A 1,076,524-nucleotide genomic window follows, 5' to 3' on the forward strand; every position below is an offset into this window, starting at 1 on the left:
GCGATGGGGGCAACTAGGGGAAGCGAGAAACCAAGAAAATAAACATTAAACTGAGTCGCGGCGGGGTTAGTGAGTAGTGAGTGCACTCAGACAAATAAGTTATTATATTTTAGTTATTTTTAAAGACGACTTCTAAGAACCTTTCTTGAGAACCTAAAGAATACTTTACAGAATGTTTTCATCCCATTTCAAAGGATTTATATGAATTCTTTCAATGCCAATATGCACATATGATGTATTAGATCTCATATTAGATGATCTCAATAGATGAGAAGATCTCATACTAATTTTTCTTTCTGTGTAGCATTGAGTGAACAGTGAGCAATGAGCAATGAGAACTTAGCCAAAGTCGCTCCACGCACTCAGGTCATTGCCATGCTGTTGTTGCCTAACATTTGGCCAACAGCAAATGGCTAACAGAGAGCGCGAAGAGTTGGCTAACAGAGAACTGCTCCTTCTCTCTTCGAGTGCAGCTGCAATGGCAATCATAATTCATTAGAGCAACATCAATCGGTATCAAAATCGGGCTTTGCACGCAAAAAAAATGATATTAAATGATGATCGATTGGGTTCTTAATTAACTTCAGAAGAATCTTTATAGAGTGGTAAGGAATAAATTACGAATCCTTAAGAAAGAAATCCAAAAATTGAATTAAGTTCCGCTTTGATTGTTGAAAAGTATTTTCTCAGTGGTATTAAATTCTTCCAAAACTAATATTAGATAATGAAATTTCATTTGAAATTGATCAAATTTTTTTTATGTGCGGAATCGGGTGTGAGCAAAGCTTGACATAACAGCAAAATGAATTGCTTTTCACCGAGGTGTGGAGATGCAGTTGCAGTTTGCTGCGGTTGCAACAGTTGCAGTGGCAACCGTAATTAAGATTGGAACGAATTGCAGAGCAGAGCAAAGTCGTAAGAATTCAAGAACAGGAATAAGATGAAGAAGCAGCCACAGAAGCCGTCGCAAAAGCGTAAAGAAATCACTTAAATTGAGACAAGTACGAGCTTGGAACTTTTGTCAAAACGATATGGGGTATACGCTTTATAAGCAATAGATAGTAAATTTAATTCATACAGAAATAAGCATATTTTAATTATGTAGGCGATGAAGTTCTTATAACTTAAAATTTCTAAACTATCATTACAATATCAGGAACATTTGATTTATAGACCTCTTTTTTATTAGTATGACAAACTTGGTTAGAAATTTATGATGATCTCTTGGGATAAGAAGCATAGAAGAATTGCTCGATGCGCTTTTTGAGTTCCGCTTATTTTGCCACCGCCCCCCTTTCTTCCGACAAACATAAGCAAACATGTGTGCATATGGAAAAGCACCGTTGTGTCAACTGTCTCGCTCACTGGATTTTGGGCGCCATCCCCCAGAAATTCTTGAGCTTCAGCTGCCACATCTTCCAGATCTTCTGGTTCTGGCTGATGCATTTTCGATTATCGTAAATTGCCAGCTTTCTGGTTGTGAACCGCCTTTGACCATCACATTTTCCAGTTTTCGCGCCATTTATTGAAAAATTCTGGACATGATCTAAATATTTTCAGAGGCTTTTCAGCATATTTTTGCTATTTTTTCCGGTCTATCAGCTGATCTTAACAAGCGTACAGCGGAGGTCAATATAATAGGGGATCAGTACTTCTATTATTCGTTTTTAAAGATTGCTTGGTATAGGAAAATTTTTAATTTCAAATTAAGAAAATTTCGCCAATTAATCTTTGCCAACTGACCTATATTTTCCCATTATATCTCTTACTTTTACTCCCAGCTATATAATTTTGACCCGTATGGTCGGCGGATAACCTTTCACTGAATAATCTTTTGTTGATTTTAGACCGCTGCCTGATTTAACTTCATTCCTTGTTAATTACTTTTTATCATTGGCTCGTCTATTTGGTTCGAGATGCAGGCGCCGATATGGCCCACAGATGGCCATTAACCCGTTAGCTTTCTTCCAATGGGAAATTGATTGTTCCAACTAGATTCGTGCCTCCGACTTTTACGAGAGCTCAAAAAAAAAGAAACAACCAAAAACATCGAAACACCGGCCAAAAGTCGTCAATGGATCCCGCCCCGTTTGATCATTATAACCGGAAGCTGTTGATCGCCAACGGGAGAAGTGGAGAGGTCGAAAAAGTCCGAAGAGGAATGGTTTAACCAAATGACGTAGAATGAGGAGATATTATGATGGATTCCCTTTATTTTTCGGTTGGGTAGGGTTTCAGGGGCGGTGTATTAGATGTCTGAATTTTATGGGCTGGGAAGCGGAATGTGTTATTATCTATTGCCACGGGAATTCCTCAGGGAACATGTGATTACATAATTAGAGGATCATCTAAGAACTGTGAGCATTCATTCAGAAAAAAAATCAATCTGCTCAGAATTAGATCATTAAACTTGAGGAAGCCTGATTGCCTACTTTTACTGGTATGGCCTATAGCAATCATTTCTAGAATTTTAAACAATCATACTTTAGTGGTACTAAATGGTACTAAATTTAATACTTTTAAATAGTAAAATACCTCCTATGGTACCACCGGACAAATATTAAAACATTGGGCGTATGTAGCTTTGATTTATTACAACTTAAATCTGGCCTTAAGCCATAACTGGTAGAACTTAGAGCCTCTTCGGTTGGGTCTAAGGCTAAATAATCTCTCCTAACCAGAACTCACGGCATTAGCGCTAATAAAGCCGAGAAATCCCCATGATCATTGCTCATCTGCGTCTGCAATCCAATCTCTGTGCTGCGGACCGCTTCCAGGTGTCCATCATGACTTGGCCTAAACCCTCCTCCAGTTAGTTACCACTTTCCTTGGCACTCTTCACACCTTTGCTGAGTGCGGAGTGCAGAGTGCCGAATGCCGAGTGGCAGCAATTCCGTTTGTCCGAAAACAAAACGGCCAAAAAGGCCCAAAAAGCCATTACCAACACACAATCAGCCAACGTGGCTAATTAGCGCCTTCAAAGGCAGCAGTAAAAGCGGAGGAGCAGGAATGCACTGGGGAAAACTGTCGAAAGGAAAGGGTCTGAAATGATTCTGAAATGGTATTTAATACAGGAAGCAGCATACCTAGCCAACCTATATCATTAGTGTGATTTTATATAAATGGCTATTTGAAAGTATTTTCATAGCAAAAAAAATGACATTTTCAATATCAATCTAACATTTTTCATAAAAACATCAATTAAACTTGTGAATATCAACTGGATTTCAATATATTTTATCTGTGTGCAGACAAAGCGATTTCGCTAGCTAATCTTAACTAACAGTCCTATAAGAACGCTTTCCTATCCTTTTTTTCTCAGTGTAACCGCCCGAGAGAGCGAGATGGAGACGTCAGAATGGTGGTTTGGGGGGGCGCGAGGATCGGGATCTGGAATGGGGATAAGCCCGGTCATTTATTATGGCCAACGGCTGACGCTGAGCCACTGAGCCACCAATCCAGGTGATTAGCGTGGATTGTGGATTGGGAACTCACTCGGATTTAGCAGAGCAGCAGCAGCAGATCAGGAAGCATTTGGAGGACTGGCAGGCGTTACCCATTTAGGAACCTAATTAATTTTGTCCCATTCGCCGGCTGCCCTGACATTTATCTTAATATTTTTTGGCATCACCTGTTGACAAGATTGCGACGAGGTGGAGGTGGTGGCGGTGGTGCTGGTTGTTGAGATAGAGATGGAGGTGGGCAGACAGACGACAGTGATTGCCATTTTGCATTTTGCCAATTTAAATGAAGATGCCGGAGACATGCGAAGCGCACATCGATCATCATTTGCGGCACGATAAAAAAAAAAGAGAAGAAAAATAGAGGCGGTGGAGAATCTGCACAAGATGGGGAAAAAAGTGAAATGCCTTGGAATCCATGGAGGCGGGACTGAAAAAGAGATGGAGGAGGAGGAGGAGGAGGCGGAGGCCCGCTGGTCATACAATTGCTGGCCAAGATGATGATGATGATGATGATGCTCCGCCATGAGCTGCAGACACTGTCTCTCGCACCCTGGGCATTAGAATTAAGCTGTAACTTTGCATCAAAATTAAATTTATAGCTCCGCAAGACAGCCAAAGGAAAATCAGAAAAATTGCTGGCACAAAAACCACAAAGAAAATAGGAAAGATTTCCGTTTGGGTTTATCATCGAATACCTAAATGCCCTGGGATTTAAAGGCAAGGCTATAAAAACAGGAGCTAACCACAAAATCGGAATAAAAACAATGAAAATTCAAATTACAAAGACAACCACAGGAATTGCGAAGGGTTAAGAGGTCACCAGCTATCAAAGGAAATTTAGTTATCTAGGTGGTAGTATCTGAAGACAGAAATACTTTGATAGATTGCATTGTGCTCTTTAAACACAAATTTTATAAAAAACAATACTTAATATTATAAAATACTATCATATATCATTAAACCAATCTCTAAAATAATTTTAATAAACTAATTATACTCGTATACCCGATATGATCTAAATTTCCAAATATAACACACTTCTTAGCTATTCCATCACTTCCTTGACACCCTGTTAAGCACAAATCAGAGCTGAAGAGACTAAAAAATATATATAGGAGAAAAAATCACCACTATAATAACCGATGCGGCCAAGACATTAACTCGACATCGGGTTGGGGGGCGGAGAAAGATGATGATGGTGGGGTGGTGGAGAAAGGTGATGGAAAGGGGTCGAAGAAGAAGGAGGGGGCAGGCGATGACGGCCGTCGTCACATTCACATGTGAAAGTTGTACGAAAACAAGAAAATTTATTTAGAAAATCACAAAATGAGCCGCCAAGGCAGCAAAAACAAAACCGAAACCGCGACACAAAAACAGTTGGATACTATAAAAAGGGGAGGCTAAAAGGGGGTGGGGATGTAGACGGGATTGCATGCTGGTCGAAACGACCTCAGATCATGACATATGAGTCAGTTATGATGATCTCGCCGTTGGATGGTCCACAGTCGCCAGTGTTGGGAAGTACCTAGATATGTGCACCTAAAAAGGTACCTATAATTAGGTATAGCTTTGCATTTAACTTGAAAATGTGCCAAAACTAGGCAAGTTGGAATAATATCACAAAACGAAAAATATTGAAAACATTTTCTTAGTCAGCGGTGTGATTTGAACCCGTTCTTTTGCTTGCCGAAATAGGTACCTGTAGGTACACAATTTTGAAAAATTCCTTCGACATAGGTACAACACTAAGCTCCTTTCTCAACACTAACTATCACTCATCAGCGAATCCACATGACCCATTTGCGGTGTATGGGATGGCACATATATGCAGATGTCGGCGAAATTGGGTTTATGTTCAAGACCCCAAGTCGCCGCATGAGCCCCCAACTGCAAAAAAAGGAAGTCCAATCAGCGGGTTACTGATTGCAAAGACTCGCCGAGTGATCAACACCTCTTTCTAATCGTTAAGTTGATTTCGCCCGGGTGCATCACAGATCGTTAATCGCCACTACGGCCTTATAATTCGGGGGTTCTCGTTAAAAACCCACTGATCGTGCAAGTCCAAATTCAAATTAGCCCAGTAGACGGGTAATGAAATGTAGTAATGACTCAAGTGATCTTTATGTTGATTTCAGTGCTCATTGTGATTTTTTCATCGCGGTTCTGCAATGGAAAATTATTATTCTGCACGAGTTCTAAATACAAATGAGGAGCATGCAAGAGTTACAAAATAATTACAATGCTATAAAAAATCTAACAATGTTCTAATATCTTTACAACCAACTTAATGACTTTTTCGATACATTAACCACGGCTTAAAAAGCCTAATCATTGGCATTAAAGTTCCTTAAGGGATTATTAGTATTTAGGAACATAACAACCATTTTTAAAAGAATACAGTTTTTATAAGTTTATAAACAGTTTGCCTGCTTGCTTATAATATTTTTAAGATCACTACTTTAAAGTCAAATTCCATTTAGATGACCATTATTGATTTTCGATACCATCTCTATTCTATTTTTGTTTGGCAGCAACCCACTTCCTTTTGTTTTTTCCTCTGCCGATCTCAGTTAAGTTTCCATTTGCATTTGCATTCTTGTAAAGAATTTTCTATTTGCTCAGTCGAGTGGTTGGAAAACAAACAGCGTACAACAATGCGGGAATTAGTGCAAACTTGGCACATCATTCCAGGTCCGTTAGTCAGCTAAAATCTATATACAAACAGATGGAGATAGACGGCGATTTATGGATATAGAGCACGCTGAGCACGTATAGCGGAGGGGTCAAAATATTCGCAACGGAAGAGGCGAAAAAACAAAAGACTTAGGCAACGAACTCGCCGCCTCTTTGGATATAATTATCACCCTGTCCATATTGTTCTAACGTGAAAGTAAAAACCGTTAAGAATTAATATCTATTTGGTCAAAAAGCGCAAAACAACTAAAACTATAACGAACAACAGAGCCGGCAAAAAAAAAACGACAAAAATAAAAAATAAACTTTTTCTTTTACTGGGTCAGCTGTGATGTTTTCTTCAGTCTCAGTTATTTGCCTTTTCTTTTCTGTTTTACCTCTTTTATTTCGGTTTGTTTTCTTTCATTCCCCGCAAAAATAAGATCCCACAATTGGGGGGCAAACAAACGCTACCAAATAGAACCTCCATTTGGCCAAATAAATATTTGGCGATTTATGACGATTATCAATAGGAAAGTGATACACGACCCACACACAAACCGAATCCAGAATTGCTGACCCCAAAGAACCCAACCCAAATTTAAATTGGCTAACGGAAGAAAGTGAAGAAATCTGAGGAGGATATTAGGGATTACTAATACGACTGACACGGTTTCCATATACTCTTTCTGACAAACAATAGATTGTCATTCTCTAAAAGACCATCATCTACATAATAGGCAAGCTCTACAAGATATTCCACATGCCCCAAGCACACTTTACGATCCATAATGAAATGGCAAGACAATGCTAATCAATTTGCATACAGAGAAGGCGTCGGAGCAAATCTGGTGGGTTGGGTTCGGGATTAATGATGATGGTGACGCCGATGACGACGATAGTGAGTCATCGTTAGACGTTAGACGACTGGTAATGATTGCTCCCAATCCAGACCGGGAACGGGTTTCGATTCGTTCATTCGGCAATCATGTGCCGTTTTCTATTGCCATTCCTGTTGGACTCTATTCCAATCCATGACGATGCGATACCACAATCTGCTCCGTGGTGGTCGCTATATCGGTATCGCTTCATATAGTTTTGTATAATATCAATCATAATCAACGACAGATGTGTGGTCGTTAATTTGGTTGGGTTTTGTCAATTTGCCTGGAACGCGACACATTCTGTCAGCGATCGCGACAGCTAACTGCGAGATCATTATCGCTAGGTAATTATCTCGTGGCCCATTCATTATCATTATGCTGATTAACAGCGACAACAGTAGAACACGCCAAAGAACGGTTAGGATAAGTTTAAAGATCGTTTAGGAGGTGGATCGCTTGGGGAACTCTTTGGCTGTAAAAAAAAAACCCTTATGATTCATTTTTAGTTTTTGCTGGACACTTTAAGTCCAGATCTCTAAAGTTAGTAAAATTAAATAGCCTTGAGTAAACTTAAATTATTATCAACTTGTTTGACACATACAAATTATCATTAAGTTTCCTCACCCAAAAATGCAATCAACACATATAACCCCTCCCATAAATAAATAAATATGAGCAATGCATACTTAGAAAGTGGGGGCTGGCTATTTTCATAAAATAAACCCAATGGATTTGCCAATTTATTCCAATGGCCATTTGTGTGCCAAAGTGTTTCGCCTATAACTTCATTTGCCGAGGCGCAGTTCATTGCCGAGCTGCAACTGGAAGCCCCACCCCGAGAAAATGTTGAATGCACCGGCGATGTCAAGTCTCATTACCATTTGGCCATTGGACTTCACCTTGTCCCACTGCCCCGCCGGCTCATCTGGTTGTTAGCCGTCTTGCCAATCCATTTGGAATGCCATTTAGGCCAAAAAGACAATATGGCACAAGACCGCTTGGCTGACAGTTTGACCAGGCGGCAACAATTGACCGATTTCCATTTTGCGGTGGCCTCTCCACCCTCCTCCCAACCTCCCAACCACCCATTCTCCCATCCTCAATCTCCATCTCCATTTTCCAGCTGCAATCCTCAACATTCAAAACATCCCACTCCTGGGTTTCGCCTGTTCCGCCAGCCAACTGATAACTGAATGAGACGTTGGCCAACACCAACATGCAACATGCAACACACTGGGAGAAAAGCATGGCTTCAAGCTGGGAAACCTTAGAAACCTTTTTGAGACATTTTGTTGGCATGATCAGTATTCAGTCTTGGGACTTTAAATATTACTATCGGTTCCTCACCAAAAAGATGTTTATTTTAAAGCCAAATGAGTTTGAATCGCAAAAAGAACTACATTATTTGTTTAGAAAACCTTTGTTTTGATTTAAAAATATTTTTTCTCTGTGCAGCAACTCCGTTTGGCCTGCTCCTAGTAGTCAGTGACCTAGAATGCAGACTCGGGTTTAACTTGAGACGAAGACTCAGCCTCAGACTAAGATTCAGATTCAGCTTTAGCTTTGGCTTTTACTGTTGTCTTCTTGTCTCTGACGTTCCGTTGTTGCTGTTCTGCAAGCTGTTGCAAGTTGCTGCTGTTGTGGTTGCTGCTGTGCCATGTTGTTGTTGCCCCCGATTTTATACCCTCGAAAAGGGTGTTCAAATATGACTACCAAGTTGGCATGCATTTTTCTAATTACTAGGATTGTAATGTAACTCAATGTTGTCTTTTTAATTCTACATTGTTTATTATAGGGTAAGTTAATAAAGTAAGACGATTTTAAGTATTTGATTTTAAGCAATATTGTTTTATTTTGACAATACTTTTAACAGCGTATATAATAAAGCCCTAAAATACGTACTAAGAAGTCCGTTAGCCTGGTATTCCAGGGTATTACAGTCTTTGGTCAATTGTGTTCTATTCTAGGTTTTTGTGTCGCAGTCGTCGCTTGCAGCGTTTTAGTTTGGTTTGGGCCAACTCTTCGGTTACCAATACCGTTTCGGCCAACAAAAAACGCGGCAGCAGCTCTCCAACTTATTAGCATAATCTCAGGCATCGCCAGCCGTCGCTCTCCGCTGGGTTTCTCATTATGCCTGCAGTTTTGGAGTCTTTCGAGTCTTCGCAGTCTTGGCCAGTATCCAAGACGGGGTCTTGGCCAGGGTCTTAGCCGGAATCTTAGACTCAGTCTAAGCCTTACTCTGACTGACTGGCAGCTCATCATCGGCGGCATCAATTCGCCGTTTGCTGCCTCGCCGGTTGGCGTGTGAATGCGAACTGTCCGGCACTTGGAGAAATCCCCTCCAGAAGCTATAGATTGTACACAGATGGAGAATGTCACCCAACTTGTACATTTTTCCTATTCCTAGCGGCATAAAAATGGTATTTAACATAGCTATATCACAAACTATCATAAAATAAGAAAGATTTTCTTTTGTTATACCCATTAATAATATAAAACTTCATTCTTAAAAATCTTTAAAATTAACTAAACCATAATTGTTAACCGATTCATTTACATTATTTAACTCTTATTTAGTCAGCATAGAATATGATAATATTTCCCAGTCCCTTTCTCTCAGTGTACTTGCATGTTTGGCATTCTTGTGCCAGTGCAACGCAGTCCCAGGCCAACAAAATTAGAAGCGACTGGGCTGGGATTCTTCAACTGACTCTCTGTCTTTGTAAGATTTGGCATAATTTCTGACTTTATGGCAGACTGTCTTGATGCCAGCTAACGGCAGTTATAACCTTTTCATTAGCTTTTGATTTGAAACTCAAATTTGTCTGCGATTCTACTGCGATTCTCCCCCGATTTCCCGCAATTCTTTGATTGTTCCATTCTATCTTTCCGCCTTGGCTTTTGCCAACTCTTTGACCATGTTTAGTCGACTAATTTCGAATGAGGGCGGCATCTTTTTGCCATTTCTCGACTAATTTCGAGTGCAAACAAATCTGTATTGGGATCACACAGCGATGACGAAAGCCAACAATTGATGATGACTCTACAACTCAATTGAGTCCAAGAATCGAGAATGGAGAATTGAGAATCATGTGGGAAGCCCTGGAAGTGTGGCACTATGAGATTGCGAACTAATAGCAGATTTTATTTCTAGTCGATCTAGTTCGAAGCCCATTGGAATGGGAGCACTGGGCTGAATTCCCAACAAGAGGACAGCCTCATTTCTAATTTACTTATGGCATTTTAAGCTGTATCGATTTTATTTCAATTTTCAAACTTTTTTTAGTATTTATATAGACTTTCCAAATTCACACGTAATTTCTAATATTATTACTTGTCGAATTATTGAGCATCATATTTTGATAAAAAATAAAATCCCTCGACATTCCGTAATTCCGATTGAATAATGAAAACAAAGAAAATCCAATCAATCAACAGTCAATCAAAGAGTTTTCTTCGCTGGCTTTTCAAAAGGGAGAAGAGTTCGAGGCCCTCGCTCTTACCCGTTTGTCATTCACAAAATAAAGGCATAAAAAACGCCATGAAGATTTCACTGGCCAATGAAAACGAAAACGAAATTAATTTCACAATTGTGGCAATTAAACGCAAAATAAATGCGGCCTTAAGATGCAGTAAAGCCCCCTACCCACTACCTTTTTGCCCCTTGTTTCTTACACAGAAAACAAAAATATTGTTCTATAAAGATCTATGTTTTGACATTTTATATGATTTTTGAACTATAAACCAACATATCAATTTCATGTGTTTTAAGTGACAAGACAATATTTTGGAAATTAAAAATTCATAATATTATTAAATAAAGGATAAAATCAAGTACAAAGGCATATTACTAAGGGTTTGTTCAATCGTTAAACGGCTTGAACAATATTACCATATATTTTACCAGTTAATATTAAATTTAATTCATTTTTTTATCTGTATATTACCTCTCTTTCAAAGAAAGCCCAAAAAAATGCGAGAGGAGGAGGAAACTTGGTAATGATTTACGCACTTTTCATTGCCGACAGTGCGTGTATGTCCCTGCTTTTAAGTCTTCTTTATTTTTAACTTTTCATTATATACCCTAAGTTGATGAAGAGTTAATTTACTATGAAACATAAAACCTTATAGAACTAGGTGGAAAAAAGGGTAAAATTATGTTTTTATTGTTTTAAAATCATATGATACTAGCATTTTAGTTATGGCTTTATGAGACTTGCTGTGTATACATGTTAGCTTTGATTTAATATATAAATTCACCTTTCTTCTCTATGTTACCACTTTTTTTTTCAAGAGATCAAGAATTCCGTAGTCTTCTAAATCTTCAAAACATGTCTTCAGATCATACGAAATTCGGTGCTTTAAGAGTGCGTTAGACATTTTCAGTTGATGCAAGTAAAATTGCTCGCTTTTTTGTGGCTGGGGCCCCCTATTGTAGACTTAGTGGCATTGAAGGAAATTTCACTTTGAAGAAAGGGCACACGCCGCTCTTCCGACTCGGATTCGAACTCGGACTGCTCTTATATGTTAGTTATTTTTCTATTAAGCCTTTCTTTTCAGAGCTTCTTCGCTTTTGACAATTATTTCTTTCTTAATTTTTTGTTTGTGTTAACTTGATTTTATTTTAATGTCCGGCGTGTTTACCTGCTTTCTTGTTATGGTCATCGTCGCCACCATTCAGACTTGAATCTAATGGGTTTTACTTTCATTGCGACCAAATGCCGAAAATAACTTCTGGTTCCCCCAGCTGATTTCACTCGAGTTTTTGGCTATTCAGACTCTTGGACCAAGATGCGAAGGTCTTTCGTCTTTCTTCGGCTGAGATAATCTCTTTACCTATTTCGAATAGCCCCCCGAAATGCAGAAGCTTTTGGGAAAGGCCATTGATTTATGACTTGAAGCCCGGTTGGAATTCTCGAAAGAAAAGTCCAAAATCAATGGGTGAAAGTGGCAGACAAATGGAGATTCTATTCTGTAATGCAAATGAGCTATAGGTATGGGTAAGTATCTGGTATTCACCCCATAAGAAAAGCCAAATTAATAGAGCTTTTCGATCTTAGTCAGGTCCAGTTCGGTTTCTCCCCACCATCGGACAGCTTGACTTGACTTTTCTGCCCTGTAATGGCTTCTAAGTAATGCCACAAACTCCAGTTTCTGGTTCTGGACTCTGATTCTGATTCTGATTCTGAACACCGGAAATGCGAGAACGAACCACAAAAGACAAAAGACGGCAAAACGAAACGAAGCAATAAATCCAAAGAGCGCGGCAAAACGTCGGTGAAGAAAGTGAGAACAGTTATGTAGTGTAACCGATGCCGTTAGATAGCTCCGAACTCCCCAACTCTGATTCAGATCCAGAACCAAAATCACACCAAAAACAAAAAGAAAACAAAAAAAAAAACATAAAAGAAATGAAAAAAGAAAAAAAAAGAACAAATGAGGGAAAGACAAAGGAATGAAGGCAAAGACAAAAAGCCAAATCTTTGGGCGATCTGTATTTTTCGGCTGGCGAAAAACTTTCTTTCCCAAAAGGAAATGCAAGAAAAGCGATTCTCGTAACGGGTCCATGGGTCCACCAATTCTCCCCCAACCCCTATACCCCATACCCCAGCGGAGATTCTCTTCCACGAACAGCATTTGTCGCCACCGGCTCTCGGATTCGATCTTTCGGACCTGAGGAGACCATCCCCATCTCCCAGCTCCTCTAAACGATCTCGTCTTCGACTCTTTGCTGAGGCTGTGAAAAATAGTTTTCGATTTTCGTTATGGTTTCTGTTTCTCTGTGGCCATGGGGGCTTCACTGAAAGCCAGGATCGATCAGACTTGACAAAAACTTTGTAGAAAGCGTTGATATAAAGATGATCGTTGGGATTAAAAATATCTGTGCTATATATGGACTGCCTGAAGAATAGTCCAATCCAAATATATAGATGCATTATACTAAAAGATGGACTAACTGTACGTGGTACAGCTTAATTTGAGTGGCAACCTGTTTATGGCGTCGAAATTCCTAGTTATTAGCTAATAAAGATTTTTATTTAAAGAGGTATCCACCCAGTCCATCCCAAGTCTATAAAAGATGTCTACAAAATGCCCGTTCTTCTCTTGCAACTTCTGCCTCTGAAACTCGATTGATGGCTGACGGGCTCACGTCATCGACTCACGTTTTATGTTGTGCCTTGCGCTTTTTTTTTACCATTTTGCCTTTTGCATGATTTGAGTGCATTCCGTTAAATAGATTTTCCCAACATCACATTTCACCCACTTGGCGAACGAGGAATGGGCACAAGCTAAGCTGGCTGGCCGGAATTGGGAATAAAGCCGCGAGATGGATGTGTTTCTGGTCAGTACTCGGCGAAAGAAAGTGATTTCTGATAATTGGGGATGATAGATCGCGGTTCGCAGATCGCAGATCCCAGATTGTAGATCGGCGATCCCAGAGATCTCAGGATCTTGGTGAGTGAAAGCCACCGCAGGGCGGCACGACGATGTGTTCTAACCCTATGGACGCGACCTCAGTTGTCTCTGCTCCACTTGGGAAAGTGTAGTTGGGCCGCGAGCTCCACACGCATGAGCAGCTAAACCATAATTTGCTCGGGCTCTAAGCATTTCATTAATGGAAACGGCAACGGAGAATTGAATAGAATGGAGCATGGAGCCAAGGAGCTGCACAGGAAAAAAGATCAGATGGAATTATATTAAAGCCCTACGAACCCTATAGTATAGAAGGTCCAGGTTCAAGCGCCACTGTTGCTGCATAGATTTTAACTGACTGAATTTTAGAAATTTAGAGATACTGGCGATTTGGGTTTTAAGTTTTAGAAAGGGAAATTAACCTTATAAGAAAACAATATTTTTTAGTAAATTATAGATTCTTCATTTTTAATATTCAGGGCGAATACTTTTTTAAGTGTGCTTTATAACATTGTTAATTGTTATTCTGATTTAATATGAGAAATATAACCTTTATTTTCCGTGTGTAGGCGGATGAACCCCAGCGAAGCGAGCGAATTTTGTATTTGTGGTTAGTGACTCTCTCTCTTGACAATGACAGTTAGATGCATTCCATTTGAGGAGGAGACCGACCGACCCAAGATTCTTTGCGGTTTCAGCTTACATGCCACACAGAACAGACATTATCAGAACGAGAACCCAGAACTTGGAACCCACAGCCGAGAGATGAATCCATTTGGCTTCGCCTCGGAATCACTGGCATTACGTAAACATCGAAATTGTGTGCTGTGCAACTGTTGTGTCCATGTTTAAAAAAGGTCTCTCCCGACAATTTTCCTGGGTCTTGAGTCGAAACTCTTCGCGATCTGCGATAAATGACAGAAGACAGTAGACACTAGAGGTAAAACACTCTGGAGAACTCTGGAGCATGAAGATGGTGGCGGTGATGGAGACATCCCTTCCATTTCCTGTCCTCCAATCCGAGCACAAGTGTTTATGAACTGTTAGAGTTAACTAACTAAATCGGAGCAATAACACTTGAAGATCGGTGATGATGGGATGTTGGGTAGAACACGGTACGCAGCAAGAAATGGATCTTCCATTAATTTACCGACTCAACGAAGGTTGAAGAACCCAAACCCTTCCTCTTTTCGGCAGCACCTTCTACGGGTGCTCCAGTTTACATTACCCGTTCGTGTTATTTTGTTTTTGGGTACTCCGCACTCCGGAGTCATCAATCATGTCGGCCATGATCTATTAGGATCCAAACACGGTTTCAGTTCAATGCAATTTGTCCATATTTGCTGCAACCAAGCCTCGAGATTCCCCATATATTCCCACTCCAAGCTTCACAAACTCCCGACTCCACTCCCATTCCCCTCTAAGCTGGTAACTAAATATGGCAAAAACACCAATTGGTGTCGACAGCTCTTGGCCATTCTTCGCCTTTTGTATCTGGCTGGAATTGACACCGCCCAGAGGGGGGACGACTGGAATCCCTGTCCTCTAAAGGTATTGTTCGGATGCAGATGCTCCTACTGACACAGATTCACAATGGATACAGGCCCTTCAAATGGGTACAACACAAAAAAAAATATAAAAAATCAGGGAAAGGGGCAGCGGTATCGGAAAGAACTGGGAGATATGTTTCGGATAAGCATGTAAACCTCAACTGAACACAAAAAAAAAACAGTTATAATAAGGGACCCCAACTCTTTTGCCTTATTGATTTCTACTATGTAGATTTATAAGCTTGAGGAACTATTAAAAAAACAAAACTGCCTCTACTTTCACAAAAATGATCATATGATGATCACAGCTATAGGGTATTTATGAAAATTAGGTAAATGTATACCATTTAGGTAAGATTCAATCAAGACTCTGGCTAATGATGGGCATGGGCACAAACAAGGCAACAATTTTCCTAAACGAAACCCGAACGACAAGTGCAGTTGGCATAAATACATAATGGCCAAATGTGTTCTCATGTTTCTATTTATTTTCAGAGTTCCAGTGCTTGAGTTTGACCGACTTCCCGACTTTGTAGAGGGTTCAATCTTCTTTGAATCACCCCAGAGCCATCTTTGCATCTTTCCAGGGGTTATTACCGATGATTGGGCCACGACAAGAGGTGCATCTTGGTGGCATGTTGCATCTCCATCTGCTGCCAGTGCTGGTGGCAGATGCTAATGCATTCCACTTTGACTTCCATTTGCCTAACTGTTGCAAGCAAAACGCAACCAGAACTGGGTCATCGTCGTCATCATTGTTGATTAGATTAGAGTGGTGCGGAGTGGTGGTGGAGACTGGGGATGGGGTCTTGGGTCTGGTGTAGGTACCAAGAGTACGGCCCATGCGATTCTGATTCTGATTCCCCTTCGGGTGTCACATTTAGCCAGCGTCGGAATTGGAGCAAATATGCGCATCAGGGCATCCAGACTGCCACCTAACCCCCTGATCCCATAAGCTTTCCGCTTCTGCAAGGCACTGAGCAAAAAAAAAACAGGGGTTTATTTTCAAATAGGTTACTATAATAAAGATGAAAAATTAACTCTTAATACCCAGGCTAAAAAAAGTCCTACGAATGCGGTGAAACATTTATACAAAATATTTAAATATCAGTTCTTGTATCATCGATTCAAAGACGTTAAGGGTTGTTTTCTCTTCGACCTGTTAAACTACAAGTAGGTTTTAAGCTCTAAAAACATGTTAGTTTGATACGCAGACGAGTTCTTAGCTCTTTAATAATATTTTCAATTATCAACGTCTATTAGAACACAGATCCTTAAATGACATTTTACAGATTGTGTTTTCACAGAGTTACTTTTAATTACCTGACTAAAAATGATGTTTACAATATGTAAATTATAATTAATTTTATAATTATTAATTTATTAACGCTATTTTTTTCTCCGTGTAGCCTTAGCCATCTCTCGATCTTATTATGCGCGCTCGTATTATAACGGTCCGCAATTACCATTCACCGCTACCAACGCGAGCAGCTCGAGCAGCGCCCGCTGCTAATGTGGATCGTTCGTGGATGGTCCGTAGTCGTAGTCCCCCATTCCGGGTAACCCCCTTGAGCCCCTCGAGCAGCCCCTTCGAACCCCCAGCCCCTCTATCACTAGCCCACTCGGAACCTCGGGCTGTTTGCCAGCACGTAATTAGTCATTTTCCTGGAGCACCTCCCGCACCATTGTTGTCAAGTCTCTCTGCTAACTTGGCTTAGTGTCGTTGTTCTCGTTTTAATATTATGTGTATTATTATTATCTCGTTGCCTGGCTTTGTTTTAGTTGAAGCCCCCCCCGTTCTTCTTCACACGCCCCCAGAAATGTTCACTGAGAAAAATCTCTTGATTAGATGCTTAAGTGAGTGGAGTTGTCTGATTTAATAATTTAAGTTTCTACTTCAAAAACATTTTTTACAGACCATTTTACTGGTTTTGAATGGGTTTTTGTTTGAGTGTTCAGTTTCGGAGGAGCTGGCAGGGCAGCATCTTCGGAAACCGCAACTAAAACAGTTGTGGGTCTCAATTGGCTCAATTGCAGTCTTCAAGCGTGACAGAAATGGAGCAAAAAACTACACGGGACAAAATGAGACAAAGGTGGAAAAGGGGGTGGAGTTGGGAGTTGGTAGTTGGGAATTTTAGGTTGGAGATCCCAGCTAAAGTACGAAGAAGAAGTGCTGATGTTGCGGACTTGGAGGCGTGACGACGGGGCTCTGACATTCGCCGTTGCCCATTTTTGGCCCCTGATGAAATCATTCTAAATAGTTAGCCAGGCCAAGATCGAAAGAGACAGGCGAATTTAAACTGGCCAACGGAAAAGTGGGGAAACTCTGTCTTATAGACAATGAAGAGAGAATTTAATGGAGATGGAATGCATTTACATAATTGATTCGTTTGGGAGAGATACACTATGAAGCAGAATATCTAATCTCTCTCACTCTCTTTTAAAGATTTAATAGTCATAAGAATTAGTTCCGGTCAAAAGATTTGAACTAATCAAAATGCTGCCAACTAATAACATGGAAAATATTTTATTTTCTTAAGGAAACTGCCCAGACACTATCAATATTCATGATAAGATCATTAATCAAGATCGATTTGAAGGGACCGATTAATCTCGTGGCGCAGTCATCAAATGACTGAGTAATTAAGATTTTGTCAGGGTAATCGATAACTAATCGAATTACCCTTCCTTTTCACTGATTTTAACCAGTTATACGCTCACCATGGAACATCTGGAACCAGTGGATTGTCTCACCTCCATATCGCCATATCGCCATCTCGGTAACATCCTGCTCAAAGTCACAGAGTCACCTTCGAAACGATAACGAAACCGGAACCGGATTCCATCTGGATGATGATGATGATGATGGCCAAGAAGACCAGAGGCTGATGGGATACAACAAAAAAGAAACATTTAGCACAGTAGTCGCAGAAGCAGAAGCTATCTGGTTGCATTTGCCAAAGGTTTGATGAACTCTTCAGATAATTTGCATTGGCATTGGATTCTAGTCGGTTGTGGAATAAATTGAAATGCGAAAGGCGAGCGAGTGAGAGTCCAAGAGTCAGTCAAGGAAATCATTTTGCACACTCGACTGGGGACAGTGCTGCCAATGTTACTAAGATTGTACCTTGATTGTGTTAGAGGTACATTTTTAGTGGTACCTTACATCTTAAAAAAATTTGGTTGAAGATGGGAAAACACCAACTGTCCCTTTACCTTATTTATAAACATATTCCTGCAAATATCATCAACTTGCCTAAGTTAAAACGTTGTGAATAAGCTTATCTTGGTACTTGTTTCGGTACCTATAGATACTAATAGGTACAACAAATGAAAAACTTTTGCAACACTAGAAAACTTGAGGCTTCGATTGCGGTTAGCAAATGGAAAGCAGTTCTCAGATTCAGATTCAGTCTGAGATTCCGATTCAGATTCCGATTACTTGTGTCTGCTCATTTGTCGCTTGGCTGATGATGGCTGTGATTTTCAATCGCGTTTTCTCGTCTGGTCTGGTCTTCGCACTTCGGTCTTGAGATCTCAAATCTGGGGATCAATTTAATGTCTGCATTTTCAGCGCCGTCATTCCAGGTCCTGGCCCCGGGCTTTTTGAGTGGGTTTTCTGGATTTCCGACTTTCTGGTTGGCCAACCGCTGTTGCGGGTGCAAAGCGGCCAACCTGCATGTCTGTCCAACGCTGCGCCTTCTGCGGGTTGGGAAATCCATAAAACTCATCCTCATCCACTACATGGGTTCTCCAGCCACTTAAACTCTAGTGCACTCTCAAAAACTAGACAAATTACAAATAATTATACAACAAATATCTGATCTTAACCACATTTAGATTAAACTAATGGGTCTCCATAGTTTAACAATAACAAATAATCAAACAACACTTGTTTATTAAATGAGACTAAAGAATTCGCGTGTTAAAAATAGAAAATCCAGAAACAACTCATGCAAACCCTAATTTCGTGTTACAAAATCGTAAACAAAATATATATCACTCTAATAAAACATAAAAACATTTTTAAACTTAAAGTTTAAATAAATAATAGGAAATATTTTTTCAGTGCATGCACCAGCCCATTCATTCCTCGTCTAAGCTTTCAACACTTCGACGCTAGCTGACAGATTTCCATCAGCAAGTTCATCAATTTCAGAAATTGAAAAACCCAAAGGAGACGACGACGACTCAGATGGGAGATAGCCAGAAATGGCTAGAGAATGAATCTCAGGGCCCGGGCCACCATGAGATATAATTTCTGGCCTAATGAAGCATAAAAGTGGCCGCCCGGCGAATTCTTTCGATTGTGAAAGTCGGAAAACCGCAGATGGGCAAGTCTCCCTGATGGATTCCCATGATTCTAAGCATTTTGGACATGAAGAAAACCCGCGACCTGACCCCGATGAGTTGACCCCCCGCCTGGGTTGTGGCCCTTTAAAGACAGCCTTGAACCCCACACTCCGCAGCTAATTCGCTTATGACAGTTCAAGTTAAGCAACACATCAAAATCAAAAGGGTCTTCAAATTATATGTCTGTCTAGATGTTATTTGATTGATTCTGATTTCTGATTTTGTTTAAGCCCAGCTAGCCAGCTAGCCAGCTCTTCACATTTCCATTAGGAATGCATTCTGGTTAGCAGACAGGCAGAGAACTTTGCCACCATTAAAGCTAATCAATTTCAACCACTGGCCGTCCATCAAAATTTGTAACAAGCCCCGCGGGGCGTTTGCACAGCAGATGAAGATCAGGGATCACTTGGCTGGTTGGTTAGTTTGCTTGGTTTTGTTAGCTGTTTTGGTCGGCTAGTCGGTTGGTGTTGGCCAGAAAATAAACAGCAGGAAAAATGCAGGAGGAGAAGCTATGGCTATAGCTTTGCTCTGGCTGTGTGATCTCCATTTGACATGGCCTGATGCTCGAAATGATTAACATGTTGCACTCCTGGTAGCCGCCGAACACGAGAGGATGGAGGATAAATGGCATGGTTAGCTGGAAGCCAAGTGGGTTGGCCACTTGGCGTGACGAAAGCAGTCAATCAACAGAAGGATCAACAGGGTCCAGGCTCGGATCCTTGGGCTTGGCTTGGATAATTTCCATTGGCAAATGTGTTTGCACTCAAGTAGATGGCTTACAAAGTGTTTGGGGCAGGTGGATGGGTCATTAGACCCGACCCTTTAAGCTAATAGTGGTGGAACATCGGATGGAGTTACCATTAAAAGGTAAGAGCAGGTTGGATGTTTGTATTAAGATAGAAGAAAATGATACTCAAGAATTCGCGTGGCAAACCTTTATAAGGAGGAATTCCCATAAAGTGCTTTATTAAAGATTTTCTTAATTACGTCATTATTTAATTATGTTATTCAGAATATAAAACATACATTTTAGAGGTAGAAGAAAAATGATGCTCAAGAATTCGGGTTGTATACATGCAAGAAGTCATCCTCATTAGGTTCTCGATTCAATTAATTAAATTAATTTAATTAAATTTATATTGTTCATACTTCTAAAATAATACTAAACCCTTAAGTCATTTAAAATTGTAATCTGCATAGTTTCAGCTACAAATCCAATGATTTGTGGCCATAAAATCGGACTAATTCGCATAACCGCAGGCCATTCGTTCGGCCAGGCTTGTGGTTATGAGCTATTCGGCTTCAGTTTTGCCTGAGCCTAGGCTTAGTACCAGACCAATGGATTTGTCACACTTCATTTGGGTAATGGGTTTTGGGCCTGGGCTTGGGTTTTGCACCAGTCCCAACGAGGAGGGCCAAACACCAAAAGTCAACGGATATGTCAACGCTGATGGATCCCCAGGCTCATTAAGCCGTGCACTCCACTCCACAAGGAATGTCGGCGGGCTTTGGGGCACCTCCGAGGCACCTTTTCCTAGTGCGGTTTTGACCAGCACCAGCACGAATATTCAATTAAGGCAAATTACAAACTTTAGAGCAGGAAAGTGATTCGCCGGGGCAGCATCAGCATCAGCGGCAGAATGGCCGCCAGCGGCAATTTGCACACTCATCGAGGACCCGGGGCTACGAGGCCCCAAGATTGCGATTGCGACCGAGTTGAGTTGTCAAAAGGTTGAAATTAGCCTTGACCCCTTGGCTGATGGCTAATGGCTGATGGGCTGACGGCTAATGGAGATGCCCAGTAACAGTAATGGTACCAGAACTACACGCAAACAGGAAGATATAAATATAATATATATAGCTACAAGATTTTCTTCAAAATTAATAGCGGGAAATAATGTTTCATGGTAAAAATCATTTCTACAATAAGAATATATAGTAAGAATCTGGGTGCTGCAACTTTATTAGTTCGGGCCATGCATTTAGCCTTCTCCTTCTCTTCTATATAAATCTATTTAAAGGAACCTTTTTCGATAATCATGAATGCATTCCTTTTTCTTTCTGTGCATTACGGTTATCCAGTTCACATCCTTGACTCTAAAACACCAAGAAACATCGGAAAATCAGGCATGTCCAATCCAAGCCCAATTAGTGGGTTGAGACACGCGGCCCAACAAGATCGTCGGATTGTCTCGTCAATGACAAGAACAAAACAAAATAGAGCCGCGGGTAAGATAATAGGTAGAATAGGAGCCCAGGAATGGGATTATGATTAAGTGCGTCCACGTTCCATGTTCCGCGCTCCGAACTTCAGTTTTTCCAGCTCACAAATGAAAGTTACCTTGACGAATGACCCATTTAGCCACAATACCAAAAAGGGTCAAAGATAAATGCGGAGGCACGAGTGCAAAGACCCAGAGCATTGGGCCGCTCGTTTTATTTCAAATTAAATTATTATTTTCCTCTCTTGTTTACTTAAGTCTGTGTTCTGGGGCCAATTATGTCTTTATGGGCATAAGTAGAACCCCAGAGCAAGACAGGGTAAACCGAAATCTAAAAACCAAACCGAACCAGACCGAATCGCAGAGCTTGAGGGTATGCCCCGCATAATTGCATAAAGCCAAGATCAGGGAATCGAAAATCGCTAAAGCTTTGGGTTTTCCACTTTCGAGTGGAGAAGCCATTGAATCGATTCGAGTTTTGGGCCATGTAATTATATAAATTAAAGAGCATTTAGAAAATTTAGCAGTTCTAATGACCTACAAATTGTGAATGCCCATGAGAGACCAACAGATATTTATCTACGATAGGTGAGTAGGTAATGCGCCCCGAGTTCCATTTATGGCAATTGGTTCGAAATGATGGGAAATCGGCAATAAAGCAATCACTGCAAATTACAAGCTTCTGTTGAAAACGAAATCTGAAAATGCTTAAATCGATTTCGGATTGCTAGAACCTGTGCGCCGGAGGAGAAAGTCTGTGTAGAATTTTGAAAGTCTCAGTCTGGGCCCCCAATTTAAATGGTTAGCCAGACTTGGCTAGTGTGTCAACCATTAAAGAAACGAGGGATATAAATTATGGCAACTCTTGCACTGCACTCATGAGTTATCCACGGATCTGTGAACTCTGCGAATGGTTACACAATCCTATAGATAGAACTGCAGCCCTTTCCTAAGTCCGATTACAAATGGGTTTCTCATAAATCGCCACGACAGCTTTGAAAGTTATTGGTCCCTGGAACACCTGTGACCCCCAACGATGATCGCTGCCCAATTGTGCTGACCACTCGAATCCAGAGGAATCGCAGGGACAGCGCAAACATGCAGATGATACAAATGACCGGCACAGCTGGACGATCTCCTAACGAACTGGACAGCCGCAGTGGAGTAGTGGAAGAACCTCTTCCGAGCCCGTTACCTTTGCCAAACTTGGAGCCCAGAGTTCCGTCCAATTGACGAATTGACCCAACCATCAAACGGAATAGAAGAGGAGACCACACGGAAAGAAAATTGTATGCGATACAAGATATCACATAAAAACTTTATATAACTAGCTTTCCCCTTGGGTTCCCATTTTGAAATGCGGTAAAATCGAACATGAAAATCGGTTATAAAATTGGCCCTCGTTAAAAAGAAAGATTTTAATGTAGAATATTAAAGAATTAATCCACAAACTCATAGAGGCATCCCGCTTTAAAATCGGAGTCCAATAACTCAAGTTATGGAATCTTGAAGTGCAGTTTGGGGTCACCTTTCTGAGTACCATTGGCAATTGGGAAAAATCGAACATGAACATGGGTCAAAATTTGGACCCTCTTTGAAAAGGAATATTTTAATGTAGATTGTTGGGAAATTTAAATACAAACTCATAGAGGTATCCCACTTCAAAATCGGAGTCCAATAACTCAAGTTATGGAATCTTGAAGTGCAGTTTTGGGTCACCTTTCTGAGTACCATTGGAAATTGGGAAAAATCGAACATGAACATGGACCCTCTTTGAAAAGGAATATTTTAATGTAGATTGTTGGGAAATTTAAATACAAACTCATAGAGGTATCCCACTTCAAAATCGGAGTCCAATAACTCAAGTTATGGAATCTTGAAGTGCAGTTTTGGGTCACCTTTCTGAGTACCATTGGCAATTGGGAAAAATCAAGCATGAACATGGGTCAAAATTTGGACTCTCTTTGAAAAGGAATATTTTAATGTAGATTGTTGGGAAATTTAAATACAAACTCATAGACGTATCCCACTTCAAAATCGGAGTCCAATAACTCAAGTTATGGAATCTTGAAGTGCAGTTTTGGGTCACCTTTCAGAGTACCATTGGAAATTGGGAAAAATCGAACATAAACATGGGTCAAAATTTGGACCCTCTTTGAAAAGGAATATTTTAATGTAGATTGTTGGGAAATTTAAATACAAACTCATAGAGGTATCCCACTTTAAAATCGGAGTCCAATAACTCAAGTTATGGAATATTGAAGTGCAGTTTTGGGTCACCTTTCTGAGTACCATTGGCAATTGGGAAAAATCGAACATGAACATGGGTCAAAATTTGGACTCTCTTTGAAAAGGAATATTTTAATGTAGATTGTTGGGAAATTTAAATACAAACTCATAGAGGTATCCCATTTCAAAATCGGAGTCCAATAACTCAAGTTATGGAATCTTGAAGTGCAGTTTTGGGTCACCTTTCAGAGTATCATTGGAAATTGGGAAAAATCGAACATGAACATGGGTCAAAATTTGGACCCCCTTTGAAAAGGAATATTAAAATGTAGATTGTTGGGAAATTTAAATACAAACTCATAGAGGTACCCCACTTCAAAATCGGAGTCCTATAACTCAAGTTATGGAATCTTGAAGTGCAGTTTTGGGTCACCTTTCTGAGTACCATTGGAAATTGGGAAAAATCGAACATGAACATAGGTCAAAATTTGGACCTTCTTTGAAAAGGAATATTTTAATGTAGATTGTTGGGAAATTTAAATACAAACTCATAGAGGTATCCCACTTCAAAATCGGAGTCCAATAACTCAAGTTATGGAATATTGAAGAGCAGTTTTGGGTCACCTTTCTGAGTACCATTGGAAATTGGGAAAAATCGAACATGAACATGGGTCAAAATTTGGACCCTCCTTGAAAAGGAATATTTTAATGTAGATTGTTAGGAAATTTAAATACAAACTCATAAAGGTATACCACTTCAAAATCGGAGTCCTACAACTCAAGTTATAGAATCTGAAAGTGAAGTTTTGGGTTCCCATACTGAAAGACATTGGAACTTCGGACAAATTGAACATGAAAATGGGTTAAAATTTAGACCCTCGTTTAATTGATAGATTTTAATGTAGAATATTAGAGAATTCAACCGAATCAATGGTTTTGTCATTTTTATAATCTAGAAATATGAAATGTCTTCCATTTTTTGCCGTGTAGTCACTCGGCCAACTGGATTGGCTAACTGGATTCTGGGATTCTGGGACTCTCGATGGGCCATGGGAAAATGCAAATGACCGAGACACAAGGCACATTAGCATATAGCAAGCAACATACAGTCCCGATTATGGTTATGATCAGCGTCCGCACATGTTAACAATGTGGCTCGAGTTAACGGTTTCCCCAACCCCCCAACCTACCAAAAAAAAGTATCCCTTTTCCATCGAAAGGGAAATCCCTGGGTAAGCCTCTTGCCATCCGAAAAACGGTAGCTTGATCTTTGAGGCTCTACTGATGGATTCATTGACCTGGTAACCCCTTACCAAATGGTGATCAGCCCATTGTCTTAGTTCCTCCGCTTCTGGGTCATCAACTATCAAAATATTTTCGCCATTAAGATCGGTGATTATATATTGTACTCCATTCCATTCCGCTCGCGAATAGTGGAATTCCTGCTGTATTGCCATCGCCTGCTCCGCACTCAAATAGATGGGCAAAGCTTCATTTGGCCTGATGATGATTACTCCACTCGCCGCGCTCCCTGGCTCCTCCGCCTCCGGATTCCCAGATCTCCAGATGCCACACGATTTTCTGCTCCTCGTCGACATTGGCTAATGTCTTCTGGCGTACCGTTAGTGGTCGTTAGGCGCTAAAATCGTAATAAGTAAGCGAATTTCGCCGAAGCACCGAGAATTTGTCATCATTTACCTATCTATGGTAATCCCAAAATTCATTTGCCAATTGCCTTTATCTTTGGTCTTTAGAAATTTCTAATGACCTTGACGTACAATCTTAATTTTCTTATACCAAAGGCTTGAACTTTTGACCCCTGAGACTATTTAAATGGGTTTATTCTAAAAAGTAATGGCCACCTAGAGAAAAAGTTATCTAAAGAACTTATATATTTAATCATGTTCAAAGTAAATCTAGAGCGATACTCAAAAAGATTTCAAGATTGCTTTAAAGTTTTTGAGTTAACTCCAAACAATAGTTTGATAGTTGAGTTAGGATACGTCTTCAGGTCTAAAATCTCTATTAAATCTTAAAACAAGTTATTTTAATGTTATTCAGTTTGTAGCCCAAGGTTTTTTGAAATCATATCATATCAATATCACATAAAAACCCCATAAATATGCCTAACTTTACTTCCCAAGGCAGCCCAAAAGTGTGCAGCAGATAAACTCGAGATCATTTTAAGTAGACAACGTGTAAAGATTAAACATTGCTATTGGGTTAATAAGTATAGACCAACTAGAAAATTGGGGAATTTTCCTTGAAGTCTTTTTGGCAGAGCTTTCATTGAAAATCAGGTTTTATTTTCGTGAAAAACCAGGGGAATAATTCACTCGTTGCCCAAGAAATCGCCAAACTGCAATAACTTAAGGCATTTCCATTCTTTTGGATACCCTAAAAAGAGCAATAACATTAACCCTCTATAGCTTATAGCTTTTAGATTACATATGCCAGGGTTCTTTGAGAATTTTCTCGATTGATTTATAGGCAGTCATTCCCAAGCTTTTGAAAGACACTCAAATGGCAAAACGATGGAAAACCAATCGGTACAATTTGTTCCGGTATTGGCAAAGAAAATTTGTTAGCGTGTTTCGGCCATCGGTTTTCTATACTCGGCATTCGGTTTTTCGTTGGCTTCTCTTTTGAGCTTGCTGTTTTTATTGTTCCACCGCCTGGCCAGCGTAACCATGGAGTTTCTGGCAAATTGCATCACAAATACGGCTCCGGCGTTTACCAATCCACACTCGCTGGCACACTCACTTAATGACGACGACTATCACCATCACCCAGTCGGCCTAGCCAGGCTAGCTGGGCTGCCCAGTCATTGGAAACGTTGCCTTGTTGTCGGCTCGTGCTGATCCAGAGATCCAAAGATCCAGAGATCCAGGGGTGTGTGCCCACTGGAGGCACACAGAGAGAAAATTCGATACGATACGGCGGTCTAGTTGATGATTTTATACGCCATTTAGGAGCCATCACATGGTTCGATATTTGATTGAGATCATAATATCAATTTACCAAAATTTATTAACATGATATGATGTCACATAATATAGTTTTCCACGGAAGCACGCAGAAAGATCATAATATCGAAATAACATTTATCAACGCTCACGAAAATACCCAAGTGTATTATTAAAATAATATATTATACTTGTTATTCAGACATCTGTTGTTGATATCCACTTGGATTGTTTTCCGTGCAGGAGATCATTTTTATTTTTATGGAGCCTCGGCTTCCCTTTTCGCAAGTCCGAGGTCGTTTGTTTCATCTATTGGGCATTGCAACATGCTGATTGTCTATCTCGTAATGAGTCGCTTTCTTTACGGCTGACTTCTGGCTTGACCAAAAACTTTTCCAATTACCCAGCGAACGCAATTGGCTGGAATCACCTGATCTCAGGTGTTGGACCTCCGCTGGAATCAAGTATTTCATGTTCAAGTCCCGTCTCGGGTTTCAAGTCCCAAGTCCAATTACGCATTAAACGCAGACGCAATGCAAAGGAAGAAACGTGAAATAGTTTGTCAACCTTTCGGTGGATAGCTGGATAGTTGCTAAGTCTTTACGGGCATTCGGCTCTTGAGGTTGGCAGGTGTTTTTTTGAGTTTTCCATGAGATTGTTTACTTATCCTAATACCTTATTGATTTGTAGAATAGTTAGACCCAACATAATCGTGGTAAACCTTTATATTTACTTTATTATTACTCGTAGAATAGATCCACAAGGAGTTGTATTAGGGAATATCTTTCAGTTCCTTCAATTGATATATTGATTATATTCATTTTATCATATTTATTCACAACAATATTCACTTTATAATTTGGCCTTCAGATATTCTATTTCTGATAACCTTTGAGTACTAACATATCTTTCATTTCTTACTCTTTAAAGAGTTTTGCCCTTTCAGTAGGCAATAGCTTATAATAACTTGAATTGCTATATTGATTATATCAATTTAATCACACTTACTCACAATACTACGCACACATTTTACTTAAGTACTAACTGTTTTTTTTTTGTTCTGTTTCTGATAAGGTTAGGTCTTTAAGAATAACTTATTGGCAATGTGGGTTATACCATTTTCCAACCCATCTCGGCCCCCAGACAACTTTATGCAATCGAAAGTGTTCCAAGAGGCGGATCAACTTGTTCGCAGGCTTTCCACTGGACATTGGACATTGTTTTGTGTGTGCGAATGAATGGATTTTGGATTATTGCGACATTTCGATGCCAGGTGCCTGTCGTCGTGCCGCCACTACTAATACCAGTATTATTATTGTGGTAATTGTTTTGGGCCATGCATATGGGAGCGAGTTCTGCCAGTTGTCCGGATCAGGTCACTCCACTCTCGGCCAAACTCCACTCCACTCCAATCGAATCGAATCGAATCCAATCCAAGCCGAGATCACCTCTCTTGGGCGGCACACACACTCCACTCCCAGCTTTTTGCTGGCGAAAATTGATCATAAAAAGCATTCGTTTGGTTTCATTTAGGCAGTCGCCTGCAGTTGCCCGTTTGCATTCGCAGTTGTCAGGTTTTTGCGAGTGCATATACTATGTAATATGCCTTCTGCATGTTTGCTTTATAGCGCTTTTTACCACACACACACAATTCGGAGTCGGTAGTCGCAGTACCCCCCCATATAGCCACGAATCCGAGTCTCAGTCCGAATCCGAATCGGAGCTCCGAGTTCCCAGCTCCCAGAGCTCCCAGCTCTTAGATGCCAACGTTGGCGGCGCTTGATCAGTTGCGGTTTTTACTTTCATCGGTTCGGTTGTCGTCGTGGTCTAGCCCAAAACCAAAAACACAAAACAATCCCATACAGTACTCTAAAGACCTGTCCAGAAGAAAAACACACACATTTTGGTTCGCTTTTCTTTGCATTGGCTTGGTTTTGCTTGGATTGGCTTGGCTTGGCTTGGCTTCTCTTGCACATATGTTTGTCCATTCAATTGCCACTTGGATTTTGTTATTTGTTTTTTGTTTGTTTTTTTGGGTTTGTAGTTGGTGGGGAAACAATTGAATAGCACAGAGCCACCCACCAAAAAAAAAAAGTGTGTTTACATATGGTGAGCGGGGGCCAAAGCGACCCTTACCTTTCACTTTTTTCGCCAAATGGATATTCTAATGACCTCACTTCTCCCAACTCTTGGTCTCGAAGACTGAGTGGATTATATATGATCAGCCAAGAGCAAATTTCATAATGTGGTGCAAAAAGCCAGTGGGCAGTGGCGATGATCATCGGCACTCCATCTTGGCGAATTGATACGCGGAAGTTATATAACCAATGATACCAATAACCTCCCGACGCGTCGACGCTTTTCCAGCTTGGCCACGACCACGACTGCTGGTGGTCACAACACGTTTAACAAGTTTTTCTCTTTCGGTTTTTGAGTTTTCAGGAAATTTTGCAATTTTCCCCTAGCTGCTACTTTTTTTTTCCTCGCAGACACAGCCTGCATGGAAACAAATCAAAAATCGATTCATAAACAAGTGGAAATTACGCCAATCCAAGATTATCCAAGTAGCTCATTGTAATCTTCCAAATCCCATACCAAATCCTTGAAGCTCTTATCACGATGAACCAGCTTCCTTTTTAGCCAGCACACCCATGAGCCAAGTGGCCCAGAATCTGAGATTGCGACAATGACCGCGGAGGAGCACAAGGGATTAGTCAACTGTGCGCACAACTGCGTCCCGCGGGAAAACCAGCAGAATACCTAAGACAATGCTGGCCAGAGATTAGCCGAGCATTGCACCAGAGATTCCGAAAAGCAGGTCCACAATTAGAGACCAGAGACTCCGCGAGTCCCAGTGTAAAGTGGTCAAGTGGAGAGCAGTGGGGTGAAAGAAGAGCAGGATCCACTGGCAAATATGCCATACCCAAGGATTGCCTTAGTGGCTCTTCTATTGCTCATCTCCAGTTGCCCCGGCAGGTCCTCGAATGAGACACAAAAACAGGAGGCAGAGGCCCTCACAGGACATCGGTTTTCGAGCAACATCACCATCCTGCATGAAGTCGAGGACTCTGAAACCGAAACACCATTAGTTTTGAACACACACGAGATTCTGCCTCTCAAGCCGCTGAAGAAGAAGGCCTATCTGCCGCTGGAGAAGATCCTGCCGAGCATTGAGTATGTGAAGCCACCGCATCCGCTTAAGGACTATGAACTACATCCGGTGACCTTCGACTTCAACTTAGGCGATCTGGAGGATTTGGAGCACGAGGTGATCAAGAAGGGTGACCTCAGCAGCCAGGAGCAGCATGTCCTGGCCTCGGGCACCAGCTACAGTCCCTCCAATCCCGACGAGAACGACACCGTGGACGTGGAGCTATCCACCGAGCCCACAACGGCCACCTTGCCGGGAACAACCACAACCTCGACGACTGGATCTCCGGTGACAACCACCACCTCCAGCACCCACATCCTGAAGATCCTGCGCAGTAAGCCCCAAATGGCGCCCAAGCTGGGACGCGATCTGCTCAAGCAGAGTGGCGATGATGAACTGCAGGTGAAGACCCTGGGCAGTACCATCAACAGCATCAATCGCTATCTGGTGGCCAATGCCAATGGAACGGGCAACGGCAGCATGGCCGAGAGTCTCTATGGCCAGGCCAACTACTTCCAGCTGGTGGCCAATCTCTATGACCACTTCTATTGGCAGATATCCGAAATTCGGACAAGCGTTCGCACAGGTTGTGGCCTGGAGATGCAGGCCTATCTAACTGCCCTTCATTCCAGTTATGAGTGGGCGCAGAAGGGTGAGTCTTAGTCTCTTAAAGGGTTTTATCCTTGATGAAGGATCTTAAAACTTCCTTTCTTCCAGCTTATGACTCCTCTGGACGCTATCGTGGCCAGCTGCTCTTTGGCAACGACAAGTGGCTGGGTCAGCTATCCTTTTGCTACGAGGTCAATCGCCAGAGTTCCAGTGAGGAACGGAAACACTTCGACATGGAGTTCTATGTGGCGGATGTGGCACTTCACTTGCCCCGGCTGAATCGATCGGTGGGTTTTTGGTGCGCTGAATAGGCCACATGGGCGTTATGACACTCTCAAAAGTGTCATAGGGCCCACGGGCTCATCGCCCCATCGGGCGTTATAACACTGGGCGTTTTGACTTGCACCTGGAGAATCTTCAAAGTTCCTAGCTAATCCTGCTTTTCTTCCTCTTCAGATGCTCTTAAGCCTGGGCGAGTGCCTGCCCAAGTCCTGCTCTGCCCACGATGTCCAGTCCATCTTGTCTCTGGATCCATATGCTCGAATGCTCACCGTTCTGGGGGCACACAATACCTCGGTGCAGCAACCTCCGCTCCAGGTTCTGCACGTCCGCACTGTGCCCGGTCTCTACAGTCACTGGCGACAGCTGAAGTTCCAGGTCTTCATGTAGGTTGTCATCTTAGAAAAACCCTGTACTTAATCCAAGTTAATTCCCCCTGTAGAAGCTTTATGCTCACACTATTCCTGGTGATCCTGGTGGCCTCCTATTACCAACTGAAGATCGACGAACGTCGCTTGGTGGTGGCCCCGATTGCGGCTATTAGTGGCAAATGCGATGGAACCTCGGCGAAGAATGGTGGCTTTTATGCCAAGCCCTTCGAGCTCTTTCAAATGCGTCCCTTGGGCAGCACAAATCCCACAACTGATGGTCCCGACATGGATGTCAATGGGAATAGACAAAGATCGGGGGACTCAACCGATATGGCGGATGGTGTAAACGGGGTAGTTGGTGACCCCAACACCTCCACAGCGATGGGCTCGATGGCGGGCAAGTCGGAAATGACCGATTACCAGGTGGAAACCGGAAGCTGTGCCGGAGCCACGGGAACCTATGAGGCAGAGCAACCCATTGGTAAGTGTGGTTTACAACACATTTCTAGTCCTAACCCCTTAATCTCTTTTAGCCCTGCACCAGCAAATACTCTTATGCTTTGCCTTGCAAACCAATGCCAAGGCCATCTTAAATATTGACAAGACCAAGGAGGTAAGTTTAGAGGTAAAGTATCCACAAAGTTCAATTCATCTGCTACTGCTGGATTCCCTTAATAGACTCACACTTCCTGTCTGCATGGTCTGAGGGTCTTCTCTGTTCTGTGGACCATGATGGTACACACCTATCTGCAGATGTTCGCCATTGGCGAAAATAAAGTAAGTACTTGGCATTGTAAATAAAAGAAGACCATAATAACCAAGCAAAATTGGCAGTTTGAAAGGGTCATCACGGAGCGTTCCTTTTGGTATCAGGTGATTGGCAATGCCACCTTCTCGGTGGACTCGTTCTTCTTCATCAGCGGCCTGCTGGTCACCCTGCTCTACCTCAAGCAGGATCGCAAACATCCTGCCGAGACTTGTCTCTTCATCAAGCGCAGTTGTTCGGAAACCCTGATGATGCTGCTCTATCGCTATCTGCGACTCACTCCAGTATATCTCTTTGTGGTCATCTTCAATGACTTTGCCGTAAGGTGAGGTATATTTGGTATGGTCCATTGTAACATTCTTAGTTATAATGTGGATTGATTTCTTTGCAGACAAGGTTTGGAAACCTCGGTCTTTCAACCGGCCAAAATCGAGCACAACACTTGCCGCGTCTATTGGTGGCGCAATATTCTGTACATAAACAACTATTTTCCGCAGACGGAGATGTGCATGATGTGGAGTTGGTATATGGCCAATGAAATGCAGTTCTATGTGATGGCTGCATTGCTCTTGGCCTTGGCCAGAAAGTAAGTTAAAAGGTGGTCTGTGTAGTATGTCCTGTATTTTTGATACATTTCCTTTTTAGGTACTTTAAGGCCGTGGCTGTCACGTTAATCGTATTTCTACTTAGCTCTTGGAGCATCTCTGGTATTATCTCCCTGCAGCACCAGTACACCCATAAAGTGGCCCTGCCCTTCGAGTCCTTTGACTTCTTGTATGACAAACCCTGGCAGCGAGTGGGCTCTTATATTGTGGGTGAGTAAACTTTTTATAGAGTATCACGGACTTATAAATGCAAGAGCACTCAAATTATAACATTTTCAAAAGATATCAGAGATATTTAAAGGTATACCAATTGAAAAAAAGGATATTATAAATAAGTTGGTCTATTTGGTCATAAAATATTGTCTTGATATCCAAATAGTTTCCAAATGTTTACCAAATATTCATAATACAGTGTGGGTTTGTGCTATAAACTGTTTCCACCCCAAAAAAATGTATACAATATTTTTAAAATTAGTTTGACTAACAATAATTAGTAAAAATTTTTGAAGCACCAAGGACAGACTAATTTTTTCTAACATTTTAGAACGAAATATGATGTATTCTTTATAATCCTTACTAAAAGTGATGAAAGTTCTGAACTCACCTGACATAATTTAACGTTTATTTTTCAGGAATGTGTGCTGGCTACGTTTTGTACAAGGTAAAGACTCCGCCGCTAGTCTCCAGGCGATTAAACCTATCCCTTTGGGCGGGCAGCCTGTTTGTGCTCCTCATAGTGGTCTTTGGCGTTTGGGAGGGCCAACTGAGCACCGTCAGCAGCGCGTTCTACGTGGGCGTGGCCCACACCGCCTTCGGATGCGGACTGGTGTGGATCGTATTGTCCTGCTGTTGGGGCCTGGCGCCCACCGTAAATGCGATCCTGTCGTATCGCGTTATGTGGCCCCTGTCGCGACTCACGTACTGCGCCTATCTGATCCATCCCATCATCATGTTCATCTGCTCCTCGCACATGAGCGGCACCGTCCACCTGAGCAATCCCCTCATCCTGACCCTGTTCCTGGGCAACGCCGTCGTGTCCTTCGGCTCAGCCTTTGTCATATCCGCCTTCTTCGAGGCGCCCGTCATCCGAATACTCAAGATCTGCTTCAAAAAGTAATCGATCGGTACATCCGTTGGGGAACTTTTGTTGATTATCTAGTTGGGTAGCCGATTTCGTTAATTGTTGGTCGAGCTACCCATACAAACTTGGAGTCTGGTTGATTCTTCTCCATTATGATTTTTTTTTTGTCCCCGTGTCTGCAACGAAATAAGGCACATAACGATGTCAGCTAATGTTTATACATATCTCTAGGCCTAAGTATGTTATATATTTGTATATATTAAGAGGGTTTCGTCAGTGCGAGTGGAGTGTTTGAAATAAAATATACCTAAACCAAAGCTCGAAATGTGTTTTTAAATAATACCAGGAGCTTAGAATTTTCAAATGTTATTAGGAAAATATACTTTTTTATAGAAAATACAATTTACATATATTAAAAGCGGGTTCTTAGTGCAAGTAAAGTGTTTAAAACAAAATAAACTTAAACCAAAGTTGGTAATGTTTTTCTTTATACACGATTATTTAATGTTATTAGAAAAAATCCTTCTCAATACATATATTTAAAAATACAACTTATTACAAGGCCTTGCTTTGAAAAATGCTGTACAAATTTTGTAAGTCATATAGTCTCATACTTTAACGTCAGCTCTACTCAAACTGCCTTGCTTTGAAAAATGTACTAGAATTTTAGTCAGACATACAATCCCGTACATAAACGTCAGCACTCTCAAATTCAGGAGAATACATTAATAATAAAAAATGTTTCTTATACTATTCGGTACTTCGATACATTTCGTAACGCTCGTTGTGCTCGTATTATATAGAATATATTCCAAATTGATGGAATGGAGTCACATTACGAAATTGAAGCAATCGCACGACGATATACTGGAGATCTTGCAAGAGGAGCAGGAAATTATGGACTTGGTGACCTACTTGTTTCGATCATCAAAATATACCAAAAAAGAACGCTATCCTAGAAGGTTGGTTGTCGAATTGGAACATCTATGTGGGCTTTTTCATGACGCAAATTATAAACTGGAAAAGCTGGAGGACATGATAGTAGAAATCAAATTATAACCAGAAAAATGAAGCCCTTCCTAAAAAACAGTATAGTTAGAAAAAAACCGTTAGTTTATCCTTGCAGCATTTTAGATATTTGAATTTGTTCGTTTTATTCGATTTTCAAGAAAATCGATAAGTCAAGAATGGCAATAGCCTCTAAATTATTATTACCATCTCTAGTCAGTGCTGCCAGCTAGCAGAACAGCAGAAAAACAGCCAAAGTTGACGTGAAAATAGCTAAGTTCGCTACACTGAGGAGTAATACACGTGCGCGTGTTTTGATTTGTTCGTAAACAAAAATGCACTTGAATTGATTTTAAAGCCGCTGCCAATCGAATAAGTCACAAAATGTCGCGTATTATAGTGAAGCAGCTGCCCAAGCATGTAAGTAGATTGGATTTTATGGTCACACAGGAAGATATAGCCCCACAATCCCCCGATTTCAGATCACCGAGGACAAACTGCGTCAGATTTTCGGTGCCCAGGGAACAATTACGGATCTGCAGCTAAAGTATACGCCCGATGGGAAGTTCCGGCAGTTCTGCTTTGTGGGCTACAGCTCCGAGGAGGAGGCCCAGTCGGCCATCCGACACTTCAACAACACCTGCATCCAAACCAGCCGGGTGCGCGTCGAATCCTGTGCCGCCCTGGGCAGCGAGGATAAGCCCCAGTCATGGAGCAAGTACGCCAAGGACAGCAAGAAGAACCTGGACAAACTGAAGGCCAAGGAGGAGGAGGAGGCGGCGGCCGCCAAAACTAAGGAGGCCAAAAAGAAAAGCAAAGAGAAGACGGACAAGGTGGAGAAGATTCTGGGCAGGCACAAGGACGATCCGGAGTTCCAGGAGTTTCTGCAGGCGCACGACAAGTCGCGTACTCTGTGGGGCAACGATTTGGGCGTGAGCAACAACAAGGAAGAGCAGGAGGATGGTGAAGATGCAGAGGACCAGGAAGATCCACCAGGTGGCAGGGATGACAGTGGAGTGGATGCCGATGCAGGGGATGAGGATGGCCAAGAAGATGAGGCCGAGGACGATGACGAGGAAGAAGAGGCCAAACTGGCTGAGAAGCCCATCAGCGATCTGGAGTACATGAAATCCCTGATGGCACCCGCAACCGGAGATGCCGCCGCCAAGAAACCCAAAGCCAAGGTGGACAAATCCAACCTAGAGCTGTTCACCATCAAAATCCACAATGTGCCGTACAACACGAAGCGCCAGGAAGTGCTGAAGTTCTTTAAGCCCCTGAAGCCCTACTCCGTCCGACTGCCCAGCAAAGTGCACGGCTTCTGTTACGTGGGCTTTAAGACGGAAAAGGATATGGCCAAGGGAATGCTAAAGAACAAGAGCTTCATCAAGGGCAAACAGGTCTTCTTCTCCGACTTCACCGAGAAGAACAAGGTGACCAAAGCGAATAAGAGTGGACAATCATCGGTGGATCCGGCCGCCGCAGATGCGGGCAATGCGAAGTGGAAGCACCAGCAGGACAGCTTGTCCAAGGAAGATGACATCTCCGAATCGGGGAGGATATTCTTCCGGAATCTGGCCTACACCACCACTGAGGAGGAGCTGCGCAAGCTGTTCGAGCAATATGGTCCCGTGGTGGAGGTGAACCTGCCGGTGGACAAGCTTACGCGAAAGATCAAGGGCTTCGGAACAGTCACCTACATGATGCCGGAGCACGCTCTGAAGGCATTCAATAGCCTGGACGGCACGGATTTCCATGGACGTCTGTTGCACCTGCTCCCCGGCAAGGATATCGAAAAGAATCCACAAGACGATCTGGATGAGAACGATGCCAGTCTCTCGTTTAAAGAGAAGAAGGCCCTGAAGCTGAAGAAGAGCGCCCAGAAGCCGATTGGCTGGAACACACTGTTCCTGGGTGGCAATGCCGTTGCGGACATTCTGGCCAAGCAGTTTAAGACCTCGAAGGAGCGCATCTTGGACACCAGCGACGGTGGCAGTGGAGCCGCCGTCCGCCTCGCCCTGGGCGAAACCCAAATCGTCATCGAGATGAAGCGCTTCCTGGAGGAGGAAGGCGTCCGGCTGAATGCCTTCGATGAGCCCGCCAAGAAACGCTCCAACACTGTGATACTGGCCAAGAATCTGCCGGCCGCCACTGAAACTTCGGAGCTTACGCCCATATTCAGTCGCTTTGGCCCGATTGGCAGGATTGTGCTACCTCCCAGTGGGGTGACGGCGCTTATCGAGTACTGTGATCCCTTGGAGGCAAGGCAAGCCTTCAAGAAGCTGGCCTACAGCAAGTTCAAGAATGCCCCGCTCTACTTGGAGTGGGCACCCGAGCAGGTCTTCACTAAGACCCTCAGCGGCGAGCCAGTAATTCCCAAATCGGAGCCCGAGCCGAAACCCAAGGAAGAACCAAAGCAAAAGGAGAAGCCAGAGGTCAAGGCAGAGGAGGAGAAAAAAGAGGTGCCCAGAGCAGAGGATGCCGATGATGAGCCCGAACCAAATACCACACTCTTCTTGCGCAATCTGAACTTCAAGACCGTGCAGGAAACCGTGGAGAAACACTTCCGCCACCTGGGCAGCATTCACACCGTGGAGATCGCGAAACGAAGGGATCCCGAGAATCCCCGGAACTTCAATTCCCTGGGCTACGGATTCATTCAGTTCAAGAAGTCCTCGGTAGCCGAGCATGCCCTTAAAAACTTGCAGCTGACCCACATCGATGGCAATCCCGTGGAGCTCAAGCGCAGCGATCGGGTGCTCAAGTAAGTAGTGGAATCCAAATAGCAAGCCCCAGATGATTAAACCCTTCCAATCTTTTTCAGGACCCAAGACAATGATGGAGCACAACGTCGACTGGCCTCGCAGAAGAAACAAACTGGCACCAAGATTCTGGTGCGGAATATTCCCTTCCAGGCACAATACCGCGAAGTTCGAGATATATTCAAGTGGGTATTGGTCATACCTGTTGGGAGCTCTTGTTCTTGATATACTATTTCTAATCCTCGATTCCCAGGGCCTTTGGAGAGCTGCGTTCTCTGAGGATTCCCAAGAAGGCCACCACTGGCGAGGAGGCGCACCGTGGCTTTGGATTCGTTGACTACATGTCCAAGGCGGAGGCCAAGCGCGCCTTTGAGGCCTTGAGCGCCAGTACGCATCTCTACGGTCGTCGTTTGGTCCTCGAGTGGAGCGCCAATGATGACAGCCAGGACGTGGAGAAGCTTCGCAAGCGGACGGCGGCCAAGTTCGGTGATAGTCAGTCGGCAACGGCGGCGAAACGCAGCAGGAAATCCTTCTTCGATGTGGAGGGCAGTGTGCAGCCAAATCAAGACGAGGACGAAGAAGAAGAGGAGCAGTAATCCCCCGCAATTAGTTAGCTTAAACGTTGATTCAAATGTATAAAGTAAAGATTATAATACATATAAATTATAATTTTATAAAATCGAACAAAAAACCCTGCTCTTCGTTATTTTCTTAGTTTTAACAACTCCGCGAAATCATTTACCGAATCTCGATGGCAATTTCTAAATAGAATATACTTTATTTTACGCTTCTGTTTATATAAAAACCTAAATAATTAATATAAAACAAGACGAGAAAAAAAAAACAGAATTTTTTAAGCAAACACATACATCGTATATCAATCATTGATCAATCAGCCGGGAAAACTTGCTACCTCACTTTAGTAAATTATAGTACTAGTAGTAGTAATTAATTATATATAGGTTGGTATATATGTCTCTAGATATATACGTGTAATATTGAAAATATTTGCAATTTTATGCTTTCCCTATCTTTTTTTTTAACTTTTTTGCAATAGTTGCAGTAAGCTGTGGGGGTCGCATCTAAAAGGTAAAGCATACAGTCTACAGACCTACGGAAATATCTGTAATACATGGGAATAATATTTAGTAAGCGGAGGAGCAGCTATTCAGTGTTAGACACTTGATCATCCCAGGTGTGTGTTGTTGCTGATGTGTGTGTTGTGTTGTGCGTGTGTGAGCCCGCCATTGAGCAGATTTGTTCACATCCCCGGATCCATTATTGGATGTTGGGGGCATAATATTCCGTATTCCTCGCCAGATCCATCCCTATCTTCAGTTTTTAGTTGCAATTCCGGTTTCTGGTATATACAATTGGCAGCGCAGGTGTAGTAAAGTGTTTTCACGTGTGATTTTAGGCGAATTTCAAGCGTTTTCAATGTGTGTTTTCAGGCGTTTTCCAGAGTTTAGGCGTTTCTTGTGTATAATTTGTGCTGGGGGCGTGGCAGACAGGTGGGGGCGTGGTGCATGCGTAGGCTATCCATCCAATTTCGTTCGTATTACCGCTATTGCTATGTAAAAAAAATATATAATTTATGTTTATATATATGTATATATATATATATTCCATATGTATATCTGTGCAGACGGCTTTCTAAGTCCTAATCCTTCTTGATGCGTGCCTGCAGGAAGCAGTAAAGGATGCCGGCCTGGGCCATCACGTCGACGGTGCTGGCCGCCAGCGGATCCTTTTGCTTCACCTGCGTTTGGCCCGGCCTCAGCAAGGTGGGCCCAAAGACCATGGCCAGATTGTGCAGCGACATCTTGTTGTCCGCCTCCTTTTCGTGGACTCTATAAGGATGAAATCAATGCATAGATAAAAAAGGTTTTCGCTTGATATAGAAGTCTGCAACCAACCTAATTAGATGATCTAGAATCGAGTTGATGGAGGCCTTGTTGACCTGCGGCAGCTCCTCGAAAACTTTAAGCAGCTCGTTGATTCGCGTTGATTCGTTGTTGTTGCTAAAGGCGCTGAATGTGTCGAAGAATCGCGGATACAGCTGATCCGTGAACAGGGCCTCGGGCAGCTCTCTTAGGAAGGTCTTCAAAATGCCAGTCACCGAATGGATGTCTACCTCGCGCAGCAGCTGCTCCGCCTCATAGGCATCTGTTTAAGATATATTTAAAGGGTTCATTAGTAAGAAGTATAGGTTACCCATTTAAGCTAGTTACTCACCCGACTCAAAAGCCTTTTTGAGCTTGGCCAGATCAGAGGCGGATCCACTGACGCGATAGCAGCCAACCTCCAGCATGCCCCGCCGCTCCACCTCCCGAATGCAGGCACTGATGATGAACGGAATGTCGCGTTTCTCGCGTCTGAAAGGGCACGAAATACTTATAAGTATGAAAGAGCATCGATGGGAGTTTTATACCCACTTTAATACTTGACTCATTTTGGCACCGAAGAGGGCTCCTGGCTTGGTGGTGGCGCGGCACAGCTCGCCGGGCACAAACCGGAAGCTGCAGCCCAGCTCCAAGGTCTCACTAAGCTTAATGGTTCGCGGCTGTGTTGTCTCCGTCAGCCAACTGAGGCTCAACTGGGGGATCATAGGATAAGATTAATATGAAGTCTTATATCACATTTAAAAGTAGCTCACCTTGAGTATGTGCTTGGCCCTGAGGAGCGGTCGCTCCTTGGCCTCGTAGAGCAGAATGCGCACATTCTGGCTGCCCTCCAGCTCCAGCATAAAGCTCTCGTTCCACAGCGGCGTTTGGCTGCGGCACACCATCTTGGTGGTGGCCTTGCGGAAGTAGTGGCCGTACGAATCCACCTCGATGCAGATGTACAGGTCGGCCGCCTGCTCCAGTCCGCCCAATCCCTGGACCGCCATGTGCAGATCGCCAACCAGCAGGCTCTCGTCGTTGGTGTTGCGCATCAGATACGAACCCATTTCAGTCTTCATGCCCTTCTGCATGGCCACAATGAAGGCGGTGACCTCCAGGGAATTGATGGTATTGGCTCCAGGCAGGTTACACTTTTGCTACAAATACAAGACATATGTTTAACTCCAAATTCAATTGAAATAAGAAATAAGATGGAGAACTCACCTTGAGCGACGTGATCGAGTCGATCCACTGCGTCCGCTCGAAGTCCGAGCTGAGGAAGAAGGTCATGGTCTTGTTGTTGGCCTTGTTGCCCAGCCGCAGCACCAGATTGGGCGTGGCCAGCACCAGCTGTGACTCCAGATCAGCCAACTTGCGGCGATACTTGTCGCCGGAGCGCACTCCACCGCCTCCACTGTTGGCCACCTCCATGGCCAATTGATCTCGAACCGAGCGCAGGTTGCGCTTCACTTGCGAAATATTCGCTGGACTAGATTCCTTCAGCTCGGCCGCCGGATCCGCCTCCTCGTAAATGGATATCTCCTTCAGCGGGATGAACCATTTGAGCTCATAGTCGATGCGATCACGGCCCAGTGCCTTGTACTTGGCGCACGCAATCACATCGTTGAAAAGGAAGAGATGCCTCAGCTTGCGGTGACCATCGACCAGCTCCACAATGAACGAATTGCGCACCATGCGTCTCAAGTTCCGATTCGATTCGCTCGGCAGCCGCTGATTGACCACATTGAATTGGTTAAGGAACATCTGAATGATCTTCTGCGCCTGCCGCAACGGCTGGTGATCCGGATGGGCATTCGGGGTTTCACGCAACAGATCGTTGAAGACCAACGCGTTAATCTGCACCCGTGCAACCGGTTTGTGCAGCAGATCCTCCAGCGTTAGCGATTGCTCCGTCTGCAGATTGACCACAATGGTCGAGACTATCTTCTTGAATTGCGGATTATTCGCACTGCACTTCTTCACCGTCTCGATGGCATTCTTGTAGTTGTGCAAGAAAGCGCTATACAGGTCGAACATCTCGGCCAGTCGGCGGAATGGCTCACCGATCAGCACATCGCCGCCCTCGTGGGACACTATGGTCTTCAGGTCGGATAGGAAGGCGGTGTGCAGATCGTGGAGCTCGTCGATCTTGAAGAAGATCGTGTTCTCCTCCTCCTCCTTGATCACAGGCTGCGAAGTGTTCAGGGTTGCGTGGATGGCCTTCTTGTACTGCATTTTGTAATAATATCAATTAGCCACTTTATTAATTTAATCACTTTCATTGCTTCACGTCGCAACTTCTTTAGGTCATACGACATGATTTTTTTTTACTTTTTCAGAAACTACCGAATTTGACAAATATATAAATTCGAGGTGATATTGCTTGGAAATTTCTAAAAATTTCATTTGTTTTCTGCCCCTCTCCCACAGTATACACTATAACGTTTGGTCCTTCGAGCCGAATTACTCACCTGCATCATTTTATTGAGGCACTCCACGTAGATCGTCTCGCTCTGAATAATGGAGCTGAGTATGGATCGTATTTTGGCACCGCGCGCATTTCCAGAAACCTAGGGAACGGAAAAACGAACCACTTGGATGAGATGGGGGGTAGTGAGAGTGGCATATATGTACACACAAGGTATGGTGGATGCGGGCTATCAAGTGTCTACAACCCTTTCAAACCGTTTCCAAAGCTAAATACCATTCGCTACATTAAGTAACCTTGCAAATCGGATAGTTGGGCACTGCCTTTTTGCAAGGCCATGTAAACATTAAAACCAAACCAAATCTGGCATGAAATGGATGAGACAGAGATGGGAATACGCTATACGCACAAACGAATGGGAACAAACGGGACAAAATCATATGGGGATATCGATCTTGGGATCGTGTGCATATATACAATTTTGTACAAAACAATAAAATGGGTGTAATTGTGGGCGTAAACTGAAGCACAAACGAAGACAGAACTCAAACAGGAAGTACAAACACACATTATAAATGGAAAGCAAGCGCATTCAAAAGCAATACAGATTATGTACACAGATATATATATATATGAATGTATATACAGTACAGTGGATGCCAGCGATGGGAAGATCGTTAAAATCCCATCTTATAAAGCATACACTGTACGGAAGTTGAATGCTACACTATAGGAAACTATGGCAGCTATATAATCCTGATCCGGGTACTCACAAGTATCGCTGAAACTAAGTTCTGTTGGGAGAAGAGAACAGAAACAAAAAGTCTTGGTTAGTATGGTATTAGTAAATAAAGATTAACTTTAAAGGGGTAAATGGTTATGAATTTCGATAGGGTAGGGATTCATAAATACTAGTGAAAGTAAAAAAAAGGTAATACAAAAATATGCTTGTTAGATTATTCACTCTTAAAAACTCTTTAAATCTTCCTTTAGATTTCGAAATTATAATAAAGCTGGCCAACTGCTCGTGACTTCAGAGATATCAGGCATTACTTTTATGTCATCATTAAATAAGTTAAGTTAATTATGAATTTATGCATGACGATTTGTTATAAATAGAAGATGAATCGCAAATAATATATAAGTAATGCGAAGCATATTTAAATGTTTTAAGATAATTAAGCTTTCTGTTCTCAGAAATATTCGATTTCAGGGGTCTCGAGATTGCACTCCCTACAGTAGCACATGCATTTTGGAATCCATTAGCGATTACGAAAAACATGTTAAGTGCTGAAGCGTGCGCTTAGTCGTCTTAATAATCGGGGTACATGGGATTGCATCAACCCTAAACTGTAAGTAAGCTTTTAGCTTGACTTGGGTTGGATTCGGAAGCTACAGAGCTACATGGATGTGAACGATGATTGGAAAGTGGTTAAGCACAACGAAATGGCAACGTTGAGTTGGCTGGGAATGGGAAATGTTGGCGGGGCACTGGGTAATGGCCACTGTGGAATGGGACTGGAACTCGAACTGGGACTGGGGCGTTCATCCGTGACATGACAACGAACCTTGCGAAGTGCTCCCGGCGTTGTTTGTGACGTGGTCTGCTCGTCGTGCGAAATGGTGCGCAATATCGGCGGACCCTCGTACTCCCCATCGCTGTCCAACGAACTGGACCGCGTCTCATTGCTTTGCCTGCAAAGAGGATAAGTCAATTTTTCAATGATATTACTAAAGAATTTAGTTCGGACTGAAACTCACTGTAGGAAGTAGTCGATGTTCACGTAGTTGGAGGTCCTGCCTGGAGATTCGGGATCCGCCACACTGGTCGCCAGGGGCAAGGTACTGCTGCCGGGCGTCGACAAATCATCGCGACTGGAGGAGGAACCAGTGCGTCCGGGCTTGATGAACACGTACTCCCCATCGCCGTTGTCCAGCGGCACGCTATCATAGTACGGCTCGTTGTCCGCTGCAGTTCCGCCGGCTGCCGCCGACTGCTGGGATGCCGCCGCCGCCTTGGCGCTATCCGAACTCAGCGAGGATACACTCTCGTAGCTTTTGATCTGCAAGGTATCATAAGGTATTAGCCAATCGTTTATATAAGTCAGAATAAATTATCTCAACTTACCACCTCTGATATGCCTTGTGATGCCAGCGACTCCTTGGAGCCCACGCTCCGCTGGTTCGCCGCTCCCGATCCGCCCTCCGCATCGCTGGCCTGCAGGCAGTTACGCGACTTCTTCTCCAGACTGCTCGTGGAACTGCTGTCCGCCGCTGCCAGTTTGGCGGTTTTGTTTAGGCTACCAGTGGGCGAGGCACCCACGCCAGTTCGTCCCGGGGTCAATGATCGCCCGGGTGTCGAGGCAGTGCGTCCTAAACTACCCCCGCCAGAGGGCGAGGAGTCGTTCCTCTTCGCCTGCTCCAGACTGTCTGTCTTGCCCACCATCTTGCGGCCGAGCTCTTCCATCAGCTCTGGATTGTTTACATTCACAAATTTGCCCAGTTCCGGTGTGGTTTTGCGATTCGCCGCATACTTGGAGTCCAGGTTCTCGGATGACTTCTGGCGCAGAATGTCCGAGGGCTTGATGTTGCGCTCCAGCGAGTTGCCTGGGCTGTCTGAGGAGAGGCTGCCGCCGGAACTGCTGGGCAGGGGCATGGTGCTGCCCACGAATGGAGTCTCTCTTTTGGGCGAGGACGACAGCTGCTGCTGGTTGGGAATGGTGGGCGGCTCCACGCGCCGAATGTTCTTTGGCGGAGGTCTATGGATGAAAAAAAGAGGGGGAATATTAGTAGGGATATTGGTAGAATCAATAAAGACTGGTTCACCTGGGTGGCATCTTCTTCTTGGCCTCCACGTGGGCAGCGTACGAAGTAAGCGACGGCGACAGCGGAGGAGCTGTGGCTTCCGCATAGCGAGCGAATGTGGAGGGCGGCGTGGGCTGCTGCTGCTGCTGTGTGTCATTGACCCCTGACGAAGAAGAAGTGGCTCCATCGTCGCCCTCTTTGTCTTTGGCCTCCTTGACCTGGATGACGGTGACGTATTGCGATGTGGACTTGCGCAATGGCTGTTTGGCGGATGTGGCCTCCTTTTCAACATCGCCACCGGCTGATCCTCCTGCTGTTGATGTTAACCCGGCTGCTCCATTATCGGGCTGGGCTTTTATGGAGGCTGCCAATTCGGTGATGCACTGCTGCAAGGCACCGTTAGTGTCCTTCTCGTTGCCACTGTCCTTGTCCCGATCCTCCCGCTCGAAGTTCAGCTCCGCTGTCCGCTTGCCCGCCCCCGTGGGCGGGGCCGAGTGTAGCGGCCCGCTTACCACCGCTCCCGCCGCCCCCGTACCGCTGCCACTCCCACTGCCGCCTCCAGCGGCATTTGTGTGTGTTGTTGTGTACTTGTTGTCCGTGTTGAGCGACAGGCGATCCTTGTCCTTGCCGCCGGACGAAGTGGAGGACTCGCGTAGATTTAAACTGGATTTCTAAAAAATAAAATACAAGTTGGTGAGCAAGTGAGTAAATCAATTCGGTGATCTTTGAACCAATCAGAGGGAAATATTAATGTAACTCAATTAAGACTCAAGTGAGTCTCAGTGAATTTACATTTTGTGATTCTAAGAACTGAAACCATATGGTCTTTATAAGAATAATAATATATAAATATAGTTTATAGATTTTTTTTTTTATCAAATGAAGTAATGTCAACTTGTTTTTATGTAGTTGGAATAGAGCTGGAATACTTAAGATAGAAGTTCTATCATGGAACTATGACTGCGACTATACTATAGGAAATATCCATTGTAAAACAATAAGGTAATCTAATGTTGAGAATATGTTTTATAAGATTTTTGAAGGTAGTTATTAAGAAGATGTTTTACATAAGAAGAAACCAAATAAATAAAGATTTCGGAATGCAGATTATGAAAAAATCTATAAGAAAACCAAATTCTAACTTATATTCTATAATATCTCCTCCAGAGTTGAAAGTTGAATCGTTCTTTGCCCCAGAGAGAGTGTTTAATTATGCAAAAGCCACCGAATAAGTAAGTTAAATTAACATATGCTAAGATCGCAAACAAGTTGAGAGGAGAAATCGGTAACAATTCTTTGATTGCAGAACCAAATCGGGATTTGGCGTGGAGTAGAGCAGATATTCTGCCCAATTTCCCCGGCCGAGTGCTAATTAAGCTGGCTCTAATCCCAAAGTAAATATCATATCATCTACCCACAGAAGGGCGCCAACGCCTCTGCAAACTATTTTTATGTACCATTTTTTATTTTGCTCTTTTTTCTGTTGTCCAATCGAGATCCCAAGCACGTAGCGCATTTCATTTCGTTTAATTTCATTCCGATTCGAGCCGTTTCTCCACTTTAAATGGCTAAAAACCGACAAAACTTGGCTCAAACTCAAAACGCGTGCGTGCGTTGGATCTTTCTTTTTATGTATTTTTTTTCTTTTCATGTCTCATGTCTTTCCACACAATTTTTGGGCTTTGAAAAAAGTGAAAACTACATGGGTAAGCAGAAACAAACAAATAAATGAAATAGAAAAAATAAAGAGAGCAGCGAACAGACAACGCGCTTATTACCAAAAAAAAAAAAAAATAAAATAAATAATACAAGTGAAAAATTGCCAACCGAAAATTGTCTGGGTAGCGGGATACCGCATCCAAGTGGGTGGTGGCCAAAGTGGATGGATAGACTGTGGATGTGGATGTGGATGTGACCAAGCGGAGCGATGAAGAAAGCGTGCCCAAGTGCGACTTGAAGACCGAAAGGTCGATGGCTACTTGGCCAGAGCTTCTGCTTCTGAACAAGTAGAAGGTATGCATAGGGAAAATAAAGTTTGGGTAAACTAACCAGTCTTCAAGGCATATTATTTGCTCATATACAAGTCTTCTTTATACATATTATATTATTTATTGGCAATATTGCTTAGAAGTTTCCATAAATTACAATCCCCCCAAAGATTTAAAGACCTCCAAATCGACCCATCCTATTATAAATATATAAAAAACTCTTCTTTAAATTTAATAAATCAATGCAGAGCTTAGACCAGTAGATTTAAATCGTTCATATTTTTACCAAATATTTCTACTACAGTGTTGTTTTTTGCTAAGAACTGATTTCTTCCCAAGTAAACCCAATCAGCTCCAAATTTATATTTGTTAGCATTGTAAAAATAACATATCATTTACATTATACGAATATACAAATAAATAAACTCATACTTTAATTGTAGTATGAAATATAAGCTCTAACTGTTAGTTTAATATCATCATATGATCTAGTACCTGAGCGTTTTTCCCTGTGTGCTCTTGGTTTCCCCCCTTTCTCGAATTTCTCGTTCTTTCCTCTCTGCATTGATACAATTACTTAGCATATTGTTCAATTAACAGGCACTTGGGGTCATAGGCAGCTTATCAGAGCCGCATTTTCTCATGGATGTGCGGGTGAGTAATGACAGGTTAACCCCTCACAGACACTTGTCCTCCAAATGGGACAGACATGCCTCCACGGCAAAGGTTTAAAATAGAATTATCACAAGAGCCAGAACAAGTTTTTTATACGTCGAGAAAACCTTTAAGGATGATTAACAATTAGAGTCAATCTATAAAAAATAAATAGAACCTTTTAATCTAGCCAAGTCTTGTTTTAGATAACAAATAAAGTAAATAATTAATAACAATAATATAAAACAAATAAAGTATGTTTATTTAAAAACATTTTTATGGTAAGCAGAGAAAAAACCTGCATGCAAATGAGAGTTAATTGAGGCAGCACTCGTGTTTATGACACAATAGTTAGTTCCAAAAAATTATGATTCAATACTCGGAGTTTCGACGGCAATTCAAAGCAGGCAATTAAGATCCGTAGCTGTTTGGATTTTTCTCCAGAATTTTTCAGGCATTTATACTATATTGATCTTTGAATTACTTAAGTGATGATGAAGACTTTATTTTCCACTCGGCCATCAGCTGACTCGCCTTTGAAATTTTCATTTCCAAACTCACAACAGCTGTTACCCCCATTTATATTCACTTTGTGTTAGTCAACTGCAAAATTGGAGAATCGTACAGGCTGTTTTAATCGTAATCTCCTGGCCAAAAGTCGCCCGCATGTAACTACAAGTACCCCTTCTTTGAATTTCCACCGAGCTCCCTTGTCCGCGGGCCTTATTGATATGGATTGCAGCTTATCAGCGGACATATTGTGCGTCGCTCACGCCTTTTTTAACCCCCCGACGCTCTTTTATTTTGCCTTTTTACAGTACAGATCAAAACAGTAGCACTTGCATTGTATTTAAATGTTTTTATAACAATAAAGTATATAAGGATTTATTTAATTCTTATGATAAACGCAATCCCAAGGAAAAAACACACAAAAGAAAAAGAAAACTAAGAAAAACAAAGGGTTAGTTTATATTTTAAAATTGGTTAAGTTAAGATCATAATGATTCTAAGAATTTTATGGGCTAATATTGTGCCAACAATCATTATACTATTCCTAACTATTATTTCTTGAGAAACCCTAAAAACTCCTCTTGTATATATATCTTAGAACCTATCATTTGTAAACCTTTAGTTATAATCCTTATTTTTCCAACATATCGAAAGAAAAACCATTATAATGTTAACCTTTACTGTGTTGTATGTATGTTTGTATTTTTCCCAAGTGCTCTGCCTTAACGCTCTTTTTTTTAGCCGCTATTGCTTAATTTCTTGGCTACACGAATATATATACGTATATAAGTAGAGAGATATGGGGGCTCCAAGATATAGGCATGATGTCTACGTGTGTGCGCTCTGTTATATGGCATTTGCGATAAGTTTTTATTGATTTCGACTTGTGATAATACAGCAACAATTGTTGCAGCTTTCGGATGTACGTTTTTCTTGTTTTTTTTTTCGTTTTTATGCAGTATATATGGTCTTTTTAGGGAATTAAGTTCTGGTTATCAACCGATTACGCACCCCTCTGGACCATAATTTGAATTTCTCTTTAAAGGAAGCCATGCTCCCAAGTCAGCGCCACTTTGTTGCGTTATTTTCCCTTTGTTTTGATTTCGAAAACACAGAACACACAATCCCTATAAATGTAATCCCGGGGGTGGAAAAAAGAGGGGCGATCCGACGACTTAGTGACGATGACTATGCGACCACGAAACTTGAGTCAACCGAAAAACAGAAAAACACGTTAACAAACACACACACTCGCGCGAAAAGCGAAAAACGGAAGACGGAGCTCTACGAATGCAAAAAAAAAAAAAGAAAAATTATTAAAATTTTTACGTAATTTTTTGTTATTGTTTGCCCTACGTTTTTTTTTTTTTGCAGGTGTTTAATTGGGCTTTTGTTCTGACGATTTTTCGTTATTTCTCTCTCTCTCTCGGTTGTAAACAACAACTCACAAGCTGGGGAACACACGCAATTTTCACTGTTTTCCCATACGGAATATATATAGATATTTAATGTTTCGACGCGTATCCGTATCCGTCCGTTCGTCCCGTCACTGTTATTCACCCAAAACTATACTGGCGACAATATATGACAATATATGCAGCGACGCCAGCAGCAGCGCGAAAAACCTAAAGAAAATAATACTCACACACACCCGACAAACCCGCGTTCAGTTCAGTATAAAAAAAATATAAAAAACCGGTGGTGTGGGTAGATAAGGGGTCGCTATTCGAGATATCGGAACGAATGATTATAGAAGTGGTAGCGCCCATGGACATACGCACACACCTACAGCCCAACCTCCGTAACGCTAACTTCCAAGTCCCAAGCCAAACGGATCGGAAACAATCTCAAGATCATTTTTTAGGGGCCTAACTGATATTTCTATAAACGTATCATTTTACCATTGAATATAGTAAACCCAAACCGAACAGATTGGAAAAAATATCAAGTTCTTTTCGATTTTTTGAGGTTTACCTATTATTAATGTAAACCCAAACCGAACAGATCGGTATAAACATAAAGATTATTTTGATTTTTAGAGGTTTACCTATTATTTACATAAACTTATGATTTTTACCATAGAATGATGGATTTTTTTTTTAAATACCATAGATCTATTAAAGTTTATCTTACCATATGTAGTAATTTTGAGGAACCTTTATTTTAATAAGTAATTCGTTGGTAATTGGTGTTATGAAAGCTTGACTGTACTTATACAGGGTCACGGAAAAAGCAGCTGTTTCATAAAACTCACCGAACCCAAGCCTGAACGAACTTAAGAACTCGGAGATTTCATTAAACTGGAGGTAAAATCAAAGTCATGCACTAAACTTTCTAAATATCAAAACAATTTTGTATTCTTCAGTTTATGAACCAGTTCACTATCGATAATTTCGAATGCTCCGCTCTATGCATTTGAACATTAGCTTCGCTGGCCCCCGATTCTCCGCTTTCCACTCTCTACTGATAAGGAGGCAATGACATTTGCGAAAGAAATTGAAGCCGAAGAAAGAGCCCGCTCCACAAAGCTGATCGCCTGGTAGTAATACCCCAGCCCTTGCCGATCGGAAAAGAGGAGCTATATAGTAGCTCCAAAGTATTACTCACGGGGATGGGGAAGACTTTACAGTGAATTCACTTGGGAACACGACAATGTCGTTAAGAAAATAATGAATGGATTTGAAATATTTATGCATACGAATCTTATCGGTATTGTTCTTGAAATATTAATTTCTGATGAAAAATCATTATTAATTCCCCAAAGGCTTTTAAAATTGAAAGAATACAATCTTAGGGGAAGTATTAAGCTGGAAATAAATTAGTGAAACATTTTAATGATCTAATAACATACATATTGTACAGAGATTCTAAACGAATTTACTTGATGTTTTATAAGCTGACTGATAAATTAAATATGTGGGTAAGTAACTTTAGGTAATTATTATCTTGCCTAATCGATTAAGGTATAATTGTGCAACAAATTCGATTAGTAAATTCTATCTTCCACAGATATAACAAAAGTATTATTTTAAAGGTGGGTTATAATACTCTCATTTTAAATATATAGTTTTTTAAATTAACATTCTCATTTATAATCATATAAAGTACAACTGAGCAAAGAATCGTATGGGTAAATGCTAGTTTCGGTAGATATACCATAATAAACTTGCTCCTTTAGAGGTGATATAATACTCTTATTTTGAAGATATATCTTAATTAAGTAAATATATATAAAAATCCTATCAGTAAAACCTGATTTTAGCAGATACAATAAGCTCGTTCCCTTAAAAGTTTGATAAAATACTCTTAATTTTAAGATATAAGTACCCGTGCCATATGATCTTTTATACTCACAAACTCCTTGTCCACGTTGGCGGTGCTTCCTGCTGGCGGAGCTCCATTGGTGGTGCTGCTGCCGTTGTTGGTGCTACTTCCACTTCCACTTCCGCTGGCCGCCTCAAAGAGGGCGGTGGGATCCCCGCCAGAGGCGCGGTACTTCTCCACATCGGACAGCAGGCGCTCCAGATACTCCACATAGAGGGTCTCCTGCTCGAGCTCCTTGCTCAGCTCGAGGATGCGCAGCTTGTGCCGCTCGAGACTGGCCCGCACGTCCAGTTCCCAGGCGTCGGACAGTGAGCTCTGTGGAAAACGCTGCATCCACAGGCGCTGGAAGTCGTCGAAGACGCTCATGGTGTCCAGGAGCTCCTCCTTCGGCTGCTCCTCCTTCGATTCTTTCTGCTCTTCCCCTGCACTTATGCCCTCACTCTACAGAGATGCGGTTGCCGATGATGCTATATATTAATGATGATGATGATTCTTCGAGATGATGACGAAGAGAGGGCGAGGTTGCCTTTTATGTAACAACGAGCACCAGTTGTGCGTTGTCGCCTTCACCGCCTGCAAGAGTGTGTGTGAGTTTCAGTATCTGTGTGCATGTCTTTTTTTCTTTCTTATTTTTCTCTGTGCGTCACAGTTGAAGACTTGAAATCTGGAATATCCTTGCGTGTGGGCAGCCACACGGCCAAAAACAACAACAAGAGCACCTCGATGAGGAGTGCGCTTTGAGGGCCCTTTGTTTTACTAGGAAAAAAGAACTGGGGGCTGTTGGGATGCTGGAGCACCAACCAGTAACTGGGATTACTCGAGTATCTTGTGGGAAGCACAACCTTTTAAGTTAGATTATCAAGCAGAATGAGTGTTAAAAACTATGGTTCTATAGATACATTCTAAAAATTGGAAGTATTACCCAGAGATTTGAGGATATAGATAAGAAATAATCAAGTTATAAAGATCTAAAATTTAAAAACTGAAACTTGCACTTTAAATCTTACCTAGACAGTGGTTTTTCTATTTATAAAATCTATTTTATCAAGTATTTTGAAAGCTACATAATGCCCACTAAAATACTCATATTGCAGGCAAATGCATCTTTAAATATTTATTCTTATCAACAAGCCTAAGTTATAATATTTTTATATATTAAGATATTGTAAAAGCTTTAGCTTATCATTAAATTATGAATCGTCAAAGTAAAATATATAAAACTCAGTTTAAGTATTTACATAAGTTATCTTGTAAAGTTTATCTCTGTTGGTTAGCAATCGCTTGCTAAAAGTATTAACCCCAGAAAGGACATTACAGACCAGCATTTTATCATAAGTTATAAAATATAATTTAAGAATATTAAAAATCAACCAAAAAAGAATTTTTAAGCCAGGGATAAAAACAATGTCCAATTAGATTTCGTTTTAAAAGGAAGCGGTTAAATATTATTCCCAATAAGATTTCGAGTTCGAAACAAGCGGTTAAATAACCGGTTGCACTTGCACTTGTGTTTGTTTTGTGGTTGTTGTGGTTTTTTGTTGTTTTTGTTGTTGTTCCAGTTGCAGATGCTCTTGTTGTTGTTGTGCTTTTGCCCTTTCAAATTGCAGCTGTATGCGTGTGTGTGTGTGTGTGTTGCCTTGCCACTTTGATGTTGTTTTCTTTTCCTTTGCCTTTTTAGCCAAGGCCGAAATTGTTTTGCTGGTCTTTTGTTTTTGCAATGTTTTTTTCCCTTGGTTTTTGGTTTTGGAGGCGCAGACGCACTGAATTTTCTTCGAGATTTTCTCGTTTTTATCAAAACGACAACAAAAGCATAGCACACACCCACACAAAGAGCAGCGCACACAGACACCGAAAGAGAGCGATGTTCCTTTAACAATTGTTGTTGCTGTTAGTTAGTTTTGTTTTTTTTGTTTTTCTCTCTTCCTCCTTCCACTTTTTTTTCTACCGTTTCTCGTCTTCTCTTCTTTTTCGAGAGACTAAATCTGTGGGCGTTGCAGCCTCAAAAAAAAAAACAAAAAAGCAATGAAATAAAAGAAGCCACTGCACTCAAAAAAATGTTTGGTTTTTACGCCACACGCACACACTGGCACAGTTATCCTTGTGTTACTTTTACCGTTTGCCATTTCAATTAGATTTCGCTTAGAAAAAATCTACATATGTATATATGTAGGTATGTATTTCACTCTTGGGCAAACACACAAGCACATTTGCATATGTGCAGCACTCAGGCGCTGCATTGGTGTGCGTGCAAACTCGGCTTTGGTTTTTTGGTTGCGTTTTCAATTCGCATTTCCCAGTGGCTAAAACAGCCGCCACTCACGTTTCATTTTCCGCCACGATTTTCATTCATTATTTTCACGATTCACTTTCACATTGATTGGATATTCGACATATATACACTACACAAAAATACCCCAGCCGATTTTATTTTACAAAAAAAACGATTTCATTTCGTGTCGAGTGGGACCGCGGTAATACCTTTCAAATATACCGTCCGGCTCTAGGTGATATTTGGTTTTATACTAACTTGTTTGCAAATATACCACAAATACGGTCTCTTTAAAGTGTGAGGTGGATGACACGGCTAGCCTAGCGGTGTCACACACCTAGTTGTTTCCAATTGGATTTTATTTGGGCAAATTCAAATTTAAAAAATAACAATTTTATTTGCTTCTACTTCCTTAAAGTTTTTAACCGTATCTAAAATATACCCTCTAAATTATTTTAAAATATTAATAAAAAATCTTGGCGTTGCCAGACTTTGTTAACCGTTAACGGTTATTTATTTTAAAAGATCACTTTAAAAAATAAAACCAATCCAAACCTATACATATATATCAAGAGAAACCCCCAAGATATAATCCATTGTTTTTCGCCAAGTACAAGGTTAAAGTCCAGCAGACTTACTTCCTTATCGAGCCCTACTATTAGTCATTGATATTAATTAGTTTCTCCTGAATGACTCCCTATTTTTAGCACAGAAAAACATCCCAGATTGACCTTAAATCGGCATTATCGCACCTTGGCAGATAAAGCAGTATGATATGCAATTAAGACGCGACTTTGATTTGGTTTCTTTGGTTTTTGCCGGCCTCTTAATCAGCAGAAATTTGTTATTTCTGACGTAGCACGGATTTGGATAGGGATTCGAAGCAAGGCACGTGGATATAGTGGGCTCTTGTCTTATCATCAATTAAAAACCAGATAACCGGATGGATATATAAGGCGCTGGATGCCGTCCGATGGCCATTTAATTAACTCCAGCCTCGGCAATTTCGCCGTATATTTTTTTTACCAGTTCCAATTTAATTTAAGTTCGTAGTCGTAGTCGTAAGGATACACACAGAAAATGTTGTAAGTACTGGGCTATGAAAAAGGATTAAAAAAAACGTTTTTTAAAAATATTCCAAAGTCGGTTGAAGAATAAAATGCTCATAAAAAAGGTGCATCCCAAAAAAAAAGAGTGAGGATTAAAAGAAAAGAAAGTGTCTTAAAAGTGTATACATTTTAAATATTATATCCCTATCTAATAACAAATATTATGAAACAAAAGATAATGGTCAAAGAAAGTTTGTGGTTGTTGGAATATTGAAAAGTTTTCAAAGAAAACCGATTCTTATAGAGAAAAACGTATATTGGGCCTTTTGATCGCAGCACCTTTTGAAATCTCAGTCTGGAATTCGAAAGAGTCCCAATATACCATGTTTTATGGAGAGCTGTTCGACGCCTTTGGTGACCTATTAGTCGGGTAGGGTGGCCCATTGGATGGCAAGTTTCCCCCCGATAAGAGCGCACTTACCAACTGAAATAGCCTCCAATTCTGATGCGTAATCCCTTTTTAGGTGCTGCAAGAAGTATGCCGTCTGCTGGATTATCCTGGCGGTGACCGCCGTGGGCTTGACCTTGGGCCTGGTCTTCGGACTCAAGGACAAGACGGAGGAGCCGCGTCGCATGGGCGCCGTGGCCTCGAACGGCGAAGGATGTGCCGAGGTGGGTGGCACCATGCTGGACATCGGCGGATCGGCGGCGGATGCGGCAATAGCCACCATGCTGTGCGAGGGCGTCATGCTGCCCCACAGCCTGGGCGTGGGCGGTGGCTTTGTGGCCACCATCTACTCGAAGGAGATGGGCCACAAGGAGACCCTGATTGCCCGCGAAACTGCACCGGCGGCGGCCACACAGGACATGTTCGTCGGCAGGGAGATCACGGGCGCCTTGGCCTGTGCCATTCCCAGCGAGATCTATGGTTACTCCAAGCTGCATGCCAAATACGGACGGCTGCCCTGGAAGACCCTCTTCCAGCCCACCATCGATCTCTGCCGGCATGGAATCGTGGTGTCCAAATATCTGGCCAGGGTCCTGCTGCGCGATGAGGAGTACATCCGCGGCGAACCCTCCATGGCCGAGATTTTCATCAATCCAAAAACGGACGAGCTCTACAAGACGGGCGAGATCATGTACCGTCACACTCTGGCCGAAACCCTGGAGATCATCGCCAACGAGGGCGCCGATGTCATCTATGGTGGCGGCAGGGTGGGTAGGAAACTGGTCGAGGACATCCAGGCAATGGGCGGCATCATTACCGAGGAGGATCTGCAGAAATACGAGTGAGTATGGGGTGTTAATCAGTCGGGAAATCCATTTACAATGCTTGTGGTCCTTCGAGAACCCTAAATTACACTACAATACCCCACTTTTAAGTTCTGAAGAGGGCTGGTGACCCAGAACTTACACATAAGTACTAGAAATCTATTTATAAGATTATTTTTAGCTTCATTTTAAAGCCGTCAGCTTGGTTGGTGACCCAAAACTATCCTAACACTAGCAGTTTTAACTAGATATTAAAGTTAAGACAAATTGTTGGTGACCCAGACCTTTCCAAACAATATTATAAATCAATTGATGTGATTATTTCCAACATGACATTAACGGTGGATGTGTTCTATCAATTACTTTACTGTCTCTAGACATGTTGGAGACCCAAAACTATTCAAACTTTAGGTATATATAATTAATTCTTCAGTTAAAAAGAAGGCTGGTGACCCAAGCCTTGTCAATTCGTATTATTAGTCATATGATAGGGTTATTTTAATCGTTATATTCGTAGATATGCTCTATGAATCATTTAGCTAGATTGGTGACCCCAATTTCAGCAGCCTATACTAGATATCACTTTGTAAGATTCTTTCTCCATCGAAAAACCCGTTTAAGACCCAACTTTAAAACTCTTTCTTTGCAGTGTTCGCTGGGAAATTCCCCTGCACGCCCGCTTTGGTCCCTACGAGCTGGTCACCTCGCCACTGCCCACCAGTGGGGCCGTGTTGACCTTCATCCTGAACGTGATGGAGCCGCTGTACACGACCAACACGGACAAGTACTGGCAGCGATTGATCGAGACCTTCAAGCACGCGTACGGGCATCGCACCAATTTGGGCGACTACCACTTCGAGCCGGAAGTGCAGGAGATCTACGAGAACCTCATCGATCCGGCCTTTGCCGCGGACATCCGTAAGCTGATCCTGGACAACAGGACCTTCGACAATATGTCATACTATGGCGCCAACTTTGCCAACGAAGAGGATCATGGTACGGCGCACATTTCCGTTCTGGCGCCCAACGGCGATGCCATTTCGGTGACCAGTACCATTAATAACCATTTCGGAGCCAAGGTGAGATCCCGCCAAACGGGCTTCATCCTGAATGACCAGATGGACGACTTCAGTACACCCGGAACGGTTAACTCCTACGGAATACCCGCCAGTCCGGCGAACTTCATCAAGCCGGGCAAACGGCCCATGTCCTCAACGTGTCCCAGCATCTTTCTGGATAACAATGGGGATGTGAAGATGATTGTGGGCAGTGCCGGTGGCTCGAGGATAACCACCTCGGTGGCCCAGACCATCCTGCGATACTTTGTGCTCAACGAGCCGATCGAGAAGGCGGTGAATTCGGGCAGACTGCATCACCAGCTGGCGCCCAATCACATCGATGTGGAGACTGCCGTGCCGAGGCATACGGTGGCCTACTTGCGAGGCATTGGTCACGACATCAAATACCTCGATGAGGACAAGGCCTACACCGCCCAGACGGCCATCGGAGTGCGGGGCGGCGATCCACATCCCGTTTGCGATCGAAGAAGAGTGGGCAGCGCCGTGGTCGTGGAGCCAGATCGATTAGATTAGGTCCTCTGGAGCTCCTTAAAATGGGGGGCACATCTCATCTTAACCCTGGAAGCACCACCGTGGGAACTTTACTGTGGCGTCCATCTCTGCATTGCATAAATTGCGGAAGCGACCTCCGCATGATACATCCATTTTTAAGCCACTGAAATTTGTTTTGTACTGTAAGAATTCGTTTGTAATGAGATTTTTTTGTTGTTTACCATTAAAATTGTTTGTTCATAGGAATCTCTTCACGCCATTGGGTTTATGAACGGGAGATCTTATTTAAGGAATAACAGAGAAACATTTGAGAAAACATTTTAAACAAATAATATTTCTTTCCTTAGGAGAGATCTCTTTTATTATGGAAATATACAAAACGTCAGGCGTTAATATTTAAACTAACTGTATAAAAAAAAGAAAGCTAACTTCGTCTAGAGTATTCTGATTTCGATTATATCAAGAACGTGTTTAAAAAGTAGCTGCCAAGGTTTTAAAAATGTAGTTAAAAAGCTGCAATAAAATGTTAGAGCTAAATATATATCCGAATGTTTCACAAATCAACTTATTGATGACAAATTTCTAATTATTTTCCAAAAACTAATATCGTATTTATGAAAAGGCTGCAAAGGTTTTTAAAATTTAGTTTTAAAACCGTAACAAAAGTTAAAAACTTAACACAAGGGTATACAAATTGGTCAGTAAACCCACCAAACGATGTCATATTCATCAGAGTTTCGCAAATACGCATGAGTCAGTTTCCGGTATAGCAATTCCAAATAACAATTATCAGATGGTCTTCAATTCAATCTATAAATGTTTATTTGGGCCTAGCTAGAGTACATGTAAAATTGTATATAAAGTGGTGCGCAAACTGGTTTTTTTAATTTGAACATGACAATTTACTGGGACATATGTACCTTCTCAAGGCAACAAAGCGGTTTTTAGAGAAGTTCAAAGCCCCGGGGCCATTAAACCAATTGCTAAGTCGACGAATTTCATTTGCATTCTCATTTTACACGAAAACTTCAGGGAAATCAAAAGTGAAATGTATATATCCGTCATTCTTATTTTAAACGAAAATTTCCGGGAAATCAAAAGTGAAATATATATATACGTCTATCGGATGGTATTCTTATACCAAAAAGACAACGGCTAGACGAAGTTAGCTTCATTTTCTGTTAGTTTCCGTTTTTAGATAGCAAAAATAGATGATTATAGATGATCTATATATAGGCGCACATACCTTGTGTGTGTGTGTGTGTATAAGTATGTGGTAGGTGTGTGTGATTTGGGTGTGCTTATGCTAACTAGGGCACATAATTAACTAAACAATATCTTCAGATATATATAAACTCAACGGGCACAGCTCCTGAATTTCAGCATCGGGCGACCCTGAGTCATCCGCCAGATAAGATAACACATAAGGTCGCATTTCGGATATTTTTTGAGATTTGCACGACGATTCGACTGACTGAAAATGTCAACAGACTAGTCGTCGTCGTCGTCATCAATGCGTTTGATTCGCTTTTTGGCCATTTTTTGCTTTTTGTGCGCCGCCTCCATGCGCATGTCCTCCAGATCCTCTTGCATTCCTGCGAAAAGAAGTGATTAGTTTGCTATTCGAGTGCTTTTTGGGGCCAATAACTTACCCAACTTCTTGCTGATGAACTCCTCCCGCTGCATCTGCGCAAAACTGGACTCCATCCCGCGATCATCGTCGTCCATTCCGCGATAGCGACGCTTATCATAGCCAAAGATGTCGCGAATGTGCGAGGATATGTCCTCCTCGCAGTCGCCGTCATCAATGAAGTCGTCCAGCTCGGAATCGTACTCGTCCTCATCATCGTCGTCATAAATGCGTCCTTAAAAAGAGTGATATATAGTGATATACTTATTTCCAAGCTGTTTTCTTACTCTTGTTTCCTGGCTGTTCCTGGGGTTTGCGTCTTTTGACATCTGCGGGCGGGAATTGGCGGCCGCCTGAAGATTTCTGGACATCAGCGGGCGGAAATTGTCGTGTTTTGGCAACCGCCGGAGCAGCTGGACGAACTTTGGGTGGAACGGCAGGTCGATCCCTGGGTGGAAACTCCCGCACAGCTCCGTTTTTGATGGCCGCCGCATAGGGATTCTTGGAGGGGGCAGGGGTAGGAGCCTTGCTGGAAACGGAGCTGGATCTCCCCGCCGTCGCCGCCGCCGACGACGATGCAGTTGCTACTGGTTTGGCGGCGGCCACAGCTGACTTACTGGCAGGCTTTATACTTGGGGCAGAATTACGGCTAGTAGAGGAATGGGAAAGGGAATTGGAGCTAACTGAACTGGTGGAGCTTGATTTGGCCTTCGCTTGCGGAGGGACTAAGGGTTTCTTGAAAGTATCACTTGGCGGATTCGCCGGTTTGGCTTGATTCAGCTTGGGTATGCGCCCGTTGGGCTCCATGCGATTGGTGGCGGCAGCGGCGGCGGCTTTGGGCCCCTCCTTGGCCTCAGTTTCCCGCATTCTGTCGCGCAGGGCACGCTGCTCCTTCTGGCGCTGGCGCTCCTCCATTTCGCGCTTCTCACGGGCGGATAGCAAACGCTCTGTTTCTTTTTTCTTCTCGGGCTCAAAGACCACCGGTTCGTGTTGCTTCTTTTCGGCTAAGCGGAGGAGGGCTTGGAAATCCATGGGTGGTGGCTGGGCAGGACGCTTCATCTTGGCCCTGCGTTGCTCCTCCTCCTGCCGCTTCTTGCGCTCCTCCTCGCGCTTCTCCGCCTCCGGATCGTAAAGGTTTTTCGAGGTGCTATAGGAACGGGCCATGCTAGGCTCCTTTGACTTGGTGGCACTGGACGAGACAACGCTACTGGTCCTCTGACGCGTGTGACTTCTGGCCTCATCCCGCTCCCTGGTGATGGCCGCCTTTACACGCTCCTTGGTCCCGGAAAGATCTCGCAGGGATTGCGGCCTGCTGGGCGCAAATCTTTTGTCCTCCTGCACATCGCGCACCTTTTCGATGTACTTCTCGTAGAAGGCGTTGGCCTCGTTGGACACATAGCCATAGTCGTCGCCCTGACCCTCGCCCGCCTCGTGGGCACCATTGGCGCCCTCGTTGGCATCCTCCAGAACGGACTTGTTGGCCGACTTGGTGACCTTGAGCATTTTCCTGATCTTGTTCTTGGACTTCTCATCTCTCTTGGCCAGCAGATTGTTGAGCTTCTCGCGCTCCTCGCGCTTCTTTTCCGCCTCCTCGGCCTCCTTCTTGCGGAGAAACTTCTGGATATTGTTGGACAGCTGCTTGGACTCCTTGGACTCCTTCTTGGGCGGCGCATACTTGGTGCTGTAGTATTTGCCCTGTCCCGTGCGCTGAAAGTGGAAACATGATCTTGTCACTGGGTGCGATCATCTCATCTGGTTTTTGGGGTCATCGGCGGAGGTGGGGATCGCCGTGCTCGCCCGTCTCCGGGTCCCCCGGAGGACTAATCTACATGCGGGCAGATGGTTACTCACCTCGTCCTTGGTGGCCGCATCGTTCTTCTTTTTCGCTAAGTGCAGCAGCGCCCCGAAATCCATTTCGAATTATCCGTGTTGTCAATTCTACTTTTTTTTACTTTTACTGTGTTACCAGATGGTGAAACGGTTTATTTCCTACTAAATTCGAATGTCAATCGGAAGCCGTAGGTGCCGATTGCTCAGGGTTTCGATAGCGATCGGTATCGATAGGCGGAACAACTTAAATTTTCATTTTTAATATGTTTTAACTTATTATTTTACCATTTTAGCGTCCCTTATCTCGAGCTAAAAAAATATCGTCACAGTTTTTAATCTACAAAACCAATATACATCGCTTATCGATATCAAGTGGTTGCACTTACACTGGCCCAACGTCTATCGATATCGAGGTGAGGTGGTTGAAAAGTATCTCGCGGTGTTGACTTTAAAAAACGTTAAAAATCTGAATAAAGGGCTTGCCGATCGGCCAACGGTTTAGCCATGTCCACCGATCCCGACCCGATGGACAGCGAGGACGGCAAGGGCGCCCAGCCCGACGCCCAGAGTCCCGGCGACAAGGAATCCCCCGCCGAAGATGCCCTCCAAGTGGACGCAACTGGGGATTCTGATCCTACGGCTTCCAATCCACCCGCTTCCGCTGCAGCCCCCTCCTGCCCGTGCCCAGACACGCAGAAGGACTCCACGGACATGGACATAGACAACGATCTGACCACCAACGAGCGCATGCCCACGGTGCTCGAGCTGGAGCAGCCGAAAGAGGACAACCCACCGTCGCCAGAGGTGAAGGAGGAGGAGCAGGATCAGGGGCAGGACCAGGCGGTGGACGTGGACCAGAAGCCCCTAGAACAGCCACCCGTCCAGCCGCCCAGCTCTCCGCCAACGATTAAAATCGAGGACGATGACAAGCCATTGAAGCCATCGCAGTCGCAAGAGGAAATCCCACCCAGTTCGCCGGAGGCACCGCTCAATCCCAGCCCGCGGCCAGCGGGCAAGATCACCCGCAGCAGTCTGAATGGCACGGGCCACCAGGTGAACACGCGAACGCCAGCCATTATGAAGCGCCTGCGGAAGAGCACGCGGTTTAAGGCCAAGCAAACGGGCAAGGGCACGCACGGAGGGAGCAGCAGCAATAGCCAGTCGAATGGCCACAACCACGGGCCGAACGGCTCCACCGGTAGCTCCACACATCTCGCCGGCGCTGGTGCCCATCCCAGTAACACCAACAAGCACGGCAAGTCCGGTCCAGCTGGTGGGCCAGGCGGCGGAGCCCCGGGATCACGGAGTCGTCGCACGCTGTTCAAAAGACCCGCCCAGAAGACGCCAAAGGTGCAGGCCTGCACCAGGTTTGTGAAGAGCGTTTTCTACAAGGGTAGCTACATGCAGATCGGGGATATCGTCAGCATAGTGGATGGGGATCAGAATCTTTACTACGCCCAAATACGCGGATTGCTGGTGGACGCCTACTGCGAGAAGTCCGCCTTCCTCACCTGGCTGATACCCACGCAGGATAGCCCGGATCCCCAGGAGGGATTCGATCCGGCTACTTACCTAATTGGTATGTCTGTTCTGTAGACCAATCTATAACTTTCTAATCCCAATCGACACCCTGCAGGCCCCGATGAGGAGCTGTCCCGAAAGCTCTGCTATCTTGAGTTCGTGATGCACGCGCCAAGCAATTACTATTTCGATCGGAGCACACCCTTTCCCCTGCCGGATGTCGATGAGTACACCGCCCAGAGATCGGGCGGATACATCTGGACGCGACTGCCCGTGGTGAAGCGGGAAAAGGGGAGTGGACACAAGACGGGCAGCGCCTCCTAGCAGGAAAGGCGGGCCAAGGGCAAGATGAAGAAAAAGGCCAGAGCCAGAGTTCTGAATTTGAATAATCTTATTTATTAAGCGAAAAATATAGAAGTGTGTATGGAAAATAAATGTTTAATTTTTAAACTTGTACTGTATAAAGCCACACACTGCAAGATTTTTAACATTACTTCCCAATACTCAAAAGTCAGCCAGATTTGATGAATATTGTATAAGGAATTTTAGTAATATAATATTTAAATACATGGAAATATTTTACTTTAAACTACTTTACTCCAATTAAATAGGTCTATAAAATATATATTCTAATTGGTAAACACTAAAATAAGAAAAAATACATACATTGGCATTTTTAGATTCATCTCAATAAACATTTTTAAAATCGAAATATGCTTTTGATTTTTTAAAATGAAATTTATAATTCATTCCAATTCAAGAGTTTTTTTTGAAATGTTTAAATATGAGTGATTATACAATCAAAATCTTTTCTGTTTAATATGATTTACTTATAGTTTTATATATAATTTTAAATATTAATTACAATAGTAAAGACAATAAATTAATAAAATGATGTTGTTTAAATTTAAACTAAAAAGTTATCGAAATTAAATGTATCGAATAACCAAAGTAACGATAAATATTTAAATACCGAGAAAATCGTCTTAACTGCCAACCGTCACACTGGCACCCACACCATTTTCGATTCGATACGTTTTGCTATCGAAACGGAGTCATAAAAAAGAAGAATTAAGTGCAAATAAATTGCGAACTAAACTATTTATTTCTCAGGAACTAACAGCCTTAATAGCGGCAATGGAAGTGGACGAGGAAGAGTTCGAGGTGCCATCGAGCAGCAGCAAGGGCGAAAAGAAGCGCTTCGAAGTGAAAAAGGTAGGTGATCGGTGAAAAAAGCTGGGTCATTGCCATTGAAAATATCCATTGACAACCCTCTTCTCTTTCCCGAAAATGTCCATAAACCATAATTCAGTGGAACGCCGTCGCTTTGTGGGCCTGGGGTGAGTAATAAACCAAAATTTGCAAAACCTACAAGTGACAAGAATAACATTCAAATCCAATCCCCTCCAGACATCGTGGTGGACAATTGCGCCATTTGCCGCAACCACATCATGGACCTGTGCATCGAGTGCCAGGCGAACCAGGCGTCCGCCACCAGTGAGGAGTGCACCGTGGCCTGGGGCGTTTGCAACCACGCCTTCCACTTCCACTGCATCTCCCGGTGGCTGAAGACCCGCCAGGTCTGCCCGCTGGACAATCGCGAGTGGGACTTCCAGAAGTACGGCCACTAAGGACTCCGGGATTTCTTCCCCAAGAGCACCCAGGCGGAGCAGCACTGAGGATCCGCTTAACCGCACACCCCCACCCCTCATTTGTTCTGTAATTCCTGCTGCAAGGCAGTCACGATCATGTAATACCCTAGTAGATCTTAAGCGACTGGGGGAATTCGAGTGAATGATTACGTTTATAAGGGTTCGCCCTTAGACCCAGTCACCGATTCCCCCCCAACAAGCAAATCTTTTTGTAACGCAAGAAATAAACGCTGTAGAGGATGGAGAAGACACGCTAATGTATACCTTTCGTTCTTGGAATTGGCATGAAATGAGGGATATAGATGTATATTTCGATTTTAATTTGTTGGAGTCCCCTAATATCCCCTAGATTACTGAAGATAGAGAAAGAGACTAGTTAAATCAAGACATTCAAGATATAAAATGATACCTCTCGTTTTTGAAAACGGAATGAAGTCAGATATATCGATATATATTAGAGTACTGAAGATAAAGATGGCGAACTCGATCATTATTTTTAGGATATAACAAAAGAACATTCGATTTTTTTTCCTTGTTTAAGCGTTTTACACACTAATTGTGAAATAATTTTATCGCATCCTGCAAACACTAAAAAAAACTCAAACTTTTACTAAAGGCCTTAATTTAATCAATGAAAAATTTTAATTCAATTCGATCCTATCCAATGGGTGCCACACAAATCCCTACGGTTTTAAAATCACTTTTAAATGTCATTTCAGGTGCATCAATATACATATTCCAAACCGAGAAATACAACGAATTCTTTCAGAAAAACGACTGTTTTTTATAAACTGCATACTTATGGACACCTAAAGTTTGATTTCAAAATCCTGGAGAGTTTTATGGTATCCCCAATAAACTCGATTTTAAAGAGTATAGAAGAATTTCAAGTTTTTTTTAGATAGCTAAGCTTTTAAAACATCAAAAAACAAGCTTATTTAAGAGTTTTCTAAGAACTCCAACTGAAAAACGTAAAAGGACAATCACAGACATAGTATCCCTCGGGCAACTGCTCCCCAAATGTCATTTTCACGAAAAAATAATTAAAAATAAACAAAAAAGTAATGTGATTTCCACAAAAAAGCACTGTGACTCGCAATATGTCCTTTGTTCAACATATGAATGGCAAAAAAGAGGTGAATGGGTGTGACAAAATCAACTGTCGATAGGAATAGATAGAAAAACCATGCATTTGTAAAAACTAAATGTTCTTTTTTAGTTTATTATGAATGTTTTGCGGCCGTGGCTGCTGTAAATTGTTGTTGGTGGCTTACAAAATAATACACAGTAGTTACACATATGAATAAAGTATATAATATATATTGAATATGATTAATGTATAATTATATATGCTAGCAACTAAACTTATAGGTAAACAAAAAATAATCGTATCGTTAAAAAATCATATTTATATTTATTACTATGGGTAATAAAAATATAATCGAATCTGTGTGTGGGCCAAGTACATTTTGTGTGTGTGTGTAGTGATGGTAATGGTTTACTTTTTAGTTTCCTAACTGCGGGGTTTTGAAAACTAAACGTTAAAGAGAACAACAACATGAAACACTACGAAAATATGGATAAAATGGTATCAGGGCTAGGAATAAAATAATGGTTAAGCATGTGTGAGCTGGTTTGATTGGATAGGATCGAATTGAATTGATTAAAACAATTTAGGGGTGTATTGTAAACTAGATTACTTAAATCGCTGAAGCCGAACCACTTGAATCACCAATTTTATCGAGTTGTTTTTAGCAGATTTATTTGTATGTTCGGTTTAATCATTTTCGCTTTTGCTAGCTTTAATTTAATTCTCCGTTTGTTTTTTTTTTGGTTTATATACATGGTATTCTGTTATGTGAAATTGTTTATGATTTGCTAAGTTCCCCTTTTCTACTTTTACTTTTTCGATTTGTTATTAATATTAAATTTGTTGTGTATATATAATGTTTAATTACTTAATTGAGTGGTTTATATATTGCTGTTCTTGTTGTTGTTGCTGCTGCTGCACTATTGTTTTGTTGTTGGCTCTTGTTGGGATTTTCTAAAGTATGCTTTATATTTATTTATTGGTTTTCGTTCTGTAAATATAAGGTTGTTTTTTTTTTATATAGAGTTAACGTTAGATGTTGTAAGGCGTCTAAAACCGCTGCTAATTGCGTTGTTGTTGTTGTTGTGTCTGTGTGCATTGCATTTAGAATATGGTTTTTACTTCTGTTTTTTAATCCTTCCACACATTTTTTTGTTTATTGTTTTAATGGCTCCTGGGCTTTGCTCATCCTGCTATCCTGCTGGCTGGTTATTCCTCAACTGTACATGATTTGTATGCGATTTAACTCTATTCTTAGCTTTTTAACTATCAAATTGCTGCTGGTGTTGCTGCTGCTGCTGCTGAAGATGTTGCCGCCGCTGCTGCTGTTGCTGCCGATGCTGCTGCTACTGTTCCTGTTGCAGTTGCTCCTGTCGCTGCTGTATCTGCAACACGTTGTTGCGTTCTCCTCCGACCTTTTCCTACTTTTAAGCTTTACATTTCCACCTGCAAAAAGAAAAGCACACCAAACACACACACACACACACACACGCAACATGCAACGCCAACACAAAATAAAGGACACCAAAAATGATATATATAGAGAAATTGGGAGTAATCACAAAGAGAAAAAAGAGAGAAATAGAAAAGAAAGCAAAAAAAAAATCAAAGTTATAATCAGGTATATGTATATATATATCCGAATTCGATTTTCAAAAATTTGTCAGCCTGTTTTTTTGCTTTCTGAATATGAAAAATCAAGGTTGCAACAAGGATCTACATGGACTATAAGATCTTAATCTAGGGTCTGGTATCTATAGGGTGTCACAGGTTCATCAGCAGCAGCAGAGGCAACGACGCCAGCAGCGCAGCCATCCGTAGTCTCCACCCGTTGCGTTTCCTGCTATGCTTCACCTGGTGCTCCTCCTCCGAATCCATTTCCATATCCATATCCTTGTCCTGGTCCTGATTTTTCATCCTTCTCCTCATCGTTCCTCCTCCTCTTCTCTTGGCAATGGCAGCTGTGCTTAGTCAATTTGCTTGGAGATCAGTCGTTGGTTATTTCTGGCCATGATGGTTGTTATGATGATGATGCGAGGCGGCCGTTGCTGTTGATGTAGAGGTGGCCACCACTGCTACCCCTCCTCCTCCGCCACCACCGCTGGACTTTTGCTGGTTTATCTGCGGCTGATTCTGCAGACTGGCGAAACTGGTGGGCGCCAAAAGAGCGCAAGTGCCGAATGTGTGCTTGGGCATGCTCAGGAATCCAGCTCCACCTCCGCCACCTCCTCCCGAGGAACCACTGCTGCTGCTCACAATGGCCTGTCCCTGTCCTGGGCTCGAGGTTCCAGCAAACTTGCCCAGCTGGTAGTAGTGCATCGCATAGGAATCCTCGCCAGCTCCACGCTGCTTGCCATTGGGAAAGTAGCTATTGCTGTTGGTGGTCGATGTGCAGGCCGATTGAAAAGAGCTGCTGGTCGTGGATGAGGGCGATTGGGCAGCAATGGTTCCTCCTCCACCCACCGTGGATGAGGAGTCCACCGCCTCGCCAGAGGATGAGGTGGCACCTCCCCCGCCGCCGCCGCCACCGGATGAACTGGTACTGCTGGAGGAGGTGTTGACCGTCAAACTAGTGCTGCTGGCATATGAGACATTGAAGGACTCATCGCCACCGCCTCCGCTGCTGTTTAGGTCATCCATGCCGCTGCCCGCTCCCTCGGCTGCTGCTGGTGGAATGTCTATGGTATGGGATTCGTTGCCAAAGATCAGACGGAGTCGCTTCTTCTGCGGAGTGCCATATACACTGCTACTGCTCGGCGCTGGCGATCTGCGTTGGCTGCTCCTGCTTCGGCTGCGCTGTTTCTTCCTCTGCTTCTTGGTGGGCAGCTGCAGCTCCTCCTCCTTTGGCGGCGGCTCGTCCTCTTCTTCCGCAACTGGCGCTTCGTCTTCCTCCTCTTCCTCCTCCTCTTCGTCGTCGTCGTCATCGTTGCCATGCTCGGAAATGCCCTCCATGCGCAGGATCTCGTACTCAATGCCATTGGAACTGCTGCCGGTTAGATTTAGCGCAGCTCTACCAGATCCATCTCCACCTGTTCCTCCGCGATGGGAACCCGATGCATTTCGACCAGCGCCACCATTGCTCAGACTCGTTCCGAGCTCAATAACTTCGTCCAGAATTGGGGAACGCTTCATACGTAACGTTAATTTCAGCCGGCGCTCTGGGGTTTTGAGCAGCGGCTCGACATTGCTGATGCTCGAGGAGGAGGACGATGAGGTGGCAGCTTCTCCTGCTGCCTGGTTTGCTTTCTTGCGCTGCCCACCACTAGATCCCGATGAGAATCCACCCAAAGCCTCGCAGTGGATACTCTGCGCCGCTGCCAAGGCAGCTGCCCTGCGACTTCGTTTCTGTTTGACCGGGGGATTTGTAGCTCCCTCGTCCCTTTGCTTTTGCTTATCCAGCTGTTGTTGCTCCTTGATTGTTGCTTGGTTGGAAGGAATATCGGGATCGAAGCTGGCTAAAAGGTTCTTCTTGTAGGCGGGACTCGGGCTGCGACTGCGACGCGTTGCCTGCTGATGCTGCTGATGCTGATTTTCTGAGGATGTGGATGTGGATGAGGGTGTGGACGAGGCCTCACTTGGTGCTGGCTTCTTCGATTTAACACTAAGTCTACCGCTAAGATTAGAATTATGATTAATTCTACTGCTATTATTACTATTATGATTATTACAATTTGTAATCGTTGTTGCTTTGTTGCTGCTGCTGCTACTGCTGCTGCTGCTGTTGTTGTTGTTGTTTGTTGTGGTTGCAATGTTATTGTTATGGGCAGTGGCTAATCTGGCTACCAATCCTCCTCTTCCCGCACTATTTCGCGTCACACGCTTCTCCTGCTGCTGCTGCTGCTGCTGTTCCTGTTGCTTCTCCTCCGTCTTCTCTGGATGTGCTTCTTCCGCCAGGATGAACATTTTGGGCGGCACCGGGTGATCCTGTTGATTGTTGTGCTCCCTCTTCTGCTGCTCGCTGCTGGTGTCACTGCTCTCGCCGTCCGTGAGCTTCTCCTTCTGGCGTTCACTGCGTCTCAACTGGCGCTGCTGCCTCTGATGCAGTGCGGCAATGGCCATTTGGGCGGGCTTGCAGCGCGGCACTAGGACCACAGGTGCCTTGGTGGACAGCGGAATATTTGCAACGACCACTGGGGCCACCACCACCTCGTCCGTGGAGGCGGTCGAGATGCTGCTGCTGGTGCTGTTCACACGCATCGATTTGCGCAGATTGCTGGAGCGACCGCCATTAACCTCGGAGCCCGCTCCGCCGGCCACGCCACCCACTGTTGTTGCTCCAGCACCTGCACCTGCTCCAGTTCCAGTTCCGGTTCCTCCACCGCCTGGCTTCTGCATGGCGGCCAATTGCTGCACAGCCGCTGTGGCCTCGGCTCCAGTACTGGCATGCTGGCCATGATTGTGGTGATGGTGATGATGATGATGGTGGTGATGGAAATGATGCTGATGGTGGTGCTGCTGCTGGTAGGCTGCATTGGCCATTATCATCTCGGCATCGTACTTGGTCATGCCCTTCTGGCGCAGCTCCTTCATGGTCAGTGGTGAGACCACAACGTTGGGCAGTTTCTTTTCGAGCAGAGAGACAGGGGCAGTGGCCTCCTTGCCGCCGCCAGTTGGTGGCTGCGATGTCGCCGGCACTGCTGCTCCTCCAGTGGCTCCTGCAGTACCGGTCGCTCCACCAGCCGCCGCTGCTGCTCCGCCTCCTCCGCCGCCGCCAGAAACAACCAATCCGTTCGTGCTGCTACTCTCGCTGGTGCCAGTGGAATCATTTGTGTTGCTATTGCTGTTTGAGGTGCTGTTCGTAGAGTTGGCCCGGCTCTTGATGCGATTAATCCGGTTGTCCGTCTCCCGCAGGCGATAGCCACCATTATTGCCGGGTCCACTGGTGGCCAGGCCGAGTCCCATGCTGAGACCCAGCATTAGGCCATCATCCTTGCCGGCAAAGGCGCCGGCTCCACGGCGTTCGCACGTCTCGCACTCGCAATAGCGATTGGAGTCCCCAAAGAAGTCCTCTCCATAGAAACAGGTTATCTCCTCGCCCACCTCGATGTCGCGCAAGACCTTAACACACGCGGTATCCCTGCCGGTGGCCAGAAACTTGCAATTGGCGCGACAATCGTGATTAATGTAGGCAGCCGGTCCCAGCCACAGTTGGGCGCAATTCTTGCGGCAGCTGTACATCACCGAAAAGTCATTCTTGCCCGAGTGCAGCAGGGCGGCCTCCTCCGCCTCCGTCAGCTCGGCGATGCAGCCCACCAGGCATTCGATCTTGTCGTTCTTTGACCAGCGCTTGGTCGAACTTATCTTGGCGCCGCGTTGCTCTTCCAGTGAATATCTATAGCAGGCCTCGATGGCAAAGCCACTGTCCTTGTCGAAAACGCGCAGGTATCGGACAATCTGGAAGGTATTAAGGAAGATTCGGATCTCGATTAATAGGCAACATATGCAGCAGAGATGCTAAATGATCAAGGATCGCATTGTAAAAGCACTTTGCTAAATAAAAACACTCGAATTCTACATAAATACAACCAAAATTGTAAGCTAAATTATAGAGGTAAAATGGATGTATCCAACTTACATGATCGCGGAGCCGCTTGGTGGCAATCTTATTCTTGTTCTTGAGATGACGCGGTATCCACGGACCATCGTAGATGCGCTGAATGGCCACATCGTAGTTCTGGGTGTGGATAAAGTCATCCACGATGGCCTTCAGCTGCTGCGTGTCCACCTTCAGAGGGCGAAAGCGTATGTTCATCTTGTGAGTCTGGAAACCGAGATGTGGATCGAGGATCAGCGATGTGGCCAGGTCATCGTTCTCGGACAGTTCACGCGGCGACATCCCAGTGGATTGCGACAGGCGACTGACGGCGCTGCCGTTGCAGCCATTGAGTCCACTGACCACCGATCCCGATCCCGATCCAGCAGATCCACCACCTCCTCCGCCACCGCCATTCGAGGAGTGATGCGACTGCTGGTGGTGGCTGGTGTGCGGATTCGCCTGCTGATATTGGGGGGCATGTGGGTGGTGGTTGGCCGCCTGGTGATGGTGCTGCTGCTGTTGCTGGTTCGCCTGGTGGTGCGCTGATGGCGGTGGGCCATGACCCTTGTGGGACATGGACGACAGCAGAGCCGCAGCCGTCGCCGTCGTGGTCGACGTGGAATTGGAACTGCTGGCTAGTGAAGACGTTGCGCTGGTGGTGCTGCTGGCCGAGGCGGTGGAGCCACCGTTTGAGCCACTGGAGCTGCTGCTGTTTGTAAATCTGCTGCCAGTTTCACCGCGCCGCGTGTGATTCGAGCCGACGACCATTCTGCAGGACAGTCTGCAAGATAAAAAAATACCATTAATATTTTAAATATTAAAATTTAAATTTCTTAAAATTTATAACATTTATTTTGTATGTTTTACTATTTTGCAGGGCGGTCTGCGATGATAAAAGAACATTCCCATTACAAATAGTTTTAAAAAAAAATTGTTCATATGGATTTTATATTGATTTACTTTGACACATTTAAACGAGTTGTATATATATAAAATAAAATTTTAATTTTATTTTTTTTGTTTGTTATACTAGAACATTGAAATTTCAGACATAACAAAAAAAATATATTTTATTTTCATACGTATATTAAAACGATTTACGAATATTAAAGCACATGTGTTACTTTAAAACTTTAAATCAAATGGTTAATTTATTAAATTAAAACCCGGCAATTATCAGCTGTTTTGGAATTCAAATTGCTAAGAACCGCAAACTGTTTTTCCCCATCTGGCAACCCCGATATTCTTGGATTACATGGTTGAGAGCGAGATGGCATTATGATTTCCAGGACTAGGACAAGTGCAAAAGTATTCGCTCGCACACACACACACACTCCCTTTCTCTCTCTCGCCACAAAGGACAGTTTTGCAAAACTGTTTAATCAGCTTAAACAGCTGTTATAGCACAATTCCATTTGTGCAATACATTTCACTTATCTCGTTCTGCTGAAATTTATGGCCACAATTTTAATTTTACTCATATGGCTTCGCGAGAGGAAGAGAGAGGGAGTGTAACTGAGGTCGTCGACAGACATCCCTCTCGTTCGCACCTATTCCAGGCTCTCAAAGCACACGCACACACACGTGCGAAAAAAATCAATTAACTTGACAAGCACATGTAAAAAAAAAAAGTATCGATCCACAAAAAAAAACAAAGACAATATGGTAATCCTGGAAAACACTCGCACACATTTACTGAAACAAGTAAAACTTGTGTGTGTTGGTGAACCAAAAAGCAAACAACATAAAATTTATTATCGATTTGCATGCGCAGCAAACCGTACTTTTCAATTTAGCATTTTCCTGAAGCTGCGCGGCAATGAAAACGGCAAACTCTTTTCTTTCTGGGCCATAAAGTAAACTAACATAAACACAAGTGGGTGGTGCTGGGAAACATGGCTGGAAATGGAAAATGAATATTTGTTGCTGGCCGAATTGTTCTGAATGGAAATGACTTTTTTTTTTGCTTGCAAATTGCTCTCTCAGCTGTTTACAAACGCATACACACACGCACTGGCACACACGACGCAGGTGAGAGCGAGAGAGCAGCATATGCGCAGTGAGATTGGCAGAAAAAGGGTTGCCAAGTGCTCGAAAGGCTTGCAAATTAAATTACTTAGTTGGAAGAGACCGAAATTAGAAACCAGAAAATTATGTTTGACTTGAAGTTTCACTGGGGAGTAGGCTTTGTATATATCAAATTCGCAAACTCCATTGTTTATAAGAGCATTTCCAGTGATTTGCCAACCCTAGACGCTCGTTACATGGGAACGAAAAATGGCGGCGCCTGTTACACACACAAACTCACATTCAAACACTCTCACACAGACACACACTCATATTCTGATGTGCTGTTTTTTTTTGTTTTTGCACTAATTCTCGATATTCGATTTGTTGTAAACATTTACCTTAAATGAATTATTCACTAAGGCGCTATTGCCTCTCGCTCGCACTCGCAAAACGATGCTTTGTCTGCTGCTGCTGCTGCTGCCCCAGTGTGCGTGTGTGTGCGTGCGTCTTTTTCCACGGCTTTTCGTCGAGACACACACATACACACAGCGATTGGAGTTGGAGTTGGAATTGGTTATCGTTTTGGATGGCTTGGATTTGGCTTTGGCTGCGTATCCAAAATATATCGCCGCTGCTGTGCCAAATCATTTTAGCTCTTGACGCCTTTGTTCCCCAAAAACATCCAAACGCCGTCCATGGCCCTCGCTCTCTGCCTCACTTCACTGCCTCTCTTTCGCTCTCTCGCGAGACGCTCCAAAAGTCGCGACTGGCGAGTCGAAAGGGAATCTATCCCTCTCTCTTTCACGCCTAGAAGCTGCTGCTGCAGCGCACACCAACACACGCACACCCAGACGGATACATATATTCCTTCGTCGAGCGAGGCGAGACGAGACGTGTGTACGTGCGTTTGTATGTACGCCTTTTTCTTCACTTCTCTGCCTGTTTTCCGCACTTCTCTTTTATCGCCGTTGTGATTTTCTGTTCCTAGCAAAAGATCCGGATCGGTTGTAATTCGGACTTAATTTACAAAATGCGGCTGCCTTTTTTTTCCGCGATTTATCCCGATTCACCAGTGTGACCGCGGCAGGGCCGTTGACGAATACCGCCGGAGTGCGAGTGGCTATCGATAAGCTATCGAGCCGCGTCACCAACCGGGGGTGCCAGCCAATGCACCCACCTGACTTAGTGGAGACACGCTCTTGACAAATTAGATATTATCGATTGTCTTTGTATTATCGATTTGCCGATAGCGAGGCTTGCTACAATATTTTTTACTTCTGTGAGGGAAAACGAAAAGTTGTGCTTATTTTCCAACACCAAAAGGGATTCCTGTGCAAATAGTTGCAGTAATTTGAAGTAACTCTCTAAGGTAAGTGGCGGTGCAATGGAAAACCCGGGAAATGCATTGGAAAAAAGATTGCAGAACAACGAGGAAAACGAACACACACACACCAGCTGCATAAGTGTGCGTGCGTGTGTGTGTGAGAGTGCGCATTTCTGGAAAGTGTCGATGTTTTTTCTTTTTCATTTCGGTTATATTTAATGTTATGTGCACATCGCAATTCATATTTTGTGGTCTAGTGCTGTAACAAAATCCCTGCAAAAAGTTGTGTAGAAAAATCTTTATAACCTGGTAAAGTCAAATTTGTTTAACTACATCATTACCTATCACTATAGGGCATGAATCATGAAATGCGAAATAAAAAACGTTTGCTTTCCCAGAAGTTTCTTAATTTGTACCTATTTCCAGAAAAAAACTAAAAAAAGTACCCTTCGTACCTAGTTTTTCTCAGAATAAGGGAATTTTTTGTGTACCGTACGGTGATCTTTGTTTACCCATTTCTAGCTTCCCAGAAAAACCAAGCAAAATGCCCAGCATCAAGTTGCAATCTTCGGATGAGGAGATCTTCGACACGGACATCCAGATCGCCAAGTGCTCCGGCACCATCAAGACCATGCTGGAGGATTGCGGCATGGAGGACGACGAGAACGCCATTGTGCCCCTTCCCAATGTGAACTCGACGATCCTGCGCAAGGTGCTCACCTGGGCCCACTACCACAAGGACGATCCCCAGCCGACGGAGGACGATGAGAGCAAGGAGAAGCGCACCGACGACATCATCTCCTGGGACGCCGACTTCCTGAAGGTCGATCAGGGCACTCTGTTCGAGCTCATCCTGGCCGCCAACTATCTGGACATCAAGGGCCTGCTGGAGCTCACCTGCAAGACGGTGGCCAACATGATCAAGGGCAAGACACCCGAGGAGATCCGTAAGACCTTTAACATCAAGAAGGACTTCACGCCCGCCGAGGAGGAGCAGGTGCGCAAGGAGAACGAGTGGTGCGAGGAGAAGTAGAGAGTGCCCTTGTCGGGACCAAAAGTTAGAGGAGGAGAAAGCAGGCGGAGGAGGAGTCATGCCCCGCATCGGAGTTGCTTTATTTAGTTGCTACTCTCATTTCACATTTTTTTTGTATTCTAACTTAATGGACCCTCATTTTGAATTTGTATAACTGATCTGCTGCAAGCGTCCTTCGTGCTTGATGTGATTCGCGGGTTTATTCGATCGTCGTACATATATCTCATAATTTATGAGTCATAAATATATGCGAAAAGTAAAACTCTATGTAGCCTACATATATGAATAAGAACATTTTGATTTCACCTTAATAAATATTTACTACCCAAACGGAAGAAACTGGCCATTTTGGGGGAATCACCGTTTTCTGTTGACTGAAAAATGTTTAGCTGTATGTATCCATTTCATTGAATTCTCAGAATCTCGACTGTTCGACTGTATATGTATACATGGTCTTCTTAAGATTCAATAGCCTTAGCAGTGAAATTGTTAAGCTCTGATTCACTGCTGCCATTAAAAAAGGCCTTCTTAAATAATCCGAAAAAAATACAATGTATAAAAACCGGATTATACTTACTTTTACCCTTATCAGAATTAATAGTGATTACTCAGTGGTCTCCTTAAGTAAATATTAACATACTTTTATTAACACATAACTAGTTAGTTATAGATGCACAAGAATATTCATATGTACAGGTGCTTGTACATCTGCCTTCTCTTGGGGGCTTCGGGACGATATCCAACACGCTTCGAGTTCTTGATGTCCAAACTCGCGCAAAATTCGTGACGGCAATAGGTGACTACAGGAATTTTAGGTAGCAGGACGCAAATGCGACACTTGAAGACTGGTGGATCTCCGGGATGTGATTTGTTCTCCTTTCCACTCATTTTGGTTTAGTTATGTTTTTCCAAACAATAGTTCGATTGAATTCTAGGTATGACTCTGATTTGGGGGTCAAAGGTTTCTGAGTGTTGAAAACTTATACATTTCGTTCATTCGAAAGCCTGCTTCAAAATTACTTTAACATTTGATTACCTCAAAATTCAAAATTATTTATCTGAATAAGAAATATTTCGTTGTTTTATGCAAGGGTAAGCATATTTTTTTAAAAACCACAGTTGCTTTTCAATTTAAATGCGCGCTAACGATTTTATTTATCGATAACATATGTAATGTAAACTTATGTAAATGTAATGACTTACAGAGCTTAAAAAGCTTTCAAGCTTGTGGTTAAATGTACCTATTGAAATGTTTAAAGTTGTAAATGATTAGTTTTTACTTACATATTTTAAGCTAGGGCTTGAAAATGAATTTTGTTATTTCAAAATTTCCTCGGTATTTAAAGAGAATAGAGAGCTTTTATAGGTAAACATTTTATCTCAACCGTTTCGACATAAAACGTAAACGTAAATGTAAAACTATATATATATATATATCGCTACTTGTAGAGAAACCGGGTTTCTGTATCAAGTGAAAATTATGTACCAGGTAGAAGGAATCGTTTCCAAAGCTGCACTTCTATATTTCATAACTTGGGTAATTGGAACACTTTGTTTTAAACGAGGGTCACAATTTTAACCCATTTTCATTTTTGATTTTTCCGTAGGTTTTCAGGATAGGAACCCAAAACTGCACTTCTGTAATCCATAACTTGGGTAATTGGATCCCGATTTTGAAGGTTGATACCTCTATGAGTTTGTGGTGGAATTCTCTTATAACCTACATTATAATATATCTTTTTTAAGAGAGTCAAAAATTTAGTCCATTTTCATGTTAGATTTTCCCGTAATACCAATGGTTTTCAGAATGGGAACCCAAAACTGAACTTCTAGACTCCATAACTTGAGTTATTTTACTCCGATTTTGAAGGTTCATATCTTTATGAGTTTGTGGTGAAATTCTCTAATAATTTACATTCTAACTTATCTTTTTTAAGAGGGTCAAAATTTTTGCCCATTTTCATGTTCGATTTTTCCGTATTTCCAATGACTGCAGTATGGTGACTCAAAACTGCACTTCTTAAAATCCATAACTTGAGTTATGGTATTCCGATTTTAAAGGTTGATATCTCTATGAGTTTGTGGTGGAATTCTCTAATAATTTACATTATAGTTTATCTTTTTAAAGAGGGTCAACATTTTAGCCCACTTTCATGTTAGATTTTCCCGAAATACCAATGGTTTTCAGAATGAGAACCCAAAACTGAACTTCTAGACTCCATAACTTGAGTTATTTTATTCCGATTTTGAAGGTTGATATCTTTATGAGTTTGTGGTGAAATTCTCTAATAATTTACATTTTGACTTATCTTTTTTAAGAGGGTCAAAATTTTTGCCCATTTTCATGTTTGATTTTTCCGTATTTCCAATGACTGCAGTATGGTGACCCAAAACTGCACTTCTTAAAACCCATAACTTGAGTTATGGTATTCCGATTTTGAAGGTTGATATCTCTATGAGTTTGTGGTGGAATTCTCTAATAATTTACATTATAGTTTATCTTTTTAAAGAGGGTCAACATTTTAGCCCACTTTCATGTTAGATTTTCCCGAAATACCAATGGTTTTCAGAATGAGAACCCAAAACTGAACTTCTAGACTCCATAACTTGAGTTATTTTATTCCGATTTTGAAGGTTGATATCTTTATGAGTTTGTGGTGAAATTCTCTAATAATTTACATTTTGACTTATCTTTTTTAAGAGGGTCAAAATTTTTGCCCATTTTCATGTTTGATTTTTCCGTATTTCCAATGACTGCAGTATGGTGACTCAAAACTGCACTTCTTAAAATCCATAACTTGATTTATTGTATTCCGAATTTGAAGGTTGATATCTTTATGAGTTTGTGGTGAAATTCTCTAATAATTTACATTCTAATATTTCTTTTTTAAGAGGGTCAAAATTTTAGCCAATTTTCATGTTTGATTTTTCCGTATTTCCAATGATTGCAGTATGGTGAACTGCAGTTCTGTAATCCATAACTTGGGTAATTGGATTCCGATTTTGATGTGGGATACCTCTATCAGTTTGTGGTTGAATTATCTAATAATTTACATTTTAATTTATATTTTTTGAAAGGGTCAAAATTTTAGCCCATTTTCATGTTCGATTTTTCCGTACTTCCAATGATTGCAGTATGGTGACCCAAAACTGGAGTTCTAGACTTTATAACTTGAGTTATTGTATTCCAATTTTGAAGATTGATACCTTTATGAGTTTGTGGTAAAATTCTATAATATTCTACATTTAAATTTTCCTTTTAAAAGAGGGTCAACATTTTTGACCATTTTCATGTCCGATTTTTTCGAATTCGCAAGGGCTTTCAGAATGGTGACACATAACTGAACTACTAAATTGGATCCCGATTTTGAAGTAAATGTAAATATGTATTCAACCTAAGAACTCACAATGGATAAATAGAATATGAAAGTCACAATATCCAAGCATGGGGATTCATAGCGATATCCATTTAAAATAGCGTATTTATAATACCCTAGATAGGGTAATAAAAGGCTTGCTATTTTCACGTTTCGCTTCTGTTGCGTTGGCGTTTTCTTTGTAGTCGCGCTTATTTTGCTGGCTGTTTATGCGTATCGCCTGCCAATACTGGACAAAGTAGATAAAGGTCCAAGGACCTCCCATTTTGGCCTCCCCTCCCCTCCGCCCGCCGGTGAAAGGAGGAAAGGAGCTTTGAGAGCGGGAAATGTATTGAACAATCGCTTTGAGTGTGCACTTGGCTTAAATGTCCGTGCCAGACTCTGCAATTGATCGATGGCCAAAACCAGAAATGGCAAAAAAATAAAATAAAACAAAAAAGGATAAAGTTGGCAAGCGGAGATCTAAAGCGAAAGTTTTCCATTTTCACCGGGATTTTTTGTTAGCCCAGCTGACATTGAACTTAAGGCATAGAAAGTAAACAAGAAGGGAAAATCAGGAGTTTGGCTTAAAAAATGTAGAAAATATTATAAGCAATATTAACCCATTCTAAGGAGCATAATATCTGATTACCAGATATTATATAGTTTTTAAGGCCCATTTGCATTTAATATACAATGTTTTTTAATTACCTAAAACATATAAAAACTAATTAAGGATGGATTGGCATTCGTAAGTGCTAATTTCATCTGTTTATTGTCTATTTAGTATACAAGTGCCAATTGAAATTAAATCGAAATCGTATTTTCAATTGGCCCTTTGTATTATGATTGCGCAGCGTGGCAAGTTATTAATATTGTTGGTTTGTTGTTATTATTTTCATTTTTTATTCGCCATGGGGTACGGGGGTATTGTGTTTGACTTGGGAGCCCCCCTTTTCGCCGTCCCACACTCCAGGGGCGCTCGCCATTTCAATTATCATGCGGAGCAAGGGGGGGGGGCTCTTGAGTGAAAGGCTGAATGGAGAACGAAAGAAGGCAAGGCAAATAAAAGCAAGGCACAGTCAAGAAAAAAAATTGTGAAAATGGCCTGGGCAGGGTAGCGGAAAAGTAAAAAGGGTTTTCCACTCCCACTGCCAAGGAGTAATTAGTGTGCATTTCCTTCCACACCCACCACCCCACCGAAAGCCCCCTTTTCCGCGTGTGTTTGTGCAACATTTGCTTTTCCACTTCGTTTGCGACAATCAAATGTAACAAAGGAGCGGAAAAAAGGTTGCACAAAAAAAAGTGAAGGAAAATCCAGTTTGGTGGATCGGCGAGTGCGGGGAACAGGATGAAAACGGAAGATCAGGAGCAGAAGTACACTTGGAACGAATAGGGATACCATTAAAAATGAATCTGATAGCATATCTATGTCGAAATGATTCTTTCGGTTATAGGAATTTTATATTACAATATCCAATATAATATCAAAATAATCAAGGAAGTTCTAGGGTGTCCAAAGGTATGCAAACATATATTTCGAATCTAGAAGTCCACCGAATTTATGCCGAAGGGCGATGTTTCTTTTTTTACAGCATACTTTTAGACATCTTTAAAATATAAAAAAAAATCAAGATAATACTAGGATGACTAAAATATTGCTAAACTATTTTTTGAATCTATAAACCCACCGAATGCATTTCAAAAGACGATTTTCTTTTTCAACAGCATACTTTTAGACATCTTTTTAAAAGATCTCAAACCCCTTGTCTTGCTTTATTTTCTATATGCACAGTTTAATCACAACCATAATGTTAGAAACAAATAACTAGTTAGTTATAGATTCATAAGAATATTCATATGTACAGGTGCTTGAACATCTGTCTTCCCTTGGGGGCTTTGGGACGATTTCCAACACCCTTCTTGTTCTTGACCTGTAGATTCTTGCAGAATTCGTGACGGCAATAGGTGACCTTCGGGATATAGGGTAGAAGACCGTAGATGCGACACTCGTAGACCTCTGGATCTGCAGCATTTGGGTCGTTCTCCTTTCCGCTCATTTTCGGGGTAAGTTTTTTGCTGTTGTTCCAAACTAAAATTCGTTTTACCTTTAAGGTATAACACTGAAAGGGGGCTCAAGGGTAACTGGATTTATGATATATATTATAAGACTAGGTTGATTAAAAGTAGAGCAGCTAGATATGATTCGCAGTGCATTTGGTGGGGGCACCTGCCATTTACCATCGCCAGTCGGCACTCACCTGGCTGGGCCCTTTTATCGTCTAAGTCGTCGTCCTCCAGTGGAACGTGACATTGAATACGTCTGCATCCTGGTGGCTCCTTCTGGCTCCTCCAAAGCTCACACCCTTCTTCCGCATTTGCCCCGCATTTTCTTCCACTTTTCAGTTCCTGGCCAATGCTAATCTCTCTGTAATTAAGACTGTCACTCATTCAGGCATTTGCTTGCCATTCAGTTTGCCCATCTTGCCAAGTTGGGAAGTTGGCAACTCCTACTCCTTTTCGTCCTTGCATCAATGGCGTGGGCGGATGGATAGGCGTGGCCCCATTTGAATTGCCTTTAATTGCATGTTGTTGTTCCCACTCCCAGTTTTTCGGGTTGTTGTGCATCCTTTATGGGGAAATAGAGTCTTCTCGAGAGGATTTGCCAGTGGGTGGTGGGTGTTTGGCAATAAAAGGTTTGGATTTCAGGTTCAGGATCAGGAACTTGGGGATCACTGAGGGTGAAATTGGCTGGCCTAAATGTGATTTTTATTTACTTCCACTTGACTTAGGAGATGGCTAAAGAATATTGAGAGGATGCAACAATGACTGGGACTAACAATGGCAAAAGTCTAGTAATTAATCAAAGACTACGTTTTAGCAATGGCAGTGAAACAGGAATATAAGTAAAGCCAAGGGACTTTTTTAGTATGGAAAGAAAATGCATATCATGAAGGTTCTTAAATAATATGATGACAATCTCAATACATTAAAATTAAATTGCCATAGTCTTAGATTGTCTCATATCAATAGTCTCAATACACCATTAATTATAGATATGATGATATGATATCTTATATGATATGATGGTGTTAAGATCTTACAAGTGAAAATTCCTTAATCTTTATAATTCCTGTAAATTAAATCGATGAAATATAAATCTGAAAAATCTCTTGTTTTGATTTTTTAAATAATCAAATGTAACAAATTGGTTTACTAATTAAGAGCACTAAAGATGAACACCACCAATTTGAAGAGGTCACCTAGTCATTAAGTGTCACCCAGTAAATTTACGATAAACAGATTTTCGCTCCCTCGAGCTTTTTAAGTTTTATTCGATTCTGTTTTCGAAATGAATTGAGCAAGTGTTGTGTGTTAGTGCCATTAAGTTGCTTTATGATCCGCAGCCATAAATTAGCGCAAACATTGGATCAGTCGGAGTCTTCGACTTGGACTCCAGTCCATTCCATTCCACACACCACTCGACTCGACTCTATTAATATCCGAGTGGCGGGATTGCCCCACCCCCAGCCAGAAACTCGAGATTTATGGGCTCCAATGGGAATGCGTGGGATGTTATCGTAGGACTTGTTCTATCGTCCACACATCGGCAAATATCCACACATAATCCACACATGGTTAGGGTAGTGAGAGTATACATATATATGCGGTACAAGGCGATGTTCTGGTGTAAATTTCATCTGGCCTCTGAGAATTCCCCCTCATCTGCCCTCCCATCGCCAATGCAAATGTAAATAATGCAACTTTCGGTCGCTCCATCTATCAAAGTCTTGAGGGGCTGGGGTTTTCCAAGGGGTGTTACGAAATGGGAATGGGACTTTCGGGGGTTTCGGCGGGGAGGGGCTGCTAAAACGTTTTGTTTATTGTTGGCATCGACTTTAGTCGGCCAACTCTTCCGCTTTTTATGCTGCAGAAGATAAACTAGAAGGAAGTTATCTATAAAGATTGTACAAGATTCCCTTACAGATATTACCACAAAAGGTAGTTAAGAGCACATGCTGGAAAAATAGTTAGGGACAGTAATACATGATATGATATGATACAGATATTATCAGAAAAGTAGTTAAGAACAGTAATTTAGATACCTAAATCGAATCATAACGTTTCTATTAGATAAGTACACCTAAAAATATTGGACTGAGTAGATCTTAAAGAGATATTATATAAAGATATAAACCAAAATAAACTCATTCCGCAAAGAGCATTCATAAATTATTTTTCTATCGAAATTAGCCGTGGAAACATTAGTTCCTTCTGATTGATACTAAATCTTTTGTATCGTTAGAATAAAACTCACCCATCGCCATTCATCACCCCCTTCTCGAATCCCTCCCCTCTTTCACCTTGCAACTCTTTCATTTCAAATTCTATTTATATGCACTCACTTCAAAGTACATAAGAACTGAAATCTTTAGTACCTATGTGGGTACATATATGTATTTCTTTTGAGGCACATCTTTATTGTTATTGTTGCAGCCCCTGCAGTTTTGAAATCTTCATTGGCACTTGAACACGAAATGCCATGTTCATATCCGTATATTGCGATCATGATTTGTCTTCCCCTTTCTCCCTACGTTTTTCCATCATCTTTGCATTTCACTTTCAAAAATTGTAAACGGTCATTGACTTGGAGAAGAGTTTTCTAGTTTTATTTCAAGTCCCATCTGTTGCCAGTTCATATTGGTCAGATCGACAGTGCGTTTAATAAATACAAATCTAAAAAAACATTATTTGATATGATATATAATATGTTATGATATAATATGATGTGGTATGATATGATAAATTATGATATGATATGAAATGTGTTTTATCATTCAATAGTTTGAAAAACAAACTTACAATTTTGTACTACACCGTTGCATTTAACAGATGCTATATGCTTACTATATGCGCATATATGTTCCTGAACAGTCATAAACAGAGCGTGCTGAATGGTGCTTTAGTGGCGTCATAAACTCTCCTTTCTCATTGCAGACCTTTTCCTCGTAAATATTTCACAAAACAATAAAAGATAGGAGAAATTTACGGAAGAAAATGTGCTAAAAATTCTCAGTTTTATAGAATCACTTTGAAATCACTTTTGTTTCACACTTCTTTTTTCCAGATTTATTTTGAAAGTTTTGGGACGTGGATAATGTTTTATTTCTCCATATAGATGTGCACATGTTGCTCTGCATTTTTCTTTATGGGCATTGTGTTTATTTGAAGCAGATATATAATTTCCGTTCCACTGAATATTTTGCTGCAATTAACAGCAGAAGTTCAGCTGACAGCTGTTGCATGGAATTTCCAATCGAGTAATGGTAATATCGAATCGGGAATTCTCGACGGAGGGGTTCAAGGGGCCAGGGCTCCCCATATATTTATGCAGGCAATGTGTGTGGAATAAACTGAAACGGAACCGGCCAAGCGTCCATGCAAATTGTTGAAAATCATACGCTCACAAACACTTTTCCACAGGGGCAGGGGTGTGACTAAAAAGGGGGCCAGAGGGGTGAAATTCGAGGGGGGCGCAATGAACAGTTGTGCATGAAATTTACATAAAAAATACAGAATCAAGGAAAACTAAGAAAAATGTAGGTTAGTGTGAAGTGGAAATTACCTCAAAGTAAATGATCGATAGATGATAGAATAACGATATTTCCGATAACTATATTTTCGATAAATAAAGCCCATAAGGCTTGATAGTGACACAGTCAGGAAAACCTCTGGGCTTATATGTTTTTTAAGTTGACATCATTTATTGTTAATGCTATAATCAGTCATACTTTTAACCATTTTAAAAAAGCAATGATTTCGATTGTTACCGATAGATTTTGAACATATAGGAGGATTAGGTGTAATAGGTCTTAGCTCCTAAACTTTATTTATCATCACAAGTTCCATATACCAACCAACATGCCCCATAAAAAAAAGTATTATAACCCTGCCAAGATTGGCAGCAGCTGCTCGGATTTGCCTGGACAATCCCCATTGCCATCTTTTGCATTTGCAGCTCGTCCTGCACTCACACCCAAATCCCTGTCCATATCCAAATCCAAATCATTTAAGCAATTGCAGTTAAAGATTGGATTGACTGGGCAAGGGAATTTCGGTTGGCTGTGCCATATGTACATTGTACATATATGTATATTATATAAAGCGGAGCAGTGGGGAGTTGGGTGGTTGAGCAAATGTTTGCCTTAGATGCACACTATACCATCTGCTGACCAGGACAATGTCTTTGTGGATGAGCAGGAAAAAGGGGGGAAAGGGGGCAATGGGATGTCAAAAGACAGGAGCTTCGGAAAATGCGGGCGCAGCCAGAAGGACAACGCACAAAAGTGTGCAACAAAATACGGCAGCAATGCAATCGAGGGAAATGAATTAAAAACACGAAGGACAGGGCGGAAAATGTTCTAGGGGGGGGTAGGGTGTTGGGGGTGCGAGATGATAGATAGGCAGGAAAAGCGGAAACTTCGTGACCGTTCAAGTTCCTGCCTGATTTGCATGGACAAAAGTGAAAAGTGATAAGCGGCTTAGGACTTGGCTAATGAGTCGTTACCCCTCTAACCGCCCTTATTAAAGTTCGCTATCTATCTGCTTTCACTACCTACATATTGTATCTCCCGCTGTGCTGATATACCCTTACCAAGGGTAGGTCTTTTACTATATTCCACATATCATAGGCATATCTTTGAAATAAATGTATTATCAGTGTAGTAGTGTGAAAATATATACACAAAGAAAAATACTAATAAGATATGATGATCAATTTGGCCAATTACAGTACCAATTGTCTCTTGATACAGGGCGTACCACCTTAATATGTTTGCCATCTACCATTTTGATCTCTTTTTCTCTTTCGGAGAGTTTGGAATATTGCTGTCTCGCTCTTAGCCAGAGTATTTTTTTCAAATTGAGAGAGTTTTCAAAGAGAGGAAATTCAAGAAAGGTTATTAACCAGGTGAGTATCAAATGAAATCTTACGTTCTTTTTTTTCTCTGTAGAGAATTCATAAAAAAATATTTTCCCTAATGAAAAATACCATTAATACCAGGGCTTATCACTATTCACTGCACTTATGCAAATATAGCCAAAAATAGGATTATATTATCATAATGATCTTGAATGCCACTTATCCCTTTCTCAAAGAGCATATCCAAAGCCTCAATGACCGCATTAAGCGCCTCTTTTTCCCCGGTTTGAAGTCGACGCGTGTTTCCCGAACTTTTTGACAGCAGCCCTCACATGCCGCATCCCTCGGAACCCCCTTGGAACCCCCTTGGAACCCCCTTCGAAATACCCAACCGCAACTTTCACCACAAAGTATTCAAAATTAGCACGCAGCCCTGGCAAACCGCACACAAAGTTACTTGGCCAGGGCGCAAAAACCATAAAAGTGAAATTGATGTCAGAACAGGCGGCTGAAGGAGATTGGGGAGGGGGGCTGAGGGTTATAGGGAAAACAGGAAAAGCTGAAAACCTGAAAAGCAGGCGGAGATTGGATGGGGGTGACCAGATTATGACACGTTCCTGGTGCATACATATATTAATGGCAGACTCCTCGGCTTCCACTGGGCTGTCACCTCGTGGCAACCTCAAGTCATCTGGCGAATGTCGAGATTCTGTGCGGTTTTGGGTGGTTAATTTTGGTTGGGTTGCACAGGGTATTCAACCCAGGGTGGTCAACAATTCATTAACTGCCCAGGGTCATTAACTGCCATTAGTGCATTTCCAATTTCCAACCACTAGCCTTCGAAACCACATGGGCGGAAATTGAAGCGTAGCTCCTTGGGCTTTAGTTGTGCTCTATAAAATATATACCCCAAGATGTATAAGCATATATCATATTCAAGCAATAAAACATTTTATAAAATTCAGAATGAACTAATTTTTCAACTAAATGTGCATCGAAACTAATCGCAAACTGAGAAGTTTCGATTGCAAGTGGAGTGCAGGTGCATTGCACCTGTGATTGAATTTGTTTCGATAGCAATCTATAACACAATTCATCAGATATCAAGAGTCTTGAATCGAGTGCAATTTCTGCTAAATTGAAATAACTTTGAGACTGCCCCATCGATGCAATTACCCAAACTGAATGGAAATGGTCAACTGTAGGGGGAGTGTACACGTGTAAAAATAATAGTAAATATTATATATTTGCGGATATAATTATGGTAAATTAATGAATGCCAACAAATATGTTGTGTGAATTCCACTGCATTAAGGTATTTTTGTTACTTTTGGTCCGCCGCGCCGGATACCAGAGTTTTCTCTTTAACATAATTAATGTATTTGTGTACCGTAAATATGCGGTGAATTTAATAATCGCTTTATTTTGGAATTTATTTTTAATGATTTTATCAATTTGTTTCTCTCGATTATGCCGTTCTGGCATTTTCGCCTTTTTTTCTGAGTATTATTGGCAGTGGCCCAGTTGTGGAAACGCAGGGGGGGGCCACCTGAGTTATGCAATCCGAAGTCATTCGTTTACCTGGCACTAAAAAAAGAGCTCCTGGCTCCTTCTTCACCTTCGTTTTGCCCCTCATAAACTCACCGCCCGCCCACCTTTGGCTCACTCACCTGCCATTTGCTGTGTGTTCGCTTGTTTGTTAAATTGAACAATTTATTTTATTTTTTTTGCACTCGCCATTTCGATGTTTGCCGCCCGACACTCGGGTACTCCTGCAAGGATATCCTGCTGCTCCGTAAAGGACAACAGCAAGGAAAGCTCCTTTCACCTTGCCACTTCCCCTGTATTTTTTTAGTTTTCTTTTTTTTTTTTTCGCTCTCAAGTGGAAATGGCAGTGAAGTGCGATAGTTTAGCATTTGTTTGCCTTGCCTTTGTTGCAAATGAATGCGCTAGATTTCACTTGCATTTTATTTGCAAACAATTTTCAATGTTTTTTGCTCGTGCATCCCTCGGTTTTCCACTTGCCTCTCCAGATATGACACATCGCCCGTTTTCCATTTTCCATTTTCCGAAACGCAGCGAAAGTTGTCAACTCTGACCGAATCGGGCCATCAGACCGGAAATGTCCGGGACCCAATTAAAAAAAATATATCTGGAAATGTTATCAAAAGGGAAGTTCGAGTGCTATACTTTTTTACTTTTGAAGGGATGCTGAGGTAATAAATTCTTGGAAAATGCCCCCCAAAAAAAATAGCCACATTTTATGATATAAATAAAATAGCATACTTGCAAAGCTATCCCAATTAAAAATTATTTCAATGATCAATAAATATTTTCTCAATTTACGCCAACTTAATTTTATTCGATGGAACTTTAGCGGGAACAAACGTATATTTAATAAATATGTATTTGGCCTTAAAAATAATTGAAATGTTTCCTATTTAATGTGTTTTTCAGAGCTAGAAAGACGATTATGCAAATAAAATCCAATTAAATTTAAATGTCATCTATGCAAATAGTAAATTACATTTAGAAATTGTTTACTAACAGCCGCAGGATTCAATTTATTGATTAAATTTCAGTTGAATTAAAAAGTTAATAATAACGAAGAATTTAAGGTTTATAAGCGTCTTCATTAAAAATCAACATTTCATAGCCTCCATTTTATTGTTCAACCAACAAAATACGTTTTATTTAAAGACTTCTTTGCACTGGAATTTTAATAAATAAATAAATGGGAATCCTGGCATATCCTTTCAGTTTAATTGCCAATTAACGCCAAAAGCATTCAATTAAGAGCATTGCCTATGTTCCTTGGCCGGGCTTTTATTTATATCCCCTTTGCCATTTGAAGCCAAGGATTGCAACGACTTGGGGGCGTGGCACATCGGCCAATCGCTCCTGATTTGGCCCGCATACAATGCTAATTACGGACTTGATGGCGGTCATTAGGCTGCCCTAGAGTGCCTCCCGTTGGGCCGCCCATTTTTGGCGGTGGGCGTGGCAGTGGCCACAATTAGAGCAAGTGCATCGGTGTTGGTCAATTTTTCCCGAGACCATTTTCCCCATTTCCCCAAACAGCTGCTGCAGTTTGTGTTCCAAAGAGTTCGTCAACGAGTTTGCGTGTTGTCACGCCTGGTCGGCAATTTGATGACTGCCCATAAACAGAAACAAAAAGGAGGCCATAAAAAAGTTGGAGGATCAGTTCCGAAAGACCAAATACCCTAAAAACTAAAAAAAAATATTATAAATTTTAAACACAAAATTCGGTTAAAATAAGTTATAATATCAATGAACTTTCTAATCAATAGATTAAGAATCTATAAAGGTCACCCTATCCCAACTTTAGCTTATCATATTAAGAAATAAATTTGAAGAAAGGAGATTTATAGGAAAGGATTACATTCTATGTCATCGAAGTTTTATGTAATCGCGAATATATATTTCGATTAGCCGGGAATAGGAAAAGCTTTCCTTTAGTGTCCTCGAAAAACGCTGCCTACATTATCATACCCACTTGAGGGGTATAAAAAAGGATTGGAACAAGTGGAAGAGCCCATAAAATAAATCACTCATACGAACTGGGGGGCAGTTAGAAAGTAAAGGGTTTACCAGTGGGAAATGGTGTTCCAATTTTTATTCAGTCGTGGGGGGGGGGGGTTGTTAGGACGAAAGACTCTCCGCTCAGTATCCCATTTCAAATAGTTGTAATTGAAGGAGTCCTGTGCGCCATGTGGCAAATCCCAAAATATATTCTACGTCAATCTCTGGCTGCCTGATTCCGTTCACCCATTTTTCCAAGGGGGGGTGTGGGACTTAGCCTTGGCTCAGCTTTCCACTTAACCTTTTTTCGCTTGGCTAAGGCCATGGCTTGGGTTTGGCTTTGGTTTTTGGCTTGTCTCGGCCTTGTCCTCTTGTCATCCGCGCGCTGTCGTCGTTTCCTTCTACTTGTAGCCCCCCTTTTCACACCCCTCCATTTCGCAGATTTTCACCCAAACTTTAGGCGCCACTGAGAAAAAAAAATTGTTAAAGTCACATTCGGTTCAATTTTCGGGGAAAGTCTTAAGTTTAGTTTACATAACTTTTTCCGCCAAACACTTTATGACCATAACCTGTTGGGAATTATAGCACACTAGAGTATATTTAACGCTGTTGCCTTTGAAGCAAGATCTTTTCTCTGAATGGACGACTTTCTTTGAAGTGCATTTTCCTCCGCACTTTTTGGAGCTTCTGCATGTTCTCGGATTTTCACTTGGCAATTCAATTGCATGAAAAAGTAGACTGGCTGGGCTTCTATTTTCCGCTGCTCCATTCCCCACAATTTTCCCCCATTTTCTTAGCCCCCATCTTTAGCTCGTTCTACGCTTTGTTTTTTTTTTTTCGCGCTTTTCTTTTGGTGTGATATTAATTCTATGGGAAATCCATTTTCAGCATAAACGTGCCCATTGAATCGCTCTCTAGCAGCCGTCAAATGCTCGGCGCCAGACTTTTTGCAACAACTGTGGCTCCTCCTTCCACTTCTTTATCCTGCATTGCTCTATTGCCGCTTCCGCCTTCCTCCTTCCGTTTTCATTGTTTTTTTTTCGGTTGTTTGTGTGCCACTTGCTTCATTGGTTGCATTCGCATCGAATTCAATTGGACGCGCGACTTGTTGGGCGCCATTACGGAAGAAACAGTTGGGCATTTAACAACACTGGCTAAAATGGATGGTGGCTGGCATTGGCTACTTTGGGGGCAAGTATTGAATAGTGGCGAAAATGTTTGGGGCGGAAAACGGAAGTGGCTGGGATTCCAATTGAGGGGATCAAACGATTCAATTTGCCAAGGAAAGGGGATTTCGTATATACATAATCCTGTCAGAACTGAGTATAACATATTGCTTAAATATTTAAGGACAAAAAGAAGAGAAATTTTCTTTGTTCTTTTGTCCTATAAAATACCGGTGACAATTACTTTTACTACAGAGCACCTGACCATTCGATTAACACTATTGGCGAGCCATGAAAGTTATATTAAACTGCTATGGGGATTCCGTAAACATTCGACTGACATTTCGGTGCCACACTCAATTGAGTTTCCGTTTGGCATTCGATAAGCAGTCGATTGCCATTCGTCAAACATTCGATTGGAAATGAAACGGTGGAAAGGGGGGGGGGTTTGTGTGGAAAGGCGGAGAAAGAGGAGACTAGTCTGCACATATATCCATTTCCCGTATTCCAGATGCAGCAGCGAACAATCCATCTGTCTATCCATCTTCTCATCTTCCCATCTATCCGTCACACACCCACTTTAAACCGGCATCTGCATGCTACAGTTTTTCCACCCACAAACACCCTTTAACCCCTTATCCCTTAACCTCTCCCCCAACCCCTCTTCACACTATCCCTGTTAAACTGTTGAGTGACTTTCAACGATTTTTGGATGCATCGCAGTGACGGAAGCTGCCGTCTGCTCGCCCAAGATAAACCAGCAAGCCATCTGTGTCTGCCCCTCCTTTGGGTTTTTTTGGCCCCCTTGAAAGTTCCTTCTCGATACCCCTTGGCACGCCTCTGGCGGCGGCGTGTGTGGGAATCCCCTCACTGCAGGAGTTCAGCCCTCACCTGCGCCAGCTTGGAAATCTCGAAAAACTTTGCTTGATGAGACTGTTGCTGGTGCACTGCGAAAAAAAATGCAGATGTTTAAAGTAACCAAATGGTAAAAACGATTGGATTTTGAAGATCTACTTAAAGGTGTTTAAAAGTATGCTAGAAAAGTAGTCTAGTCGCAAAATAAAAAAAATGTGTTGCATACTTTTAGACACATTTGAAAGTGATTTCTAATCTTTAGTGGTTTTAGTGGCAGTTTTTTATTTTGATTTGTATAGTCTGCCTCTAAGACTAAAAGTACGATTTTAACATAGAAAACGTATGGACATTTATAATTTAAAACCAACTTTTAATTTATCATGCGGACAAGAACGGACAGAAAAAAAGGTTATTAAAAGCTTACACGCCAATTCAACAATACTAGGTATATTGTAGTATTTTTATATTTTAAGCACCATTTTGTAGGCCAGTGTTGTTCAGACTGCTTATGCGGGTTCAGGCTTGGGTTTTGGTATGTGGACTGGAATTGGGTAGTAAAGGGATTGGAGCCAAAAGACTGGGGTGCTGGGTGCTCCACTCTTTGGACAGGAGTCGTGCAAAAGTTAAGCAAATCGCATATTTTATTCATGTGTTCATTAGGCAGCTACAATGTGCGACCGAAAATGTTTAAAGGAAGCGACAGGGGGACAGGTAAATGGGTATGAGTATGGGTATGGGTATAGGTATTGGTATGGGGGAATGGGTATGGGGATGGGTATCCTACTCCTTTCGAGAAAACGGAGCTGAGCTGAATGTGTGGGCCAGGCCGCCTGGCAATTCATGAAGCTGCGAAATGGGTCGCCAAGCGAGAACTTCAAAAGGGAAACCAAAAAGGATGCAGGGACATATTCAGGCACCTTTTGCCAATAGAATTCAAAGGGGGTTGTCTGTTGGCAGTGAGTGCATCACTGTTCACTGTTATATAAGCCAAAAAACGGGGACACTCTGATAAAGTCACTATCCATATATACATATATACATATATGTGTGTGTATGGGGGTCCTTAAAGCCTGGATGGCGTGAGGACATAAATTTTTACTTAAATTATATGACGCGACATGACTCCAACCGACACACACAGAAATATTGCCAGAGAAAAAAAAATATGTGGAAAATGCCCGCCGCATAAATAAAACTCTTCATTTGGATGCAGGGCAACTGCAGCTAACTTTACGTATGTCACAGGGATGCCCCCTTGAACCCATCCCCTTCTTCGGTTATCCTTGTTAGCTCCTTTCACGTTTTCCGACGTGGTCAAATGCATTTCCATTTCCACGCTGCCCTGGCCAAAACTGCAAACAAATTTTTCGGTTGCCGCGCGGTTTTTGACCAAAGTCGGCAAACCGCTGGGTAAAATGAACCAAGGACAAGTGCTTCAGTTCGGAAACACGAAACTTGGTTAGTGACCACCAATGGAGATGGGAATGTCCAGGACAAATGGGTGGAAATCCTCTCAAGATGGCTTCCACCAGCTTATGAGCACTAAGGCAGCGAACTAGAAAAAGAAGGGAATCCAAAATATAGTTATTAACCATGTTAAGTCCTAAAAGAAGAAAAACCCTCATTTTCTACCAATTCAAAGTGTATCGATAGTGCAGATCGATTGCGCCACCCAATCGCTGGCTTTTCACGCCATCAATCGCTAATTACCTATCGCAGTCATCTAATGAGGGGCCTCCGATTCGTACATCATGGATGGAAATAGAAATGAAAATTCCCAGCACAATCAATGGCCACCACTCCATCATTTAGTCCCCAGTGCGAAATACCCAATTTGAAACATCGACGGTTCATTATCGAATGGCCATAATTAAACACCCTTCGCGGTGAACATTTTCGATTTTGCATTTTGAATTTTAAAATTTCATTTTCATTTCCATTTGTCAACAAGGGAAACATTTGCTATTAGTTCACATCTTATTAGTGGTTTTAGATTATGGTAGAATTTGGGTTTGAATTCGTTTTAAATAGTTATTGCTTTGTAAACATTTTATAAATCCTTTTGATATTTTAGCTTTGGTTTTTGGACGTTTGCTTCGATTCGGTTATAGGTTTAGCTATCGATGTTGCTTGTAATTATGATGGGTCTGGGTTCTCATAGGTTTTATACATATTAACAAAGCGACATCACATTAATATCACGCATACGACAGGTGGGCCGTAATTTCATTTTATGAACATTTTCTTGTCATTTTTCGGTCTCCTTTTTTTTGCCCGCTGTTTTTTTCTTCTTTTTTTTAATAAATTGACGCCAAATGTTGTTGCTGCTGTTGCTGTTTGCATAAATTAAATGTTGCATTTATGCACATCAGTGCGCATTTAAAATTGTACAAATTGATTAAGAACGATTCGCATTAAAAATTTTCAAATTGGATGAGTGCGCTGTGTTCGACGCATGTTGTTGCATTGTATTGCCGTTGTGTTTGTTGCTCTTGCCGGGTCGCATTGCTGATAAATGATGTGAAAATCAATTAAAATAAATTACCAGACTGTAGTGCGATGGGACTTTCGGTTCAGGAGAGAAATGTCAACTTGCCCATCGGAGTGCGAAGCAAACATGCGAGCCACAGTTTGTCCATGTTCCAATTGGGAGCGCGGAGTTATGAGATAGTTGACCGATATTTATCGGCTAAGCGGCAGTTTTTCTGAGTTATCAAAATTAAATATATTTTTTTTGGTGTAAAAATCATTTGTGAAGCTGTCTAAAAGTATGCAAAAATATAATTTGAATCCAAAAGTCCAAATGAATAATTCTGAAAGAAGTCAATTTTAAAAGGCATACTTTTAGACAGCTTTAAAAAAGATTTCAGGAGCAAAAACAAGAATATAATTTTTAAATTTTTGAAAATGTTAATTTACCAAATGTGTCATAGAGTGTAATAATTGTTTAAGGTTTATAGAAGTATGCAACAATATATTTAGAATTTTGAATCATTTATTCAATGCCTACTTTTAGACACCCTAGTAAAAGATTTAAAAACCCCAACGATTTTTATAAACCATTTTGTCTTATATGTAACAATTATATATTCCAAAATAATTTATAAGTAATCGTCTATTAAATCTGTATAATTCCAAGAAATCGCTTAACTCTTTTTTGTCTTCAATCTTTAATCCATTGATTTAGCTCACCACGAATCCGGCATATATTGAATTTATGCCTTGTGCATCACCGCTTGATAATACGCTGTTGATCGAAATGATTTTATACGATTTTAATATGTTGACTATTAAATTAATTTCGTATCATTATTGCGGCTGAGGCAACTGACAGATTATCTCGCACATTACTCATATTTATGGCAATAATTGCGGGTAATTCGGAAGGCTCTCAGATTCAGCACTTATTTCGAAATTCACGGTGGTTTCCAGAGCTTAGATCTAAACCATCCGCTTTACCATCCTTAATTCAACACACACAATTTCCATTTTAATTGTTTGCCATATTATGTTATAACACTATAGCGATGTTTTTCCCGCGATTTCCTTTGTCATTGTAAGCGCATTAACAAAAATGTGCAACAAAATGTTGATGGCTGACAAAGATGCTTTGCCGCTCGGCCGTGGCGATTATTTATGCATATTGTTCAGATTTGCATATGGCGAATGTTCAACAACGGATTGCCGGTGGGGGCGGTAGATGGGCGGTGGGCGGTATATGGGGGTCAGGTTGGGGGGCGTGTCACGTTGACATACAGTGTGCCACTTTTGTGCTGTGTTGCATGTTTTTAGGAGCTCGACGTTCGACGTGCATATTCATTAATAATAAACCAAATTACCTATATTCCGTGCTCTCTCTCTCTGTCTCTCTCTCTCTTTTGTGCCCCATATTGTGGCTATATCGCTTACGGCCCTCTATATCCTGTGATTTTTAAACCCCCCCCCCCACCCCAACCCATCCCCCAGTTTTTCCTCCCTTTTTCACCGCTTATCCGCTTGCCCAGTGCAATTTAATTATGCAGAACTCGACAAATAGGAGGGAAATGGGGGCTGGGCTTTTTGGAACGAAATCGGGGTTATAGAGCCTTTCTGTCTGGACAGGAACAGCGGATATATCCTACGGAACACACACACACACCCCCATGCGTTTGTGTGTATTGTGGCGAACATAATATGCATGCACACGCAGCACATTTGGGAGCAGTTCGAGTTGTTCCTGTTCGTACCGCTGTTTTTGTTGCCAATAGTTTTTTCTCACTATTTTTTTTTTTTGTGGCTTGGCGGACGGTGAAATTGCCTGACCCGGATGTAAGCCAAACGCAGTGGTCTAAAGGGATGGAAAATTAAGGTTAACCAATTTTTGGCAAGGGGTATATTATTGTGTACTAAGGTGTCTAAAAGTATGCAGCATTATATTTTAGGTGTCGAATGCGCAATGGCTTAAATTTTGAAAAAAAAAATTTTTTTTTGCTTACTTTTAGACAGATTTATAAAGGATTTTAAAAACTATAATGATATTTATACCCTTGCTGAAGGTATTATAATAATAACGCCTTGAAGAAAGCATTTCCGGCCCTATAAAGTAGTATATTCCTGATTAGCAGTACTAGTCGTCCGCTTGTCCGTTTGTCCGTCTGTCCGTTTGTCCGTTTGTCCGTCTGTCCGTTTGTCCATTTGTCCGTTTCTTGACAATCTAGTCTCTTAGCTCCTTGTCAAAATTTAAATATATTGCCTAAAACAATTTAACCATACCTTGGTCAGTGGTAATCTAAAACCAAAGATCTCTAATTCCCAATTGAGCCAAAAAAATCAGGACACTGTGCATTTTGTACTTTTGCCACCTGTTGTTGTTGCATCCGCTTGTAGTGTTGCCTCTGTTGGTTGTTTGCTGTTGTTGTTGCCTGCGTTATGCATATTTTGCTCATGTTCGACAAGTAAAGGGACATGTCGTGTCAGTTTTTTGCGCTTATATGGGCCAAGATGCCCAACACATTGGACGCCATTAGCGGCCATCGGGATTTGCATGTTTGAGCGTGTCTCGCTTTTACTTTCACATTAATTGACCGGGGGGGTGGGGGATGGTATGGAATGGTATGTTATGGGAAAAAGGTGAAAGAGGAAAACCAGAAAGCATTTAACGCGCGTTTCGCGTGAACGGAATGCCCTCCCCCACCGCCCACAAAAAGTGACCACATCGGGGGCTTTAATTCCAGGTAAACAGTTTCTGTTCCACTTCCACATTCCCCAGTGCATTGAACTGGTATTGTCGGTATGAAACGCAAAAAGAGCATAAACAGAACAACAAAGCAACGCAAAAATCCCAGTGGATCTGTGATGATGATTAACCCCTTAATGACCACTGGGCAAATACAAGGCATTTTTCGAGGCAAGAACTTTTCAAATATCACTAATTTGCTGAAAAACTGAAAGCCACTCAATCATTAGATAGAATCACCCTTTTTTTGGTAAATGAAATCAAAATATTTTCTGAACTTAAGTGCATAGGGCTTTAAGTTATTACCAATTGTACTAGTTCTTCAAATATTTTCGATTCCCTTATTATTATGCACTTTGTAAAATGCGAAAAAGTATCAATTTATAGGGATCAGACAAAGTTTGGCTAATAAATTCCGGAGCAGAGCGACTGTGTTTTTCTTCAGCCCTTTTGGTTTTACTTCTTTGGCTGCTGCCACCGCTTCCTCTTATTGTTTTCCCTTGATTTTAGCTGACTAAACGCATAAATCTGTGGCTGCGTGCGACTTTTGCCACCCACAAACCCGTTTGAGCACTTCACCGCCCCTTTTTTGCCCTTCCTCACGCTGCCGGAAGACTTGATAAAAATCTTTGTTTTCGTTTCGGGAAATGCTTAAATTATGTTGCTTAGGCGACGACGGCGACGTTTGTTGTACTTGACTGCATGGGAACCAAAAACTGCAAATGGCAAATCTTCAGTAGGAACTCGAGGGGGCAAAGTGCAGCAGTTGACAGGCAAATGAAGTGCAGCAATTTACATAGTTCAACATGCGGAAAGAAAGAGAAGTGTGGGAGTGAGATGGGAAAGGATGACAGAGAGGGAGAAAGAGAAGTGAGGCCCATCATGACCCATTCTATTTCTATTCTTAGCGAAAATAGCTATAAAGTACAGCCTACTATTTCCGAGGATCAGTGTATAGCTAAGACGTTTTGATATAGAAATCTATAATCAAAAACCGAAATTCGGAAATAATTCGCAGGGGATTCTCAATTCTACGTAACATTGAAATACGCACTTCTAAGGGCATACGAAGAAAACTGAACCAAGCCTAAGTATGAAACTCTTTCAGCCTTAAAATTACGCAAAATGCATAATTTCAGTAAGCCGCAAAAGTAGTGTGAAGAAGCAGCATCAGCTAAAGTTGTACTTGTCATTCTTGTCCTGTTGTTGCCATTACTGATATTCTGCTTCTTTTTGCTTGGCGAATGTTGCTAAAACGTGTGCACATAAATATTTAAATGCCAAAAAGTCACGTCTTGAATAATTGTTTAACTTGTGTGTGCAGAACGGGGTGGCACATGTGTATTAGGGTGGGGGTTTAGCTTGCTATAGCTATTTTAAGAACTTTTTCAACTAAGTGCAGCTGTTACTGCCTGTACTTTCCCTCTACAGCGGCCCCCTCCCCTCATATTGCCCTCATTTCCTTATTTCGACTGCGACTTGCGTCAACAGGCACAAGGATTCATTATTATGAACGCAAATTACTCAAACTCCCACACTCATGCACAATTAAGTAATGCGTGTGTGAGGATGGTGGTGCGTTTGCATGTGTGCTGCTGTTAATTTTCATATTAAATCCGTTAAAATGTGCAAATACCCAACAGGCACTCACCGAGCACGGACACGAAGCACGTCGTCTGTCTAGAGACGGTAGCGTGACACGCATTAGCAGTTACAAGTCATTTATAGGGTAAGCTGCACTCAAGATATGTGAAATAAGGCGTTTGGTAAGCAATGTACTGTTTAATTGGCGCCCAACGTGGGGCCATCATGAGGTAATTTGTGATTGGAAGTAATTTGCGTAGGTCGGATCAAATGACTTATAAAGGTAATCGAAGAAAGAGATTTGGTAAGTTTTAACTGTAATTGAGGCAATTTTTAAAAGATCTAATACGTTCTCTGTCGCTGAATGATACAACATTTCAACAATACTATAAGTCTGAGTCATATTCTGATCTGATTACTACCGATTCACGCAATCATCTCCGGATCGAACCGCACTAAACAAAATCCATTCCAGATGAGGCAAGGCAAAGTCAAGTCAAGAACGACGACGCCGTGTTCCACCCTCGGGTGGGGAATTTCAATAAACGAGCATCGTGTAAGTAAAGTTATTAAAGGTACTTATACAACCCCAAACCACCAGGAACAACAGCCCTACAGCCACCTATGTGTACATATAGTTACCTACTTACCTGTGTAACTACTTACATTATGCATATTACTTTCACCCACTTTCCACGGTATTTTTGGCTGCTCAAATGCGCAAAATGTTATATAGGTTTTGGTTGTGTGTGTGTGTGTTGACTGAGGTTGAAAACTGGATGGGCAAAGGTAGTTCACTACATCATATTGGGGAGCAGAAGACCTGCCCCGAAGGGTTTGCCCCAAATGAAGTGGGTGAAAATGAGCATCGAGGCAAATTCAGTTTATTTTAGATATTAAACTGATGAAAATAATTGGTATCATTTCAGTCCAATTACGGTCCAATAAATTGTAAATGAAGCTGAAACTTTAATTGGCGTCAATCAATGAGAAACTACATTGTAATTGTTACATTGCCGAACGTGATAATCTGGCATCTTTCAAAGTGGCAAATACTTTTAGGTTTCTAAGTTGCATCTTCCTTGCCCTTGTCTTCGCTTTGAGAATATAAATAGTGACTTACGTATGATTGTCAATTAGGTTGGCTTAGGAGAACCTAGTGCAGGGTTGCATTCCGGTCCGACAGGCATGTGCAGGTCAGCGCTTGACAGCAGAAGCTAAAAAATGCCGAGCGCAACTGTACCGCAACTGTTGTGTGTGGGGCAACATTGTGCCAGGCCAACCGAATTGTTAATAACTGGCAACTGGCACGTGCTTACCTGCAGCTAACACGACTTTCTCCACTCCCTGCTGCCGGCTCATCCTTTTTTATCCTCATCCCTTCGAAGGAGAAGGGCCATAAAAAGCCGGGGCCAAAGGAAACATTTCCACATGCCCACAAATTAGTGGCACATTTGGGAGAAGTTCGCCATGTGTTTCGATGGGGATGTGTCTTTTGTGGCTTCCGTGCAGCAAAGTTACAGCCACCGAACAACCCACAACAGGCCACAAAAACAGCATTAACTAGCTGACAATCCTTAAAGTGGCTGGAACTACGAGATTCAGGTGGCAAGTGTAAAATGAAATGGCAGAATGACCGAACCATAATGGGATGTCAAGATGTTTTTTCGGTTCTTATGTGTCCAGGGGACTGAAGTGTGAATGTCTCATCTTAATGGTTGGGGGTACAAAAATGATTATTTTCCACTAGTATTTACTGCGCAAGATTGATTTACAGAACATTAAAAATGTAAAAGAATGGAATTGATTCAGATTTAAAGTAATTCGGTGGCCAACATAAATTCATCAATTTCAACGATTTCGATAATTGGTGCCCCGGGTGGTCTTTACCGAGCTGCAATTGAAATGCCTTCAAAAAATATTGTTCTTTGTGCATATTTGCTGCGTAATTGAAAACCAACAAGATGGTAATGACAACGAAAAACTTCAACCGATACACATAACCTACCTAGGTAGATATATTTGTGCAATTCGTACAAACAAAAGAACACGTATCTGTTTTTATAAGCACGTGAAGCTGTCAAGGACATGAAATCGGTAAGCTGTTGTTGATTGCGTCCAAACCAAACGAGTGGAGTAGGCATCACATCCGATTCTTTCAATCAATAAAAAGCTCCCGGGCAATACCAATCGCCAAAGCTCATTACAAACAATAAACAAACAATGATGGCCAACCAAAATAATAATAATACAGAAAAAGCCACTGTTAAATGATGGAACAATAGAGTTAAATGACGACTTTTGTGTGCAAAATTTCCATTTCAACGAAATATTCGATTTGCGGTGTTAAAAATCACATGTTCCCATAGTCCAGTGGTTGCCAACAGAAGATGGACAGGCGACCCGCGGGATAGGTAATGCATCTGCCGCTACTCTGGTCCCGCTCTCGCCACACACACAGTGTACGGAGAACAACGGCTAGGCAAATCACTCACACGAACAACATTTCAACATTTCATTGTTTGCTTTGCTATAGGTTTGAAAATGATACTTTTCAAACGAATTCCTGCCTAATTACCTGATGGAATTTTAGTCTCTTTCCAATGACTTCCTACAGTTCCATCAGGCATTTATGCATTCGTTTGAAAAGTATATTTTTCGAACCTTTACACTTTTTTCCCTTTTTGTATATTTTATTTTGAACATCTAATCACAACCGGATTTGCCAACTGATATCCTTATTGGCATGTCCTGTCAAAGGCTATCCAACATACTATAAATAAACGGCTTTCGGTTGATATCAAATGGTCATCATTATCACACTCCCCCACTTTAAAGTGCCAAAGCGGTGAGGCAATCATACATTTTATGGGCTTTGATTGCTTTTGACATTTATTGATTTATTTGGCCAGAGAGACATGCAACTGTGCATGTGCATGTGCTGGGATGTAAATATTTATAAATTGCTGATATGCAATTAAAAATTACAGCAACAAAATGACAGCTGCCTCAGGTGCAGAACCACATGCTCGTGCAAATTAAGCTCCGATGCAGGTCTTTAAAATGCAAATGTGGGCGAAAAGGGTTCGAGATTTCCACAATCTGGGATTAAAACGTATTATTCTTAAAATTCATGCCTAGCAGCTTATAACCATAAAAATAAGCAAAATCTTCGGCAGCCTTGGCTGTCAAAAGCATATTAGGTAAGAAAATATTTATCGTACATGGAAAATACAAGAGTTAAGCCTTGGAATTAAGATATTTTCAACTACATATGCATTCTTTATTGGGAATAAATTTCTTTTGTCTCATGTATTAATTTGGCACTCCTTCAACCATAGTAAGTTGTGCGGAGGAGTGCAAAAAACTGATATGACATGCTGATTACCTTCATGAAGGTGTTGAAAGATATTGGTGGAAAGGTGGGCGGTCTTATAGAGGCTGGCTTGTGACTGCGGGCAATGATAAATTTCAGGATGCGCTTATACTTGGTGCTGCAGGGTAACCAGTTCTGATTGAAGGCAGAATGGCCAATTCGAGAGCTCTAGAATATTAGGAATAGTAAATATAAAAACAAATATACATTTTCTCAAGAAAACTCACTGATGAGATCATTTCATCGCCGTAATAACAGACCACAAAGACTTGAACTAGGGAGGCCGAAAAAAAGATAAAGTACAGCACAATATCCTCCACATTTGAAGCTGTTATCTGAAAGCCCGCAAAGCAAATGACCAACGAGGCGGCAATAAAGTTCCAAAGGATCAGGAAGCTAAATATGCTGTTGACCTCCTCGCTAAGGCTGAAAAATGGATAAGAACGTTAAAGAAATATTTTTTAATTCAAAAGGAATCCCTAGAGAATATGTTGAGACCGCAAGTCCAATGGAAAAATAATATAGCATACTTTTAAGAGCTTTTAAGAATAGATTTGAAATCTCTTGAGATTTTAAGGAAACCTGAAAACTTACTCCAAAGCTCTGGCATGATAGACAACCAAATCGTGGAGATATTTGATATTCTCCTCATCCGTATGCTCTCCGCCATCGTAGGCCTCCAAATCATTGGCTATAAAGTTAAAGTGCATGGTCAGCTGGGTTATGGTCGTAATTAGCAGAAGATCCACGCAGACGTAGGAAACTCCGGCCACATAGGCACAGTGAGCCAATCCCCAGTAGGAAAACCAATAGACCGTCAGATCCGTCTCAGCATCGTAGGGAAATAGGATGTGAAAACCGTAGTTCCTTTCGAATATCTCCGATCCCATTAGGTAGTACTTAACAGTGGACTTGATGGCTGGATAAAAGCTGAACGACGAGGTATAGGTCATGCAGAGGATGGTGAAGAGGGTCATGACACTGTTCATGTGTTTCCTGTAATATGGCACTTGATATTTCCGCTGTGACTCTATGTCCACGGGGTACATCTCCTTGAGGTCATCCAGTAGCTTGACCAAACGTTGCTTGTTCACCGTCAGTCCAAATTGCTTGAAGTCGGCCATAAAACTGAAGCCAATGCAAGGGGCAACCGCTGTGGCCTCCAAAAGAGTTGTAGTCGACATGATGTGCACGATGAAGTAGGCAATTTCGCCCACCACATAGGCATTGAAGTTGAGGAACCCCAATACCAGATAAAATCGCAACAGGTAACGCCTTATCACATTGGGATCCCGGTCCGAATACAGATCCTCGCCGATGGTCTTGTAGAAAGTCATCGGGAATCGGGTGAGTTCGTCAAAGGTGAGCACCTCATCATCGCCCTTGGGCTTACGTTTGCGGAACAGCATGACGATGTGGTTTAATCGCCGTATCCAGTGGGCCTTAGGCTTTTATAGTGGTCACCAGTGAGGCGACACCATTAAATTGTCATGAGCCAGCCCGTGCTGACCTCATAATTACTTAATTGAATTTGAGGTAATTGCAGACACCTGCCAACATTGTATTGCTAAAATATTAAGCCCTTAGAACTAAGCTGAAGGAATGTTCCCATAGATACACGGAGAAAAAACTACAGATATCTCAGGATATTACTAGGCTGTTGTCTAAAGGTGTTGAAAAGTATGCAATATAAAAAGAAAAGTCATCTTCGAGATTCAAAATATATCGTTGCATACTCTTAGATACCATAATAAGTTTTATATGAAATTATGCTACTTTTCTGCACGTGCACATATATAATCCCCGATGGCTGATGGAAATTAATTCAATTAAATTCCAGAAGGATTATCAGAGGCAGGCCTCAAAACTCAACATCAAAGACAAGTTCGCAAATCAAGTGGCCAATGTAAGTACATACCATTGTGCCTGGGGAGCCCTTCATCCCAGATGCTCGCCGAATGCCAAACATATAGAAGTATTTTCTGGCAGCCATTCGGATTTGACGGATGTGTGGTTTCCATAACGCCAGGCCCCCCCATTTTCGGGTTGGGTCTTCTTCACAATTTGGCATTTTGAGGCACAAAAGGTGCTCGGACCGCTGCCAGGTTTAATTATTCATTGGGAATGCTGGACTACTTATACCAATTGTATGCTCATACAAAATATCTTAATCTGCTAACAATGTGCTGGCATATTTTCCTCATAGTTCGTGGCTTTAAGTTGAGATTAAATCGAGATGGCCAATAAGAACAATGCATTGCATTGGATTTGCTGAAACAATACCCCAACATAACTCTGCTTTTCAAAGAAAACACAGCTCTGCCTATATATGAATAAACAGGATATGGATAATGGTTCTATTGTTAAGATTAATATTCTGGGATCTACAGTTGGAATTTATGCTGCTCGAGAATTATTAGGTCCTAAAATTACATGGAGAAATATTTTTGAAGTCGAAGCAGCTTATCCATTTCATTTTAACCATTAATTTCTTGTGAAACCAGCACCTTGAAAGTTATCCTTTCGTTAAGTGTAACTGCAAATCACGTTATCTGATGCCTCTAACTTAAAATCATCAAGCTTGTGGGAAATGGACAACGAAGTTTTAGAATTCCCCCATTCAAATACCTCAATTTAATCATCTATTCAATGTCTATAATAGATAACACCGTGCCATGCACTAATTGCCAACATGCAATATAAAACATTCCTGATCATGGACATGGAAATTATAAATTTGTTGATTTGTTTACCTTACGCTTAGTTTGCGGTTAAAGTTTTGCAATTAAATGCTGCATAAATTACATGGCTTTGCGAATGCGTCAAATAATTTACGGCAAATTGAAATTAATTTGAGTTATATGGCCGCAACCGAATGCACAAGCAAATCAAATGTAAACTTTAATAATAATAATTTGCAGCAAAAAAGCCAAAGGAAGCCAAACATGTTCAGACTTGCAGGCGCCGTACATTTTATGGTCCTGGTAATTAGTTTAAAAAATACTTATATGTATATACGCATGGTATTTATGGCCCTGGCCCGACAATGTGAAAACGAGTTGATTTTCGTATTTATTGGCCGGCAGCAGCAGTCAGTGTGTAAATAAGTATGTGTGCTCTGGATAAACAATTAAATCGGAGATATCAGTGCTCATTGGGCTAATAATTGAGTTAAATATTTGCACATGGAAATTCAAAACAACCCATGGCCTACTGCCTTCTGCATTCTGCCTGCTGCCATATGCCTCAAATTGAAATACATTTTAATTTGAAGCGTTGACTAAATTATTAATGCAAATTAATTGTATTGCCATTAGCACAAGTCCAAACGTGTTTGCAGTGTTGCAGTGTGTCCATGTCGGCGATTGTTATTTTTACAGCAAACGATGGGGCAACACTTAATGCAACAGTTGTCAACGGATCGAACCGCTCGCCACTATTATATTTTCCTTAAATTAAGTTTTTAATTAGATACGACGGACATTCATATGTTTCGCACATATTGTTTGTCCTTTGTGCAACGTGTCTGCAATATTGTATTACCTCAATTAAAATAATAAAAGCATGCGGAGTCGGACCTTTGCCTGCGCGGTGCGAATGATTTTTCGACAGATTATTTGGCGCTTTTATAGGGAGATGGATTTCAGAAACACATTGTTAAGCAAACATATCAATTTGGGCTGTGGACCGTGTTCAAAACCCACTAGCAAATGTATAATTATTCTTTTATGAGAGAAAATAATTTATAATGAAATACAAAGAATTATACAAATGATTTTTTGTTTCCTAGCCACATGCAATTTATTTCAAAAGTCAATCAAAAATAAAATTTTAACCCCTTTATTAAATTTTTTAAAACTAAAAGTTAGGTTGGAACTATCATATTTTAATTTGGCGACTAAATGTAACCATTGTCCAATATTTTTCGCTTAGTAAACTGCATGTTTAGTAGTCGTGTAAACACGTGTAATATCATATTTTAATTTGCATGACATTTATCGACAAAACAAACGGCGAGTGCCCATTAATTTTCAGGGGGTATGCAATAGAATTATTTGTTTTAATTCAGTGGAATTGTGATGCCTTTGTGCCATCGACAATGGCAATTTAAAATATTCTTACGCCCACATACAATTGGGCAATTGGTAGAAGAAAACTTCATACATATAGGCCGCAGGGTTTTCCGAAGGGAAAACTTCCATCACTTGTCGATATTTGCCAATGTGGGTGTGTGTGTGTGCAGCACAAAAATTTCTATTACAATTTTTGGCTCAATTTTTTCCCACTCAGGTTTGAACTATCAAAGGCCAACGGCGCATTGGGTTTCAAAAGAGATGTGTTTTTGCCCCCCATTTTGCCCTTTCTGCATTTTCCAGCTGAGAATTGAGCTGTCGGCTGTCCATACACACAATGCGTGCATCTGTGGGGGTAAATGCTGTGCCTGTGTGTGTGTGTTTGTGTGAAAGGGTATTTTCGACCATCAAAATGTCCTTAGACATTTCGGTAAATTGTTGCCCCAAATTCCTCTCCAAGTGGCCCGCATTCCTGGCTCTAAGCTACTTTGAAAAATCAACCTTCTTGATTGTTTAGCTTTCGGGGTACTATAGGGAATATTCGAAAATATCCTTGTCAAAAACAATAAACTAAAAATTACTTACTTACTTACTACTAGCTTACCATTACTTAACTTGATTTGTGTAAAATACTTATCTTAAACTTCCTTTTTTTATACAAGAACTGTTAATTTTGCTTTCAAAATAATAATATTATATTATAATATTATATTAATTATAAATATTATTATCAGAATAATTTCAGAAAATCTTTTAAAAGAGCATTCGACTATGGCTTAAATAGTTTCCATGCTTCCAGCTTTGATCCCCCTAACGTTTTTCGCTTTTTTTTTGTTCTTTGTTGGCATAATATTCAAATTGGTTGGCCGGGCAAAGAAATGCAAACTCAAAGAAGTCCTTTCCACCTTTACTGGATGCCCATTTTTTTTCCTACCTCCGGGATGGTTTTAGAGCACTGCTTCCGACACTTCCAACATTGTTTGCGAGTGGGGCGAAATATCACCAGTCTTTGGCAAAGGTAACAAAATCTGCCCGGAAAGTGTGAGGGAATCCATTAAATGCTTGATTTGACACAAAAATTTTAGAAAAGAGGGGATTGGGAAAAAATCAGATAACGCTTTAATTGCAAAAGGTTTTTTTTTTTTAATAAAAAACAATAGTATTGGAGAAAATGCAACAAAATAAGCTCAAATCGCCCATATCCCATATCCTTTGGCTGCATAACAGTAAATGCAACGGTAAACTTGGTACTTTTCTCTCTTCCTCTTGCTTTTATGGCCACTTAACGCGTAACGGTAAAAATGGCCGTCGACCAGCAAGAAGAAGAAGATGAAGAAATTCTTGCAATTTATTGACTACCAGAACCAACGGACAGCGTCCATTGATTGCCAATTGATTTGTCGAGTGTGTGGGCGTGTCCGGGGGGGGGGCGGTGGTCGTTGGGCGGGTAACCAGTGTGTCTTTTGTGGGCGTGGCAGTCGGTAAAGAGTGGCCAAGTAAAAGCACAAAAGTCAAAGTTGATCGTCGGTTTTGTACGAGTGTCCTGCCCCACAGGCCTTAAGTTTAACCCGTTAGCAGAGCGAACATGTTTGTTCTTGTGGTGTCAGAAAAATGACTTCGGAATTATAGGCTTTTAAGCGCCTGAAATCTTCCTACTGAATAAGTTATTAAGTTGTTGAGACATGCCCTCGCTCTTTGAAGAAAAAGTTAATTTTACTTTTGTATAAATAAATATTATTCTTGAAGACAATGGAGGATCCCTTAAAGGGTTAAACAATTTCACAGCGAACTTATGACCCGAAATGAACAAGAGGAGCTGCCCAGGACTTGCATATTCGTTAAATTTACCGCAGAAGGCGAAAAGGAGGAGGAGGAAGGTCCTGAGCCTGAGAGGAGACAACCACATAGCTTATGCAGACGAGACCGAGACCGGGAATGGAGTGCCGTAAACGGAGCTGCACGGATAGAAAAATCCTACGATATCATATTATAATGCATTATAATGATATTGAACAGTGAGTTATATTAAAAATATAGGCGTACTATCATTAAAATCAGAATATAATTATATTTCATCATATATTTCTTAAAGTTTCGAGTGATAATCCTGAAACTATTCTTATACCATATCATCATCATAATAAATAAATCAAAAATCTTCATAATAATGCATTTTTTCTTAAAGTTCCGACTTTAAAATATGTGAAATAGATAATCTCATAACTATTGTAGTACCATATCATCATCATATCATATCACTGTTTCTTTCTGTGTGCCAACGGAGCCCGGGCAGAAACTATAGCCGTATCCGTGCACCAGGACTCGCACACCGGAGCTGGAGCCGTAGTGATGGCCCGTGGCCCAGGAATCGCAGCGGAAGGGGATTCCGGAGCGGTTCAGAATGGCAGGACGAAGTACCAGGAGGCGGCAGTCGGTAGTCGGCAGTCGGCAGACAAAAGCACGCAAAAACTTTGTTGCAAAACACTTAGCACACACATATGAATGTGCGACAGGCGACAAAGGTTTCAAGAATAATAACAACAAAGTCTTGTAGGTTTGGTGCTGATCTATTAGGTCTATATAGGGTATACTGTTAAAATAGTATGTCTATAAAGCCATTCAAAATGTCTTATTTGAAATTATCTACCTTACCTACACCAGATTTTACAAAATCAAAAATAAGAACATTCTTTAAAGAAATTTTAAAGTAAAAAAAAATTTTTTTTCTTGTTCCTTACGAAACTTCGGTGTCGTCATTCTTGTCGCCTGAGTTTTACATGTTAAATGCGCGCCGCCACACATTTCTCATTGAGTGCGGCTATACGGAGTGCGAGTGCAAGGATGTGAATGTGAGTGTGTTGTGCATTGTCTGGTTAGTCCTTTCCGCATATATTTGAAAATAAAGTTACGACAAGTTGCACTCAATTTTCAGCATTTACTGTCAGCGCACAGGCACGCCACGGCAGCCAGTTGAGCAGCAGTACAGTGAAGTCAGGGTAGGAGGGAAAAGTGAGAAAGGAGGAGGATGGGGGTGCTGGTGCTGGTGCTGGGTCCAAGCCACTGTGGCAACAAAAACTATGTCAGGCCGGTGGACAGTGGATATGACACACAGTGAAAATTACAACTGCATAGTTGAGCCTGAAAAAATTCCAAATAAACACTTGGGAATTATAAGCGCTAGTGCAAGAGCAGGAAAATTCTAAAGTGAAACTAGTTCATTAATTCATTAAATTCTAAAATTAAAAATCAAAACAATAATGCAAGTATAAATATTACAAAACACTTAAGAGCTGATAATTTTTTTAGGCATAGAAAATACTACCCCCCATTTCTTTGTGTGTAAAAAGAAAAGCCAAGCAACGCATAAAACGCTTGAAATGAATACGTGTTACAATTGTTCGTCCCGCAATTCCCCTTGGGCCAACTCAACCCCTTGGCATACTGCTATGCCAGGCTACGCCCATGGGCCTACCGACCCCGACCCCTTAAGCCCTTCACTGCTACTGTTCGTATGCGATTTGCAAACATTTTCATTATGCCCATGGACATGGGAGCGTGCTACTAAATTGATCAGGAATATAGTTTTACATATGCATGAGGGAAATAGAATGAAAGCTGTATCGTTGCAGGTGCTTAAGACCTAATAAAAGGGTGGGGGAATAAATTAGTCAGGTTGTAAAAATACAGTTTTTAATTGAAACATGATCCTATCATAAAATCCCTTAATTGGTATTCGGAATTCTTATGGCACAAGGCCTAGGGTTTTCAAGGAACAGCAGGAGAAATTCAACTAGTACGTGATTTTGAAATGAGACACTCATGTGTGAAGTATAATCTAAACTACTCAGTATTACCCTTTATATGAGCGATGACTGGTAAAAATAAATTTCTGGAAGTGCCGACTTAGTGATAAGCGACTTTTCCGAGGACAATGAACGGAGGACTCCAGCGGTACGTGAGTCATGGCTGATGGTCGCCGTGAGTTGTCACTTCTCGCCACCATTTCCAAATGAGTCCTATGTGGTGGCATTGTTGGTTCAGACAGCATACACTCAAAAAAAAAACTATTGAAGTTTTAAAATAATAAACTTATTTTTTAAGTTTTTAAATTAAGAAAAGTAAATTTTATGCATGGCGTAAGCTTTGATTATTCTCAACTGTTTTTTCTGAAATATGATAGCATAGCCTTAAGATTGTAAGGTTAAGTATTCGCCTTTTAAAAATTGTTCGTTAATTAATTACTTTAAGAAAATTAACTTTATTTGAAAACCATTTTTTTAAGGAATAGGTAATTTTTTAGCCTATAGAAATTTACAAGTATCAGATCGAATTGTTTTTGAGTGTACTGTTAACAATATTTATTTATAACTTCAATGTTTTAGACCTATTTTAGCTATGTTTATTGATAAAATATTAGCCCTTACGCATTAAGTAAGATTAACTATGTGTATTGAGATGAACTGGAGGACTTAAAATTGATTTATCACTTTGACCAGAAGGTTTTTTGATGTGCAGCTGGTCGACTCGAACAGGAGATAAGCTCTGCAGGTGGTTGCCCGATTCCCGGCATTTGCATATAGAATTGTGTGGTGCGTGCGAAGTAACGTCATCAAAAAGGGGGCACAGACCAAAGTGGAGCCACCCACGTCCACGTCCACGTCCACCACCCACACTCGCATCCACATCCACATCTCACTCTGAAAAGTGCCACAAGCTGGCTGTCACAGCCTCTGGCAGCTGCAAGTGTATTTAAATTTCAACAAATTAGCTTAGTAAATTAGCTGCTCATAAATCTGTGGCCATAAAAACACGGACACAAGATACTCGCCGGGTGAAGCGGATGGTTCCGGCGAATGAAAATGGAGAGACAGTTGGGACAGCCAGAGCGACAGCATCTGTCATTGGCTTAGTTTCCATTTTAGCCAAGATCCACACGGCGTTTCCATAACCATAATTAAGGGTATCCAGTCACGTACATCAGGCACCTACTTTTGTAATGGTTTTCGGTATTAAGTTCGGTTTACGCTCCATAATGACCTGCACCCCCTAGAGGTTATCCTCATTCGGATATACATATATATATATGAAGTGAAAGAAAATGTTTACCATACCATAGATTTAAAGCGTGTGTTTAATTGTATTTGCCATAGAATTAAATCGAATTTAATTAAGTTATTGCTTTTCAACGGAAAGTTAACAGCATGTACAGTCTTATTATGTGTTTATGGGCCCAGTGATATAGCAGGCTTCAATGTTAAAAATAGTTATTGGGGCCCTCCTTAAGCCCTGGAACCCATGGATGTGGTGGGTTTGCCAGGATCGGTGTCACCATGTCCACCCTCCTCCATTTCGGCAGCAGGTCCATACGGATTTCCCAGGCGATTGTGATAGATTCCAGCGGATCGGAGGCGCTCGTCCAGTTGGTAGCGATTTTTCAACATCTCGCGGTGGCCACTCAAATCCACCATGCGATTGGCCACACGGCGACCGATGGTCATTAGCTCAGCCGTGCGGTAGATATGTGTGGATCCGGCTCGAGGGCCAAACGATTCGAAGTCGGAAACGGACCTAATGCCCGACAATTCCGGGCATTTCAGCATTACGTCCCGGGAACAACACGGTATATTCAGGTTGTGTTCTTCTTCCTTGGCATAGCGTTTGGAATTTTGCTTGACCAATTTTTCCACAATCTCGCTGATCTTCACCTGATCCTCGGTCTTTATGAAATTGGCCATTCTATGTGCGTTGTGTATATTTGTATAACTCGCGAGCGATTGGTTAATTAGAAGTACGAACTTACCTGGTTTTTTTTTTTTTTGCTTTAAGGAAAAATGAAAAGATTTTATGAAATGTGCTAGGCGCAAGGCACTGAATCTGAATGAATACAAATGGTTGAACGGATTGTTGAAACAATCAACACAATTAGCAAAGGTAGAGTTGATGGCCCAAAAAGTTTTAAGCATATTTTTTTTTGGCAAGTGTTGTAAGTCAGTATTTCGGGTGCCAAATCGCAAATAAAAGTCAGAATAAGGAATGTCATACCTCGTTGAACTCGTAGTTTAATTTCCAATCCATTGGCATTAAAATCTGAAAATGTTGTATTTTTCCAATTTTCTTCAAAAAAACCTGATGCAACCCCTTATGAAAATTGGGAAAATTGGTCAAAAAATAAATTTTCCTCAAAGTGATGGGGATCGTTAGCATTGGAAGTCAGCTGCTCAGAACAGTCGGTCTTTTAGCTGTACGCCTTGATTTGGCGAAACTGCAATTGAAAAACCGCAAAAAAAAGGAGTATTTTCTGACAAAATTCTGAGTCTTATTTTTCCTCCCTAAAAAGTCAGTGTTTTGGCTTCCAAATTGCCAATAGAGGTCAGAATAAGGAATGACATACCTCGTTGAACTCGTAATTTAATTTCCAATCCATTGGCATTAAAATATGAAAATGTTGTATTTTTCCAATTTTTTTTCAAAAAAACCTGATGAAAAATGATAAAATTTGTCAAAAAATAAATTTTCCTCAAAGCGATGGGGATCGTTAGCATTGGAAGTCAGCTGCTCAGAACAGTCGGTCTTTTAGCTGTACGCCTTGATTTGGCGAAACTACAATTGAAAAACCGCAAAAAAAGAGTATTTTTTTGACAAAACTCGGAGTCTCATTTTTCCTCCCTAAAAAGTCTGTATTTCGGCTTCCAAATTGCAAATAAAGGTCTGATAAAGAAATGCCATTCCTCGTTGAACTCGTAGTTGAATTTTCAATGCGATGGCATTCAAATCTAAACATTTTTTACTAACTTAAGTTAATTAACACTCATAAATTGTTTGTGAAAATTCTAATCATATTAGGAAAAGTTTTTACCCATTTGCTTGGCGCACTTTCACTCCTCGCAATGCTCCTGGCCCTTATCAAAATCAAGTTTATTTCCTCATTTTTCGCTTGGCCAGCACAGCAGGACTACCACTTTTTCCATCGTCCTTGGACACCATACATTAGCTGCACAAAAACACATGTGTGTGGGCATCTAAAATACACAGAAAACATTATTTGATAAATATATAATTTTTATATTTTTAAAAATTATAATTCAAATTACCCGTTCAACTATAAGTGAAATGAATTCCAGTGATAACTAATTGGTAACAAATTTTTTTTAACATAATACATTTTTAATTTTATTTCATTTATGGTTTTAGGGAAAGCATTTAAAAAAATTCATGGATCGCAGGCAAAGGTAATTTTACATATCAATACATTTTAGTTTTTTTACAATTTATACAAATATTGTAGCTGGAATATTGGGAGTAACCCCTAAAGAATAAGTAGTGGGATTTGAACCTGGTCCCCTATCAGCCTTCCTAGTTTTTTCGATTTGGTCAAGTTTTGGATTGAAAACTGCAAAATTCTTTAAATATCTAATCAAAATGAATATCGAGCTGTGTAGAGGCTACATTTTGCGAAGGACTTTGGGGGTCTTGGCACGTGTGCCCCAAAAACAAGTTGTAAAGTGGAGAGTGCAGGGCGGTGAATGGTGAATGCAGATGGGTGACGGCAATTTCCAAGCAGTTAAAATAATTGCAACAAATTTTCAAGTTTTCCTTATTATCCCTTTTTGCATGCTCCTGCATATAATCCGAACGCAAACAACAGACTGCAGCATGGGCGGACCCCCCCCCCCCTTTCAAAAAGGGGGTCTTTGTGGTATGGGTTGGGAGGGGGGGGGGGGTGCTTGGGGCTGTCTGTGAGAGCTTGGGGCGGCAGCCACATAAATGTTTTAAGCTGTTGTGAATTATGGTAATGAATGTCAGCGCAAACTTCCGGATGCCTGGGCTCAGACCGAAGACCAGACCCGGCTAAAGCCTGCCATATTCACCTGACCCCCACCCCCAAAGTACCCCTTTTCAGGGGGGGGGGGGGGGGTTGTATCCAACCCATCCCTGGGCCTTTTGTTTTGACCGTCTTTTGTTCTCTCAGCCACGTCGCCACTCAACATTGGCCAGTAGCAACGGCGGCGTCGGAAATGCAACGTTTTCAACTGCATGCGAAACATAATTGACAATCGGTTACAATGACAACCACCAGAGAAGGGCAAAACCCTGGCTACAAGTCGCTGGAGAATCGCAATGTTCGTAGAAGTTCACTATTCATGAACTGATTGGCCAGCTTTGATCATGATATGAGCTGTTGCGCTGCACAGAAAAATTATTTATAAAATACTACATCGAAAATTGTAGGCAGAAATACAGAGCCCAGCTTTTTAAATTAATATTTTTAAAATTTTTTTTAAGGAAAGACCATTTTAAACCACGGTTTAATGAATTTTTGGGTAAAAACGGAAAGAGAATATTAAATATCCCCTTTGCGCAAAAGTACAGTGGTGATCATAGTAAAGGTAATAACAAACAAATTGACAAAAAAAACTGAAAGGTTAAAGAAAAATTGTATAGGATAGTTTAAATTTTGAAGTTTGGCTTTAACTATCATTCTAAAAAAAAATATAATATAAGTTACTCTTTAGATTAAATTGATTTTTATTTGATTTTAACCATTTCTTAAAATGAAAACACTTGGTATACATCCGTTTAAACATCATTGATCTCTCTCATCATATTCCTGTGAATTTGGCACCACTGTGCGCGTTGCATGCCACAAGACAATGCCAAAATCCGCAACAATGCTGCTGCCTTTGCTGCTGTTATTCGCAATTTGCTGGTGGCCAAGCAGTCTGCCAAGTGAGTCTGCCCCTGACCAGTACGTTTCCCTTGGGAATCCCCGCCAGGATATGGGGAAGTGGGAGGAGGAACCGGAGGAGCAGGAGGAGAAGGAGGCCACCGACCGACCGACCACCGGCACTCCTGATTTACGGCGTCGCGCATTGCCATTTTTACCTGTCCATAACAAATTGGACACCAGTTGATAGAAGCTCCAACTTGTCGCAATGCAGCAGGCGCCTCGGCAAAACCGCAAAAACAGCTCCTCCACCCACTCGCCATTCAAGGGAACTTACTTATCGAGGGGCTGAGCAGGGGCAGAGTTAATCGAAAAGAATCACAAGTTCTCGAAAAGTATCGGAACAAAGGAACCGCAATTTAATATGGGCTTTCGAATAAAAGGAGTACACTTAATTACAAAAAATCTTTCTCTAGATAATAAATTGTAAACTATTTTATATCAAATACTTTTTTAGGCATTTTCAACTTATAGCTAAACCCTGATCATCCCTGATTATGAATAAAAAAGAATCCCAAGTTATCGATAAGTATCGAAACAAGGAAACTGAAATTTAATGTTGTTTGTCCCTAAAAATAAAATAGTTTAAACAAAAAACTATTTCCTACAATATATCTAATAAATAATTTGTATTCTTACATTTTTTATATTATTTATTAATTAAAATTAACTGATTATCGAAAATACCTTAAACCTAATCTATTTGCATAGTAGCCTTTCCATTCCTGCTCTTAAATTTGGCTTTCACCTTCATTTATCTCCTGCCATTGAATTTTAATGCGAGGCAAATTAATTAAATTGTGCAAGCTGGCAGGCATTTAAAAATAATTGTAAATAAATGAAATTACGGTAAATAATGAAATTGCACACATTGCAAAAGAAGCTGATTTTTCGACAAAGCTTGCAATAATCCGCAACTAATTGAGAGATTATTGACAAATTCCTCATTTGGAGCAGATTTTGATAACTTAAGCGGTGAGTTTAGTTACCTTGTAATGAGACTGCCACGCCCCCTTGTCCGCCCAGCCCTTTAAATCGCCCCGGGCACGCTGAGTTGTAATTTCGTTAATCGATAAAGTGTCAGATTAACAATGCTAGACATCCAGTAATGACGGCCCACGGCCTTTACAATAGCTATATGTATGCAATATGCTATTGACACCTCAGTTTTCGGCAATTACGCCCACCTGGGCCACGCCCATTACGTGCGGTGCACAAACCAGAGTCTATCAACTCCTGAATCTCCATCTCCAGGATAACCAATAACCCCAACCCACATCCCCCATCCCATTTCGCTGATTCGCTCACTCAATGTCGCATTAGTCACACAAAGAGGATGTTTGATTAAATAAGCTGCCATATACAAACATTCTCACACGTGTGAGTGCCACGCCCACTTTTCACTGAAAGAAAATTTGGAAAAAAATGAGGATTATGATTTGTAGGTTTGGCTTGCTAGGTAGTGGATTATTTTGCTCATTGAAAATGTAACAGGGTTATCAAAAACTATAAGTAAAGTATTACCAGCAATCTCTAGAGTTATAAAATCGCTGATTAAATCATTTTAGGTGTCTAAAAGTATGCAACAATATATCTTAAACTCAGAAGTACAATGAATTCATTCAGAAACACGTCTATGATTTATTAAATGCGTACATGTAGGCACCTAAAATTACATTTAAAAGTTGTTTTAAAGCGTTTATATAGGTTTGTTTGTGATGGAATCTTAGAACCTTTCAATATAAGGAAAGCTAATTAAAATTACCAAGGCAGTAATTAAAAATATAATGAAATTACTGGAGATTAGCTGCAAAGGAAAGAATTCATGTAGGTACTAGAATCTAGGTAGTAGAATCTTAGGACCCTTAAAACATTTTCTTTCAGTGTCAAGTGCACACGTGAGATGCGCTTCATTTGACGGAAATTTAAATTCGATTAGCCAGAAGTGTTCGTGTCCCGTATCGACAGTCCATGTCCGCAAATCCGCATCCGCAGTCGTGTGTCCATTCAACATCTCCATCTTCATTTCCATCTGCATCTGCATCCTGAAGTCTCCGTCCGCATTCACGGCGAATGCCAATAACGCAAAGTCCTGGCTTATATCCCTGTCAAAATTGCATGGCCATGGGCAACGGGCCAGAGGGGGGGTAGGTGTTGATTGGCAACACAAACTGCTCATGGGCGGGCGGACGGTGGTAGAGGGGGTTGTCGAAAGAGAGGTCAAAAGTTGCAAATGCCGAAGAACAAACAGCAACAACAATAAAAGGAATTGGATTGGAATGACTACTGCAGAAACTTGTTGCGCTTGCATTCATCCAACCCCCTGATTTTCCATGGGCGCCCGCGGCCGATTTCAGTGGCGAGGGGGGTGATACGTGGTTGCAGTTGCGGTCCGTGGTCCAAGCAGATGGATTTTCGTGTGCAAATAAATTTGACAGCTGCTAGTCCGGATTAGGATAATGCCCTTCCTTTCTCCCTTGTTTATTTTGGATATTCTACATTTTTAAAGGGGGTTCCTAGACTTAGGATGCGACTTTAGGCAACTTTTCTAAAGTAGATCCCTTATTATGAAGAAACAAGTCACGTCTTACATAAATCAATAAGGAGTTTAAGTCACAGGTTCTTATTATTTTTCATATAAAAAGTCTGAAGAATTTGCGGCATGCATTACTAACGTTTTTTGATTACTTTGACCTGCTTGAAAATGTCTTTTTAACATTTTTTGACTTTTATATTCATACTTAGTTTCATTGAAGCATTTTTCGATAAAAATTACTTGGGGTGATTCCCATTTTCCAAACACAAGAGGGCATACAAAAATGGTTAGCATTTTCAAATCCTAATTTCCCTGTTGTTTTTCACCATTTTTTGTTGTCCCGGAGAGGTATTCGTGTGTTTTTGTTGCATACTTTGTGTGATTTGCCAACGAGCTTGTCAACACCAAATCCCCATGGGGTTCGGGTTCTAAAAAAAGAGGGTTTTGAAATAATGTGGGTGGGAAAAACGGTGTTTCGGCTGGGGTCAAATGGGTGGGGCTTGGTTGGCCGATTGGGATTTGTTTTTTTTTCAAATGCATTTGAAAATGCTTGCACGTAGACCACACGGAAACAAAAGATTACCCATTTTATTTATATAAAAGATATATTATATATCTTATTTAAACCCAAAATTGTGTTATACTTAGTAAAACTTAAATAATTTGACATTAATGATAAAATTGCCTACAATTTTCTGTTGCTTTCAAACTCTTTATTCTTTTCAGTGCACCCATTTCTATTTCCCATTTTCAAATTCACCCATACAAACGCACCTTTCTGTGTTTTGTTTTGTTTTTGCCGCGTCCGTGTGTAGCATAATTTTTTAAGCACATTTCAAATCAATTTGAGTGTTAAGCCATGTCCGACTGACCAATCGACTGGCCATGTGGAAATTGAATGGATCACAGGTCACATGGAAATATGGGGGAGTGAAATGCCCCGTTAATCATTTAACTCAATTAGGCATAATTAAGTTTTATATTTTTTCGTCGCTGGGTTAGGGGAATTTGTAACGAGGAGTCAAATTGCAATGACACAAAATGGAGAAATAAATAAAACAAAGATGGGTATCTGGAGCATGTGAATGGTCATTTCAATTACAATTGATAGCTGAAAAAAGTTACGTTTTTCACTTTCAGATTCAATCGCGTGGAAATTTAGATTAGGTTGGTCATTTTGTGTGTGATTTTATTTTATTTTTTGGCCCTATGCCGTTTATTACACCAGTTGAGCAATGTCAATGATTGTTTGTTTTATCTCCAGTTGTTTTTTATACTTCATTAATCTTGCATTTTGATTTCAGACTGCTTAATTTAGTGTAATTTAATTCAGCCGTTCCTTGATGCTCAATTTATTTCATTTAACTTGGCTTAACATTTTATATCATAATTTACCTAATGGAAAGGTATGAATTTAATTGTAAAAATAATCGTTCAATATAAAAACATTTTCTTATTGCCGTCGGCAAAATATCTCTGCCTTAAAATACTTTTCATTTCAATGCAATGCACTTTTTCCTTACATTTCTTTTTCTACAAATTGAACGAAAAATGGAAAACACTATCATCATTTGGCATTATAATGGGATTTCCCGGTTTATTTAATCAACTTTTTGTTTTTCTAATTTCCTTGGCAGCTATTCAAAATGTTGGCCATTTCCCGCTCACTCAACATTTATACTTTTCATGGGGTTTCGTCGCTTTTCCTGATTTTCCGGGCGTCTGATATTTCAGCTCCCAAAGGTAGGCAACACTTTTTTTCCTGCCATTTGATAGGCAAAGAAAAGTTTTGCCTGGATTTCCGATTTGCGTGTGTCCTGCTTGTCCTATATGTGTGTGTGTGTGTGTGTGTGTGTGTTGCAGGCAAACAGAGGAGTGAAAGTGGTGAAAGCGAAACTCAAACACTATTACACGGCTACACCCACACAATCGCCGAGATTCTCGTCGTCGGTTGGATTTTGCCAACTTGTTGCGCAAACGACAAAATTTCCAACTCAAAACAATACGACACATGCGTGGGCAAAGGGGGGCGTGGCTGAAATTGAGTGAAATCCCCGAGTAACTTTTCCATATTTGTGTTTTGTTTCCCCGAGTGCTTAAAATAATGATGGCATATCCGCTCGTGGAGTTTCAAATATTAGCATAATAACGAACGCTTTGATAATTTTTCTCATTATTGAGAATCATATCAAGAACATAATGATCTTATAATCAATTTATTTATTCCGCCAACGATAAATTCACCTTAACTGGCTACTCGCATAAAATAAGTACGTTTTTATATTAGAGTAAAAATATTATAACAATGCTTTAATAATTTTGTTTCATTTTTCAAACCATATATATAAAGAAAATATGAACAAAAAATTTTCAAGAACATAGTGATCTTAAAATCTTGTTATTTATTTCGACAGCTATAGCTTTAACTTACTCATAAATTATAAAAACGTTTTTTAGTATTAAAAAAATTATATATTTGTTGAAATATAAAAATTATATCAATCTGAACTTTTTTAAGCTCTGCACTCAAAGGCCGCAATACTCTTAATCGACTGCAAGTGCACTTTTCGCCCGCCGATTCCATTATATATATTTTGTTGATTAAAAAGTTCTTCTTTTTGGCGAGTCCTAGTCCCTGCCACCCCCCTTCTCGCCGCCCCTTGGCCGAGTAATTGTTGTGTTGTTAATTAACTGAAATCGCATTAATAAAGTTACTTGAAAATGCGCTTGGCATCGTATGTGTGTGGTTATTGGCGATGTGTGCGTGACACGCACGTCATATGGTAATTTTAAAGAAGTTTAAATTTATTTAATGAAATTGGTTTAATAATTGATGGTTCTTAGAAGAATTTTTTAAAATATAATTTTCAATAATATAAAATATTTGTGAAATGGTCAAAATGGTAACCAAATAAATAATATTAAATTTTTTATACGGTTTATTTATAACAAACTAAGTTGGCCATCTCTAGTATTCATTTTTTTTAATAAGTACTGTTTATTAATCGGGCTCTAGAATTCGCGTTTTTATATATGCACAAAATTATGGGTTAAATTTAATTATAATTAACTATAAAAAGGTTAAAAACTATTAAAAATAGCTTTAAAGAGTAAAACTACCATGAAACAATATGTAATGTAGATTTTGTGGTTGTAAGAGTAACTATTTCATTGGTAAAACTGACCATTTAACTCTTTTAACTATTATAATTAATATTTTAAATTATTAATAATAATCTTAACCTCCTGTATTTTGTATTATGTCAAGTACCAAACATTTCGCTGTTCACCTGAGCGTTAAACTCCCATTTTTTAAAGAGCTCTCCTTTGACATATCATTAACATTTTTCGATGGCGAAAAAATGGTATCCCACATTGGGGAACTGTCATCTCTGGAAAGGCTGTTTATGCTGCTCGTTTTGTGTGTGTGGAGCCGCCGCAGCGCATAAAAAGTTTTAATTGGCAGGCGACGAAGTTGACCTGTGACCTCTGGCGGGACACACACGCACACACACTCGCGGCGAGCACACACACACACAGTCGCAGAGGAGCGACAACAATTTTTAAGTGCATTTTGAAATGCACATTTTATTTCACATCTTTCTCTGCGTGTTGCGCTGCTTCTTCTTCAACTGGTGTGTGTGAGTGTGTGTGTGTGTGTGTGTGTGTGTGTGTGTGGAAAATGGGGAAAACACGCACACAACTTACAATTGCATTACATTTTGCATACATTTTGTGTGTGTTTAATTTTAATGCGGAGAAAACGCCAAGTTTAATAGCCAAAATGTGTTGTTAACACACTTAAAAAATGTATGCGCCAAAATGAAAGGCGGTGAAAAGTAGAAAAAAGGGGTAGCTTAATCAGAATTTATTTATTTTGCATTTTCGTACATGCATTTTCCATTAAACTCTTCTGGAATTTGCAATGCCAGAGGGCCAAAAGTCAGCAGGAGCTGCAATAAGACTCCGCTTAATTATTAAGGATATATTATATTAAAAATATTAATTTTTTTATAACCGTAGCCGAAAAAAGAGTTTGTAATTTAACTGCCTTCCAATGATTTGTACTCAATTTTATATGAAAAATTCTTTTTTGTGCACAATAGTTTTTGGGTTTATTTACTTTATTTTTATGTAACTGATTCAACATAATTAATGAGTCTCGTTTTTAAACTTCGCCAATCAAACGACAATTGAATTCCGCTCAAAGAAAGGCCAGTGCTCAATGTTGAGTGAAGTTGGCAATTTTGAGTGACTGTGTGCTGGTTTTGAGTGGAAAATTCACAGTGGGTCGGCGATTATTTACTGACTTGAATAAAATATGATTTTTTTAAGGGGTTCAAAACAGCAATAATAAAATGGGTTACCAGAAATGCATTTTCTTTAAATATTTTTTAATTTTTTCTTAGAAAAATGATAACAATTTTTTTTATGATTATATAGGATATAATATTATATTTATACAACGATTTTTAACGGCTAACCTTTTTTGTCGGTTGGCTAAGTGGACCTGCCTAATAAAATATGTACGTACATATACGGTCATAATCGGAGGTATATTGAAATGGAATATCATATCATATTTAAGAATTTCGTATAAAATTTTAATCAAATCGGACGACTTTATCATATAGAATCATAGGAACGATCGGATAATTAATGTGAAAATAATACATAAGCCATTATATTTCGTTTTCTGTCAACATACACCATAGTATATTAAAATGGAACATTATCTTAAAATTTGTATAATTAGTTTTTAGTTTTCTAAAAATAGGCAATGTTGCCAAGGGAACGACCTTTCTAGTTACATCTAAAATAGGTGTTTACTGTTTGTATTTAAATGTAAAATGAGGTAATATAATTGCAAATAAATATCAAATCAACTTAGTCTTAAAATACTTTTAATTATACCTGTTCATTTCAGCTGCGACCCACTTCACTGCGGTTGCGCCACTCGCTTCGTTCGTTTTGGCCCACGCGTCCCACTGTGCGCGTCGTCGGCAGAGGCCGAAGCAGCAGAGGAAGAAGAAGCAGCAGCAACAGAAACGGCAGAAAGGCAGCAGCGGCAGCGACAGAGGCAGCGCAGTTTGTTTTGTGCGCGCGTGGTGAACGGTTGTTTCTCGTGTTGTCGTCGGAGAAATTGCAGTTTCTGCGATTTGCGAATTGCGATTGGCGACTTGTGCGACTTCTACGCTACCGGATTCTCGAGTTTTAGTTCATCGTTTTGTTGATTGTTGTGGTTTTAACCACGTTGGACTTGGGGGACTAGAGCGTTTTTGTTGTCTCCTCACCTTCAAAAACAAATTTATCCAGCAAGAAGAAGCATAAGAAGAAGAAGAAGAAGAAAAAGCAGTAAGCGCGCCGTCTCTTTCGCACCGATCGCGTTTTTTGTTGGTTTTTTGTTATGTTTTATTGCTGTTGTTTTGTGTGTGTGTGAAGAAATGCCGCCAAAAAGCCAAAGGCATAATGGAATAAACATTTGTTTATTTAACAAAAGTTACTTGAAATGTTTCTTAGCCACGAATATTTGCCAGTGTGTGAATGTGTGTGTGTGTGTGTGTGTCAGAATTGCATGTGAAAAACGAGTTTAAAAACCAGTCTTAAAAACCCAAAAGAAAAAGGGTTCGAAAACAGTGAGAGCGAAAGAGAGAGAGAAGTTTTTTTTTGGTTTTTGCTTTTGCATTCTCATTCTCTCAATTCGGTTTTGATCGCGCCCTCTCTCTCTCTCTCTCCCTCTCTCTTGCTCTTCTGGCTTCTACCTGTGGCAGGTGTGCTTGTGTTTGTGTTTGATTGTGTGAGCGCGAATGGCTGGCACAAAGCAAAAACTCCAAAAGTGACGTTTAAAATTTCATGTTTCGCTTTATGTTTTATGTTTTAGCCAAAAAAGATGTGAGAGATGAATAATTAAAACTAGAAATTAGACTAAAAGTAGAAAAGACGGAGAAGAAGACGAAGACGGCTAAAAACATTAAAGGAAATCCAAGAAGTACCGAAAGCCAACAACAAATGCTCAAATCTGCGGCGTCGTCGCTGCGTCGACGTCGTCCAAAAGCAACAACAACAACAGGAACAACAGCCATTGAGATGCCGTCGCTGCCGCAGTCGACGTCGCTGCTTGCAGCGCTGCTCTTGCTCTGCTACTGCGACAGCTGCTTATTTTTTTGTTACGCGGGTAAGTTTACCTTCTTTTGCATTCCCCTCTCCTTTTGGTTCTTCTTTCTTTCTGCTTTTTTTTTTGGACGAAAACAAGTACAAAACAAACAGCCGTGGGAATTTCGAAATAAGAAGGAGCCGCACAAAAGGCAACTCGAAAAGAACCCTCGCGTTCGAATTTGAATTCGAATTCGATGATCGAATGCAGTTCTTCGGTTTTCTGTTTTGCTGCTCTTATTTTTCGGCTTATCAAAATATGGCAAGCAAACATAATAAATTTCAAGTGGAGTAAACCCACAAAAACCAAGATGTGTATATTTTATGTATTTTAAACTTGGTCTTTTAATTTGGTTTATTAAGAAAATCAAGTCGAGATAGTATTTAAAATGATCTTGAACAAAAGAATTCATAGGTTTCTTAACACAAAGAAAAACAAATAATATTAAATGTAACTTCTAGACATTTTCAATCATTGGAGTTTCCACTGTAAATTGAAATATTACAAAAAAGGTCGGAGTAAAAATAAACCTGCTTATCTAGCCTCTCTTTCTGGAGTGTGAAAATATTTCACGCTTTTCCACGATCTGTTGGAATTCTTATGATTTTTTTTTGCCGTATTTTTTCTGTGAGAAAATTATGAAAATGGAACCAGATTCATTAAGCATAACTGTGAAATGAGCTTTTACTCGGGATTCAAGAACTTGAGTTGCGTGAGTTTTTACTGGAGTTTTATTGCAAAAAAAAAAGTGATAAGTTTTGTCGCATATCATAATTCATGGAAAATATGCTGAATAGAAACGTTGGCAAGGAACTTGCCAAAGGGAAATATCCAGTTGCAGACAGTCTTATCTTAAAGTTGACAAAAAGTATTAAATAACCTTCCAAAGAAGATCTCTTTTTTGTATTTTACGTTATTTATTTGATCTGTTTGCACTGTTAAAAGCTTATATTTTCTTACTGTGCAATGCATTTTTTCCATTCACTTGCATCTTTTCAAGATATTTCAGAGAAAAGAAGAATGAGTTGAAATCTGCAAAGGCACGTAAGAATGCGATATATGTAGCATTATCTACCTCTCTAAGTAACCAAACATATGTAAAGATCACAATATACTATTACAAATTTATTTATACCAACTATAAAATCTGTACTTAAGTCGATGACTTATCGATTAAAATATCTCTAAACTTATAGCCTAATGAAACGCACTGTATACTATGCATTCTTGCATTTTGTTCATTTATGCGCCGATTTGTTTGGACAATAAATTCTTGCCCCCGAGGTTGGCGAACCAAACATTATATTGTGCATTGTATTATGTGCCCGCCAAACCAAATATTAAATACAGAATCAACAAATTTCCGATTTGAATTTCGCGAGGGGCTTACACACATAACCTCACATTTGCGCTGGGGTTTTCAACATGGGCCGACTGAATAGTTTATGGCGGGGGTTTTCAGGGCAATTTCAGAGGGGTTTTCGCCGTTTTCGGGGTATACGGGGCATCAAAAGGGGGGACGGAGTCACCACAATGAGTCCCTTAGGCTCTGTTTGTGTTGCTGTTGGTATTTGGAGGCCTTTGGTTTTGCGGGGGAGTTCCATGGAGCCTGAAATTGTTGTGCAAATTGAACTCTACAGATAGGAAGTTGTAAGCCCGCATTAAAAGTGCAATATCCGAGATTTTCAATAGCAGTATCAATACATTGATTTTAAGCGAGTTAATGTAATTAGTTAGGGTGTTATAAATGACTGAATAATATACATATATGTGTGATATGCGACGGAATAAAGTCGAAGTCAATCAGAAGTCTCGGGTCTATCAGGCTTGGGAAAAGGGAAACTACCCCCCGATCTAGTGTATAAATACTTTTGCGATATTTAGGTTTACGTTCTTTGCAATCTGACCTTGTTGGGCGGAAAAGTGGGGGGAAGTTGGGTGGGTATCAACTGCAGCTGAGCGTGGAAAGTGCTGAATTAGCTAAATAGTTTGTGAGCTTTGTATCGTCTTCCGTCTGTCTGGCTCTTCCTTTTTTTTGTACTTATTTTTTGTTTTTAGCCATCTGTTTCTGCCACTGCAGGTGCTACCCCCCACCCCCTTTCGCCCACCCTTCAGTGACTGTCAAACTGTTTGCCTGACTGGGAAAAGGAGAAATATAAAGAAGAAGACGATGAAATCTGACAAAAAATGCAAATTGTTTGTCCAGCTGCTTTACTTCTGCCTTGTCTTTCCGCACTTGTTGTCCCCCGCACCACAACCCACCCTTTGCGAAAATTCTTACACAGAAAATAATATATATAGCTTGGTCTAAAAAAAAGATATATTTGAATCAGAAATCTTGGGAAAAAACGTGTTGTTCTGTTGTGAACTTTTTGCAATTTTCTATGTTAAATAAGAGTAAGGTGTGTTTTTGAACTGAATTTTAAAACTAATATCAGATATTTCTTTATGTTGTAAGGATAAGATATTATTTTTTCGGTTAAATGTTTTAATAATGATATGTTAGTTATTTAAAACCCCAATATTTTTCCCTGTGCACTCATTTTTTGACCAGTTTTTATACTTCTTTCTTGCATTCTTTATTTTTGCCCATTTGTGTTTCCCATAGATATTTTTTAGCCATCCTCTCGGGTTACACGGCAAACACACGGAGCCAAAATCTAAAGATGAAGACGACAGTTTTATAATTGGCTTCAACTTGCTTTGGTTGTTGTTGCACCTGAGGACCCATACCATCCCATCTCATCCCATCCCATCCCCAATATGTTTTCCTTTCTCCCACTCTCCATTCATTAACTTGTGACATCAATTTAACAGTGCAACGAAATCGCTTTTCAAGCCAAAAAGACGACAAAATAAACTGCGACAAACACCAAAAGTTATGAATACGACCCAAAAAACGAACATGAAATCACTTTTTAAGCTCTTTTTTGCGCTCATTGTTGTTGTTTAAGTTGCGAATGGAGAAGGTTAAGGTGCGAAAAAAATAGTAAAAATATAAACCAAAAAAAAAACGGAAACGAAAGGAAATAATTTATGAAGATTGTCCAAGGGAATTGACTGTGAAAGAGATATATGTAATTTAAACAATATAGAGCGAATGATGATGATAACTGTTCGGCTCTATAGCGTAAACAAAGAGGCACAGTGCGTTTCATAACAGCAAGTCAATTAAACTCGAGTGCGGTAATCAGAGCGAAGCTGAAAAAAAAAAACAAACTGAGAAATAACTATCAAAAGCGAAAGTCTGATATTCGATAAGAAAACAATGATCGAAAAGTGATCAATGGTTGAATGGTCGTATCTTTTTGTGTACTTCAGGTTTCAGTTTGGATAAAAGCATTATTAAATAAACCTATGACTGTGTTTATTATCAAAGATAATCAAATATTCTTATTTGGAATCTGGCTTGATTCATTTTCATTTCATATAGTATCATTTGTTTTTGCTACTCGATTATGGATCAACGGAAATATCCTTGCGTCATATTTCCAGTAACCATTTTATCGATAGTCTGTTATTCGATACGATAACAATGATCGAAATGCGAGCATGCGTATTATTTTGTGTATTTGTGGTTTTAGGTGTGCTAATATCATTATTAAATGAACTTATAAAAAGCGTTTATTATCAAAGTTAATGAAGTACTACTAGACTATGTGTCAACGGAATTATTCTTGCTTTCGATTTCCAGTAACCCTTTTATCGTAGTCTAGTTATGTGTCCACCTACGAAAATTCGATTAGTTATCTTCTGCATTTCACTTTCCGGTTCCTGCGTTCTGTATTTGCGGTTTTTTCCAGCAAATATTTTTCGTAGAGCAGTGGAGATGTGGATGGGGATGGGGATGGTTGGGTTATATTCGTCAACATTGTGACATGATATTTTACTGTTATTCCTGTGTCTATGGCTGGAAAAAGAGTTTCCATTTCGCTCGTTGGGACTCCTTCCTCTGGGGGACACATTCTCGATGTCCTGTTCTCCTGTCAAACTGCTCCTGCCACACAATCTCGGCAACGAACTGAAAATCTCCTTTCGTTTTGCCACTGCACATTTTCCGTTAACAAGCTTGCTTTCTGGATTGCCATTTTATAAGCCAGTAAGCGCCTTTGGCTAACAAATCTCTCTCAAATATTCCGGAGGAAAAAAAAAATGAAGATGCCAATTCGATGAGGAAAAATGAAAACAACACTGCGCAGCTAAAAAGGATCGAATGTTTTTTTTTCCTTGTCTAATGATGGCCAAAAGTTAAATGTTCAGCATAATGGTTATCATTATTTGACTGGTATAATACGCATATCGCATTCCGTACAAAACACTCGCCTAATTTAATAAAGAATTTCCGATCGAAGCGACGAAACGACCGCATTAGATAAATCAAATTTTTCCGGCCAATTGTTTGAATGCGTCAAAAATTGATTGACCCACAAATGGCCATGGGCGGAGGCAGGAGGGGTTTTTTTTTTTGTTATTCCTGTTGTGGCTTACGAGCATTATCGTAATGCCTTTCTATTGACAATGTAAATCGGGCGACTCGCTTGGATTTTTGCATTAAACGGACATTTGCACACACGGGATGCCGGAAAACACAAAAGCACACAGGGGCGTAGGCAAAAAGGGGGTAACAGATTTTAAATGAAATTTTATTGACATGAAATGAAGGCTCCAGATACAAACGCTAAAATATAATTAGCAAAAAATTATATGATATGATAAGATATGATATGGTATGATATGATATTATGTGTTATAAGATACGATGTGGTATCATATGATTTTTACAAAAAATACTAGTTCCATCAAGAATTAAAAACCAGGAAAACATCAAATCAACATTTCATACAAGTTTTTACTGTTTAAATCAGAAATAAAATCATTACAGTCTGTATAACCCTGGAAAATCACAGGGGGAGCCTTTAATCCGTGACAGCATGAAAGATGGAGCATAAATAACAACAATAACAATTATCCGCGATCTATCGGAAAATGCAAAGTGTTGATGTATGGGAAAAGCGATAGAGGAAAAAGCCAGAAAAAGAGGCAGCAAAACGAAAAGCCGGTCAACAGCATTTACAATGCCAAATTACAACCAGCGGGAAAATGTTTGACCAGCATATATAGAACATTCACCCCCCCCCCCCCCCCCCCAAAAAAAATAACGACACCCATTCCCGCATTGCAGTTTTTCCCACTTTCCCGCTGTTTTTCCCTCCTTTTCGCGCCGGGATAGGTTTTCCCTGTGGAGCGATAGATTGACCAAAAGTCAAATGTGTCTCGCACAGTTTGATATTTTCGCTGGGAAACTGTGACAAATGAGTCAACAGTTTGATGATCCCAAAATAAGGCGAATTAAACGGTGGAAGATTGTTCGCTTTGAGTGTCCTTAAAACTTTGATACGGTTATTAAACAGATTAGCAAGTTTGCCGCTTCTTGTGAAACTTTCTAAAGTGTTTAAAAATCAAAAAGTACAAAATGAGCAAGAGGAACTCAGAAGGAGCAGACTGTTAAATGAGAGTTAATTACAAACTGCACTTTTGGGGAAAAGTATTTGTTTTTAAGCTTACGCGAAATATGACCAATAAAATGGAAGAGTTGGCTTTACTTAGGAATACTTAAAGATACACTCCCCATTCGAGGTAATTAAGATTCTCTTTGTTTGCCTTTAATCCGTATCGTTTAGTCCAAACGAAATCCAAGTGATTTTCAAATTGCTGCCAAACTGTGTGTGCTCAATTGTGCTTAAATTGTTTGAATTCATAGAAATACCAAAAAAAGATACAAGATTCAGCAAATACTCGTTAGTGTAGAGATATATGTACAGATTGTAACTGCTTGTGTAAATATTTCTTGATTTTTTCTTGCTTTGTGTTGGCTTTTCTGACTGATTTTCCATTCTGCTTGCCACGCATTTCAATTAGCATTGATCCACTTGCAACAAAAGAAACTTGGAAGAAGCAAGCAGTAAAACGAAAAACCATTAAAAAATGCAATCAAAAATGTATGTTTTCCCCTTTTGTCTTCTGTTTTTTTTTTTGTTCCAAACGCCGCTCAATAATGATTTATTTATAAACTTATGAAGAATATTTTTATGGCTTCTAATGAAGCACGTCTGAGGATACAGTTAATGTTCACTAATTAATAAAGCCACCCCCTTTGATCACATACACCCCCCTCCAGAATGTTGATTACCAATTTTTCATTGTTTCTGCCTTTGTGGTTACCTTGATTCATGAAGAGTTTTATTGCATTTTCCTTACAACGATTTTTTTCCTTCAATTAATATGCGAAAGAGGTAAAACCATCGCGGCCTGTCAGAGGTGTGGCAAAAGGGGGGCTTAGCTGGTGGAAGGGGGGTGACGCATGTCAAACTAAGCGAGCGAATGATTGAGTGAAGAAGAATTTCTTGCAAGCAAAAAAAAAAGAAGAAAACGCCACGATCAAGGCCAGGTTAAGAAGTTGTTGGGAAAACAGTGGGCACAGGGGCGTAGAGGGGGGTTCTGGGTGCAGGGTAGGTCATTGCATGTGTGTGCTTACCTTCGCTGGGCACATTTGCATAAGCTGCAGAGCAAAAACAACTACAACAGTCGAGACATTTTATTGTGACTTGCATACTGAAAAAGAGGTTGAGATGGGGAAACTCAGTTGCAGATCGATGGTTTTAGTACCCTATATCATGGTTAAGGTACTGGCAAAATGGGTGATATATATGGTCTTATAATGGAATAAAAGTATTTTATAGTAGATATATTATAACTTGAATAAATCGTTAAAAAAAACTCTGTAAATGGAACAAGCTCTTATAAAAAAACTCTGTAAACGGTACAAGATCTTATACAAAAATGCTGTAAATGGGTATATTAGCCCGAACTGAAGCTTAAGTATCATAATTTTATCAAAGAATGTATTTATTTTTAAAGGACTCTATAGTTAAAAGAGAATATTATTATTACCAATAGTAAAGTTATCCAAAGATCTATAAGGAATTTAAATTATCAGACGTAAAAAGCATTTTTAAAAGTATCTAATATAAAAGTGAATATTATTATCATCCATAGTTGAGATAACCAAAGTTCTATAGAGAATTTTTAGGCATACAACTTCTTTTTTATGGAACCCCAAGACTAGTTGTATCCAGAATGGTAAATCCCATACTCTATAGGGTATTGAAATGAAGAAGCGCCACGAGGAGCAGCGGACCAAAGCCAGGTGCAAATTGAAGGCACAAACACCATAAGAAGAGGACGTCGCCGAAGAAGACGCAGAATAAGTGGTAGGGGGAGGACCTATTCTAGAAGAAGACGACTGCTATCATTAGACATTTCCGGTCTTTGACTGCACTCACACAGATACTCCACACACACACACACGAGTATTCTTTGGGTTACCTTTTTGGGTTCCACGGCGACCGGCGTTTCTTTCGCCCAAAAATCACAGATACAAAACACACGCACACTCTCACATACATATGTTGCACACGTTTCGGATTGCGTGGAAAGAGACGGGGAGATGTGGTAGAAAGAGAGAGAGCTGCAACAGCGGCAGGTAAGAAAAGTACCAGAAGTACCAAAGTACCAGACCAAAAGTATGCCTCATGGGGAAAATTCCGCCTAAGAGTGCGAAAGAGAGTAAGGCGCTAACAATCTGTGCGCTGAAGTTTCAAGAGGTTTTCCACAGTGTGGAAAACTCATTGTTGGCTTTGGTTTTTCTTTCGCCATTAATTGTAGCAAAAGTTTTAACTACGAATATCTCACTGGCAGAAGACTTATTGATTGAATCGTCGCCGTCACTAATCACATGTTTTTCTTGACTAAAGTTTTCCGCTTTATCAGTCAAGTTTATGGGAATTTTGTTTATTTTCCCAGGGGTTCTTGCATAAGAAGATCATGCATTATGGAATAAAAATCTCTACAATAGATGGATAGGTTGATTACCTTGCGGTTTCTAGCATTTTGAGAACGTGTCAGGTGTTTTATATGTGGGACATGGAAAATATTCTTGTTATTACACCTTTATCCATAATTTGTAGTCCACTTATCGCACATTTCAGAGAGCTTAACCCGCTAAAACTTGTTTTTCCCTTAACTATGCGGTTACACGTTCTTATATCCTACGTAGCCTACTTAGCATAGTACCCCACAAAAAGGGGCGTTGGGATTGAAGAGGGGCGTGGCTATTGCTAATTTTATTATGCACACACACACATAGCCAGACAAGCAGACACCGAGGAACAGACATTTTTACATTCCACCTTCGATGCGCTGCTTTATCACTTTCTACATGGACTCGAATCTGGTCATAAGGTATTCAGCATTCACCTTTGACCCCCCCTGTGCCCCGCCCCTCGATTGTTGACGCCTTTAAATATTAAATAAGAAGCGGAGAAGAGAACAACAGAGGAAAAACAAGCAGAAGCCAAAAGGAACAGAGGGAAAAGGTGAGCTATATATTTTTCCGTGCTTGGGCACGTTGTCAATAGCCCAGCCCCTTTGTAAAGTAAGAAAACAGCCCACTTACCAACTTACCACTAGGTTTTCGAAACTCCCCCGCCTTACAGGAGTCACCCTGTGACACCCTGTGTCGGTGTTTTGAAGTTTGCTCAGTCTTTTTCTTTTTTTCTTTTTGTGTTTGCATTTTGATCAGCTTCAACTTTGGAGATTTGCTAAGTGGGTTGGGGTTTCCTCCCAGCGCTACCTTTTGTTTTCCTCACCCACTCTCCAGTTTTTTTCCCTCTGACACTGTTGACAAGTTCCCTTTCCCCCCCTAAAATTTCTCCTGTCTCTTTTCTGGCTTCTTGAGTCGCATCGCCGGCTACTTCATCTTGTTCTCCTCGTCGTCTCCTTCATTCCACTTAATTGTGGCCACATTTTGAGGGGGGTTAAGTGTAGATACAGTCGAAAAAATGTTAGCCTCATAATGGCTAAGTCTAGATGTTAAAAAATGTATTATCAATAAGTGCTCATATTTTTTTAAAAATATTAAATTATTCACTGCCCTGTTATCAAAATAAAATAATATATGTAACGTATACCCGGATGAAAACGATGATGTATGTAAATCCCATATAAAATTTCCATGTCACATCCGGATGTATTCATACCGATACTAAAAATAGAATATATTAGTAATATAAACCAAATGATTACATTTTGTAAAACATATATATTCCTTGTTTTATGGAATAAAGTATTATGATAGTATTTTAAAAGAAGATTATAAATATTATATGATTTAATTTGGTAAAACATATATACCCTTTGTTTTATGAGCTAAAGTATTGTAGATAGTGTTTTAAAAGTATATTATAATTATTATATGACTTGATTTCTATAAGTGCATAGTGATGGGAGGGGGGGGCGGTATTATATCTCGTGCCTCAACTCCTTGTACATTTTATTGCTTTTGTGTTTTATGACGCCTCAGCGTGTGCTGCAATTTATATTCATTTTCATACCTTAATCGCTTATCCCCCAAGCAGCTGGATGGAATCTCCTTGTTTTTCCCTTTTCCTATCCGTTATTCATTCCGCCCTCATCCATTGTTAATAGCAATTAAGTTTGCTTTTAATATCTCATAATTTGCCAATTTGAGCTGATAAATGATCCGGTATTTATTGTAGGGGGAGATTCGTGTGAAAATAGATGGCTTAAATGAGAGTCTTTTGAGCTTTTGTTTTGGCCAATATTTCATGACCTTAAGTCGCTAATCTAGATATTGCCCATAATATATATGTCCATATATTTAGGTTAAACTCTCGGATTTTTATCTAATCGTTGATGTGGCTTTTTATCTACATATGGCAAATATAAATGGTAGATCGTTAAGTGGCGCATGTGTATCAATTGGAGTTGTGATAAACATTTGTTCTTAAGTGGTGACTAAACAAAAATGTAGGTATTATTAATTCTTTTTATATCTACAATTTACCCTGACCTTATTTATTAGTTTTCCTTTATCCGCATTATCCGCACTCCATTCTTTATTTTATTAGATACAATCTCAGGGTTTTTGGCTGCAGGTGGCACATTATTTCTCCTGTCTCAACAATTGCAATAGATAATCATAACAAACCATAATGACGAGTACACACGAGCTTGATAATGGAGCCCAAAAACCTGAAGCCCATGCATAATTTGTGATAATGGGGCGTACACACAATCCGAAAATCCACAAAAACAATCGGACAGACACAAAAAGAAAGAAAGCACCCGAAAAAAATCTTATCACACTCAATTGTTGACAAACGAAGGTGGAACGTAAAAAAGCACGAACACCGAATAGAATTTCTGAAAGAGTGGGTTTCTTTTTGGGTTTTATTTTTACCCGGCTTTTGTTTGAACTGCTATTGCAACCATGTCGCCTCCCACAGCCACGCCCACTCTAATGAGCCTCATGTGTTGGCTTAAATGTTTCAACATTTGTTTTATTTTCATTGTTGGCCACACAGTCATTCTATGTCCATGAATGTATGAATGTTTATCTCTAGGTTAGCGTTACCCTTTATTTTTGTCACTTTGGGAAAAGGTTCTTCGGTTTGGATAAGAGAAGTCATGATGATGCAAGATATGTTTTCGATTAGTAATATTCTACTTTTAGAGGGTTACAATCACAAAATTCTTTTCTTCTGTGGTTATGATCATTACTTTTTTATATAAACTAAGTATGAAAGTATTATTCATTGTTTAAATTTGTGTATTACTTTTATATATAGTATGTATGTTATAATCACATTTAGTTTCATAAGAAACAGATTGATACATATTTTTACATAGTTTTCTCAAAGAATTTAATGAAATCATATTCATTTTATGTAGATATACCCCACTTATAGAGCATTAAAAATGTTCTTTTGTTTTTCCCCCAGTTCCTTTCATGTCTCTTTTTTTTCGATCATTGGTTATCAATTTGAGTTGCGCTGGTGGCCTGCCATGTTCAATTTGGTATCGATGATGGATGTTGGCTCGGCGATTAGCTAATAACCTGGCCGGCAAAAACAGTAAGGTGTTTTTCTCTGGGAAAATGAGGAATAAGATCTAAATGGGAAATGAGACAGAAAATGCGGCCAGAGTTGAGTTTTTTGGCTTTGTCAAGCAAAGAATTGTGCTTAACTCATAAAGCCGATGGAACCAGACCGTATGTACATACGTACGTATGTACACATACCTAAACATACCTGTACACAAAAAACCCCAACCCCAACCCCAACCCCAAAACTCATTGGTAACCAGATGCATGCCAATGGCATGAATCATGAATATTGATCTCCCTCTTTTGAATGGCTCTTGGTGTTGTGTGACTCAGTTCGGTTTTAGCCTTTGGTAGTGCTGCCTCCTCCTCCTCTTTTGTTGCCTGTTGCCAACCGCTTTTTGGCCAAGAGAGCAGGCAGAGTTGGGGGGCATAAACAAGAAGCGGAAATGGTCAACAGAAGTAGTAGTACACGGATAAAAAATAAAGAACACCGCTAAAAAATAATTTGATTATGTACATTTAATTGATGTATTTTTGGTAAGTGAACAGTGTAAAAAAGACAATCCTAACTGTCTATTCTTTCTCATATAGCAACATAATATTTGGTAATTTGGTATACTATCATATCATTTTTTTCTGCTGTGTAGTAGCAGCAGCAAAATGTATCCGAAACTCTTCAAAATGAATTGTCATCATCATTTTGTTGTCGCTTGCATCTCTTTTTGGGGCCAACTGGGGCGACACCTGGCGGAGACCACTGGACCAACTAGTCGCAGGGGGGGGGGGGGTATACTTCTGGGGAATCGGTCTTTAATGTTTCGACTTTATGGATTTTAGTAATCTTTTGCTGATCTTCTGTGAAAAACATGATTTCTTTTGAATTTCGAATCGCTAATTGACTCTCAACAAAGCCATCTGTTGTTATGTAAATATCTTATGACTAATGTAGAGATTTGCTACAATAGCTATGATATTTCGCCAGACCAACACCTTTTTTAAGTTTTAAATAGTTTTGGATTTTTGTGTACATAAAACAGGTGCCGAAAGTGCATTAGAGCTTAATATAAAAACGTGTTCTATTATAACCAATTGATGTCTCGCATTTGCGACCCTAAATCCCCTGGCGAATGCAATGTCATTACGAATGCATCAATCACACTGGATCAATACTTTTCCAATTGTTAATTGAAATTAAATTCGTGTGAAATTGCAATCATAATCTTTGCTGAAAATTACGGTCGGTGGGGCTTCACCTTCCGTTTTAATCCATCCCCCCCTCCCCCAATTAATTACATAAGTAGGGAATATGAATGTGTAAATTCTTGGACTCGGACAAAAGGCTGATGATGAAAGGCATTTACTTTGGATTCGGTAGGGCAACAAAGATTACAGATAGACTCGCTTTTCCCTTAATTGGGTAAGTGGCATATATTCCTATTTTCATTCCCATCCCCACCACCCACCGCCCCCATAAATAAACCCCCCGATTTTGTCTGTTCTTTGTCCAACTATTTGAGTTATTTGTAGTTTGCGTGCGGGCAGCGCATTTCGCATTTCTCCCCCGTGGAATGTTCCGCCGGAACCGCCCTAAAATCACTGTAATTGTTGAGATTTTTCCTGCCCGCGGGAGGGTTAAAAGTCTTAGGGTTCCGCGGATCCGAAAGCGATTGACAGACCCTAAAACAAAACAAGCACAGAAAAACATTGCAAAAAAATATGAGAAAAATGTCTGTTTTTCCACGAGGAGAGCAAAACTTTCGTTTTGATGTTTTCTTTTGTTGACTCAATATATTTATGGTTTGTGAGGGGGGGGTTGTACTTATATAATTATGTGGTAATTATGTTGTTCAACTCTTTGTCCCAGTTGTTTGTTTGTGTATCTCTCTTTATGCCGCTACAAGCACAAGTACGATGACAATTGACAAAAGCCAGTCGGCGGTAGCCAAACAAAAGAAGGTTCGGGGGGAAATCAAGCCAAGCTCTTTTAAATCGAAGTTTAAGTGGTCTCCCGCCAAACGGAAAGCGGAGTAAAGAGGGCTCTCTGGGAGGCCCCATACCACGATTGTGTGTTGTTATAAGTTATGAGAGCTTTAGCGGGTACTCCAACTTTGTAAAGTACTTGGATATCTTAAAAAATGTCTTCTTATTATAACTTCTTGCTTGGATATTTTACCTAGTTCCTTCATGGAGTATTATATCATCTTGCCTCTAAGAACTATTAAAATAATTGTAGAAAAGATGAGTTCCCAAAAAAAATTAATATAATATCATTTTCTAAGTTAGGAATGGTATATGTCTTATACATGAAGATATATGAAGTTTTGTAATATATATATTTGTAATATATCATATTTGAAACATTCCATTTAAAGCAGTCTTTGATTTAAAACACATTTTATAATTATAATTTCATAATTTATTTAATTAGATTACTAGATATTACATCAAATCCATCGTCTAGTAATACCTACTTATATCAAATACAACTTTCTAAGATTATTATTATTATTATTATTAACAGCTAAACGAAAATTATAAATCCGCGATTAGCTTAATGATTAAAGCTATAGCAACTAAGATATTTGGGGCGTTAGAAGTTAGATCTCATAAAAAGGGTATTCCAAGTTTTAGTTTACCCCAAAAGATTATCCACGATTCTTGTGCTTGTTTCTGTTGTTGATTGCGCATCTTAATTAATTTGACATAAATTGCAGGCGAAATAAAACGCAAAGAAGGGACAGAAACATGTGTATGCTGTGTGTGTGGCGCCCCTTTTGGAATGCCCGCCCCGTCGGCAGCTTCTTCCTCTTCTTCTTCTTCTTGCTTGCCAACCAGTTGCACACAGTCTGTTGCAAAAGTTGGCGCTCGGCAAATTTGTTTGCTTAAGCCCTTTTGTCTGCCTGTATGCTTGTATGTCTGCCTGTATGTTTGTGTGTTTGTTTGTTTGTTCCCTCGCACGCCTGTATTTGTATCTGTGTGTGTGTGTATGTGTGTGTTTGTATTTGTGCGAGTCTGAAAAGGACGATTGGGCAAAGTAAACTTTTAATTGCATTCACTTTGCATCAAACATCTACATACACACCCACATATATATCTTGTATTGCACACTATACTTAATTGGGCATCATATTGATCGGAGCCTGGCTTCATTAGCAGCCTTAAAATATAGTATGGCCAAAGTTTCACTCCATTCAGTCGAGCGAATGGAGAAGTTTTACAGAAGCGATTTAGTGCTAAATCCATTAGTCTAGTAAATAATTAGTTTTGGTTGTGCTTTTACTGGAATTCGGAAAGAGGAGTCGATTGCCTTATAGAAGGATTTCAGATTTGAATGGGGAATTATACGTACGCACCATAAATCGAAAATAATAGGAAAACCATATAAAATATACCATGTGTTTATCATATAAATAACATTCTTAAATAATAAAAATAATTTATAATTATTCTTTAAACATGATTACGATTATTGATTATGAATATGTAAAATTATGGATACCTTTTAAATGGAATAGAATTTATTAAAGAAATCCTAAGTATTATTATACCATTTCCGAGTATGACTATCATAAGGTACCTTTTATTTTAAAACCATTACAAGGTTCAGTTTAAAATTATGGATACCTTTAAAATGGAATAGAATTTATTAAAGAAATCCTAAGTATTATTAAACCATTTCAGAGTCTGCCTATCTTAAGGTACCTTATATTTTTAAACCAACCCAAGGTTCAGTGGATGATTCAGTGGGCGGGGCTTTAAGGGGGCGTGGCTGGTTGGGTCATCTTGATTGTGAAAGCTTAGCACCTTCGCTATCTGTCGTTTTCCCTGCCTTTCTGCACATTTGTTAATTTTAATGTCGTAATTTTTGTTTATTTCTCTCCTTTACTCATTAAACGCAATCGGAGGCCAGAAACCAAATCAAACTTGGCTGAGTTTTTCCCATTTTTTTCGCTTTCCTTTTTTTTTTTAGCCCATTTCAATTGTTAATTTCAGCGTCAGCAGAGCGTAACAAAAAAAAAGAAAAGAAAAGGGGGAAGGTTTGTCTTCTCCGATAAGAAGAAGCAACAAAAAAAAGTAAATATTTTGCCTATTAAAAGCTGAAATTGAAAATTGCTTTATGTGGACCTGCCCCAATGCGATTTTTCAAGAGCTGCTGGGCTAAGAATATTCACTTAATGAATTGGAAAGCCAAGAAGGGCCCAAGAGTGAAATGATATTAATGGGGAGGATGGCATTAACCCTTGGTTAATCACTTAAGTTCATCTGATTGTATCTGGGGCATTTGTCTTTTTGCAGCAGAAAGGTGTGTGCTTAAATTTATAACTTGGGCGTAAGATCTCACTGAAAGTGTTATAATAAATTTTTAAATTTAATACCAGCTGTTCTTAACCTGAAAAAATTTCAATTCTTGTTTTTTCACTTGACTGCCACGCCTTGTTTATTGTTTATTGGCCCGCGGTCGCTTATTATAATTGTTTTGTTTGTTTGCTTTTGCTTTTCCACTGCTTTCGTTTGTTGTTCCTCGCTTTCTGCCTCACAATTAAATTTCTATTCAGTTTGGATTCGCGCTACCCATTTTCCGCACATACTTGCTTAATGACTTTCGGTTTATTTATTTAAAATTTGATTACGTTTCATTATAATTTTTAATAATTCTTCTTCGCCCCTTTGGGACTTGTACTTTCTCACACTCGACGGCAAGTTTCTCGATGTGCAAATATGTAACATACCAACATATGTGTGTTTTTCTTTCACTCTTGGCTTTTTCGCAGCTTTTTGCGGCATAACGAAAATATTTACTCCTTTTACACTCCGTTAGTATTTATTTTTTTTGGTTGCCCGTATATGAATTTTTTAATAAATAATAAAAGTAATTAATTTTGATTTTTCTGCTTTTTGTGAAATATCTCGTTGTGAGCCCTTTTTTTATGTGGTGTTTATGAGGGTCTATAGGAAACTTTAAAGACTTCAAGCTATGGAATGTTTTGAAAATATTTAAGTGTTAAAAATCAAGAAGTTAATTAATTTGTAAACACAATTTGTTGGTCAATATTTTTCTAAAAATTCTTAAAAAATAAATATTAGTTCAAGAGGCGTTTAGTAAGTTTTCATCTCTGTTGGAGCTTAGCAAAAACAATTTGAGAAAATTCTTTTAGCAATTGCAAGGGCATCTCAGATTTGGAATGGAATTTCCTTCGTCCCTCATTTTTCCCTTTGACGAAATTATATCATTTTTCAAAGAACTTGTGCAACGTGGAAATTCCGTGTGAAAAGCGCTTTTGATGGTGGCAACTCTTAACTGTTTGCCAGGCCGTCTGACCGCATGCCACGCCCACAACTTGCCACCGCCTCCCACTAACGGCCCACTCATATGCAGGCATTAAAAAAGAGTCGGCCACATTTCTGTGTTGCCTTTGTTAATTTTCTTTGTTTTTTTTTTCAGTTTCTCTGCGGTTTACGCTTCATTTAATTTGGGTTTCTGGAAATCAAATAATAACTGCGACGAAACATGGGTTTTGTGGGCGAGAAGAAGAAGAAGAAGCGGAAGCGGGCCGTCAAAGCTCGGTTTCTTCTCTTCTTCTTTTACTGAATTTATTTTCCCTAATACTTTAAATTGCCATCATGGCTTCCATTGTTTTTGCACAAGGAGACTTATTTATTTTTTTTTATTTATTCAAATTATTTTTATTAATGCCTTATAATTTGTTTATGTGTATGTTTGTATCTAAATTTCTTTTATATTTTGTTTACTTTTATTTTATTATTTTATTATTTTTATTTTTTTTTTTTTTTTTTTTTTTATTTATTTTTTTTTTTTCTTTTTTTTTTATTTTTTTTTCCTGTTTTATATAACACATTTTCTATCTTTTTTGTTCAAATTTTGTTTCTAATTTATTTTTGTTTGCTTACTTTTATTTTGTTTTTTTATTATTTGATTTTTTTTATTTTCTTTTTTCTTTTCTTTTTTTTCTTCTTATATTTATATAACACATTTTCTATCTTTTTTTGTTCAAATTTTGTTTCTAATTTATTTTTGTTTGCTTACTTTTATTTTATTTTTTTATTATTTTATTATTTTATTATTTGTTTTTTTTTATTTTCCTTTTTATTTTCTTTTTTTTCTTCTTATATTTATATAACACATTTTCTATCTTTTTTGTTTAAAATTTTTTTCTAACTTATTTCTTCTATTATTTTTTTCTTAATTTTCTTGTTGCCTTTTCATCTTTGGTTTCTGGTGACACTGTTGACTCTGCCCCGTCTCTTTCTTTGCCCCTATTTGCCGTCTCTTTCCCCGACTTCGCTCCACTGACCCTGCCGTCTCTTTCTGGCGCTGCTGCTTAATTGAGCATCAATTAAAAATGTCTCGCCTCATTAAATATACGTTTAAAGAAATAAAACCAATGAAAGAGGATAAAAAAGAAGCGAAACAAAGTAAGACCGAAAGAAAAACAGATAAAGCAGAGAATCAGCAATGAAAATGCATTCGCAATGTACTTCTTCATTTTTTTTGTATGATGCAAGCATTTATCAGTTCGTTGGCGATCTTCAGTTCAACATCATCATATGCCAATGTCTCAAAAAAAGATAATAATAATAATGAAAGAAAAGAAACCCCAAAACCCCCTTTTGACCCCACCCATTTGGGGCGGTTCTATGGCTTTTTATTTAAATATCAACTTACGACCCGCGATTCCCATGTAAATGCATTCTTTAATGAGTGCTCCTTAAGTGCGAGTTGTGCATTTCGACATGACTCACTCATTTGCATATTTAAGTCGTGTGTGTGGGATTCTCCGCTTGTGAATGCAGATGTTTATTTACCGACGAACGGGGGCTTAAACTTGAAATATATATATGAAAAGAGCTGAAAACTGCGAACGAAGCAGTCGTATATGTTTGTTTACTTTGGAAGGTCAGTTTCCGAATGGAAATGGAGTTTTCAATACTGGTTTATACATTTAACCTAATTGGTTTCCCCCGTAGATTCCCTCGAAATAATAATAATAATAATCATGTCATGTCGGCAAACAAAATCCAAACTTTGCAATCGATATAACTACATTTTAACCATTTCCCCCCAATAGCTGCAATCAATTTTTTGACCCATTTAAAGTTAAACCAACATTTGTTGTCGAGCGTTTATCATCAATTTACCACTTGGCTGGAATTCTCAGACCAATTTGAGATTATCGATTGACGACGAAAAACACTAGCTACAGATCGTATCAGTTTATTTTTTCTGGGGGTTTTTTGGGCTGACCTGTGACCTTTGGTCCACTTGTGCTCTGTAATTAGATTAAAGAGTTTTCCCCTTCCAACTCTCTCTCTCTCTGGCTCTCTTCTTCCCATGACCAAATTAAAATAATTCCAGCGAACATAAATGCCAAGTCCTCGCATATAAATCAAATCTTTTCCACTCCACCCCCTTTTTCTCGGGCTGTGCTCGTAATTAAAAGATGCACAGCATCCAGAAAGCAGCGGGAAATCGGGGGGTTAAGGGTGAATGGGGTGAAAGGAGGTGTCACCCAGGGGGGGGGGGGTATATTTTTCGGGGGTCTCTGGTCTCTGGGTGCCACACATGTTTGACACAGATGTGAAAAGCTCGTAGAATGCGATAAAAAGGGAAAGCGCAGCCAGGAAGGGCTGCAAGAATTTTCCGGCTGGAGAGCACGCTGTGTAGTGCAGTGTAATTTAAAGCTCGAAATTATGTAGTGCAGTGTGGGCAAGATTTATCTGGTGTAGTTAGGTGTAAAATAGTGCGGTAATTACTTGCGAACTCAAAAAGGGGAAAACTAATTTTTAAAAGCTGAAACTAAATGGTTCATATAATATATTATTTTAAAGGTTTTTAATTCACTATTTACGTATATTTTAATGTGCTTCTGTGTGAACTTTGACAATCTCTCTGTTATTGAAACAAATAAATAAATATGTACCTACAAACATATGAAAAATAAATGGCAGCAAAAATAATGAAGTCAAGCTTTTGAGGGCAAAGTTAAAAAGGTGTGTGGCCTTTTGCAAAATGCACATAGGTCAACCGAGTCTCCTCGCTCACAGATATGATGTTTGTACGTAGCTATCTTCTTCCATCTCTTTTCGGCATTGTATCTCTGGGATCCAAAGCGCATCCTAACCTCAAAAAGCGAGGGAATCGTATGCCCGCGAGCGTTCTCGTCCTCCTCCTTAAAAAAAAATACCTATGTGTGTGCAATGTGGCGCACTTCCTGGTTGGGCGCAGGTTGCTTTCCTGTCCACCCCCCAACCCATTTATCCACCTAAAAATCCCCCTCCTAGTGTTGTGTTGCTGTTGTGCCTGCTTCTGTTTGTTAATGAAAAGAATGAAGGAAACAAACCAAGGAGGAAAATTATAAAAAGGAAACACCAACAGCTAAATACCTTATAGATAATATAATAGAATTCGAAATAACATAAGCTAAGCTTTAAAAAACATTTAAAATAAACAAAAATATAGCTATTTCTGAGTTGTTATACAGTATTTAGTTTTATAAAGGAAAAAAACATCAACTCCCAAATACCATATAGATTGTACTATAAAATCCATAATAATATAAGGCTAGCTGTAAAGAAATTCGATGTGAACAAAAGTAGAGCTAGCTCTAAGTTATTTAGGATCATATCTAAGGCAATAAAAAAGGGTCATCTAAGCTAAATTAAATTTACTATAGATATTCTGTATTTTAATTTGCATTTTTTACGACCATGAGATCATTGTATTCCCAATTCGATACAAGAACCAACTATAAAAGTTAAGCCCAAACAGCTGAGAGCGGATTCAGAGCCAAGTTGAACGCGGAAGCGTCAACATGTTCCCATCTCATCTCGTACTCTATATACCATCCTATCCTATCCTATCCTATGCTATCCCATCTCATCTCATGGCTTCCCATCTCATCGCCTCAGAATGTTTGTTTGCTCAGGTTGGGGCAGACATTTTTCCAGCCATTTTCTCCCACCCCAAGAGTCCCCGACCATTTTCCATCATCTTTGGCCGTGTTGCTGGCTTTCTGCAACTATTTTGCAACAATTTTTTCCGCACTTTGCTTGTCAAATTATTTGTTGTTTCTGCTTGGGCTTTTCCACTCTATATTTTATTTTTTCCCCTTTTTTTTTTTTTTTTTTTTTTGTATACTTGCTGTGCCATTTTGCGGAATGTGAACTGGGCTTCTTGTTGCATCGTTTCTAAACCGTTTGCAAGTGTTTCGCGCCCATTTCGGAACGTGTTTTCTTGCCATTTGCGGCTAAAGGCAAACCGAACCGAATAGAACAGAACAGAACAGTTTGTTTTCCCAACTCATGGCCCGCATCTCTCCGGATTCTCCATTCCGGAGTTAGTCTCTGTTTTTTATGCTGTTTGCTGTAGTAATTAAAATGCCAAATGTCCATAAATAGAACAACTAGAAATGGGAATGAGACTGAGAATATGAGGCAAAAACCCAAACGGACAGAAAAAAAAAAATACAAAACACACACACAGAAATGGAAAGGGGAAGTTAAGCAAGCGGAGAAACAGAAGCTGGGACTCAGATCTTTAATTGAGATCATAATTCATTGGAACTCTGGAACTCTTCGGACTCGTCGAAGATCCCTCAAAAACCGAAGCCGAAATGAGAACGCACATAAACATTTTGTCTGTTCCAGCAGGAAGTTCGTATTTAAAACAAAAAACTAGACACAGTCACGCACACCACACGAAATTAAAAAAAAAAAAAAATGTTTGTCGGGACACACAGACCAGAATATTCAGTCAATTAGCATAAAGACCTCTGACTTCTACGTAGTGTCGGGGCCTACACCCATTTTCCTGCTTTTCCTGCCTTTCATTTCATTTCGTTTGCATTGGCGATATCAATCTGAAATTCGGTGATTTAAAGTCTTACTTGTTAACGAAGCAATAACGAATGTTTTTCTGATAGTTTGCTTAGGCATTTAACAAATGGTAGGTCAACAAACTTTGGGTTTGGAGATTGTCAATGGGAGATATCAGTTTGAAAATCGGAAAAATCGATGATGTAAGTCATGAATATTCTAGAAAAAACCAAGAATATATTAAGATTATAAATAGATAGATCACCATGATTACTTGGACCTTGTGGACATTTTTTTTACTCATTACTTTACCATTATTAGATTACGTATTCCCCTTTTCTTTGTTTTTTATTACTCTTTATGTTTGTTCTTGTTTTGTTGTTTGTCGTCTTGCATTGAGTTTGTGCTGGTGTTGTCGTTTTAACGCATTTAAAAGTCATTAGTCGCAGGCCTCCATCAGCATTTCTCTGCCATAACTGAAAAGGGGTTTTCCCCCCTACATTTTCTTCCCTTTTCCTGCGAGTCTCGTTGCCCCTGTTTTCCCTTGGTGATTCTCTTCGCTTCTGTTTTGGTTTGATCAGTTGGCCAAGTTCTCTTGCTCGGGGCTCTTTATCTATCATGCACTGTCATTAATTGTCGTTTAGTTTAGTCCTTGGTTTATGGCTTCCCAACAGCCCCGACATCCCTACATCCCCAACCATCCCATCACCCACTCCCTGTCGGCGTAATTATGTCCATTAGCGTGCCGTGCCGCAGTTGCAGGCCAAAAGAAGCCAGAAGGCAGTTTCAGATTCTGAGCCCGTTTCGTTGTCCGGAGTGCGGAGTCCGAAGGCCGCAGTCCGGTGTCCGGGAGTCCAGGCCATTTGGCTCAATTGTCTTGGCACGTTTCTGGTTTTCTCCCTTCGGACGCCTCGGAACTTCAAACAAATTTGTGCAACTCACGCAGCCACAAACATATACATACGTCTAACACATCGATGTGGAAGGTTAAACACAGAGAAACAAATACCGAATCACTTCAAAAACCATTGTCTTTTGTTGGTTAATAAGGAATCGATATTGTGGATAAAAGCAAATTGATATTTTGGATAATAAGAAATTGATATATTGGATAGTATTCAATTGATATTTTGAATAATGTTTTATTGATACTTTGGATAGTAGAGAATTTATATTATAGATAAAAGCTAGTTCATAACAATTTGAAGTTGATATTTTGGATAATAACAAATGGATATTTTGGTTAATATTTAATTGATATATTGGATAGTATTCAATTGATATTTTGAATAAGATTAAATTGATGTTTTGGATAAAAGCAAATTGATATTTTGGATAATAAGAAATTGATATATTGGATAGTATTCAAATGATATTTTGAATAATATTTTATTGATACTTTGGATAGTAAAGAATTTATATTATAGATAAAAGCTTGTTCATAACAATTTGGAGTTGATATTTTGCATAATAACAAATGGATATTTTGGTTAATATTTAATTGATATATTGGATAGTATTCAAATGATATTTTGAATAACATTTAATTGATGTTTTGGATAAAAGCTAATTGATATTTTGGATTAAAAAAATGGTATGGATAGTAGAGAATTGATATAATGACTACTATCAAATTGGTATTTGGCGCAAATCCATCAGTAATTTTAAGATATATCATATTTTAAATGAATATATTTTGAATACAATGAAGGGATAGACCCTTTCTTTCAGTGCTGCCATATATGAATATATTCATTCCTGTAACGAGTTGTGCAAGATTTATGTTGCTCTTTCCCTGTCTCCTCGTCCTGGGCACATAAGTTTAAAAATAATTTCCCTTGTTTTTTGCATAACTTCGAACGACGGCCTATTTATACAAGGCATTCGAGCATAAGGGCTGGAAAAATGAGTGGAAAATTTAGGGAAGAAAAACCAAAGGAAATCCAAGTCTTAGGAGCTCGTTTTGCTGGTAGCAATTTCTACCTTGAATTGATTTTTCTGTAATCTCTAAAAAGTATACAAATTCTTGACATGCTTTGTACAGTATCTTTATTTTTAGTTTTGTGAAATTTATCTGCTTATTTTACGGAGTTTAGCGAATGTTGTCATTTTACTCTATCCTTCACAACAATCTCATTTTAATACTTCCCTTAACTTACAATTCAATATTCAATTTATGCTAAGGGAAAATATTTTCCAGAAATTTAACAATTCCTTTGACTTATTTAAGGTGTTCTGTTTCTCCACGGTTCCTGCCTTTCTCGTTCGGCATGTCTTTTAACATTCCTCCGATGGAAAAAGGGAAAAAGGGAAAGCTGGTGGGGAAAATCCCCGTAGCGAAAATGTTGCCAAAATGCATTTCTTGCAGACGTTTGAGAGCGAGACGCTTTTTGTTGCTTTGGTTCGGTTCCCTCGAATTTTATTTGATTTTATATATTTATTTACTCTTGCCACCGAATGTTGTTCATGACTTTCCGCCCCTCCTAACAAAATTTCAGTATTTTGTTTTTGTTTGGTTTCGGTCGCGTTTATTTGTTTATTTTTTTTTGTTCTTTTTGTTTGTTTGTTTGTTTGTCGTCTCTGGCTTTTTGGCACACTCGAGTTGAGCGGTAGAACATCCAAGGAACAACAAGTGTGAGGCCCAGCTGTTTGGGGATACAGTGAAGACTGGGGGGTGAAGGATTTAAGTGATAGTATTTAGTTTGCTACTCCTTATGTCCAATTAATTGTCCCAAAGTTGTTAGTTAAATTAAAACTTGTACGATTTTCTCCCCCCAGAGAATCCAGATAGTTGCCCCATTATTTCGATGCCACCGTGGGGCGCCACATTTTCATGTCATGTCTAAGCGGTAATACCCTCGTCAGCATTGAAATGGAGTCTCGCCCCTTGTTCCCCGACATTTCCAGCATTTCTCGAATGAATCTTGTCTTGAATATCGTATGCAGATGGTCAATGTGTTTTTGGGAGCTACAAATGTTTGGACAGCTTCCCCCAAAGAATTGTATCCCCTTTATTATGGATTTATTTTTTTTTCTTCCGTGTTTGGTTTGCCTCTTGTAGACGGCGTTTAATTGGGCAGATAACGTGCGACGAGTTCATCGTCAGGAGAACATTGTTATTGTTTATGTCACACATAACTGGAGCACCCTAAATGCTTATAAGAAATGGCCCTCAGCATTTGCCCAAATCATCTGTCTTATGGCAGCTGTGCCTTTTGCCCTTTTGGTCGCCCTTAAGTAAATACCCCCTCTCCAGGTTCCAGGATCCCAATCCACATCCAAACCTCCATTACCGCATCACACCTAATCCCAATGCTAAAACAATTCCATTTTCTCGAATTTTAATTGATTTCCTTTTGTTTTCTTTCGTTTCAGGTGAGTCTATCTCGTCATCTTCTAGAAGATAATTAATCTTCTTAGCGTAATCGTATGGTTGGTAAGCTACTCAAAACAATACCGAAATTCAATGAAAATAATAGGTAGTTGTACTGTGCCTGGTCCTAACAATAGATTGCAGATTTATGCTAATTGCTTTTCTGTTTCACTTAAATTGAGTTTTAAACTCGAAATCCAATAAAACCTAAATCACATTAAATGTTGATTGAAAAACGGAAAATAATGGATGGTGTTTTAACTACTCTTAACCCGTTTTGTTAGTAAAAATTTATAAATTCTATTTTCATGTGAGCATACATAGCTATATTAAATCATGTTCAATACGCATTTCACTTTTTTTCTGCCCATTTTACAAACTTTTCCATTGCCTTAATCCGTTTATGAATGGGTAAACATTTTACATTTTTTATTAAGCCAAGTTTTTTTTTTTTTGGTTGTTTTTTTTTGTGTCTGGTGATATTAAGCGAAATCCCCATATTATTAACCTTCCCTTTATTGGTGTTTGCGCTTCTGTATGCCCTTTCATACCTCAAACTTTCAAGGGATGTATTCAGTTTTATGCTCGCATCCAGATGAGCAGCCACAAAGTCAAATTCCTTCATTACGCTACTGCTTCCCGGTTGTTTATTGCTCTTTTGCTTTGTTCTTGTGCATGGCGCTTGGCCTTACGATTCCCTTATAGAGGGTTTCAAGATGGTTAGTATATGGGAAATATGAACTAAAAAATTATCCGAACTTCTACATCAAATGTTTTTAGATGCTCTAAAAAGTAATAATAAATAATATTCCAAAACATAAATTCAACTTGCAATGTTCATTTTTCAATATTTTAACCACAAGACGGGCGTTATATCACTCGGTGTTTTATACCTTTGTATATTTAAAAAATCAAAGTAATTTTATTATTTATGTTATGTTAGGGTATTTTTATAACCGACTTCCCATTTAAGCTTGAATTTTACGTAAAAAAAAACATATTTTTTGCCTCTTTTGCGACCACAGTTGAGAGTTCATTTGTTGTTGAAGGCTTCGGGCTTGAAGAGGAGCATTTGGAGTTGCCTCTGGTTTACCCCTTCACTGATTATATTTTACTGCACTTGCACTCGTGTTTGGATTTTTACTCCATTCAGATGATTTCTGGATGCTGCACATGCACATGCAGTTGCATTTGCACTTGCAATGGCACATATGCGAATGCGAAGGTTCTTTATGGAGTTAAAAATGCATATAAATCGCATTTAAATTTTATGGTTGACACTTTGTGCCCTGGTTTTTGTCTCATTTTGCTCTTTTTCACTCTTTCTCGCCGCCAGTCATAATTCACTCGAAAATATTTCGTTTCGTTTCGTTACGTTTCTCTTGCCCAGGCAATTATTCCATTTTATTAAACCATAATTTATTTATTTTTTGGCTATTTTTAATTAAGTAATTGATAGATTCCAAAAAGGCCGACCATCGTTGGAAGGTTCTTGTTGTTTTTGGTTGTTGTGTTAAGGTGGCACGGCGACCAAAATCGATGGAATTTAATTAAATATTTTCCGTTTTCTTGTCCATAAACTTTTATGCAGTCGGAAAAAGGGTTGAGAGGTCACGAAAGGAGTTGCCTTGCTTTGCTTACTTGTCCTCCTTTCCCCATACTTCTGTTGGTATCGTAGTCCCTAGAATTTGGAACGTAAAGTTGTCAGCCGCGAGCACAGTATTATATGTTATGTAGTCCTCCATCTCAGTCTAACCTGTCGTTTTTAATCCCACCCACTCGCACCTGTCGCCCCCTTTTGTTTGCCGCTTAATAATCAAACACAATTTACTACACGCACACCGGGAGAAATAGGAGGTGGAATAGCTAGTTTGTCAGTTGTCCTTTTGTCAGTTCGTTTTGCCATAGAAAGGATTTGGGCGGGAAACGAGGAGAGAGAGAGAAAGTCACAGGACAAATCACAAAGTGCCGAGCAGTCACGTTCGTATTTTGTGTAATCTACATCGGCTTACATGGAATAATTATTTACCGATTATTTAGCCTGTTGTAATTTGCCCTTTGTTTCCTTCGAGAGTGTGTAATTACCATAAAAACGATTGTGGTTGATTATCTCGGTTGATAATTAAAATCTAGTCACAGTTTAATGAGTTCTCTTGTTATCAATCTATTTTGGAGCATTGGTAGAACATTATTACATGGGTTTCATTTAATATTTCTGGATTTGTACATTTATAACGTGACCTTGCTGACATAAGATGTTTTGAGGGAGGTATTTTTTTACGCATCTCATTATTTGAATTAATAGCATTTCAAATTTCGTGAGTGTGATTTTTATAGCGTGACCTTGCTAAATTTGACATTTTTAGTGTGGCCAAATGTCATAAAAATGCACAACGTAACCATTATGTTACGCATTTTTCCACACAATTTGCCGTTAGATTGTTGTCACCCTGTAATTTTAATTTTCCACATAAATAGAAACAAATGTGTGCCCAAATTACAGCCAAGTACAAGTGTGCAAGTCACTTTTTGGTAACACCCCCCTCCCCCCAATCCACCACGCAGTCACAGTTTATTTGCCAGCACTAATTATCCGCCACTAATTAGGTTTTGCTTCGTCGAAGGCGTGTTGTTCTTGGCGTAAACTAATTTTCAAAGTCAATGTCGCGACGTGGCCCCATGCACCACTTCCAACTTTTCCGCTTTTCCCTCAGTTTTCCGCGCCTCTGGTTAACCCCTTTTCCACGTGAAACATCAGACCGGCTTTTCCTCTATTGGCCCATTTACCCTGGAGTCCTGGTGAAAACTTCTGGCTCCATTGTGTTGGCGTGTGGGTGTGTGTGAGAAGTTTTCATTATATATTCATGCAAGGTACCACCTCCCCCTTACAATCCCCCCTCCCCTCCCCCCACACACACACACACACACACACACACATTCACACACAATTTGCTATTAGACGCTCGTTGAAAAGTTTTCGACTTTTGGGTTCGCACAATTCAATCAACAACAACTGCAATGGCAAATTCTTCTCAGCAAAGGAGAAAGAAAGGGGAAAGTAGGCGGAAAATGTGGGGGTTGGGATTAAAACTACAGAGAAGAAAAGTATGTAGTAAATTTTGCATTACAAAGGAACTTTATTTTTCATAAAATGCAGATTAAGATAGTGTATCTTTGCATATATGCTATGCAAATTCCAATAATTGGAACTTATTTTTCAATATTTTCAAATAATATTATTAAGATGGACTACCTTACTTTTCCTCAGTGTATCAAATACCACTCATGCAGACTGAGATTTGTTCAAAACACACACACACAGTGGCACGTAAGGAGAATGGAGCCATAACAAAAACGTGTTGATTTGCTGAAATCATTTTCATTTTGATTTTGATTTTCATTTTCATTGCATGAGGAAAAGTTCCTAAATGCAGAAAGTCAATTGTTTCAGCTTTTTTTTTCTTTCGTTTTGTTGTTTTTGTGAGCTGTATTTTTTGTATAGTATTTTCTTGTTTTTTTTTTTCATCTTTTGGATTTGGATGGGGCACATCCTACAAACCTGTCAATGTGCCAATGTTTGCTATTGTTTCATTTCGATGGCAACTTGTTGGAGATTTTTTCTTGTGTCCCCAAGCTTAAGCTCTTAACTAATTACGAATCTGCCTTAATTTGGTTTTTTTTTTTTAACAAAGCAATTTGCCAGTAAAGTAGTGTAGGTTGTAGTTTTTTAATAATTTCCTTCTTCTGTTGGCCCTGTTTAATGAATAATCAGGCAGGGAGTAAAAATTTAAATAATTGTCCCATCATTTCCGGTATGAAGTGCTCCCTCAAGTGGCGGAAAAGTGGGGAAATGTAGAGTGGACCTCTCGCAATAGCGGAGTCAAGTTCAAATCCCCCTAGAGTGGCCCCATAAATCGTTGCCTACTTCAAGGGAATTTGTCGCAAAAACTATGCGCTTGCTTTTCCAAGAGAGAAACAGTACTTGTGCAACGTACAACACACTCATTCTCATTGACTCTAGTCGTAGGTAAAAATCAAAAATGCAAAATATACAACTGTATTGTGGATGCCCTTTTGGAATTTTGCATCGCATCGGAAATAATTGGGAGCAGTTTGCTTCTGCTTCTGCTGCTGCTGGACGAGCAAAACGACAAAGGAGAGATTTGATTAGCTTTGTCAAATTGCCCGGCAACAGGAATTCATGTAAACCTCTCCACACGCCCCCTTTTTGGGCCACGCCTCCTTACCAAGTTGCCAGCTTATGGGCGAGTTGGCCATTTGGCAATGGTTTCGGGCCAAATATGCGAAAGCCCTTCAATCAAAGCCATTCAAAGGGCTTTCTTCGTCCACCGACGACTTTGATGGAAGCAAAGTTCACAGAAATATCTAAACACAACACAAATATATTTATGCATTTTTGTGCTGGCAGTCAAGAAAACAATTTAAAGGTCTTAATATAGTTTTTATTTCATACTTCTTTCGTGAATCATTTACCCCCACCATGTTTACAGTTTCCCAAGCTGTTTTTACGCTAATCAATGGGAAATACAATGCTGCCGGAAAGAAATTCTATAGAACGGGATGATTCATAAATAAGCGAATAAGTGAGTGAGTGAGTGAGTAACTGAATGAATGGAAAGCATAGAAATAAGCACTGCAACCGTATATCTTGTTTTGCAATCTTTAGTTTATTTTATATATTTTTCTCTCGCCATTTTTATGGTCCTCCTCTGCGACCTTTGTCTCTCTGGGCCTTAATCATTCAATTAGCAGCTGTTTGTAACCATTCTTTTTTATCATCTTGCACATTATTCATAGTAAACCATCTGCTTTCGTTAACGATAATTGAATGAAACTAAGACGTTAGAAAGTGAACAAGAATCAGAAAGCAGTCAATTTGATCATCCGTTTTGGATTGCTTTTATACTTTGTATACAATATAAATTTCCCTTGTCAAGCCTTTTATATATATTTAGTAATTTAGCTGATCTCATCTGCAGACGAGTCTGCATCCAAGCGAAAGGGATAATTTCCGTACTAGCGGTTCTTTTTCCCCAGTTTAATTAGATAACATGTCTCGCAACATGTACTTTCCCTTCTTAAAACCAAATTCTCATCCCCCTTTCGCCATTTTTAGCCTTCTCAATCTCTGTGACCCCAGACGTTTCATTTTGTGCGTTAATTAAAATTAAGAAAGAAATAATAAAAAATAGAATAAACTGGAAAATGCAGCTGGGAGCGCCTTATCGTTGGGGCTACAAAAAGGGAAATGGTAAAAGACCCCTCAACTATATATGTATATATGGGTGTATATAATCTGGAGAGGGGCCAAAAGAGGGATAAATGGAAATAAAACTTCTTATTCTTGGCTGCTGTCTGACAGGCGATAACAACACAAGTTGACTGCACTTTTTTTCCTTTCTTTATTTTTTTTTTTTTCGGAGTGTCTGTGTTTTGGATGGGGCGGAAAGAAATGGGAGTTTTTGACTGCACTTATTTAGAAATTATGCGCAACTTAGCCTTGTGTGTTTGTGCGTCCTTCTTGCATTCGGTCTCCACTTGAAGTGGAGCATTTCCATCCTTGTTCCTTCGGCTGCTCTGTTTCTTGTTGTCAACAACTTGATCCCCGGCGAAAGTTTTGGAGCCACCACGTTCCAGACCAAACAATAACTTATAGCACGGAAAATATTTTTGATACCTTACACAATTGTATGCATACAATTTCCCTTTTATATATAAATATATATATATATATATTTTGATATAGGTTTTTATGAGTTCATTTTAATTCATATGAATGAACATTATTGGTTTGAGTAAACTATACTTATTTCAATGAACTCTATTCATCTTATTCAGTTTTTTGTTCATTTTTATTAATAGTAGTAGTTTGGTTTTTTTATAATTTATTTTTGTTTACCAATTTTTTTTTTTGTTTTTCGTTTTATTTTGTTTATTTTTTTATATTTTCATTTATTTTTTTTCGGTGTTTTGCTCCATTTGAAGCATTGGTTCTCCACTGTTCTACAAGAAGTAGCATCATCAGACGAAGACAAGTAAATCCTTCTACAAGAAGTCGCAAAGACTTCAGTTTTGGTTTCTGCTGCGGGGCCAACATGAAACTCTACCAGCTAAGTGGATGCAAGAGGGGTTTTATAGGGGTGAATATGGGGGAGTACTACTGGAATACTACCCAATAGAGGGGGCTAATACAGAAAGTGAGCCTTGACTGCCTTGCTGGGACTGATTGAATTGCCTGATTGCTCTGATTGCCGCCGCCAGACGTCATCAACATCATCAATTCAGCAGACAGAGAAAGTTGTAAAGGGGTGATGGAGAAAAGGAGAAAAGGGGGGTGGAGAAAGGGAAAGAGCAGCGCAAGTTGGAACTCAACTAAGTGGTTAAGTAGCTTAAACAATTTCGAAAAGAGTGATGATAACGTGAGGGCAGTAAAAGTATTAATTAATATAAACCATAAAATGATATCATGAAAAATATACGACTGAAGTTACGAAATAAATCCTTTTTCACAAAGCGGGAAAATTCATGAATAAAATTGTATTGCATCATCGTTATTGGAATTTAAGAAGCTTAAAATTGATAAAAATAAAGATGATTGTAAATATAAATGTGCAGCTTACAGATAATTATCTTATCGGCACTTTGCATAGTCTTATCTGCATACACCACAAACAGTATCCATTTACAGCCCCATGAATCATATGGGTACCACTACCAGCTCTATCGAAGGGGGCCTGAAATCTCCGCCTTCTTTACAAGTTAATCTCCGAACAGTTCCCTATAAAGACTTGTGTCCCACTTTTAATGTTGGTTTACTTTCGGTTTACTTTTGTTATCTGCAGAGCGCCGCGATAAATGTGAAATGTAAACAATACTCACTCCCCGATTACGTTTGATTTTTAAGTGCGTGGCTCGGAGATTTCGATGGCAAGCCAACTTTAATGAAATAAAAACGATAACGTTGCGACCAGACATTTCAATGATATTTCAATTGGTTTCATTTCAATTTCTGTCGACGGAGTCATCGATGAATTAGTTATTGGGAATTAATTATGTGTTCTTTGGAATTGTCTGAGTGATGTATTAATGTGTAATCTTATTTTCGGAAAAGGATTGGGCAAGGCTTGGCAACAAAATGGGGCTATTGTTGACAAAACGGGTACCTTTTCCTTCCGCGACATTGTCCGCTTTATGAAACTGAAAATATGAAAAGGAGCTAAAATTTTGAGTCTCTTTGAAAAGAAAGATTTTAATGTAAATATTTATAAAATTAAACTGCAAACCCAATGAGGTATCCCACTTCAAAATCGGGATTAAATTACTCAAGTTATGGAATATAGAAGTGCAGTTTTGGGTCACGATTCTAAAACCCATTTTTTTTACGAAAAAAACTGACATGAAAATGGGCTAAAATTGGGACTCTCTTTTTAAAGAAAGACTAAAATGTCGGATATTAAATAATCTCATCACAAACTCATAGAGATATCAACCTTCAAAATCGGAATACAATAACTAAAGTTATGGAGTCTAGAAGTTCAGTTTTGGGTTCCCGTTCTGAAAATCATTGGTATTACGGAAAAATCTAACATGAAAATTTTCTAAAATTTTGACCCTTTTAAAAAAGATATATTATAATGCAAAGTATTAGAGAATCCCACCACAAACTCATAAAGATATCAACCTTCAAAATCAGAATACAATAACTGAAGTTATGGAGTCTAGAAGTGCAGTTTTGGGTCCACATTTTGAAAACCATTAGAAATAAGGAAAAATCTAACATGAAAATGGGTTAAAATTTTGACCCTCCTGTAATAGATAAAATTAAATGTAGAGCATTAGAGAATTCAACTACGAATTCATAGAGGTATCCCACGTCTAAATCGGGTTCCAATAACTCAAGTTATGGAATTTAGAAGTGCAGTTTTGGGTCACCTTTCTGAACACCATTGGAAATTGGGAAAAATTGAACATGAACATGGGTCAAAATTTTGACCCTCTATAAAAAGGAATATTTTAATGTAGATTGTTTGGAAATTTAAATACAAACTCATAGAGGTATCTCACTTCAAAATCGGAGTTCAAAAACTCAAGTTATGGAATCTTGAAGTGCAGTTTTGGGTCACCTTTCTGAGTACCATTGGAAATTAAGAAAAATCGAACATGAACATGGGTCAAAATTTGGACCCTCTTTGAAAAGGAATATTTTAATGTAGATTATTGGGAAATTTAAATACAAACTCATCGAGATATCAACCTTTAAAATCGGAATACAATAACTCAAGTTATGGAATCTTGAAGTGCAGTTTTGGGTCACCTTTCTGAATACCATTGGAAATTGGGAAAAATCGAACATAAACATGGGTCAAAATTTGAACCCTCTTTGAAAAGGAATATTTTAATGTAGATTGTTTGGAAATTTAAATACAAACTCATAGAGGTATCCCACTTCAAAATCGTAGTCCAATAACTCAAGTTATGGAATCTTGAAGTGCAGTTTTGGGTCACCTTTCTGAATACCATTGGAAATTGGGAAAAATCGAACATAAACATGGGTCAAAATTTGAACCCTCTTTGAAAAGGAATATTTTAATGTAGATTGTTGGGAAATTTAAATACAAACTCATAGAGGTATCCCACTTCAAAATCGCAGTCCAATAACTCAAGTTATGGAATCTTGAAGTGCAGTTTTGGGTCACCTTTCTGAATACCATTGGAAATTGGGAAAAATCGAGCATGAACATGGGTCAAAATTTGAACCCTCTTTGAAAAGGAATATTTTAATGTAGATTGTTTGGAAATTTAAATACAAACTCATAGAGGTATCCCACTTCAAAATCGCAGTCCAATAACTCAAGTTATGGAATCTTGAAGTGCAGTTTTGGGTCACCTTTCTGAGTACCATTGGAAATTGGGAAAAATCGAACATGAACATGGGTCAAAATTTGGACCCTCTTTGAAAAGGAATATTTTAATGTAGATTGTTGGGAAATTTAAATACAAACTCATAGAGATATCAACCTTTAAAATCGGAATACAATAACTCAAGTTATGGAGTATAGAAGTTCAGTTTTGGGTTCCCATTCTGAAAACCATTGGTATTACGGAAAAACCGAACATGAAAATGGGCTAAAATTTTGACCCCCTTAAAAAAGATAAATTGAAGTGCAAATTATTAGACTCTTCGACCACAAACTCATAGAGGTATCCCACTTCAAAATCGGGATCCAATTACTCTAGTTATGGAATTTGGAAGTGCAGTTTTGGGTCACCATTCTGAAAGCCAATGCGAATTCGAAAAAATCTGACATGAAATCGGGCAAAAATGTTGACCCTCTTTTAAAAGAAAGATTTAAAAGAAGAGATATCCCACTTCAAAATCGGGATCCAACTACCTAAGTTATGGAATCTATCAGTGTAGTTTTGGAGGCGACTGGGGGAACATATTGGATCTTAGTGCGCACCTAAACCCTCTTTAAAGAGTTGAGTAACATTTTGGCGCTCTATCTATTACGCCTCGGCCTTTGCGTTAAGACCCTAAGTTTTTCTTGTTTTCTTTATATGTCTTGAGATTTTGTTTATATACTACATGACATTTGATATATTTTTCTAAAAATAATTGTTTTTTGCAGTCACTTTTTGAAAATCAACCGATAGGTCACCAAGCTCTTAGAACATCTGTCGTTTAACTTCTGTTTTAAACACTCCCTTTAAATGCCACTGAAGTGGAACCAACCAACCCCTTAGCCACCCCAACATTTGGCTTCCTGTTTTTTTTTTAACTAGTACCAGGTACCCTCAACCCCCACCAATTAATTTCCATCTTCTTCTTTTTTCTTCCTCTTGCAAAAGCCGCTCAACTGAAATATGAAAATTTAAATTAACAAATAAACGAAATTGAGTTAACTTCCGTTGCAGCTTTTCGCTTTCTTTAGGGTGTGGTTGTTATTTTGTTGTTTGTGTTGTGTTGTTTTGTTTTTGACGCTGCATGTTGTTGAAGTTGTTGTAGCTGTTGTAGCTGTTGCAATTCTAGAGCTACACCACCAACAACAAGAGCTGCAATTTGGGTTAAAATGATTGGCGAGCGGGTTAACAAAGCAAAAGCAAAAGCTAAAGCCAAAGCATAGCAAAAGCAAAAGCAAAAGAGGCCTGAAAGGAAAGAGTCAATGGCGCAGCAACAAAAGAAGCGAAATAAAAGAGCAAAACAAAAAGGCCAAATTGAACAAAATGCAGTTCACTGCCTTCACTGCACTCCCTTCACCTCTTCACCTTTTCGACCACATGTGTAAATGTATTTGTGGAGAGTGTGCTTGTGTGTGTGTGTGTGTTGCAGCCACATTTCATTTTTTTTTCTTGTGTTCATGCTATCGACACTTGGCGATTTGTTGCAGCGTCCACTCTTGGCTTTCTGATTGCCTTTGTGTGGACCAGTGTGTTCTACTTTTCCGCCCAGAGAGCCAGCGATACCCTATAAAGTCAGAGTTAGTGGTATGATAGACCCTGTTTTTGGAATGGAAAATGTGCCTTTTAAGCCAAATAACGCACAAGCTACTTCTGTCTTTGAAGACAATTAGAATGGTACCTTTTCCTGATCAAAAATTGAATTCATAAAAAAAACAATGATAAGAAATTAAAAAAAAAAACCAGAATCAGAAGAAATATACTAGGTTATGATCTGTTTTATCACTAAACATAACACACTTTAGGATAGAAGTCAATTTAGTAATACTTACATATTTAAAACATTTTAAGTTTCTATATTTTGATACCTTACATTTATTAAAACCAGAAAAATTATAAAGAAATTCACTATTAAATCATATATTATATCATATAGTAAAAGACCTATTGGTACTTTAAATATTATTCCATTCTATACACATATCTAGTTAGTTTCATAAGTTGCCTGAATTAAAAGTGATAAAGCTAAATCTTTAAGTCTTAATTTTTCGTTGCATTCTAGAAGAGATAATCTCCTTTCAGGAAAGATCCTGAGTGATTTGTGGCCCTTCATCTATGCAGACACCTAAAGTGGCCTTTAAAACTAACAAAGTTTGGGCAATACCCCAGGAAGTTTCGTTGATTGATTGATTGATGTATTGCATAAGTTTCCAGGTCCTCTTGCAGTCCATCTTGTTTTTGTTATTTTTGTTATTATCATTTTTTTTTGTTTTTTTTGGTGCAAGCCACTTGGCTGTTTTCTTTTTCTTAGCCATTTCTGTCTCTGTTGTTAACTGCAGCACATGTCGAAACTGACCCAAAGACAAGGGGGTTTTTTTCGGAAAGAAGGCAAATCGGGGAGGGAACTTCTCAGGCAGCCAAAAGCAGCATGCAAAAAGGCGGAAATAAGCCACTCGAAGTGACCTCAAAAGCAGAGCCGGCTGCGAGGGGGGTCTGCAAAAAAAAAAGAAAAAAAAAGAAAAAGAAGGGGAGTCGAACATGTGAGTAATCGTGCGCGCCACTTGCCACTGCCGCCACACTGGGTACCAAAAGACTCCAGCCGCTTTGGCTTTAATCCAGTGTTGGGTAAGGTGATAATTTGTTGTACCCAAATAAAAATTATAAGTACCTTTGCAAGGTAAAAGGTTCACATGTTGAAGTATTTAGGTACAGGTATTTGGGTAACAAAAAGACTCCAGCCGCTTTGGCTTTAATCCAGTGTTGGGCAATGTGATAATTTGTTGTACCCAAATAAAAATAAAAAGTACCTTTGCAAGATGAAAGGTACACAACTTTTGAAGTATTTAGGTACAGGAACTAGTTATCTGTACATTTTTTATATAATCTTGATATCTTACTAAGGATGAATAAAAACTAATTCAAACTACCTAGGCAAGGCAAAAGTACACAGATTGCTTAGCACCTAGGTACAGGTACTTGTTTTCTGTGCATTTTCTATAAAAGTTTGATATATTAATAATAATAAATCAAAATTAGTTTTAAATTTCAAAGGTACGTTATTTTGTTAAACGAAATGTACCCTAGGTACTTGAATAGGAATCCTGAACATTTACTTTAACTCGACGTTCGTCTGAAGGGGGTTTTTCCCTGGCTCTGCCCCCTTGCATTTTTCACCACTCACCTGTATTCCAGCCCCCTGTTGGCACACCTGAGCTAAGCTGCTGCAGTTTCGGTTCCTGCAGCTGAAAGACTCCAGCTGGTCTCTTTCCTTTTGAGTTTCCTCCGATTCATTCTGCTTTATGGAAAATATATATATATACTCGTATATATAAATATACACTCGTGAAATGCCTGAAATATTTCACCAGCAGCACAGCAATGGCTGTGTGGCTCCAACAAAAGGTTAATACTTTGACGGCTGAAAAACCTGATTTACTTGTTCTCCATGTTTGGCTCTTGCCGCCACTCGCTTCTCCTTTGGCTTCTCATTCTTTTGAGGCGTTTTTCTACTGCCGTTGACTGACCTGCAGCCTGAATTTTCCAGCGGTTATTTAAGGTTGCGCATTAACCAGCTCTAACTCTAACTCCAACTCCATTTTCTTTTTTCCCCCCTTTTTGGCCATTTTAAACCAGCGAACGTGTTGCACACATGGCTTCGAAATCAAATGACGCCCAATTGCATTTTATTTGTATCTATCGATGCACACACATAAAAATGGGATAAATATTTAAATTTATTAAGATTTTTACAGAAAAACATAGATCACTTAATAATTATAATAATAATAGAACATGTTGATCTTCTAGTTTATTTGATTACCAAATTGAACCCCTAACCATATGCATTTCTAATGGCTATCAATCAAACCAAATGCATATTTTCTTTCTGTGTGCTTTTCCTGGGTTGGGTATATTTGTGTTTGTGGAGTCTGGTGCTGCAATTGTGGCCCCATCTCCCCCGATTACTCCCCATCCAATTGTATAACCCCGTTCCGTACCAAAATAGTGGAATAAACAAAAACATTTTTAGACGATTTCATCATCATCATCAGAAGCAGGCTGCAAGTATGGAGAAGAAGAGGCAAAAGTTGAAGGAGATGAAGGGAAATAAAAGAAGATGCCGCCACAGCTTGAACAGAACTAACGGATGCAACACCTCCCCGTAAGCCTCGTAAGCCCCATCGACCCCAACACTCCCTCCCTGAAAACCCCATAGAGCTCTAACACCCCCGACAACTTGGCTTGTCTTGCGTTTTCAATAATGAAAATAGCAAAATTGTTTATAAATCCAGAGCAATTGCAATTTGGTTTGATGGCGATTGAAGGGGAAAAAGGGTATAAGGAGCGGGGGGCTCTTGCAAACGATGCGTTTTGTAAATTGGGTTAATGCGCGAGCATAACGATTTCAAATCCATTGGGTGTGCTTGCGAAAACTTTGGAAAATTTTTGCACAGCTAAGTGATTGAAAAAAAAGCATTTAAATGGGAACGATAATGGTGAATCGGTTGGAACGGCGGTTGTGAAACGGTAATGGTTAAGTGTCACCAGAAAAATGTCGAGAATTTGATATTTTTAACCAACCGGTTATGAAACGGTTAAATGGTATGTTTTGAAATGTGCCAAATTTTAAATCAAACCCAATTTAACTGGGGAGGGTTAGGGTGAATCTGTTGAAAAATAGTTGTGAAACGGTAATAGTTAAGTGTCACCTGAAAAACTGCAAGGACTTGGTATTTTCAACCAATCGGCTATGAAACGGTTAAAAATGCTTGCCAAAATCTAAATCAAACCTAATTGCCCCAGGCAAATTGCTTAAATCAATATTTGCCAAACAATTTGGCAAACTAGACTTGCCTTCGTCCTTATTTTTGATGAGCAAAAAAGATTGGAGGATGATGTTAATGGGGGCAGGGTGCAGGAGAATGCTTTGGGGTTTTTCTTCATTTTTTTTTTGTATAAAAATAAATTGCTTTGCTCAATTAGCGGTTTTCCCCCGTCCATCTATCCGCCCTCTTGACCATTATTGCATTTCTCAATTGCCTCGAGGAGAGACTCTTCAAGCTAAATTCTTTTCAATTTGGGGCCAACCATTTTCTGAGGGGGGGACGAATGGCAACCCTGCTTCAGATTGATGGAGATGGGCTATATAGATGTATGTACATCGTTCCCTCTCGCTCACTTCAATCTGTTTGATTAGCCAGGTGACCCCGACCACGGCACCAAACCCCCCCTCCCTATCAGCCCCCCTTAATTTTGGCTTCCGTCTTGGCTGTGAAATCTGAGTCGAACGAGAGCGTCTCAAATTGTATGAGAGTTAATCGAGCTCTAAATTGTCAGTCAGCCAGCAGCTGTCGGCTTCGCCCCACCCCCTGGCCATCTTCCATATATCCCACCCATATATTACTTGGATGCCCTGCCCCAGTGAGTGTTACGCTTGAGCGGTGGCAACAAAACCTAATTATAATAATCAGGCAACGGGAGAAGAACTTACATATGGAAGGGCACGATGGAATAATAAGGAGGATGGGTTTATATTTCATGCGAGTATGCATTACCGCACTCACGCTATAAGATTTTTTTTAGCGATGGAATAATAGTGTTGTTTACTAGGTAAATTTTTATTTTAGAGATTTTAAGGTTCCTAATGAAGTAAATAAGAAAGCCATATGTTTAATCATAAAATAATCCACCTAAATATATAAAACTCTATAACTTTGAGAATCAATGCAGAATCCGAACTAAATCTACACTGACCAAATTTTTATGTAAAATTCTAACTATAGTTACAAGTTTTGGCTTATAACTAATTTGGATACAAGTGTACCCATAAATTACTTTCAAATACTTAAAAATCTTTTTTAAACCCCCCCTACCTATGAGATACTCCCAACTATCGTACCTGGGTATTATCTCACGCTACCATCGCCAATCTTTTGGTGCTCTGGATGCTCTGGCATTGTTTCAATGTCGGGCTATCTCCCTTCTCCGCGGAAGTTTCTCCACTTTGGGCGAGTGCGTGTTTGAAGTGCCAGACACTCTCAAGTGCCGAAAGGGTATGTACCAGTGGCAGAGGCAGGGGCGTAGAGGGGGGACCTGCACGCTTCTCAGTCACGGATGAGGAGCTCCTCCTGCTCCACTTCTCCTGTTGCAGCTGTCTCTGACACTGCAAGGAAATGCGCTAATTATGTTGTTCTTGCCACTGTTTTGTTGCTCGGGCGGGGTCTTTTAGCCGCCACTCTAAGCCCCCCTTTTTGCCCCCTTTTTGCCCCCTTTTTGCCCCCTTTTTGCGACCTTGATTGCAACAGCGGAAGAAGCGTAGAAGAAGCAGAAGGTGTACGGCAGAACAATGAGCAAAGTTTTGAGGTTATGAAAATGTCAACAGGAAGCGAAGAAGTGCAACAAAATGAGAAACGAAAATTCCCCTGATTATTATTACCACAGAGCCACAAAGTTTAAAATGAGATTGTATATGCAAGGAATTAAACAAAATGTATTTTCATAATTTTCAATCTCCTTGTTTTTGTTTTTCTCCTAAAAAACAGAAAAATCAAGGTCTTACCTTTGATGTACATATGCGAGCAATTTACGATAAATCAATTTGATTAATAGCCAATAAACCTCCCAGCGCCCAAAAAATCTAAACAAAAAATCAAGCCATTCCCAGCCCAGCAACTGGTAAATCTCCTGAAAATTTGTTCATTTCTTTTATTGAGCTTTCATTAGTTTTCAATTTGTCTCTCGCCAAAAGTCGCAACTAATTTGACTTTTCTTGTCTGCTGGCTACGCCAAAAAATCCCTGACAGTAAAAGGTCCAGAAAACCAAAGAAATAATAAAATAAAAACACAGTAGCAGACAACAAGCGGCAATAAAGTAAAAAATTATTTATATGTAACATATAATTCCGAGAAGCTACCAACCCAAACTGAACTACTTAAAGTACAAATACGGCAAGACAAGACGCAGAGGGTCTTCCCCCCCCTTTCCACCACCATGTTGCCAAGTTCTCGTGTCCAAGTCCAAGTAACTCCCAATCCCAATCCCAATCCCAATCCCAATAAGATGGCGAAGGTTGCTCCATGTGTTGCCAGCCAAGAAACACTGACAGCTTTTTGAGAGGTTGTCTGGGCGAAGAAAGGAAGGGGAACTTACATAAATAAAGGGACAAGTGCGGAGAACAAGGAAGGAAAACACTGGCGAACAACAGTGAACAGACAATGACAATTGCTGGAAAAATCATATTAAAATAAAAGCGCAATAAACAACACACGACGTACGACGAACAACAAAACAACACAACACCATGTCGAGGGAAAAACTGGAGAAGCTTCCTTCCTTCCAAAACCCACCCATCCACCCACTCCTTCACCTTTCCGTGCCAAATCCTGAACGAACCCACCGTTGGGTTTATTAAGTCGCATCAAAACACTCATAAATTACTTGAGATTCCCCTGGATGAGTCTGAATAACTGCAGGCATTAATATGACCGCAGTGAATGGGAATTCATTCGGGCATATCATGTTAATAAGGTTATTAAAAAGAAGCTTTGAAAATGGTTAAGTTTAAATGTATTAATCGGAATTATGATATATATAATGTATTAAATATTATTTTGTAGAGCTAGAGCTGTGGTAAATAGATCTGTAAAAGCTTTTCGCTCGTTATAAACATTATAAAGCCTCATTATAATGGATTTTATTCAGTTAGTAAAGACCCGCCTCTTCAGTGCTACCTCAAATTAGTGAAATCTACCGAAAAAAATGAACTGAATGAGCTTCCTAGCGCAATTTGAAGATACGATCCATATACAGAGTGTGTCCTTCATGCTCAAATGATTTCCGTTGTTGCCACCGTTGCTGTTGCTGCTTGGCACAAATTTCGCAGCTTTTCTTTAGCGGATTTTCAGAGCTGTTCCACATATTTTCCTTTATATTCCTCGCCGGCAGTCAGGTGCATTGTTGCCACCGGTGGGTGCCACCGTGGTGGCTCATAATGAGCCCGAGAGTGAGAGTCTTGGCCGGCAAAAGTGTGGATAGGAACGGAAAGGAAGGAAAGCTATAGGGGCTACAGAAGCAACAGAAGCTGCGGCAGCCGCTGATAAAGCAGCTTGACAGCCGAGGCAGCTAAGCTGGAGGAGAATGGCCTGGTCGTGTGCTAAAGTCTACTAAAAGAAAATTGCATGCCATCCAATTTTTCGTGGTGCACATACGCTGCACTTGAACAAAACAGTTCGATTTCAATTCGATCCATCTTTTTGCTAAGTGAATTAAAGAAAGGAGGCACAGAAATCGCTAGGATTCTTAAAACTCCCTTTAAAGGTGGCCAAAAGTATGCAACAATATATTTTAAATAACAAGGGAAAAATTACGATTTGATTTCAATTCGATCCATCTTTTTGCTGAGTAAATTAAAGAAAGGAGGCACAAAAATCACTAGGGTTCTTCAAACTCCCTTTAAAGGTGCCCAAAAGTATGCAACAATATATTTTAAATACAAAATTCCGATAGATGCATCCAACAGAGGACTTGCTTTTTTCACTGCAAACTTTTAGACACCTTTTTTTTTTTATTAATATCCACTTTTTAATTATTCTTTAAATATTGTTTTGAAATTTTTTTAACACATCAATTAAATTGGTTGGTATCTGATAATATATAAGAATTGGCCAAATCTTACTATGTGCATTTTTCTTGCTCTGTACACACTGGAAAAGCGCCGGGTGAAAACTGGTTTTCCTGTGTGAATTCCCATCCAGCGATGAGAAATTGCCACGGTGGAGGCGAAGGAACTGGTTCGGTGCACATAATATAATGTGGCTAAATGTACCGGCAGCTTGGGAAAGTTCACTTTTGTTTTAATTGCATCTAACAAGTGATTATCGGTAGTATGCAAATCTTTTGGAGGAAGGGGCGGCACCGTCGTTGGATCACTCAAAGTGGAGTATATAATGTAGTGACAAAAAGAAGTATATAACTAGATCGGCTCCAAAACAGCACACGGCAAAATAATAATTACCTGGTCGAGTGCAATTAAGAAAGGAAATACAATTTGTTTCCAATTTTGGAAGGCCATTCTCTAAATATGTGGAAAATTATTTTCAGCTGGTAAGCACTTGAATGCAATTATCAGAGTAAATTAATTTTATGAACCGAACTGGTATTAATGAATATTTATGCAGATTAGAAATCTAAAAGCTCTCAATTAGTTTTACTTGATATCGCTAATGATATACAATAGGCGTATTGTGAAAAAAATCAATTAAAATTTGTGCAATGTGTTTAACAATGTGTAAATACTTTGTTGTCTATAGCTTTCCCTTCAAGTCTCTCGATTAAGCAGCAAAATCCCTAAACAAAAATAGATAAATAAGCTGGGATTACTGATTTTAAAGGGGTTTTTCATCTAATTTAAAAACCGAATAATGCCAAAATCAAAACATGTTATTATTATTAAAAAAATTTGACAATGAAATCCCAGCTACACGGGCCTGTCTAAATCCATTACGAATCGAGACAGCAAACAAACATCTTTCGTAGGTTATTTTTATCGCAGGTTTCAGTAACAGCTACAGTGTTTTTTCCCCTCTTGGTAAAAAAAAAGACGACGACAAAAACGATGGCCAATGGCCATTTGCCTCTTGGTCAGCAACAATGTCAGCGCAAAAAATATTTTTACAACTGCGCCTGAGACCCCCGGGATCCCCTTTCTTCCCAGTCCAACTTCCCAGCCCAATGGCAAACTAAATGCTTTCCAGCATCATCCGAGTCTAGGGCAAAAAATTCCAAAAAAAAGGGGGCAGAGAAAAAGTTCAAAAAAAAGAAGTAGGAAAACAACGTGAAAATCAATAAACTCTGAACTTAAGTTTTTTGAACTTTCTTGTTCGAGTTGTCGGGCAATTCATTGTCATAGTCATACATATATGTATGCCCAGCAATGGAGATATATGGGCATGCCATTTTGGCTTGGGGCATAGCCGATAGATCAGACGATTTGTGTGGTTCTATATCAGGGCTTTAAATTTAATTCACTTTTTGTTTGAAGTTTAAAATTGAGGGATTTTGGATTATAAACTAATTAAGTCAGTTTAATTTCATTGTTTTGTCTTGAACTTACATTTTATAATCAATGGAACATAAGAAAAGATTAATGTATTCTTAAATTTTCTTTGTTATGAAAATTCAAAAACCATCTATATAAATTAATTTTACTTGAGAATTAGAAGATAAATATATTTATACCTAGACATCTCTTAGATTTTTTTTATAAAGTGCAATTACTCTTCGCTTTTTATTTAATTGTATTATTTTAGCTTTCCTTTGTGTAAATTCCGTTCAGTTAATTCTGTTTCGAGTCAAGTGGAACAGTTTTTGGCAGACTTCCCGGCCTATATGTGCAGAAAGAGCTACCCATTTGTCTCCCCCAATTTTCCTGTAGAGTGCCAAGAATTTTCCCGAAATGTCATTTTAATAGTTTTGCTACCACACTCCCTTTGCGCCTCCTTGTTGTTGTTTAGTCTCTCTCAGTTTGGCCATTTGTCGAATTCGAAACTTTTGCTGGGATTCAATAAGCATCCTGCTGGCCCCCCCACAAAAATTTCACCCACCCACGCCCATGGGGATTTTCAAGTTGATCGTCTTTTGGCTGCAGGCTTCATTGATTCCGGAATGGTTTTTTCTTGTATTCGGCCGACAATAGTTCAAAGTCAGTTGAGCCGAGGAATTAGTGTTTGAATAATGTCTTAATTCCTTTGGGCACACCTCCCTCTTAACCCTAACCCAGCCCCCCTGTTTAACCCCTGTTTCGCTGGCCGCAGTTTCAAAAACCCCCCAGTACTACAGTAATACGTGCGTAAACGGAGCCGCAAAGGATTTAAGTGAAAATCACGGAATAAATTTAAGGCTGGAATGAGAGGGCAAAAAAAAAAAAAATAGAAAATAGAACAGGACAAGTGATAAGTGCAATTTCTCACGTGACACGACAGACAGACAAGGACGGCAAGACAACACTCTGTGCGAGAGCGAGAGGGAGAACGCGGATTAGGCGACGGACCAGCGACAGCAATGAAATTTATGAGACGTGTCAACGACGGCTGCTGGCCAGGAAAACTAAGGGGATGTTGGGAAAATATTGAGGAAAACGGTGCTAGAGGGGGGCAACCCGGGAAAGATAAAACTATCGCGTGAAATAGGGAACTATTTGTGGGGTGTTTGGGGTAACTCCTTTTGATAAACGACAAAAATGTCAGCTGGACAAAACAAAAAGACGGGGAAAAAAGCGGGGGAAATGAAATGAAAAGGCGATGACAGTTGTTTCTTGTTGTTTAAATACCCTTGAATTTCTAAAAAATAACAAAACCACCTTCCATTGAAGGTTATGTATAAAGCATATCAAAACACTACATTTTTCCAAGTCCTCTAGAGATTTATCTTGCAAAAGATATTAGATCTCAATAACACAAAAAAAAACCACACGCACACATCTGTAAGAATATAGATGGAAAATCATAGTCTCCCTTGAGAATACAAAACCAGAACTTTGTTTATTTTTGGGATTTTTTTTTTTATTTCTGTATAATTAATTTTTTCTTCTTCGTTTTGCAAGCGTAACTTGAAGTCTCGGTCCCAAAAGCCAGCAGTAATTCCATGTTTTCATAGTTTCAACTCTGGGAATATATGAAGAACAAAGCAATTGCCACTCTCTGTCTTGCTGTCTCTTTCACCTCTCATCTAGCCTTCTCTCTCTTGCCCACAAACAGCACGCTTTAAAGTAATTTAAGGCGTCACATGTGGTTTTAGCCGGGTGAAAAGAGAGTTTTGGGTGAGGGAGTTGGGAGTTTTCCCTACCGGCCACTTTTTTGTATAAATTATTTGGTTTTTTGACTCGGGGAAATCAGCCACAACCCCCGGGGAAAACAACACCCCGCACTTCAGTTGTGAAGTCTATAATTACTGAAAATTTTCCTCTCCCTTGAAACTATTTTTGGGGTGAACGTTTTTATTATTATTGAAAATTTGCTGCCCATTTATCTTTTGGTTCCCTTAATCCCCGGTCCCATTGTTCTTTTCTATATTTGAAGGCAACTTGAATGGCATCATTAACATGTACACGTTGTGCCGCCCATTTATAGGGGCGTTACGAGAAAGCTACCCCGAAAATATTGTAGAATTCGGAAAAGTGGAAAATAACAATAATTAAAGTAATTAAGGTTTTTCGGTTGTTTGAAAGTACTTAGAAATAATCCTTTTTCTAAGAATCCCGAGTAAAACTTAAATTCAATCATACAATATCACACACATTTCTAAGTAAAGCAAATATTTTCCGGCACAAAGTTGAGAATCTGGAAAAGCCACCAAAAGTTTCAAGAGAATGTTGGCCAAAAGTTACCACCTAGCATAATTTATTTACACTTGTAAGTTTACCATTCTGGAAACTATTTTTCCTAGCCGGGAAAATGTAGGCGATATAAGTATGTGGGTTAAAAAGTGTCAGAAAAGCGAGTGAGGAAGTCGGGGGAACAGCTAACCCAAAGAAATCAAGTCGAATTGTTTGTGCGGGTTAAAGTTTGATTGATGTGCCGTGTCCCGCGTGCAGACAACATGAAAATTAGTTGAGAGACTCTCTCGAAAGTTGAATGCAGGATGGAATGGAATGGGGTTTGGATAAATTCCCCGGGTCGTATGGTATAGTTGAAATGGAATGATTGACGGTTAGGCAAACGAGCTGGGCATTCTCGAAACGCTTTAAAAAACAGCCCAACGAAAAATGAGCAACAGCAAAAGCAACAGAAACCGAAACAAACTGCCATGTAACTTGATCTATGGGCTGTGTGAGTCATCAATGTTTCAGATTTGGATGGGATAATTTCAACGAAAGGGAAAACCTAGAAAAGAAAAATATATTCAAGTGGAAATTTGAGTAGTAACAGCTTGGATTTTCCATTAAAGAAAGGTTTTCCTTTTTTGGGAACTAGAATTATGAGTGGTTTAACAGGAAGAACATATTTTTACTTAGCAAATATTAATGTAAAATAATGTTGTCTTTCTAGTATTCAAATTCTTATTCAAGAAACTATTCTTTTTCAATATTATCCAGGGATATCAGCAGGATCTTGAGGCATTTCAAATAACTTCCCCTACAAACATTTTGGTATCTCATAGCTTCCTACTACCCATCTTCAGTTTATTCCTCATGCGAAAAGGATATCAGATTCAAGTGTGATGTGTGAGTGTGAGTGTGTTTTAGGGTCTTTTCCGTCACCAAGGAGGTGACCTGACCCCGGTGACCACCCAGAGACACGCCCACTTGAACCCGATTGCCACAGCCAACATTAGCAGCATGTGTCTGTTTTATCATTAACTTGAGTTGCCGCATGAGGAAGTTCCTTGGGTGTCCTGTGTGAGGGATTGTGTGTGTGTGTGTGTTTCTGTGCGATATGTGATGTGTGTGTTTTGCATCATTGGGCAAACAAATGCAGCAACAAAAGCCGAGGCTGCTGCTGCGGGTTTGCTTTAGTGGCTGCAATTGCTGCATGCAGCATGTGTTGCATGTTGGATGTGCTGGGAGTTGGGGCACTGACACAGTTTCCTGTCGGCCTGCAGCACTTGAGTGCGTGTTGCAAATTGAGCGCATCACTAAAAACAGGCAGCTGTCTGAGTCCGACAAAAAACCGGAGATTTGATATGTCGAGGCTACCTTTGCTTATAAATAAATATATCCCAAAAGGTTTTAGGTAATATTTTAAGTGGGCTTGTGTGGGGTGTAAAAGGAAAAACAACTTGTTTAAGCTCACAATTTATTGATTACAGTTTGATTATGCCTTTTTTCCCTGTGCACATTTAGTTTTGGCCTCTGGGGAGAGGGGGGGCACATGTGCATAAGAAGCAGAAGAAGGTTGTCCGACTGCCACAGCAGCATATCAAATGTCCAATATATGGAGAAGCCATGCAAAATGGAATTCGCGGTGGGCTGCGCATGCGCAGAAAACCACAAAAGCCAACGGGAGGAGGAGGAGGAGGAGGGCAAATCCATATAGCCAAGCTCTGACCAAAGCAAAGCAAACTCAACTCGTAGCCCGGGCTGCAAAGAGCGTGCCAGAGACAGCCACGTGGAGATTCCATGGCTGGCAATGCACCTCGTCTCGATCCCCCACTCTGTGCCCGTGGAACTCGTCAACCGACCCTCTCCCCCCCCTAAAACCCTTTTGCCATTCCCATGTCCACCCCTTACCAATGATGGCAATTTAACGCCTGCTTTGCTTGATGGCAGCAGGACAACTCGGTGTGTTCCACCTGCCAGCTAAGCACAGGGAGAAAGTTGGGGAGAACAGTGCACAGATACTAATTAATCATATATTTGATTGAAATAGATATTTAGCCAGTGGGGGTACTATCAAAAGGATATGAGTTCTTAACTGTTCTCTCCTTATGCAACATAGAAACTTTCTTAAATGAAAAAGAATTGTCGTATCTAACTCGAATCACTTTAAAAAGTGCCTAAAAGTAGGCAACAATTTATTTTACTCTTCTGAAAACTTAAAGTTCACTTTTTCACAGCATACTTTTAGGTACCTTCAATAGAGATTTAAAAACCCCACAGATTTTTATTCCCCGTTGGTTATCTCTCTTTTTTGCGAGCATTTTAAAATCGAGGTGGTTCCATTTGGCTCAGTGCCCTAGAGGAGGTTGGTCATCGTGTCAACGCCTCTGGGCGTCGGTGGCGGTGGCCTGTGGCAAAAGCGTCATTGACTCGGGCTGAAACCAAACAAGGGCTCAACAACTGGAACAACTAGGCAATGGCCAACAGTCAACAGCCAGCCAAGTGGCAGCACACACAGCAGCACCCACTTGCTAACACTGGGACAAGAGGAAACATCATCACCTAGCCAACATCATCATCATCATCATCGTCATAGTCATCACATCATCACGATAATCATCAGCATCATCACCATAGAAATCGGCATTATTCGCTCGATGGACAAACGACAAAGATCAACAAGCATGTGTGCAAGGGGTGCAAAAAGCTGCAGTTAACCAATTGATTGGCATCCTTAGCGGTTTCAAGATTGTTTTCCATGAGCTGTCAACACGACACTTTCAGTGGCATTAGAAGTACAGTTGTGCTCGAGAACAAAAGTTAAGGGTTTCGGAATGTTTTACGTGTGCAATTCAACCTTTCGACTTCCTGTTTCAGTTTATTTTTTATCCTTAAGCTGAGCAAACTGACCAATGCACAAATTGGAAAGCAAGTCAAGAACAAACATGAATCTTATAACATAATTTCAATTAATATATGTGTGTAACTATATCGAAAAACATTAACTTTCAACTAATTAGTATAGTATTGGAGCAATTTGTGGGGACTATCGCTGTGCTTGAAGTACCAAATTGTTTACGGCCCATAAAATCGGACTTCCCTTTTGATGTTTTGCCACTGGAATGTGAATGTATGCCAATTAAATTGTGTTTATTGGTAGCTGAAAACGTATGCAGTCCAGTATCTCATGCATATGTTATTCTATATCCCGAATAATTTACTCACCACCAATCGGAGGTTCAGTACCACCATGAACTCACACACTCACAAGTTGGCGAATGCCTCGATGAATGCAAATTTTGCCTCCTTTGATAATTGCTCTTGATATCATTGTTACACCATGTAGCACAGTATCTATGCATACAAATGGCCAATATTTATGAAAAATAATTTACTCAACTCTATATATGCTTCATATTCACCCGCTCCCTCTTTCTGTGTTTCCGTGTACTTCGTTATCCCAAAAAAAAAAAAAAAAAAAAAAATAGAGGAGTGTAAAATATGGCAGGTTCTGTTTGCATTGAAAACGAATTTATAATCCCACAAACCAGTGAGAACAACAAAATATTTATAATACGAGGAGAATGGAAAGTTGTAAGGTTGAAAAAACACTGCTGTCATTATTTTGGGTATCAATAATTCTCTGTGAAAGGGAAACTTATCGAATATGTCGAAGCTTTGTTATTTAATATGTTTTCCCATTCCCCTTAAAAAATAATCGAAAATGTGTTTTTTTTTTTTTTTAAATAAACAGATTCTCATTTCTGACCGAAGGGCATTGGACATTCGTTTTGTGAAGCCTTCTATTTTCCGATTCCGATTCCTTTTGTTTCATTTCCCTGGGCTTCTCGATTTCAGTTTTGGGTTCGATTTGCGTGGCCAAATTAAATAAAAATGCAAATAAAAATAGAAGTACAGGAATGGGAATGTGTTTTAATATTTTTTACGCAAAATGAAATAATATGCGAATGTTTTTATTTATTAAAGCTGCAATTTATTGTTGTCCCCAGCGCCATATTGTTGTAGTTCCACCAGCAACCTTACTTTTGTCGAATGCAAAACCAAAACAAAAAAAAAAAAAACTCCCAGAAATGGTGAAATAAAATGCAAGTGCAATCGATCTCGCCTGTTTGGGTTGTGGGGATTGGGATAGGGATATGGTTATGGATATGGATTGGTTATATATATGAGTGCGGGTTCAGGTTGGTGTACGGATTTTCCGCTCCGCTTTTTTGCCGCGCTCTCTGAACTGCCATAAATCAAATATTTTCATCTTTAAGCCTTTCGGTTTTTACCAGCTAAAGCTGTACAAATCGGCCCTCTGAAACGTTTTGGGGTGCGAAGCTTTCAAGTAAATCCGGTTAATGTTCGATTCAGGTCGATTGCGGATTTTAATATTGCCCGTGTATAAAATTATGGAAAATGCCGAGGTCTTGGTTGTTGCTATGTTCTTAAAACGTTTTTTAAATGGTAAACTAATTTTTTATCTGCAGCCTGACAATTATTCTAGCTTACTCTTAAACAAATTCAACACTTAATTCAATAAACCCCATAATTAAATTCCTCGAGTGCCTTGAACATAAACTAAAAGTGTCCCCATCTTGGGCTTTTGTTCCCTTATTGCAGATGCCAATCCCCAGCCGCAGCAGCAGAATCAGAATCAGCTCGTCCAGCAGCAGCAGCTCCAGGCCCCTCGATTCACCACGCATCCATCGTCATCGGGGTCGATTGTCAGCGAGGGCAGCACCAAGATACTACAGTGTCATGCGCTGGGTAAGTTACAAACATGATATCATAATGTGACTAAGAGGAGAGAAAGTTGAGTTCCAGAAACGACGCTCGTAACACCCCAGATAAATCTCATCCGACGAAATTGCAATCGGAAGACCAATCTCGGTGCTCCATAAACCTCTTTAGAACCACTAAAAAATATATATATAAAAAACAAATTTACAAGTTCTAAACTACCTACGGATGGGGTATTTTGAATTTTGTTTATTATCCCACACTCAAAAAAAAAGTTTGCCCTGAATCTAACAAATTTTAAGTTTATTTTCTTCTAGAAAAATGTAAAATTAAGAAAAATTCAGGGCGAATGCTATTATGGTGTAATAAAATCCTAAAAAAAAGGTTTCCCCTAATTAAAGAAACTTTGAGTGATTGGCGATTTGTATCTATAAGTTAGAAAACGTAACTACTCCCTACGATATTTATCTTCCAAGTAAAGTTAATTTGCTAAATGAAAGAAATCAGTTACCAGTTTGTTGACAAAACTGAATTTAATAGGGATAATAATCCTCTATAAACACATTTTTATTATGACCGGGGACTGCGAGGTGCCACCTGCTAGGCGTGTCAAACCTAATGCCCGCCGTGAGGGGAATTATAATATGCCCTCGGTGGTGGGGAATGGGGTTTGTTGGTTGTGGGTTCGTAACCCCCTTTCGCAGTTCGCAGTCCGTTCGGCTTCCAAAAACACACACAACACTTGTCCCTCAAAACGCCTGACAGCTAAGCTGAAAGCAAAAGAGGGGGCTTAGTGTAAAACGAAACCATAAACGAAAACACTTTTTTTTTTTTTTTGCTCCTGCTCGTGCGCGCTTTTGAAAGATAATGAAGTAGAAAAACAATAACTTTTATGAGGTTTCCCCCACACCCAGCTGAGGGTCTTTTCCTTTTGCGCGAATCCCAGAGTCCCACAATCCCGATTCCACACCCACTTTCATTCCCAGGCGGCCGTCGCGTAATCCTTTGAGCGCTTTAGGGCGTGCCCAAAGTCCAGAGTCCCGGGATCCCAGTTCCCTGGTTCCTTGACACCCCGGTTCCCCAGTTCCCAGTGCCCAGGTACACGTAATGCTTCCTCCCGTGCCACAACGCCCTGCATTTGACAGTTTCGAGTATCGGTTTCATATTGTTCTGCCCCCGAAAAATGAGCCGAAAAAAAAGAAATGTTATGAACTTACTTTTGGCTGGACGTCTGTGTCCTTCGGCCTTGTTGGTTATACCCTTACAAATGTGAGTCCGAAGTATGCAAAGTGGGGCTTGGTTTAGTATATTTAATACATATCCAGGTACATCTTTCAAGATAGTGTTCTTTTTCTTAAAATTGAAAATTTTCCAAGTAATATATACCATATTAAAAGATTTTTATTAGGAAAAATATATTGACTAAATATATCATATGTTAGATAAGTATTACATTTTTACGTAATACAAGCAAGGGTATGTAAGCTGGGGCTATATAAAGTTTTCTATCTTTTTTTTTTTGGGGGCATTTCCACCACGTCCCACGTGCGCTCGTCTCCGACCGTTTTCCTCGAAATCCAAGCTTGTGTTTTATGGCAGCCGGATTCGTAAAATTAGTCGTGAAATGTCCAGACTCTGGGGCAGGGATATATGCATTGTTTGTTGTGTCTTAATTGGCAAATTAAGGCTAACGGGGAGCTGTTTAAAAGACAGGACCCCATGGACGCTAACTTTTTGCACAGCTGGTGACCCTGATTATAAACTGATCCAAACCTTTGATTGGTGTACATTTGCAATCGGTAGAAGAGGGTAGAAAACACCCATAGGAAATCATTAAACTAGAATTAAAACAAAGGAAAAACATAGGGAGACCTCAACTACCCGCAAGGACCCTTCTAAAAATAACTGTTTGTGGGGGATTTCAGGCATAATCGCCGTTGGTTTTTTGGCCTTTTCCAGAGGGGAGGGGGGGGGGTCCCCAATGCCTAGGGTTGTCGTCAGCATTTTGATGCACATTTGAGCAGCAAACACACAACAGCACACACGGTATGGCATCTGTGTTTTTGTGCGCATTTATGGGGATCTATGCAACGACACCCAAGAGCCGTGCACTTTGCATAAGCTGCAAGTGGGCATCAAAAAAAAAAAAAAAAAAAAAAAAAAATAGAAAGAAAAACAAAAAAACAGCAGCGGGTAGAGGAGAAAAATAAAAACAAATGCAAATCTCTTTAGCTGCTCTTTGGCGTTGTCACACATGCCGCAACGTTCGCGCTTTCAGTCACTTTGGCGGTTTTAGCTGTCATCACATCTCCCCCTCCCCCTCGCACACTCTTCTCTCTCGCTTCCTCACGCTCTGCAAGATAGTTTATGGCAAAAAAAAAAGAAAGAATGGAAATAGGGAACTATTCTCCCTACTAGGAAGTTCGCATCCTACCTTTTTAGTGTTTCGGTTGTGACCATGGAGGGACTCTCGAGTAAAACAAGTTCTACCATTACCATCACTCTCTCCACCTCATTTCTCCTCATCGTCCTGTCTCTGTTCTTTAGCCTATAGCTGTCTCATCTTGGCTCAGCTTTGTGTTCTTCGCGATTTGTGACGCAAAAAACGTGAAAACAACACAAGAACATTCCAGGAAGTTGGAACTATGAGTTAAAACTATATAAATGCTCTGTAAAAACAATTAAAACTAATAAAATAGAGTCTGAAAAGGGAAATTTTGGGAGAAGAATTGATATTATTATAGTACCATTGATTGTATTATAGTACCATATATTGATAGATATAAAGTTATGATATTGTTATAAAGCCCTTTAATAATTACTATAATCTCAGAAAATTTCAGAGAGGTATATTTGCTAATAAATCACTAATTTAAGACCCCAATTACTGGTACAACTAATATACCCCATTACGGAAACTTCAGGGGCATAATAGCAGTATAAAAGCTAAGCAAAATGTGTGTGGAATTGTTTCTGGCCAACAAAATGAAATGCGATGAGGCCGCATATTGGTTAGAGCGAGAGAGGTGTTGTGGAGTAGTACATATAGAGTGAGAATGGGAGAAGTGGGGCTTCTACTTCTTCTTCGGCTCCTTCTTCTTTGGCTGCCTCGCAAATGTAGCGCATTCACTTGCAACAAAGACTTTTTTTTTATGACAACAACAAAAGCCGCCAAAGCTGTTTTCAGTGGCAATGCTGCAAGCCCAACATGTGTCGAACAAGGAGGGGGCAGCAAAAAAGAAAGAAAGAGACAAAAAAAAAGAAACGCATTTGTTGAAGAAAGCAATGGAAAGGGTTTGGAGAACAGTTCCGAGACACACACTTGGCCAAACGTGCGTAGTTAAAAACCCTTTCTTCTACTTCCTATACAGATACAGAAATCCTATATCAGTATCCTATCTTCAAGAAAGTCATTAAGGACCAAGTTCGATACCCGATTCTTCCGAGAGAACAAACAAATTCTTTAATTTGTGTCATTAATCCCCTATACAATTTCCCTCCGTGCACTTTTCTCCTACTTCTTCGCATTTTCTTTTGCTGCGGAAAAAATAGTGTGAGAGGAAAACACTATAAGAAGCAGAAGAAGGTAAGCTGAAAAATTGCAAACTATGGTTTTTGTTGTTGCCAGCTTTTTGTCGCAATGTTTTTTGTTTTTATTTTTTTTAAACTCTGTTTTTCCTCCTTGTCTTTCTCCCACCGCCGTAAATCCTCTTGTTTACTCGCAGAAAGAGACGGAAGAGGTGCTGGAGAAAGAGACGGTGGGGGCCTAGAGAAAGAATAGGCTATATGCCTACATACAGATATAGTATATGTATGCAACTCGTGTCGTCATTTAGGCTGAAGTGGATGGCTTTGCTTAATGTGTTGTGAAAAAAGAATGCGATATGTAGAGGCATGTTTATATATGTGTATGCATGTTCAGGCATCAGCACCCAAAAGTATTCCTGAAATGGAGACTGATGCGAAATGACAGAAAGCAACAAGGATATTGTGTTTACTTAAAGATGAACTCCTTCCTCCGGCAGCAGTCAAAAAAATGCATACAGTTAATGAAGAAATTGCGAACGTACCTGGATAAGAAGAAAACAGAACAAACCTATGATTTAACCACTTCAATTATAACAATATTTTTTACAAAAATTTTGAATATATTTTTATCTAACCTACAAGGTCTTCGAATTCCTGTTTTTCCAAGTGCACCTGCTCATGGTGGCAAGTAAATTTCTTTAAGCAACCAATTTGTCCCTATGTTATTGTTGTTATTTTGCGGTGTGAGTTGCACACTAAAATGCATGGAAAAAAGGCTAGAGAGAGACTAACAAAATGTGTAAACAAAGGCAACAAATGCATAAAAGTGAAATGTGCAGTTAAAAAGTGCAGCAACAAGAGGCAAGACAAAGGTAAAAAAGCCTTTTAGGCACTTTTAAAGTTTACTTCGCTTCAAGTGCCACAACAAAACACCAGAAACTACTCCACATGCATATAAACTCACCTGGTAAACACAGAGGAAAAGTACACAGAACAAAAAAAATGTTCAATAATACTAGAAACATAAATACGAACTTAGAAATTCTATATATTTTTTTGTAATTCAGATTTTGGTCAAAAGTGCTCATTTTTTAGTAGTTTTTCAGACCTAGTTTAGCCAAATCAAGGCGTACAGCTGAAAGACCGACTGTTCTGAGCAGCTTGCTTCCTAAGCTAACGATCCCAATCACTTTAAGGAATATTTATTTTTTGACCAATTTTCGGATTTTTTTTAATGGGGTGCATCGTCATTTTTTGCAAAAAAATGCGAAAAATAAAAAATTTCCAGCTTTGAATGCCAATGGACAGGAAATTAAGCAACGAGCTTAACGAGGTATGACATTCCTCAATCTGATGATTATTTTCTCTGTAGCAGCCAAAAAACTGCAAAAAAATGCGATTCCGATTTTAGTCCAAAATACGAGATTCAGATTTTGGTCAAAAAAACGATTTTTCCTTCCAGTTTTATTTTTTTAGTCGTTTTTCAGACTTAAATCAAAAAATAATAATTAACCAGAGTAGGTTGATGTAAAAAGGGCCAGGTTCAAATACCACTGAAGCCAACATTTTTTTTCCTTAAATTTTTTCATTTTCACAATTTTTCTCTTTGTGTATCAGTTTGTTGTCCAGGTCCAAAGGCGTCAGCGCATTGCACTGTGCATAATTTAGCAAACATGTGCCAGAGTTGCCACAGAATAACAAAAATAGAGAATACGTAGAGCGAGACAGACAGCTAGACCGAAGCGGATGCGGGAAAGAGAGGCAGATAGACGGAGAAGCGACCACCGAAAACTAAAGGCAAATTAAAATTGTGTAAGACAAGCTGTGGAAACACATGTAAAATAATGAAGAGGAAAACGTACGTTTGGTATGCACATATAAAATATATAAAAAATGGGCGAAAGGTTGCACAGACAAATTGCAGCAAATCATGCAGTATGCATAACAATTTATATGCATTTAAGTAAACTTTCCAATTTCGATAAAATTTCAGCAAACGTTGCAGTTATTCCGTTTATTCAAAATAGAACACAACGAAATTCATTGAATTAATCTTTATTAATATAACTCATTTATCCCGAAGCTTTAAAATAAATCACATGAATACCAGGCATTTAAAGTATATATGTAGAATGTTTGTTCGACAGTGCAGTCCAGTTAATTAATTACAGAAAGTGTTAGAAAGTCATTTCGGAATGTTTTTCTTTTATTTTGCCTTACCAAATTTTGGAAGCCCTTTTAAAGACCTAGTTAAGTGTCCACAGTGCTGGCTCTTCGAATGGTATCCATTGAAAAACAGACAAAAGGATGCACACGGTTCTGATTTGGGTTGGGGCTTAGGCCAGAATGAGTCGATCCCATATCTCTGGGGCCGAGAGTCCAAGCTGACGAATTGGCAAATGGACTTCTGGGCGTCCTGTAAAGAGTGCGCTGCACAAACACCGATGGTCCGGAGTTGGAGTTATGAATGCCTAGTGCCACCAGACGGTTACGTGCCTCTTCCGTTTACCCAAACATCCAACATCCAACATCCAACATCCTACATCCTACGTTCTACGTTCTACATCCCACATTTCTCATCCCATATCCTTGCAACTCCCAGTGCCCCTGTTCTTAAATGCAATTGATTTCGTGGAGCTTCCAATGGGTTTGCTCTGGCCACAAATCAAACAATTTCCGCCATGCGGAACCGGGGATTCCCCCATTTCGCATCCACACACACATATACACACAAATGCAATTTGTTGCATTGCGTCGCCTGTTTATTGAATTTATTTATATGCAGTTGGGCTTGCTTAGACACGCTGACTGATTGATTGATTGATTGACTAACTGATTGACTGACTGCCTGGCTGATTGAGTGAGTGGCATTTGGCTGCTGTGTGGCAAGCCGCAAAGAAAAAGCCACATAAATATGGTGATGACTTGTTGCCGATTTTACCAAGAAGAAAAAAAAAGTGAAAAAAAAACAGTAGCACACTTTTATGGGCGGCAAAGGAAAATCGCTATTTTACGGAATTGGCGCTGGTAAAGCGATAAAGACAGCTTGGCAAAGAGGTTTAAGTGATTGAAAGTTGGCATTTAATTTAAGTTTTTATATATACTTTTTCATCTTTTTTTTTTAATAACTTTCGATTTGCCTCCTTTGATAAACTTGGTTAAAGGTCTTGTGCACTGTCTGCAGCTCGAAATGAAAATTTGTTTCCTTTTTAATGAATTTTGCGCTCTGTCAATTCCATTTGGCCTTCGGTTTACCAGGGTCTTCTTCCCGTTTTTACTATCTGATTGACTCTGGCCGCCTCCCAAGAGAATGTAAATTTCAGCTTCTTTTGGCCCCCGTTTTTCTTTTTCTTGGGTTGTTTTCACTGGTCTTCAGCCTTCCCAATTCTTTCTGTTTTTTTTTCTATGGTGCCTTGAGTTTTCCTCTGCTTTGTGCCCGGTTTTTTATTTTTTTTTTTGAAGTGACAGTGACTTTGTATGGCTTTGGCTTAAAGGATTTTTGTCAGTTTAGTTATTAAAAACTCATTACACACATATGTGAACTCACACTCAATGACACAGGGACATGTGAGGACACTGATAAAAATAGGGGAGTTCTACAGGTATTATAAATAAATTTAAAAAAATCCAAAAATTTTAAGAACATTACAATTTTTTTATAATATAGTGAACTCGTGGTCATGATTGGCTATGTTTATTTCTATAACACAACTCACTATGCAATCACTGGGTATTGAACCCCGGACTTCTTTTAAAAACCCAAGTTGGTTCTTAATTCTAACGTGAATGTTGATCTTTTATACCTTAGACAAAAGAAATATAGCACTAACATTGATTTAAACCTAAAGAAATAATTTAAAATTACCTTTTTATAGATTTTTTTGATCTAGATGGTATAGGGTGTATTTTCTACAAGTGTATTATCTGGTAAGGGTCCGTCGGGGATCTGCTCTCTCCCTGTCTCTCTCTATTCCCACTTCCTGTCTCTTTCTCCCCTCGATTCTCCGCTTATTGGGCCTTCGCTTCGATTTAGCGCTGACACATTTCGCTGGAGAATGTTGGTTTCTTCTACTTTCTTTTTTTTTGTGCTCCCTTTGCTGTTGACTAAAGGCACTCTAATGTGTGAGTGTGTGCGCCCATGTGTGTGTTCGTCCTTGCGACCATGTGTGTGTGTGTGTGTGCGCATGTGTCCGTGTGTATTTGCCTTACAATTCCCCAAATTGTAATTTTATAGCAGCGTCATTGCCCAAAATGCTCAAATAGACTTTTGCCTTTTGGTCCGTTCATGTAACCTTTTTTCTCTCTTTCTCTGTTTTTTTTTTTTTTTGCTTTCGTATCCTTGGGTATTTCCTCTTCTTTTTTTGGCCAACACTTGAGAAACTTTTGGCTGCTGCTGGGCTTCTTCTGTCTTCTCCTTTCTTCGCTAGCCTTCTTCTACCCACTTTCTCCGCTCTGATATCTCCACCCCTATATCTTGCTATTCTCAAGTTGATTCCTATTCTCGACTGGTAGTTTCCAGTTTCGCTTCTAACTCGGCTCAATTCGATTTTGTCTGCAAACTGAATGAAGTGAATTGCATTGCCATTGGCCACGTTTGGCTACCCTGGTGTTACCCTGTAAGTGCCACAAAAGGGACTGGGTATGCTGGTTTGGTGAACTAAGGTAGAGTTTTGAGAACTTAAGCGGTATTCGTAGGGGGATCAAAATTTAAGGGTTCACTGAGGACATGTATATTTTGTTAGTAGACTAGATCTGTAAAAAGGTTACTGAAAAATGTTAAAATACATTATATGGGGCATCATTTTGAAGGGTATCTATAGTGCTTGCAGTTGAATATGGGTTATAATATTTAATGCAAGCTTAATAATTTAAAAATCAGTTGGAAAGGTAGCAAACATATGATAAATGTGGAATATATTAATACCATTGTTAGGGGACAATGGTATTAACTAAAAAATCGAATTGGGGTATAGAGTAATTTATAAAAAAAGACTTAATGTTAAAATATAAAATACATTTTTAATTAGTATCAAAAAAAATTGTAAAGATGTTTAATTTTTTAGGAACCAATTTTATCAGCAATAGAGGATCTATACGCTCTGAGCACAGGGTATTCGGGATTACAGCCTGCTAACACCTAGCCATCAACCCCAATTCTTTGATGAGCCCGAGTCCCCGACTTAAGCTCTTTGCAAAAGCGTTGATGGTCCCGCCAGGACTTTGGGTTTGGGTTTGGGTTTTCGGGGTGGCATTCCGCCGGCTTGATGACCGGATTTGGGCCTCCGGCAATCCAATCCGTCTGCTCCCGTTCGGTGGCCTCCATCCTGTGATGTGATGTGCACTCAATCCTGTTGCATCCTGGCCAGTTAGGCGAATCGCATATTTTATTCAGACTTTCATTTAGTTCAGCCGGCCTCCTTCCTCCTTTCGGCCTTTTGGGCCCCTCCCCAACCCCTTTGGTCACATGTAATTTTTGTTTAGCCATTCCAATTGCAATTCCATTTCGCAAAGGGAGTTTGGAGAGGTCAGGTGGGTGGATGGGTTGGGAAGAAGGGTTGGAATGGCTGGCTGGGATGGTGGCCATATAAATCAACTTTAATTTAAATGCTCGGCTGCAGCAATGAAATCAGAATGAGCACTCTATATACGCCCCTATATAAGCATGGTCCCATCTCTGGAGCTTTCGAGTCTTTGGCTTCTTTTCTGGGCGGCAGCTCAAACAAATGAAGCCATATGTGGCCACAAGGGTGTCCTTTGTGCTCCGGGGCACCCACCATCTATGGCTCGCTCTTTATGGCAGAAAAACTTGGCCAGCATGCGATTTAATTGGTTAAATCGATTTACTAAGTTAATAGTTGTCGGACGAAAAAAGACATAATCAATGTAGTGCATACGGAATGGCAACTGTGTTTAATTAAATTAAATAAACGCATAATTAAATTAGATTCAAACACTTTTTCTAATATATTTGTGGTGTTAGAAAAAATAAAATTCCCTTGTTGGATTCTGTGAGAATATGTTTAGGAATATGAACATATAATTGAGTGGTGTATAATTATGTAAAAAATGTAATTCTACCTAATGTAATTGTCATGTTTATTGACATTTATTGATTTAAATAATTAGATTTAAACATTTTTTCTAATATATTAGTGCAATAAGATAGTTATTTTATCATGAAGAGTAAAGTCTAGGGTTAAATATTTATTCGTTTCACTAAAATTTAATTAAGTTTGTGATAGGGAGGTATTCTAAAGACAAAGGACCTTTAATCCCTTTACCACTTCCCAGCCAATTGTCTGATGTCCTTTGTCAGTGCAAATCAAATAAATGCCAGAGCTTAATGATATGTACAAGATACCCTTTATAACACCCCCCAACCACCCAGCATACCAACCACCGCTCCGCATGATATTTATTAAAGCATTTCCCTCTGCTCTTTCTCTTTTCATATTCCTCATTTCGCATCTACAGGATACCCACAGCCCACATATCGATGGCTAAAGGACGGCGTCCCCGTGGGCGACTTCTCATCCAGCCAGTTCTACCGGTTCCACAGCACTCGGCGCGAGGATGCGGGCAGCTATCAGTGCATTGCCAGAAATGATGCCGGATCCATATTCAGCGAGAAGAGTGACATTGTCGTTGCCTGTAAGTTTATATTCCGAATATTTCACATACGACGATGGGGGGGGTGACAGAGTCCGGAGGGGGGGGGCCACATCCTTACATCCTCTATGCGTCGAAATTTGAGATACTACCGGAATAATTCCATTCATTTTTATTTTGGGTTAAGCATTTCGACAGATTAAGTTACCAATTAGTTGAAAAAATAATAGAAATTGAGTTATGCCTCATTGGTTAACGAAGGTGCTCTTCAACTCTTATGATAAAGTTTAGTATAATATTATAATCAGAATGTCAAAGTTACATATTTAAATACCCTGGAAATTAAAGGGAAGTGGTAGAGTCAAAGTTCAGTATTGGGCACTTAGATAAGTGGGTTAATTTTTTGCCAGGAGAAACTAGAAAGACTTTCAAATTGTTTTTTAGAGGACAGCATGGGCGGGCGTGAAGGGGGGTTTCTAGGTGGAGTACTAATCAAACGGCTGTCACAGCAGGCAAGCCTTTTACCCCCTGGCCCTGATAAATGTCTAGCTGCTAATTTTTCTTTAATGCGAACTTAATTACAACAAGAACGGAACGTGGAGGAGAAGCAGGGAGGGTCAGGGGTTACGGGTACGGGTACTGGTACTGGTACTGGTACGGGTTAAGGGTCACCGGGTAGGTGTGGATGTAACGAACAATTAGACAAGTAAGTGTGAGTGACACTTGAGCTCAGCGCTTTCAATGTGTGCGTGCATGTGTGCGAGTGCTTATTACCCCACTACTTGAACCTAATAAATCGAGCTCTCGACATGAGAACGACCTCCATGAAGAGAACCCCTTATGCCATCGCTTATGTTCAGTGCTGGAATGGGTAAACGATATTTGTACCAAGTTAGGGAAGATTATAATAGCAAAATGATTGACCTATATATTAGACAGTGCTATATAACGTTACAACGGTATAAGCTATGTAACAGGTTCGAGTCCCACCGATGTATGTTTTCTTTCATATTTTAATGTGGTAATAACCTTATCGTATACTATTATATCATTTTTCATAATTAATACAACTCAAAAAGTATACATAATATTCCAAAAAGTCCCCAAATACTCAGGCTACTTAGGTACAAGTATCTACATAGGTACTTCCCAACACTGGGCACATAACCCCCCTTTATGGTGACCTTCTTTTCTAAGGGGGGAAAACGGCTGATGGGCGTGGCTCACTGACAGACTGACTCAATGACTCGACGACTGGTTGACTTGGAGCAGCAGCAGCGTCTTGAGCACTTAATTAATTGTAGGACCGAAGCGGCGAGAGGGAGGGCGTGCTTAAACTGAACTAATAACCTTTAAAGCTCAGCCGGGTGGCTCTTAGCGGGGGGTTTAATGGAAGGCGTAGAGCGGCTGCTTGAGAGCGGGGTCAGAGGTTAAATTGACTTGCCCGCAGGCCGCGCGCTGCCTTCAATTCAATTAGCGAGTGACACCACAGGAAGGCACGGAGCACTTCTCCTGGGTTTCCACGGCATTGGGGTTTCCTTCGATTTGCCTGTTAGTAAATCCAGAATTTTGAAAGGGAATATGCCAGGGATATCAGTTACAGTGAAGTACGTGGCACTACATAGATATCTTTTAATATGAGCTAATATTAGAAAACTGTCTGCTTCCACTAATAATTGTTTTATATATATAAATAAATAGATGATAGAATAAAGGGGTTTTTCTGAAGGAGCTAAATAAGTAATATTGTTGGTGCTTAAGAAGAAACATTTGTAGCCATTGTAGTTAGTATTTAACATTTATAAAATTATAATAATTCAATATTTGTTCTCCCCATTCATCCACAGACATGGGCATCTTTGAGAACACCACCGAGGGTCGACTGACAGTGATTAGTGGTCATCCTGCCATTTTCGATATGCCAGCCATTGAATCCGTGCCCGTGCCATCGGTTATGTGGCAATCGGAGGACGGACCTCTGATCTATGACATCAAGTACGCCTTCACCCAGGCCAATCAGCTGGTTATCCTAAGTGCCGATGAAAACGATCGCAAGGGATATCGGGCGAAGGCAATCAACACGCAGTTGGGCAAAGAGGAGAGCAGCGCCTTTCTCTATCTAAATGTCAGTGGAGATCCGAATATTGAGGTGGCTCCGGAGATCATAGTTCGTCCGCAGGATGTTAAGGTTAAAATGGGAACCGTAGTGGTTGAACTGCAGTGTATTGCGAATGCCAGACCTTTGCACGAGCTGGAAACCCTTTGGCGGAAAGATGGCATTGCTGTGGAAACGGCCGGAGTGAGGCATAACCTAAATGATCCCTGGAATCGAACTCTGGCCTTGCTGCAGGCGAATAGCTCACATTCCGGTGAATATACCTGCCAGGTGCGATTGCGCAGTGGCGGTTATCCGCCGGTTAGTGCTTCGGCTCGCCTCCAAATCCTCGAACCACCCGTCTTTTTCACACCCATGCGAGCGGAAACCTTTGGGGAATTCGGTGGACAGGTGCAACTGGCCTGCGATGTGGTTGGTGAACCCACGCCCCAGGTCAAGTGGTTCCGGAATGCCGAATCTGTGGATCCACACATTGAAAGCGGAAGGTGGGCTTAGTTGCTTTAGAGATTTTATCGATTTTGTGGTAACCTCTTTTCTGTTTCTTTATGAAATTCCATCGCAGATACTCGCTGAACACGGATAATACGCTGGTAATTAAGAAGCTAATCCTGGATGATGCCGCAATGTTTCAGTGTCTGGCCATCAACGAAGCGGGGGAGAACTCGGCAAGCACCTGGCTGCGCGTAAAAAGTAAGTCAAGAGCTGATTTTCAACTATGACTGTGTGACAATGGAACCGAAGGTGGAAGCTAAAAAGTCCTGCGAGTTTATAGAGATTTCAGCAAAAAAAAAATCGTCAAATCGTTAAAATTTGTTGAAATAAACAATGTTTTTCTCATTATAATCCATGATAATATGGTAAACTTGAAACAGTCCACTTTAACCAGTGTCACACAGTGTAAGATAGTGCCTGTCACAATGGTATACTAAATAAGTGCTCTTTCCATATACCTCCATGCCATTTATACATCTCTATATACCCCTAACCATTTTTGCATTTTGACCTTTTAACCCATTATTAACAAACGAATTCATAGCAAAAACGGCCAAGATCCGCGTGAAGCGTTTGGCCCAGCCGCGAATCCTGAGGGTAAGAGCTTCGCATGCTGGCGTGGGATCGGAAAAGGGATCGGGATCGGGATCAGGTTCCTCCGGTAGACGCAAGGAGTTTCGCTTTGGTATGGGCATGCAGCTAAATGCCACACAAAAACAAAAAAAAAAACACACACACTCACTTAAGCACTCACACTTACTTGCACCCACTATAGCTTTCACTCACCCCCTCTTTAAAAGAAAAAACCCCTAAAAGTACCTAAAAAAAAAAACCTTACACTCCCTCAAAATATCTTATAGCCCCTAGAAAGTAGCTCTTTTGATTGTTTTGCGATTGAATTTGTTGTTTTATTGGCTTGGCTTGCTGTTATTTTGACTGCCTTTGGGGTTCCTAAGTCTAAGCTTAAATATTATCTACAAGTATTCTTTTGGCTCCCTCGTTTCCGTTTCATCTTCTTTTTTGTGCCATGAACCATGGACCATTCTTAATTTGTTTTTCACCCTACGGCTCTTGCGAAGCTTCGTTTTGCAGTCTTGGCCAAAGCGCCTTTGGCCAACGAGAGCAGTAGGAATTTCGCCTGCCCTACCCTCTCTATTCTGTTGCTTTATCAAATTTGTCAAAAGCAGAAAAATGTTTCATTCAAGTTGATTAGTCCCCGGCAACCTTCACCACTTTCTGTTGGATAAACACAAACACTCCAGCCATGGTTAATCTAATAAATCTTTATATCCAAAAAAAATAAGCTGAATTTTTCCCCCATTTAGCTTGATTTAGCTTTAACATAAGTCTACACAGAAAAAGAACAGCACTTTAAAGGCCAAAAAGATGTGCATCTTGAATACCCAGTCTAAAAACAAACAAAATTTTAAACCCTTAGCTTTGGCAATTACCTCCGGTTTATGCATTATTAATCTTGTTTAACTATTATTTAACTTTTAGTTGATATTGACACCTAGTTTAATCTTCACCTTTATATCTTACTCACTTAAATATATTTAAGTACATCCCTTTAATATTACTTTGAAATACTGTCCCATCCATTAAAATGGGTTATTACGAATTTGTCATTGAGTGACGGCTTATATAAGTATATGAGTTAGGACTTCACCTTCAAAGGCTCCCAAGTACCGTTAAGTGCTGGGTCAAATTGCGCCTTAGGGTTGCCACCCACACAAAAAAAAACGCACACACCCACTTGAATATGACTTGCTGTGGGACAATTTTGCATTTTAATGAATTTCATAATGCGAAAATTAAGACTGACACACAAGTCACACTTCTGGGGACGAAAATTTTCCTGAGTCCTGCTGTCATGCTGACATGACATCGTAGGGCTTCCTCTTATTTTTTTTTTGGGTATTTTTCCTTGGCTCCCTTCGTTTGAGTTGCGAATTCGAAGTTCCTGGCTAGCTGACTGTCGGCTGGCCGGAGAATAATTCCTCATTCATGAGCCTAACCCAAAAAACGAGTGACTCCGTTGACGTTTTAAATATTTGACAGAGAGAGCGAGTTGAGAGTTGAGTCGAGGCCTGTGACAGGGGGCGAAGGACATATTGTTTTGCGGGTCTAGAATAAGTTTCGTCTCTGTGTCTTTCTTGATGGGACTTTAAGCAAAGTTTGTGCTGCCCCCCTCATCGCTTAAATTTTTATGGCCAGAGCTGGGATTTTCATGTAAATTTGAAATTTCCATGCATATTTTGCTGAGTTATTCTTATGTTGCAGCATGGTCCTCCTTCATTTCCATCTATTTTTATCCCCTCTCTTTCGATTTTATTTTTTTTTTTTGCAGCCCTGCTGCATTGTATTCGAGTTAAACTAGTTAAGAGATTTTGTCGTCAGCGGTTTATTGAAAAACTTTCCAGCTTTTATAGTTAGCCTGGGCAAGTTTCTGATATTTTTTGCTCCCTCTCGAGCGCCCCGGATCTCGCTCGGCATGACTGAATGGTAACCAATCGTTGCGGCTCATTTAATTTTATTTGCCTAGGCTAATTCGAGTCAATTTGTTTGTCTGCGCCAGCGCATTTTACGATCCTAGGCGGCGGGGCCATCATTTAGCCTCTCCAAGGCTGTAATTCTCTGCCCAGTCTCCCTATCTAAAGGAGGATAAGTTTTATTGCCAGCAAAAGCAGAAGTTTCGCTCCTCTGTATTACTGTTGTCTGACTGCATTGGGCAATCCGGGCCATCCTGGCCAACAGGATGAAGGAGCCGCTGCTGTCCTAATCGGCTTTGTTTCTGGGCGAGAGTGTGTGCACCCTGTCCTCTTTTTGCCCATGTAGTAGTCCTACCTATCGTAGTCCCTTTTTTCCATCGAAGTGAGCTGCCCTCGTAATTGGTCTATGCCGAGATAATCCAGATCAGGATCAGAATCGGATTATGAACACCTTTGGCCGCTTGCTGTTTGACTCTCCGGTCTCTGTGATTCGATTACCCACCGGGTCCGGTCCAACACTCCCTGAGCTATTTTCCCGGGGACTTACACTGGGAAAAATGACCGATGGGCAGCTCTGAGCTGGCCAAGTAAAGGGCGCCATTGAAAACCTTTTAAGTTTAAACAACAAACTATTGTATTGAGGCGCTTGACTTGGATATTTAAATCAGCTTATTGGTGATGTTCATTTTTCCAGTGCTCAAGTTTAATCCTGTTCGCAACCGGGCGCCCTTCTCTGCGCTTCTCAAGTCGCGCACTTGGGACTCGCTTGATTTCATTTTGCAATTTCTTTCGTTTATTGTTTGTGCGCTCGTTTATCTGCTGGTGGAGCTGCGTCTCCCCATCCTCCCAATTCTGTAGCTCCTCGCTATGGCAACAAGTGTTTGGCATTTGTATTGCTGATTCCCTCGTCAGTCTATCCAGAGCCAGGAACCCACTAGCCCCTCCACCTCCCTCTGTTTTTCCGCTTGGAAGGCCACTTGAGGGATAATCCTTGTGCCGGAGCACTTTTCACTTAGATAGGCGAAGAAGTTGAGTTGGGAAATTATTTTCCAGCCTTTCGCGTTCAAGGGGATTGCTCGGGTGCTCTTGGGTCCTAAGACCTGGCTGCATTTTAATTGCACCTCCTGCCGACACAGCCGGGCCCAGTGTTTGTCAAAGTTTTGCATCTTTCTGTGTTGGCCTTTTCTCTCTGAAACGGAACAGAACAGAACAGAACCGAGCGGAGCGCCTTCTTCACTTCATTTTTGTTAAGTTGGCGTAAATCTGCGCTCGTGCTGCTACCACTGCTACCACCGCCACTACCGCTCGCCGTGCACCTGCCACAGTCAGAGTTTTCCACATCGCATTTTCCGGCTGCCTGAGCTTTTCCCGGCTGCCTCAACTCTCGAGTAACATAATTTCGTAATTTCCCGAAACGCAAAAGTGATTTTAATCGCCGCTTCCTGCCATTTCCAAGGTGCCTGCACTTAACACCCACCGCCCACCACCCATCACCCATCACCCACACCACCACCCCCCCTTTTATTTGTTTGTGTATGTGTGCGAGTAATTAGGTGACTTTGGGGGCGGAGTGGGCGTGGCTGTTTCACTTCCTTTCGTTTGCCTGATGGCTCAATGCGATTTCCACTGTGCGAATTTGTAGAGATTTCTTTTATTTGCCAAGAGTTTTCAAATTCATTTTCGTTAACATTTTTCATGGGACCGCCAACAGGTGGCGTTGTACGTCAGAGGTCAGAGGTCGAAATGGCTTAACCCCATACCGCCCCGTTGATTGATTGCAGCGGACGTTAGAGTTTCGAGTTGATTGGTCTGCGACATGCCAAGCTCATAAAAAGGAGTTTCGAATTCCTTGACTAAATTACTACTGTTTGTATAGTAATTTTGGTTATTTAAATGGGCCTTAAACATAGTATAAAAGTTGGTTCAAGAACCGCAAATAAGTAAAGTGCCATTATGTAACATTCTCTTGTCATTTAGTTGAAAGTGCACGAAAGCAATGAAACCTGAAAACTTGTATATTATACCAAATATTATGTCTTATTATAAGGCCCCGAAAAGTTGTTTCCTCCTTAAACAACCCTATAAACAAAAATTATTTTACAGTTAATCACTAATTAATACCCAAACCAATCAAAGGCCAAAAGTCGGTTCAATAGCTTTCATAATTAAGCATTTCCAAAGAGTGCCTTTCGATTAGTCGAAAAGTCTGTATCAAAAATTATGCAGCTCAATTGAAGGGGACCCTTGAAAAGCGGTTCTTTATGCTTATTAAAATAAGAAAAGGGCGGCTGCGCTCAAAGGGAAAATTGTTGGAGAGAACGAAAAAGCGTTTAAGCGGTGTGCCAAATGGGGTGGGGTGAAAATTTTAGAGCCCGGCACAAAGGCGGCACGAGGGCTAAAAACAATTCGCATGCTAATGTTGGACTCTGGAACGGGTGGCCACTTCAATGGCCAAGTAATGGCCAGTTTTCCACCCAGTTTTCCACACCATCACCCAGTTTTCCCACTTGTCCGGCTGAGTGAGCGTTTTATTATGACTTTAAGTTGATGGCGCGGCCTCTTTAGTGGGTCAACTCGAAATTAATTACAGCCAACCCCGTTGATGAAGGCGAATGCGAAATGGCCCAAGTGCCGCCTGTTTATACATTCAAGAAAATATCTTAAAATTGGAATATCTAAAAGTTTTCAATTTCATTTAAGTACCGTTGAAAGTAATACATCTGCATTTCATTTCAATTATCGAGACAATCAAGATGTTGTTTTTCTTTGTGTACCACTTACGTATACTTAATATACATTACGTATACGCTCCGTTTGATTGTTGGGCATAAATCATTTGCGAACTTGACTTCGATTTAGTTTGAATTTATGCTAAGCACTCTGCCTAGATGCAAGTGTTTGGTTTATTATTATACTTTTTAGGTTTTTCTTTAGGTCTCCCTGGCGAATCCTGCCACAAATTGTTTCTCCTTTCAGGCGGTCCTTTCCGTGTCTTTAATATGCGGCTTGCGTGAGCCATAAAAAGCGGGCCAAAAGACCCGGAAAAGTAAGAGAGGGCTGGTTACTGACCACCGGGGCGGCTTAAGCACAGTTAACACGTTGCCGTGGACGAAGGAGTTATCCGGGTCGGATATATACATACATATATTGCCCTTTAAATTTTCCATACCAAAATTAAACCCGATGTGCAGCTTAATTGTCCTTTAAGTGTATCATCATACAAAAGTTACTTGTGGCCCCTGTGAACAGGCTTAATCATATTTAATCCAACTTTAAGTTGGCCTGCCTGTAACCCCTGAATTTTTCTTTATTTCTTTTAGTATTCCCGTTACTCGTAGAGTAAAAGGGTATACTAGACTTGTCGCAAAGTATGTAACAGATAGAAGGAAAAGTTTTCGATCCTATAAAGTATATATAGTATATATTCTTGATCAGGATCACTAGCCGAGTACAACTAGCCATGTCCGTCTGTCCGTATAAACGATGAGATCTTGGATTCGGCATGCAGATTCTTGAGGTTCTTGCGCAGCGCAAGTTAGGCTAAGTTAAGTTAATATTCAGTAGAAGTGTAAATGGGATTTTGTTCTAATTATCAATATTAAATCGAAACATACGTTAAAAAGTTATAAGCAAATAAAGTGTGCCATCTCGAAAACAGCCAATTTGCTGCAGGCATATCTCTATCTCCCTCGCACTCCCTATAAGCTGCGTAATGGGTATCTAACAGTCGAGGCCATCGACTATAGCGTTTTTTCTTGTTTATTTTCTTTTTTTTGCTTCAGTTGTATCAAGCAGAGTTGATGTCTTTATGATTTCCCCAGCAACAATTGCAACTGCAGCAACGAGCACTTAATATCTTAATGTTGCAAGGAGCAACCCACCCTGGGTGCTTTTATTGTAATTTTATGCACTTATTTACATAAGCGTAGTTAACGGGAATGCTTCATCATGCGAAATTATTACGAATATTATTACATTTGCGCTCGACTCGACCCGACTCGCTGCTGCCAGGAGCAAAACCAGTTAAAAGCAGCCTCAGTTTCGACCTTCGAGCGCGTGGCATTTGGCCATAACAATGGAAAACAGGCAAAAAACATGAGAAACAGGAGCAACAGAAACAGGCAGCCATCGTGCCACTCAAAATCCAATAAATAATTTACATTAACCAGCAGCAGCAGCAGCAAGTGAAAGGGCGCCAAATGGAGCCAAACGTTCTGAGGAATGAGGGAAATGGAGGGTATATATATGAATACATATATATATATATATAGGTACCTGATCCATCCACCTGATGCCAACAAGGAGGCAGCATGATTAATTGGCCAGCCTTTAATTTGGTGTAATCATAATTGCAAAAGTCAGCACACAATGAAGGGCGGAAAGTGAAAGGCGGTGGATTGAGTCAATGAAGTAGTTAATCAAAGAAAAAGTATCAATTGAAAACTAATTGAGGAGAAACCCCAATCGGGGATTAAAATAGTTACTTGATAATAAGTGGGAAATATAAAAGTGTCACAAGAGAAGTTTGTGTAATAAATAAACCAGTATATTGCCCTTAAATAAATAAGCTTTTAAATGATTTTTTTGAATTTGTTGCCAAGGGCAAATAAAATTAATTTTGTTACAAAAAAAAAAAAAACACCTGCAAACCTGCCCATGGTAAACACGGAATAATTTAACGACAAATAAATAATTAATTGTAAGACAAAGTAAACATTTGAAAACGGTAGTTAAATCAGCGAAAAAATGCTTTACCCTTAACACCCCTAAAAAACAGAAACAAAACAATTTGATTTTTGAAAAAAAAAATGTGCAAAAAATCCAGAGATATACATATTTTATATTAACATTCAAATATTTTTTGTCACGTATTTTGTCATGTTTTTGTGCACTTGAATTATTCAATAGTATCTTTCATAGGCTTACATATGTAAATATCCCTTATTGTTTATTCATCAATAAGTATGCTGTAGATTTAATTTAATCAATTTTTGTTTCAGCTTCACAGATTTTCCTTAGAAGCTGATTAATTAAAACAAACAAAAAAAGAACCACACCACTTACACAACCCTTACTACTTAACCACTAATTGCGTTGAATCTAGCCCATAACCCCACCGTGATTTTACCTTTAAAGTTAATTGTGGCTTAATTGTAATCGATTGTATTTAAATTTCCGCAGCATCGGCTCCAATTATGGAGTCGCCGCCCCAGAATGTGACTGCTCTGGATGGCAAGGATGCTACTATATCCTGCCGGGCAGTTGGATCTCCCAATCCGAATATAACCTGGATATACAATGGTAAGTTTGGCAACGATAATAACCCAGAGCATGGCTAGAGCCCCCCCACTAATTATGATGATGCTAATATGTATCTTTTGTTTTTTATTTTTTTATCTGTTTGCCCGCGCTAACCAACCAAAACCAACCAAACAACCAACTTGTAATGCTAACAAAACTGCTCGCATCGTGCCAACCCATAACCCACCCGAAATCCAACCGAAATCCAGAGACCCAACTGGTGGATATATCCAGCCGGGTGCAGATACTCGAATCGGGCGACCTGCTCATCTCGAACATCCGATCCGTGGACGCGGGTCTATATATCTGCGTGCGGGCCAACGAGGCGGGCAGCGTCAAGGGCGAGGCCTATTTGAGTGTTTTGGGTGAGTTCCCCCTTTACCAGGATATCCAGTATCCAGTATCCAGCATCCAGTAATCAGAATTCAAAATACAGTATATCTATCCCCCCCCCCACAAATTTAATTGCCTGCCGCTCCGCCCGTCTGTTAGTTTGAAGTGCGTCTGTCTAGTCGGTCGCCTTTGAGTGTTAACGTTTTAGTTAGCGGGGCTTTCGAGGGTTTTATGTTTTATGTTTCATGTTTTATGTAGCACCCGACCAGCCCTTTTCGCAAAAATTTTGAACAGGGGAAACCAACTTCAGCGTTAGGGCTTTTAACCCCTGTTAATATACGCATTTTACGTATTTAAGCCAGTCTGAAAGCATGCACAGTTTAGACTTTGCTTTTCCATTAGTCTAGTCCTTTAAAAATAACCAAACTAAGCTTTTAGCATTTCGGTTTCTCTCTTTGCATATTTGTGTTTCAGATTTTTAAATAACCCAACTAAGCCTTGAGTTTGCTAAGTTAATATTTGCTTTTTGATATAAATAGATTGTTACCTGTTGTTAGTATCTTATTGTAATAATAATTTTATAGATAAGAAAGGTTTTAATGGACTTAAGAAATGTTTAGGGATATAAAAGATGTATATTTTATCCTTTTAATAGAATTAAATTCCGGCCACTGTTTTTTTTGAGCTCCAATCTTACTTGTCTACCATCTCGATTTAACCCGCAACTTTCCCATCAATTGTTCAATCGCAGAGCTTTGATGTTGGCACATCCTGCGACTGTTACTGAAATGCTGTCATCCGCCCAGCGAAACTCTTGTGTAACCACAAAAGAGATTCAAATTGAGTTTACTTACCAAAAATGTTCTCCATTAAACAGACGGTTGTTTGTGCACCTGTTTTGGCCCCTCCTCACCCTTTAAATATGTATATCTGGCTCTCTATCGCCAAATGATTGCCAATGACATTTCGGTTCACACACAGAAAAATATCAATTTCAAAAAGGGTTGGCCACTGTAAAAAATTGTATGTTTGATAAAAGAAAAGATAAGTTATAAGAACAAATGGGATTTCATGATCCATGAGTAAAGAGACCTAATAAAATGGTATTGTAAAAATGGTATATGGTATAGGCAAGGAATTCCTTTTGTAGAGTACTTACTTTTATATTGAGTAACCAGCTAGCCCTGCATTTTTTCCGTGTATCTGCTGCCACATATGTAGGTTGTTATCTGTGCGTTAGTGTGGCCCTAACATCGCATCAAATCAACTAAAATGCATGGTCCAATAATAATAATGTATGTCATCAAAGCCGCAGCAGCCACAACAACAGCAACAACCAGAACAACAACAACAACAACTAGGCAAAATAATAATAATGCCAACAACCAAAAGCAGTGACAACGACAACAACGATGGGTTCCATTTGAAGTGCTCCCTCCTGAGCAGCGTCAATTGCTTTTGGGATAATACGAAAAATACATAGCCCTTGTACAATTTCCACACATGTCTCTATGTTAAATGGGCATATGGCTTTGACTTTTTGCAAGACCAAAAGCGTCAGCGAGACCAGAAAATCCAAAAGCTTCAAATGATTTTTTAAGGGTTTTGTGTGTTGCCTGCCGCCGCCGCCACTCGTTCGTTCTGTCCATTGTGTTGTTTGTGTAATTAAAGTTGATTTGCACATGCAATATTTTTGGCCCTGAGCACACACGAGTGTGTTGTGCGTATTTTGTGTGTGTGTGCGCGCGACACGTGTGTGCTGTGGTGTGTGGTCCTAAAAGGCAGCATCAATGTGCGGCTAATTGGCAAAACGCCGGAATGCGGCCCGTGGACTCCGTGGACTGTGGCCACTGTGCTGATGGCAGTTTTCCATCACCCCTTTTAACCCAGCAGCGGCCTCCTGGCTTTATTCGTGTGTGTTGCATAAAACACCATGCACAAGTCCGACAAAGAAATAAAAAGCAGAGGAACGATGAATCTCTTTTTCGGGCTGATATCGAAGTTCTGAATACACTTTAGAATGATTTTGTATTATTTGGCGCCCCCTGGGGGGCGGAAATCAACCTTTTGGTTAGCTTATACTTTCTACCTCCAAATTGCCTCAAAACATCTAAGATACTTTTTTTAATTTGTCCATAAAACTGTTTAAAATTTAGTTCTTGTGAAAATGATAGCTTAAAGCCAAATGAACCAACAAGACCCATAATACCTGGTATCCAGGGTGTCACTATAGAAGGCTTTAAGGGAAAACCAGGTTCATTTGTGGACTTTTCGCTCTTGCCGTTCAGTGCAATGCAGTGCAGTTCATCTCGTCCCATATGGGTAACAACTTGGCTTATGGCAAACAGGCCGACAACGACAACAAGAACAACTATAACACCAGCGGAACGGAACCCAACACCATCGGCAGAACCACCATATAGCACCAGTACCATCAGTACTGCCACTGCCACCAACAATGTCTGGGCCACGGGGCGCGTTGAACTTTTGATGCATGCGGGCCACCAAGTGACTGAAAAGAGCTAAAAAAGAAATGCCGGGCGAGAGTAAAGAAAAAAGGAAGAAAAAGCATAAAATAAATAAAATCAAAAGAGAAAGCCATACATAAAGGGGACGAACGAAGGGGGCACATGTGCCTGCAAGTGTGCAGTGTGGGCTCAAAGACTACAGAATACCCTGTAATAGGGATCATTTGAGGGATATAAGCTCTCAAGATTTTAAATAAATGCGGGTACTATAACAAAGTTACAAAAGTAGAGTTAAGAAAAACATACCAAAATTAACCAGTACTTATTATTTTAAGAGTTATATATTTGATAGTTAGGATACTATAAATACCACATTTTACGAACTTCCTAGTTATCACATCCAAAAGTTTCCCAAATCCAGGGTTTTTTTGCCAAAGCGGCTTTGTGTGTCAGTTTTGGGGCCTTAAAACTTCAGTTTTCCCCACCTTTCGGAGTCCTGGGAACTGGGATTCTCTACGGGTTAAGGGATAAGCCAAGAGGGGGGTCAGTTGAAAGACGAGGCGGAAGAGAAGAGGTGTCTGCCGATGGGCGGGCAATAAAAGTGGGCGGGGCTGTCGCGACTTGTCATTTGCCACACAACTTGCGGTCGTTTAATCTGCATTGCCGTGTTGTTAATGTGTTCCATCCACCTCCCATCAACCCCACGTGTCCAGAAAGTGCTCTTATTTTTTGCCTTTCCACCTCTTTTTTTTCCATCTCTTTTTCCCGCAGTGCGGACACAAATCATCCAGCCGCCGGTGGACACAACGGTGCTACTTGGCCTGACGGCCACTCTGCAGTGCAAGGTGTCCAGTGATCCAAGTGTTCCGTACAACATCGACTGGTATCGCGAGGGTCAGTCGTCGACGCCCATCAGTAATTCGCAGCGCATTGGGGTCCAGGCGGACGGGCAGCTGGAGATCCAGGCGGTTCGGGCCAGCGATGTGGGAAGTTATGCCTGTGTGGTCACCTCTCCCGGGGGAAATGAGACGCGGGCCGCCCGCCTCAGTGTCATCGAGCTCCCGTTCCCGCCCAGCAACGTGAAGGTGGAACGACTGCCGGAGCCGCAACAGCGCAGCATCAACGTATCCTGGACACCGGGATTCGATGGCAACAGTCCAATATCCAAATTTATTATCCAGCGACGTGAGGTCTCCGAATTGGGTAAGTTTCGTTGGATACTTTTATCTTTATGTGTATTTTCCGGTAGCGTAGAGTTTGCGGGTTGCGGTGGTTTTGGTTAGCATTGGATTTATGATTTATGGGGAGGGATGAAAGTGTACACGGTTGCCATTTATAAGTAAAAATGTCGCACAGAAACGAATAGCCCGCGAATCACATATAATTACTTTCATTTATACAAAATACATGTAGTTCTTAAGAGTTTAATACATTTCGATAACATGTTTAGAAAACCCATATATACTAAGCATATTCAAAATATTTTAGATACAATAAAAAGTGGCAACCGTTGGTTAAATTTAAGCTCATGAAGAACCACGAACCACCGACTTAACTTAGGTTCTTATTACAAACCACACAAAGGAAACCAAGATTTTGATCCGTTTCTTTTTGTTCTCTCTTTTCTTCCATTAAATTTATTTTGAACAACACCAACAACTGGAACGAACCGAAATTTTACGAACTGTAAATTCATATTAATTGTATTATGTATTGAATTTATTGATGATAACTTGTTTGTACATATTCGTTATTTAATTTTCGATTGTAATTTGTTGTTTTGCACTTTGTTTTCATCGCGTTCACATCAACATCGACAACAACAACAACGTCATCACATGGAACACGCTGTAATCTACACACTTTTCACAAAATATATATATATATCTGTATACCACTTGAACACCCTTTCACCAATCCACCATAACACCAATCGCACCTGAATCTCTATCTCCCACTTACACACTCACCATTTCACCATGATCCCCGCCTGCTGTTTTTTCCAAACACATTAACATCACAGAAAAATTCGTAGGTCCAGTCCCAGATCCTCTGCTCAACTGGATCACCGAGCTGAGCAATGTCTCGGCGGATCAACGATGGATCCTGCTCGAGAACCTCAAGGCCGCCACCGTCTACCAGTTTAGGGTTAGTGCCGTAAATCGCGTGGGCGAGGGTTCTCCATCGGAACCCAGTAATGTCGTCGAACTGCCCCAAGAAGGTGAGTAGTATTACCCAGATCCCGCAAACGATCCCTGCTTTTGGGATTCCAATCCTCATTTTGTGCATTGAGTACTAGTATCGTAACGTATATTGTGTGTGTGTTGTATTGCTTTCCCTGAGTTGGTTTTTATTTAATTTGTGAATATTTTATTAAGAAAAATCCAAAGCTTTCCCAAGTGATTAAGTGCTCTTGTATTAAACGCATTTAAAATTTTAAAAAATATTTTTTTACGTAAATGTATGTCTTGAACTTTCTTTATTCCATTTATTTTTTGTATATTCTGATTAGTTTGTAAACTAATCTTACATTTGATCTGATTTAATTTCTAGTGATTATATAGAATCACGAATAACTAAATCGGAAAACTTGTGTACCTATTTTAAACTCGAATTGATGTCTGTACCTTTTTTTATTCCGTGTTCAAAAACATTTATTTTATTTCGATAAAAGATCCTATAAGTTTGTAAAATTACAGATTTTAAATTTGTCTGATTTTTCTCTTAGAAATTATTATAAATCATTTAAGAAAACATATATATATAAAGATATATATCCCGTATATAGCCTTGTATAGTGTAAAGAACTAATGCTGAATACCCTGTATATGTATTGTACTTTTAACTGCTATCGTTGTCATCACGAAAATGAATTTTGAAAATCGCCGTTGGTCGCCCGCCTGCGCGTAGAGTTTCCGCTTCACCGAGGTATATACTTATAGACCAGATCACGCCCCTTTTAAGCCCCCTCACACAAATCACACACACACACAGAGATGAACAAAGAAAACCCCAGAGAGAAGTACAGACTCTCCATTAAATGGACTACAGATATCTATAAGCCCACTCTAATAATATACATATCAATCCCCCAATTTAGCTCCTTCCGGTCCACCGGTGGGATTTGTTGGATCCGCTCGCTCCATGTCGGAGATCATCTCTCAGTGGCAACCGCCCTTGGAGGAGCATCGCAATGGCCAGATCCTTGGCTATATCCTGCGGTATCGCCTATTTGGGTACAACAATGTTCCCTGGTCCTATCAGAATATTACCAACGAAGCGCAGCGCAACTTTCTGATTCAAGAACTGATCACTTGGAAGGATTATATTGTTCAGATCGCAGCCTACAACAACATGGGCGTGGGTGTTTACACCGAGGGTTCCAAGATCAAGACCAAGGAAGGAGTACCAGAAGCACCGCCCACGAATGTGAAAGTGGAGGCCATCAACTCGACGGCGGCCCGATGCCGATGGACACCACCGAATCCGCAACAGATTAATGGCATCAATCAGGGCTACAAGATTCAGGCTTGGCAACGTCGACTGATCGATGGCGAGTGGAAGGACATTGAGAGACGCATGATGACGGTGCCACCGAGTTTGATTGATCCACTGGCGGAACAGACGGCCATTCTGGGAGGTCTTGAGAAGTACACCGAATACAATATCAGTGTGCTGTGCTTCACGGATCCTGGCGATGGTGTGGCCAGTATTCAAGTGCCGGTCATGACCCTGGATGATGTGCCCGACGAGGTCACTGCCCTGCATTTCGACGATGTCTCCGATCGATCGGTGAAAGTTCTCTGGGCACCGCCACGCTTTACGAACGGTATCCTCACGGGCTATACGGTTCGCTACCAAGTCAAAGATCGCCCGGATACCCTGAAATCCTTCAATCTGACAGCGGACGATACTGAGTTGACGGTGAATCAATTGCAGGCCACCACCCATTATTGGTTCGAGATCTTCGCCTGGACGCGCGTGGGCAGTGGTACTCCGAAAACAGCCACCATTCAGAGTGGTGTAGAACCAGTTCTACCACATGCACCCACTAGTCTGGCACTCTCCAATATCGAAGCCTTCTCCGTTGTGCTACAGTTCACTCCCGGTTTTGATGGCAACTCCAGCATTACCAAGTGGAAAGTCGAAGGTCAGACGGCCAGGAATATGACATGGTTCACCATTTGCGAGATCAATGATCCCGATGCGGAGACTTTGACCGTCACTGGTTTAGTGCCGTTCACCCAATACAGGCTAAGATTGAGTGCCAGCAATGTGGTTGGCAGTTCGAAACCCTCCGAGGCAACTAAAGATTTCCAGACCATCCAGGCCAGGCCCAAGCATCCACCATTCAATGTGACCGTGAGGGCGATGAGTGCTCAACAACTGCGAGTTCGTTGGATTCCGCTGCAACAAACTGAGTGGTATGGTAACCCCCGTGGCTATAATATATCCTACAAGCAATTGGTAAAAGCTCCCGGAACCATAAAATACCTACCACGATCGGTGGTAATCGAAGATCATACGGCCAACTCGCATGTGTTGGATGGTCTGGAAGAGTGGACACTGTATGAGGTGAAAATGAATGCCTGCAATGACGTGGGTTGCTCTAAGGAGAGTGAGACGGCCGTGGAGAGAACTCGCGAGGCGGTTCCAAGTTATGGACCACTGGATGTCCAGGCCAATGCCACAACATCCACCACAGTCGTCGTGCAATGGGGTGAAGTTCCGCCACAGCATAGGAACGGTCAGATCGATGGCTACAAGGTGTTCTATGCCGCAACGGATCGGGGACAACAGGTGCTGCATAAGACGATACCGAATAATGCCACATTCACCACAACCTTGACGGAACTCAAGAAGTTCGTGGTCTATCATGTTCAGGTCTTGGCCTACACGAGATTGGGCAATGGTGCTCTGAGCACTCCACCCATTCGGGTTCAGACCTTTGAGGATACCCCGGGTGTGCCATCGAATGTGAGTTTCCCCGACGTCACCCTGACCATGGCTCGCATCATTTGGGATGTGCCCATGGATCCCAATGGAGAGATCTTGGCCTATCAGGTCACCTACACCCTGAATGGCAGTGCCATGCTGAACTATAGTCGAGAGTTCCCGCCCTCCGATCGGACATTCCGAGCCACGGGTTTGCTGCCCGAGAAGTATTACAGCTTTAGTTGCACGGCTCAAACGCGCCTGGGTTGGGGAAAAATAGCCACTGCTCTGGTGTACACCACCAATAACCGGGAAAGACCTCAGGCCCCATCGGTTCCACAAATATCACGCAGTCAAATACAGGCTCATCAGATCACCTTCAGTTGGACACCGGGAAGAGATGGCTTCGCACCACTTCGTTACTACACGGTGGAGATGCGCGAGAATGAGGGCAGATGGCAACCACTCCCGGAGAGAGTGGATCCTTTACTGAGTTCCTACACAGCTCTTGGGCTGAGACCCTATATGACGTACCAGTTTCGTATTCAGGCCACCAATGATCTAGGACCCTCGGCCTTCAGTCGCGAAAGTGTGGTTGTGAGAACTTTGCCCGCTGCTCCGGCAGTCGGAGTTGGAGGCCTGAAGGTCGTCCCCATCACCACCACTTCGGTGAGGGTACAGTGGAGTGCTCTGGAAACGGGCATGTGGAATGGTGATGCCGGAACCGGTGGCTATAGAATTCTTTACCAACAACTCTCCGATTTCCCAACCGCCCTGCAGTCAACACCCAAAACCGATGTGCATGGCATCAATGAGAACAGTGTGGTGCTGTCGGATCTTCAACAGGATCGCAACTATGAGATTGTGGTGCTGCCCTTTAATTCCCAAGGTCCTGGACCTGGCACGCCCCCAGCAGCGGTTTATGTGGGCGAAGCGGTGCCCACCGGAGAACCGAGAGCCGTAGATGCAGCGCCCATTTCCAGCACCGAAGTGCGTCTGCTGTGGAAGCCACCGAAGCAGAGCATGCAGAATGGAGATATCCTGGGTTACAAGATCTACTACTTGGTCACCTACTCACCACAAGCCTTGGAGCCCGGCCGCAAGTGGGAGGAGGAAATCGAGGTGGTATCGGCCACGGCCACTTCGCACAGCCTGGTGTTCCTTGACAAGTTTACCGAATATCGCATCCAATTGCTGGCCTTCAATCCGGCCGGAGATGGACCTAGATCTGCACCAATTACTGTGAAAACACTGCCAGGAGTACCAAGTGCTCCACTCCACCTTAGATTTTCGGATATCACAATGCAGAGCTTGGAGGTAACCTGGGATCCACCAAAGTTCCTCAACGGCGAGATCCTGGGATACTTGGTCACCTACGAAACCACCGAGGAGAATGAGAGTAAGTTGCCATTATTAGATTATACTAAACTAGATTCTAACTTCCCTTATTTCCGACAATCCCCACAGAGTTTAGCAAGCAGGTGAAACAAAAGGTATCTAATACTACCCTTCGAGTGCAGAATCTGGAGGAGGAGGTCACCTATACGTTTACCGTCCGTGCTCAAACGTCCGTGGATTACGGTCCGGGTGTGAGTGAGAATGTGACGACAGGACCCCAAGATGGTTCCCCAGTAGCGCCTCGTGATCTCATCCTGACAAAGACGCTGTCCAGCGTCGAGATGCACTGGATCAATGGGCCATCGGGTCGGGGACCCATTCTGGGCTACCTAATCGAGGCCAAAAAGCGGGGTAAGTTGCTGTTTTCCTACTCGAAATTGTAGAACTGGTTTTGGACCTGCATTTACTATATGATCTCTCCGTATCTTTTTGAATCTCTTCTACTTTGCATTCGATATCTCTTTGGTGACTTGGTTCTAAAATGACAAATTATTTCCAAAAACTATAATAACACATTTTTTGAAATGCTTGCGTAGAAAAAGGAGAGCCGTCATTTGTTTGTAAGTATTGCTGTCTCGTAGAAATTAGAATGTAAGCAATGATTATTTATTTTTACTAATAACAATAATATTATCGATAAATTTTGATATATTGCCTAAGTACATTTATTTTTTTAACCATAGCTCATTTTGGTTTCTTTTGCATTTTTACATTTCTTAAAAATTATTTTATTTCAATCGAAATATTTATTTTGATTATTTTGATATTGTGTAGTTAGAGTTAATTATTAAATATTTTCCAAGCAGAACCCTAACTTTTATCTTCCGCAAACCATAGACGATTCCCGCTGGACGAAAATCGAGCAGACTAGGAAGGGCATGATGCAGGACTTTACGGTCAGCTATCACATCCTGATGCCCTCCACTGCGTACACATTCCGGGTGATTGCCTACAATCGCTATGGCATCTCGTTCCCTGTGTACTCCAAGGACTCCATCCTGACGCCCTCGAAACTTCACCTGGAATATGGCTATCTGCAGCACAAACCCTTCTATCGGCAAACTTGGTTCATGGTCTCACTGGCGGCCACATCGATAGTGATCATAGTGATGGTCATTGCAGTGCTGTGTGTCAAGAGCAAGAGCTACAAATATAAACGTAAGTTCTAGAGGTTTTGAATTGAATAAATTAGTTAATTTAAATATGATTTCTTGCAATTACAGAGGAGGCCCAGAAGACTCTGGAGGAATCCATGGCCATGTCCATTGACGAGCGACAGGAGCTGGCTCTGGAGTTGTACCGCTCTCGTCACGGCGTTGGAACCGGCACCCTTAACAGTGTGGGCACTCTGCGCAGCGGCACCTTGGGCACCCTGGGCAGGAAGTCCACCAATCGTCCGCCGCCGGGCGTCCATCTCGGCAAGAGTCCGCCACGCCCCTCGCCCGCCTCCGTGGCCTATCACAGCGACGAGGAGAGCCTGAAGTGCTACGACGAGAATCCGGACGACAGCAGTGTGACCGAGAAGCCCTCGGAGGTGAGCAGTTCGGAGGCATCGCAGGTGAGTTGAGGGAAAAACAGAGACCAAGTAAAATATGCTAGCAAAACCCCAAATAGAAAAGGTCTTTGAAGACCGTAAGCGAAACTAAAATCGAAACCCAAGAAAGCACTTTAGGATCATAAGAGATCATTTGTTGAAACTAAATTGCCCAATTGGTTTGATTAATTCGCATAATATTCCCTTAGAAAACTAACAATTCATTTAGTAACCCAACTAATCCTTTACTAACCCAACTAAAATTTCAAATTCATTGTGTTATTTGAAAGCAACCAACAATATCATAAACAAAACATATTTTACTAAGGACCGTTTGCCTGCTTGATGAATACTATGCTCAAGACATGTGGACTAGATCGTGTTTCCCTCATGATTTTATGTTTGTATAAAGTCTTGAGTTTCTTTAAAGAAAACCTAGTAATATTTAATGGAAACGAAGTTTAACATTGGTTCTATTCATTTTTATTTCAGCACTCGGAAAGCGAAAACGAGAGCGTGCGAAGCGATCCGCACTCGTTTGTGAATCACTATGCCAACGTGAATGACTCGCTGCGGCAGTCGTGGAAGAAAACCAAACCGGTGCGGAACTACTCCAGCTACACCGATTCGGAGCCGGAGGGCAGTGCAGTGATGAGCCTCAATGGTGGCCAGATTATCGTCAATAATATGGCCAGATCGAGGGCACCACTGCCCGGCTTCTCGTCGTTCGTCTGACAATCAACCGAGTTCTAAGATCTAAGCACCAGTAGCAACGGCACCGTCATCCGCGAGACCTTTGTCTAGGGATTCAAGCCTCCTTGAAGCTTAAAATCTTGAAGGCCTGAAGGATGGAGGAGAGGACAAGGGGACAAGGGGATCCGGAGAAGGAAGACGGAGCTGGGGGCTCGGCTGGGGGCGAATCGAAACATTGGAGATGGACGACAAGACACCCACATCCACATATCAGACTGATCCAGCAACTCCAGGCCTCAGCCCCTCCAGCTCTCCGACGATGCGCTGCTACAGGGATATACATATTATACTATATATATACCAGACATTCGGTTAGGTTACCCTGTATGCATTTAGTTTTAGTTTCTAGTTACGAGAGATCTGAGATTTGCGAGCATTTTGTGTGCCTTTTACCTTGGGTTGTGTATTGTATCGTTTGAACTAGATACCTTTGTCTTTTATGCGTATATCTTTTAATCCTCTTGAATCTGTATTGATTTTTGTTTACAATGAAACACATTTTAATTTTTAAAGCGAACAACGCAATCCAGTGTGAAAGGCACATTAGTTTTAGCCTGTGTTTCCCAGCATGACTCTGCTCCTATTTTTTAGTATTTATTTTTGTGCAGTGTACAGTGTGAGTGCGATGCCGTCTGCCACGCCTCCAAACAATGGCATTTATCGGATGGGGCGCGATAAATCGAATCCGAATCCTGTGATAAACCGATTCGTCGCGCCGCCTTTAAGTTTTTCAAATGATTTCCAAGTGTGTTCAGCGCGTGGCAGGCAGCTTGAACTTTGAGTGACTGTGAGTGTGAGTGATTTACGCGTTTAGTCTGGCGCAATCTCATTATATTTAAAACGACAAACGAAAAAGTTATGTTTTATGTTTATTTTTTTTTGCGTGTGCGATTGAAGCTAGAAAATCTGGAAGTTTGAAGGCGAGGATGAGAGACTCCGATGCAATCGGTGGATCAACTAGAAGAAACCATGAGAAAAAGTTCACGAGAAACACAAAAAGAAAAAGAACCCATAAGGAAATATGCAAGCAAAAAAACAAAATTCTATCTTATAAGCAAAGATAAATGTATTTTTTTTTTGGGAAAGGCAAAAAGAAGAAGGCTATAGCTATGGGAATGAGCAGAATATGTCAAGATGACGGCTTAGGATACGTATATTCATCAGATATATTGATAGGCCATATTAATGCAATTTCTTTACCACATAAGCCCACAAACGAAAGCAACTGTAACACACAAAGCAAACAAACAAACAAACGAGCAAACATGCATTTCTGCAGACCTGCAACAAACACAAACAAACAAACAAACGAAGGAAAGATTCTTTTCGAGCGCATGCGCAGCAGACTTAGCACTAAGTACGATAAGTACGATCTTCTTAGGTAGTAAGACTAATTTTTTTTTGTTAGTTGGGGCCTAGTCCCTCCGGGGGGACTACGCCCTGGTACTCTAGCTCGTAACTCTTTGATTGTTCAACCCCCGACGCTTAGGTGTAATCGTACTCGTAATTGTAATTGTATTTGAATGCAGTTTATATTTATGACTATATTTATATATCGATGTATACATGTATATCTAAAAAACTTAAACGACTGATTATATATTTTCCCCCGATTAGTTGTATACTTAACTCCTTTTTTGTACTTGTACTACCTATGCATTAACTACGTTTAGACCACTTTGGCGCCCGCTGAAATGAAATCGCAAGCTAATTTCAACTTCAAAGACTCGAAGCACAAGTTCATCTAGTTAAGTAAATGTAATTGTAATTGTTGAATTGATGAAGGATCGTCCTCCACTATTTGAGGGGCAAGTCGTTTGATGTGGAGAAGCGACTCCAGAAATGGAGGAATGATGGATGGATATGGAGATGGCGGAGCTCAAGGATCTTGGCTCGGGGCTAGTTGAAACCGTGCAGCAAGCGCAAAGTATTAGAATATTGATAAATACAATTTAAATGTGTAAATGTAATTGATGGAGCATACGAATATGAATCAATAAAAGAACATGAAATCAATGTGAAAAACACTTGTTTGACATTCATAGCTTTTTTACATTGCCCTACCATTAAATCAAACGAATTTTTTGTATATTCCGGGCTCTCACTATTAAATAAATATGGGAAAAAAAGGGGAATTCTGTGGGCAGGCATTTAATAATTGTATTTACAGGGATTTTTCAGATATCTCATCCGTTTAGATGCGGTGGTATGTGGTTGAAAGAGATTTCTGATGGCACCCCCATTAAAGTGACGAATCAGTCGAGAATTGGCTTAATACTACTGGTGGAACCCTCCTCCTGAACCTGTTCCACCACCTCCTCGTCCTCCTCCTCCTCCTCTTCCTCTCCCTCGCCGACTGTCTCGCCATCAGCATCCGCTTCCAATTCCTGCCGTTCGATGTGACGAGCCGCCGGCTGTGATGCGAAAGAAGTGGGTGAAGTGCCCGGATGGGTAGACGTTGTGGCCGCCGTCGAGGATGGGAGCAAACTGGGCATGCTCACGGGGCACATGCAGGGCACAAATTGGATGCGACTGCCACTGGAGGAGACCCCCTGCTCCGACATCACATTCTGCGACTGCTGCTGCGGCGGCTGGTAGTTGAAGTAGTCCGGATACGGATACTGCGGCCTGGCATTGTAGAGGTTGCTCACCCGGCGATTATACGTGGGATATTCGCCGAAGCGCAGTAAACTGGATGTGGATCCCTCGGAAAAACTGCTGCTGGTGGACTGGGCCACTGGCGGAGGAGGAGGTGGTGGCGTTGTGGTGCTAGTGGTGGTACTGGTCGTGGTGGTTGGAGCCGGCGTGGTTGTCGTCGTCGTAGTCGTAGTGGTCGTTGGAGCCGGAGTGGTGCTGGTCGTGCTGGTAGTTGTACTACTGGGCGCACTCACTTCCTGCCTGGGAACGGTGTCATGTCGTCGGCCAGCCCCGTAACTGTTCACCGCATAAGGATCATACTGGTGGGGTGGTCCTGGTAGCATTGGTGTCTGTGGAGCTCCAAATCCAAAGAATCCGGGAGCCAACGGCTGATAGGTGTACGTGCGGAAGTAGGTGAGCGGGATTTGCTGCAGCATTGGACCACCACTGGGCTCCCTGGTTTCCCTATGGACACAGGTATGGTTACCATGGGATCTTGTAGTTTTTTGGAGACTTTGTTACTTACGTTGTTGTTTTTGGCCACCAGAAGGCGTTGGACAGCGAGGATCCGGCCAGGATTAGAGTGATCTAGCGGTGGATGGAAACAAGATACAACAATGAGTACACAAGGCGACACACATTAAGGGTAAGTCCTACAATTCCTTATTTAATACTATTTTCGACTTTTACCTTTTTGGCGAAAAATATTCTTTAAATTATTTCCAAAAAATTGTTTTCCAACACTTAAGAAAGTATTTGCCCTATTTTTTAAAATTTAACACAACTTTCCACTTTTCCTTTCCGGCCGAAAAAAATATTCCTAAGGCAATTCTTATTCAAGGGTTTTTTTTTAATTTCCGAAAATATTTTTTTCAGTATGTAAATTTTACTTTGTTTCAAAAATATTTTTTTTAAAGTCGATTGATCTTTATATATTTATAACAAATCACAATTGACTTCGTATTTTTAAAATTCAGATAATACTTTGGTGATTTAAAATTTTGAAAAATTCCTTGATGGTTTTAAAATAGTCCTCTTAACTAATATGTGCCGCAAAAAGGAAGATTTGAATTTATACATTATTTCCTTTTTGTCCATACGATTAGTTTGATATAAAATATCTTAATATCCTTTTATTTTTATATATGAACAGACTATTTTAATGGGATTTTCATAGCAATAATCACGATTATTATCAATCACTTGGTTCATAAAAAGATGTCTTGGACTTTTTTTTATCCAAATTGCAAGGATATCTTAAGCTTTAAAGCCAGTTTAATCCTTGAATATTTTTTTTCACATACCACAACATTTAGCCACATTTCAATTTGCATAGCACACTTCACTGGGGGAAAAATATCCCTTATCCTTGTTGAACAATTAAAAAATATGAAAAAAAAGGATGCGATCTTATGTAAACCACTCGCGTTCGCGGTTGCCTTTGTTCTAAGCCCAAAAAGAGTCGCGGTGCGAGCTTTTATAGCCGAAAACTAAAATAGTGAGGAAATGGGAATGGGGAATCGGTTGGGATCGGTTGGGATCGATTGTGTGGCCCATGGCAATGCTGGCCAGAACAGAAAAGCCGACAATAAGCAGGTTTTTCCCCAGTTTCCCCAGCAGATGGAAAAATTCGGAACGGGAGTGGGTAGTACGGACTGTGGACCCCTTGTAGAACAACGAGAAAATTAATTGCAGGCTGCAGAGCGAAAACTAAGCTGGGAAATCAATAATAATAATGAACGGACGAGCAACCTGGAGAGGTGCATCATTGACAAAGTGATTGAATGAATGATGGATCCACTGACCAAGGGGGTGGGGGATCTACACGACTCTTGAAAGAGCCGCATCCATTCGATTGGCCATAAAAACTTCTTGATGACTTTTCTTCTTGGCCCTCCCTTTTTGCTTTTTAACACATTGAAATTTTGTTTTTCTTTCTGATTTTCTATGTTTTGGGTTCTGGAATTTGGGTCAGCCGACGCCTTTGGCTTACCCGTTCGATTTGCACGATAGATTATGCAACTATGGGTCGCTCCGAAAATCTCAATAGATAGATGGTTCCTATTCTTCACTCTCCAGTTTACGATTGCCCTTTCATGGCATGGGTATCTTTTTTGTTCCCCAGGGGTTTATGACCGCCCTTTATGGCCTGTAAGACTGTTCCACTAGCCGACCCATTACAATCTAAACTGTCTCATTGGGGTATCTCTATAGGGAGGCGTTAATGATCATCGCCGCATCACTGTCATAATCACAATCTTTAACTAGGTAATTTCCTAGTTATAGGTGCTGCTTGATACCCAACCACTTTCATTTACAAAGCCATACTTGTTCATTGTTTTTAATCTTAAGTTCTTCTTCTTTCTTAGATATATCACTTAATATTTTTACTATCTACGGGGTCTAAAGCCATTCTCTATGTACTTGGAGGTGTAGTATTTGGTCTGATTATCCATTCCCAGTGATCGGTGGTGGGGACCCTTGTAACTGGAATTTAAGTGGGGTTTTATAAAGGTGTTCTAGAAGAATAGTATACCCCAACTTACCGTGAATTCAGGATAAACCAAGTGCTGGGCTCCCTCTCCGAAGAACTTCTGGCCGAGCGATCGCTCTTCTCCAGCAGTTTCTTGGGGGGATTGGAGGGCTGGAGCAGCTTACCCAGCGTATAAACTGGAAAGGCGTAGTATTCCCTTTTTAGGGCATATCGAGAGCTCTGTCGCAAAGGTGGTGGTGGTGTGGTGGTGGTCAGGGATTCCACAACGGGTCGCTCCAGACTTTCATCGAAGTAGACGATGTGGAAGGGTTCACTGCTGCTGACGGTGGAGGTTTCTGTTGGCAATTCCACCTCCGTTTCGGCTTCCTGTTCCGTCAGCCAATCCTCTTGTTCCTCGATCTCCTCCTCGTGATCCTCCTCCTCCTCCAGACCATTGTTCACATCCCCCAACTCGCGATGATCCTCTGGTTCCATTTCCTCACTGGCATAGTGACGATGATTATCGTTATGACCAGTGGATCTTCGCAGGACCGACTGCCATTGCATCACTTCTTGGGGAGAATGGAAGGCCTCATATTGCTTGGCTTTCTTCCGTTTCCGCTTGCCCAGCTTGGTCATTTCCTCGATCCTAGGCAGCTGTGTCTCATAGGGCGGAGGAGTTGGTGGTGGCGGTGTTGGTGGTGAGGGAGTAGTGGTTTCCTGCAGAATAGTGCTAGTGGTAGTTAGAGCCGGATCTCTGATGGCCTCATGTGCATAGAAGGGTATCAAGGTCAGGTTCATCATCTCCCTTTGTCCTGGCAAACGGAATCGCTCCACAATCGGTTTGGGGCGGAACATGGGCGTCGATGGGGGATAGAGAACTTGTCCTGGAACAGGTTCCTGCATAGGATATCGTCTCCTGCTCAGCATGGTGTTTAATATCAGTTCGCCCCTGGTTCCATTGTAAACGAAAATGGGGTAGTTATCCCTGCCTAATTGCAGGGAATTCTCCCCGGGACCATTATCGAAAACTGGGAGATGGCGACGTCCCTCTCGCCGGTGACTTCTGGTCTTCTGGATGGGTTGCACATACTGATGGGGCAGCTGGAGACGGTGGGGCATCATGAAGCGTCGCCGGGGTAAATTGGGTAGTCTTGGAGGCGGTGGCGGTGGCGGTGGTGCAGGTGGCTCCTCCCGATCTTCATGTCTAACCAGGAAGGTAATGGGTCCAGGTTCAGCCCCCTGACCTACTCCGCCTCCTCCTCCACCTCCTCCTCTTCCCTGCCGCCGGATCATCAGCGGTGATATCCTGGTGGTCGTTTCATAATCCGCTTCTGGACGATCCTGTCTCTGCCTTTTGGTCAACCCATCCTCCAGTATCCAAAGTGGACGATGCTCGCCCGTCAAGTAACTTTGCCCCACGGTTCCCCCAATCCAAAGTAATAGAATAATCCAAGGCACCTCCATTTAGTGTGACGAATGTCTGTGAAATGGTCAACTAGCCACTCCGAATCCATCACTTTATAGGGTGCAAGTTGGGCACTTGGATTCGGGTCGCTTTTGGTTTTTGGCTGATGGCGTAACTAACTTTCGTTTTGGGCGAAAATCGCACAACTCGTTCTGAGTGGGTCGCCAAAGGTCGTCGAGCAAGTTGTGGTCGCCAATGGGTCACTCTGTGTAATGTAGGTCCAAACCCAGAACGAAGAAAGATGTAGTTCCTAAAAAGCTTTTTCTTTTGCCTGTGATTAATTGTCATCTATAACTCAAATGTAAGATCTTTATAGTTATAAATTATTGTATAATTTTCCGAGATTCTTGAATATCTTAAAATTATGTAATTGGATTAAGTTTGCATTTATTGACACTTGCTTGGTTTTTACTAATCGACTAGATTTATTTAAAAAAGGGCATGGATCCCCTAAAAAAGAGGTTATACAGCTTAATGGCATTTAGTAAACTTATATATTAAATAAGGTTTAGGTTGCTATGACTAGAAATATTTCTAAGTCCAGGCAGTTATTCAAATATTAGTGTCATAAGACGTCAACCAATCAAGTAAAACTGAAAATCGGAGAATACGACTTTAAGTAATAAATGAACATAATATACTTGAATTGATTAGGGGACTTATGTATATTTATTACATGCTAACTTCTTTTAAGTTTTTAATCGGACTTATGTCTGAATATTAGAACTTGCATACCCGCATATGATATTAAAAACTATCTTTAATACCTAACAAACCCCACTCCGTCCCCAGTTGGATCTTGGATCACTTGTCTGGTGGTTGGACAGCTGCCATCTCCGCCTCAGCATCAATGGAGCCAGCTATTTTCCATTTCAAACTCCATCTTCGTGGCCCATCAGCTGTCAAAACTGGCATTAATCAAAACACTCTTAACCGATTCCCTTTGTTGCTCTGGCCTGGAAGTGAATTTTTCGGGGATTCTTTGATGGGCGATGGGCGATGGACGATGGGCAGGCATACGCCACACGGATAAAAAATGATATGGTATCTTGGTGAGTGATTATGAAAATTGAAAATAGTAACAAACCGCAAAGGACGGCATGTAATATTATCAAAAATATCCCATTATATATTCCACCCATCCAAAAATGATATAAAATCACACCATATCAATGTTTTTCTTTTTCCTCTGTGCATGGCTCAGTTTTCTGTTATGACCGCTGTCTGTTCTGGGCCAACTTGTTCTTGTTTCTCAAGGGCCACAAGTGTGCAACAAGTGGAACATTCTGACCAAAGAACGGGGTTAATAGCCTTTGTATCTGCCTTTTTCTTTGCCGGACGGACAGCTGCAGGCGGTCGTGAGTTCTCACTTTGGAGGGAAAATGGGGGAAAAAAAAAGGGGAAATGGAAATGAAAATGGAAAAATGATTGATTAGCCCTGTATATCCCGGCTTTGATCGATCAATCGGCGCTTGCATGTGGCCAGTTGTAAAACTCGTACTAATTACGGACGAGGAGAATGCGTTTCTGGAGGCGGAACAGGGACTCCATGTGGGATCTTTGTGTGATCTCCAGCCGGGTGGAAAGACGAGAAATTGCCCGGGCGAAATGAATCGTAAATCGTAAGTCGTAAATCGTTTTTCCATCCATCCATCCATCGATCCATTCATGGATGACGATCTGTTCGGATCGGAACTTTGATTCCTATTGCGATTGCGTGACGTGACAGCATTATTAGGTCAGGATTCCTGGCCTGGCCTGAATTAATTCGCTTTTAATGGGCTCTAATGCGTTTTAAATTCCCCCCTCTGCTGGCCCTCGAATGTCATAAATTCCACACATCCATCCCGGGTATGAAAGCAAACCCAACTCGTGCCCATAATTAACAGCCAGAAATATTTGGACAATCATAAAAAAAAGAAGAAAAACACAGACACGCAGACAGACAAAGCCACAGACCCAAAAGAAAGGCATCTAAATCATAGTGATCCGGGGACTCGGGTATAGAAGATGCATTTTTGACACCGACAATTTGTTCTATCAATTTCGGCATAGAACGCATTATGTAAATGAAAGTTGTCCTCAATCTAGAGGTTGTATCTGGTATCTCTGATTGATGTCCGGTGTGCCGTGAGCTATGAACAATAAACCAATCAAGAGGCAGAAAATGTCAAACGATTTGTTTGTCCATTGTGTGGCTTTGGCTCTTACTCCTTCTCTCCGGAGCGTGTTTACATGGGCGAGGAACATCATTAATGGGATGCACAGATAACGATCTAATGGTTGCGATAGAGTCTATCAGGCGGTCTTGTTTAAGCTGTAAAATGTTCTAACCCAGGTGGGTCCTTAAGTATTTGTGGAAGTATATTACATTTCTGGAGTATGGAACCCATTAACAAAATATTAGAACTATGTGTGTTATATATGTTGTATATCAAGGTATATCATTTAAAAGTTCGAAACATTTATTTTCCTAATTCGATTTTACACTAGTAAATGTAAGCTTTGATAAATAATTCTGAAGTATAGACATTTATGATTGTTTAATTAGCTCTACTTAGATTGGGTACTTAAATAGTACTATCTGTCTGTCAATCAAACAAAACTATATATTATATAGAATCCTATTGAATTTGTCATCGCTCTCAGCTATCTTATCTGAGCAATTTGTCCAACTATCTACAAGCGCTCCATATTCAATCTATAGCCGTGACCGTTTTCAATTGCTATGTCAAATGCGGGTGTTATCTCAGAGATACTTCTGTGTCCATCTTGAATGTTCGGTAGTGAGGGTTTTTATTTTATAGAACTATGCCTGCCAGAACAGAAAGCAAGGATACAAAGTGTGAATGGGTAGTTTCTAAATATAAGGGGTGAGGGGTTCTTTTGCCCTGTATACACTGAACTGTTGAATTTTTCCATAGGCCGAAAAGAGCTTTCTTTTGTCCGATATCTTGAGCTTTCTGCTGGCTGAGATCGCCGTTCTGTGATGACGAAGACCCGACCCCAAGTGGCAAAGCTCTTTGGCGATCCCACGATCTGCGTGAGCAAATTCAATTAGCGTATGGTTCCAGCACATGTGGCTCTCTGGGCCTGGTATTCGTACTCCCATTCCCATTTCGATTCCGATTCCGTTTATTCCCAATCCGATTCAGAATCAGAATCCAGCGAAAGCTTAGCCCCGACCCTGTTCCAGTACTATAGACTATGTTCTCTACTGCTGCCCCTCCCTCTCTGCACAGAGAGAAATGTGGTTCTCATTTAATTTCCAGAAATATATAAAAGTATCTATAATAACTAAGCCAAAATGGACAAGTACATAGATACATTTTCGAGCTAATACATCGTAATGATATAACGCTATATCATTTTTCTCCGTGTGCCTTTTTGTCTTGGGCAGCGGCAGCTGCCGCATTCTCGAGCTCAGTGCGAATTGCGTTCTCGAGGCGTGCGGTGGCGTGTTGGTTCAACCGTAGTTTGTAGTACTCTCGAGTCTCTGCCCCCCCGATTTTATTTACACTTTCCGTTTGTCGAACCACTCGCAGTTGGCTCTGGAATCGATTCGAACCAAAGTGACAGCACTCGATTGTCTTGGCCAGTTGTCAGTCAGTTTCCCAGTGGAGCACTCAGTGACCCTAGGATTGGAGGAGATTCGTCAGGATGGCAGGTCAGCAGCAGGAAATATCCCATGCCAAGCGCGCCGCCTTTCAGGTCTTGGCCGGCGGTTCGGCCGGATTCCTGGAGGTCTGCATCATGCAGCCCCTCGATGTGGTCAAGACCCGCATCCAGATCCAGGCCACTCCCACCGCAAATGTCTCTGCTCTGGGTGAGGTGAGTACTTGTGTTATCAGATATCAGCTACATAGGCTCTATTAACTATGGAGACAAGTGGTTTAATGGAAAAATACCCGTCAGATTATAAGATTATGGAGTGTGGATATGTATGCACGCAAAGATCCCAACATCATAATTAGGATAATAACTTGGGCATATGGTAGCTTTTTCTTTTAACATATGTAATCATATATATTTCCAAAATATTTTTTATTAGACTAACAAAATTTAAAACAGCTATCCTTAAGATACTTAGTTTCCAAAAGAGCTTTGTAGTTCCCCAAGAATCTCTTACAACGAGACTATCTTAAAACCACTCAAGATCTGAAGAGGTTACTTCAATGATATATGTATGTACCTTCCATCAGCTGTGGATTGTTTTGGTTTTGTTCTTTGGGGCTGGGGCTTTGTATTTTTTTTTTGGATAAGGGCAAAGCAAGGTCACGGACAAGCGTTCTCTATTTTCCCCAATGCGAACTGCTGACTCTCTCCTTCTCTCGTTGGAGATGTGTTTACATTTCTCTTGCAAGGGGGCAGACAATCCGTATTTATCAGCAGTCGAAGCGTAACGCCGCACTCCCCCGGAATAAGCTTATCAGTATAATATAAATACATATATATTATGTGTAGACCCCTGGCAGACGTGTGAAACATTCCCCCATCCCCATTCGAAATTGGAATTATGCGCTGATAGCAGTTCGGCACTTTCAATTTTCCTCCAACTCTGGACACGCGTGTGGGCCATTAGTTTTGTGTAAGCTTTATGGGAATGTCTCAGGTGTAATGAACCTATTCGTAACTCAGTTCCTTGGAATTTTAACTGGATCAAGCATAGAAACTCAGACGTCCACCCTATCTAATCTGAGTGTTTTCTACATTTTTTACTTGCCAAAATCTTTATGCTTACAGGGCCTTTAGATAAGGTTATGAAGCCATATACAAAGAAAGATTTTTGGGTAAATTCCTATATTATGTCTTTAGAAAAAAAATACCAAAACAAGAAAGGAGAAAAACAAATATTTATTCTTTCTTCTGCTTAGCGTTTATGGAAAGCCATAATTTGTGTGTGTAGACCCCAGCATAAAAATGTCTTTATACTGCGACACAATTTCTTCTGCATCTCTCTGTCGTCGAGGCGCGATGATTAAACAAATTTACGACTGCAAATGAAAGCAGTCAAAGAAAGCGAAAGGAGGAGGCGACCAGGGGGAAATTAGCACAAATACAGCAAATAAATATATGTGGAACAATGCACCCAGTTGCCCGTTGAAAAAGTTCCAGTTTTGCGTGTCGCCAGAATAAAAAGTGCCTAGAACAAAAGCAGATAGTTTGCAACGCAAGAAAAAATTTGTCACTCTCATTAATTATGATAATGTAGTATTGGTACGGCAAAGAATCAGTATTCATGCTTTCCGGACGAAACAAAAAATCCTTATAAAAAGTTTGGCACTTCAAAGGCTTAGTATTCATACTTCCCAATACAAACATTACAAAAAGTTTTTTGGTTTAAAATGTTTACACTAACAAGAAATATAATATCAAAAAAAAAAATAAAAAATTAAATACACATACATGCAAAGAGAATGATACATTTTGAAAATATGTGAATCAATGTAGAACTCATTGGCTATGAGGTTTGTCATATTTAATGTTGGCATTTAATGAAAACGAATACATGAAATGCATGATTTCATTTTAAAATATGTGAATCAATGTATAAAATATTAAATACAATGTTAGTCATATATATTTACTTTAGGTATTTTGAATTTAATAAAAAAAAAGATTTTCATGTTGAAATCAAAATCCCTAAATTAACTCTAATTGTATAAATTTAATGTTGTCATATTCCAACAGAAACAGCCATAGATGAGAATCAAAAAGAAAATATTCAACCTTAATCTAAAATTGTACGATCTGAACATAATTATTCCAAACCGATTTACAAACCCTCCCCCCTTTTCGAAAGCAATTAACTGATGATATATCACCACTTTCCAGCTGCACTACAATGGCGTGTTCGACTGCTTCGCCAAGATGTACCGCCATGAGGGAATTACCTCGTACTGGAAGGGCATCATGCCGCCCATTCTGGCCGAGACCCCCAAGCGGGCCATCAAGTTCCTGGTGTTCGAGCAGACGAAGCCGCTCTTCCAGTTCGGATCGCCCACACCCACGCCGCTGACCTTTTCGCTGGCGGGCCTCACGGCGGGCACCCTGGAGGCCATCGCCGTGAATCCCTTCGAGGTGGTCAAGGTGGCCCAGCAGGCGGATCGGCAGAAGAAGATGCTCAGCACGTTTGCGGTGGCCAAGGGCATCATTAAGCAAGACGGTCTCGGTTTTCGTGGCCTGAACAAGGGCATCACCGCCACGATGGGGCGCAATGGTGTCTTCAACATGGTGTACTTTGGATTCTACCACAGTGTTAAGAACGTGGTGCCCGAGTACAAGGAGAACCATCTGGAGTTCCTGCGCAAGGTGACCATCGGTTTTCTGGCCGGCACACTGGCCTGCTTCGTCAACATCCCCTTCGATGTGGCCAAGTCGAGGATTCAGGGCCCACAACCTGTTCTCGGGCAGATCAAGTACCGCGGAACGCTCAGCTCCATGGGCATCGTCTATCGCGAGGAAGGATTCCGGGCGCTGTACAAGGGCCTCGTGCCAAAGATCATGCGTCTGGGTCCTGGAGGCGCCATCCTGCTGTTGGTCTTCGAGTACAGCTACGACTACCTGCTGCACAACTACTCCTAGTTGCCATGTCCCCGAAATGCCCAATTAGATATTAGGGGCGCCCGCCTATTCTGTTTTTTTTTTAATAATATAATAATAGGTAGTCGAGTTGTAGAGAGAGGGAGGTAGCATTTTAACGCTAGACTTCTTATTGTGATTCGTAAATAAATGTTAAAACTTGAATTCATTGTATTCCTTGATGTGGAAATAAACTGTTCAAAGCCGTTTTTGGAAGTAGTTGACTACAAAAATCCAAAAATCTGAGAAAAATCTGAATCCCAAAAAAATATGATGCAACCCCTTACAAAAAATGAAAAAATGGGTCAAAAAATAAATTTCCTTTAAAATGATTGGGATCGTTAGCTTAGGATGTTAGCTGCTCAAAACTGTCGGTCTCTTAGCTGTACGACTTGATTTGGCTAAACTACGATCGAAAAACCGTTAAAAAATTCGTGTTTTTGACCAAATTCTGAATCCCAAAATAAGATGATGCAAACCCTAACAAAAAATGAAAAAATGGGTCAACAAATAAATTTCCTTTAAAATGATTGTGATTGTTAGCTTAGGATGTTAGCTGCTCAAAACTGTCAGTCTTTTGGCTGTACGTCTTGATTTGGCTAAACTACGATCTAAAAACCGTTAAAAAATGGGTATTCTTGACTAAAATCTGAATTAAAAAAAACTGAAACAACCCCTTATAAAAAATGGACAAGTTGGAAAAAAAATAAATTTCCCCTAAAATGATTGGGATTGTTAGCTTAGAATAATTAAATCCTTACAAACTGATCATTGGCCACCTACTAACTCTCCTGTTTACCTGGTGTTTGAAATTAAAAAATCGCCCATTTACTTCAACATATTGAAAGGCATCGTCAAATTGTTTCAATCAAAATACTGGGTTTGTGGCTCTCAGACACCAGGCAAACAGAAAACTTAGCAAGTGGCAGCTGGTACTTTTAGCAAGTGAACTTAAACAGCTGTTAATTTTCAAGATGGCGGCCAATTGCATATTTCCCCACCCCCTTTTGACCAATAGGAATCGATCTCCATGGGAAAGAACCGTTAGTTGTAAGCCAAAAGCAGACCAGAGATGAGTAGCCATGGCTGTTTCACGAGCTTGTCACGATATTGTCACGATATGCACGAAGTAACAGTTAAGTCCTATGTATTTGCTTAGGCCGTGCCAAAAGGAAGAAATCACTAGAGCATCTCTAAGTAAGCTTGGAAAAAGCTAATCAGCTGATCGTTTTACACCTACTAAACGATTATGTTCGCCTGGTGTCTGAATTTAAGAAATCAAGAAATCTGACCATTTTTCGGCTAGCAAAGAAGCTATTTTGGTTTAATGATTTCTATGAATTGACATTTCAATGAGGTCTGAAATTAAATTTCTTGATCTTTGACACCAGGCCAACATAATCCGTAGCAAGTGGCTGATGGGCGTTAACAATTTTTTTAATGGAAGGACACCGTTAGTTTAGTTTAAGCAGACTAGAGATGCGCAATCGCTTGCTCGGCAACAAAAGGCCTTACATATTTTGAAATGGCACACCTCTAGTAAAGCCTTAAAAACTAATCGTTGGCCACCTACGAATTTTCCTGTTCACCTGGTGATTTAAAATGAAAAATTGCTAGTTTTCTTCAACAAATTGAAAGGATTCGTATCATTTTTTCAGTCAAAATGCTAGATTTATGGTTCTCAGACACCAGGCAAACAGAAAACTTAGCAAGTGACAGCTGGTAGCCAAAAGTGAACTTAAACAGCTGTTCATTTTCAAGATGGCGGCCCTTTGCATATTTCCCCTCCTCCCACTGTCCAATAGGATCTGATCTCCATGGGAAAGAATCGTAAGTTGTGAGCCAAACGCAGACTAGAGATGAGCAACCATGGCTGTTTCACGAGCTTGTCACGATATTGTCACGAGCTTGTCACGATATGCAAGAAGTAACAGTTAAGTCCTATGTATTTGCTTATGCCGTGCCAAAGGGAAGAAATCACGAGAGCATCTCTAAGTAAGCTTGGAATAAGCTAATCAGCTGATCGTTTTACACCTACTAAACGTTTATGTTCGCCTGGTGTCTGAAATTAAGAAATCAGGAAATTTGACTATATGCTCAATGAGCAAATAAATGCAAAAAATGTTCAACAAATTATTTTCTGGAAAATTATGGAAAAATCAGTGCGTTGATGAAAGATACAAAAAAGGGTTAAAATATGTCATTGTCGTTTCTTTATTATCATAAATAAATTTAAATTAAATAAATGCAATGCAATTAAGCACAACCCCTTATAAAAAATGAAAAAATGGGTCAAAAAATAAATTTCACTTAAAATGATTGGGATTGTTAGCTTAGGATGTCAGCTGATCAAAACTGTCGGTCTTTTGGCTGTACGTCTTAATTTTGCCTAAAATACGATTGAAAAACCGTTAAAAAATGGGTATTTTTGACCAAAATCTGAATCCCAAAAAAAAATGATGATTACAAAAAATGAAAAAATGGGTCAAAAAATAAATTTTGTGTTAAATGATTGGGATTGTTAGCTTATGATGTTAGCTGCTCAAAACTGTCGGTCTTTTTGCTGTACGCCTTGATTTGGCTAAACTACGATCGAAAAACCGTTAAAAAATGGGTATTTTTGACCAAAATCTGAATCCCAAAAAAAGATGATGCAACCCCTTACAAAAAATGAAAAAATGGGTCAAAAAATAAATTTCCTTTAAAATGATTGGATTTGTTGGCTTAGGATGTTAGCTGCTCAAAACTGTCGGTCTTTTTGCTGTACGCCTTGATTTGGCTAAACTACGATCGAAAAACCGTTAAAAAATGGGTATTTTTGACCAAAATCTGAATCCCAAAAAAAGATGATGCAACCCCTTACAAAAAATGAAAAAATGGGTCAAAAAATAAATTTCCTTTAAAATGATTGGATTTGTTGGCTTAGGATGTCAGCTGCTCAAAACTGTCGGTCTTTTGGCTGTACGCCTTGATTTGGCTAAACTAGGATCGAAAAACCGTTAAAAAATGGGTATTTTTGACCAAAATCTGAATCCCAAAAAAAGATGATGCAACCCCTTACAAAAAATGAAAAAATGGGTCAAAAAATAAATTTCCCTTAAAATGATTGGGATTGTTAGCTTAGGATGTTAGCTGCTCAAAAATGTCGGTCTTTTGGCTGTACGCCTTGATTTGGCTAAACTAGGATCGAAAAACCGTTAAAAAATGGGTATTTTTGACCAAAATCTGAATCCCAAAAAAAGACGATGCAACCCCTTACAAAAAATGAAAAAATGGGTCAAAAAAAAAATTTCCTTTAAATTGATTGGGATTGTTAGCTTAGGATGTTAGCTGCTCAAAACTGTCGATCTTTTGACTGTACGCCTTGATTGGGCTAAACTACGATCGAAAAACCGTTAAAAAATGGGTAATTTTGACCAAAATCTGATTGCCAAAAAAAGACGGTGCAACCCCTTACAAAAAATGAAAAAATGGGTCAAAAAATAAATTTCCTTTAAATTGATTGGGATTGTTAGCTTAGGATGTTAGCTGCTCAAAACTGTTGGCCTTTTGGCTGTACGCCTTGATTTGGCTAAACTACGATCGAAAAACCGTTAAAAAATGAGTAATTTTGACCAAAATCTGAATCCCAAAAATAGACGATGCAACCCCTTACAAAAAATGAAAAAATGGGTCAAAAAATAAATTTCCTTTAAAATGATTGGATTTGTTAGCTTAGGATGTTAGCTGCTCAAAACTGTTGGCCTTTTGGCTGTACGCCTTGATTTGGCTAAACTACGATCGAAAAACCGTTAAAAAATGGGTAATTTTGACCAAAATCTGAATCCCAAAAATAGACGATGCAACCCCTTACAAAAAATGAAAAAATGGGTCAAAAAATAAGTTTCCTTTAAATTGATTGGGATTGTTAGCTTAGGATGTTAGCTGCTCAAAACTGTCGATCTTTTGACTGTACGCCTTGATTTGGCTAAACTACGATCGAAAAACCGTTAAAAAATGGGTATTTTTGACCAAAATCTGAATTTTAAAAAAAGGTGATGCAAAGATGATGATACAAAAAATGAAAAACTGGGTCAAAAAATAAGTTTCCTTTAAATTGATTGGGATTGTTAGCTTAGGATGTTAGCTGCTCAAAACTGTTGGCCTTTTGGCTGTACGCCTTGATTTGGCTAAACTACGATCGAAAAACCGTTAAAAAATGGGTAATTTTGACCAAAATCTGAATCCCAAAAATAGACGATGCAACCCCTTACAAAAAATGAAAAAATGGGTCAAAAAATAAGTTTCCTTTAAATTGATTGGGATTGTTAGCTTAGGATGTTAGCTGCTCAAAACTGTCGATCTTTTGACTGTACGCCTTGATTTGGCTAAACTACGATCGAAAAACCGTTAAAAAATGGGTATTTTTGACCAAAATCTGAATTTTAAAAAAAGGTGATGCAAAGATGATGATACAAAAAATGAAAAACTGGGTCAAAAAATAAGTTTCCTTTAAATTGATTGGGATTGTTAGCTTAGGATGTTAGCTGCTCAAAACTGTTGGCCTTTTGGCTGTACGCCTTGATTTGGCTAAACTACGATCGAAAAACCGTTAAAAAATGGGTAATTTTGACCAAAATCTGAATCTCAAAAATAGATGATGCAACCCCTTACAAAAAATGAAAAAATGGGTCAAAAAATAACAATGTTTCTAAATCCGAAATGGCGGCTCTCCAAAAGTATGCAACACTTTCCAATAGTAGCATGCTCAAAAACTACTTGAACTAAAAGTCCACCAAGTCCCTAACCATAAATGTCCAGCAGAGTCCCCAACCATATGAACTAAATGGCTATCAAAGTCCATAACCACTTACCAGGGTCACACTATAGGAACTAAATATCTAGCAAAGCACCCAACCATTTACCATATTAGCCAGATTTCTAGCAAAGGCACCAACCTTTTACCAGGGCTACTCTCGCGGTTGCTGTTATTTCGCGAAAGACTCCAGCCTGGCCACATTGCAAAAAGTGAAATTTTTAACGATTATTATTTTTATAACCGACAAGTCAACTTGTTTCGCGCGGAAAAAACGAAGCCAGCTGCAATAACGACCACAAGCATCGGCGTCATCCAAAAACGGGTTTCTGTAATTAGCATGCACACCAGTGGCCGCTGATTTACGCTCAACGCTTGTCGTTTTTTATTGCGATCTTTATAGTCTCGTCTTCTTCGTACTGCGGGTGAAGCACTAATCCCCGGATTCCGGATCACATGATGACCTCCAGTGGCGGTGCATGCTCCCATGTCGCCTTCGTGGCCTGGGCGGTGTTTGCCCTGCTGCTGACGCACGGCGGCGGTGTTGTGGATGCCCGGCGTAACCAGGGCAATAACCAGCGCAAGCCCTCCTCCTCCTCGTCCTCGTCGAGCTCCTCCAACTACGGTCACGTCACGCAGCCTAGCTACAACACGAATGGCCATGCCGCCGGCAACTCGCACGCGGATGTGGCCAAACTGAGCTACCCCAACTACAACTCGCAACCGAATCGCCCCATGGCCGCTGGCTCTCCAGCTGGATCCCCAGCAGGAGCGGCCCCTCAGCCTGGCTGGAATGTGCCGCAGGGTCCGCCGCCCGCCTACTCCGCCTCCAATCCCGCCGGAGGTGCCCGACCCAATATGCACGAACCGCCGCCGGCCTACCATGCCCCCAACTATGGAGCAGCTCCTCCCAGCTATGGCGCAGCCACCGGATCGAATGTCCATCAGCCGCAGTACTCGGGAGTGCCGGCGGGTGCCACCTACTACCCGGCTGGAGGACACAGTGGCTATCCCTCGAATCTACCCGCTGGAGCAACGTACTACCCGTCCGCCGGACAGATGCCCATGGGCGGTGGCTATCACCCGGCCGCTGCACCGCCTCCGGGAGCCACCTACTATCAGGCGGGATCTGCTCTGCCGCCCGGAGCCACCTACTACTCTGCGCCGCCTCAGCAATCCTCCTCTGGCCTTGGATTCGGTGAGTTCTGACTGGGATTTCCCTTTGAAACGGAGCCTAACATGGGTTACATTGAATTGATTTGATATATTTCCCGCCTCGATTGGCTGACTCATGTTTACCTTAAATATTAACCCAATTCGTGACCATGTTTGGTGTTATTTTAAGCCCACACATCTGTTACTCCGCCTTAATGATTAATTTCTTCACAGGCACTGGTCTGCTCGCTGGCGGCTTGGGCGGTGCTCTGCTGGGCCACGCCCTCACGCCCTCGGGAGGCAGCTCTTCTTCGCAGCCGGTGGCCGCGGCTCCTGCTGCTGGCCAGGATCGCATCATCATCATCAACAATGGCGTGCCGGTGAATGCCACCGATGGAACCACCGTGATCAATGCTGGTGGAGTGGCCGCTGCTCCTGCTCCTGGAGCAGTGCCAGCAGCAGCAGCACCGATGCCGCCTTCCAACGTTACCCAGGATGCCCAGGAGCAGCCAGCTGTGCCCATGGCACCAATGGCTCCCTTCAATCCAGACGCCTCCAACATGACAGCACCAGCAGCTGATGCAGCTGCTCCTCCACCGGCTGGCGGCATCATTTGTGTGCCCACCAAGGTGAACGAAACGGATCCGGCTGACAGCACCAAGATGGTAGAGGTGGAGAAGATCGCCTGCTACCCGGCACCTCCACCACCAGCTGCTCCGGCCGGCGAGGGACCAGCTCCGCTGGCTCCCATGGCGCCCGCTCAGCCGGGATCGCAGCAAGTGCAGCAGGCACAGGATGTGGCGGCTCCCGTTCAGGCGTCCGTCAAGGCCAACACCAGTGGAGCCCAGTCCCTGGCCGGATTGACCAGCCAAAGCCTGCTCCTCATGCTCGTGTGCGGAGTTATGGCCAAGCGCTTCGCTGGCTTCTAAAGAGCACGCCTCTGGAATGTTCCGAGCTGCATTGTGTGCACACTTTCCCCCACACAATTACCCAGATACCCAAATACCCGACTACCTACTGTACCTTCCTACCCAGCTTTTGTGGCCTTGGCGCGCACGGTTTATTTGCGCCCGCCAAGATCGATAATTCCAGGCGCTAATTGGACGAAAATTGTTAATTTAAGCCGTACCATCTCCGATTACAGTATTCGTGGATAAACAAGCTGGCTTCCCAGTTTAGAATTCCCCTTTCTAAAGTCCCCCTTTTCCAACTCGGCCTTCAATTGTGATGATTGGCGATGGGAATGGACACCCGTAACCGGACCCAGACCCAGTTCCAGTCCCAAACCATCCCGGTGTGTGCTCGAAAACAAAGCAAACATTCGAATATCTCAGTATATATTATATATAACCCTATGCTACATGCAAGCCCTACTCAAAAGCCCCTGAAAAAGACAAAGTGAATGTCAGTTCTCACTAAATTTGTATATTTTTCTAGAATTGTTAGCGTAATCGTTGCTTGTTTTTTTGTATCGTTGTAAGCAAACGTATTTGTTGCACTCAATTGTTGAATTAAATAAAAATAAAAGCTTTCGCCTACACCCATAGCACTCGACACGATGGGGTTTCATTTCGCCTGCATTACTCATGCAAAACCCAAACCAAATAGGGAATTGGAATTAGTTAATGGTCCGGGTCCGCTGGCCCACTGATGAGCAGCAGCGGTTGTCCGGACTATTTTGGTCCGCCTGTTTTCGCAACGCCAACAGAAAGGCGTACTTTGTTTTGACCGACGGGTGGGCAAACAAAACGGGTGAGTACGGAACTAGCAAATATTTGAAGGGACATGATACTGAAAACGCAACTGATACCAGGCAGTGCCATCCGGAACATTCCCGGTTGATGGAGCTGTTGGAACAAAAGCTTGGGTCTCCATCATCATGATATATAATATACAGTTCCACTTGAATAACTCAAACTGGTATCTACCCAAAACAAAAGTCGATTAAAAATTAATTATACCTGCACTTATGCTTTCGGTTTTCTATAAAACCAGATCGACTTTGACTATTGATTAAGCAATTACGGGGGTTATTTCTAATCAAATGGTTAACCAAAGATATACTGAGTCCTTGAACTAATAATTGAACAATTAAATAATTATTTGAAGTACTTTTTTATGGACTATTAAAAAAGATAATTAACCTTAGATAGTAAAATAAAATATAAAAAAAACAACATCAAACCTACTGCCTTAATTTACGATACCCTCTTAAAGGGCAGTAAATACTTTCACCACATTAGGCAACAAAAAAAGCAAACCATCACGAAATGAAGCGAGACAGAGATAGTGGATCATTAAGCTTTTTTAGCTAGTATAGAAAGCACAATGGCGACTAGCGTATATCTTAAAAACCCCGCCTTTTTAACAATAATTTTAAAGTCCAAAAGCTTTTCCAATAACTTCAAATATCTTAAATGTTAAGAACCGATCTATAAGTCCAGCCAAACAGCTGGTCCCAAACGATCTCCATGATACCTTTAAGAAGTGCATGTACTAACAGTCTAATCATTATGTAATTTCAATAGAACCAATTAAAAACACAACGATATCGAGGTTCACACACAAATGTTTTATTGCGGCAAACCCGAAGGGATTTTTTCCATGGGTTCACACCTTGTTGTTAGCTTATAAAAACACGCCCACCTCGAGGACGTGAGATATATAATAAAAACGAATGTAAACCTAGTGTTTCTGCTGTGTGGACCTGCTACTGGCGTTTCTTTACTCGGCATCGTCGTCCTCGTCGTCGTTGGAGCTGATTCTGAAGTAGCGCAGCTCGTACGAGTCCTTCTCGTTGGCCACCACACGGATCCAGTCACGCAGGCTGTTCTTCTTCAGGTACTTCTTGGTCAAGTACTTGAGGTAGGCCTTGGAGAAGTGCACATCGGAGCTGACATGGAGCTTCAGCTTGGAGCGCTCGAAGGTGACGTTGTTGCCCAGGTTGTTCACCTTGCCGTTGACCTTAAGGCGGGCCTTCACGTACTTCTCCTGTGGGCGGAAAGGAACAGGGATTCTCGGGTTAGTTCTGCTTGGATCTGGACCGCACCTTCAAGGCAGCAGCCGGTTAGGCTTAGCTGGAGTTAATGTCTCTGTCTTTGTTAAGGCCAAGAGTCGAGTGTGTAGAACAGAAGGCCCAAATAAAGAAGAGTGACCAATTTTTTGATGTGCCACTGAGTACACTGCCATCAGAGCGACGCAAGAAGCTCACTCTCTGACGGCAAATCGGCGTGGCCTGTAATTTGTACGTTTATCCAGGTGATAAATGAGCAAGGATGGGGATTGGAGCCACCAGGTGGGAGGTACTAAACGCAAGCCAAGTGACTTGTTAGATTCTTCCAAAGTTGAAGGAATAGTTATGTACCCAACCTGGTGGTTCCATTCCCCATTTGTGAATGCAGCTTAAGATGGTAGTTACCTGATCCTGTGGCGGGGGCGACGCTTCAAGGGATTCTGCGCCCTGCTATCAAGCGCGTTTAGCGCATTCGGTTTGCCCACTAGCGGGTACTCTATTGGTTGCTTTCTCAAGACAAGATTGATTTACACAGAAGAAGCACCTAATGCTAACTGCTACTAGTTGGGAAAACCTGCAGTGCCACGAAAGAGCGGACACCGTGAGCAGGGCGCACTATGAATTTTGGCCTGAGGCGCCACGGCTGTGGACGCACTCAACCCAGGGCCCACCACGTGGCGGTACACATAGCACGGCTTGACGCTGTTCACAGACGGTTGCACCACTGGCCAGTGCCAGGTCACTGGCGGTCAGTGGCTACCCCGTTGTGCAGTGCCCAGAGCCCCTTGACAACTAGCGCGATTGGGAGGCGCTGCGGAGGAACACGTGTGCCCCTTTGAGGGGGGCAGCGAAAGATTCGATTCAATACGGTTTCGGAACGGACATGATGGTAAGGCTACATAGTCTACAGTTAGTACTGTTCCAGGAGTTGTTAACCGCCGGCGGCACGGGTAAAGTCCGCTGGCAGTTTATCGCCAAATGGAGACTTCACTGTAACCACAACTTTTTATCCAGAGCCCCTGGTTAACTTGGAGGGCAATGAAAAGCTTGGTGCGGTAAAACTGATACTGATTTGCAGGTTATGTTCAGGTCATTGCTTTCAGGCATTTGGAGGGAACTTTTGCCCTTTTAGGTTATCAAGACGTGTCTCTAGTGATCTTAAATGTGGAACAAAGCTGTGCAAAAGTATGCAAGGTTCTAGTAAGGTACCAAAACATATATCTTTATGTTTCCATAGAAGATACAGAATGACAACTAAATTATAGATATAGAGACTCTCAAAACCCATGGAATGCCTTGAAAGCAGAGACCAATCATAGCCAGATTTTGATACTGAGCGGGGTGAGTTCTAGGTTCCTCTGGGGACTCCAGCTACTTACGAAATCGGCCACATCCATGATGCTGTCCTCAGCAATGTTGGTGCAGTCGATGGTGAAGCGCAGCGACACCTTCTTCTTCTTCTGTCCCTTGCCACGGAGCACGTTCTTCTTGACCACCTTGCTGGGAGCAGGGGCGGCAGTCTTGGCCTTGGGCTTAGGAGCGGGCTTGGCCACGGCGGGAGCAGCAGCAGCTGCGGCCGGAGCGGCAGCAGCAGCCGGAGCAGCGGCGGCAGCCTTAGCGGGAGCAGCCTTCTTGGCCGGAGGAGCGGCAGCCGGGGTGGAGGCGGCCTTCTTGGCTGGGGCAGCCTTGCCGGCGGCCGGAGCAGCAGCGGCAGCCTTGGCGTCCTTCTTGGGAGCGGCGGCGGCGGGAGCCTTCTTGCCGGCATCCTTGGCAGCGGGCTTGGCGGCTGCGGGCTTGGCTGCCGCGGGCTTGGCAGCAGCGGCGGCTGCCTTCACATCCTTGGCGGCCTCGGGCGCCTTCTTCACGTTCTTGGCAGCGGCGGCGGCGGGCTTGGCGGCCTCAGCCTTGGGCTTCTCCACCTTGCCCTTGGCGGCGGCAGCGGGAGCAGCCTTCTTCTCGGCCGGCTTGGCAGCGGCGGCCTTGGTATCACCCTTGTTGGTCTTGGCCTGAAGGAGCACCGAAAAAAAAGAGAAAAAAATAGTTCACACACACATTCGTTGGGTTGGATGGGCTAGGTTATTTCACTGCTGGCCACCGCCTTTCGGAGATCACCATGTTGCACAACTTGCAGCACCCTTTGGAGCACCAGGCTATGGCCAGTCGCGAATATCTTCCCGAATCTCGGAGCACTTACGGTTGGAGCCATCTTGTCAGTCGAAAACCACGAGGAAAAAGAACAGAAAGCGGAAGCGTTGGCAAGAAGAAGAGAAGGCCGGAGTTGCCAGACCGCTGCACTGCGAAAATGCCAAAAATTTACTCAGCACAAACGCAGGGCCGGTGCTTAAACTCTGATGTAGCCGCGACTCAAACCATTCGTGTAATTTTTGTGCACATTTTTAATTAAAACTCATTTATCTATTTATATTTAGCCAGCAATCATTAAAATTAAGCTCCAACAAGAGGAATATACCAATTCCTGAAAAAACAATAGCCCAACAATTAATTTTTTTATTACAAGTAATTGTAATTCGGCAGCCAAAACTCTGATTTTGTAGGTTGGAAAAATGAGATTCAGAATTTCGTAAAAAATATTTTTTTTTGCTGTTTTTTCAATTGTAGTTTATCCAAATCCAGACGTACAGTCAAAAGAGTGACAGTTTTGAGCAGCTAACACCCATAGCTAACAATCCCAATCATTTTAAAGGAAATTTATTTTTTGACCCATTTTTTCATTTTTTTTAAGGGGTTGCATCATTTTTTTTTGGGATTCAGATTTTGGTCAAAAATACCCATTTTTTAACGTTTTTCGACCGTAGTTTAGCCAAGTCAAGACGTACAGTCAAAAGACCGACATTTTTGAGCAGCAAACATCCTAAGCTAACAATCCAAATCATTTTTAAGGAAATTTATTTTTTGACCCATTTTTTCATTTTTTGTAAGGGGTTGCATCATCTTTTTTTGGGATTCAGATTTTGGTGAAAAATACCCATTTTTTAACGGTTTTTCGATCGTAGTTTAGCCAAATTAAGGCGTACAGCCAAAAGACCTACAGTTTTGAGCAGCTAACATCCATAGCTAACAATCCCAATCATTTTAAAGGAAATTTATTTTTTTACCCATTTCTTCATTTTTTTTAAGGGGTCGCATCATCTTTTTTTGGGATTCAGATTTTGGTCAAAAATACCCATTTTTTAACGGTTTTTCGATCGTAGTTTAGCCAAATCAAGACGTACAGCCAAAAGAGCGACAGTTTTGAGCAGCTAACATCCTAAGGTAACAAATCCAATAATTTTAAAGGAAATTTATTTTTTGACCCATTTTTTCATTTTTTGTAAGGGGTTGCATCATCTTTTTTTGGGATTCAGATTTTGGTCAAAAATACCCATTTTTTAACGGTTTTTCTATCGTAGTTTATCCAAATCAAGACGTACAACAAAAAGGCCGACAGTTTTGAGCAGCTAGCATCCTAAGCTAACAATCCCAATCATTTTTAAGGAAATTTATTTTTTGACACATTTTTTCATTTTTTTTATCATCTTTTTTTGGGATTTAGATATTGGTCAAAAATACCCATTTTTTAACGGTTTTTTGATTGTAGTTTAGCCAAGTCAAGACGTACAGTCAAAAGACCGACATTTTTGAGCAGCTAACATCCTAAGCTAACAATCCCAATCATTTTTAAGGAAATTTATTTTTTGACCCATTTTTTCATTTTTTGTAAGGGGTTGCATCATCTTTTTTTGGGATTCAGATATTGGTCAAAAATACCAATTTTTTAACGGTTTTTTGACCGTAGTTTATCCAAATCAAGGCGTACAGCCAAAAGACCGATATTTTTGAGCAGCTAACATCCTAAGCTAACAATCCCAATCACTTTAAAGGAAATTTATTTTTTGACCCATTTTTTCATTATTTGTAAGGGGTTGCATCATCTTTTTTTGGGATTCAGATTTTGGTCAAAAATACCAATTTTTTAACGGTTTTTTGACCGTAGTTTATCCAAATCAAGGCGTACAGCCAAAAGACCGATATTTTTGAGCAGCTAACATCCTAAGCTAACAATCCCAATCACTTTAAAGGAAATTTATTTTTTGACCCATTTTCTCATTTTTTGTTGCATTATCTTTTTTTGGGATTCAGATTTTTAACGGTTTTTCGATCGTAGTTTAGCCAAATCAAGGCGTACAGCCAAAAGACCGACAGTTTTGAGCAGCTTACAGCTTGGATAAATACATTTTTTACTCATTACAGAAGAAAGATTAAGCATTTAATAAAGCTGTATTAAATTTTCCGCTGAGCAACAGTCTGAAAGAATAAATTTTGTAATGTCCGTCAAATTAGCGTCGGTGACTTAGCGGCGCTGGCGGAACGGTGGAATCTGGAACATGGGGCCAATTTTTATTTTTTGTTTTTCTCGGCTTTTTGGGGCCGAATCGAAAAATATTAAATGCAGAATTGTTTAGAATAAAAATATCTATCGATCTAGATACTTTGCAAACATATCCGACTTCTAGAAATTTATTAAAAATCTATTTAAAAAATCGGGTCCCCACAATTTCGTCTATTGCTCCCCTCACAGAGGTTGTACCAATATGCACGGTAAACCTGGTTATTGGGCGTTAATTCAAGTCTCTTGTCAGAAAGTATCATTGAGCTAAAGCCGTCAGTTTTTGAGAAAAAAGCTTAACAGTGAAGGCACCTCGGATTTTCCCCATACAAAAAAGGGGGGCAAATAGTAAATTGCACAGGGCTCCACTCTCAGACGTTGTACCAACATGCACGGTATATTGGCAGATTGGGGATCGCCTAAAGCAAGTTCAGTGCAAAAATCATAACGATAAAGCCGTCAGTTTTTGAGAAAATCGCTTTACAGTGGGGGAAGATAAATAATTAAAAGAAGTGGTGCCAGATTAAAATTTGAACCAGTAAGTTCCAAGACATGAACCACTATGTAAAAAATGTATTCAGGACACTAACCATATGGCAAAAAATTATGTTTCGACGCTATCTCTATTTTTAATTAATTTGACTTTCACAGACGTTGTACCAACATGCACGGTACCTCGTTGGAAAGGAAATTCATTTTACTAATTAAAAAATGTGGTTCGGCGAACGAAAAGCCGTCAGTTTTTGAGAAAAACGCATAGTGCGTTGTGGGCATCTCATTTGTAACAAAACTGTTCACCCTGTTCTAAGCTCCCAAGACACTAACCATATGGGAAAAAAATAATGTTTCGACGCTATCTCTATTTTCAATTAATTTGACTTTCACAGACGTTGTACCAACATGCACGGTACCACGTTGGAAAGGAAATTCATTTTACTAATTAACAAATGTGGTTCGGCAAACGAAAAGCCGTCAGTTTTTGAGAAAAAAGCATAGTGCGTGGTTTGCATCTCATTTGTAACAAAATTGTTCACCCTGTTCTAAGCTCCCAAGACACTAACCATATGGGAAAAAAATAATGTTTCGACGCTATCTCTATTTTCAATTAATTTGACTTTCACAGACGTTGTACCAACATGCACGGTACCTCGTTGGAAAGGAAATTCATTTTGCTAACTAACAAATGTGGTTCGGCGAACGAAAAGCCGTCAGTTTTTGAGAAAAAAGCATAATGCGTGGCTTGCATCTATTGTTCACCCTGTTCTAACCTCCCAAGACACTAACCATATGGGAAAAAAATAATGTTTCGACGCTATCTCTATTTTTAATTAATTTGATTTTCACAGACGTTGTACCAACATGCACGGTACCTCGTTGGAAAGGAAATTCATTTTGCTAACTAACAAATGCGGTTCGGCGAACGAAAAGCCGTCAGTTTTTGAGAAAAAAGCATAATGCGTGGTTTGCATCTCATTTGTAACAAAATTGTTCACCCTGTTCTAAGCTTCCAAGACACTAACCATATGGGAAAAAAATAATGTTTCGACGCTATCTCTATTTTTAATTAATTTGACTTTCACAGACGTTGTACCAACATGCACGGTACCTCGTTGGAAAGGAAATTCATTTTACTAATTAACAAATGCGGTTCGGCGAACGAAAAGCCGTCAGTTTTTGAGAAAAAGGCATAGTGCGTTGTGGGCATCTCATTTGTTCCAAAATTGTAACTAAGAACACATGAACCTTATATCGATACCCTATATCGATACTTCGATAAAGGCAAGCTGAAAGTGTGGCATCACTCCCGATTCGCGGGAACTTTTATTTACCAAGAAAATGTCGAGGGTGCTGCTGGTGAAGTGCGTAAGTAATTTATATGTAATAATTTAAACGAACTGTTAATAATTTTTTCTTCCCATTTACAGAACGTAGACAAGTTCATCGTTGGAGATGGCGAGGGAGGGGCTCCCCCCCCCCCAAACGCAAACAACGAAAGCGCCGCAAGACTGCAAATCAGGAGGCGGCAAATCAGGAGGCGGCTAGCCGGGAGGCGGCTAGCGAGGAGGCGGCTAGCCTGGAGGCGGCTATCCAGGAGGCGGCTAGCCAGGAGGCGGCCGTCGATAAGGCTGATCTACAAATTTCCGAATAAATAAATATGTACATATGAAGAAATAAAAACATCTAAAGTAAATGCGTCGAATTTTTATTTTTATACCCGTTACTCGTAGAGTAAAAGGGTATACTAGATTCGTCGAAAAGTATGTAACAGGCAGAAGGAAGCGTTTTCGGCCCCATAAAGTATATATAATCTTGATCAGGATCACTCGCCAAGTCGATCTAGCCATGTCCGTCCGGATGAACGCTGAAATCTTGGAAACTATAAGATCTAGGCTATTGGGATTTGGCATGCAGATTCCTGAGCTTCTTACACAGCGCAAGTTTGTTTCAGCAGCGTTTATTAAAAGTAAGGAAAATATCGAGTTTTTTTAATTTTATTTTTTGTAGGGTATGACAAATTCGTGTATTTTGTACAAATTCTGAGTTCCTTAAACGGGGTCAGCTACACAATGCTGTTTCCCACCGATTTTCATTACAATTGTTTTTTTATAAAATACACTAAGGAAAATATCGAGTTTTTTTAATTTTATTTTTTGTAGGGTATGACAAATTCGTGTATTTTGTACAAATTCTGAGTTCCTTAAACGGGGTCAGCTACACAATGCTGTTTCCCACCGATTTTCATTACAATTGTTTTTTTATAAAATACACTAAGGAAAATATCGAGTTTTTTTAATTTTATTTTTTGTAGGGTATGACAAATTCGTGTATTTTGTACAAATTCTGAGTTCCTTAAACGGGGTCAGCTACACAATGCTGTTTCCCACCGATTTTCATTACAATTGTTTTTTTATAAAATACTTTAATAAAATAAAAAAAAGTCCAATAAAAACGGACTTGTGTTAAAGAATATTTTTAATGAATTAAAGACATGCCTGATCAATTTGATATAGTTCTAGTTTACTAGAAATTCACATTTTAAAAGTTTCAGTAAAATATATTAATTATTTCTTCTCCAGCCCTCGTGCATTTGAAGGAGCTGCCCTTGCGCTCTGGCAACGCCTTGGCGCCATAATATATAAAAACGAAATTATGTTTAATAATATTTTCAACGAAATAAAGACATGCCTTCGATTATACTCGCTCACCTGATCAATTTGATGTATTATTTATTAAAATCAGGTCAGTAGTTTATTAGAAATTCCCATTTTAAGAGTTTTAGTAAAATATATTAATTATTTCTTCTCCAGCCCTCGTGCATTTGAAGGAGCTGCCCTTGCGCTCTGGCAACGTCTTGGCGCCATAATACATAAAAACGAAATTATGTTTAATAATATTTTCAACGAAATAAAGACATACCTTCGATTATACTCGCACACCTGATCAATTTGATGTATTATTTATTAAAATCGGGTCAGTAGTTTTTTAGAAATTCCCATTTTAAGAGTTTTAGTAAAATATATTAATTATTTCTTCTCCAGGCCTCGTGCATTCGTTTTTATCGAAGTATCGATATAGGGTATCGATATAAGGTTAATGTGTTCCTAGCTAAAATTTTGGTAAGAATGAGATGCCCACAACGCACTATGCGTTTTTCTCAAAAACTGACGGCTTTTCGTTTGCCGAACCACATTTGTTAATTAGTAAAATGAATTTCCTTTTCAACGAGGTACCGTGCATGTTGGTACAACGTCTGTGAAAGTCAAATTAATTGAAAATAGAGATAGCGTCGAAACATTATTTTTTTCCCATATGGTTAGTGTCTTGGGAGCTTAGAACAGGGTGAACAATTTTGTTACAAATGAGATGCAAACCACGCATTATGCTTTTTTCTCAAAAACTGACGGCTTTTCGTTCGCCGAACCACATTTTTTAATTAGTAAAATGAATTTCCTTTCCAACGAGGTACCGTGCATGTTGGTACAACGTCTGTGAAAATCAAATTAATTAAAAATAGAGATAGCGTCGAAACATTATTTTTTTCCCATATGGTTAGTGTCTTGGGAGGTTAGAACAGGGTGAACAATAGATGCAAGCCACGCATTATGTTTTTTTCTCAAAAACTGACGGCTTTTCGTTCGCCGAACCGCATTTGTTAGTTAGCAAAATGAATTTCCTTTCCAACGAGGTACCGTGCATGTTGGTACAACGTCTGTGAAAGTCAAAATTATTACAAATAGAGATAGCGTCGAAACAAAATTTTTTGCCATATGGTTAGTGTCCTGAATACATTTCTTACATAGTGGTTCATGTCTTGGAACTTACTGGTTCAAATTTTAGCCTGGCGCCACTTCTTTTAATTATTTATCTTCCCCCACTGTAAAGCGATTTTCTCAAAAACTGACGGCTTTATCGTTATGATTTTTGCACTGAACTTGCTTTGGGCGATCCCCAATCTGCCAATATACCGTGCATATTGGTACAACGTCTGAGAGTGGAGCCCTGTGCAATTTACTATTTGCCCCACTTTTTTGTATGGGGAAAATCCGAGGTGCCTTCACTGTTAAGCTTTTTTCTCAAAAACTGACGGCTTTAGCTCAATGATACTTTCTGACAAGAGACTTGAATTAACGCCCAATAACCAGGTTTACCGTGCATATTGGTACAACCTCTGTGAGGGGAGCAATAGACGAAATTGTGGGGACCCGATTTTTTAAATAGATTTTTAATAAATTTCTAGAAGTCGGATATGTTTGCAAAGTATCTAGATCGATAGATATTTTTATTCTAAACAATTCTGCATTTAATATTTTTCGATTCGGCCCCAAAAAGCCGAGAAAAACAAAAAATAAAAATTGGCCCCATGTTCCAGATTCCACCGTTCCGCCAGCGCCGCTAAGTCACCGACGCTAATTTGACGGACATAATTTTGTACTGTTTTCGCTAAAGACGAACGTTCACCCAAAGTTTTTCAGCTCGGGGTGGCAACGCCAAATACATTTTTAGTATTTTTTCGTCAGTCCTTGTACCGACGATTGGCAGAACAGCGCGAAAAAAGCTACAAATAGCTAGATGTTAACATATGGTAGCTTATCGATTATTAATAATGGACAAATAACTTTTTATTTATATTCATGTTATTACTTTAATAAACTAAATATAATTTATTCTCTAACCAAATTACTTTTTCTTCAAGTGCCTATATAATACGCTATAAAAGAAGAGAACATAAATGTTGAAATCTATGTGTAAAACTGTGGTAACATCAATAGTTTTATATATTTTAATACTTAATAAGACTAATAGAATAAATTTAATAAAACACAACTTTTTTTAGATTTCAAAAAGCGCGCCTTAAATGATTTTTAGTGCGACCAGTGGCGCTCCCGTTGCGCTGCACTTCAAACGAACCGGTCACTCTGGCAAATAAAAAAAAACAAGACGTCGTCATTTGCGTTGGAATTCCAACAAAATAGTTAAGTTTCCTTTTGTTTAACACCTCTCGAACAGCCAACGAGTTAGCCAGTGACGATTGCCTGGATTTCGGAGCGAGTCAGCCAGCATAAACGTGAGTAATACCCGCTGTCCCCGCCCCCGAAATTCGCGACTGGTGTTTTTGTCAATGCCGCTGTGTGTGGAGCATTAGTCATGCCCACAAATTCGATTTTGCTCGCGAACTGCGTCACCGAAGGACCCTGAAACCGGAATCGGAGTTACCACCGCCCCTAGGATTAAGATTGAGTAACCGTCATCTTCGATTTTCCACAACAGCCGGTGGGTAGAGGAAGCAGAAGCCAGGCTTTCGGACGCCCTAAATCCCCATGGGGAGGGGCCAATAAAGTCCGAAACATAGCCGATAACCAATATGATCCATATCTACAAAGTCTGGGAAGTTGGGTTCCCACCTAAGCTGTAAAATCTGATACATTGTTTATATACCTATGATGTACATACATAGACAAAGTTGGGATCCCATCCAGTAATGTTGTGCACAAATCAATAGGGGTACCATAACTTATAGAACCCATTTTATAATTGTCACATATTTTAAGAACAGATATAATAAAACTGTACTATGAATTTAAGCGGCTAGATTGTATAAGCTCTGCATCATATCTTTCCTATCCTTAATCCTTTATTCAGTGCAGTTTTTATAACTTAATGTAAACAGTATTCTTTTATAAGAACGATTATATTGTAATCCACTTCTAGTTAGACTAGATATTGCTTGCAGTAAGAAATAATATATTAAAATATAATAGATATGATGTTGATGTATTTTAAACATTAGGCTTTTCAAAATAGGTATTATATGTTTAAAAAATTTAACAACTTATAGATAACCACAATCTCCTTTTATAATGCATCCCAAAAACTAGTAAAACAATAAAAAAATGCAACCAAGAAGAAACTTCTTAAAATACTCCGTTTGCCAACCCTTTTTCTGTCAGTTAATAGTGATATCATCGGTGACGAAAAAATTAATTTGGTAACTCATTCATTTTGCAGCACTATGGCAGCCGGAACCACACTACAGAAGGCCATCGATCTGGTGACCAAGGCCACCGAGGAGGATCGAAACAAAAACTACGCGGAGGCATTGCGTCTCTATGAACACGGAGTGGAGTACTTCCTGCACACCATCAAATGTAAGAGAACCTTTAATGCATTTAATGAAATAACTAATAGCACTACTAAAACATCTTCCATCTTACTTTGTTATCAACTAATTTCTAACTAAATTGTTCCTTCAAAAAATCCATAATATCTATTTTCTTCCCAAAAAGATGAGGCGCAGGGCGAGAAGGCCAAGGACTCGATACGAGCCAAGTGCTTGCAGTATTTGGACCGGGCCGAGAAGCTGAAGGAGTACCTGAAGAAGGGCAAGAAGAAACCGATCAAGGAGGGCGGCGAGTCCAGCGCCAAGGATGACAAGGATAAGAAGAGCGACAGCGACGACGAGGACGGCGACGATCCCGAGAAGAAGAAGCTGCAGAGCAAGCTGGAGGACGCCATTGTCATAGAGAAGCCACAGGTTCAGTGGTCCGATGTCGCCGGCCTAGATGCCGCCAAGGAGGCACTGAAGGAAGCCGTTATCCTGCCGATTAAATTCCCGCAGCTGTTCACCGGCAAGCGTATTCCGTGGAAGGGCATCCTCCTCTTCGGACCGCCCGGTACCGGTAAATCCTATCTGGCCAAGGCCGTCGCCACGGAAGCCAATCGGTCCACATTCTTCTCGGTATCCAGTTCCGATCTGATGTCCAAGTGGCTGGGCGAGTCCGAGAAGCTGGTCAAGAATCTCTTTGAGCTGGCCCGCCAGCACAAGCCTTCGATCATCTTCATCGACGAGATCGATTCGATGTGCTCGGCGAGATCGGACAACGAGAACGACAGCGTCCGGCGCATCAAGACCGAGTTCCTGGTGCAGATGCAGGGCGTTGGCAATGACACCGATGGCATCCTCGTTCTTGGGGCCACCAACATACCCTGGGTCCTCGACTCGGCCATCCGGCGACGATTCGAGAAGCGCATCTACATTCCGCTGCCGGAGGCGCACGCTCGCCTCGTTATGTTTAAGATCCATTTGGGCAACACCACGCACGTGCTCACGGAGCAGGATCTCAAGGAGTTGGCCGGCAAAACCGAGGGGTATATAACGCGCCAAAATCATTGGTTGGGTTTGATCTGTGTGGCCATTATACAAAATACTTGATAAGATTTAGGTTTAGCTATCTATCTGTTGCTATCCATTGTGGCCACACAAATCAACCCCCTTTGTATACTGTTCATAATTAGAATTGTAAACTAATTGATTGATTTTCCCTTTTGCAGCTACTCTGGCGCGGATATATCGATCGTGGTGCGCGATGCCCTGATGGAACCTGTGCGCAAGGTGCAGACTGCCACGCATTTCAAGAAGGTGTCCGGCCCAAGTCCCAACAACCCCGAAGAGATTGTCAACGATTTGCTGGTTCCGTGCTCGCCGGGCGACCAGGGCGCCGTCGAGATGAACTGGATGGATGTGCCCAGCGACAAGCTCTTCGAACCACCCGTTACAATGGTACGGATTCTAAGTTTACTAACCTTTTTACCCCGTACTGATGTTATTTCTTTATTTAATTCACCCAGCGCGACATGCTGAAGTCCTTGTCACGCACGAAACCGACTGTCAACGAAGACGATCTGAAGAAGCTGCGTAAATTCACAGAGGACTTTGGCCAGGAGGGCTAGACACGATCCCCGCCAGACACCGTCAGCACCACCAGCTAATTCTAATTGTTGCCTATTGCATAAATTCAAACACGTTTTACTTCTGGCTCTCCTTAAACCTTTTTTTTATTTTATATATATAGTAATGTGTATTCATACGAAATATGGTTAAATTGTAATTCAAATTCGTCGTGCGATTGCTACAGAGACAAGGGAGATGCAGTGAGCGAGGAGAGAGAAGAGGGTGGGATTGTTGTAATCACAAAGTCAATGTATTTTTGTACTCTTAATGTTAAGCGATAGAAGAAACCCAAAATCCAATCTGAAAACAAAACCGAATGCCGCGCTTGCGCAATATTTGCCACCTGACCAGATCGCATCAGGATGAGGAGGAGAGGAAGGAGCAAGTCGGAGGAGCAGGAGAAGTTTTAGCGCAGCCGAGCAAACCTATTTAAAATGTAACGTACCAGAAATAAACACGAAAATTGTATACCTACCAAACTGACATCCCGAGAATGCCAATTGCCAGTGAGGCGATGCGGGGAATCCCCTCCGCCGCAAATGACCCCATTTGAATGTAAGCCACCAGGTGGGTGGTGGGAAGCAGACAATCGGCTCTGTGGTGAAACCGAAAGAGTAGGAGCATTTTGGCCTAAACTGGCGCAAAAGAATGCGCGACGTTTGCCGCCTGCCCTACATGCTGGGCGATAAGATCTTTGTGCGCTGCGAACGGCCCACCAGCATAAGTTCGTTTCTGGCCGATCGGCCAGATATTATGTTGTGATCGCCGTCTGTGCACCGTGGAATTGCCAGGAGTTCTTACCATTAATATTTTTTCTTAAATGTAAACTCATCTTATATTTTATAAAATTTTTATTTTTCATTGTATCTGTATTTTTCTTAAAATAATATATTATGTATTGTAAAGATCCATTTTTATTTTAGGTTAAAATAGCTTTAATTATTTTGGCTCCATTTAAGTCAATAAAATAAATGCTGTAAAATATCCATCATGGAGTGGTATATTTCTTCTTGAGAGTGGGTTCTTGATTTATTTTAAATCTTTTGAAGGTGTTACAATTTTGTTATTAAATTTACTGTATTATAATGGAAATTCGGTTCCACAGTGCGACTCTTGGGGCTGCCGAGCAGTGATTGTGGGGGCTTGTGCTCGGGTTTAGTGGGTTCGGGTTTTCGGGCTCGACTTCGGATCGTAAGCTTGGTTTGGGCCGGGCTTTGAGCTAGAGTTTTCAGTTGATCTTCAGCCGCAAAGGCTAGAGGTTCGAAATTGCGAAGACCGGTCCGCGTTCATTTTTGGCTACTTTTCGCCCGCACACTGGCAGTTCCGTTACGTGAGTGCAGCCCCGTCGTCTGCGTTGCACAAAGCTAAAGATACAAAGATACAGAGTCGAAAGATACAGATACACGGCAACAACATTTCTCGGTTTGTTTTGCGCAACTTTATTTTGTGGTGACCAGCGTGAAAAGCCCGATACAAGATCCGAAAAAGTGCGTATTTGTTGTGATTTGTTTTTGTTTGGTGTGCAAGTGACTGATGTTTTTCAAAGGTGCAATAACTACCTGGCTTATGGGCTAGGCCCTTACTTTACACACATATTATTTGATCTCTTTTTTTGAGTGCGGTCAATGGTGCACGCAGGAAAAATATTTACTATTTACCCAAACTCACAGTTATAGTAGTGAAAATAAATAAATATGTCAGCTTTCATATTGTGTTCACATAAATATTTAAAAAATAAGCACAGGCTTTGATTTATTGTCTCTCTTTGGAAAGTTTACTGGTTAAAAATATATTAAACTTATTTCATGTGTTCATTTTGGTTTTAAAATTAAATAAAATAAATTTGGAATTTAGTTGTGGACTTGCATTTTGTAATTAAATTATAGATAATTTTTCAACATTCTATATGGTAGACTTAATATATTTTCAGTGCTAATTCATCGATGATATATATTTAATATTTTTAATTTTACCTCTGGAACTACAGATTAAAATGCAAAATTGACTATTTAGAAAATTAACAATACTCGAACATAATATAATCAGGAATAATATGTATATACGATTTAAGCAGCTCCTGATGTTTTGGTGTGTCGTAGATCCTTTATTACTTAGTGCCGGTCTTAAAAGAGCTTCTTCGAATAGGGCAAGGAAAGTAAATGGTAATTTCTTGCAGTGTGCTGCTGCCGTGGTGAAGCGCAACTTTCACGCGCTTCAGGTGAAAACCGTGAGCCGGGTCCGAAATAAGCGAAATGAAGAAGAAGTTGGGGTTGAAGCCGCACAGCAGCCGAACTCACATAATTTGTTGTTATTTTTTTGCCGTTGTGTTGTTATTATTATTATTTTTGTTATCGTTGTTGCTGGCGACTCTGTTTTTTCCCCCCAAACATTCGCATTGTTTTACTCATTTTTTTACGTGCTTTACTTTGTGTTTTTGGCTACTGTTTTTCTGTGTCAGTCGCAGTTTTGCGAAACTATTTCAGAAATGCATATTTTTCTTGCGGCTCAAATGTGTCCGACTGACTGAGTTATGTGCATAAAATTAAGAGCACAGGAGTGGGGCTTTTCATCATCACTCATTTTTTTTTTGAGTGTGGACCTGCTTGCACTTCTTGCCGCACTGCTTGCATCCAGTTTGCTTGGTTTTTCTTCTTGGAACCAGGTGTATATTATGCATGTTTCGATTAAACTTGTTTGCAGAGGCATTAACATCAGCACCTCAGACCCGCCCCCCTCCCCCTGCAGTTCAGAAAAACTAAAAATCATGCTGACATTGACACGAATTGTCGACGGCAGCAACAACTAAAGAAAAAACAAACAAACAAGACACCACAAACAAAAGTCAAATCATACAGTTTAAAGTTGAGATCCAAACAAAACTGCCAACTTCAAATTTATGAGTAAGATTTGTTGTGTGCGCCCCACAATTAAAGTGCATAAAATTCCACCAATGCCAGGCTCCAACAGCAACGAAATATATTAATTTGGCTTACAAATTTGTTTTTGGTTAATTCAGTGGCACGTTGCACAGAAAAAAAATGTATAAAAAGGGTTTTTTTCCAGTATATATATATATATTTTTTTTGTTACTTGCATTTTTTGATAAAGATTATAAGAACCATTATTAAAACCCTTTTTTGGACAAATATAGATTTAAACTTTAGTTCAAAAGGAAGAGTTAGAACTATATGATATGATATGATATGATATGATATGATATGATATGATATGATATGATATGATATGATATGATATGATATGATATGATGATGTGATATCATATGAGTATGTCATATATCCCATGGTTATTTTTTCTTTCGGTGTGTCTACTTGGAATTGCATTTGGAGTCAAACACACCGATCGAAGCCCCAGCGAACAATCAACTCTTGATGACCGTTGACTGTTGATTGGTTACCACCTGCCTGGGTCGAATTGCCCGAGGAACAAGGTCGTTTACCACGCATATTATCAAATGCAAATGGGCATTATGTCTGCTAAATGCTGGAAAATTTCGTCAAATTATTTAAGCGTAATTTCTCGGATAATGGCTGCATTCAGTGTGTTTACCCTTGCCTCCATCTAGGCCGTATCTTTCGATACGCTCGTTATTTCACTTCATATATATTTTATTTGTCTATTACTTTAAATTCCCAGTAAAGAAAATATAATTGCTTGGAAAGGGGACCATAAAAACCAGCGCAAGCAAATTAAATTTCTTTTGTTCTTGACAAAGCGAGGCAAGGCCTGTAATTAAAAAGAATAATTATTTTTAATCTGGTGTGTTAATTGTGGCTGTCATTACGTTGGCCAAGAGAGTGGAAAGCCGAAGATAAATAGGAGTTCTAGATTTTCTGGCTTAGATTCTGTGAAAACTCTCTATAAACCCGGCATTTGTAGTCGTCTAAACCTTACCTTTATTTAATATTTCAATCCTAATAATAAACTCTAATTTAAAAATATAGTCCAATGCTTAAGATATATAGATCATACTATTATTTCTATAGTAAGCATTTTTATATACATTTTTCTTTGTGCAGTTCTTCTGCGGTAATAATATTCTTGTGGTTCCCCCTGTCTTCTTTATTTAATCATCTCATTGTCGTTGAGTAACTGGGCCAGAAGGTTTCATAAGACAAGAAATGATATACTAGTGCCTGATTAGGTCAACTCCATGAACCGTAACTGGCAACTTGATGCTGTCGCCGGGAAATGACAAAAGAGTGCTGGCATTTGAATTTGGAGTGTGGTGTTCCCGAAAACTGTGTCACTTGTATGTACAAACATATTTACCTCGTAGACCATTGCATGCATGTAATTGTGCTAGTTTTATATTCGCTATTGTGGAACTTAACCGTTGCATCCAGTTGATTTATGGAATATTGTTTATTTTTTACCTGTAGCTGCTGTTCTGCATGGCCAATGAGGATGGCGTGGCCCCAAAGTTCTGTGTTTCGGGAGGCATGAAAAGCACCTCGTAAACGACCATAAATAGCAACCACTAATTGCAGGCGGTAGCTGTAAGAAATACACCGAACGAAATAATATAAGCTCCGCATTTAATTTTCATTAAACACTAGAGAACCAACCATAGGATTATATCATATTTTTGTATTGTGATACGGTTTTAGGAAGAGATTTTATAATTGTCTATGTGGACAAACATTATTTTCGTTGCGCTAATTTGTTTTCTGTGTAACGATTAACATTCGTTTGAAAATCCCCAAAGACGCCAGCGGAAATTTTATGCTTTGCTGGTTTTCGTTATATTTTCTTGCCCCAACTTTGGCTCTCGGCTTGAATCGGATCGGCTTCCTCCCTTTTTTTTAGTTGCTGGGTCCGTCGTAACAAACAGGAAACTATTTTATGCCGCTATGCGAAAATTGGCTAAGGAAATTTATATATGTATGCATTTTCGGTTTTTGGGTTTTCCGTACTTCTTTTTAATGTAACTAGCGTTTTTGTTTTTTGAGCTTACAATCGGACATCAGCCGGCGGTGGCACGTTCGTTGCCTAAGTCTTTCGTTTGGCAAGTGGCATTTTGCCCAAAAGATTAGAAAGAAAATGCGAGGACGGGGGGATACCCATTAGTTGTCAGAGAGTTTGAATGGTAAACGTTTTTATTACAAAGTAAGGGATGAAGAAATTATTTTGAGTAACATCATAAGATACGTTTTATTTAATATTATCAAAAGCAGAATAATCAGAAAATAGATTGTGGAAACAAACATTGCACACAAATATCGGTTGCCTTAAAGTTTTTACGACTACATAATTTCCGAAATCAGACTGGAAACCTATAAATCATATGGATTTCCTAATTTTTTGTCCGATTTCTTAGTGGAATTTTCTCGTTTGGGTTTTAGATAGTACTAATAATAAATGTTTTTACTATTGCATAGAGGTTTTTCTGTTTTTTTGACATGGGCACATACTCGTACCGTCTGTCTGTATGTTTTTGGCTTGACAAATCAATCAAATCGCTTCATGCGAATTTCGATTGCACAAAGACCCAATGCGAAGACAATGCATTGGTATTATATTTTTTTGTTTTGTTTTTAGTTTTTGTGTTTTGTCTGGCGTTTGGCAATGCCGAGTGGCCATTTCCATTGTCCGCCATTCGTTTGGCTCACGTCCAGAGTTTAATGAGACATTCCGCCGGACAGCCGACGGACAGAAGGTAGAAAAACAGAAAACGCTGTACTCCACGAGCTACCAGGCTACGGACTGCACTTTTCTTTGGCACGGTTCGCTTTTCTCAATCGATTTGCAGACTTTCCCAGCCAGTTCTCAGTTCGTCTCACTTTTTCCCATTTAAATAGCTTGTACACTCAGAAAAATGCAGAAATTTTTAAAGTATACTGTAAGCAACGCCACAAAAAGAGTCCGAAATATACGTATTTGGAATATATGAAATTATATTGTACAGAAAATGTAGGACTTCAATCTGAGCTTTCAAAATAAATCTAAATTTTGTAGCAACTGTTATGATAGCCGCTTTTAAACACTAGCACTTTATAAATTGCAAAGAAAAATCCCAAAGAAAACTCCTTGATCTTATTTTTCTCTGTGCATTCTGAGTTTCTATTTTGAAGTACTTGCATGTGCTTTTTCCTTTTGCAGAGATCACAGGCACTAATTCTTTGTAATGAGCTGAATTAGCCGCCAAACGCGAAAATGAGCAACGGCAAGCGTCAGAGACGCCAAATTGGGTTAATCTATTTGAAAGTGGAAGCGTTGGCCGCGGCACCACCAGCAAGTTGACTCTATATATACACATAAAAATCAACTTCTTATGGAGCCCATGCGAAAGTCACCTTAGAAGTATTATTTTACGCGTTACTTTCCATTTTGATGGCTATATTCGAGTTGGTCTTGATGAGGTGATGCTGACGCTTGTCTCCGCTTTCTCAGAAACTTCACCTGTCGACTGTCTTCATTCTTTAACGGTACTCGTCTTTTAATTTCGCTTTTCGTCGGACCCATCAACTTTGGATGTTCACACGATGCTAGGCGAACAAAGGGCCCACAGCCCCCGTCTCCCCACGCGATGATAATTATGTGCTGACATCCGTTGGGATCGGTTGGGTATAGCTAATGAAGGGGCGATCAGTTCAGTCACGGCAAGTTGAGGAAATCATTATCAGCAGGATGCAGACAACTCGAGGAAAAACTGTCGTTTAATGCCTCTTTATTTGACAAATTATAGTCATTTATTTAAATTATTTGTACAGTTTCGGTAAATGGTTCATGAAAGTAAAGTGCTTTACTTTGTGGTTAGGGTTTCTAAAAGTGCTTAAAAAAATTAAAGGGAATGTTAATAATTACAAAATTTAAAGGTTGACATAGTGAGTTTTCACTCTTAAAAACGAAATTGGTTTCTACGGAAAATCATTTATGCGTTATTCATTAGCAAAGCCATAAGCGTTTTATTTCCCATTCAAATACATTCGGTTCTTAGAAATATACTTAACTTATAGTTAATTATAGTCATTAAATAACATTTTTTTTAATGAAAAATAAATTTCTGAGGAATAGAGTTTATGGCTTAAAGTATTTGTGTTTTTAACAATATAAATTTCCATATTACATTTTCATAGTATAAATTATTTCTTGAACATTTCAGTATTTATCAGTATGCGTCATTCAATAACATATTTAAACAACATATTTAGTTTTGCATTTCCATAGCTTAAATTACTTAAGCTTGAATGGTATTTACTGCTTTAAAATTGTATGATTTTTAATGTTGCTTATCAATAAATTGTAGTTGATTTCAAGGGCATAAATTTCAATGCATAAGGTATGAAAGTAATAGTTCTGATTTTCTATTATCAATTTGCAATAAATGTAATTTAGGTTATTAACAGTTTGTCAACCTATCTATTATTTAAGTTTTTGCCAAATAGTTCTTTTGAAATTTAGCGATGCAATGTTACAAATGCATTCGTTGTCCGCTGAACCGATGACCAAATATTTCGTGGGCGGGCAATGACGAGCGGTCCGAGTATCTGACAAATGTATCTTTTTGTGACTACTGTTGCACAATCGCCGGTCTTTGGATGCTAATTGATAGATCACGCCGCCCGCCCAACGAAAGTGAAATGTTGTTGATTGAAGACCGCATTTGCTAATCGATGGGGGAAACAGTTTGAGTACGGCTTCGGTTTCAGATACAGATACAGATTCAGTTTCCAGTTTGTCGCTTTTTTTATGGCCAAAGGTTTTCACTTTCGTTTGTCACACTACTGGCTCTTCGCCTGAGTCACACCCCACACCACTCCTCCTGCAATTTGAGGCCGAGCAAATTAGCCAAAAGTCAACAAAAGCCGACGGCTATTGGCTTTTGTCTGCCAGTGCCTGTTGACCCAAATGTGTGAGGCGGCCAAAAGCGGTCGGGCGGGATTTGGCGGCCAGAATGCTCGGCAGTCAAGTGTAAGGTCAATGGACTAATCGCCGCAAGATGCAAGATGCAAGACACATGAGACGTGAGACATAAGACCATAGAGCAGTCGCACATGCGCAACATCCTGTTCGGACGCCACTGCAACCGGCCTATTATACAATGGCCAATGGCTACACAGAGCGAAAAAATCACCTAATGTCTTAGCCACCAAAAATTATAAAAAAAATATAGTATCTTTAGAATAAGATTTAGAATAGGACTTCTGAAAAAAAATCTTTTTCATAACATATTCACTTGTTAAGTAACACCATAATATGACGTACTACAATATTTTTTAGGATATTCATTTAGTCAGCTTTTTATAAAACAAACACGACCCAATTAGCCAAAATCGTATCCACTTAATAACCGAAAATTATGGAATATATTAAATCTTTTTAATTGGAATTTCTGAGAAATGGATGTAGCCAACACCATAACATATAGCACCTAACTCTAGAATATTTTCTAGGCAGATCATTTGGTCGGCACTTAAAGTACAGTACTTGTATACTTTATACTATCTAACTTTTTAACATTTATTAGTGTTTAAAATTTTAAAGTGCTACTAAACTTGTGTCTATAAAGAAGATAATTATATTTTATGGCATTATGGCATGATATATACACATTTTTTCTCGTGTGTAGCGAAACCGTTTAACGTGCATGAGTTTGACTCTTCTGATTGCAGACGACTGATCGCCAGCCATCAATCAGGCCATCAATCAGTCAATGCCGCTTGTCGCAAATTGGAACTGGAGTCGGAGCCGCTCTCCCTTCTCGGAGAAAGCCAACGTCTGCCATACGGTTCCACCACCGAAGACACAGATACATTTACAGATTCCGAGCGCAACCTGAAACCTGGACATTGGATCAATATCAGTGGACTCGACCAGGTCCAATACGCCAATAGATATACTCGGTATTTGATATTCGAGATTTGGCGACACTGTCGATGGTGGTGTCTGTCTGCCTTTTGGCTAAGTCAGTCAGTGAGTCAGACACTCGAACTTGTAGTCATAGTTATAGTCACGACTTCACATCCACATCCACATTCACATCCACGTCGTCTTCGGATTGGCTTTGGTTTTTTGCTGTTGTCGCCCGGCAGGTTCACAAATAAGTGAAAGTGAATTTGTTTATTGTATATTTTGCTATTACCAAAGCGAAAGAGACGCATAACAGCATTGAGACAACATCTACAATCCATTCAGTGAGAAAATCCGAGAGAGCGCGAGAAATATATATCCCAGAAGACATCGGATTGAGGACTTCAATCAATGAAGATCGCAGTAGTGCATCCAGAACTACAAACGAAACCAGCATGTTGAGTGCCAGATACATTTTTCTGGCGGTGCTGATTTGCTACACGGGAAATGGTGAGTATACGCCTCGTGGACTCCATTAACTAATTGCCAGTCGGCGACGCTAGGCATTAACTAATTTACTTAGTGCTCGACTTGTATTTGCTTTTAACGAGTCTCTGCCTATATATATAAATATATGTTGTAGTGAGTGGGTGTGTAGGTGGTGCGGTGATTGCGACAATTGAGAAGACGATCAACGAACCACTTCACTGCGATGATTGCACAATGGTCCAGAGAGTAGGTTTTTTAGAGGGGGGATATATGTTTACACAAGGAAAAAAAATGGCCAATATGGGTCATTTTCATAAAGCTCCTATTAATATTAAACTAACAAATTTTGAATTCGTTTAAGGATTTTCTTTGCCAATTTGTTTCTTATAGTTAAAATTCAAGATTTAAGTCTTTATCAGCATCGACCTTATTTATTTTGCATTTACATATTTCATATATTAATGTAAAGATTTCATATTTTTATTTATTTTTTTATCATTAAATTTAAACCAACTTTCATCGTATTTTTTCTGTGTACCTTCGCATGTCTACAAGTGTCTGATTGTCTGCGTTGTGAAGGTAAAACCAATAAAGCAAAGAGCGTCCAAGATTAGTTTACCCTTGGGCTGAGCCATGGTTTGAAGAGCTGAGGATCTTCAAGTTGCCTTTACATATTTATGATTATGTTTATATGGGATTATTTTCCTTGGACATCAAGGACACAGAGAGTTTTGCAGTGAACACATTTGTAGCACAAATTCTAAGTGTAATCATCCTCAATGATAGTTGCCCATTATGTCACGCGATTTAAGCATCATTAAAAAATAAAGTTATTATAATATGTGACCACATTAAAGTAAAATACAATATAGCATTTAAAAAAAAGACCTTTCTGCAATCCTGAAATGATCTTAGACAACTCAAAATAGTATTCATTTATTTCGGCATAGCTATCTATATATCGCTATCACTATTTCCCCACTTCCTTTTCTAGAAACTAGAAGCTCGTTAGGCAGACGACGCGTGCTGACAATTTTTGGGCTTGGTGGACTTGGTTACTGCCTTTTAGTTTTGGCTTCAGTTTCAGTTTCGGCTTTTAGGTATTAGGTTATTGGGTGTTTTAAAAACGCAATCACGCTTCGGCGATTTATCATACAAACTCGCACACGAGTAGCGCAGTTATGTCATCCGCATGGCGTGCGTTTCGAATCGTTTGAGTGCCGAAGTGCACAAGGAAAACGTAAGGCGGAAAATTAAAATTAAAATAATTTACGCGTTGTCATTGGAAAGAAATTTTAAATAGTTGTCGCCACCTTAATAACTGTCGATCTGATTGGGCAATAGGTGTTATATCAAGCAAAATGATGCCATTTGGGGTTAGCTCATTTTTCAACGGGAAGGGCATAAAAACTTTTGCTTTCCGAAGTAAGCTGTTCTAAAATACTTATGTGACCTTAAGGAGTATATAAAAATAATTAATTTAACTAATTAGCACCGACATAAAGTATAAAAAATCTAAAAATATTTGTGTTTCGCGTTCTGCGCATATTTGCCTACTTCCCTGGTATTTAAATGGGTGGGAGGAGCTATGGCCAACTTGGAAACCCCAAAATCGAATGAAATCCAATCTATCTGACTGCGAACGTGCTTGCCATGCACATAACCGTATTTTGCGAACTTATTTGATTTTTTATAACCGACTGATTCACATTTGCCTGCCATTTCTGGACATTTATAGCCCTCGCCCAGGAAGTGACTAGAACTGTGCGCCTAGCGCCTTCGAGGGAACATTTTGCGGAACTATCGCAAGCGGTTCAGGATTCGCTGGTGGAGTACGAGGAGAGGCAGCGGGAGCGTTTGCGTCGGGGTCACCGCACACGAAGAGCTGTAAAACGGGTCTGCTATGGCGAACTGGGTTGCTTCGAGGACTCCGGCCCGTTTGCCTATCTGGAGATGCTGCCCTCGCCGCCGGAGGAGATCAACACCAAGTTCTACTTCTACTCCACACGCCAGCGTTCCGATCGTCCGCTGATGGAGCTGTCCTTTCTGAACATGACAAATGCCTTTCGTGGCAAACGGGAGACGGAGGTCAGCACTAGTTCACCGGAGGGCAGTGGCCGGTCCTCCTCCTCCTCCGCCTTGAGTTCCGTGAACTCCTCCCCAAACTCCACTTTTAGCACTGAGCGTCCTGGTGGTGGCGGCCAAAAGAAAGCCACTCCTTCAATTGATGACCTTGAGGGATTCGATGAGCTCTCCGTGCGGGTCATTGTCCATGGCTTTGGCTCAGCCTGTCCACATGTGTGGATCTACGAGATGAAAACGGCCCTTATGGCAGTGGTAAGTGGGACGGGGATACGCGTTTTTATACTACCTTATTTATTACATATACAACACTTTTCAGGAGGACTGCATTGTGATCTGCGTGGACTGGGAGAATGGTGCCACTTTTCCGAATTACGTGAGAGCTGCGGCCAATACGCGTTTGGTGGGCAAACAGCTGGCCATGTTGCTCAGAAATCTCCAGCAGCACAAGGGTCTTGATCTAATGCGCACCCATGTAATTGGATTTAGTTTGGGGGCTCATGTATCCGGATTTGCCGGCGCTGAGTTGCCCGGACTATCGCGGATTACTGGCCTGGATCCGGCTGGTCCACTCTTTGAGGCCCAGCATCCGAAGGTGCGACTGGACAGCAGCGATGCGGAGTTCGTGGACGTGATCCACTCGAATGGAGAGAATTTAATCCTGGGTGGCCTCGGCTCCTGGCAACCCATGGGCCATGTGGATTACTATCCAAATGGTGGACGCGTGCAAACGGGCTGCTCGAATCTATTCGTGGGCGCTGTCACCGATTTTATATGGTGTAAGTTAGATATTAAATTGAATGGTCCTCAATGTATTTATTTGTCCTATTTTCACTTTCACAGCTGCCCAGGCTGCAGAGGACGAGGAAGGTCGTTCGTTGTGCAATCATAGACGAGCCTACAAGTTCTTCATCGACTCGGTGGCACCACGTTGCTTGTTTCCCGCCTTTCCATGCGGCAACTACGATGATTTCCTCAAGGGCAGATGCTTCCCCTGTGCCCAGGATGATGAGGATCTTGCCGAAGGCGTTCCACGGTGCGGAAACATGGGCTATTATGCCGATCGATCCACGGGTAGGGGTCAGCTGTACCTGCTTACCCGCGAGGAGGAGCCGTTCTGCGCCCACCAGTTCCAGCTGCAGATATTTAACTCCTTCAACGACCTACCTCTGCGCACCATAGGTCGTCTGGAGGCGATCCTCGAGGGAGATGGTGGACTTAATGAGACCTTTGAGATATCCGAGTGCGTATTATTTAAAAAAACCCATTTATTTATATACCACTTTTTACCCAATGCCTAACACTCTACTTTGTTTTCCTGCAGGAAAGACGATGCTGAGTTCTTTGCCGGCGACATAGTGTCCAAGATTATTGTGCCTCATCCAGCGCTTGGATTCCCCACCACATTGAGCCTGCACTACAAGTCGTACAGTGGGTGGTTGAGCAAGGGCCTGCCCCACTGGGATATTGACAAGGTGGTGCTGACAGACAGTTTTGGCCGGAGCCACTCCTTGTGTCGTCCCTCGACGAAACTCAGCAGTGGGAGTCCGGTACGCCTGCGCCTTCAGGCGGGTAACTGTGAGCTGGATAACCAGGAGGACTACGGGGCGTACACCATCCAACCGGGAAATCCCACAGTGTCACCCACCGAGGTGCCCGATTCCAGTGTCCAAGAGTCGGGCATGGCGGCTTCGGTAGATGGCGTGGAGACGGCCAAACAGCGCAAGGACATCTTCAATTTGGGCACCAGCTTCAAGTTGGCGCGCAATCAGACCTATCCCCTGGATCAGGGAGACGAACTGCCGTGGCAGCCGATTTTGGTGGGCAACTCGCTGGATAACGAGACTGCCGAGGCGGCGGAGTCGAGTAGAAGTCTCTCGGATTCGGTGGCCGGGGAGATCTTTGAGCCCGTGCTAAAGGATCGCAGGCTGGCCGTGAATAGGGGTCGAAATCTGCAGGACTATGGCACCACCGACAGTCCGGAGATTGTGGAACCAGTCCTCAAGGCCACCACGCCGCGTGTTAAGCAGGGCAAGGACCTGGATTTGTCAGAAAGTGAGCTGGCTTCTGCCGCCGATGGCATGGTTTCAACATTGGGCGCCATAAGTTCTGCTGTTGCGGGCTCCTCTCGCCCACTGCTGCCCGCCAAAACTATGACGCAGGTGGGCACAGGACGATCCCCAGATCCAGATGAGCCGCAAACCGTGCAGCTGCTGCCATTCCGGTTGGGGGAACTTCTCCAGCGGGCGGAGCGGTATGCCCGTGAAACCCTTTTGCCACTCATATCCGTGCAGGCACCGCGCTTCTTCGGCTTCAATGTAACGCCCCACGATCGCGACGCAGTGCGTCCGGGGGAATCACGAAAGCCGCGCTACATTCCACGCTATGAGGAATCGGCCTTTTTGAATACCAGTACTTCTAATGCCAGACGGCGATCGCAGAAGGCCTCGCGAAGATCGGCAGTGCAGGAAAGGAATCTCTTCAGGCTGATGCGATCGCGATCCCACAAGGAGAATGATTCGGGGGAGCAGGTGCAGGAGCAGCAGGGACAGACGGAGCAGCAGAACGAGGTGAACTATTACACCAATGTCTTGCAGTCGGAGTCACGATCCATGCGTCCCGAGACACCGGAATATAGACCCGTCTTCATCGATCTGCCCACCTACAAGCCGCAAACATCTGCAGTTTCCACCTCGGCTGCTGTCTCCACTCCCTTGGCATCCGCTGCCATTTCCGGTTCCGTTTCGAGGGCAAGAAGGCGTGGCAGATCCCCAAAGCTAATTCCCTGATATTTAGATATTCGAATATCTAAGCTGTCCCGCCATTAGGGGATGAACACTTTGTGATATGCACACCAGATCGATCGTGGCTATGGAACAGCTCCGAAACCAATTCTCCCCCCTTCCAATCCCATTTACCACTCACATTACACTCATCCTCACACTGTAAATATCCGAACGAGAAAGCAAAGATACACAGAGAATGAAATGGAATTTCAAATCGTGGGCCGTTGCGTCGTAGAATAAGATATTGAATATAAGATTTTAAATGTGAGAAATTTAGATGTTAAGATAAAACATACCGTCGAGAGTCTCGGCCTTATGATACCAGAAAATAATGAGTGCTTTTTACTTTTTCGGGAGATGAATCCAATAGAAAATGTCAGGATAGGTCAATACTCTATATTATTTTGTTGTCAAAACTACAAATTATCTGGATAAGAAATAAAACTTAAATATACATGATGTAAAATAGTTTAATATCAACTTACCTATTCTGTTAAAAATACTGCTTGCAAAAGAGTAAGTACATAAAGTTAACAGCGACCAACTGCTTGCAGGCCTAGCTGTTAACGGTTATCAGTTCACAATAGTTACGAACTGCTTACTTACTCGAATTCAAAACTTGATTAAAAGGCGGGCTTTTGAATTTTCCTTTTAGCATAATTTATTTTATATACTTTCCATTTAATTTGTTTTATGTTCATAAAGTAACGTGTGTCTGCCTCTGTCTGTGTAAGTGTGTGTATGTTTGTATGTGTGTTGAGCATGTGTGTGTGTGTATGTGTGGTTTTTGTTTTATATACTTTATTATTCACTTTAATTTGTTCGTTTTGTAAGCTGCTTTGATTTGAGATCCAATCTGGTTTGTTTAAATTTACAATGATTGTAAAAATTGATTTTGGGTTTTCGCCACCTTGGTTTGTGGTTTGGATTTTAATCCCTTGCTTTAAATTTATCGAAAGTCAAACGGTAGATTTTGTGCTTGCTCGCCTTGTTTGTTTGTTTGTTTGTTTGTTGCTTATTGTAGTTTTGGTGTTGTTTCTCCTTGTGTGTTCTTGTTCTGTTTTTTGTTTGCCTTTGTTTTGCTTCCTAGCTGTGTGTTTTTTATCATTATCTGTTTTTGGTTTCGCTTTCTCTCGTATTTAATGTATAATAATCATTTTTCTCTTTGGTTTTTGGTTTAACTATTTATAAAACATTTCATTTTAGAATCTTAACAACATATATATACATGTATATATATACTATATACATATATATATATATATTTTATAATTGCTGCGGCGTTTTATCTGTTATAATTTTTATTTACTTAAGTGTTATTTATGTATACGTTTAATATGTAAATTTGTTTAGCATTAATTCATAAGTAGTTTTTCCATATGCCCATCTCTGTTGTTGTTGCTATTTGTTTTGTTATTATTGTTGTACGCATAATTTACATGGAGTGACTACCGCATTCGTAATGCTAACTCTTTCCCAGCTCAACCTGATCTATCTTCCTGTCCTCCTACCTTCCCTTCCCGTTCTACATATATCTCCTGCATATATCCTGCCTCCTACTTGATCTGGGCCTAATACGTTGCTCTCTGTGTGTGGGTGTGTGGTATTATCTAGGCATAGTTATCATAATTTACTTGCATTTATCATTTATTGTTGTATTTCGCATGCTTGAGCTAAATATATTTGTTTTGGTAGTTGCACTTTATTGAATCGAAATGAAGACTCGGAATGGAATCGAAATCGAAATCCAGAATGAAGACTGATTTGATTTGATTTGAATTGAATTGAATTTATTTGAACTGAGTGATGGTCTGGAACTAGCACGCATATATGTGTTTATGTCAAGTCCAACTGATTGATCTGAGTGAATCAACACCGGGCTTCATGTACACATGTGACATATAGGTGTGATAGTCCCGCGGCTTGTGTGTATATATATTCTTTTGTAATCTTTATTTGTTTTATTCCAGTCTTTGATTTTATTCATTTTATTCGCTTCTCCTCCGGCTTCTCTGTCCACCTCATCGATCCTGAAACGAGCAACGAAAGAATCTGTGATTCCTGGACTTGGGCGGGGTCTATGGGGCGGGGCTCTACTGGGGAGGGGGGCTCTACTGGAAGGGGCAAGCTAGACTTGGCTAGAAAGTAGCTAGACTCTGCAGACTGCACTTGATCCTAGGCCTTACCACTGCTACAGTTTAACATAGTTCTCTCTTCACTTCACTTCCTGCTCACTTCTCCTTCCGCTTTCTAATACCCTTAATTATTTTGGCAAGTTATCTTTACTTTGTTAATAGGTTTATGTTTTCTTTTTTTTGGTTTTTTTGTGACTCTTGTTTTTGGTTTATATCACTTTTAGTTGTAGTCTGGCCAAGTTGGTTCCTATCCTCCTATTGCCCTCTCTGTTTTAACTCTTTCTATCCTTCCTACGCTGCGGTCTCTCTGCTTTCTTTTCTTTTTTTGTTGGTTTTTAATAGTAAGCTTCATTTTCTTAGCGATTTCTCTGTTTAATATTAGTTTGTAAATTACGCTTATAAAAAAAAAATATTTTGAATTTTGTTTTTCCGTTTGCATGACTTGAAGACGATATGTTTTTAATTGTATTATTATTTTTATGTCTATATAGAGATTATTGTGTAATTATCGTAGTTAATATTAAGAATATTTTATATGCAATCTTGTGGTATTTTTTGTTATTGCTCATTGGTTTTATCTAATCGATTGGCCGACCGAGAACTTCTCAACGAATCGAACGAACTAAAACCAAACTGGATTCGGACGTGGGTCCGTGGATCCGATAATTCAAAAATCCATAAATCCGCTAATACATAATGCTAATGGATGTGGCCGGGACTTGGACATGAGTGCGTGGCACGTACAAAAAACGTTTGCTACTATATATACATATACATAAATATACATATATATATAGGGCCGATCGGAGTATATATGTGGCTAAGTGAATGTGTGTGCAAGCAGGCGTGTGTCTTTAAGGCCAAATCAAGTATACGTAAGAATGTCTTTCGGTTCTAGTTGATTCTCCTTCTCTGTCCCTTTCTTTCTCCGCCTCTTTCTTTCTCCTCCCACTCTGCTTATCATCGCCCTCTCCTGCTCTATCTCATTCGCTATCGCTTTCTTTTTCGCTTTCGTTTGCTGTGTGCGTGTGGACGGTTTTCAAAGCTGTAAATTGATTCGATTTATTTAACGTTATTTTTTTTCTCCGCTCTTTTTTTTTGCTTGGTTTTCCTTTTTTTCGGTTTTTTGGTTTTTTGTTTTTTTTTACATATTTACAGATTGCTTCGGTATAAATATTGGTTTAAATTCTTCTTAATTACAACAAGCAGCAAATCAATAAAAACTTTTTATTCAGTCGCATATCTAACAAAAAAAAAAACATATTTATATATATATCCGAATATATATAAATATCATATATGTGTGTATGTATATATGCCTGCGTTAGCTTAGTTCTCGGCTTGGTATTCTGGTATTCCTAATCCCCATCTCTAACTTAATCGTCTTCGTCTCTATCGTATCCCTCACTTCATAAATTTTTGTTCTGTGAGATGTTTCTTCTGTGGTCCAAAGTAATTTGTGGCTCCTCTTCTGATTCTTCTCCCTCTATTTCGACGTTCGTATTTCGTTTTCGTTTTGGTTAGCAAGAGCAGTAGAAGCGAAGCTTTGTAGGTAGGATTCTAGGTATAGAGAAATTTAGATATGACTTCGATCGATCGATTTGCACGCTAACATTCGGCACTATGCACTGCACAGTGAAGCAGTGGAAGCAGTTCATACGTATTTGTATCTTATGTTGTATAGAATTGATATATCGAATGCGCATGCAAATTGAAATTGATAATTTTGGTTTTACTCTTCTAACGATTTTCCTATCTGTATGTTTTTTTTTATTTTTTTTTTTATTTTAGCTTTTTTTGTTTGTCGTTTTCTAGGAAATTGACAAAAGTTGAAGTCGCTAGATTGAACGTTTTTCAAATGAGAAGATTTCGATCGTTTTCAAATCACAAAAATCAGGAAGACAGCGAATCAAGTTACAACTCATGAACATGTTGGTGTGAGCTATTAGATCATAAAGCTTCTGTATCTGTATCGGAATCTGTGTTTTTTGTGCGGGCGAGTGGAGACAAAAGAAAGACACTTACATATGCAACAGTACCGAGGAATATATAGGATATATACATCTCTCAAGTCTAGGCCTGAATATCGAAGCTGTTATAATTGTCTCTCTATTGAAGGAAGACAAACTAAACTAAACTAAACTAAAACTATAATAGATAGCTCTAAATTAAACGAAAGCAGGTCCATGCACGTGTGCATCACAAGGGTCTCTATAAGAGATCATAGCTAGTACTGGATGAGCCAGGGTTCTCCTACAGGTCTCATATAAAATTTGCAATTTGTTTTATATTTTTGGTTTCATGGTTCCTAAATGGAAAGATCAGCGCGGTACCTTTGGGGTTTCTCTAGTTTTTGTTCATGTGGCATTTTCTCTTTTGTTTTTTTTTCGTGGCTGTTTTCGGTCGTCTGTATTTGCTAAGTTTAATTATTGTTTTTGTATCGTTAGCAGCTTTCCTTATTTTTGGTTTTAGGTTCGTTTTTGTATTCCCTTTAGTTAGCTATGATTTTGGGTTTTTGGTTGGTTTTTTCTTGGTTTTTTTTGTCGTTTAATATTTATTTTATGTCTATGTCTATTTGTTCAGCTTCAGCTCTGACTTACTTATTTACAAAATAGCAGTTTTAGTTTAGTTTATGTATATTTAATTATATATGTAAATGTATGTATATATTTAATATATATTTATTTATATATAATCTTTGTATTATTCATTCTTTAAACTTAACGGCAGTTTTGATGTTTTAGCATTATCATGTGTGTCTCATGTGTCTATGTGTATGGCTGTGTCTGTTGTGTAAACGAAATATAAAAACAGCGCTCGGGTTAGATGGATATACTTGTAAGTAAATAGTGATCAACAATCGGACTGGGTTTTATAATGATAAATTTTTTAACTGCTTTAGCTTTCTTACGTTTCATTAAACATAGATAAAAAGAAAAATTTGAGGTTAACAATCACAGGAATACTTTCGAAAATTAAACCGTCTAAGTCTTATCAGAATGTATGCTTTCCGGAGCACTGCTTTATCGACGACGGGCCGTCGATTAATTTTCATCATCTTGTTTGTCTTGCTTATAGTTTGCTTTTAGCTTCTTCCGTTTCCGTTTCGGCTTCTTGTTGCTGTTGTCGTTTTGGTTTTGTTTTTTTGGTTTAGTTTGTTTTACTAATATTCTGACTAATATTTAATTAATAGAGCATAATTTAAAGATGAAAATAAAATTAGCAGATATTGTATGTTGTTTGTTTTTGTCTGGTTGTTGTTGTTCTTTGTTTTTGTATTGCTAGCTTCTAAAGAAAGGAAGAAACTCCAATTAGATTAGTCTACTAAGATAATTAGATTTTGGTTTCGTTTGTTTTTTTGTTGTTTTCGTTTTTGGTTTTATATGTTTTGTTTTGTTGTTATTAACGATTGTTAGTTGTTAATTGCTAAATTTGAACATAGGTATCAAGTAGAGTTTTTTTTCTTCGAGTGTGTGGGGAAGTGTGTGTGAAGGGTGTGTGTGTCTTCGGTGTGGAGATTACCAGAAGGAAAATGAAAGGAGAAACAAGGAAAACCCCTATAGAAAGCCAGTCCATATTTGACTCTTTTTTGGTGTCTACAAATACTCTAATTCAAGCTGAGTGAACTGGCACTGTGTTTGTGTGTGTGTTGTGTCTGTGTACATTTGCTGTTTAATTTACAACTACGTTGCTTACTAATTATTATAATTATAATTTAATTGTATTTATTAATAAAATTCTAAATTAGACTGCTTTTGATGACGTTTCTGGCATCCAACGTAGCATTTCACTGCGCAAATTTCGTCCATTTTCCATTTGTTTGACTGTAAAATAGAGTCAAAGGAGAACGATAAAGAGAGTGACCAAAAGATATAAATGTTGCCTTGGAATATAGTTGTTATCTATTTAATAGTAGTTGAACTATGAAAAGCAAGCGTGTGCTAAATGCTTTATGGTATTACTTATTATTAGGTGCTATGACTTGGAAAGATCTTACAAAAATATAAAAAGGGTCTAAGAAACCACAGCCAAGTAATTTAAAATAATTAAGTTGTATGACTAATTTTATTGACTTTTCCATATATACGACTACATTTCGATTTCTAATTGATTTTTTTTTAATATGCATTTGTATATGTTATATTTGTTAAAGCAAGATTAATACTAGGTAAGTATTATAAAAATTTACAGATCTCAAAAACATATTTGGCGCCCAACGTGGGACCTATGTGGGATTGATGTATAAAAATAAGTTTTTGGCGCCCAACGTGGGACCTTGTTTATACTCACGGAAACCAATACTCACCTAGTAGTCAGACGTCGGTCTCAATACTGACGGCCATCGCATTATTATGCCTTAACTGTAAACTATTTGTGCTTCGTAGGCCGTTCTGGCCCAGCTGCTGCTGCTGTGCCTGCTGCGTTATCTGCTGGCCGTGGGGCGACTGCGATTGCTGCTGCTGCAGCTGCAGCTGAAGCTGGAGCTGCTGCTTCTCGAATGACTGCTGCGTCCTGAGAAACGGCACCATATGGCGACCCGTGTGATCAGTCAGACCTGGCGTAGTTGCATCAATGCCATCATCCAAATCCATGATGTCCGACGACGATTCGGAGAGTGAGGATTTCTTCAAATGTTGACCTACAATCCGGGGTCGTGGATCAGATACAACGATTAGAAAACGGGGCAGTCATTGGGTTGCTTAGATTGGGCGGGATTCAGGGATTTGGGGATATATTTTTTTCATTTTCATTTTTTTGGGATTTTCTTAACCGCTAGTAGTAGTAGTATGTACCTAGTGCACCAGGTAAATATGAACAACTTGTAACGTGGTTGAAATTTTGGCTCTGCATCTCCTCCTGATCCGTTTCGCGGTGATAGAAGTAATTGAAATTACTGACGATAACCGGTACCGGCAGTGCGATTGTCAGCACACCAGCGATCACGCACAAAGAGCCGACAATTTTGCCCCAGAAGCCGACGGGCCTGGATGCATTTTTGTTGAATGCATTCGTTTGTTTAATGGCAATATTTGTGGATTCGATTCATGTTTGTCAATGGGTCGTTGTCGTTGGGTGTTTTCGAGTTCGAATTGGTTTGTATATTTAAATCGATTCGAGTCGATACGATCCGATCCGATCCGTTTTTAAATATGCAAATTCGTTTCAAAGTCAATTGAATTTGGTGTGTTTTGTTGGTTGTTTTTTGGTTTGGTTTGGTATTGGTATGAAGAAGAACGTAGAAGAAGAACGCAGTATGTAAATCAGGTGGTAAAAAAACAAACAAATAGAAATAAGTTATAAGTTTTGATATATTCAATATACTATTCTAGGATAGCGGCTTAGATTCGGGGACCCAAGCTACTAGCTCCGGGTCCAACTAAAGTGTTAATAACTTGTTAAGAACGCAAAAGAGAATAACGTGTCACAACAGATACATATGGTTTACAAAAACGAAGCGATACGAGTTATTTTAATGGATGGCTGGAGGCGTTCGAGTAAGTATCCGTGGGTGGGGAGGCGGTGGGGATAAGCGATTACTGAACTCAAGGGGAAGCAAAAGTCAAAACTAAAAGCTCAACTAGGTATTGGTATAAGTATAGGTAGTGGTATTGTTATTGTTATTGGTATTCGTATAAGTATATGTATGCAAACATCGAAAGCAATTCGTTGGAGGCAACCAATATCGGTTACAAAAATCAACTGAGGGTGGAGAACTATAAACTCAAGTCAAAATCAAAATCAAAACCGAAGTTCAAAAAACAAGAAGACGAAATTATCGTGGTATACTCATACATATAGATGATGGGTGGATAGCAGGGCTGGTTTGGCTAACGAAAAACCGAAGCGTACTCATTGCCAAATGGAATAAACAAAATGTGCCGGCGTTTGGCGTCGTCGCTGTTAAACTTGACATAAAATGAATATACATAGATAGAGATGTGTGGAAAAACCAAAGCAAATCGAACCGATCCTCGTCGATCCGGTTAGGGATCGACGATCGGTTAACGGTAACGGTGTAGGATAGCAAAGAGAGCCATCCGCCGACTGCTTGGGCACACACACACACTGACACAGCGGTGGGGCGCGGAGGTTGGAGGGAGACACATAGCAGAAGCGACTGATCCTCGGCTGTCTTTGTCTTCTTGTTCTGCCGCTTCTTCTTTGTCATCGGGGGTCTCAGTTACTCGTTCTTCTCTTCTTCTTCTTCATCGTCGTCATTCGGAGCTTGTTCTTCTCCTCAGTTTGGGATCGTCTGTGTAGACTGTCTGACTGTGTGTTTTGATCTGACTGTACTTTGGGTTTTGATCTGACTGTACTTTGGGTGTATGATTCGGTTCATTTTTCTTCCAATTTTGTGAGTGTTTGTCATGACTGTGTGTGTGTGCATTGAAATTCTTCGTTTTTTTGCTTTTAGGATGAAAATGGCGAATGGCAGATGACGAATTCAGGGGTTTGAGTGGACAAGGCTACTCGGCAACTTTCTCGCATTTACAAGAAAGTGGCCGTGCAGCGGTGTGTTTTTCTTTTTCGGGCGTGTTCTTATAAATGTGTTCGTAATATAGAGATTAGGTATAGGTAAGCGATCGTAATTAGGCAAAGAGTAGTTGCTGATATAATGCTCATTCGAGTACTCGAGTCAAGAAACGAAATCAAAATTAAAGCGAGAGAAAAAACGTGTTCAAAGTGAATAGAAAAGCCAAAAAAGTTTCGATTCAACTCTTTAGTTGGTGTGATTGCATTCCTGTGTGATTGTGTGTGCGTGTTCTGTGTGTGTGTGTGTTTTTGGGTGTGTTGGCTGTGGAGATATAGGTAGCAAGTAAGTTGTATTTATGCAAATGTGCTAAGCGTGCGCCCTTGTGTGTTCTTTTTTGGGTTTTGGGTACTGCGTTTTGTTTTTCTTTGCTTTTGATTTGGGATTGCTTTGCTTTTTGTTTTTTGTTTGCTTTGATTTGCTTTGCTTGGATTTGAATTTGCTGGCAGATTGCGCTTGACGCGATCTGATTCTGGTACTGTCGCGATCTCAACATCGATTCTCGATTTATTCGATTTCGATTGGATACAGCAACTGATTGCACATGCACCGGAATCGGGAAGCACAGGGAAACGGGACTTAGGAGCAGAAGCAGGAGCCGCCAGCCTCAGCATTTTGCGGGCTGTTAGATCTTCCTAGTTGTTCGTTGTTGTTTCAGACGCTGATGTTGTTGCTGCGGCAGATGCTGCAGTTGCTGCAGTTGCTGCAGTTGCTGCAGTCACTGCTGCTGCTACTGCTACTGCTGTTGCTACTGCTGCTGCTGCTGCTGGCATTGCTGGTTGCGATAGCGGTAATGATATAGCGATAACGGTAACGGTAACGGTAACGATATAGCAGGATAGCGCAGGAGCGTCGGCTGAGCAGGTGCAGGCGGCTGAGCGCTGAAGCGATTCTTACAGTTTTACATTCGGCGCAGGGGGAGAACGTAAGCAAAAGTTTACAAAATATTCCAAGTTCGATTATCATTATTATGGTCAATCAATGCTTATACGTAAATCGAGAGGTGTACATATATATTATATATATATATATTATATATAGCGTAGATCCGAGGGCATAGGCAAAATCAAAATGGAGGCGGAGGCATACATAAAAATAAAAAAAGAGAACGAATACGAATATAGTTAAATTCAAAACCAAAAATATATAGATAGACAGGGGAAAAAACCGACTGAGACTTTGGCGATTTCTTAGGGAGCGAGAGAAATTTATATATATATTATAGGGTACTGTTAAAGAGACGGTATTACCGGGGGTTTTGGAGAGGGGTCTCGGGGGTTTTCAAACTCACCATTCGTTGGTTTAGCATCGCTTTGACTGCCGGGCCGGGTTTAACCTGTTTGGACTTCAACTTTCCAAGATTTTCAGTAAGTTGCATGGATATTCTTTTTAAATATTTCTTTTTTTTTATGGTTATCACTCGGTTTGTCGCGAATCTGCTATAGAGTGTGTGCTCACGGAGATATGTGTAGGTATGTATTTCTTTTGGGGAGTGAGGGTAGGAGGGCAATAGAGCTAAACTACGCTAGGAAATGTCTGCAATGGAATGTGCTACTGGCATGGCATTTTTGTATACGAGTATATATATTTGCTATGGATACAATGGTTAATGACTGGGGTGTGTGTGTTGGGGCTGTCTGTCTGCGTTCATGTGTTCAAAAAGAGGGGAGGTGCCAAGCCCCCCCCTTTTCGGGACAAGGGTTGGACTTAGATCTAGGGAACTAGAGCCAAAGCTTATAATTACGATAACTGTAGGAATAAAGGTAGTGATACTAACTAGATCTAATGCCATCCCTTTCGAGTAAGTCTACCCAAAAATTAATGAGATAGAGATACGAACACAAAGCAAGTACTACCAGCTAGTCTAAAATTGACTAAAAAAGGGATTTTGGGGCAAATCGGTTGGGGTTCTTAGCTAGGGATTGGGATGGTGGTAGATTACAGCTAGAATTGTTCGAATGAATTCGAATTGTGCCATTGCTTGCGTTTATTGGGTTAATGATTTCTTGGAAATTTATTTATTTTGTATTTTTATTGAATAACGATTATAAAACATTTCATTTTTAATCTTAACAACATTTCCATTTTTGTTTTGTTTTTATTTTGCGTTCATTTTGTTTCTTTCGGTTTAATTTGTGTGTGAGTTTCAGTTTTCGTTTTTTTGTAATATCTTATTAGGCGTAATACTAGACTTTGTTCTATGGGGATTATTGCGCCTGTTATTTGTTTTCGTTTTCGAATTTGTATTTTATATTATCATTATCATCTGCTTTGACTTGCTTGTTAAGGACTGGTTTATGTTCTTTGGTTCTGTGTTATTGTTATTAGTTGAATGTTATGCTATTGCTGATGCACTATTTCTTGGGTCGGGTGGAGTTTTCCAAATTGAAAGTTCGATTCGATTCAGTTCTGTCCGGTCCTGTCCGGTTCGGTTGTGTTATGTTGTGTTTTGTTGTGTCTTGAACTTCTAACTAAACCTAAACTTATATACTGGTAAGTTGAATCAAGGCCAAATTAGAATTAAAAATCAGTTAATTAAAATGTTTTGCTTTTGTTTTTGGTTTTTAAGTGTACTTTTTTAAATCTCTATTTGCAGTCTTTGTCCTTAATAGAAATTTGCTTTCTTTTTGTTTGTTTTTGAAGCATTGAGAAGATTTTGAAAGATTTCATTTATTTTTTTTTTCTTTTGTTGGTTTTTGTTTTGATTTACTCGTATTTAGCATATGGTAAATGTATATTGTTTCATCATAGACCGTACAATCAAAATGTTTTTCATTATTTTATATATATTTTTTTACGTATGTGTTTTAAAATTGTTTTTGTTAGGTTTGCAATTAAATTTAATGGAAAACTTGAAAAGATTGTATTTGGTTTGAATTGAACTGGAGAAGTCAAATGTTTTGTTGTGGCGTGTTAGTGTTATATTCGAAAATAATTATGCATTCGTAAGTTAGACTTTTCTTTTTGAGTTATACGTGGTTTTCATAACTTAGTTCTTGCTTTACAACGATATGTTTGCTTCTTCATAATTTTCATCTTCTTGTTGTTCTTCTGGGTTTCCATTCACTAGAGTATCGTGCTAAGATTTTCTTTATCTTTTTCATTTTCGTTTTCATTTAATGCATTTCGCTTTTGGGTTAAAGTAGGCTAGACTAGAGTTGAGTTGAGTAGAGCGTAGAGTTGAGTAGAGCATAGTTCAAGCATACGAAAGTAATACGAAAACCAAATGAAATGCGCTTTCAGCTCCTAAGTCATGTTTGCGGATGTGTATGTATGTGTGTATATAGTATAATATGTGGGTGTATCTAATCGGTTAGCATTGATCGACTGATTGACTGATTACTGATTGGATAACTCAACTGCAGCTGGGAGTGATTGATATGCCAAAGACGAGATTTAGGTTGAGCTCACACAAGATACTCGTACATACGTTACGAAACGAAATCAAATATTTACAATTCAGTATTTTTTCGTTAGGTTTTCTTTTGCTTTTTTTTTTTGGTTTCTTTTTGAGCGCCAGCTAATACAATTACAATACGAACTAAGAATACAGAACTAGCGGTTTTGCATCAGACTAGATCCTAGATCGAAATAAGGATACGGTTCCGATTCCGATTCCATTTCGACTCGACTAACTACGGATCTATGGCCAAAATACAAATAGAAAAAAATATACGTACATTTATGGAACGGAACGGAGCGAATCGGAATGGAATGAGACGGATAAGTCGAATAGAATAGCGAGTATTATTATTTACAAGGTTGTGGGGTTTGGGGCACAGGGAACTGTGCGAAATAAAAAACGGTTCGAAAACACTTTTCTCAATTTATTTGCTTCGATATCGCTTCTTTATTGTGGGTTCGGATCGGATTGGATCAGCATGGGGTTCCGTTTTCTTAATCTTCTCACTGTTCATCTTGTGTACTTAGTTTTTCTTTGGTTTCTTTGGTATGTTCAAGGTTTTTGTTTTTCGTATTTTAGTCTGCGCTTAGTCTGCGGATAGCTAGCTTGTAATTCGGTTGCAGCATATGCATATGTCTGGGTATATGCTACATGCTACATGTTTCCTTTGTATATGTATATGCTGTGTTTATGTACAATTTGAAATTGTATTAAATTTTACTTGTGTACTTAGCTCAATTTAATTACATTAAATTTTTTGTTCATTTCGAATTAATTGTAATTTATTTAAACATATAATAACATTTCTTTTGCTGAACACATTTATTCCAAATTTTTTTCTGATTTTTTTTTTGGTTTTTATAATTTCAGTTTTTAAGCTTTTTTAGGTAAATATTAACACGACTTTCAATTTCTGTTTTCTCCGATTTATTTGTGGTTTCTTGTTTTCTGTTTTTTTGTTGTTCTTTAATTATAGTGGCTTATTTTGTGATTAAATCAAAGTCTTAAGATGTAGGACAAAATATGAACGTATAATTGTAATAATAAAATTAAAATAAAATTCTAAATTCAGCTATACATCGGTATTTCTTAGACTCATTTACAGTTATGTTTGCTAAATTTATTCAATTGTCTAGATTAAGGCTAGGAAAAAAAAACAACCTTACTTTACACTCGGCTCTTTGTATCTGCTATCTGAATTCATTTTTCATTTTCATTTATCATGTATCTGGTATCTTTGACCTTTAATCGTTTATCTGCTATCTGGTATCTTGTATCTATGAAGCTAAAATCATTTCCTCTGACCGATCTAAAACATGAAATCTAATCTTAAGTAGGCGGTTTTCTTTTCGTTATGCTTCATTTCCCTCTCCTCAATCCTCGTTCGTTTTTGGTGTTTTGCAAGTTTCATCGTCTTTGTCTGGACCATTATCTTCATCTTCTCTAATGCTTATTCATCTTATAAATCCTAGCATTCTTACGGATATAGTGACTAAGTACAGTACAATGAACTGACATTTGAATGTGTTATTCTTTTATTTTATGTTATTTTATATTATTCATTTATTATATAATTTCTTTAGTTTTTATCCAGTTTATCGTTAGGTGTTTGTTTTTTTTTTTGTACAAAATAGCATTTGCATTATGTAGTTGTAGTTGGAGAGTATTTACAGCAGTTAGCAGCCACAGTGGGGATACCCTATTTCCTTTCTCTGGTTTGGGTGGCGATTATTTACACAGTGTCCACGTGTCGCTTGGCCCTTTATATCTGGCCTCCACTGTGGGACCTTGGAAACGTTGCATTATTGTTCGCTTGCCTTTTTCAGCTGGTTCTACTGAATTGCAAGGGGCTGCAGGGGCGGGGCTGGAAAGGGGGCCTGCCTCTCGCGGTCAGGGGCTGGGGAAGAGGGGATCGAGTCGGCCAGCGCACAATGTTCCTTAAGGCACTTTGCTCTGCTCTGCTCCTCCGGATCTTTCTGTTGGCCTCGGACTCTAAGACCCCCTCTCAAACTCTCCACCCCTGACCCTGGCCCGCCCCCTATCCATCTATATATCATATAAATGTACGTAAGTGCGTGTGAAAGTGTGCTTGTGTGGACGGTTCTCGAAGCTTTTTAAAATTTACACTTGAATATGATCGGTATCTAGTTGCCATGGCTATCCATCAATTTACATCGGCAAGAGCAACCCTTCTTATGTACAGGTCTCCTACATACACATACATATATGATAAATATATTTATCTATGCAGCTTGGTATACACTTATACACACATAAATATATATCTTCATATTACATATATATATAGTGGAGTTTTTTTCTCTATTATAATACATTTAATGCAAAAGTTGAATTCGCATAGTTCAGTCAACAATTTCTTGTGTTTTTTTTTTGCTGTGAAAGGGGTTTGTGGGGTTTTTTCTTGTGTGGTTGGGGATAGGGTATCGACCAACCCCTGCAATTCAGTCGAAGAAATCATCGCTGGAATGCCCCATCTTTTAGTTTAACATTTACCTTTAGTTTTGGTTTCGGTTGTTCTTTTTTTTTTTGTGGTATATAGTTTGCTTTTATTAAAAAAATCATAAGAGCGTTTTCTGTTTTGTTGTATCTCTTGTCGCCACCTTTTTTTTTTGTTTTGTTTGCGATTTTATTGTGATTGAGCGGATCTGTGAGTGGGGAATTCGAGCAATCCGTTGGATGTTTTGACTAATTCTCGGTCTTGTAGTTTTATTGCAGTCGTTTCGCCTTTCCTTAAATTCCTTTAAGCACTGAATCTGCAGCATTCGTATTGCTTACGAGTGCGTTAGTTGTTTCGCTTTTGCCTTTAGTTGAATATTTGTACTTTTTATTTCGTTTTAATTCGGGGGGATCGAAGCAGAAGATATAGCTGATATGGGTTCAGTTAGTAGTTATACGAGTTACATAGGTGAGAGGTTCGAAGTGGGTTGGGTGGGCGAGAGGTGGGAGGGTATAGATTTCTCTTAAGCTTTAATCAAAAAACAAAGGGTCTCGAGTAGTGTTACGAACGATGTTGTTTAGGTAATACACATAATACATCTATCACATATATGTGTGTTTTTGTGTATATGCCTAGTTGGTTAGTTCAGTTATTCCGATGGTTAGCTGTCTAAGTTAGTTACACGATAGTATTTCCTCTCACATTTAAAAGCAGATATTGCCTCGGGGTTTCCTCGGTTTTTCCTTGATGACTATACAAGTTGGTTTCGGTTCTTAGTTAAATATTACGGCAGTTTTACTATACTTTCTTTTAATGTGTGTGAGTGTTCTTCGGTGACTGAGTGTGCAAATCGGAAATCTGCTTTGTGAGTATATCTTTTTCAGCTTCTTAAAGGGACATCCCTCAGCATGGACTTGCTTCACTGTGCTTGGCTTCATCATTCGTCCTTTCGACCGGAGTTATTAAAGCATTACTTCCTCTGTATTATTCCTGCTAAAATAATGGCGTGTGAGCTTAATGATTCTTGCACTATTTACAGTTTCCCTTTGCAGCTGCAATTTGATCGGGTTGTTATTCAGCTTCGGTTGTTAAAAATTTGATTTAAATCCTGCCAACACTTCTTCGATGTTTATGCTGTTGCTTTCATCTCCCTTCTTCTAATCATTGTTATTTGTCAATTGTTTTCTTTTTATTGGTTTATGCCATACTACTCGAATTTATTGTTACTCCCTTACTCATTCATTATCTTGCTTTTGGTTTGTTCTGGTTGGGACTTGAGTTTTGTTTTTTATGTTGTTTATCATTAGATGTATAATTTAATTAAATTAAATTAATTTAAGTTTTAATTTAGATTTAATTTAGTTTAGCAATAGATTAAATTTGTTTTTGTTATTTGTTCTACTTAAATTAAATATAAACAGCTTTTGTAGTCGTTTCTGGCATCCAACGTAACTCCTGTCAAGGCCAAATTTATACCACGCAACGTCTTTTGCACTGATTTGATTTATATGTCATACATTTATCGAATATCATATACATATATCATACATCATACATATGGTAATACATACATAGGGATCGAGACGTAGGCAAAGGTTTAAATTTAGGATTAGGTTTATACGTAAACATAGGCAAACATGTGTATCGCGTAGGTAGAAGAGCGCGCCACGTGGAGAGAAAAGAGAGAAAAAGTTATGTTCTAATCAAATCGTAATTCAATTTAGTTCAATTTAATTGATCGGACGTTCGCACTGGAGAGAGAAAAAAATTGTGTGGGTTTTGAAGTTATAAAATTGAAACTACATTTATTTTTATGATATTGGATGGAAATATGGTGCAGATTTTTTTGTAACAATTGTTTTGGGGCTTCTGATTCCATTGTAACGATTAAAATAAATCATTAAATTAAGTTTTAGCATATTAAGCTATGAAATGTATACTCCTTAAAATTTTGATTTATATTCCAATTTGGTGATTTTATTTTGCAGCATCTGCAGTTTAAATGATATGTGTTACACATTCTTTTTCTCTCATTGTGCAGCAAAACACAGGGTTTCCACTGTCCCGCATCCCTGGCGACCAGTGCGAACGTACCGTTTTGGAATTTTGCATTTTGCTTTTGGCATTTTGCAACACTTAAACCTAGTTACGCTCTACGGCTCAAGGTGCACGGTGGTTTGGGGGGTTGAGGTTGGGGCCAGAGAAATGAGTGTGCCAGAGCAAGATATAGATAGAGAGTGTGATATAGATGGGAGAGTGGTGGTGATCTGGGGGAGAGGGGTCAGTGCAGCAAGCGAGTGGCGTTATCCAACACTTACCCAGTAGTCAAACGTCGGTCTCGATACTAACGGCCAGGGCATTATTGTGCCTCATTGTGAGGCCGCTGCTGCCGCTGCCGCTCGTTGCCGCCGCTGCACTTGCGTTTATTGTGTGGGACTGTTGCTGCTGCGTCTGTTGCTGCTGCTGCTGCTGCTTGAAGCCGTTCTGCTGTTGCTGCTGCTGCTGGTACAGTTGCGTCTGCGTCAGCTGCTGCAGTGGATGCTGCAGCTGCTTATCGATCGACATCGACATTGAGGACGCTACCGGCTGTTGCTGCTGCTGGGCTCCCAAAAATGGAGCCACCGCACTGCGTCCAGGATGTGTGTCTGTCAATCCCGGCGTGGACTCGACACCATCGTCCAAATCCATCATATCCGATGAGGACTCGGACAACGATGATTTCTTCATGTGTTGACCTACTTGGTGGTTTGTATGCATTTGTTTAGTGTGTTTTGTCGCAGTGTATATCACGCGTTGGCAGACAGATTGTGTGTGTGTGTTTATATATGATGTGTGTACGTGAGTTTGATTAGGGGGATTCACACAATGCCAGGGATGCAGGAACGGATTTTTGGATGGATGGGTTCGAGTTCGATTTGAATTTGGTTTTGGTTTTGGTTTTTGGGTTATCGGTTTTAATAGGTTTTTCGGGAATTATTTGTGTGGAGGTCACGTTTCGATATTCGAATTGGCCATTAAATTGACGGAATAAAGAGAGAAACAAAAAGAAGAGAGAGAGAAGAGAGAAAGAGGAGATCACACATACAGTTGTAATGCATCGGTAACGGTAATGTTTTTTGCTGTAGTACTCGCTTACACACAAAACACACACAGTACGTGCACGTTGGTTGTGGCACCGCTGTCAATACCGCATACCGCTGCCCCACCGACAGGGTTGCCACCCACCGGCGCTGCAGCACGCCACCCACCAGCCCTCCAGGGTTGCCCGGGGGGGTGCTGGGTGTTCGGCAGTGCACAGAGAAAAAACATAACATCTGTTTCATATTGTCATCTCGACTTTTTCAACTAATCCTAAAACTGTATCATCAATCTTTGGCATATCATTGTGAAACCGTGAAATTCTACATCCATACTTTATAAGGAAGATTCATAATTGTAGTGTAGAATGTAATGAATTGGAATATATGAAATGTGTCTTGAGTCCGAAGTATTTTTAAAGATACATGAAACATTATGGTTCGTAGTTTTGTACATTCTTGTACATTTATATTTTATCGTTAAAAAATGTCGAATCCTATGGTCATCATGTGATTTTAAATATCTTTGAAGATTCAGTAAGCTTCTATGGGTTTCGAAGATTTCAGAGGTACAGTGCTGATATGCCGCAGATCAAAGGTAGCTGAAAATCGACGATCCGTTGTTTGTGGTGATATTTTTTCTCTGTGTGACAACGTGTCTGGTTCGAAAGCAGTGCCGGTACCCATCCGCTTGGGAGCCAGTTGGTGGTGCTGCCAATCGGGAGGATGGATGGTATGGTGGGTTTCTTTCGGTTGGTGGTTGGTTGGTTAGTGTTTTTTTTTGGGGGCACACGGCACCGCCTTCGGCTTCAGCATCGGCATCCACAATTCGTTTCTTTCTTCGTAAATGTTTCTATTTTTATTCGACGGGTTCTACTTTTTGTTGCTCTACTTGAATTTGTGGTTGGGTTTTGGTGGTTCTGTCGGTAGTGGGGTGTTGGTATTCTGGGAGGGTTTGTTGCGGGTTTTTGGGGTTTGATGGGTCGGAGAATAGATGCGAATCGAGTACAGGGTATAGAGGCTCGAGCCAAGGCCACAACAGATATATCACAGGAGGCACAGAGCGATAGAGATTTAGAGACTCGGGGGGCTCGTGGCTTGGGGTACTGGGCTCGGAGTGGGGTGTGCACACACAGTGTTGAACTTACCTAATGTACCTGGCAAATATGGACAACTAGTAACGTGATTAAAGTTCTGGCTCTGCATCTCCTCCTGATCCGTTTCGCGGTGATAGAAGTAGTTGAAATTGCTGACGATGACCGGCACCGGCAGTGCGATGGTCAGCACGCCAGCAATGGCACACAGTGATCCCACAATTTTGCCCCAAACGCCGACGGGTCTGTACCATCAATCAATCATTCAATCATTCAATAAATCAATCAATCAATCAATCAGTTTCAGATAATCAATTTTTCAATTCAATTTGGAATTCGATTTCAATCGATAGTCGTGATCGTGTGTCAAACGATAAACGATACAATGCAATTTTTCGATTGGCAATCATTTGCACATACAATTTTTCCCGGCGTTTTAGGGTTGCATTTTTTTGTTTTTATTATTATTATATATATTGTTTTTTATGGTAAGATATAGGTGCAATTTTTGTTGGTTGTTGGGGATATTTGTTTTTGGTTTTGATTAACAATTGATATATATTTTATTTGAATTGAGAATTTTGGAGTTGGTTGGTTGTTTTTTTTTTTTTTAATTGATTTTTGGTATTTGTTTGTTTGGATGGAAGCGAGCGATGTTAACGAACGAACGATATAAATAAAATGAAAATACAAATATATAAGAAATGTAAAGTAAAACTCTCGTTTTGTTCTTAGAATTTCTTTTGCGTTGGGTTTTTTTTTTTATCATATATACTGTATGCATTGGCAAAATTATACGGCATTACGCATTATATAGAAACAGATACAGGTATAGATATCGATAGGTGTACGCTTACATAAGTATATTTATAGAGAGAAGGGCTTGAGTAGGCATTAGTCTAGCAGAGAACGTTCAAATCAAATCAAAGTGGCGCAAAGAGTACGAAAGTCGAAAGAAGAAGGCACAACACTTAGAACAACGGGTGGGTAAGCGTATATCTGGATATATTTTGTATAGTATTTTTTTTTGGTATTTCTGTTGGCAGTTTTCGAGGCAGCTTGTTCGTGTGCTTATATACAGACATAATTATTGCATAAGTGCGAGCAACTGGCTCAGGTGTTTGTGAAAGTGTGTGGGGGGAATGGGGGGGGGGGGGGGGGGGCCTGGTGCATGAGTGTGTGGCGAAAACTTTTTCCTCCTCCGGTTAAAGTAGGAAAATGGGAAAGAGAGGGAGTGGAGACTTCTTTTTTTATGGGTTCTGGTATCGTGGTATCATAGGCAATTGGATTTGGCAGGCGGCTGGGCTTTGTTGCTCATTAGGCGGCTGTAGCTAAACTTTTGTGTCTCAGTGTGCGTGTGTGAATGAGGGCGCTTAGGTGTGTGTGTGTGTGTGTGTGGTTGTGAGTGTCATGTAAGTGGGTAAGTGTGTTTATCGGGCACATGCAGCATGCTCGTCCTCGTCTCCTCCATCCTTTTTTTGTTTTTGTTCTCCTCCAGCTTTATTGTGTGTTCGTTGTGGGGTTTCAGGGGGTTAAGCTCGATAAACTGTTTGGCCAGCAAATGAAGTTATCGTTATCGCTCGGTGGGCGTGGTTCCATCACCCAGTGTTTTTTTCTGTGTTTTTGTGTGTGTGTGTTTGGTGTATAGTTTGTGTCTGTGTGTTAGATGATGGCGATTATGGAAGGCACTGTACAATAAAGCTACAGTGCCCACAGTATGAGTATTAAATTGAGTTGAACTGATGACTTGTTTCAGTTTTTTTCAATATTATTTCGGTATTTTTTCGGTATCTTTTGTGAACTAAACAACGACACAACGTTACATAGGTAATTTGCGATAAGAAAATTATAAGCAAATACCTAAAATTGGCACAAAGTATAAAACAGCTAAACGACTTAAAGTGAAAACGCAATGAGATGGTAATGGAACTCGCGAGAGAGCGAGATGGAGGGTGATCGAGTGCGAGCGAGAAAGTAAGAGTGATGCCAACTGAAAACCGTTAAACGATACACAACGAAACGGAATGAAACGCAAGATTTTAGACAAAGATAAATACAAATACAAAGACAAAGACAAATAGAAGTCATTATAGACAAATACGAATACAAACAAACAGCTCAGCGAGTCAAAGTAAGAGACAACAACGTTTAAGTTTGGTTTTGCATATTATTAATCGGGAGATACGAAACTCAAAGGGGTTAACAAGAAGTACAGTTAGTTTTGGATACATTTTGTTAGATAGCTTTAGTTGGGTTTGCGTTTTTGGGGCGGGCTTTTAATAATCACACATAACGCAATTAACCAAACAGTTGGAAAAATAAAATTAGAACAGAACACAGAGGTGAAACGGAGAAGGAATGGAACGCCCAGAAAGAAGGCGCTCCCAAGGCGGGAACGAAACGAAAACGAAACGATAACGGAAATAGAAACGAAACGTAAAATCAAAACTGGAGTTATCGTAAACGTAATCATAAAAGTTAGAATTGTATAGATTTGCATACGTCATGTCACCATATCCAACGGTGGTCATGGTAACGACCGCCCACCAAAATGCATCGGGTATGGACTTGAAGAAGGAATTTTCGCTTCCAGCTTCCGCAAAATAAACCGCCGATGAGAAGAGTACGACGCCTAAAAAAATTGATGGGAGAAACATTGCTTTGCATTGGTAATATATTCTTTTATGTTTTTTTATTGTATTTTTTATTTTTTCATTATTATTGTTTTTTTTTCAAAATTAACATTTAACCAAAGAGTGTTTTTTGAAAGTAAGTCTTTTATGTCTGGATGCGTCGGAAGCTCGTCAAGGTGGTGTACGTATGTGATGGTGGGGCATTCGTGTTCCAAAATACATTTCGCAAACCTGATACGGCTTCTGTTTCTGTTTCAGTTTCAGTGTTTTTGTTTTCGGTTCAACTTAAAAGAGTTCAGATATATTCACGTGAGTTTTGAATCGACTTCACCACAATCCGGCGGCATTCCCAAGCAGAAAATCAAGGCTTACCTAGAAGGTTTCGTTTTTCTTTATCTAAAATATATGGGTAGGATCAATTAGAGGATCAATGGAAGGAAATCGGTTTCTGGTGAGCCTCCCGCTGTTCATACTGCTATGGGGCCCAAAAATATGGTGATATTTTAGCGGGTGGAACAAACGGCGACAGTGGACCATAGAGCGAATGTCTTGAAAACGAAATCAGACTCCATTCCTTATTTGGGGGCTAGTGGGATGCGGAGTGGGGGATGTAGGTACATACTAAGGACGAACATAACGTTAAATAGATGAAAAACGCAAAAAAGAATGAGGGGTTGGACAGCGACGCAAAACATAGAACCGATCATGCCACAAAAGAAACATTAAAGGAATACTAATGAACGGAAATGAAAATGAGACAAAAAACACAGGGAGATTAGGGGGTTAGGTCCATAAAAGCGAGCGATCACCACGTAAGGAACCACAACATTACATATATGGCATATTCACATCGCATTCAATTTACAGAGAGACCGTTTTTATCGGAGGACACAACTGTACACGGCGCACAGCGTGGGATCGGAACTCTTGGGAATGGAACCACCATTTTTCGATTTATTTACATACATTAGCATTAGGAGTGACGAAAGCAAGACATCAATGAAACACATAAAGCTTTAGAAAGACATATAGTTGAGATATGGGAGAGACTGTACAACACTCAGTTACAAACACTCAGACAAAGAAGAAAGAGACACAGATAGAGAGATAAGTGTAGTTATAGAAGGCAGGATTTGAGAGTAGCTAGTGCCGGGACCATACGGCAGTGTGGAGCTGAAACGTGGGCTGTACCTCATATCACCATATCCCACCGTCGTCATGGTCACCACAGCCCACCAGAAGCCGTCCGGTATCGACTTGAAAAAGGAACTGTCGCTGCCAGCTTCCGCGAAATAAACGGCCGACGAGAACAGGACCACGCCTGAATTACGATCCAAATGGAGATCGTTTAAATAGAGATCAATCGTTATTAAAAGTGCAATTAATTGTTATTTTCTGCTTGGGAATCGGTTGGGGGTTGGTCTGGGTTGGATCATTGGGTCGCAGGGGCAGATACTTGTATCTGAATCCCGTCAGATTTCAAGGTGGATTGGTCCCTTTCTTATTAGTTCGTTAAAACAACTACAAGATATACATAAGACTATGATTATGAGTTAGTAAGTTGTTTTGGGTACTTTTCTCTTTCTTTTGGAATTTGGTGCACGTTAAAGAAAACTATATATATGTAATTCAAAATGTTTTTAGGAGTATTCTTCGTTGGACATGTATGTATGTATTAGTAGTTAGTGTCTCCGTGTGGTTGTGTTTGTGTGGGTGTCACACAAAAGTTAGCAAAATATTACAAAGGCGATAACAAAAATTGGCTTGTTCCTCGGCGGGAACCGAAGTAAGAAAGAGCAGAGATCAAGGATCGTTGCCTACATCTCTGCGCTTCTACGAGTGTGGGTGTGTGAAAGAAAGAAAGAGAGATAGAGTGTGTGTGTGTGTGTGGTGGTGTGTGTGTTAGTAAGGTTAATACGACTACTTGATCAGTGGAAACTATCTATACAGAAGATTATTTATTTATAGAGAATATTGTTATATTTCTTTTGTTGGTTTGATTAGAGTTAAACATGAAACTAGCTAAGTACTCTGTACAATACAATATACATACGTTATCGGTTCATAAGTAGTAGTAGGTAATTAGTCATATCAATAGATTTCCATACATATATATCAATATATCGATGTATATGTATATGCGTACAGTTAAATATGATAGGGCTACACTACGGCAAGACAAATGATACGGTAACGGAAACAAATCGAATCGAAAGCAACCATCGAATTTCTATTAGAAATATTAATATACTATACATGTATATATCAGTTATATATCGCAGTTGCCTGGAGATTCTGCAATTTTGAAAGCTAAACAGAAAACATCTAACACATCGTAACAAAACGAAACGGAATGAAATGGAATGGCATGGTGTGAAACATAACAGACACAGAACTCAACGTAACTGATATATACAAATATATATTTAGATATGCAGATAGTTGAAAGTATTTGGGTAACGATATATTGATATAGATGTGTTCATGTTCATGTCAGTTTAGATATGGTACACTATAGATTATACATATGATATACTTAGGTATGGTTAATACGTTAATCGTTCAACGGATACAACAACAAACTATGAGCTAGAAATTACCAACTAGAAATTAGAAACTAGAAGCTAAAAACTATAGAACTAAAAGCAAAATTCAAACCACGGCACAATCTGTGGACATGGACATTGAAACGACAACGTTGATGATGAGTACGGTTTACGGATTACTGAAAACGGTTTACGGATTACGGTTTACGAACAACTTGAATGTGGTAAAACATGAACAACAATACAAAATATATATAATTAATTTGATACAGATGGTTTAATTTCGCTTGATCTTTCTGTATGTATAGGGTTGTAACATATGTCGATCATCATTTCTAGTTGCTATTTATTTATTTGTTTGGTTGGACAATTTGAATGCCAAGAAGTTTGCCAATTTTAAGGCATTTTCAACGCAGTTTGGGCACATTATCATGAAGGATCACGAAGGGATGGGAACGAGTTAGATAAGATGGGTAGTTAGGCTATACATATAGAGAAACATTTAGATTAAATACTTGAGAAAATTCGTAGGATCTGCGCGCAAATTGCTTGGGGTCCTTAAAATTGACAACGACTTGAGCGCGGCATTTTGGGGAATATCGAAACGATTCGAAGCTAAAAACACTTGATCATTTTCGCCCCCTGGTCTGCCGTTTGCACTTTGTCAGAGTATATCAGGAGTAATAGACTAAAATTCGAGTACACTGAGAGACTTTGCTGCTGTTTTTTCAAAAAGCTAGCCAAAACCAAACTGAAATTCAAATTGATATTCGTAATACAAAACGCAAATGAAGAGAACTCAACGAACATATCCAAAGTGAATGATACTTATAGAGCTTTTCAGCGGATCTGACGGGGGAGATCTGCAATTTTTGGGATATAAGATCTGGGGATCGCTAACGTATCGCTGCTCCATTGGGCAATAGTTCGTACCTACTTAGCGCTAGGATTAGACGACACTAAATAAGTAAGAGATACGTAATGGGTGAGTTATACGAGTATACACCTAAGTAATATGGATACACGCTCTAAGGGCCTCCCTTCTAGTATATTTATTAAGTGTGAGTGGGCGTGGGTTTTTGGATGTGTGGACGTGTATGGCTGTAACTATATAGTATGACTAGTTTACGTTACTTTAGTTTACTTTAGTTTAGCTTTATGTTTAAGGACTAATCTCTATTGGAGCGGTTTCGTTTTGGGTTTCTTTTGGGAATATATCGTTGAGTTTTTGAGTTGTTTTGGGACAGCGGGACAAGGGAGTCTGCAGATACACTATATCTAGATATGGATACTTGATCTATGCAAGTACTGGGAGCTCTCGTATTCGGTATAGCTTAGTCTTAAGTCTGGGATTTTTGGCTTTCGCCGAGTTTCGTGAGGCAAATCAAATTGAAAATTATAAGTTCTTAAAAAGCATAACACTTCTCTGTTTTTGTTGTTTTGTTTATTTGTGGATTGGTTGGCTGTTGTTGTCTGTGGCGCAATGAAACATTTGACAGATTCGGTTTCTTTTTTGGTTTTGTTTAGAGGATTAGAGGTTTGTGATGAGCGGTAACATAAATGTGCTGGCTTGAGGCAGACGTAAGCATAGATAGATATATATATGTATCTTTTGTGGTTGTTTTAAATCGCGATCGATGTTCGATTCCGAGGTATTTTTCGTATCGATGTAGTTGTAGTTATAGTTATAGTTATAGTAAGTACGTGTATTGGGGGCATTGAGACTGAGAGAAATAGTTAGAAATAGAGCTTTCGGGGAAACAGGGTGGCGAGGGTGAGTCTGTCTGGATGGTCGCAGTCGTTTTGCAGTATTTCTCTTTTGTTTTTGTTGTTTGAATAAAACTCGTAAATCGATAAGTAAATGTGGTATGTTTTGTTTTGATTTTTTTTTTGACTGTATGGAACTTACCTATAAATAAGAAAAATATAAGTAAACCTAATTCCCGCATTGAGGCTTTCAGAGTTCGTCCTAATATTTGTAAACCCTTCGAATGCCTAGATAACTTAAATATTCGAAATACTCGAACTAATCGTATCACTCGTAATATTGCCAAGGACATAGCCTGATTCGATGACTTGTCCTAAAAATTTTATCGAAATATATATATATATATATAATAGGTGGTATGCATATATATATATGTATGTTGTTATGTACTGGTGTGTATCGTTTATATATATATATATGATGGATGTTCATTTACATAGCTCGATTGTGTATATGTATATAGGTGAGTAAGCGGATGTTTGGCTTGTGTTAGTATCGGCAATATACAACAATGAACATAACCTGGTCATGTGTTATCGATAAACTGGGCTTTGTGGTAGGGATGTGGGATGGGTTTGATTGGTGGGTTACTCGTTATGGATTGAGGTTGAAACAAATGAAAAGTTTGGTCTGAAAGTTGTGTTGTGTTATTTTTTTGGGTTCGGGGCGGGCAGGCAACCCCTTTTTTCATGTCAGGCAACTCATAAATGATGATGGCAACACTTATTACTTTAATCGGTTCAACTGTATATGCTTGTGAGTGTGTGTGTTCGTGTGTGAGTGATTAATATCGATATTTTTTTGTAGTTGGCATTGGGCAAACAGAAATCTCATACCTGTGGACTGACTGGCGCTTTTGGAAGATTTAACGTATCCTCCTCTTCGGCAACGACAGTCGCTAGTGTTATAAAGTACGGAATGATGGCGATTATGTCGATAACATTCATGACATCCCTGCAGAAATTTAATTTGTTCGGACATGCGAGGAACCTGAACACACACAAAATCGATACAACGACCAGCGATTGGTTTGGTTTAAAGATTCACACAGACAGCGCGATAGAGAAACCGAGAGCGAGAGAGAGAAAGAGAGAGGGAGAAATGTAAGACAGAGAAAGAAGATTTCAGATTGAAACAGTTGAATTAAACCATGGGTGTCAAACGAAAGCAAAGCAACAGACAGAGAAATATATAATATATAAATGAATCAAATACAAAATAGGAGAGAACGGAAAATCAATCAATGTTTGTACTCAATTAAAAACAGAGTTTTAGATGGACAGAGAGATATTGTATTCGAGTTCAAGTTCAAACTAATATTTCTCTTTCGTTCGCTTAGCTTATAACTAGGTGTACGCATAAATAGTTTGTTATGGAAGTGAGCGGCCTACCTGACAGTTAGTTCAAATGTAAACCAAATAATACATAACGTTTCTATAAGGAAGAAAGGATCTGTGATGTCAGGCACCTCGTCTTCCTCGATTTTTGTGCCATTTGTTGTTGTATTGAACACCTACAAATATAAACCAAAAGAGCAAAAGAAAAAAAGAGAAGGAGATGGATATGTATCCCTTGGAGGTCCTTCGGCTTGATTCGTACGCACCTTGTAATGCTTAAATTCGGGTAATGTTTCTAGACAAAATATAACAATTGATAGCAATATAACAAATACACTAATTATGGCTACAACTCTGGCGGCTTGCGAACTTTCTGGATACTCGAAGAGCAGCCAGACTTTTCTCTGTTTCTCATTATCCGGTAATGGTCTTTCTTCCTCTTTAATAAAGCCTTCATCCTCTCTGCAAATATAGAATGATTGATGGTTCCATGTTAGTATAAAATATGCATTAGAACGTCTTTTTCCCGTGTATGTTGTGTGAGTGTTGGTTTGGGTAGGTGTGTATGTGGGTCTGTGAGTGTGGCATTCCTTAAGTATTTTTGGTAATTTTTAGGCACAAATTTAATTAATTGGTTCGCAACTCTAATCGGAAGCAGGCAAAAGGCTTAAATCGAAAGCTAAGCTAAACTTAAAATATTGAGATAGATTTAAAGCCGCAAAAGAAGCGTTGAGTCTCTCGCAGCTAAGGGTTGACTGGATTTTGGCATTGGCAGTTAGCAAAGAGTTGAAAAAGATTAAGTAGGCTGCATCCCGCTGGATCCTCGAACGTCCTTGCCTCGGTTGACTTTCCGCCTTCCATCTCCGCTCCACGGGTCCGGCCACACTGCCCCCCGTGCCGTATCAACAAAATTTTAAGCTGGTGGTCAAGTGATTAACATTCACTTTCCAGGTTCCAGTCCAGTCCATCTATATCTGCACATTTTTTTTTTTAATTCAATAAAATTTGCTTCAACCTTGCCATCGGTGGAGATGTTTGGGTTTTAAGGGAAAGTTGCCAAAAATCTACATATATAATTAAACTTAATATATATAATTAAAGCGTGTTTTTTAAATGCTCCATTAATTTGGTATATAAATATATATGGTATATGATCCTTAAACCAAAATTATTTAAAGCTACAAGGTTGGGTAATCTATTTTTTCGATTAACTTAATATTTTTAAGTACACTTTCCCTTTTAACCGCACTTCCAGCCAACGCAATGTGTAGGCATGTATGTATGTTTGTATTTAAGCCAAGTCTAGGATCTATTCTATGTCTATGTGCGTGTGTCGGTCTGTTTGCCGTGTTGCATGCCTCATTACACTGATTCGATAGAAATTTGCCGTGCTACCAATATAGAACAAACCGAACCAATTTGTTGTCCTGTTTACATTTGATTTGTTTTAGTTTTCTGTTTATATTTGGTTAGTTTTTGTTTTCTGGATGTTGTTTTACTTTTTTGGGGTTTCTTTGGTAAGGAAATGGTGGAATTTCTTGTGGGCAACACGTGGGCTTACCTGAATTTATTAATTGCTTGATCACCTAATTCATAAAATTTTATTTCTTCACTAAATACGTCTAAAGGGACATTGACCGGTCTCCGTAGTCGGCCACCTGTGGATGAACGTGATGAGTGTTTGGTTTTTTTTTTTTTTGGGGTAGTGAGTTGGTGGGCGGTGTGTGAATAAAGTCAAGTATTCATTGTTTGTTGTTCGGCGCCGACGAAAATATAGAGAGAAATAGAGAAACATTAGCCTGGGGTTGCACAAAAGTTGCAAAGGATTTTCGGTGGACTTTATAGGATGGAATTGACTGAATGCTTACCACTCTGATAATAGTATAAAATCGCGTCGAAGCTCGGTCGACTACGGTCAAAAAAATATTCATTTCTAAGCGGGTCAAAGTACCGTAATCTCCGAGCTGGATCCCCAAGCAGCGTGTCCGGGAATTGATTTAACGTACGTAGTTGTGTCTCAAACCTTAATCCGCTTACCTAAAATATTGGCATGGAAAAGTGGCTTAAACTACGGACAGTTCATGTTAACAATTTGATGAACTCACATTTATAACGACTCTTTCGCAGAAATCATGATCGTGAGGAATGGGTTCAAAGTGTTGCGGTCCGCCACCAAAGCCATGACCAGCCCCCCCTTCTTCGTCTTGACTGCTCAATTTGGGCAAAGACCTGTGAATAAAGTAAGTAAAAGAAATAATTAAGACTAGGGATTGGGATTCAAAAATAAGAAATATATATTCATGATTATTCAACAGAAATACTTGGTAGATTTACCCTTAAAGACATTAGTTAACTTGAGTATCAATAATACCAATCGTATTTTTGACTAAAAATGAGTCTCGTATTTTTGACCAAAATCGGAATACCATTTTTTCGCCCTAAAAATTCAGTTTCTTGGCTGCTATAAAGAAAATAAACGTCAGATCGAGGAATGTCATACCTCGTTGAGCTCGTTGCTTAATTTCCAACAAATTGGCATTCAAACCTAAAAATTTTTGACTTTTCGCATTTTTTGCAAAAAAAGACGATGCACCCCCTTACAAAAATTCGAAATTTGGTCAAAAAATAAATTTTCCTTAAATTGATTGCGATCGTTAGCAAATTTAGCAAGCTGTTCAAAACAGTCGGTCTTTTAGCTGTACGCCTTGATTTGACTAAGCTATGATTGAAAAACTGGAAAGAAAAATCGTATTTTTGACTAAAAAATGAATCTCGTATTTTTGACCAAAAGCGGAATACCATTTTTTCGCCCTAAAAATTCAGTTTTTTGGCTGTAATAAAGAAAATAAACGTCAGATCGAGGAATGTCATACCTCGTTGAGCTCGTTGCTTAATTTCCAACAAATTGGCATTCAAACCTAAAAATTTTTGACTTTTCGCATTTTTTGCAAAAAAAGACGATGCACCCCCTTACAAAAATTCGAAATTTGGTCAAAAAATAAATTTTCCTTAAATTGATTGGGATCGTTAGCAAATTTAGCAAGCTGTTCAAAACAGTCGGTCTTTTAGCTGTACGCCTTGATTTGACTAAACTACGGTTGAAAAACTGGAAAGAAAAATCGTATTTTTGACTAAAAAATGGGTCTCGTATTTTTGACCAAAATCGGAATACCATTTTTTCGCCCTAAGAATTCAGTTTTTTGGCTGCTATAATGAAAATAAACGTCAGATCGAGGAATGTCATACCTCGTTGAGCTCGTTGCTTAATTTCCAACAAATTGGCATTCAAACCTAAAAATTTTTGACTTTTCGCATTTTTTGCAAAAAAAGACGATGCACCCCCTAACAAAAATTCTAAATTTGGTCAAAAAATAAATATTCCTTAAATTGATTGGGATCGTTAGCAAATTTAGCAAGCTGTTCAAAACAGTCGGTCTTTTAGCTGTACGCCTTGATTTGACTAAGCTATGATTGAAAAACTGGAAAGAAAAATCGTATTTTTGACTAAAAAATGGGTCTCGTATTTTTGACCAAAATCGGAATACCATTTTTTCGCCCTAAAAATTCAGTTTTTTGGCTGTAATAAAGAAAATAAACGTCAGATCGAGGAATGTCATACCTCGTTGAGCTCGTTGCTTAATTTTCAACAAATTGGCATTCAAACCTAAAAATTTTTGACTTTTCGCATTTTTTGCAAAAAAAGACGATGCACCCCCTTACAAAAATTCGAAATTTGGTCAAAAAATAAATTTTCCTTAAATTGATTGCGATCGTTAGCAAATTTAGCAAGCTGTTCAAAACAGTCGGTCTTTTAGCTGTACGCCTTGATTTGACTAAGCTATGATTGAAAAACTGGAAAGAAAAATCGTATTTTTGACTAAAAAATGAATCTCGTATTTTTGACCAAAAGCGGAATACCATTTTTTCGCCCTAAAAATTAAGTTTTTTGGCTGTAATAAAGAAAATAAACGTCAGATCGAGGAATGTCATACCTCGTTGAGCTCGTTGCTTAATTTCCAACAAATTGGCATTCAAACCTAAAAATTTTTGACTTTTCGCATTTTTTGCAAAAAAAGACGATGCACCCCCTAACAAAAATTCTAAATTTGGTCAAAAAATAAATATTCCTTAAATTGATTGGGATCGTTAGCAAATTTAGCAAGCTGTTCAAAACAGTCGGTCTTTTAGCTGTACGCCTTGATTTGACTAAGCTATGATTGAAAAACTGGAAAGAAAAATCGTATTTTTGACTAAAAAATGGGTCTCGTATTTTTGACCAAAATCGGAATACCATTTTTTCGCCCTAAAAATTCAGTTTTTTGGCTGTAATAAAGAAAATAAACGTCAGATCGAGGAATGTCATACCTCGTTGAGCTCGTTGCTTAATTTTCAACAAATTGGCATTCAAACCTAAAAATTTTTGACTTTTCGCATTTTTTGCAAAAAAAGACGATGCACCCCCTTACAAAAATTCGAAATTTGGTCAAAAAATAAATTTTCCTTAAATTGATTGCGATCGTTAGCAAATTTAGCAAGCTGTTCAAAACAGTCGGTCTTTTTGCTGTACGCCTTGATTTGACTAAGCTATGATTGAAAAACTGGAAAGAAAAATCGTATTTTTGACTAAAAAATGAATCTCGTATTTTTGACCAAAAGCGGAATACCATTTTTTCGCCCTAAAAATTCATTTTTTTGGCTGTAATAAAGAAAATAAACGTCAGATCGAGGAATGTCATACCTCGTTGAGCTCGTTGCTTAATTTCCAACAAATTGGCATTCAAACCTAAAAATTTTTGACTTTTCGCATTTTTTGCAAAAAAAGACGATGCACCCCCTTACAAAAATTCGAAATTTGGTCAAAAAATAAATTTTCCTTAAATTGATTGGGATCGTTAGCAAATTTAGCAAGCTGTTCAAAACAGTCGGTCTTTTAGCCGTACGCCTTGATTTGACTAAACTACGATTGAAAAACTGGAAAGAAAAATCGTATTTTTGACTAAAAAATGAGTCTCGTATTTTTGACCAAATCGGAATACCATTTTTTCGCCCTAAAAATTCAGTTTTTTGGCTGCTATAAAGAAAATAAACGTCAGATCGAGGAATGTCATACCTCGTTGAGCTCGTTGCTTAATTTCCAACAAATTGGCATTCAAACCTAAAAATTTTTGACTTTTCGCATTTTTTGCAAAAAAAGACGATGATTGAAAAACTGGAAAGAAAAATCGTATTTTTGACTAAAAAATGAATCTCGTATTTTTGACCAAAAGCGGAATACCAGGGATTATTTTGGTATATTATTAAATGATTTCTTTACCCAAGTAAATGAGTGTTAGTAAGGAATAAGCTTCCAATTGCAAATTGATTAAGATAATCAAGACCGAAACTACAGCTCGTTGCAGCTCAACCTAATGAATTCAATCAAAGTCTGGTGCTAACTTTTAACCTAATTACCAAAAGTAAGCCAAACAGCAATTACTTTGAAGACGTCTCGTCGTTCGACTTTCTTTTTAACTGAAAGTCGCGTCTCCATTATTCAATGCCTTCGATCTTTAAGCTCTCCAGTGGCCTGGTCTTTAATTACTTTTTGGCTCGAATCAATTTTCAGATGCTCTGCCATTGAATATTCAATGGCCATGCATATTGCATGGCCGGCGGCAGTCGGGGATTTTCAGCCTCACTTTCTCGATTTCAAATTGCAATTCGCAATTGCGATGCCAACTTTTTGTGGATGCAAAGGCAAAGGCAATGGCAAAGGCAAAAGCGAAAGGGGGAGGACAAGGTACTTGAACACTTTATCCTTTCGCTTAGGCCTCGTTCAAATTAAATTCATTGCACTCCCCAACTACTACATATATATATTTGTGTATATATTGTAGACACACCACGCCCACGCCCACGCCGGCAATATACTTATGTTTACACTTGTAATTGAAATTGTATTACAATCGCATATAAAAACGACCCAACGAGTGGGGCTCAACCACAGCAACACCATCATCGAACCACCCATTTTCTGGCAGTTTGCCCAACATTTTCCGCCCTTATCGCTGATGTTGCTGACAATGTGCAATTGTTGCTGCTGTTGCTGCTGCAATTGTTGCTGCTGGCAACTTTTTGGCGTTGCATGGCAGGTTGCCGTTGCCGTTGCCTGCTTTCTGGCGCCGTGCCGTGGCATTTAATTAAGCGTGTAAGTGCACTGGCCCACCCCCCTGTCCTCATCCCCATCCCCATCCCCATCAGTTATCCCCATCCACTCGACTGCAATAATGGCGAGTGCCTGCTCGAACAAATTGTTTGTCGGCATAAATCTTTTCCGGTTGCAACTCCATCTTGCCGCTTCTTCATATTTATGGTCCTACATATGGTCAACATAATAATGGCATTGTAAACTACCGTTCATCGCCTTTTTATCCGCGATAAAATAAAGTAATTTATCGGTTTTACAACCAAACCTTTATATCTTAAGTAACTAGTTACAAGAATGTTATACCCCTTGAGTGTATTGATTGAGAAGCGCAGAGGAAGGAGTTAGTCTGTCTAAAATTTAAAACATTTGTTTTCTTTCAGAATAAAAATAAATTTAGCTTTCATTTCGTCTTAGTTCTACCTGAAATAAATTTGTAATTGCTATACTTGTGTTAAGTTGTCCTACGCAGAGATGTTTTAGACCACTAAACTGTGGTGAATGAGAAGCGCAGAGGAAGGCTGAGGCCAGGGTTGTCACTTGCCATAAAGGTTTTTTTTTAAAACTGCTAAATGTCAGTACAACAACCCGTTATTAACTGGCATATAAATAACTAAGGCCTGGGGGTTGCCCTCGATTAATGTGGGTCTAGAATTTCGTAATGATACACCGATTATGTCAAGTTATTTTAACCGCAAATTGGCCTATTGTTCGGTGTGACGTCAGCAGCTGTTGCAAGCCGCAAAAAGAGAGTGCAAGGCGTAAAAGGCCGGTTCAAACTAAATGTCAACAAACAGTTTGGGACCAGGTGTAGTAGGCCGACTTTATACCATTTATACCTTCTCTGCATCCATGTAGAGAACATATAGTACATGGAAACAAGTGTTGTTGTTTGTCTACTATATGTACATGGAAGCAACTTCTGTTGTTTATCTACTATATGTAAATGTCAGTCAGAAATTTATGCATACTCCTCTCCTCTCTTTCACTCTCTGTGTTTGTCTCTGTCGCACTTGCTAGGGTGTATATAGGTCAGCGGCACGGCCTGATGCGGCTGTGACGTCATTGTCGCCTCCTTTCTAGATGCCGCCGATGTCGATGAGTCGGTGCTCTGCTGCAGCGACCTATTTACAAGATATGTACGTATGTACATATGTATCCAAAAGTCGCTACGTGAGTCGAGAAGAGTCGAATCGAATTGAGTCGAGTCGAGTCTCACCCACTTCCGCATCGTTCTGCAGGTGGATTGCATAAGTCGAAAAGCTGCCACTGCAACTGAAACTAAAACGGAAACGGAAACGGCGATGGGTGAAGTTCAATGCAAAGTCGAAAATCGAAATGGAATTTCGTCCTGGGGATCGTGGGCCCACTATATGTACTGTATGTATCTGACATGGGCAAAGTGTGTTTGTGCCTGTTTCTCTTTGTCCGGTCAAGGCAACGTCAGCCTCAGTCCTTAGACCTTCCAAGACCCGAGAACTAAGAACTGAGAACTGAGCCGAGACCCAACCACCAAACACCCCCCCCCCCCCCCGGTTTTTTTTGACTATTTTTAGAAGCGTCAACAACGGCATGCTGAAATTTATGAATTAATGTGATGGCGAAAGGAAATTTAAGGCATGCACACGCACACACGCTGAAGGAGCCTTGAACTGAGGGAGTGCGCCTGCACTCGTCACCCAGCCAGTCCTCATTGAGGACCCGCTTATGCATGCCGCACTCTCCCAGCTGCGCATCTGCAAGTTAATCAACCATTGGCACCGCATCTGCGTACATTTTTCGCCATTTAAGTAAACCCATAGAGAAGCGCGGAGGAGAGCTCTGGCTATAATAAGGAAATTTAATAAGATGAATATATTTAGTGTGACTATCATCTGCATTAAGTTAAAGAGAAAAGCTGGGCAGATATTTTTCGTCACTTAAGTGAATCCTATGAGAATCGCGGAGAAGGGCGCTTGTATAGAAATAAGGCAATTTACAAGAGCAGCAAAGATCCCTGCCTCTAATAATGAAGTTTATAAGTAATAAGTTTGCCCCTGTTATTAAATACATATGTTCTAGAACACACATGTATAGATCGTTTGTTTTATGTGACCATAATTAACCCATAAGGAAGAGCAGTATCTATTGCGCATACCCACAACTTTGATCACCATATACTGTATGCTTTCTTGACCAAACACTTTGTACGCGCTGCAATACAAAGTAAGCAGGAAATCTGAAGTCTTAAAGGAATTACCTTCTTATTCTGGTTTACGAACTAAGCCTGAAATCTCCTTTGTTCAGCCGCGACTTTGTGTGCGACCCATGGCCAATCGATTCCCCTCTGGGAAATGGCATTGATAAAGCTGATTTGCAATCTCCTCCCACTGGAGCCCGTGGAAAGCATGGGCGTACAAGGAGGGGGGTCGAGGAGCAGCGTGTCAACATGATTCAATCAACGCCGTCAAACGAGAGGCGCCACAGGCTGTGCAAGGTGAATGTGATTGTGAATGCGAAACTGGATTCGACGCTGACGTCACAAACGGCATTCGAATGACAAAGTTTTGAACGTGAATATGAATGAATGAGCATGCACATGAAGAAAATATCCTCATGAAGAATCACAAAGGTATATGTATAATTCAGAATACAATCACTACTTTAATGTCTTTTAGATTTCAAAACCTAACCCACATTGTAGCCCCTCTAGAAAGTTTTCCTAATAAATAAATGTATGGAGATTCTCTTTTTTCCTCTGTGAAAGTACACCCACTCTCTAGAACCGTATTGCATTTCACCAATTTGCCTTGGAAATGCACCTGCCGCCCGGATTTGCACCCGGACATTTTTATTTGCAGGCGGATCCGGATCCGGGGCCATCAATCGCCAGACGGGGGATCGGGAATCACGGCCGCCGCAGAGTCAAATTATGCAAATCCCTGGCTGAAAGATTCACGGACGGATAGTTGGACAAACGGACGGACTAACCAACTGGCCTGCCCTTTGCGACCTTGGCCAGTTGCGTGCACAATTTGTGTGAGTTGCTGGTATGTTTTCGTGATTTACGTATTTCAATACCCTTGCCGCGAAATTTGGGAGTTATATGACATATTTAAAGTGATTTAAAATTGTTATATAAGTTATAAAAAATGTACAGTATGCGCTTTAAAACCCCTTCTTCTTTTTAAAGATAGTTCTTAATAGAATTTAAACATTATGATATTTGGTATACTGAATTCTGAGGAGAAGATATACTGTTATTTTTATGATATACGTTTCAAAAGTGATATCCAAACGTCATAGCTCAAAAGGCTTTAACGAAAATTGACTCAAATATATATAACTATTAGCTTACTTATAGATATTTGGACAATGCTCAAAGATGCAGGTATAATTTAAAGCTTTAAGGATCTTAAGATCAAGGGTATTTAAATGTTTTGTATATAATGTCGGGACTTGGCTTTCTCGTTTTTCATTTCCATTCTCATTTTCCGTTTTCCGTTTGGCTTTTTATTTTTGGCAACCGTTCTCAGGTTTTACTCGTGTGCACCGACATGCAAGCTGTTCCTCAACGGGAAAGGTGAGAAAGGGGGAAATGGGGTGAAAGGGGTGAAAGTGGGCGAAGGGAGTGGCAGGGGGTGAAAGCATGTTGCCTGTCGCTTTCTGTTTTCGGTGCTGTTTGCTGTTTGCATTTACCGATGCACGTGTGGCCAGAAGAATGAATGAAAGGGGCTGTGGAAAATGGAGGAGGCGTTGTGGAAAATTGCAGACTGGAGAAAGGACCCCCATTCCTGGCAAGGCGCAAAAAAAAAGTGCTGGAAAAGTGTGCACGTCAGGCATTTTAAACATGTTCCGCTATTTGAAACTTTTCGTCGTTTATTACTCGCAAAAAGTGGGCTTAGCTTAAAGAAATGTAACAATAGAATGCCGGAAAGGAGTTCGAGGGATTGTTGCCTGGATAAAGAAAAAGGACAGGAAACGAACTTGTTAAGCGCACAATTTAAAAAGCGAGGCGAACTTCGCCAAAAGGTGAAACTTTTCAAATGTCTCAAGTGCGTCAAAGGCGAAAGAGTTGGCAGAATGAATGGAAAGGGGTTACAAGAGGGCAAAAGGGGGCTGTGAAAGGGTGGAAAATGGCGGAAAAGGACCTGGACACTTGACTATGGAGAGATAGAAGGAGATTGAGGACCCTTAGCCAGGGTCCTCAGAAGTGCAATCAGTTCATAGCTCTTCACCCGGGCTAAGACAATCAAAAGGCTATGATGGAACATTCATTAATCGATATTTCATGGTGGTATAGGGATGAAAAGTCGTCTCTTAAATGGAAGTTTCTTAAGGATTAATGGAACCATAGTGGTGATTTCCTAATGCTATTCAATCGTGAATTATTATAGTAATCTATTAAAAGCTATCTATATTCATTCATCTCTTTCTCTATATACAGATGTACATAATAGTAACTATATATATAATTAGTTTTTCTCCCTCAGTTGACAACTAAAAGCTTCAAGAAATATATACAATCTCGGTAAATCCATTGAGGGCAAGTCCGCAATAGTTGACCCAAAAGCTTTTCTCCCCTTTCTCGAGATAAGTTCCAATCGTCTTGGCCGCAATCAAAGTAATCTCCATTCAATTTGTTAAGTCCCCGAAACCGTTTAATGTATTTCCAACCCCCCCTTTCACACATTGTGTGGTTTTAATTTTAATGCACCGCACATAGAAACTGCAGAGGGGTTTTTTTTTCGGTTTTTCGTGGGGGAAAGTCAAGCGAGTGAAAGCGACACAAAGCGAAAAAGGCGAGACATGCATGTGTGTGTGTGCAGGGTGTATGTGTGTGTGTTTGTAGGGGGTGGGGGGGTTGATAGTACATAGTACACACTCATTGTTGGCTGTTCGGTGTCCATTGTTCATGGCTTTGTTGCTTTGTTGCTGACGTTGACGGCGCTTGTCGCCTTGTCGCTGCCAGCAACAACTACTACTATCAACAGCAAAGGCAACAACACCAACAACTACAACCACTATCAACAACAAGCAGCAAAAACCAGGATCAAAAGTCAAGAACAATGACAGCAAATAGCAAGCGGCAAGCAGCGGGCAAAAGTCAAGTTGCAAGTTGAAATGTGCGGCAATTGTTAGCTTGGGTAAAAGGCAAAGTGAAAGTGTAAGCCTCGTCAATCAACAATAACAAGAGCAGCTAGGAGCAGTGTAAGGACACTGGGAAAAATGTCTTGGAAGGAAGTCCAAATTGGATTACATACAATATGGTATACCGTATACCATTACGTACTAATAGGATCTCAAAATGTATGTTTTCTGTAGAGAATAGATATGGTTTTACCAAAAACCTCATATTACAAACTAATATGATCTCAAAAAGTATTCTTTAAGATAAACATTTTAATGGGAAAGTAAGAAGTGAAAAGGGTTTAAATTAAAGGTCTTTAGTTTTTGTATTCCTACATTTAAGCTAAGCGTTTAGATGAGATGATCGTTTGCTATTTGTATGGGCATGATATAGAACATATATCTTTAGGGAATGAGTGAATATGTTCTCAATATATTAAATAATAAAAAGTTTGTATTATCTATTTTGTTCTCTGCAGGACCAAAAGGACTCGGTGTCAGCGAATTTAGTGGCATGAATTGCTTTCGCCAGCGTCGGGCATCAATTTACCAATTTACCCAGATGCATTAGATTCGCTCTTCATTTGTTCTTGAACTTCTGCCGGGGAAAAGTCTTTGTGAGGAGGGAAAATCAAAGGTGGGGGAGGATGGAGGAAAAGCCAAGGAGCCACAAGCACACAGCCAACCATCCAGCATCGTTATCAATGTCAAACTCATGTCAATTCACTGAGACGATTACAGGATATCATCAAAGGATATTGTTATGTCTCAATCGGCTGAAAGGGCAAGGGAGGGGTGTGCAGGGAGATGTTTGGATGGATGATGGTCTGGGGCCATTGGAATGTTAATGATATTGATGCTGTGCCACTTTTGTGTTTGCCGTTTGGGCAACTGTCAATGTCACATTGCGCATACGCCGCATTGACCCACCCACCATTCGTGCCTGTGTGAGTGTTTGGTGTGGGTGTGGGTGTGTTTGGGCATGTGTGTGTCTGTGTTTTTGTCTGTTTGTGCATCTGCATTCACATTCACTTCATCATTTGTCATTCATCATCATCTCGAAGGGCTGCGCGCCAGAAGGTATGCAATGAAAATTCGTAACAAGCCGTTAACATATCGCGTTCCTCATCCTTATGCCTTTCAGTGGCATTTCTCGGTTTTACCTTACCAAAACGTTGGAAAATAATATTACGACGATTTACAGGCATCTTAAAACATTTATCAAATAATAATAATTCTTATCCGATAATTAAGTTGGGTAAAAACCGTAAGAGAGGGGGCTTGATTTCATATTCTTTCCAAAATATATGGATAATATCTTAATTTAAAGACCGTGTAGAGGTTTTTCAAACATTCAGGAAGAATTTTGATGTGTAAAAATAATACTTGTTTTTACGTTCACTAAGAAATTAAAGAATTTTTTCGTAAAGGTTCTAATCTCGTTTTCTTCATAAACCGAATACCAAATTCATTAATCCCCACTATATTTTATCAACTAAGCTAAAATAACAAGTAAATACGTAGTATTTTAAAGTATTTAAATTCAAGTGATATTATTTTTTATAAAAAACCCAGGTGGGATGTCAGGATATAATAATAATCCCTTAAAACGTTAGTTATCATTAGAGATTGTGTAGAAAATGATAGTATATTTAGAGTATATTCTCAGGCTTATTAAGTGATGTTCTGCAATATTGCTAACAAAAATGATAGCTGATAAAAATGCAATCAAGAAACACTTTGTATTTTTATCCCCCGCTTGTTTCTTCGAGGTGAAACCCATGGAACCCGAGTAAGCGGACCGCTCGAGGACCTTACCTATCGCAGAGAAGAGGGGGCGAGGCGTTGGATAGGTTTTCACCGCTCAACGGCTGCTCCTGGCGCGGTCGCAGGACCGGTGTGAGGCCCCATCGCTCGATGAAATCGATGCGGGAAATGGTTGAGGACGAGCAAGTGGTGCGAATCGCTAATTGCGCCAATGCTCAGCCTGCTCGGATGGCGTATCCTGGCCGGGCCCTCGTCCTGCTCCTGCTGCTCCACTTTACGATAATCCACTGGCGATGCTGCTGGTTGTCCGCAGGACCTTCTGTTATTTGGCGAGCTCCTTGGCTTTCGGCACCTCCGTGCAGCTGCTTCTGGCCATTAAAATTGCCCTGGCTCCTATTTCGGCTAGCATTTGGCAAATGGTTTCAGTTGGAAAAACGAGGGAAGTCCTTTGGGTTTTCAGTTTTCAGATGTCAGTTTTTAGTTTCCGGGGCGAAGACGAGTCGAGGATTTTGTTGTTTTATTTTCAAGCTGCTAGTTTTATTTGGCTTTTAGAATAGTTCTTAGTTTGGCAATTAGGCAATGCACTTTGCACCGTGCTGATGACATTGCTTTCCGGTTTTTATGTCACATATTTTCCTGCATTTTGATTTTTATTTATTTATGTTGGCTTTTTGTTTCACAATACATTTTCAATTTAAGCCCAAAAAAAATAACGCACACACACACACAGAGAGAGAGAGAGAGAAACCGTTTCATTTGAACCGGAAACAGCAAGTGAAAATGGCAATTTCCGCTTTTTGGAAGCACTCATACAAGTTTTAGCTTGTTTTGAATTTGTTGGGTAAAAATAGGCTACTGCGAGATGTTCGTTACCTATTGATTTTTATAGCCCAGATTTCGTGTGTTTTATTTATGGCTGGCCATTTAAAGCGTTTTCATTCAGCCCACTAAACTGCTCTCACGACCCCTTTTGTGAAATAATTGCAATTGATTGCGAGTGGAGAGGCTGCTGCTCTTTGTTGGTTTTGTTGTTTTTGGCGCGACTTTTCGATTGGGAACAACAACCTTGAACCTTTCGGTTCGGCAGAGAAATTGGGCAGGAAAATAAGAGAGAGAGAGAGATGGAGTAAGAGAGAGGGGGGGTTGTGAAACAGGTGAAGCCCACACAAACACATATATGAAAATTTATATATATATATACTCGAACGGAAATGGCCCACGCCTGTTTTATTTTTGACTATTTCACACACACAAAAAATAACTTTGGGAAACTTTTATTTTAGTTAAGAGAATTTCAAGAAGAATTCGAAGATTTCTACGTTTTTGCGCGAGGAAGAGGGGCTTTGGTGGGGGGTTTTATCCCGCTAGTCGCTTTTCGCTTTTTTCGCCTTTTGCCTTTTGCCTTTCGCTTGGTTTCCAGTTCGAGGGCCAGAACAAACAACAGTCCGGTTCTTGATTCTTCGCCTGGAAGAGCGAGGCGCGCAAAAACGTGGGCCCGGCACAAGGTGGCAATGGAACAGGTGGAACGCGCGCGGAACGGAATGGCATGTGGAACGGACAGCGAGGCGAAAAGGACGACGGACGACGGACGGCGGACGAAGGACGAAAAGGCGACGAATGTTGGGCCATAAGTGGCAAGCGAGAAATTGAAGCGTGTAAGCGCTTAACTGGCGATGTAATGACACCGACGCACACACACACACACACAGAGGCGAAATCAGCAGCAGCACACCCACACGCTCTCTTCCACACCAACACACACAAACGTGTGTGTGTATAACAAAATAACACCAATACGAGGGCAAAAGCAAAGTTCGTGAGTCATTGTAAAAAAAACACACACACACACATAAGCGCAGAGAAAGAGAGAGAGGAAGAGGACGAAGAGAGAGAAAGAGAGAGTTCTAAGGCCCTGCACAATGGGAAACTTGTTGGCGGACTTATTTTATGCAACCCATACACACGCACACGAAGAGAGAGCAAGAGAGAAAGAGAGAGTTTAGTGCGTGTCCTGGCTGCGTTTACCGTTCGCCCGCTTTGTGCCTGCTTTATTGGCGTTTCCTGCTTGGCCCGCTGCTTCGTTGGTTTCGCAGCCTAGCGTATTGTGTGCTTTTCCATTATCTTTACCGTTATTATCAGACACCTCCGCTACACCTATCTCCCTCTCTCTCTTTCGCTCAGGAGTGTTAAGCAGCTGTCAGTTTTTTTCTTTTTTTCTTTTTTTTTGCTATTGCGTCTGCGTGTTTGCCGTATACAAATATGCTTGTGTGTGTGTGTGTGTAGGGGGAGGGGGGTCCCCATTGGGGCCGGGAATTTCGCCTAGGCCGGGAAAAAGTGAACCGGGTCCCCATTGCCATGCCCTCTTTCATCTCTTCGCATCTCCAACGAATTTCGTTTCCTTTGGCTTTTTCTATTTTTTCGGTGTGCGCAGTAAATACTTAACCCCCCCCCACCAAAAAAAAGAAGAGAGATAGAGAGAGAGAGAGGGAGGCAGCTGGCCAGAAAGAGACATCAACTCACGCCTCTGTTGTTGCCTTTGTCTTGTCACGCATTCTGTGGAACTAAGCTGAACTCAACTCAACTCAAGTTAACTTTACTTTACTTCACTTTTCTGCCGAATGGGAGTTCTAGTTGGCAAAGGACCAGGGAGGAGAGGTAATACCCTGGGGACTTCAACTTTCGGACCCCGTACCTTACATATCCCAAATATCTGGTAAATAAAGTATTTTAAGATTGTATTAAAATGTTATACAACTAAGAGATCTAAAAGAAAAGGTTTTCTAACATCTTCCAAACATAAACATAATAACCTAGTGTAACCACTTAATCCAATGTCAGATTGTACTATACCAGTTCCAAATCGAATCAACATAAATATAATACAAATTTAAGTAATATATCAAAACCCTAAACATATTTGAAATCTTGATATAAAAGTTTATAGAGAAACTTTGATATGTTAATAAACGAAACCCTGATTTCATAACCTATATAAACCTTTAGGACATTCTTTACCTCAAGATACCCGAACTATTATAAAACTTTAGTAAAATAAAGATAAATTCATTTAAATAAATATATAAAAAAGTAAATCAAATTAAATCTCAAGAAATAAAATTATGAACTAAAATGTTATTAGTAGATGATAAAGGACACAGCTAGTATTAAATATAATTAAAATTGAACAACATTCAATGAAACCATATTATTAATGCAATTTCGAAAACAAATAAGTTAACACATTAACCAAAAAGGTAATATCTATAAGATATACGAATAATTTCCATGATTTAAGGAAAATCAGTTCGGAAGATTTAAAATTAAAATAAACATAGGAATAACAAATGGAAATAAATACAAACTTAAAACAAATACATACGACGATTCCACTGAGGATGCTGAGTTGGTATCCATTATATAGCTGAATTCTTCTACGTTCCGTAAAAAACTTTATGCTTAAATTTCGATTTAAATTTCGCCTAGTTCTGCTAGTATTTCAGATGCTGTACTGTTCGACTGTCGCCCGCCGTTGCTAATTGATTGATGGATCTAACTGCATTGTGCTTCCACCTCTTCCACCCATCCCATTCGCCCCATTTCTCATTCCACCCGCCAAAAACCCGCTGTCATCGATGAGTTTTAATCAATTTTGATTAGCTATCCGTGTACTTTCGTGTGTCTGTGCTTTTGGCAACAGTTTGAAGTTCACACGTTGCCAATCTGTGTCTAAACCGAAAGCAGAATCAGGACCAGCAGCGGCTCATCCATCAATTTCAGCTGTCTGAGCGGCAGTGTGAGGGTTTGGCATCCTCGAAAGGTCAACATCGGCATCAGCATCCAGCATTTAGCGTCCAACATCCAACATCCAACATCTGTGTGCCACGGAATTGAGCACTTGCCAAAAGTTGGGGCAAATTGCAGCCAGGTGAGAGGCTGAACGGATAAAGGATGAATTAAGGACTCAATCTGGGGCAGATTTGTGGTTAGCTGGCGATTTTCTACGGCTCGTTGGCTTGCAATAAAATAACTCATCCGCACCGTTGTCGCCAGTGAATATAACGCATACGCAACGTGTGCTGCATGAATGCGATCGATTGTTTGAAAGGCATTTCGGATGCAGTTTTTTAAATGAGTTTTATTTTTAAGGAATATTTTAGTTTAGAAAGTTGAATGCTTAACTTTCATCCTACTTATTTTCAATTGGGACACCACGGCGTATGCTTAATAAGGGGCAGGAGTAGAGTAAATACTACCTAAAAAGCAGAGTATAAGTAATCCTGCGTTTCTATTATTAAATCTATTATAAAAATATTATATACAAGTAAATAATCCTTTTATATAAGAAATATGAGCAAAGGCTACATTTAAATTTAGATTTGTAAGGAATCGCAAGCCTTTAAATTGTTCTTACTTTAATTCACCCTTGGTGAGGCACAACTTTAAAAGGGGTTTTAGTTTTTAAAAGAAGGTTTTTATATATAAATGTGCTCTCTAAAGTTAGAAAGAGCTGAAAAAGATGCTGGTTTTCTATAAACACGTTTTTATTATGAATTTACTGAAATATTACATCTACGCCTTGTAAAATATAGAAAAATGTTCTGTGGAAAGCAAACTGAGAGTAATTTAAATTTTCTACGACAATATTAGGGATATTTACGTATACGCTTGCTTTATACGCTTTTCACCTTTCTGCCTTTGCTTCTTGTTGTTTCTTTGGGCATAGCTGTGTGTATGTGTGTGTGTGTTTACGTGAAGATGAACACAAAGCGGAGAGCGAGGAATGCTGGGGCAAAGGGAGAGGAACAAACACTCACACACACACACACACACTGCAGCAGCAGCAGCAAAAGAAGGCAGCAAATTGCCTTTGGAACGTCCTTAAGAAGGATATACCTCAAAAATATTGCTTACAGCGGAATTGTGTTTGTTGTTGTTGCTCAGGTAGGCTGCTGTGCAAGCAAGAACAACAACAACAACAACAGCAACTACACTTTTCTCTCCCCCTATTCTCGCTCTTTCTCTGTGTGTTTCTTTGCTGCCTAGCAATATGTTATGTGCCCACCACCCACCGCCTTTCACCTTTCTTGCACTACTTTCTCTTTGGCGGCCACTTGTTTAATGCTATTTTTTAAGTGTTCTCTGTTGTTTTACCCTTATTTTCTTTTAAATATATACTTTGTTTTATTTAATTTGTTTGTTTGATTTTTTGGTTTATTTCGCTATCTAAAATTGTGTGTTTTGCGCTGTTGTTCGATTTATCGCCGAAATGCATGGCATGTCAGCGGAATTTCAACAATGCCAACATTGCAGAATCCGCAGTGCAGACACAATGGCATTACTTTTACACACAGGTCTAATTTTGTTGTTTTGTTTGATATGTCAAGGTTAAGCACACGCACGCAATCCCATGGATTTATGTATCTTTATCGCTCGGTTTTAATCTCTCCATTTGCCGCACTTTTTTCGCCTTTCTTCTTATTCCTTTGATTGGTCTTTTACACACACACACGCACACAGTAAAAAAAGTGTTTTCTTAAAAAAATGTGTAAAAAAATGGAGGTTGTTTTTTGTGAATTTAGTGGGTTTTTAGCACGTTTTCCTTGTTAGGATTTCTGGGCTTTTTCCGATTATATTTTTGTTGCTCGCGGCCGTTTCGGGTTCGTCTTTGCTTTTGGTGTCCTGCCCCGCCCCCTTTCGCGGCGCCCGCCCCCTTGTTGATGCACACTGCCACTGGAACGCCACGATTTGGCAATGGAACACACAGCCGCGCACTTTCCCAGTGTCAGTTTCAATTTCGGTTTCAGTGATAGTTTCAATTTCGATTTCGATTTCGGTTTTGGTTTCGATTTCGATTTGGATTTGGGTTTCGGTTTCGGTTTCTCTGCATCCTCGTCGGCATCTGCTGTCGGCTGCTGGCTGCCAAAGACTGACTCTCTCTGGGTCGACCGCTCGGCGTTCCTCGTTCCTCGTTCGCCGTTCCGCCGTTTCGTTGCCGGCATTCCCCGTTCCGGTGCCGGCGTTCCCGGGTCCACGCACCACGCCACGCCTCCTGCGGCTCCTCCTCTCCTTCCCGCGAAGACAGCTGCTCCGCCACTGGAAGCTGGAAGCTGTCAGCTGGCCTTCCAGGCCGAAGGACCGCCGAGGAGCGAGCTTGAGCTTCGCCAGATTCCTCAATGAATAAAGCTCGCAGGGAGCGCCACCCGCTGACAGCTGTCAAATTCGTCGAGCGGCCGCAGGTGTTTTAAATTTCGCTTCGTCAGCATATTTTTTTTACGTTTTTAGTTAAATGTATATCAAGATTCACCATGACTTATTGTTTTTTGTTCAGTTTCTACTTTAATTTAATCTTGTAACAAAATTTTATGTTTTTTTTTCTAAAAGTTATCTTTTTCTAAGTCTGTTTAGAATTCAATTTTGTCAAAAGTGTTAATAGCTTATTAAAAGAAAATAGGAAAAAGAATAAAAATTAAATGAGAAATGTTTCCATGTGTGTAAGAAGTTCTTTTTTCAATTTTATATTTCAATTATTTTGTGTTTTTATTTTATAATAATTTGTTTGAGAAATTGAATTAGTTTAAAATTATAAATATTTTGAGTTTTCTTAAGAGATGCCAACAGGTGTTTTTTCAATGACTTTGTATGTTTTTTGCTTTAAGTTATTGGTTTATTTAGGGAGTTAAAAAAAGGATTTTTAATTGTATAGATAAATTATTGTCATTACTAAACATGTTTTCGAATATGATTTAACTGAACTTTTAGCAAAAAGCGGTTAATTAGTTCCCTGCTTTGATGTCCTACGACGATTTAGTTTAAAGTTATGCTTTTTTGAAAAAAAATGTTTGTAAACATGTTTTGTGCTAAATTTTTTTTATAATTATGTCAACTTTGTTAAATTTTAAAATGATTTTCAAGAGTAATTCGTTTCAATAAATACTATAAATGCACCCACATGAACTGAGAGATATACTAAAGATAAAAAAAAATGTTGAGCGGTAAATAGTAAGCTACAAATTTCATTTCTGTTTGTTGTGGTTTAAATTTTGCTTGGATTTTGTGCAGATAAAGTTAAGTCTGACTTCTTCTTCCATGAATCATAGAAACCGCTCCGTTTAAAGACCTAAAAATTCCTTTCCCCCGTCACATATTTATTTGAGTTAACTTTTTATTCAAGTTTACTTTCTGTATTAATTACTGGCGGAATGGAATGCAGCGGAAACGGAACGCGCTCAACTGACAGTTGGCTGTCAACAGAGCGAGCTTTTCGCCTGGAAGCCGGAAGCTGTGCGTCTGCGGCCATCCGGCCTTCCAGGCGAAAGCTCGGCACACAGAGGGCGCCACCGCAAAAAGCTCGGCGCTCGGATGCTGGGCGCGCAGTTAAAAACTCGGGAAATCCAATCCGAAAAGCAGGTGAATGAATCGGAAAACGGAAAAGCTGGGCGCTTGGCACAGGGGTTAAGCGAGGCTTTGGTGGGTTAATGGGTCGGTGGGTCAGCCGCATCGCATCGTTTGCAATCCACCGCAGTTCACCGCCCCCGTGTGACGTCAGTGGGCGGGCCTGACGTCCGCGTATCCTTGACAGACTGCCAAGGCTGAATTTGCACCTTCAAAAGACCACCCACCGACCCACCTAATGCGATTAATCCGGCACATGCGATGCGACACGACCCACCAGCAATGATAAACAACTCGACGCAAATCGAATTCATATTCCGTGCACAAAATCAATTAGTCAGGTCCATTGACCAATAAAGACTAACGTAATTTATAAAAAACAGAAGTTTGTATATGCATAAAAAGCAAACTTTTCACAAGCACTGGCAATTTGAGGGAGAACAAAATTGAATTAAACTGCAGGCAAGGAGGAGAGTCAGGAAAAAGGGCAATTTTATTATGTTTTTATTCAACAAGCTTTAAAGTTTCCTGCAAATATGTTACGTTATTATGTACCCATGCAAACCTACAGGTAATTAAATTTTTTTGTCCACAACCATAATGAAATAAAAATAAATTAATGATATTAATTAATTTTTCAAAAGTTCAGGCGGTATGTCAGAATTTTAATTACTCAAAAACTCAGCATTTAATGTGATATTCTTGCTAAGTGTAAGTTAATTAAAAGTTTTATTGGTTTGAAAATATGGCTCAATTTTAACATCAGTGTTTGTAAAATCTGCTAGTAAATAATTTAAAAATCTACTGGCAACTATAAGCACTTGGCATATCCGTAGTTATTTATTATTTATTGTGAAACTCGACACTTTTTCAAGGAGCAACAAAATAATTGACAGTTTAAGCGGAGACTAATTGAGTTGTAGTTGCATGTCAGCGTCAGTGTGTTTAATTCAATATTTATTAGAGTAAATTGCCGATGTCAGTTGAAAAAATGTTACTTCTGGAATGTAGAAATTTTTTTAAACCAGAGTGAAAGTTGCATGGCAATAGAAAATATTTAATTTGACCTAAAAACATTTTCTTGGAAATTGTTTTGCGGAATTTCTAGAGCTTGGCATTGCTTCAAACTACTTCGTTATTAAGATAAATATGCGAAAACCACAAATGCTTCAGCAAACTACAAGACTCACAAAATGTTTTCCATTTTTGTGGCCTTTACAAGTACCTACACAAAATGCCATAATTATTGACCAACCAGATTTTGGCCAGAAATTCCCAAGGGCTCGGGAAAAAACACTTCCTTTGGCAGTTATGTGTGGCACTCGAGGTTGGGCTCTCGATTTGGAAATCGCCAGTGCCTGCATTGTTCGAATGGCAATTAATCAAGCTAAAATATTCATTATGAGCTTGTGCATTTTGTACTCGTCGCTTCATCGATTAGGAGTGTGCTGAAATCCCGGTCACAGTATATCGTATACATTTGTGCGATTTATATAGAGAGTGGGTATAATAAATCGAACGCTTGAATTGCGGTTGCGGCAAACTCGTATTCCATCAATTAGCCAGCGATGGGATGTGCTCCGGATTTATTTTTGGCAACGACTCTGACCTCCAGAACAATAACAAAGGGCCCCAAGTGACGCACATGCGATTTTTGCGGATACATGTAGGATCGTATGGGGCTTGCCATCATTAAGACCAGGATAATGCGGCTAGTCCGGCTGCACTTAACCAACTCTGAAGCGAGAAGCTAAGCCCAAAAGCCGAAACCTGCAACCGATGCCTTGGCTGAAGTCAAAGGCTGTGGGAGCCATAAAAATTTTAGTGTCATGTTATACATTGTAACCCATCCGCCTGGTTTTTCCGCCCCCCTCTCCCCTTTTGTAACCCCCATTTTCCGCGGGTTTTCCGCCTCGTTGCTGCAGTTTTCCCTTGATTTTTTTTCTGTTATTTTTCTTTTCGCTCTGTTCAGCTCCCTTGTTAAGCTGCTAGCCAAATTTATGGCCAGGGCGCAGAGGGGGAAAAGCGCGGAAAATGCATATTTTCCGAGGGTCTGGCCGTGGATTCGGTGGGCCTGCTCAGCGAGGATAACAATAAAAGTGGTGACCGAAATATATATCTGGGGCTATCTGGCGACCAGGAGTATTAACTGCGGTGATTTACAAATCAGGGGATCTTGTTATAAAATTGTTAGCTCAATTTTGTAAAGACTAGTAATATTAGTATCTTTTTAAAGGCCTTTGTATAAATTAAACAGTAATTTAAAATTTCAAAAACGAATACAGACAACATACAAATGATTAAGAAAGCCAATATTTGCCTTTGGGACAGGCCAAAAAATTTACTTACAATAAAGTAATAGATTTTTAACAAATATTTATGGGAAATGTAAAAACTATATAAAAAAATAACTAAATTTTCAACACACATTAATAGAGAATACAAATAATACTACACAGTTTCTATATTAAAACCAAAGTTTTAGTAAAGAAATATATACTTTTCAGGTTTTAAATGAAGTTGTAATCCCTTGGGTTACTGGCACCGCTAATAATTATAATAGATATTATCACTTTCGGACCCCATTCAATAGCAGCCACTCAAAATGCTGTGCCACAATTTTTTCGCCACCCGCATTTTTAATGAGATTTATGAGATGCCAGGCCAGAAATGAAGAGTGGCGAAAAAAGCTAAAATATGTTTGGGATGAAAGGGCTGCTGGAATTTCATATTCCGCCGCGCGGAGAGGCGATTGGTGCAATTACAGAGGACGACGGCGGCAACTCGACGACAATTCGGCAACAATGCAGCGGCAGCAACCTCAAACGTCAATGGCTGAGGAGCGGGCGTGGGAAATGCGGCCCGCAGCGGCTTTGGCCAGCATTCCGGCTGCCTTTCGTCCTGCTCGTCGCAAGCGAGGAGTGCGGGCCAGGCAGAGGAGGACTCCAGGCAGCTGCATAAAATATGCGACCAAAGCACGTCGAGGGGTATGAGTACGAAATATACATATTTTTGAGCAAAGAACCGTGGCCACAGCAAAGAAAAACGAGCCATCGATGGGTGGAAAAATGCGGGAAAATCGTTGGGGAGGCGGGAAGTGGAGTCTTTATACCGCCGAAACTTGTGCAGCGCAGCAAAACAACGTTCAAAATTTATAGCGCATCCTTCGAGCGAGTTGCAAGTTGCAATGCCAGGAAAATGGGATGAGGGAAGAGGACATGGACGTGGACGTGTACCCGAAAAGGGGGTCGATAACTTGGCGCCACGACCAGCAGCTGTCTGTGTGTGTGTGATGTTGCTGATGAGCAGAGATCTGCACTGAGAAAAATTCCAACTTAATTATATATCTTGCTAGCACACTCCCCTTTTTATGGTTTCTTTTTCTGAAATAGGTGCGGACTCATGGAATATATTTTACAAATCAAAATATATCATTAAATATGATTGGTTTTTTTTCAAGCATTGAGGTTAAAAAAATATGAATTCATTAAATATTCATATGAAAAGCCCTGAATATTTAATTTTTATGAAAGAAAAAATGTACACTGAAAAAAAGTTGTTTGTTCTTGTTTGACAAACAAAATTGAGAACTAAGCTTTTGTTATGCAAGAAGTTGAAAGCAAATAATCAAATATTCTACATTACTTATTTAAAGATATATTATCAATACAAAATATGGTTCAGATTTAAGATTTTTTAACTTAATGAAAAGATTATAGACCAATTAACTAGTGTTTTTCTGCGTGTGCTGCATCTTTTTGCCGCCCAAATTGCTTGTCACTTCCGGCCTGTCTGCTCTTCCTCTCTCTCATGTCTCTCTCTCTCGCACACACACACACACACACACACACCGAAGAGAGTGTGAAATATGGCTGACACTTGAAAGTTGGCCTTCGATTTTTCATAACAATTGCATATTTATTTGGGCATACGGCACCCAAAAGTCCCACTTTCCTCACATTTCCTCCGCTGACTTTTGGCCGATTATGCAAGCGCCGTTTCCCCTTTGGCCAAGTTTGCAAAAATAAGACATAAATAAAGAAATGGAAAGCGATTTCAGTGGCTTTTATCGATTGTGTATCCATAATTAAATGGCTTTCAGCAAACTAGACCAAAAGCGAAAGGTATAATTAGCAGTATGTTTATAAATCTTTTTTTTTTGTGTCTTCTGGCCATTTTAAAAATAAATTAGGCAGTGATTGCCACTTAAAATGAGATAAACATTGCATATTTAAATATTGGCAACATTTTAAAAACACATTAGGCTGAAATAATACAGTGATTTAAATGCCTGGTGTCTAACCAATAAAGCGAGCCCGAGTTTTTTTTGTGTACACCCAATTAAATGTCAATTTATTGGTAATTGAATTTCATGGAGTGCGCAGGCAATTCTTGGGCAATTAGGTGGTTCATATGGAAATGTGGGTTGTGGCAACATCTGGCGAAAGTGAAGTGAAAGGAGGCGCATTTCTCCGTTCCGTTTCGTCTCCATCTCGCTTTATGGACATGTATCTCCGCCTGCTTTGTGTGTGTATGGCCTCAATTTCCCAAGTCCCCGGGTACAACTGCAGAATCTCTCCACTTTCCATTTGCCACTCCAATTCTCCCCTGCCCCTCCTCTACACCCCTCTTGTTTGTCTGCCTTTAAATGTGTGTCATGATGTTAATTTGCTGCACCGCCGGCCATGGTGGAAAGGGTTGCCAACTTCACTTTAGATGCATCTGCTTTAATCGGAGATCAAACTCTGAATCGAATCTTAAACAAAAGTGTTGTTAGGTATATGTCTGGCTTAAAAAACCTTTTAAATTTATATACCTTAACAAGTAATTTCTTGAAAACCCATTACATATTTATTTTGTGTAATTCAACATCTAAATTTATATCATATTATATATTATAAGCATGTTTATTATCTTAGGATATAAACAATATAACTTTCTTTAAAGCAATGTCTAATCTATCATGTTTTTAATCTATTGTTAAGAGTAATGATCTTTATCTATGATCTATCTATTGAGCAATTGATATTAGGTCATAAGTTGTTCTCTTAAATTTTGCTTGTAACCTTTAGTTGGCAACACTGGCCAGCTGACTCCGTCTGGGCCAGCTGCAAAGGATGGAAAGGCGTAGGAAAAGCGAGGGAAATGCGGTGGAAAAGAGGTGGAAAGCCGGGCTAAGGATGGGTGGCTGGGGGGTGGTTGTAGTCGGCTTGATAGGAGAAACTGGCGACGCTTTGCCTGTCGTCAGTTTGTCTGCGGCTCTCCGAATCCGACAGTCAGTTGGCAGGCAGTTGGCAACTGCAACTGCAACTGCAACTGAAATTTCAACTGTATCCGTATCCGTATCTGCAGCTGCAGCTGTAGACTACGATTTTGGCCAGAACGAGCGACACTTGCAGCATTTGTCAACGTCATTAGTTGCACATCGAGCACACTGCAAAACAAAAACTAAAAAAAGGAGGACATTTCGAGGGGAAAGCGCCAAGTTTTTCAATGCTAAATTGAATTTAAGTTTTAATTGGTTTGAAAAAACATCTTTAAATTGTTTACACCATTTTGTGTATTTGAGGCATGACCAATTAAAACTTAAATTATATTTCGAATTGAAGGTTTTGCTAGTTTAAAACTTGTATACTTTCTCCTCAAAGGTACTTTTTTTTTAGTCTTTGCTTTTATTTATTTAAGAAGGGTTTTCTTGGGAATGGTTTACTTGAATATATTATTCAATTGGCTTTTAAATTTTAGAATTGAAGAAGAAGAATTTAGGTTGGGAGTCTGTGGGTATACGAATGAGTATCCTTTTAAAGAGTTACTAAATTTGCAGACATCGTAGTCCTTAAATTGTAATAACTTCAAGTGGGCTTGCAAAAAAGGGTCACAGTTACCACTTCATTCGCCTGCGATCTTGTAGCTATAAAACTGACAATTATGTGAACTTCAAGGCGGGGGAAATGAATTTCATTTCAGTTTTGCTCGTTTGACGCGACATTGTGTCTGGGCGGCGACCACGCCCCCTGGCCAAAGCCATATCCTCACGGTCCCGCCCCCAAAGGCCTAGCAACTTTGCCGGAATAAACAAAAAAAAAGGGAAAAAGGACACAAAAAGCGAGAAAGAGAGCGAGATACTGACACTAATGCAACAAAATTGAAGCAGATGCAAGTGGAAATGTCCTTGAGGCTGCTGCACACACACACACACACAAAGAGAGATGTATAGTTTTATATAGACGGAGATATATATGTGTATCTGTACATACATACCGCTGCTTAACCCAAAGGCATCAGCACTGTGTTTCTCTTTTTTTATCCTTTTTTATGGCCGCCAGAGTTTTCAGTTGCAATTTTTGGCAACTGCTGCAGCGTGTGACGTCACAAACACACACACACACACATACAGCATACATACAAGGCTTGGAAAATGGAGTTGGATTTATCCAAAAAAGGGGCGGGCATAGGCGGCTCAGGGGGCGTGGCTGGCTGAGGGAAATGTGTAAATTGCTGCTGCATTTTGGGCATGTTTAATGTAATTACCAAAAGGCTTTCAGTGCACAAACACACACACGCAAACGGAGGCACACACACACACACACACACACATGCAGCCCCCTTAACCCTTATGCGTCCCCCGTCCTTCTGGTAACTGCCTCTTGGCATTCAGCCAAAAATATCATTCTATAAAATACGAGTTTAAGCGCAAGCACACAAAAGTCCAATAAGAAACTTCCCCGAATAACGAGAAACAAAAAGAAGAAATGCGCACTGAAAAATCAGCAAAAGAGAGAGTTTTTCCCCGCCCTCACATGAGTTTTTATTTCGGGGGCATACATGGCAGGCGTTTCTTATTTTTTCGAAGGGGGTTTCCCGGGGAAAACCATGTCCTGCTTGACAGGCTGACTGCCTGGCGCCCTGCAACTCTTGAACAAAATAACATATTGGCTTTCACTTTTTTTTGTTTTTGTTTTTTGTCGACAGTGTTTTTCTATTTCCCAGCCAGGCTGTGTTTTCGTTTTGCCTTCCATTACTATTTTTTGGGCATTTCTCATTGCTTACTGCTCAAATGGTTTTTGTTGCCTTCAATTGCACAGATGCAGATACAAAGAAAAGCCACTTAAATAACACTTTAAATTTGGTGAAGCAAGATATGGCAGTACTGGTAAATTGGATTTTGCGGAATCGAAAAGCTACCAATATAAATTATGCATTTCTGTATATTGTTTGGCCATATTTAAATTAACGTTTTAAGGGCTGAATGGCTGAACTTTCGAGGACTTTGTTTAATAAAATAGTATTTGACTATTTGGCATTGCCATATTACGTATTGTTGAGCATTATTTATTTTTCCCTGAAATTGCTGGGGATCCTTGTTTTCTCGTCCTTGTTAAACAAAACACAGCAAGATGTATGAGGTAGTTACATTTCAATCTATACACGGAACGGAAAATAAACTAAATCTTTATTTAAATAAAATTTTTATATGACTTTGTATTTTTATTTTCTGACTAAGATAATCATAATAAATATCCACAAAATGGGATCCCATTATCCAAAAAAGTGAGAGATACGCAAATATTTATAAATTTTAAATATGTTTAACTACGTTTTAAAGGATTACGTGAACAGTGTGCTTTAAAAAGAAAACATGATTAAGGTTTCAAACAATTTTTAACTATTAAAATGTGACATTTTTCGCTAATCAAAAAATATATGATCTCTTGGACATAAAAACTAATTCTTCCAGTGCACACACAAGTTTGAGCTTCAGCTTTCTTTCCATTTCTCACTTTCTTGCTCTCCTTTCTCGCTGTCAAGTGCAACACGAAATGCTCAACTCAAAGTTCTCCTTGTGCTTCGTTCTTGATTTAGTTTACTTTAGTCACGTTTATTGCGCTTTTAGGACAGATATCTTCACCCCAGCCCCCATTTCGTACCTTTTTCCCACTCAATGCCCCTTTTCCCTTTCTCCACTTTCTTTTTTCGGCCCGGATGCGAACAGGGCGAGGTAAACAATTCGAGTGGCGGAGTTTGAGTTGGGGGGCGTTCCTCGAGTGGTTCAGGTGGCTCAGGTGGCTCAGGTGGCCCAGGTGGTGCACCCAAGTGCCCCGAGATCTGTGCCAGCTGGGGGGCCCAGATAAACGAATCCTTTAGGCAACATTCGTGGCATACAGCTTCCGTCGTTCGTTCCTTATTTATTTATTTTGCATTTGGATATCCGCATGGAGAGAGGCTTAAATCTGATGAAGCCATCAGCAATGCGGCAGGCCAACCACTTTGCACCTTTTTCCAGGAAATTTCATACGGAAAATGGGAATCTGCTGAGTACGGAACAGCTGTTCTATCTGCCAGCATTCGAAAATTATTAATCCAATTTTAAAATTTGCAGATTTTTTTCTAGACATTTTTTTTAAATTTTAGAGCAAATTTCATTTCTTTAAAAAAGTTATTTTATATGAAACCATTTTTTTCGAAGATCATAAATGACTTCAATTTGTTGGAAAAGTTGACTTCGTTGAGAGTTAAAAATGCAAATACAATAAATTACTCATTTAAACTATCTATGTACATTTTCATTTTTGTTTTTTTGTAAGCTGGGAGGGTTTTTAATATTAAACTTTCCTTCACTATCCTTTAATTATTTATAGAACTGTTAAAAACAATATTTATTATATTTTAGAGTTTAGACCTACTTCTATTGAGCAATAACAACCTCTAAAGGTATTTTAAGAAGAAGGAAAATGCGCTTTTTTTGCAATAAAAATATTTTATATATGAAGGGAAACCTTTCCGAGGGGAAAGTAAGATTTTGTGCTAGAAAAATGCCGAATTTGTAAATGGTAAAGAATGGAGCATTCTGCTAAGAAGGATATATGTAAGATTCAGTGATTTTCTTGGCATACCCGTAGCCGTCGAGGGAGTTGCGCTGCAGCTGCTGCTCCCGGAGCTGCAGCTTCCGCTCGGCGATCTTCTTCTGCTCCTCCTTCTGCTCGAGCTGCTCCTTCTGGTGCTGCTGCTGCTGCTGCTGCTTCTTGCGGTGCTGCCGATCCTCCCCAAGGCCGTAGAGGCCGGCGACGGCGGCCATGCCACCAGGTGGGCCCCTGGCTCAGGCTCACCCGAATGGTAACCCGATGGGATGGGACGGGGACTCGCGCCGGTTCGGGACTCACTCCGATTCGGTTTCGGAATCTGACTCGGATTCGGAATCACTGGGGGACTGCTTGTCACTGGTTGTGTCATGGATCGATATCGATTGCTGTGGCCGCGACTGCCATTCGCTCATTTTCACTTTCGTTTTCATTTTAGTTTTCGCGGCAATTCACTTGAATACATGGCTAATAGAGCTGGCAATAACAAAACAAAAATCGATAGGATTATCGATCATTTCGATGGCCCACTATCGGTGGTTTTGAGCCACCTTCCACAGTTGCCGAGAAACATTGGGTGTACCTCTAAGCTATCCTATACAAATTAGTCTAACCAGCCTTTGGACAAATTAACTTTTTAATAATTTCAATAAAATCGATATACAATATCGATAAGTTTATATTGCTGGGGGAAAGTAGATAGATTTCATGGGTACTGACACTAAAGCCATCTGACTTATTACTTTGATCTCATTAATAGTTTAAAAAACATTTAACTGTTTCTCGAAGGTCTTTGGTATTTTTAGCTTTGATGGCTAATACTCGTATAGCTGGCAAACGATCACGATTCGCTGTTCTGAGAACTGAAGCCCCTTGATGGGTGTAATTAAAACAATATAATGCTACTTATCGCTCGCCCTCCCCAGCACACTTCCGATTTTCGATTTTCCGGCTTTCCGGCTCCCGATTGCCTCCCCTTCTTTTTCCCACCCACTCGCTCGGCAAATCAATTAGCGTGCCCTCTCGCCCAGAGTCTTATGTAACCATTGCGTAATGCCAGCCATAATTGCATCGCTGTTGGTTCTGCCTTGTTGTTGGTCGTTGGTTGTTTAGCTTGAAGCCCATTGCCGGGAAAGCAAACAAAAACCAAACCAAACTAAAGCAAACCAAACCCCTAGAAAAGTGAATCACATCACATCAAATCGAATCGAATGGAATCGAAATCAACTCGCAAACAAACAAAGCATGTGGCATTTGCCCTGTTCAATGCGCCATTATCTATTATCAAATGGATTCCGCCTACCCGTTCGTTTTAATAAATTGACTTTGATGTGAAAAAGAAAGATTGAGGATTTTTCTGTGAAACTATATTGTCATTTGGCAATGGCCAATTTACACATATATTTCATAAATTGGGCAAAACAGGGATTTTTAGGTAGTAAAAATAAGATTCAGAATTTCGAAAAAAAATACTACTTCTTTTTCTGTTTTTCAATTGTAGTTTAGCCAAATCAAGGCGTACAGCCAAAAGACCGACAGTTTTGAGCAGCTGACATCCTAAGCTAACAAACCCAATTATTTTAAAGGAAATTTATTTTTTGACCCATTTTTTCATTTTTTGTAAGGGGGTACATCATCTTTTTTTGAAATTCAGATTTTGGTCAAAAATACCCATTTTTTAACGGTTTTTCGATCGTAGTTTAGCCAAATCAAGGCGTACAGCCAAAAGACCGACAGTTTTGAGCAGCTGACATCCTAAGCTAACAAACCCAATCATTTTAAAGGAAATTTATTTTTTGACCCATTTTTTCTTTTTTTGGGATTCAGATTTTGGTCAAAAATCCCCAATTTTTTTCGGTTTTTCGATCGTAGTTTATCCAAATCAAGGCGTACAGCCAAAAGACCGACAGTTTTGAGCAGCTGACATCCTAAGCTAACAAACCCAATCATTTTAAAGGAAATCTATTTTTTGACCCATTTTTTCATTTTTTGTAAATGCATCTTTCATCTTTTTTTGAAATTCAGATTTTGGTCAAAAATACCCATTTTTTAACGGTTTTTCGATCGTAGTTTATCCAAATCAAGGCGTACAGCCAAAAGACCGACAGTTTTGAGCAGCTGACATCCTAAGCTAACAAACCCAATCATTTTAAAGGAAATTTATTTTTTGACCCATTTTTTCATTTTTTGTAAGGGGGTGCATCATCTTTTTTTGGGATTCAGATTTTGGTCAAAAATCCCCAATTTTTTTCGGTTTTTCGATCGTAGTTTATCCAAATCAAGGCGTACAGCCAAAAGACCGACAGTTTTGAGCAGCTGACATCCTAAGCTAACAAACTCAATCATTTTAAAGGAAATTTATTTTTTGACCCATTTTTTCATTTTTTGTAAGGGGGTGCATCATCTTTTTTTGGGATTCAGATTTTGGTCAAAAATCCCCATTTTTTATCGGTTTTTCGATCGTAGTTTATCCAAATCAAGGCGTACAGCCAAAAGACCGACAGTTTTGAGCAGCTGACATCCTAAGCTAACAAACCCAATCATTTTAAAGGAAATTTATTTTTTGACCCATTTTTTCATTTTTTGTAAGGGGGTGCATCATCTTTTTTTGAAATTCAGATTTTGGTCAAAAATACCCATTTTTTATCGGTTTTTCGATCGTAGTTTATCCAAATCAAGGCGTACAGCCAAAAGACCGACAGTTTTGAGCAGCTGACATCCTAAGCTAACAAACCCAATCATTTTAAAGGAAATTTATTTTTTGACCCATTTTTTCATTTTTTGTAAGGGGGTGCATCATCTTTTTTGGGGATTCAGATTTTGGTCAAAAATCCCCATTTTTTATCGGTTTTTCGATCGTAGTTTATCCAAATCAAGGCGTACAGCCAAAAGACCGACAGTTTTGAGCAGCTGACATCCTAAGCTAACAAACCCAATCATTTTAAGGGAAATTTATTTTTTGACCCATTTTTTCATTTTTTGTAAGGGGTTGCATCATCTTTTTTTGGGATTCAGATTTTGGTCAAAAATCCCCATTTTTTATCGGTTTTTCGATCGTAGTTTATCCAAATCAAGGCGTACAGCCAAAAGACCGACAGTTTTGAGCAGCTGACATCCTAAGCTAACAAACCCAATCATTTTAAAGGAAATTTATTTTTTGACCCATTTTTTCATTTTTTGTAAGGGGTTGCATCATCTTTTTTTGAAATTCAGATTTTGGTAAAAAATCCCCATTTTTTAACGGTTTTTCGATCGTAGTTTATCCAAATCAAGGCGTACAGCCAAAAGACCGACAGTTTTGAGCAGCTGACATCCTAAGCTAACAATCCCAATCATTTTAAAGAATATTTATTTTTTGACCCATTTTTTCATTTTTTGTAAGGGGTTGCATCATCTTTTTTTGGAACTCAGATTTTGGTCAAAAATACCAATTTTTTAACGGTTTTTTGATCGTAGTTTAGCCAAATCAAGGCGTACAGCCAAAAGACCGACAGTTTTGAGCAGCTGACATCCTAAGCTAATAAACCCAATCATTTTAAAGGAAATTTATTTTTTGACCCATTTTTTCATTTTTTGTAAGGGGTTGCATCATCTTTTTTGGGGATTAAAAATTTGGTCAAAAATATCCATTTTTGTGTTGACGGCTAGTAATATTAAGTATATTAAGTTCAAGTTTTGTGTGTAGTTTCATAGAAAATCTAATGGCATCGTTAAAAATTTCAGAAAATGCATTTAATGACAATAGTTCTCACCCCTAGTGCATAAAAAAAATATATGTTTTATGACTGTTAATTGAGATGAATGACTTTGATTTGTTGAGTTATGTGGCACATAAAAGTATTCCATAAATAACATTTGATGGAATTATAAAATAAAGATTGCTTTCAATTAGCTTGAATGGTGCACGTATGCTTATAATCTTAATGATTTCTCCATTCGTGCTAATTGATATTCATTCTATCTATATTTCAATCCATTATTTTAATGCAGAGCATACGTCACACAAATCGAAAGAACACATGCGCCAATTAAACATAAGGTTTCCAGTTGAATGAATTAGCTGTCTAGCCACATTTGGAAAAGATGCCAAGTTGCAGTTTTGCGGCTCAGATGGCAGCATTTAATAAGCCAAAAGGCTTAAAACCGCTTGGAAATTGCTTCCGTGTTGAAAATTGAGTTAACAATGCTTGGCTCAGGTGGCAGAAAAGAGAAGAGAGCTCAATGCTGGGTCGGGTTTTATTGATTTATGCGCCCTCGCATCACGTATACGCCTCGTGTGGCTGTTGCTGTTGCTGTTGCTATTGCACTAATCTCCTCCAGTCGGTGGTTTTGGTGGCTTGGTGGTTCGGTGGTCTGGTGGTCTGGTGGTTCGTTGGCGGTGGCCATTAGGTGACAGTTGCCCGGCTGCACAGGCTTAAAGTGCAATGCCAAACACTTGCGTTGACGCTGACGTTCATGTAAGCGCATTAACTCATACAGCGAACGGGGGGAAATTGGCAAAAGAGGGGGGTGCTGTAAGGCCAAAAAGGGGTTAAAGAGGGGCTGAAGTGGGCCAGCATAGGCCTCGGCCAGCCGGCAAGGTCAGGGCCAGAGTGTGGGGGACGCAGACCATCAGACCATCAGCCCATCAAGCCATCAGTCCATTGGCCATTCAATTACGACGACAGAAAGGGGAGCCCACATCGCCTCCCTGGGCAATCGCCTCGCTCAGTGGCTCACAAGCATGCTCACATATGCCAGAACTTAAGGCCAGGGGTTATGGGCTTATGGGCCACCATACTGCCACCATATTGCCCTGGGTGTTTCGGTGAATTATGCCTCGACAGGTACTCAAACTACTTGATAACTCTCTTCAATAACTTGGAAATGCCAATTAGCATCTTCATTATTTGTTTCCAATTCATATATAAGATAATATTAGTCATGAGACTATATAAAATATTTAAAATCAATATACCATCAAGCAATTTCTCCAATTTCAATGGCTGATTAACTTCCCTTCTTGAAAAACGTCTAGAGTGCTATTTGGCTTCAGCTTATAAATAATCCCCTGAATGAAATTAGGTTCTCCGACTTGAAACTGTTTAATAATTTTATGAATTTCAATGTGGCGATTAACTCACTTCCAGAACCTTTACAATTTCCATTCTAAATTTCTGGAGATTTCCTTGGCTTTGGTTAACAAATAATCCCCGGCATTAAGTTGGCCACATAAACTTGAACTTGAAACAGGTAAGCCTGTAAGCTGGTTACTCTATAAATAGTAGCTCATTTGTACATGGGTATTACGCGTCATTTTAATCGGATTTATGCGTCACTATGGCTGCATTTAGAGTGTGCATTAGAACAACCTGACTTCATGCCTCATTCAGGCCGCACGCTCTCAACTTTTCGCATTTTGTGGGTGTAATTTCAATGCTCATCAGCATTATCATTAATATGAACACGATGTGGCTGGCCACAATTGAGGTGGTGGGCGTGGCAGGCTGGGGGCGTGCTTTCCATATCCCCCCGAACACAAAAACCCATTCAACTCATTATTAAATTAGAATCAACTAAATTAAATGCGAGAGCTGCTTTGCGAGAGTGTGTGTGTGGGTGGGTGGAAAATGGGAAAGTGCAAGTGTGGGAGCATGAAATGCGCGTTGAAGCGCATCTACATATAACGCACCACCCCACAAAAAAAACACCCAAAACACCCATCAAACCACCCACTGAACCACCAACCACCCAACTACCAGCTTCTCCACTTCCTTTGCCTTTAATTGAGTTGTGCGCTAATTTGAAAGCAATAAAACAAAGCCAGGAAAATGTGGGCTTGGGTTGGGAAAAAAAGAGTGGGAAAATGTAGGTTGGAGGTGGGGGAGTAGTTCCACCCGTATAATGCGCATTTAATGCACTTCCAGCATACTTTTTTCCCCAGCGCATTTTGGGCAAACAGGTAAGCGGGCCAAATGTCATGTGAAATTGGCCAAATTGAAATAGGTTTTCAAATTTGCATTCGCACGAAACGAATGTGAGAGCCTGATAGAGCAAAAAAGACAGCAGAGTTAATGAAATAATGGGAAAAACATTTCCCCAAGGGGAATTGTGAACCATTTAATAACATGATTTTGTACTTATAATAAACATTTTTGAATTAAAATAAAAATGATATATATTTCAAATAGTTGTACTACCGAAAAACCTACTTAAGCCACATTTTGAACTATAATACATTCAGTTACCTAGGCAAAGATGTTCCCAAATTCATATCCCGATTTAATATTCAATGGGTTAAGCTGAGGACTGCACTGAAAGCTCTGTGATATAACGCTCGCAGCCGGATTGTGCGCTCGGTTTGAAAATACACATAAATAAATTATTCAAACTAATGACAAGAATCTCTTTGGGGGACAGCCCCCTAGTGCTGTCCCGTTCTATCATCCCACTCCCCCTGCTCTTTCTCTTTCCCACTGATGCCATTTCTATATATATATATATGTACTCTAAAAGGATGGCAAAGTTGAGGCTGCCGTAGAGCTCCCCGGGATTCCCCGATTCCCCGTGGTGCCATAAACATTTCCAAACGTTTCGCTTTCGCTTGGTTTATGCACAAATTATTGTTTTATGCACACCAGACACCAGGGGGGGGGGGGTGGATGTATCGCCAGCAGGGGCCAGAATGGTGGTTTTGGCTGTTTAATCTCCACTTTGGCCAAAAGGGGTGATAAAGGGGGCTTCAGCGGTTTCAGTTCGCCTCGGCTTTCAGTTTGCCATCCACTCAGCTCGGCATTCTGATTGATTGATTGATTTGCCACGAGATGCAGCCGAGGTGCACGGCGCACGAAAATGGCGTTTTGTCACACCGAAATAGCTCATCTGTCGCTCAGCTGACAACGAGATATTCTGCTTATTAAAAAACCATTCTCGGAGACCCGTCAAATCGCGTGGCTTTCAGATGGCTGTCTAAAACCGAGAGACACGGTTTATTTTTAGCCATTGTGTGTGGTTGCTCGAACAGATAAATCTAAACTACTATAAATACCTGATAACCACAATCTCGTTAACATTCTAGAGATAAGGATATGCTATAAATTTAAATCTTCCTTTAGGCCTGTAAAAATATGTATTTTGCAAACTAGGTCTCCAAACAATTAGGGAATATCTTTGCTCGGTCACAAACAATAATATAGTACACGTTTTAGAGATTATAAAGTGTTATACATTTAATTATTCCCTTAAAAACCAAGAAATATTTATTTCAGAAACATAAACATGAATACCTCCTCTTGATCTCTGTCGCCACACAAACAATGTGGCACAGAGGTAGGCACACACACTTCAACCGCTGGCTTAAATAAACATAACGACACCTAATATGATCCTTTAAATCTGATATTAATAATCCTGTGGGCTTTGGAAATCATTGTAAATGTAATGTTTTTTATTTTTTAACTTAAGAACCCCTCTATCTCTGCTATTTTCTTTCACTGTGTGCAAATCTTCCCGAGGCCCACATGTGTAAAAGGAGGTGTGGATGGAAAAGCGGTGGGAAATGTGGGTGGAATCGTTTGGCTGGAGTGCTGAAAAGCATTTGCATCGCCGGCCAGCGGCATTGACAAAAGCCAAAGCTGTACGAGAAGCGTTTACCGAAGGCAAATACAAAATTTATCGATTACTAAATGACAGCGGAAATGCCAATGCGATGAGGGGTCTGCCGGGGGGGGTCAAAGGTTGGGGTTACGGAGAGCGAGGGGTTACGAGGGGAGCACGGGGGGGTTCCACAAATTGGAAATGACAGACAAGCGCCGACAAATATCAGAGCTGACATTCCTAGAAACTTGCGGGGCAAAAAAAAAAAGTAGCAGGAAAACGCGGGTCGGGTATGCTTCTGGTTTTAGGGGGTGGTGTTCGTGCGTGCTTGGTCATTCCCCTCAGGCACCCAAACCCACCCTCTAAACACCCCCTATCATTTGGTGGGTAAACAAACTGCGGTGAAAATTTTAGCCCTACTTTAACCTATTTGTACGCCCTGTTCATAGGTGGACTTATTAATTGCCAGATGTCAGAATCCGAACCAGGAAATGATTCATGAGGATTTGCCCCCCAAATGGTATGTATATACACAGACATAATTTTCCCTCCCCCGAAAAGCAAAATGAAGCTTTTCCTAAGCGGGAGTAAAAACGGTAGATATTGTGGAAATTCCCTTAAAATTTTAATTGAAATTCTTTATGCAAATTTCGACTATGCAAGCATTTGAAAATGCATTTTTCGGCAAAGGAAAATAGAAAACAACAACATTTTTTCAACATTCAATTTTCTACCATTTATTTTTCCTCGAATCTAAGTAAATATATTGTATGTGTGTGGTCTATTTAGCCTGGCCAAACATATATATTTCATGGAGAATGTGTAAACAAATGCAGAGCAGAATTTTATTTAAATTTTCCATGCTGCAATTGGTCTAGTTGTGTTTTTCCCATTTTCAGTGCTGTTGTTTATGGACGCTTCATAAATTCATTTTTAGTGGAAATTAAAATTGCAATCTTCCCTACTTCATCGCCCACGCACACATGCACACATGCTGAAAACGACTAGTTTGAAGTTGCTCTTTTGTGGGTATTTCTCAATTTTGCACAATTTCACCCGAAAGCCATCGCATAATCCTCGAGAAAAGCCACACAAGCACAAGAGCCAGCAGCATTATCAGCTAATTTTCCACTCTTAACCTCTCCCAACCTCCAACCCGTTTAGTGTGGTCCTTGAAATTCATAAAACTGCAAAGGTTGACAAAGTTAAATTTCTGCTTGCCAAGCTGCCCTTTTTTTTGCCTTGCCGCCCGAAAAGCTTACTTAGCTCGTCTACATGGACACAGATAATTGACACTAACATAGATACACACATATGCACTGACCACAGCTCACACACACAAGCACTTTGCCAAAAAAAAAAAAAGAAAAAAGGGCTAGACAAAAATGATATTGCCACTAGCACTTTCGTCACCTTTTCCTCTTTTTTTCTGGCCTGAATAAGGCAAGTGTTTTCGCAATTAATTTACGATAATTTCAATTTAAGTGTGGCAAATTCAAGGGAAAACTCTTTGCCTCTGTGCCGAAAAGTAGGCAATGGATTTTTTCATTTCGTTTCCTTCACTTCACTTCACTCATTTCCTGCCCCGAGTTACTACGTGTCTTTGTCTGTGTGCCGCTCTTCTCGCTTCAAATTCAACATTGTTGCTGGCAGCATTTTGTGTGTGTTATTTTTGGCTTGCTAATACCATTAAAACTTTGTTGTCTAACATAGCCAAAACCAACACCAACACACCAGCAGCGGGCAATAGCGGAAACAACAACAACAATAAGAGCAGCAAGGACTCAGCTCGGGCATGCCAGTCAGGATACAGGCGAACAATTAAGTTTGCCAATGGAATGATTCTCACGACTGTCAATTTACCCTAATCCTTGAAAAACATTTATAAAGGTGGCTAAAAGTAGGCAAGAATATATTTTAGCTTCAAACGATTTTTTATTGCATACTTCTAAGCGCTTTTTAAGTGTTTTCAAAACAAATTGATGTAGAAATCTCCTTTCTAACAACTCTTTGTAAATGCACTACAGTTAATTGAGTTATCAGGTTGTTTTTGGATAGAATTTATGTAATTTTTGAAAAGTATACAAGCTGTCATATTCCTAGGTATATTCCATCTGTCAAAACATACCCTTTACAAAGTCTTATACATAGAACACATTTATAAAAGTGCCTAAAAGCAGGCAAGAATATATTTTACTGCATACTCTTAGGCAGCATTATATGTGTTTCAATATAAATTGGTATAGAAATCCCTACTTTACCAACTCCTTATAAATGCAATACAGTTTAATGAGTTATCAAGGTGCTCTTCATAGATTGAAATTCTGGAATTTCAATTAGTAGCCAAACTGTCGTTGGTTCTGTCATATTCCCAGATACATTCCATCTGCCAGAATATACCTCTGAGGACACCCTCTAAAAAGTGGGCGAACAGGAAGCGCCGGAGGAAGAGGAACTTGTAACAATGTTGCTTGTTATTAACATTTATAGTTTCGTGTCGAGTTGAGTTGAGTTTTAGTCCCTGTCTATGGGGTTTTCTCTCTCTATCTCTATCTCTATCTCGCTCTACCTCTCTAACTTTCTATCCCCATTTAGCCATCTCTCTCGCTCCATTTTCCCACAATTTCCAACTCTTTTCCTGGCGCTAGTTTGAAATTTGTAAACCGAGACTTGGCCAGAGTTCATTTTTGGACTCTCGGACTTGGGGCACGTGACTTTCAAAGTTTGAAACGAAAGTTTTGCCCACTTTTCTTTCGTTTGCTGGTGGCCACAGACAAAAGGCAGGAAATAGAAACGCGTTCCGTTTAATGGACTTTCCCAGGCATATGCAAATCGATTGACACACGAAAATTGAGCTGCACAAATTTAATTAGACTAAGTGCAGTGGAAATCAATGAGTCTGCTGAGGTGAAAGCCAGGCTAAAAAGATAACCTTTTTTTTTGGCTTTGGCTCAGGCTCGTTTTAATTAGGGGAACAAAAGTCCTTTGCCTCTGCATTTCTTTTTTGCCGCGTGCTTCGCTGGTACGTGTGTGCAAGTGTGTGTGTTAGCCAAGTTCTAATTCCCCGACTGTGGTTGTATCGATTTTGCTTACCAAAAAAAAACGGGGAAAAAAGAGGAAATACAGGAAAAGAGAGCAAGGAAAGTTCCTTTTGGCCAGAGCGTGTGTTGCACCTGCCGCTTTTGAATTGAAGTGGGGATATCGCAGGGGATTAGGGTTAGCTAGAGCTATGGCTCTATATGGGTAATGCCAAGGTACAACACGATTTTTATAGACCCACATAGAGTCGCTTTTCCAGGGGGAAAAAGAGCGAGCGAGCGAGCCTGACATTCGCGCATTTTTATGTTAATTTTTATGGCTCATTTTTACTGTTGCTTGTTGTGGTTGCTCTTGGCACTGCCGCCGCTGCCATTTGAATTAATTTCATTTAATTTGCTATTGTTTTCCCTCTGCCACTGCCACTGTTTATTTGCTTTTGCCCAACTTAGCACTGAAGTATTTATATAAGCGCCCCCAAAAAAGAAAATCACTCAGCAACAGAGATCTTCAGTTAGAATTTAAAGTGCTAAAATCACTTTTTCCTGGCTTATATAAGTCAGCAAAAAATATCTAGCACATTTAAATATAAATAGCTGCACTCGAAAGACTCAATTTCGGAATTAATTTGGCATTCTCTTGTGTCCGGAGTGCTTAACTATTTCATCAGGATTACCTGGCGGATGAGCAATTCGTCCGTTTGCCAAAATCCACGCTTAAAATGTCAAACAGAATTTCCGTTTGAATTTATGCAATCATCTGCGTTTTATAAGTCGAGAATTTCATTTCACACTGCTTTTTTATGATTGCAACTTTTTGCAACTTTGAAAGCCAGGTGAAAATGAGTTTCGCCTTCATTTCCATTTGGCAGACTGTTTAAAGGCGTCCTAATGCACCGTCGATTACCTGATTTCTGCTGCATAATTGAAATGCATCATCATCATTCTGGTGCTCCAAGGAGCTCGGCCAAACGCTAATCGATTCCGAAATGCGATTCGAAATTCTATTTAAGCATTAATGAAATTTTTTGCCCAGGCGATGGCAAAAAGGTTGAAGACGAGGTGGAGCAAAATGTGCGTGCTTCTCACCGGTCTTGAGTTGGCTTCACTTGCTTGTTGGGTTTTAGCGATTTTCTGCATGATTTCGCAAAGAATTTTCACAAGTGGGTGGCTCGGGGAAGGGTCCTAAGGAGGACCTGACTGAAGGCAGGAAAAGCCTTTGGCTTGATGGCAATACCCTGCAAGTTGGGGATAATCCCAGTGTTAGCTCCTTCCCTGGCAGCCAACGATCAACTTTAGAGTGCACTCAATGGGAAAGTCGATTCAATCAGGGTCTCTAAGAGGAAATCAGGGGACAACGGAAAGTCAAGGAATAAACATCATAAGCATATATGATTTTCGATTAAAGTGAAAGTGCCTACGGGCAATATTCCACACATCTTGGAAATGGGTTGCATAATTTGGAAAAAGGCTTTATTTTGAAAGTAGGTTTATAAAAGATAAAAGGCCTAGAATCTGAGTTACTATAGATCTTATAGATTCTTTTAGATTAAAGTGAATGTGAGTAAAGTCAATATTCCAGAGATCTTAGAAATGGATTGCATAATTTGGAAAAATGCTTTGTATTGAAGGAAGGTGTATTGGAGATATAGGGTTTAGAACCTGAATTCTTATAGTTCTTACGGATTATTATAGATTAAAGTCCAATTGAGTAAAGGCAAGATTCCACAGATCTTAGAAATTGCTTGCATATTTTATAATGATGTAGGTAATCTGGATATATAGGGTTTAGAACCTGAACTCTTATGGTTCTTATAGATTCTTATAGATTAAAGTGAAAGTGAATAAAGGCAATATTTTATAGATTCAAAAAATGGCTTGCATCATGTGGGAAAAGTTTTATTTTAGAAGTAGGTATATAAGGTTCAGAACCTGAATTCTCATAGTTCTTTTCGCTGTAGAAACCCCTCGCTTTCATTCATCGGCTGACATGGAAAGTGTATTTAACTTTCGTTTTTCCACGGCCATTTTCCTGCCTGTTTATTGCCATTTTATTCTTTCATTTTTCTCTCGCTCGTTTGGCTCGCACGGATTTGGCTTTCGCTCCGCAGCAATTGTAACAATTTTTGCCACCGGGAGCTGCTGCTGCTGGCGGCATCTTTTGAAGCCCTCGCCCGCTGTGCGCTGTCTGGCAGGATAATGCGAACAAGTGGATGAAAATGTTTGACACGGAACAACAAGGAGCAGCGGGAGCCAAACTGCAGTCGTCGTCGAGGCCTTATGGCCTCTCATCCTCACATCCTGGCTGTGCCTCTCACCCGCACACCATCACACCCGCACACCAGCACACCAACACAGCAGCAGCAAAGGCAGCAGCAGAAAAGTATGCTATGTTTGCCGTGCTGTGGCCTCCTGTCTCCTTGCTGCTACTTCCGTTTCCGCTTTTGTGCAGCAGCTGCTTGCTGCTTCTTGTTTGGCCTTTGGGCGCAAATTTGAAAATAATTTACAATGACGTCACCAGCGTGTGAAGCGAGTACATGTACATATGTTTATATAACACTGCACAACTCTGTGCGAAGATTCCTCCACGGGCCCACAGTGCGTATGCTTGACCTTCAAATTGGCTTCAAGCGGCCGCAGATCAATAACTGTGCTCTCTGTGCCACCCGCCCCTTTCTTTTTTTCATTTTTTTTTTGTTTTTTTGCTTCTGGTCTGTTATATTTCTGCTGCTTGTTGAGTCGTAAAAAGAATTACGAAAAAAAAAACAAATAAAAACGAAAAAAAAAAAAGAGTGAGAGCCGAGCGAAAACGGAAAAACCAAATAAAACTGTGAAAAGCCGGGGCCACAAAAAAGCGACCAAGAAGACGAAACGAAACCTAAAAAGAGGAAGAAATTGGTGTGTGTTTGGGTGCTACGGCTATGTTTGTTTCAAATTAAAATCACGCAGCGCACGTGCAATCTACACACACACACACACACACACACCGTGTATTTCCACCTCTCGGCAGCATATTAAAAGCCCAAAACTCGCCATCGCCGCAGTGCGTAACTTTCTCCATTCTCCTTTCTCCGTTCTCCTTTCTCCGCTCAACATTCACCATTCGAAATTCACATTTCTCTGAGTAGAGTAGAGCAGAGGACCGAAATCCACTGGCAAGAGATTCCGGATCCAGGCGAATAATTTACAATATCCATGACCATATATATCCGTAGATAGATGGCACACTGAGCGCATTTTATGGGTAACAACTCCAATACTTAAACCAAAAGTAATAGGAATTAATGAAAATGATTTAGAAAACATTTGGGCCCACTGAAATCCTATTTATTTTCATCAAGTTGGCTGTGTGATAATGCATAAAGCCTTTAACTATTTGTGAAAACCATAAAAAGCTGAATTTAAAAGCCTCTGTGAAACATTAAATGTGTTTTATGGTTGATGAAAATGAGTAAAGTGACGAAGGGATATTTTTGTGTGGCTTCAATTCCCCAAGTACATATACATATAATACATAAGGTTCACTGTGGTGCCACTTTTGATGGCCAAATTTCTTTCAGTGAGTGTGGCAGTGTGTTCGTGCCCAACCGCAAACATATGCGCATAAATATATACATATGTAAGTTAGCAATTGGGCCAAAACTAAATGGCCAAGCGTGGCAGGAAAGACAAAATGGAGCGAAAGAGTCGGCAGAAAATGGTAGGAGAATGCCATTCAATCAGGCAATCTGCGAATGCAATGGTTTTTTTTTCATCTTTTTGGGTAGAAAAGCTACAGCCGAAGACAGGCTACACTTTAAAGCCACTCGATGGGGAGGGGAAATTCTGGCTGAAAGACAAAGCCGAGTTGCTTCAGTGGCATTAGGAGAGCTTACAAGTGGCGGGGGCAGTGAGGGGATTTATTAGCGTCGAGAGAGGGGGAGCTGTTGCTGTTGCCATAACCACTTAACCCGCATACAGAGGCGCAGGCACAAAGGGGTTAAGGGGGGGGGGGCCTGGGAACCACACTCGACGCATTTACGATTGAACTGAAGCCAAAGCTAAGCCTAAGCCTCGGCGCCTAAAAAAGCGGTCTATGTGCGTGCGAATTGCCTCTCATACCCCTCAAAAGCCCCCCTTTTCGCAGCTGTGGTTGAAATGAAGGGGGTTCCCCCAACCCCCCAACTCGTATTCAACCGCAAACTGCTTTTGTTTTATGATGTTTCACTTGCCAGTTGTTGCTCAGAACTCAGAGCTCGGGCTTCTTCCTGTTGCCTCAGCTGCTTGCATGCAAAGTTCAATCAAAATAAATCAGATGCCTAGAACATTACAAAAAAGGGGGGGGGGGGGGGGGTAAGGTAAGGGGGTTTGCCCCCCCGCAACTGGTTAAGTGGAGGACAAGGGTTAACAGGGGGCTGGGCTGTCGAGCCGTCACGGCACTCATACTTCGATCGACTTCTTCAACTCTTCAAGTGCCCAATTAATTTTGGCGTGTGCGAGTCAAACTTGAATTTAATCGCAAATACAATAAGAACATGGCGTAAAAAAAAAGGAAAGTAAAGCAAAAACAAAAGTAGAAGCGAAAACAAAAGAAGCTTAGAAGACGGGGCTGAATAATAACCTCATATGCCAAGTGTTCAAGTTGTAGGTAAAACGGGGAAAAACCTCAGCTGCTGCTAGACAAATTAATGAAAAGAGCGAGAATCCAAACTAATTTGTATGGAAAACTGGGTGGCGGAAAGTTTTCCAAGATATTGTAGACTGCTAGAACAATGGGTGTTCATATTATGCTGAACCTGCTATTTTTTTAAAGATAAAACCGCAAAAAGATTGCATATTTTTTGGGGAGTTTTTAACTGCAACATGAATACTTTTTTTTTCAATGCTTTTATCTTCAATACCTTAATTGAAAATCACCTAAGATTCCATTTAAAATATATACATACTAACTAAGGCTTTGGAACTAGAACCACATAAGGAAAACCATTAATCAATGTGAGTTCTGGTCCTTGGACTTGATTGTATATATACTGCATTAATTTATTTCAGTTCTAGTGAAATATAAATGGCACTACCAAGTTTATTTTGAGCCTCTTCAATTGATCTTGCTGGGATCCTTTGGGGCAGGCTTATTATAAATTAAACCTTCTCCGCTTGCCTTGTTCTCGTTTCTTTGACTATTCTATTTTTGTTTAACTTCGGCTGTGATTTTAAGTTTGATTTACAATTGCAAATTGGGTCAACTTGTTTTTCTTTCAGCTTCGGCTGCTTTTCCCTTCCCCCCCCCCACCATTCAGTTTTTGACGGCGCCAATGCGTCGTATGAGCAATTTGCCAGTTTCTCTTTAGGCCCTGCTCCTTTGGCTCTTTTGGGCCACTCCAATGGAAATGGGAATGGGTATGGCAATGGAAATGGAAAATGGCAATAGGAATTGAAGTTGCTTATGTAAGCAGAACTTCAGTGGCGGCCCCGCCTTCTCCACTTTCTTGCCCCCCCATCCTAACCCTTTGAGAACCCCCCCCCCCACTCCCCGCCACTCGACTAGAGTGAAATATTAATTAACTCGACCTGCAGCCTAAGTTCGCTTGGCCAGCCCTCCATTACCATGACTATCCACTACCACTATCACCATCACCATCACCTTTACCACCGCCTCCACCTCCTTGGACCGGAGGCTGCAGTGGTGTGGATTCCAGTGGCGCCCCAAGGCAAATTATGTTGGCTGTGTCCGGGTCCGTTTACCGTTTGCCATTTGCATTAATTAAGGTAAACAAACACAGAGACAGTGGTAGATAGAGTCCTGTTCTGTGCTGTCCTGTTCTGTCCCTTGCTTCCTTCCACAGCCTCTGAGCTGATCATGTCCTGGCCATTGCTTCTTTCTTTTTTTTCTTCTTTTTTTTCAACAACAACGACGCGTCGAACGGTGCTTAAGCTGTTTTAAACACCTTTTTAAATGGAGTTTTTCCTTTGGCTTCGTTTTGCGGCACGCACCGGAGTTCTGAATAACAATAACAACAAGAGTTACATTAAAAAAAAAGAGCACACACATTCACAGTCACCGAAAAAAAGCAACAACAAGAATCACGCGCGGCAACGCGGCACGCAGCACCTGTGCTTAAAGGAAGTGCGAGTTGGGGGGGAGGGGGGCGAGCTCGGTAAAAAAAATATTGAAGAATGGAGTGAAACTCCAATTGACTGATTGACTGAATGACTAACTGACCGATTGACAGACTGACTGAATGGCTAACTGACCGATTGACAGACTGACTGAAAGACTAACAGACTGACTGACTGACTGACTGATTGACTGACTGACTGACTGATTGATTGACTGACTGACTGACGACAGTCGCCGCCAAGCGCGGAACGCGTTGCACGATTACGTTGTGACGACGTGACTGCGACTGCGACGACTGAACCGAACTGAGGCGCTGCAAAAGTGCCCAGCGCCACAAGAAGCGACGAACGGCGAGCCGAACGGCCATCAAAAGCCCGAAGCCCCACGTTGGGCGCCACGAACTTTGCACGAGCGAAGTTTTGGGCCGAGGCGAGCACGTGCGATTTGCTGCATTGGCTGCGGCTCCTCTGTCAGCGGACTGGACTGGATCGGATGGTAGGTAGTGGGGCGGTATGGAGTATGGAACATGGAGTTGGGAGTAGTATGGAGTATGGAGTATGGAGCAGTTCCCAGAGCTGCACTCTTACTCCGCTGGCGCCTCTGCGTGTTGCGTGCTATGTGTGATGTGCTGTGCTGTGCTGTGCTGTGTGGCAGGTACCGCTCCTGTTCCCGCTGGCCAAAACCAAAGGCATACGAAAAACTCAACTGAACTGGGCAAAAGGCAAATAGTTTTAGTGCCACTTGGCACGAACACAGGCCCAAAAAAAAAAACGAACGAATAAAATGGAGAACAACAAAGCAGCCGACACAACAACAAAGGCAAAGAGTAGCCTGGGTGAACATGGCTAAGCAAGAAGAGCGGGAACCAGGGACTCAGGGACACAGGGACACCACTGGCGACACTCGGGCACCGGCCGCTGGAAAAATGGGGGCCATGTCGGACCGAGATGGGGTGTCAGGCCAGGCAAATGCCGCTTGGGGCCGCTGAGGCGGCGGCCAGAGGCAAAACAACCAAAACACGAAAACTAGGTGAAAACTGTAAATGAACCAAACACACACAAGTGAAAATCGAATCGAAGGAGAAACCACAAAAGCCATAACCCCAGCCCCATGTCCCCAACCCCATATCCCATATTCCATATCCCATCTCCATAACCAAGGTGTGCTGCTCTATTATTAATGTGTGCTTTAAAACGCCGCCGGGCTCGTTATGCTCCTGTTCATATTCCTGTTACTATATTCCCGTGCCTTGGCTTCCCTTTTGTTGGCTCCACTTGATTATAATAATGCGAATAACTGCACACACACACACACACACACACAGACAGTCGGGCCTAGCAGTAATGCACACAGGCACACACACTGTGACATATACGTGTCACGTGTGCACTTGAACGCTTTGCTTCCAGCGAGGGACAACGTGGCGTATGAGTAATGCAATTATTAATAAATAAACACATGGCACATTCACGCACACAAACGGGCGCGCAAACAAAGCATGCGAAAGTTCAGGAAGGAAAGAAAAGGAGAGGTGGACAGGACATTAAACGGAGCAGGGAAAGTACGGAGAAAGCAGGACAAAGCGCAGCTTTAAGCTCTCAACTTGGCTTAATCAAAGTTACGGTGCTTATTTGTTTCCCAGCTTAAAAGCTTTTTAAAAGCTTTGGTCTCGAGCCAAGTTTACAAGCTCAAAATGGGAAACTTTAAGAGCTTTAGCGGCAAGGGTGAGCTTTAAGCTCTGGTGTCCTGACTAAAAGAGGTTTGTCCTTTTGGAAATATCTTTGTGAAATATATCCAACTTTATTGGAACTTTCAGACGTGTGGAGAAATATTGGTTTGAATTTGAAAATCGAAACGTTTGTTAACAAGTTAGCATATTAAGGGTAGTTTTCTCGTCTTTATGTTTAATTAAAAGTATACAGCGTAGGGAAAATTTGTAGTTTAAAGTTTGACTTTAACAGGAGGAACACAAAACGACCCTCAGCTAAATAAATCATTCTATTGATTATGGAAATTCTTTTTTTTACGTTGCTTGTAAGGCATACATATTTCAATTTAAAATGGTTATATAGTTTTTCAAAATAGTGTTTTCAGCCCTTTAATATCCTTTTAAAGCATTCTTGTTCTTGGTCTCGAAACAATTTTTCTAGTTTTGTAAAATTTAGGTTTTTCTAAATAATCATCAAATCAAATCGGAATATTGATGTTTTAAATTTGTCCCAATCAGATAAGTTAGATACGTTAAGCAGTTCTGGATATAATTTAAATAAGTTATTGGTTTCTTTAAATATTTTAAAATAATATAAATAATATCTTATTATTGTTATTTATCATTAATAGGGCAACTTAACCTGTTACTTTATGAAATCTTCAACTTAATCAATATGAAATTTGACCCAATAAATAATATATCCCAAGTACGGTTAGTACTTGTGTCTTGTGACTTACCTGCAGATGGAGATATCGGAAGGCGTCGATTTTGGTCATCGTGGCGGGCGTAGAGAGTGTTGCAAATAGGGAAACAGAGAAATATAGTGATTAGAATGGGTTCCAAATATCATGCATGCTCATCGAGAGGCAAAGCTATACTTGGTACACAATACAAGATACGATAGTTATCATAAATAGATACTAGTTACAAGTGCCAAGCAAAGGCATTTGGCGGGCAACGGGTGCGAGTGGCAAATAAGGCGAAACAAGAAGCATAGTATTGATAAATATTTATAGTACTCCATATGGGAATAGAGATAGATAGATGTAGCATATATGTAGAGCTGCCTGGTCAAGACTAGAACATAGATATAGATACATTCTATTTTTTGATTTGATAGAAACACTGGTTACATACACAGTCTCAGATGTTAGTTAGTATGGGTAGTTCCGAGTAGTACACACACACAGAGGCACACATATCACATCGAGGGGGAGGGGGTGGGGGTGGTTTAGGTTTCGGTTTTGTTTGGGATTTGGAAGGGATAATCGGAGGTGGAAGGTGAAAGTGGGCTTGACTTTTCACTTACCCGCCAGCAACAAGTATCATCTGCATGGTTTCAGTTTCGGTTTCGGTTTCAGTTTCGGTTTTATAATTCTGCTTCGATGAGCTCACTGAATCCTTGCCAATGTGTTGTGTATCTGTGTGTGTTTCGTGTGTGCGTGTCTGAGAGTGTGTGTGCTAGTGCGCTAGTTGCAGGTGTATATGTGGTGTGCAGGTGTATTCGATGTGTGTTTAATGTGTTCGATGAGTCCTAGGGGTGAGCTAAATGCAGCTGCTGGTTAATTGGGCCCCGGGCCGCCTGCAGCTGCATGACGGCCGCCGCCTGGGCCGCTCCTGGCCCCTCGGGCGCCGAGAATCTCCCGCCGAAAGTCGCGCGTCGCTGTTAGCTTTGCCTCACTGTAGCTGTAGCTGTAGCTGTGGCCACTGCCGCTGCACGAACAAAAACTGGCACTCGTTCTGGAAGCGTTGTCTGTGGTTTGTCTGCCTTTTCGGTTGCCATTTGCAGATCGTCGGCATTTGGTATCAATTTATATGGTCACTTTTATCGGGATTTGCCTATCGATCCGATCGATTTCGGGGGCCTGGTCGATCATCAAGGCTCACTATGTACAAGTACTGCAGGAAATTATTGATTTATCTCAGCACAGCCTGTTTTAACAGTCTATCAAGTCTATCTATAAAGATTACTAGACGTTTTTTCAAAAAAAAATGTAACCCTTGAAAAGGCAATACAAATAATAAAGTCCTTGAAAGTTTAATTCTTTATTAATATTAAGAAAAGGTAAATGACATATAGGAAATGCCATTTCTGCCAGTTTAAATATTGATAAATACAATTTTAGTATAAAATATATATATTTTTTGAATAAAACATAATATATAAGATCTCTATAAAATATTTAATTCACTGAAAATGGATGTTTTCACTTGTACATTTTAGTACTGCAATAAAAGAGTTTTACTTCTGTACTCTCATAATACTGATGCAGACATCTTAATTCTCCTAATTTATTTAATAAATATTGGTATTCCTGTAGGATTACAGTTTCAGGACTACGATAAGTGAAGTTTGGTGGTGTACTGTCATAAAACTGCCAAAAATACCACCTATAGATAACAACAAAATCAATTGAAAACAAATTATTGTACTATCCAAATATTTTGAAAGCTAAATCATAAAATGCAATTGCCAGGATGATCGACTGCCCCGTAAAAAAAAGAATAAAATCGAACTAAAGTTACACGGCACTTTGGATTGTTGTCATTTGTCGTTTTTAAGCACTGCGATGATTGCGGTTGATTCATTGTGGGTTTTTCGATTTCATTGCCGGTTCGGTTCTCCAGTTGTAATTACATTTTAGTGGCATTGGCATTGCGGTTTGGCCACATGTTGCTGCCAATTGTCGCTTGTTTATTTATTCATTTGTTGTGCACTTTGTTTGGGGCCAAAAGTGTAGCCTACATTTGGGGACACCGAAAAAAAAACAGGATGGTGATTTATAAATTCACTTGGCTTTCGGCTTTCTCTTATTTTTTCTTTTATCATTTGCCGCTGCGGCGTGTTTCATTCCGTTTCGTTTTTTGGGCGGCAAGGTCGCTGCTTGGCGGATGCAGGCCACACACACAAAAAAATAAAACAGAAAATATTCTATTTATATATGCCCATCTCGCTTCCACAAACACAGGCACACACACGCACAGACACGCACAAACATGCACAGACACGCACACAGCTGTGGCAAGCAGCTGTTTTTTGGGACTGGGCATCAGAGGGAGAGAAAAAAAAGAGCTCTGTGTACCCCATAAAAATTGGGGAACCCAAAAAAAAAAAATATAGAAAAAATTGGGTACACTTGGGGGTTTTTCTTTTCAAAGGGCAACTGCCGTTGAGTTGCGCTCAAGTTGGCGCCACGCGGTCAACTGAAAACGCTTGCCACTGCCACTGGTCGTTGTTGCTACAGTGGAGAATATGCTGCCAGTGCCACTGCCACTGCTGCGCTTCAATTAATTAATTAAACACAAATTTTCGTTTGCCCGCCGCGCATATAATTACAAAACAAAATATTACGCATACGCCATGGCGACGCCACAATTCCCCAGAGCAAAACCGCACACTCAGACACACGCACACACACACACACACATAGAGTGATATAAAAAACAAAACACACAAAAAAATACACAGAAAGCGAAAGGAAATATTAATAAATGTAAATAAAACGAGAGCTTCGCACAGCTGCTTTAAAGGCTCTTCTTCTTCTGCTGCAGACATGCGCCTGACCCACACACACACTCAAACACACGCACACACACATACACAGAGTTTTCCTGCCTCACATTTTCTTTTACTCCATTATAGAAATTTGTTTACATTTGGCTGGAGACAGGGAAAATAAAAGGAAACACCGGGTTATCGAAGAAAATTGACTAGTGTTTACACGCACAGACAAACACAGATAAGCACCAACACATTCATAATTAGCACACACACACACACAATCATAGCCTTGTCTGTTAATGAATGGTATTTTTTTTTGACATTTTTCTGCTTAGATTGAAGAGTTTTCCCCGTTCGCCTGCGGCTCACATTGCGTATACGTAACGAAAATGCCGCGAAATGAGCGCGGTCCAAAATGTGAATGTGCTACTGCGGGCGTGTTCCAATTGCCAAATCGTTTCCCCAGCAGCAGCAGAAAGAGGCAGCACGAGAGAGCGAGAGAAAGCGGGGGAAAGCGGGAGAAAGTCGGGGGAAAGGCTTCGTGCGGAATGTCGGCATCTTACGGACACAGACAGCAGCACAAAAACACGGACATGGACCCGGCTTTGGCACTGTAACACTGACACACTGACATCGGAAAGCGTGTAAAATGCTTGAGAGGGGGGAGGGGGGGGGGCGGAAAAGGGGTTGGAAAAGCGGGTGGAAAAGCGGGCGGAAAAGCGGGCGGAAATGCGGCCGGAAAAGTGGGGGAAAAGCGGTGTTTGTACCCAACGTAGCGTGGCAAAAGAAGGACTATGAAAAGCTTTTACAGTTAATACGCCTCGGACAGCATTTGACCCTGCCTCAGAGTGTTGAACCGAGTTAACTCTTTGTTTCAATTAAGTTAGGCAAATTGTTTTGCAACTGGCAGACAAACAAATATTTTTAGAGCACTGTACATCCACATTTGCCATCCCCAAAGGGTAAACGAATAAACAAACCCTTGGCAAAGAACTAAAAATAAATGAAAGTGATGTACAAAGCCTGGTTCTATTGTCACTCCGGATTTAATTAACATGGGCACATGTGCTGAAATTATTTTGATATCAAATCAATTAGTCACTTTTAAAAAACACTTTAGATATTAATCCTTAAGGAAATGGAAAACCAAATTAATAAGAACTTATTTAAAAAGAGAAACACATTTTCATATTTCCTATAAAGGCTATAAATAATTTTTCTTTCTCGGCAGTGGAAATCTAATCGTTAAATCTCATCTACTAAATAAAGAATCTAAAGCCATTTAGGATCAAAACCATTATTTACACGCTTAGCTTATGTGCATTAATGTGTATTGAACCTTAAATGCAGCAATTAAAATAGTAAATCAAGTCATTTGCTTTTTTGGCAGGCCATTAATTATTCTTGAAACTATGAAACCAGAAAGTGTTTATAAAGTTATGCGGCAAAAGCTGTTCGTGGAAAATCGAACATTGTTTAATTTGATATTTTTGTTAGGTAAGCCAGTGATGAAGGGATTGTTTTACAAAAAATTATAATATTTAAAGCCCTAATTCATACTTTCTATTTAGAATGTTTCATTAAAACTTTTAGGTAGGTCATGATACATCTAAATCTATGTTTGTAGCACTCGTAAAATCATTTATTTCGTTTTGCAGATGATAATATCTACAAAATCATAGTCACGGACACCATTTTTAATAGCTTAGATTAACCGCGTGGCACACTTATTTATTTCTATACACACATGAACAAAAATAGCACGCAAACAGCAAGAAATTCATTCGAAATGTGGCAATCGAAAGTTTTGCGAAGATTGCCAACTTGGTTGAATGGGAAAACTTCAAAAAAATCACACACTCACACAAACAGAAAAAAATAGCAAAATTCACCAATTGATAGAAAATTGAGTTTCCTCAATCACACTTGGAAAAAAAAGGGCGAAGATAACACTAAAATGCCGGATGCTAACGGTAATGGTAATGGGAACTCAATGCAGAAGCCGCATGACAACAAAAAGGAAAGCGGCTAGAAGAAAAGTCCAATCTTCATGTTTCACATTTTTCCAAAACGTTTCCGTGGCATGGGAAATGCCCCAAAGAGAGAGAGAGAGAGCGAAAGAGAGTCACACACACAAACACACTGAAACAAAAAGACAGAGACGGAGCGATTGAGAGTGCAGCAGCATCGCACACACACACACACACACGCGCAAACACGTTTTTGTTTGTTATTTCTTAATATGTGTATTTCCTTTGATGAAGATGAACGCACACACACACACACACACACACACGGGCTCTGGTGAAAGTGGAGAAAGCCGAGAAGAACATGTGAATTGGATCCGTGCGAAGGACTCAGCACGCAGGATATGCAGTATTCGCCGGATTCGCTGGATTTGCAGTATTTATGTAATTGGGGAGCATTTAACATCGAAAATTGGACTTTAATGCGATTGCTACTCTCGACTGGTTCCGCGTGCGACAGCGACGTTTATGCAACTGGCTGTGTCGATGTCGATGCCACATTTTCACCAGCTTTTCCCCCAGCACACGCACACGACTACAGGGACACCCACACGGACACACACACACACTCACACACACACCGACATCGATAGCGACAGCATTTGGGTGCAACAAAAGCAAGAACAAAAATTGATTACTAAAACTGTGGAAGGACTTTGGAGCGATGGCAAACAATGCAAATGAAACTGGCGAAAATGAGAATGGGAATGGGCTTGGGGTATATAACACGTTAAACGTTTCTTTGGCGCCACCGGAACCACACATTTCCCCCTTTTCCGCCCAAACCACCCTCCCCCCCTACCACCTGCCACCTGTCAGGTGAAAGGTGAAAGGCGGCAGAAAGGTGATCGGGGCTTCCAAATTCAGTTACAGTTACTTTTACGTCTGCGGCAAGAGTCAGTGGTGCTTTATATACCCATGTGTGTGTAATTATAGCCAACTGTTCCACATTCTGACACAGAGATATGCATTTAGCGTTTAGCCCGACTTGAGGCTTAGGCAAAAGTGCAAGACATACGTGTATGGCCACGGGAGGAGGTGGATGCGGCAAAGGCCGCCAGACTAGCGCCAAATGCCACAGACAGCAAACAAACAAAAAAACAGAAGGCAAACGAAACCGAAACTGAAACCGAAACCAAAAGAGGAACTAGAACGCTGCGAAAAACGGAGGCGGTACGAAAAAAAAGGGGCACACTCAAAAAAAATTGTATAAAATTGCCAAAGATTCTCACGCCAAAAAGGTGAAGAACAACATTACGATAAATCATTGAGGATGATATATTCAACCAACAACGCTGTTTGTCAGTTCTAATTCCATATTTTTATTGGTATATAACTTTTTCAGGTCCAACACACTAAGAATATATCAGCCTTACGAAGTTTACGCTATAATTCCCAACCAGTTATAGTCTTGCGCTCAGCTAAAACTTTTCTTTTTCAGGAATATTTTCCGAGCACTCTATGAGTCATATTTTTTTTATAAGAAATAAATATGTCGTCATCATCAATTATAAAAACGAGGGACAATAAATAATTCCTATGAATTTTTTGTGCACCATCAGAATAATTAATTTAGTAAGAAGTAGTTAAGCTAATATAATAATCTTTAAAATAAAGAGATTTATTAATATTTATATATAAGGAATTGCCTGAGTCTAAGTAGTCCTTCATTGATGTGCTACTTTTTAATCTATTTTAGGTAAATTTTCAGATTTAAGCAATTTAAACACCCCATTTATCCCATTTTTTCCCAGTGCACAGATGGTAGGTGTGTGATGGTGGCAAACATGGCACGCAAAGTGTTCTAATGACGTTTAAACTTGGTTATCGGAGCAAAAGTCGAAGGAGATATCAGGCAGACAGCCAGAAGGAGCCGGGCATGACATACACACACACACACACACACATAGGAGGAAGGAAGAGGAAGATAAGAAAGCGGAAGTTGCAAGGAGAAGAAGAAAAGAAGCAAGTAGAGCAAAAAAGGAAGAAGGAAGAGCAATTGACATTGATTGGTCGGTGGCCATCGGTGGGTTCATCAATCAATTCGATTGACTTGCGATTGCAGAAGCCAAAGAGGGGCACACAAGCAGAAAATAATAATGGCAAATTATATGTTATTCAATGGACAGAAAATATGGATTTACTTTATCGATAAACATGACTGCTGCACACACATAAGAGGAAAACATCTGAACAAGAGGTTCCGTAACTATAACAAACCAATCGTCTTGACCTATAAATTTAAAACCAACTTTTACTCTTTATATTTGTTAAACAAGTTCTTACAAAATATTTGTATAACATCTTGAGTGTGAAGAATAAAACTTAAAAACCCTATTTTCAATAATCTTTTATGAAGGATTTATTCAGGAGTGCCACAAAAATCTCTAGAGCATATAAGTCAGGATATTTCTTATTCCACATATTGCCTGCACCATTTTTCACGACATGTACACTTTTTAAAATCCCTAGCTTCATTACTATTTATAACTCCTAATATCTTTGCTGCACCTTACACTTTCACGTGTCTTTTTGCAGTGGAAAAAGGGAGACAGAACTTTCACCTCTGCCCCCCTTTTTGTCGGGGAGTTTCCCCAAATGGATGGACTTTTTAAAAACTAGCGTCGAAGCAAAGTGGAAGCGGTCAATGAAATTTATTTTTGGCTGGGTCACCGCACACACAAGCATGTCAAGGGGTGAAGGGGCTGAATTTGCGTATCAATTGATTTTCCGAGAAGGAAAATGCACCCCCTCACTCTCCACCCCTTGCCCCGTTCAACATTTTATCGAAGTCAAATCAAATCAAATCAAGGAATTGTGCATAATTTAGCTGTGCTACTGGTTTTTCCCTTTGTTTTGGTCAATCAATTTTTAATTTCTAATTTTATCTGATGGCTGGACTGGATTGCAAGAAAAAGAGGGGAAAAAAATCAATGCGTGAAGCCGGAGAAAGCGAACTGCAAAAAAAAAAACGGGGAAAAGGGGGACACAACCCGGAATATATTTACATTTTTTCGATCTCATCCTTGATGGCATGGACTACAAACATCCTGGAGCAGCTGGCGAAGTTGCTGTTGCCGCTGTTGCTGTTGCTGCTGTTGCTGTTGCTGCTGCTGCTGCTGCTGCAACTCCACTTGACCAACACAAGGCACAGGCACAAATCACGTGAAAAAAATGTGAAAAACTTGAACAAAAAGAGAATGGCAATTCGCTGGCCGGCCAGAATGCGTTTTGCTCGGCCCAAAACCGTCGACGGCCATTATCCTGCCAACAGGAGGCAGCAACACACACACGAAGATCGAATGGGGGATCCGTAATCCCTGATCGAGTGATCCGCGATCCCTGATCAGACCACACACACTTCTCAGCTGGCAATCGAATACTTTATAAATTTTATCCGCATCGAGCGAGGAGCAGGCAACACTTCCGCTTTCCGCGCCGAGTGCAACTGCAACTGCAACGGCAGCAACATCAGGCCGAAAAACCTAAAACCGAAAACCAGAAACCCAGAACCGAAAATGTTTTGCCTGACTGCCGAAAAATATAAAAAAAAAATGACAAAAATAACAAATACAAAAGGGCAGACTCAATTCAAACGCCAGGCAACAACAATATTTGTCGCCACAGCAGCAGCAGCAGTAGAAGCAGCAGCAGCAGCAGTTGTTGCAGTGGCAGCAGCAACAACAGCAAACGACTAGGGCAGTAAAAATTTCAAAAATTACACCAGCAACAACAAGTGGAAAAGGGCAACGCAGACGCCACAATTTTTGGGCATCCAACTGGCGAAAGGCACTTGCAACAGCAGCAACATCAGCTGCGGCAGCAGCAACAACACAGGCCACAACGACAACAATCAAAGACATTGGAGACACCGAAGGCAGCGACGTCGACGGCAGCAGCTGCGGCAATTGTTGCTGTTGCTGTTGCCATTTGAACTGCAGCAGCAACAACAGCAACACCAGCAACAGCAACACCAGCAACACCAGCAATTGCAGCCACTTGAGTGCCCAATAGGCCCAGCCAAACATACACACATATGTGTATAGTGCACATATTCATGTGCCCACAAGGGTGTGCGAGTGTGCGAGTGTGCGAGTGGCTGCCTTAGTGTGTGTCCAACACATTTATAGCTGACACTTTGTCATACGAGGCGCTTGACAAAAATGTTATTTATACAGGGCAAGAGCACACATTTATACGGCCAAGAAAAAACAGCAGGCCATATCAAGTGCTTAAAGCAACGACTACAGCACAGCCCTCACTTTTCCATGTTTCCATTTCAATGTATTTAAAAAATATAAAAAAAAGCTTAGCTCATAATTCAACCTAATTATTTTTTCAAGAGCCATTAATATAGGTTTTTTTTAAACTAAAGAGTTAATTTTTTTAAAGCAAATACCTTATTTTATCAAACATTTTTATAGTATTGCCAATATACCATATTAAAGACTTTAAGACCTTATGACACTTGCTGGATTTTAGACTAACCTATTTGATTTATTTTTAAAAGTCATGACAACCTACAGAAAATAAACTCTTCAAAATTGGTTTTTAAATTTAAATTTAAAATCATTTTAAAGTTGTCATTCCTATTTTAAATAAGCCCATTCAATTAGTTAAAAATCAAGCCAGTGTCATAAGGGCTTAAATAATATTTATAGATATTTCTTTCTCTGTGATTTAATGTATTCACAAAGTTGAAAATAAAATTGAAGAAGTATGTTAACTGGGGTGCAAAGATTCCTTATATATTTCCTAATTTATTTTCTTAACCGTTTAATAAGATACTTGATGAGTGATAAACACACTAATACAAAACTATATAGAATTGCTGATTTTAGTATTATAATAATAAGTATTAGGGGTTACCCCGATAAGTAGGTGTGTCTGCCCAAAGTCAGGGCATAACCGATTCGCTCTAGATCGGAACTGGAACTTGTTATTGCCATTGCTGTTGATTGCTGTTGTTGCCGTTCGCCCTTTGGCCAATTTGCTTATTGTTCGCCTTTTGGCTCCGTTTTGCCTTCTGGCTGCCTTTCCCCCCATTTTGGTGTCAAACATGCAAAACATCACACAGAAATTTAAAGTCTGTTTGGGGCGGGGAAATTAATGGAAGAACTGGGTTGAGAGCGGAGAATGCGTCCCCTGGCTTTAAGAGGAATACAAATAGGGAAATGGGAGAAAGCGGGAAAAGCGGGGAAAGGGGCAAATGGAAATAAGCCCGCTGTCACATGTCACATTCTGTCATATATGCGGAACAATAAAAGAAAGCAGCGGGCGGCGGCGGCGAAGGATACTCGCCAGTATGAGAAAAGTTGGCAAAAATCGCTTGCGTGATTCCATTGAAAGTTTATGACGGCAAATAAATGACAACAGCAATCTGAAAGTCGGCGGTCGTAAAAAAAGATGAACGACAAACTGTCGCGGAATAAATCGCTGCTGACGTCGTCACTTTGCCCCGCCCCCTTTTCTATAACGACAATGTATACAGATATATGTACACTGACAAAAAAATAAATATTTGCCAATAAAGTTTCATATAAGATATGTATTTTAGTTAAATATAATATTTAAATCAGGATAAAAAACATTACATGCAGTAAACATTACGTCGTTAAAACAATATTATTTATTATTAAGATCAATGTTTAAAATCTTTAAAAAAGGTAAAAATGTTAAATTTAATATTTTCCTATATAAAATTTATATACATAATTCCTATTTCAATTGAAAAAGAATAATAAAATATAATTTCATTTACAAATCAATGTTTAAAATGTTTAAATATAGTATAATAATTAAATTTATTTGTACCCCAATTAAAATCAATATTCATAATTCATATTTCAATTGCCAGAAATCTTTCCATTCACAATTTTTCCAGTGTACATATAGATGTATTTCTTGCGAATTTTTGTCGCAGCGCTCAATAAATAAGTAAATGCAGGCCAAAGTGCAAAGACAAAGACAAAGAGCCCAGGTGGGAAAGGTGAGAAAAAGTGAGACAGGTGAGCCGGGTCTGCGACTTCGGTGACGTCAGCGATTGGAAGGTGGGGCGGGTTCATCAACAGGGCCTAATGGATTTTTTTTTAGCCACCTAGCCTGCAGTGGCGACCTTCGCGCCAAAGGGGCGATGGGTGGCGGTTGGTGGGCTGTGGGTGGTGCAGGGTGGCTTTTCACATTATGCATGCAGCTGCCGCAAGTAGCAGGAAAAGCTGGAAAAGCAAAGCCAAAGCAGAAGCCGCAGAAGCAGAAGACGAAGCACGTGCAACTTTTACTTTCATTCGCTTTGTGTTCGTTTCGTGCTTCGATTTGCCGGCGAGTTCAAGGTCGCTGCCGCAGGAGGTGGTGGGTGGTGGGAGGTCGAGGGGTCGGAGGGTGGTGGGTGGGCGGTAGTTGCCACTAGTGCCTCCACTAATTGGTGCCCCTTGCGGTAAAGTTGTGTGCGAGACGCCTTTCTTTCTGCAGTTTACAAGCAAATCTCTTTCGTAGCCTACTTTCCTGCGCCCCAAGGAAAGGCTTTCATTTCGCAAAAAGGCTCGCCAAATTTGAATTAATTTCGGTAGCCAAGAAATTAGCTAAGCCAGATGGTAAACACTTGGCAAAGCAATCAGTTTAATTGAAGAAAACTTCCTCGACTTTCCTAATTGTGATATACTTTTAAATGCTTTAAATTTATTTATCTGATTATCCTCTTTACCCATCTTAAATGGTGCCCTAACCTTTAAAGACGTAATATTCGGTTAACATTTTCAGGTGTTTCAGTTGGTAAAATGAAAATATACTCTACATAAATGACCCATAAATATCTTAAAATAATAGTAATGATGTACAAGAATAACATACCTAAATATTTTATTAAGCTTCACAAAATTTTGCTTTTATCTCTTTTAGTTTGCAATGTGTTCTTTAATTGACCTTAAATGTTTAGACAATATTTTCTAAAATTGATCTTTTTTAATGAGCAATAAATCTTTGTTTATCTACTAAAAATTTGTAACTAAAATGGCTAAGAGAATAATATACAATATTCTATAAATAAATAGTATAATGAAATGTTCACTTGAGATTTAATGTCTAAATATGATCAATAAATACAACATTCATTTTTTTAATAATGCTGAGAAGCAAGACTTTCATGAAACCCAAAATATGCCAAATTATACGTTCATTTGAAGAAACTGGAACTGATTCTATATTAACTATGTAGGTCAACCCCAGTAGTGTTATAATAATAATACAATTTTCAACATTACTCGCCGGTAAATACAATTTAATTGCATACTTCTAGGCACCTATTCGAGTGCTTTGGAATCGCTGGAGAATTATTCAGCAAAAAAAATAGGGAAAGGGAAAATGGCATTACCGGCATCGAATAATTAATAATTACCCCATCATTAGGCGGAGGCACAAGAAGTCACATATAAAAATGCAAATCACTTGGCATTGGACCCACGCACACACACAGAGACAACCAATTGCAGTGGGCCAAATGGGATATTGTTTTGTCCTCGCCAAAAGGCCTTTACACTTGGCCCAAAAACAAGAATCGAAAAACATGCTGGAAAAAATAAGTTGCGAGTGGCCAATTCAATGAGTTCTCCTCCCAATTCTCTTATCGCTGTGCAAAGATCGCCACAAAGGCCATGTTACGAAATTATTGGACACACACACACTTTCGCACACCCACACACACACCAAGGAAAAAAGAAAGTAGCATGTGTGTGTGGGGACATGCAATGCAAATAGTCAACACGCCGCCACATGCCGTGCACACAAATCAAGGGCAACATGTCTCATTCCGGGTCTGTTCCCACGTTGGGATATACGCAGGGGGGGGGGGGGGGGATGGGGGAGTGTTGGGTGGTGGGTGGTGGCCAGTGGGCGGTGGGGTGGCGAGGTCGCCTTGCCGGGCAATTTAAATGGCGGCTACATGTCGCAGCGCTGGCGTCGCGTGTTCTCGCTCTCACTCTACCCACACCTAAGGTCCTCTGCCGCTACACCGCGAGAAATATTTATAAAATTTGAAAAAAAAAATATTTGAAATATGAGATAGCTACATTTTTCATTGGTTCCGGCAAAAGGTTATATCTTCCATAAACACGAAATGAAATAAAACAGAATAGAAGAAGAGGTCTTATGAAAGAGTTAGGATTCCGAATTCCTCATATTTAAAATTTTAATATTATTGACAAGTAAATATATGAATTATCGGTGAAAGATATTTTTCATATTTTTAATATCCCATAAATGGGTTCAGTTTATAAAATTTGTAAAGATTAGAGGTAAATTTTCCTTTATTACAAATAGCTTCTATTTTAAGTGCTGATTATTACTTAAAGTTGTTGCTTAGTGAATTTCTTTTTTCCAATAAATTTCTAATAATAAGAAATGTTTGAGGTTTTTAAACAGACATCTCCCTATTTAGAAAATATGTTTTTGGCATAAATATTTATTAAATAACAAAAATATTTTTAAAAAAATGTATCTTGGCCTTTCTATTTTACTCACGAATATTACAACCAGTCAAAACAAAATCAAAAATTATTTAGTCTCTCAAAAAGATAACCCCTATTGTATATATTTCCAAAATATTTTCCATGACTTTTCTCTCAGTGCTCGCCTTTTTTGTCGCCCACGTGTTGGCCACTAAAAAGGGGGATAGCCACCAGCAATGAGCGTGTGTGCGAGTGTGTGTGCCTTGCCAATTAACTGAAACTGCAGAGTAATGTTTTGGGGCCAAGTCAGTACTCCCGATTTCGACCACCCCCCCCCCCCCCCACACCGCCCCCTATTCCATTATAATATTCGCTTTCTGTTATTGTTCTCTTGTTACTATTTCGCTGTTTGTTGTTTGTCGCTTCTGGCATTGACATAAATTCTTTTTTAGCAGCAAAGAAACAACAACAACAAAAAAGCAGAGCAACAAAGGGCACAGTCCACAGCGACACGCAAGCCACATTAAAGCAATTCCACACCCCATTCCAGGCCCCCAAAACCAAGGCATTACATAAAAGCGGTAAATATATGACAAAATAAACCAGAGTCCCAAAGTCAAATGGGGCCACAAAGGTATGGTATATGGGGTAGCAGCTGTCAAAGGTCCACCAGTTCAGAGTTGAGAGCAACGCTGATTTGTGCTGACCTAGGGCAATTAACAGAGCCATTGAAAAGAGGAAACTACAGGATACAGATACTATTTCCTCGGCCACGGTGGCGTATACGTAATGTGGCCTATCCACTGGAATATCTCTATAACTCGGGGGATGACACCCAGATCTGGGTAGGACACTGACTTATGCTGGCTCCAGTTAGACGCTCAGATGACTACGCATTTATTTCCCAGCCTCTACCCCTCCCAACTTTTCAGTACTTGTTTTTTGCTCCCAAAGTTCTTCTGTTTTTTTCCTTTTTTGGCCAGAGTTTGGAGCTGGCGCCGTCTACTGTCTGTTGATTCAGATTCGGTTATAGATTCTGGATTCGTTTACGGCTTCTGTGTATGACTTTCGGGCATTGACTTGGCGGCAACTTGGCTCTGTCTCTGACCCCAAGCCAAAAAACCATATATTTTGCTTTTTATTTTAACGTTTTCCCTCTGTTGCGGACATTACGCATACGCCCTGTGGGCTGGCTAAATCTCTGTGAGCAGGCTGATTACACCCATGTGACACTTGCGCAGAATTGTTGCAAAGTGGCAATAAGCAGGAGAACATTATCATCTATGAAACGATATATAGTATACCAATTTAGAGAGCTTTAGGTAAGGTTACTTCAAGGTGTCACAATAATCTTTTTAGATATAAGTCGTTAAGTCAGGCTCTTAAATATTTATGATGTTTGAAAAGGAAATATAAAAGTTGCTGAAGAAATCTGATGAGATTATTGGTCACTATTATTGACAAAGTTATTGAAATTGCTTTTAACTTAAATTTAATTAAGTAACTTATATGTTTTCAAAATTTAAAAAATATCAAATATTATAAAGCCAAATGTAAGCAAGTTATTTTAATAATATTTAAAAATGAAAGCATTGTATACTAATTATAATCTTATAATTAAAATATTAAAATTTCTTAAAATACTTTATGATAAAAAAATATTTTATGATACAAAGATCCCGTAAATAAACAAAATATCTAAAAACATGTTTGTGACACTCATGAATATTTTAAATCAGCCTATATAAATACATAAATAACTTAATTAAAGATCAATAATTCTTAAAAGCAGTATATAATAATTGCATACCTTTCAGTATCTACCACAGTCAAATATACTGCATAAAATACTGCATTTTCACCCAGTGTCACAGGGGCATAAAATCAAATTTGAACATTGGGTGCTTTGGGGCATGGGGAATACGTATCAACAAGGCGAAAAAGCATTGGAAAGCGATAAAGCAAAGCGGTACTCAAAGCTAATTAAAAAACTATGTGTTTGCAGGTATTCTTAATCATTTTATTCAAAACGTTACAAGCGAGAAACTGAAAGAAATGGCAGCGCGTAAATCAAATGGCAAGAGAAGCACTTGTTTTGCTGCATAAATTTCATTAATATTCGATTTTTTTTTCTCATTTTTGGTTTCATATATTCTGAGGTGAGGCTTAAGAGCGGTGGGTGCTTTTGGATTTTTGGTGATGGGTACTTCTCATAGGGGTTCTCGGGTCCCTTGTCCTTCTTCTTGCTGGCCGCAGGTGTGCTCTTCCGGGGTCGATTCATCATGGGATCGTCCATGGTGCGCGAGTTTTGCTGTCGCGTGTGGGCCGGCGGTCCAGGTGGTTTCTTTTTCTTCTTTTTCCCAGCCTCCAGTTGCAGCGGATTGAAGGCAAACTGCAGATGTTGCTGGTGCTGCTGATGTTGCTGCTGTTGCAGTTGCTGCTGCTGTTGCTGCTGCTCGCGGCGCTCGAGGAAAGCGGCATTCGCTGAGGCCACCGTGGCTATCCTCTGCTGCTGCTCCAGATCCTCCAGCTCCTTTTCCCGCTTCTTGGTCATCTGGACTATCTGCGAGCTGCGACGTCGCAGGGCGGCGGCATAGGGTGTGGGCGTGGCCACCGCCGGCATAACTTCACCCACTCCAAAGAGTCGACGTATGCGCCGGCGACTGTTGATGAAACCCAGTCCCAGTTGGACACCCAGACCCAATCCCGATCCCGAAACCGTGGCAGCTCCCACTGGCGCTGTCACCTGGCTGAGGGAACTGCTCGCTCCACCCTCGCTGCCGGCGCCCAGCATTTGGCTGAAGTTGCTGTCCAGATCGCAGCTGCTGGCCGCCGAATCGGCGCCGCAGGGAAAGAGATATGTGTTCAGGGTGCTCAGGGTGGTGGAGGTGGAGGTGCCGGTTCCCGTGAGCGTTCCAATGCGACTGATGGCTCCCGTGTTGCTGTTGCTGTTGGTGTTGCCACCCAGTGGATGTTGCTGCTGGGCATCGAGGGTTGCTGCTGCTGCTGCTCCTCCCCCTGTTGCTGCCGCTGGCTGGTGTTGCAGGTTGAGGGGCAAACTAAGGGGCAGTGACAACATCACCGCCGTGGAACCACTCACGCTGCCGGTGGTGCTGCTGTCATAGCTGTGTGGGTTCACATAGATGTGGTTGTTGTTGTTGGTGGCCGATGTTGCTGCTGCTGCAGTCGCTCCTCCGGCTGATGTTGCCGCTGCGGTGTTGCTGGTGTTGACCACCAAGGTGGTGTTGCTGTTGCTGCTGCTCTCATGGTGATTGTTGTTGCTGGCCTGGTTAGCATTGCTGCTGCTGCTGCTGCTGGTGTTGTTGTTGATGTTGCTGCTGTTCGTGTTGCTCAGATTGACCCTGTAGAAGGTGGTGGTGCTGCTGCTGGTGGCATTGTTGTTGTTGTTGTTGCTGGAGCGAGCTGGTGCTGTTGCAGGTCGCGAAACCTGTGATCCTGATCCGGATCCGGATCCAGCTGCAATAGCCTCTGGTTGGGCAGTTGTTGCTGCTGCTGCAGCTGTAGTTGCAACTGCGGTTGCTGTTGCTGCTGGCACCTGCTGCTGTTGCGACTGTTCATTGCCATTGTTGCTGCTCATTGCTGTGATTTATTGATGATTTTCTAGGCCTTCAAGTTTTCCCAACTAATGTTTATAACACATGTTTAACTATTGCTTATATAATTATTTTTGAAGTTTTTTTATCAGTGGTTTTTAATAATGGTTAATTTATGGCAATTCTGGTTTTTTAGATGTTAAATTTGCTATTGTAAGTAACTTCGGTGTGTTCTAGAAACTGTTTAAGTAAATTATTTTCATATTTTAAAGTTGCTAATTAAAGTGAACACTGTTTAACCTTTAAAAATGAGGTATTTAGTTTTGTTTTCTTTGTTTTTTTGGTTTAATTGGTTTAATATCACAAACGAAGGCAATGTTTAACTTTACTTCATTTAAGGTTGCTTTGTATTAATTGTTTAATTTATGACTTTAAGAGTTTTAACAGTGAATTTATTGTTTGTTTTATTATATTAGGTGTCTACTATTATTTTTCATTTTTCCTTTATTAGTTGTTATTAAGGTGCTTTTTGAATTATAATCTTCAGTTTATTTGAATCAAATGTTTAACAATGTGTATTTGTTGAATTGTGATTAAAGAGATTTATTAGAGTTTAATATTCGTATTTCTTTTATTTTGCAATCATGCTAAATGGTTTGTTTGAACTTCTTTCAGGACCCCTCCTTTTGCATTTCACAATTCATGTATTTTATTTTGGACTGCATCCAATTGGAGTTGAATGCACTGCTCCGGTTTTTGGTAAATGGTATATGGTTATGGCCAGACGTTAGCTAATCGCCCAGTTTTCCACGCACTTTTCTCTCGCGGCACTCGAACAAAAATCACAGGCGGGGGGTCAGGAGGTCATTGCAGCTTATCACAATGCAACACGGCACCCAGACACTCGAAACACTAGCAAAAAATTGTTTAAAAAATGACTTCAAGGCTTTGTCAAGGCTATCACCTCCGATTTTCATTAATTTTCTTGTAATTTATAATTTTTTTAGTTATTAACTCTGTGTTATCAGTCAGAGCCACGTGCTTAACGCGCCGCGTGTCACAATTGTATGAACTTTGTGCCGCGTTGTTGACAATGCCAAAAGCCAACAGCAGCAGCAGTTTCAGTGGCAGTGGCAGTGGCAGAAGTGGCAGCAGCAATGCCACTAGCAACAACGAAGTTGCCACACGCACACACTCACTTCCCCACACACACACACACACAGAGAGAGCGAGAGAGAGAGCTCTGTTAACTGGCTTCCTGGCTGGCTGGCCGGGACAAACTATTCGCCAAAAAGCAGAACCAAAAGCCAGAATAGCCAGCACCAAAAAATTAAAAAAAAATGAGGAACAGAAATCTAAGCCAGCAGCACCACTTGAACCGCTCACACACACACATAGAAATATTCATATACATATATATATATCCTATATCCCATATCCTATATAGTATAGGCATGGCAACGATTCCTCATCGCTGTTGTCGTCGTTTCAATTTCGGCCAGTTTCGGTTCAGTTGGGTTCACTTCATTGCTTAACTTAACTAAATGCTGCAGATGGCGGTAACACACACTGGCGCACTCACACACACACGAGCACACACACACACACACACATATGCTGGCAGCCCGACTTTAACTCAACTCACAAGAACAACAAAGGCCAAAGCTCGTGAACTCCGAGTTACGAGTGGATAGTAAACAGTGCGGGTCAAAATCGTAGCATACTTTTAAGGGTCCGACTGTCAGTGTTCATAAAGGGAGTCAAATTGTTGGTTTAATTAATTTAAAACTACTCTTTCCCCAAAATGAACAATAATAAAATATTATTGTTTTGAGAAAATAGTATTTTTAATCATTATTAAATTATTAAATATCAAAATAATCAAATTATCAGATATATTTGTAGGTTTTTGCTGATTCTACTTCATTTTGAGATTAACTAGACTTAAGATTGCAAGTTATCTAAGGTCAGATAAGATTAAATTCGAACTTTTTGACCGAAACTATATTTAGTTTTATGTTATCAATTAAAAAATCAACAATTAAGTTCATTTTTTTTAGGCAAAAATGCAACTGATTTTCCCGCATTTCCCAGGCAAAAATATGATTGATTTTAACTCATTTGTAAGTCCAAAATGTACTTTATAGGTTTTTTTTGAGGAACTTTACATATTTCTTTGCTGTTGCTGCTATCTAAACTCCTATTTATCTGGCCTTCATTGTGGCAATGTGAGTGTGTGTGCGTGTCTGACAGCCGAGGCAACATTTCAATTCGGCTTCGGGTCGTCGTCGTTCGTCGCAGTCGCTGTCGTTGTGTTGTCGTTGTGTTGTCGTTGTCGTTGTCGCGTTCGTCATTTTCGTAGTTTGTTTTGCTCGTTCGCTGGTCCCTCGGTTTCGTAACTTCGTCGCTGTGTGAGTGCCGTGTGTGCTGGTGTGAGTATGTGTGCGTTCGCATGACGATTAATGTTAATGTGTGTGCAGCAGCAGCGAAATGCACTGCGGAAAATCAAGGCTAACTGCAATGCAAGGGCAATAAAAGATAAGCAAACGAGATTGCATAATTTTCTTTAATAAATTCAGAGTATATAATAAAAATATTTTATGAATAATATTGCTTTAAAGATGTATTTAAAACTTATTTATACCTAAAATTTTTACCTTAGTACCATAAGCTTGGGTACTTCTTTTACCATTTAAATAATTGTATTATTATAATATATTTTTTAGACTGTGATTTTCTGGTTTAGTGCTTTTCATAGAAACATTTTAATGTCACAAAATCCTATCCTGAAATATATACTATATATATAGTATACACTATTTTTTGCTGTGTAAAAAAGCAGCTGTGTGGTAAATTATTACCAGCCTGGCCTCGACCAGCGGTAAAAATTCAATTGGGAGCCTTCCTGTTTCGTACAAGGGTAATTTCTTCTACTCTTATTTAAAATTATACAAATAAAATATGTTCCCATGAAAACAAATCAAATATGTGGTCTTACAAGACATTTGCATTATCATTTACCTAATTTCCTCCATAAATTCACCACCAAATGCTTATGGCAACTTATGGCTCGTAAAATCCAAGCACCCATTCATATTCCGAATCAAATTCAAATTTAAATTCCAATATCATGTTCCCCTCCATTAGGAGGTGGCGAGGGGTAAAAGGGGGTCAGATTGTGGCAAGGACGAAGGACAATTGTTGCCGGGTGTTGGGAATGGAATGGCATGGAATTGAATTGCATGTGCGATTGCAATTTGTCGACAGCGGCAGCAACATTGAGCATATGACGCATACGCAATGTTGGACCATGGATCATGGCCGGCTCTTTGGGCCTTTCACATTCACATTCACCGCGTTGTTGCTGCTGCTTTCCCCGTTGTTGCCATGCAAATTGCCCTGGCCCAGTGTCAGTGGTTGGGCGGTAAGGGGTCAGGGGTTAAGTGGGGCAGGGGGCTCCCCGTGGGTTGCATGCTCAAAGACCATGTGGCAAAAGCTGAACAAAGCCAGCACTGAAAGAAAAAAAATACTTGTACTTTTAATAAATAATATTGGGAAAATTATTTGTAAGACAAAAAGGATTACAAACTTAAGGTGCATTCAAAATACAAATGCTTTCATTAAAATTGAAAGTTATAAAATAGGATTTTGTTCAGTTACTGGTTTTTTTTTTAATAAACCATGGCTTTTGATTACCATTTCCTAGGTAAACAGCATAGTCAGCATTTTTTTGGCCTATTATTTTAATAAAATATCTGGTTTTTGGACTTGTTTTCCCATTTCTTCGCCTGTGAACCCAACTTAACTCAGCTGGCGCCGGCAACCTTCATGGCTAATAAGCAGTCACGGCACGTGAGGAGAATGGCGAAAGCGTTTCTTGGGGGGGGGCTACTCCAAAATATTATTGATCAAATGTTTGCGAAAGCCACAGGGAGACAGAGGTGGTGCTGGGGGCTGGGAACAAACAAATAAATCGGACAGAAAGCCACGAGTGCAGCGGATTGCATGGCAAAAAAAAACTGAAGATGAGGAAGCTGGGAGGCTGGTAAACTCGGGGGATCTTGCCCAGCTGGAAGTCGGACGGATGAAGGCACCCGCTCGACCAAGTCATTTGCCTCGAAGGCTGACAAAACGATTTGCAGGCTAAAAATAACAAAATTTATGGCCTTTTCTCCGCTTCCCGCCCCTCACTCACACACTCGCAGCAACGTGTGCGTGTGTGCCTAGAAAGTCGGAGAAATGATGGGGGAAAGTGAAGAGTAGGTTGTTTTTGCGGCTAACTGGTCATGGCCACGGTGAAGGCGACAACGACAACGACAACGACAACAAAACAAAGGCAAATCAATTAAAAAATTTTCGTGAAAACAAAACACAAGCCGAAACGGAAAATGGAAACCGAACAAAGAAAAACCAAAGACGAAAAGTGCTGGGCAAATATTTCCGCTTCACGTCAAGGTTGTGGCAATCAAAAGGCACACACCACTCGCAAAGGACGCCAAAGGACTCCAAAGGAGGGCCTGATGGGATTGTTTCGTGCCGTCCAACATATCCGCTTTGCCACTTCAACTGCCAACTTGGAACTCCAGGCAACTGCCCGCAAAATCGAGGAAAGCAATATGTTTACACAGCCAGAGGAATTAAGTGGTACAAATGGAAGAAATGTTAGATTTTCCATAGAATTATGTAATTTAAGCTCTTTCAAACTCTGAAAATGAGCTGTATGTTAAGTAAGAAAGTAATATAAATAATTTCTAAAATTTATAAATTTAAATAAAATATCATAGTAAAAATATTTAGAATTTAATACAAGCTTAAACAACCTACTTTTTAAAAATTACAATAGCTAAAACTCACTAAGTGGGGACTTCCATTAATAAATCCTAAAGCATTACACTGCAAGCAATTCCTTACTGCAAACTAGTCCAAAGTTGAGCTGGGATATGGGGACTGTATTTTGTATTTCTTTATTACACTAAGAAAAGTCGGTTATCGGTTCACATATTTACATCATTTTATAATTATCCTGCATGACAAACTGCTTTTGCCTGTCTCCATTCCGGTGAGGATCAATTTGAATTTACACACAAGCCACAGGCACACACATTGAAAAAATATGAAAAACAAAATTAGCAAATCGAATGCAACGAGCCGTTCAATGCAGTTTTTGGAATCGGATTTCGGAATTTCGATTTATGGGTAACTCAATTCTCGGATCTCCTGAGACTGGAGTTCACTACCTCTTCTTCTTGTGACGCATCTCTGCTGGCGAGCGCACATGGGGCGCCGCATGCATAATTCCAGACACCAGTTTTGTGAATTCTTTAGGGCACCCGCGCAACGCACGAAATCCACCGTTTCGTATTCTTTTTTATGATTTATGAGAAAGCGATGTGAACGGGCGCGCGCGCCACTAGAAAGTGCAACAGCGTGGCAGGTTGACACGGCCACAGCGAAAGTGGGTGGTTGGGTGGTTCCAGGTCGGCTTTGCGGTCCACAAAGACACCGACGATCGACAGTGGCTATGTTTTCTTCACCCTTCCTACCGGTGTTTCACCATTTTGCAACCCTTTTAAAAAAAAAATTTAACCTGAGGTTAGGCTTAACTTTAAGTTGATTTTAAATAACAGATGCCGCCAAGACTATACGATTATTTGTCACATAAGCTTACTTTATTGTTAGTTAATATTTGGTTGCATTTTTCCCAACTAAAACCTTTGTTTTCTGACAATTTTTTTAACTGGAGGCTATTTATTTAAGTCCAAGTAAATTTAAAATACCAGAAACCGCTAAAAACCTTTTAAATTTTAGTTATATTAAGCTGTTTTAATATAAGTTTACAGTTGAATAAAGTTTTCCAAACTGAAACCGTCTTGTTTTGACAAACCTGTTAACTGGAGGTTAAATTTTGTTTGTAAGAATTATAAATTTTCTTACTGATCGGTTAGAGAGTGTATTTAAAGGTCTGGTGCTAAGACCAGGCCTCCAGTCATGCTTTCTAATTTAATTTTCGAACAGCTTGAGCCTTGGCTTTGGCCAAAGTAGGAAATGCCAGAGAGGAAAGTGCCACCAAGGTGTACGAACAAAGAGAGGTTCCCGACCAAACAAGAGAGAGAAATTATGGTTAACCGGGAGAGGGAAACGGGGCAGGTGAGCTAAGACCCGGGAGACATGGGAGTCCGCTTGTTAGCGCATTTTAAGTAGCCGCCAAGGTTGACCCTTCGTCTTAATATTCATCACCTGTTCCCCTCTCACTCGCACTCAGTCAGTCCGTCTCTGTCGCTCCTTGAGTGAACACAAATGCAAGGCATATGCGCTTTTGGACCATGTTAATTAGCCGCCACGCCAATCGATGACAGCAAAGGAAAAAAATGAACAAAAAAATATAACAACATAGGAAAACCTAAATAGTTTGGCATTTTCCATTTCTAGGTTGGGTCATTCACGGTTGAAAATGACAAAAGAGATTACATGACCGCAGATAATGATCATCTGGCCAACTATTTTGGGGCTTGATGCCCCACAGATCATTATTCAAACGTTGCCCCGAGGCACCTGCAAATACATGTGTGCATATTTTCCAGACCGGGTCGTAAATGCTAAATGCTCGCTCCAGAGTAAATATTTAGAAAATAATAAAACCAAATTTAAATGCAGAATGGGAAAATAATGATTTAGCCGAAGCGCGTGCAGAGAAAAATAAAAACGAAAGAAAAAAGTAGAGGAAAGTCCAAAATCGCGTGGCAAACAAAAACGAAACGGCCCAAATATATTCGTATATATATAAGGGGGGAAACAACTGGGGACTGAGTTCTTCATAATCCCGAAACACACTGACTAAGGGCTTTTTTAATTGTCTCGCTAATAGCTTAGGAAACACAGCAGACCACTTGTTTTAATTATTTTGGTCTCATATCTGATATATTTCCGTACTTCAAGGACTGAAACAGTAAACCGTTTTTCCACAAAAACTTATGGTGGTTGATGTTTAAAAATACCAACCACGAAAGTTAACGAGCTTAACATTTTGTGTATTGTTTTTTATTTCGACTGTTAAAATTAATATTACAAAAAAATTGTATCCCTGGGTACAAAACCACGATAAAAGATATAACATTTTTCGAAAGAGATATTATCTGGATCCTAAATAATGTATTATTATTTTTCTCCGTGTCTTAGTTCAGTATATTTTAATCATTACCTTAAAAATACCAACCATAAAGAAAGGACTTCAAAATGGATCTGTATTCCGAGAATGTTTAGACCTGCATCAATTTATACTAACCTCACCTACTGTTAAAAATATCTATTACAATGTTTATTGTTGATTCATGGTATTAAAAACGATCCCAAACCATATGAATACGCCTATTATATCGTAGCTCCATAGATCTCATAGATGGGCTAAGGCTGCGACGGCGACGCGGGCAGAGGCGGCGGCAGCGACGGCGACTGAAGCAGCGGCGGGGGCAGAGGCGGTACGGAGGGAACGCTTACCTTGGCGCTTGGCTTAAGCTGCCGTGCGTCGTCGTGATGTGGGCCATGCAGGCGATCCATTCATCGACCTACTCCACTTTTTCTCGCTCTGCACAGTTGCACTTTGACCTCCTCTTTCTTGTTTCTTTGACTTTTCCGCGTCTTTAGTCGCTTTTCCAATTCTGTGCGACTTTCCTTTGGGGCGCCTGGCAAGTCGGAAAACACTTAAGACTCTACGGATCGTATATAGATCAGCCGATACACGCATACATATAGATACATACATATAGAGATGGTTGTGAGGGGAGACAAATAGACAGACGTCTAGATATATACTTATTTATATTCAAATGACAAAAGAAATGAAACGAAACAATTTTCATTTATTTTTCACTATGTTGTTTTTTTTTGTTTGGTTTTCCACGCAGCGACGTCGGCGTCGACGCAGGCAGAGGCGGGGCGTGTCAGGGGTGGATGAGAGGGGGCTTGAGGGGGCGGGGCCGCAGTTGTCGCACACATTTTTCACATTTTCACCGTGCCGCGCGGCACACACAAATGACAACAAAAAAGAAAGAACAACATTGGAAAAAAAAAACAGCACTCACAAAAAAATCAAGAATTTTACATATAATTGTGGGCAGTGTGCGTTAGAAAGAGAGAGATAAAAGCCGCTAGAGGGAGAGGGTAAATTCAGATTGACAACGTCATCAACGAGAATGACAACAAAGGCGACCAACGCGACACTTTTCACAAGAAAACCAAAGGAAAATGATCTTCGGATCTATCAGTTTTCACTACACAATCATCAATTGCACTCGAAAAAAAAATATGGCACCAACGTAGAATTTTACCCGCTTTATGTTTTATTTATTTTTGCATTTTTAGTATTTGTAAATGTAGTTTGTTTTCCTTTTTTTGGGTGAAATAAGTGCGAAGCGATCACCGGCGTGCGCGGTACTGAAGATCGCTCTGCTCGCAGGCCTCGAAGCGCTGCCGGCGTCGCAGTCGCGCCAGGCGCCGGCAGAGGCAGCGACGCCGGCAGCAGCGGGAAAATCCAGTCTATATACCAATGTTCATACAGTAATTACAGGTTTTATTTAAAAAATAACATATAATTAAGCAAAAAAAAGTATATCATTCATCAAGTTATAAATATAGTATTATATTATTCTGAAAATAAAAATATTTTTTATAAACAACCCATATTTTTAACTACAATCAATTGTTTATCTCCCCATTTTCGTGCAAAAAATGTTCTGCCAATTATAAAGCATCTTGTTTATGCAAAATAAATTATACTCAAAACGACCATAAATTCAAATATGAGGTGTTCGAAAAAGATGTTCTTTAAATCAACATAATACGTCACCTAGGCGATAATATTTACTGTAGCAATTCGAAAAGCGAATGTTAGTCCCAGAAGTGTGGGTGAGTGGTATTCAAACTGTCTAACTGGCAGTGTGTTTGTGGGAAAAGTGTTTTTCACGCAAATTGCTTGCAACGTCAACGGCCAGCGACGACCCAAAGAAACAGCATTTGGGAAATGCGTTCATGCATGGCCCAAATATGCGAATTAGTCCTTTATCAATAACAATATAAAATCTACAATCAAATATTTAATAAATCTAAATTTGATATGTAAAGAGATATATTAAATAAAACAAAGTTCTTAGGTACTCTTACCATACATATCATATCTTTTTCAACCTTTTACAAGATCTATTTAATCCCAAAACCTTGAGAGCCTTTCCGCATAAACGAGGTATTTAACGAAATCGTTAACCAATCACTTAGTGCCATGGCCAAGAGCCTTGTGAACCATTCTCGAATTGCATTCGATGATTTTCGTTGGGGAAAGCGGAAAATGGAAAGAGGTGGCTGGGAAAATGCCTGTCTGTCCTCGGCCTTGGTCCAAAATGCCTCGAACCCACGACAGATGCGATGAGCAACAAGTGGGAGGGCAGGGCGATACAGATAATCACGGCATCGAAACCCATCCATCCATCCAGCCAAGTATTTGATGAAATAAAACAAACAAACAAGCCGTGTTTGTGGGGGAATATCGATTACACAAATGACATGCAACAGAAAATCGATGGCAAGAGGCCCAGGAAAATGGGAAGCGTTTTCCGATGATAACAAGATGGCACGGCCTGCTCGATTTTCATCTGCCGAATGGCAATCGAGGCAAATGCAAAGTGCAGCTCCTGCACAATTTCAATTAATCACAAATATTTGAATTCCGCTGATGGAAAACAGCGGCCAACGGAGATACTCGGATGTGAATGAATGGGGCAGAAAACAATGTTGTTACACTTATAAGTGCGTTTTCATAGCCTCTCTAGACTAACAACATAAACATACCCAACACACTTACAATCGCCTGACCTTCACTCGTTTTTCATTTTCATTTTCATTTCACTCTCAAGGGGCGAAAAGCGAAGATTGCGCAAAGAGCCGTCGACCGTGTTGCCCTGTTTTCGTCAATTGTCGACAATATCTTTTTTAGTGCGCCTCTTTATTTGTTTAAAAAGAAAACTCATGAAAAAAGCAGCATTAAAACTATGAAACGGATCGAAGTCTAGCCAAAGGGAAGGTCAGCAATCGGGGAATCGAAGACCAGTGTACCCTATAATGATGTGATAACTAATTTAGGGTATTTTCTTTTAATATGTATATATAGAAAATTTGTAGCCTAATTATTTTTAGTTGAGCTTTCTCTATAAGAAAATCCTGACTCAAATAAAATATATAATTCTTGTTGCCCCTTTTTAAAAGAAAGCATAGGTAGTCAAACAAAGATCTAGACAAGCCTTTGTTATTAAGATGATAACTTAAGTATATAATATACATTTTATTCCCAAAGAATCAATATGATTCCTTCTAAAAAATAAATCTATAAACATTTTTTATGAGTAGAAAATATTTATTGATTTCTTTAAACATGCTGAGATATTTATGGTTATTTTAACCTAAGAAAATAAATTAAATTCAATCATAAAATGCTGAAAATCACCATACCCTGCTGATTATTTAAGTCGCAGAAGAAAACCCACACCCCTTGCCAAGTGGGTGGTTTGATGGGGATGCGGGGTGATTTTCCGCGAGAGAAACATTTTAATGCATTTTCACAATTCACAATTCCTGGCATTGCCTTTCATTTGCCGATTGATTGCCGTTGATGTTCGCACGAAAAACGTTTTGCGTGAGTAACAAGAAAATCGGGGGAAAATGGGCGGGTGGGAAAAGCGCGAAAAGTGGGTGGAGGAAAATTGTAGGAATGTTTGAGAGGGCAGCGCCGATGATGGATTGGCGTGAATGGATCATCCGAACGGATCATCATCTGCCAAGTGTATAAGTCTCAACCTCTTTTTCACTCTTCCGCGTTTTATTAGGAATTTTGGCATTTGGCTGCCTTGTTTTATATTTATAATACAAGTGTTCTATGATTTTGCAAGTACGCAAATGTTTATTCAAACGATGTAAATAATATTTAAAAGATTGACGAACTACTGATTGATAAGTTAAGTGATGAAAAACGAACTAAACAAAGTTCAAGGGTGGGATATTTTGGTTTATGTTGAGGAAATTATAAAATTGTATTACTTAAGTTGACCTTTCTGGTTGATCAGTAAGTGGGGAAATGTTTATAGATCCGAATCCTTTGCTTGGCCAAGCTCGACTTGTAAATAGGTATATTCTTATAATTCATGGCTTTTACTCACCTGCAATGAGAAAAAAAGAAGCATTAGTTAGTTTATGTAAGTACTCAAGTATTTTAGACTTTTAGAACCTTATACTATGATTTATTTTCGACTTAATGTTAATATTAAAGTATTTTAGACTATTAACTATTAAAAATTAAATAAAGTCTTATACTACAACTTATTTTACAGAATGGACAGTATTTTTCAGTCAGTGCTCTGGCTTTATTTTTGATTGGGGGTCAGGCCCTGACGTCACAACCGCAGTGACCCCATGACCTCGTTTGGCTTGATTCTTTTCCACTTCTCAGCCGTTTTCTTATTTTTCGCTGCGTTTCCGCTGGCTAAAAGGACATTGACACAATGCAGGCTAAAAGGATAAAAGGCTAAAAACGTGACTTTGGGGCAAGTGTGACGCTTTTCACCACACACTTGCATGCTCACAATTTTCCGGTTGTCGTAGATCGAGGTGAAGCTTTTCAGCTTGATGACGTCAAAGAGCTTGTTAAAAGGTCAATCATTAGTTGATGACGAGACAAAAAAGGATTTAAGGATTTGGAAATCTTACTTTCATATACCTAACATTAAATATTTTGGTTCAATGATTAATTCACTTAAAAAACACTGAACATATTAAAATATTAAAAATATTTTGTAAATAAAAACTGGACTTCCTTGCAAAATTACGATAACTTTGGAATGTGTGTTGATAAAGATTTCTGGTTTCCGAGGATGATAATGGAACCCGAATCGGCTTATATCAGTTTTTGGTGACCGTTATACTTTCGGTTATAAATTTTCAAATAGGGTTTGAGTACAGACTTTTCATTTAAACTTAAAAAAGAGAAAACTTTAAGGAAACTTAAGCTTTTGCGAGCTTGGAAAGCCTTAAAGCATTTCCCGTTAGCTTTTGTAAACTTTTTCGAATTTCCAATGCGCTGCTGCTGAATTTTCGAAGTTTTCAACAGGCAACGTCGACGCCGGCAGAGGCAGCGACGCCCACGCCAACTGCGACTGCGACTGCGACAGCGAACGAAGCAGCGGCAGAGGCAGCGAAATTCGCTCGGCTCGTCGGCATTTGTTGCTCAGCAGGAGTCAAAGGCGAACACGTGCTCACCGCCAGTCAGCGGCGCTCGGCATCTGCGGCAGATTGCACCACCGCCGACCCAAAACCACCCAGCACCACCCACTCAGCACCACCCACTGCCATCCCGCCCCCCATAAAGTCACGCTCCAACATCTCTCCTTTCCTGCGAATTTTCCTCCTTTTTTTTTGAGGCAATTGAAATGGCAAAGACAAGAGGAATACAATTGAAATAAATAAGGAAACGGGAAAATGGATAAACAAAATTGAAGTACGAAATTAAAATGTATCTCTTATTGAATGAAATATGTCTACCAACTAAAAAATAGCATATATTTTCAAATCTTAATTTTAACAAAAGGGAGTTTTTAGTGACATACGTTTAATTTAAGATTGGATTGTATGTAAATCTACTTTAAATTTAAAAAAAAAATTACTACAATTACGAAAATAAATTTAGAGAATAAGATAAATACTTCAATCTTGCAAGACAAAATGGTTCCAATGATTTTTAGAATTGTTCTTTAGAAATCGTTTAATTTAATCTATTTTGAAGAGCAAACTGAATTAAAACTTTAGCTGATAGATACCTTCAAAGCTGATAAAACATCTCCTTTGGAGTGCTCCTAAAATACCAATAATACTTAGTGAAAGACAAAAAAAAAGACTCCAGCTTTAAAATTCATTAAAAAATATTCTACGGACTTGGATCGCCTTAGCTTAGCTCTTCTGCTTCAGTTAAACTGTGAAAACATTTTCCTCTGTTGATTTTGTTGTTGTTTGCGTTGCCCTGCGAAAAGCCGAAGGCAAAAGCCTCCGCAGCGTCGAATTTCCTACTTTTTTGTGGTCTATTCCTCTGCGAGAGATAAGCACCTCCACTCGATGGTGTTCAATGCTTCCTGTTCGCCTTGCCCGCTTTCCTCGCTTTCCACGACTTTTCCTCGACCACCACCCTCATAAATATGCAAAGGAAATGCAAACCGAAGCAAACGAACCAAAGAAAACGCCCCCCCGCCGACCGAAAACAAATGGAGATGGATTGAGGAGATGCTGTCAGAAATTTCAACGCCGAATTCCACGCCCATTTCCGTTTTCCGCGACAGGCGGCAATTAAGAAATTACCTGAAGACATTTCCCACGCCTCAAAATTGTGGTGAGCTCTTTTTGTAGACAGGGAATATTTGTTTTGCTCTTACGTTTAATGTCTCGCAACTTTTCTCATTTGATGGTTTAGGAAGGAAAATGGGATTTTTTAGCAGTTCTTCAATTGTAGATTCGCCATATCAAGGCGTTCAGCCAAAAGACCGATAGTTTTGAGCAGCTAACATCCTAAGCTAACAATCCCAATCATTTTAAAGGAAATTTAATTTTTGACCCATTTTTGCATTTTTTGTCGTTTATTTTTGAGATTCCGATTTTGGTCAAAAATACTCATTTTTTGACGGTTTTTCTATCGTAGTTTAGCCAAATCAAGTCGAACAACCAAAAGAACGACATTTTTGAGCAGCTAACATCTTAAGCTAACGATCCCAATCATTTTAAAGGAAATTTAATTTTTGACCCAATTTGTCATTTTTTGTAAGGGGTTGCATCGTTTATTTTTGGGATTCAGATTTTGGTCAAAAATACCCATTTTTTAAAGGTTTTTTCATTGTAGTTTAGCCAAATCAAGTCGTACAGCCAAAAGAATGACATTTTTGAGCAGCTAACATCCTAAGCTAACGATCCCAATCATTTTAAAGAAAATTTAATTTTTGACCCAATTTGTCATTTTTTGTAAGGGGTTGCATCGTTTATTTTTGGGATTCAGATGTTGGTCAAAAATACCCATTTTTTAACGGTTTTTTGATTGTAGTTTAGCCAAATCAAGTCGTACAGCCAAAAGAATGAAATTTTTGAGCAGCTAACATCCTAAGCTAACGATCCCAATCATTTTAAAGAAAATTTAATTTTTGACCCAATTTTTCATTTTTTGTAAGGGGTTGCATCGTTTATTTTTGGGATTCAGATTTTGGTCAAAAATACTCATTTTTTAACGGTTTTTTGATTGTAGTTTAGCCAAATCAAGTCGTACAGCCAAAAGAATGACATTTTTGAGCAGCTAACATCCTAAGCTAACGATCCCAATCATTTTAAAGAAAATTTAATTTTTGACCCAATTTGTCATTTTTTGTAAGGGGTTGCATCGTTTATTTTTGGGATTCAGATTTTGGTCAAAAATACCCATTTTTTAACGGGTTTTTCATTGTAGTTTAGCCAAATCAAGTCGTACAGCCAAAAGAATGAAATTTTTGAGCAGCTAACATCCTAAGCTAACGATCCCAATCATTTTAAAGGAAATTTAATTTTTGGCCCAATTTTTCATTTTTTGTAAAGGGTTGCATCGTTTATTTTTGGGATTCAGATTTTGGTCAAAAATACTCATTTTTTAACGGTTTTTTGATTGTAGTTTAGCCAAATCAAGTCGTACAGCCAAAAGAATGAAATTTTTGAGCAGCTAACATCCTAAGCTAACGATCCCAATCATTTTAAAGGAAATTAAATTTTTGACCCAATTTTTCATTTTTTGTAAGGGGTCGCATCGTTTATTTTTGGGATTCAGATTTTGGTCAAAAATACTCATTTTTTAACGGTTTTTTGATTGTAGTTTAGCCAAATCAAGTCGTACAGCCAAAAGAATGACATTTTTGAGCAGCTAACATCCTAAGCTAACGATCCCAATCATTTTAAAGGAAATTTAATTTTTGACCCAATTTTTCATTTTTTGTAAGGGGTTGCATCGTTTATTTTTGGGATTCAGATTTTGGTCAAAAAATACTCATTTTTTAACGGCTTTTTGATTGTAGTTTAGCCAAATCAAGTCGTACAGCCAAAAGAATGAAATTTTTGAGCAGCTAACATCCTAAGCTAACGATCCCAATCATTTTAAAGGAAATTTAATTTTTGACCCAATTTTTCATTTTTTGTAAGGGGTTGTATCGTTTATTTTTGGGATTCAGATTTTGGTCAAAAATACCCATTTTTTAAAGGTTTTTTCATTGTAGTTTAGCCAAATCAAGTCGTACAGCCAAAAGAATGACATTTTTGAGCAGCTAACATCCTAAGCTAACGATCCCAATCATTTTAAAGGAAATTTAATTTTTGACCCAATTTTTCATTTTTTGTAAGGGGTTGCATCGTTTATTTTTGAGATTCCGATTTTGGTCAAAAATACTCATTTTTTGACGGTTTTTCTATCGTAGTTTAGCCAAATCAAGTCGAACAACCAAAAGAACGACATTTTTGAGCAGCTAACATCTTAAGCTAACGATCCCAATCATTTTAAAGTAAATTTAATTTTTGACCCAATTTTTCATTTTTTGTAAGGGGTTGCATCGTTTATTTTTGGGATTCAGATTTTGGTCAAAAATACCCATTTTTTAACGGTTTTTTCATTGTAGTTTAGCCAAATCAAGTCGTACAGCCAAAAGAATGACATTTTTGAGCAGCTAACATCCTAAGCTAACGATCCCAATCATTTTAAAGGAAATTTAATTTTTGACCCAATTTTTCATTTTTTGTAAGGGGTTGCATCGTTTATTTTTGGGATTCAGATTTTGGTCAAAAATACTCATTTTTTAACGGTTTTTTGATTGTAGTTTAGCCAAATCAAGTCGTACAGCCAAAAGAATGACATTTTTGAGCAGCTAATATCCTAAGCTAACGATCCCAATCATTTTAAAGGAAATTTAATTTTTGACCCAATTTTTCATTTTTTGTAAGGGGTTGCATCGTTTATTTTTGGGATTCAGATTTTGGTCAAAAATACTCATTTTTTAACGGTTTTTTGATTGTAGTTTAGCCAAATCAAGTCGTACAGCCAAAAGAATGACATTTTTGAGCAGCTAACATCCTAAGCTAACGATCCCAATCATTTTAAAGAAAATTTAATTTTTGACCCAATTTGTCATTTTTTGTAAGGGGTTGCATCGTTTACTTTTGGGATTCAGATATTGGTCAAAAATACCCATTTTTTAACGGTTTTTTCATTGTAGTTTAGCCAAATCAAGTCGTACAGCCAAAAGAATGAAATTTTTGAGCAGCTAACATCCTAAGCTAACGATCCCAATCATTTTAAAGAAAATTTAATTTTTGACCCAATTTGTCATTTTTTGTAAGGGGTTGCATCGTTTATTTTTGGGATTCAGATTTTGGTCAAAAATACCCATTTTTTAACGGGTTTTTCATTGTAGTTTAGCCAAATCAAGTCGTACAGCCAAAAGAATGAAATTTTTGAGCAGCTAACATCCTAAGCTAACGATCCCAATCATTTTAAAGGAAATTTATTTTTTGACCCATTTTTTCATTTTTTTTCAGGTTTCAGGTTTTTTTGAAAAAAATTGTTAAAATAATAAATAATCAGGTTTGAATGCCAGTAGATTGGAAATAAAACTACGAGTTCAACGAGGTATGACATTCCTTATTCTGACCTCTATTGGCAATTCGGCAGAAAAAACACTGATTTTTTAGGGAGGAAAAAGAAATCCATCAATCTGTAAGTTATTAAATAGTTTGCGGTTAGCTGACAGATTTCTTTAAGTGCAATTTCGGAATCCTTTTGAAGAACCTTATGCTTCAATCAGCCTGATTGAATTCTAGGCGAAGTCCTTGGGGAAGCAGGGAAATATGCTAATAAAATTTCAATTTCAGTTCCATCGAAAAAGTGGAGCTGCTAGCATATTTTTTCTTGTTTGTTTTTGGAAGCTTTTGGGTGTTGTGCTTGAGTTTTTATTGCTAACTGGGCCATAAAAGAAGCCAACTCTGAATGCACTTTCGGCCGTGCGTCTGCTGGAGTCGTAAAAAACCGCTGCACAAGGCAAAATATTTATATGATTACTTATTTTCCTTAAATTTGTAATAATGTATGAACCCACAAATGTGTTATTTTGAATATCGAACAAGTATAAAATGTATAAAAAAAATGTATTATTATTTAAAATCAATCTTTAAAAGTATATATTCAGAATTAAGCTAAGTACTGGCTTTTTTTCTTAGTGACTTTTGACTTTTTCCCACCTTTCCCTTCTGCCTATCCATTTGCAAATGATTTTGCATGCATTTATTACTCATACGCAACGTGGCCCGAGGTCAGAGCGCATTAACAGCAATCAATATGTTTAGCTACACCCCGAATTCGCCGGCCAACGAGATGGATTCGTGTTAAGCCCGGGGCTAACTAAACGCTGGCATTCTGAGCCGACAGTTCTTGTCATTTAATTTGTCATTTCCCCGGGAGATTCACGGCTCCCTGGCGAAATTAAGCGACGTCTGTTGGCCGCTGTCGGTTGTCTGTTGTCTTATGCCTGATGTCTTGTGTCTAATGTCTGTTGGCTGTTGTCTGTTGCCTGTTGGATATCCCAGCTTGGCTGGCACCTTCGACCCACTTGGTGGCACCACCCCCTCCCCCCCCCCTTGGCACCTTCGCAATCTGTTCAGTCAGCCCGAAAGCACTTCAAAGGCCATCATCTTGACATTTTGATTTATTGGCTTCGCTGCCATCGTTGTTTGCCGACTTGGTCTGCGGCTTTCACTTTGGCTTTAACTTTGGCTTGTTGGCTTGTTGGCTTGTTGGCCCGTTGGCTTGTTGCTTTCCTTACACTGCGGCTTGTTGCCGCCTCTGTTGCTGATGCCTGGCAGTAAGCCGCTTACAAGTATTGGCCCGCTTGGAAAACACGCCGTGCCAAACCGCCAAACAGCTCTCGAGTTATTATTACACACAGAAAATCCCACATACGATAATGTGGTAATATGCACCTACGCTCAAAATTACCTTACACTTAACATATATGTATGAAGGGACCAAAGCTGTTATTGAAGGCTATGTCAATCTTTAGCTTATAGCTCCGAAACAAATATCAATATAGAAAACATTTGAAAGCTTAATATTAGCACTTTCAACACCGAGTGCATTCCCTTGCAATTAAGGTTTAAACACTTCCGAGTATAGGAAGAATCCTTAGGTTTGGTATCCTTTTCGGTAACACATTAGGAAATATGGCATGAAAACCAATAAGATCCTTGTGATGAAGGGCAAATTTTGGAATACAGTCTATTTAATACTTTTAGTTTACTACACAGAAAAAATACTTTTTAAGATATATATGATCATTTTGATGAAATATAGTATCAGTTCTATCTAGATACTAGACATCACCTTGATATTATCGCCATCTTGCTTTTTGCTCTCTTTTTCTATTACGGAAAGTATAAAATATTGCTGTCTTTCTCTAACCCAGAGTGATTTTAGGCGCTATCTCGCTCTATTCTCTATTTTTCGGTTTGATAGAAATTTCAAAGAGAGAAAATCCTAGAATCACAATTTCCTAATATCAAATTTACATTATTCATTGGAGATAATGAAACTTAATAAATTTTAAAAAATATCAACTTGATCCCTAGCTGTTCTTTTTTCAGTGTAGCAATTCCTTCGTGACACCTAGTTTTTTCCCAGTGCATGTGATGTTGCCAACTTTCTGACATTGGCCTTTGACAGCGATTTGCCCCCTGGCCACCCGCTCTTCTGGCCATTCCGTTTGGCCAACTAATGCAGAGCCCAGCTGGCTACAAAGTAAATGGCCAAAATGCAGGTCCACGTTCCAGGACCCGGAATCCAAAGTCCGAAAATCCGGATCCAGCTACGACTGCAACTGCAGAAACAACAAGGACATCCAGTTAACGAGCTCGTTACGGCTCATTGGCCTTTGGGTCGTGCTCTCGTATGCATTTGGCCAATGCAAATTGAATTCGGTCTCAGTCGCCGCCTTCGAAACAGAAACAGAAATGCAAATTAAGCGCAAAGTGCTTACAAATGTGGCTGCGAAAAGTGGGCGGTGGGCGGTGGGCGTGGCCCAGGGGGGCGGGGGTGTGGCAACAATAATCGAGTGGCACTCGGAACGGCACATAATAACATATAATTATTTGAGCAAATGCAATCAATTTAAATCGTTTGCGGACGGAGCGACAGAATTGAAGCGCTAATTGCGATAATTACTAAGTAAGCAGCACAGCGCACCCAAAAGAGATTGAAAATAAATATGGGCAAAATTAACAATCTCAGCAAATAAATTCAGAATTAAAGCGCATTTTAAATTGATTTGTTTGGTGGAGCAATCATTCGTTCGTCACAAAAAATTAAGAAAATAAATAAATGAGCAGACAAGACATAACTCGAAGCAGACACTCCTATAATATATATGCTTTAAAAATAAATTCGTTGATTAAAAACAATTTGAAAAAAAGCCTAGCAGTGCATAAACTTTATCTCTTGACTGCTATATAAAGGAATCCTTTTTATTTACTACAAACTAGCAAGCAAATATTTTCTAATCACCCTTTTGCAGCTTCAAAATAAAAGGAAATATGCCAAATAAAGTATCTTGCGAGAAACTCGAGTGGGAAGCCCATGATTGCGAAAAGGGAAAACTTTCTGGCTGGCATGGGCCAAGTTTGCCCCATTAAACTTTGTACTTGTTGAGGATATCGCAAAGTATTCCCTCTCCGAGGAGGAAAATCAAGCCAAGACAGTTTTTCCCTCCTGAGCCGTGTGCATTCATAGGCCCCCCCCCCCACCCCTAAAACTCTTTAAGAAGGACATCCTATAGCAGTCCTAAGAAATGGGAAATAAAATAAAAACATAGATATTTTCAAGGCGCAGGCGTGATATTAAAGAGCGACCAACTCTCTCGTCCCTAAGCTAAATAAATTAATGATTTCCCGCATATTTATATGGATAATATATCTTTTTTTTACGATATTCGGGTGGTACTGCTTAGATTAGCTTCTAGATATTTTCAGGCAGCAAAAACTTTTATTTTCCATTTTGTATTTATGTGATATTACTTGAGTTCTTAAATTAGCAGAAATCAAGCGAATCTTAAGTCTTTCCGATTTATTTACGATGTGCGTAAGGCTATAAGGCAGCTATAGGACTCTCCCATAAACTAAGAGAGAGAGAGCGGGAGAGAGTGCCGGACAGAGAGAGAGAGAGATAAAAAGAGAGTGCGAACCGGATGCGTGGGAAAGTTGCCGGCGAAAGCGTGGAAAACAAACCGCTACGGAGGAAAATGTCGCCGTGCAACTCGCTCAGTCGAGCATTAGACGCCAACGCGTTCGGTAGCAGCTCTCTCTCTCCCACACACACTCTCTCTCTCTCTGTCCGTCTCGTCACTCTGTCTCTCTCTGTCTCGCTTTCACCATCTCAGTCGCACCTCCTCACACACCCACACCACCCACACTTTGAACCGCTCCAAAGGAAAAGTGTGAAAAGTTGTCTTATGTATACAAGTATGTAAAAAGCGGGGAAACCAGGGAAATGCATCGGAATTCCGTGTTTCATATCAACCTAATCACTCTTGGAGCCCACTGGCGGTGGTTTAAATTTAGGCACTCTGCTTAATATGCGATCTATAAATATGGCGTTTTATTTTCGAACTGCACTCGCCGGCCATAAATCAAAACAAATCAAAATCGAAATGGAAATGTAGAAAGCTTCTTCTTATAAAATTGCTTTGAATTAGCACTCGGCGAAAATATTTCAATTAGGATATATATGATTTAACTTTAAAATTCAAATATAATTTTTGAATATTTAATAAAGATTTCTTCTTGACCTCTGGGAAATTTGTTATTAAAAGAGTTAAAAGGTCAGATTTTGGAAAATTTTGATAAGCAATTTTTCAAACTTGAATAGGAAACAGCTAAATAAATATTTGAATATTTTTTTACGCTTAGGGATTTTTAAAGAAACACAAACATATATTAAAAGTCTGCAAACATCAAAACAAATTACTATTTAGACACTTGATTGTATTACATTTTATAATGAAATTGTATTATAATTTAATGGATTTTCTTAATATTTTTATATGTAGCTCCCTGGACCCGGTAAAATGTTTCTGGCTGTTAACCAGAGTCTGCAGAACACCAGCAAGAAGAAGCGCAAGCGACGAACGGCCGAGGATGATCCGCAGGACGATCCTGCAGCGGATGGGACCACCCCAGTTCCGCCCCTGGAGTCCAGTGCGTCCAGTGACCAGCTGGTCATCAGGGGAACCACCTGCCGGGTGTGCAAGTGCCCCGGCCGTCAGTCCCTGGCCCTGGTCTACATCTACCTGGGTGCCCTCACCCTCATCCTGGCCAGCCTGTCGATCGTCTTCTACACCCACACCCAGGATGTGGTCACGCCTAGTCCCGTGGACCCTCCCCTCACGACGAGGGCTTTCCGGGTGCAATTCCAGGCGGAGCTGATGCGATCGGAGGATGAGCTGAGGACCTTGGTCAACAGGATACTCGAGGAGGAACAGCAACTGGGTGGAAGGTGTGTTAGAGAAAGACCAATTAAGTCTCCTGTCTTTACAAATATTTCCCCTTAATAGCACCACGACAAGTAGCACCACCCAATCAAGGGATCCTCTCAAGAACGAGCGCAAGTTCACGGACAACCTGATTAGCCACACACCACGACCCACCGGAAAACGAATGCGCAGGGACATCGCTTCCTCCGCTCCCGCCTCCATGCATGGCAAGCTCCAGAATCCTGGTATACAAACCCGAATAATTCTTATATATATCTCCAACCCCAGCTGATCCACTGATCGAGTTCTTCAATCCGAACCATCGCAAGGTTCTCGAGGAGCAGGACACCGAAGTTCGCAAGCGGACAGGTCAAAAGGGCGCCGCTCCCGGCGGAGATGAGTGGATCTACCTGAACACCTATTGCCGTGTTCCGGAGAAGATTATCACGGGCTTTTGCAAGGGCACCCAGGACTATTGCCCGCCGGCGCCGCAGGGTCCCACGGGCGAGGTGGGTCCCAAGGGACCGACTGGCAATCCCGGACTGCCTGGCATTCCGGGTCCCAAAGGAAACCGGGGCGATGTGGGACTACCAGGTGCCCCCGGTGTCGATGGCGTAGGTCACTTGGGTCCCGCCGGACCTAGAGGACCCAAGGGAGATGCCGGGGCCACCGGAAGAGCCGGCTTGGATGGCCGCGATGGAGTGCCTGGGGAACCGGGACTCGATGGAGTACCTGGTCGAGCTGGTGCCGATGGAAAGAATGGTCTCCCTGGTCGGGATGGCAAGGATGGGCTCCATGGCAAGGATGGCAAAGATGGTCTGTCCATCACAGGACCCAAAGGAGCCCAGGGACCTCCGGGCGAACGGGGTCTCAAGGGTGAGTGATATTAAACTCTGCGTTTCCAAGAGGTAATCCAATTTCTGCACAGGCATTGCTGGTCCTCGTGGTCGTCCTGGCAAACCGGGCACCAATGGCACACCCGGAGTGCCCGGCATCAATGCCTGGAAACTGCAATATCCCAATGGCAGCTCCTCCAACGATCTTCTCATACCCCCCTCTATAACAGGTAAGTTGACGGAAGGTTAAATAACCCGGGTGCTTATTTTAACCAGTACCGAAAATATTTCTTTAATCTACATTTATTTTTCTGATAAAAGTTTGATTAGGGAGATACTATAAGCATTATTACAAAAAAAGTTTAATGGAGGAGTATTGTCTCTAAAAAAATTTAACCTGGGGTTAAAAAAACTATTTTCTGATTTTGAAGAAGGCAAACCTGAGTTAGACCGACTTTATAATCTATTATTTGATATTTTTAGATGTACAACTTCCGGACTTTCAACGTTCGGTGATTGTGGAGGAGGGAAGATCCCTGAACTTGAGCTGCTCGGCCACGGGAACTCCCACTCCGCAGGTGGAATGGCGACGCGAGGATGGTCGCACCATAAACGTGAATGGCGTGGAGAGTAAATATCCGTCTTGCTTTCCTTGTATAACACCTTGTAATCCTCTTTCCCATACTTAGTGGCCTCTATCAGCGGTCAGTTCCTGAAGTTCACCAATATCACACGACACCAGATGGCCGCCTACACTTGTTATGCCAACAATGGCATCGCTCCAGTGGCCAATGCCACTTTCCTCGTGGAAGTGCAGTGTGAGTTTGTTTTGGAGAGTTCTTGTACGAAAGTATCCTTAATATTTTTATATTCGAATCCCCAGTTGCACCCATGATCTCGGTGTACCGGCAAACGATCTACGCCGAGTACCAGAGCAGTGCCACTCTGGAGTGCCTGGTGGAGGCCTTCCCCGAAGCCATTAGGTACTGGGAACGGGCCTACGACGGCAAGATCCTCGATCCCAGCGAGAAGTACGGCATTGAATCGTATCCCGATGGGTGAGTTAACTACCGAACTTAAACATCGAACTTTCTTTTTAACTTCCTTATTGATTACGGAGTTTAGCTTCAAGACCTCTATGCGTTTGACCATCAGTAATCTGCGCAAAGATGACTTTGGCTACTATCACTGTGTGGCCAGGAATGAATTAAATGCCACCATGGTCAACTTTGAAGTAGCACGTGGGTCTTTTAAAGTGTGCTATACGGGAAAACCTTTTTTAAACATCTCTCCCTTCCTATAGCTCAAGATCCGAATAGTGAGACCCCGTATGTGGGCCATAACATCAAGGTATATGGCCAAAGACCGCCAGAGAGCGAGTGTCCTGTATGCGACCAGTGTCCAGATCCCAGGTAAGACATTACATTTAAGATCCCTTATAAGTTTGACCCATCTATCCCTATCTCCAGCTTGTACCAGTGCAAGGACTCCATACTGAATAACTTTGAAATCCAACCCACTGGCAATCTGAGCTATCCAGGTTTACCCAAGCGACCAAAGAGTGAGTAGAGTACTATATATTATAAGAAACTAAAATGTAACCCCTCTCAAAAACAGCCTGCTATTTGTATGCGGTGGGCAAGCCAGTTTTCCACAAAGTGGTCAATGAAAAGTTCGGCTCCTGGCTGAGAGATCCATCTCCAGATAGCGATCGTGAGAAAACATTCGTGACGAATGAAAACGATCCCTACAATCTGTTTGAGTTCACCACTCGCATCCAGTATCGAATGAATAGCATCCCTAGAAGGAAATACGAAATTCAAGAAGGCTTTCATGTGGGTTAAAAAGTCTCTAAGATTGTTCTGTGTTTTGATGATAATTTCTTATTTAGGGCAATGCTCATGTGGTCTTCAACGGTTCGTTTTACTATCAACAAAAGAACTCGGATCTGGTTGTCAAGCTGGACTTGACCAGCCTCAAAAAGATAAGTAAGTGTGGAGGATCTAAAAAATTACCAAGATTACCATGATTTTTAATAACTAAAATCCATTAGCAACACAATTACCATATGCTGGAGTGGCCGCTGCGAATAGACTTTATACAACGGACTTTAACTACATGGATTTCAATGTGGATGAAGTGGGTCTGTGGGTTATCTACAGCACCTACAACTCAAACAACACACTGGTGGCCAAGGTAAAGTCTAGCAAGGGATTACTTTAAAATATTACCAACTAAAAATCATATTCAATCTAGCTGGATGCGGAGACCTTGAAGATGCAGTACAACTTCAACATCACCTTGGACCACCATCAATTCGGTGAGATGTTCATCGTGTGTGGCAATCTGTATGCAATCGATTCGGGCACGGATAAGAACACCCAGATACGATATGTGGTGGACCTCTACAAGGGCAAGCTGCTCAACACGAATCTGCCCTTCTCGAATCCCTTTAGCCACACCACCACCGTGGGCTACAATCCCCTGACTGTGGTAAGCAGCTATAAGAAATATAACCCTATCTTCGAGATATTATATCATATCATATCATTTCAGGAACTCTACTCCTGGGACAAGGGCAACGCACTCACATATCCCATACGCTACAATGAACAGCGTCTCATCTCCGACAATAGTTAGGAGTCTTAGGTTAGGAGGATCTTAAAGATCCTAAAGAGTCGCTGCTCAAAATCTAACTAGTCTAAGGCACAATAAATAAATGCAAACTGTTTTTTTTTCCTAATGCAAATGTTCATCTCTCAATCTCTCTGGGTCAATATTTGCTCTGAGATCATTGGTTTGTTTTCTCAATTCACTGGTTCACATGTCTGGAAATTCGCTAATTGAAAGGCACAGCAAGGGAAAGTGTGCGAAAATTGTTGGGTGTGAACTGCTAATTTGCCAAAGGTGGAACAAAAAAGTGTTGAAAATCAGAGGGTTATATGTTGCTTTTCAAGTGGCGTGTGTTTGTGGGGGAAAATATTTACACTCCCGAAAGAGACTTACGTACATAGACTTGCGACTATTAATATACGTATCATCTTTTCATTACTTTATTTGTTGCATTTCTTCCGAAACGCAACCTTGTGTGTTTTTCTCCATCTTAAGTTTCCAATTGATAAGATGATAAGCTTCATTAATCCTTGGTTAATTACTCCCCATCCTCTGCATACCAAGCAAATTAATGCCCCTTACATCGTTCACCCATTAAACCCATTCCCGTATTCGCTGTATCATTAAATTCCGGTTCCCCAGCCACTTTGCAGCTCCTCTCCATTGTCAATTAGCTGCGATAATGTTGACATTATCCGGGCCTGGTTCCATTAATTATGCCTGCTTAAAAATGCCTGGACCCAGGGCATTCTGCCAATTGCAGCAACAAGTTTTCCTCATTTCTGTTTCCCTTTCTGGGCCGAGATGTGGAAGGGAATGTGCCAAGGATGCGAGAAGCGATGTGGGATGAAGGTTCGAGTTAATTTCCAGCCGGGGACCCAGCTGCCGATCGGGGATCAGGGATTTGGCAGGGGGCTAAAGGGGCGGCTATGTAGGCCACATGCCGAGCTGAAGCTCCAGCAGATTGACGTACTGGCAGAGTGACGGCCTGTCAATAAGGGAAAACCAACCAAGCTCGGCACGAAAGCGTTTCGATGTTTGGCGGGACCATGCACCACCCTTCTCCACCCTCTTTTCCAGTCACCATGTTAATACACACAGAAAAATATAGAGAAAATACCGATAGGTACTATAAATATAACTTAAGGGTTGTATTTTGGAAGATTACGAAAGAAAGATTAAAAATTTTTTGAGAGGTGACCCAAACCTGCTATGGAAATGGGATGTGGTGACCCCGATCTTTCTTTATATGCATATAGATACCTAAAGTCTTAGAAAGAGGTAATAAAAAGTTGTTTTTAGTGGCAAGTATTATAATACAATAATGCCTATAATGGGGATTGGTGACCCCGATCCTTTCTTAACCTTTACCAAAAGATGATTAGACTGGTTTTTCACTTGAATTTCTTGATTTTCATTCGATTTCAATAAGCATTAGTGAAAGTATAAACAATTTTCTAGTTAATTGATATGGAAAGGGGAAGATATTGGACAGTGTACTTCGACTTGACTGAGTGGGTAGCTATAGGACCACCTCCTCTACCGTTGTGCGTGCCTCAGAGTTCGTCTCTCGTCAATTGCGTTGCATGTTTGACAATTTGCATTTTTCGTTGTCCCCATCCCCCTCTCGAATCGGCCCCCTTAAACCCCTATGGCTCCACTCTAAACCCCCCTCGGCCATTGTCTGAGCGATTTTCAGTTGCATTTTCCGATTCCCTTTGTCATCGATGGGGCCGTGAGGCAATTCGGGAATCCGTAATGCATCACGGATTGCGGCAACTCTGCGGGAAAATGGGGAAAAATGTGCAAAATTGGTAAAAACAGAGCAGTCACAGATGGCACTGGATCCTAAATAAGGATTCCTTTTCACAGGACTGCATTCCTCATTGTGATGGCAAAGCCAACGAGTGTGTGAATGAAATCAAATCAGCTTTGAATTATCGACGATGGAAAGCAAACAGATGACATAAAATTCAATTCCATGCGATACCTTAAAACTGCAACACCAAAGTTGATTGTCGAAAAGATTGTTGTGGGCAAAAGAGCAGAATATACAATAGTACAAAATGTTGAGAATTACGAATTTCTGTGATGTGGGATTTTTCTTTGTTCTTTATGTGAACTTTTGCTTTAAAGAAATATCTCTACAACTGTGATATAAATTTTAAAGTATTGATTATTAGGTAAGTTTGTGATGGGAGCATACTTTGGGTTCAGCCCGAGTGCTTGGTAATTAAAACCCCATTTGGTTGCTACTCTGGTCCCAAACCCTTCATCGGTAATTCCCGGTGACAGAGGCCGTCAGTTGGCAACGACCATTCATCAATTATCACCAGCAACCTTTGGCCTTTCTGCCCGAGTGTTTTGATTTATGCAGTTTTAAATATACATATATATATGTAATTTTCGTACTATTTGCGTTCCTTTACATATTTTCTTTTTTAGTTTTGGCCCAATGCCAGCGGAATCGTTTGACTGGGCTAATCCCCAGTTTTATAGACACACCCCCCTCTGCCGAATTTCCGACTCTCTCTATCATTTTTCATTTTTTGTTGCGCTGTGTTGAGGCAGGCCCATCTGGTGCCGTTTGTAAGGATAATGCGCTCTTGTCAAATTGCCAAGAGGGTGGCTACAGGATATGCTGGGATGGCAACCAAGTGGGTGGGATGCCGATGAGGAGGGGCTTTGGAACAGCTGTTTGGACGCTAAGCGCCTTCCATCTGCCCCCAGCCGCTTCCATTCCGCCGGAATCCGTGGACAAACAATTTTCATGCTCGAACGCCGCTTCCCAACCACTCCCTACTTTCCCCAGCTGATCCCCACTTTCGGTCCACTTTCACTTGTGTTTAGCAACAGTTTGCTTCATTAAATTGCAAACGAGCATCGAGAATCCAGTGTCTCGTGGGGGGAATAAGCCCTCGAATCCAGAATCGAGCAGGGGAACCTTTTGCTGGAGGAGCAGGAGTAGAAGGTCCCTGTGTTTACGTTCTAATCAAAATGCAAAATGTAATTTGGAATTTTAACATGAACAACGTGAGCAGGTCACTGGGCCATAAAGACCCATACAATTTTATGGTTTAGTAGGGCTTCCTTTATCACAAGAGACCAACAGAGATGGCCGAATCAATCAGGTTAAATAGTTTGATGGGTTTCTAGCAGGACTTTAAATACATTTCTTGGGAAATTGTGTATGCATACTTGTTATTAAACTAAGTTATCCTTGGAATTTGCCTTACCTGACATCAAAATTTAACTTTAGCAAAACTAGTTATCTTAGCCAGCAAAGTTCTCTGGTTAGTAAAAAGTTAATAACTAACTTTAAAACTAGCCCATTTTGGCCAGAAAATAGCCAGAAATTCAACACCAAAGGACCCAACTTTAGAACGAGTGAAAGAGAGGGGCGATTGAGTGCGACAGAGACAGTGATAGCAATTACAAGAGGCCAACGTCCAAGGGAAAAGGGCCAATAATCATGGCCAATGCTGCCAATCGTTGATGCGTTAAATTATTTCTCGTTCTAAAGCCGAAGGGTGTCCAGTGAAACTTTAATGAATGACCCCGTCAAATGGCAGAGATCACTTGAGAAGGCAATATCTTGCCCTAAACAGTCGTAAATTGAGTCACGACCTGTCATAGTTTGTTTACTAGCGATAGCAAAATGGGTTGGCCAAGCCCTTGAAGAAAACTTCGATGTGAACTTGAAGCACTTCGGATTTTTAATTGATTGCAAGGATTAAGCCTTCACTCTGGGAAAAAAAATGCAAAGATTGGACTTATTTCTTTGGGTTTTTACAAATAGGAATAATTTACTTATCGAGACTAAATCATTTCAGTCATTAGGGTTCTCAAACCACTTAAAAAGGTGCTTAAAAGTATGCAACAATAATAAGTGTAGAGGATTTATGTTGAAGGGAGAGGATTTTTTTGCTGCATACTTTTAGACAGATTTTTTAAAACCACCTCAGTTTTTTCTTGGCATGGCCTGTGTTTTTATTATAAACTATATTATAGGAAAACTGGGTGGTGAACTTATACTGATTAGCTCGTTAAGATGTTTTCCTACTACTCTCTATTATATTTCACTTTAAGTTAATATTTATCTTTCGGTTTGTTCCCCCTCCATAAATCGAAATCCCTTTCGACCTGAGTTCCTAATGGCTCGGGCCAATCAATTGATGGTGCCGACTGCTCCGGGCCTTGGCAAGTCCTCTAATCCCGTTCAAGCTGCTCCCAATTCAATTCTGTGCTGGCAGTTGATTGGAGGTTTGTTTGCCGGATTTGAAGTGGTAGCTTTGGTTGGTCCAGGCGGAACCTGAGGAGCATGTAGAGCCAAAGGAGCTGGCCAAAAGTGTGGGTGGGGTGGGTGGATCCATTGTGGTGGGCTTAGACAATGCCCCGATGGCCCTCGCCGCGTGCCAGAGACAATGGGGCGGATGCACAATGTGCGGCAACGGGCACGGGCACCGACATCGGTCTCGAAAATAAACCCCGACAAGTGGCGACCTCTGACCCCCCGCCGCCTTGGATCTTGCATTGTTTTTTTTTTTTTGTCGTTCTTTTAAATGCGTTAATTGAGTGCCACGAATTGTCTTTCGGCACTTGCTCCTCGCCTTTGTGTGTGGGTCTTTGTATACCTACATGTTTTCGAGAGGGGCATTCAGCACTTGTAGTCCAAGCCAGCCAAACAACAAATCAAAGTCAAATGGTCAACGAGACACAAAAGGCACACAAGATACACACAAGACAGCAGGGAAAACAGAGATGAGAATAAAAAGATATACACCCAGATGGATGCCATCAAACCCGGAATTGCACATACAGTCGGTCGGGTTAATGGGATGCTTGAGTTGGGACCAGGAATTGACATATCATTTAATCGGATGCCAATCAAGGCAAAATTGAAATTGATGTTCATTTTGCCATTAACACTTCGAGCACAACAACACAAACGATTTGAGCAAATATATTTTAATTTATATAGGCTAATGAAGCGTACATATAAAAATACCAAAAGGCCAAAAATAAACGCAATTAAATAAATATATAGAAAGTATTACAGCAATGCACTTTAATTTTATAATTATCATTTTAATATTAATTGAAAGCATTTTGGGGGCTGTACAATTATTTGTGAAAATACTTGGCCACCAAAAACGCCAAAGGCTTAAAAACCATAATTTGCGTGCCTTTAATTATGCAAAGCGAATATTTCAATCCGGTAGTTGGGCGTAAATATTTTGGAAGGCCTATGGCAAAAAGTTTTAACTTAATTGCCGAGGGTAGTCAAAATAACTATCATTAAGGTATTCAAATATTTACCTTTAAAAAGTGTTTAAATTTGATTTTCCCATGGCCTGAGATACCCCTTATAGAGAGTACACCTTCCGTCTATCCTTAGCCATCTAAATTTAATGCCGCCCGAAGCTTTCTTTATGGCCGTGCCAATTGAAATGTTGGCCAAAATGTTGCCCCAGCTCGTTGGCTGCCAGTGTTTTGAAGCGCTTCGCTTTGACACTTTGGGTTTTTTATGGGCATCGCCAATGGCATCCATCCCCGGGGGATGGGGATCCGGATCGGGACAAGGACACCCCTCTGCACCACCCACACACATTTCGCGCTCAGGTGCACTTCAGTGGACGCAGTGGGTGGAGACTCGCATTCCGGCAACCAGGTGACCAGGTGACCAGGTGGTTATGGCTGTTATGCCCGTATGCGCTCATTAATTTCGCCTGAGTAAAGTTCAATAGAACATCTGGTGGGAATCCCCAAAGCCCTTCCCCTGGCAAAAAAAAACCCAGGTGGCAGACAAAGTGCTGCGAGTTTCCACAGGCAAATGAATAATGATTTGCCAGACCGGACTAACAAATGGGTCGCAATTTTCGCTACGTGGGTGTGGCAATAAGTCGGCGGCTGGAAAGGCGAAAGGCGCTGATAAGCGAGGGCTGGCCAAGTAACGTTAACGTGGCCCAAACGAATGGCCAGCAATTAGACAGCAGGCCAAGACGCCACCAGCCATTCGAGGATGTGGCGGTGGGAGTGGTGTTAACCCATGACAAGCCCACGAAATTTGGTTTCCAACGAAAAAGGGTTTGGTCTATCAATACTTAAAGAGTTTATACGGTTTGTTGCCTAACCAATATATAACTAATTACATAAATGTTTAGTTAGATAAAAGTATAAATATAAGGAGTTTTAAAGATGATAGATTTAGCAAAAAAAAATTAACACAATATTAACCAATACATAATATTAATTTAAAATCAAAACATGCATGACATGAATACCAAAGTGGTAAGTAATATTTGAGCAAACATTCTCGGCTCGACTATTTATCGACCACAAATAATTAATGGGTTAATAGGCTGGGAACATCAGCAAGTCCTGGGTTGGGTTAAGTAACTAACTAACGACTCTCATGCAATCCGAAATCGATGACAGCTGAAACAAATGGTGACAGGGTGCCACAGGAAAAAGGCCTATCTTATAGAAAACTTAAGGAACAATTTAATATTTTTATAAATTCCCATAGGAGCACTTCAATATTATAAGATATTACTAGATCGAAGGATATTAACAAAAAATGGCAAATCAAACTTGAATAAATTCTTTCGATCTATTATTGTATTACCTTTTCAACAAAATCCTTTCACAATTCATTACATTCAGTTAAATAACACCCATCAGTGAGCAGAAATCTTCGTTCTGCAACATAAAATCGATACTTTAAAAGAGAGCTGCAAACATTTAATCCTGTAATCCCCAAATAGCCAAAGGACCCATATATATGTACGAAATAACACCCTGTAGGCCAAATGCCGCCTCTGACATTGACAAACAACAACTTGGCCAACAGTAATCAAGCGGCCGACTGGACTTGCACTTTATCCACGTATTTATGTTGGTCAATATGTTTGAATTTTCAATTAATTCGCCGCGCCTGACGGTATCCAATGGTCTGGCAAAATGATAAGGATATAGGATGCGATGCCACTCACACAAAACACTCATTTACTTTCACCGCTTTCGAGTACATATGTATATATAATGTACTTATTTTGGCCCAGTTGGGTGAATGCCTTTCACCTGGACAAAAAGTGTGGACATTTCAATTTCAATGCAAAATAGCTCAGATGGCCACGATGATGATGGGCAAAAAGGGGAGATAATGCCGCCAAGTGGAATGACAAGGCACTGAGAAAAAATGCAGACTTTTTTAAGCAAATAGAAATTGAAAGAAAATAAATATAAGCATAATCCCACAATAATAACAAATAAATTCATTTAAAAATCGCTACCAACATAATATTATTTTCAAAAAGGCTTATAGATTAAATAAATATCCAGGGTTTGATATTTAAATATTTTATTGGATTTGCAGAATATTTAAGTTTTAATTTAAGAGTTTTACTATAATGCAGCTCATACATTTTTTATTAAATATATGCACACAACTTTTTCAAAGATATCTTTTTGTTTCGGTGCAAATCCTACAGAGTTGGCGTTAAATACGACCACGCCGATGGTTTCGTCAACTTCAAACATTTCGCAGCATGAATATTACACACTGGCTGGGGGAAATTGAAAGCAAGGCGGTGAAAGGGACAGCGAAGGACAGAGATGGCGAGTGCAGAAAGAGACGGACAGAGAGGCAGAGACAGAGACGGGGCTATCGCCCATAAAGAGAGGCTTATAAAGTATTCATTTGAACATGTTGGACCCAAATGCCTTTGAAGGGCAACAAAGAGCCCGACTGCCCAGGCAAATGGAAACAGTTTCGTGCACATTTCTATAAATTTCTATAAAGTTTGCCAACGAGAAGGCCAGGGGATGTGTTGTGAAATTTATGCAAATTTCCAAATGTTCAACTGTTGCTCGGTCCCGAAAAGATGGAGAAAACGATGGGGCATACGTATGTATGTACTATATAGGTAAAATAGCAAACAACATTCGGTTGGGCAAAAGAAAAAAAAGGGGTAAAAGGGCGGCTGCCACGCCTCCGTAACCCTTTTATTTTAGCATCTCTGACCTTCGCAATATTTATGCATGAACACCCTTCACCCACAGCAGTATATTGTTTTTCTTGTCCCAAAAACGAGACAGAAGAAATCGAAAAAGGCCAAAGCTTAAGATTTATGACAGAATGATAAATGTAAGTATATTCCCATTTCTGGCAACATTTCCTGGGCAGAAAAACGGGTAATCAGGTGATCAGGATAATGCTAAAATATTAAAAGGATAACTATCCCATGGGAACTTACTCATCCGCAAAAACTCCCGGTCAACTCATAAATTTTTAGCTACCACTAATTGAAAAAATTTTAATTACCCAATTCTTAATTACAATTTCCGATGGCGTGGAACAATGTACATTTTATTAATATTCCACTAACAGTTTTAACAAATTATGATAAATATTTTCAATCATTAAGCATTTACATTATTTTACCATTCCTTTAACAATTTATATTGTAAAATTCCACATGTTTTCTGTTGTTAGCTGACATCTTGATTATACGGTGATTTTTAATATTCTTAAAATAATGCTAAATCAATGTCAAGGCCAAGCCATTACAGATGTCATTAAAAACAATTCAAACGAATGTGCATGTAATATTAATTCCATTTACAGCAGGCCACGTCAGCGATAAAGCTAATCAAGAGTTGATCAATTTTTACAATTAGTTCTAGTTAAAAATTCATGACATAAGTGCTTTGGCAGCCGATAAATCAGTTTACCAGGGGCTTCCGCTGATGAATTAGTTCCCACGCAAATGTGTCGATGAAGTGGTTACAAAAGCTTTATGGGGAATGGAACTCAATGGAACTGGTCTCCAGAATGCAATGCATCGAGAAGCCCTCTTACTTAGATATTCATCAATTAAATTAAATGTTTCCCAAAGGTCAGCTAAGTATTTTTACCCTTACAGGTATTGATTCCGGATTTATCTTCCACTTGGCTTAAACAGTTTTCATTTGGCTTTCAATGCTCTGCAAACATGCCCTCCAAATCTGCCACTTAAAAATATGAACAATTCGAAATTCATTTGGAAGGCAATAAAATAATTCACAACTTTTGTCGAGGGGCAGACAAAAGTGTAAGGTAAATCGCGAAAGAAAAAGGGAAATTGGAAATGGGAAAATGGAAGGAAAAAGGAAAAAGGAAAAGGGCGAAGAGTAAAGGGCAAAAAGAGCGAACGAGTTGGACATAAATTGCGAAATACTTGGGCGAAAATAATCCGCCGGAATCCCGAAATCATCGCACAGTTAGCGAGCACTTTCCAACACTTGCACGCTGGCACACAGTTACAGTTACACTTTAGCACCGAACCCGCGTTTACGTACTACACACCAATGGCACTTGAGTGCACTTAAACCCTGCCACGCCCACCGGCCGCCCCCGCCCTCTGACCCCGTGAACTGAGCTCTCATATGTTGATGCTGCTGCTGGTGCAGCAAAAACGTAAAAGAAAAGAAAAACTAAAATATAATAAAATAAAAATATTATTATTATCCTTTCATTTTCAAGTGCTTTCCATTGTGTGCAAGTGCATGTGCGTCGTTGTGGGTGCATAAATTTATGATGCCCCATGGAAAAGGGCAGGACGCAGGACGCAGGATGCAGGAGGCAGGAGGCAGGATGCAGGATGTCGGATTCTGGAGCACATTAGTTGGCAAATTGGGGAACTAGTTCAATTAATCCGCTCGAGCGAAGTTTTGGGGACCGGGGTGGCAAACGGATCCCAGCGAGTCCTGTGCGGCAATAGAAAAGTTTAGCGGTGCTCCACAACGCAACTTTTACACTGATAAAAATGTATGATTCATCGACCAATGCAAGGACATTAAATAATTAGGCATACGAGGAAAAACTAAAACCCATTCTTAAAAATGGTTTCAATAAATACATCTATTCTCTATAAGCTTAACCTTTAAAGAGGTATATATCTTTAAAGAACCTTTAAAATTTTTAAGGACGTTTTTAACGGACATGCCTAAAAAGTTTCGATTAAATTCTTTATATATTCCAAGAGTTAATAATAAATTGATTGACTATTTTAAGATATATTTTCAAGTGAGGTAACCAAAAAGTTTTGATTAAATTCCCCATCTATTCCAGAATAAACAAATTCCCAGCAAGCTTAATAAATTCCCACACAGATTCTTTGCAACTCAAGCTCTGCCTCAAGGACCCCGTTTTATGGCACCGCCGACTAATCAGATTCTTCGATCCATCTTTCAATCTATACGGCATCCGCTCCGCTCATCTGACTGCCGGAAGTGCCTTTTGCATTTAACTTCCTTGGCGTACACAAGTACGAGTGTATGAGTGTATGAGTATATGAGTATATGGTTATATGAGTACAAGTATCTGTGCATATTGCGAGTTGTACAATTTTTATAAGGACTCCACAGTGAAAAGTGCGGGAAATGGATGCGATGCGATGGAATCGGGCTGGGATTGAGGGGCGTATTGGGGGGAGGGGGGCGTGGCGATGCAGTGGCTCGTATTTGCATGCAACATGGAATGAAAATGAATGATGGCGAGGTGGGGAAATGGGGACAGCAACAAGCTGCATGTGTGTAAATCCATTTATGCTCCAGCGCATTTATAGCCAATTTAAAAGCCCAAAGAGCTGCACTTTCCGAGACTACTGCCGGCTACTACTGGCCGTTGGTGGGTGGGTAATGATAGTTGGCCACTGGCCGGCTGGATATATCATTTACAGGGCGCTTCACTTGGATAAACAAGGTGGCCGAGGGAGCAGGGAGCAGGCATAGGGACCTGGGGCAGTTGGTGGCGTTGATTTGTGGTAAATGACTTTCTACAAAAGCCCCACCAAGCCCGGCAAACCCGGCAAACCCGCCTTGAGCCGCACACTTTGTGTCCTGGCAGCATGTCCTGCTCCTGGGCATTCCATTTGCATTGCGGGCCATTTAATTGCGCAGTTGGCGCATGTTTTACGACCAATATGCATAACATGGCATCCACATTCGACATCCCACATCCAAAAGTCGGTGGGGGGGAAAAGAAGAAAAATCACTGCATACTTTTCTGCGCAAGCAGGGTCGAATATAATTGTTCCAAAGCCCATCCTTAGGCCAGTTAGTCCGCGACTCACTCGCGTAACTATGCAAAATTACCCTTATTGAGCGCAAAGAAAATTGCAAAGAGAAAGCAAAGGGATAATACCCACTTATCACCAGCTGGTTGTTTTTCTCTTTCCCTAGCACTTTCAACGTGTTGCATTTTATTAAAAATTAAATACAGGCATTAGAAATGGAAATTGCTTCAGATTTTAATTTTCAAATGAATTAACTTTACATAGTTGCCACCATTTTCAAAAAATGTTGCCACTAAGCTTTTCAAATGTTGCCACTTAGCTATGTAAATGTGTGTGGTCTGGCAAGTTCTTAAAAGTAATACTTTGTATTAATTCTGCATAACTTTATCTAGTGAAATACTTAGTTGCCTTTAAGTTCTGCAACTATGGGCATTTAAAAAGTTTTAGAACTACTGCCTCCACTTCCCACAAATGTTGCCACTATGTTACGAAAATGTTGCCACCCTGCCTAACCAATATGTGTTGATTATAAATTTCTGTATAACCGTTTCTGGCTAAATACCAAGTTGCCCACAAGTTGTAGCCATCAAGTTCTGTAACTATGGCCTTTACTTCCGATAAATGTTGCCACTATGTTTGGCAAATGTTGCCATCCTGCCTAACCACTATACATTGGTCAATATCGCTTGGCAAGAGTTTGTATAAATTGTTACTCTTTGTTTTACACATATTTATTTTTAAGATATGTAGTTTACTTTTCAAAGAGATTATTTCTCTTTGGGGCTTATCCAAACACGTTTAATCCTTAAAAAATAATGAGTTCCATATTCTTTTCAATACTCACTGGTTAAGGTTGCGCTCATTGGAACCGGACTGACTCTGGACGTTCTCCGTGTGGCGCCGCTCCTTGTGGACGATGCCCATCAGCTTCATCCATGGGTTGTTCTGGGAGCCATGGCCTCCCATGCCGCCACTCTGCCACATCGTCATCTTGGCGGCTGTTTCCCAGTTCCGGCTCCGATCGAAACTGTGGCAGTGGAGGTGGCAGCAGCCGCTCTAGCTTCCCACCGAAACCGAAACGAGACTGGATACGGATACGGAAACGCACTCGCGACTTGGAGGAGGAGAAACCTTGCGTTTTGGGACAACTTTAGATTCAGATGCAGGTTCAGAGATATATATGTATATATAGAGAGGACAGAGCTTCAGGGCAAAAGTTGAGACCGAGTGGTGTTTGGCAGCCGCATCAATGGGTTTCTTTTTTTTTTTTGGTTTAGTTTAGTGTAGTTTGAACGCCTCACATTTGTCAAAGCCGAGAGTTTGGTATTGGTTTTTTGGATGGAATTGAACTAAGAGTTTTTATTTTTTGGTTTTTTTTGCTAATGCTTTTAAGTTTCTTTGGGCGGCTAATGTTGCTTTGCTTCTCTCTTGCTTTTGCTATGCTTTTTGGTCGTATTGTGCTGCTGGTGCTGCTGTTAGTTTTCCGAGCAACGATTCTCTTCGAATTGCTGTTGGTTTCTTGACCTACGTCTAAAATTAATAATCACAATGGGCGTACAACTTATCCGTTTTCTTCGATATTTCGGGGTCTTCCGCTTGTTAACCAATTTTTAATGCTAATTATTGTTGGGTCTCTGCTTTGCTTGTTATTTCTTGCTTTTTGTTGTAATTTTCGTATATGTTCATTAAATTTAGTATGCAAAAATTCCTCTCCTTGTATATTTTGTCTTCTAGCTAAATTTTGCTGGCCAAAGGTTCTATCGAATGGATGTTTTTCCGATTATTGATCGACTGGGGATTATCGATAGTCGAGGAGATCGACTATTTGATACCCGAAACTCTTTAATTTAAATTGTAAATTTTGTTTAATAGGTAATAAAAGAATCTTTGCGATAAGTTGTAGGTATTCTTTAAGTTTTAGAAACCAAAACTTGGATTTATGTTACAACGGACATAAGATTTGGATTTGGAAGAAGCCTATTTCTTATATCTTGTACTATATCATATTCTCCTATTTGTTTTTTCGGGTAACGGGTAACGGGTATTTGCCATATCATACAATTTATTTACAATTTATCCGTAGGTATGTACAACATTTGTTCCAATTACAACTTTTACTAGTTATTTGCTTTTTACGATTGCTTTTTGGTTGACTTTTTTGTTGTAGTAGTGATAGGTGTAGTTGCTGTTGCTGTTGTTGTTGTTGTTGTTGTTGTTGCTGATATAGTGCATAGGGCAGGAAGGCGGTTAAACGACGATATGAGAGATTACGTGCACAGGGAGCTGAAAAGATAATAAAAAGTTTGGATAAGTTATTAGTAAATCGTAGAAATTAGTATACAGTTTACCCAGTTTAGAAATTAAACATAAAATTGGTAAAAAAATCTACTTTACTTGTTATTATTATTTGATTATACACCAATACAACCTATTTAACATAATTTTATACAAAATACAGTTTTTCCATTTCGATATATTTATACAGTGTTGTTTATTTTGCATAAAATTACCCCATCAAATATTCACCTGTTTGCAGTAAATTATCCATAATTTATACAACATGTAGACAAAGAACCATGGCCATGGCTTCCCATTTTCCATTTCCCATTAGCATATGTTTCTCATTGCCCAAGGCCCAAGAAGCCAAAACAAAGCTCTCCATCGGTTCAATTATGTCAACGACTTGGATCATCTCCAAATGGGAATCATCGTTGAGCTTATGGGAATGTCTCAATATATTCGCAATTTTCAGTGTTCGAAAAGGGAGGTGTTTCTGGTAATGTGGGGAGGGTTTGAGTACCAGGGGTTGTCCAATTCTGTCAGTCTGGTAAGTACTCTGAAGCACCCATATCCCCCCCCCCCCCCTAGCACACACACAGCCACATTTTTGGGGACTCGAGCGTGTGCACATTTGCAATGCCATCAACGTCGCATCGAGCACATTAAGAAACCATTCCACCTCGGATCACACTCTCCGTCGTCATCCTCATCGTCCTCGTCATCCGCATCATCATGCCCATTCCCCATCCTCATCCCCACATCCTTATCCACATCACCATCCACATCCTCATCCACATCCATTTCCAACCAACAACCATGTCTGGCTTTGCCGTTAGCAAACTCATTCCCGCCCAGCTGGACACCAGTTATAACCTCAGAATACATAATTATAAAATCGACAACCAAGAGCGCAAAAATCGAGTATCCAGCTGTGAGATACTCACTAAATGGATTTATTATTTTCACAGACAAAAAGAATAAATACATTTTAATGGAATGGAGTATATATAGCACATAAAAACCTTAAATATTACTCCATATAATCTATCTGTAATCTAATATCTTCTTATTTTATTAACCACATCAGAATATCATTAGGAAAATTCCCATATAAATTCCTTTTTGCTTAACATGGAGCTTGAGTTTAATTGAAAAATGTAAATTGCTGTAAAAGGTTATACACAACAAGCACTTTTAGCTTAAAGCTAATTTGGCAACTGTGATTCAGTTTGTGAGCAATTTAGCACTCACAAAAGCCTTTCACACGCCCGAGAAGAAAAATATAGAGAGGCCCCCGACATTATGGGCAACATGGGTTAAACAAAGGCAACTCCGGCAGCAGTCTCATATCCAGTTTTCAGTTTTCAGTTTCCACTTTCCAGTTTTCAGTTCTCAGTTGTGCAGCTTCTGTTCTACGGCAACACGGAGCATTTAACCGTACGCCATTCACCAATTTTGTCAGATTGCAAAGTTCACTCGAGCGTGCGGCATTCAGGATTCAGCTGGAGATGAGATGGAAAGGATGCAGCCAGGGCCAGAAGGACGAAGGATGAAGGATGAGGGATGAGCTGCGGATTCTAAGGCCCCCCCCCCCCCTCTCATATTTTTTATCGCCTTTGTTGCAGTTTGTCGCCTGTAGCCAGCCAACTTGCAACGCCTCAACTCGACGATCTGTCAACGTCAACGGTGCGTATGATAAATTTTTATTGTGCATCTGCCACGAGTCCCAAGTCCCACCATTCCACTTTTTCATTACCCCCTGCCCTTTGGCCACCCCGCGGACCAATTTAAACTAATTACACCCCGAGTCTCCATAAACATATTGTCATGCCAACCATTGGCCCCACAATCTGCATTATTTACACAAGAATTATATGGCATTATGAGCACTAGCACCTGGCCACACTGGAAGATGAGGATGGGCCCAGGTTCGAGTGGTCGGAGGACGGGATTATAGGGCATGTCCTGTGGCTGCACAATGCTTCCCCGGGAAAGCTGCAATTATTTATTGCAAAACGAATAAAAAAAGTGGGTATACAGAGTGAACCGAAGAAAGGAACAGAGAAAGCAGTGCAGAAAAGAAATGAAAGGCAGGGATGGACAGAGCATTTATTGCAGTAATCTATACACTTTTTACAGGGAGTTCATGGGGTTACTTATAGATCTGTGATTTAGATTATGGAATATCATTGCATTTATCAATTTATAAACGTTTTACGCTCTATATGAGATGCTTGATTTAACAGTTTTAAATATTAAAATAAAATGTTCTATAAACTTATTGAACTTTATAAGGTATATCACTACATAAACTCCTTATGACTAAATATTCTAAGCAAGACTTTTATTTTTAATATATTTTTATATTTTGAAATGGAAGAAGTAAGGAACACATTAGTTACTAAACTCATGTACGGTATTTATCACTCAAGAAGCTTAATTGATTCTATCGAGCACCACTTAAGAAACCCTTCGTAAGGGTAGGAAAAACTTACTGATTGACTTGCCGGGTTTCGTTTGCCGTTTAAAAGCAGTTAAAGAACCCGAGCCCCGATCCACTCGCCCATCCCTGAGCACCTGCACCTGCTATTAATTTGATAAGCCAAAGGTGGGTCCGCAATTAGCCAGGACACCAGGACACCGAGCAGCCCGGGCTGAAATTTAAATAGGCTGGTAATTAAGCGACGTTGTCGCCTTGACACCTAGGGGAAAAAAGAAGAACAACCGCTTCTCCACCCAAAAAAAAGCAAAAAAAGAATTACCCCAAGACTCGCATGGGAAAAGCTTTTCCCAGAAAAGGAAAAATAAAATGAGAGAAACAGGATACGGGACAAGTTGGCAAAGTTCAATCAGAAAACGCTTTACCCCTGTGGCAATTAACCCGATAATAATGGACAATACTGCCGTGGGAAATTAATAAAAAGTGCTTTTGTCAATTTTGCGAAATGGAGAATCGTAAAATATTTAATTGCACTCTGCTGTGAATAATACATTTTTTTATGCGTTTATTAAAAGAAAGGATATTGATTAATGTCCCCACTTAATTGATATTATTGGTAACAGGTTTTAAAAATACTCAAATTAATAGTGAGCTATTAATCTAAGTTCCATTTTCCATCGATACTCGCTTTCGTGGCTTTCTAGACCAAGCTGCCCAGAGTCCCCGAAGCATCGCTGTCTTCTCACCTCAGCCGGAGTCCAGAATCCAGAATCCCGAGCTCGGAATTCCCCTAGCCTGCCCATCCAATCCTCCTCCTTGTGGGAGAATCCGGCGTGTCACCCGACATTCATTCCCCCCACGGATAGTTTCCGGCCACGCGCAACTTGACGGGGGATTTTCGGTAAACATTTTTGGCCAACGCTAAGCTCCCCAATGAATATTTAATTAGGGAAATTATGGCGGGGCCAAAAAGGATTGCTATCCGGCCACCTGAGTTGCCCGGGCAGCTGGCAAAAACAAAAACAGCAACAGAAACAAGGTTGCCAGGACTTTTGTTGGATCAATATCAATAGCACCGGCTCCATTTGCACAGGAGGATAGCTCGGGATAAGGATAAGATGGTAGGCCACGGGTCAAACGCCCAGCTTAGCGCTGATGAAGATGCTAATTACCAAAATGATGACGATGATGCAAATTTCATGAACCACAGCCGCCGAAGAAGAAGCTCTCGAAGAAGGAGAAGGCCCGCCTGGAGGCCGAGCAGGCCGAGCTCATGCGGATTGAAATGGAGAAGGAGAAGTGAGTACTACAACTAAGATATTTGATGTGTTTATGTCATGTCTATAATATTTTACGGTATAAATTTTAATGGCAAAGTCAAAGGTCGGAAAAAATTAAATAAATTAAGAAAATAGAAACTTCAAGCCCGAATGCCATTTTTTGCCCTACAGTACCAGTGTTTGGCTGCCGAATTGCAAATAAAGGTCTGAACAAGGAATGTCATACCTCGCTAAGCTCGTAGTTTAATTTCCAATCCATTGGCATTAAACCTGAACATTTTTTATTTTTTCTATTTTTTTCAAAAAAACCTTACAAAAAATGAAAAAATGGGTCAAAAAATAAATGTCCTTTAAAATGATTGGGATCGTTAGCTTAGGATGCTAGCTGCTCAAAACTGTCGTTCTTTTGGCTGTAGGTCTTGATTTGGCTAAACTACGATCGAAAAACCGTTAAAAAATGGGTATTTTTGACCAAAATCTGAATTTCAAAAAAAGACGATGCAACCCCTTACAAAAAATGAAAAAATGGGTCAAAAAACAAATTTCCTTTAAAATGATTGGGATCGTTAGCTTAGGATGTTAGCTGCTCAAAACTGTCGTTCTTTTGGCTGTTCGTCTTGATTTGGCTAAACCACGATCGAAAAACCGTTAAAAAATGGGTATTTTTGACCAAAATCTGAATTTCAAAAAAAGACGATGCAACCCCTTACAAAAAATGAAAAAATGGGTCAAAAAATAAATTTCCTTTGAAATGATTGGGATTGTTAGCTTAGGATGTTAGCTGCTCAAAACTGTCGGTCTTTTGGCTGTAGGTCTTGATTTGGCTAAACTACGATCGAAAAACCGTTAAAAAATGGGTATTTTTGACCAAAATCTGAATTTCAAAAAAAGACGATGCAACCCCTTACAAAAAATGAAAAAATGGGTCAAAAAATAAATTTCCTTTGAAATGATTGGGATTGTTAGCTTAGGATGTTAGCTGCTCAAAACTGTCGGTCTTTTGGCTGTAGGTCTTGATTTGGCTAAACTACGATCGAAAAACCGTTAAAAAATGGGTATTTTTGACCAAAATCTGAATTTCAAAAAAAGACGATGCAACCCCTTACAAAAAATGAAAAAATGGGTCAAAAAATAAATGTCCTTTAAAATGATTGGGATCGTTAGCTTAGGATGCTAGCTGCTCAAAACTGTCGTTCTTTTGGCTGTAGGTCTTGATTTGGCTAAACTACGATCGAAAAACCGTTAAAAAATGGGTATTTTTGACCAAAATCTGAATTTCAAAAAAAGACGATGCAACCCCTTACAAAAAATGAAAAAATGGGTCAAAAAATAAATTTCCTTTGAAATGATTGGGATTGTTAGCTTAGGATGTTAGCTGCTCAAAACTGTCGGTCTTTTGGCTGTAGGTCTTGATTTGGCTAAACTACGATCGAAAAACCGTTAAAAAATGGGTATTTTTGACCAAAATCTGAATTTCAAAAAAAGACGATGCAACCCCTTACAAAAAATGAAAAAATGGGTCAAAAAATAAATTTCCTTTAAAATGATTGGGATTATTAGCTTAGGATGTTAGCTGCTCAAAACTGTCGTTCTTTTGGCTGTACGTCTTGATTTGGCTAAACCACGATCGAAAAACCGTTAAAAATGGGTATTTTTGACCAAAATCTGAATTTCAAAAAAAGACGATGCAACCCCTTACAAAAAATGAAAAAATGGGTCAAAAAATAAATTTCCTTTAAAATGATTGGGATTATTAGCTTAGGATGTTAGCTGCTCAAAACTGTCGTTCTTTTGGCTGTACGTCTTGATTTGGCTAAACTACGATCGAAAAACCGTTAAAAAATGGGTATTTTTGACCAAAATCTGAATTTCAAAAAAAGACGATGCAACCCCTTACAAAAAATGAAAAAATGGGTCAAAAAATAAATTTCCTTTAAAATGATTGGGATCGTTAGCTTAGGATGTTAGCTGCTCAAAACTGTCGTTCTTTTGGCTGTACGTCTTGATTTGGCTAAACTACGATCGAAAAACCGTTAAAAAATGGATATTTTGGACCAAAATCTGAATTTCAAAAAAAGACGATGCAACCCCTTACAAAAAATGAAAAAATGGGTCAAAAAATAAATTTCCTTTAAAATGATTGGGATCGTTAGCTTAGGATGTTAGCTGCTCAAAACTGTCGTTCTTTTGGCTGTACGTCTTGATTTGGCTAAACTACGATCGAAAAACCGTTAAAAAATGGATATTTTGGACCAAAATCTGAATTTCAAAAAAAGACGATGCAACCCCTTACAAAAAATGAAAAAATGGGTCAAAAAATAAATTTCCTTTAAAATGATTGGGATCGTTAGCTTAGGATGTTAGCTGCTCAAAACTGTCGTTCTTTTGGCTGTACGTCTTGATTTGGCTAAACTACGATCGAAAAACCGTTAAAAAATGGATATTTTGGACCAAAATCTGAATTTCAAAAAAAGACGATGCAACCCCTTACAAAAAATGAAAAATTGGGTCAAAAATTAAATTTCCTTTAAAATGATTGGGATCGTTAGTTTAGGATGTTAGCTGCTCAAAAATGTCGTTCTTTTGGTTGTACGACTTGATTTGGCTAAACTACAATCAAAAAACCGTTAAAAAATGAGTATTTTTGACCAAAATCTGAATCCCAAAAATAAAGGATACAATCCCTTACAAAAAATGAAAAAATGGGTCAAAAAATAAATTTCCTTTAAAATGATTGGGATTATTAGCTTAGGATGTTAGCTGCTCAAAACTGTCGTTCTTTTGGCTGTACGTCTTGATTTGGCTAAACTACGATCGAAAAACCGTTAAAAAATGGGTATTTTGGACCAAAATCTGAATTTCAAAAAAAGACGATGCAACCCCTTACAAAAAATGAAAAAATGGGTCAAAAAATAAATTTCCTTTAAAATGATTGGGATCGTTAGCTTAGGATGTTAGCTGCTCAAAACTGTCGTTCTTTTGGCTGTTCGTCTTGATTTGGCTAAACCACGATCGAAAAACCGTTAAAAAATGGGTATTTTTGACCAAAATCTGAATTTCAAAAAAAGACGATGCAACTTCTTACAAAAAATGAAAAAATGGGTCAAAAAATAAATTTCCTTTAAAATGATTGGGATCGTTAGCTTAGGATGTTAGCTGCTCAAAACTGTCGTTCTTTTGGCTGTTCGTCTTGATTTGGCTAAACCACGATCGAAAAACCGTTAAAAAATGGGTATTTTTGACCAAAATCTGAATTTCAAAAAAAGACGATGCAACCCCTTACAAAAAATGAAAAAATGGGTCAAAAAATAAATTTCCTTTAAAATGATTGGGATTATTAGCTTAGGATGTTAGCTGCTCAAAACTGTCGTTCTTTTGGCTGTACGTCTTGATTTGGCTAAACCACGATCGAAAAACCGTTAAAAATGGGTATTTTTGACCAAAATCTGAATTTCAAAAAAAGACGATGCAACCCCTTACAAAAAATGAAAAAATGGGTCAAAAAATAAATTTCCTTTAAAATGATTGGGATCGTTAGCTTAGGATGTTAGCTGCTCAAAACTGTCGTTCTTTTGGCTGTACGTCTTGATTTGGCTAAACTACGATCGAAAAACCGTTAAAAAATGGATATTTTGGACCAAAATCTGAATTTCAAAAAAAGACGATGCAACCCCTTACAAAAAATGAAAAAATGGGTCAAAAAATAAATTTCCTTTAAAATGATTGGGATCGTTAGCTTAGGATGTTAGCTGCTCAAAACTGTCGTTCTTTCGGCTGTACGTCTTGATTTGGCTAAACTACGATCGAAAAACCGTTAAAAAATGAGTATTTTTGACCAAAATCTGAGTCCCAAAAATAAACGATACAACCCCTTACAAAAAATGAAAAATTGGGTCAAAAATTAAATTTCCTTTAAAATGATTGGGATCGTTAGTTTAGGATGTTAGCTGCTCAAAAATGTCGTTCTTTTGGTTGTACGACTTGATTTGGCTAAACTACAATCAAAAAACCGTTAAAAAATGAGTATTTTTGACCAAAATCTGAATCCCAAAAATAAAGGATACAATCCCTTACAAAAAATGAAAAAATGGGTCAAAAAATAAATTTCCTTTAAAATGATTGGGATTATTAGCTTAGGATGTTAGCTGCTCAAAACTGTCGTTCTTTTGGCTGTACGTCTTGATTTGGCTAAACTACGATCGAAAAACCGTTAAAAAATGGGTATTTTTGACCAAAATCTGAATTTCAAAAAAAGACGATGCAACCCCTTACAAAAAATGAAAAAATGGGTCAAAAAATAAATTTCCTTTAAAATGATTGGGATCGTAAGCTTAGGATGTTAGCTGCTCAAAACTGTCGTTCTTTCGGCTGTACGTCTTGATTTGGCTAAACTACGATCGAAAAACCGTTAAAAAATGGATATTTTGGACCAAAATCTGAATTTCAAAAAAAGACGATGCAAAAAATGAAAAAATGGGTCAAAAAATAAATTTCCTTTAAAATGATTGGGATCGTTAGCTTAGGATGTTAGCTGCTCAAAACTGTCGTTCTTTCGGCTGTACGTCTTGATTTGGCTAAACTACGATCGAAAAACCGTTAAAAAATGGATATTTTGGACCAAAATCTGAATTTCAAAAAAAGACGATGCAACCCCTTACAAAAAATGAAAAAATGGGTCAAAAAATAAATTTCCTTTAAAATGATTGGGATCGTTAGCTTAGGATGTTAGCTGCTTAAAACTCTCGGTCTTTCGGCTGTACGTCTTGATTTGGCTAAACTACGATCGAAAAACCGTTAAAAAATGGGTATTTTTGACCAAAATCTGAATCCTTAATTATATATAGATAATCGACCAAAAGATAAACACTCATAAATTTTTATCCCCCATCCCTGGCAGACTCAAGAAGCTGGAGGAGGCCCGCCAGCGCAAGAAGCTGGAGATGGAGCAGGCGAAGCACCGGCAGCAGCAGGAGGTGGCCGAGAACCGGCAGCGGCGGGCGCAGCTGAAGGACAGCATGCTGTTCTTCGACGCGGTGCGGACGGCCATCGAGGCCATCAAGGACGGGGAACGGCACGAGCGGGACTGGGAGAAGTTCATGCGGTGCAACGGACTGCCCAACGCGGCCAGTCCCAGTGACCTGCGCAAGTACATCCACCAGTGGCACACGGACATCGCCAAGCGGCACCTGGAGTCCCGCAACTGGCTGCTGCGCACCGACGAGCGCACCCTGCTCACCCAGGATGCCCAGGTCCCAGATCTCACCAGGATCTCGCTGCGCCAACAGCAGGGACGACTGGGCGACGTCTACTCGCAGAGGATTAAGGAGGTTCTGGGGGTAATGTCCATTTAAAGTCCTGTATCACTTATTAAAACCCATATTTGATGTATACCCCAAAGATCCTCAATGAGCTGGACGAAATGCTGCCATTCAAGCAGAAGTCCGCCCTTATTGCCGCCGATCTCGTAAAGCTTAAGACCGAGATGAGAGTGTTCCTCAAGCAGCATCTGGATGAGTTCACCTACAAGACCATGTCGCATATTGAAAGGGATATGGAGTAAGTGGTTTTTGAATAAGAACTACTTCTGAAGTGGAAGGCCAAAGATAAATCTAATAACATTGAATTGAGGAACTTTAGAAAAATATATTCCAAATTTATTTTAATATATGATCCTGTATATCTCTCTTTTAATCTATTTTAATTTATTGCAGGATCGATAGACCAGGTGTGTCGAAACACATTTACACCTCAGATGTTTTCCAGAGTTTCGTGTGGACCTTCTCTAAAGATGCCCAAATGTAACTCACCTACATATCCTACTATCTAAACCTAAAACACCATATTATTTCTTTGAAATCTCCTTCCTAGAGCTTTGAACCCAAAAGCACGAATTGGCGAACAGTCTGCTCATAATGAGATTGATTTCCCCACCATCGAAATGCAAATCTCATTGCCACCCACGGTTTATCTCCAGAGTTCAGCTCTGCGGGGTCTCAGGTTGAACTACGATCATTTCAGTGACTACTGCAGCAGTTACTGCTTGAAACATGCTAGATCCGCAAATGCTAGTGAGATATCTTTTAAAACAAATTGATTATATCATTAGAACTACTTTTATTTAAGGCACATTCATTTCTATTTTAAAAGTGATTTTCATTATGGCCACATGACATTTGCTTACAGCCTTAGCTTAACTTTACACTAACATAGCACCCCAAGTCTGATAAAATATATAATTTCATATAATGTTGCTATGCTGTAGACCCTTTTTTTAAGGTGCCCCTCCTTTTCAAGCTGAATCCTAAAAAAATATTATTATTTAGTCTAAGACCCTAGTCATAAGACCCTAAGCATTATGTTAATATCATATGATGAACACTAACAGATATCCTGCGGCAGACGAAGCGGGAGTGGCGCAAGCGCAAGGAGATCCTGCAGGCGATGCTGGACGAGTGCGGCCGGGAGATTCCGCTCTCGGAGCTGGAGCAGCTCACCCAGGACCAGCACTCGGCCAGCTCCCAGCCGCCAAGGGAGCGCACCTACGACGTGGACAAGCTGTACGCGGAGTACGAGGATGAGCTGAGCAAGGCCCATCGCAGGGCCATTGGTCCTGAGGCCTACGGAATGCTGGAGACAGATGTGAATCTGCGCAAGTACCGCATCATCGGCGGGGTCTACTGCATCGACTTCCTGGAAACACCGCAGCAGGATAAGCAGCTAAATGCCAGATCCTTTATACGCACCAGTTGGTTTACATTTTTAAGGGATTATTAAACACCACATATTTAACCTGGGTAACCTCCTTCTACTTCCAGTCACTTCGGCCAACAGTTTGGTGCACAAGGAGTACTACCAGACCTACAAGCCACCGCCTCCGGTTTTGCCGGGGGTACGGCGATTGCCCGAGGAGATTGAAGCCGAGATGCGAATGATTGAGGCGGCCCTGGACAAACTGGCATTGGTCACTCTGCAGTGGGTATTGAATTCACATCAAAATGAAACCTAGTACCTGAATTATAAACCCCCTTAGATTGCCGGACTCGGTGATTTGGTTTGAGCCACCTGTGGCCTGTCGCTGGGAAACGAATGTGGAGACCCTGGAAATGGAGCTAGCCGATGGGATGAAGCCGGAGGCCAAGAAGTCACCCGGTGAGGGCGATGCCACGGAGGCAGATGCCACGGGTGGTGGGGTGGGTGAAACTGCGGCTGCCACCACGGCCACGCCCACCGAGGCCACGCCCCTCTCCACCCACGCCCAGCCCAGCCCCCTGAAGAGCTCCCCCCGCTGCGCAGCTGCCCGTGTGCGATCCCAGAAATCGGACATGGCCGGCGAATCCAGCCGGCAGCAGGTACTCCGTGAAATCAATGACTTCGACCTGCGGGCCATTCCCAGTGATGTGGACTTGTATGGTCTGGTCAAGGACTTTGTGGTGCCTCGGCTGCCCCAGGGATTCTGCGTTCGCCTGGAGCAATCGACTCCGATTATGTCAACGGGCCTGCGAAAGCGGAAAGTGATGTTTCTGGCCCGTCAAACTCATATCCGATTGGGTCAAGGATTGGGATTGGGCCAAGGACATGCAGGCAACCAGGATCAACTGGTGATACCCAAAGATCTACCCAAGACGGGTCTGGGAGCTGAGTTCCTGGACACCGAGGAACCAGCCGAGATGTTTCCACCCCTATGCTTCGACAAGCTTCTGAAGTTCCGGCAATTGGCACCGCGTTCCAAGCCACCCGTCCATCTGCAGGGCTATCTGTTCTCCCAGCTCATCGAGGACATGGATCGATTGTGGCGACTGCAGCTGCCCAGGGATCAGCAGGAAGAGCTCATCCAGCAGATATCGGAGCAGCTATCACCCACTGGTTCGCGATCGAGTGAAGCAGGTGAGATACACCCACTGGAAGTAAAGGATTTGACCTCTTTATCACATCTCTATTACCAGGAGAAAAGGATACCAGAGAGCTAGAAAACGAAGCCGATCTGCCGGAGAATATGCAACCACTTAGCCAGGAGCTAGTGGATGTCCTGCAGCCCGCCGCAGCAGCCGCCGCCTTTGCCTACTACACAGGTATCTCCTTTGTCCGGGACTCACAGCTCCCACCGGAACCGGAACCCGAGACAAAGGACAAACGCTCCAACAGCTTGGACAGCAGCGAAGACGACGACGATGATGTGGACAGTCTGGTGGAGCTACTCGAAGGAGGAGCCTCCACGGCGGGCAACACCCTCCACGACCTGCTGGGTCCTCCTACTAACAGTGACAATAGTGACAGCGAAAGGTAAATTCACTCGCTTTTTGAGATGAAAAGTTCTTGAAATCAAGACGAAAGTACTCTTGGCTTTTGGATCAAGATCTTAAAATCTTGAAAGTAGTCATGAAAGCCCAGAACATTTCATTACAATTTTGATTTCTACGTTGCATCGTTCTTGACCAACTTTGGATATCAAATGAATATATATTAAGTCCACAGATTAATCGAACAGAGTTCCGTTAAATAATTGAGTTGAAAATTAAAATCCTTGGGGGAGGTTAAAACCCTTTGTTTATATTTATTCACATTTATAATGTACAGTAAACAGAAAATGAGCAATGCGGCAGCCATAACCCAGGGAAAGTGGAGCACCCGCGATGTTCACGACACCAAGTTTAATGAGGACAAGCTGTCCATACAGTTTCGAACAGGAAGATTGGGTAAGAAATTAAATGCACCTTATGAATACCGAAAAATAAAGCAAAACCTTTGGAAATCTACAGGTATATTCGGATTCGCTTTGAATAAATACAGCAATATGCCCTATCAAACTTGGGACCTACGGCCAGATATGAAAAAGTGTGTTTAACCAATAATGATATATATGCCAATCTTAACATTACTTTATCACTTATAGTCCCGGTACTATAATCTTCAGTTTTACAGCCTCTCTGATTAGTTTGGATATGACGATTACCGAATTGGGCTATACGGTTAATAATTTTCAGGGTGGCAGCACTCAGGGCATTACCGATATGATAGGAAAGACCCTATCGCTTTCGGAACTCAAGGCCACTCTGATTCTGTCCGCCGTGGATATTTTTCCCGACGAGGATGCCTTCTGCTATACGGAGGGATCCTGTGAGAAGAACTACGTGATGGAGATGCACTGCTATGCTTGTCTTTCGACTTTGGCCCAGTCGCACAACTTCAGTTGGTCACGTTGGAACCTTTTGGCCGGTTCCCGAACTGCAGTTCTCCTCGTTCGCGAATTAATCGAGGGCAAGAAGGTGCCGTACTACTCAACCTTGTTGGTCACCCCGCTGAAGACCTCGATAATTGACTGTACCGAGGTGTCGGCCAGTTTCAATGCCGTGGGAATCGCGGGAATGGAGTACTACGCCGATCTATATCAACTATCGCAGGCCCATGCACAGCCAGGAAGTCTGGAGAAACAAAGGACCATGAGTCCTGTGCTAAGGGACAATATAGCCAAGATATTGATGGCCATTCGACCGCTTAGCTTGTGCTGATATAAAATAATCCAATCAATAATAAAAGAACACAACATTTAATTCATAAATACATTTTCAATGGCCTACCTTTTACTAAACTTTGTAAATGCTTCACTACAAAAGCTTTTCATGGCATATTAGATTTAATGGGAAATATTCTATGCATATCATACATAATGCAGGGGCCATGTCGATAATTCAGCTTTTTATCCACTTAGGAATAGCGCTTAGCCACAAAGGCATCATCAATCTCCAACGAAATTGTCTCCCTCTCCAATTATAATACATTTCCATTGTCAGCAGTTTGTCTCTTCCCTTATGGACCCTTCTTATATGCGCCACCCATTAGTCCCCACGCCCATTCCCATTCCGAGTCTTATTCCCGCCCTATACTTGTACACACTCACACTCCCGCACAAAGGCAGCACAATTAACATATTCACTGCGAGCTTATCCCTTAATGCTCGCCTGGGCCTCTTGCCATTTTTTCACTTTGCCCATCATTCCATTTTCGGCCCGAGGAGAAAAAGGAAGAAGCTGTTGGGGGCAGGAAGAGGAGAAAATAACCAAGAAGGACAAGGGTTTCAACAATCGAATACCCTAGAATTTCGTAAATCGTTGCCTACTTTTTGGCGGACTGAAATCGTAATATTGAAAAATGTTTGGCCAAGGTGTCAAAAAGTATGCTATGAAAAATGGAGAGAATCAAACTTACAGTTATAGTAATTTACCTTAAGCATTTTCAAGAAAATTTCAAACCTGCAAATTCAAAATTCAACAATTTTCCTGCAAATGTGTCTAAAAGTATGCTTCCACAAATGGAGGGCATGAAACTTAAAATTAGTATAGCTTACTTTTAGGCATTTTAAACAAGATTTCAAACCTCCAAAGTTTTTTGACAATATCATTAATTTTTATCCGTAAGTTTTTTGGGAAAAACTATAAACCTTTACAAAAATTGCTTATGGCTTGTGTATTTTCCGACAATATACGTTCTTTATACTCTTAAAGGGCATTGAGAATAAGAAGCAAGGCGACCACGCTGCGTATACGCAGCTTGCGTGTGGTAGGTGGTTATGTTTTATTTTTTCTTTTCTTTTTTCGGAGGCTGGGGGTTAACTTCCCGCTTATTGTGGCCGCCAGTGAAGGTCGCACAGCGCAATTGGCGCCAAGCTGTCTGACAACTGCGTCAACTGAAATGCCTCCGCCCCCCCCCCCCCCCCCCCCCCTTTCAGCTGTCGTTTGTTTTGTTAATGAGCAAGTCCGCCCAGGCCCCCTGATCCCCTGATCCCCGCCACCAGCGCCGTTTGCCATATGCATAAATAAATAATTAAAAAGTATTTGTCTTTCCCAAATTGAATTTAATGCGAACTGGGAATTGAGGGCGGATGATGGGCGAAAGTTTTCCATGCCGAATTGTAAAGTACTCTTTAATTGGGGCATTTTTAAAATATTTTAATAAGTTGAAAATTCAAATACAATATTTTTAAAACCCTTGGTTTATACATCAACATTTGTGGCATTTCCAAAAAATATCCTCTAGAAAATATGAAAATAACAAAGCTTACCATTAGGGTATATACCCCTAGCCTGAATCGTTTACCCGTTGACAGATTTTTGCTGCAATTGCGGTTTGTTTTTCAGATTGTTGTGCAACAACAAGGATGCAAAGCCACACGGTATTACGAGCCCACTTTTCAGCTGCACCCTCTCTGATCCTTTGGCCTAATCGTATATGAATTACCGCTGATGTGGCTGCTTTTGATTTTTTCGGCCTGCCGCCGGTGGTCGGAAGGCAAGTGCAAACTTTGTTTCCGTTTCCGGTTTTGACACCTGTGCCCGTTTGTCGTTTACCGTTTCCCGTTAACCGCACATACACCTGTCAGATAACCGCCGAAATGTTATACGTATGTGTGTGCAGGCCCCCGTTTATTTCGATTGGCTACACTAATTTGGGTTGTAAACATTTGTTTGGCATGTCTAAACAGATTTTTGCATAAATTAAATACTTTCCACATTTTGCTGAATTATCTGTGAAGGCTCACGAACATTTGCCGAGTCAAATCCATTTCACTGGCATATTACATGTGTTAAGTGAAAAGCATAACTATGCAAATGTACCCCTAACGTGTGTGGGTGTGTGCGTAAATAATGTTAGGGCTTTAATCAAGACAGCACTAAAATTCTTGTTACCTGGCATCAACAATAAATCTGTGTTTTCTCTTATTTTTATTCAGATTTTTTTTCTTTTTTCTGCACAGTCTTAACAACTGAGTTCGCATGTGTGTGAGTGTGCGACTTTAATGCGATGCTTTTGTAGCACACACACACACACACACACACACGAGGACATGCCGTTAAATCCGCAGGCGGCGCACAAAAGTATGCTACGTAATTTAAGTTAATAGCCGACTCGCACACACACATAGAGAGAAAGAGAGAGGAAGAGGGAGAGTGTGCATGACACACACATGCACGCATTCAGAGCTCCGCGTCTGTTCAAATTACAATTCATTATGTACAGGTGGCGAGCGAGTGAGTGTGTGCACACGGTGAGTACGAGTAGGTTCACTGAAAACCTCCTTTTTGAGCCTTACTAATACAAATAGGTCAGCAAATAAGTAATTCGGTTGATAGAGGTTTGAAATCACTTATATAGGTGCCTAAAAGTATGCAACAAAGAATAAATGTCAACGTTAACCATATCACAGCATACTTTTTGGCACCTTCTTAAGTAATTACTAACCTTTGGGCTTAAAAACAATGCAATTTGGACAATAATCTAAAAATAAAAGAGCTGAAAAATCAAATGGGTTCATATTTGGTGCACTCTTTTCGCTAGAATTTCTGCTCAGTGCATCCGTGTGGTGCGAGTGAGGAGAGGCACTGTCAAGCAGCGCGGTTGTGACGCAAGCAGGCTTTAAGCCCCGGCAGAGACGCGACAGAGGCTGCGGCAGAGACTTCCGCATGCGACACTTGAAATGTCGCTCCTTCTGCGTGCTTCTGCTTGCCTTGATTACAGTTGCAAGACACTTCAAGTGCAGTGTAAAAGCGGTTGCATAGAAAAAGCAACTCCTTTCCGCACACTAAAAGCTGCTAAGCTCAAAAATCTATGGTTTTTATGACGCTCAAACTGCTGTCAGTAAATACCCAATATCAGGGGTGGCCACAAAAGTCTCTGAATATTGCCAAATCACTTTAAAAGGTGCTTAAAAGTATACCACGAAATATAACGAGCATACTTTTAGACACCATTTAAGGGGTTCCTATAAACTTTCTTTAACAATCAATTTTAATACTCCTCTTAACTCTTTTCAACTAAAGGGTATCAACCCAGTTGCATTTAATATTTTTTAAGAATATATTTTTTGCATTGTGTTGTAGCAATTTGCGTCAAATTTCGAGTTTAAGTGTCAATTACAGCAACAAAAACAGCGCGAGACATGGCAAAAAAACCCGTGAAAGATGACAAATGACAGAGCGAGACGGAGATAGCGCTTTACACATCTTGTCTACCTTTCATCGAGGGGCTAAGAAGAAGAGGGGCAAGTCACCTACGTGCTTGTCAAGTTGACAGCCTTCTTTTTTTCTTTTTTGCCTTGTTTTCCTTTTTGCCTCCTTTGGTTTCGTTTCGTTTCGTTTTTAACCTCAATTTACAACGTCTCTGATGCTGGGCAGGTGTGCCTTGAAATCTATGTGTGTGTATGGGTGTGTGTGTGTGCTTTGGTGTGTTTAAAATTTGACTTGCTCGAGTCCCTTTCCCTCACTTTCGGCCCTTTTCTGCCCTTTTCTTCACTTGACAGCGACGACTTTTGACTTTCTGCGCTGGCATTTTGACACAGTTGATTACAGCGCCACCTAGCGGCCGTCGCACGCAGCGCGGCAAGTGTGTGCGAGCGAGACGGCGAACGGTGAACGGCAGCGGCACTGGCAGAGGCAATATTTATGCAAATGGCCCAGAGACATGTTCCCTCTCGCTCGCTCGAAAGTTTGTCATTCATTTTGGTTCCTGCACATGCATGCAACCACATGTCCTCGCACGCACACACACACACACAGACAGGCAGCAATAGAGCGAGACAGCAAGTGAGATGCATATGCGGTGTCCTAAGAGCATTATTCCGCATGAGCTACCAAATTGCATTCCGAAATTTATGTATTTCATTTAAATTCAGTTCAGTTTGCGCTTTAATCAGCGGGTGCGAGATTGAAAAAGTTACTATTTATAAACTATGCGCAGTTAAAAAGCCATTTATAGCGCTTTAAAAGTATTACCCATAGGTGACTTTATGTTTAAAATGTGACTATTATAAATTATTTCCAAATATGCAATGCCAAGCTGTTGATTATTTGAGAATTATATATAGCATACATATACCCACTTGGGGCAATAAATAACTCCTAAAGCCTCGAGAGACTTAAATCAAATAATTTGGCTGCCTATGCAATGACATTTGTATGTTCAGCAGGCTACACAATAGCAGTTTAATATACCAATGAATATGTTAGGAAATATTTGAACTTAATTGTTTTACTGCCTTTGTTTATAAAGTTTTCGACGCCTAAACTGTTCTTTATACCAATGAAAAGGCTGCTTGCCAAAAAATTAAGTTCAAACATTTGCTTTTCAAAGTTTTGTGAGCATTTTAAGTTTTCAATTTAATTCGAACGTGACAGATGCTCTTTGGAGTTCGGGTGACTTTATCGACTATATCTTAAGCACTTGTGCACGGCATCAATATTTCATGGGGCCTCTCCAGTCGTTCCCAGACTTAATTTAAGAGTATGGTTGAATTTCTTGCTTGCCGTTCCTTTTGCTCGTTTTCTTTGTCGGAAAAATATTTGTCGAAAAGCGAGCTACAAAATATTTATGCAAGGCTGCCCCGTATTCCTATCTCTTTTTTTCCCCCATCTCTTTTTATCCGTTGCGGCCCCTCTCGCTTCCACACACACACACATAGACAAGTCGGGCATCCTGCACGTACCGCAATTGCAGAGAGCTAACGGTAAACAAAGCGAGGCAAAGAAAACAGCCCAAAAGGAGGCGAAGAAGGAGGAAAAGGGACGGGCAGAGAGGCTGAGAGGAGAGAAAAGGACGAGGAATTATTGCCCCAGCTGATGAAAAAGGAAATGACCACAAATTGACGTGGGAATGTGTAAGTGTGCGAGTGTGTGTGTGTGTGGCCACGTGCATGTATATGGGTTATTTAACGTATTTAATTTCCCTCTCCCTTTCCCTTTCACCCACACAGAGGCAGAGCGTAGGACACGATTTCGCAGGACCATTCCTTGGATTTGGATCTCCTCTGCGCCCAAGACGTGCCGAAATTCCACAGCTACCCATTGGATACCCCGACTCGGGTATTTCATTTCCAGGTCAAGTACTTTTTGTCACTTATTGTATTCCCTATATCCTTTAGACATTTTTAGTCTATTTCAATACAAATTTCACAAGCAAGGATCTTAAAATTTTTTAAGGCAAAAGCTTAGGTGTCTAAAATTATGCAATAAAATGTATTACGTCTATTCCAAATTGAGCTGCATTTTCCATATCAATTCGATAAGCAAGGAACTTAAAACTCTTAAAAAACAGATGTTCAAGTATTCAAGAAGAAATCCGAAATCTCTGGATTGTTAAAACAATAGATAAAATGTTTTTCTCAGTACATTTCTGACACATTTTAAAGATAAAGGAAAAAAATAGGAAATATAAAAAGAAAATATCAAAATGTTGTTGTGTTGGTAAAACGCTTTAAGAACAACTTAATATTTCAATTTTAAACATTTTCATTATACCCCATACCGTATGGGCCATACGGTTGTAAAAATTACCAATAATTTTCGATTTGCAAAATGTTTTTAGTAACCCTCTGGGAATTGCAATTACCAATTATGGGCCAAATCCGTTTGCTTACTTTGCGAAATGGTAAACGCAGTGAGTAACAAACTGATGTGTAAAACTGAAATGCCTCGAGCAACTTTTCACCTCTTCCGCTCACTGGCTTTTCTCTACTCGGCTTTTTGTTTTTCTGTTGTTTTCCCTTTGCTGCGTGTGTGTTCGCCTGTTAGAAAATAATTAAAACTTTTCGTGATTTCGTGCCAGTGTAGCTGCGATTTTTCTCAATTTAAAATGAATTCTAGCGGCAGCAGCAAAGGCAGCAACAAAGTGCTGAATGTCTGCAGCTGCTGCCATGTTGCACATTCACTTATGTGTGTGTGTGTGTGTGTGAGTGTGTATGTGTGCGTGTGCAAGGACCAAGTTTACAATCCGTAAACCTAAACCTAAACCTTAACCATTCGCACTCCCCCATCGTCACCCAGTTTTTGATTAGTTATTGTTGCAGGCATACAAACACATACATATGTAGCTATGTTGTAGCAGGCAAAAAACCAAAAAACCCACCCACTTGCCACCCAAAATCTCCACTCACCTGCCGCAACTTTGCACAATATTCGTGCAGCTTTTGATTAGCGGCAATTTTATTCGGTTTTTACTTAGTTGCGTTTTTTAGCACTACCTCCCCCTTTAACGCCCCTTTTTCCTTAGCTTTTCCACCTGTTGACTTTGCAACAAGATGGTTTTATCGATTGTGCGTGAAAAACTGGAGAAACCCATGGGCCTTTCGATTTGGCAAGTAATCATAGGGAAATCCATTGCAGCGTTTTACAACGCTATAAGCTATAAAATAATCTATTTAACATCGAACAAACCTGGCCGGATATTATAGAATCAGGTTTCGATTGATCTTATAAAGATATTAATGTTATTATAAAGTTATTATTATAACTAATTTTCTTTTTTCCCAGCACTTTGTAACTTAGTTTTATCCTTGATGCCCTTTCACTTCAAGTTCAATGAGTTCTGAATAATTGTTCAAGTTCAGCATTGCTAATGAGGTTTCTACAACAGATTTTCTTTAGAAACGGAAATGGAATATGGAATCGATTATAGTTCCCTGACAAGGGCAGCTACTGCCAACTGATTGCCAAAAGTTGGCGATTATTTTGGTTGGTTTTCAATTTGTTAACGATTTGCGATGTTACGATGTGATGTCGCCTCTCACTCTGGCATTTTACGGCATTTTCAATGCCATAGGACGAAAAGTGGGCGAAATCGGGGAGGGAAAAGGGCGGGCCTGGTCTTATGCTGCTGCTTATCGATGGACACGCGCGTACAATAAAATGTCTTGAATATGGCCCGATGATGACAGGGCCAAAGTTGCGTAGGCACTGAGAGAAAAGTATTGAAACAATAACTAAAAATACAAAATAAAATAAATTTATTGATAATATTAAACATTTTAAATCAACCATTACTCATCCGCCATGTTGGCCATAAAGTAAGGTTATGTATACGTTAAGGATCACCTCTATATCTTCATTGTTTATTTGTTTTCTAGGAAATCTCTTTTTATTACTTTTATGTTTCATTAAAACCAATAAATAAAAATAATATTAAAATATCGATAATATTTAATTAAAACCATTACTCATCCGCCATGTTGGCTGTAAAGTGAGGTTATGTACACGTTAAGGAACACCTCTGAACTTGTTGCTAGAAAATCTGTTAGAATGACAATTATGTAGACCCTTTCTCGCTGTGTACCCTGGTATCCACAGATATCTGTGCCTGTCCTTAGCCATTATTTGTTCCCTTCGCCAAAGTACATGCGTTATCGAGGGAAGTGGGCCATGAGCTTGTCCATAAATTAATCGATTCCAATGGCCAAAGATCTCAGACAACATGGAAGGGTATCGCAAGGTCATCGCCAGCTTAGCCTGGTTTTCATTTCATTTGATTTCGTTCAGTTCAGTTCAGTTTCGTTTCGTGTTTTGTTTTAGTTTTGATTTTTTATTTTGCCCCTGTTTTGTTGTTCTTGATGTGCTGGGTGTGTCGTTGAACTAAACTCCTCTATAAATATCAGCGGCGATTTATCGCATGTCTGTCCCACTGTCCCATCTACCAAAATATATCTCATGTGCGATTGTGTGCGTCTCTGCGTGGGCCTATAAAACACATGCTAGAAACAGAAGCGTCCACTTTTGATCGCTTCTAGGCCCATTTCCAATTGATTTCATTTCGTTTCTTTGCCAATTTGTTAGGGCGACAGAGAGAGGGAGAATTCTTGAATTAATAGTCCGGTTTTCCAAGAACTATTTAGCCTTATTAAATGGCTTTTCATGTTTCTGGTTACCCTTGAATTTGAAAAATTGGAATAACCCATGTTGTTACCTTAAAAAACAAATATAAAATATGGACATATGTCCATTAGATATTTTTGAGACTATCGGAAAACTATTTTAAAAATTTATAAAACCCATAACCGTTGTTAAATTTGTATTGAAAACACTTATTATTCTCAAATTGCAACTCACTAAAGCAGTTAAATTGTCTATATTTGTTATACTATATTTATATTTCCATTTGTTTATATGTTTTGACTTCATTAATCACCTACATTCTTAAATCTACTGCTATAATTGACCAACTAAAACATTTGGCTGACCGTAAAATCGAAAAACCAAACCACTTTAATCCAGCAAAGTGACTACCAAAACGAATGTCGTATAAATATTGTGAAAATTAATATCAGACACTTTTTATCATCTCGGCCGACCTCCGCCGCACAAACAAATTAAACTTAACAGAGTTATGTGGGATGCTCTACCGTATTTCCATTTCAGTTGCAGGCACGTGCTTTAATTTGATTTTCCCCAATTTCATTCATATGCAACTCGCTGGGAACTCGCACAAGAGCACATAAAATAGAACCGCAGCTGGGGGGACGTTAAATATGCAGCGATGCCACAGTTTAAAAACCGCACAATAAATTGTTCAATCCAATCCCCCCCTCCCCCCCCCCCCTTTTGGAAATTTGAAATTCTAGAACCCCCCGCAGTGGGGTGAAATGCGGGAATTCGTTGGCCAAAATAAAAGAGAAATGAGCAATTTTAATGAAGCCACGCTGTTTGTTGTTCTTTCCGCGTACGTGTGCGGTCGCATAAACCCCACTATTGGCCCACAATATCCCTACGACCCAATTTTCCGGGCGATCTCATTGATTTGAAGGGGAACGGAACCAGAATAAATAGAAATAAAAGCGCAGCCAATATGCAAAATGCATGGCAAAGGCACACGTGAGTATGTGAGTGTGTCAGTATAAAAATAGAAAAATAAACCCAAAAAAAAAAAACGCAACCTAGCGGCACATGCGAAATGCAACAGCAACAAACCAACAACACAACGGCCATAAAACGAAAATAAAACTTACATAAATTTAGAAGTCTTGGCGGGCAGTCGTGGATATGTCGTTTGTCGCACTGCTCCCAAAACGCACTTTATTTTTGGAAAAACGAAAAGCCAAAAAAAGGCGAAACGGCAACAACAAATGACGCAGCAACAGGCAAATCTGTTTTATTTCACACGCCAACTAATGCGCCAAACAAAAGCTGGCAAATTGCAGTGTTACCAGCTGCCTGCGTGCAGCAAAAAAGTGTTACCAGATGCTGTACAGGATGTATAACCTTTAAATTTCTCCGTATTTCTCTTTTGACTTTAATTTTAAATGTTTTACCAAAACTGAACAACCAATTAAGTGGTGAAAATATGTAAAAACCACAATAAGCCATAAGTCCTTTCGCTCGATAGCCCTGCAATCGATAGTTGCATCAAATTGCTGAAAATCAGAGTTGCAAAGCAGCTTAGGCCATTCCCGTTATGCGGCTGGAAAATCAACTCTGGACAGCAGCTGCAAAGTTTCTATTCGAATTGGGGCAGAGCATATAAAAATAATAAAAAGGAAAAACAAGCCAACGAAAAAAAAAGCAGTCGGCGGCTTAAATTATGTGGAGCTGCAATGGACTGGGAGTTGGGTGGAAAAACAACCGAAAAGAGGAAAAACAAACAGCAGCAACAAGAGTTTTAGGCAGATACACTTTGAAATAAAACATACTAAGTATTAGAATGGAGAGTTCCAGAAGGCAACTGCATAAAAGGCACAGAAAGAATTCTATGGCTTTAACTAGGATATGAAAATCGTTGATTGTATAGATAATTATCGAACTTTTTGTTGAAATCGATCAAAACATATATCAAAGTTATTTACCAAATTATACAAAATGTAACCTGAACTAGAGATGAAAAATTGAATGCTTATGAAATTAAAACATCTTTTTAATTTAGGAAGTTTGGAAAGATAACTCTTAAATATTACAAAAAAATCGTTTAAGATCTAGCAAAGTTATTTGCCAAAGAATTCAGAAAGGAATTACAACTTGAGTTGAAAAATGATATATTTTTGCAATTCAAGCATTTTTTCTTCTCACATTCAAGAAGAAAAGAAAAATATCTCTAAGATATTAAAAAACAATACAAAATTTGGAGTGTAAAAACAATAAGCTAGTGAAGTGGGGGTAGGATGAAATGGAGGAGCGGGGCAGGATGCCTCTGGTGAGTCGTAAAATTGCGCAAACGGGACTCTCTCCCCGATCCTTTTCGTCCTGCTGGCGTTGTTTAGAGGGCGTGCGAGCGAGAGGGCAGATGGACACAAGAAGCTGGCCAAATTAAATACAGCAATTTCGCAAAACGAATGGCACGCGCAAAGCAACAGCGAATAATAATATGAAGAAAGTGCGCCAAGGAGTGGGCTGGAGTGGCCGGAAGTGGGCTGAAGTGGGGTGGCCAGTGGGCCGACCTTGGATGTTCTGGAGCGTACGCATATTTTTCATGCTTTCTTTTGTTTGCCTTTTTTCGGTTTAGTTTGGTATTATTTTTTTTTTTTTTTGAGGGGGGGGGGGGGGGAACTTCTGCAAACATTTCTAAAGCTTCTGCTGCAATTTTTGGTTTCTTCGCGGCATGAAGAAGAACTTAAATAGGTGCCCAAAAAATATTTGCACACAAAGAGAAGGCCGTAAACTATGAGTTGCCACTGCACTGAGCTTTAATTAAAAAAAAAAAATATTCATTAAACTTTTAACATAATTTTACAAGAAGCTAGTTCTTTTTTAAGTCAAAAATACAGGTGAAATTTGTTGAATGAAGTTATTTTTAAAGATGTCTCCCCAAAGGTATTACTTCTAGCAGATAAGTACTACATATAGAAAATTTAATAAAAATGTATTAAGATTCTTTTTTATAATTCTTTCTTCCAAAAAATTCTTTGTGTCTTTTCTTCCTTTTAAAACTACTCTACTCCCAGTGTAGCTACATATTCCATATGCAAGTTTTTTTTGAAAACTAGGAGTCGCAGGGACAGTGGCTAAACTGGACACAAAATGTTTATGAGCACTTTAGCTGTTCCATGGTCCCTGGAAGGAGACTACGAAGTCCATGGTCTATAGACCACAGTCCGTAGTTCTCCACCGGATTCCCCACCCGGCCATCAGCAGCATCATTCACATTTACGAGCCAGCAGAGGCTGTTGCTTCCATTCAACATTCACCATGCATTGGCATGAAAAATAGGGATGTGGGATAAGGAATGTGGTTGTGGGAGGCTGGTCCTCCATTTGCTATCCAACTGGCGGCAGGTTGGCCTCTAGCCAAGCCAAGCTTTTCCTCATTTTCCAACGCCAGCCCCCTGACATTTCCCCTCGATGATTATTGTCAATGATTTGCTTTTGGACCCATAAAATGAGGGCAAATTGAATTATTTTTCGCAATTATGTGTCACAGAAGAAGGATGCCAAAGATGTTTTTACGTTTTAAAGATATTTTCCGCTGAATCCTTAAACTTTTTATCCAAAAGGTATTTAAGGAAAATAAAGAAGGGAAAATACCCATATTAAAGTGTTTGTAAGGCCTAGTTAGTTATAAAAATAATATCTATCAGATGCTTAATCATTTAATGTTTCCAGGCAAATCTCTAGATATTTTAAAGCTCCTAAACAAGTTTCTTACTGTAAACATGTTTACAAGAAATTTAAAATCTTAAGAGATTTAAAATCTTAAAGATGAATAGAAGCTTATATCTAATATCTAGAATATCGAAATATTATTGTTAATTGAACTTACCTTATTGCTTTCCCGTGTGTTGGCTGAGCTGGTAGTTATGCTTCGAATATGTATTGTATTATTATTGAATCGTAGATTGCTATTGATATTTGCTTGCAATTAGAACTAGAGCTATTAATATCCGTAGTTGGCTTCGATAATGCTGGGGGCGAAGGACAGAGGGCGGGGAAGAGCGAGAATGGCTGCGATTCGAGTCCCACTCACGATGCACAGTGTAGGCCAGCGAGAATGGTCCTGCGACTGGAACTGGACCTGGAACTGGAACTGCCCTCGACCGCAACACTCAGTCCTCATTTATCCGGCCTAATTTGCATTTTTAATCTCGATTCTTTAGTTTAGTTTTCAGAACTTTAACTTTTGGCCGCGGGGATGGAGAAAAAAAAAACAAAAAAAATAAAGATAGATATATCTGGCCAACTGCTCTCACACCAAGACACAGAAACAGGAGTAGGCACACACACACATACACGAAGCGGAAACGGAAGTGGTAGGATAGCACTCGCGAAACCGAAACCGAAATTTCACAAGAAACGAAAACCTCAACGAAACGAAGCGACTTCTCTCGATTATTTGCCGATTACTTGGGCGATTTGAATGGCTTTCTTTCAGGGCATTGTTCCTCGGTTGCCAGTGAGATGTGCCTCCTGCCTTTGGGATCCGGGATCTCGTTAATTTGGCTTATTTGCCACCGTTGTTGCTTCCTCGATGGCCCATCCAAAACCACCATCATCGTCATCACCATCGCCACCGGCCACTTGGACATTTCCAGCTCATTTGGCGCTGTATTAGGGGTGTGATTCGTGTCGTTTTCCGCCTGCAATCGTGGGAAACCGAAGAGCAAAAAGGAAACGGAAATTCTTTTATGGCTTTTCAATAAATTTGCAACAAATTATGGTCGTTGGTTGTGCGTGTGTGTGTGTGTGAGTGAGTGTGCGTGGGTGATGGATGAAGTGTTTGCACAAACGGCCGATGGGATTGGGGTTGGCCAAATAAACCTAGTTTGCAGGCCTGCTCTTCTCCTTTCTTTCCTCAACCGGGTACAGTGCGTTTCAGGACTTTAAAGTGGGCTATCGATCGAGTGCCGTTGGCCTAATGAGGTCGCTTACTTAATGCAGTAATCAAATGATATCTGGCGTTAATCAAGAGGTTTCACTTGGACTTGAGGTTAAATTAGGTCAGTCTCTTCATCATATTAATACACACAACAAAAAACGAATTAGCTTTAATAGAAATAAACAGTTTTTCAGTTCCGCTGTATTCTTTAAACTAAAACCATTCTTTCTAAAAATAATCTTTATATTTCCAGAATATTTCAGGAAACCCTTGGAGGAAACTAATTAAATTCAGTAAGCCCAAGATCAAATAGGAGCCCGGAATTTCCGCAATCTTGTAAAGTTTTTGGTATGCCCTTTGTGCTGGAAAAACCTGATGATATATGACTCCGTGGCCCAATTTGACCCAACTTTCGCAACCTGATTTATTTGGCTTAAAGCTTAAAACGGCAAGTACCTTGGCGTAATATTACTTTATCTTTCATCCTTTCGCATATTGGCTTACCAACCACCGTCTTGAGCCCCCCTTCCACTTTTTTTTTTTTACCCATCCACCTTCATTTTGTTGATGTTCTCCGCAAGGCTTTTTAAACTTGTCATACATTTTGATAAAGAATTCGCCTTGCTCCCTCGAGGGTCTGAGATGCTGTCAGCACCGCCTCCTTTTTGGGCCCCCTTTTCACCCCCATTTAGCCGCCCCTTTCCGATTTCCTCTCACCTGGCCCTTGCAAACCCCCTTTTCGGCCCCTTTTTATGCCGCCTTCCCTGACTTTTCCGCTTCTCAGCTCCAATGCTGACGGGGCGTGCAAAATTTTGCACATTTAGGGGGGTTAAGTTGGGGGAGGGGGTAACACTGGGGAGTGCTGTCTCCTTTCCTCCGGCTATAGCCATCTCTCTCGCTGGGTCTTTAACCAAATTCGCATTCTTCGCAATTTAAGTGAATTCCTGTGCTCCGGCAGCCCGCAGGCCAAAAATGCTCCGCGACTTGACTTTGTCTTTTGTAGTTTTATTTCATTTCATTTCAGTTCGTTTCGCTTCGCTAATGGCAGAGAGTTGCCCTAATACAGAGAGAGAAAAATATGAGGCCTAACTTGGTATTTATTACACTCAAAAAGGTGAAATTTTTGAACTTATAGCGGTCTTTTTTCGAAAATATCAGAATTTTTCTATGCAAGTTTATAAAAAGTAATTGATTATTATTTTTTTTAAAACATTCTTTAGTTTTTAAATAGTAATTTATAGTAAAATAGTTAAAATCCTAAGGTAGTTCAAAAAGGGGTTAGCTTATATGACCTACTACTTTGTTTTATTTTTGTGCAACAAAAGTATAGAGATTATAATATTCATTTATTTTTAAAGATATTTAATAAAAACTGGATTTAAAAAATATGCTTTCTAAGTTAAACACACAATTAGTTAAAAGCGAGTGTATACCATATTTAATTAAATTGTAATGTTGATATGGGCTTTAAAAAAATCTAAAATCATCCGTGCATTAAATATGACATTGAAATGGTGGCTATTTTTATCTGTGTACTGGGGGCGTGGAAATGAAGGGGGCGCGGGGGCGGTACTGCAGCCGCCCACCCAAACTGCAAGGGGCTGGAGATTCGGGGGATGGTCTGAAAGTTTGAACTTTCCCCTGGCTTCTTTTTTCCCATTTGAATTCGTTTAACTTGGCTTCTTTGCATCTCTCCTCATTTGTTTGTTAATTTCCTTCTTATTTTTTTTTTTGGTGGGGTTTTTCATTAAACATTTGAATGGGCGGTAGGGTATTAGGGAAAAACCAGGCCCACTTGACTGATGCTCAGCCCCACGCACACACACATGTGCTGGGGAAAATGTTCAAGGACATTTCCAATGGCGGTGCGCAAAAAGGGAAAATATTCCTACTCAATGGATCGCCAGAAACATCGCACACACATGTGAGAACCATTAAAGAACAAATTATACGAGAATATCAGAGGAAAAATCAAAATTATGTATTACAGTCGACCTGCAATGTTATGAATATGAAAATCGTTTTTAACGATGCGACGCGACGCTCAAAATATATACAGAGATTCGAAAAAAAAAAACACAAAAAAAAATAGAACAAAAAAATCTGCGCTTTTTGGCTTAGTATTTACGTCACAACAATTTGATGATTCTTTAAATATTAATAAAAGCTAGAATGGCGAATATTATTATGATCGAGGGGGCCCAAAAACACCTACCTCAAAAAGTATGCTGGTAAGTCGAAAAGATTTTTAGTTTTGTTGGAGTTAGAGAGAAAGAGATTTCTTTCTTTTTTAGATTAGGTTAGATTTTAAATAATTTTTTTTTCGCGTCGCGAGCACTGGAAAAAAATGTAAAAAAATAGAAGAATTCGTAGGAGGCTGCGACGGTTTTAGCGGATTTTTTTTTTGGTATATTCTCTCGACGGTTTCAACCACGACGACGGTCTACTAACACGGCTTAAAAGGGCGGCTCAATGGTCGTTTGGTCTTCCGGCTGCTGTTGCTGTTGCGGTTGCTAGTGTTGCTGCTGCTGCTGCTGCAAGTGTTGCTGGTGTTGCAAGTGTTGCTGCTGCTGCTGCTGCTGCTGCTGCTGGTGGTGTTGCTGCCACAACTTGTGCTGCTGCTGCTGCTAGTTGCGTGTCGCGTGTCGCGGCTCTGTACATCGCGCCGTATACCCAACGACTAGGCGCTGGAGACTCTGATGTGCGGAACCCAGAATCGCAGCGGCCCGAATATCATCGTGTCCGAAAATCCGAACGCGCTTTTTCCGAATTCCGAATTCCGAAACGAATCCCAAAAACCAAAACCGACTGCAGCCGCCGACGACGACGTCGCTGCTCTGCTTTCGGCGACGTCGGCGTCGCGGGAGAGATGCCTATGCTTTCACCTTGCCTTTCTTTTCGATTGTAATTCACTTTGGATTCGATGTCGAAAAAGCTCTTCTCCGCAGCTTTGAAGGTCAGGCGGCAGCAGCAGCAGGCGGTGGGCAGGCGCAACAATCGCCGCCCCCCCTCCCTTTGCTTTCTTTTTTTTTTGTTTTTTTGCCGGTCCGGAAAAGTGGAAAGCCAACTGGCGGGTGGAAAGTGGGCCAGGCCAAGCCAGCTCGGAGCCACGCAACCACCGCAGCGGAATGCAGCAGATTTTCGAAATTCCACTCTTCCACATGCCAAAGCTTTTCCAGGAAAAGCTCCGCCAGGATTATGACCGTTAAAAGGATAATCAACTAAAATTCTTTTAAAAACTATTTGTTTTATGGTTGATTAAAAAAAATAATGCTTAACATTTTTAAGCAGTAAGCAGTTAATTTTTGAACTCAAAGTTCTTGAAACATATATCTTCCTTAATAATATTCTACGGGCCTTAAAACTATATTATATTTATAATATTCGTATAATATAAAAGGTTTAACCTGCGTATTACATTTACAAACATAAGAACAACAAAAATATAATTTAAATTTAAATTTTGATAGAAAAAACGATTTATTAGAAACAAAAATTATAAGTTTCAGTTAGGTTTCTCTATCTTATCATGGATTCGGACTCATTTCGGACGTTTGACACAAGACAATTGTTTAATAATAGATGAAAGATAATATTATTTATAAAAAAATTTTATTTCTGAAAAATTTTATTAACCAAATTTGAAAACTTTTTATTGCATTTTAAACATTAACGTCCAATGGAAATCTTGGCTTTAAGTCTTAGTAAAGCTCACTCAAAAAGCTTATAGCCGACCATTTATGCTAAAGTTTGTGGCTAAAAGTCCTGAAAGAGGTGAGTTTATGAGCTGGGATATTGGCTATTTAATTCTGATTAAAAAATGCCTGTATAGATTATTTGATTTAAAGCACTTGTTTAGAAGGTTAAAAACAATTAACTAAAATCGTATATATTTCGTTCCTATAATCACATTGTAAAATATGGAAATAAATGTTAACCTACAGATATTGTTAACAGAAACTTTTAATATAAAAAGCATAATATTTGGATCATTATTTATTATTTTTTATTTGCAGATAAATATGAAAGGGTATGTAAAGGGCTGCTAATAAACAAACTTATTATTTATAAACTTTTACCAGGGGGATGACAACAGTAGACATGGCGACGGAAAAACAATCCAGAGCAACCAACTGCTGTCAGTCGGTGCGAAACCGATCAAAACCTATCCACATACAGCCGGACTTTCTCTCGCCCGAATTCCGGAATGTCCAGACAGCTGCTTCCCAAGGTCAAGGGCAGGGTCAAGAGCAAGGATCTGGGCAAGGATCGGGCCAAGGATCGGGATAATGAGCTGAAGGCCAAGGTCCAGGGCAGCGATGATGAGGATAATGAAGACGAGGAGCGGAGTGGGAGGTGGAGGAGGCAGTCGGCAGGAGACGGGGATCACTACGATGCCAGCCAAAAGCGACTGACTGCTGATGAACGGCCGAGTGGCTACTCCATGGACCGACTTGGTAGCGATGGCACCGGCTTCACGGATCGGGCCAGCGATGGCAACGATGGCAGCAGCACGGGTGCGCCGGATGGCAGTGCCAAGAAGACGTCGGCGGGACACCACGGCCACCATGGACACCACAGCGGCGGGCGACACAAGAAGGTATCCAAATTCCGGCTGAACTTCTCCATGACCAAGTCGATTACATCGGCGGGCGGCAAATCACGAACTGCCAGCACCACGAAAATCACCACCGGGGCCTCGCTCATTCCCGATCTGAATCTGATCATCAACCGGATGCGCGCCATGCCGGATGACTCCTTTGTCTACATGGACTACATGCTGCCCCACGACAGCGAGTACTTCACTCCTTATAGCCTGCGGCTGGTGGAGTACAAGGACCTGAACACCTACGAACCCTTCTACACCGTCACCCGCCACGGGGTCACCTTCTGGCACTGCTCCGAGAACTTCTTCACGCCCCTGGACCAGTGGCAGCAGGAGTTCGAGCAGTTCCTTAGCATCATCCAGATACGCTCCTTCTCCATCTTTCGGCTGTGGAAGGGATTCAAGGTAGGGTTTACAGAAAAATAATATAACAGGGAATATTACAAAGCTAAGGAATTGGTGTTTCCATATGGATGTGGCATATTAAGCTCAATAATTCCATAATATTTTTAGATATTTAAAATTCATGTATAGTATTAATTCTAAAAAACACAGTTGAATATGGAATATTAGGTTCCATAATTTTATAGTTATCTTTACATATTAATATAAATGTGAAAGGGATTTAATAAATTAATAACATTTTTAGATATTTCATTTCATTCTAAGTTAAAGAATTCAATAATAGCTTTAGATATTTTATAATAAATTGATTTTTAGTTTTCATCCTTCCCAAAAGTATACAAATCTTGATAGCCATTATATTTTATACCATTATCTATATTTTGGACATTTAAGGTGTGGGAAAAGACGATCAAGTGGCGAAAGCTGAACGAGGCCCGCGACTATCTGCAGAATAACCTCTTCATCGTGATTCCCCAGCTGGCCAAGGCGATTCTGCGCATGCGCAGCGACATTGTCCAGATGCAGCGACTGAACTTTATCAATATCTCCAACATCGAGAACTGGCATCCATTCTACTTCCTGGAAACGCACATGCGCATCTACGAACAGCTGCACAAGACCTTTACCGATTTTCGCGAGTTTATTAGCAAGACAATATGTGAGTAGTTCTTGAATTTCTTCTACGGATTCCTTTCTTAATCCCCCAAAAAAAGTTCGAGCCTGCACGGATGCCATCCAAGCACGTGGTTTCTATCCCGATGACGAGGTCAACTACTATCCGTCGCTGAAGAAAATGCGAGAGGCGCACAGCTTTATGGATCGGGCACGAAAGAGGGCCTTCTGCAAGACCCTGACCAAGTAGGGTGATCCAATATCCAACCTTGATCTTGTACTAATACCGAACTCTCACTTTCGATTAGTTTCCTCACCTACTGCGACATGATGGTCTACCAAATGCTGTACCGCATCACGATCAAGAGTTTCGCTGATCTGGCCAGTGCCTTCGAGCTGCACGACGAAGTGGGTCCCTCGGAGGCGGACATCAACAGACATGACCGGGTGGACAAGCGGATCGAGAAGCAGCGACCGGCGGACAAGCCGCAGAGTCCCTTCTTTCTGGCCATGCTGCGTCTGCTGCCCGATCGCATCGATGTGGAGCCCTCGGAGGATGTGATCAAGATTATCTTTCAGCGCATCACTGGTCTTATACTGGAGACGGTCCTTGAGATCCACCCATTCACCACAGATCCCTTCTTCACTCAGTACACTCAGTAAGTCACCTATTCTTTCTAGTTTTGATTGGTTAACTTTACAACATTATTCTAGACCCTCAATTATGGGACGCCAGGAGGAGGTGCTATACGAGGGCGCTCCCGATTTGCATTATCTTTTGCGCGCTGATCACAGATTTCAGTATAATCGGTAAGTATATATATTCTATAATTTTATTATTTTCACCACTCCATTTTTTTTAATCAGCAAAAACATGTTCGTGCTGATCCGCAAAGCTTATGAAAGGGCTCGTCTCTATACGCAGAGGTTCACCAAAATCCGAGAGAACTTCGAGATAGACAACAGTACAGATCCCACGGTTCTTAACACAGAGAGAGGTATACGAAATGTATTACATATAAAATAGTTTCTAACCCATGCCACTTTCAGATCTTCAGATCCTTCGAGCATTCTGCGATAGATACTGCAATAATGTGAGAGCATTGGATGGGATCTTGGAGTTTGTGTTTCTGGGACTACTCAAGCTCAATCAGACGAACTTTAAGGATACGGTGACGCCAGTTTGCTCCCGACTTCAGAACATTTTGGCCACATACTTGCCCAAATTGGCCGAGGAGGAGACCACAAGGCTGTACGAAGAGGCCCAGGACTTCTATGGCAGGATCTGCTATGAGCCACACGAAACGCTGGAGATTGTGGCCCATATCCGATTCCTGGACAAGTGCTCCTCGGAACTGGACGAGATATTCAACGGCATCGACTATGTTCACGACCTCTTGCTGATTATCAAGGACTTTGGCATACCCATCGATGACGATTCCAAGGAGGACTACATGGACACCGAGGACTATTTGAATAGAACGCGGGAGACGCTGGAGGAGATCAGGGAGAAGCGGCAGGACTTTATCAATCGGCTGGAGGATGCCATGCAGGATGATATAGCAGCGCTCAAGGAGGAGATCCACGAGGTGGCCATCGAAGCTCTGCAGCCCTGGCTTCTGGATGTGGGTTCTCTATAAAAAATTTAATATTTATTGAACTCATAGACATACTTCCCTCTTAAATTGATATTTTCTAGGCCAATTCCAACCGATTGTCAGTCACTAATAAGTTGGACGCCATGCTGGAGCACCTGAATAAATGCCGCGAGAGAGCCGACGAATTCCTGGGCTACCAGAAGGAGTTCCAAATCGACTTGACCATGTACGAGGAAATGGCCAGCGGCTTTTATGACATACGGATGCGCCAGAATCTATATCGCACTTGGACCGACTGGGAGGAATCGCTGGCCGAGTGGATTGTGGCCGACTTCAACACCCTGGCGGTGGCGGATTTGGTCGATCTGAATGCCAAGACGATCAAGAACTGCCTGCAGTTCCAGAAGTATCTGCCGGAGAACAACATAGTTCCCGTGCTCCAGAAATCCGCAGAAGCCTTCAAGGAGAAGCTTCCCGTTATTGGTTACCTGCGGAATCCCAACTTGAGAGCGGTAAGATATGGAAACTAAGTAGTTTCAAATCCATTATTTAACATAATTCCATCCTAGCGTCACTGGGCGGAGATCGAGGATCTGCTGAATCGCAAGTTCTTCCAGGAGAAGGACATCATCATCCAAACGTACGAGGATGTCCATGCATTCGATGATGTCGCCATCGGCGAGGCCCTGATGCAGATATCCTCGCAGGCCACCGGCGAGGTGCAGCTGGAGAACATGCTGAAGGCCATCGAGACCACCTGGAAGGAGACGGAGCTGGCCATTGTCCCGCACCACGACGCCAAGGACATCTTCATCCTGGCCGGCACCGAGGAGTTGCAAGCCGTCCTGGACGACTCCAATGTGAATATCAACACCATAGCCGCCTCCAAGTTTGTGGGACCCATCAAGGGCAAGGTGGACGAGTGGATCAATTCCATGGAGCAGTTTAGCAAGACCTTCGGTGAGTGTTTAATATGTCATATACGATACAGAGTGCGATACGGCACTACTTGTACCTCCACAATAATACATTTTTTTTAAGTAGATTAAACATTTTAGAATTAAGGATCCCAAAAAGTTCTCATTACCTATAATTAAGATTCTTATTTTAATGATTTGGAATACAGAAAGCTGGATGGACTGTCAGGGCGCTTGGATTTACCTGGAGGCCATCTTCGCCTCGGCGGATATCCAGCGGCAGCTGCCCCACGAGGCCAAGATGTTCTTCACGGTGGACAAGAGCTTCAAGGAGACGGTTCGCCAGGCGAAGAAGGTGTCCTTGGCCCTGCCCACCATGTCCAGTGTGGATGTGTACAAGGTGCTGTTGGAGAACAATCGGCTACTGGATCTCATATCTCGTGGATTGGAGGCCTATTTGGAGGTGAAGCGGGTGGTGTTCCCCAGGTAAGAATTTCCATATGATTATTTATTAAATAGGTTAGCATTTACAATTTAAAACTGAATAATAGAAAATGATTATTTTAAAAATCGATCTATCTATAGGTTCTACTTCCTGTCCAACGACGAGCTGCTGGAGATCCTGGCGCAAACGCGAATTCCCCAGGCCGTGCAGCCCCATCTGCGCAAGTGCTTCGACGCCATCTACCGCCTGGAGTTCGGATCCAAGGAGGGCGGCGATGGCAAGATGGTGGCCACCAACGACATCGTGGCCTTCCTGTCGCCCGAGGGCGAGAAGCTGCAGTTTGGCAAGGGACTGAAAGCACGCGGGGCCGTGGAGGAGTGGCTCAGCAAGGTGGAGGAGGCCATGTTTGTGTCCGGCAAGCGGTACATGCGATTCGGGTACCAGTGCTATCCGGCCAAGGAGCGCGAGGACTGGTTCCAGGACCATCCCAATCAGGTGGTGCTTACCGTCTCTCAAGTGCAGTGGGCCGCCGACATACATCGCATCTACGAGGGTAAGGAGCGAAATCCTTTAAATATTCTCGAGAAGATGGCCAAGTTCGAGATCAAGTGCCTCAAGGATCTGGGCGCCCTGGCGGCGCTGACCAGGAAGAGTATAAGCTCACTGCTGCGCAAGATCCTTTGCGCCCTGATCACCATCGATGTGCATGCCAAGGATTCGGTGAGGATGCTGATTGAAAAGGAGGTCTGCAAGCCGTGAGTTTAGTAATGGAATTACTGATTTAGACCTCTGAATGATGATCCCTTACCCTCATCCTCTCCAGAACCGATTTCAACTGGCTGAAGATGCTGCGATTCTACTGGGCCGACGAGACGGAAACGGTCTACTCCCGCATGGCAGCCGCGAATATTCCCTACTACTACGAGTACCTGGGTGCCGGTGGTGTCCTGGTGCTCACTCCTCTCACAGATCGCTGCTACCTTTGCCTGATGGGTGCTTTCCAGATGGACCTGGGCGGAGCACCCGCTGGACCAGCCGGAACGGGCAAAACAGAGACCACCAAGGATCTTGCCAAGGCTTTGGCCAAACAGTGTGTCGTCTTCAATTGCTCGGATGGTCTCGATTACAAGATGATGGGACGTTTCTTCTCGGGATTGGCCCAGTGCGGTGCCTGGTGCTGCTTCGACGAGTTCAACCGGATTGACATCGAGGTGCTGTCCGTGATTGCCCAGCAGCTGATCACCATTCGAACGGCCAAGGCCATGAGGGTCAAGCGGTGGGTTCACAGAAAAATAACATATATAATGATCAATTTAATATTCGCATGGTAATGATTTTCTTTCACAGCTTCATCTTCGAGGGTCGGGAGATCAAGATCAATCGCTCCTGCTGCGTGTTCATCACCATGAATCCCGGCTACGCGGGTCGTACCGAGCTGCCCGACAACTTGAAGGCCCTGTTCCGACCCATCTCCATGATGGTGCCCGACTATGCCCTCATCTCGGAGGTCATCCTGTACTCGGAGGGCTTTGAGGATCCCAAGATCCTGGCCCGCAAGATGGTGCAAATGTACCAGCTCTGCAGCCAGCAGCTGAGCCAACAGAATCACTACGATTTCGGCATGAGGGCAGTGAAATCTGTCCTGGTGATGGCAGGAGCTCTGAAGAGAGCCTCGCCCAATCAGCGGGAGGATATCACTTTGATTGCCGCTCTGAGGGACTCCAATATACCCAAGTTTCTGGCGGACGATGCGGTCCTGTTTCGCGGCATCCTTAGCGATCTGTTTCCCGGCGTGGAGCTGCCGGACTCACAGCATCCGCATCTGGAGGCCAGCTTGCGTCTGGGATTGCGGCAGAAGAATCTCCAGGCGGTACCGACAACCATCCGTAAGTGTCTGCAGCTCTACGAGACGATGTGCGTCCGCTGGGGCGTAATGCTGGTGGGTCCAACAGGAGGCGGTAAGTCCATAGTGCTGCACGCCCTGGAGTTCGCCCTCTCGCATCTCTTCGAGAACGAGGTGCAGGATCCGAACTTCCGGCCCGTGGTGATCCAGACGATGAACCCCAAGGCGGTGACCATGAACGAGCTGTACGGCTATGTGGATCTTAAGACGCTTGAGTGGCAGGATGGCTTGCTGGGATTGGCGGTGCGAACTGCCACCACCGTAGAAGGTAAAACCATCACAAATACAGGGAGGGTTCCATAGATAATCTTTCTTTCTAAGATGAAATCCATCAATGGATCATGTGCGATGGACCCGTGGATGCGGTGTGGATCGAGAACTTGAACACGGTGCTGGACGACAACAAGATGCTGTGCCTGGCCAACTCGGAGCGCATCAAGCTGACCGCCTGGATTCACATGCTTTTCGAGGTACAGGACCTGCTGCAGGCCTCGCCCGCCACCGTTTCCCGCTGCGGCATGGTCTATGTTGATCCCGGGGATCTCGGCTGGATACCACTGATCGACACCTGGCGGGAGGTGGACATGAGTCACAAGCTACCCGCTCCCCTGGCCGAGTTCTTCTACCAGCTCTTTGTGGGCTACTTCGACAAGGCGCTGAAGATCGAACGGAAGCGGGCGGTGTACACCATCCACCAGGTGCTCGGCTCCAAGGTGCGACTGTGCTGTGAACTGATCTCCTCCCAGCTGGAGGCGGTCAAGTGGTCGTCCCTGAATGAGGAGAAGGCCAAGGAGCTGCTCACGAAGATCTTTGCCTGGGCGGTGCTCTGGGCCATTGCCTCGAACCTCAAGGATGCGGAGAAGGTGTCCTTCGAGGAGCAGTGGAGCAGGGCCATTTCCCAGCATCCGAATATGAGGTGGGATATATGTATATATATGTCTAGATCAAAATGATCATATTTTACAAATATTATATATTATATTATTTCCGATTACAACGTTACAGCCTACCCAACTTCCCCATGTGGAACTATCGCATCGACCTGGAGAGAATGGACTGGGGCAGCTGGCTGGACATCATGTCCAAGTTTTCCTTCGATCCAGAAACCTCGTACTACGACATGCAGGTGCCCACTGTGGATACCACCAAATATGGGTACGCATTCTCCCGTCTCCAGTGAGCAGTACTAGATATTCTTCTTTCCCGATCCCCTCCAGCTATGTCTCTGATCTTCTGTTCAAACGGGGCATGCCCGTCATGGTAACCGGAGACACTGGAGTGGGCAAAACGGTTTTGGCCATCAGTTGCATGAAACGCCTGTCCGAGGGCCGTGTCATCCCGGTGATCCTCAACTTCTCCGCCCAGACGAGCAGCAGCCGCACCCAGGAGATGATCGAGGGGCCGCTGGAGAAGCGCAAGAAGACCCAGCTGGGTGCTCCGGTGGGCAAGACGGTGATCGTGTTTATTGACGACGTGAATATGCCTAAGTTGGACACCTACGGAGCCTCGCCGGCGATTGAGTTGTTGCGCCAGTTCCTGGACTTCAAGGGTTTCTACGACCGGGAGAAGCTCTACTGGAAGGAGATCCTGGACGTGGTTCTCGGCTGTGCCTGTGCTCCGCCGGGTGGAGGCCGCAATCCTCTGACTCCGCGCTTCGTTCGTCACTTTGCCCTGTTCTCGCTGCCGAAACCGAATGAGGAGACCCTGACCCAGATCTTCAATGGCATCCTTCGGGGCTTTCTGCAGACCTTCTCCTCGGCCGTTAGGGTTCTCTCGGAGCCCATGGTGAATGCCTGTGTGGACGTCTATATGCGCGTGGCCAACGTCATGCTGCCCACTCCGGATCGATCGCACTATATCTTCAATCTGCGCGATCTGTCCAAGTGCATACAGGGTATCCTGCAGGCGAGCAATCTGCACTACAACCAGGAGAACCAGATCCTCCGACTGTTCTACCACGAGACCACCCGCGTCTTCCACGATCGGCTGATCAACCAGGAGGACAAGAACCTGTTCAAATCGCTGATGAAGGACGTGTGCATGGACCACTTCAATAGACCGGTGATCAATGATGACGAGCCGCCGATCCTCTTTGGTGACTTCATGGTCTTTGGCAAGCCAAAGAACGAGCGGATCTACGATGAGATCAAGGATCACGGAAAGCTAGAGAGCGTACTCAACGATTATATATCGGACTACAACTCGGTGGCCGTGGGCAAGCGGATGAAGTTGATCCTCTTCCAGGACGCCATGGAGCATACGGTTCGATTGGCACGACTCCTGCGCAGCGATCGTGGCAATGGACTCCTCGTGGGTGTGGCCGGAATGGGAAAGCAATCCCTCACCCGGCTGGCATCCCACGTCAACGAGTACAACTGCTGGCAGATCGAGATGCGACGGAACTACGACCTCAACGCTTTCCACGAGGATTTAAGGGTCCTTTACCGCATCGCAGGTGTAAGTACTACGTATTGCTATAGGATAAAGGGAATATTTCAAATAAACTTATGCATTTTGAATTCAACAGATCGAAAATCAACCGGTGACCTTCCTATTGATCGACAGCCAGATTGTGGAGGAGGAGTTCCTCGAGGATATCAACAACATTCTCAATTCCGGCGAAGTGCCCAATCTATTCGAGGGCGATGAGTTCGAGAAGATCATCTTGGAGGCCCGCGATGCATGTAATGAGAACCGAAAAGATGATGTGGGTACCCCAAAACATCATTAATTCTGTGATATTAACTGGAATCATCACTTCTAATAACCTGTTTAGCCCTGCACTCGGGATACCATCTACAAGTTCTTCATCAACCGGGTGCGCAATAATCTCCATGTGGTGATGTCCATGAGTCCGGTGGGCGATGCCTTCCGTCGCAGATGCCGTATGTTCCCCTCGCTGGTCAACTGCACCACGATCGATTGGTTTACCAGCTGGCCAACGGAGGCCCTCTATTCGGTGGCCCTGGGATTGCTCACGAAGATCGCACCCAAAATGGAGGATCGCATCTCGCTGGCCAGCACTACGGTCTTTATGCACAAGGTGAGTTCTAGGGATTCTTGGGGAAGTTAGCTTAGCTTAAACTAATACTTTCCAGACCGTTGAGGATGCCTCGGTGAAGTTCTACAAGGAGATGAAGAGGCACTACTACACCACACCCAGTAGCTATTTGGAGCTGCTGAAGCTCTACCAGAATCTGCTGAAGATCAAGAACATGGAAATCATAGCCAAACGAAAGCGAATTGCCAATGGTCTGAACAAGCTGCTGGAGACCAATGAAGTGGTATGTGATGACTATCCATCTGTGCATCTAGGATCTTAGACCAAGTTCTAACCCCTTTTTAGATTGCTGTTATGGGTAAAGAGCTGGAGGTGATGGTGCCCCAGTTGGATGAGAAGTCCGCCATGATGAAGTCCCTGGTGGACAATCTGACCAAGGAGACCAAGCAGGCGGATGCCGTGAAGCAGAGCGTGCTGGAGGACGAGATGAACGCAAAGGAGAAGGCGGCAGTGGCCCAGGCGATATCTGAGGATGCTGGCAAGGATCTGGAGATAGCCATGCCCGCCCTGCGCGAGGCGGAGGAGGCACTCAAGGGTCTGACCAAGGCGGACATTAATGAACTGAAGTCCTTTACCACGCCACCGGCTCTGGTACAGTTCTGCATGGAGGCCGTTTGCATCCTGCTGGGGGTCAAGTGAGTGGTTTACCGGATCATGAATGTATCCTTAGTCGTTAATTTCACTTTTGCAGACCCACTTGGGCATCTGCCAAGGCAATTATGGCGGACATTAACTTCATCAAGCGGCTGTTCGAGTACGACAAGGAGCACATGAAGGAGGATACCCTGAAAAAGGTCAAGAAATATATTGATCATAAGGATTTCGTTCCGGCTGTAAGTATAAAACTTTTTCAATGTATAATTCGAATGATTCGAAATACCTGGAGATACCTGGATTAACCATCTCTTTTCTCGTTAACCATAGAAATTTGAGAAGGTCTCCAAGGTGGCCAAGTCGATGAGCATGTGGGTGATATCCATGGACAAGTTCTCTAAGGTGTACAAGGTGGTGGAGCCGAAGATCAAGCGAAAGGAGGCCGCCGAGGCAGAGCTCAAGGAGGTGATGACGGTGCTGAGGCAAAAGCAGAAGGAGCTGGCTGCCGTGGAGGCCAAGATCCAGGGACTGCGAGACAGCTTGGAGGAGAAGCAGCGCGAGTTCCAAGTGATCCAGGACAATGTGGATTTGACCTATGGGCGGATCAATCGAGCTGGTCGCTTGACCTCTGCCCTTTCCGACGAACAGGTGCGGTGGCGGGAAACAGTGAAATCTTTGACCGGTGACCTAGCCTGTGTACCCGGCGATGTCCTAGTGGCCGCCGCCTGTGTCGCCTATTTGGGAGCCTTCTCTCACGAATATCGACGCGACATGAGCGCCTTGTGGGTGACCAAGTGCCGGGAGCACAAGATCCCCTCCAGTCCCGAGTTCAATCTGCTCAAGGTCCTGGGGGATCCGTACGAGATGCGCCAGTGGAACGTGGACGGCCTGCCCAAGGACAATATATCCATCGAGAATGGCATCTATGCCACGCGGGCTCTGCGCTGGGCCCTCATGATCGATCCCCAGGAGCAGGCCAATCGCTGGATTCGCAACATGGAGCGGGCCAACAATCTGCAGGTGATCAAGATGACCGACGCCTCCATGATGCGGGTGCTGGAGAACAGTGTGCGACAGGGATATCCGGTGCTTCTGGAGGAGATCAACGAGACCATCGATCCCAGTTTGAGGCCCATCCTTCAGCGGGAAACGTACCGCTTCGAGGGTCGCACATACTTGAAGCTGGGCGATATGGTGATCGACTATGACGACAACTTTAAACTGTACATGACCACCAAGCTGCCCAATCCTCACTATTTGCCCGAGGTGTGCATCAATGTGACCCTGGTCAACTTCCTGGTCACAGAGAGCGGTTTGGAAGATCAGCTACTGGCGTGAGTACAAATCTTTAATGCATGTTAAGCATTTCTAGAACATAACCTTTTCCTTAGAGACATTGTGGCCATCGAGCTGCCCGCCATGGAGATCCAGCGCAACGATCTGGTGGTCAAGATCAACTCGGACAAACAGCAATTGCTGGCGCTGGAGGACAAGGTGCTGAAGTTGCTCTTCAATTCCGAGGGCAACATCCTGGACGACGAAGAGCTGGTGGAGACGCTCAATGATGCCAAGGTGGGTCCTTCAAAGCGGAAAACTCACTTCCATTTGATTCCCATTTAATATATATAATATAACACCATAGGAAACATCGCTGATCATTGCCGCCCGACTGATTGACACCGAGGAGACGGAGAAGGTCATAACCGCCTCCCGGGAACGCTATCGCATCCTGGCCTCTCGCGGAGCCATCCTCTACTTTGTGGTGGCGGGTCTGGCCGAGATCGATCCTATGTACCAGTACAGCCTGAAGTACTTCACCCAGGTTTTCTGCAATGTCCTGCGATTGGAGCATCCAACGCAGACCGTGGAGTTTCGTATTTCCACTCTGATGACGGACGAACTGAAGGCCATTTTCGATAATATATCGAGGGGTCTGTTTGAGAACCACAAGATCATCTTTAGCTTCCTGCTGGCCCTGTCGGTGGAACGGCAGGAGGGACGTGTCACCGAGGAGGAGTTCCTCTTCCTCACTCGCGGACCGGTGGGCAACATTCGGCCAAAGAAGCAGCCGGCCAACATCAAGATGAGCCAGATCGAATGGGACTCGTGCGTCTTCCTCGAGGATAACTTCAAGAGCTTCTTCGGCGGATTCACCGACGAACTGGACAAGCCCTTCTTCATCCAGATGCAGGAGAACAGGGAGGTGTTCGACTTTGCCCAGAACAATCAGCCGCCCACGGACAAGTGGAACAATCGCCTAAGGGTCTTCCACAAGCTGATGTTCATCGGCGCCTTCCGGAAGCCCCGATTCTTGCTCAACGTGGTCTGCTACCTCCAGTCAACCGTGGGCAAGTACTTCACCGAGGCCTCCGGCGGAACCCAATTGAGCTCTGTGTAAGATTTATTACTTATTGTATTAGAGAATATGTTTTTCAATTTTTCAATGCAGTGCATTGGAAGCAAGCTGCTCAGAACAGTCGGTCTTTTGGCTGTGCGCCTTGATTTGGCTAAACTACGATCGAAAAACCGTTAAGAAATGGGTATTTTTGACCAAAATCTGAACCCCAAAAACCTTACAAAAAATGAAAAAATGGGTCAAAAAATAAATTTCATTTTAAATGATTGGGATTGTTAGCTTAGGATGTTAGCTGCTCAAAACTGTCGGTCTTTTTGCTCTACGCCTTGATTTGGCTAAACTACGATCGAAAAACCGTTAAAAAATGAGTATTTTTGACCAAAATCTGAATTCCAAAAAAATATGATACAACCCCTCACAAAAAATGAAAAAATGGGTCAAAAAATAAATTTCATTTTAAATGATTGGGATTGTTAGCTTAGGATGTTAGCTGCTCAAAACTGTCGGTCTTTTGGCTGTAGGCCTTGATTTGGCTAAACTACGATCGAAAAACCGTTAAAAAATGGGTATTTTTGACCAAAATCTGAACCCCAAAAATAAACGATTACAAAAAATGAAAAAATGGGTCAAAAAATAAATAACCAAAATCTGAACCCCAAAAATGAACGATGCAACCCCTTACAAAAAATGAAAAAATGGGTCAAAAAATAAATTTCATTTTAAATGATTGGGATTGTTAGCTTAGGATGTTAGCTGCTCAAAACTGTCGGTCTTTTGGCTGTACGCCTTGATTTGGCTAAACTACGATCGAAAAACCGTTAAAAAATGGGTATTTTTGACCAAAATCTGAGTCCCAAAAATAGACGATGCAACCCCTTACAAAAAATGAAAAAATGGGTCAAAAAATAAATTTCATTTTAAATGATTGGGATTGTTAGCTTAGGATGTCAGCTGCTCAAAACTGTCGGTATTTTGGCTGTACGCCTTGATTTGGCGAAACTACAATTGAAAAACCGCAAAAAAGGATTTTTTGACTAAATTTTGAGACTTATCTTTCCTCCATAAAAAATCAGTGAAATAGAATATTTATATACTATTTTCTTATCCCACAAAGCTATTTGGACACTTCTGCGGTGACGCCGTTGATCTTTGTTCTGTCCACCGGCTCGGATCCGATGTCAGGCTTCTTGAAGTTCACCACCCAGATGCAGTTCACCGACAAGTACTACTCCATCTCGCTGGGCCAGGGCCAGGGACCGCTGGCGGAGAACCTGATCGACAAGAGCCTGCGCCTGGGTCACTGGGTGTTCCTGCAGAACTGCCACTTGGCCACCTCGTTTATGCAGACGCTGGAGACGATCGTGCGCAATCTGACGCTGGGCATCACCAAGGCGCATCCCGACTTCCGGCTATATCTCTCCTCGATGCCCATCCAGACGTTCCCGATCAGTGTGCTTCAGAATTCGGTGAAGATCACCAACGAACCGCCCAAGGGCATCAAGGCGAATGTGTTCGGGGCTATGACGGATCTGAAGCAGGACTTCTTCGAGCAGCACATCCAGAATGGCAACTGGCGGGCCATTGTCTTTGGCCTGTGCATGTTTCATGCCGTTCTGCTGGAGCGGAGAAAGTTCGGACCCCTGGGCTGGAACATCACGTACGAGTTTAGCGAGAGCGATCGTGAGTGCGGCCTGAAGACCCTCGACTTCTTTATCGATCGCGAGGTGCTCGATGATATACCCTGGGAGGCAATACTCTATATCAATGGTGACATCACCTGGGGCGGCCGGGTGACGGACTACTGGGATCTCCGCTGTCTGCGCACCATCCTCACGATCTTCTCCTCGAAGCGGATCATCCAACCGGATTACAAGTACTGCCGTGGTGATAGCTACTATCGGGATCCGCGCAAGAAGACGCTGGCTGAGTACTCGGCCTATGTGCAAGGTTTTCCGGTCCTGGAGGATCCGGAGATTTTCGGCATGAACCAGAACGCCAACATTGTGTTCCAGACCAAGGAGACGGCCTTCTTCATCAGCACCCTGCTCCTGGGACAGCCGAGATCCGCCGCCGACGAGGGACAGGCCATGGAGAACGAGATCTGCCAGCAGACAATCCAACGCATCCAGAAGGCCCTGGCCACCAAGATCAAGCGGGAGCCCATCCACGACACGCTCTCGGTGGTGAGTATTAGTATAACAATCGGTAGTAGCTAGGGAATGGTGGTTCCATCTTGATCTTGACTATTCGAAGAGCTTCCTTAATAACTACATAACATTTCGAACTCTCTTCTAAGGAATATATTTTCTCCCTTGCCAGCTGGACTCCAAAGGTCAGGTTCCATCGCTGACCATTGTGCTGGTGCAGGAGATCGATCGCTTCAACATTGCTTTGGGCATCATCCACGACAGCATGATCAACTTGGCCAAGGCCATCAAGGGCCTGGTGGTGATGTCCGAGGAGCTGGAGAACGTGTTCAAGGCACTGCTGTCCAACCTGGTGCCCGCATCCTGGGCCAAGCGGAGCTTCCTGTCGATCAAGCCGCTGCCCAGCTATATAGCTGATTTCCAGCGGCGCATCGACTTCATCCAGCAGTGGGCGGAGAATGGAGCACCGCGCTCCTATTGGATCAGTGGATTCTTCTTCCCCCAATCCTTCCTCACCGGCGTCCTGCAGACGTACGCCCGGCGACGAATCTTGCCCATAGATTCGCTGAAGATTGACTTCGATGTGTTCGAAAAGGAGCTCGTGCAGCAGGACTTCTTCGAGATGCACATGAACAATATGAACGTGAGTATGCGGCTAAATGAGATGAAATAATATGATTTAATGGATGATATGTATATCTTTTATTGAACATTTTCTAAATAGACTTACGTTTTCCTTGCTTTATAGGACCAAAAGCTGTATGGCAGTCTGCCGGAGTGCACCGATGCCATCATCAATGTGCACGGCATCTTCATCGAGGCGGCTCGCTGGGACCTTAGCAAGGGTGGGCTGTGCGATGCCAACTTCGGGGAGCTCTTCAGCCGGATGCCGGTGGTGAGGTTCAAGCCCTGCCTGGAGATTTCGACGGTGGTGCGCTACGAGGCGCCCCTCTACAAGACCCAGCAGCGATCCGGCGTCCTCTCCACCACGGGCCATTCGACCAACTTCATCCTGGCCGTCCTCCTGCGCAGCAACAATGATCCCGAGTTCTGGATCATGCGGGGTACGGCTCTGGTATCTGCAGTTCTGGAGAATATTTGCTAGGCTCTAGAGGGTTCTAGGGATTATGTCGAGTTCTTGTTATTTTACTGCATACTTCAAGCCGTCTTTATTTCGTTTCTTGTTCATTTTCGGGTATTTCTTGCTAAGGTGTACAATACATATCGTGTGTGTGTGTGGATTAGTTTAAAATCTAGGCTTAAGGTCCTGATCTGTATCTGTAAACTAGATTACAAGCAAATGTTTTTGGGAAATCCCTAGAAATTTCATTGATAAATCAAGGCACAATAACCAATTATTCCACAAACACGATTTTGTGCACTATTTTTTTTTGTTTCCTATCAAAAGCAATTTTACACAATAGAAGCATCTATTTTGACAAGGCAAATTGGCGCTCAAAATACGAGCTACTTATGGCAAAAATCGACAAAGTCTTCATTAAATATCTGACAAAATGTTCTTAAGCCTATGTGTATATAATTTATGTAGACATATGTACGGTTCGTATGTACAACATTACACTTTTTAAGTCTGTTCTCAATATTTGATCAAATCTACCGTGGAATTCTGTACCTTGCACACACACACACTGAGAGAAAAGCACAGGCAGGCACTACTTTATGTATACTATGTACAATCCTTTCGGTTTCAATTTAAGTTTAAGTTTCAGTTTAAGTTTCGGTTTGGTCACAGTCTATTTCGTATATCAAGTATTTCAATCAACAGGTGGACAGACAGATAACAGATGGGGGCAAATCTAACTAATTGACTAACGATGAACATACACTGAAAGATAAAGGAATGTGGTGGCTGCAGGTAGTGCAGGTTGTTTTTTCTTTTTTTTTTGCTTTGATTTCTGTTATTTTGTTCGCCTTTTCTAAGTACTAATACTGCCGTTCGCTACTCCAATTTTTTGTGGAAGGTATGGATATCGAATTGGATTTGGAAACGTGGAAATGTGGCTTAGGGGCTAAAGGTTACGGGGCATAGGTTATAGATACAAGTATAGGTTTGGTCTTTTTCGTTAGTTAACCGCATAAATGGAATGCTAAATTAGTTAGAGTTCTTATGCACTAATTATTGCTGGACATTGTCTCTCCTCAACTTTAAGTACTTAGTCACTAAATATACAAATTAGCTAAACAACGCAAAAAAAAATTAATAAAAAAATAGTGTAAATTGAATTATCGATAAACTGTCGTATAACACGTTCCGCAAAATCTTTCGTTAGGAAGCACAATTCGGTGGGCGGCCATCGCTGCCTACAATTTTTTACTGTCCATATCGATCCTGAGATCGGGCAGGGATCCGCGCGTCTGCAGCAGGCTCCGCTTCTCCGGATCCTTGACCTTCTTAGGCTTGGGTCGGTTCGTCTTCGTGTAGCGATTGATCACCCCGTCGGCCTCGTCCATCATGCGCAGGATGAGCGCCTGGTCGGAGGAGTCCAGCGGGGCTATCGAGATGTCTCGCACGGCTCGGAACTTGCCGCAATTGTTAAGATGCTCGTTCTCCAACCGGAAAAAGTTCCAAACAAAGCGGCTAAAAGGGAGAATATTATGTTATTAACTGGGAAATACTTTTATTCTGGTATCCTAACTCACCGGAAAACCTCCAGGATGCCTGTGATGGAGGTCATTATGTCGCTGCTCACTATTTTCATCTCGGTGAGGTAGAAAGACAGCACCCAAATAAAGCGTAGCGCCAGATCCTCAACAATGGCAAAGTAGTAGAAACCCTGAAAAGTTGTGAAAATTCAAGGATTACATTACGGAATCTTTAGGCAGCCCTAATTTAAATAACAAAAAAATGTTGTCCACTTACCGTCGATGAGTAGACAACTTCCTCGCGCAGGAAAGTATTCTCGCCGGCATTCTTGTCGAACAGACCCCAATCCATCTTGATATCCCAGGTGTAGGCATAGCAGGAGGACACAATCGAGGCGATGATCCACAGCCAGGTGTAGGGATTGTCAAATGTGCTGGCATAGTTGGCTAAAATAAAAGAATAGAACCATTGAAAAACATATATTTAAAAGCAAGCTAGAACACTCACGACTGTGAAAGCTCTTGAGGGTGGCGAAGATCACTACCAGGAAGGTGGTGGAGTATTTGCCAGCGTTGACCAAGTGAGGAAAGGCCTCCCGCGAGTCCCGATATCGCCGCAAGCATTGTGCAAATCGGAACCAAGCGGGCAGGCAATTGACAATCGGCCGGATGATAAAGTCCTTCTCCATGCATATAGAGGCATCCCTCGCCTCCGTCCAGTTGCCATTCGTGAAATAGAAACAAATGAGATACTCGAAGTCCAGGATTGCTGTGGCCAGCGAATTAAGCTGATCGCCCAGCCAGAAATCGGCGAAGCCCACGTGGAAGAACGGCGCGGACAGGCAACGACCCGTGATTCGCCACAGCCAAAACCGAGCGTCGTGATGGAGCACATGAAATGGATTGGCCAAAAACAGCACCATAATCAGCGTGAGCGTCAGCGGATTGATGAACGCCGGTATGGCCAAACTGGCGCTGTACAGGAAACTCAACATGCTGAGCGTCCAAACGACCCCGAAAATCGCCGCCAGCTCCATGAGATGCTGCTCGGATAGATGATTTCGCGGATCGAGCTCGAAGATCAGGACATGATTCACACCAGACGACCGCCAGCCGTAGATATTGACGCCGATGAGGAAGATGAACTCGATGATGAGCAGGGGTCCGCGGTACAGGCGGAATGTGACCTTCAGGTTCTCGCCGCTGATCTCGTGGAAGATGGCCGACAGCACCACCACAATGCCCAGCACTATGAAACTGCCGGAGAAGAGGCCCACCTTGAAGGTTGTCCACGGACTCTGCTGTTCGCCCAGCGGCGGCACTCGGAGCCGCTTCATGGCCCGCTGACGATCACCGCCCTCCAGCTCGCCGGTTACCGTCGTCTCCGTCTCATTGATGATGTTGTCGATGTCCTTGTTGGTGAAGAAGTGCGAAGCCTCCACATATTCCTGTCTCCACTTGGCACCGCTATCCACTCGCAAAAGCTGTGGCGAAAGGATGGGAAAGTAATAATTTTAATAATTAATAGGGATATTTAAATATGTATGAACATGGTTTAATAGTTTCTTAGTTAAAAATTATATTTTATAAGATTAAATGAAGCCCACGAAGTGATTTCATAGTGAGCGCCAAAACATAGATCATAAAACATATCCGACCTAATTTTCTTATCTTAGTAGAATGAATGATTCACCCATATTTTATGATGGTTACTGAAAAGTTCAGGCGTGTGCAACCCGAATTGCTAGCGATAACGCTGACTATTTTTAAGCAACTTTTTCCCGAGAACCCTGCCATAAACTTGTATTATTTACTCCCCAGACGAAACAATTTTTCTACACTTGTTCTACGTTGCAGAAAAAGAAGTAATCCCCCAAGATCTTGACTAGGTCAAGGTTCAGTGGGGATGCCGCTGCAGTGGCCGTAAATCAGACTTACTTTATCGTGCTTCTTGAGTATTTTACGAAAGCCGGTGTGATTCAGATTCTGGTAATTCTGCAGGAGGATCAGACTCAGGTAGAACTCGCTGAATGCCAACTTTAGTTCGCGTGCCTTGCGATCCGGCAGAGCCGCATGTCGTTTCTGTCCCTTGGACTTTTTGGCACTCCGCTCCGACTCCTCAATGGAGGTCTTCAGCTCGGCATTTAGCGTGGCGAACTTTCGCGTGGCCTCCGCCAGTTTCTCCGAGTAGAATGTATTGATCTTCTTCAGCTCCTTGTCACAGTAGTGAAAGAAGTTCTCATCGAAGTTGGCAAAATGCCGCTTCAGCACATCGTCCTCGACACTCTCCACCGATGGCGCCTCCTCCACGGCCAAGTACAGCATGGCCTTCATTTCCTGTCAAACACAAACGAATGGGTTTTTTAGTTTTCTTTTCTTTTATTTTTTGATTTTTGGCCCAGACTCACCTCATAGTTGATGTATTGTTTGCGCCACTCAGGCGTTATGTGCGCCGACAGGTGCTCGGCGAACTTCATGGCTGCCGATGTGTTAGCCTGGCTATTCTAGGGCTAGCTCTGTCCAGTCCAGTCCAGATCGGATCCGTTCCGTTCCGTTGATCGGCGCTGCACTGAAGCGCGTCTGAAACGATAAATATGAAAGAATTGTTGGGGGCATTTCCGGATATCATGTTGTTATTACTTAAAACTAGACTTTGTTTGTTGATATTGGTCTTGAAAATAGAAACATTCTTACTGAATAATATCGTTATTTTCTTGTTCATTTCAATACATTTTTACTGCATTTTAGGAATAATAAATGGGATTCCAATGTGTATATCTTTCAATTTAGTAAATGCACAATTGTATTATTAATTACTTTTTAGCAAGCCCTTTATGACTTTTGTTCCCTGAAATCGTATTATCAATTGTGTGTACATAAATGTTTAATTATAAGAGAACGTGCAACGAGTAAGATGAAGGCATAGGACGTAGAACTCAAGATAAGCAAAGAAGTTTTTAAGAGTGATTCACAGCCCAAATATAACTCTTTCTGTGGCGAATGAGTAACGAACTGGGTATAATATCAAGTATCCATGAATTCAGAACCGATCGCTCGGCTTTCTCCCACTTGCGTTGGTAATTTAACGGACGAGCAAGCGGACTAATGGATAATGGCTCAAATCAATGCATAAGCTAATCGGGCGTATTAACTTAAGCATGATATACGACTTCCAGCGATCGTAAATTGAACGCTGGTGGGTGTGTTTTTCATAACTGATAAGCACCAGGCCCCAAAAAAGGGAGAATACATATACGATTAAGCCGTAATACAACAATTATTGGGGTCTGTGGCACCCGACTCTTTACAGAATATATATGTGTATCATTAACGGGGCCCGCATAACGAGTTAAGCAAATTGGAAAATTTTTGTCGCCCGTTCAAACAGCGCCTTATACGATGCAGATAGAGATCGAGTTGGGAGAATGTTTTAATCAATTGCACAAATATTTGCGTCGCCAACTGTTGCTGTGGCATTTGTTGCTATTCGTGCCTCCTATTTTACCGCCGCCCTTCCTCGGTTTCTGGACGTAACTTCCGCCCAACCCATCCCCTACACAGGTAAAAATATCTTCCATTTCTTTAATAAAAAATAAAAATATATATTAACTTATTTTTTAAAATTCCACGTGATAACTTAAGAGTTTTTAAAGTGAACATAATTATAAAAGACAAGACTATTGAAGGTTTTTCGTTTTGATTAAATACTTTCCTGACAACCTTGATAAAGATAGTGGGCTAAAATTGTTTGCTATCTAAATCTCATTATCAACATGCCAATATTTAAAGAAGTGCATACTATAAATAACCATTTAAAGATAAATGTATTTTCGGGTCGTTACGTTAGGTTACCATTTTGGTATTATATATTATAATTATTATACGAGGATTTACTTAAAAACCCTTTGAAACTGTTTTCTTTAATAGTCTTTTCTAATAACCTAAACAGAAATATTCAAATATTTTTTCAAGATTAAGGTGTCTGAAACGCAAACTTATAAGTGTTATAGCAAACAAGTACTTAATCATTTATTGATTGACTTGTATTACTGATATCATTCTGATCTGATAAATAATAAAATACGATAAATATTGTTTGGAATTTGATAATTCCCAACTGATGTTCTAATAATTTTTTCCACTGCATAGCCATTTCCATAGTTTATTGTTATTTCCACCTCTGGAACCCAGAAGAGTGGCCAGTACCTGGGCGATAATTGATGGGAGGGTCAGTGGAGGGGGTGGTGGAAGGGGGTGGGACAGACTGGCGGTCAATTAACGTCAACAGTAGAGCCTAAATATAGATCGGCCGCTGATTGATTAGAGCATATACCATAGCGAACAATGGCAATCGTAATGGATTAGAGGTGTTTGTCTCTGATCGATCGACATAGCCGGCAAATCTGAAGCTATCCCGCCCATCTCAGAGTTCAGGCCTTATCACCTTATCGCCGTTCACAGATTTCTCTTCTGTAGTTTAATTAGCGCTGATAACGAAACGGCTGGACGGGGACTGGTCTTATAAAACATGTGCTAGTGCCGCCTGGAACAACAGCACCAACAGCTGACACACAAAGCCCCATAATCGCTGTGACATCGCCGGAACACATCGACGGCACACGTAGACGCAAATATTTGATCAATAAAACAAGAATGGAGGTTTGTTTTGGGGAAAACGAATCTGGAAATACCCTCTCGCCCTCTAATTGGTGCTTTAGAACACAATCTTATAACAATTATAGGCTGCAATCTGCAGCAATCTCGATGGGATTATCTTGAATAGCAAACAGGTTGTGTGCTTCCCTCCTATCACAGCTATTGGATATAGTATAGAACTTAAATAATTTTCGCACTACAATATTAGTGGCAGTGAAAAATTAAAACAACGGAAACAAAGAAAGAAAAAACAAACAAAGGTATACATAGGAAAACTTTTTACTTGATCACTTTTTTTTCAGAGATGAGAAGCGGGTATAGCTACGCAATATGAAATATATTTACTTTATAGACGGGAAACTTTCAGAGAGTACACATAAACTGAAATATAACACTTTTGCATTATTAAAATTCCAAGCAAACAAGGCAATGAATGTCAAGTTATTTGGGTTAGGTTGATGGAAGTTTACACTTGAGTTCACCTAAACACTTCTCATTCAGAGATCTCAAATTCCATAAATGCGAAACTTTTAGGGAATGAACTTAAACTCAAGAATAACACGTTTGTGTTGTTAAAACTCAAAATAAATAAGCCAAAGTCAAGTTATTTGGGTTAGGTCGATGGTATAATTCACTTAAACACTTCTCATTCAGAGATCTCAAGTTCTATAAATGCCAAACTTTCAGGGAATGTACTAACACTCTAGTATAACACTTTTGTATTGTTAAAAATCAAAATAAATAAGCCAAAGTCAAGTTATTTGGGTTAGGGATAGGTGGTAGTTTTCGATTATTTTGCAAACCTCTTTCAGAAGTGATTATACCCCTTTCTAAAGCGAAGTGGAAACGAATGCTGGGATTTGCTGACTGAACTGAACCGCTGATGTTGGCTTTTGATTTTTGTTGATTTCCGCCAGGGGCGGTCGTGACCGAAGGGGGCGGGGCAGCGGGGCGGCAGAGCGCCAGCGCAGCCGAGCTAGCCGTCAATTCGTCTTGTCTTGTGATTTTTCGCCTTCATCGCAATTGGACAAACGAGGCGCAATTGGAGGCACCCAGTCCGAGATTATCGGATGACTTTGGCGGGGGATTTGGGGAGCGTATGGGGACTTGGGGGTGGGAAATTGCATTTCAATTACATAAAATTACATACATACACTGCAGCTTGCACTTGCAGTTCGTCCCGTTCGCCTTTTTGGTATTGGGGGTTCTATTTTAACATCGCGAGCTGCTCCCGCTGGCCATTACTATTGTCAACAGACGTTGATTTGTTAAGTACACTGCTTATCACCGAATAGCGCGCATATCACTAAAATCCAGACGACGGTCGAAATGCGGGGCCAAACAACAACAAAACAAAGAACTGCGGATGTTTAAAATGTATCAAAATACCGATATATCGATATCTTTGAATAAAAATAAATAGGACCAGGGTATTTTTATTTTCTACATTTCGCAGCGGTTGCCGGATGGTCACACCAGCTGATTTCGAATTTGCTCTCCCTCTCCATTTAACAGAAATGTTAAGATACAAGGTTTTTGAACAGTGGTAAAGGAATAGAAACGGCGAAGAACCAAAGCTCCATTGTTAGTAATTTAAAAATTATATATCATCGATACGATATTTTCTATATATTTTCACAACCCTACAAAGAACTGAACGCCTAGCAAAAAAAAAAAGAAAAGGCCACGTATTGCAAAAGGCGCGCGCTTCGCGGTGAGGAGAGGGTCTCCGCTAGGTTAGCGAAGACAACACCCTCGCATTTTAGATCAACTTTTTTAGAACAATGTTATCGATATTTCGCAATTATTTGTCCACCTCTAATTCACGCAAACAAAGTTGCGATTTTACCACAAAAAAAAGAAGAAAGAAACAAAACAAAATCGTCAATTTCGCTATCACCAAGAAACCAATCCAGTCGCAGCCGCGTCCCATGAGTGCAAACCTGAAGAACATCAAGCTGGCCCACTTTGGCGGTCCGCCCGGTTCCAGTGGCTTTGGCATATCGGCGTCCTCCGGAGGCGCTGGAAAACTGCCCACAAATGGCACGGGCGGCGGCAAATCCGCTCCGCCCAGCTCCTTCACGGAGGCCGAGGTGCTAGCCACGCCCGGGGGCGTCGTTATACCCATAATCCGCACACGGGACGTGCCCAAGCTGCTGCCCACCATTGCCAACGCGCTGCAGCGTCCAGCGGATGATCATCTAGCCGCCGAGGATCTGGATGCAGTGCAACTGGAGCTGGAGCAGATGCTCTCCAATGTGGCGCTGCGCACGCGTGTCCTGAAGTCGGAGTACGATAGCTTGGACAAGGATGAGAAGCGTCAGGATCGCCGAAAGCTAGAGCGCGTCCCGGGATCGCCTCCTTGCCCGGCCAACATGCTTAACGGCCTACTCGGCGTAGGCAGCAACTCCTCTACGAGTCTGGGCAGTCCCCTCGGTGGAGGTGGAGGCGCTTCCTCCTCCAGTCAATCCAAGCGGAAACGCGAAGAGCCCACAGGCGTGCGCAAGAAGCACTCCTCGATGACCATCCTGAAGCAACAGGGCGTCTCCGGCGGCTCCTCGAAGCACCAGGCCAAGAACAGCCCCTTGGCCGTCCACACCGATGACAGCATGGACTATCTGCCCACCTTGGTGGCGGCCAACGCCTCTGGTTCCGTGCTGCCGCATCACCAGCCGTTGCCCCAGCTGCCCAAGGTGGCGGTGCCCAAGAACGACACACCCAACAAGTTCTGGCTCTCCGTAGAGCCCTACTGCATGCCGCTGACCAACGAGGATCTGCGCTTGATTGACGATCTCTTAGAGCAGTATCGGGGTCCGCTGGTGCCGCCAGTGCCCACGCTAGGTCCCCACTACTCCACGGCCTGGGCCCAGGAGGATATGAAGGCACTGCAACCGGGCGGAGCACGTCTGAAGTCTAACAGCGCCAGCGGGATGATCAAGAAGGCCGAAGGAATGGTGGAGGAGAGCATCACGGGTCCGCTGACCCAGCGCTTGGTGTCCGCCCTGATGGAGGAGTCGCTGATGACGCTGCCCAGCGAACAGGCGGCGGTGGGGGAGCACAGCAACAGCACGACGAGCAGCAGCAACGAGAACACCCACTCACACTCTTCCTCCTCGGCAAATGCAGCCGCAGCGGCTGCTTCCGGCAACTTCCGATCACTGGCCATGATGAAACATGGCGTGGGCATTGAACAGCGGCTAAAGAAGACGCTCATAGAGAACGGACTGATCGATGCCAATGAGTTGGCGGCCCACGAGGACGTGGACGAGGTTCTGCTGGAGATCAAGCGGGTCACTACAGAAATAAGCTCCATTTCTCAGTTCAACAGTGAGGAATTGAAGAGACTTCGTTCCGCTGCCAGCGAAGAGATCAAGCGAATAGCCATCAAGCGGAAATTGGACACGGTCGACCAGGAGATACTCGAGTGCTACAAGCGAATGCTGCAGTATCGGGCCAAGCGCAAGGGTCACACCATCGAGGAGAAGCAGGAAATCCTGCGGCTGACCAACGAGCAGCGAATGCTGGCCGATCAGCTGGAGCGCATGCAGATGCATCTGCCGTGCATCGGCGGCGCTGGAGGCTCTCTGATGGAGCCCAAGATGTAGGACAGGACCCTGGCCTGGGGCTGGTGCCAGCTAATGGCCATGCATCAGGCAAAGAGGCAGGTCCGGGAGGCTAGCCTCAAGCTGCAGTGTGTCTGAAAGGAATCCTCCTCCTCCGTCTCGACTTCTTCCTTTTCGCCCGACTGTACATTAGCAAGTAGCGAACAAACCCAAGGAGTGGATAGTTAGAAAAAGGGGCTGCATAGTACCAGCTCTTGGTCTTCGAGTCATTTCTAACAACTTCCTACCCCGTATTCTTATCTTTGTCGCCAGACTGTACATTAGCAAAGATATATACCTTATAGTATGTAGAGTTCAAGATTAAAGTGGATTTAATGGTTAAGATAAGATGTTCAAGTGGCGGATATTAATTTTTGGTCAATTCTAAGCTGTTCCTTCGCGAAAGCCCTGGATTTTCTAACTTGAAGAGTGACCTTTTTTAGCTTAAACATTTTAAATTGTATTTTAACTGCCTGGAACAGCGCTTCCTAACTTATTTTGTAATTGCTGAACATAGAGGAATATGAAATAGTTAAAACATCCAAAGATTTCACATGCTGGATTTGTCTTTGTAAATAGAGATGGAGTATTTTTGTTTTCCTAATGAATATCAAGTTTTCTTCGAGAGAATTACCCACAAATTACTATCCGTCCCAATAAATCGGAAGTTTGTTTGTTTTTCACAACTATAAATATTGATCCACCCTATTTAACACTCCCAAGTACGTACACTTTGTATAGCTTAAGTTATCGCGCGGCAATAAAGTTGTCACTATCGAGAGTAAACCGCAGAATTTTCCACCGGGGAAGTTGGGAGGAGAACCACCGCACTGGGTGAACGTTGCACACGCTTTGAATTCGATCTTCCCAGCGGCACGGGCCAAGTGAACTCCAGCGGATGCGGATGCGGAGGCGCCTCTTCCGCCGATCTTGTTTGCCCAGCGATAAGGCGCAATCAAAGGCGGCAACTCCGGAGTACGGCTAATTAAATCCAAACAAGCGGGGGTCTTCGATCCGGGGATCGCTAATCTCAATGGCAAATACATATCTTCAAAAAAACAAACTTTATTTCAGGTAGCAAAAGGCAGTAATATCTTATAAGCTAGACTATAGTCTTCAATGAACATCGCCGGTGGCACTCGTAAAAGTAAATGTGATGCGATTTGAGTGTATTGATTGTACTTCATGTGTGTTGCGGTGCAGTGGTTTGACTGGTGGATCCATTCGGATCCCATATCACAATCGCAGTTGTAGTCTTTTGTATACTATAGTATTGAATCCATTACGGATTCGAGCTAATCGCCCAGGGCGGCAAACTCAGCGGCATGGGCGGCCATCAGATCGGAGCGACAGGAGACCTGGATGCCCGAGGCGTTGGCCTTCAGGCGTAGATTGGCATCGTTGGTGAGGAGCATCATGTTCGGCACCTGTTCGCTCAGCTGCAGGCAGCAGTTGACGATGCTGTCGTCCGGGCAGTCCACTTCGATCAGGTGCTCCGCCTCCTCCACGGCGGATTGAGCTGGAACACAAGTAATGTAGGTTAATATGGGGTAAAATACATGGAATACTCTACTGCGCACCTTGTATTTCCAAGGTCTCATCGAATTTTTTGTTCAAATAGCGTATGGCTCGCACGGCGATCAGCCGCTTTGGATCCTCTGAAGGGCGCTGCCCCTTCAGCTTGTCCAGCTCCTTGATGATTATGTAGGGAATGTACAGCATGCTTCCCACAGTGCCCGGCAGCACCACCTCGGTGAGACTCTCCACGAACTTGATGTCGTGCATCAGGACGTTGGTGTCCAGCACAAAGTACATGTGATCCACCAGACGGGTGGGCAACTCCTCGCCATCGCTGGCTTGACGCATGAGCAGGATGTCATCCTCCTGCTTTGGAGGCACAACTTCAATGGACTCCTCCCACTCCATGGGCTCGGGCTCCACTTCGCTGGCCACAGAGCCATTAAATGCGCTTTGCTTGGCGGAATCACTGTTTCCTACTTGTTTTTTCAAGTCCTTTTCGTTGGGCTTGCTAATATCATTGTTGTTGCGCTCCTGGGCCAGCTGCTTTTGCTGCAGGGAGGCTCTCAACAGCGTTAGACGCTGGTTGGCTGGGGAACAGATGGTATATGTAGGGGTTTAAAAGAACATTTGACTAGGAAATGGAGTACCCACCACTTGGAGCAGTCAGGCGATTGCTGGCATCCAGCAGGGCCTTTGGCTTCTCCCAGGCATTCTTGGGTGACAAGCCCTTGGTCTCTGGCACCCTTAGACGCTGCGCCAAGGGTCTTGGCGGCGTGACTGTGGCCACAGGGGCCACGGAGACACTTGCTCGTCGGATGGGTGCTGGAATCGGGGCACGAACCTGGGCGCTTGTGGAGGAGCTGCGCGTGGTCCGCTTGGTCTCCTTCTCCTTCTCCTTGGTTGGCTTCTTGTCCTGCACCCGCTTCAAGTTGGTCTGCAGCCGCTTGAGGCGATCCTGAGCAGGTTGCTTGCTGCCAGGAGCGACTAATTGAATGGTTAATGTTAATTATATGGGCTACACTATCAGTTGAAGGGAACATTCTGAATTTCTCACCATTTGGCAGCCGCGGAGTGCCGAGCAGCTTGTCCCGCTCCTCGTCGCCCAGAAGTCGCAGATTTGCTAACTTGCCACTTTGCTTGTTTCTGCCACTCGACGACATGTTGTTTTCTTAAGCATTTAATTGTTTGTTATTGTTGTGAATTGCTTGCTGTGCTTTGCCTTTTCCAATTAGATTAGAGATGGACCGATAACTTTCGTGTCACGATAGTCCATTAAATCGTTTATTTCCTGGAATAGTAACATTCTGGAAATAACTATCTTATTAAGAAAGGCGCATATAATGTTTTTATCACTACATTTTATTGTTAACATTGTCTAGGGTGGATACTGTAAATATAATATAATATCCAGGAACAATAAACTATGATACAAGATATGTTTTACTCGTACTTTTTTAGAAAAAGAACAACACGGATTTTCTGTAAAAACAGCACAACTAATATAATCAGATTAGCTTGGAAATCTTAGTTAATTATTTTAAGTCCAGAAACAACCCCAATTCCTATGTGCATACCCTTTTTATTTTATAACAAACACACGAATACCCCTAATTGGTATATTTTTCTAGTACTAAATGCTGGTATTTTCCTACGTTAGTGCCACACTGCACCGGTTTCGAATTGTTTAACTAGTTTTTGTTTAAAGCTTTCCCAAGTACTTGGTAATCACCGCCTTTCGCACCCACAACACACAACCGGCAGAATGATCAAGGTACGCAAGGGGGCTGTAAATAAGGACCATATAGCGATTACTGGGGAATTAACGGGGACGACCCGGTGGCCGGGTGCAAAGTCCAATTGGGATCTGAACTCGTGTCTATGGAAGCCCATAAATAACCGTATCTTCGGACGGTGCAATGCACCTTGTACCCACCGATCCGAGCAATTAGCATTACTTCTCGCAAGTTATACAACAACAGAGCATAATGGGGCTTATCTGGAATCTGAACTGATAATTCCCCAGATTTCTTCTATCAGCTGCTTGCTAAAAATGCGATAAACCGGCTTCAGAGATTGAGAGATCCCTAGTTGAGAGATTTTTTGGGGTTCCGCTAACTGTAAATAGTGGGGAATACATACATATATGGAAAAAAATATTAGCCTATATAATATTTTGAACAAAGAAAACATGAGTATGTCTTTAAAAGGTATAGGTTTTTATTAATATTCATACTTCCCAAATAATTTTTTATACTTACTTTACTTTAATACCATAAAAAATAATTAAGAAACATATTGATTTTCTAAAAAAATGTAATTCTCTTGATATTCTAGTTATCATATTCTTGCAACGCCTTTGTTCTTGGGTTTTAAAGCTTAATAATCTTTTGGGACGGTTTTTTAATGATTGTGTTAGCAGTGATAGACCTCCTATCAAAATCCTCATAAAGACTGTCAGATAATAACCCCCTCTATCCCCCTAGAACGCAGTAACTTTGGTGACCGGAGGAGCCTCTGGACTGGGTCGCGCCACCGCTGAGCGCTTGGCGAAGCAGGGAGCCAGCGTGGTCCTGGCCGATCTGCCATCCTCCAAGGGCAATGAGGTGGCCAAGGAGCTCGGAGACAAGGTGGTCTTCGTGCCCGTGGATGTGACCTCCGAGAAGGATGTGAGTGCCGCCCTGCAGATCGCCAAGGATAAGTTCGGTCGTCTGGATCTGACCGTGAACTGTGCCGGCACGGCCACGGCGGTGAAGACGTACAACTTCAACAAGAATGTGGCCCACAGGCTGGAGGACTTCCAGCGGGTGATCAACATCAATACGGTGGGCACCTTCAATGTGATCCGTCTGTCGGCCGGTCTGATGGGCGCCAACGAGCCGAACCAGGATGGACAGCGCGGCGTGATCGTGAACACCGCCTCGGTGGCGGCCTTCGATGGCCAGATCGGTCAGGCGGCCTACTCCGCCTCCAAGGCGGCTGTGGTGGGCATGACCCTGCCCATTGCCCGCGATCTGAGCACCCAGGGCATCCGGATCTGCACGATTGCGCCTGGTTTGTTCAACACCCCGATGCTGGCTGCCCTGCCAGAGAAGGTGCGCACCTTCCTGGCCAAGTCCATCCCGTTTCCGCAGCGCCTGGGCGAGCCCAGTGAGTACGCCCACCTGGTGCAGGCGATCTTCGAGAATCCGCTGCTCAACGGCGAGGTTATCCGCATCGATGGCGCCCTGCGCATGATGCCCTAAATCTGGATATGGAGGATACCGGACATCCGGAAGTGGCTCGATCAGTTTGCATTTATCTATTGTCTAGTGGTTAAGCTGAAAGTTTTATTATCTGTCCCGAAATTATGTAATAATTGCTATTAAACACACATCTCTACTTTTCAAATTTTGGAGGCCCGTCTGTTTGGTGCTTTTCAACACTGTTTTTGTGCCAGTTGCTTAAGGGGTAACAAGGGGTACATTGGTTTAATTATTCTGCTGCAATAGGTTTCTAAAAGATATCTGCAGAAATATAATTGTTAATGATTTTAGCTTTTAAACTTTTTAATTTTGTGTATTTGAGCTATCTTACCGAAAAAATTAGATGACTTATCATATAAAAATATTCTACAGGGTATTTAATCATCCCTCCCTAAGCATTCGATGCATTTCACGCGGGTTGGCAGCTCCTAATGCAATTGTAAACAAACAATTCAATTGCAAATCGCTCTCCAGAAGATAATGCCGCCATATCAGCGCTGCGGCGATATCGTGTGGGTGACGAAGAGGCAGACGCCCTCCTTCGCCTTCCAGTGCATCTATTGCCAGGACAGCAGGACGAGCACATTCAAGGATTTCAAGTTGCACCTGGAGTCGCAGCACTCTGAGTTGTTCCAGAATGAAGAAAAAAAGGACGTAAAGCTCCTTCCCTTCAGACCTGGGACACGGGAACTGCGTAGCAATGCTGGCCGAGATCAGGAGGCAGTAATCATTCACAAGGATGAGGATCCCTTGGCCACGCAGGACAAAGATGAGTTTTTGAAGGAGGAAACCCCGCCAAAAGTAATTGCCGAGGGGAATGACTCTGAATTTCCGGTGGACCAGGAGGAGGACACCCTGCTGGACTGGCCAGAGAGCGATAGCCAGAGCATAGCATCCTTGAAGTCCAGCAAAGAGGAGCAAACCGTGAGCTAGCTATGGATTCCAACAATTCCAATGCTAATCTGCGTTTTTCAGCCCACTCCAGCTACGGATACTTCTCACTTCTGGCTACTTGAGCACCCCATCATGCTGGCCTTCATCGATCAGCTGGAGCAGCAGCCGCAGCTCTGGGACTTGGGCATGCTGACCTACCGGAACTACAGGCATCGCAGCATGGCCTGCGAAAAGATAGCCGCTGGCCTCAGTGACCAGTTTGGACTGAAAATGTCGACTCAGGAGATTGCCACCCACGTCAAGCAGCTAAAGGATATTTATATCAAGGAAAGGCTGCGTCTGGAACGGACTACAGATGCAACAGCCAGCCCCGAGTGGTATTACGAACGGCTTCATTTCCTGGTGAAGAGTCTACGGCGACTTAAGCATCCCAATATGCTGGGAAACGGGGCTGAGGTGTTGGCTGTGCCTCACCTGAATCATGCCCAAAACCTGAAGCTCATTGAGCTGTACCGCCAGTGCAGCAAAAGTTGGGACATGCAAAACATCGGTTGCCGGATGGGTAATGTCCGCCAGGAGGCCAAGGATCGCCTGCTGGAGCTGTGCCGCACGGAACTGCAGATTCCTCTGGATCCCTCGCAGCTGCAGCGTTTCATTCGCCGCCTGAGAAGCACTTACCACCAGGAGAAGGTGCGCCGACTGCGGAGCGAGCGGGAGGGCAAGGTGTTCCGCTCCCGTTCCCGCTACTACGAGAAGTTGCGGTTCCTGGAGGACCACATGGCGCCCTTTCAGTGTGACTTGTGTCAGGAGCTGGTGAACAGCGTGGATGGCTACAAGGTTCATCGGGCCAAGCACGACGATAGCCTGCCCTTTGTGTGTCCCACATGTGGAAAGGGCTTCACCAAGGTGGGCAATCTTACCATTCATTTGCGCCGGCACACGCAAGACTACCACTTGAGCTGCGAGGAGTGCGGCAAGCGGTTCGCCACCAGCACGGATCTCATAGTCCATCGGCGTTCGCATACCGGTGAACGACCCTACTGCTGTCACATCTGCGGCGGCCGCTTCAGCACCGTCTCCTTCTTCAAGCGACACAAGCGGCGGCATGAGCAGCGCCCTGTGGCCAAGTGCCACATCTGCGGCAAGGGTTTCTTTGAGCGAACCGTCCTGCGGGATCACATCAAGGGGCACCTGAACGTGCGCGACAAGGAGTGTGATGTGTGCCACAAGCGCTTCACCAGCGCCAAGTACCTGAATCGGCACAAGGAGATCCATGCCGAGCACAAAAAATACGTGTGCAAGACCTGCGGCAAGGGATTCGCCCAGTATGCAGGACTCAAGGGACACATGAAGTCGCACGAAAGAAAGAAAATTAAAGCCGGAGAGGAGGGACCTAAGTGATTCTCATTAAAACTAAGCAAAGATAAGTGCTGCGACTGATAAGTGTAGTGATGGGAAGTAGGTACTTGTACTATATGGCTAAGTTATACTCTGCCGTTTAAATTGAACGCTTTACAACGTATACATACGATTTTTATAACAGTTATTGTTAGTATTGTGTTTTTGCAAACTTTTCGGATCTATGGAGCTCCCATTTATTTTAAAATATGATGTGGCACAAAAAACCTCTCAGTCTTACAGATTTATTTAATGTTTTGCAAATATTTAAAATAATTTACTAAAAAATAAGCTTCCCAACCACTCATTACATTTTAAAGAACAATAACTGACATTGTAATTTTTCTATTACCGGATATTGAAAATATGGTACTTCCTTAATATATTTTAAAAGCAGTTCAGTCCCTTCCCATCACTGCCGATTAGCTGTATCGTATCTCCATGGGCTGGTCAAGGCCCTGATTTGCTCCAGTTACCCACAAATTGCCAAAGTCCAAGCCGGCGGGCAAAAGAGCAGCCCGCAGAAGCCATTGTCATTCACTTGCTAGTGTAAACAGAAAGATATGAATGTGGGATATAGAATGATGTACTTAGGGCGGATAGGAGCTCCTCCAGTGCATTTCACACATTATCGTCAATTCTCCGACAGCTTGTTATATTTATATTTGTAGCGAGTGCTTTGGCATTTGTTTGGTTCCCCCGTGGTTATCTTATCGGGAGTGTCGGAGTGGCTGGGACTGTGGAACAATTGGAAGTGCGATAAGCGCCCACAGAATTCCAACCGCTCGCCCCAGCCAGTCAGTTGAAATCGGAGCTGCCTGCGAATTATCCACTATCCATGACCGACCGGCAATCGGGCCACTGATACTGCGTCATCCAAATCGCAAAATAAAGGAAGATTAGCCCAGGAAAAGCCATCATAATCGAAAGAAGCCCAAGAAGTGAGTTGTGGTCAACTTGTGTTGCTGCTGCTGTTGCAATTTCGGTTGCTGTTGCAACTTCTAGGGACAACACTGTGTGACCCAACGGAAATTGGCCCTTGAAAAGCGGAAGAGGTGGGTGTTTACCACAGTATGCACTAAGTAAAGATGAATATATTGCTATATTGTTTTATTCCTATCCTCAAAAGTACATTTTAAAACTTATATGATTCTAGGGAGTCTTTTTTGACTGTCGAAAATGTATTTTTCATTTACCAGTGCCCACTGTCATTGCTATCTTCACTTAAACCCAATAGTCATAAACTAATTATACCCACGATTATTTCTTCCGCACAGTTCTTCCACTGACGTCACTTGCCCCCAGGGGAAGAGGAGAAGCGGGCACTCGACTGGTCAGCTGCCTCACCCTTCGGTGGGTACCAGTACGATAAAGCCCAAGAGCAGCCAATCGAGAAGAAGCCCAAGTGAAAGGGGTGCAGGGAACGGGGCCAGCCGATAAGCGATCCCAGCATCATGCAGACGACGACAAGTCAGCGGCCAGTAACGCCTGGCACTCCAGACTCGGCACACATCGTAATAGGCGCCGCGGGATTCGTGGCTCACGAGAGACGCCAGCACGGAAAGACTCTAATGAATTGCTTTCGCGACCGCTCCACGACCTCGTCGTCAACGTCATCGTCGCAGGGCCCACACGCCTATATGCGCGGCCACAGCGTCACCTCGGGCACTCTGTTCCGCCTGGAGGGCAATGGTGGCTCCAATTGCAACCTGGACAATGCGGGCAAGCAGGATACAGGGCGACCCGAGGCGGTTGTCCTCCTAAGGGAGCTAAAGACCAAACCCAACAAGCTGGCGCTGCTCAAGAGCAGCAGCACCAAAGATCTAACCCGCCTGTTCCTGGATGAATCCACCAACAAAGCGGTGCTGGTGTCAAATACCAGCCTGGATGTCTGCTCCTCAAACTCCAGTTCGGCTGGGAGTCCGGCGGTGGGCAGGTCCAAGGGCAGGGAACGCCAGAGCGGAATTGAGTGCTGCAGCGCCTGTTCCAAGCGCTGGCGTGACCTCAAGCAGCGGATGCACACACTGGAGCAGGATCTGCTGGTCCAGACCACCTACAGCCAGGAGTTGGAGCAGAAGGTGGGCGAAATGAGTCGTCAGTTGGGCGAACTGCTCCAGGAACGAGACAGGGACAAGGAAAAACAGCGCTCCGCAGGATCAGGCGCATTCGGCAAGCGATATCCACCGGTCCATCCCGCAGGCAGTCCCAATGTACGGCCCTCACGCCTGGTGGCCTGGATGAATCTGTCCAACTGGTTCAAAAGCCGGCCCAGTGTGGAGACCCTGCGGGAACAGCGCATTTTCTTCGACGAACCCTGCTTCGATACGGAACTGGAGATGGTTCTGAAGCACGACCAGCACCGCAATGTGCCCCGGATCGTGGTGGATTGCTGCGATCTCATCGAGCAGAAGTACCGCAGATCCACGCAACCCATCGAGGGCATCTACCGGCAGTGCGGCGACTACAATAAGATCCAAACGCTGCGATTCAGTATCGATGCGAATGACTATGATGCACTGCGTCAGCCGGACGTGGATATACACACGCTGACCGGGGTGCTGAAGCTCTTCCTGCGCGAAATCAAGAGTCCGCTGGTTAGTGTCAACGAGGCCAAGACCTTCATTGGACCGCCCAATCAGTGGTGTAAGTTCGAAAGCCCTCCTTGTAGTGCTCTCAACTGTAATGTCCGTATTCCCCCCACAGTGCTAACTGATCTTTCCGCCAAGCTGGACACTCTGAAAAGACTGATACGCTCGGTGCCGGAGATCAACCGCGACACCATGGACTATATCTTCGGGCACTTCAACAGGTGAGTGGTTCCTAATAGTTAGCAATTATAGCTGTAAGTAAAGTAAGTGGGAGGACAAAACCCTTCAGATCCAGGGCATTGTGTTGGATGGGTTTTCAAAAAAAATAAATACGGAGTTTCCCTATCAAGCTTGGGTCATAAGACTATATATTTGTACTTTTCCAGAATATTCTTAATGACTCAGGCTTTCTAGTGATCATTGAAATACATTAAATATAAACCATATTTTGTTGATTATTCATTACTTTTAGTAATTCGTTCATCGAAAGTGCTAAATATTTACTATATAAAATTGTTTTTTTGTGGCTTGTATAATGACACAAATCTTTAATTTTTTGAGAAGAAACTTAAATCCATTTGACATTTTTATTGTAAACTGACACTTAGGGGGTTTCCAGCGAATGGGATTTTTTGTTTGGGGTCTTTTAGTACGGTTTAGTCTAACATTGAAATTACTGAAATAATACAATACAACTTTATCTGCGTTAAAAATGTATGTAGTTCCCAATACAAAATATCTTCAACACTCATATATCAATAATATGGGCATTTTCATTAACCTTTCCAGATTAACCAAGGTGCCGCTGCAGCAGATCAGCGCCGAAACGCTGTCCATATCGGTGACGCCCTCCATCTTCCACACGGTGCCTCAGGGCGTCCACATGCAGGACATCCAGCAGCTGCTCCGCGAGGGCGAAACTCTGGCCGACTGCGTCAAACTGATGATCGAGTACCAGGGTCGTATATTCGAGTAAGTGAGCCCCGTAGAGGAGGAGGAGCCCCTGGTATCCCTGGTGAAGGTGCATTGGTTTCCGGCCGCCTGCTACTGTTTCCCCAACCCGAATCCCAGCTGCTTACGCCTCATCCAAACCCCTGTGCTCATCCCTGTGCCGTTGTCTCGAAAGCTTTGCTAACCACACGAAATCCTGAACCCGAATCCGAATCCGAACCTGAACCTGAACCCACTGTACCTGCAACTCCAATCCCCAATCCCAACGATCCCGTCGTCTACAGATGCACCGCCGATCGCCGCCGCCTGAGCATGCGCAACCTGAAGAAGACTCTGTCGCAGCCGGACCTGCTCTTCCACAATCTATTCTGATCTGACCCGATGACATGGATCCATGGATCCACGGATCTTTTGATCCCTCATGCCAGAGAGAGCACTGTACATATTGAATGACTTTAGGCGCTTAAGTTTACTAACCCACATACAGGCATATTAACATCTATGTCCTAATGTTTTATATGAATTTTTTTATACGTTTACTTTATAAACTAACTTTTGTACTTATGTTTAATAAACTGAAAGGTTTCACCTAAATATAGTGGTTTATTTTTATATGACTATGGGTATACCACATCAAATATGTTATGGGCAAACTTTTTTAGCCCGGAACTCTGGATTTCAAGATGACTAATGCTCATATTGCTCCGAGATTCGGGACAGACCACAGCTACGTTTATCCCAGAAGATTTCCCCCGCTTACTTATCGAAAAACAATATTTGATTTTCACGGGCGTATGTATATTTTTCTTGTATTTGAACTGCTATATAACATGGTGGGGTGTTTTGTTTTTTTGGGGGGTTTTAAAGGAGCGGGGAATGTGGGGTGACAGGGACGGAGGCAGTTGGGAAGAATCTATGATTTTGCAAGACAGTCTAATCGTCACTAGAGCTAAGATGTAATAGATATTTGTGTATTTTTTAAAAACCAACTGGTTTTAAGTGCTAAGTGGCCTATAAACGTATGTATATATCAGATATATGCTTGTATGTACTAGGTTTATATTAGGTTCGGTATTAGCAATCCGATTTCTAGACTTGATTCAACATTAACATTACATTTTTAGACATATGTGGTAGATGTATGTATATCTTATGCGTGGGCCTTTCGAAATACATATGTAAATGTGTTGTGTACACGTAAAGCCATCTGATTTAGCGCGTTTAAAATAATGACAGAACATTTCGCTCGCTCTTCGGATCACAATTCGGGGTTAATCGATGCATGTATATGAATGATTTCTATGATGTAAATAGGTAGGATTCTGCTTCGGTTGGTTTCCAATGAGGGGTATTACAAAACTGAGTTCTATTATGATTGCCCAAGCAATCATGAAAATTAGATACATATCGAAGGCACAGGAATATTACACACACATTTAACTCTAAGGGGCCGGGGTCCTTAGAACTGAATCCAACTGAATAACTACTGGGTTTACCATGGCAGCCGCCACATGCGCATCAGACCTGATGAAGCTTACGCTAAACTAAATATAAAATCCACTCATTTCCGGTTCTGTTGCTTTGTTGTATACATTGCTAAACGCTCAATTTGCGACGTTTCCTATTAAAGTTTTGCAATCCTACTTGAAGAACGGGTTCTTCGATGCCGATGACTTCATAGTGCATAAGATCTGGCGTTCCAATTGAAAGTCATAGTCGAGGGACTTAAGCAGCGTGGAGATTTCTGGCAGTGTAGGTATCTTTAAAAAAATATATACACATCGAGTTAGAGCGAGAAGGGTATGGCTTTTGGATGCATCACTCACATCAGTTACAGCTTGGTTACGCTGCAGCCTAATGTCCATGACGAAGGGCACTCCCTCCAGCTCGGTGTAGGTGCCCAGGGTGCCGGTGCCGCCGTAAGTGCCCCGTCCTCCTCCGGAAGCCACTCCCGCCGGACGAGGTGGCGCCGGTCGCTGTGGCGAGTTTATTTGATAGTTGGCTTGGATCTCCTCATAGTCATGGTGTTCAGTCGGTGGCTGTGGCAGCTAGTAATGCAAATAGTCAGGCATTAGCTGGATAATGAAAGATTAAAGTCACCACTTACTGGTCCACGAGAGTTGCGCTGGCCTTGGAGGTTCAGGCGGTTCAGGGCCTGCTCAACTTCACAGGTGGCTGGAGCCGGAACTCCTACACCTGGCACTGGGGGCGACAGGCGCACTGGGATCGCGCTCGTCTTGTAGCAGATTAACACTCCGTTGATATCGCCTGCCAGCTTAAAGCCATCGGGTGCTACCTTTAGTTTGGAGCAGAGTATTATGTCGGTGACCGCCTGGGTCACGGTTCCCCGCTTGGAGAGCTTGTAGATCAGCTGCCGCTTGCGCCAGGCCTTCTGGTCACTGTCGGCGGTGCGGGAGACCTGCGAGAATTCCTTGGGCGGTGCTGTCTTATCCGCAATGACTCTGTAAGTCAAAGGGTTTTCAATAAATAATTTGGGGGATATGAAGAGCAAGAAGTTGAGCTCACTGTAGGGTCTCCACCACGTATTCCGGCAGACCTTCGGACTTGGAGAGGCAAAGATACCGCGTATTTTGGCGCCCAAACAGGCTGTAGTCGCGCCAAAGGTCCGCATCCGAATCCTGGTCGTAGGTGCGGTGAATGGCACTGAAGTTCTTCGGGCAGCTAAGAGAATAAGTAACTTTTATTATGGATAAATTACTTAGCGATATAGACCTCTACACTTACCGCTCGAAATCCTCGACGATGTGCAGTGAGGTTATAGGTCGATTGTCCGGCAGGAAGCTCATGATGGAATTGAAGACATTTGTGGTGCTGGCCGAGCCGGCTCCATTGGCTGCCTCCAGCGGAGATCCCAGCAGAGCTGCCGATGATAATGGAGCTCCGCCGGCGCCCAGCCCTGTGATGCCGCTTTGGATGTGCTTACCCACCTTGTTCATCGCTCAGTGTTCTGCAGAAAAATGGGAGAGGAAATTATTAGTTAGCTGGAGATATAATTTGAGTTATGACTCGTTAAGGTAGTGATAGGTGAGGTTCTATACGTAACAGAACTACGCTAAACGGGGTACTTCATCATTAGAAACCTATACATTGGTGGGTAAGTTGAGTGTAAAGTTTGCATGTGTTTTAGATGTTTACAAATAAGATTCATTATTGTTTGGTGTACCTATATCTTAGCATTTCCGGCATATCTTGTGTATTCTCTTTGATATGCTGATTGCATATAAGCATGTACATAAGTTAACTTAATTTATGGGTAGATAAGGAATGAATAATATTTTTAAATATACCGATTTTTAAGATATTTTAAATGTTGACCTATTTAAATTTGAAGCAAAATATTTGTATAATTGCCAGGTACATGAATACTTAGATAAGGTTATGCCTAACTAATCCTCAAGAGCCCGGAATACTATAACATCTAAAAAGTGTCTATACATTTTAATATTAAACTATACAATATATATTTTAATTTTAATATCTGTGTACCGGTAACCCTGGACTGTACAAAATCTCTGATCGTGGTAGTGCTTTTTCCCGCCCCACGCAAGTGATTCATGATCTTGCTGCTGGGTTTTTTGCATGGCATTCTTTTGTAGGTCGCCCCACCAGGGCCAGGCCCGAGTTTCTCTTTAGCCACATCCACTCACATATTCAAACCCAAAGAGCGGCGGGGTCAGTGTGAAATAATGTAAACAAATCCGGCCGCACGATCGAGTGCGCACTTTACAATCGAAATGGGGAGATGGGCTCTCTTTTATATTGTACTTTTTGTTTTCCGGATATGTCAATATGTTCTATAATTAATTATTGATAAGATATACCAAGCAACGAGTTGGCCGGTAACTATGAGTCACCCAGAAACTGCAAAAACCAAATGCAAAATGCAATAAAACCCCATTTACAAGAAATGAAAACAAAAACCAGACAAAGAAGCATAAACAAAACAAATAAAGTACCAATATCAACAGCCCTTAAAGAAAATGGTTGTTTTTTTAGGTATTGGTTACAAAGCAAGTGGTTTTAGACAGTTTAACCAATTAAAATTAATTATTTAGCCCATATGGATTTTAAAACAAAATGAATTGAAGAGGGTTTATGGTTTTATAAGAGAGACAACTTAGTCAAATATCAATAATTAGGAGGCAATATTACGTAATTTAGCTCTCTATAATGTCAGATAATAATTGATCTATTATTTTCTCTGTGACATATTATAAAAATAAACTACCATTGTTATTTAATTAAGAACCCATAAGTACATCGATCATTATTTAAGATCTTGTTTTTTTCGTGCACATACTTTCTAAGGTTTCGAAATCGAATCTCTTTGGCGCGCAGACAAAGAAAGGGGGGATTAGCAGCGGTATGTGTATATACGTCTGGTGAAGTGGGGAAACTCCGGCTGATAACCAAAGTGGAGCACACTTGGCTTAAAAATAGAAACCATAGAGAAACGGTTCGAAGACATCCCATACCGCACACGATTCCAATTATAAGTGCAAATTGCCAAGGAATATAGAGTTTCCACATCCCCACCCTCTTCTATCCTCTTGAGAAAAACATTAGTCAACACAGCATCCACTCATACGTACGTACGCAATTAATAATTCCCGATGGAGCGATTCGGGTTGGGATTACGATTCCGGGGACCTATGACTCCAGGGGGCCCGAGTTCACACTCAATGACTATACGATCGCACTATGCAGGCCGGCGATTCATTAACTGCATTTAATAGAACTATCAAACGGCTGCTCGGATCCCCAGATTTTTGACTCTATTGTTTGGCAAACAACAAAAAAACACACTGATTTATTTGGGATGGTGCCACTTCGACGGCACTGCTTTTCTAAACATCGATTGTTCGCTATCGATGTATACTCTTATATCATAATAAACAAAACAGAAATTCCGGGAATCTTTTCAGTAAGTCTATATCTTATAAACAGAGTATGGATTTTTTTCAAAAGAATAATTCTTGGAACTGAATAGAAAGAACTATGAAGCTTTTCCAGAGAACTATCTACATTGTGTATATATATTGTTTGGATTACCCATCCTTAAATTTTGGTGTGAATTATTGGTATCAACGGTTAATAACGATGATTAATATTTTAAATAATTTTGTAAAAATCAAAATAAACGAGCTCTATAGCTTTTCAAATATCGATAACAGTTGGCGTAAAAACCCATTTATCGTCCAGTCTGGCAGCACTAGCGTCAAAAACAATCATAATCTGGCAACTCTTAGGTCGAAAACAATTTCTTTTCGTTTTTTTTTTTTGACTTAAATAAATCAAATAAGACTGATTTGCTCCGATGGAGAAAGTGGAAGCTGTGACTGTGCCCACCGTGGATGCGTACCGCCGCCTGCTCAACAAGGCGGTGTCCCAGCTGCTGTTGGACAAGGGCGCCGGCCAGGCGAGTAACCAGTGCCTGGAGACGCTCACCCAAATGTTGCAGGCGCGTAAGTTGAAATCGGGATTGGTACGTAGCCCAGGGTAACTATATATTCCATGTCCAGTGATTGGAGAGATTGGCAATTCGTCGCACAACTACTGCGAACTGAGCGGACGCACCATGCCCACCGTGGGCGATGTCAGCCTGGCCCTCATCAACATGGGCATCGCCATCTCCAGCCTGGATCCGTACATGCGCAAGGAGACGCATGTGGGCATCCCACTGCCACCACAGCAGACCCAGCAGCGCCAGCTGAGCCTGCTCCAGGCGGGCAGCAAGTCCTCGCATCCGCACTATGTGCCCAGCTATTTCCCGGCCATGCCGGATCCACACGCCTACATCCGCACGCCCACGCACAAGCAGCCGGTTACGGAGTACGAGGCCATTCGCGAGAAGGCCGCCTGCCAGAAGCGCGACATCGAGAAGGCGCTCACCAAGTTCCTCTGCAAGACCACGGAGACGAACAACCTCTTTCCCACCGAGGACAACATGTTTCCCTGTAAGAGGCCTCGAAGTAACCCCAGTATCTCGTTAATTAACCTTTAATTTATCCCAGTAATTGCCTGCAAGCCAGCCTTTCCGCCCTATGCAGCCGCCTTAAATCCCACAGATCAGGTGTTTGACTTCGAGGAGCTGGAGTATCACTATCTGGTGGCCAATCGCACAGAAGATGTGCCCAGCAAGGGTGAGTACTTTCTTCTAGATAACCAAGTACCCAGATTCTAACTTCTTTCTCCCCTTTCAGAGGACGGCGAAGAGGGCGACAGCGAGAACGAGGAGATGGACGGCGACAAGTCGAAGGAGGAGAAGCCCGAGCTAGAGATCAAGCCAAATTCCACCACCAACAAGGCTATTTTGGAGAACCCCAACATAGATAATCCCTATTTGCGTGCCGCCACGCTACCCAAGCGTTCCAAAACTGGACCGACACCTGGAATAATGCCCACCAGGGGTCTGGCCGGCACGGCGCCATCGATACCCACTCCCTCTACCCTAGAAATAACCAAAAATATCATCTAAGTGAAGCATGCGGTTTTAAATATTGTTAGAACATTTTTAAATTGTTTTAAATAAATAACATAACTGCGCTCATACATAGTATTAATAATAGTATAATAATAGTATTATGCCACGTTTTAAATAAAGAATTTATACTTTGTTTTCAAATCTGGTGTATATTTAAGCAATTTTTAATATTAGGTGCAATATATAAAGAATGAGTTGGACGCCTGATGAACAAATGTTTTCAGGAATGACTATATTTATTTTATTTTATATTTTAGTTTTTCCTTAAGATTTATCGGACATCATAAAAATCTTAATTTTAGACAGATAATATTTACTTTTTGGGAATGACAACCAGATATTATTAAAATTTATCCAAGAAATCTATTAAGATGAAAATATGTACCCTTTAAAGGGTAAAAAAAAAATACTTTAACGTTTGATTTACTATTTACATATTTTTCACGTGAAAATAAGTTAAATATTATAAAAATAGTATTATAAATAATTTATAATCATTTTCAAAACAAATATAGTCCTGGGGATCAACGACCATTTGGTTTTGGACATCTGCAAATCGGTTATGTTCTTCAATCTCCAAGCCGCTAATCCGACGGTATGTAAATGCATTTCCATTAAGGCAATTGAGGAAGGTCCATTCGTGCCCTGTCCATTAAGATCAATTAGAAAACAAATAAGGCATCGGCAGCCGCTCTCCGAGATTTCGCATAAAAAGCCGGCATCGAATGATGCAGCAATTGCACATCGAATCGATCCATGATGTCGGACGCACCGGAGGAGCTGCCACTCTACCTGACCCCGCAGTTCTTCAGGCGCACCCTGGAGCACGGATTGCAGCGGCTGGATCTGCAGGTCATGGGGGTGCAGCTGACCAATCTAACCCGCGGCGGGGAGAACTACTGCAGCAACATCTACCGGGCGCAGGTCAGGTATCGCAATGCCGAGAACTGTGTCCTGGAGACGTCCCTTATCGTCAAGTCCATGCCGGACGAGAAGCAGGCCATCCTGGCCCGTCTGCACATCTACAACAAGGAGACCATCTTCTACTTGAACATCAAACCGAAGCTGGAGGCGCTCATGTGGCGGGCGGAGGAGGCCACCCATCCCTGGTCACTGGCTGCCAAGTGGGTGACACTGGGACTCTTTCTTCTTAATTCTGTGAGTAACTTCCTCCCCTTTTCCAGGCACTACTACTCCACCACCCAGCCGGAACAGACCATCATCTTCGAGGACCTATGCTCCAAGGGCTACCAGCTGAAGTGCCGTCAGCTGGGCCTGGACTTCGAGCACTCCTCCCTGGTGATGAGGAAGCTGGCCGAGTACCATGCCCTCACCATGGTGATGGCCGAGCAGGAGCCGGAGACGATCGTGGAACGCTATCCCTTCGGCCTGCTGCACATGGACGCCATCAAGTCGGAGCCCTTCAAGCTGCTCTTCGGCACCCAGCTCCTCAAGCTGGCCGCCCTGGTGGGCGACTGCGAGGGATTCGGTGGGATAACCACGAAGCTCTACCGCTACCACGAGCACTTCATCGATCGGGTCCTGAAGGCGGTGTATCCTCTGCGTGGAGGCCACAATGTCCTCAATCACGGCGACCTTTGGGTGAACAATATATTCTTCAAGTACGACTCGGAGTACAAGGCGCAGCAGGTGAAAATCGTAAGTGATCCCATCTTGAGAGCCTTTTATATATTATTATATCTTTCTATCTATACCTAACCGAAATCCAGATTGACTTCCAGCTGTGCTTCTACGGCAGCCTGGGCTTCGACATAAACTACTTCCTGAACACCAGTCTGGAGCTGGAGGTGCTTCGTGACCATCGGCAGGAACTAATCGACATATACCACAAGGTCCTGGTGGACACCCTGAAGCACCTGCCCTGGTCCAAGCCACTGCCCAGCCATGGGGACATCATGGATGAGATCCGGAAACGCGAGGCCTACGGTTTCTTTGTGGCCTTCGGCTTCTTTCCCTTGATGAGCATGATCGGAGTGGATTCCGAGGACAACTCGCTGAAGAACTTCCACGACGAGACCTTCGCCAGGCAGAAGGTCCAGCTCATGTTCGAGGGAAACACTCGCACCCTGGAGAGCTTGAAGTGCACCCTGAAGCGTCTGGATGAGTTGAAACTGTTTGACTAGACAGTAATAGATCGTAATCCTTTTTTTTTTATATTTCCAAAGAACGCCTGGTTTAATATACCCTTAAGGTTCAAATAAAAATCTTTTACCCTTTATTTTTTTCAACAAAAGATTGTCCTATGTTTGATTCCAGACCTGAAAACCTATTACTGAAGCCGTATAAACCGAGAATATTATTGGCAAACGGTTGGGACTGTACTTTACATTTGCCAGGCCCATTACTTACCAAAACCATTCAATTGTGAAATGCAAAAGTAATGTCCAACCATATTAACATGTCGTACAATCCAATTAAATTTTCTCACTTCCCTAAAAAAAGAAAAACATTCCAATTACCAGATGCAAGACTATTTTTGTCCAACCGCATTAGTGTCAATTACGCTCAGAGTGCATTTCATATTTTTCGTTAAATCGAATTAAATGCTAATCATTCATTTCTCTTGACCTTTTAGCATATGCGTAGGTATAGTCCCCCATCCTCCAGGATTTCTCGGAAGTGCACCCACTTGTGGCCCTGTAAGCATGGGGGAGTTGGTATGTGGACCGACTGGACGCAGTCATTGGTAATAATTTATTGTGAAATAATTGTAATGAACTATAATTGAATCACATCGCAACGCGGATTTATGATTTCATTATGGCGAGATAGAGCGCAGCATTTGACATATCGCAAAAGTACGTTAATGCAGTGGAATTCGGCACTGGTTACTCGAACATTTCTGGGGTATATTGAACTTAAAGTAGAAGTTTTTGATCCTATTTAAGTATGTGAGTGTATATTTCGATTAACTAAAGACGAACCACAGAATTTTTTGGTTCTCTAAAGTTGAGGTATAAGAATTTTGGTACTATTAGTTCTTGTATGTATGTCTATCTTATTGGCTCTTATATTCACGAGTATAGTTCGCTCAGAATAAAAATTTTGCGTGGAATGAATCCTTGCGATGACCCACCTAAGTAGGCAACACATTTTGCAAACTGGGTATTTCACTGTCGACTTTACTTCGTTAATGCTGGATTTACTTCCCAAGCGGACTGTGGTTTGCGTAATTAGAATCTGATTCAGTCTGACGGGTCCTGATGTCAACTTGTATGAATGTAACGATGTGAGATTAATAGCATTGTCACACGCGCAGCAGCGAAAATGATTTCAAATTGCAAAGAATACAGTAATATGCTAATTATACACGTAACATGTACTGCAAAAGGCAGCTAACATCCTAAGCTAACAATCCCCATCACTTTCCGGAAAAATAATTTTTTGACAAATTTTCACATTTATCATAAGGGGTTGCATCGTCTTTTTTTGGGATTCAGATTTTGGTCAAAAATACCCATTTCCTAACGGTTTTTCGATCGTAGTTTAGCCAAATCAAGGCGCACAATAAAAAGACCGACAGTTTTGAGCAGCTAACATCCTAAGCTAACAAATCTAATCATTTTAAAGGAAATTTATTTTTTGACCCTTTTTTCATTTTTTGTAAGGGGTTGCATCATCTTTTTTTGGAATTCAGATTTTGGTCAAAAATACCCATTTTTTCACGGTATTTCGATCGTAGTTTATCCAAATCAAGACGTACAAAAAAAAGACCGACAGTTTTGAGCAGCTAACATCCTAGGCTAACAAATCCAATCGTTTTAAAGGAAATTTATTTTTTGACCCATTATTTCATTTTTTGTAAGGGGTTGCATCATCTTTTTTTGGGATTCAGATTTTGGTCAAAAATACTTATTTTTTAACGGTTTTTCAATTATAGTTTAGCCTAATCAAGGCGTACAGCCAAAAGACCGACAGTTTTGAGCAGCTAACATCCTAAGCTAACAAATCCAATCATTTTAAGGGAAATTTATTTTTTGACCCAATTTTTCATTTTTTGTAAGGGGTTGCATCGTTTTTTTTTGGATTCAGATTTTGGTCAAAAATACCCATTTTTTAACGGTTTTTTGATTGTAGTTTAGCCAAATCAAGGCGTACATCCAAAAGACCGACAGTTTTGAGCAGCTAACATCCTAAGCTAACAAATCCAATCATTTTAAAGTAAATTTATTTTTTGACCCATTTTTTCATTTTTTGTAAGGGGCTGCATCGTTTATTTTTGGGATTCAGATTTTGGTCAAAAATACCCATTTTTTAACGGTTTTTTGATTGTAGTTTAGCCAAATCAAGTCGTACAGCCAAAAGAACGACATTTTTGAGCAGCTAACATCCTAAGCTAACAAATCCAATCATTTTAAAGGAAATTTATTTTTTGACCCAATTTTTCATTTTTTGTAAGGGGTTGCATCATTTTTTTTTGGAATTCAGATTTTGGTCAAAAATATCCATTTTTTAACGGTTTTTCGATCGTAGTTTAGCCAAATCAAGGCGTACAGCCAAAAGACCGACAGTTTTGGACAGCTTACGTCCTAGCTAACAAACCCCATAACTTTCCGGGAAAATATTTTTTTTACAAATTTTCGCATTTTTCATATCAGGATTTTTTGAAAAAAAGGGACAAATTTAAACATTTCCAGGTTTAAATGTCAATGGATAGGGAATTTAATTTCGAGCTTAACGAGGTATGACTTCCTTATTCTGACCTTTCCTTGCATAATGACAGCCAAAATACTGTAATTTTAGGGCAGGAAATAAGAATTATTTAAAAAAAATGGTCAAAATTGAAAATTTGCATGACAATGTATAGGGAATTTTGTTACGAGCTGAACTCAAATCCTCTAGAGGTTTATCCCTTCCCATAGGTATCTACCAATATGATAAGATATCCCTTCCGTGTGGATGTTTGTGTGCAAATAATTATGAATAAAAATATAGAGAGATAGAAATAATGTGCGAGACTCTGTCTGTTTGTTTCTTTTTTTTTTGTAATTTAATTTAATTTACATTAAAAAATATAATTTGTAAATAATGAAATATAATCAATAATTCATCAAGGTGTTCAGATGTTTGGCTGTTGTTTTGAATCGTTGATCTGAATTATTTGTAGCAGTTGTTTTTGAGTTTGAGTTTGAGTCTGAGTTTGATTTTGAGATGTTTTAGTTGTTGCTGTTGTTGTTTATTGACTTCATTTCTGATCAAATCCATTGTGGACACATATATATGGCGAGATATATACATGCATATATATTTGTGGATATATATATTAATAGATTTATATAAATTGTATTGCTTCAGATAATTGTTGTAAATAATTTCAATTATTGTTTAGGGCGGGAGTCACGGGTCAGTGGACACTAGTGGACGTGTGGACACTTAAGCTTCGGCCTCAACCTCCTCCTTCACCTTGGCATCTCCGGGCTTGCCCTTGGACCAGTCGGGTTTCTTCTGCTCATCCGTAAGCGAAATATCATGACGGAATAAAGGAGAGAATAAGACGGCATTAGTAAGATCATAGACACAACGAATGGCCACATACAACATCTGGATGCTCAGTGCCGACACTAAAAACTACATGGTGATCTACATTTACAAGTGACGTGTGCTTCGAAAAAAATCGATGTAGTGCGATGGTCAATTTGATATTTTCGATAACAATAAATTGATAATTTCGATAGAATGTTTTATATCATCATAGCAAAAAGAGATCAATACATTTGTATTATAAATATCAAACTTCCATCCTCTATGGATCTTTTGGTACTTTGTGTGTGTGATTTAAAGAGAGAAAATGTGTGACTACAACTACCAACTAAAGACAGCTACGATCGTAGAAAGTCAAGGACAGAACAGATCAGTGTGCGACAAAAGATACAGATATAGAGAGAAAGATATAGAGCGGGTGCACTCAGGTGCTCAAGGCAAACAGAAGGATCTAGGTCACACGCACACACTCAGGTTCTTACACTTTTTGGCTTTAGTTAGCACAGCGGCATCTTTAATTTTTTTCTAAATGTCACAGAAGAGATAGAGATTTAAAGATCGGTGTATTGTTTCGATCATCGTTCCCCCCGTATAGTAATCCCCCTTAAAGTGGGGGACCCACTTACCTCCTTCTCCTCCTCCTCCAGCGTGAACTCCTTCTTCTTCACCACCTTGAGCTGGTTGCGGAAGTTGAACTCAGCGGCCTTCTTCTGCAGCTTGGCGAATTTGTTTTCGTATTTGGAGACCTTCTTCAGGGCTGGCTTGACGCTATAGGGAAGAAAGTTAAACAATCGATTAATAATCGCTTTTCCGATCGATTATTTCGATTGATACTTACAACTTGCCGCGAAGATCGTTAACTTGGGCATTGAGATCGTTGATCTGCGGGTGCACCACATCAGATTTTAAGAGAGTTGGGAAGAGAGAGGTTACGCGATTAGTACGAGTTCATCGACTATTGTCAATTGGGCTATCGACACATAAAGCTACAACTACGGGCGGGCAACTATCAAAATCAAAATGCTGCAAGAAGAAGTTCTTTCTTTTCGATGGGCAGGTGTTTTTCTCATGGCATGCAAAGGAAACAGGAAACGTGGGTTGCAGACATATATAGCATACTCTACCATTGGCACTACCACTAAGTCGTAATGCTAAGTACTAGGTGCTAATACTAGGGCGTGCTGGCGTGCGTGGGTGAGTGAGTGCGAGAGCGAGTAAGCGAGCGAGCGGGCGAGCCATACGAGCCAAGTTCTCTGCGGTCTAAACTGCCTAGTGGGAGCGAGACGAGGATATGGTTGTTGCGGTTCGGTTCGATAGGTTGGTGGTGGTTCACTAGATTGGCGCTTTTCTTTTTTTGTATTCAGCTCGCGCCTCTTGTTGATTGAACAGCATAACATCCAAATGTCGATTGCTTTTGCTTTAATGCTTTATTTGTAGTTTTATAGAGAGTATTGTTCGTTTATACATATATACACTAGACAGAGACAGATAGTCAGAGTGATCAAGTGAGAGAGAGATAGATAGATTGATAGCCTGAGCCGGAGTGAGTGAGACGGAACGAGCGACGTTGGCCTAACTGCAACTACAATGGAAATGGAACTGAAACTGGAACTGAGATTAAGGATTGAGATTGAAACTGAACTTAAACCCAATTGGGCGACTGGGCTGAGGTACTGCTTAACGGTATTCATATATATCGTTATCGTTATCTTTATCGGAACGCTAATTACAGCCTCCTCTGCTCCCTTCGTTTTGTTTTTTTGTTTTGTGTTGCTTTTCCTGCTTTGCTTTGCTTTCATGTTTCTCTTTCTTTCGATTTGTTTGTTCGGCTGCGCACGCAGTTTCATTTGACATATTTTAGCGGGTTCGTGTAACGGTAAACGGTAATCGGTATCGGTATATCACAATTAGTGTACTAGCATTAAGTGATTCAATCGAGAAGTAATCGACGCTTGGCTTTTATGCTTTTCAACTTGGAACTCAGCTTTGCTTTTCTTTTTTGCTTTTCGCGGACAGGAGATAGAAACACAGAAAAAGAGTGACAGAAAGACAGAGATAGAAAGAGATAGAGAGAGACAGAGTGTGAGCGGCAATGGTAACAATTTACACAAACATTATTTACAATGAAGTGCGGTGGCTTGGTGGGCGGTGGACAATAGAGGGCGTTGCTGATCGGGATAGGTTCTTGGCTGCTGCTTATCGGTCGTTTCGGTGTTTTTTTTTCTGTTTTTTTTTTCATGTGCTGCTGCATGCAAAATGTTGCGTGCTTGCGTGCGTTGCGTTGCGTGTCGTGTGAGCGTGACTGTACTTTTCCTTATTTTTTTTTTTACTTGTGATCGTGTGCTTTTGTGCTAGTGTGTGCTTGTATACTTTTGTGCTGGTAAAATTTTAAAATTGCAATTGTGTTTGTGGACCGGACGCACAGACTGTGGTGCAGTTGAGTATTGGCGGTAACGCGTCGACAGCGGCACAAACAAATTTTTTGGTTACAGTTAAGAAAAAAAGAGAAATAACACACACACAAAACAAAGTTCACAAATGGTGCAACAAACTAGTTATCTTGCTGTTGTTGTAATTGTTGTGCAATTTACTAATACTACATTGCTGTTGCTTGTTTCTTGTAGTTGTTTGATTTGATTTGATCGGGTTTTATTTGTTGTTCTTGTTGTCTGGGGTGTTGTGTGACTGATGAGCATACTTGGATTGCCAGTTAATTTGATATTTTTGCAAAAGGAAGTGAGGAGGTGCCATGTGACATGTTTGTACGTGTTCTTGGTAGCGGACTTAACCTCACTATGCGTTCGGACATAACCTCACTGGGCACGAAATCTGGTCACCATTTTGAGTTGAATCGATTTCTCGATAGATTCGATAACGATTGACTGGTCTGGTTGGCAATCCTCGCGTCCTCACCTCAGCGGATACGTATTTCCGTCTTGAGTTTCGGAGTTAAACGTAAGTAACAACGATATTAGGAACTCGAAATCGAAATTGAAATCAAACAGGGAGTAGTACGAATAAATAGTCACGATTATGTGCCCCCATCCACGCCCACATATATGCTTCTGTATATATATACGGGCATGGGGGACCAGAGTGGTTGTTGTTTTGTGAAACAGTCAAGTAAAACAGATACAAACTAAGAGACATATTTTGAGATGCGCATTCAACAAGTAAGAAAGAAACAACGGAACTGAACGGAACGGAAACGAACATGATACTAGAACTCAAATGAATACTTTAGAGAATCAATTCAGATTTTAGTTTTGATACAATTTTGTTGCATTCTGTCTGGGGTGAGTTGGTTTTATTACTATTATTTTTTTTGTTTGGTTGGTTGTTCTTTTGTATTCAGAGTTTTGACATTTATTGATTGATTGAGAACGATTTGAAATTTTAAATTGAAATTGTTGCAGTACCTCCCAGTCTTTTTTCCTGACTTCGTATTCCAGATCCCATTTCTGGCCTTCACAAATATACATACGCTCGTAATACTCTTCGCAAATCTCTTGCAATTCGCCTGCAAAAATATTTTTATTTTTCGAGATTTGTTTTTGGTTTGGCTTAAACTTTTAATCGACGTTCGACGTTTGGTAAAGTTCTAAATCTAGGTATGACTAAAAGTAGTTATGATTGGATTTACTGTTTATAGAGTTTTCTTTTGATTTATCGCAATAATGGTTATCGATATCATATCGTTTGTTGTTTCGCAGCTTCATTAGATGTTATGTGTTCGATGAGTTTTCATTATTCAATTCGATTGGGCTTGGTTTCTTTTTACTGTTTCGGTTTCGGAATGGAACGGAACGGAGCGGAACGGAACAAATCGGATCGGAACGAAACGGAAGCGATCGTTACGGTTTACGTTATTGGCTTATTGGGTTCGCGATTTCCATGGGCTTCTCGTTTAGCTGAGACTGATTATTCGGGTTTGACAATTAATGAAAGTAGTTCCTTATTATTGTTTCTCCTACAAGCTTCCACTCCGGCGGACCGAAGACCTGGCTTGGGGGTTACGGCGGGGGCAGACAGTTCCCGGGTCCGGACGGATAGACTATATACACGGGCGGTCCGAGAACTATTTCCCCCCCAATCCGGACTGTTTGAAGCACGCGCCGATGCGAGAAGATCTCTCTGATTTTGTTTTTGTTCTGTAGTTTAGCGCAGTTAAAACAATATCAAAATTAGGTAAACGAACAGAAGTATCGCAGTAAAAAACTAAAAATATGATTAGGAAATATTTAGAAATGAAATCAAGTAATTAAATCAAGGGCATAATTGTAAAGTAGAGTTATGATTAATAATTGATTTATATATATGTAAATATCTTATATTTTTTTGGCTTGATAAGAAAGTAAGAAAAAAACATTCGATTTTGGTTTCTTTTTTTTTTGTATTCGTTTTTTTTTTTGGGTGCATGGCAAAACTTTGTAAATCTTTGGGGAATTTACCTCTTGAGCCTTGACTTTCTGCACGTGTTCTAAATCAAACTTATCGCCCTCCAAATTGTAAACGCGTTGCCAATATTGTTTGCATATTGTTTGCAGTTCGGCTGCGGTAAACGGTAACGGTAGCGGTAACAGTAGCGGTTACGAAACGGTAAACGTTTGACGTTTTTTGAGAAGACGTAACGAAAGTTCGTTTTGTATTGGAGTTTGCGAGTGTGTCGTTGTGGGTGTGTTGGTATTGGTGTTTGTTTTGATTGTATGTGTGCGTTTTGGGTGACGGATCAAAGAATAGAGATAAAGATATAGAGTGAAAGATTTGGGGAAGTCAGATAGATATAGAGAGAAATAGTGGGGAAGAGAAGAGGATTGACATGGAAGTAAAGACAGTGACAGATATAGTTAGAGATATAGTCAAAGATACAGAAATAGATATAGACAGAAAGAGATAGATAGAAAGAGTGAGATTTAGAGACAGCGACAACGACGCATAGTTTGTTTCGATTCGAGTTTTGTGGTTCGTTTTTGGTTTGTTTGATTGTTCGATTGTTTGGTTGGCGCGTTTTCGAGAAAAAGAAGGATTAGATTAAGATTTGATTAATATAAAGTTATAGATTGAACTCGAGCTTTATCACCTACAAATGTTCTAAATGTAAGACAGTGTTGTGTATTCGTTTCTTGGTGCAACATGAAGTGTCTGTAGAAATGTCAGTGTCTTTGGTTGTTTTCTTTGTGCGTGACTGTACTTCTGGGATGACTGTTCGTGCTTGGCCTAGCCTCTTGTCACACTAGTAAGTAAGCTGCACTTCCCTACCATTAACCGTTTATTAATCGTTTCTTCTTAAAATACTCTATCGTTTTGGTGGGTTAGTAGAAGCTATATCAAAAATACAAAAATAGTATATGTGTTTTTCGCTACGACAAAAAGCCAAAAAACTTGTAGCCACAAAAAGCTTATAGCTAAAGCCGCAAAAAGCAAAAACGCACAAATTTGGTGACATCAAAAATAGGTATTGTCAGCATTTGTTGCATTCGGCTTGGGTTGTTAGTACTTGAAGGCTGCGTTGTTATTTTCGATCTTTCCTCATTTGGGTCCGATCTTAAAGCTCTTATGTTACGGGTTAGCTGCGTTGACTAGGACTCTACTTTCTATATGGTATATACGATTTTCGGGTGCCCAAAACACCTCGATTTTTTTTGGGGGGGCCTCGTTTTCACAGCTCTCTCCCAAAAAGAAAAAATACATTTTGTTAACTACGATTTCTACTAAGTGCTTAGTTTTTGTTTTTTTTTTGTCCGCCGGACACACACACACTAGTGTATATATAGCTCGGAAATATTCGCATATATCTTTGGGCTGGTTGTGCTGCTGCCTCGGCTAGTGAAGTAAGTCTATATATAGGTATAGTTATAGACAAGTTCTACGATCTGCGAGTGATTGAAACTATTGGAAACCGGAGCTGCTTGCCTCATAATCCTTTCTGGCTACCTCGTACTCGAGATCGAACTTTTCGGACTCCAGTTTCAGTATCTTACTGTGGTAGTCCTTACAAACACCCTGAATAGTATCTGCGGAACGAAGTGTGGTTATCAAAACGGTTCGATCTGGATAGGTGTTTGGGTGTGTGTTGGTTTTTCTTGGTGTGTGGCAGTGGGTGAGTGTGTTTTCGGGTTTCTTTTTTGATTGTGAAACTAATCTACACGAGAAGTGAGACCTATTGAATGGAAGTATTCATGTACCTGCATTATTAAACAGAACACATCCTCACTGGAGGGACATATAGAAAGAGACCTGTCATTAATTGGGTGAGTATACGGAGATACGGAGCTAACAGAGCTATTGAGTTTCTGTACAGTTTTTAGTGCCTGGGCAAATAACACTTTTCACGAACATATATTGAGTGTATTATACAGTAAACAGATTGAGAGTGAGATAGTGGTTTAGATATATAGATTTAGATTTAGATATATAGAAAGAGACAGCTGACAGAAGGTGTTTTTATTGTAGTTGTTAAGCGTTAACGTTTGATTTTGATCGAGGATAGACTTAGGCGTATTTAGGTGGCGTATAAAAAGTTGGTGGTGTTCGTGTACCTCAACATCCTTGCGTTTAACAACATACTCAAGATCATATTTCTGGTCCTCCAATTTATTAATCCTGTCATAGTGTTGCTTGATCAGAGATTTGAGTGTGTCTGTTCACAATGGGGGGTTTTTTTCGGAGTTTGGAGTGGTTCGGAGTTGGTTGTGGTATGGGGTGTTGGTAGTGTTGGAGTGGGGTGTGTGTGTGTGGATCGATTGTGGATATAACGGACATGGGAGCGGCAAAAGAGAGATAGAGATAGAGACACATTTAGATACATGTTGCACACAGTGGTTCAGTTCAGGCATTATAAGACTATGGTTCCTCAGCGACGTCGAGATCCGATGTGGGAGGTCGGTTATCCTGTATGTAGGTGTGTGTGGTGTATATGCAAAGTGTGGGTGTCTCCGTGTTGGTGTGGGTGTGGTTGTGGTTGTATGTGTGTATGCGATAGATGACACTTGTTCAACTTTCAGTTATCGATTTCAGTTTATGCTTCTCGACAGACGGATATATGATATGATACATATGATCCGCCTATCTGGTTTACTGATTGATTTCGTTTATCTCGTTTATACGTTTATTCATCTTTTATTCTTGCTGCCCCGGTGTCCAGGTGTGGGAAAGTTCATGGGGATCGTCTCGCACCTGGACACCGGGACCCTGACCACTCGGTTCGAGGACCGAGGCTACTCACCTTCGCTGGCATCGCTGAGATTCCTGGGACTGCCGCAACGTTCTTCAATGATGCGTCTACGTTCAGCTGCTTTGCGTTCCTGTTCTTTCTTCAGCTCCTCAGCGGCCTTCTTACGCAGCAGCAACTGTGGATGGAAGGTGGTATTGGTATTAGCAATGGGATTTATTTATGGTTTTCGGGAAAACAAGATCGAGAGTACTTCCACCTCTTCTTAAAAAACTTATTCGAGAGCACTTTCATCTTGATTTCAAGAACATTTCTTCTAGATAAGCGAGAAGATGAATTCCCAAATTGAGGTTATTTGATCTTATCTACTTTTGTTCACAATATTCCAGTTTTTTACTTACCCTGAGTTTCTTCTTCCTCTCTGGGGTCATGAAACCCTTCTTGGCCTTCTTGGCCTTGGAGGCTTCCTCCATGCGCTTGCGCACCTCAGCACGCTTGCGCTCGATCTCAGCCTGTTTAGCCTTCTTAGCCTGCGAATCAAACAAACAATAATCCGGGGATCAGCATGGTTAACCGATATCCAAAACTGGACACAACACTAGATATATAAATATGTTTTTTTTTTGAATATTCGAACACACAGCACGGAACTTGGACGTGGACTTGGACTTTGACGTGGAGTTAAACGGGCACACACGTACACAAGTGTACCTCCTCGGCCTTCACTTTGGGGTCGTTGGGATCCTTGGGCGGGCCGGGGGGCGCGGCGGCGGCGGCAGCCGGAGCCTTGCCATTGGCCGCCGGGGCTTTGCCATTGGCCGCCGCAGCTGCCGGAGCCGCCGGCTTGGCCGCCGCTGCCGGTGCCGCGGCCGGAGCTGCTGCCTTTTTCTGAAAATACAAAAAAACCATGGTAAGTTCGGAGTTAAGATGGATTCACAGACAGAGGTGTAGGCCTGTCCTGGAGAAAACTGCTAGAATCTCATTTATAATTTTAAACATTCTTAACATTCTTAAAAGAATCCTTTGATTTATTCTTTAGATTGCAACTTTCTCCGGGCACAAACGACCTCAAAAAACATTAAGGGACAGCGAAAAGCACAGAGACATAGACACACACTAACGATAACAGACATAGCTTTCATTTCGACTTGACAGTTATCATTATCTGTGCTCCTTAGGTGAAAGGAAGAAATGGCTGGGATTTGCGGGGGTTGTCAAAGCGTAGCGATCCTGTGAAAGCAAGAGAAAGGCATTTTGGCTTTGGGTTGTCTTTGTATTTGCATGGTTCCAAGTGCGGGGGCAATAGAAGCTTAAGGATCTGTTGAGAACACTCGGCTTACCTTTATCCAGATCCAGTCCAGGTTAGTCCCGTCCAAATCGCTTCCATTTCCATTTCCGGTACAAGTTCGATAAATCCCCAAAAATAGTTAACTGCAGAAGAGGGCCAAAGGTTAATCCAACATGGTTCAAAGGGGTTTGGGAAAAGGGTGCCATCGGCGATACTCACCTCACCTCATCATCAGCCATTTTGATTTGTGTTTTTGGTTACTGAAAGGAAAAGAAATCGAGAGGTGAACTCAAGGAACTGGAACTGGAGGTGGATGGTGGATGGTGGATGCTGAATGGTGAATGGAAATGTTCGATGACATCATTCCGATTGCCCTATATATACACGGCAATAGGTATAGACGCCATTAAGTATATATATATATATGTTCCATAAATCAGTCGCTCTCTCTCTCATTCGCTCACGCCTACGATCTCTTTGGGGGCCCACAGTGCGTATGCGCAATGATACTGGCATATGCCGCATATTACGTATACGCAGCATTGGCCCATGCCGTATATGGGGGGGCAACCCCAGCAAGACTCATTTTCCCGCTCTCTTTTCTATAGCTTTTATTTCGTTGGCACATTTACTTTGGCGTGGGCGTCTGCCTGCCAGAAAAAGACCACACTATTGCTCGATTTTTCAGGTTCTCTCTTTGATATCCGATTTCAAGTGAGTGCCATAGAATCGAGTTGAAAGTGGGTAGAACCTCTAATCTGATCGATCTCAGCCAGCTGATCTTGTTAATGGAAAGTTACCCTCAATATGTTTTCTTTTCTATACATTTATTAGTAACTTATGCTTTTTAATATTTTATCAGATGAATGAACTCATTTATAGGAGTACTTTTATAGAGGTTTTTGGGTTGTGAAAGTATTTTACGAAATGTTTTACAAGGCTTGAAAGTAAACATTAAGAAGTATGAATATATGAAAATATTTGTAGATTTTGATTGTTTACTAGTCTTTTTAAAATATTAAGATTAAGTAAGACGTAAATGCCTGGAATATCCATTTGCTGCTAAAAGAAATTAACCAGTAAAATAATGAAAAGATTCCTCTAGTAAAAGTATTCCTGAACAAAAAGAGATAAGAAATTTATGAAAATAAGGGGTATAATGAAGCATCTGAAAGTATCTACCAACAATATTTGTTGAATAAACTGAAAGGCTTGAAAAGCTTTAAAAAGATTCCTGTTGACAGTTACGAAATAATGCAGAATTATTAGCCCCTATATTGTTTTCCACACCAAGAATACCATATGGCCTAATAGAACGAAAAGCTAGGGGGCTAGGCGTATATTTAGTTCCGAAGAATTTGACTTGTCTTTGCGCACCTTAGCGAAGGTAAGGCGTGAAAATGTTCTGACAATGACGACCTTCGGATGGGTACACTGCGAAAAATGCAGAGCGTATTTAAGCATAGTTGAAGTCTCCATTTAGCATAGATCGCAGAGTAAGAGCAAATGAGAAGGCTTCTGTTGTATCTAGTATCTGTCTGATTTAAAAATAAACCTGTTGATAGATACACGAATTTCGGAGGCGAGAAATATGGCAGCTATTTATGATTCGCCGTAGAATTTGTTTATATGTTCACGGCAAAAAAAAAATCAAATTGGAGCAACGAAATTCAAATCGAATATTAAATCCAAATGTGCGGAGAGTATTTATCCAGATATTTTTATAAGGTCGATATGTGCGTTTGTTTTTCTCGCTATATATATATGTGTGTGTGTGTGTGTCTCAGATGTGCGTGTATGTGTGTGTGAGGTTTTTCTCTCTCGGGATTTTGTATTCTCGCTTTGTTCTATTTTCAGGCACTTGCTGAGCATTTTCAGCTTTTTTGAAATGTATCTTGTATCTGTTGGATACATTTTTAGCTTTCTGCACGCACACTCACGCATACACGCACGCGCACACACACACACACTGCAACTTCTTACATAATTGGCAAGCCAATCGAACAAAAAAATTAAATTAAAAAAAATTCAAGTCAATATATTGTTGGATAGTTTCGTTGCATTTCTTGTTCATACACTAGTTAACTTGTATCACTTGAAAAAAATAGCAAAAAAATATTTGTAAAAAAAAAACGTTTTAGAATCCTCTGGGCGCACGCACACGATTTTGGTCAGGTCCAGATATATGTAAGCCATATAAGAAAGGATTGAGGATTGCACATGTTTGTTATTCTTTCCATTTGCATTTGCATTTTGCAGTTTTCTGTTTTCTATATTTCCTTTTCGGTTGTTCTTGCATTGTTATTTTGTTGTTTTCGATGATGTTTTTCCTTTCTTTCAGCTTTATTTTCTCCGTTGCTCAAGCACTCACCTTCAAGGAATTAGAAAAAAAAGAAAAAAAATTCGGCTGTGCTGTCGATCACACGAATCGGATGATACTGAACGACACAAAAAGACTGAACGGTCCGACGATCCACGGCAGACTATATTCTAGAGGCAGGCCATCCAACGGATACAGATACGGATCGTGGATCGTGGATGGATCGTTCGTATCGTTTCGTTTCGTTTCGTTTCCGAAAGCTAACCGCCCACCTGCCCACCGTCCTTCGCAAATGGGCGAGAGCGAGAGAGAGCGAGAGTGGTTTGGGGGGCCGGGGTTATGTATCTGGGCGTAAGGTCTAAAAATAGCCCCCCCAAAACTGACTGAGCATAGAGCCCAAAATCGAAATGGATACCGAAAAGTGTTCGGGCCACGCTCGTCGTCGTTTCCGATCACATCCGAGTACCGATTCTACCGATCCCGATACCTTTCCCGTTCCCCCCTTCGAACTGCAACCCGCAGAGCCCCAAAAACCCCCCGAAAAATACCGGTTGGAGGTTGGAGAATCTCTCTATTCTGTATCCGCATCTGTGTTCAAGAAATCCGTATCTGCAGTCTGTGTGTGCTGGTGTAAACGGAGCCGCTTGGAATTCAATGCAATGGATAAAAATAGGTTTTGCTCCAGTTGGGAGGCTACGCGATGGCAGTGCAGTCGGTCTATAGGAAAATCAGGGGTGGCGACTGCCTGCAGCGCCGGCCTCAAGTTTCGCCAGCCCTGACCAAAAAGTCCAAAACCTGGGGGACTATTTAGACAATTTTGGGAAAATCCATAGACTACTAGTCTTTGGAGACCAAAGGAGATACGAAATAAACACATTTCAATCCTAACTTATGAATTTCCTTTAATCTAAGGGGAAATATTTAAGGAATAGAATATTTCCTTATAATTCCCAACTTGTTTAGCTTCCCAAATGTGGTTTTTTATTCCCATAAATCATTCATCTTGATAGGGAAATAAATATATTGTAAGGGGGGAATTCCCTATATAATGCATACGATCTTTAAACAGCATTTCAGCAGCTTAGTACATAAATTACTAGAGTTTAGGTAAAAAATAAAATATATTTCTTAATAAAATAATGCAATAATAGGTAATATTGAATACAGAATTAAGAATGTAAAATATTTTTGTAATGCTGTTTAAAGGGGGTTAAGAAGATAAGATTCTACCAAACAAAGAAAATATAAATTCCTAAATATCATATTTAAATATTTATTTATTTTAACTGAATATCTTTATAATATTTTTGGTAAAACATTCAATCATTCCAAACATTCAAAACAATCCTTTTGTTAACTTATAGAACTAAACACACTCTATAAAATATCAAGAGATTAATTTTATGATATGCTATTAAATCTTTTCATAAAACACATATTCATCAAGCCCTTCTAGTAATTATCATTCAATGGAAATATTCCACTTATGTCAATTTAAGGGTTTCTTTATACCAAGCCCCTTTGCACTTGATCTAGAAAAACTCTATTAATGATCTCCTTCATGTTTTTCAGCTAATTATCTTGGATGTTGTCCGCTGACATAACTATAAACTTTCGAATAGTGAATTTCAGCCGCATCGTACGTACATGCATACATATAGCCTATATCCGTCTTGTTAATATCAATGTTTTAGCTGAATTACTTTGGCCACGTCAATCTAAATATAATGTATGTACGGAATATGGCCAAATATACATATGTTCTCTATATATACAAGCGATAATGGTAAACTCTGCGAATGACGCTGCAACACACCTACAGAAGCCAACAAAATGAAAATCACGCATACGCCCCGTAGACAAAACGCCTTGCAACGTTTGTTGAAAGTAATTTTCAAATTTTGCCGAGAACGAAACGAATAAAACGTTTCGATCACGAAACCGTGTCTATATATATATATCGTATATGAATTTAGATATACATAGACGCGTATAGGTATATATGTTCCGATTCTATAAGCTTTCTGCAGAGAAGCAAAAACAAAATATTGTTGAAAATAATGTTGCTTTTCCTTTTCTTATTTTCTTATTTTTTTGTATTTTTCTTTTGTATGTGACTTGTTCTAGCTCTATTTCGAAATGTGTTTTCGATGATTTCTATTTTGTTTTTCCCCATTTAAATATAGAACTCGGCTTCCAGGGGGGAAAATGGAAAGGGGCCTGCGGAAGGGCAGTGGGTTAGCTTGGGGGAAATGTTTTCGCTTTTGTAGGGAACTTGATCAGGTCGTCTATGTCTGGACGAATCTATTTTCGCCTTTATTTTCGTTCTAAGCATTTAAAACAATTTCGCTGGGCGCCCAAGCAATTCTTGTTTTAATTTATGAATTTCGAAAATGTTTTTCTTTTGAAAACATCTTTTATATTAATGCTTTATTTTTGGTTCTTAGGCAAACAGGAAATATCAGAGCGGGGGTGGCCAAAAAGCCTAGAAATTAAAGTTATTAAAAAGATATATTAGTAATACTATGATATGGGATAAACAGAAAAAATAGATCTTAAAAACAACTCAATTGTTTTTAAATCTGCAAGTTAACCTGTCAAACTAAGACTACAAAAAGTAAAATAATTATTTTTCCCACTTAAGTCTAAGCAAACTTTGGCTAAATACAATTATTTTAAAAGAAGCATAATTTGTTTAAGCTCAAATACAATTATCAGTTAAGAGGACAACGAATTTAGATCAAAGTTCCCTTGGAATGGAGTACTTAGGATTACCTTTAGCTTATAATCCGATGTCTATTTATAGGTAGGCAAGTGGGCAAGGGATGTGCCCAGCCGAATCGAGATTAATTCGGGGTCAAAGGCGAACCATCGATGGTCAGCGTTCTGCGAGTGCGTCAAAGCAAAACAAACGTCATAAGCCCCCTCTGAACCGCCGTTCGGCGCCCCTTGCCCCCGTTTCGACCCCCTTTTGGCCACCCACTCTGGGCCTGGCCTTGTAATGTTCGCTCTACCTGACAACTATTTGTCGCTGCTGTCGTCGTCGCCCCCCCCCCCCCCCCCCCCCCCCTCTCCATTGCTGCTGACCCATTTAGGGTTATATATACACAAACAGGCACTCACATCCCCATCTGGAGACCTCCCCGCTCTATATGCAATATATGCACTTGCATTATGTACGTACTGGCACTCATGGAAGCTGTCAGAATTCGCTTACTCCAGGCAGGTCCTGCGAAATATTTAAATAACACTGACCGAACTTGGCCTCAAAGTTGGCAAAGTTTTCACAGATTTAATTAAATCAACTAAACGGATTACAGCTTACAGTTTACAAATGCATTTTACATGCATTGGTTGCACGCAGTAAGCCTCTCCAAGGATTAACAGCATTTATGAAAACCTTTTTGCAGCTCTATAATCCAAATTGTATGACAAAGTGAAAGTCAAAATCAAATAAACAAATTTTCGTTCAAAGAAGCATTATTTTACTGCGATTTTCTTGCCTGGCCTCTTATTTAAAATGCCTTTCAATGAAACTTTGTCTATGGAAATAAATTGAATTACCAAAGACAAACTTTCCATTTTAATGCAGGTATATATATTATTTGAACTTTTGTTTCCATAACCTAATTAAAGTAAGACAACATTTTTGCATGTGATTTAAATGCTAACAACATTTTACTTTTAAATATGCGATTTCTAAATATCTGTACAATCTGTAATTTATCCATTTTCGATTTCTATAAATTCTAATAAAATATATTTAAATTGGTTTGTAAAAATATCTTGGGTCTTACCTCTGAGTTAACTGTTCTGGTCTTAAATAACTTGTTATACATGTATAAAGAAATCATTATCTTTAAATATGACAATTGAATTGATCCTTTAATTGCTTTAAAAGCAAGACACTCAATTTCGGATTAAGAAGTTCATATCGTTTACAGATACCCATCTATATATAGGTGTCTATATTTATGCTATTATTTTTTTTACTGCCTTCCATGTTCCAAATTGATGACGTGCAGCGGCACCAATACAAACAGCCGGGCACACCGATGGGATGCGTGTGCAGCGAGTAGTGAGGTTGCACTAGTTTCGCCGCCAGTGACGTCATAGTTTCCACGGCAGACGTCATCGGAGGCAGCGAGGTCAGTCCATGCAACATGCAACATGATGCAGGAATATGATATGGATTCCATGTGCATGCGTTCGTGGAAAGGAAAATGGCGCCTAATTGATTGATGGTCCAATAAGCTGAGGTCAATCAGGGGCCCCGATTTCCCCAGCAATTTCCCCTGACTTTACAGCCACGCTTGGAAATATGATACATGGATGGCTTGATGTGATAAGAATAGTCACAAAAAGTACTTAGCCTCATTATAATCTTTCAAAGCAGAAAACAAGCAATTAGCATTTAATCCTTTGGTTTGATGGGAACCTTTTTTTCCAGTTATTAATAGTTTCTGATGGGTAGGTACACACAAAAGTATTGTATTGCATTATTAAAAATAGTGGCGCGTATTTTAAAGTTTAACTACCATTAAATACTCTTTAATACAATAGGTAGGCAAGAAGGATACGGGTTCAATGCCTAGTCATGAGAAACATTGGGTAAACATATTTTTATCAATCTCTAAACAAATACCTTATCTAACATATAAAAATCATACATTTTAAAGACTCATCAAAGACAATTTTTCCACATTTTCAATTCGAAAACGATTTAAGAATTTTTCCCAGTGCCTGCGTGGCTCGTCGGACGTCATTGGTCTTCATTAGCCTAGGAACCTCCGTCGTACCGCCTTTCCATCCGCATCATCCGCACCCACATCCGCCACGAAGGACGTTCAGCGGGGGCTGCACAATTTTCCACATTTTCACAGGGGCGTGGGAGGGGCTTTTCCATTCACTGCTGACGTTTGCCACTCCGTTCTTGCCTGCCTTGAAAATCCTGCAGTTTTGTGAATGAAAGTCTTCAGCGTCATCAATGGGACCCACCATACCCATGCCCACTCCCATTACCATTAGCATTCCGATTTTCATTTCCATTCCGTTGGCGGTGGGTGGGCATGGTGCTATGGCAACAGAAACGCAAAATCCAGATAAACCCCGACCAAGTTGAGCTGGCCATGTGCATGCCCAGCGTCCTGGCCCTTGGAAATGTGGTCCCTTTGTCCCGCCTGGCATTCAATTCGATCTGATTCGGGGCACTTTATCTGGCCGGACTTTGATGACTTAAGCGACACCAGTGCAGCGGACAGTCGAACAGGACGGAAGGCAGCCTTTGGCTCCGTTAAGGCATTTGAAAGGGAAATGGCAATTTGGCTCTGAAAGCGGAGGTGGATGCATTTTAATTGATCCACTTGGGGCCTTCGCATTGTCCCATTGCGGTTATCACAGATGGTCGACATGGGGATGGTGTGGATATTCGGTTTGGATAAGATGGAGGGGGCTTAATATATAAAGTTATGAAATAATAGGTGCTTAAAATGGGTACAATAATGCGTAGAGTTATTTAACATTGGCAATTTGAATATTCTTTACTATATTATTTAACAAATTCGAAGCAATTTGTGTAATTTAAATAAATAAACCTAATTGCTAAATAGTCTAATAATTGTAAATACATTAAGTAATGCTGGCCAATCTATTTGAAACTATTACAACTATGAAACCAAGAGTATGCTGTTAAAAATAGAAAGTGGTGCATCCACATATTCCAAATTTACTGTTGCATACTTTTATACACCTTGATGAACTTTTTAAAATTTAAAAAGGTTTTCAGTCCTCAGATAGTAAATCACCTAGATATTTAGTTTGTAAGTAAGAATATAATTTTCTCAGATATTTGTAAAAGCGTTATGGCCCAGCACCTCAAAACAATAGAACCATAGATATAGTACTTTTTGCAATGGTGAATCAGGAAACCCAGCGCTCAGCTGTAATTGTCGCCGTCTTCCCTCTATTTGTGCCAGACCAGACACTTGCATGAACAACAATCGCCATCGACGCATTCCTATAGACGAATCGCCTCAGATCTTGCACACAGATTACCGCTCTATATACGACTATATGGCATACGCTATATAGTATATAGCCGCCGACGCTCGGCCAGATCTACGGAGCACATAATCGTGCTTGGCATTAGAACGAAATCCATGCATGCACATAGCGCCGAATAATCGGGCGCAGCTATATGGGATGGGTATGGTATGGTATGGTATGTATGCTACGGCATGGGGTCTATATAGAGCCCATACAATGTATATGTGGCATAATAAAAATACGCTTCTTTCGGGCTGTCTTTCTCCCTCTCTCTCTCTCTGTTGGCAGCGACAACTAGGCAGTCTGATTTATCTAAAGATATAGCCACCTCCTGGCCATATTCCACCTACTCTTTTTGCACCGCGCATCTAATTATTTGGCATCTGGAATCCAACTGGGAATCGAAATTCCCCAACTTGCTAAATTGTTTTAATTTGCCATGGCCTGCAAGTATTTCAGACCGAAAGTTTCGCTTCGTTCGGTTTTGCTTTTCTGGCTCTCTATACTAGCTGACCCCGATTTATTTTTAGAAGTGCACTAAAAATAAATGCGAAGGTCGGCCCGTAATTGGCTGGGATTTGGTGGGGATTTTCAGGGGGCAGGAAGCGGACTCCGACTTGGACGCACTGCATAAACTGCATAAGGTCAAAGTGTCAACTGCAGCAGCCGCGGCAGCAACAGCAGCAGCATCAGCAGCATCAGCAGCAGTTCGGTTGGGTTGGGATCGGGCTGGGCTCCGGACTCCGGTCTCCGGACTGCGGACTGCGGGCTCCATTCATCTGCGGGGCCAATGGGCAATGTCAAACAGGTGTGCAGACGCCGTCGACGTCATTGCCGCTGCATGGAACATAATCCAACCCACTGGCCCCCCCTAGTCCCCCGCCATCTGAGGCTCCGGTTCAAGTCCAACCCGATACCAAGTACCAAGTACCGAGTTCCGAGTTCCGCTGCTAGGCGAAACCAGACCTCCGCCCCACAGCCAATCCTTCATTCACGCTCGCGGTGTCCAGGGCATCGCGAATCCGAGTCGAGGAAGGGGCAACTTTTTGACATCTAACGCATAAATACATCATGCGGAAAATATAAGTAACCTTCGGAGATTTCAAAATGTTTAAGTATAAACTGCCCTTTTGGGTGAGAAAGTAAGGAAACTTCTGAAAATCAAAATTTGTTTCCCCTGGCAGTGAAGTAGGTGAAGTAAGTGAAACATAGATACAACCATAGTTATAAGAAAACATAGATTATTAAAAATCAATCCTCAGATTTTATATGAATTCATAACATGCAATTTATGTACAAATAAATAATAAATTAAAAATTTATCCATACCCTAAACTATTTTACCTAATCCTTAGAATGGCTAAATATATAACGCTCAATTACTAAAAGAGAAACGCATTGTAAGTGCCGTATGTCTTCCGGAAACTACTAAACTACGATTGAAAAACTGGAAAGAAAAATCAAAGTTTTGACTAAAATCTGAATATCGTATTTTTGACAAAATCTAAGTCCCATTTTTTCGCCCTAAAAAATCAGTTTTCTGGCTGCTATAAAAAAACTAAACGTCAGATCGAGGAATGTCATACCTCGTTGAGCTCGTTGCTTCATTTCCAATCCATTGGCATCCAAACCTGGGAATTTTTTATTTTTGACATTTTTCGCAAAAAAAGACGATGCACCCCCTTACAAAAAATGCGAAAATTGGTCAAAAAATAAATTTTCCTTAAAGTGATTGGGATCGATAGCATATTAAGCGAGCTTTTCAAAACAGTCGGTTTTTTAGCTGTACGCCTCGATTTGGCTAAACTACGAGTGAAAAACTAGGAAAAAAATCGACATTTTGGGTAAAATCTGAAAATCGTATTTTTGACAAAATCTGAATCCCATTTTTTCGCCCTAAAAAATCAGTTTTTTGGCTGCTATAAAGAAAATAAGCGTCAGATCGAGGAATGTAATACCTCGTTGCTTAATTTCCAATCCATTGGCATCCAAACCTGGAAAGTTTTCATTTTTGACATTTTTCGCAAAAAAAGACGAGGGGTGCCCCTTCCAAAAATTCGAAAATTGGTAAAAAAATAAATTTTCCTTAAAGTGATTGGGATCGTTAGCATATTTAGCGAGCTTTTCAAAACAGTCGGTCTTTTAACTGTACGCCTTGATTTGGCTAAACTACGATTGAAAAACCGAAAATAAATTTCGCATTTTTGACAAAAATCTGAGTCTCCATTTTTCACAAAAATGTTAACCCTATTTTTTGCTATAAAAACTCAGTTTTTTGGCTGCCAAAATAAAAATAAAAGTCAGAATGAGGAATGTCATATCTCGTTGAGCTCGTTGTTTAATTTCCAATCGATTGACATTCAAACCTGGAAATTTTTTATTTTTTCCATTTTTCGCAAAAGTAGATGATGTAACCCCATACAAAAAATGAAAAAATTGGTAAAAAAATAAATTTTCCTTAAAGTGATTGGGATCGTTAGCATATTAAGCGAGCTTTTCAAAACAGTCGGTCTTTAAGCTGTACGCCTTGATTTGGCTAAACTACGATTAAAAAACTAGAAAAAAAATCGCAATTTTGCGTAAAATCTGAAAATCGTACTCTTGACTAAATCTGAATCCCGTTTTTTCGACCTGAAAAATCAGTTTTTTGGCTGCTATAAAGAAAATAGGCGTCAGATCTAGGAATGTCATCCCTCGTTGAGCTCGTTGCTTAATTTCCAATCCATTGCCATCCTGGAAATTTTTATTTTTTTGACATTTTTCGCCAAAAAAGACGATGCACCCCCTTACAAAAAATGCGAAAATTGGTCAAAAAATAAATTTTCATTAAAGTGATTGGAATCGTTAGCAAATTTAGCAACCTTTTCAAAACAGTCGGTCTTTTAGCTGTACGCCTTGATTTGGCTAAACTACGGTTGAAAAACTGGAAAGAAAAATCGCAATTTTGGTTAAAATCTGAATATCGTATTTTTGACAAAATCAGAGTCCCGATTTTTCGCCCTAAAAAATCAGTTTTTATGAGGTATACTTTAGGACGGAACCCAGAAATGTCCTTTAAGGCAAACGCATTCCTTAGTTTACTCCAAATATTTATATGTAATTTAGTATAAATCAAATAAATTATTATATAGTTGACTAAAGAAAGATGTGCAATTTCTAAACTTTTCTGAGGTATATTTCTTAGAAGCTATCCTTTAGGGCTGAACCCAAAAATGTCCTTTAAGACAATCGCATTCTTAAGTTTATAACAAATACAAAAAGCTTCTTAATATTGTTTATGTGTAACCATAAAGTCAAAATGAAGTAAATCACTAGAGAGGGCTAGAAAATACCGCATATTTAAGATACGTTTTAAAGTTTTCCGGAGTCTGGTTTCTTGTTTATACGAATGTTGATTCCTTGCGCTTTCTCGAGGCTTTCATAAAGTTTCCTTCTTTGATTGTTTAGCAGGGGGCACAGGCTGGTTTATTCCGAGGGGTACAGGACTTCCGACTTTCTGCCGTCTGGGGCCCCAACCGGCCACGCCCCTTGTCTTGCCGCCCCCGCTGTTTGCTCTCCCTCCGTCTCTTTCTCTCCTTGGCTTGTCTGCTAACACAGTGACCTAGTGCCGAATGCCAAATGCCGAAATATCCGATAGAAGGAAAGGAGGAAGAGGAGCACACGAAGGCTTTGGCCCCCAGTGACGTCACGGCTGGCATTCATTCACAGGATGTGAGGCAACATCGCCCTGCAACTGCTGATGCTGCTGCTGCTGCTGCTGCAAATTGAAGTTTTCATTGAGGAAACCAACTGCTGGCTGGATATATCCAGGCACAGAACAGTACAGCCCATCCTCAAAGCCCCAAAGAGAGACCCCGACCGCCGAAACCGCCGACCCCCGACCCCGCGACGCGACCCCAGACATAATCTGCAAAGGACACTCTGTGCGACATCGGCGATGGTGATGCTGGATGGCGATGGTGAATGGTGATGGGGAATGGTGATGGTGATGGTAATGGTGATGCTGCCTCTGCCACAGCCTCTGCCACAGCCTCTGCCTCTGCCGCTGCCTCAGTCGACGTCGGGCGCTTCAAAATCGAGCCTGGTCATGGGTTTACATTCTCGGTGCCAGCATCTGGGAAAATCAGTCGGAAACTCGTCTCCAAGCCAAACAGTCGTGAGCAGCTCCAGCTAAAAAATAAACACTAAATTAAACAGCAAACATAAAACAAAGTCTGGCGCCAAAATGTAAATATTTTTTTAAAATTTTTTTTAAAGTGCCAAAAAAGTGTTCAAGTGTGGAAGTAAGTTCTATAATATCCTGATATCTCTGCATCGAAATAGCTGTCCCACGTCCGAGTTCCACTAAGCAAGTTTTGAGATCGTTTTAAATACAAAAACTTGACACGTTGAGCTCGTTTGTGGGTTGGCCCAACTTCAAAACTAACTCAAACTTCAAAAAATAAAATTAAAAATAGCTATATACTTTTTTTTAAGTGCTCCTTGTAAGTATTGTTTAAAGAAGCAGAATGATAGATTGTTTATCAGCATAATTAAATCATCCCAAAACTAGTCAGTTCATCAGACATATCAAATACATAAATTAGAAGTGCAGATCTATAAGAACTTTATAATAATTTTTACTAGCCAAATAACGAATTCGATTGATATAATACTTCAAAATCCCTAAAGATTCTGTTTTAGTTATTTCAACTATAATGATGTAGAATCTTTACAGGTTTTGATTTTATTATTTCAAGCATCATCAACAAATCTTTGAATGTTCTTGGCAACAATAAAATTACCAGATAGGTTCAAAAGTAATGCTTTAGGTAGGTTTGAAATGAAACTTAGTGAATAAGTTTAAAGTCAAAACTATTGAACAGCTTAAATTCCAGTCTCAAAAAGAAATACCTTAAAAAAAGTGATTCTAGGCAAACAGAAAAAATAAAATAAAATTCATATAAATTACCCTAACATTTTTAAGTTCTTACACCAAATTCCATTTTAGTCATCCAGTTTTTCAGTTAAAAATCCAACTATGTTTAGTTTAAAATAAAACTATTTTTTCTCGCTGAAGTGTTGCCTACTTCCAGGCAGCTGAGTAAATTGTTGCTGAAAAAGGGGAAAACTTTCAGTGAAAGTTGATGCAATAACATGTAAAGTTGCAAACTCCGAACTCCCACAATTTAAACTCGCCTGCCACATTTCACAGCACTTTCTCCGCGAAGCAGTGCAAATAAAAAAACCCTGCCCACTTTCAGGGGCAGCCCAAACATTGTTGACCCTGCTCCTGTTTGTTGTTATTCTCTGGGGGCTGAAAGGGGGTGGCGCTGGGCGGCGATGGGGTGGATGTTGCTGGGCGCAACAGCAACATGTGACGAGCCTGCAGAGGCCATTTACCCGCCGCCACTGACGTCATAGTCGCCACCGAGCAGATGCTGCGATGTGGATGTGGATGTGGATGTGCAGACCCAGTAACCCAGTGCCGAGTCCGAATCCAAGACGAAGTCCAACCGAAGAAGAAACGAGGCGTCCGCGGAGATGAGGGGCGGAGAGAAAGTGGCTGGAGAAAGTGAAAGGCAAACAGGCACGCCACACAGCGAGAAAATACCCAAAACAAATTCGGCATTTATCTACCCCCCATATCATTTAAAACAAAAGAATAGCTTATAAATATAACATATAAATCCTGAACAAATCAAATCCATACCTCTTAAAGTCGTTTATAAAGGTGCCTTAAAGTATGCTGTGAATAACAGAAGTTCACACTTCTGGATTCAAAATATACAGCTGTATACTTTTAGCTACCTTTTCAAATGATTTTAAATCAATTGGTACTCATACGAAATATGTTGTTAACCATTCACCCATAAATATGAAAAACCAAAGAAATTAACCTAAGTTTACTTCATAATACATAAAATCGAAATGAGTCATTTCAAAATATATCAAAAGCTGTCTTAAGGCATGCAAAGAAATATTTTTTTCTTGTATTTGATGGAAATGTTCTTAATATGCCTGTAGATATCTTTGATAACATGAAAAAAGTGCATAATTTACATTTTTCATCCCGTTCATACGTTCACTAGATCTGGTAAATATCATTTACATATATGACAAACTATTTCATATTATTTAACTATTTAATATGCTTATTTTCCAAAATATTTTACAGCAAACTACTTTGCGAAGGTTTTTAGATCAGGTAATTGCAAAAACCTTTCTGGTATTCGTTCAATAAGCTAAGCACTTCATTTTATTCATAAATATTACCCTTATTATATATATTTCAATATTTTTTTATCTATAAAATCCCAGAAAAATTTGAAATCCAACCAAAAATTGTAACCCTTCTACAGAAACTTTTCTGTTTTATGTTTTTCCAAGTAAAGACCTTATGACTGAATTTATTTTTTAAAAGTTCTGGCGATCTATAAATGTAAATTCATAATGTTTTCAGCTGAGAATCGATTACAGTTAGTAAATCTGTAGTAAGTTAGTCGAGATTTAAGTAGGTGCCATATAGCCATAGACTTTCAAGAGGTTTCTGAGACTTAATTTTCCATTATAGCTTGTCTAAAAAATGTTAAAGATTTTTTTGATTTACTTGAAATTGAGAAATACGAGAGTTGTGAAAATTTCTCGCAGTGCCGGAACAGGAAAGCGGGCGTCTGCAACGTCACTGTGGCGGGGCGGATTGTCCTAGATTTTCGGCGGCTTCTATTTTTAGCACAGAGGGCACTCCCCCCACCACTACTTTCCATTTGCATTTTCCCTTCGCAAGGATTTTTCCGCCATTTCTTTCCGCTCTCGATTATCTTGAAGCACTGTGACGTAGCAGCGAAGGTCGCGACTCTATTGCTTCTCTTTCCCGCCACTCTTGCTCTCTCTTTCCCGCCACTATACCCCTCTCTTTCTGCAAAGGACACGTGTGACGCGCTTTAGAAAAGTGTATGCGGCCATTTAATTACAACTTTATGTCATGAATATTGATTGAAATCAACTTTGACAGGCAGCCAAAACAAAAGACGTTTGCAACGATAGCCTTCGGTGAAATACCGAAGTATAATTGGTTAGAGCCCCATTATATTTTAAATTACTTCCAACTTTTAAACAGCCCCGACCAATTTTCTTAAACTTCACCTAAATATTGGTATTTCCATCCATGGCTTATGGTAAGTTGATATCCTACTCAAGGGAATTCCAATTAAAATGATCTATAATAGCGACCCTTTTCTGGAAAATCACCAGAACCACCTTGAACAGTATGCCAATTTATTTTCCAATATTCAAGGAGTCCGAAGTTGTTAAAAGTTTTGCAAATATTTGTATTCTGACCGCTGGCTTATATGAAATTTATTAGCTAGCTAAGAGAATGAACTTGTATTCAGCACCTGTTCAGTTTGATTAGGAACTCACACAATTTCCAAAAGTCACTATTTTTTGTAGCTCTTTTTAGGTATAACAGAAAAACAATCTTTTTTTTTAACTAAAATCATGTCATTCTACTTGTTGTTTTTTTTTAATTTTACATAATATGTATATGATGTATATGACCATTGTATGGGAATTCATTTAATTAATTTAATACTTAAGTAATAATCCTGTTTATAAGTTTTTTCTTATCTACAAAGAAATTCCAATTTATAAACAAACTAATTCTTCGTTTTACTATTTTTTGATACTTTCCTTTTTTTCTCCAATGAAATTGTACTTTATTTTCACGACGACAAATAACAATTCAGGTTTTATCCAAAGTTATAGTAGTATATTAAAATTCTAAATAATACATAATGTGTTGATACAAAAAGGTATTATATTCCAGATGATGATGAAATTGTTCTTTGCAGAAGATGAGTTTTAAGCCCCCAAGCCCTGCATAAATGCAACCTGGGCCCAATGAAATCGACCTTTGAAGTATTATACCTTTTAAAATCACTACCCATAGTTTATGATTTAATTTCCCACCTATTTGTATTACTATAATTTGAATAATGCAATTTTAAATGTACTTACAGCTCTAGAAGCCAATGGATGGCCCTCTAATTTGGGTAATACATATATTTCTCTGCCCATCAATTATATTTTTCGCGTGGCACACACTTTTGGGAATCGACAAGAAACATACCATATATGTGTGCAAATGCAGTGACAGTTGTGAAAAGCTGTCGGAAATTATGGTTTCCCAAGACGGCGAGCGAATCGACTGATCGCCGGCCTCCTTGCCGCAGACAATCTGTCACTTGATACGCGCTAAGCCACCATTACCACCATTACCTTTACCGTTACCTTGTTGAGATTCCCCACTAAATACGAAACACTAAACACAGGCACACTTTTGTACGGGCGCTGACCAGCGAAGCATTCCAATTCCGAGCCCCAACCCAAACTCAGTCCCATGGGATGCCGTAGAAGTGCCACCTCAGTTGCCGGGAAAAATGTTATTTAATTTTTGTAACGCCCACGGGTTGGAAATCCGGGGATGAAGCAGGGGTTTTTGGGGGGCTCTATTCCACCACCACCACTCACTGATTGTGGCAGTTGCAGTTGCAAATGCAGTTGCATATCTCCATTCGGATCATATTTCGAGCAGCGGGACTTTGGCTTCTGGTCAAGAACCCCGTGGAGTGTGTATACCTATGTGTGTATCTGGGCATAGCACATATAGGAAACCTGCCTCAATGTCTGGCTCTGGTGGCGATTTCGATTTTTTCGGGATTCGTTCGGTTTTCACCATCTCGCACCCCACTCCCTTGGGAAGCGCTGAAAAGTAGGCAGCCTTTTCTTTTTCTGCATTTGCGACTGGGACACACACTAATGCGCCCCTAATAATATTACACACACATCTAAGTCTTCGGCCCACACGTACGGGTAGTACTTAAACAGGCCCAAACATGAGGGATGTTCTGACCACCTGCCACTATATAAGCTGAACGCCGGACCGAACAATGTCTCAGTTAAATGGCGTTAATTAAGCGACAACCAGCGGACAGCCCCAAGTATCCTTGTCTGCGAAGATACTTTGCATACCTTTTTTTTTTAAGTGCACTCACACAGGATCTACTAGACGAATTCTATTTTTTACCGTGATTCAGTGAACAGGATATACTAAAAAAAAAAAAAGAAGGAAAAGAAGAAATCTAAAACCCATTTTCCAATTGAAAATCAATAACCCATAGAGAGACTCATAAAACATATATTATTCAAAAACGTGCCAAGACCCCCAGTTGTAGCCTGGAATTTCGACCATATGTCGCGGGCATATCATCATCATTTATTCAGCACTCGGTTCGGCAATGTCCGTTGAACCGTAATCCCTCTCTCCATCTGTATAATAAATAAATGCGATACGATACGATACGATACGAATAGTGATTCACCGACTGCGTCGCGAACCGAAAGGTACTTATTGCAGCTGCTGGCCACTGCACAAGATTAGACTTAAGACTCTTGTGCGTGTGACAGCGGCTATTGTAAGAGGCCATAGAAGCAACAGAACCAGCCAGCAGCCAACCATCCAATAATCGGGGGTCCATCGTTCAAAAGAAGAAGCCCTAGAGGCCTAATGCAATTATTACCAATGTTTGCCACACGCAAATGGAAACAAGCCAACAACTATCAGATACTCAAACAAAATCATTCGGAGGAGGGTACTGGAGGGTTCCAGTAATCTATATCAACCTATTTCGAGAAAATGTACGTCATAACATCCATAAGAACACCGTACATTTTTGGAAAAGCGAAGTACTTTCTGAGTGGATCTCAACCAACCATATCAGGAAGTTCCCTGAGAATTTGGGAGTTTCGGTAATTTAAAAAATATGATTCGATCAAAATTTTAATTTTTCAATTTAGTTTAAACTATATTTAAGTTCTCAGAGTACAGAAAAATTCCCAGCTAATATAACACAACCAAATTGTACTGTTTTTAATTTAGTTTAAACTAAAACATTATTGGCTTAAATTCTCAGAATCTCGGGAGGAATTAAGGAAATATGTAAGTCTAATATTGCCAAACTATATATTTGCTGCTCTCTTAAAATATTTAGTAAAAAAAATACACATATCTACAAATAACAAACCAGAAGAATGTTATGTGCTTTTAAAATAATAAAAATCCTTTAAAATCTGGCCGACTCGGACTACGTCGCCACTATATGTTAAAAAATCGGCAAGTTAAAAGTGCTATGGAAAATAAATTGGAAGTATACGTAATTAAAGGTGTTACCAATCGTGCCTCAGATGTTGATGTCAACCAGATAATTTATATGTCATAAATTAGACCTTTACCACACACATTACCAAAGCGTTGGGAAAAAAAGAATAAATAAATTTAAGTAAACGGTTTTCTCTTGTGCTCTAATAAGCTTTCACTAGCATTGAGCAGAATAACTGCCTTCTATATACTCATTGTGTTAACGATAATATTGATTATGATCAGTTTATCGAGTACATGAACATACTGGTCAAGGAAAAATATATATTTGAAAACACCCTTAGCGGGGGAACAATTTTGGATTCCGACTTTCTCACCAAGGCAAGCTATATTTACAAAAATACCTAAGTTCAAAAGGCAATGATAAATAAATTGAAAGAATGTTCATACGGAATTAAAGTTGTTACCAATCGTGCCTCGGATGTTGGTGTGTTGATAAAATAATATGTATAGCAAATCTTTAAATATCTTCCTAATTAAAGGATCTTATTTTTATACAATATCATCTGTATTTATCACTTATTTCTTAACAGCGGAAACAACTGGAAAACAACGATATAAAGGATAGTTGATAGTGAAAACACATTTTTCGGCGAACAAGTTTAGATATACAACGGATTGTCAAATAAATTAAAATTAACTTTTCCTGTTTCTAATCCAGCAGAACTCGAAATTCTTATTTAGTTTTACTCATCAACTCTTAGATTTAATAAAAGTAATAGGTTCTGCATCTCAGTTTCGGTCAATGAAATTCTCAATGGGTTGGCATGTCCGTGGGATCAAAGCTCCTGGCTTAATGTTGGTTGTATTCGGATCGTAAACACAGTAAGTAGCTGTTCCGCAAACACATCGGTTACCAAAGATACATGTTGCATTGCAAACTGCACAATGTCCAGAGCACTTCTTCGAGCATTCGTCATTGGAATCGAAGTAGAAGGTGGTTGGAGTTCGCTCTCGAGTGCAGGGAGTTAGGGCGTATACGGTATCCAATCCCATCATTACCGGGGTAAATCCAGGAGGATACTTGTGCGGCCACAAAATGGAAAAAATAGAACCCACTGTTCCATCTAAAGGTAATGCATATGCGCATATGGCCAAGAGGCACAGGCAAAAAAGAACTAGATACAACAATATTTAGGGATATGAAAAAAATGATTTGTGTTTTATAACTTACACCTCATTTCTCCGTTATTATAGTATTATGCTGAGTGTGTCGCTCTCAAAAAACGATCTATCAAGAATAAACACACGTGGCTCTTGGGGTTAAAGATCCTACTGCTGCTGATCTTTCAACCCCCGTTGAAAGGATATGCACTCTCGAGGACTCGGAAAGTGTAACCAGAGCTTCTTTATATAAACCAGTGCTGCCATTAAAAAAAGGGTAAGATGTGAACTAAAACGGTACAGAGACCAACGAATCCAAAATATAAAACATTGAAAACAGGAAAACTGAACAGATTTCACGAAAATTGAATATAAACATAGTTTTTCTGGCTGAAAAAAACAAACGAAATTTTAACTCAACTTGTGCAGGGCTCTACCTCGAATGATCAATTGAATAAAGAATCTTTCCCATACCAAAACAGCCAGTTAGATTTTTTAAATTTTTATTTTCACTAATTTTTGCAACATTTCATCTTTAATTATACATACATAGTTTCTCATAATTTTTACAGCTTTTTTTTATATATATTTTTTTATTCCACATAATGGTGTTTTCATATTTTTCATTTTCTTTCAATTCGAACAACTTTTAACTTTTTACATCAATTTAATTTCAATGAGTTTTCCATTTAGTTTTGTTTATAAATATAATTGTTTTCTTTTTTTATTGTTGTTAAGAATATAGAGAATGCTGAAAACGGAAACATGGTAAAAGGGTCCAACGCCTTCGTAGCGGGGGCGTGGCAAGTCGAGTTTTGGGTGTGTTTCATGTGTTCAACGTGCTTAATTTTGTGGCTCTGTGGGCGGGCTAGGAAACCATGGACAAAACTGTTCTCTTATATACAACGATTTGGGGAGGAGGACACTCCAAGGACCCAAGGATCCCCACTCCCACCTCCCTAACTATACATATCTCGTCTATATATAACTCAGTGTGTTGTGTGTTTCGGATTTCGGTATGTTCTTCATCGGTTTGTGCTGGAGCAAAGTTCACTTGGATTATCGCGGCTGGGAGCACTGATCACTGATCTCAAGCCACCCGGCTCCATTTAACATTTACAATATTCGAGAGGCCATTACGAACTAAGAATGGGGGCGTAGCTCTGCTCCCGCCACGAAAACAAAGCCTATCCGATCGAATCGCAAACATTTTCGTTCCATATATGCTAGGCACAATAGTTTATTGAACAGAAAACAGAATGGGAAAAGGCAAATCAATTTAAAAAACATGCTTAACAAACTGGAAGAAACTCGAAATTTGGAACTAATGAACAATATCGCTAACTTGAAACGGGGTTAAAAAGCGGGTGGTCGTTGAAAGGTCGCAGGAAGTTGGGCAGGTGGAAAGGAAGCTGGGCAAGTGTTTCTGCTTACATGTGTAGTTTATTTCACATACGTTTAGGTTCTATTGTTCGTTTCTCTTTCGTGGAGCTTTGAATTCACTAATTTTTCGCTTTTTGTTTCACTTTTTTTCTTAGTTTTTGTTTTTGATAACATGAAGATCTCTTTGCAATCGGTTAACATCAAATAAGTTTGTAACTGTTGATTATTTACTATATATATATGCTGCTGCTGCGGCTGCTTCTGCTTCTGCTGCTTCTGATCCTTGTGACTGGTTGTGTGAGTGTGTCTATCTGATCCTGTCCGGCCTAGTGTCCTGATGCGGCTGCTCGTTACGAAGAAAAATATATATATAATTATATATTTATATATTACGATTCAATATGGATTTCTCTCTGGTTTCACAATATTCTTAAATGGGTTCACTTTTTGCTTGCAACTTTTGTTTGGGGGTTCCGCGTTTCCTTCCTTTTGCCTTTCCGTGTAGCTTCTACATTATCCTTAACTTCTGTTCAACTTCTTCGGCTTCGGTTTCGGTGTGGGTGGGTGGTGTTGGTTATGTGGATGGGGCTAGCGTTTGGTGCCTTGGGGATGCTGGTTGGGGGAGGCGTGTAGCGGGCACTACACTGACTGCCGACTGCCTGCCGCTCAGCTTAGCTTAGTTATCCAGCCATGACTCTCGTCATTCTGTGTATTCCCACCAGTCCTTGTCGTACCCCTCGTGCACGTGCTTTAGCAGGACAGAGCACCGCTTTTCACAATACCTTATCGAATGGAGATTATTTGGTTTGGTTCGATTGATTCGATTGATTCGTTGATTTGCCGAAAAGTCAAACTCACCTGTATTTATCTTGCACTTTCTGCTTAATATCAGCCAAATTCTCGGATGTAATATCACGTTCCAAATACTCGGACAACGTCTCCGTTGCCGACTCCAAGTCCTTTTGATTATCCTCGAATATCATGGATTGATTGTTCTTTTTCAAGTAATACGCAAACACGTATGTGTACATGAGAGTCTGGCGGCACTGGCAAAGTATGTCGACAGCCTTTTTCAGAAATTGCACCTGGAATTGCAACGAGTTTGGTTAATCTGCATCGTTTTGTAATGCCCTTTGACCACTCACCTCGATCCAGGACATGTTGTGCTGCTGCATCTCCTCCATTTTTTGCTTAACAGATGCATACAATTTGTTCTCAAACTTCATCGACTGCATGTGGTTCATGTAGCGATTGTAGTAGTGGAGATACCTGTTGATTAAGTAGCATTTTTGAGTTAATATATAAATTAAGAACAATCCTTTTATGGTATTTATATTTTTGGACATTAAAAGCAATTATATCTGAAATCCCTTTTCATTTTCGATTGCTTAGTCCTCGCTTATTTTTAATATTATTCTCCGCTGATAACTCTACTTGTTTACCAGCGATAAAACTAAACAGGAAATTATAGCTGATTCATTTCATTCTTTGACTTTGTAATCGTTATCATTAATTATAGCAATTAGCAGATAAAAGTTTCATTCATTGGTAAGCACTAAAGGGTACACTCAGCAAACTGCGTATATATAAGACAACTCTGGAGTATATAGTAATAAGTATCCTACAGCCTCGAAACCCACCTTGCCAGTGAGGAGCGCAGCTTCTCCTGGGCATCGCGGGCGGTCTTGGCCTCGTCCTCGTCGTAGCGATTGCAATTGTACCAGGAGGAACCGTGCGGCTCCCAGGAACCGAGACAGACCCAGCAGAACTCGTGCTTGCAGTTCTGGTTCTTGCACACCATGTGGTTGCAGCCGCCGTCCTTCTCGATGGTCACGCTGCACTTGGGACACTCTTTGGTATTGGCCGCGATCCAGTTGGACGTCTCCGAGTCGTCGTCGCACTTCTTGATCCACTTCTTTAGCCACCGGCACTTGACCGGATCGTGCCAGTTCTCGCCGCAGGCGAAGCAGAAGACATGGCCGCACTTGCAGTGGACGCGACGTGTCTCCGCGTACGGCACCTTCACCGCATAGGTGCAGTCGACGGACGGACACCAGCGCAGCAGCTGGTTGCACTCCACAAAGCTATTGGTGATCAGCTGCTGGTACTTGACCCGCACCCGTGCGTCTAGCACCAGCTTGGTGACGGTCACGTCGTCCACCAGGATATCACAGCCGTGCGCCGCGCACGAGATGGTCTGTCCCAGACCCTCCGTAACGATCTTCGTTGTGAGATACTCGCGCCAACAGATCATGCAGAATCGGTGCCCGCACTCCAGCCCGGTCATCGACTATATGGGATAAACAGAGATAAGCTATTAGTAAACATTTTAGCATAATTTCGAAGTTCTTAGTACATTTTAGCCGCCCTTTAGCTTTTCAGACTATTCTTATGCTTACATATGTATATACAAATTTATATGCCTTTTGTATTACAATTTCTTCTAAATGAGCAGTACCTTATTTATTTAAAACTAGTTCTCGTTTTTAGGGGATTCCCACTTTGTAGTCCCCCCATTTAGCATTTGACCTTGAATTCATTTTCCTATCATACAAGAATGAGACTACAAAAACCAAGTCCTTTAAGTCCGGCAAAAGTGAAAGTCTCTAGAAATTGTAGTTATCAACCTGCATTTGCATATTTGACTCTAACAAGACGGGCGACAAGTCAATTATCCAATCTAAAACCTTACTTAGTTGCACACATAACCCTGAACTGCTTAAATTCACTAGACATAACCAGATTCTGCCAGGCAAATTCAAATAAGTATAACAATCAAAAATTATAAATCAAACGAGTATAATATTGATAAGCTCTGGCAATAAAATAATTGATATAAAATGTTTTAGAATATTATAGATTTGAGCAGCTGCTTAGCACCCGAGCATTGTTATTATCATCAGATAAGGCATTTGTTTCCCCCGAAATGTCGATGGTTAGTCGGTAGGCAAATGGATTTGGAACCACAATTGGGTCATGGAAGAACTTTTCACCCCTTTGGGGGGAACTTACATCTGGCGGTAGTAGTGAAAAACATATTTCGCACTCTTCGCACTGACTTCGTGTGGTCTGAAATAGAGGAATAGAGGGATATGCATTAGGTGGGCCACAAAATGGAACCCTAGCTCTGGGCTCACCTTTTGTCTGACCGCTTCGGTGGCGTTGTTGAAAGGATTTATGACGTGTGCGCATTTGAAGAACTCCTCGGTGTTGTCGTCGAAGTACTTTTCCAAGAGCTTCTCCTTGTCCCACTTGAAGTGATTCAGCAGTATCCGCGTGATGGGTGTGGGGAGCTGTGGACATAAGAAGCGAGACAAAGCGAGTGTCAGTGAATGATGGCTAATATATGGGTCTGTCTGGCGAGAGGGGAGAAAAGCGGTGGCCCCTTCCCAGTTGGCCTCGGAATCAATGCCAAATCGTTAGCGATCAGCAGCTGAAGCTGCATTAGGTTGAACCACTAGCGGATGTCGCTGCGGATGTGGTTGAACCACTAATAATACGAGTAAAAAAATTTCAAAAACTCCAAGAACAGGTCTAATTAAAATCGCTAGTTACTTTTCTTTGGTAGATAAAATTTAAACCTTTTTCAACTACAAGTACTTAACTTCAATAAATATTTATAACATTTCTTGGAAATATAAAAATACAAAAAGGTGAAAATGTTTAGAATTAACATTAAGGAGGTGTTACAAAGTATTTTATTTAACTAACAATTAGCTATAGAAAACATCTGCTTCAATAAATTGTGTCAACAAACAAAGTTAGCACCCACATAAAGTTAATTTCCCTTGCTTTGGTAAGATTTCAAGACATTTAAATGCTTTTCATTTATATTTTATATTTTGGAAACCCTTATATTTTAATAAATGTTTTTTATTACCAATTATCTAAAAAAAAAAAAAAAAAGTTTTGGTACGTTAAAAGAGCTTTTACTCTTTTTGACTGCATGCAGGTCTTTTTTCCATTGTATACAATTTGAACCATTTCTACGGAAATCCCTGAAAGTTTGGTTTTTCCAAGGAAATCCCTCGATTCACGCGAAAGTGAAAAGGGACGACCGTGGTCAATTTTGGGAAAGCCAGCTGCAAATGCGGAGGAGGGATGCGGATGCGGATGTGGATCTGGCGACCTTGGGTGCGCCTGGGTGCTTGTGTTCCGATTTCACTGGCACTGGCAGTCATCAACGGACGACCTTCAGTTTATCCCAGATCCCAGGCAGAGCGGTGGGCGAAGGCGGAGAAGTGGGCGCAAGCTGCGCGGATACACATGCACAAATGCACTGTGTTTGGTACAGTGGTAACTCGGTGGGACGAAATTTTTCTACAATCTATGTCCACTCTTTCGACTATATCGACTATACTTTTTGAAACCACCAACAATGTTTGCTGTTTCGAATTTCATTGGTTAGTCTTGAACATAAAAAATATATTTAAAACATTGCATTTCTTTAAAGATGAGCGTTTTAAAGATTATTACTCTGCAGCAAAGACAAACGGAACGGATGTACACACAAGTTATCTTTAGATTCGTAAGATTCGTGTACTTCCCCAACATTTTTTTTAAGCTACGGTCAGACGATAAAATTGGTTTGACCAAAATGACAATCGATTGCCATGAACTTACAAAGAATATAAATTCGCCAACATGTTATTATAAATGATGAAATACATGTTCTTGGAAAAACTAAAGCACACCTATATTATATTTTCCTCTGATAAGCACTGGGATTGTTTAATAAACACAAAGATAAAACAAATAAGTACCAAGTACCCATAAGTTAAGGAAAATGAGTCCCTAACTCCAAGTTCCCGTAACTCATGAACGTTCATGTTAGGGAGGGTTGACTGTGTTTGTTGGTAATTAAGAGGGTGCACAGATAGCCCCCATATGATGTTAGGTAGGGGTAGGTGGGTTGGTTGTACACACATATCTGATGCCCACTGTACTCTTTCGGTTCGCCCTTACCTTTAGCAGCAGATTGACATCGTCGATGATCTCCCGCTGGTGTTGCACAATCTCGTCGGTGGTGAGCACCTTGTACTGGTAGTCATCTTGGTCCAGCTGGCGCTCCGCGGAACTTGGAAGGTCCACCTCCATGCCAAAGTCGTCATCGCCATCGTCGCCCGAGGAGACGTTGCCCGAATCGACATTATCGCAGAAATCGTTGTCATTGTCTGAGTCCATTTTTCGGATTCTGTTTTGCGCTTCTTCTTCTGCTGCTGCTGGTGCTGCTGCTGCTGCTCCTCCTTCTCTCTGCCTCTTCTTCCTGTTCCTCTTCCTCTTCCTCTTCGCTCTTCGCTCTCTCGCTCCACTTCCGTTCTTTGAGCTGCCCCTCTTTGTTCTCCGCTTTCGTGGCTTTGTTTTCCTCTGGCTTTCCTTTGGTTTTTGCTTTAGCCCTCTTGCTTTTCCAACTTGCTTTTGTTTACGTTTTTGCGCAGCTCTTTTCCTTTCCCGTTGTTATTGTTGTTGACGTTGTTGCTGCTGTGGCGTGGCCCGTTACGTTTTCCAGCGATTTGTTGCACCAGTTGCACACCTCCCAACACTAACTTGTTTAATTAGCTGCTGATTTTAACGCTGCGTGCTGCTGTTTTTATTGTGGGGGAGGGAAAAAGAGAAATACATATGTGAGATTTTCTAATGACAATAGGCTGAACGAAGACCTGTTCAGCTGGCGCGGTCATACTGGCGGCGGGATTTTCCGCACTGCGGTCACACTTAACAGAGACGAACTGCTGATTTAACAGCGCAAAAGGCCAAAATAACACTCTGCTAACTATATGTATGCCTGTGCATGTGTGTGCCCGTATATTATATACACAATTGCATTGTTTTTTTTTTTTGTTTCCCTTTTATTTTCTTCATAAGCAGATTATGTTGTTTTCAAGGTAATCACACACACCAGCGCACTGCCTGTACGAGCTGGTCCAACACATGCGCACATTACGTGTGTATTGCCACACACACACACGCTCACACTCGAAAAGCTTATGACTTTTGTTGACTTTTTACGCACTTTTGCCACAATAAAAACACAAGCATATCACTTATCGTGACCGACTCGACGTCGAGTTTAGTTGCATGGCAGTCTGGTGACGGTGGCGTTGGCGTTGAACTTCGAAAATCGATTTAAACACACGAGCATTTTAAAACATTACATGCATTTCGCTCGAAATTAGATACTGTAAAGTAACAGAGCAGTGTTGCCAAGTGCTCGAAAATAGTGCTGGCAAATATTCGCGTGGGAGTGGTTGGTGTCCTCACTAAATGTAAGGGAGACTGTTAAAGCACAGATCACAACCACAAAACTGGTCACCCTAAACAGCAAAATGGAGAGCAACCTTGAAAGTTTTTTAATTTTTCTTCATTTGGCGCCAACAAAATGGCGACCCAATATTATTAGAAATAAAAAACCAATTTTATGCTGAAAATACTGTTTTATTTTAATTCCAACATAAATACATCAGATAAAATCTTTACAGCCCGTCTCACTCTAATCCATCGCCATCTCGTTTCTCTTTCTATTCGAAACTCAAATAAGAAAGAGATCGCCGCTCTATAGCCATCTCGCTCTAAATAGTTTTTTCCCAAGTTTCGTATAACATTTCACCAATTATACGAAACTTAGGAATTTATTACTTTTTTAGACTGGTTAAGGCGCGTAAAACGTTACCAATTTGTTTCCTTTATTTGCAACATTTTGCATGCCTTTTAAGACTTTGATTTTTTTTTGCATTCCGGCTTGTAAAACGTTGCGTCTTAAGATTTTTCTGGCGTTTTGTGTTTAAATCATTTTGTTTTACTGCTTGACAGACGAGTCAAACATTAAAACAATCAGTGTGTGGCTTTCAAATAATCTTATTTGGCTTACTGTCCGTAAGACAAATCAATTTCAGCCGTTCCAAGGAAACCATGTATTTTTTATGCTAAGTTTCTTTTTTTCTTTAGAAAACGGTTCGAACGATTCTTAGCGCGCTCTAATCTTCTCGTTCATTCGAACCGATCTCCAAAGCTATTTCTAAAACCTTTTTTTACCCATTAGATGGCCATCTCAGCACCCTAAACAGATGAGAAGAAAAAACATAATTAGGATAGTTTTGGATGCAACGTGTCCGAAAATCTCCTTTAAAAGTGGAAAAAGATCGCAACTGACTATCTCTTATAACCAGGTTTTGAAGATCATATGAAAGCTAAGCGATCCCGGGAGTACGCACTCACTTGCAGATAATTTGAGACTGAAATGGAAAGCGGGAAAGAATAGAAGTTATTAATAGGGCTCCACCATTTTGTTTGTCAAAAACTGTGGGCGTGTACGTTGCACCGCGTGGTGCACTACTTACCATGACAATGAAAACTGTACCACATTTATATATCTATTTAAAAGCCCCCCAAATGGCGTCCTTACGCCCAAAATTTTCACTTAGTGCAAGAAATTAGGGAAAACTAAGAGCATAATGCCAATTCGATGCGTAATCAGTGTGTATGTATACCAGAAAACAATCAACTGAGTAAAAGGTGCTTGCGTGAGTGTGTGTTGGATCAAGAAAAGTCTAATACAATTTGAGAAACTAATCACTTCACTAAAATTCGTTGCGTTCCGATTACCTAAACTCTAAAAAATTAAAATGAAGCTAGAAATTAGTAATCTGCCTAGTGTGACCAGAGCGGTGATGCAACATCTAGCTATTCTAGCCCTCGATATTTTCGGGTTTTGGGCACTCTAAAGGTTAAATACCAATATCGGAAATAGTGGGAATGGAGGGGAAAGTCTTAAAAATGTTGGTTAAATTTGAAAATAACAAAATATTTAAAACTATTTTTTTTGAGACTTACAATATTTTTGATTTTAAAACTACATTTTTTGGTGGCTCTTAAATAATTTGTATTCCAACCCAATTAGTTATTTATATACTAAACAATGATTAAACTTAAGTGCTTTAAAATAAATTAAAGTTATTTATTGCAAGAGTTGAAACAAAATAAAGACCTAGCTTTAATATAATTCCAATGTGTGTGTATATTTGGTTTTTGGAATCCATCAGTCGTTCATGTCGCCCACACCCATGGCGTGGCTCAGTTCCTTTCCCCCGGCAGCCAAGACGTCCAGCAGCAGGTCGCCCTTGTCCTTGCGCTTGCTGGGCCGCACCTTCTTCTGCTGCTGCAGGGCGGCCACCTGGGCGGCGTGCATCTGGCGGCGGTGCTTGTGCATGTTGCCCGAGTTCTTGAAGGTCCGCTCGCAGAAGGCGCACTCGTACAGATCCTGGCCGGTGTGCGTGGCCGTGTGCTCCTCAAGGCCTCGGCTGCTCTTGAACTCCTTGCCGCAGTGCGTGCACTTGTGGTACTCCTTCGGATGATGGTACCGGATGTGCGCCGCCAGCTTCGCCCGCGAGCCCTTCTCCAGGCCGCACTGCTCGCACTTCCACTGCCGCAGCGAGGCGGCGTCCAGGTGCATGTACATGTGCTTTCGCAAACTGTTCTCGTCGGACAGCCACACCTGGCACTCCTGGCACTGCACCTCCGGCAGCTGGGAGCCCTCGCGGTGCACGGTGCGCTTGTGCACTAGCAGGTTCTGCTTCGTCTTGAACTTGGCACCGCAGGAGTCGCAGATGAAGGGCACGAAGGCAGGGTCATGGGTACGTCGCATGTGCAGCCGCAGATCGACGGCGGTGCGAAAGCTATAGGCGAATAAGAAATATCATCAAACTCAAGGGCAAAGCTCAGTATCCCTTTTCTTTCATTCACTTACGTTCTGTCGCAGTGTTTGCACTGCTCCTTTCGCTCCTGCTGGTGCACCCTTGAGTGAATGGTGAGCAGGAACTGCTTGGAAAACCGCTTGGAACACTGATTGCAGGCGAAGCTTAGCTCGTCCTCGTTGGAGTGGAAGCGCAGCATGTGTACGTCGTAGCTAATCCGGCTGACCAGCTGCTTAGAGCAGATCTTGCACCTGCAGTTCGTTCATTAGTAGGGGTTACACCAAATGCCTATGCTGGCCAAGTACCTAAAATAGTCTGGATCGTTGTGCATCCGGAGATGGTCCACGTAGAGGGCACGCTTCTTGTAGCGCCGCTGGCAGCAGACCACATATCCGGCGGACTGGTGATGGTTCCGGAAATGTCGCTTCATCTCGGCAAAGTTTTGGAACTGATCGTCGCCGCCGCACATGCAGCACTCCAGGCGGCCGTGCAGAGCTATGTAGCTGTCCATTTCGCGGCCATTGCTGCTCCGGCTCTCCGGATCGCCATCGCCCTCGGCCTCCTCGTCCTCGTCCGCCTCCTCCTGGTGGCGCTTCGTCTTGGCCTTGGCCTTGACGACCCGGGTTCTGGGGGTGGCTGCGGCTGCCCGCGGTCGCATGCTCCGTCTGATGGGCGAAGGCAGACGCATCCTCCGCCGGGTGGAGGTCCGGATACTGCTGCTCCTGCTGCTGCTGGCATCGCCGTCGATCTCATTGCACTCCTCGTTGTCCGCCGCCGCAGGACTCACATCAATCTCCGGCTCGCACAGGATCTGCGCCTTGGTATCCGCATCCTCGTCCTCGGAGAACGGCTCCATCTTCAGCTGCTGCAGGCCCAGCTGCTTCTTCATCACCATGGCGCAGAACTGCTCAAAGTCGGCCAACTGCTGCCAGCACTGGGTGCAGAGGCACTTGGACACCGCGTCGTTGGGCAGGAGCTGGAAATAGGGATGCAATGCGGGAATACATGGTTTAAACAGAGTTGAATCCACTTACCACCAACTGCAGGTGCTTCTCAATCAGCTCCGCCAGGTTGGAGGGCGCCTCCTCCTGGTCCTCCTGGTCGAAGATCGGCACGCTGTGCTCCGCATCGTCCAGGCAGAGGCGGCATATCATTGCTTTATGGCTGCAGGAAGACCAATTAATTCAATTAATTGCCTGGCAAATTCGGTTTACAAAACGCGGAGTTGCCAGATCTCGGGCGGAATCAACGACAAGCGAGAGAGATGCCAAGGCGGAGGAAAAGCAAAAAAGCTAAAGGGCAAATGATGAGATTTCCAAGTATATTATCAATAACTTATCAATAACTAAAAGTATATAGGTTTTGCACTTTTCACTTTGACCTGAGGACTGAAATATATTCGACTAGTGCTTCTCGTTTGATAAAACATTTTGAACTGTTTAAAAAACTAGCTAGAAAAGTGGACAGATTGTCGGCGCTGACCACGCCGGCAACAGCAACAACACTAGACAGACGGACAAACAAAAAAGAAAAGACGCGACGAACCGGGCAAGGAAGAGAAGAGAAAGAGCAGAGGCCGAGGCAGACGAAGAGACGGAGGCAGCGGAATCGACAAGGACCAGGAAGAAGAAGAGCAAGAGGAAGACGCCCCGAGAGAAGTAATTTGTAGCATTAGACCCCCAATCCCATTTGCCGGCGTCTCTCAACCAGAATGACCGTTTCCGCCGCAGTGGACCAGTACACGGTGCTAACTGGGGACCGCTCCAAGATCAAGGACCTCCTGTGCAGCCGCCTGACGGAGTGTGGCTGGCGGGACGAGGTGCGTCTGATGTGCCGCACCATTCTGCTGGAGAAGGGCGCCAACAACAGCTTCACCGTGGAGCAGCTCATCACGGAGGTAACGCCCAAGGCCCGCACCCTCGTCCCAGATGCCGTCAAGAAGGAGCTCCTCATGAAGATCCGCACCATTCTCACCGAGAACGAGGAGGAGCCCGACGAGCCGGAGGACGAGGCCTGAACTGACCACCCACGATTTCCACGCAACTACAGTAATTACTCGAGTTTATTTGTACGGTTTTATACATAAATCCCGGCCAGGGAATACCCCGCAGTTCCGCAGAATCCATCAATGACCAAATCCATCTACGTTCCATCAAGAAAGATGAAGTTTTTTTTGTTGATTAATGGCACTGCAGGGTGGTTACACACAAAAGTAGCAGACAAACACACACAGATTCAGTCGGGCGTGGGGCACACGGAGCTGTTGCTGACAAAGTCGAAGCCCTCGGGATCGGGTATTTCGATCAGGGACTTGTTATTGATCCCGCTCAGCGGCGGAAGCATGTGTCCGGCTAACGTGGCAGGAGCAGCCACTACTGCCTGAGGAGGAGGTGGTGGTGGGTGAGGATGAGAAGCCACTGGAGCCGCTGCGGAGGTAATGCTGCTACTGGGCTGCGAGTACTTTCTCACCCAGTCGTTCGGATGCATCTTCTTCTTGTGGTTGTGCATGTTGGCGTGCGACTTGAAGGTGCGCGTGCAGAACTGGCACTGATACAGATCGATGCCCGTGTGGGTGGCCATGTGCTCCTAGAAGAGAAACAGTCTGGGATTAGCCCGATCAGGATGGCGCACTGCTGGAAACTCACGGCTAAAGCCCGCGGTAGCTTGAACTCCTTGTCGCAGAGACTGCATTTGTGCCGCTTGGCGGAGTGATGGTACCGCATGTGGCTGCTGAGTGCGGCACGGGATGACTTCTCTGCATTGCAGAGCAGGCATCGGTACTTGGTGTCGCCGTCGCGGTCATCGTGGCGCGCCAGATGCTTGCGCAGGCTACGCTCGTCCCGCAGCCAGCGGCCGCACAGGGTACACTGCACCTCCGCCACGGGCCCGTCCGGATGCAGCGCCTTCTTGTGGATGAGGAAGTTGGCCTTGCTCCTGAAGTGAGTCCCGCAAATGTCGCATATGATGGGCGTAAAGTCCGCCGCATGCATCCGCTTGACATGGGCGCTCAGCTCGAACTTCGTGCGGAATCTGTAATGGGACAAAGCAACGCATTAGGTGATTGGCTACCAGGCCAGCACCACTCACGTCTTGCCGCAGGTGTCGCACACCTCGGGCCGCTCGGTGCCCTTGTGCCCCTTGAGGTGCATGGTCAGCAGGAACTTCTTGGCGAAGCGCGCCTCGCAGATGGCGCACTGGTGGACCAGCTCCTGCTGCTGCGAGTGGAAGCGCAGCATGTGCATCACCTGGCTGTTGCGGTTGAGGAAGTTCTTGCGGCAGCTCTGACAGCTAAAGTACTGCGGATCCTTGTGGCAGTGCAGATGGTCGACGTACAGCGTCCGCTTCTTGTACCGATTGTTGCAGCACTTCACATAGCCGGTGCAGTCGTGCTCCACGCGAAAGTGGCGCTTGAGATCGTTGAAGTCCTCCAGCGGAGCAGCGCAAATGGCGCAGTCCAGTTTAACATTGGCGGCTATATAGTCGTCCATCTCCTTGATGCTGCTGCGCTTGACGGGCGCCTCCGAGGGATCGTCATTGTCGTCGGCAGTGACCAGTTTCTTGGTCTTGGGTCGGCCGCGCTTGCCGCGTGGCTTTGGCTGCTCGTCGGCATCGGGAGCCACTTCCGCCTCGTCCTCATCATCATCGTCGTCCTCATCCTGATCCTCCTCTGCTCCTGCACTGCTGCGTTTAAGCTCTCGTAACCTGGCTCTTGATTCCCTCAGAGATAACTCTGTGATCTTTGCCTTGTTCTGCTGCTTGCGCTTCTCGTACTTCCTCTTGATGATCTGATGCGTCTGCTGCAGCGGTGTTTTGCGTGGCCTGCCCCTGGGGCGTGGCTTCACCGGATCCAGCTCGGGCTCCGGCTCATCTTCGTCCTCAGGCTGAAATTCCGGCTCGAAGTCTGGCTCAAAGGTGTCGCCGTAGTCGCTGTCCTTCTCGTCGCCCGCGGACAAGGCGTCTATGACCGGTTCGCACAGTATGTGATCCTTGATGTCGTCGCCCTCGTAGCTGAGCTTCGGCTCGATGGGCGACTCCGTGTTCCACACGACCATGGCAGGCTCCGGCTCCGCCAGTTCCGGCAGCTCCGGCAGTTCCGTCTTTAGCTGCAGCGAGCGGTGCAGCGACCGCTGCTTGTCCGCCACCATGGAGCAGAAGTGATCGATCTCGGTCAGCTGTCGCCAGCAGCGGTTGCACAGGCACGTGGACACCGCGTCGTTGGCCGCCAACTGGGGAGGACAATTGGGTGTGGTGTGGATCATTATTGAGGGCCTTTGTACTCCGGGTTGGGGACATGGACATGCAGTCCATGTCCAAATCTACTCACCACCAGCTGCAGATGTCGCTCGATCAGCTCCGGCAGCTGGCGCAGCGCCGGTTGCGCCGCAGACGGGTCCTGGTCGAAAATGGGCACCCCGTGCTCAGCATCCTCCAGGCAGAGTCGGCATATCATCTCATAAAAGGAAGGACACAAATCACAAATCAAATCGGGTTAAATGCAGCTGTTTTTAAGTCGTTGCTGAGTTGTTGCCGCGGGCGTTGCCGGACCGCGATCAGAAGCTGCAACAGAGCAGCCTCATCGGGAAAAAAGCTAGAGATATATAGCTGAACAATTTTCCAAAATACATACTTAGTTTTAAAGATTATACTTCTTTTTCCGTGAGTTAATCATATCAAAAATCATTTTTAAAATGTACATACACCTTGGATGTGTTTTTAAATTTATTTCTGTACGGTGCGGTTGAAATAATTTGTAGATCTCGATACGTGGCTTATCTAAGGCTACTTTTTGTAAGCATATTGGCTAATTAACTTTTCTCTGGGATATTTAGGGTACTGCGACTGGCTTGAGATCCATTTCTGGCTTCAGATCGATTTCCGGCTTGAGATCCATTTCCTCGTTGCTAAGACGCATTGGCTTCGGCGGAGTTAGGGGTTTATCCTTCGGCCTCGAAATGTTGTCCTTGATGACCAGCAGATCGGATTCGGATTCGTTTATTAAATCAAAGCCAGACAAAGTGCTATTCCTATCGGTCTTGTCTCCCAGGGCTTCATTTATGGTATCAGATAGGTTTGCCATCTGCTTCCGCTTCTGCTTCAACTGCCTCTTGGCTATCACATCGTTGACGAGGTCCTCTATGCTGGGCGTAATCTGCAAGGCAGGACGATGTCCACGGGATAGGAAACAGCTATCCGCCACGGCCATCATTTGCCCAAGAATAGAGCCCATAAGTTGACCCACTAAATCACCGCCCGCCAAAGTGGCATGGATCAGGACCTGGTCAAAGGAGAATTCATTGTTGCTGAAGAAGGAGCGCAGGAGCTCCTCGTAGATCACCTCATTACCACCGCCCACAGTGGGCAACAGCCAGAACAGGAAGAGCAGTTTCATCTCGTTAAGGAATGGAATGAATGCCACCAGACCCGTTGTCAGAAAATCGAAGACCACAAAGACTCCGTAGACGATCCAGTAGGACATCCACATGCGGAGTTCCTCTTCGCTGCGCTTCTGACCGTTAAGGATCTTGTAGGACGCGAAGGCCGGATAAAAACAGCCCACAAGCAGGGAAAGAAGACATAATACGTTTGCGTAAAACATTGTTTCAATTTTGAGCCACTTTTAAATTTTGGATTTTATGTGAAAAAATAGATGTGTGTCTGGGTTTATGGTACTCAACTTGGTATATGGACCATACAAGAATTTGACAATACTAGATGGTAAAGTGTATGCCTGCTTTAGTTTTTCCAATTCAATAAATGAAAACTATTTGGGAAAATTTTCAAGTTAACGTGTTCTTACGAGTTTTATATCTACTCGCTGCAGGTTTTACATAAAAAACTAAATATTTTCTTAAACTACAACAATATACAATACAAAATGTGGGTCTTTTGAATAAAAGTTGGGATCCTCTCTTTTGCCCAGAAAAATAGCTAGAGTATCGATAAATAGCTAGATTAACTTCACTGGTCGCTAAAGCAGTGTTGGTAAGGGCACCGATTACGGATTTGATTTGAAAACACGAAGCGACGCGATGGATCCCACCGAGAGTCCAGGAAAACCCCCAAAATCCTATGTGCGCCGCTCTGCTCTGTTTGAGAATGTGGCCAACGTGACCGCCGGTGATATGTCCTGCAGTGATGTGTCCGACATTGAGCTCCAGGATGTGCCCGCCACTTTGGAAGCCACCCTCAAACCGCGGGCCTATGAAGCCAGCACTTTGTTCAACATTGACCTGGACGAAAGTAAGTGGTTCCTTGGCCAATTGAACAATATATACCAACATGTAGTCTCCTTTTCAGTCTGGGGACCCAGCACGCAGGAGGATGAGGTGCAACAGTACAAGAAGCGCGCCCAGGTGGAGCAGCAGAAGTTCGTGGACTTCGTGATGCAGGCGTATCTGGACATGGATAGCCAGAATGTGAGCTACCAGCCCAGCAAGGAGCAGCAGCGCTATCTCGACCAGGGCCCCAATTTGCAGAACTTCGTGCGTGGCTCCTTGGCCTTCACGAATGCCGCCATCCGATTTCAGGCGGAGCACGAGGACATGATGGAGCTGCAGAGCAACCTGGAGGATCAGTACCAGTTCATGCGTAACACTATGATCAACAACGCTATTCACCAGAATCTGGCCGGCCCACGATGATAACGCATGTATCATGTACATAATTATAAGTGAATGCTATGGTCCAGAAAAGTCAAGACTAATTTAAGCTAAAAAGAGATAAACCCTATACTACCAAATGGTAACACATTAATCGTAATGTTATCTATATCCATGTTATCTATGGATGAACGTAAAATTTGAAGTGACCATTAAACTGTTCAAATATCAAAAACGCACACAATATTCCAATTTCATTTTAAGCTTAAGTTCTTGGGGTCTCTGTGATTTGAAACTTGGCTATTGATTCCACCATAAAAATTGTAGTGATTATTAATCAGACAACTTGCACTCTTCAGATTGCCTTATTTACTCAAAGACTAAAATACATTAACGCCATTTAGTGATGAAACAATATCACCTTTCAAACGTCCAACTTGAAGATATCAAATATCCGACAGTCCCATAGAAAGTAAGCAATAGATAGCGTGCTTTCTTGAAAGAAAAACATTTGCCTGTATGTAAACTCAAGTTAACAAGGGTTTCAGTTTATCTTATGGTCTACTCAGGCGTTTGGTTTCATTAAAATTGTGTGTGTTTGTGAGCTGGTCATTCCTTGTTCCAGGCGGCCAGGTACTTCATGAGGTCCGTGAGGCTCTCGAAGTCGGTGCGGCTGGCGGGCGGTTCATCCTTGGTGATTCTTGGCAGTGCGTTGCCCATTTTGAGCCGGAACTCCTGGAACTGCAGGGGAAACGGAATAGTTAGAAGGGAAAAGTCATGAAACTGATGGCGTTGCTCACGTCTTTGGCTCCGGACAGCTTCCAGAAGCCGTAGCAGAAGGCGCCGGTGCCCATGACAGCGTACAGAGTGCCCCAGCCCAGTGCCCTCAGGGCCAGGGTGGCGCCCTCGTCCATCAGGATCAGTCCTTGCCGGGTTCCAGCCTGCTGGAGGACCTTGCTGTCCGTCTTCTTCGCGGTGGCCAGCGTGCGGGAGAAACCGAACAGAGCGGAAACGCCGCCCACTAGGCCCAGGAAGGCGCCGGCTGCAAAGTGGAGGAGGAGGTGTACTCCAGTCAGGTCAGGGGAATATGTAAGTGCCGGACGGGAGAAGACAAGAACCCACCCTGGATGCGGAACTTGCGCTCCTTCTCGGCCGCCACGGCATCCGCGTTGGTGCCGGCCTCGCTCATCGTCTGCTTGCTATTGCTATTGCGATCTATTGTTGTCGTAATTACCCAAATCGGAGCGCACTGAACAGCTGATGGCTTGACCGCTTGACCGGCCGGTATTTCGCAGCACTGCGTCGGTGGTTGTTGGCCAGCACTGAAATCAGAGCTGCCTCCTTTCGGTTCTTTAAAATTAGTAGGCAGCGGTTTTTGAAATAGTGAAAAAAGCTACAAAGTAATTTAAGTCGAATACTCATTAATCTAGGTTACAAAACCAAATTGTAACATTATTCAGCTAGTAAGGCGTTTACCGTTACCGAAATATATAAATAAATATAACAATACTTAAGCCTATTCTAATTAACTTCCAACCATAACTCAATACAGAGAGTTTCTGCTTTCCACTTATAGTATTTTAGATCTATAAGGTGATCTTTCTGCTGTATTATATAAATACAAAAGGCAGCCCATTTAATTTATCGTAAATAAGATTCAGCACTCAATTATAAACTATAATATGCATTAAAAACGAAAATGTGTTAAGCTGACTAGCTAACTAGCTATAAAAGGTATAGCCAAATTGTTTTTCAACCACCTGGCAGCCCTCGCAGCATGACCGCATTCGGCTGTGGTATTTCGCAGCATCGCCGCTGCAGTCACACTTTTCGGTCGCGTTGTCCGCGTTTTCACGTCGCATCGCGTTAAAAAAGGGAAATTCGCACTCACTACCGCCTGTAGAGACCGAATGTTATAGAATGCACAGCAACAAACAGTGATTGTTTACCCAGTCTTGTTTTCGCCCACGCCCCTGCGATCCGTGCCGTGCAAACTCTATTCCTTTTTTTGGACCAATCGCACGCGGTGAAAAGTGTGACGACGCAGCAGAAAGGCACAAAAAGCAGCCCCACTTTCTGGGATCTCGCATTCCGTTCGAGTGGCTCGTGGCTCGTGGTTAGTGGCCACCGCCGACCAGGATGAGCACCACCACGGACTCGAAGGCGCCGCTGCGGCAGGTGAAGCGCGTACAGTTCGGCATTTTGTCACCTGATGAAATTGTAAGTGCAGCTCAGCTCCGTCTCCCTCAGACGCCATATTGAAAAAAATTGAAAATTTTATAAACGAGAATACAAATGCAAAAAAATTATACAAAAAAATTCGCAATCGCCCACAACGCATAATATATGCAAATAAATGGATATTATTAAATGTCCACATGACTCCCCCCAATGTGTTTTGTTGCCCTTTGTTCGGGGTTAAATCAAAGTGTCTTGATTTTCATCGAAGGATAGGGATTTTAAATAGAAAGCAAAATCCTTATGATGGTATTTGGCAATAATAATATGCATAATCGGCTAAAACTCAACACCAAAAGGGGGAAAAGTTCAAGGACTAATGTTATGAGGATCATTAATAGGTCGATCCTCTATATATAGAAAATTCAGGGATAGGATGAGTATATACCGATCAGTTCTCTATTATTACAAGTGGTACTTATATGGAGTGCTTAAATACCTTTATTTCTAGGGATATGTTTGGAAACATTCAAAATTTGAGTGTCAAGGACGTTTTCCAGGGATATAATGTAATACAGATTTTTAGGTCTTCTCTAATACTTACATTTTATTTCGTTTGGTTTAGAAGTATATACATAGATATTTATCAAATCTGTGGTAAAATGCAAATCTTAAATAACTGCTTAGTTGTAAAAGATATTTATCGACACATTGACGAAGCACTAAGTGCAATATTAATATAGAGAGCCAGTAATCTCGCTTGTTTTGTTTACTTATCATATTGGTTTATAGACTAATCAAGTACTAAATATCAAGAAAATGTTATTTTTAAATGTGTTTTGGTAAAACAGATAACTTATTTGGACCCTTAAAATTTAAAATTTGTTGTACTTTTCCTTCTACTGAAATCAATAACAATACTTAATGCAAACAAACTATTATTATAAAGTAAAAATCAGTTTCCAAAGACCAATTCCTAGAAATGTTTATGTTTATTCTTTGTACCATGTATCTTATATAATAATACAACTTGATTAAAGGATTACAAATAATGACTTTCCAGAAGTATCCCATTTCTTTCCTTTAAATAACAGAAATATGGCGATTAGATCTTTAATGACTCACGAAACTCTTTTCCTGATTACAGCGTCGCATGTCCGTTACCGAGGGCGGCGTCCAGTTCGCCGAAACGATGGAGGGTGGCCGCCCCAAACTGGGCGGTCTGATGGATCCGCGCCAAGGCGTCATCGACAGAACGTCGCGCTGCCAAACGTGCGCCGGCAACATGACCGAATGCCCCGGCCACTTTGGTCACATCGACCTGGCCAAGCCAGTGTTCCACATCGGCTTCATCACCAAGACCATCAAGATCTTGCGCTGCGTGTGCTTCTACTGCTCCAAAATGCTGGTCTCGCCGCACAATCCGAAGATCAAGGAGATCGTGATGAAGTCCAAGGGACAGCCGCGTAAGCGTCTGGCCTACGTCTATGATCTGTGCAAGGGCAAGACGATTTGCGAGGGCGGCGAGGACATGGACCTGACCAAGGAGAACCAGCAGCCGGATCCGAACAAAAAGCCCGGCCACGGCGGTTGCGGTCACTACCAGCCGTCGATCCGGCGCACAGGACTCGATCTCACCGCCGAGTGGAAGCATCCCAACGAGGACTCGCAGGAGAAGAAGATTGTGGTGTCGGCAGAGCGCGTTTGGGAGATCCTCAAGCACATCACCGACGAGGAGTGCTTCATTCTGGGCATGGACCCCAAGTACGCGCGTCCCGATTGGATGATCGTCACCGTCCTGCCCGTTCCACCTTTGGCCGTGCGCCCTGCGGTTGTGATGTTCGGTGCAGCCAAGAATCAGGACGATTTGACCCACAAACTGTCCGATATCATCAAGGCGAACAATGAGCTGCGCAAGAACGAGGCCAGTGGAGCGGCGGCGCATGTGATCCAGGAGAACATCAAGATGCTGCAGTTTCACGTTGCCACGCTGGTTGACAACGATATGCCCGGAATGCCCAGGGCCATGCAGAAATCGGGCAAGCCCCTTAAAGCCATCAAGGCGCGTCTCAAGGGTAAGGAGGGTAGGATTCGTGGAAACTTGATGGGAAAACGTGTGGATTTCTCCGCCCGTACTGTCATCACCCCCGATCCAAATCTGCGTATCGATCAGGTCGGTGTACCGCGCTCCATTGCCCAGAACCTGACCTTTCCCGAGCTGGTCACTCCCTTCAACATTGATCGCATGCAGGAGCTGGTGCGCAGAGGCAACTCACAGTATCCGGGAGCCAAGTACATTGTGCGCGACAATGGCGAGCGTATCGATCTTCGCTTCCATCCGAAATCCTCTGACCTGCATCTGCAGTGCGGCTACAAGGTGGAGCGGCATTTGCGCGACGACGATCTGGTGATCTTCAACCGACAGCCCACGCTGCACAAGATGAGTATGATGGGGCACAGGGTGAAAGTGCTGCCCTGGTCGACGTTCCGCATGAACCTCTCGTGTACATCGCCCTACAACGCCGATTTCGACGGCGACGAGATGAATCTGCACGTCCCGCAGTCCATGGAGACGCGTGCCGAGGTGGAGAACATTCACATCACACCCCGACAGATCATCACACCTCAGGCGAACAAGCCCGTCATGGGTATCGTGCAGGACACCCTGACTGCGGTGCGAAAGATGACCAAGCGCGATGTGTTCATCACGCGCGAGCAGGTGATGAATCTGCTCATGTTCCTGCCCACGTGGGACGGCAAAATGCCGCAGCCTTGCATCCTAAAGCCGCGTCCCCTGTGGACGGGCAAGCAGATCTTCTCCCTGATCATCCCCGGTAACGTAAACATGATTCGCACTCATTCTACGCATCCCGACGAGGAGGATGACGGACCCTACAAGTGGATCTCGCCCGGTGACACCAAGGTAATGGTGGAGCACGGTGAACTGATCATGGGCATTCTGTGCAAAAAGACGCTGGGTACTTCAGCCGGTTCTCTGCTGCATATTTGTTTCCTGGAACTCGGCCACGACATCGCCGGTCGGTTCTACGGCAACATTCAGACCGTGATCAACAATTGGCTGCTGCTCGAGGGCCACAGTATCGGTATTGGTGACACCATTGCCGATCCCCAGACCTATAACGAGATCCAGCAGGCCATCAAGAAGGCCAAGGACGACGTGATAAACGTTATCCAAAAGGCCCATAACATGGAGCTTGAGCCCACGCCGGGTAACACTCTGCGTCAGACTTTCGAGAACAAGGTGAACCGTATTCTAAACGATGCTCGTGACAAAACTGGTGGCTCGGCTAAGAAATCGCTGACAGAATACAACAATCTAAAGGCTATGGTGGTGTCCGGTTCCAAGGGTTCCAACATTAACATCTCTCAGGTGAGTTCTTGAGTAGAGATTCTCCTCTGATCTTTTTTTTAATGGAATGTTTTACTTTTCTTCCAGGTTATTGCTTGTGTGGGTCAGCAGAACGTGGAGGGTAAGCGTATCCCCTACGGTTTCCGCAAGCGTACTCTTCCTCACTTCATCAAAGACGATTACGGTCCTGAGTCCCGTGGCTTCGTGGAGAACTCGTATCTGGCCGGCCTTACTCCTTCGGAGTTCTATTTCCACGCCATGGGTGGTCGTGAGGGTCTCATTGATACCGCTGTGAAGACAGCTGAAACCGGTTACATCCAGCGTCGTCTCATAAAGGCTATGGAGTCGGTGATGGTCAACTACGACGGCACAGTGCGTAACTCGGTGGGCCAGCTGATTCAGTTGCGTTACGGCGAGGACGGTCTGTGCGGCGAGCTGGTAGAGTTCCAGAACATGCCCACGGTGAAGCTGTCGAACAAGGCGTTCGAGAAGCGCTTCAAGTTCGACTGGAGCAACGAGCGATACATGAGGAAGGTGTTCACGGACGATGTGATTAAGGAGATGACCGACAGTAGTGAAGCGATTCAGGAACTGGAGTCGGAGTGGGATCGCCTGGTTGCCGATCGCGACAGCTTACGGCAAATCTTCCCCAACGGCGACTCCAAGGTGGTACTGCCGTGCAACCTGCAGCGTATGATCTGGAACGTGCAGAAGATCTTCCACATCAACAAGCGCCTGCCCACAGATCTCTCGCCCATGAGGGTGATCAAGGGCGTCAAGGGATTGCTCGATCGGTGTGTTATTGTGACTGGCAATGATCGGATCTCGAAGCAGGCCAACGAGAACGCCACGCTGCTGTTCCAGTGCCTGATCCGCTCAACGCTGTGCACAAAATACGTATCGGAGGAGTTCCGTCTGTCCGCAGAGGCCTTTGAGTGGTTGATCGGAGAAATCGAGACTCGTTTCCAACAGGCCCAGGCCAATCCCGGTGAGATGGTGGGTGCCCTGGCCGCCCAGAGTTTGGGTGAGCCTGCTACCCAGATGACACTGAACACCTTCCATTTCGCTGGTGTGTCCTCGAAGAACGTAACACTGGGTGTGCCGCGTCTCAAGGAGATCATCAATATATCCAAGAAGCCCAAGGCTCCGTCTCTAACCGTATTCCTTACTGGCGGAGCTGCCCGAGATGCGGAGAAGGCTAAGAATGTGCTGTGCCGTCTGGAGCACACCACGCTGCGCAAGGTCACGGCCAACACGGCTATTTACTACGACCCGGATCCGCAGAGAACGGTGATATCCGAGGATCAGGAGTTCGTCAATGTCTACTACGAAATGCCGGACTTCGATCCCACACGTATCTCGCCCTGGCTGCTCCGTATCGAGTTGGATCGCAAGCGCATGACGGACAAGAAGCTGACCATGGAACAGATTGCCGAGAAGATCAACGTGGGCTTCGGCGAGGATCTCAATTGCATCTTCAACGACGACAATGCTGACAAGCTGGTGCTGCGCATCAGGATCATGAACAACGAGGAGAATAAGTTCCAGGACGAGGACGAGGCCGTCGACAAGATGGAAGACGACATGTTCTTGCGCTGCATTGAGGCCAACATGTTGTCGGACATGACGCTGCAGGGCATCGAAGCCATCGGCAAGGTGTACATGCATCTGCCACAGACCGACAGCAAGAAGCGTATTGTAATCACGGAGACTGGAGAGTTTAAGGCCATTGGCGAATGGCTGCTCGAGACGGACGGCACCTCGATGATGAAGGTGTTGTCTGAGCGCGACGTGGACCCAATCCGAACATCCTCCAACGATATCTGCGAGATCTTCCAGGTGCTTGGAATCGAGGCGGTGCGAAAGTCCGTCGAGAAGGAGATGAACGCCGTGCTGCAGTTCTACGGCCTGTACGTGAACTACCGTCACTTGGCCCTGTTGTGCGATGTGATGACCGCCAAGGGCCATTTGATGGCCATCACCCGTCACGGCATCAACAGACAGGACACTGGTGCCCTTATGCGTTGCTCCTTTGAGGAGACGGTGGACGTGCTGATGGATGCTGCCGCTCACGCGGAAACGGATCCCATGAGAGGCGTGTCTGAGAACATTATCATGGGTCAGCTGCCCAAGATGGGCACCGGCTGTTTCGACCTGCTGCTTGATGCGGAGAAGTGTCGTTTCGGCATCGAGATCCCGAACACGTTGGGCAGCAGCATGCTGGGCGGCGCCGCCATGTTTATTGGCGGCGGATCCACACCGAGCATGACGCCACCGATGACACCGTGGGTCAACTGCAACACGCCGCGTTACTTCTCTCCGCCAGGCCATGGTAAGTACTTTATATCAACCCATTTTGTGGGTTTACTGCACAATATTTGAACGTTCTTACCTAATGCTTTCCGTCTCTTTCCTTCTTGTGTTTTCAGTGAGTGCCATGACTCCGGGCGGACCAAGTTTCTCGCCCTCGGCGGCCTCGGATGCCTCCGGAATGTCGCCCAGCTGGTCACCAGCTCATCCGGGCTCGTCGCCCAGTTCACCGGGCCCCTCGATGTCGCCGTACTTCCCGGCCTCGCCGAGCGTTTCCCCTTCCTATTCACCAACGAGTCCGAATTATACGGCCTCGTCGCCCGGCGGTGCGTCACCCAATTACTCGCCATCGAGCCCGAACTATTCGCCGACATCGCCACTATACGCGTCTGCAAGTCCACGTTACGCCTCGACAACGCCAAACTTCAATCCCCAGTCGACGGGCTACTCGCCGTCCTCATCCGGATACTCACCAACATCCCCGGTATACTCGCCCACATCGCAATTCCAGTCAAGTCCGTCGTTTGCGGGCAGCGGCAGCAACCTCTACTCGACGGGCAATGCGTACTCACCCAGCTCGTCCAACTATTCACCAAATTCACCATCCTACTCGCCGACATCACCATCCTACTCACCGTCGAGTCCTTCGTATTCGCCCACGTCGCCTTGCTACTCGCCCACATCGCCTTCGTACTCGCCAACGAGTCCGAACTACACGCCAGTTACACCCTCGTACTCTCCAACAAGTCCGAACTACTCAGCGTCGCCGCATTATTCTCCGGCCTCGCCGGCTTACTCCCAAACGGGGGTGAAGTATTCGCCGACATCGCCCACGTACTCGCCGCCGTCTCCGTCGTACGATGGGTCTCCAGGATCACCGCAATACACACCGGGATCGCCGCAGTACTCGCCGGCCTCGCCCAAGTACTCCCCGACCTCTCCGCTGTACTCGCCCAGCTCGCCGCAGCACTCTCCATCGAACCAGTACAGTCCCACTGGATCGACCTACTCGGCGACGAGTCCAAGGTACTCGCCCAACATGTCCATCTACTCGCCGAGCAGCACCAAGTACTCCCCCACCTCGCCAACGTACACGCCGACGGCCCGTAACTACTCGCCCACATCGCCGATGTACTCGCCGACGGCGCCATCCCACTACAGTCCCACGAGTCCGGCCTACTCGCCCAGCAGTCCCACGTTCGAGGAGAGCGACGACTGAGGAAAGGAGGACGGGGGTAGCTCCCCCAGCACGGCCCGGTCCCCGGGGCGGTCGAGTCGTAGTTAAAAAACCAACTACGATCGTCCTCGTCGTGGATAGGGCGAATTTAATTAAATGAGGTCTGCAAACAGCTGATAGGTCAATAGATTAAAGTCTTTGCTGTGCATTAGCAGCATCAACAAGTTTGTGCAGAACTTTCAATGGTTTTAGTTTAAGTTTCTGGTAAACCGATAATTATTAAAAAACAATAATTGTAAACATTTTTCTAACAGTTTAAAAGAAAACTGTTTAATCTATTCCTACTTGCACAAGCTCGAAATGCTCGAGGTGTAGTGGATGCAATGGTTTATTCATTTGAAGCTTCTTTGCAATAGACTTGTATTTTTTTTCGTCTCTATATCTATACTTATCTGGCCTAAAGTCATTGGCAAGACCCTAGTTCATAAGTACGGAGGAGAAAAGAAATGGGATAACTCAAAAGCGGGATTCAACCAGTAAACACCAAACACTACATGTAGCGTTTTCCAAATATCCTATTTTTTTAAACAAACCCGCTTAGTTGCTTTCGCCAGCAAAATGTTATCGCCCACACCCACAAGTTATGTCTGCAGTCAGAAGTTTCGTAACTACGTATATAAGTATATAATCGCAGGCATACATATACTATCTATATATTCATATATATTTTTACGACCAAAACCGAAAACTTTTTGTAAAATGACACAAAAAACACGTAGAAAAATATAAAATAAAACAAAAAAATTATCCAACGATACATGTTTATTTATTTCATGTTATGTTTCATAAGTTGGTTTTATACCCTATTTCAATAGGTATAAAAACCGTCGTTAAATCATTCAATTAAATCTTAAAGGGATCTTGAAGGTCTTGTTATTTGTAAGATTCAGGTTCCAAGGACTGAGTATAATTGTCTTTGAGTTTTAAAAACTGTCTTTTTTTTAAAAATGTGTAAAAGTTTTAGGTATTTTGTGCTTTTTTAGTGTAGAAATGTTTAAAAATTGTGTATTCTTCAGTTATCTCCCTTTTAGAGTTTTGATTTTCTGTGCAGTCTTAGAAGTGTATGTTTTAAATGGAATGGTATGGTTCACATGCGATGCTGTTGGTTCTTCGACTACCGCCACATTTAGTCGCACACTATTTTATTGGATTCCACACGCTCAATACCGTCCATATCCTGCTCTTCATCCTCACTCTCCTCGCTCTCTTCCTGCACCTCGATTTTCGGCTTCACAGAAACGAAATTCTGCACGGCACTGGCCAATCTGGTGTGAGCCCTCGAAATATGGTTCTCTATTTTGACGAACATGTCGTGATTGGGCTTGAGGAACCGGTACTCGCCAAATGCAAGCGGATCGATGAAGGCCAGTGACTTGGTGACACTGATATACACGGTTCGTCCGCGGATATAATGACGCAGTGTGGTGTACGGAAATTTGAGGGTCAGAATGAACTGCTGGATCAGTTCCGACGACTTGGAGGTTGCCTTGAAGAAGATCTGTGCCCCAGTCAGCAGAGCCTTGTACTCGTGGTCGTCTTCCGGCAGGGATACCTGCAACTCCAAGGTGGTAACGGTCTGATAGTAGCTCACCGACGGTCGCACCACATTGGGCGGCAGCTGCAATGGTATCTCCCCCTGGAAATGGTTAGGTGCTGGTGGAGCTGCTGCTGGGGGAGCACACTTCGCATTGCTCCTCTTTGGCTTGCGTTTAATAGTAGGTTCATTGTTGATCACGTGCTTGAGAAAGTCAGCTGGATCGTTGTTCACCTTCTGGTCGGGATCCTTTGCCGGCTCCTGCTCATCTTCTAGCTGCATAAGGGTGCAGTTCATCAGGCATTCGTCCAGATTGGCAACGTGGTCTTCATTAGATAGAGGTTTAGAAGCTTCCGTGGAGGTGGTGACAGGACCAGCCATCTGATTACTTTGTGCATCTGTGTTCTTAGACAGCCTTTTTTGCTCCCGCAGTTCGTTTTCCCTGCCCGACTTAAGGGCTAACTCTATCAGCCGTTGGCACCTTTGGCTCAAGACGGGTTGGCTTTCCACCTGGGGCTGTTGCTCCACCACCACCTCAGCTTCAATTGTTTTTTCTGCTTCGTTCACCGTCTTTTCCTCGGGAACCTGAACCTTCTCTGAAACTTCTTCTACTAACACCTCCTGGAAGAATTCCTGGATCATGTCAGTAGCTTGCTCACATCTTCTGGCCACCGTGGTCTTGATCAGATTCTGTTTAACATTCAAAAGACGCAGATGCAACTTGAACTGGTCTGCATACACCATGGCCACCAGTTCCCGGGCAAAGAGTGTACCTGCGGCGGCGAATTCAAGTTTAGCCTGAAGAAAGTGATCCTTGGGCAGTTGGGTCAGCATGTACTTGACTTTGCTGCAATCGTCCTCAGTCCAGTTGCGTTCCCCGCAGTACGGCACAAGGCCGACAAGCCGCAGGTTATAGGACAAAGGTGGCTCCCGCTGCAGTGCCTCCGGACACTTAAACAGTCGCTCAGAAGTGGTGGAAAAGATGCGCGTGTCGGCGTCCAGGGCCTGCAGTACCACCGGCACGTTGGATTGGACAAAGTTGACGTTTTGTATGGGCGCTACCTTCAGGACGCGCACGCGTTCCTTGGTGAACGTGGTGTGGTACATACAGATGACTCCCACCACAGGCGGCCAGTAATGTCGGGGCTTCTTGTGCTGCATCAGCTTCATCCGGATCTCCTGCACCCCAGTAAAGGGCAGAACCTGCCAGGTGCCCTGCGGCGGCAGGTGTTCCAGCAGGCGTACGCAAAAGTGCGTCGGCGAGTAGACATCGACCAGCTGAACCTTCACATCACCGGACGCGGGCATGTGGGCAGGACGCCTATCGAAATGGCCCACGTAATGACGGTCCTCGCAGACGGGATCATAGCACTTGCCCGTCATTAGGATCTGATCGCACAAGGCACTCTGTACGCACTTCGCTTTGCCCATTTCCTTGCGTATGCCCTTGGCCACTGCCACCACGGCGGGATCCACCTCCTGGTGCAGCTGAAGGAAATCCACCAGGCGCGGCAGTTGACGATGGTTGTTGTCGTCCAGGAGCACCAGCGAATGCAGTGGCACTTGCACGGGACTGGCTGGCGCCAGACTATTTCTCATGTTGTCGGACAACACGAGGTGACGCATTTTGAACGTCCTCCACGATTGGCTCAGGCTGTGGTGGATCAAAGTGTGCGCATCCCTGATGATCAGCTCCGGGCAGTTGTCCGTGCACAGCAGGATCACGCCACGGGTGTTGGCCTTCCATCTGTGCACCTGCTCGAGAACTTCCAGGTCCGAAGTCTGGTAGTAGGGCAGGCAGGCGTAGCCTCGATCCTCCAGAGCCGCTACCGCGCGCTGCATATCCCTGTCATCGATGCAGAAGATCACCGTGCGGTAATCCTCGGGAGGACACTGCTGCAGCATTTGAATCACTGCGTTGGCCTTAGCTGCCGAGCGGACCAGGGAAATCCGTATGCGTGCTCCGCCGTACAGGGCCGCCTCCAGTATATCCCCGAATACCAAAGCCGGGTGATCATTGACCGATTTCAATTTGGCCATCAGCGTGGGACTATATGACTGGGAGACCATCACCATTTGAGGGTAGTGTGTGAGGGGCATGACCTCCTGCAGTACCTGCTGGGCACTTGTCAGCTGCTCCTCGGACATCAGATCCACGTCATCGTAGACCAGGAACTGGAGGCAACGGAAGCGCATGAGGCCGGGAGCCTCCTGCCAAAACCAGGCCAGCTGGGCAGGAGTGACCACCATGCAACCCACTCCGTTCAGGAGTTTCAGGAAGAACTCGGAACTCTTTGACGAGGGAGCGGTGAGGGTCAGGGTGAGCCATTCCTCCTTCTCAGCCTTGCGCAGCATGGCACGGCACATGGCGCTCACTTGTCGAACGCGTTGCAGATCGGGCACCAGAATCAGGGCCATGGGGCCATACTGATCGGCTTGCCAGGCCCCAGGCGGCAGATCCTTGAGCTGGTTCCTGCTTTGGGTCAGCGCCTTGCAGACCACATGGCAAACGGCTGGAACGTAGGCAAAGGTGCGTCCACTGCGCGGTGCACCCACAATCATCGCCCCGTGTCCAGCTCCTCCGGTCAAATGCGGCCATGTGTAGCTCTGCACGCGGAGCAGTCGATTCAGGCCCAGCTTCCGCATCGTTTCCAGAATGTGGTCCAGCAGGACGACCTCGGAAAATTGGCGAGCGGGTTGCAGTTCGCCCTTCGCATGGGCCACCACATATTGGGAGCAGTTGATGACCACCAGTGGCCGGATGGCATCATACGCACAATAGGCGTCGCTCACCTCGCTGTCCTTGTCCCCGCTGCTCGAGGACCAGGTGCTCCCGGTGCTCCAGGTCTTATCGAAGTTCTCCATTATGTGGGCCAGCCTCTCGTCGCTTATATTCAGCATTTATCTTTATTCCGGCGTGAAATGTAGACTGGAATGTTCTAAAATCGACTGGAGTGCGCTATCGATAAGCTTTCGGGCGTCTTTTGGAAATCTTTGGAGGCCAATCGAAACTGCAGTTTTTTAAGCACTGCTTGCACCATGAACATTTGGTAGGGCAGCTAGCTATGGGGTTATAATTTAAAATTAATGCACTTAAAGCTCATGTACTTACAATTTAAAAACCAATTTGTATTTTTAGTCCTTTAAGAAGTAATCTTTATTTTTCACAAAAAAGAAAACGATAAGTTTTTCAGTGCAAGTCGATAGATAGGAAATCAAAGATAACTGTTATTTCCAGCTTTCGGCCAATCGGTTATCGAAAAGTTTTTAGTATTTTAGTGGAATCACAATCACAAGGATTTTTTAAGGATTTGAGAGCCAATGCGGCCACTCCTGGATCTCGTTATACAGCGTCAATCCGGGACTCTGGGTGCTGATCACTTGGGAACCGGCGATCAGGGCGTAATCCTCGCTCAGCTCCCCCTGTTCCACCCCGCAGGCCAGAAGATTCTTGGCCGCCTGCAGAGCCGCATCCGTTGGAAGTTTATCTGTCGGAGATCGGGGGACATATAGTGCTCCAGCTAGAGGAGGAGACGCGCTTGGAACTCACCCACAAAGTTGCCGATAAAGGCTATTCCCGTGCCGTTGCCATTGTAGCCGTAGGTGTGGGCCCCCCGTAGTCCCCAACCAGTGCCCTCGTAAACAATGCCATCGCTGCCAATCAGGAAGCTGTAAGAGATCATCGGTTACGTAGGTACAATGTACATACATATGTAGTTACCTCTAAGACCTTAAAACATGATTCTACATATATTGCAATGTCATAAAATTAGTAACCTTAAAGCCCTATCTATCAAAGTTGTATGTAAAATTGAAACTTTTTGATCCGGTTTCTGGTAAATATACCTTGGTACTTAATCAGTTCCAATAACTTCAATTGATTTGTGTAGTATTGATTTCAAAAACCCCCAGCTCAGATTCTACATATATGTAAACGTACTACAACAGTTTTAGTTATTAGTTCTCAAAACCTAAAAGATGCTTACTCTAGTAAACAAACATATGTACATATTATTATACCATGCTTACTTGTAACTGATATCATTGTAGTCCAGTTCGTTTTGATGATAGCTCTGCATGTTCTGTAGGATCTCGGCGCACTTGAGCAGTCCACTGCATTCGCTGGTGACCGTGTGATGGATGACCACAAAGCGGATGGGACGGACTTGGTAGTGGAGACCCAGCGATGGCTTACCTCCCCACTGGCGCTTAAGTTTGATGGGCGGACAATTGGCCGCTCGATGACGCGGCTTTCCGGCGGAGACGGAAGCCACGGTGATCCCTAGAAGCACCACAACGGCAGCCACGAAAAGAAGCGAACCCAATCGAGCGGGAAACATGATGTGCAAAGATCTAATGCCGGATGAGAACTGCTCTCTGCGGCTTATCAGTCGGATTTATCAACGCCCGCGATCTGAGCTTTCGCCACTCATTCTAGAGCTTACGATCCGCCAGAACCAAAGGGGACTCCCATCCACTGGCCATCTCCATCTGCCGATCTCTGGATCGTTTAATCCCCGCGTTCTTTGTTCGGTTCTTTTTATGTACCAATCTCGAAAAGCAAAAAATCCAAACAACCATATAAAACAGGTTGCGAACCGATCTGCGTTGGCATTTCCGATTTGCAACTAGTGACAAACGCTACCCCAGAAGTTATAAAAGGTTTGTGGCGCTAAAGCGTAGATTATAAATATTTATAATAATCCATTTTAATTACAGATAAGCTCGTACTGCTCATGATTCACAGCTCTTCTGATTTGCGAACTTGTGCTGATCTGCCTACGCTTTAACGCTTGATACACTACAATCTCGAATTGACTCCATGGATAAGGTAATTTTTTGTTTTTAATTTTGGCATAAAAACAATTTTTTGTATATTGTAATTTTAATTCAAATTTAAGTCAAAAATGGGTCAAAAAATTAATTTCCTTTAAAATGTTTGGGATTGTTAGGGTATTTTTGACCAAAATCTGAATCCCAAAAAAAGATGGTGCAGCCCCTTACAAAAAATGTAAAAATGGGTCAAAAAATAAATTTCCTTTAAAATGATTAAGATTGTTAGCTTAGGATGTTAGCTGCTCAAAACGGTCGGTATTTTTGTTGTACGTCTTGATTTGGCTAAACTACGATAGAAAAACCGTTAAAAAATGGGTATTTTTGACCAAAATCTGAATCCCAAAAAAAGATAGTGCAGCCCCTTACAAAAAATGAAAAAATGGGTCAAAAAATAAATTTCCTTTAAAATGATTAAGATTGTTAGCTTAGGATGTTAGCTGCTCAAAACGGTCGGTATTTTTGTTGTACGTCTTGATTTGGCTAAACTACGATAGAAAAACCGTTAAAAAATGGGTATTTTTGACCAAAATCTGAATTTCCAAAAAAGTCGATGAAACCCCTTACAAAAAATGAAAAAATGGGTCAAAAAATAAATTTCCTTTAAAGTGATTGGATTTGTTAGCTTTGGATGCTAGCTGCTCAAAACTGTCGGTCTTTTAGCTGTACGTCTTGATTTGGCTAAACTACGATCGAAAACCCGTTAAAAAATGGGTATTTTTGACCAAAAGCTGAATTTCAAAAAAAGACGATGCAACCCTTACAAAAAATGAAAAAATGGGTCAAAAAATAAATTTCCTTTAAAATGATTGGGACTGTTAGCTTAGGATGTTAGCTGCTCAAAACGGTCGGTATTTTTGTTGTACGTCTTGATTTGGCTAAACTACGATAGAAAAACCGTCAAAAAATGGGTATTTTTGACCAAAATCTGAATTTCAAAAAAAGTCGATGCAACCCCTTACAAAAAATGAAAAAATGGGTCAAAAAATAAATTTCCTTTAATGTGATTGGATTTGTTAGCTTTGGATGCTAGCTGCTCAAAACTGTCGGTCTTTTAGCTGTACGTCTTGATTTGGCTAAACTACGATCGAAAACCCGTTAAAAAATGGGTATTTTTGATTAAAATCTGAATTTAAAAAAAAGACGATCCCCTTACAAAAAATGAAAAAATGGGTCAAAAAATAAATTTCCTTTAAAGTGATTGGATTTGTTAGCTTAGGATGTTAGCTGCTCAAAACTGTCGGTCTTTTTGATGTACGTCTTGATTTGGATAAACTACGATAGAAAAACCGTCAAAAAATGGGTATTTTTGACCAAAATCTGAATCCCAAGAAAAGACGATGCAACCCCTTACAAAAAATGAAAAAATGGGTCAAAAAATAAATTTTCTTAAAAATGATTGGATTGTTAGCTTAGGATGTTAGCTGCTCAAAACTGTCGGTCTTTTTGTTGTACGTCTTGATTTGGATAAACTACGATCGAAAAACCGTGAAAAAATGGGTATTTTTGACCAAAATCTGAATTTCAAAAAAAGATGATGCAACCCCTTACAAAAAATGAAAAAATGGGTCAAAAAATAAATTTCCTTTAAAATGATTAAGATTGTTAGCTTTGGATGCTAGCTGCTCAAAACTGTCGGTCTTTTTGTTGTACGTCTTGATTTGGATAAACTACGATCGAAAAACCGTCAAAAAATGGGTATTTTTGACCAAAATCTGAATCCCAAAAAAAGACGATGCAACCCCTTACAAAAAATGAAAAAATGGGTCAAAAAATAAATTTCCTTTAAAATGATTGGATTTGTTAGCTTAGGATGCTAGCTGCTCAAAGCTGTCGGTCTTTTAGCTGTACGTCTTAATTTGGATAAACTACGATCGAAAAACCGTTAAAAAATGGGTATTTTTGACCAAAATCTGAATCCCAAAAAAAGACGATGCAACCCCTTACAAAAAATGAAAAAATGGGTCAAAAAATAAATTTCCTTTAAAGTGATTGGATTTGTTAGCTTAGGATGCTAGCTGCTCAAAACTGTCGGTCTTTTAGCTGTACGTCTTGATTTGGCTAAACTACGATCGAAAAACCTTTAAAAAATGGGTATTTTTGACCAAAATCTGAATCCCAAAAAAAGATGATGCAACTTCAAAAAAAGATGATGCATCCCCTTACAAAAAATGAAAAAATGGGTCAAAAAATAAATGTCCTTTAAAATGATTGGATTTGTTAGCTTAGGATGCTAGCTGCTCAAAACTGTCGTTCTTTTTGTTGTACGTCTTGATTTGGCTAAACTACGATCGAAAAACCGTTAAAAAATTGGTATTTTTGACCAAAATCAACATCCCAAAAAAAGACGATGCAACCCCTTACAAAAAGTGAAAAACTGGGTCAAAAAATAAATTTCCTTTAAAGTGATTGGGATTGTTAGCTTAGGATTTTAGCTGCTCAAAACTGTCGGTCTTTTGGCTGTACGCCTTGAATTGGCTGAACTACGATTGAAAAATAACAATTGGTCAAAATATTATTTTCCCGGGCAGTGATGGGGAGTGTTAGCTCTACCTTTCGTAATTATAAAAGCTTACGCATCTTGCATGCCGACATGTCGAACATTCATTCAAGCTGAAATTAATTGAATTAAAAAAAGGAGAAGCCGAAGTGCTTATGTCCCCCTTTTGTGCTTAATGGATAATAACAATCATATTCTTTCTTAAAATGGAAGATAAAGGCGGGTTTTTAAGGTGGCCTACATTTTTATTGTTCATATAGAATAGACCATTCAATTTTCGGTCAAAGACATGAAAGTACATAGGATATTAACAATGGGAATATTAAATATTTTACTTAATCTGAGCTTTGATTGATAACATTTGATTGTTAGGTTATTCATGTATCAAGTCTTTTGGAACAGTTCACCTACTTAACTAATATTCAGTTTGTTTGTAGAACAGTGAATAATTCCAGGAAAGATCCACAATTCTTTAACCATAAAGCTAATAATTGACCCTCATCCGGAGAGCTTTACTCTGATGCCTAGTGTCTATAAATTGCCCATTACTCATGGTGAGTATTTGCATGCCTTAAGGTTCTCCTCCGAAGGCGATCCGCATTGCTTGTGCATTACGTTATCAACTTGATGAGCTCTGTTTTTCGTTCATTGAGCTGTATTTGTGTTATTGATAAAGACTGTTTGCCTGATAACTGCCACCCACTGGGGCGGGGCTGCCCGGCGTCATCTCCACCATCGCAGCATTACTCATCGACCTCTCACAGTATTTCAATGGTACACGCAGAACGATCGAACTGATCTATAAGGTCTTGTTTTGAATTATATATATATATTCTGGAAATATAAAAACTATGGGGTATAAATGAATATACCACAGTTATAAAATAGAAAGATAAGATAATCGTTATCTATTACTACTGATTTTGAAGAAGAGTTATTCAATATATACCCTTCATAACTAATAATATATTGAATAGGTATACTTTATAATATTAGATTTTAAACTTAAAATTATTTTGGTCTCTAGTTATATTTTAAGTTATATTCAATTTGGATTTACAAAAATTATGGAGTGTTACTGAATAGATAATAATTAGATTAGCTACGTATTACTACTGATTTTGTAAGAGTTATTAAGGGTATATATTACCCATTATAATATATTATATTATATTATACCCATTATAATACATTATATATACATACCTAGTAAAAAGATTTTAAACCTTTTTTTATTCGACACTAACTCACATTTATTTCTTGCAGTGCACTCTCTTTCGCCTTCACCCACTCTATATGCTCTCCACTCAGGTGGCGCTGAGTCAGAGGAAAAGTTTGATGAGCTTTGATAGTCCACCACCAACTACCAACTACCAAGTTCAGTTCCTTTCCTTTTAATTGCCAATCGGGGGGCGGCTAATGAACAGTCTCAGGAAAGGGGCGTGGTCGGGGCCCAGTTGCACTTGAAGATTACAAATATTAAGGTTGGCCAGGCCGGCGTTCTGTCGCTCTGCCGCTCACACGATGACATCATGACGTCAGGCGTCATTTATACCGCGATAGCCTAGCCAGCCAAGTAAATGCGGCCGCCGCCTTTCGGTGAGCGCAACTTGTTGGCGTTGGCTGAACTGCCTTGCGGATACCCTGGACGGAATCGCCACCGGGTGTTTTGGGCTGGGCCAAGGTGAGTGCCACAGAGTTTACTATGGTGCCATATGGTTATTATTAGAGCTAGAGATACAGTTCTAGTAACTCAATAGCTTTTTTGTATGATGCTTTCAAACTTTTATAAAAATTGTATGGGTAAAATTTACCAATGCGTATAGTTAGGTAACTGTAAAAAAAAATGTAACAACAAATTTTAAAAATATTAAGGTGTATTTTACCATTTACTATTTTCTTTGCTTACCATTTAATAGTAAAACTACCATAAAATGGTAAGGTGTGTATATTTTGTTGGTGAGAGTCACTATTTTCTTGGTAAAATTGACAATTCGGTGGTTTGGAACCATTTAACTATTAAACATATTACCTTACTTTTTTTTGTATGTAGGAGAGTTAACCAAATGCCGTAAAACCTTTTTTTTTCTTTTTTTTTAAATTACATTTGTCATTTAAATATTTCTTATTATGTTGATTGTGTTTCTGCGCTTTTTGGGAAGTGACTCAGAACTGTAAAAAGATTAGTTGGTATTATATAACACAAAGTATAGTGCAACACATTGAATCATATGATAACATTTTCTGAATTTTTTAAACTAAAAACTGTTTGTTAAAAGTAGAATTTCTAATCTAAGATTTCTACTTAAGGGGGCCTACCTCGAAGAGCTTTCCAGGGTATCCGCCGGGTCGGGATGCAGTTGGTCCGTCTGGAGGCCTGCTGCTACCTCTTGTTTTGTTTTCGCTCCCGGCTGCGTCGACTGCGACGCAGAAACTAAAGCAGCAAACGCTTTTATTTTTCAGTTTCGATTTCAGTTTCGTTAGCAGCGTGCGCGCGAAAAGACGCAAAAGTCGAGAAGTGCGAGAAAAACCAGTTGGCTCGAGTCCTACGCCGAATTTTGAGAAAAGTAAGAGTAAGATCCACACCGAAAGCTATAGATATATAGAGGTACACAAAATTCATTTCGCTGGGACTATATACATATGTGTTTATAATTTTTTTTTTGTTATTTGGTTCCTTTTTTTTTTGAATGTACATATGTTCGAAAAACGCGAAGAATTCTAATTTTCGGTACTTTGCTGTGCAGTAAAATATTGGCTATTTGTACCTACAAGTATTTCCACTGTTTGGCCATTAAACTGCATTATTATTGGCAGCGATGATATCATTTCCAGAGGTCGAAATCGCGAGACGAATGCGAACCGTGTTTGCTGGTGAATGCAAAAGTAAAAATTCTTATCAGCAGGCGTGTTTTCATTTTCTATATTGATTGGATGTTGTCATTTAGAAATGGTTAAGAGGCGGCCCTTTTCATCTTTTCTGGCCACAGAAATACCTCCAAGGGCCCAAAACAACCTGTTGCCCGAGTTGGTTAGCATATATATTGTGATCATGATATGACTATGATATCATTCCATGCTTCAGCGGAAATCCGCCGCCTAATCATCATTCAAAATGGTTTATTTTTTTGTTTTCATTGAGTATCGCACATGGTTCTTGTTTTTTGTCGCTTTTGTTTAGTGTTTTGTTTTGATTTTGGTTTCGGTTTTACGCTTTGGAATTTGGGGCCACACCCCCTGACCCCCCCCTTTCCATACCCCTTGGAATACCACTTCTGTGAATTTTGATGAGCATCATCGGCATTGTCTGTAAGTTGTAGCAATTGCGTCACCGATGGCGTCATCGTCTTGTCTCGACTAATGCGTCGTCGATTTTGAGGAAGGTCTGAGTTCTGAAATCCAACCCCATTACATTCCCATCTGAACTTGTAAAGCACGTTTGGTTTCGAGGTTGTGCTTTTCTAAGCAACATATTTGCTTGTTTTATTGTTTTGTTTACCTTGTTTATGGATTCTATAAATACTCATTTTGATATTATCAAAATCTTCATATATTAGAAGTATACATTTATCAGGTTGTACTTGCAAAACATTTTGAAAACGATTTATAAAGAAGTTTAACATTTGGCAATAAAACAATAACAATCCTAATAAATGTATATTTTATAGGTATATAAACTGAATAAACTTTTATTTGTTTATCTACTATGATTTCCGTTTTAATGGTAAACAAATTGGACACCATTTTGAAGGCAGAATAAAGTCTTTACAACCCACAGATTCCCGAATCAATCAATTCGAACAGAGAAAATGAAGCTTTGCAAAGAAGAATTTGCAAATGTGCTCCATTAAACCCCCGCCCACAGCATCTGTATCTTTAAGTGTGTGCCCCAATTTCGGGTTCGCTACGGATTTTCTCAGCTTTTCCAACGAACAGCAGGCAGCAGACCATAAAGTTCATGACGTTTTGGCATATATGTATGTGTATCTGTATTCTCCTAGGCGAACATATAGACGAGCGATTCATATACTTTGTTCGCTGCCGATCCCCGAAAAAGGGGGGACTTGTTTAAAGGGGGAGGGGCAATGGGGCAGGGTGGAAAGTCGACGGTCAAGTAAATAGATTTTTCCGATTCTCCCACTGATGCTTCAATAACGCTTTTGGCGCTTTTTCGCCTGCCCAAGTTTCGTTCGCTCGCGAGGCCGGCATTGAAAATTGTTTTAAAATTAGACAAAAACCAAAAAGCAAAAATCCAAAACAAAAACAGCAACAAATAGATGTCCGAAAATACACAAACATTGTATGGATACTGTGCAGATCGATGGGCGTGGCAAGGGCGTTCGATTTGTAACAGCTGGCCAACAGAACAAAAAAACATGCCATATGAATTACGATATTTGGGAGATCTGTTCATAATATTTACTTATCATTTCATGGAATAGAAAACATATGAATCACCCGCGAAATATACTCACTATGACAAATATAGGTTAAATATTAACATTAAAGAATTTTAAAGTTGTGACAAGACTGTATAAAGCCTTAAAGAAGCACAAAAATGTATTTTTCTACATCCGAAAAAGAGGAAATAATAAAAATCCCTAGAATATATCTTTAATACGATGTCTAATACTCATTCCACCATAACTTACCATTATTTTTTACCACCTTTGTCATTTTCAGACCCCACCTTTAACTCCCCGAAGAGAACCACCGAAACAAAGCCAAGATGTCGCACTCAGTCACCATTACCCGCACCACCACCAGCACCACCAACACCTCCTACATCGTCCTGAATACGGGCTATCTGAAGACCTTCCCCGGAATTCTCAAGCTCTTCGAGCTGGTGAGTTAAAACTTAAAAACACCATTTTCATTTTAAAGTAATCATTATTGATTTGCCGCAGATCATCGGTGCCGCCATTGTGGGAATTCTGGCGTACAACTTCCAGGATTACCACAGATATTACTACGGCCAGCAGGATCTGTTCCATTATCTCATGGGCGTAACCTTTATGATAGGGACGTTCTGCTTACTCCTCGCCTGTCTCACGTCGCTGAGCACGGGGGGCATTATTGCCAAGACGATCTATGTGAGTATGCTCCGGAAGTATTATTGAAAAAGATCCTTAAATCAAACATTCGCATTCTGAAAAGCATTATTAAATTAAAGACCTATAATTGCATGGTTTTAAACTACTTCTTCACTGTATCCTCAAACAAATCAGTTATATATAAATAATATGTATAGGTGTAGAAATACTTTAATACTCTAATATCACAAGCAGCTTCAAGACATTTTTATGATCCATGAGTCATTATATATGAAAATACTGAAATCGCAGTAGTTATAGTATATAAAAGGCTTATAAATCATATTTATAGACCTTTAAATTAGAACTGTATTTAAACACATATATTCTCTTTTTGCAGGAGCTGATCTACCACAGCGTGGCCGCCATCTTGATCCTGGCCTCTTCCACCTTCCTGCTGATCAGGTTACGCGACGTGAAGCACGATTCCTATATGGTGGCCGGAATTTTGGGCCTGGTCAATGCGGTGCTGTACTTCATCAGCGCCTTTTTGGCCCACCGATCCTACCGCGGCATTTAAGCACCAACCAACCAAACCCACCGCCCACTCGGCAAATCTCCCCGCCCCTCGGCGAGTGTTCAAGTGGAATCCGCAATCTCGAAGCATTTGTTCTTCCCACATCTAACCGTCGGCCATACGAGGAGGAGGAGGCGCGAGCCCAGGGATAGATATAGATACAGAATACAGAAAGTGGGTGCCAAGCGGCGATATCTTTGTTGTACTGTGAAACGTTCTTTGGCGCTAGTTACACTTACTTATACTTTTACCGATATATACAAGTTTTTTTTGTCTCACTTTCTTTTATACCAAACAGATTGTCATGTATTCGAATAAAAATGTGTGTCTAAATGTTTTTCTATACATTTTCGTCGCTGTTTCATTTTCATTGTACTTCTGCGGTTGGGTTAAACAAGGATATATTTGTTTCTAATTCTCTGAATCAGAAAATCAAACTTTTGAAAGAAAATAAAAAGGAGATTCAAAAAAATTTAAAATTTAGCGACTTAATTTTGTAGGCTAGTGTAATCAATTTGTTCTTTTCATTTTCAAAAGTGCAGCATACTTTTGGGGTCAGTTTTTAATTATCATTATTCCGTTTGGTTATAAAGGTGTTGCATACTTTTGGGCCGTATGTTAAATGTTAACAGCTGTAAAGTAGCTGTTCATTTAATGTAGCCAAAAAAATAAGAGTGATAAATTAAATATCATTCCCTTCGTCAAAAATAAATAAATTATATCAAGGGGAATACTTTTAATAATTGAAACAGAATAGAAACCAGTATTTCAGCCCCGATTTGTCAGAAAGCCTTCCCTTGAGTAGACAACAAACTTTATTCATTTTTATAGTTTTTATTGAATATATTTTAAATTAGTTATCTATAAAATAATTACTATATAATATAATATATAATAGAATTTGCATCTTTGTTTGTCTTCTCATAGAAATAGATTCTCTAAACACAAAAAATCAATTGAAATTACTAAGAATTAAAACACACTTCTCGCTCCATCTGGCGCAGATTTTATTATATGTCGGCTGAAAAGCCGCGTTCTTCGCGTTTAACTACTAATGTACATATACAGTAAACACAAATAAGTGGTTTAGGTGTAATAAAAAAAATCATAGTAATTAAGAGAAGTACACGCAAGTATTAAATATAAAAGAAAAGGGTAATCGATTACGATAAATTAAGCATTTTTCTTCATTAACAATTAACTGACCCTCCATCGATCGCCGACCACACAAACGTTTTGCCTAATAAATATATATCAAGCTTTAAGATATGATTATCGAAAAAAAAAGAATTACATTTAATTATATGCGCTGCTGGCTGCATTTTGCATTCTGCATTCTGCTTGCTGGAAATATATACAAAAACCGACTTAAAACGAGGAGAACTGGGGGATCTGGGATCTGGATCTGGATTTGGATCGGAATCAGGATTGGGATCGGATATTGTAGATGTGGGGCCTACGTGACGTGAGTTAAGCAATTAGTTCTCTCCCTCTAGATTTCCTCTTATATGATCCATGTGGCTTCTTCTTCTAAGTAATGTAATGTATTCTAGGCAACATTTAAGCAACGATTTGAACGATTGAACACACACCGAGACACACGATTAACAATTTTGCTTGGCTTGTAACATTCTCTAAATTCTCATCCCTCTAGGCGAATAACACGGTATGCTATATGATTGATTATCATCTGATTGATGCACTGATTGGCCGATTAACAAACGCTCTACATAACCAATGGCGGGCTCTCAACTGACACGTTTCTCCCTATTTTTTGGTACATATATATGCTATGTATAGTCTATATGTGTGTATGCATATGTGTATAAAGATAATGTATATAGGTTGTATAATTTATGCTAGGCCAAAGGGCTTACTTGCTTGCCTTGTGGACCAAAAATTGACATTATATATTCGTTGAAACAATGAACTCTATATCCTCGCCTTTTGTTCTCTTCCTAAACTTCTTCTTCTTTTTTTTGTGTGTTTCCTCTAAACGCATAACAAACATGGATGATATGTCTACCAAAAATTCCGTTGAAATCAGCTTACTTTACTACTCCTCCTAACGTCTATCTTTCATCTCTTTCGTTTTGCTTAATTTTTCACTCACAATTCGCATTCTCGTGACTTTAGCTAAGTAGGTTTTCGTTTTTTCTAGTATGTGTGGGGGATGTTGCGGGTCGCCCAGACACGGTTGCCACCGAACAAGTCCGATATTCTATATAATTGTAGTTTAAATCTCCACATTCATGTGGGGCAAAAATTAAAACATTCTTTTATTTTTCAACTTATTAAAACGTAAGGTTTGGTACGAAAATGAAAATGTTTGAATTTCCTTTTATCTAAATTAGGGTGTTCTCGAGTGGCAACCGTGTTTCTGTGGGACTCCTAGATGCTAAGGCCGTAAAACATTAACTAAACTAAGCTCAAATCAAAATCAATGCATCATCGTCGTCTTGCCAGTCTGGCGGATGATTCCCTCTCCACTTCCACTTCCACGTCCACTTCCGTTTCCATAACCACTTCCATCTCCCGCTGCAGCACCAGTTCCAATTCCAGTTCAAGTTCCCGTTCCCGTTCTCATTTCCGTTTCCGTTCCATCTCCACCGGCTTCCCACCGCTGATCCATTTCCATAGCCATAGCTCCTCAAATCGCCACTTGGCCACCTAGTGATCCTGCAGCTAGGTGACTCGCAGCCGCTCCTGCTCCTGCTCCTGCTCCTCTTCGCCTTCTGCCAGTGGGCGGTGGTCGGGGGAGGGGGAGGGGGCGTGGTCGTCGTGGCAGCCATGGCAGCTGGTGGTTACATGCAGCACAGGAAGCGATGAAAGAAACTTTTGGCATTGCGGCTGGCCCGGCTGGCCCTTAGCTAACAGATGATACCCTGATCCAGGCTCAAGTTGTTGGTGGCGGCCACGGCGGCGGCATTCTTTGCCGCAATCACCACATGATGGTGATGATGATGGTGATGGTGGTGCATGTGATGGTGGTGCAGATGGTGGGCGGCACTCGCTGTCTTCCCTGAGCTGCTGCTGCTGCTGCTGTTGCTGCTGCTGGCGGAGGAGGTGGCTGTGGCTGTGGCTGTTGCTGGAGCGGCACTGTGGCTGGCCGGCGCTGTGCTGCTGGCCAATCGCTGACTGTGGATCAGCAGGGTGGCGGTGCTGCCGGATGTGGTGGTGGTGGGACTGCTGCCGGGACTCGGACTCGGGCTCGAAATGCTGCTGCTGCATCCATTCTGCGGCGTCTGCTGCTTCTTGTACACCGTGGTCAGCGGCTCCGAGGCCCGTCGAATGCTGTTCATCCGTACCGACGCCGCCGTCGTCGTTGGCGAATGCAGTCCACTGCCGCTGGTCACCGATCCACCACTGCGCCGGGCCATTGCCGGGCCGCTTGAGTCCTCCAGCTGGAATTTCTTGACCAGCGCTTTGACGGACGTTGCCGAGCCATTCGACTCTCCCGTCGGCGTCTTGCGGATCACCTTGGGAGTGGTGGGTGCGTCGGGGAAGAGGGTGAGTGTGGCCACCACTGTGGCATCCTCGATGCCATTGGAGCTGCCCAACTGGATGGTAGCCACTGGCTTCTTCACAAACGTGGCCGTATACGTGTTCTCCTTATCGGAATCCGAGGCTCGTCGCGTCGGCGTCACAATCTGGGTGGGTTTGTGGATGTGACCGTTGCCATTGGTGTTACCATTGCTGGTTAGCGTGTGGATGGCCGTGGTGGTCTCGGAGCTGGGACTGCTCAGGAGCTTGCTGGTGGCAATGGGGATCTTGGAGATGCTGCCGCTGCTGTTCGCCCGATGGTGGCCATTGTGCGTCGGTTTGCTGAGGCTGCCGGATTTGGCTAGCTGGTGTGGCTGTAGCTGCTGCTGATGCTGCTGCTGGGCAGTTGGCTGCTGCTGTTGGGTTGGCTCTGTCGCTGGCTCCTCGACGGTCTGTCCCTCGTCCTCCTCCTCATCGACGGGCTCCTCTTCGTCCTCCACCTCCTCGTCGTCGTCCTCCTCCTCCTCCTCTTCCTCTTCGGCATCGCTCTGGGGCTGCAGATAGATCTGTCTGTCCAGGGAACAGTCGTCCTTCAGCCAAATGTGCTCCAAGCAGCCGGCGGCACTCATGCGATCGCTATAAAAACAGGGATATATCATTAGTATATTTCATAGTTTAACTGTTCAGCTTGGTTAACTTTATAGCTCTTGTTGCTTGATTAACTAATATTTAAATAACAGGGCTATATCTATCAGGTTTTTATTGACTACCTATTCTTATAATCGGTTAACAAAAATAATGATGAATAATTAAAATGACACGTACAGGAAATCCACTGACTGTATCGAACATAAGGTTAAAAAATGAACAAATTGACGAACAAATAATTCAAAGCAACGGAAAGGTCTAAATTCCATTGTTATAAATCAATGAATTGTTAAAAATTCGAACTTATGACAATATCATTACCATTTTATATTAGCTTCTATGGCATTTTTAAATCAATGAGTAAAACGATTTAAATATTTATAATTAAAAAAAAAACGATTTGTGGCTTACAAATTACTGAAAAGTATGGGATTTTTATTTTCAAGTTATTCATTCTTATTTAATCATCATTAATTAATAATAACTTGGAATTCACCATCAAAAATACTAAAAGATTTCCTTTTCTTTTTGTTTTTATAATCTATTTCAGATAGGAAATCAATGGTTTTTGATATACGGGATATATCTTTTTCAGTGTGGTATTCATTATTCCAAAGGGACACTCACTTTGGCTTAATTCGCAATGCGCGACGGATGAAGTCGATGGCCACCGGCGAGACGCCGCCGAAGAGGTTGTCCGGGAAGGTGAGGGCGCACTGCGAGATGTTGAGGAAGGTCTCCTGCTTGGTGTCGCCGCCGAAGGGGGAGAATCCGGAGAGCAGCACGTAGGTGAGCACGCCCACCGACCAGATGTCCGTCAGCAGGGACAGTGGCTCGTACTGCAGCACCTCGGGGGCCACGTAGTCGGGTGTTCCAGCCATCTCCCTTACATTGATGCCCTCGCTCACCACCCGCGAGATCCCAAAGTCGCACAGTTTCAATCCATCTGGTTCCGTAAAAAAAAAGAATCCATTAGTATAATACAAATCCTTAGAGACCAAAGCAATACCCACCTTCTATGCGCTCGCCGGCGAGCAGGATGTTCTGCGGCTTGAGGTCCAAGTGGGCAATGGAGCGGTCGTGCAGGAACTTCAGCGCCTTGAGCACCTCCCTCATGCAGTGGCGGCCCTGCGCCTCCGTCAGGCACTCCTCGTTGTCCAGGATCGTCTGCAGCTCGCCACCAGTGGCCCTGCGAAGAGGATAATATTTGATTTTAATATAGTGATTGCCCATTAGGTATTTAAAAAGGGGATACAAAACTCTTAAATCTTAAGTTAAGAAAACATGTTGACTTTAAAACCCTTCTTAAAACAAAAGAGTTATAATTGTAGACCTTTCAAAAAAAAAACCTGATTTATAATAGTATATAAATATTATATGAATATTATATTGTGAAATAGAAATAACATTTCAAATTTTTTTTTATTTGTATAATTTTTAATAGACCCTATACGAACCAAGAATAAACCCCAAAAAAAGGAACATATATATTAAAGGTATGAGGTCAAACATTACATAATTTATTATAAAATAATAGCATAGAGAAAATATGATCTTTTTAAGAAAATATGCTTTTAAGTCCTTATTTAGTTAAGGTCTTATTAACTGACTGGATTTATTTCAAAAAGCCATGGTAAACTAAACATGATTTAATGTATAAAGTTGAGCTATATATTCCTTCTCCAGATTGTAATAACCTTTAAAAATAAATCCAATAAGTTATTAAAGAATCAAGCTGGTGTCATAAGGCCTTAAATATCAAAATGTTAAAGCTAAAGAGTTTAAATTCTTGATTTAGAGACAAAAACCCCCAAAGAAGGGATATATGATTTTATAATAAGCTTGATAGTTACGACTTTATTATAAGTAGGAAAGGACAGTAGTAAGGATAGTACTTACAGCTCCAGCAGGAGTGCTGTGTCCGAGCGCGTCTCGTGGACGGCGTTGAGGTTGACGATGTTGTCCTCGCCCTCGCAGAGCATCAGCACCGCGATCTCGTGCTTGATCTCCTTGTCGCTGCTCTGCGCCCGGCGCCTCCTCTTCAGGAACTTCGCCGCGAAGTGCGAGCCGGTGTTCTTGTGGATGGCGCGGCGAACGGCGGCGAATTTGCCCCTGTGAATGGAGGATGGAGTATCGAAAAAGGTGGGGATTATTATCGAGTGGTTTCTGTTCTTTTACGACCAACTAGCAGCCAGCAACCAGCCCACACAGTGCGTGAGCCAGCTCCAAACATTTTTCATTCATAAGTTAAGTGGATTTGGGCCGAGTTGCGGAGAGGAGAAAACAAACGTTGGTCAGTTATGTGACACTACGAAAAATTTGGGTACATATATGGGAATGTCTATGGGATAGAAATACTATAAAAGAAGTAGTTCCCTAATTTTAGAGATTTTTTTTATAATTTTCCTAAATTTTCAATCAAGATCATTAGTAAAAAGAAAACAAATATAAGTTTTTCAAATATCCCAACAGATGGCGTATTTCCAACTCTTAACGATCCACTTACAAGTCTTTATAAACCTTTGATTACCTAAACAAACGTGCATAGTAATAATCTCATTCCCTGTATTTAATATGAAATATTCAAATTTTCTTGTAGTGCACAAATCGAACAAAATGTGACTCAACGCAACGCCTTTTGACAAAGTACGTGCCATAATGAAGCAATTGCGCTTCCGGCAACAGGCAAACAACTAAACAACCAAACAACTAAAACAGCAACACTATTGCCAACACTTAAAGCAACAACTGGCGAAGCAAGAACAGGAGCCAATGGCGGTGGCCAGAAGAAAGAAACTTTGGTGACAAAGCTGGCATACCAAATAGTTGACCAGCTGCTTCTCTCGTGGTTCGGCGGCTCCTCCATCCAATCCAGCCCCTTTGTGGCAGGGGGCTTACTACCCCACCACCCACCTCTTCCTGCCAAGAAGACGATCACGCAAGCTTCGATCAGTTAAATGGGATTGGGAATGGGAATGGCTAAGAAGGAGGAAGTATTTCGATCACATCCCCATTCAGATACTCTTACTCTTGAGAAATCGATTAGTTTTCGATTCATTAAAATCGATATTATCGATGTTTTTGCTTTGGATTTCGAATTTAATCGATATTTGTTGATATTAGCTCCTTATTTCAATAAGTGATATCCAAGAAATAAGCTACAAACAAATTTGGCTAGCTTTAGTCGATACATTTTGTTTCTATTCCGATTACAGATCGATTACAAAAACTTTTTTAATATTTACTTTTACAGATAGTTAAGAAAGTAGGCTAAGAGGGAGTATGGCAAATAATCCTTGATTTCTGTAGTCTCTTGATGCCCATCGATGTCACTTAGCTAATGAGCTCCTCCCATCTCAAAGGGGATTCTTTTGGCTGGCCATCAATAATGAGCAGCGCTTGGCCGTCGTCGCCTTCGCTGGACTGGTTTTCTAATTGCCCCCTCTGGCTGAGATCGCGCCGCCGTCCCTGCCCCTCCGGGCGCTTGGCTGTCAAGTGGTGTGTCTGCGTTCCGGCAGCCAAAGTTCTACCTCCTCGAACACCCCCTCTCCCAACTGTCCGCCGCCCCTGGTAACTGTCCCTGTCTCTTTCCCTGACATTGACAGCGGACAGACGACAACAACAAACATTGACTTGGACTCGGGCGCTCCTGTCTTTCTACGTCTATTTGCCCTCCCGCTTTCTCCAGCTCCTCCAGTGACATTTCTTGTCTGGTCTTACAGAGAGAGAAAACTATTCAACTATTTATTAATATTTATAGATTTTTTAAAAAATATTCAGAAGAACTATATTTAGAAAATAACTGGGTAAACTTTATAGATTCAATCGAATTTTTGTAATAATCGTTATATCACTCTCAAAAACAATCTAAAATATTTAAAATACTTTTCTCCCTGTATACCCATGACTAGAATCGGCTGCCGTGTTTTGCATTTGGGCCAGTCTACAGCCACAACTAAACAAACAACAAAACGTCTAGTGTTGCGGATCATAAAATAAAAGTTGGCCCGACATCAAATTGAAATATTTAAAGCCTGCAGCCCCGCAAGCAACTGCAACAAGCCACTCAGAACATAAACATATGGAAGGAAGTCTGGCCACAACTCAATCCCGAATGGTTTCGGATTCATGTTTTTGTTTGATTTAATTAGCAAGGCGATTTGCATACACGATGAGAATAAACAAAATGCAACAATGTTGCCTGGGAATATGGTATCATATGGGGGACAACACTTCATCATGTGCGGGGGCAAATGGGGACTTGGGGTATGTGGAGGATACAGAAACTGTGGTTCTATTTAAGGCGGTTAATTTTAGCGCGTATTCTTATCTTTGGTTCTTATCTTCTTTATTCCTATCACTACTTATAGGGTATAAAGAGTTCCCATCATCTAGCTAAACGTAGCGTCTTGACAAATGGGGATTTAGGGTATGGTATGGTATGATATAGTATGATATGGTATGGTATGGTATGGTATTGTATGGTATGGTATGGGTATGGTAAGGTGGTATGGTATAGTATGGTATGGTATGGTGTGGTATGGTATGGAATAGAAACTGAGGTTATATTTTAAGCAGCTAACTAAAGCCCATATTCTAATCTTTGGTTATTATCTTATAGATTTCTCTCACTACTTCCAGGGTATAAAAAGTTCCAATCATCCAACTAAAAAGAGGGTCTCTGCATTACCATAAATTTTAATTAAATTACAATTTTTGCACTCCTCACTTCCCAGCGCAAAAGCAACAACATTGCCTAATTGGGCAAGGTCTTTTCTGATCGTAATAAAGTTATTGCCCTCTTCTACTCTCCTTTTTGGAATTTTATCTGCTCTTCTGTTTTTATTTTTGCTTTTTTAGTTGGTTTTTTTTTTTTTTTGGTTGGTTGTCCGTTACGTAAGACAGTTGAAATGCTTTTGGCACGACTTTTTGGATTGGATGGATTTTTGGATCTCTCGATTTTGTTTTGTTTACAGTTGGGAGATGACGCATTTATCGGTTTAAGTCAAAGTTAAAGGGCTAGAAATCTGGGAAATCGCGTGGGTGTGGAGTTCTTTGACAGCATTTAGAAATATATAAAATATTTACGTTTACTATCCCAAAAAATAAAATTTTCTGAGTAATTTTCACTCAAATTTAAAATATTCGAGCAATGATTTATGTTTATTAGAACTCTCTAGAAACGGCAATCTCATAGATAGTATTTGGGAGTTTAAAAAATAATAAAATAAGCTTATATATTTTAATTATTATTTCGACTATAAGTGTTTTTTAAGCATTTATGGGCAGTAAAAAGTGTCCAGTACTTGGTTAACTGAACTTTAAAAGGTCAAAACACAATGATGATGATGATATAGGGGAAAAATGAGACGGGTAGATATGTATGGCTATGGCTGAGTTCATGGTTGATCGGTGGCGGAGAATTAAACTGGACACACCCACGCAGCTCTGCCCTTTTTTCTTTTGGTTTTTTGCTTTTGAAAGCTCTCGACAAAACATAATAAATAAATAAATAATAAACGCTTTATAGAGATGCCAAAAATTCGAGTGTGAATTTTGTTCGATTTGAAGTGGAATCGGAGAAGATTCTAAAATTGGTCAGCTTTGGCAGCTTTTTTTTTTGTTTTTGATGTTGATCGCCTCAAATGATCGTCAATTGATCGGATCTACATACAAACATGGCATACGCGGGCCCCTTCTTAACCCCTTAAATGCTGATTTCTTGATCCACCGAAAAGAGACGACAAACTCAACTGGAGACCGCTGCTCTAAAACAAAGAGCCAAATAAGGTGGCGTTTAAAAACGCGCACAAAACGCGGCGCGTGCACGTGTCAAGATAATGCCAGCGGACGGGGGTTAAAAGGGGTACAGAGGGGCATGGAGGGGTTAAGACTTGATGATGGGGCTCCAAGCTTCAAGCTCCAAAGACTGCGCAATATTTACATTGCCCTTTTCCAGTCATTTACCGCCAGGCTGAGAGATTGGAAAACAATAAGCAAAAACGCAAGAAAATTGGGAAAATAAACCGAAAATGTTGCGAAAGTCTTTATAAGGTGGTGATTGAGGATCCGCAGAAAAGTACTGTAAACAATATTTGATTTATTTACTGGATGGTTTTATTTTTGGTGGGACTACGTTGCCTAATTACTGATCTTCATTTGGAGGTATACAAAGGTATACAAAATAAGATAGATCACAACCAAGTTGTTTATAAATTTAAAAAAATGTTTAATGGCAACATTTGTCTAGATTTATATTTATTAATCTTTCAATTAGTAAATTTTCTCTGCGTTTCGGTTCCTTTTTTTTTTTTTTTTTTTTAGGTTTTTTTGAACATATCCCCCGATAAGTGATCTGTGTGATGGCTCTTTCGTTTAACTCTCTCCCTCATAAAACAAATCACCCGCAAAAATGTGCAAATAATTTTAAAGTGCCCCCTCGCAGTCGTCTTCCTTGTGGCCCGTTTGGATTTTTGTTTTTTGTTTACCCAGCTCAATTAAATAAACAACCAACAACCAGCACCAAAAGCAACCACACAGAGAGCCAGAAAAGCGGCCCCCTTTAATTTTCCTATAGCAGATTGCAGATCGTATTGTTTCATTTGGATTTTTTCGGTTGTTTATGGCTTTTTAATTGTTTTCGCCTTTCGCCGGGCCGCGTGTTTACGCATTCCTCCTCTTGAGCGGGTCAGTTTTGGTTTTTGTGGCTTTTTGAATTTAGTTGGATCGGCTTTTTAACTTAGTCGGGGTATTAGGCAAATATGTAAACCAAAATCTAAACAAACAAACAAATAAACAAACAGATCAGAACATCAAACAGCAGCTGGAGCGCATTCGATTGGCAAATCGCATTGAGATCGCTGTAATTTCCCAACTCCCCCACATCGCATTTCGATCTAATCATTTCGATTCCAATTCCAATTCCGATTCTAAATCCAATTGCAATTCCCATTCTAATGCTAATGCGATGCGGAACAATGTCACCTGCATTCATTAGCTAATTTGCAATTGCAAATTGAAGTTTGTGTTTTGTTAACAAGGTGCAAATTGTTAGGCGGGTGTGCTGTTTGTTCTAGCCAAAAGGTTAGCCAGTCGGCCAAAAGCGGCAAACGGCTCATGGGAAATGGCTGAAATATTTCGATTCATAACGATTTCGAAGGTCCCCGTGCTTTCCCATTCGCTTTAATTAAATATCAATTATGATTTCAATGGTATGGTAATTATAGTTGCGGTTTTTTGGCGTTACAATTAATAGTGGGCACGATTTAATGAGAAAGTAATTGGTTGGATTTTGCATTTTATATATTTTAATTGCCTACTTTTATAAACTTTATTGCCGTTATTTAATCGACGTGATTGGTTTTATAACCTGTTAGTTAAGTTATGTTAAGTTTTTAACTCTTAAAAATATAATTTGAAATTTTTTAACAGATATTCTTCTCTAATAATACATTTAAATTGCATTTTTAATGCATTAAAATGCATAATCTAACTGATAGGTTTCATGTTTTCTAATATCTTATCAAGTCCTTCCTGCACATTTGAAATCCTAAGTCTTCCTGCATTTGATTTGATTTTCCAATGCTGTCAATAACTTTAATAGATTTCCTTCGTATTTTGTCAACTTATTTCTATACAAATAGCTTGAGCGCCATTTAGATGCATTTTACGGAATGGGCTGGCTATATATAATGCCCAACCTTTCCAGGTGCCCAGATATTCCCCCTCTGTGGCTTTAGAATAACATTTTTGCAACTTGCACTTCTCGACGAACTGAAGAATTTCAGCTTCCTCTTCTTCTGCCCAGCATCTTCGACGTTTTCTTTTCTTTTCTTGGATGTTTTTCTTTTTTTTTCCTTTTATTTCTGCCTTTGATGGTCTGGGCCCAAAGTGCAGCTAAGTGTTGTTGCTTTTCCTGTTGTTGTTGCTGTTGTTGTTGGGCTGGATGGATGCTTTTAGCACAGTGCAGCGAAAGAAAGAGACGGCTATACGGGGGCCAGAAAGAGAGAGGGCGAGTGCAATGAACCAGGAGTGAAGTGCAGAGTGGAGTCATCATCGTCATCGTCATCCTCATCCTCATCGGCATCCCCATTCCCATAACCATCCTCATCCCCATCCCCATCCCCATCCCCATCCCCATTCCACAATCCCCATTCCCATCCACATTTAACGTCAGGCCAACTAATAGTTTTCTTTTTTGACTGACTGTTTGAAAGGTGACTAACGAGACAAGAGACATTCGTGCACTCAGCCACAAAAATGTCACCGAAATTAACAACAAACAAACGGGATATCCTTTGCGAGACAAGGTTAAAAAATAATGATGTTTGAGAACGTATTGCTCTTAAATCTTGAAACTTACCAACCAAAGGGTATCGAAAAATATACATTTTTCAAAGCATAATACATTTTATTTCTTAACAAAATCATCAACAAGCAAACGGGATATCCTTTGTAAGCCAAGGTTTTAAATAATGAAGATTGAGAACGTAATGCTCTTGAAACTTATTAACCGAAAGGTATCGAAGTATATGCATTTTTCAACGCCTAACACGATTTATTTGTTAACAAAATCAGCCACAAACAAATGCGTATCCTTGGTAAAACAAGGATAGAGAATAATGAAGTTTGAGAACGTAATACTCTTGAATCTTAAAACCTACCAATCAAAAGGTATCGAAGAAGTACATTTTCCAATGCATTATAAATGTTATTTATTAACATAGTCTCATAAATAATATCTACAGAAATTCTCCCAGTGTGCTGGATTGTTTCTAATGTGACAATTAAATTTGTCAGGAAATCCAAGCAGTGCGAAGAATGTGTGCAAGCAGTGCATTGCCCAGAGGAGAAATGCAAGAATGCCTCGCGTGGAAAAGAGACGGCCTGCGGGCGAGCGAAAGAGAGACGAGATGAAGAGATGAGGGCCCATGCGTCACGATAATATTATTAAGCTTCAGGGCAGCCAGTGCATCCAGTATGTTATGGGGACTGGGGATCGAGGATGGGGGATGGGGGTTCCCAGGAGAGCAGGAGACAAGCCTCTTGTTATGCAAATAAAAACACAAGACAAACACGAATCGGTGGACGGGAAGGGGCCAACGAGGTGGTTCTGATTAGGTTTTTGACCCACAAAATGTCAACAAACCAAGGCAAGGGCAGTTTCAGTAAAGGGAAAAACAAACAGACGAGGACAAGCGACTAGGCAAGTGTCAAAATACAAGGATAAGACACTTGAGTATTGGCGTTTTTGTAAACAAAATAAGAGGCTTGAAAGAAAAGGGTTACGCAATTCACTCAAATTTAAATATATAGTTTAAATTTATAAAGATTATTGATTAAAACTTATCGAAGTAAAACTTATTACAAGTACAACATTTTTCTTGTCCGCTTGTTAAATTACAGGTAGGTTTTAAATGTATCTTACATTTTTCCTATTTATTTAATTTCTATAGCTTTTCTGCTTACTTTTTTTCAAAATTATTTTAAAGAATTCGCTTTGTACACCTCAACTACTTTGTACGAGCCATCAAAAAACTGAATTCACGTTTCTTTTCAGATTTGCCCGGTCTTTGTCCAAATTATATTTCATTTCCCGTTTGGCCAGCTATCAGAATAAATCACAAATTGAAACCCACTCGGAGATTCATATGATTTTGTTTCATTGTGCGATGATTATGATATTGTTGGCTTTTCGTCGGGCACTTTCCAATTTGCAAATTGACATCAATAATTTCCGTTAAATGTGCCAATTGTTAATGCGTCTTAGAGCCCCCGGTTCGCGGCTTTTTCGACGATCGCTTGGCCATTTTTGGTCAGCTTAAAAAAAAAAGAGGAGGAAAAAAAAACTCGACTGTGACGGGCGGAGCGGCTAAAAACGCGCACAAATCGCGTGGGCGTCGCGCGCGCTTTGTTTTTAATTGTGGACAAATTTGGTCAGAGCTTAAAGGCAAAACACAGCGCGTGTGTTTGTGTGTATGTAGTACTTAATTCATTTAATAATTTTGCGTTCGTTTCATTTTTATTTCGAGTTCGAGTTTGAGTTTTGCCGTAGCCAAGGATTAATTTCTTTGTGTGTTATTTCATTAATTTGCAGCTTTGTTTGCTCTTGGCACACACAAAAAACACAAGCAGCACAAAACCCATATGACATGCTCTGCATTTTTTTGCGCCTTGCATTTTACATTTTGCGTTTAGCATAAAGCATTCAGCATTTCCTTTTTTAATTAAGCCGTGTCAAAGCCCCCGACGAGGGGTTGTCAACAGGGGCAGGTTCACAATCGGGTGTCCTGAATGCAGGATGCTTTTGTTTTTCCTCCTTTTGTTTTTATTTAATTCATACATATTTCTTCCTTTTTTTTATATTTGCATTTCATACTTTGTTTATCTGCCTGGGCGAAGAGATTTTGCCTTCGCTTTAAAACACTTGACATTATTACGAGGAGCCTACAGACACATGGCTTCGAAAAAAATCGCATATTCATATGCAGAGTCGTACGAAAAGAGCCTGGAATGTAGGTGGTGTACAGTGAGTGCCAAAAGTATGGTTTTTATAGTACAGATCCCATAAAATATACTAATATTTTAAATATAATCCTCCAGCTTAATTCAAACACATCCACATTTATTTGTTAATCCCAAGATTACAAGATAAATTTATAGTAGAACATTTTTTTTTAAATAAGGATCTCGAAAGTAAAATAGTTTTTGTATCATATTAAACCGCCAGCTTATTTCAAATATACCTATCCATATTTATTTCTTAATCCCAATTCGATATCAAGATTAAGCTGCCAAAGTTTTATTTATTAATCAATGTGATCAAAGTTTTGGAGATTATTAAAAATGCCCAACCATTTCGGGCGTAAACGTATGTAAATATGCATATGAGTCAGTAGTAGAGCCGAATTAATATTTGGTTATCCGATTTCCATTTGGATGTTAATTGGAAATCATAAAAAAAAAGATTTTCGGCGAGTATTTGATAGCTTTTGACAGGTTCGTGTTCGTAGACTTTGGCCACCCACTGTTTTGATGATATTTTTAGCACAGCATGCAGTCGTATCCTTTTGGATCCGCACACACACCCACGCCCACTTCCCATTTCCCATTTCCGTTTCCATTTCCATTTCCCATTTTCCACTCCAGCTTGACACATTCAGTTAGTCAGTCAACAGAAAGAGAGGGCCATACATGGCCAGAAAGAGAGGGCTATATAGAACGAGGGCCATCGACACCCACTTGAAAATGTGTCAGGCTCGTTAGCTTAGTTGGTTTAACCCCCTGATGCCTTTACTTTAACTTACCTTGCCTACATGCATACATCTATCCCTTTTCGGCTTCCGTTCGCTCACCTATTTTACATTTCAGCTTTCACAACATTTTTTTAAGCGGCTTTAATTATGATAAATTAGCTTAGCAATTGCCAATTGGCTGATATGGTTGATACACACAGCTGGCTGTTTCGCTTCGTTTTCCTCAGTTTTTTTTTTTTGACCATATCCCCATACATATTCCATATCCCCGGCAATTGACTAGAGTTGGCTTTTGGCCTGCCTGTTATCCTTGAGCTGCCAGTGGCTATTTTACTTTATTTCATTTGTACTTTTTCTGTATCGACTGTGATTGGCTGGCCATTGATAAGACGCATTCCTCGAGTTCTTTGGAGCCGGATCACAAGACATGTTGACTTGTTTAGCGACTGTCGACTGTAGTTGATTGCAGCGAATGCAAAAGCGAAAAACGAACCTGGTGCTGTCGGTTTTAGGGAACTAGTTGGTGATGTAGGGAGCAAGGGGTTCAAAATTATGGATGAGAAATACTTCCATCTTAAGGTTTTACCTTTTTCAGCATAGGGATTTGCAGAAAATCAGGTTTTATAATATATCATATATTAAAATATATTATGATATATAAAATCATAGGGTTTTAATAACCCAAAATACTGAATTGGTGATATGACAGGGTTGTAATGTCCAAAATGACTTGATTTTAAGTAATAATGGTATTTTTGCTTAAGGAGAACTGATCATAGGCCAATATCATTAATTACTGGTTCTTAAGAGGTACTTCTCTGTACTACTATTATTGGAAACTAGTTCCGCAGCATCCACAAATATGCCAAATTACTGAATTGGTGACATCTTAAGGTTATAATATCCATGACTTGATACGAAGTAATAACGTGTATAATATCCCAATATACTAAATTTTAAGAGGTATTCTTTTGAACTACTCTTTTTGGCAACTAGTTCCCCAGCATCCAGACTCCACAGCCTCCAACTCCATCTGGCAGCTGTGGGGCTAATCTCAGGGCACATGCCACCAGACAAAATGAATTTATTGGCAGCCCCAAGAATCACAGCACTATGTAACTGGATAAAAAAAAGAAGAAAGACTGCAAACAACATTGCGATTTGTTTGCCGATATGTTCTTATGCACAGCACATTTACACTCACTCACACCCATCTGTTGACCTTGCCAATATAATAAGGCGCCCAAGAAAAGGGAAATCGAGAAAGAACATACACATATATCTCCCTCCAGTTCTTCAGTTCTCCAGTTCGGTTCCCCAGTAGAATCATCCGTTGTTCCTGGGACTGGAAATCATTTTGTCGCCGTTGTCCGTTGGACACGTAAAAACTGCTGTCGCCGGTGAAGATAGCACGGAGTGCACGGAACACGCATTTAACATATTGTATATTGTATGTGGTGTATATGGTGTACTGTACGTGTCATCGGCGCAATCAAGGCCTCAAGTCATGCCCGCAGCAACAAGAGAACTACTAGATATAATGCCCTTGCTGGGGGTGTTGTATTTTATTGACAACTTTTCGAGGGTATCCCTGAATTAGGCGGGCTATTACCTTGCCCTTCCACTTAGAATATCATACTTATGGCGTGGATATGGGTCTGTATTTATCATAATAGTAATACAGAGTGCTTTGGTACAGAGAATTGTTTAAAACTAATCTTTATATTAAGAAATTTCATATCAATCCAAGAACGATTGCCATTTTCAACAGACCTTTTCACGGAAACAGTACTTTGCGGGATCCTAACTTTATCATGGAAAAACCCTTTTCGGTAATACTAATCCAGCGTGCTTTGGTATAGAAAAGTGTTTATATCAAGAACTTTCCATATCAATCTAAACCAATTACCATTTTCTATAGATCTTATTATGGTAACCGAACTTTAAGTGATCCTAACTTTATCGAACAAAAACCCTTTTCTTTATGATCTTAACAGTTCATTTAACCATTAATCTCTCAGGGTATTTAAAGTTACAACTCGTATACCAACATATAGTTACTCCCCAACTTCTCTGTTATTATTGTCGCTTCTCCGATATGCGGATATGGATATGTGGATATGCAGCAGGAGATGAGGAATTACGAAAAGAAGAAGTCGGGGCTGATTTTGCATGCAGGGCACAGCGAGAGATGGGAATTTCTTAGGAAATCCAACTGGCAGTCACCACAAATTATGATTTCTCGTGTTTAATTGTCGTGGCAGCTGGCAACGAAGGTCGAACCCTGGGTTGTTGTTTTCTTTAAGCCGCTTAAGAGGTTACATAAAAATTGGAATTGAAACTGAACCAAAAAAAAAAAAGAAAAATACATAATGATATATATACAAGCAAACATGGGGAAAATTATAACAATAAGAAATAACACGAAATGATATTATGTGGACGAACGGTTTGAACTAGTTTTATTTCCTAGTTAATTCGACTGGTTTTTGCGGCCCAGAGAAAAGGTTTTTTCTTAGAAGTGTGTTGCCCAAGTTTCAGAATTAAGTCAAGTCCCCAATTTTTTCCCCCCTTTGAACTGGTTTTCTTTTTTTTTTTTTTGGTAGTAAGCCGCATGATTCATTTGTGTATGTGTATATACATATGTTTTCCTCTTCGAGGGGGGGGTTAATGAAAAATAAGTTGGTTAAATCAACACTTCGGGCTTAGCCCTTGACCTCAACTGCAATTTGATGCATTTTCTGGCTTTTTGGGCCTTTCCCTTTGGCCGCTTGGCCGTCTGGATTGGCGTTGTTGTTATTTCTGTTGCCTTAGCTGTCATTAATACTTTGACTTTGGCCTTTTGTGGTTTAACATTATCCAAACAAAACGCTTTGGCACCCACAAAAATACGAGAGCTTAGAAAAAAAAAGATTGCAGTTGATTGACAGAATTGGGACGACAACAAAACTCTTACATCGGGGGGCATAGCAACAACATGTGAGGCGCAAAATAAAATAAAATAAAAAATAAAATAAAGTAAAGTAAGCATTTGAATTCTGCATGCGTGAAACCCAGCGAAGCGTTAAAGTTCAAAGCGTTGGATTACACGACAAAGTGGCAAAGAGCAAACAGCGAGGGGCGCTTGGGGGTTAAGAGTTGGGAGGGGGGTTCGGTCGGTCTGCCTTGGTTTTGACTTTGGTCCAATAAAAAAATATAAACTCACGCAACCCACATCGGTTAACCCTTTGGAAGCTCAAGATTGCTCAAAATGTGGTTACTTTATGTCTATAATTCTTATCCAAATTGTTTGCAGCTGAAATAGCGTGAGATATTCCTATCTGCCTTACTTAGGTTTTTAAGTTTATCTTAAAATTGGGATACCAAATACAAATTATAAAAATTACAAAGTTATAAACATAATAATAAGATAAATACTTTTATAATACATCATAAAATCTGCAAGATGAATAAGAATCATCTGTTTCGATTAACGGTTAAGCAGCGCTCCAATCCTTCTCTTTTCAAATATGATGATGATTCATCGAGCAGGAACGTTTTACCTTCTCAGATTCTTCATTCAAGACTTTTTTTCTGGTGGAGAGGCATCGGAATGAGTCACAAGTCAATTAAATGTGAAGAAAGAGTAGAGGGGGGCTAACGAAAGAGTGGGGAGGCAGTATTATCAGGGATTTTGGGGTACTGCGTTTAAAAGGGGGTCCCACAAGCCTGAGTTGATTTTAAAACTGTTATCGATATGTCTTGTATAGAAATTCATATAATCCTGATGTATTTTGTGGTACAACAAATTATCTTCAAGATGAGTAATATCTAAGTGTTAGAGCAACCAATGAAATCACCAGAAACTCAATAAATAATATATTATTACTCTACAGTAATTAAGAATGGATTCTTCTTACACCTTTAATTGTATGAGATGAATGTTTTAAATTCCTTAATTATTTCCTGTTTGTTCCTCACATATTTCTGTGCTATACATATTATTTCACCTGAGAGCAGTTCCGCTCTCAATTGAATGTTAGTCAATTATGCTAATTTGCCTCCCTCCTTTTCTTTTTGTTTTCTAGAGCTCTTCTTTGCCTGCTGCCTGCATTTCTCTGGGAAAAAGTGGAAATGTTTTCACACATGAATGCGAATGCATTTTCTGGCGGAGCAGGGGCGTAGAGGGGGGGTTGTAGATTGATGGGGGAGTGCAGCAGCAAAAGCAGTAGGCAGTGGGAAAAAGGGGGGTTTTCTGTAGCTTACAACCAAGCATTGAAAGTTTTTTTTTTCCTGCCGCCTGCCTGCCATTGCCGGCAAACGTTTTGATGAAAACTCGTTTTCCACAGCAGTTCGCAGTGGGAAAATTGTGGGAAATTTCATGGAAACAATTTTTTCGTTGCTAAAGTGGGAAAAGGCGAGACAGAGATGGAGTGAGCAAAAGAGAGAGAGGGAGAGACTGTGCAGTGGCATAAATGAAATACAAAAGCTCGATTTTATAGAGTAAATTAAAGTCTCCAAATTCTTCGCATGCAAGGGAAGCGAATCTTCTGATTCTTCTGCCTTGGCTCTTTCTTCGCCTCCCTGATCTTTTTTTTTTAAAGAGGTTCTCACGTCTCTCTGGATCACATTTTTATATGCCCAGCCCCATTAGCGTGTCTGGAGATCTTCAATACCCAGCCTAATCCCGCCTAGAATTACAGGGAAGATTAATCCATTGACAAGTTCGGAGAAAGAGGGCTAAGATTGAGGTATTTGCAAAAAAAAAACTTGAGAGTTCTTCACAAAATTATATTTTAATCATTGTTCTACGACCCCATTTTATTTACATTTCTTATAGCAACTATGTCATCATATGTATCACGATTTCAAGAACCTTAAGCTTAAATCAGTATTATTTTTAGCAACTGATTTGAAAAAATGTTTAGATTCTGCTCTGCAAATTTATTTCCATGTGACTTCATCCTACAATCGTTTAATAAAATATCTTTTCTATTTTTACATCAATCTCTGAAATCGCTAGTGCTAACAATGAGACGATTATTATTATTTTCTTTATCTCGGCTCATAAATCAAAGTGAAAAAATTAAATAAAAGAAGCAAGAAACGAAAAATCTTCAATATGTTAATGCTGATCGTGTAAAAAATGTTAATATTAATCAGCAAACAACATTATGAGCGTAAACTTGGCACTACTGGCCGTCAAAGTGGAAACGAAATGCAAATGGAAAACTAATGAAAAGCTGCCACTCAAAAGGAAATGTGAGGAATGAAAAAATCATATATCGTTGTTTTATTTTTCCTTTTTTTTTTGTTTTTGCGCTCACATTAGAGAATTAAATACAAAAATAATCGAATCGAAATCCAAGCACGCAAAGCCAGTCTGCAGATTGGTAGAAGGGGGAAATAGCCGGATTGCCTTGGCCAAGTGAAAGAAAGAGTTGAACAGAAATAAATAAAACCCGCCTCGCATGTGAGCTAAAAGGGGAAAAGCCGTGGAAAAGCGGTGGAAAACGTCTAGAAGAGCTGCCATTTGGGGCCGGGCAGGCAAATGGTTGGATTTAAATGATGGGGGAAACACAAATAAAAATAAATCAAGAATCCGAAATGGTTTATTTATCGATAAAGACCTTTTAAAATAAAACCATATCAATATAAGCAGATAATTAAACGATATCTAGCCAAGTATCGATGGCATAAAAAAATGCATAAAATACGCGTTGATCTGCATAAGAAATATAAAATGGAGATTATGGAAATGTCTGGGAATGCTGCTCTATGGCAATCGGTCAGTAAAAGTGATAATTCTTGGAACAAACGTGTGCAAACCTTTATGCAGAAGATCAATGATTACAATAAATTACAGAAATGTTTTCTGGGTTAGATATAAAATAAAGAAGTCTACAAGAAAGGCATAAAAAACAAATCTATAAATATTAAGGAAACAAAATATTGTCCTGCTAATACTAAAAATAAATATAAATGAAACTCCTCCTTCATTAACATCATTTTTACTCTCCTACACAAAGTTGAATATTCTCTGTAATGACTTTTCATTATTATTCTTATCGAACTGATCGGTGTCTTTAATCCCTGACGAGGGCACTCGATTTATTTCCACCTTCTAGCCCTGAACCCACAGTTTATCCCCCATAGATCTCTCTTTCTATATATCATGCTGTTGTGTTTTTTTTGTTTTTAGTCATGCCACCACACCTTGCGTGTGTGAAATAAACAATTAATTGGCAATTAATTATTTTTATAACTTTTAAGCAGTCTCCTTCGCTTGTGTGTAAATATTTTTACAGTTTTACGAGGAAGTAAATGAGAAAAAACGAAATTGAAAAAAATACTCAAGATGATAATAACGATCTTAGACCGAAACCTCAGTGCAAAGTTTTTATTTTCGTGCGCTTTTTTTTGGGCTGAAAAATGGGTCAAACATGTGACGCTGCAACTGCAAGCTTTTACTTTACAGGTTTGCAACATCATGGCAACCGGCTAACCCAGGGGCAGGAGGCAAGGGGGGTCAAAAGGGGGGGCCTCCAAAGGGGAGTTGGAGAAAGGGGTATGCAATATATATATATATATTACAAAAAAAAAAGAAGGAAAAAACTGAGGAAAGAGGGGATTGCTCTCGTCTGGTGGCCGAGTGAAAAGTGAAGTTTCATTTCGGTTTCAACAACTTTCCTCTCCTCCGGTGGGTGGTTTCCGCCTGTCCAACGAAAGAGAGAGCAATATGTCGCCAGAGGGAGACGGCAAGAGGGACGGAGGACTCCAAGGAAAGAGAAGGAGCGATTAAAGGGGGTCGTACGCAAAATTAATGGGAATTAAATATCCCAGAGTTTTGCTAATTGAAATCAGACAACAAAAGTAAAGGGGGGAAAATCCAGACAATTGAAGGAAACAAACTGGGGGAGAAAGGAAGAAAAAATTGGAATACAGACTGTACTTCTATTTCGATTTTTTTTTTAAATATTATAACTATTTAAATCTTAGTAACCCCTTTATCTGCACGCACCCATCTCTAAAGCTCGAATTGGCATTGCACTCATTTGCGTTCCAAGGGCGCAAAGTCTTTCTAGTGGAAAGTGTTGATAGAGGGGGGAAGTTGAATTAATGCCCAGCACGTACACCCCTTTACCCCGCCCCTGGCGAGCACAGCACGATCCACATGCCAATTGCAGCGGAAGAAGAGCAGCCGTAGGCATGGGCGTAGTCAAATTAAAAACAAATTTAAGTAGGAGTTTTGGAGAGAAACATTCCATTTCTTTATAGAAGGGTGTAATATATTTTCTATACCAAATCTGTAATTAACATTTCTTTAAGCCTACAAATTACATCGAACTTTAAGACCCCCTTGACTACGCCCATGTGTCAAGGGAGCGACATGAGGCGATGCATTTTTATGATTCTTTTATACTATATATACATTTTGTTGTTTCCCTTTGGAGGGGAGCGAACAAAACGAGGTAAAATCATGCGTAAAGATTTTTTTATACAAGCATGTGAATGATTCTATTTGTATGACTACTTCCGCTAGAAAGAGACAGCGAGTTAAAAAAAAGAAGAGTGGGAGTTGGAGTATACACTTACAATGCCGACCACTTAAATGGGCCAGGAATAAAAAAGAACTCGCGGAAGAAGAGGAAAAAGGATTTGTACTCTTGGAGAATTTTAATTAACTTATTTTTTGGGCATACAAAATAAACATGTTTGCTGTTAATTAATTCAAAAATTAAGTATTCATGAATTGATCAATCAAAGTTACAACTCGGGAAGTGATTCATTTCATGTGCAAGATAATTTTCGACACCACTATTTTATTTTGAGTGTTACTCATCCGTTATAAGGGGGATTAAAGCCATTATTCATTTGTATACATATTATATACCAAGTAATTTTAATAAAATTTTGTGTGTATCTAAGCAAATCCTATCAAGATTATTCATTATTTTTAGTACATAGTTGAACATAGAGAACAACAACTTTGTTTGTTTAAACACCTTTCCCTTTTAATTGATATTTGAAATCATTGATTTCTCGCTCATGAATGAACTGCTGGGCCATTTAATAACCCCCTTACTATATCGATTACCTAACTTTTTTCAGTTGCGATCCATTCATGCCGATGCCGAAGGGCTGGGGAAATAGTAAACAGAAATTCAGGAAGTCGTTTCATATCGAATGACAGCTTTCGATCGAACACTCGACGATATGTACGATTTTTCTCCATTGATTGAAATAAGGAAATGTGTTGTATAAGGTGTGCATGGGGGAAAAAGAGAGGAGATAAGTGGGTGGATTTTTGTTTTGACTTGATTTAAATATTTTCATTGGGTGGGTAAAATGAAATCTGCCTCCTTTGTTTTCTTGTTAAAAAAATTGTACAAACTTTTTTTATAATTTGCAAATTGTTTATTTGTATTTTCTTAGAGGGGAACCTATTTATTTGCACAGCGTTGTGTGGATCAGAATCAACAAATTTAACTTCAATTACGAACACACACAGTCGCACTTTTCATTCATTGATCTCCCACACCCTCTCGCCATCTCCCTCCCCCTTTTAGTAGCCCCGTCTCGCTCTATCCCTCTTCGATGGCCTTTTGGTTTCATTCATTCATGCGTGCGATCATTCATTCATTCATTCAGTCCGTCCGTCAGTCACTCATTCATTCATTCATTCATATGCACAAATTAAGCGAAGGAAAATACGATTGTTTATTTATTCTTAGCTTGCCGCCACGCTTCTTTTTCGATTTTTTTTGTTCAGTTTTCAGTTTTCTACTCGTTGCCATTTTTCAATTAAATTTCAATTTGAGTTTCGTTTCCTCTTCCACATTCCATGTTGATATTATCGATCGATGAACAACAACAATGAGCGAAAGCGACGGAGGGTGCATTTTTGAATAATTAAAAAAATTGATGAACTTCTAAAAACTAAAAAAAAGACATTTGAAAAGAGAAATTGTTTAAAATAACAAAGGGAAAAAGCAAATGACACATTAGAGATTGATTTTTGTATTCAACTTTAGTTCCCAGTTAGGAAGAATGCATTTTTTAAATATCATATATCATTAAATACTATATCAAATAGATTTTTAATATTTAAAACAGGCAAAGTTCTTTAAAAAAAAAATACCCCCAATCCTTCAAGGCCGCTATTGTAAATGTAAGCGAATTTTTGCACATCATTAACAAAGTTGGCTAAAAAACAAACTATAACAATTTCCCCTCATAAATTATGCAACATTATTTCCTATATAAAGGGAAGCTTGCTTGGGACCTTAATTTTTTCTCGCCACTATTTTGCATCCGAGATGAAGATGAAAATGAAGACGGATTGGACTGGAAGAAGTGGCAAAAATGCGGACGCGGCTGCGAAAGTCGCGTCGGAGTCGCCTCGAAACCGCAAAGAAGACAATTGCACACTCCACACACACAACACACACAACACACACAACACACACACCACACACACTCGCTCATCGGAAAGTGTTGGTGTTAGCCAACTCCATTTTGGGCCGCAACATTCCATTGTCTATTTTGTAGTGCGCTTTGTTTTCACCTCTCTTTCGCTGGGTATCTATTTTTCCCTTTAATATGTAACAGTGCAGCCAACAAGAAACTTTTCCTTGGCCAAATCAGAAAAAAATGGGGAAAAAAAACTACAGCTGCATATACAGCAGAAAATTAAATAAAGTCGCAACCGCAAGGGTTTCCCCATCTCGTAACCCCCCTTTTCTTTTACCCATAATGTTTGAAAACTTTCCACTTTCTTCCAAGATTTTTAGAAGTTTTAATAGCTGCAAGTTTAGTTTCTGCAACATTTTTTGAAAGGGGCTTCTCAAAGTTATGCAATTAGTTTTGGATTTTTTCTTTATAATTGTTTTAGGAAATGCATTAAGAAATATTTGGGGGTTTTCTAGAATCCATTATCAAAAATGTTAAAGACCTGTTAGGTTGGATATTTGCACATTAAACACCCAAAATTACTGGAAACTAACGATTGGTTTAAAAGGTACGTAATTCTTTAAGATCAAAAGTCGCACCTTTGTCCTTCGAGGCGTTTCGCCTTTTTGCCCCTTTAGTCTGGTAATTGTCTTCGCAAATTATACGTGCCTAGTATTCGGAGAGGAAGAAAAACTGGCGCCACCAGCAGCGGCAATTATGATCGCAAACGCCAACGCGTTTTGGTGGCGATTTTAAAAGGTGGGTTCGAATCGAACTATAGCCTGCAGATTATATAGATTGGAGGCGAATGTGTGTGTATGGTGGGCATGGGTATGGGCACCCCTTTCTAGGCCCCCCCCACAACCCCCTCCCCGCCTCGCCACACTTGGGGATTCGTAATCTCCGTAAACAAATATGCAAATCAATTAAATTCACTTTTGTTGTTTGTTTTTCACTCTCCTGCCCGCAAACCGCTGTTTGGCTAATTGGAAATGCCGCAGGCGTCCGCAGAGTTCTGAGCTGTCACGGCCCCCTTTCAGAATATATATGTACATTTATATCCCCCGACTCTTGGTAATACCCCCCACCTAAACCTCTTTTTACACCTCGAAAAAAATGAATACCTTACAACAACACAAGAGAAAACTAGCAGAATATTCCAGATTTTTAAAACCTACTTTTAGTTTAACATGTGGATGAGAAAACGGCCCTTAAAGTGCTAGTTTATTATGATTTAAAGTTTTTATTTATTTGGACTTCCAATTCTATTCCTTATATTAAGATTTCAAAAGGAAACATACTAGATGTTTCAAATATTTGGAAAAAATATTCCAAATTTTTAATGATAGGTTTAAAACCTACCTTTAGTTTAACAAGTGGATGAGAAAATGGCCCTTAAAGGGCTAGATTATTATGATATAAAGTGTTTCTCATTTGAACTACCAATTTTATTCCTTATATTTAGATTTCAAAAGGAAACATGCAAGATATTTTAAATATTTGCAAAAAATATTTAAAACTTGGATTTAAGTTCTCAAAGTCTACATTGATTCTCCTTTTTGGGTACCGGAACTGTTACTTTTTTTTCGCCCAGTGTAAGCCAACTCTCGAATCGCCGCCAACCGACTGACATAATAATTACCGCAACTTGGCGACAAAACAGTTTCCTCCCCAAGTGGCCCACAGCCGCCCCCTTTCCCCCTTTCGGACCCCTCCGCCCCTGGACAAGTTGGCCAAGCGTTTTAAACTAATCGTCAGCTTGGATGACTGGGTCTAAATAAATAAAAAAAAAAAACAACAAATAGAAAAGAAAAGACTGTCTTCTGTCGCAGAAAGCCCCCGTCTAAGTGGTAACACGAAATGTTTCCTTTTGGGTTTTTTCTCTGTAGTTCGCTTTTGCTTTGGCATTGAACCATGAAATGTTTTCTACGCTTCGACTGCAATTTTTTGTTCCCTCCCCGGTTATTTCAATTTTTCTTTTTTTTTTTTTAGTAGTCATTGTGCGTCTGGCTTTGCGGTCTTGGCTTGGACAATGTGTCCCAGTCGCCGGTCCGCCCATTAGATAATAATATATAGACAAAAGCCGCCGCCGTTGTTAATTTTTTGTTTTTGCTGTTTCTCTATTTTGTATTTGCGAGTTTTATGCAATTTTTGTTGCCTTACATTACCTTGAAAATTGGCCAAGCGGGCGGCTTTAAAATCATTTCGTATTCAGTTGGATTTGAACAGCAATTATGCGGGTTTTTTGTCGGCATTTGCAAATGGTACAAGGATATTAGGCAGGAAAATCCAGATTTCCTAATGTAACATTGTGTTTCTCATTTAGAGGTACAAAAACACAAGTGTCATTAAGTTGTGACTTTAAATATTGTATATCTTCCCAATGCCTTGTAAAAGAATCATAAAAAAATATACTACATAACCTATAATTAAATAAAACTACAAGACAAGCTACAAAATCTTGTGAATGAAACTTAAAGGTAGAGAAAGAGAACACGAATTCCACTTAAAAGAAATTACAAAGAATGAGGAAACACATTTGTGGTTTATTTAGCTGTACATTCTACCGATTCTTCTCTGTATTTCGTAGTCTTCAAGGTGGTTCTTTGGCCCAACAGAAAGTAATTCTTCAGTCACTTCTTTTTGCCATGCGGTTGGTTGGTTGGTTTCTTCGCTCTTCGCAGCCGCTCTTCTTTTTGCGGTTTCTTCTCAGCTACTTTCTTTTTCGAGTTCAGCCTGCTTCTTCTATATAATGCAGTTAACTCTCCCCCTTTCTTTGCTTTTCCCCCCTTTTTTTTCCTTGTGTGTGCAAATTTTTCGCGCTTTTCATTTCTTGCAATGTTATTTAATTTTTTCCTGCCCGAGAGGCTTTTACCTGACGGATCTTGGCTTCTACTTTGTCATCTTCGCTTTTGGCTTTTATATGGCTTGTCAATTATTTTATAATAAACGAGGTGGAGAGAGAAAGCAACAACTTATTTGGGCCAAGAACGTAAATGCTCTGGCCAAAAAGGTTTAATTTTTGTTGGGCTCTTATTTTCTTGTGTTGTGTTGTTGTTCGTTGACAGAATTGCTCGAAAATTGCGGGTAAGTGAAAAGCGGTTTGTCCACAAAGCAAAAAAATAAAAAAACAGAAACAGCAACAAAGAGTCGGGTATTGCTGCTAATTGGTTAACTGCAATTGGCAGTCAACTTTTCAATGAGCTGACCCACAAAGGAAAAATGTTGGCCAAAAAGTGTTAAACACATTTTGCGCAACCAAATGTGAAGTGGCACGAGGGTTAATGGTGAGCCGAGGGGGTTAAGAGGCGATGGGTGGCAGGAGGCGTTGTCCTACACAAAGAAAAATAATGTTAGGACAACGCAAGGTTTAAAAACAATTTTAAAGTCCTTAATCCTAAATCTATATTTCGTTTTTGAGTTCATTAAACTTTAAACAACGGTTAACTTGTATTAAATACTGAAAATATACTGAAGTGGTACCTATTATTTTAATGAAAACTTGTGTTTTTTCTGTGTAGCCAACCAAAACGTGACCGCAAATGGCAGGCAAATTGGCAAATGGCAGTACACCAAAATTGTTAAATAAAAGCCGAAAAAAAAACAACAGACGAAATTCAATTAACACAATTTTGGGTGTGGGTACGAAATAGGAGGCTCTATGGAGGGGGTGGCAGTGGGCGAATGGGGCGTGGCCGCACTAATGTCTGAAATTTATTTACTAGCTCTTTTGACAGGTGGACAGTTGGCAATTTTCCCTGCAGTTAGGTGTCAGCACCGCAATTGCCAAATAACTCACTTAGCACTTTCCCATAAACTGCAAAAGAAATACTTCAAAGACCCACAGGACTTCAAAGGCCAAAATAAAGAAAGTTAAAAAATCTAAAGACAAGAAAATGTGGCAGACATTAGTTGCTTTTCTCAGCAAAAAAAACCTTTCTAGTGGTATAAACATATGTGCTTAGGATACTTTAAGCACTTTAATCAGTTGAACTCTTGTTTATTTAATTCTATATCATATCATATTAAATCCCTTTTTCCAAGACGCTCATAAACTTAGTTTCTGAAACAAGTAGGCCATAATTTAAGCAAACAAAATGTCGACCAAGAGAGATAATTATACGGGTAATATGGGACAAACTCACACAACTCAGCTCCAACGATATTTCTTCACATTTTCTTTTTTATTTATGGATGGGGGCAAAGCTTACCTGCAAAGAGAAGAAGAAAGAGAACACAAACTTTAATTCAATTGTCATGTGTGGAGAAGACAGGGGCGTATGAAGCTTTTCGAAATTGTTATAATAATAAAAAAAAAAAGTAAAGTAAAAAGTATATAGAGATAAAAAAGCTTATAAAGCTATATTTTAAACTATGACTTTAGATATTGCTCTGATTTATTCCGTAGAATTTCCGAGCCCCCCATGCGGAGGTACCTATTTGTCTACCCTCTGGATTCTTTCCAGTTCTCCCGGGTAAACGTAATCATGGAAAATGACAATTTCTTATCAACTAGCACCAGGGAACAACAACAATAATAAAGTGGAGCCCGCATTGCGTGTATTGTTGTAGTACTTGTTCTTTTTTTTGTCCTCAATTTGCGTAAAATGGCACAACGAAATAAATTAAAATGCAGCAACAGTCTCAAGTCGTTGTGCCCCGCCATACCCCTCGATTTCCCTATTCTTCATATCGCACGCAGCAATAGCTTCTCGGCGGACAGGGGCGCGGCGGAAAAGGGGGTCGCGGGGTCAGAGGCGTGACGATAACAAAACAAACGAGTGCCGGGTTGGGAATTGTTATCGAAAAGTCAGAAATAAAACAAAACAAAAAAAAAACGATGAAAAGCAAGCAGAAAAATAAAAAATATTTCGGAGCGAATAATAAATACACTAAATTATATGGGTCATTCCTTTAAAAAAAAATACTAAAGTTAGGAACTGTTAAAAAAAATTATGGGAATACCCTTGTTTTCATATCTTTAAGTATAGTATCTTTAAGATATATATGATTTGCAGAAAATTCTGGTATATTTATGAAAGTTAGGGTAATTCTGGTATATATATGAAAGTTAGGGTATTTTTTGAACATACGATTTGTTTAACGCTTTATGCCGCGAAGAAAAGGGGTCGAGTGATAAGATGGAAGGCCTGTGAGACATAGCTGCGTATCTCTCCCCATTTTCCTCCGAGGCGTTCTCTTTTTATCAATTTTTTTTTATGTTTTTTATTATATTTTTATTCTTTTTGTGGGTGTCTGTTGGTGCACTGTATTTGCTGTTGTTGTTGTTGTTGTTCTAGTTGTTATTTTTGTTGTTCTTGCTGCCGTTTTAATTTGCATTTAGCAACGACAGCCGTCCGCTCGTTATGGCGTCGGCAAAAGTTCAAAAGAGTTTCGTTTCAGTTGTTTTTTTCTTCATCAAGTTTTTTAGTTTCAATTTAAATAAGAAAAAAAAAAGGGAAATACAAAGAAAAATAGCAGAATGGAAAGAAATCTAGCGGCAATTGCGAGTGAGTTGGAAAACCACGCGACAATATTCATTTGAGTACCTATATAAAAATGTGTATATATGGACAACTGCACGATATTTTGTCGTTTTTTGTTGCTCTTTTTTATTGCAATCGTTGGATTTCCCCCCAAGCGGTAAACTTGAGCGCAGCAGGAGCCACACCCCCGCCACGTGTGCCGACTGGATGGGATTGGGTTATTATACACCCGGAGACAGATCCAGCAGTTGGCCAAACTGACGACCACCCGCAACAACAAGACAGCGCAAATTAGCGACCCAAAACGCACGGGAAACGCGGCCAAAACGCAGCGGGCGGTGGTTGTAAAAACACGTAAATAAACCTTTTAAAAATTAAAAAAAACAAGTACAGTGCGTACTTCCAAGTAATCAACTTGAATGGTATCCACAAATATCTTTTTCAATTGGATGAGCCCATCAAATAATATTACAGTTCCTTTAAAATCATCTTTTATCACTCTTGATAACCATATTATACATTATATAAGGAGGTTCCATTTTAGCTGGTTTCCTTTTCTTTTTGTTTATATAAAAATGTAAATTGTTGCTCTTCCTTTCGTATTTTGCACGAATAAGCTAACAAATAAATGGTATTTATAAACTATTTTTAATTAGTTTCTGTTGCTCTAGTTATTAATCTTAAGATATTGATAGAAATATTATTTACTACTCCAAAACTAAGCTAATATATTCCAAAAATGACATTTATAAGTATTATTATTTAATCTGAGGTTCGGAAACCTTCAGATCAGATGGTATGGGAGATATAGTTATTAATCTCATGATATTATTAGAAATATTATTTTTAACCCAAAACTAAACTAATATAATCAGAAAATGCAGTTGCCACTGTAGTCTAATGACATTTATTATTATTTATAATCTGAGGATCGGAAACCTTCAGACCAGCTGGTATGGGAGATTTAGTTATTAATCTCATGATACTGATAGAAATATTATTTTTAACCCAAAACTAAGCTATTATAATCAAAAAATCCACTTGCCACTCTAGTGTAATGACATTTATTATTAATATTTTTAATCTGAGGATTGGAAACCTTCGGATCAGATCATATGGGAGATCGATGAGCGGGTGGTTGTGCAATCGGCTTTCTAGTGGAGATGCAAACCACTTAAGGTCATCGCAACAACACAGCAACAACAACCACAGCTTCCGCGAGTGTGCGGTGTGTGTTCATATGTGTGTGTGGGTGCATGTTTGCTCTGCGGGAGACAGAGACAGACTGAGGAGTGCGACAGGGAGAGAGTGGCAAAAAGATAATTAATGGCACCACTTCAATGCAATTATTGCATAAATATATTGTTAAGACAATAAATATTGGCTGCACATTAATCGCTTGTTTTTGTTATTGTTCTCTGCTGGTGTTGTTGTTGCTATTGCTGGAATTATTATAGTATTTTGTTGTTGCCGTTGTTGTTGGCGGCAAATTAACAAAGGCCGCAGTCGCAACCGGCAAAACGTTTCGCTTGTTTAGACGCCTCAACATCGCCCCCAATCCACAGCAAAAAAAAAAAAAAAAAAAAAAAAAAACAACAAGTACTTAACCGACTGTAAACGGTAAAGCAGCAAATGTCGTAATAAAATCATAAAAAAAACTATCGTCGACAAGACCCAAGGAAAAGAAAACGCGCACTTAAAAAATGCACACACAAAAAATACAAAAAAAAAAAAAAAGAATACTAGAAGGAGAAAAGAAAAAAAAAGGTAAAACCAGGCCCTGCGCGTTTTTTGCACGCGTCTAAAAACGCCATAAAACATTTGTTCTAAAATAATGGGCTTCTGGCCAAGCTGCTCGTTAACTTGGCTAATGAATGACTTTCGGCCAGAACATCAAAACGAACAAGTAACTGTAATTAACTGCCAATTGATTCGGTCTGCGGTGAGATGATTCACAAAACGTGTTAGATAAATGATTCACTTGGTTTTTTGTTGCTTAACATATTTTATGAAGTCTTCAGTTTGGTTAGTTAATTATTTTCAAGTTGATGAGTGAATTTTAAGGTTTTTTATATATATTGCATTATAGAATATTGGTTCTTGAAGCAATTTTTATTAAACCGAATTTTTAAGTAATTTATCCTTGTTAGGTGGCTCATTATAAGCTTATTCAAAGTTATTTGTTAAAGTAATTAAATATAGCATTGCTTTTGATATATTTTTTTCAATTACTTATGATGGCAGCATTCGTCACTACCTTAATTCACCTTTTTTGTGCCATACAACTGGTCTGTTGTTGCCTCTTCTTGGAATTGATTCATTCGTTTAACCATTGATTCATTCGCTCGGCAACACATAAATCATACGCCTCGTTGTCCCCATTTGTATGCGGCTATGCTGCTGGGTTTTCCTCGACTCGCCGGCGCTTTTCCGTTTCATAATTGGGTCAAAGTTGTCCCCAGACAAATTGTGGCTATCAATGCAAGGCACCGCCCCCATTCTCCTTTTATTCCAGGCTCTTTTATCGCAGCCGCGTGTGAAAATTCAATTCCAGCTCAAACTACATTGGGGATTTTCTCGTTTTTTCTCTCTACCTTCGGGCGGAAAAATTGGCAAAAGGAAGGGGTTACTATAATCCAATAATCCCGCCACTTCAGGCGATCTTTCATCAAATCATTCGCCGTATTTAACTGTACAGTGAACAATTTCTAGTATTAAAGTTTCGATTGTTAGAGTCAAGTGAACGGAACGGATTTCGATGGGGATTTATTTGCATTGCATTTTAGATTCGTTTGTGATAACATTCTTGGCTACTTAATTTTCAGACAGACATTTTCTATCCGCGAAACTTGCTGAGTTACTGACTCACTCCATTTCCTCGTTTATTATTTCTGGCTTTGCATGCATAAATCAATGCTTGAGATTAGCTCCGGCTACATGGGCGTACCCAAAGGGGGTGTATAAGTCAATTTTTTGATCGATTATCAGTTTTAAATTTTTTCTTGTTTTAATACATTTTTTTTTTTAATCTGAAAAGTATCTATAAAAAGAATCAAAATGTATCCAAACGAAAAAAAAAGTAAAAAGTATATTGAAAAAATCTTTAGATCTATTTAAGAATGAAACCTTAAAATGTTTCGAGAATAATTAAACTAAATTTTGAAAAATTATAAATTGTTTTCAATTTCTTTAGTATTTTTTTTAAGTACCCCCATGGGGCAGGTACGCCTCTGTTTCAAGCCCCGCTCTAAACGTGTTTGCATCGATGTCCAATGGACTTTTCTAGCCGTGAGTTGTTGGTATTTGTTGTTAATTTGCCAAGGAGGGGGTGGCGCAAGCGCGGCGATCACAATTTATTGAACGTTTAAGTTTATAAGTTAAAAAGCTAATTGAAGTTTGACGTTGCCAACAACTGGGCAACTAAAAACCGCATTAAATCATGAGCTGGCGGTTTTTGTCGCGAGCGCGTTTTTGCGGCGCCACTAAATACAGCAAAAAAAAAAAATATATATATATTATTTTTAAATAAAATAAAGATAGAAAAAAAAATAAACAATAGCCGCCCGTTTTGGCGGTGAAACACGGAAAAAGGCAATGATCAAGCGTTTGGGGGGCTCCTATCTACATTTGGCATCTTTCTCTGGGACCGGAGGAGCGAGAATTGAACCGAATCGTATAGTATATCGTATCGAATTGAATCGTTTTCGTTTCGTTTCGAATCGCGTTGCCTTTGATCGCGTTGCCTTTGATCGCGTTTTGAAAATCGCGCGGGTGGCGCACTGGAATTCACGCGCCAAAAACGCAGTTCGAAAATGGCAATTACTATTTCGCATTTAATACGTTTGTATAGCTGGGTATGGTTTATGATTTATCATTGTTATTATTATTACCACATCATCCCCCAGCCATCATATTATCCCCACCACCTGCAGTCAGTTTAATGGCGGCTAATTTGACACTGGAACACGCCCGATATATGGTCGTTGTCATCATCATCGTCATCGCCTCTCGGCTGGGGCTGTCAAATCAAACTTCGAAACCACTCGACACATTTCACAATTGAGCCAAGCCAAGCCAAGCCAGGCCAAGTCAAGCCATTCCCATTCCCAATGCCCGGTTCTATTTAGCATTTGCATGTAAATTATGCTAATTAAAACTAGACAAAACACGTTCATAATACACGCTTAGGTGTTTGTCTTGGCTCGGTTTGGTTCATTCGGTTCGGTATGGTTCGGTTTAGTTTGCATCGGAAGATTTCTTTCAAGACTTTCAAGAGGTTGCGAGGCGAGAGGTGGAGGCTGGGCTGGGTTTTTGCCATATTCAGATTCTGGCAGGCATATATTTACACAAGGCAAGGAAGTAAATTTGTCACCAAGATAATAGTAATAATGGTTACTTGACTTTCCTATATGGCCTGCATCTTGTGTGTGTCCAAATCGCCATTATATGCAGATATATTTTTTAATTTTATTGCTGACATTAGCTTCGTTTTGTCTTCACTTTCCGTTTATGAAATATCCGAGTGATTTACTCTGGGGAATGCTTCATAGGTAATGCTCTATGATGTCTGGGTTTTTTAAGACCTGTTTAAGGTCTTTGCTTTGTTCCCAACTTTATATTATGGTACCTAATGAATTTTATTAAATGTGTTTTGTTTATTCTCATGTTATATTTGATATTTTACATAAGATCTACAAAAGGCATATTATTTTTCTAACTTTGTTAGGCAGTTATTGATCCTCTCATCTTAAGCTTTACTTCGTGGATGTCTTTATAGGTAATAAACTATTATTTCTGGGATTTTTAAGATCTGTTTGAAGTCTTTGTCTTCCAAACTGTTTATTACAGTTTGCAGTATGCAAGTTTATTCTCATATTATTTTTGATATTATATGTAAGATCTAAAAAAGGTATACTGTATCTGAGGTATACTTTATCTGATCTTAAACAAAAAAATCTGATTTTGTTTTTATTTGGTATATTGGCATTTCGAATCTTAAATAATTTTCATACTTTTTCTTGCTTCTTAAGTTATTCTGGACTCTTTTGGCATTTGCGCAACTCAATCATTAGCATCGTCATCAAAACTGAACTTGATTCATTCAAGCCTCTACCAGTTTTAGGATTGCCGCCTTAAATAGGTTTTAGAACAGAAATGTTTCTGTTTTCGATTTGTAATAAGCCGCTTTGCGGTGCCATTTTCATTTTCCGCATGTCGCTAGCCAACTTTTGATTGCCAAATCAAAGTCGGGGTGTCGTGTTCGGGCCATAAACAGCAAAAACAGTCAAAACAGTCAGGCAATCGCGAGTTGCCAGTTCTGCTCGATATATAATAAAGAGTTTTTGGGCTTTCTGCTCTGAGCCAAATTGTTTGTCACGATTCTTTGAGCTGCGTGCCAAAATCTTCAGCTGCGATTGTAATTAAATATGGCTATATAAAATGTCTGAGCTTGGCCAAAAAATCAAGTTCAAGGTTGGATCGCACAAATCGTGCTGGGGTCTTTGATAAACACGAATTGGTTTTTTCCTATACACCTCTATGGATGTTTTCTGTAACGGTTAAGCAAATTTCTGTCTGCCATTGTTTTGTCGGCGAAAGTTGGCTTCATTTTTTTTTGCTAGTTCTTAACCTAATTAAGTCATTTGTTCTTGGTCTATATGGCACTGGTGCGCATACCGTTAAGTCTCTTGATTTAATGCCTATTTTTATGAATTGCCATTTGAATAAAGTGTGGATTTGGCCAAAATTGTGGGAATTTTGGGGTGAAATTGTAGGTTTCTCCAATGCTTCTTTGATAGACGTTAACAAGGACAGGTGTAGGCCTGGTCGAAAATCCATGATTCAAGCACCTCCGTGTGGGCGTCTGTTGGACGTCTTGATTTTATTTTATTTCATTTCGTATTTTATGGCTGGATTTTTGGTGCTGTGGTGTCAATGATGACACCATATCATCGTCACAAAACTCACTGACCAAAGTGCAGCCCACACAAGTTCAACCAATTTTTGGTTTGGAGGGAAAAAGGCCTAAAAAGTGGTAGCAAGACAGCAACAACAACGAAGCGTAACCGAATCATAATGAAATAGTCATGTATATAGAGACATATCTACATATATATCTGTGTACACAGGTGCACCACACACTGAGATCGAACCCAAATCGAAAATCGAATCGAAACGAAAAACGCTACAAAAATGTTAAGCGCGACTCTCGTGCGGTTTTTGTTTTGGTTTCGGTGTATTTCGATTTTTTTGTTAATGCATTTTGACCAAGTTTGTTTAGCGGGCGCCTAAACGGCGGCAAGGTCGTTCAAGGTAGTCCATAAAAAAATGCTTGTGTTGTTGCTTTTTCAGTTTTTCAGTTTTTTTTTCGTTAATGCCAAAGGCGGCACATGCTGCGTATACGCAATGTGTGAAATTCAAAAATGGGTGAGAAATGAGTGATAAAGAAACCACTCTAATGATTCGGGTATGAATATCGGTGTTTGGTCCACAAATATCTTAGGTTTTGGGATCAGCAATACTTTTTAGACTAGATTTTTTGTAAATATAAATATAAGCCAGTATCAGTTTGCAAGACAATCTTATTTTGGTCTTTAGTATTACTTTATGTGTACTTTCTAGCTCTGTTTTAAGCACATTTTTCTTTTGTAATATATGATTGATTTCAATGCCAGTTGAGTAATATTTTTCCCGTCCACTTCCTGCCTCCCACTCATTGATCTTTCCTTTGATTGGCAATTTCGCAAATTATCTTGGCCTTGTCCCAGTTGAATGGCCCTTTCGCTCCATAGGCCCCTGATACCTTAATTTTCTTCCTGCTGATTTTGGCCTTGGCCTGGAATTGGACTTTCCTCCGCTGATTGCTCATTGTTTGCTTAATGATATTGCATTGCGATCTGGTACTTTTGTTTTTTTTTGTCGTTTTCGCTTGCTTTTTTTTTAGCCTTTTGGAATCGTTTTTCAATTGCCATTTATTGCAAATACGTATTGTGAGTGGTTTTTGGGTCAATAGATTTGAATTCCGAGCGGTTTGTTGAACTCTTTGCGAACCGAACCAGATCCGAATCTGTATCGCGGGTACCCCAACAATCTCCCGTTGAGTGCTGTGCAGAGTCTACAAAGTAGTGGTATTTTTATAGATATATGTACCTTTCACAAATGGCAAACAAACAAATGTGAAAAAATCGATATTTTTATGTTACCCGACTATTATTATTATTATTATCATTATGCAATAGCCCGGGATCCTTATAATGAGCAGAAAGCAGCAGCAGCAGCAGCAGCAGCAAAAGCGGCGCGGGCAAAATGCAAAATCAATTAATTATGAATAATAAAGTTTTGCAATAAAAAATCTATCAATATATCTAATGCCATGCGATGGCGGTGGCGGCGGTGCCATGTATCTGTATCGCTGAGATACACATTACAAGACTCGCAATTGACAGACGATAATTGATGGTTATTGCCGTTGCGCCAAATGGATCCCTGGGTGAGTAATGGAGCGGAAATCTGGAAGTACAAGTATCTCTCTGCAGATAGAGCGAGCGAGCTCTATACGCCGCCCACGCCCACGCCTCGAATCGCTTTTTTTTTATGTACCTCTTTTTTTTTTCTTTAATATATTCTTTTTAATTGTTTCATAATGACTAAGAGGCAGATAATACGAGTTGCAATAAAAATATTTTTCAAGTTCATTTGCATAAGAAATAAAAAGTTATTGTTATGGCCGTCTTCTTATTATAATGATTATTATACGGCAACTCCCCCTTCACCTTCGAGCGTATATTATATCTTAGAACTGCGAGTATCTGTATCTGTAGTTGCTGTTGCTATTTATTGTGCTTTATTTTATCCACTTTTGCTGTTTTAACAAAGGTCAATGTAAACTTGTTTGTGCTGATTGATTCATTCGGCCGGTCGGTCGGTCGGTCGGCCGGTCGGTTGATCAGTCTCGCGTCAATCTCTTCAAGTTTCCTGCTCTTATATAGACGTATCTTTTAATTATTTTCTATGCTATATTGATGACTAATTAGTCACAATTAACGCAACATTTCAATTGCGATTCCCCCGCTCTAAAATGGTGCATCGGTGCAGGAGGATGGGGTTGGGGACGATCCCCTGAAACGATGACAGATGATGATAATGCTGTTGATGAGTTGATGCCGATGTTTATCAAGAAATCTGCATCAATGTAATTAATGGATGGGAATCAATCATCATTTAACTTGGGTTTGGTTGCTCGCGAAACAAAGATTTTTTAATTTGGTTTTAACAAGAAACAAGATTCAAATTGAATTGTTAAAGAAAGGATTTTACATGGTCGCACTTTCAAGATTGTTTTAGTTAAAAATTAAATTTATTCATCGTAACATGTGAATCCTTTAAAATTTTCTACATTTTTACAGAGGTGTAAGAGTAAAAGGTTGTATAAGATATATACCTTAAGTTATATGTCTTTTGAATACCAACTGGGATAATAAAGTGTCTAAAGTAAACCATAAAATTATCATCCATCTATCTTAAAAACCCCTGCCTGCTTTTCAGTCCCCTATATCCTAAGCCCACCTGTGGAGTCCCTCTCAAGTTTGCCCTCGTGTTCTAAAGCAATCAGCTGATTTCCCACACATAAATTTGGGTCGATTCTTATTTGCTTTTCCCCCCCACCGAACCCAAAAAGGTTACAATGGGGCACTTGGGCACTTTTGCTTCGAGTTCAAAACCTCCCAGTTGACAGTTCAAGAGGCTATTGAACTGCGATAGACAAACTGCTTTTGTTTTAAACTACAGAAAAGAAATTATGTAGGTATATGACCGCTGAGACGACGAAACTTTATGGAAATTATTTCGACCGAGAAGTTTGTGTATTCACGTCAGCGGCATAAACCAAAAAATTCTATGTCAATTAACGGTCTTTTGTTTACAAGAGACAAGAGCGGGACGGCGAATGTGCGACAGGGAGGGAGCGAAGGTAAGAAATGAAATCAACTTTTCGTGTGGAGCACACCAGTCAGAAAGTCAGCAAGTCAACATCAACATCAACATCAAAAAATGCAAACAAATAAACACACGACTTTGCAAGAACGTTGACTTAAATACCCTGGAAAGAAACATAAACATTTATGTAAATTCCAAACAATAGTCGGGGATTAAAACCTGACCGACAATAGGGTATTAATCAATGTCCCAAGATTTTGCAACATTCTTGGGGTTTTTCAGGGTTTTTTTTTTCATATAGTAAGTTCTTGAAATTGATTACCTTCATTTGGTAAAATTTAAATTTCAATAAAGAACCATTTAAGATATCTTATCTTTAAGAAACTACTGTATGGCTACTAAATCTCTGGAATTTCTTATGTTTGGTATTTCAAGAACCTACTCTATAAGGTATAAAGTATGATTACTAATTCTTTGGAATTTCTCATGTTTGGTATTTTAAAAACCTACTCTATATGGTATAAAGTATGACAACTAATTCACTGGAATTTCTGAACTTTAGTATCTCAAGAACCTACTCTATAAGGACCTACTCTATAAGTAATCCCAATACCCCTATTTTTAGTTAGAGTATTTCCACGCAAAATTGTTAACAAGCCGCCATTGTGCGAACTTCATTCTTCATTCCGCAGTGCTCCCTGCTTCTTTCGCTGCCTGTTCTCCAGTTCTCCGGTTAGTAGTTACTATATTATTGCCGCTTGGATGCGATGTGTCGAGTGCTAAGGTCAGTTGGTGGTTGCGCACACTCGCGGGCATCTGCATATGTGTGTGCCGCTTGCAATTTGTTTGCATGTGCAAAATCTTCGGAGCCACAAAACGAACTTTGCTTTGTTGTTTTCTTAGTTTACGAGTGTTGTTTTTGTTTTTTGTTTTTTTTGTTCAATTCTCTGCAAGCGCTTTCTGTTGTTGCTGCGGCTTTAATGGCGGTAATGGTTGGTTTATGTGCCGGTCTTCAAGTCTTCAGTCTCCGGTCCACAGTCTACAGTCTTCAGTACCCGAGTCTTCAGACTTCAGTCAGTGTGCCATGGCAAAAGATAACGCAGTTTGAAATGCGGGGAGTGGGGTGAATTTAAGGCAAAAGCAGGTCATCATCACACACTGAGATATGCAAAAGTTGGCCTTGCAAAGAGATTTGTTTCTCTTGAAGGGATTCCATTTTTACTGTAAAAACCTTTGTTTTTAATATTTAATACATTCGAACAGTTACATATCAAAATTTGAATAAGTACTTGTGATTTTACTTTGTTTTCCCACAAAACATCGATATTATCGATATGAAATTGTGAGAATATCGAAAATATCGATAGTCAAATATTAATATTTCAAATCAATTTATATTTCCTGTACTCTATTGTAATAATATCTTATTCCTCAAGATAAATATCAATCACAAGATATTTCACAGAGGTCATTGCCGTGAAATCGGAAAATCTCCGTTGAAGGGGGCGGAAAACCTTCACTTGGGCTCACATATCACGTCGAGGATTGTGTTACCTTTCCATATATGGGCGACATATCGAAAAACTTTCCAACACAGTTCCATTTACTTGCCACAATTTTGCTGCCTCTTGGTTATTATTGCTACTATTTTTGTTGTTGTTATTTATGCGGTGACATTTTTGCGTGCGTTTGCGTTAATTTTTTCGCAGCCCAACTCCATTATGATCATAACCATGATCATTATCGCGATCATAATCGCAATCATGATCACTTCTAATGCTGTGCGCGAGCGGCGCGCGTTTTGCTAGCGTCTTTTGCCGCTGGGCTGTCGCCGGCATCAGGTGAAAGTTAAAAGAAAAGCAACAGAAAGAAAAAATAAATAAAATTTCTTCTTTCAGTTTTCGCCTGCACTTTTCCAAGCGGCGATTACTTTCGGTGGCTCTCCGGTCTCCGATCTTCAGGCCCCTTCATCACCCAACTCCGATCTCCGCTCACCGCCGATCTTACACCACACACCACCTCATCAAAGTTAATGTGACAGTTTTGGATGAGTGTGACAATGACGATAATGATGATGGTAATCATGATCTGCAGCCGGATGCAAAAAAGCCGCAACTTTGAGTGCCATAAACTTTGAAATTCATTTAGATGGAGATTCGGTTGAAAGGGGTTTTTATTTAAGGAGGATCTACAATATCAAATATTTTTTAGTTCTTAAAATTTTTAAGAGATTTCCCACATTTATGATACCTATCTCAGGAACTTGGTATAATATTTAAATATTCTGTAGCTTAACCATTGTATGCATTAAATAGTGCGTTTAGGTACAGTACAATGTTACCTTTTGCATTGGTTTATCTTGAGACTGAATCTTGAGTTATATTTCAAAAAGATAATAACGCGAATTCTTTAGATTTCTTTACGACCTGAAGCAGGGCTTTAAAGGCCTGTCGAACCATTACCATTCACATAACTGCAGGCTTTACATAATTTTCTGATTAATAACATTCTAGTTAGCTGCGATTTAGTTTTGCCAGACAAGTGAGCTTTGACTTGGCCTAGTCTGGGAGTAAGTATCAGCTCCGCGATCCAATCGGTTTGGTTTGGCTAAGATCTGATCTGGTTTTGACTCGGTTTTGTCTCTTTGCCGCCCACTTTTGGACATGGCAACAAAAAGAGGTATTGGCCACAATAACAAAAATGCCTGCAAAGGTCGTTTCCAAGCCGCACAGCAAAGCACAGCAGACAGTTCTCTCCATATCGCTATATAGCCATATATCGCCTCTGCCCCGCCAGTTTTTGATATACAACAAAGTAAACCTGAAACTGGCTCGAAAAATAAAATACTTTTAAGAGTATTTGCTGAGTTGGCATTTATGTGTATCTGTGTGTATCTATCTATCTGCCAATGTTTTCCAAGAAGTTTTTGTATTTCAAGTTGAAATATTTGTCTGCTGATCGCCGAGCTTTATATAGATATATATATATATGTATCTATGTACATATAAATATATATGCATGACTAACGGCAAAATGCGGCGCCAAATTGGAGTTGGAGACTTGGTCCCAAACAAAAAGTATCTTTGGCGTGTGTGTATCTCTGTCTATCCATATCTTTATCTGTATCTGTATCTGTAGTATCTGCATCTGTATGCCGTGTATCTGTATCTGTTGCTCTGTTTGCTCACATATTTCGGCTGCTTTTCTGACAAATGAAAAAGAAACTCGTTCGTAGTTCGCCTTAATTAGGTTCTCAAACCAAGCGCTAAAAAATATTTCCCAAAAATTTCGTTCTATCTTAAAGATGAGCAAATTCCGCCAGGCACATGAATATGATTTTTTATCAGTTTGTAAATAGTAGTTATTTTCCATATCTTTATTATCAGCAAAAATCTTGAGGAATTTCAAAGGGTAAATATTTTTGTAACATAAACACTTGTGTACTTATTTTTTTCCATTTTATTTTAAAAGCTTTTGGAATGAGTTTAAACTATATACCTGAATTTTAAAAAATAACATAAATGTAAAATCACTAATTGTCAGTAAATTAATGTATAATTTTTCAAAGAGTATTCCATTTAAAGATGATCACATTTTTCGAGCTTTTCTTGTTGCTATTTATTTTGTTGTAAGTGCGCAGTGAGGGGGAAAAGTTCAATAAACTTTTTGAAAAAGTGAACGAAAATCTTGACATTGAACTTTTGTGAGTAATTTACCTCTAAGGCCCGGTCCACCCCCCTTTACCTTCTAAAACACGCACATCTTTTGACAAATGTCTCACGCGCTTCACTAATAAACCTTTCCTAAAAACCAAAAACAAAAAAAATGGCTTCGCTCCATCTGAAAAACAGTTTTATTTTCTGTTGTGGGGCTTTTTGCAATTAGAGGTGCTTAACAATTGGAGAAGAGCTTCGCGACGAGTCGGTCTCTTTATTTATTTATTTTTCTGTATTTTTCTGTACTTTTTGTGGGGTTTGGGGGTATTCCGTTCTGCATGACTGGACAACAAGTCGTTGGACTGACAGACTGGGAATCAATCAGCGATCGACAGACAATGTTAAGGTTAAAGAAATTATATTCGATGCCCTAAACTGATCGATCGATTCAAGCAACTAACTAACTATCATCATCATCATCATCATCATCCGCTCTTTCTCTTCAATCAATTACCGTTGAGTTTCTTTACAATTTCAACAAATCGAATCAAGATATAGGCAAAAGAGAAAGAATAACTTCGGTTGGTGAAAATAATTTGATCGGGCAGAACGAAGATGAAATACACTTTTTGTCTATAATATTCGTGGGAGCCATAGCTATAAACTTAACTTCTAGAAAAGTAAACAAGGTTCTTCTATCCCTGCAAGATAATATTCTAGATATGATATTCAAAATTCATATTCAGATTAAAGCTTAATCAAGTAATTGTATCTGACCTAATGAAAGTAACCTGGTTAGTTATCAAATTCGACACTTATTTTGGAGATCAGCACCCTTAGGTAACCTTTAGATATTCATGAGAATTCTACCCCCTAAAAGGTATACTCTAAAACATCTTTCTAAATACCCTTTCTCCTCAGAGCGAAAGATTTCAATTGTGCAATAAGTTCAAATAGAAGATAATTTACCGTTTTCCGTTTGCTTTCTACAGCATTTATTTATTTATTTGTAGAATTCTTTCCTATTCATTAACCAACTGGGACTCCGTCTCTCTGTGTTGCCCACAATTTGTTTTACAAACATATACAGCACACATTACGCTATATAGAGTCGTGTACTGTAAAAGTTCAAAGTGCTCTAAAGTGCTTTGACTTCCCACCGACTCTCTGACTCTGACTCTGGCTTTCTGACTGGAGACTGGGGACTGGGGACTGGGGACTTTCCTTTCCCCTTGGCCTCTACCCCTGCCTCGGCCAGAACTTGTTCATCATCTTTTCATGCTTTGCCGATCTCGCGCTGTCTCCGGATTTCCCCATTTTCCCTCCACCTCCTATATTTTCCACCAGTTTTTCATGGCATTTTTCTTCTGAAGAGAGCAGCAGCTGGTTTACAGGTTGTACGAGGCACAAATTATGCAAGGCCCTTCACAGTTTGAAGTTTATAACCTGGAAAAGAGTGTGCTACCCAAGAGAAGAACTTGTCTTCGAAGGGGGGAAATCGGAATAACGAACTCTGATCAGTGATCGTTGATCTTGAGGCAAGCTGACATCCACAGACCCTGAGTTTGGTGATCCGATCCTTATTTACCTGTCCGCCATCACGATTAATTAGGCAATCTCTACTCCGATCGTTATGATCGGCTGCAGTTGATCATTAGCTGATCTTTAGCCTGGAAATTACTCTTCTTTTTTTTTGCAAACGATGGGATATCTCTGCTGTTGATCACCTTATCAAGATCATCATTAAATCAGGTTGAGGAACTTGGTTATTTTTAGACATCAAATCAAATCAAATCAAATCCCCCTAAAAACGGTTCTAAATTTAGAACTTTCCTCACTTACACACGGGAACTCAATGGTTTAGCAATCGCCCGACACTTTTGGTAGTTATCATAACAATAACAATTATCTTGGCATCTCTTACCTGCAAATAAACAAAGAGAATACATTATTTTTAAACTGCGCAATGAAAGAAAATACCAAAAAATGAAGAGGCAATAACAATAATATTCAAATCATAAAAATGCCCCATCATATATGGGTTGTGAGAAGTTCTCGCCGCTCCAACCATAAAAAAATGTTAATTTATGCAAAAACAAACAAAAAAATAAATGAATATACTGGAAAAATAACACTGCCCAGAAAATTCCACGCCCCAAAACTGCAAGTTCCTTCGTACTATATCTATAAATACGATTCTCTCCATGTGGTTACGATGTTATTATTATGATTTTTATTTTCGTTTGCCGAGTTATTTTTAAAACGCCACAGGCAAAACAAAATAAAGCACTAGAAGTTCGAGTTCGGGAGATATATCTCATTCGATTGTTGGGAAGGTTTCCAAAGACATTGAAAAAAAAATGCCAGTCTTTGCTCCCAAAAAAAAATATATATATACATAAAAATAAGCTGCACCAAAGTTCAAAAGTTCAAGGCTTGGCCGAAATGCGGGAAAAATCAATAAATCTCAATAATTAAAAACAAATTATCGTGGCCGAGTGTTAATTACCTTTTAAGGAAAGAAAAAACAACAAATAAAATGAAATGAGGAAAAAAACCTAAGCCCCAACAAAAGAAGAGCCTACGAACAATGCCAGAGAAATATGCGAAAAATTAAGCATTTTTCAAGTTATCCAATCACAAAGAGACCTTCAAGCTTGTTAACTAAGGATAATAAATGTCATTTAATTAGTCAACGCAAACAGGTAAAGGAAAGCGAAGGCTAAGTGAGGTTAATAATTATATTTTTAAGCTTTCAACTGCAGAGCGATGTTTAATGATCTACAAAAGTACTGGGGTAATAATTCTTCAAAAGTTATAATTTTAAGTAGAATAACCGCAGAGATCTTTCAAAGTTCAGTTCGCCAAATATATATTTTCATATAAACTTCAAGTTTGAATCTTATGAGTTGCAGTTAAAAATACAAAGGACTTAAAATTAGAACTGTGAGTATAAACTATTCTTCTTAAATATATTTAAATACCCCTAAGTAACACAATCTGGCCTTGTTCTTCCCCGTTTCCCAGTCCATTGAACTGTTGTTAATGGATCGTTTTTTGTCTTATTTTCGAATTTTAGGGAGAGGTTCAAAAAACCCTTTCAGCTCGAAAATCTTTGAAGCGTGCAAATTATGTAAAGAGGAGAACGAGGAGGAAGACCAGGCCGTTTGTCAGATTTGTTTGGGTAGTGATTTACCAGACAGACTTTTGGGGGATCCATCAACATCATCTTCGCATCATGATCATGAGCATTTTTCATGGTGCATGCTAATTAGTGAAGTACTTTTTGGCATTTGCAGTTGTTTTTTTTTTTAAGAACAATGGTTCGCGAAAGAGATGGCTTGAAGAAACCGAGAGAGAGACAGCGCGATCGCATCTCCGATTCTTCTGCGCTCTTCTTGCGCTTTGCTTGGTTGAATCTTCTTGCAGACTGACCAGTTTTCTTGGCAGTTCCATTCGCTGCATCTGTGTTGTTGTTGTTGTTGTTTTCAAGGCGAACACCAACGACCTTGACAGCATCTTTAGACCCCCCCTCCCCCTATCTACCCGTCTTTATCTCTCCCATGCTCTGTCCCGCTCTCTCATGATCGTTAAAGCCGCATTCCTTTGGTTTGTCCATTTGATTTGATTTGCCTTTTCCTGCATTCCTAGTTATTATTTTGCTTTTTTTTTTTTAATGTTTTTGCATTTTATAATATTGTTCTTTTTTTTACTTGCGGGTGCGGTTGGGTTGATCTCTCCTCCACAATCCGTTCTTGACTCTATTCTGTTCTCTGCCATTCTCTCTTTTTTTTCTGCAATTTGTATACTTGACATGCCAGGTCGTTTATAGTGCGGAACGTGCGTGAGTGAGTGTGCTCGGGGTGCTGGTGTGTGCGTGCTTTGAAAAGATCTTTTTCGGTCTTTCATCGCTGGTTCTATGGGTAACTTGGGACTCAGTTAGTCTGGCCAGCTGCATTTTGGTATACCCTAGTGAAATTATGAGAACTGAGATGTGCAGGCTTTTCGGCGGTGATTTTGTATAAATGAAGTCCGCAAATGTCATAAACTAGAGATGCTTTAGCGGTATTAGATATTACTTTTTGAACTATTATTTTGGAGTTCCTTTCTTAGTGGTATCTACTAATTTATTATAATAATATTACAGAGCATTAGAGTATCGAATTATGCTTATCCCACGAGCACAATTTGTCAGGTTTTCTTAGCAACAGTCAAGCAAATGTCGCCTTGAAGCCAATACCGCTTAACCCCTCCACGCCCCCTACACACGATCTATCGCCGCCTGAAATGCAATTGCATATTGCACTCACTCAATTATAACAAATTGCAAAATAAGCCATAAGCCATTAATTGTCTTTGTTGGTGGGCAAATTTCATCGAGAATCGCGGATCGCGATTCGCGAATCGAGGGAAAACGGGCAGTCGGCGCATTTCTTGAATAACAATTAAAGCAATTACATCGGCTGAGAGAAGAAAATGCAACTAGAAAACTACGCAACAATTGCAAAATAATTCTCGATTAATTTGATACGAAAGCTGAACTGAAAACAAAACATCACAAACAAAAATATGTAACTAATTAAAAAGTGAAACAAAAATTTCCACACATGTGGCAATGTTTTTCTGATGTGTATTGTGTTGTGTAAGGGGTTAAGAGTGAATGAGTGTGTGAATTATCAATGAATGTAAAGTTCATTTGAATGGGAGCGAAATAAATATATTGCCAGGCGAAGGAATTCGCGCAAAGTGTGGCAATAAATAAGCAAATGCAAATGCAATCTTGACTACAATGTACGAAGGAATTCGAATCTGGGAATAGGCAGTATTAAATAATCAAAACGAGTTTAATATTGAGCGGTAGGAAAATTTTCCTATTGCATTTATGTAGGAAAAAAAAGGGATTTCTCGAAAGCAGTTTGAAAACAAAATCATTTTAAAACCTAAATTAATTACTGCATTTCTTAAATACAGTAAATTTACACTAAATACCACTAAATACCGAAAATAAAAAAAACCCTACCTACCAATTAAATGAGTACTAAAACCAAGTACCCAAAAACCCGATTCGCATGTGAAGCAATTGCAGCCAAAATTTGCCATAAAACCCCCGAAAACTTGAAATGAAAACCGTTAAAAATTAAAATTTCAAATTTGTCAAGCCCCCGAAGCGGTTTAAAAAAAAAAAAAAGGCTAAAAGAAAAATATTGTTGCCATTTTCGTTGTGTGGAAACACACAAGGCAAAAGGTGAGTGAAAGAAAGGGAGACAAAGATGAAGACACAGAGGGTGAGCGGGAGCAGGGTCAGCATGGGTTAAAGCCTTCAACAACGAGACACAACAGCAACAACACCAAACCAATTTTGAAGTCCCAAAACGATGTCACGTTTTTTTGCCAACAATTTTTGCTTGGTGTATTGTTGTTAAGCGAAAAATTAACATAAACATACGAAAATTATAACAAACAAGAAATGAAGTTGGCTTCGGGAAAGATGAAGATCATATACCCTTGCGTTTAATATATTATAACTAGTTCTTTTAAAAACTATAAGATATTATGTATTATTTTTATCATATTATTATATAAAATATTTTTATTATAGTTTATTATTTGTAAACCTAATTAGAAATAACATTTTTCGGAACAACAAAGTTAGGTTCCTCAAAAAAATCACACCAATGGTCAAGATTATAGGACCCCCTGAGAGGGTATTACCAAAACAATGAATGAGAACCGAGCAAGAAATGGCCAAAAAAAGGGGTGGGTGGCAGGAAAAAGTTGGTAACATAAAAATAAGAGACGAAAAGACGGGGGCCAAGAAGTAATAAGAAGTTTATTTACCTCTTTTTTCGAGTCAACAGCAATAAGAAAAAAAACAACAAAATCGGCTCTTTATCTGCTTCCTCTTAACCCTCTTGTTGCCTCCTTCTTAACCCCCTACTGACCAAAACGAATGAGTGCGCCGAAGCAAACGATTCACTTTACACTTTACGAATTTTCTTTGTTTCTTGTAATTTTTGTAATCTTGTTTTTTTTCAAGTGCAGTTTTTCGGTTCCTTTTTTTTGGTAATTGTTCACGCAAATCACGTAAAATGTTTTCATTGCCTGGGCAAAATGTTGCGCATACGCCGCGTTGCCAGTTGTCCAAAAGTTGCTGCCCTGTTGCTTCGGCAATTAGACAATTTCATTTGCCAGCTTTTGTTGTTGTTGTTGCTGCTGTTGGCCGCTTCTGATGCAACGGTAAATTGGCTTTGGCTGCTTTTTAGTATCTTTTTTTGTATCTTTTTTTTGTATTTTTTTGTTCGAGCGTGAAGTGCGGAAATTTTGTCGCCAGATTGCACCGTTAGCATTTTTGAAGTTAGTCATCATTTTTGTGGTCGGCAATTGGGTAGGGCGGCCTAAATTGTCTCTTTCGAATTAATTTGTGATAAGAAGTTGCTGCACGGACAGCTGCTCATTAAAAGTCTTAGTAAAACAAATCTTAGAACACTTGTTTGCAACTCGAAAACTTTTAATTTAAGAACACTAACGTTTACTAAACTAGATTTTCTCTTCAAAAAAACAAAACCTATATTTAAAAAACCTATATTTTTAATTAAAAACTAAATTTCCAAATAGAAAACTATATTTTCTCATTTAAATGATTTGTTTTTTATGTTTGCTCTTCAAAAAACAGAAGCCTATTTAAAAAAAAATTTCAAATATAAAAATTCCCATATTGAAATACTATATTTTCTTGTTTCTATCATTTTCTCCAGGTTCCTCCTTTTTTTAAGTTCATCAGTAACAGTAAATGACAAATTATATCTCAATAACATCAGGTACAATATTTTCTGGAAATACCAGGTTAATCCCTTATCATCTAGCCCTTATACTTCCATCTGGCCCTTATCGTCTTTAAAAAGTACAAGAGAATCAAGAGCAGAGCAAACTGCAGAAATGTGGTGTGTACGATTTTGGAGTACTCTTTTTCGTATTATTATCGCCCTGACTTTTTATCGCCCCCAGCGATAAGCGGGCTAATTGCCCTGACCATCGATTAGATATTGGACTTGGGTACAGTTTTCCCTGCTCTTGGAAATCGAAATGGAAATGGAAAGGGAAATGGGGGAAACGCAGAAAAATCGAATCCGAATGAATGCCAAATGTAAGGCTACAACTTGACCATAAACTTGGCTTTTTGCTGGCTTCCAATTCTATTTCAGATTTCTTTTTCTGTTCGGGGCTCGGTTTCTATTTCTATTTCTCTTGATTTATTTTTATTCTTTTTTCCAACGGCTTGGCCCAATGCCATTTTAGCATTGCACTTGTGCCGGGACTTATAATTTTTTTCGGTTAGTCATTCGAATGCATTTTCTCAGTCAGCTTCAGCTTCCCATTATTTTTTTCCAGTTATAATTAATTCAGCGGAAATGCTGGTGTCTCCCCGCCGCCGCCGCCGCCGCCATGCGTCATCGTTGCATTTTGTTTGACTTAAATTAAAAGCCCGCCTCATTGTCACCTTTGTGCCTGGCCAATTTTGGAATTGAACTCTATATAGTAGTATATATGTATATCTTTCTTTCCCATTCTCGTGTGTGTGTGTGTGCGGCTCATTAATTTCAGTGTCAGTTGATTGATCGATTAATCGCTTGATTAGTTTCGTAGTTTTTCCTCGATCAAGCCAATGTCAAATTGGAAATTTCATTATCATCCCAGGCCTGCTATCATCGCCTGTTATCAGCTGTTATGCCTCCGTACTGGATGCAAACAGGGCGATAATAATAATCATATTGTAGAGCCCTTAAGTCCCAGCCCCGTTCCGGGCAAAGTCCCCTCCCGTCGTCATATGGAAATTTGTTTTCTCATGCGCAACACAACTTTGTTGTCGGCGATTGAATAACACCACACGAAACAACTTGCATCATCTGCTGGCTGCCCAGCCAACAAACTGAACTAGTTCTCCAAAAAGTGCTTTGAAAAATGGAAAACTGTAGCTTTTAAAGTGCACTTTTATACAAGTTTAGCTTAAAACCATAGTAAATACTTACTCAATCATATAATTATTTTTACAAAATGGTTAAATATAGTACCAAAAGTTTCATTTTATTCGTCAAAATAACAGAATCCAAAGTATTTACTATAATACCTTGAGTTATTGACTTTTTAACGATATATTTATTTTTTAATTTCCCCCTTTTCAAGTACTCATGTGAGTCAGTTCCATTTGACGGACAAAAGAATGAATACCTCCAAAGTTCCCTTCACTTTTGAACTTTTCAAACGAATCCACTGACAACTTTTGTTCCTTTCTCGACATCCCCCGCAGTAAAAGCAAAATAATAAAGCCCAAAAATGACTCCTTTTGTTGCCCATGGCCATGTCAATGTCAACAGGCCATGGCTTTTTTTTTTTGACTTTTTGTATGTGGCCTGACACAAAAAAAAAGACGTGATGGAGACAAGAACGAAATTGTTTTCCACCCAATGAAATGCGTCATTGAGCCAAAGAATTAGGAATTGTGAGCCATGGAAATGCGAGAAGGCGGAGGGCAAAGGTTAGGCGTTAGGAAAATGGGAAGGCACGGGCTTTGAACGTGAAAATGCGACTCAAGTGCAGGGAAACTTAGAAATTTAGAGCAGAAATATAAGCAGAAAGGCCACAGAGAAAAATATTTTTTAATTGAAAAGAAAGCTTGAAGAATAATATATATTTTTATGAAAACTTGTTTTTATATCAATAGATATTTTAAAATTTTATAAATATAGGTAGATATGTTACAATTTTAATAAATGTAATTTAAAAAAACTGACACTTTTAGTATTTTTTATAAATAACAATAGGTATTTTAAGATTTTTTAAATATAAATGGAAATATGTTAAAATTCTAATAAATTTACTTTAACAAACATGAAGATTTTTAGTATTTTTCTAATAAAAATTTTCTCTCTCTACACACACTAATCGGCGAAAAAATTATTCAAAAAGTCTCGCGTTGCCGAGTCGCATTTTTTTATCTTATCTTTTCAGAGAAGACAGATACGAAGGGAAGCGGCCAAAAAGGGGGTTCGAGGGGCTAGATAGTAGGGGGTAAATCACCGGCCACCCACTCACCACCCAAAACCCACCCATTCAAGGTATGCTGTCTGTTTGCCAAGATAAAATTCCACTGGCCCCGTATAAACATTACGAAAAAAAAATGCTGTAATCGCCAGCGTTAAAGACAAACTATTTTGCAATTTTAGCTTGATTTTTGAATAATACGAACATAAAATTTGCAAGAACTTCCGTTCTCTTGGGAGGGGAAGGGATCGAGGGGTGGGGGGGGGGCATCCCCTGTCAAGGTCACTGCACATTGATTTCGAACTCGTTCGCTTAGCTCGGCCTTGACTGAAGTCAACTAACCACAAAAAAGCAGTTAAAAACATACACAAAAAAAAAGCGTAAAAAACAGAGTGCTTAAAAAGAATTCATAACCAAAAGGTTAAAGGCCATCTAACAGCGCGTCAAGCGGAAATGGAAATCGAAAAATTGCCTAAAAATTGCTCAATAACAAAGCAACTGAAGCCGAAAGCCAGCTAAAAAATTAAAAACAATAATAAAAGATAATAATAAGCCGGTCCACCAAGTCATTAGGCAAAAAGTTAGCATTAGTTACGTTTAAAAATATCCTTGACATTTGGAGATTCCCCCGAGGGCATGGAAAAATATGGGGTGACTCTAAAAAGTAGGTGGAAGGTTGGAAAATGTTTGGACAGGTGACACAAGCTGTTTGAGCTTAATTTAAATTGAAATTTTTGACATTCATTTTATATTTTTAGAACCCTATTAAATTAAGAGACAACCCAATTCTAAAAACATTATTTTTATTCATTTTTAATATAAAATCAATCAATCATTTTTAAGAATTTAATATTTTGGCAAAACCTAGCGTTTTTAAAAAGATAATACTCCAGAACCCATTAAAACGTTTGATTTTTGGTTTAATTCAATCCATTAATTTAATGGGTTTTGTGGCTTACCATTAAGGTCGATATTTCCACCCCTCTGCCATTGATCACCCTTCTGTTTACCTTTCGGCAAATTGTCGTGACATTTGGCCATAGTTCACATTAAGCTGTCGGCATGACTTAGTCACCCTGTCAATGACCCTGCCCCTCCCCCTGGCCACCATCCCCCCGGCCCATCCCCTCGAAATGACAGCCAAAAACCTCATTAAATGCAGCTGCAGCTTTATCAACAAAAGGGAAGAAACAGAGGCGGTGGGTGGCGGGTGGCAGGGGGTTTTATGAGAGCAATTAAATGTTCAATGCAGCAGGCAAGTGGAAGAGGAAGACAAACACATGTCACATTGAAAGAAAAATGATATCACTAATCAAAATTTGGAAATACTTCATAATTCTTATACAATTTACAGACAAATCATCTTCCAATAGGAAAATCCCAATGTTTTAATTGATACCAACGTAAAATGGGTTAGTAATAACATTTAAATTAGATAATAGCTATAACGATATTGACGCATGAAGTATAAGTGATTCATGGTGGGGTTTTCTCTATTACTACCTCTATTCTTTGTTTTAACTTAAAAATATTTTACCTCTATTTTTTTCAGTGCATTATAGTAGTCAAAAAGATCCGAAAAACAAATATTGAATGGGTGGAGTGGGTTGAAAAGTGTAGGTGGTTTTCCACCATTTCCAAATCCCAAGGGTTGCAATCTATTCCCATTTATTTAATGTCAATGTCCAGGGTTGTCGACAGCACGATTTATTTTTTTTGGGGGGGAGATGGAGTTGCTAATATTTCACTTTGGGCAAGAACATTTCTTCTAATTTTATGTTTTGTCATCAGTTTTTATTTGCTTTTCCGTTTTAGTTTTTCGTTTTTGGAGTGAGATTTGGCATCCCCCTGATTTTCCCAGCCAGGGAAATTACCGCTGGCAACAAGGAAATGTTTACAATATACATACTTTCTTGCATTTCTTTTGATAAGCAGCTTTTGTTTCTCTGATATCGCTCCCTCACACGTTTTCACTGTCGCATTTTAGCCCCCTTTTCACAGCAGTACAGTAGGCGCTCCAAAGATGTACCAGTTTATTGGACTCACTTGTTTAAGATCTGTATATATAAATCGCTTGTTACCATCTGAAGAATCACTGCAGATTTCAAGCCAGTAAAGTTACAGCTTACACATTTTCACCAAATATTCTCTTTTAAGTGTTGGTTAATGCTAAGAAATGATTTTGGGCTAAGTAATTACAAGTAACTCCAAAATTATCACATTCTTTTCGTATCCATAAGGTCAAAGTAATTTCTTGCTATCAGTGTATAAAGCTAAAAACTCCCTTCATATTCAACTGTCCTCTTTATCGAACATGCCCTGTACGGACAGAAAATATGTTGATTGCACTTTCTTCAAGCTTTGCTGCCGATTATTTTGCCTCTTTCTACATATCTACTATGTAGCTCCGGCTCGTCGTCGTCTTCTCCCCGGGTTTTCTTGTCTTCTCACTTGGCTTTTATTATCTCCAGTCTTCAATTGTTTTTCTTGGTGTTGTCAACGCGTTAATTATCTGAAGAAAACATTTTTTCTCGTGTTTGAAGGCAAAAGTGTTGATGTTATTTTTTCTTGTGTTTTTGCTTCCTGAAGCGGGTGTATTTTTGTTATTGTTTGATATAAGATATTCGTGTTGACAAAAGAAAGATTTAAAAAGAAGCCCCTATAAGTTGAGCAACTTTTTGTTTAATTTTAATTTTTATTTATTTTAGTTTATGCTTTAAAGATAAAACACTACAATGACAAAATATGTAGCATAAAAGTGTGTTCAAAAACTTCTTGATATTAAGATTTTTATATTCTTAGTAAACTATAAACATTGAATTTCCGTTTATTTACATTTGTAGCCAATGGAAATTGGCTTTGTCCCTATAGAAGCTTGGTTTCCATCGAAATTATGCGATGCCATGTCTCACTGACATTTTCCAGCAGAGGAATTTCCATCATTCCTAAATATAGACCCGTCCAAGGTCGCATTCCCAGTAAACTACTCGGCGGATTCGTCACCCCAACATTCCCATTTCGACCGCCGACTTTTGACTGACACTCCCCCCCAGGAACTTAGCATAAACCACTCAGTGGCATATTGAAAAACTCAATTAAAATGAACTCATCATCGACAGTTCGGGGCGATCTTCTTCATTTTGCAGCCCATAAAAGAGATAATCAAAACTGTATCAATACGAGGCAATAAATTATTGGCAGCGTGGGCGTCTCGACTTGCTTTCGGTTAATTAGCCAAAATGGCAATTTGAAAAATTAATTTGCAAATAAACAAAGCTAAACCAGAAAAGGGAGCAACGGCCCCCATGGGTTAATGTGGGTGGGCATAGGGCAGTTAAAGTTGAATTTTAATGCGTATATTTCGGCAAATAAACAAATGCATTAACACAAACCCCAAAATGCAGATAAACAAATGAGAAAGTTTCATTTAAATGCGCCTTTTTTAATTTTAAAAGAAAATAAATGTATTGATAATTTCGTTTAAAATCTAGAAAGGGGTTAAAGTAGAACTTGAAATGTAACAAAACCCATTTCCCCTTTCCAACGCTTTGAAGACCATTTTCCTCCAACTACCCCTATATCTTTTTCCTTAACCACATGGTGGCAAAATCGATTTCGCCTGTAAAAACAAAGGGAAATCTCGAATCTTGTTGACTTTGTCAATGGGTCCTCCAAACATTAAGGGGGGCGAAGATGTGCGATAGGCACATCCTGGACTGCACCCTACACACTCCAACCCCCTACCAAAAACCCCAGACCCTACTATGATCGATATTCCCCTCGAGCGGCGTCTAAGATTACCAGAAAACTTTGACTTTGTCAAAGGGCTTGGGGAATAAACGATGTTCGTGCTGCACGAGGGGTGGAGTTATAATAGGCTTTTTATTCCTTTTTCTAGGGCTGAACCTCACCCACGCACAAATTTGTTTGAGAGCCAGAAAACTGAAAACGTACCCAAAGTCATCTATCAGCTGTTCGGGTATGTATTTGCTTTTGTGTGGGCGACCTTCTCCACCAACTCCCCATTATCCCTGTTTTTGGGCTTACTGGGATGGAATCTGGGGGTTGGTTTTCCTGTGACGTCAGTCACACTCATTGAGGTTATGTTAGGTCCCAGAAAAAGGTAGAAAACCATTGGGGGAAAATTCGTTTTTCAGTGGGCAAGTCTGCGCAACATTTGTTCTGGCTGGAGAGTTTTAATGTGAGGAATGGAAAATGGTATGGTATAAAACTTCTCCATTAGTATGTACTTTATATTTAAGATTCAAAATGAAATATCTAATGAACACATTGATAGAAAAGGAATTTGCTCAAGAAAAACACTATTTGATATTCGTCAAAAGTGACAAATATCAAAATTTCCAGACAGGTGTACAAATATGTTCCCCAACTTAATCCCACATAAATAAAGGCCCCCCAAAGGTGTGACTTTCCTCAGGTGCGAGCTTGAATTGAATTGTAATTATTGTTATTTATTATTGATTCGCACTCTTTGCCCAAAAATCCACGCATAAAACAAATTTTTTTTTTTTTTGCACATAAAATGGAATAAAATTTCCATTATGCAAGCGCGTTTGACTGCCCACAAAATGCGTCCAAATTTCCAATTGAAAGGCCAACTCCGAGCTCCGAAAAAACTGGACAATGTGCCAATGCTGAAGTCAAGTGGGCTTTGTGAAGTCTTGTGGCAGCCACAACAGCCAAGCAGCCGAACAACCAAACACGGCCAAAGACAACTGAAAAACCAGCAAGCAAATCTCAAACTCCGGTGTCCACAACTTCATTTGTCTCGCTGTCAATTTGTATTTCTTTTTCTTTTTTCTTCGATTTTTTTCCTCTTTTTTCCATATAAATTGGGCCATAGCCGACCGAGCAGCAACACCAACATCATATAGAGTTTTTTTATTTTACCATATATCATCCCATCCATCCATCCAAGTCCAATTATGCACAGCTCAAAAGTTATAAGAAATATTGTATATGTGCGTCGCCCAATTGGCCAACATTTTGGCATTCCGGCCTGCAGAAAACTGAAAACTGAAATCAGAAATACCCCTCGGCCCCTCGATTGATTGACGGCTTGCAATTGTCAAATGTTTCCATTTTGGCAGGTTTTTATTTCCCCGGTGGTCATTAGGGTTAAACTTTTTTGGGGCGAAATTTATTGTGACATGGTAGCCCCCCATTTAAATACGCTACAAGCAACTTTGTATGCGTTATTTATGAGCGGTTTTGGGGTTTAACCACTAATAATTGGTAAGGAAGTCAGAAAAAATATATCTCATATAGGTAAATAGGTAATTCTGGTGAAATAAATTCTGGGCTTATTACATATTTGTTTTCTATTGCAGTAGAATTTCAAGAAATACCATTTTCTACTTACATTCCGAGTAGGATTTTCTGTTGGCAAGAGAATATTATTTATCACACTGCAAAATAAAGAACTTCCCCTTATAAACTCACTTCCCTCACCTGGCTTTCCTTATCTTTTCGCGACTGATAAAAACAAAATAAGCTCTTTTTACTGGCCAGCAGAACGCATTTCTTGGGGGGAAACGTTCCAAAATTATGCGTTGATAAAGCAAACGACCCAAAAAACAAAAAAAATATATAAAAATTAAAACAAAGTCAAGAAAAACGTGAAACGAAAGCAAACGCAGCAACAAGTTGGTATTGAGCGAATGCGGAACCAGAGAAGCATGAGAAACCGAAGCGAAATGGCCAACAAAAAATGACTATTACCGAGGAAAAATAACCCGTCTGTGGCAGAACCCTATACTGCGAAATAAGGCAATTTTGGGATCGGAATTCCAGGGGAGTAACATTATAATATATGAAAAAAATAAATTACCGGCTAGGGAGCTGAAACCCTAAATGAGAAATACTTCAGTAAAGAGGAGAACGCTGAACAAAATACAAATAAATAATTAAGTACATTTAAATTCTAACCCATTTTAATATAATTTTATAAAAAAAAAACTTTGCATTAACACAGTAATAGAAAAATATCTTACAAAACAGAGAAATTTGAAGACTTTTAAGTGATTAACAACAAATACCATAGCATTTATGAGAAAGTTGAATTCGTTATAAATTTGAATCCATTAAATTTTTGCAAGCTACTAATTTAAAAAGATACATTTCACTGTTACGATCGTATTTAATTTTTATTATGCGTTGCTTGTATTTATAATGAGGAGCCAGGTTATGGAACATTCGATATGATAACATTATTTAGTCTAAAGTTTTAAAGTCCCAGTGTGTAACATTTACAAGATATCACTTAGCGCCCTCTTAAACTACCTTTGTCAAGTGTTTCCCAATTTGGTATATAATTTCTATGGGGTTTTACAACCAACACTTCGGAGAATAGGGCTCCTGATAAGAATTACGTTCTGAGACCACAATCGATGACAGAAATACGATTTCATACGGCTGGCTGCTTACGAAACTCAAAAACGTCGATTGGGATTTAAGTTTTATTATTAATTTTCGTTTTTGTTTTTTTTTTTCGTTGATAACAAAAGTCTTATCAAAAATGGGGGAATATAATGATAGATCGGGTCCCTGGAAGTACGAAACAGTGGGCTCGGAAGCAAACGACCTTCGTGAGGTGAGGGGAAAAAGGGGCCTTGTGGGTGGCGTAGTCTGAAGAACTTCGTAGAAACGATGGAGTGCAAAACTAATGAGGCAAGAGCAAAGCGAAATGCGAACAAATTATAATGAAAAAGGGTAAAAATGCAAATCTAGCAGAAAATAAAGGTAGTCAAAGGGCATTCGAGAGGGAGAGGTGTACTGAACAGAAAGAGATAGGGCGAATCTCAGCCATATGGAGGGAGAGAGAGGGCCAGAGGGACATAGAAAGAGACGGAACACGAGGGTCAGTTCGCCAGCAAACGGTAACAGCTGCTCTTTGGAAGAGTGAGAAAAAGGGAGAAAAAGAGCAGAATGAGGAAGATGACGAGGAAGATGCGGAAGAGGGAAGCAGGCAAAGAAACGCCAGAAGATGGAGAAGAACGAGATGCACAGTGGTTGCACAAAACCCAAAATTCTACATAATAAACCCAAAGGAACCCGGAACCCGGAACCAAGAACTCTTAAACCAAAACCAGGTATGTAAGGAAACTAAAATCCCTTGGTACATACACACAGTCCATAATTAGGATCTTTTCGGATCAATATTTAGTACAAATTGATGGTTTAATATGTTGCACTAGCTACAAAAAATTATTATTTTGTAACTTTCTTTTAAAATTCAAACGAAATCGTACTTCAAAATTCATGAATCAGTTTAATATTTTTTGGGATCCCAAATATTTCTGAATCTAGTATTATTTTGTCACAACCTCCTGATCATTTTCATAACAAACCCACTGTGCCGTTATCCACACAAAACTCTCTTTTTGTCTCCCGTCCACATGTCAGTGTGTGCGTGTTGAGTAGAAGCTCACACACACAGTAGACCCGCAAGAAAGAAGAAAAAAGTAAATAAAACAAGTTTTGAGACGCAGAAGTTTTTCAGAAAAATAAAACAGACTCGCGACTGACTTTCTTTAACATTTTTAGCTTTGTTTCGGTGTTTTTGGGATTTCGCTTTTATTTTTTCGGCAGCTGCTTTTGCACAGAAAGAAAAGTTAATGCGATGCAGTGATCAATTTCACGTATGATTTTAGAACAGGTATCCCCACAGGTAACTACACGCGAAATGGAATGCAAAATATTAAAATCCGACTATCTTGTTTTGATACTGAGGTGATCTTTTCTCACATTTTGCTTACATTTTCATAAAACATAAGAAACAGTTATTATTATAGACTACTACATTGTAACTAAGATTGTAAGATCAAAATCTTAAGAGGAACTCAAATATAATAAAGTTAGTCTGCCTTTTCTGGCTTGAATGGTAATAGATTCCAAGTTACAGGTCTGTATAATTTGTTTTCTTGGCTGACAGTTGAAAAACTAGGGACTGTATCTATAGTTCTGTCCAGAACTCATCTTGGTCAAACAATATTTACAGATCAATGGGAAATACATATCGAATGACATAGATATTTCCCATTGATCTGTAAATGGAGGTGATTTTTTCTCTGTGTGGAGATGCGAGAAACTTGTTTTGGTGTTTTTTTTTTCTGTTTTCGGTTTTTGGCAAGGGAAAGAGTGCCAAACTGAGCCCAAGACCCAGTACCCAAAACCCAAACTCACCTGGCAAACGGCGTCTGTTCCACCTCGTACATATCGTTGATGTCGTGACACGACACGAGGAGTCCCTTCAGCCGATCGGCGTCCACGTCCAAAAGTCCGTCGCCAATGGGAAAAATTCCCTTTTCGGTGAACATTTTGTGTGTGTGTGTGTGTGCTGGGTGTGTGTGTGAGTGAGTGTGTGAAGATCGAATCTTCTTTCGATTTTTGGCTTTATTTGATTAATCCTTCGTTTGATTTCTTTGAAACTTCCGATTTCTTTGGGATGAGGGGGGCAAAATTCAAATCTCAACTGCACAGAACCAAAAAAAATTGTAGTTTAGTGATAAAACCACACACGCTTAAAAATAATTCTTCGGAAAACGTTGCGCGCGAGAGACAGAGAGAGAGGTGGAGACAAAATTCCAGTACAAAACAAAAAAAAAAACTATGCAACTGCAACACACACACACACGCGCGCGCTAAGAGAGGCCCGAAAAAAATTCCCGCGTGTGTATGTATGTGTGATGCTGTTGCTGCCGTGTGTTGTTTTTGTTATTTTCGGTATTTGCAAGTACCGTTCTCTCCGAAGAACTCCACTTCGTCAATTCAAAAAGGTTTGGTGCGAAAAAGCGGCCCGCAGATTTTGGCCAGGTCTGTTGTTGTTGTTGTTGTTGCGGAGGTACGGTACGGACGTACGAAGGTACAAGAAACTCGCACGAAACAAGCGCGCACGAACCGTTCGTTGGCGGATTGAAATTTCAATTGCCCGAGAGCGTGTGTGTGACCGCGGGGAACCTTTTCTTTAGCGACAGCACTGCTTTCTGTTTCAGAGTCGAAGAGCATTTGCGGGCTCTTTTTTCGATTTCGACTGCGCTGCTCAGCACAACGTAGGCAGACGTAATAAAACGTAAGCAAACGTAAGCAACCGATTTCTGGAATAGAGGTGGAGAAATATCGATGTTTTCCATCGATACATTTACGCTTGCTTACGTTAAACACAAAAATACTGAAAAAAACGACGATTTCACTAAACTATGGCCGTGTTACCCTAGAGCGGCTAAAAAAATCTTCAAAATCAATTACAAGTAACATAATATATTAATTTTAGACATTAACTCATAATGAAAAATACAACTTAACTCCCTAAAGCTTTTACAACAGGTCACAGTTGTTTGAAAATTCAACAACAAGCATTTAGTGCTTTGCTCAACCTATATATCTTTGTTGAATTTTCGATAACTAAGCAATTTAGCATATTAGGGAATATCCCAGCTTGTGCATATCATCAAAATTCTTATGAAGAGCGAGCGAAATTCATCGATGAGATTCCTAAATATACCAGAAAATACCGAAAATCAGTTAACAGCACTGGTCAACGGAAACTACTAAGATATTTTGAATTTGAAAAATATTAGAAGTCCAGGGTTTAAAATTTGAGTTTTTTGGAAGATAAATGTTATTGTATTATTTTATGAATGCAAGTTAGTAGTAACAAATAACATTAAACGGAAATTATGGGTTTTAAAGCAAAAAAAATTATGTAAATTTTATCAAATAAAAAAAAAATTTCTCCTCTTTTAATAAATTGAATAATATTATTTAATTTGTCATTGACATTTATTACAATGTTATTAATCAAAACTCAACATATTTGTGTACACTTGACACTTACTAACCCATTTTATAGCTAAGTTTTTATGTGTTCATTATTTATTAATTGTTCAAAAAAAACTTTTTCTCTTAGCGATTTTGTGTGGCGCCTGTTTTCGGTGCGTGTGGGCGTGGCGCGGCCCACAAATAGTTGGCATCTTGCATCTCGATTGAATTCTCAATTTTATATTTATATTTATGCTTGCAGTTCCCTGGCTTTTCCTCGCCCTCCAAGTTTTTCCTCCGTTTTCCCTAGCGAGTGTAGGTGTGTCCGCCCGTGCGAGTGTGTGTGTGCTCCACTTGCAAAGGCGATGCACATTTTTCAGGCACTTAAAAAAAGTCAAAATATACAAACTATTTTTTAAACAAAAAATTCGTTCGCTTACAATTCTAGCAAATTCAAAAATGTTGATAAATTCCATTGGAAAAAGACGAAAACTTCTTCAGATTTAGCAAATGTTGTGTAAACTTAACACTCAATTTTGAAAACCTATCCTACATATTTCTAAGAAATATAGCTAGAATTTGTTTGATGAAATAGAAATTTCAACCTTATGCAGAAAAAAGTTCCTATATTTTTTGTCGGTGTTATCGGATTGTCACCACGACGGCATCTCAGGAATAGGAATGCGGAGCCAGAAATAAACCAAGTGCAAAAACCTTTAGCATCCGTCTATTAATAATGCCGTCGTCTCCGGATCTCCTCAAGAATTTGTATTTTTTGTTTTTGGCCGGGCGGTCGCCTTGTTCTTGTTTTTTTTTTTTTGCCGCAAAACTCGCCAAAAACTCCTCTTGGCAGCCGTTCAAGTTTAGCAGATCCGGCTTTTGACCTACGGAAAATGTTTGGCCACTGCTAAAATAGAAAAAATTCATTGGCGAGCGATCGTGAAGTAGCCGGAACAATGCGAACCGAGCCGATAATTCATTTTTTTTATTAAAATTTTAATTTATTCTTTGATATACGAAGAAAAGTTTTTGACAAAATAGGAACTCCAATATTAATTGAATTAAACTTAACCATTTTAACCTAATTTAAATAACTACAAACTTTTATATTCTCTTAGACATAACCGAAAATAACCGATATAACCGAAAATTGGTAGATTTTTCAATACTTTTTTAAGATGGCCACCCTTTTTTAGGCACCCTGTCGACGAGAATGACATTTGTTTTGACAGATCAAAGTTGGCAGTTCCTTTTCATAGACCTTTTTCGCCAGACACATTGCATTGTAAAGACGGCGTTTTTTATCTCCAAAACCCAAAAATGAAATACAATATGAAGCTGTTACCCCAAAAATCCGTTGTCCAGGTGGATCTGCCTGGCTTCGAGAGCGAGGTGTTCTTGCCCCGAATCATTCGGGGAAGAATTACTTTGCAGAACGTGATTCGGCATCGGCGGTGCTGCCCAAGGGCCAAAACGGATTTGGGCCCCATAACTAAGAGTCGCCTAAGGCTCCTGGCCCGGCGGACAGTCACTGAGATCCGGGACCACGAGCTCTTGCGCCGGGATGAAGTGGACACTGAAATGGAAACGTCGCTCAGCCCGGACATGTGCCGCCCATCGCATGGACAGCAGTTTCCAGGTTATTCAGATGATGAGGAGTCGAATCTTCCAGATTGCTCTGATGATGGTGAAAGTGAAAGCTCCTCCAAAAGCGAGGTCCGTCCGCCAATTCGTATTCCCCAGGAAGGATCAGATTGCTCAGATGACAGTGAAAGCTCCTCTGAGACCGTTTTTTATCTCCAAAACCCAAAAATGAAATATAATATAAAGCTGTTATCCCAAAAATCCGTTGTCCAGGTGGATCTGCCTGGCTTCAAGAGCGAGGTGTTCTTGCCCCGAATCATTCGGGGAAGAATTACTTTGCATAACGTGATTCGGCATCGGCGGTGCTGCCCAAGGGCCAAAATGGATTTGGGCCCCATAACTAAGAGTCGCCTAAGGCTCCTGGCCCGGCGGACAGTCACTGAGATCCGGGACCACGAGCTCTTGCGCCGGGATGAAGTGGACACTGAAATGGATACGTCGCTCAGCCAGGCAAATGCTAACACTAGCCCGGACATGTGCCGCCCATCGCATGGACAGCAGCTTCCAGGTTATTCAGATGATGAGGAGTCGAATCTTCCAGATTGCTCGGATGATGGTGAAAGTGAAAGCTCCTCCGAAAGCGAGGTCCGTCCGCCAATTCGTATTCCCCAGAAAGGATCAGATTGCTCAGATGACAGTGAAAGCTCCTCGGAGACCGAGAACCGTGAGCCAATTCATGAACCCCAGAGGAAAATAGTTGTCATAAAGGCTCCTCCTTTTATCGTGAAATATCCGCTCAGAAGGGCTCCCCTCCAGCTGCTCTATCCTCTAAAGGTACCGAAAACGAAGGCTTCCAAGAAGAAGGTGCCGGTCTCAAAGGCTTCCCTGGACCTGACCCGTCCTTCAATTCCTATTCCCCCCCAGAAGTTTCCGGTCAGAAAGGCTCCCCTCCACCTGATTTATCCTCCAAAGATGCCGAAAACGAAGGCTACCCAGGAGAAGTTGCCGGTCACAAAGGCTCCCCCGGGCCTGATCCCTCCGAAGAAGTCTCCAAAGACGAAGGATTCACTGGGCCTGATTATCCATCCAGATTATTCTGATGATGATGATGAAAGATCCTGCGATGCCGAAGTCCGTCAGATATTTCAGACGAAGTTACCGGTCCCAAAGGCTCACGTGGACCTGATCTTTCCTCCAAAGACTCCCCCTGGCCTGTTCCGCCCCTTTAATTCCATACCGACCACAAAGGCTCCCGTGGACCTGATCCGTCCGGTTCCACAACGACCCTACTTGGGTAAGAGACGTAGCCCAACGGCATACAACTGGAACCCTCTTCAGGAGAAGAGCAACGCACCGCTATCCCGCACCAAGGACCCCCATCCCACCTCGAAGATGCACATGGTGCACCCTAAGCTGATCGACCGTGTAAAGACTATTCAGAAGTACCCAAATGCCAAAGATTTTGTGATCAATTGGGATGAGGCGATCAAAATAAATCAGGTGAAGGCCAAAACAAGGAAGCAGTTTAGGGCCTTATCGGCTTATGACCTCTTGACCAATATGTGTATCCCGAACGTGAGCTCAGAATTGAAAGATCTTTTTACTCAAGCGCTCCAGGCCATCGAGAAGCGCAATAAGGTCGCCTCTAGTTGCTGAGAGGGCAGCTTTACTAAATAGGACCAATAGCTCCTAAATCGCAGAAACTTACGGATTCCATTGTATTTTAAATGATGTACATGTCTTCCACAACAAACACAATAAAACTTTATAAGCGGTTTTACACTTAAGTTTCCTTAAAACCTTTTTGAACTTAAGTTCTAAACTAACTTAAAAAAATAACTGGCTGTTAGAAATAAGATCTCAAAGAGATAAGGCTGTTTTTTAAAGAAAAGTATAAGCTAAGAGCTCAAAATTGGGTTTGGGATCTTATTTTATTTCTTTTTTTATCAAATTTAAACTTTTATTTACCAAATATTAATTAAAAAATAAAAAATTACCCGCTCCGAATTTTTTCAAAGGCTTTTTCAATGATACGGAAATATTTATTTTCCAAAAAATAAAGTAAAGCTCAAAGAAGAATACGAAACAAGGGCTTTTTCTAAAATATATATATTTTTCTACTCGAAATATATCCTGAACAAATTGCTACTCATCCTTTGGGATTGCAGATGCCCCAGAGGTATGCATGAATCCGAATCCAAGACGCGCGACGACAACGGAGGACACTTTTTTGAATTTGGCAACCCCAAGATCGGTGAATCACTTTTCGGGAGGGTTGCTTAGCTAAATGTGGGTGATGTGGAATGGATGTCAGTGGGTGTCAGTCAATCGGCGCAATAGGGGCACCGGGGACCGGCTGCGGCGGCCTCCTCATCGCCGCTCTCATCCCCGGCGCTTCCAGTGCGGCCACCGCCACCGCCGCCGGAATCCTCGCCCTCGGCACTGCTGCGGTAATCATCGATGATGGCCTGCAACTCCTGCTGGGCATCCTGGAACTCCTGCTCCTCCATTCCCTCGCCGGTGTACCAATGCAGGTGGGCCTTGCGCCGCAGCATGGCCATGGAACCGTCTAGTAGTCGCTGGAACAGCGACTGTATCGCCGTGGTGTTGCCTATGAAAGTGGCCGACATCTTGAGGCCCCTCGGCGGAATATCACAAATGGCCGTCTTGATGTTATTCGGTATCCAGTCCACGAAATTGTTTATATTCTTGTTCCTCACCCCGGTCATCAGTTGGTCCACCTCGCGCGGCGACATTCTGCCCCGGAAAATGCCCGCCGCCGTCAGGAGTTTGCCCTTCCGCAGGTCGATGGCACACAGCAGATTGTTGCTGGAGAAGATCTGCTGCACCAGCTCCGAAACGGTGCCCTTGCTGAACTGCTGCTGCTTGCAGGTGACCAGCGGTGCGAATCCCGGTATGAGGAAGTGAAGCCTCGGGAATGGCACCATATTCACATAGATCTTGCGCAATCCGGCATTCAGCTGACCGGGAAACCTCAGGCAAGTGGTTATGCCCGACATGGTCAGGGCCACAATGTGGTTGATGTGCTCGTAGCCGGACATCTTGATCTTCAGGTTCCTGTTGCAGATTTGGAACAGCGCCTCGTTGTCCAGGCAGAATGTCAAATGGGAGTTGTTCACCAGGGCCGGAGTGCTCAGTAGGGCATTGTATGGCTCCACCACCACCTGGGACATATTTGGCGATGGTATTGTGACATAGTTGCATAGCAAATTGTCCGGATACTGTTCCACCAGTGCCTCCATTATCAGGGAGGTCAAGCCGGAGCCGGTGCCGCCGCCGATCGAATGGAGCAGCTGAAAGCCCTGCAGCGAGTCCACCGATTCCACCTCCCGCCGGGTGTTGTCCAGCACCTGCTCCAGAATGGCGGCACCATCCGTGTGATAGCCTCGGGCAAAGTTGTTCCCAGCACTCTCCGATCCGGCCACAAAGTTCTCCGGCCTGTACAACTGGCTGCTGGCGTTCAAGCGCTGGATGGTGCTGGCCTCCGTGTCAATGAGTATGGTGCGGGCATAGAACCTTTTGCTAGCAGTGGCATTGAAGAACACATTGATTCGCTCCAGCTGCAGGGGACTGGTGCCGCCAAATCTACCCGACGCATAGTCCACGCCATGTTCGTGCGAGATCACGTGCCAGAACTGGAAAGATCAGAGGTTTAGGACATTAGTAGTTATATAGTAGCTACCCACCGAATCACCGATGGCATTGCCGGCTCCGCCGATCTGCAGGGTGACTATCTCCCGCATGCTGACCCAATCTCCGCTCCTTGAAACCACTTAGCTGGAGGCTACTGCCTCATCCTCTCCTCTCCTCGCTCAGCCGATCTGCTTATCGATTTCTATTGGGGCTCGACTTCTCCAAGCCGTCCTGATCACAACTTTACTTTTCTACCATCTTTCCGAATTTTGTACATAGTCAATGACTTTTTTCACTAAGACCTACAAAATTCTTTAAAGAGCCCAGTAAAAATTATATGTATTTTGACTTATTTAAAGATATATATTTAAGGAGGCTAAGGTTAGGCCTGTTCGAATGCAATTATAAGATCAAATGCTCTAAAGCTTCAATGGACAAAGAAGAATTACCCATTAAGGCTAATCATTTGAAGCTTTAAAGGTGTTATGGTCAGACAATCAATAATATATATCGCGTTTTTTGTGGTAATTGGAATCTAAACACATAAAAGCAAAGACGCACAGTCGGCTTACCACAAAAGTGTACAGTTTAATGAGACAAAGTGGGGGAATTTGGTTTATTTATAAAAAAAAAACGTTGTGGGCTTAACTGGCTGCTCCAGAGGCTGGCTCCTCCTCGGCCAGCTACTTGTCCTTCTTGTCGGCGGCCAGGGCGTTGAACAGGCGGTTGACCTCGTTGGCCACCAGGTTGTCCAGGACGATGCCATTCTGATCGATGAAGGCGGCGCAGGACTTGTTGCTGCTCTGCTCGCGCCGCTTGCCGTTCTTCGAGTCGCGGACACTGAGGGTCAGCAGGTACTTGTCGTCGTACTTGCGCATGTCGGAGCTGGCCTCCCACAGGCGCTCGCGCTCCTTCTCCTTCTGCAGGGCCACCGCGAAGGTGCCCTTCTCGCGGAAGCTGGAGTGGAGTGTTAGGACGCCCAGGAGGGCGAAGTAGGCCAGAACGCTGAACAGGAGCACCGGACGGGATTCGGGAAAGGGGTGGGTGAAGTCCCAGGCGTGGGCCATGATGGCCACCAGCACGGCGAGGGCGCAGAGGGCCAGGCGGGTGTTGACCAGGCCGAATTGCTCCTTCAACTGGGGACGATCGCCCAGCAGGCAGGTTTTCACCGCATCATCCAGGGCATGCTTCACCGCGGATCCGTCCCACTTGTTGACCTTGACGAGCTGCAAGGAAATATGGTGGAATTGGCTTAGAAACATCCACAAATCATCATGCACTGACGTGTCTTGGAGAACACATCCCAATGGACCAAGTGCCAAGCCGGCATCTGGTTTACTCACCTCCTCGCCCGGCTGTGACTTTTCCTCCTTCTTGCCCATGTCTAGTGTACTCTTGAAACCTTTTTCCGGCCCTTGGTGATTCAGAAAAGCGTGTGTGGCAAGCAGGAAAAACACTTTTCCGAGGAGATTTCCTTCTTTTTTTTTGACAACGCGACAACAAAATTTGTATCGTCTATCGGACTGAGTCGATAGCCAGCTGGCCCGTGTTGCCAGATCGAACAGGGAAAAATACTAAAAATACCATTTAAGCCCAACAAAGAGCGCGCGTAATTCAAATAAATTGTGATTTCACTTACTTATATATCTTACAAAAACACTAATAAAACACAATAAAACACAGAGAAGTTAAAATTATCATTTCACCAAATTATAAGTAAACATTTTTTTTAACGACCTAAAAATATATTTATTTTGTATGATTTTATTATTAAACAAATACAATGGCTGCACAGAAGTTTTAAGAATTTGTTCTTAAATATATTTATTATAAAAAATAACATTTGTTCATTGTGTTCCAGCTTGTCAGTTGGCATTTTGCACAAAGGCGTGTATTTCATATTCAAAGATATTACAAATGGCCAAGCCAACTTTCACACAAACAAAACGGAGTTTTTACAAAAAAAAATGCTTTACAAAAAAGTTTCTATAAATACAGAGTATGGAATCAATTTTTCACATGGACTTCATCTGCGCCATCAGGTCTTCTAGACTCGCTCCATCTTCGGGTGCAGGCACAGCATCTTCCAGACTATCGCTAGATTTTTCAGGTGCCTCGTAGGCGAGTCTCAGACCTTCGCCAACCTCAGAGGTTTTAGCTGGCGTTGGATTACTTTCAGGTGCATCCTCAGCCACCAGTTCGATGCCCCATTCGTTGGTGGCATGCAGCGGCTCCTCGCTGGCCGCCTCCTCCTTTATCACCACGGGTTTAGGTCTGGCCTGGAATTCCTTTTGCCTGACCAAACAGTTCCTGTCGTCACACTGTGGATTCGGCTTGAGCGTCATCTTAGGGAAGAAATCGCTGAGGGCATTGTAGCCCAGATAGTCGGAAACCTCGCCGAAATTCAGCAGATACTTCAGGGCATTCTGGACGAGAAAGCCAGCCGTAATGCCCATGGTGGTGGGCAGAGAGGCGGCGCACACGCCCTCCCTTTTGAGGGTCTTCTCGTCGATGTTCTCGGCCACCACCAAGGGAGGAGCACAGGCGAAACAGGCGGTGTCCCCGGGACGGATAAACTGAATGTGCCCCGAGACGGCATTCTCCGAAACGCCCGACTCGAACCAGTTGAGATTCCGCTCATTGCAGGCCGCATTGATGGCCATGCGGGCCTCGAAGTTGTCCACACAGCTGAGCACCAGATCCACCGGCTGACCAGCCACACGACCGCCCTGCGAGATGGTGTCCAGGAAGCGATCAAAGTTATCCACCGTCGTGATGTTGTAGTTGTGCGTCTCGATCTCTACGTCCGGATTTATGAAGCCCAGCGTGGCGGCGGCGGCCTGGACTTTGGAGAGGCCCGCCTGGTCGGGCGTGAAGAACAGCCGGTTCATGTTGGCCAGCTCCACCTTGTCGTAGTCGAACAGGATCAGTTTGCCAATGCCGCAGCTGCAATATAAATAGGGAATTCAATATATGGTTTGGAATGATCAGGTGAAATATAAATTGGAATTTATGTGACATATCTGTATTCAATAAAAATATTTTAGTAAATTGTTTGTGCTTTCAAGCTATTAAAAGATTTTTTATGGGATCTTTATACATAAATTCAACAAATTTCTTCTGAGATATCTAGTTTAAAAAATGATATTCAATATTATAACAGGGATTACCCTGATATTTCTATACAAAAAGGTATATAACAGTGGCTTCATTTTTTAAAAAGATTTTAAAATCATATAGTTCCAAATGGTGTTCAATATGAAAAAGGGGGATTACCCTGATAATTCTGTATAGAAAGGTTTATAAAAGTGGCTTCATTTTTAAAAGAGACTTTAAGATCATATAGCAGATATTTTGCGGAATACTTATGGGTATGATTTGAACCACGAATTTCCCTAAGTCATAGTGTTTTCTCGCCGTGTACGAACCGTGTCAGCATGTCGGCGGTGACGCTTCCTACGCCGCCCACGCCCACAATGGCCACCGCCTTGTCCCGAATCCGCTCGTAGTCCTTGACGATGTTCATCCGCTGCAGGGCCATCAGGCGGCTGTAGGGATTGGAGTCCACCACCTCGGCGGACATGCGATCGATGCGATCGCGCACCAAGCGGCTGTTGTTGCTCCCGATCCCACTTCCACCGCTGGTGCTCCCGGTGGTCTTCGGGTCCTCCAGCTCCGTCTTCAGCTCGGCGATGATCGCCTGCAGTTCGTCGATGGCGTGCGACATCCTGGCGAATGGGTTCTCCAGCTGCGATCCTCCAAAGTCAGTAAACGGTCGACCTGACTGTCAACTTTCGCTTTTAAGTTTCGCTGTTTTAATCGCAGCCACGTAGTTGTGTTACAACAAGCTTTGTTATTGTAAGTACGGTCATACTGGACAATCGTATTCGATAACAGTCTGGCATCACTGATCTAGAGATGGCCCATCATCGATGGCAAAAATACCAAAAAAATTCGAACGACTTAAACAGTGTTGATAAACGCTGACTTTGGCGCACTTATTTGAAATAGAACATTCTTCTTAGTTAAGCACAATTAATACAATTAAAAATGTTTGGAGTATAAAATTGTGTGTGTTAGTGGTTTAATTTAAATTTTTTTCTTCTAAAAAGTGTTATTATAAATCAGCTCTCCCAGACCAGCCAGAAAAACAAAATGACTTTTATAATAATATGCAACTGTTTATTTTATTTAATTTTGTACCCACTATTATCCATTAAATACGTAGATTTCTCAAAGCTTTTCAACCACTTACTCACCTCCTTCGATTCATACGATCGACTTGTATAATTACACAAAAGATTTATTGTCAAAATCATTACACAAAAAAGGTATTATAATTATTAAATAACCAAAAAAAAAAAACAGTTAAAAGAAGATGACGATAGTTGTGATTGTTTTGCGTGTTAAATGCGACAAAAAAATAATTATTATACTATTCAATAAATCGAGTGTTGGAGCACGTTTATTATTTAATATTATCAATATTACTGTATAAACCGGTGACTATCACTTGCCAACAAGTAGAGATATATGTATGGATAAGTGTCCGTTCTGTGTAGCTTATTGTGTACTGTGTGCTGTCCGCCATCCGGTGACCTTTGTCCTTTCACCCGGATGACCTGGTTCACCTGGTCCACCTGGTTCGCTGGGTTCACTGGGTTCACTGGGTTCACCTGCTCCGCGGCTGCAGGCGCACGCGGAAGCCCTCCTCCCGCTTCAGGATGATGTCCGCCTGCAGCTTGAAGTCCGATTCGGTCAGGTCCGAGAAGACACGGTAGTTCCGCAAAATGGTCGACAGAAGGATTTTCAGCTTGAGCATCGCGTATTTGCGGCCTAACAAAAATAAGAGAATATTACAATGAAAAATATTATACGATATAAAATTAATTAAGATTAACTATCTTTTTGTTGCTAAGGTAAAACTAATTATTGGGTATTTAAATTTCGAGAATTTGACTAGTATATACCTTGAAAAACATTAATAATATGGTCGAAAATCGTGGGGAATGACATTTTTCGTTCTTATACTTTATAAAATTAGAGGCCTCAATTCGATTTTATAGGATATATGTACATAAGATTTATATATGACTAAGTTATAACATTATAGAAAGAAAATGGAGTTGTAATATGCAACGTCTTAAGTTAAATACAGGGTCAAACCATTATAAAATAATTATAAGGAAAACAACTATTCTATGAAGAGTTGTGTTTTAAAATGTCTTTTTCCCTCGTTTTACTTGGTATATTATTTTTTTCAGCATATTATATTATTTTTATTTCCGTAATTATTATAATAATAATTTTTTTTCAGTGCAAGACCGCTGACTCACCCACACAGCTGCGCGGTCCCGCGGAGAAGGGCACGAAGGCGTAGTAGTGGCGGTTGGCCTGCCGCTCCGGCAGAAAGTTGTCCGGATCGAAGACGTTGGGATTGGCGTAGACCTTCGGATTGCGGTGCAGCAGGACGGTGGCCACCGTCACCGTGGCGCCCCTGGGGATCACGTAGTTGCCCGAGTTCAGCTTGAGGTCCTCCTGCAGCTCGCGGGCGATCAGCGGGACGGGCGGGTACATGCGCAGCGTCTCCATCAGACACCGCTCCAGATACTTCATCTCCAGTGTGTCCTGTCATTTTAAAATTATAAAGGCATTCCAGTTATTAGGTTTTTTTTTATCTCCATGGTTACTTACCTGAAACGTGGCCGGCCTTTGTGAATCGCCGAAAATAGAGTCGAGCTCGGCGAGCACGCGGTCCTGGATCTCCTGGTGGATGCCCATCAGCGAGAGGAAGAACGAGGAGCCGGCTGCCGTGGTGTCGTGTCCCTCGAACATGATGGTGTCCACTTGCTCCTTGATCTCCGTGTCGGTGATGAGGGCCCCATTCTGGGCACTCTCGAGCATCAGGTCGAGGAAGGCCAGCCGCTTCTTCTCGCCAATGTCGTTGTCCTCCACATCCAGGTCGTCCTTGAGCCCGGTCGACTGGCCGTACGAGAGTCCGGCTACCGGTGGAGTGCCCTTCTCCTCATCGGCGGACTGGCCACTGGCCACCGCATCCGCATCCTGGGCCGCCTTCAGTTCGCACTGGGCCAGGGATCCACGGGTGCCCTGCTCGAAGGCCGCCTTCTTGCTGCGGATCACCTTGGTGGTCAGCCCGTGGATGATGTTCAGCAGGCGACCCTGCTCCTTGTAGTACCTGGTCAGGGTGAACACGAACTCGTTGCGCAGGAAGATGCTGCGGTGGCGGGCGTGCAGGATGTCGCACATCCGCATCACGGCCATCGCGTACTCGAATCCCGACTTGTCCTGCGTCTTCTTCGACACGCCCATCGCAGTCTCTGGAAGGCGAGGGTACACTTAGAGAAATCTGCTCAAAAATTGGGTGGGGTATTTATGTGTGCTTTAAGGATTTGGGATTCAGATTTTTGTCAAAAATTCCCATTTTTTTAACGGTTTTTCGATCGTAGTTTAGCCAAATCAAGACGTACATCCAAAAGACCGACAGTTTTGAGCAGCTAACATCCTAAGCTAACAATCCCAATCATTTTAAAGGAAACTTATTTTTTGACCCATTTTTTCATTTTTTGTAAGGGGTTGCATCGTCTTTTTTTGGGAATAGGATTTTGGTCAAAAAGAATCATTTTTTAACGGTTTTTCGATCGTAGTTTAGCCAAATCAAGACGTACAGTCAAAAGACCGACAGTTTTGAGCAGCTAACATCCTAAGCTAACAATCCCAATAATTTTAAAGGAAACTTATTTTTTGACCCATTTTTTCAATTTTTTTTCATCATTTTTTGCACAAAATGGGCAAAATTTAAATTTTCTAAGTTTCAATGATAATAAATAGAAAATTTAATTACGAGCTCAACGAGGTATAACATTCCTTATTCTGACCTTTTTTTGCATTTTGACAGCCAAAAAACTGAGAAATTAGGGCAGAAAATAGGGATTCCGATTTTAGTCAAAAATTCTTCATTTTCTTGCGGTTTTTCGATCATAGTTTAGCTAAATCAAGGCGTACTGCAAAAAGACCGACTGTTTTGAGCAGCTAACATTCTCGGCTAATAATCTCCACCACTTTCCGGGAAATTTAATTTTTGACCAATTTTCGCATTTTTTATAAGGGTTTTTGAAAAAAATTGACAAAATTAAAAAATTCCAGGTTTAAATGCCAATGAATAGGGAATTTAATTACGAGCTCAACGAGGTATGACATTCCTCATTCTGACCTTTTATTGCTTTATGGCAGCGAAAACACCTACTTTTTTTGGCCAAAAATCGGGATTCCGATTTATGTTAAAAATTACTATGTTTTATCGGATTTTGAATCGTATCTCATCCAAATCTGAATTATTGTTTACTTTTTTTTAGTACCCGCTAAATAGAAAAGCACGACTATAGGAATTTTATAATATCTGTAAATTAAAATTTAAAAAAACAACCAATTTCCAAAAATATTCTCCCCGGCTGTAAGGATCCTATTGACTTTATTTTGTTTGCATTTTTAAAAGAACGACCCACATTGGTAGTTTTAAACTTATGAATCTGTGGAACTTGAATTCTTAGTTGGATGGCCCTAAGAGATTCGTTTTTAATCTCAATGCCCAGCTAAGCAGTGCTTCATCACGTGTGTCAAATTCAAAATTGAATTTTTCCGCCCAGTTCTGACTCGGATTTTAATCGGATAGATCTCGGTGTTTGGAGATCGAGATAGAGATCGAGATCGGAGATGGACCCCAGCTCAAATGGGGGGAAGTGGAATGCACTCGCCTGACCCAAGCGCCAATTGAACTTAACAAACAGACAACAGGCGGCGGAGGTAGCCCCTGGATTCCCCTGCCCATGCCGCCCACCATCCCGACTGTCTAATTGTAGATACAATGCATAAATAGATCTATAGATGACAGCATAAACGAGCTTACGGGCAGATCCGCTTCGAGAGTAGAATGTTTTTGTGCTGTGGGAAAAATGCGAGCCAGGAATTCGGCATTTGTTTCGACTTGAGGGAGAGAGCTTTTCCTTGGCGAAAGGAGTTTCAACACAATTTCTAAATCTAATTATGAATTTGGCTACATCTTATCTCACATCTTCAAAGAAGGACTTAAGATAATTAATAGAAAGGTTAATATTGATTTTATATATTTTAAAATTATAAAAATCTTTATATTAAACTCCAGAAACTGTTAAAAAAATATATTAAAAAAATATTCAGGAGATGAAAAAACTATTATCCAATTTTAAAATTTGCAAAATGGTTATCTGTATCCTCAAACAAAATTTTTGGAAATATTTACAAATATAATTTAGGCAATCTAATATTGAAAGCAAAATAAAAGCATTACATGTGCAACGATAAAATGTAAGGATAGGTCAGTTAGGTTATCTTAAATGGGGAACTATACACCCTATTAGAAGATTCCCAATTATTGATTACCTTTCCATGTAGTATAAAGTACATTAGAGTATATAGTAAGTAAACACTTTCGTTTCGAGTTGCCTTGTATGGGGAAATGGGAAATCTGGCTTATGCAATGACATTTGGTTTTTCCTGCCCATTCTTACGATTCGAATTGAAAACATTTGCCCAGTTCTTCATAAACATTTGCTGGTTTCGTTCAGGTCTTAATTGCTAATTGCCCGTTTGCGTCAGACCCCATAATCGCCGTGAACAACAACCTCAGCTCTGGATGTCGGCCGTTGCATTCAAATTTTCCTGATTAAATGCTTAATGGCAATGCGACGTGCCTTTAATTGCAGCTCAGATTCGCTGGGATTTCGTTGCAGTTCGTTGCAGTTCGGTTCGCTTCGGAACTCAAGTCCCATCCAGTTGAGTTCTGTAATCTTGCATTGGCTGCATTTCAATTGAGGGCTCGGATTATGCAATGGCCTAGAAATCAATCCGAAATCGGCCGAGCGATCCACCGGCGACAATGTCATTAACATTGGCCGCCTTCCAATTTGTCTAGCTCTTGGCGGTTTCACTTTTTCCATTTTTCCAGGCCCCCAACGAGACGTGTTTGGCTTTAAGCGAATTGTCGTCTGGGTGGTATTTGCATGAGTTAACTACCCTATTGGGTGGCCCAAAAGTATAGGGATAGCCTTCACCTGCATCTACAAATGGGCGGTGATTTTACCCAAATCAAGCTTGGGGCTTATGAGTTACCTTGGTATAGTCCTGCCACATATAAGAAGGTTTTATCGTATTCCACTTGAATATGACAATTGTTATCTCCGCAACATTAAAAATTTAACAACTTAGGACCTAATAAACTAATACACGTTTAAATAAATAATAAAGCCTTTACTGACTGACTTTACTGACTTAAATATTCCACAGTTTTCTGTGAATGTGCTCTGAAATCATTTAAGATGAGATTTGCATCGATATTAACCTTAGAGGAGCCTAATTAGCGGAGCCACTTCCAAGTTACGATAGTTAGTTTTTGCTCGGGAAAGACCTTTAACTATGGAATTTTCGTAACTAAGCCACATGATCGTTTAGAGGACAAAGCCAACCAGTTTGCAGCAGTTTGGCAGCTGGCGGTGGCATAATTCGGTTAGATCGGAGGCCGGGATCTGGTATATATATGCAGAACTACATATATACATATTATCTGCGCCCATTGTTGGGGGCACAACAAAAGCAAGCAGAAATTTTTGATTTGTCAGTATATAGGGAAATGGGTCTGCACTCAATTGTGTGTGACATACAATATAATGTATCATATATAGTATAGTATGTTTTAGCGGAGATTAGGTGACTTGGGCACACGCATATAACTGAAATGATGCTGGGACTGGATAGTATGGAAGTATGGAAGTATGGAAGTATGGGTATTGGGGATGATGATGTTGTATTGCTGCGAGTGCGTGTGAGTTGACTGTACTGTACTTTTTTTGTGTGTAATCACCGTGACGGCAAAGTACGGCTATCCCTATCCCCGTATCCGTATCACGTACATCTATCTCGCATCCATATCTGTTCACTTACCCAATAGAATCTCCACGGTTGCCTCGCTCATGTAATCATGGCAATCAAACGTGCGACCATCCTCCGCACGCAGTTTCCTCACCACATTGCGCGAGTTCTCGTTGAAGAGCTCGATGAAGCTCTTCAAGACGTTCAGATGGAATGTGGGTGCGATCAGTTTGCGGTGCGATCGCCATTTTTGACCTGCAACAATAGAAGGCGCTATATGTAGATGTGTAGGTATGGAACCGATCGAGTGCTTCAATGGAAAAGCCTGAGTAAAAGCGGTAGCCAATTCTAAGTACTCTAAGAACTTGGTTCTTAAAACAACAACACTACAAAACCTTATAAAAATAAATACTTTTAAAAGAAGTCTAGCAATATACAGACCAGAAACCAATTAAATACTGAAAATACTGAAATCTGTTCAAGTAGTTTGTCAATTTGTCAATATATCGCCTAATATGTTATACAAAAATATTTGTATACTGATGTTCTATTGTAATTACTAAAAAAATGATATAATATGGTATAAGATTCTCGTTTTGATAATATCCTTTTCAACCAAAAATATTATTACCTAAAATAATTGCAAAAATACTTCATTATTTTATTTTCCTTTGGTATATTTTCTTTAAAATCTTTAAAATACTAACTGATACTTTTAAAGTTCGACTTCAAACGACTCCATAATTTTTCCCCGTGACTTTTCTGCGACGCTGATTTTATTTATAGCGGCATTGTTGTGCCAACTGTCAGGCTAGCGGATCGCTTAATTAATTTATGATTCCGCAAATTGCATTAGTGGCAAGTGGTCCTCAAACTGGCCCCACCTCCTGGGCCCCCAGAAACCCAGCCCCCAGAAATCCATACCCCCATTCAGCCCCTCACCTGTGCTGATCAGCAGTCCATCGCCCAGCCAGGGCTTGAAGAACTTGTACTCGGAGGCCTTGTCGATATAGACGTGGCTGCTCAGCAGCAGCTCCACGTCCCGGGGATCGTAGATGAAGACCACCAGCTTGGGCCCGATCCACATCTTGGCTATGTGCTCGAAGGGGGCGCTCTTCCGGATGACTGTTTTGAAAACAGCTGCAGGCGATAGCGGGGTATTTGATCAGTTTTCGGAACTCTTTTTCAAGGTATTTACAATTCTTATTAAAATCAATACATGTTTTTGAAAAAAAATATGCGAATAAACTTCTTTTTAAATAGAACCATGAGGAATACTTTAAAATATGACCGAAAATATTCTTGAATACTATAAATTTTATACTTTAAAGTTATAAATTATCTTTATTATACAGGCATCTGTACAAACCAAAAAATAAATAGTTTCATTATTATTGACTTCAGTATCAAAGATACTTTTACAAAGTTTTAGTTTTTAAATATAGTTTCAAATTGCAGTTTTATTTAAAGATGCAAATAAAAATACTTGTACTAAACTTTCATTACGTTCATTTCAATTTAAAAAAAATAGTAATTTAAATGTTTACGATGAGTCATAGGTTTTTTTCTGACTTTTTAAAAGCACTAACATTAATTTCCATTAAAAATGGATCAAGAGTTAAATCAAATTCATTTTGAAACCAAATATAAATTGCACTTTTAAAACCATATTTTATATTATTTAACTAGGATACGAAGCGTATCAGTATCAATGATTTCTTTTAACACTTCATTAAAAGTTATTCCCAAATCCTCGAAGGGCACTTAATTTTGGCATTTACATGAAGCGGGTCCAATCACGTCGAACAGGTGGCCCACGATGGGCAGGCCCCTGGGTCCCGGCAGTCGTCCGGCCAGCCTGTACAGGTGGGCCCGGGATAACCGCCAGTAGATGTACCACAGCACCAGCGTGGGCAGCAGCAGGAAGTAGAAGACGCTGCTGGGCGAGCCCAGGACGGCGTCCTTCTTCAGCACTTCCATGGGATGGATGATCGCAGTCGGGGGATCCTATCCTTCAACTGGTTCGGTTGTCCAGACCAGCAAGAGCAAACAAAACACCAAAAACACCAAAACCAAACAAAAAAATAGAGGCGATCGCAGCACGCACACTGCCCAAGTACACGGATCGGATCGGATCGGGAGCTATCGATCAGCTATCCATGGGATGGGATGGGTTCGGATGGGATCGGTGGACCGGATGTTACTCGCTGCTCGTCCAGCGCACAACTAAACGGTGACAGCCCCTCGCCGAGGCATCCAGCGAAAATGATCACGAAAAATGAACACACACCACCCACACACGGGGTATTGTGGTATTGTGGTATTGGGATGGCGGAGTTACGGAAACGGACGCGGGACTCACAGATACAACCGTGCTTATAAATCAGAAATCCGAAATCAGAAACGATGGACCCGCACTCGCACTTCCAGCGACTAGCCAGCGTCGACGGTGCGAACGACTTTTATAGCCAACAATGTGCAGCATATCCACACTGAGAGAAATTATGATAGCTTGAGGTCATTATCAAAAATAAATTCATCATTTGGATCTCTCTTGAATTCAAAAATTATTGGGATTTTAGTATTGTGTTGAAGGAAGATCCTGATAAAGTTTAAGTCAATAGCTGAGCTTTACATACACTGATATAATATTATAAAGATAATTTCCTAATCCTCTATAAATAATATATAATTTAAGAACTATCGTAATTATATTTTTATTTATCTAGAAAATAGGGTTTTTACTTAGAAACTTTATTATTAATGATTAGAGGGATCCAAAATTGTTATGGTATTATTTAAACATAATACTTTTTGAAATTTTGACTTTGTTTTCGAGGTGAATTTACGTAAAATTAACTAATCCCAAAACATTTGTAAAAAATAAAAATACCCCAATATCCGTCATATTGAAAACCACATTTTCTAATGGTTTTCTTTGACAATTCTTAAAATAGGGATTGTAATATTTTTTTTAATACCTTAAAATCCCTCCCACTTAAAAACAGTTCGAAATTGTTGAAGTCTTTTTCCTGGTTTATTGTTAAGATGACATTTATGCATGGTATGGACAAGAGTTACAATTACGATTACCGATAACTTAAGCTACCTCATACGGTTAGAATTCCTAGAAAAAAAAATATTATCTACGACTATTCAAGATAGGTATTAAATCACCTGCCGCGCTTTGCATGTGTGAGGGTATGAGTATGTATGTGGTGGCCTCAGTACGTATGAGCAATGTTATTGCCTAGACATTTGACTATATAATAGCTATAAGTACGGACACTAACTTATGGAAGTCTGGCAGTGCTACAGTAGCCAGTGTCCACTGTAACCCATGGATGACGATCAGCAGCCTAACTACGTTTGATATTTTTCTTGATATTACTTTTTTGTTTTCTTGCTGGTTGCCCAAAATTATGCAGCACTTTTCACGATGGAAGCTCTCTGGCTGTCTGATTTGTTTTTCTAATTTTGTTTTTCATTATTTTAGACAGAGGACTCGTAGATGACGATCTGCAGGACCTTGGGCTTGTTGTTTTGGGCCTCCTTAACCTCCTTCAAAATGGCATTTGTGATGGCCTCCAAGGCGGCAATGTCGGGACTGTGGTCGTTCTTCTTGCTATTCCATTTGGGCATGGAAACCTAGTAGTAAATTTATACTTAGTTGTCTTAATCTTTCAAGGTTCTATTTATAAAGATTTCATACCGTAAGGACCTTCTGCAGGGTTGAATAATCGAGACCTGTGCCGGCTGTTTCGCCCAATCGACGTAATGTCTCTGCCATGGGACCCGAAAGCTCCTGGAAAAATGTTTTATAATTAAAAAAATATATATTTGTATTTAAAAATGGTTTATCTATACCTGTAGCTTGGCCCAACTGGTTGCATATTGTCGTCTCACCAGCTCAATGATAGTGGAAGTCAGGGCCAGTCCGATGAGAATATACAATGTGCACAGCAACATGTAGTTGGGTTTCTCTGGAAAATATGATTAGTAATATATTAAAAACATAATTTCTTATTCCACCAACTCACTTGGCACCAAATCACCGAATCCGATGGTTGTCATGGTGATGAAACAAAAGTAGAAGCCATCGAAGAAGGTCCAATCATCTTCCCAAAGCAAAAGAAGACCAGCTCCAGCGGCCAAGTAAACGCCCAGAAAGCCAACGGCCAAAATGGCATAGAACCAGGTCTTGCCAATAAAGTTGGTGAACTTTGGTTTGGCTAGGGGAAATAGTAAGATTACAATAGAATAAATTGCAGGTAGCAGAGTGTAATGCTTGCAGAACCAACAGTGCGTATGAGTGATTTCATGTTCTATGTTTTAATATTACTCATGCGCACAGTGTTCGCTTGAATTCTTTTTAAACTTATTTTTTCTTTACAAATTTACATAAATGAATTTATTGTTTATTTGTTTTATATGTTTTTAATTTTTTCTCATTTTTTTCAACCTTAATTTGATTATGATAAAATATTCACTTACTGGGCATATGATGGCCAAAAACAGAGACCGCTGAGGCAAACAATCGACCCCAATCGGCAATCACTGTGAGGGTGAATGGGATGCCGATGAGGGCGAAACAAATGCAAAATACCCGACCACCAGTCGTCACTGGCACAATATTGCCATAGCCTGAAAGTTTAAAGTGTCAATTAATTAAATTGGGCTAAACTAAAGGTCGAAATAAGTCAAGAGTACAGCGAAAGAAATTTATTTATGAACAGAATTTAAATTTAAATAGGATTTATTCTCATCAACAAGGGTGACTATGATTTATAATTAATATAAATTAATTGATAAACGATAGATATCAGAAGAATCTCTTAAGAAATGGCTTTAACTTTCTGAATAATAAAAATAAAATAGGTAGATATAGCACATATCTAATAATTGCATGTTTTATATCGACTGATACTAATCTTCCAATTAAAATCACATTTATTATTTATGGTTATTACCCACCTATGGTGGTTAACACAGTCGATGAGAAGAACACAGCTTGCAGAATACTCCATCGCTCGTAGGGCTCTGGAAAGTCTTTATCGGCCACAATTAGCAGCCCCCCCTCAGCCGCCTGTTGAACGGCCTGAAAAAAACATAATTAATGGATTATAATGGATGAAAAATTGGGTAAATGTAACACTATTCTAACCGCTTCATATTTGGCCAACTCAAAGGCCAAGAGCTGGTCGAGATTGCGAACCTCGGTGTTGTTCAATATGGTGTGCATGAATTTTTCCCTGTGGGTTTTCACCACGTCCTTGAGATGGGATAAGCGTTCCACCTCCGCAGGGCGTTCTAAATGCCGAAATATCTAAAAAAGAATAAGAAATTTGCAATTCAGATGAGTTAAAAATTAACTTATAAGATATATTTATTAAAGCTAATGATAAATAAATAAATCTTTTACTTGAAAAAATAAGCAGTTAATGAGTAAGCATTTATTTAGATTTATTCCAGGAATAAGCCCGGGTGCCTTTCCTAGTATTCGTGGCAAAACATTTAAGATCCGATAAATTTTGAACTTTGCGCCATGACCTTCACCCCCACAACCTAACAACCTATAATAATTATGAACAATCACTTTACAATTATTTTTTATGAGTTAACAAAATTTCCCATTCACTGGAATTCCAAATCTTATTGTTTGATGTTTTAGTGATGGAATGAAACGTAAATACAACAAAATCAAAATCTTCATTCAATTTCTCACACATCATCTTGGGAAATTTGTTTAACTTGTAGTATGTTGTTTTCGATATAAAAATAGTTTGTACAAATTGATTTTGAGTTTTATTTTTAACAGCAAATCGAAAGCGAACCAGCCAGAGAAATGTTGGCGAAAAAAAGCGAATGAATTTGGAAATTCAATTTAAATGTGTCAGACAATTTTTCTTCGACACACAAACACACTGGAAGGAAAAATGGGGTAAGAAAGATATACGAGCAGCCTTGAGTGACTCAAAGTGTTTCCTACACTTGTGACTTTGACAGAGTTGCAAATGCTTGGAATTCCTGGCACGTCTGCATTTTGATTAATTGAATTTGCTGTCCTCGCCTTCACTTAATTTCAGTTTTCCCCAGTTGCACATTTTTGCATTTGGTTAATTAATTCCTGTCCCCCCAAAAATCAATCCGTTGCCCTTTTCCCCGAGCAATTTAAGGGCGACAAGTTGTCCAACTTGCAGTGGTGTCATGTCACTCACATCCCATAGATATAGATATATATATATAGAAGAAGGAGCGAGCAGACAGATCTGTAATTTGGTTCGTTACATCCGCAGACAGACTAACAGATGAAAGTTTGCGTCTGGGTTTATTTCTGTGCTGGCGCATAAATTATAATTATTATCGGACATGGGGTTATCTTTGGCGCTTCTCTTTTTGTTTGCTGACCCCTGGCAAAGAGGGGGATCCCCGTGAGTTATGATGGGGCAGGAAATGGGGGTTAGAGCACTAGGCCCTGGAAAATGGGAGTTGCTATGCTATAAAAACTGTGACTGCTATTTTATTATACAGTTCTTCCAAGATATATTTAAAAATATATATTTAATATATAAAAATACAGACGAAATTAACTTTAAGCTTGTTTAAAATATTAAAAAACATATTGGTGTACTGGCCTTACTTTTCTATCTGGCTATCATTTTTAAAGGTAACCTTTTATTCAGTAATAAAACTTAACAATATTTATTTTTGCACAGCTTGTAAATCTATAAATAAACAAGGAAGAACGCTATAGTCGAGTACCTCGACTATCAGATACCCGTTACTCAAAGGGAAAAGGAGATATGCAAGCAGCAAAGCGAAAATAAAAAGCGGTAGACAGATTTAAGCGTTATGGGCGTTAGAGTGGGCGTGGCAAATTTATTTTTGGATCAATCGATAGGTATTGACGACACCAATACATTTCAGTTCAAATTTTTCATCTAGCATCCAAATTGTGGGCGTCACAGGTTTTCGCGGTTTGTGGGCGTTTAAGTGGGCGTGGCAAACTTTAGGTCAATCGATAGGTATTGATGAGAACAATACATTTCAGTTAAAATTTTCTACCTAGCATCAAAACTGTAGGAGTTTCAGTTTTGGGCGGTTTGTGGGCGTTAGAGTGGGCGTGGCAGTCTACTGAAACAAACTTGCGCTGCGTAAGAAGCTCAGGAATCTGTACGCCAAATCTCAATAGCCTAACTCTCATAGTTTCCGAGATCTCAGCGTTCATCCGGACAGACAGACGGACAGACGGACAGACGGACAGACGGTCAGACGGACAGACGGACAGACGGACAGACGGACATGGCTAGATCGACTCGGCTAGTGATCCTGATCAAGAATATATATACTTTATGGGGTCGGAAACGCTTCCTTCTGCCTGTTACATACTTTCCGACGAATCTAGTATACCCTTTTACTCTACGAGTAACGGGTATAATCAGAATTTATATATTATATATAAATATTAAACATAAATTTTGAAAATGAACGTAAAGTTAAAAAAAAAGGAAAGGCCTGCAATATAGAAAATTGGGTTAAGCCATAATCCAAACCTATGACAAATGACTCGCACTCCCAGTTTTGGCCATAAAATCACTGTTTCGCAAAGTGACTTCCTGCTCGAAACTCTTTGCTTAGGGCGGCTTATGGTAGTTGTCACTTTGTCACCCCATTTTGCACAACATAAATCACACACAGCGGAGCTAGAGTGTTTCCGCTACCGAATCCCCAATCCCCAGATCCCGAATCCCAGAACCCCGGATCCTTTCCGCTCCTGACCCTCTGGCCATCATCATACATGTGCGGCAATTAACGCACGACATATGGAAATAACGGAGTTCCCCACGGTGCCTTAATCCGACCACCTGAACTGGGTATCAGGATCTGCACGGTGAAAAATACCTGTATTATAAAATATTACAATATATATAAAGACAATATTCCATTGCTACATAACCCTATCAATAATATATATTTCTTTTATAATATTTTATCTTCTTCTTTCATCTTATTAATTCTAAAAAATATATATTCATGTGAAAGAGGTGGAAATAGTTATTGAAGTACTTATCACTTTCAAGATTCCTTTTCTAATTTTTGTGTGTTTGTTGTGTTTATTAAATATCTTGTTTTTCCCAGCGTAATTCTTGCCATTTCGGGAGTGGCAGTATAAATACCTAAAACTGGGCTGGACCTAATCCAGATTGACAAGCCAGGCTAGAAACCACAACCAGTTTCGTAATCCCGTTTTTACAGCTGCTACTTTTTTACTTTTTTTAATACCCACCGCCAGTGTCCATCGCGATTTCTCTTCATTACAAAGAGAAAGCAAAATAATAAAAAAAAATCCCAACTAAAATGTTTTTGCAACTCCAGCTGTTGGTAGCTACTATGAGTATAATAATAATGATGTGCGCGGCCATTTAGCGGGCGATAATTCATTTCCGCTGCGAGCTCCCCAAAAGCAGGCTACGGTCAGTAAACAACCCGCAGACTGAACGGCAGCCCCAAGCCCGAACAAGGTCGCAGATTGACTCAATACACCATCCTTCGAACAATGAAGCCCCGGGGTTTTGGGGCAAGTTTTTGCAATGATGATATAGGGGGTCATATTTCGGGGTCTATGGGATGCATTAAGCTGAATCTTGGGATGAGCAAACGGGACGGGATCGTTTATAATAAAAATTTTAAGGTAGAACATTAGAGACTCATAAAGGTATCCCACGCTTTAATCCGGGATCCAATAACTCAAGTTATGAAATTTGGCAGTGCAATTTTGGAAACTTATTCTTTGAACCATACGGAAGAATCGAACATAGGAATGGGTTAAAATTTGGACCCTCGTTAAAAAGAAATATTTAAATGTAGAATATTAGAAAAATCAACTACAAATTCAACGAGGTATCCCACGTCTAACTCGGAATCAAATTACCCAAATTATACAATTTCGTAGTACAGTTTTGGGTTCCCATTCTGAGAACCATTGGAAATACGGCGAACATGAAAATGGGTTAAGTTTTTGACTCTCCTGCCAAATTTAAATGTAGAAAATTAAAGAATTCAACCACTAATTCAACGAGGTATCCCACGTCTAAATCAAGATCCTATAACTCAAGTTATGGAAATTAGAAGCTCCGATTTGGGTTCCCATTCTGAAAACCATTGGAAATACGGCGAACATGAAAATGGGTTAAATTTTTGACCCTCCTGTAAAATATTAATTTAAATGCAGAAAATTAGAGAATTTAACCACAAAATCATAGAGGTATCCCACGTCTAAATCGGGATACAATTACCCAAGTTATGAAATTTCATAGTACAGTTTTGGGTTCCCATTCTGAGAACCATTGGATATCGAAAAAAACCGAACATGAAAATGGGCTAAAACTTTGACCCTCTTTAAAAAGAAATATTTAAATGTAGAATATTAGAGAATTCAACCACAAATTCAAAGAGGCATCCCACGTCTAAATCGGGATTCAGTTGTTCAAGTTATGGAATTTAGAAGTTCAGATTTGGGATCCCATTCTGAAAACCATTGGAAATACGGAAAAATCGAACATGAAAATGGGTTAAATTTTTGACCCTCCTGTAAAAGATACATTTAAATGTAGAAAATTAGAAAATTCAACAACAAATTCAACGAGGTATCCCACGTCTAAATCGATATCCTATAACTCAAGTTATGGAATTTAGAAGTTCAGATTTGGGTTCCCATTCTGAAAAACATTGGAAATACGGAAAAATCGAACATGAAAATGGGCTAAATTTTTGACTCTCCTGTAAAAGATACATTTAAATGTAGAATATTAGAGAATTCAACCACGAATTCAACGAGGTATCCCACGTCTAAATCGAGATCCTATAACTTAAGTTATAGAATTTAGAAGTGCAGATTTGGGTTCCCATTCTGAGAACCATTGAAAATACGGAAAAATCGAACATGAAAATCGGTTAAAATTTTGACCCTCCTTGAAAAGAAATATTTGAATGTAGATTATTAGAGAATTAAAACACAAACTCATAGAGGTATCCCACATCAAAATCGGAGTCCAATAATTCAAGTTATGGAACTCAAAAGGGCAGATTTTGTGTTCCCATTATGAAAACCATATGAAGTACAGAAAAATTGAACATGAAAACGGGTTAAAATTTTGACCCTCCTTGAAAATATATATTTTAATGCAGAATATTAAAGAATTCTGCCACAAACTCATAGAGGTATCCCACGTCTAAATCGGGATCCTATAAGTGAAGTTATGGAATCTGAAAGTGCAGTTTTGGGGTTCAATTCTGAAAGCCATTGGAATACAGAAAAGTGGAACATGAAAAGGATTAAAATTTTGACCCTCTTGTAATGGATAAACTTAAATGTAGAATATTAGATAATTCAACTACGAATTCAAAGAGGTATCCCACGTCTAAATCGGAATTCCCTAACTCAAGGTATGGAATTTAGAAGGGCAGATTTTGGGTTCCCATTCTGAAAGCCATTTGAAATACGGAAAAATCTAACATGAAAATGGGTTAAAATTGGAACCCTTCTGTAATAGATAAATTTAAATGTAGAATATAAGAGAATTCAACTACGAATTCAACGAGGTATCCCACGTCTAAATCAAGATCCTATAACTCAAGTTATGGAATTTAGAAGTTCAGATTTGGGTTCCCATTCTGAAAAACATTGGAAATACGGAAAAATCTAACATGAAAATGGGTTAAATTTTTGACCCTCTTTGAAAAGAATTATTTGAATGTAGATAATTAGTAAATTAAAATACAAACTCATAGAGGTATCCAGCTTCAAAGTCGGAAACCAATAACACAAGTTATGGAATTTAGAAGCGCAGATTTTGGGTTCCTAATCTGAAAGCCATTGGAAATACAGAAAAGTGGAACATGAAAAGGCTTAAAATGTTGACCCTCTTGTAATAGATAAACTTAAATGTAGAATATTAGAGAATTCAACTACGAATTCATAAAGGTATCCCACTTTTAAATCGGGATACAACAACTCATGTTATGAAATCTTGAAGTGCAGTTTTGAGTTGCCACTCTGAAGGACACAGAACTTCAGATAATTAAATTCAGCCCTGAACAATATTTCAAAGAGCCCAGTATCTCTTTATTTATTTATCGAGATCAAGAGCAAGTGCTAATGCCCGAACCCAGCCATCACACGTTTTAGACGGTCTCACTCAACGAACTCGAGCAAGAAACCATAAATCTCCACATTCCGTATTTATGATTATTTACCAGAAGAGAACATTATAACGAGGGCCGTCGGCGAAGAAAAAACAAAACAAATGCGCCGGCCCAATGTATAATAAATATAAATTGGTATTATTTATTGAAAATTAGTTCCAGGGGCGGCAATGACCGCCTGTCCAGGACCCTGACCCAATGTGAAAGTGGCGAAAGTTTCGGGGTCCTGCCAAAACGGAAGCGTCGTGAAAATGCGAAAATGGACAACGGCGTCCGCTGGGCGCCCTTTCGTGCTGATTTCGCTACAACCTTAAATATTATTTGACTTTCCCGCCCAAAAAAAAAAAAAAAATAAAACGAAGACTTGTTTGTTTATGGGCAGGGCCAGAAAAAAAGCGCAAAACACTTTTCCACATTTTCCGTATCGCCGCGCTTTTCTGTCGTTCGCGTTTAAAACCGCGGGCGGGCAGCGTCAGCGAATCTGGTTTGTTGATTTTATGAGTTTATGATTTGATACCAAATTAGACATAATTTCCACAAACTTGTTGTTGCTGCACGCATAAATCGCTGCCAGTTCATTAAGTTTTGATTATTTATTGAGTGCGCTTCGCTCGTCGCAATAAAACCGAATGGCATGAGGGCTCTTTGGCAGAAGATCTATTGTAAAACTTAACGATAGAACTTGTTAAGTGATTTGATGGCAAGACCAAATCTTGGGATCTGTGGATAATAACTAACTGAAAATTGGCGGGCCGTATGAACTGATAAAAGTGATTGCAATATATGTACATATGTACTTGAATAAATTATATTTATTATGAAAACATCAAATTTTTCCACACTTTGGGATAATGTAAATATTATCATAACGCAATAAAACCAAATGGTTAAACGGCTCTGAAAAATTTTACGATTGAACCTGTTAATTGATTTAATAGCAAATCCTATTGCTATGGGGCGGAAAATCTCGGGATCTGTGCTTAAGAGCAAAGGGAAATTTTACAGGCTGTATAAACTAATAAAGGCGAGATAGATGAAAAATGATTTGCAGGCCGGTTCGGTTCACATACTTAAATAAAGCATGTTTATCATGTGAATTATTATGCAATCATTTTAAGTAAGGTCTTCCCAACGAGTTAAATGGCTGTTAAGTATGAATGGCGTCGTAATCTTGAATAGTTAATATCTCAGGATCCCTTTGGCGGAACCGTAATAAATTTGGTATGCAGAACAATCACAGCACGAGGCACTTGTAACAGTTGGAATTCCTGCCGAGTTCAACGAAAACACTTGAAGAAATCCCATTCCAAGTTCCCCCATCACCTTCCCATTGCCTTCCCATTCCCTTCCCATCACCTTCCCATTCCCTTCCCATTCCCTTCCCATCCCCTTCCCATCCGCTTCCCATCTCATTCCATATCGTTGACACACAACGGAAAAGGCCCAATTATAATCGTAAATATAAACGCTTATGGCTTTTTATTGCCAGCGGCACAGCAGCCCGACGAGGACCACCCACTGTTGGCCACTCCATTCGCACTTTTCGGCACTTGACATATTTATGCGTAATTATAATGGCCAAGGCCAAGCGCTCAGAAATATGGAACATTTAAAAAATAGAACATGAAAAAATAAGAACATCAGCGAAACCGAAATCAAATTAAAATCCAGCGAAATGATAATGCCGGAAAGGGGCCGGAGCCCCACCTGCGGTTAATTAACCAATTCCGGACACAATGCCCGGCAAAAAGGCCGAGTAAGTGCCATTCCTGGAGCGCCTTTTGGATGTTCGTTTTATGCTAATGCCGCCGCTTGACCCAAATAACCCCGGACGGACTCCATGGGCTGGGCACTGCGATGTGGGATTCGGTTCGGTTCGGCATTATTTGGTTCCAAAATCCAGAGATTGCCATCATCATTATCGGGTCTAGACACATGTCACATGGCCGCATGGCCACATCACCATCGTGATTACCAGGAGTGACAAAATCACTTGATTTCCCCCTAGACCAACTAAAATACGAAATCATCATAGGAATTGCAAATCAGCAGGGATAGTAAAATGGATCTACATAATATAATATTACAAACAGAAACGTAGTTGGGGGGAAACAGTAAAATAGAAAAATTCCACCATACACCTACTTTATTATTAATTATTAAATTCCATTATAAAGTTATACTCTTAAAACTGATAAATCTAAATATGCTAATATTTGAATGTGATTTGCCAAATATTTTTAAAATTATATTTTGGTTCTTAACTTGACTAAAATCATAGGACTTAAAGTCTTGTCTGTTTGACTTTAAAAATACTTTAAAATATTTTTTAGCAACGCAGTCGTAAATTCTACATAATCTTTTGACCAATTCGTAAGCCGACTTTGAGCTCTCTGTGCTGTTTTGGGCATAAAATCATAACAAATCCGACGTGAATGGAGAAGGGGGACCAAACTCGGCACTTCACCTTTGACCCACCCTTTTGGCGTGTCCATCAGCACGTGACAAGCCAACGAAAACGTTGAAAAAAATGGAGGTGGTTGCTATTTGCATGCCACGACAACAAATCAGCTGTTGGGGCTAATATATATATATATATATACGTAAATATAACACACTCCAAACACACTTGCCCCCGCCCACGTGACTTGTTGTTTTTTTCTAGCCGCCTTTGATTTGTGTGCGTCTGCGGCGCGTTTTTAACCGCCCCGTGATGTGTGTGAGCCAAACATGGCAGCAGAAAGATTACGCCCGTCGAATCGGAAGAGGGTCTTGAGATTGCGTGCCACATGGCATGGAGTTAAGGGGAGGGGGGCCAGGCGGATGCGGATGCGGATGCGGATGCGGAAGCTGGCGATGGATGCCACTCACGACAACCAAGCGATAGTATCGCTGTAATTGGGGCTTAAATAGAGCATTCTGTTGGGTTTTTAACGCCTCAATTTACCAGAAGTTCTCAGAAATTGTTGTTTTTAGCTAATATTTAAGCCTTTCTAATTTTATTTTTCTTTATTTATTAAATTAGATTTTCTTCAAAATTAGAATTTTAATAAATGTTTAATTCATTACAAAACAAAATATAAAAAAAAACTTTTTAAATAAATTTTTACCTACTCAATAAATTTTTTATACGGTCTGTGAAAACATTATATAGTTAATAATATAATTGGTTGACTTTTAAAAATTAAAAAAATATATATTATTAAAATAAAGTTTCTTAAATACATTTTCAAATCAATTCTCCTCTCTAACAACTTTGCGTGCTGAAACAAAAGGATTCTTGAAAAAAAGAAAATTGTAGTTGAGTCGTAGGTAGGCAGTGTTTAAAATTATTATTTTCCCATAATGGAATCATGAATAAATTACAAGTCACGCTAAAATGCTCTTCTCTAGCACGAATTTAAGCTGCCCAAGTTAAGAGAATCCGTGCCAAACAAACAAGCGTCTCAATTCTAATCTCATTACTTTGTGTTTTCTGCCTCCGAAATCACCTGCTCATCTCTATGGGTCTTAAGATCTTAAGTCCTCAAGATCTCAAGTGTCTTAATGAGCCACAAGAATGAAAACAACAACAAAATAATGATTATTCGAAAATAATGAAGTGCAAGGCGAAATTTTGTGGACAGCCGAGAATGATAGTTTTTTAATTTTCTAATTATGAGCTGGTGAATTACCATGCCCGCCCCCTTTTTTTTTGGCAGCTGTCCATGGGAAAAGGGGCTGGGGTGCGCTGACTTTTGATTGACACTGTGTTGTGGCCAGCTGCCGGATGAATTTGTTGGCTAATGAGATTGCTGTTCTTGGCTATGTGGCCCACGATGATTTGTGGCTTTTACTCGCATTTTATTTTATTCTATTTCATTTTATTTTCAATTTGCAAGCGATGGCATCATTTTTGGGACAAGGGGCGGTCAAACCGTGAAATTGATAGCTTTGCTTGCGGTGAGGGGAAATACTATTAAGTTGGTTTGAAGAGTCTTGCAATATGGTTGTCTAGGTCTGTTCTATAAATGGGTCTATAAATGGGTACTCAAATTGGGCAGCTTACGTTTGTGGGAGTTTTTAGGCATTTTCGAGGGAGGGAGGACCATTAAAACTCTCACATATGCTTAAAAAAATGCTTACAGTGGGTTCAACTTGTTAACAACTTGGGATCATATGACTTGCCGAATTTTTTTATAATAGATAAAAACAGAAAACATCAAATCGAAGAATATTATATCAAATCAAATGCTCATTTTTTGTAATATTAACCAAAAGTTACAAATTCAAAGTCATATTTCAAATAAGATAAAAAATACTAAAAAAAAATCCTTTCAATTCGTTTGCCGTCAAAAAGGTAATTTAACTTAAAAAAGTTTAGAGAAAATCCCGAGCCAAGTTCGTTTCGCTTTTGGGTCTTATAACTTATAAGTCCAACACGCATATTGTATAAACTCCCCCAGCAATTTCCATAATCGAGTTGGGCAACTTTCATAACTTCCCCCTTTTTCGATAAGTAAAACTTTAATGCATTCTGCAGCCTGTCAAAGTTCAGCAAAGTATTACATCCATCTATTTACTTGCTTACTTACTTGGTGAGTGCGTAAGTGTTTTTATTGTTTACCGCTTGTCGTTCACTTTTCTGCGGAAAATATGCTGAGTTGGGCGGAAAACTGGGACCCACACATCGTCACACGCTGCGTATGCGCATTATGTGCATTTAAGAAAGAAAGTCGTCATCAATCAACGCCATTTTGACATGCAAAAATTTTGCACGCAACTTTTGCTTGGCGGGGATTTTGATGGCAGTTCATATGGACTATAAATCACCCATTGGAATAAAGTTAGCCTTTGGGAAATGTACGAAAAAGCCAGTGAAATACTGTTCTAAGCTGAATTATTTCATTTGACAGTATTTTAGAATATCAGTATTTAGAATAATTATTTAATAATCTATAACTTGTACACTTTTATAAAAAATAAATAAAACAATTCTTGGTTGAGAAGTAATTATCTAAGAAATTAATTTGAACTAAGGTATTTTTAATGGAAAATGCGAATTTTAATATTAAATAAATATTCAACATATCTTTTGGCTTTTATTATCTACATTAAGACTTATATTTTTATTTTAAAATTTTTAATATGAGTACATATGTAAATTCTTGCTTTTAAAATAATACCTAACAAAAAATTGTTAATCCTAAATATTGAAAAAAATATATAAATTAAATCTCAATGAGATATTAAAACATAAACATAAGTAAAGGTAGGCTTTTCACTTATTTTTTGGATACTAAAGTCTCAAAAAAATGAAAATCGAATGATTGTAAATATTTTTCCCTCTGAATGACATGCCCTTTTAATACCCTGTAAAAACCTTTTAAGGATCTGCTCCTGCCGCTGCGTTTTCCCTTAAAAATTGAGTTGCTCTGACTTCGACTTGCGTGCTGCCTTATGTCTAAGATTGTGTCGACTGTCGACCTGCAAAAAAAAAACAATCAAAGCCGCGTCAATGCTCAAGTTGGAGGTGGGGCAAATTGGCCAAGTTAGGTGAATGAGGATAAGGATGAGGAGGTGGCTTAATGGGGCTGGCTCCCGCGGATTTTGGCTTAACACCGATTTTGGTGCAGCACGCAAGGCGCCAGAATGGCCAGGGCTAAAAAGTTGACCGAGTTCTAGTTCGCTGTTTTTTGGCTTACTCCTCTTTTGACTCAAACGGCAGTTTGGCTCTTACTTTCTGGTAATTGCTGAGGTCGAATTTGGTGAAAGTGTTTGCAGTGTATGGGGCAAGGTATTCGATTTTCGGCTATATACGGCTATACTCTTTGGGAATTGCGATTAAGAGCATAAAAAATTCTAAATCTAAATTTGGAAACTAAAAAAAAACATAAACAAGTTTAGTTTGAGAAAAAAAAAATAGCATACATAAAAAATATAAGATCGCTAAGAGAATTTCGCGCAGAGATCAAAGTCAATTGCTTTTATAGGTGTCTGCTAATACAACCTATCATGTGGAAGAAATCATAATGAACATCTGGTTTGGATCACATAATGACCATTTCTTGGTAATAAAAATGTTGTAATTCTATTTTAAAAATTTATTTGAACAATTTAGGGATTTTAATTCAAGTAAATAAGTTATCGAATTTAAAAGGATAATAAAATAAACTAATATTTGTAGGATTTTATATTTCAGTAATATATTAAAAAATTTAATAAGGTTTTATAACTTTTTCATAATAAAATAAACTAATATTTGTAGGATTTTATATTTCAGTAATATATTAAAAAATTTAATAAGGTTTTATCACTTTTTCAAAATGATCATGGCAACTATTTCCATAATATTATTTTTAATAAGATATATGTATATATTGGTTAAATAAAAAATATAGTTGACAATTTGTATTCCAAAACTAAAAACAAAAGAGCATTGAACCAGTCTCTATAAAAGAAAACAAATATTGGTTCTGTGGGTAACTGAAGTCCTTATCCACTCCCCTTTTCAATTATGCAAATTCAGCGTCGAACGTTTTGTTATGAGCCACTTCCTTCAACTACACCACCCACATAGGAAAAAACTTTAGGAAGAGCAACCACAACCTTGACATGCCAACTCCACATAAAATTGCTTGGTTCGATTTTCTCATTGCCAATTTAAATTTCACACCATAAATTAGTGATATTCGAAAACAAAAAAAAAAGAAGGGAAACAATGGTTTTATGCTAGGCAAATAAATAAATCAAATCAGCGGCTGTAGTTTATTATTTTAATTTGCTAATAAATTGTATAAATTATTAACGCCAGCGCATTTGCTATGGCCAGTTTGTTTTGGCAGACATACGGCCAACAATCATCGTCATAATTATACGGCGATTCTGCAAATAGTTTACAAATGATTTTCAATTTATTTCCGCGAGCAGCGAACCAAAATCGAGTCCAGTGCAAACAAAGAATTCTTTCAATTTATTTGCTTCACGTTTAAAGATAGAAACGGGCCTGAAATATGCTACATGGTAGCATAAAAAAAGGCAAAAATCACGCATACGCATATTACTCATACGCCTCGTACGCCGAGATGGGAAAATCTCGAGGAAATCGACGGCGAAAACAAGGTGCGAAAGACGCGAACAAGCAAACAATGCGAAAAAATGAAAGTGATAGTGGTGGTCAGGGGTTAATTGGGGGCCCGAGGGGGTTAATTGTGGCCATTGTCAAGGGAGCGTGTGTGTGAAACAGTGACGTCTCTTTAATTTTCAGAATCCCCAGAAGCGTGGGCGATTTATCCGTGGGATAAATATATAAAAAATTCGAAAAAGTATCGGCATTTAAATGGCAAATAAATACTGAGAAATGTAAATAGTGTCCATATGATAGGAAAGGTGGTGGAAAATGTAATGGAATTCGCTTGGAGACGGAAAATTGCCAAATGACTGGCAAAAAAGTTTATAATTTCTTGGGGAAATACTTTTGTTTACAAGAGAAAATGCCCAATGAACAGTTTGTTATTTTAAATATGATTAAATGAAATATTCAAAGTGAATGCATAATAGGTAATACAATCTTATGCACTTTCTTACTTTAAATTTATAATCAAATTTCCATTGAAATATTTTTTTAAAATAGTATATATAATACTCTATATAACATAAAAATAAAATAAAATATTATCCACTTGGTATATACATATAATACCTTTTATAAAATAAATATAGTTACACTTTCTTTAAAATAAATTTGCAATAATAATTGGTATTTACAAAATGTTCCATTAACTTTCCAGCAGTGTTAATGATTCCATTTCAAAAAAAGTTTCCCAAAAACATTCGTGTCAAATGGCTGGCCATCCATTTTCACACTCTGAAAGTACATAAATTCGCCACAATCTCACCAGATCTATAAGCCGGCCATAAAAATATAAAAAATAAATCACAACGTGTAAACAAGCAATTAGAAGTAAAAACTGATAAACAAACCAACGATGAACCAACTGGCTGGGACATTAACGACTGATTGATGGATGCTTCCAGCTCATCGAGATCGGGGCTAACTGCCCCATGCACTTGGTGACCTGGATCTACATACCACCAATCTATATGCACCCCCGATATTTGAGTATATGCACAATGGCAACTTAACGAGATTCCCCAATGAGTCAATTATTTGGTTATTTTTGGATTTTCGAACGGGACACGCGACGCCAGAGAATCTCGATTCGGGGGAGGATATAAATTCATTTCACACTTGGCCACTCGCCGCATAAATCTGTCCGATTCTTGTCACCTGCCTGTCGCCGCATAATTTGTTAATAATTTTACGGCTCCACTTTACTATCGCCCACCCACTTGATGTATTCATTTTGTATTTATTTTCCTGGCCGCTGGCCAAAAATAATTTGTATCTCGTGACGGGGACACATGTATGTAAAACAAACAAAAAGAGGAAAAATCCAAAGGCGGTCCATTCTTGCGTGTTAAATTGCTGCAGGTTTCCACTTTTCACTCTCTGAAAGTGACTTTATGACTTGCAATCTATTTGATCTCTGTCCCTTTTTTTTGGCCTGTAAATTGAATCTCGATTTGTATGCCTCATGCGTGGTCCAGGAACTTGGTCCTAATACACTTAAACACTTTCGGGTTTTGTTTTTGCCCCATCTTGTAGCGAATGTATCTTTGTCTCGCTTCGAATCGCTTGGCTTGTCATTGTTCGGTAATTTCGGGAATGTTTGGATTTGTATTTGGGGTTTTTTGGGGTGGGGAATCGGGGATACTTGATTGGAATTTGCAAGTGCTGTTGCATAGCTGGGGGCGATGGAGCATAATGGTTTCATTAGCAAACCAAAATCAAATGGACTCGGGGTATTTCATCAGTTGTGGTATGGTGAACCATCGAATAAATCGGACACCATCGAAAGTAAATGATACATTGCTAAAGAAATGAACTGAAATGCTTGTGATATCATAGCCATCGAAAACATTGGTATTGTAATTTTTAAAATCTAAACCAAGTATTGGTATTAATAAAGTTTTTGTAAACCTTATAGTATACCATATATTGGAATCTACATTACCTTTCAAATAATGATTAGTCTTTTTTTGAAAATTGTGAAATATTTTCTGTGCTACCTGCCTAACTTAAAGTTAAAACCATTCTATCACTCTTTAAGAGCCAAGGGTAATGAAAAATGTCAAATTATTGTCCTAATGTGAACCTGACGTGATTTTCCAGCGTTCCCCAATGTTTTTCCCTTTCCAGTTTTCCCTTTCGCTCTTCTTTGTCTTCCTGGTGCAAACATCCGCGGTGGAAATGGGGAAAAGCGCCTATTTGGCCGAGCCTATTTCCTGACTTTGGTTTTGGACTCCGTTCAGGGCCAAGAAGCAAATTGGCCTCGATATGAAAAATCATGTCTGGGCAGGCTTGGACGGGTCAGTTAATCAGATAACACCGGCACACACATGAGCAAATTCACAGAGAAAACAATACAGCTGAGGTCGAAACAGGTGTACTTGGTACAAAATACCAAATAATAAATAAAATAAAATATAACACAATTAAAAATATGAAATTGGATTAAAAATATATTATAAATTAATAGTTTTTAACGGATCTAAGGATCTAGTTTCCAGCGCCCTTTCTTATGAAAATACTAATTTCAGTATTATATACTAAAACAAGTTTTTAAATAGTTTATTTTATAGATCTCTATCTATTGATCAGAGTCTAAAAGAATATATGTTACATATTTTTCCAGTATAACTTTAAAGCATGATTTATGTTCCCAACTTTTCCAAATATTTACTGAATAAAATATACTATATTTTAATAATCTATTATAGGAGAATAAAGCTTACAATAATATATTTATACAAATAAAAGTCTTAACAAAATAATTAATATTTTAATTCGGAGTATTCAATTTATACTTATTGTTAAATATTCTGTATTAAAAAGTAGGAAATACTATTTTATTGACTGCGACTGTATGCATATAGTGTATAGAAAGGGGATAAAGCCAGGGAAGTGGGCTGGGTTGACTCCAGTCTAATTGGCCATTTTGTTGTTGTGCGTTATTCTGGCCAGCAACTTAATTCACTTGCCCTCTAACTTTTTCCGCTGGACAACTTTTGACAAAGTGAAATTTTTCACACACACACACACTCAAAAGGAGAAAGCTCACACACACACGTATAACAAATCGACGACGCCTTCAAGTATGCTACAAAATGCTAATTAAAATGATTTATGTCCACTCATCCATATTTTTTGCCATATGTGAAAGGAGGCTGTTTGCTGGTAATTCGAGTTTCCCTCCCGGGAATTTGGCTTAATTAATAAATAGACTTGCTCGTGTTATTAGGGGTTCAAGGAGCAGAACGGAAACAAAACCATAAAATAGATAAATGCCAATTGCTTCCTGGCCAGCTCGTCAACAAAACCAATTAAAACTTTATATTGTCGACCACTGAAAAGTGATTTCGCTTTAAAGCAGCTTATCTTTCGAAAAAAAATACTTTAGAAAAAGGAGAGCACCAAGAAGATGACGCCATGAGCTTCATATAAAATTTTAAACTCTATTTTATAATAGTAGTTCTGTAGATTTGTTTAAATTTGATAGCAGACTTAAAGTTTTTCAATTAAAATGAAATCCTTAAATGTTAAAAGTGTTTTTTTGTACCCAGAAATCTCTAGATCATAATTCAAGGTTATTTCTAGAGCAGATATCTTTTCTGTAAACTAATCTCGGGAGAAGTACACAGTTGGGGTCAAAAGTTTTTGTCGCTGGTCAAGTGACTGAAACTGATTTCCGGCTAGAAAAAATTGAAGGAAAAACTGTGAGAAAACTTGAATGTCATGTGATATGCTGATGTGGACAGTTCCGTTCACGTCCCAGGATTCATTTCCTTTTAACTGGGACTTTTTCAATGCAAAGTAAATTGCAAATCGAAACATACTGAGAGTTTGGGTGACTTTTAAGGTGGCAAATAAATTTTCTACATTTTTAAGGATAATTATTTATATTGATTCAAAAATTAAAGAAGTTCATGACTACATTTTTTTAAAGTTTATATAAGCGCTTTAGTATTCATTTTTCTTAAGTTTATTAAAAGTGAGAAAAAAGATCAAGGCAAATCGGAACATAAAACAAATGCTATTCCCCATGTGAATTTGAAATAAATTTGATGAGCCATTTAAGTGAGAAGTGCGCATAATTGGGCAACATGTGGTGTGGTATGTGGCCCGGAGATTGAAGGGTCCCTCCCCGGCGGAAAATTCGGGGAGTACTGGGATTCCTCGACAATCCATATGAATGCGAATGTGTTGCCTGATTAATGCATGGCTTTTGTTGCCAGAAATCTGCGCAAATCGCCAGATATTTCATCGAGGTGTTGATAGCGCTGGTATGATACAGGGTCTATCGGGAACCGAAGGGGAGCCCCAATTTGATATAGCACAGAAATATTCAAGAATTCAAGGCACCATGAATCATTTGGTTGCCAAGGCAGTCAATGGAAGTACATATAAATAGAGTCAATTTACTCATGATACCGACAATTTGCACCGAACATTTGCTATTTTTATTAGAAAATATTTAATAATCTTTAAAAAACTATATTATAATTTAAGATCGAGTTCGTAACGAAACATTTCCTGAAATATTAGGAAATTTTTATAAGTTAGAAAGACAAAATAACCCCATTTCTCCTTATCAAAGTTATAAATACCACAAAAATAAACAACAGAAAAATGCGATTCCTGGGGAATACATTTTTATAATCATATTTTGCATCGAACTCGTTACGAAACATTAAATCTGCGATTCCTTAAAATTGATTTTCATTTTATATCGAATTCTGAACGAAATATTGAATAGGAATAATAATCCGGGATGTGTTTATACGTTACAAAGACGAAGGAACCCCTTTTCTTATCAAAGTTCCTTAACAAGAATTCATTTTCAATGCCATAAAACAAACAGCCTGCTTAAGATGCCTTCAACCGCGATATCCTAGCGCATACATCATACATCCTCGATAAGCTTCGACATCCATCCATTCAGCCCATTTTGGTCAACACCCACACCATATCCTATCCATTTCCCAGCCCGTAATTGTCGGTGCCCGAGGAAATTGAGAGGCAGTATAACAAATACCTTCCCGGCACGACACTCGGCCATATGTCAAGTCGTGGGACACAACAATTAGGGCTCTACTCTGGCCTCCCCCGATATTTCCCCCGATTAACTGCAGCTATTTTGCAGTCATGGACAACTGACGGCATCAATTTGAAAATACTCTTATTTTTTTTATTTTTTTTTTGCTTGGCCAAAAGCTAAAACCACGACGTCATTGGCGAAAATGTAAATGTTTAGACAAGGCCAAAAGGCCTGGACGTGGTCGGCCCGATGCAGTTCCTCCTGCTCCGAAAACCAGACAGATTTGGCTGTCTGGATATCCAGAGGCAATTAGGGGAGGCGGGGCACTTAAATGTACAAAATAGTTTTATGACTTAATTTTGGGATAATTTTTAGTATTTCCACTGCAATAAATTTTGGCTCTGTTTGGGTTATTGTTTTTATTCATATTGGTACAGTAAACGGTCGTAATGGAACTAATATATCATTAAATTCAAAATGAGTAAGTTTTGAATTTAATTTAAGATCATTAAAAATAAAAATCTTTGTCATTGAATTTTTAACTAATATATATTGACTGTAAAACAATAAAATTATAATAAAAAAGTGTCACACTGAAATGCTAGAATAAAATGTCTTGAATTAGTAATGCTTCAGAAGAGTAGTGTTTTGTTTTGAAATAAGTTGGAATAAGTTGAGTTGGTTTTTAAATGTTTCATAATAATAATAAAACTAACTGGTAAAAATTCAGGGAGTTTGTTTCATTTTAATTAATATTTTTTATATTATTATTATTATTAATAACATGTTTTTCACTTTGTTTTATAGTAAAATAATTTGCTGTCTTTTACATAAATTAAGTTTGCACAAGAAACCATTTTTATTTAAATTTTTTTAAATGTGACAATGAATTTAAAATTCAAAAAAAAATTAAACGAAAGTTTATTGTTTATTTCTATGTAAAGTTAAGTCTCTTTTAAAATAAATGCTTGAAAAACACTGTTTCGGTTACCAAATTAAGGATTGAGTGTATTCAAAGTCACTCATATATTCCTTAAGAATTTTTTTAGATACCAAAATATTTTTTTTTAGTAGTAACCTTCAGATTTCGAATAGATTAAACCCTAATTAATCGCCTTCTTCGATTGGTTACTGTATTTATGTGTTTTGCTTTTCGTTCTTGCTCCAAACAATTTTAACGCTCGCCGTTTTCGGCTTTTGGCCCAACACAAATCATTTTGCATGTTCGCGGCGGCCGCAAAAGGCGAAAAAAAATACATCGAAAATAATTAAATATTTGTTTAGTTATGTGCGAGTCTGGTGGGGACGTGGAGCACACGTTCACGTTCTCTTACCAATCCGCCCACGCCGCAGTAGATGGACAGCGAGACGAGCAGTCCTATGTGATTGAGGGCCGACTTCCACTTCACCGACTGCCAGCAGGCGGTGCTCCTCCTACCGCCGGCCGCCCCCTTGGCCACGCCCCCGCCCTCGGCGGCGTCCACACGGCGGTCCAGGTGCTTCAGCTTCTCCAGCAACTCGGTGCTGGCCTCATCCTGCGAATCGTACTCCTTCACCGCCACCTTTTTGATCGGCATCTCCGCGACTTTTCTCTATCCCTCAATTATTTTGCAATCATTTAATTTTTTGGATTTTTTAATGGCTATTCTGATAAATATATATTTATTTGTATCCTTCTAGGGGCACAGCCCTCTTCGGTCCTGTGAGTCCAGCATTTTTTTTAGGGGCACTCACGCAAACGGGCAATTTTCGAATTTTCTCGCACTCGCGCCAAAAACTGTGGAAATCGACGCAGGCCCGGAAAACCGAAGAGAACCAACCGTCAACAAGTCAAAGTTGCGACTGTTGTGTTTTCGCGCTGAACTGGATACACGGGCTTCCCCAAAAAAGGGGGGCAACTTTGGGCCCAAACATGTGGCAACGTTGCTGGAAATGTGAAATATAATTAAATACGAAAACGTAGAGAGAAAAAAGCTTTATTTGTGGCTGACTGGATTTATTTTGGTCGACTCATTAGCAACCCAACCTGATTTAATATATAAAATTGCCCTGAATGTTTAAAAAAATACAAAGACATTTTTATTGGATCAAAAACATTTGTTAAATCAATAATGTTCTCATTAAACCAAATTATATTTAATAAATATTTAGGCCAATATTATAAAAGAATACTATCAGAATCAAACAAGAAGTTTTCATATAAGCTTCTTGTTGTCACTTCAATATTTGTGCATCTCTTTCTAGTAAATTACAAAATATTCAGATATATATCAGAAATAATTGTATAAGAGTGCTTGAAAATAATAAAGATCTTAGCCATATTTACACACATATAAAGGAAATGTGTTTCAAGTTTGAAATGGCGGGTAAATCAACGCGGCAAAACTTCACTTGCAAGCGATATGGCAACACTGTTTGTTACGGCGTGCAGACATAAAAATACGGCAACGTGCTCAGTATTTAAAAAGAAGTACAGTCTATTTTAATCATGTATTTAGAAATAAATTGATTAATAGAATACTTAAATAAATTCATTGGACACACGGGCACTTGGAAACCAATCCCTATAAAAAAATTACCTGAACCATGTGTTTATACATTTATTGTAATAAAGCTAGCTCGTTGAATTCTGTTCGTAAAAATCGGAAGTATGACAATTTATTGTTTAACATTTAAATACAATTTTGAAGATTTGTATAATTTTGGGGATCCGGCCGGTTGAATTCACTTGCTGCGGACGTGCGGGCTGTTAAGGCATCCAGCGAGGATATTGAAGACCAGGACCAGGAGATTACATAGCGAACAATTAAAATTGCCGGCTGGTTACTTCTCCGACAGGCCAAAGGGACGCATGCCTGGCCAGGGCACTCTCTTCCTCTTGATCACAGCATTACACTTGTGCTTCTTGGATAGCGATCTATTTTTCTTCTTGGGACCGCCACGCCCCTTATTGCCTCCTGCGCGAGTAGCAGGCGAGTTGGCCAAAAGGATAGCGCGTAAATTGGCGTGGAATTTGTTGGCCGCATAAATTTTCAGTTGGCTCATGCTTATCGACAGGCCTAAGGGACGTTTGCCTGGCCAGGGCACCCTCTTCCTCTTGATCACACAAATACACTTGTGCTTCTTGGACAGCGATCTATTTTTCTTCTTTGGCCCGCCACGCCCCTTATTGCCTCCTGCGCGAGTAGCAGGCGAGTTGGCCAAAAGGATAGCGCGTAAATTGGCCTGGAATTTGTTGGCCGCATCAATTTGCAGTTGGCTCAGGCGGCGCACGCGCACTTCGCACGCCTTGACCTTGATGGGATTGGTGGCCTGTTCGTTTTCCTGGGGCTCCTTGTCCTTGGGTTCGAGGGCCGAATTAATTAACATTTCGGACAAGCGGCGCACGCGCACTTTGCCAACATTCGAGTAGTTCAATCCCTGCGGCGGCTGTGGTTTCGGGAAATCCATGTTACCTTTTTTTCTCAAAGTGATTTCGCAGTTCGTCTTCGCAGTTTTTCGGCTTTCTGAAAAAGTCCAAGTTCTGTCTTGTCATTGGACCGGCCGAAGTCGTGTAGGGTCGCTCCTTTTTCGCCTATCGATGGATTTCCACTTTGAAGCAGGGCTACTATCAAAATCAAAACGAAAAATTCAAAAATGTGTGTAAGAAAACAGAACACTTGGCAAGCCACAAAAGTAACAAAATACCTGAGTTGTATGGAGAATATTGCAAAATCGGCGATGGGATGGAGATCTTTCTGTCAAAGGATCACAGAAGAGCTTCAAAATAAAAGCACACTCAAAATCCAGTCCCAAAATAAAAACCTGATACATATTTTTATCATTTGTTTTTTTTCTTTTTACAATACATACATATTATTTTGCTCATTAATACATTGAATTTACATTTAATTCAAGATGATCCACACTTAAATTTAATTATAGAATAAATGTGCATGAAAGCAATTTAGTTCTTATAAAATCTACGTTGTCAAAAAAAGGGGGAAATGAACAATACGTATTCCTTTAGCGTATAACTAACATAACGATCTGTTTAAGCAACTTAAACATTAGAAATTATTTATCTGATTTCCTGCTAATTTTTTCTTTAATCTTTCGTACTAATTTATTTATTTCCACTGCTTTGCGCACATATGTATGCAAATTGAGTAAGTGAGTTGTGTTGTTTTAAGTCCAGTAAGCTGACTAGATCAGCAACTTATTCAAGTGCAAATTATTCAAGTTTGCATCATTAGCTTTCTCTTACAAAAAAATACATTATTATTTTAAATCTGAGTACCTGTTCAAAATGAAGATGTCTTTAAAAGTAAACATACGACTATTTCTTGATCATAAGGGGAACATATTTAAAATCCTGACTAAGTTCAAACCTAATCGGTTCTAAATCCACCTTTTTTTGTGTGTGTGGTGTGTGTGTGTGGGGGGAGGGGGGTGAGTGTGTGTGTGGTTGTTCGTATATACTTTAGTACTTGGTGTGCAATTAGACTGGTTCCTAGGATTCTAACGCAGTCATTATATCGTCCAGTGTTCCCCTGGAAATCGCATGGCGGCTGGAGTTTAACTGGAAGTCGGGTTCTGAAAGGCGAAAGCACACAATTTAATTAGTAAAAGGTACTTTAAAAGGATACGTTAATTAGTAAGGGCAGAGTCAGTAAAAAGGGTAAAACATTTGTAAGTAATCGCAATAAAATGCCAAACATGGGTATGTAAATAACAAATGCCTAAACCAAATAGCATTTATAGCAATTTTTTTAGTTCCAAATTTAGTTGTAAAGTAATTTCTTCAACAAGATTTTCCATTACAGCCGAACGACGCAGCATCGCGTTTTAATGATACTTCATTTTAATTGCCTTGTGTGATAAAAAGTGAAAAATGGCATTGTAAGTACTTGTTCTTATGAAGACTGTACGATACATGATGCAAACAACTCACGGAATGTGTAAATCATTAGGAAATGATTTTACACTATTTAAAATGGGGTTTTCTATAATAGGGGAATTTTTCGCAATGAACCAAGATAAAGGATAATTGACGTACTGTAAGATTTGAAAACTTAAGCTTCTCTACTTGTAATCTACAAATAAATATGATATTATTGGTTGTGCTTAGCGGATCATGGAGTTGGTCTCCCACTTACCGACAAGCTGGCCAAGAACCTCGTCATCCAACGTGGGCATGGAGTCAATGGGCGAGTAGTATGGCGCTGACGCACTGGATCCGCTGGTGGGATCGCCGCCGTTCGTGGTCCTAGGGGCCGAGGGCGGGGTCATCAGCTCCGCGGGAAGCTCGGCGGGATCGAGGGTATCATCTGTCATGGGTTCTGCTAGTTGTTCCTCAACGGATCCCGCTGGATTTTCCTCCTCCTGGATGACATCTTCTGCTAGGGGTACAGCTGGCGGCTTATCGTGATCGCTGGCGGACTTGAAGCTGCAATCGGATTCGCCGGAGTCAAGGCGGCTGCGCGGCTTGGGTGTACTGAGGCGGGATGAGGGAGTGTGCAACTGACGGACGTCGTCCAAGGACGTCTGGATCTCCAGAATATCGTCTTGGTTCTCCTCAGTGGTGGACGGCAGCTGGGGCGGGGTTGGCAATTCCCTAAACTCATCAGCCTGCTCTACATCCTCCTCAATGTTTTCCTCGCCTGTGGGCTTTTGTGAAGATTCATGGACAATTTCGGAAGTATTCCCCGCGTTTTCACCTAATTCCATTTCGGTGTCCTCCTGCGGATCTTCTTGAGCAACTTCTGGATTTTCCTCCGCTTTGTCTTCTATTTTTTCCTCTAGTTTGTCTTCCACTTTTTCTTCAGCTTTGTCTTCAACACTTTCATCTGGATTTTCCTCTGCTGCATCTACAGATTTTTCCTGTGCTTCTCCGTCTCTTTCTAATTCATTTGTAGCAGCTTCCTCTGCTTTGTTTTCGCGCTCTTTTGATGGCGTTTCCTCTTCTGGTGGTTTGATTTCCGGTTTTTCGGCGGCTTTTACTTCTGTGGCTGGAGTAAGTTTTTCCTTTGCAATCTCATTTTTCTTATCCTTCTTTTCCTGTTTTTTCTCCTTTTCCTTGTGCGATTTGTCAGCCTTTTCCTTATCCTTGGAGGCCTTATCCGTCTTTTTATTACCGCTCTCTTTGTGGGGTTTAGGCTGCTTTTTTAGATTATCCTTCAGCTTTTTTGGAGCCGGCTTTTCATCCTCATCGTCACTGATGGTCGTGGTGAAGGATATTTTCTTTTTCTTGATAGGAGGCGTTCCAGTTCTCTTTATTCCCGGCAGCTCGTTGGGCACTGGTCGTGAAAAGGGAAGAATTGCATTAGTTTTTGCCATCTTCTTGTTAGTTCTTAGTATAGTATAGCATATGATCTCTTTTTGAACTCCATAACACTAACAAAGTGCCGATGCTCCCACTTTGGTTGGCTTTTATAAAACTTAGTATATTTAAATAGTATTAGAATATGTGCAGAAATCAAGAAAAATGTGTGTTTTAAGAAAGTGCAGTGCAGTTGCAGTTAATAAAATATTTATTTGAGTTCCAAAACCAATAGTTACATAGATTACGTGTTATAAATTAATTACATGTGCAAAAAAAGAGACAAATGTGTTTTTAAAAAGTGCTTGCAGTTGACAAAATATTTATTTGAATTTCATAACCAATAGTTAATTATGTATGTATTAGTATGGATCTGACTTAAAGTTTAAAACTATAAGCTAACTGATAAATAGAGCACTATTTATAGCTCGTCTAGGGTGACAAAAATGTTTGCTTTTGCTTATGGCTAACAGTGATTACCAATAGTTACATAGATGAAGTGATTTAAATTAATTTACATGCAACCATAAATGAGTAATGACCACAGCACACCATACATAAAATTCATGAGTACTCTTAACTCTTCACCATTATTCCTTAAATGTACTTAGATCAAGAAAATATGTTCTTTCGTCAAACTGCCTATTGCATCTACCTACCTATGTACTCCTCATCCTCGCCGGAATTCGGGCCGTCGTCCAGTCGCAGGCTGGCCAAACTGGAGAGCGGTAGACGCTGGTGCGGACGCTTGAGACGCGCGCCCATCGGTGACCCATTGCAGGAGCGGCGCTTTCCCTTCGTGCGGGATCCTCCAGAAGTGGATGGCCCGGCAGATGGCGAAAAGAGCGGCGTGGAGGTTAGAGCTATGTCCTCCAGCACATTGCCGGTGGCATCCACGCGCTGCAGGCGTGTGGGCTTGGGCGTCGACCTCGATGAAAACGAACCGAAAGTAGCCCGGCGCGATGGCCCCTCCGGGCTGCCCAGAATCTCGACGGCCTCGCTGAAGGACACCGATAGATTGGACTTCCGGTTACGTCCCTTCCTGGACCCGCCAATCGGGCGTGGGCTGCACTCCGGCCACTGCTCGGGCCAGGGCGTCCTCTTGATCTTGACCACGCAGCCAAAGAAACGGGCACCGAAACGATTGATCAATTCCTGGCTGGCGTTGCGGCCCCGAATCGGCTTGCTCAGCAACTTGGACTTCGGCTTGGGCTTTTCGGGCGACTTGGACTGTGCCTTCATCGCCCCCCTTCTGGTCAAATTTGGAGGGGGCGTGTGTGTGCGCGCCAACTGATTGAGAGCCCGCTTCTTGGCGCCGTTCTGCAGAGGAACCTTGATGTGAAAATTGGTCTGGGGCGGCGACTTTGGTTTCTTGGGCGGCGATGGGTTGCCCTTCCTGGGCCTGCCACGCACCTTACTTCCGCCTGGGCGGGAACGAGAGCGAGACCAGTCGGTCTCCTGGGCAAAAGTTGAATTGGCCACTGACTTGAAGGCCGAATCGATTTCATGCTGGGCCAAGCGACGCACTCGCACCTCACACTGCCGATCGAAGTTAATCTTGCCCGGCGGCTGGTCGCTAAACATTTTCTGCTGCGCCTTGGTCTTGGTGGGCATGGTGGTCATCTGCTGGTCCTCCTCCGAGTCCTCATCGTCCGGCAGAGGCTCGGCGGGTCTTTTCTTGTGGGGTTTCAATGGATACGATTGTGCGGACCCAGCGGATTTCTTGTTTGAAGTGGCCTTGTTGGACTCCTCGCTCTTTTTCGGTTTTTTGAACGAAGTTTCATCTTGCTCCTCATCGGAAGAACCCTTCAAGTCCACAATATCTTCTCCAAATTTCTTTATAGCTTTCGGCATTTTGAAGGGAGATATCTCTAATTCCTGATCAATATCATCTGAATTCTTACTGGTTATTTTAAAGGTCGACTCGTCGAGCGTTGGCTCCTTGTCCAAATCGTCGTCGTTCGAAAGGTTTCCGCCGTCTAGGATGTCTGAAATAATATAATAAAAAAAACCAAACAAATTTGGGGGGAATGATTATAATGTTGGGGAAACCGAAACACACTGGGTAAGCCAAAAAAAAAGGATTTACCTGAGTTGTATGGAGAATCTGGCGGTATCGGCGAGGGGGTGGAGATCTTTCTATCAACCGGATTTATCGTTGTCGGCGGCGGCGCCGCTTTTACTATATCAAAAATGTCCATTGTAGCAGAATGCCGCCCGTTGCGATTTTCCCACAAAAATTAAAACCACCAGGAACGCACGTTTCCCTCACGTTTATCAGGCGAATTGGCTGCGTTTCAGCCCGGTTTTAAGTCTCCTTTTCCCCACGCACAATTCCTGGCGCCCGCCAAGCACACAGTTCGTCCAGGAAATCTGCAGATGCTCTCTAAAATCGCGTTTTCATTCAGCAAAATCTCTGATAAATTTTAGACTTTTAAAGACGCCATCACCCGATGTGACCGTCGCGTATGAAAATACCCGCGTAATTGCGGTATTCGTCGGTATACACCCCCGCCTCCGCCGTTTTTTAGGTTATATTTCGCGCCACCTACAGCAGCCCTGAATTGTGGGATTACATTTTTATAAATGGGATAAAATATGAATAAGAAACAGAAGAAATGTCTGCATTTATTCTTAACAACCCTTTAAAACTAAGAGAAGTTTTAAGTTATTTCAATTTAAGAAACATTTAAAGGCAAACAATTATATGTAGGCCCACTGTGCCAATGGTTTGGGTCCTCGCTAAGGGCTGCCACCGTGAGCGGTATTTTCTGGTATATGGCGGTATTTCAAAAACACCTCACCTGGTATATTTTAGCTTTCGCGTGGTGGTCACTCAGAGTGGGCGAAAAAAAACATTCGTTAATTCACCGTCGTCGATCGAACGCTGTATTTTTTTCCAGTGCAATATTCGGCCGATGAATAAAAAGTGCTTGAATTGAAGTACTTAAAAATAAATAAAATAAATAAATAAAGTCAGAAAGAACCGTGGTGTGGGAGAAAGAGAGGGAGGTGAAATTAACTGCTGCTGCTGAGGTGTGTGCTTCTGTACGTGTGTGTATGTGTGACGTTTACAGCAGCAAAAAGTTCGGTGTTGTCAAAATTTTGGAGTATTTTAAACGATTCTCGGATCGGATGTGAGTTGATCGCGAGTCATTGATCTAATCGGATGTGGAAGAGTCTTGCTGATTGCAAACGTGTCTAAAAAAACGATAAACAACGGCAATTTGTTGCTGCCGCAACAGCAACAGCAGCACACAAACACCACCACCCCCCGTTCCAGCCTAACGGTTTATTCACAGTGGCAGAAGCAGAAGAAGAAGAAGAAGAGGTACGTTCCAGCATCAGCATCTTTATTTATATTTTATGTGTGGTTCGGTTCGTCTTCTTCCGTAGAAAACTACGTGTGTATGTAAACATTATCAACGAAAATTGGAGTGAGAAAAAATACAGAAACTTTCTTTCGCTTCTTGTCTATGTGGGTTTTTGCGTGCGTGTGTGTGTCTGTGTATGAGTTGTGGTCTTTTTCGTTTTTTTTTTTCAAATTAGCGAAGCAGCAAAAGAAAAATTGGTACAACTTTTATGTGCATTAATGTAATTAAATGCGTCCATTGTCCATCGTCCATCACCATTCATCATCATTCATCATAGTTTCATCGGTCCGCAGCTTCGTTGGGAAACAACAACAATGATAACGGGGCAGTCCTGCCCTTCCTTTTTCCATTTCCATTCTTATTGCGATTCCCATTGCCCACTTCCACTTCCACTTCTACTCGCCATCCCCATTCCCTTCGCTTCCCTTCTACACCTCTTCCACACCCACCTCATCAGCTGCTTGTGTTGCGTTGTAACCTTGTCTTGCTTTCCTTTCCTTTACTTTCCACCCACTTTTCGTGGGCCCACCGTACAGTGGGTAAAGTTCGGCTGGAGAAAAATAAAATCTAAACTAAACTAGCAAATTTCAAAAAATGACCTCCAAATTGTATTTAAAGTTCGATTTTGCAAATCATGTTTAGTTAGCTTGTTTTAAAATAATCAGTAAGCATAATTTAATTAAAATTATTCAGATATAATGGGAACCAATAAATGTTAAGACCTGATAATAATAATCAAAATGATCAAGTTTGTTATAAGGAATGACCAAATAACTAAACACACTTTTTCCAAATATCGCTTAAAATGTTTTAAATTTATATACAAAAACCTTACATTGCCCACTGTGCATCGCCCCATCTCGCTCTGACCCGCTCTGCGCCTGCGCATTCCAACTTCGGCGACACCTTGCACGCAGCGTTGCCACCTTGCACACGGCCCACGTAGACGCAACGAACAGTGAGGGTAAACAATATAATACTACTTACCGGATGAATTAAGGGTTAATAGGAAAATTATTTCTCATATTACCTGAGATAAATGGTAATGATTCCAACAAGAGGCTTTCGTGTTGAGTATTTCTTCGCGCCAATTTTATCTTACATTTTGCATAATTAACAAGTTTGGTATACATATATTACTAAAATACAAGCGAATTTCCTTGAAAGTAGCTCAAAGATTAGTGAACTTTTGTTCATCTGCCGGTTTGTGATAAGCTTGTTTTTGGGTTTTCATCCGCATGTAGATTAAATCTACGTGCAACTTCGTGGTTTTTGGCAGTTTTCTCTGAAATAAATTGAGATCTTAAAGATGACTAAAAGCAAAAAATTACTGATAGGGTATTTCATTATCAGTATCGTTATAGACATATTAAATGTTTACATTTAGCCTCAATTATTTCATAATTTTTGAATTGATAATAAAGTCCTACACCTTTGACCTCTGCTGTACTAGACACATCGTACTCCAGTTTTGTTATTTTTTGTGGGAGAGGTTGCGTGCTTATTCAAATTTCATTTAAATCACGAGCATTAAAACTAGTGGAACACATGGAGCAGAAAGTCATCGTCATGTTAATTATGATCATAAATTTGCAGAGCTCGTGGGTGTGGGTGTATCATCTGTCATTATCTGGGGAAGGTTGGAGCAGGATAGCCTTCATTCTGTCGTCTCTGGCCAAAAAACAAAAGCCATGCTATGTACTTTTTTCGGTTTATTCCAATCGGAATTCTTTTTGCTTTTAGCGGGTTTTTCAACTATCTGCTCAAGTGTTTTCGCCATGTTTCATTATTTGCATTGTTTTATGATATTTTGGCGGCTGTTTGATAGTTATTATGTTTTCCATTTCGAACGCGAGCTTTTGACCTTCGTAGCAGAGCCGCAAAAAAAAAAATATATGTCAAAAATAATTTGCACTTGAGTCTGTTTCCCTATCGCCGTTTCGTATATACATACATATCTTTTTTAACGGATCATAACAAGCGCTTGCCAACACGTTTTCGCGCAACCATACTAAACTGAAATTAAGTAAGCCAACTGGAAAATAACAGAGATCACTGGAGAAATGGGCACTGCAAACTAAATAGTAACATGTTGTGAAAAAAGAAATGAACAAATTGTTCTTGTACATGTGCATAAATTAAATAATAATTAATGGAGTCAAGTTCATGATCGAGTTTCGACCCTTTTTTTTGGGTTCAACGAAAGCAGTAATTAGAGAGGCTATAATTTATCGGTCTTCAGTGGGTTCCCCTTAAACTATGTATGCATGTTTTTCAAAAAGATTGACAACCTCATCGTGTCTTTTGCGATTGCGCAGCCGTCTTTGTTTTCGCAAACTTGCCGTTATGTAAAATTCAGGCAAACATAAAAACATGCAGTCAATACTTCGAAAAAAACGAAGAAATATCGAAAGAAACAACAATGGGGCCCGGTATCTCAGCATCCAATCCACAGTCACAGCCATGGTATTGTGGCCACTTGGCCAACTGGAGGCCTGGAGACTGCCCCAAAGCATAGAAAATCAGGGAACAACGGAGGCGGTAATGGCGATTCAGAAATGTGTGCCAATCTCCATCCAGACGTGTTGGTATTTCGGCTCACAGTAAATGCCCGTTAATTGAGCCAGTTTTGGATGAAATATATTTTCGATACAACTTTCGATAACTTACTTAATTTCTAAAGATTTTCTCCAAGTCGATAACCCGAAATACATCACTGTAATGCAATATTAGATTGTATATTCTTGAAAATATTATCTAAATATATATAATAACTATATACTGTAATAGTAATATTTACAATCAATCTGAAAGTACTAATGTCTAATATTTTCAAAAGTTTAAACAATAAAATTAGATATGCTATCTTTCCCTACTTATTTCAACATTATTCAATACACACTGTATTCGGCTAAATTCCTGTTTTGAAGCAATGAATTTACAGTTTCGACCACAATGTCTGGTTGGTATGTTGGTTTTTTTCTCTAGCCAGTTTTCATTCCTGATTTGTTGGAGTTTTGGCTTACTTATTTTCAGTCATTCAACAGCAATTGCAGACACATATCGTTTTTGTTATTTATTATTGCTCGGAACTGAAGGAGTTTCGTCTGTTTCCATTTCCATTTCAATTTCAGTCTCGGTTTCGGTTTCTTGCTGCTGTTGAAATCCAAAACGCCTCAAATATTGCGTTGAAAACACTTTTTATTGGAGCACTTGTGAATGCTACTGGGAATATATGTTTATTTCAGCCAATAGCAACTGAAACAACAATGGCACTAGTACACCGCCAGAAAGATTAAAGAAGTATTGGCTAAATTGAAATTAACTATATTCAAACGTGTCGTAAAAATCCTTTATGGAATTGAACTTGACATTTGCTAATTAAAATGATTAAACTTAAAGGTCAATGCTTTCCATGATGATCATCTCATTAAGTATTGAAGTAAAAAAAACAGGCAACACAACAAATTACTTATATTATTGCCACATTGCTACTTAAGCTTATCCCAATCGTTTTTCTGAGTGCAACAGTAGCATACAGCAGCATTTTGTGAATAAATTATGTTAATGAGTTGGGAGTCAGCAGGGGCTTTTGTGGGGTGGCTAAAAAACTCAGGGGAATTGTGTTTCATAATTTCATTTGCGGCTGCTTTTCCGTTTGTTTCATATTTCGAGTTCGCTTGGCTCTATTTCATCGTGCGCCTGTTTTATCCAATCTCTTGCTGCACAAAAGCAGTTAAAATAGTAGGATGTGTTAGTGTTTCAAATTATATAAGAAATGTGTTAATCTGAAAAAATGGGTAATATTTTCTACAAAAAAAATTCACAAGGTTTTATGCAAATTAGTTTAGAATTTAATATAAATTGTAAACTTCACCTTTTCCAGTATTTTTCGGTATTATATCGTCTGTGGTCGATTTCCAAAAATTAATCAAATATTATCATGTGAACTAAAATCGATCTTACTGCTTTGACTGCATTTGTGAATGTAGTTGGTGCGATAAAGTTTCATTGTTCTCAAATCGAAAATGTTACTCTAGCGGAGTGCGTCTTTTTACTGATTGAAGAAATCGTCGAATTCTTATCGTCTGGACGTCTTACTCCACCCCTGGGGTTCTATTTCGCCTTTCCTGCTTCTGGTTATTAATATTATTATGGGTACTGCACCCTATCAGTTCCCCTGTTTCACTTGTCTGGGATTCGTGGCAATGGATGGGAAATAGAAATTGAGTTCGGGCTCGGACGACACTTGAGAATTACATTACCATTACCACTAATTGTGGTAAGCAGACAGGTAAATGCATTTTGAAATTACCATTACATTTACAGTGGTCACTCGCTAGGAGTGCGTTGTAAAAAATTGCCAAAAGGTTTCTAAAAATATGTAAATGGAATTGAAAGCTGCAATATAAAAGTTGTCTAAGTGCATAGTCTTACATCCTCCCGAAATTTTTATAAATATATGCTTAAAATATATTTATTAACTATTTCTTAAATGTATTTATAATTTTCTTAAATTTATTTTTAGATTTTAAGTCGTTATTCCTAGAATGTTTTTCTGAAAAATATTTAATCAATATTTTCTAAACGTTTTAAGAATTTTATTTATTTATTTGAAAAGAAATATTTGAAAGAAATTTTTCGACTTAAATATTAGCAATGTCGAGTGACTACTGTTCCTGACGTCACTTCATTGCCAAGGGCTCAATTGCAAGTGCGTCGGAGCGAGATAGCCAGTGAGCAAACAATTCAAATTGGGTTAATGAGAGTTGGCCAACTCAGGGCTTGGTTCTATCTACATGTATCCGTGTGTATCTGTGTACTACAGTGGGCGGGGCTGGGGGAGTGGGCGTGGCATTCATGAATTTTTGATGATTGGGCTTAAATTACATTGGGGACAATGTGCGGAGCACAAGGACTGGCTGAGATATTAGGGAACATTCTCATACGTGTAGGATGTGTGATTAGGATTCTGGCCATCCCACTGGATTAATTCATAACACAAATTTGGAGAACGAATGGGGAGGGAAAGTATGAGTATTACGAGTAGATTAATACTTTCCGAAGTATTAAATTGAAATTGATTGGTGCAAAAATAATACCAAAAACCCAAATAATATAAAAATGAAACTGTAAGGAAAGGTCTATATTTGGTCTATAACTTCTTTACTGCTCCTGGTAAACTTTTAATACAAACGGTATTAAATCTTTCTATTTTTTATGTATTTATCTTAAAACCTGGAAGAGATAAAATGTATTAAAAAAGAGCCAATAAATGGCAAACCAATATACATACATTTGTATGTGGTTTTTCTCCTCCACGCTCCATTAATGATCCGGTTAATCTGCAAAATGGCAGTATGTGCCTTATAGCCATGGATGCGACTGTACCAAGCGGCATATGGCTCGGGGGCGTGACTCGAGATGCATTAAAAAATGCAAATGCAAATGCAAATGCAGATGCAGATACAAATGCATATGCGATGTGTGTGCGTGCGCAAATTAGCAAGACAACAAATGAACTCCGCTAAATGCTATCGTCCCGGTCACCCATGTATTATTCATTTTGTCCGCAAAAAAACCAAACGAATATCGGAAACAAAACAAATGAAATGAAATGAAAACAGCAAATGAGCAAATTGTGATTTGCCATCGAAGGGGGAAAGAAGGAGGGGCGGGTCAAAAATTAGCCAAGGTATTCATCATCAGGTTTCTGACTAATCGGTACAGTGGAGTCCACTTAAATTGGCCACACACGCACGACACTGGCGCGAAAAAAATGTGGAACAGATGTGCCTGTGGTCGCACCAGAAATTTTATTTAAGCAAACCGCAGAGATAAAGTAAAAAACATTGTAATAAAGTAGATATACAGATTGTTTTTCACGAATACTAAATACTCTTTTCTTAATACTAGAAATAAATACTAAAAATATATCGGAAATACTCATTTTAAGGGGCTTCCCTAATTATGATATATTTCGTTTTGAACTTAGGACACGTTGATTTCGGATAAAATTTTAAAATTCAAATAATTTTATTAGAAAAGAAATGTGTACCACATAGATAGATATACAGAATAACCCCAAAGGTATTTTAAAAATTCACAGTGAAAGGGAGAGGAAAACAAGTTTTGGGAATATTTAAACCACATTTAAAATGCCATGAGTCACTAAATCTGATCGAAAACGCTTACCTGCGACAAAGCGAACGTTTGGATTTAAATACCCCGAATATAATAAGAAACTGTGATGGTGTTTTTATTTTTTGTTTGCCTTTCCATCTGTGGGTTTGCCGACTTCTAACGGTTGTGCATATATATAATGCTAAAACCATGAGTCGGCTTCGAGTTAACGTTTCTCATAAAAGCCACCGACTTCAAGCAAAGAAGAAGGCGAAATGTAAAGAACATTTTATGAATGAATTAGACTGGAAATAGTGCAGAAATATCTGCCAGTGAGTGTGTGAGTGTTCTTCAGTCTATACGAAAGCCTGGTATTATATTCATACGTATATATATATATATATATTACTATGTGCCATGCCTGCACTCGAGCTTAAGGCTGTAGAAACTTGAGAGGTCTTAGAACCCACAGTGGGCGTTAATAATTAAGGGGCCCAACTCATAGACCATGCAAAAAATGAAAAAAATATATATGTTTTTTGCCCTCTGTCATGTGTGGTTTGGATCGTTTAAGTTGAAAACTTAAAGAGTGCCTTTTCTGTCTTATTAAGATCCATTAATTTATATTTGTAGCGTCGCTTGCAGAGTGTTAACATCTGTTAACAGACTGTGACTACAATTAGCTATCGTTATTCCCTCGCTATATATACATATATATATATACACTTGTCTGCTGGCATTATTTTCGCTTGATTTGCTGCTGTCGCAATTATCTTTGCGTTGAATTGATAGCAACAGAGAAACAATGTTACTGAATAGCCAATTCACTAGAGAAATATAAATGCAAACTTGTAGTACAGTAGTCTGTAGGTAAAGATGAATAGACAATTTAATAACCAACTATCCGAATTTATTTATTATGTGAGCGAGTTCCTTATGAAATGGAGTTAAAGATGGTGTTTAAAAATTAAAACCGAAAATATCCTACAAAATATTATTTGGATTGGGATCCCTTAGTCCCTTAACCGTTTACTGATTCCAATTAGCGATATCGCACTGTCACGAATATTGGCCAGCCCAAAAGTATGACGACTTTGAAATGCCAGTCAATTGAATACAATTACTTATCGATTTCCATAGACCCCGAAATCAGGTCGAATTTCTCGTGCGACTTATGTGACGTCAACGAAAACTTTTGACAGCATGTCCCCAATTTACTAGTAAACTATACACAGTATCCAGCGTGGCCTAAAAGTATACCTTGGATTTGTTTCCATCCCGATACCTTAACGTGTGTGGACGTGATAAGGGGTAAAAGGCGTTATCAGTGGATCCACAGCAGACTGGTCTACATAGGCAGGTAGGAACTAAATAATATAAAACCGCGCTGGAACAGTGATTATCAGTTTTACCTTTTGGTCTTTGCTCTATCTTCGATTTTATTAGCATTTTCGAATGTCATTTATATAAAAGAGTTCTATTTCCTCAACTTGTTTGAGTACCTGTCAAAGATAATCCCATCTGATGTGGGCGACAGACGAAAATACAGAGCTGGTTTATTACAATATACTGTGGAAAATAGTTTAGAAAATGTTTTTTGGAACATCGAATGTATAAAAACAATTTTTTTAATAAAGTATTAAATATTTTAAATAATATATACTTTACATTTCTGCAATTTGGTTATAAATAAATTTTAAAAAATGTATTATACCTTTCAAACATCGTATTAACTTACGAACTCCATGACCTTGCAGTTGATTAGTGTTATCATCGCAAACCAAATTGACATTCAGTATTATATATATGATTTTGAGGTACTATTTCCCGTATTGGTTGGGTAATCGTAATCCCTTGCGAGCTTTCAGGGTTAATCTTCCAATCGGTGTTTGCATTAACTCAGTTATGAAGTCCCCACTTGAACATCGACCAGGTGCGTTTCTATTTGCTTTCGTGTAGGTGCTTCGGAGGCCCCTCAAGGCCCCGTTTAGGGGGCTGATATCGATAAAGATCGGCATGCAACCGGACGAGCGAAGAATTCGCCCCTATTATTATATGTTTGTGGATTTGCAAAGCTTCTTTTTGGTTGAGAAAACCGTTTCCACGGCAACAAAACACCTGCCAAATGCCGTTGGTACTTGTACCCACATAATCTTCGGTAACTTTTTTATAACGTTTATTTGTTTTATTCGTCTATGTATGGTTCTTAAAATAATTAACACTATCGACCGATTAACAAACAAAAAAAAAGAATGGAAACCAACTTAGCCAACTACTTAAGTGTATATGAAGTTTTTTTTGATACATGGGCGGATGGAAAAATTACAGATTGCGATTCAGAACTATGAGAATGGGTATGACTAATAATAGTAGTAGAGATAACAAATGTTGCTGATTAGTACCTAATAATGTCAAAACGTGTACTTTGAACAAACTTAATTCTTAACTATTATCAAAATGTATGGTATTTTTACAGCAAAGACGGTTAGTATAAACAATTATTAGTTGTTTTTAGTTTGAATGCAGGCAAGATATATACTAGCTTGGATTACAATATCCTTTCTCTGCAAGCATTATTATTTTATTCAGTAAAAGGGCTTCTTATTGAATATATATTTGGTTAGGACCTAAAGAAGCTATTGAATGGAGACATTCACTGAATGTAGTTAGTTATCAAATAGGTAATTGCACGGTGTTACCCGACGTAAATCTCCCTGTCTGATAGTTCTGAAATGCACGATGCCTACCACTACTGACCACTGGTGGTCATCACATTGATCAGGCCGGGCATCACCTCCGCCTGGATGGGTCCGTAGTCCACCCGTTCGCCGTCGACCACCAGGATGCCATCGGAAGTGTTCGGCTCGATCCGGAATGCTCGGCAGGACACCACCTTGATGAAGGGATCCTCGCCGTCGGGCAGATGGGTGCCCGTGTTCAGGCTGAGCATGAAGTTGAGCAGCTGATGGCGACTCACGCCACTGCGGATGATCACCAGGTAGATAAGTCCATCGTCTAGCCGGGATTCCGGGGCGAAGAACACGTCAGAGGAGAGATGAGTGGTGTAGGCGGCATGGACCATCACAAAGTCCCCATCCTCGCAGACCCAATTCTCGGTGCCCTGCAGTGGCACCTGCAAACCCGGAATCGTGCCCGTTGGCACCTTCTCCGCAAAGTCCGCATTGGCCGCCTCGATCCGCTGGCTCAGGCTCATCCGGCTGCGATTGGAGTGCAGACTGGGTCCTCCGAGGGAGTAGTAGGCCGTTCTCCGGGACATGGCCGAGTGCCAGCTGTCCGCGTGTTGGCGATACACCGAACGATCCAGGGATATGGCATCGGCAAACTGTTCTCCCTCGAGATCATCCTCATCTTCCTCGGGTAAATCACGAAATTCACTAGCATTTATGGGCAGAGAAGAACGCACCGATGGTCTCTTCTCATCCACGGCCAACTCTCGTGCCTCCTTGGCCGCCTCCACGGGTGGTTCCTGATCCTTTTTGTTCTTGGGCAATAGATAGGACACCCTGCCCTTGTAGGTTCTCAACGTAATCAATCTCTTGATGGCCCAAAGTGTGAATCTCTGTGCTCCTATCGATCTCAGGCGCTCACTTTCTATATCGATATCGGCTATAAGACCCCAACCCACTGACAAAAAGGAGTACATCACAAAGTGCTTATCCCGTGGAGCCAGTTCCACTCTGACCACATCCATGGGTGTACTTTTGCCAGCTATGCAAGTGAGGGTGGCGTGCAAAATGGGCTTGGGTTCGTATGGTTCGTTGCAGTGATGGGCCACACTCTTGGCCAATCCATTTCCAGAGCCACAGGGTATGATGCCGAGTGGTAACTCCCTGCAGGCCCTGCGCCAGTCCAAGCGTTCCATCAATCCATTGAGAACTTCATAGAACAAACCATCGCCAGAGGCCACCACAATGCCAGAATAGCGTTCCAGCAGATCTTTCCTGGTCCTCACAAACTCCTTGGCATATTGCGGATGTGTGGTGATCTGCAGATCGTATTGGGCCTCCGCTTCCGTCAACAGGGGTGCCACCTGTTTCTGGAACAGCTCACGACCCTTGCCCGAACCGGATTTGGGATTGAGTAAGATGAGCAATTGTTTGCCCGAATCACCGGGGGAACTACTGCCACTGCCACGCTTATGCTTACGAATCGTATGATGCCATTGTTCGGCGGTCTGGAGATTGACCGAATAGTCATTGCTTGATCTAAAACGTAGAATCCTAAGGGTTTGGACCCTCCTCAGGGGTTTCTCCTTCTTCAGATAGGCATAGATGTACAGGTAGGCGCTATTATCGCTATCCGGTTCGGGTTCCGCCTCCTGGCCCGAAACATTGGGATTCCGGCAGGAGTTAAGACCGCCACGGGCTCGTTTCTTCAGACGCGGTCCGTAGCGAGAGCCTATGATATCATCGATCCTGATCAGCTGCTCGTTGATGTGATCATCCTCGTCGGTCTCGCGGCGCAGGTAAACGCCCTCGGGGCAGAGTTTCACCTGGATCTTGATGCTCTGCTTGCGGCGACTGTTGTCCACGAAGAAGATCTCGCTCAGTTCGGTGGGTTCCGTTTCCGAGGTGGGCGTGGAGGGCTCCTGGGGCTGACCACCATTTCCCAGCAGATGTTCCTCCGACGTGGCTGTGTTGGCCGTCATCTTGGTTTGGTATTATAATAATCTTTAACTCGTATTTTCTTTTTTTAGCGCTTCTGTGACCTTGTCTTCACATGGAAAAAATGGTATATGGGGGAAAAAAACAAAACAAAAAACACAATGGTTATAGGAGGTGCAAAAAAATAGAAGAGCGGTTGCCAAAATTATACATATAATATTTGCCAGCTCGAAAACTAGTTTATTTTGGTCTTTATCATGCGTTGGCTCTTACTATTATTAATTTTTTTTCCCATCTTTGTATGTCAAATTGGAGTTTTAAAACTGGTTTTCTTCCCAATTATTTCTACTTGCTTTGTATTTGTGTCGAAATGTAAAAGCTCCGCGATTGCTTGTTAAACGATTTCACTTTATTGTTAAAAAAAAAGTACACACAAACGAAAATAAAATGTTTTCTTTTATTCCTCACTCCTGTAGGTTTACGAAAACCAGTTCATGATTAAGTTCCTTGAATTTAATGTTTGTTAATACCAAATTTTTTCCTTTGTCTTAGGTTTTTCTTTGTTTCTCACTTTTGACTAAATATAACACGATGAAGTAACAAGCAAAATAAAAATATTAGTGCTGTAATAATCTTCAGTTTATTGCTCATACGCAATGAGTAAGGATCCTTTATTCCCTTTTTTCGACGCTATCTAGAATTAGTTGGCAATTTGTTTGTTATTTTCTTGTAAATATTAATTTTTTAAATATTTTAAATGGTTTCTTTGTTTATTTTGCATTATAATCATATTATATTTGTCATACTTGTTAAAATTGTCATGTGTTTTTTATATTTTTTAATTTGAAAGAGATAATTTTGAATGTTATTATTTATTTGTGGCGTTTTAGAAATTTATTTGTGTTACGTGGTGTTTTTTATTATTCAGTAAAGGGTTATTTCTTGTTGATAACTCGGCTCGCCATTTCCGATTGTTGTTCGCGCAGCTATTCGCTATTTACTATTTTTGTTTGGCATTACATTTAATTGTTTGTCCACATGCGATCGACGCTGTTCACCGTAAAGTCTGCGCAGTACGTATATAGTACATATGGGGCTCCTATGCGATCCGATGATACGATCCAATGCGATCCAATCCGATCCGGGTTGCGATCGCTTCCTGTGCGCTTGACACGACAATTCGTACTGAAACTCTGAATCGCGAGGGTGAACTAACCTTATTTTCAATGGAGATTTGGTTTTACGATTGCACTGTTGCCTTTGCTTTTGCTTTTGCTTTTGGTTTGACTTTGCTTTTACTTTCTCACATACACAAAAGCACACCCCACACACTTGTTTGCTTTTTGTGGTGTCGAAATCTAATCAACACGTATCGTATCGATGAGATATTACCTTTGGCTGCCTTTTGCCCATGTCTCTATCTTTGCTGCTCGTGCTGCTCCACTATTATGTTTTTATTTCTATCTCTATCTTAGCTTTCATTCGATTTACTTGTGAGCCTTAACTTTTTTCAGTGTATTGCTGCAATTGAACAATTTGCCTTTGACTTTGGAACGAGAGCTTTTTGGCATGGCCTTCCGCGATGTGAGAATGCTGCATTTTTGACTCTGACTGGAGTACAGTGAGCTGTCGATAGTTTATATTTTTTCGGTATTAACGTTAAAGAACTATATTATATTTATAAACAGACTCTTTTCGATTTTTAAGGATGTTGTACTAAATTACAAATTATCTTTGGTTTTAGTATTTAATAAGAAAGCTAATTTACATAACCAATGTTAAGAGGATTGCCCCTTCTCATGCAAAAAAAAAAATACCATGAAACCTATTGTAGAATTCAAAATTTGAATACTCAAAAAAAATTGTATGGGTAAAATTTACCAATACGTATAGTAACCTAACTGTACAAACAAGTTAGGAACTATTAAAAATAGTGACGCGCATTTTGTTGCTTTGGTTACTATTTAATAGTAGAACTACCATAAAATGGTAAGTTGTGTGCATTTTGTTGTGGAAGGAGTAACTATTTCTTTGGTCAAATTGACAATTCGATGGGTTGTGACCATTAAACTATTATATTGGTCCATTTGACCTATTAGTATTTTATTGTGTATGACCACTGTAGTTGTACCTGCTACATGCGATGGCAATGTACCGACAATGCAATTGTTTGTTTGCTTACATAGACAATAAAGCACCACTTAACCCCCTCGTTGGTGTGTGGTCTATTGTTTTAATCGATCATTTGACCGGATGGTGGGATAAGTGGGTAATAACCAGTAGGAGGGGTCGTATGCGGCACCTGTTGCGTATACGTCATGTTGGTCTTCAGATCTTATCGCTTACCATGTGTGCTAATGACAGTTGGCGCCCAGTTGTGATGACTCATCGAATCACATTTTTTGCCTTCATTGCTGTTAAATAAGACAGCCTTAAAACAATTTCAGCAGAATTGCTTGGCAGGTGTTAGTTTTGGATTTGCTTGATAAGGTTTTAAGGGCTTGCTGTAAACAAATCGCAATTCCTTCAGAGTAATCGAATTTTGTTTTTTATTTCCCTCTGGCAGGTGCACAAATTATATTTTTAATATTTTTTATTTGCTTTTGGACTGCGCGTTTGTTGATATCAGTAAAAATAAGATTGTTAAGGTGTAGAGATATTGAGGACGGTCATTCCTGGACACATACGAAGTACAGTGCGCACTCAGAAAGTGGGATTAAATTATAAATAAACATTATACTCAGAATTTTTTATAGAGAGAATATTCCCCTGTATGTTAGTTGCTCATAAAATATGTTAATTTGGTCTCTTAAACTTCTTCAAGATTTTTTATAACAAATTAATATAAATTTAATATCTGAATGATTATTTCTATACGTATATTACACAATTTTATGTTATGGGAAAAACAAACGCACCTCTAAAAAACCTCCAGAATGATAAACAAATTTTAATAATGTTACTGTTCTTGAAATTGGTTTTTCATAAGTACAACAAAAAAGGTCTGTTTTTTATTTTTATCTTAAACACACCTAAGTGGCCATCGATTGCAAGGAATACTGACGCAAGTGACTTACCCACCTGTTTTTTACTGTAGTTAAACTGAGAGATACGCCTTGTATAAGAAGACACGCCAAAATGGAATTTTTAATGGGTTTAAAACGTTTTCTGACGATTCGTGGAAGGTTTTTTTTTTGTACGTTCGCACCTAAGTGAATCAGACCAAAAAAACGAATGCAGACAGAGAGGCAAGAGCACAAGCACCCCCACTTTGGTAATTATAACTCGTTCATTAGTCTTTAAAACTTTGATTTATCATTTGAAAAGGGAACCACTCAAGTGGTTACTGCACCGTACAAATACCATACGTACATATGTACACACCATATGAATGCACTTGCTCACGAAAAGCCGTATATTCCACTGGCTTGTTTATCGTTTCCTGACCCACATATCTATTTGAATTTACTTTGCCTTTCAATTGTATTGAGACCGACTGAAGCAGGAGCAGCTTTCTGGGGCCAGGGGCCTCACAGAAGGGGTGTGGCATTGTCTGGCCAGAGGAATCCATTAGATAATGGCCAGACGGAGCAGACACAACCCGAAGGCGGCTCAGAGTGCCTCCAGATATAGACAGCTGTTTTAGAGGGGTTTGTTGGGGGTTAACGCTAGGGTATGGACTACAAGTGTTTCCATTAAAAAAGTTAAAGATGCAAAAGGGGTCTCTAGAACTTTTAATAATTTCGACTTTCTACTTTATGAAAATAAACAAAATTCTTAAAATACTTATTAAATAAATACACAAAGGAATATCTAGTAAATGAAAGTGGTATTCTTAAAAATGACAGCTTTCCTTATCAGCAAAATCCTTAAAAGTTAAAAGTTGATTCCTTAAGATAAGATCATTTGCTGTGCTATGCATATTATTTTATCAAAACTATATATCTCTTGTTGCAATGAATGTTTATATAATATACTTTTCGTTGTAGCATAAAAACCAAACGATACTCCAGTTTCTTACAATCGGGTAATGGAATGTTGGATTGCGGCAAGAACTTCAGATTATCAGAAAAGCGATAAATGCGTAGTTTCTCTGTTGCCACTTTTAAAATAAGAACGATTCGAAGTCTTCTACTGCATTATAATCGAACTGATTGATAGTTGGTAAATAAAAACCCAACGTGGAACGTGAAACTTACCACAAGAGAGTGAAAAACGAACTGAACGTTTAATTATTACCAATCTAATATCAACAGTTTTGCGTCTTTAATTGTTTTTTCCCGTTCTCGACAATCTTTTCCTCTCTAAATTGATAGCTTCTTTGTTTTTTACAAATTTGAACTTCCTTTGGATTTGTTTTGCTTTTGCCAAGAGAGCTAGAGAAGTAAAAATTTCTGATAAAAATGTGGGGCTCTCTTTGGTGATGATATTCAATTATTAAGTACAGTAAGATCTCAGTATTCTTTTGTACTTGTTTTGTCTAGAATACATTTTTTGCGAATTAAATTTTTAAAAGACTCTCAATATTAATATTATTAAATTATTAAATAAATATTTAAATAAATGTACTCTAACATTTTGTAAAACTTTTAATAAATTAGGATAGGATAGGATCACTTAAATAGTTTTCCTTATTAAAAATGTAATAACTTTTTTAATTCTTCTATAACTTTGATCTCTTACATATTACCTACGTTTAGATGCATTTTCTTTCGGTTACTGAGAGTGAAAAAGAAGAAAGTTAAACTTGATCTAGTTGCGTGGTAAGGTTGAGTATACCCGCCCCGAAGAAATTGCCGCCGAGGCAATCAACAGAAAGCCCTGGCAGCTTTTTCCATTGTTTGGCTGCAGGTCCGTCCCCCGTCTAACCCCCTTTATAAGCACGAGTTTTGTAGGGCGCACGAATAATAAACAAAACAAGTGAAAAACAAAAACACAGAGGCTGGCAAACAGACTGGAATACTTTGCACTCGCGTCTATTTGTTTTATATATTTTGTAGTATTTCCATTATGTGGCACATGCCAGATCTCGAGAGGAGTTCATTTCACTGGGCCCTCGAATTCCGGTAACTTCAGTTTCGCCAGCTACTATCTGCAATATTGAAAAGTCGCTGAATAGCTAGATACACATATAAAAAAAGGTTCCTCTCATCAAAAAACTAAGGACTGTCTATGGAAAACCCTAAAACATCAAAACTTGTCGATGATAAAATTGTATAGATGGTATTTTTCTTTCATTTGCAGTGTGCAAACTGGGTGGAGCATCATGTGTCGGTTTTAGAAGATCATCAAAGGACTAGATCATCACGAATCAGGAGCACTACAGATCGGACCGATCGAGATCTAGAAACGGGAAGCCAGGAACTCAAGATTCTGAGGGGAGTATAGACTGAGATCGGATATCGTTGTTCTGCGTCAGAAGATGACCCTGACCTCAACAGCCGAGAGCCAAGCGAAAATGGACGTGAAGGGCGGTTCAGTTCCCGGAGAAGAGAACCTGCCCACCTCCCAGATGGATCTGCTAGCCAAACTGGAGGCGGCCAACAAGCTCATCGAGAGCGATGCCAAGTCCCTCACGCACTCCACGCACAGTCGCAAGAACTCGGACACGAGTCAGGTCAGCGTCTCCTCAAGTAAGTATCTGGAGATCTGGAACTCTGTAAACAATATTATAATAATACAGAATGGCTATACCTTCTTTATTAGTATATTTTATGCAATTTAGGTTTTTTTTAAAAAGTTTTACAATTAAATTAGAATTTCTTCTTAAAGTTTCTATATTTTCATATTATAACTGCATTTATAAGGGGTCAACTATTTTTATTTATTAATATTTTAGGCATTTTATTATATGTAGTAACAAAAAATCATGGTGTAATCATTATATAGCGAAATCCATTTTAAAAGATACTAGCGATAAGGAATTGCATATCATAGCCAATGGGCGACTGGGCTGTGACTAATTTTAAATCAGTTTGTGACGAAATTCGGTGACTAAATGTACGCAACCCGCATAGATAGATACCTTAACACGTACTAGATTCATAGTACATAGAAAAGTTATGTATTATTTGGATGATAGTATGTAGTTGCTTAATAAGTAGTGATCGATAATTAATTATAATTTCTTTACAGGCGGTTACTCGGTGGCCGAGGAAGACATCTGGACGACATGGGGCACCATCGTCAACGACTGGGAGGGAGCTCTGAAGCGAAAGAATCCCTGTGTGGGCGAACTGGTGCGCCGTGGAATTCCTCAATACTTCCGGGCGATTGCGTGGCAACATCTGAGCGGAGCGGCGGATGTGGACAAGAAGCAGTACGCGGAGTTGATTAAGGCGAATAGCGTCTGCGAGAAGGTTATCCAGCGGGACATTGCTCGCACCTATCCCGAAGTGGAGTTCTTCAAGGAGAAGGACGGTCCCGGCCAGGAGGCCCTGTTCAACGTGATCAAAGCGTACTCTCTGTACGACCGCGAGGTGGGTTATTGCCAGGGATCCGGCTTCATAGTGGGTCTGCTTCTGATGCAAATGCCCGAGGAGGAGGCCTTCGCCGTGCTCGTGCAGATCATGCAGCAGCATCGCATGCGCCACATGTTCAAGCCCTCCATGTGGGAGCTTGGCCTGTGCCTGTACCAGCTGGAGAATCTGGTGCAGGAGCTGATACCCGACATGCACATCCACTTCCAGCAGCAGGGCTTCAAGGCGTCCACGTACGCCTCCAGCTGGTTCCTCACCCTGTACACCACCACGCTGAATGTGAACCTAAGTTGTCGCATCATGGACGTCTTCCTCAGCGAGGGCATGGAGTTCATCTTCAAGGTGGCGCTGGCCCTGCTCATGATGGGCAAGGAGACGCTGCTCTGCCTGGATATGGAGGCCATGATCAAGTTCATCCAAAAGGAGCTGCCCGGTCGCGTAGAGGCCGATGTCGAGGGCTTCTTCGCCCTGGCATATTCAATCAAGTTGAATACCAAGCGCATGAAGAAGATGGAGAAGGAGTACAAGGACATCAGGAAGAAGGAGCAGGAGGAGATGGCGGAGCTGCGGCAGCTGAAGCGCGAGAACTGCATGCTGAAGCAGCGGAACGAGCTCCTGGAGGCGGAGAGTGCCGAGCTGGCCGCTCGCCTGGTGCGCGGCCAGGTGTCCCGGGCGGAGGAGGAGGAAACTAGGTGGGTTTGTTATTAGAAAAAAAAAAAGGACTATAACTAAGTATATGTATAATCTCTATTTAAAGGTGTTTTTTATATTATTTTACAATGTTTTTTTAAAGACTTTCTTAATGGTTCTAGAAAAATTATTTATTTATTTACATTTATCTACCAAAAAAATGCATTCCCTCTAAAGTAAAAATAATCCAGTCACCCCCTAATGACGTCTGTAAATTGGTTATTTCCCAAATATATTAAATGTAAACATTAAGTAATATAAAAAGTTATCTAACTATTTTTGAAACGTACAGATCTCAAAAATACATCAACAAAATTACGAATTATAGCTTTATCTTGTATATGCTTAGTAATTTACTTTATCTCAAGACTTACTAAGAGTTCTTTCCCTTGTTTTTCTAGCTATGCCATTCAGAACGAGCTCATGTTGATGCGGCGATCTTTCCTGGAGGTCTCCCACCAGCTGGAAAACGCCAATGAGGAGATTCGCGGCCTGAGTCTTCGGCTCCAGGAGAATGTGAGTATATTTTGTGGCCAAGCCATCCATTTCAGCGATCCCAATGTCTCGGTCACATGTCCTGTAACTAAAACGGAATCTGTTGCTAATCTTCTGTATTCTTTTCTATTTTATTTAATTTCTTATGGTTGTGGTGCTTCAAAATACACACACAAAATGTTCGCTTAAATCCGATATCCGAAATAAATATATTTCAAAATAAACAAACAAATCACATACAGAATGTATCCATCGACAGCGTAAGTATCTCGTTGGTTGCCCACGCAACCTTGCTTTGTAGTTTGAATGAACAATACAATAACTCTGCCGTTTTGTTGCTTTGCATGTCTATTGGCTTGCCCTAAATACATAAATAGAAAATATATATTTTAACCAAATGGAATTCAATAATATGTCCTATTGATTTCTGGGTTTATGGGTTACTACATTAACTATGTGTCTATTGGTTACGTATATAAAGCAGAATAACCTAGGATAAGTACATATGTAATTACCCATGTAGGCTTATTCGTTTCAAAGCTAACAACTCACACTCTGCATGTCCAAACTTACTCCATACCATTATAAATCCCCTTAAACTAATCCTTTTATTGATCGGCATTTAGAACAACTCCCGGCAGTCCTCCATTGACGAGCTCTGCATGAAGGAGGAGGCACTGAAGCAGCGCGACGAGATGGTCTCCTGCCTGCTGGAGGAGCTGGTGAAAGTGCGTCAGGGTCTGGCCGAGAGCGATGATCAGATCAGGAACCTCAAGGCCAAGGTGGAGGAGCTGGAGGAGGACAAGAAGACGCTGCGGGAGACGACGCCCGACAATTCGGTGGCCCACCTGCAGGACGAACTGATTGCCAGCAAACTGCGCGAGGCCGAGGCCTCACTCTCGCTGAAGGACCTGAAACAGCGGGTGCAGGAGTTGAGCAGCCAGTGGCAACGGCAGCTGGCCGAGAATCAGCGCAGCGAAAGCGAGCGCACCACCAACGCCGTTGATTCCACGCCCAAAAAGCTGCTGACCACCTTCTTCGACAGCTCCAAGAGCAGCGAGCACACCCAAAAGCTCGAGGAAGAGCTGATGACCACGCGCATTCGTGAGATGGAGACGCTCACCGAGCTCAAGGAGCTGCGACTGAAGGTTATGGAGCTGGAGACGCAGGTTCAGGTGTCCACCAATCAGCTGAGGCGACAGGACGAGGAGCACAAGAAGCTGAAGGAGGAGCTCGAAATGGCCGTGACCCGGGAGAAGGACATGTCCAACAAGGCGCGCGAACAGCAGCACAGGTGGGATAAATAATTTAAACACACTGCCGAGCAGCTTTTGCATAATTGATATCCCCTAAAACCATTTCCAGATACTCGGATCTGGAATCTCGCATGAAGGATGAGCTGATGAATGTGAAAATCAAATTCACCGAGCAGAGCCAAACGGTGGCCGAACTGAAACAGGAAATTTCCCGACTAGAGACCAAGGTTGTAGCTATTTTATAATCTCTTGCCATCATTTATTAAATCCGCTGGCTTTTCTTTCAATCACAGAACTCGGAGATGCTCGCCGAGGGCGAACTGCGCGCCAATCTGGATGATTCGGATAAGGTGCGCGACCTGCAGGACAGGCTGGCCGACATGAAGGCGGAGGTGAGCGAGGAGTGCCCTTCGCATTTCTGCCCCAGAGCATTTGCCGCTAATCCCCCACTGCTTTTGGTTTCGGTTTCGATTTTAAGTTCATTCAAATGCCAGCAGCAGCAGCAGACATTCAATATTAACAACCACCCACCCACTGTTCACCCACTCACTAAACCAAAGACCAGCCCAGAGTCATGTTTCCAATCTGGATGAGCACGCTGTAGCCTCCTGCAGGCTTTTTTCTCCTACAATATGCTTTGTTTGCCAGCTAATTTCAAGTCAAATCTGTTTGTTATTGAAGCAAGTACTTAACTTATAAGAAGAAGAGGAATAATCAAAAAATATTAAATAATGATAAGGTTCCTTTTAAATAAGATACTTAACTTCTTATACTTGTAACAAGTTCAGATTTGACCTGAGACACAAGTCAAAAATTCATATAGAAACGAATTTATTGTGGCATTCGAACAGATTTTTGAGTTTGATAAGCTTTACTGTATACACCCTTTTCATTTTTGCTATTCTGTGATTTTATTGTTTGTTTTATTTTTCATTTGGTTAATTTTCAAACCCCATTCCGTAACTCAGCAGCTGTGTAAGCCAAGATAATAATCTTGTATTTCTCATTGAATTTCTTTCTCACACGCGACAAAAAAAAATGAAAACAATGCGTTGTTGGTTTCGCTCTATAGTATCCCACGCCAATAACCAGCCCCGACACTGAGCCGTGGAAATGGATAAGCTAAACTAATTTTAACACAAACCGAAAACGCAAACCAATTGAATGAAAACGAAACAAAGCGAGCAAAATTAAAAAATTGAAAAATGAAAAACAATTAAGAAAGCAAATTACCGAAACCCAATTTGAATATCAAGAAGCCACAAATATCCTCTAATCTCTATTGCCACAAACACACACACAACCCCGAAAACAAAAAAAATCCAAACTCAAGCAGCAGGCCAAGCTACCAAAATACCCAGGTCTCTATGAAACTGCTCAAAACATCTCAGTACTTTAAACCAATGCGTATTTGTAGTGTTTTTTGACCTTACCATCCCATAGTTTGCACGTTCTATAGCCTCTAGACCTTCGCCATAAACATGATATTCCATTTTCATAATTCAAAAATGCATGAATGATCTATCTTGATCTGAAATCCAAAAAATAGTTTTCTTTGGTACAATTTTAAAAGATAGTTTAAAAAAAAGCTAAGTGTTTTGATTTCTGCATAACAATTTTAAAAGCTATCTTAGCTTATACGCCTTTCTTTTATATTTTATACTATATTACCTTAAAAAAAAATACGTAAAGCCAAATAATACAGGCCTTAGGACTAAAAAAGACATAGCATTTTATTTTAAAAGCAATTTAGGTTTACAAATTGTGCTAAAAGAGTTATTAGTCTAAAAATGGTTATAGAAAAGATTTGAAACTATATTTTGTAGACCTCTCATATGACCATACTAAGTAATAATATTCCTTATAAATTTCACATGCTGCCTAGAGTAATTCTCTTCGAATTCCCAAAGCTTTTTGCGAGCTTTAGGCTTATACACGAACCATTATCCGGGAGTATTTCTAGTTCCGATCTAGTAGAATGTTCATCTATGCTTTATTTTGATGTGGGTCAATGACTCCATCGTATACGTACTTAGATTGACTGCATCCGATGCTAGTTGTTGCCATGGAAGTGCCTGATTTTAATCGATCTTCGCTGTTGTTTGTTTTGCATACTTGTAGTGACGTATTGTGATCGTTGATCTTGACATGAGTGCCGACATCAGTTGATGCGGTTTTGACACGAGTTCGTTTCGACCTTGATTGAATATTGATTTCGATTTTTAGTTGAAATGTACAAGTCCCTGAGGGAGTGTTATTCCACCCCAAAGATTTTAAGAAACACGTTCTGTAATATTATTAATTTTCTGCACGCTTGCATGCCTTCTTATCTAACAGACATATTCATAGCAACTAATCAATAAGGTATTTAAGACACGTTTCTCCACACAAACATTTATTCAGCTCTATTTGTAATTGGATCTATGTTTTACTTGTTTACTAAATTACTAGGCTAAAGCATTTCAAAGTTTTAATTTTAATGTCTATTACAAAGTTGGCCTTTTTTCTTCATTTAAGGAACAAAACACCTTTAAAGTTTTGTTCTATAGTAATACACAATATCTTCATTTAAATGTGATAGTTGTTACATTTACTACACTTTACGCCGCATGACAAGAATTAATTGAGTGCTTTAGCCTTGTAATCGTCAATATATTCTTGCCTATTTATTTCCTAGAAATATTTCCATAAGCAACATACTAATAGATTCTCTTCGATTTTCTATAGCTGTCGGCGTTAAAAAGTCGGGGCAAGTTTCCGGGCACAAAGCTGCGCAGCTCATCGATCCAATCGATCGAGTCGACCGACATCGACTTCAACGAACTGAATATGGTGAGGCGAGCGAGTTCGGAGCTGTCCACATAACCTATGGATCGATCAGATCCAGATCCTCAGCAACCAACAAACACAACCACAACCAGGAGAATAGCAGCGAGTGAGATGGGAGAGAAGAACCAGGGCAGTACAGGATACACCCATATCGATATGGGGGAGCGTTTATACTTATATATATATACGTCGATATATATGTAAGGGCAGGCCTGTGATCACAAAAAGGGAAGCGGAAGCGGAAGGAGCAGCATCGAGCACAGGAAGTAGTTAAGGAGCAGTCGGCAGAATAGTTGCAATCCCATTACAACATTATTTATGTATAATATTCGTTTAAACCTTACTAACATGATATGCAAATTTTATTATACTTAATTGTATCTATTTTTTTTGGCAATAATTTTATTACTGTTACGTTTTGCAATCCGAAACACACTCATATTTATTTATTTTAAAGTCTAATTTAAACGATATTGTGAGAGTATTTTACACACTTGTACATTGATCGATGGCAACTGATTCGATTTACTAACACGATATGGATATTTTGTAATGATAATTTGTATCTATTTTTTTTGGCAATATTTTTATTACTGTTACATTTTGCAATCGAAAAACACTCATATGTATTTATTTAAAATCCCAATTGAAACGATATTGTGAGAGTATTTTTCACCCCTGTACATTTTGATCGATGGCAACTGATTCGAAGCGATGCGAAAGAGTGGAGATTGGCATTTGGATTTTATGTAAACCCCCAGAAAAAACCCATTACCCAACCCAGGCATCCTGTGAACCACTTTTAATGTAAGTTTTAAACGAATCGAATTGTTCTTAGGCCAGGTTAAACGAAACGCCGACTTTTTAAATTGTACGGAACATTTGATTTATACACTTGATTTGTATTATGATTTCATCCTGTGGAATGATATTAACACACATTTATCTGGAATGAATTTTGTAACTCTCGTATAGTAAGCTAAACCAATATAAATCTAAAACTAAACTAAAACCAAGTGCGAAAGACAAAGTAACAAGCGTGGCCAAATGCACAGAAAAATGCAAGATGAGAAAAAACCAAGAGACGACTATTTAAAATAGTTTAAAACGATATGTGAAAGAACCACGAAAAATGGGGGCCCCATTTCTCCCCGTTCAAGAACGATATTACGATAACGAATACGATATTCACACTTCTTACGATATTCAACTTAGTTAACAGTAGCGCTTGTCTATAGCCCTAAAAAAAAAGTATGATTTATATGGCTCCTTGAACCCATACCGATCTAAAGCGATTTGGCAGCTTGTCGCGAAAACCGATTTCGACATCGACTAACGATTTATCTACAAACAATGTAATTATTCAGGTTGAACCGTTTTCCATGTGCAATATTACCTATTTTTTTTTGTTTCTATTGAATTTCTTTTCTATTAGATGTTTTTATTATCATTTGTTAGCATGACGTCCTCAGTGTTTAGGTTTGTTACTTACCGTGATTAAGACCCCTAACCAATCGATTAACTTAATTTGTGTAATTCCATTGATTTGCCCATCATGACAAACCGATAAGAAGTAGCGGGAGAACTAAGAGATCTATGTAATATGTTTCGTAGCGTGTAAGAAGGCGGAAATTATGTCACAATACTTTGTTATATTATGCTTAAGTTATGTTCCCGACCCATTCAAAATTATTAGCATACTTTGTTCTATGCGATAATTAGTAACGATTAAGAACTATATAAATATGTATGTCTGCGGCTAAAAGACGAGGCTGCTGGGGCAGTATTAACAATCAGCAGCGGAGTTAACAGACATTTTAATACACATTTTAATATACATTCCCGAGAAAGATAAATTTCCCCTCAAAAATAAGAAAATCAGAAATCTGATTCCCCAACAGCCTCGAGTCTTAAAAATTTGGCAAGAACACTAGAATTGCGTATTATGTTATGGAAAGCGAAGGCACAAATTATACGATATCTAAAATAGTTTATACAAATTTATACATGCGTATGGAGCATTATTATTGTTGGCCAAAGTCTAGACTTGGCCCGCGCATAGTTGGTGTTAACTGATTGACCAATGAGTGTGAAATTTGTGCGAAATGCCGATCAAATAATAGCCCCACTTAAGTGACTCATCGGGCGGGGGGGGGCGGTGTATTATAATGAACCCCATCCCCTCATCGATAGCAGCTAATTTTATTGCCTTGTCAGTTCGATTTGATAAATGTGAAAAGACTTTGCAGTTTATCAATTCAGTGTGCGACTGTGCCAACGACTTTGGGCCAGACAGAAAGCAGACGTTCACGATTTGTTGACCCTGCCAAACGGTCGAAACTCCATTCAATCCAATTAATTAGCGGGCAAACTCGCATATAGCATATACTTAATGCAAATAAATCAAGTTTAGCTTCCATTGAGCAAAGGCGGTCTTCAATGTTCACTTTGATTTGCACTTATTTATTGCGTTTCTTGTTTCATTCATTGTTGATCATTGAGCAAAAAACCAACCGACAAAATTCAAATCACAAAATGGAATGTAGTTGACAAAATACCACAACAAATAGTGTTATATACTTTACATTTACATATACAAAAAACAATATATATACATAAATATATCAATATAACGATACAACTAACAGCGGAAGCGCAGAGAAAACCCGAAGGACTACAGAATGAAACAAATAAAATTCAACTAAAACTGAAAACAAAAAAATTAAACAGATATACAAAACGAAATCAAAGTTACAATTTTTAGTATTAAATAAATGAAATGAAAACCAACAGAAGGCAGTTTTTTCTGGGAATAATAAAGGCAATTTTAGCTTATCGGCCAGGCAAAAAAATCAACCCCATCAATGAACCCGCGCACTGAACTTCAGTTTAATCTATATATAGTCTATACGTATGTTGGCTAAATAATCTATAAAAATTAGCACGTGCTGGAGACTGACGAGGAAAAAAGCCGGATGTATGATTTCATTTTTTAAAATAACATAGGTCTTAGCATTTTAAATTTTCTAGTATTTAATGTATCATATACTGTGGGCACCATAGTGATTCGGTAGATCATAATCATAATATTATAATACTTTTACGGAGTTAAGGGGTTAATTTGAAATTATTGAATTGTGTATTTTTTTTATTCATAGTGATTTTGTAGATCATATTCATAATACTTAAATACTTTCATCGGAATCTCTCTGATTGAACCCAAAAAGTAAAAGTACAAAATCCAAGCCACAATATTTAAAAAACCCCGGCCTTAAAGGAAATTTTGTTTTGATATCACCCAACAAACCAGTTAAAGAAAACAACCTTTGTTATATTGTGTATTTTTTTTTATTTTTTAGTGCATTTTCTTAACTAGAGAGTATATGTATGTAGTTTAGGATTAAAGTTAATTATTTAATATCATTAACAAGTAGGGGGCTGGGACTTTTATGGGGGTCTCAGGGGAGTGTTTGATACTAGAGCTTTATGTTTCTTGTTTTTTTTTTTGTGGGGGTGGTGGGGATGTCTTTTTGGGTTCTTGCTCATCTTGATCTCATCTTCTTCATCTCGCTGACCATATCTAGTGTATTGCTGGTCCAAAAAAAAAAACTCACACTAAAACCTAAATAACAGCAGCTAAAAAAAAGAAAAAAAAAACACGGGAAATATCAGCAAAAAGGGCTGCCTTAGGATTCTAGTTCTGGGTTTTCGAAAATACGTTGGGTAAAAACTAAGCCTACGGTATGCATATAACTTCGCTTTCGGTGTTCGGGTGTTCGTGGGTCAGTGGGTCAGTGGATCGAAGGTGGTTTTAACAACAATCTATAAATCGATAACAACTCTGGAGATGTGGGCCTGTGCCCATTAACCCCTTCTATTCGTCCAGGCAGATGGTGCGCAAGATGGCCTCCACCACGGAATAGGGATCGCAGTTGGAGCTGGGGCGGCGATCCTCGAAGTAGCCCTTGCCATCGTCGTTGACCCCACGGGGAATGCGTATGCTGCATCCGCGGTTGGCCACTCCGGCACTGAAGTCGTTGATGGAGCTCGTCTCGTGCTTGCCGGTCAGACGACGGGCGTTGTCCTGACCCTGCTTGGGGTCGTAGGCCCGGATGTGCCGCTCGTGGCACTTGGACAGCTTGGCCACCGCCTTCTCGATGTCCCGGATGCCACCATCCTCGCGCATCGCCTTCGTGGACACGTTGGTGTGGGCACCAGCGCCGTTCCAGTCGCCGGGCATCGGCTTGGGATCCAAAGTGGACACAATCTGTGGGTTGGAGAATTGTTTTCCCATAAGTTATGCATTGAAAACTATCAAGAAATCATTGCAAACTTACGCCAAACTCCTCGGAGATGCGGTGCAAGAGGAAACGGGCCATCCAGAGGTCATCGCCAATGGAGATGCCCACGCAGGGTCCCACCTGGAACTCCCACTGGGCGGGCATCACCTCGGCATTGGTTCCGGACACCTTGATTCCGGCATACAGACAGGCACGGTAGTGGGCATCCACAATGTCGCGGGCGTAAACCTGAAAAAGTGAGGTGAGTCAAGAGATATAATTAATATTGTACTATAAGATCACATTTTTCCGAATTATTTTTGGGAAGTTTTAAAAGGCTAACAAAAAAATTAGGCATACGCTTTATTGTTGCTTATCCTATTCTCATTTTTAAAAAGATAGTTAAGTTAATTGATATGGTCAAAGCGAAATTTTCATAAAAAAAATGAATTATCCTATTCCTATTTTATATAATAATTAAAAAGAAAATTTTAAATACATTTAAATTCAGTTTTTGGTATCACAAAAAGTCTTCAAGCATGAACTCAAAACGGAAAATTACGTATACGCCACATTGGTTGGTGAAATGTAAAAATAATAGGCATAATGTGAATGTTTTGATAATATATATAGGGATAACATTTTTTTTATTATTTTACTATCTCAATATCTTTGGTTTAAGAAATTAGAAATCCTTTAGATGATCCAAAAATGATATTATATTACAGGACCCACCTTGTTGGCACCAACGCCGCAGTAGTAGGGTCCCTGGGGTCCGGGGAAGCCGTTCTTGGGCCAGCCCAGTGGATGGCCGTCGAAGTCGAGGAAGGTGTACTCCTGCTCGATGCCGAACCAGGGCTCCTCGTCGACGCACTTGTTGGCCACCTCCAGGCAGGTCTTGCGCTTGTTGGTGTCCGTGGGGGTGCCGTCGAACTTGTAGGTGTCGCACATCACCAGGATGTTGTTGCCGCGGCGGAAGGGGTCCTTGTAGATGGCCACCGGGTACAGGTAGGTGTCCGAGTTGGACCCCTCGGCCTGGTAGCACGAGCTTCCATCGTAGTTCCAAACGGGCAGCTCTGTAATGGTGGAAAAACAAAAAAAAATGGGGGGTTAGTCTAAAACCATTAGTTGTCGCTGGGGGTTAATTTTGAAGGGGTGACCTCGTCGCTCACTTAGCATGCGATACCCTCGAATTAAATATAATTGACGGCAATTGACTGGGCCTGCGATTGGGGTTCCGTTTGAAAGTTCACATCTCCCCATTAGTATACCCTTATATCAGGTCCAAAACTCGTTAATGTAATTTTGTAAGCCAAATGATTGGTTGTCAATTGCACAGTGGACTAAGGAAACCACAATTATCAAGTGGATCTACTTATTTATCATCCAATAAAATATATTAACTCTCATTTACAGATGATATAGACCATAGTCATATATTAAAGCTAATTTATTAAACCCTTTAGGGATTTTTTAAAGCTTTTAAATTATTGCTAGCCATATAATAACACGATTTATGGAGCACTTTCAGTTTTCAAAGTCAGCAGAGAACCATTTAATTTCGCTTAAATATTAATTTAGATTGATTTACAACTAGCTTAATACACTTGTGTTCAGCAAAAATTACTTCTGGTGAGAAAAACCTTGTTAAAGTGATAGTAATAGAAGCTAAGAAGAAGGAGAAAAACTCGTATACAACATTGTAACATTTGAATATTTATTATGCTTTTCAGAACTGTACCCCTGTTTGTGTAAGCAAGTATTCAAATGAATGGAATGATTGTGCTTATTAAGTTTCAAAACGCAAGCTGCGACCTCCTCCCTATTATTTTTCCTAAACTCGCCATGCATTTTGATGATCCATCAAGAAACAAAAACAAAAAAGTGCGGCTTGCCAGTGAGAATAAAAATTGAGATAAAGGGGTGGTGTTGGATGACGGATGTGTGTTTACTCGGTAACTCGTTTCCCCATTGCCCGTTGTTTATTATAATAAATAGTTAATTCCCCGTATGTAAATAATGCTAATGAAAATATTTCACTTATGCAAATATCCCGCTGAGTGGGGGGGGTGGGCGGTGCATTGTTGTAACAGGCGGGGGGTGACCTTGAGCCGGCGTTTTCATTTACAATCTGGTATCTCGTGTTGGTTCTCTATCTCTGTCCCTCTCTATCTCCCCTTCTGCCCGCGTGTGTGTGTGTATGGGTGCTCGAGTATCTGTGTGCCACTCGAATTGATAAACAGCTGTAGATTTTTCCACACACACTCACACAAACAGAGACCCAACTGGTTCTCCACTACTAATGTCAGTGTGTCACTGTGCCACCAGAGCACTACAGTTATTAGCCTTGCTCTCCACGAAGCCAAGCACCACCCATCACACCCCCTCCTCATAGCCATCGTACCACCTCCATCCAATACTGTTGCTATTTGCTTCCGATTTCAGTCCTACACGGCGAGACAAATAACACGAAAGGCCGATTGCATTATCAGTCGTTGGAGACTGCACTCCCGAGAGAGCATTGATCTTGAAAGTTACTAGTTCTGGGCACTATGTAGTAATGCATCTGAATTATTGACCTTAACACTTGCATTAATGGGGGAAAAGCCTCTAAAATGCATCTGCATTTCATATCAAGTTCAAACTCTCTCATAAAAGAATTTTAGACCTAAGGGAATCTATTATTTTATAACTTGAATATAGCTTAAGGCCACATTATTTTTCCTAGTGTGACCCTTTCCACCTTTACAAACTGTACTTTTCTGTCCCATCCTTGAAGTGACTGGCAATTTAGGGGCTGAAGTGTTTAGAAATGCAATCGGGTTACAAAGTTTTCAATTACTTTTGATTGCAGCTGATATTTTCTTATTGCGGTTGGGGGCTAAAAGGAATGGCTGATTAAATCGATTGTCCTTTATTGAAAGGGGCACGCTCCAACGATTAGATGTCATTTGGCAATTGTTTTTTTTCCAAGTGCCCAATTAGATTTCCACTTTGAACTTGAAATGCAGTTCTACCTCTCCCTTTTCCCCATTAGGGTGAGTCGTCACTCACGAACTCGTCAAAAACAAATAAAATACAAAAAAAAAGTCTGCTTTCTCTAACACCTACACTATACATATGTCCGTCCCTTTCCAACGCCTGGCGAATGCACTTTGTGCGAGGGGGACAGACCGAGTGTAAGTGCGCTTCTTAATTAGTAATTGTGCGCATTAAGTCATTTGTTTTTCTTTTTTTTATTGTTTGTTTGTGTTTTGCTTTTGCTTTCAAGTGCAAGTGGAATAATTAAGGTGACATATTCGCGTGCTGATCGGGGTTTTTCTAAGTTGGGGGTTTTTTCTTAAGCCGAACAGCAGACAATTATCCGTCCTTGTCGCACGGGTGATTGGGTTTGCGGTTTCACAGCTTGATCTTTTAACTTTTTTAGCAAAAAATAATATTTCAAAGTTCTTTTTTAGTTAAAAAAATCAAATGCTTAAGGAAAAAAAAGAAAAACTATATCATTTATTAAATTTTTTCTTTTAACTAAACAAAAAGTCGATAAAACATAATATTTTTTTAAAAAGAACTATATTTTTATTGCAAAGATATATATTCCCTTAACATTCAACAACTAAAATAACCAGGAAATATGTAGAAAAGTGATTTCAAACCACAAGGGGATTGTTATTATCATCGTGTGTGATAATATAAACGGAATCCATAAACGAGTCCCTGCTAAAGTTAGAATGTTCAAAATTAGTTTACAGTACCTCAATACCCATAGCCCCCTAAACTGCTTCCTCTTTCCACTCCGCCGGTAATTGCACATTAAATCGCAATCAATTAACACCGAGCACGAATAAACTCTTTCAAGTCCGGACGGCCGTTTATAAAGCCCCCGCGATTAAATCGCATTATCAGACGCGAGTCGTGAAAATTCTGTTTTTAGACCATAAAGCACTTCCCAGACGTTCGCAGAGCCCAAGAACCGCCGCCAGAATCGTGCCAAGGCAAAGGTCATCGCTGGGTTGGGGTTATATAACCCCGTGAGAGGGATCAATAAAAAACCGCAACAGACGAAGCCGTTCATTGCCACCAATTTTGGGGCGTTTATGGGCTGGATTTTCAGACGCTCGTAAAATCGCACAGATCTAGCATAGTATAGTATAGCCATAGCTATTGCGTAGTAATTGCTGGCAACATGTGAATTTAAAATGAATAAAACTGACAGCGGAAGATAGTGGACGACAATGTATGAGTGCTACATAAATATGGTTTTTGATTTATGGGAACGAAATATATTTAGCTTTCTGATTTGATAACTAGTTTGTCTAAAGAAATTACAAATGTATCTTGAGAGTTTTGGGCATTTTTAATAATAAATGTAAATAAACCTTGACTTTGGAATGATCTGTTATATAAAACATGTGAACGAAACTCAACACACCGTCTGAATTTAGAAGTTCACTCAATTAGCTTCTAATTTAAGAGTGTGTCTGTATTTCTGGTCATTAAAGGCGTTTGACTAATTTGTAGAAATTAGCACCTGGCGAGACTTATCTTTTCTTTCTTCTTTTTTGAGTACTTTCTTTGTGATTCTTTGTTCTATATCTTTTGTTTTGGGCATTTTCAAAGGTGAGCCTTATATATTCGTTACTTTTTTAATGTTTCTAATCAATTGAATTAGTCGTTTGTTAAAAATTCGAATTGATTTTTATATTCCAGCTTAACTTTCTTTCTAATCCTACTCCCATTTTGGAATTTAAGTTCATTCACACCCGACCCATTAAAACCCCATTACGTTTTGCAGCTGGTTATAAAAGCGACTTGGATCACCAAAAACTTGTGTAGTGTAGTGATAAATCCAGGCAGCGCCTGAGACGGAGACAGTTTTAAGAGCTTAGCCACTCCAGATAAGATTACACTCGCAGAAAATCAAGTATTTGGCACATAAATCAAGTGCGAGCACGACCTATGCTGCGATAAGCTAGAAAATATTATACTTAATGCCGGTATTTCAACTACTTGATCGAAGCGCTATTTAACAAGAAACTAATCGGGAATTATAATTGGGCATTATCGAACAAATAGAAGGTATTTGCTGAGGTCTTTTTCAGGTAATAATATAGGGGTGTTTTAAGGTACTTAAGGTTTAGATTTCTTTATCAGCTTTGGGAGAACATGCATAGTATATTTTAGGATCCTTCAGATATTTTAATCCCAAAAAAAGATTGTCTGATAATGGGATTTTAGTTTCGATCTGTGTAAGATCTAAATTGATATTGCAGGTACAATTTAAGAAATGGGAATAGGTTTGTGATTGGAAACTCAGAAATAATTGGGATGCAAACTATATATGTAAGTACAAATCCAAAACAGTATATAAAATCTGTTGGTAACACCAAGATATGGATATTTTGACTATCCTGAGTTCTATAACAGCACCCCTAATGTATTTTCATAGACTCACCCTTGGGGCTCTGGGGAATGAAGTCGAGGGTGCGGTCCTTGCAGCGCAGGTCCTCTCCGGTTCCGTCGATCCACACGTAGGTGGCCTGGACGATGTTCTCCTGCAGCGGCAGCGACAGGTAGCGGTCGAGGATCGTCTTGTTGATGCGCGCATTGGGCGAGTCCTCCAGGATCCTACCGGACATACTGCTCTTGCGATTAGGGCACCCAAAAAAAAGGTAGAGTGGATCAGAAATAAACAATGTTCGTTTGGCACTCGAGTCGGATTCTATCTTCTTTTTTTTTTGTTGATTCTTGGATCCGCACCTGATTTCTATTTGCACTCTCTTTCGGGGCTGACTATCTGATGGATGATTTGGGACACGGCTGCGTCCTTTCTGGGATTTCGGGAATTTCAGTTGGTTCTGAATTCGGAATCGGAACTTTTTGGTGTGCGCGGAAGCGTTACTGGAACACGACTAAGCTGGAGCCCCTTGTTCCAACTCAATTTATAATGACCAACAACAAACAACAAAGCAAAACAAAAGCAACGCGCCCGTTGTTGCTGTATAAACTATACTATACGGCCATATACACTATACTATACACTACACTACACACTACACACTACACTAGGTACTATACTTACAACAAACTAGCAGCGACTGCGACGTCGGCAGCGACGCGGGCAGCGCGCCATTGAAAACACAAGCAACAACTGTTGTGGTCGACGCTAAAGCAGCGCTGCTGCAGCGCAGTCGCCGCACGATCAACGCCCCCTCTCTCTCGCTCGCACTCGCACGCGCACCCGCTCGCCCTCCCACTCCCACCCACTGGGATTAGACGGTTTGCAGTTTGTCGCTTGTGGCGAGTGCGAGAGCGAGAGGAAGACAGCGAGAGGGAGAGCGCTGCTCTCCCAATTGGATTCCTGGCTCACGTTTCCGGTTACACGGAGAAAAATTGGTACTACTTTTCTATGAGTATCTATCAAAAGTATTTAATAATAGAAAGAATATTTTGATTTCCTTAAAAAAACTAAAAATTTTAATCTATAATATTACACGACACCAGTAACACTCAAAAAAATCCTATTTCTTAATTCTTAAGAATTCTTTTTCAATAAAAAATAGTTCTAATTTAGTTTTATGATATTTTTAAGCTATAGTTATAGGGAATATTAGGAAATGTTTAAATTAAACTTGTAAATGTATTACCGTTTTAAAAATGTAATACTCATATAGTAATAAACAGGTTATTTTGGGGAATGTTTTAATAAAACTTGTAAATATAATACCGTTCTGAAAAGTTCCTACTTATAAAGTAAAAAACTTGTTCTTTTTGAACCAGGATAATTTCCAAAGTGTTATCTAGATATCAAATATGATAGCAATGGTATTTGCTTTTCTCACAATTTTATTAAGTACCCATTCCCTAACTTTTCCAAAAACCCAAGCAATTCTCTAGTACCTTTAGAAATCAGAGAATTTTTCCCCGTGTAGATTAACAGTTGCAGGTTGAGTTGCCAAATTGTTTTGTTTATTTTTAATTCACTTTTGATGTGCGGGTAATGCGTGTAAATGAGTAAAAGTCGCTTATCAGCTGGATCGCCAGCAAATGAGTGTTATAAACATTTTTTTATTCTGTTTTTTTTTTTTGTTTCGACAAGGACAAGGACAGTTTGCTGATGTGATGATGAACAACTTACGCTGAATGCATTTTACTGTTTGTTTAAAATGTTTTTGCGAACTCTAAAAGAAAGTAATACCGAAAGCGAACTTTTGACGCGCACTTGAGTTTTTTATATGTATTTTCAAGAAGAATGCGTTCTTGATTCCGATTGAGATTAGGATTGGGAGTTTCGAGTTGAGCTGATACAGTGGGCACTTCTTAGGAGTGACTGCGCAGAAACAGCGGCGATTGATCCGCTTTTATAGGCTCTCCGATCCGATCACTTCGCACTCGGACAACTGGGGAGATGTTCGGATGTGTGACTCGATTTTTTGATTATTTTTATGGCGCATAAAGCAAACACGACCATGTGTTAATTACCTTTTCAAGATTCTCACATTTTTATTATTATTTGGCGTTGTGCTCACCTCGTCAGACCGAAAAAACGAAAATAAATACGCCTAAAAGGGAGCCATTCCTTTGGCCCACATAGGTGGCAGACCCCCAAAACGCCCCCCTTAACCCACAAAACCCAATTTCCAACTCCTTAACGCCCATTCGCCAAACGCACCCTACACCCACGGCAAAATGTTGGCCATGTTTGCCAGCCAAAGGTGTGAAAAAAACTGATTGCAAACGAGTTTCGCACAAAAAGGTTAATTGTTCGGGTGGATTTTTATGGCTTCGTCTGGGGGGTCTAATGTAAACTGACCGGAATATAAAGCTTATCAGGGCAGTTTTCCATATTTGACTGGCTGGTTATTCCTTAAACGGAATTTTACCATATATTCCTTATAAAGTTGTTCCTACTTCCAATAGAATATATATAAACTATATATAAAATACTTTAGAAATACCCTTACAAACAGTGAAGCAATTGATACATTTTGTAGCATTCTGACTTCTTAAATAATACTTAAAAGTGAATTCAATTTTCAAAATTATACTTTATAAATAGATTTTCTATTGTCTCTAGTTATTCAAAAATATATAAAAATATCAAAGACATTAAAGTCCAAAAACGTATTTAAATAAAGCCTAATTTACACCTTTATTTCTTACTTTTAAATTCATTAAATTTTCTATATATATCAGCAACTTTAGCAACTTTAAAATCAATTTCTCTTTGGGTGTAACAAATTCGCCAGCTGATCTAAATTTATATGCAAACAAAAACGTCTGGACGGGCAGACGGTCGCAGAAACAACAAGTTAACGTATCAAATAAATTGCGACGCACAGACAAACATAAAATAAAACACACAAGCAAACGTGAAATAATTTTCTATTAATCGTCGACTGCGTCTTCAATTCGGCTCAGTGTTGGCCAGAAAGCTTTTTTTGTGGTAAGCAAAGCCAATCAGAACTTGGCTTAAAAATTTCAAAATACTTAAATTTTGCTTACTTTACTGCATTTTGTAATTAAATTACTCATAAGCCAGGTGTGCTTATAAAGTTGGTAAACACTGCGTATGAGTGATTTAATTAAGTCACTTTGTGTTTTTCACATTTCCGAGTAGATTAATCACAATGTTTTAAAATAAAACTTATATATTTAATGTTTCTTGAATTTTTTATAAAGGAGACAGAGATTATTTTTGATTTTTGCAAAGCAACAAGCAGTTTTCGAATAATAAACTTGGTAAACAGTGCGTATGCGCAATTTTATAAGTCTAAGTGTTTTGTAGAACTATAAAAATATTGATATTGATAGGATTCAATGTTGTTTAATTAAAAACAAAGTTTATAAAAATACATAAAGACAAATTTTTAAGAATTCCTAAGTTTTTAACATCCATGAGATCCGTAAAATATTCAAAAAAAAATTAAGCAACATTTTTTTAAACCTTTTTGCGGTTAGGGAATTTAAAAAATGGACAGAAAACCGGCTAATTTGTCAACGCTGGCTATCTGTTCACGTGAACTGCGCATGCGTTTCCCGCTGCGGTCAACGCCCCCCCTCCACCGCCGCCCCTGTAAACCGCCCGTCGATCGTCGATTGTCGTCCGTCTTCTGGTGTTTGCTCGCATTTAACGAGGCTTTTTTCGCGAGCCTCTCTCTTGCCGGCTGCATTCAAATTGGCTTAGGCAACGGCCAGGCAATCGTTTGGCCATAAAGCCCCTAAGACGAGCAAACGCCAAACAAAGAATACAGCAAAAAGCGTAAAACTTTGATCTGCGATAGCGCTCGAACTGGCCAACCTGGCCAAGATTAGGAGCCCAGGAGGTGGCCCGCCCTAAATAGTCGGCTAGAAGAAGACCCAAAGACGCGTGGCTGCGATAACCGACCTAATGGTAAGTAGGTGAAGGCAGCGGCAGCAACTATATGGAGCCCCTCGTACAAATATATACATTTATAGTATAGTAAATGACTAATTGATTGGCGCAGACTGTGGTAATTGGGGAATTTGAATTGGCATTACCACTTCTCATATTTCGCATTAATTTCGCCAGCTTAATTGGCGATCATCAAGTGGCAATTTATCATCGAGGCCCATCATCAGGCGCTTGGTCTGTTTATAGGCCCCGCGTTGGGCGCCAGTTTCCCGATTGACAACCCATTGGGGTCACCAGTTCGGTTGGATCCGATTCTGGACTAGATCGCGGCGGTGGGAATAATGCTAATGCTATATTCTTGTAGTAAGTGATACTTTTAGAACCAGATGTAAGTTGGTCTATTTTTAGGTCCCGCGTTGGGCGCCAGTTTCCCGATTGATAACCCATTGGGGTCACCAATTCGGCTGGATTCAATTCTGGACTATATTCCTAATAGTAAGTGTTATTTTTACAAATAGAAGTATTCGTTGTCACGTTTTCGGTTCTATTGTTATCTTAAGTATTTGTCTTTATAGCTTACTGTTTAATTGCTTCATTCAACAATAAAATAAATAACGGCAACGTGTTGTTCTTATTTGTTATATGTAATGTAATCTGTTAGGAACATTTTAAATGCGTTCCGTCTTGTTTTAAAACTGGACGTTAAAGTCAAGTTTATTGCAAAAAATGTGCCTTAAAAAACACACTTGGAGCATAAATTCCCTGGGAATTCTTGAGAGCGTTATCAGCAAATCAATGGGGGCCACGGTATTTCTTGGCGCCATTTTCTACAGATGACTATCGCTCCATCGAGTGGATTATGTTCTTTTTGCCACTTAGTTTCTTATGTTTGGGTTTTGGGTTCTGGCCACTTGTGAGCCCTCATAAAGTTACATAATTCGTCGTCCGATGGCCGATAAACGTCGCCAGTCAAAGATTGGAAGCACCACTAGCCATAGTGCTTCTGATTCCGTCCACTGGGACCCTGAACTTTGCCAGCGTTACGTATTTCCAACCGCCTATCTGGAAAGTCTGTGCCAGGGGATGTGCGTCTGCAGTTCGAAGCGAAAAAGAAAAAATAGAAATAGAAAACAAAAAAAAAAACGAAATTATAAAATGCGACACTCTTTATGCCCCCAATTGGCGTATAAACTCTATTAAACAATTTATGCTCTAAACTGTCTGAATTGCTTAACTTCTTTATGGCACTCGCATTCGCATTCGGGTTTGGGCTTTGGGCTTTGGGTTCGGGCCCGCACGCTTATTTATTCTATAATAAACTTATCTAATAGTCATGTGCACTATATGTGCCGCTGTATTGTTTTTGTGTGTTTGGTTCTGTGGTGCCAGCTCAACTCGGTTCGGTTCGCGTTGGATCGGCTTGTCATGAAACAGAATCTAACTGAACGGCGTGATCGGATATCTCTGGGACCCCCAAATGCCCATGCCCCTCATCCAAATTAAGACAGCTCCCTCTCCCTCGGTAGATTCAGCTGATTTTGCTGATTCTACTCGTTCAGCTGGCTCTTCAAAAACAATGTCAGGCCATCTCAATTGAGCTGAGTGCTGGGCGCTTCCTTCCTATATGCACAGTGATCTCTAACCTATCTTAGTGATAGGTAGATCCTTGTAAAAATATCTAAATTCTTATAGAATATTTAAATTGGTAAAGTTATACAAACTACAAGAAATTTTTAAGCATTACTCTTAATGTAATCGTTATCTAAAAAATATTATATTGCCAAGATAGGTTTAAAGTTAAACTAGAGTCATTTCAAAATATGACAGGCCCACCTAAGCAATTCAAAATTCATAAATATCCACTAAGTTCTTTTTTAGGTTTCACTGTACCTGTGTTGCGTGATAAGTAGTGGGTGTGCGTGAGAGCTAGAGGGTATTACGTGTGTTTGAGGGCGACTGCCTCAGTTGCAAGGAAGTTGCGATTTGATGTTCAGTCAAAAAAAAACAAAATAAAAACAAAAAACTGTAAAAATAAAACCAAAACCAAATGCATATGGAAAAGGGGCAACTGCTGACGGCTGAACAATTGGCGTTGATTCAATTTGCTAGCCATTTGCGGTACTCGGCACTGCCGCTGCAATTATGCCCATCAAATCTATCCCAATCCCGCGAATCAAGCAATTTACCCATCATCATTACTATCATCATCCAGTGTTTTAAATCAATTTGATGCCCTTGTCTTTTTCAGAGGGGGAAAGGTTTAAAATGAGCCATTAATTTGCCATTTTTCCTATATTAAAATGGTGGTGTAGGATTTATAAATTATATTAAAGGGTAGAAGCAAAGTATCTTAAGATTAGGCTTAATTTCCAATCTATTAGCATTGAAATATGGCGATTTTGTATTTTCTATACAAAATTATACAAAATGATCACAATACGCCTTGATTTGACTAAACTACGATCGAAAAACTGGTAAGAAATACCGCATTTTTGATTAAAATACGAATATCGTATTTTTGACAAAAATCCATATCCAATTTTTCCGCCTTAAAAAATCAGTTTTTTGGCTGCTGTAAAGAATAAATAAACGTCACATCGAGGAATGCCATACCTCGTTGTGCTCGTTGCTTAATTTCCAATCCATTGGCATTCAAACCTGATAATTTTTTACTTGTCACATTTTTTGCAAAAAAAGACGACCCTTACGAAAAATGCGAAAATGGGTCAAAAAATAAATTTTCTTTAAAATGATTGGGATCGTTAGCATAGGAAGCAAGATGCTCAAAACTGTCGGTCTTTTAGCTGTACGTCTTGATTTGGCTAAACTACGACTGAAAAACCACTAAAAAATGAGAATTTTTGACCAAAATCTGAATCCAAAAAAAAACCGAAAAAAAAACTGAAAAAATTTGTCAAAAAATAAATGTTCCTTAAAATGATTGGGATTGTTAGCTTAGGATGTTAGCTGCTCAAAACTGTCGGTCTTTTGGCTGTACGCCTTGATTTGGCTAAACTACGACTGAAAAACCACTAAAAAATTAGTATTTTTGACCAAAATCTGAATCTCAAAAATAAACGACCTACCCCTTTACAAAAAATGAAAAAATTTGTAAAAAAATAAATCTTCTTAAAGTGATAGGGATCGATAGCAATTGAAGCAATATGCTCAAAACTGTCGGTCTTTTAGCTGTACGTCTTGATTTGGCTAAACTACGACTGAAAAACCACTAAAAAATGAGGATTTTTGACCAAAATCTGAATCTCAAAAATAAACGACCTACCCCCTTACAAAAAATGAAAAAATTTGTCAAAAAATAAATCTTTCTTAAAGTGATAGGGATCGATAGCAATTGAAGCAATATGCTCAAAACTGTCGGTCTTTTGGCTGTACGCCTTGATTTGGCTAAACTACGACTGAAAAACCACTAAAAAATTAGTATTTTTGACCAAAATCTGAATCTCAAAAATAAACGACCTACCCCATTACAAAAAATGAAAAAATTGGTCAAAAAATAAATCTTTCTTAAAGTGATAGGGATCGATAGCAATTGAAGCAAGCTGCTCAAAACTGTCGGTCTTTTAGCTGTACGTCTTGATTTGGCTAAACTACGACTGAAAAACCACTAAAAAATGAGGATTTTTGACCAAAATCTGAATCCAAAAAAAAACCGAAAAAAAAACTGAAAAAATTTGTCAAAAAATAAATGTTCCTTAAAATGATTGGGATTGTTAGCTTAGGATGTTAGCTGCTCAAAACTGTCGGTCTTTTGGCTGTACGCCTTGATTTGGCTAAACTACGACTGAAAAACCACTAAAAAATTAGGATTTTTGACCAAAACCTGAATCTCAAAAATAAACGACCTACCCCATTACAAAAAATGAAAAAATTGGTCAAAAAATAAATCTTTCTTAAAGTGATAGGGATCGATAGCAATTGAAGCAAGCTGCTCAAAACTGTCGGTCTTTTGGCTGTACGCCTTGATTTGGCTAAACTACGACTGAAAAACCATTAAAAAATTATTATTTTTGACCAAAATCTGTATCTCAAAAATAAACGACCTACCCCCTTACAAAAAATGAAAAAATTGGTCAAAAAATAAATCTTTCTTAAAGTGATAGGGATCGTTAGCAATTGAAGTAAGCAACTCAAAACTGTTGGTCTTTTAGCTGTACGCCTTGATTTGGCTAAACTACGACTGAAAAACCACTAAAAAATGAGTATTTTTGACCAAAATCTGAATCTCAAAAATAAACGACCTACCCCATTACAAAAAATGAAAAAATTGGTCAAAAAATAAATCTTTCTTAAAGTGATAGGGATCGATAGCAATTGAAGCAAGCTGCTCAAAACTGTCGGTCTTTTAGCTGTACGTCTTGATTTGGCTAAACTACGACTGAAAAACCACTAAAAAATGAGGATTTTTGACCAAAATCTGAATCCAAAAAAAAACCGAAAAAAAAACTGAAAAAATTTGTCAAAAAATAAATGTTCCTTAAAATGATTGGGATTGTTAGCTTAGGATGTTAGCTGCTCAAAACTGTCGGTCTTTTGGCTGTACGCCTTGATTTGGCTAAACTACGACTGAAAAACCACTAAAAAATTAGGATTTTTGACCAAAATCTGAATCTCAAAAATAAACGACCTACCCCATTACAAAAAATGAAAAAATTGGTCAAAAAATAAATCTTTCTTAAAGTGATAGGGATCGATAGCAATTGAAGCAAGCTGCTCAAAACTGTCGGTCTTTTGGCTGTACGCCTTGATTTGGCTAAACTACGACTGAAAAACCATTAAAAAATTATTATTTTTGACCAAAATCTGTATCTCAAAAATAAACGACCTACCCCCTTACAAAAAATGAAAAAATTGGTCAAAAAATAAATCTTTCTTAAAGTGATAGGGATCGTTAGCAATTGAAGTAAGCAACTCAAAACTGTTGGTCTTTTAGCTGTACGCCTTGATTTGGCTAAACTACGACTGAAAAACCACTAAAAAATGAGTATTTTTGACCAAAATCTGAATCTCAAAAATAAACGACCTACCCCATTACAAAAAATGAAAAAATTGGTCAAAAAATAAATCTTTCTTAAAGTGATAGGGATCGATAGCAATTGAAGCAAGCTGCTCAAAACTGTCGGTCTTTTAGCTGTACGTCTTGATTTGGCTAAACTACGACTGAAAAACCATTAAAAAATTATTATTTTTGACCAAAATCTGTATCTCAAAAATAAACGACCTACCCCCTTACAAAAAATGAAAAAATTGGTCAAAAAATAAATCTTTCTTAAAGTGATAGGGATCGTTAGCAATTGAAGTAAGCAACTCAAAACTGTTGGTCTTTTAGCTGTACGCCTTGATTTGGCTAAACTACGACTGAAAAACCACTAAAAAATGAGTATTTTTGACCAAAATCTGAATCTCAAAAATAAACGACCTACCCCATTACAAAAAATGAAAAAATTGGTCAAAAAATAAATCTTTCTTAAAGTGATAGGGATCGATAGCAATTGAAGCAAGCTGCTCAAAACTGTCGGTCTTTTGGCTGTACGCCTTGATTTGGCTAAACTACGACTGAAAAACCATTAAAAAATTATTATTTTTGACCAAAATCTGTATCTCAAAAATAAACGACCTACCCCCTTACAAAAAATGAAAAAATTGGTCAAAAAATAAATCTTTCTTAAAGTGATAGGGATCGATAGCAATTGAAGCAATATGCTCAAAACTGTCGGTCTTTTAGCTGTACGTCTTGATTTGGCTAAACTACGACTGAAAAACCACTAAAAAATGAGGATTTTTGACCAAAATCTGAATCTCAAAAATAAACGACCTACCCCCTTACAAAAAATGAAAAAATTTGTAAAAAAATAAATCTTTCTTAAAGTGATAGGGATCGATAGCAATTGAAGCAATATGCTCAAAACTGTCGGTCTTTTGGCTGTACGCCTTGATTTGGCTAAACTACGACTGAAAAACCACTCAAAAATTAGTATATTTGACCAAAATCTGAATCTCAAAAATAAAGGACCTACCCCATTACAAAAAATGAAAAAATTGGTCAAAAAATAAATCTTTCTTAAAGTGATAGGGATCGATAGCAATTGAAGCAAGCTGCTCAAAACTGTCGGTCTTTTGGCTGTACGCCTTGATTTGGCTAAACTACGACTGAAAAACCACAAAAAAATAAGTATTTTTGACCAAAATCTGTATCTCAAAAATAAACGACCTACCCCCTTACAAAAAATGAAAAAATTTGTCAAAAAATAAATCTTCCTTAAAATGATTGGGATTGTTAGCTTAGGATGTTAGCTGCTCAAAACTGTCGGTCTTTTGGCTGTACGCCTTGATTTGGCTAAACTACGACTGAAAAACCACTAAAAAATTAGTATTTTTGACCAAAATCTGAATCTCAAAAATTAACGACCTACCCCCTTACAAAAAATGAAAAAATTGGTCAAAAAATAAATCTTTCTTAAAGTGATAGGGATCGTTAGCAATTGAAGTAAGCAACTCAAAACTGTTGGTCTTTTAGCTGTACGCCTTGATTTGGCTAAACTACGACTGAAAAACCACTAAAAAATGAGTATTTTTGACCAAAATCTGAACCTCAAAAATAAACGACCTACCCCATTACAAAAAATGAAAAAATTGGTCAAAAAATAAATCTTTCTTAAAGTGATAGGGATCGATAGCAATTGAAGCAAGCTGCTCAAAACTGTCGGTCTTTTAGCTGTACGTCTTGATTTGGCTAAACTACGACTGAAAAACCACTAAAAAATGAGGATTTTTGACCAAAATCTGAATCTCAAAAATTAACGACCTACCCCCTTACAAAAAATGAAAAAATTTGTCTAAAAATAAATCTTTCTTAAAGTGATAGGGATCGATAGCAATTGAAGCAAGCTGCTCAAAACTGTCGGTCTTTTGGCTGTACGCCTTGATTTGGCTAAACTACGACTGAAAAACCACAAAAAAATAAGTATTTTTGACCAAAATCTGTATCTCAAAAATAAACGACCTACCCCCTTACAAAAAATGAAAAAATTTGTCAAAAAATAAATCTTCCTTAAAATGATTGGGATTGTTAGCTTAGGATGTTAGCTGCTCAAAACTGTCGGTCTTTTGGCTGTACGCCTTGATTTGGCTAAACTACGACTGAAAAACCACTAAAAAATTAGTATTTTTGACCAAAATCTGAATCTCAAAAATTAACGACCTACCCCCTTACAAAAAATGAAAAAATTTGTCTAAAAATAAATCTTTCTTAAAGTGATAGGGATCGATAGCAATTGAAGCAAGCAGCTCAAAACTGTCGGTCTTTTAGCTGTACGCCTTGATTTGACTAAACTACGATTGAAAAACTGGAAGGAAAAATCGTTTTTTACTAAAAAATGAATATCGTATTTTTTACCAAAATCGGAATCCCATTTTTTCGCCCTAAGAATTCAGTTTTTTGGCTGCTACATAAAAAATAAACGTCAGATCGAGGAATGTCATACCTCGTTGAGCTCGTTGCTTATTTTCCAATCCATTGGCATTCAAACTTTTTTTTACTTATCGCATTTTTTGCAAAAAAAGACAAAGCACCCCCTTACAAAAAATGCGAAAATTGGTCAAAAAATAAATTTTCCTTAAAATGGTTGGGATCGTTAGCGTAGGTTGCCAGCTGATCAAAACAGTCGCTCTTTCAGCGGTACGCCTTGATTTGGCAAAAATACGATCAAAAACCTGGAAAGAAAAACCGCATTTTTGATCAAAATCTGAATATCGTATTTTTGACAAAAAAACGTATCCCATGTTTCCGCCCTAAAATCTCAGTTTTTTGGCTGCTGTAAGGAAAATAAACGTCACATCGAGGAATGCCATACCTCGTTGTGCTCGTTGCTTAATTTCCAATCCATTGGCATTCAAACCATGAAATATTTAATTTTTGACATTTTTCGCAAAAAAACATGATGCGAAAATTAGTCAAAAAATAAATTTCCCCTGAAGTGATTGAAATCGTTAGCGTAGGTTGCCAGCTGATCAAAACAGTCGGTCTTTCAGCTGTAGGCCTTAAATTGGCCAAACTACAATCATGGAATCCCGACAAAAATAAAATTTGTATCTTAAATCTGAATCCCTCTTTTGCGCCCTAAAGTATATCGTTTTCACCTTTTAATTGATATGGAAGAACCTTTTGGAGGCTCAACCTATAGAGCAACCTTATTGGTGCTCCGGATCGACCTTCGATGTCGATGTCGCGGCTTTTTCAAACCCGATCAAAGTTAAAATAAAAAGAGCCCGTGAGCCTCCGGGTGTGTGCGTGCCATCGCTGACGTCATCGGCTGAGGAACGTGCGCTGCTAATCGAAGTATATATACTACATAAAAAATGGCATAAAAAAACTTAGACTCGTCTGTGGCGTTGACAAAAACTTCAATACATCAATGGTCGCACTCGAAAACCCGGCATACACATCAGCCGACAGGTTTGCATGATTTATGACTCCGCAGCTGACAGGCATCATGGTGAACAGGTGCGGATTCCACGAGGGGGGTGTTAAGGTGCTCTATAAGGTGGATTACCAAGCAAATTTCAATATATGAACCCATTTTATTTTTGTACTAGTTGCAAATGAACATACCTAATCACTTTTATATGAATCAGTTCTCTTAGAAAAACATTTCCTTTAAAGAAGATATAGAAATCTGATTATACCAATTAATCGGAATTTTAAAAGTATATAATACTAAACGTACCTTGTTAAAATCACATTACATTCCATAAACGTTTGTCCCTTAAATCACGTGATGATTAAACAACATGTTTTATATCCAATCTGCTTGGCACCAGATTTCTGTTTCTGATAAGGCCACCTATTGTGAGTTATTACCCCCTTATCACTGTGACTCATCAAGGTCATCATTTCAGGGTTCTAAATGATTAGTACAAAGTAAAGTCGCGAATATGCTTAACTCTGTGATAAAAACATTTATATTTGCTTTGCATAAATATTAGTTGTAAGTACAGGGATAAGGAGCAAAAGAGCAGTTACAAGAAAAGAGATAATCCTATTTAAAATGTGAAACAACTCATTTTTAGATTTCTTTTTGTATTATCGTTATTACACCAATACCCATGCAAGCCATGTTTCTTATCCATCATAAGCCTATTGATTTCCAATCTTCTGTATCCATTAATCCCCGAATCCGCTCCTGAAACCTCATGCTGTGCGTGAGTGGGCTGGAGATTAGTTAAAAACGCACGAGTTGGACGAGTCCGACGTCCGAGTGTTTTAATCTCGATTTGTTTGTGTTTTGATTACTGAAATTAGCGGCTAGCGCTAATTGATGCATTAGCTCTGATTGCGACTCGTTCCCTGCTACTTGTGACTGTCGTCCGCTTCGATTCCCCATCTGTTCCATAAATAAGAAATGGAGCCTACGAGTCCCAGGGATCCGAAAGGTGATATACAATCCGCGCAGCCAATTATCGGAGCCCTCAAATTGCAAAAGTTTATGGTCTAACTTTGGCCAACTTTGTCTGAATAACAAGTCAATTATAAGGGTTATGGCAGGTACACTGTAAAATAATTGTCCAGATTTTAAACTAAGTCATATGAAATCTTTATAAGAAAATTAAAAGGAGGTTCCTTATATTATCGCATGTATATACCAACATTTTAAATTTTAAACCCTTTTTCTTTAAATGATTACAAATTTAAATCATTTAAAAGAGATTTTCTAAGTGTATTAGAAGGGTTACAACTGCCTATATAAGGAAGACTTCTGGTAAGGATATGTCAAAAAAGATATATCCACCATGGCCAAGTGGTTTCGGTTCCTCAAGCGCGATCAACCCCTTTCTGTGTATTTCTTTGCTGTGCCCCGTCTCAGCCTGAACATAATGGGCTATTGGCCGGAAAAGTCGGGTGACAGGTTGCCCTGGAGATCCATCGTTAACTTCGTGATCCTGGCCATTGGCGTCATCACCGAACTGCATGCAGGACTACGTTTCCTGGACCAACAGCAGATCACCTTGGCCCTGGAGACCCTCTGTCCCGCGGGCACTTCGGCGGTCACGCTGCTCAAGATGTTCCTCATGCTGCGTTATCGCCAGGATCTGTGGGCCATGTGGAACCGCCTGAGGAGCCTGCTCTTCGATATCAGGCCGGAGCTGCCGGATCAGCGGCAAATCCGGCTGAATCACTCTGTCATGGCGGCCCGCATCAACTTCTGGCCACTGTCCACCGGATTCTTTACCTGCACCACCTACAACCTGAAACCCATTCTCATCGCCTTGGTCCTGTTCCTTCAGAATCGAGACGACGATTTCGCCTGGTTCACTCCCTTTAATATGACGTGAGCACATTGAAGATGTGAATAGAAACCTCAATTTCTATAATTTTAATTCGGTTTTCATGCCCAGTTAAAATAAAAAAAAAAAGTTCTAGTTACTGGCGATTTTTTCCACAAATAACAAAAACTATCTTTTCGTAAATACTAATTATTTGAAAAACTAAATTTATGAAAAAAAAGTTCTAAATTATTTTTAAAAAAAGTCGGTATGTACAAATCACTAGGATTTTGGAATTACTTTTAATGTACGTGTCTAAAAGTATGCAGACTTTTTCAATGTTCTTTTGAGTTTAAAATATATTATAGCCTACTTTTAGACACCTAAAAATGTTAAAAGAATATTTTCTTTGGAGGAACCTTATACAGATAACTATAAGATATATTTTTTACAGCATGCCAGCAGTTCTTCTACAATCACCATTTTTTCCCCTGACCTATATATTCATTGCCTATACGGGCTATGTTACCATCTTTATGTTCGGAGGCTGTGATGGTTTCTATTTCGAGTTCTGTGCCCACTTGTCGGCTCTTTTCGAAGTTTTGCAGTCGGAGATACGATCTATTTTCAAGCCCTACAAAGGTGGGTAGGTAAATCTAGTAGAACTACATTAATTCTTTCAATATTTGTAAAGATCATTTGGAGCTTTCGCCAGAGCAGCTGTATAACTTGGAGCAGCGAATGCGGGCAGTGATCATCAGGCACAATGACATTATCAACCTGACCATGTTTTTCCGGGAGCGCTATGTGATTATTACCTTAGCGCACTTTGTGTCCGCTGGCATGGTGATTGGTTTCAGCATGGTCAATCTTCTGGCCGTGAGCAACAATGGTCTGGGGGCACTTCTTTATGTGGCCTATACGATCGCAGCCTTGAGCCAACTTCTGGTCTATTGCTATGGCGGAACTCTGGTGGCCGAAAGTGTAGGATACTGGATTTATGTTAGTATTATGTACTGGTTTGTAACCTATTTTTTATAGAGTGCGGAGCTGTGCCAAGTGATGTTCTCCTGTCCCTGGCAATTGTTTAAGCCTCAACAGCGGCGCCTTGTTCTCTTCCTGATCATGCGATCCCAGCGGCCCATGTCCATGGCAGTGCCATTCTTTTCACCTTCACTGGCCACCTTTGCCTCGGTGAGTTAATCCAATTGAAAACCTACACTCAAAAAAATATTTCGCTTGAATTTTAGTGTTTTGAAATTAAGTTATAGTAAAATTACAAAGTAAAATAAAATAATTAAAAAATAAAGTCTCCAATAACTAAGAAATCCTAAACTTCATAGGGAATTTACTTTATTTACATTTTAACTTACTTAACTCCTATTTTTATCTTTTGCAGATTCTTCAGACTTCGGGCTCCATTATAGCCTTGGTTACATCCTTTCAGTAAATGTGTATATAATATATGTTCCTAGTTTGTCAAAATGTTGTTACTTTTTAAATAAATAGAAAATTCGTTAGTCAATTTTTAGATTTTTTACTGATATATCAGAATATGTTTTTACGGCAGAATCTTATAGGGTTGCCACCCCATTCAAATTTTCAAACATTTTGAGTAAAAAGGTTTAAGTTTCCTTAATTTTTCTGAAAACATTTTTAAATTAAATGAGTACAATAATTAAAACAAAAGCTTTTGTATTTCGTGGGCACACAGCGAAGGGCAGTTTTTCACCTCGAACCTTTTTTCGAGCCTTTCGTATCGACCATCTCCAATAATTAGGAGCTGGCCTTACCACTCCCGTTGGCCATTTCATTTCCCAAAACACGCAACGCGAAAAAAACAATGGTGTTGCTCAGTTTGTTGGCCAAAGTGGACCCGGAATGACATCGCCAGATGAGCGGAGTTTCTGGGAGCGGCACGAGATAAAGTTCTACCAGTACGGCCATGTGTACGCCTTGATCTATGGCCAGGTGGTCATCGATTATATCCCGCAGAGGGCTCTGAAACGTGGCATCAAAGTGCTCCTGATCCTGTGGGGTCACCTGTTCAGTTTGCTGCTGATTGTGGTGCTGCCCGGCTATTTTTGCTACCACTTTCGCACTCTAACCGACACTCTGGATCGCCGTTTGCAGCTGCTCTTCTATGTGAGCTTTGCCAATACGGCGATTAAGTATGCCACCGTGATTGTGACCTATGTGGCCAATACTGTGCACTTCGAGGCCATCAATCAGCGATGCACGCTGCAGAGGATGCATCTGGAGAGGGAGTTCCGGAATGCACCGCAGGAGCCGAAGAAACCCTTCGAGTTCTTTATGTACTTCAAGTTCTGTCTGATCAACCTGATGATGATGATCCAGGTGTGCGGCATCTTCGCGCAATATGGCGAGGGGGAGAAGGGTTCGGTCAGCCAGGTGCGGGTGCACTTCGCCATCTATGCCTTTGTGCTGTGGAACTACACGGAGAACATGGCGGACTACTGTTATTGGATCAATGCCTCGGTGCTTAAGTACTACAGACAGTTCAATCTCCAGCTGGGTTCGCTGAGGGAGGAGCTGGACGGGCTGAGACCGGGCGGAATGCTCCTCCATCGCTGCTGCGAGCTCAGCGATCGTCTGGAGGAGCTGAGGCGACGGTGCCGGGAGATCCACGACCTGCAGAAGGAGAGCTTCCGCATGCACCAGTTCCAGCTGATCGGCCTCATGCTGAGCACCCTCATCAACAACCTGACCAACTTCTACACCCTGTTCCACATGCTGGCCAAGCAGTCGCTGGAGGAGGTCAGCTATCCGGTGGTCGTGGGCTCGGTCTACGCCACCGGCTTCTACATAGACACCTACATTGTGGCCCTGATCAACGAGCACATCAAGCTGGAGCTGGAGGGCGTGGCCCTGACCATGCGGAGATTCGCAGAGCCACCGGCACATGATGAGCGGTTGACCAGGGAGGTAGGTACCATATATACAGTGAGTAAAGGATAGTCCTCTTTCTGACTGTGTTCATCGCTTTTCTGAGCTCAAGAAATATTGTAGCATACTTTTAGACACCTAAATTACATTCAAAAGAGATTTCATAACACCCGTTTAACAAACATTTAAATTTACAGATAGAACACCTTTCGCTCGAACTACTTAACTACCAACCACCGATGCTCTGTGGTCTTCTACACCTGGATCGCCGATTGGTATACCTGATTGCAGTCACCGCCTTCTCCTATTTTATAACTCTAGTGCAGTTTGATCTCTATCTACGCAAGAAATCCTAAAAAGTATGCAACTCAGAATGAAATCGAACCCGAATTTAACAGAAAACTTTAAATTTAAGAAAAAACAAAAAAAGGAATTTTATAAATTGTAAAACCTTTAAATATAACTAAATATTTTTTTAACATGTGCATATATCAATATATTATTATGAAATAGATTGTGTGCCACAATCTAAATATACCTACAATATATGATACATAATTCATTTATTTATTAATTTTTAATAACTATGGGATAAGAATACTTAACTTATTTATCACTGGAATTCTGCTTTGAATTTTTTATAAAGTGCAATATATGTCATCATAACTTTACAGCTTATTTTAAAGAATATAACCCCACCAATGGGAAGTTGATTATGAAACAGAATAAAAGACGAGTGCTAATGGAAGAGGGCTTTTCCATGGACATTGGATAAGGCGTGTCCTTTAAAGATAGCAGTTCAATGGTCTGTTGTTTGTTCGGATAAGGCTTTCGAGAGGTGGTCGGTGTACTCCTTTCGGGACGATAAACGATGGCTCCTGAACGGAGGACACATTCAGTTGCTGGCCACAATGCGAGCCGCAAGGTTGTGCCGGATGGCTCTGCGCATCTGGATGGGAGTGGTCCTGGTCCTGGCACTGTCCTGCCACTTCTACAGTCCCAGCCGGCGGCGCCTGGTCCACTCCCGACTTTTGGCGATCTACAGCTGGCTCATAATGGTCGCCAACTTCATATTATTTTACGGATACTATCTATGCGCCTCGACGTATTTCCCCGAGGGCACTTTTAGGCGACAAAGATTCGTGGCTCAGGTGAGCATATAAAGTTTTTATACCTATCATAAAATGCAGATCAAAATGTTAGGTAGTTAAAGAAAGCTTCTTCTTTATAATAGACTCTTAAAAAATCATTTGATTTTAAGATTTTTCCTTATATATAATAATCATATGAACTGAAATGATGAATTTTTTTAAGATGTCCGACAGCAACATAGTGGTACAGATTGTGACGCTCTTAGTTCAGATTTTAGTGCGAGTGCTACGGGAACGACAGGTGTGCCAAGCGTATAACGAGGTTTCCGAGATTCTGGAGCAGGAACTGAACCACCAGGAGCCCAGTCGCTTCTACTGCACCGCGTTCCTGCTCAAGATCCACAACTTTGTGCACAACTTCAACTTTGTGCTGAGTATCCTCCTCATTTGGGGCACGCGAACCCTTGTAATGGCTGACATTTTTGCCAATCTGTACTTCGTCTACAACTCATTGGTCCGGGATGCTGCCCAAATGGCTTACACCCTGCTGCTCCTCGACCTGAGCGAGGCACTGCGTCTGAATGGCCAGCGGGAGCAGAGATCCTATGACCAGCTCATGGAACAGTTGCGCAGGCAGGAGCGCCTGATGGGGATTGGGCGGCGGGTTCATCGAATGTTCGCCTGGTTGGTGGCCATCGCCTTGTTTTCCCAGCTCTACTACAATACGAGCACAATTTACCTGGGCTACGCAGTCATCATTCAGCGGCAGGGTGCACAGGGGATGCCAATCTACTCCATGAAGATCCTACTCACCGCCCTCTCCTTTCTGGTCATCCTGGGAGACGCCCTGCTCCTGCAGATCGTCTGTGAGCACCTCATGGCGGAGGAGAACCGAGTGTGCGCCAGTCCAAGACTACAGCGGCGGGATGTGGATGCCAAGGCGGCCCATAGACAGGTGAGGAAACAGCCAGGAATATAGGAGATTAGGGTACACATTGGTCAAAATAATAGTTAAATGGTTTCAAACCAACCAATTGTACATTTTACCAATGAAAAGTTACTTTCACAACAAAATACTAAACTAAAACTAAATCATTCTAAACTCACTTTGAGTATATACAATACAAATATAATAAGATATAATATAATATAACACAAATATTTCAGGAATTTCCAAAAAATATAATATCGTCACCAATTCATATACAAACTATAGACTAAAACTAGAATTATCGCTCTCTTTTTTTTCCCTATTTTTCTACTTTTTCTAATATTTTTCAAGATGGTTTATTATTAAATTACCTAATAATTTATTTTTTCCAGTGGGAAATGTCCGTTTTGAGAAGAGCCATTAGAAGAGCATCACCGGAGAACAAAGTGTTGGGAATGTTTAGGATGGACATGCGATGTGCCTTCGTCCTGATTAGCAGCAGTTTGTCCTATGGCATTATTATAATCCAGATTGGCTATGTCCGCAGTTGAACTACCCTTCGCCTTCAACCCTTTTCAAAGGAAAAGTTACCGTGGTATTATCGACACTCAATCGGCACTTCAGTTAATTGAAAGTATAATCTAAGGGGAAAGGATCTTGAACGAAGTAAAAGCCAGACACGGAACTTATGAACCCATAGTTTTGATGGCCACATAGCGTAAAGGAAGTAAGCTAAGCATTTATTTTTACATAGATTTAATTATATATTTTTTTTCAAGCTAAGAAAATAACTTTAAAATTTGTTTAAGCAATAAACAGACCAAAATCGAATATTTAGTTTATATTCAATATAAATTGTGGGCTAAAATCCAATAAAGCATATTTCACATCGATTTTATTATATTTTTCAAGCCTAGAAAATAATTATAAAATGTGATTAAGCCATAAAAAGTCCAATATCGAATATTTTTGTAGAGTTATCATTTCCTAAAATTCGAATTCAGTGTGGCAACAGTTCCGAAGCTCCTTTATTGGGATATATTCCATTATTTTTTTGTCAGCGGTTTGGATAGGTGGGAGAAGACATCTGGATTTTCGACAAAGTCTATTGGAAAATTATTTCCCGGATTGTCAACGTCTTTTGTGAAAAAAGATTTGGGGCAAATTAACGAGTTAATATCCAAGTCCGTTGTTTTGGCCGCGGTCACTGGGTAAGTAAACTTCTTAGTGATATTCTCCAGTTTTAGATCATCCTGCGGCAACTTTAACGGAACCCTCTCCGCCCTCAATTTGTCCAGACGTCTCTGCTCCTCCTTGATGAGATTGGTGGCCATTTCGTAGGAGTTTGCCTTCGTGGATTCGGTTTCCAGCGATTTCCTGGGGCTCAGGACCATGGCACAGCGAACTCGCATGTGGTAGGCATGGGTGGTCTGCAGGGAGCGATCCATATTCTTGGCCAGGGTCTCCATGGAGCTGGCGTTCCACTCCAGCTTGGTCTGCATCCTGGAGACCTTCAGGTCCATAACCTCGACTCGCCTCTTGTGGTTGAAGAGCGCCAGGGAAATGGCCCTCTTCAGTAAATCCACCACTTCCCTCACCTCCAGCTTACTCCGATTCTCTTTCGTGATCTTGGGTTCGGGGACAAAGGAATCAACGTCCAACTTCTTCCTCTCCACCTTCTTTTCTTCCTGCCTTTCAAAGAGCTCCTTGACCCGCCCTTTCAGGAGCCTGGCCTGCGATTCACGCACCATCCTCTCCATATTCCGGCTCCTCATGGAATCCATCTGCGCCGACATTCTGCGATCCCTGGGCGGATGACCCATCAGCCTGCGCTCCCTTTGCACCATCTCGAGTATCTTGAGCGGAATGGTGGAGCTCGACCTGGGCCTGTCGCTGGGATCCTGCGATCGCAGGGTCCTTGCCAGCTGCTCCCCCCTTCTCTGCGCATTGTGGGTCCTCATGGTGGCCGACTTCTCGAAGGGCAGGCGCTTCTTGTCCTGACCTTTGACCAAAGGGTGCATGCTTACCATGTTAGCTATGTGAATTGTAAAATATATATTGATATAATCAGTATTAATATTTAAATTAATATTTTATGTAATAGTATCTGTATCAATATTTAATTGAATAATTAATGTAATATTATCTGTATTAATATTTTTAATTTCTGAAATGTTGTGTTTAACTGATCATCTTAACCCCCATCCGAATTCCCTAAAAATAGTTATAATATCTTACCATTTGGGGATGTGTTGACCCTGAAAGGTGATTGACGTTCGTTGCTCTGGTTTGGTTCCCCCGGGTTCTGGGACTTCCTTCCCATTTTGCGAGGTTCATTACCCCCTGAGGCCGTGCCCGAGTTGTTTCTGATCAGACGCATCAAACGTCTCAAGGGTCCCTGGTTGCAGATACGCGGCCTTCCCACATCATCTGCAGAGTATATAACTTACTTATAAATCACAATCTTTATAATATTCCAACTACAGAATCCTACGCATTAGGCGGCATTGTCCGGAACCGGTTGAGCTCAGAATCCTCCTTATCCAATCCAATCTGATGGTGTGTGCCATTGCTGACTGAAGTCGGCACGACTTCAATTGAAATGCACAAAGAAAAAAAAGGGAGAACGGAAGAACAATTTAGAGACCGAATTTCACATGGGTATTTATTCAGTTGAGTCCATTACTTAGTTTGGGAACTGAACCCAACGACAGTAAGTTTGAGGCCTACTCAGATAAACAGACAATATTATTCAATGCCTTTAATTATTTAAAATTTGTTATATCTATAATTATAAAAATATTAACTTTTCTTTAGATACTGATCTTGATTGAGTTTTAGTTGCATCCTGAAAAGTGTGCTACAAAAAGTTGAGGCTTTTAACCACCCCTTAACTTTACAAAATTTATAAAAATATATTTATAACCCAATTACACTAGATTCCTAAATAAGCAATAAAAAACCAGGTCATATGATTACGTATTTTTATTACGGTTTATTTCGAGTGTGTTTTTGGGGTGTGGGCGAGTGTTTCATCTGCTGATGAACAAATTACATTTGACATAATACATAATGAAAACGCTTTTGAGGCCGAATGGGGTCTCCAATTTATTTCTCGCACATGAACATGAGTATTGTACATATGTTGGGTGTACTTGTGTGTTTTTGCCCATATATATCAACCCAATTCATAAACTTTTTTTCTGCACTATCGTATATAGCACATTCATATAGCTCTACTGCCGATCCATACGCGAACTTCAACAAAATTGAATTTGATTTACTTTCTTTACTCATCGCTAAGGCTAAAGTTTTCTTTTCTTTTCCTTTCCTTTACTTTTTTTTTGTTTTTCGTAGGTGTATGACTAGCAAAAAACCATTGCATTTTCATGGGGGTGGCAGTGGGTTAGGATGTAAATGTAAATGTAAATGTGATGTAAACGGGATGTAAATGTGAGCGGAAACCATACGAAAGCTTGCCCGTACATGTGTCTATGTGTGTGTGTATTTTCATCGATATTCGACACTCGATATTCGATTTTCGATATTCGATTCGACAACAACAACAACAAAAAGAAAAGGCACAATTTTGATGAAACGCTTTCCCATGCTTTGTATGCGCGCGTGTGTGTAGTGGATAGGATTATACATATATCATCATCAGGGGCGAATGGGGGTTTTTTTTTTGACAAGGAAATTCCCCTTCTCAGCAGCGCTCCTTGCTCTAATTGTAGTATATTTTCTTTATCTAGTTGATAATTGCTTGATAGTTAGTTCTCGAGGGTTTCATGTTTGTTAGTAAAATCTAAGGCTAGTTGGAAAAGTGATTCGAATTTTGGTTTTTTTTTTTAAAGGGGCGTGGCGTGTCTCGGAAGAACCGCTTGGAAAAAAGGCCTTCCCCTTCATTTAAGTAGTATATTTTGTTGTTTGAGCGAAAAAAAAGATCACTTGCTACGAATAGTTACCCAAAAAGACGTGGGGCGCACCCTGTTAAGCGGTTATCTATAGTTAACTCCTCAGCTCGTCGTTTAATGTTAGTTAATGCAATGCTTTTCGTATGCTAGTTGGATGTATCAAATTGATTAAGAGATTCGATTTGTATCTTGTTTATTACACTTAGGGTTCAGCTTCATTTTTTTGTTTGATTCGCTTAGAGTGGAAATTATTCGAATAGTTTTTTTATTTTGTTTTTAATTGTTTGTCCTTTTTGTTTTTAGGATTGTTTATTAAATATAACAATGCTCTCGGCGCATACATTGTGAAAATTATAATCAATTTGTTTTTACTTTATTTGTATAATAGTTATGTGTATATATTTTTGAAATAATATCCATAGCTGATGCTGCTGTGGCGTCGTCGACGTTTTTGCAATATACAAAAAAAATTAATAAAAAAAAAATTGTCTCAAGAAGGTTTAAGATAGGGAGCAAGAGAGATGGACTGAGTAAGAAAAATAATAATATTTATATGCATATTCGCATGAATAATAATGTTAACACTCAACTTGAATTTTGCTAAATTTTTCGAACAAATTTCGAATGTGTTTTGCTTTCTGTGCGTTGGCTATAAATCGTAGATTGGTTTATATAAATTAATCAGCAAATATATGTATAGTTATCTAATTTGAGTTGATCTCATCTCCAGCTCTGCTTCTTCCTCGTCACTTCCGCTTCCGCTTCCTTATTTATTTATTTATTTGCCTTTGCAATTCGATTTGTCTTGTGTGTGTGTGTTTGTGTATAAAATTAGACCGCATCGGTAATCCATGTATGCTTGAATGGGTTCGTGTGTGTGTGTGTGTGTATTATCTACATGCTATATTTGTTTTATAGATTGTTAAATATACAATATTTTACTCATTATATAGATTTAAATCAACGCGACAACAAATTCCATTCCTCCATCTCTTTGCATTCCAATCGGTTGCTGCCGTAGTTTACATTATGCGGGTGTGTTGTGTATATTTATATAGTAAAATGACTTTGTTTCGACGATCTCTTGCGGACTATAGGCTAAATGGTACAGATATATATAGTAAGTAGATGTGTGAATGAATGTCTATGGTTGTATATGCAACTTTTCCGCTAGTTTCTAGTATTTATCATACGCATGTTTATTGATTCACTTTTTTATATAGTTCTTCTTGGTTTTACGTTTGTGTTGCTTTTAGGCAAAGGCGAGTGGGAAAAATTACATACATCTAACAACAAATGCACCAACGTTCTTCATCATCTCATCATCGTTATTAGCTTCGATATTTCATCAATACATATTATCATTATCATTAGATCGTAATCGTAAATCGTTATCGTCATGCTCTGACTATCCGCTAGATCCGCAACCGTAACCGCATTCACATCCGCATCCGCATCCGCATTCGCATTCGCATCTGCATCTGCGTCCCGTCATCGTCGTCATTATTCGTAGTCAGCTACTAAACATTGTCGTACTTAAAGTTAACCACCATGCAATGCGCAATGTGCATCTACATCACCATCACCCCCAAAATATCGGTGTGCATGGGTGGTGGGTGCCTGCCTGTGCCTGCATGTTTACATATTCATATAGATCAATATATATCAAAAAACACATTATCGTCAACATAACTAACTCGCTATAACTCTTGGCTCTCGTATATAAACATCAACATAAACAAACAACACTCTAGCGCTTAACGAACTCCTTAAAGCCCTCATATCCGCTCGACTCTATGCTTTTATAATCGGATCTTAGTCTATATAAGTGGTGTGTGTATATATGTATATATATATATATATATATATATTATATTTCGCTTCTTTTTGTTTATACCCAACTTTGTTCTAACTAAAAACTATACACCTTTGTCCGCTTCAGTTTGAACACCCTCATATCTCTCATCTCACATTTCACATCTCATATCCCTACGATGCCAAATACCAAATGCTTTGCTCTCCGTCCTTGTCTAGCTGCTGGGATGTACGTTTGTACGTTCACCTGACCGTACATCGATGAGTGCATCCAAATAAAATTGCTTTGGACAATTTGCTACATTAAGTTGGCTGCTGCGGCTGCGTCAATATAAATTTTACTGTCTGTGTGGTCAAGTTTGTAGGTCCGTGGTTCCGTTTCCGTATCCGTTTCCTGTCGTTGTCAGTAGTGTTGTTGTAGTTGTTGCTGTGGCTGCTGCTGTTGTAGTAGTTGTTGCTGTTGTGGTTGCTGCTGTTGTTGTTGTTACTGTGATGCATCATCAGTGCGGCGTCCTCTGTTGCGGCTGCTGATTTGTTGCTGCTGCTGCTGCTGCTCCAGTTGCTCCTGTTGTTGTTCTCGAGACCGGTCGGCATCGAACTCGAGGCGGCAGTGTCCAAGTTGTGGTGGCTGTTGGTCATAGAGATTCCTTGGAAGGTACCCAAATGGTTGGTCCCGATTGGGACCAAATCATAGATTTCACTTTGCTGTAGATCTCCTCGATGGTGTCGCCCTGGACAACGCCTGTTGGGATGGCAAATTAAAGGATTATTAATATATATTATTAACATATTTAGTATTATCTTCACTTACCCGTAAAGTATTCGCCGAATTCCTGCTCCATTTTAATGGCCCGCTCGTAAGTCTTCTTGGCCTGCTCCTCCGTCATGCGACGATTCATCTCCCTGTGGGTAATAAACCATTATTAGATGGGAATCTTCTACCGCTAGGTAAGCCCAAAAAAACTCACATCACTGAGTCCACCGACTTGGGTTTGATGAACACGGCAACGGGATACAGCTGGGCCACCTGGAGACGCTTTATGGCATTCCCGGACACGTCCAGGATGCAGTGCTTGCCCTTCTCCGCCACCTCGCGCACACTAGCCACCGAGGTGCCGTACAGATTGTCGTTATACTGGCCCGCCTCGATGAACAGATGGTTCTGGATATCCCGCTCCATTTGCTCGCGAGAGGACACAAAGTGATAGTCCCTACCGTCCACCTCGTACTCCCTCTTGGGTCGGGTGGTGTCTACAGGAAAGGAAGATATATACATCAGTTAGGAATATCGAAGAAACTTCGATAGATTGCACTACTTACGTGGCACACAAGAGCCGAACTTGTCGGGATACTCCGATATTAGGTCATCGTTGATGCGATCCTTCAGCGGTCCCAGGATAATCACCGGGCGCGTGTAGTTAATGGACAGGCGCTGCACGGCCTCGTAGGACAACACATTCTCCTCGGAAGCTGGAAAGTAGGTTAAGCACTTGGATTAGGACCTTGGCGTGCAGGTGCTCTACGTCATCGCAAAGTGTTCTAAATGAGTGGGATTCGGAGGGGGGGAATGGGTTGGTGGGTGGGATTTCTATACAGAAATTATCTTGGGTTCTCGGGGGGCTCTACAAAACAAATATCTATTTTCTAACTGGGTCATAAATATCAAAAGAGATCCTTATACAGATCCAGGCAAGTCAGTAAGAGTTAGAGTTGGTTAATTTCATCTAGTTAGCAGTTGCTCTCTACGGTTTTAGGGATAATAGTGGGTAGAATTTGTATCTCTAAGTTAGGTTCGTTTAATTTAAGCTCTCGCACACAAAAATGTACAGAAAAATCTCAATTGATTATCTTTTTCTAAGTGAATTTTGAAAAATAAAAGTTCGGGAAACCGGTAAATACTCGTCAACTTATATTTCACTTATCCAGCATTCACTGTTCTGGGCGGCAAACTTATAAATCGAGCAATGGAAACATTCTAAGGCAATAAGATTCAATGTTCAATTAGGATTCCTAAGCATAAGTCACTTAAAACTTAAAGTATACAATGAAATGATACCAAACTTAAGATCGAAACCAAAAAACCAAATGTAAATGCAATAGGTGATATATGGTAACCAAAGCTTCAACACTTATGTATGCAGTGGGCCATATACATATAGGATATAGAAATGATGGCTATGTAGACATATAGAGCAGGCGATCTACGAGCAAACAGTTAACAGACAGTGGGCACACTGGGTAGTGTCTTACATGGTAACATACTACATACATGACATCATGATCTTACATACATACATGGCACACAAAAACTTGGACAACATGAAATCAAAATCTGTGTGTGTTGATTGTGGTGAGTGAGTGTAGAATTATGTTCAGATCATTAGAACTAGCTTAGGTGATTATCTTGGCGTTGGATGAACCCAGTTATGGGGTTTTTCTTTTTTTTTTCTTTGGCTGTTCCTCGTTACCAGGGGGATTGTGGGGTTTTACTCACTTGACGCCATGTAGAACTCACAGATCAACTCTTTTTGGGACTCATTTACAGACACACGTACGTTGAGTGCTACGGGGTGGATTAACAACTGATCGATTAAGGCAAATAAAACTCCCTCGATTTGTACAATTCCTTTATTTCACTTTCAGTTTCAGTTTTGGTTTGATTTTGGTTTGGGTTTAGGTTTCATCTTAACCCGCAATTATTTCACAAATATCTCTGAACTCTAAGACGAAAGGTTTCTGGGGGGGGGGACTTAATCTGGTATTTTCTTTCTTGAATAGAAACAATTTTTGCGGTGGTTTGGGTGGCGGGCACATGCAAAAAGACACGACACGACACGAGCAATACATAAAAAACAACAGCAAACCAACTGAATTGGAATCGGTTCAGTAATCTATATACATATCTATATATAGATGCGTGTCGGCAAGGTGGGTGTGTTCTAGCTAACTATGGAAAGGACTGGGACAAACAACTATCCAGGCAGAAGGACACAAAGAAATACAGTCTAGGCTCAGCACATTCGGGTGGGGGGTTCAGACCTTCGGATGATCCATGGGCCAACTTTTCTGTTATTGATCGGGTGATACTACGCAATGTGGCAACCAAATGAACAAATAGGCAAACGATACAGGATGTGAGTGTGTCCGTTGTGTGTTTTTTGGTGGATTCACAAAATTTGCTATCATCATTCGATTCTACGCAACTATCAACAATTCACAACAGTTTAAGAACTTATAAACAAACCATAAGGTCTAAGATTCAAAATAAAATATATAGGGTTTGGGTTGTGTGTCCAGGAAGATTTATGGATGGTTCTGAAGACAGTTTGTATGCATTATATGCATGGTCTTAAAAAATATATATATTTTAGTAACAACGAAATTTCTCTGCCAGTATAAAAAAACATCGTTCTACTTGCAAGAAGAGAGAGTTCAAGGCTTATCCTAGTTAATACTCTGATATACGAAATGAAAATAACGAAAGAAAGTAAAAGAGTTAACAAAATCTACTGAAAGCCTTTCAGGAAGTTATCTTCAAAACGTATTCTCTAGGGACAAAACGCGATAGAGATAGATGTCTAGCAGAGAGAGAGAGAGAGACAGAGAGATGGAGTGAGACAGCATGAGTGAGAGACAAAGCAAGAGATAGGCAGAAATCAAGGAAAGAACGAAAAATATAACCAAGAGGAATTGATCTTGCAAAATTTTGTTTCTTTGTATTTATAACTAAATATTTAACTTTCATTCTTTCGTTTTTTTTTTTAGGTAGAAGAAAACATAAGCTTTGTTGTAATTTTTACTAGTATTACAAAAAGAGAAGAGACTTGTTGCTTGTATTTTTTTTTTGTTGCTGTTGGTTTTTGTTTTGTTTTATTTTTTGTGATTGTTGGTTGTTCAGATGCTCGACTTACGATAGTCAGCATCATTATTCTCCAAGTAGATCAGAGTTATCTGCTCCATATCGGGTAACTCCACCCTGTAGATAATCTCGCCTGAGCAGTGATTAGTCGATAGTGTTGGTAGCGCAGATTTAGAAGAATTTAGTAGTTGGTTGTTGTCGCAGTTCGTGAGCGCATGGTTATAACAAATATATATGTATACATATAGAGATATATATCGGTGGTCATATTGTTGGTTTGATTTTTATCGGTTTGTTTTGGTTGGTTGTTTTGGTTTTGGTTTTGGTTTTGAGAAGTTAAATATTTATATATATAGCGAGATATATTGATATATGTGTGGCATGGGATTGTGTGTATTTAGAACAAGAGAGAAAATTTGTGAGTTTAACATAGGTTTACAAAGAACAAATCAAAGGATGTTTGTGTTTCGGTGCGGTTCCATCATAGATATATAGGTAATATATATTCGGAAACAGCGAGAGAGAGAGATATGGAGTGACGTTGCGTTTGCGTTTGCGTTACGCACAGTTATAGATCGGTAGTAGATATAGTAGCAGACATAGTAGTAGAATAGTAGTAGATTCGAACGGAAGTAGTTGTTGATGTCGTTGTTGTTGAAGTAGTTGTTGTTGTTGGTTGGTTGGTAGTAGTTGAGTAGTAGGCAAACAACACAAGAATTCAAAGTAGTTCACAGACACAGGGGTTAAATGTAAAAGAAGAACAAGAAAAATATCAAAGGATTAACAACAAATCGAAATCGAAATCACCATTTACTCATGTCTTGTACTGTCTGTCTGTGGCTGACTGAATAATAATACTTAAAAATGGAACTCGAAAAGGAAAATGGGGGATTTGAGTTTGGTTGAGTTCCTTTTTGTGTACGAGTATGGGGATTATTCGTGTGCATCCCGAGTTGAGAATCGTCTGGGAAAAACTTTATTTCGGTTGGCTGTGGTGTATCTGTATGATGATCTGTTCAGTATTCACATCAAGTACGCCATTCCAGTTACATCTATATGTACATTATATATCGCATCGAGTGTGGCAACATTAAAACACGACGTGATACAAGCGGATAATAAAAGAACAGCAAGTTGAGATCGAAATGGTATAGTTTGATTTCTGTCTGCAATGTCCGTATACAAATTCTTTGTAATGTGAAGAACCAGGGAACCAGGGGATCCAGAGTTTTAACTTAAAAGGTGAACCGAAAAATCCTTAAATACAGAGACCTTGTCCTTGAAAGATCATTGGCTGGATGTTAAGGAGATTTGATGTACAAATTTGATGTAGGTTTTGGAATCTATTCATATATATTTTATGCAAATCTGATGTACATCTGGTTTTACACCATTTTACGTAGTCTTTTTCAAATTTCCTTTATACATTTAGTGTACATTTAATGGACATTTACATGCATATGATATAGTTCTTTCGAAAGTTAAATTTGGACGATCCATTTATTTCCGCAAAAGTCTTGCGGATCGGTTGGGTATATAGAAAATATTGGGCTATATATATTTGGAGAGTCCTGACATGTATTTATAGCGATAGAGAGTGATGTACGAGCAGAGATCGCCAAAGACATGTGATGTACAGATAAATGAATGTAAATAAAAAGCATTTAGAACCCGGAAATTCTAACGGAACCAACGAAATATCAAATTACACTTAATAACGTGTGATGTCTTGATGTATGCATGTATGTAAACAGGTATGTTATGTATGTATATATGCAGGTAAGTGGTTAATCGTATGTGTTTCAGCTGAGACTGTGTTAGTTCTTACAGCAAATGCATTTCTATGAATGTAAATCGAAAGTTAGCACTTGATAAATGTTATGTTACGTCTGTTTTATGTTCAGTGGATATACTCAGATATAGATATATAGATAGATAGTTATGTATAAGTAGAGATATCGATATGTATATGTTGGTAGTTGGTAAATTCTTCTGATCGAGTACATACCTCCTTCAGCATTGGCATCGTCTTGTGTGTAGCAAAGCATAAAGGCTAGAAAACGAAGAGAAAACAAACGAGAAACCGAAAGGGAAGAGAAAAGAGAGAAAACAGAAAAGAAGAAATCGAAAGATATATGTTTTGGTCAGTTTAAAACAGAATAGCGGTGGAGATCGGTTCATTTGGGTGGACACAACATTATATGTATATTATTATATTTGGTTAAAAATGTTTAAAACGATCCTGAATGGTTCTTCCTACCCCGAACTACCGCTAACGTATCTATAGTCAAATCTCGAACTTAGTGTCCAATTTAAAAAATCATTTACAAATGTTCAAAACTAGAAAACCCAACGTGAACATTTAATTTGGAAATACTGTTTTCAACTGGTAACACACGGGTAACTTTGTAAGAACCATTCAGGATTTTCGAATGTCAGAGAAACCATCTTAAGGTTCCTTCTATTTCTGTATGTTTTATAGTTAGAACAAGATGGCAAGTAGTCAAAGGTTATTTTGCTGGTTTTTATAAAACTGTTTAGGGTCGTAGTGATGTAGATATTTGATGAAAGCAGCTGGACACAAAGTTTTTAGTTTGATTTTTGACAGAGAGAAGAGCGATAAGAAGATTAATGTACTGTCAGTAGAGAGTAGCGGGAAGAAAAGCTTTTAAAATGAACTAAAGAACGAAATCAACTTGGTTTCATCTCGATGGGGCTGGTGATGATGTATCATATGATGTAGAACGTGCAACTCTGCCGCTGAAGAACCGTCTTCGGATACGTATACGTTTCTTGTTTCTTAGCTTAATCCAAGACTATATACACGATGATGGCCATGAGCTATAGAACTCCCCGCGAGGACTAACTGTTAGTAAGATCGTGTGACTATAGCTTACTGTCTAAAATGTGTACATATAAGTGTGTGTATTCGTTTACAGGTGTTGTGTGTGTGTGATTGTTAACCAAGACTAGACCATCTGAGAAGCCCTGACACCTTGATATACATTTACAAGCGGATAGATCGTGATATATATACCGCCGACTTCGGCTCCGTTTCGAAACATTTCCACCTGATAACGTCGTCGGCACTTACGTTGCGGTTCATTCGCCTGATTGTTGTTGACATTATTGATGTCAATTTCGCTGGTGCTGCTCACAACTCCATTGGCTAAACATATAGTTCGGGATCGGTTCGGATCGGATCGGATCGGGGCACACACAAGATAATACAACATCCAAGCACATCGAATGGGACGGGAAATGTGTGGTAATTTGTGTGATGTTTCAGTGTGGTTGATTCGTCGGTTCATCGATGGATTCGTATAATGAGTGTTTGGACATCACGGGTTTCGGTGGGGAAAAATATATGGAAATAAACAGAAATGTAAATCAAATAAAATGCATAACAAAACATTTATAAAATGGAATGGAGCAATGGGTAAAACATCTCAACAAGAAACATTAAACAGAACATTTATCTCATTTATTTTTAACAAATAAAAAACATCAACTCAGAACAGGATGAATAATACAAAAAAAATGGGACGTGAACAACTTTAAGCTTCTGATGACTATTCTTAACAAATATTTGATTTATGTAACATTAATTGTATCCTTTCATGCCCATAAGTAACAGTGGTATTAAAAAAAAACAATAAATTAAGAATAAAATGATAAAATCTCTATGATATTTAAAAATACTTTAAAACACAGGTACATCTTAATACGGCATGAAAGGCTTAACTAAGAACAATCACCATTGCTATAAAAGTAACAGGACAAGGACGTTGAGAATGAGGTTTTGTGCAAATTTTGGTGCTCTTCACGAAAGATGTGTGTCAACAACATATCTATCTTCTTATCGTAGTCAAAACAGGCACACTCTCAAGTCAATCGAACACCCGCCCAAAAGCACACACGCTCATCCATCCAGTCAGATATTCAGTAGAGAAAGCGACAGAGTGAAAGTCTTGGAGCCTTAAGCCTAGGACTAAACCAAAAACGCCTTGAGTTTGAGTTGCTTCTTGATGTTCTCCCATTATTGGCCATCTCCGGTGAAAGAGCAAACGATCGAGATCGAACTGTGACAAAGTCGGGCGGCTGGCTTCCCTTGGACTTGGTCTACTTACGCTCTTGGTCGCTGCCATCTTCATTCTTCTCATCGCGACTCTTCATAAACGGAAATTTGCGCGAGAATGTGAAATTCTTTTTCTTTCGATCCAATGTCGATTGCTGCAAGAAGAAAAAACCATATGATTAGTTAAGGATCTTGGAAAAAGGGGTCTAAGTTACGAAGTTTTATAATAATCAAGTAATGCAAAGACATTGTTATATCAAATGTCTACATATTATTATCGTTCAAGTAGTTATATCATAGCAAACATTTACAAAAGTTACCTAAAATGTACAGGGAAATATAGTTAAATAGAAATAGGAAAATGTAGAAGGCATACTGAACTGTAAAACTGGTTTCAAACTTTACAATATGTACGATTTAAAGTTACTGAAGTTATTGACAAAATTCCTATATAGCTGCTTTCAATGCTTTCCTGGGTTGTATAACCCCACCCACCTTATCCAGATTATTATTAGCTGCCGCATGTCCCTGGAACTTGACGCTGCGATCCCGAGCCCGCATCTTGCGCTCCCAACGCCTCTTCGACGGCACAATGCCAATCTGCTCGTCCTCGTTGTCGCCGAGGACCCGTCGTGCCTGCCACCACTCGTCGTCGGAGGCATTGGTCACGTGCAGGATGTCGCCGTGCTTGAAGGGCAATCCTCGCGAGGGCAGACCATCGTCCCGATTGGGATCATAGTCGAACAGGGCGCGCACATACAGCGATCGCTTCTGCGTGGTCCGCAGCAGTGTGCCCGATCCTCCGGCGCCAAGGGCAGCCTGCTGTTTCAGCTCCTGGATGCGCGCCTCGAAGCGGTTATACTCCTCTGGGCGGTACTGCGCCAACAGGGTCACCACACCGCCAGAAGTCTGGGGAATAAAACAAAGTATTATATTTGGGCAAGGAGCAGAGAGACATCTTATGGACTCACCTTGAGCGCCTGGGCCGCCTCTTCGTGGGTGGCATGCGTGAGGTTGACATTGTTCACGCTGAGCAGCTGGTCGCCGCGCTTCAGCTCGGAGCCAAGATCTGCAGGACCGCCGGCCAGGATGAAGGACACATAGATGCCCTGGCCATCCTCGCCGCCAACGATATTGAAGCCCAGGCCCTGGGGTCCCTTCTGGATGGTGATGGTGCGCGGTTCTCTGTGGGGGGGAAAAAGGCTTTATAATAACCAAATAACTAGAGAAGTGACCTGTACACTCACCTGGTGATATCCTCGGTGCTGACTGCGCGCGGAGTTCCTGGCGGAACGGCGGCCAGGACATTTGTGGAGGCATATCGCGAGCCGGGCTCTAGGTTGTTATCAGAAATTTGTGATTTTGATTTAGGTTTATCGTTGGTTTTTTGGTTTTTGTTTTGTTGCACATTGAATGGGAATAATTATTGAGACATGACAGAGATAGACAGATAGATAAAGAACGAGATAGAGAGACAGAGACAGAGAGAGACAGAGATATAGAGCGGTTAATAATGCTTTGAGAAATATAATGATCTCTTGCGGATTCAGCGCGTCCAGAGGAGTCCAGACAGAGACAGATAAACGCAAAAGGGACAGAGACAGCAGGCACCGCCGAGAAAGAGAAAGAAACTGGTTAACGAAAAAAAGACTGCGACAATAACTGAGGCCAACGGAAACCGAAACGGAAACGGAAGACAACAGAACGGAAACTGAAGATTGCATTTGATTTTCGGCCCCCCACAACACAAACACACACTATACACACAGGCATACACGATCCCAGACACACCAATAACGCTTATTAACACCTTAATATACAGCACAACAAATCAACAGAGATCGGGGGGATCAGATATAGTGGTCTGATCCAGAACACAACTCTAGGACAGGCACAACTCTAGTGGGCGGGTTGTTCAAATCAACAGCATGGCGGTGAGGAGACTACAGGGGAAGGCGGGAGCAGCTTCCAGCGTGTGAGAATGAAAGTGATCCCCTTCTAGGGCCTCAAGTTAATTGGCACAGCAGCAATAGCAATACGTAGGATAAATTGTTTGCCGGAAAAGGAGGGAAATATTGGAGGGAATATATATGTGGTAGGGCATGAAACCTTTCTTAAGTGCCTTTACTTGAAAGAATCCTATAAACGCACTTAAAAAGGTCAAAAATATATACACGCAATGATTATAATAATAAAAGCAATACTAATGAAGAACTTAATTTGTATTTAAATACAGAATTCTATGAGTGAAATAAGGTTTCAAATGATAAACCTCTCAGTTATTCTGGGGTGACACAGAATTCGGGCGAAATAGAGATTCTGAATCAATCAATGATTTAAAGAAAATAAAAATGAATCAAGTTATGAAAGCAGAAAGTATTGTTATGGGGAAAGTATTAGCTAAAATAAAAAGGGAAAATATACAACTATAGAATACAGAAAATAAAGATATATGATTGATAATCAAATAATAATAATCATAAATTCGTATTAGTAAAGATGTTACAGAAAAGAAAGAAAGGAAACAAAGAACGATGATGGGGACCCAGCACAAGTGCATTTATTCGAGGAGGTCGCAGGACCTCCGATAAACACCCTCGACCGGGACATTGATGAGCATATATACATATTAATTACAACAGAAGATCGGTCAAATAATAAACAAATCAATCGCTTACGGCGCGGCTGGGGTGATTGGGATCGGTTGTTTGTTTGATTGGATTCGACAGGCAGGGCGGGCATGGAAGCATTGTTATAGAAGGAGGCGGGTGGAGTTGCTGCTGCTGCTGTTGGTGTTGCAGCTGCAACTGCAACAGTTGCCGTCGTGCTGCTGCTACTGTTGTTGTTGTTGATGTTATTGCTGTTGCTGATGTTATTGCTGTTGCTATTGCTAATGCTGTTAGCGCCAAGCGATGGCGGCAACTTGCTGCTACTGTTGGTGGCTGTGGCTGTGGCCGTGACTGTGGTGACTGTGGTGTTGCTTGCAATGACTGATGCAGTGGCAGATGCAGATGCAATTGCTGCTGCTGCTGCTTGTGGTGTTGGTGGTGAATCGACAACCGTGTGTCCCACACTGTTTAGCGCACCTGTCGACTGCGAATTGACCATCGGCGTCGGATGCTGCTGCTGGTGCACCTGACTCTGGCTCTGGCTGGTGGCCAACTGCGACTGCGACTGCGACAACTGCTGGCCGGCTGATAGGCCTCCACCGCCGCCGCCGGACGCACTGGTTGTCAGGTGCTGCGTCTTCCCAATGATCAGCGTCACCTTGTCGGTGATCGACTTCAGCGTGGCCACTGCCAGTTCGTGCGTTACGTTCTCCAGGTTCTTTTCGCTCTATATCGGGGACACAATAAAAATCGAATTAGATAAAGGTTTATAAATAGATACAGCCTAGTAACTACTCTAATTAAATGACTACACCCACCCCGTTGGTGCGCACTGCAATCAGCTTGTCCCCGATGGACAGACGTCCGTCCACCTGCGCCGCACCGCCGTCCATCAACTTGGTCACATAGATGCCATTGTCGCCGGGGATGTGCTGGTTGCCAATGCCGCCGGCAATGGAGAAGCCCAATCCCTTGCCGCCCTTGACCAGATCGATTTCCATGATCTTCGATCCACCGGCCGCACTATCCCGGGCATCTCCAGCCGCCGATCCAGCGGCCGGGGTGGTGGCCGTGCCACGTTTCCGCTTCACATGCAGCTTGACCACATTGCCGGCCTTCTTGAGGGCATCAACGGCGGAGGCATGTGGCACATCCACCACGGACACCTCGTTCACGGACACAATGATGTCGTTGATGCTCAGCCGTCCATCGGCGGCAGCTGCTCCGCCGGAAATGAGCTTGGTGATGTAGATGGAGGTGTCGGTGCCGATGTGCGGATTATCCGTGCCGCCGGCAATGGAGAATCCCAAACCGGAGTTGCCGCGCTCCAGCTGAATGTCCTCGTATAACCAGCTATCATCGCCGTTCACCTGGAGAGGATTGGAGATCATTAGTTTGGTTCATAACAAGTTCAGGGGTTTAAAAATGATCACACAAAGGCCACAACGTTGTATTTAAAATGGTTTGGTAGGTGTTTTAGTGTTTTATGAAGTGATGAATGTAATGAATAGTGTATTAATGTGTAAAATGCGCCCACAAGTGGGTAACATGATTAGCAAATCACGGTATCATTGTTATGTAGAATATCAACTAAATTCACAATATTAATTACAAATATAATCTTAAACATGTCCGTTTTCTTTAAGATTTTGTATGTATATCATTATCGGATTATGTATGATCGTACATTATATTGGGGATATGTGGCTTTTAGTTGAATTCCAGCAATATAAATGAAATGGGCTTTTATAAGGAAACTTTCTTTATAAAAAAACACCTATTGTAAAAACAAAGACATTTATTTGGGCATTGGGTTTGGCTTTGATTGTCAGAAATATACCAAAATCCGCGCTAAAACATATTCTTACAATCTATTATACAATTTTAATGAGATGCAGTATATGACCTTCACAGCTTTTCAGTGATTTATGACGTCATAGCATGGATAATTCAGTTAGGCGGCGAATACATAAAACAACATGAACAAAGACGAACACACGACGATCACACAAGTGATGCAAATGCAGTTAAAACGAAGACAAACAACGTTGATTTGTAGACTGTTTCCATTTTCGATTCATACTACTTTTAGAGGAAATTTTGGAGTCCAAACAAAATTTTATAATACTTAAAATCATTTAAAAAAAAAGGTATTATAAGAAAGCAAATAGTTCGTACTTGAGTTATATGTAGAATTCAATCTTTTCTTCAAATTAAGAAACTTACAATTTTTAAGGAAATGTTAAGATTTATTGGAAATGTGTTGTCTTTAAATATTTGATTGAAACTATGGACATCGCATCCTAAAACAAAGTACATATCGAAAATGGCAACAGGATGGATTATAATCTTTTCTGGTTTTGGTCCCATCTGGGGGCTTACCTTTCCCGACGACGCCTTATGGAGCTGGAGTAGAAGGTGATGAAAGTGAAAGAGGAAAGTTTAGAGAGGATCCGATCCATTCAGTGATTCAGTGACTAATAAATATTAATATTAACCCTCCAAAGCCCCCGGGGGGCGCACCCTCACCGGAGATGGAAATTCGTGTCAATGGCGACTCTTGAAATATCTTGAATTATCTGGGCCGTAGCCAAAACTCTCGTTGCAATTAACAGGCGACCAAAAAATGAAAAAACCAACAACAGTGCGCTAAAAATGGCAACAAAAACAACAGCTTGCACAACTTAAAGCGATCTTGGTGGGTTTAAGAGGCTGGGGGGGTGAGGGGTTAAGGCATCGTTAAACGAGTTCAATTGATTAGCAGCCCAGTGTAAATGAATTCATCAAGCGCCGACGACGACAGCAACATTAACCCTAAGAAAATATGTGCAGTGCAAAAGTGGGCGTCGCTCATCCCCCTCTTTAACCCCCCACAGCCCCCATTTACATATATCTATATGTTTATGGCTATATCGGACGCTCCAGTCTAGCGAAAAATTGCCAATTAACCCTGGGAGTGGGTCAAGTCAAGTATACGCCTAGGGAACTTAAGTAGGCGGGCTAAAAATATTAATATGCTCTTTGGGTTAATCGCTGGAGGATACTCAGCGACTACAGTGGTGACTGGATAAATGGGATTGTTTTTGGCTAAGGAATCATTGTTTAATTTTCTTTCATAACGTAGTCTTGAAGAAATCTAACTTTTATACTAAGCTATACAAATTTTCATGACATTTTACTAACAAATTTGCTATTATACCACAAAAAACTATTTGTCTTGTGAATATATAATATATATATTCATAATAACTAATAAAAACTATTATTTTTGCTTAAGAATGATGTATTATTTAAATATTTTAGGTATATGTTGTATTCTAAATCCTAGAAAGGTTGTATCAAATATTTTTAATATATCATGGAATCTCCAAAAAGAAACGCGACCTTAAGACTGGCTTATAGAACTGGTCTTAGTAGAGCCAGTAAGACAACAACTTGATAAATGCTATTTTATTGCCATAATTACATATGGGACGTGCTACATCTTTGAGAAGCCATTAGCGAGCCAACACTGTACAGGGCACTTAGGCTAACAGGTTCGTGCCGCTTTTGCTTCCGCTGACAACTCTGGTTACACTTTTTCCAACCCAAAAAGAATTATAAAAAGAAGAAAAATTACATCATAAAGTTAACAATCGGAACTCACTTAATAGGAGCGGGCGTGTTTTTCGGGTGGTAAAGAGGGGGTTAAAAATGTGGCGGGGTGTTGGGACAAGCACAAGACTTTGAGCCAACTAAACCCCAAGTAGAAAACAAAAAAAACCACAACAACAGCACGCTATATTAACGGGGCCAACGAGCTACAATCGGTTTTTTTTTCAGCCTCTGCTTTTTTGTTTGTAGTTCTTGTTTTTTTTTTCTTTTTTTGTAAAGTTGCACACCCTTGAAATTAGTAGCTGGCACTAAAGCCAAAGCTAGAAGCCAAATCATATCATATATAGAGCGCTTATCTTATCTATGATAAACATATGCTTTGGGGGCCACAAGCACACTGGAAATGCGGAAAACCGAACCGCAGACGATAAAATTCTTAAGCTTTTTTGTGTAAGAAAAGCGAAATTCCAATGCACAATTGGATATTGTTATGGAGAGTATAAAGATGCCATTAAGTCGGCCCTTCAGAAGCCTCAAATCAAATGAGTCATTAAATTATACTCGATTTCAAGTACTGATTTGATTATTCGCTTTGCATGCAAGGCGAGGAAATGAAATTTAATACGCAATGCACTAGTATAAATCTGTACACAATGACTGCCTTCAACAGATACAAATTATCGTAGATGAATATATGTGTAACCAACTTTTCTAGAAGTCAACTAATAGGAAAAATGGAAAATTGAATGAAAACACATTTAGAATATATAATCACCCAAATATATAGCTAAAAAATCGTATTATTTTTAGTAAGCAGAGAAAAAAAAGATCAAAAAGACTATGAACACAAAAGACCCAATTATTCAAGATAAACAAATATGACTCATGGGAAAATTGCTCGAGATATCATGCCAAAGAAGTCAAGATTATATTGATAGGCAGTAATAGGCCATACGGAGATTACTAAGATTTACTCATCGTAAGCCAAGCTAACCTTTGCAATAACTTATTTATATAACTTATTAATAAATCCATAGCTGAACAGGGCCAATGAGAAATTTGAATGCGTCAAGCTGCGTTGCACTTCATTGATCAAATCGAATATAGAAATGTTGGCAAAGTGCCCGGGGGTTTACTATATGAGATCGGACGTACGATGGACGGACGTGACGATGATCGTGGTCGAGACACCTGCGAGAAACGAAACCGAAACGGAAACCCAAAGCCATTATTCCATATTTCGCCCCAGAGGGGGTGGGAAGTACTAAAATTATGGTTCAATATGTAAACTTGTCCTTCGGATTCATTGGTTGCCAGCCACTGTCGACAGACGCGTGATTTGTTTTCAAGTTTTTACGAAAAATGGACAGATCCATAAGGTTAAGCGCCTTGGTTTTTACAGTGGATATTGGGGGATGTTAGATGTCTTATGTGGCAGTTCTTGTAAACTTGTTTGATTATTTCAAGGTCAAAAGATACTAGTAATTTAGAGAGTGACATTACTTTCACCATACCATATGCAGGAATTAAAAGTAATATATTTAAACCTATCACTTTTAAGATCAATACAATATATGTTGGCCAAAAGATACTAGTTTTTTAAAGAGTGGCATTATTTTTAAGTGATTTTATGATACTATTCCATACTATATCATGAAAGAAAAAGTAAAACATTTAAGTCTTCTATTCTTAGGATCGATAAAAAGAACACATTTTTTAAAAGCGATACATCTCCTCCATTACTGATACATTTATTGTAATATTTAGCCAATATTCACTGTAAATTCCTTTGTTTTGTGGGTGGCAAACGGACTCGAAAATAAAACTATTTCTGGCAAAAAACGAGCGAGAGGGAAGATCAAATTGGGGACAACAACAACAAGTGCAGTGGCTACGCCTGCGCTGAATATTAAGGGCACCACCAGCAACAACAACAACAACAACAACTTCAACAGCAACAGCAGAAGAAGAAAATAACAACAAAAGAAGAACCGTTGGTCGAGGCATTAGAAAGAGACGAGTCTTTCTATTTTTCTTTTTTTTTTCGCTGCGAACGCAACGCAAAGACGCTAAAACGATGACAACGCACCCAGTTGAGTGAGTGTGAGTGCGCGCACAGTGACGGGTAAATTTATAGGAACATTGGTCAGTTACACATTTCGATAAAAAAAAGATTAATATAATTAATGATAAAAAAAATCTTGCCTAATCTAATTTAAAGACATTTTCTCGTTACAAAATTTTGGAATTAACCAATAGGAAATTTATCAAAGTTTTCAAAAAAAAATCGATAAGAGTACTTTTTATATTTTCCAGAAACACCTCAAGGGTTTTTAATCTATGTTTTAGTGCATATATCATGCATTTCTTTGCAATAGTTCGGTTTTAACTAAAGGAAGTAATTTCCATTTTCAAAAATATACAAATTGCACATTTCTGATGATCCCTTTTTGATTAAATTTGCCAAAATACGCAATGCAGAATACTCATTTCAAGGGGTAAACAACGCCCCGCATCAAGTGTAAACAAATAGTAAAATGCTTAGCTAAACCGTAAACAAACAAACTTTTTGATGACTCTGGCCTGGCCACTTGGAATCGAAACCACTTAGGCGGAAGTAATAAAAGTAATTTTGGCATTACAATTTTGCCCGCAGCTGTGCGCACACTTGTATATGGCTTTTTTTTTGAATCGAGGAAAATCGGCTAGCTTTCAGTCTGTCTGCGAATTTGATTTAAAAATAAACCATGGAATCATCGCACACTATATAGAGCGCTGATGCCCAGCTTTTCCACATCCCACCAGATACTGGGGTGGCCATATAGAGCTAATGGATAATGGATAGTACTCCGATTTTTACCGAATCCAGGTTGAAGAGCGACGAAACTTTCTTGATGAATCCGCCGCCACTGCCGCCGCCGTCGCGCTTCTTTTTCCTGGTTGTCATCGTCGCTTCGGCTCTTATTTAATTATTTTATTTATTAATAGCAATTATTATTTTGTATAATTATTCTTGTGGGCAGTTCAAGGGTTAAAGAGTTGTTCCAGCCACACACAAACGCACCAACACACGGACAAAAGCCGGCGCTGCTGCTTCTTCTTCCCCGCTTCGTTTCGTTACTATTGTATTGTATTTTTTTTTAGTTGCCGCCTGTGATTATCCAACTCTTTGCACTAGATAAACAAAAATGCACACATTTCGAACTTAGCGGTTTGCCTTTAATACATAGGTATATTTAAATCGCACGCACGGGCGTGTTGTTTGTGTTTTAGCGATCGGGGAACTGAAAAGAGGCCGCCGAAACAACAAACACAACACAGTAGGAAAAAAAACACAGTACGAGAGAGAGGGAGAGCGAATTTTTTTCGGTATACTTTGCTGGCATTTCTCCCCCTCCGTTTCGATCGATAGGCGGCCTATCGTTATCGCTCGCGCTGGCAATGCTCGCTCCCTTTCCCACACTCCAGTTATATACTTCTCCGCCGACGGCAGTGCCAATGACTCATGAACTGTTCACGCAAATTGATATACTTGTGTTCACATTTCCGTTGCACGAAACCAAACAAACAAACAAAAAAAATAATTAAACCGAACGCGACGAAAACAACACACCCAAACTAATCGATTTTTGCAGCTCGATAGCGGGACTATCGATGAGTGACAGTGTGACCGTTCAGTGATCTTCGAACCATACCAAGAAATACTGACATTAAAATCCCTGCCCAAATATACTAAATAGTAAGGGTATTCCAAAAATATCAAATTAAAAATATTTTATATAATACTCCAGATTGGATGAACTTTTGATATATTGCAAAAATAGTTACCAATTCTAAAGAGTGTGGAAAAAAATAATCACAGGTTGATACTGTAAAAACAGGTTTTCAAAAAATAATACAAATAAATACAAACCATAAATCATCAAAGCAATAAAAACAAACAAACATGTCAAAAAAGAAGCGCAAAATGTATGTATATATATTTTTTAAGGTTTTCACATGGTATGTTTCTTAAATTAAAATAAAATTTTATTTGGCAACTAAAAGCATTAACACAACCAAATCATGCATAAATCTTAGGCTAAAACTATAAATTAATTTGATCAAATGTCTTTTTTACAATGTTTCTTTTTTCTTTGTTTCTAAACACAAATCAAACGGAATCATGCACTAAAAACTTAGTATAAACATCGTTAGCTTTAATGTAAAGAAAATGTGTAACGCCTGTTGGCAATTTTCCCGTTTTCATTTATATTTTCCTTTTGCAGGCCAGGTTAGCTACAACGAGCAACAACAACGCGCCGGAAACGGAAATGGGCGACGCTTGGCCCACAAAAGCGAGGAGGCCGAGCGCCTTAACCGCCTTAAGTAAGTAACGATTCGTTAAAAAGGCAGCAAAATGTGGGAAAAAGGCGGATAAGTAGAGGGGGCGGTAAGGTATAGAACAGGCGTGCTCCCAATTACACTGGCTTTGCCATTGGCGATTTAAAACTGTGGGCGTTCGAGCCACATTCACTAAATGAATAATTAAGGTAAAAATGCGGTTGCAGTTGTAGTTTGACTTAAACAATGGAATCGAATACAAATTACATCACTTTTGTTGTCTGAATATTGAATATAATCTATAATTTGAATCGATTTTTAGCAAAAAACTAGAGCAGTACATATGATAGGGATATGGAATGATTGAAAGTTTTATCCGGGTTCTGATTATCTTCTTTATAAAGTTTTATAAAATAAAAACGCATCAAGCATTAACTTTTTAATTATTTTTAAAAATATATTAAGAAATTTTAAATTATAATTCGTACTGCTGAAAACCTATTCGATAAACCTCATCTTAACCTAGAAACTTATGTAGGCCACTTAAAAAAAAGTGCCATAATAATTGTTAACGTTAAACGTATGCATTTTAAACGAATTGCCTTGTGAACTTAATTGATTAATTATCGCTAAGAGCTTCTTAATTTGTTTGTGAAATCGCCAAATTAGGTGAAAATGGGAGCCGCCTTGGAACTGCGAACTAATGAATTCTTTGAGCAGGGGGCTAATTACACGGCCGACTGTTTTCACTTTCCCGGCAAGTTCTTGAGCTGGTTGTTCGGCCCTCGAGGACTTTTCCCAGCCGGAAAATGTGGGGAAAACTAGGAGGACTCAAAAGCGCGCTTTAGCATTTTGGCTGGATTGCCGTTGTTAAGGCGAAGTTGGTAATGGTGTTGGTGTTGGCTTTGATGTTGGTTTTGATGTTGATGGAGGCTTACGAGGATTCGCTTGCGCTGGTGTGCGTGCTGGTGTATCTGTGTGAGTGACTGTATCTGAATCTGTGATTTTTGGCATGGATTTTCAGCTGAGGCCGTTGGCACAAATGATTAAATTGCCAAAACTTACAGTCTGCGACCCGCTCCTTGATTTGGCTGCCTGCGAATGCTGTTGCTGCTGCTGCTGCTGTTGCGGCTGCTGCGCATTCTGCTGTTGCAGCTGCTCGGCCGGTGGCTCCTTTGCATTTTCCGTATCCGACTCGATGCGCATGCGCTGATTCTGCGGAAGAAAGTGGAATGGAAAACGATCAGGATTAAGATCTTGGGTTAAATATTGCATATTAAATGTCTTTAAGCCTTCTTCTCAGCCCCAAGAAACATTTTTAAGAAAATATCCATCTTTTGCTATAAAGGCAAAGTTGTCAATGCTAAAGATACTTAGAAAGTTGAGAAAATTTAGGGAAAAATGTTCGAGAAAGAAGTTTTTTGGTTGTTTTATACATTTTTTAGGCACTTATACTTTAAAGTATAATAAGTAATCTTATGATCAATCAAAATAAATATTAAACGTTATATCCATAGGATTATTAACCATTATTAACACACATTTTTAAGAAGTTTATTATCATACTTATATAGAACCCACTTAACCGATAAATATATTTGATATCGGTTTCAATATCGATGTTTATCTTGTAATCCTTTATCGATGCTTTTGTCGCGAGGCTCCCCCGCCCCCCGATTCATTGTCCTTGTACCCTCTTCTCTTTTAACCATATTTAATAGGCACTTTTAAGAAGCTTATAATTATACCTCTACAGAACTTATTAAACCTATAAATATATCGGTTTTAATATCGATGTTATTCTTTATCGATCATTTATCGAAGCATCGGCTTATGTCCTTTATCCACTTACATTGGCACAACAGCAGGCGTATCGCGAGGCACCCCCACCACCTGATTCATTGTCCTTGTCCCTCTCCTTTTCTTTTTCCTTTTTCTGGCGATCCCTGGACTGATGTTGATCCTGATGATGTTGCTGTTGCTGTTGTTGTTGCTGCTGCTGCTGCGGCGGAGGCGCCGTCAGTTGACGTCGACGTCGACGCATTCGCACCGGAGACCGCGAGCCAACATAATTTGAAAAGCGGCGCCTGGAATGCCGCACTATCGACACCCAGTCAATCATTTCTCACAGTGCAGTATCTCAGTCTACCCGCGATTTTTTATTTAAATAAAATAAAGCTCTGGTTTTATTTCAATCGGTGGGTTTCTCTTGATTTTCAGTTTTCACCTTGTGCGTTTCATTTTATCTTTAAAAGTAAAAATATTTAACAAATAATATAAATAGTTAGCACCTAAATGGCTTCACAATTCGCTAATTTTGTTTACTCTCTTTTTTAAGAAAAAAATAATGTGTAAATAACATTTAAACCTAATTAACTTCAAGTATTTCTTTGAGTGGTGTGCAGAAGTCACCACTTGAATATTAAGAAGACAACATCGGGAGCACAATGGTATGACAAATATGCCTTTGATGAGTTGCGATAGCAACAAGTTGGGTGCAAACAGCCGGAAAAGCGGAAAAGCTGAAACGAATGGGATTGAAATCGGCACCCTCGCTGTCTTTGTTTGTTTTTCACCGGTTACACACACAAAAACAGATGAATATTTGTGCCACTCACAAATAAATAAAAGATGTATGCCCCTACTTTTTGGTTGTCACTAAAATAAATAATACTGGCAATTATTTAACCGGAATAAACCAATTCCAGTTGGTAATATATATAGATACAAGATCTTAAAATTTCAATGAATCATTAATCATTGCTTTATATTCCATGGAACTTGTTTATTTGGTTTGCATTGGGAGATCTTTGATTTGTGAGCACTTTGCCAAAACCAATATTTACGATTGCAATTTGATTATTTATGATTTGCTATTACTTGAGATTTGATATTTTTAAATTATTTGTTGGGCTAAAATGGGATTAAACATTTATTTTAAAACCTGAAATATTGCGTTTATTTTTTGAGTGACTACTGTTTTCATTGTTTTCTCGCTGAGAGTTCGTTTGGCGTCAGATCTTTATAGAGTGTGTGCCAAGGTCCCGAAAACCGAATGCCGAATACTTTTTGTTTACAGTCGGTGCGGCGAAACATGTGTTCTCATGTGCGGATGTTCTAAATTCGAAAGACTCCTGTTGCCGTACGAAATTTCTCTCGAAATTAGCAGCGGAAAATCGAAAATCCAAACGCTATTTGGCATGAAAGAAACGCAAGAAAAGCCAAACGTTGCGAGCTGCCAAAATAAATAGATTGATATATTGCTCGTCTCGATTATGTTGATTTTCTTGTTGCTTCAACGATGTTTTCCAATGCCAGACGGCCATGAATGAAAAACTCAGCGAGAGACAGAGAAAAAGCGGAAAATAGCAGGGAAAGCCAAAGGGCTGAATGTGTTCACATGTTATGGTATATTATTCTTCTAAACTTTTGATTGTTTTACTTTTCACTTACAAAATAAAAATAAAATGTATTTTCTTCTTATCAACACAAAAAACTATTTTTTATATTTACAAATCTCATTGGTTAATTGAAAATAGCATTAAATATGTTAGCCTTTTCCTTTTTTATATTTAAAAAAATTTTTTTAAATTGTTTTTTAAAATGTAATATTTAGAATACAGTTTTTGCTAAAACAGTAACTTGAAAACTAAACATTTTCATTGGAAACAAGAGTTTTTCCCTCACAATTTCAGTAATTTCCTTCGGAATTTGCCACTAAGCCACTAAACGTGTCAACCATATGTTGTGAATTATCACGATTTCCAACAATTAATTAAAGTAATGGCTCAATTAACTGCTGTGCAGGTTTAATCACTTTTAATTTGCGCCACCTGGTGGTGGTTTTAATTGGTGAGCGATTGCTGTGAGGCACGTGGGGCGTATACGTAATATTTGGAAGCCTGCCTGTTGTTCATCCGCCCCGTAGTTCACCTGCCACCTTGTAATGCCTCAATGCCTCAAACTTTGTCTTGTTTTTTCGCTAGTCTTTTCGTTATATTTTTTTCATTTGTTTTCCTACTTGATGTGTACATTCTGTCTTACAAATTATGTAAAATGTTTGTTTTTTGGCGCCAATGCAGATGAGTGATGGACACGCATGTGTCAGAGTTACACAAAAAAAGAGAGGAAAAAAATAGAAACCGGCCAACGACTGATAACAACATTAAGGAAGTACAGAAATATGGAGGAAAAACACGGTATGGGTCACACAGAAAAAAAAATAAAAAACATTATCTTAATGTTTGATTAATAAAAAGTAATATTTTCCATAAAAAACACGGCAGTATTTAACATCTTTTAAAATGACTTAAATATTTTTTGGCAATGATTTTCATATACAAATATTTCTTTTAATATAACGATTAACATTTTAAAGCAACAAATACTAATAATTGTATTTTATTATATTTTTTATCAGTTAAATATACTTAGGGATATCTTTTTGTTGCCATTTTACATTCTGTATAGATTCCCTTTATATATATTACTTTGAGAATTACTGATAAAATATACACTTTTAAAACATAATCCTATAAACTTTGACTATCAAATTAACTTTAGGAAATTTTTAAAATATTTTAAGATTGTTTTTCAAGTATTTGTATTTTGAAAACAAACAAAAATCAGGCGAATTGTGAACCACAAGTGTTGAGTGCTCTATTTATTTGTTTTTGTGTCCATCTGCACGCTTAACGAGGGTTAAACAGCGACTGGGGGTTAAAGGGCATTCCCCGCACCCACGCACACCCTACACACGCACACACACACACGCACACACATTGAAAGGTAGACAGACACGCGCCGCTATGCAAAATTGTTGTGCGACTCGACGCGTCAACGGCACGACTGTTACTACCGCCTTTGCCGTTCCGTTTGCCGCTGCCGTTTTTCCTTTGCCATACGGCATACGGCACACACCCACCCACCCCCCGGAATTACCACCCATCACCACCCACCGCCCACCACCCCCGATGGGGCATACCAACCCACACCAGAACACACCAGACCCGCCAGGTCCATGTCCGTTCGCCAAAAACCGAGAGCGTTCGTGTGTTACCGCCTCTGTCGACGTTGCCGTCGCTGTCGGCGTCGCTGCCTCGGCCCGGCCAAACAAAAAAAAAATTCAACAACAAAAAATAAAATGCTGGCTACAAAATGCAGAGAGCGACAAAAAGAAAAATAAGTAATGGGAACCTTGGGCAATCGTTCATTGGTTAGCAACTGATAACAAACATTTGTCGGCCTGCCGGCAGCATCCTTCAAGCCAAAGACAGATTTTTAGATGAAGTACAGTGATACCTCGTTGTTGGAAAAATAAAAGAAATTTCTCAAGACTGTAGTACATATGAATTTTTAAATAAGTTAAAAAATAAAGCATCCCATACTTTTTTTGTTATGAATATCCTTAAGTTATAAGTATAATAAGCTATTTAAAATATTCCTATTTAAAAAATGTTAATATCTTTGAATTTGTCTTTATCTCTGAATCAAAAAAGAATCCTTTTATAAATAAACCGGATTTTAATCATAAATGTGTTAGAACTTTGTTTCAAAAATATAGAGTTAACGATGATATTAAGGGAAGGAACCTCAAGCTTCAATGATTTTTTGTACCTCTAGATCAAAAAGAATCCTTTTAAAAATCAATTTTATGTAATCTCAAATACGTTGGAACTTTAATAAATATAGAGTTATCGTTTTAAATTAACTTGTTCTTCTGTTGTCATTTATCATCGGATTACTTGATTTAAAAAAATTAAAGCCTACTTTTAGGCACCTTTACAAGTGATTTGAAATTCCGAAAGGTATATACGATATATACATGATGAAATAAAAAATATAAGGACCAGAGGTTTACCAACAGCCAGGACCCACTGTAGCCGTCAACAGTTTACCGTTCGTCTGCCGCCCATCGTTTACCGTTGGCCGATTTGTGACGTACCACCGTTCCGCTATTTCGCCGTTCCGATGAGCGTTGAACGGTTGCACGATTTCACGATTTCTGAATTTCACGACTCGACGACTTGACGACCCTCCGATTTTTAGTACGCATGTCCCAGGCGACAAACAACAAGAAGCAAAAACAAAAAAAGTGGGCGCGAAAGGACAACAAACAAAGTAAATTGCCGAGCGGCCACCGAGTGCAAGCGAGACGGCAGCAGTCGGTGAGAGCGGGACGGCAGCAGTCGGAGAAAGCGAAAGGTTGGAAATCTGAGCCTTTGTGTCTGCTCCTGTTTTTCTTTTTAATGTGTAGGTATAGTATAGCGACATCAATCACCTTAAACCGAAACGCTAGAGATTCGACATTGGATTACCCCTTAATATTATTATAGGTCTAAATTTTCAGCATTGGAATGGAAACTAAATATGCGATCCTAACGAGCATAACAATCATAAGACTTAAAGGAGCAATTTATAAAGAATTTAATAAAAAGTCCTTAAAAGTGTCTTAAAAGGATGTATCTTATCTGGATTTTTCTGGTTGTAGTTGCTTTATATTTTAAACTTTAATTTAAAAAATGTTTTTTCATAATTAAACTATTTTTAAAAAGCCTGTTAATATTTAGAGAATTTTATCTTAAAAATATTCTGTTCTGATTCAGATCCTTGACAGTTTACTAAATATTTCAAACAATAAATTTTTGTTAGTAAAAATAATTTTAAAAGAATATTTACATGTATTTAAGTTTTTCATAATATGTTTAACAACCAAGTATTTTAGAATTCTAGAATAGTTCTCAAAAAAATCGAAAAAAATATTTTTTTTAACTTTATAATTACTTGTATAGGGTATTGTAACCCCGTATACGAATCTACTAATCTAGCCAAGTGCCCCGATTGATGGCTTAGAATGGGAATGGGGTACACCGGTCGTCATAGCCACTTAAGCCGCAGCAATTTTTAAGGGACATCTGGCCGTAAGGACATTCAACCGGCTCTCTCACGGATTGAGTACCACTCCCGCCCGTTTCCATCCACTCACCACGTGCTTGGGTCCTGGGACATGTTCGAGAGATTTCAATTAGCCGTGGGCCACCTAATGGTTGTGCCCTCGATTTTTTGCATCAACTGCAGCGGCTAAGAGGGCCTCCACTTTAATGGGACGGATATTAACCCATTTATTCGCATAATTGAGATTTTTAGAACAGTAGCTAGGTTTTAGAAAATTTAATAACTCATTATTACAGGAGTCCTTTCGAGAAACTTAAATTAAACAACTTTTCTTCACTACCAATTAGTTCAACATTAATAAAATTGTTGTGGTGATACAACATTGTTTTAAAACCAGAACTTCATACCAAGTTTCAAAAAATAAACTTTCGTCAAAGGAGAAACTTTATTTTATCAAGATTATATATTAATAAAGTATCACTTAGTGACTGTTGTAAACGGAGATAATATTAAAAATATAATGAGACCATACCTAATTTCCCCATAAACCCCAAAGTTTGCTAAAGAACCTTGTAGAATAACTTGTAGTGGCAATGCCAGATGAATATAGAATATATGATTATGGTCTTAATGGGATGTATGCAGTGTGTTTCTTACCAAGATCTCTTCCAATTCACTCTTAAATGTTCTGCTGAGGGCCTGGGCGCTCACATTATTTGCGATCTGATTCTGATTGAGTGTTGATTGGTTGGTTTGATTGGATGAGGCGTCGTTGTTAAACTCATAGGCGCAATTGCGATTTAAATTTGAAGTTTTGATAAACTGTGCGATATTCAGGTATAGTAAGTAGTAGTAGTAGTAGTAGGCGTGGAGTGGAAGAAGAGAAGAACAGATAACAGTATAGAGTAGAGCAGATCGAGTGAGATGAAAACAACGCCGAAACAGAAGATATAAACAATAGGAACTTGAATCTAGAAATAATCAGGGGTCCCTTTAAAATCTCTAATAATTTCAAATTCAAAACTATTATAAAGGAAATAAGCTAAAAACACATTTCTCATTGGGTTTCGCATATAAAATATATTATTGCATACTTTTCGACACTTTAAAGTTTTGTAAATCTCTAGAAAATACACTGATCCTTAAGGGATATATAAAATTCTTAGAGAAACAGGCAGACAACTGAATATTATAGAACATAACTATGAGGAAAGGCTATGTTAACGTAAAGGGACAACTCGAAGAATTGAATTCAAAGCTTGAAACAGGAACAGCATTAAGATGGGAAATAGAAAAAAATATATATATCATTAGGTAAAAGAAAATATTTTCTCAAATTTCGAGAGGAAAAAAAACCATTATTAAGTAGAGTATAAACAAATAACTAGTATAAGCAAGTGGTTACTGGTAACAGCGTAGATTATATAGATGGGAGTTTAACGGATCTAGAAATAATATCCCATACTCAAAAATCAACAGATCAATAATAGTACAGTATGGAGATTGTTAAAAAAAAGAAATTTGGGAAGAGAGATATTTTAAAGCATAAACATAAGGTTAAGAAAGGGGCTTATCTTGAAGCGAAACTTTAAACTTAAATATATAAAAAGAAAGGATGATGTCTTAACAGATGAATTAAGTAGAAGCTAAGTACGTTTGTTGAAATGACAAGTAATGATATTGAAACGAAAATCTAAGGTCTTTCTAATCGGGAAGAGACATATTGTCTAATTGGGGATACAAATTCATTCACATCTCCCCCAAAAATAACTTTAAGTCCTGCATTTGTAACATTCTAGTTCTATGTAGCAAAGTAAAGTCCCCGAGGATCCTACTCACATCGGCTATTTTAACGGCCTGTCCGTCCTTCTCCCATTTGGTTGCAATTTGCAAGGTTTCCGCTGTCTTTTGCTGTATGCTCTTCGAGTCATCCAATAATGTCAATTCATAGAATTCTTGTATATCTGAAATGGTAAATAAACCTCAATTAATATGAGTGTTATTGTGAAAGATCTTAAAACTAGTTCACAACTTTTCTTGCAGAATATTTCAGTCAAATAAAATACTTAAGCCCTTAATAAGTAAACTAAAATTCTTGTTACAGAAAAGGCATTTACATTTTATTTTTTAAGTATTAAAACATTTTAAACACTTGACATTTTTGCTAATAGATAGAATACACTTTATATCATTTTTAGACTTTTATAAATCTTACAAGATGATTCTAAGTCACTACAGATTTATGTTTTATTTTAGATCTAATAAAATTCCAAAGATATTCATGATGTCTTGGGTACATCTTATATAATCGAAAATTCGTTTTTTCTGTCCTTAATCAATTAACAGATCAATGATTTCATAAATCCTCCCATACGTTCAAAGCTCCAAATAAATTGAATAGGTTCCTTATTCCATTGAGAGCCATTGATATTTGAATTCTGAAATGAAAGAAAATAGATTAGACATTGTGACAGCAACAACCAAAAATCCAATCTCTTACCTCAGAAAAAGCTATTGGTCCAAGCTTTTAGAAATGACCACACACAGTATCTCGGTTTATTTCTTCAGCTGCTGGCAATAATCCTCTTTTATGAATATGTCCAGTCCGGGGGCCTTTAAATCGGACTTCTCTCGCTTGCCTACTCAGCGGAAAAGAAAAACCAACTCAATCCCAAGAGAGATGAATAATTAACTCCTTCACACCCGAACGGAATGGATTCTTGGATTGTGAAAACAAACAGGGAATAAAAGTGACAGTGCGGTTAATAAAGTTGAGCACATTGAGTAACGATAACGAGCAACTGAAGTGCAGCCGAACGAATAAACAAACGGATCGAAGACTCAGACGGGATTTTGTAGTTAACTTGTAGTGAAGTGCACTGGAAAAAATTTACCAAAAAAGTTCAAAATGCCCCAAAAATATTTATTTAGGAGAATTTGTATAAACTATGTTGAAGACTGTTAAACAGCACTATTCAAATTAGTATACAATGCTAGTTCATATAATTATATGTAAATATGAATAATGAATGAATGGATTTAATAAATACTAGCTAACGGATCCTTGGACTCACTTTATAAAGGGTTGCATCGTTTTTTTTTGGGATTCAGATTTTGGTCAAAAATACTAATTTTTGAACGGTTTTTTGACTAGTTTAGCCAAATCAAGGAGTACAGCTAAGAGACCGACAGTTTTGAGCAGCTAACATCCTAAGCTAACAATCCCAATCATTTTGAGGGAAATTTATTTTTTGACCCATTTTTTCATTTTTTGTAAGGGGTTGCATCGTCTTTTTTTGGGATTCAGATTTTGGTCAAAAATACTCATTTTTGAACGGTTTTTCGATCGTAGTTTAGCCAAATCAAGACGTACAGTCAAAAGACCGACAGTTTTGAGCAGCTAACATCCTAAGCTAACAATCCCAATCATTTTAAGGGAAATTTATTTTTTGACCCATTTTTTCATTTTTTGTTAGGGGTTGCATCGTCTTTTTTTGGGACTCAGATTTTGGTCAAAAATGCCAATTTTCTAACGGTTTTTCGATCGTAGTTTAGCCAAATCAAGACGTACAGCCAAAATACCGACAGTTTTGAGCAGCTAACATCCTAAGCTAACGATCCCAATCATTTTAAAGGAAATTTATTTTTTGACCAATTTTGTCATTGAGTTTTTACTTCATTTAATATATTTTTTCCTATTAAATATTAGAGTCAATTTTACTCTAGCCTTAACTTCTTTCGTGGCCAATAGATTATTCAAATACCAATGGGTTTCCTAACAGTCTGTAACTCATTCATTATTTAACTGCCAGCTTTAAATTCATAAATGATTTCAGTGTGAAACGGGCTTTTATGCTTAAATTATTACAGTGTCATACAGTCATTGAACAGCTTTTCCCAGAGAAGCGGAAATCAGAAACTGTCAGAATGCATCTTAAATGCACACATTTCAATGCAAACTGACGCCTGCCACTGACAGCGGAAGGGGCGGTCTGAAAGTGGGGGCGTGGCAGTACTTATATATGGTATATGTATGCATATACCCATATGCTGCCTGCCAATATGTTTCGCCTCAACAGCAGTCAAGTGGCCCAAATGGGGGGGAAACTAAAATTCAACTGAAACTCGGAACCAAAAAACTGGGAAAAAAAATAAAATTGAAACGAAATCCATGGCGCCCATTTAATTTCCTGTGCCCGACAGCTCAAAAAAGAGGGAACGAGACGGTCGTATAAGGGGGGAAAGAGAGGGCAGGAGCATTGAATTCCATGGGGCATTGCTATGCCACCAATACTGCATGGAAAAGTACTCGCAGTCATTGAAATGTGTGTACATACAGTACAGCTCCCTCGAAATCTAATAGTTTCCCTGGGGAAATTCGCTAGGCACTTTGAGCCAATATATTTAATACACGCAAAACACAAAAATGTAATAAAGAATTTATTTAGGCATTAAGAAACAAAACTAACTATAAAATCATTTCTTAAAATTGGAAAAAACTTTCAAATATTTTGGAATTTTTTTTATCAAAGGAAACCTTATAAACTCGTATTTTCAAGTAATTAAAAAATCTTATACGATTAATTCAAAAGTTTACCATATCTCAATAAGAACGCATCTCAATAGAACTGTGAAATCTTAAAATATTAAAGTATTTTATATTATTTTATTAAACCAAGAAAAAGTCTTCGAAATATATAAGTACCCTCTATTAATTTCTTAAAATTTTTCAACCCATAAAAGATAGAAAACATATTTTCAGATTTTCTTTTCCGAGAGACTACTGTATGTACAGTACACATAAGCATTGGCACTTCTGTGCGTTATGCAATCGATTTGGCCACTTGAACTTAAAATGAGTTATCGGAATGCTTCCTGTAAATGGCTTCATAAGCATTGTTATTCCTCCCTCCCATGATTGCTTCTTCAATTTGTGTTCTGCTTTGTTTCCCTCGGTTTTTGTTTTTATTTTTGTTTTGCCAACATTTTTTAGCTTGGCTCAGCTGAATGCCAATGGCGATGAAAAAAAGATGCTAAACTTCAGGTTACGCCATCTCTCGTTTTATCTCGCTGTGGGGAATTCCAGGAAATCGATAAGACCTCTTAAAATGTATCCACATTATATCTGCATATGTATTCAAATATCAACAGTTGCGCGGAAAATATTAGTGGCAATTTCGATCTGATTTGAAAAGGTATTAGTTAATCGTCCTAGAAATTACCTACAATTGTCGATATTTTAAACAATAAACGCACAAATTATATATAATTTTTATATTTCATACACGTTATAAAATAATATTGGTCCTTTTATTGTTCTTTTGCAACTTTAAAATTAACCAAAAATTAATAGTTATATATTAAACAGAATTGTATTCTTTACCATTCAACACAGAAATATATAACTAAACCTCTTTTAATTTATTTCTGTGCATTGGATACTATTAATTTTACCGCCATTGTACCTCTTGTGTATGTAAATGTAAGTATGCTGCACATGATTCGAATTCTAGGCCAATTAAATTGGGATTTTGGCCCGCACATGGCTCTTCATGACCTTTCACACCCCAACACAACCCCTGGCGCATCCTTATCTCTATCCTTCGCTTCAACTTGAGTGCCAATTGTTGTGCCCGTATAACACTGAAAGTTAAAGCTGTGAAAATAAATATAATACTAAGATTTATAAACGCTTAACAGAGATATCAAAAATATTACGCATACGCAGTGTTGTCCAGACTTTAATGTTAATTGTAATTTAACAGAATTGTATGACCATAGACACAATTAATAATTGTACCGTGTCATAAGAGCACAAAAGGGAGAGAGAGATAGGGAGAAATGAAGCGAGAGAGAGAGACGGCTAGGGATTGAAACCCAACCTAAGGTTTAACATTATACCCAAAACACACCCACACTCACGTGTTTCGTGTGTTGGGATGCGGCTAATACCTTGTTAATTATTTCACACGCACACACACACCTCAAATTCAGAGGATGGACCTTAGTAGCTACTTTGATTCAAGGTAATAAACTCACTTTCCTAAAATTTTTTAGAGCAAAGTTGTTTGATTACTGAGAAATTTAGTTGTAAGAAGATTTCAGAGATGTTTTTCATTTAATACTATCATCTAGTAGTAATCGATAACATATCGAAATTTCTAGCTTCAAGCATGACTGATCACGTTTGGTGGAAGTGTGACCAGGTGGTTACCTAAATTTAGGTCCACCCAAATGCTTAGCCATATAAAAGCTCCTGTTTTCCAACGTGTCACGTGTTTGGCTTGTTTGCATTTGAGTTTGTGTGTGTGCTTGTTAGCCGTTTAACATTTCTGACACGCCAAGCGCAGCCACTGAAACTGTAACGGTAACCGTAACAGGAGAAGAGGAAGCACCGGCGGGATAGAATGGAGAAGAAGAAGAAGAATGAGAAGGAAAAGAGGACTCTAGCAAAACGAAAAGGATTATGCAACTGCCACTGACAGCGGGCAACACATTTTGCACCCAGGGGGCCAATAGAATGGGACGGTGGCAGGGGGCAGGGGGCACACAGTGCGAGCGAAAGAGACGGGGAATAGGGGGGGTTAGAAAGAGACGGGGAGCCAGAACTTTTGCAAATTATACAACAGGCAAACCCCGACGAACAGACAACTGCAGACCAACCGCCCGTCTCAAAATGGATGGACGTATGGACAGGGAGCGAGACGGGGATACGGATACCGAAAGAAATGGGCGAGAAAAATTCAAAACAGCGCTGCCAAAAATCCAGCACAAGCCAAAAACTTAATCCAGATAAATCTCTTAGGTTCACCAAACACATTTTATAAGTATTTAAAACATATATGGGTATATGTACGTTTGCACTACACCGGTTTTTAACTGATATCCTTCATATATACATAGTTAGAACCGGATCTGGTTAAGTTACTAAAATGTATCAATATTATAAAAATGGGAATGACTTGGTACTATTTTAAAGACATTTCAGAATTTAGTAGCTATCTCTTTAATAGATCTCAAGATCTGAAAAATATTTTAGGAATATAGATATATTATACCATAGATATGCCTCAATGGAAGTTACCCAAATTTTCGAAATAGTTAAGATCTCTAAAAAGTAATCAGCTTTTTTATCGATCTTCGAAAATAACCAGATTTTGTGAAAAAAGCTAAATTAGCCGCATTACTGTTGGACGCCTGCTGTTTCCATTGCTGCGCTGCTTGTGCTATTTGACCCAAATCCTATGCAATATTATCGTTTTACTGTCGCTGTTCTGTTGTTGCTCTTCCCTTTGTTGCTGCCGCTTGTGTTGCTGCTTGTCAAGTGAAAATAATTTCCAACAAGAAGAGCCCGACAAAAAATCGATAGTCGATAGGCAACTGTACAGATAAGAACTACTTTTCAAGGATCTTTCCGGCTCATCAACCACTTTCTAACAATCTTGGCCTGCAAGTTGGGAACTTTGTTTGAGTTTAAAGTTTTGAAATCAATATGATGATGATGAGCTTGGTTAACTCTCCTTGGGTACGCATATATACCACTGTGGGCGGCCATCAGAGAGTTTATAATAGTTCGACTTTATACAAAAAGTTGTACACTGATAGATTATTTTAACATATATAATTATTTAGGCCCTTATAGTTAATAATACCGAAGGAAAGACTAAATATCGATTTTATCGATAGATTTACAAGTCGATTACTCACCTAACAGCGCTTGAAACAAGCGAGATTTAAATATGCGTATAACGCGTTCGATTGCAATACGCAGCGCCCGATCCTGCGGCTCAGAAAGTCTGGCATGATAATCCTCGAGCAGCTCGAGAGCCCGATGAGCTTCTGCAAAATATAGAAAATAATATTATAAGTATAAAATATTTTTTGAAAAATATATAATAGAAAATTTATTTAAATATTATATGCCTATGCTATTTGATCGAACCATGTCTTTCCTTTATTGGTCCTAGACCATATATCATACTTAAAAGATTATATTTTTATAGATTTCTTTGGGATAGTTAGAGGGGCAGACACTAACTACTTTGTATCTCCGCAATCCGCTCCTCCTCATCCTGGCTGATCTCCAGACCCGCCTGTCCAAAAACCGTTGACCAGAAGCCCCGCTCGGAACCCTTTTCCGAACCCTGATCCGAACCACTCTCCCCCGCCGATTCCAGAATATGGGATCTTTGCTTGGGCTTTGGTTTTGCCTTCGGTTTCGCCTTTAGCTGCAGTTCCGACTGCGATTTCTCGAGACTTTCCCGCTCGAGGGTTTCGATGATGGTGCGGAAACGACTCAGTTCCATTCGCAAACCCTCGGCACTATGTCGACTGGATGGAGAGACGGAGAGTCCAGAAATTCCGGACAGCAGGCGGCATCGAGCTGCACCCGAGGAAGAGGACGAAGGACCCTCCCACTCATCTCGCGAGGCATCACTCTCGGACTTCTCGAAATACCCGGATTCCACGTCCGGCGTACGAACCATCGAAGTGGAGGATAGCAAGTGTCCGTATTCCAAGAGATCCTGAGCCGAATAGAAGCATTCAACGGATTCGCGGACACTATCGCGTAGGGAAGTGGGACACTTCAAGGGTTCGGGATCGATTTCGGTTTCCACTTGTGAATCTCTTTGAGGTTCCTTCTCTATATCACCATCTTTAATGGGTATTGCCCGGTGGATATCATCGATTTCTTCAGGCATTTCTATGGCTTCCGCCGATGACTGAACCAGAACCACCAAAGGCGGCTGGTCTTCTGCTCGAATCTGCGCTTTCTTCGGCGGCAGCAAAGACTCTTCTTCCGGCTCCTCCTCGTCGTCCGCCGGGGAAGAATCCTCCTCGGGCTCGTCATCGTCGTGGAAAGTCTTATCATCGCTGCTCAGCAGACCCTCATTGGGATCGCTGCTCTTTTCCCGATCCGAGTCCGTGTCAGAATCCATTTTAAGCGGACCAGCAATTGACAATGTAGACCTCTCTTCGGGTCCAAGTATCGCACTCAACTGGCCCGACTTTTGAGCTTTATAATGCCATAGTTGGGGGGCTGCTACCGCCGATAAATCAATAAAGATTGACGCTTTTTAAACATGTTTCTCGTTCTGTTTGGCCCTTTCATGTTTCTGTAATTTTCTTGTTTTTCCCCCAACACACTAAGTACAAATTATGTTAGTGCCTGTTGCTTTAAAAGCTCTAAAATTCCATATGTTTTTCAAGGTTTGAAACCCACTTTTAGTTTATCAAGCAGACGATAAGGAATTACAAGTGCTTTTGAATTATTCTAACCACTTTTAATTAATCAATAATTCAGTAATCAGTAACCAATTAATTCAGTAATCTATTTACTGAGGTACTTTTTAGAATGTTACAAGTGTTTTACAATTGAGTAAGCCTTAGTGATGCTAATTGCTAAAACATATTCTACACCGATTTGCAATTAGACAAGATTCTAATGGACATTTTTGCACTTCGTTTGTTGTCCCCTTTCGAAGAGGTCAGGGGTCAAGTCCCTTCCCATCGCTGGTTATCGTTGGTCGTTCGTCCAATGTTTGCCAAAAAATTAAACACATAATTTATTATTATAATCGAGTCGCATTGTGGCCCCCCAGCAAACACAGACACCCCAAAATATGTATATTTAAACCCAGAATGTATCTGTGTCCGTAGTTTGATGTCCCCAGCACGCGTCAAACGCCGACGATGACCTTCACTGACCATTTGCGAGGCTGCTGGCATCCCCAAAACCCATCCCCATACCCATCATCATACCCCGAAACATTTTCCCATTCCATTTTCCGACTTTTACAGCTTTTGTGGCACTCTTCTTTCGGTTTTTCTTCCCCACTCTTTGTTGGTTTTTGGCCATTTCATTTGCCCAAATATGATTTGTATGTGACATAATCAAATAAAATTCTTTGTCTGCATTAATTTAGTTTTTTTTTATAGAGGTTCTAAAGCAGTTGGATGCATTTATTTGGCCAAAGTCCCATCAGAAGCAATTAAGCCAACTTTTTTGGTAAACTTTTGCTGCCACCTAAAAAGTTAAATGATCTACTAGAATTACAATTGAAAAACTAATTCCAACTTTCGTGTGCATACAGTTTAAAACTTTTCCGCAAATCAATGTACTATTGCCTAAAGTCTATTACAAAAGTGTTGTACTGCTATTTGTAACTAAATAGATTGTTAGGGACACTTTAAAAATGTTTTACTAAAAAAGGTACCTACACAAAAAAAATGTTAGGGGGTAAAATTTACCTATAGAGATAGTTATGCAACTGTAAAAAAAGGTTGAGGACTATTGAAAATAGTACATGTATGTTATTATGGCTTTGGTTACTTTTAAATAGTAAAACTACCATAAAATGGTAAGTTGTGTGTATTTTGTTAATGGGAGAGTAACTATTTCGTTGGTAAAATTAACAATTTCATGGTTTGGGACCATTTAACTATTATATTGGTAAGTTTTACCCAAAAGTTAAAGTATTGTTAAGGATACTTAAAACAATACTATGCTGAATATGGTAACTATTTTTGTATATAGCATTTGTCTTAAGTGATTTTATCAAATACCATAACCTACTCTTTGAACAGTTCTAACTATAGCACCATTCATGGGGCAGCCAATTAAATGGATTTCTACGTAACGCTGAAGAGTGATATATGCATAGTGGAAAACTGAAAAAAAGGGGAGAATAAGAGTGCAATTTTTCGCTTACCTTGCTTTTTCACTGGCATTCTGTGAGCGGTGTTTCTGCTACTATTTATGGTGGTGCTGGTGGAAATGGCAGCGGAAATGGCGGTGGTGCAGCAGCTTTGAGTGTGGTTCAACGCCGCCGAACTCGGAAAAGCGTGGGTCGCAATTTTGAGAATTTACTGGAGTCGCTTTCGAGTGGAATTATGCGGGGAAATCGCTTTGGCTTTCGGTTCGTCCTTTTAGTTCTGCGGGCACATATACACATATATATATATTTGATATATATATAATTTTTGTATATAGTATATAGTGTGTGTTTTATGTACAAATATTGTTGTTTTTTTTGGCTTTCAAACGAAGTTGGAGATTTGCTTTTAATTTTGCGCTTTCAGTTTTTTGTTTTTGGGGGCAGTTTTGTGGTTACATTGACGTGTGCGTTTTCTCTCGATTCCTTTTCCGAATTTCACATTTCAGTGGCTCCTCGTCTACTTCCGGTTCTATGGCTTTTATATTGCACTTGAAATTCGGCTATCATCGAAATGTCGTTCTATCTTCTTCACAACACAGCACCAACACGAAAAAAAACACAGATCGTTTTTTGCCTTTATTGGGTTCACTTTACTTTACTCTATAATTCCATCCACCATCTAGAAGTCGAAAGACAAAATAAAACGGTTGAGAAACAATGCTCCTTTGGATTTATTCATCAAAACAAATTTTGTTGTATAATCATAAAAAAAAAATTTAGGAAAATTGCAGACACACACGGGCGCAGTGAAATACGCTTCCGATTGCAACGAAAAGTGTACAGTGGTAACTCGCTAAGGGGTATTTTTAAGTGTATTTGGTATACGGTGAAGCAGCCAGTAATTCTTTTAAATTTAAAGATATTAGGAATACGGTTAAGATCTCAGTATTGTTTTTAATTTAAAGAAAATTCAAAAACACTTTTTTGAAATATAAAAAAATGAAAAATTTCGAATCTTTAATAAAAAAAAATAATTTTTTGGAAACAATTTTGAAAAGACAAATTTGTATCTCACATATCCTAAAATAATAATTCAAATGGTAATGTATTGAAATGTTATTGATCATTTAAACAAATTTACCCATTTGTTTTGTAGTCTTAAATTTAAAGTATAAAGCACAAAAACTCGAAATATAGTCATATTTATTTTTTTTAAACAGGACTGATGCCTTTTTTAGTGACCACTGTTCCTGGCGTTTTTTTTCAGACACTCATATTTGGGAAATAAGAAAAATTAAAGAGGCAAAAACAAATAGCGTCGCGGCGATGTCGAAATTCTCGTCTGGCCGTTTGTTTCGCGATCGCCATTGTCGAGCTGATTTTATTTACATATTTTCGCCAGTCTGTGTGAGTGCTGGCTGCTTTTTTGCTATTTCAGCGAAATGTTTTTTTGTGCAATTGCTCTAGTTTCACTCAAAAAAAAAAAAAAGAAAAAAGAAGAGCGTCCAAACACGGGGGAAAAATGCAGTGGAGATAGAGTTGAAATGCCAAAGTTGGGGGAGTTATTTTCTTTTGTTTTTCTGGTTCCTATTTGGCTCGGACTTTGACTTGATAACTTGTTACATTGGCCAGGTCGAAATTCCGTAACGCCGCACACCCGCACCGCACACAGACACACGTCCAACTGAGGCAATAACGGTGCTCTGCTTTTGGCCCTCTGCCGCTGCCTCTGCTGCCTCTCCTCTCTTGGCCACCTTTCTCTTGCCGACCGAGAATCCCGAGCGATTCTCAGTCGTCGGTCGACGGACCAACAATTAGTGTTTGCATATACTACAGACACCAGATACAATATATATATCTATCTATCTATTTATCTGTCGGATGCCTTTCTTGCTCCTTTCAAAAGTTGCCAACGCGAGATAATCAAAAATAACTGAAACTTTTGCCTTAGTTTTTGGTCAATATTTGGCTAAACAAACGAGAATGTGGCCCACGTGCTAATGGTTCGTGTTTTTTTCGCACCATTATTACGTTGCCAACTAAATGTTAGCTCATAAAATAAATATCTTACAGGTTGAACCCTCTGAGCGAGATATATTCATAAGTAAAAAGTAGCAATTATCTTAAAAAAATAGATAATAAAAATGTTCTCTAATAAAATTAAGTAATAATATTTATATTCGATATAGAATTTAGAATTTAAGTATTTTTGTGATCGCGTACAAGACCCATAATTTGAAATGACCAAAGAAATTGTTTTCAAATAAAATAAACGGCATATAAAATCCAATAAAGATATCAAATAAAAAAATTCATAGCCAATTATTTTCTTTTTTTGGTATATTTCTTCTCTAGTGATCTCTTACATCTACGAAATATCTCATTATATATACATGACCTATATATTTTTCCACAATTTCTAAACAAAACAAACTTGCCATCCGTCGTGATATTGCAATATAAGCAATATTATTAAACTCTCGGTGATTTGTTTATACAGAAAATAAATAAAACAACCACACAACTCAGAATCAGTTAGGGCAGTCTCGAACTTAGTAATTGACAGGAAACCAAATCATAATACAAAATGTTTAAGCTTTAAACGATATATTGTGGCCTTGCTTGAAACGATGTTTTTATGTTTTAAAGATTAGATGTTCAGATATTATTTAAATAAAAATTGAAAATATCTCCATAAAGTTACCCTGACTTATAAAAGGGGTCAATAGGTTTAAGAACTGCATTCTGCTATCATAATTTAAGTCTAACCCTTGGAAGCCCGAGAAAGCGTGTCATTTTCCTCAAAACAACAACTGTTGGATGGCTCTTAGGAATTATTTAACAATTTGCCATCTAAACCGACAGTCCTAACTGCCGGGAACCCATTATTTTGACAGACAGGACAGGATCCTTGGGTCTCTATTGAAATGAAGCCCAGTCACTTTGATTAATGTTGTGTACGCCAGTGACGCGAATTACTTAAAAACAATTGAAAAACTAGACGGGTCAATACACAACGCCCAGGAAGGCCAGGCAAAGGGGAGAGGGCGATGAAGAAAGTGGCAAAGGGGAGGCCAAAAACAGGGCTAACGACTGGAAACTAGGAAACGCGCATCGAGAAAGACACCAGCAAGAATAATAATAATAATAGTAGCAATAATAACAACTACAGGGGTAACGAAGGCCGGGTTCAATCACCTTTGGGAATTACGTACCGGTTATTACGGTTATTATTATTATTATCCAACACGGACCATTTTCAACAGTCGTTCATATCTTTTAACCTGCACACCAAGGAAAAGTATCTACTTCCAATTGTTGTATCTAGTAAGTAAATGAATAAATATTTGGTATTTGGTAATATTTTAACAGAATATTTCCATCGATCTGTCTGATTTTTAGATTTTTGATTCTCTTGAGCTTTCTGCTAACTTGATAAATGCTTTTTAAATGGTTTCATTAAAATGACATTAGTTTAACGCATATTTTAAAAGGCAGCCTAAAGTCAAGGTTATTTTTAAATTAGCTCCCCTATTTTTTGTGTGTACCTACGCTTTGTTTGATTTAGTGTGTGACTTGGATTTCTATACATTTAATTTATGTGCGTCATTTGTTTCCTATTTTTAATGTCTTTCGGCCGTTTGAAGTACTTTTTTTCTATTTTTTTTCGGGCGCACACACGTCGTATAATTGATATGCATACTCTCACACACGCACATGCAAGTGTGTGCAATTGTATTGCCTATTTTTATGGTCCTCGAGTCCTTTGTGGTTTGCATGTGTGTGAGAATGTAAAAGCATGGGTACAGTAATCGTTGACAAGACGGAATTTGGGAATTGTCTATTTGATCATAGATTAGGATTGTATTTCAATAAAAGATATTCTGTTTAATTATTAAGATAGGCTGATTTCCTACTTCTTCGGAGCATGTTTTAGTAATATATTATTAAAAGATATACTGTTTAAAATCTAAGATAAGCGGATTTCCTACTTCTTCGGGCATTATTTAATAATATATTGTTTAAAAAAATACTGTTCAAAAATTAAGATAAGCTGATTTCCTTCTATTTTGAGGCATGATCACTTCAAATAATTTTAAGTGCGAAACAAAAGGAAATAAAGCTCAAGCATTTAAGATTGTGCAATAAATTCTCTTATCGATTTTATTCAATTTTATTTTTAAATGTGGTAGGTGAGGTTTTAAAGAAAGTATAAAAAAGTATCAATTGTCTTGGGAATTTTCTATAGCATATTAAAAATTATCATTCAATAATCGCATTATTTAATAGTGCCTTCCCTTTTAGTGAGTGGCCACTGTACCCCCTCATAAGCACTCCAACACACACACACACTTTGATTCACCTGCTGCAGGCGCGAACCCAGACCCAGAAAAGTATGCAGCAAAACGGAGAGCATATGCAATAAACACTCAATCCCACGCACACGGACACACGCAGACCCACACACTTGCAGCGAGATATTAACCGTTACGGATTGACGTTCGCCTGGCGGATTTTTGACCTTGACATGTCGCCCGTGGTTGTAATTGTAGTTGTTTTCGGTGGACGGTGGACCGGAGTGTCAAAAAAACAAAAAAAAAACGAAATGGTAAAGGAAAAAGGGACAAATCGGAGAAAATCGAAGGGAAAAGCGGGAGGAAAACTGGGTCGCAGATAGGAGGTGATTAATTATTCAGCCGCAGCATAATTATTCGAGCGTTGTGGTGTGTGTGTTATTTATAGACTAGCCGAAAACACAAAAAAAAAAATTACAGATACTAGACTACAATAAAATAATACACACCATAATGTATGCACAAAAGGGGAAGAGAGATGGAGAGACAGAAAGACAGAAAGAGAGAGAGAGAGAGCAAGAGAGCATTGTAAACTTATTTATACTAATGCGAAAATTTGCACACACGCTCACATTATTGTGAATTTCCCCCCGTTAAGTTAACGACTAAAAAAGGGATGCTGTGAATTATGTATGCTCCACACTTACGCACACACACACACATACACACCGGATTTCGATTCGATTGCAACTGCAGTGCTACACACGAAAAAAAAAAGTCAGCTGGCTGCTGTACCGTTACACACTTATACACGTGCCTCCTCGGCAACTATTTGATTTTTCCTGAATTTCCTTTATATCATCTGTATTTACAACAACATCCCTTGCATACACACACACAAAAGACAACCACCACACATACACAGGGACGGCGAAAAAAAGGAGCACCTTAAAAAAAAGTGTTTAATGTTCCGTTTTTAATCCTGCAGGCAAATCAAGGTAAGTTTTCATGTTTCTTCACTTGATCCTTTTTTCCTGGTTTTTATTTTGTACTTTTCTTTGTACTGCAAGCCGACACCGACTGTGTTTTATGCTACACACGCACACACACTCACTGGCAAAAAGGACATGCGTTTGGCACAGCCTTCGGGCATTTTATGTTTAATATAAATAAGTAGCGGCAGCACGTTGGAGAATATATATTACGGTTTTCTGCTCTGCTCACGGAAACACTAGTTCTAGTTGAAAACAGTGTTACCAGAGGCGCGCGAGGTGAGAAACTCCAATAAGAAGACCTGGGCTAAATTTCAAAGCGAGCGCGCGAAACTGTTGATAAGTTGAACAGCGTCTGAAATCTTTAAATTAACCAAATTGAAACGTACTGTTGTTAAATAATTTAAGAAACTTATAGTTTAAGTAAACAAATACATTAAGTATCAACAGATACGCTTGTTATTGATATATGACGGTTTTGAAAATTGTAATGGATCTTATTAGTTACTAATTAACTTCAAGAATTTGTTAACAATATTTCTCTGTTGTCTATTTATTTAGCTTTAATTAAAATGATATTAACTAAACTTCCAATTGGAAATTTGCCGATAAATCCCAGGCAAGTGGCAGCGCTACCCTAACTATCGATATCGAAACGTTATATTTGAATTGGATATTGGATTTAAAAAATAAATATACAATAAAGAACTTCATATTGAATAAATGAGTTTGTGTTATTGTGTAATAAACGATTTTGTCTTTAAGCTAGCAGCTATTAAATAATATAAATTAATTTTAAGTGGAAACATGAATAAATAGTCTTGATAAGCACATCAACCCATTCTAAAAAGTTATTGGTCTCTATAAAGAAACTTTATTCCATTCATTAATCTACCCATTTCAAGTTTTTGTTTATAAATAAGCAGCCCACACATCTGACTAAAAATTTAATATTTGGCACCATTTTGAAATTGGCACACCTTACAAAAAAGTTAGCGAAACAATGAATAATATGCAATAACTATAGGCTTTTTCTAGGTAGAATCAAAAGTTATTTAGCTGATAACTTCGGCCTCTTAACAATGGTAAACTTCTCATTATTACAACTTGTACTAAGCATTTAGCAAGCTTAGCTAAAACGCGTCTAAGAAAATCCAAGCAAATAATTAGCACGCTTACTCAATTTAAACATACAAAACGAAAGTTGTATTTATTTTGGATTCGCTAGCGTCAGGCCGTCAAGACAGTAGTGTTATGGTACAGGATTTATGGTTTGTCCTTGTCCAGAAGGTGGATCTCCGATTCCGGATGACGGGTCACATAATCAGATGGCCGCGCCAGAACGCAGCGCGGAAAAAAAGGTGCTTACATGATAATTTTTTGTTTAAAAATAGCTTTAACAGTAGGACAGTGGCGGAAGCTCCCCGGATTCGGATGTGGAGTCGAAATACCCAGATCCCAGATCCTAGATTCCAGTTTTGGTAACATGAACACCCATCTACAGGTCGCCGCCGCCGCGCTTTTGGAGCATCTGGGCAAAACGCTGGGTGATCAGCAGCGAGGTGTCGATGAAGCGGTCGACGCAGTTGCTCAAACACGTCTCGGTGGCGTGGTCCAGCTTGGTGCTCGGCTTCCCGATGCACTTCTCCCAACAGATCTCGTTGAACTCGTGTATCTGGGGGGGATGGCAAGTGTGCAAGTGTTTAGATTGTTTATATGATCCAATCGGTTGGGGGATGTATGAAATGTATGTATGGGGACTCACCTGCGCATTGACCTGGGCCTTCTGTTTCTCGATCATGAGGAACTCCTGCAGCTCCTTGTCGTTGCCGGAAAGATTCTCAAATTCGGACATGGTGTGATTTTCAGTGAACAATTCTAAATAACCGGGGTCCGGAATTTTATATATTTTGAGGTTTGAGGTTATATAAACGGCAGTGACAGCTGTGGCAGTGGAGATGTAACAAAAATCGATGTTTTATGCTGTCGATGTTTTTCGGGCAGCCATCGATTACTTAAAATAATGCATTGCCTACACTGCTGTGCATTGCCACGGGCATTAATCGACAAAATGGGTTTGAAATGACATAAAAGCGTTTCAGTCGTGCATTTGATTTAGGAAAAAGTTCTTTGGAATTACTTTGTAGTATTCTTACTTATGGTTCTCTCCAAAACGAGATGTTATTTCCAAAATGCTTTTAGGACATTTGTTCTTGCCTCAGTGGCTTTTAAAAAAAATACTTCAAAACATTTAGAACAAGAATTGAGGAAAATCGAATGTTTAAGAAGGGAATTCGATTGAAATCCGATGCCTACCAGTAAAGTGTGAACAGCTTAATTTTAATTTGGCAGGCCACCTCTAGCTGATAAGACATCGATACCATTAAAAACCGACATCGTTTCCAACACTGGGCCCGTTATCGGTAGGTGCCAATTGCCTAGCCATCAATCAATCGATAACAGGAGGTGCAAATTGTCCGATAAATTTCACAGCTATTCGTGGCTTGTATTTTGTAGCTTCGCAATTGCTGCAGATCCAATTCCACGACCAAACGCGACTGTAAACAAGGTGCGATTATATCCCCGGCGGTGGCCCAAAGTTTTGCAGTGGCCCTGCCCCGCGAAAGATTCGGATCTTGCTGGCGTTTCGGGTGTCTTGTTTCGGACCCTGATTTCTTCCGATTTCTTCTGCACTTCGGCTGCTGACGGATCGACGAAGTTGTTCTTCTCCGGGGAGTTGGCACTTTCGGCGCTCCATTTGGTGCTCCATTCTCGCGGAGATTAGTTGGAGCAGCAATCCAGCAGGGTTCCCCGCCAGCGGAATCCATGGAACTGCCTGCAAAGTGAAGATAATCCCAGAGGACCGGGGGGAAAATCTTGTTCAGGGTAAGAGAATCCATCCATGAAACACTCTCTATCTCTCGCGGGAATTGAAGAAGCAGTCCAAAAAGGCATAAAATAGTAGCTGAACCTCAAGAAACCATCAAAACGAATCTGAATGCGTGGGTGTGTGAAGCAAAACTCGGGCGGAGATTGAAGGAACCACCAGGTGAATCTGCAGATAAAGGATCCAGGCTGGGCATGACGAAGCACCAGCCGCAGCAGCCCTAGTTCTCGCACACAAGGACAAACGCCAGCCAAAAACTGGGACTACAGGAGGAGCACCGAGGACCCCGCCCAGAGGCACCATTCACCGACCATCTTCTCATGGCCTTGGCCAGGGGAGAGGAGGACAGAATGGACGACAGCAGCAGCGGACGCACTTCGTTGGCGGACAGCGCCAGTCTCACCAACTCCTCCATGCGCAGCGGCACCTCCTCGCAGAGCATCACCAACAACGATGGCACCATCAGGGTGTATAATCTCGTCACCGGTGGCTATGAGCGCTTCCCGCCCAACATGCTGTGCGAGGAGATGTGCAATGCCATGTGCCGCCTGCACAACATTGCCCCCACGGCCCAGCTGCTGTACGGGATACGTGAGCACTCCACTTCGCGTCGTCCCACGCCGCTGATTCGCCTGGATCTTACGTGGGTGCTGCCCGGAGAGCGTCTAAGCTGTCAGTTGGTCTACTGCTTTCGGATGCGATTCCGGGTGCCCGAGCTGGACAACCAGCTGGAGTCGATCGATCCACGGAGCCACAAGTTCCTCTACCACCAAATGCGTTACGATTGGCTCACCGAACAAATCCCGGAGATACGCTATCCGGAGCACAAGGACAAGTCCACGGGCCTGGCCGTAATGGACATGCTGATCGATGCCCAGGAGCAGACGGAGGATGACCAGGCGTTGCGATCTATCGAGAAGTCCTACCGAGCGTATTTGCCGCCGAGCTTGTGGCGGGCGCACAGCTTCTTTGTGGGCTCCAAGATACGCGAGGTGTTCCGCAACCTGAAGGCCAATGCGCCGAGTATTGAGCGCCTCAAGTGGCATTATGTCCACCAGATCTCCCACCTGGCGCCCTCCTACCTGACCGAACAGTTCACCTGCACCGTTCAGTATCTGCCCAACGAGGAGGTGGCCCGCGGCGGCGGCGCCATTGGCACCAGTCTTACCCAAACGGTCAGCAAGTCCACCACGACGCTGGTCAGCTCCGGGTCCACCAACACCCTGTCCACGCTCACCACGAACATCAATCATGGTGGCCATGGCGGCAGCGGCAAGAAGGGCAAGCGACGATCCGCCAGCGCCGGAATCGATGTCTATGTGCGGGTCTTTCCGCACGACTCCCTGGAGCCGGGACTCAAGGTGGCCAGGGTCACCTCAGAAGCCACCCTCAAGGTGAATATAACTTTACACACGTTTTTAAAGAGCTCCTTTTCTTTTAAAGCTTATTTTAAGGCGGGTTTTTTCAGTTTTTCAAACATTTTTAGAAGCTTATCAGCACTTTGCGGAAATGAATCAATGCTAAGTCGCTTTCATAGTCTTAGACCTTACTTATAATAATTCCCCAAATTAAAACGCTCTTAACTTAGGCGAGGTTATACAACTTAAATTAAACTTTTATAAACTATAGAATTGTTTTCAACCAAAGTTTTTTCGTTTCTAAAAAAATCTAACCCTAAATGTTTAGTTTTAACTTTATTCCAACACTCGATCAAAAATGATTAAATTTGTTAAATGATACTTCCTATGAAACACTAGTTCTCTCCCTTCTAAATTTCCAGTGAATTTCTTAATAGTATTGATGCTATAATTGCCAAGTAATTCATTCAGTATTTGACTTACTTTCATATCAGAACGTGCCTCCAGGGGAAATTCATAAAAATTTCTAAAAATTATTCAGAAAAATTATGTTTAATACATACGACATCAAAAAAATGAGGTTTTTCCAAATATGAATAATCCGCATTTTTATTGGTAACCCAAAAGTTATTAAATCTATGAACTTTCTTTATACAAAGACTGGACTATTGAGATCTCTTATCAAAACCCATCTTCAAGTTGCAATTTCGGGAATTTTTGAATATTAGTAGACCTTTTTTATTGAGCTCCCAGTTTAATGGCTTCGCCAATTATTCTCTCGATCCGGAGTACATGTAGTAATACGTCTTATCGGGGGCAACCAATGTGGAACGTTCAGGGTAAAAATAAGAAAACATAAAAAAAATTATATACATATATTTAAAGCCCGCTGATTACAATGTTGTCCATATGTTTTTCAGTGGAATCTGGTTGGCGCCGTGGAGGGAATTTTCATGATCTCCAAAATCAGCGACACCTCCGTGAGGCTCGAAATCGTGGGCCTGCCCAAGGGCTACGAGATGCAGTTCCAGACGGAAAAGGAGATGAAGTCCTTCATCTCCTACCTGGGCATCTATATCAGGTGAGTCTTCCCGCTGTCATCTTAAATGATATATAATAAACCAATATATAAGTTCTATAGTAATAAAACAATTAAACACCATCAATCTCTTGATCAGGCATGAATTTTATATTCTTGTGATTACAAACAATCGTAAATGTTGTTATTCTTCATTGTTTAAAAATAACTTAAGCCATGCTGAAGGCTTCGTAAATTCCACGAAGTACGTCGAATACTTAATTATTTCTTCTGAGGTAAACAAACATATATAGTTCCAACTAAAAACCATTAAACAGTTGATTTAAACACAAACATGAAATTGATAACAGCGTTTAAATAAAATGTGTATGAAATGCCATCGTCAAAACAAGCAAAAGTATTAAAAATGTAGCTTAGCAGGAGAAACAAAGTCGAATTTCAATGTTTGTTATCAAGTTGAAATTTTTTTATTTTCAAAAAAATTATTTTCAACCGCGGCCTTGAAATCAATCTCAACTTTTTTTATTTGTATTTTTTGATAGTTTCTTTTATACATTTATTTGATTAAAATAAAGGGGGAGGAATGATGACAAAAGCCAGCTAATCTATAAAATAAATATATAAAAAAAATTTAACATTAATGACAGCGCTCAAAAGCTTTTAATTTCTTATCAGAATGTTTTGTTTTTGAAAAATTAAGAACAAATCGTATTGAAATAGTTTTTTTGCAAGTCTATTTTAAAAATTTCACAGAGATAATATTATTATATTAAGAATTAAGTAAAATGACCTACTGATTTTCTTTAATAAATATATTTTTAATAATAATCTAGAAAATAATTAAATTCTTGTTGTTAACTTAATAATTTTTGATATATTTTTAAGGGATTTCAATTTAAAGATGCCACAATATATTTATAATTAAGTTGTCATAAACAATTATATTCAGTAAGTTTATTGAAAATGAAAATGATTTTTCAAAGCATAGTGTATGTTATGAGTATATATATAAAAGTAGTTAGGTTACATTAAGCAACTACCTAAGGATAATTTGAATGTAAATCTAGAGCAATGAAGATAATCAAATCCTAATTAACTGGTATTCTTTTGCCGTTTCCATTGCAGATTGTCCAGTAAGTGGATGCAGGACCTGTGCCACTCCTACCGCACGCCCTCCCTGGAAGAGCTGAGCTCCCTGTATTGCCATGGACCCATCGGCGGCGCCTATTCCCTGATGAAGCTGCACGAGAATGGGGACAAGTGCGGCAGCTACATTGTGCGCGAGTGCGACCGAGAGTACAACATATACTACATCGATATCAACACCAAAATGTGAGTGCTGCTGCACGCGCCCACTTTATCAACCACTTCCTCGACCTTTATCAGGCTTAGAATACTCTCCATATGCCATATATACTATGCCATTTTATATTGGCCATTGTTCCGGGTTTTTACTCGCATTTTCCTTCTAATGGATTAACTCTTTTAATTAGTCTCTGTGGCCTTGTGCAGACGTCAACAGTTTTTTCCATGAAAGTAAAATTAGAACGCTTTGCTTGCGTTTTTTTTTTTATATCAAATCCGCAAGTACGTCATTAAAACAGTTTTTAATTGAAGATTTGAGCCATCGGGTTGCCATGCAAACGGATAATGCGAAGTGATGCTTTTCCTTTTTGCAGCCTTTGCAAAACGCATTATAGACTGCGTGTATTTGTTGCAGCTATTTATAACTTAAGATTGAGATAGAAAAAGGAGAGGAAGACTTAGCTTCGGCAAGGCAAAGCTAATATAACCTTGCAGCTTAGACCATAACATGCTAAGAAAATCATACTTTGAAAATATTACAGAAAAATTGTATTATAATAATAATAATTCCTATAACCTGCGATAGAAAGAAGACTTTTGGGAAAGTTTCATTCCGATAGCCTTAAAACTGAGAGACTAGTTTGCGTACAAACGGACAGACGGACGGACATACGGACAAGAATATATATACTTTATAGGGTTGAAAATGTCTTCTTCCTTTTGACTGAAATTAAAATAGCTCCTGCACGGGTATAGCAACCCGCATAAGTGGGTTGTTTGCAAACCAAATACAATTTAATGTGAAACGATGCCTTCCTCTTTGCAGCATGGCTAAAAACACCGATCAGGAGCGTTGCAAAACCGAGACATTTAGGATCGTGCGCAAGGACTCGCAATGGAAGCTTAGCTACAACAACGCGGAGCACGTGCTGAACTCCCTCCATGAAGTGGCGCACTTCATCCAGGCGGACAGTCCCGATCGCTACCGCATACCCGCCTCCAAGTATGACAAGCCACCGCTGCTGCTACTGCTGCTGCCAAAGAACCTCAAGGCCAAAAAGACTGACCTGCAGCTCAGCGAGGCGGAGCTGCAGCGCCGCAATCCGCAGATCTTCAATCCCAAGACGGATCTGCAATGGTATCCAGGTGAGGCGCAGTCATTGCTGTATTCCCTTGCTTGCACTACAGTTCTTCCTTTGAACTTACGCAGATTCGATTTCGCTAAGCGACGATGGCATGATGTTTACCATGCGCGGCGATTGGCTGCAACAGAGTCCGGTGAAGGATGTCTCTGTGACGATGAAGATGCTGAAGAGCGACGGCAATTTCATGGAGTTCTTTCGCCTGGCGCAGACCTGGAGCCTCATCCAGTCGCCGCAGTTCCTCAAGCTGTACGGCCTCACACTCGCCGATCCGTACACCATGGTCATGGAGTACTCACGCTACGGGCCGCTCAACAAGTTCCTGCACTCGGTGCCCAATGTCACGCTGCACTGTCTCCTGGATCTGATGCATGGACTGGTGCGCGGCATGCACTATCTGGAGGACAACAAGATCATCCACAACTACATACGCTGCAGCAATCTGTACGTGACCAAGTACGATCCCAACTCGTACGTGCTTGACGTCAAGATCAGCGATCCAGGCTATCCGCGGCCCTATCGAGAATCCGAGTGAGTAGCTCTCGATTCCGCTTAATAAAAAAATGATTGCATACGTCATTAAAGCATGTTATCATCGAGGCACAATTCACAGAGCCTTGTATTTCGATAAGAGATGAGCGAAAAACCTTTTAATATGCTAAATTCTATTTCTAGCTCGCCGTGGATACCGACCAAGTATTACCGGAATCTGCAGGCGGCCAAGCTGGATCAGTACACCCAGCTGTGGGCCTTCGCCACCACCATATACGAGATATTCTCGCGCTGCAAGGATGATCTGCGCAACTTGACACAGGACCAGCTGATCAGGCAGCGAAATACCGATGGCAACATACTCAAGATGCTGGATCCGGATCTGTGCCCTACGCTGATGTTCGAGACCATCATGGACGGGTGGTCCGATGACGAGGAGAAGCGCTTCAGTCACCACGACATCTTCTCGCGTCTCAACACGATCAAGGCGGTAATATTGCCGAATTATATGCCGCCACCTGACCTCGCAACGAGTGAGTTACCAATCCAAGAGTCTCAAGAGATCCAAGGTGTTTCAAAGGGACAATTTGATCAAAAATATTGATAAGATTAATAGATTTAAGTTATAACCTTTTGTAACTTGTGTATTTCTTCCATATCTCTTCGCAGACGGAGCTGGCGAGGAGGAAATCGTTGACAGAAGCGATGTTCCCTGCAATTATCCCTTCCCGCGCTCGAACATGCTGATGGTGATACCGCTGACCAGCGAATGCCGCGTGATCTACAACATGGAGAACATGATCGGTCAGGGCCACTACGGCACCGTCTTCAAGGGTCACCTGGAGTTCAACGACAAGGACCATCCGCGCGAGCAGGTGGCCATCAAGATGCTGAACACCATGCAGGTGTCGACCGACTTCCATCGCGAGATCGGCATTATGCGCACCCTGGTGCACCCGAACATCGTCAAGTTCAAGTACTGGGCGGAGAAGTCGCACTGCATCATCATGGAGTACCTCTCCGGCTCCTTCGATGACTACCTGCGCTTCGAGAGGCCCAATCTCAAGGACTCACGCCTGGTCGCCTTTGCCCTGGACATTGCGCAAGTGAGTGGGTTCGGGATTATTACTATAATATATATCTTTAAGCCAAAATATATATGATAATCTTATAAAAGTTATATTATTTTTGGCTTACAACTAAGAGTCATACATTCTTTCCCTAGAATTATTCAAACCATCCCTTTATAGTTGGCTATTCTTCCATTTAATGATGTTTCATCCATTAATTTTCTCCCCGTAGGGCATGAAATACCTTTCTGGTATGGGACTGATCCACAGGGACTTGGCCGCTCGCAACATTCTGGTCGATCACAGCGGCGATAGCGATTGCGTCAAAATCTCAGACTTCGGCCTGGCGCAATTCGCCAATTCGGATGGATATTACTACGCGAAGAGCAAGCGAGATATTCCCATTAAATGGTGAGGAAGATCTAACTAGGTTATCCTATCCACCTTCTGTGATGTATTATAAAAACTAACATTTAAATACTCCTTTTCCATTGCCAGGTACTCCCCGGAGGCCATCTCCACCTGCAGATTCTCATCACACTCGGACGTTTGGAGCTACGGCGTGGTGCTCTACGAGATGTTCACCCGAGGCGAATTGCCCAATCTGGTGCCGATGCAGACCTCGCAGGAGGACTTCCTGACCCGCCTTCAAAAAGGCGAAAGGTAAAGCTTATCGCCAAGCTCGGCCCAAATTAGCTAACAAATAATCTACACTTTTTCTTAGAAAACATAATTTTATTTTACTAATGATAACCTTTAAACACGTGTAGCTATTATTTTAAAGCGATAAGGTTTTGAATTAAAGAATCTGACAGTTGTGGGAACTTTTATGAGTCAGTTTTATAATCTCTTAGAGGGGCAAAGGTTTTAAAAATTATTTCTGATTGTTTATTCTAATAATTTTTAGAAAGTAAAATGTAGTAAATGTAAAATATTAGGTTTTTGATCAGATATTAAGTTTTTGAAGTTATAATGAATAGTTAATTTATACTTTAATAATAGTGAGGATATATACTGGGGATTCTAAATTAGTATTAATTTAGAAAGGTTACTAATCCCATAAAAAAATCACTTATAAAAGAATATTCTTTCGTTTGCAGATTAAATCGCCCGTATAGCTGCCCGGACTTTATGTACGACCTGATGCAGTTGTGCTGGCACGCCACGCCCCGTTCGCGCCCCACTTTCGCAGATATCGTGGATATCATCACCAATGAGACGGCCACTAAGGTTTCGCATCCTTCGGATGGCCACCAGTCGCCGCCAAATCTGCCGCCGGAGGCCGAGTAAAAGGATACGAGAGTTGCTAAAACAACGGAATGATATACAAATATTTAGGCATAAGTTTTTTTAAGCTGTTAGCATTTAAACTGTACGTTTTTAAAACAACCCAAACGAACCACAAACCACTTGACGTAACCCTTAAAGCTTTAAGCGCTTTCGGAAGAATCACAATATCCCAAAAGAGCAATCTGTATCATGCCCAAAAAAAACTCATGCCTTCGACAGCCTTTTTGGATTCTGGCCAGAACCTAGTTTTATCCTTGTGCTTACTTACCATTGGCCCCCTCCCCCGCATCCTCGTCTTCAATACCCCAATCTTGACTCGGCGGAAGCCCCGACTTTATATATATATATATCTACACACACACATGTAAACCAATTCTCAACCTACTTTGTGTTATACATTTTAGCCCACTTTGTTAAATATTGTTAAGCTTGAGCTTCAATTTTTTTTGTAATGCCCACGCATAAACACTAAACTAAACATAAAGTGTAAATAATTATTAAACTAGTTAAGGGTTTGAACGAGAACGGCAACACACGGTAATTTACACGAAACACGGGGGACGGATCGAAAGGATCGGTTCCGCGGTTCGACTAAGCTTAATCTATAACGTAAAAAACATGTGCACATATAGTCCTAAGGTATGTCAATTAATGTTGATCAAATGCCATTTTAACCTACAATACTTCGAAACAGAAACGAATTATATATTTACAAGCTATACAGCCACTATACAAGCCGGTTGCACAACACGCCCGCAGGCACAATAACTTATTATTGCTGTTAACGAGAATGGATATTTCCGAAATAAATCAATTTTCTTACGTGTTTAAAAGTGAACGTTTATTGAATGTCATTATTAAATGGGTTCAAAGCGGGGTGTACATCATATAAGGGATGCTGACACGGATCTTGAGAGTTTTGCGTTTATAGTATCTTTACTTTTACAATTAAATTCGTATATAGCCTTATTGGATTATTATATTTCTTAAAGAAATTTATGTTTTATTGGAACCATATATAAATATTTCATATAGGATCTTAACTTCTATTTTAAAGTTCTTTATTTAAAATTTTAACTAGTTTCTAGTTTAACATTTTATCCATTGATTCAGAAATCGTAAACTGGTATTTTTAACAGATTTAGATATTCTTTTTAAACGCTTGTATTATTTATATAAAAACGAAAGAGATGACACTACTTTTATAGAACCCTTGGTTATTTATTTTTCTAAGCCTACTGCATATTGTATTAAGGAAAAATAGACACTCATTAAGATTTAATTTGAATACCTGTGCTGATTTCAATAGTTTGCATTTACTTTCAGACACGATTATAACAGCTTTTTGTGAAATTCAGTTTTTATTCATTATATATACAGATTTTAACCTATCTTGTCCTGCCTATTTTAAATCTTTATGATTAACTAACTATGAACTACCTTGAAAAAGGTGGTTCACGTATATCCTAAATAGGCTAATCTTCAAACGGCGGTTATTAGGCAACATTATCAAGAATATTGCCATTAGCGAATGAGTAAGAAATGAAGTATAAAGTGGAACACAAAAGTAAGTTCTAAATGCGATATAATACCTACTCTATCTAACTATATAAAATGCTAGATAAACTCCGTAAGGCTACTTAATTTGCTCTTATTTGTTAGTTCATTAACTCTAAGGAATAGGCTGCCTCACTTGCAAGATACTGTGTACCAGTACTTGCTCTCTAATGGAAAACTGAACTATAAAATGGTAATTGAAAGTTCTTACAAGCTAGTCTTATGACAAGGTAGTAGTTAAAAACATCAATCTCTAGAGTCTAGACCAACTTGTTGAATGGTAATTACTGGTAGATCTTAACTATATATGGCGAAATCGCAAGAACCTTTAAGGGTTACCCTCTTTACCTGCGATTTGCCAAGTTAGACAATGTTTTTCCCAACTAAAAGTAGAATTTAGCTTGTTTTTACTCAACCAAATGAATTTAAAGTTATCCTAACCCTGGTCTGCATCGGAATTCTTTGGCCCTCTGCCTTTTGAACGCTTAAAAACTATGTTATTATAAAGTTTAGAGCTATATTTGAGCTCCTGGTGCTCTCCATTTGGAGATTCCCTTCCTTGTAGCCATCTGCATTCGGATTCCTTGGATTCCCAGATCAGCATCAGAATTTTGGCGGGTGCTAGGAGCTCTCCGCGTTCTTCTTCTTCAGCGTCTCCATGACGCCGGCGAAGTTGGCCGTCTTCTTTTTGGCCGACTTGGGCGTGGAGGTCTGGCTGCGGACGCGCATTTGGGTGGGGGCCACCTCGTCGCTGAAGTCGAAGTCGTTGGCCTTCTGGGGTCTGCAAATGGAGGTGGATTAGATGTCATGTTAGGTGACTCAAAGTTCGTATATCCTACTCCTGCTCAATGGCATCGGTGGCCTGCTCCAGTTCCTTGCTATTTCCGCCGGATGCTGCCTCCGGCGATGGAGCCCTGCGTCCGGGGAATTGCCACTGCAGCTCCGGGATGTTTCCCGCCTCCAGCATCAAATAATAGCTCTCCAGCTCCTCGGCATTGGCGGAAAACTTGTCCGCCGTATTTGCCGCCGGCTCCACATCGGTGGCCATCTCGGATTTTATCACTTTTTCGTAAAATATGTACTGCTATTTCCGAATTTTCTCGTAAAAATCAAGAAAAATCGATTTATTGGCTCGGGATGTTGTTCGATAACTACGCTATCGATTGGCGGGAACAGTGTTGGTCAACGGCAAAGCTGAGCGGCATATTCGAACTGCGGTCGCTGCCCAAAATGGTTTTTCTATTTTTAGCCTTCTTTATGCACTTGAGTGCACACCCATACCCGGAATATCTCGGTTCCGCGCATGGAGATCTCTCCAGGCAGCTTCTCGATGCCCAATTGTTTGTTTTGGGGCAGGAAAACAATAAACTTGTACACTTTTCATGGAAAAATATATGAAAATCAAAGTTTTAAAAATAAGTTTACTATTTTTTTCTATTTAAAACGCCTTTTCAAGTCTCTCTTTCCATTATTTTATATAATTTAAGGTGGTCTAACAATATAATATTGAGTATTATAACAATATTGATCTTAAAACATAATTAAAAACATAGAAAAAGAAAAACAAAATATTTATGTTACCCTTAATTCGTTTGATTAAAATATTATAAGAAACGTAAACTTCTAAGAATTTGGAAGTTGTCAATTTTTAGCAACGTTAAAAATGAATCAATTTCTTGGGGATTCAGGGAAACTTTTACTTACTATATATTTGCAGGCAGCTGAAAATAGATAATACATGACCACAGATAAGACCCGACCTTCTGTACAAAAAGCCATCGATTATTCATTTTATTTGTATTTATTTACTTTGTGATTACTAAATTCTTAGAACTTTATTCAAAATCATCCTCGCCGTCGTGCTGCCGCTCATGCTGCTCCATCCGCTCCTGCTCACATATCATATATCTCAGTTGATCTGATCTGATCGTCTCCACAACCGATTGATGCCGGACACGGATATCCCTGTGGTGTTCCTTGTTCCTCGTTTCTCGTTTCTACCGATCCTGCTGATCCTTCTCTTTGTGGCTGGCTGTTTAGCGTTCTTTTCTATGACTTACACGTACCATACATATACATAAGTATTATTATTATTATTATTATTATTATAATTATTATATTGTTGTTTGCTGTTTGCTTGCTTTGTATACTCGTATATAAAAAAGAATAATCGTACATATTTAATTTAATTAATTAAAAACACAATTTGATTGCAAAAAGAAAGGTTTCTACAATACGTAATTAAATACGGATACGTCCTGATCGTTGGTATTGTTGCCACCGCCGCCGCCTCCGCCACCGCGATTGGATGAGCCGGAGGATTTGTTGGAGCCGTGGGCGGCGATGGTCAGCTGGTTGGCCTGATGGATCACCGAGGTGATGTCGCTCTGCGACGCCGAGATGTCCTTGCTGGTGAGCACATCGCTGCTACTCGAGCCGGATGAGATGTGTCGCTCGGCGATGCCGTACTGGATCGGCTGATAGCCGTGACTTGGATTGTACGTGGCCGAGTATGGCATATAGATGGGCGGGTTCGGCAGCGGCCCGATGTCGCTGGTGATGCTCTCGGTGTCGGCATGGCTCAGCGCATGGCCGCCATGACCGTGCGGCAGCTGGTGCGGATGCAGGTGGCCCTGGCCGCGGCCCATAAGATTCGGATTGCGCTCCTCGTTGACCACGTAGTAGCACTGCTCCGAGAAGGTCAGCTTGTTGACCGTATGCTTGATGTAATTGCTCCGCAGCATGGCCGAGACGATCCGTCGCGCCTCTCGCCTATCCTGCACATCCTCCACATTCTCCAGCACCCAATTGACCGCATCCGCGCCGATGAACGCATTCGGTATGGTGATCTTCAGCCACATGCGATCCCTAATCTCCAGACCGCTGTCCGGCTTCGTCATCGCCTTGACGATCTCCTCGAGGTTGTTCTGGTCCAGTCGCTCTTTAATCGGCTCCGCAATGTCGGCGATAATACTGTCGTGCGATGTTAGGGCCTGGGTGTGCGCCACCCAGGCGCCGGGATCAATTGGTCGCACCGGCTCCGTGCGCGGAATGGTGAAGTAGCCCTTGGGATTGGGATCCCAGCACTTGGCCACCACCAGCTTGATGGGACCCGGCTTCTGCACCACCTCGCGCAGCACCCGCACCGCCTCGTCATTGGTCATGTTCTCGAAGTTCACATCGTTCACCTGCAGGATCATGTCACCCGGCTCGATGCGTCCATCCAGCGCAACGGCGCCGCCTTTCATGATGCTGCCCACATAGATGCCGCCATCGCCGCCGCGATTCGATTGGCCAACAATGGAGATGCCCAGAAAGTTAACGGCCTCCATGTTGATGGAGACGGTGATGATGTTCAGCGACATGGTCGAGTCGGTTATGGAGCTGTACGAGGAGGTGCGCGACATGCTGGGCGCCCGCTTTTTGCGTCGCTGCGGCTTCTTGCGCACCTGCAGCCGCTGCACACTGCTGTAGTCGGTCATGTCGCGGTCGAGGGTCAGTTCGGACTCGGTGCCAAAGAGGCTGGTCGAGTCCAGATCGCTGGATAGCACGGAGGCCGACTGATATGTGAGCGGTGGCGGCTGCAGCAGCGGATTGCCCATCATCTTCTGGTGATGCAGCACCTGCTGCTGCTGCTGTTGTTGCTGCTGCTGCTGTTGCTGCTGTGCCAGCTGTACAGGCTGCACCTGCTGCTGTTGCTGCTGCTGCTGTTGTTGCTGCTGCTGCTGCTGGATCTTCCTGGTGGTCAGGCCCATGCCCAGCTCGCACTCACTGGTGGGCAGCTCGGAGCAGTTGTCCGACTGATTGGTGCCATCGGCGGAGACCAGCCACGAGACCACCCGGCCATTGAAGCAGGGCAGTATGGTGGAGTCATCGGCAATCTCCTCCTTGACCACACCGAAATCCGCATCCATGGACTTGAAGAAGTACTTGTAGTTGTTGTTCTGCTTGTTGAGCACCAGCTTGAAGTCGCGCAGCGTCACCTGGGCCGATGGAATGGGGATCTTCACCAGATACGGCGTCGTCTCATCGTCGATGTGGTATATCACCTTCGTCTCCTGCCCGCCGCCCCTGTCCGCATCCATTTTTCCTGCTCCAAATGGAGGCGGGGAGCACAAAATATGTGGGATAAGTTCGGAGCAAAAAAAAAACACTAGTTGGGTGCGGGGTAGGCGGTAAACCCAGGAGGACTGGCTAACTTGGTGGACAGGAGGAAAACCCTTTTCCGAAAATCAAATCACTCGAATTCGCTTTTCTCCCCCTGGTGTCGCTCTTGCCCTCTCGCTCTCGCACGCGTTTCTTTTCCCTTTCTTTCTCTTTTTTTTGGGCTGGGTGTTCGCTGTTCAATGGAAATAGCGAATGCGAATGCTATTTAATTGGCGAGGCGACTGCTCCATGGGCTCGATTTCTAGCGCGTTAACATACGGAGCACGAATTTCGTTGGCGAGACGAGCATATTGCCAGTTATTCGCTGGTTTACCAATAATTTTGTTAGAATTTTGAGACTAAAAAAAACTGACCGACAAATGATAGAGATGGAACTGTGATACATCGATAAGTTAACACGGTCATACTGAGGCGGCAGGAGGGTGACCTGGCTGACCTAGCGGAGACAATCACCTAATTTGTCGGGGTATATTTCGGAATTTGTACCTAAAAATGCCAAAAATATTCCAAACGGTCACGCTGAAATGCTGGAATGGTCTTAGTTTCGTAAAAAAAACAAAACAAAAAGGATAAAATTAATTTAATAAAACGTAACTTAAGCAACATTAAAAAGCCGAACAAATTGTAACGAAACCAGTGATAAACTAAACAACTGCACACACTCACGCAAACAAACGAAAATGTGATGTTAAGTGTGAGTAAAAAACCAATGGAAAACCCAAAGGAGTGTGCGTGTGCCAGAGAATGTGTGTGTGAGTGCGCGTGAAGTGCGAATAAAGTGTGAAGAAGAAAAGGCAAATGAGCGGCGCCAGTTAAAAAATATAAACAATTAAATAAATATATATTATATACGAATGTGGGTGCATATTTCCAATAGTTAGCCAGAGGGGAAATGGAAAACAAAAGAACTAGTTCCCTTTGCCCTGGGAGTGTGTGCGTTTGTGTGGAAGAGAGGATTCCAGCTGCCTTTGTGTGTGGATTTTATTTTTTTCTTTTATAATATTTTACTGTGCGGATATTTTTTAACCCCTGTTAGCCCTTTTTTTGTGGGAGTGAGCATGTGTGTGTGCGTGTGTTTTCAACCCCCAAGAAAGCGTTCACCACCCCCCGACCGCCGCCCGGCGAAAATCACTGAGCATTAAACCACCCACCACCCCCCAAAAAGGAAAAAACGAAACGAATTATTTTTCCCATTGAAAATTTTCTTCCAAGGTGATGATGTTTTCTTCTTCTCCATCACATCTTCCTCTTCTTCATTCCAGGAGCAGCGCACGAAAAAAGGGAGAAACAAGCGAGAGAAAGAGAGAGCAATTCAAAAACTGTCGAAATAAAACGGCCCCCTCCCTTTCCCCGCCCCCCGCTGCGAGCCCCATCGCACGGTGGGTCATCCAAGTTAAATGTCTCAACAAAACTTTTCTTTTATTTTAGAAAAAATAATAACAAAATTTTAATTTTATTCATATAAGCACCGTACTGAGCATTATCAAATTTTACACCTAATTTCTTAAGGGCTCCACTGAAATAGTAGTCCTTGTTTCTTCGGCTTTTTGCCCCACTGTGCATCGCATGACGCTCAACCACTGAGGCTAGCGCTCTCTCTTTCGCTCCTTCGCCTTTCGGCTATATGTCGTCCTTCTCGCACACGCCGCCTGCCTTTGCCTTTCGGAGTGTTTCTTTTGTGCCTATTTCCGCTTGTTAGGTCAGCCCTCCCCTTCCCCCTCTTCATCGTCATCCCCTTTTTGTGCTCCCTTTTTGGGCTCCAAGTTCTGGCAGTCCTTTAGGCACAGTGGTGTTCAAAATAATAGAGGTTGTTCTTAAAACTAAAATAAAATTATGGAAATTAGAATGTCGATTTTTGTACACCTGCTAATCGATTAAAACAGCAATACACATCTAAACGATTTTATTTTTCAATACAAATTAAAATCCTTTTCACAATTAACTCCTAATCCCATTTTGCTTGACCGCTGCTGTATATTTTTGTTTTGCGCTGTGTGCTAGAATTAAGTTGTGTGTCAGTGTGTGGGTGTGAAGCAAGGGTAAGAAAGGCAAATAAAAGGCAAAGGACAATAACTAAATTGGATGGGGGCTTTAAGAAATGGGAATAAAAGTAAGGTTGTTTCGCGTATGACCCAACCGAAAACCAATTAACTTTTGAATATTGTGCAAAATAGCGCGCCTCTCGTTCGTTTACCAACACTGCCCGCCGAATGCAACCCTGTTCAAACACAAACACGCACACAACCAAGCGCAAAGAGACCCAGGGAGGCAAAAATTCACACACAAGCAAATATTTTTTTGTTATTATTGAACAGTGGAGAACAGCGCAAAAAAGAAAAAAGCGAGCTTACGAATGCGAAAAGCAAAGCGGGTGTGTGGAAAACGGCAATACAACAACAAAAGGCGTGGAGGGAGAGCCAAAAGAAAATTATTATCGCGGGTGCGGGGGAGCAAAATCGGCAGAGGAGCAAGAAGAAGCAGCAGAAGAACCAGAGAAGGAGAGCAAGAAGAAGAAGAAGCAGCGCAGCCGCTAATTGTCGCGTCGTTCGTTGTTGTTGCTGCCTTGCGAAAAACCGAAAAGGAAATTGCAAAAAAACGAGCAAATAATAAAATTAAACAAATGGAATTGTTAACAAGTTGAAAAGCAAAAGAAATCTAAAGATTCGAACAAGAAACAGCGGCGAAGGAAACGGCAAAAAGGGGAACCAAACGAAAAGGTCAAAAATGTGAGCGAGAGAGAGCGAGGAGAGACTTCCCCAAAAAACCGAAAGAAAAATGGAGCAAAAGTGAAAAACCCGTGTGTGTGTTTGTATGAGCGTGTGTGTGTTTGTGTGGGGGAAAAGCTAAAATTAATTTTTTGTTTTTATTTCCAAAGGCGCGCGCCTGTGTGTGTGCTTGTGTGTGTGGGTGGGTGGAAAATCCGATTTCGTAAAACGCATTTAATTGTTAACAACAACAAAAACGTGTGTAATTTACCTGATTTTTTCAATATCATTCACAGTTAGTAATCAAATTGCACAAAATGCGAGAGATGAGAGCAAATCAATAATAATAATAACAAAAAGGAAAGGAGGAAGGAGCTAAAGTAACGACGGCAGCTGTACAAGTGTGTGTGCGTGTGCGTGAGAGACAAACAACAAAAAGAAAAGAGCTAAATTTTTTTAAATAAAAATGTGGAAATCAAGCAAGGAAACAACAAAAGCTAAAACAACAACAACAACAACGACGATAGCCAGGAGCAGCGCAGCCAGCAGCGACGTCGACGCCAGCGTCGCCGCATGGAAAGCTCAAAAAACCGCATGACAAGGAAATGGAAAATTTTTGTGCAGCCCAAAAAACCAAATGTGAACATAAACGGAAGGCAAAAAGCGAGGCGTTGAGCGAAAGAAAAACAAAACAAAACAAAAAAGGTGTGCTTGTGTTTTCCAATCCAAAATAATATTAATAATAATAATAATAATAGAGGCGAAGGAAAAAGCGGCAAACAAAAGAATAATATCCAAAAGCGGAAGAGAATGATAAAATAACAAAAAGAAGCAGAATCCAAGAAATAAAACCTAAAGAAGAAGCACTGCAAAAATTTTAAAAGAAGATGCGGCAACTTAAATATATACAATTGTTTATAATGGCAGCTTTAAAATAAAAATTGTAAAAAAAACAGCTAGAAAGAAAATGAGAAAAAATTAAAATCTAAAAAGGAAGCCGCCTAAACTTTTAAACACAACAAAAATAAGCATCTTTGGCAGCTAAAAACAACAAATTGTAAGTAAAAACAAATTAGACTTAAACATTTAACTTAAATTCCAAAATATTAGTGATATTAATTTATCTAAAAGCCTCAATGAACGTCTAAAATATTTAATCCGGAGGTTTTAATAAAACCTAAAAGATATTTTTGTCATACTAATTGCTCGATTTTTATATAGTTTAGGATTGCAACTAAAGGCATTATCGTAAAAATTCACTATAAAATATTTAATCCTGAGGTTTCCAAAAAACCTTAAACATCTTTTGCGATCCTAAGTGCTTAATTTCTATAAAGTTTAGAATTGTTACAAAAGGATTTTTCATAAATATTCACTAACAAGGATATTTTACTTGAAATTTATAAATCTGTATAAAAATATAAAACTTATAATCTATTTTTTTCTACATTTCAGGTAACTATATATAAAATAAATCTGAAGAGGACGCCAAAGCAGCCACCGCATCCTGAGCAGCTCAACAGGAAGTGAGTTAAAGAAGAAGTTATGAAACAAATTTCAGGCAGTTCTAACTTGATTTACTTACTTACAGATATAAATCGGTAAAATATATATAAAGTAATATATAGTGCTGCCATGGCCAGCAGCGGGACAAACGTCGACGGCGGCAGCGGTACGTCGGCGGCGCTGCCATCGCTCTTCCCCGCCGTCGGCGCCGCTGCCGGCGTCAAGGATATGGACGGACTGATGGCCATTAACGATAGCGCCCTATCGCAACAGATCGAATTTATACTGCAGGATGCTCCCATGGAGCAGGACGACGATCCTCACCAGCATTCGCATGTGCATCACCATCACCAGCACTCGTCGCATTCACATTCGCATCACCATCCCCACTCGCATTCGCATCAGCAGCAGCAGCATCTCCATCAGCAGCAGCAGCAACAACACCATCATCCGCACCATCATCTGAAGCTGGAAAGCAGCAGCAACAACCACCCACCGACAGCAGCAGCAGCGGCAGCAGCAGCAGCAGCAGTAGCAGTAGCAACAACTGCATCAGCCACTGTGGCAACAGCAGCAGCAGCAGCTGCAGCAGCATCAACAAACAACAGCGCTTCCTTCAGCAACAACAGCAGCAGCAACACTAACAGCAACAATAGCAATCATCTGGACAACCAGCAACAGTTGCTAGCAATCCAGCAGCAACATCATCTTTTGAATGGTCGCCGCATTATTATCCAAGCAACGGGTAACTCATCAGTTTTGGCCGCCAGCGATATCAAGGAGGAGGATGAAGAGGAGGAGGATCCCGAGTTAAACGATGAGAATCTTCAGGATATCGAAGAGGAGGCTCAGGCAGCAGAGGCGGATGAGGAACCCGAAAGTACCACGCAACATTTGTCCACACATGTTAAGCTGGAGCTGGAAGACGATGAGGAAATGCCCGACGAGGAGGAGGATGAGGATGAGGAAGATGATGAGGAGCAGCAGCAGCATGGCCAACTGGAGTACCAAATTAGTGCAAGCACGGGAGGAGCGACAAGTAGCGCTGGTGGGGCCGCAACAGCTGGGGGATCACAACAATTGGTTCAACTGCCCGCCGGGAGTATTGTGAGCACCACCACCCACCGATTGTCCGTTCCCGTGACCGAGGCGGCCCTTGTCCAGCTGCAACGGCGACCTGTTTACATAAGCAATGCTGTCGGTGGCCTGACAGCTGGCACAACCTATGTGAGAATGCCAGCGGCGGCGGTTATCAGCCGGAGTCCCATGACGGTGCTGAATGTGGTGCAACAGGCGTTGCCGGCCACTCAGTTGATATTGCAAACACAGCAGCAACAGACACCGACGGCAGCGGCGGCCGCGGCCGAGCAGCAATTGGCCTTGGCTTTGGAACAACAGAGGCAGCAGCAAGAGCAGCAGGCGGCCCAGCAACAAAGGCAGCAACAGCAAGAACAGCAAAGGCAGCAACAGCAACAGCAGCAGCAGCAGCAGGCGGCGCAACAAGAACAGCAGAGGCAGCAGCAGGCGCAACAGCAACAGCAGCAGCAGCAGCAGCAGCAGCAAGCGCAACAACAGCAAAACCATCCAGTGAAGCATTCAGCATCCAGCTCTTCCACCACCAACAACAATAGCAACACAAACTCCACCAACAACAGCAGCAGCGGCAGCAGCAACAGCAGCAGCAACAATAACCCACCGGCGGCAACTGTGACCACCAGTTACCAGTGCGTCGAGTGTGTGGAAAAGTTCGATTCCAAGGAACTCTTCGACATCCATCGCAGTGGTCATGCCAATAACATGAAGTGCGCCATCTGCAACATGGTGTTGAAGTCCCTGAAGAACTACGAGAAGCATTGCCTGCGCTGCAAGCCGTACGAGTGTCAGATTTGCGGTCGAGTTGTTCGCTTCCGGCCGAATTTTATCAAGCACATGCGTGTGCATACGGGTCAGCAGTCGGAGCGGCACAAGTACAAGTGCGAGGTGTGCCACAAGGAGTTCATGAGCTTTGAGTACTTCAAGGTGCACAAGAAAATTCACAACGAGAACGTGAACCTGACCTGCGAGATCTGCGGCAAGGTGTTCAGTGCTCTTGCCTCGCTGCGAGGTCATTCGAAGCTGCATTCGGGAGTCAAACTGCACAAGTAAGTATAATCTCGGTAGAATTTAGATGAAAACCTTATTTTAATATCCGTTTTTTTCATATTTTGTTGGGTTTCGTAGAATGTTTCATTTCGATTTGCATGAAATTTCATTAGCTAGAAGTTCTAAAGTGTATTATTTTTTATTTCTCACTAAAATGTATATGTCTTTCCCCTCACCTTTTCAGATGCGACGTATGCGGCAAGGGCTTCGGCCAGCGCTACAACCTGAAGATCCACGCCAGGACGCACACGGGCGACTTCCCCTTCGAGTGCAAGATCTGCAAAAAGAAGCTGCACACGCAGTCCTCGCTGCAGACGCACATGCAGGTCCATCTAAGGGATCAGCCTGGTGGAGCGGCAGCCGCGTCTGCAGCCGGAGCCACCCCATCGAAGGCCAGCAATAGCAGCAATTCGAGCAACGGCAGCAACTCCAGCAGCAGCAATTCGAGTAGCAACAGCGCAACGGCGGCGGCGGCGGCTGCAACAACGACGATTGTGAAGCTGGAGCCGCCGCACGAGATGGAGAGACCCGGCACCAGTAGCAATCAGCAGCAGCAGCAGCATCTGCAGCACCATCAGCACCAAATGGAACTGGACGAACAGTCGGGACTGAGCGGGGATGAGGAGGATGGCAGTGGCGGCGGTATGAACTCCTCCTCGCACATTGTGAACGCAACCACCAATCGCTTGACCACCGGCGAGGACTCATCGGAGTCCTCGAATGCCTCGCTACACCTGAACCAGCACTCCTCCACCTCATCCTCGCCAGCCTCGCAGCACCAAATGTCGCATCCGCAGCATCAGGTGCACCAACAGCAGTCGTCGCAGCAGCAATATCTTGTTTCGGCGCCAACACGAACGATCGTCATCAAGAACTACATGCAGCAGGGATCTCAGCAGCAACAGACCTCCGATCCAACGCCCGTGCTGCATGCACAGGTCATCCAGAGCGGTGCAGGCACCAGCAACGGCAGCGGCAACACCTCCTCCACCAACAGCAGCAGCAACAGTAGTAGCAACATTGTCACCAGCAACACCGGCGGCAATCTGAGCAATGGCTCGCAGTTGATAAGAAAGACGCCGATCATTCATCATTCGACCGGGAGCAGCAACGCTGGCTCAGCGCTGACCAGTGTGGTGCAGCAGACAGGTGGTAAGTGGTTTTCGGTTACTTCAGGTATTAATTAATATGAAAATGAATGTTTCCAAAAATAAATGAGATGAAAACTTCAAGTTTTCTAGCGGGAAATAATGAAAATAAGTTTTAAGAAGTCCCATAAACTACCTACACTCATGTCCTTTTATGGTTTCTTTGTTCATCTTGCAGTTATTTCGCCCGCTCAATCGCCATCGTCATCCTCGACCTCTTGCTCCTCATCCACGGTGCTGGTGTCCAAGGCCACCGGTGTGCCTCTATCCATAGCTTCCTCGGCGGCGGCTGCTCTGGGTGCCTCGACGATTATACGCAGCACGAGGAACCACCAGCAACAGCAGCAGCAGCAGCAACAAGCCCAACAACAGCAACAGCAACAGCGGGTTACGCAGCGCAACAACCACCGAAATCACCACCGACGTCGTCATCTGGCGGACATGGATGACGATGAAGACGAGGACGACGATCAACAACACCAGCAGCAGCAGCATCAGCACCAGCACCAGCAGCAAACGCAACATGCCCAACAGCAGCAGCATCTCCATCACCACAACCATCACAATCATCATTTCGATGACGATGATGACGATGAGAAATCATCCCCGTCCCTGGCCACAGCGGCTATTATCAAAGTGGAACCGAATCTATATTCCTCGGGCTCTGGCGACAACTCCAACGATATGTTCATCAAGGAGGAGGTGATGTTTGAAGATTCGGCGGCCCTGCATTCCCCACAATCGCCGCCAAGTTCGAAATTCCGTATATCGAACTTTGATGGTGACTTGGTTGATCATCATGTCGATCTGAATCATTCGCTGCCGCCGTATGGTAATCTATTTGAACCGCATTCAATACCGGATAGCATACCGGTGCAGCTTTATCCGGACGATGACGATGACTTCCGGCTGGATCATAGTTCGCTGGGTGGACTCCACAACACAACGTCGTCGTCGACCACCGATGGGGACTTTATCAAAAAGGAATGGGTCTACGGCACGGGTACCAGTTCCTATGCCATGAACGGCAAGTTCGATGACGACAGCGATGCCCTATGTGATGCGGCCAATTTCATTTACAATTGAGTGCAGGCAGCTGCCGTTGTGGTAGATCATCATCGTCATTGTCATTGGAAACTGAAGAGGAATCCGCGTAGTCGAGTGAAGCAGGTGGTTGGGCAGGAGGATCACCAGCAGCAGCAGCAGCATCAGCAGCAGGAGGATGAAGAGCGGGATGTGGAGGAGGTATATGAACAGGAACAGGATCAGCAACGCAATGTTCTGCGCCGTGTCCACGATGCAGCCATGTGGAGCTGAGGATTCGGTTTACCCAGACTCAAAGCTGCATAACGTATATATTACACATGTCCCCCCGATCCAACCCCACATTTACCATTTACACACACCACACCATATACAAAACACATCCAAGAGGGTGAATCGATTTGCGTAGGGTGCAAAAACCAATTTATGAACAATTCTAACTGATTTCGCTGTAAAAACTTTAGAGCTAATAACGTTTTTAAGCTGCTCGAAACAAGAAAGGTTTTATTCACGCAAAACGCTGCAGGGAAATGTCTAATTAATGCAAGAGGCATCAAGAAAATAATTAATTTGTGCAAAACACAGATGTCAAGTGTGTAATAGCATATACCAATTTGTACTATATGGACTTTAAAAACTATAGATTTTCTAGAAGTATTAGTTTTGAGTGATTTATCAGCTGGTTTTTAAATATCTGGTATTATTCAAAAGAAAAAAATGAATTTTTTTTAAACCCAGTTTAAAACTTTCACCAATTTGATTGTAAAAATTATATATTTAAGATTTTATTTTGACATACCCAAAAGATAGAAAGAAATTGGGCTTATTTTTGGTTAAGAGGAAATATGAAGTTTAGCTTAAAATCAATATTATAACTAAAGTTTTAAAGGCCAAATTATTTAGAATTATCCATAGAAGACTCTTCCTTAATGTTCAATTCCTTTTATTTGCAACGCAATCAGGTCGAGCCACCCTAATATATATATATATATATTGCTAATATATATAGAACACATACTTATCCTATATGTCCACCATATAGAAAATTTGCTATCTCTGTTGCGCTCGTGATGATCTTATAACGTGATCTTAAGTCTAAATCAATGTGTAAAATGTAATTTTTGATTTCAACTTGCTTCCGTTTCCGTTCCCAGTGTGTAATTTTTCTCCCATTTCCGTTTGTTGTAGTTGTTTATCTTGTCTCTCGCTCTCTCACTCTGTGTGTCTTTGTCTCTGTTGCTCTCGTGTCCCCTCTGTCTCACTTCCTGTCTCGCTCTGATCTGTTTATAAGAAGTGTATACAAATTTCGCCCCACTTTTAGTGTAAACAAACCTAAAAAAAAAAAAAAGAAGAAAATCTCAAATGAACTTGTAACTTGATGTGAAACACGAATTGTATATTATAAGTTTTATTTTTTACATATCATTTATCTTAATTACATATACAAATCTCTGTTTTAGCTTTCCGTATGGCTCAGCACATTGTATTCTCTATTGCGAACCCTAATTTTAGTTGTATAGTTTTGCATTTGATCTCTCGGCTTTAGTTTTTGCATTCAAAACGAAAGAAAATTCAGTTCCTGTGTAATGACAAAGATAACTCGAGAAATTGTATTATAATTTAATGGACTAGGCAATCAATGTGCTGCCTTCATATGGAAAGATGATGTACCAACCATATCTCTCTGTCACTCGAGGATCCTACAGTATTGGCTCCCAAAATCGAATCAAAAAGAAAGAAAATAAGTGAAAACTGCTTTATTTTAGCTTATCGTTTTTTTTAAAAATATTTTTGATTAACACCCTGTTTTCACTTACCTAAAGCGCAGTATTTGTTTCATATAATTCGAGAATCCATATATATTTTTTGCATAGTTAGTTTGTAAAAGGATAAGGTATTTTTTTGAATTTTTATTAGCAGTTCTAATGTGCAATCTCCCCCATCACTGATCTTTGACCTTTCTCACCTTCGCTCAAACACCTTGTGGTTTCCTTAATTAGTTGCTAAGTACCCAATCACACGATTACATATAACACCCAAACGATGTATGATTATGATTTGCATTACAATATACTATAGATAATCTGTAGCTAAGTATAAGCCTGATTTCTGTGTAGTCTCTAAGCTGAAAGAGCATGCTTTAGCTTTAGCTTTACCCTAACATACGAAACTGCATAAGCATACGAATATATAACATATATATATATAGCCGCTGTACAATTACTTGATCTTTAGCATTAACACTTGACAACTTTTCATTTGCATTTACATCAACAATTGTTTGTGTATTCTTTTCGTTTTTCGAAAATTAAAATTTATCTAAAACAAATATATATATAGCCATGAAATATATATATATATATATATAGAGATATATATCTGGATGGGGAATCGGATACAATAAAGGAGGAGAAAAAAGAATCCACATAACAAAAACTTCTATCAAAAGCATTTAATGTTAACAATATAATGAATAAAAATCTATATAAATTAATTAATTAAATTATAAATGTATAACAAACAAGTTAGCCAACAATTGTAAAACGTAGCTGAAAGAGTTTACTTTTTTTCTGTGTGTAGCATGGAAGGAAAAGCATATTTAACCGATTTTTCGTTTTAATTGAGAATTTTCCTTTTGCTTTTTTGTGCTTAATAATAATAATTGTTGTTGCTTGCCATTTTGTTTGTTACTAAAAGAAAATAATTATATAACAAGAGCCGTTAATCATAAAAACACACAAAACACTCAAACACATAGACACATTGAAAAGCTCAAAGGAAAAACGCGCAAAGAGAAAATGTTTTTGTTTTCCAAATGAACAAAGAAACATTATTTATGGATTTGTCTTCCGCACGAGTTAAAAGTTCAATTTGAACGATGTACAAATTTCCAGTTTGAAGAAATCGATATAAAGTTGTTGAATTCAAAGACCCGTTGATAAATTCTAAGGCCCGCCCCTTTTCCACCCAATTTTTCGAAAAAAACTAGGCCCTTTAACAAGCAATTGAATTTCGATTTCAACGATGTACAAATTTTCAGAGTTGATTAAATCGATAACCAGTTAATTCGATAAACCCCTCTCCCTTCTCCATTAATTTTTTCGTGAAAACTCCGATTTTTAGGAAGCAATAAAAACGAGACAAAACAGGTGGGAAAACCTCGAGGAAAACCTCTCGGAAAACTCATCGTTCACTGCCCCTCACGCCTTCTCTACGCCCCCCTCCCCTTTTCAATACACCGAGAGCAATCAAGGGAAAATAAGAAAAAAAAACTTAAACCAAAATCATTTTCAGTTACACCGAAAGAAATCAAGGAAAAACGCGAATTTTTGTACATTTGCAGAAAGAAGAAGAAATAAATATTGTAAGATTTAATAAATCCAAAAACCAAACTCCAAAAATACTATTTTATATACCAAACAACAAAAGGATAAAAAACGATGATTAACAAAAACCCAACAACTTTGCACCACAACAACAACAACCAACTAAATTTTTAAAAATTTAATCTCAACGACTGCGCACACAACAACAAACAAATTTTTTGTATTATATTAAAAAATGGGAAAAAAAAACAACAAAAAAACGTAACTTTAAATAAGATCGAAGAGGAAACGGGTGAAGCGAAAGATAGAAAGCAAAGTGAAATATTTTTTTAAGTGTAAACCAGGCCGGTCAAAAGGCTTGGGCGCCAAATTTTCTGCAATAAAATATTTAATAAAGTAATATTGTAAACTTTATAGTGTACACACACACAAAAACACCTTAAATTAGGATCGAAAATGGATATATAATTGTGAAGCCAAGAACAGTCCAATTAAAAACACATTCACACAAATTAAATGTGGTTTAGTTGTCTTCTTTTTTTTAAACATAAAAGTACCTAAAAATCAAATAATTGAAAAGAAAAATTAAAAATTTGAATAAAACTAATTTCTATGTGTCTCCCCTGTGTGTAACTTTGCAAAATCTAAATTCTTGAAACAAAAATTAAAAAAACAACACATAATCATATTAACACAAGGAAAAAACCGAAACAAATTAAAATTAAAAAAAAAAATTGTAACTAAGCAAAAGTATAATTATTTTTAAAGGGAAATCAATTTGTTATGCACAAAAATATATATGCAGAAAGCCAACTTTTTAAGTTACGAATTTGTTAAAGGATCTAAGGAGTAGAAGAAAACCCGACTTTTTAAAGCATTTTCGAGAAATATTGAGGAAAAAACCGAACAATTTCAATCTGAACAACAACATAAAGCCCACGAAAGTATATATATTATATATAAATAAAGGTAAATAAATATATTTAAATAAATTATCTATAAACAGAAACGGTAAAGTAAATTAAACAAATCGTATTTATACACTATGAATGTCTAGTCGTATTTTCAGTATTATGTAAACCGCCCCTCCCTTTTTCCTACCCCCACCCCCCCAAAAAAAAAAACACCGTAAAAATATAAAAAAAAAAAACTATAGAAAGCTAAGCTAAATGAATGTGAAATGAAAACAAAAAACAAATTTTTGAAAATGCAAACTAAAAGCAAAAATTTAATATAAACCAGAAATTATGTGTGTAGCGTGTACAATAAAACAGAATTAACAAAATATGGTAAACAATTTTTAGAAGCATTTTTAACACATATGGGAAAACCAAACTTAACGTTTACATAACGACGATGAAGTGCAAGCGCAAAATTAAACGAAATGTGTCTGTTTTTAGTGTTAGAGTCGATGTAAGCGAAACCACAATAAAAAAGAACATAACAAGAAATCATATATATATATTATATACATAAAGATCATAACGAATTACTAAATCAATGTGTGTAAACGAACGGAAGAGATTTTAAGAGGGCAGGTGTGTTTAAATTCCGTTCATCATTATGTTTCTAGTTCGGTTTTCGGTGTCCTGACATAAGTTCCCTATCCTGGATTCTGAATACTTGAAAAGAGGCCCATAATTTCGGGTAATATCATATTGAAAGTAATATTATCATGGGTTCTTATGTCGGCGTTGTATGTATTTGAAAATATCTATATTTTTTTATTACTCTTAGTTTTTGTGTATAAAAATGCAAATGAAATATTACAAACAAAAAAAATCAACAAGTATGTTTAAATGATTTAATCTTAGTGCATAATTTTATTAACCATTATTATTATTTCTCATTTTAATAGTTAACATATACTGGATCTTTGTTTCTTAACTTAACGCCAACAAAAAATGAAAATATATATTTTGTCAGAGTATAATTTGTGTTTTGATTTACTTACGTTCTTAACTTTTATTCCCAGACGGGGTGGTTCATATCAGATATAAAGTATACAACTTTTTGTATATAAGTATCTATATGCGTATATAAATGTAAAGAGAGAGAGAAAGTTGTGTGAGGAAGAGAAATGGAAATTAAAAAAAATTAAAATTGGCGCAATTTGCTCAACATATTAAGGGAAGATGCATCTTAAAAAACATAAATCACATTTCAAGAGAAGTTACTTTCCCTGTTTTCCCGTTTTCTTTAATTAATAGTGGAAATTTTAAAGAATTTAGTTTAACTAATAAAAAGAAGTAGCCGAAGCAAAGCCATTATAAACTACTCGAGTAAAATTGAATAAAGAACAACAAACACATATATTCAAATTCATGATAATAACAGAGAATAATTAAAAAAAGAAACACATAAAACCAAAAGAAACCAAAAACAATCTAGATTTTATTGTAATTCCGTGTCTGTGTGTGTATTTCAGTAATTAATGTAAAAAATATAAAAAATTAAAACAAACAAAAAAAAAACACAAAAATCCAACAATAATATCGACAAGATCAACACGAAAAATGGAAGAAAATCCGAACAAAAAAATTGTAAAAACGAATGAAAACCTCTGAAAAAACACTGAACATAAAAAATGAAGGACAAACATAAAGAAACTAGCGAAATAAATAAAATACAAAATATTTGAAAATAAACGATCAAGTGTGTCCCATTATTTGAATATTTAATGGAGTTTGATTATAATCTAAAGATACAAAAAGGAAAACAGGAAAAATTAAGGGTATCTTGGGTAATTGGATCCCGATTTAGAGGTGGGTTACCTCTATGAATTTGTGATTAAATCCTCTGATAACATACATTTAAAATCTTCTTTTTGTCGATGGTCACATTTTTAACCCATTTTCATGTTAAATTTTTCCGTATTTCCAATAGCTTTCAGAATGGGACCCAAAATCTGAATTTCCAAATTCCATAACTTGAGTTAGGGAATTCTGATTAAGACGTGGGATACCTCTATGAATTCGTAGTTTAATTATCTTGTATTCTACATTTAAATGTATATATTACAAGAGGGTCAAAATTTTAACCCATTTTCATGTTAGATTTTTCCGTATTTCCAATGGCTTTCAGGATGGGAACCCAAAATCTGCCCTTCTATATTCCATAACTTGAGTTATTGGATCCCGATTTAGATGTGGGATACCTCTGTGAATTCGTAGTTGAATTCTCTAATATTCTACATTTAAATTTATCTTTTACAGAAGGGTCCAAATTTTAACCCATTTTCATGTTCAATTTTTTCGTATTTCCAATGGATTTCAAAATGGGGACCCAAAACTGCATTTCAAAATTACATAACTTGAGTTATTGGATCTCGATTTAGACGTGGGATACCTCTATGAATTCGTAGTTGAACTCTCTAATATTCTACATTTAAGTTTTTCAATTACAAGAGGGTCAAAATTTTAACCCATTTTCATGTCAGATTTTTACGTATTTCCAATGGCTTTCAGAATGGAAACCAAAAATCTGCCCTTCTAAATTCCATAACTTGGGTAATTGGATCCCGATTTAGACGTGGGATACGTCTATGAATTCGTTATTGAATTCTCTTATATTCTACATTTAAATTTATCTATTACAAGAGTGTCCAAATTTAAACCCATTTTCATGTTAGATTTTTCCGTATTTCCAATGGCTTTCAGAATGGGGACCCCAAAACTGAACTTCAAAATTTCATAACTTGGGTAATTGGATCCCGATTTAGACGTGGGGTACCTTTATGAATTCGTTGTGGAATTCTCTAATAGTATACATTAAAATATTTTTTTAATAAATGGTCTCATTTTTAACCCATTTTTCGAATTTCCAATTTCCAATTTCCATAAAATGAGTTTTTAGATCACGATTTAGAAGGGGGATACCTCTATAATCCTTGGAAATAAAAAAAATGTCCATTGATTTTTTTTTTATTTGAACATTATTAAATAATTGTGTGTAGAGCAAAATCTTAAAAAATAAATACTTACCACACCTCTTCAATAAGCAATCCAATAAATTATATTTCATTTTGTCATATTTAATATTTATTAATTAATTCTCTTCTCATAATCTTTATATATAGTATACATAAATGATAGTTTAAAAAAAAACTGTTCCATTATCAACTAACAAATTTGCTTTCCATTCAAATTTCGTTATATATTAAATATATTTGTTTTTTTTTTAAATTTTGTGTTTCTTTTTTCTTTCATACAAAATTCGTTAAAGTAAAGGTAATAAAAAAAATTTGGAATTTTTTGTGGAAGTGTAAAATATAAGGTGATCGAATTTCCGTTTCCGTTTCCGACTGTTTTCATGATCAAATTTTGCCTAAACTAACTAGCTAAACTTAAGTTAATATTTAGGTGTGTTGTGTGTGTGTGTGTGTGTGTGCTGAACTGATATTTATATATGTGTGTAATCATGTGTGAGTGAAAGTTTACTAGTTAAAAACTAAGTTTATGGAGGGAGAAGATTGAAACAAGGACTCATTCTTGCCAGGTTTCGATTTGCTCCCTCCGGCGTTCTTCTTCTTATTCTTCTTTGGAGGCTGTACAGCGGGCGGTGGGCGTGGCGCCGCAATGCACAGCCCCCGCATAAACCCTAAAGTACGATCCTTAAATCCGATTTGTCATTTCATCCTTATTTCCATTTAACCAACACCAAGCGATTGCACAAAAAACCCGTTGTTGCTTACAACAAATTAAAAGAAAAAAAAAGCGTTAAGCTAAATAAACAGAAATAATAATGCAGTTTAATGTTATGAAATAGAAATCAATCAATCAAATTCAAACTCAAATTCGAATCCAGATTCAAGAGTAATTTTATCTTAAACACCAAACTAAGCCTTACACATTATACCATCGGATATATGTTTTTATATAGATATATAACTTTATGTTTTTTTTTAGTGTTTGTTCATTTAAGATCAGTACAATTGGTGGTATTGCCTTAAAGCTAAGATTAATGTAAGTTATATATTCAAAAAACTATATTTTCGCATTCGATTTTTCCAAAAGACGTTGGATATTGTTGGGCTTTGACTTCATTTATGAACAGCTTTAGTTTACGTTTCGTTTTTTTGTATGGATCCTAGCCTAGATTAATTGAATGTTTTGCCTCTTTGCAATGTGGTTTGTGATTAAATAATAAATATTTATGCGTATGGTTGGTGGTGTCTAAATATGTTATCCTTGATCATTTTTTTTCGCTTTTTTTTTGTTTTTTTTTTTAGTTTTGTTGAAGACAAATAAATGCAAACGTTTGCAGCTTGTTCGGTTGGTAGCTCTTAACATCTTACAGCTATATCTTTTATATATATATATTTTCTTGTAATATACCTATATTAGAGTGATAATCCAAAATCATGTGTGTTGCTCAAAGCATCTTCAAAACATCGCTAACTTTTTGACTAAGCAGCGGTTTTCCAAAAGAAATAGTAATTACCATAAAACGAAAATTCAAGATTAACTATAAACAAAAGGGCTCTAGTTTCAAGTGAGAGAGATTTGCACAGCAAAGTAAAAGGGGTAACGCGATACCGATACAATAGCCTACTAGATATAATAACTAATCCTAGGGCTAGGCAAAAATATACATATTAAGCATAATCTCCAAAAATTCCGTATCCTCTGCAAGGGGGGGTAAGGGCAGTTTTCAAAAAACTTCAAAGTCACAATACGTTGGATAACTTAAAAGGTTCACATTCTTAAATCTAAAATCCAGCCACTAATTATGGACTGGCATGGGCAGCTGGCCGAGCAGATTGTTGGCAAACTGCGAGTTGGTGAACTTAAAGTGCCGCTTGTCGTAGAACTTGAGCAGCGCCGGCGAGAACGGATGGTTGTTCTTCAGGTGCAAGTAGTGAACCTCCGGTTCGCAGGTGGTGTGGCCGCACTCCTCGCACACGTACATCTGTAAGAACAAATCACAGGTATTAGTTTTAAATGGATTATCGACTTAAAATAGGTTTAATCTGGCACTTACCTTGGCCCTGCGCTCCTTGTAGGCGTACTGATGCTGCACGCTGTGCACCTTCTGGCAGTGCGATTCCAGGGAGCAGCGCTGCGTGAAGCTCTTCTCGCACAGGTTGCACTTGTACGGCCGCACGCCCGTGTGGGTGCGCGTGTGCCGCTTGAGGTCGAAGGTGTCGTTGAATCCCTTGCCGCAGAAGGTGCACAAATAACGCTTGATGTCCGAGTGGCACTTCATGTGCCGATTGAGCAGGCGCTGCAGCGAAAAGGTCTTCATGCAGACACGGCAGACGAACTTATTGTTGCCGGAGGACGAGTCCTCGTTGGCTCCGCCGGATGATGAGCCCATGCAAAGGGCTTCGGCGGATCCGTGACTGCTGGCATTGCTGCTTGCACTGCTGTTGCTGTGGTGCTGATGCAGCTGCTGCTGCTGCTGTTGCTGCTGGAGGGATTGCTGCTGTTGCTGCTGCACCGATTGCTGCATACTCTGCTGTTGCTGTTGCTGCGGTGAACCTTGCTGCTGCTGCTGTTGCTGCTGCGAGTGGTGGCCATGCTTGCTGAGATCATCAATGCAATCGATGTTGCGTATTCGGTGATGGCCACCATGGGCATTCTCCACGGCCAGCGGGTTCTTAATGCCATGTCCGCCGTTCACAAATTCCAGCTGGAGATCTGGCGGCAAGCCCAACTATTGAAAAAATCATAAAATATTCATTAATGGGAGGTTACAACATTGGGGATTATTTTTCAGGGGAATCAAAAAAAATAAAACAATCACAGACGAACACAAACAACAGGTTACACAGACATGTTCGGGGTTGGCTCCTCGGAAGAATCGTCGGTAAATGTCAAGTGCGGATCTTAAATCCATCAAATTAACACCAATAACTTTTCAATGGACTGATGTGTCTCTCTTTCTTTTATGTTACATAGTAATTAAACATTTTAACTAGATAGTTATAAATGAACAAACTTCAAGAGTTTTATAGTGGTTTTTCAATAATAATTATACTTTTACAGATACTATTGCATACATCTTTTAAGCAAAAATTAGATATTGAACATGTTTTTTTAGAGATTAGATTGAAATAAATTCTCAGTCCATAAAAGAGTATTTGATGGCTAATCTATTGGTGACCACCTCTGTCCCATTTCCGACTCCTCTTCCGCACTTACGCGCCGCTGCAAGACTTTGCTCTCATTCAAAACGGAAACGGTGGGCGATGGCGCCAACAATCCCGCTGCAGTGGCCGCCGCCGCCGATGCCAACGATCGCAAGGTGGTGCGGTGCACCGTCTTGGTGGCCGGCACTTCTGGCGACGATTTCAGGGTGGATATCAGCGTGATCATGGTCGAGCCATAGGCCACCGCCTTGGCTCGTCCACGCAGCTTTCTGGCCGATGATGCTGCTGGTGGTGGTTGTGGACCCGGGGTTTCCGGGGCTTCCACAGGTGTCTCCGCCTCCAAGGCCAACTCCTCGGTTGCTATCTCGGTCACTTCTGGCTTGACTTCAGTGCATTGCTCTGGCTTGAGCAGCACATCCAGAGCCACCATCTCTACAAACTCAGTGTACCTGGTGGTCTTCATCAAGGTGATTTGTTTTCCCTGCTTTGGCTGCTGTGATTGGGCATTAGGCTGTTGATCTAATGGATTACTTACGCTTTGGATGAGTGGCTTGGTGTCCAGCAGGGCAGCTGCTGCCGCTGCGGCAGCATTTGCGTCCAAGAGTGGACTGTTGCTGCTGCCACCGCTGCTGTTGCTGCTGTTGGTGCCGCCGGAGCTGCTGCTGCTGCTCATCGGTCGCTGCAGATGAGCGGCGGCGGCGGCAGCCGCAGCAGCAGCAGCAGCCGCCGCAGCAGCCGCAGCTGCAGCAGCCGTTGGCGAGGGCAGCGACATGTTGCTGTTGTCATGACCATGGCCATGATGATGCGAGTGGTGTGACTGTTGTTGCTGCTGTTGCTGGTGGTGGAAATGATGTTGCTGCTGCTGCTGTTGCTGGTGATGTTGCTGCTGCTGCTGGGCATACATATTGTGCTGCTGGTAGGCAGCGGCATGTTGCTGCTGCTGTTGCTGCTGATGGTGCGACTGTTGCTGCTGGCTGAGCAATTGCTGCTGCTGCTGCGACATCATGGCAGCCTGCTGCTGATAGCCGCCGTGCTGCGGCTGCTGTTGCATCATCAGGCCACGCGTGGCATGCTGATACGAAGGCGGTGGTTGCTGCTGCACACCATGTTGCTGCTGCTGTACATTGTGCTGCTGTTGCACATTGTGCTGCTGCTGTTGGACATTATGCTGCTGCTGCTGTTGCTGCTGCACACTGTGCTGTTGGTGATGTGGATGCTGCTGCTGATTGCTGCTATTACGGGCCATGTTGTGGGTCAACTGCGTCAACAGATTCTCGTGCAGGGCATCCAGCTCGGATGTATTGGCATTGTGCTGCTCCACGGGCGTCACCGAATCCGGCGTCAGCGAGGGCGTGGACACCAGCTCAAAGTCCTGCCGCGGACTGGTGGACTCCTCATCGTCCACACAGCTCCGCTGCAGGAATGAGCTCAGGTCCACGGCATCGGACAGTTGCTCCAGCAGATGATCCGTCTGCGAACTCAACATCAGGGTGGCCGTAAACTGGAGAGGATCGACGGCACCGTTTGGACACTGACCCGAACTGGCCAAATCCGACATGATAGCATCCTCATAGGCGCTGGCATTGAACTGACCGGAACTGCCCATCGTTGCCTGGATTATGTTCTGCGCAAAGGTACCAATATCGATCTTCGCCTCATCGTACTCGATATCCGGCTCATCCTTCAGTATTATCCCGTAGGCTGAGGGATTGCCGCCGTAAAAGGGATGACCCATCATCGATGTTTGACCACCATTGTTGTTGTTATTGTTGTTGTTGTTGTTGTGATGATGATGATGATGGTGATTATGGAATTTGGAATTGGAGTCGTTATAGTTAGAAACACCGGCGAAGTTCAATAGATTATTACCGTCGAGATTATTGTTTGGACCACCAACACCGCCACAATTGATGTAACCATTGCCGCCGCCGCCACCACCACCACTATTTGCCGATGCGCCACCTGAGCCGGCTCCTCCAGCTCCGTTTCCAGAGCCACCTCCTCCTCCTACTCCACCTGCTCCTCCAGAACCAGCTGACATTATGTACGCTGCCGCTGCGGCGTTTTGCAGGAAATTCGCTGGATTCCCGTTGAAATGCGAGTGATTGGCGCCGGGACTTTGGCCCGTGTTATTGCTGGCCGTGCTCTGTTGGCCGCTCTTGAGGCTCTCGTAGAACGGAGGCAGTGCTCCCGTTGGCGGTGAATTGGGTCCGTAATTCCCTCGGCCGTCGCGACCGCCGCCCATGCCACCACCGCCTCCGGCACCAGATCCGGGTGAACCAGCACCGCTGCCCGAGTTCTGATTGCCACTGGATGAACCGCTACCGCTGTTCTGGCTGCCAAATCCAGATGATTGAAAGCCCTGACCGGCGGCACCGCTAGAACTGCTACTATTGCGTCCGTGTCCGGCGGCAGCAGCCAAAATACCAGGCAGCGAGCGCACCAATCGGGGATTTAGCCTTTGGGACTGGGCCAAGAGGACGCGGGCGGCCAAAATGGTACTCCTGCGTCGGGCTTCGCGCACCTGACGCGCTCTTTCCAGCCTCCGGGCGTTCAGCTCCTCATCGGAGTCGTACGAGGGACTACGCCGCTTCGGCACGTGATAATCGATGGGCTCCTGTTGCTCTGGGCCCAGTTGATCGAGGGGCGGCAGGAGGAATCCAGGCCGGCTGGCTTGCGGTGCCCTCTGAATCACCGAGCAGCGAACGGCGGGCGCCGGATCTCGCGGAGGCGGCGGACTGGGGCGCTGATCCGCTGGAGGCGGTGTGCTGCGCAGGCGCAGAGATATAGGCTTGATTACCGGCAATGGGGGCTTCTCGTCAACGATTAGCTTGCAGCCGCCATCCGAATCGGAATCGGAATCCGAGTCACTGTGCGGATGATTCGGTGGCGGTGGTGAAGCTGGCGAGGATTGGGCGAGGGCGTGTGTGAGGGTTAAGGATAAATCCTTTGGCTCCTGGGGATACTCTTTGCGTTGGGCCTGGGTTAAGACCACGCCGGTATTATAGAAACGGGGGCGTGGCGCCTCTACGCCCACATCCACTTCGTCGTCCTCCTCCTCCTCCGCCTCTGCCTCTGCCGCGGCCTCCACTTGCTTCTCCTCTTTGCTCTCTTCTTCTGCAACGACTACCGTCGCTTCTTCTTCCCGCTCCCCTCTCTTCTTTGCCTGCTCTTCTTCTTCTGTCTCTTCCTCTTCTTGCTGATTTTTTGGTATGCTAATTGGGGAATTTTCAATTGTGCAGTCTTTTGTGGCTAAAACGGAGGTGGTGGCTTTGCTAGTGTTAACCAAATTATCGCCCTTACCAGGCGCTATAGGGTTAACAATATTATTTTGTGCAGTTGCAGTAGTAGTGGTGGTGGTGCTATGTGGTGTCAAACGCTGCAGCAATTCGGCTGCAAAGTTTTCTGTAAAAAGGAAAAGAGAAAAAGAAAATGTTAATTAATAACAGGTGGATAAAAATACTTTAGTAAACTTGGCAAGAAAATGAGAACTTAATAGAACTTTCGAGAGCAAGCTAAAGAAGCAACGGAAAATCACCGAAAATGAGAGCAATTAAGAGTTCAAACTTTTTTTTCGATTTCTACGATCCGTTCGCTTGGGCGACTGCCGTTTAACTGTAAAAAGGAACAGATTTTCTATCGAATCGCGATCCTCCTTTTGTCTCGCATTCGTCAAAAAGTATCGAAGTGTGTAACTGTAATTGGCGCAGAGTTGTCTTGTGATCGAAAGATGGTGAAATATTTAATTTCAATAAATTGTAAAAAGCTAATTAAAAGTGGCATTAAATAAATAAATGCATTTAGAAGTTTAAGTTTACAAAATTTTACTTAAAATACAACAAACGTGCATTTGTAAGGTTTTTCTTAAAATGCTTTCTTTCTTCTTCTTTTTTCTCTTCCTTTTCCCACGCTTTTCTGAAAGCGTCCTCTGTCGTTCATTTTTCAAACTACCAATTTCGAAGGCGTCGTTTTCTGCTGCTGTTTATTATTTATTGACAATTAAATCAATTGCCATCGGTTAATTATGCCGATTCGCCAATTGCAAGTGCAAGTGCAAAGACAAAACGGGCAAAGACAAGGTTAGCCGCTAAAAGCCGTCTTGGCTTTAAATCAAAACAAGTGCAGCACAGCCAAAAGCAAGTAGAAAAAAACACCAACAACATTGCAAAGTGGTAAGTTATTGTTGTTGTTCCGATCAAGATCAAGGCTTTTTGTTTATGTACATATGTACGTACAATGTGGTTTGATAGCGTGGGTGTGTGTGTGTGTTGTTCTTGTTTTTCTAGGCCCTTTGCGAGTGTGTAATTGCATGTGTATGCACATGAGTGTGCAATTACACGAATGTGTGCAATTACAAATGCCAATCACGCATTCGCTATCTCGCTCTGTTGGTCATGGCCAACATTCGCAGTCGCTGCGCAGTCGACGCCGCATAAATTCTAACTGTCAAATGCGCACACATGCATGCACACTTTTTGCATACATACGTACATTGTTATCGATTATTTTGATTTCAAGGAATTAAAAACTTTAAAATTAAAAACAAAATAATACAAACTTTAACTTGACTTTAAAATAACAGAAACGTTATTTAGAATTTCTTTCGTTAATTTATTAAACTAAAAATGGCATCAGAGGTCAGTTAATCTTAAATCAAACTTGATTTTTTCATTCCAAGGCAAAAAAAAAGTATTCCAAATAAACAAAAAATTATAATATTTGTATATTTTTTACCACTGTTAAGTGCAAAATAATTGATCGATTGCCTTGCCGACTTAACGCATTTTCCCCACCCCCGCCCGCAAAATGCCTGGCATGCCATTTATGTTTTTTAATGGGTTAATAGACGGACAACGCCCACATTCTACACGCCCACCCTCTACATTTTACATGAGCTCTACATGTTACAAGTTTTACTCGATTGCTGGCCGTGTGTGCGTGTGTGTGAGTTCGCATTGCCATAGTTGTAATTTATTTTATTGTGTTAAGGTCAAGGCGAATTGTAAAATGTTTATAATTACACAAGCACACATAGAAAACATGTTTGAGCTTGAGTTTTTTCAAGTTGAAAATGAAATGCTAAAAAGGCGGCAAATGTTATTGTTTTTGCGTGTTTTTTTTTTGTTTTTTATCATTTTTGTGTGTTGCTGCCATGAGGAAATGAATTTCAATTGAAGTTGTATTGTACAATAAAAAAAATAAAACAAAGCAAAAACATTGACCTCGAGCCAACAGCAATTAAAACAAAGTGAGAAATAAAAAAAAAAGGAAAAACACTAAAACAATTAGAATTTTTCTAGCTAAAACAGAGATGGCAACACTTGGTGATTACCTTAGAATCTTTATCTCCATCTCGCTCTCGCAAACGCTACAGAGTTCAATGTACGTTTTATCCTTTACCGTAAATCGATTTGCATACTCGCGCCGTCCCTTTCGCACACGAGTGTGTGTGATGTGTGCTTGAACTTTTCAATTTAAATTTTATGCCCCACTGAAATCGGCGGCTTCCACCGATTTCGTCTAGCGCGAAATGAGTCGTAAAAGCACACAAAAAAATGACAAAAATAAAGAAGTAAAAAGTGAGCAAAAAATGATTTGGCAAATACGCAAGGCGTAGAAAAAGTACGAGTCCAAACAAAAAGAAAAATATCTGTGTGTACTTGTACACTGTGCAAAATTTAAATATATTCTTAAAGATGTTCTATTTTTGGAATTTTATTTATTCGTTATTATAAATAACTTATTCTTAATTTTCCTAAAGGAATTTATAAAAATGATCTAATTTCTATTGAATATAACTTTTTTTTAATGTTACCTCTTATTTTTTGTGCGTGTACTATACTATACTATAGATATGTAAATTGTGCATGACAATGCCGACAAAGCAATGCTTTTCGATCCGAACCGTTGAAGTTGTCGTATAGAATTCGTAATACATTTTTTTCTGTATTTTTCGCGCCCACTACGTACGAATGGATTTTTTTTTACGGGTTTGTCGCCTGCTAATTGGGTAGATGAACCCAGGTTTTCAGTATTCTGCGGGAATTTCCAGGTGATTTAAATGAAGTAGTCCCTTAAAGTGGGTGGGGATTTTTTCTATATGTTTAGTTTTGAGCAAATGTTTCTGAATCAAGTATTTTGGAATATGGTATTTGTGTTTACTTTTTGAGGAAGTATTTACAAATTGTATGTTTTATTTTAATTTTTATGCGGGTGTCACCAGAGTTTGATGGCAATAAGCTGTACTTTCCTTATAAAGATATAACCCTTTGGGCCATGGGCGTTCAACTTGTTGTCAATGGAAAATTACACAAAAAACCAGAATGAATTTATAAGTTATAGAAAAACAAGATATAATAGTTAACTAAATTATAATATTATAATACGTTTTTTGAAGAAAGTTATATAATTCTAGTTTTTTGAAGAGAAAGAGAGGGATGTTGTGGGAGAAAGAAAGATGGCGATGTTAGTCAAATTCCAAACGCATTCTGAGCTTATCGCATATTGAATTCCAGGCATGCACGGCAATTCGATGACGGCACACACCCACGCACACCACACACACACCGCACCCACCTGCCTCCCCCTTTTAGCCAGCCTTGTTTTATATTTCATTTTTTCGAGTGGTTCTGTGTGTCTAATTGCAAATGCCAAACACGTTGACAGAGGCGGCAACGTTTTCCAAGCAGCTCTGCCCATAAACAAATGTATATAAGTATAAATATCTGACTATATCTGAATATATATGTATATATAAGATAGCTAAACAATGAGTAGATCCAGAGACAACCTCTTGGATTCATTATGTTATTCATAATAATAACGCTGATCATCTAGCTGCAGCATATATTGACCTCAATATTAACAACATGCACCAGGTGCTGTTCTCTTGATTAGCTATTGTTCAAAAACATTTTGTAATGATTGAATCTGTTAGATAATTGCCATGGTTTATAGCGCAAAAAAGAAGAGTCCATATAATCTGTAAATCTCTGATAAAAATGTAATTAGTTGTGCATACAAATTGAAGATTGATTTTTTTGAAAGAGGTGTTCTAAGTAGGAATGTTTGTTTTTTCTTAGCATTAGAAATATGAAGCAATGGGGCCATGTCAGCCCTCCGTTGACCCATGAACCTTTGGCCAATCTGCGGCTGATGACCCACTTTAAATACGCATCGATCCAACCCAGCAGCCACCCATCGAAACTTTTGCTTTCGCAAAGCTAAAAAACGATTGCAACTGTCGAACGAAATTTAATAGAGCATGAAACTTGACAAAAAACGTTGACAAATGCGAAAAAAACAGAATGTGGACTTAAAAATGAGATGGAAATAAATGCGAAAATGGCTGGAAGTGTCATCGATTAGCCGACAGACAGCTAATCAATTCCCTGGTTAACTGACAAGTGCGTGTTCTGTTCCTTTTCAAATGTCCAGCAAAAAAAAAGAAAACATTTTAAAAATAAGAATAGAATAGCAGATGCAGAACCCTTGTCAAGAAAAAAAAGGGTGAAATAATACCAAAGGAAGCGCAGGAAGGAGCTTCCTGTGATCCTGCCAAATTGATGAATGCATCCGTTTGAAGGAAGAGGAAGTTCGAGCTTCTAACAGGTGCTTTTTGTCCTGTTTCGGGTTCTTTTACCGATCCTTTGCCCTTTTTTTTATGTGTGTTCTTTTATTTTTCGCTGACCAAATGACCTAATGTCCGCGCGCTTCCCCTACAAATTATGTAGTGTAGTGTAAAAGCCTAAACAGCGAACCCTTTTCATTTTTTTTTCGATTCCAGCCGATCCTGGCAGCATTTAGCAATTCTAATGCCAAAAGGACCCAAGTGTTGTGCCAACCCATTTGCAACACGATCCGATCCGATCGGATATTGTTTTTTTCTTTGCTCTCTCTTTTTTTTTTATTTGTGTGCCTGTATCACAAGATCAAGATCGCAGACCCTCGGGACAGTCTATAAATTTATGGGCTCCTTTTCTCGCTCCCCAAATGAATTTGTCTCTAACGCCCAATTTGGCTTTTGGGTTTATTTTTTTTAGGGTTTCTTCCGCTTCAGCTGCTGCTGTTGTTGTTGATAGTTCGATTTCTAAGGGCTTCCAAGGTCTTTATTAGGCCCTTCCGTCTCGGGTTACCCACTCATTTCATACCGCTGGCCGAAAAAAAAACTTAAAATGCATTAAGTGCCATGCAATTAAGTTTTATCGATCCTCGAAAATCTGCCCATCGCGATTGCCGCTTTGTTATATATTTATAAACATTACCTGTTGTGTCCGCTCCACATATGTATTAAGTATATGAATTATAAATTGCCGACGCGTTAACAAAATAATTTCGTTTAACTTAATTACATTTTTCATGCGCTTGCTTGGGCGATGGGTTCTTTTGAGTCTTTTTGATCATATTTTTGGGGGTTTTACCAGTTTGGCGCTTAAGTCTTTTGTTTTGGGATGTCTTTTTAAATTGGTTCGGTTAGGTTTTATAATAATACATTATATTTTTGTATTATTTTGGGCTTTTGTTGTTGTAAATAGGTATCAAGTTTGTTTCCTAAGTCTTTTGTTTATTTTGGGTATCATAATTTAATGAAGCTTAATTTCTTAAATAGTATTTTGGTATTATCCATTCTATCCAATGTTTTTTAAGATGTTTCCCCCTACCCTCAAACATTTAGTGTCTGTTTCTCCTGCTTCGTTTTCAAGGTCGAAATTGCAACGAATTATGGCCGCTGCTAAATGTTGGTTAAGCATTTAATGTTTTAGTGTGTGAGATATCGCTGTTCGTCATCATCAGCGTTGGCAACCACTCAGGGCCTCCGACTTGAAGCGTCTTAAATTGCAAACCACATGGATATGGTCCGAGTGCTCAGGCAGCAGCATTTTCTACACAGAACGAAAATATGCTAAAGAATGCCAAGGAAATGTACCATATAATACACATAAAAATAGATATAGGTTGAGACCATTTAACTATTTTATTAGTAAATTTAATCTATAAGTTATTTAGTGTGTAAGCTTTAATCAAATTTTCCAAGAAGTGCAGTTTAATGTGTTTTTTTAGTGTTCTTAACTTTAATTCGGGGTGTTCTATACATATTTTTGTGGTTGATAATATTTTCATTTATTTTTTTGCACTTAGAACCTTATCTATATTTTTTTAAGTGTAGCCTACACAGTTACAAACAAGCTGTGCTGACATGTGCTACGTTTTGTGCAGCTGCTAATTACAGTTGCTTTTATTTATTCGCTGCCAGTATGCATTTGTTGCTGTTGTTGCTACTGCTGCTGTTCTAATGCAGCTTTTATGTATTTTTCAATTTGTTGTTAGCTTTTTTGTTTTTATTTTTGGTATTAATGTCAATGCTAACCTTGCTCTCTTTCATTTGACTCGTTTACATTGCAATTTGTGCTGTTATTTAGTCGCTTAGACTTGAACTAAATGTGACACTGACAAATGCCAAATATGCTGCGCAAACAGATGGGCAAACAGGTGATTAAACTGGCCAGAAAGTTGGAAAACTGGGTCTAAACCGGTCAATTAAACTGGGAATTTATAGCGAAAAGACATATCTTATCGAAGATAGATATATAGATTTTATAACATAAATATAAATATAAATTTATAGTTCTTATAACTTTAATATTTAGTTAATAATAGATAGTATATGAAGCAACTTTATACATATTACACAACTTAGTAACATTCACAATTTTCCCTTTCAATAACTAAACCATCCCCAACTAAAAAACCCCACTTGACCACATTTAACCCAACTTTACAAACAAATCGAGGACGCACTAAACAAAAGTGCAACAAACTGTTTAACAATAATAATGAAAAAGAAGCTAAAACAAAAAAATATGTTTGTTTGCACACTCGCTAGCTATCTTCTTTTGTTTTTTTTTGTTGTTTGTACATTTGAATGGGGCAAAGTTTTAACGCAATTGCGTTAAATGATTTGTAAGCCAATGCGGCAAAAAAAAAAAAACAAAAAAAAATAGAGGAGGCTGCACCCTGTTGTTTTTGTTGTCACTGTAAAATGTTAATGAGGCAGGCACGAACTGTGAACGGAAAATCGCTTTTCAGTTCTATCTATATACATATATGCCTAGAAATACGTGTATCTATTTTTTTGAACAAATCTTGGGGTAATCAGTATTCTCTTTTGAGAGTGTTGAGTTGAATAAAAATTAGACAGAAGCGGTTTTAAAATAATATACTTTCAAAACCTAGTTCTAGAAAATTTTTAAACTTTCTTATTGAAGTTATTAAGGTGGGTAAAATTTTTTAATGAGAATAAGCTTATTTTTAATTTTTTGGTATAACAAGCTCTCATATCACCTGAAATATTTTATAATATATTTGTAAGTGCCTTAACATTTTTAAATTTTAAACATTTATGATTAAAAACCTTAGATATTCATAAAAAGTAGAGCATAAGTCATATGTGGCTCTATTGGCTGTAACAATTAGCACATGCACATGGCCAGCCTTCGATGCTGTTTTGGTTTTTGTTTCGATTTTTTTTTTCAGTTAGTCAGTCGATTATTTAGTCCGTCCGTCAGTCAAACAGTTGTTCAATTCAAGCGACTGCAATTGCATGGTTTTAGTAGCTATTTAGCATGCTTCTTTGTGCAACTGACACACACAACGCAAAATTTAGGTCAACGCATATAATATATTCATTCTAAAAACGCTTCTCAATTGGCAACTGTTCGTTCGTGTGAGTTCTGTCTATATCAATATTTATACTTGTATTGGTCAGTTCCACAACAGAGTGGCAACAAAAAAAATAGAGGAAAAAATAGCAAACATTTAGTTGACAAGCTCATTTGCAGCGTATGAATATAATGACTAGAGAACAATAACAGAAAAACAAAAAAGCGAAACAACCTAACGGAAATTCATCAAATACAATACAAAAAGGTCCAATAAAGTCGTTGATATATAGTTTGAGCGTAAAATGTAGTGAGTAATCAGTCAAGTAACTAGTTCTTTCAGGGGTTCACTTTTTAGCCTTCGAAACAGGTGGCTTTTAATTAATTGCAGGCACTTGTTAATGAGACAAGTGATGAACCTTTTAAGAAACTAGTTTCGGGATCACTTTACCTTTATATTCCGCTTAATTAAGCGATGTGTTTTTCCTTAAGCCTGTTTTTTTTTTGGCAGGGATATATTGTTATTAAGTTTATTTTTAATTTCAAGCTGGTTGACCTCATTATTTTTATTTTGGAACTAAATAACCAAATAACCTTCATTTTTGTTATATTTTTAAAGATATAATATCTGTTGAAGAATCGTTTTTGGGTTTGGTTATAAGAAAAAAAATACTTATGATATTGTTCTTCATATATAATATTAATCTATTTAGGAAAAAGAACAATTATTTTTGAAGATTTTTAGTCCAATTAAATGGATTGATGACACATCAAATTTAAAAAGTTATTTATACTTTAATCCTTTGATATTTTTAATGGCTTCTGTAGATTTCGTTGTATTTCCCACCTTCCTGTATTTAGTTTTTTTCCCAACTTTTTCGACCGCATCTGGTTGACCTTGCCATACCGTTATATAGGCCCCCGATTACAACATAATATCATCATCTGATCATCTGTCAACGGCAACCAGCACGTTGAAATTTTAGCAAAGGCAACTAAACAAAGGCATGAACAAAAAAAATCAATAATGATGATGAGCACCGACGAACGACTTGCTCAACTCTTGCTCTCAATATCTCAATATTTATTGCTAAACGCGAACGGAGAGTGAAAAACCAAAAAGAAGCGCTCTGGCTTGTTTTAACTGTAAACATATAACAAAACTTTTTTTTTTTGTTTTTGTTTTTGCTTTCCAGGAGTTGGGTGACCCACATTTGCATACAGAAAAATCGAAACCGAAACAAGTTAAGAGGGGAAATACAACAGCAACGAAAGATTATGTTAAGCAAACACCCACTTACAACACTCATCTGCATCTTCTCCCCCATTTTTTGTTCGGATTTTTTTTTGTCTTTTTCGGATTTTGTTACAAATATGAAATTATGCGTATAAATTTTATTTTGGGTCTGAAAAATGAAATGAGCCAAAACCGCAACAACAAAAAAAAAGTGGTTGCTGTTGTTGCTGCTGCTGTAAATGCCGCTCTGTTCATTATGACGTAACTGCTGCTTTGATTACGGACCCGGTGTTAATACAGTTAAAGCGGCCTAACCTTGAAAACCGGTAGATTTTTTTCTTTATTTGGTTTTATTTTTTTTTTATTCAATATCAAGTGTGTCCCACTGTTGTGTGTGTGTGTGTGTGTGTGCATATCATTTATTACTTGGCTTTTATTTATAGTTTTGTTGTTGTTCTTGTTGACTCGGTGCATGGTCTGCTGTCTGATTATTATTATTATTATTACTACTATTACTACTACTTGTAGTATTTTTTTTAGTATTATTTGATTTTTGTTTGTTGGTATTTTTCACTTGCACTTTAACACCAAACAAAAGACTTAGGCAACGAACTTGATATTGAAATATTTGACATTTGTCAATAAATCGATATGTGAGTGTGCGAAGTGACCATAAATAACCATTTTATATATGGTAATTGAATTTCTGTAAACTAAGTTAGCTTTTTAAATCGAAAACGTAAATAAAAAATGAAGTTAAATCCAACAAAAAACAATTTTGTTCTTAAGTACTGAACATATTCTAACTCTTCCTATATATCAACACCACAAATTCCACCAAGTTGTCAAACAAACAACAGGTACCATTTAATTCATATTGCTACCCACTCGAAAGCGATAATATGTGGGTGCGATAAAGATGCATTTGTGCAGAGTGGAACAGAGAGCAAAAAGAGCGTTCATCGCATATGGCATCTCAACAAAAAGTTGCATACGAATATAAAAGATACAAAAACCAAACAAACATGCAGGCATGCATTACATACATAAAGATATGTATATATATATATACAGATACATAAGTCTTTTCAGGTCAGGGTTGACTTGTGACTGACTAAATGAATGAATGAATGACTGCATGAAACTGCATTTAGCTCTGCGATTGTCTCTCTTTTCCTCGCACGACTAACTAAAGCATTGACAACTCGTACTATATAGTAGTCGGTAAGGCCCCTCCAAACCCCCGATATCTGCCCTCCCGATCCGCGATATACCATATGCGTTAAGCACATTGCATTGGAGGCTGAGGCTGCACCTCTGAACTGGTTTTTTCCCCAGCTTTCGGCTTGACAAACGCAACCATTGACAAACTTATCAAGCTCACACTCAGTTGCTCATATATTTATATACAACCTATGTATCTATATATATATAAAGTCAACGTACATATATAGATCTTCTTCTCCTTTTTTTTTTTTTGGCAGATATGTGAAATTTTTATCGACATTTCGATTTTTGGTCGCTTAAAAGAAATTTCATCAGAGACACAAAACCTTTGTCTCATTCGGAAATTGTGCAATTTACGCAGCTCATCTGCCGCAAGCCGAAAGTATCACCAAATAGCCCCCCATTATTCAATTATGCTCGAAAAAAACCTATAGATTTGTGAAATTTCTCGGCCATTCCGTTTCGTTTTTGGTAGTTTTACCCGGAGAGATTTGCATAAAATTGAAATTTGTGTGTCGATTTTAATGGCTGCAAAATGTGGTCACCGTATTTCGCATTTTCGGGGAAATGGAAATTCAGGTTATACTTTTTTTTAAAGATATAATACAAACAAGATTGAGCAAAATTCCTTTCTAAATTTTATTTATAAAGATTTTTTATTAGCCTAACTTTGCAGTGAATTATTCGCACAAATTGTTAGTAGTATTTTATTTTCCAATGCAAAGATCTTTGGAATTTTTTTAAATTATGCCAAACTCAATTAAATTGAATCCAAGACCTTAAGGCGGAAATTAATTTGCATACAATCAATAAATAAATCATGTTTTTCCTACAAGGGTTTGTAGCTTTTAAAGTCGACCATTCAAAGCCCATTACTGCAAAATGTTAACTATTTAAGCCAGATTTAATTAGAAATCATGTTAGATAAATTCGCACACTTGAAAATGATTTGCCATTGGAATATATCTATATAGTTAGCTATCGAATTACACCCCCAACTCTCCTCATAATTTGTGCTTTTTTTGCACATGTTTATTTTTGGTTAGAGCAAATAAAAAACCGTTTCGCTGCCTCTCGCGCCTTTTGTGGTTTTTGGCCGGGCCGAAACGTGTTTTTTTTTTTTTTGGTTTTTTCGTCGATCTTCTGCCAACAAAAACGCAAATATTTCACAAAAAAACAGTTAACTTTTTGTTTTTGCTGTTGTTAACATCAAACGAGAATGAAAACGAGTTCTATATTAATTGTGGCCTGTGCTTTTGCTGCTTTGATTACAAATGTTATAAAAACGTGTTTAAAACAATAAAGAAACAAATCGAGAAAAAGGTAGTAAAAATACACAAAAATATATCAAACGAAACAAGTTTCCCCGTTTTGGGCTGCATAAAAGTTGATAATAATAATGTATTTTTTTTGGCAAATTATAAGAAATACGCAGCTGAAGCGATTTACAAGTTATTGACACTTGTGCGATTGCAGCAAAAAGAGAGGAGAAACAATCAAAAAATAATAATAAAATTAAAAGTGAGACGAAAATTGCAAATATTTTTGGCAATTTATTTGTTTTGTCTGCGGTTCTGATGAGCTGATTTTATTATGGAAAAAATCCAGATCTTGAACGGGAAAAAAGCATATATATTAAAGTACAAATTGCATAAATATGAAATATTTTAGGTATTTATGTAGGCATTTGAAAATATATTTTTGGAATTTTTATTTTTAATTTAGCATATTTAATAAACGATTTAATCGAGTTTTATTTAAATTTCTATGGACATTTTTTAGACGTAAATGCTTAATGGTTTGTTCTTATTGTTTATTTTTTCGTTGGGTGTTTTTTCCACTCCCTTTTGACTACTTCCATTGATCTTATCACTGCCTATCCATATCAAAAGGTAATTCCATTAGAAATAGTTGCAGCCCATGGAAAAATAATGCATTTTCATGGCAGAACAAAGGGAGATAGATAGATGTTTTGGAAGAGGGAGTGGGAGGGGGAGAGGGCGAGAGGTACAAAGACAAAGAAAATACACGCACCATCATCATCATCATTATTGCGCTGATCATTGCTCATGATCAAGAATATATATAAATACATATATATCTTTCCGCTGCCTTTCCTTCTTTCTTCGTTCTTTTGTTCTTCTTCAACGCTCCTTCTTATTCGTCTTGTTCTTCTTCAACTGCATACCAAAAAGAGGCAAAGGAAACAAAAAAAAAAAGAAAGAAAAACACCCAGCAAAGGCGAACAAAAAAACTTGCTTCCTTTTTTTTCAAATGTATATTCTACGTTCTTTTTGCTCTCTTCTTCTTTTGCTCGCGCTGCTGCTGCTTCTTCTTCTCGCTTGGCAGCACTTGAGACCTGTTTTTTAAGTCTCTCCCTCTCTCTCTCTCTTTCTCTTACTCCCTGTGTTTCTCTCCCCCGTTTCCTTTGTGCTGTGTGTTCTTGTTTGTTGATTCACTGCACAAATAAATCTCGGCTTTGAAATGTTATCGAGGTGTGCAGGATTCGGATTCTCTGCTTGCCCTTTTTCGCCTTCCTCTCTCTCTCTCTCTCTCTTCTTTCCGATTGTCAAATATCGTTTTTGGTTGCGAGATTAAAAAAACCCTCCGCACAGGTAGTTCCACACACACACCCATACATAGTGCATTGTTTTATCAGTCTTTCAGCAGGTAAAACTAATGCCAAAAAAGTTATATACACACATACATATAAGGGAAAAGGAAAAGAAAAAACAAACGAGGCAAAAAAGAACGCATTTTTAGTGCCTATTGGAGAAATCAAGTTCGCTGCCTCAGTCTTTCGATTACAATCGAAAATGGGGTTGCCAAATATGTTTGGGTAAATAAAATGGACAAAAAAAAAAATATATATATTTTATTAAATCATTTCTGAAATTTGTAAACTAGAAATCTAACGTTTCTTATTTCCTTATAGGAATATGATTAGTATTTTAATTTTTCCCAATAGGCATGTATTTTACTATATTTTAAATTGTTTTGTGACTCTTTTAATCGGTTATCTCAGACATTATTACATATTATTTTTTTTTGTTGGATAACTTCCCTATTTAATATAATTTGATGTTCTTTCTTGTATTTTCAATAAGAGTTGATAAGTACCAATCATTAATTTTTATTTTTTGTATACCTCCATGGGGCTTGAAATAGTATTTCTCTTTAAAGCGTTACCATAATGGTTAAATTTAACTAGAGCTACATTTGTTTCGCATTCCTAAAGAGCTCAGAACATTTACATAGCCCATACAGTTTTTAATATCAAATGAGCAGGGGTAACCAATATGAGGCTTGATTAATCAATGCAGAAAGGTTTCTCATCAGTTCATATTCCATTTACATATGTTTAATCAAGTGGAGATGCCCATCTCAAATTCCAATTAGTTGAAGATCTAAGAGTGAGTCGGTGAATCGGTGAATCGGCTGGGGGATCAAGCGCTTAATTGAATAAACAATAGAATTGATTTGATTTCCAAAGAAAATCTCAGCGCCTGAGCACTCGCACTGGCACTATGAAGTAATGGGTTTTGGGTTTTGTTTTCTTTTTCTTTTTGCATTTACCATTTACCTCATTTACCACTTGACTTTTGCTTTTGACTCGTCGTCGTCTGTATTTTTTTTTAGTGAGACGGTGAGTGTTGTTTGCCGAGGGTTCGCTGAACTTGTCTCTGGAGAAGGGTCGCGAGGTCTTTAAGGGAACCTTTCGCTAACTTCCGCTCGAGGATTGCAACATCTGCGTGTAAGCAGTGTGTTTGCAATTGTACTTGCAGTTCTAACAGCTGCAGAATTTGCATGGATCGCTCTCCATTTTTTCTGTTTTTTCTGTTTTTGGAAATTTCTTTATCTTTCGATCGGTCGATCAATGAATTTCCTTTCGGTTATTTATTGACTTTTACTAGCGGGGCTAAAAGGAGAAATTGGCGGCATAAAGAGATCGCTGGCTGGAGATAGTGCAAAATGTAACAGGAAGTTATGCTCATAACTTCCAGCTGTGTAGGGCTACAAATAAGAAACTAGGAGGAATTCTTGCCCATATATGCATGAAGTTCAGTTTTCAGTTTGGTTTTCTCGGGCATCTTTGCCTCGCTTTTTGCTTGCATTTTTTTTTTCCTTCAGCAATGTTCATCTCCTCCAAGGCCCTTTAGCATTTCACAAGCTCAAGTTCTTTTGCCTTTTCTGCTGGCTCCTCTGGTGGGTTTCTTCTCCCCAAGTCTTCATTTCGACTGGTTCTACAAGTTTTATTATGGCCAGTTGCCTTGACTTTGCTTAGGCCAAATGGCAGACGACGTGCCTACAATGCACCCCACCCAACGTCCTCATCCTCCTTTTCCTTTTCCTTTTTCCTCCTCCCCAACTGAACTTGGCTCCCATGATCATCATGATCATCATCTTAGTCATTGTGTGTAGTTGGAACTTTAGCGCAAGTCTAGGCTGCAAAACCAAACAAAAAACAACAGAAATAAAAGAGTTCTTTTTCTGCTCCACACTCTTTTCGCTTCTTTGGGGTTTGGCTTTGGCTTTGGCATCGGCTCTTCATCTTGTGGCAAAACTTGTACTTTTGCTCGTTGGTCGAGAGGAGATTTTGTGTTGTGTTGCTTAGCTGTCTTTTAGTACTTTGTACTTTGCTAGTTATATAATTTTTTTCTTTCGTTCTTGCCTCAGTTTGGTGTATGAGTGTGCGCTCAAGTGTGTGAAGTTCTTGGCCATGGGCACAGCCCACTAGAGGCAAGAAAAACACGAACCGTAAGCGGTAATTGAACAAAAAGTGAGCAGGCAGTGTGACCAGAGGGCTTTTTGAAATCAGAGCAGCAAGGGGATAGAAAAAGGGTAAGGGACTAACGCCTAACTAAAGACAAAACTTATCAAGAGCGGAGGTTTATAACGAATAGTTCTAGAATATAAATATTTATAAATATAATCCAAGGTGATCTAAAAGTCTCCAAAGTAGTAAATAAAGCGAAACCATCTAGAGATATTTTATATCACTAGTTATTTAAGCTTTACTAGAAGATACACCAAGAAGTCCAATAAGTTTTTTCACAAAGACAACTATTAATCAAAACTACTTCCCCTAAGCAGTTTATACGAGTATCATCAACTATTATATAATCGTTTTTGCAATTTTCCTTCGAGTATATAAGGTTCTGAAGCGATTTCCCTTCAAATAGCTTCTATTACAATATCCGCAGAAATCATAAAAATTATACAGCGGAAGCGTTCATAATACATTTTTAAGTGGATAGGCGATAGAGAAGACGAAGGTAACTTGGGCTGCGAAAAACCGGGAGGAACCAAGAACGCAACGTGTTATTTAATTTAATAAATGTATATAACACTCTACGCGCTCCATGGAAATAATAAGTATATAAATATATACGAGCTATAACCATGAAAAATAATGCCCGTGTAAGGGGGCAAAATTATGAGGCTGCGTGTGAGAGACGATTCTGTTGAAGTGAAGCCGAGTTATGGTTGGAAATAAATATAGATATAATTAAGGCCAGACAAAGGGCAGTTAAAAGAGCTTAGAAATAGAAGACTTGAGCGATAAACGCCGAAAAAACGTAGAACGAAATTCACTTTCAAATAAAATCGAAACGAACTTAATTAATAAAACCAGCCCAAGAATCGAAGAAAGTTCTTCTCGCCTAATCATTTATGAAAATTTAAAACCTTTAACCTAAGACCACCGCCTAAGTCGAAAATCGAAATGACTTAATAAGCATGCTGGGCGATTATATAACAAAAAAACAGAAACAGAAAACAGAAATAAATAAAAAGAAAACTGAAAAGAGAACAGAGACTGGAGAACTTTGGGCTTTTGGCCAACAAGTAAATGAAACGAAATAAAAACGCTTACGAAATTCAATGAAAGTGATTGATGTCGAAGTAAACTCCTAGCTCCGCTTGGGAGAATGGAAGATAGACAGTTCAGATATAGATACAAAGATACAAAGATACTTTGGGGACGAGTTCGTCATGGTGTGGGCGAAAAAAAAAAACAAAACCCAAGAAAACAACAAAAGCTGCCCAAAAGTGAAGCTTGAAGTTTGAAAAGATTTCCAGGCAATAGATTGCCGATTTGCCAACGGCGAAAAAAAGACTGACTGACAGATTTGTAGCAATTATTTATCTGAGTAAATTAAAATTCTTTGCTTTGTTCTTTGACTTATTTTTTCCAAAAAAACTTCCAAACTAATAAACAGAACGCATATATATATGGTTTCTAGAACATTAATGTCGTTGTTGCCAAAACAAATAAATAAAGCTAAAGACAACGGGAATTTAAATGTTTATTGATATGTGAAATTAGTAAAAACTGATGGTAAAAATGAATGGAGGACAAAGAAATTCATTTGTTTTAAAACCAACAAGTTTAATATCAAGAGTATATCTTTTGAAAAAACAAAACTTTGTTGAATCTAATGAAGATATTTTGAAGATTTATTCGGCCTTATATTTTGGAAGATAACATTGTAAAATATCACTTTAAGAACTTTTCTTGAAGTATGCGTTTCAAAACCAATTGCCAATAAATGCTCAATGTTACCTATTCTAAGAAAGTTCTATTAATTGAGTCGAGGAAATTCTGGGATTTTTTGCAGGGATTCTAAACTTACCATTTTGAACTTGGCCCGTGGCGCGTTCGACTTCCAATTCTGCAGGATATTGTGATTGATTGGGGTTTGCATTTTGATTTAGGCTTTGATTGAGCTGATCGAGACTGTGGCGCGATTGTCCGAAGTAGTGGCGACGGTGGTGGAATCTTTTGCGAGTGAGGCTCAGTGGCTGTTGATCCGCATCGGGCACCTGTCCGAGCACCTGTTGTTGCCCTTGACCTTGCGGTTCCGGCGGTGGTGGTTGGGCGGTGGGCGTGGGCGAGGGGCCGCTGCCACTCCCACTCGGACTCGGACTGAGGGGCGGCACCAGGCGTTCATCATCCTGATTTTTGTGCTGCAGCAAGTTCTGCGATTCAAGCAAACGCTGTTGCTGCTGATGCAGGCGATTTTTGATCAGGAAAATCTTCGGCATGATGGATTATCGAATGATTGGCGATTGACGATTGACGATTAACGATAAGCGGTTAGCGATTTACGATCGATCAAACGAAACGCGACGGCGACACGCGACGAATTTAAGGAGGCGGCGTATTTTTTTGATTTGGATTTTTTTTTTTTAGTATTGGGTGGACGAGGGACAGTCACAGTGGGTCCGAAATAAACAAAACACTAATCCAATTGTGTGTGTATGTTTGTTCGCCGCTCGTCCACTGTGGTAAAAAAAAAAATTGTTTAATTTCAGTTTTGATTTTGTCATGAGCCGAGCTCAAGTCAACTTTTGTTTGGCCCTCTTCATGTCTTTAGCCAGTTTTTCGGTTTTCTAAGTCAAAATAGTCAATTGGAAATTTTGGATTTTGTTTGGGGGTTTGCTTTTTGATTTTATATTATTTTTGTTCTGGGCACTTGAAAAAAATGTTTTTGAAAATATTGCCCTTCAGCAGGGTTTCTTGAGTTTTAGAAAATCTTTTTTAGCAAACTGTGTTTTTTCCACAGTTTTCAAAAAATCTTGTTGAGAAATTGATATTTTTCTCCAGTTATTTTGGGTTCTCAAACACTTTGTAGGTTCTTGGTTTTTACTTTTCGGGACACTTGTAAAAAATATTACTAAAAAAAAAATTTGTTTGTGTTTGGTTTTGATGTTTTTAAAAATATCATATATTGTATGATGCACAACACAGTGTTTTCGTATTTGAATATTGTATATTTGATGTGTGTTTTGTAGTTTGCTTTGGTTTTTGGGTTTCGCCCAGGTGAGTTGAAGCGAAAACACGTGCATTCACAACGCCGGCTCGCCACTTACTGTATTCGAGGCAGTCAGTTAGGCCAAACCAAAGTCAACCGATCGATCTCGCCGCTACAACAAACTCAGTTAGACGGCGAATTTAAAACACCGTAAGTCGAGAGAGCAAGCGACACTGAGAGAGAGAGCGAAACTTCGCTTTCGTATGAGTCAGAAAATAACGAGATATTCGCCGCTACTCAGGTGAGAAAAAAGCGGCGAAACGGCGAAGCGAGCGCACCTGTGTGAGAGAGAGTGAGAGTGTTTTGTGTGCGTTGCTGTTGTCTTTGCCTTTGCCTCTGCCTCATTTCGCTCACATAACGTTTCTCATGCAGTTTCTCGCTCTCTCCATCCCTCTCTGTCCCTCTCTTTCTTGCCTCAGAGTCAAGGTAGTGATCATAATGATGATCACGATCATGATCAAGATTCTTCGCCTTGGCCATTTGCCGGTTGAGATGGTTTTTACTCGATCCGGAGAGCTGTACTTATTGTACTTAGAGTTTGGGTTGATCGGAAAACTAATTTAAGATTTGAAATAATCATTTTTCAAATTTAAATTTCTGACTTATGAGGTATTACATATCATTTCTTTGCTTCAACTTTTTTTTTAAATTTTATAACGAAGGTTTTTGTTAAAGTAATGCATATCCATTCAAATTAATAAATGCTAACAAAAAGTAGGCTTCAGGACTTAAAATTATACAAGGCAAATATTAAAACCCATATTTCAGATTAACTTATAGGTTCTAAAATTAAAGACACTTAGGATACGATATGCGTGCTACTTTGAGGAAGAGAACATTAATATAGTAAGCTACATTTTGAGTATTTAATAAAATAATTATTTAGCAAATAAAGATATTTTTTATTTAGCTGTATGGTTTTAAAATTATTTATTAGAAAATAAGTCATATTTAATGTATCCACTTAGTGAAATGAGTTAGGAACCCATGTTCCGAAAGCTGACAGTTAAATTCAAAAATTTTGGCAAGTTCGTGTCCTAAGTCTTTTGATTTTCGCCTTAAAATTGCAAGGAACGAAAATATTAAAAATCTGAAAGGAGGTAGGCAAATATAATTATTTCAATGGTTTGTTTTAAATGGCCCTTGAAGAGTTTCATCATTAATATCCCTGTGTGAGTGTATTTTTGTATATCCAAGAGAAGAGAAGCGCGGTAAATACAATAAGAAGAAATAACGAGCCGAATAAGAAGAAGCAACAGCGGCAAGTAAAATGGAAAAAAAAGTACCCATATAAGCGAAATTAAACGGCAAAATAGTTGGCAACGCAGGCATTTCTCGCTCTCAGGTGTGCGTCTTGCTCTCTCGCTCTCTCTTTCACCTGCCCCCTCTTTTCCTTGATCCCTGTGCCTGGGTGTATCTGTGTGAGAGAACGCCGAAGATCGCTTAGAATGCGCTTAGAATGGCAAATAAGATTGAAAGACAGAGAGGGATGGAGAGATAGTGAGGCATCGAGAGCGGCTGGCCTAGCTCCATCTCTTTCTAGCACGCACAGGTGCGCTGCCAACGGATAACTAACGTTATTTCACACACACACACATCCAGAGCAAGTGATGTAAGCGACGGCGAATTCAGAGCGTCGCACACCTGTGTGGCACACACACAAGCACACACTAGCGCACGCATATTCTCTTCTGCGGCGACGTAACAAATTTACAGCTAACTTTGAGCTGGTGTGCGGCGAAAAGGTGAGAGAGAAAGAGAGAGCAATTTGCCGAAGGTAAAAACGAAGACGAGCTCATAGCCGAAACTGAAAACGAAGCCTCTTTCGCAGGTGAGAGAGGTACACACGAAATAAATGTTGCAATATTTCTGATCAAATCGAATTGATATTATTGAGAATACAAAATGTCACAAAGTATGCAATTTTAAGTAAAAAACATGACAGAAATATTTGATTTGATAATTTAAAAATTTATTTAATATCTCTAATATGAATATTTTTTTAAAGGGCGTGAAAGTAATGATAGGTAATAGATGTTCGGGTTCAAGACCCATCCATGCTCATACATTTTTGGGACTAAATAGTATGTAGTAATTATCTTAACAAAAATATATATCGTTCATATATGTATTCATGCTTGAAATGATGTGAAGAATCATTAAATTAATATTCATATACATTTTTCCCTCTGTGTACCGATGTGTATCGTGAGAGAATTTACAAAAGAGCGCCTTGGAGAATCACAGGCCGAAGAGGCAGGCTCTGAAAACCTGTTGGTAACTTTGGCTTTGACTGTGACTTTGCCGTTGAGGCAGCGGCAATGTTAATGTCGTGATGTTGGCGTTATCAGAGGTTTTCCTATGGTTCTTTTCTTCTCGATCGGTGGAGCCTTCTGAAGAACAACTCCCTGTGTTGTTGTTGTTGTTGTCGTTGTCGTTTTTTGCTGCTGCTGCATTGTTCCTGCGCCAACTTCACTCTCACTCAAAAAGCCGCTCGCTGGCCAAATTGCAAGTGTTCTGGCCCAGAACCGAATTATACACAGATTTTGGCCCCTCGAAACGATTATTATCATTTTTTGAGAACATCATCAGAAGCACAAAGATTTCAACTTAATTTGTGTAGGCTTCAAGAGATTGGAACTGATTGAATTAAGTACAAGGATTTTAAACAACCTTTAATGTTAACTAAAACTATCTTATATATAATACCATTTCCTTTATTTATTATACAATATTATTTAGTAATATATTCAATAATATACCTAATCCAAATACATTTATTTACTTATTTTATTCAATTAAAACCCTATATAAGCCCAAAGTCCAGATAGTATATCTAGATCTCTAACCAAAAGCGAATCTCAAGCTCTTGATTGCAAACCCCAATGAGAACCGAGCTGGTTATTGTTGTTGGCCCAGACCTAGGCCACCGAAGGTATAGACCAAGACCAGCACTACCCGCCAAGATCCATATATATATATCTTTTCTATATGTATTCTGATGTACGTGTAGAATTGCACATGGCAAGTGTGTGAGTGTTGTGTTCACTGGGCTGTTAATGCCTTGACTTTGGCTTTGGTTCTTGGGTTCTTGGTTAGTTGGTTGGGTGGGGTTTGTTAAGGGGGTGGGTTGGGGGCGGTTCGCTGGATGGGCGTAGAAGAGGGCCCACAGAGCCAGTAGAATTTTCTCGTTTTTACTGTCTACATCTTCTGGCCTACCCTCTATGCCCACCAATACCCATTTCGCTGGGTAATTGCTGTGTTTAAGAATGTGTTCCTTTGGGCCTCAATGCGCTTGCATCGCCTGATCTCACTCACTCTTTCTTGGCGTATTGTACTTGTTTTAGTATAATACAAAATTAACCAACTCAGTTTTAGTTTTTATCCAAAAATATTTAATTTTAATAATTAATAGAAAACAAATTATTTTTATTCTATATATACATGGAACATTGAAAAAATCGATATGATATAAACAACAAATTTTAAAAATATATCTTCTATGTTGACATTTATTTTATATATTATATTTTATTTGAGTGATCTGATCTATAAACTATAAGATACTTAGATACAAAATATAGTTGAACTACCGTTTTGATCAATTTTTTTTTGCTGTGCTCCTATAATGTTTTTGTTGTACTTTTTATCTTTATTTGCTCAATTGTCGTCATCGATGGCGACTCGCTAAAATAATGCTTCAAGTGAAGTAAGAAGCAGATTGCCAGCCAGCCCATTGTGGTGGTAGAAGAAGAAGAAGAGCAAAAGCAGCAGCAGCAGCAGCAGCAAAAGAACATAATCATTACGATGGTCATGATCATGATAATGATGAGCATGGGCAGAGCGGCTGAGAATACCTGTTTTACCTGTTTGTATACCTACTAACGTACTAACACTGTTATAGCGGATTCAACGCGCACCGCACACGCCTGACAACAACAACAATAACAACAACAATAACAACAGCAATTGAAGACGCGACCAAAGCGGAGGAAGCACATGAAAAAGAGGAAGAAGCCGCCGGAGAAGAACAAGAAGAAGAAGTTCTTGCAGTACCAATCCCAACGCCCAAAACCCCACACATGTGGGATATGGGATACATGGACCGATAGCCTGTCGGGTTTTCGATCATATACCCCTCGATTCGATGATTGTATATCCCCTAAATTTTGTTCTTACTAAGATGATATTATGTGATATTTACTGATTGGAGTTCTGATCTTAGACCTTAAAATAATATGCATGGTATGCATTTCTAAGTTCATAGCTTGATTACTTAAAATATAAATGTAAAGTTGCAAAATATTTTAAGTTTTTCGTAAACCCCATTTTCATGTTGATTACTAAGTTCCTGATGGTTATATGTGCCCTAACTAATCTTATAGAGCCCCGTTACCTTTTTAATTTCAAGGAGATTTTTAAAATTATAAGATATGCATACATATATAAAATCTTTATATTTTTATAAAGATAATATGTAAGATAAAAGTTCTTATCTTCTTCAAGGCAATGAATATCGAAAATCCATCTTTTTATAGCTAAAGTATAGTCTTCCGATGATAGGACTTCTTTTTAAGCTTTGGGGTAAACTACGGGATATTACATCTTCTATACGCCCATTGAAACCGTTTTTTTTTTCTCGAACTTCCCGACTGCAGAAACCGAAGGCGAATCCGAGTTCTTGTACCCCTCTTTTTCCTTTAAATCTTCCACATCTTCTCTCATCACTCTTTGCTCTGAAGCTTCTTTGGGTTCTTTTGCATCACCATGGCAATGATGATGATGATGATGATGAGGAGGATAATAATGATGATCGTGGGCCTGGACTTTGGTTACATCTTTTGCAGACTCCACTTGGTCCCTGCCACGCCCCTCGGGCTCCATCCGCCATCCACCATCCGCCCTCCGCGTCTTGCGCCCCCTTTTAACCCGTTGCGTTTGTTTTTGCTGTTGTGTGTGTTCCTTTTGTGCCGTTTTATTAACGCTTCACTTTTTTCCAATGCCTGTTTTGTCCACGTTCCTTTCCGATGGCAGGAATTCTGCTCTTCTTGGCCTAACCGATGTCTATTTCTGGCCAAAAAGAGCGAAAAGACGCAGGCGAGATGGTAAGAAGGAGAAGAACTTGTGTTGGGGGTCACTGGGAGACGGCTAATTTATGTTGAAAATGCAAAAAATTGAAAATATGCAACGGCGATCGAGGTGAAGAGAAGAAAAAGTAAAAAGAGCTAAAGAAGACGAAGCAAATATAGGGGGAGGAGAATTGAAGGTAGGGGTTCTGAAGAATCTGGTGTTGGGTTGTAGAAGATTTGGGCGCCCTGCGAATAAGTAAATAAATAAAGGGATATGAGAAATAGAGGGGAATCAGAGGGTTAAAAAGTCTAGGTAAGGATATAGCAAATGTCAAAGTAAAACATAGAAATAAATAAAATGATAATATACAATCTATAAGTATATATTCAGATCTTAGGTTAAAAAGTATTACAAATTATTCTATTAAATAAAAATAAGGGATATATTTTTTTAAAATATTTGAATCTTGTAATACAAAGAATAGGATGTTAAAATAGAAAAATGTAACAACCTATTAAGGTAGTGGATAAGAAATACTGTACAAATTTCCATACTCAACCGACCGATTCTCAAGTTGAACTTGATCATTTTTACGGATTTCCTTGCCCACTTTTTATGGCTTACGTTAAAGACAACACGTAAAACGTAGTTCAAAATTAACTTTAGCTTACAAATTATCATTGTCATCAGCTGGGCTGTCGACACCCTTCTGTTTCTGCTGCTGCCTCTTCGTTTATGGTATGTGATATATATAAAAATAAATGTATAACCATGTGCACATGAACAGAAACAAAAAAAAAACTTAATTAAAATTGTATGCAAGGTCGAAATTAGTTGCCAACGTGGCCCTCACGTCAGTGGCATGAAAAAAACTACCTACTGATTACTTTATTCATAATTCATTTAAGATAGCGCACGCATTCGCACAGGGCGCCCCAACCCCCAAGATAAATTCGCCCCCCATTGAAGCGTCATGCGCACGTTTTTTGACTAATTTTCAAAAACGCAAGCAGAAAAAAAACTGAACATCATGAAAACCTGATTGCAATAATAATGAGATCGATTCAGAATGAGATATATTTATGTGCGTATACGCTGTCTATAAAATAAACAAATATACTCTTAAATCTATATTGAATATGGATTTTGTATGCTTTATTTATTCTGAAACGAATGAAAGTCGCAGTTTTTCGTGGGCATATTATTAATGGCATTTTATTGGTGGCGTTCTTTTCCACTTAAAGCTTCGATTTATTTCAGTTTTAAATAAATGGCCAAGATTAAATGGTGTTATCAATTTTATTGATATTTTAAATTGGCCAATTAATTTAGTTGTTTTATTATTTTTTGAAGAAGAACAAATTTGCACTAATTAAATAACGAAAAACAAATGACTTAGGAAACGAACTTGCATGAGTCTTCTTATGACATTAAACAAATAATTTAGAACATAATTTTTATAATTTTAAGAAAAATCAAAAGTTAAAATTCTAGAACTTTACTTGATATTGATATTTAAAACTGGGCAACTAATTTAGTTGTTTTATAATTTTTTAAGAGCAAATTTGCACTCATTTAAAAATCAAATGACTAAGGAAATGAACTTTCATGAATTTTCCTATGACAATTTTAGTAGTTTTAACATAAATCTAAGAACTTTATCTACAAACAAAAGACTTAGGACACAAACTTGAGACTTTGAAACTTTATTAAAGAGGATACGAAATTAAAATATGCAAATATTCCAATCTTATATCTTGATCTTATCTACCCATTTTGCCACTTGTTTCTTGGGAAAGGATTTGCATTTTTTTTCGGTTTCTCTGGTACCACCCACAAAACAAAAACCCTCAAAACAATAGAGGTTCTGTCAACAGATTTTCGCATTTTTCGCAGGTTACGCATAGATGGGCGTACTTCAGGCTTGCGGCGGAGGGCGTGGCACTGCAAAAACCTTGTGGCTCAGCTGGGATTAGGATTTTTGTGTGTGTTTTCGGTGCGCTCAGCGGGGGAATCCTCAGCGTTATACAATAATACTCATCACGATGATGATGACGATGATAAAGACAATAACAAGACAACAACGCAACAAGTGCAAGTGCAAGTGACAACAACAAAAGTAACGACTGCAATTGTCGGCTTTTTTTTTCTTGCCTCAGTCCAAAAATCTGAGGAAAAAATATAAAGAGACCCAGACACAAAAGCAGCGCAGCAGCAGTAAAAACAACAACCATAATGGTAACAAGTGCTCGCAAATTGTTGCCTGCACAACAACAAAAAAAAAAAAAAAAGGAGCAACAACAACCACAATGGATTAACCATTAAACTTAAAATTCAAATTCAAGTTCATGATGAATGTATCACGTGCAAAGAGTCGAAGCCCAAGTTTTGTTGGCTGTGGAGTCTGGCATTTTTTTTTTGGATTTTTATTTTTCGGTCTTTTGACTCCATGGCTTGGCTGTCGGTTGGATTTTTTTTTCCTTCTCCGATGTCTGTACTTTTTGTTGGCGCTTTTTTTTGGTTGATTTTTGTTTTTTTTTTTTTTGTGTTTCGCAGTCGAACACGACAAGTACAACAACAGCAAACAGCAGCAGCAACGAGAACAAGCTGGCTGTCTGCTTGGTACCTTGTGGTAATAAGTGGCTTGATTTTTTTTATTCGGCTTTTGGTCATAACCAAAGTGTGCGGTACACTAGTTGGGTACATTGGTTATTACAAAGAATTGGGAAAAAATAAAGTAGATATTGAATTTTTACAGATTTACATTCCAAGATACATTTTAAGATTCATTTCAAGATACATAGATACATAGATTTACATTTCAAGATACATAGATACATAGATTTACATTTGAAGATACATTTCAGTATCATCTCTTTTACATAAATCGCATTTTAAATGTAATTATCTAATTTAAGAAAAGGAGTAACTAGCTACCTTCATTTTAAGATACATTTAAAGATTTATTTAAAGATACATTTAAAGATATATTTTAAGATACATTTTAAGATACATTCCAAGATACATTTTAAGATTAATTTAAAGATACATTTTAAGATCTGAAAGAAAACAAAAATTTGGCTCTACAACTAGAACAAAAAGTAACTGAAATATGTTTTTGAAAAATTTTAAAAATATGTATATACGTAAAAATTATTCAGTTGTCAACAAATGTCAAGAACTTAAAATTGAATAATTATGTGCTTAGGCTTTTTGTTGTAAAATGGTTATTTTATTTTTTGGGAGGGATTTTTTTCAAATTCTATGGATTTCAATTTCGAAATATAACAATCCTTACATTCCTTTTCCATTTTTTTTAAAATAATTTTTTTAATTTGGATTTTTGGCTAGGACACATCACAGGTTGTTATGGCTGAGCTTTTTTGTGCACCTTTTGATTTTTCCGCCTTTGTCGAGTCGGAATGGGGCGGGTTTTTGGGTGTCTGCACGTACTCACACAGATACTCACGCACACAGGCAACGGGGCTTAGACTTAGACACCGACACCAGTGCAAAAACACGTACAACGAGAAGCAACTTGACTTGCCAGCGTTGTTTATTTTTACCTTTATAATATTTTTTTATCTATTTTTTTTTATTTATTCGTTTTTTTTTTTTGGCTATTTACCGCACTTGAACATTTTTTGCGCTCGTTTGTTGTTATTGTCATTACCGTAGTTTGTCTGTTTTTCTTTCCCTTTTTCTTTGGAACATTGTCTGTTGATGGAGTTGTTGTTGTTGCTTTTCTCGCCGCTTTACATCATACTTCTACTCCAAACATTTCCCACTCTCTTTCTTAACCTTTTATTTCTTTCTTATGTAATTCTCGTCGACTGTTGTTCATTGGCAGCAATTATGCAATGATCAGGTAGCACTTCCAGAATATTTACCATGGGGGTACCACCCTTTATCTTTTTTTTTTTTTTCTTGTTTTGTAAATCTTGTTTTATTTTTTTTTTTGTGTGTGGTTCTCAAGGTGATCCGAAATTAAGTTTGACTTTGAGAGCATTACAAGAGCGAGATTGAGTTGCTTTTGTTGATCGCAATCGAAATCCATGTGAAACGATAGCAATTTGGATAATTGAATGAGCTTTGGCTTCCATTATCTTGTTGTGTTTGATTTGGCTTAGCTTAATTGTGCCATGCGACCGTTAATTTGACTAATCGCAAATTTCCTGTCCGCTTCCTGTTGCTCGGTGGTAAATGGGTACACCGAAAAAAAATTGTGTTAGAAAAGTAACTAATGCTACATTAATTCTGCACTATTGAGTAGCACCTTGGCGGCGATAAGATGAGTGTTAAATTAATATTAACCAAAATATCACAATGAAAATCACAAAAATAATATCACATTTCCAAAATCTAGACTCTTTAGAAATAAAACTGTAAAATGTAATCTTTATATTATTTAGTCTTAAATCTATACTACAATATAATTTAAATACTCTTCTCTAGTATACTTTTAATACAAACCATATTAAATCTTAACTTTCTGTTTATTTTTTTTTTGGGTGTAGAAGAATTGCTAAGTTTTCGACTTGGGATAAGTAAATCTACGACGTTTTTTGTAAGCTTTATTTTTAAGCTTTCAAATTTGTTATTTATTTATTTATAATAATACCTAGGCGAAATATTTATATTAATTTAATTTTATATCATATATTGTTATTCAGAAATTATAAAAGGAAATTCCTGGTACGTACTTATTTATGCATTTTAAAATAGAATAAGCAAAGAGCAAAAGAGCAGATCTACATTCACCTTTTAGGGGTCTTACAAAGAGCAGAGTTTAGCTAAGCCCATCACAGAAACCTTATGTTCCCAAGTTCCCAAGTTCCCAACTTCTCGCAGCCCCGATTCATCCAGTATTATGACACACCCTAACACCTTGAATCAACATCGATGTCATGCGACATTTAATAGGGCTAATACGCCATAATCATGCTGTTGTAATAAGAGAGACGTCAACACGCCGCACCACAGGGAACTTGATTGATAAAAAAGCAAACCGAGACCAAAAACCAAAAACCGAAAGCCAAAGCCCCAAAGAAATGGAGATAGGTAAACCGATCTGAGATATGTAGGCATGTATGTAAATACAAGCTCGTATATAAGTTGGCACAGTGACTATTGGGAATACCAAGAAAAGTCAACTGCAGTTTAGCATATCAATGCCGGCTATCGATGATAAATGCGTTCGTCTTTAGCATTGCATTGAAATCAGCTCTCGAGCTCTCTTGGTTTAAATACAAAAAAAACCTTTTTGGCCACTAAGCTCACGCAATACAAACAAACAAACGTATCGGTCTGAAAACCAAATGAATGTTAATGCTAATTTAGTGGACAAGCTCCACTCACTCGTTGAGTGAAAGAAGGGTTCGAAATATCAATGAATGGGCTGCTGGCCAAAAGGAAAAATAGAAATGTCCAAACGCCCCTTTTTCTTTCTTTTTTTTTTTGGTGGGAGGTGGACTATCAATTTTGGATGGGTTGGGATTCTGGTTGTTCTTTTTTTGGGACTGGTCGAATAAATATGATGCTTCATATCAGAATTTTGTCATTTTATGTTTTTTAATATATATATATATTTAAAAAACTCATGATTCATATTTTATTTTCTTTCCTAAATATTTTTTTATACCTGCTTATTTTTTTTTTTTTGATTTTTTATCACGCTTAAACTTTTTTACCTCTTAAAAATCAATATAATACTGTGCAAGTATTATCAAAAAAATTATAAAATATAAAAATATTCCAAAATCCTTGAAAATTCCAAAGATTTCATAAAAGTTCGATAAAAATTGTAGGGTGCCCGAAAAAGTACCGTTCTCAAGTCAAAGCAGAAGCTTCGAAACCACAAAATATCGCATCTAAAATGTATAAATGCACTCACCAAACAAATACACCGCCTCGATGATAATAAAAGCAATGATGATGTCGGTGAGAATGTCCACTGGCCATCCCATAAATTTATGCTAAAATTTAACTTTTCTTTCAAGTAGTTGACCGAAGCGACCGGCGAGGGGAGAAAGGTCACCTCAACGAATGGTGTCGCGGTGACAAAATGCCACATAAATATTACACGAAGCCCCACTCTGATAAGCGAATGTCAGTCTTATTAAAAATAAAAGAAGGCAAATGCCCAACAAAAGGCATCCGATGCCGATACCCGAAAATGGAAATGAGTATGAACAAAGCGCACTAAAAAGCGTATTGGAAATGAAAGAAAGAACTTCCGAAAATGCCCAAGGGGCCATAAAATTGGCTGTCGGTGGGATGGGATTTGTGCATTTCACCTGCTTTGATAGGTATTTGTTTTATTGTCAGCGAAATAAATAAAATTCTGGACAAGCAAAGCCAAGAAAAGGTGTTCCACATGTTTATCTATAAAATATTATCAAGTAAAAGTAATATATAGCCATAGGTTCAAGGAATAATGTAAAATATTTATTTAATTCTCTTGGATAAATGAATAATTCTCTGTATTATTACTTCAAATTACAAAAAAGCTCCCCACCAAAAAAAAAACTTTGAGATCCAACGATAATGTAATCCCTGCATTATCCAATTCCACAAACCATTGACTCCAAAAAGCGATCTTGAGGTTCCGCAGAACGGTCAGCTAATCGGATTTCCCAATGTAATTTTTCAGCCTGGTGCGATTGTTGCTCGGTTTTTTTGTATATTTTTTTTTTCGCCGGCTTCCTCTTCGGTTAAGCTTACACTTTGTCGCTATTTTGTAGTTCTTAACGCCTTCGGGCAACAGTAGCGCAAATAGCAACAATAATAATAGCATTAACATCGGCATTAGCATTGGGCCCGCGCTTGTCATGGCTAGAGAATCTCACAGGCATTCGTAGAAATACACTGAGAAAAATCGGAAGAGATATTTCAAATATATTTTAAAGCTTAAACTACCGTTTTTCATATAAAATTTTATATTTTTTTAATAAAAGAAGCTGATATATTTTATTAAAGTAACTTTATGTGACTTTTAAAATAGTTCTTAAAAATAGAGCGACATTTTTAAGTTTAAAATGTTTTTATTATGCTCGAATCAAGTTGAATTGGCGGTATTTAAGTACATTGTATGTACAAATAAACTATTAGTTCAAAAATTTATTAAATAAACTCAATTTAACTTTTCTCTTTTCACCATTTCGTTCTTATATTGATACCAAAATGCACTTACACGGTTTTTAAGAACGAATGTTCTCTATTCAAGAACGAATGTTCTCAATTTAAGAACGAATGTTCTCAATTCAAGAACAATGTTCTCAGTTCAAGAACAATGTTCTCAATTCAAGAACAAGGTTCTTGGATAGTTTTCTCTGCGTACGGTTTATAGTAATTTAATAAAGTTTTGGAAACGTAAACAAAATTAAAAAAATACTGTTCGAAAATATATTGAATTTATAAAATTTACTTATATCCGTTTCTCTCAGTGCATTCACTTGGGCAGAGGGACAAGTGTAATGGACACGCTCGATTCCCATCCACATCATGAAGATCACGATGAACTTGAAGTTTCGCACTCGCTTGATTGAGTTGTTCTTCTTCTTGCACTCTGGTCAGCTGGCATGGCTCAGCAGATCGGACTAGCTGTACTTTATATATAACGATTCGACCATGGGAACTACTGGCCTAGCCGCTCTTCATCATCTTCCTCATCATTCGCGGCATTGCCGGCAAAATGTGACAGACAGCATCCATTACCCTAACGATAATTGGCCAGGGTATACGATTCCCAGATCTCTCCATTGCGAGTTTAGCCAGCAACGGATTATGCCTGTGTCCCCTATATGGTTGGGTACTTGTATACAATAATATACCATCTAATGTATACTTTACAAAACAAACAAACACTGAAGATTGTTAATTTTTAGAGGGAATTTATTTAGACCTTGAAGTCATAACAAAATGGTTAGTAAATTGATAGATATCTATTTCAATTTCCTTATCTATGTTTAAGCAACCCATAAATTCGGTCTTAAGTTGTAAAAAAATTATATGTTAATTTTTTTTTATTTAATAGGTATGCAAAATAGTATAGGATATATGCCTGTGCTTAACATATTCCCTCTTCATTTTTACCTTGCATTGTGACAGTGACGTAATCCAACCACAAAAAAAAGCAAGTACAGTACTGAGTACTGAGCTCTATGGGGTTCTTGTATTTTTTTTTTGTTCCGACTACTACTTGTTCTTTTTCTACAAAACCGATTCTAAGCTTTTCGTGTTTGTTTTGTTGACTCGGAGACCCGGACAAATGACTTCCGTTGCGGCTGGGCTACGCTCTCATCATAAACTAAAGAGACCCAAGGAGTCACACTGCGTATGCGCAATAAAAATAAATATAAACCAATTTTGTTGTATATAAAATAGATATTCGCTTTTGGGCATGGTATGCATTCCCATTATCTTTCGATGATGATGATGGTGCACCTGTTCTAACACCTTTTCTTGGCCTGTAGTAAAGATAAGACCAAACCCTAGTATGATTTTCGAAGTACCCACAAGCGCAGGAAAGAAAATTTCCTTTCATAGCTTTCAGGTTTTTGTTTGTTTTTACGACACTAGCGGGTTCCTAATGTCACTTTGATTGGTTCTTTAAAAATCTTCCTTTTTTTTTAGTTATATCTTTTATTGATTTATGTAGATGCGGCTCTCGGATGTGTGTGAAAAGTTTTGATATCGGGATTTTTTTTTGGGGGGCTTCCCAAGCTGTCGTCGTATCTTATTAGACTGTGATTTAAGCTCCACAACGGGCACTTTAAACTATAAAACTCAAATATAATAATGGAGCGACTTAAAGACGTTTCGTTCGTTGAAGATTTTCATTCAAAAGTTTTCACTTCCTCGGAGAGAAAACCAGGGTGAATGGTTAAAGCTTCTTTGATTGATTTCCGTCGATTGATGACAATATGGAAAACATGTGTGAGAAAATCAAAAAAATAAGGTTTTAAAAGCATTTGTCAATGATTTGTACAGCTAAGAGATCGTTATCCTAGATGGAGAAGAGCTTTAAGGGCTTAAGTACTATTTTGAGTTTATAAGATGAGCTTAAGTTAAGTTAGTTTTGTTTGAGTACGTTTTTTTTTTTTTTTGAAAGCCCCATTTATAAGTTCTTTGATTCATCAAAAAGTTGGGGAACCCATAAATACATATTTAAGTTAATATATGTTATCCATTAAAGTCAAAGCTGATGAAGTAGGAAATTGAAGAATGGAGAGAAGAAGAGGAAAGACTTCACGGTTCTTAGTTTGATAAACAAACCAAGATTAGTTGTAGTAGTCATTAAAAAAAGAAAGAACTCCACTGGCTGATGAAAGGCAATAAATGTCCCGATGAAATTAAACTTATCTACTGAATAAGCTGCATTTTTGAAAAAAGAAGGGAAGATGGAGGAGTATACAGTGGGAAAAACATAAGTGTATATCATACTTTTAACCATAGGAATAATACGATTGGTTATCTTTTAAAACAAAGACTCTAACTTGCTTTTAAAACTAAAATAGTTTTAAGATCATAGTAAAAACCATTAACTTTTTTTTAAGGAATGTGTTGAATGATACCTCAATATTTTCTAAATAACGATTATGATAGAAAGACTTGAGAAATCATAAGTGAGTCAAGGTAGCAAAGATTCTTTTCTGTGTTCTGGTCTTTACTTTTGTGGGTGGGAAATGGGAATGGGAGTGGAAATGGGGTGGTGGTGGTTGGAAGATCCCTAGGGGCTTCCCCCGACCAACAGGTGTGCTCATCGTGTGTGTTTGAGTTTCTGATAAGACTGTGGATGGTCAATGCATCGCTGGCTGTTCTGTTCTTTGCCCGGTTTGGCTGGCTTATTGCTGTTCTGATTGTTGTATAATTCTCTTTATACAGTCCAGCGGGCTGTCCATCAAACGGCACCGTCACCGGCAATTAGATGAATTGCTACCATTGCAGAAAGTGGTCAAACTGAGAGTCTAAGTCTACTCATAGTCAGACTCAAACTGAAACGCGAGTGTGGAATCAGTATTATTGCTTTGGCTTACATAAAAGGCCATAAATTAGTCACTTAACCGCTCCAACTGATGCGGCTGGTGCTCCTGTTTGATATAAGTATGGCCAGAAATGGCATATGGCCGAATGCCAATACAGTTCTTCTATTCTGGCCAACTATTCTGGCCAGCCAGCCATTCAGCCAGCCAATCTAGCAATTCTTTAACAATTCAACAATCTATCACTGCCACTCAAAATGCTTTCTATCCTTTTTGTTGCACTCTAATGATCTCTCTAGCGCTTTTGCTCTAATTGACTGACAGTCCAAACACACACACAGTGTACTCTGGGCTAGAAAGAGATGGCCAGAGGAGTGTTGGAAAGAGATGGGACTGTGGGAGGCAGAGTGAGAGGGTGAGATCGTTTGGATCGTTTGCAATTTCTAGAACAATTAGTCCAAAGATCGTTTTTGGCTTCGACAGCAATTAGCTTGCCTCCTCCCACTCTCTCTATAAAACGCTAGAGATGGGACTGTGAGTTAATCGATTAATCGGTGGTTATCTGTCAAGTTTAACCTACAAATAATACAAATAATAAATTTGAAATCAAAAATATATTTATTTAAATTTGTATTCATAATCTGATTAAATATAAGTTTCTTTCTTATTTAAAGTTTACCAATTTGTTGAGATCAATTTTATACATATCGATAGGTTTTTTCATTGTTATCATAGCCACTAAAGTTTTTTATTTTAAACCCTTCGAATAGAAAAGATCTACGTAAACAGTTAAAGAAAAAATATATTTTTAGTTATAGAAACCAAATCAAATTGATAAAAAAGGCATTCCGTGATCTCAAACAACTAATAAATCATGATTATTTTTATTTATTTTACATCAAAAGGAACAACGCGTTTATTTTTAAAATAAAAACGGACCAGGCCATTTATAAGTCTTAAGTTTAACCTAAAGCCTAAACTATCTAAGAGAGAGTGTGTTATTTTTAACACCTCTTCAACCTTTTGTTTTCCTTTCTTTCTAGTCGGTATTATTCCACCTGAGTGGATGATTTACTTTCTTGATTTATTTATAGACGAACACTTCAGCACATTCGGCTGCTCTATTTATAGCGTTGCTCTTTTGTGCAAAAAGAAAAAAAGAGAGATGAACTGTGATTAGTGCCAAAGTTTTGTATACATTCCTTTACGTATTTGCTAATATACCCGTATATAATTTCACAGATTTTATTTTTCGTGCAAATTATTGTTATTTTGATGTCTGCATTCATTCACAAAAATCGCTTTAGAGAGCCACGCAACAAATGATTAAGTTCGAAGATTTTTTGGCAGTTATTTTCGGTTCGATTTTAAGCAGCTTAACATGGAGATCGCCCTGAGCTGGCTGTTTAAATTATATTGATGAGCTACAAAGCGAACATTTTGACTGGCTGATCTAAAACGCAGCCATCAAAATATTGGTGTGCATTTAACATTTTTATAAACCAAGAATCGTTCAACTTTGTGTAAATGATTCGAAATTTAATTCGATTTTATTTTATGACATTGCGAGTTTTCTGTGAAACACGTTTTAGAAATGCTTATCGAATAAGTGAATGACATCAGGAATATTTAAAAATCTAATCAAAAATTGTATCGTTTGAATCGAGTTCATTATGTTTATGAGGGCAGTTTATGTGTATTTTGGTTTACTTTGCATTTCGGAAATTTATGATTGGGTTAAGGAATCTTCTCTAAAAGGTTTTGAAAAAATCATAAATAATAGATGACAGCTAATAGTTTTGTTGCTTCAATAATAATGTTTCTGTGGACTGATGGAATATTATAAAATATTGTATTTTCTTTATAACATAACAACCCAGTTTACTTGTTATGCAGTCCATCTGTATTAACAATGATAGCTCATTTTGCAGTCCACCTAACCGATGCTTTTTGCACAGATTATTTGTATTTATTATCTTATTTCTTTTGGCTGGCCTGCAGATTTTTGCAGTTCATTGGACTGAGCCAAAATCCAAGTCGCCAGTGTCTGCTGACTAAGTGAATGAGTCGCCATCGTTGTTATTATTATTATTATTTTTTCGTTGTTGTTTCTGAGGCGCATCAACAGCGAGAAGAAAGAAATGTGGCCCAACAGAGCAAAAACATACAAAAAATACAAAAAAAATACAGGAAAAAAAGACAAGACGAAAAACTTTACTTATAAGAGATAAATTAGCGCGATTTCCGAGATGCTTGGCTTGGCTCACACGCAACAAGTCGAAAGTCATAATGACTAATGATTTAAATGTGGCCAGAAATTGTTTAACTCACTGATTAAAAAATAAACCACATTCGTATCGTATGCGTATCAATTTAAAGCCAACATTTATTTTAATACCACTTTGATTGCGAAATTCCGCATCAATTATGGCGTTAATCAAAATGTGAAGCATATTTTATGGCAAGCGTTAAACAGTTAACTAGCCAAAGTATGCAAATCATTTGATTGCAACTCAAATCGTTTGTTAATTAAATATTTGCGATTTCCTGGGCTGTTCTCGCTGATTTGTTCGATGTTGATTAGTTTTGAGCCTTAATTGCTTAAAATAGCTGAGAAAATATATGACAGAGGGGGTATACGTATAATTGAAAGGGTGAAATTTAAATAATTATTATGAACCTTGGAAACTAAAAGCTTTTATTTTATTTAAGATCAATTTTAATCTGCTCTTATAGATAGCAAAAACATCAGAAATATAACAGTCTTTATAGCATACACAGAGTAAATTCTGGCTTTCTCATCTGAGTTGAAAGTGTTCTTAAAAAAGGTAACGATATTTTTGAAGTTGAAAATGTTTTTATTTTGCTCAAATCAAGTTGAATTGTATTGTAGAGTATACTTAAAAGTTGTTAAATAAACTCAATTTAACTTTTGTCTTCTCACCATTTCGTTATAATATTTGATACTTACACGGTTTTTAAGAACGAATGTTCTCAATTCAAGAACAATGTTCTTGGATATTTCTCTCTGTGTTCAATTATGCAATCTAATTGTTTAGTGACACAGCAAATTAAAACTTGCTATTATTTTTCTTTAAAATTACTTGGTTTTTGTAACGATTTTTAATCCGGAACCTGTGATTTCAAATCAAAATTTTGATTTGCAGTAGCCCCAATTGAGAATGAAACCTTTCTGTGGCCATTTCCGATGGCAATTGAATTGCCGCTGAACTCTTTAGTATCTCGAGCAGCAATTAGCATCCAAAAGATTGCTCTGCGCTGATCTCGTTAGATGATATTCAATTTTAATTTCAGTTTCGGTTCAGTTTCGGTTTCGTGCGGGACGTGAGGCACGCACAAAACGGCAAACTCCAAGACAAATTGTAGGCTCAACTACATTTATTTTCCTCATTTTTTTGTGAGTTGAATTTTTTTTTTCGGGTAGTTGGTAGTTGGAGCGGCTTAGAAAACAACGAAGCAAACGATTGTCTGTCGGCCGGCCTTTTTGGCCTTGGCCTTGACGTCGGTTATTGGCAGCCATAAACTAAAATTAAGCGAAACGTTTTCAACAAAAAATGCCACACATACAAAAAAAATCACAGAAACACATCTCTGCAAATTGCGTAAAGAGTTTTTTAATTGCCCCCCACTGAAAAGCGTAGATCTCAAAATTAAACAAAGCCTAAGAAAAAACTCAACATTTTATATACATATGTGTATATAAAGTGTGAGAGACCCCCTTGTGCATATATGAATATAGATTTATAGACAGCCAAAATATTTTCCCCGGATGTACCTGTTGCTGCAGGAAATTCACACGTGAAATGTTTAATTAATGAACAAAAATATGGCCAATAATCGAAATGTTGATGACCAAATTCAAAGGAAATACTTTTGGGGAGGTTAAGATACCTATTTAACGGTAACTTGTTGTTCTTTGATTGATACTTTTCTTTCAATTGGTTTTCAAACTGTTTTTTTGCTGAGATACTTTAAGCTGATTTTATTTAATGATGATATTTGTATTTAAACAAGAAGAAATGCCAAAAAATATGGTACAGTTAAGTTACTTAACGGTTTGAAATGGCAATGTCAAGGCAATTAAAAGAATTCGATGGACAAAACTTACGAAATTCCAGAAGAGATCAGCAAATAAAGTTGCGAGGGCAATGAACAAAGATGTCCAGCAAATGCCGATTTGTCAACCTCAAATGATGAAATTATTAATTTCAAGCAATGGAGAAAATTCTGGAAAAAGAAAAGAGAGCCAGAAATGTTATTGAAATAAATCACAACAAATCGAGCAGACAAATATTGATCGGAAGCACTGGCCAATGGAAAATAAACATTAATTAGCATAATCAAAGTCCACTTCCCTTCCTTTTTTCAGTTCTAAGATCTGTGCGATCTGTGCGATCTACACGAAGCCAAAGAAACCGCAAGGAGAGATTATGATTTGTGCGACTTGAAACAGAAAACTTTGCCAGATGGTCGGCGCTTTAATTAGATGGTGTAAGAATAAGCATACATATAGGTCTGTCCATATGTACTGTGTGTGTTAAATAAACTACCGCACAACATGCGAAATTCTCACGCAACAGAGCAAGACGCAAAAAAAAAAAAATTAAATAAAAAATCCAGAAGAGGGAAATAGACAAATAATAAACGAGTTGAAAGAGCAGAGAGAAGCAGAAATTCTGGCCAATAAATTTCAATGTCACTTACACTTGATTTATAAACCAACAGCAAATTGGATAAAGGCGGCCGAGAAGAAAAAAAAAGGGGGAATATCCAGAACCAGAACTGTAAACTAAATGAAGAAAAGAAGAGTTAATCTAATTACTTCCTCATTGATTTCAAGTGCATTTGAGCGTGCTGGCATCTCTGCTTTAAAAGGGAAAAAGTGTAGCAAAACTAAGAAATAGTATCATGATGAAGGCATTGGGCGTTAAATTAAAATTACAGATCTGCAGACTTTTTTCTATGTTGATAAAAAATAAAAAATGTAATAATTAAAATGTAATACTAAAAGTGTAATACTTAAAATGTAATACTAAAAATGTAATACTAAAAATGTAATACTAAAAATGTAATACTAGAAATGTAATACCAAAAATGTAATACTAAAAATGTAATACTAAAAATGAAATACTAAAAATGAAATACTAAAAATGTAATTCTAAAAATTTAGTAAAAAAATATATTAATAAAAATAAAGTAAGGAAAATATAGTAATAAAAATATAATAATAAAAATCTAATAAAAACAATACAAATATAAAAATAAAAATATATATAAATAAAATATTAGGACATTATAATACTAAATATTTACCACAGCCATTCAAACTTCTTCTGCAAATAAATACATCAGAAAAGACCTTACAAAGTATTTGAAAAATCTCCTGAGGAATCGCTTTATGATCCTTTAATGGGCCGAATTAAAGTGCTGTTCTTTCTCTGTTTTTTCGTTCTGGTAACGATGCAAACAGCTAGTAACAAAAAAAAAAGTGTAACGTTGTAACATTTTAATGGAGCAGCATTTTGTGGCCAAAAATGGACTGCAGTTGTTGTTTGCCAATGAAAAGCACTTGTTGCCAGCTTGTGGTTCCTCTGACTTGGACTCAGATTCAGATTTAGATGCCTCTCTGCCACAATGAGCTTTCATTGTAATAACAAAAAAAAAAGTAAAAAAGGTTAAAAAAACAGCGAAACAATGGACAAAGATTCTCGATGTTGTTGCTTTTGTTGCCCCTGACTTTGTGGCATGATAATGATGTTGTTGGTTACAGAAAAAAAAAAACAACAACAACAGAGCGATTCACACGAACTTCAACACTTGAGGCAGCAACAACAATCATGGCAGGCAAAGTGTTTGCCTTTGTTGAGATACCCTATCGAAAGAGTATTTATATTGTGTAGTACCTCTATGATTATATAATACAAAATTATTTAATAACATTTTTTTTTTATTCTTTGGGACTTGATTGGATTTTTTCAGGGGATTTTTATACTTGCATAATAATATTTAAGTAATCAAAATTTTTATAATATTTAAATTATTTAAATTTTTATAATAATACTTAAATAAATTAAGTTTGTATAATAATATTTTACTAATTTAAAATTTTATAATATTAGTTAAATAATTTGTGTAGCTATATAGTAACATGTAAATATTATAATACAAATTTCAGTGCCCTGAACTACTTTTAAAGAAAATATATATTAATAAATTTACTATCCAAAAGTGTAAAAAATGGTCGTGTTAATAAATTCTTTTAAGGTTTTTATTTTTGTTGCAAATCACACAATAGACATGACAACAACAACAAGCTCAGCAGCGCAATGTAAGCTGCAAAAATCTATTTCCATTTCAATAAGAAACGAAAATGTTGTATTTTGTTTTTATGTTTTTTGTAGTAGTTTTGCTTTATTTTTTTTTAGCTGCTACTTTTGCTGTTGTTCATTGTTTGTTCTTGTCACGCTGCTCTGCACAAAAAGAGGGGGAAAGGGGGCGGGGGATGGGCGTAAGGGGCATGGGGGCGTGGCTTTTGGTGTTTGTTAGAATTCGCAATCATAGAATTTGTGTGTTAAGTACACAAAACCCACAATGAATCTGAATTTGTTCTGGTCAGTTGATGTGTAATTTGGTATTTAAATTCTTTTGTGCGTTTCTCAATAAAACGTGCCACTTTGTCTCATCCTCTTTTTTTTCTCACACACACCTCTTTCATCTTTTTGCAAGTTTTACAAAATTACTCATTTTTAAATTTTTAATTTTAGATTAAGTACAAAAATAGCTTATACGGCTTCAAATTGTGTTAATTTAAGACTTAACTTTACTGAAATAATCTAAAAATATACCAAAAACTTGCGTGGTGAGAATTTTCAAGTTCGTTGCCTAAGTCTTTCGTTTTCCTGAAAAAAGAAGAAATCAAAAAACCCAGCCAACAACAAACAAACAATTCGGTTCACTTCAGTTCATTTCATTTCGTTCGACTACAGTTAGCCAAGTCAAGTTCGCCCCTTTGCCAGTTTTTCGACCAAGTACAAGTTCTAATGAAATTTGTCAATAAAAATTCGCAGAATTCCAACGAGCGAAGCGAAAAAAAAACCCGACAAAATAAAAAAAACAAACGAAAACAGGGATCATAAAAATAAAACGAGTCAACAAGCAAAAGCTTTGGTTGTTCTTACGTCCGAGTATGAATCAAATTTACTTTTTTACCGTTTTAAGCGAAAGGAGAAGATGGCAAATATATGTGTATACGATATGGATATACGTATATGTACGTTCAAATTTGTTAAGTCAATGCAAAAAAATGTGTTTAAGGCGAGACACAAAGTATGCGACACTCATAAAATTTTATAATACATTTTAAATTTTATTTTGAAAATGTTTTTATAATTTTTTTCTGCCTTAAACTAAAAAGAATATAAAATATTTGAGAAGGAAGGTCTTTTATTATTTTATAAAATTTTGGTTAGTAATTTTTAAGATATTTGTTATTATATTATTTATTATAGCATTATTATTATTGTATTATTTTTATAGTATTAGTTTTATAGTATTTTTATTATAGTATTATTATTGTAGTATTATTATCATATTTTAGTATTTTTATTATATTACTTATATATTATATTAATATAGTATTATTATTATATTATTTTGTAAAATTTTCTTTAAGTGGCAAATATTTAAAATAATATTTATTAAATATAATCATTCTTCCAGTGTAAGCAACGTATATTGTATGTGTGAACAAATGTGCATAAGTGGAACAATCGGCAGTCCAGTGGAGCTTCAGTTCAGTTCAGTCATTGTCATTCGCGAAGAATTTTTGATTTTTGGGGAATATACACAGGCACATCAGATACAGATCTTAATGCGTATATAGTAAGAAACTGGTCAGACATGCCCAACAAAGTGTGGGCGTGCTATATTTCTGGAATCGATTTTTGGTGAGTAGCAGGACAAGGTCATTAGAGAAGTTTTTTGTGAAAATAAAGAATAAACTAAAGCTTTTGATATAATGCTAAAAAATAAATATTAAGAAATTGAATCTAAATAAAACGAGCCTTGTAAAAATGTCGTAGTTAATTAATATATTCCTCGAAAGCAAACAAATTGCCGGCTTATCGGGCGACATTCATCAGTAAATTCTTAAGTCATTACCATGCTGGAAAATTGAACTTACGAGACTGATGTATAACAGCCTAGCCTATAAAGCGAGTGCCTTAAATTAGATATGCGCTTAATGCGATGAAAACATTAAAAATGCATCACAGTCGAGTCGGCTGTCGAGTCAGCTCCCACGACATTGGCTTGGTAAAATTCACTATACATACATATATAGACACAGATACTATATAGTATAAGTAGGGGAGAGAATATACCCCACTCAGAAGGTGCCACCACACCACCATCTACCACAAAAAACAATTGCTCACCCACCGACGCCACCGCAATGAACTCATGGAATAATTATCCTATGAATGAGCAGTTTGCATGATCATTGCCAAAGCTTCCGCTTTTGTTTTTCTTTATATTTTTTTTTATTGTTGTTGTTATATTTTTTTCTTTTGTTTTTGCTGTTGCCGTAGTTCTTTTGCAATTACCGCATGAAAATGTTGCATTTAAGAGGCATTTTCGAGGCATTTTCCCTATGTCATAGACACGAGGGTTACTCAGACAATATTCCAACTAATTCAGTGACTTTTTCCCATCAGTATATATATATATTTATACATGCTTATACCCATATGTATACCCATATAGCGAGGAGAATTTGCCTTTTATGAATTCCGCTCATGGTAAAAGAAGTTCGACTAAGTGATGCGCATATAAATGTCGAGCACTCGACTCTGATCCACTCTGAAAGTCTGGTGTTCTTGGTGTTCGGGTAACGAGTGGTACATTCCTCGTTCTGCAATAAAACTATGCAAAATTATGTGTAGCATTCGCTGCTAGAACTCTCCCATGATGTTAGGTCCCCAAAACTTGCACAAATTTATAAAGGAAAAAAAAAGAAAAGAAAGAATAATCCAAAGACAAAGACCTGCGGCATCGCCCAGTCGGCCACAAAATGATGAAATATCCTCAGACATTCCTTTTGGCCATCTAAATATATTTATACAAGCCAATTATTATGCCCAGATGCAACGTGCTGCTGTTCAATATGTTGCATAGAAAGCAGCTGGAAGAAGTCAACGAAAAATGAACCCTAGCTAATCATAAATGCCAGGCATAATCGAAAATATTTTCTTTTCTTTTGGTCCAGTGGAAGAACTCGTCTCTTATGTATTCCTTCTTTTCTTAAAAAATTAGAAAATATTAAGTAGAATATTGTAAAATTATGTAAAACACTCAAGCATTTATTCACCTTACTTGTGGCTTGAACATTTTAAGAACTTTTGGAAGATACATTTTTTTTTAAATGGTAGCTGCTATATCATGAACGAATCACTTTTTAACCTTAATCCCCTTCAGTTTATTTTGCGTATTGACTGTCATATATCAGACCCCAAATTTTAATTGGCTTCCTATGGTTTTTTTTTTGCTTGCATGTTTTTAATTTGTGGCTTTCTTTTTCGGGTTTTTGGTTTCCAAATGATTCAGTGGCTGCATTTTGCCACCCCACACACTCTCCATTTCTCGATTTTTCGCCTTTAAAAAATAAGGAGAATCAGACTGGATGTGGGTCTGTGTCTGGATTTTGGGACCGTTGTCAGATTCGACTCGCAATATGCATAAATTTTCAAAAAAAAAGAATTGCTTCGATCCGCGAATCCAGTGAACAAAGAAAAACGTTTGTCATATGATTAATGAACAACACCCCCTCTCTTTGTTTTCATTTTTTTTAAGCCTTTAAAATACTGCCCATTATATTCAGCACAGATGTTGTGGCATTGCAAAAGTGGAATAATTATAAAATATTTTGTTAACTTCAAAGAATTTGTATTTAACAAAAGAGTTTAAAAATTGTATTATGATGATTTGACCCTCGGTTTCCATTCCAAAAGCCATTGGATTTACGGAAAAATCAAACATGAAAATGGGCTAAAGTTGTAACCCTCCTGTAAAAGATAAATTTAAATGTAGAGCATTAGCAAATTTAAACACAAACTCATAGAGGTATCCCACGTCTAAATCGGGATCCAATTACCCAAGTTATGGAATTTAGAAGAGCGGATTTTGGGTTCCCATTCTGAAAGCTATTGGAAATAGGGAAAAATCTAACATGAAAATGGGTAAAAATTTGGACCCTCTTGTAATAGATACATTTAAATGTAGAATACAAGAGAATTCAACTACGAATTCATAGAGGTATCTAACGCCTAAATCGGAATTCCCTAACTCAAGTTATGGAATACGGAAGTTCAGATTTTGGGTCCCATTCTGAAAGCTATTGGAAATTCGGAAAAATGGAACATGAAAATGGGCTAAAATTTGGACCCTCTTGTAATAGATACATTTAAATGTAGAATACAAGAGAATTCAACTACGAATTCATAGAGGTATCCCACATTTAAATCGGAGTTCCCTAACTCAAGTTATGGAAAATGGAAGTTCAGATTTTGGGTCCCATTCTGAAAGCTATTGGAAATACGGAAAAATTGAACATGAAAATGGGCTAAAACTTGGACCCTTCTGTAATAGATAAATTTAAATGTAGGATATAAGAGAATTCAACTACGAATTCATAGAGGTATCCCACGTCTAAATCGGGATCATATAACTCAAGTTATGGAATTTAGAAGGACAGATTTTGGGTTCCCATCCTGAAAACTATTGGAAATACGGAAAAATTGAACATGAAAATGGGTTAAAATTTGGACCCTCTTGTAATAGATACATTTAAATGTAGAATACAAGATAATTCAACTACGAATTCATAGAGGTATCCCACGTCTAAATCGGGATTCAATAACTCAAGTTATGGAACTTAGAAGTGCAGATTTAGTCTGTGCGCTGATACACTTAACTTTTTACTTTTTTATATATATCTTGACATACGAAAAAAATGTAGGGTAATTTTAACTTCGTTTTTCTTTATATATTTACCCCAATAACGCGACTCAATATCCTTCGTAACTGTAACAATGATTAAAATGATCTTGCTTGCCAAAACCAACCGCAAAAGGGGGCGATGCCATATGGGGCGTGTCCTTCTTGTCTGCTCAATTGAACGTAATTAATTTGCGGTCAGTAAGTGTGACAGTAAAATGAATGCCAAAGAAAACAAAATCATAATAATTTTAAATAAAGTGCAAACAATGTGAAGCACAGTTGTGGGAAAAGTGGCAAAAATTCGGAAAATAGGAGTTTCTTATTGAAAACCGACAACCAATTAATAATGTTAAATGCATCTTACAAAATATATTTCATAGAAATTCTACTACTTACTTACTTCTATTAACTTATATTTAATACCATCTACTACTATTTACTACTATCTACTACTTTTTACTACTATCTACTACTATTTACTTCTATCTCCTACTGTTTACTAATCTATAATTATTGATCCTGGTTAATTCTTAGAAGTTGGGTTATTAATTATGAGTTTGGCTTTCTTAAATGTGCTGTATTTTTTCCCTGTGCACTGTTAATATTTTTTGGAGTGGCTTTTGTCGCATGGGCGTTGTCACAATTTGTCGAAAGTCGGTTCAACGAATTTCTTGGCCGGGCGCTTTAGCCTGACCTTGAAATGATTTTTCTCCCTCTCCCCGTCTCACTCACTCCTCTGCCGCCTGTCGTCTCTTTCACTCCCATATCGCGGTTGCAGCTGTTACTGACTTTCATTTGTCAGACCGTTTTCAATTTGTATTTGCCGCAATTTACTTTATTTGGCTTACGTGTGGTTTGTTAACAACAAAAACAACAGCAAATGCCAAAAACCGAAGGCGCTGCAGTTTGGCAATCGTCTTCGTCATCGTCGAATCAACGTCATCTTCCACCGGATCCTCATCTTCATCCTCATTCTCGTCCCGACAATACCCGGATCCCCCATTCCAAATCCCAATTCCCGAACCCAACTTATCATCCTCAAGCTGGTTCACCATGTGGGTTGGTTCAGCTTTTAGTTTTCTGGAGCGTCTAATACTCTTTACTTTAGAAAATTTGGTATATTGTCATTATTTATGGTATATTTATATTATTTGTGGTATATTTATACTATTTATGGTATATATATAGTATTTATGGTATATTTATATTATTTATGGTATATTTATATTATATATGGTATATTTATATTATATATGGTATATTTATATTATTTGTGGTATAATTATTTTGTTTATGGTATATTTATATTATTTATGGTATATATTTAAATTATTCTTGGTATATTTATAATATTTATGTTATACTTATATTATTTATGATATATTTTTAATATTACTTATGGTATATTTATATTGTAAATATTAAAAAATATTTATTATTATTGTTCTATACTTTTGAACTTTACTTTTTAAAGTATATTAAAAAATCGTTTTCCAAAACACCCCGAACACACCCCATGAAAATATTCTCTTTTCGTTCAACTCGCAAAGTGCCCGAAAAAATCCGCAAAAAGGAAGAAAAATGGCCAAAAATGTTCTGCGTTTTAATTTGAAAGCTGCGCACACACAAAAATTGTAACAATCAGCGCCGTAAGAACCAAAAAAAAAACCGAAAAAAATGTGCAAGAATAAAATAAAGTACGGAAAAAAGCAGAGCAAAGTGCAGAAATAATGCCGAAAGAGGAGGGAAATGTGCGGACAACAATTTGTGGCGAGCGCACAGCTGCCTGCCTGCCTCCAGTGGCTCTCGTGTTGCACCTTGCAACTGCAAAAACCACTGCGATGTGGTGGTGCAGTGGTGCAGGCCAACAACGCCCCACAAACAATCACTTACAAGCTGCTAAATTGCATAATCACCCAAAAAGGAATCAACGGCCGCAAGGAGTTCAAATCGTTGTGCACTGGGAGAAAAATTTGATTTATTTTGATACATGTTGTACTTTTGTTTTTAAATTCAAACTATATTATTAAGAAGATATTATATATTTTTTATTATTTTGGTATATTTATAGTATTTATGGTATATTTCTATTATAAATATTAAAAATAATTTAATACTCAGTATAATACATATATTTTTTTTTAAGAAAAAATGTTTTTTCTTTGTTTTGCATTAACATTATTTTTAATTTAATTAGGTATTTCAAAATATAATAATATTATATTATTAAAAAGATTGACAAAATAAAAATTCACTCGGAGATATATTTATATTTATCAATAGACTTTATATTATATGCAAATACCTGTGCTACACATTTGCTTTAAAGGGAAATTGGCCTAAAAATGTTATTCTTAATTTATAATTAGATTTAAGCTTAAACAAATTGTGTATTGTTTTTAAAAATAATGGTGTCTTAGCAAAGATTGAATGTTAATGCTTACATTCTTGTGATTTAGGCACTTGTAAATCTTTAAAAATTTGTTTACTGGCATTAAGTTTTATTTAACAGCTTGCTCCTAAGAGTTAAAATTAAGATATTTCCAAAAAATTGTTTAAATTGTTTTTTGGGTGACAAATCCCCATTGAAAATGGCTTTTTGATAGTATTTTCTGCGAGTGCAAAAGAGGAGTCCCCAATGTCTTGGGTTGGCTGCATTTGCTGGAATAATTGTTGCCATTATTTGCTCAAGGAATGACACACACAACCAAGCGCAGATGCAGATGCAGATGCAGGAGCAGCTGCTCCGATTACCCACAGATAAGATATCATAAAGCACCGATCCCCACCCCCTTTAAAGCCCCCCCCCCCCATTCTCTTTTTTTTGGCCAGAATTTGCACTGATTATCTCAGAGGCGCACTTGAGCGCAATTTGCAAAGCAAACAAAGGCCAAATGGAGCCAGAATCTCTTGGCCAAAGTTCTTATTATTTTGTTTTTTTTTTTTTTTAATTTTCTGCTGCATGGTGCTGCCACAAATGAAATGCAATCAAAATGCCGCCGCATCTCCACTACCTCCCTCTCTTTCACTTAATCTTTTTCCGTCTCTTTCGCTCGGTGATCAGTGCTTTTGTTTTGCGGCTGCTCTTTAATTTATTTACACTGGCCAAAATGCCACACCCCATTAACATTAGCCGCGGACGTAAGTGCATCTGAGCACCCTGGAAATTTGGATTTAAAATTGAGGGTATATCGGCTAGCTTGGCTACGAATTTTACTTAAAATATATACCTTTAAAATGGCTTATGTAAGTGATGAAAATCGATGCTAAGAATTAGATTATACATGACGTAATTACAAAAAAACAACCTGATATAATTATTTACCTGTAGTTTTATAAATTGACCTAGTTGCAGGTAAATTGATTAGTTGTTTATAATTTTTCTTCTCAAATATTCAATATATATTCTTTAAATATTTCTTATTCATTTCATAAATGTTTCTTAGATATTTTTTAAATATTTCGTATATATTTCTTAAGAAATTCTTATATATTTCTTAAATTTTTCTTAAATTTTTCTTACATATTTCTTAAATATTTCTTAAACATTTCATAAATATTTCTTAAATATTTCATAGATGTTTCTTAAATATTTCTTAAATGTTTTGTATACGTTTCTTAAAGATATCTTTTATAAATATTATGTTATATTAAATTAAAGGTCCAAATCTCTCTTGGTTTATATAGAAAATAAGAAAATACTATAAAAGATATAAAATCAGTCGATTTGCCTCCTCCAAAGTGCAGCTGTTGCAGGCCCGCATTAGGGCGAAAGCCTTTTATTAAATTTATGTTTGATCAACTTGCGGCGTAAAATCATTTTGTGAGATTTTTTCGTTGTTTTATATTCTTGTTTTTTATTTTTTCCGTTTTTTGTTTGCCTTGTGTTTGTTATTTTCTGGCCAAATGGCATGAAAGCGAAAATTTGATTGCAGGCTTGAAAACAGATTGCAGGCACTAAAAGGCAGCTGGATGAGATCGTGGTGGGTATGGCAAAGGGGGTTTGGATGGATGGGGGGCTTCAGATTTCAGTATTTAGAGGAGGGGCTTACAGTCTGCTATTGACGACACTCTAACTAACGGTGCCGCGAAGTCGATGCCAAACTATAAAATCATTTAAAATGCATAAAAACTAATTTAGCTGATTAATTGCCATCTTGTGTGCTGATGCTCCTGTCGCTCTTGGCTTTTGATGGAACTGGTGTGGTATGAAATGATCGTGTGTTCACTCTCCCCCCACCAAAGTCATTGATTTTATTTTCTCCTATTTAATATCCTCAGACTCGTGGCAGTCCATTAATTGAACGAGCATCTTTGCTCTGGGGCTGTGTTCAATATTTTATGGGCTTTGTTAAAAAACAGCTTGGGAATTGCCTGGGGAAATTACTTTTAATGGTTTAATCGGATTCGGAATTAACCATTCGTTTTCTATGAGCTACCAACATTTAAGAGAGTCAATTCATTAAAAATTAATAGTATTATATAAATATTTTAAATATTTTTAAAGAAATAAATTTGGCAATCCATTAAAAATTTTAAAAAATATATGCATTTCTAATAGAAATGTTCTATTTATATTTTATATATTTTTTAAAAAATAATATAGTAAATCAAAAATATTAAATGAAAATGTATATTGTAACTATTAGATTCAAATTGTTTAATATTTTAAATACAATCTGTATATATTTATTGCTTTATAATATTCCCCATATTCTGAATTTTCGTTTTTGTGTTAATAGAGTATCTGAAGCATCCGAATAAGTTGTTACAGATTTTTTGCGCTATCTTACGTTGCGGTAGCATCAACTCCAGATCTGGTTACCTCATATGTGATGCAAAACGAGTTGATTGAAAATTAATGTAAACACGTAGGGGACACACCATTTTTTTTGTCGCTACTGGCGCAAAATGTTTGTTTATCCATTAAAAAAATTGTATAAACCACAAAAGATGGGCTTCCTCAATTTGTCCAGTAGTAAACTTGACTTTTAAAGATCTAATTTTGTCAAGGGTTGATGAGTTAATTATGTACGCTTTTAAATGCTTTTGATGTCTTGAATGTGTGTTGATAACACCTGTCGCAAATGTCGGCACTTTGTCAATCCATATTAACCATATCACGGAAACAAAAGAAAAGCTACCGACTGACTAACTGTATTCATTTTCCATTTTCATTTCTCTTTGTCCCTAATAAGTTCGACTTGTTTTTGAATTTTTGGGTTGGATTAATGTGTTAAATTTGTATTTTCGGAAAGTTCGGGTTGGGAAAGCAAAACAAATGCAACATAAATACATCTTTTAATGAAACTTAATTAATAAACTTAAAAAAAAAATACAAAAATGTTATTTTGCTTCTATTTAGCCAAATTCTTATAAAACAAAAAGCTGAGTTTGTATGTTATTCTCCAAAAGTGTAAACATAGTTGTATGTATTGTATTATCTTGATTTGCATTATCATAATTCTATTTATCCCTTCCCTTTACTCTATCGCATTTTTGTGTAATTAAAGTATCATTCACACCGCGTGTTCGCACAATCTAACGGTGTTATGCTAAAATAATAATAATGAAAAACAAAAAAAAAATAAATAAAAACAAACCAACCAAAAAAGGAAGAACAAAACAAAGAACAACAATGCCTAAAAAAGTTGTCGTTCGTTGTTTCCGCTCAGTTCGTCCAACTGAATGAAGAAAAAGCTACGGATCCCCTTCAATGAGTCAACATTAGCCAAAAAAAAAAATAAAGGAAAAAATGTTTTTAACCCTTTCCCACTTCTAGTTCTTTCCCTACAAAATGGAGTTTCCAACTACTTATACCATTCGTATTTTCCTAAAAAAAAAAAACTGAAAATGCTGAAAAAAATTATTTCGTTTGTAGATCTTAATATTTTTATTTTGTTCAAACAAAACAAACAAAACAACTATTATATTTTATATTTTTCTAACTAACTTAAACCATTTATAATTATTATAACCAAATTTCGAACTTTGCATATTATTGTAAACTTAATTTTTTGTATGTATTTCAACAAAACAATATTATATTTTATATTTTTGTAAAAAATTTAAACCATTTATAATTACTTTTACCGAATTTTGAACTTTGCATATTATTCTAAACTTAACTTTGTAGGTTTATATCTCAACTCGTTTGTCTTTTTCCCTTGGTATCTTTGTATCTTTGTATCTTTGCTCACTCGCTCCGTCGACCTGTCCACGGTTGACAATTCTTTTAGTCTTTGACCTTTTGGGGGGGCATAATTGTGTGCCCCCGTCTCTTTCTCCCCCCATCCGGCCCTCTCTTTTCCACTCGCAGAGTTGAGTGCCTGGGACAATTAACATGAACTTTTAGCTTTGCTTAATTACTCGACGTTGACGTCGTTGTCGTTGTTCTAAAAGTGACGCAAAAAAGCAGGAAAAAAATCTACAAACCCAAAGAGCCGAAAAAAATGCTTGAGGTTAATTACATTTTGAAGAGCACAACAAAAACAAATTGAAATGTTGACTGTTTTTTTTGTTTTTTTTTAATGGCACAGACATAAGACGTTGAAAAAACAACAATGCAAGAAGTAAGAAATCAGTGTGACAATTATATAAATGGACGCACTTGGAACTGTGTGAACTTCTTTTAGTGTTTGTATGCTTTTTTTCTTTTGGGTTGCTAAAAGCTTTGGTTAGGTGAATTAGTTGGTGTTGTTGTTGTTGCTGAAGGTCAGATAAAAACACGTCGATGGGTAAGTTACCGTTAAGTGTTTCGGGTCGAATGCATCAAGTTTGTGTCGTAAGTCATTCGTTTGCCAGCAAGGCGAAAAAATGAATATTTGTTAGTTGAATTTTTTTAAACTTTAATTTATTCTGTTTTTAAATGAAGTCTTTACTGGATTTTCTTAATAATATTAAGGTTAATAAATATCAAAACAATAATATATCTATTAAACTTCAATTAAATCTGTATATAAATGAAGTCTTTATTAAGTTTACTTAATACTATTAAGTATATTGTATTATATATTGTACATAAATATCAATAAATAAGATACTTTTTAAATTTAACATTCACATATGTTTTAATTTGTTTACCTATAGAAAGTAAATACAGAGCTCTCGAAAAATAAAAAATACTAAATTGATGAATAATACAAAATTTAAATTTAAAAATTTATATTTAATGGGTGTTTAATTCAGACATCTATAGGGTGAATAATTTGTTTAACTGTTTCTTAGAAGCTCTTATTGAAGGCACAATTCAGACACTTCCCCCTGCCTTCAATGGCACATTGAAGTGACCCTCACCCAAATAGCTAACCACTCAGCCCTGGGGCACGCAAACTATAATTATAAAATGTACACTATATACGAGTATAAAGCTAAAACCGAAAGAAATCAAACTTAACTTGGGAAGCAGTTGAGCGTAAGCCCAGATATAATATATTTCATATATATATATGTATATAAATATATTAATATACTGCCTGGGAAGCACGAGAATTTCGCATAAAATTAACCAGCTGCGGAGGATGAGGAATAAAATGAAGAAGACGAGCGATCCGTCGACTTCAATATGAAGTTAATGCGCTCATAGGAAGATCACACAAAAAAGTATGGATATAAAGCAGCGACTTTGTGGGAATAACAGCAAACGTCGTAAGCTACAAGAACTTGAAAGGCGGAAGAAAGACGGAAGCAGGCGACAAAAAATGAATAAATATGTATACACTTTAAAAAAATAATGCAACTTCTAATACTATATTTGAAATTCGATGGTTAAGAGAAACAGATTTATAAATGTATCAAATAATCAAACGATCAAATGAGAATTGCAAATGAAAACTAACCAATAACATTAAAACCATGAACCATATTATATTATATATTATATACCGTATACCATATACCATATTATATTTTTTATTATACACCATATACCATATTATATTATATATACCATATACCATATTATATAATATATACCATATACCATGTTATATGATGTATTATATACCATTTCCCTCAAAAAGTCTATCAACACTGTATAAAAACCCTTTCTAGGAACAAAGATAAATAAGAACTAGTAAGTTCTAAATAGTTTAAGAGTATTTTTTCACAGTGCATCGGGTAAGCCGTCGACAACAGTAGGTAGTCGCGTAATAAAGAAGAACAAACAAGCAGCTCAGGAATTATGAACTCCGTCGACTTGGGCGGCCGGCCAATTTAGAAGCAATAAAAAAACCTCTCAATCGAACTTCCGAACTTTCGACAAGTTTTGATCGTCTTTTTTGTCAAATTTTAGTCCATTGACCAAAAACTACAAATTATGTGCATGCCAAGGAGGCTTAAAGTCCCATCTTTATCGGGGCTACAAATCAGCAACTAAACGATCGAACCGGATAAGAAAAAGATCGCATCGGGGAACCCACACACCTGAAAGTTCCCATTGGATGCGTAGGATAAAAATGGGAATGGATTGGAATGGAAATGCTTTTTTGTCAGCGTTTTGTTGTCTGGTGGCTTGAATGAAGGATTTTGGGAACCAAAGCTGAGAACATTATTGGTCTTAAAAAGATCAGCATAATTTGTTGTCGATCTGTTGTTTGGGCTTATACGTGGGGGCAACTTCCTGTGGGCAGTAAAGAAAAAAGTTAGACTGCTGAAAGAGTTTTCTAAGAGCTGGGTTTCCCAGGGTTTCAATGAAAGAGTTTTAATATTAAGCTTTAGTTTATATTCTTTATATTTCTTATGATGATCCAGAGGATCAACAGCTTTTAAAGTTATCAGCTATGCTGTTCATATGCATTACATTAAATAACCAAGTCGAACAAATCAGACCAAGATCTGTGACCAATTCGAGCCCCAAAATGTATGGCAAATGAATGTATTGCCACCTCCCAAAGGCCATAAAGCGATTCAACACGAAAATAGTTCACATAATTCCATTTTATGGATCAGGAAACAAGACGTGCGGAGTGATCGTGTCTGGGGATTTCAGCAAAGGATGTTTAGCATTGGTAAATGTGCGTTTATAAATTTAAAAACCTATAATAAAGTCATTTGCTGTGGTCTTGGCCACTTGGCCACTTGGCCAGCAGCACTGCGCTCGAAAAGTTGGCCAGGGGAGTGAGTCTTGGCCCGAGTCTTTTGGCCAAGATCGTTACGCATGCTTCAAAAGGGGGGGGATGAAGGGAGAAGGAGGCTAAGGAAAGATCCCCAGCAAACAGAACAGACAGCAAAGTGAGCAAAACAGACACGGACACAAAAACAGAAAACAGTCGACAGGCGACAAGTGCCTGGCAACAACAAATGGCCAAGGAAAATGGTTTCAGATGAAAAATCTGGTCAGAAGTTGGGTAAAAAGCCGACTAGTTTGGTGATCTTCAAAATGTAGAAAAATATTTTTAAAATGTTTGGAAATGATTGTAAACCATTTATATATATTTTAGTTATTTAGATTGTATTTAATAAATATTAAATTCCTAATTGTCAAATACAGTAGAGAAATTATTTTCAGTTTATATCAAAATATTTAACTTAATATTCCTGAACTTATTTTGTAAATCCTTTTTATTTAAACAAAAAAAAATGATAAAAATAAAGATAAAGTTTAATAGATATATTTTTGTTAATAATGAAAAATCTTAAGAATATTTTAGATGTTTTTTTTAATGCTTAACACTTGTATTTAATGAACCAAATTGTATATTGAGTTCTTTTCTAAAATAACTTTATGGAATATAAATATTTATAGGCAGTTACAGATTGTTTTCGAAGTAAATGTGGTTGTATTTTAAATTTATTTTGTAAAATTCTTATAAATTTCCTATACATTTTTTGTCCTATAATATATATGTCCTATAAATTTCCTATAAATTTCCTATAAGTTTCATTGGTTACCCCAGAGGTATCTCCATCGTCGGCTTGATCCATCCCCACTCCTTGAAATCTCTGGCTTACACTCCCTGCAGATATAGACAACGACTGCAACAACATGTCACACTGATTATTGTGTTCAATTTTAATTTGTGCAACATTTTGTGTTGTTTGCAGCACGATGCCATTGCCATTGCCATTGGCACAGCGATTGCGATGTGGCGATGTGGCTGTTGTGTTGCACTCGTTTCATTTGATGGCCCCAAATGTTTGGTGCCCGCAGCAGCTGACGATTGCCAGAGGAAATCGGATCGGCGGGGCCGAGATCGGAGCTAAATCTATAGCTATAGTTGGGGGTTTCGAGCCAGGCCGATGCGATCTCGGGGACCTGGCTCTCATCCAGCCAGTTATCAACTTTCTTTTAACCGTTCGAACAATGTCAAGAACTTTGCCACTTGTTTTTTTAAACTTTTTTTTTTTCTTGTTTGTTTGCCTTTTGTTGTTTACCCGCTCAATTGCCGATTCGCAATTGATTATTTCAAGTTTTTAATACCATGCGACACCCACCGATAAAGCGAGTAAATCGAATCGATCAAAACGAATCGAAATGCAAATGACAAAAGACCCGTGTACTTAGACATTGTTTTGTGGTGTTTCTGTTTTTTGTTTGCTGTTGTTTTTTATTTAATTTTTTTTTTATATTTCATTTGATCAGCCTTTGTGGCCCGGCTGCCGTTGATATATTTTCTCACAATTAAGCGGACAAACGAGCGCGCAGGCGAACCAGCCATCAGTAATCAGCATCAGTGGACAGTGGGGCAAATGGGAGATGGACAGTGGGGTATACAAACAAAATAAAAAAAAAATATAAAAAAAATGTATCATAAACTAAATATTAAAAAGTACAGGCTCTAAAATGGAAGCAGTTGCTTAATAATAAAATTTAGGAGGAAGGGAATTATTTTTTTTTCTAATTTAAAAAAAGATAAATTATACATATATTATTTTATCTCTTAAAAATGAATACAACACATTAAAATCTTTAAAACTATAACTGTGACAGTTCAATTACAATACATATTTTTTTTTAGGGCATATCATTTGGATAATAACCCTCTTGTTTTGAGGGCATAAAAGGTCCACTAAGTATACCGGAAAATTGTTGAACACACGGGCGTATCAAATATATATCGCATATGGCGCCTTAGATCGCCCATTGTTGCTGTTTATATTGTTTTGTATTGTTTTTATCGTTGGTTGTGGTGCAGCTGCTGCCCAAGAAACTTGGAGAGCCACCAAAATGGCAATCGGCAGTCAAGTCAAGTCAAGTCGAGCCCCAAGTCAAGTTGGTTGGAAATCGTACTGAGGGGGCAAGACGGGAAGAAAGACCAAAGTGATTTTTAATTGTCAGCCTCAAGTGCTGTTCGAATGTGTGAACTTAATAAATCTTTGTGGATACGAGTATTTCGCTTTGATTTCTCTCAAAACACAGAAAGAAAATTAAATATCGCGATATTATTAAGATTTGTTAGGATTTGCTGATAGATTGCTAAGTAACCATTGTTTTTAAATGACTATTACCATTTAAATACCATTTTATTTTTGGTTTTGTTTGTTTATATGATATGATATACTATGATTTTAGGGAAATAATTATACTTTCTGTAAAGATATACTAAAATCCATTAAATCAGCATTTTCCCTCGTGTAGTTATTGCCTTACTTCCTTAAAATCCAATTTTTTTTTTATAATATTTTCTTTAAACTAAAATGCACTAAACCAGAATTTTTCCCTGTGTAGCAATTGACAATTACTGGAGTTATTTTCTTAATGCCTTAATTGAAACGCGACAACAAAACCGAGTAATGATTATGCATATCAATTATGCTCTCCGCGATGTGGGGGCGTTCCTTGGATGATGGATGATGGATGGTCGACTGTGGTGCGATGGTGGATTAGTGGATCTGTGGCTCTGTGGATCGCCCTTGGCTATCAATTGGTTGAACAGGTGCTCGAGCTCCACTCGACTCCCGCTGAGATCTCAATTTAATTCAACTTGCGGCCTGATTGAAATGGTTCCTTCTCGTTTGGATTGGATTGCAAGTGGTTTTTAGTTTCGGACAACAGTTGATTGACGGACTGGCAATTAGCCATGATATGTTTATATAGCAGAGTGATTTTAAAGCCGGAAGATCAAAACTAATTGCAAAAGTTATATATCCAGTTTAAGATTTTTTTTGTAAACCATATTCAAATGCCTTTTCTAAGTTTATAAATCTTTTCTCGTGATGCCTTACACCCAATACCAGCTGTCAGTTTCAGCTCTAAAATCTCTACCATAGAATCACTAAATCTTTCAAAGAATTACCGGATACCAGTTAAAAATTTACTCGCGATTTATTCAATTGCTGGTCTGCGGTAATTCCACTCCACATTCTGGCGACAAAGTTGCCGCAAAAAATGCGCAAACTTGGCAAATTATAATTTGTGCAGCGAACAGTTGGCCGTTAGCATCAGTTGGCCAATTGGAGCAGCAAACCGGCCAGCGGGCATATAAACAATGGTTAATTGTGGCAGACTGTGGACATAAGTTGCTGAATTATTGGGCAGTGGTCGAGCTTATCGATCGTCGCCTCTGCCCGTCAGTCGATATAAAGCCAATATGTTCACCAATTTACTGCGTGCAAATGGAGTTTCGAGTGGAGTTTTTTCGACTCTACTGGTTCGTGCGGAACCTTATTTCTTTTTCCCCATTTTCGATAAAAATTTCGTTGGAGGTTCTGGCTGCTTGATTTCTTCAACTTTTGTGCGTCTGGCTAATAGAATCATTTGGCAAAGTTGCCAGCCCGGTTGTGTAGCATTTTGACTAATTAACTGCAAAGTTTTATTGCAGCCAGCGAGGAGAAGATAGAAGTGCTGCAGATGGAAGTTGGTCGGTTTGCATGGGCAATATGCACTGCAAAAAAAATATACTCAACTTGGATCATAGATTAGAAAACATTATATAAAGTATGTGTTGAACAAAATTAGGGCCTTACTTGATTTTCAACTAACTGTCTGAATTTATTTTATAAAGTCATGGCAAACTAGATATAAATGGGTTAACAACTCAACAACATTTTGTGAAATTATGTTAGAGTTGCCATACTTTTTAAAATAAATCTTGCCAGTTATTAAAATATGTTTGTTTTTGCATATTTCATTTTTATTTATATGGATTTATAACTGGCTGAATTTATTTTAGAAAATCCTGGCAAACTAGATATAAAAGAATCTATAGCTTAACAATATTTTAAGAACCTTGTTGAGGTTGCCATACCTCTTAAAATACATCTTTTCAGATAGTGGCCTTAATTTAATATTTTATTGTTACATATTTATTAATATGGATTTATAAGTTCATATTTTTCTTTCAATTTTGATTTACCTTAATTTTTCTGCGCTTGCAAAAATCAACCTATGGAAATTTAATTGGATGAAATTCTTGGCAAGTGTCTGCATTTTTTCCGCGTGTTTTTGCTTCTGGCCCGGCTAGCATTTCCTGTCCATAATGTGGAGGCTCCTTTCGATGGCTTTTCCCCGATTCGCACTCCCCGGAAAAGTTTGTGAGCGGGGCGGCGACGACAATCATAATCGGCATTGACAAACGCACATTGCGTATACGTATATTTATACTTATCGAGTGTACCGCGCATATGCATTTCTACGGGTATTTTTTCAACTGGTATTACATGGTCTTTCGGGACGAAGGTGGACCGCGGAGATGGCTTTCAAAACATTCCCAAAGGTGTCAAGATTATGTGCATAAATAATGAGATTTTCAGACAGCACTGAGTGGGCTAATTAATTGATTTGGCCAAAGGTTAACGCTGGACAAATACGACTAGGAAATAGGTGAATTCTTCTTCTACTAAGATTTACATTGAACTCCAAATGTGGGTAAATTACATATCCAATGTTTGCTCATTAATTTCATACCAATATTTTATCCTCTTTAATTAAAGCCAAAAGATGAAGTGTGACTTGGGTTCCTGTTTCCAGTTTAAAGATCCACTTCTGGAGCTACTTTTAATTTACATGTTCGTGTCCGTAATGGAAAATCACAATTTTTTTTAACTACTTCAAGGAGTTGCGAATGAGCTGGAATGAAATGTTTATCAATTAGCGTGCAAAAATGGTAAATATTTGGATCGATTAGTGGAGCTCCAGTTTGCTTGATCGTTTTGCTCGTTACAAAGTAGCAATCAAAACTAGTTCAGAAATGTTGGCCAGAAGTGGGAAGAGTTCCTGTTTTCGAATTTTGTTTGGCCTAAGAAGCCATGGCTTTTTCAGGAATATAAGATCCTGACTAAATCAAATGAATATATGCAAACTTAAAGATAGTTCACACTTATTAAAGTAAATTATAAAAGTCGAATATATTTCATAGTCTTATCTTTTAATATATATTTATATTTTCTATTCTTATTTAGTTAATGTAATTAATAATTTTATTTTATCTTAATGTTATTTCATATATATAAATATTCTAAAATCTATGTGACTAATGTAATTGAAATAAGTATTTACTTGAGGATAAATAAGCAACTGAATATTTATATACCAATTATTTAAATAAATAAATGAAGTGGTTTTGTTTCCATTTTAAATATTCTATTCAACTCTTATCTGATGTGTGTAAAGAGATTTCTTAATTTAAGCTACAACTTTTTTATCTAATGCCCCATTTTTGAATCCGTTTTCCTGTTGCCAATTTTGTAGTGCAAATTTTAACATAAAATTGATAGCACGAACATGAACAAGCTACAAGGAAAATTCGCAGCAGTCAGAGCAACAATAAGCTCAACAACAATTGCAATTGTCAGCGGCACGTTATCAGGCAAGGAAAAATCGGAAAAAATCGAGGGGGGGAAAACTCTTGGGAGAAATTGTGAAAAATAGGGGGAAATACGGGGAAATACGGGGAGACTGCGCGACGATAAAGCCAAAGTGTTTACGAGCTGTTTAGTGTTTGATGATCGTTGCTACGCGGAGCGGCGTAAGAATGGAAACTCCAGGGGAAGAAACAAAATAAGACTCTGTCCTGTCTTTCCGCTTTTCCATTTCCAAACCCCCCCCACCCCCTTGTTTTTTCTCGATCTGGAAAAACTTGTAACCTTGCAGCCTTGTCATTGTCATCATGCAGACAGCAAAAGAGCTGGGAGCTGGAACTCGGGAACTCTGGCCACTACTGCCAAAGCCAAGATCCCAAGCCAGAGGTTTCTTGGCAGGCGGATCGTGCAAATCTTGTTAGCATTTTTCAGCCATTTCCTTTTTACATACAAACCCCCCAGTAGAGTGGGGGCAAACTATATAAAAGCTTAGAGAAACAACAACAAATAACACAAGCGGGGATGCTGAGTATATCATATTTAGACTAGAAGGATACCCGTTGTTTAGGTTTTATGTGGATAAGGGAGAAAAAACTTCTTAAGATGTGTATTTTAAATATATTCATTTATATGTTATAAATTTAAAAATTGAATTTATTAAGCTAATTCACACGTTTACATTCATTTATTTTTTGGAGTTCTTAAAAAGCCTCCATAAACATTTAAATATTTCTTGTTCCAACATTTAGTATATTTAGAGTTAAATATCTTTTGTAAATTCTTATGTTTTATAGTTATCCCCATGATTTTTATATACCCTTGCTATATTACCCATTGCGGGGTAGAAAAAATATGTTTAAAAGAAAAACAAAAAATTATGTTCGATATCAATTTCGCGTGGACACATGCCAAGAGACACGCAACGCCACCAAACACGCGCACCACATTTTTCCAAAACCCCTTTTCCCCTTTTCTCTGATCTCTGGTAATTGAAAATCTCCAAAGAGAGAGACCAAAAAAAAAAGAAAAACTAAAACAAAAACCCGATGCGGTTTGCCTCTACTGCCCTCCATTGGAAAATGGAGATGCTGTGCAGGATGGAGGATGGAAAATGGGGATATGGGGATGGGTAGGAAGTAATTACGTCTGGCAGCGGATGGAATAGTTTGACACACCGAAAAAAATTAAATTTCCATAATATTTCAGTTATTAATCGATTGGTACTTAATCATATTTTTCATTGACAGATTACTTTTATACATTTTAATATAATACATTTTTTTAAAACATGTTAAAATTAACAACAATATTTTAACAGCATGACTTCCAAATTCTATTTTTTGCTAAGAAATTCTACATATTTAATTTAAAATAAATAAATTTTATATTTATGTAGTTAAACTATAATTATTTAAAATAACAGTGATATTAATTTTCAAATTGCATAATACTTCAATTAATAAAGATTAGTACTTAATTATATTTTTCATTGATAGATTATTTATACATTTTAATCTAATTCAAAATGTTTGTTAAATAATAACATAATATTATGGCTGCTAAAATATATTTTTATTGAGAAATCATTTTTTTTGTACCTTCTTAATTAAAAATAAATAAAATACATATTTGTGTAGACTTGTTACTATTATTAAAAATTCAGTGCTATTTATAATTTTATTAGTACTTAACACTTTATTTTTCTCTGTGCATAAAATGGGCGATTTAAGATCTTGAAAGTCGAGCAGGCAGCAGGAATTAGAATTAGCCCCCCGTCCGTGGGTAAATACATGCAAGATTTGTGCGTGTTATAGGCTGGAAAACAGTTCTTCTCGCCCCCTTCCCAAAATAAAATAACAAGAATCCAAACCAAAAATAATAATAATAAAAGTAAAGCTCAGCCCATCGTGGTTTTTACTTAGCTAGCCCCAGGGCGTGGGCGTGGCAGATCGGTTAGCTGGGAAATGCGAGTGGGCTTACCAATCCGCAGATTGGCTGGCTTTTATCTGTCCAACAGTTGTTGCCTTCTTGTAAATGACCGTTTAATGGAATTGTCATAAAATTCGATTACTAAAACCGATGCGTAGTCTTTACTTTGCGGCCATGGAGTAGCGAAATGATTTGCTGTGTGGGCCGTTGTGGCTGACTTTATCCGATCTCCGGCAGTTTGATGGCTTTGGATCACCTGGAGCCGGGAAAAGGAGATTTTGCATTAATAGATCTAGTGTTTTGCATTTTTTTCATGTTTTGGATGTAGGCTTTTTATTTACCATGCAATGGGTATTTCTTATTTCCACCTTTGTTGTTTTTTTTTTTAATTTCCTGGAGGGATTTGTATTGTATATATATGTTTTCTCTTTTTTTCTATATTTTTTAAGTCAATTTTTCTAATAACTTCAGTTCTCTACTGGGCGTGTTCCGTTAAAAGTTCGAACTTATAATCTTTTCCCACATTTCACCCACTTTTGGGATATTAAGCCTGCAGCCCCGCCCATATCTCTTTATGTATAATCACCTGGACATTATGACCGAACAATTTTACATAATTCCCGCATGGCTAAAAATTCTGCAAATGTGGACCACTTGTGCCACGCCCCCTTTTAGAGGCAACAAAGGAATAATCAAGAGCGTTCCAATTCCGAAAACACAAGGCGTTGTAAGCAGCTCGCCTAATAAAGTGCTCAAAAAACAAAAAAAAATAAACTTAAGCGTTGGGATGAGTACGAATTTGATGATGTCCAGGTTGAGCGTGCGTGCAGCACATGCATAAAACATCATTCCCCGTAATGCCATGGATCTGGAGACCCAGACTTCGGAGTCTAGAATCCACAATCCAAACTCCAGAATCGAGAATGGAGAATCGAGAACCATCCGATCCATGATGAGAGTGCGGCAAGCCGGGCATTTTTGCTTTTATCTCGGGCTCTGATATCTGTGGCTAATGCATAAAATCTTATAATTTGCGCACGTGTTAATCAGACATTATGATGCACACACAACACACGGCGCTCGGCACAGCTGCAAGACTCAAAGTGTTTGAAACTGTGGCCAGATACACTGCGAAAAATCGGGGGGAAAAAGGGGAGAGCTTCTCAAGTGATCTTCAAGTGTTTAGAAATAATTTGCTAAAGCTCAGTGATATCAAAGTCAAATCAAATGATGTACTTTATTTTCATTTAAAAAATATTCATTACTTTATTAAATTTAAAAAATTGTACAACATGTATTTTTTTAATATTTAAATAAAATCTTTTTTTAAATAAATATCCAGTAATTTTATTAAGCCATAAAATTAAAAATAGCTACCTGTAATTATACAATAGTGTATTTAACTATTGTAATATTATATACTACTTCTAAAAATCTTTCGAATATAATTTTTTTCAGCTTTTATAGAGGTAACATTTTTTGTACCACGATATATATTTTTTTCTCAGTGCCCTGGCCCAGCTTAGAAGAAAATCCGCGGGGCAAGGCGTCTGTTGGCCATGACCAAGTCGGCAAACTAACAATTTTAGGCTAATGATGTGCTCATATTTAAGTTAGTTGAAACGCTTTTAGTGCAAGGCATAACTCAAGTTGAGACGGCGAATCTGGGAGTCTCTGTCTCTCCAGCCAGGTGCCACTCTGCGAAACCCAGAGACAGAGATAGAGACAGAGAGACAGAGAATTGGAGAAGAGAAGAGGGGTAACCATTGGAGACACAGAGACTGGGAGAATCGGGACCGCATGCTGTTGCATTTAATGATTGCACGCCTTGACTTTGGCAATAAAACAAATTTGTGGCCATAATTTTCGAAATTCAAATAACACAAACGCTGAGGCAGCCGCTGCTGGATTTGGTTTGCTTTCGGCCAGAATGTCCGTCCTGGCTAAAAAAAAAAGATTCTTCTCCACCAACTTGTTTGCATTGAAAATTTATTGTTACGCAGCCACGAGCGGAACTTCTGGGGAAATACAGGCGGGGAAAAAGGGGGGCCTCGAATGCTTGTCCAACGATTTATGGCATTGCTGCAATTGTTGCCAACTGTAAATGCTGCGGCAAACAAGTCAATTGAATTTATTTCGTTTATAAATTGCCAACAGCAGCTGGCCGCGGGGCGGGGCCACTCTCAAGTGTCAATTGGCCAGCGGGAAGGCAGCAGAGTTCTTCCAATCCGCATACGAATACGTATCCCCAACCAAATCCCAATCCCAATGCCATCCCAACCAGGAGACTACCGATTGGAGACAAATCACTGCCCGATTTGACAACGCAGCAACGTTCACCCGAGATAAACAGCGATGCTCTAGAGATGTAATCCTTTGGATCGGGATTATGCAAGAATAGTAATCGCATCTGGCAGATCCATAAAGAGTGCTAGGTTTTTATGCGAAAACACTTAGGCAATTTAGCACGCGACTATACTGCATTTCATAGAAAGGTCCTTTTGTTTGACAAAAAACTTAAAAGTTTTTCATTTATTTAACATATAAAGATTAGCATAAAATGTAAAACTTAATACTATATAACTTTAAGTTATAACATGTATTTATATTTAATATTTTTCCATATGCAGTGTAAATACTTCATAAAAAGGATTTTATTTTTAAATATTTTCTATTTGTTTTGATATTATTATTTTTTCTAAATATTTTTTTATTTTATCTATTTGTTTTTTAATTTGTTTTACTTTTTTTTCTTTTTCTTTCTTTTTTTTTTTTTTTTCTTTTTTTCCCTTTTTTTTCTTCTTTTTTTTCTTGTTTTTCTTTCTTTCTTTGATTCTTTCTTTTTTCTTAAATTTTTTTTCTTTTTTTCTTTAATTTTTTTTCTTTTTTTTTTTGCTTTTTACTCTTTTCTTGGTAAAAGTAACACTTTTTAAATCACTTCTCATTCTATATATTTCCTAGAATCTAAGAAACTTTTTTAAATTTCATTTAATAGTTATATACTGCCTTTAATTTCAAGTCTTTAGATAATATTATAGAATTTACATGATTTTTTTTTTGAGTATCAAATATAAAATTACCATTATGTAATAACAAAAATCAAGTTAAAAAACCTTTAAAGCAAAGGCAAACCGGAAGACTACAAACACTACAATTTTACCGAAATTCGCATTAATTCCACGGCACGCACTCGATTAAATCATCAGGTATTCTTAACCAAAATGGGATAATTGCTCCATCACGATCCGGCAAAGTATCGTGTCACCATCGCAATCACGCTGCCATCGCCGTGAAAATGGGAAAAGCCAAAAGATTGCCGGTGAATTCTATGAGCGGCCTTTGAATGGTCGATGGGGTTGTGGCTCGGAAACTCGGTCCGAAACTCGCAGGATGGCGATGTTGCCAGTGTGCTGCTGCAGCTGCACTTCTGTGATTTACAATTTTTTCCGTTTGTCTATTTTCTTTCCCGCCAGCCAACTGTCTCTTTGGCTATTTGCTTTTCTATCTTCATTTTTCTTGTTGTTTTTTTTTCTCCTCTATATAAGCAGCAAATTTGCATACGATCTACGGACTTCCTTTCACAACAAACGACCAAAACTCTTGGGCTAATATGAAAAAGTTGAAAAATCTTTAAATACTTTCGAAATGCGAGCACCGAACGAAAATATCAATATAAATACAAAGTGATTTATTGGCAGAGAGGAAGAAGAAAAAGAAGAGGCAGAAGGAGAAGAGGAAGAAAAGGCCGTTTCCTTGCTGGCCAAACAAAAGACTTAGGCAACGAACTTGCTTTCACAAGTTCGAAGCTAGCGCCTCTTAACAAATTATTGATTTATTGCCATCACAAGGCACAAAACACACACACACACACATTGCAAACGGCGCGTTTCACAAAGAATGGTAGAGATCATAAAATATATGTTTTTATATCGAGTTATAAATATCCAGTATATTACCCAAGCTCGGCGATTGATGGCTCTGTAAAATATTTTTAAGTGCCTCACAATTAGTCAGGTCTATTTGTCATAAAGTATGAAAACATCCCAAAGCCATAAGAAATCATTCGTTTCTGTTTGTTTTCGAGCGAAAGAGTTAATAAAATTCTCAACACAACCCACGGATCATATGGGGTCCGATCTTCGACACTCATCGAACAGTAGGCCATACAAAGTTAAAGCTTTTGATTGGTTAGTCAAATTATTTTTTTATTCGTCTGTGGTAGGTAGATTGTCTTTTGCTTAACTCGTTATTTTAATTCTTAAGTATACTATATAATTTTTTAAAACTTCTAGAGATAAGAAAATAGTTCAATATATTATAAAGATAAATTGTATTATATTGAAACAGATTAATGTACTGTTTTTTATTTTTATATAATAACTTCTTCTATCTATCGTTTTTGGACACCACGAGTTCTTTGACCTTCGAGTTCCCACTCCATCCAAACAAAGGTGACAAATAAATAATAGATAGAACAAGTCCGTTCGGGGCGATTGGAGATCGATCTGAGAATGTGGTGCTAGTTATGTAATGTCAACAGATCTTGCAGCCGGCTGGCTGGGGGCTGCGAACCAAAAGCACACTTTAAGCAGCTTTATGATGTGTTAAAACTGTTGCAACAACAACCATTGCCATGACAAGCGGCGGCAGCAAAAAAAAAACAGATAAAAAAGGATGACGATGACTGGCCAACGTCATCGTCATCGTCATTGTCGTTGTCATTGTCGTCATCGTGGAAATGTTGGACTGACGGACGGACGGTTTCGCTTTGGCTGGGATCAAGTGTTCAAGTTCTCGGCCAGTTGTGCACTGAAAAAAAATATTACACTATTAATAAAGCATAAATCAAAAATATAGTGCAGCACATTTCGAACTTTAAGGCCTAACAAAATGTATTTTGATGAAAATAACATGAGAAAATAAATAAATTGATATGGGATAAATAAATTTGTTTATATAAGTGTCCTTAATTATGTATATATGATTTTCTATCTAAGCTTAATTATATATCTCTACAATTTTTGATTTAAATATCATCTAATAAGTTCAATACATTTAATTCCCCTGATTTCATCTGATCCTTAAATCTTAACTTTAGGGTTTTCCAAATGCCCTATTGGTTTTTACGATATGTATTTGAACTAAACCCATTATTCTTTCTGTGTAATTTCAAATCAAGATCAGGCCACAACAGCAGCTTCTTCACTTTGGTCTTTATCTTTCGCCGATAATTGATCATCATCAGTCGGTTTTAATTGATCGCCTTTTGCCCAGTCCCGCCGCCTCCTGCATTACATTGTATTACATTTAGTTGGATCTGCGATCGGCGGATCGATGGATCGATGGTTCGCTGGATCGCTGCATTGATTGTAATCAATCACTTTCGTGGAATTGTGCCTGCTGAATGAAACGAACTATGCTATAGGCTGTATCCTATAGGCCATAGCTGCCGTTCCGTCGGTGGCCCAATAATCCGGCCCATAAGTTGCAGCTCCAGTTCTCTTTGGTCTTTAGCACGAAGGCGTTGTCAACGGGCCGCGGACTTTGGCTTTGACTTTGGCATTTTCCTTCCAATCATCAGCCACAATTGCGTACGTGAGCTGCACTCCAACTGGCGATCAGAACCCCATTCGACTCTATCCGCGATCCGCGGTCCAAGATCCCAGTTTCAGTTGCAGGTTGCCTTGCCACATGCTGCGTCAATAAGTCACTCGATGGCATTTGTGAAATGCATTAGATCAGCGCACATATCGAAAAAAGCGATCGATGAATAGCCGATCGTGAAGCACGAAGCAGCACAAATTCCTATGCAAATTGTTGTGGGCAGTTCTTTTTGTTTTTATTGATCTTCAGCGTCTTGCTGCCAAGGATCTTTCAAGGCCAACATTTAGATTTGTTGCAGGTCAAGGTGCACAGTTGAATATTGGGCTAAAAAAATCGAACATGAAAATGGTTTCAAATTGTGACCCTCGTTCAAAAGAAAACTTTTAATGTAGAATATTAGATAATTAAACCACAAATTCATAGAGGTATGCCACGTCTAAATCGGGATCCTATAACTCAAGTTATGGAATTCAAAAGTGCAGATTTTGGGTTCCTATTCTGAAAGCCATTGAAAGTACGGAAAAATCCAACATGAAAATGGCTAAAATTTTGACCCTCTTAAAAAAAAAATATTTGAATGTAGAATATAAGAGAATTGAACCACAAATTCATAGAGGTATTCCACATCAAAATCGGATTCCCATAACTCAAGTTATGGAATTTAGAAGGGCAGATTTTGGGTTCCCATTCTGAAAGCCATTTGAAATACGGAAAAATCTAACATGAAAATGGGTTAAAATTTGGACCCTTCTGTAATAGATTAATTTAAATGTAGAATATAAAAGAATTCAACTACGAATTCATAGAGGTATCCCACGTCTAAATCGGGATCCAATAACTCAAGTTATGGAATTTAGAAGGGTAGATTTTGGGTTCCCAATCTGAAAACCATTGGAAATACGGAAAAATTGAACATGAAAATGGGTTAAAATTTTGACCCTCCTGTAATAGATAAATTTAAATGTAGAATATAAGAGAATTCAACTACGAATTCATAGAGGTATCCCACGTCTAAATCGGGATCCAAAAACTCGGGTTCCCATTCTGAAAGCCATTTGAAATACGGAAAAATCTAACATGAAAATGGGTTAAAATGTTGACCCTTCTGTAATAGATTAATTTAAATGTAGAATATAAGAGAATTCAACTACGAATTCATAGAGGTATCCCACTTATAAATCGGGATCCATTAACAAAAGTTATGGGAATAAAAAGTGCAGTTTGGAGCATTTAGAAGTATTTATTTTGCTCCCTAAAAAATTTTTAGAGCTGTTTGGTGCCACTAGTTTTTCACAATCATTTAAAAATATTTTTACTTCCAACAAAAATTATTCTTATGTAAATAATTTGTTTAACCACTATAAAACTGCTTATAAGCTAAGAGTATCCGCGGGTTATCCTTATAAATTCCACATTTTGTTCTTATCTCTGCAATTAGCCGTGGTATTTCCCAGAGAATTTTTGACTTCGATTTGGATTCGTACTTGGATTGGATTCCTCCATTAGAGCGGCTGTCAATTAGAAAATGTCTGCGATGTCAGCCAGATGTTTTGGCCCAAACGAAATGCACTCGATCTTAGAGGATAGCCACCTCTCTTTTTCTCCGGTTTCCTGAGATGTCTAATTAGCATTCGCTTTGGTGGACCCCAAGGCCAGCCAATGGCCCCTCCCACTTTTCCTCCAACTAAAAACTGCATGCCGAAATGAAAAAATAAACCTCCCATATGAACATCGAACCAAATCGAACCGAATCGAACAGGAACCGGAGCAATAAACAAAGACATCAATGGCCCAGGGGCTATAGCTGCCCGATTCTTCAGCGATCGCTGCTGCTTCTTCTTCTTCATCATCGTCTTCTGAATTAGATGCAGTCCCATAAATAATAATTCGACGGCAAATGCAAAGTGGAAAAGCAAATACTTGCCATGGCGACAAATGCTCAGCACAACAGTGGGCGACAGAAGAGAGAGAGAGATAGAGGGGGGCTACGGCGAAGAAAGAGACGAGGGTCTGCAGTGAAGAAAGAGAGGGGCTATGGAGAGCCACTGCTTGGCACACGTTTGCCCAGAGACCCAGAGCAATCAATAATCCAAAGCGTAGAATCAAGGGAAGTACGCGGGGATCAAGCTTAGATCGGAATGAATTCGCACTGCGAAGAGATCAGAGAGAAGAAAGGCGGCAAGGAGAGGGGAGAAGACTGCAGAAGACACTGGGAAGCGAGGTCCCAAGAATGGCGGGAGAAGAAGAGGGGGGGCCTCAGAACCTGTTCACCCAACGGGCCGCACATTAGGAGGTAGTTGAGAAGTAAGGCAGATTCTTCTCTGTCTTTTTTTTCTGTTGGTATCCTTTGGGTTCGGAAGCTACAGATTATGCGTAAGAAATGGGTTTCAACCTTGAGTATACCCTATGAAGATAACAGGAGTTTTCAATGAAGGTCTCATTTGAAAAGTATTCTAAAACTGTTATTAGTTAATGGATTTAAAATGTAATCGATGGTATCTCCTCATGTTTTATTTCGAAAACTTCCTTTTCTTGGGAAATACCATCTAGATCTACAATATGTGATCTAATGCCTTTCTTATTAGATAAATCTTAGCATTTTTTTTCTAATGTGCTGATCTCTTTATCTCTTGTTAATTCATATCATCAACTAGTTCATATTACTCGTATGTACAATGAACATATATTTAATCATAATTCGATCGCTCCGTGTGCAAAGCCCGTAATTTCGATGATGAAAAGAAAGAAACAAAGTAGTTCTACCATTAACTTATTTATACCCATATAATTCGGAAAATGTTTTGTTAGCCAAACCCCTGCGCGCCATAATCTCTTATCGTACCACTCATCGATTCCCTGTTCGGCCCCCAATGAGTATACCCCATTATTGCCCAGTTATTTCGATCTTGCTGATTATAAAAATAGCAAACGAGTCACGGCCAGATCGACAAGCAGCGCCAGTTCAAGGAGACACCACAACAAACATACACCACTCTGTGAAGAGAGTCGGGGAAGACCGGAGAATTGACCAATCGAGAATCGAGCAGAAGAACCAAGAATAGCGTAGGTATATCGTATCGTATCGTCTTTCAATGCTCTTTCAGTCGCGGATTCCTGTTTGCTGTGCCCATCTCTTTTGCACTCGCCTTTTTTCGGCATTAGAAGAGCCTCACATCCTCCGAAGAATCTGTTGCCAGCGAAGGAGAAAAATTATTATAATAAAAATAATAGCAAACCGGAATTTCCTGATCCTGTTTGTCTGCCTATCAACCTACCAACAAACTAAGCAAACTACCAACTGTGATTCCTTTTTGCATGTAAAGTACGCTTGGCGCAGATGTTTTTTTTTTTCCTTTATAGAGTTCGTCCCGAGATTTCCTATGTAAGGCATTGGGTTTGCCTCGAGATGAGTTTTTTTAGAAGGCGGCTAACTGATCATCGGGATTACCCTTTGCCATCGATTCGCTTTCATTTCTTATTGTTAAGAACATTTGCACCTAATCTGTGGTAAACATATGTACTATTTTAATAAAACTTAGTATGTGTGTTTTCCATTTAAAATCAATCAGTTCTCATCTCATTTTCACATCGTTATATTAATTATAATTAATCTTTTAGAGAGCATTAGTTCCATCGCTTTTTAATGCAAATGTAACAGCTGTGCGTTTTTGCATTTTGATTGCTTTTTGCATTATAATTCAAACTAGCTTTTAGCCTGGAAGCCGGCTATCGCGAATAGAATCCCATTTAGCCAATGCATCTGCCACCCGATCAGCTGCAACTTTGGTGTTAGCTTTAGCTTTGGATCCCGATCCCGATCCCCCTCCTTCCAAAAAAAAAAACTGGCCAGGAAGAAGTCAGACTGCTTTAAACTTGGCAGCAATATTTATGAGTGGCTCCACGATGCTGGCAATTAATACGATTATCGGGCAGATTAATTGGCAATACGAGTGCAATTAATACCAGGTTGGATCAGCACTTGTCAGGAGACTATATTCTTGATGTCAAAAACTTCCAGCATATTTCAGAAATCTTATCCGATAAAAATGTCGTCTTGGGTGATCTAATTTCTAAAAACAAAATATCCTTTTTAGCACAGTTTTGGATCTGAAAACATGAAATTTTCATTCAAAGTTTTCTAAACTTAAAGAAAACATTTTGAGATCTTAAAGGAAACTGATGCCAAGTCCGGGTACTGAAATATTGAATGGTCTTAAAGCCCAGTTAAATACGAAAATTACTTATTGTTTACCTGAGAATTACATTACTTAACAGAAAAGTCAAATATATTCTTGGTTTATTTGCCTTAAATTAATGGCGTGGAAAATATGGAAAAAAAGTACAGGAACATCAACAATATCATCAATATTTATATAACTGTTCTTCAAAATAAAAACGAAGGCTGGCCGAATACAGAATAAATATGAAGCGCGTGCAAAATAATTTTAACATATAAGAGAAATAAATTTCAATCGGGTTTCTTAATTCTTTCTGTTGGTTTTTTAACTTTTCTTATTTTTGTTTCATTTGTTTGCCTCCAGACGTCAAGTGCAGTATGCTGATAAGGCTGGAGAATCCGAATCCAAAGACAGGAGACTGAAGACAGGAGAACGAAGATCCAGACAGATTTTATGGCCAAAATAAATGACGAACAGCGAAAACGGCAAAAGGCAAACGGCAACGAAAGGAACAGGCTAATAAAAAGCCATTAAAGCCAAGTTCAGGCAGGTCATGTGAGTCAGTTCGTTTGTTTTGTTTCGGGGCCTTTTGGGAATTCTCAGATCCCCGATTTTTGGGTGGGTCTCTCTCTCTCTCCCGTTTCCATAAATCAGCTAAATTAGAAACGAAAAAACAAATTGCAAAAAGGGAATAAGGAAAAACAATCCAAGAAACGTAAGACTAATGAGGGAAACTATAATTTAAAGAGCCTCTGAAAAGGGGAAAGAGTGGGGTGTGGGGTGTGGCCCTTTTTTTCTGGGGGGGAAACCCACCTCCTCAGATTTTTTACCACCTTCCATCTACCTTCTTGCATTTCGCTTTGTCCGCCTTTTTTTTTTGGAGGTGTTCCTTGCCCCTTTGCCATCGTATTCTCTTCTCAGAAAGCAACTGTATTTGAAAAGGAAAAGGGAGAAACCAGTTTCGGTTTTGTTCTCTTTCGTTACCAACTTCCATTTTCCTTTTGGGAATTTCGCATTTTGGCTTATAAGAATTTGGTCTTAAAAAAAAGGAAGAACATAGTAAGATTTATTTTTATTTTACTAAAAAAAATCATTAATAATCCTTTCGGGTAATTTGTTTTTATTCTTTTTCACAGGTTTTATTTCAATTTTGGTTTTAAAAATTTTGGTTCTTGCAAAACAGGAAGAAAATAATGAGATATATTTTTATTTTATTTAAAATCTATATTTATAAACCCTTTTTAATGTTTAAAAAAAATATTTGGGCAATTTTTTTTAATCTCCTTCAGAATATTTTTTTGTGTTTTTATGGTTTTGTTCATGATGACATCATGGAATGCAAATTCCAGCAAAGACAATGAGCAGATCAACAAAAAAGACAGTCGAAGAACAATGAAATAACAATGAAACCCGCTGGACAAAAGTCTGGAAAATCGTTTCTTTCTTACCATGGTGAAAAATTCCTAAGATCTTCCAAGAACGAGAATGAAACTCATAATATTTGCATAACAAATTGGGTCAAATGAGCCAGCAACGCACACGTAATGCTAAACAAATCAAAATATATGTATATATATATATATTATTCGATATGTACAAAGATATAGATTTATATGCAGATGTACGACTCCTCCCTCCATGGGGTATATGCTAATCAAATGAGCGTGTCCATATGGAAATGAATGAACGACGACAAAAAAAAAAACTGTAAACGTTGTACAATAATCTAAAGTCGGTGGGGTCTTTGGGGGGTGCTATATGGATATGTATTTATATATATATATAAACAGAGAGACAATGCACAATTGCCTATTAGCATAATGATGCCATAAAGTGCGATCGATTGGATGGGTTTTGGGCGGTAGTTGACCAAAAGAATGCGGTGAATGCCAAACGGAATGTGAGCAGGCCAAAAGCAGTGCTTATCAACAGCCTCATAGACACCTCATCAAGGTGTAGTCCCCCTATATATTTATATATATATATATACCTATATAAATTCTTTCTTATATATATACATAGAATATATGTATATGTTTATTCCTCTACGCATCGTTTCGTTTTATGACAATTAACACCGCTCAAGAAGGCAAACAAACAGCGACATCGTCTGGTTGTCTCCGCTTTATGGACAGGTTAACCGAGTTGCGGACTAGGGGGGATTGGGTTTGGGAATGGGTAATGTTTGTGCAAATATGGCGTAATAAAGCGCAGTGTATGCAGCCAAGAAAATACTTCCTAGTAATAGCTAGACGGCCATTAGGGTTCTCTTCACTCACAGTACTGTTAAATTGGTTGTATATATATGGTTCTCTGGCTTCTTATCCATCCGCAATTATGTTTTATAAGAGTCTGGTATCTGAATGCCTAATGAAGTTGCAGCTGGTATTTCTAGTCTCGACTAAAACTGAAATATTTTATTCCTTAAGTGTTACTTAAATATGTCTTTGCACTTTTAAATTTTAATTGTTATTAAACTAGCATATATTTTAAATTAGAAATAGTTTTTTAAATATTTAACATTTATTAAATTTAAAGATACACAGAGAAAATTCTGACGTTCTTATCTGAGTTAAAAATGTTCTTAAAAAAATAATGACATTTTTGAAGTTGAAAATGTTTTTATATTGTTCGAATCAAGTTGAATTGGCGGTATTTATGTACTTTGTATATTTCAACAAATAAACTATTAGTTCAGTCCGTAGAGTATACTTAAAAGTTGTTAGATGAACTCAATTTAACTTTTCTCTTCTCACCATTTCGTTCTAATATTGAGAACATTGATACCAAAATGTGCTTAAACGGTTTTTAAGAACGAATGTTCTCAGTTTAAGAACAATGTTCTTGGATATTTCTCTCTGTGTATTACTATACATATATATTATATTAAAAGCTACATTTTTGGTAATATATCATATGGAATTGCTACTCCTTTATTATCTATTCAGTAAAAATCAGTGATATCTATTATAGTTAGAAGCTAACATCAATAGTTCCCCTGTTACAGCGATCTTTGTCACTGTTATCGCTGATCAATTTTTTTGTGCGGTTGCCATTACCTTGTTGTATCTTTCCATCGGCTGTCCGTCAATCAATTTCCCAGCTTCAATCTGTTAACATATCACAGATGTATCTGCAAGATGCTAATGCATCTGTGTGCGTGTCTGTTATCGCTGGCAACAAAGTGGCTGGCAACATGTTGCATGTTGCCGGGTGTCATCTATATAAGAAATATAAGAAAGGAACGATCAGGAATAGAATATGGAGTATAGCGCGTGTCTTGGCCGGCCGGTTGGACTTGAATCAATTCGTCATTTAAATGATAGACCCCCCCCGTCCTCCCAATTCCGATCGCCCTCCTCCCACCCCCTTTTGCCACACCCCTGAGGCAATGGCAGCACTTAGCGCAACATCAACTTAAATTGCAAAAAAACTAAAAAAAAAAGAGGAAAAAACCCCAACTGGAAGCAGACGAAACCGGAGCTACGATCCACTCCACTACCGGGGAACGTGCCAGGCCAAATTAATTGCTTCGTTAGATCGAAGAGGATGGCTTATGGATGGGAAAAAGGGGGGTCGCCTGTGCCCCAGAAGAACCGCTTTGGCCAATTTTTTAGCTCTCCCACTTCCGCTGCAGCGGAAAAAGGGGGTAACACGAGCCACTGCCACTGCCACTGCAACTGCCACTGCCGCTGCCCAACAACGATTGACAAATTTCCAAATGCCATTAAGCAGGCGTTGCATGCAACCAGCCCCAGACTCCCAACCAAACCCCAGAGACAAAGAGGCGAAAAAGAGGCTCGCTGCAGAGGAAGATGGCTAATGGATGACAAAACAGGTGGCCAACAGCAGCGGTAGCCACGAATCTGGACTGCTGAGGTTACCAAGGCACTGGGAAAAATATATATTCTATCTAAATAATCAAATAAAAATTATAATAATATTTAAACAAAAATTATTCTATTTAAAAAATATCTCATTGCATTGTATTTGAACCTACACAACACTATTTTATTATTACAACCCAGCTGTAAAATAATTACAATACATACTTAGCAAAGAAATCTATTTATTTAGTAGCAACATTTTTTTTATAAATATTAATCTTGGGGAACATTACAAAACTATTTATTTGTCTCATCTTTTTTAAGTTTTGCGGGTAAAAAAACTTTTTTTTTGTACTAATTTTCTATTCTCTTTTTTTTGCACTGTATTCTTTACTACTTCACAAAACTTTTAATTTCTCACACCTTTTTTAAAGTTTTGTAGGTTGAAAAAGTAGAAATTTTTTTTTAAATTTTCTTTTAAGAATGTTTTGGAGTTTTCTTACTGTGTACAATGTATTGCCATTGCAAAACGCCCCGCTGGCGTTTGCAATTACCGTGTGGATGCCACCACACAGCCATTAAATCACATTGCTGAAATATTTCATCGGTTTGCAAATTTTCGACAATCAACTTAATCGGAAATGCTCCGTTTTTTATAACTTTATCATCGCCCTGGATTGTGGACTCTCCGTCCAGGGTCCAGATTTTTGCCACGATGCTGTTGATGTTCCAGGCCGCAGGTGGCAGCCCCATCGCTGTTGTCGGTGATAAGAATCTTGTTGCGGCAATCTCTCCTGGGCATCTATGAATGTCTTTTCCCGCCCGGAACCCCCACTTCCCGAGATCCTCGAGATCGTACCATCCATTGCTTTATTTTACCCCAACCATCCAGCTCTCGAGTCCATTTTGAGGCATGTTTGCTGCCATTTGTTGCTTAATTAATGCTGCAGGTGACGCTGCTAACGAGATGGAAGCCACGCCCAAATATAGATATACATATGTAAGTTCATATTCGAGGCAGGGAAATTCAAATAAATCATATTTCTGAATACGCCGTTAAAATACGGCAAGAGAAAATAATTTGCAGGATATTAAATTTCAACCAGTTGTGGTTAAAAAGATAAGATATGTTCGTGTTTTTTTAATTACGTTCTTGAAGTGGTAAAAATATGATCTATTTGTAAAACAATAGATTACATAAGTTTAGAGCTTTCTTCTTTACAATTTTTAAAGAAGTCTCATTTAGAGAAAGGTTAACTATCAAAACGAGCCAAATCAAAGTAGCCACTCCCCACAACAAAAGGGCAGACAAAAAAACATATATTTATTGTTGGGGTGTTAGAGGGGCGGAGATTTGTAGATTCGTAGATCCATAGATACACCCAAAATAAATACCAGAGTCCAGTCACCTTCACGCATTTTGCATAAGACGAAAGCCGCGGACAAAAGGAGGCCAAAAATAGATTGCAAAAAAGTAGGAAAACAAAAAACTATATATTAAAATCGGTAAAGAAATGTTAAACCAATTTCCGAAGAGATATATCAGGCTCAGGAGAAAACAAAGCCACAGCCCTTTTGGGATGATATAATCCCAAAAAATAACCATAAAACACAAACCACGAACAAAGCTTCTGGCGAATGTGTCGATATATTGACAAACGTAAATAGCAATTGTGGAATCGAAATAGAAAAGGGGCGGTGCAATGCCGATTACGATGGGGGTTATAGGACAGACCGACAGACAGACAGGTTGTTAATCGTATCGAATCGATTTATTTGTTGTATTTTTCTATATTCCCAACTGACGATGGGCGATGGGCGATTGTGACAAATGTCAACGAACAGCGAAACGAAGCGAACAAAAGGTTCGATCAAGATTTCAAATTGTCTATTGTTGCCACAAATCGTCGGGGTGACAATGGGCCCCAGAAGTAGCCCCCAAGTAGTAGCCAAAAATGATCCGAAAAGCTGCTGCTGAGGAAGATGCCCCCAGCGAACGGTACTTTCCAAACCCGTCCCCGTACCGCCCTCTAAATTATACTTTTTTTTTTTATTTTTTTGGAGGGCCATTCTTTAACTCTCGCTCGTGTTCCATTAACAGTCAAAGTTCATGTGCCAGGGCGTCGGAAAACGAAATCGATTGGCGGTTAAAGATCTGCGTCAATCCATAGGGAAACCTGCTTTTAAACTACGATTAAATAAAGTAAAATAAATATATTTAAGTAAATATTATAAATATTACCTTTTTTAATCTATTTTTTATTCATTTGATTATATTTAAATATTTCTTTCTTTAGGATATTAAAGATTATCATTTATTTATTCATTTGATTATATTAAAATATTTTCTAATTTAGGATATTAATATATATAATTTATGTATTCATTTGATTTCATCTTTGTCTTTATGATATTTCATCTTTATTATTAAATAATCAAATATAATGAATATATTCTGTCTATAAAATGTAAACCTCCTATCAAACATAGCCAGGTTGTACTGTAAATTTGTTTATACCAATATAAGAGCTCTTGGGGCTCTTTGACAAACTTTATTTATGTTTTTCTTCACGCTCGACCGTTAAGTTAACTGCACATTTGCTTTGTTTGGCTTATTGGCCGCTTATTGTTTTAAACCCGTGATCTCTGATCTTTGATCTCTTGGCCCTGTATGACATGATTTGTTTTCCTTCGTCACCATCAAAGAGAATGTTTTAATTATTTCCGAAGCCAAAGCACTATGGGGAATTTGCTCACTTTTTGTGGCATTAATTAATATCTTAAGAACAAAGCAACATTTAAAAGTTTTGTTTTTAGAATTAAGTATATAAAATTTAAAGGAAGTAAATTAAAAAAAGATGGGCGTGGTCCCGCCTTTTTTTTAAGAAAAAAAAATTTTTTTTTCTTGTCAATAAAATAAAAAAAATTTTTTTTCTTGAATTTTTTTTTAAGAGACCAAACTGATTTAAAAAAAAAATTTTGCCTTTTTTTATTTCCCATTTTTTTAGTGAAATTGTAATTTTTTGTATTGTGATCACTATAATTCTTAACAAAAATACTAAAATCCTATATATCAACGTTAAGTAAGTGAAATGATGTTGTAAAATAATTTTTAAATAATCGTTATTTAATAAGAAATATAACTGCACACTGTTTTTCTTAAGATAACATCGAAACTGGCATTTACCAGACAAAAATGAGGAAAATATACCATATTAGGTAGAGGTCTTTAAAGCTAAATTTTAGAGAAAGTGCGCAAAAGTGCACTTTTATACTAACCGAGCTCAATGAGAATTAAATTCTCTACAAGATAAAAAAGGTTTCAGAGGTGGAAACTGCTGGAATCACTTTGTAGCTCTATTTAAAAATACAAATTAACTTAAAGATTTTGATTTTTTTGAGGTTAGAACTAGAACACGAATATACGAGCACCACAATCAATAAATACAATATTAAGGTCACAAACACAAGTTACAAGTCCCTCTGATTGGATGGTATTTCAAAAACCTCAGAGCTATGTTTAATTTTACACTTTTTGACAATTTAAACTATTAAGAATAATAGGCGCTTTACCAGCGCTGCCACCTCGTTGAAATAAAAACAGGCTTTAACAGCTGATAACTTAACAGTGGTGCGTACTGTTAAACTTTTCTGTTAGTAACATTAGATATTGATGTTATCGTGATGCATTCTGATAAACAAAACCTATTTTTAACGACTTTTAAAAAATGGGTTTTGGCCAAAAAAAGTGGTCAAATTCCCCATAGTGCAAAGGAGGAACCCCTTATTGACTTTCTGACTGATTAATGCCCCTTTCAATGCCCCCTCTAAAATTAGATTTCTCACCAACCAGACATCTTGGCCGATTTGCCACGCCCATCGATCTCCTCCTGTTCAGGGGTAAAAAAAAGTGTTTAAGGTGTCGTCGATAACGCCCAAATGAATAACTAATCTTCTATTCTAATGACTGTCACTAAGTAGGCGTGTCCTAATCGCCGAAGAATACCACTGTGATTGCCGCCGGCGAGAAGATTCGGTGGCACGTGTGGGAAGATTCTACAATGCGACTCGAAAGAGAACAAAAGAATGATCGAATAATATATTGAGAAACTATTTTATAGAGGCGCAGAACATGTGTATTTTAGCTTCTTAAGTAGAGAATTAATAATAATTAATTTTATAAAGGTACATATATTATATAATATTACCTTATTGGGACACGTGTGGGAAGAATCTACAATGTGACTCGAAAGATAACAAAAGAATGGTAAAATATTATGTTGAGAAACTAATTTAAAATGGTGGAAAATATGTGTATAATCGCTTATTAAATAGAGAATTAATAATGTTAAGATACAAATGTTAATATATCTTTTTAATTCAAATATTATAATATTACCTTATTGAGTAAATGAGTACTTAAACTAAAAACAAAGATTTATAACGTCATTAGAACTACAGGAAAACGAAGAGGGAAAATCTAAATATGGTGTAAAATAAATTTCGCTACGGAAAGCATTAGGGAAATCAATGGCTAAATACAAATAATGAGCCACGGCCACATTCCGAATGATTGGCCAACTCATTTGAGGGGAATCTCCAGCCATCTACAGGTAGCCAATGTCACAATGTTCCCAAAGCCCCCGGAGATGTCCGTCTTTGGTGACTTCTGTTTCTGCTGCCTGATGTGTTCTGAAAAACTCCGTCTATGGGAGTTTTTCTCCATCATCTCCACTGGCCTCCTGTCTTCTGGCTTCTATCCTGTTGCCCCTCACAGGTGTGCTGCTAAAATAGTTGACTAATTAATTTATAATGCAATTTCACCGCGATCGCAATGGTGAAGAAGAATTGGTGGCGAGGGGGATGCATTCGGGAGGAGGATGATCGCTACCATTTGCAACATGGAAACCGTTTTAATACACACCACAACTAGCACCACCAGAACCACCAGCAGCCGCCTAATCATTGTTTACGACATGGTTAGCCACTGGCCAGCCATTTGGCTGCACAGAAGAACCAGTGGAAACATATATTTGGAGACCCATTATCATACGAATCTATGAAACCATGCAAATGGGAAATGGTTCTTTATTTGGAAAAAAATTCTCAGTTATTATATATTTTTTTTACATTACTTGACTTAATTTCTAAGTATTTAAAAATATAGCTTGGTCAATTTATAAAACTATACAAAAAAAATATCATAGAATTTTGAACATTTTCAATTCTCCACTTTCTACAAAAGAGTGGCAACCTTATTTTTAAATTCTGAAATATTTTTAAAATTTACAATTATTTGGAAAGATTATCTTTATTTTCTAGTTAAAATTCTACAATGAAAGCTCAAAATCAGAAAAAGATTACATCCAAATTCTTTACCGTGTGGAGTATAAAGTCAGGTCTCTGTGGTCTTTCTCCGTAGAAACTCAGGTTGTGTGGTCCCCCTTTTCCAAAAAAGAGTGGCAACCTCATTTTTAAAGTTTTTAATATTTATATAACTGACAATTACTTAGACAAATTATTATCTTAATGCTTTCAAGTTTTGTTTCTTCTAAGAAAGTGCAAAATCTGAAAAGGAATATCTTCAAATTCTTTACCGTGTGGAGGATAAAGTCAGGTCTCTCTAGTCTTTCTCCGCAGAATCTCAGGTTGTGTGGTCCCCCTTTCTCCACACCAGTCCCCCTTTGCAAGGGAAATTTATGCAAATGGCTGGACAGAACTTTGCAAAGCCTTTGCGCAATTATCCCCGTAAAGCAGAAAGTGCGAGGAGCCGGGGAAAGACCTCACCTGCTGCAGCATTTGGCATTTGATTGAACTCAAGTGTGCCAGATGCGTAATGAGTTGATGGGGCAAGGGATTTGGTAGGCGGAAGGCTGTACGCGGAGAAAGGGGCGTGGAAAAAGAGCAGGAAAGGGGGGTGGGGGGGTCCAACACGTGACAACTGCGGTGCGGTCAATAGAAACTGAAAATCAATTGGAAATTCCTATGAATACCAGAAGAAAATTTAAAGAAACTAAAACGACGGCAAGTAGAAGAAAAACCACTTGCATGTGGGTGAAGCAATTTGAATTTTCTTCTTTTTTTAGTAGGTATCTACAGTGGGACTAGAAATTAATTTTTAAGTTTTTTTTATGTTTATAAATGTACAAAAATTTAAAAAAAAATATATAAAAATATATAAAATATTATAAATACAAATATAAATATAAATATAAATATAAATAAAAAGAAATATAAACAAAAAATATCAGTATTTTGGGCGAAACAAAAAAAAGTAATGGTCTCAAAATGGAATGTCATACCTTGCCGAACTCGTAATAAAATTCCCAATCGATTTGCATTTACACCTAAAAAATTTTTATGTAGGCCAATTTTTGCAAAAAAGTGTGATGTTACCCCTTTCAAAAAAAATAATAAATGTCGAAAATTTTTAGTTCTGAAAATCAGCCGGAAAATGACTGCGATCAATTATCTAGCTTATTAGCTGTCCATAACAGTGCGCCTTTTAGATATCGGACCAGTTTTGGCCAAGTTACATCAAAAAGGATTACGAAAAAAATCGATTTTTTGCCAAAATCTAAGACTATTTTCAATTTAAAAATGTTAACTAAAAACTTAAAAATATATTATTGCCTACTTTTAGGCGCCTAGTTCAGTGATTTCAAAATCAGTTAAGTTTTAGAATTTTTATAATATTTTCCATGTACTATTTTTTTGAAATTTGTACCACTGTGCGGACAACGGCATTTGTGCAACAAAGAAACTGTTGCTGAAACCTCTGATTCTGATTCTCCTTAACCCGGGCCAATGCCCAAAATGCAAATCGCCTCGGAGCGATCGAACTGGAGTACTCGATGTATCTGATCCGATGCCGAGATGTTCTGCATTCAGATCGCCGCGTTGACAATTTGGTCGATGGTCGCGCCAAGGCTTTTCCTTGCAGTCGAAGTGAACCGCTAGACGCGACTACAAACTACAAACGACCGGATGAATGGGGATTAGAGAGCCGAGACTTGGAGATTTCGATGTGTATATCGCGGATCGGCGATCGCGAATTAGGTTTTGCAATGTGGATGGAAATTTGGCGACTACGCACGCCAGGCAGCCGCAGGTGACCGCTCTTTGGATCACGAGCTGCAACGTGATGTGCGACAAATCGGTAGGGGAGATCGCAGATCGGAGTTATATATGTGTACCTACCCAGCAGGGTGCAAGGAAAAAATGTATCTTAAATAAGTTGAACAATGTAATTAGATAGTACAAGAATGTACAGAAACTGTGGATGAACTATATGTAATTTGAAAAAATATTACATGTTTTAAGTGATTTAAACTATGAAATGAATTTTAAATTAACGCATAGATTCGAATTTATTCATACAAATATCAAAGTTATGTAGATACTATCTATACTGCACGGTGTAAACAAAAAATATACCCAATTTATTTAAAAAAAATTCAATATTTAAATAAGATAGTACAATAGTCTACAGAAAGTGTGGATCAAATTTAAATACTCTGTTAAACTATATGTTATATCTGTTAATCTATAAACATTGCATATCTATTTCTTTATCAAGATCCAATTGATTTAAACGCAAAACAAGAAAACTAATCAACAATATAGAGTCATGACAAGATCTTCTCTGAAATTCCTGAGAAGCGGAAGAAGTTAAGGCTGGATAAGGCCGATCGATGGGAACCCAGAAGCCTGCCCTCCCCCCTATCCAATGAAAACAAACAATGCGTTAATACAGTTTAATTTGTTTTGCCATAAAATAAATACTCAACAAGGGCCCCGAGGTTCCAAAGGAGATGGCCAGGAGCAAGGCCAGCGATAAGGCTACCAATTCATATATATATATATATATTTACTTTACTTGAGTTCTTTTTTTTTTGTATTGCCATTTTTGTTTAATGCCATAACCCCTTTGGCTTTAACCGATCAATCTTTATGGCAGCTCTCCATCTCGCATAAAAATTTACGACTCATCATTGAAGCAGAAGGAACCAGACAAGCTGGAGGAACTGGAGGAAAAGTAGCCACGAATATCCAGAAATCGAGCAACGGTGACCCCGACTCTCGCCGAAAGTATAGTGGATAATACCGCGTCGGGTGCGGAGGACATCGTCCAGATGCCGCTTGCTCATCTTGTTCTCCGTGAGGCACTCCTGCATCAGGTCATCCGGCAGCTGGATGTGAAATGGAAAGCAGTACATGTGGGCCACCTCGAGTCTGATGGTCTCATTGGTATTATCATCTAGGCAAAAGAACGTGGTCACATCGGCCATTTGAAGGCGTTCGCAGCTCTGGAGTGCCGAATCCTTCATCAGCACCATCACATGATCCAAAGTATTGGGCATATACAGGCCAAATGGTTCCCCGGTCTTTACGAATGTGTCACGAAACTTGGTAAATGCCATCAGGGGATAGGATCCACCACACTTCCGCTCGAAGACCTGCTCCTCCTCCAGCAAATACTTACATCTCTCGGGCACTGCGTTCTTGAACTGATCACATTCCTTGCAATGGCTGTGACCCACGTAAGCCAGGATACCGCTAAAATAGTGCAGCAGCAGGAGCAGAAAGAGGATCTGTATCCAAATCCTGGCCAGCAGCTCCATCCACTAACCACGACTTTATCACGATCTAGTGTTTCCCAGTGTGTTTCTTGTGTCTTCGTTTAGATGATTCGATCTGCCCGTGTCCAAATCTGTGCGTCAGTGTGTCTCGAAATCGATTCATTTCGAAATGCGGCAAATATCTAAATAATTACACAGCCAGACCCCGGGACAGCTGACTAGCAGTTTGCTGAGGTCGGAATGACTCACTTTCTGGGTCGTGACTTCTAAACTTGGGCGGGGAATTCTGTGCCCTTACAAACAGAGGGTTCCATCAGTTCCACAAAGGTTTTGGTACTTTTATGGTATATTTAGTATTTAATTTAAGAGAAGGATACTTCTTATAGCACAAAGGTTAAAAAACATAGGGCTATGGATTTGTAACTAGATAAAATATTTATCTTTATTACATTCCCAAAAAACAATTTTGTATTATAAGAACTATTCATATTTTCAGGATTTGTATATACTTTACTGATAGATTTTGATTGTAACACTATGAGGGATATAATAAAATTTATACTTCTCATGACTTATACTTCAGAAAAATATTAACATATATTAATGAATTTAAGAATTCATCTTTTTGTAAACGGAAGACTCTGCTTTACTTTAAAGAAGTCACTCGTAGATCACCTTCATTGGCATTATTCATTCCGCACTGGCGCTGATTTGCTGCCGATTTAATTGATTCAATTACGGGGCGGCATTATTTCAATTAGGCAAAATGAAAAGAGGCAATCAGAGATCGGAGATCGGAGATCGGGGGGAATTGACATGACACGTTGGAGTCGAGTAGAGCCGACTCGAGCTATCATCGATAATTATGATGAGTGCGATCGGTTCGATCGGTTCTGATTTGCCTGCATAGCTTTGGGTGATTAATGCAACGGCAGTCTGCAGACGGCCAACTGTTTGGCTTCCTTCAGTCGCCGATTGAGTGATTGACTGATTGATTTTTCCGGAAGACAACACTCGGCAGATTGTGATTGCATAATCCGTTCGAATGCATCAGCAGCAGCAGAAATGATTTTTATTTAAATGAGTTTGGGTCGGATTATAAATTTATTAACAGATAAGGTTGGGAAAACAGAAGACTTTCGAAATTTATTTGTTGATTTTTAATTTCAAGACCCCTTAACCAGATTAATAAGCCCTAGTCATAGAAATGAAAGCCATCTTTGGAAGATTAAGTATTCCTTCTCTTAAATATACGTATCATATTTTGATCTAAAGTCTTTAATCTTAAGACTTCGCCTTTAACCTGATGTATAACCACTAATTAGAGAAATGAAAGCCATCTGTGGAAGATAAAGTATTCCTTTTCTTACATATTATATTATGATCCTAAAAATCTTAAGACTGGACCCCTTCCATCCTTGAACGATAATCGCTAAACAAAGTTGTTGATTTTGAATTCTTTATCCAAGCTTGGGTATCTGCTTTCTTGAGAGACATTCTTCTGTAATATCCACACTTGATTTATCTGGCAAATCAATTTTATTCTCACCTTCTTGACTTCCCTCCCGTTGAGTTTTGTGTGCGCTCTTGAAGAATCCATTTAATTATTTGATTTCTGTCCCTCTGTTTTGAGTAGAATTGGAGGGCCTTTAATTTAATATTGTATTTAAAAACGCTGATTTAACGGCATTCTGTCTGCCCGATTCGTTCGCTTTTGTGTATAACTCTTCGATTTGTATATTTTTTTTTGTGCCGTCTGCTTGTGATGGAAATATGAATTTATTGATTTTGTCATTAATGGGATTTCCTTTCAGCCCAGCAGGTGGCAATTGTCATGCTGCCAGTGTTGTCAACATGCGCTCTTCTGATTTATGGTTTGGTTTGGGTTCTTCTTCTCTTCGCCGGCTTCTTCGATTTTCGATTATTTTTGTATATAGACGTACATATGATCGGAAGTTGGCACACCATTTGCGGCAAGTGCTGTTCGTTCTCCATATTAATCGATGGGCAACAAAGTCTGATACTTCCGTCGCCAACCCCCCCGTTCCTTATTTTAGGAATTGTGTCACGAAGAATCGGATAATTGGAGAATTCAAAATGTGGAATCGGAAGCAGAAAGAGTCGCTCAATATGCGCACATTGTGCCAGATTTTGTGTGATTACAGAGTATCAGCCAGTATTCCTGGAAACCCAAACATTCGCAGTTATGGTATTTGTAAACAAAATCAATGTGTGACATCTAAAATAAAAATAAATATGACCAGTGTCCAAACAAAGATCAAAGATACATTTCAAATCCTCACGTTAAAAGCTTAAGTTTTTCGTAATCCCCCACGAAGATCGTGACATGATCGGCTCAGAAATACCCCCAAGATAATAGTGATCTCAGCCTCGGCTTATAAATGTGAAAAGTCAAATAAAAACTGGGGTGTAAGAAACTAATTTAAATAATAATAGTATTGTTACTTAAGGAGACATAATCCTTCATTAAAAAGGTAATTATATATTTAGAATATCATTAGTAAAAGTTCAATCAAAAGCATAAATAAACTAAGCCCATTTCTGATTTCCAGGGTATTTTAAAAGTCGGGCTTATGGGACTGTATTTTTACGCACTTTTCGTTTTCCGCCTGTACATACATATATTTTTTGCAGTTTTCCTTAATAGTTATATTCAATTTGGGATTCCATCAGTTTATGGTTTATTGCACTTGATATTGCTCTTTGTTTTAGCTTTATTTTTGTACCCATATATTGGATTTAAAGGTATATGTTTTCATGACGAAGGCGACCTTCCGATTGTTAATCGATCGGAGTTCGTTGGCCATTTGGCTGCCGGCGATTTTCGCTTTAATTTTGTTGTAAACTTTTTGGATTGTTTCGTTTTTCATTTGGTGCTTTGTTTTTTTTTTTCTCGCGTTGATTGGTGGCTGGGAGAACCGTTAAACTTTTGCCCCTTGCCTTGACACCTGACACTTGACACATGACACCTGACACAGGCGACGACAGCGGTTCGGATACACTAGGAAAAAAAGAAAAAAAAATTGCCCTGGGCGCCTCAAAATTGGGCATTGGATTTTGGGAATGGGAATTCTTGCTTCATTAATCGCTCGCAATTAAGCGCCACTTTATATCCAACTTCACACTTTGTTGGAGGCTGCCTTTCTTGTATTTTTTGTTTTATTTACTTTCGCAGCTCCCCCCTTTCTTTATTTTCTTGGGGTTTTCGGTTTCGAATGCATTCAATCAGCGCAATTGATTGATGTCTCGATGCCTTGTGTTGATCGCTTGGCACGTGTCGGCGTCTTTTTTTTTTTTGTTTTTGTCAGGGTTTCACATTCCGAACTGCTAACGGATATGGAAAACCTATTCAGGGGCATCTTCGAGTTGGCCAAGATTAATTGGCCCTAACGCTAAAGAAGCGGTGAATAAAAGGCCCAAATTGGTTTAGATATGATGGATTAAAAATGGTACTAATTAAATGTGAAAACGGATTAGACTAGTCGATGATAATTGAAGTTTTTAAAAATATTTTATTATAACATTCAAAAATAGTTTGTAATCTTTACATTAGGAACTTCTATTATAATCTGATAAATATATATTTTTTGAAAATAATAAACTTTGGCAACCCTGTTTGCCAATTTTAATAAATAATTTGAGGGTCTTAGGCATTCATAAATAAAATTCAAAAATGGTTGTATTTTAAGTTTAGCATTGATTATATTAATCTATTATATAATCTGAGAAATATATTTATTTTGAAAATAATAAACTTTGGCAACCCTATATTTACCCCTTTTAATAAATTAATTCCGGGAAAAGTAGCAATAAAAGTAAAACCCACTCAACTCGGCATAATTTAATTGAATGAATCATTTTCAATTGCCGGAAGACGGAGGGATCCCATCTCTCAACACAGATGACTGACTTAACAGCAACCACCTATGGATGGTGCTATATGAAGCGATATATGGAGGTAGGTAGAGTATAGTATATATATATCTGGCAAGGCAAGGAGCACTTTAATCTGGTTCTGCGCACTGAGCGCATTAATTATGCGTTCCAAAGCGATGTCTGGAATATATATGTACGACTGACTGCCACCGACTCCACCGTACATAGATGTGTTCTTTTTTGGTTTGCTGCTCATCTCCTTCGGTATGAAATTCTTGGCACGAGTTGGTTAATTAATTTAATTAATGTTTTACCAAAGAGACGCCGGCGTTGGCGAAGCGTCGACTTTGACGCCGCCCCCTTAGCATTTTCCCTACCCCCTTTCCACGAATTTTCCACACTACTTTTCGCTGTTGATTCTAACGGTAGCTCGAATATTAAAACCGAAAAAAATCAACTTAAATACCACAACAGGCATGCACTGAGGAAAATACTGTTGACTTTTAGCTCTACTTCATTTAATTCTTGATTTATTTCGCCACAAATAGAGGGTGAAACTAAAGATATACAACTGTCTTATAGGAAATTTGTTTATTATATCATTATTTAACTATTTCATATTGGTTCAATTTGATACTCAATACACTACTCTACAACACTTTACTAACACTTTTTTAAATTTTAAATTAAATAATAATTATAAAATAGTTTAATTTCAATTTTTTTTTGTGTACAGTCAGCAAAAGAGATGCATTAATTCAATAAATGTAGATATAGTCTTCTTTATGACCATTCCCTTAGCTTGCCTTTTTTTTATACCACTTTGATGCTCTACATAATAAAACAGAGTTTTCATCAAAAATTATTTAAATTTCATTTCGTTTTTAAAAAATGCCTGCTCTTTTCAGTTTTTATTTTCAATTAGAGCCAGGTTTTATATCAACGACGGTCATAAAGTTTCTTATCATTTGGCTGCTGCCGCGTGCTTATCTAATGAAAATTTATGGAACCCACCTTCACAGACATCTGTGCATATTGTTGATTTTTGATCTTATGGTTTTCTGTCAATTTTTATTTCGATCGTCGTATGGCATTTAAAACATATTGATGTGATTCTTATCGGCTGTTCGAAGGAAGAAAGTTTAGTCTGTCACGAGATTCCAGCTCGTAAAAATGGCAATTTGTTGTGTCTGAAACCGAAACTCATTAACCATAATAGATCATTAAGTTTTCCAAGCTTCTGAAATGAGCTGGAAATAAATTCTTAGGTTCAGATAAGAAGAAAGAAATGGACATAAAATAATATAAACTATATGGCTAAATGCGATTAGGCAAAAAATTATGTTGCCTTCCGCCATCTAAAAATTTATTATGGCTGATATGTATTTTATCTAGCCTCCACCCATATTATTCCTTATCTGTCAAGGCAGGGAAATTTCGCCTGGTATTCCTTAGATACCTCTGATGTTGTTCTTGTAGTTGTAATTGTTGTTGCTCCTGCTGCTGCTTCTTTTTTCCTGATCTTCCTCTTCTTCAGCGGCTGCATTTTATTGATTTATGCGAATGCGGCGACCATCAAAGCTAAATTCAAGGCATGACTGCAACTACAACGGCGACCACAACTACGATTACAATTTAGCCAGCGACCGTGGGTTGTGTGCAACCAAAATGTTCAAGTGAAAACACGGAACAAGCGGTGGTCAAGCATTGCATTTATGAAAAAAAATTTAACCGTAGGTTAAAAAAGAAACTATGGGAAAAATAATTTAACCAAAGGTTAAATTTACTTATAGTATAATAAAGCCAAACTTGACTATTGCCATCTATAAATATGCCAAGAACATTGGGTAAGTGTAGATAAGAGGTAGAATATATAATTATAAGTTACATACAAACTTTTTTTAACCTAAGGTTAAAAATTAACTTTAAATCCTTTTAAAACCAAAGCGATATTAGCAATGCTACCACAACTGTAATAGCACATAGTAGCCTGCGTTCTGCGGCAATTTTAGATTATCAATTTTCTTAGATTTTGAAATTATAGCACAAAACTGCCTTTTGGGCAGACACACACAAACTCACGGTTGTATAATACAAGGCAAACATGGCGTATACGTAATGTGCTCCAGAGTGGGACGACGACGACAACATTTAGCAAGTGGGATACTTGAGTTTCCACAAAAAACAAAGAACCTAAGAAAAGAAAAGGCATTGACAGTGAAGAAATATTTAGAATCAGAAGCAGTATTAACGCAAATTCACCGCTACAGAGCATTGACACTGGGCATAACATCATTATCATTATCAAGAATGGAATAGTTGGGGGGTATACTATCTTATATAGACGAATGACTGCCAGCAGTCATAGCACCTCTCACATGAGTCGAGCGACTATTGACAGCCGCAGTTAACAAGAGCTTTGCCAGAATTTATCTTTCAAGCATCATAAATCATACAGCACCAACGAAAATGAGCGGAGCGAAGCAGGTGGAAAAGCCTAAAATTATACGACTATAGAACACCCTGAGTTGGAAAATTTCCAGAATATATTAACTGCTTAACAAACATTTTTTAGGGTCCACCTCTTAACATCTGGTTAAACCCAAAGTAAATAGTAAACTTTTAATAACTGCATATATATCTTTGTATTTACAGGATCATGGATCTACATTTTTCCAGGAAAAAGAAATCAAAATTCCCGATATAGAGAATAATACATCCAACTGAGAACCTGTTAAAAAGTTTCAAAAAGGTATTTATCTTTATTTACATAATCCCAAGTTGCCCAATAGACCCTTGCCTTAACAGGGCATAAACCTGGCTTAAATTATATAATATTCTTCTAACTAGCTATTACTGCAAGGGCAGAGCACTTGCCATGCTCATTGCTTCCCAACTAAGTCATATCTATGTGTATATACAATATTATATAGGAATAATTACTCCATAGAACGGTGTGCTCTTCATCTTCTTCCTCATCATAATCATCATCAGCTGCTTCTTCTTCGTGAGTCGTCTTGATCATCTTTTGCGCTTTTTGACTGATTAAGAAAATGAAAATGCAGCCAAGCGTCGGAAAATGAGGCTGATAAAAACAAAAGCACGTACAAAACAAAATTTTGTGTGCAGTCAATGAAAAGCAAGTGAATTTATTTATAGACATAAACAGAATGTACCCATATTTTAGCAATAATTTATCTTAAGATGGTTCAAGACAAAGACCAATGGTTCAAAACCAATACTCTTTGAAGATTTTTTTGTAGATTTCCCCCCTACTTTAATAGAGTTCTTTGTTGGCTAAACATCAACTAATTCCTGTCTAATAACTTTCGGGAACTTGGGTTCCGATCTCGCGGTCACATTTGTCCATTACTCATTCATTGTGAATTGTTTTATTGCCTCATAATTTGATGCAACAAAAGGCAGACAAAGTGAATACCCCACCCCAAAAATAGTCCCATCTCATATATAGCATTTGTGTATATATATATACGACTGTCGTCTAATCATAATTCAGGGGCTTATCGCAGTGCTGGGCATCTCCAGTTTCGTTTCGTTTCGTTTCGCTGGGATTGGGATTGGGATGGGTATTGGTATTGGGATGACTATGATCACGATGATGATGATGATGATGATGCTCCTGCTGGGGGGAGTTACCTCATCTTCATCTTCTTCTTCTTGGCGTTCAAGATCTTTGGGGCCTTATGGCATTGCATTTGTTGACTGTCGTCGACCGTAAACTTGCGACAAAATGTCGCGTGCTCTAAACTGCAGTTATGTAACTTTACTATGCCTGACAACTTGCTGGCAACTCGCTCATAAAATCTTTAGCTTTATCGCAATAAAGGAGTAATCGCCCCACCCCAATAGGAGTACTTCCAAACCCCCCCCGAATCATTCGATCACCCGATTCCACAATCAATATATGCTCTGTGCGATCGTTAATTCTTGATTGACAAATTATTGGCCAAATTGTTTACTTTTTGCTCTGCTTCCGCCTTTCGTGAGGCAGATGTGAGGCAGCTACACTGTAAAGAGGTTTGCTCTTATAGAGGAAGATAATAAATCTCCCAAAAAATAGAAAATAGAAAATAATAGTTCAATGGATATTTCACATTATTAATAACGTGAATATTCATTTAGTACTATTTTTAATGTAATATAAAAAATATATTATATAACTTATGGATCTGAAAGTCTATTTTATTGATTATTATTAATTACCAATGGTTAAATCATTTTCTTTCTATAATTAATAAACTTAAATCTATTTCTAAACATTTTTTAAAATTATACCCCAAGCATGATACCTATTTTTAAACCAAAATAAAACTTGTGCTTTTATTAACTACCATTTCTTCAGGTACTCACCTGAATTTCAATTTTTTTAGTGTCTCATACGAGAGCTGAAGCAATTAAAAACAATTTTCCTCCAGTGAAGTGTGCAGCACACAACAAAATGATTGAAAAGCGACGACACCTGATAATAAACGTTGCCACATGCTAAATTCAAATTCAGGCCAGTGGCGTTGGGCCGGCAGATTGCGGGGGGGATCGGCAACCGAGCTGCCTGACAGGCTGGCGTGGGTGTTAAATTACAGGGGCCAGGGGCGCGCTGCGGCAGCAATCTCCGCCTGACAGACGGGATTCAAATTCAGGTCCCAACTCCACGCTCCAATCTTCAGATGGATGGCTTCGCCTGGCGCGCGTCAATGTCATCCGCATTACGCCCGCGGTTGTTAAAGAAAAAAACAACAACAAAAATACAGGAAAAAAGCCAAAAACACCCATGTATCGTATCCTACATGAAGTGAAAAACAACTCACGGCCAGGGTTTCTTAGGCTGTGCCATTCGTTTGGTGTAGGCCATTTGTTTAGATTGCTGTTCCATGTTGTTGGCGTCAATGTTCCTCATGTTACTCAAGTTGATCCTGACCAAACAAGAAACAAATAAAAAAGAGTTTGTTGGAACTCAAAGTACCCTCTTCATTTTATATCTTTAGTTTAGATTGAATTCTGAAGGATATTTTACAATAATAACCTTTTAATAATAAGGTTAATATTTTTTTTTTAGATCATTAAAGATATCCTTGAATTTTATTTATGGAACCCAAAAAAATACCTCTTGTAGTATTTTTTTCATTAAAGAAACAAAATAAATAAAAATACCAAAAATACCTCCTGTAGTATTTTTTTCATTAAAGAAACAAAATAAATACAAATACCAAAAATACCTGTTATATTATATTATATTATATTATATTAAATTTTATTATATTATATTATATTATATTATATTATATTTTATTATATTATATTATATTACATTATATTATATTATATTATATTATTAAAATACTTTTATTTAGTATGTTTTTCTATTTTTTTTATTTAATTAGAGTGCTACTTGTTAAGTCTTATCATATAAAATCTTTGAAGAAGTAGTTGGGTAACCAGGTCCCCGAATCTAGTATACCTCCATCTAGGGTATGCAGAAAAGTTAATAATTGTTATTTGCCACACTTGTGGGCCGAAGTGGGCGTGGCAGTGGCAGCAGTACCCGTTGCCTTGACTTTGACACTTTGCGGTTAATTGCATGGACTGGTGGCTCTCCTGGCCTCAGATTTCTTCACTTCACTTCAATTCAATTCAATTCGTCTCGTCTCACGTGGCGTATACGTAATGTGGGGAATTTGGTGACTTTGGCCAACTTGTGGCAATGGCAATCGCATCTCCATAGAGACGATCATTAAGGCCCGTCCACATAATTTGACCAAATGCAGAGCCTCCGAGCCCCAAGTCGAACTGAAAACTCGAACTGAAAGACCAAGTCAAAGTCAATAAAAATTCTAGAGTCGGCAAAGATGAGACACACCATCCAGTCAGAGCGATCGGTGGGTACGAAAAAAAAAAGCGCAGCAAATAAATGCAGGCAAACTTCGATCGCAAAAGATCGAAAGAGCGGCCAAGAAGCCGGCTAAATTAGTTGTCATGGGAATTTATTGTGCTCAAGTGTGAGACGAAGAGCCAGCCGGGTCCCCAAGAATCGGGAATCCGAGAGTCCGGGAATCGAGGAGATGGCTGTGCCGGTGGTAACCCTAATGTGCCCACATGCATCCATCCCAAAGATCATGCGCATGATTAGCTGGCAAAAAACAAAAAAAACGCCAAGCCAAATGAAAAAAAAAACAGAATTGCAGAGCTTTTAGTTCTCAGCATAGAGATGATAGGAATTTCTTAGAGATCAACAAGAATTTAGAACTCAATATTCAAGAATTTCAAAGGTATTTTCAGGCTATTTCTATTATTTTTATTACTTTATTATTAATACAAATATTTTTATAGAAATCTTAAACACCCATCTCTAACATCCGCATCCCCGTGTAAAAGTGTCCAAATGAATGTGTGGCCATGCAAGCGTAAATTGTTTGAGTTGCCAATTTGTATTAAAGTTGAATTATGCAAATAATGCCGAGACTTTGCGATGAACTCGCAACTCCCAGTCAATTTCAGTTGCCGTCGCTTCTCTTCTCGTCTCGTAACCCCAGTCTACGAAGACACTCTTCTGCAGCTTCTTCTCCTAACTGTCAACTGTCACACAGAAACTTAAAAAAAGAAAAAAATGAAATGAAAGAAAAAAGAAAATACCAAAGAGTCTGCGAAATTTGTTTAGTGGCAAACATCATTTGTCTCAGGGCATCTCTCTGGCAGCTCCGTCTTAATCTACGGTTGTCGTCGCCAGCGTCGTAATCTATTATTAAAATGCCATTAGAGCGGTGCATCTACCCTCTCACCCCGGTCCATTTCACCCATCCCCCCATTTCTACCTCCCAAACTTCTCTTTGGATCCCCGAATCTTCGGATCTTCGGCTCCAGGTGGCAGCTGCCGTCCGTCTCCTCGGCCAACGGCAAATGTAATTATTGATGAAAACATATTTCAATACATTTCCCAAATATCTGCCTTCACTGCCTCCAGAGTTTCGAACACTCTTTCCCGCAAGACATCACGATTCTTCTAGGTGTTTAGTTAATGAGGGATTTTAAGAATGTGGATTTTGATTGTACATTTTGCTATACGATCTTGCAATGAAAAAAAATAATTTTAAAAAATTTGTAACAATTTTTTATAGAAATTTTTGTAAAATAATTGTAATATTTTTTTAAGAAATTAGTTTTTTTAGAAATGCTTAGAAATTTTTTTACGAAATTACTTTCGGCCTTGAAATAAGATTATTTTTTGGCCCTCAATGATAGTTCGATCTAGAATACTGCCTGGGTTTTTCATAAACTTAAACTGTTAAAACATTTTTGGTCAATTTAAGAGTACTTAATACCTCGACTATTCCATAAAACCCATTTTTTTGTGGGCCTTTCGTAAATGTTGTCAAATTTGGCGCGAGCAAGTCGCACGTGTATCCTCGGGGCGAAATCCGGCGACTCAGATTGTTGGTTTTTGCGGTGTGGAAATTAATTAGGAGTAAGTTCGAGACCCTCGACCTTTGCATAATCAAGTGTCAGAAATAGGTAAGAGCTTCGGCTTAACCCATTATCTGCAATTAAGCCGCCAGTATTGGGGGGTCTCTGGTCAATTAACAGTTCATTAGCCAAAGTTTTGGCAAATATTTTAACTTTGTCGCCGATCGGCGAGTAGTTTTGTGCCCCGGGACAGATTAGTGTATTTAAGCGGCAGAAAATCTCACAAAAAGTAAAAAACTGAACTATTGAAAGCCGTTATATAAAATGTAATGCCCCTTGGCCTCTGGGTTTTTGTAGCAACTTGTGTGAAAATGACCTCAGGTCGAGTGAGAATTTCAAAAATATTTAATGGATTTCTGTTCAAGGGGAATACCATTTCTTAAAAGTAAATTTTAAAAATGATAGTTAAACAATATCTGTATTCTTTTTAGCCCTTTTGCATATATTTTATTTTATGTCACTATTATAATTTTTCAGCAACTCATTAGGTACTTTAATTTCTCATTAAAACTACATATTACTACTTCCATGCTGTTTATTTTTTCTCAGCTTTCCACAACTCCATATATGATCCTCTAAACCGTGTGATCTTCGGTGTATGGGCAGCTTATTCAATTGGTTTTGGAAAACGAAAATTGAGTGTGCATAATTGATTGCTCATCGCTGTTCACTCATTAAAATCGCATTAATTTGGTATGAAAATCGGGAACACATCACGAAACTCACTCTAATACGATTTTGGGCTTTGGATTTTGGACCTCGGTCTGTGGCCCCAATAGATGATCGCCGATGATCGACAAAAGAGCCATGAGACAAAGCCTAAATCGATCGGATCAGTTTGGGGAGTCGTTAAAAATATAATGGCAATAGAAACGAAATCATTTCCATTGTCTTTAAAGACTTGCAAAACATTTCGAATTAATTTGATAATTTCTTTGTTTTCTTCTTTCAAATTTGGCAGAGAGATAAGAATTTCAAAGGGGTTAATACACAGATGAGATATTTTGCAAAATTTCGCAAATTTCATATTAAATTTGTTTATCAATATTTAAATTTCCTTTCTTGTTCTAAAATATTTGTTTGCTACTTTCTACTTGTGATATACTTTTTTACGATGTCCAAACTAGACTAAAACGTTGTAGGAGACTTTTTTCAAATTTTTTTTAAAAACTTTTCCATTATAAAATATTTAAAAAAATGTAAAACCTACAAATTAGACTGGAACTTTAATTCTGTGAAAATGGGGAGCGGGTTTTTTAGCTCTACGTTTTCTTTTCTTATGTTGCCTTTTTTTAAATTAAATTATTATTTTAACAGGAAAGCTCCCTGTTTTTTTCAAAATTATTTTTAAAACCTTTTCCATTGTAAAATATTTTTTTTTTAAACTGTAAGATCTACAACTTAGACTAGAAGTTTAATTTCTCTATACTTATAGGTGACTTTAAAATGGGAGGTTGCGGGTTCTAGGTGCAACTTCTCTCTTTTATTTTGCCTAATTGGCATGCGTAAGGCGGCCAGTTTGGAGTCGCCACCATCGGGGCTTCGATACTTAATCCGAACCCCAATCCGAATCCGAATCTGAATCCAAATCCGAGTCCCAGTCGACGCCTGTCAGCCCAGGAATTTTGTGCGCCCAAATTGGCAGCTATTGTTGGTTTATTTTTTTTTTTATATATTTTATTGTTGTTGCTGCCGAGTGACCCACTTTGGCGCCAAGGCAGAGGCGCTTTTTTCTTTCATTTGGCTTTTGGCTAAAATCCAAAAACAGTCGGCGAACGAGACAGGCGAACAACGTTCAGCAAATTGCAGTTGAATGCAATGCCCCATGCTCGATGCCCGATGATGCCCCCCCCCACCACCACCATTTTGGCCAGCTTCTTTTGTTTATTGTTTATTCTGCGGCGGGTTTTTTTGCCATGTTGCGTTGTTCCATCGATCCAGAGATGCCCAGACTGACAAATTATAATGCATATAATATGCAACTGACAGGGGCGTCGCAAAAGGATAAATAAATAAATCATGGGTTGCAGTTTTGGCAGCGAACTTAGGACCAAAATTAATTTTAAATTAAATGTACTGGTACTGCTGGAAAAAAATGTGAAATACTTAACTTAAACTTAAAAATAAATCCCTACTTAAATCGAAAATAAATCACCGATCATGGGTAAACTACTATAAAAGTAAGGGGTAAGTAAGTAAGGGGTTCATTACTTTTACTATTATTAAATTTAAATTTATTGATTGATGGTTGGAAAAACCGACGATTTAATAGGTTTTCCGTACCTTATTCAATAACACAGGGAAAATATTAAATATTTAAACATCTTATAAATTAAAGAATTATAGAAAAATCCCCACTTAAATCGAAAATAAATCACCGCTCATGGGTAAACCACTATAAAAGTAAGGGGTTCATTACTTATACTGTTATTAATTTTAAATTAATTGATAGATGGTTAGAAAAACTGACGTTTTAATAGGGTTTCCCGTGCCTTTTTCAATAACACTGAAAAATATTAAATATTTAAACATCTTATAAATTAAAGTATTATAATCCACTTAATCGAAAATAAATCACCGCCCATGGGTAAACCACTATATGTTTAAATGGTACATTACTTATACTATAGGTATATATATTCCCCGTCCATCTCAATCACCAAACTCTACCGTTCGCCTGCCCAAAAATGGCAACAACTTGTACGTATTAAAATGTTCGCTTTTTGCCTTTTCATTTCTTTTGTGCTGTTAAGCTTTATTTTCTTTTTGATTGCTCTTGTCGCAGAGTTTAACTTATAATTGATTGATTTATTGTTTTATTGTTTGCAAAATAAGTCATCTCACAGCAAAAGGCAAAAGAATTTAGCGCTGTGGCGCTCCATAAAATCGACATTAAATAAAGATCAACGCAAAAACCACCCAAAAAACAAAAAAATAAACGACAAAGGACGGAAACCACAAAAAGCGGCAAAAAGTGAAAAAAACGAGAACTTAAAGCCCCGACTGACAGGCAAAAGTCAGAAGAAACAGAAACCTTGCTTATCAATTGACAAGAAACTTGAGCTTTTTTGCCCTACCGATTTTTTTTGGAACATTTTAACTACCAAGTTTTATACTTTTTTGTTATTTTTGGAAGGAAATGTATATAAGAAATATATATATTTTTATTTTTAAAATAAAATATTAACTTAATAACCTATAGAGGCACTTCCCAACATTCATTTCGATTAGATAAATGCGAATTTGTGGCCAACAAGTTCCGTTTAACAACCAATTAGTCGCAGCTTCTGTTGAGGAACTTACCATTTGACACATTTCCCTGCAGTTTTCCCTCGCAGGTGGAATTTTCCGTTAATTGCTGGCAAACAACATGGATTTGTTCCATTCCATGCTTGTTTTTCCGATTGAAAGGCGGATGAGAGGGGGACTCTAAGTAAGTTAAGTTGAGTGGAGTGGATTCACCATGGCTCGTTCAACAGTAAAATGCATTTAGCTATTATATAAATAATGGCACAAAAATGCCAGTCCGCAATAGTTGAATATCGATTTTGCACTTGGAAATCATGGAATCATGGCATCAAAGGCGAACCCAGACTCCATGGAGGCCGGAACCGAGCTCATAATCATGCAAATGTGTCGCCAAATGAGATGCGGCGGATGTCGGCAGCTGGAGCGCCGTAATCTCGAGCTATCCACTTTATTTATCGTATTCAATGCGATCCCAAGTCGTCGATCAATGTCAATTTTATGTAATGCAGCGCTAAATGTTTCAATGGTGCAGATAAAAAAAAATTGAATATTAAATAGGGGCTGTCTTTGGAATTATGAAGCAGATTTTATCAACTTGTAAACAATTATATATGTTAAATAATAATATGAAATGATATGAAATTAATGAAATAAGAAAACATAAGTAATGCACCATGCAAGTAAAATAATTTATTCATTTATTTAACAAATTAAAGCTAGTGTATAATACTAAAATTAATATTTGAAAAAGAAAGGGCGCTGCAAGCTGAAGTCCTTCGGCCCGAAAATAATAAATTTGGTATTGAAATCGTAAATAATTTTTAATTTTTAAATTCCATACACAAGTACCTCTGATTTTTTCCAGTGCAGCTAATCGCTTATTACCTGGCTTTTAATTCGCAGCTAATTTCAGGCTAATTCCTAGCTAATTTAAAGCCACCGCCAAGACCCTAACACCCCCCTCCCCTTCCTTCCACCCAGCACACTCAGCATCCTCTTTTATTATACGGAAACGGAAGTGCGAGTTATAAAGAGACACACAGAGTCACAGAGTTGTAAAATCAAATCTGAAAAACATTTGTAATTATCGACCGAGAGATGCAAATAAATGATAAAAGCACCCGGTTCTTTCCCTCCCCCCTTCCACCAATTTTTTAGTTCATATTTTCGATGATTTCGGTTGATTATTTTATTTATTTTTCACCCCACCTTGTTGTTGAGCTTGTGTAAACAAGTATTTTAATAACTCAATCAAAATAAATTAGCCAAAGGAGGCAAAATCAAAAAACCTGCACACAGGTTGAGGCGAAAGGGGCGTGGCTAACTGTTGAGCAGTTATGTTGGTAGAAGATTGTGTTAGTTAGTTAGTTGGTTGGTTGGTTAGTTGGTCCACGAAGAGTGACTGTCAAACGCATGCCAACAACAGTTTAGTGGCCACAATTAGCCACACTATTTGCCAAAGCGCCACAGAACTTAAGAAGACACTAGAAGACATCTGGAGACAATTTCAGAGGCACTGAGATAAAGTTGGGAATTTTATAGAGATATGGTACATTATATTAGCTTAATTCTTATATATTTTAGCTGGGTATTCACATTCAGATTTTGGTTTTGTAAGTATAGTAGACCAAACAAAGTGATAACTATTTTTAAAAAATGATACAACTACCTTATGATATTTAATTACAGTCTTTTTAATTTTTTTTTGGTTAACTTAAGTGTACATATTGTTTTATTTAAATCTCTAAACAATATTTTTTTAAAAAACATATTATTTCTCTGACTGATGCGACAACATATCTGACTAAAATTGTTCTTAATCAAGCGTTAATTTGCCGGCCAGCAACAGCAGCATGTAAAATGGAGACTCTAAGTGAATATCTTGTAAACTGGGTATGGAATGGAACGGATCGGATGGGATTAGTTTGAATCGGATTTATGCGGATGCGATTAGATGGCAATCCTTTTATCAGTAAAGTCCAAGCCAAAGAATCCCAAAAGACTCAACCAAATGGGCCTCTCTCTTTGCCCTGCTAGCAAAAAGGTTCAATAACCCAATCAATAGACTGATAGATTCACCAAAAAATAGAGGAATATAAATAAAAACAGAACCTGATAACAATGAAATCAAATTTTGTATGCAATGACATATATTGTTGTTGCTGCCACAGCTTCCTATTTGCAAAACAGATCGACTAAAAAAAATATAATCAAAACAATCCAACCAACAGGGAGAAAGAGATGGATAGACGCCACTTTAAACTAAAGACAAAACTATCGGTAAAATATAATAAAAATTTATGGCAGGCCATTGTTTAATTTTATTGTTATTATTTCGCTGGCTATTTCGCTTTTTTTATTCACATCTGTCTTATGTTCTTATGCCAGCGTTTAAACAATAAAAATTTCAGGACTATTGTCTGGCAATCTAAATCAATACACAAAAGATGTGAATTCTTTCGAAATATTCGTAGATATCTCTTAGAACTTGAGGGCGAAAAAAAAAGTTACCAAGTAAAACCGTTATGAAAATAATTCAAAAATATTTTAAAATAAGTAGTTGCCTTAGTATTTTAGCTGGAAATAAGACAATTTCTACGATTCCCCTCATTATTTTCTCGTAATCCGCATAAATCGTGAGGTGTCTTTATGTTCTGTCCCATTAACTTTGCATAATTCCGAAATGCCATCGAATGCTTTAATTTATTTAACATCTTCTGGACACAAGGGAACCCAACATCATCATCATTTCGTGGTTCGCGTTGACAATCTCTTTTTATTTATCACGTTTATTTCTTTTTTCTGTTTTGCCGCTGCCTAAATGCGAAGCGTGAAGTTTTATCAATTCCGGCAGACACCTGGCTACCTGGTCGCCAAAAAAAAAAAGAAGATAAATGAATTCAAAATCGATTGGAAATATTGATCAATAGAATGGCAGCAGCGAATCAAAACGAAAGGTTTAGCCGGGGAGATAACAATCGAAAGAAAGAACCAATAAACATCATCATTAGCATCGCCAGCCACGATCTGTTGTCTTTCCCCGATCAAGTGTGAATTATATTAGAAGAGCTGTTGCCAAAGAATGTTAACGAGATGGTTTAGGATCAGCAGAAAGAGTTATATGACTATAAACTAAATGATTATAATATATATGGTTGTAAACTATATCAATATAAACTATATGATTATAATATATATATCTATATGATTATATGCCGATACCAATCATTAAAAAAATATAAAAACTATAATATGACAAAGAAAAAGATACATATGTAAATTACAAATTTACAAACATGGTTTGTATTTCATTTTAATGAGCCCTTTCCCACAATCGATAAAGTATATGCGGAAATATAAACCATATACCCTCGAAAACCGGAAAAGAACTGCTAAACTTTTTTTTAATTTCGATTTCCCAAACGACAAGCGACTTTTCGTCATTAACCTTTCACTCTCCGAATATAATAACCCGAAATTATCCGTCATAAATATCAATAAGGCAAAAAGATGTGCATAATGTAAGACTCGAGCAAAGATCGTGAGAAATCCCTGAGAATTACGAGAGCAAACAGCTCTCAAAACTCTCAATGCAAAGCTTACATAAATTGTTCGCTTTTTCCCAGAAAGAATATAGTATTTCGTTCCATAAAAAATTTACATATGCCAAGAAGACTTTGATTAAGTTGTTAGCGTCGCCATAGGATCGTTGGAAAACCAAATTTGAAGCAAGGCAATCATCGCTGGAGCCCATCTTCAAGGCCCCAAGTTCCTGGGGAAAGGTGTGAAATATTACAGCTTTTCTTCTACTCCCTGGGCAGCGGGAAATGTTTTGATTTCGAACAAAACAAACGCCACGGGTGGAGGGAAGGCCTTTCAAAAATATTCAAATCATTTTGAAATACGAGTCTGTATTTATTAGCGATTAGTATTTTGAGCTGGGGCCGCCGAATGGAGATGTGTCGCTGTGGAGTTGTCGCAGTATCGAGATTATGGAAGTTTTGGAATTTACTGTGAACTTATGCAAATCGCCACTAACAAATTTTCGAAAGTGTCAAAAAAGCAGGCAATGCCCAAGAACTGGGCTCAGAACAGGTGTCCCCCCATCTGCTCAACTAGCAGTCCATTGAAAACTGATATCTTTATCTATCATTTGGGGGCCCCGTCCTCTAATATTCTTGTTAGCAGCGTTCTTAAATTTATTTAGGCACTGGAAGGTGTTAAAAAGAGCCACAGAGTTGGGGATCACAGGTGAGCTTGGCGCACGCTAAAGTTCAACACTCGTGTGGGTCAAAAAAGTTCCGAGGCAATTGAGATGCAAATGCCGCCGACAGTCGACAGCCTTAAGTTGAAATATTTAAATACAGAGTGACAAATCGGTAAATTATGAATCGAAGTCTCCCGAAAGAGAAGAGACTCCTCGAAGCTGGGAACAATTCTAATGAAACATTTTATTTACATTCACGAAAAGGAAAACTATATTAATTAGGAAAATACTATACCCTAGGTGGAAATAGGTGTTACTTAATAAAAGATGTATATTTTATTCCCTAGAACTTTCTTAAATATTTTGAATGCCTTAGAAACGTAAACATACGTATATAATCCATATATCATATATCATATTAGACTTAATATATACAACAAAAATATATTATTTGGTGTATTTCCCAGCTTGAACTTTAATCTCACGATTATACCCACAATTCTTTAAGGTATCACCTTCGTATCTCATTTCATTTCAATATAGATTTAAAGATGCTCCCCATTCCACTTGTTTAATATGAATTAATATGACTGGAATGCTTTTGGACCTTGGTGGTTTTTGTTCTATTTAACAACAATTTATGGAACCAGCCAGCCAGTCCGAATGGAGAAAGGAACGTGAGCATATATTTAGATAAGTGTTTATGAATAAAGATTATTAGGTTTTAACCTAATGAAATATGAGAGCAGCTGCAAGAGATAAAACTAAAGTTTTGATTAAAGTTGGGGCTTGAGCATTTAGTAAAATAACTTCAAAAAATAACATACCAATCAGAAATTGAATAAACTAATGAGGGTCTTATCAAGATTTAAAATAAAGTAAAGTAAAGTAATACAAATGGATTTTCTGATAAGAAAACCAATAAGTATAAATAATCCTATGGCTAAAAGTATTGATAGGTCGAGAAAACTCATGCAAAAATGGCTAATGGCCATTATTCAAGATCAAGTTTATTTGCTTGGGTGAATGAAAATATCAAAAAATAATTTTCCCGTGTCTTGTTCATGGCACGACAACTGCAGCAACTTCAGCAACTTTGGCCATGAAAGCCAACTGCGAACGAGGCACGTTGCCAGCTGAAATCGGAAAATGGGAAAATCGGGAAATCGGGAGGGGAAGTCGGGGAAGTCAGGGTTTCGGAGTCACTCAGTCAGCAGCCGTGCGGCAAATGAAAATATTTATATACAGACTCGCACATTGATTCCTTCACGGCTAACGGTAAGTGCACTCTATGCAAACATGAACGATACCAAGTATGAATACGGGTATGAGTATGAGTATGAGTATAAGTATGAGTATGAGTACTAGCATTACTTGCAATGTGATGAGCCGCCTGTCTGCCAGACTACTGAGCTTACCCCTTACTTAAGTACTCCACCCCTAGTAATCCCCGTCTTGAAATCCCCATCGTAATCTCCATCCTTATTATTTCCCTGACTCCCCACACGTGGCGTATGCTTAATCTGGCGCTAATTTTAATTAGGCCTTAAGGTGAAAGAAGTAGATAGAGTAAGGGTAAAGATTTGGCGGGGCAAGGCAACAAGTTGTCTGCTTAATTAATTTATTACAACTGCCGCATGTTGTCATGTTTTTGCCTTACCTCTTCTGGAAATGATGATAATGTTGATGCTGTTTTTGCTCCTGTTTGCACAGTCTTTATTGATTTTTTAGTAGCTCAAGTTATGTCCCAGTTTCAACACAAATTAAATGTTTAATCATTTTTCAAATCATTTATTTTGTATCAACTAAGTTTATTTAGTGTATTGATTTCAGCCTGTATGTTTGTGCGGCTTTTTGGGAGTCTACCTCCACGTTTTTTTCTTTGATCACCTGTTTGATAACCCATTAAATGCCGGCCAAAGAACAACCTTCACCAATCGGGATTTTCAGATGTGGCTGCTGCAGCAGTTGCTGTTGGCTGATAATCTATCGTCGTCTATCAGCATGCATCATGTTGCAAGTGCAGCAACTGTTTGGGGAAAATGTTGCGAATGTTGCGCGTTATAGTTCGCCGTCTGCAGCTGCAGCATCTGCAGTCTGGCCAAAGCCGAGATTTCCCGGCAATCATTCACTTTTAGCCAAGGCATAATAACAATATTTCAACTAGTCGCAGTCGCCTGGCACGCGATCCATCTTTTCCAGACGGAGGGGATTATTTTTATGTATTTCTTTTTATATTTTTTTTTTTTGAGAAGAAGGAGGAGCGGTCAATGGCGCATAGAATTTCGATTTAATCGCGTTCGTTGCTGCTGCCGCTGCTGCTGATGTTGCTGCTGATGTTGCTGATGTTGCTGCTGTCCCCGCTGCTGTTGCTGCATTTGATCTGATCTAAGTTGCATTTAATAATCGTCGTCGTGGTCGTCTTCGTCTGCAGCAGCAACACAAAACAGGCAAAACAGGCTGCAAGTGCTGCAGATGCTGCATGTTGCTGCTGCTGCACTCTGGCTGTTGTTGCTGCATGTTGATATTGCTGCTGTTGCTGTTGCTGCTGCCGCTGTCAACGTCAAAGTCAAGGCATTTGTTGCTGTTGCGCCTACATTCATATTTCAGCAATTAAAAATCTAATTGACAAATACTCGAGAGACAACGTGAAGGCAGCCGACTAGACGAGTTCGAGTTCACAGTTGTTGCAGCTGCTCCACATGCAACATTCATTGCACTGTCTCTTTAATAGAGATGTGTGCAAGGTTTCGTGCGTGTTGCGTTGCGACAAGTTTTCTTTAACAATTAAAACATATGTCTATATTAAATATATCTACTATATAGGAAGAAAAAAGAGAGCCCTAGTAAACAATACCAATATTTTCTCAAGAAAAGGATCATATTTTGAGAAAACTACCTTGTAACTTGTTATTAAAATGTCTTATATTAAAACTACTTAGTATTTTGATAACATATTACTTATATTAAATATAGATATCGTATAATTATTATATATTAGATTATAATTTTTAAACTAATGATATAATTTCTATATTTCTTAAACTTTCCTCACGGGCTCACCTCCAATCTTTCTCTCCTTAATACAACCAACCATTTCTTTTTACGAGCCCCAACAAGTTTTAATAACTTCATCCATTTAAAACAAATCCATGGATGATTTTTGCGATTATTTCCCCTATGACATTGGCCTATTAGATGATTATGCAGAGTTGTCACTGTACCAAAAGTGGGTGTTTCTGAAAGTACAGTTGAGCCCAGCTTAACGGACGGCTGACTGTCATGATTGACCATCAGGCGTGCTCAAACCTTGATCTTTGAAAGAAAAGCATATGAAAAACCATAAGAAAAGGCCCAGAGGGTCGGGTTGATAAGGTTTTGAGAATGGGGCTGGACTTGTGGGTGGGGTTTTGGATGAGCACGCGACCAAGACGAACGCAGGTCAGCACGTGGCCCACTAGGGCACGTATACCCCCTTACATACCCATATCAAATAATGCTGGTTATGGCTTTCTGGACTGCGACTTTAATGCACATTAATTATGCCGGACCCACAACAAGCTTGTCATTAGCCATCTAGTTAAGAAAGTGGGTCTTTCTCCACCCAGCAATAGCATTTACACAGAAAAAGATGATATTATTCAGTAAGTTTGAAATAAAGATGATGATGCGGAGTTACTTCAAAGCTTAAAACCAAATAAAGTAATTCTATAAACTATATTGTTGAATTTAAGATCAATTACTAAAATGTTTATAATACATCTTCTTTGAACGCTTTTCTGCCAGTGCACCCTTTTGTTTCCAGTTCGAGGAAAATCGACCGCTTAATTAAGGAATAAAGCCATGAAAATGCTTTCAACACCTGAACTTCTTGGAATCAACAGCTGCTTAGTTTGTATTTTTTTTGTTTTTCTTCAAGGGGCTTAGGGGCAAATTGCTCAGCCATGTAATGGCTCTCCAAAACCAAAAAAATTACCATAATTTAATTTTAGTTCCCCGAGAGGTTGCAAGCAATTCTGTTCTACTCACTGAGCTCATTAAGATAAGATATAGTGTCCGGAGGAAAGCCAAAGGTGAAAGTGAAAGTGTGTCAAGGATAATGGAGGGAAAAAAGGACCTAGATTGAAATGCAATTTTTGGCAAGGATAAGAGAAAAGTGTCCTATCTGTGAGTCTGGATCTATTCTCACTACCTGCTGGTTATTTGAGTTCTACCTGCAAAAGAGGCGTGAATGGGAAATCAAGAAGGAGAGATCCTTTTTCAGGACTGCTCCTTTCTTTTCGTTTCCCTGTTATCGTGAGAAACTCCATGGCTGACAGGATGTTTTTGTTGGGATATGCAATATTCCTAACATTTCCCCTCACCCAAAAAAAAATTGGAAAAAAACGCTGATATATCACACACCTGCACAAGCGGCTGGTTTTCCGCTTTTCTTTGGGGCATTTGCATATACTTATGAGTAAGTATATCTCCATGCATTCGAACCGCGGACGCATGTAACCGTGAAAACCCATTTTTCTTGTTCATTGACCAAAAAGCAACAACGAAAAACATTTTGCCAATGAGTTGTGTCCACAAAGTGCGACTCAGACTTGGTCTTTTGGACTTGCTCTTAGACTTTTGGCTCTTTCACTTGGCCGCTTGACTCTAAGTTGTACTGGAAAAAATTAGATAAAAAGGATTTAATTAATAGTAACCATATTAACGATTAATATTTTATTGGTTCTCTGTTCTAATTGGTTTTCAGAACATTAAGAAAATTAAAACAAAGTATTTTTTCTCTATTATTCTCAATGTTATAACTATATTTTCCTTAAATACCAGCTTAAGTAAGATAGGAAAAATTTTTTTTTAAATTTTGCAAACTGTTTTTAATCTTTGAAAATGTATTTTAAAGGCCTGTCCGTTTTCTCGTGTGAAAACCTCCTAACTCTGAGACCCTTCTCCTCCGCCGCCTCTCACTTGGGTTTATTTTGTCTGTGATTAACGTCGACTTGGGTCTTTGGTGTACCCATCTACATCCACATCCCCATCCCCATCCCCATCCAATCCCAATTCCCCCGGCCTCGTCTTGGCCGTCTGTGCAGTCAGTCACGAGTTATGACCAACTTGTTGATATTGCTGCTATTGTCAGTATGGTTGTTGTTACTGGAGGTACGCGTGCTGTCGGCTCAATGACAGACAAGAAAGCAATCCCAGTTCTTTGGGAGATCCGAAAGGAGTTGGGAATACTCTATTTTACGAGCGACCTATGTAGGAAAATAGTGTTACGACAGGGGTGATATATGGCACGGCTTTTTTGGGGTTTGTGTAAGACTTTAAAAAAATATATAGCCTCAGAAAAATAAACAAGTTGTAGTGGATCGCTGAAATATCATAAAAAAATGTTTATAGAGTTTGGTATAAAGAACCCACCAAAGATAGCATTCTTAATACTAAATACTTATTATTAAAACCTTATTACTCTCTTCTAACAATGCCTCATTTATGCATTACCAAGATAACTTTATAACTACCTAATTATATCATTACATTATCCAATACTTAAGTGCTTTGCCCATTTAGCGAAATAGTTAATCTTTTGTAATATGCCTGGGTATTTATGTTAGGGTATGGCAAACGGTAATCATAGTTTAGTTGGCAAACAAACAGGTGCCCTAATGTCAATAACGTTGCTGCTGTTGCAGATGTTGCTGCTGCTGTTGCTCATGTTGCCCATGTTGCTCATGTTGCTGCTGCTCGTTGTCGGTTGTTGGGCTCGGTTGTCATATGATGTTGACAAATTGCTTACACATTTTGGCCACATTTTGTTTTGGATGGTTGGACAAGGTTTTTTCCAAGCGTGCGCCATGATCAAATGTAGGCAAATGCATATATTTTTGATAGGGTAACAATATCATGAGAAGCACTATCATTCTGTTTTTAAAAGATAAATGAATCTACGTTTAATTTAAGCTGTGCAGTGATTATTAGTTTTAAGTGGATAGCTTAATAAATAGAGTAATACTATATATTTTTTAAATATCGATTAGTTTTAAGTGGGTAGCTTTATGTATATAGTAACAACATATAACCTTTTAAAATATCGTTTAATTTTGAGTGGATAGTAATAATATATACCCTCTTAAATATCGATAAGTTTTGAGTGAAAAGTAATAATATATATCCTTTTAAATATCGTTTAGTATTTCACCCAAGGGTATTTGAGAAGTTTATCCCCCTAAATAATGTTTCTATAGAGAGATTAGTCATTTAGCCCCGTAGGGATTAGGAGATTGGGGATTTGGTTTGGGTTTTTGGCTTTGGATAAGCGATTTCTAGTAGGGGTTTGCAAAATTCTGTCTCTTGCTTCTGTACATTGTCAGCGATTTAGCTTCTGTTTCAGCTGCTTTTGCTCTTACCATTTCTTTTCCAATGGTCTTGATCTTTTGGTAGAAGAAATCGTGATTTTTGTGTGATCGTGATTTGTTGATTTGTGCGACTGTCATTATTGCGGTTGTCTTTTTTTCCAGCTTCTGTTTTATCAAATCATTTTCGTTAATTGCCAGGTAAATCCCATTGACCACACAAGACCACATCCCAAATGAAGAACAGTCGAAAAAAATCACCGAAAATCCCCTTTGGAAAAATTATCCAATGCACACGCCCTCGATGCGAAAATTCTCGAAAAAACAAATCGGATTAAGCAAATATTTGCAACAATGTTTGAGGGAAAATATGAGCAAAAGTATTGAATTTCATATCAGCCATTTGGAAACAGCACCTGTGAGCGTTTCCCACGACAGTCGACTAGGGAAAATGGGAAATAGATGTGGAAAATTCAGCGAGGTTGTGATCGAAATGCGAATCAAATTGTGTTGATCGATATGTGAGAACTGAACTTGAGCATATGAATATCTTCCTTCTTTTTTGGCATCCGCATTCGAAAGCAGGTAGCACTAGTCAAATATTCACCTATTTCAGCAGCGCAACCCTCCACTTTTTCTAGATTTACCTGTGACAGATGATGATCAAGGGTGCGCAGAAGGGTTGATGGATCCTGTATCTATGGGAATGAATGGATGCTGCTCCCCCCTATAAACTCTATCTATATATTCCTATAATTTTATTCAGCGGGTAACGGACATGGGAATTTTCGAGGAAAGGTGGAGCAGGGGCGGGAACTCAGTTTTTGGGTTAGAAAATGGCCCAAGTTGTTGGTCTTTTCATGGGTTAACATCCGCAAAGGGGAATAAACGTTGGGATCGCGATCCATGAGAAGCGGAAATTCAAGAATAGCATATCAAAAATATGACAATGAATACAAGAACCTAAGAAAAAAATATGCACCTGTATTTATTTACAAAGAATAGGCATAAGATGGCAAACTTAAAGTATTGATTGTTTTGCAAAGAAAACAGCTTTCTTCTGAAAACGATTCATTAAAAGCTAATATCGTTAAAGGTAAAGAATGCAAAAATAAAAAAACCCCATATTTAAGGTGTTAAATCAAGGCCTATTTCCCCCATTCTTATGCTAAATATATAGTTGCCAAAATGAAATGTTTAACAGCGATGATCAGAAGTTGTTTTTTTGTCATTTTTATGGAGACTTAATCAAATCAAAGGGCCGAACATAAAAAAAAAACACGACGATAACCAGAAATGTTTGCTTTATTTTTTGGACATTCGAGGCGTTGTTGTTTTACCATTTATAGGGCGACCTTGTCTACCTTTTCTCACCTTCGATTCATTCGATTGCAACTCAAGTTGACATTTCCCCGCCTCCCTATTAGAATCCCATAAAAATCAAGAGCCCACAATGGACGACGCGTGGATTTGGAATTGCATTGATTAAATGCCAATAAAACGAAATAAACCCATTGGCTTTCTATAGAAAATCCTAATTGGTCAACAAAACCAAAGGGGGACAATTAAAAAATGAAAAGAAACAAAGCCAGGCGAAATGAAAAGAATACTGAATCGAGTCTCGTCTGGTCTTTAGTCAAAGAAAAGAGAATAAACCAAAATAAATAAATAAAGACACGCATATATTTTCGAATTCTTTAGTGCAACCAGCCATATAGCCAATGGACAGTGCGCGCCGGCAATGTAAGGCACTAAGGCAAGGCCATAAAACTGATATTGGGGAAGCTTGTGGCAACCATTAAGTAGATGAATCCGCATTATCAATTTACATGCTTTTATTTATGTTCTCTTCTGATTCTTTCAACAAGGAAATACTTTTAGTTCTCGAGCCGCCTTAATTCAAATGGAAATCAAGGAAAGTGAGCATGAAAAAGGCAATAAATTCCATCTTATTAAATTTCATTTAATTTCACTAAATTCCGCACTCAGCCAATCGGTTTTGTTTCGCTTAAACTTAAATGCTCAAATTAGGTAAATATATTTTAAATTAAATTTATCTTATTAATAGCTAATTAAAGACAAAAAATTACAAGAAATCGAATTGAAATGGAATGAAAACTAATGAAAACTCTCAACCAAATCGAATGAATTGAATGCCATTCTCTTTAATTTCAATTAAATGAGATGAACTCAAATGAGATGAGTGCTCAGATGATTTATTTGGCGAAAGAAAAGCCGCAGCTGGGGTAAAGTGGCACTGGAAAATGGAAAATAGAAAATGAATGGGCTGGCGTTGAAGTCAATGAATGGAAATTCGCTGCGGACTGTGGCTCAAATGCTGGCTAATTGAGCCTGAGAACAATCCCAAGTGGGCCAACGATAAACGGTAAACGATGGCTGGGTTGCAAGTCGCTCTGTGGCAGCGAATATAAGTATATGATAAATCAATTGATGGCGGACCCTCGGGCCTCGGTCTTTTGCATTAGCTTTGCCATTTTTTCTTCTATTTTTCCTTTTTTTTGAGAATATCAGGTGTATTGATGGGTATGGTTGAACCTAAAGCGACTCTCGACTTGGGAATCCTCTAGTATAAGATGGTTATTTAACATTAATCATATCTAAACCCATCTGAATTCCAGTTTATGTTGGTTTTAAAGATTTGGTCTAATATGATTTCGTTTTAATCTTAACTGAGATAAGATATCGGTTCTCTTTTTATAAAGATAGTACTACCATCAAACTACTACTCAAGAACATTAAAAATAAAACCCACCCTTGGAAGGTCTAGTTCTAATATATTTTCTAATTTAAGATAAAACATAAGTTCCATCCTTATAAAGATAATATGCTTCTTTATTTTGGTAATATGGTTTCTAGATGTTTTCAAACTACTACTCAAGGACATTTAAAAAATAACCCACTTTTGGAAGATCTTGTTCTAATATATTTTTTAATTTAAGATAAGATATCAGTTCCATCATTATAAAGATAATATGCTTCCCTATTTTGGTAGAACGATTTCTAGATGTATTTAAACTACTACTCAAGACTAATGTCTTGATACAATGTAACCCACTTTTAGAATACCTAGGCAATTCTCCAGACCTTTAGGCTGTGAGGGTATGAGACGAAACGAAACGACTTTTACATGGATCGCACAACGATCTTTCCGCGGATCTTTCAGTTCGAATCGTAGATCGCAGATCGCCAGATCACAATGATGGGGGGAGGGCCAAAGAGATGCACATATTTAAGCGCAAATACGACAGTTATTATTGTTAGCCAAGCAATTGCGGAGAATGCAATCAATTAATTGACAAACTGCGATGATCAGTGAAGAAGTAAGTGAGATGGGGAGAAAAAGGAAAAAAAAAGAAAAAACGAGATGTGGCTAAGCAGTGCCGATCAACTTTTTATTGGCATTGGTTCGAACCACGATCGTTCTGTGATACTTAGACAGTAAAAAAAAATTTAGAAACAAAATGAATATATAAAAAAAACAAAAGATTTTAGTAATATATTATTATTAATGGTTTAAACAAGGTAAAATTCTATTTCAACCTTTTTTATCTTTAAAAAAAATTAGTTTATTAAAAGAATTTTTTCTTCTTGATTATTTTTTCCTAAGTGCATACTTTAGCTGACTTTGTGGGTATCCGTGTTTGTTGGCTTTGTCTCACTTCGACCACGTCGTAATTGAAAAATAAAAGAAAATGCGCGAAAATCCCAAACGCATTAACTAGAAGACCCTCTCTTCAATGTTTTTTTTTATTTTTACTTTTTTTTTTTTTTTTACCTGGGAGCGAAGCGTGCGAACAATTTGCTGTCCATTCGATCCGCCTTTTCCTTGAGGCTGCCACAAGGGGTTAAGAACGGGGAATCCCAGAGGGGTTAAGCGGGAGAAACTTGGGTTTGGGACTTAGCATTTGCATTCGTAATTTGTATGCGTGCAACGGCTGCGGGCACGAAATGAAAAACGTTGCGAGCTTTTGGCGCCTTTCGACTTGGACATGGACATGGACACATCGCCACCTGAGTCTGGCCAAAACCCCCATACCGCCCCCCCCCCCCCCCCCCCACTCCTGTTGCCTGATAAAATTTCCTTATTAAATAACGGTCACAATCGATCGGTTGCCAAAATGCGAATTCTCCCATGGCCAACTGCGTGGTTCCGATGAAATTATAGAACCAAAGATTAACAAGTCTTTATAAACATGTTGAGACCAAGAAAGTAACTGAATACAATTAAAACATGTTTAAATACTAGTAATACTTGGTTTCCTTATTAAATAACGGTCACAATCAATTGGTTGCCAAAATGCGATTTCTCCCATGACCAACTGAGGGGTTAAGATGAAATTATAGATCTTAAGATTACCGACTAAAGATTAAATATTAAAGATTTGAATACAATTAAATGATGTTTCTGGTATTAAAATACTAGTAATACTTGGTTTGTTGACAAAATGCCAAGAAATAATCGTTAAAGTTAGGAATGTTACAGCTCGTTAAGCTCATAAAACATTTTTCAATCGATCGGTACTAAAATCTATCTATATGGTTAAATACTAACTACCCGGATTTAATCCGCACTCACTTAAAGATCCAACATTCTTATCTATATGGTATTTTATTATGTCCATTCGTTGATTGAGCACCTTCCAAACGGCAAGGCTTTAAAGTTTAAGACCCCGGTAGATGGACAACTTCATCAGGAAATGTGTAGAGATGGGGGGCGTTATTTGCATGGGAAATCGACGGCAGAAAAGTGAGGGAAATCCAGTAAAAAGAAGGTGGTTTGGGGGAGGGGGGCGGTGTTTTGGAGAAGACGGCTGGCAATCAAGCTAGTCAGGGGGCATCAAAAGACCGCATCGATCACGAAACCACTTTTTGGTCCAGTGCCAATGGCAACTGAGGAGTCGTCACTCGTCACCAAAGTGAATTCGCGGCGCCTCTTTTTCCACCGATTTTCCAAAGACCCACCCCCCAAACCCCCCCCCCTTTGGATTTTCCACCCGCCCATGTGGACATGTCTAGGTAACAGTAATTTGGTGTCTTACTTGTTCTTGCGCGCCGGCAATCACACCTATGGGAATGTTTCTTACACATGTCCAAGCGTCTATTCAATGATCATCATTACCAACTGGCAACTGGCAACTGGCAATGATCATGATCATCATCGCCATCGCGGTGGGATTCCAGCATGCACTTTGGACAACATATTAGAGATCCCCATAGCCATACCCATTCCCAAGTCCTCTGGACGCCGCCGTCGCATCATTAAAAATTTATCAGTTGATTGGAAAATTATAATTCTTTGCCTTTACGCTTTAGCAGCGCTATGATTTTTACAAGTCCACCTCATCTCTAGCTATCTCTATCTCTTTTTGCACAACACAACATTCCCATTCGCAATTGTGCCCGCTGTTATGTAATAACTCCCCGTAACTGCCCCTTTTCATACGCCTCTGTCTGGTGTTGTTTCTATTTCTTATGGTAACATTTAATAACTGACCAACTGACAGACAGACTGACTGACTCACGGTGCTGCTCTGATGGATGCACTGCACCAATCCGATCACATCCCATCCCATCCGATCCGATCCAATCTGATCCTGGACCCACTGGTTCCCCACTCCCCCAAGCCAGCTGAACATCGGAAAATCGCTTTCTTTGCTTCGCTTTTGATCGGCAGCTTACCTTTTCTTAATGGTATTTCAAAAGGTGTATTAGACTTTATAAAAGTAAGAAAAAGATAAAAGCTGAAGTATAATAAACCCTAGTTTTGTATAATAGATGAGTGATATATGAAATATATTTCGATAAGGAGAGTAGCTATCTAGGTATCTACAAAAACAGATGTTTTTTATTTTACTTGGTATATTAATATTGTGATTTTACCATCTTTAAAACTCTAGAGATACAATATTTACCCTGAGCCGTACAGGATATCATCATGTCGATCAATGAAGAGCATGACATTATTTTTTATGCGCTCGCTTCTCCACTTAGTTCCAGATGCGGAAATAAATGCACTTGAATTCCTCGACTTGTTACATAAATCGTAATTTTCTATAGACTTGTTCTATATCTAATGTATATTGCATTATTCGCTACTCGTTTTCTTTCGGTTGTTTCTGATTCTGTTTCTGCGTCTGTGTTTTTTTTTTATTATTATTATTTTATGATCACTTATCTTCGTCGGTGTCTTCTGCTTGCGCTGCTGATTTTTGCTACCGAAGCCACGAAGATTTGACCGGGCCAAGGCGAGTCAAGTCAACTTGGGCCAACTCAGCTTGGTCGGAATATATGTATGAATGTCTGAATGTCTGGATCGTATTCTTCTCATTCGTATTCTCGCGCACTTGAACTTCCTGCATGACCAAGGCCTCCGGGAGATTAGAAGATCAGCAGATCATGTGAACTTTTATGGCCATCATCGGTCATCACTCGTCTCGGATGTAATTAGGCATCTTAGCGGTACAGATCGCGGCTCTCCCAGTCGCTTCTTCTGTATGCTCCCTTCCAACTTGCTTTTTTACCCATGAAATGCAAAATAAAACACATTATTATATAAGAGTGGGAAATATTTTGGTGGCATAGCCCCTTTCTACCTATTTAATATTATTATTTAAGCTTATACTTTTTTTTGCATCTTACCAATGCTTTCCAGGCCTTACTTAATATTTGCTTAACCTGACCCCATTCTTGGGTTTTCGTATCCTATCGCAGCTCACATGCTTAAACGTTTTCTCAGGAACCTGCGAAATTCCGCATGTGACAATTCTGCATTCAACGGATGCCTCAATAGCGAGATGGCTCCAAATGGAATAGCAAAGTTGGCTAAAAGCCTGTCAATCGCTGATGTTACGTGAAAAACACTGAAAACAATTTTTAAATATTAATTCTGACCATTCTGACGTCTTTTTTTGCAAAAAATGCGAAAAGTAAAAAATTTTCGGGTTTGAATGCCAATGGATTGAAAATTAAGCAACGAGCTCAACGAGGTATGACAATCCTCGATCTGACGTTTATTTTCTTTAAAGCAGCCAAAAAACTGAATTCTTAGGGCGAAACAATTAGGTTCCGATGTTGGTCAAAAATACGAGATTCATTTTTTAGTCAAAAAAACGATTTTTCCTTCCAGTTTTTCAATCCTAGTTTGGCCAAATCAAGGCTTACAGCTAAAAGACCGACTGTTTTGAGCACCTTGCTTCAATTGCTATCGATCCCTATCACTTTAAGGAATATTTATTTTTTGAAAAATTTTTTCATTTTTTGTCGGTTTTTTTTTGGATTTCGACTTTGGTCAAAAATCCTCATTTTTCAGTGGTTTTTCAGTCGTAGTTTAGCCAAATCAAGACGTACAGCTAAAAGACCGACAGTTTTGAGCAGCTTGCTTCAATTGCTATCGATCCCTATCACTTCGAGAAATATTTATTTTTTGACAAATTTTTTCATTTTTTGTAAGGGGGTAGCTCGGTTTTTTTTTGGATTCAGATTTTGGTCAAAAATCCTAATTTTTTAGTGGTTTTTTAGTCGTAATTTAGCCAAATCAAGGAGTACAGCTAAAAGACCGACAGTTTTGAGCAGCTTGCTTCAATTGCTATCGACCCCTATCACTTTAAGGAATATTTATTTTTTGACAAATTTTTTCATTTTTTGTAAGGGGGTAGCTCGGTTTTTTTTTTTTGGATTCCGATTTTGGTCAAAAATCCTAATTTTTCAGTGGTTTTCCAGTCGTAGTTTAGCCAAATCAAGACGTACAGCTAAAAGACCGACAGTTTTGAGCAGCTTGCTTCAATTGCTATCGATCCCTATCACTTCGAGAAATATTTATTTTTTGACAAATTTTTTCATTTTTTGTAAGGGGGTAGCTCGGTTTTTTTTTGGATTCAGATTTTGGTCAAAAATCCTCATTTTTTAGTGGTTTTTCAGTCGTCATTTAGCCAAATCAAGGAGTACAGCTAAAAGACCGACAGTTTTGAGCAGCTTGCTTCAATTGCTATCGATCCTTATCACTTTGAGAAATATTTATTTTTTGACAAATTTTTTCATTTTTTGTAAGGGGGTAGCTCGTTTTTTTTTGGAATTCAGATTTTGGCCAAAAATACAGATTTTTTAGTGGTTTTTCAGTCGTAGCTTATCCAAATCAAGGCGTACAGCTAAAAGACCGACAGCTTTGAGCAGCTTGCTTCAATTGCAATCGATCCCTATCACTTTGAGAAATATTTATTTTTTGACAAATTTTTTCATTTTTTGTAAGGGGGTAGCTCGTTTCTTTTTTGGATTCAGATTTTGGTCAAAAATCCTCATTTTTTAGTGGTTTTTCAGTCGTCATTTAGCCAAATCAAGGAGTACAGCTAAAAGACCGACAGTTTTGAGCAGCTTGCTTCAATTGCAATCGATCCCTATCACTTTGAGAAATATTTATTTTTTGACAAATTTTTTCATTTTTTGTAAGGGGGTAGCTCGTTTCTTTTTTGGATTCAGATTTTGGTCAAAAATCCTCATTTTTTAGTGGTTTTTCAGTCGTCATTTAGCCAAATCAAGGAGTACAGCTAAAAGACCGACAGTTTTGAGCAGCTTGCTTCAATTGCTATTGATCACTACCACTTTAAGGAATATTTATTTTTTGACAAATTTTTTAATTTTTTGTAAGGGGGTAGCTCGGTTTTTTTTTGGATTCAGATTTTGGTCAAAAATCCTCATTTTTCAGTGGTTTTTCAGTCGTAATTTAGCCAAATCAAGGAGTACAGCTAAAAGACCGACAGTTTTGAGCAGCTTTTTTTTTTTTTCATTTTTTGTAAGGGGGTAGCTCGGTTTTTTTTTGGATTCAGATTTTGGTCAAAAATCCTAATTTTTTAGTGGTTTTTTAGTCGTAATTTAGCCAAATCAAGGAGTACAGCTAAAAGACCGACAGTTTTGAGCAGCTTGCTTCAATTGCTATCGACCCCTATCACTTTAAGGAATATTTATTTTTTGACAAATTTTTTCATTTTTTGTAAGGGGGTAGCTCGGTTTTTTTTTTGGATTCCGATTTTGGTCAAAAATCCTAATTTTTCAGTGGTTTTTCAGTCGTAGTTTAGCCAAATCAAGACGTACAGCTAAAAGACCGACAGTTTTGAGCAGCTTGCTTCAATTGCTATCGATCCCTATCACTTCGAGAAATATTTATTTTTTGACAAATTTTTTCAGTAGCTCGTTTATTTTTGGAATTCAGATTTTGGCCAAAAATACTCATTTTTTAGTGGTTTTTCAGTCGTAGTTTAGCCAAATCAAGGCGTACAGCTAAAAGACCGACAGTTTTGAGCAGCTTGCTTCAATTGCTATCGATCACCATCACTTTGAGAAATATTTATTTTTTGACAATTTTTTCATTTTTTGAAGGGGGTAGCTCGGTTTTTTTTTGGATTCCGATTTTGGTCAAAAATCATAATTTTTCAGTGGTTTTTCAGTCGTAGTTTAGCCAAATCAAGACGTACAGCTAAAAGACCGACAGTTTTGAGCAGCTTGCTTCAATTGCTATCGATCACTACCACTTTAAGGAATATTTATTTTTTGACAATTTTTTCATTTTTTGAAGGGGGTAGCTCGGTTTTTTTTTGGATTCCGATTTTGGTCAAAAATCATAATTTTTCAGTGGTTTTTCAGTCGTAGTTTAGCCAAATCAAGACGTACAGCTAAAAGACCGACAGTTTTGAGCAGCTTGCTTCAATTGCTATCGATCCCTATCACTTTGAGAAATATTTATTTTTTGACAAATTTTTTCATTTTTTGTAAGGGGGTAGCTCGGTTTTTTTTTGGATTCAGATTTTGGTCAAAAATCCTCATTTTTTAGTCGTTTTTCAGTCGTCATTTAGCCAAATCAAGGAGTACAGCTAAAAGACCGACAGTTTTGAGCAGCTTGCTTCAATTGCAATCGATCCCTATCACTTTAAGGAAAATTTATTTTTTGACAAAATTTTTCATTTTTTGTAAGGGGGTAGCTCGTTTATTTTTGGAATTCAGATTTTGGCCAAAAATACTCATTTTTTAGTGGTTTTTCAGTCGTAGTTTAGCCAAATCAAGGCGTACAGCTAAAAGACCGACAGTTTTGAGCAGCTTGCTTCAATTGCTATCGATCCCTATCACTTTGAGAAATATTTATTTTTTGACAAATTTTTTCATTTTTTGTAAGGGGGTAGCTCGGTTTTTTTTTGGATTCAGATTTTGGTCAAAAATCCTCATTTTTTAGTGGTTTTTCAGTCGTCATTTAGCCAAATCAAGGAGTACAGCTAAAAGACCGACAGTTTTGAGCAGCTTGCTTCAATTGCTATCGATCCCTATCACTTCGAGAAATATTTATTTTTTGACAAATTTTTTCATTTTTTGTAAGGGGGTAGCTCGGTTTATTTTTGGAATTCAGATTTTGGCCAAAAATACTCATTTTTTAGTGGTTTTTCAGTCGTCATTTAGCCAAATCAAGGAGTACAGCTAAAAGACCGACAGTTTCGAGGAGCTTGCTTCAATTGCTATTGATCACTACCACTTTAAGGAATATTTATTTTTTGACAAATTTTTTCATTTTTTGTAAGGGGGTAGCTCGGTTTTTTTTTGGATTCAGATTTTGGTCAAAAATCCTCATTTTTTAGTGGTTTTTCAGTCGTCATTTAGCCAAATCAAGGAGTACAGCTAAAAGACCGACAGTTTTGAGCAGCTTGCTTCAATTGCAATCGATCCCTATCTTTTTAAGGAAAATTTATTTTTTGACAAAATTTTTCATTTTTTGTAAGGGGGTAGCTCGTTTATTTTTGGAATTCAGATTTTGGCCAAAAATACTCATTTTTTAGTGGTTTTTCAGTCGTAATTTAGCCAAATCAAGGCGTACAGCTAAAAGACCGACAGTTTTGAGCACCTTGCTTCAATTGCTATCGATCCCTATCACTTCGAGAAATATTTATTTTTTGACAAATTTTTTCATTTTTTGTAAGGGGGTAGCTCGTATTTTTTTGGAATTCAGATTTTGGCCAAAAATACTAATTTTTTAGTGGTTTTTCAGTCGAAGCTTATCCAAATCAAGGCGTACAGCTAAAAGACCGACAGTTTTGAGCAGCTTGCTTCAATTGCAATCGATCCCTATCTTTTTAAGGAAAATTTATTTTTTGACAAAATTTTTCATTTTTTGTAAGGGGGTAGCTCGTTTATTTTTGGAATTCAGATTTTGGCCAAAAATACTCATTTTTTAGTGGTTTTTCAGTCGTAATTTAGCCAAATCAAGGCGTACAGCTAAAAGACCGACAGTTTTGAGCACCTTGCTTCAATTGCTATCGATCCCTATCACTTTAAGGAATATTTATTTTTTGACAAATTTTTTCATTTTTTGTAAGGGGGTAGCTCGGTTTTTTTTGGATTCAGATTTTGGTCAAAAATCCTAATTTTTTAGTGGTTTTTTAGTCGTAATTTAGCCAAATCAAGGAGTACAGCTAAAAGACCGACAGTTTCGAGCAGCTTGCTTCAATTGCTATCGATCCCTATCACTTCGAGAAATATTTATTTTTTGACAAATTTTTTCATTTTTTGTAAGGGGGTAGCTCGTATTTTTTTGGAATTCAGATTTTGGCCAAAAATACTAATTTTTTAGTGGTTTTTCAGTCGTAGCTTATCCAAATCAAGGCGTACAGCTAAAAGACCGACAGTTTTGAGCAGCTTGCTTCAATTGCAATCGATCCCTATCTTTTTAAGGAAAATTTATTTTTTGACAAAATTTTTCATTTTTTGTAAGGGGGTAGCTCGTTTATTTTTGGAATTCAGATTTTGGCCAAAAATACTCATTTTTTAGTGGTTTTTCAGTCGTAATTTAGCCAAATCAAGGCGTACAGCTAAAAGACCGACAGTTTTGAGCATCTTGCTTCAATTGCTATCGATCCCTATCACTTTAAGGAAAATTTATTTTTTGACAAAATTTTTCATTTTTTGTAAGGGGGTAGCTCGGTTTTTTTTGGATTCAGATTTTGGTCAAAAATCCTAATTTTTTAGTGGTTTTTTAGTCGTAATTTAGCCAAATCAAGGAGTACAGCTAAAAGACCGACAGTTTTGAGCAGCTTGCTTCAATTGCTATCGACCCCTATCACTTTAAGGAATATTTATTTTTTGACAAATTTTTTCATTTTTTGTAAGGGGGTAGCTCGGTTTTTTTTTGGATTCAGATTTTGGTCAAAAATCCTCATTTTTTAGTGGTTTTTTAGTCGTAATTTAGCCAAATCAAGGAGTACAGCTAAAAGACCGACAGTTTTGAGCAGCTTGCTTCAATTGCTATCGACCCCTATCACTTTAAGGAATATTTATTTTTTGACAAATTTTTTCATTTTTTGTAAGGGGGTAGCTCGGTTTTTTTTTTTGGATTCAGATTTTGGTAAAAAATCCTCATTTTGTAGTGGTTTTTTAGTCCGTAATTTAGCCAAATCAAGGAGTACAGCTAAAAGACCGACAGTTTTGAGCAGCTTGCTTTAATTGCTATCGATCCCTATCACTTTGAGAAATATTTATTTTTTGACAAATTTTTTCATTTTTTGTAAGGGGGTAGCTCGGTTTTTTTTTGGATTCAGATTTTGGTCAAAAATCCTCATTTTTTAGTGGTTTTTCAGTCGTAGTTTAGCCAAATCAAGACGTACAGCTAAAAGACCGACAGTTTTGAGCAGCTTGCTTCAATTGCTATCGATCACTACCACTTTAAGGAATATTTATTTTTTGACAATTTTTTCATTTTTTGAAGGGGGTAGCTCGGTTTTTTTTTGGATTCCGATTTTGGTCAAAAATCATAATTTTTCAGTGGTTTTTCAGTCGTAGTTTAGCCAAATCAAGACGTACAGCTAAAAGACCGACAGTTTTGAGCAGCTTGCTTCAATTGCTATCGATCCCTATCACTTTGAGAAATATTTATTTTTTGACAAATTTTTTCATTTTTTGTAAGGGGGTAGCTCGGTTTTTTTTTGGATTCAGATTTTGGTCAAAAATCCTCATTTTTTAGTGGTTTTTTAGTCGTAATTTAGCCAAATCAAGGAGTACAGCTAAAAGACCGACAGTTTTGAGCAGCTTGCTTCAATTGCAATCGATCCCTATCACTTTAAGGAAAATTTATTTTTTGACAAAATTTTTCATTTTTTGTAAGGGGGTAGCTCGTTTATTTTTGGAATTCAGATTTTGGCCAAAAATACTCATTTTTTAGTGGTTTTTCAGTCGTAGTTTAGCCAAATCAAGGCGTACAGCTAAAAGACCGACAGTTTTGAGCAGCTTGCTTCAATTGCTATCGATCCCTATCACTTTGAGAAATATTTATTTTTTGACAAAATTTTTCATTTTTTGTAAGGGGGTAGCTCGGTTTTTTTTTGGATTCAGATTTTGGTCAAAAATCCTAATTTTTTAGTGGTTTTTCAGTCGTAGTTTAGCCAAATCAAGGCGTACAGCTAAAAGACCGACAGTTTTGAGCAGCTTGCTTCATTTGCTATCGATCACTACCACTTTAAGGAATATTTATTTTTTCACAAATTTTTTCATTTTTTGTAAGGGGGGGGGGTAGCTCTGTTTTTTTTTGGATTCAGATTTTGGTCAAAAATCCTCATTTTGTAGTGGTTTTTCAGTCGTAGTTTAGCCAAATCAAGGAGTTCAGCTAAAAGACCGACAGTTTTGAGAAGCTTGCTTCATTTGCTATCGATCACTACCACTTTAAGGAATATTTATTTTTTGACAAATTTTTTCATTTTTTGTAAGGGGGTAGCTCGGTTTTTTTTTTGATTCAGATTTTGGTCAAAAATCCTCATTTTTTAGTGGTTTTTCAGTCGTAATTTAGCCAAATCAAGGAGTACAGCTAAAAGACCGACAGTTTTGAGAAGCTTGCTTCATTTGCTATCGATCACTACCACTTTAAGGAATATTTATTTTTTGACAAATTTTTTCATTTTTTGTAAGGGGGTAGCTCGGTTTTTTTTTTTTATTCAGATTTTGGTCAAAAATCCTCATTTTTTTGGTGGTTTTTCAGTCGTAGTTTAGCCAAATCAAGGCGTACAGCTAAAAGACCGACAGTTTTGAGCAGCTTGCTTCATTTGCTATCGATCACTACCACTTTAAGGAATATTTATTTTTTGACAAATTTTTTCATTTTTTGTAAGGGGGTAGCTCGGTTTTTTTTTTAATTCAGATTTTGGTCAAAAATCCTTATGTTTTAGTGGTTTTTCAGTCGTAATTTAGCCAAATCAAGGAGTACAGCTAAAAGACCGACAGTTTTGAGAAGCTTGCTTCAATTGCTATCGATCCCTATCATTTTAAGGAATATTTATTTTTTGAAAAATTTTTTCATTTTTTGTAAGGGGGTAGCTCGGTTTTTTTTTGGATTCAGATTTTGGTCAAAAATTCTCATTTTGTAGTGGTTTTTCAGTCGTAGTTTAGCCAAATCAAGACGTCCAGCTAAAAGACCGACAGTTTTGAGCAGCTGGCTTCCTATGCTAACGATCCCAATCATATTAAGGATAATTTATTTTTTGACCAATTTATTTTTTGTAAGGGGGTGCATCGCTTTTTTTGCAAAAAATGCGAAATGTCAAAAATTTTCAGGTTTAAATGTGAATGGATTGGAAATTAAACAACGAGTTCAACGAGGTATGACATTCCTTACTCAGACCATTAGTTACATTATGCCAGCCAAATCACTGACTTTTTAGGGAGAAAAAAAAGGAATTCTGATTTTAGTCATGAAAACTAATATTATTATCGGTTATTCAATCGTTTAGTATCCGACTTCCAAATAATAATTATTATCATACGATGTTCGTTTAATATGCATTATAAATAAAATTTGAAATATGTATCTCATAGTTTCTGTGGTTTTCCTAATAATTTTTAATATAACTCTCAAAAATGTTAAATATGAAGTTATAATTTTCTCAGCTCAGTATTTTAAAAACGCTGCAAATACGGTGACTATGATTTCTTCACTGCATTGAATGAGTTTGGGATGATGTCCTTAGTAGAGGCCCGAATCTCTGGCAAGCAATTAGCAAGGCAAAAAGCCCAGAAGAAAGATCACCGCAAGACCGCAGTTGGGGGCACCAATTGCAAATGGAGAAAGGGGAAGAAAGGCGAAGAATGGTGGGGAATAGGGTAGAAGCCCAGAAGAAAGGGGCGAAGAGAAGTGACAGAGAGCCGAAGACAGACAGAAGCGGGATTTATCAGAGACAGAAGACTAAGCTTGTGAGATGGAGATGGAGAAAAGCAATTCTGTGGCTGACGGTTTTCGCAAGAAAATTACAACTTGCGGGTAAACAAAGTCAACTGCCGGCAATACTGGAGGGCCAACGACGAGGGGTGGATGAGGGGGAAGAAAGGGGGAGTACTGACTAGAAGAATTGGCGATGAAGCCACACGCCAAAAGCCAGCCCACAAGCCTCTTCTCCACCGCCCCCTTTTTTTCTCTTCTCTTCTTTTCTTTTATTTTTGTTTTTCGTTTTCTGCTGCCGGACTTCATGTGGAGTGGATGTTTCTGGGGATTTGGATGTGGGGCTCTGGATGTGGGTGCGCAATTATGCCGCCAGAGCAACTGGGCAACCATAAATTTTCTTATCAGCGCAAAGCCAAAAAGTCAGGAGCGGATCCGGCTTAGACATAAATAGCTACAGACTTGAAATCACCTTTAAAGGTGTCCAAAAGTATGCAGTAAGAAATATGAAACTATATTGTTGCATACTTTTAGACACCTCTTTAAGTGATTTAAAATCTCTAGTATTTCCAGGGCACTTAGAACGTTTTATAGTTTTTTTTAAGTTTAATGTTGAAATACTTTCCATCAAAGTAGCCATTGCTAGCCGTCACACAAATATTTTATTTCTTCTAAGCTTGCACACACATTTTGTACCTCAAAAACTCAGCCTTATATCCAGAATTTATAAGAGATCACCAGATTCGACGGCCAGATGGAGAAGTTAACGCTAATGGATCCCAATGCGGGGGAACAAGTGGACTATGTGCTCGACGAGAAACTGGATCTGCTGGCTGAACTGGGCGATTGTCACAAGAGCAATTTGGGGGACATTGATGTGATAGCGCGAACGACCAACAAATGTCAATCGGTAAATGCTCGGATGATTTCGGTGGTTAGTCAGGCAACGGCATTGGAGCAACCTACCACTGTCGCTGCCGCTGAGGAGACCGAATCCCAGGAGGAGGAAACGGAGCAAGTGCCCTACGGATTGGTCGAGGAGGAGGTGACCTCGGATGAGGAGTCCAAGACCCTGGGGGCCATTCATGGACTTGATCAGATCTTGAAGCGTATCGATATACTGCAGAGTCAGATCCGAAGACATCAGCAGTTGGGGAATAGTACCGAGCAATCGGAGGACCAGGTCTCCTGCAGTGGGCTAAATGCAAAGCACTCGGAGATTCGCTGCATTCAACGGGCCCAGCATCACATCCAGTGCCAAATCACCGAGCTGCTGTGTCGCTACGAGGGTCTACGGGAAATGCTACGAACCCTCAGCCAAAACTGGGCCTGTCTGGAGCGCCGGATTGCCGACATTCGCAGCCACAACGTGGTCCATCTGGAGTGGACCCAGGAGTCGGCCAACGATCTCAGCAACTGCCAGCAACGCCACCGATCTCTGGCCGCCGTTAAACTGACCAAGAAGATGGCCCTTCTCGTCACCAAGACGAACATGTCCAGCGGTTTTCGCTATAGCCGTCGATTCCTTCGACACGCCCTCCTCAATCGACATATCAACGACTTTCGCTACGAAATCGCCGAGTTAAAGCTCTTGAGTGAACAAATCTGTGACGAAATCGATAAGCGATTGAACAGAATCAAGACCAAGGCCCTCGAAATGGGTATTCAAATTGGCAGCACGCCGCGCGAATCCAATACGGTTGCCGAGGTAGCCGAGGTCTTTGCCGTCGCAAGAAACCCTAATCCAAAAGTTATGGGGAAATAACGAAGTTATAAAGAACATGCAATTAGAAATTGATTAGAAAACACCATATAATTATCGGGATAACTGGGAAAAATATATAATTTCGGGATATTATGGCAGCAAGTTACAAAAAAAAGGAAAGAAAGAAATAAAATGATCATGCATCAGTCATCACGTATGATATTTAGAATAATATTATGGGGAAAATCGAAAATCTATGCTCTGAGAGGAAAAGGAGTTATAATTTTGAAACTATTTTTAAACCAAATTATAGAAAATAAAAAAAATTTTAATTTGAAATTTTTAGTTGGGGTTTTTACATGTTTTACATATATAGTTCGAAATATTCAGATGCATTTGATACAACGAAAAAATGCTTAGTGTACCTCAATCTATTTAATCAACCACACCAAACTTGACTTTTGACCTCCATTGAAAAGTGCGCTCCTGTGCTGAATAAAAAAAGGCAGTAATAGTGGGAGGCAGAAGGCTGGCGGAGTGGAAAATAAAAAACAAAAAAGAAAAAAGAAAAGAAAACCAAAATGAGCCACCAGCACATGGGTAGTACATCATTTCGGACTTTATCAGCAAAACAGGCAGCCGAGCAGCGCGCGCGTGGGCAGCTCCAGAGTGGAATTCCGATGCCGCCAACGCTTCCCCGGCAGCAACATCAGTCGCAGCAGCAGCAGCAGCAGCAACAACAGCAGCAACACGAGCAACTTTAGCAGCAACAACTGCAATTGCAACTTAATTGAGGCTTGTCTATGCAGTCTTGGCCAAAAGTAACTGCGGTTGCTCTTTTGCTGGTAGTGTACTGGTCTGTATGTATGTGTTAGCCATCTCATGTCGCCCATTGCGAACTTGATGCCTCGCTGCCCCAGTGCCTTGATGCTCCACAGACGACCAGACAGCAGCAACAGCAACAACGGCAATGGTAACAAACACAGCAGCAACATCAGCCGCATATAACAAATATATATATTTATATATATATTCCTATATAATAACGTACTGAGGGCGTTGAGGCAGCAACTTGGCATCCAGGGGGGTTTAAGGGGCAGGGGGAATGATGGGCTGATGGGTTGCAGAATCAGCCAGCGAAGCCATCATCATGGCCACCACCAAAACCGTCCAAAAACCAACTCCCCTCCAGCTATTGCACAGTGGGCCAAATGCAATATATTATGGTTGCACATGCATTGATACAGATAATGGAACAGCAAACATTAATAACTGCATATTGATTTTAAAACTTCTAATTCAATATTTTTATCAAAAACAAAAACATTTTATTTAATCAAGAAACTCTCATGAAAAAGAAATTTTTTTATTTATATAAGTTTTTTTTAAACTTATATTTCCATACATTAAACAATGAAACCAATAGATTAATATAGAAAAGAAAATATAATAAAAAAATATAATATAAATTGTCTAAGAACTGGCTATTAGTTTACTGTGTAGCTAACATTTTAGATACAAAAGTGTATCTAAAGAATTCGCAGTAGTCCGTTTTAAATAAAAGGTAATTTACCTTTTATTTTTTGTGTTACCATAATCTGAATTTACAATCCTCTTAGATTTGACCTTTGAAAAACATTTTCAAAGGTTTCCTGATTTCAGATATTTTTGTCTTACAAATGCGCCTTTTCGCCCACAGTGCTTTGGACAATTTAAGCTCATTCACTTGCCGCTGATTGCTGCTGGCAGTTGTTGCTGCTGTTGTTGCTGCCGATGGTGGCTGCTTCTCCTGGTTTTTGGCTTGTTGTCTAGCAAATTCACAAGTTCAAGACCAAGAGCAAGGCAAAGTTGCAGGGTCTGATGTTGCATGTTGCTGTTGCTGTTGCTGTTGCTGCTGATGTTGCTGCTGTGGCGGCAATACATGCAACCAAATTGCATGCAATGCACAATGCACTTATCTAAGATGTGGCAAATGCAGTGGGTGATGTCTGAGCTGAAGAGCCGGATGGGGGATCGGGAATTGGGGAACGGGGCTTCGAGAGCTGGAAATGAAAGGAAAGGAAAATGAGGGGGCGGTATGAAGCGTGGCAATTGCCAGTGCAATTTGCATTTTGCATTTCGCACCGGGCGTTGTCAAATGGCCATCCTCGGCAAATGGGGAATGGCTTTTTAATGGCCACAATGTGGGTTAAGTCCAGCTCTGGAATAGCTCTCTAATAGATCGGCTGGCAAAGAACCAAAGCGCCAAAGAACCGAGGGTAGACAATAATCCATTGGATTGAACACATCAGCAGTAGTTGGTGGGGGGGCTATAGTTGGTAAGAATCAAGACCGAAACAACACGAAACAACAACTTCTCAAAGGCCGCCAGGCTTTGAGGGTGGGCAGCAAAACCTCATTTGCCAGCCAGAACTTTATGGCCCGGCCAAAACTGCCAACTTGCATGTCAATAGAACATCACTCTTTGGTATGGGAACCGAAAAGATGATCAAGACGGCATAACTACGGTCCCAAAGTCCAAGTTTTGCGTTGCATTCATTAGCTCCTACATAGCTGTGTTCACATGCTTCGAACTTGATTATCTTAAGATAGGGTTAAGTAGAAGAATTCCACGTGGCTTTATAAGTAATCGATCGAACTATTTCCTTAACACATATCTTAAAGAACGTGTTTTGCAAATAAAATATTTACATATCAATATAAGAAGTCAAATTCCTTGACTTTCTGCATATGCCATTTTGTTAAGGCATTTCATTTCGTTTGATTTATAGAGACTTTACTGTATTTCTTTTGTACCTAAGGACCCAAGTTGGCAACCTGGAAATTCCCTTTCGATGCGGCCGCATTCCTGGCTAAATTTGATCCTATGATTTATTATGGTTACATCTAATTAAAACGGTTCCACAGTGCGATGATGGCCAAGGCAGCAAACATGGCCCGACGTAATGAAGCTAAATGTTCCGCACTACGGTCAATTGGTATTGACCATAAGACAAGGCGAAGCGATGAGTAGCCAAGAGATGATGAGACCAAAACTCCGACTTGGACATTTAGTTAAGGCTTTAGGAAATAAAACTGCACACGGAAAAAATATTGCTTTTAACTTTGGAGAAAATAAAAACACAATTTTTGAACCTTTTTTTTAAATGGCTCTTTTGCAAAGCCCCCATAATAATCATATGCGTAATACTCATATACATTTTCTGTAATAAGTTTTGGTAATTTTTAAAAAGTGTATGATATAGTTTATCACACTTTTAGCACCATTTCAATATGATCATTAAATTCCTAGTTTCATAAATATTTTGAAATGAACATCTATGTTCTATCTATCTATTAACTAATCGAGTTTAAACGTTAAGAACAAGATCAAATCATATTGTACATTTTTCCCATGTGCTTTCTTTGCCCGTCCATTCGCTCTTTTTTGGTTTTCGCTGCAGTTTAGCTATGATGATGGCCAAGAAGTCAATTAAGCCAAACGCTAAAAGGCCACGAAAGATAAATGACAAATGACGTGTCTTAAACTGTGCTCAGTACCCATCTTTAACCGAAGAGAACCCATATCCCGGCTCTTTCGTTTGCCATCCACTGTGGCCGTGAGTAATTCGAGGCAAAGAAATATCGCACAACAAGTGCAAATGCAATTAGTCGCGGGCTTTATTTGTTTAAAGCGAATGCCGACTCGCACTGACATACACGATCAGCGTCGTCATATAGTGATCATGAGATCATGATGATCTATGTGGCTATCCTATCCCGATCCTCGTCTTCCTCTTCCTGGAACTTGTTGCAACTCGGATCAAAGGCAACAAGCAGCATGTTGCAACTGAAACTCCACCTCGTCGTCGTCGTCATCGGACCAACTTTTAGTTGGCTTATAATTGCTACGATGATTTTCGCTATATTTGGCCTGCTCAGACCATTAAGATCGCTTAAATGCCCGCCTGTCTTCGGCTGTCTCTGGTGATCTTGCATCTTGCAATGGTGCTGGGAAATTTCAAAATCCCATCGAAATCGGATCACAATTAAAAAAGTATTTAATTAATTTGCTAGCCAGCCTGTTAAGGAGAAAGCTCGTCTGCGCTCAAAACGCATTTGAAATTTCTTATGAAACCCATACCTCAAAATGTCCAGCAATTCTTGGTAATCATTGATTATATACGATTTTTATTATATTGAATAAATAAAAAAGAACGTTGTTGAAAGGTTATACAAAAACTCTGCTTAACGTTCATTCAGAAGACCTCTTAATCTGGACTGAGCATTTGTTTCTACATTAAATCAGGAGATGGCTGTATTTAAGAATCTATCTTTTAACAATTTACAAATGTAAGTATTTTATTTTTGACTCGGGCTCATCTTGTAAGTAGGCACCGTTTTTTGAATTATTATAAGCTTAGCATAAAGCTTTTTTATTTTATAAGATTTTTTCAACGTTTTATGGCTTTGAAAGATTTGCATGCTTTTAGGCAAAGAAAAATTGAGTTTTCGGAGTAACAACTGTATAGTGGGAATCAGAAAGTCATGGGGTTAATAGCTGTCTAGAATGGGTCCCATATTGGGATAATATATCCTAATTTTTTCAGTTCAGTAGTTTTTATACAATCAAGATAAAAAATTACTTTCTCAAAGCTGAGAGCCCAAACTATGTATCCATAAATACAAAAATCACAGCTTTCTCGTTCGCTCATGTTCTCAATATAAATTTATTGATATTGTGTAGATGCACATTTAAAAAATAAAATAATTAAATACAATAAAATAAATGCTAATAACTTTAACTGCACAATGTTACAATTGCGATTGCTACTTTGCCAGATAATGGTTATGGAATCGCCCATTTATTTCGAGACATTAATGGCCAAAATGCAAATGGAAGGCTTGCATGCAGTTAGAGCCAACATTTCGCTGACTAATCATGGACTAAAGTCTATCGATAAAACGTAACTAGACTATATAATAAAAATAATACACAATCGTTTAGAGTAATAGTAATAGTAGTAATAGTAAACATAGTCATAATATCGATCGACGCGCACACTAAATGGAAACAAATGTACAAATCTATACACAACACGACAGAGCAAAGGATAATAGATAATATAGGTAACAGGGACAGATACAAAAATAGGTAATAGATTATTACACCTGAAGCTTAAGTTTACGCTCTTGTTGGTTTGGTCTAATTTGGCGGCATTACATTAAATAAGCGGGCTAGCTAGCTTAGCTCTATGGCAAACAGGCGGTACGGCGTACTCGCATAAATGGCACAGGCCAAAACGCGGGCCCTTCATCCCGGCAGTCCGATTTCCACCAGTCCGATCCGATCCGATCCGATCCTCCAGAGATACGGGATGAGGGCCACAAACTCAACTCATTTGACAGCAACTCCGAGTGCCATTTTCAGTAGACAAATCACATCCAGCACATCACAGGCAGATTTTACGTACAGTATATGTAAAAAAAATAACTATAGGTACTATATATATATCATATGTAGATGTTCCCGCAGCAAGCATCCTCAGATTCCCGTCTCAGCTATGCCCTCGTCATCTGGAAAAGTGCATAGTTATAATACAAAAATACCATAAATCCTTTGAATGCAAGAACATTACACATAAACTAAGGACAGGCTAAAATGGGTTTTGAATTTTTCTCTCTTCATTTTTGTATGCTTTTTTGTTTCTAGTTTGAATATCTAATGTTTTGTTTTTAACCCGTAACCGTGTTCATGTGTCAATGTTAGTTACTTTGCCAGTGCGGTTAGAATTTCGTGTTTGTTTTTAGTCGGGGGGTAATAAAAAAGCGAGTTAAAGCAAGTCATTTTGGATGTGGGTCTGTGTTTTTGTTGTGTCTGTGTTTTGTGGGTACAAACCTAGAAAAAAAGTCGACTTTTCTATCAATACCACCAGCCATCCTCATCGGCGACAGCCCCATCCTTGGCCACCTTCCCATCCTCATCCTCATCATCGTCATCCGTTTCAGTGTCTGAATGGGACTTTGTGCCAGTGCAGATTTTCCTGCTTTTTTCCTTCTCTAGCTTGGGCTTTTCCATGGCCTCCTGGAGATCCACATGCACATCCTGGCTGCTGCTGCCACAGCTGGCCGAGGATAAGGTGGCAGTCGTCTCATTGTTCAACGGCTGCTGGTCATCATCGTCCAACTCCTCTTCCTCATCCTCTTCATCATCATCTTCGCTGGCCTTGAGCTGCTTCTCATCCTTGGTCAGGTGCTTCTGCTGCTCCTGATCCTGGTCGGCCATTAAATCCGCATCCAGTTCCTCGGCCCTGGCCAAAGAGGCTCGAATGGGCAAGGTTCCCATTTTCGTTTGCGGCTGGCGCTCTAAGTAAATTTTAGTCACTTTTTTTTGTGGGTTTTCGGGTTTTTTTTTTGATTGGATTTTGGTTTTTGTTTCGTTTTTCAATTCAATTTTGTTTGCAGGAGTAGAAGCATATGGAAAATGTGTGTGGGTTAGGCGTTTTTTGTGTGATTTACAATTGTGTTTTAGTTTTGTGGATGGTTTTTTATGTATGAATGTGAAGAGAAAGAAGAAAATAAATTATTGAAAAATATTTGGTTAGTTACAATCTCAAATCAAATGAATAGGAGGAAAAAAAACCTAGGGAAACCGCAGCCACAGAAAATCAATATATGAATAACAAACACCAAATTAATAATTATAGATCAGACCGCATCCAGATATTGTGTGTTCGTGAAAACAGATTATTAAGTTAATCAGCAAGAATTAATTATAAAACTTGATCCGAAAAGAGAGTGCGGGGGAAAATAGAGAAAAATCAGATAGAATAGGTGTGTGGGGGGCCAAAGGGAGTTCTGGGATTTTAACTTGAAGATAGGTATCCCTTCAACTCACCTTCGTAGCCATCATTGGCATGCAGCTCCAGCGAATCGGCCAGCAAATGCTCCTTGCCCTCGAGCACCGCCAGCAGACACTGATGGATGCACACGTACTGCTGCTCCGTCTGCACCATGAAAACGCGCTCTGAAAATGTATTTAACCATTAGGCTTGGTGACCATCAAGGGGGGCTTAAGAATTAACAAGATATCGCACCCTTTCGCATGGCGAACACTATGCCAAAGATGTCCACATAGTCCGACTTGTGAATGTGCTGCAGGATGCGGTCCAGGGCTATGAACGTGCCCGATCTGCCCACTCCCGCGCTGCAATGGACGATAATGGGACGCATATCCGTGCCGATGACATCGCGGAAGGCACGCACGAAGCGCACCAGCGATTGTGGAGGCTCTGGAACACCAAAGTCCGGCCATGTGGTGAAGTGGAAGTGTCGCATTATCCGCGATTCGCAGTTCTGCAAAGAAATAGGGATAGGATTAGGAAAAGCTTCATATACATTAGGATATGCCATCTATAGTAACTCACCCTTGAGACCATAAACTCTGATATGCTCCAGTCGTGGAAGTGCGTGTCGATAATCAACTGCACCTTGATGTCCCCGTAGAACATGGCCACCCGATCCACGGGCCAGTACTGATCGCACTTCTCGCGACCCTTCTCGAAGCACCGCGTCAGCATAACAATGGCCCGCGAGTTGCTCTCCCAGCACATCCGCCAGAATTCCTCGCGAGTCGAGTGCAGCGGGCCCTGGGTGACAATGAACTCACGCGGCGAATTGTGTCCCGGCATGTAGTTCGCATTAATGTAATCCGAACCATCGTCATCGTCGACGGGCTGGAGCTTGAAGCGCGAGTGATCGTAGGGCAGGATGTTAGTGAATCGATTCTTGGGACGATTGCAGGGCAGATTGGCAAAGCTGCAGGCCTGATCGCGGCCCACATGCTTCAGCTCATCGAACTCCTCGCTGAAACGGAAATCCGAATCAGCAGACATGAGGCGGAAATGCTCGGCGAAATCCTTCACATGCACTGGACGATTGGGCGTCACATAGCCCTCGGGCATGGCGGCCAGCTCGTCTTGCATGCGGGCCAGCTTGGAGGCACGGCGGATCGGTTGGCAGCGGTGCAGGAAATAGACGACAAACAGACCCACGACCACCAGCCCCACGACCGCGATGGCCATCATGGCCACAATGACCGTGTTACTGCGTTCCGTGGTTATCGGTGAACTGTACGCCGTATCCGTGAACTTATCCTCGTCCGTAAAGGCGCGCACCTTAATCCGGTAGGTCGTGCCAGCCCTCAGCGGACCATTGCAATAGCCCGTCTGGTGTTTGTCGCAGCTTGCCGATCCTATCGTAAAGTGCTCCGCCTCTAGGGTGCTCCTCCGACTGCCATTGCTGGTGAGGAATGGATTGTATGGCTCTATGGCCTGGTAGGGCAACCACACCGTGTATGTCTGCACATCCTGCCAGCTAGGCATCTCCAGGCCCGACGCATTCTTGCCCACATCTTCGGCTATAATTATCGTGTAGGATCTCACCATGCCGTGGGCATTGGAAAAGTAGCCTTGCCGGTAACTGATCTCTATGGTGCTACTCGTTCTGCTGACCTCCAGGGGCGTGACACTTGGTTCCGGGACAGGAGGCGCTAGGATGGGCATCACTTGGATGTGCTCCCTCTCGGCTCCAAAGCCCAATGACGACTTGGCTTGTATACGGAATATGTATTGGTTGCCGGGCACCAAGCCGCCAATCCTGCCCTGCGTCGCATTCGTCGGGAATTCGAAGCTTGTTATATCCGCTGCATCATCGGCATTCTGGCAGGTTATGCGAAAATAATCAATGGGTCCATGCTGTTCGCCCGGCTCCAGATTCCACTCGAAGGTCACCTCGCCGGGCTGCACGTCACTTGGTTGGAAGTAGTCCACTTTGCCGGGCGGAGCGGCCAGCGTTTGATAGCTGGCCGAGATGGGGGCACTGCTGCGCATTAAGGTGCTGCCGGAGACATCTAAATCGGTGCCCTGCGTGGATCCAGCACGCACCACCACCGTGAATGTGTAGTTGTGATACGGACGCAAGCCCTGCAGCGTAATCTCCGACTTCTTGGTCACATTCTGGAGCAGCTGGGGTGCCTCCTCGTCTGCACTGAGGTACTGCAGCTCGTAATCGGTGTACTCCCCAGCAGGAGGCTCCCAACGTAGTGTTATCTCACGAGCCGCCACCTGGACGGCCTTCAGATCACTGATGGGCAGCGGATGCAGGCGGTACAGCCGTTGCACCGGCAAACTGGCTACTCCTCCACTCACTGTCCACACGGTCACGTTGTACAGCTTGCCGGGCGTCAGGCCCGTGAAGCTCAACTTGCGCTCCGTGTCGTTGGCCAGCTTCTCCTTGTCCTTGATCTTGGGATCGCCCATCGAGAAGCGGTAGATATCGAAGCGAGTGCTGTCCGCCGGAGTGGGTGTGTAGCTCAGGGTGACAGTCTCATCCTGACCCTGTTCGTGACCGGCGTTGGCGATGAAAACATCCGACTGGATCAGTGGCATGGTGCGCGTGGAGAGATGTGTGGTTCCGGAACGAATGCCGTTGGAGCTGGCCTGCACCTCGAAGCGATACTGCCGACCTGGCGACAGATCCTCGATGGGAATCCGAACACTGGGCGAGCTTACTAAATAGTTTGAATGGGGAAAAAAGGGACTTCATTAGTTGTACCAATATAGGGGACTCGTACTATCTACTCACAGTCCTCCAGTTGGCTGACATTCTTGAACTCCACACGGTCCGCGTCGTCGGTGGGCCACCACTTAAGGGTGTAGAAATCCACATGACCATCGGGTCGCGGCCATTCCAGGGTGAGATTACGCGAGTCCACCAGGGGAACCACATTGGACACCGGTTGCGGTGGCATCGTTACATTCAGCTCGAGAGGATGGGGACTCTCGACGCCAAAGCTCACGGTGTTCACCTGCACCAGGTAACGCTCCCCATAGTGCATGTCCTCGATCCTGGCCTCGTTCTCGTGCAGGCCGGAGATCCGCTGCCAGGGAGAGGCATCCGTGCGATAGCGCACCACATACTCGCCAAAGTCGCTGTTCTCCGGCGGCTGCCAGCGGAGCACCACCAGATTCGTATGCACCGTCTGCAGGGTGAGATTCTGCGGAGGTTTGGGAACTGTCGAGGAAAAGCAAAGTGTTTAGTTCATTTCGAATATATTGTATCAAGTATATATGGTTTATTTCGCCATTAAGCGTTAGTTTTTGTTGTATAAAATATAATTACTATTTCATATGTACTTTGTAGTACAAAGAAATACAAATACAAATAAAATTATATTATTAGTATATTGTTAGTACATATATTGTATATTATGATATCATGATTTCAGTCAGAAGTTCAACGCAGCGAAAGCTGTATTTCCGACCCTATACAGTATATAGTGCAAAATCGGAACGATCGGAAAATTAATGGGAAATTAATAGGATTAAAATTGTATATGCGTTGATTTTGATCTATCTTTGTTTGTTTTATTTTTAAATAAATATCACTGAAGCTAGTAAAAATCCTTAAAAATTAAAAATGGTGCTACTAACATTGACTATTTCTGAATTGCAGTCGAACTGAGAAAATTAAAAAGCTAGCTTTTAAAAACACTAAAATATGACAATTGCAAAAAGTGACCAAATCAGATAACCTGTTTGGTCATTAGGAGCTTTATAGCTCAATAAAAGAATTAAGTTCATATTTAACAGGATTTTGGCATATATTATCAATCGTTGCCATGCCGAAACACATTCCAGCACTGCAACAAAGTATTTTAAGCAGATATAAGCAAACTTGCTGACGTAAATTCAACTTTAAGTATTCCATAGTTATTAAAAAGTGTTATATTGTGTACTTACAGACTGCCTGGAAGTAGGAGTGTGGCTCGCTGCGTATGCCGTGGCTTATGGCGTGCACCTTCACCTCGTAACCGGAACCGGGATGCAAGTAGTGGATGGTCAGGCTCGTCTCGTTGGTGGCCATTGTGCGCTCCTCGCGCGTCCCATTCCGCTGGTAGTGCACCTCGTAGCGATCCTGTCGAGAATTCACATCACTGCGCCAGCTGAGCATCAGACCGTGCTCGATGCTCTTCAGCTCCTGGATGAGGGGCGCCGCTGGGCGTGTGTATCTGGTGATATCGCTGGCATTGGAGGCCACTCCCTTGGACATCGCCTGCACGGCGATCAGGTAGCGACGCCCCGCCAGCAGCGAGTCCAGGGTGTACTCCGTGAGATTCGTGGTGATCTGGGATTCCGTGGCCACGGGAAACAGAGCTGGAACTTCGCTTGCGTTCGTCTGCTCGTGGTAGCTAAGGGTGGACCAAAAATGTTTAATTTAGTACACATTCAAATCAAAGAGGTATGCAATAGTCGAGTGTCCCGACTATCAGATACCACGTTACTCAGCTAATCAACTTTAAAACAATAAACAACGCTTAGTCTGTTAACCACTTATTAAATAATATTTTAGGGGATTTTTATAACTACGGCACTCAGCTGTTGGCGCCACATAGCCGATGTTAGCGGTACTATTAGCTATTAACTTATTTATTCATAAGTTATAAAATAATATTGCGAATGGTATGATTATTGGCATGTATATAATAGGTGTTGATCAATAAAATCAATTAAATAAAATCTTTACAACTGTTGCGCCAGAAACACTTTAGCTTTACTGAAAAAAACTTGCGCTGCGTAGGAATCTCAAGAATCTACATGATTAATCCCAATTTTGTAGCTTTTATAGATACCCAGAATTCAAAACGCTTCTTTCTAACTGCTGTTAAAATAAACTTTTACTCACCTTATTCTGTAGGCATCCTGTCGCCCCGTTTCCGCCGGTTCCCAGGATATGTGCAGAGCATTGCTGCGATCGTCGAGGAATCCGCCCAGACCGCGAACGGGTCGTGGACGCAGGGTGACCTCTCCACTGGCTGGCCAGGAGTTCACATTATCCGCAATCGTCTTGACCACCACTTCGTAGGTGCGTCCCGGCTCCAAGACATCCGGATAGTCGAAGTAAACCGGTTCGCCTTCCGCTGCGCGTGGTACATTGAATATTCTCCTTGAAGTCGACAGCATCACCTGGTAGGCATCGAATTCGCTATAGGTACGCGGTGGCTCCCATCGCACCCGAAAGGAACTCGATGTGGTGAAGGCCTCGTCGAAGGTGACGTTTAGGACACGTTCCGGTACTGTGAGATATCGGGCTGTGGTCGGGATCGATGACGTCTCGTCCTCGGACACCGTTTGCACCGATATATTGTATTCCCGGCCGGGAACAAGACCTTTGAAGGCCGCCTGGGCGGGACCCGGTGGTTCGCCCTCCCTTTCCACATAGAGCACACTCTGGATGGCATCATCCGGCGTTATGGAGACCTTGTAGTGGGTGTAGATCCCGGCGGGGAAAGGCGGTTGCCACAGCACCAGCAGTGTGGTCTCATTCCGGAACCACACGATGAACTTGCCGGGAGTGTTGGGTTCTGGGCGCAAAATGAAGATGCAGCGAGCAGAGAGGGATTCGGAGATGCAATGAGAGTTGGATAAATGTGGATCTAGATTCTAAACTAATATCTAATGTGAGTCGAGTTAGGTTAGTGTAGGTTGTCAAGTTAGTTGATTCATTACAGGGTCAAGTGATCAATAAAGTATAGTTTCGGGTACTAGGTTTGTAGATAATAAACATGGTGAAGTTATATTAAAGTACTTTTAAAATGGCCCAATAAAATCGTATCTTTAAATTCCAGATGAAAGCAATGAGAAAGATAATATCATGTGTGTTAATACTACAAATCAAAAGGAAATATTAACAATGAAATGGAACCATTAAATAATAAATAAATAGAACAAATAAAGGATGAAAAAGAATTTAAAAATCTCAAATGAATGTTTTCTAACCATTATAAAAAGCTAACAAAATTTGTATGATTTACAGCTACAATCATTTACAAAACATAAATAAATTCCATTTAAGGGATAGCAAAATCAAAACATTTAAGATAAATAAAGACGCAACATGCCCCACACAGTGGTCCCCAAATCCAGAACCAATCGCTCTAAATTCTCTACCATTAACTATTTACCTAGTCTTAATAATTTCAAAATCGAATTGGGCGCCACTGCATAAAGGCGCAACGAAATACATACTAATCAACAGTTTATTAACAAAATAACTAAAAACAAAGGAATCGCTTGTGAAATTAGGGGTGTTTAGTGTGGTGTGGAAAGAAGGTTACCTTCTGGTGGCTCAGATTTTCAGATTCCCGACGCCTTGAGAGCATTAGATATGTAGATATAAAGTGAGAGACACGAGAGACGAGTTGAATAAAGAATGTTAGTCATGGGCCCATCACCAACGGATTACGGGTTGCAGTTAGGCGGTTAGCGGATATTTCGCGTATTTCTAGAGCATTAGAAGTTGCACCTGCGGTGCGGACCACGCGTTCCAGTCCTCTGTCCCGACTTACTTGTGGTGAAGTTGCGACTCGTGTAGGCCACCGATTCCTTGCCCTGGTAGACGGAGTAGGCCTGCACCTGGTAGCTCCCGCCGGGAGTGAGTTCCTTGGCCGACAGCTGCAGCGTCTCGTTGCCGTCCAGCGAGTAGCTGCGCTCGAAGGGCAGATCCGTGAGGCCCAGCACCCGGATCCGGAAGCCCGAGTAGCGACCCGTTCCCGGGGGTCGCCACGTTATGAAGGCACTCTTGCTGGAGCGCAGCTGGACGCTCAGGTTGGCTGGCGGATCGGGAGCTGATTCGAAATAAATATTTAATATTAAATAGAATCATAATATGCATGTTTTCCAAAGATTATATGGTTAAAAACCAGGACTCTGAACCACTCCCTAGCTGAACCACTTTGAACCGGAGTGGTTCAGATACTTTTAGAAAACGAACCGAACCATTAACCAGAGCGGCGATTTATTTTGTAAGTGAACCGGTTCCGAACAGGAACCATTATTTTAGAATTTCTGTTGAGTTCGAAAATAAAACCTTTTTTTGTGTTTTTTATACTACTTTTATACTACTAATTATGTTTTTGTGTTAACATTGTATACTTACTAAAGGAAATAAATGTTCACTACTAGTTTGTATATTTTAATGAAAACCAATAAAAATAAAATTGGCATTATTAATTAATTTAAAAAAAATCAACCCATTTGAACCTGAACCCTATTTAAGTGTATCGACGAACCGGTTCACGAACCGGAACCTTATCAATCGTTTGGACTCGAACCCTGGACCAAACCAAAGCCAAAATGATATGGGTTCAAAACCCTTGTAAAAACCTCACCTGTTGTTATGTTCACCGTCCAGGTGAGCAGCTCCTGATGCGTGGAATTGGTATAGTACAGCCAAAAGTTGTACTCCGTGCCGGGCAGAGCTCTGGAGAACTTGATGTCCCTGCCAATATCGCTGGCCGGGATCGTGGTGTTCGGCTCCGGGAAGCCAAAGGGCGGACTGTAGTCGATCCTGTAGAAGGCATTGTCGTTGCTGCTCGCATTTGGCACATTAATCACCAGCTCAGCTGCATTTGTGTGCTAAAAAAAATAGTTGAAAAACAAATATAATAAATCTTTTGAATATTTACACATCATTAAACAGTAAAACTCCTAATTATAACTTTTACCCCAGTAAAATCCAGCCTCTTACAGAAGCCCCAATAAACCCATACATATATGTACTTGCAAAACAAACAAAAAACCAAGAGCTACAAGCATTAAAAAGAACCAACCAACGAAAACTTCTCAAGCTGTGGTTAATAGCGTCTATAAATAATCTTAAAAACAGTTTAATTAGAACTGAACGTATAAATCAAGTCCTAACCGCAAAAATTACGTAAGCCAAGGTTTTTTTTTTCTTAATACGAAGTCACCGTAAATCTATATAGTGCTTAAAACACATCACCTGGTGAATTATTGCAAGTCTGAATCGTATAAGTCACAGAGAGAGTGGGAAAGAAATTGGTAATTAACTAAAACAGTTCTAGTCTAAGCTTTGTGATTTAGGGTACTGACCCTGATATGCTTTAAAGGAGGTTTTTCTGTTAGCGTTAATAAAGAACCGAAGAGAACCATATACATTAACAGTTAAGACTATGTCATCTATAAAATACTTAAGATCATTTTGTTACAAAACTAAAAAGGTAATACAAAAACCCTATAAAACAACTACAAACTTGTGACATGACACAGTTTCAACTGCAACTTTCTATCTTGTTTTAATATATTTGCAATTATATTATATTATTTCATTAAACTTTAGAGCATAGAGTGAATATGTTTAATCTTTCTGCTTTGTATTAATCAATTCACTATTATATTACATTCAACTTCAGAACATATAGGTAGTATGTATTTTTCCATTGTCTATGTTGTACTATCCCACAAAACATAAATGTAAACCAGTCTGAACGTGAATGCACAAGGGTATTTCAATCGGAATTACATTCCAGTGTGGGTAGTCTCCTTAGATCCGCGGTGCTTACCTCATAACTGACCTACATTTGCGCAATCATTCTTGCCCGACGATCCCCCATTAATCACAGCGATAACGCTCGCAACACGCTGGAAATCGGGAGATAAGAGCGTGGATCTCCCGATGATCATGACTGTATATAGTATATAGTATATATAATATAAGGTTTTACGGGGCAACGCTTGCAAGTGACTCACAAGGGTTCCGTTTGGGTGCAAGTGATTGCATCTCGTGCTGTGTGCAGTTATTAAAATTGGAATTACATAAGCCAAGCCCATCACAGCACATGGATCACACATGACCGGCCTCGACATCAGTTATCTTCAATGAGCGGCCTTTGGAGTGACCATCTATATAATGGGCGCACAACAATGGGTTTTTCCACCAGCCCGACCTCGTCGCTATTTTAGCAAAAATAAGAAAACTCACGTCGGATCTTCGCATTTCTTTACCCTTCCTGTTTCGGGTTTACCTCTTAGGTATGCGAAAAGCAAATTGTAGTGTAATTTTTCTATATACAAAATCTGTTTACGATCCCTATAGATAGATAGGCGGTTCTTGGAGAATCGAATTTCCTGTCTGGCTCATTGAAAGCAAATGGAGTCTATAGAAATGCCAATGTTATGTGATCGAATTCTTAGGGTCTTCGGGAATGCGTAGCTTTGGATTACCCATTGTAAGACAATCACATTTCCAGGAATCCAGACGAATGTTTACTTTATTATGAAAATTGTCTATCAATAATGCCTGCTTAGGTATTTAGTAAACTAAACAATATCATACGCAATTAATGTATCATTTATTTTTATAATTTCAGTGATCCAACCAATGGAGATCTAATTACCACCTTAAACAAGGAACTAAACGCTCTGAAAGTGAAATAACCACTTAAATATTCCTATCCTGGAGCTCTAATTGCGCAATATCTACAGTACCTGATAATTAGCCAAATAAAATGCAATATCGCAATAAAAAATATAAATTAGCAGATGCCGATCTATTTGTTTTATGGCTTCTGCTCGCCAGTTGTTAATTTCCTATGGTCCGATCGTTAGATGGGTGATATTATAGTATATCCACATACTATACGAACATACGAATATGCATATAGATCAGTGGTCGGCACACACATACCATCACAAGTTTGCCTTGCATTAGTGTGAGTGTAACAAACACGAAGTTTGCGCGCAGCGTGCTGTAGCGAGACGTTTCTCTGCTTTGCACTGAGATCCTCTGCCGCAGCAACAAAAAAGCGCGCCGAAGTTGAGAAAAAATGACCCGAAGACCCATGCCGAAGTTACACGAACATGTACGTTATACGTGAGTGAGCAGAGGATGGGCAGAACACTTCCCTATGCTCACTAGATAGGCCGCTGCCGACCACTGATATAGATATATGCATAAATGATAATGACGCTAATCACGTTTTGAACGTTATTCGGACAATAGCCAAATGCTGACGTCAGCATGGCAACGGATATAAGATATCGAATTTCGGGGGGTACCCAAAATAAAAAAAAAATAGAGAAATTAAAATTAAACATAGAGATGTGCCATTTCCGACCAGGTTAGAAAACATATCCGGAAAATGGGAATTGAATACTGTAAATAGTAGGAAAAACAAATTTTCCTACGCTTCAAGTGAATATGCAATTTGAATATGATTTCTTAATTCGATTTAGCAGTTGTTTTTATAATCGCATGTCACATGCAAACCGACAATGAGCAATAAAACGGGCAAATTGCATGTGAAAACGGAAGTTAAAGTGGTTTTTAGGCAAATCAAGCCAGAAACAATCAGCCGCCCATTTTTCACGATAATATCCCCACGTTTTATCATCGACACCTCTGATCACGCCCCCAATCTTTTTTTTCTCCTCGGCTTTTTCATTTTTTGTCCTTCAATTTGCGAAATGAATTCGACCTTTAAGCCTAAATGATCATACTAATGGTCATAATTAGGATGATGGGCATGATTATGACAGTGATGAGGCGGAAACCGAAGAGTAATCGTTATCATATGAACTGAAACGATTTGACTAATGTGGCATTTGAAAAAAAAAGTTAAGAACAATTAAATCTACAACCAAACAAGTGACAATAGAATTTTTTAATTTACTAATACTCTTAAGTAAATAAACCCATAAAGTCTTAATAAACTTCCTTATATTAAAGCAAAAAACAACCCATAAATGTGCAATAAATATTTCCGAATCCTCTATAAAAATATAATCGATATGCAATCAACTTAAATCAATTTAAATTACCATAGTTAATAACATGGTTCGAATAAAATGATACCAAACCGACTAAATACTTCCTTCGAACATCGATTAGTCTTTAAGTGGTGCAATCGATTATTTCGATTCATTTGCTCATGCTATCATTTGTTTAATCGGCAGTTACTTACATTTGGGTTAAGCCAATTTGATTGACAATTTAAGTTGGATTTTGTTTTTCTGTTTTTATTTTCGGATTTGCCTTTCACTTTTTTTTTTGGGGGGGATTTTGGGAAAGTTTTGGAGTTGAAATATATATCAATCAGATTGTGTGAGGGAGAAAATTATCGGTCTTGACGAAAAATTCAAACTAAAATTCGGTAAGAATAAATTCTAATCATGTAAAAAGGAAATTTTCCACAGAACTTTAAGTAAACAATATAATACTTTGTTGAAGCTTCATAATTACAAAAATAAAGCCAGCACTATCATAATAGTTTTTCACTAAATGATAGTAAGATTTGTGAAGTCAGTGCGAAAATATCGCATAAATCGAAATGAAACCGGGCGGCGAAAAAAATAAATAAACGCAACGCAAATTGAAATGGCAAACGTGGAATGCGTGAGATCGAATTTAAGGCTTGTTTTTCTTGTGAATGTGTGATTTTATTTATTTTTCTTTTTTTTTCTTGAGTATAAAACGCTGTAGGTTGTTTGCTAATTATTTTTACGTGCGTGCAAGAGAGATGGAGAGCCCGAAAAAAAACATACAAATAAAATACAAATCCAATTCAAAATCAAAAACCCAAACCAGTTAGGTGAACCAAAAGCTTCTCTTGACTTTTGCTTTAATTTTTGTCGTGCGTATATTTTTTCTTTTTTTTTTTTTTAGCTTTAGCCATAGCCATATTTTTGTGTTCAATAAACAAATTGTCGTTTTGTGTCCCTCCGCTTCCACCTGCAATTTCAAGCCATTTTGACCAAGCAAATCTTTTTCGCTAGCTGGTTATTTATTTAATTTTGCTGTTCTGGTCGAGTTGGCCCAGTTTTTTGTGTTGGCCCCGCAATTAATATCAATTAATTAGTAGTTGCTTTGTCAGAACAGAAACGGCAACAGAAGGAGAAAGAGAGAGCCAGAATTTGGTACAACGATTAACAAACGAAAATAATTGGAGATCAGCGCTACAAAAAATTAGCCAGAAGTTGAAAATCGCATGAAAACGCAACTCTAGAGATCAAAACAAAATAATAATTATATTGATAAATGGACATTTAACAGCCGCAAACGATAAAAATATCTCGTAGGTTTATATAAGTCGGTAAATTCGACACTAAATGGAACCGGATAATGATAAAGATTAAACTAAACGGGGATGAATAACGGTATATCCGGGAAAGTTGTCATATAAGTCGAAGACTCTATAAAACCTGAAGTTAAAATATATATTTAGATACGACTTTGTTGGTTGATTAGTAGTAAATAACTTATTTTACTACAAAACAAGCATGGAGTTCAGCCCCCTCTGGTGAATAAATTGTATTGTGGGACCCCAAGCTTGTGATATATCTATTCTTAGAACCCTCCACTTCACTTGATGGGGTCTATAGTCAAGTGCAAATAGAGATTAATAAGCCATAAATGGGTATATGTATGTACGTATTCTCCGATTCTCTGTTTGAGTTGTCACTTTGCATATGGAATTCGCTTCCTGTCTTATTTATTTGCTGATTTATTTGCTGTTTGCCGAGAGAAAGCCACAGAGCCACAGATTCTACCAGAGTTCAGTGGTCTCTTCTCTTTGGACATTCTTTGAAAGTCAGGTAGAACATAAAATAATGTGAAATTCTAGCATTCCAATGGGTGTGTGCTCCATTTAACCCAACTCCACCCGCATGCCAATTAGTGGTAAATATCTCTCCTTAACCCCTTGCTGCCCCACTCCAGACTAATTCTTCTGCTTCTTCAGCTGCCATATAAACAATGGTAATAAGTACAAAAGAAAAAGAAAAGAAAACAGTGAAGAAGGTGCCAACAAGCCATAAAGCAGGCACACAGGGCACTACACAAAAAACATACGTAATAAAAAAGAAGCACCCACAAGAAAGTGGAAGAAACAGTAGCATCTGAAGAATTGGAAAACAGAAATTAAGAAGCCCAAAACAGAAAAAGAAAACAAAATTTCAATTAATTGAGCCAAAGTTAATTTTACATCGATCCTACAAATTGTAAACAAAGAGAAAAGGGAAAAGAGGGGAGAATCCCGAACCCCCAGTTTTTGACTTTAATTTGGTTATTCGTAGGGTGGTTCGGTTAATTTCCCTCAACACATCTCCGAACACTTGACACAGTTCCCCCAATATTATCCGAAAAAAGGGGGCAGGGCAGGGATCAGCTTAATTGCCGGCACTGTGTTTGATCACTTCAGTTCTAATTGAATTTCCAGATAGCTCTCTTCAAATGACAATGCACTTATTTGTGACCAATTTGACAAAAAGATAGGGGAGCTTTTATACGCTTACGAAAATACAAAATAAGATGTTAAGTTCTTTATTATATTGAATTCTCTTAAAGGTATAATCAATATAACATCATTTCCGACTTGATAATAAAAATGGATGGTTGATTAAAGTAAAATATGCCTTGCTAGGCAGATAAATAAACGGAAACCAAGTGATATCGAGATTAACCCATTTAGCGATACCATCGCCGGGGTTTTCGAACCATCCATCTATTTGGTTACGATGTCATCATTCCGCCCCACTCTCTCTTCGCCCGGAAAAAAGCTCGGCTGATGTCATCGCAACTCTTCTGCGCTGCCATATTTTATAAACCTTTTTTTTTTTGGACGCTTAGTAATACGAATACTTTCGGCCAAGTTCGGGCGATAAGCCGGCACGTAATGACCCGCGATCCGCAATCGCGCCAATGCCCAGATAAAACGAAAGCCAAAGTCAAGGCGGCAGGTACACGTGAGTTATAAAACATATAGCAGAACTGATACAACAATTTGCCCAAGAATTCAAGAAATTACCGAAAGGTATTTCAAATGAAATGGAATCGCTATCGCAGTATTATTATTTAAGACTAAATGTCAACTACTGTTATGAAACTAATGGTACAACATGTATTATGGTAACATTAAAGTTTGAAAATGTTTTTACTTGATTTACCCCTTAAAATACTATTGTTTCGTAAGTATAAGTTAGGATTGGCTTGATATAATGTTTAACGATTCCGAAAAGAACATTGCAATTTTTTCTGAGTGAGGAAGTTCCGATGACAGCGACATCAGAACCAACCTTGAGTTTAACTTGCGTTCGCTTTTTACTCTTTTTTATTTTGTTTTTCACTTTTAACTTGTTGCTCTGGGATTTTGTTTTTATTGTCTTTGGCCTGTGCTTAACAATGCGACAACAATGCAAAACGAAACGAAACGAGTTTTGTAAACGAAACAACAGCGGCTAAAACAAAAATCAGTCAATAAAACAAGGAATAATGGCTGGAATAGGCCCACAAATCACACATTAAAATCACACACACTTGGGATCCCATAATCACCGGATTCGGATTGGGATTCATCACCCGTAGGAGTCAGAAATTACCTGCCATTAATTTTAGATCGACTCGGGTTCAAAATACAGAACACATTTCGCAAGTTTCGCAACTTAATTGGGCAATTTAACATGTGCATTAAGTCTACAGCGCTTTAGAGCCATTAGAGTTTAATAATTATGAAGATCAGAAGTAGTCATTGGGACTATGTGGGGTACTTCCATGAATACCATGAATAAAAAATTAAAGTCAAGGCAATACAATTTGTTAAAATAACAAGTAAACCTGGTTTAAAAATTTAAATAAGCATAAAACATTGGCCAAATTAAAAAAATTATAGCATTCTGATGAGCTTTACTTAAAATCGCCACTTGATGCGATTTTAGTTTAATTTTAGTGAGCGGTTAAGCGGGCTGATATTGAAATAATATAACGCACAGCCAAACCCAACTAGAACCGGCCAAACGGGTTCCCAAAACGCGACCAACAGAGCGAAAACTAAATAAACACATTTTCTGACAATAAAATTGGAAAATAGTTAAGGTATAATTTGAAACAACCTATTTTAGACACCGTTTATAAGATAAAAACTTAATTGAGTTTCATAAGGCTTGGAAAAATACTAGAATAAGTGGTCCTATTATTCAAAATAATATACTTTTTTAAATAATACTTTTTGATATTTTCGTATTGACTATTAACAGAGAACTAATCAATTTTTATATCATTTTATTTTAAAATGCACTTTCAAGAGCTGAAAAGTTGTTTTTTCTGTAAATATAAGAAATTCCTTCTAAAGGTATTTTAGGAAAATACCTACATATTTTAGTATACTGAGGTTTTTAACATTTTTTTTTTCAACTTACAAAAATATTTTATTTTTGACATTTTGGCAAATTGGTATTAATAAATAATAAAAAATAAATAATATTCCCATTGAAGTCCTGACAAAAAGGTAACTAACTTTTCGGGTTTACCTGTCGTTTTATCTTTATCTGAGGGTTTTTTTTTCCCACTCACCTGAGTCAAAAAAATTGTCAAAATGCCAACAACAAGCCACACGTGTTGTTGTTGCTGGTGGCAGTAGTGGCTCTGCTGTTGTTGTTCTTGTTGTTGTAATCGCCGCCGCTTTCGTCCGTGTGTGTGTCTTTGTATTTGTTGCTGCTGATGATGTGCCCGTAATTGTTGTTGTTTTCGCGTGGCACAGTCCATTTTTCAAGTACAGTAAAACTCAATGAGTGTCGAAGGTTTCGCAGATTTTAGTTTTATTTTGTTTTTTTGTTGGGGGTGGGGGCGGGGGTTGGTATAGGAGGTGGGCGTTTTATGGTTTTTGTTTTATATTTTGTGTGGCTATAACATGGTCATTCGTTTGTATTGCAGACATATGCACTCGATATACATTTATGCACATACGTTTCTTTTATTATTACTTAATTAATATTGCACTTGTATTGCACTCTCTGTGTAACGGGAAATGGGAGAATAATTGAGTGAGTGAAAAGAGAGAGAGAGAGAGAGACAAATGTGGGTCCATTGTAATTGTTTCTTAATCTGATTTTCATTTACAAACGCCGGCGAATGCAGGGAAAATGTTTTATGGGCAAACAAATTTATAACGGCACTGTCGCTCGGACACACACACACACTTGCATAGAAAGAGAAGAAGCAGAAGCGAAAGCTGCAGGTGAAAAGCAACCAAAAGAGAGTACGAGAGAAAGACACTATCTCTGTTTCTGCTGCGAACGGGGGAGCAAGGGAGAGGGGAGATAAAAATATGAACCACGCACAAGTACAAGTGCGTGAGCGTTGCACATATGTACGCAGTATGTATAAAAGTATGTGATTTGGAATGAACAAAAAAAAAACAGTCGCTTGACGCACACACACAATTGTGACTGTAACGGCGCTTTACTACAAGTACGGTGGGCCACACAACAGGTGGATATAGGTAACTAAAAACAAAAATATATTTTAATATTTAAATAATTGATAAATGTATATATTAAAAACTGGGCAACAGAAATATATAAAATAAAATTTAAACATCTTAATAATTTAATTGTTATCTTTAACTTTGGGTCCACAACAGCGAGCGCCCACTGTGGCATTAATGTTTGCTACCGCTGTTGTTATTGTTGCTGCATTACGAAATATCCAGCAATTAACAGACAATTGTTGTTGCCGCCGCTTTTTTGCACTTAGTTTTGCACTATGTTTGTATGCGCACTTTTGTGTGAACAAAGTGAGGTGAAGTAAATTACAATAGCGGGCGGTTAATGGTGATTGCATTAAATGCTAATTGCACGCATATACTTTTACTCCGCCCTTTCTCTCTCTCCTATCTCCCTCTCTCCCACACACACACACACTGATGCACTCGGCCCACACACAGGCACAACTACTAAATGCGGCGGCGCAACGGCGTCGACGTCGGCAGCGACGTCATCCACAAAACAACAAAAAAAAAATTCACTTTGCTCTTTTCCTCCTGTTGCTTCTTCCCCTCCTCCTCCTCCTCTCCAGGATTTCGCTGCACACGAATTAAAAACAAACTAGTCACGTTTCATTTTAAATGGAAAACATAAAAAAAAAGAACATAAACTTCTGGCGCGGCGGCGCACTAGATAAAAAAAATAAATCACAGATTTCGGATTTGTGGCAGCCCAAAAATAGTAACCGATTTTTATTCACCGAAAACTTGTTACTGTTTGTTAAACAAAACAGGCTGCGAAAAGGAGGCAAACATACGAAGGCAGCGCCGAAAGCGGACACGAAAACAAGACCGAAGCGCACTGCAAAAAAAAACAAACGATTGTGAGTGGCAGTGTGACCGCGGAATTATCTAGAAATTATACCATCCGGCTCCCAAAATAAATACTTTTTATACCAGTTTTGGTATGCAAAAATACCAAACATATTCCACAAACGGTCACCTCAAATGTAAGGTTTGTGTATTGGCTAGCGGGTGAGTGTCTCTGCTAGCTGCATTTCCAGTGTTGGTCAATCCTTACTTAGCAAATACAACAACCAATAATGTTATCGCGTTATTATATCGAAGATTTCCCACCGCTAGCATTGCCGAAAATCAAATCTGAATCTCAAAAGTAAAAAGGAAGCGACAAAGTGTAGTTTAAAGTGAGAAAAAAGTGTGATAACTAAGAAGAGTGACAAACGAGCGATTAAGGTAAATGTTAAAAGAGGTTTTTCGAAAACAAATAACTTTTTGGGGGAAAAAACTCCTGACAACAAGTTGTTTGCGGTGAATGTATCTGTGTGTGCTTGAGTTGCGTGTGTGTGCGTGTGATGATCGGTTTTCGTTTTGTTGCTGACCTTCGCCGATCGTAAATGAGTAAAAATCGAATCCGAAAGACAAAAGCCGCTTGAACTCTTCCAATGTCAAAAACTTCATGAAAAAAACACCAGTAATTGTGCGGAAATGCAAAAATAACAAGCCAGTCAAATAAGTGGCACACAATACATAAAAGGTTTTTTGTACCTTTTGCGCGCGCTTTCTCTGCAAATCTATTACTTAACAGCTGTTCTCTCTCTCTCGCTCTTTAAAAATATAAACTAAATTTTTACTTTCTTTTTTCCGGCTTTTTGTTTTTGCTTTTGCTATTACGCTTCATCTGACAATGCGTGTGCGTGTGTGTGTATACCGTTATGTACCCGCAACCTGTTTCCATTCTTATGAGAATTCCAATCAGAGTCTTTCACTTTCCGTTGTTTGTAGGCGCAAAAAAAAAAAAACAAGGTCAGCCGCTGTTTAATACATATGTTTAAATGCTATATCTATCAAAGAGAGAGCCTTAATTTGTTCTGTTTTCACGCTCAATTTCGCACAAGTACAGTTTGTTATTTTGCAAGACCTGCGAACAAGAATGAGCAGGCATAAAAGAGGGAGAAGCAACAGCAGGCGTCGCTTACACACACGCACACTCTCTCATTTACATTCCCATTTACACACAGTCACATTTGCGGCTTGCAATTTGTTTTGATTGCAACAACAACAGCGACCTAGTTTAATTTGGGTTTTTTTCGTATGCCGCTTTAATTCGGCACGTAGACCGCCTTACGCACACACCTGTGCCTGTGTAAATGTAAAACATGTTGGGGCCTTTTTTCGGCCACTTTCGCCGAACGAAAAAGTGGAAGAAGAAAGAATGCAAGCAAAACAACAACAAAGCCAAAGCCAGCAGAACATTTACAGTGTTGTAAAGCAGAGCGGTCAGTCGGAGTTGCCACCTAGTGTCTTACATATGTGCGGCTGGTCACGTATTACAAAAATACAGATAAATAAAGTATGGAAAAGGGGGGGAGGAAAAGAGAGCCAAAAAAGCGTGTGGGTGCTGCAATAAAAACGCTATAAATAGCTGTAAGAAGACACAACAGCTGCTCTGCAGGTTTTCAGCCTTATCTTTATCACTCGTTGTGCAAACAAAGAATATCAACAAAAGAGCGTGTTAAAATGTAGCGATGAATATTTGCATATTTATGTTTCTCAATTTGCATTCTTTTGTTGTTTTTGTTATCAGGTGGCAACCCTGCGGGCAACAGCGGTCCTGCAGGCAGTGGCGTATGCAAAGTTCATTTTGTGGGGGTCCTACTATATAGATCAATACATAAAATTTCATATATGTATCAATCGTGTCTATATAAAGACATATTTAAACATTTTTCATTGTTTGCTTTTTGGGAACCCCTTAGCTGCGCCCCTGGCTGTAATGTTTCTTCTCTTTCTTTCACAACCGGAATTTTTCGCTGTTGCTTTTGCTGCGCGCATTCTCACGTACACACACGCACCGGGCGCGCGTGCGAGCGAGACGGCAATGCTCAGCTGCTCGCGTTATCACTGCATTCGCTTTGGTCACCATTTCGTACATGCGTCGATTTTTCGTCAGTGTTCCTCGCGTGCAGACGCGTTTTCGTTTTTCTCGCCGCTTTCCTTTAAATTTTAAAAAAAAGTATAGTGCTTTGGTTTTTGCAACGTGATATAAACAGAAGTGTGTGCTCGTTAAAGGTAAATGTTTATGAATTCGTGGCAAAACGTGCTAATAATAGAAAAGTTGTACAATTTAGCCGCATTTTCACCACATCTCCAAAAAAAGAAGTGAATTGCGAGACAACTACACATGCATACACAAGCCGGTGCATGAAGTACACACGCACGCACACATACACACACAGAAATGCCACAAAAGTGGCTTTATAAAATCAGTGTCCCCAAAAAAGCAATGAAAAAACGCAATGAAACGAAATAAAGAAATAACAACATATCAACGCACCTGGAAGAAGAAGAAACAGCGGCTCTCTTTTTCTTGCAGCCTTGTTGCTCTTGCGTGTGTAGAGAGAGGGGGAGTTGTGTAGTACGCATACAAAGGCAACGAACGAGCGCGTTTTTGAGTGTTCCTTTTTTGGCGCTTTGTTTATCAAGTCAAGTTTCCCCCTGCTCCCCAGCAAAAAAAAAAAACAAAGTTGCACTCGCTCATTTACACACAAACAGAAGTATTGCCAGGCAACACAAAAAAAATTGCGCTTGTAATTGTGAGGCGCGCGCGTGGCTTAGGCTATGGCCATCTCGCTCGCACACCCCCCATTGATCCCCCGGTTTTTGTATTGGTTTTGTTGTTGTTCTACAGTGGCTGTATTTAAAACATGTTTGCTAAATTTAATTAACACTGCCCTGGAAATAAACCACTTGCTACGCTCCGCTGATAAGATATTTAAGCATTTCGTTTTGTTGTTTTCCCCCTGCGCTGTGAATGTGGCGAAAATTCAAAATGTCGCGCGGACTGGTTTTTTCATGTTGGTTTGTGGTTTTTCAATAGCATTTTTTATCAAGACTGTGCAAGTACAAGTGACGAAAAATCTGACAAGCTGTCAAATAAGTTGGATCGCCTTTCAACACTGCCAAGCAAGAATGTTCGTAGATAAATTGATGTCATTCATCAACACTTGATTCAAACAAATGAAATAGTGAATTATATATTTTGTATCTTCTTTTAATAATTAACAATACTCTAACATAATTTCCTATCTTTATTTTCCAGCACAAATGCAGCCAACTACAGTGAAGCCTGGGCAATGGATGTTGGCAATGCAAGCGCTCGTAACAAAGAACGCAAACGGAATGTCCACGCACAAATAACATCAGCACAACTTCAGTGATCACCACAGCACATACCAAACACACAAACATTTAAAAACAAAAACGTTTCAAACAAACACTTCAAAAATCAAAAATTTAAAGCATACAAAATCAAAAAGCTAGCGACAAAAAAACAAAAAAAAAGCCCCCATTAGTCACAGTAAAACTTGTGTAATTATCACCCGAAAACAAACGAATCGCCATGTTCAATTTCCATAAACCACGCGTCTACCGCTCCGCGGATGGCTGCTGCATTTGCCGTGCCAAATCGAGTAGTTCCCGGTTCACCGCCTCCCGGAAGTACGAGAAGGAGTCGATGCAGTGCTTCAATCTCCACGAGCCGCGAAACGGAGAGATCTGCAACGCCTGCGTCCTCCTGGTCAAGCGCTACAAGCGTCTGCCTATCGGGAGCAAGCGCCACTGGGGTCATGTGAGTATTATGGGATAGGATTTAATTGTATTTAGGGTTTACTATTTGTAATCCAAAGAAATTTGGTGATCTTTAAATGTATATTCAAAGTCTCACTAACTATTACAATTTGTATAATACATATACATAATTTTGTATCTGAACCATAATATTCATTGCGAAACGTATGAATTTCGTTTGGTTTTGAAATAACACATAGGAGAGAAAGAAAATTAGGGTGTTCATTAACACCGCTGTAAATACGTAATATTCGCAGTTAAATCAATGAAGGGCCGGTTTCTCAAGTCCCTGACAAAGTCTGTCACTTTTCTTAAAAATAATCGATTTTTTTCGACTCCCTAAATTTATCGGAAAAGAAACCATGACAGGGCTAAAATCAGCTGTCATTTAATAGGGAGTCGAGTCCTGTCAGAGTTGGATTGAAGCTCAAGAAAACCAATTTTACTTAGCAGGGACCTTTTACAAATAAACAGGTATTCTAAAATTAATATTGTGAAGTTCATTAAATTCAAGTTGTACTTAATTTTGTTATGAAATAAAAAGCCTGAAGTACTCTCGCATTGAACTAAAACATTTATTTGCACTTTGCAGGTGGTGGACGCCCGTGCTGGACCCGGAACGAAATCCATGGCTAAACAAAAGAAGCGCGACAACGAAGCGGCGGAGGGCAAGAACGCCAATGGCAGCGCCAACTCATTCCTGCCCGAAAAGTTCGCCAAGATCTTCAAGAAGAATCGCAAGGGCAAGGCCACAACTGCTTCGGCACAGTCTGGAGCAGCAGCAGCCGCATCAACATCGGTCTCCGGTGTTCTAAATCGTCCCAGCAGCACTTCACCTACCTCCGAGCATCAGCCCAGCGATTCCAACGAGAGCTACGACGATGAGCAGATGCCGCCGGGACTTATGGGATCCCCCGGAGCTCCCTATCAAACTCGCAAGCGTACGGCGGCCGCTGCCCTAGCAATTTCTGCAGACTCGGAGACCAGCAAGCGCCCGAAGTTGACCGGGAGCAACCGACGTCGTCAAATGGCACCGCAAAAAAATCGTCGGGCCGTCGACAATGTGCCCTTTTTCGAGAAGAGCGATCTCGTACGCCTGGAGGTCTGTTGCGGTGTGGTCTTCCAGAGCCTGTCCCTCGGCAACTGTTGCTACATCATCGATCCGGAGCTGTACAAACCGTGCGAGATGCACCAGCGTCTGCGCCACCACCAGCTGCAGCTGAAGCTCAAGCAGCAGCAGCAACTCGAGCTGCCGGTGGGGGCCACAAATCCCATTCCTATCGCACAGGCCATCTCTACTCAAGTTAAAAGCCAGGGGCCAAAGATGGGGCCACTCAAGAAGCACCATATGTACTTCAAGCGTCAGTCGCAGGCATTTCCGGAGAGTGATACCCCTAGCATAAGTCCAATTCCATTGAGCAAGACTGATACTGAAACTGAGACAATGTCGTCGTCGAAGCCACATTCCAATCTGTCGCTGAACCAGAAGCCCACCGACCAGTCCCAATCGCAGTCCCAACCGGCGACCGAAAACCAAACCCAAACCGTTTCCGTGGGCGCTGCCTCGCCATCGTCGCTGTCCAATTGCTCCACCTCATCCTCGGTGGCCAACAAGTTCAACGACAACTCCTCGGATTCGGGATTCGATGAGCATGTGCTGGACCGCAAGTCTGTCAGTCCACCAACGGTAGGTGTTCTCCCTATTTATATTTTAAGAGTTTATGACTAAGTCTATTCTATTTACATATACAGCAGGATGAGTGGAAACTGCGTGGATCACTTGTTGGTGGCAGGCAGCTAATCCTGGCCAGCGGTCTTCCTCTGGCTGGACAGCCGCAGAATCTGGTGCTGGCTGGCAACGAGTTTACGGCACGCATTGTGCAGCAGCGCGAAACCGGAGATGGAGCTCCGGTAGCAGGAGCAGCATCAGCAGGAGGAGCACCTGTCAAAATCAACGTACTCGGCGGATCTCAGGGCAATGGCAATATAATGCGCGCAATATTCAATAGCGCGAACAGCATTCAGCACGAGAACGGGGTGACCACCATACTGCCAGCCTCCTCATTGGCGGCCACCAATCAAACTGCCGCCATGAACGCCATTGCGCCCAGCACGGTGACCATAACGCCGTCATCGGTGGGCAAGAAGGTGGCAGTGCCCCCGAGTCCCAAGTTTATACTGCTGAAGCCGGCCAAATTTGTTGGCCAAGCGGGAGCAGCAGTGGCGGCGGCCACTTCGGCGGAGCCACCTGCTCCTCATCCTCCTCCAGAAGCCAAAATCGTATAAGCGAACGAAAACGAAAGAGAGAGAGATAGAGATAGATAGGAGATGCCTAGCGTCTCGCAGGGAGTTTTCCCCCTGTTACATTTGTTATACTTCAATCTACCTATTTAATGGCTACAGAAAGCCAACCTCCCTCCCATCAATTTATTATTTTTTTTTTGTACTTTTTATTTCTTATCTCAACGTTTGAGGAAGAGTGTTCCCCACACACGTATTTATTCTAAGTTGTGCCCCCAAAGCAGTGCATAGTGTACATAAACAACACGGTTTACTTGTATCCATATATCTCCCCTACAAATGTTCTTTGTAGAATACTCAGCCGAAGCAGCAGCTCCCATTTCATTTAGGGTAGTATTTAACACTTCAGAAACACCTTAACTTAGACGTTACTTTATGTAAATACGTTTTAAGCCAGCATAATGACTTGTTTTTGTCTAGTTGCCCAACTTAGTCAACGTGTCTGCCCCAATCCCTCCATTACCATGTTGAGCGGTATTGTCAAACGGATTGCAGAACGGAGAGCAGTTTTGGAAGCGACTTTTGTAGTAGTTGGACGTGTAGTAGTTCAGTGCCCTAGTAGTCTGTAGTTGAACACAAAGTTTGCTCTTTTCCGGCGAGGCTGGAAAATCATAGCCTTTAGCGTGGCGAAAGAGCGAACAAAACCACCCAAAACACACAGAAACATACAAATTGTAGCCTTAGGAATGCCTAAACAAACAAACAAGAAACACAAGAAAAAGAAACCAATGTGTGTTAAATGAAAATGTTTTTTATTTCAAATACAAATACAAATAAAATATTTGGAACTATATTAAATGATCTTTACCTTGGGTATTTTAAATATTCGAAAAGTGGGGAAATAAATCTCTTATTTATACATTTATACTTTATTTGATATTAATTTGCATGCCCACAACATACAAAATTCGGAGTTTCGTTACAAATACTAAACATTTCTTATGGTCTTTGTGCTTTCCCAGCAACATATCCGTAATATCAATCTATGTACAAAACGCTAATTTATTTGGCAATTGAATTGTGCATATGGGTTATATTGATGCAGATGCAGCCCTACAGGCTGTAATAGAACTCCTGGGCGTCCAGATACAGGGCGATGCCCACCCAGACGAGGGTGTTCCATGTGGCCTCCAGCAGGAGCATGAAATGGGTGTTCATCGCCCCGATCCGCCAGTGCCAGGGCAGCATTTTGTGCATCACCGAGTGGCCCACATACATCACGATGGCATTCATGCCGCACTCGGTGAAGGGATAGCCCGACCAGCTCCACGTCTCCCGCACATCGATGAAGTAGTAGAGCAGCGACAGGATTACCAGGGCCAGACTGACGGTCACGCAGACGAAGGACAGCGACCAGAGGTTCTTGTTCACGGGAATGGCGCCTCCTTCACGCGAAAATCCACTCAGAGCGCCGCCAATGAGGCCCAGTAGAATGGCCAGGATCATCCAGCGACGGATCCGCGACTGCCAGGTGGGATGCACCAGTAGGGTTACGCCCGCAAAGGCCCCCAGGAGCACCTGCACCACGCTCAGGATGCAGCCTGTAAATGGTTAAATTAAGGGATAGTCAGGTAGTTTTTTAAGGTGGGCTTAAGATTAAGATATAAACGTTGCAGCGGTTTCGAATAAGTTTCAATATTTTTTAACTAAAACTAAAAATGCAATATATTTCAAAGCAATAAATTGTTTCCTTCGATTTTTAGTTGACTTATACCGCGAATTCTTCAGATTCAAGTTGCTTTTATAGGATTTTCTTCTAGCCAGCTGCTGCATCGTTTACACCCAACCCTATGGGCCCTAACTCACCGAAAACACCCTCCGGATCGAAAGCTGTGGAGTCGTAGACATACTTGGCAGTGGGATGTTGGAAAATGTGCGCATTGCCCAGCACCTGAAGGTCCGCATAACCGGCCGCACCACCAATACAGTTCGGATGGGCATTGTAATCGTGCTTGCCACCCGGTCCCAGATAACCTCGCGGACATCCCGGCACTCGGAGGCCAAAGGTCAGACCCAAATAGGTGGCCACCAGGGCCAGCAGCACGGCCAACTCGCCGCTAAAGAGACACACATCGTGAACGGCCCGTTGCCACGATCTTTGCGGGCTTATGGGCTCCCTGCGGCAGCACAACGTATGCAGAACACCGACTACCAGAAAAGCAACTCCAAATCGCTGCAGGACGCCCATGAGACGCAGCTTCTCCAAATTCGGTCCACTCATCGAGTTCAGACACAAGCCAATGGCAAAGAGTTTGATGGATCGCCACACGATGCGCAGGCAAATCCCGGCCTTGCTGCTGCCGCGCGATAGTTGAGATTTCACGGAGAGCGGTATGCACACGCCCATTATCCAGAGGAACGAGGGAAAGACCACGTCGGCCAGGTGCAGGCCGTTCCAGGCTGCGTGCTCGATCCAGGTGTAGCCGCCACCGCCACTGTTCACAAAGATCATCAGAACGATCGAAAGGCTGTGGGGAAAGAGATCCAAGTTAGTTTGGGAATAACATGTAGGAAATTGTTCTTGTCATTAAGAAGAAGGTTTTTACACTATAAAGTAGCCGATTTATAAACCCTTTTTTCAAATAAAATAAAAAAGCTGTTTCGCGAATTCTTCAGAACATCCACATTACCATTAAAATAGGTTTATAAGCTTTCATTATGTGGCTTGGGGTACCTTTGCTAATAAGATGCTCATATAGAACACTTGACAGTTCTCTTTAGGATTGCCTATTATAGAAATCAGAAGTTCAAATGAGTTTTAGTGTACTATCCCAAAATGCAAGTTTTACTATGGTTAGTAATCCTATTTGTACTTTCAGTACTATCTTAAGACGTGACTTTTCCAAGGGTAGTGATCCCATTTTTATAAAACTGCTATACACCACAGAGCATTTTCAGAATCATTTCTCAGTACAAGCTCTTGAAACACAAAGTTATCTGAGTTTTCCATGGGCAGTGGCCTGTTTAACCCAAGGCTGTACCCGGGGTATCCCCGGCTTACCCGCGGAAGGTGTCCAGACTGCGGAGTCGCTTCCTCTGGGTGGCTTTGGTGGCGGCTTCTCCGATGCTGTCGGCGGCAGCGGTGGCCTCGTCATAGCGATAGCAACGCCAGGCGCAGCTCACAAGTTTCAGGGCGATTAGCAGGGCGGCAACCAGCACGAAAACGGCGAGGAAAGCTGCGGGAAATAGGGTATTAGCGATAAGTAATACAATACATTGGAATATCTGGAGTGGCACGGTCAAGTGCATGGGGCACTTGGGGATTACGGATTAGGGAATGCGGATTATGGAGCACTAACCATAATTAATGGGTACACCCGGCTTGTCCACCGCAAAGGCACAGGTCCCATTCGCTTGGAGGGTCAGGTTGTAGACGCCGAATTCCTGCAGATCGGTGCGACGCAGCCAACAGAGCGACGAGCTGCGGGGAAATCGAATACAAATTATTATTAAACTTGAAAAGAACAGGTGTAATGGCAATTGGCATGCATTGCTAAGCAGTTTCGCTTAAACTAGTTAACACACATACGCAAATTATAGGCTATGCAGTGGTGAATGACTATGGCTAACTGAAAGGGTCAAAAGAAAATAATATTTAATAAATGATAACGAAAAACTATCTTTTAAATTGGATCAAAGCAAGACAATTATGAATTTTGTATTACATTCATATTTTTATATTGATAAAAATGTATTACAATTTAATTAGGGGTATTTCTTATTTTCAAAACAACGAATTAATATATGTTTCAGTAAAAGACCCGTGATAAAAATATGAATGTCTTATAATATTATTTTAAATAAACATAACTTTCAGTGAAGCCCCATGATATAATATTATTATCTTTAAATATTAGATCCATTTATTATGAAAATTACTTAGTAAATAAGAGATATGATACTCAGGTTCCTTGCTGGATACATTTTAAATTTGTATTACATAAGTGAAAAGTTTTGGAATCACTGTATCTTTAAGATGTTACCATGTCTATCAGGTCAAAACTTAATTCTTAAGTACTAACGTTTGACCTTAGCTAGTGGCCACTGTACCTGTGACCCTGCCTTGTTTTCTGTCGCCGCAGCCAGTGCCCACTGTGCAGTGATACAGTGATACTTACACATTGTCGTAGGCATAGTGACCCTGATCGTGTTCGAATATTTTGAAATTCAGCCCAAATGCCGAACTCAAACGTAACGGTTCATCGACGCCGGCAGCGGCGTCGGCAGCGGGCAGAGCTTTCACTTTGGTGTACGGACACTGCGAATCAAAATCCAAATAAAATGGAATCAATAAATTGAAAGTGAAACCGATTGCGCGCGAGTGTTATAATCATTACATATCGCATATATTATTTATTACCGTGTAACATTCGTCGGACAGGGAGTACAGGTGGCTCTCGCTAGTGAGCTCCGATCGCAGGTACAGGTAGAACTGGTCGACGGACAAGGCGCGCATGTCCAAATCCCGCCATTTCGGCTCGGTGTATTCCACAAAAAGTGACATTTTACGCCTATTTCATATATTTTTCTTTGTTGCGCTCGCTTTTCATTCACATTTGCAAATTGCAATTGCAATTGCCAAATTGCATTCAACGCGGCTGAGATTACGCACACACACACACACGCACGACGAGCGACTAACTTAAACTAAACTTAAAAGCGCTTGATTTTCAACCATCTCAAGCGTTTTTTGCTTAGTATCGCCACTAAATAACAAAACAATTTCGAGTGCGCAATAAAAACAAAATCGCAAGTGCCAATAGCAACAACAACACAGCAAACAGAAGCAGTAGGCAGCAACAACATACGACAATAAACAGTAACATCGGCTGGGCGTTGCCACATTTCAGCTGGGCGAGAGTTGGAAATTAGCTTTATAAGAATATGGTTAAATAAATAAATTAATTTAAATACATTAAACTTAAACTTTAACATATTTATGTGTTGGTAAAATCACCAGTTAATTAATTAATGTTAACAACTCTAAGTATTATTTGTTATTTATTTAATTTTTGATTGACATAAACATGGATTTCTAATAGAATCACAATAAATTGTGATTAAGTAAATAAATAAATTGAAAAGGTTGAATTCCTATGCTGTGATAACATTAAACTTTACTGATTAAGGGGTAACATGAAAACTAATTACATATAAATATATTATTTATGTGTTGGTAAAATCACATGTAGGTTATTTATTGTTAACAATTTTAAGTATTATTGGCTATTTATTTAATTTTTGATTGACATAAACATGTTTTTGTAATAAAATTACAATAAATTGTGATTAAATAAATAGATAAAATGAAATGGTTGAATTCCTATGCTGTGATAACATAACACTTTAATAATTAAAGCGTTACATGGAAACTAATAACATTCGAATATATTTATTTATGTGTTGGTAAAATCACCAGTTGTTTAATTAATGTTAACAATTCTAAGTATTATTAATTATTTATTTAATTTTTGATTGACATATACATGTTTTTCTGATAAAATCACAATAAAAAACATTTCCAATAAGAACTGCGCATAATCGTGGCAGCTGTTTACAAAGGATGGTAGTCTGGCAACGCTGTCATTCTAAGCGTTTTCAACTGTTGCTTAGTTTATAAAAAGCAATTAAATAGTAAGAGTTATATGATTAGGGTAAATAATTCGCAAATAAATAAACCCTTACTAAGGGCATACAGACATTAAACGCCTATTTTTCGTTCATATTTGGCAGCAGCCAATTGGGGGCGTTGCACTCGGTGCGGTCTGGCAACGCCATCAGCTGTTTTTGCATTCCGCTGCCACAAAACAAAATTAAATTGTTGCTGATGAATTGGATTTCCGGAACTTGGAGTGACTTGCTCTGATTTGTGAACCTGGAATCGGATCACCGGCGATGGGCAGCACGCGGGAGCGGGAAAGGGAGAGTCGCCTGTGCGCCGTCACCTTCTTCGCGAGGCTGCATCCTGGCGACGTCTGCGGCAGCAACGGCCTGCCCCTCACGCCCAACTCCATTGCGATCCTGGGCAGGGCCCAGAAACTGAAGGAGCTGCAGGACGAGACCCTCTGCCAGTACCTGGATGTGATCCGCGGCAAGCACGGTGGGTTGTGTGGTCCCGGGAAGCTCTGAATCCGGTCTAGATAAGTCCAAAACCCAAACAGCATCCGAAGTCAACCAAAACCACCCATTATTAATTTTCCCATATGGGTTTAGCCTATTAGTTAGACTAAAAAACTATAATATCTCAAGTTTTCTTTTACTTTCAAATCACATGATTAAAACATAAAAATTCTATAGACATACCCCACGATTGGTTCCGAGAGGCTCTGAATCTGGTCCAGACAAGTCTAAAAGTTCCCAAAACCACCCATTAATTCTATTTCCATACCAACAAATCTATAATATCTTAATTTTTCTTTTAATACCTTTAAAAACTAATTGTAAATATCAATATAAATTCTACAGATATAACTATTACCCCAAAAAAGTATCAAATCCCAAAAACACCCACTGTTTCTAAGGCAGTATTAGATTTAGCCCTACTGATAGTTATAAAATTGTCTTATTGTCTTCAAAAACACATACTAATTCAGAACAAAGACTTTATAAGATCGTTTCTAAATTCCGCCCAAACTTGTATAAGTTTCTAAAACTCTTGCAGATTACTAGAATGTAATGTATGTTCGTTTATTATAATCAACAGCTAGTTAATCCCAAACCCACTCTTTTCAGAACGCACCATTGTGGTTTCGGAGTACCTGGGAATGTCCCTGGAGGATTATGCCAAGCGTCATCCTCCGCTGGCCATCGCCCAGATCCTGCGAATCTTTTACCAAGTAGCGTGCGGCATTAATGTGCTGAGTCAGCACCACTTGGTGGCCCACAACCTGGAGCCCAAGCACGTCCTCATCTCCAGCGATGGTCTGCGAGTGAAACTCTTCAACTACGGGCTGCATCACATGACCAAGGGCGGCGCCTATGTTCCCTTTCCCATTGGCAATATTCGCTATATGGCACCCGAACGGCTGCTCGGCCTGAATGGCAATGTCAAGAGCGATGTGTGGGCCCTGGCCATGATGGTGGTGGAGCTAGTGTTCCAGATCGAACTCTGGCCTAAGCTGAAACTCTCGAATGTGGTTAGGAAAATCCTGGCCTTTGGCAGGAGCAACGGAGTGCTGGAGAAGATTGCGCGGGAGCATCAGTGCCACGAACGCTATGCGGAAATGGACACGAATCTGCGACAGCTGCTGGAAAGCTGTCTGAGTGTTCTGCCCAAGAGAAGACCGCTGCCGGGGGAGCTCTTAAGTCATCCGATTTTCGAAACAGTCCTTACCGATTTGAAGAAGGAGAAGCTGCAGGCTTTGGACGAGGGAGCCGAGCATGTACCCCTACTCCTGCGATGTCCCCTGTCGCAAATCTACCATCTGTGGCAACTGGCCGGCGGCGATGTCCAAGCGGAGCTGAAAAAGGAGGGTCTGATCCGCAGTGAGGCGCCCATTTTGGGTCTGCCGCAAATCGTTCGCCTGAGCGGCGCCAGCGTTTGTCCTGGTCGAAGTCAGGCGCAGCTCATGGACGACCGGGTGGTGCCGCTGCGCCTGAAGGCACTGCTCCAGCGACTGAGTCGCTTGCCAGCCGGGGTCTACTTTCCCCTGCTCCACTCGCCGCGCTTTCCCGCCCATTTTGCCCGCGAGCTGCAGGAACTGCCGCTGGTGATCCGTGAAAGGGACATCGAGTATCAGTTTCAGCGGGTGCGTCTGTTCACGCGCCTTCTTCAGGGCTATCCGCACACATCGGAGCAGCTGCGTCGCGAGGCGGCCGTGGATGTGCCCCCGCTGTTGAGGGGGCCCATTTGGGCTGCCCTCCTGGAGGTGGTGCCCAATGGGAGCTACGCCAAGATTGACAAGTTCACGTCCACAAGCACGGATCGGCAGATCGAGGTCGATATACCGCGTTGTCATCAGTACGATGAGCTGCTCTCCTCGCCGGATGGCCATCGAAAGCTGAGGCGGCTGCTCAAGGCCTGGGTCACCGCCCATCCGCAGTACGTCTACTGGCAGGGATTGGACTCGCTGACGGCGCCGTTTCTCTATCTCAACTTTAACAACGAAGGTGGGTGTTCGATTTTCCTTATAGAGTCTCAGGTTGTAAACCCTTTTATGTTCTCTCCCTTAGAGCTGGCTTTCCTCAGCCTGTTTAAGTTCATTCCAAAGTATCTGCAGTGGTTCTTTCTCAAGGACAATTCGGCGGTGATCAAGGAGTACCTCAGCAAGTTCTCCCAGCTGACTGCCTTTCATGAGCCGCTCCTCGCTCGGCATTTGGCCAGCATTAGCTTCATACCAGAGCTATTCGCCATACCCTGGTTCCTCACCATGTTCTCGCGTTAGTTTCTATTCAATCTATTGAAATCCTTGAGTTTCCTGGTCTTAAGTAATGTATAATGTATGTTACAGATGTTTTCCCGCTGCACAAGATCCTGCATTTGTGGGATAAGCTCATGCTGGGCGACAGTTCGTATCCGCTGTTCATTGGCATTGCCATATTGCGCCAGCTGAGAAGCACACTGCTTACCTCCGGTTTCAACGAGTGCATCCTGCTTTTCTCGGATCTGCCGGACATCGTGATGGATGGCTGTGTGCTGGAGTCCCAGAAGATGTACGAGGCCACTCCAAAGAGTATTACCCATCGTCAGCATGCACTGCGTCTCCAGCCGCCACAGGCATTGGTGGGTAACGAGCAAAGCCATGGATTAACCTGTATTACAATCTATTTTACTTTCCAGGACATTGGCGTGGCGGACGTGGAGTTGAAGCACCTGCAGCAGGAGCAATGCCCACGAATCAGCGCCAAGGATGTGCAATTCCTGTTGGACCACTCGCCGGCGGAGCTGGCCCTCGTGGATCTGCGCAGTGTGGTGGAGTTTGGACGAGTGCATGTGCCACATAGCATCAACATTCCCTTCGCCACCGTCCAGTTGGGTGACCAGCGACTGGAGGCTCTGCAGGTGCCCCAGTTGGAGGCGTTGCTCCGTGGGAGGATTGTGGTCTGCGTGAGCAACATCCATCAGCACTCCGTGGAGGTGGGTTCTCGCTTGACCAGTGGGATAGCTGATATTAATCCTTTGCCTTCCTTGCCCCGCAGTTCTCGCACTTCCTGGTGGCCTGCGGCGTCCAGCGCACCTGCATCCTCCACAAGGGCTTCAACGTCCTGCACTCCATCGAGCCAAATATACTCATCTCGAATTGAGCCCCGACCCGCTGATCGTTTCTCGTTGGCCTCATCGCTTCTGCTCGTCTAGCCTAAGCTCAATGTAAATTTATTATCTTTTTTAAATGGAATGTATTTGCAAATAAATTATATATATGTATTATATATAACCGATCGATTGTGCTACTAATGAACTCAAATTCATATATAAAACTGATGTTTTCAAGGAACCACAAGACCATTAAAAAACAACTTTCGTTATACTTAACTTGTTTCCTTTCTTTAGGTTGCTTCTTTTTTGTAATGATTTATTAAAAAAAAATAAAAACACTTAAACTAATGCTTAACATAAATACATACCAAATTTAATCGAATTTCTGTTTGTTACTTCTTGTTTTTGTTGCTTTTCTCTATGCATAATTACTTTTAATTGTAGGTAATCTGTATTTGCTTTCTGATTTTTTCAACATTTTTATTTCTGTTTCGCTGTGCCTTTGCATTACATTAAAATTTAAATTTTAATTCGATTTAAGTTCCAGATTTCTCAACCTGACCTCATGTATATATAATATATGTATATAAAGATGTGGGCGTTTATGTGCATAATTGTTAGTCCGTTGTGTTTTTGTCTGTCCATCTGGTGCTGCTTTTTGTTTCTAAATGTTATACATAGCTGTTTAACTTTCGATTTTTTAGGGGGCCATTTGGTGTGTCTATTGCTTTGGCTGGAAAATTTAAGACAGGAGAAAAAAAAGAGGAGACAGACACCAAACTGAACCAGCAGCTTGCCGCCGACTCTAAATTCGGGATGTTCTGAAAATTTCTATGCCGATCTCAAAACTGGTTTTTTTTTGTCGAAGTTGAGTGCTGATACTGGATAATAGGTTTTTTAAATTTCAACCATGGTTTCAAAGTATTTAAATACAATTTTATGTGGGAATTAACTTATTTTAGGAGTAAAATCATTTAATAAAGGGTGGCGCAGACTTTCGATACACCTTTGAAAATATTATTCAACTGCGGTTCGTTAAAATATAATAATATAATATTTATGCCAAGTCACAAACAGTAAAAAGTTAAAACATATCAGTGGTTAAAAAAAAGGATTTATGAAAATGGAGTCCCCAGCTCGGAAACCAAATACTTTTTAAAGTAAAAATGTAAATAAACTTTACAGTGGCTATAGTAACCATATCACTATTTTGTTTGTAAACATTCTACTAAATCTCTCAATCTACTTCGATTGCAAAGGTTTCCGATTTCGGCGTTGGAGAACCTTTGGTGAGTATGCAATTTCACTGGTATAAACATTTCAAAAAATAATACGACTGAAATTAAGTGAGTAAATACACTTTTCTAATGTATTGGTAAGGTAGAAAATGTTTAGCATTTGCTTGTTGAAAGTCCTAAACTTTAATAACTCAACTCAGACAGTAAAACCTATTCAGAGATCTCTAGGCATTTCCGAACCATCCGCAATATCATATTTCATGGTATTTCGCGTGTGTTTGTTGGTTGAATGTGATGCTACTTTGGCTATGGCTATGCTAATCAGGGATTTTAGCAGCTGATCGTTCGGGGCTTAAGCTAAGAGAGACCTTTCCATCCTAAACTAGCCTACTTAGTGGGTATGAAGCGCGCCTTGACCGCCTGACCCATCGGCAGGTGCAGCAGTTGCTGCTGCGCCTGCTGTTGCTGCTGCTGCGCCTGCTGCTGTTGCGCCTGCTGCTGCTGTTGCTGCTGCGCCTGCTGCTGTGCCGCCTGTTGCTGCATGTGTGTGATCTGCTGCTGGAGGGACAGGCCGCTGACACTGCTGATATGCTGGCTGCTGTGGAGCGGTTCGTTGATCTCGATCTTGATGGCCGTGGCGGCCAGCGCCGCTGTGGCCTTGTTCTTGTTCTTCGGCGGACGCCCACCTGTTGGAGGAATCAATATTTAATTAGACTTTGACTTTTGAGTAAGCTTAGGAGCAGTGGAAGGATCTGAACTTACGCTGCCCCGTCGTGTGTTGCAGGGACAACGGCTGGCCGATCATGGCCAGCGGCTGTTGCGACGACTGCAGCGAGCCCGTCTTCTTGGAGCGCTTGGGTGGCGGCAGTTCGTGGTGGGCATGGTTGGTGAGCAGGTGCTTGGACAGGTGCTGGCGCACCGCAAAGGACTCGGCGCAATTGGCCACCGGGCAGGAGAGGTAGCGCCCCTCCACGTGGCGCTGCACGTGCTTCTTCAGCAGCGACTCCTGATTGAAGCTGCTCGGGCAGATGTCGCACTTGAACTTGAACTCGTCGTGCATCTTGAGGTGCTGGTCGAGGTGCGCCTGCTGCAGGAACTTCTCGTCGCACTTGTCGCACTCGTACGGAAAGGCCAGGCCGTGGGTCTTCATGTGCGTGTGCAGCTGCGACTGCAGCTTGAAGTTCTTCTCCGGACAGCGGGGACAGTAGTAGCCGGTGACCCCGGCGTGCGCCTGCAGGTGCTGGTTCAGCGAGGTCACCTGCGTGAACTTCTTGTTGCACACGTTGCAGCAGTACTGCTGCACCTTGTGGTGCGACTTCATGTGGTTGTTCAGATTCGTCACCTGCAACAGAGTGCATTTATTATTATTTATTTCAAATTAAGAAGGGACAAATATAGGCTAATCACATTACTTTAGTAATATATTTTATAACATTGACTACACATAATTAGATATTATAAAATATATCCATTATTTACTTTGAAAAACTTCTCAAATATGAGATTAATTTTTTAGTAAAAAAAAACTATTTTTCCTTCCAGTTTTTCAATCGCAGCTTACTCAAATCAAGGTGTACAGCTAAAAGACCGACTGTTTTAAACAGCTTGCTTCCTATGCTAACGATCCCAATTTCGCCTTTTTTTAAAGGCGAAAAATGTCAAAAATTAAAAATTTTCAGGTTTTAATGCCAATAGATTGGAAATTAAACAACGAGTTCAACGAGGTATAACATTCTTCGATCTGACGATTATTTTTGTTATAGCAGCCAAAAACCTAAATTTTTAGAGCGAAAAAATGGGATTCCGATTTTGGAAAAAATGCGATTTTTCTTTCCAGTTTTTCAATCGTAGTTTAGTCAAATCAAGGCGTAGAGCCAAAAGGCCGACTGTTTTGAACAGTTTGCTTCCTATGCTAACGATCCCAATCACTTTAAGGAAAATTTATTTTTTGACAAATTTTCGCATTTTTTGTAAGGGGGTAGCTCGGTTTTTTTTTAGATTCAGATTTTGGTCAAAAATCCTCATTTTTTAGTGGTTTTTCAGTCGTAATTTAGCCAAATCAAGGAGTACAGCTAAAAGACCGACAGTTTTGAGCAGCTTGCTTCAATTGCTATCGATCCCTACCATTTTAAGGATTATTTATTTTTTGACAAATTTTTTCATTTTTTGTAAGGGGGTAGCTCGGTTTTTTTTTGGATTCAGATTTTGGTCAAAAATCCTCATTTTTTAGTGGTTTTTCAGTCGTAATTTAGCCAAATCAATGCGTCCAGCTAAAAGACCGACAGTTTTGAGCAGCTTGCTTCAATTGCTATCGATCCCAATCACTTTAAGGGAAATTTATTTTTTGACCAATTTTCGCATTTTTTGTGAGGGTTGCATCGTCTTTTTTTGCGAAAAATGCGAAAAGTTAAAAATTTTCAGGTTTGAATGCCAATGGGTTGGAAATTAGGCAACGAGCTCAACGAGGTATGACATTCCTCGATGTGCCGTTTATTTTTTATGTAGCAGCCAAGAAACTGAGTTTTAAGGGCAATAATTTTATGTTAATAATTTTGAATATTCGGCCCTACAAACTAATTTGATTTTAGTTTTTATATGATTTTCGAAATTTTCTTAGAACCAGCTCTTTTTGAAAAGCTCACATACTATGTTCAAATAATATTTGTATATTTTTTGTTATTTTGTTTTTACATACAATACAATATCCCACAAAATGTTATTACTTATACCTAACTTTAACTACGATTTTAAAAATAATTCGAATACCTATGAGCCCACTTTGCTAGAAAGAAGTCTATTATCAAAGTACTTTACGAGATATCCACCATCTTAAGGAACAAGATTTGAAGGAGGTCTTGAGTTTACCTGGGCGAAACTGCGACCGCACTCCGGTTCATTGCAGACGAAGGGTCGTTCACCAGTGTGAAGTCGGCGGTGATTGTTCAGATTGGTGATCTGCGTAAAGGTCTTTCCACAATCCACGCACTGATATGGCCGATCGTTCGTATGAATGCGTTCGTGGTTCCGCAAGTTGGCCGCCTGCGTGAAGCCTGAAACCCAAAAAAAATCATAGATTTTTAAAGGATTACAATTAGAAGATATAGATGGTATATGGTACCCACCTTTGTGGCAGTAGGTGCACACAAACTTACGCTCCGCCGAGTGATTTCGTATGTGCGTCATGAGCGAGGATTTGCGCGAGAACGTTTTGTTGCATAGCGGGCAGGAGCCCTCCTCGTTGAATATCAGATCCACCTTGAACAAATAAATGGAGCATCAGTTGAGAACGGTGGCTTTTCGTATGGGGGACAATTGCGACTGTAACCCACAGTGTTGTCAGCTTCTAAAAGCTTCTGTTTGTGCCAAATTTATGCAGAAAAAAATATTTACCAGCGAATTCGTATACACCAGTTTGATACTCTCTTATTACTTTGCTTTAAAAAATAAAAGTATCTTAAGGCTGCTTTATCGACCCCTTGTTAAACTAAAAGCAGGTTCTTAACTCTACATATTCATAGGTTTTGTAGGTCTTAAACATTGTTTTTATTTAACATGCGAGTGTGAAGACGGAAATCTAATACTTATAAGCCCTAATATAAGTTTTAACTTTTCAAAACTTTTTCAAAATTGACTGTAAAACGGTTTTCAAAGTATAGATACTGTGAACTCAAAATATTTTATTCAAATTTCTTATTAAAATATCTAGTATCTGTACCTCTATAAAACACATTTCCAAGTACATATAGGTATAAACGTAGGTATATATATAACTGGCGGTAAAATAGCTAAATAGGCAACACTCTGGCACTATCCCCCTCCCACTCCCACTTACGCTCAACAAGCTGGCGGCCAAAAGAACGGATTGCAAATTCCCGTGCGAATTCAGTTTGTTTATTGGGGAATTACTCAAATTATACTTAATATTTTTCACTATTTTTATTTGTTGTTATTCTTTGGTTTTTTTTTTGCCTTTTGTTTTTTGCGTGCCACGCACACCCACACACCAAAAGCGTCAACTGAAAATGAATTTTTTCCGCTTTACACAGCGCACAAATACGCCGAGATACGCCGACTTCTACGTCGACGTCGACAGAGCAGATATTAATGGAAAAAGAAGCACAAAATATATGTGTATATATACATATATATAAATATAAAGGAAAACAAGAAAATGAGCAGTGCGAAATGTAGCAGGTGGAATTGCAAATACTCTGCAATTTTTCTAAACATTTTGTGAAAAAAGTTTTTTTCTTAGTATTTTAAGAAGGCATACTATTTTACAAAAACTTTAGCTTAAAATAATAATAATAAAAATCTTTAAAATTTTTAAAATTATTTAAATGCTAAAATAAGAACCATGAGCAAACTTGTTTTCTGGAAATAAATTGGGGAAACCTACAATAAATTCAATTTTATAACTGCATCTTTTTTACAAACAAATTAGAAACTTAAATAAAAATTTAAATTTCGAAAAAGAAATTATAACAAAGTAAAAAAAAATTTCCAAGATCCCTAGTGTTCGAACTTATTTTTGTGTTTAAATTTAGAAAAAGGGTATTCCGCAGATTCGACATGACCCGTTCTAAATTTTATTTATACTTTTTTTTGCAATTCTCTGTTGCATGATGGAAAAAGAAAGGCAACAAGAACATGCAAAGAAACGGCGAAATAAGAAGCGAAGAAGAAAAAGCAGCAGCTATGAATGTGCAGTAAGTATGTATGTATTTATGTATTCCTTTTGTGAGTGGGGGAGTAGTAAAAAAAAGAGAAAATAGCACAACAATAATAAACAAGTGCAGTAGAAGGAGCAGGAGTCGAATTCCCTGGGGAGTGCCCCCAAAGGAGATGGGGCCTTTAAGCCCCCGTAATTGGAATAAATCGAAAGGGGCTCACAATGCATGCAGTAATTATCAAATTTAAATTCATATTTCATAAGGTAATTTCATTAATTGGAGTATAAGAATAATTGTCCGTTGCTAAAAGCTTTACTTCGTATTCCAAAAAATTATGCACTCATAATAGATCTACATAGAAGGTAATATTTGGCAAACCAAATATGGGAAATTAGGTGGAAGTAATTTAGTAAAATTAGATGAAATAATCTTTTCAACCTAATAATTGTTCGAGTAATACAATTCTTGCTAATTATAAAATCAAAATTTAGGTCAAGCAGCAGTGCCAATACATATGTATGTACATATGTATGTGGAAGTTACAATAAGATCTCGGCAAAATTCTATACAAAACCTAGTCAAAATAAAATTGCAGGCAGTTAATAAAACCCTATCTTCGAGTAACAGGTAAAATAAATATTCTAAATTTGGTATTTGCAAATCAAAAACTTTAGGAACAGTTTTTAATTGAGTATTCTAGTATCTATTTATCTTTATCTTCCTATACCTCAATCATTTTTAACACTATCCTGAAGGACTTAACTATGACATGTTCAACACTGTATTTTCTCTAGCTTCCTGACTATGCACTTGTCTATATTAATGACTTTCTAAACACTGTCTTCGCTGTATCTGCCTTGCAATGACATGTTCAACACTGTTTATTATTATTTATGTTTATGTTATGTTTATTGTATGTTTCGACCCTCTCCAACTCTTTGAAGCACGACTTTCTCCACACTTTATTTACTGCACACTGCCATGCTTGAGAAAGGACTTACGTCTTCGGAGTCGTCCTGCGACTGTAGGTTCTCGGAAGAACTGGATGATTGCATTTGCTGTTGCTGCTGCTGCTGCTGCTGTTGCGAGTTTGGATGCTGCTGCTGCGGGTTCTGGTGCTGCTGCGCGATGGCGTCGCTGTCGCTGGAGGAGGCCGTCGATGAGGAGGTGGCCGCCGCCGCTGCGGAGGCGGCGACTGCGGCCGAGGCAGAGGCAGCGACGGCGGCAGCGGCTGCCGCCGACTGATGGAAGTTGGAATTATTTGTCAACTGCTCCGAGCAGCGGACGCACGTGGGTATGCTATAGCCGGGCACTTGGAATAACTGTAAGACAGGACGACAGGAATACGAATTAATATGCGTTTCCAATTGGAGTTTTTGATCGAGAGAAGAAATGCTCTTTACTTATTGTGGCAACTCAACCTCATTTCATCTCACCCCCTTCTGCCTATCCCTTTCTCTTTTCCACCAACTAGAAATAACAGACAAGAAGATAAACACACACACACGCACACATGGAGAACGAAAAAGAAAGAAATGAAACTACAAAAACAGCAACAACAGCGTGTTGTTGTTTTCATTTCATGTTTTTTTTTTCTTTGGTACAACGTTTTGTTATTCTTTCGCTTTTTGTTTTGTTTTGTCCGCCGCTCTGCCAGCAATCGAGGCAGAGGCGTCCACGCAAAAAGGGGTGTTTTTGAGTAATTTACTTAAAGACATTGATAAACAATTATTTTGGTATTTATATTTTAGATAATATATATGTATTGCTGTTAAATTTTTATCGTTTTACTTATTTTGCCCTTTTTTTGACAGTCAAATTTTTTAAAACCACTGAAAGCTAAAATTATCAGTAATATCATTTCGAGTAAAAGTTCCAAATTCTTAAGACCCAGAATATTTAATAACCTTATATCTCATTTATCGAAACCCCTTGAAACTAAGCCCCCGTGCAGCCACTGACATTTGGCTGCCTTGGCGCAATTTCTGTCATTTTGTTTTATTATGTATTTCTTTTTGTGCGCTTCATGGAAGGCGGGGGGCGGAGGGGCCGAAAAGGGGGACTCGAAGGGGCAGGGGCAGGGAAGGTTGAAAAGGAGTCAAAGTGAAAAGCGAGCGGCAAGCGTAAGCAAAATGTAAAAATAATATTTTTTCAAGTTGTCGGCTTGAACAACTTTCGGGCTGAGTTGGCTAAAAATAAAAATTGTTCAGCAATAGTTTGGGGTCGCATATGTGAGTGAGTGAGTGAGTGTGTGTGTGTGTATTTGTTATTTCAATGTGTGTATGGGAAAGGGGGGCAATGCGCGCGCTTTTCAACCCCCACCCCCTCCGCCCCTTGCGCACAATAACAGTAGCGCAAATTCAATTGTTTAAACTCCCAAAAAAAAAAAACAAGAAAAAATCAATAGAAATAACAAAGTGTATATACCTAAATCATATGTGTATATATCATATTTTTTTCCTGCTAACATACCGTTGCCGTTTGGAAGCACAATCTACAGATGGTGTCCATTATAACCGTAAATCGGGAAGAAGCCGAAAAGGAGGTGGAGAAGGAAGAATATGCACTTTGTTGTTGTTGTTGCTCCGAGTCCCCCCTGCAGTCGTTGTTGTTGTTGTTATTGTGGTCCTTCTCCCTCGCAGTTTACCGCTATCTTTACCGGTTAGCATTCAGCTCCTACTTTTTTCTCTTCTATTATTTTGTTCGGTTTTTTTTATTTTTTTTGTTTTATACAATTTGTTAGAACTAAGCAATCGGTTTGTTCGAATTATATTTTGTTATTTGTATTGGCCTTTAAATTTCGATGATCACTTTAAGGCATTCAATAATGGCAAAAACAAAAAAAATTATATATAAATTTGATTTATACAATATTTTCGTTGTACACACACACACGCGCGTTGTTTATGTTTGCCTTGCACTTGCACAAACACACATATATGCGGCGCTCTTGTTGTTGTTGCTGCGCCGATTTTCTCCTTTTTTTTGCTGCTTAATTCCTTTGCCCTTTTTTTTGGCGTAGTTACACGTGAAAAAAAAACAAACTAGCGCGTTCGAATGCGTTTTTTTTGTATTTTACAATTCACGACGAAGTAGTGTCCGTCGTCTTTTTTTTTTTGGGGCCCGATGTTATTGTTGCGCAGTGTGCGTGTGCCGTGTGTGTGTATGTGTGGGGGAAAAACGAATACGAGTAGATTGCGCGGTTGGTATAGTGGTGCTGCTCTAACGCACAGGTTGTCATATGAATGGTGCTCCCCAACGGTCTTATCGATATTTCAATCGATACTTGTGCTCGAAAGCAAAGCGGAAAAGGTAATCGTTTTCAAATAATGCAAATCGAATAGTTATTTGCCTTATAAAAATGGAGTTTATAGTTGCGAATCTATGTAAACATAAGCAAATTAAACTCAATTTATTGTTATAATAAGTTTTCTTTGTCAAATTTGCTTTGCTTAACATTAGCTGGGATTACGCGCCAAAGTTTTCAAAAAAGAGTTTTATTAATGGTTATAAGTTTTTTTTTGATATTTTAAACCTTTTATTTTTTAAAATTAGTTTTTATTTCAATAATTTTTTCACAGATTTTACACGTAGCTTATTTTAACAATAAAAATATAATCATTAAACTTACTTAATGATTTTGGTTTTACAGAATAATAAAAAACAACATATTTCCCAGAATTTTTTTTCAATTTGTAATAAAATTTGAAAATGACAAACAAACGAAACTCACAATAATTAACCATAATAAAGTAAAGGATGACTATAGATTATAAATACTTAAAGTGGATTGACTTCATGAAATACTGCTTATAAAGCCAACAAACACATAAATTAAGCAGTATTTTGAATTTTTTAATAAAATGGCTCATATCCAGAACGACGCAATTTAAATACAGTAGACAAAGGTCCAGAAAATCAAGTTAAAGGCCAGGAAGGACAGGGGGAATACGAATCTAGCCCGGCTATCTATCCACATGGCGATTTCCTGTGGCGTTAGTGTGGTCCAGCCACTCAGGTCGATCTCCTCCTGGTGCGATCCGCTTTCGGGTCGATTATTGTTGGTCAAAGTCTGAGTGCTGGTTGCTGCACTTATGGCTCCCGTGGACCCGGCTGTTCCCATTGAGCCAAAGGCACTCTCCACGAAGTTAACATCCATCTTCTGAATTTCTCCCCTGGTCCTCTGCTGATCCAGAACTTGTCCCTCCTTAATTGTGGTGATTGGCAGATTGACGGTTAGGTAGTTATTAAAGCTAGCACCGCCCAGGGAGCCAGTGTCGGCGGCCTTTTGCAGAGCAGTTCCCGAAAACGATTTAGATCTGGCGTGACTGCGACGCCTCAGCAGGTTCGGTGATAGGGTGGACTTCAGGATGTGCTTACTATTCAGTTTCTTGACAGGCACACTCTTCTTGCGCCGCCAAATCGTGTTCACAAAGGCAAACTCCACCATGCTGCCGAATATGAAGATGGTGCAGCCCAGAAACCAAACCTCCGAGACCTTGATATAGCTCACTTTCGGCAGCGTTTTGCCCTGAGCCGAGGCCAGGGTTATAAAGGTCAGCAGAGTGCTGGTGCCCAGCGTGATTCTCGGCGGAGCCTGGTCCGCCTGCAGCCAGAAGGATACCCAGGAAATGGCCACAATCAGCATGGAGGGCAGGAAGTAGTCCATCAAATAGAAGCCCACCACGCGAGTAAGATGAACGGTGAAGCTGAGGGAGCTGTAGTTCCCGGCAAAGGCTCCGTGTCGCAGGTCACTCAAGTCGGCATTGATCACCGTCTCATTCGACCAGGATCGCTGCAGCACAAACTCGGTGAGATGCAGGGCTCCATCGTAGGTTATTGGACGCTTCTGCTCCCAGTGGAGCACCAGTTCCGAGGTATTGTACATCCAGCTCTCGAGAACCGTGGAGCAGTGCTGCTCGTCGAATGGGAATTTCTTCAGGTTGAGCCAGCAGTAGAGTGTGGCTTTAATTCGGTTCGAGACGATCACGGTGCCATCGGGGGAAATCGAGGTGAGGATGTCCTTCTCCGTGAGACCTGCGAAATATGGCGATTAGTAGGGATTTGTTAAATAGTTAAGGTGATTATATGGTAAAAGGCGTCTTTAAAGTGGAGGTCTTAGAAACTATTGCTTATAATAGAACACAAAATAAAAACCAACCAAGTTTTCCTGATAACAGAAGGCTATAAAACTTGGGATTTCTACAGTTTGGGTTTTAGTTCTCCAGTACTCACCCAAAATACTGGAATCCCGCTCGTTGGCCAGAAATATGTGGGGCATCCAGAGGGAGTCCCTCAGCTGTTGTTCCCCCAAAATGGGTTGTCTTCTCTTGGGACTAACGTTCCGGAAATTCAGACGCGGATCAAGATATCGCATTTGCAGGAGGGCATAGATCTTAAACTGCAGATCGTGTGCCTCAAGATTTTGCATGAAGTAGATATAGGCGCGCATGTAGACGTCCACAGGTAATCTCTGACCGGATTCCGAATAGGTAATGGGTCGTTCCAATCGGTCGTATCGGCAGCCATGGGTTAAACGGTCCAGTAATTGAGTCTGCGACATACTATCCCCATCGGCCAACGTGGGACAATCCTCGTCCAGCGCGTATGCATATAGACAATTGATCAGGATCGATATAATGAGCGACCAGTCCATTATCTCATACGATTTATAAAAAATATACAAAACAATACAAACTTAAAATTAAAACCACGCCAATAAAATCCTAACGGTTAATTCAAGATGGCGGTGCAGTGTTGCCAGATGTGTTAAAAGCTGAAAATGTTATTGCTAATGCACTTAAAAGTTAATTTTAAACTGAAACTTGTATATAAAATAAATAAATAAAAAACTTATTTTAAAAATAGGTAAAAAATAAACTGAGTTGACTGATATTAAAGTCTTCTATCGGATTTTCCCTAACAATATTGTATATGAACATTAAAAAATAGTAAGATAAACTAATATTTAAAAATTACATTTAAAAAATGAAAACAATCAATAATACAACTTTTTTGTTTAATCCATACAGAATATTTTTAATAATAACAAAAATAAATTTTAACTTTTTTGTCAAACTTATAGTGTAAAGTTTGCGCCTAACAGCCCAATATAAAAGTTAACAGCACAAAATGCAATGTTAAGACAACTTGGCGCCTTACAGCTCGCTGTTACACCAAAAAGCTCATGTAAAATCTGGCGCCAAATTTGAAATACTCCCCAAGTTAAACACGAACGCCATTAACAATTTTACTCATTTAAGTTTTTATTGATTTTATTTCACTGCTGCACTTGTCATAAATATACAATTGGGTATATTTCAACATTTACAAAGTTACGCAAGTTTCGTTTGTGATTTTTTTTGTTTCGTAGTTTTTTTTTTGTAGTTTCAAACATTTATTTAAATTTATGAATTCGAATTCATTGATAATATGTATGCATAGTTTAATTTTCCTCTCCTCCATTTTATGCTTATTACAATTACAAAAAAAAACAATTACCTAGATGTAGTTATATATATATATATTTATATATATTTGTGTGTAGCATATTATGTCGTATTAAGTACATATTTTGTAATTTTTCTAAGCTTGATTTACGTATAAAATGTGTCTTGATTAGGTATGGGTATTGCGGATTATGTAGTTGCGTTCTGGGACTCCCTGCTTACACACATAAAAAAGGGGAATTTCTCTATTTATTCAGACATTAAGAAAGTGTAGTTTCGAATATATCGAAAATTAAGAAGAGGGTGTTGTGCGATGACCACATTTATTGACCGGGTTGGTAATAATGAAATAGGGAATTTACATTTAAGAACCATTTAAAGTTTTTCTTTATAAAAATAAATACCAACGGTATTTATGCATTTTTATAAAATGTTCAACATGTACGAAAGAGTAATAAATACTTAAAGTAAATATATAGTATCTTGATAAAATCAATTGAAATATGCATTCAATTCGAAATCACTTAAAAATGTGAATAAAAGCATGCAATAACTCATTTAAAACTTTTTACAGCATACTTTTAGACACCAATTTATTTGCTTTTGAAATCCCTTGATTTCAATCAATATGTATGATCACCTCACCTCTCCCAAACGGTTTTTATCCTTCCTTTCAGCTGTTCAATTCCCTTGGAATATGATAGCTTTTTGTATTTTCTGTTTATTACGGGTTCGTATTTTCCACTACATTGACTAGTAATCTTTTTATGGGGGCTTCTGTTTACAATCGGTTGATCTGCTTAGGAGCTATGGAAATGTATCTTCGCCACGGCTACAATATATAGTATTTACAGTGATAGTTCGACTTATGCTACGATCTTTTTGCTGGTCCAACGGGACACCGTTTTTTTTTTCTTATTTTGGGGGAAAGTTTCCCTTGCATACACACACACACTTACATCATATACACCCACTCAATTTTTGGGGGGTCAGGAAAAAAAAACAAAAAAAATACTCATTACACTTTACACACTATACCGATTCGATCTAGGGTTTTAGGACTATGTCTAAGGCTAATAGCTAACTAATACTGATCCGTCGATTAAATACTTTCGTCGTTGGCGTTTTTAGATGCGATCCCTGTCCACCTGCGTCTCCTGGAGTTCCAGTTCCGTTTCCTCGGCGAGTGTATAGACCCCGGAGGCGTTGGCCCCGGTGGGCGTGGTCAGGACATCGAGGAGCGGACTGCTCAACGAGGAGTAGCCCAATCCCGGATCGCTACCGTGGGCAATGCAGCTATTGCCTGGCGTGGTGACCTCACCCGAACCGGGAATTACCGATCCGGATATAACCGCCGAAGACGAGGCGGGCGTGTAGGCGGGGGCGGGGGCGGGAGCCAAGCGGGCGCCATTCGGATCCATTGTCAGGATGGGCACCAGCTCATGGTTTACATAGTCCTTCAGAACCAGCGATGTGGGAGTGTCTGTGTAGAGGAGAATCCATTGTTATAAGCCATTCATTTTCCATGTAAGTCAAATTGGTCCATCGAGCCGGATCTTTCAGTTTTTAAGCATTCCCTTATTCAGTAGTGTAAGGTTGTGCAGCTTGATCTTTTATTACAATAGTTAGTTCTAAAGAACTCAAACAAAATCCGGCTCGAAGGACCAAGTGATATAAAAGAAGGCTAATATTGTACATTTTACTTATATCGATATATCTACAGCTTAATTGCCTCAATTTCAATCATTTCTCACCTGTCACCAGGGTCTCTTCGGTGGGGTTGCGCTGGTAGAGATGCCCTCGCTTCTCGTAGTGTCAAGATGCCGGCACATAGTACTGGCCGCCCTCGTCGTGCGCCACATCCATCATCGATCCACCGGGCCCACCTGCACCACCGGCACCACCAGACACACTGCCGCCACCAATCAAACCACCGCTCGAGTTCGCTGCACTCGTTTTCTTGAACTCCACCACAATGCGTATCCGATGGACGATCTCCTCGTGGATAACATTGAAGCACATGGCCGTCAGGGTCATGCCCGACATTATGTAGACCGAACAAAACCAGGTGGTGGCATTCGATTCCCTGCGCAAACCGGGCAACATATCGCCAAAACCAATGGTGGACAGGCTCATGAAGCAGAAGTATATGCCATCTAGGATGGGCCAATTCTCCAGGCGATACAAGACGGCGGCGCCGAAGACAATATAGATGATCATCATCGAGAAGCAGAGGAGGATGGGTGCCAGGATACTCAAGCCGTGCATAGAGCCCCTCGATTCGCTGGCACTTAGGGAATCTATATCCCCCAAACCACCTACCGATCCTCCTCCAGCATTCGGAGGTGGAGCTCCGCCGGCCACCCCATCCTTTTCGGGCGTGGCATGAAATACATCCCTCACATAATACGGCTCCTGCATCACGGCCTGTTGCTTACGTAACTCCTCCTGCTGCCTCTTACGTCGCATCCGTCGCTCCTTTTCGGCCATTCGCTTCTCGTCGTAGCAACAATAGCCACAATTCGAGCAGAGGCAACAGCACAGGGCCTTCGAGAAGACCTCGCGGGCCACCCGGGCCAAAATGCTGCCCGTGCTGCTCAGGTAGACCAAGGTCAATGGGATGCCGAAGAAGGCGTACGCCAGGGTCACGATCCTCCCGAGAGTCGTACGCGGTGCCACGTTTCCATAGCCTGAGGGGTTGGAAAAGAAAGTCATTAAGTTTCAATGCAGTCAATAAATCGCAATGTTCACATTTAACATTGAGTTATCCCTTGAGTTTTCCGAACAAATCTAAGCCAAAATCATCCGGCTCGAAGGACCATTTTAGATGAAATTCTTCCTTTATAGTATTTGATATGTAAAGTCACCACGTTATTTATTTCATTTAATTAAATTATCCATTAACTCCCTTTCTGGTATTTATATAAAAGTCCCTACTTATTATATGGTTATTAAAAGATTTTCCTCCGGCGAAAAAATGTCCATTAACAATTTCCTTTCTTGTTTTTTTTTATTTTACCACATTAATTTGCCAGAAGTCAATTTGTGCGACTCCCCCGAGAGATCCGACTTATTGACATTACCCAAATGAGCCGTAACTTCACATATAAGCTCGGTGAGCCACCCCACTCAGTGTATTTTCCCCACTCTTCTCCGTTTTTTTTCTCATTTTTCCCCATGTTGTAAAGGGCCCCAAAAATAATTAAGCTGGCAGAGGCAATAAAAATGCTTAACAAGCTTAAGGCCGGAAATTCCCTAAGGAAGGTTAAAAAAGGACGTGGGGGCGGGGGTACAATTGAGCTGGTGGGCGTGGCACCCACAGACACACACACACACCCACACGCAATCGTCGGCAGGTGTGTCATGCATAAATTTGAAAATTTCTTAATTTTATTGTTTTCTTTTACTCTTATTTCTCTTTTGGCGGTTTTTGTGATATATATTTTTATTTACACGTGGGCGTGGTTTATTGGCTGCCGCGTCTTCTATTTTTTTATATTGAACAAATGTTGCCTCAGAGGGAAGTGAGTCATTTGAGATTGAAAGGAAGCTGTGGGAGCAAATGAATCGAATCAATATGCGGGTATCACATGTGGCAGGGCTCAAGTGCCTGCGGCCTCTGTCTCTTCAAGGGCGACATTTTCGGCGGATAAGTGCACATAAAGAAAATATTAAACTAATCTTTACTCCCAATTCAAAATTGTCACCAAATTAATATCACAATTCTTGAGAATTGCATACATTTTCTTACTATAAAATGTCTAATTTTTAAAAATTAATACAATAACCTGATTTTAACATAAGCCCAAATAGAGAAGAGCCTATGGGCCTACTTTTTTCTCAGTGACTGGGGGGTGTTGTTCACTTAAAATCAACAACGGTGACTGAAACAGGAAGCGGATTTCCAAGTGCTTGGTAACCATGTAATTGCGTTGACAGCAAATTTAAATGAAATCCCATATCCCCCCTTTGCACATGGCCAAAATGTCAATGTGTCACAAAGCAGACGACAGCTCAGCATCCCCCCGAAAATACCCCCCACCGATATATCTACATCTTTTTTACCCATCCCCGCACAGTGGGCCATTGTTGTGTTTGGGGGTTGAGGGTATAAATCAATCTATGGCAAGATATTCGGCTACATTGTGCTGATTTATTTGCACCACTGTGCTCGGAATCTAGCAAAAGCCCCCCTTAAGTCACAGTTCCCCCCCACCCATGGCTAATAATATTGCCATTGACCCGACTCGAGGGGGCTGTAAAACTCAGCTGCCGCCCTGTCAATTTGCTGGGATATCAGGGAACTCAGGGATAACGAGGGCATCTACATATTTTATTGAAAGATATTGAAAGATTTCAATATTGAGGAGGCAAGCGGAGAGACTCAAACATTAGTGTACTGAATACTCGGCAAGCGAGATCTATGAAATCTATATCTATGGATAACCTATCAGAAAAAAGAACTACTTATTACCAGATTTATTAAATAAGTTTAGTTCCCCACGAAATACTTCAACCTACTCGGTTTTTCCATTATCGATTATAAATATCAAAGGGATATTTATCGAACTCATCGAAAGCTCTAATAACATCGCGCTAAGGCCACTAAAAGCCAAGCACCCACATAATTTTACCTATTACTATGCCGCTCACAAAGTTGACTTTGTTTCCATTACAACTCCGCTTACAAAGTTCAATTTGCCGACTATGTTTGGCCATTTGGTTCACTTCCGATAGGTATTTATCGATTATGCAAATAAATCGCTGTGAACGTTTATGGGCTTTGATTACAGATTAGGGATGGGGCACTAAGCCGATAGGCGAGTGAATTATTTATCGAAAATGCGTGTGTGGGCAAGTAAATACAATTACCCGGTCGCAGCTTAAACACATACTCCCGCCATAAACAACTAGACCTAATCTGCCTCCGACTTCGACTTCCACCAGGGTTTATCCAATCCCCCCCACCCCCATCCCCCGCTCATTGAGGCCCATTTATATATCGATGGTCCTTCGGTTATGCCCACACATAACACAAAATGGCGGAGCATAAAACGGAATCGCAGGGCCCCAAAGATGCGCAATTGATGATAGTGAATGTGGAAATGGAGCCTCAGTTTCCTCGGCCTCAGTTTCAGTTTCATTCACATTCACATTCTGTGCGCTTGTGAAAATGGAAAATGAAATTTAAAATTATTTTGCAACTAAATTACTTGTCTTATTGCTGTCCAGGGGTTTGGCCGATCCCGATCCGGGGTCCTATTTATTGCGCCAGCGACAGCAGAAGGAATCTCGAGGAGCGGAAGGAGCAGGCTGCCTATAAATTCGCATTTATGCCCAAGACAATCATAGAACTCACGCCAAGAACAAGGATGTGGATGGCTGAATGCTGATCAACTTGGCGATACCCTCTGACTTTTTATTGTATACATATTTTATATATATATGTATATTTTATATAAAATAAATGATTTTTATTATCATAAACAAAATGAATATACCAAATTTTACTTCATAAAATAAAGGTTCCGAAGAATTCGCGAATCTGTATTTATATTATAACCAAATATTATATTTTTGGAAAAAATGGAGCTTTATGGAAAGTCCCAAAAAAAGATTCTTAAAATGTTTTAGTACCCTTTTGAATTTTTTAAGTCTGTTTTCTTTATATAACTTAAGGCTGTTAATATTCTAGCAAAATAAAATAGTCTTAAGCTTGTATACAATAAGAAGTAATGCCTCCAAGTCTAACCAGTTTTTATAGTTTCTTCTTTTTTTCATATAAAAAGAGATAATATTGAGCCCAAAAACCCTGGGAACTTTAGAACCAAGTACATTATAGAGTATCTGAGCTTGGAACATGGCACTGCATTCAATTGCTCGAGTGGCTTGGTCCTTTGGCCAGAAGCACGGACCAATAATCATAATCATATTGTTCGGGCTGCCCGTCCAAGAACAATGAAGACCTGCTGCCTGCCCCTCTTTTTGCTGGCCAAAAAAAAGTAAGCACAACCCACAAAAACAATAATAATAATAATAATAAGCAAGGACAAGGACAAGGAGTGGGTGGGTGGTTCTTTGTTTTGGGCAGGATGTCATGTTAATACAAATGTCCCGGCAGTCTGCTGACTAACGCAATTGCAAACTGCCCCGCCCCCTAAGCCACACGCCCCCCCTCCACCCCCTCCCCCATTTTTATGCACATTTGCAGGGGCGTGGAGTAATGATGGTTAGGGGGGGTTGGTTCGTTTTTCTGGTCCTATATTTGCTTTCTGGCCTCTTGGCATTGGCATAAACTGCCAAGATCAGCAGAAAATTTTTGCAAATTTTATTTTATAGCATTTTCACAAGTGGAAAGTCGTGTCGATGTATCCTTGCATATATATACGGATATAAAACCCTGGAATGTGTGTGTATATGTGTGTGTCTTGGCCATTCGGGCTAAGCAAATAGCTTCGTTTGTTGTTTTGCTCTATCAATATTTGACTTTCGGCTTGGTTTTTTGTCTCCTACCCATTTTTTTTTTTGCCTACGAAATTACTGAGGAAAAAACGCACACGGCATTTTCCTGGGAAATCCAACAACTGGCTACACACACACACACAGAGCCCAGGAAAAATCCGAAGGAAAAGGTGCGGATAGATGGATGTTTGGAGCTTAAAAGTTTTGGCCCTCCACAAACCAATATTTAAAATTGGCCAGGACCCTTTAGAAGGACCTGGAGATTTTCGGGGGTCCTGCTGCTGACAAATGCCAATTGAGAAATCCTCGACAGAGTCAGCAATCGAAGTCTTATCGAATTAGTTTCGGTAATTGAAAGGACAGAGCTGGAAATCTATATCACAGACGATGTTGAACGGGCAACGATTTAAAACTGGATGCTTAAGAAATTGCCAGGAAAAACAATCATATACATTTAAGCAAAATTATTCGTACTTGAATATTCTAATATTTTTCCAAATGGAATCTCTATAATATTTCGAATATCCTTTCAAAAATTTTAATAAAGCTAATGCTATTTTAAAAATATTTAAAACGGCTCAAAATTGAATTCTGAAATAATTATTTTACATAATTTTTTTGTTGGCCTTCAACTTTTAAAAGGTATCTGCATTTTAAGATGGCAATTTCAGCAAAAAGCTTGCATGTGCATCCATTAATTTTGCTATCTTTGTTTTTTCGATAGACACCTGTAATCCCTTCGATAAATAATCGTTGTCTGGGGACGATAACACTTTAAGCCCGCTTCCGGTATGCACATCAATCAATTACCACTGCAGTTCTTATGGCACGAATTACTCTGGCTTCGTTGTGCAACCTGCATCATGGATGTGACCATGGGATCGCATCATCATCAAGTCCCCCTTTTCACGGTTTCAGCCCCCCCCCTGCCCTCTCACCATCCTTAGCAGCCACATTTATAGACCCCCTTAGCCCCCATTTAGCCCCCGTTTTTTGACCACTCCGCTATTCCCTTTTTGTTGCCATCAGCAACAGCAGTTGGTTCGGCCCCAAATGCACTCATGCGATGGTGTCAAAAGGTGTACGGGTCATGCCCATAGCCCTCATAACGCCCCAGTCCCATTTTCCCATTTTATACACTGAGAAAAATACACTCTTTAAGAAAACTCTTAGGATATGTTACCCCTTGAAATGATTTAAGAGTTTTAATTCATTTAATTTAGTTCGAATTGTAATATATGTATTTTATAAAATTATATTTAAACCATTTTTTTTTAAATTAAATGATTTAAAATAAATATAATAATGTTCATAAACCGTATAATTTTGTTTACAATATGGGATTATATGTCGGTTTGATAGGTGTGGCATGTAAAAAATAAAAATATAGCATCGAAAGACTTAAGAAAGTTAATTTTTGAACGATTGTAGTATAATCAAATCTCAACTTTAAGATCTTTTTTTTTGGCAGTGTACTACCCCCTTTTAGGCGCTATTGCCTTTGGTATCCTGCAAACAAGGGCGCACTCGCCATTCAAGTAAAACAAATTTCCGTTGGTGGAACATCAAATTTATGGCCCACAGTCCCGGCATTGGGGAAAAATGGAGAGAGGCGAACTTGGGTGGGGGGCATTGTTTCTATCGCCCTTTTGGGGACGGGGGTACCTCAAACCCTCCTCTACCCCACCCTTAGCACCCCCCTCGTTGTGTCTGCAAAGGCAGAAGGCCACTGGCACTTACCAATTGTGGTCAAAACGGTCAGCGAATACAAAAACGCTTTGGCAAAATTCCACTCATGCGGCGGTCCCCCGCCCACTGCCACGCCCCCAACGCCCCCAACGCCTCCGGCGCGATGATGGTGATAGTGTGTGTGAAGGAGCACGGCTTCCGTGGCCGGATTGTTGCTCCCCGGAACACCAGAGGCGCCCGCCGACGACGATGAGGAGGGGGCGTTGGCCACATCGTCGTGCGATAATTGCAGCATAACATCCTCGTTCAGTCTCTTGATTAATTGGTCTTGAAACTTGGCTATTTCAAGTGCGGCTAATCTGTGGGAGAGACAGAGACGGAGAAGGAGAAAGAGAGAGAGAGGGAGAAGTGTATATGAGTCACACGGGGAAATCAATATGAGATCAAGTATACGCCCAGGTTGCTTACATCAAGTATACGCACCGTGGAACAAGTGCAGTGAAATGAAACCATATTCGATTTCAAAAATGTTTGGTATAATAAATATATAAAGCTTGTTTTAAAGTAATATTTTTAAAATCTATTTGCAAAATGTTTTTAAAAATCTAGTATTTTAAAAAATATTTTATTTAATCACTTTATATTTTTAACCCTTAACCCTTAACGCTTTAAAGTACTTTCTTTCTTGTACTTATAAAAGTGTTCATATTATTTTATATAGTTTTTCTGTATAATGTCTTTTTCAGATTTTTTTGGTAAGGACTTCTACTCACTTTGTCCAGTTCTCCTTATAGAGGATGTTGAGCGAGACGGTGATGTCCCAGATATTCTCGATGGTCCGCTGCCGCACATCGTAGGTGTCCGGCGAGAGGGCGAACTGGGGCATTCCGGCCGCCTCCAAATCGGCGGCATCCAGGCCGTCCATGCCGTAAACAAAGTCGCCACTGGATGCGGGCCCAAAGGGATTGGGGCCGCCGGCATTCGCATTTCCGGCCAGCATTCCCTGGGCGGCAACGGCGGCGGCGGCGGCGGCCACCGTGTCATTGTCAGCATGACGTCCTTGTACCGCCTGATGCTGCTGCTGCTGCTGATGCTGCTGCGGTGTCCTTTGCTGATAGATGCTGTTCCCGATCCCGAGGCCAGCCAAATTGCGCTTGGTGCTGGCCAGAGTGTGCTGCTGATGCAGCAGGGCCGAGTCCTCGTTCTCGATGGTCAGGAAGATGAAGGAGCCTGCAACGAGTCGGCGAACAAAAGGCAAAAATCAGCAAAGCCACACTGGGAGAAAAATGCTTGCTTAGTATTTAAAAAATGGTTAAAAGGACTTTTAATTTAGAGGGAAATCCTTGAAATCACTTAAAAAGCTGTCTAAAAGTATGCCATGAAAATAAGAACAAGGGAATCATCGGTTTTAAAAATATTGTTGCCTACTTTTAGGCATATTTACAAGTGATTTAAGAATAAGTTACTCAAATGCACTAAATTTGTTTTCTGTGCACATCATGTGGTCCATCTCAAATCTCCAGCAAAATATGAACTCAACGGTAACTCATTTGTTTGCCAAAGGCAAAAGGCAAAAAGGATGCAGATGCAACCCGAGGAAGAAGGTGGCTCTTGGGTCATAAAGCATCTTGAAGGTGTTGCAATCGGTCTGAGCCAGCTTAAGGGCTTCCTGTTTCTACCACACTGTTGGCAGAAGGGGATTCTCTAGCTCTGAACAAACCATAATTTATGGGGGATTTTAAACCAAAATGCTCTGGAGTTACCAGAAACATTTAATCAATGAAGCAAATTAAACACTTTAGTGAGTTAAGTTATTCAATCGAACACCTAATGGCCTAATTCTCTTAAAATATTAAAATATTACCAATTTAAGCATTGTATTTTGTATTTGTAAGTATTGAAGCCGAAAAGGGGACCCAAAACAGCACTTCTAGAGTCCAAAACTAATTGTTTTCTTATTTTAGATCAGCGTAACTCTAAGAAATTGTGCTTAAAGCATCTTTAAAACTGCATCATACCTACATAACCCTTAAATTTTCATTGAAATCATGAATTTTCTTAAAGAGTGCAAAGGGAAACTGTGGGAATCACAGTTAAAGACCTTTTGCTTATCTTTAAAACACCTATATCATTGATTGTAAGACTTTAATCATTCTTCTTAAAGCACCCAGAAAGTTTTCAGGACACCATCCCCATTCAAATTCATCCCTTTTCCTGGTTTTTCGCACCAATCGATACCATTCCCACGGCCCTTGTTTCAGGACCTTTGGGGCCATCCGTGTTGATTCCTGTCACTCATTTAATGTTAATGCTCGCCAACTAATACACACACAGTCTAATGTCACATGTGACACATTTTGTCAAGTTTTTGAAAAGTTTTCGCCTGCCTTCGACAAAGTTTCCATTTTCCTTCTTTTTTTTCCCTTGGCTGAGAATGAGTATGTGGAATGATGAGTTGATGTCCTCGCCAAAAGCCAACACATGTCAGGGTGGAAAAAATAATACACGATGGATGGCGGAAAATCGGATCGGGAAATGCCAAGATGATGGGCCGGACATAAAGCTGAAGTACCACTGACACATGTTCGTGGCTGGCTCTTTTTTTTATTTTTATTTTCATTTTCCTGGAACAACCTGACATGGGATTTATTGAGCGGGAAACGCATTGGTAATTATGTATTTGTCAAAGCAATTTTTTATAGTTCTGTCGGTTATTTCATGCCATCATTTAACTTGTCTGTCAGCAGCAATCAGTACTTGAGTTTCAAACGAGGTAATGATTTCGTTTTTCTTTTACCTTCTGTCATTGATATCGTTATACGAACTGTCAGTTTGAATGGTAAATATATATAATTAAATTTGAAAGCTGATTACAGCGCTTATTAGTGTATGAAATTTTTAGTTCTTTAAAATACTTAGCTGATTGCCCAATCAATATTATTGCTTTTATAGTTATTTTGTGGTCAATTAATGATTAAAATATTAAATTTATTGCAGATATATGCTTCATTTTTATTTAATATAGGACCTTTATATAAATATTTGAGATTCCTATAGTTTCTTAAATTTTATTAGAGGTTAGAGCTTAGGTTGGACCTTTTTAGTGAAGCTTTCACTTTAATAGACCTATTAGACCAACTTGTAACTTCCGTTGAAGCATGAAAATGGGTTGGGGAAAAGTGTGGAAAATTCATTTATCACGTGTGTGTGTGTGTGTGTGTGTCCTGTGTGACGTCACCGGTCTCACGCACGGCCTAGCGAAAGTTAAATAATTGTTTGTGTCGTTTTGATGATTTCCTCCTAACAAGGGACAACTTTTTCGCACAGCTGTCGCACACACACAAGTGTGAATTTTTTGATTTGTTTAAAGTATTTCCATAGGCACATGTGTGTGGTGTGCTTTTCCATGTTGCTGCTGTTGTGATGTTGCTGCTGTTGTGCCGATGTTGCTGCCGTGCCGATGTTGCTGTTGTGTCTCCTACCATCGCTTGTCAAAGCAGCCGTCACCATCGGAGATGCGGGGAGAAAGGGCCAGAGAAATGGAGAGAGAGACGCATTTCCGGTTAAGGAGAATGGGAATGCGAATGTGACGGAGTCCGCGTCAAGTGTCGCCTTTTGGTTTTCTAATACTCGCTCATAAACATGACAGCGCCTAAAAGTATGCCAATCTCTTTGTAAGCAAAAGCTCAGGAGGTTACAGTACACCTCCGTGTTATGTGGAGAAAACCTCGCAGATCTTATGATACAAAATAATGAAAACAAAAAAAAACAAAACCAAATTAAAATGTAATAATAAAAGGTTATAGGTATCTTGTACTACAAATAAATAAATGGTTTTTTACGTTATATTGTACCTTTACAAAATTTTTAGGTATATTAAAAACGGTTTCTTTTATTAGAAAACATAAATTTTGTTTGTTTTTGAATTTAAATAAAAATAAATATAATATAATATTAAAGAACTAGAACTTTTAGCTGGAAAATATTTTGTTGCATACTTTTAGACACCTGCATATGGAATTTTATAAAAATGTTGAACTCTAGTGATCACTGTACCGCAAATACACACAAGTGGGGTGAAACATAAGTTTTGGGGCTGCGACCAACATTTTGACATTTGTTTTTGGCATCGAAAGTAGGAGAAAGCAGTGGGTGGGGTGAGGATGAAAAGGGGGCGGTGGTGGTGGCGAATGATTAATTAAATTTATCACGTTGTCGTGCGGCGGCTTTGGCGGCGTTCCACCCAGTTCCTGTTGTTGGTTAATTTAAACGTCGAACTCTGTGACAAGATACATTAAGCATCCTTGTATCGTCCTTGTTCCGGGGAGCAGTAACGGTATCCACTAGTGTAAGCCCATCTGTATCTGCATTTGCCTCTGTAGCTGTAACTGTATCCTGTATCTGTATCTGTATCTGTATCTGTATATGACACACGCGCCGCAAAAAGAGCAGATGAGATGAACGCGTGGCCGAAAGAAGATGCCGCGTTAATTAGGGCGGCCGCAACAATGAAATGTTGAACTGGCAACAACAGACAGCGGATACAAATGATATGTGAGAGCCTGTCACGCACAGTGCCGTCAATTTGGCTACTTAGCCCCAGGAAATTTATGCATTCATGTCCTTTAAAGCCACTGAAATTGAGTCAATTTACTAGTTCTTAGAAACGAGTTTGATAAAAGGAAACGCTGCATAGCTGAAGTTTCCTTAGGCTATGTAAATGATAAGATTTCGATCTGAAACCCCTAGATATAACTCAAATTATGATAGGATATAGTGGGGATAATATTGTTCCGAAGTCTTTATCCTCAATTTGTTACTTAGTTTGGCTTAAATATTTCTTTTTTTATCAAATAGTTCCCTATGAATTTTCGTAACCCATTTATGTTATGTATGTAAGTAAAGTAAATTTACTAAAATTTTTTCTACATTTTGCAAAAAAATACTTTTTGAGTGAAAAAGTTCTTGAAACTGTGGTATTTTTTTTCCAAAAGTATTTTATTACAATGAAACTTTTACTTTTTAGTTACGATTTGCTTCGATTCTTCTTCGACTGTATAAAAAGCGAGCCACCCTTACCGAGGGCCAATTTTAAATTGAAAAGTAAATCGAATTAAATCCCCGTCACAGGCAACTATTTGAATTAAATTCGTTTGTTAATTTATTGAATTAATTAGGCTAACTTAATTTGGATTTCGCTTGCTTACCCAGCAGTGTGTAGGCGAGCAGCAGCATGCAGATGCCCAGGTTGGTGAGCAGAGCGGACCACACCGTCTGCGAGGTGGCCTTGCGATTCTTCTTCTTCTCCTTGCTTCCGTATCCGGGTGGTGTCTTTCCGGTTTCCCCGGAGCCACCACCACCACCACTGGCACCGCCCCCCGAGGCGCCACCCCCTCCCCCCGAGCTGAAACAGGAGCACCATCCCTGCCGCTTGCGTTGTTGCCTTTGGTGTTGCTGCTGCTGTTGCTGCTGTTGCTGCTGCTGTTGGTGTTGCTGCTGCAATTGGTGTTGCACCTGCGCTTGGGCTTGTATGGAAGCCGCCTGCGGATGGGCGGGCGTCAGCGGTTCCTTGCGGCTGGGGGGCGTGGCCATCAGCTGCAGGGGCAACAGTTTCGCATTGCTCTTCAACGTACCGCAATTGCTGCCACTATTGTTGCTCATGTTGCCGCTGCTAATGTTGCTGTTGTTGCTGCCGGCGGTACTGCTGGCAATCGAGGTCAGCGGCGGCGGGGGATGGGGCAGCGACAGGGGGAGGGGCAGGGGCAGCGGCGGTGCCATCATGTCGCTCACATAGCCCGCCGTGGGGTACTTCAAAATACCCGGCGGCGCCATTGAAGTTTGGGCCAAGGACACGACCACCTGGAAAAGTTGCAAAAAGTTAGTAAAAACTATATTTTATGCAGGCATATGGTTTTATGTATGATATAAATTTAATATAGTGTATTTTACCAAAGCTACAACGAATTTAAATCTATTTTTTTCAACCAAAATGTATATTGAAACAAGAGTTTTTTATAAAGAGTATATTTTTAGGCCTGGTTAAAGTGAATATAGGGTTGATTTGATTTAATCTGGCATAAAAGAACATAATATGCTTTTAAAAAAATAAAACCAAATTAGTTTAATGGTTCTACATTTTATTTTAAAGCAGATATAAAATAAAATGTAGAACCATTAAAATCATTGTCATCTAAATATAGATATAAAAGTGAGCCCTTTTTTTAAGGACATCGGTACTTAAGGAATACAGTTTAATATAAAAATCTAAAATGAAAAACCGAAATTCGAGGGTGTTTCGTAGATTCGCACTAAGAAAGGATTTTAGGATATTCGCCCCCAAAGTACCCCAAAAAAGGTCTTTCCCTGTAGATATAACCTTCGATATAATGTCTTTTCCAAGAACAACTCACCTGACCGCCTTGGCCGCCCGACTGGTTCGCCACCTCAATGTCCTCCAGCGTGGGCATGGGCAGAAGGGGCGTGGTCTTGAAGGTCGTGGTCGCGGGGGGCGGGGCGGGCAGGAGGAGCGGGGGCAGCTGGGCGGGCGACATGCTGGGCAGGATGCCGATGGACACATAGTTGCCGGCCGTACCGCCGGCGGACGATGTGGGCGGAATCCCCATACCGCCGCCATAGTGGGCGGCCATGGAGCCGGTGGGCGGGGCAGCGGTGACGCCGGAGACGGCGATTGTGTGGGCGGTCAGCTGCGAGGGGGGCGGAGGCGGCGCCCCAGTTTGCATTGGCATCGGTTGATCCGGATTCATCTTGCATTTGGTCGCTGTTTTGCCCGCTGTCCTTGCCTCGCAGATCAATCAATCAATCAAGCTAAGGATTGAAGAAGAAAAATAAATTAGTAATGGATTTATTATCATACAAATCAAGCATCATAATATTTTTAAAAATATTTATATTGTAAATTGTACACATAGCTGTGGGCATAAGTCAACTTATATAAACAACATATACCTTTTGGCATTCAATTGGCCCGGTGCAACTTTTGTTTGAGCCACACACCTTAAGCCATTTAGCCCCGGCATTTCAAATTCCTTGACATAATTTTCTGCTAAAATAGGCAAATAGATACATTTGCGATAAACCGATTTGGTATTCCGGCTGGATGGCCTGGCAATCGCTTACAATTCCGGCCAAAATCCGCAAGTGCCGCAGATGAATATCGGTTCGGTTTGGCAATTGGGAATTTGGGAGTCCAGGGACTTTGGGCCTTTTGCCGGTGCAAATAGAAATGGAAACAGAAACAGTTGAGTGCGGTTCATCAAAGCATTAATTAACAGGCACTAAAACACACATGGATGTCTGGAAATCAGAATGCTGAAGACATTCCCATTAATTTGCACAATTGAATGCTTTTCATTAAGTTGCAATTACTCGAAATTAATCGCTTTTGCCAAAATGCCAAAAACTGGTGGGCGGGTGAGGGCGTGGTTCGGTTGGTTGGTTTATGTGTCTGTTTAGCGGGCAAGTGGGCGGTTCAGTGGGTTCAGTGGGTGCAGCGATGGGGGTTTCCATGGGCAAAAGCCTAAGCGGCTTAGGCCCCATCATCGGCAACTCTGTCATCGTCGATTGAAGTTGGCATTGATTGAAACGCACGGGAGCGTGGAATTTGTTTAGTTTTCATTGCGATTCGCCGAAGTTTCCCCAACCAGAAAGGTGAAAAACTGAGGCCGATCATTAGCCTCTTCCCTCGAAAGATAAGCTTGGTTAAAAAAAAGAAATCTGTGAGCAGACATTCCGATTTTCAGCCAAATCAAGGGGATTTATAAAAAATGCAAATTCATTAGAGCAGCCGCCGACCAGGACGAGTCTGCCGAGTCTGCCGACTGAGTGCTGGGATCTCGAGAGCTGTTGGATTCGGTTCAGTTGGGGGCCAGCTGCTCTACTAATTCCAATGGCTTGTCACCGGAAAAAAAACAGAAGCAGAGGCATCAGAAATAAGGCTACGGCAGCTGTGAACCTCAGACACAGAGGCGTCGTGTCAGCGCCGGGTGAAAGTGCAGCGTCAGGGGCTTTCCGTTCCCCTTTCACCCACTTTCTCCCAGCGGTGGCAGCATTTGGAAATTAAAAAGAACAGACCAGAAGAAGTCGAAGGAAGTGTGCAATCTTAGGCCTGCACACATTGATGGATCAGATGGGATGGTACACATATCCAGCCTTTAAGGACACTCGGTACCTCTGAGTGTTAGTGGTTTTTTTCAGCCTAGCGAAAATGGAATTTTAGTCAAAAATACGATTTAAATATCTATGTATTTTATCAGAAATGACAAGAAAGTCCTAATGCTTCGATATTTTTGAAAATCAATAAAAACGCACCTTAAAAGTACTTTAAAAAATTTTTTTGTTTCTTTTCATTTTTATTTCCTTCTTATTTGGTATAGTACTAAGACTAATTTACAATTAAAATTAAAAGAGAAAGTGGACTTTCCCGACTTAGAGACTACCTCCACCTCTCCCTATATATTAAATGGTCCGTTACAAAACGAAGATCAAAATTATAACACTCCTCAATAAAGGGTATGCAACTATCGATAGCTCAACAAATTGTCGTCGATTGCTGTCGTCCAAAAAGACTCATCTCTACAAGTTTGGCAGGAGAACTCAAATATAAAAAAAAAATAGCTCTGACTACAATGGTGAAAGTAAATAAGAATAAGTTGCCAAAGAAGAAGCCTGCACCCATGAAAGTGGAGGAGTCTAAGCCGAAAGAGGCACCTTCGAGGGAGTCGAAGTCGATGGAGGAATCTTCGGATGACTTTAAAAGCGGATCCAAATCCGCTCCCACCAAGCCAGAGCCGAAGGAAAAGGACTTTAAGTTGCCAGTTCCCTCGGATGACAAGGATGAAATGGACCTGGCCAACTTCGAAAACGGCTCTACACCCGCTAGCACCAAGAACGGCATTATCTACATGTCCAATGTTCCCAAGCACTTGAAGGTGAAGCGCATGCGCAAAATCCTAAAGAAGTTTGAAAAATCGGAAAAATTATCCTGCAGCCAAGTGAGTGCCTCAAGAAGGTATTTTGATATAGAGCGCTTCCGTTTAATCTCGACTATGGGTTTTCGCAGGTGCCAAGGCCAAGAGAAACAAACGTAAGCGCATCCACTTCTACGAGGGCTGGGTGGAGTTCGAGTCGAACGAGATCGCCAAGTTCGTCGCCACCGCGCTGGGCAACTCCAGGATCTCCAAGCATAAGAGTTCAAGGTTCTACGACTCGCTGTGGAGAATGAAATATCTTCATCCCTTCACGTGGGTGCACCTCGCCGAGCGCGGGAATTACCCGACGGAGGTCTCCCACGCCGGTCTCCCACGCCCCCAAGGAGACAACCTTCTTCCAGAACAATCTCGACGAGAGCAAGTCCCTCAAGAAGAAGGCCAAGAAATCTGAGAAGGCTGAAAAGTCTGGGAAGGCTGCCAAGAAGAAGATGGCCCCTGGCGAGAGTGAGGACTGAGCCCCAGTTAGACTGACACTTCAATGATAAATTAAGCATCTGTAATTTAAAAAAATTCAATAACTTGCATTAAATAGACCGCTCGCCGATATCATAATATCTATAAGCCATCGTTTATTAATGTTTGGTGGTCTCACTCTTCTAGTATTTTAAAGCCAAAAGATTTCACTCAAAAAATACTCTTTTTAGCAGTTTTTCAACCGTAGTTTGGCCAAATCAAGCCGTACAGCTAAAAGACCGACTGTTTTGAGCAGCTGACAACCTATGCTAACAATCCCCATCACTTTCTGGAAAATGTATTTTTTTACCAATTTTTTCATTTTTTGTAAGGGGTTACATCATCTATTTTTGCGAAAATTGGCAAAAATTAAGAATTTTCAGGTTAGAATGCCACTAGATTGTAAATTAAGCAACGAGCTCAACGAGGTATGACATTCCTCATTCTGACTTATACTTTTGTTATGGCAGCCAAAAAACTGCATTTTTATGGCGAAAAAATGGGATTCCGATTTTGGTCAAAAATACAAGATTCATTTTTTAGTCAAAAAAAACGATTTTTCCTTCCAGTTTTTCAATCGTAGTTTAGTCAAATCAAGGCGTACAGCCAAAAAACCGACTGTTTTGAGCGGCTTGCTAGCCGTGCTAACGATCCCAATCATTTTAAGGAATATTAATTTTTTGACCCATTTTCGCATTTTTCACAGGGGGTGCATCGTCTTTTTTTGCGAAAAAAGCGAAAAGTTAAAAATTTCCATTTGCCAATGGATTGGAAATTAAACAACGAGAACAACGATTTTAGATTTGATTTTCTTTTCTAAAATAATGTTTTCTAAGATTTTAACAACCTACTCCAAAAATAGTTCGGAAATCCAAATGGTTCCTGCACGTAGATACCATTTTAGGGATATGCGAAAGAAAACGCCTGGAGGCGGCACACAGACAAAAGGTGCGGCAATTAAGGATGCTCACAAGGACACAAGGGCATCCTGTTTGAAGGCGCTCCGCTTTTGTTTTTTATTCAGTCGTGCAGCATCCATCCTCGGTTTTCCGGCAATTTCCCTCACGGGTTTCCCCTGCCGAATAGCAAGGCGGTCAAAAGGCCGTCAAGTGGCTTAGACAAGTGTCGGGAAAACAAAGGGCGGAAAAACAACAAGAAGCCCTGGGAATTCAGTTCAAGTGCAGCCAATGTGTTGCGCATTTCGTATGCAAGTGGGCGGCGGAGTGGGCGTGTCGGGGGGGCGTGGCCCCTTCAGACACCTCCCATTTTGGACAGGTGGAATCTCGGCCAAGGAGCAAACTTCAGCATGGGAAAGCACAAAGGGAATGAATCAAAAATCGCAATTGGCCAAGGTGAGAATATGCTGGAAAAACATGCGAAAGTTGTAGGGCAATCAAGACGAATCGATGGGGAATTCACGAATCTCGATCAAGCAATTGTTTTGTATATCGAAAAAACATGACAGAATATTTTGTATCATTTTAGCAATGTTTTTCAAACTTAGTCAGTTGAAAGTAGTGGTTCTTAATTTGTAACTAAATGTTTTCATGTATTAAATATTAACGTTAACCTTTAACGATAAACCTTTTAAAAATAAATGAAATGTCTTAATTTATTATATATCATTAAGCTTAAATGATAAACCTTTTAAAAATAAATTAAATATCTTAATTTATTATAAATTCTATATGTTAATTTATTATATAATCTAATTAACCAATATCCTGTAAGGGTAAACCTTTTAAAATTAAGCCCAATGACCTTTAAAGGCAAACCTTTTTAAAAATAAGTTAAATATTTTAGTTTATCATATATTCTAATTACCCAATAACTTTTAAAAGTGAACCTTTCCTTGTAGTTTTCCTTTATTGTTTGTATTGCATTTAATCTGTCGCAAACAGTGGGCCACAATTTTTTTGCGACTTTAATTCCATTACACATGATTTGCGATGCAGCAACAAAACCGTTTTGCGGAAAATCCACACACACACAACCTATCTACACCCCCCCCCCCCCACAGTTTCACGATCGTAAAAGGTTTTTGGGTGGAAAATCGAGGGGATTAAGAATCATTTCCTGGTGCAGTTTTCCAGCCCGCGAAGGCTGAACATTAAATGCTCGCTCAAATGAGATGAAAACTGGTTTTTGGCCAGCGAGCGGCGAAATGCGGAGAAAGCTTCGAAGGACCGGCAGCAAAATCACTGGCCAGGCAAGTTGACCACAAAAAAGGGAAAGGGGGCGAAAACCAAGGGAAAGGCCTGCGGGGAAAAATCGAGGGGAGAAGACTTTTGGGCACAATATTTCAAACACGCGTCGAACGCATTTCCTGTGCGGAAAACGGTTACAGCGGAAATGCAACTTTGCCCGTTGTTCGAGCGTAACTGTTGTTTATGTTTGCCCACACACACACACACCACACACGCACATTTACACACACTAACGCACACGCACACAAGTGTAACACTGTGGCCTCAGCCATCAACAGGAGAAAGCGGGAAAGGAGGTGAGAGAAAGGCGGGAGAAAGCGGCAGAGACCCGCATAAATTGCTTTTTTGGGCAACACTTTTTTTCCCCGTGTTCCGTTTTGTGGGGCTTTTGCCTTGGCTACACTCGGAAAAAAACAAGGAGAGGTAAAAGGTGTTACATAAAAAAATTTAATCAATTATTTGCCTCTAAAATACTATTCCAAATTAGGTATAATTATCGATTTTTTAAATAAGGAATATGTCCCCAAAATATACAAGCCTAAGCCCCCTTGACTAAATATTTGTTATTCATTTTTTACTTATTCATAAGCTTAATATATACAGAATAAACTAAATGTAAATATTTGTTTTGTTATTCCAATGTCAAATAATAGGTAATTTAATTTAAAAATGTATTTCTCTGCATAGAAATATTATGAAAGATTTAAAGATAAAAGATGTTGGTATACATTTAGTTTTTAAGCTTTAAATTCTATGTGCATATTTATTGAATAATAATTTTAAATGCTGTTTTAAGAAAGATTACACTTCTCTTTAAATGGAAAAAGGTTAAACATTTATATTTAGAAAGTATTCTCTACACCTTTTGTAAACCTCTTTTTCTTACAAATTGGTAGGTTGCTACAATGTCCGCCTAATGTCTGTTGCCAGTTCGTTGTAGCCCCCCCCCCAGATTTCTCATTTCCCAGCCCCGTTTTCTCCATTTTCCCCTGTCACTATTTTTTTCCGTTTGGGCTCTGCAATTTTTGGCATTCATTTTCTCGCCGTGCGTTGACAAAAGTCTCACGCAGTAAATTGAGATGGATGGATGAAGGAGTGGACAGCAGTGGGGAGTGTACGAGTATAAGGACTGGGCGGAATTGGGGGATCTGGGCAAATACCGGGGTACTTCCTCCAACTGAGCCAATAAGCCGGGCGGAGCAACATCTTGGGCCGAATGGGGAAACTGATTCCTTCAGTCGTCATTCCGTTTTCTCCCACTCTCCATTCTCCTTCTTCTTCACTTTGTACCCCTGCCATTTCGTCTTTTGTGTCCTTTGCCTTAATTGGTTTGTCGTCCTGAGAGCCTTTTCTTGGCCTCCAGAATACAGTATTTTGTTGAATAAACTCAAAGATAAAGATATTTTTCAGTATTTTTTAAAGGCTAAAAAAATAAGGATATTAAAAAATATTTAATATATCTCTTAACTTGTAATTATCATCTGAGTATTGAAATTATTTGGTATGTCATCCTGAATAAAATATTTTGTTGGAAAAACTTAAATATATTTCTTTTAGTATTTTTTAAGGGCAGAAAATACCAGAATATTGAAAAATAATTATTTTATTATCTGAGTATCGAATAAATTGAAATTTTATTTGATATGATTGACATTCTTTACAAAAAACGTATTTGCTTTTAAAATGCAATTTGGAAATGTGCTTAAACCACAGGCGATTGCCTTTAGTACATAAATAATTCAATTCAAGGGATTCCCCCCCGATAATCCGCTGAGCAACATTTACCGATTCACCTCGCTTCTGTTTGGCTCATTATCGGTTTGAACCGTTTCGCAATTTAATCGCAATGGCAATCACAATTCGCCTGTCAATCGCCGCTGGAAAATCCCTGGCATTTGACTCCGGGAATGTTTTATATATTTAATGCTCCTTCATCTGACTCCCTGTGGGATATTTCAATTAATTTTATATTCAGCATTTTTGCTCATTTTTATGCTGATTATTTGAGGCTCGAAAATTTGCAGGCGTCATTAAATGGCATTTTTATTGGCCTTGCAAATGTTTTCGCTTTTGCCTCCTCATTCTCGTCCTCTTTTTAATGCATTAATTGTGCTGTCTTTTTTTGTTGATTTTTTTTTTGTATTTTTTTTTTTGGGAGGGAGGAGGAGCTATGGGCGTGGCCGGGACTATCATTTGTTATATGCCCCGTTTTATGAGCGCCTCATTTGAGTGGGTGGTGGTTGGTTGGAGCGCAAGGATTCAGTTTCTTTTGGCCTGCTCGCGGCATTAAAATCGTATAAATGCTGCGCGTCGTTAACTAACAAAAAAAAAGCTCACACAGAAGAGACAAAAAGTTGGGGGGAAAGTTCAAGCTGGGAAAACAGCGTTTTTGGAACCCTTAAAATATAGGATTTCTTGGAAATTTAACACACTTGTAAGTGTTGTACTTAAGGAAACGCATCATTTTCTGCTGAAGATAAAATTTTAAATACAAACAAATTACAATAAAATGAACAGGTTCATTTTTGAGTTTATTTTATTGAAAAATTCATTGAGGAGTTCATTGGATTGTTCATTTCGAAAATATATTTAAAAATAGTATTTGGTTAATATTAACTAACTAATAATTATAATATTAACTAACTAAAAATGTGGTGCTTTAAAAAATTCATCTTTGTCTAATTAAAAATAAAATCTAAAATACAATAAAATGAATCATTTTACTGAAAAATTCATTGAAGGGTTCGTTGGCTAGATCATTTTTAGATTAATGTAATAAATTTTTTGATTTTAATGAATTCTTCGATTTTAAATATAGCATTAAGTAAATATTATTAAAATGCATATTTTTCTAGTTAAAAATAAAAATTGAAATAAAAAAGATTACAAAAAAAATGCATTAGTTCATTTTTGAGTTCATTTTTAGTGAACTGTTCATTGGGGAGGTTTTTGACTAGTTCATGTTTGAATGACTTTAATGAGTTCTTCGATTTTAATGAATTCTTTTATTTTAGATATTATATATTTAGTATATGTTAGTATTATTTTTTAAAAATTTATATTTTATTTCCCCCTTTGTTTGAGTACCCAGAAAAGTATTCGTGGGTTGTAACAAGTAACTGAGATCCACCCACGAAATTCCTTAATACACGAAGTATTGTGCCTTGTGTTGTTTTTATCCCAAAGGTTGCGGCAAAGGGGGGATGTGTGGGCGTGGGGGCATGGCCTGGGTGGGGGCGGGGGCGGGCAGAAGGGGGCGTGGCAGAAGAGGTAACGCTGGCGGGCGACAAAAATATTTGCTTAATGAAATTGTATGCGCGCGAGAATTTTTGTGTGAATAAAATTAATTTCAAACATGGAACATGGCCGTGGGCGGAAAAGCGGGTTGGTGTTTTCTTTTTCGCGGGGGGGAGGAAAAACAGGGGTTGCTCTCATGAAAACGGGTGTCAACGAGTTTATTCCTGGAGATTAAGATGCCTGGCTTATGAAATAAAATGTGTGTGTGCCTTGGCTTGTCTTTTGCCTTAGCTTTTATGGCCGTATTGTCGGGCTTTATGTGCTCTATATATTTGCCATTTCGCAGCGTTTGCTTTGGCATTAGATCTGTTATTAGCCCCCCGACTGAAGTATCAGTGTTTATCGTGTGAATTATTGAATGCGTCCGAAATGTTTACGCGGTATTATGACAAATCTTGATGTCTCTTGTTGTTATTTATGAATTGCCATTATTGCCCTCTCACTGGATTTATGAGGGTTTCCTCACGAGATATTGGTTTTGAGTGTGTGAAAAAAGGAAATCAGATATGAAACTATTTAAGATACACACAGAGAGAAGTGTCCAAGAACATTGTTCTTGAATTGAGAACATTGTTCTTGAATTGAGAACATTGTTCTTGAATTGAGAACGTTGTTCTTAAATTGAGAACATTGTTTTTGAATTGCTGACATTGTTCTTAAGTTGAGAACATTGTTCTTCAGTTTAGAACATTCGTTCTTGAATTGAGAACATTCGTTCTTAAAAAACGTAGATTGATATTCATTGGATATTCATCGTTAACATTGTAATATTTTTTGCTTAAATTAAAGCTTAATGATTTATTAAATTCCATTTCATAGTTGAGTGTAATACTGGCATAACCTCAGGTCACTCTACATCCATCATTTGTTTTTGGCATTGGCTTCGACTTTGATTTTGCAATTGTTTTACGTGCAAATCGCAAATAGTTCTAGGAAATTAATTGCTTTGGCGAAAAAGACCAGTGTACATGAAGCTTTCGTTGTGGAGTTTTCGGGACCTTTGTTGTTTGCCACCCACGGTAGCCACTCCCAATTTTCCAAACCCAAACCCAAACCCGAACCCCAACCCTTTTTACGCCCACTTTTCACCTGCGGCCTTTAGCCACAACAATCGAAACACATCGAACACAGATTGCCAGCACTAAATAAGCAATTGTTGTTGCAGGTAATGTTGTTGCAGCTGTCGATGTTGCGGTTGCCCGAGGGTTAAAAGGATGGGAAATGGGTGGAAAAGTGGGTGGAAAATGGTGAGGGGTGGTAACCGATTTAGTGGAATGGGCAAAGTGTTGCCATGGGGCTAGTTTATTATTATTTACTCTGATTTGGCTTTGTTGAGAAAGTAAACCTGCAGACCATTGTGTTTATTTTCAGCAGGAAATCGGGGAATGGGGCCAATTTTGAGGGGAACAGGTAATTACCTAAACGAAATTTTTCCAAGCCAATAAAATCCCCAGCCTATTTACATTTTAAAGATTTAACATGTTGTTTATTCCAAAAACAGTCTGAATTTATAATGTATATTCTTATGTCAATTAAAATTTAAACAAACAATTACTTTTTAAAAATCTTGTACTGAAAGTTAAGCATTCACCTTGTTCCAAGAACTGATTTGCTTAAAATTTATTGCTAAAGTTGAGCAAATCTCTTGTGCAATTTTCATAATAAAACTTTTACTCAAAGGTGGGTCTTATGAAGCACACGGCAACCCTGATGAAGGGTTGCCATTTTTTTGTTTAACTAAGTGCAGCTGTGTAAATGCCGGAAGTAAAAATGACTTTTTAAATTAGTTACACACTCTCACATGTGTGGGGCTGATAAGCTGCACTTTCTCTCTTTCAGTCTAACCCCCCTTAGCCGTCTCTTTCCAACGCTGTATGCCCGTCTCTTTCGCCGAGTGTGTTGGTGCTCTCAAGTGTTGCAAAGCGGCAAAAGTTTGCCACTAACAGAGTCTGTCTGCACTTCCCCACTTTTCCTTTTATTTCTTCTACACAATTTGCGCTGTGCCTGTGTTTCTGTCCTTGTCTCAGCACCTCGCCCCCTCTCTTTCGCACCCTCTTGGGCTTTTTTGTCCTTTTCCATTGTTGCAACAACACTCACGTGTGTTGCACTTACACGAAGGCCAAATTGAAAGTGAGCATGCCACTAAACTTGCCAAAGGGCCAAAAAAATAAAAGTGCAAAAATGGTTAGACAAATGTGTTTATAATTGTATTTGGGCCTCTGTTTTAGTTTCCTAATTTTTTGTGGGGTGCAAAAAAATAGGCAACAAGAAAGGCGAATTAAAGTTTTAAAAAGTTTCGAATTCCGTGCTAGCCATTTGTTTGGTCTGGCTGTCTAGTTTAGTTTATATTTAATGTACTTGGATTTTTAAATATCTTTGTTGAACATGAGAACGGAGTTTTAAGTAGACTTCTTCTTTAACAAAAACTTGTGAGAAGATCATTTGTAACATAAAAGGTAAGGGAAATATAACTTAGTTATCTCGAATTAATAACTATTTCCTTTACTAATACTAATTTTTAAATTTATTTAAGTACCATACATTTATCTTTAAAGATTTGTATCCCAACTTAAAATGGTTTAAGTCCTCAAAGCACTTTATTACCTTTAAATTATGCTGTAAGTGCTTTAAATTGAACTTCAAAATCATTGAATATCTCAGGGTAAATTCTCTTTTCGCCCACTTAAGCCGATGTGGTCAATTTGTGAAATCTCTCTGGCTCCCACCATCGATTTCAATTGTTAATCATCGTCGGTGGGTAAGTTGATTCCGCCATAAGCATTTGTGTAACTATGATTAGCTGCGGATGGCTAACATCCTCTTTGGGTCTCCCAGTCTCCAAAGCCTTACCCCCTTTCACCCCCACCCATTTACCACCGTTTTTCCCCTCCGGCTGTCTGTCTGTCTGCCATTTGGCTACTTAATTACAAACCAAAAGTGTTGCAAATGTCGCTGCCCCTGAAAGGGTGCACCTACCGAATAGCCACCCCCTCAAAGCCCCCCTCTAGGCACTTCCCGGCCACGCCCCTGGATCTGTCCATATCCGGTCCGACAGTCTCCGGCCAGACCACAATTATTTCCGTTTTAATGTTCGCTCTTTTCCCTCTCTCTGTGGCGACCCCTTGGCCATTTACATTGGATCCCACCTCTTTTCGGTACACTGAGCGAAAGTATTATAGGTTTCCATCAATTTTGGAGGAGCTATCGTTTATTTATATAAGCTTTAACAGTTTTAGTTAAATGATTACAAAGAACATTGTTCTTAAATTGAGAACATTTGTTCTTGAAAACCGTGTAAACACATTTTGGTATCAATGTTCTCAATTTAACTTGATTCAAGCACAACAAAAACATTTTCTGTTTCGAAAATTTCGTTCTTTTTTAAAGCACATTTTCAACTCAGATAAGAACTTCAGAATTCTCTCTGTGTTGGTAATTTAATAAACAATTTAAATTTATATTTTGTAATTATTTTTTATTTTTATTGAAAGTATATTTTTTATTTTTAGTTTATAGTTGATCTAATGTAGTAGACTTATCGATATAACACGAATTTTATACCGTTCGAAACATTTTTTGAACTGTGCACGCCTTTTTCGTTCATTTTCTTTGGTTTGTTACTTTTTTTCGATTTGCTTTAGAGGGCGGGCGGATGCTTTTAGCGTTTTAATTAAATTTGATGTTGATTGAACTTATGACTGCCGCGAAAGAGTTTCCACAAGTTTCGGGGAATCTGCTGCTGAATCCGCGGCTGCTTCATTAAACCGAAAAGCATACTATGCGGTGGCAGCAAGGCGATACTATTAGTGGCTTGCCACGCCTCCATTAACGCCCCTCCAATCCTTTTTTCATTTTGTTTTTTTTTTGGTTTTTGAACAACTTGAAGTGACGGGCGATTATCTTGAGTTTAATAAACGCCGCAAAGTATGCTGCGAATTTGAATTTCATTTGCAATGCTATTCAGCGTTGGCTCTTGAGAAAACGCATCCAATGTCAACCAAAGTTGGGATTTACGGGCCTTGGGGACCACAGGTGGGAAAGTCACGAAGGACATAAGAACCTTTGCGGTGTGTGCAGCCAACAGGCAAACGTGTCACCGAAATAAGGAGGTCGTAGTTTAATTTCCAATCCAGTGCCATTCAACTTTTAGTTTTTGACATTTTCCGAAAAAATATTATTTTTCATGAGTGTGATGTGGATCGGTAGCATAGGTAGCAAGTTGCTCAAAACAGTCGGTCTATTAGCTGTACGCCTTGATTTGGCTGAACTACGATAGAAAAACCGAAAAAAATGTCGTATTTTTGACAAAATCTGAATTTTGTATTTTTGGCAAAAATTTAAACCATTTTTTCGCCATAAAAATTGCGTTTTTTGGCTGTCATAACAAAAGTATAATTCAGAATGAGGAATGTCATACCTCGTTGAGCTCGTTGTTCAATTTTCAATCTTTTGGCATTCTCACCTGAAAATGTTTAATTTTTGCCATTTTTCGCAAAAATAGATGATGTAACCCCTTACAAAAAATGAAAAAAATTGGTCAAAAAATAAATTTTAATAAAAATGATGAGGATCGTTAGCATACAGAGCAAGCTGCTCAAAACAGTCGGTCTTTTAGCTGTACGCCTTGATTTGGCTGAACTACGATAGAAAAACCGAAAAAAAATGTCGCAATTCTGACAAAAATCTGAATTTTGTATTGTTGACAAAAATTGAAACCCTTTTTCGCCATAAAAATACCGTTTTTTGGCTGTCGTAACAAAAGTATAAGTCAGAATGAGGAATGTCATACCTCGTTGAGCTCGTTGTTCAATTTTCAATCTTTTGGCATTCTCACCTGAAAATTTTTAATTTTTGCCATTTTTCGCAAAAATAGATGATGTAACCCCTTACGAAAAGTGAAAAAATTGGTCAAAAAATAAATTTTAATAAAAATGATGAGGATCGTTAGCATATTAAGCAAGCTGCTCAAAACATTCTGTCTTTTAGCTGTACGCCTTAATTTGGCTGAACTGCGATAGAAAAACCGAAAAAAAATGTCGCAATTCTGACAAAAATCTGAATTTTGTATTGTTGACAAAAATTGAAACCCTTTTTCGCCATAAAAATTCCGTTTTTTGGCTGTCGTAACAAAAGTATAAGTCAGAATGAGGAATGTCATACCTCGTTGAGCTCGTTGTTCAATTTCCAATCTATTGGCATTCTCACCTGAAAATTTTTAATTTTTGCCATTTTTCGCAAAAATAGATGATGTAACCCCTTACAAAAAATGAAAAAATTGGTCAAAAAATAAATTTTAATAAAAATGATGAGGATTGTTAGCATATTAAAAAAGCTGCTCAAAACAGTCGGTCTTTTAGCTGTATGCCTTGATTTGGCTGAACTACGATAGAAAAACCGAAAAAAAATGTCTCATATTTGACAAAAATCTGAATTTCGTATTTTTGACAAGAGTTTGAACCCTTTTTTCGCCATAAAAATTCCGTTTTTTGGCTGTCGTAACAAAAGTACAAGTCAGAATGAGGAATGTCATACCTCGTTGAGCTCGTTGTTCAATTTCCAATCTTTTTGCATTCTCATCTGAAAATTTTTCATTTTTGCCATTTTTTGCAAAAAAAAACGATGCACCCCTTACAAAAAATGAAAAAATTTGTCAAGAAATATATTTTCCGGAAAGTGATGGGGATTGTTAGCATAGGTTGTCAGCTGCTCAAAACAGTCGGTCTTTTAGCTGTACGGCTTGATTTGGCCAAACTACGGCTGAAAAACTGCTAAAAAGAGTATTTTTTGAGTGAAATCTTTTGGCTTTAAAATACTAGAACAGTGAGACCACCAAACATTAATAAACGATGGCTTATAGATATTATGATATCGGCGAGCGGTCTATTTAATGCAAGTTATTGAATTTTTTTAAATTACAGATGCTTAATTTATCATTGAAGTGTCAGTCTAACTGGGGCTCAGTCCTCACTGTCGCCACGGGCCATCTTCTTCTTGGCAGCCTTCCCAGACTTTTCAGCCTTCTCAGAATTCTTGGCCTTCTTCTTGAGGGACTTGCTCTCGTCGAGATTGTTCTGGAAGAAGGTGGTCTCCTTGCGGGCGTGGGAGACCGGCGTGGGAGACCTCCGTCGGGTAATTCCCGCGCTCGGCGAGGTGCACCCACGTGAAGGGATGAAGATATTTCATTCTCCACAGCGAGTCGTAGAACCTTGAACTCTTATGCTTGGAGATCCTGGAGTTGCCCAGCGCGGTGGCGACGAACTTGGCGATCTCGTTCGACTCGAACTCCACCCAGCCCTCGTAGAAGTGGATGCGCTTACGTTTGTTTCTCTTGGCCTTGGCACCTGCGAAAACCCATAGTCGAGATTAAACGGAAGCGCTCTATATCAAAATACCTTCTTGAGGCACTCACTTGGCTGCAGGATAATTTTTCCGATTTTTCCAAACTTCTTTAGGATTTTGCGCATTCGCTTCACCTTCAAGTGCTTGGGAACATTGGACATGTAGATAATGCCGTTCTTGGTGCTAGCGGGTGTAGAGCCGTTTTCGAAGTTGGCCAGGTCCATTTCATCCTTGTCATCCGAGGGAACTGGCAACTTAAAGTCCTTTTCCTTCGGCTCTGGCTTGGTGGGAGCGGATTTGGATCCGCTTTTAAAGTCATCCGAAGATTCCTCCTTCGACTTAGACTCCCTCGAAGGTGCCTCTTCCGGCTTAGACTCCTCCACTTTCATGGATGCAGGCTTCTTCTTTGGCAACTTATTCTTATTTACTTTCACCATTTTAGTCAGAGTAATTTTTTATATTTGAGTTCTCCTGTCACACTTGTAGAGATGAGTCTTTTTGGACGACAGCAATCGACGACAATTTGTTGAGCTATCGATAGTTGCATACCCTTTATTGAGGAGTGTTATAATTTTGATCTTCGTTTTGTAACGGACCATTTAATATATAGGGAGAGGTGGGGGTAGTCTCTAAGTCGGGAAAGTCCACTTTCTCTTTTAATTTTAATTGTAAATTAGTCTTAGTACTATACCAAATAAGAAGGAAATAAAAATGAAAAGAAACCAAAATATTTTTTAAAGTACTTTTGAGGTGCGTTTTTATTGATTTTCAAAAATATCGAAGCATTAGGACTTTCTTGGCATTTCTGATAAAACACACAGATATTTAAATCGTATTTTTGACTAAAATTCCATTTTCGCTAGGCTGAAAAAAACCACTAATACTCAGAGGTACCGAGTGTTCTTAAAGGCTGGATATGTGTACCATCCCATCTGATCCATCAATGTGTGCAGGCCTAAGATTGCACATTTCCTTCGACTTCTTCTGGTCCGCTGCTGTTCTTTTTAATTTCCAAATGCTGCCACCGCTGGGAGAAAGTGGGTGAAAGGGGAACGGAAAGCCCCTGACGCTGCACTTTCACCCGGCGCTGACACGACGCCTCTGTGTCTGAGGTTCACAGCTGCCGTAGCCTTATTTCTGATGCCTCTGCTTCTGTTTTTTTTCCGGTGACAAGCCATTGGAATTAGTAGAGCAGCTGGCCCCCAACTGAACCGAATCCAACAGCTCTCGAGATCCCAGCACTCAGTCGGCAGACTCGGCAGACTCGTCCTGGTCGGCGGCTGCTCTAATGAATTTGCATTTTTTATAAATCCCCATTGATGTGCTCCAGTTCGGGTCCAGGCGTGGCCAGGCGATTGCACTTTTCATACCCTGGCCTAGAGCAGGGTATATTGAACGAAAGTATAGGTAACTCTTTTCTTTAATATCCCTATAATATTCATAGGGTGTCCCATTTCACAGAACTAAGAAATTCTTATGATTTTATATAAATATAAAACTACTAAAACAAGTATACCTATTGTTATCCCAATTACTGAGATTTATTAACTCGTTTCAGCCACTTAAAATTTAATATAAAACATTTTTTTGGTTTAACCATAAATCAACACCAAGAACCTATTGATAAGTACTTTTCAGGACCATCAGTTGGAAACAATTTTTTCCAGGTGGCTTAGTTTTTGGCGTCCTTGTTTGCCAGCTTGTTGCATTTGCCGTGTGCGTCAAAGGGGCGTGGCATGTGAACATGCCTAGTCAGGGTATTACGGAGTGTCCAGACCCCTCTCCCTCGGAAAACCCCCCGTTGAGGGCCGGAAAACCACTCCAAAAACCGGAACACCCTCGATGTTACGCAGCAGACACTGAGTGCAGTTGGATGTTTGGACATGCTGGGAAATGGTGAATTTTGTGCTCAATCAAATCAAAGTCAGCCACACCTCAGAATCAGAATGAATCACTCGAAAAAATAAAGCGTTAAAAACGAATTCAATTTATATTGTATTATTTGAAATTATGTTGAAATAAAGTTGGTACTCAGAAAGTAAGACGAAGAAATTTAAACAAAAATGTTTTTCAATTTAAAATACCATGATATTCGGAAGCTTAATAAAAATGTAATGATCTCATCAATATATTTAAAGCAAATAGCTTATAGATATCACGTTGAATACATTTTCAAAGTCTTTTAAGAATGGGAGAAGTATAAGTTACACATTACATTATATAAAATGTTGCACTTTCTAACACTAGAATGGTAAAGAACAAAAAACTCTTAATAATTCAAAAAGAAATACTTCTAAATTTATTAAAACTGGTAAACCATGCAATGATGATAATTTTTATTCTGGGCATATTTTTTCCCAGTGCATCATAAAGACGCCAAACATTGCATGCGTGATAAATTACGGCTCCCTAAAAAGGCAACCTATTGAATGACTCATGAATTCTCGGGTTTTCGCATTGATTTGTTTGTTGGCCCCAATGGCAGCTCTTGATTATGAGAGAGTGGTCTTATGTTCACAGTTAATTGGATGCACTGGTCGAGTTCATTCGTTTCGGCCTTCCAGCCTTGGACCATCGACCATTGATGGGAATTTCCCCAAAGGCGTCATTAGCCCGGCCCCAAAAGTCTTAAACTCGAATTAAAAAGGGTTGTATCCCTTTCTTTAGCTTTCATTTTTTTTTTGTTTTGTGGCCTTGGGAAATTCTGGGACTTGTTAGCTTGGCGGCATTAACTACAAGTCGTTATTATTGTCTGGGGCTTTCATTGGTTGTGGGTAAGGCAGTCAAATTCTTCGGGGGGCCAAATGGATATCTCTCCGTCTCTGCCCGGAATTCCAATTTGTATTTGGATTTCGGATGGGCGTTAATACGCACCAGCGATGACGACAATGTTGATTTTGGGAGCTGGGGAGCAGGGCTCACTCATGTGTGATTGCCAAATAGTGCGGGTATTATGATTACAACGTTGGGTTTGCTTTTGTTTTTGGAAATTAGGCTTACAATTGCTAGTTTTGTGGTAAATATTATGTTAATTACTTAACAAAAATGTATTTTAAGTGTGTGCTTTTCCCATTTAAAATATGTACTTCCTAAGCTCTTAAATACTTTTAGTTTTACTATTATAAGAAAGGTAGTAATGTTGTAAAAACTAATTAATTTTTTTATATTGAATATATACTTACCTCTATATTTAACTCAACTTATTTCTTTTATCCAAACTATCTAGTCCGATCTCTAAATTAGCTGTCGTTAAGCTCGAATAAAATAACAAAAAATCCACTGGGCAAAAAGGGGCTATAGAAAATTCCCTAGATAACCGGAACCACGACTATTCAGCGGAAACGGAAACGCACACAGACACATGTGCGCCGCATATGCTCGCATGCATGTATGTGGGTAAAACATACATATGTGTGGGAGTATGTATATATGTTCCTCTGATTGTGTACGACATGAACCACAGGGGAAATTAAAGATACATTAAATGCCCGCAAGCAAAACCGAGCAGCATTTCTGTGGAGTACCGAGTGGAGTGCCACGCCCACCTACTTACGCCCACATCAACACCCCCCTCCCCCCCAGGCAGCTTTCAAGCCTTATGGGCAATTTGCTGTCTACTGCTCGCCACTCCGGCATTTATTTTGTCCGGGCATTGTGTCCGGCTAGGAAATTCCACTAATTAAATTATCGACAAGTTTTGTCGCATAAAAACAAACTGTTGCCCCAAAGGCAAATATATATAGGAATATATGTATATCCTAGTATAGAAATGAAACGAGAAAAAAAAGAACGAAAATTGGTAGAAATAAAAGCGGCAGGCAAGTTTAATCAAAGTTTGCTGCTCGATTTTAATGAGGAACTTTTGCACATAAATAGAACTTAATTTTCTATTACCAAAAGCACCGACAACAACAAAAGCCCGCTGTCATGCTGCCCGAAAATGGGTGGATTTTCGACGGGGGTTTTTTTGGGTGCTCGAAAGTGCCCCAAGGTCTGTGCGAAATTCTGTCGCTAACGCACAGAAATATTGCTCGACAAACTTTTATGTTTTAATATTTAATTAAAATTTTGTGTAACGTTTTGTTAATGAATTCCTATTTGACGCGCCCGTTGCACGTGTCGCGTCCCAGCCGCAGGCTCTCACAGCCCATCCGGTTCTTTGACCCACCCATCCATCCAATCGCCCAACAACCCAGCCACCCAAAAACCACACCCAAGCATCCACATTCCCATCAACACCTAAGCAAACCATCCTTAATATTCGGGCAATATGGGGCACTCAATGTTTGCCTTGGAGAAGTGCCAGAGTTGGGAATTTCAATTGACTGATAAATAACCAGTGTTGGTCAGCAGGAAAACACACACAAGTGGTCAGTAATTAAATTTTAAAAGAACAAATACACCTAAACAAACCACCCTTAATATTAGAGCAATATTGAATATGTGGTAGTGTTGGAAATAGATGCATGAGGGTTGAAATACCAGTATTGGTCAGTGGGAAAGCAAGCAAAATTAAACTGTTTTTCATAGTTTTGTACCTAAGATTCAATAAAGCTCTTTTAATATTTTTTCATCTCTTTAAATGTTTTCCAGTATTGCTAAACGCTTAACAGCTGCCATCTTTTCTCTAGTACTTTTGAGGCCACTTTCTAGGAACCTCCACTGTTTTTGTTTGTTCTTAACCCAAGGAAATGGCAAATTTATGAAATGATTTTAATTAGCTCCGTGTTTTCTCGTTGTTGGCCAACCCGCCAGAAGTAAGGCCCAGTAAAATATGTTTGGACCACCTAAGGGTCTTCGGTGTTTGACCATGCTTATACTGTTTTAATTCGGGTCTGGAGAAAAGTTTCGGTTTTCAGGAAATCTGCCATTGGAAGGCATCAAACAAACACAACAAAATATGAGGAAGGGAAGGCAGGGAAAAAATGATAAAATCAACTAAAAAGTTTCATTGTGGCGAGCTGTAAAGCTGCAAAACGTTGGGAAAAAGGAAAAATTGGGGGCGGGGCGATGGCGTTTTTGGGGCAGGGGCGTGGCACATGCCAGCGTAATGAGCAATTATAACAGCAACAACAAGTAGAACAGTAAAAGTTATGACTGCGACGCTTGTCAAAAAGGTTTGCTGGAAAAGGCCCCCCCTCTATACTCCGGCTCCTCGATTTTCAGAATTTTCCAACCGTTCCCATCCGTAAAAGTTTTCCCCCATTTTTGCCGTTGTTTGCTATATTAACTGCGCCCGGCGGAGGATCATTAACTATGGATATGTTCTGCGGGATGTCCAACAAATTGAGTTGTAAACTTTACCCGAATTGCGCAGCGAGCAGCTTTTTGTCATGCATGATATATGAGGTAGTTAACTCTCATAAATTATATTGCCTCTGTGTGGGGACTTTTGCTTGGTCTTCCGATTTAGGTATATAGAAAATTTCAAATGTGGTTTTAAACAAGAAACAAAATTATACAAAATAAAACAATTTTATTTGATTAAATTTATAAAAATATTAGATAAAAGGAATCCACATCTATCCAATTTTTCGTCTCGTTATAATTTTCCTGTTGCAATTGCTCAACCAAAATGGTTAATTTAACTAAGGGACTTAGCAACTTTAACGCGATGCCAAAGTTTTGGATTAGTGAACGTAATGCTAACATCGCGCTGTCGTTTTTGGAAGTTTTTAATCAAGCGATCTAAAGTTTTCGGAGTATTTTACCTGCCAGAAGTCAGAGTGCCGTCAGTTTTGGAATAGTTTCGCAGCTGTCAGCTACTGACCTGCCAACCATTATGGCCAGAGTCGTTCATTTTGATATCAGAAAAGTTTCCCTACCCATTTTCCGCTATTATGTGTATATGTTTGTATATATATTATATATATATATACAGGCAGTCCTTCGGAGGGCTTTGGACAACAGTTGAGCGCATTAAAAAGTTAGCACATTTTTGCGAATAATGAAAGTGAAATGTGTAAAACCACAGAAACCCGGTCTGAGGTTTAAGCCTCGACTCGACTCGACTAGCCTCGATGTTTCTACTTCAGTTGCTCTACTATTCTGCCGGCTAATTGCAACTAAAAAGTTGCTCATTAAGCTGCTCTCCCCTGGATAGGAACCTCTGGAATCTGCCCCTGCCCCGCCTTTTTGCTTCCGGGTCCCCAACTGGTGCTAAATACAATCAAATTAGTTGTTTCCGCTTTGAAATTATGCGACTTCCGGTCCGACAAAATGCTTCCACGTGTGCCAAAAAACCCCGTCCGCCCCTAAAGTGTTTCACTTTAGCCCTGCCATTTATGCGCTTCCCCTTCTTTATTTTGCTGTATTTTTATTTTAACTTTTATTTTTGGCGCTTTTTTTCCCAACTTCCTCGGGGCTTTTGGGGGAGACATCAGCGAATTGTCAATGATTTCCATTTGGGGAATACTCAAAAACAGGAACCCGCAGCCGAGGAACCTTTGATGCTAGCAAATCTTTGGGGACTGGAAGGTATAACTATAGTTATCATCGGAATTGGGTCAGCTTGGGTTAAATTTAGGATATACTTTAAAGATTCTTCAAGTTGTAGTTTAGTTTGTATGAAAAAGGAATTCAGGAAACTTTTTAAAATTAATTCGGTTCTTAGATGTTTGTACTTAAAAAAAAAACAAAGATTGTGAACTAAAATAAATAATTTATCAAGAAATAAAGTGTAGTAATTATACATTAGTAATAAATATTTTTAAAAAATGGTTTTCATTGCAAATAAAATATATTGAGAATTGATTTATTCCTAGCAAGGATTCAAAATAAAATTAAAGATGCATTTATCTAGTTTAAGTTACAAGGCTTAAATGTTATTTTTAATTTACTTTCCTTTTTCAAAATCTAGTTCAATCCCCTGCGGACCCCAAAAGGTGGGCTACATTAAAATCGTATTAATCTGGCGATGAATTTACAGAGTTTACTTGCAAATGGGCAAAAGTCATGGCGTACACGCACTCGGCTGTCCAACGAATTGTAAACGAATTTTGCGGGGAAAATGTCCAGATATTTTCCGGAATTTTCATTTTTCCCCATTTTTTTTTGCCCCGGCCAGGTGGGCATATTTCGCATATGTACATATGTGTGCAAGTAGTTTTTTGGCTATCTTTCAGCAGGCAAACGAGGCGGGAAAATGGGTGGAAAATCGGTGGGTGTGGCACTAGGAGGGGGGGGGGGGGAGGGAAATAAAACTTTGGAGGGGTGCTAAAGACGAACGTGCCTGTTGTTTAGTGTTGCATGTACTTGTGACTGGGCTGGCATTTGGGGATTTATTTGCATTTTACTTTTGCCGTGCTGCAAATAGTTTGCCGCAATCTGTGTCCCCCCGAGTGTCCCGTCTCTTTCACTCTATGTCGCCCCTTCTCTTTCTCACTTTTCTCTTTCTGGTTTTTCCCAGCTCGCGTGGTGTTTGAAAATTTATGAACTTTTCCATATAGATATTTTAATTTTTTTTTTTTATTTCTTTGCCTAGCATTTGTACCTGTGTCTCATGTCTTCTCTCTCTCTTTTTCTATACACCCCTCTCTTTCTGCCATGATGCATGACTATGTAAATAGACATTTTTACACTATGAACACAGTTTTGGGATATTACGAAGTCAGATTTTATTTTCTCTTCGCTTGTCGTGCAAATTTGTTTGTGCTCTTTCTTTTTTCATTTTTTTTTTTGACGTTTGCATAATTTTATTTGTTAACTTTCTGAATTGCTCCTCCGTCCCTTTCGCCCATTATTGTCTGTCCCTCTTTCTGCATACTTGATGAACAATAAAAAAAAATATGCCAGTCGGCCATTAAATAGCACAAATTGTGTGTAATTTTAGTTGACAATTTGGTCCGGAAATATTTGAACAAAGTCAAAAGGGACAACCTAATTATTTTTGCCAATCTGACAAAGGAATTAATGTGAAGTATTTAAATATATTTAAGGATATTCATACTTATACGTTAAAATTGCCCATATAGTTTCGCTTTTATTAAATGACATTTTTGCATTTATGTAGCTTTGAAAAAACTAGAAATCGATTACGCAAATATGTGTTCATTCAGGTGTATATGCGTTTATATTTGCTTTTGGGTTCTCCCAACATAGATACACCTGCCACATCCTGTCAAATGAATCTAGTAAATGCTTGTTGTGATATATTCATGAGTATTTTAGTCCTTTGCATTGCGATGTGACAGCAAACAAAAAGCAGTGTGGGCAAGGCAAAATGGGTGTTTGTACACGTGGGTGGATGGTTGCACGGGTGACTCGGATAATGGTCGCCATTTGCGGCTGACCACATTATTATGCAATCGCCGCACTATAATGAAATGTGATTTCGGACTAAACATATTTAATTTTGGTTTCGCTTCATGTAAATTTCAACGCGGCAATTGGTTAATCAAATTGAAAGCGACGACCAAGGTTTGCCATCAATTATGGATAAAGCACCTAGTGTTTTATCATCACTAACACAATTCACTCTGCGAAACATGTTTAATAAATTAAATTAAGTTCGGTTAAGCAATGGAAAATAACTAAAAATACTGCTAGTGATATTGGCAAAATGTGCTCACGCACCGTTGTTTAACACTTAAAATTTATTGTTTAAATAAGTTACATAAATAAGGTTTGGTTTATGAAGTTATTTGTTTAAAACTTAATTGTTGATAAAATCAATGATAAATCTACGAGTAAAGATTCATAAACATATATGTGTTTTCCAACACTGCATCAGTTTTCTTGAATAAGCTTGAGGCAATTTCGGTAATCAGATTGAAAGCAACAAGCAGAAATGTCATCAATTACGTATAAAGTACTGGACATGACGATATATCCACAGAGTGCTTTATCTTCGTTGACATAACTCAGACACCGTTATCCAACACTGCAAAATATTTATTTTAATAAATTAAATGCAGTTTGGCGCATACAAACGAGCGCATCAACATGCATATTTCATATATTTTACAAAGGGGATGAGCCGGCAGCGGGAGTTGCTTGGTCGGTTGGTTGGTTGGTTGGTTGGTTGTTTGGTGTACCATACATTTTTATAAACTACCCAACTACCCGGCTGAAGTGAGTCCCCCGAACTCATGCATATAGAAATGATATGGAAAAAGGCGAACATAAATTACTTTTATATTTTGTCGCTATTTTTATATTGCCAACACTTGTGCGGAAATTGCGCGATGAAACGACGCTGCCCAGGAGCGGAATAAAATGGAAATGGCAGGGCGATGCGATGCTATGCGGTGGGGACCCGCAAGAAAATTGCCAGCCCCAGTGCAGTTTGTAGCCAGCGGTAAAACGCCACCTATCTGCCCCGCCCACTTTTCCAGCATCTTCCCCTTTTTTCCTGAATAAGCACGAATGTGGCGATATTTACGCGAGATATTCAGCAGCGAATTCGCCATAATTCAGCTTAAAAATATCTTCAAAAAACAAAGCACAAGAGAGCAAGTTGAGATTTCTGTGCCGAAAAATTGTGTACTGTTTTACCTTGGTAAAAATATTAAAAGTTTAATAATTAATTTATATAAAAGGTAAGTTTAAAGAATTTTTAGCCACTTGTAATTGAATAAAGATATTTGTTGTTAGATGTAAAAAATATTTCTGTAGTAAAAGTGAATCTAAAAAATCTAAAATCTCCAAAATAGTCAGCAAATATTTAACTTAAAATTATAATATAACTTTTTAAAATTAATTATAAATATTATCAGTTATAATAAACGCCAAAGTAAATTTTATATAAAAACCATCAAGATTTCTTTCTGTAAAGCTTATACTTTTGTAAAGAGCATCATCACAAAAGAACATCGTAAAGAATTAAGAAAATTATATTTCTCATTTTTTGAACGTTTTTTTTCGTATTGTCGTTATTCTAGCTCCTTTTCGTTGTGTCTGTTTCAGACATTAAATTTATGTTATGTTGATTCCACTCTTGACAAATACACCAGATACAAAAGAGCCAGAGCTGGGAATTGAAATGGTCAGGGGAAGCGCTGGACATGATTTAGAGGGCTAATTTTGGCAGAGGCAGCTAAAAGAAACCATAAAGCCAAACAGAGGAAGTCACTCAAAAAACAAAGGGAAGAATTGCAGCTAAAAATATGGTAAAGTGGGCAAGTTTTAGGGCATTACTAAGTATAAAAATATAAAGAAAAATATCTGGATATTTAACATTGAAAATAAAAAAGGATGGAGGATTAAGTAAGCATTTTTTATATTGTTAGTTCAAGCTTAAAAAAAGGAATTGGTTGAACTTCTTGAAGTATTCCGAAGAGAAAGTTAAAACAAGGGTAGCGAGACTCTTTGTCTTACATTTATTATTTTATTTTGCCCAAAACCCAATAAATTGTATTTATGGCGAAAAAAAGTAACACAAAAGCATAAAACACACAGTATTTATCCAAAAAGTTGGCCGCCGAACAGGGAAAGCGCATTAAAATAACACAGTGTATCCATATAACAGCAAAACCATATTACCAACCTTTGGCAAAAAATGTGTGAGGACCAGGCACAAAAAATGGAATTAAATTGAAATGTAAAACAATTTTCCAATGAAAACTCTTGCTCTTCATTTGTTTTCCTACCGTTCGCCCTTTGCCCTTTGCAAACGCCCTTTTTTTAGGTGAAATTTAGTGGTAGACCGAGCAAGTAAAACATTGTAAATTCGAAAATGCACAAAAAACGAGAAAAATGGAAAGACAATATTTTTAAATTGACCATGAATGTTGTACAAAAGTCCAAATAAATAAGAGACTTATACAGTTCATTTATATAATATTACGTTATAATTTGGAATTTTATTTTATATTTTTTCAACAAACCAGTAACACTTTGAATATGTAATGCCATTAAAATCTATGTATCTTTAGAAAGAAAGAGTGGTCTATAGATAATATTGGACTGCTATTATCATTCACATGAGTTCTGTTGTTATGGGCACACATTTGCCCCCCCTATAAATATACAAGTTCTTTCTCGAAGGAAAGTCACCTTCGCATTTAGCATTCCTAGCAGGCAAATGAACTCACTTGAATAATCGCCACTCTGGGAGTTATCTCGCACTTTAAATACGTTGGCGAATTTTAATGAAAACGTCCTTTCAACGCAAGATAAATTATTCAAAAGTTTTCCACTGCGGCAGGGCAGAAGATTTCCACCGTCGCTGCTGTTGTTGTTGTTCTTGTTGTATTTTTGTTGTTCTTGTCGTCGAGCATTTTCGCATTTTATTTGTGTTGCCGGCCATTCTTATTTTTCACCTTTCCGAGTCCGGTTCTACTTTTTTTTATTTTTTAAATTTTTATTTTTGTTGCATTGTCGGCCGGGCATTTCAGTTGCAGGCAACTCTGGACGGGCCACGCCCCCTTTTAACCCTTTCCGCCCACTTCCTGGCGTCCTTGTTTTGTTTGCCGGCCGCTTTCAAGTGCGAAAAACTCTCGGATGAGATTCATTCACTGATTTTCTCACCTCGCTCGTTCTTGGCGGCTATCGCGCTCTCTTTTCAGTCGGCTGTCAGTTTGACAGAAATGGCCTGCAGTTTGGCGCGACTGTACTTTTATCTTCTTTTGCTGAAGGCCCTGTACTTTTATCTGCGCTTTAAAAAACTTAAATGTTTCTTTGAAGCAAATCAGTATTTATTGTTGTTTATTATTTTATTAAAGTTTTATTCGTTTACCATTAAAAATCACTGTTCATTGTTGTGACTGTAATTGTTGCAACGGCTTAAATAAATATTTCGCTTGCCATTCTCAACCATTGGTGCATTATTAAAGCGCTTTATCTCCGCCTTTTTTCTGTGCTTCGCATTTGCAAGCTTTCTAAATTCAAATCTTTATGTTTTAAATAACCCGAGTGGTATAAAATCTCCTGCAGAGTGCAACGTGCGATGACAACCGCAATGGTCTGGTTGCCTCACTAAAATCCCCTGGCCAAACTCCCACTTTATCGCACACACAGACTTTCCACAGGATTTGACCATTTTCATGTGGCGGCTACGAAACGAAACTGGAATTTAAATAATACCAATGAAAACAACGAAAGCATTTTGGCCCTCATAAAATCGTATTAGGTATGCTGCCCGAATTTGGGTCATTTATTGTACGGAAAGAATTACAATTCGTTAAATGAAATTTGGAAAAGATTAACCGAAAATGGTTGACCATGAAAGTAACTTCAGATTTATACAAATGACCTTTTACAAATTAGATGATGTTTGATCATGTTTGATCATGTTTGAGCCTGAATCGCAGTCGGTTACGGAAACAGATTCAATGTTGATGGCAACTCCGGGGATTTTGGCTAAGTTTTTTGGTGTCGTTTCCGTTTCCGTAACGGTTTTAGTCTTGTCTTGCATTTCCGGTTGGGTTTCTGGCTTGTTGGTTTTAGGTTCCCGTACCTCGTGCTCTTGCAGCTCGAATTCCGGCGGCAAATTTACTTTAGAGATCACAGTCTCTTGGGCCACCTTTCTAACCGCCTCCTTGACCGACTTAATTACCGCCTCCTTCACCGTTTCCAGTACTTCTTTGGTGATCGGAATTTGCAAATTTAATAATGATTCCTTCAGTTTCCTCATGGGAATGGCTGTGATTTCTTCTATGGATTCCATGGTCACTCCTCGGTTGGACCCTGCCCTCACGCGTGATCCCGTGGGTCCTTCTGGGCTCACTTGCCTAGATTTCCTTGGATGTCTTTCCGGTGAAATGGATTTTCTTTTCTTTGTACCCTTATCGGCTAAAAGCTGGTCAGGATCCGCTTTAGCAAATTCCCTGAGGGTGTCTTCGAGATCAGTTACAGATGAATTTTCCTCCTGGCAAGTTTGCAGATACTTCTGGATGCTTTTTATCAGCTGCTTTGCTTTGGACTTTCTCCGCCTTGAAGCAATTACATAATTGGACCATTTCGCTTCGAGATTTTTATGGCTTTTTTCATTTTCCTCTTTGTCAAAATGCTTTACTTCTTGGCTCAATTCAAGTTCCTTTTTAACAAACTTTTTTTGATCAGTCACAAGCTTATTTATAAGATCTTTATCTATTATTAACTCAGAAGAGTGTCCCTGCATAGACTTAGCCTTCGCCTCCCTGGCCTTCGTTTTTTCCTTGGAAACCTTAGGGGACGGTTCCTTGCTCTGATCATCGATTGTATTCTTGTTAGCCTCCTCGGGCTGAAAGCTATCCATTTCTGGATACGACGTCTTTGGACTTGGTACCATGGGAAGCGAGAGGGGTTTTCGATTTAGGGACAGTTTTCCCTGGGCATCCCTATCGAGATTCATCTTGTTGCGTGGCATTTTGTCACCATGGTCATTGTAGGTATCCAGCACATGTCTAGAGACCCGGCTCTCCAATGTATTTGCGGACAGATCCTCGTGTAGGAACAGTTCCAAATGAATGCCCTCCGGCTGGTTGTCATCGAGACTGGTAATTTCCTTTTCAGCCATTAAATCCAATGCATCTTCATGGCGGAGTAGAAGGTAATCCGATTCGAGACTTAGAAAATCCCTTGGATTCTGTGAGACAACATAATTCCTGGTATTTCGTATGACACAACGTGAATGTATGTATAAACGATCGAAGAGGGTCAGGGTGTATAGCATTCGATTGGCGGTCACCGGAGAGACCAGCCACAAGATATATATGATATTATCCGGCTGGTCAATCTTCTCCAGCTCGGTGGCGAGTTTCTGATCGGGCAGCATGGCAGACCAGTTGGTCCTGCAAATCATAAGGACCAGGGTCAAATGATGTTCATAGCAACGTCTATCGCTTAGAAGACCGCTATTCGGGAAACTCAAGTGCCGGCGAGCTGGTAGAGTTTCTTTTTTATCCTCGGTGCCAGCATACAGCAATATGGCAATGGCCTGCGGCACATCCAGCTCAAGGTCATCGAGTTTAAAGTTCAAACGCAGTGGCTGATCATCGTAAACTTCGTATATCATTGAAGTGGGTTCGTGGCCATGTTTGTGGAGAAGGTGAACCAACAGGCCCGAGGGAAAAACAACCTGCTCGCAATCGCCCAGCGGACATTTTCCAGGAGCCCGGGATAATTGACACAAAATCCGCCGGCGACGCCGATTTTCCTCATCCACTTTCTTATCGGGGACTTTCCCCATTTTCTTGCTCTGCCTTTTCAGTTTGTCTGGCTTCACCTTCGTTTCACTCATTTTTAGAAAAGAATATCATATATATATAACAGTAATAAAATGTATATAGTTTTCAAGAACTGGAAAATGTACGTGTTGCTATATTAACTTCCAAAGTAGAACTGACTGGTGGCCCAAACGAAGCCAAACGAACATAATCGCTTGACGACTGACAGCCCCTACAAGGCCCTCTTGGCCATTAGAAAATGAATTTACCAGATAGATCCCCTGGCCTCCCCCCAATCGATAAGCAAAACAAGGAAAGCTGGAAAACTATCTCCACGGAGTTTAGCTAACGAGCAGCAACCAACTTTTCCCTCCTCGCTGGAAAAACTGTCGGAAAAACAGGGTGGCAGTAGCCCGTCATATATCCAAGTATTTTTGATTAAGCATTCCCCAGATACGAATTAAATCAATAACTTTTGGCCAGCCAAAAACAAATTGAATTCAAAAGTTTGTGGCCATAAAACAAAGCCGCAAACTTTGAAGCCACTGGGTTTTGGTGATCGACTTGGGGTTACCCAAGAAATGGGCAGTAATACAAATTATTATTAACGAGCAACTTGTATTGGAAAATATTTGTATAAAAATATAAAATATTTGGTGTATAATATGCATTCAAATAAAAAAAAGAAGAAGAAAAAGAATTACTGTTTCCCTATTTTTCTGTAAAATTAGCCAAATAAAGTAAGATAAACCTATAGTAAAAGTATAGTAGATAGGTAAAAATAAAATGTATAATGTATTGCATATTACTTAAGTAGACTTTTTCCAAATATTTCCTTTGCGGTATTTCCAGAAAGAGTCCCCCAAACTTTGGGTATCACCTGCCGCCCCATAAAAAAGGTTTGTTGCTGCCAACCCCCCTCAATAAGCGTAATGAAACGTAATTTGAATGGCTCTTAAGTGGCTTTCGGTTCAGGTGAGTGTGTGTTTGCAGGTGGGAGTATCCATACATATATATATATATATATATATGGCTTAAAGGATATGCCCTTATTTTTGGGTGTAAGCCGGGGCCAATCGTGTGAAAATTGAGCTGCCCAGTGGCCAAAATTAACTGCTCCACCGCATCCGCATTCACATTCGCAGTCACATCCGCATCCACATCCGCCAGAAGGAGGCGGAGTGGGCGTGGCCAAGTCGAGTCCGATTTATGGCTCGGATAATGCAGGCGACTTACGAGCGTTAAAATTATGCAGCCACTGCATTAAAAAGCGCTGAAAGTGTTGCACGACAAATGGCCCGGGAGCTGGCCAAAACCCCGAGGCATTAAACGTCGAACAGATGGCATCAATTTGTACCGAAAAATCGAGCAGACCGTAAAAAGAAGCTGCGGAAAATGCCCGGGAAAGCGAAAGAAAAGAAAGCCACAGGGAGGGAAATTGCGTTGAGAAAAGGCTTTTAAAATGAAGGGGCATCGCATGGGGTAAAATCACTTTGATGCCAGAGAAACCCATGCATTTTAAACAAATGTGGAAAATTATTATATTCAGCAGGTCAATAAATTGAAAATATCGTTAATATATTTATTAAGCAATGTTATTTTCTTGGGTTCTTCGATTTAATATACCAATAGTTATTGGTTCAATTATAAAACATATTTAATTCCAGAAATCCTCTGATTGTTATACAGAGCTAAAATATTTGATAAAGATTATTTTGAATGGACTGAAGTTTGTCTGGATTTTTGTGGCCCATAAGCTCACTTTGTACAATTACTTAGTGGTCACCGAGCAGCCAGCATCCATTCCACTCGAATCCACTGGCCATGAATAAGCCCAGCACTCAAACACTCACTTGACACTCACACTCGCACTCGCACTCGAATAGAAATGGGCAAACAACAAATGGCCGAAATGCGAGTCGTCGGAAAAGCCACGTCTGTCTGTCTGTCCCGCTCTCTCATTTTCCAGGACATGGACATGGACATGGACAAGGATACGGATGCGGATGCGGACATGGAGTCCGGGCCTGGATGCGGATCGACCGGACCCATTCCGGCCATGTTGTAATGTAATGTAATGCGCGTGCTGCCAGCTGAAATAAAGAAAATGAAGCCTCACTCGCAACGGGGTCGCAGGGGGTCAAAGTTGAGTTCGGTTGAGGGGGCAGCCGAGTGGGGTAGGGGGGTAGGGTCAGACAGGATGTTGGCAACAAAAGCCAAAAGTGCCACCGCGCGTAAAAATAAAACAACAGGGCGGCTCTTCAAGCCAGCGGAACATTCGAAGCCCAAGAATCGAAGGCATCGATGGGTTTTGGGTTCGTAGTATTGGCGAGGTCAGTGAGTTTACCCCCTGACTTTTCCCCTTCTCGGCTTTTTCTCACACATATCTGTGTACAAGTGCAGTGGTGTGAGTGCCAGTGCACTTGTGTGCGTGCCTGTGTGTGTGTGCTCAACACGTTCAATATTTTATGGTGTCGCTTACAGGCAAAATGGGAGCCAAGCAAACAGATACCGAGAATCGAAAAGAGCATAAGTGGTACACAGAGATAAATAGTTATTTTTTGTTAAAATACCCCCATCTGTTTTCTGGGAGTTTAAGTGACCCGAAGGCTATTTAAATGTCTTTGTTTGGTAATTAAATATTTCTTTTCAGCTATTTGAAACACCATAGGTATATTTTCATTTTAGTATTAGATTATAGAATTTATTAGCATAGTAGATACATTTGTTCTTTAACTGAATATTGTAGTTGTATGTATTTTTTGTATATTTTTTTGTATGTATATTTTCAAAAGTATTTCTCCCTGTGTATTTCGCTGCGGTGAAGGCAGATGAGCGAGGTGGATAGAATGGCTCAAATTACGCAGACTACGAAATTAATATGGAAATCGACTGAATATGGAAAACCGAAGCCAAGTAAAGTACAGCTAGAGATGGGATAGTGGATAGTACGAGGGTTTCCAATGATAAACGTAAAGCTAAGGACCCCACAATTTCAACATATTATATACAAAATTCTGTTTATAGACTAAAAACCAAGGAATTTTAAAGAGTTGGGATGATGGATAGTACGAGGGTTTCCAATGATAAACAAAAACTTAAGAGCCCCACAATTTCATAGATTGAAACAGGATTTTTGAGGAAATATATAATCAAAACCATATATTATTACTTGAATTTTCTGAACTTTAAAATTTTTTCTTATTATTTTGTGAAATATGTTTTCCAGATCGTGTCACGAGTCCACAACCAAAATGAAATTCGGCTGACTATGGGGTTTTGGTTCCCAGAGGTGGGGGAGTGGAACAAGGTGCTTTTGGAGAAGGGGTCGTTAAAGGAAGACCTGGCCTTTGGTCAATTGAAACGGTTCAAAGGGCGTTCGGCCTGCGGTCTCTGGCCCACACTCTGCTTTATCCTTTATCCTTTGGCCGCTTTCCCTCGCCTGCACTCTTCTTAAACACGTATTTCTTTTTTTTTTTTATCGACGCGGCCATATAAATTTCACTCTGGCAAATGGTTTTTATTGGCAGCCATAGCCTCCAACACGAGCTCAAAAAGGTTAAATTTGGAAAATTGGTACGTGATTGGATTCAAAGCGCAAAATAAGTGCGTCAGTGGGTTGTTTTCCACCGCCCTTCGGCCTCTTTTCACTTATGGGAATGAAAATATACTTTTTCTTTTATTTTCTACTACTTTTTTTCCTTTTTTTTTGGCACGCCACTCTGTCCGATTTGTAATAAGAATGTGTTTTTTATATATTCTGTGGTCGAGAGTTGTGCTGTGTGAAAAATTGGAACTTCTGCCAAGCCACGATGATGATGATGGCAGGCATCCAACATACGTATGTGTATACATATGGCGGCGGTATCTGGCTGCTGGCATATACAGACATCCATAAGTTTAAGTATTTGTGGTCTTGTGTTTGATTGCCGGCCATAAAACGGTCATTTGTTTTGTTGGCCAGTTTGTGACTGAGCCGAAACCGAAACCAAAACCAAAATCGAGCTGCCAGCTAATAACTGGCCATTGGTTTTTGTCCAACGAACAACGTGGCGTATGAGTAATATTTGAGTAGCTCTCGCCAAAGTTGGAAATGCGGTGTGTCAGCAACAGATGGCAAAGGATTGTGGTAGACGTAACTTAATAATCCAATTAGTCTTAGCATTTTCAAAAGACAGCTGAATTTATTTCCATTCCTGGGTAAACAGCTAATCCATAGATATATTTTAAGCCTGAACTAAAAATATTTTTAGATCATAACTACCTTTCTATCAATTGCATTTTCCCAAAAACCGTTGCCTTTAAAGTTCCACCTGAAACCGGGTAAGCTTAAAATATGCAAACAAAATCAAATTGCCAAAATATTTGCCATACTACTGGCAGTCCATCAATCGGGGGATAAGCTGGAAATCCTCTTGAAAAACGACCATGGCCATTATAGCGGAATATATATGCATATACACGCACTGAACTGAACCGATAATCGGACTTACGTTGGCTTTGACCGTAGCCATTTGTCCAGAATTGTTAAACACCGGAATAAAAAATACTACGCAGCCGATGATTCATTTCACTAACCAATCAATATAATACGACAAACAATTTTTATTGTTTTTAATTAAAAAGTCATCGCAATATTGTTGCTGCTGGCATTTCCATAAAATTATTTATCCCCAAAAGATATGCATATATACGAAAATGCGTAGCGCTTATGGCACATGACAATTTACAGATTTATCTGTCACAATTTCCCTGCCTTTATTTTGCAACTGTTGTTGTCATAATTAATTGGCATTTATTATGCGCCGCAATAATAAAATACAAAAAAAAAAAAAGAAATAGCGGCCAGAAATTTGTGATATCCCCCCTCATTTCCATTACCCATCGAAGTTGATGGCTTTTAATCACTTAATTGAAGCTAATTAGAACCGCAAATTCAATGTGCACTGCTGACAATATCGGTTACGATTTTCAAATCAATTCAAGCCGGGTTTAATTAGGGACTTGAAGCTCCATTTAGTTGGATACACACACTCGTAAATCGACTCGGATGAGACTCAAATGAATCATATTCTCAAGTGCCATGGGGCACTTTCCCGGGCACATCATTAAATCACCGCAAAAGTTCAGAAATGCATTTCATTTGAAAATCATGAACCGGCCAGCAACAACAACAACAACAACCACTACCTGGCACTCTCGACATTACAAATTACAAGTTGCTGGCTGTCAGGGAAAATCGTAGAGCGATGGGTCAGGGGTCAGGGGTCAGAGGTTGGTTTGCAGCCGAAGAAAAAACATGGAAAACTTCGACGAGGCAAGTCTGGGCGCAAACGAAAGGTATTTACCTGGGCCAAGTCAACAGATAGATCCTTCGTATTTTAAACAGTTTATTTTTCAAATATGTTTCTAAGCTTAAGAATAAATTGGCTTATAAACTCTAAACTTCTGTAAAAAAACTTGAATATATTGTTTTATTAGTATATAAGTTTTAAAAACAAATTGCAGTGGTTTCAAAGTAAAGCTTAAGGTTAATTAAAAAAAATCACAAGACTTCAAAAACATTTTGATATAATTTAAAAAGTTAGAATTTTTCTTATAAAACGTAAATTGTAAATAATTTATTTATATTTATACAATGTTAAAGAGTAATTTTTAAAGTCCCATAATATATATAAAATTCTTTTTAGACTTACATTTGGAAACATGTTTGTATTTATATTTTAAAGTTGTATAAACCCCCATGATTTTTTTTTATTTTTAAGATACCATTATATATTTGCTATACATTTCTCTTGGAAGCCAAATCACCCTAAGCCCAGGGTATTTTAAAAAAGCGGCAAAAGTAACCGCGTTTTGAGATGGGTGTCGGCGAGTGGGCGGCCTACGGAGTAGGGGGCGTGGTTCTCTATAGAGGGATTCTACCGGGGAGCCTCAGCGATTGCAATCTGCGGCGCTTCAACAGCGCTTAATGTTGCCTACAATCCACAATGTCAGCCATTTATCATTCGCCAGAGCTCAGCTCAGTTTACTGGCCAACTGACTGAATGACTGACTGACTGAATGACTGACTGAGGAACTGACAGATGGCAGAGGGTGAAAGGCAGACCAAAATTGGCATTATGAACTCTCTGCAAAATAAGTGAGTGAGGCCAAGGGGCTGAAAACTATCTTTTAAAACCCCTCAAAGTGGGTCAGGTGGGGTATTTTATCGCAGGGAAAAATAAGTCTTACTTACCCAAAGTGAGTCGACTAAAATCGTTACTTTTTGCAGATTGAAGTTTAATGAAATGTTCTGCAAAGATAAATGGTTTCATAATTTTTAGTAAATAAGTATATAAAGACGATGAGTTTTTTCTTTGAACCAAAATAAAACCAACCCCAATATCATTCCTTTTTATCTTTTTTTTCCTCTCTTATTTTTTCCCATTTAGATAAAAACATTATACTTTTTATAACCGCATCTTAACACTTGCTTTGTCTTTGCTTAAGTTGCTTTAATTCCATTTAAGCTCTTAATAATTTTGTTCCTTCTTTCGGTTTTAATAGCACTTCATTCTCGGGTTTTCGGTGGCGAATTAAATTTTATTTTCCTGCTGCGATGGCCTATTCCCTTTTGTTAGCCCGCCTGCCATTCGCTGATTAATTTAAGCGCCCTACTAATGCATAAATTAATGGTAAATAACGGCTGGCCAGCTGGCCAAAAAGCAGCTGACACTGTTCACACACTGAGAGAAAAGGGTGGCGAGAGGGAGTGGGGGGAAAACTGCAACTGAATCAGATCGGATCAATATGCTTGTAAAATTTTCAACCGCGTGTTCTGCTCGTCTAACACATTTACACTGCGAAAAATAGTTGTTTACATCTCTGAAAACCAAGAAAAAAATTATATGAAATAAGTAAATAATACAAAAAAAAATTATATGATTAAAATTTTTTCGAAAATTGGGTGTTTTCTTTTATAGGAACCGTATATTTTAGATGAAACATTCGGAAAATTGTAATTTTCAGTATTATATTATCAAAAATAAATGTTTCTTGGAAATTGTGCTAAGTTTACTCATTTTCTCCCAGTGCCACATCAATTATAATTTACTGGACGATGTGTGCGAGTCGGTTTTTTCCGCTTCATATGCTTCAGGGGTCAATTTGGTGGATGCATTCAGCCATTGGGCTCATTACGGCCCCTGTAAAATGCATTTCCATCACTCTCCGCCTGACAATTTGACATTGTTTCGATGGAAACTAGCCCACAGCCCCAAAATTTCCTTGGCCAAATTTGCTCTCCTAATTTGTAATTGAATGGACAAGGAAATCGGTTGAAATTAATGCCATGTTTTGAGCCTGCTCTTGTCTTTTGTGTGTCTCAACCAATCGGCCAAAGGTTTTCACAAAATTTCCAGTTTTAGATCGAGGGGAGAATTTCATCTTTGTTCCATCGAAGCTGCCACTTTCAAACCGTTTTAGTTGCCTTTTGTGGCTCTTAGTCTGCTAATTAACTGCAAATTGCTTTTGCCAGCAAAGGCATTTTGTGCCACCTTCTGCTTTCAATTCAAAATCCAATAAGAAAAAACACACACACTTTAGTGTGTTCCATTTCGTTTGAACCCGGCTCGTTTTTGGTCGCTCCTCTAAATGGGTTGCCATGACAATTTCAAATTAAAATCAAATTTTGTGGCACACAATATTTTTATATCCGCTGCGGTTAGAGGGGGACGAAAAAAAAAACACTGATTGTCGATTGCAGAAAGCCGATTTCCGATTGCCTGTTGCTGATCAATTAAATCGAATGACATGAGATTGCTGTTGTTTTTTAGTCTGTTTCATTTAGCCTTAATTGCAGCTCGTTTGGCCAGAAATCGGAGAATATAGCTGGTTGTTTGTTGTTTCGATTCGGTTGTTGCAGGTGACACATCGCATGGATTGTGTTGTTTTTCCAGGAAATCTCCTCTTTGGTGCTGATTTGCCAGTGGTTTCCTTTTGTCATCTGCCACACATTTTCATTTGCTATTTCTGCACTTGCTTATGCAATCAGTTCTTTAAGTTTCCCTATTTTTCTAAGCTGCTAATTAATATTATTGCTTGCTGCTTACAATTAATTTGTATACTTTAATCCACTTGATGTTGTAATTTCCCCGAAATTTTATTTAAAATTCGCTTTTTTTGCTAATGATTCGGAAATGGGTCTGCGGCTTTTCTTGGCCTTTAATGCCACTTAATGCCACTTAATTAATAACCTAAACTTTTGCTGTTTTTGCCATTTTCATTTGCCTCGGTACTCGCAACCACTTTTTGCCTTTTCCATTTGTTTGGCATTGTAATTGCATTTGGCCGAAGCCATTAAAGTCTTAACAGATTAAATAAATAAATAACTGAGGAGGCCTGCAATTCCATTACCTCGACTGAAGGGAATGCCAAAGAGAATGGAATGCGCATGTGAGTGGTATTTGAAAGGCAGTGCATGCATGTACATAACTCAAATAGAAATTCAAAACTGGGCCCAAAGTCGAAAACTGAGAAATTTGCATACAAAAGTATCTGGATGCTGAGGAAATTCTTTGACTTTAGCATCCTTTGGCCACTGAATGCATGCCAAACTGAGAAAGAGAGGGGGAAAAAATAGTAAGCGACATCGTTTTATTTTTTTGTGTTCCTAGTGGGTTGGCAACCCAATAACCCCTTCCGAAGTCCTTCTTCACCCCTTCTTTACCCCTTTTTCACCCCTTCGTCACCCCTTCTTCACTCCTTCCTGTACCCCCAATTTCACCCCTTCAACACTCATAACAATTGCAGCTGGCAAAAGATGAAGGCGAGTCTGGAATACCATTAAATACACAAGGGAAGCTACTTTTAACCCAAATCTGCGGGCATAAAAGCCAGCCAGCCATGGGCCAGGGTATGGGTTAAGGGTTACGGGCTACGGGCTAAGGGTTAAGGAAGCAGTGCCCAGAGGAGCCGGTGGAATCGGTGGAACCAGCGGTGCAGGCCACATATGAGCACAAATAATGCAGCGATGGCGGCCACGTGGAGCCTTGCCAAAGGGGCAATCGTGGGTTAACTCCGGGCTGCCCGTGTGTGTGTGTTCCTGCGCCGCCTGCCGGGGGTTAAGGCGAGGGGTGTGCCGCTCGCAGGGTTAAAGGCTGAGGCTTACTGGCAGCGACAATTTTCAGACAGTGGCAGCCAGGCAGGCGTCGTCTAAGCTCCACATTGATATGCATGTGACGCACTGTAGTGCAGAAACTCAGGAAAACTGATTGAAATTTTATTTTTTAATTTATTGAGGCTCATAAAAAAAGGAATTTAAATAAAGAAAGTTGTATACTACTAACAACAGAAAACTTTTCAGTATAACACATTTTTTTTTTGGAATGGACATTTTTTCTCCCATGGGCTTTATTTCACTGGGCGTTATTGCATCCAACCAAAAGAAATATTTTCAACCAACACACAGATAAAATACTTAAAACTGTATTGGTAAGATATTACCTTCTGTTTAAAACTCTAATCTTTTAAAACAAGTTTTAACATATCCGATAAATAAAACTAATTAAATTATTATCTTTGTTAAATGCCAATTATTATATTTAAATGGTATTCTAAATTTTGCTCCACTGTGCAGTTGGCAACTGGATTTTTAGCCACTTTGGCAGTTGCCTTGCGGCATTTGCTTCAGTTGCAGATGCAGATTGCATATTGCAGATTGCTCGTGTTTCAGCGTCGTGATTAAGCCGCAATTTTTATACAATATTTGCATGTGTGCGGGTGTGTGCGGGTGTGGCCCATTGGGTGGCTGTTTTGGCCACATAATGACATTCGCTTCTAGCCAGTCGTATAATGCAGATATTACAATATGCGGATTATTAGGCATTATGCATATGTCCCTTTTCGCCGCCTCTGTTTTTCACTCGTTTCACGCTCTGTCTGTCTGTTATTGTGTGCTAACAATTTCTATTCACAAAAGTGTGTGTGTGTGTGTGTGCGTGTGAGTATCTGTGTGTGCAAGTGGCATGCAAATTTATTGTGTACTTTTGCCGCCAACTTGCGGCATGTCAAACCTCCTCCTTCTACAGCCCCAACACCCCCCTTTCCAAATGCTAAAGTGAGCTTTTGATTTCGGATTTGCATTTGTGAGGGGCTGGCTGGCGATAGTGATTGGGGGGAGGTATTGGGATTTGGGTGCCAAGGTCTGCGAATATGTCATTAGCATCCCATTCAGTGGTAGCATAATCGCTATAAAGAGCACAGCAACGTGGCTTAATATGATATGATAGGACATTTTCTGCGGTAGTCTTAAAAGTGCAAAGTCATTTGCAGTAACATATAGAAAGTCTAGAAAATTTTGATAATTTCAAGAACGAAAATGCAAAATATCTTTGCTGAAAGGCTTATCTAGTTTAATATCTATACCTTTTCTAAATTTTTTATTTGAATTTATAAATAAAATTCTACAAAATTAAAGAAAAACCTTTAAATTGCTCTCTATATATCTCATTTTTTGTCGCCAAAGTGTCCGATTTCCTTCAAATTTTGCATTCATTCTCCTTTGTTTTACCCCATTTTTCATTCCAATTGTTTTCCCCAATCCTTAAGCTAATGATTGGCCACTGCCACGCCCATGCTGCGGATTTATTTTCTTTAGCTGTCTTGCTTTCCTCTTTTTTTCTTGATTATTTTCATTTAATTTGTTTTGGAGGCCACGCTGCGTATACGCAATGCGAGCACTCACTTTGTTTCAATATGCATGAAGCCTCACTTCCTCTTTTACACGCATTTTCTCTCTACCACACACACACACACACACTGCCAGACAAACACACACAGTCGCAGACACACACACACACAGACAGCGGCAAACACACATATACATATGAGCTGCTTGCACAGTCGGGCTCAAAGTCACTTAACCAAATAAATTTTTGCAAAAAAAAAAGAAAAAAAAATCAAGGGGGGTCGGGAAAAGGGGGGGGGTGGGTGGACAGGAGGCGTGGCTGTCGCCTTCTTTCCGTTGTCGTTGTTGTTGTTCAAGTATTTATTTTGCTTGAGTGCGCTACAGTTTTTAAGTTTGTTTGCACTGAAAACTCAAGGCACAACTTGCAAATATTCATTACAAACAAACAAACAAACACAGGGGCGTTGGGCGAGGGGGGTGACTGGAGCTTTATAGGGGCCTTCGGGGGGCTTACGGGGCACTGAAGCCAGGAGGAAGTAGTCTCGCCTTGCTTTCTCTCGACAGCGCGAACTTAATGTGATTAAAATTGTATGGCTGTCGTTGGCTGTTTGTGTTGGTATGTGTTGGGGAAAAGCACAGAAACGGAGCTCCTGTCTTCCTCTTGCTCTTGCTCCTTTCTACCGCTTTCTCCACCTTTTCCTGTGGAATTTTTAAAAGATCTATGGGTAGCAGTTCGACGTTCCGATACCCCAGACACTTTGTTTTACTTCACTCCACTTCACTTCACTTGACTGACTGCAACCTGTGCCCGTAAGTATGCTACAAAATTTGCAAAGGGATCTAAAGAATTCGCGGAGTTTTATATAATGTTAATAGAAACAAAAAGCAAATAAAGGTTTTTAAAGATCATAATTTAGGAAATATTTGGTACTTTATCGTTAGTTTTTTAACTCTTAAAGGTAATCTGTAGTCCTTCAAATAAATGAGTACTCATCCTGTGGACATATTCCATCAATTTCTAGCCCCAAACTCTCGGAATGCGAGGTAGAAACAAAGGCAAATCGTTAAAAGCAAGCACGTGCAATAAAAACAAAGTGTGACCCCATCGTCGCCGTCAAAATAGTAACTCCCTAAGCTTCAAAACACTCACACACGTTGAGCAGCGCACTCGCAAAAAACACTCAAACCAGCTAACAAAAACACTCACAATGGGCCACAATCTTAAAGCGTGGAATTTATTTGGACCCGCCTGATTTTATATGGCGTTTATTTTGCGATCGTACGCCCCTTAATGGATGCTTAAATAAAATTTTAAAGCAGTTCAAATTTAGTGTCGAGTTTTAGTGTTTGTCATTAGTGTTTTGGCAGGCGTTAAATATTTAATGGCCGAGACAGCGTTGGAAAATTTTTGCAACAAAGTGTTTGTGTTGTGTGGATAATTAATATGGCAGGAGTCTTGGGTTTTTTGGGTGGTTTTCGGGTGGTTCAAAGTGGTGTTGGATGTTTGCTAACGCTACCAAATGTTTGCATTCGCCAAAAGCTTTTGCCAACTTTTCGCCAACGATGACGGGGCTGAAGTTACTCGAAAGCCAATTATTGGTTGATGGGGTTTTTCAGTGGGAGGTGCTATAAAATAGTAATGGATAGGGGGGAGGAAATTAGCCATTGCGGAAGGATACAATAATGATCAATTTTAAGGGTTCTTACCGGTGGATTTTCACATTTTGCCACAGCTTCAGGTTTTACTTTTAATAAGCTTATTCATTTTCCTTCTCACTGCAAATATTTGTATATTTTCTTGTAGTTCACTAAATTTAAGCTTTAACTTTATATAGTTTTCCCATAAAATATTTTTGTTTTGTATTTTGTTAAGGCTTCCACTTTTAAAGTTTTGCTAAGTTATTGTACATATAAAAACCATAAAATATTCCCTTTTTATATCACTTTATTAAATTAACTGTTTTATATGCTTCCATTTTTTACCATAAATATATTCATTATTGCCACCATTGCATAGTTTGCTTTTTGTTGAAAATGTGTAAGTAGTTTTTATTAAAAATACTTTTATAGGTTTAACCGTATGCCAATGTTATTTATACCTACCCACATTTCAAATTCCTTATCTGTAAAAATATATATTATTTATTGGTTTGCATTCAATTTACAATTTTTTATCGACAATTTACAGCCATCAATGACAACAAATCCTAATCGAGAACAGCAGTTGCCAGTGATTTTCACTTATTCTCCGGAAAATAAAGAACCTCTTAACCCCGTCTCTGTCTGAATTTTAGCTGCTTTCTCTTTCGCGAATCTCTTTTAAATTAAAATAAATTTGCTGTGGGCTTTGCGCTAATTCACACGTGGGAGTCAGGCAATTTGCCAGCCTATTGGAAATGTGAGAGATTTATTTTTGAAACCTAACAGAAAATCATTAACTAGCTGATACCGCCTAATAAGGAAACTAAAGAAAAATATATAACCCCTTGCATTAAGTTTTTTGTAATAATTGGAAAAAAGGTTTAACATTTCCAAGTTATAGATTAAAATCCATAAATAGGTATAATCATTAATCATCAATCATTGTTTAGGCGAATAAGCCTGCGTAAGCCCGCGATAAGTAAGGTCAAACAGGGGATTACCCATATTTTTGGGGGCTCTATAAGTGCTGATCCTATGCCGAATACCCTGTTTAAGTACTTTGTCTAACAACGGCAGCTGTCACTTGTTCTTTTCGTGGCCAAAACTTAATTTTCCAAGCAACTTCATCGCTTAAGATGGGACATTTTTCAATGTTTACCCTCATTCATTGCCCCAAACGCCCCCCGTTCAGCCCCCCTTTTTGAACGCCACTGATTAGCATTTGAAATACGTGTTTTTGTTGCTGTTGTCGTGAGGCAGGGCCACTAATTAGAATAAATCTAAATTGCCCGTTCTGCGGCAGTCGACGTAATGACTTTTATGCGCATGCTTAAGCTCGCAATTATCCACAGCAGCCAAAGATTAAATCGCGACAACAACCAAAAGGCAAAAAAGGGAAAACTGTGGGTGGCTGGTGCTTTCTCCAAGCCCAAAAAAGGCTGGCCCCCCCCAAAGAAATCCCTTTTATTGATACGCTTTCTTTATTTTTAAACTTGGAGGTGGTGGTCTGGGTGGAAAAAGGCTTAAAAACCGCAAAAATTACAAAGCACTCAATATGCCTTGAAAGGGTTGTGGGCTGCGGAAAAGCGGAAAAGCAGCTGTGGTGGCTTAAGTGAGGCATAAGAAAATAATTAAAAACACAACAGAAAGCGATTTTCCGGGGAGATAGTCGAATGATAAATGCCCTGTGCTCAAAGGAGCTTTAAACTAGGTCAAATGGATGAAGAGGGGGTGTTAGGCGATGGGCTATGCAATAAATGAACCGAAATTAATGTAAGGCCTTGAAATATTAAATCTGGCTTATATATGTATATAAATATAATATTTAATCATATGAAATTCAATCAAACGTTGTGTAAATACCTTTAATAACTTAGCAACCAGTTAAATTGAATAAAATTAAAGAGTTTCCAAGGGTTTGGTATCCCATAAGTTTGTGTCTTGTGGCACCATCTCGAGCTCCAAGCCACAGAAAAGCCCTTTTTCTTTCCGAAATTCGACCTCAATTCGAAAAAATAACGTATACGCCACCACGTACCAAAGGGCAGTGCCGAAGAACGTGTTCGGCTTTCAAGTCCTTTGTGGGCGCATCCTTGGCATCCTTGACTGCAAAATCACTGGAAACGGAAAAGGGTATTCCTGGGCGATGTTCCTTTGCCTTTTGTCGGTGGCAAACAAGAGCCCAAGCGAATATGTTTGTCAGTAGTCACAGGGAAAAAAAAGGCTGGCTAAATAAAATGCGAAATATGAAAAGGCGAACGGCAAACGGCAAACGGCGAACGCAAACGCCAAAAGTGAAATGTCAAGCGAATGGAGACGAAAGGAGGCGAAAGCCCCAGTGAAAAAGGCCAAAAGATGCTACCAGATTTTCAAAGTCGCTCGGAAAATCATAAATTTTCCCACACACACACACACACACAGGGAAACAACAACAAAGGGCATGAGTGGAGCGAAAGTCGAAAGGCAACCGCAAAAACGGAAGCCTCCCAGTCAAATCATTTTTCCACTGCATTAGACGAGGCCCATCTAACATCCAACAGGAAAGTTGACCTTACAATTGCCATACTTATTCTTCCGACGGGACACAAATGTTTGGGGACACAGCACTGGATTAGCCACATATGCAGGACCAAAAGGACATGGCATACACAGCGAGAAATAAGGGGAAAGTTCGGCAATAAATTGGGTTTTATAAAGGGGTTCAAAAATAAAGCTCTCAAAATATTTAAAATATTTTTTCTTTAATATCCATACATAACAAAAAACATATTACGGCAATAATTTGTGTTTCATTAGGGTCTTCAAACATTATATGACTTTCAAAAAATATTTAAATACGTTTATTTTTCATATCAACATGAACATCATAATAATAGTAAGAAATGTATTTATTGGTCTGAGAAGGTACCTTTCTTGGGTTTTTCTCAAATTAAAGTTTTGTAAGTAGACCTATTGGTTTTCTAATTTTTGTCCCGTGCATCTGGCGCTATTATTGGACTGACACTTTCCCAGCAACCGAAACCGAAACCGAAACTGAAACAGGCTGACCCACATGAACAGATGACAATGGACACGATACTGAAGCCCTCGGCGATGATGAGGTTACTGAAGATGCCTATCGCCCATTGTCTCGCATTTGTGTGTCGAAAATCTCGACAGGCGGCCATTTCCAGAAAAACTAAGCCAAGCCACTTGTCTCTTTGCCACAAAGTAAAAAAAAGAGAAAAAAAACAAAGAAAGGCCCAACGATATCTTGTTGGAAAAATGCCTTTTCCTCATCAAGTGCGGCCACTTCAAATGGTTAAAGTTGCAACATCTCATCTATTGTCCCAAAACCGAAATGTGAGGGACTACTTGTCTCGAATTTTCTCAGCTCATCTGTTCCTTTAACAGGAAGACTTGAGGATAAGCTACTTATAGCTTATACTTAATAAAAAAAAGCAAGTTGAATTGGTTTAAAAATATATCAATTGTGGTTATATGAATATTTAAAAAAGGCCACTCTCATTAATTTAAACATTTTATATATATCAGTTATTTAATAGAGGTTGCAGTGAACATTTGTAAGCCAATCTTATAGATACTATTTCATAAAAAAAACTAAAGAGTTTTATTACAGCATAGTTAAATCTCATTAAATTTGTCTAAATTAACGCATTATATATATCAATATAATATACATAACCATTTTATACAAAATTAGACATTCACTGGAAGTTCATCTGAAAATTTGAAAATAAAACTTATGAGGTCCCTCACAGCATAGTTGAATCTCATTAAAGGATTCGCAGTTCCGTGAAGCCATTCAAAGTAAAACAAAAGATCTTTATCGGCGTTTCGAAGCGGTCATTATTGGGTTGCCATCGAGTTGTTCGATTGATTGGATGTCCGAGTGGTTCCATGGGTGTTTGGATGGTTGGTTGGCTGTTGGGGGTGTTCGAATGGCTGGATGGTTCGATGGACCACAAATATTGAAAGCCGCATGGCAGCGCGAGCAAATAAGTGATGCATTTTACATGCGGAACTGAACCGGCGAATGGGGACATGGACATTCAGTGGGTGTTTCAGTGGTTCAATGGTTCAGTTCCAGAGTTCGCCTGTCCAGCGACAATCTGTCTATGCAAGACATGCTCTCCATGTGCAGGAAAATTATTTGCTATAACGTAATTAACATGATTTATAGACGAGCACACAACAAACAGCCAAAGGCGAACCGTCAGGATACACTTGACATTTCTGTGGGTGTGTGTGCGGGTGGTGGTGGAAGTGGGTATCTGTGTGTGTGTGCGGGGCCCCTGTCTGTATGTGTGCGTATCTGTGTCCGCTCTGTTTGTGCAATCGTCTGTCATGGCAACGACAACTCCAATTGACAGCTGAGCTGCATCGTTTGATGCTCCTTGCTTCCTGCTCGTCCTTTTCGAGGATACGTATGTACGTTTGTGTGCGTGCGCCTGTAATTGATTAATTTATATAGTGCGAAGTGGGCGTGGCCGGAGGCTGTCTGCCTCGCTTTCCGATTGCCCACTGCCAATTGGTTGTTTGGTCAACTTGTTAGGCCAAGTTTTGATGGAACGCTTTAATATAAGTCGCCTATATGTCAAGGATATATGAATGATTTGCTAAAACATAATCAAGCCAAGGAAATATTATATCAAATGGAGTAAATACAAAGTAAATTAAGTATACGCAGTGTTGATCAGGTCTTAGTATTGAAAATACATTGAAGAACTTTTGATAAAAATTTCATTAGTAGCAACAAGCAACAGAGACACATATAATTCATAATTCGAGCTTTCAATCGGCTAGATCTGAATACGTTTTGATCCAATTTACTTGCCCCCAAAAGCCTCTCAAAACTCGGCGACCTCATAAACAATGCAATCGGCAGACGCCTGGGCAATATTGACAGAATCGGGGTATGAAATGAATTTTAATTTCATTTGATTCAAGTACATTTATGTGTAATCAAACTGAATATTGAATGCGAAAAACCCGAGGCGCCCTCGATGCGGCGGCGGTGAATACCAGCAAACTTTTGCAGTAATTTTCACGATTGACGTAATTGTGCGATATTGTCGATTGGCCACCTTGATGTTTTCATTTGGCGCCACTATTACGTGTTTGCAGAACGTATGCCAGTGCAAATACCCAGGTATGCATATAAGTATGTACAAATCGTACGACATGAGGATATATACGTTTATTTGTGGGGTGGCGCCATATGTGTTTGCAATTCATTAAACAACCAGAGAGTTCAATAAACATCCCATTAAATATGGCCAAGTGCGCGAGTATTTTCACACACATCTGTATGGACAGTGAGCTCACCGGCGACAGGCACACAGGTACAGTAAACATCCACTTGGCAAACAATGGGGCATTCAAATTGCATGCTAATTGTTGAGAGAATTTTGAGTTTTATTGCCGGCTACTGGATAAACTTATTCGCCTTTTGCTCAAATGGTCTTCGCCATTTTGCCATTGAAAATAGGGAAAAACCGAACATGAAAATGGGTTAAAATTTCAACCCTCTTAGAAAAGAAATATTTAAATGTAGATTATTAGAGAATTTAAGCACAAATTCATAGAGGTATCCCACTTCAAAATCGGAGTCCCATAACTCGAGTTATGAAATCTTGAAGTGCAGTTTTGGGTCACCATTCTGAAAACCATTGGAAATACGGAAAAATCGAACATGAAAATGGGTTAAAATTTCAACCCTCTTAGAAAAGAAATATTTAAATGTAGATTATTAGAGAATTTAAACACAAATTCATAGAGGTATCCCACTTCAAAATCGTAGTCCAATAACTCGAGCTATGAATTCTTGAAGTGCAGTTTGGGTCACCATTCTGAAAACCATTCGAAATACGGAAAAATCGAACATGAAAATGGGTTAAAATTTCAACCCTCTTGGAAAAGAAATATTTAAATGTAGATTATTAGAGAATTTAAACACAAATTCATAGAGGTATCCCACTTCAAAATCGGAGTCCAATAACTCGAGTTATGAAATCTTGAAGTGCAGTTTTGGGTCACCATTCTGAAAACCATTGGAAATACGGAAAAATCGAACATGAAAATGGGTTAAAATTTCAACCCTCTTAGAAAAGAAATATTTAAATGTAGATTATTAGAGAATTTAAACACAAATTCATAGAGGTATCCCACTTCAAAATCGTAGTCCAATAACTCGAGCTATGAATTCTTGAAGTGCAGTTTTGGGTCACCATTCTGAAAACCATTCGAAATACGGAAAAATCGAACATGAAAATGGGTTAAAATTTGGACCCTTCTGTAACAGATAAATTTAAATGTAGAATACAAGAGAATTTAACTACGAATTCAAAGAGGTATCCCACGTCTAAATCGGAATTCCCTAACTCAAGTTATGGAATATGGAAATTCAGATTTTGGGTCCCATTCTGAAAGCTATTGGAAATACGGAAAAATTGAACATGAAAATGGATTAAAATTTGGACCCTTCTGGAATTGATAAATTTAAATGTAGAAAATAAGAGATTTTAACTACGAATTCAAAGAGGTATCCCACGTCTAAATCGGGATCCAATAACTCAAGTTATGGAAGTAAGAAGGGCAGATTTTTGGTTCACATTCTGAAAGCCATTTGAAATTCTGAAAAATCTAACATGAAAATGGGTTAAAATTTGGACCCTTCTGTAATAGATAAATTTAAATGTAGAATATTAGAGAATTCAACTACGAATTCATAGAGGTATCCCACTTCTTAATCGGGATCTAATAACTCAAGTTATGGAATTTAGAAGTGCAGTTTTTGGTTCCCATTCTGAAGACCATTGGAAAGACGGGAAAATCGAACATGAAAATGGGTTAAAATTTTGACCATCTTTGAAAATAAATATTGGAACATAGATTTATAGAGAATTTAGACACAAATTCATAGAGGTATCCCACGTCCGAATCGGGATCAAATTAGCAAAGTTATGGGATTTAGAAGTGTAGTTTTGGGTTCCCATTCTGAACACGATTGGAAATACGTAAAAATCGAACATGAAAATGGGTTAAAATTGTGACCCTCGCTTAAAACAAGTATTTTAAAGTGGAATATTAGAGAATTGAATCACAAACTCAAATAGGTATCCCACGTATGAATCGGGATTCAATTATCCAAGTTATATAAGTTATTAGATCATTGGGTACGTTTTTATAGGCAAATAGAATACCCTTTTATAAGAAATTACGTATACGCAGCGTGGTCCAAGAACGAAAAGCTCTATTAATCCTGTATATCCCCAGATGTTTGTACTTTGGCTGTCGTGTTTTGTCATTTTCAGGGCAATGCATCTGTGTAATGCCATTCATGGTGGCATCTTTCCCCGGAACGAGTGAATCCTCCACTCCACGCAAATCTTCCTGCCCGAGAGCCATTTAACACTCGTCTATCATTCACAGCCCCCTGGCCCCGCCCCCCGCCCCCTTCCGTTAACCCTTTACTGCCACGCCCATCATCATGTCAACATGTCTGCATATATCTCACTTGGACCGCCGCCTCCTCTGCCTCTATTTTGACCCCCTTTTTTTGTTTTGGCCAAAAACTAGTCCCTGCCTAGTTAATTGTTTAACTTTGGCTACCAAAAACTGAAACTTGCCTCTGACTCCTGCTTTTTCTTTGGCTTTTTTTTTATAGTTTTTCTCTTTCTCTTACTCTTACTTTGTTTTTTGTTTTTTTTCTATATTTTGCAAACCACTGCAATTAATTTCGAAACAAAAATTTGTAGTTGTTGCTGCTGCCGGTGGCTATTTGTTTTCCAGCTTTTTGTTGTATTCCCGTGCTTTGTTTTTTTTGCTCACTCTCTATTTTTTTGCGAGCTCTCCTTTTTGCGATTTTTTGTGTTCGTGTTTTTTTGCCTTCCTGTTTTTTTTAGCCTTTTGCGTTTCTGCTCGGCTTGGCCCAATTTGAAAGCAATTTTTTTTCAATATGACACCCCCGAGCGTCATGTGATGCGAAAACTAAAAACTAATGCCGAAGCATTCTATATGCGAGTCCTGTGCACATACTTTTAGCACGGACTGTGCGCGCAGTTGGCACGGAGAGAAAACATTGTCGTTTTTATTAACCAGGTAAATTAGTCAATAAAATATAATTAATCTTTTAATATAAAAATATGTAATATATATATTTTTTATAAATGTAAAACAATCCCTAAAATTCAAGAGTTAGATGTATAGCCCAAACCATTAAAGATAGAACGTCCAAATTTTCACCAAATATTCTTACTATAGTGTTATATTTCGCTAATAACTGATTTCTTGCTGAGTTACCCCAATCAGCTACAAATACTAGTACTAGATATACCTATATCGAAGTCTTAGTGAACTGAAGATAATGTTTGCTTGTGTTTTTAAAAAATAGAAGTATAATCAACTATAACCCCTTGATAATCAAATCACAACGAAATAATTGAAATTATTATTCAAGTATAGGCAAAATAAAGGTTTTAAGTTGGGTATAACATATGTAAGAAATTTTGTAAAATAGGTAAACACTTCATAGTTAATAAAGAAATATTTAAAAATATATATAGATAATTTTTCCCAGTGTAAAGCTGTTATTGCTGGCGTTGGTGGTGTTGTTGTCGCTGCACAAATTGCTTAAGCCACATTGTGGCGCTGGGCGGGGCAGAGGGGTTGGGGGGGTTGAAATCGAGGAGGGGGTGGTGCTGGGAAATCGGAGAAAGCGGGGAAAGTTCCTTGGCTCTGGGCGCCCTGCGGTATGCTAAGATTTATTGCAGCAACTGCTGCAGTCTGCCAGAGTTGATGTTGCTGCTACTTCGGTTGTTGTCGTTAGCAAAACAATTTTGGAAAAGTTTGAGGCATGCCACGGAGAATCCCTCTCTGTGTGTAAGTACATAAAATTAAAATTATCCACGTGCTTGCGAGTTAGTATTTGTCATATGCAAGAAATTCACTACAATCCCAGGGACTTCCACTCGCTTTTCACGTTGTCCATTGTTGTGTCATATTAATTAAATATAATTCAATTAGTTTTACGTGTGCGTTGAATGTGTGACAACAATCTGCTGTCCTTTTCCGTTTTTTTTTTTTTTGTTTGTCGGTTTCAATGTAAATGTTAATTTAATTGCAACTTTGTCACTCGGACATTTTTGCGCCACATCAACAAGGTTTTTAATCAATTATTCAACCTACTCTCTTGCACTAATGGAAATTGTTTGGTCACTTTTTTTGTGTTGTGCAAAAGTGATTTTTAAAGTTTTCTCGAGTGGCGCTTGCGGCCTGTCGGCATCATTTTTTTCAAACTGATTGCTCGGCCAGCAAATTAAAAACATCTGAACATGAGATATACCAACGAAAGCAACACGATCCATTAAAAATAAGCCCATCAGTGAGGGGGCAAAAATAATGATATTAATATTATAGAAGGGAAATACACCTTAATCCACCGATATCTTTTGAAAGTAGGCTATGGTAATTATTAAAATAACCTCATCAACTTCTTAAAACTTAACAAATTGCATCTCTATACATCCGCAAGTCAATTAGCGGGAAACCGATCTGGATAAATAGGTTTACTGGTGGGGAACAACAAAACGGCGCCAAGGGCCGCAATTTAAAACTATTTAAACCTGATCAATGAGCCGGCCATCAATCTCAGTTCGATACTTTGTTCGAAAGTTCTCCGCAGCCAGCAAGTTAGTGCCATCGATATGCAAAGCGAAGCAGGTGAATCGCGGGAAAATCCGTGGGAAATCAGGGGGAAATCGGGGGAAATCAGGGGCGGGGCGGAAAAGTCGAGCTGCGGAAAAAGGGGGGAAAACAAAGCCGCTGCTCATTTTGAAGTGTAACCAGAGTATTAAGATACTCGCTTTTCAGCCGGCTCCAAAGTAAGACTCTTCCTGCCAGGCTAAAATGCATTAATCTTATCCGCAAGGGGGCGGAGGGCGTGGCCCGGTGGGAAGAGGAAGAGGAAGAGGAGGAGACAAAGGACTGGCAGGCGATATCGATGTGAGGGGCTTAATGTCGATGTCGCTGTCGCTGTCGCGGATATTGCAATTTGATGGACTCCCAGCCGAAAGGCACTGGAAAAAAATTCTATACATACTCAAAATATTTCAAAATTGCAATTATTTTTTTTGATGTTTAATATATTTCCATAACAACAACCTTAGTTAATTATAATATTTATGGATTACCTGTTTTATATTGGTTGTGACTACTGAAATAATTTTTTTTTTTTAATTTCTTTACTTGCAGAACTTAAAAAAAATATATGACAAATTTTAGGACTACTTTTTGATGATAGTCGAAGGCATTTGATGAACAAAGTTAATGAAGCTATAATATTTTATTATCATGAATCCCATATTCTTTCTTTTTTTTGTCTAAGATTAAATATAATATTTATTATTACTTAAGATGTCTTATTTAAAAATTTATTTTTATGAAATTACGTTAAAGAAGTTTTCGATCCCTATGTATTTGGCTTCCATATAAAAGTACCAATAGGGTTTTCTATATAAAAAAATTTGATCTTGTACCTGCAATCTATGATTACTTTTACCCTTAGTCTCTAATTTTTGGCCCAGTGCACTTGAAGGAGTGTGTTACTGTGGCAGTAACCGCAGTTTCTTGCTCGAGAGCAAAAGGATGGATTGCAGGGGCGTCGTCGTCGGGGGATAGATTTCCCATGCTGTGTAAACAACACCCCACGCACTCCAGTCCTCACTTCAAGCCTCGCTGCGTTAAAGTTAACTCTTATTTTTTTTTTCACTTGCATTTTACATCTTCTGCGGCTCTTCAGCGGCGGCTTTCATTCGAGTAAAGGGGGGATTTTCGAGGAGTACGAGTGGTTTCGTGGGGTTTTATAGCTGCACCACCCAAAACCACCCACCATTGTGCAAATAGTTAGAGCGCAACGCGGATGCCTCAAGATAAATGCGCAACAAATGCAGTTTGTTGAAGTCAATTATTGTTCAAGTGGCTTAATTCGTAACTCACGGCCGGGCAAATGGAAGGCCGTAACGGATCCGTAATTGAATTACGACTGGGCGGACTTAACTTTCGTAATCCGATGGAATCATTGATCGAAGGGGAAGTTTCACTTTAAGCCAATTAGAAAAAGTTACGATCGGGTGGGTGGAAGCTTATTTCACATAAATAACTGAAGGTAATCTATTGAATAACTATATTATAAGAATATGTAAAGGAATAAAACCTCTAACTGATTTTATAAAATGAGAAGGTGATTTTAGTATTTATTAACAGAAGTTTTTCGCTTCTAAAAAAACTTGTATAAAAAGTTTATGCACCCCTGTAACCCCCTATTTGTTAATCGTGATTTACCTTCAAAGCGTTCGAAAGTCGGGTTAAAAATTTTGATTTTCTCGGCCTTTGTTTGGCCATTCTCACGCGAAAATCTCTTTCTTTTCCGCCACTTTGTGAGCGCTCTTCAGAAACTTCAAACGCAGAGAAAGCGTGGTAGTAGAAATGCACTTTAAGTAAAAGTGCTTTGTCAGTCCCTCCACAAAACTACTACCCACTTTTCTTTTCTAGTCTGTGGCTCGTGATCTCGGTTCTTTGGTTAGTTTTTGTAAGCTAAAAGCAACTCGAGATTGGCAAGAAAACCGGCAAACTACTTAGCACTTGGCTCCATTCCGGAATACCTACATATATGGCAGCGAACGTGCAACAAAAGTCGGCTATAAGTTGTTGCAGCTTTAAGTTGAAAGCTTATTAGCGAAGAGAAAGAAAAAGAAATTCGAGTAGGGGGAGCGTGCGAAAAACTATTGATAAAGCCAACAAATTAATTCAAATGTTTCTTGGCCGGCATAAATTACCTAGAATACACACACAAACACACGAAACGAGTGCGGCAATAAATCTATTTATTTATATAGGCCAGTTTACCTGGCCTCGCGCCCCGTATCGGCCCCAAACTTTTCCTCCCCCCATCATCCAGTTTGTCTGCCCGACTTCGATGATATATTACACTTCATTTGGCGTGCATTTCATTTGCTCGTAATAACGCCACACAAAAAGGAAGATATATAAATACAAGTTGTGATATATATTGGGCCGAGCATTGAAGATGGGAGCGTGATGATCAATGGGGATTGAATTTATTTATGTTGGAGGGATATAACCTATAAAGGTGTCTAAAACTACACAACAATAAACGTTGAATCCCAAAATCGTATGTTTTTTGTTCCAAAGAAGAAATTATTTTTTCACTGCATACTTCTAGACACCTTAATAACACCTTTTTTCACTGCATACTTCTAGACACCTTAATAACATCTATTTTCACTGCATACTTCTAGACACCATTTTAAGTGATTTTAAAAAACTGATGATATTATTTTTGTTTTTTTGTTTTTATGAAGAATAAATTGTTGGAATTGGATAGAGATATTTTCTTAACGATCTTAGTACTGAAGCGATATATACTTTTATCCATCTTTATTGATAATATCAGGTACCAAAACCACTCACGACCCTAAATCCCAGGTCCATCTCTAATTTGGGGATCAGGTGGTGTCCAAATATGCACACACTCGTATTTATAGAAAAGTTATGCACATTCATATATGTAGTTCGGTTCGGTTCAGTTATATTTCAATTCAGATTTACTTCTATAATTCATCAAGTCGGCAGCTTTCTGCTGTTGTTTGTTTAGTCTTTTTTTCCTCTTTAGGCTATCGCAGCTCCTCAGCTCTCTGTTTTTTTTTTATTTTATTTGTTTCGTTGGGTTTGGTTTGAATTATTGATAGGGCTAAAAGTATTTCCGAGTGTGTGGGGGGCATGAATGTCTTGCATAATTCATTATGTGTGAGTGTGAGTGTGTTTGTATCTGTGCACACCCACACAGATACACCATTGCGGATGTCTGTTTAGGCAGGAAAGCCAAAAAAATGCGAAAACATAATAAATTCGTGCTCAATTTTCGTTAGTGGATTATGCCATATAACACACTTTAGCTCCACAGTTTTTAGCATAATAAAGCAGTCGACTGGAAAAAGGGTGAGTTTGGGGGGTTGGAGGGTTGGGATTTCGGGATTTCGGGATGGTAAGGGAATGTTTTGTGGCGCTTTATGCATCATCGTAGATAAAAAAACTGACGCTGAAATGTTTCGCTGTTTCGCTGGCTTTCTGTGTGTGCAGATAAAGATATATAGTACACTCGCATATTCGCCTGCTTGCATATGTATAAAGCTGAATATATGTATTTCGATTCCAATGGGATTCACAGTGGCGCAGATGGGCTAATATGATATATATCCGAACTGGAATCCATGGGGCTTTCGCCATTCGCGTTGATAGATGTTGGCGAGAGAACAAAATGCTGCAGGATATGGCCAAATTGAAGGGGATTTCGTTTTCTTTCGCTACAAATATTTAAGGCATTTTAAAAAGATCATTATCAAGGATTTAGTATCACTTTTTTTAAACAGTTTTGCGGTAATTGATTGTAATTGGAAAAGGTATATGATTACTATATAATATATTTAAATTATATACATAATTGTTTGAGGGCTTATAACGATTATTGAAATGCTATTTGTTTTAATTTATTTATTTACTTTGGTATTTTTTCCAACTGCTTCTTTGTTTTGCTTAAGGAATTCCCCGATCTTGGCTAAAACCACTCCATCATTTCATTTTCTTATAGCCCTCGCCGCCTGTCCAACAACTGTCACAAACAGTGATAATCGTGACCACAAATGGGGTCTGAAAACAGTCCTTTGGGTGGGTGGCTTTTGGGTTGGAAAGGGGGGTACTGGACCCATGACAAAAAGGACAGCCCGCTGGGCCATAAATCCTAATTGGCTCAAGTGGCTCGGCAGGCCTGCAATTGGGATTCTTTGCCACTGCCCCGCTGTTTCTGTTGCCTTTCGCATTTCGTTGCACAGGGAACTTGTTTACGCAAAAATGTTGCACGCGCTCACCATGTCAAGTGGGTGGGCGAAATCTCCCCAGGATACACTGGAAAAAAAACAGAACTCCTGTCAATTGTCTATCAGCCTGATATGTCCATCAACCTGTCAATCAATTGGTTTGGGAAGTATACTTTTTGCACATTCTGAATAATAATTATTTTTTCATTGAATTAATAAAAATCTATCTGTTACAGAAAATGAGATATATAAGTATACTTTTACAATGAATATGGGATACATTTAAAAATAATAAAATACATTTAAAATATAAATTATTTACAATTTCCTATGTGAAAAATCTCCTACATTTTCTACAAACATTTAAATAATGATAAAAATGAAATATAATACGAAATGAAATGGATAATATTAGTTCTGTTGAGTAAACCTTTTTATATACCTATCATATCATATATATATTTTATATTTTATGTACTGTTATGTGGTGCCAACTCTTTCTTTCAGTGCATTGCAAAGGAGCGGGGAATGCAGACGTTGGAGGAGGATCCAAATCAAAAGCAAATCTTGTTACGACAAATTTCAGCTACTGTGCGACCGAGTAGAACAAAGGCCATCGTCAGCGATGACGAGACGAGGGACGAGACCTGGGTTACAAAAAAGGGGGCAGTGGGTGGCTCTGTTTTTTGGGCAGGGGGAGGTGCAGATGCAATGTCTCGCTGCACAAAAAGAAATGCGCCTGGATAAACACAATGGCCGAGAGATGCAGCAGGGCGCCGAAAGGGGGTCACTAATTTACTTAAAGGCAGCCGCACCGAAACGGCAAACAAATGACATTTAAAGTGCAGCGAAAAGTCGCTAACTAGCACGGCAAAAAGGGGGGGGAGGGGGTAGAAGGAGGCGGAAGGACTCGGCCAGGACATGACCAGAAAATGAAATGCAAATACTATTTACAAAAGCCAGAAATAAGTGCCGAACAATGCAGTGGCATTCACGCAGCTGGGCCCAAAGGAAAGTCGCAAGGAGGGCGGCAGCACTGGGAGAAAAATTGGGTAAGAACATAGGTAAATCATAAAGATATTTCATCAAAAAAGGCTTAATTCAGTACTAATTTAAATTGAAATTAATTAATTTTAATTAGTTCAGTTCAGTTTTTTCCTAAGATTGTTTAATTCTTTGTATTAAAAAAATGATATACACTGATAAAATTATGAAAAAATAAAATTAAATGTCTGAATTAAATACAAAGAGTAACATTCAATACAAAAGTATTAAAAGTATTAAAATAAAAAGCATTATTAAAGTATACAAAAGTATTAAAGTATTATTTCATAGATATGTTATTCATATTAAGCTAATAATATTTAATGTCATTAAATCAAAGTTAAAAATATTTAAAAATTATATTTCAATACTTATATATTTAAAACCAAGATTAGAAAAACAAAGGATATTTAAATTGAATTTGTTTCGCTTTGTTTTCAATCCTTTACGGATTTTATTAACTTTAAATTTGAAAATATTATACATATCGTAATATTGTGACTTGAGCTTTTCTCTCAGTGGACTTCCCAGCAGCGAGAGGCCGGCAAAAGCCACTAACAAAATTTGCTTTGTTGCCGCCTGTCGCTTGTCGAGTGTTTTTGGCTGCTGCCGCCTGTTTCTGCTGTTGACGCAAAGTCTTTTGGCCTGGCCAAAAAAGTAAAGCACACAAACTCGCAATCAAATGCCCATCCTGCCATCCTTAACCCCACTGCTGTCCCCCCATGTCGCCGGCTTAACCCCCCCGTGGCCCAGGGGGTCGTCTTGCCACAAAGACTGCGAGCCGCAAAATGCGTGCATTCAACTGCATGCCGACGACGAGTTTTTCCTTCCCTCCCTTCTTCAGGAGGTTTTCTTCCTTGTTTTCTTTTATTCTTATTATTATTATTTGTTTTTCTTTTTATTTTGATGTTGTGTGGGGCTCTTGAGGTTTTCGGTTCTCAGTTTTCGGTATTTGGCTTTCGGTTTTGTTGTTGCCTGTGGCCTTGATGCTTGTTTTGCTACCCGCTTGCCATGAAAATTCCATGGCAATTGAGTCAATTTCCTTGAATGCGGTTCGAGGAAATCGCTGTCAGTTGGCTTTCTCTAAGCTGCTAACTAATCAAAAAGAAATCACAAATGTAAACTGATTTCGCATTGAATCACATTTCTTTGGCTCGGCCTGTCTACGCCAAAAAAAAAGGAAGAAAAAATCCAATTGACTAGGCCAACTATTTCCAAAAACCCAAAATAAAAGAAAAAACATTTCGAGACATGAACAAAGTTCGTATGTGTGCTTGGCATTTAATATCCTTTAGCGTTGATGGCGTTTTTATTTCTTCATCTTTTCTTCGAGTTTCTTTTTTATTTCTTTTGAGTGGGGATTTTTATTTTGTCGCTTCAACTTTTTAATGATCTCTCAAATTGCTTATTTCCTACACAGCAATTACGTCAAAGCATGTGTCATGTACTTGTGTGTGGGGGGGGTTTGCTCCTTTTCCTTTTTTTCATACATACATATATTTTTTTTAGCCACTTTTCACAATGTAATGATGAAGTTTCCCCAACACCCATCGCTTTTCCTTCGCCGCCTATTTATATTGACATGTGCAGGAAGATTACATTCAGTAACGCCCCAAAAATTTGCACTTCTCGTCTTGCTCACACTTTGTATTGCCCTCTCTTTCGCAGCGTGTGAGGCCGTCTCTTTCTGGTGTGTGTGTGTGTGCCGTTTGTCAAAAGGCAGCAAAACTGTTGACATAACAATGATTATACGCCTCATTAGTTACATTTCATCGTATGGAAATGGCAAAGGACTTGAGATAATAAGCTGGAATAGGACCAGGAAAAAGGAGCAGGAGAAGTGTTAGAACGTGTCAACATTCGAATCAGCCAAGAACTATGCACTATGCACCATGCACTTTGCACTTTGCACTGCGGAAGTGAATCAGACGGGAAAATGCTGTCTTCTGGTTGGAGAGGAAAGTACCTATAAATAGGATAAGTAGAGACCATTGTCTGCCTGTCTTGTAAGTTGCAGTCTTGTGTTGGCACAATCAGGTCATTTATCACATTCAGAATAACAACATATCACCAAAGGCTGTCATGGAAAATACAAATGATGATCTATTTACAAAACAACTCACAATTATTTGAAAAAATACAGGGAGGAGAACATTTACTTTACAATAAAAGGGTGTGTTTATGTAAGACACCTAAAAGTATGCAGGAAAAAGTAGGACTTTCTTTTTCAAAATATTTTGTTGCCTATATTTAGGCACCTTTAGAAATGGTTTGAAATCACAAAGGGTTAATATCAATATTTATTTATTTAATGAGCTCATTTTTCAATGATAAGTAGGAGTGAAAATTTATGGAAAGTGCGGCTGTTGTTTTCCTTAGCTGTTTATTTGTCTTTTAATATTTTGAAAGCAATTTGCATGCCATCTGATATGGACTTGATTTGTTACTTAAATCGCTAAGGTTATTGACAAAAGTGGGCGGTGGGCGGTGGGCGTGGCAGGCTGGCAATTTTCCGCGCTTGAATTCATTTAATAATGTGCGACACACATAAAAAGCAGTTGCCAAAATGATTGTGGTGGGTGGTAATGGGTGGTGGGCGGTGAAATTGAGGCTGAGACAAAGACAAAGACAAAAGGAGACCTTAAATGAAGGTGTGTCACGGTGTGTTTGTGTGTGTAAGGCTTCTTTGTCACTGTGTGTGTGTTGCCATTGAAACATATTATGCTCGTAAAAATTGAATTTTAGTGGCGTATACATTGTTTGTAAGTAAGTGTGGGTGTGTGGGTTGTGTGTGTGTGTGTGTGTTTTGGCCATACACTCGCACACTTTATTGTTGTCTGAGGGTTTGTGTGTGTGTGTGTGCGTGTGTAAAATTTAATAATAACGACCCTCTTAAACCAACAGACCTTCACCGTCTTCAGCGAACCTGCTCTATCCACCCATATCTTTCTTCCTCCCGTTGTTGCCTTCCATTTCTCCGCTCATTTTACTTTCTTCATAGACACAGAGAGAAAAGTGTAGCTTAAATATATTTGTAGGAACATTAAAAACGAAATAATTTGAACTTAGTACATAAATATTATAAGGAGAGTACAGAAATGCAGCAAATATTTTTCGTAGCATACTTTTAGACACTTTTATTTTTGGAGGCATTTAACCAGCAGTGAATCCTCTAATAACTTGCAAAATACAAATATTTAAAAATACTACAAATTCAAACAGATTTCTCTTTAGCTTAATATTATAAAGAGAGTTCAGAAATTAAGCTTTAAAAAACAAATCACATTTTTCGTAGCATACATTTAGACACCTTTGTTTTTTAGAGGCATTAAGCCTCTAGAAACTTCTGTGTCTTCTCCTACTAACTTGTTAAACACAAATATTTAAAAATTCTTCAAAAATCCAAACTGACAGATATTTCTCTCTCTGTACCCAGGCATGTGTGTCAGTGCTCTTTCATTCCTTGCGTTCTTTCTCTCTTTTGCGTTGACATTTAATGTAATAATTTTTACGATGATGCTCGACGGCATTAAAACGAGATTAAACACAAACAAACGAGAGACATAGTGGTTGCAATAAGGGGCCAAAAGCGGGGGCGGCTCGCCGGCCCGGGGCGTGGCAATATTCCGTTTGATACACTTGACAATAAAAAAAGAACGCAAAAAGATTAAGAGGAAGCGGCAAAGAAAATGATGCATGGCCCCCTTGTTGTTTGAGCCCCCATAAAAGATGATGTAGCACATAATTACACACACACACACACACACACACACACACTTTTATGCTCAAGGACCAGGACACCCACACACACAGCCGTCTATTTACATGTGCGTGTGTAAGTAGGTAATACCCATTGAGATGATCTGCGGATAAGTTGCTGTTGCTGCTCGAGATTCATTGAGTGGGGAATTATCCGTGCCTCGTTAAGTGATCAAGTGTGAGCGAATCAAAAGCCCAAGTGGCTATATGTATATATAAATAACCCAGCAATTGTTGGCGTTTTTATTGTCCTGAATGCTTAGGGGTCCTCCTTCGAATTGGTTGGGTAATGTGGCGCACTTATTTCTATTTGATTGCTGTCATAGCAAAAAAAAAAACAGAGCGGTTGTTGAACTATTGTTGAATTGTTGAGTTGAGTTTATGTTGTTGAGTTAATTCCATTGGAATAATTGGAGGGGTTACCTGTTGTGTAAACACTTGACAACTAAACCAACAATTTGGGGTTGAAAGGTTAATGTGCTTGCAATAATTGCCAAACTATTGTGAAAAACCATCGAGTAGTTGTTGTTGAGTTGGAGAACTATTGTTGAGTGGTCTTCTATGCACACCTTATGAGTGCTAAAGATTTTTTAGATAAGTAATTTATATATATTATTGTTATCTCCAGTTAGATAGTTTCTTGGTTAGTATTCTTGAGCACATGTTGCACTAAATCCTGCTTTAAAAGTTTTTCATTTAATTACAAAGTTCTCGAGTATCTGCGTATTTGTGTGGAAATTCTATTGGGGTCTCTTGCAGACTTTAACGAGTGCGGTGTAATTCAGGGACCACAAAACCAAAGACCTTTCTCCGGGGCCTCTTGTGCAATCGTTTGGGCTTAGTATATCGCATTTCCATTGCCATTTCCATTGCCTGGCCCCACCACATCCACCCATTTATCAATTACATCTTCATGGGAGATAATTCCATCCGCAAAGTTGCTCTTCCACTCGAGTTCATCTCAAAGGAGGCAATTCTTGGGGCTAAATCATTTTCAAGAAGCCGAATCGAATATCCGTTTTCTTTTCCTATTTTTTTCTATATTTTGCGTTAATTCTATTCCATTCTTTAGCTATTTTGTGGGCCAATTTGAGTTTCCGTTAATGGTTATTTATGCATGTAATGCTGAAAAGTAGGGTTTATTTTTTGTCCAAGAGCATTTTAAGACCAGTTCGCTAGTTTTGCGGCCAAAGTTAACCGAATAAACTTATTTGTTGTCGCTGTGTGTGCGTAATTTGCTTGACTTGCTCCGCTTATTGTTGTTACGAGTAGTTTATTTATTCTTCAGCGGCAGACAATGCGATGTCTCTCGGTTTTGTCTGTTCCTGAAGCGCTGTTTCATGCATGAGTGGCCAGGAAAAACCACCCAAAAACTGGGGGGTGAGCCAGGGGAAAGCCCAGTGAAGGCCCACCCACAATTGGAATGAAAATGAAACTGAGGAATTGACTTGGAAATGCCTCGCGTTTGCTTTTCGCGTTTCCCTGGCCTGGGAAAGCCTGGGTAGGCTGTAAAAAGGGATAAAATCATAAGCCCAAAATTTATCGCACTCGACAGTCGAGTCGGGGCAAATTGTGTGTGCCTATATCATGTCGGTGTGCCCTGTGCAATGGATCAAGTTTATTTATAAGTCGATGCTCCATGGGCTTTCCTTTTTCCGGCCTTGACTTGGGCCAAACATGAAAGCAAACAATATTACGCATACGCAGCGTCCACATGATGAAGTGTTATTTAAATATAAATATATTATCTATCGATAAACAGACCCCCAGGCCAAAGAAGAAAAAAAAAATAGAATGAAAAGCGCTTTTGCCGCATCGAATCTTCAAATTTGATGGCCATTACTCGGTGTGCCCCTCCTTCTATGGGCATGTGGATATGGCTAATAAAGTGATTGTGCTCCTTGGGACCTTTGGTCCCAGCTGATTGAATTATGCGTGTTTTTTTTTTGGCTCACAACAAAGAACCCACATTGAAGTACTTTTCAATTGTTGCGAAAACGTTGCGGTATGCTGGTTAATTTCTAGGAAATACTTTTGGGACCGCTGGCTATGCTAATTTTATTGCCAAAGGATTGAGAATTTCTGTGAAAGTCGTTGGTTGGAATTCTTTGCTTAACAAAGGAAGTATTTTTTTGTGTGTGTGTGGAAAAGGCTTAAAGGTAATCTGCCTAATTTCTGGCAATTAATTTCTGACCCAGACTGATTTTGCAGTTTAGTTCACTGTTTGAATAATTGAAATGTGTGATTTCATTTCATGAGAAGCAGAAACCTAATTAAAAGTTGAAAATGCATTGTACCTGGGAGTCATGGAATTAATGTAATTAAATGTAATATTTCAACGAATAATTGCACAACCATGGCAGCCGAAGCATTGTTTAAGTATGCAATTGCATTGTTGTAAATTACTTGGGGGCAGTTGAAATAATGCGAATTGAAATTGAAAGTCCAAACGAAGGCATAATGAATATTGCATTGGGTAGTTATACATATATGGTATATGTATTTCCGGGAGGCGTGACATATTTGCCAAAAGCAAGTACCTTTTGTTCCCCAATTATGGGCCAGTTAAATCGGGCAACTTATTTACCTTGTAGTCGCATTAACAATTCCTTTTGCTGGGGATCTACGGCTGCATATCTGGCAATAATTGCGTTAATTTAGTGCAATTGTCCTGTGTTCGGTGGCATTGTTGTGCAAACTGTTTTATCGACTGGGGCTCTGGCAGATATGCAAATTGCCTGACGAAATTCAATTATTGATCCAGCTACCGGGCGCAGCGAAATGTGAGAGCCGCAAAAAGAGCCTGGATTTCGGCTTTTCGCCACAAAACATCTGCAGACGAGACTTGTTTTTGTGCCTAGTTTTTGTGTGCAGCTTTTTGCAGGTCTTGTTTGGATCTCTAGGATTTTTCGTTTTCGTTTTTTTTTTTCGTTTTATTTTTCTACTATCTCTGAAAGGAGCGGCAGCAATGAGAAGCTTGCTAAGAAAATATTTTGAAATGGAAAGTTTTCCCTCATACACAGAAAGAGGAGTCCTCTTTTCGTCGTGTGTTGCCGGAGATATGAGAAAATGAAAACATATTTGCCTGTGCGAGGGCTGTTTGTTTAGTTTTTTGTTGTCCCTACTGTTATCCCTGCCCCAAAACCCCCTTTTCTTTTTTTGTGCTATGATAGGAATCTGAAAACTTTCACGGGACTACGTGTCGTATGCGCAATGTCCTGGCCAAAGTTCTACCGATCTATGGATTTTCGGAGCCACACAGCAAAAGTCTTAAAAAAGTCAATATTGAACCAACTGACTTGCGAATGGCAAACAAGTTTTTGGGTAAGACAAAAAAACCGGGATTGTGATTTAAAAGTTTAATTGAAGTGCTGGCTACAAAATTAATTGTTCCTCTAAAATTACCCACTTCAACAGAAAAAAAAATATATTTATTCACAGGCAAACCGATAAATTGAATTCCAATTTGAATGCCCCTAAAGCAAATTCAATTCTAACAGGAAATATGATTCTTATAACAATTTTTTTTCGCCCAACCATCCAAATTTGCATACAAATGTCGCTTTGATGTGGGCGCAAATGAAAATATATAAATAAAATCACTAGATAGTTTGTAACTCTTTGATTACATATAGCTTGCCAGCGATTATTATTTTTTCATTCAGTTTTCAGTCTTGTACATAAACTTGTATTTATTTTCTGGGTACATGGATTTTAAGGCTTGGCTTCGCTTCGCTTTTCATGTTCGTTGAAATGCAAATTAAAATATTTATGCAAATGCGTGAGGCGGGCGAACACAATAAATTTATGCCAACAAACGGGAGGGCAGAAGACTGAAAACAGCAAAACAAATGAAGCAAAAAATAAAGTAGAAAATAGGCAGGGGAAAATGGGAAGAAATGTGAAAGTGAAAAAAGAAAACAATTACCTGCTTTTGGTCATAAATGTTAACGTCTGTCGCAATAATTTTGCGACTGTTTTTTAATTTTTTCTCTTCGAAATCCTAATGTATGCAAAGCAAATCAACAAGGATTTATGCTTGAGATTAGCAGAGCTCAAATAGTGATCCATGGTGGAAATGTTGCTCCACTGATTGGATGGAAACACAGCCTCTTCCGACTTTCTTCGCATTACGCATACGCCTCGTTAGCCGGGGCACTTGAGAGCATTTACCAATTAGCCACCTTCCCAGCCCCTCTACTCCTGCACCAACAATAGCTGCAGACTCAACACCTTTTAACACCTGAAAGAATTTAATTAATGCAGGTCCTCCTCGCTAAAAGCAACCAGAGATGCTGTTCCAAGAGGAAAGCCTGCGTCCCGGGCAAATTAAAAACGGCGAAATGAGTAAGCAACTAAAAAAAAAAGGAGGAGGTTTAGGGAAATAAAATAGTAAAACGCCAGCTGCAGCTATGTGAATTCTTAAACAGGGCTTAGCGAACATTTAAAATTGGTATCCTTAATTTCTGGCAGTTTTCAGAGCACTGTTTGGGAAACTGAAATTCCGCAAACTTGTGGAAAACTGAAGTTAACACTGAGTTAATAACCGAGTTATCAAGAATGGCTGTCTTAAGAACTTGGGAAAACTTAAAAGTTGTTTTCCACTGCCTGCCTGCAAAAATTAACAAAAAGTAAATGCAAGCCGTTGAAAATAATTAATTACCTAAAAGCTCGAACAGGATTACGTATAATAATAAAATAGGTGATTAAAACTATGAAAAAAAATATTCCTAGCCAGGTAAACTACTAGAAAGGTGTAAATTAAAATAAACAAACGTAACAAAAATACACAGATGTGATAAGAAACATAAGCACTTAATTTTAAAATATTTAAAAATAGTTCTAGCTATTATATTTTGGTTAACGAAGAAAATGCGTTGAAATTAACAAGGTTTAAATGAAAATTAGGCAAACTTAACAAAAATACATGGAAGTCACTAAAAACATTTAGTTATCTACCTATTACTATAATTTACTTTAGTGACAAAAAATATGTTTACCTAATTATATAAATATTAAAAAAAATATTCCTTGCCACGTAAATTAAAACTAATAGCCATTAACATTATATTTCGGTTAATGAAGAAAAGGCTTCGAAATTAACAAGGTCTAAATGAAAATTAAGCAAATGGTAGCTGGGACTCCGGCTTTGCCTTCTTAAAAGGGGAAATCCCCGCCAGAAACATTGTAGATTTTATGAATGGCCGGGGGGTGAAGGCTTTTCCGGAGGTGTGAGAATGCGGAGGTGTCTCAGAAATCCTGCAGGATCCGCTTAGCAGCAATTATCTTCATTACGCGACGAGCGCACAAAAGTATGCAAGGGGCCAAACAAGCTGAAGCTGAAAGCAAAGTCCTGACAATTAGGAGCCTTCTTCTCCCGGATTCTGGGCTCTGGATTCTCTGTATCCAGAGAAAAGGAGGCAAAAAAAAAAAAAGAAAACACCTTTAACCTTTTGCCTCGCATATAAATACGCTGTTGATGGATGTGTTTTGAGTGGCGCCTGGAAAATGGAGGGCTGCGGGGTCAAAGGGCATGCGGGTATGGGAACGGGACCGGGAGTGGCTTCCTGTTTTTCGGGCTTCTTTTGACTCCGGTGGCTTGTCGCCACCGCTTTTCTGTTGTTATTCAGGTGGGTGGAAAAATCAGGGAATGGTGCTGGTGTCTAAACGATTTATAAAAGCCAAGGCAGCCAAGGGGAAAGCAGCAGAGAAAGTAGAGGGGTGAATGGCACAAAAAGTGTTGCAAGCAATTTGCGCAATGCTTTTGCTTTTGGCTCCGACTCTGGCAAATCCCCGCTGGTAACCTTTCACCCCTCGAACACAAAAGCCCGCCCCACCTGCCTCCCCCTTTTTAGCCCCTCTCGCTTAACCCATGCTCGCAACATTGTTGAGTGCGTGCGGGGGCCAAAAACTTGCTGCCATTTTGCACGTAACTGACATCAGCGCGCTTATAAATCAACTTGCAAATGTTTTCTTGTTTTTTTTTTTGGGCCACCATTTTTGAGTTCATGATTTTTGGGACACAGAGGAACTCATATGATTAGATTAATGCGTTGTCTAATGGCCTTGGATCCTCAAAGGCCCCCATTCCCTACATTCTTCATTTCACACATTGTGCGTGTCCTCGTGTGGGTTAGGTAAATCGTAATATCATTTTTATAAACATCTTGTTAACCCAGAGCCATACATTTTCCCAGAGAGAGAGAGAGCTAGAGAAAGGCAGCCCATAAATCCACGGCCGGGAAATATGATTTGCGGGTCAAGGGGTTGGCATGGAGTGATTATCTTGGGTTGGCAAAGGAATTATGGGCCATACCAGAGTCCCTCAAAAGTTAATGGGAAATTTTGATGCTTTTATATGTATTCCAAGAATAATAAGCTCTTAAAATCCCGAAAATTATATAACTTTATAATTTAGTTCACACACTTTCAGCTTTTTAGAATTGATGACTAATAAATACTAAACAAAGTTATCGCTGCTGGAATATCAACACTAAAAGTTTTAGTGATTGGCAAAACTCTTTTAACTTGCTAATGAAATTCTCCAGCAAAAAAGTTGAAATATCAATTATGTTGACAGTGTGATAACTGAAATGAATGATAATAATGTTTTAACAGTGGATTGAATTTTAATTCTAGTTAGGAAACTTTTCTCATTTTATTTAAATATAAACTTTTGTTTGAAAACTCTTTATGCTAATACGTTAGCATACAGTTTTGATTATATTTGAAGGCTAGTTTCATTGAAGCTGAAATAGCGTCGCTTACCAACACTTAGTCTTAAGAGAAAGCATGTCTTCTCCAATAAACTTTCACCTGTAAAGCGGCCCAGAAATTCCCTTTCGTTGGTGAATTCAAGAAATCCCTGGTGATGGAAGGGCCTCCGAACCTCGGGTAATCCTCAGGGGATGTGCCTTTGGAGTGACTCATCGCGCTCTTGCGATAATCGGTTGGCAGTGTTGCACAATGATGAACAGCCCGCCGGCGGCTAAGCGCAGTGTCTGTCAAAATGTTGCCCAAATTGGCTGACTTTTGACATTTGACCTGGACACGTAACGCACCGCGCCCCCACCGCCTTACCGCCCCCAGCGAGTGTCACTTTCTGTAGTTGTAGTTGGGCAGAACGTGTGATTTATGATGCTTTCGCTGCCCCTGTGTTGGTAAATTACTTTGCCCCACACACACACACGCGCACGCAAAGTGTGCGAATATTTTTGCCATTTTTTTTGTGGAAGAGCCTCCACTCCTTGCAAAAGAAATTCAATCGCTGGCGAAACTTTAAGCGATTTTCGCATTTAAACAATATGCCAAAAAGTCAGCCATAAAGACAGCTTCCTTGCCTCCTTGGGAAACCGCTGCGATGACCTTCAAGGCCGACTTTTGCCACTTTTCCATATAATATATATACATTTCCCTGCTCTCTGCGCTGTGCGTGGGTCATTTAAATGCTACATTATGTTGAATATTCAATTTAATGTGCCTTATAAATCATGTAGGTCCTTGTCCTGTCCTGGCCTCCGCCGCTTTGTCACACTTTCCGGGCCGAGAACCGGGAGTGAGGATAGTTTTCACTGCCTGATGGAGTCACTTATTTTCCACAATTCCTTATTTATGAATGCCTGATTTACAACTGCTTATCTTGGGGGTCTGGTGCCGGAATTGATTAGCCTGGCAGCTTCGGAAAATGAACTGTCATCGTTTGGGTTCCCCAGATAAAGAGACGGACCCTTGACCAACACTTGTTCGAGGAGGAATTTATCATTAAGGGAGCAAAGCCATTGACAGCTTGCTAATAATTTTGGTAAAGCGAAAGTTCGTCCTGCCATTCGGGTAAGTGTTATCCAATATTTACATATACTCAACCTAACATATCCAGTTTTTTTTTGTAGTTCTCTGGGAGATTACTCTTGTTTCGACTATTTCCGTATCTTAGAAACTTGGATTTTTTATAAAAAAAAGGTCAGGAATAAAAACAAACCATTCATGGCTTATGATGTTAAGCTTAAGAATAAAAACTAACTTATATAAATATGTCTTAAATACAAAACTCAAATCAAAATAAATACCAATCATAATAATCAATACCAAAATAATTTTAAATCTATTCAATCTACTTTTTTCAATTTGTTCCCCAATATTCCTTATATAATACCCACGCACATTTTATTAAATTACGTCTTTATCTTCAAAATATTTATTCCAAAAGCAGCTTCCAAACGCACTGCAAATATTCACTTAAGTGCCATTCAAAATCATAAAATATTTAACGGCAAAGCGACAACGTTTAGCGCCCCTCTCGGCGCTTCTCAAAAAGTCGACTTGATCATGTGCATAAAATGGGTGGAGATTAGGGGGCGTATTGAAAAAACACACTCCCATTGGCCTTTTTCGCCTTTCCATGTTTATCAGCCACTAAGAAAATAGTCCTCGATTCAAGGCAAACACACGAAAAAGCCACGAAAACAAACAATTTGTGTTTACTAACCGTTCTCTGAGCACTTTTCCCCTCAGCTTATTTGGTTGATTGGGTTTTTGGCTTCGCCTCGCTCGCTCGCTGATTATCTCAGTTTTATCTGATTTTTACTTTTCGGTTTTTCACACTTGTGTGGACAAATTTTTCATTTCATGCGCATTTGTTGCATTCACTTGTTATTGAATTTTCATCACCATCATTATCACTGCGTGTGTATGTGGGTGTGTGCTCGATGCCGGCAAACAAAACAAAAACAAAAAAAAAAGTCGAAAATAATGGAAAAGCGCGCACAGAGATCAGCGAACTTCACTGTTGTTTTTGGTTTTTTTTTTCTTTTTTTCCAGAGTTTTCTATTTATTTAAGCACGAGACACAAGCAATTATCGTCACGCGATCACAGGACACTTTTGAGGGCCAGAGAGGTCTCTGGTTTCTGGTCTCTGGCTTCTGGTCTTTAACAACACGTCGCGAATTGTGGTGGTCGTGGTCCTTAGTCCTTCGTCCTTCGGCTGGCTGAGTGGCTCCGTTGGCCAAATCGGATGGCTTCTGTGTTCTGGGGTCAATTCACCAGCCGGCTGACAACAAACAGCAGCAGAGTTCAACGTGAGACTGAATGCCGCACGGAAAAGCCTCGTGCGCTGCCCTCGTCGTCGCCTCGGAAAATCCTCGTTACAGTGGTGAGTTTTCCCAGCGATTTTCCCCACACCGAAGAGCGCCCTTCCGGCGAACGACCTTGGCTCTCTCTTCGCCAGCTGTTGATTTTTCTCTTTCGCCTGCCTAAAATCGCTAATGGCCACTAATTGTGCAGGGGGTGGTGGTGAGAAACATTCTTAAAACGGGGACTGAGAAAGGATTTTCAAAATCAAATCATTTCTAGCTGTCAGACCTTAAAACTTCTAAAATGATTTTGAAATAATAATAACAATTGGTATAATTTTTAAGATCTGTGTAAGATATAAAATCCATTATTATACATTTTTAAACATATTTTAAAGATCTTTAAAAACAGAAATCATTTAATTCGTATTAAGCTATAAAACCACTATTAAATGTCATGAATCTGTTGTATCTATTAAAGAGAATCCTTATGTCTAGAGCCAGAAAACTTCAACATATAACTGTTTTAGATAGTCCACAGACACTTGACTCATCCACACTCGCCACACACCCATAATCCCAACAAGATCCCAATGATTAATTGTTCTGCTGGGCCATCTAAAATAATTACAATTTATTCTTTAATGAGGGAATCCATCTGGGCAGAAAATGGCATCCCGCCCAGGGAGAAGTTTTTGTAATGATTTAATGGGAACTTTAAGCGAATTCCGGGCATCCGGCAATTTAGATGTGTCGTAGATACTTTCGCATCCGTATCTGTTGCATCTGGGCTAAAGTTGAGACAAGAAATTATGCTAATTGGACAACACAACTTTGACAAGCTACAACTGACACTTTAACCTAACCCTCTTTTCGCCCCGCTCCCCCCGGAAAACCCGAATCACCCTTAACCCATCAGAGCTTTTAACCCATGGCAGCCCGGTCCATTGAAGGTGGCGAAGTGGGTAAGTCATGTGTTATACATCACTTGATTAGGCATTAAATAAATGCTCTGACAAGTTTACACTCAATTACATGAGTTGGCTCCCCTCGGGCTGCGAAATGGAAACTTCCCAGCTCCAAATTACTGAGTTGGGCGAATTTAATTGCATGTGAGTGAAATTGCGCAGCGAATCGTTCTTTTCTGGATCATCGATGGTCAGCTTTTGTAATGGAAACTATACGTTTTTTATTTTCATTTATGGGTAATGAGGTATTATTAATAACTAACAATTAAAAAATATTTTATTTACTGAGAATCCATTTTTTTGTACACACTTAAAAGAGAGATAAAAAATGGCAAGCATTCCCCGGAATATTTATCCTATTTTCCATTGTGTTTCTTTTTCCTCGGCCATCTACAAGTATTTGTATTTTATTTTAATATTATAGACAATGAGGTGTTGTAATTTTTAAAAAAGGTTGTGATACTATTAACCAATTCACAACCAACCTTTAATTTGTTGAATTGAATTTATTGAATATCCATTTTTCTGTAAACACTTGAAGGAGAGGTAAAAGAAAGCAAGCAATCTCTGGAAAATTTTTCCCATTTTTCCAAACCCACTGCAAATATTCACTTAAGGGCCATTCAAAATCATAAAATATTTAACGGCAAAACGACAACGCTTAGCGCCCCTCTCGGCGCTTCTCAAAAAGTCGACTTGATCATGTCCATAAAATTGGGTGGAGATTAGGGGGTGTATTGAAAAAACCCTCTTTTTCCCTGGTCATCTACAACTATTTTTATTTAATTTGTATTTATTTTAATATTATAGACAATTAGGTATTGTGATTTTTTAAAAGGTTGTGATACTATTAACCAATTCAAAACCAATCTTTAATTTGTTGAATTGTATTTACTGAGTATCCATTTTTCTGTAAACACTTGAAAGAGAGGTAGAAGAAAGCAAGCATTCTCTGGACAATTTTTCCCATTTTCCGATGTTTTTCAGTTTTCCCAGGCCATCTGTCGATTCACTTGCCTATCCGACTTCCATATTTTCTCATCTTTATTTCCACTCCACTCCCATTGCAATTCCTTCGGTTCCGGCTTCTTGGCTTGCAGGCTTAATTGAGAAAGAGATTTGATTAATTTGCATGCCATAAACAATTTGCAATTTGTTTATGCTCTCAAAGTCGGGGACGCCGTAATTAAAGCAAAGCCCTGCCAAGCTAAGCAACTTTTCCAGCGATTTTCCATTTTCCCGGCTGGTTTTGCATGGGGGTTTTTGGGGGGAGGGGGGGTGTTTTTTTGTGAAAAGAAATGTCACCGAGGCAAGGTAAGCAGATTAAGGCCTTCTTTGACTTGGCAATGCAATTCAAGTCTTTTGCCCCGGCATGCAAATGATGATGGCTCAGCCGGGCTCAGGATGCAGTCGAGGAAAAGCGAGGAGAAAGCCGGCTGCAAAATCGGGGGAAAATCGGAGGAAAATCGAGGAAAACGTGACGGGTATAGATGGGTGGTGGGCGGTGGTGGGCGTTTGGGTGTGGGTGGAATGCTGAATGTGTTTGCAAATATTTACTCAATGTATTCATGTGCAAACAATTACGCGTTCATTTGTGCGACTTTCGAGTGGCGAACAACAATGACGATGTAGATGAAGATGACGCTGCAGCAGACGACTGTTGGTGACAATGGCAGCCAAAATGAGGGTCTCCTTGCAGCACCACCCGTGCACCACCCATGCACCACCCACTAACCACCCATCCAGCCACCCATTCGACCACCCACTCACCCCCTTTGTTTCGTTTTGCCTACTCACATATGCATAATATCCTTGACCTGTTTGCCTTGCTTGCGCTTTTGTGCGTGTCCTCCGCTCTGAAGGATTCATTCACTCGGCTGGAGTGCTGTGGAAAATGGGGAAAAGCGGGTGGAAGGCCGGGTGAAAAGCGGAAGGGCGGCGTGCGGAAAAACTCCTTTTGGCCATTTGATATGCAAAAATAATCTATGCTGCTAATGGCCTGCATAAAAATATTGGTCTAACTCACACACTCACACACACACACGTCCTCCATTCTCTTTGCCTTTAAAAGTGGCTAAGTGCTGCAAAAAAAAGGGAGGAAAACTGCGTTAATCAGTTTTACAAACTCCACCGCTTTCCCGTTTTTATACGATTTTTTCCCTGTCAATTACGAAATCAGTTGCCAAGTAATTTGAATACAAAGTCTGTATTGTGGACTCAACGAAACGCAATGTTTTGCATTTTAAGTTCTAAAAAACTTAAGTTTTATGTGCTATTATGATAGGAACATTTTAATTAAAAATGGTATATATAGAAAAAATTATTAAGAAATTAAAATCCCTTGCACAAGTTCTCAAAATTTGCCATTGTCGCAGTTTTTTGTCGAACTATTTCTAGGATCTGCTTGAATGGCTTCCCAAGGACTTGGGTGCCGAATCAAAATCGGACTCATCTTTGCTCGTTTTGTGTGAATTTAACGCTCTGTTGTTGTGCGTTTGACCGAAACAATGACAGAATCCCCTCTTATTTCCCAGCATTTTCCAACTTTCCCAGCCCATCCATAAGGTTTTCCATCTGTCTTGCCCAAAGTCTGGTTTTCGTTTACTTGCATATCGAGTTTCCCCGAGCTTTTCCCGCTCCGCATTTCCTTTAATCGTCTGTCCAAGTGTCAGTCCGTTTTGTTTGATTGATTTTTACACCCTTGGCCGACGGTTAGTTCCTAACCGTTGCGAAAATTCAATTTGGAAATGGAGAAAATGCCATGAGAATGGTGTATATGTTGTTGGCTTCGTCTTTGGGGAAAACTAGCTTAGCTAAAGAAATATTTGCTATAGTTCTGGAGAAATCATATTGCTTGGCATCGAAACATTTCAAATATAATCAAGTTAAGTATAGTCTATTTTGGGGGCTATACAGTTCTTAAAGTTTTTTGGGTCTCTCTTTTTGTGGGTATACAGGCTTTAAAGTTCTTCGGTTTGTTTTTAGCGTCTTTATTAAAATAAATATTTTATTTTATTTATGAAAATTAAAATTCGTGCAGCCCATCTAGGTATTTATACTTTTCCCGGAAATGGCTCTCACCTGAAATTCTAATTTTTGGCCAACCAGATGACGGCTGTCTGTGGGTCTGTGCCTTTGGGGCAGTTCGTTAAGTTTACTTGATTTGCCTGGCAATAAATTTGCACTCCACCTTCTGGAGGATACACCCCCCCCCCCCCCTCTCGATTTTCCTGTGCCATTTCCTCACTGTGATGTCATCGACACGCCGAGGTGAAAGACAAACAACTTTATGCCAAGTTGTTAATAAAGTGAGCCGCCGACCTCAACGACTTGGAAAGGGGGGTTGTGGGTGGTAAGTGGGTGGGCTCATGCCCCATCCCCTCCCCCGGCAGGTGCAAACATAAATACATAGCTGCAGAAATGTGCTAGCTGTCTCAGGTTTTCCTCTCTATTTGCCAGAGTTTTCCCCCTGCTCTCTCGCTTGACAAGACAATTGACTGGAAAATGTTGTTAATGAACTTTGTGCGACATTTTGATTAGCTGTCAGGTGGAATGAGAACTCAAACCCCCCCCCCCCCCCCTTTTTGCACCTAGCACTCCCCAATTTTCACCTCTATTTTCCACCCGACTTTCTCTTCGCAGTCTTGTTTGTGTCGTGTTGCAAACAAAGGTCAACAAGTGCCACAGATGCCAAATGATGGATGTCAAAGTTGCTTTTGGTAACACTTGACATACATTTGGTAGAGATGGAGAGATGGCGAGAGTTGGAGAAATGGAGAAAGCCAGAGATACGGAGAAATGGAGAAACGGCGACGGAGATTCCAATTCCGGGCTGACAATGCCATTTTGTCACACTGTGATAGAACAGCGAAAATAACAGTAGCTGTGAGGAGAATACAAAAAAAAAGAGAAAGTTTCTGCGGAAAAGTTGTAAACTTAATTTATAGTTTTTAAGCAGCCGCCAAAGTGGGCGGTTTTTCGGGTGGCCTTCTCAGGGTTAGAAAAATGGGGGAGTCGCATCTCTATGTGTGTGTGTGAGTGGGTGAAATTTTCACATTTCATTCTCGCCTCGTCGCTAGGAATTTCCAAATGAAATATTTGACTTTTAGTCTAAAAAGTCAGCAGAAAAGTTGGCCAAACAGACTGCGACCAAGTGCCAGCATTTAAATGTGCATTAAGTTCGAAGTTCAAAAGGTTTGGTGGTGGGGGGATATCGCTTTAAATGCCTTCGACCGTGTCATCGAGTCGAACTATGGAGCATCTACCATTAATGAGCACTCCGCTCAAGTGCACCTTCCATGTGAATTCTGTCCAGCAATTATGCCAGTCCTCGATGACGAACTTCAACCAGTCCACTTTTTGGTGCACAGAAAGAAATTTTGGGGCTCTTATGGATGATTATATATATTTCAATATAAATATATATATATAAAGTATTACCCAGATAGATTTTTCACATATACTTGTAGACCAAATTCTATCATAATAATAATATATCGTATAATACTATAATAATAATAGCATTTCTAAATCAATTTTATTATATAACATATATAAAATATATTTTTCTTTAGTGTGTGTGAATTATGACCAAAAAATTTGTCTTCCACTTATTGATTATTTTTACCCAATATGATCACAGGACTCTTGTTAATTTTCAACCAGTGCCTTTCAAGTTGGTAAACCCATGTCCGAAGAAAATCATTTTTCGAGGGTAAAGATCTCACTCACACTCGAGCTTAGCTCATGTGGCCCACAGGCACAACCTTGAAGCTCCCTCATTTAGTTGGAACAACCTTTTAGGCCAGCTGCCCACTTGACAATCCCCCGTTTTCTGTATCTGTATCTGTATGTCTGTCTTCAGTTTGTCCTTTTGTTGGACTGTTGGACCCTCCGGGGCAGAATGGCGTCTTCATCTCGGCCAGAGTTGTCCAGAAATGGCGAGTCTGTTTTCCAAACATCTCCACATTTGACTGCAACAAAAAGGTATAGCCGAAACTATGAAGTTACTAGGTTTTTGAGGTATACCTTTTTGAAATACCCAGTAAAAATATTATTTTCCAAATATTAAAAAATGATAATATATGTTAATTATATTTTAAAATATATATTTTGCATTATTCCAAGTGAATTAAATTATTTTATTCTAGTCAGTTAAAGTTAAGATTATTATAACCTATGGTTATTAAAAGTTTTTTTTGTAAAACACTTAAAAAATTGTATCATACTTGACCTTGGTCCTTTGGCCACCCGAAAAACTATCATTGCTGGGAAAGGGAATCAGAATCAGAAACAGAATAGAAACAAAAACTTTTGACAGGCGGCACGACTCGCCCTGATGGCTTCCACTCACTTGGCCAAGAGCACACGTTTCAGCCTTCGTGTTAACACGTTCTGGGTGGCAGGAGATGTGGCAACGGATTCGGTTCGGGATTGAGATGGGCCATATCCAAATAGCCGGGCTCGGTGGACTCCCACCTTTCCGTTTCGAGGCGTAATTATACACTTGTAGGACGCAATTGAATGGTTATATCCATTGAGTTTTCCAATTCAATAGGCTTCGGCGGTGGCCAGATATCCAAGTATTTTTAGGGAGGGGGATGCTGGAGGTGGGATAAATGACTTGAGTGTTTGTCCATTGGCCGGCCAATGTCTTCCACGGCGCACATTCAGGTCCAATTTAGCCTTTATGTGTCCTCATCGTTGTCGTTGTTGCCCCACCCAAGGGATGTTTCTCGATTTTGGAGCACGCACACGTATGGAAACAGACGGACGGACAGACTTACGGACAGAGTTACGGACAGCTGGACGGACAGTCAGAGGTTTTGGTGAATGGATGGAATGGGAATTTGAAATCCTTGCGCCGACTTTACTGATTCTTTTTTCCCTTCATTTCCCTTCATTCTATTTTTTTTTTATCCATCCCCGCTGCTCAATGAAAATGCCAACATGTGAGCACACAAAACATGAAGATGAGGCTGGGGAAAGGTGGGGGTGCTATGCCCAGATACAAATGCATCGTAAACATGTCGTCGCGTTATATTGGGATCTCAAGTAGCAGTAGCCCACATCCCGGCAGTTGCCATTGTCTACTCTCGTTCCTTTTCCCCATTTTATTTGCTCCACTTTTTTTGTATTTCGTTTTTGCAGCTAGCTCTTTGGCTACTTAAGAGGAGGAGGGGGGAAAAATTCCATAGATTTTCTCCATTTTCCTCACCCAACTCACCTTTGGTTGCCTGGTAACTATTGTAGTTGGATATTTAGCATTATCCTGTGTCTGATTTCTACTCTTTGCGATTAGTTTTTCATTGGGAAATGTGCTTTCGAAGGCAAGTACTAAATACCAGTTCTGGATTAAACAGAAGTCTATTAAAAAGTATTATATAGTAAGATATTCTATATCTATTAGCAACAATTTCAATGACCAAAATCTCTGGCTTAGCTGCTCGTTCACGTAACCCCAACGAGGACATGGAAAATCACTTAAAACTCCCAACTTGGATCGGATCTGATTTGATCTCCCTTCTGCGGCCATCCTGTCGACTGACTGCCAGGACATAAAAACATAAAGGACAACAATTTATGGCACATTTGCAGCTTCAAGGAATCCGGTGTCTGTTTGGGCCATAAAAACAGTGATGCCCTCGGAAAAAAATCAGGCAGAAAAAGGGGCAATAAAGTTGGCAAAGCGGAATCAATAATGCGAGCCCGGCCATAAACCGATGCCAAATTTGTGCCAAGGTGCCAGTCCAGATTGGCTTGAACTTATTAACCACATGGCCACAACTGAAAGAGATGAGCCGCAAGGGTTCAGGGACACTCGAAAGTTGTTGATTACTTTTTGCCTGCTTGGCGATAATTTGCATATATTTGCAAATATTAAAAACACAATATTGTCACTACAGATTATTTTTAAAAATATTTTTATAAGCCTGACAAAGAAATTAGAATGCCAGCCTTAAAACATGTCAAGTAATTTATTATTTTCGATTTGGAATTTTTGGTATGATAAAGAAGACTAATTTAAACTAAAAATGTAGTATTACATGTCCATGAAAATTTTGTAATAATTAAATATATATGGTTTTTCATTTGAAGAAGTGATTTTTACTGTCCCTCACCCTCGATGGTGACCTCCAGGAACACCGATGAGTGATCGCCGTCGCCATCGCACAGCTCGTCCAGCTGATCCTCGTTGAGGCTGACGAAGAAGGGATCCAGTCCGTTGATAAAGCGGCTGATGGGCATCCGGCTGGCAAAATTCTGGATCCGTCGGCGATTCCTTCGCACGATGCCCTGCAGCTGGCTATTCAAAACAGCCAGATTTGCATAGATGGCTCGTCGGGTGTGGGGTGAGACGAGCCAGAGCAGATAGACAGTGCCCCATTCCGAGGTTAAATCTCTGGAGTTCGGGGTCACCTTTTCGTCGTCCTGCTTCAGCAGAGCCTTCCAGGTGGTGCGACAGACCATCACCAGAATGGGCAGATGGTAGGTCAAACCTTGGTGGCAGGGCGGCAGATCCAACTGCGGTTCCATCAGGTCAAAGGGCGAATCGGCACTCCAGTTTAGCACGGCCAGACATTGGTCATGATCGACGATCAGCTGGCGATAGGTGAGCATCAGCAGGGTGCGCTGGCCACTGGTCACTTCGCGCAGGCGCAGTTGAAAGGGCAAAGTTCGCGGCCGCGGATCCAAGTGTTCGCTGATCATGTGGCGCAGCAAGTGGGTGTGCTTCACAACAACCTGGCAATCGGCCACGGGACAGATGGCTGCCTGCTTTTCTGGACAGGACTCCTCAGTTGAAGACCTTTCTTCCATATTTCACTAACTGGTACACTAAAGAAATAGAGAACTAGGTACAAATTTTGAAGGAAATGAAACAAGCCACTAGTTATAGGAAAAAAAGGTTTAGATTTTACATACTCGCATGGTACACCATCATAAATATAAAATTTCTCCCTTTAAATACTCTCTAAAATCGAAAAAGTGAAATAAAGAGCGCGCTAGTGACCAAAATTGATCTGGGTAAGAGCGAGACAGCATTATTCAAAACTCTCCGAAACAGACAAAAGAGAGGAAAAAGCAAGATGGCGACATATGAAAGTGATACGTATCTAAATGGATTTTATACCGAACATCACCAAAATGATCATCATATCTTATTAACTTCCCTGCGAAAATATCAAAAAACCGAGAGTAGAAATAACAAATCTTTACTCAAATCCTGGAAAACCCAGATTAAAATAAACTCGGTAGCAAATGCACCGATTCGGACCGTATCGTAACGCCGCTTTATCTGGGGACCGTTAGCCCCGGTATTTGAATGTTTTGCCATCATTAGCATTTCAACTTATTTCACTCAGGTGCGCGACCGTGCATGCAACATTTCCACAGACCAAATGGCAACAACGACAGCGTCGGACACTCGCATTTTCCATTTTCCAGTGCTGTGGGGGTGGCAGGTGGGTGGATTTTCCAGCTGCATTTCGACAGTCCGTCCGTGCGTGTCTGCTGGACAACAAAAATTTAACTGAGGCAGCACGGCCAACCTGACGTGCCCATGATGATGCACAGGGAGAAAAGTGACCCTATATTGTTTGAATTTTTTGAATTTGATATTCTGAACTACAGATTTATTTAAGAGACGTATTGATTTGTTCATGAAATAAAACTCCTATTCAAACACTTTAAACACTCAAATCTTAATGAGAATAGACTGAGGGGCTTAAATAATATTGTAATAATATTAAAATGATTTATCAAAATAATATTTTTTAATCGTTATTTAGTTTTCAAAAAGGGGATAAACTGTTATAACCTACGAGTATTTTAAAATGTTCAGAATTTTTAAGAAAGATTACAATTGTTTAATAGTTTTTTTTATTTTTTTTCGCAGTGTTTGGCGATGAAAAGTACTATGACTATTACTATGACTATGACGATGAGTATGATGCTGGCCAGCTATGCTCTCTCCCTTTCTAACTGTTGCCCCCACCCCTGCAACCCCCCTTATGCCCCCTGAAGCTGTTGATGGCGTATTAATGACCGGAATGCGGAATGTAACAGAAAATTTCGCCCCACTCTTGTGTACTTCTTATTTTCCTGCTGTTTGCAGTGCACTGCAGCAGGTTTTAATGGGAAGGGGGCTGGTTGGTTCAGGGGCGGGTATAAAAAGGGGGTAAGGGGGATGCACTGCAGCATCCATGGTCATGCTGCCGGAATGCATAATTGAAATACGAATCGAGCGAATGCCCCGACAAGCAGATAAGAAAACGACAGGGTCGCTCTGGCCTCCGGTTCAAATGCATGGATGTGGAAAGGGAGGTCCTCCGCTCCTGGAAGGGACTTCAAGGGGTCTTTCACTTAGCTGATTTGCCTGACCTTAAGACCTTTAAGCTTCAGCGAAAGCGATTATCAGGGGTCATAAAGTCGCGGAGAGTTCGCAGAAACAACGAGAATCCCTCCAAGTTTATTGCCATAAGTGATTCAATTTCGTTAGAGTGTAATCAAAAAACAATCTTGTCCATATTGCAATTCTTTAAATTAAATCAAATGAAATCCTTAATATAGAAACCTAGTTGTAGTCATTGGTTTGAAATGAACTTGTTTAATAAAGACCTTAGTTTTTGAGGCAAAAAAACGATTTTTTCTTCCAGTTTTTCAATCGTAGTTTAGTCAAATCAAGGCGTACAGCTAAAAGACCAACTGTTTTGAACAGCTTGCTTCCTATGCTAACGATCCCAATCATTTTAAGGAATATTTATTTTTTGACCAATTTTCGCATTTTTTGTAAGGGGGGGCATCGTCTTTTTTTGCAAAAAATGCGAAAAATAAAAAATTTTCAGGTTTGAATGCCAATGGATTGGAAATTAAGCAACGAGCTCAACGAGGTATGACATTCCTCGATCTGACGTTTATTTTTTATGTAGCAGCGAAAAAACTGAATTTTTATGGCGAAAAATGGGATTCCGATTTTGGTCAAAAATACGAGATTCACATTTTTGTCAAAAAAAACGATTTTTCTTTCCAGTTTTTCGATCGTAGTTTAGCCAAATGAAGTCGTACAGCCAAAAGACCGACTGTTTTCAGCAGCTTGCTAGCTCTGCTAACGATCCCAACCATTTTAAGGAAAATTTATTTTTTGACCCATTTTCGCATTTTTTACAGGGGGTGCATCCTGATTTTTTGAAAAAAATGTCAAAAATTAAAATTTTCCAGGTTTGAATGCCAATTGATTGGAAATTAAGCAACGAGCTCAACGAGGTATGCCATTCCTCGATCTGACGCTTATTTTCTTTATAGCAGCCAAAAAACTGATTTTTTAGGGCGAAAAAGGGGTGTCAGATATATATATATAGACATAGTAATGATACACTACTAAATTACCATAAGCGAGCTTAAGGTCTTTTGCTCCTATAGCTCTTAAATAAACCCACTGTTAGCTTATAGTTTTAAGTATAAGTTAGCATTGGACAAAAACAGAACCAAACAAATTTTCCACCAATTTCTGTTTAGTTGGCATTGAGAGCACATCATTCGCATCTGCCATCCGTCCGTCAGTCAGTCATTCAGTTAGTCATTCAGTCAGTCACTCAGTCAGTTGGCTCATCGACTACGCATATTACTCATACGCCGCGTGTGCTGCGATGGCGAATGGCGATCTTCTTGGCGATATGAAGCCGCAACAGCTGCCATTCTGCGTGTGTGTGCGTACTGCGGTGGTTGTGTGAGTGTTTGCTCACTGATGTATATGTTTATATAATTCCCACTTACCGACGCTGCTACACAAGTTTATTGTTGTTCCCGCAGCCCGTTCCGCCCCTTTCACATCGCCACCTTGTTGCCTGTTTCTTGGCAATGTTTGGCTTTTATGTGCCTTAGTTTTGCACTGGGATATTATTTTGCATTACTATTATTAATTTTTTGATCTATTTTTATAAAATTTTCCATATCAAATAAATGAAAAATGCTTCGAGTGTTACTTTTGTACATTCTTTACATTTTCAGAAAGTGTTCTATTCATAATCTAAAACAAAGTATACAGAAAACTCCATTCCATAAAATAATAATATTTAAGTCGCAGCACCTTTAAGAGTTAATTAAACAAATAGTTTTATTTTTTAGATGATCATTAATTGCTTTTAAATATTCCTTATGTTCTGGTATTTGAAATGTGGCAATATATAAATGTTTAATACATTTGTCATATCATTAAATAATAATATTAAAATCATAGCGCCTTTAAAAATGTTTAATTACTAGTTGTATTTTTTAAAATGATTATAAATTGTATTTAAATATTACTCATCTTCTCATATCTGGTATGTGGTAATGTATGGATCAATATACCTAAAATAATTATTTTTCTCTGTGCATTCTTGGGTGGTTCGCTGCCTTTGGGTGGTGGTTCTCCGAAAACGGGGCAAACAAAACCCGAAACGCTGGCAAAATGAAAATTATGCTCTCTTTGGCATTAAGTTTATGAATAACGAGCATATGTAAGTCGGACTCGCAGTCTCCGAGTCCCTGGGTCTCCCTTGGTGGTGGTGTACCATGTGCGAGTGTGCGAGTGTGGGTGTGTGCCCTTCAGTAAGGCTTACAGGAATTTATTTTGTGCCATAACTACACAAACACTCACACTCGCACTCACACTCTGACACTCCCGCAGGTCGTTTGCTGTCTGCCGATCAAAAGGTGTTAAATTCTGTTGTTACTAAGCGCCCAAAGCGCCACAAAGACATGCACCGCCAGCCAAAAGGGGCGTTGGGCGTGGTGCTGTTTGCATAAATAAAAAGCATATTAATTTGCAATTGTTTGGACCGCTACTTAACCCTGGAGATTAATTTCCAGGTTTTAAAAATTATACTAAATGATATAAGCATTTAAACATACAAATAATATTTACTTACCTTCGAAGCATCAAGTTTCTTCATTAAAAAAAAATTATTTGCATACTTTTAGACACCTTTATAAGTAATTTCAAATAAATACCCAAACACCCAATATATTTTAAGCAGAACTGAGTTTTAAAATTATATAAGATGATATAAGGTATTAAACATACAAATAATATTTACTTACCTTCGAAGCATCGAAGTTCCAGACTTAAAATATATTATTGCATACTTTTAGACACCTTTATAAGTAATTTCAAAACTCAATATAATTAAAGCAGTTTTTCCGAGCTCTAAAACCAACCCCTTTTATTTACTACATTACCGTATTTTCTTTCATCTTTTAAACAGCTCTTAAGACAATATCCCCCCCCAGCAGAGACTCATACATTTCTTCGCTTTTTTTCCGAACAACACTTGTTGATATTTTTTTCGTATTTAGCTCAGGCTTTTTTCCTGAGGTGGAGAAAATGCAGGTAGCTGTCTGATAACATTTGGCCGGGATTAACTACTATTTTTATCCCCCCAGCCGTGCACCTTTCAATTTTGCTCAACCTTTTGTATTTACCCCAACTTAGTACAGCCATTTATCCCCTACTTTTGGCTCCTCACTGGATTTTCCTTTAATTTTGAAGCTGCAGCTGTCGTCTTGCAATTGTTTGACTCAATATTTCAGCTGGCTGGCAGCTTTATTTTAAATAAATAAAGTCAGCTTTGGTGTGAGTGGGTTGTGTGTGTGAGTGTGTGTGTGTTGGGTGCCTCAAGTTACAAATAAAACGCAACCGAAATGAGCTTAAGAGCTTATGGAACGCTAAACAAACAGCGCAGCACACAAAGCCGCGATGCCACGCACACACACAGGCATACCCACGCTCTCACACACACTCACACACACACACACACACAGACACACACACACACTTCAGTGGCTTACAGCTGACTGACTTGGGGGCCCAGATCCTTAGTCTTTAGTCCTTGCTTTCCGGCACACCGAAAAATATTATCAATAAAAGCCCTTATTTTTCTTATTGTTCGGAAGGCTGTGGATAGTCTCTAGGTCTTCGGACATTAATATAGTTGACAGTTTTATGAGCACAATGCAAAAGCCAATCAATCTGCATTCAAAAATTTCAAAAGCCTTTTTTTTGGCTTTAAAAAATAATCATATCTTTGGTTTAAAAGAAATAAAATAGTCTCAAGGACTTTTAATAATTTAAAAATTAAAGATTAAAGAAATAACAATCGTTACTTTTATATAACAGTAATATAAAATAGTAAATTATAAAGAAAACTAATTTTTTTTTAGATTAAATAATGGAACATATAAATATTTTTAAGTATGCCAAAAAAGTTCAGAAATGTTTAGTATATATCCATAGAAAAATCCTGAGCTTTAACAGCACACTCAGAAAAATGATGTATCCTCTTAACTTGGTCCTTGGTTCTTAGGCAGCGACTTAGTCGAGTGTTTCTTGCAGTGTGGCACCGTTTTGCCTTGGCTAGCTTGAAAGCGAATCGCTTTTGCCTTTTATGACTAAGTCAAATATGAAAGTAAGTTGCCAACAGCTCGCTGACTGACTGCCACGCCCCGTCCCGCCGACCGCCCCTTTTTGGAGGCAGCTTCCCAGAGGGCAGAGAACAGGACAATTTGATTTATTGCCACTTAAAAGGCAACATTCAGTTTTCTTTCTCTTCCCTTTTTTTTTTCTTGGCTCGAATGGAGCAGGGGAAAATAAATAACACGTTTACACATCCAAATGAAGCAGCCACAAAAGGGGCGGCGGTGGGAGCCAGCAAAAGGGGGGTCAAAATGAGGGGGGGAGTTCCAAAGTTGTTGAGAGTCAGAATGGCGACGAGATTGTTAATAAGAATGCATATATTATGCCAACACCGACACGTCACATGTGTGCCGAAAGTTTGGGTCTGTAACCCCCCCCCCCCCCCCCCCCCCTTTTCGAGGACTCTTAAGCCCCCCTTTTGGAAGTCGGGAACTTGCTATGCGCATAATTAATCGCTTGCCCTTCTGAAGCTGACGTAGCCCCCTATTTTTTTGGACCCCCTCTCAAATGAGGCGTGAATCGAACAGAAATTGGGGGTGGGAAACAAATAGGCGAAGTGCAATCGAGACAATCAGAAAGCTATCGATAAGACAAGTGCACTTTTGCCAATCGATTAGCTAGGCTTGAAGTTGAAGTACTTTGAAGAACTACTATTTGTTATTCCTAAGAAATATTCAATAATCGACTAAGAAGTAAATCGATTTACTGCCTTGCCATCAGCAAAAATACGTTTAGGAATTTAATAGCCTTATCTTAAACATTTATTTGTTATTTTAATATTTGTTTGCATTGACCATCGATTCGCTTCAACTTGCCCTGACATAGAAATGAACAAAGCCGGAATAAATCATATGTAAAGTGGGCAACAAAAACCTAACCACTGCTTGTCATAATAAATTTTATTTAATAAATATATAGTTGAGCTGGAGTTTATTTATTATATAGCCTACTTTCAAGCCTTAAATCATCATCAAATCTAGATAGAGAACGATCAATGCGCCGTTTGGAGAGCTCTTTTCACTTTTGATTATTTATTCATCGCATACGGATTAAGTCTGCCGTATGCCATTAAAATTTATTCAATGCAAACATTGCCCATTTTCACATTTATATATTTATAATAATTTGCCATAAATTATTTTTATATGTTTCAGTTTTAAACTAGAACGGCAGGACCGCCGGCTCATGAACACAGAAAAAAACATGGCACATAATTTTCGTACGTTTTAAAAACGCATTAAACTGCAATGGCAGCAAAAGAGAGAAACAGAGAACATAAACATGGACATAAACACGGACAGGACATGGACACATACATGGGCAGGGCAACGTGAACCGGAAACGGAAATGGACACCCCACCCCCCCCCCCCCCCCACCGCTCATCAGGCATGCTTGATTTCATTTGGCACACAAACACATGGATACATTCTGTTAACGTGGCCGAAATTGTTCGCAATTTATGACCGCTGACCAATTTTTAAATAGCCAAACGCGCACCTGAGTCACACCTGCGCATAATGCGGTTAGCACAAAACAATTGTTTAGGGTATTTAAGGGGTATCTGTGGGAGAAAGGGTTGCTAAGGCCCTAGGATTGTTTATATAAAAATTATTCAGATGGGTTTCGAGAAAAAATATACCTTTTTGGGAGCTATATAATTTTTTAAAACAGATTTCTTAGAAAGGGAACCTTGCTATTTTTTATAATAGTCCTTCATGAATAAATATATAATATTTTTATTATTTATATATTTATAATTGGACCTCTTCTTGATGTTAAAAAATATGGTTTCATTGTTGTTGACACACGGAGATTTCCCTGTAAAAGCTTATACATTTGAAGCCCTTTAAATATAGGTAAACAAAACTATATATATAATATATTTATACCAGCTTATACTTATGATAGATCCATATGGAATACGAATTAAGTTTTACCTGGAAGTTTTGTAGACTTAAAAAAATAGTTCTTTAAAATATCTTTTTTCCTATAATTCAAAATTAAAATAATAGTTAGATAACTCCTTTGATTTTAAAATTACATGATCCACCTTTTAAATTAGACTTAACTCTATAAAAAATATTTCAAAAAATAAATGATTTTCTCCTTAATCCCAGGATATTAGCCAGTCGAATGGTTGACCCGAAAACGCGCTCAGTTGAAATACTTTGAGAATTTTTAATTAAAAAACATAAACTTCATTTGCTGTGTGTCAGAGATTTGTTGCTGTGCGTGTTGATTTACTTGTGCCACGCCCCCATAAATTGCCCCCTTCCTTTGTTCTGCATTTTTATTATTTGCCATGGAATTTTAATTGAATTAGCCATTTAGCGTTTTTGGCTAATTTGCATGTTGTGTCCAAATAAAGCATTTGATGATGCAGCACATTCGTTTTGGGTGTGCAAATAAATGTGCAATTTTTATGGAGCCTGTTTCAGTTGTTTCCAGTTTTTGGTTTAGTTCAGTTTTAGTTTCGTTTTGTTCTAATGGTCTATTTTGGCGCCTGGGCTAATGTTCCAATTAAACAAGTGCGGTAGAATCTACCGACAATAAATTGGATGCGCGAACATTCTTTTTTCGCGCCGGCAATCGGAGAACCCTACAAATGCGGTTCGCCCCATGTTGCGATGCGAGGGTTTTTATCGCATAATTATCAACGCTGCCGCAGGGGCAACTCATTAAAATGCAGACAAATCAAATTTTCATTTCCAGCCAGAGCCACCATAGCTTTTCATCAAATTTCCTCAGGCGTCCGTGTGGCAGTGGGAAATAAAAACGCAAACCGGAAAGTTACATTTAACGAAATTATAATTTGCGCATGGAGTCGGTTTTAATTACACATTTCCTATCGCATGGGCCCCGGCAAATTGATTCCCTTTGATTGGCCGAAATGCCGAGGGAATCGCCACGTTTTAAATAAAACTTTCCCCCCCCCCCACAAAAAGAAGGGGAAAAGCCGAATAAAATTTTGTGCCAGCCAGTCAAATGCTCCAAAAACATTTACAGTATGCCAATGGGAAAAAAGTGCAAAGTGCATGGAATTGGAATACTTCAATTATTCGGACTTAATCTGCAAACATAAATGTTTTCCAAAAGAGCATTTCAGATTGCAATCAATGTGCATTTTCTTTAAATATTCAAGGAGTTCAGTAAGCATTATATCTGTATTTGTATTTACCCATGGAAACCTGCATTATTTTTGCCTAATCAAAGAGTGTGAAATACATTTACCAGCTGTTCGGGGGAAAAACTAAAAAAAAAAGACTTGGATATATACGAGTTTTTTGAAGTGGAACTGCAAACTCGAACTCCATTTACTTGGCCTGCTCCTAAGAAATATTCCCTGGGCGGCTTCTTCTTTCTTTTCACCCCTTTGATGTACTTTTCATAGCTGTTTTTTACGCAAATTCGCTGAAAATGCTTCTCCCAGATGGGAAAAGTGTGCTTTATTAGGGGAAATAAAAAGGATTCTCTTGATTGTTAAAGAGCTAGAGAAGTTTGAAATTTAAATAATATATATTGATGGGTAAATAAATATTTTAGTTTATTTTTGTAGTTTATCTCTTAGTTTTTTTTTTTAGGAAAATCATATGGCATTCTATTGTTTTCCCTGGCCATTTTGTGAGTTACAGTCACAGGCATTTCCCAAACCGGAGGCAATTAATCTGGGCAACAGCTGGTTGGGCTGTAATTACTTTTGTAGTCCCACCTTCGAGCACCTGGAGCCGTCAACACTTTGTTTTTGCTTCAGTGAGCTGAAAAATTATGCATAGAGCCCAGTTCCAATCCCACTCGCCACATTCCAGGCCCATTTTACTGGGGTGTGCCTAATGACGACCCGTTGATTTGTTATGTTCATTATTCCGGCAATGAACTCCGAAGAGGAGCCGGAGTAGCTGGAGTCGCCCCCATTCCGGTGGCCAAATGGAAAGGCCTTTGGGGCCTCGAACGGCAGCGGTAAGCTGATGAACCCTGGAAAACTAATTAAAACACGTGGAAAGCACACAAGCGGTGTCCGAGAATTGCACATGAATAAATGAGTAGTCCGGCTGCAAACCATAAAACCATCAAACCATCGCCGCCCGGCGACAATGACCTATGACCTCAAGCCGCATGGCTGACCCGCAAAACTCAAACTATTTAAAAAGTGTTCTTATTCTAGATTCCAGGGGGACCCAGCCAATAAACATAATAACCGCACTCGTATATTATTCATTTCTTCACTTCAGTGAATTACTTTAATTGTCGTATTGCTATAGGTCTTTATAATTAAATCTTTTAAAATCCGTTAAAAAAAACCATTGCTTAAATACAATTTATTAATGTTCTTAGAACTAATTGGTGCTTAAGGAGTATTTTAAATCATTTTTCTTGATTATTAAATTTAAATATTATATATTTTTTATGCTATTAAATGTTCAAATGTAAAATATTTAACTAAGGAAGCCTTATTTATGCCCCACAAAACGTTTAGAAGTAATTGCCATAAATTTGACAGCCCTGTAAGGAAACTTTTCTGCAGTTTGTCCATTCGATATGAGCTCTTTTTTCATAAGGCTTTCTAATTGCCAAGTAGTTCTGACCTCTTTTGGATTGAAGGTCTGGCAGGATTGCCGGTAATTAATATGCCTGTTTGTCCGACTCCAGTTTGCCCCCTTTCCACCTGCAACTCCGGCTTTCAATGGAGTTTCAATTTACTTGCCACCTGTCAGATTGATGGAGTCGGCTGCGGATGACAGTGAACCGATGCGAATCCTGGAGCAGGGGCGTTTCTAAGGGGGGAGGGCGTAGAGAACTCCTGACAAATGACGCGTGCTTTGTTCGCTGGCCGGAAATGCAAAGTGCAAGGCGGAAGTCGCCCATATCACACCGCAATGGAGCAAAAATCGAGCGGAAAAGTGGAAACAAAACGCGGCTTCCGCTGCGAACATCCGCCAACCGAGCTCTCCCCCCATTTCTCTGTCAATTAAAACTAAGGTCGCGCCAAATATCCCATTCGAACCTTGATAAAAACTCGAATCCAAAGCGGCAAACAAATAAAATTGCAAAATATTGCACATAAAGGAGGGAGCCGGCCAACGCAGGACAAAGGCTGCTGCGAACCACCAATTCAGGACCCACTATCCGCCCACTAACCAACCAAAACTCGACCAATTCCAGAAATGTAACCAACTTGCCCTGGTCTCAACATATGTCCCGCTTCCACAAAAGAGCCCTAAAATGCGACCTTGAGATACACTGTCGGGGATATATTTAAGTTTTCAATCTTAAACTATCATAATACAATAGTTTATAAATTGATTCTTTAACATCCATTGAATATTTTTATGAAATCAATTACTTTAAGTCCTATACCTAGCAACTAATTATTTATTTTTAATTTTTTATTACATATATACAATAAAAAATATAGTTTTAATTATTTAAAATTCTTATTTTATCTTGCCCCTTTCTTTATAATAAGTAAGAAAACGGTTTTTGAACTTTCGAACATATTTTTAGCTGTTCTGTTCCTCTTCTAAGATTTTCCATCATCCTCCATTGCTTTTCACTTCATGTTCCGTACATTTTCATTTCAATTTTTGATCGCTTTTGAAAACCTTTTGGTCTAAGAGCATTTACTCTGCCGCCCTTTGGTCCGCTTTTTCAATAGCCTTGATTTCTATCAGTGGGCCAACCCACTGAGCACCACCACCCACTTTCGGAACAAAAACTCACCACCCCCTAAAGCAAACCACCCAGCACCCAGCACCCCTACCCTTCCAGTGTGACCACAGCGACCAGTGTGACCGCGGTGCGCGGTGCATTAAAACGGAAGCGGAAACTAAAAGCAGTTATATTTCTGTGCACTTACATGCGAGCTCCTGTCCTTTTTTGTTGCACTCTATTTTCGAGGTTTTCTTCGGCGATTGGTGGGCGGGTAAAAGTGGCGTTGGTGGTGGCGTTTAGTTTTTGGGTTTTTCCAGGGACAGTTTTGTTTGGCTTGCCTTGACTTGATGTGTGTTTGCATGGTTGTTGTTTTGGATTTCCGCGTTGTTGTGTTTTCCCTTCCATTCCTTTTTGTTTTTTTTCCTGCCCCCGCGTTGAATTTTGTTTGTTTGGCAATTTGTGCAACTAAAAAGCATTCACTTTTGAACTTTATCAGTGGCAGAGGTGGCGATTCCCGATAAAACCGGGTAGTTCATAACACAACATGTGTGTGTGTGGCAAATTTTTTGTTTGCGTTAAACGCTGTCTTCTCGCCACACTTCTCGTTTCAATTAAGTTTTTAGGTTTTTTATTTGGTTTCCTTGTCGCTTGCTGTCACTTGTAAATTACGTTTTAACGGGGTTTTTTGTTATCGAAAAAATTGTAATTAAACTGTGATGAACACTGGATTTCGAAATGTGAAAATAAGTTAAACCTTAGAGCAACAAAAAAATAACAATATGAATTTTTAACCATGTATGCATATATGGATTATGGATTAAGGGGAGTAAAAATAAAATTAATAAATGTTTGATAGAAATTTGTAATATTGAAGCTTAGGACACCATATTGTCTGATATATACCATTAAAGATTTTTTTCAATGTCGCATTTTAATCGACTTTTGGTCCCCACTTCTTGTAACCCCCATTTTCACCTCTCCCCTTCTCTTTTCCTCTTAATTGGTTGGCACGGCGGCCATTTTGGTTTTTAGGCCGCCATATTGAACACTGACAGCGCCATCTAGCGGGCAATTAATGTGATTTACGATCGCACTTCATTATATAATAAAACTTTGGCTCGTCGCTGTTCGTGTTTCGAAATTTAAAGAATTTCCCGGTCCGCCCCCAGGCCACACCCCTCACCCACACACTCGCACACACACACACCCGCACACATACATATTCCATCACACACATACACATGCAGGCTGCGTTTCTGGTGTGTAAACATGCGATTAATAATGAAGGAAATAAAAATAAAGTGTGCACAAAATTAAATTTAACAAGAGGTAGAGATTTGGGAAGTGAAATTCGAAATACCCTGGATCGAAAAGAATTTTGGAGAGACATTGGTACATACATAGTTATATAAATTATATATTATAATACAATATTTTTCCGAAAATTTGAAAAACAGCAAATGCAATTCCAAAATTGCAAACTTGTGCTTCAAAATAAAATACCCTACGTAAAAGCATAAAAACAGCGACAAAGCGAACAACAGCTCAAAAAAGCTGAAACAAAACCAAACAAAGTGAAGCTCAGGAAAATAAAAAAAAAACAAAACAGAGTCCAAAGCCAGGAGGCTATGAAAAATCCTTTCGTGACAGGACCAAGGGGTCGGGGGGAATTAAATATGCGTCTCATGTAGACGCTTTTCCAGTCTTTTTTTTCTTCCCCCGTATTTATTTATTTTATGTGCGTGCATTGCTGTTGGAAAAGGGGGCGTTGCGAGGGGATTTCGGGTTGAGATATTTGAAGAAATTAAAAAAAAGGGTGAAAAAATGAATTAAATGCGTATTGCATACATTTCTGGGTCATTAAGGGAGATCCCCAGAGAAAACATTGGCTCCATTCCAGGCCCAGGCCAAAGAAAAAAGGGATACGATTCGACTGGCCTTGAGAGAACCTCTTTTTTTTCGAAATACCCTCAACATTTTGGGGCTATAAATCAAGTTGAACATCCTCGGTTATAAAAATTGCTGGAAAAATCTATAAAGTTCCCTAAAAACATTTAATTATATTAAAATACAAAATTATTAAAAATAAATATAAAATTAATAATGTTTTAGTTAAAAAATATCTAATAAATTTTAATGAATGTATGATATTATAATTAACAATTAAGAAATATTAATAAAATACTTTTCAGCTAAGTTTCAATACTCTTGAATATTGAAAAAATATCAAAACAATCAGAAATCGTTAAGAAAAATCATTTTTTAATTTCCAGAAACATAAACGGGGCTGTGCTCCTGAGATCCCTCGACCCTGACCAATTGAAATTCCAAGAAAATTCACCTCACCTTAACCGAAACTGTTTAAGCTAATGCCATCACAATTTGTATTTGTACAAAAGCATAAACTGGAATTTGTATATATCGTATACCTAAGTATACTATACGTGTGCCAGCAGCAAAACAAGTTTAAGAACAACATCGACAACAAATTGAAGAATGAAAATGAAAATAAAAATACGAATAAAAATAAAAGAACAAATAAAATAAAATAAAATGAAATGCCAGGCAAAAGGAAAAAACCAAAAACGGGGAAAAATACGGAAAAGAGAAAACTTGTCGTGGGTTAATGAAGGTGGTTGGGTGGCACAGTGGGTTGGAAAAAAGGGGGCAGGTGCAGGTGCGTGTGTGGGCGGAGGTCGTTCACTCAGGTGTGAAATTTTATTGAGTCGAAATACGAAATATATGCAAATTGCGAAATAATTTAATGACGCGTTTAATTGGGTTTTTAGCGAGCGAAAGAGGGAAGCTCACGAACTTTTTTAGCCGGGTGGCTTTCCTTTAAGAAGGATTGTTTGGTCTTCGGCTGATTGGAAAAGTTTTTTTTGTTGCTCCTTCTGTGCGGCGAATCAATTGAAATTGAGCGCTAATAAGAATTTGATGGGCCGCGGCTGGGTGGGCGTGATTTTGTAACAATCCAGTCAAAGTTTTATCATTATCATGGCGGCGTGAAAGTCTCCTGGAGAAAGGCAGGCAATAAAGGTGAAAGCAGTGCTTAAAATGCGATCTGTGTGTGTGTGTGTGTGTGGAAATGTATAATTGGCAAGAGTTCGTTTCGCATTTCATTTGCATGAGATATATGCCATTTAATTAACAAAGAGTGAGCCAAGCAGGCAGTTTCATTAACTTAAAACGAGTAAGGTACAGTTGCTACCAAAAGTTGCTGTCATATTCATAAGCTAAACGCAAAAAACCGCAGAGCGAGCAAACTTTTTCCGGTTTCTGCAGCAGAAGGCGGTTGGAAAAAGGGGGCGGGGTGGGTTCGGTAAGGTGTGGCATAAAGGTGTAGCAGGTGACACACTCATCAACGGAACGGAAACGCCATCTACCGATCCCCCGATCCCCCGGAAACCAACCCTATACATGTTGCTCCGCTCGCCGTTCAGCCAAAGTTACATTTTCGTTCACAACTTTTTATTTGTCAACGCCAAAGTACAGTGATTACAGGGATAAGGATCGGCTTATCATCATGTTTCCAGGGAACTGGTTTTTTATTATGCAATTCTTTTAAGGAAACCTTAGAAACTCAGGTGAAAGTTATTCTAAGGGGTGAGAAAAACTTGCTTACTCATTTATTTCATACCTCTAGATAAATATTCTTTACTTTCCATTTGTTTTTCTTCTTAAAGAAACCAAAGTCAATTTTTTGAAGGATATGAATCTATAAACTAAATAACCCTAAATATAAATATCAGAACAAGTAGACCTTTGCATATGTTTTTTAGTGTTAAAAATACTTATTTGCTTAAAAGAATGGGTACCTTAATATATTAAAAACTGATACAGAATACCTATTTCCTTATATCATAATCAATTTTACAGATATAATATCTTGATTTTAGAAAACCAAATGTATAACTTATACCGATTGGAAAGGTTATAAAACAGAAAATTCTGGTATTATTCAAGAGAGTGTGGCAGAAAAGTTCGAGAGCTGGCAAAATAACAATGTGTGCAGTTGGTAGTTTCAGAAATCACTGTAGAATAGGAAAACCGCTTGAGACGGCGGGTGGCAGGTGGTTTAGACACTTGTTCGCCCCGGAAAGAAGTTGTCCTCAAAGTCAAAGTGGAAGTGGAACTGAAAGTGGGACTCAAAGTCGAAGTCGAGGCTTCTGCCGCTCGATTTTTTATGACACGCGGCCACGGCCATTATAAATTATTATTCATGAGCGGATGCGGATATTGAAAAGTTTCACTTTGCTCCGCTCTACCCCATCTCTTTCGCTCTCGCTGACATCTATCTCCATTTCAATTTTGCCATCGTCGTCATCGCGCATGTTGTTGCCATACCCTGGAAAAAATATCTGTTATATTGGGGAGAGGTATCTCCGACTCCAGGCCTTGGAAATAAAAACTTTTCACAAAAAAAAATGTGGTAAATTAAAGATTCTTTTTAAGCTCTATAAAACAAGTGCAGCATGAGCATTAATAGATTTAATTACAGGAAATGATTAAGAAATAAGTTAAGAATTATTAATATTTATTATGGTATTATAATGGATTAGTTGGATTAGATTGTTTTATTTTTTTTTGTTTATAGCTAGCAAAATAGGGTATTTAAAAAATGTTAAATACTTTAAGTTGTTGACTTTGCATAAGTTCAATAATATCAAACAGAATAAAGGCTATCGGTTTTGATAATGGTATTGTAATAGATTATTCAATAGATTATTTTAATATTATTATTTTTTGTTTCTAGCTATCAAAATTAGCATTTCAACATTAATAGTATTAGATCATTTTAAAATTCCGAATAGATCACCAATGTCAAATACTTGCAGCTAGGGTACCAGAAATGCCTTCTTCTGAAAGTCTCAGCCTTTCTTCCTTTGTTTTTGTTGTTATTTTTTCTGGTTTTCTACATTTCAGTTTTCCCCGCCGTTTTCCGCTCTCTTTTGCCATTTTTTTGTTTGACTCTGCGCGTGTTGTTTGGAAATTAGATTTGTGCACGTTTCTTGTTTTGTATTTCCGTTTATCGGCATTTTTCCAGCTTCATCTTGGCCGTAGCTCTTCCCTCTTTTTTTTTATTTGCGAGTGTTTGTGTGGGCTATTTTCGTTAGCCATCTTTTTTAGTTGTTGGCCATGTCCCTCGCTTTCTGGCCCGAACAACAAAGATTCGCCGTTCGCCGACTTTGGCCGGAAAAGCGGGACTGGCAAAGAAGGTTGTTGGCCAGTTATGATCCAATATTCGTGGCTATAATTGAATTAGATGAGAGGCAAATAACAATGGCACTGCTGGCAGCTACATTCAAATTGGAAGCTGACAGGGATTTCAAATGCGAGGAGCACGTGCCGAGCAGAAGGATGCGGAATTGCGAACGAGATTCGAAAATAGAAACTGTGTAGATATTAAAGGTTACGGGTCAAAGGTCGGGGGATCGAGCTATAAGGATCAGGAATATATTTAAGAGTCAAGCTTTTAAGATTTATCTACCATTTATTGAATTTCTTATAGAGGAAGAACGAATTTCTATTTATGAAGTAAAGTACTTATATTTTACAATGAAGGGTAGCCCTTAAGATTTATTTTCCATTTATTAAATACCATTGGAATGAAGTACTGGCTTGTTTTTATGAAGTAAACAGCTCTTAAAGAACTATATCTTACAATAAAGACTATCCCCCTTGCGAGTACCATAAGAATAGGCAAATATGCCATTCATCTAGCAGTTTTTTCCATGAAAATAAATAAGAGCAGTAGGAGTGACAACCCCATCGGCTTACATCTTAGCCAGCTCGACAAATCCCCGATGCATCATTCCCCCCTATATCGTAGCCCCCCATTTTGTAGCCCATCCATACTACCCATACCATATGGGCCATGCGATGTTGTTGTTCGCTTCCACCAGCTTGCATTTCAATTCCAGTTTTGACTTGGGCTTAGCGTCAAGTTATTGTCATAGACCTGAATACATGGCCACATATGTACGGATGCACTGTGGAGCGATGAGGCCATCCCGGCGGAATTCATATTTATTCAGGGCACCCCTTCGGAATGAGCCAGTGTCCATGTCCATACATCCCGTGTCCCATATCCCGTATCCCCTATTTGGTATCCTGCATCCTGTATTTCGCATCCTGCATCCCCCAGCTCGCATCCGCATCCGCATCCGTATCTGTGTCTATTATCTGTATCCGCATCCGACTTCTGGCTGCTTTAAAATTGATATTCCATTGACGTTTTGGCGGCCTTGGCTTTTCCTTCAGTTCGTTCCACAATCCACAGAATCTAGAACCCCAGGCTGAATTCAAGTTATTTATGTGCTCGTTTACAACTTTGGTCCTAGAAATTGTGGCCATATATATGTTTGTATATCTATATATGTATATAAATATCTGCCAACCGCATTGATTGAAACAAACTTTCGCCGAGTAGCCCCATCTCTCTCGCTGCCATAGTGCCCTCTCCCTCTTTGATTAGCGTCATTGAGTGACGTGCGAACTTTTTAATCAAACTTCTGGATGTCAGGCAGGAACTGAAGCAATTAAGACATTTTCAGCCAGTGTTTGTCGGCACTTTTCCACCCACTTTTCCGCTTTTCCCCAATGGCAGCGGCTGAAGGGGTTGCGGCCATTTTCTGGACCTGATCTAATTTAAATGAGAGCTCGGCGCTTTGCATAAAGCGCATTAAATCTCATACGGCAACGGGATATGGTATTTTTTATGGCAGCCAAGAAAAGCTGAAAACCCCTTGAAACGCCCACCTTGCCTCGTCAAAAAAGTACATTGAAATACATTTTGAAAAATGTTTTTGCATAAATGCTTACCATACTAATTTGGGGAATTATTTGTCTAATTGGAACCATAACTTTGGAAACATTTCTCAAATTTTTGTTTTTTATTATGGGACTTAAATCCTAAACAAGTCCTAATCTCTCTGTAAAACCTTCTTATTTTATAGTTTCATATTTTGAAGTAAAGTTTTCTAAAGTCCTGATAAGTTTTTAAAATCTTGACCATATTTATTATATTTTATTCACATCCTTTGCCTAGTAAAAATCTTATTTGCCTAACTATTTTCTCTTTGTGCAGGATAATTTGCCGAGTGGAGGCAAACACAACATTGAAATGGCAAAAGCACCGCAAAAGCGAACTGCAAAATTGAAATATTTTGATGTGGACGGAGACCTAATGTGGATACGTATTCGTACTCGTAGTCATGGTCCACACCCCGCACACTATTTTATGGCCCCCCTTTTTGGAAAGGCGAGAGACCCGAGACCCTCAACCCGCACGCACACATTCGTGTTGAATTATAATAAACCAGAAATGAGGCTCCGCAAATGCCGGAAATCGCTATTCGGGCCCCAAAATCCTAGCCCGGACTGAAACTGAAACTGGAACCGGGAACTGAAACTGAAACTGAAAAGCACGTAGAATATACGAGCTCACGTACGAATACGGCCGGAGAGGTGGATCACCCGGAATGGAGATGGTATGGGGATGGCCCTAACTTGTATTAATATCCATTAGATTTATGTTTGGCAAATGTAACCACAGAAATTACACTTTAAAGTCTGTTTCAGTGTCCCCCACACCCATGCAAATGGCCGGCAATTTTTCGTCGATATCGAAATGGCAAATGGGGGTAAACCCGCCGGACAAGGTCGTTTTTTGGGTAGCTTTTCTGGTTGGGCTGGCTGTGAATGTTTGATAGGTATCAAACTCAAACTCAAACTCAAGCCACCCCCAACCCACCCACATTAGATATTGCCAGAGAGTTGTTTTAATAGCCCGGGTCGGACTCATAATTAAACTCCACCCTTTCAGTTTTCCTCAGCCGTTTCCCATTTCCCAAGACCCCTTTGCCATCGAATGGGATTGGGCGACACGTACTCAGACCATACATTACGGACATTTCCACCGGCCAACTTATGGGCCACATGGACTTTAACACTTTGGTGCCACATTAAGCCTGCAAATTGTTAAACGTGGCCTGCTGCCACGCCCCCTTTCCCGCCGCAGCCCACCAAGATTTATATATATATATTAAGGAGAGAGTGAGACACCTGAGATGGAAGGTGAGGGTGCGAGGTCAGGCGACTTATTACCCAAGTTCATTAGCATTTCAAGACCTGGGCGCCACATCGAATGTCAGACAGTTGACACTTGACACGGGACACTGTGGGGGGCGGAGGGGGTTCTGACTTTGGTCCAGGGGTTGGAGAACAGACTTCTTCACAAAAAAGCAACCTAAGAAATATCTACAGACTTTAAGGCCACTGGGCGCTGTATTTTGGGAGAAGTCTTGTTTTGTGTGCCTGGCAAATTAAAAACTTAAATTTAAATGGGAATTGGAACTATTTGTTCTTTATTAGTACCTAAAAAACATGAAAGTAGCCAGTAAAGTTGTTAAAAAAATTAGGATACCTCATTAAAATTTACTAAATACTATCTATGTTTATCTAAAAATATATGGATCTAGGTTTATATATGAACTAAATCATTTGAGCACTACGAATTTATAACTTGGGTAGCTTCTTAATTAGTACCAATATATACCTGTGATTTATTATCAAATGAAAACTATATTAACATATTTGTTTATTATAAAAGGGGAAATGTTAAAATGTTTTTGAGTTTTTATTCCAATAAAAAACTAATATATTTACCAACTCATCGATTGGATTGTATATTTTTTCAGTGGTAGCTATGGACATTATTAATTGACGTCCATCGGTGACACTCCAAATTCTTATGGATATTTTCCGAAAGTCATCAACAAGTTTTCCTCAGCTTTTCCAAAAATTCCCGATCGATCACAACCTGTTGCCCACCATCGAGCTTGACCACCGCCCCTTTTGGAGGCAGATTTTCCGGCGGAAAAAGTAACTTGGTAAAGTTAACAGCATGACTCTGTCAGATTTCGGCCATAGTAATTAAACTTTCACTGGGGTAGAAAAATTAAAAACAAAACGAAAATCGGGCGAAAATCAACAGCCAGCTGGGGAGGGCAAAAAAAAAAAAGAAAGTTGGATAATGAAAATGAAGAACGGACTGCGGCGGAGCTGTGAAAAACCGGCGACAGCTTGTTGACAATGTAAATAATGTGACGACGGGCGGGCTGCGGAATGGTGTGGGCCATGTGAAATTGGTTAGTGGCGAAAGTAACGTGGATGGGCTCAAGTGCATGTGTTTGCCATGACGTTGATAAGCCGCAAAAGTGTCATAAAAAATATGCAACTACCAAGGCGACGAAAAACTACCGCCCACACTTTCATTCAGGCTTATTGCCACTGGCGTCAGCGTTTTGTTTTGGCCATTGCCTGGTTTTCCCCGCATTTTCCTGGCTTTTCACTCCCCGGTAAAGATGCTCGCAGCGGGCGTGAAAGTTGCGAGAATTTATAAAATTCACATTGACGCCGCAAATGTCATTTATCAACGTGTCACTGCCAGAGAGAGAAAGAGAGTTGGCCCGGAGAAAGGGGTGGGAGAAAGTCGCCAGTGCAGCGAGTGGGGTTAGAAAAAAAGTCCCAACAAAAATCTAAAAAATACATACATCTATTGCAGAGTTTTCTATAAATTAGCAAATAAAATACATATGGCTTTGTATGCATGTTTTAGATTTTTCTAAAAAAAACATATACATATAAACAAATAATTTTTAGATGATAGACCCAAACGAAATAAACTGTTTGTATATTTAACATTTTACAATATATTTATTTAAACAAAGGAAAGGATTACAAAAAAATATTAAAAATCATTTTATTATGGGTATGCATATTTTAGTATTTCCTAGTAACACACATAAAAAAAGAAAAATAATGATAAATGATAAACAACCAAATAAACAGTCTGTATTTTAAACATTTTACAAAATATTAATTTAAGCAAAGCAACATTGATCAGAAATAATTAAAAATACCATTTAGAGAACCCTTTAAAATTTTCATATTATTAAAATGTTTTGAAAGTTTCAGGAGAGGTTAGAACTCCTAGAACCGCCCTCGAATGGAATGGGAATCTTCGCCAAACCCTCGATTCTTCTGCACCTTCTCCTCTCTCTTCTTCTTCCTCAGTTGGTGGAACTTTTCGCACTTGGCACTAAATTTTCAGCTGCTTTTGTGTTATGACAATTATAATTGTGCTTTGCATATGTGTGCGTGTGAGAGAGCCTTTCTTGGCAGGAAGTATTTACGTGGGAAATTGTAACAAATGTTTTCTGTGGTCCTTCGATGTGTGTCTGTCTGTGTGTGTTTGCGTGAGTGTGTGCGTGTGGCTGTCCATGTGTGTGCGTGTGTAGCCTTGTTGCACTTTTCCGCCAACAAAGTAACTGTAAACTGAAAACCAGCGGCAGCCAAAGTAAAATAGTGAAATTAAATTACATGTCTGTAGGTGTATGTGTTCATTTACACCTGTCCTCAAGTTACTAGCATATAATGCATATAAAAACCTACAAGTTCTTATACCTAATTCGGGTATATTGTGCCTCATTACATTTTATTGAAAAACCAAACCATAATTAAATGTTAATTGTAGAGAAATCATTAAAACTTTTGAATAGTTCTGAAAATACTATTATTATTATTATTAATTTAAGGACTGTTATTTTTTTTTAGAGCCACAGGGTGCTGTTTAATAATAAAATAACGTAAATAAAAATGTACTTCTGTAAATATTAACAAGAAGTGTTTATGAGTTAAACATTAAATCATTTTTCAAAGCTTACATTTTTAAAACTAAACGAAAAAACAATTTTGGAAAATACTTAAGTGTGTATAAAAATATCCAACTAAGCATCAAATAATTTAATTTCATACATTTATGCCCGTTGCTATTTTCTTGACCGCTGCTGTGCGTGTGAGGGTGTGCATGTGGGTTGTCTTAAGTAGTCATAGACTGTTAGACAACAAACAATGCGCTTCCTCTTCTTCGCCCAGCTTCTGCTGCTTCTTCGCTACGCTTTTTGGGGAAAAGTTTTTTCGGCTGAGAAAAACGGGGTCGGTGAAAAACGGGGCGGGGTCCATGCGTGGTGGGCGTGTCTTGGGAAAGTTGCAGCCGAAATGAAATATGCTCGGTGGCACGGCGAGAAATCTCGACTCAAAGAAAGAAAGGGACGGGAGTCTGGTGTGCGAAAGAGAGGGCTGGATGTGGATGCGGAGACAAAAAGCCTTGGCAGGAAGTTTTGGCTACGGAAATTTATAAGATTTATGTTTAATTGTTGTTTTTGGCTTTTGCGGCAGCTGCCGCGTGTCTTTAGCACCCCCACGCCCCTTCATTTCATCCTTTGGGGCTGTATGTGTGTGTGTGTTTTTGGAAAAACAAATTAATTAGTGAAATTAAATGGCAGTCGACGGCAAATGACAAGTTCGGGCAATTAAAAAAAATATATGACTCACACTTAGCGGGTGAAATTTCTAACGTTTTGACCATCAAAAATCACAAGTCTTGAGTAATAAGCATTTTAGGTTAAGGATTTGCACTTTCTATAAAGGCTTCAAAAGCTAAACAACAGATTGCTATTAAAAAAAAAAAGGTTTAAGCTTTAGTCAAAAAAACGATTTTTTCTTTCCAGTTTTTCAATTGTAGTTTAGTCAAATTAAGGCGTACAGCTAAAAGACCGACAGTTTTGAGCAGCTTGCTTCAATTGCAATCGATCCCTATCACTTTAAGGAAAATTTATTTTTTGACAAAATTTTTCATTTTTTGTAAGGGGGTAGCTCGTTTATTTTTGAAATTCAGATTTTGGCCAAAAATACTCATTTTTTAGTGGTTTTTCAGTCGTAGTTTAGCCAAATCAAGGCGTACAGCTAAAGGACCGACAGTTTTGAGCAGCTTGCTTCAATTGCAATCGATCCCTATCACTTTAAGGAAAATTTATTTTTTGACAAAATTTTTCATTTTTTGTAAGGGGGTAGCTCGTTTATTTTTGGAATTCAGATTTTGGCCAAAAATACTCATTTTTTAGTGGTTTTTTAGTCGTAGTTTAGCCAAATCAAGGAGTACAGCTAAAAGACCGACAGTTTTGAGCAGCTTGCTTCAATTGCAATCGATCCCTATCACTTTAAGGAAGATTTATTTTTTGACAAAATTTTTCATTTTTTGTAAGGGGGTAACTCGTTTTTTTTTGAATTCAGATTTTGGTCAAAAATACTCATTTTTTAGAGGTTTTTCAGTCGTAGTTTATCCAAATCAAGGCGTACAGCTAAAGGACCGACAGTTTTGAGCAGCTTGCTTCAATTGCAATCGATCCCTATCACTTTAAGGAAAATTTATTTTTTGACAAAATTTTTCATTTTTTGTAAGGGGGTAGCTCGTTTATTTTTGAAATTCAGATTTTGGCCAAAAATACTCATTTTTTAGTGGTTTTTTAGTCGTAGTTTATCCAAATCAAGGAGTACAGCTAAAAGACCGACAGTTTTGAGCAGCTTGCTTCAATTGCTATCGATCCCTATCACTTTAAGGAAGATTTATTTTTTGACAAAATTTTTCATTTTTTGTAAGGGGGTAGCTCGTTTATTTTTGGAATTCAGATTTTGGCCAAAAATACTCATTTTTTAGTGGTTTTTCAGTCGTAGTTTAGCCAAATCAAGGAGTACAGCTAAAAGACCGACAGTTTTGAGCAGCTTGCTTCAATTGCTATCGATCCCTATAACTTTAAAAAAGATTTATTTTTTGACAAAATTTTTCATTTTTTGTAAGGGAGTAGCTCGTTTATTTTTGGAATTCAGATTTTGGTCAAAAATACTCATTTTTTAGAGGTTTTTCAGTCGTAGTTTATCCAAATCAAGGCGTACAGCTAAAGGACCGACAGTTTTGAGCAGCTTGCTTCAATTGCAATCGATCCCTATCACTTTAAGGAAGATTTATTTTTTGAAAAAATTTTTCATTTTTTGTAAGGGGGTAGCTCGTTTATTTTTGGAATTCAGATTTTGGCCAAAAATACTCATTTTTTAGTGGTTTTTTAGTCGTAGTTTATCCAAATCAAGGAGTACAGCTAAAAGACCGACAGTTTTGAGCAGCTTGCTTCAATTGCAATCGATCCCTATCACTTTAAGGAAAATTTATTTTTTGACAAAATTTTTCATTTTTTGTAAGGGGGTAGGTCGTTTATTTTTGGAATTCAGATTTTGGTCAAAAATACTCATTTTTTAGAGGTTTTTCAGTCGTAGTTTATCCAAATCAAGGCGTACAGCTAAAGGACCGACAGTTTTGAGCAGCTTGCTTCAATTGCAATCGATCCCTATCACTTTAAGGAAGTTTTTTTTTTTGAAAAAATTTTTCATTTTTTGTAAGGGGGTAGCTCGTTTTTTTTTGGAATTCAGATTTTGGCCAAAAATACTCATTTTTTAGTGGTTTTTTAGTCGTAGATTAGCCAAATCAAGGAGTACAGCTAAAAGACCGACAGTTTTGAGCAGCTTGCTTCAATTGCAATCGATCCCTATCACTTTAAGGAAAATTTATTTTTTGACAAAATTTTTCATTTTTTGTAAGGGGGTAGCTCGTTTATTTTTGGAATTCAGATTTTGGCCAAAAATACTCATTTTTTAGTGGTTTTTTAGTCGTAGTTTATCCAAATCAAGGAGTACAGCTAAAAGACCGACAGTTTTGAGCAGCTTGCTTCAATTGCAATCGATCCCTATCACTTTAAGGAAAATTTATTTTTTGACAAAATTTTTCATTTTTTGTAAGGGGGTAGCTCGTTTATTTTTGAAATTCAGATTTTGGCCAAAAATACTCATTTTTTAGTGGTTTTTTAGTCGTAGTTTATCCAAATCAAGGAGTACAGCTAAAAGACCGACAGTTTTGAGCAGCTTGCTTCAATTGCTATCGATCCCTATCACTTTAAGGAAGATTTATTTTTTGACAAAATTTTTCATTTTTTGTAAGGGGGTAGCTCGTTTATTTTTGGAATTCAGATTTTGGCCAAAAATACTCATTTTTTAGTGGTTTTTTAGTCGTAGTTTATCCAAATCAAGGAGTACAGCTAAAGGACCGACAGTTTTGAGCAGCTTGCTTCAATTGCAATCGATCCCTATCACTTTAAGGAAAATTTATTTTTTGACAAAATTTTTCATTTTTTGTAAGGGGGTAGCTCGTTTATTTTTGGAATTCAGATTTTGGCCAAAAATACTCATTTTTTAGTGGTTTTTTAGTCGTAGTTTATCCAAATCAAGGAGTACAGCTAAAAGACCGACAGTTTTGAGCAGCTTGCTTCAATTGCTATCGATCCCTATCACTTTAAGGAAGATTTATTTTTTGACAAAATTTTTCATTTTTTGTAAGGGGGTAACTCGTTTTTTTTTGGAATTCAGATTTTGGTCAAAAATACTCATTTTTTAGAGGTTTTTCAGTCGTAGTTTATCCAAATCAAGGCGTACAGCTAAAGGACCGACAGTTTTGAGCAGCTTGCTTCAATTGCAATCGATCCCTATCACTTTAAGGAAAATTTATTTTTTGACAAAATTTTTCATTTTTTGTAAGGGGTAGCTCGTTTATTTTTGGAATTCAGATTTTGGCCAAAAATACTCATTTTTTAGTGGTTTTTTAGTCGTAGTTTAGCCAAATCAAGGAGTACAGCTAAAAGACCGACAGTTTTGAGCAGCTTGCTTCAATTGCTATCGATCCCTATAACTTTAAAGAAGATTTATTTTTTGACAAAATTTTTCATTTTTTGTAAGGGGGTAGGTCGTTTATTTTTGGAATTCAGATTTTGGTCAAAAATACTCATTTTTTAGAGGTTTTTCAGTCGTAGTTTATCCAAATCAAGGCGTACAGCTTAAGGACCGACAGTTTTGAGCAGCTTGCTTCAATTGCAATCGATCCCTATCACTTTAAGGAAGATTTATTTTTTGAAAAAATTTTTCATTTTTTGTAAGGGGGTAGCTCGTTTATTTTTGGAATTCAGATTTTGGCCAAAAATACTCATTTTTTAGTGGTTTTTTAGTCGTAGATTAGCCAAATCAAGGAGTACAGCTAAAAGACCGACAGTTTTGAGCAGCTTGCTTCAATTGCAATCGATCCCTATCACTTTAAGGAAAATTTATTTTTTGACAAAATTTTTCATTTTTTGTAAGGGGGTAGCTCGTTTTTTTTTGGAATTCAGATTTTGGCCAAAAATACTCATTTTTTAGTGGTTTTTTAGTCGTAGTTTATCCAAATCAAGGAGTACAGCTAAAAGACCGACAGTTTTGAGCAGCTTGCTTCAATTGCAATCGATCCCTATCACTTTAAGGAAGATTTATTTTTTGACAAAATTTTTCATTTTTTGTAAGGGGGTAGCTCGTTTTTTTTTGGAATTCAGATTTTGGCCAAAAATACTCATTTTTTAGTGGTTTTTTAGTCGTAGATTAGCCAAATCAAGGAGTACAGCTAAAAGACCGACAGTTTTGAGCAGCTTGCTTCAATTGCAATCGATCCCTATCACTTTAAGGAAGATTTATTTTTTGACAAAATTTTTCATTTTTTGTAAGGGGGTAGCTCGTTTTTTTTTGGAATTCAGATTTTGGCCAAAAATACTCATTTTTTAGTGGTTTTTCAGTCGTAGTTTAGCCAAATCAAGGAGTACAGCTAAAAGACCGACAGTTTTGAGCAGCTTGCTTCAATTGCTATCGATCCCTATCACTTTAAGGAAGATTTATTTTTTGACAAAATTTTTCATTTTTTGTAAGGGGGTAACTCGTTTTTTTTTGGAATTCAGATTTTGGTCAAAAATACTCATTTTTTAGAGGTTTTTCAGTCGTAGTTTATCCAAATCAAGGCGTACAGCTAAAGGACCGACAGTTTTGAGCAGCTTGCTTCAATTGCAATCGATCCCTATCACTTTAAGGAAAATTTATTTTTTGACAAAATTTTTCATTTTTTGTAAGGGGTAGCTCGTTTATTTTTGGAATTCAGATTTTGGCCAAAAATACTCATTTTTTAGTGGTTTTTTAGTCGTAGTTTAGCCAAATCAAGGAGTACAGCTAAAAGACCGACAGTTTTGAGCAGCTTGCTTCAATTGCTATCGATCCCTATAACTTTAAAGAAGATTTATTTTTTGACAAAATTTTTCATTTTTTGTAAGGGGGTAGGTCGTTTATTTTTGGAATTCAGATTTTGGTCAAAAATACTCATTTTTTAGAGGTTTTTCAGTCGTAGTTTATCCAAATCAAGGCGTACAGCTTAAGGACCGACAGTTTTGAGCAGCTTGCTTCAATTGCAATCGATCCCTATCACTTTAAGGAAGATTTATTTTTTGAAAAAATTTTTCATTTTTTGTAAGGGGGTAGCTCGTTTATTTTTGGAATTCAGATTTTGGCCAAAAATACTCATTTTTTAGTGGTTTTTTAGTCGTAGATTAGCCAAATCAAGGAGTACAGCTAAAAGACCGACAGTTTTGAGCAGCTTGCTTCAATTGCAATCGATCCCTATCACTTTAAGGAAAATTTATTTTTTGACAAAATTTTTCATTTTTTGTAAGGGGATAGCTCGTTCTTTTTTGGAATTCAGATTTTGGCCAAAAATACTCATTTTTTAGTGGTTTTTTAGTCGTAGTTTATCCAAATCAAGGAGTACAGCTAAAAGACCGACAGTTTTGAGCAGCTTGCTTCAATTGCAATCGATCCCTATCACTTTAAGGAAGATTTATTTTTTGACAAAATTTTTCATTTTTTGTAAGGGGGTAGCTCGTTTTTTTTTGGAATTCAGATTTTGGCCAAAAATACTCATTTTTTAGTGGTTTTTTAGTCGTAGATTAGCCAAATCAAGGAGTACAGCTAAAAGACCGACAGTTTTGAGCAGCTTGCTTCAATTGCAATCGATCCCTATCACTTTAAGGAAGATTTATTTTTTGACAAAATTTTTCATTTTTTGTAAGGGGGTAGCTCGTTTTTTTTTGGAATTCAGATTTTGGCCAAAAATACTCATTTTTTAGTGGTTTTTCAGTCGTAGTTTAGCCAAATCAAGGAGTACAGCTAAAAGACCGACAGTTTTGAGCAGCTTGCTTCAATTGCTATCGATCCCTATCACTTTAAGGACGATTTATTTTTTGAAAAAATTTTTCATTTTTTGTAAGGGGGTAGCTCGATTATTTTTGGAATTCAGATTTTGGCCAAAAATACTCATTTTTTAGTGGTTTTTCAGTCGTAGTTTAGCCAAATCAAGGAGTACAGCTAAAAGACCGACAGTTTTGAGCAGCTTGCTTCAATTGCAATCGATCCCTATCACTTTAAGAAAATTTTATTTTTCGACAAAATTTTTCATTTTTTGTAAGAGGTAGCTCGTTTTTTTTTGGAATTCAGACTTTGGCCAAAAATACTCATTTTTTAGTGGTTTTTTAGTCGTAATTTAGCCAAATCAAGGCGTACAGCTAAAAGACCGACAGTTTTGAGCAGCTTGCTTCAATTGCAATCGATCCCTATCACTTTAAGGAAATTTTATTTTTCGACAAAATTTTTCATTTTTTGTAAGGGGGTAGCTCGTTTTTTTTTGGAATTCAGATTTTGGCCAAAAATACTCGTTTTTTAGTGGTTTTTTAGTCGTAATTTAGCCAAATCAAGGCGTACAGCTAAAAGACCGACAGTTTTGAGCAGCTTGCTTTAATTGCTATCGATCCCTATCACTTTAAGGAAAATAAATTTTTTTTACCAATTTTCTCATTTTTTGTAACGAGCTCAACGAGGTATGACATTCCTTGATCTGACGTTTATTTTCTTTATAGCAGCCAAAAAACAGAATTTTTAGGGCGAAAAAATGGTATTTCGATTTTGCTCAAAAATACGAGATTCATTTTTTAGTCAAAAAAACGATTTTTCTTTCCAAGGCGTACAGCTAAGACCGAGTTTTTTGAACTTTTTTGTCACTGTAAATGACAATTGGCTTTGGAAATAATTGTGTAGTTGATAATTTTTGGCAAGCCTCAACATTCCAATGCAGTTTAGAATTTGTCGGTGACCGAAGAGAGGCACTAAGCTCGTTAAGACAACAAGGAAATGCCATAAATTAGCAATTACAAATTGCTCGGAAGACGATGAAGATGGCACATCGGATTTTATCTGCGGCCTGCAATTATAAATGCATTTGTCAAATATTGAAACAAAAATGAAATACTCTTGAAGGAGAGATGGTGCGGTTTTTGCTGCCTGAGCAATTAATGCCAATAATGCAATGAATACTTGGCTAATCCAAAGTGTGCGGCTACACTGAGCGCAAATCTGTCGGGCATATAAATCAATCTGGGTCCGAAATTTGTTGACCCGTCCAAAATGGGCGTAAAGCAACTGATATTGATGACCTTGCTCAGCTAAATCAATTGTGGACTTTGCCACAAATTGGCAAACGTTTCGTATTGAGGTATTGACCAACTCAAAAGTCGTTTCATATGGCCATTAATCATGTGTTTTGTGGAACAATTTGAATAAATACAATAGATGGTTGAAATGCAGCTAAAGGAAGTTGCCAATTTTTAATAAATTGAAATATAGCCATTACCAGTTAATCCAATACTGAAATAAGCACTCCACGACTTTTGATGAGCTCTTTTGAGCTCACCTACGAATATTTCCAAATTATTTCATTTAATTTTACACTCAATGCTTTAATTTCTAAATCAACTAGAGCTGGAAATCAAACCAAAAAAAAACACAAAAAAAACATAAATCATGCCGGACATGTCCTTTAACTGGATAAAACTGGGCAGGATTTTCCGTAAGACGCTGTCGCAGGACTTCACTCGATTTCCGTTGCGTGCACTTTTGCGGCCGGCTTTTCCATTTTCCGCATGGTAATGGAGCTGGCCAACACAGCAGAAATCCAGGCCACAGAAGCCATGACCGCACTTTTAATCAAAGTGAAAACTATGAAAATTTATAAAATAATTCTCGTAAACGAGAGAGCTGTTGGCTGTTGGAAAAGAAGGCGAGAGCTAAGCATGCAAAAACCGAATTTGCGCAAGGACCTGTCACTGCGGCCCTCAAAAAAGACCAGCCAACCAGCCAGCCAGCCACACCCCAGAAACCAAACATCCTCTGATACAAGGACCTCCGGTTTTGCCCTCTCCAGTGTTTCTGTTTCTGTTTGTGTTTGTGTTTGGATTTTCGGTTGCTCG

The 1,076,524-nt window shown here is 39.8% G+C and overlaps 79 protein-coding genes, 4 long non-coding RNA genes and 2 pseudogenes across 201 annotated transcripts; 37 read left to right on the plus strand and 48 right to left on the minus strand.

Annotated features, from left to right (window-relative positions):
• The first annotated feature begins 28,531 nt into the window (after positions 1-28,531).
• On the plus strand, positions 28,532-33,924 carry LOC108016795 (O-acyltransferase like protein). Of its 2 annotated transcripts, none has more exons than XM_065868197.2 (11): positions 28,532-28,661; positions 29,396-30,558; positions 30,624-30,802; positions 30,972-31,180; positions 31,237-31,646; positions 31,699-31,778; positions 31,844-31,942; positions 32,000-32,256; positions 32,323-32,517; positions 32,577-32,746; positions 33,169-33,924. In XM_065868197.2, the coding sequence occupies exons 2-11, from the start codon at positions 29,670-29,672 to the stop codon at positions 33,651-33,653; spliced, it is 2,973 nt and encodes a 990-aa protein (XP_065724269.2). In that variant the 5' UTR covers positions 28,532-28,661; positions 29,396-29,669; the 3' UTR covers positions 33,654-33,924. The 2 variants fall into 2 exon arrangements, with proteins under 2 accessions (XP_065724269.2, XP_016939057.2); XM_017083568.4 differs by having other exon boundaries at positions 28,551-28,661; positions 29,245-30,558.
• Positions 33,925-34,782: 858 nt separating this feature from the next.
• Positions 34,783-38,481, plus strand: LOC108016796 (probable RNA-binding protein 19). Its single transcript, XM_017083569.4, has 4 exons — positions 34,783-35,045; positions 35,108-37,389; positions 37,450-37,572; positions 37,641-38,481. Exons 1-4 carry the CDS (start codon positions 35,010-35,012, stop codon positions 37,981-37,983), a joined length of 2,784 nt encoding a protein of 927 aa, XP_016939058.2. The 5' UTR covers positions 34,783-35,009; the 3' UTR covers positions 37,984-38,481.
• RhoGAP1A (Rho GTPase activating protein at 1A) lies at positions 38,146-53,458 on the minus strand. Of its 3 annotated transcripts, XM_036820766.3 has the most exons (14): positions 53,300-53,458; positions 51,010-51,552; positions 44,525-45,174; positions 43,827-44,457; positions 43,460-43,761; positions 43,267-43,393; positions 42,472-42,492; positions 41,742-41,840; positions 40,495-41,499; positions 40,044-40,427; positions 39,823-39,983; positions 39,623-39,762; positions 39,304-39,553; positions 38,146-39,237 (listed from the first exon to the last, which is right to left on the minus strand). In XM_036820766.3, exons 2-14 carry the CDS (start codon positions 51,343-51,345, stop codon positions 39,048-39,050), a joined length of 4,296 nt encoding a protein of 1,431 aa, XP_036676661.2. In that variant the 5' UTR covers positions 51,346-51,552; positions 53,300-53,458; the 3' UTR covers positions 38,146-39,047. The 3 variants fall into 3 exon arrangements, with proteins under 3 accessions (XP_036676661.2, XP_036676662.2, XP_016939052.3); XM_036820767.3 differs by lacking the exon at positions 42,472-42,492; XM_017083563.4 differs by lacking the exons at positions 51,010-51,552; positions 53,300-53,458 and adding an exon at positions 48,667-48,745.
• A 760-nt stretch (positions 53,459-54,218) lies between these two features.
• On the plus strand, positions 54,219-57,386 carry LOC108016681 (scoloptoxin SSD14). 2 transcript variants are annotated; one of them, XM_017083402.4, is made up of 3 exons: positions 54,219-54,333; positions 54,822-55,586; positions 56,219-57,386. In XM_017083402.4, exons 1-3 carry the CDS (start codon positions 54,329-54,331, stop codon positions 57,159-57,161), a joined length of 1,713 nt encoding a protein of 570 aa, XP_016938891.2. In that variant the 5' UTR covers positions 54,219-54,328; the 3' UTR covers positions 57,162-57,386. The 2 variants fall into 2 exon arrangements, with proteins under 2 accessions (XP_016938891.2, XP_016938890.2); XM_017083401.4 differs by lacking the exon at positions 54,219-54,333 and adding an exon at positions 54,666-54,727.
• An 88-nt stretch (positions 57,387-57,474) lies between these two features.
• On the minus strand, positions 57,475-60,780 carry LOC108016604 (protein SPT2 homolog). The gene is made up of 4 exons (XM_017083294.4): positions 60,622-60,780; positions 59,058-60,477; positions 58,793-59,005; positions 57,475-58,735 (listed from the first exon to the last, which is right to left on the minus strand). The coding sequence occupies exons 1-4, from the start codon at positions 60,682-60,684 to the stop codon at positions 58,632-58,634; spliced, it is 1,800 nt and encodes a 599-aa protein (XP_016938783.2). The 5' UTR covers positions 60,685-60,780; the 3' UTR covers positions 57,475-58,631.
• A 209-nt stretch (positions 60,781-60,989) lies between these two features.
• Positions 60,990-62,710, plus strand: LOC108016633 (uncharacterized). Its single transcript, XM_065867646.2, has 2 exons — positions 60,990-62,179; positions 62,237-62,710. The coding sequence occupies exons 1-2, from the start codon at positions 61,105-61,107 to the stop codon at positions 62,443-62,445; spliced, it is 1,284 nt and encodes a 427-aa protein (XP_065723718.2). The 5' UTR covers positions 60,990-61,104; the 3' UTR covers positions 62,446-62,710.
• A 419-nt stretch (positions 62,711-63,129) lies between these two features.
• Roc1a (Regulator of cullins 1a) lies at positions 63,130-64,030 on the plus strand. Its single transcript, XM_017083366.4, has 3 exons — positions 63,130-63,336; positions 63,434-63,461; positions 63,532-64,030. The coding sequence occupies exons 1-3, from the start codon at positions 63,259-63,261 to the stop codon at positions 63,750-63,752; spliced, it is 327 nt and encodes a 108-aa protein (XP_016938855.1). The 5' UTR covers positions 63,130-63,258; the 3' UTR covers positions 63,753-64,030.
• A 934-nt stretch (positions 64,031-64,964) lies between these two features.
• Hmt4-20 (Histone methyltransferase 4-20) lies at positions 64,965-73,496 on the minus strand. Of its 3 annotated transcripts, none has more exons than XM_017083630.4 (3): positions 72,808-73,496; positions 70,439-71,180; positions 64,965-70,257 (listed from the first exon to the last, which is right to left on the minus strand). In XM_017083630.4, the coding sequence occupies exons 2-3, from the start codon at positions 71,165-71,167 to the stop codon at positions 66,862-66,864; spliced, it is 4,125 nt and encodes a 1,374-aa protein (XP_016939119.2). In that variant the 5' UTR covers positions 71,168-71,180; positions 72,808-73,496; the 3' UTR covers positions 64,965-66,861. The 3 variants fall into 3 exon arrangements, with proteins under 3 accessions (XP_016939119.2, XP_016939120.2, XP_016939121.2); XM_017083631.3 differs by lacking the exon at positions 72,808-73,496 and having other exon boundaries at positions 64,965-66,309; positions 68,532-70,257; XM_017083632.4 differs by lacking the exon at positions 72,808-73,496 and having other exon boundaries at positions 68,134-68,476; positions 68,532-70,257.
• A 37-nt stretch (positions 73,497-73,533) lies between these two features.
• On the plus strand, positions 73,534-75,105 carry SkpA (SKP1-related A). Of its 2 annotated transcripts, none has more exons than XM_017083633.4 (2): positions 73,534-73,778; positions 74,256-75,105. In XM_017083633.4, the coding sequence occupies exon 2, from the start codon at positions 74,278-74,280 to the stop codon at positions 74,764-74,766; it is 489 nt and encodes a 162-aa protein (XP_016939122.1). In that variant the 5' UTR covers positions 73,534-73,778; positions 74,256-74,277; the 3' UTR covers positions 74,767-75,105. The 2 variants fall into 2 exon arrangements, with proteins under 2 accessions (XP_016939122.1, XP_016939123.1); XM_017083634.4 differs by lacking the exon at positions 73,534-73,778 and adding an exon at positions 73,900-74,042.
• A 25,555-nt stretch (positions 75,106-100,660) lies between these two features.
• Or92a (Odorant receptor 92a) lies at positions 100,661-102,207 on the minus strand. Its single transcript, XM_017083426.4, has 3 exons — positions 101,378-102,207; positions 101,011-101,209; positions 100,661-100,951 (listed from the first exon to the last, which is right to left on the minus strand). The coding sequence occupies exons 1-3, from the start codon at positions 102,190-102,192 to the stop codon at positions 100,739-100,741; spliced, it is 1,227 nt and encodes a 408-aa protein (XP_016938915.1). The 5' UTR covers positions 102,193-102,207; the 3' UTR covers positions 100,661-100,738.
• A 7,779-nt stretch (positions 102,208-109,986) lies between these two features.
• LOC108016716 (uncharacterized) lies at positions 109,987-110,791 on the minus strand. The gene is made up of 2 exons (XM_017083443.4): positions 110,657-110,791; positions 109,987-110,592 (listed from the first exon to the last, which is right to left on the minus strand). Exon 2 carries the CDS (start codon positions 110,589-110,591, stop codon positions 110,136-110,138), a length of 456 nt encoding a protein of 151 aa, XP_016938932.2. The 5' UTR covers position 110,592; positions 110,657-110,791; the 3' UTR covers positions 109,987-110,135.
• An 831-nt stretch (positions 110,792-111,622) lies between these two features.
• LOC139353483 (uncharacterized) lies at positions 111,623-121,159 on the minus strand. The gene is made up of 2 exons (XR_011604787.1): positions 121,032-121,159; positions 111,623-111,875 (listed from the first exon to the last, which is right to left on the minus strand). It is a non-coding gene; the product is annotated as an uncharacterized lncRNA (long non-coding RNA).
• Positions 121,160-121,215: 56 nt separating this feature from the next.
• On the plus strand, positions 121,216-206,407 carry sdk (sidekick cell adhesion molecule). 12 transcript variants are annotated; one of them, XM_065868201.2, is made up of 18 exons: positions 121,216-121,472; positions 121,999-122,292; positions 172,304-172,450; positions 182,426-182,602; positions 184,408-185,161; positions 185,239-185,366; positions 185,713-185,853; positions 192,842-192,961; positions 193,171-193,326; positions 196,534-196,965; positions 197,798-197,983; positions 198,673-198,690; positions 198,863-202,096; positions 202,165-202,446; positions 202,632-202,655; positions 202,933-203,253; positions 203,319-203,653; positions 204,122-206,407. In XM_065868201.2, exons 2-18 carry the CDS (start codon positions 122,127-122,129, stop codon positions 204,362-204,364), a joined length of 6,864 nt encoding a protein of 2,287 aa, XP_065724273.2. In that variant the 5' UTR covers positions 121,216-121,472; positions 121,999-122,126; the 3' UTR covers positions 204,365-206,407. The 12 variants fall into 12 exon arrangements, with proteins under 12 accessions (XP_065724273.2, XP_065724279.2, XP_065724271.2 ...); XM_065868199.2 differs by having other exon boundaries at positions 121,217-121,472; positions 197,786-197,983; XM_065868207.2 differs by lacking the exon at positions 193,171-193,326 and having other exon boundaries at positions 197,786-197,983.
• A 110-nt stretch (positions 206,408-206,517) lies between these two features.
• LOC108020177 (uncharacterized protein DDB_G0290587) lies at positions 206,518-208,460 on the minus strand. Its single transcript, XM_036820923.3, has 3 exons — positions 208,324-208,460; positions 207,546-207,607; positions 206,518-207,484 (listed from the first exon to the last, which is right to left on the minus strand). Exons 1-3 carry the CDS (start codon positions 208,351-208,353, stop codon positions 206,638-206,640), a joined length of 939 nt encoding a protein of 312 aa, XP_036676818.2. The 5' UTR covers positions 208,354-208,460; the 3' UTR covers positions 206,518-206,637.
• Positions 208,461-209,409: 949 nt separating this feature from the next.
• On the minus strand, positions 209,410-211,243 carry LOC108020179 (uncharacterized). Its single transcript, XM_017088283.4, has 2 exons — positions 209,566-211,243; positions 209,410-209,506 (listed from the first exon to the last, which is right to left on the minus strand). Exons 1-2 carry the CDS (start codon positions 210,957-210,959, stop codon positions 209,410-209,412), a joined length of 1,491 nt encoding a protein of 496 aa, XP_016943772.2. The 5' UTR covers positions 210,960-211,243.
• A 3,127-nt stretch (positions 211,244-214,370) lies between these two features.
• On the plus strand, positions 214,371-217,707 carry LOC108020178 (mitochondrial 2-oxodicarboxylate carrier). Its single transcript, XM_017088282.4, has 2 exons — positions 214,371-214,791; positions 216,796-217,707. The coding sequence occupies exons 1-2, from the start codon at positions 214,621-214,623 to the stop codon at positions 217,543-217,545; spliced, it is 921 nt and encodes a 306-aa protein (XP_016943771.1). The 5' UTR covers positions 214,371-214,620; the 3' UTR covers positions 217,546-217,707.
• A 4,802-nt stretch (positions 217,708-222,509) lies between these two features.
• LOC108016971 (alanine and proline-rich secreted protein Apa) lies at positions 222,510-225,046 on the plus strand. The gene is made up of 3 exons (XM_017083913.4): positions 222,510-222,668; positions 222,741-223,535; positions 223,727-225,046. Exons 2-3 carry the CDS (start codon positions 222,794-222,796, stop codon positions 224,419-224,421), a joined length of 1,437 nt encoding a protein of 478 aa, XP_016939402.2. The 5' UTR covers positions 222,510-222,668; positions 222,741-222,793; the 3' UTR covers positions 224,422-225,046.
• A 997-nt stretch (positions 225,047-226,043) lies between these two features.
• RpL22 (Ribosomal protein L22) lies at positions 226,044-228,718 on the minus strand. The gene is made up of 3 exons (XM_036820276.3): positions 228,700-228,718; positions 227,885-228,511; positions 226,044-226,483 (listed from the first exon to the last, which is right to left on the minus strand). Exons 1-3 carry the CDS (start codon positions 228,709-228,711, stop codon positions 226,217-226,219), a joined length of 906 nt encoding a protein of 301 aa, XP_036676171.2. The 5' UTR covers positions 228,712-228,718; the 3' UTR covers positions 226,044-226,216.
• A 7,577-nt stretch (positions 228,719-236,295) lies between these two features.
• On the plus strand, positions 236,296-240,111 carry Vps4 (vacuolar protein sorting 4). Its single transcript, XM_017083286.4, has 5 exons — positions 236,296-236,458; positions 237,400-237,539; positions 237,678-238,539; positions 238,723-238,951; positions 239,020-240,111. The coding sequence occupies exons 2-5, from the start codon at positions 237,404-237,406 to the stop codon at positions 239,119-239,121; spliced, it is 1,329 nt and encodes a 442-aa protein (XP_016938775.1). The 5' UTR covers positions 236,296-236,458; positions 237,400-237,403; the 3' UTR covers positions 239,122-240,111.
• A 238-nt stretch (positions 240,112-240,349) lies between these two features.
• LOC108016980 (uncharacterized) lies at positions 240,350-253,771 on the plus strand. 3 transcript variants are annotated; one of them, XM_017083925.4, is made up of 6 exons: positions 240,350-240,668; positions 247,757-248,444; positions 250,162-250,760; positions 250,825-251,284; positions 251,349-251,748; positions 251,830-253,771. In XM_017083925.4, exons 2-6 carry the CDS (start codon positions 248,390-248,392, stop codon positions 253,292-253,294), a joined length of 2,979 nt encoding a protein of 992 aa, XP_016939414.2. In that variant the 5' UTR covers positions 240,350-240,668; positions 247,757-248,389; the 3' UTR covers positions 253,295-253,771. The 3 variants fall into 3 exon arrangements, with proteins under 3 accessions (XP_016939414.2, XP_016939413.2, XP_070853500.1); XM_017083924.4 differs by having other exon boundaries at positions 240,350-240,609; XM_070997399.1 differs by lacking the exon at positions 240,350-240,668 and adding an exon at positions 243,213-243,393.
• A 5,421-nt stretch (positions 253,772-259,192) lies between these two features.
• On the minus strand, positions 259,193-412,832 carry Sh (Potassium voltage-gated channel protein Shaker). 18 transcript variants are annotated; one of them, XM_070997396.1, is made up of 15 exons: positions 412,630-412,832; positions 412,394-412,515; positions 409,126-409,939; positions 382,470-383,908; positions 282,380-282,503; positions 282,143-282,311; positions 281,836-281,932; positions 280,541-280,736; positions 280,329-280,450; positions 279,774-279,927; positions 279,079-279,250; positions 274,493-274,622; positions 272,045-272,235; positions 270,138-270,557; positions 267,914-269,313 (listed from the first exon to the last, which is right to left on the minus strand). In XM_070997396.1, exons 4-14 carry the CDS (start codon positions 382,613-382,615, stop codon positions 270,145-270,147), a joined length of 1,914 nt encoding a protein of 637 aa, XP_070853497.1. In that variant the 5' UTR covers positions 382,616-383,908; positions 409,126-409,939; positions 412,394-412,515; positions 412,630-412,832; the 3' UTR covers positions 267,914-269,313; positions 270,138-270,144. The 18 variants fall into 18 exon arrangements, with proteins under 18 accessions (XP_036676696.2, XP_070853495.1, XP_070853497.1 ...); XM_036820807.3 differs by having other exon boundaries at positions 382,470-383,382; positions 383,696-383,908; positions 412,394-412,832; XM_070997397.1 differs by having other exon boundaries at positions 382,470-383,382; positions 383,685-383,908; positions 412,394-412,832.
• Positions 262,289-265,636, minus strand: LOC139353369 (uncharacterized). The gene is made up of 2 exons (XR_011604606.1): positions 263,250-265,636; positions 262,289-262,850 (listed from the first exon to the last, which is right to left on the minus strand). It is a non-coding gene; the product is annotated as an uncharacterized lncRNA (long non-coding RNA).
• LOC108016733 (uncharacterized) lies at positions 365,908-370,695 on the plus strand. The gene is made up of 16 exons (XM_017083464.4): positions 365,908-366,106; positions 366,694-367,139; positions 367,198-367,343; positions 367,405-367,992; positions 368,045-368,182; positions 368,436-368,582; positions 368,642-368,770; positions 368,836-369,010; positions 369,078-369,193; positions 369,256-369,364; positions 369,422-369,513; positions 369,570-369,787; positions 369,844-369,940; positions 370,006-370,148; positions 370,209-370,445; positions 370,509-370,695. The coding sequence occupies exons 2-16, from the start codon at positions 366,712-366,714 to the stop codon at positions 370,590-370,592; spliced, it is 2,847 nt and encodes a 948-aa protein (XP_016938953.2). The 5' UTR covers positions 365,908-366,106; positions 366,694-366,711; the 3' UTR covers positions 370,593-370,695.
• LOC108016732 (uncharacterized) lies at positions 386,796-397,254 on the plus strand. The gene is made up of 12 exons (XM_070997269.1): positions 386,796-386,810; positions 387,556-387,644; positions 392,523-392,961; positions 393,024-393,181; positions 393,494-393,693; positions 394,011-394,370; positions 394,441-394,597; positions 394,656-395,509; positions 395,569-395,905; positions 396,200-396,318; positions 396,382-396,457; positions 396,516-397,254. Exons 1-12 carry the CDS (start codon positions 386,796-386,798, stop codon positions 397,129-397,131), a joined length of 3,420 nt encoding a protein of 1,139 aa, XP_070853370.1. The 3' UTR covers positions 397,132-397,254.
• Positions 412,833-414,328: 1,496 nt separating the features above from the next.
• Dhc16F (Dynein heavy chain at 16F) lies at positions 414,329-430,621 on the plus strand. The gene is made up of 27 exons (XM_017083572.4): positions 414,329-415,189; positions 415,583-415,847; positions 415,903-416,047; positions 416,110-416,460; positions 416,516-416,611; positions 416,669-416,799; positions 416,852-417,426; positions 417,501-417,911; positions 417,969-418,359; positions 418,526-418,802; positions 418,902-419,516; positions 419,585-420,037; positions 420,109-420,932; positions 420,986-421,580; positions 421,670-421,819; positions 421,882-423,121; positions 423,192-423,371; positions 423,441-423,707; positions 423,763-423,948; positions 424,011-424,360; positions 424,417-424,558; positions 424,650-425,653; positions 425,711-425,891; positions 425,962-426,713; positions 427,790-428,858; positions 428,995-429,465; positions 429,571-430,621. The coding sequence occupies exons 1-27, from the start codon at positions 414,386-414,388 to the stop codon at positions 429,925-429,927; spliced, it is 12,282 nt and encodes a 4,093-aa protein (XP_016939061.2). The 5' UTR covers positions 414,329-414,385; the 3' UTR covers positions 429,928-430,621.
• An 87-nt stretch (positions 430,622-430,708) lies between these two features.
• LOC108016799 (solute carrier family 53 member 1) lies at positions 430,709-437,422 on the minus strand. 2 transcript variants are annotated; one of them, XM_017083575.4, is made up of 7 exons: positions 437,237-437,422; positions 433,835-434,006; positions 433,365-433,763; positions 431,935-432,910; positions 431,704-431,873; positions 431,484-431,617; positions 430,709-431,421 (listed from the first exon to the last, which is right to left on the minus strand). In XM_017083575.4, the coding sequence occupies exons 2-7, from the start codon at positions 433,901-433,903 to the stop codon at positions 431,145-431,147; spliced, it is 2,025 nt and encodes a 674-aa protein (XP_016939064.1). In that variant the 5' UTR covers positions 433,904-434,006; positions 437,237-437,422; the 3' UTR covers positions 430,709-431,144. The 2 variants fall into 2 exon arrangements, with proteins under 2 accessions (XP_016939064.1, XP_016939062.1); XM_017083573.4 differs by having other exon boundaries at positions 437,233-437,422.
• Positions 437,423-437,886: 464 nt separating this feature from the next.
• Ada3 (transcriptional adaptor 3) lies at positions 437,887-440,470 on the plus strand. Its single transcript, XM_017083577.4, has one exon. The coding sequence runs from the start codon at positions 438,014-438,016 to the stop codon at positions 439,685-439,687; it is 1,674 nt and encodes a 557-aa protein (XP_016939066.2). The 5' UTR covers positions 437,887-438,013; the 3' UTR covers positions 439,688-440,470.
• Positions 440,471-440,733: 263 nt separating this feature from the next.
• Swt1 (Swt1 RNA endoribonuclease) lies at positions 440,734-442,440 on the minus strand. The gene is made up of 4 exons (XM_017083576.4): positions 442,260-442,440; positions 441,857-442,189; positions 441,265-441,792; positions 440,734-441,203 (listed from the first exon to the last, which is right to left on the minus strand). The coding sequence occupies exons 1-4, from the start codon at positions 442,363-442,365 to the stop codon at positions 440,980-440,982; spliced, it is 1,191 nt and encodes a 396-aa protein (XP_016939065.2). The 5' UTR covers positions 442,366-442,440; the 3' UTR covers positions 440,734-440,979.
• Positions 442,441-442,817: 377 nt separating this feature from the next.
• Positions 442,818-444,592, plus strand: scu (hydroxysteroid 17-beta dehydrogenase 10). The gene is made up of 2 exons (XM_017083578.4): positions 442,818-442,976; positions 443,689-444,592. The coding sequence occupies exons 1-2, from the start codon at positions 442,968-442,970 to the stop codon at positions 444,445-444,447; spliced, it is 768 nt and encodes a 255-aa protein (XP_016939067.1). The 5' UTR covers positions 442,818-442,967; the 3' UTR covers positions 444,448-444,592.
• A 267-nt stretch (positions 444,593-444,859) lies between these two features.
• Positions 444,860-446,925, plus strand: LOC108016555 (zinc finger protein ZFP2). Its single transcript, XM_017083229.4, has 2 exons — positions 444,860-445,371; positions 445,423-446,925. Exons 1-2 carry the CDS (start codon positions 444,928-444,930, stop codon positions 446,740-446,742), a joined length of 1,764 nt encoding a protein of 587 aa, XP_016938718.2. The 5' UTR covers positions 444,860-444,927; the 3' UTR covers positions 446,743-446,925.
• Positions 446,926-448,062: 1,137 nt separating this feature from the next.
• On the plus strand, positions 448,063-450,658 carry LOC108016938 (Rho GTPase activating protein at 16F). Its single transcript, XM_065867792.2, has 3 exons — positions 448,063-449,382; positions 449,443-449,548; positions 450,117-450,658. The coding sequence occupies exons 1-3, from the start codon at positions 448,194-448,196 to the stop codon at positions 450,301-450,303; spliced, it is 1,482 nt and encodes a 493-aa protein (XP_065723864.2). The 5' UTR covers positions 448,063-448,193; the 3' UTR covers positions 450,304-450,658.
• Positions 450,304-450,872, plus strand: LOC136117376 (uncharacterized; annotated as a pseudogene).
• A 182-nt stretch (positions 450,873-451,054) lies between these two features.
• Positions 451,055-455,101, minus strand: Mvb12 (multivesicular body subunit 12-like Mvb12). 2 transcript variants are annotated; one of them, XM_017083305.4, is made up of 6 exons: positions 454,896-455,101; positions 453,024-453,246; positions 452,805-452,960; positions 452,386-452,740; positions 452,105-452,326; positions 451,055-452,038 (listed from the first exon to the last, which is right to left on the minus strand). In XM_017083305.4, exons 2-6 carry the CDS (start codon positions 453,233-453,235, stop codon positions 451,919-451,921), a joined length of 1,065 nt encoding a protein of 354 aa, XP_016938794.2. In that variant the 5' UTR covers positions 453,236-453,246; positions 454,896-455,101; the 3' UTR covers positions 451,055-451,918. The 2 variants fall into 2 exon arrangements, with proteins under 2 accessions (XP_016938794.2, XP_016938795.2); XM_017083306.4 differs by having other exon boundaries at positions 454,892-455,101.
• Positions 455,102-455,529: 428 nt separating this feature from the next.
• Positions 455,530-456,924, plus strand: Taf8 (TBP-associated factor 8). The gene is made up of 4 exons (XM_017083384.4): positions 455,530-455,764; positions 455,822-456,256; positions 456,314-456,442; positions 456,503-456,924. The coding sequence occupies exons 1-4, from the start codon at positions 455,617-455,619 to the stop codon at positions 456,775-456,777; spliced, it is 987 nt and encodes a 328-aa protein (XP_016938873.2). The 5' UTR covers positions 455,530-455,616; the 3' UTR covers positions 456,778-456,924.
• A 608-nt stretch (positions 456,925-457,532) lies between these two features.
• Positions 457,533-459,000, plus strand: LOC108016673 (uncharacterized). Its single transcript, XM_017083391.4, has 3 exons — positions 457,533-457,907; positions 457,968-458,442; positions 458,514-459,000. The coding sequence occupies exons 1-3, from the start codon at positions 457,540-457,542 to the stop codon at positions 458,925-458,927; spliced, it is 1,257 nt and encodes a 418-aa protein (XP_016938880.2). The 5' UTR covers positions 457,533-457,539; the 3' UTR covers positions 458,928-459,000.
• A 2,750-nt stretch (positions 459,001-461,750) lies between these two features.
• wupA (wings up A) lies at positions 461,751-473,214 on the minus strand. Of its 13 annotated transcripts, none has more exons than XM_036820239.3 (10): positions 473,116-473,214; positions 470,969-471,004; positions 470,168-470,344; positions 469,858-469,986; positions 469,511-469,634; positions 465,705-465,805; positions 463,124-463,167; positions 462,912-463,053; positions 462,768-462,810; positions 461,751-462,249 (listed from the first exon to the last, which is right to left on the minus strand). In XM_036820239.3, coding segments are annotated over exons 2-10 (777 nt in total). In that variant the 5' UTR covers positions 470,984-471,004; positions 473,116-473,214; the 3' UTR covers positions 461,751-462,247. The 13 variants fall into 13 exon arrangements, with proteins under 13 accessions (XP_036676134.1, XP_065723865.1, XP_036676133.1 ...); XM_065867793.2 differs by lacking the exon at positions 465,705-465,805 and adding an exon at positions 466,737-466,837; XM_036820238.3 differs by lacking the exon at positions 465,705-465,805 and adding an exon at positions 468,825-468,925.
• On the minus strand, positions 470,610-470,956 carry LOC139353370 (uncharacterized). Its single transcript, XR_011604607.1, has 2 exons — positions 470,797-470,956; positions 470,610-470,686 (listed from the first exon to the last, which is right to left on the minus strand). It is a non-coding gene; the product is annotated as an uncharacterized lncRNA (long non-coding RNA).
• A 16,758-nt stretch (positions 473,215-489,972) lies between the features above and the next one.
• LOC108016557 (uncharacterized) lies at positions 489,973-490,691 on the minus strand. Its single transcript, XM_036820334.3, has 2 exons — positions 490,482-490,691; positions 489,973-490,425 (listed from the first exon to the last, which is right to left on the minus strand). Exons 1-2 carry the CDS (start codon positions 490,486-490,488, stop codon positions 490,040-490,042), a joined length of 393 nt encoding a protein of 130 aa, XP_036676229.2. The 5' UTR covers positions 490,489-490,691; the 3' UTR covers positions 489,973-490,039.
• Positions 490,692-491,620: 929 nt separating this feature from the next.
• Positions 491,621-497,308, minus strand: ari-1 (E3 ubiquitin-protein ligase ariadne-1). Its single transcript, XM_065867585.2, has 7 exons — positions 496,760-497,308; positions 494,932-495,087; positions 494,807-494,863; positions 493,435-494,084; positions 492,940-493,063; positions 492,653-492,879; positions 491,621-492,576 (listed from the first exon to the last, which is right to left on the minus strand). Exons 1-7 carry the CDS (start codon positions 496,976-496,978, stop codon positions 492,495-492,497), a joined length of 1,515 nt encoding a protein of 504 aa, XP_065723657.1. The 5' UTR covers positions 496,979-497,308; the 3' UTR covers positions 491,621-492,494.
• Positions 497,309-498,422: 1,114 nt separating this feature from the next.
• Positions 498,423-501,736, minus strand: LOC108016630 (transcription factor grauzone). Of its 4 annotated transcripts, none has more exons than XM_070997403.1 (6): positions 501,519-501,736; positions 500,790-501,460; positions 500,538-500,735; positions 499,132-500,466; positions 499,010-499,026; positions 498,423-498,850 (listed from the first exon to the last, which is right to left on the minus strand). In XM_070997403.1, the coding sequence occupies exons 1-4, from the start codon at positions 501,636-501,638 to the stop codon at positions 499,830-499,832; spliced, it is 1,626 nt and encodes a 541-aa protein (XP_070853504.1). In that variant the 5' UTR covers positions 501,639-501,736; the 3' UTR covers positions 498,423-498,850; positions 499,010-499,026; positions 499,132-499,829. The 4 variants fall into 4 exon arrangements, with proteins under 4 accessions (XP_070853504.1, XP_070853505.1, XP_016938815.2 ...); XM_070997404.1 differs by having other exon boundaries at positions 499,006-499,026; XM_017083326.4 differs by lacking the exon at positions 499,010-499,026 and having other exon boundaries at positions 499,397-500,466.
• A 229-nt stretch (positions 501,737-501,965) lies between these two features.
• On the plus strand, positions 501,966-502,644 carry e(y)2 (enhancer of yellow 2). Of its 2 annotated transcripts, none has more exons than XM_065867795.2 (2): positions 501,966-502,142; positions 502,195-502,644. In XM_065867795.2, the coding sequence occupies exon 2, from the start codon at positions 502,196-502,198 to the stop codon at positions 502,499-502,501; it is 306 nt and encodes a 101-aa protein (XP_065723867.2). In that variant the 5' UTR covers positions 501,966-502,142; position 502,195; the 3' UTR covers positions 502,502-502,644. The 2 variants fall into 2 exon arrangements, with proteins under 2 accessions (XP_065723867.2, XP_016939386.2); XM_017083897.4 differs by having other exon boundaries at positions 501,972-502,142; positions 502,215-502,644.
• Positions 502,529-505,041, minus strand: LOC108016958 (transcription factor grauzone). The gene is made up of 4 exons (XM_017083894.4): positions 504,809-505,041; positions 503,572-504,710; positions 503,130-503,514; positions 502,529-503,070 (listed from the first exon to the last, which is right to left on the minus strand). The coding sequence occupies exons 1-4, from the start codon at positions 504,932-504,934 to the stop codon at positions 502,720-502,722; spliced, it is 2,001 nt and encodes a 666-aa protein (XP_016939383.2). The 5' UTR covers positions 504,935-505,041; the 3' UTR covers positions 502,529-502,719.
• Positions 505,042-505,309: 268 nt separating this feature from the next.
• Reepl1 (Receptor accessory protein like 1) lies at positions 505,310-506,197 on the minus strand. The gene has a single exon (XM_017083895.4). The coding sequence runs from the start codon at positions 506,078-506,080 to the stop codon at positions 505,310-505,312; it is 771 nt and encodes a 256-aa protein (XP_016939384.2). The 5' UTR covers positions 506,081-506,197.
• A 268-nt stretch (positions 506,198-506,465) lies between these two features.
• Positions 506,466-507,318, plus strand: Kmn1 (kinetochore Mis12-Ndc80 network component 1). The gene is made up of 2 exons (XM_017083356.4): positions 506,466-506,724; positions 506,782-507,318. The coding sequence occupies exons 1-2, from the start codon at positions 506,514-506,516 to the stop codon at positions 507,123-507,125; spliced, it is 555 nt and encodes a 184-aa protein (XP_016938845.2). The 5' UTR covers positions 506,466-506,513; the 3' UTR covers positions 507,126-507,318.
• Positions 507,319-507,567: 249 nt separating this feature from the next.
• Positions 507,568-508,372, minus strand: LOC108016650 (transmembrane protein 242). The gene is made up of 3 exons (XM_017083358.4): positions 508,206-508,372; positions 507,884-508,125; positions 507,568-507,824 (listed from the first exon to the last, which is right to left on the minus strand). Exons 1-3 carry the CDS (start codon positions 508,270-508,272, stop codon positions 507,693-507,695), a joined length of 441 nt encoding a protein of 146 aa, XP_016938847.1. The 5' UTR covers positions 508,273-508,372; the 3' UTR covers positions 507,568-507,692.
• Positions 508,373-508,896: 524 nt separating this feature from the next.
• Positions 508,897-516,930, plus strand: Polr2A (RNA polymerase II subunit RpII215). Its single transcript, XM_017083552.4, has 4 exons — positions 508,897-509,303; positions 510,409-512,652; positions 512,719-514,963; positions 515,061-516,930. The coding sequence occupies exons 1-4, from the start codon at positions 509,223-509,225 to the stop codon at positions 516,158-516,160; spliced, it is 5,670 nt and encodes a 1,889-aa protein (XP_016939041.1). The 5' UTR covers positions 508,897-509,222; the 3' UTR covers positions 516,161-516,930.
• Positions 516,931-517,304: 374 nt separating this feature from the next.
• On the minus strand, positions 517,305-520,654 carry BoYb (Brother of Yb). The gene has a single exon (XM_017083553.4). The coding sequence runs from the start codon at positions 520,611-520,613 to the stop codon at positions 517,305-517,307; it is 3,309 nt and encodes a 1,102-aa protein (XP_016939042.2). The 5' UTR covers positions 520,614-520,654.
• Positions 520,655-520,838: 184 nt separating this feature from the next.
• PGRP-SA (Peptidoglycan recognition protein SA) lies at positions 520,839-522,129 on the minus strand. The gene is made up of 3 exons (XM_017083554.4): positions 521,742-522,129; positions 521,263-521,381; positions 520,839-521,200 (listed from the first exon to the last, which is right to left on the minus strand). The coding sequence occupies exons 1-3, from the start codon at positions 522,050-522,052 to the stop codon at positions 521,016-521,018; spliced, it is 615 nt and encodes a 204-aa protein (XP_016939043.2). The 5' UTR covers positions 522,053-522,129; the 3' UTR covers positions 520,839-521,015.
• Positions 522,130-527,462: 5,333 nt separating this feature from the next.
• LOC108016659 (uncharacterized) lies at positions 527,463-531,000 on the plus strand. Of its 3 annotated transcripts, none has more exons than XM_017083368.4 (4): positions 527,463-527,612; positions 529,729-529,891; positions 529,953-530,138; positions 530,479-531,000. In XM_017083368.4, exons 2-4 carry the CDS (start codon positions 529,775-529,777, stop codon positions 530,656-530,658), a joined length of 483 nt encoding a protein of 160 aa, XP_016938857.1. In that variant the 5' UTR covers positions 527,463-527,612; positions 529,729-529,774; the 3' UTR covers positions 530,659-531,000. The 3 variants fall into 3 exon arrangements, with proteins under 3 accessions (XP_016938857.1, XP_016938858.1, XP_065723866.1); XM_017083369.4 differs by having other exon boundaries at positions 527,600-527,618; XM_065867794.2 differs by lacking the exon at positions 527,463-527,612 and adding an exon at positions 527,635-527,653.
• Positions 531,001-533,331: 2,331 nt separating this feature from the next.
• On the minus strand, positions 533,332-591,687 carry Drak (Death-associated protein kinase related). 5 transcript variants are annotated; one of them, XM_070997401.1, is made up of 6 exons: positions 591,568-591,687; positions 590,794-591,082; positions 536,686-536,898; positions 535,800-535,975; positions 535,414-535,732; positions 533,332-534,774 (listed from the first exon to the last, which is right to left on the minus strand). In XM_070997401.1, the coding sequence occupies exons 2-6, from the start codon at positions 590,925-590,927 to the stop codon at positions 533,526-533,528; spliced, it is 2,091 nt and encodes a 696-aa protein (XP_070853502.1). In that variant the 5' UTR covers positions 590,928-591,082; positions 591,568-591,687; the 3' UTR covers positions 533,332-533,525. The 5 variants fall into 5 exon arrangements, with proteins under 5 accessions (XP_070853502.1, XP_016939320.2, XP_016939321.2 ...); XM_017083831.4 differs by having other exon boundaries at positions 591,348-591,623; XM_017083832.4 differs by having other exon boundaries at positions 591,509-591,618.
• Positions 591,688-595,972: 4,285 nt separating this feature from the next.
• On the minus strand, positions 595,973-597,955 carry betaTub65B (beta-Tubulin at 65B). The gene is made up of 2 exons (XM_017083957.4): positions 597,660-597,955; positions 595,973-597,608 (listed from the first exon to the last, which is right to left on the minus strand). Exons 1-2 carry the CDS (start codon positions 597,714-597,716, stop codon positions 596,277-596,279), a joined length of 1,389 nt encoding a protein of 462 aa, XP_016939446.3. The 5' UTR covers positions 597,717-597,955; the 3' UTR covers positions 595,973-596,276.
• Positions 597,956-598,169: 214 nt separating this feature from the next.
• Spase25 (Signal peptidase complex subunit Spase25) lies at positions 598,170-599,138 on the minus strand. The gene is made up of 2 exons (XM_017083959.4): positions 598,950-599,138; positions 598,170-598,832 (listed from the first exon to the last, which is right to left on the minus strand). The coding sequence occupies exons 1-2, from the start codon at positions 598,986-598,988 to the stop codon at positions 598,290-598,292; spliced, it is 582 nt and encodes a 193-aa protein (XP_016939448.2). The 5' UTR covers positions 598,989-599,138; the 3' UTR covers positions 598,170-598,289.
• Positions 599,139-599,350: 212 nt separating this feature from the next.
• On the minus strand, positions 599,351-601,472 carry Uba5 (Ubiquitin-like activating enzyme 5). Its single transcript, XM_017083298.4, has 2 exons — positions 601,035-601,472; positions 599,351-600,552 (listed from the first exon to the last, which is right to left on the minus strand). Exons 1-2 carry the CDS (start codon positions 601,331-601,333, stop codon positions 599,622-599,624), a joined length of 1,230 nt encoding a protein of 409 aa, XP_016938787.2. The 5' UTR covers positions 601,334-601,472; the 3' UTR covers positions 599,351-599,621.
• A 581-nt stretch (positions 601,473-602,053) lies between these two features.
• Positions 602,054-609,931, minus strand: Cyp4g15 (Cytochrome P450 4g15). Its single transcript, XM_017083879.4, has 6 exons — positions 609,309-609,931; positions 608,470-608,667; positions 607,600-607,782; positions 603,301-603,944; positions 602,943-603,234; positions 602,054-602,442 (listed from the first exon to the last, which is right to left on the minus strand). Exons 1-6 carry the CDS (start codon positions 609,505-609,507, stop codon positions 602,279-602,281), a joined length of 1,680 nt encoding a protein of 559 aa, XP_016939368.3. The 5' UTR covers positions 609,508-609,931; the 3' UTR covers positions 602,054-602,278.
• Positions 609,932-610,541: 610 nt separating this feature from the next.
• Positions 610,542-632,716, minus strand: LOC108016558 (TWiK family of potassium channels protein 7). Its single transcript, XM_036820533.3, has 8 exons — positions 632,207-632,716; positions 612,692-612,853; positions 612,502-612,625; positions 612,022-612,171; positions 611,568-611,759; positions 611,395-611,510; positions 611,240-611,332; positions 610,542-611,175 (listed from the first exon to the last, which is right to left on the minus strand). The coding sequence occupies exons 1-8, from the start codon at positions 632,447-632,449 to the stop codon at positions 611,020-611,022; spliced, it is 1,236 nt and encodes a 411-aa protein (XP_036676428.2). The 5' UTR covers positions 632,450-632,716; the 3' UTR covers positions 610,542-611,019.
• Positions 632,717-634,684: 1,968 nt separating this feature from the next.
• HP5 (Heterochromatin protein 5) lies at positions 634,685-639,650 on the minus strand. 2 transcript variants are annotated; one of them, XM_017083881.4, is made up of 5 exons: positions 639,263-639,650; positions 637,833-639,161; positions 636,011-637,150; positions 635,911-635,947; positions 634,685-635,447 (listed from the first exon to the last, which is right to left on the minus strand). In XM_017083881.4, exons 1-4 carry the CDS (start codon positions 639,372-639,374, stop codon positions 635,937-635,939), a joined length of 2,592 nt encoding a protein of 863 aa, XP_016939370.2. In that variant the 5' UTR covers positions 639,375-639,650; the 3' UTR covers positions 634,685-635,447; positions 635,911-635,936. The 2 variants fall into 2 exon arrangements, with proteins under 2 accessions (XP_016939370.2, XP_016939369.2); XM_017083880.4 differs by lacking the exon at positions 635,911-635,947.
• A 363-nt stretch (positions 639,651-640,013) lies between these two features.
• Positions 640,014-665,839, plus strand: Evi5 (ecotropic viral integration site 5). 4 transcript variants are annotated; one of them, XR_001767783.4, is made up of 10 exons: positions 640,014-640,504; positions 656,540-656,928; positions 657,431-658,466; positions 658,866-658,980; positions 659,202-659,219; positions 659,586-660,253; positions 660,325-660,442; positions 660,509-660,607; positions 661,288-661,576; positions 662,943-663,081. XR_001767783.4 is itself a non-coding variant. In XM_017083637.4 (9 exons), the coding sequence occupies exons 2-9, from the start codon at positions 656,718-656,720 to the stop codon at positions 663,078-663,080; spliced, it is 2,403 nt and encodes an 800-aa protein (XP_016939126.1). In that variant the 5' UTR covers positions 640,016-640,504; positions 656,540-656,717; the 3' UTR covers positions 663,081-665,839. The 4 variants fall into 4 exon arrangements, 2 of the variants coding, with proteins under 2 accessions (XP_016939126.1, XP_016939127.1); XR_001767784.4 differs by lacking the exon at positions 659,202-659,219 and having other exon boundaries at positions 640,016-640,504; XM_017083637.4 differs by lacking the exon at positions 661,288-661,576 and having other exon boundaries at positions 640,016-640,504; positions 662,943-665,839.
• Sk1 (Sphingosine kinase 1) lies at positions 648,830-652,500 on the minus strand. The gene is made up of 2 exons (XM_017083639.4): positions 652,316-652,500; positions 648,830-651,404 (listed from the first exon to the last, which is right to left on the minus strand). The coding sequence occupies exon 2, from the start codon at positions 651,337-651,339 to the stop codon at positions 649,420-649,422; it is 1,920 nt and encodes a 639-aa protein (XP_016939128.2). The 5' UTR covers positions 651,340-651,404; positions 652,316-652,500; the 3' UTR covers positions 648,830-649,419.
• A 530-nt stretch (positions 665,840-666,369) lies between the features above and the next one.
• On the minus strand, positions 666,370-674,603 carry Gs2 (glutamine synthetase 2). 3 transcript variants are annotated; one of them, XM_065868169.2, is made up of 5 exons: positions 674,460-674,603; positions 672,777-672,949; positions 668,060-668,400; positions 667,382-667,573; positions 666,370-667,311 (listed from the first exon to the last, which is right to left on the minus strand). In XM_065868169.2, the coding sequence occupies exons 1-5, from the start codon at positions 674,468-674,470 to the stop codon at positions 666,919-666,921; spliced, it is 1,110 nt and encodes a 369-aa protein (XP_065724241.1). In that variant the 5' UTR covers positions 674,471-674,603; the 3' UTR covers positions 666,370-666,918. The 3 variants fall into 3 exon arrangements, with proteins under 3 accessions (XP_065724241.1, XP_065724240.1, XP_016939330.1); XM_065868168.2 differs by having other exon boundaries at positions 672,777-672,961; positions 674,460-674,485; XM_017083841.4 differs by lacking the exon at positions 674,460-674,603 and adding an exon at positions 673,082-673,252 and having other exon boundaries at positions 672,777-672,961.
• A 2,570-nt stretch (positions 674,604-677,173) lies between these two features.
• Or10a (Odorant receptor 10a) lies at positions 677,174-688,503 on the plus strand. 2 transcript variants are annotated; one of them, XM_065867979.2, is made up of 5 exons: positions 677,174-677,192; positions 687,433-687,620; positions 687,673-687,962; positions 688,020-688,172; positions 688,378-688,503. In XM_065867979.2, exons 2-5 carry the CDS (start codon positions 687,434-687,436, stop codon positions 688,426-688,428), a joined length of 681 nt encoding a protein of 226 aa, XP_065724051.1. In that variant the 5' UTR covers positions 677,174-677,192; position 687,433; the 3' UTR covers positions 688,429-688,503. The 2 variants fall into 2 exon arrangements, with proteins under 2 accessions (XP_065724051.1, XP_036676660.2); XM_036820765.3 differs by lacking the exon at positions 677,174-677,192 and adding an exon at positions 686,486-687,043.
• A 198-nt stretch (positions 688,504-688,701) lies between these two features.
• Positions 688,702-690,259, plus strand: Gr10a (Gustatory receptor 10a). The gene is made up of 2 exons (XM_017083481.4): positions 688,702-689,924; positions 690,083-690,259. Exons 1-2 carry the CDS (start codon positions 688,860-688,862, stop codon positions 690,239-690,241), a joined length of 1,224 nt encoding a protein of 407 aa, XP_016938970.2. The 5' UTR covers positions 688,702-688,859; the 3' UTR covers positions 690,242-690,259.
• Positions 690,260-690,570: 311 nt separating this feature from the next.
• Positions 690,571-692,578, plus strand: Gr10b (Gustatory receptor 10b). The gene is made up of 3 exons (XM_017083235.4): positions 690,571-691,036; positions 691,200-691,931; positions 692,300-692,578. Exons 1-3 carry the CDS (start codon positions 690,797-690,799, stop codon positions 692,456-692,458), a joined length of 1,131 nt encoding a protein of 376 aa, XP_016938724.2. The 5' UTR covers positions 690,571-690,796; the 3' UTR covers positions 692,459-692,578.
• Positions 692,579-692,953: 375 nt separating this feature from the next.
• LOC108016686 (periplakin) lies at positions 692,954-694,614 on the minus strand. The gene is made up of 3 exons (XM_017083409.4): positions 694,402-694,614; positions 694,146-694,337; positions 692,954-693,942 (listed from the first exon to the last, which is right to left on the minus strand). Exons 1-3 carry the CDS (start codon positions 694,475-694,477, stop codon positions 692,954-692,956), a joined length of 1,257 nt encoding a protein of 418 aa, XP_016938898.2. The 5' UTR covers positions 694,478-694,614.
• A 263-nt stretch (positions 694,615-694,877) lies between these two features.
• dlg1 (discs large 1) lies at positions 694,878-739,211 on the minus strand. Of its 39 annotated transcripts, none has more exons than XM_065868033.2 (20): positions 739,061-739,193; positions 733,706-734,330; positions 730,701-730,832; positions 724,833-724,957; positions 723,651-723,815; positions 717,165-717,314; positions 710,565-710,588; positions 709,001-709,552; positions 708,252-708,909; positions 706,821-706,908; positions 706,545-706,758; positions 706,069-706,482; positions 705,626-705,728; positions 704,533-704,664; positions 703,504-703,548; positions 701,548-701,628; positions 698,957-699,106; positions 698,605-698,887; positions 698,448-698,539; positions 694,878-698,378 (listed from the first exon to the last, which is right to left on the minus strand). In XM_065868033.2, the coding sequence occupies exons 2-20, from the start codon at positions 733,722-733,724 to the stop codon at positions 698,272-698,274; spliced, it is 3,534 nt and encodes a 1,177-aa protein (XP_065724105.2). In that variant the 5' UTR covers positions 733,725-734,330; positions 739,061-739,193; the 3' UTR covers positions 694,878-698,271. The 39 variants fall into 39 exon arrangements, with proteins under 39 accessions (XP_065724105.2, XP_065724106.2, XP_065724107.2 ...); XM_065868034.2 differs by lacking the exon at positions 739,061-739,193 and adding an exon at positions 735,275-735,292; XM_065868035.2 differs by lacking the exon at positions 723,651-723,815 and having other exon boundaries at positions 739,061-739,191.
• A 906-nt stretch (positions 739,212-740,117) lies between these two features.
• Positions 740,118-740,904, minus strand: Tim8 (translocase of inner membrane 8). The gene is made up of 2 exons (XM_017083406.4): positions 740,704-740,904; positions 740,118-740,613 (listed from the first exon to the last, which is right to left on the minus strand). Exons 1-2 carry the CDS (start codon positions 740,791-740,793, stop codon positions 740,437-740,439), a joined length of 267 nt encoding a protein of 88 aa, XP_016938895.1. The 5' UTR covers positions 740,794-740,904; the 3' UTR covers positions 740,118-740,436.
• A 486-nt stretch (positions 740,905-741,390) lies between these two features.
• hop (tyrosine-protein kinase hopscotch) lies at positions 741,391-750,359 on the plus strand. The gene is made up of 10 exons (XM_017083779.4): positions 741,391-743,219; positions 744,104-744,264; positions 745,348-745,554; positions 746,354-746,673; positions 746,738-747,200; positions 747,345-747,694; positions 747,831-748,267; positions 748,464-748,642; positions 748,730-748,894; positions 749,332-750,359. The coding sequence occupies exons 1-10, from the start codon at positions 742,146-742,148 to the stop codon at positions 749,519-749,521; spliced, it is 3,546 nt and encodes a 1,181-aa protein (XP_016939268.1). The 5' UTR covers positions 741,391-742,145; the 3' UTR covers positions 749,522-750,359.
• On the minus strand, positions 750,336-752,209 carry Pa1 (PTIP associated 1). The gene is made up of 2 exons (XM_017083780.4): positions 751,918-752,209; positions 750,336-751,859 (listed from the first exon to the last, which is right to left on the minus strand). Exons 1-2 carry the CDS (start codon positions 752,124-752,126, stop codon positions 751,700-751,702), a joined length of 369 nt encoding a protein of 122 aa, XP_016939269.1. The 5' UTR covers positions 752,127-752,209; the 3' UTR covers positions 750,336-751,699.
• Positions 752,210-752,860: 651 nt separating this feature from the next.
• On the minus strand, positions 752,861-755,633 carry dsh (Segment polarity protein dishevelled). The gene has a single exon (XM_017083932.4). It carries the CDS (start codon positions 755,161-755,163, stop codon positions 753,307-753,309), a length of 1,857 nt encoding a protein of 618 aa, XP_016939421.2. The 5' UTR covers positions 755,164-755,633; the 3' UTR covers positions 752,861-753,306.
• A 118-nt stretch (positions 755,634-755,751) lies between these two features.
• Positions 755,752-765,996, plus strand: LOC108016925 (uncharacterized). The gene is made up of 6 exons (XM_017083851.4): positions 755,752-755,939; positions 758,247-759,007; positions 759,406-759,476; positions 759,542-761,597; positions 761,783-762,750; positions 762,925-765,996. The coding sequence occupies exons 4-6, from the start codon at positions 759,586-759,588 to the stop codon at positions 763,830-763,832; spliced, it is 3,888 nt and encodes a 1,295-aa protein (XP_016939340.2). The 5' UTR covers positions 755,752-755,939; positions 758,247-759,007; positions 759,406-759,476; positions 759,542-759,585; the 3' UTR covers positions 763,833-765,996.
• On the plus strand, positions 763,833-767,077 carry LOC136117352 (uncharacterized; the record flags this gene model as incomplete). The annotated part of the gene is made up of 1 exon (XM_065868124.2): positions 763,833-767,077. A coding segment is annotated over one exon (231 nt), but the record flags the coding sequence as incomplete, so codon positions are not given.
• Positions 767,078-771,844: 4,767 nt separating this feature from the next.
• ovo (transcriptional regulator ovo) lies at positions 771,845-795,188 on the minus strand. Of its 7 annotated transcripts, none has more exons than XM_036820674.3 (6): positions 793,967-795,186; positions 776,079-777,614; positions 774,745-775,910; positions 774,262-774,690; positions 773,099-773,773; positions 771,845-773,026 (listed from the first exon to the last, which is right to left on the minus strand). In XM_036820674.3, exons 1-6 carry the CDS (start codon positions 794,376-794,378, stop codon positions 772,841-772,843), a joined length of 4,404 nt encoding a protein of 1,467 aa, XP_036676569.2. In that variant the 5' UTR covers positions 794,379-795,186; the 3' UTR covers positions 771,845-772,840. The 7 variants fall into 7 exon arrangements, with proteins under 7 accessions (XP_036676569.2, XP_036676568.2, XP_036676567.2 ...); XM_036820673.3 differs by having other exon boundaries at positions 774,262-774,699; XM_036820672.3 differs by having other exon boundaries at positions 774,262-774,702.
• On the plus strand, positions 778,089-866,703 carry LOC108016861 (uncharacterized). Its single transcript, XR_011604769.1, has 3 exons — positions 778,089-778,381; positions 848,031-848,222; positions 866,629-866,703. It is a non-coding gene; the product is annotated as an uncharacterized lncRNA (long non-coding RNA).
• On the minus strand, positions 859,237-860,290 carry LOC108016860 (uncharacterized). The gene is given in 2 exon segments (XM_017083730.4): positions 859,237-859,494; positions 859,497-860,290. Coding segments are annotated over 2 exon segments (678 nt in total). The 5' UTR covers positions 860,119-860,290; the 3' UTR covers positions 859,237-859,438.
• Positions 866,704-901,084: 34,381 nt separating the features above from the next.
• On the plus strand, positions 901,085-902,330 carry LOC108016859 (uncharacterized). The gene has a single exon (XM_017083729.4). The coding sequence runs from the start codon at positions 901,197-901,199 to the stop codon at positions 902,205-902,207; it is 1,011 nt and encodes a 336-aa protein (XP_016939218.2). The 5' UTR covers positions 901,085-901,196; the 3' UTR covers positions 902,208-902,330.
• A 4,495-nt stretch (positions 902,331-906,825) lies between these two features.
• On the minus strand, positions 906,826-926,150 carry Ptp4E (Protein tyrosine phosphatase 4E). 5 transcript variants are annotated; one of them, XM_017083725.4, is made up of 12 exons: positions 926,061-926,150; positions 924,333-924,772; positions 916,357-916,603; positions 915,535-915,813; positions 913,872-914,550; positions 912,929-913,377; positions 911,772-912,200; positions 909,554-911,697; positions 909,224-909,482; positions 909,025-909,153; positions 908,026-908,510; positions 906,826-907,703 (listed from the first exon to the last, which is right to left on the minus strand). In XM_017083725.4, the coding sequence occupies exons 2-11, from the start codon at positions 924,522-924,524 to the stop codon at positions 908,050-908,052; spliced, it is 5,268 nt and encodes a 1,755-aa protein (XP_016939214.2). In that variant the 5' UTR covers positions 924,525-924,772; positions 926,061-926,150; the 3' UTR covers positions 906,826-907,703; positions 908,026-908,049. The 5 variants fall into 5 exon arrangements, with proteins under 5 accessions (XP_016939214.2, XP_016939215.2, XP_016939213.2 ...); XM_017083726.4 differs by having other exon boundaries at positions 908,026-908,492; positions 926,004-926,145; XM_017083724.4 differs by having other exon boundaries at positions 926,004-926,145.
• A 197-nt stretch (positions 926,151-926,347) lies between these two features.
• On the plus strand, positions 926,348-932,988 carry LOC108016878 (uncharacterized). 2 transcript variants are annotated; one of them, XM_017083770.4, is made up of 4 exons: positions 926,348-926,496; positions 929,363-929,890; positions 930,482-931,576; positions 931,642-932,988. In XM_017083770.4, the coding sequence occupies exons 2-4, from the start codon at positions 929,663-929,665 to the stop codon at positions 932,173-932,175; spliced, it is 1,857 nt and encodes a 618-aa protein (XP_016939259.2). In that variant the 5' UTR covers positions 926,348-926,496; positions 929,363-929,662; the 3' UTR covers positions 932,176-932,988. The 2 variants fall into 2 exon arrangements, with proteins under 2 accessions (XP_016939259.2, XP_016939258.2); XM_017083769.4 differs by lacking the exon at positions 926,348-926,496 and adding an exon at positions 928,179-928,332.
• Positions 932,920-936,985, minus strand: Hgsnat (Heparan-alpha-glucosaminide N-acetyltransferase). Its single transcript, XM_017083771.4, has 6 exons — positions 936,551-936,985; positions 936,309-936,448; positions 935,490-935,611; positions 935,192-935,366; positions 933,997-934,658; positions 932,920-933,731 (listed from the first exon to the last, which is right to left on the minus strand). Exons 1-6 carry the CDS (start codon positions 936,692-936,694, stop codon positions 933,244-933,246), a joined length of 1,731 nt encoding a protein of 576 aa, XP_016939260.2. The 5' UTR covers positions 936,695-936,985; the 3' UTR covers positions 932,920-933,243.
• A 971-nt stretch (positions 936,986-937,956) lies between these two features.
• Positions 937,957-941,564, plus strand: LOC108016890 (TBC domain-containing protein kinase-like protein). The gene is made up of 6 exons (XM_017083794.4): positions 937,957-938,290; positions 938,923-940,299; positions 940,363-940,569; positions 940,641-940,912; positions 940,970-941,266; positions 941,329-941,564. The coding sequence occupies exons 1-6, from the start codon at positions 938,086-938,088 to the stop codon at positions 941,431-941,433; spliced, it is 2,463 nt and encodes an 820-aa protein (XP_016939283.2). The 5' UTR covers positions 937,957-938,085; the 3' UTR covers positions 941,434-941,564.
• A 94-nt stretch (positions 941,565-941,658) lies between these two features.
• LOC108016891 (zinc finger protein 391) lies at positions 941,659-950,454 on the minus strand. Of its 2 annotated transcripts, XM_017083796.4 has the most exons (6): positions 949,770-950,454; positions 948,299-948,619; positions 945,747-945,879; positions 945,490-945,674; positions 943,387-943,966; positions 941,659-943,310 (listed from the first exon to the last, which is right to left on the minus strand). In XM_017083796.4, the coding sequence occupies exons 1-6, from the start codon at positions 949,806-949,808 to the stop codon at positions 943,012-943,014; spliced, it is 1,557 nt and encodes a 518-aa protein (XP_016939285.2). In that variant the 5' UTR covers positions 949,809-950,454; the 3' UTR covers positions 941,659-943,011. The 2 variants fall into 2 exon arrangements, with proteins under 2 accessions (XP_016939285.2, XP_016939286.1); XM_017083797.4 differs by lacking the exons at positions 948,299-948,619; positions 949,770-950,454 and adding an exon at positions 946,457-946,624.
• A 519-nt stretch (positions 950,455-950,973) lies between these two features.
• On the minus strand, positions 950,974-953,043 carry LOC108016639 (pH-sensitive chloride channel 2). Its single transcript, XM_017083336.4, has 2 exons — positions 952,533-953,043; positions 950,974-952,334 (listed from the first exon to the last, which is right to left on the minus strand). The coding sequence occupies exons 1-2, from the start codon at positions 952,951-952,953 to the stop codon at positions 951,187-951,189; spliced, it is 1,569 nt and encodes a 522-aa protein (XP_016938825.1). The 5' UTR covers positions 952,954-953,043; the 3' UTR covers positions 950,974-951,186.
• A 1,962-nt stretch (positions 953,044-955,005) lies between these two features.
• On the minus strand, positions 955,006-1,037,369 carry LOC108016561 (uncharacterized). Its single transcript, XM_036820626.3, has 8 exons — positions 1,036,782-1,037,369; positions 1,003,527-1,003,583; positions 968,308-968,722; positions 967,105-967,756; positions 962,671-963,127; positions 961,949-962,256; positions 955,501-956,436; positions 955,006-955,229 (listed from the first exon to the last, which is right to left on the minus strand). The coding sequence occupies exons 3-7, from the start codon at positions 968,659-968,661 to the stop codon at positions 955,562-955,564; spliced, it is 2,646 nt and encodes an 881-aa protein (XP_036676521.2). The 5' UTR covers positions 968,662-968,722; positions 1,003,527-1,003,583; positions 1,036,782-1,037,369; the 3' UTR covers positions 955,006-955,229; positions 955,501-955,561.
• Positions 970,543-971,450, plus strand: LOC108016564 (uncharacterized; annotated as a pseudogene).
• LOC108016563 (uncharacterized) lies at positions 982,729-983,691 on the minus strand. Its single transcript, XM_070997807.1, has 2 exons — positions 983,272-983,691; positions 982,729-983,203 (listed from the first exon to the last, which is right to left on the minus strand). The coding sequence occupies exons 1-2, from the start codon at positions 983,636-983,638 to the stop codon at positions 982,884-982,886; spliced, it is 687 nt and encodes a 228-aa protein (XP_070853908.1). The 5' UTR covers positions 983,639-983,691; the 3' UTR covers positions 982,729-982,883.
• On the minus strand, positions 994,483-997,484 carry boil (boilerman). Its single transcript, XM_017083393.4, has one exon. The coding sequence runs from the start codon at positions 997,360-997,362 to the stop codon at positions 995,398-995,400; it is 1,965 nt and encodes a 654-aa protein (XP_016938882.2). The 5' UTR covers positions 997,363-997,484; the 3' UTR covers positions 994,483-995,397.
• An 8,024-nt stretch (positions 1,037,370-1,045,393) lies between the features above and the next one.
• Positions 1,045,394-1,046,207, minus strand: LOC108016710 (uncharacterized). The gene has a single exon (XM_017083437.4). The coding sequence runs from the start codon at positions 1,046,149-1,046,151 to the stop codon at positions 1,045,441-1,045,443; it is 711 nt and encodes a 236-aa protein (XP_016938926.2). The 5' UTR covers positions 1,046,152-1,046,207; the 3' UTR covers positions 1,045,394-1,045,440.
• Positions 1,046,208-1,076,524: the final 30,317 nt, after the last annotated feature.

Source organism: Drosophila suzukii, chromosome X, assembly GCF_043229965.1.
Source record: "Drosophila suzukii chromosome X, CBGP_Dsuzu_IsoJpt1.0, whole genome shotgun sequence".
In the NCBI taxonomy this organism is placed as follows: domain Eukaryota; kingdom Metazoa; phylum Arthropoda; class Insecta; order Diptera; family Drosophilidae; genus Drosophila; species Drosophila suzukii.

What these genes read in the sequence shown, in the direction of transcription:
- LOC108016795 (XM_065868197.2), top strand. Translation starts at nt 29,670, where the DNA reads ATGCCATACCCAAGGATTGCCTTAGTGGCTCTTCTATTGCTCATCTCC. An exon ending in TGCCCCGGCTGAATCGATCG is followed by an intron (nt 30,803 to 30,971) that starts GTGGGTTTTTGG and finishes CTTCCTCTTCAG; the next exon opens with ATGCTCTTAAGCCTGGGCGA. An exon ending in TCGCCATTGGCGAAAATAAA is followed by an intron (nt 31,943 to 31,999) that starts GTAAGTACTTGG and finishes CAAAATTGGCAG; the next exon opens with TTTGAAAGGGTCATCACGGA.
- LOC108016796 (XM_017083569.4), top strand. Translation starts at nt 35,010, where the DNA reads ATGTCGCGTATTATAGTGAAGCAGCTGCCCAAGCAT. An exon ending in TGAAGCAGCTGCCCAAGCAT is followed by an intron (nt 35,046 to 35,107) that starts GTAAGTAGATTG and finishes CCCCGATTTCAG; the next exon opens with ATCACCGAGGACAAACTGCG. An exon ending in CGCAGCGATCGGGTGCTCAA is followed by an intron (nt 37,390 to 37,449) that starts GTAAGTAGTGGA and finishes AATCTTTTTCAG; the next exon opens with GACCCAAGACAATGATGGAG.
- RhoGAP1A (XM_036820766.3), bottom strand. Translation starts at nt 51,345, where the DNA reads ATGAGCGTCTTCGACGACTTCCAGCGCCTGTGGATGCAGCGTTTTCCA. An exon ending in AAGAAGAAGATGCCACCCAG is followed by an intron (nt 44,458 to 44,524) that starts GTGAACCAGTCT and finishes TTTCATCCATAG; the next exon opens with ACCTCCGCCAAAGAACATTC. An exon ending in GGGCCAAGCACATACTCAAG is followed by an intron (nt 39,984 to 40,043) that starts GTGAGCTACTTT and finishes ATGATCCCCCAG; the next exon opens with TTGAGCCTCAGTTGGCTGAC.
- LOC108016681 (XM_017083401.4), top strand. Translation starts at nt 54,681, where the DNA reads ATGTTTTATGGAGAGCTGTTCGACGCCTTTGGTGACCTATTAGTCGG. An exon ending in TTTGGTGACCTATTAGTCGG is followed by an intron (nt 54,728 to 54,821) that starts GTAGGGTGGCCC and finishes ATCCCTTTTTAG; the next exon opens with GTGCTGCAAGAAGTATGCCG. An exon ending in GAGGATCTGCAGAAATACGA is followed by an intron (nt 55,587 to 56,218) that starts GTGAGTATGGGG and finishes CTTTCTTTGCAG; the next exon opens with TGTTCGCTGGGAAATTCCCC.
- LOC108016604 (XM_017083294.4), bottom strand. Translation starts at nt 60,684, where the DNA reads ATGGATTTCGGGGCGCTGCTGCACTTAGCGAAAAAGAAGAACGATGCG. An exon ending in ATGCGGCCACCAAGGACGAG is followed by an intron (nt 60,478 to 60,621) that starts GTGAGTAACCAT and finishes TTCCACTTTCAG; the next exon opens with CGCACGGGACAGGGCAAATA. An exon ending in GGAACAGCCAGGAAACAAGA is followed by an intron (nt 59,006 to 59,057) that starts GTAAGAAAACAG and finishes ACTCTTTTTAAG; the next exon opens with GACGCATTTATGACGACGAT.
- LOC108016633 (XM_065867646.2), top strand. Translation starts at nt 61,105, where the DNA reads ATGTCCACCGATCCCGACCCGATGGACAGCGAGGACGGCAAGGGCGCC. An exon ending in TCCGGCTACTTACCTAATTG is followed by an intron (nt 62,180 to 62,236) that starts GTATGTCTGTTC and finishes GACACCCTGCAG; the next exon opens with GCCCCGATGAGGAGCTGTCC.
- Roc1a (XM_017083366.4), top strand. Translation starts at nt 63,259, where the DNA reads ATGGAAGTGGACGAGGAAGAGTTCGAGGTGCCATCGAGCAGCAGCAAG. An exon ending in AGCGCTTCGAAGTGAAAAAG is followed by an intron (nt 63,337 to 63,433) that starts GTAGGTGATCGG and finishes ACCATAATTCAG; the next exon opens with TGGAACGCCGTCGCTTTGTG. An exon ending in CGTCGCTTTGTGGGCCTGGG is followed by an intron (nt 63,462 to 63,531) that starts GTGAGTAATAAA and finishes AATCCCCTCCAG; the next exon opens with ACATCGTGGTGGACAATTGC.
- Hmt4-20 (XM_017083630.4), bottom strand. Translation starts at nt 71,167, where the DNA reads ATGGTCGTCGGCTCGAATCACACGCGGCGCGGTGAAACTGGCAGCAGA. An exon ending in CCAAGCGGCTCCGCGATCAT is followed by an intron (nt 70,258 to 70,438) that starts GTAAGTTGGATA and finishes AATACCTTCCAG; the next exon opens with ATTGTCCGATACCTGCGCGT.
- SkpA (XM_017083633.4), top strand. Translation starts at nt 74,278, where the DNA reads ATGCCCAGCATCAAGTTGCAATCTTCGGATGAGGAGATCTTCGACACG.
- Or92a (XM_017083426.4), bottom strand. Translation starts at nt 102,192, where the DNA reads ATGCTGTTCCGCAAACGTAAGCCCAAGGGCGATGATGAGGTGCTCACC. An exon ending in TATCATGCCAGAGCTTTGGA is followed by an intron (nt 101,210 to 101,377) that starts GTAAGTTTTCAG and finishes TCCATTTTTCAG; the next exon opens with CCTTAGCGAGGAGGTCAACA. An exon ending in GCGATGAAATGATCTCATCA is followed by an intron (nt 100,952 to 101,010) that starts GTGAGTTTTCTT and finishes CTAATATTCTAG; the next exon opens with AGCTCTCGAATTGGCCATTC.
- LOC108016716 (XM_017083443.4), bottom strand. Translation starts at nt 110,591, where the DNA reads ATGGCCAATTTCATAAAGACCGAGGATCAGGTGAAGATCAGCGAGATT.
- sdk (XM_065868199.2), top strand. Translation starts at nt 122,127, where the DNA reads ATGCTCAAATCTGCGGCGTCGTCGCTGCGTCGACGTCGTCCAAAAGCA. An exon ending in ACGTGAGGTCTCCGAATTGG is followed by an intron (nt 196,966 to 197,785) that starts GTAAGTTTCGTT and finishes TTAACATCACAG; the next exon opens with AAAAATTCGTAGGTCCAGTC. An exon ending in AGGAGAGCCGTCATTTGTTT is followed by an intron (nt 202,656 to 202,932) that starts GTAAGTATTGCT and finishes CGCAAACCATAG; the next exon opens with ACGATTCCCGCTGGACGAAA.
- LOC108020177 (XM_036820923.3), bottom strand. Translation starts at nt 208,353, where the DNA reads ATGCAAATTGAAATGTGGCTAAATGTTGTG. An exon ending in AAATGTGGCTAAATGTTGTG is followed by an intron (nt 207,608 to 208,323) that starts GTATGTGAAAAA and finishes ATCCACCGCTAG; the next exon opens with ATCACTCTAATCCTGGCCGG. An exon ending in TGGTGGCCAAAAACAACAAC is followed by an intron (nt 207,485 to 207,545) that starts GTAAGTAACAAA and finishes CTGTGTCCATAG; the next exon opens with GGAAACCAGGGAGCCCAGTG.
- LOC108020179 (XM_017088283.4), bottom strand. Translation starts at nt 210,959, where the DNA reads ATGGAGGTGCCTTGGATTATTCTATTACTTTGGATTGGGGGAACCGTG. An exon ending in TGGTTTATCCTGAATTCACG is followed by an intron (nt 209,507 to 209,565) that starts GTAAGTTGGGGT and finishes CTTAAATTCCAG; the next exon opens with TTACAAGGGTCCCCACCACC.
- LOC108020178 (XM_017088282.4), top strand. Translation starts at nt 214,621, where the DNA reads ATGGCAGGTCAGCAGCAGGAAATATCCCATGCCAAGCGCGCCGCCTTT. An exon ending in ATGTCTCTGCTCTGGGTGAG is followed by an intron (nt 214,792 to 216,795) that starts GTGAGTACTTGT and finishes ACCACTTTCCAG; the next exon opens with CTGCACTACAATGGCGTGTT.
- LOC108016971 (XM_017083913.4), top strand. Translation starts at nt 222,794, where the DNA reads ATGATGACCTCCAGTGGCGGTGCATGCTCCCATGTCGCCTTCGTGGCC. An exon ending in CTCCTCTGGCCTTGGATTCG is followed by an intron (nt 223,536 to 223,726) that starts GTGAGTTCTGAC and finishes ATTTCTTCACAG; the next exon opens with GCACTGGTCTGCTCGCTGGC.
- RpL22 (XM_036820276.3), bottom strand. An exon ending in TCATGGATGTGGCCGATTTC is followed by an intron (nt 226,484 to 227,884) that starts GTAAGTAGCTGG and finishes TTCCGCCCACAG; the next exon opens with GAGAAGTACGTGAAGGCCCG.
- Vps4 (XM_017083286.4), top strand. Translation starts at nt 237,404, where the DNA reads ATGGCAGCCGGAACCACACTACAGAAGGCCATCGATCTGGTGACCAAG. An exon ending in TTGGCCGGCAAAACCGAGGG is followed by an intron (nt 238,540 to 238,722) that starts GTATATAACGCG and finishes TCCCTTTTGCAG; the next exon opens with CTACTCTGGCGCGGATATAT. An exon ending in TCGAACCACCCGTTACAATG is followed by an intron (nt 238,952 to 239,019) that starts GTACGGATTCTA and finishes TAATTCACCCAG; the next exon opens with CGCGACATGCTGAAGTCCTT.
- LOC108016980 (XM_017083925.4), top strand. Translation starts at nt 248,390, where the DNA reads ATGTTGAGTGCCAGATACATTTTTCTGGCGGTGCTGATTTGCTACACG. An exon ending in TGTCACCGATTTTATATGGT is followed by an intron (nt 251,285 to 251,348) that starts GTAAGTTAGATA and finishes TCACTTTCACAG; the next exon opens with CTGCCCAGGCTGCAGAGGAC. An exon ending in GAGACCTTTGAGATATCCGA is followed by an intron (nt 251,749 to 251,829) that starts GTGCGTATTATT and finishes GTTTTCCTGCAG; the next exon opens with GAAAGACGATGCTGAGTTCT.
- Sh (XM_036820799.3), bottom strand. Translation starts at nt 345,567, where the DNA reads ATGAGCAGCAACAATGGCAATGAACAGTCGCAACAGCAGCAGGTGCCA. An exon ending in CCCGAGAACCCCTATGAGAA is followed by an intron (nt 282,504 to 344,176) that starts GTACCCATCACC and finishes CTTTATTCACAG; the next exon opens with GTCTTTGCCCAAATTGAGCA. An exon ending in TTTATACTATTATCAGAGTG is followed by an intron (nt 281,933 to 282,142) that starts GTAAGCATTCAG and finishes GTTCATCCACAG; the next exon opens with GTGGCCGACTACGGAGACCG.
- LOC108016733 (XM_017083464.4), top strand. Translation starts at nt 366,712, where the DNA reads ATGTTTCTGGCTGTTAACCAGAGTCTGCAGAACACCAGCAAGAAGAAG. An exon ending in CGCTCCCGCCTCCATGCATG is followed by an intron (nt 367,344 to 367,404) that starts GCAAGCTCCAGA and finishes CTCCAACCCCAG; the next exon opens with CTGATCCACTGATCGAGTTC. An exon ending in TTTACCCAAGCGACCAAAGA is followed by an intron (nt 369,514 to 369,569) that starts GTGAGTAGAGTA and finishes TCTCAAAAACAG; the next exon opens with CCTGCTATTTGTATGCGGTG.
- LOC108016732 (XM_070997269.1), top strand. An exon ending in CATATTGAAAGGGATATGGA is followed by an intron (nt 393,182 to 393,493) that starts GTAAGTGGTTTT and finishes TCTCCTTCCTAG; the next exon opens with AGCTTTGAACCCAAAAGCAC. An exon ending in GTTTCGAACAGGAAGATTGG is followed by an intron (nt 396,319 to 396,381) that starts GTAAGAAATTAA and finishes GGAAATCTACAG; the next exon opens with GTATATTCGGATTCGCTTTG.
- Dhc16F (XM_017083572.4), top strand. Translation starts at nt 414,386, where the DNA reads ATGTCCAGACAGCTGCTTCCCAAGGTCAAGGGCAGGGTCAAGAGCAAG. An exon ending in TTCTGCAAGACCCTGACCAA is followed by an intron (nt 416,048 to 416,109) that starts GTAGGGTGATCC and finishes ACTTTCGATTAG; the next exon opens with TTTCCTCACCTACTGCGACA. An exon ending in GGAACCCAATTGAGCTCTGT is followed by an intron (nt 426,714 to 427,789) that starts GTAAGATTTATT and finishes TATCCCACAAAG; the next exon opens with CTATTTGGACACTTCTGCGG.
- LOC108016799 (XM_017083575.4), bottom strand. Translation starts at nt 433,903, where the DNA reads ATGAAGTTCGCCGAGCACCTGTCGGCGCACATAACGCCTGAGTGGCGC. An exon ending in AAGTTGTCTACTCATCGACG is followed by an intron (nt 431,618 to 431,703) that starts GTAAGTGGACAA and finishes ACAACTTTTCAG; the next exon opens with GGTTTCTACTACTTTGCCAT. An exon ending in GGCATCCTGGAGGTTTTCCG is followed by an intron (nt 431,422 to 431,483) that starts GTGAGTTAGGAT and finishes TCTCCCTTTTAG; the next exon opens with CCGCTTTGTTTGGAACTTTT.
- Ada3 (XM_017083577.4), top strand. Translation starts at nt 438,014, where the DNA reads ATGAGTGCAAACCTGAAGAACATCAAGCTGGCCCACTTTGGCGGTCCG.
- Swt1 (XM_017083576.4), bottom strand. Translation starts at nt 442,365, where the DNA reads ATGTCGTCGAGTGGCAGAAACAAGCAAAGTGGCAAGTTAGCAAATCTG. An exon ending in CACTCCGCGGCTGCCAAATG is followed by an intron (nt 442,190 to 442,259) that starts GTGAGAAATTCA and finishes CCATTCAATTAG; the next exon opens with TCGCTCCTGGCAGCAAGCAA. An exon ending in TCGCCTGACTGCTCCAAGTG is followed by an intron (nt 441,793 to 441,856) that starts GTGGGTACTCCA and finishes TCTGTTCCCCAG; the next exon opens with CCAACCAGCGTCTAACGCTG.
- LOC108016555 (XM_017083229.4), top strand. Translation starts at nt 444,928, where the DNA reads ATGCCGCCATATCAGCGCTGCGGCGATATCGTGTGGGTGACGAAGAGG. An exon ending in CCAGCAAAGAGGAGCAAACC is followed by an intron (nt 445,372 to 445,422) that starts GTGAGCTAGCTA and finishes TGCGTTTTTCAG; the next exon opens with CCCACTCCAGCTACGGATAC.
- LOC108016938 (XM_065867792.2), top strand. Translation starts at nt 448,194, where the DNA reads ATGCAGACGACGACAAGTCAGCGGCCAGTAACGCCTGGCACTCCAGAC. An exon ending in TGGACCGCCCAATCAGTGGT is followed by an intron (nt 449,383 to 449,442) that starts GTAAGTTCGAAA and finishes TTCCCCCCACAG; the next exon opens with TGCTAACTGATCTTTCCGCC. An exon ending in ATCTTCGGGCACTTCAACAG is followed by an intron (nt 449,549 to 450,116) that starts GTGAGTGGTTCC and finishes TAACCTTTCCAG; the next exon opens with ATTAACCAAGGTGCCGCTGC.
- Mvb12 (XM_017083305.4), bottom strand. Translation starts at nt 453,235, where the DNA reads ATGAACAAGGTGGGTAAGCACATCCAAAGCGGCATCACAGGGCTGGGC. An exon ending in TACGTGGTGGAGACCCTACA is followed by an intron (nt 452,741 to 452,804) that starts GTGAGCTCAACT and finishes TTTGACTTACAG; the next exon opens with AGTCATTGCGGATAAGACAG. An exon ending in AGCGCAACTCTCGTGGACCA is followed by an intron (nt 452,327 to 452,385) that starts GTAAGTGGTGAC and finishes TTGCATTACTAG; the next exon opens with CTGCCACAGCCACCGACTGA.
- Taf8 (XM_017083384.4), top strand. Translation starts at nt 455,617, where the DNA reads ATGGAGAAAGTGGAAGCTGTGACTGTGCCCACCGTGGATGCGTACCGC. An exon ending in CGAGGACAACATGTTTCCCT is followed by an intron (nt 456,257 to 456,313) that starts GTAAGAGGCCTC and finishes AATTTATCCCAG; the next exon opens with TAATTGCCTGCAAGCCAGCC. An exon ending in AGAAGATGTGCCCAGCAAGG is followed by an intron (nt 456,443 to 456,502) that starts GTGAGTACTTTC and finishes CTCCCCTTTCAG; the next exon opens with AGGACGGCGAAGAGGGCGAC.
- LOC108016673 (XM_017083391.4), top strand. Translation starts at nt 457,540, where the DNA reads ATGATGTCGGACGCACCGGAGGAGCTGCCACTCTACCTGACCCCGCAG. An exon ending in CCCTGGTCACTGGCTGCCAA is followed by an intron (nt 457,908 to 457,967) that starts GTGGGTGACACT and finishes CCCCTTTTCCAG; the next exon opens with GCACTACTACTCCACCACCC. An exon ending in AGGCGCAGCAGGTGAAAATC is followed by an intron (nt 458,443 to 458,513) that starts GTAAGTGATCCC and finishes ACCGAAATCCAG; the next exon opens with ATTGACTTCCAGCTGTGCTT.
- wupA (XM_036820235.3), bottom strand. An exon ending in CCAAAGTGAAGGCCGAGGAG is followed by an intron (nt 469,987 to 470,167) that starts GTACACTTGTGT and finishes TTTGATTCGCAG; the next exon opens with GCTAAGAAGGCTAAACAGGC. An exon ending in TCAGGAAAAAAGACTGGGAG is followed by an intron (nt 463,168 to 465,704) that starts GTACTGCAACAA and finishes GTGCACCCGCAG; the next exon opens with ATCAACGATCTCAATGCCCA.
- ari-1 (XM_065867585.2), bottom strand. Translation starts at nt 496,978, where the DNA reads ATGGACTCAGACAATGACAACGATTTCTGCGATAATGTCGATTCGGGC. An exon ending in ATGTCAATCTGCTGCTAAAG is followed by an intron (nt 495,088 to 496,759) that starts GTAAGGGCGAAC and finishes TTATGTCCACAG; the next exon opens with CTCCCCACACCCATCACGCG. An exon ending in TTTCACTACTACCGCCAGAT is followed by an intron (nt 494,085 to 494,806) that starts GTAAGTTCCCCC and finishes TATCCCATATAG; the next exon opens with TCGATGACCGGGCTGGAGTG.
- LOC108016630 (XM_017083326.4), bottom strand. Translation starts at nt 501,638, where the DNA reads ATGATATGCCGCCTCTGCCTGGACGATGCGGAGCACAGCGTGCCGATC. An exon ending in AGAAGCACCTGCAGTTGGTG is followed by an intron (nt 501,461 to 501,518) that starts GTAAGTGGATTC and finishes CCCTATTTCCAG; the next exon opens with CTCCTGCCCAACGACGCGGT. An exon ending in AACGATCCAGACTATTTTAG is followed by an intron (nt 500,736 to 500,789) that starts GTACTTGGCCAG and finishes AACGAACTGCAG; the next exon opens with GTGCAAGATCTGCTCTAAGC.
- LOC108016958 (XM_017083894.4), bottom strand. Translation starts at nt 504,934, where the DNA reads ATGATATGCCGACTCTGCCTGGAGGATGCTGAGCACGGGGTGCCCATT. An exon ending in AGCGACATCTGCAGCTGGTG is followed by an intron (nt 504,711 to 504,808) that starts GTGAGTAGATTT and finishes TGTCCTCCCCAG; the next exon opens with TTGGCGGCCAACGACGCGGT. An exon ending in TGCGACACCTGCGGCAAGAC is followed by an intron (nt 503,515 to 503,571) that starts GTGAGTGGTGCT and finishes GTCCCATTACAG; the next exon opens with ATTCCGCACGAAGTTCGAGC.
- Reepl1 (XM_017083895.4), bottom strand. Translation starts at nt 506,080, where the DNA reads ATGTTTTACGCAAACGTATTATGTCTTCTTTCCCTGCTTGTGGGCTGT.
- Kmn1 (XM_017083356.4), top strand. Translation starts at nt 506,514, where the DNA reads ATGGATCCCACCGAGAGTCCAGGAAAACCCCCAAAATCCTATGTGCGC. An exon ending in CAACATTGACCTGGACGAAA is followed by an intron (nt 506,725 to 506,781) that starts GTAAGTGGTTCC and finishes TCTCCTTTTCAG; the next exon opens with TCTGGGGACCCAGCACGCAG.
- LOC108016650 (XM_017083358.4), bottom strand. Translation starts at nt 508,272, where the DNA reads ATGAGCGAGGCCGGCACCAACGCGGATGCCGTGGCGGCCGAGAAGGAG. An exon ending in GCGCAAGTTCCGCATCCAGG is followed by an intron (nt 508,126 to 508,205) that starts GTGGGTTCTTGT and finishes TCCACTTTGCAG; the next exon opens with CCGGCGCCTTCCTGGGCCTA. An exon ending in AGCTGTCCGGAGCCAAAGAC is followed by an intron (nt 507,825 to 507,883) that starts GTGAGCAACGCC and finishes TTTCCCCTGCAG; the next exon opens with TTCCAGGAGTTCCGGCTCAA.
- Polr2A (XM_017083552.4), top strand. Translation starts at nt 509,223, where the DNA reads ATGAGCACCACCACGGACTCGAAGGCGCCGCTGCGGCAGGTGAAGCGC. An exon ending in TTTTGTCACCTGATGAAATT is followed by an intron (nt 509,304 to 510,408) that starts GTAAGTGCAGCT and finishes TCCTGATTACAG; the next exon opens with CGTCGCATGTCCGTTACCGA. An exon ending in CCAACATTAACATCTCTCAG is followed by an intron (nt 512,653 to 512,718) that starts GTGAGTTCTTGA and finishes CTTTTCTTCCAG; the next exon opens with GTTATTGCTTGTGTGGGTCA.
- BoYb (XM_017083553.4), bottom strand. Translation starts at nt 520,613, where the DNA reads ATGCTGAATATAAGCGACGAGAGGCTGGCCCACATAATGGAGAACTTC.
- PGRP-SA (XM_017083554.4), bottom strand. Translation starts at nt 522,052, where the DNA reads ATGTTTCCCGCTCGATTGGGTTCGCTTCTTTTCGTGGCTGCCGTTGTG. An exon ending in TACAATGATATCAGTTACAA is followed by an intron (nt 521,382 to 521,741) that starts GTAAGCATGGTA and finishes GATCTCTTACAG; the next exon opens with CTTCCTGATTGGCAGCGATG. An exon ending in CTTTATCGGCAACTTTGTGG is followed by an intron (nt 521,201 to 521,262) that starts GTGAGTTCCAAG and finishes GATCTCCGACAG; the next exon opens with ATAAACTTCCAACGGATGCG.
- LOC108016659 (XM_017083368.4), top strand. Translation starts at nt 529,775, where the DNA reads ATGTCGCACTCAGTCACCATTACCCGCACCACCACCAGCACCACCAAC. An exon ending in TTCTCAAGCTCTTCGAGCTG is followed by an intron (nt 529,892 to 529,952) that starts GTGAGTTAAAAC and finishes GATTTGCCGCAG; the next exon opens with ATCATCGGTGCCGCCATTGT. An exon ending in TTATTGCCAAGACGATCTAT is followed by an intron (nt 530,139 to 530,478) that starts GTGAGTATGCTC and finishes CTCTTTTTGCAG; the next exon opens with GAGCTGATCTACCACAGCGT.
- Drak (XM_070997401.1), bottom strand. Translation starts at nt 590,927, where the DNA reads ATGTTCACCGAAAAGGGAATTTTTCCCATTGGCGACGGACTTTTGGAC. An exon ending in ACAGCACTCCTGCTGGAGCT is followed by an intron (nt 535,976 to 536,685) that starts GTAAGTACTATC and finishes TCCTCTTCGCAG; the next exon opens with GGCCACTGGTGGCGAGCTGC. An exon ending in GCATTGCGAATTAAGCCAAA is followed by an intron (nt 534,775 to 535,413) that starts GTGAGTGTCCCT and finishes CTGTTTTTATAG; the next exon opens with CGATCGCATGAGTGCCGCCG.
- betaTub65B (XM_017083957.4), bottom strand. Translation starts at nt 597,716, where the DNA reads ATGCGGGAGATAGTCACCCTGCAGATCGGCGGAGCCGGCAATGCCATC. An exon ending in GCAATGCCATCGGTGATTCG is followed by an intron (nt 597,609 to 597,659) that starts GTGGGTAGCTAC and finishes TGATCTTTCCAG; the next exon opens with TTCTGGCACGTGATCTCGCA.
- Spase25 (XM_017083959.4), bottom strand. Translation starts at nt 598,988, where the DNA reads ATGGGCAAGAAGGAGGAAAAGTCACAGCCGGGCGAGGAG. An exon ending in AGTCACAGCCGGGCGAGGAG is followed by an intron (nt 598,833 to 598,949) that starts GTGAGTAAACCA and finishes ATTTCCTTGCAG; the next exon opens with CTCGTCAAGGTCAACAAGTG.
- Uba5 (XM_017083298.4), bottom strand. Translation starts at nt 601,333, where the DNA reads ATGTCGCACGCCATCGACGAACTGCAGGCGATCATCGCCGAGCTGAAG. An exon ending in ACCGCCGACATGCTGACACG is followed by an intron (nt 600,553 to 601,034) that starts GTTCGTACACGG and finishes TTTATATTGCAG; the next exon opens with CTGCGGCATTGGCAAACTGA.
- Cyp4g15 (XM_017083879.4), bottom strand. Translation starts at nt 609,507, where the DNA reads ATGGAAGTGCTGAAGAAGGACGCCGTCCTGGGCTCGCCCAGCAGCGTC. An exon ending in AACCGTGGAGATTCTATTGG is followed by an intron (nt 603,945 to 607,599) that starts GTAAGTGAACAG and finishes CTCGCCTTCCAG; the next exon opens with AGACTGCGATGGGCGTGTCG. An exon ending in AAAGGCCGGCCACGTTTCAG is followed by an intron (nt 603,235 to 603,300) that starts GTAAGTAACCAT and finishes TTAAAATGACAG; the next exon opens with GACACACTGGAGATGAAGTA.
- LOC108016558 (XM_036820533.3), bottom strand. Translation starts at nt 632,449, where the DNA reads ATGCCGATCAAAAAGGTGGCGGTGAAGGAGTACGATTCGCAGGATGAG. An exon ending in ACTGCGGCGTGGGCGGATTG is followed by an intron (nt 612,854 to 632,206) that starts GTAAGAGAACGT and finishes ATTCTTTTTTAG; the next exon opens with ATATTTCGGCATTTAGAACG. An exon ending in AGTTGGCCAAATATGAAGCG is followed by an intron (nt 612,626 to 612,691) that starts GTTAGAATAGTG and finishes TGTTTTTTTCAG; the next exon opens with GCCGTTCAACAGGCGGCTGA.
- HP5 (XM_017083880.4), bottom strand. Translation starts at nt 639,374, where the DNA reads ATGGACATTTTTGATATAGTAAAAGCGGCGCCGCCGCCGACAACGATA. An exon ending in CGAGGATGAGGAGTACATAG is followed by an intron (nt 637,151 to 637,832) that starts GTAGGTAGATGC and finishes TTTCACGACCAG; the next exon opens with TGCCCAACGAGCTGCCGGGA. An exon ending in GGTTCTTGGCCAGCTTGTCG is followed by an intron (nt 635,448 to 636,010) that starts GTAAGTGGGAGA and finishes TTCGCCTTTCAG; the next exon opens with AACCCGACTTCCAGTTAAAC.
- Sk1 (XM_017083639.4), bottom strand. Translation starts at nt 651,339, where the DNA reads ATGACGGCCAACACAGCCACGTCGGAGGAACATCTGCTGGGAAATGGT.
- Evi5 (XM_017083637.4), top strand. Translation starts at nt 656,718, where the DNA reads ATGACCCTGACCTCAACAGCCGAGAGCCAAGCGAAAATGGACGTGAAG. An exon ending in TCAGGTCAGCGTCTCCTCAA is followed by an intron (nt 656,929 to 657,430) that starts GTAAGTATCTGG and finishes ATTTCTTTACAG; the next exon opens with GCGGTTACTCGGTGGCCGAG. An exon ending in GCGGAGGAGGAGGAAACTAG is followed by an intron (nt 658,467 to 658,865) that starts GTGGGTTTGTTA and finishes TTGTTTTTCTAG; the next exon opens with CTATGCCATTCAGAACGAGC.
- Gs2 (XM_065868168.2), bottom strand. An exon ending in CATTCCCCAGAGCCCCAAGG is followed by an intron (nt 668,401 to 672,776) that starts GTGAGTCTATGA and finishes CCACCATTACAG; the next exon opens with AGCTGCCCGTTTGGAACTAC. An exon ending in GCGGCGTTGGTGCCAACAAG is followed by an intron (nt 667,574 to 668,059) that starts GTGGGTCCTGTA and finishes TCACTTTTTCAG; the next exon opens with GTTTACGCCCGCGACATTGT.
- Or10a (XM_036820765.3), top strand. Translation starts at nt 686,505, where the DNA reads ATGGCCAAGTGGTTTCGGTTCCTCAAGCGCGATCAACCCCTTTCTGTG. An exon ending in TTCACTCCCTTTAATATGAC is followed by an intron (nt 687,044 to 687,432) that starts GTGAGCACATTG and finishes TATTTTTTACAG; the next exon opens with CATGCCAGCAGTTCTTCTAC. An exon ending in CACTGGCCACCTTTGCCTCG is followed by an intron (nt 688,173 to 688,377) that starts GTGAGTTAATCC and finishes TATCTTTTGCAG; the next exon opens with ATTCTTCAGACTTCGGGCTC.
- Gr10a (XM_017083481.4), top strand. Translation starts at nt 688,860, where the DNA reads ATGACATCGCCAGATGAGCGGAGTTTCTGGGAGCGGCACGAGATAAAG. An exon ending in ATGAGCGGTTGACCAGGGAG is followed by an intron (nt 689,925 to 690,082) that starts GTAGGTACCATA and finishes TTAAATTTACAG; the next exon opens with ATAGAACACCTTTCGCTCGA.
- Gr10b (XM_017083235.4), top strand. Translation starts at nt 690,797, where the DNA reads ATGCGAGCCGCAAGGTTGTGCCGGATGGCTCTGCGCATCTGGATGGGA. An exon ending in GACAAAGATTCGTGGCTCAG is followed by an intron (nt 691,037 to 691,199) that starts GTGAGCATATAA and finishes AATTTTTTTAAG; the next exon opens with ATGTCCGACAGCAACATAGT. An exon ending in CCAAGGCGGCCCATAGACAG is followed by an intron (nt 691,932 to 692,299) that starts GTGAGGAAACAG and finishes TATTTTTTCCAG; the next exon opens with TGGGAAATGTCCGTTTTGAG.
- LOC108016686 (XM_017083409.4), bottom strand. Translation starts at nt 694,477, where the DNA reads ATGGCACACACCATCAGATTGGATTGGATAAGGAGGATTCTGAGCTCA. An exon ending in CGGACAATGCCGCCTAATGC is followed by an intron (nt 694,338 to 694,401) that starts GTAGGATTCTGT and finishes TATACTCTGCAG; the next exon opens with ATGATGTGGGAAGGCCGCGT. An exon ending in GGTCAACACATCCCCAAATG is followed by an intron (nt 693,943 to 694,145) that starts GTAAGATATTAT and finishes CAATTCACATAG; the next exon opens with CTAACATGGTAAGCATGCAC.
- dlg1 (XM_065868028.2), bottom strand. Translation starts at nt 731,932, where the DNA reads ATGGATTCTGACACGGACTCGGATCGGGAAAAGAGCAGCGATCCCAAT. An exon ending in CTTGTTTCAAGCGCTGTTAG is followed by an intron (nt 724,958 to 730,700) that starts GTGAGTAATCGA and finishes TTACCATTTCAG; the next exon opens with ATATACAAGAATTCTATGAA. An exon ending in AAGTCGGTGGACTCAGTGAT is followed by an intron (nt 698,540 to 698,604) that starts GTGAGTTTTTTT and finishes TATTACCCACAG; the next exon opens with GGAGATGAATCGTCGCATGA.
- Tim8 (XM_017083406.4), bottom strand. Translation starts at nt 740,793, where the DNA reads ATGTCCGAATTTGAGAATCTTTCCGGCAACGACAAGGAGCTGCAGGAG. An exon ending in AGGCCCAGGTCAATGCGCAG is followed by an intron (nt 740,614 to 740,703) that starts GTGAGTCCCCAT and finishes CATCCCCCCCAG; the next exon opens with ATACACGAGTTCAACGAGAT.
- hop (XM_017083779.4), top strand. Translation starts at nt 742,146, where the DNA reads ATGGCCTTGGCCAGGGGAGAGGAGGACAGAATGGACGACAGCAGCAGC. An exon ending in TTGCCCTGGACATTGCGCAA is followed by an intron (nt 748,268 to 748,463) that starts GTGAGTGGGTTC and finishes TTCTCCCCGTAG; the next exon opens with GGCATGAAATACCTTTCTGG. An exon ending in CGAGATATTCCCATTAAATG is followed by an intron (nt 748,643 to 748,729) that starts GTGAGGAAGATC and finishes TTCCATTGCCAG; the next exon opens with GTACTCCCCGGAGGCCATCT.
- Pa1 (XM_017083780.4), bottom strand. Translation starts at nt 752,126, where the DNA reads ATGGCCACCGATGTGGAGCCGGCGGCAAATACGGCGGACAAGTTTTCC. An exon ending in ACCGATGCCATTGAGCAGGA is followed by an intron (nt 751,860 to 751,917) that starts GTAGGATATACG and finishes CTCCATTTGCAG; the next exon opens with ACCCCAGAAGGCCAACGACT.
- dsh (XM_017083932.4), bottom strand. Translation starts at nt 755,163, where the DNA reads ATGGATGCGGACAGGGGCGGCGGGCAGGAGACGAAGGTGATATACCAC.
- LOC108016925 (XM_017083851.4), top strand. Translation starts at nt 759,586, where the DNA reads ATGGCCAGCAGCGGGACAAACGTCGACGGCGGCAGCGGTACGTCGGCG. An exon ending in TCGGGAGTCAAACTGCACAA is followed by an intron (nt 761,598 to 761,782) that starts GTAAGTATAATC and finishes TCACCTTTTCAG; the next exon opens with ATGCGACGTATGCGGCAAGG. An exon ending in TGTGGTGCAGCAGACAGGTG is followed by an intron (nt 762,751 to 762,924) that starts GTAAGTGGTTTT and finishes TTCATCTTGCAG; the next exon opens with TTATTTCGCCCGCTCAATCG.
- ovo (XM_017083833.4), bottom strand. Translation starts at nt 794,378, where the DNA reads ATGCCGAAGATTTTCCTGATCAAAAATCGCCTGCATCAGCAGCAACAG. An exon ending in CACGGGCCAAGTTCAAAATG is followed by an intron (nt 777,615 to 793,966) that starts GTAAGTTTAGAA and finishes TCCTTTTTACAG; the next exon opens with AAAACTTTGCAGCCGAATTG. An exon ending in ACAAGGAGCGCAGGGCCAAG is followed by an intron (nt 773,027 to 773,098) that starts GTAAGTGCCAGA and finishes TTGTTCTTACAG; the next exon opens with ATGTACGTGTGCGAGGAGTG.
- LOC108016859 (XM_017083729.4), top strand. Translation starts at nt 901,197, where the DNA reads ATGGAGAAGTTAACGCTAATGGATCCCAATGCGGGGGAACAAGTGGAC.
- Ptp4E (XM_017083725.4), bottom strand. Translation starts at nt 924,524, where the DNA reads ATGGACTGTGCCACGCGAAAACAACAACAATTACGGGCACATCATCAG. An exon ending in CAGGATGCCTACAGAATAAG is followed by an intron (nt 913,378 to 913,871) that starts GTGAGTAAAAGT and finishes GTCCACCCTTAG; the next exon opens with CTACCACGAGCAGACGAACG. An exon ending in TGCCAATGATGGCTACGAAG is followed by an intron (nt 908,511 to 909,024) that starts GTGAGTTGAAGG and finishes CACAAAAAAAAG; the next exon opens with TGACTAAAATTTACTTAGAG.
- LOC108016878 (XM_017083770.4), top strand. Translation starts at nt 929,663, where the DNA reads ATGTTCAATTTCCATAAACCACGCGTCTACCGCTCCGCGGATGGCTGC. An exon ending in GCAAGCGCCACTGGGGTCAT is followed by an intron (nt 929,891 to 930,481) that starts GTGAGTATTATG and finishes TGCACTTTGCAG; the next exon opens with GTGGTGGACGCCCGTGCTGG. An exon ending in AGTCTGTCAGTCCACCAACG is followed by an intron (nt 931,577 to 931,641) that starts GTAGGTGTTCTC and finishes TTACATATACAG; the next exon opens with CAGGATGAGTGGAAACTGCG.
- Hgsnat (XM_017083771.4), bottom strand. Translation starts at nt 936,694, where the DNA reads ATGTCACTTTTTGTGGAATACACCGAGCCGAAATGGCGGGATTTGGAC. An exon ending in TGTCCGACGAATGTTACACG is followed by an intron (nt 936,449 to 936,550) that starts GTAATAAATAAT and finishes TTTGATTCGCAG; the next exon opens with TGTCCGTACACCAAAGTGAA. An exon ending in GGGTGTACCCATTAATTATG is followed by an intron (nt 935,367 to 935,489) that starts GTTAGTGCTCCA and finishes TATTTCCCGCAG; the next exon opens with CTTTCCTCGCCGTTTTCGTG.
- LOC108016890 (XM_017083794.4), top strand. Translation starts at nt 938,086, where the DNA reads ATGGGCAGCACGCGGGAGCGGGAAAGGGAGAGTCGCCTGTGCGCCGTC. An exon ending in TCTCAACTTTAACAACGAAG is followed by an intron (nt 940,300 to 940,362) that starts GTGGGTGTTCGA and finishes TCTCTCCCTTAG; the next exon opens with AGCTGGCTTTCCTCAGCCTG. An exon ending in TCCATCAGCACTCCGTGGAG is followed by an intron (nt 941,267 to 941,328) that starts GTGGGTTCTCGC and finishes CTTGCCCCGCAG; the next exon opens with TTCTCGCACTTCCTGGTGGC.
- LOC108016891 (XM_017083796.4), bottom strand. Translation starts at nt 949,808, where the DNA reads ATGGACACCATCTGTAGATTGTGCTTCCAAACGGCAACG. An exon ending in GTGCACCTACTGCCACAAAG is followed by an intron (nt 945,675 to 945,746) that starts GTGGGTACCATA and finishes TTTGGGTTTCAG; the next exon opens with GCTTCACGCAGGCGGCCAAC. An exon ending in GCAACACACGACGGGGCAGC is followed by an intron (nt 943,311 to 943,386) that starts GTAAGTTCAGAT and finishes TTCCTCCAACAG; the next exon opens with GTGGGCGTCCGCCGAAGAAC.
- LOC108016639 (XM_017083336.4), bottom strand. Translation starts at nt 952,953, where the DNA reads ATGGACTGGTCGCTCATTATATCGATCCTGATCAATTGTCTATATGCA. An exon ending in GCGGGATTCCAGTATTTTGG is followed by an intron (nt 952,335 to 952,532) that starts GTGAGTACTGGA and finishes CATATTTCGCAG; the next exon opens with GTCTCACGGAGAAGGACATC.
- LOC108016561 (XM_036820626.3), bottom strand. Translation starts at nt 968,661, where the DNA reads ATGAATCCGGATCAACCGATGCCAATGCAAACTGGGGCGCCGCCTCCG. An exon ending in CGGGCGGCCAAGGCGGTCAG is followed by an intron (nt 967,757 to 968,307) that starts GTGAGTTGTTCT and finishes CAACTTTTCCAG; the next exon opens with GTGGTCGTGTCCTTGGCCCA. An exon ending in GACCGTTTTGACCACAATTG is followed by an intron (nt 956,437 to 961,948) that starts GTAAGTGCCAGT and finishes CCAACCCCTCAG; the next exon opens with GCTATGGAAACGTGGCACCG.
- LOC108016563 (XM_070997807.1), bottom strand. Translation starts at nt 983,638, where the DNA reads ATGGTGAAAGTAAATAAGAATAAGTTGCCAAAGAAGAAGCCTGCATCC. An exon ending in AAAAATTATCCTGCAGCCAA is followed by an intron (nt 983,204 to 983,271) that starts GTGAGTGCCTCA and finishes GGGTTTTCGCAG; the next exon opens with GTGCCAAGGCCAAGAGAAAC.
- boil (XM_017083393.4), bottom strand. Translation starts at nt 997,362, where the DNA reads ATGAGTGAAACGAAGGTGAAGCCAGACAAACTGAAAAGGCAGAGCAAG.
- LOC108016710 (XM_017083437.4), bottom strand. Translation starts at nt 1,046,151, where the DNA reads ATGGAAGAAAGGTCTTCAACTGAGGAGTCCTGTCCAGAAAAGCAGGCA.